Here is a 1,153,433-nt window from a genome sequence, read left to right as displayed (position 1 = left end):
AATGCGCAAACACTGAAAAGAATTTCAAATTTCAAAACTGAAATGAAGACTTGTCTATGGACCAACTATTAAACTTCTTCTTCTATGGGTGCCTCTCCAACTAGTGAAGGTCAGCAATTAGCATGGTTAAGTCCTTCTTGTCCTTACCTCTTTAACTATTAAACTATGAAATCAGGGTCAGAAATCGTCTAAGAATAGCTCACAAAGCAATATAACGACATTATCTGATATATTTTACCATCAGCGTGCAGAAATAAAACGTTTATATTTAAATTTTCAAAACTAAATCGGATCAGCCGATCTAAATTGTATGGGAGAAATAAAAAAACAATATTTTTTTTTACAAACCAATTCACTTTCATCATCGTAATCCGTTCATAAAATTAATTTAATGTCAAAAGTTCACCCTAACCTTCAAAATGACACGTTTCTGTGCAAAAATTAAATGGCGACTTAGAATAATTAATACAGTAGACGAATTCTAGAGTAACTAAAGTAGATGTGACCATTTAATTTTATTATCTGCTTATGTCCAGTAATTTTGTACCCCGGCAATTGAACCATTCACGAGGCAATAAATAAAAAGGTGGCGTGACCGTAGACTGTTCGAATTTTTAACTGCAATAAAAACTGTTTTAACATCGTTTTTCTTATTATATAGCAATTTGTGCTTAATTATAAATAAATGCATGTCACGCTAGTTAGAAATTTCACAATCATAAAAAAATTATATGTTTGTATTGTGTACACAACAAGTCAACGGAAATTCTTAATGAAACTGTTACAATTTCTTTTTGTTTGCTTTCAAAGCATGAATCTATCAGAATTCAAATCATACACTTCATACACACAATCATACACTTCATACACACAATCATACACTTCATACACAACATTATTTGAATTTTCATTTTATCTATAATAATAAAACTAAATAAATAAAATCAAAACCAACTAAAAATTTACAAATTTAAATATTTACTAAAATGGCAATCCCAGCAATTCATTGCCTTGAGGTAATGTCCCTAAAAGGCTGCCAGCATTGTCACGTGATATGACAATGCTGATTCTCTGGGCGAGATATATACCAGCCATCACCTCTATATTTTTTTGGAGATGGCGACTACGTAATAATTTATGGGTCAAGGCCCCCACGGCCACAAAATCTCATCCCCAAACGGCTCAATGAATTATGTAAAAGTTTACAAAAAAATTACTAAAATTTGCAATAATTAAAGAAGAAGCAGGAAAAGCGTAGCAAGAGATCCTTCTTTCTTTAAATACAAAAAAGTCAAAAACACTAAACAGACAAAGCCACAAGGATAAAGCAATAGAGTTGATCCAATGAGGCGTCTAATTCGCAAACCGGTGGGAACGGCTCGGTGTAATGTTACCGAGCTCTTAGTGATACTGACACACTAACCGGCGCAAGGATGAATGAGGTTTTTTTATTTAGTTTTTTTAAACCAGCTTTTGCACGCGGCTTCGCTTGCGGAAATTTCCCAAGGAAACAGATATTTTTCCGGGATGAAAGGAATATATCCTTCTCCATATTTCAAACTACATGTATGCAAAATTTCAAGAAGATTGGTTGAGTAGATAAATCGTAAAGAGGTACCAATTAAACAAACATACGCATTTATATATATTGTTAGGATTTGAGTAAGTTTGTTCTCAAACTAGCCTGATGGGAAGCAAAGAAGAAGTCTACGATCTTACGCAGAAGCTCAAAAAATACCTATTCATTATTGCCTTGAAGATCCCTAAATCATAACTAAGTAATATTATAAATGCCAAAGTAAACTTGTTTGTTTGATTGTTACCTCATCATAGGGAAGGACATAGGGTACTTTCCATTCCGGAAAAATTACTGCTGCAAAAGCTATTTTTAAAATAAACTCTAAATAAAAATAAAAAATACAAAAGAGACCAAGCCACATGGAAGTACTGAGGCGTCTAATTCGCAAACCAGGTGGTAACTGGCCGGTGTAACGTTACTGTGATACTGACACAGTAACCAGTGTTGGATGGGTGGCCGACATCCGATACGGAAAGGTTCGATATGTCTTGTATTATCTATACTATTATTATAAAGAGGTAAGCGTTTGTGAGTTTGTGACTTTGCGAGTTTGTATGTTTGAGGTGGGTAATCTCCGAAACTACCGAACCGATTTCAAAAATTCTTTCACCATTTGAAAGGTACATTATCCAAGATTGCTATAGGCTATATTTTATCTCAAAATTCCTACGGGAGCAAAGCCCCGGGCATCATCTAGTCCTAAATAATATTATAAATGCGAAAGTAAGTTTGTTACATTTTCCTGATCTTTCTACTCAACCAATCTTCTTTAAATTTTGCATACCTGTAGTTTGAAGTATGGAGAAGGACACAAGGTATCTTTCATCCCGAAAAAAATTACTGTTCCCGTGGTAAATTCACGCGGGCGAGCCGCGGGAAAAACTATTTGGAGAATATAACAAAACCCGATGCAATTGCTTTTTGCATTATGACTTTTTGGAATGTATTATTTTGGATTTTTTTTCAGGTAACTTTCATATGAAAAACCAGCAATTTATACCGAATCCGTCAAAGTTCGGCAAACTTTTCGACAACATTGTGGAACAGGCATAACATTAGTATCAATTTTATTGAAGTCTACTCGTAACTAGTTGCAACTGCAGTGAACAAGCGCAATCGACAATGTAAATATGATATCCTGAACAACAGAATCTAGCAATCATTTATGACAAAGCCGATTAACCGAGCAACAGACACGCAGTTCATTCAGCGTAAGCATAGTATTATATTATCTGTGGAGAGCCACTGCCTATAAAACTCTAACCACCACAATGGATATCGGATTTCCGAAATCTTTGGCCAAAATGCGCGCAGTTTTGCGAAACGTGTTAATAATGTGCTTTGAGGCGTGTTTGGCGCAAGCTATGAGCGAGACTGGGAGAATTAGAACTAAGAAAACTATTTACAATTGAAGCTAAGTTAAAAAAGTTAAGTTAGCCACACGCTAGCATTACAATCTTTAACAATTTCTTTTATTTTTTGGAAAATTATAATAAAAATGATTTTGACAAATTATGCCACACAAAATAAATAATTCAATAGAAAATATTATAGCTTTCCATTACACAATTACAGTCTCACTATATTTAGTGAGTTTATTGGTGTCACCAAAATTCGTAATAGTGAACCGTGACCAAGTTGTATAATGGAAAACTATCTTCCTCTTCTTAGCGTTTCGATGGTAACACTAAAATGTTGCTGCCCAGAAATTAGCCACCCTAATCGCGTTGTCGGTGGCAGCCATTAGGTCCTCCTGAGTATATTTGTTGCAAAACTATAATAATTTATACTATTATTATGAAGATTTGGGAGTTTGTATGTTTAAGGCGGGTAATCTCCGAAACTACCGAACCGACTTCAAAAATTCTTTTACCATTAGAAAGGTACATTATCGAAGATTGCTATAGGCTATATTTTATCTCAAAATTCCCAAGGGAGCGAAGCCCCGGGCAACATCTAGTTTCTAATAAAATCTTACCGCTGTTTACATTCTGACGTAAACCCAGCCCTCTGGGTAGGTAAACTCATACATCTTTTTTTTATAAAGACCCGCTACCGCTCGTGACTCGCACAGCCGTAACGCGATACTACCCGCTCGCCCCGGTCTCCCTGCATCCCTAATTTTCCGTCTCATTTGCTAATTCTCTTGTTCTTTTTGCATCAACCAGTGTCTCGTGAAAGACGCCTCGGCGATTCATTATACGATTATAGCGAACCGAATATCGATTTCACTAATTATTGTATCGAGTTTGAACGATATTCAATATTATTGTTGTACTCACTGGTAATGTCTGTTTTTATGCTGACACGTGAATGTGCACGGTACTGCACAATGGTTAAACAAAAAGTGCATTTAACTTTGCCAGTTTTTACTTTCAACTAAGGAAGCAGAAGTCCGTGCGAAATGAAGAAGAAGAAAATAATTCGGATTCTGGGTTGCGGTCAACGTTAAACGGCCGGTGAAGTAACCAGGGAGACGAAAAATATGCAGATACAGAATTCAAAATGTCTAAGCATCCTTTACTCACTATCATGTACTGCAATCCAGTTTGCCTTCTCATTTTGCCGTCAGCTGGCGTCTCGTTAACATTGCTCGCGATTGCCGCACATGCCATCACACCCCGCCGCCATTTGCTATGTCGGCAAAAACGATCGCGCTTGATTGTTGTAGTGCGGCGCGATTTCAACGAATTTAGTTTGTTCCGCGAATTGAAGTCTTTTGATTTTAATTTAACAATACTTAATTATTTTTATTGTTTTTTAGCTTTTTGCCCGCGGCTTCGCATGCGTTAATTTCCAATGGGTACAGTTATTTTTCCGGGATGAATAGTACCTAAGTCCTACGTCCTTCTCCACATTTCAAACTATAAGTAAATTTCACCTCCCAGCGGATTCGCGTGCGGGCATCGAGTTTCGCTAATGCAGCGTGTATAGTGAACCTACGAACCGCGCGTCCTGCTAGACTTGTATAACTTTACAAATTTAAACCCAGAATAGGTAATGCATTTTGACATCGATATGGATAATAAATTTTGTAAAATGTTTCTTTTTGTTACATAGTATAAAACGAAGACATCTGCCGCGTTTACGTCTACCTCTGTCTGTTCGCAATAAACTCAATAACAGATTTTCATGCGTTTTTCACCTATAGATAGTGTGATTCCCGAGGAAGGTTTAAGAGTATATTTATTATGTTTATAACCGAGCGAGGCCGGGACGGGCCTCTAGTTTCAATACAATAAGAAATAATCGTGAAGGATTGATTGAGGTAATAAATAACGTCTATGTTTCAAGATTTTTATACGTAACTAAATAGAAATAACACACCAGAATTTGAGACCAACACGTATTCAAAGACAGTACAAAAATTATTCAATAAATAAAAGGAAAGAAATGTATTAAAAATGAAAACGCGGACGCGGGTTCTTTGAATCCGTCCAATAAGTATCTAATACATAAAATTTGGAAACTGCGTTGCTCACATAAAAATCCTGGATTGAAAAACAATTATTTTCAATATCCCGAATTATCCAAAACACGATTCAAATTAAAAATTTATCAAAACAATTACCCAAAGTCAACATTGAAATTTAAAGGGCTTATGCAAACACCCTCTAAAGAACTACTTAATTTACAGTCGACGCAATAAAATGAGCATCGAAAGCAATAAACAAATAAACAGACAACTCAATTCGAGAGCCGCTAAACGGTTTAAAAAGCATTAGGCACTTGAGGGCTGGGAATGGGCCCGGCGGAAACTGGGCTGCAACTGGGATATTTTGGCTCGGCTCTTTAATAAATTCGGGCCGAACTCAGGCTCAACATAAATTTTGTGATTAGTTATAATATATATACCAATTGGTTTGGTGTAAACGGAGTTTATTGGTGTTAGTACCACTAACCTTAGTTATCATACTATCGACGTTAGCTAGCTCATATCAAAAAGAAAAGTCCTTTACTTTTGCAGTTTGAAAAGACGAGTGCAAACTTATATATAAGTTAGATTTCAGTACTGGACTTTTTGGAAAGAAATTTTGGAAAAAACTGGTCGTAAACCCGTTTGTAGTCCATTTACATTCCTTGGGCTAAGACGAGGACGAGATCTCAAAAGGACCGACAGCCTTGACTGGGAATTGATGTCAATATGGCCCGAAATTATCAGTGGACGTCTTTCACAATTACATACAAATTGGACGGATTTTAAGCGCGTTTACCAATGCAGAGTGGGACACAGTATAGAAAAATGTAATTCTGTCATATGTAAATATTTCAGTCATGGCACAAAGATCAATTTAATTACAAACTCATTTTGTTTTGAGATTGTTATACTTAAACCAGTGACGGCCTCACTTTTTCACGCCACTTCCTAAGGTCCCTAAGCTAATCTCATACATCACATTCGTATTAAATATATTCATAATTAAATTGATTTCTTAGTGGTTCAACTTGTTATAAATTTTGCTTATCAAATTGCAGACAATTCGACCCGGTTTTAATATTATTTATTATAAATCGATAGTTAGAACAACCATGGTTTGGTACACTTTAAAACTTAGTCTGTGACACCCGATGTCCCATAGCACAAACTAATTAAACGGTAAGCTTCGGAGCCCAAATACAAACATTCATGTTTACATTTACACTGACAGATAGAAACGCCCTCTACTCCCGACAAATTGAGATTTAATTTTTTAAACTGGTGACATAGGTTCGGAGATTTATTTACAATTTGGCCCACGATATGTACCATACCTAGTAAAATTTACATAGTAAACAAAGTCTCTTCGCGCTGTCTGTCTGGCCCTATGTATGCTTTAAGTATTTAAAACTACGCAACGGATTTTAATGCGGTTTGTGTGTATTTACTATGGTTTTACCCGAGCGAAGCCCGGACGGGCCGCAGATCTATTATAAAATAATGAAATTTATCACGCTTAATATGATCATACACGTAACTTTGAAATTGTATATGAAACAAAAAAAAATCATTAATGGTTTACAAGAAAACAATCATTTTACGTGCGAACCATATAAATTCTTTCATACACACATTTATTTCAATTCACCCTGTCCCAACTTTTTCGGACGGCACTAATAAAATCCCTTTAATAATTCTCCATTCGCGTGAATCCATCTCAAACACATGAGAACATTATCTTTTTTATCAGAATGACCTGTCGTCTAAACCAATTAAAAAACAGGACACGATTTTCGGGCCATGATGGGACACAACAAAAAGTTCACTGTGATTGGTCGAGCGTAGATGCGCGCGTCATTTATTTTAATTCGTTGTCGCCTGGCACGCATCTGTCATGTCTCCCTCTTAATTGAACTCAGAGATTAACGCGGATTTGGTTAGGAAAATATTATTGTGCATTGTGTTCAATTGCGTCGTATGATTTCTCCAATTAAACATTATAAGTGGCGGGCAGTATGATGTACTTATCAGAATAAAAAATCAACAATATTGAAGAACTCACAATAAGCACTATGTATATATATATGTTTATGATATCACCCACTGAATACCTACCGCAGAAAATTGTCTATGAAAATATATTTTATCTAAATTGAGAATTAAGTCCAAGAACCCCGACTTTACTACAAAGATAAAGATCGTCCGTCACCAATACAAACATAAAGGTTTTAAAAATAAAACAAAATATTCAACATTCAATAAAAAAAATGACTACTTAATTAAAATGAGCTACTTACTTACTATTCTATTGATGAACATACAAACAAAAAATAAAGAATAATGTTTTGTATAATATTTTTATTAAATAAAATTAATGCACACATACTGAAAACTACAGATATATTCATATGACGATTATATAAAAATACTAAATGTTATATTATAAATATTTTATTGTATGAAGCACTGCTCGATGTGCAAAACCTGTAAGTAAGCAGGTGACTAAGTTTTAGGTAACTATGAAGTCATCAAGTTGGCAAATAAATAAATATGAATGACGATTTTCAGTAAGCTACGTACGCACAAACATGCGAACAATTTTGTTAGAAATGAATACCAGAATATATCTTAGTATTATAATACTTACTTGAAATTAAACGGTCGACAATGTTTACCTACCCAACTAAAACTCTTCTCCCCATTTCAAAAGTCAAATCACCACCGCGTTAGTAATTAATCCCGACATACAACAACGATGGCTTTTGCGCTAAAAGATGCGCCATTTTGTTTACATAGCCTATGAGAGCCCTCAGTTCACGCGGTTTTGATTTTGGAATACAATACGATCAAATTTCTTCTAGTTGCGCAGCTATTATTGATTTCTAATACGTTTGCGATTATTTTAACGTAATATTTTAGTAAAATTTATTTGGAAAAGTAAAAAATAAATCTCAAATATCGAGATAAATGTTTGTATTCACAACCATTTAAAAGGAAATTTGATCAAGGATTGGAACAATGGAAACAAAATTCAATCAAATTTAATTATTTGCTCTCGATTACGTATTTTTTCTTTATAAATTTCATTTGCAGCATGGCCCGAATTGGAATAGCTTTCAGGAGATTTTTCCGAATGTACTCAGCCTTTCCTATATAACCAAAATTATTTTTATTATATCGTTTACTACTGGAATTATTATATCATCTGTGCCTTTACAAACTGACACATGATACACAGTTTCTTGTTGCATTTTCCTCATCTTTATAACATGTGTATTTTATAAAATAAGACTTCCACACCGAAGCATTCATCTTTTGTAGCCAACTCACCGAGTCATAATTTTGCTTAAAAAATGGATCAAAAAGTATGCTATATGAAAAGCCACCGTCTTTTGTCGTGCATCCTTGAGGCCTCTTCAAAGGGTTGAGTGGTTAATGAGCATTTTGACAAAGAACTGCAGACATTGAAGTATTTTCTTTCTTATGTTTTGATACAATATTTTGTTATTAAAATGTTATTCAATTACTTTTTTACTTTTTGCGGCGTTCTTTTTGAGACACTTGAACATGGGTTCTGGATACAAAATAAATAATACAATCGATGTTTGTATGAAAATGATTTGATGATGTTATTTATTACGTTTAAACCACATTCTTATCTGTATTTCACTTTTTCTTAACTGCAAAAGCTAAGTTAGGAAAATTTTTATTTGAAAACATCAAATACTGGCCAGAAATAAAGTTTATGAAAAAGAACTTTAAATATATTAATAAAGAAACATTGCTGCAATGAAAAACAAAACCCTACTTTGATTAAGCCTTTAGCAAATGTTCCTTTTTTATAAGATAACTTAATAATATAAATCTCTGCCCCAATCACCTTAAGCATTAATTTAGTACCAAATGTGACCACATTTAAAAAAAAAAGTTTAAATAAGATATTTCGAATTTAGTACCAAATGAATCGACAAATATAATTTTAAAAGAAATATTCAAAAAAGTTTAAATAATATTAAAACTTCTGTATGTCACGTCATGTTATAAACATCAAATCCGAGAGGTTATAGGCCAGGAGGTTTTGTTTTTACAGCTCGCTAACTGCGCTCCCTTCGAACGGACGCACTTAGTGACATAATCCCCCATCCAGCGATATACAATTCATCCTTGCTTCATAACCTCCCAAATTAATTAGCCTCCATTCTGATCGTGAGTCGAAGTTATTATCAATTATCAACGCAACTCATTTAGTAGAATCTCAAATAAATTTAACAAAATATAAACTAAAAATGAGAATTCAATGTATGTAGTTAACTTCTCGTAATTTTTGGTCACTAGGTGAATTCATTTTACTTATGTCAGAATACAATTTACTGGATGGTCGACTACAATATCGGCTATTCCGCAAGTCACTGCGGACATGTGGCGACTTCAAAATTGAAACCTAGCGAGGCGCGTGTGTTTTTTTTTTATTCTCATTTTTATTTTTTACCAATCGAAGGAGTCATTAGATTGTAATTCATAACGGTTGATTTTTTTGTCACATTGGATTGGGGGTTAAGTCAGGTGTCTAATATGTTTTAGTACGCGAAAAAACTTAAAGTAATTTTTGATAATATATCTCTAAGCGCTAATAATAAAGGAGATTGGCAGTCGATACACGATATCATCATACAAAAATATATGTTTTCTCAACTACGCACGGTCTTCAACATTCTGAGTTGTGAGGCCATTGGCACGCATATCAACCTTGACAATTCCAGTCTAATACGTCAAAGGTGATGGAAGGAGCATAGCCAGACTTTTGTTTTCTGCCGTACAGTCAACAGCACAATAACCTATCCAATTTCATTGCAGGGTAACTTGATGTGCTGTTGACTGTACCAGCAAAAGCGACACTCCTGGAATTTTTCTACAAAGTCGACACGAAGGCCGCCGTGGAGATACGAGAATTCCTCGACTCGTGTCACGCGTATCCAGCTCAGCATATTTATACAACTGTTTTGGTTTGACACCACCACACTGAGTTTCATGCTATCCGCAATAAAAATAATCAGACTTAACAAAAACTTCAAAACTATAAAAAATCGCACAGGTTTCACTATTATTATCACTAATTGATCCATCAGTAGTCTATACATAGCGTAAATAAACATATAATGCTGCATATCACAAAAGCTTCATTCGTGAACTCCCGTTAATTCATTAACAATTAACAATATAATTACTGTCCATCCATTGTCCGCAACAATCCATCCTAACTCCATAACAAATTACCGGACATCTCAATAGATGGTATCTCTCGACGCCGAAACAAAAAATGGCCGCCACAAAACCCCAGTATATCGGTAACACCATCTACAGATATTAAACATACAATACAAACAATTCTGTGTTGATTGAAACGTCAAATATCGCCACGATTGATTCAGATACAGCCATTGTTACTTATTAACTATATAATTACGCCACGCTGTGCCTTCAAACTATTTTGTGTCCAAATTTATTATTGAGAAAAAACGTATCACAGAATGATTCGGGATTTTTCGACTCTAATATCGATTTCCATACGCTCTTAATAACTTTTTTGGATCAACATTCTTTTGTTTTGATGACTCTGTTCTTGGGTCTTGACTTTTGACAGTCAGAAACCGGGATGAAGGAAATGTTTGGAGTTGAATTTATTTAATTTTGTTCTTTAGTTATTTACCTTAAAAACTATCTAAACAAATAGACGAAAATATCTATACTATCAATGAAAACTTCAGTACATGTAAGATAATTTAGGCCGAACATTAAAGGGCACAATCTGCAATCCCATTATTATGGCTAACAATAAACAGATCAGTTCGTTACGTTAATTGAATGTCCAGTAAAAACTCTAGTGTTTAGCTATCAATGGAATCAGGCAGCGCCGTAGGCGACAAGCTTACTTATGAGCGAGCCAAAATTTCACATTGTACATGTGTAGTTTACTTAAACTAAGTATAAAATCCAATCAGGTGTCAGTCTACACAGAGAGACGTGTCTTTATCTATGGTCTTTTGCCTCGCTTCTTTACGTGTCAGTTGACTGTGGTTGACGCTCTCCAACGACTTCAGAATTAGATTTCACCCATCAAATTTTGTAGTTTTTCTATGGCTTGTTAAGAGTGTATCTATGATCTTGTTAGCGACACTTCTCAATAAAAAATGCTTCATTATTCAACGAACGATATCATAAGACCAGCAAGCGAGCCGTTTACATGCATCATCACATTAATTTATAATTTTGCAATTTGTTTTTATATTAAGAGAAAATTTACAAAGCTGCGATTGCACTTTGGAACGACCACTGCTTAGAAGAAATGCTGAAAGGTGGACGGAGTCTGTCTTCCTTGTCTAGCCAAATGATGTCCTATCATTATATTTATATTTTCTCAACACGATTTAGTACGCCTGCTCGACCAACGTGACATAGCGGTATCTCACTATCACGTTATCCCAAGACAGAGTTAACTTGTGAAAGGTCACAAGTTAACTCTGTCTGACAATAACGAAGGCGTTATTTTATTGGGAAAGCTCGCAAACCATGGACAAGACCATGATTTTAATATTCTTATTCCCATCGAATGTGTTATTGCTAACACCGTTATCAGTTTGTTGAATCTGCCTGAAAGCATCTGACATGAGTTTAATAACATAATAATTTTTGATATGTTTGTACTTGAAATCATGTGTCACAATTTTCAACGCTATTTTGGCATTTTCCTTTTCAAGATACCTAAATCATTCACCTATCCCTTATTGTAATCAACCGTTCTATCCTTATCTTTCTCTATTCAAAAACCAAAATCGTAGCAAGAACATTTTAACATAAAAGCCAATAAAAACATAGAATTTTTTATTTTAAATACAATATCGAACGCCAAAAACTCGTCAATTTAAAAGCATCAAACAGTCTGGTATTATTATTACGCTGACATTCTAGATGGACATTTAAAAGGCAATACTGGCTGGTTGAACAAACAAACAAAACGGCTATTAAAAAACAAAACAATCGATAGAGCCATCATAGCTGTAGCTGTCAGTGATGGAGTCGATACCACGGCGATACGATATCGAATGTAAACACAGCGAGGCATTAGAAATCTACGTTAGTTTATGGAGTAGGCTTACACTTACACCGAAACGAATATTATTTACTAAATTCCTATCTACAATTTTTTTTGCTAATTGCGAAAATGAGTATTATTTAAAAAATAGTTAATTATATAAACTTATAAGGAACTAAATCCAATCAAATTGTATTTATATAAATGTTGTCTTAACCCTTGATGTCAGCACAATCTATTAAATAAATCTGCTTTTAAAGCTTAATGTATAAAACAAACCTACAAAATGAAAGAAACAAACGGAAAACATTTTGAATAGTTAAGCTGCTGTCTGTACTAGTTACTTAGTTTAGAGAGATGACAAAGGAAAAGAAAAGACAACAAGAAAAAAGAAAATTTCAGAAACGTTCTTACAATTCTGACTTTTACTGGGCTAATTCAACGAAACTTGATTGTTTTCATTATTAACTAGCTTTCGCCCGCGACTCCGCCCACATGTATTTCCCACGGGAGCAGTTCTTTGGCATGAAAAGTATCCTATGACCTTCTCCGTACTTCAAACTACATGTATGCAAAATTTCAAGTAGATTGGTTGAGTAGATTAAGCGTGTAGGGAACCCGTAAACTTATTTTCACATTTCTAATCGGGATTGGGATATGAACGCTCAATCCAGCTCTGCGTAAATGCGGCCAAGATCCTATATCAGCGAAGTTGTTCTTACTTAGTAATTGAAAAGTTGTTCGTGAGTCGAACAATTTATTACGTGGGAAGTGTATCAAGTTGACCTATATAATCATCTATCGTCCGCATTTGTTCCCTACCTTCCATTAGTATTAGTACAAAGTAAAATATCCTTACATATTATAGAACAAAGTTCGCTGCCGTGTCTTTCTGTTTGTTCACGACAAACTCAAAAACTACTCCACGGATTTTCTTGCGGTTTTCACCAACGTATAGTGTGATTCCCGAGGAAGGTTTAGGTGTATAATTGATTATGTTTTTAACCGGGCAAAACCGGGAAAGTCCGCTGGTACAATTATAAATCTAGATAGTCTTTTTTTTTTAAGTCAGTAAGCTCAAAAGTTGAATATCGACTGGTTATTAAAAACATTTTTGGTCAATTTTCTTTCATGTGTCTTTTTATGGTTTAATTCTATTACGTCTGCTTTTAAGCTTTACATCACGTAGGCAGATTTCCTCACGACGTTTTCCTTTATTGCAAGATTGTGACGGTCAATTGAAACACATGACAATGGTAATACATAATTGATAATCACAGGATTGTAATTTGGGACAGGATTAGCGAACTTACCTTGGCTTATAGCACGATTATAGCAAGAGCTAAATACTTACATGGCTCATCTTTTGTCGTGTCCAAACTGCCTCTTCTCCTGCACCATAGCAGACCTAAATGAGGGCAATGACAAGGCATTTACGGTTGTATACTTGCTAGTTAAAATTAAAATAATATGAATTTTCCGCTATTTCGACTTGTAAAGAAGAAGAGAATGCTTACATATAATAATGATAAACAAATCAATTTATTGCTATGCTTAGATATAAGAACTATTCTACCATAATATTCAACGGATAAACGATTCTGATTCCTGATTCTTATTAGGTACATTTCTACAATATTAATACCTATTTATCAACAACTAATACCAATAAAGGAATATCCTGTTAACCCCGACAATGATTTGTTGGATTTATATGTGGATTTACGGATATCGTATATTGAAAATTGTTCGCAAAATCGCCCGAGTCAGTTCCCAGAGCCCCACGCTGCGCGTCATGAGTGGGCTCTGTAGACACGACGCTATCGGCCATCTTGGGCCCGCGGAATTGAGATATTGACAGCTTGTTACGGCTTTGAAGCGTTTAATCGTCTTATTTTGATATTGCTTTTATTAGGGCTCCGTGGTCGAACCCTGTGGTTTCGCCTGGTCCGTCAATAATCCGTCTACAGCTTAACTGACTGTCTTAAACTTTGAAAATCTATCATAGAATCTAAAACCTCTCTGGAGTTATTATAATGATAGTTACAAATGTGTGGTTATTATTCACTTCAAATTCAATATTTGCTAGAATTTTGGAAATTAAAATTTATTAATAAAAAAAAATATATTAATAAAAAAAATATATTTGTAATATTTTGAAGCAAAAATTGTCACTAGGTAATTACATTACATTAAACATTGGTCGTCTACAGCCTCAGGAATTATTATGCTCTCTTCTGTCTAAGGATACTCCAGGTAGCTCTAAAACTCCTCCTTAGCTGATAAGCGTCGCAGCCCAAAGTCCATTCCTACTTGTATCATCTTCACCTCGCGCGGTCTTCATGAGCCTTAGTTGTCAGATCATCGGCACGCGTATCCTCTTGGACGACAAGAACTATATTGTTTTGATGAATACTATAAGGAATGTAATATTTTGAATTTACCATCATCTCAACGTTAACTCTTTTTTTTTTTCATCTCTTCAATGTCTTCGGTCAATTTGGAAAAGGCCACTTTGCCGGCGACAATGACGCAGCAGCTCGGGCGCCGGCGCGCCGGGATTCGAACCCGGGACTTAATGACGGCCCACCTGATTAAAATGTTTCGTGTGTTTACTCACAGTGATTCTAATTGGACATTTGTGTGGTGGACATGTTTTGGGCCAGTCATTTTGGGTGCAATGTTAATTTGTATTTCAGTTTTAAGCCTGAATAGTCATTGTCTTCTTTAAATACTTTTAAGACGTGCCGTTATTTAATTTCGTTTAAGGAGTAAAACGTATTTGAAGTTTGTATAATAAAGTTTAAATTCATAAAGACATTCTTTATAGTATTATAGCTTTCCATCATACAATGTAATTTTTAATTTGACGACCTCGGTGGCGCAGTGGTAAAGTGCTTGCCTCTGAACCGAGAGATCCCGGGTTCGATCCCCGGTCGGGTCATGATGGAAAATGATCTTTTTCTGATTGGCTCGGGTCTTGGATGTTTATCTATATATGTATATGCTATAAAATATAGTATCGTTGAGTTAGTATCCCATAACACAAGTATAGAACTTACTTTGGGGCTAGCTCAATCTGTGTGATTTGTCCTAATATATTTATTTATTAATGTAGTCCAGTTTATACGTGTATCACACGGATATTGGTGGCACGATTACGATTTAATTGTCGCGACTGTCCAATAAAAAACTACTTATAATGCTTTCTAATAAAATCATTTACCGTATCAGTAGCATAACTTGTTAGGAATATTTTTTAGTTTTTGCTAATATATAAATGAAATTATTATTTATAGTACCTACCCTATAACTTTTGAAAGTCGAAATAAAATGTCGACTTGAATTAGAACCTCACAGGCACTTTTTCACGTCAAAATGTTTAAATTGCAAAAAAAAATCTCAAAGCCACTTACATTAATATCTGTACAATTGAAATTGTTAATCTGTGAAGGCTTTTATTTAAAAAAAATATATATGAATTAACTGAACATAAGTGATCCATGAGAAGTTACTCAACAATAATAATGCACACCCAGATTCACAATCATTATATTTAGAGCGAGCGAGATATATGGTTAGAGGAAGACAGCAGATGGTTTGTAGAACAAAAAGAGGCTATTACACAGAAGCACTTCTTCAACCAGTCATTATGTCGTTGAGACTTGTGACGCCACCTAGTGACCATTAGATTGCCGAATAAAACGTATACTGCCTGGAGGTAACGAGATATTAAATCACTTTATATCTTCTAAGAGTTTGTTCCCATTGCTCCGTCGTGCTCCGTTGTTTTTGACATACGTTGATGTACGTCGAAACATAAACATTCATACAAATTCTACGTTCTTGTGCGTTGATCCTTGGACGGATGCCAACGTGACGTGACGGGAGGTCGTCGCAGCGCAATTGAACAATGGGAACACGCTGTAATGGTTAATCTTATACAGGAAAGCTGCTGGTCGTAAAATCACAGCCGAATCTTCAACATTTTAAGCGGATTCTGGTCTTCGTGGCGTCACAGCCGCGAATGAAATCGACAGCGTACTCCAAGCGCTCGGGCCGTCGTCTCTTGAGCGTCGGCGCTTACCTATTTAATATATTAAACTGTGTTTAATTTGAAGGATATCTGTTTTGTTTTTGTTGCTTATTTGTGTGTTTGTAACAGTCGAATTAACGGTTTAAGTATGTATGTTTGTCTATTAATCTATCTACCTATTTTTTAAACCTCGACGCAAAAAGGGGGGTTTTATAAGTTTAACGTGACTGTCTGTTTATCTGTGTATCCCAAACATATGAACCGCTATTCGTTTAGTTTTTTTTTTATGTCATAGATAATTTTATCGCGAGTATTCTTAACCACGTATCATGAAAATCGGTTCAGCCGTTCAAAAGTTGTAGCGAAATGAATGTTGATAGTCGGGGTTTTTTTAATTTGTCTAACAAATAAATCATCCTTAATGGTCAGACGATAACCTGGATCCATGCTAATTAAAATGTGCCTGTACAGGGCTGGACTGTCAGTTGCAAAAAAAAAACTTGAAATTTCCACGTGACCGAATGCGGAAAGCAGACAGTGTACCTAACTATAAAATCTTGATCACAATACAAAAGTGCATGAGAGCTATTAATATGGTACATAACCACGTGTTGATGGCTACATAACCCAGTGATCACGGTAACCTGCATTCCACTCTGAGCACTCGGCCTAATCACCCTGTTGTTACCACATCATATTTGGAATTCTTCATATTTTACCGCGAGTGCGGGTGTAAGATATCCATCCATGTAACACTATTATTTATTTCACATATGATTCTCTATCTCACTCCCTCTCTCTCCCCCTCTCATTTGAGCGTTTTCTTGGTTACTCCCTCGGTTCTAAAGCGTCGGAGCCCAGAGTCACATGACTAAGTATTTATTTAATAAATAATTCTGGAAATCATTCAGAAACTAAAACGAATATATATCTATCATTCTCACCATGAAAAGAAAGAAAAAATTATTTGCCAAAAACATGAGTACAAAATATACAAATTGTTGTCAAAATGAATTAAACCTAAATGTTTTACCGAATATAGGTATGCAAATATAAATAAATAAAGAGGAGCATGCTATCCACTACAAATAACAAAAAAAAAATATAATGTATACTAGCACTAAATACTATCCGAGTCTATCATTAAAGAAATCATTTAAAGTATAATAACAGTAATAAAGACTTGAGGTGCTTTTTAAGATTTAAATTTAAGCTTTTATATTGATTTGGAATTTTGTTGTAAATTTTCGGTGCCATACATACTATACTATTACCGACTAAAGCAGTTTTTGATGGGTGCAAAATGGGACATTGGACACTGAGGAAAAAAGGATAAAAATTTTAAAAAACCTTGCGTCCTATAAAATACTGTTTCAAATAAAAAAATTAAACTATAAATAAGATATTAACTTTACTAAGATACATTTAATTGCATGATAGACCATTTATTTAGTGTATCTTCAGTTATTATTACAACTACCATTGAGGCAACTTAAATAAAGTTTAAGTTAATTACCAACCACCGACATAATCCATTCATAATGTAGGAACCGGCATATTTATCACGGCTTGGATCAAAACGATGCGGTATTAACGAATGTGTTATTGCATTTGTATCGAATGTACAGTCAACTGCACGTAAAGTTACCCGGCATGAAGCTCTATGCTGTGGTAATAGAGACGAATTCGCAATGATTTTTGTGCTGTCGACTGTACAGTACAGCTTGGCTGATTCGAAGCTGACACATTGATGATTTAAATGGCGAACGTTTGTAAAGCTTGGCGCGTTCGGAATTTTCATTACCATCGAAGTTTTGGAATAATATATACTTTATATGTGCTCGATTTCATAAAAAAAATGTAATTTGTATCGCAATTTTCATGCAATCTACCAAATTAATAGATTTACCTTCTTTATTTCAGAAAGGAATTAAATAACCATGACTAATTTCTGACCCCATCCTGAGACATGCTGATGCCAGCATGTTTTACTTTACCATTTTACATACGTAGGGTTTCGAGTATGTGCATAATATAATATTAATTAAAACTTGAACAATTTTCAAACTTGTACTACCCATCTCAACAAGCTGCAGCAATAAATAACGACTTAATAAGATCGAAAGTCTATAACTCCGGCTAGAATCGTAACTAGTCACAATTCGCATAAATACATACCAAATCGTACCTCACTCGATACAATCTACAAGTGTTAACTTTTTACGAGCCTCATGCAAATTTTGTCATGGGTGACGGCGGCCGTGCGTCTCTCTGATGGATGGCGTGACAAACTTCAATACCGTGTGTCACAAACTCGGTGTATCATTAATCAAGTTTCTTTTTTATATAAATGCGATTTTTATTGTCCGAATGGTGAATCCATTTGTGTTAATGAGAGCCGCAAGGTGGCCTCTCGATTAATTCGGTAATTTCATAATAAAGTCGCGATGTGCCCCCACGTTTTTGCCACCCTCGGCTTTTTGTTTCAGAAGTGTGTGAAATTGACAGCTGGCGGGGCTCCGCTGTTAACTTCTCTTTAAATTTGTAATCGCGTAATCTTGTAATCACGTTTGGTGTTCAAAAAACATTGTAGTTTTAAATAATATTGTCAAGCGCAGCAGTTAGCTTGATGAGCTACATTGATAGTAGATATCGTCGAACTACCCATAGTTAACCACTACATTAATAAAAGAAAATAATTGTGTATTTTCGTTTAGATTTTACTTTTTTGCGGTTCGGATCGTACTATAAATTTGAATACCTAACGAAATCATCGTAAGGAAACCACTACCATGAAAGTTGCATGCGTTCCACACAAAAACCACGACTCTCAACCATAACTAGCAATATCTCTCTCAAAGTCTCTTCTCTCTCTATGTTTTTAATTGAAATCTCGTTTTCCAGATTTCTTTCTCAGCCGTTGAGCGTCGCTCCAGTCCAGTGTCCGCTTTCCTACTTTTTCGTCTCCACTTCGAACGATTATTGACATTCAATATCTCTCTCACAGTACCTATACCAAAGAAAATCCTTAAGTTCATAAACAAGCAACCGTCAATTCTTATCCAACGGGCACAAATCGAATCAATACAGAGAGGGGACTCCCGCGGGACTCGCTCTGTTATTGTTTCAATCTCGTGGCGGATTGAAAAAGTTGTGGGTGGTGTTTCCAACAAGGATTTTGGGAAAGTTTCCCTGTTTCGCGGGTGATTGTTACGGATTTTACCAGGTTTTCGGAATATATTATTGTACTTATAGAGATATAGATAGGCAAACACCAACAATAAGTTAACGCTTGACTATTGTTTTATATTAATGGATGTTCTTAAATAGTGTTAGACCCTGGCTTAGTCCAGACACATAATTCTAGTCATATACATTATACTTTACATTTTACACCTAACATTTTCATTCCTTTCCTTTTATTTCTTAGCGAACAAAAAAACAGATTATGCCACATTAGTTGTAGTAGAAAATAGTTTGTAATGAATAAACTCAGAATCTACCGGATTTTGAAATTTGGAACAGAGAGATTTTCTCTAACATTTAAAAGTTAAATAGGCAACTTATAATAATGGTTTTACCCGAGCGAAGCAGGGGCGGGCCACTAGTGTGCTTATGAGATCCCAAAAATAACAGTTTTTAAATATTCACGTATAAAAATAAGCTTACTTAGGCCGTTTAGTTTTTTCTATTGTCGCCACAAAATTATATTGCGTCATTCTTCATCATAGTCGTATTCCTCATGGCTGAGGGTCGTGGTAACACACACAACAACTTTCTTGGCATTAGTAATGGAGTGCTTTGCCATTGCCTTCTCCATTTCACACACAAGTTAATAATCAACCAGTGTGCAGGTTTCCACACGATGTTTTCCTTCACCGGAAGCAAGTGGTGGTCGATGTGAACTATACATGACTCATATTGGTAAACAAACTCATGTGGCACGAGTAGGATTCGAACCTGGGATCTTTCGATCCACAGGCGGGCGTCTTAACCATTACACCACCACCGCTTCGTAACCTTAGCATTGTTACCATCACGATATTTTTCTCCTACAACCCTTCTAATGACACCATGACAAATCGAATCATTGATCTGAAAAGACACAATAAAGCACATTAGTGTACAAAAGTCAGTGACCTTGCCCATCCGCGACTCGCTCGTTAATCCAGTGCTTAACTTACGTGATCTGCGGTCGTTACAAGGCCGGCTCTAATGTTGCTGTTAGCTAGGGTTGTCTGCACACCTAAAATCTCAACCCATTAACGGTTCACGTCATGGCCAAATTTTAAAAATGTAAAAGTTTATTTTACGACCTCGGTGGCTCAATGGTAAAGTCCCGGGTCCGATCCCCGGTCGGGTCATGATGGAAAATGATCTTTTTTCTGATTGGCCCGGGTCGGATTCTCGGTGTGATTGGCCGGATTGGCGATGTTTATTTATATGTTTCTGTAAAAGTCTGTATACAGGTAAATCTTAGGTTTTTTCAGAAAATCTTAGGATTTACCGGTATGGGTTGGTAAATATAAGGATTTTTAAATAATTGACGATTTTTTCGGGCTTTTGCCATTGGAATTTAGTATATGCTAGGTTTTGCTACTGACCGCTGGTAAATGTTGGTTTTGGGAATAAAACAATGATTCATTCTTATTAATCATTTCTTTTTCAGTCAAAACCTTACATATTTTTATGTAGATATCATAATTATGAGAGTAATTAATTAACTAAGTAATTAGCCAAATCCTTACCTATTTTCAATTATTTTCATTTGGTAAGTATTTTTATTTATAAATGTTATATACTTTAAAGGTAAGGTATAACCTTCAAAATACTTCTTAAATAGTAAAAAATAACAAAAGTAAAATTATCTTCTCAACATTTACCGTGCCTTCGATGTAAATCTTAAGATTTACCAAGTGAATGGTGGTAAAAGTTCGAATCGCAAAATTTTTCGGACTTTTACCATTAAGAGCTGGTAAATCTTAGGTTTTACTGGAATATCTTAGGATTTACGGTAGTTCTTGCTTTTACAGTGACATATACATGTATTTGTTATAAAATATAGTATCGTTGAGCTAGTATCCCATAACACAAGTTTCGAACGTACTTTGGGGCTAGCTCAATCTGTGTGATTTGTCCTAATACATTCATATTTAGTTTTTTATTTTATTTTACTCCGGGCGAAGGGGCGTCATAGCTGAGAATGTAAGGTATGAGTGTACGAGTTTGATCAGAGAAATAAGTACTTACTACTATAGAATATTACATTATTTAATAGAATACTATGTTATGTAGCAATAACTTTTGCCTGCAGCTTCGCCTGTGTTTATAAACGCGGGTTCTAAGCGACATATCGCTATGAACTACTACTCGTAGATTTAAAGTTAAACCATCCGCTATATAACTGTGGAAACCACATCAAATTTCATCCAGTAGTTTATGCGTGATGTGCGACCAAACACACAGACAGATAAATAAAAATTAAAGAAAAACTGTTTTGGCTTTTATCATTCCCATATATTTTTTTAATATCCTATTTCATATCCTCCTATCTACGTACAGACATAGCCCACTTACGGTTTTATTATATGTAGGTATTTGTTAGATGTTTACCAACTCAACCCTATCATCGTGACATTGAATGTTAGGTTATTCTCTACGTAATTGCTGTAACTGAGGTGATTTGACGTGGATTAGTTTAAAATAACATTATTAACAGAAATCGTATGGGCAATATCCGTGTGGAGGCTACGAATATGTATTTGTTGGTGGTGGTTATGATCGAATCGATTGGAATGAGTTTGTATACCAATCCGATTCGTGTATTGTACTTTTCATAGACCTGTGAAGGAAAACATCATGAGGAAACCTGCACATTGGTTGACAGTTTAAGTTCGCTACTATGTATGCGAATACCTGCCACTAGACGCGGTAGGTAATCGTAAAAATTCATGTCAGTTGCCTTTAGATGACTTGAATCTAATCTGACTCCACTATTAGCAATTACACACTCGAAAGATTTGTTAATCTATTAACTATGTGTTCAAAACGGTATTAGGTACTCATGTGTGCCAGCAATCTTGGCATATCGAACAAGTTGGCGAGCCTCGTCCTCGTTTCCTTTCAGCAGGAAGCCGCCTGAAGCCGGAAATCCAGTAGATTGGACAAAAATTGACGTTCGCGCCATGAAGCTGTTAGCGATATTACGGCTGCCGTGTTATTTCCGGACGGTGATTCCAGGTTCGAATGTGTTTTTTTGTTGACATTAACTTTTTTTTTAAATTTGCTTTGAATTTGAGAAGCCTGGCTGGTACAGTTTGTTTTTTTCTCTTTTTCAAATTCGAATATTTGGAATGCGCGCCATTAGTTTTTATAATCTTCTTAATTTATTTTCACATTCCTCATTACCTAGTTATTTATTATCTAGTTATCTAATATAACTGTGTCGTTAAGCTACTTATCTGTCATGTAAAATGTTGATAGAATTAATGATATAATAGGTAAGCTGCACTTCAAATACTGCGTTAGTTGTTTAACTGAATGAGGTTAATAAAAACTTAACAAGACGCACGAGCCGTCAATATTGTGGCATTAGCGAAAGTAATAAACAACATAGTAACCTGTAACTATTTTAATCATTGTAATTACGTAAATATTCGTCGCATTATTAGCTAATTTATTGTGAAGATGAACTTTATACATATAACTATAATAAGTTCATAAGAGTTTCAAAAGAAAGCTATTTGTCGACCTCGGTGCCGTAGTGGTAAAGTGTTTGCCTCTGAACCGTGAGGTCCCGGGTTCGATTCCCGGTGGGATCATGATGGAAAATGATCTTTTTCTGATTGACCCGGGTCTTGGATGTTTATCTATATATTTTTGAGTTAGTATAGAGTTATGACACAAGTCTCGAACTTACTTTGGGGATAGTCCTTATATTAACCCTAATTTATATTTATATATTTATTAAAATCAACATGTCACTAATATTGTATGAAAATTAAAGTTTATTTCATTAAACGCGTCATGGAGGAAATACCTAGTCTCTATTTTATAATTCTTATAAATCGTATACCAAATATTAGGATAATCCTCTTTCTTATTAAAAACGGCGAAAAAGTTCCTCCACACAGATTTTTTTAGTTTATCCTGTTTAATTGTATAATAATACGATGAAATGACGAAGTACTTTGGTTAATATTATATTGTTTGCAATGTAAATGTCATTATAACTATACTTAATTACACACAGATGAAGCCTCACTATTTGTCTAATACGTCTCATAATAAATCTCGATTTGGTCGTTCGTAATATCCTGCACTTCATATTATTGGCGGGCCCCTAGTTCCGCCCGAGGTTATATGCCAATAGGTCACCGAGGTTGGTTTATGGCATGGAAATACTTTTTGTGTGTTTAAATTACAGACTAAGAAACTAAAAAATGCTGTACTTCAAAAAGGCCGTGAAAAGATTCATGAGTCGACGCGGCAACCAGGTGAGCCATCCGCTTGTCTATTTGTTAGTTATATCAATAGTTACACAATTTCCTTAACGTTGTCACAATGAGATTCTTCCTCAATATTCCCGACTATTGCTGACTATCCCTGAACAGGCTTGCAAGGCACAATTTGAGGAACGATTGGGCGAGGCAGCGTATTAGGACACCTCGGGTGAGGCACTCGCCTCGTGCAACTGCTTCGATCTGGCACGGCTGTGGCGCTCGAAAGCTGGTTCCACGTAAAAAAAAACTTTTACATTTTGGCACTAATTTTATAACCGGCTGCTATCCTTTACATCAACTCTTTGGCAATGCAATTGTTGCTTATCAGTTACCAAGACTCTCAATCGCCTCGTACGACGTCCACAGGAGGATATGTGTGTTTTAGTGCGGAACACTCCTCAGTCGGGCCCTTATTATTACATTCATAATGTGTTCGGATCCATCGCAAATTCATTCTCGGACCCTTCAGTTCATTGTCTAATGCCGGAGGCTTCGTGCCAGTGGGCCACCATCTGATTTATACACCAATAGCTGTTGCCCGCGGCTTCGCCCGCGTAAATTTTCCATGGTTCCACAGTTATTTATCCGGGATGAAAGGTACACTTCAAACGTGTTCATGTCCATATTTCTGTTAAGTCAGTTTCTTAGATTCAGTTATATGTTTTTTAAGCCCCCGCCGTCAGAAGGACAAGTTTAACTTGTCAGTGTATCTGTATGTCTGTCCTGCATTTATAATTTTTACAAGCTATTTTTAAACTTTCAACGTATATATATATATATATATGTTCGGATGGAATCTTGCAACTCAATTTTGTTACAGAAATCTTCACCGATTGAGCTGAAATTTTGTACACACGATTAGTTTGGACGATAATGCATCAAAATGAGAAGCTTGACCTGATGATACACCCAGAAACGGCTCCCGACGAGGGTACACCTCAACGGTTTACTACACTTGCATGTTTTTTTGGGCTCATACAATAATAAAAGTCTAAAATGTTTTTTTTTTATTATCATTCCTCTAAACATGTGATTTCATCTATCCGTTGGAGTGGCCAGCCTCCCCGGCCGTCGACAAACTCGATAATCACGATTGCTCCACCATCGAGGGTGGCTGTGAGTCCGAGTGCACCACAATATCGAAACGATATTGAATTAGTCTTGTAGTTCACTTGTAAGTGACTTTTGGAGTATAAGTTGAGAGGATTATATCCTGTGTCTCTGTGTTATGTGTTACAAAAATTAAATTTATAATGCTTTTTCCTTTTCAGTATTTTAGTTTTTTTTTTTTTTATTTGAGTTTATTTTTACTCGTAAGTTTACATGTTCCGCTTAGACGTTTTGTTTATACGAGTCCATGAATTAAATATAGTCTCTTAACTGTATGCTAGTAAAATTTTCTCAGCTTCAAGCCTTGGATTCAGTAAAACAGTCTCCGAACGGAATGGTTAAAAACAATGTTATTTTACTCTCCCTCGGGGTTATTAGGTTTGTCTGCATAAAGACAGCCGAGACAAATCAGTTCCCAATGCAATTGTCCGACAGACAGACGGCCCAACCTTTTGAGCCAGTTTATAGCGACTGAAAAGAGAACTTATTATTCTTATAGCTACAGAGAAATCGGGGCATAAATCAACAAAAATATAAATGATATGATGTATTAGGCACAAATTGTTAAAAATATTCACTAAATACATTTAAAATTTCTAACTATTGCACTAGTCAACTTTGATGTTGATTTTAACTTGCGCCGCTGACGTTTGGACAAAATGGCGTACTTTGTACGTTTTTGCGGGCAGGTTAATGTTAATGTCAAAGTTTATTGTTGCACCCCACTCTAAGTAAGTACTACTTATTTCAAATAAGATTTTCAAAAGCTTTGTAAACATCGACCTCGTGCAAATTTTAGTGGTATTTTTGTTATTAATCTCAATAATATGGGACCGATTTCGATGAACATAGTGCACACCATAGAACTATGATAGACCATATTCGGGAGTACGTAACATAGAATTATTAATAGGAAAAATGCATCAAAAGCAAAGACGCAAAATTTAAACTGCAGCTATGGAAAATTATACAAATAACTTGGCAGACAATGCTTGGCATTAGGTAAGTTGTATCTATTGGATCATCTAAAGAAATTTTGAGTGCAATAAACTTTAAAAAAATTGAATAAAAGAAACCGCCACCAAAAAAATGTTAATAAAATGAAAGAAAAAAACCTGAATTCAAGAATTTAAAATTGACTTCGACATAATGAATACACACTCTAATAAAAGTATAATGTTGTCAAACAATTTTCTATCGAACAGATCAACAAACACTTGATAGGACAAACGTTAATCGCCAGTCAGGAATCCAATAAGGAAGGCAGAGTCCCACGGGGCCAGCCACTCGAGCCGTGTGAACACACACTAAACGTCTAGGTGTTGCCAGTCGCGCCTTCCTCAAATAGCGGTTAATTGAAAAACTTTCGCGCGCGGCGCAAATTCACAGAAGCAGCGATTTGCATTAACACCATTTTTTTTTAGTTGTTTAAATTTTATTGCACAAAATACTATATTTGTTAATGTACAATAATAGGTCTGGGCACTTAAAGCATTATGTATCAGTCACTTTATATACTTGTAACCTTGCCCCGTGTTCGATTCTTTATCACTGTCAAAACGAAGTACCTAATAGATTGATTTTAGTAATAGATACTTACATGTGCTGTAGCTTTTACCTGCGGCTTCGCCCGCGTGATTCCCATTCGAAATGTACTTTTTCCCGGAATGAAATGTAGCCTATGTCCTTCTGCACATAAGTACTATTAATTAAATATGTGCGAATGAAGTAACAAACTTACTTTCGCCTTTATAGTATAAGTTCGGATAGCAGGAGAGTGAATTATGAATACTGTAGATTATATAATTATTTATTTATAGGAAAATACTTTACACAAAATATACCACATCACATATAGAAAGAACAGTTAATGAAAACGGCAGACTCCATGAAAGAATCTCTTCCGGTCTATATGAAATATACTTAAAATATATACTCATTTATCTATACTATTATTATATAAGGTAAGCGTTTGTGAGTTTGTGACTTTGTACGTTTGAGGTGGGTAATCTTCGAAACTACCGAACCGATTTGAAAAATTCTTTGACCATTAGAAAGGTACATTATCCAAGATTGCTATAGGCTATATTTTATTTCAAAATTCCCACGGGAGCGAAGCCCCAGGCAACATCTAGTATAACAAGAAAAAAATAGAAAGAAACTAATTATAAAACTCAACAGGACAGAAAATATTTTTTTAATTAAAAATTGTTTAATTTTGTACATTGACTCAAACTTCTGACAATAAAAAGTAGATCTGTAATATTTTAGAATATTTTGTTTCAAAGAAGCCATAAAAATATTACTAAAACCTAAGTACATATATATATCAACCCGCACCTTATGTGCCATAAATAAATCCAGTTCGAGGTGAATTATTGGACACAGCAAGTTAAGATGGCCATAAAAAGCATATTTTATTTACCACCAGTTATTGACAGTCTCTTTACGATGTGGTGGACAGCGGTGACCGCAACCATGACTATCATTGTTTTGTTAAGTATGTAGGATTTTTAAAATGCAGAGCTGCCTTCTACTTTGTGAGCTAACTGTACAATACTTATTATGATCAAAAATTAGTTTTACTCTGTGAGTTCAGTGGTAGAAAAAGCCCTGAAAAAACTTATAAATTTTTGTAATAAAGTTAAAATAAATAAAATATACCTACATTGATTAAAACATGTTTTGGAAATAGCGGCATTGTTGTACAACAATGACAAGACAACACTAAGAATTGTTTTGATAATGGTTTAAATATTTGTTATGACAATTTTTCAAGAAAACTATTTTTGTTACATATAGAGTTCGTTTTATAGTTAATTATTTTTTTGTTTAATAATACCAATATTTATTTTCAAACTCAAAAAGTAGTGTAGTATCTCATAAGCACTTGAATTTATATCAACAATATTGCTGCAATAATTTTTTGTTCATTTATTTCGAAACCATTTAATGGATGTAATTTATGAATAGATAGAGATAGAGAGATATTAATTTATGAATATACGTAGGTAAGTAGATACATATTTATATGTATATTATTCAAATTTTATACCATTTTTTTTTATAAGAATGCATATTTTGAACGTGCATAAACTTATATAACATAATACCGTATTTTTACATGATATTTGCGTGCTACCGGAGTTTCATGATGGATGGGAACAATGACAGAAATTAATCATTTCCCGCCTGCGGCCGCTAATGTTTCCTCATCCGTCTGCTGAGGGGACGTTTTTTTTAGGCCTATTCGTTTGTGGCATAATTGAAATTTAATTTGAAGACTTTGAGATATTTATTATTATTGTTATTGGATAGAGCACGCTGAAGAGTGATGAGTTTAGTTAGAGGAAGCGAGCGAGATTTGTCTGGATCGTTACAAGCTGATATTTCTGTGGTCCCGCCCTAGAATAGGACCACTCCATATCCCGTGGATGTCGTACGAAGCGACTAAGGAACACATACCGTAATAGCTGTCAACAATAGCGTTCCCAAAAACGGTTGACGTCAGGCAGGTTTTCTTTTACGCGAACCATGGGCATCACAGCTCCGAATGTATCAGAGAACAGGCAAAAATAAGAGAGTGTGACAAGTGGAAATCCTACTCTTTGTTTACCATAAGGGACAGGATAATATGTACCTACGATATTATTGGACATTAATGAGAATTAGAGGACTAAATTTTTTGAGCGTGGTTTCATTAATGTCACGCTGTATAATATAAAATCATAATATTTTATAAACTATTTTGTCCAATATCTAGAGAATAGGTTAACATGACATAATTAAAATAAATTTTAAATTCATTAATTAAATTATGGGGTATTCAGGTACGCTGATTCCCAATACGTAATTATTTTTTTCTCTCCTCCTAATTATCATCAGTTTTCCTTCGACTTTAACTTACCGTCAACGCCACCTTTACGTACGTATGGCAATGTTTCCCTCTTCATACAAATTGATTTATTGTTATAGTTATAAACAATAATAAAACAACCATAACAATCACAATACCTATGAGAGTATAAAATATCTCCGACAAGTCTAAACATCTTCAGATATTAAAAAAATAAACCCCACATCAACAAGAACGAACCGTTTGTCAACTAATAAAAGTAAAACAAATCTGGCTGAATAGAATTGTTTAAAAATAAAACAAGAAAAAACAAAAGCTAAGCTGCTACATGCTGTCAATCTGACAGCGCCGGCGCCGGGCTACGGCGCGAATGGAGACGTCAATATAGGCCTAAAATAAATAATTTGAAATTCTATCCTCGTGTAGGATGTTGTCTGTCTGTCAGTGGAATAGTAACTTATAAATGCATCGATTATGACTTACTTTACACAAGTTTTTTTCGAAAGTTTTTCATTTGTGACAAAATTACCAGCTAAATTAGGTTACCCGGAATCTCGTATCGTACCTAATATATAGTTACATAAATACATTTCAAGTGCAAAAAACTTACATATTAAAAGGTAAGTTAGTTATAAATATACATTTTTTTATAATTTCAATCTTTTTTTTTTCAAATATAAAAATTGACAAGAAAAAGTGCCTAATAAATGATTTGAATTTGAGTTCGATCAATTGTATTGAACTAACGTAGGAAAACATTGTACAAATCTATTAAATACAGATATCGATATAATTAATAGAATATAATAGAACCACATCAAGTAACAATAAAAATGTGGAACAAACAATAAAGAGAAAGTTCATCAAATTAATTCATAACTGAATGTTTTCAAACTCAACGCTGCAAAAGTAAATAAATTAAAAACGTCATACATTATTATGTTACAGCACATACCTACTTACTTTATTAAATTTACAATAAGACTCAATGAGTTTATGGCACCCGATAATCTCACGTCTAATGAAGGTCATAACCAATAAATAATACATAAAGTGCTACTTATTGCATATTGCAATTACTTACTGCGCGTCAATAAAAAATATTGCTTTTAAATTATTTGTTAAAAATCGCTAGTTAAGCTGCATTCAAGAAAATGTGGTAATTCCTGAACGGTTCCGTTAACACAACTCAGTCGATTATATTTTTATAGGATAATCATACATTTAACTAAGTATCGAAGTTAATTTTAATAGTGGTAACATTGCACCTGCATCGGTAAATATCGTTGACGATGGAAAACTATTATCATGCAACGCGCCAGTATAAGCTGACCGTGGTCGAACAGTGAACTAATTTTTTAGGTATTGAAATTTATTTTTAAAGGGTCGGTGGCGCCCTCCTCAAATGCCACGTATACTTGACAAGCTGAGGAACCTCCTCCACATTAGGCAGGCACAGACGTCTGTCCGTCCGAGGCTCATTAGCTAACGATATGTCCGTTAATTTGTTTGAGTTGCAATTAACATGTCGAGTTCGACGCCCGAAATGTTTTTTGTCTGTGATTTGTAAAAAAAAAAAAGAAACTTACGTCTTTATCAAATAATGTTTGATTTAGACTTTCGATCCCTTCATAATTTTTCTTACTCATTGTTGCAAGTAGACTAGGTACATAACAAATAACCGAACTACGTCATGTCTTAAGGAGACGTGAATAAAATCAAACACAAATGTTAGCAATTGACACACTTGAAAAGAAGAAGACCAAGTCGAACGATTTTATTACTGTATAAAAAATCTTATTAGATAATTTATATAGATTGGGTTTGCGCACAGATTCATATAACTATATAGGTCTTGGATGTTTATCTATATATGTATTTGTTATAAAATATAGTATCGTTGAGTTAGTATCCCATAACACAAGTCTCGAACTTACTTTGAGGCCAGCTCAATCTGTGTGATTTGTCTTAATATATTTATTTATTATTCGTGAGTTTGCGTTTATATTTTGCGTTGAAAAGTGACAAACATACATACATCCTTTTTTACAAAAATTTTTAGAAAGCAATTTTTTGTCAATATAATTTAATTTCAGTTGTTGAATTAAATTTAGTTGTTTTAGGTGTAAATATTAAGATCTCATAACAATAATAAGTAATGCAATAAAATATATTATCATCAATTTAAAACACTTATTGACAAATAAAATTTATAATCTTTAAATAAAATATTTTAAACCATCGAAATGAAAAGAAATTGTGTAAAATGTGCGGCCAAGTGCAAATAAGTAATCATCAAGTAATTAAGTTTATCATCTAAGTAATGAATTTGTGTAATCCATACCGATTAAGTACGATTAAGTAATTCAGAAGCCGATCAGCCACTTATCTACACAATTAGCTCCATTCCCGTTATAATGACAACTGTACGGACTGGGCAAACTGCACTTGAACTTTTTCGAAATTATAATTTTATATCAATCGGAATTTTAAATCTATGATTACGAGTATACAAGTATATTTTGTCCCTATCGAATACATGAGACCAGATATATTTTGATAACTGATTTATTTCTTTTAAATCATTTTTAAGTACAATAAATTCACAACATAGTATACTTTGTGGATTGCAACTGGATATTATTTTTATAGGATACATTGCACTATTATTTTGTTATATATTTAACCAGCGGCCCATCCCGGCTTTGCTCGGGTGAAACAATGCCAAATAATATACCTAAAACTTCATCTTGGGTTACTTTACCTATTTTAAAAAACTCGCATAAATGCGTTGCGTAGTTGTAAAGATCTAAGCATAATTATATAGGGACAGACAGCGATAAGCGTCTTTTTTATACTATGTAGTGATTCATATACAATATATACAAATTAAGGTAGATTTCTAATTCGTGTGGTTTTAACATTTGCATATTTGTAAATTATAATTGTATAGATAATTTATTCATTCAAGCTAGGTGACTGAACTTTATTCGAATGATAACATATTTCAATATTTTTTAAATAACACCTACCTAGATCAATTTTAATGTCACATCATTAGAGACTTTAAAATACCTATAAATATACCTAGAACAATTATTCATAACATAATATTAGTCTTATCTAGTCGCCGATTTAAAACGTTAAGAAAAAGTACCAAGTACCTATTCAATTATCCATCAAAATTCCATCTAAATAAAATTATTTTATTTTATTATCAATTTTAAGAAGGCCTTTAGGTATCTTGTGTAAAATATTCGTTCAGTTTTTTGTTTACCATTTACGTGTGATAAATATTCTTCTGTAATTTTTGGTCATTAGCTTATCATGTTACCCTTTTTTAAAGGTTTGTAATCACATACACTTGTAAAGAGTTAAAAGTTCAAACTTAAAATGTATTCAAATTTTATATTTTCTTGTTTGTTTATTTATTATGTTTGCTTTGAATATTAAAAGAAATTAAAAATACCCCACAAAAAAAAATTAGAATTATGCATGTATTCCATATGTGCATATTGCATAATGCCTAAAAATAGAAGTGAATTAGTAAATAGAGCCAAGTCAGGTCACTGACACGCTTTATAAAAACTATAATTAATGTGCCGGCAGCTAAATAGCAATTTCATGTCCAAGCTTATTAATGTACCGTAGATAACTGATAAAAATATCTTTAATTAAGTTTATCAGGGAATTATACTTTTATGAATTATTTTTTCTTCTATTTAATCGCATAGTCGAATTAATGTACCTATCAAGTGAGTTAGGGCAATTTTAAATATGAAACGGTATGGTTTTAATTAGAGAAGAGTTTTAACATTTTGTTTTGTGAAAAATTACTATGATTATTTTTTCTTTAATCGTTAAATCAGGATAAGCCTCAATTATTATTGAAAATTAAAGAGACCTTGAATTATTTTCTCGAATCATTAGTACTATGTACTGCTTAGATATAGATAAGTATTAAATATACCTAATCGTTTTGCAACGGCCTAATACCTAGTAGACGTTGTTATATGAGATAGAGTAATTTGGAGATATGAAATTCGTGTACTATTCCTGATTTATATTTTATTATACGACAACAATTTCCTATTTTAGATATTGAAAATTGTGATAGGGTGACAAGGATCAAAAGCCAATCGAAATAATACAAAAAGATTGATTACGAATATAGTTTTATTAACAATTTTAATTTAATGACTGTAATGTAAGTCGATATTGTATTTACAATTTGTTTATATTATACATTTTTACAATCTCTCTGGGACTATCCTAATTCTAATTAACCTATCTCACGTAATCTATAATGCACAAGTTCGAGTGGTATCTACAAGGAAACAAATAGTAGTATTAACATTACATACCAAATCGAGGGCAAGTGTATAACTTAGAAATGCTGTAGTATATAAATATAACGATCAGTAAGATATTTTATTGTGTTTAAAACCAAATAATAATATATCATAATATCAATAATTTGTTTTATTACACAAGTCATATAAGAAAAATTAAAATTTTAAATAAATATCTAGATCAGCCTGGATAAAATTAATTTTAAAATTGTATATATATTTCATTCGCTGTTAAATTTAATTATTTGTTAAAACAATAGCACCTGTACTGTTTTAACAAACAATTATTTTATCTGGCCAGGATAATTGTCCTATAACTTTCTCGTGATTTTAAAGTCTGTTGAACATTCTCTTTCTACAGCATTTCTAAACAATGGCCCATAAATCACATCAGTTTTACGCAATAATATTCAAAGTCGCGAGGAAGAATGATAGTATGCTCAGGTACAGACCTTTTAGCATTATATGATATAAAATGGATATTTTGCAAAGAACATTACATAAAAATCTACAAGTAGATAAAAACTAAACGTTGATTTGATAAATAAAATTATTTTAACTGGAAAAATATTACAATTATAATATATAAATTATAATAAATACGATTTGGGTAAAATAGAACGCATTTTTTTTTTGAAACGTGCGGTTCAGATCTTACCAAAATAAAATAGATAGAAAATAGTCAAAATTAATAACATCACATGATAAATACACGGAAAGTCAAATTGAAATGAGGGTAGGTCTTGAAAAAGCCGTCTACTTCTATGCCAATACATAATTATTCTGCATTAGGAATTTTGACCACATAAGTATACTATTATTCTTGACTTGGCTCTACTCTACATCGTAATGATAATGTTTCTATTCATTATGTACCGACAAGACAATGCCAATACGGAAAGTAATAAATGAACTTCAAAATATCTACGTTTAGATCATACTAAACACAATAAATAATTAACTTGTTTTATAATATATATGCGTTAGATAATATGACCACTTTTTAACCATTTTCTTTAAGTATTTACGATTTTTTATCATTTTAAAAATATTTTAAAAAGTCGTTGTGCTAAATTCCCGTAATGACGACCTCGGTGGCGCAGCGGTAAAGTTCTTGCCACTGAACCGAGAGGTCCCGGGTTCGATCCCCGGTCGGGTCATGATGGAAAATGATCTTTTTCTGATTGGCCCGGGTCTTGGATGTCTATTTATATATGTATCTATTTATAAAATATAGTATCGTTGAGTTAGTATCCCATAACACAAGTCTCGAACTTACTTTGGGGCTAGCTCAATCTGTGTGATTTGTCCTAATATATTTATTTATTTATTTTATTTATTTAATTTTTCTTTATGTTTAAAACTCCAATTCTTTATGTTTAAAATTCTTTTTCCATATATTGTGTGTAATGTAATCTTCTTATTTTGCGTCTATTTTTTTAACTCCCTAAGTCCTCATTTCAATGTCACAATCCATGCTTATCATTCTATTCAGTGCATAGGTATAAAGTACCTAAGCATAGAAAAAAAAACAATTTATTAAAAAAAACCCTGTTTCATCTTCACAACGTGAAATAACTTAAGTTAGTTCAGCATACCTACTTGCTTCTTCGAAAAGGCTTACCTATCAAAAAGGCAGTATTAATTGATTTATCACTACAAAAGAGTGTACATACCTGATACGCAGAAATGCTGTTACTTCAAGCACTCTTACACTTTCAGCAATAGAATTACGCTCTAATAAACTGGTTTACAATGCCTTAACATCACATACATCACGGACTCAGTGATCTAACTAAAATAGGATAACTCGTCTATATTGCATCGTACGTTCACTCAACGTCGTATAAAATTTGTATCACGTATTTACACTATCAGTCTGTGTTACTCTTCGTCGACGTTAATCTCCGAATCGGCTGAATCTTCATCGTATGTCGAAGAGGAGGCGAACCCGCGGCCGAGCAATGCGGAGCGGTTCTTGGCGGCAGCCGCACGATCGCGCTGCCGTCGGTTCTTGAACCAGTTCCCAACTTGCGTCGGCGTTAATCCCGTCGCCGCTGCTAATTCCCTCTTTTTCGTCGGATTCGGATAAGGATCCTGAAGATACCATTCTCTTAGTAACGACCTCGTTCGTTCCTTAAAGCAGTGCGTCTTTTGTTCGCCATCCCAAATGGTTCGCGGTAATGGGAACTTCTTGCGAACTCGGTATTTGTCAACGGGGCCCAGAGGGCGTCCCCGGAGCCTCTCAGCTTCCTGATAGTGTGCTTCCAGCCATAGTGCTTGTAGCTTTGCATGGCTCGACCTCTGAAATCGGTGCCTCTCCAGAATGGAATACAATTCTCTGTGTCTTCCGGCATGGAAGGCGACGACTGCTCGTGCTCGAAGAACAGCTTCACAGCGTTCTAGTTCAGCTACGTTCGGGTGAGCGACGGGCAAGGACCAGAGGAACCTGGCGAGACGTTCGACGTCTCCGCTTTCTTCGAGAGTTTCGCAGACAGTAGCGACTTGTGCGGCGCTGAAGGATAAGGTGGGTAGCGGCAGCAGCGGTGTCGGCGCGGCTAGCTCGATGGCGTTGAGGGCAAGCGGCTGCTGGTCGGCGCAGGGCGCGGGCTCGGCGGCGCGGTCGGCCGCGGCCGGCCCGCGGTGCGCCTCCAGGATGCGCGCGTGGAGCGCCGCCGTCGTTGACTCGTCCCACGAGCCGCGCATCGGTGCGAGTGTGCGCGGCGGAGTCGCGCGCGGTTTGAGCCGGTGCTCGACTCCGTTCAGGGGCGTGTAGGCGCTGCGATCGCGATTGGCTATCGGTTACGCCGCGCGCGGGGCTCGGCCAATGAGCGCGCCGCCCGCCGGGGGCCGGATAGCTTTCAACCGCGCGCGGCTCGTATCCGGCGGGCGCGTTTAACGAGGGCGGCGGGGCGAGGCCCCCCGCGCCGCCATGATCTGCCTCGCAAGCCGCGCCGCCCGACCCGACTCGAGCCACCTCGATCGATTACCTGCAAACCTGCAATTAATAGCCTCCACCATATATTCACCCGGGTAGGTTACATGCGCGTGATTGCGACCTACTACTGTTTCTGACCGACAAATGAATAATCTAAATACGCATGCATAGGTTCGGTAGTGAATTGCCAGCGAAACTATGTTTGGAAATAAACTTATTGTAAGTTCTTACAAAATCAAAAAATATGGCTAGATTAATCTAAATCGCACAATAGGTACATTATTTTTTCAAGGTTTATTTTTGTTGCATATATTTGTAAATATTGAACTTGGCTCTCAATTCACAGTTATGTTTATACTTACCTAATATTTTTATTCAGTAAAAGTGCCTAACTTATGCCTAAACTTATTAACGCAGCTTTCTTGAAAAAAGTAAAAGTGTAGGTATGTATGTATTAAAATTAAAGCTGTCATTTCGGATTATTTACTGTAAAAAACATTTTGATAACAATAAAATTATTAGGTACCTAATCGATCACAGTCCATCGCCGTGAGTTTTTAAATTATTTCTTTTTTTGTCGTAAAACGGCGGATTGAATACCTAAACAAAATACTCATTAATCCTCCAATTGACCCTAATGAGTGAAAGAGATAATAAATATTACCATACACGTGCTCGAAATTTTACTGCGCTAAGTAGTGATTTTTTCAACGTTTTGCGTTACGTTTGATTTGCTGCTTGTATCATAAAATATATCCAAAGGTGAAAATTACCTGTCTACCCTTGTCCCACTATGTGTCCCACGGGTCGGTACAGCATGTCAGTCTCCTCACTTCTCCCTGTCTCTTGTTAACCGATCTGTTACTTCTTTTTCAGCGATATCCTGCCTAACGCACTCTTCTTTCTCTTCTTCATCTCTCGCTACTTCTTATCGCAAATTCAATTTAAAATTCGTAACCCTTTCTACAGCGTTATTCTCCACCCTTCATTTAACGTGCTGCCTATTCCATCAAAGCCTCTTACTATCTATTGTAAAAAATATGTAATCTCATGTTTTTGCAAATAAATAACCTTTGACTTTGTCTTTATTGTCATCTCCGCTAATCATTCAAAGGTGAAAATGAACAGTTTAATTTTTTTTTTTAATGCGCAACGAATCAAATCTCATTAGTCGCGCTACACTCCGGCGAGATTTCAACATGAAAGCCTTTCCAGAGTATTAAGTTATTGAACGGCAAACCACACCCAGGCTGTAACGCTACACAGGTACCCCCCCCCCCCCCCCTCCGCCCACCCCTGCTGGGGGCACCCCCCAAAACCACCCTGAGGGTCGCGTTACCCATATTTACCCGGATTCCGTATTTATATGGTAATGTTCTCAATATATTGATGTAAAAAATACGTTTTATTTAGATTGGAGTGTTATGGTAAAAAAAAATCGAGATAAAGTGTGTGTCAGTCACAAGACATCACTTATTAAGTTTAAGCCACTTTCTATGGTCACTTCCGCCCAAAGGTCACAATCTGACTGCAATTTTGACATAATTTCGGACACATAAAGGTGTATAACTAGGCCAAATTCTCTGTATCCAATAGCAGAAAACAGAGGGAATCCCAAAACTTGATCCTTACATGGCAAAATGTAAAGACATGATAACTCTTTGAGCCCCCATATTTTAATATCTAGCCCCCACAAAAAAAAAACTAGGCCAAATTTCAGGTTTATCTGGGTAATCATTTACATCGAAAACATTGTATAAGGTTTAGTCAACTATTTCCGTATTCAGCGCGTTTGTTTTTGGTATGAAGTATCTGCTTAAAAATGTTTCTTTTTTCTAGCTATGGTCCCACAGATGGTTGGAGCAATATGTTTACAAGTCTCTGTCTAATTTCACAATGTAATTTTTTTTTCCGTTTTGTCCTTTTCTTTAAAAAAATTAATTTTGTTCTACATTTTGCGGAAGTGATATTTTGCGACTGAGACACATTTTACGATTACTAAATCGAATCAAATGGAACCGATTTTCACACAAACGAAGTTAATTTCATACTTTCCCTCAAATGTTTCCGAAGGTTTTAAGAAAATTCCCAATCGTAAAATTTCTATCGATCTATGCATTTAACTTTTGCGATAATTTTTCCAGCGAATTTTTTTGGTTTCACGCGTTCTATTTTATTTGTTTTCAGCAAGATAAATATGGTAAAAAAAATGTGCATGTGATTGAGAAGGAAAACGTAGTCTGTCTCTTTCATTCGGTAATGCGAGTTGCAATACAAAGAAAGTATACTTATACCGACAACGTAGAGCGTTTCCTGTCCCGCTAACAGTGTCTGGTTGCTCCGGTAGAGTCGCGACGTCTCTACGAAATTTATAAAATGACAGATTTATGTTTAAAATGCTGCTGCGTTTTATGTTAATATGAATATTATATTGAGATTGATTTTGTTAAACATAAATAATTAATATTAAAAATTGAAAGGGATCACCTCGACGTATGTATTTAGACTGTTTTTTATCAAGTTTGAATTGAGCCTGCTAATTCAATAGGGGCGTGTAGGTATTCTACGTTTATTAGTAAAATACCAGCTGTACAAAAATATAATTTTGATGAATTTAAATAAAGATTCCTAATAAAATTTCGGTAAAAAAAAAGGCTAGTAATACGCAAAAATCTTTTTAAAATATGGAACACCTAACACAGGCTTGTTTTCAACCTCCGACGCAAATAGAGGGATGTTATAAATTTTACGTGTCTTTCTGTGTATCTGTGTCTGTGGCGTCGTAGCTCCCAAAGGGATGAACCGATTTTCGTTTAGTTTTTTTTTGTGTCATAGATAATTTCATCCCGAGTGTTCTTAGCCATGTTTCATGAAACTCAGTTCAGCCGTACAAAAGTTGTAGTGAAATCAATATTGAAAGTTGGGGGTTTTTTAAATTGTCTAACAAATAAACTTGTTATTTTATTTTTAAATAACACTGGTTTACATAAAAACGGACAAAATCATACATCGATGAATAAAAATTCTTTGCACTTTTTTATAGGGACGTGCATTTTGAGACCTGATTCAATGTTGGACTTTCCCCGTGTCGTTATTTCTTGAATTTACGATTTAGTGAACTTCAAGACAAATAAGCGTTTTTTGAGCTTGCGTGTCCGCAGCCCACCGTAGACCTCGTCCTTGCTTCCCATCTCTTGATGGGAGAGAGATGAGTGTGTTTAACCTCACTCTCATGCAATTAAATCCATAATTTACTTTCAATTTTTAATTTTAAAAAATTTGCCTACAGCCGATATCTGTAAATCGAAGCTTCTCCTTCTTCGAACCAGTTTTATCCGTGACTATACCCTATAGGGTCTGTCATCAGAAGATTACGCTCGTCCATTGTGGCCCTCCATTACTGTGATTAAAATCTATTCCTTTGGAGTTTAATAATGTTAGTGCGAAATATTGTCATTGTATTGCTAAGTACAAAAATAAGTTTCTAAAATATAAGACGGATGGCTTCTGTTTTAATAAATAGTACTAAATACTATAAGTTTTTTTTACAAAAATGTAATGTTTTAAACAAGCTTCTACTCTTATCAAAGAGATCTTATTGTATTCAATAAAGATCATGTCTAGCCCACGCAATTACCCTTTTAAATATTTAGCGCGAAAAGTGAGTAGGTAAATAAACAAACCATGGATTTAGTAAGTACTTCGTACGAAGTACCTACTAATTCCATGGTCTAGCCTTCAATTTTAACCACGATATTGAGACCATATTAGGTATACAGAGTAGGTCACTTTTCTCCAATTGTGCAATCCTTCGTCGACATCATTCACCAAATGATTACCTATATTACCTGTCGTTTAGAATGTTCGACAGGCCAAACTGCCGTGCCCATATTCATAAAAGAGCTAAAATACCGTAATTTGAACTTCAGCACACCTTTTATTGTCTACTAAAGAACGTTTCTCAAAAACATCGTCAACAGTAGCGGCGAATATACGCATAACAATGGACAATTCCATCGGAATTTCAGAGTTCAATCTCTAGCAAGTATACAGCGAAATAATAAAATTCTAAAATGGCGACCATCGAATACAATATGCTATTATATTTTGCATCTGTAAATTTGAAAGTCTACGACGCTACCGCGCGGCAACATAGTATCTCAACTCGACTGTCTTCAAAGCTATTTTCGTGGGAATTTAAATCTTAGCACTTGACTTTAACACGTCGGAAGGGGAATGGGTTATTTTGCGCCCGCGCAGATAGCGTTGCTGGTGGGACAATGCGTCATCCGTCAAGAAGCGGCTTTATGGTCGCAAGGTATCGCTTGCGTTTTGACACATCGCTTAGCGGCCGTGATTTGTGTAGGGTTAAGACCCTCAGGGTGAAGCTCGATCGTTTAAAAACTTAACTATCGATACAAGTGATAGTCAAGACCGTTGGTCAATGTTTTGCGGTTGTATGATTTTGAGCTATTCGTTTGTATTCATATAGTTTCAGTAGGAGATATTTTGGATGTTGGTAATTTGCATTCAAATCACAAAAAGTTTTTACATTAAGTAAAAAAAATGTATATATAATATATAAATAATATATATTCTATGAAAACATTAACATAAAAGATAATAAATTTGTTAAAATAGTTTAGTTAATAGCTTAACCTTTACAGTAAACCTTATAAAGTCGGTAGATAGATAGTAATTCATCTGTCCGCATTACATTCAACCCACAACAAATAAAATACTATCAATTATCATCATTCGACCGCCAATTTTCTATCAAAGTCGCGTATTCAAACCCCGATCGCTCGGTTAGATAACAAGAATAGCAAAAATGAAACGCAAAATGATCACAGAGACCGTAACCCTTCAACGACGGTTAGTTAACCCGCCGGCCGCCCCCGCTTCGCAGTGTAAGGTCGAAGACGCAAAATGACAGATTTATGCACATGTTAAAAAAAACAGAATGACAGGAACATAAACTGTGAATAAAATTAACTGTCAGTGTTGGTGCTAGTGTGTAAAACACTTTAAAACGCGAACTAAAACTGACCATTTATGGACGAAAAAGGCAAACAAATATTGTAATTTTCAAAAGAAAATTAAATCCCTGATCTACAAAAGTTAGGTCACTATACCACAACAGATGATCCAGTTGAAGCAATATTTTTAATATTGTGTTCTATTGATAATCGACGCTTTTAATTCAGTGGTTTGCGATCATTCTGCGCTTCTGCCCTTTTGCAACTAACGGCCGCCCGCGCATGGTTCAGTGTAATCGGACATGAAATTACCAAGTACGCAGTTAAACGCATTTCAATAGGCCATTCCGAATCAGACGGGTTAAGTCGTGGCATTTGGAAAGTTATTTGTTGCTTCGTTTGAGTAATTTAGAAGTTGTTATGGAAGACTTCAAACCAATAGCAATAGTATAGTGGCCAATACGTGTATTTTTACGGCCTACAGATATTAAAGTAACAAGATTCTGGATGAACATAAAAGTATGAAATTCCTTGGTTTACATAATATACCTTAGGCAGGTAGGTACGCATTTATTGGGTCATGCAGAGAAAATTATGTACTTGCAACTAATGATTATATTTAGTAAAACATATTGCATATTTACACCTTATAACTAGGTATATATCGTCTTATAAATAAATAAATACATTATAGGTCTTATAAATAAATAAATAAATAAATAAATAAATACATTAGGACAAATCACACAGATTGAGCTAGCCCCAAAGTAAGTTCAAGACTTGTGGGAAACTAACTCAACGATACTATATTTTATAACATATACATATATAGATAAACATCCAAGACCCGGGCCCATCAGAAAAAGATCATTTTCCATCATCACCCGACCGGGGATCGAACCCGGGACCTCTCGGTTCAGAGGCATGCACTTTACCACTTTACTTTACTGTCTTATGTCAATAAATAGTTACAAATTATTTATTCTACCTAACCAATTATCTACGTTGTGATCTTCTGTTTCATTGCGTGTCGTTGATTGCTGGAATTAAGTGTTTTTTTTTTTGGCTGATCATCTGATCATACGTATCGAGTATGGAGAGAGATTGTATATATTCTTTAAATTTCGTTTTAAAAGTTTCATATGCTGAGCGTATTATTAAAGTTTGTGTAGTGTAGTGTTCAAAAAATTTGCCTGTACACACAAAATAACATCCGTAGATATTATATTCGCTTTCATTTCGGCGAAATCAAAAGAGCACATGGACGCACAGTTATCATGTTATGTGCAGTCTGCAGTGAACACCCACAAAGAGACATCGCCAGTATCCAGTAGGTACCAGCCTTCCGTAGTTACGCGCTGTTTTGTTATCGCCGAGTAAGGGACAAGCTTGAAGCGGAAGCGATAGCGGTATTGAGCAACATTTCTTCTTCTCGATACTAGTTCCCATGCTAATTTAGGAGCAATAGATAAATATGCAATGTATCACTAAGTACACTATAAATCAATTGGAGAAAATGGCAATTTATAAGCTGGGGATTTTTTCTTAAGCTAGAAAACTATTCCATTTCTATTTATAAGTTTTATCATAAACATTTTCCAATTTCTTCATGTTTGGTTCTGTCGATCACGTATCATCACGTGATATTGAATATGTATGTAAGATATATTACAACAAATCCTAAATAAAGTGTTAAAACCTAAATTATCGCCACTATTATCACCACAAAAAATGTATACTTATGTATCTCCAGACAGTTATTAGCTGAAAAAAATGCTTTTGTATTATTCCTCTGATTTCCCTACGACCCAGGGTATAATAAAAAGGAAATACTTAAGCGTTACAGTTCAAACAATCAAACTCTCTTCACATAGACCACAATCTCACTCTATACAATACACAGTGGCCCTTTGTTCAAACGGCAGTTGAGCAAAAGCAATTTCGTGTTTTATGCACCAGCAACAGATACGAACTCGCGAACACAACGAGCAGGGAATTCTAACCACCGCGTCACAATGCTCCGTTTTGGACGGTTTCAACGCGATCATTTTCTTTTACATGTCATTGTGTTTCGAGATACCTATTTGTATTGTTGTTAAAGTACTTTTGGCGAGTAATGACGTAATTTTTCGGCTCTAATATTTTCTTTTTGCACTTTGGCCATTTGAAATAATTGTTGGTTTTGTAAACTTGTTACATCTTACACTCTGCAGTTACGCATTAAAAGAAGATGTATATTAATATTTCTCTTGTATAGTCAATTAGCTAATGGAAAAAGATATAAATATTAATTACATTGTATGAATCCATAGGGCTAATTTGTGGTGTTGCATGGATAAAACACAGTCTAAAATGTTGATCAAACATTTTTGATCCTCGTAATTTTAGCATTCCCTTTTCTCATAAATACTTGTTTTCAAACTGTAAATTTTGGAGAAAAACGTACTGTGTAATTCTAGATTATCTATTAGTAATTCTAGAATTGCCTGTAGATAATGACTTTATGTCATTTACGCGGCACCTGGTTGGACATTTATTGTAGTTGCAATTAAATCTATATTAATCATTGTTATTTAATATTATTCATCTAGAAGAGTAGTTACAAGTAGAGTTCCTGGTCTCCGATGCTCAACGACTGAGGAAGTAACCGGGAAATCCTCAGATGAAAGAGAGAGAGAGAGAGAGAGAGAGAGAGAGAGTTACACAGGCGAACTTTACTTCACCTTGAGACAAAATTTCCAACACACGATAACGAGACATGTTCGATTCTGTATGTCTGCGACTAACGCGGTCAACCGCACATCTCGTAAACTAATCAGACATGATGTATGGACCGCTGGTGTGGTAGCCGGAGAACCCTTTGTCAGTGCTCGGATGAATGACCTTGTTACTGCTTTGTGGCGTGTGGTTCCCGCCCTAGACTAGAGCTACTACATATTCACCCGTGAATTTCGTGCAAGGGATAAAAAATTATACACAGCTGATCAACAACAACAGCATTCCTTGAGCAGGCGGGGAAAATCTTAAAAACTGATATGGAGCTGATAAAAAACCAATATGCAAACTTGATGCATATTGGTTTACAATTTCACGAGTTGAGATCAGACACTGGCGAAGACGTAACTGAATATGAAACGTTATTTCTTTAAGTCCACGTTCATTTTAACCCCTCTAACCTCCTATTCATTATTAAGAAAATATTATTAAAAATCTATGCTAAAGTGAGACATAAGACCCTGTTAGCAGAATGTAACACAGCGCACATCGCACACCGCATTAGCTAAGTGTATTAACGAGCGCAAAATAAACACACGGTTTGACGCGAACATTAATCCTGGCATCTGTTTTCATTGTCATTCACGTTCATTCAGACGATACGGTGAGCAGAGATGAAAAACTCATACATTTCCCTCTAGACTGTGCTACAAGAGGGATATAAAAAGTTTATATGTGCTTATTAAACAGTTAGGCTCGTTTTTGAAGATGGTTAACTTTAGACATTTTGAAAATTTTTCATTTTGAGAAACGTTTGCGAAGGGCAAATTTGCGAAGTGTTCATTTTGCGTCAAGTGCTCATTTTGCGACATGCACAATTTGCGTCAAACCCAACACTTCCATTGTCTCTTAAAGACATTTAATTTAAAAAAATCAGACTTTAATTTTCCAACATCTTACTGATGAATATTATTTTTTTTTTTATATAACTTGCTAAACTTTGTGAAACATCTCAAACTTTTCTCTGCAAATTTTCCTTCTTCGGTTTTGAAAATTATAACATTTCCTTTTGAATGCCACCTCGTCAACCAAATGCCGTGTGGCAATGGGAACGCTCCCCGCAATGATTTCTTTTGCTACCCCATCCCGGGCGACATTAGCATTCAATAAGCCGTAATGCCGAGCAAAAACATGAGAATCTGCACTTCCACATCGAGGGGAAAACAAAACGACACAAACCGTCCTACATGTGTTCTGTAAAATCTTGATTTTTCTGCTAACTTACTGTGTTTCAAAATGTATGTCCAAGCAAATATTTTTTAAATGTGAAAGCGGTTTCTTTGTCCTTCACGTTAAAACGGGGTATTGGATTGAGATGATTTTTGAGAGTTGGAGAGATAGAGTGACGGCTTTTTTGTTTTGTATCTAAAACTAGCTGAGCCCCGGGGCTTCGCTCCCGTGGGAATTTCGAGATAAAAAGTAGCTTAAGTGTTATTCCAGGTTTTATTCTACCCGTGTACAAAATTTCATAACAATCCGTCCAGCAGATTTTGCGTGAAAGAGTAACATCGAATTAAATTGCAGATTAACATTTTATCTTAATAAATAAATTATGGGTTCGCCATGGCCAGATCTGGCATCCGATAATCCGTATAGCTCAAAAGCTGACTCAGCCTTGTAATAATATCTATAACCACATACCCTTTTAAATATTTAGCGCGAAAAGTGAGTAAATAAACAAACAAAACACCAAAGAGTGACGGGTGGGAGTCGCTCCCTGGTAGGAACTGTCAGCTGTCAATCACAAGCTTAAGCGGATTTCACCCGCCTCCTGGGGACTGCCCTAAGCGTAGAGCGGAAGCGGGAAATGTGTGTCGATTATTTGGTTTGATTTAAATTATATTTTATCGATTCCAATATATCATTATAGCTATATCAATATATAAACATTATTCCTTTTGTCGTATCATGTATGCTGCTTGCTAAACTCTTGAATTTCATACTCTGAAATTTGTTTATTCGAATAAGAGCGTGAATTATTATTTATTATTTATTTAAGAGAAAGTTTTGACAGAAAATTACACAAAAATTGTTCATTGTAATTGGGTAGTACAAATTAATTTATAAACAGATTTTCAGGCCTGTGTTTTAAAGTTAAGTATTGTTAATAGTGAATTCTACTGATATATCCGATTATGTATTTTATTAAGAATGAAATAAATTGTTATTTATTTATGTGCGTGTGGTCTGAGGGCCCACTTCTTGAAATTCTACGAAATTATGCTTAGGATTTAGTGAACATTCCAAAATAATTGTGAAAGTTGGATTTAATATTTTAACGAAATTGTATGTTGTAATTTGAAACTTAGAATCTTTCAATAGTCATTGACTAAAAATAAAGACTACCTCGTGTGACTTGGACCACGCGCTACATTTTGTTTGGAACACGCGGATATTTTTGCATATATCTTTCATCGCTTCCCAACATCACATTCGTTCCAGAGCGTGAAGTTACATCGTTTCACCCTTTTTTTCGGTTATGTTAGCCCCAAAGTAAGTTCGAAACATGTGTTATGGGATACTAACTCAACGATATTATATATTGTGTAATATATACATAAATAGATAAACATTCAAGACCCAGGTCAATCTGAAAAATATAATTTTCCATGTTGACCTGACCGGGGATCGAACCCGGAACCTCCAGCGTAGCAGTCCGGCATGATGACCTTTAGGCCACGGAGGTCGTCAAGAAGATGAAAGATAAAGAGAAGTAGTGTAAACGCATATCATCACTGACACTTAAGTACTTACATCAAATTTAATATACTCTATCAATAACTATGCGATCTAATTAAAAAATAACAGTGATAAAGTAATCCACACCCTTTCGTGGGAATCAACGAATCTGCGGCTAATTTCACTGACAAAAAAAAATATTTTTCACAAACCAATACGAAGTGGGGTGGGCTAATCGCTACACTAAGCTCATCGGGTTACTAAAATAATGTTTATATTTGGTGTAGCCTTCACTGAGGGTATTAAAACCTCTTTATAGATTATGTAACAGTACAGAAGTTCACTGTTGATCGCAAAACGCTTACGAGAATCTAAATTAATTGAATTTTTTTCATCTCTCTAATAATTTTGACTCCTTACCAAAATTTGATCGGCCACGCGAAGTCGCAAGCATCAGTTAGTTAAGCAATAAATGTAATACTCACGGTAAAGTTGTTGATCAAAAATTCATCATCATCTTGGAAAACTGAAACCCTTTATTTGCAAAGTTTAGATATATCGAACAATATCACATGTTATGATACAGAGCCGTGATAATACAAAATGCATGACACAATTTTATGCCGTCACATTTTGATTACAGTTATAGCCATGAATTTAATGAGTTTGTTTGTTGAACCTTAAATTAAATAATGTTGACATAATAATAAACAACATACAAAATTTCTTTTTTCGAAACTTGAAATTTGAGACGTTATTTTTTTAAATTTCTAGTAGATATGGCTGTAATGACAACACCCCTTGTGGGGGCTGGAGATTGTCGTACCTAAATTTAGTAACGACGCCCCCTGACCTCGTTCACAACCCTCACTAACCACAAAACATGGTATAAATTATGAAAGAGGGGAAGACTTTTAACTTGCACACAGAGTTAACTGGTTTTGGATTTAATCTTGTGTGAATACAGATGTTTTCTGTTTAACTTGGCCATTTCAGATGGGCGCATTTTACTCTAATAATTCAAAATCACTTTCTGATTATGTACCTAATATGAAGCACGAAAATAGTCATTAATATTAACACGTGACGTTCCACGAGAAAACGTGCCATATAGACAGTCGCTTGCTATTTTACGCATCTATGAGAAAATGAAACATCTTATGCGATTTCCCTTCATAATGGTAATCCTTTACTTGTGGAACGTCACTACTTACAATCCATAATATATTTCGGACAAAAATCCGTACAAAATGTAAGTAGATTACTTTACTTATACAGAGTTACAGGTGTTAAACGCAAAACCTCCTAAAGACTACTTGGGTGCATCAAAACAGGCAACTTTTATTCTACGACTTTTCGTGATTTGTAGTTTTTTTTTTTCATATAAAAAAATACAAACAATCTAATTTGCGAATCTAAATGTTACACCTTATGCGCCTTTGGAAGGTTATGCGTTAGATTCCAGTTACCCTGTATATCTGTTAATACTTGTATTCTACGCATTCTACTTGACAAATTGGAACTTAGATAAACTGTTTATTTGTAGCGAACATTTATGATACAGTAAACCATTAAAATAAACCATTAAAATAAAGGACAAAAGGACAAATACACAAGAAACATTCTACATAACTATACAATCATGTGCCATAGTGATATGCTGTATCTCAGTGCATATTCTGCTCAACAAAGAGAGCAGGCACAGGGTTTTGTGTGATGCGAAGGTAAATAAACAAATAATATAAATAAATAAATATTTTAGGACAAATCACACAGATTTAGCTAGCCTTAAAGTAAGTTCGAGACTTGTGTCATGGGATACTAACTCAACGATACTATATTTTATAACATATACATATATAGATAAACATCCAAGACGCGGGCCAATCAGAAAAAGATCATTTTCCATCATGACCCGACCGGGGATCGAACCCGGGACCTCACGGTTCAGAGGCAAGCACTTTACCACTGCGCCACTGCGGCAAGGTGAACATGATGTGTTGATGCCAAGGTGAATTAATATCCTTCTTGACATCAACCGTATATATAACTAACATATTACCGTAATCGTCCACCCGTATTTTATAGATCTTGAGATCTTGATGATCAAGTTGTGACTGTCATCACCGAGTTGAGGACATTGTTTGGAATCAGGGTTGGATTTTAATACCAAGTAGATGATCTTCAAAATAGATTCTCCCTCTTCCTCCTCCTACACGAAAAGATGCTGAATATGAGCGGCTTTCAAATACAGGTACCTATTGTATAAATCACAAAATTATGTGATTTCTATGAATATATGAAACTAAATGGAGTTTCTGTGTTGCAATATAATTCTCGTGGGAACGATTATTAAAAAGTAAATATTTAACTACTCACAACAAAGTAGTTAAATCAAAGTAGTAAAATTCTTGGCAATATTAATGAATTAACTTCATTACACTCGATTGAAAATCAACTATAAATTCGATAGTACAGATTTCCGCACGGTATTTTCATATGTCTTGAACTATACTCGCATTTAATTATATGTTATTTAATAAGATAATTTAGTTTATATTATTTAATTGTTCTCATTTTATTATAAGATGTAATTGCTGGTAATTGTAATAATAAGACTTATGCTATACCTAATCATCGTAAAAAGAACTACAAAAAGCATATCAAAAGCTTTGCCACGTGCTTTCAGATCAATCCAAATACATGTCCGAAGACATAAGCTTTTAAACGTCAAACAATATGAGTAGGTAAGCTTTGTGGTGCTAAGGTGTAATGTAGCAAAAGCCTCGGTCGTACTGTGGTCCAAGTAATGAGAGTAAACAGGGTTCACACTCGCACGCTCTTTGCACGTAATAATAATAGTTCTACTACCTTTTTATTATGTAAATTGTATGTTACAGAAGAACAAATAAATAGTTTAATTGTCCATCTACCAGTAGTATCACTCAAAATGTTTATTTTCTATATTAAGATGTGTTTTAAACTGTCATGTTTTTATCAAATTTTGCACGCAACTGAACAGTTTTACTACTTGTAGTAACAGATTTTTGCGCTCAAAATTTTTGTTTTTTATAGGTAATATTACTACCGGTAAAAATCGTTTATTTACCTATGTATAATCATTGTGTTATTAGGATGAAACTCGCAATATGTAAAATGTTAAAACTAGGTACGGGATATGCGATTTCGGATACAGTTCTGTAACGACGTTTTTAAGACGAAAAAATAAAGCCTTTTTTTCCAAAGAATGAATAAGTCTGCATAATTAAACTTTAAAGTTCATGATGCATTTGATGACGATGACATGATAAATAAATAAATATATTAGGACAAATCACAAAAATTGAGCTAGCCCCAAAGTAAGTTCGAGACTTGTGTTATGAGATACAAACTCAACGATACTATATTTTATAACAAATACATTTATAGATAAACATCCAAAACCCGGGCCAATCAGAAAAAGATCATTATCCATCATGACCCGACAGGGGATCGAACCCGGGACCAGGAACACTTAACCACTGCGCCACCGAGGCCGTCGATTCAAACTCGTCCCCATATGAATCGTAACATTAGCTACTAGACTATAAACTTGCAACCCTCTTACCAGTCACACCACACGACAATTTCTTATCCGCTGTAAGCTGCTTATCCTCTGTCCAGCATTGTCCAGAACAACGCCTCTGGCACATTGTCCGGCGATTTGTCCAATCCAGGTAGCACATGACCTCTTTTTGATTTCCCGTCGCCCGGCTTAACGGCCCCCGGGTAGAAAGGCGCGCCCATGCCAAGCGCGCCTTTACCCAAGCGGGTAGAACTGAAGGCTGGCGAGCCGTCCCGCTGGCCGCTCCGAGGAGAGCGGCCGAGCCGAGGCCGCCGTGCATCATCCGCATCATAAGCAACGACTAAGAAAACTGATAACAAAGAAAAATAAAATATTCACTTCCAATCATCTTTTAAATATTATCAATCTTATTTATAATAATTATTTAGATAGATAAAATATTTCTTTTATCTATGATTAGAAATAACACTGTTGTTGTATAACAGTGTCCTTGCACAAACATATCTATATGTGGACTATGTTCTTCATTAATTTGTAATACAATTTTGAAAAATCTTGTAAATTGTTTCAAGGTCGTTAGATTGATGAAAACTAAAACTATCCTAATGATTTAATTCATTTAACATCCAGACCCGATGGCCAGCTATACAAGCGTCTCACGTTACCGCTAATGCGGTTATTCCGCCCAATTACCGCCCATCACCACCGGATAATTCCGGATGAAACTGGTTCCGTGCGGATCGGGTTACTGCCATTCTTTAATTGTGTAGTGTAGTGGTTAGTTGCAAATGTTGTAATATAGAAACAAAAACGTGATTACGACATACTTACCATACTTCTTTTTTTTCAATTTATAGCATACTTCCTTTGCATCGGGACTCTCTCGGAACAGCTTAAAATATACCTCGTGTTAAAATTATGTTTTAGTCATATAACTTGTAGCTTTGTTAAGTATTTAAAATTTTGATTTCCGTGCGTTTTAAAACTAGCACGATACGTTATTATGTTGACTACAAATTGTTGCAAACTTATATTCAGTTCAAGAATCTACTTACTCAGTTACATACATCCATTCTTTAAACCGTACATTATTATACCAAAAACTTCAATTACATTTAAAGATAAAACGTCGGTGAGTTTCAAATTACATTTTAATTCACAGTCATTTCCACCCACAGCGCCTCGTAGACACCGCTTCAACTTTCATCAACCTAAAAAAAGACAAATGACATTTCGAGTGTGACATTTTTCGGCCATATTTCCTCCCATAGGGTGTCGCCGTGTTCGCTCACCCGTTTCTATTGTGCAGTTGTAATTATGTAGCTATATACACCACAGGGGGGGCAGGGTGTGAAAGTTACTTGTTAGTTAATGTGATATTTTTGAAATGCACGTACTGGCTGCAAAGATATTGGAATTCTATGAAATCAAGTAATAATAATTATTTTATTTAAAAAATATATATTTGTTTTTAAATTACTGAATACTAGATTTAAATAGATGCTTGAGTATTTTCAAAAAACATAATTTCTTGCTTGTAACAGTATAGAGTACCTGCTACTCTCTGATGAAAATACTGTACGTCGGCGTGAGACGGAAAGAGGTGAATTAATTCAGCCGAACTGGCATGGACTCGATAGCTCAGTGGTCAAGAACACTGCGTAGGCAGGGGCGCGGATTCAATTTGAGCTCGATTCCAGATTTTTTTCATCTCATTATTATTTTCAAAAATAAGTCGAAAAGCATGTGTGACATGTATAACAAATCCTTTGAAATATAATACAAATGTTACTAGATGTAGTTTAATGGCGTGCAAGTATTTATTTCCGTAAGGAACTTATACACTCCTAGATTGCTAGTCGTCAAAGACAAAGAATATTTTTTTAAACTAAGTAAACTATTACTTGATTTAATTACTTACTGATTGACTTACTGACATTTGAAAAATTAAAAGTAATTTTGTTATCATTTCACCGGATCGTTATTTCCGGAGTTTGTACCGATTCTGAGTATGACCACCGGATTTTAAACTAAAAATCCCAAAGCGAAGACTCAGTGAAAAATTGAATATAGTTTGTAATCAATCCTTATATATATTAAAAGATTAATCCCCCTGTCACGTCTGTCTGTATGAATGCGATAAACTCAAAAACTATCGGACGGACTTTTGTATGCTTTTCACTAATGTGTAACAGTGATTCCAGAGGAAAATTAATTAAAAAATGGTTTTACCTGAGCGGAGACTAATACAGTGGTGCGTAGACAAAGTACTTCTTTAGATTAGATAAATCACGATTAATTAAATTTTACCGAAAATTAGTACATTGCTGACTGTACCGATCGATTTTGCTAATAAGGTTAAGCAAAATGGTGTAATACAATAGAATATATTTCAGCCGCTCCCGAAGAATGCAGGGCTACGGACAATGGCGGTAATGTAACTGTTATTTTTATGTAAAGCTCTTTGTGAAGCTTATTTTAATATGATACAATCATTATTGTGTAAGAAATAATATTTAATAAAAATATTAACAGATTAAATCAGAATGGATAAAAAAAAATTACTAAATTACTCTTTGTAAGTTTCTAATAATAATCTTTTTTTTTTTCCTCTCTATTTTAAAATTATCTAATAATAAAATTATCTATCGTGTTGATATTAATTTGTAAAATCGCGTTTACGAGAATTAAGCGTAAGTAGGTATGTATAAAAAAAATAAAGATTTGCCTTAACATTTTCATAATCTAGTTAATTTTAACATCGCCTATCTAGTTAATTTTAACATTGTTACATAACTAGCAAGAAATAAAAGGAAAAAAAAGCGTACTTAATTAAAACATTTGAGTTAAAAACCAGTTAAAGTTAATTAATCAATGTGACATTTATGTAATACAAATGTTCTCAATTTATTGCGCCGTTAACTAGAGGGCTAGCTCGAAAAAGGAACTGTTGATTGCAAAATAATCTTCGCAGGTGTTCCTCGAATAAGTTTCTATTTCTGTCCTACATTAATATTGCATGTATTCCAATTTTGCCTTTAAGAATAGCAGTAGTGCTTACGTACATCGTTATGTACGTATGTTGATGTCGTTTTCACCTGGTATAGTCAAAAAATTACAATCAGGATTAAATAAAATGTTTAAAATTAAGTAAAGTAGATCAGTTTCTCGTTTCCAATTGTGGTCAAACTATGGTTCGCTAATAAAGTTTTTTTTTTTCAGACAGTATCGATATTAAAGGAGCAAATATGTTTTATTATAGCAAATATTTATTGCTCTGAAAGGGATTTGGGTAAAGTTGTAATCTTTTTCATTGAAATTTCGCAGCCATGAAAGCAGATAATATTTACCTGCCACTATTGGGATGGATTTACATTTGGACACCACGAAACAGGAATAAATTCATCGCTGATCAATGAAAACAGAGACGAGGCCACAGGTCCATAAAGTCCACAAAAGTAACCAAAAATCAAACTTGAACTTCATAGAAATGAAATCGTTGTGAACAATTTGAATCATCATCAATTTGAATGTAAAAAATAGAGGCAACAAAAAAATATAGACTCTGTTGTAGTCCTTGCCAGTTTTTACAAAAATTACTTTCTAATTAATATCCGAAAATAATTCACATTTGAATGTCCCAGGACACCGCCAATAGACCAAAAAACATGGCCGATGGCCCTAATTCAATTTGACACGACCCCTAACAGACCCACCCCTATATATATTGTAACAATAACGACACAATATTATTAGGAATCGGTGACGCCATGGTGGAATGAAATACGTTATGTAAGTTATCGTATAACAGGGATGGAAGTTTTATTGTTAGGGACTATTAAAAGTGAGAGTTGATTTTAGCAAGAGTTTTTTAAAGTCACATAATTTATAAGCTATAGAATTTGGCTCCGAATAGCTATAAACACATTTTGGTCTAGAATAAAAATGATCTTCTTTCTTTTCGACAGTATTATGTCAGTTTTTATTCAGATGGCCCAAAGGCATCTGACATAACTTTTACGGCTATTTACCGACAATGGCAAGTAATGAACTTAAACTATCATCTAGTGTGCAAGTTTATTCACGAAGGTAAACATTCCTTCACCAAAAGCAAGTGGTGGCCAATGAAAACTACTTTACATGAGTCAGATTGGTATGCAAACTCTGGTGGCACTTACGAGTAAATAAATAAATAAATATAAATAAATATTTTAGGACAAATCACACAAATTGAGCTAGCCCCAAAGTAAGTTCTGGACTTGTGTTATGGGATACTAACTCAACGAGATGAACATCCAAGACCCGGGCCATTCAGAAAAAGATCATTTTCCATCATGACCCGACCGGGGTTCGAACCCGGGACCTCTCGGTTCAGAGGCAAGCACTTTACCACTGCGCCGCCGAGGTCGTCAAAGTAGTAGTAGGTTTGAACCTGGGACGTTTCGATCTCAGGCAATCTGTACCACCACCGCATAAACATTACAATTAAGGATTTTGTGTATCATATTATATTCTAGACTGAAATTACGGATGGTCTTTTACCTTTTTAGTAAATACATGTAAATGCATAAAAATAGTTTTCAGGGAAACACTCTAGTAACAATTTTGGAATAAAAAGTACCTATTACCTGCCCTATGCTAATCTAGAATTTTTTTCAAATTGACATAATAGAATAGGTATTATTTTCCAGAAACACTCGTTTCAGTAAAAACATAAGCGATATAAAAAAAATGTTTAACAAACTAAGTATTTAATGTTAATAATCTAATTAAACCAAAGCTGACTATTTAACCACAGCTTCCAAAGCTCAAGTGAATAAGAAACAGCACAACAAACTCCAACTGCAGCATTTTCTCAAAAGACGTCAATTTACAAAATGTGTCTTATAGGTAGATATTCGATTTTAAATTGACAACCAGAGAAGAAATCCCACATATTCACTTCGACATTCATGTCTTTTGTGATCTTCGTCAGGCGCATGTATCAGATCAATCAATTACAAAAACTTGAAACCAGAGAACTGAGTCTACGTATAATTGAGGCCTTTGTACCTCCATTACCGAGTCGGGACTCGAACCCGGGCCCATATCGCGTCGGTTTACATGCAACCTGACACCGACTAACCACAAAGGCACACGTACAGACAGAAGTACGTAATTCGACTATGGTAGATGTTTTTGTTGGCAAATTCTTGTGATTTTTCATAATTTGGGTTTTTCAATTTGGGTCGGTATGATAAATACTTATTTTTGATATAAATAGAATCCATATTTCTTTACTAAATAGGTACATACAGTTTTTTTTGTTTTTGTTTAAAAATTAAAACGCGGCAATGAATTAATGTTATTTTTGTGTGGAGATAGTTGGAAGAGTGGAGAGTGATATAGGCTATTTGCTTCCGCGGACATCAGTTAATACTTACTTACATACTTATGTAAGTTAATTCAGTAGTTCTTGTTACTTTAGCTATCTCAAAAAAAGGATTTTAACAACAGAACGAGAGTTATTCAAAGCTGAAGGCGAAAGGAATTGAAAATGACAGGAATATAAAAAAATAAATGTATAGATTATTTAAAAAAATTAATAGAAATTTCTCGATTGAAATTAAAAGTTACAATAAGTATTTATTTTTAAATGTTTTGTGAAAAATAACAGTTTAGTCATATATCACACCTGTTTGCTAAAAACGATGCAACATGACAAATAGAAAGGCGACCATATTTCAAAGTTAAACGATAAACCAAATTATAAAACAAAGAATCGACGAGAAGCAATCAAATGAGAACCACTTTCAGAGCATTTCCTTTCAAACTCTCATTGAATTCACGGGGCAGTGTCGACAATAGCCAAATTATAATGCTATTAGACCCCCGTTACACATTTACATTAATGTTTATGTAACAGAGAGGAAACAAAAGCGGTTACACAAATCGTCGTCGGCCTGTGACGATGATTGTAGATACTTGTTTAGGCTGGACGTGCGTCGGCGCATACGATTCTTTATTTATTTTACATTTGTAATGTCTATATTTTATCTATTATATATAAGAACAGCGGACCCTGGGCTCCGACGCTAAACGGCTGAGGAAGAAACCGGGAACACCATAACAATGCCCGACACGGTTCACATTGTAAATAAATTTGTAGTGATGTAGGTACATTGTGAAAAGCTAGAAATGATTACATTACAACAATAGCTGCATCAACATATTAAAGACAAGACTTATGAATTTATGAATTAAAATTAATTAAATTAATTAATTAATTATTAATTTTTTAAATTAATTAATTTATGAATTTACCTACCAACATTTAACATTATCATGTTAAAAACAATTCGGAAAATAAATGACTGAAAATCGCAACTCTGCGTCAGTCCTTAGTCTTAGTAAATATATCCCAGATTCACAGAGACATGCAATCAGCATTCAAATACAGCCCACGCCTATCGTTTTAAGATCACCACTGTATATCGACTAGTAAAACTCTCTTCTGAGAATTATTATGCCATTGTAATCCAAGTATAATACAGTTTTCATTCTATTTGGTTGAAAATTCAAAGAAATCTGTTCAAAAATTTTGTTTGTAGATTTTGACATTCCGTGGGCACAGTCAATTTTGACGTTAACTTTAAAACTCAAAGTAAGCCATTTAGTCTATATAAAATCAACATCAAATTTGCTTGCACTGCACCCATATTGTTTTTATTTACAGTGGCATACGTTTAGCGGACTCTGGGCTCCAACTAATAACAGCTGTAGAAACAATAACCATGAAACAATGCCGTAAGTACAACCCTAGGGCTCACTCTGATGGTAGATCTCTGATGAGGGATAAAGCTCATCCGTGAAGTATTATATAATTGTGTCCATATTCAGGGCCCTCGACTTGAGTCACGCTCCTCTGATCGCCCGTCTAACTCCAGCCTTCCTCTCAGTTCAGTATCGCGTCTTCCTTCCTTACGGGATAGCAAAAACTTAAATATTAACCGGCGCAGTTAGTGGGGTATTTGAACTAGAGACCCGCAGCAATTTAGCAAGCTGCCACTGCCTGAGGAAGAAACATAAAAACGCTCAGATGAGAGGGAGATGATGGAAAGTGATTACCACTTTGGTCACGTTCCAGCAGTTAGTAGTTATTCGTTTTAAAAATAAAATAGTATATTTGAATCCGTACTATTTGACGGATGAGACTAAAAAAACAGAAGTGATTTGATTCATAGTATTCTTGTAAAGTGAATTATGTTAAAAATAAATATTTCTACTGATCTGTTGTTTCGTCATCTGACTATCCCCCACAATATGTACATACATATCATCACGCCTATTTTCCCACGGGGTAGGCAGAGACTCGTCTCCACCATACTAAACACTCTTGATGCACGCTCTCCGGTTATGTGCTAATATATCCTTTACGAAAGAGATCCGCAATATGCTGATAATCCCAACAGCAATTTCACATCAATTTGCAACTAGTTCAAACGGAGTGACTTTATATATCGTGTTTTGATATCACACCATCTTCAACGATGGATCATGAAACAAATTCTATTGTTACAAGCTGTTGATGGTTTTCGGCTGTTATTACAACAACTCATTGTTATTAAAAAGCACAGTGTCGATTCTGCTAACGTTAAATCATAAACGTATCTCGATGACTTTCCAATATTCATAAGCATGCAAGAGCTGTTGATAAACTATTGAGACACGATAATGACTTAACGTTAGCAGAATCGGCAACAACGATGATGTGACTGATTTCTGTGTAACAGATTGAATCTTTTTAAATTAATTTCAACTTAATTGCTTGTAGAAATCCATCAAGTTTCGACTACCGTGGCGTTGCGGTTAATATATCTGTCAGTTTGACAGAAAATCCTAATCGCTTCAATTAAATTATTTCGAAAATATGCTCTAATTATGTGAGTTATAATATTACCTGGGTACCTAAATAAAGTTTTAATACCTAATTACATGTAATTTATTGGTACATTATTGACACGCATATTCAATGAATTTTGTGAGTGAGAGTTTGTATTGCTGCTAGTAGTTTGTAATTGTGAGAAATATTATTTAAATGTGAAAGTATAATTTCTAAAGAATTAATTACCTAAGTATTTGGAGTCTAAAATCCAACATTGTTCTGACATTTGCATTTGTGTCGAAATCAATCGACAATGGCCTCATTCAAAAAAAAATCAATAGAAAAAGAAAGATATGATAATTATTAAGCACAATAATTGTTTATAAAAACTAAGCTTTAAGCTAAAACAAAAAAATGGCTCTTAATAAATTCTTTGATTATGAAAAAGCTGTAATCATTTTTGTAGGTTACCACTACCTCACCACAAGTAGGTACTAGGATAATAATCATATTCGTCACCAATTCGCAGACACCTAAAGACGTAAAACGATACGCGATAGGAACAATCCATAAAGTAATCCACAAATCCCACTAAAGCATCTCATTGTCCCAAACAATATGACAAAAACGTTCTCAGAAGTGTTGAGTCGTTAAAATATTACGCTCCGTCAATTTTGTATTTCGAATCGTGAATGCACACTGCCAGTGTCAAAACGTTATTAAAATTTAGATTTAAAACCTTATGACTTTAGATTTAGAGGTGGACACGTGTGCAGAAATAAGGGTGTATTTTGTTGTCAAACATCACACTTTTGTGGTATTCTGAAATGCCACTGGTGTAATCAAAACATCGTGTAAAGCTGTAATGCCACACACTATCGCCGAACTCGGATAGACGCCGACACGACTGAATGAACATTGCGTAATTTTTATGTGTGCTTTTATTTACCGCAATGAAAATCCAGCAATTTATATCGAATCCGTCAAAGTTTGACCAACTGTGTCGCGATGATGTAAAGCGGAATAAGGTATGCGTCTCAGTGCGCACACCGCGTTATACCTACCTACCTAATTTGAGTTTCTGGGAGAACAATATCTTGAAAGTTACATAATGCACTGGTAAAGTATGCCAATTTTAAGACTTTTATTTATTTATTTAACTGTTTGTATACACAGAGAAACAAGAAAGAAACACATCGTAAATAGAAAAGTATAATAGTGCTGCTTATTTAAAGTGAATTTTCATTATCGATGTACAATTTTACGACGTAACTCTTAATAAGTATAATAATTTTTATTTAACTCTTAAAATAAGCGATTCATAAGACTACCTTCAAGTTATGCCTACTTAGATAAATCGTTTATTCGACTATTACAAACACACTAATAAGCAAAAAAAAAAAAGAACAGCAGGTCCTTAAAATTAGAACACAGTATAACACATTGGTGTGGTGCAGCAACCAATGGTTATAACTCAGCGACATTTTTGCACTAGCGAGAGTGCAAAAACGCTGATTTATTTAGTGAGAAAATTCTAAATAAATTTAGCTGACTTAGTGAGAAAATCAGGACACGAAAATCAAGTTAAATTTTTCTACTAGTAGTCACACACATAATGCTATAATTTGAACAAAAAAAATCTTAACACTTCTAAAATTTATATTAATAGTATCATTAATTTCCACGAAAAATACGGAAACATTTTTTTTTTAAATAAAACGAAATGTTTATTGTTTTTTTTTTTTTATTTGTGCGTCTCCAAAAAAATCTGTTTGCTGCTGGACTGCTGGTACTGTATTGAAATCTCAAAACACCTTTACACATAATATTGTTATCGCACCAAATGATTTCAATGCTTTATCCCGTATCCACCCCACATCTGGGCACTTCTAAACGGCGTTAATTTTGACACCAACGGCTGCAAAAAACGATATTATCTGTGGTTTATGTGGAGCTGATCGGACAAGCTGCATTGTGGCTGTCATTGGGGCTTTGTGGACGGATCATGACGATGTTAGCAAATGTTGATGGCGCAGAAATGTATATCTTTTTAATTTAATATAATGTATGTGTCCTCAAGATAGCCATAGCTACTGATGGTCACAATCCTCAGTCATGAGAATACGACTATGATGACGATAATTTTAATAAATATCAATTTGTACAACAGCAGGGGGACACGTGGTGACCATTTATACAGCAGATAGAGACCATACTACACAAGTAGCTCCGTGGAAACATTAGGACCTACCATACCAATAACAGATTGTTGTATGCAGAGACAGTAGCGCCACGCTTGCAGGACTTCTTTCGTGGTACTTATATTCAGATATAGATTTGAAGGTAACCCAATTTGAAGGTAACCCATAGTATATTCTATGTCTAATGTTGGCACCAGTTCTTCACATACAAATTAAATTACTGGTGTTTACACTACACTATTAGCACTACAAATCGTCTTGGGGCAAAAATACATGTTTATATGTGTCTGTAACGCGATAAATGTTGGTCAGATTTTGATGAAATTTAAAAAGTATGTAGGGTCTGTCAATAAAAAGTTAATCGTGCGACATTTCGTTTTGTGAAATATTCACAAAATTGTAAAGATTTAGTGTCCACGAGGTCTAAGTTCGAGGCGAACAACTAGTTTAATACAACACCTTTGGATTGTCAATGGGCATAAATACATTAATTTTAAAAAATATATATTTTACCTAAGATACTCACCTACGTTTAATTGTTCCACAAGCCTAACCAGACTGAGAGATATCTACAACCTATTTAATTTACTCGTATAACATTATGAAAGGATCATGATAATGTTTTTATACGGCGAGCTGTCTGCTCGCGTTCGGATTAGTGGCGAACGAGCGTCGCAGACAAATATTTGTGATGCTACCGTGATATTGTGATGGCCCATTATCAGGGCTGTGTCAATACCTACCGCTCTTACCATATTTGAATGTGTTTGCAGACATTTTTATAGTGAATATCGCTTACTCTGCAAATATGGTATTGATATAGATATTATATTTTTTTATATTTTCTTAATAGTAAGTTGGAAAAATGACTAAATTTATTTATTAATAGCCGCTCCCCTGGGCTTTGCAGTAGCAAATCGTAGCCCGGAAATCGGAAAATTTATGGGTAAAATATTATTTCCTACAGTACTAGAAAACTTTGGAATATACTATTCGAAATAATATTCTACCCAAAAATATTCCGATTTCCGGGTCATATTTGACTCGGGGAAAATATAGGAAGCTTTCCGAAAGTCGTTTATCAATGACATTTAATTAGTCAACAGTAGCGACACCCTGGGCGAGCTCAATCTGAAATACTTACAGATTAGAAATTTAACAGCTAACAAATGCGATATGAACTATATGAGAAGAATTTTAAAAAAGGTCAAAAGTTTTTTATTTTGTACCAAATCAAAGAAAAATTAAAGCACAGATAAATATGGGGTAAAAAAACATTGTAGGTAAAATACGTAGTCTATAACAAGCCGGACGTAACTAATATTTCATACTCTGTGCATTTTCCCGGTTTCTTCCTCAGCTGTTAAGCGTCGGAGCCCAGGGTCTGCTTATGTAATATTTCACACATTATTACAATGTCGACTATTTAAAAGTAAAGAAACCATAAATTTCGGACCACAAGCTTCGCACCCCAAAAAAAAAACTAGCTATGCAAAAGTCATGATAAATCACTACTGATTCGCTGGCCCTCAACAATCTTATCTTCATTAGCCCTTAATCCTGGCCATGAAGAAAGGTAAGAAGGATAATAACTCTAAATCCCTTCGACAATACGTATTGTAATGAATGAAGCAACGTGGGACCTAATATATTTAAAAAAAAATTGCCACACGATTTGAAACCTTTTCACCATATAAACAAGAAAGGGACGAGATGACAAAACAGAAGTTTCAGAAACATTTCTTCGAAATTCAAAAATCTTTTGGCCAAACAACTGGTAGCCAAAACTAGAAATAATCTACGTCCGGCATCGATTACTGGCATGGACAAAAGATTTTTAGCTAAACTAAAAAAGTTGTCAAAACACACTATTGTTCACATTGTCGTATCCCGGAAGACGACAGTCGTTAGATGGATTACAGATAACATTTTAATAGCTATATGCAAATTCGTCAATCCTCACAAACTATGGGAATTTATCTTGCACAATATCTCTGTTGTCTACATTAGCATTGTTTAAAATCCTGGTGACATTGATTATTTCTATTGTTTTTTTTTGTTTCGTGATTCATTCAACATTCATTGATTAGATATCTTATCAAGATTTTTCAAATTACCAAAGTTTACTTCGCCAATACAGCTGCATTATTTTTACTGAAAATATTTCTAAAATGGAGAACACTTATTTGAGAGCTGTCGTTGTGGGAAAGTAACTTCACACTCCAAACGACTATAGCTTAAAATAATACTGCAACAGCACGCAGAAAGGGCATAGACAAGAGGTAAATATTTCTCGAGGAAAAGAACGATGCAGCAGCTACCTAACTATTGACAATTGACACCTAGGAGAATTAAGACACCTGTCCGCCTGTGAATCGAAAGGTCCCAGGTTATAATACTACTCGTACCATATGAGTTTATAATATGTATACCAATACCGCACTTGGTTCCGGTAAATAAAAACATAGGTAGGTAAAAAGGATTAAAGTCCATTTTAGCTTAATTAATAGGTACCTATCATTCTAAATCGAAGTAGAAATACAGATTTGCCATGTCTACACTACGGTATTTACCGTAATAGCGCCATACACGTCTAGTATGACACAGGTGGGCGTAATTACCACCTTTGAGACACGACCCGCGCGTTGGCTGTACGCGCCCTGTGATCCTTGCCTAAACACAGTGTTGCCGAGGTAATTTTAGCAAATTATAACGTTACACCATTCAATTAGCTAGTTATTTGAACAGATAGCAATCTGAGTCATTAATTAACGATTGCTAGGTAACCTTAACTGTAAAATTAGGCGTCATTTAACTTTTAGTTAAGCAATTTAACTACCAAGCTTATGACGATCTTCGTCCGCTATCTGGAGGTCCAGCTGGGTTGGATTCCTAGCGCGGTATATCTGCACTTATGATTACCCATATTTGTCTGCGGTGGTGGGTGTTGTGCCTACCACGGATGTTCCTCCTACCCGTTTCTGTGTATGTGTCCATCGTCACCAGGCTTACTGCTTAGTGTGGTAAGTGGTTGTGTTTAATTTATCAAGACGCCACACACGCTGTATAACTTAAATTGCAGTAAAGCATAATCTTAGAGACTAATAAAAATACCAGGCAAACGATTGTAAATAAAAAAATAATTCCATTGCTTCCAATATTGTTTCCTTAAATTAAATTACACCCCTTAACCTTCCTCAGAATTGGTGAAAAGCGTAAAAAAATCCATCCGATGGTTTTTGAGAGAGAAAAAGTTAATGATAACGTCAAAATCATCAATGATAAACGTAATGCCATCTAGCAAGAATATAATGTACTAAAAAGCGTTTTTTGTTCTCGTTCATGACAAGCAACTGTCACTGTCGTGTAAGTTCTGTCAGTGTCAGCCAGTTTGACAACAACGTCAACAAACAATACGATACGCATACGATACCTCCGTGAGCGACTCGGCATCACAAACTTCTCTAGCTACTTAATTTTATATTGAATTTGCTCAAAAGATAGCAATTCACAATGATTGGAGTTAGATTAAATACTTTCAACGATAATTCTGGTGAACCTGAGCAAGATGCAAATTCTGCTCTAACAGAATTAGACAAAGGTAACAGAAAATAACCTTGCAAAACAACACAAATACAAATATTAGATATATTATTATCTTTATTTCACTTCTTGCTTTTTGTCTTAGGTCTGCGATCAGGCAAAGTAGGTGAACAGTGCGAAGCGATTGTTCGTTTTCCTCGACTATTTGAGAAATATCCATTCCCTATATTGATCAACTCGTCATTCTTGAAACTAGCAGATGTATTTCGAATGGGCAACAATTTTCTACGTTTATGGGTACTACGAGTTTGCCAACAGAGTGAGAAGCACTTGGACAAGATTTTGAACGTAGACGAGTTCTTGAGAAGAGTGTTCAGTGTGCTTCATTCCAATGATCCCGTGGCAAGAGCTTTGGCACTTCGGACTCTGGGCGCTGTCGCTGGGATAATACCGGAGAGGCAGAATGTGCACCATGCTATTCGGAGGGGACTGGACAGTCATGACAATGTGGAAGTTGATGCTGCTATCTATGCCACTACTAGATTTGCTGCACATTCGAAGTAAGACCTAGAAGACACATACAACTTTTTCCGATTATAGTGCAGTAGACTCTCCAGAGTGTGGTCCATACACCTTTTGTATGTGTATTTTTTATTTTCATAGAATACCTTCCATAAAATGGCATTTTATGGACGGTATTCTATGACGAGAGTATTCAGATGATTTATTAGGTGATAGGTCGTTTAGTAATCTATAAACCTGTTTGACGACCTCGGTGGCACAGTGGTAAAGTTCTTGCCACTGAACCGAGAGGTCCCAGGTTCGATCCCCCGTCAGGTCATGATGGAAAACAATCTTTTTCTGATTGGCCCGGGTCTTGGATGTTTATCTATATATGTATTTGTTATAAAATATAGTATCATTGAGTTGGTATCCCATAACACAAGTCTCGAACTTACTTTGGGGCTAGCTCAATCTGTGTGATTTGTCCTAATATATTTATTTATTTATTATTTATAAAAAGTTTTATTATTTTATTCAGATGTTATGTTATTATTGTTATTGCCCGAGTCTTGGATGTTTATCTATATATGTATTTGTTGAGTTATTATCCCATAATACAAGTCTTGAACTTACTTTCGGGTTAGCTCAATCTGTGTGATTTGTTTGTATATATTTATTTATTGGGAAACTTATTATATACTCTCACAGACATAGAGTAGGGCTCTGAGCTGTGAAGTACTAATTTAGAGGCTACAAGAATGACACATTGTCCACCTGATGCTGCATTTTGTAAGATTTAAAAAAAATATCTCTTAATTTTTTTTTATAAGTTTTTTAAAGTTTTTTCAGTTAAATATAAGTTTTGTTTTTGCAGCTCCTTTGCAGTGGCCATGTGCAACAAGCTATCTGACATGGTGGAATGCGAGAGCACGGGGGCGGAGCGCCGCGCCAAGCTGGTGCGCGCGCTCAGAACTGTGCACGGGGGAGGTAAATAGCGCAGCATATCATTTGAACAATGCAATATGCTTTACAAGAGGGTAAATGTTGGTAAAGGGTCATGTTCCAGTTAACAAGTTTTATTTTCTTATTAAAAAAGCCCATTCGGATGCATGTAATGTGTGCAATAAAACTGAAGATTTGCTTCATGTTTTGTTGTAATGTAATCAGTACTCAAGCTAAATAAACTCCTGCGTGATCTCTGTTTGGGCAATAGTGAGATCAACATTACGTTGAACAAACCGTTGTCTCGGGAGGCCAGATGTATTTATACATTCTGGAGAGGGGTGATGACGCAAAGGCAGACATAATACCAAATAAAATGGAATTTCCCCATGAGGCTGGCATAGTCGCACCAAGCAACTGAAGCCAAACAAAAAATAGATAATAAAAAATAAAAAAATAAAATAAAAATAAATAAATAAAAATAAAAAAACAAAAAAAGAGGGTAAAGCGTATTGTATTGTTTTATATTTCTCATTCAGTGGTATTTTATTTCTCATTCATTAAAAAGCAGTGTCATTTCCTGGTTGGGGAACACCAGTAAAAGCACCAGATAGGTGATCAGTCCACCCAATCTACGTCCATTTCACCCACTTCAAAGCAAATTTTATGCTAAAATACATTTTGTCAATACAACAGAAAAAAAAACTTCCGACTTCAATAGCACAGGTCAAAAAGAAGTGGTGTAACATTCTTCAACAGCATTTTCTTCAAAGATGTGACATAACAAATGTGGATCAAACGTACCTACATTACAACCAAGTAGATAGTACATTGTACTATTATTGCCAATAGTATTATACTTGATTTTTTTTATTGGTCATCATCGCGTCCCTCAGCCATAAGAGCCCAAGGAGTACTGAAGCTCCTGCGTTCCCTTCTGGAGCGGTTCCCGTCCTCCAGCTCAGTGCGCGCCGCCATCACAGCGCTCACGCACATCGCCGCGGACACCGTGGTCCATGTTCCTGATCAGGTTGGTTTAGTTTTCTTTTTTTTTTCAGATCGTGTTTTGTTACAAATCTTATATAACATTAATTACTTTCGTGGTTAATAAATGATTTACTTTAGAATGTGTAAGTTGGAACTAATATTTAAACATTTACACAATTTTACAAAACTTTGTGAATTCGTTCATATTTTCTTTTTCGGTTTAGGTTTTGCAGAAAATTTTGTGTTTTGTACAGGTGGAACTTCTCCTGAGCCTAGCCATGAACGACGCCCGCTCCAGCGTGCGCCGCGCGGCGCTCGTAGGGCTCCGCAAGCTGGCGGCGCACGCGGCGCTGTGGCCGCAGCATTGCATACAGAACTTGGTGCAGGCTGCTGATAGCCAGCAAAGCGACCACACCATGCTGTGCTTGGAAGTCATGCAGGTATTGTTTATTTACTGGTTGGGGATTACCTACTACGGAACCAATGTTTGGCTGTGATGCTTCCGCGTGGCCCTGAAAGAAGGGGAACCCAGGAAACAGTATTTCCTGCTCGAAGTAAAGATGACATGGGTGACAACAAAATATGCCCAAGAAGATAAAAAGCAGCAATGTAGACCCTTGGCTCCGAAGCTGAAGTAGGTGGAACGAACCAGGTGGAACAAATGAGAGCAAGAAGGAAGAGGGCCTATATCCAGCAGTGAGTCAACGGGGCTGCAGGTGGTGATGATAAGAGTAAGAAGTGACTACATTAAAATTCAAATCATTTATTCAGTAATTAGACCTTCACAGGCACTTTTTCATGTCAATTATATTAAATAGCAACTTCTCACAAGTTAAAAACTACTGGCATTTCGGAACGACCACTGCTGAGAACAAATGCCGAAAGAAACTCATTTGAACAGTGTTGGTCCCTATCATGCCAGAAGGGCTTACCATTATTATTGTTTCTTGCATTTTTTCTGATAATATAACAAAGTACATAATGTACATAGTCAAAAAGTATATCAAAACAGGTTATGATTGTGATCTGAGTGCTGATAATATATATATTAATGATTGATACAACTAATTACACAAAAATATGTGAAACGACCAGTTCCCTCTGGCAGCACCCGTTCACGAGTTGACGCATGGGTCAGCCATCGCGTAGCTCAACCATAATAGAGGGAACCTCACGACCCGGCCCACGACAACCTGGCAAAAGCACACGTGTGGTCAGTGCTCCCGTTCCGATACCATTTCCCCCTTGACCTTGACTTGATTTTAAAAGTTACGTTTTCTTCGCTATTCTCACAGAAACTAGTGGAATGCCCCGCGGTTTGCGCCGCGTCCGGAGCCCTACGTACCTACTGCGCAGCCGCTGCCTTAAGCCCAGACTTGAGACAAGCGGCTATAGCCGCACATGTCTTCACAGCTGTTGTGGTTCACTGGTAAGTTGGACTTTATTGTTGAGTCATAAGGCTCTTTGTTGATTAGCATTTGTTTGGATCACTAGGTTCAAAGCTCTAACAGCTGCAAATTTTACTTTATTACTGAGCAAATAAAGTTGACATTGCTCACGAATCATATATGACATGAGTCAGATTGTTATTTCTTATATTCAAACCAGGGATCTTTCGTTTTCATGGTCTTAACCACTGGACCACCACCACCTCAAATAAGGTCATCCTTATGGCGAGATTGTCTGAATTCCGACGCTTCAGGTGTTAAGCGTCGGAAGAAACCAGGTAGTATAAAGAAATTATATGAATATGAAAAGGCTCATGAGATGAGAGAAAGTGTGTGTGTGTGTGTGTGTGTGTGTGTGTGTGTGTGTGTGTGTAAGATTATAGACTTTTGTTTCAGTTACGAAGAATCGTTGCCAGTCGATGGCAGTGATCTGATGATCGCTTTAGAAGCACTAGTGATCGCTACAGCCGCTGATAGTTCGTCCGCGAATATTAAACCTTTGAGAATGGCGTTACGATGCTTGGTGAGTTTGTTCTTTATTACTTCGAAGTAAGGTTCAGTTTCGCTTGAAATACATCTTCCAATATCAAACATTGTATGGTGTTATGGTGTGTAGGTCAGTTTGTAGTTTATTATGATGACTTAAAGTTCAATTTGGCTAGAGCTCAACATAGTTAAGAGGTTTAAGCGACCAGTATGATCGCTAAGTTCGCCCGCGAATATGAAACCTTTGAAAATGTCGTTAAGATGCTTGGTGAGTTTGTACTTTATTACTTTTATGTAAGGTTCAGTTTTGCATAAAAGACATTTTCCACTATGTATTTCAGCGTAACCTGTAAACGCCCAAACCTCAATAAAATATAATGAATACTCACGTCAACAGGTGAAGCTCTGCACAGCGGAGCCAACAGTGTACGCTCCGCGCACAGCCCTGGTCCTCGGCACTGAGCTGCAGCAGTGCCCCTGGCGCGAGGCCGGGCCGCGGCTCCTCGCTCTGCTCGAGGCGCTGGCGGCGCTGGGGGGGGGCACCTACTCCCCCCACGCCATACAGCCGGCCATGCCCGCCTTAATACAGGTGCTGAATTCAGCTATGTCTGGGTGAGTATATCGGTCAGCATTTATGTATACTATCTTTAATGTTTCAACTGCGCGTTCTAGGTTTGTTCGTTTCTATCGTGCGTCGACCGTGGCGCCATCTATCCGTAGTGTTGTAGATCTGAGAGGCATTTTTGTCGTCTTTTCCGTTTGCAGCGTTGTGCATGTGGCGTGGTAGATGTCCCCACAAATACATTATGTCAACGAAAAGGTCCCGTATAATGAGGCTCTAGTGACCCAAGCCACTAGAGCCTCATTTAAATTCAAGTTTATCGAGATACAGGTGCAGACTGCTATGACTGGATGAGTCACAATGTCAATAGATGGCGCTGGCATTAAGTTAGAACGCGGTTTAGGCAAAGATGCAATTAATTGGAATATATTTAATTTGATTAATAAGTATAGTATTCAATAACATTATATAGATAAAACATTTAAGCCTACAAAGGTATTCAATGAAAGCTAGATATAGATAAAATGTGTCTTATATTACAGGGTTATCACAATCAGTACTTTCTTGTCATACGATTTATTATCATTGGGAATGCGAAAATCTGTCACGCACGTACTCACGGCTAAACTGAGCTATATCAAATTCAAAATTCTATATTCAACTTAAGATGATATACATCACTTATTGACGTAAAAAAAAAAACTAAATCTACCGCTGACTTCCAAAGCTCAGGTGAAGAAGATTACGTAGTTATTAAATTTTTCGCCCTATTTCTAGCTGGTGTCATTTTAGAAATGATTTTATGACATTTTAGTAACCCCACCGGCAACCCATCAGAAGACGGGACAGCGTTGGTTCTGCTGTGCACGGTGCTATTCCAAGAGCGAGCGGGCGCAGCCCTGACATGCAAAATAAGTAAGTCTTGGGAGACCAAGATTATGGACACTATCAGAGGAGTGGACGGCTGGACGAGGTACAGGGTCGCTAGAGCTGCTTTGAGGTAAATATATATTTTTTTATAGCATATCATATGAATATGATAAAGCCACAATTTCCCACAGAAATGAAGTTCCATGGCTCAACGCCAATGATAAAAGAAAATAATAATAAATGTATATTAAACTAGATGTTGCCCGGGGCTTCGCTCCCGTCGGAATTTTGTGATAAAATATAGCCTATAGCAATCTTGGATAATGTGCCTTTCTAATGGTGAAAGAATTTTTGAAATCGGTTCGGTAGTTTCGGAGATTACCCGCCTCAAACATACAAACTCACAAAGTCACAAACGCGGTAAGCGTTTGTGAGTTTCACATTGCGCCAATGTACAATAAGTTTCGTTCGCTGCGTCTCACTTCGAATCGATTCGATGTTGAGGAGTGAAATGCAAACCCATAAATAATGGCCACGACCCTCATCCATGAGAAACTACAAACTTAAGAATGTGCCGAGCGCACGCAATCATCATATTTTTAACCTTTAAACAGAGGCAAATTTTGTAACTGAGTCTCGAGCTAATTATGCTTCCCTATATAATGGACTGCATTAAAAAGTATTGTAGCTTTGTATTGGACACAGTTGCAACAATCTACTAAACAAACGAAAATGGTTGCCACAAAAGTCCGTTTAGTTAATTGTGACTACATATTGTACGATAGAAAACTATATTACTTTTTAATTAAGTCCTTAATATAGCATAATTTGTCCACGCTAAATATTTAAAATTTGCTTTTACTTAAAAGAAATTGATAAATATATGATGGTGGCGCTAGTGTGCGCTCGGTACACCCTTAAGAATACAATATTTTACACAATAAATGTTAACAGATACGGCCACCATAGTCTAGCGGCAGACGTCTTGAAGCGATTGGCCGATGAGGCGCCGAGCGAATCTGCGCAGCGGTGGCTCTCGGCGTTACACAGGGCTGCCTCCAACGACGCTTTGTTGATCGAAAAGGGTTTGTGTATTCTATTATTTATTTATTTATAAAGCTACTAAAGGATTGACAGAGGATAACGTCGTAAAATCATTGCCTTATACTTATTTCTGTTTGTTCCGCTTTCACCGCTTAAAATTAAACCGCTGAACCGATTTTATTGAAATTTGGTATGCACGTAGTTAAATAATCCCGTTCAAACATGCGTTACTTATATTTTAAATAATCAACCCCAAAATGATAATACTAATTTGTCTAGTAATAAATATAAGTAATTTTGTGAAACTGTTTATATTCGAATTTATGTCTGTGGCAATACAAATAAATGCTCATTAATGTGGGGTGAAAATGCACGCGGGGAACGCCCCGCACTCCGGAATCACAAAAATCGTTTTCCACCCACAAAATTGTATATAGGCATCCTAGCGCTGGAAGAAGCCAGCGCCGGATGGGAGATAGCGAGCGGATGGGGGGGCGCACGCGCGGGCGCAGGCGCGGGCTGCGCGCTCGGGTGCGCGGGCTGCGCCACGTGCGCGCCGCTGTCCGCCGCCGCGCTCGCCGCGCGCGCCCGCGCGCTCGCCGCGCTCGCCAGGGTCGCGCGCGCCGCCCGGGCTCTGTGCACGCAGCCGCCGCCCGCCATCGCGCATTCGCACGCTCAGGTATTTCATTTGCTACTTGGGTGTAACGTATCGTGGGTATTTCAGAATGTGCTACTTGCTACTTGGGTGTAATATATCGTGGGTATTTCAGAATATGCTACTTGGGTGTAATATATCATGGGTATTTCAGGTAACATATAATGCATATAAGTATTTCTATGAATTAAATATAATTTAAATGTCGCTTTTCAATATTTTTCCTGTCTCATTGTTTTTAACAAAAAAAATTCGTAATGACAAATTAACTGTCACACAGGCTCCATATAAAATTTTGTTTTTGACGTTAAATAAGTAGCTGATTTGAAATGTTGCAAAGTAACCAATTATATTGAGTTAACTGGTTTTCCGCAGTTAAATGGTACGCACACTCTTGTTACGCTGAAAATGTCCCTCAGGATTCATGAAACTCTCTCTGTCCAACAGAACGGACGACATGAACTTTTTCTTTTATGTATAATATAATATATAATAAATAGAAAATATTTTTGAACAATTTACATTGGTCACAACAAGTGGCAGAAAACTCCTTTTAAGTATAGGGTACCTGTGTTTGGAGCCACCGTTTTTCAAATTGCAAGTAAATATACAAATCGACATGGGCTTCACATTATAAAACAAACTCAAACAAGCTTTGCGAACGTAAGAACTGAAAAATTACTTTCATTATCTACTAATAGAAATAAAAAAGGTTATTAAAGAGGTAAGTTTCCTTTTCAAAATATATAAGGTCTTCTCAATCCATATGCGCAGGCGGCGCGCGACCCGGCCGCCAAGTCCGGCGCGTGCGCAGCCTCACTGCGCAAGGCTGCGCGCGCAGTCATGAGCACGGCGCAGCGGTACTGTCGCCTCGCCAGCACCGCATTCCATGCTGACGATGCTACGCTCAGGCACCTCTACATGTATCCTTTGTTATTAAGTCCTTTGAAGCAGTGGTGGTGTAATGGTTAAACCTCTATCGAAAGGTCTCAGGTTCGTATCCTATTCGTGCCGTTTCATAGACCACCACTTGCTTCCGGTGGAGGAAAACATCGTGAGCAAACCTGCACACTGGTTGACAGTTTAGTTCCCTAGTGTGTATGCGACCACCTGCCACTAGATGGAGGTAAGTAAAGTCTGTCAGATGCCTTTAGGCGACAAAAATAGAATCTGTCACCAGTGTTAGCGATAGCACTCTATATGATGATCCTCGAAGGACATCCTTCGAGGATTCGAGACAAACCATAAACAATAGGGAACCGAACATAATATGATACACGTGTACCTATACTATATTTATAAATACTTTTATAATATTCTGGTGGTGTACAATTATAGTCTTAATGATTACATAGTTACTTATAACCAGACGTCACCAGACGTCTCGATTTTGACGGGACTCTCCTATATATTTATCACAAAAAAACCTTTATTAATAATTTGTTCTTTTTTTAATATCAAGTCCCGCAGTTTGTCGAAATAATCCCGCTTATTTACTAAATATCGGTCTCGAAATGTCGCTTAGCATAAAAAAATAAACTGGCAACCCTGCTCATAGCTTAGTTACCTTATACAGATATTGCAAATCGAACATTTCCTTACAAATCGTAGTGCTCAGCATACATACGCGCAACTGGCCCAGTTCCTCGAACGAGTGACGTCGAACCAACAGGAGCGACCTTCGGAACTCCTCAAGGAGATCAAACCCGCCTCCCTGGAGGAGAAGATCGCAATGTCCGCCAGCTACAAGTTGACCAGAATATCCGCCAACCTGTTTGATAATCCGACGACTAATCCAGGGATTACGCATAGGGTGAGTCACGACCAAGAAAAACAAGACAATAATATAATTACATTGACAATGCTTAATTATGATGTCAAATCAAATCATTTATTCAGAAATTGGCCCTTCACAGACACTTTTTCACGTCATATTCTATAATGATATTTACCAAAGCTACAAACTACTAGCATTTCGGAACGACCACTGCTGAGAAGAAATGCCGAAAGAGACTCATTCAAACAATGTTGGTCCCTACTATGCCAGAAGGGCTTACCATTTTTTAAATATTTAATTTATGTGTTTTGATGAGCACGACCATATATGAAAACAAGAATTAAAATGGGACGGTAGGAGGAATGGATCGGTAGCAAACAAACGAAACTGTACAATTTACTGTACCAACATGATTTTTCACAATTTTTACGACAATAAAACCGTGTCAAAAATGTTATTTTAATAAAAAGACAATTTCAATTTCTTTAATTTTTTTTTAAACTCAAAAAACGTTAATTTTTAACACCTCTACGTTGACTATTTTAAGAATACTTGTTGGGATCTTGCAGGGAAATGATCCCCTGCAAGGGCACAGCAAAACTACTAACTTATGTATGTAAACCTTACTAACTTAACCCATTCGGCACTTTAATCTTCAGGTTTAAATCTATCTTGACTTTTGGACGAACATTAATCAAAATTAGTGTTATTTCAACATGGACATGTTGCCATCTCATCAGGCCAGAACAGATGTCCAGAAAAAAAATTTGAAGGGTATAATTGGTCCGCATCTTGTCTTTCGGACGAATATTACGATAGGTTAAATTGAAAGTACACGTTTCGTCCGTGGATCAATTTTTGAGCAGTCCAATTGTCCCTTAACTCGCCTCGCAACGAAATCGTAATCAAGAAGTCACACCGAACGTGAATGAAGTTTGATATGAGCTCCTCCCCCCGCAGCACATGGAGGCCGTGCTGGCGGCGGTGAAGGCGTGCAGCGGGGGCGCGTCGTGGGCGCGGGGCGTGGCTGCGGGGCGCGCGGGGGGCGCACTGTGCCGCGTGTCGCTGACGCCCGCGGGCCGCGCGCCCCCCGCCGACCACGCGGCCGCGCTGCCGCTGTCGCACAAACTCGCTTTAAAATTGGAAGGCGTCGTGCTGCCAGCCACACCGCTTAGGTGAGGTTTTTTTTTTAAGTCGAGGCTGTCGTGTGTTTTTGTTTTGTTTTTATTATTACATACGTTGTTTTTTTTTCGGGGAATTTAAAAATGTTTTGTACGATTACCTGTACAGAAAAAAATATCGTTCGATGTTTGAACTTATATGTGATAGTATGTAATCAAAGTCGAAATGTCCAGCCGAAAAAAATTGTATGAAATTATATTATTCCTTTGGAGATAATATGAATTATAACCCGGACATAAATATAGATAAGTAATTAAAAATAGATAAATCTAAATACAATTCTGTCGTGTAATATCAATACTTGATGACGACGATTAGTATTCCTTTTTTAAAAGAAGTATTTAAAAGGCGGACTGGCAATAAAAAAGATATATGTTGATTTCCTATTTGTGTAGGAAACTCGAGATTTGAATAGGGGCGCCGTTATCACGCCAAAGAGTTACAATATATTTAAGCCATAGAGTTAACGAACAATGCTTCTATACTTCATATGTATCTGTTTGTTTACAGCAAACGCCAGAAACAGAGACAGGTGAAAGGAGTGCAGATCACGGTGACCGCCACGCCTCACCCGCGGACCAACGAAAAGGTAATAAATGTTTTCCATGAAGGAGCCATGATTGACATCAGATCACAAGACCGGAGATAATAATAACAACCCCTAACTGTGTCGGTTAGGTTAAGCTTGTGTCCACACAAACTATGCTGATTGCTGATAAAAGCTATGATAGCTTTGTCTCAAACAAAAAAATTACAATTGTTTTGACCGTCTCAAACAAAAAAGTTGGTCAAAACAATTGCTACTATTTGCTACCAAACACTGTTTTTTTATACAAGGTGTTTGGTCAATGGTATATAAAGCCGAAAATGGTAGATAGGGTATCGTATCCACATTCTCAGAAAAATATTTCCATGTGGAAAAAACGTCACAATAGGGAGTTAATTAAGATTTTAGATGACGGTAAAATTAGTGCAGTGCCAACCCTGGAACAGCTGATTTCATTCATCTGTACAAGTTATTGTTCATTGACCTCAGTACCAGGATTGGTGCAAATTATGATGATGAAAATTCAAAACATGGCTTTTATGCCTAAGCTCTTTGAGTCTCTGAGAGGACAATATTAACTTTTTAATTATGAAATACATGCAAGATCGCTTTTACGGAACTGTCTCTATTGGAAACGTAAGTAAAAGCAATAATAAGAAATTTTATCTTATTGAAGCAGTTCAACTTTTAAAATTATTACAAAGTAAACAATTAGGTACAATTTAGGGAATATCTCTTCTGCGAATCAGATCTTAAAATATCGTGTCCGCCTGTGTGAATGTGAAAGAAATAGGATAGAAAGAGATGGATGGAATGAAATATTGCCTATTAATTTTAGTGTCGATTGTTGGTTTTATTATTTTATTATTACCTACTCATAAAAAAGTTTGATGTGAAATCTTTGTAGTTTGTTGTTTACGTTTTTCGATTAATGAAATAAATCAATATTGATGTTAATAATTTAAAAGAAAATCTTAAGTATCGCGATGTATGGTATGGTATGAGTATTTTATTTATTTATTTATTTTACTATTACTTGTTCACACGGTGCTGCATTATTAAGTAATCTCGAAAAGTGGTTTTAGCAATGATGGTCTAACAACATACAGTGCGAAGAGTAGAAGTAGGCAAGTGGACCCTCGGCTCTGACGCGGCTGGGGAAGAAACACACCAATCTATGGTTCTTCCACATCTAGCGCGAGGAACTCTAAATAGGTACTAGGCGGACAGACATTTTGGAGTCCTGGACTGCCGGAAGTAGTTACCTATCATCAGTCGATTGAGAAACGCCGACGTGTTACTACGTGATATTTTATTTCAAATTGTTGTCGTGTCGAATCAGACTTTGTTTTGTTTTTGTTTGGTTTTTGACACTAATTAGTAGTGTACGTAGTGTAGTAGATTATGATGCTGTTTGTATGTTTGTTGGAACTTGTGACGGTGACCTATCAGCCGCTCGTCGTGGTGAGCGGATTAGTCGGACATTTCTAATTTGCCGGTCTACGCAAAATGCCTTGGTTGTTTTACTAGGACGAATGTGTTGAAGATTAGTATTGAAAGTGTTTATTAAAATTGTTTAGTGTCAAGGCGTGCACGCTCGTGTGCGCGGCGCGGCGCGGCTCGAAAATATAGAATATAAAAAAAAATACTAAACGTAGGTACTAAATGTTCATGTTCAATATTTTTTGCTGTTCGTTGCAGCTACAGGTTCTTTTTTATGTATATTAAAAAAAAAACCTACTTTCAGACGGTGGAACTAACTAATATACCGCCGGTCCTGACCGCCGTACAGACCGTCACACCGGTCCGGGATTTCTTCTCAGCCCAACAACTTGTTAGCGTGAACACGCCTGGACTGTACACGGTGGCAGTGGAGGCCGCGTTCGTTGACGAGAAGGGCGAACTGTGGAATACTGGGCCTAGGACTTCTATTGTCATCAAGGTAAGCTAATTTAGACTGTAAGCGGTCGGAATAGAGGTCATTGTCACATGTGACACATGATTTTTAACTATTTTTTCGTAATAATAATGACATGAAATAATTCTAGAATCGAGCGGGAATTGAACCCGCGCCCCCGTCTATCCGGGACAGTGCTCTTAACCACTGAGCTATCGAGCCCATGCCAGTTCGGCTGAATTAATTCACCTCTTTCCGTCTCACGCCGACGTACAGTATTTTCATCAGAGAGTAGCGGGTACTCTATACCCCACTGTTACAAGCAAGATATTATGTTTTTTGAAAATACTCAAGCATCTATTTAAATGGTTTTGTTATACCAAGGAGCGTATATGCTAACTGGATTGATTACGAATAACCAAATATGTCGAAATAATGACATTGAAAACTAGACCTTATTTGCTTTGTTATAAAGATCACATTTCCACAATATCCGCGTGCCAATACCTAAAGTTCCTGAAATTGGGCACGAGATTTGTGGCCATACCTTAATGGCAAAAATGTTATTGTCGTATGCTAGCTGTCGTATTTTTTTTTACAAATTTCAGAACCAAATTTACGAACTGCTTTGCTTGCTTTGCATTCGTAAGCGTTCTAGTTTAATATTATAGTATTTGTGATATACATCTCACTTTGACGTCAAAGAATTATTTTAAAATTAAGTCTATTCCCGACTTGCAAAGAACAGGTGAAGAAGATGCTCAACAAACTTCCCCGCAGCCTTCCGTCGAAGAGTTTTAAACAAATCTGTCTATTCTTCAAAGAGTTTTAGGAAATTCTGTTTATTTTTTAGGCTCACGAGGACCCGACCGCGAAAGGGATAGTGCAAGCGGCCAGAGGAAGATTTTAGCGGTAAATTTTCCAATCAATGTTAAATGCGGGCGAATCTACTGTTTTTTGATGACCATTTTCTATTATGTCAGTTCTCCCATAAATATATGCATAAAATCTTTCAAATCCTTTTTTATATTAAAATAAGGATCTGTGCTGTATTATATTACTATTAAAATATGCTTAAGTATCCTAAATTGTTTTACCTATTTTCACTGTCGTAACGTCTAGTTCAAAATAAAATGTCAGGCAGATTTTTCACCACTTGTTAATGTGGACTTTTTTATTCAAATCAAATATCTTTATTTGCCAACAATTTACAAAAGAACAACTACTAACATTTATAATTTAGTTCAGTATTTAGATGTTACTCCAAGTCCAAAATTAATATAAATTATTGTTCCGGTAAGTCATTTTTATTTTTAAATCAAATCAATCAAGGTCCCATTAGTATATAACATTGGTACTCTTTGGGATAATTTTAAATTTTGCCTTTAAAGGCAAAATTGTAAATTTTGAAACATACTTGTATCGATCAAAGATTTTGTTATTGTACCTAATTGGAAAACGGTTGGGTGATTTATTTATTAGTAACGAGCGGCCCGTCCCGGCTTCGCTCGGGTGAAAGCTATACACCTAAACCTTCCTCAGGAATCACATTATCTATGACAGACAGACGCGGCAGAGGATTTTGTTTTATAATATGTAAGGATAAGGATTTTGATGTATGTGATTATTTGAAATATATTGATTTTGATAAGACAAGAATTTCCTTGGTTATTATAATTCTTAGAATACGTAATTAGTCTAATTATTGCAGTATGATACTTTTATGATATCAATAATCCGATGAAATTGAGAAACAATTAGGTACATTTTTATTATATCCTTCATGATTAAATTTACTAGTTTAAGTTTAGTTACTTTTTAACTAGCGGCCCGTCCCGGTTTCGCGCGTGTAAAACATAATAAATTACACACCTAAACCTTCCTCAGGAATCGCACTATCTATTGGTGAAAATCTGTGCAGTAGTTTTTAAGTTTATCGCGAACAGACAGACAGACGCGGCTTATAATATGTAAGGAATAACCGTTTCGCTAATCGAACGATACGGCGCAGTCTACTTTGTTCACCCTTATGTGATCGATTCCACCTCATCACACCTCTCGATTTGGTACCTCTTTCCTGCTGAGAACTGCTGAGGTTCGCTCCCCATGTCGATAATTCCCGAATTCTAGAATTTAAGAATCTTAAGAATTATTACGTATTCACCCTTGCCTTTTTAGAGTGAATACGCATTTTTTGAGCTTGCGTATAACAGCTAAAATATCGTCCTTTGCTTCCCTTTGGGTTAGATTGAGGTCAAATACACTCGAATTTGTAATAAACCTAATATATGTAATTTTTTCACTCATGTATAGTAAAAAAGTAAGTTAGCGATTCTTCTCGCTCGTATGCTTTCTTAGGTTTTTTGTCCCGTATTCGCCTCGTACGACGCCACGGGAGGATATCATATCGTATAGTCCAACTCAAGGGAGCCACATGTCGAATATTATTATAAATCATCACTAATCTCTTTATAATCTAGTAGATAATGCGCAAACGCATAAATAATAATTAAAATGATTTCGCTCTCCGAATTCCTAGACTTTTAGGCGCCGGAGTTTGACGCCTAGATGTCTAGAATCTCGGTCTAGATTTACGGTATATAAAAAATATTATAGGTAATTTTAGCTATTCAAAAAAGAAGTTTGCTTCCTACCTGCGATTATACAGATCACGTCTAGACCTCCCTTACGGGGTAGACAGAGCCAAGGCTACGTTTAGCTGTATGGCAGGCTTATTGGTGGAATTGAGATCAAATAGTGAATCATATAGTGAAATGCCGTAATATAAAATTTGAAGTGAAAAAGTGTCTGTGAAGGTCTAATGTCTATATGTAATATTTTGATTTAGCTCGACACCGTGCCAATTTAGGTAAATAAAATTATTAAAAAAAACACTATATGTTATTTTATGTTTCATAATTTCAATAAGAATTATGTATTTAAAGTGAAAATATTAATGAATTAATATTTTAAATTTTCTATCTATACTATTATTATAAAAAGGTTAGCGTTTGTGAGTGATGTTTGAGGCGGGTAATCTCTGAAACTACCGAACAGATTCCAAAAATTCTTTCATCATTAGAAAGGTACATTATCCAAGATTGCTATAGGCTATATTTTATCTCAAAATTCCCACGGGAGCGAAGCTACAGGCAACATCAAGTATGTGATATTGCAATGTGGTGTAAGACACCCGAGTCATTGCTGCAGTAATGTTGACGTAAGCAGTAAGACTCACAATTCTTTGTTCACGATTAATCACATATTTACGAATATCATTTATAATTTCTGGTTATCATTAGTTCTTATCGATATTAAAGATTAAACGTTACATTTAATTATAAGTAATAATAACTTTTTATCATTTTATAGTTGCCCGGAGCTTCGCTCCCGTGGGAATTAACACATTACCTCACGTCTATAGAAATATCGGCGATTAACAAAAATATATTTTCTGTTTATTGTCTGGATACCTACGGAAGGCGAGTTAAGCGAAGTTTACCTAGTGCACTATTATCAGAAATATTTGACAAAACTAAATCTTCCAAGTAGATCACACAAAAAAATATCAATCACAAATACCTGAAACGTGGAAAACTGTTAAGATAAGATTACATTATCGCTAGATTAGTATGATGTCGAGTTCGTTTATAAAGGGCTACGGGACTTTCCAATCTAGTTTCGCCCATGTAGTAACAATGCTTCCAATACTTGCTGTTTTGGTAGTATTCTTTCTACTGGGGCACTCCGCGGCCGACCCCTCAGTGTGTGATCTTTGTGTGTGCCGCTATTCAAAAAACAATGAAGACTTCGGAGACCAAGTATACTGCTCCTATCAAGAACAAAACATACTCGAGAAGGAACTCACCCTCCCAAGCACAGTATTCTCTTTAGATCTATCGTCCAGCAATTTGACAAGAGTACACCAATCAAAACTACTCCGATCTGAAACACTCATCGAGTTATACTTGAGCAACAACGTTATATCAATAATCGAAATAAAATCATTGCAATTGCCAGAACTGAAGTTGTTAGATTTAAGTAATAATAATTTGGAATCGATAGACAAGGAAGCGTTCGCATATTTGATAAAACTGGAAGCTCTGAACCTGGCGAACAACCGGTTCGCGTCATTCAGTAATTTAGGATTTCATCATTTGAAGAATTTGAACGAGATTATCCTCGATTACAACGACTTAGGCCGGAGTTTGTTGGAGCACAATATATTTGATCGCAGCAGTTCGGGCCTGACAACTAGAGTGAGGAACATCAGCATCAGATCTATAAACCTGGATCACGTTCCGGAGAACTTCTTCGCAGAAACATACGACGTGAGAAGCTTGGTTGTGGCCGGGAATCATTTGAAGGAGATCCCCGAACTGCCGTCTACCCTGGAGTACTTGGATTTATCGGATAATCCGATTGAAGAGATAAGTGAAGTGGACTTCGCCGACGTCCCTGGACTAAGAGAGTTGAGATTAAACAACTTGTGGATAAGTAAAGTTCCCGGTTTTACGTTTTCTCCTTTGCGGGGTTTAGTAACATTGGAGCTTGAGAGAAATAAGAATTTGACTGTATTTAGTAAATGGGCATTTGGTCTAGAAGCGTTGGAGGATGCTGCAGACTTCACGTTGGAAAGCCTGTCGTTCAGTGGCTCGAGACTGTCGAGATTGGACGAGGACCTGATAGTGCCCTTCAGCCAGCTGATTCATCTGGACCTTCAAGGCAACCCTTGGGTGTGCGATTGCGATATCACGTGGGTGAAGTCACTGCAGATAGCGGAGAAAGATTATGATCATTTAAGGTATATACATTGTTTTCTTTCTTTTACTCATATTAAACAATTTGTTGTTATTGTGTCCGACGGTCATTTTATATATAGCTAAAATCAATTTAAATGACAATTGTTAAAAATGGCGCAAACAAAAAGCTTTCGTATATAAATCTGTCCATAATATTTTTTTCAGTTTTCCGTGTTAAAATACAAAAAGCAGATTAAGACACATTTACTTTATTAACGTAATGTTTTGCAATTAAGAAAAGAACTTAGGTACTAGCTAATGAATAGTATATTGCACAAGTCCTCAAAGATAAACGTTCGCGAGGTAACTTCATGTGAGATATCTATTTATCAACTCATGAAATAGATACAGGACGCAAGATTAGCGATTTATCTTATACTTTATCGTCTCATTCTACTTCGACGAGTGTGCAAATCACCACCATAATGGTACATCATTTTACAAAATACTACCCTTTTAAATAAATAATAAATAAATAAATAAATAGGGACAAATGACACAGATTGAGTTAGCCCCAAAGTAAGTTCGAAACTTGTGTTATGGGATACTAACTCAACGATACTATATTCTATAACATATACATATATAGATAAACATCCAAGACCCAGGTCAATCTGAAAAAGATCATTTTTCATGTTGACCTGACCGGGATTCGAACCCGGGACCTCCACTGTAGCAGTCGGGCATGATGACCATTAAGCCACGGAGGTCGTCAAACCTTTTATAACAAATTATTCCATTATCTGTCTAGATAAACAACCAATAATGAAAAAAACTACAGAAACAACGTAGACATAGTATTAAGTCTGCGCTATCGCATTAGGTGTAATGGTACCTGTAATGGTAGTTGAATGAATAAATAAACAAATAAAATAAAATAAAAAGAAATAAATAACAATCCAGCGTCATCAATAAAAGACATTTTCAGATGCGCCGAACCACGTGCACTGTTCAACGCAAGAATATTCGATCTCCGGAATAAGTACTTCAGATGCGAAGCGCGAAGACATCTAGTGGGCCTTCAGATCGCCATCGTAACATTCTGCATCACGTCAACAGCCATAGTCCTATGGCTTTTCGTATTTTTGCCGAGAAAAAACTATTTAAAACACTTCTATAACCCATATAAGTATACTGCCTTAACTTTACCTAATAATTATTAAGACTGAGCATTGATAACAATGTCGCCCTCGTTTGAAATTAAAAAAAGAAAGTAAAGACGATAATTAGGATTTTTCTCTTGAATGAATATTAGTAGTAAGTAGAGTGCGTGCGTGAGTATTAACTTTCTCATTACAAGATACTTTTATCTCTACGACGCACCGTTTTAAAGATATTAGCGAAAAACACAAAAGTGGGAACTTATCGTCTTTATTTAAGGCTTGTTTCAGAAATTGCAGACCTGTACGGTCCGCCCGCATGCGGGACTTCACGGCAAGCGCCCGCAGAGATCTGAGATCTGTGTGAATGGAAATGTCTGAAAAAAAAATGAATGCATGCCTGACATGGCACAAAATATTCCATTGCTGGTTTTATCTTTTATTTTTATTTATTTATTTTAATTATTAAAATTATAGAGTAATTATGATGTCATAATTTTGGTACTTAAATTTAAAATAATTTATTTTTATCTATATGTATATGTTAATAATTTATGAAAATGAGAAGAATATATTTTATAATATTATTTTTTTTTACTTTATAACTAAAGTAAATTACGATGGCAGAATTTATTTGACATTTAAAAAAGTTAAGGTATATAATATAAGGTTAGGTAGGTTATAAATAAAGTTATATAACAAAATATCTTCATTCGCAATAGTTAATTAATTAACAAATTATTGTGTCATAATGAGAAGACAGTTATGGTTAGTTACTATTAGTTCTAGCTACTATTATCTTATTTGTAGATAGGTTACTAACAATGTTGTTTTGATTTACATTTTGAATGTGTGTAATATGTTTGACACCTATTGATATTGTTTTTATTTGGAAAGTACCAAAATTATGATATCATAATTCCTCTAGAATTTTAATAATTGATTTTGCATTGAAAATTAAATTTTATTCTATGTCTCTGGCGTGTCATTTTGCGAAAGAGACGTTTTACGACAAGAAGACGTTTTGCGAAAGAGACGTTTTGCGCCTGAGCCGTGATAACGGCTGTCACAACAACGTCTACGTTATTTTAATGGCCAACGATGCTTTGTTTTTTTTATATAAAATAAGTATACACTGCGGGCGCTTCCCGCGCACGTCCCTCGTATACGGACAGACCTTATGAATTATTTGTTGACAAATAAATGTGAAACCAGCTTTATAATTTTAAACGAGGGTGACGTTGTTGTCAATGTCGCAGCCTTAAAATTTAGGTTTAAGTAGGTTTATACTGTGATAAATTTTTGAACAGTGCTTCCTACAGCACTTGTCTTTGCAATTTTATTATTTCAAATTATAAGGGAATGACGTAATGAAGGTTTTTAATCTTGATTTCTAACCAGTGATATCGATCAATCATTGTGGACGATTTGCGGGTTTACATTTCACTTCTTCATCGAATCGATTCGAAATTCGTAAGACCCAGCGAACCAATCACATTTTATGTAGTGTGGTTATCGCTGCGTCACAATGTACATGTCACGACTAACCTCTCTGATCTCTATCTGTATACAAAAATATACTTATATAGGAGTAGGTAAATGTAAATAATAATAAATAAAAGAAATTTAAATATTTAAAGAAGAAACTATTACTATATTTATTGATTATATGAATACCGAAGAAGTGGTGGCGCTCTCATTTATTAATAAGATGTTAGTTTTAGATTTATGTTTTAGATTTCGATCAAGAAATCTAAAACGCATATATTTCTTTTCTACTCTTTGTTTTCGATCAAATAAATTTGAAATCACCTTATCCAATGACATTGTTTAAATCTGTCATATCTGTAAGTATTTTTAAGTATACATATTCCTATATGTGTTTTTTTTTTTCGAGGAGCAATATATTAGTTAAAATCAGTCTCCCAAGTCTCCATAAGATAACATTCTATCTAAGATATAACGTTGATTAGTTTAGGTTATTTTGATTTTATTTTATATATATGATTTCAAATAAAAGACTTTTTTATATAATCGATTGGTATTTTATTGAAAATACAAAAGTGTACAAATAGTCTTACAAAGGTTACAATGCCTCAATTGTGCAATATTCAACAGGCGATATTTTATGCTTAATATTTTGTACGTATATTGGGGAAGTTATTAATGTCCTTTGCGTATTTGAATGATAAATTATATAATTAAGTTAAGTTTTCAGGTTTATTGGAAAAAAAGACCATAAGGTTTCAAGGTTAGCAATTTAGATTAACACGTGGCGTACGGTTTTAAAAAATCTTGTAATCATGTAAAATGACATTATTTACCATTGAAATATTCGAATCAAAAGTTCGAATCGCATCTGTATAAACATTTTTAACATCCTCTACATATATGATATCGTTATATTAAAAGTAATTTTCCACAACTACAACTTCTAATCATATCGTACAAAATCGCTTTATCTATATAAAGTACCTTTGATCACACAAACATAAAATTTAGCCTAGTTTAAAACAATTATTTATCAGGCACAAGCATTTACTAAAGGCGCATTTGACCATCGATATCTATTGATAAGTATAAGTCCACTTTCGATAAAATTTATCAAAACATATTTAGTTTCAGTCTTTATCGCGATAAGTCTCGATTTATAGAAATGTCCGGAGAATATTAGTAATAAAGGAGTGGTTGAGATTAATGAACTCGAACATTCTAAGAACACGACTTATATTTATCACAAAATAATAATAATAATAACCCAGCTCACTAGCTCGATAAGGCTGAGTGATTTCTGAGAATGCTTGGTTTCATCCAGACTAATCTTTATGTGCGAAAGTGTGCCTATTACTATTTCACCGGGCTGATTTTAATGAAATTTCGAATAGATATAGCTAAATTAATGACCCGAGGTCGAATACAGGCTACAGCGGACGAAACCGCAGTAAAAGCTAGCAAAAATATAAAAAATTAGTTGAACCTGGGTTTCGATATAGACAACACCAAGTGTACCAAGTTCTCCCTTTTAAAACGCACGCAAACTAGTGATATTATTAAACTAGTTATCGCGTTACAAACATACATACATCCAAAATTGTATTTTTGCCCCAAGTTGATTTGTAATATGACATGATGTGTGAAAGTGCAGATTCATTTTCCGCCGTGGAAATCGAGAGTTTTTAACAACAATTATTAACTAGAAACTAGGTAATAGGGGCGAGAATCGCCATCCATTTTGCTAGATTCAAGTGCTGTTAAGTGTACAACTAAAAATTGCTCCATTCAGTCCAGCCTAAAATAAATTTCAGTGTGCAATAGAAACGCGTTTATTCCATACATTTTGTCGAGAGTCCGACTTAAGTGACTTATTCCCTTTAAAATACAAATGCTATAATTTTATGGCGATAATTAAATTTTGATATGTTACAAAAAGCACGATTACAGCGAACTTTGGTCGTCCAGCGATTTATACACATTGAGTGATTTTAATTTACTAAGCACAACCTTTATATTTACTTGAGTAAAACGATTTTTAAGCAGTCTGTATTCTTCACTATACGTATGGAGCATTTTAAGTCGGCATTAAGCGAAACAATCTTATAAATCTATACAATAAATATAACTAACCTATTATATGATTATGCTAAGTCGCCTTAACCCTTTCATAGCGAATGACAGATTAACCCAACCAATCCAACATTTTCGCGCTCATTTCGCGAGCGTCTTATATCATCATTAGCAGCCATTTTAATTACCCCACTGCTGGGACACAGGCCTTCCTTATGAATGGATAAGGAGTACGGCCCATGACCCACTGCCCGGCCCATTGCGGATCGACGAGTTTTAACGACTGCAAATACAACGACCGAAGCGGTTCAACACGCCTTCCGAAGCACAGATGAGTTTAAGATAATACATTTTTGAGACCATTGTGAGAGTGACTTAACCGATACTAACACAAGCCGAGCGCGTTACATCTACTGCGTAATTGAACTCCCAAAAACCATGTAAAATAAAAGAGTCGCGGTGAAAGGGTTAAGAAATACTGTACTGAAAATTTCGTGTCATTTGTATAAAATAACGTTAAAATTCAATGTCACTTCTGGACTGAGTGTTTTTTACTTCTTACTTTATCTATGCTGCTATCTCACTGGCAAATAACAATAGCAATGTTTTAAATACATAAAACGGCATAAAATTAAGAATGACGAATTCTCTTACCATCATAAGAAAGAAGATATTTTTTGTTACTTTTTGCTTTGTAACTGTGTTGTTACATTGCGTAATTTCATATTGGTGATCTTTTTATTTTAATTTATTACAGTTAATTCGTCACCTTCATTAGTACAGTTATTTAAAAATTAAAATATACTTATTGCAAATAAAAATTAAACATAAAATTTAGTACTACAGATATGTATTGATTTTGAGATTTGAAGTAAACAAGTTCAAATGAAATTGACGTGATGAAAGTTTCAATTAATTGTTATTGCATTTTTATTTTGTTGATTGTGACTGGAAAAAATAACGGTATCCAATTCGTAATCTCATTGCCATCAATGGCATTTAACACTAATTACTATACTATAATTACCTAAAATATTTGTGCATAAATTCCTTTTAATAATTAGCTTACAAGTATATAATAAAAATGTTTATGACACACAATGTACATTTTAAAAAATTAAAAAAAAAAAACTATTTCCTAAATTGTATAAGTATCCTATTTTAAATGCCGAATAAGTCTATGAATTAAAATAACGCTTCCGATTCACCGTATGTATTCTTTAAAAGTTACATAAATCCAGTAAAAAATACTACATATTTAGTAATCATAATCTAATTTTTACTAATTTAAAAATAAATAAAAATCGTTTCTCATCTGTGATTTTTCACTGGATCAATGTAATTTTGTCATCATTAGTTGCTTTAACAATAATTTTGATTGCACAATAATGTCACGAACAACAATCTAATATCCTATGAGATTCACACTCAGAGTACTTAAGCTTCATGGTAAAAAAAAGTCAATTCACTCAATCAAAACTTAAAATTCTAACTACGTAGTTAAGTCATGTTTGCACTAGTAGGTATCTAATCTTTGAAGCATATTCTCCCAAAATAGGAAATAAAATTTTACCGTCTTATTTATATAAGTTGTTAAAGCAAAATATGTTTTGTCACTATCGCAATATTTGTCATTGACAGAACGAGACGAAACATACTTTCGCTTATAGTATCCTTTTAACTTTATAAGAATAAGAGCGATTTTCCAAACAGGCGGCATTCGCATTTACGCATATTTAAAAATTCACTTTTGTATATAATTTGTGAGCGTAATTTCAAGCACAAGTTTCCTAATTTCATTCAAGTCATGGATCATACACATTTTGACAGCTAACCTAAAAAACTTCTAAATGTCATACAAGCCTATGCTCGTCTCTGTCGTACTGTCAAACTGACGTTTCGGAATTCAACCTTAGCACAAACCTATTACTCTTCGGGTCAACCACTTCCTCGGTCAAACTGAACTTGGGGAGCTGTTTTATGGAGCAAATTAAAGAGATGTCACCTTGACGGAGTTGAAACTCGATGTTGTCCGCAAGGGGGCGCGCTAGTAACTCGTCGGATATCAAAGACCAGCGTTGGATGGGCCTTCCTTCCTGGTCGTTGGCCAACACTGGGCCTTCTACGAGGAAGGGCTCCAGGAAGGCGCGGGGAGATGCGTCTTGGGAGAGACAGCGAGCCAAATGGGCTAGCACCTGGTGGGAGGGAATTATTATTTGTGATTTTCCAGAAGACAAGGTGGACAGGGCCATCGCTTACGACGTATAAAAATTAACATGAAACGTCTTGGCGACTTTCCTCCATAAGTACCTTCTGTAATGGATCATCACATCTATAATATTATTATAAAGAGGTAAGCGTTTGTGAGTTTGTATGTTTGAGGCGGGTAATCTCCGAAACTACCGAACCGATTTCAAAAATTCTTTCACCATTAGAAAGGTACATTATCCAAGATTGCTATAGGCTACATTTTATCTCAAAATCCCCACGGGAGCGAAGCCCCGGGCAACATCTACTGTTATAAAGAGCCTCTAAATGCAAGATAGAAACTCTTCGATATTTTACATATAGATCTTCTAAATGCAAGGCGGAAACTCACGGAGTCAGCAGAGTGCCTCGGCTGTTGTCGTGTAGCGCGCAGGTACTTCTGCAGCGCGCGCGCCAGCGACGGGAACACCGCCGCGGCCGCCTCGCGCGGACCTAGGGCTCCGCCTACAATTACATCAATAAAATCGTTTCAGATGCAATCCACAACATGCGGAGATGACGAAAAATGTCCGTACTGACGTATTCCTCATGGCCGAGGGTCGTGGTCATTAAAGTGGAATGAAACACAAACACGACTTGCCAATATCTATAGTGTGGTAGTAAGTGATAAATTATCAAATAAAGGTGCAGGTTTCCTCACGATGTATTCCTACACCGGAATCAGGTGGTGATCTATGGAAACTGGTGGTCGGTGTACAAACTCGTGTGGCACGACGAGTAGGATTCGAACCTGGGGCCTTTAGATCATAGGCGGACGGTCTTAACCACTGGACCACGACCACGACAGAAAATACAAAATATATTCATTTGAAAAAATAATAATTAAATTGTTGAATAAAAAAATACATAAATGCTATAAGAATAAATTTATATAACTACTTTGCAAATAGGCCTGTAATGAGTCAATTGGATGACCATGCAATATATTAATATTGACTCATTTCAGGCCTGACATGACATGAGTCAATCGACATCTGTGTTCTGTCATCTGACATGACAGAATTAATATGATGACTCGGCTATGTATGTATAATATATTTATTGTTGAGTATAAGTAAGTTAGTGGACAGCCACCACATTTAAAGGTTATATTCTATTATATATATTGTTTATGGTTATCTCATAGAGTGACATTGTTGTTGTGAAAAATGGTTTAAATTTGTAAGACGTTAAAATGTAGCTGATAGAAATAAAAGAGAAATAAAATGATTTAATATAAAGGAACTTTAATTAATTGAGGCATTCAGATCTACAAAGCCAATAGCATGCTTCCACTGCGCCAGATGCGTACGGTATAGTATGTAATAAATTTATTTGGATTTTTAGAAAAATTACACAAGATGTCGGCAAACAAAGAATGTAATATTTTAAAATATAATGTGGTGCAATTTTCCGGAGAATCTTTTAACACGTGGGCCTTCCGAATCAAAAGTATTTTACGTGAAAATAATTGTATTGAAGCGATAGAAAATGAGGAGTTTTATAAAAAAGAAACAGCTACACAAAAAAATCTAGAGGCGCGAGCCCAAGCTCTAATAATAGCAGCTGTAGCGGATAGCCATTTAGAATATGTAAGAAAAGATTCGGCCTACCATATGTTCAGAAATTTAGAACAAAATTTTAAAGAAAAAAGTACAAGAAGTAAACTATTTTTACGAAGACAATTAAATGAAATTAAATATATAGAAACAGAGCCTTTAAAACATCATTTTACAAAAATACAAGAAATTTGTACTTCATTAAAAGAGGCAGGAGGAGGAATTTCGGAAGAAGAACAGGTAAATTATATATTATTGTCGATGCCAAAATCATATGAGCCAATAGTAACAGCTTTAGAAACGATTGGAGATTTGAAAATAAATATGGTAATGGATAGATTATTAGGAGAAGAAGAGAAGAGAAAGAATTCGTCACAGGAGAATGAGAATAGACAGAGTGCTTTTAATTGCGGAAAAAGAGGAGTAAGAGGTAATTTTGCAGGAAGAGGTAATTATAATAATAGAGGAAGTTATGATAATCGAGGATATATTCGAGGAAATTACAATAGTAGAGGAAATTATAACAGTCAAGGAAGATATGACGGTCAAGGAAATTATAACAGTCAAGGAAGTTTTAATGGTCAAGGAAGATTTAATGGTCAAGGAAGATTTAATGGTCAAGGAAGATTTAATGGTCGTGGAAGATTCAATTGTCGAGGAAGATTTAACGGTCGAGGAAGAGAACAAGGAAATTCATATTATATGTATGGTAATAGTAGTAATCAAGATAATGTTGCATTTTTCGGAAGATCTGAAGATTCTGATGACTGGGTAGAATTTATTGTAGATTCTGGATGCTCAGATCATTTAGTTAATAATAAAATTTACTTTTCCCAGTATATAGATTTAAAACAACCAAAATTGATTTCAGCTGCCAAAAATGGTATCTCTCTCCAAGCGGTAGGTATAGGTAACATAGAAACTCAATGTTATGTTGGAAAAAAGTCAACTACATGTACAATTAAAAATGTTTTTTATGTGCCTGATTTAAGAAAAAATTTATTGTCAGTGTCAAAAATGGAGTCAAGTAATTTGTCTGTCACTTTTGAAAGAGGTAAAGTTCGAGTTTACGATTCTTCTAAGTTTTTAATTATGATTGGAAACTCTGATAATTCTCTATATAAAATTGATATGAAATTCAGTAAGAAAAATTGTAATAACTGTTTTTTATCTAATTCGGATAGTTTGTTATGGCATAGGCGTTTTGGTCATTTAGGCATGAATAATTTAAATGTTTTAACTAAAAATAATATGGTTAACGGATTAAGTGACTTAAAAAATTTAAACCTCGAAAATATGTTACGAGGGCTGCTATTTATGTATCCGGAACTGGCCAATAATTCTAGAATATTTAAAAAGTAATTACAACATTTGAAAATAGAACTCTTCTGCTAGAGAATAAATATTTTTCATGTCCCTGTCATTTGTTTTTTTCAATTGGCGCCAATTTTGAAAATAGCTTGTCTTCATTGCCATGGATTTAACTCGTGAACATTTTCGCGCGATGATTTATTATGATTTTCGGCGTGGATTAACTCAAAAACAGTGCATCGAACAACTGATTTTAACTTTTGGAGATGAAGCACCATCGAAAACCACTGTGTATTATTGGTTTAAGGAATTTCAACGTGGACGGTCTATGCTCACGGATGAAATTAAGGAGGGTCGTCCTAAATCGGTAGTGGTACAACAAAATATTGATGCTGTGCGACAATTAGTAATGCAAGATCGTCATGTTACATACCGCGAGATAGAGGCGTCTCTGGGCATTAGTATGACGAGTATACACGCGATATTACACGAACATTTAATTGTTAAAAAAATTTGTTCGCGTTGGATTCCGCACAACTTGAGCGTAGATCAAAAACAGGCTCGTGTCGACTGGTGTAAGAAAATGATAAAAAAATACAACCGTGGCACGTCAAAAGCTGTTTATAATATCTACACAGGTGACGAAACCTGGATCTATGCTTATGACCCTGAAACTAAACAGCAGTCAACGGTGTGGGTCTTTCAAGATGAACCGAATCCAACAAAAGTTGTTCGTGCGAGAAGCACTTTAAAGCAAATGGTCGCTTGTTTTTTTGGTATCAACGGACATGTAGCTACAGTGCCACTAGAGAATAGTAGGACGGTTAATTCTGAATGGTACACCACCATTTGTTTGCCAGAAGTCTTTGAAAAAATACGAAAGAACAACCCACAACGCAGAATCATACTTCATCACGACAATGCTAGCTGCCACAAGTCGGCTGAAACAAATAATTTTTTGGAGGGTCAAAAGATTGAATTGACGGGTCATCCGCCGTACAGCCCCGACCTGGCACCCAATGATTTTAATTTATTTCCAAACATTAAAAATAAATTACGTGGTCAACGTTTTTCGAGCCGCGAAGAGGCCGTTGACGCGTTCAAAACACACGTTTTGGACATACCTCAATCAGAATGGAAAAAGTGCTTTGAAAATTGGTTTCATCGTATGCAGAAGTGCATAGATCATCGCGGAGAATACTTCGAGAAACAATAAAACCATATGTAATAATATATGTTTGTTTAATTTTGTTATTCCGGATACATAAATAGCAGCCCTCGTATGTGAGACTTGTGTGTTAGGGAAAATGACTAGATTACCCTTTAATAAGATAGGTTACAGAGCTAAAAGACCACTTGAGCTAGTGCACACAGATGTTTGTGGTCCTATTACTCCAATTAGTAGAGAAGGTTATAGATATTTTATCACGTTTATTGACGATTACACTCATTTTGTTATGGTTTACCTTATGAAACAGAAAAGTGAAGCTTTTGAAATATTTAGAGAGTACTATTATTATGCTACGAAACATTTTAACTGTGACTTATTAAAATTGAGATCTGACAATGGTAGAGAATACGTAACTAGAGAATTTTATAATTTTTGTAGAAATAACGGAATTCAAGTTCAGTACACGGTGCCATATAATCCTGAAATGAATGGAGTGGCGGAAAGAATGAATAGAACGTTGGTGGAAAAAACTAGGACACTTTTATTAGATTCGCAATTGAATAAAGAATTTTGGGCGGATGCTATTTTGTGTTCTGCATATGTAACTAATAGAAGCCCAACAAAAGGGAAAGATTGTACACCAAGTGAATTATGGGAAGGAAGAAAACCAAACGTGATTAATATGAGAGTTTTCGGAAGTGTTGCTTATAATCATGTGCCATCTCAATTAAGACATAAACTTGATAACTGTGGAAAAAGAATGATAATGATAGGTTATGCTAGAAACGGTTATAGACTTTACGATGAAGATACTAAAAAAGTGGTGATAGGAAGAAATGTAATTTTTGATGAAAAAGAACGAAAAGAAATACAGAATAATGTAGAACTAGAGTGCCGAGATGTAAAAGAAGATGTTAACAAAGAAAATAATAATGAGGAAAATGATAATGAAGAATTTTATGAAGCGGAAGATACATTAGAAAAAGATGATAATTCGAAGGAAAATTCTGAAAAAGAACAAATTGTAAGGGAGAAAAGAATAATTAGAAAACCCAAGTGGCAACAAGATTATGTTACTGATTTTGAAGGAAATGAAAATGAGGTAATGTATGCTTTAATGGCTGGACAAATAGAAGATACGCCACATACATTTGAGGAAATAGATAAGAGAGAAGATAGTGAGTTATGGAGAAATGCAGTTAAGGAAGAGTTTAATGTTCTTGAAGATAGTGGAACATGGAGGAAAGTAGAAAGAAAGAGAGATATGAAACTTTTAGATACTAAATGGGTATTTACAAAGAAAAAAGTAGGTGATGCAGAGATATGTAAAGCGCGACTTGTTGTTTTGGGATATCAACAAACAGGACATATGGATAATTTATATTCACCTGTATTAAAGATGCAAACATTAAGAACATTATTAGCAGTTGCTGCAAAGAAAGATTTTAAGATTAAACAAATGGATGTAAAAGGAGCTTTTCTTTATGGTCGAATTGATGAAGAAGTTTATTTAAAAATACCTAAAGGATATTATATTGGAAAAGAAGACAATTACGTTTTCAAATTAGAAAAATCACTTTATGGTTTAAGAAAATCTCCGAAATATTGGTATGAGAGATTTACTGAAGCAATGTTGGATTATGGCTTTCAACGTTCTGAAAATGATTATTGTTTATACATGAAAGATAATGTTTATGTTTTATTATACGTTGACGATCTTTTAATTTTCGCGAAGCAGGAGACAGAGATAGGAAAAGTGAAGACGTTTTTGACAACACAATTTAGAATGAAAGATCTAGGTAATACTGACATGACATATTTAGGAATTTCTATTAAGAGACTAGATGACTGTATTTTAGTTAATCAGACAAGATACTTAAAAATATTCTTAAAATACATGGGATGAGTGATTGTAAAGGGATTGATACACCTATGGATGTAAATTTTAAATTTGAAGATGAAACTATTGATATGAATTATGAAGCTAAATGTAGATCTTTAATTGGTTCTTTGTTATATGTAACAGTGAATTCTAGGCCAGATTTAACGTTCTCTGTAAACTATTTAAGCAGATATCAATCTAAACCAAATTTGACTTTGTGGAAAGCTTTGAAAAGAATTTTGAGATATGTTAAACAAACTTTATATTATAATTTATGTTATAAGAATTGTAATAATATTTCATTAGTTGGTTTTGCTGATGCAGATTGGGGTAGAGACGTTGATAGGAAATCAACTACGGGTTATTTGTTTTTAATTTTTGGTAACACTGTTGTATGGAAATCTAAAAAACAATCTGTAGTAGCTTTAAGTACGACGGAAGCAGAATTGGTAGCACTTTGTGAAGCTTGTGTTGAGTCTTGTTTTGTTATTAAGATTTTAAATGATTTAAATATTGAAGTAAAGGATTTTAAAATTTTTGAAGATAATCAAAGCACTATCAAATCTGTTCAAACTTATGATCAAAGAAAACTGAAGCATTTAGAAATTAAATATAATTTTATAAAACAAAAGGTTGAGCAAGGTTTTGTTAAAGTTGAATATATAAGTACTAATAACCAATTAGCTGATATTTTTACTAAGCCTGTTAGTAAGTTATGTTTAAAAGAATTTGTTGTTAAGTTAGGAATTTTAAATGTGATGTCTGAGGAAGAGTGTTGAGTATAAGTAAGTTAGTGGACAGCCACCACATTTAAAGGTTATATTCTATTATATATATTGTTTATGGTTATCTCATAGAGTGACATTGTTGTTGTGAAAAATGGTTTAAATTTGTAAGACGTTAAAATGTAGCTGATAGAAATAAAAGAGAAATAAAATGATTTAATATAAAGGAACTTTAATTAATTGAGGCATTCAGATCTACAAAGCCAATATTTATATATTTTAGGTTACACACTGAACCGTGTTTCATATATCATTATAACATATTATATTCCGTGACAATCTCAACCTTGACGTTGGCAAAATCATCGTTATGGCGAATAATGGAGCCATGAAATTAAAAAAAAATAAAAGGGATTTTTGAGTCAGCCCAGTCGATTTTTGAGCTGTGATTCGTTCAGAAGGTTTGATGTATTAAAACAATATTTTATAATCTCGTAAATTCAATTCCTTTTCCAACAGGAGACGCGAGTGGAAACAAACAAAACAAAAAAATATCATATTTTTAAATGGATTTGTTATACATGTCACAAATGCTTTTAAATTTATTTTTGAAATTAATAATGAGATGAAAAAATTCTGGAATCCAGCGAGAATTGAACCCGCGCCCCTGTCTATCCGGGACAGTGCTCTTGACCTATATCATATAATATTTTGTTTAGTCCTCTTGCGTATTCTGACGTTGTGGAATTTCCTAGATAGTGAGAGAGGTTTTTCTTTACAAAGGACGTGAAAAGATTTATTAAGTAGTACGACGTTCGCGCAACGCCCCCTCGGTAGTAAAAGTATAATCTGGTCGTGTGTATCCGGCATGATATGTGTGTACCTATGATGAGATGATATGAATAGTCACCGTTAGCAGTAGAGACGCGCACGCGGCGCACGTGCGCGAAGGCGTCGTCGGCGGCGCAGAGCAGGCGCGCGCGGCGCTTGCGCACGCGGCGCTCGCGCTCCGCCTCCTCGTGGTAGCGCTCGTTGTGCGCAGACCCGCGGCGCGCTCCGCTGCCCGACCACGACCCCGTCGTCGATCTGATACGTTCGACACTTGTTGACCTGACCGGGGATCGAACCCGGGACCTCCAGTGAGCGCTCCGGCATGACGACCATTAGGCCACGGAGGTCGTCAATAATAAAGCTAGCATTTTAAACGAGGCGTAACCAAGGATTGTGGATAGGGTGCTGGTGTGGTGGAAGACAGCCCGCATCATTGCTATAATATAATGAACAAAGGGATACTTGCAGTGGTGACGCTAAGCGTATCGGCGGCCTCACAAATATTCGTAACTATATACAGACTTGGTTCAATTCTACCTGCTAAAGTTAATTGAATCCTTGTCAAACACCAGCCTGGATATCTGCAGGGCCTGTCGACCGCCACGAACCTAGCTACTCGCTACCTAGTAGACTAACACCGCGAACGTAGATGTTCGGGGAGTGAGGTGTTGTTGGATGTTGATGTTGAGAGTAAAGGCCGGGTGTAAAGCACTTCACTTTATTTACACGAAGCAATTAATTATAATAATTATGTTAAAGAATACACCCGCTCCGTGGAGTTGCAAATGTGCACTAAAAGTAAGTAGAATTGAGTAATAGAGCGTCGACCGATCGGCCGACGTCATAGGTGTTCGGTTACACCGAACAGTAGACCTCGCGAATACAATTTGATGAGATTTTACAAAATTGTGAATATTTCGAAGTCGTTTTCGATTTAATATCCCACAAAATTCTATTGACAGATCCTGCATACCGTTTAAATTTCATCAAAACAGGCCAACATACATACATACAAAAAATGTGTTTTTGCCTCAAGTTAATTTATAGACCTCGCTTGCTTGGCTCGCTCGGTCAATTAATAAATGACTGGAAAATTCTACTTTATTCGTCTTGGCGCAAAATGTCCTTTTCTAAAAATGTTTTGTAGCAAAGTTAGCAATATAAACTTTTTTCAAAAAGACAGGATTTCCTTATTTGCTGTAAATTAACAATTTAAACATTTCAAAATAGTGATTCTTACTAACCTGGCTTGTCCTGAAGGTGCATTAGTATTCCCGTCCACGTCATAGAATTTAATACTTGATGTCCCCTTCCTCTGCGACTTAGCTATTGGTATCTTTTCCAAGTATGGATTATAAATTGGGAACTCTGTGTAATACTTCTGCAGGGCCCACACCGCCGCTCTTTGGATGCTAAGCTGCCCAATAGCATACGATCTACTCTCTCCATCTGGACTCCGAACTATCTTTATATAGTATACTGGCTCAAGATGCCGAATCTCCATCAGTATCACTGCTATGTAATGTATAAACAAAAGTGTATCTGCAAAGCTTGATACGTAAGACACTAAAGAATTATAATCTATAGCTTCTTCACCCACAGCTAAAGCTTTCGAGGCCTCAGTAATCTGTACAATGTAGAATAGCCAGTACGAAAATGTACAGACAGCTAATATTACTAACGTCATAGCACGGAAAACAAAAATCCTTGGGTATATCGCATTCCTAGGCCTCAGGAATACAGCCCAAACTCCAATTGCAAGTAAAACTAGTTTGAACGCTAGTGACAGTAATATTCCTTTACATTCAGCAGTGCAAGCAAGTAGTTGTATCCTCTGACTTGGTTGTATTGCTATGTTATCAGATAATCCAGGGAAAAATCCTATTTTTGGCAACACAACCATGGCCAATGGGCTCACAAACGACACAAAAGAAAGTCCTAAAGTCAATGTGGTCCCGAAATATCTAGAGCACATGAAACCAAGGCCAGAATCCGATTCAATGGGCCAGTTGCTGATGTCTTCCATAGACTGTGAGCCTTCTGATGTGTTTCCCGTGACAGCTGTTGTGGTCTCACCCCAGTTCTCATCTTGTGGTAATATTTGGACTTCAATAACCTCTTGTCCATCTCGGCCCATTTCGGGATTTATGTTAACACTGGTTTGAAATGGTGCCATGTCTCCGCAGTCTTTTCTTTGAGATTTTGTACTTCTGTAAAGTAAAAACAAATTGTTTGAAATATAATTTTACTTGATAAGCACTGCCCTAGTTCTTTTATTGAGGTAACTGAAGAACCTCACAGAAATAAAAGGTACTAAGTTCTTTAGACAGTAATTTACTTTTGTAGAGACTTCATATAAGCAATCAAATAAGAACTAAGAAGCCCAGTTACATTTTAAGGTGTAATTATTCTATTCTCACTTCGTCACTAAATCTAGGGCAAATTGGCTTGTATGTATGATTATGATATAATGAAATGATTATAACTTAATTTTGATTTTGTATCAAAGTTAACCTTTCATTGCAACAGCATAAGTTGTAAAAAGACAAAACAACTAGAAATTTGATAATTTATTGTGTCATACCGGGTGCTTCGATGAGTGTGTTGACGATGTCTAGAGCTTCTTCGCGACCGACTACTCAACTCTGACCTCACTGACTCCGTCTCCATGGCTATAGCGACTAGAATCAATCCAACCTGTGGGCTTAGCCATGGGAACTACACTTGACGAACCTGGAATACCACACGCAAAGCAATTATAATGGGGCTTCGCGGAAGTTCATTCACCACATAATTTTCACTTGAAAATGACACAACTATGATGCATACGCATGTGTAACAGGTATCGATTGTACTAATATAATGACTGCATCTCCATTTACCTTTGCATTATTGATATATTTCAAGAATTTCCTAAATAGAGCGTCGTTTACGATTGCTCGTGCAGAGAATTCATATTGAGATTAAACGACTGAATAAAAAATACCTATCATCAAATAATCATTATTTCTTTATCTCTTTTACTTGTATTGGAACAGACATTGCCATCTCATTTGTACCACATTGTTATTGACATTTTGATTTAGTCGTATTATACATAATTACTTTCGTTCAGGAACAGATTTTTATTTGTCATGTTGTAATCATAATAATTTTATCAAAATCATTTTCATTTAATTTTTGTTACATATTTAATTATTAATTAACTGTTTTTAAACAAATTGATTAATATTGATGCACAATAAAAAAAACTCTTGGGTTGTCATGTTTTTTGGCACTACCTACCGATTTTTGGTACATTATGGCGGTGAATTCAAAAATGTGGAACAAATGATTACAAAAATGATAATGATAAGATAACACACCCATTGTATAGTGATAACTCACCGCCCATTGCACGTTTTAGTTATGACAAAATTGTGTATACCATAAAAATAATGGCAGACGGGAGAAATCCAGGGGTGTCTCGCCCTGAAAGGGGTGACATTCGTGTTGAAGATTTGCACTTGGACCGAGTGGTCTCATCTCAGCCTGAAATCGGACCAACACCACCTGATGGCGGTTATGGGTGGTTAATAGTGGTGTCTGCTATGGTTTACCATGTCACTGTGCCGGCATTAGTGACATTATACGGACTGATCATTCTAAAAGCTGTGCGTCAGGACGGCCATGAAGACGATGAGAAAATAAAAATATGGGATGTGGATATAGCCCTAGTGCCAGTTATATGTTTAGTGGTAAAGCTGCTTTTGGAGTCATGGAGCCGGGCAGTAGTGAAAGTCTTCAACATGCCCAGGTTCATGGCTTTGGCAGGGCTGTGTCTCACAGTGGCAGGGGTATTACTGTCAAGTTATTCAACGGATGCTGACAGCAACGATAAAATTGTGAATATTTTTGCGGGACTGTTCATAGGTGAGTCATTATTGTTTGTTTTTATACGACAACAGTGGACAATTTTATTGAATGAGCACATAAAGTACCTACCTAAATACCTATGATATGACGCTAGAATGCCATAACATATAGAATTTGGTCATTTAAGTCGACTTTATGTATAATGAATATAAGTATTCCCACGAAGTACATATACAGACATCCCACAGGTATCCAACATGATTGGGGTTTAATAACGATTATTTGATCCCAAATCTATTCGGGAACGAGGTACCTAATCTTAAATCAAATACATCAAAATATGCGCTGTATTTTGAGTGGGTTTACATTATGACTAGCGGCCCGTCTCGGCTTCGCTTAGGAAAAAAAACATAATAAATTATACCTAAACCTTCCTCAGGAACCATCAACTATCTATTAGTGAAAACCGTATAAATTCCGTGCAGTAGTTTTTGAGTTTATCGCGAACAGACAGACGCGGCAGAGGACTGTGTTTTATAATATGTAAGGATACGTTTACTACGATAAAGACAATCAGTGTGACAAATAATAATTAACGCCAAATCGGTGCTAAATGGCCGTACCGCAACTAAATTCAGTAAACAATGGATCGTATGAACGTACGTACGTACGAATATTATGTTTTCATGTTTTGGGTCGCCAATAGAAAACAAGGTCGCCTGAACATCGTTCACCGCAGTAAATTATTTAATGTCTGACGACAAATTGATTCTCCCATTGTCTTCTTTGTTTACTTAACTAGATTTTGCCCGCGGCTTCGCCTGCGTAAATTTCTCTGCGAAAGCGGAAGAGTTTTTATACAAACTTTCTTTCCGATGTCCATTAGGCATAGTCATTCGCGGGTTGATTTTGAAAATAAAAGTTTCCTATGTTTGAATTATGGGGTCTTGGATTACAGCATACCAAACATAAATTATCTTGGATTACAGCATACCAAATTTCATCAATATCGGTCCAGCGGTTTAGCCGTAAAAGCGGAACAGACAGACTTTCGCAATTATAATACAACTAGTATTTACCCGCGGCTCCGCCCGCGTTAATTTCCCATGGGAACAGTTATTTTTCCGGGATGAAAAGTCCTATGTGAAGAATACCATATACCGTACTTCCAACTAGGTACATGTAAGTTTGCAAAAATTCAAGAAAATTGGTCGAGTAGATAGAGCGTGAGGAGGTAACAAACAAACTTACTTTCGTACATCTTCTACATCATCTATAAGTACAGTTAGAAACCAAGATGCAAGCAGCAAGATGTGCCTAGGTACTTACACCTAGGTACATCTTGCTGCTCGATTTTATAAAACTTCTGCTGTGTATACTATGTTATTTCTTACAGTTCGATTTATCTATTATAGTAATACGTTGTAGTTGTGTAATCAACATAAAACTAAAGACAATATAAATAAATATATTAGGACGAATCACACAGATTCAGCTAGCCCCAAAGTAAGTTCGAGACTTGTGTCATGAGATACTAACTCAACGATACTATATTTTATAACAAATGCATTATATAGATAAACATCCAAGACCCGGGCCAATCAGAAAAAGATCATTTTCCATCATGACCCGACCGGGAATCGAACCCGGGACCTCACGGTTCAGTGGCAAGAACTTTACCACTACGCCACCGAGGTCGACAATGCTTCGCTATACAGTTGGGGCTTTACTCAAAAGTTGTAATTACTCGTGCAACCTACTCAAAATGCAAGATAGGTACGTAGGAACATTTAGGATTGGTACAGTAGGACGAGACACAAAAACTGCAACAGCTTGCTATAGCAGGCTTTCGCACTTTCGTGGACGCACGACTGCTATAGCAGTCGTAATCGTAACAATTAAAACATATTTTGTGTCCCGTTGAGCGTCCACGCACCAGTGTGTTAGTGGGCAGGTGAGTTGTTAGGCACTAATAAACTTATACCAGTGTAGTAAATGTTGTGTTTTTATCTATACCTACGCGTTTATTGCAAATGATAGAACATAATGTAGGTAAGTACCTACCTAAATAACACAAACATACCTATTTGTTTGAATCTCAATAAAATAACTTTATACAACTGCCTTAGTTAGCACCTAGTAGATTAGATATCCTGTATGTATCTACCTACCTAGATATTTTGTTTTCGTAACTTATTCATCATGACGATACGATAGCCAGTTTGCCGGAAGAAGTATACTTTATTCTGATATCGATATATATAGAACAGAACAGGGTGTAGAATTACTGAATCATAATAATGAAAATAGATTTGACTAACCTGAATATGAAATTATATGGGCACCTACCTACCTACCTAGTTTGTCACAGCGTTGTAAGAAAATGACAGAAATTAACTAGCCATATTATTAATATAAAAACTGCACACACTGGCCGTAGGTATTCTTGTTTGCTATCAATTTCGTGTAAATGCCATAGTTTTATAGAAATATATCTAACCGTAAATATAGGCACGCTTCATTTAATATATTTACTTTTGTGATTCTTCGCATTCCATTGTGTGAATCTCGAAATTAACTAGTGTTCGTATTTTACAGATCAATAAATGTATTTTTCAGGCATGGGTTGCGCACTCACAGGCATGCAGACGGAAGTAATCCTAACGATCTACTTCAGAGACAACCTCACGATCGCCCAGCGGTTGGTCAGGATAGCGCCATCTATCGGCAACTGTATCGTACCCATTGTAGTCGGGTACTCACTCACTAAATACACAGGCGATGTCGTAGTCATGTTATATGGAGCCATACTAATGCAAAACTGCTTCTTCCTAGCCGCTTACACCAGACCTGTTTACATAGAAAAAGTGATAAGGACTACATACAGAAGAATCATTGACGCCGGTGATGATGATGATGAAATAATATTCTCAAATCAAAGTCGGAGCGAACCCCCAACTGTCACACAAGTCACTGAAGGCCCTAGCACCCAAGAAGACCCTACAGATGTAGTTGTTTTCAACTCCAGAATAAACGCCAAAGAAATATTAGACCCAGATGTTCAACAACGCGAAAGAGCAATTTCCAACGAGCGAAGATTCTCATCAGACTTCAGTGGAATGTACAATGATAATAATAGGTTTTCGTCTGATTTTGGAACCTTAGATATAACCAGTTATAGCAGGATTGGGCCATATCAAGAGTTGGAGAATATAGATAGGGATGCGCAAAATCCTCAACCTTTATATAGGGAGACTACGGTCAATGCTCCTGATGAAAACTTGGTGTTTTCCTCTGATATGACAGTAGGTACTGCGAGGCGGACGGCCATGTTGAAGAAGCACTTTATCACTGTGGCTAATATGCTGGTGGATGTTAATTTCTATTTGTACACTGTGCTACATTTATGCACGACATTCTCAACGCTCGTGCTTTTGTTATTTTTCCCGATATTCTTTTGGGAGAAGAATCCTTCGCTGAATATTTGGGGGGTAAGTATAATTCACGACACATGTAAAATAGTTGTATTGTTGTATCAATGTTTAAGTTATTATTATCATCTGCAAATAAGGGACCCAGGATTGATCCTTGAGGCGTACCATCAATGCCAACAGCAGCGCACCGGCGCTTCGCTCCCGTGGGAATTTCGAGATAAAAAGTACTCGTGTGTTATTCCTGGTTATTTTCTACCCGTGTACCAAATTTCATAACAATCGGTCCAGTAGATAATGCGTGAAGAGGTAACAAACATACTTCCGCAATTATAATATTAGTTGGGATAGAATATATAATCAAAGCGCATCTTTTGTTATTTTTTAAAATATTATAATTGAGTCCTAAGACAGATGCGAAATAGTATAAAAACAATACACCTGTCTCTGTCGCTCTCATTTCAAACGTATCGGTTCAAGTAGTAAATAATATTTTACATACATATTTTTATATCTACGTCCATGTTCACATAGTACAGGTACATACTAAAAATGTTTATCAATAATAAACTTTATCTTTATCGTATAAATTATCAGGATTCAATGAAAAAAATTTTCCCCCAGGTGACACAAATGGTGACCGTAGCGCACGGGCTGGCGCTCTGCTTCATCTTGCTGTGCGTGCTGCTTCCGCAGACCTTCAACCACAAGGCGCGGCTGTGCAGCGCGTGCTGTGTCATCGGCGGCGCCGCTTTTTATGGTACCTACCTACTTTTATGGACATACATTAAACTGATACTATACATACACGCCCACTCAATAAAAAATGGGTACCAGCACTATCATATAAAATGTTCACTGCAACATGTGTCGCTATTTTATTCAATGACTGATGCGGTCCGGTCCGGCTTCGCTCGGGTAAAAACATAAAAAATTATACACCTAAACCTTCCTCAGGAACCACACTATATATTGGTGAAAAACGCATGAAAATCCATGCAGTAGTTTAACGCGAACAGACAGATAGCTGCGGTAGAAGACTTTGTTTTATAATATGTAAGGATGTCGTGCCGCCATTTGCTAAGTAGCGTGTTAATTTCAATTCCACCAAGCTACCATGCATCTAAACGTGGCGCAACTCGTGGCTCTGTTCACCCCGTAAGGGATAAAGATTTGATGCTGTAACTGTATTTCCCAATGTTGATTAAAAAAATATAATCATGAATGTTGTGAGAATAGTTGAGCATTTTCGCTTTTGAATACTTAATTACATAAACACCACATAAAAAACAATCACATCGTTATTCTTAGGGCCCGTGCCCATTGCCACTCCGTTGTTTTACAACGGAGGACAGTTACGGAGCAATGCGGCGGGGTCCTCACTGGATAGACACGCTAGGGTTACTAACCACGTTTAGAATACTCTGAAACTTCCAGAAGCTCCGTTCTCTTGTTCACCTCCTTACTTTGAATATTTCTCCACAGGCATAACTCTATCAAACAGCATGAGTTTCCTAGTCTACTGGTGCATAGTAGCGGCTGCATCCACGACTGCATCATCCATACTCCAGCAGCCACTATACAACAGCACGCTCAACGAATTCTCGCGCACGGCGACCATAACCTTCGCGAACACGATCGCAGCCGTCTGCATAATAGCCTGGGCTTTGATGAGGAATTATTTTTTAAATACTTGCTTCCTCACTGCCAGTATTTTGCAGTTTTTTACTGCCGCGGTATTCTTTGTAGCCTCTTTTAGGAGGCAACGGTAGATGACATACGATTTGCATTAATAGTAAGTTATTTAATTACCATTTAGGCTTGTTTCACCGATAAAGTTCTATTTATTTAACCAAACCTACATACAAACTTAATTTGTCGAACATATGCCGATATAATAATCGTGTTTCAAAAGAATTAGGATTGGACTAACTGGCTAATGATATAACCTCAGCATAGACGACCAAAAATATCATATATCTAGTAGTAAATTTATTTGTCAGATTACAATTAACTAATTCATTTTATCAGAAAGTGGTGAAACAGGTGAACAGTGGTAATTAATTTTATCAGAAAGTGGTGAACAATGCATTATTTTTTTATACTGGAATTAAAAAGGATGTGCACTGCATTTGTGTTTACATATTGTTATTGTAATTGCCTAATGAAGATTATGTCTTTGAGCCTCTTATCAGTTCAGTCCTCGTGACAGCGCCACGATATTAAAGCCGATAAAAAAAGGACCCAGTATTATATGTCCACCTAATTACTTTGCATTTGTAAAGTATTAAAACTGTATTAGATTTATAAGTCATTTTATTATAAGAGATCACTTGCGTACAATCCGAGTTTAATATAATTAAGTATAATTATAAATTTCTAGATACCGTGTATAAACTATAAGTTGTAAGTACAATTTAACTACCACTGGCGACTATAGTTGCCACTGTATAAACGCTCATGCAACCACTCATGTTTGGATTGTATTCCTATCACATAGTAACAAGTCAGTTGTCGAACATATCTACGTAATCGTTGAGTTAATATTAACAGAAAGCGATGTTTTATTAAATTTCATAGTGTACTTTATTTTCATGAAACGTTGCGATCTAATACACAAGACATTGACCAATCAATTAATGTGAATTGGACATAAGAATTTCTTGACACGTATAGTCGCCAGTAGTTTAAAAGTAATAAAGAAAAATATATAAATTAAACATTTGTACATAAAATTGATTGAAATTTCGATCCCGTTGTATGTAACGTACCTACATAAAATGTTTAAATAGACTTTATAAACAATATTCATTAGATAAATCATTATCCCTTCTATAACAGATTCGAAATACTTACGTCGAGCAAATTAGATATAATTAATATATTCTATAAATAAATAATAATAAATACTTTTTTAACAATACCTGTATTTTATGATAATGTTCTATCAATTGCACCTTAAGAAAGGAATGTCTGTGAAGTAATAATTTATAATTCGGAAACTCGAATAAATATATTATTCGAATAAAATTATCAGAAAGTATATTTTAAAACTTCATACACTACATTAAATCAATTTAGAGGCTAGTAATTATAGAAAGTAATTTTACTCCTTCAAAATAAAACAGTTCTGAATTATAATCATATGGCAACTATAGACGACAGTCAGAGAAAAGCTCAGGAATGACATAAGTTTACCAGTAAAACGTATTTCAAAATATTAAGCATAACATCTTAAGTTGCCAGCGCACAAATAAATTACCAATAGTATTTACAAAACAAATCTTGTTACAATAATACAATAAAGTCCGTAAAATAAAAATAGAAAACTTCATAGAAGCAAAAGATTAGATACACAGCATAAAACAATTTTATAATAATCATTCCTTAATTTAATTCTATACTACATTTTAAATAGACAAAATGATTATATGAATCCACCAATAATATATTATTTTGATTACGCATCCTTAAATGAAAACTGTACGGTAGACAGTTAATTCATTTAAGTGGACCCTGGGCTCCAAAGACTTATTAAGTAAGAACTGGGCAAATGCTAATGAGAGAATGTTATTTAATATAAACGACCAGAAAATTATATTATAGTTTTAGGTTGCTTAGAATTTTTTAAATATTTTTTTTTTTATTAAATTAAAAACAAATTCCAACCGGCCTGCTACAATTTTCTTTTTTCACTCGTCTTCGTTCTTTTTTCAATCTTTTAAACTTTAGTCTGTCGTATTTCAAATTTTACATACGACTATGCGTAAAATGAACATGGCTGGACATCGTTGGTCGCTCTAACTCAACAAATCCATCATTTCATTACTACTTAGCTTTTTTATATTATTGTTACTATTCTGATTGTTATTTTGAGGTTGGTTACCCGGCAGTAGAGATTCAAACGCGGACCAATCTTGCTTCTTATTATCCTGGTTATTAGCCCATCTATTATTTAAATTAGTTGAACTATTGGGATTGTTACCCGACCAACCAGTGTTTGAAGGTAATGCTAACTGAGTGTCGAAGCCCGTAGGAATTTTCTGTTGGTATGTGTAATTTTGTGTTGGTGACGCGTAACTTTGTGTTGGTGACGCGTAACTTTGTGTTGGTGACGCGTAACTTTGTGTTGGTGACGCGTAACTTTGTGTTGGTGACGCGTAACTTTGTGTTGGTGAAGCGTAATTTTGTATTGGTGAAGTGTAATTTTGTTGCATTGTAATGTTGTAATTCGGTTTGTTGACTTGTTGTGTGGGTTTGTTGCTCAGTTGTGTGAGGTTGGACTGTAGAAGTGAACTAGTTAGGTCCACTGGTTTCGGTTGTGGCCGCGGTGGCGCTGCTATCGCTGTTGGCGGCGGTTGTTGCGAGAATTTCCTCACTGTCTCCTGTTGTTGGGCCAGTCTGTGGGAGATAGAAAATAATTTTGAGTTTACGGAAAAATAAATTAGCATATTTGGAATATGTTCTATTGTATTAGTAAAAGGTTTAAAATAACATTTTTTTTAAAGACTAGCACAAACTTGGTCTAATTTTGCCAATCCACAGGCTTCCTGTCTTCTCTCGCCATTCTCGCCTGATGCTAGTTTTATTCACAGTTGTGATGCCCCTGATTCAAGTAAAAATCTTGCCTCTCAGCAGTTTATCCTTTTATCCTTTACTCGGCTCGTACGACGAGAGCGGAGGCCACATACCACAATACTCGCCTCTGTTTATCCTCAATGCTGAGCGAGCCGTCGCTGACAGCAGGCATGGTGGCCTCTGTTTTCTCCTGAGGCTTGCTGAAGGAGAGCGTGTCTATGCCCAAACCGGAGAACATCTTGTCTATGTCTGTCTGTGCCGGCGGCGCTGCTGGGACCAGAGTGTCGGATGTCGATAGTGCTTGTTCCATTACTCTGAAAGTTAGATTCATGTGGAAATTAAATAATAAATCTCGAGTAGTATTCAAAGCGAGAAAGTTTATAAAAAACATTAACTATTGTTTATAATAAACATTGTTTTTATTAATAAGTACTTCACTTCAGTTTCTACTCTATAATCAATATAATGAAGTGCATCAATTAATAACTTAAAAAAAATATTTTTTTCGCTTTTGTAAAGTTGAATCTTTATATAACTAGGTGTAAGCTAGTCTGTTTATGTATATATAATTGAATTAAAAAGTACATACTTAGACTCATTCTGTATAGAATTCAGCTGTTCCAACTTGGCCCTATGTTCGGTTTCCACCTTCGATATCATCTGCTTGACGAGACTGATGAGTGCATTGAACTGGTTCAGAGTGAGGCCGTTTTCCACACAGAGAGGGATCAGGAACGGGAGGACCTTGGTCGCCATCACCTCTTTGGTAATGCCCAGTTTCTTGTGGCCAAGTGCAAGTTTATATATGCCTGTCAATGTGACAATTTTTTGGTTGTAACCATGCTTGTGAAGACCATGTTTATATCTCGTGGACAACCATTATGAAAGCTAGATAAGTTTGTATTAGAGATCCCCCATGAGACTGACATAGTCACGCAAAGTGCACTCAAGCCTTGTCAAAAATTTAGAAAAAAAAAAACCATGCTTGTAATTTGAACGATTAGTAGAGAAAATTATTATTCACTTTTGGGGATACAGGTGAGAGCTCCAGAGTGATCAGTCCTCTCATGCTGAGATCATTACACGCAGTTCTCCAAAAATGTAATTATACATAAAAAAAATATATTAGTCAGAAAATTTCCAAAGATTATTACCAAAACCTTAGATAATATATATCTTATAGAAAGGACGATGATGCGATGTCAGTCAAATAAATGGAGTAAACAGATAACCCACTGCTATCCCAGGGATGGTCAAAGAAAGCGAGGTGGCCTTATAACAAGGTGGATAGACGAGCTAAGCCTAACATTGGGGTCTAACTGGACAAGCGTGGCTTTAGATAGAGACCAGTGGAGGCAGTTGGAGGAGGCCTTTGCCAAAAGGCACATTGAGCTCAAAGATATTTTATGGGAAAATTTTTCAGTCGAAACTTGATCTAAGCTCAGTAATAGAAGGCTAATTATTATTATATAGGAAGGAAAAAAGCATAGGAGTTTTAGAGCATGGGTATTAAATGGATATTATTGCTGTATCTGTTATAAGATGTATATGTTTTCAGATCATAAATGGACTGTTACCTAAAATTCCCATCAGCACAGCAGGTTCTCTAGAAGGTATCTGGGGCAAAAACGGAATAATTTCGTCCAGTACAAGCCACTTGTCTAGGTGCTCCAACAGCTTCCCCAGACACAGCAAACAATTGACACGGACAGAAATATAATTCGTATTCATACACAACTTCTTTATTCGTGGCAATAGCGCATTCTTCATAGCCGGATAGTCTATCAGAGAAGCAAATGTTGGCAAAACTAAAAGACACAACTCCTGTATTTGTTGTGCGTCAGATTCTAAAGCTCTGTACAACATCGGCAATATATCACTCTTTACTTCATCCCCTGGAGTTAACTTTAAAAGCAGTTCCATCTTTTGCATAAAGATCAGCAATATTTGTATCGGATCTTGTATCATCATGACCGGTTTTAATACGGGTAGTATGAATTTTACGTATTCTTCTTTAGTGGAGTTTTCAGCTATAAGCAGAACATTTGGTAACACAAACGGCACCATTGGAGCATTGACGAATTCCTTGGTGAGACATGGTAAGATCCGATAAATGCATATCCGATGCGGCATCTTCTGTATTATCTGCGGGAGTCCCTTGTAGAATTGGGACTTTTGTAGGTTATCCCATTGGAATAAGGAATCTAAGTAATTTAGAGTTTTTACGCCCACATCTTCAAAATATGGAATCTGTGAAATAATAAATATGTTTTTAATTATGTTATTTAAATTTTTCATTGTTTTCTTTATAGTATACTTTTTTCAAAGTTAAAGACAACAAATGTATTGTAATTACAAACAAAACAAATAATTTCAATATTATTTTGTAGAAGTAATAAATATTTTTTTTTAATACAAAGGCTAAAAATGAAACAAAAAGCCATACCAACCTTTAAAAACTGATGTGGATCAGGTCTCAGTTCCGGTGTGACATTCAGCATCAGCTTTACGTACTCCCGCAGCCCGTCTGCCACACAGGACAACCGCGACGGGGCGAGGTTTCTCAATTCATTTGTGAACCTCTTAAACTTCATGTAATCATTACCTATGTTTCCTAACGTTTGATACCCCGTACTGTGCAGTACATATATCATCATGCCCAGAGAGTAAATATCACTTGCAGGGGAATGTGATGCCGACAACATGTACTCTGGAGCCAAATAATCCAGTAAAGGCTGAGTCAATGGATGCATTGCCTGGCAATACTCATTAAAAGGCCAATACGGAGCAGCACCTGTTGAATTCTGGTTCGCAATGCAGAAATCAAACCCAAATATCTTCCAGGCACCCTGCTGATTCACTATAATTGATTCCGGACATATATTATGGTGCATCAGTTTTACATCATTATGAAGGAAAGCTAAACCTTCAGCTATTTGCATCAGTCCATATTTAATTTCAAGCTCATACAGTTTGTAATTCTGCAAGTGATTGGGAACAGGCTGCGGCATGTTTTCAGTATTGCCTAAAATGTTAGCCAGACTGGCGAAAACTGGTTCTGTAGCAAATGCTAAACTTTCTCGACTTTCCTCAAGACTGTGTTGTACTGTGAGGATCTGAGGGTGTCTTAACTTAGTCAACTGAACGATGCCTCGCTTCAGGGTGTCCAACATTATATCCCTATCCGCCTTTGTCCATCTATCAAGCTGTTTCTTTTCGAATACGAAAATTGACGCTTCCTGCTTTGTTGACTTCTTGTAACCCTTGTAAATCTTCCATAATAAGCCTGAAATAAATATTCCAAGTATAGACTGTATATAGGAACCTAAAATATGTTGTTGAGCTACCAATTTGTTGATATTACCTGGTCCAGCGCTCGCAATGTATTGTGTTGCCTCGAACTCTCTTGTGACGGGGTTGCCTGGTAAAACACCCGATAACTGAGACACTGTATTACTAACTGATGAATAAAACTTATTAAATACTTCCATTGTTAAAATTATATATGCAACTTTTGTAATTGTGTTGTGAAATTAAAAATCATTACAAATTCCCAGACTCGCAGTGGGTTGAGTTGACAACACAACTGTCACTGTCAGTGTCTTAACTGCTATGCTACTGCTACTAGCATGGAAGTAAGTAGGTACTTACTAAATCCATACCACAATTACCACATTACCACCACTGACAATTTTTAAGTATTTATGGCTGACTAGCTGCGCCCCGGGGCTTCGCTCTTGTAAAGTATGAAACATATGTGTTATTGCGATTATATTCTACCCGTGTACCAAATTTCATAACAATCGATCCTGTAGATTTTGCGCACATTTTGCGTGAAAGAATAACAAACACACATACATATGTGTATCCATAGGTAAACACATCCTCACAAACTTTCACATATAATAGTATAGTAGTATAGATAATATTAGTTACTAGTAGTAGTACTAGTGTAGTTTTTTTCTTTCTTAGTAGTACAATAGTAATATCACAGATATAAGAACATTTCTGTTCATATTTGCTATGAGTAATATTTTTATAGTAGTAGCTGGAACCCAGTAGATTGACATTAATATAATAAAAATAGCTAGCAGTAAAGTTAACCCCGTAATAAATATTTTATTTGTTGGAGTGGCAAGATAAAGCGGGATGTGTCTAAATTCTTATGTAGGTATATCCGCACAGACCATTTAGTATATCCGCCATGAACAGAGCGCATGTTTTTATGAATCCAGCCAATACGCACTGAATCAAGTGACAATGGGCCAGTGGCGATCTGGTTCATGAATATATTACTTGAAATTATATTCAATGGACAGATTTTTTTTCTACTGTTATAATATATGTATTGATAGGTATGTACGCCTAGCTAGTATTGTGAGTGCTTGGAAAAAAAAACGACAGTTGACATTGACATTTTGTAAACGATAATAATTCCATTCCATAATTTGTATGTACCTACGTACGTACCTATTGTATTTGTTTTGTCTGTTCCACAGATATTCATTCAATCTCCTGTAGATAAATTAATTAAATGTCTGTGTGATGTCCTGATACTTGAAATAATGATTTACGAACAACAGTCTATCATATACTTTTTTATATTCCTCACCGTCGTACCAATAGTATTTTCCGAAAGCAACCCATACGCTGACGAGCCTTATCGACCACTAGGCCCGCTTGTAAAATGCAACTTTCTACCGATAGAATTCCTAAACTGCAAGGAGCCTTTAGACCATAAAGGCAATCACTCAGCGCGAGAAGCTGCTGGACACGGCTGTGTTAAATTTGGAGGCGTTCGTTATGAAGATGTGGAAAGAACAAAAGTGCAGTGTGAAGTGCTTAGCAACATAGAATGTCATGGGAACAGGGTTTTTTTGAAGGATGGTTTTCCTTGTGTGCGATACTCGGGCCACTATTTCACCACGACTTTGATCTACAGTATTTTATTAGGTTTTCTGGGCATGGACCGTTTTTGCCTGGGGCAAACTGGCACAGCTGTCGGCAAGCTGCTCACATTGGGTGGACTGGGCATTTGGTGGATTGTTGATGTAGTTTTATTGATAACAAATAGTTTACATCCTGAAGATGGGAGTAACTGGAATCCATATGTATAGATTTATTGTAATTTAAGGAAAATGTACATACTGTAATCTAATAAATTAATTTTTTTAAGTTTACTTTCTCTATTTAATTTAAATAAACTGCTTATGATTCAATAATTCATTTCAAAGTTGTGCTGCATATAATGTGCATATGTGAGATGTTTGTTGCACTCTTAACATGAAAAACCTATACTGGATGCAACACAAGATGCTAGTTGAATTATATTGAGGTTAACATATAAGTATATAAATAGCAAAGACAATATAGGTAACTTTAATTTTGTATTTAAATTTGTGTGGGTGTCAGTTACTGGTTTGATACCCTTTATAGACAAAATAAATATACCCAATTACTCCCCCCAATATTTCTTGTCTCATGGAAGATAAAAAAAAATCACAAATGATTTCAATTCTGATCACTGGCCAGCTATCCTTCTTTCTTAATCAAACTGCCAGACCACTAAAGATAACTTTTTAATCTAGACATAATAGGATCACCACACATAGAGAAGAATAGAATAATCTAAGAAAGTTAATGAAACTGATCTGGAATAAATAGACATTCTTAGTTTTATATAGCTTTATTAAACTTAAGCGACGAGGGCTGATGCAGTGCTTGACTCATATTTCCAGTTGGGAGGAAGCACACTCTTGGTCTTATAGTATCGGGCTAGCCTGTGGATTCTGGACTCAACAAGGATAAGACGGAATTTGCTGTCCTTGTCTTTCCTGTTGCGTTCCAAATGCTTCCTCATGGCTACGGCCTTCTTGATCAGGTAGTATAAGTCCTCAGGTAGATCAGGAGCCAGGCCCATTGCCTTCATAATTCTGAGGATCTTTTTGCCAGTGACAAATCTGACTTGGGCAACTCCGTGCGAGTCCCTGAGCATGACACCTGAAAAAAAAAGTTTATTTTTACAGTGTTTCATATATGAAGACCCCTTTATTATTACTTAGACTGGTGATAGGCATTTAAAGGGACTTCTTTTACTCCACTAAATTTATTCATTGATAGGACATGCTTCTACACTGCACCTTCAAGAGTCCACCTAGATATAATATAGTGGTGGACCACAGCTCCATTAAAAAAAAAACTGCATATTCAAATAGTTATAATCAGCACTCGGATCACAATCATAACCTGTTTTGATATACCTTTTGACTATGTACATTATGTACTTTTGTATATTATTAGAAAAAAACATTGTAAGAAACAATAATGGTAAGCCGATCTGGCATGATAGGGACCACCACTGTTCAAATGAGTTTCTTTCGGCATTTCTTCTCAGCAGTGGTCGTTCCGAAATGCCAGTAGTTTGTAGCTTGTGAGAAATAACTATAAATATAAAAATTGACGAGAAAAAGTGCCTGTGAAGATCTAATTTCTGAATAAATGATTTTAATTTTAATTTAGTGGGGTCTGCCCACAGCTCCATCTGTTGTCATCTCCACAGTTGTGGATCTATATTACCTAGAGTAATTAACTATTTATATTCAAAATTTCACCAAAACCAGGCCAGTGCTGTATAAAAGCGTGACGGACAGTCCAATGTATTGATGAATTCCAAAATACTAAGAATCTGTGTTTCATCAAAAAGAATTAGAAAATAGATCAGTGTCAGATGAAATATTGGTCTGAACTGAAAATTACGGTAACAATACGCACCAATTTGAGAGGGGGTGAGACCCTTCTTTCCAAGTTTGAATATTTGTTCCTTGACATCGTCAGCAGTAAGCTTTAACCAAGTGGGCACACTGCGGCGGTATGGCAGTGCTGATTGGGAAATACCCTTACTGAAAACATAAAACAAGCACTTTAGAACAGAACCATGTGGTCAACTTTGACTTGGTATTTAGGTTATGTATATGTCACACGTAAATTAACCACATTATTTCATAGAACATTATCACTTTTCTGAAATGTAAGATATAACGATGCAAATTACACAAGTAATTACCCAGGTGCGTGCATACGACCCATGGTTGCGGCTTTTTACAAAAATCGCCGACCTGACAACGACAACAACGGAAAGCAAAAGATGGTGGCCGCCGGACCGGAATGCGATTACAGTTCATTCAGTAATCTATTGTCAATGGTAGTTCCTAGAATATTGTAGTGTTGTACTTTAGAAAAAAACCGATAAATCGTAGTTGTGATTTTTTTATCCTGTAAAACAAACTGCCGTGCCGCTTCTTTTTTTTTTACTCGACTTGCGGGGCACTACCGTGTAAAATGTCGATATTTTGTTTGTCCATGGTTATATGGTAAGTTTTAAGGAGCTAGCAAGTACCTAGGTAGGTAGGTAGGTAGTTTTTGACTTTGACAGATCTAAAAAAGAAAAAAATACTGCAAAGCAATAGAAAGAAAGGAGGATTAGGTATTTTGATAATAAATCTGAAATTGCCCAAAAATGGCTAATCAATATGGGCTATCGGATGCAGAGTTTAATATTATTAAACAACAGGCTGCACGTCGTGCTGCTATGAGAAAAGAATTCTTGAAACAGAAGACAAATCCCTATAAACATGCTTCGGAAGCTGGCTATGTCGTGAGTATCCGTAATTTTATTACGTAATTTTGTTATTTCAATTCTCTAATAAATAGATAACTGATTATGTTTTTGTTTCCAGTTCGACAAATCCATTCAACAGTTCATGTCAATGAAGGTAACACAATATGATCATTTTAAACCGAACGCCAGGAATAGTTTATTTGGCATCGGTGCGATTATTATTCCTATGTTCGTATATGGCTATTTCATTTGGAATGACCGTGATAACCGCGAACAGAAGATCAGGTCTGGAGAGCTCCGCTACAGAGACAGATTATTCAAATTCCAGTAATTCTGTAATATATCAACTCTGTAGATACCTTAATATTGTTAGTAAATAAATCATACATTATTTATTGTTGTTTACTTCTGTTATTGACTGTACCTAATATTACTGGTTGCATAGAAAGTAAAAAACGTTTTTTTTTTTTCAAAATTAAGTAATTAGAAACTTTGGAACTGAAACTGAAAAGTGAACACTGACAATGCAATGTCATACATTCACAAAATATAAAATACTTTACTCAAAACAAGTTTGATTATTGTTCTTGATAAAAACTAGAAATGACAGATTATTGTTTCTCTGAACTTGAGTGCAAAATAATATGTGCTCAAATTGAAAGGAGAGCAAAGTATAGAAAAGAATTTTTGAAGCTTCGAACTGATCCATGTTTGCATTCAAAAGAATCTGGTTATGTGGTGAGTAATGAAATTATATAAATAGTAGAAGGGCTTTCAAAATTAGTACAATGTAGGGATCTTCAAAGCACAAGTGAAGTTTGCATTTTTGAGCTTGCATGCTTCAACACACTATAACTTCATCTTTGCTTCCCATCAGTCTACATCTAGTTTGAGGTCAAACTCAAATTTTAAATTATTTTTGGCGTCTTCCTTTGTTTCTTCTTGGGGTTTAAGAAGCAGAGAAAATAAACACTAGTCAATCACCTTGGCTGCAAATGGAGAAGGCATTGGCAAAACACTGATTTAATATTCATAATGATGCGTGCCTGGTGGGACTTAATATCAATAGGTGCATGTCGTCAAAGATGACATGCGTGCCAATGATCTCATAACTATACCGACGACTGTGTGAAGTGGGGACGAAAAAATAGGAAAGCAAACCTTGGGCTCTGATGCTCAACAGCTGTGGAAGATCCCAGGGAAACAGATGATCATGCCAGACAAGCGGTCAGTCTTAAATGTATATATATATAGGTGCATTTATTATCCTGATTCAATATCGTTATTTCAGTTTGACCCTGCTCTTCAAAGGTTCATATCTATGAAAACATGCCAATACGACCACTTCGCGGCTAACAAAATGACTAACTTTAGGGGTATAGCCTTTATCCTGCCATTCTTCATATATGGATATGCAATATGGGATCAGCGTACGAAATTTGAAATGGCGTGCCGGTGTGGTCAGATAAAGTACCGCGACAGGCTTTTTAAATTCCAATAAAGTAGAATATTGCTATAGTTATTTCTTTATTTACTATTAGAGTGACAAATAGCTTATGAAAACAATAAAATTAGATACTATTGAAGGAAATAAGTTTTATTGTAATGGTCTTGTAGCTTCCCTCGCGCAGCACAGCCGCAGGGGGTGGGGGGCAAGCCATAGCGGCCAATGAGAAGTGAACGAGTAGTAGAACAAAGAACATAGCATAACATATTGCCGCATATCTTCCTTGTCAGTGTCAAAACAATGTAGGTAGTCCACTCATATTATAGCCACTATGATTTCCAAAATACATAACCTATATATAATATTCATACATATAATTATTTAACGATCATCAAGAGACTTGTCCCTTGAGATGACGGAATCTTCAAATTTGACCATGTAAGTGGTTCCCTTGTGCCAGTGTGCAGTCACTTTTGCGGGCTGAAACAAAAAATCACAAATGAGTGGGAAAAAGGTCAAGCAGGACGCGATTTTTTGTTTTGAGAGTCTTTCTGCGTCACGAAACTGAGTTGGTAACTAAACACAAAACTAATAGTAAAATATTCACAAAATATAACATATGCACTTACAAATCCGCTCTTAGTTAACACTGCTTCTATGATGCCAGCATTGAAAATAGCACAGTTCAGGGAGCCTTTGTCCTTCGGCACGCTTATGTATTTGTTCACCTGGAATCAATCAGTGTATAATATTAAAATAGACATAATAGACAAACAATTGTTTAACTGGTGCATTTGTACCAGTTCATGAGGACAAATAGGACTTAACTAGATGTTAAATCCCTGCCCTTTCTACTTCCACAAGACTTGAATTTCCAATATATATTTTTTTTTTACCTTTTGATGACATGATGATGATAACACCAATATGGTATACCATGCTTATTTTTTTTAAATTTACAGAAGAAAAAGGTAGAATGTACATGGGTAGAATAAATCCAAACACATAAAACTTTTATCCATTCTGATGAAACTACGAATTTTCTGTTATCCTAAAATAGACATAGGTCTCAAGCTTACCAAGGCATCTTTCTCAATAATGTAGTATGTCCTTTCATCATCATTAGCATGTTCCAACTTGTCGGCTTCCTTGCCAAATAATGCCTGGAATTAGAAAACCATTGTTACACATTTATTTTTCAATTTCAAGCAATTCCCCTCCATACATTTTCTTATGGACCGTCATTTATAACATAGGAATTTGACTCACTTTCCAGAGGGTAGACTTAACAAAAAGCAGCATATTGAGAAGTTTGATTTCCCTCTTACTGTTCCGCTCTCTGACAAAATAGAGGTCCAAAAGTCTGGTTCCCACATCTTGGCCAATATCGGACAGCCTAAAACATACACACAAATCACAATTTGAAAAATGTGTTAACAACACAAAACATAAGCATGGCATGGACCACTGAGGCAGGGTAATTATGGAGTTTTAAAAGTTATATATATAGTTAATATATGCTTTCTTACTTAGTTTGTAGCTCTTGGATAGAATGTGATCGATTCTGGCAATATTGGACAATTTCTGAGAATAATAAAGCGTAAACGGAAAGTGAAATCTCTCCTTTTCCCTTGCTCAGCGGTTTGTCAAGTATCGAAGATTTCGAACGATTTGACGACATAACGTGTAATTTTGAATCACTGTTATTAATTAATAAAACCGATTGTTTCACAATAAAACATACTACAACAAATATTAAAATCTAGGTAGGAAGGATCAAAACCGTTCTCTCTTTGCATATTTGTTAAAATTTGTGACAGTGACGTATGTATCATGTCAATGTCATAAGTTTTTTTTATTGGATTGGTTGGATCATGAAATTAGTAACAGTCAACACCTACTAAGTCCATGGGTTGGATAGTTTTGCAGAGATAAGTATGCAGCACAGCAGCATATGATATTACGCATCATCACCGCGTAAATTATGCATGTTACATGTATTGATTAACTATGATAATGAGAGAAACTCGTGTTACAATATGTATGTGTAAAAACTAGCACTATGCAGTTAGCCATGTCGAGATAGGAGATCCAAAAAGTACTTACATAAAATATTCATATATATTATAAAGAGAAAATATTTATTTTTGAAAGGAAAATAAAAAAAAAACTACTGGATCGATTTTGATGAAATTTGGCACATACAGACGAATTCTTCAGGAGTAACATAAGCTACTTTTTTATTATAGTTTTACTCGAGCGAAGTCTTTTTATTATACTTATAGGTAAGTTCTTTTTTTTTTCGTAATTACTTAGGTATATACCTATATACTTTTAAAGCCAGTGCTACTTTTGCCTTTCTTCTGACCGGACCACCAGGCGTATTTTGCACGCAACGTAACATAAATTCTTTCGTTGCAGTCGGGTAAAAAGGAAATTATAAGAATAAGGATTATGTATTTCTCGAAATGCATGCATGCATTATAAAATAAAAAATGATCCCACACTAGGATAGAGGATTTATAATCACTAGGTACCATGGAATTAGTAGGTACTCCGTGGTACCTACTAATTCCATGTTTGGTACTTCTTGAATTTAAAATTGAGAACAAAAATTTAAATATGGCGCAATTAGTGTTATCTATCACGCTAATGACATGCTGTGCAAATACTATCGCAGTAGAAATTAGGTCGTCAAGTTTAGGTCATGTTATAGTTCCTTTGATCCAAAACTAACGCATAAAGAGATTGTACGAAATGATACAATCTGCCTTGCACGCATGATTATCTATACCCGTGAGTTCCCTATTCATTGCATTCAGTAAAGAAAATGTTTTTTTTTTTCTTTTGGGAATGCTATTGCTTATCAGTTCCAAAAGCTACGTGTCCCTTAGTCGCCTCCTACTACATCCATGGGACGATATGTTATATAATACCTATAGCTTTCATGGGATCTTCGTGTATGTATTCAAATTTCAGAAATTAGAATTTCAAAATCACTTTTTAAAGACAAATTTTAAAATATTTATTGTTTCTCAAAAAGCTATTGTATGTACTTTTGTAGGTATACCTTTCTAGATTCCATTCTACCAGTTTATTAACGTACACCGAAATCCATTCAATAGTTTTTGCATGGAATAATAAGAAACATCCATATATTTACTCCCCAAGTAATGTCATGTTTATGCCTAGTATTATGATTGCGAAAGTTTGTCACCTCTTAAAACAGTAAAATACGCGGGCGAAGCCGCGGGTAACAGCTAGTATAACATATTTAGTAGAAAGTATTAAGTATTGTAGACAAAAACTATGATTGAGTGGATATGAAAATGTGAGTAGGTAATTACTAGAAATAAAACAAGATCTAATTAACAAAAACTTTATATAAAGCATAATAACAGCGCCGTAATAATTATAAGGTACGTCGTTAAATTATACTGAGTTAGATATTACAATTATAAAAAAAAATATATACTACACATTCATAAAGTACCACATATTTTTCTGTCCACCTCTACTGCTAGGACGAGCGACGGGTGTGCATTGTCGAATTTCAACTTTGTCCCCCTTATATGTTAAGTTCGAAATTGTACAGCTGATGAATAATGCCAGATTTTAGGCTTTATGTGTACGAGTACATGTTGAAATTAGACATGGCAGAATTGTAATGCCGGCTCCACACTATCGCCCAACTCTGACATAATGTTGACGCGAATGAATGTACATTGCGTCTAGTTTGTAAGTGCTTATATTTACCGTAATGAATAACCAGCAATGTATGTCAAATCCGCCAAGTTCAGCGCCAACTTGTCCGCGATAATGTGGAGCCAGCACGATGAGACGATTCCTCTCGTCCGAATGTGGCCTTACCCCCTAACGCCCATTACATTTAACGTAAGTCAACATCGTGTTTCAATGGTTATTCAATAGTTATTTTTTTAAATGAATGAATATTTTTTATTGCATAAAATGTGAAAAACAGTTCTTGTTCTGGTACTTATATTTCAAAAAAAAATAGATTCTATTGAAAACCTTTGAGAAATGATTCAAAATCGACACCCTGTTTTGGTATAATAGGTGCATTTTTCAGAACTATAAATTATCTCAGCGAGTCGACTCTGGCGTTCAAAGTGTGGACTAATACCGCATCAAGAACCTTAAATTGTCAATTACAATACAAAAACAAATTTGAGCAAAGAACCTTACGCACAGCGGCGTATTTGAAAAATTTAAAGTTGTCCCACAATCGTGTCCCAATGGTATTGCAGTAGTAAGTTTCAAGGTTTCAAGACATAATGAAAGTTTTTTACTATTGTTTAAAAAAAAAAATTGACATTGAAAATCTTTACGATATTAATTACATCACGCCATTTAGAAAAACATGCATTAGAATGGCAGAATTATTATACAAGTTGAATCTTCACGCTCTAAAAAAACACCCGCATATTGAGGAAGTCGTTTTTATACGCAGTTTGTGTAATGTATTAAAGAGCGCACAGTAATTATGTAATGTTCTAAATTGCAACATTTATAATGTATCTTATATAAAGAACAACGTTTAAAGTTGTATGTGATCACTTGATTACAAACACTATGACAGTACACAAAATGTGTATTAGGCTTTGGGGCGCCACGCCGGCGAATGCAGCAAGAAGAAGGATGTAAGAGAGTGGATACAATTTCTAAATTGTGTATGCGAGTTAAAAATTGAGAAATTATCTTATTCTATTATTTGAGGGGCGCAGACAATAATTCAATTGAAATGGGATACAAAAAATAATTGGCATCTATAATAGTATATACATACATACACAATCACGTCCACACAGTATTAGTAGGATAAAGCTTACATGTCTCCCCTGCCCGTGTCATTTATATACTGATTTATATAACATTATATATGCAAATTATTGTGGATAAAATAAAACATTTGTTAAAATTATTATCTACGTATTTCCGTAACGAGTTCTCAGACAAGACTGTAAATTTTGGCTAAGCAGGGGCTTTCTTTTTTAAATTATGATCAACCGGTTTCAATTTGTTCAAAGTTTAAATTTATTTGAAGAATCTGCTTGAAGGCAAACAAAATCACATGATAACATTGTATAATAATCAATAGTACGCTATTGACCTTGTAATAGTATGACTTGACCAGTCCAGTATCCAAAAAGTGCACATTTGTTAGTGCAGCACATCCGATCCAATCCGCAAAAATATCTGAACATCAAATTATCAATTAGCTTTACTTTAATATGGACATTTTTAATCCTATATTGCGTGGGTAGTGATGATAACACAATGCTAAATCCGCGGGGGCAAAGTGTAAATGATAATTTATTTCAACAAAAAAAAAACAGTAGTATTGTGATGTATTCGATAAATTTCCGTTTTTGTAGGAACAATATATAAAGTTTACTGAGAATTTGTGTCTTAATTATAGGGGCTTACATTGAGGACACTGAGCTCCGAAGCCCAAAGGTGGCGGGAGAAACCAGAATAACGCTCAGATGAAAGATAGATGTTTTTTTTTCGAATATTTAAAACTAAAATATAAATAATCTGTACAGGGTTGCTTTTGTATTAGACATACAGTATAACGTTTTTTTCTCTTACGGGGTAGACAGAGCCAATTGTTATACTCGAAGACCACGTTTAGCTGTATGGACGACTTATTGGTGGAAGTGAAGTAAGCCACTGCATAAAGGGTTAATAAATAAAACGTAGACGAATATGAACACACTTCTTCCATAATGATTCAAAAAGAACTGCCCTCCAATCTAACATCAGCTGGATGTCAAGCGAACCGCGGTCATTCCGGCATTTCATACAGATTCGGTTACAAGTTTATCTTCAAATTGCTTTGACAATGGCAGCGTTTGTTTACGTTTCAATGTTTATGCGAGAATCTATTCTCGATAAGACCGTAAAAAATAGAGGAACGATCGAAGTTCAATTGCGATTCAGCTGAATTTCTTAACGCAATGAGGGGCCGATTGTGTTTAGAAACACTTTTCTGCAGAAAATTGGAATACATAGTGATATTTAATTAAATAATTTTTAAACAAAATATGTATCTAAATTAATTTACTATGCATTAAGCACGTTCCAGGTACTATAATTTGACTTAATTATATGTTTAGTACCTATTTTTAGTAATTTAACATCTCTAATCGGTTAAAAACAAAAAGGTGAACCGATTTCACATATCTTTGGCTGTTATGAAAGTTTTTTTAAAGTTTAGGTACATTGTAATATATAATCACAAAAAAAAATTATTTTTCAAAATTTACTCTCAAAAAAGAAATACCTAGTTTCAAATTAAAATAGTGGCAGAATTTACATATTCTCCAATAGTATTATATACATTATATTTATGTAAAAGAAATAAAACTATTTCCCATCCAAAAACAATTCCCTCTTTGAAATTAGAATAAATAAATATGACTAATGAATGAAGTCCCAGATTTTTTATGCATGGCCTGATTACACATACCTATCATTATAGATAGATAAATTTTTGCAATCCTATTTATTTGCCAGTCATGGGTTGATATTCTACCAAATGTTCTCAATGTACTTATTATTATAAAGAGCATTTGTGAGTTTGTATATTTGAGGCAGGTAAACTCAGAAACCGAATCAATTTCAAAAATTCTTTCATAATGATGAATTTTTGAAATCGATTCGGGTACATTATCCAAGATTGCTATAGGCTATCTTATCTCAAAATTCCCACGGGAGCGAAGTCCCGGGCAACATCTAGTCTAGAATATGTGTAGAAAATAATTGGCATCTAATTTATATTATTAAAGGTTTAAACACCAACAAATAAAAAACTAACGGGTATGTTAAGGGAATATGTGGTTTAAAATGGCTGAAGAACAGAAAGAAATAAAAAATCTGACAAACAAACCTTTGTGAGACCGTTTACAAATCTATTTCAATGTGTGTTTTCACACCTTACCTATATTATTATGTTATATGTTATAAAATTATGCTTAATCAATGTCACATCGTAACTATTCTAGATGTGGAGTCAATTATATACAGTGAAGTTATAAACATGCAAGAAGTAACAGAGATAATATTCTATTAATAATAATGACGGTTGACGCGAATTCACGTGTAGTGAGATGTATATTCCCTTACAAAAATTGCATGTTCGTGTTGTGTGAATGTACGCTATAGTAAGAGCGAAAAACGAGTAAGTTAAATGGGAATGCGCACACAATTTTGAATGGGTCAATTAAATCTTCAATAAAGAATTTATTTTTCTAATATCTGACATTATAAAGTTATATACTTCACTTCTTACTTCGTTTACTACTTCAGTTTAAATAAATGTTGTGAATAACAAGTATACGAAGGTCTGCATTGACTTTGTAGGAGACATAAATAACCATTTTAACATTTGTGATAAGTGTTAAGGTTGTTAATTGTGGTCGACCAAATCAAAAGGGACCTTATGGCGGCTAACACTTAGGTCTTTATTCCCGTTGTTCCAATACAAAACAACGGCAATAAAGACCTAAGTGCTAGCCGCCATAAGGTCCATTTTGATTTGGACAACCACAATTTTATATGTAAGAGGTATATAACTTTAACAGAAAATAGTGTTGATTGGACAAATTGTTTACTTATTTAGAGCCATCAGGCATCCCACTGATGGACATATTGTAAATGACAAAAATGATTTAAGCATTGCTTAGTAAAGGTACCTACTCTTAAGGTTGCGCCATCAAATTTGACGTTGATTTTAACCTGCATGCCATCATGAAAAATTTAACAGAACTTCTATTCCGTCTGCTACTCTTTGCATGTTTTTAGAGTTATTATCTCTAACAGCAAGTGGACTGGACAGTTTCTGCCTCGAGTAAGTTGAAATCCATACCATTGGGCCTGTTGAAGCCCGTTTTGATACCATCCCAACCATCTTCGACTTTATATTCCCCTGTTTGGATGCGGTTGTACACTTCTTGAGCCACCAGCACAAAGGCTTCTTCTACATTTTTTCCGCTTTTCGCTGATGTTTCTATGTGATGAAGACCTGTAGTGAATTAATTATGTTACTTTGTTATTCATAAAAAGTATACTTTAAACTGTTTGGTTACTATTACACTTTAAAAACATTCTAGAAAAAAAAAGTATCTTTTTAAATAGCATAGTGGGCAAACAAGCATGTAGATGGCCTGATGACAAGCAAACACCGCAACACATGGATATGTCTAATGAAGAAAACCATTTAAACATTGGCATTTTGTTCATAAACAAAATCTGAGAGCAATCATAATTTGTAGTTCATATGTAGTGATAACATACTATACATCCTTAAACATTATTTGAATCAATGTCACCATTTGGTTGAGACCACCTTGAGTCATTTAGTTCAAAGTATATTTAAATAAATTATCATATACCTACCTATTATTGTAAAGTATGAGGCATTAACAAAGATCATTGGAGCAAGAAAATTGCAATATGATCTACTTTCAGGCCAAGGTACCTATTTTATAAATCAATAATATTTTTTTTCTTATACTACTTTGGCTACAGTTGTGACATAGGGATATGTTAGACCTTGTGTCATTGATAATTTTTATTTCTATTATAAATTTCATCTTAATCAGCCTAGCAGTTTAACTGTGCAAATAATAGACAGCCTTTCCATTTAAAATATTAGTATAACACATATCAAAGAAACAAATAAAAAAATATATTTCTCTTTAAGGACCTGTAAAAAATTTAATATTTACCATTTTCTTCAGCGAACATCCTGGCCTCTTCACAAGTCACTTCTCTCCTAGCACTGTTCTTGTTGTCACCAACTAAGTCTATTTTGCAGCCAACCAGAGCGAACACAGGCCTATGTGGCTCTATGTGTCGCTTCGCCTCCATCATCCAAAGAGGTATATGCTCAAAACTAGATCTATTACACACATCGTACACTAACAAAGCGCCAACAGAATTTCTATAATAAGACTTTGTGATAGATCTGAAACGCTCTTGTCCTGCGGTATCCCACAATTGTAATTTGATTCTCGTGCCATCCTGTACTTCTATAATCCGCGCAAAGAAGTCCACTCCAACTGTAGGATCGGACATCTACAAAATAATACGCAATTTAAAATCCAATTTTATCAAGCGCTGTTTATCCATACGAAAACAATGGTAAAATGTTACCTCAGCGAATTTCCCATCAGTAAAATATTTTAATAATGAACTTTTGCCTACAGTACTATCTCCAATTAGGATCAGCCTGAATTGGTAATCAAATATTGGATCAACCATTTTTCTAATTTCACTTTCAATATCATAAAATTCTTATTCACAACAATGGTTTGCTCAAAAATTACGTATTATTTACGTACGACAATGACAATTGACAAATAATTCGAATGAAATGAATGACAACCAAAGACAATTTAGCCAATCACATGAACTTCCGTTATCCGTGATCTAGGGATGAGATTATTCAGTGAGAATCAAGATATATCGTTAAATCTTTAGGAATAAAAAAATATAATATATGTTGCACACCACTCTATTATTTATGTTGCATAAACTAAAAAATCATTCGTTTTGATACTCTCTGATCTGAACGGAATAATTCTGTACTGTCCATGGAGTATTACTACACATTTATCCCGCCAGAGTACAGCACTGTATGTTAGGTACACATAAGCTTTGCTGCCTTTTGCTATCTCGATTATAACGTATTGGCTTTGTAGATCTGAATGCCTCAATTAATTAAAGTTCCTTTATATTAAATCATTTTATTTCTCTTTTATTTCTATCAGCTACATTTTAACGTCTTACAAATTTTAACCATTTTTCACAACAACAATGTCACTCTATGAGATAACCATAAACAATATAATATAATAGAATATAACCTTTAAATGTGGTGGCTGTCCACTAACTTACTTATACTCAACACTCTTCCTCAGACATCACATTTAAAATTCCTAACTTAACAACAAATTCTTTTAAACAAAACTTACTAACAGGCTTAGTAAAAATATCAGCTAATTGGTTATTAGTACTTATATATTCAACTTTAACAAAACCTTGCTCAACCTTTTGTTTTATAAAATTATATTTAATTTCTAAATGCTTCAGTTTTCTTTGATCATAAGTTTGAACAGATTTGATAGTGCTTTGATTATCTTCAAAAATTTTAAAATCCTTTACTTCAATATTTAAATCATTTAAAATCTTAATAACAAAACAAGACTCAACACAAGCTTCACAAAGTGCTACCAATTCTGCTTCCGTCGTACTTAAAGCTACTACAGATTGTTTTTTAGATTTCCATACAACAGTGTTACCAAAAATTAAAAACAAATAACCAGTAGTTGATTTCCTATCAACGTCTCTACCCCAATCTGCATCAGCAAAACCAACTAATGAAATATTATTACAATTCTTATAACATAAATTATAATATAAAGTTTGTTTAACATATCTCAAAATTCTTTTCAAAGCTTTCCACAAAGTCAAATTTGGTTTAGATTGATATCTGCTTAAATAGTTTACAGAGAACGTTAAATCTGGCCTAGAATTCACTGTTACATATAACAAAGAACCAATTAAAGATCTACATTTAGCTTCATAATTCATATCAATAGTTTCATCTTCAAATTTAAAATTTACATCCATAGGTGTATCAATCCCTTTACAATCACTCATCCCATGTATTTTAAGAATATTTTTTAAGTATCTTGTCTGATTAACTAAAATACAGTCATCTAGTCTCTTAATAGAAATTCCTAAATATGTCATGTCAGTATTACCTAGATCTTTCATTCTAAATTGTGTTGTCAAAAACGTCTTCACTTTTTCTATCTCTGTCTCCTGCTTCGCGAAAATTAAAAGATCGTCAACGTATAATAAAACATAAACATTATCTTTCATGTATAAACAATAATCATTTTCAGAACGTTGAAAGCCATAATCCAACATTGCTTCAGTAAATCTCTCATACCAATATTTCGGAGATTTTCTTAAACCATAAAGTGATTTTTCTAATTTGAAAACGTAATTGTCTTCTTTTCCAATATAATATCCTTTAGGTATTTTTAAATAAACTTCTTCATCAATTCGACCATAAAGAAAAGCTCCTTTTACATCCATTTGTTTAATCTTAAAATCTTTCTTTGCAGCAACTGCTAATAATGTTCTTAATGTTTGCATCTTCAATACAGGTGAATATAAATTATCCATATGTCCTGTTTGTTGATATCCCAAAACAACAAGTCGCGTTTTACATATCTCTGCATCACCTACTTTTTCCTTTGTAAATACCCATTTAGTATCTAAAAGTTTCATATCTCTCTTTCTTTCTACTTTCCTCCATGTTCCACTATCTTCAAGAACATTAAACTCTTCCTTAACTGCATTTCTCCATAACTCACTATCTTCTCTCTTATCTATTTCCTCAAATGTATGTGGCGTATCTTCTATTTGTCCAGTCATTAAAGCATACATTACTTCATTTTCATTTCCTTCAAAATCAGTAACATAATCTTGTTGCCACTTGGGTTTTCTAATTATTCTTTTCTCCCTTACAATTTGTTCTTTTTCAGAATTTTCCTTCGAATTATCATCTTTTTCTAATGTATCTTCCGCTTCATAAAATTCTTCATTATCATTTTCTTCATTATTATTTTCTTTGTTAACATCTTCTTCTTTTACCTCTCCGCACTCTAGTTCTACATTATTCTGTCTTTCTTTTCGTTCTTTTTCATCAAAAATTACATTTCTTCCTATTACCACTTTTTTAGTATCTTCATCGTAAAGTCTATAACCGTTTCTAGCATAACCTATCATTATCATTCTTTTTCCACAGTTATCAAGTTTATGTCTTAATTGAGATGGCACATGATTATAAGCAACACTCCCGAAAACTCTCATATTAATCACGTTTGGTTTTCTTCCTTCCCATAATTCACTTGGTGTACAATCTTTCCCTTTTGTTGGGCTTCTATTAGTTACATATGCAGAACACAAAATAGCATCCGCCCAAAATTCTTTATTCAATTGTGAATCTAATAAAAGTGTCCTAGTTTTTTCCACCAACGTTCTATTCATTCTTTCCGCCACTCCATTCATTTCAGGATTATATGGCACCGTGTACTGAACTTGAATTCCGTTATTTCTACAAAAATTATAAAATTCTCTAGTTACGTATTCTCTACCATTGTCAGATCTCAATTTTAATAAGTCACAGTTAAAATGTTTCGTAGCATAATAATAGTACTCTCTAAATATTTCAAAAGCTTCACTTTTCTGTTTCATAAGGTAAACCATAACAAAATGAGTGTAATCGTCAATAAACGTGATAAAATATCTATAACCTTCTCTACTAATTGGAGTAATAGGACCACAAACATCTGTGTGCACTAGCTCAAGTGGTCTTTTAGCTCTGTAACCTATCTTATTAAAGGGTAATCTAGTCATTTTCCCTAACACACAAGTCTCACATAACATATTTTCGAGGTTTAAATTTTTTAAGTCACTTAATCCGTCAACCATATTATTTTTAGTTAAAACATTTAAATTATTCATACCTAAATGACCAAAACGCCTATGCCATAACAAACTATCCGAATTAGATAAAAAACAGTTATTACAATTTTTCTTACTGAATTTCATATAAATTTTATATAGAGAATTGTCAGAGTTCCCAATCATAATTAAAAACTTAGAAGAATCATAAACTCGAACTTTACCTCTTTCAAAAGTGACAGACAAATTACTTGACTCCATTTTTGACACTGACAATAAATTTTTTCTTAAATCAGGCACATAAAAAACATTTTTAATTGTACATGTAGTTGACTTTTTTCCAACATAACATTGAGTTTCTATGTTACCTATACCTACCGCTTGGAGAGAGATACCATTTTTGGCAGCAGAAATCAATTTTGGTTGTTTTAAATCTATATACTGAGAAAAGTAAATTTTATTATTAACTAAATGATCTGAGCATCCAGAATCTACAATAAATTCTACCCAGTCATCAGAATCTTCAGATCTTCCGAAAAATGCAACATTATCTTGATTACTACTATTACCATACATATAATATGAATTTCTTTGTTCTCTTCCTCGACCGTTAAATCTTCCTCGATAATTGAATCTTCCACGACCATTAAATCTTCCTTGACCATTAAAACTTCCTTGACTGTTATAATTTCCTTGACCGTCATATCTTCCTTGACTGTTATAATTTCCTCTACTATTGTAATTTCCTCGAACATATCCTCGATTATCATAACTTCCTCTATTATTATAATTACCTCTTCCTGCAAAATTATCTCTTACTCCTCTTTTTCCGCAATTAAAAGCACTCTGTCTATTCTCATTCTCCTGTGACGAATTCTTTCTCTTCTCTTCTTCTCCTAATAATCTATCCATTACCATATTTATTTTCAAATCTCCAATCGTTTCTAAAGCTGTTACTATTGGCTCATATGATTTTGGCATCGACAATAATATATAATTTACCTGTTCTTCTTCCGAAATTCCTCCTCCTGCCTCTTTTAATGAAGTACAAATTTCTTGTATTTTTGTAAAATGATGTTTTAAAGGCTCTGTTTCTATATATTTAATTTCATTTAATTGTCTTCGTAAAAATAGTTTACTTCTTGTACTTTTTTCTTTAAAATTTTGTTCTAAATTTCTAAACATTTGGTAGGCCGAATCTTTTCTTACATATTCTAAATGGCTATCCGCTACAGCTGCTATTATTAGAGCTTGGGCTCGTGCCTCTAGATTTTTTTGTGTAGCTGTTTCTTTTTTATAAAACTCCTCATTTTCTATCGCTTCAATACAGTTATTTTCACGTAAAATACTTTTGATTCGGAAGGCCCACGTGTTAAAAGATTCTCCGGAAAATTGCACCACATTATATTTTAAAATATTACATTCTTTGTTTGCCGACATCTTGTGTAATTTTTCTAAAATTCAAATAAATTTATTACATACTATACCGTACGCATCTGACGCAGTGGAAGCGTGCTATTGGCTTTGTAGATCTGAATGCCTCAATTAATTAAAGTTCCTTTATATTAAATCATTTTATTTCTCTTTTATTTCTATCAGCTACATTTTAACGTCTTACAAATTTAAACCATTTTTCACAACAACAATGTCACTCTATGAGATAACCATAAACAATATAATATAATAGAATATAACCTTTAAATGTGGTGGCTGTCCACTAACTTACTTATACTCAACATAACGTTTATATTTTAGAGTACTTTATTAATCCTTTCATTATGTAAGTATTCGTTTGTTATATACGGGTTCACTTCACACGTGAAGACATATTTAAATATGGACTTCATACAGGTAAGATATTCAGTCAAAATCAAGTTTATATAAGTTTATGACAACAGTTGACCAAATAATGTAATAAGGTATTTTTGGTCGTAAATCTGCAACAATATTGAAAATTGGCGCTTTTTGCCTCCATTAGCAATGTTTGTGTACCTTAGTTGTACCAGTAGCGCCATCTGTGCTGAGCTTTGCGTAATATGCCCTATTATTAGGTACTCCGTTGTACGAAGTACTTACTGAATCCATGGGTTTGTCGGACGGAACGGAACGGAATATGAATGACTCTTGATTTGACTTGATCCATCTGTCAGTCAGTAACATGTACTGGGTGCTTATTGAAATAAATGTAATTTTAATTTCGTAACTACCTAATCTCATTGATTCATTTTTATCTTTTCGTGTTGAACAGTTTAGTTTCCTAAATCAAAAGACATTCCAGCAATGTAAATATATTATTTTTTCAATTATCTCTATTATTGTGACTTCTATGATAAAGGGGTTACCGCTGGCGTTTTATCCCTTGAAGCTCGCGTTATAAAGTCTATAAAAATGTAAGTAAATGTAATAATAACAAATTAACAGTACCTACTAACGTCGATTGTATGTTTGTATGTTATTATTGGTTGCACGTTAGTAAATACCAGCTTTCTTCCAGATAAAAAAAATCATGAGTTTTAACCAAAGCTACAAAAATAAGGAGTATGTCGAATACACTGAGAATAAAACAAAACCAACGCCTATTGGTGAGTAGATCGATTATTTTAACTTTACTATATTTATTATGTTCATAAATGAATATATTATGACGCCAAAATTGCTAAATGCATTTGTCTTATGTTGAAATCTAATTTGGACTGCTATCCTATTGTTGTTTAATTGTTTTTTTTATTTACTGCCTCGAAGGGATAATGAGTAGAGATTTTCACTGGAGGACATGCTCAATGTATTGACTACAGAACATTATATCACTGGTTGCAGAAAAATTCAATTAAATCTGAAATACTGAAACACATATTTCATATTTAAAATAATATGCAAATTTTTGTGGTGTGATTCCTAAGGACTTGAAGAAAATTATGTACCTAAACTATCATCAACATTAGCCTTCCGCTAGAGTATAAATTTAACATGAAAAAGTACCCATGAAGGTCTAATTATGTATCTAAACTATCATCAACATTAGCCTTCCGCTAGAGTATAAATTTAACATGAAAAAGTACCCATGAAGGTCTAATGTTTTAACAAATACTTTGACTCTAGTAAAACAAGTACCTTACTTAAAATATTAAATTTACCAATTGTTGTTTCACAGCAATGGTTGCACCAGAGGTGAAACCCAAAGCGGAAGTGGACATGGAGATAACAAAAACATGTGCTGTGTTGGGATGTGAGGACTTTAAAAATATGGAGGATGAGTCTTTTTTCAGGTGAAATATAAATAAATACAATATTAATTAATTTTTCTCCACAAACTCTTTAAAAGTGTTTGGTTATTTCCTAATTTTTTATAAGAACATTTTAAATCTTTTCAAAATCCAGTAAGCATGTTCATGTATTCTCATTAGATTTATCTCAAGAATAATAGTCTACAAAGATATTTTAAATATTGTTCTGGTTGATGGAGTGACTACTACATATTTCTCTCAGTCAATCTTTTGCTTTTTCCTGTATTTGATATATTGGTCAACCTTTGGCTTTCCTCTTCTGCTTATAGCTTCTATTTTCCCTTCAATTAAATTTTTGATGATATTATCTTAATCTTCAAGTGGTGGTAGTACATATACAAATAAAAAACCTTGTTATCAGTGAATTGTTAAGTGAATTAATATAATAAATAACATAATTAACTCTGCTCTTGCCCAAGAAGTGCTGGCTTGATGTTGTCATGGATGATATGTCTGCCAATGGTCTGAAGACAATGCCAACAAGATTGATTCCATTATTCCTTAGAACATGGTGGGTGATACAGAGTTGAAGATTGCCAAATGAACATGAAAAAGTAGGAAAGTCGACTTGGGCTGGGATGTTCAATGGCTGAGGAAGAAACTGGGAAAAAGCTTAAATGAGAGAAACTATTTTATGCTATAAATATATTATTTTCAGGTTCCCGGAAGACTCTAACCTAAGACAGATATGGACGGACCTGACGGGTCGCAACAACTGGACTCCCACTGATTACTCATACATTTGCATACAGCATTTCGCTGTAGACTGCTTTGTGTGCGACAGTGACAACCAAATGGTGCTGCTCGATAAGGCTGTGCCGTCATTGAAACTGCCCCGGCATGTCTTAGAGGTCTGAATGACCAAACAATACAAACAAACCACGAAACATACAAACATATGTAACATATTATTAACATACACATGCTGTGTTTTCCCACATTATGTATGTGTGTGTAAATTAAAGGATGTGTGGACTTAATGACGTGTAACATGTTTTATATTTTGTGGTAGCCCCCCTGGCTCTTTATGTTGAAAATTAATTATAAATTGTTTTTAGATGAATACATTCATCTTATTCGTTTTTTTTTTGTCACTTGAATGAATTTGAGTAGTTTGAAGTCCTTTTATAGTTTTATTTATTCAAAATTTATTGCAAAATTTAAAAAGTTAACAATCGATAATTCAATGATTGCGAAAAAATATATTTTCTTTTAAAAGATTTGTTTATAAACATTATGATTATCAATATTTTATTTTTACATATCTACAGGTTGAGTACATCGACGAGGACACATTTGACAATGAAGATGAGGAAATGGAGACAGATGAAGAAGAAGACGAACAAAGACCAGCTGTCAATGAGAATGGAAAGATCGCACACACCAATGACACGGCAAAAACATCCACAGATAATTTAAAAATTCAAGAGGATCCGGAGAAAACTATAGAATTACTGAAACTATTCACAGAAGTACAGAGAATGCAACGTCAAGCCGTAGGGTTGAAGGACAAGTTAAAAAACAGCGTAAGAATATATAATAAGCAGAAAAGAGCTTTGCAAAGGCTCGAGGAGACAATCGAAAAGAAACGGAATATTTTGACGATGAAGCGAAAGAAAAAATCTAGAATATTGCTGTCTCTACAGGATAAGATTGAAGAAGATACGAATGGTTTAGTTTTAGCGATGCCCGTTAAGCAGACTGAAGATTTCAAGAACTTTGCCCTTAGTATATACAAGTATTCACCACAGGCATATATTTATTGTCGTAATACATTAAGGACATTGCTACCGAGCACGGATGTGTTAGATTCCTGGATCGGGAATGGATATCAACTGAAGACTTCAATAAATAATAGCAACATGATAAAAGTAGTGGCTGAGCAGACTGATAGTGAATTGTCATGCAAAATTAAGATAGGTTAGTTATACAATTACATGTAAGTATATCACAGTTTTAAATAAATTGTCTCTAATTTTTTATCCTGAAGTTTTATTTGGTTTCACATGTGTATGCGATTTCACACAAATTTATTTTTATCGATTGTGTTATGGTATATGTATGTGTAGAAGATATTCAAGTCGCTTAAAGGCATTTGATATGACTTGCGAGGTCATGGGAATCGAGTGTGTTATGCTCACTCAAATGGTCAATCTGGTGGTGGCGTCGTGGACCGGGTCGTGAGATTCCCTCTATTATGGTTGAGCTACGCGATGGCTGTCCCATGCGTCAACTCGTGAACGGGTGCTGCCAGAGGGAACTGGTCATCTCGTTTCTCTTATATTTTCATGTAAGTTAATTGTGTTTCACATCGATATATATATATTATAATCAGCACTCGGATCACAATCATAACCTGTTTTGATATACCTTTTGACTATGTACATTATGTACTTTTATATATTATTAGAAAAAAAAAACATTGTAAGAAACAATAACGGTAAGCCAATCTGGCATGATAGGGACCAACACTGTTCAAATGAGTTTCTTTCGGCATTTCTTCTCAGCAGTGGTCGTTCCGAAATGCCAGTAGTTTGTAGCTTGTGAGAAATAACTATAAATATAAAAATTGACGAGAAAAAGTGCCTGTGAAGGTCTAATTTCTGAATAAATGATTTGAATTTGAATTTTTGCGAAAACCGACATCTACGCGCAGTAGGTACTTATTTTGATTTTTAGAATTAGAATTATTGAAATTAAATTTTAAAAATCCCTATTTAAGGCATATTGCCAGTCCTTTTACACCTGCAATCTATGGGTCAGCTATACTCAGAGGGCAGTCAACGCACTTCGCATTCAGTATAACAACATATTTGGAATGCTGTTGGGGCTTCCAAAACATTGTAGTCCTTCGGGTATGTTTGCGGAGAGGCGCACTGATTCCTTTCATGCAATCACAGGAAAAGAGTGGCCTCGTTGAGGCAACGTATTCGGAGCATCACCAATGGCGTTCTAAATGTGTTGTCTGACAGGATTGACTGTCCAATAATGAGACACTGGGTCAAGATTCATATGTCACCCACATGAATCGATACAGTAACTCAATTCGTTCTAAAATACATGCACTTTTGCTTACTAACATAGGTTAAGAATTCTACAAACAATTTATGGATTTTATGATCTGACAAATAAAGAATTATTATTATTATTATAAAATTAATAAATTTCCTTTTGACATCTGAGTTAAACGTTGCTTTCGAATTTCTCAATTCAAATAATTTATTGCTTTGAAAAACTGCTGTCGAAGCTGAGGTCGAAAACTGCGCGAAGTGGAACGCGCCAACCCTGAGCTTTGACGCTCAATGGTGTTAACGCGCTAGGCTATTTGGGCACAGGCGGGCCGTATGCCTGTTTGACTGCTTAGTAGGTAGTATTTTAAAAATTTGCCATTTTCCTCGTATCACTAGTAGCTATAATGTCTGTTTCACAATGTCGCCGAAATGTTGGACACATGCCGATGCGAATACGTGAACATTTCGTAGTTTAGTGTGTGTGCTTGATAAATCAGCTAAATCAAAATCAAATCATTTATTCAGAAATTAGGCCTTCACAGGCACTTTTTCACGTCAAATTCTAAATTAAATGATGTTTACCAAAGTTACAAACTACTAGCATTTCGGAACGACCACTGCTGAGAAGAAATGCCGAAAGAAACTCATTCAAACAGTGTTGGTCCCTATTATGCCAGAAGGGCTTACCATTTTTTAAATATAAATTTATTTTTGCAAAATGTATACTGTATCCGCCAAAGTTTGGCAAACTGTTCGACGACAATGTGGCTGGCAAAGGTGATACTGCATGGACCACAAGACCCAACGCAAGCATCACTTGTTTAAGTCATTCTACTCTTACTACGTAGTGACGTAGGGCTTCGCTAGATGGTGCTTTTCCTCAACAACGACGCTTTGTGTGAAAGGGAAGGCAAACGCCAAACAATGGTTCCGTATCGTATTCAGTGCCGTGATTCCCTCCGCAAGGACGGTCGTCGTTGCCGTATAATATAACGTTTTTACGTCGCGCGTGAACAAAAATACATACCATCTGTTCAAATATTGTGCAAGTTTTATTATTTCCCTAAAAACATACCGCAAAGGATGTGTGTGCACCGCTTTCCGTTTGTCCTTACGCCGTAAAAGGTTCCAAGTTTTGTTTCTTATTATTTTTGTGTCCGCTAAGTGCGCCAGTGAGGTTTTTGTTTTCGTTCCGTGTATTGTTATTGGATTTGTAATACCGATTATGCTGACAAGCGAATATTAAAAGGTTTGTATTTAATTCGTTCTATTTATGAAATTTGTTTTTTTTTTGTTAGTATAGAAAAGAGATTTATAGGCAAATATAGCGTTTTTCGAATATCATTTTTGAATTTGGAATGGTGACAGAGTCGTCTACAAGTCGCCAGTAACAGGACTTTCGCAATCACGATTCCCCGTGCGTGTAGGTCCATAACTGTGGGCCAATACCATAAACGAAACGATCCAACGCCTTAGAAAGAACTACGGGCGACAATAATATGTCCTATAAATCGCACAACAAATTATAAATTTATAAATGTCAAGTCCCATTCACATTGAGTGACATTTGATTTCTCTTTCGGCTTATATGGGCCGGAAATAATTTCTTCATGTGATATTCAGGTGGCTATTGTATCGATTTCATTTCGAATTAATTATGCAGCGATAATATTTAAAAGCGGAGAGATAGCTGGCGTATGATTGTTTCATTTAATTTGTAGTGAAAGTAATGTGCTTATCCTACCGTATTTTTGCGGGTATAATAAAGTATTCGTATACCTAATTAGATACGTGCCATTTATGTTAAATGGCCAGAGACAAAATGCGTCATTATTTCCGTAATAAACATGATTTAATCGACCTATAAGAATTTCATAAAGAAAAGGACTAGGTAGGTATAAATTAAATGGGCAGGTGGTTATCACGGATATAAAAACTATGAGGAAGACATGCGTTTGGATACATATTTGTGTTTGTTTAGATTTAAGTTGACACATCACTGATTTATTTGTATATTGTGCAAACGAATTCACTTTGTGAAGAGAGTAGGTGGAGAGGTTTCCTTGATGACGAAACGCATTGTCCACGTCTTCGCAAAATCATATTGCTGCTCATTGCACACACAATATTCTTAACCTAGCTTGGGAATTAGGTACTAATATAAAATGGTGCTTTGCTGATTTTGCTGGTAGACTAGATATGTAAAAATGATTGTATAAACTTGGCAGTTTTCTAAATAATTGACAATTTCCGGAAATAAATAGGTACCTATTCGAAATTAGATTTTAAAATAGAATGTTTTAATTTTTACTGATTTCTAATTCATAAACGGAGGACTAATTCGAAAGGTCTAGCGCAAATTGGAGCTCTAAAATTTAGCCTCGAGCGTTTAGGTATTTTGTGATTCTAGTGACCATTAGGTCAATATAGGTACCTAGTGGAGCTTTAAAATTACTCCTTAACCGATCTTTTGAAATCTAAGTTCTTCTTTGCCAAGTGTTTGTGACACCCCACTTGACAATGTGGCCGGAGGTCAATTTTCTTTTGATTGTATTTTTTTCTTTTTGTCTTAGAAAAACTAAAACTATAAAAAATATCTTAGTGTTCTGTGGGTCTCAGGAAAATTCCTAATCGGAGATCCAACGGGAAAGCAGGCACATTAAATTATTTAGGAAGAATTAATTGAGCAATTAACATGAGGTAGATTCCAGTGTAGGTAGGTACCTACTTAGGTACTTTTTAGTTTTGGGTTGACTCTTGAGGGTTCTAAGTAGGAACTAAATAAATCCAGGCTAACTAACCATAAGGTAAATATGTAGGTACTTTAATAACCTGAAAAAGTGACAGAAATTAATGTAGGTACTTATTAGGTATGTCAGTAACTCGTTGCTGGACACTTATCGTGTATAGACGTCATAATAGGGTGAATCGACTGGTTCACCGATCACCACCCGCTCTCGATCATTTTTACAAAAAACCTCTAAAATAGCCGTAATACCGCGCGTGAAGTGTTAATTTTGCATAAAAATGGTTGATCCATCTATCCTTTTCATTTGTATCAGTTGTCTCGGTAGCCAAATACGTTATTTTTCGATCAGAGCTGACGAAATCTATCCAATGCGCTTGCATGAATATTACCGCCAAATCTTAAGAAAAAAATAGTGGGACGTGAACATTGAATCGTCAGTAAAACATGTTTTTCATACGGTTTAACCTTTACTTTAATGTGTGTGGTGTTGAAAAAGAGTTATATTTCCTTCTTACGTGGAAATTTAATAAAAAAAGTTAATAATTTACTATAAAATAAGGTGATCGCCATGAGACGTTAAAAAACTAAGCTTCCTTCATTTTACGATTAGGTGATCGTAAGGGGGCGGTTTTGGCCTTATCTTCGTTAAGCTTTTGTAGTATCTTGCATGGTGTTGTCGGGAATATTAATATTTACTTTGTTCCATCGTAACATGTTTACTTTATAGATCAGATGGCGATCGGCTTAAAATGAAAAATAATCATAAAATTAAATGCTTTTTACTAATGACAAACCAAGTGATCGGGAAACGGCCTGTTACCGATAATTTATTTTTTCTATAGAAAAATATCAGTTTTATATGATCGTATACCGGTCAGTTACCGTTTTGAAATAATTTTTGATTAGTTTAGAAACATTTTCAGTGATCGTCTATTGAATACTTTAGGACCACTCGCAAGTACTAGCTGCACATGCCTCAGATCTCTGTTCATCCGTTCTGCCTATTGAGATGTTAGCAAATTCAATGTTTGATGAATCTGAAATAAAAATGGTAAAATATGTTCTTCAAGCTGCAGCACCAAATCAACTTACAACTGATATGATAATAGACGTCACTCCAGAAAACTTAAGCTTTGAAGAAACTGAAACCAACGAAGCTAGCAATATGTTCCACAACGTTTCAAAAGTATTGGTCTCGACCATTCGAATTTGCTTGCTCCTAATGAAAATATAACTTTACCTGACACAGGGAGACACAAGAAAGCAGAGGAAAAGAAAAAGATTTTATAAAAAAGAATAGTAATAAAAAAGATACCTTGTTATACAGTGAATGTGCTAAATAATTAATTAGTGATTTTGAAGAAGATTTGGAAAAAAATATAGCCTGCGATGTATGCATTCCCTAGTTGCACTTAAAATGCACAGAAATATCTTATTCTGAAGTAGCACTAACGCCCTATAATGTTCATATTATCAAACGGAAAAAAAATTTTTTTTCAACAAATAATACAATACAATTTCGACTTGCAATTCATTGCCCTAGAGTTCCTTTTTCAGTGGTTTTTAATGATCGCAAACTGGCGCAAATGTGTGAACGTAAACTGACGAAAAACGATCGTGAACTAAACAAAACACACTTTTTGATTATTTTTAAATTTAAAAATAACAGATAAATAGGATTATTTATGAAGATAGGTTTATTAAATAGTTGAATAGTTTTTTTACGCGTAAAATACAATATCTAGTTTCTAATTCAACATTATTTTAAGTTATGACATTTTAAAGTCGAGACATCGACTAACTGATCATAAACCAGCAAGTTCACCTACCTAACTTTTGCATTTTGTTTAGTCTCAGCCAAATGTTTTCAGCGCTGTATTAGGTTGGTTCCACCAGCTTTATTGGTAGTTAATAAGCTATACCTACCTATCGCCTAAGTCTATGCAGAAATATTTATGCAATTAGTATCGACATTATCGTGATTTAGCAAACCATTAGATATATTTGTCCTGCGGGTCAATGCCCTCCCTTGCAGACAGTTGTAAAACGAGCTATAAATATTAGAATATAGCTTGAAGATAGTTTTATCAAACGCACAAACATTATGTCGCAAGGGACGTAAAAACAACTATAAAGCTGCTTATCATAACTTTATGGGTTTGCCCTTTAAAATAAACCTTTCAAATGTTATAATAATGTCTATTGAAACACTTGTTTTAGTTACGAATGTTGTCCGAACCACTGGACCAATTTTGATGAAACTAGGTACAGATATAGATTATCAGAACGTTTTATTAACCGAGGACAAAGTCGGCAGACAGCTAGGTGTTAAATAAAACCAAATTAATATTTTATCTTTTTACTATAATAATGAAATGTAAAGCTGAAAATTGTGTTTGAGGAGGATTTCGGGAATGAATAGATACTCTATTTGAAAATTTATTGTGTGAGTCACCATAGGTTTAGAGGCTGGCTATGCAAAATCTCTTAAATATCCATACCGATAGGAAACCGCGGGGCACTGCTAATTTCCTATAAAATTCAATTGGGTAAAGAATATAAGGTTTACTTTATTTTTTTACCCACGCGCCACGGAAAGAATATCGGCCCATTCAGTCTTCATATGCACGTAGATGCTTCGAAAAAAGGTTCTTCACGATAACAGCGGCCCAAAATTCAAATGTTTCAATCATACCCTACATCCAGGAATAAAGTTAACCCAAAGGATAGTCCACTTTTTCACGGAAGGCGCAATTTATTTTCATAACCTCCACCAGTGGCGTGTCAGGTGTGCGGGACGACAGATGCACGATATCGTCACGTTTTACGCGGTAGGCAGCCAAGAAAAGAATAAAACAAAAAACGTACTGTGCTGCTTTTTTAAATTAAATGATTTCGACTTCCGAATAGACGTCATCTAATAGAAAATCCTTACGACTGCTTGTATGTCAGTGATGTCGAAACATCCACAAAAATTTACCTTTTGTAGGTTAGAAAGAAAGAAAGAAAGAAATCATTTATTCGGCAAACACATAAAATCCAAACATACAAAAGAGTAACAAATATATATCGAATAAAATATGTAAGCCGAAATGGCGACCAGCTCAGCATGGTGCCAAGGTATCAAGCCAAGGCGCTGATTTTCAGCTGGAACCAAGTACAAAAGTAGGTATGGTGGCAAAATAAACAAGTTAATATGTACGGAAACAGAAACAAACAACAGCAAACAATAGGATTAAACATATGACTTAGGAAAAAATGTAAAAAAAGGAATAAGGATAAATTACATAGAAGCTATGGAAAAAATATATATATATATATAAAGTATAAATATGAACCTAAAAATAATTCAATGTATTGCCCTCAATTTGCCGCAATAAAGTAAACTCTTTGATGCGTTTACGGAATATTGTGACGGAAGGTTGTACTTACCATGTTTAATGCAATGAGATTCTTTAATTTTCAATTATTCGGGGTATTCAATTTCATTTATTCGGGGTAGGAATGCAACGTTCTATGCAGCTATTTGTAAGTTTTATGATAGTTACCCGTCCTTGCCTGTATAAATTATGTAATGAAGTACGCAAATTCATCAAAAAAAATAACGTAACCTCAGTTAAAGATTATTGATGACTGCAACGGCAGACGGTTTAATTAAATAAATTTTTAATTCAACTTTTTAAAGACATCAGCTCAAATGTAAGGACAGTTACAATATCCTGAAAATTAACCAGAATATATTGAACCAAAAATAATGAAAGCAATACTAGAGAGAGAAATCAAAATAAAATTATACTTATTTAATTTTTATTTAATTAAAATTTTGACTGGACAATGTTAAATTTTCTGTTTATTGTTGTGTGCAAAATCTGTGACGTCACCGTTGGATAAATTAATGACGTCATGCATGAACTACTATCATTAGTCACGTTTAATCAAGTCAAGATTGCTTATTGCTACGATGAAGAACATAGAAATTATTTTGCATGAGTTTTGAGCACACTTCGTTCCGTACTGATGTCATCAAATACTATATATATCTAGTAATTATGTAATCTAACCTGAATCGTCGTCTCAACACATACTTTAAAGATATGTCATTACACAATATTCTGTGCCATCGAAATAATAATCTTAATTCGTTAGGGTAACGTCGTTGTCTCTGTCTTACATTGGCGTAATTTTGCTAATTGCTTTAGAACAACGGAATCAGCTTTGCTGTACATAAACCTAGTTAGTTCATTCTTAGTTATTGGCTTTTCAGCTCAGTTCATGCTTAGATTGTATCGATTCGGCACTCGGTCAGAATCGATACAATCTAATGTTCATTAGAAGTTTCTTCCGCTTTAACAGAAATACAGACAACGAAGATCGTTGTCTGTTTTTCTGTTAATCTGCAACCAAACCTTGGGACAGATTTTCACGAATCAATCACAGATTTTTTCTTTTATTTTCAAATGTTTTAAGCAAAATCACAGTCGAAAAAGTTTGATCGATTGATGCGTTGGATTAAAGTGAACAAATTAGATTGGTATTTCTTAAAAAAACTTCGATTGCGAGTGAATAGTTCTCCTGATAATTTTCAGTTTCAGGTACCACCTAGCTTAGGTGGTAGGCTATTTATTATATATTAGTGTACAAACGTACATTTAGCATTTTATATATTTTACATTATAAATAATGTATATCCACTATCGTCCACTACATTTGTCAATGACGTCTTTGGAGAAAAGGCTGCGATGAATTTTGTTGTACCGCTTCTATTCCACGTGCGCTTTGGATTGGAAGTCGGCAATAGACTTAGTTTTAAGTAAACTTTGAGGTTAATAAGTGAAATAGGTAATAATTAGGACAAATCACATAGATTGAGCTAGCCCCAAAGTTCGAGACTTGTGTTATGGGATACTAACTATATTTTATAACAAATACATATATAGATAAAAATCCAAGACCCGAGCCAATCAGAAAAAGATCATTTTCCATCATGACCCGACCGGGGATCGAACCCGGGACCTCTCGGTTCAGAGGCACCTTTAGCACACTGCGCCACCGAGGTCGTCAGGTATATCATCCTGAGTTGAATAAAGAATTTTGATTTTGAATTTGAGTGTGACTGTGTTGTTAAGAGTTTTATACGGGTTGTTTCTATTAACTAAGATGTCTAAACAAGGATTGAGTAATGCTTGTAATGTAGGTGAACGGACATTGGTGGACTTGCTAGTTTGAAGGACACACATATGTGGGGAGGGTCTAAACAAAATATTATTTTGGTTAACGTTGCACTCTTTTAATATTTGACAAAAAAATCTTACGCAACAACATCTTAAAGTCTTATTTTGTTAATGGCGTTCGCGAGAGATATCCACATTGGCACGTTCGGAAAATATCAATTTCCTAGTTAACCTTAGCGTTACGAAATTAATTAACAAAAAAAATCTACACATATATGGCGATTCTAGAGATTCTCGACTGATTTGTAGGATTTAGTGTTCGCAGATTATTTATAAAGTGTTCACTAGTGTGTAAGCGAGCCACTAGTCCCGGTAGCCGTGTCAGATGTCTTTAGGTAAAATCACAATAATAAATTGTACTTCTTTCTTATCTTTTCTACCACTTTGGCTTTCGATACCCAGAAATTCGTGATTCTTGGTATTAAACTTGTTTAATACTCATTTGCAAAGGCAAATCCTTCAATTTAAGCCAGAGTTTTCCAACCTTTCATCATAAATAACTAACTGCTATGTATAAACATATAACAGAAGCGGTGGTGGTGAACCATCGAAAGGTGGTTTAAATTCTACTCGTACTTAAGAGTTTGCATACCAAACCGACTTTGCATGTTACTAGTTGTCATTGACCGCTATTTGCATCCGGCGAAGGAAAACATCGTGAGTTTTGTGTCTTCCTCTTTGTATCCGTACCTCTTCTATATTTGACGACCTCCGAGACGTACCTAGTGGTCACTGGTCACCACGCCCTTTCGCTGGTCTAGGTTTCGATTCTCAGCGCGGGCAATTATTTCAAATTCAAATTCAAAATTCTTTATTCAATTTAGGATGATATACATCACTTATTGACGTCAAAAAAATTACTTAAACTAAGTGTACTGCCGGCTTCCAAAGCGCAAGTGAAGAAGAAGCGGCGCAACAAACTTCACCGCAGCATTTTCTCCAAGGACGTCAATTAACAAATATAGTTCTTATATATTGACTAAAAAATCAATACATATTAAAAATTAGGAGGACGAATTTACATCATTATTAAAAATGTCAAAATTTGAATAAATAAATAAAATAAAATATGTATTACCAATAAAATTATTGAAAATTGTCACAAAATATATATATAAATAAAAAGCTAAATGTACAAAACGTACGTAATAATGTCATAATTTATAATGTGATCTTTACATTTGCGTGCGTTTCTGGGTGCGCTGTGACCATCGGAACCACGATATAAACTCAGTGGTATAATGTCAATAATATTAATATGGAGCATTGAGTGTTATACAATAAAAAAAGCTTTCCTTGTTTGCAAAAAATAGCATTTAACGTATGTACTGTACACCCATATGTATTGTAATGGTGCTTCTTGCATTTGCAATGTTTTGAGCAACTGCTCCGTGATGATTGGCGCCTCGATAGTTGGGAACCTCTGTCTTAAAGGGTATCAGATCAAACATGATTAGTATTCAGGTCAGCATTCAAATATTTGAATTGAAGACCACTGATGTTATATTGTCATGCTATTGTAAATCTTTGACTCGTGAAAGGTACAGTTAAAGTTTGTGGTCCAGTCGTAAAGACGACTGCCTGTGAATCGAAGCGTCCCAGATTCAAATCCTACCAGTGCCAGGTGGGTTTGTATGCTAATCCGATTCATGTGTAGAAATTTTCATTGAACACTCCTTTCTTCCTATGAAGGAAAACATCGTAACGTAAACCTGAACTCTTCCATCAATACTGTGTGTTTCTGATCATGTTTATCTATATATGTATTTGTTACAAAATATAGTATCGTTGAGTTAGAATCCCATAACACAAGTCTCGAACTTACTTTGGGGCTAGCTCAATCTGTGTGATTTGTCCTAATATATATATTTATTTATTTATTATTTATTTATGTTTCTCAGCCATGAGGTCTACGACACGACTAGGATAAAGAGTCATCCCTAGTCATGATATGATTTTAAGGATAAACTCCAGAAATTCAACCTTTGTGAAATTTTCGTCTGTGCGTGATTTAGTCCAATATGAAAAGTAGAATATTTTTATCCCGAAATTCCCACGGTTACGGCCAAGATTAGAGAAATAAATAGAATAAATACTGGCTGATAAAAGTTCGCGGTTGGTTTGGTTATGCCAGCTTCTATTGAAAATTCCTGTTGCATTGTCTTTCCGGCATTTCCATATGCCGCTTTCCCGCCATTTTTATTCAACGGACTATTTTTAATCTCGCATTACGCCTTTGAGTGGGATTGTTTATTTATTAAAGTACCTACCTACCTAGGTATAGAGTTTCGTGTGTTCGACACTATCATAATCGACCAGAGACAATCGCGCGCGTTTTTTGTTTAAATCAAAATGGCGCGCGCTTCCTGTTGCACGTATTAAGTATTTTAGCACAATTCACCGACACATAATGCAATGAAAATATGTTAAAATGTTACTAAAGCGTACAGTTGTTAATAAATCGATCAATATCCAATCACTTTGGCTGCCTAAAATCACATAACCTACAAATTGACATAGCATTACTACATGTTGACATCGTTTAACTACCGTTTAGCTTTGATTACACACCACAGGTAGGTGGATGACCTGCATGCGATTACTGCGGTAGGTTATAGTCTTGCTAAAACCGGCCTAGTTGTTTCATTTCAATATATTATGAGCTTGTGCTCTTATCGGGCGAAAAAACTCGATGATGCCACTACGTTAGCCTTCTTTATTTCTTAACAAACGAACTAATAATAATTGTTAGCCTTTTTGGCATGATACCTGGCACCAACACCGTTCAAATGAGTTTCTTTCAGAATTTCTTCACATCAGTCGTCAGAAATGCCAGTAGTTTATAGCTTTTTGCGAAATTACCTTATAAAAATTGTGGCGTGGAAAAGTGGACTTTGAAAGTCTAATTACTGAATAAACGATTGAAATTTGAACTTACGCTACGATAACTTATTTTACACTAGAGTTTATTTTACATTAGAGTCATGGTAATACAAGTACTCAAATCATTTATTTCCTTAAATAGGGTAGATAATAGTATACAATTGTGTTTCGGGTTTCTTCTAGGTAAAAGTATTTTATTTTTATGATAGCTTTTTTAAATTTTTCATTCTAATTATCTTGTGTTCTTAACTGTAAGGATGTTGAATTGAATTATTGTCGTGTTAGCAGCATTGGACCAAATTAAAGTGTCGTTGTGATACTGATAGACATTTCCTTAATTAATTATAATTGGGAGCCTCGAAATGTCTCATCAATTTGCAGATTGCTTCATTCCATTTCATAACTGCGGTGTTTGAAGTTGTTTTGTCTGAAAATGAAATTAGAATCAGAAAGTTTGGTAGTTTAGACAATTCGGTAGTAAAAGTGGGTAATTTAATTTTTGATAAAAGCGCTTTGTAATTAACGCTGTGCAAATAATAATTAAATAAGTATTAATTAAATAAAAGGCTACCACCATCCATAACCACCATAACATGAATCATGGTTTATATGATACACAAATCATTAAAACATAAAGTCAAATTAGATTATATGTTTTATCATGGATTTAAGTTATACATTAACAGAAAAGATGAGAGTAAGTGAAAAACCAGTTAAGTATATTCATGTCTAAAATATAAATAATTTTGTGATCGAATCGAAAGCGTATTGAGTTATTATTAACAGATAAGAAAATAATTAACAATAAATTATTTAATTAATATGTTCTATAAGCTAATCAAATAGTTGTAATAAAAACAATTATTCAATTCGATCACGATTACCTATATCTGTGGTTCCAATCCACACCGATTGTTATCGTTATCGCTAATCGGATTCGGCCAATTTATCGATAAATTATCGCCAAAATTACCGTTTGCACTTTAGACCATAGACAACAGACGTTCGGATATTGAGAGCTCGATGGAATCCCGTGTCCCGCGGGAGCTAGCAGAATATTGCGGTCTCGGGACGTCTGTAGATTGAATGATTATGCCTATATCTTGATAAAATCGACGGGGCTTGAATCGTATCGTATTTATGCATATACGAATAAGAAGGGATTTACAAATGGCTATGTGAAATTATCAAAGAAAGAAGAAGGATTTCTCTCCAATTTTATTACCAGACTTATAAATTCAATCCGTTGCTCCATTTTGACGTGAAAGACGGACAAACAAACACATGTTCACTATTATAATATTGTATACATAATTTACTTTTTAAAAGAGCCACAGAATGGGCTCCAAATGGTGACATAAAGGAGATCTGGATTTATGACTTAAATAATTAATCTTGACATGATGATAATATATATTTAAATGTAATTCAATTCATGAATGAACATTATTATTAGAAATTGCGTCTGTTATTAATTTTATTTTGATTACTTTTAAAATTATATTAGTAATAATAATATTGTAAATTGCTTTTTAAGTTTCCGACACAATATATCTTGTTTATGGGCGACCTCGGTGACGCAGTGGTAAAGTGCTTGCCTCTGAACCGAAAGGTCCCGGGTTCGATCGGGTCGGGTCATGATGGACAATGATCTTTTTTTGATTGGCCCGGGTCTTGGATGTTTATCTAATGTGTATTTTTTATAAAATATAGTATAGTTGGGTTAGTATCCCATAACGCAATTCTCGAACTTACTTTGGGGCTAGCTCAATCTGTGTGATTTGTCCTAATATATATATTTTTTATTATTTATGGGATAAATAAATAATAATAATAAATAGGATCACACGTGCTCTCATTTTTTACACGATATCTCAAATGTATATTTCGTGGTAGGCCTTCTGGATACGACAAATAAGTATTGGAAGAATTGCGCCGAACAGAAATATCGGCGTAGAGAGGAGGCCTTTGCCCAACAGTGGGACGCTAAAAGGTATTAAAACAGTATTTAATCCCAGTATTCCCACGGGAGTAAAGCCTCGGGGCAAAGCATCATTTGTACGTCGTGCACGTAGTCAATCGATCGATTCATTAATTAGCATGCAAGTTAGGAGACTCGGTAGCCATATTGTAATAAGTATTTATCCATAAACTGCGTTTATACTGCGTAGTATAAAATAGACTTGCTAAGACTTTCAGCTTTATTTGTAGGTACATATATTTCTTTTATCTATGGTAGGTACATTATGAAATTTAAAAAAAATCGAACTTTCTCTAAATAGTATTACTGCACAAGCACATTTATCCCGCCAGAGTACAGCACTGGTTGTTAGGTACACAAAAGCTTTGCCGCCTTTTGCCATGTCGATTGAAACGTTTATTTTAGAGTACTATAATCCTTTCATTATGTAAGCATTCGTTTGTAGAAATATACAACACTAGCATATTCGGGTGCCGAAATATTGGGAAAAATAGTTTTCCATAAGATAAAAAATGTTCGAAAATTATGGGATATCCCTCACGCTGTAAAATTTTCGAGCCAGTAAACGGTCGAAAAGAAGTTCGGAACACTTCACACGTAAAGACTTATTAAAATATGGACTTCATACAGGTAAGATCTTCAGTAAAAATCAAGCTTATATAAGTTTATGACCACAGTTGACCAAATAATGCAGAACATAACCTAAAATAGTATTATTATTTTCAGGATAACCCACTAAATTCTTAGTTTTACCGCTAAACTCGCACCACGATTGCGTAGAGAAGGTATTTTTGGTCGTAATCTGCAACAATATTGAAAATTGGCGCTTTTTGCCTTCATTGGCAATATTTGTGTACCCTAGTTGTATCAGTGGTGCCATCTGCGCTGAAGTTTGCGTAAAGTTAGACGCTCTTGTTGTGATCAAAGAAGACAATCTTCCTCCGTTGAAATGGAGATTGGGTAGAATTGAAGCCACACATCCAGGAGCAGATGGCATTGCCCGTGTTGCTGACATTAGAACGTCCACTGGAGTTATAAGGAGGGCGTTCAACAAGATTTGTTCATTGCCAATTGCAACAGATTGTGGTTGAAAGGAGGGAAGCCTTTCAACGCCCGGGGGCATGTTAAGACCTTTAGCCTCTTTCTTAATATTTTCTTTTAATTGTTTGTGGGTTTTTATACTTTCACTTGTTTGTTGTATGAATTTTTGTATTTCTTCAATGACATTGAAGAAATACAAAAATTCATACACTTTTCTCCAATTTTATTTCTTATTTTATTTAAAAGCTTCGTTTCCATTTATTAACAAACTATTGCATCTCTCTTTCTCTCATCTGAGCGGATTTAATTACAGTCCTATTAATATTTTCATCAATTAACAGCAATTGTGTGTAACATAAGAACTATTGACTTAAAATTCCTCACCTCATAGGATTTTAATCACGGACGTGGTTTTAATACATGTATATTTTTTATACTCTTCTATAAAATGTTAAAACAAATTAAACAAGGAATTGCTCGATATAAGCCAGTAACCTCGATATTATCGAGTTTTAACCTTTTATTGGCCGGTAACTAAGCGTATTCAATTAATTAGTCACTGGGGATGAGTTAACTCCACGGGTTAACTCTGAAATTAACTAACTGTAAGACATGTGACATGTTGATAAAAGGTGAGACATAATTGCAAGATTTTTCTTTCAATTTCCCGCAGTCTCTCTTACCTGATCGTGTCGCCTTCGCGGTTGGGACGCCCCGAAACCGAGAATTCCCCGTAACAAAAGACTTCGAAAATTTTGATTTACCTTACGTGGCCGCATCTGACGTCAGCGCTCTTTGAGAACGCTCTTATTGCTTGTTACTCCTTGGTCGCCTTGTACGGCATTAATAGGATATGGAGTGACGCTATTCTAGAGCAGGAACTATAAGTAGAATTCCTGCAAACTATTGGGTGATTTCGTGAAATAGGACGGTTATGTGTAACAGGAAATATGGAAGCAAGAACATTTTTTTAACCACCATACATACAATATTGTACACGTTACTTTGAAATATTGCAGGCGTAAAATCCCAAGTTAATTCTATAGCTATACAGACAGACGTACAGACCCTAAAGTGTTGAAAGAGAGTAAGGAAGACAAATGGGGATCCTAATTATGCAGACAGCAATGACTCTAAAAAGAATAGTTACACTAGACTAGACTGAGCGTCTTCCTGCGGATGGTTGGGTAGATGCCACAATGGCCTTTCCACACGTTAAAAATGACTCCATAATTTCTGACAGAGACTAAAATTGTGAAATAATGAGACTTGACTTCAGCTGGTGAGTAAAATTTAAAATTGGAAACATTACAAGGTCGATTAAAAGCTGTCAAATTTATTCAACAGCAGCGACGACCTCAGCTTGCATAGATAAAGACTTCAGATAAAATTATGACTGATGATATTTAGCGGACTGCGGGGCTGCGACGCTTAACGACTCAGAAAGGAACCAGAAAACTGCTCAGATGAACAGATAGATATAAAATTATGATTATTTTGCATTCAGACAGACTGATAAACCAACGTGGTGGACGTTGCTTCATAATTTAGTGTTATTTATTTGCATTCTGGTTACTTGGTTGAAAATACTAAAAACAGTTTTGTTTTTCGTTTCCTCTGTCTGGTCTATCATTTTAGCGGTCTTTGTCGTCTGCATAGCTGTTAATCTCTGTCTCACTTTAACAGCAAGAAATTTACATTAAGTCTGTCTCTTTTTTCCTTAAGCTGGAAAAGTTTCACCGAAGGAAATGTTAAATGGACTGTCTACTTGAATTATAAAGTTGAAAATGTTAAGTATCGTTTACATTGATTGTTCATGCAATGGGCAAATTATTTTTGGCAAGTTGAACGTTCAGTGTACCCTAAAGTGATTAAAAGTTGGTTGTCGGTCTCATAAGTAGGTTGTCAGATTACGTGTTTTGAAGAAATTCAATTAAAAAAATTAAGAATATTTCAAGAATTATTTTGTTATTAGGGAGTATAATATTCATTCAGTTTGTCAAATAAAAGTGAAGGTAGCCGAAGAAATGACGGCTCCATTTACCCCTTATGGTTAATTGGCTTCCGGAATGCTAGTAGTTTGTAGCTTTGGTAAATATTGTTTAATTTTGAAAACGACAAGAACAACCAGTGATGGTCTCATTTATAAATAAACTGGCGGCCCATCCCGGCTTTGCTCGGATAAAAACATAATAAATTATACACATAAATCTTCCTCAGGAAACACACTATCGATTAGAGAAAGCCGCATGAAAATCCGTGCAGTCGTTATTGAGTTTATCGCGAACAGACAGACAGTCGCGACAGAGGACTTTTGTATATATAAGGATGATTTGACTTTGATAGGCATGATAGTAAATATATATATCCAAACCTTTTGATCTATCTAAATACATCAATTTGACCGCAGCATTGAATTGAAGTAACATTGGCTAACCAACGTCCGTTGGAAATGATGAAGATCTAGGAAACGAGCAAATTGCTCGAGCAAGCCTTGACAAAATGAAACACGAATTTCCTTTTCACATAAAATATGGACAATGCAGAAGGATAACAATTAAGCAAGGCTATTTAAACTCGTTGTTCGCCGCGAACTTAAACCTCGCGAACACAATACACAATATTTTTTTACAAAATTAATTAATAACCTGCATTCGGATTGTTTCACAAGTCAATGTTTCGTAACCTATCCATTACATCCTGTACAATGCCATAAGTATATTTTCATATAAATCCTCATTGTCAAATCTACAAACTGGCATGATAGGGACCAACACTGTTCAAATGAGTTTCTTTCGGCATTTATTCTCAGCAGTGGTCGTTCCGAAATGCCAGTAGTTTGTAACTTGTGAGAAATAACTATAAATATAAAGATTGACGACAAAAAGTGCCTGTGAAGGTCTAATTTCTGAATAAATGATTTGAATTTGAATTTGACAAACGTTATAATCTAAACAATACTAAATATATTCTTGCCAGAACCAAGCCACTTCGACTTACATAAATAAATCTATACCATAAACAATCCACTATTTTAGATTAATTTCTACAAATCAACTTGGGGGCAAAAATACATTTTTGTACGTATGTTCGTATCGCTATAACTTTTGAATTGTTGGTCTGATTTTGATGAAATTTAAAAGGTATGTAGGACCTGTCAATAAAGTTTTTAATTTCGTTGGGTAACAAAATCGGCTAAGTCGTTTTTAAAATATTCACAATTTTGTAAAGGTTTATTGTGTTCGCGAGGTGTAAGTTCACACACAGTTCACACTAGTTTAAATTAGGTAACATTTAAGAGGTGGAACTTCCTCTATTCTCCATACTTTGTGGTGTCGCTGCGCAGCTCAGTAAATCCAACGAATATAACTTCTGAAATTCCGATTCTGTTTATGCGTTCAGTTTCGGTAGCTGTTCGTAAGTAGTTTGTGTTAATTGCGACTCTCAATTAAATCATATCGCCGAGTTTTGACGAGTCTCAACGAAAATTTGCAGAGCTTGTTATTTTCGATTGCCAGTTGGTGCATCTGTTAACTTTGTAACAACCTTTAGGCCACACATTTGAGTTTGTACGGTGGAATTAAATTGCTCTTTAGAAACAACAGCTTATTCGCAATGAAACCAACTGGGAACCGAAAGTACGAGTATTATGCACAGAAGTGTAATAAGTAGTATAGCAGGGGTCTTGGATGTTTATGTATATCTATATCAAAAGGTTCATTTCTTAGTTTGACGACCTCGGTGGCTCAGTGGTAAAGTTCTTGCCACTGAACCGAGAGGTCCCGGGTTCGATGGAAAATGATCTTTTTCTGATTGACCCGGGTCTTGGATGTTTATCTATTTATGTATTTGTTATAAAATATAGTATCGTTGTGTTAGTATCCCATAACACAAGTCTCGAACTTACTTTTGGGCTAGCTCAATCTGTGGGATTTGTCCTAATGTATTTATTTAGTAACCGGTGGCTAAAAATTTTCAGTTTGCATGGAAATATCATGTTTAAGTGTTCCTTCTTTTTTCTAAGAACATGATAACTAACAATTTAAATCTATCTATTTAATCTATTCACTCGTACGACTATTTGTAATGACAATGATCGTTCAGCGACGAAGTATCTCGAGGATTTAACTTTGATCAACTAAATTGACCTACTATTTTCGCAGAATGGCTTTTTATACAAATAACATGAATATAGATTATGCTTTAGTCAAAAAGTTTGACAAAAAGTTGATTGAAAATGTAATTATTTAGTTGATCTGATCCCAGGAATGAAACGAAAAGAAATCATAATATTTTTGTGATAATCTATCGATGAAATGAGTGAAATCTCTAACAGACATGTTAGTTAAATTAAATAACTTTTAATTTACTTAGAAAGACAAGAAATCTAGTCAGGCGAACATGAAATAAAAGTTGGTTTTTCTATCAATGACATTGACGTACTTATCTAAAATAATGTAATTTTCTGCACAATCCATATTTTTAGAATCTAGCGCGTGCAAAATATTGATTGATCGTGTTTAATTGGTCGTGTCTTCTGCATCGTAGTCATTATAATCTTCATCAATATTACATGTTTATAGCATTTGTATGTAGGTGTATGTTCCGGTCTACGGTTTCTTTCAACATTAGCAACACTATGCTTTTTATTATTCTTGTTGCATGATATATTTTAACAAGCGAGGCTCGGGAGGTTCTGAAACTGTATTTTGCACAAGACCCTTTTGGAAATCTAGCCTTTGAACTATAAAACTAATATAATTGCTACTAACAAATTTATTTAAATTTATAAAGTTTATATAAAAGACATGTCAAGATCGTGTACTTTTTAATGAAATAGCAACGATAAGTTGCATCTTTAACGTTGACTGCGAGTCACCGACGACGTATAGACAAAATGGCGGACTTTGCGGTTTTCTGTGCTGGTTAAAGTTAACGCCAAAGTTAGTCAACTTTGCAACCACTGTGCAATAAACAGTGTGTGTAAACAAACGTTATGTTTTTCACAGCAAGATTCAATCAATCGATCCTTGAGAAGACTCCTAGTGTGACAAGGATAGGCGAATGATTTTCAACCAATCTTCACAAATTAAAACAATCTTATCTTTTTGAAAATACATTACTCTGCAAAAGTTATTGACACATCAGTAACTTTATCACTTCGAGCACTCAAGTTACAATTTAAAGAATAGTTTCGCAGGCAAAGTTTAGCGCGAATTTCTGTCGGGAACGGAAAGCCCCGACGAGTGTTGCCAGCTAAATTGCACTTCTCGAAATTTCCTCGATGGATTTTCACATTAATGTAATTTTACTAGATGTGCTTTAAAATTAAATTGCTGGATTGTGTCACATACGTGTGTAGATTATAATCCGCAAATCAATTATTAATCTTGCCAGTTTTCATATTAGAAATAGGTAGGTGGTGTCTTTCGTTCTTATCGAGTGTCACGTGTCATTGCTAACATTGGTGTCAGATTTGAATAGATGGTAGGTAGTTTTGTAGGTACACTGTTTTTTTACCTATCAAAATACTTACTGCGCAGAGTTTTGTGGACTTCGTAAGAAGTATGACCCTAGGTTTTTACGGGAAGTAATTAGACTTGTTCTGAAATCATAGTTCAAATAATTTTATTTGATCTTCTCATTCTTAATCTTCTCATCTGATAAGAATTTCTTAATCTTTTCATCTGAAAAGAAGCTCAAATTAGCTAGAAATTTAACAAAGCAATTCCGACATTCAATCTGAACATACATTTTTGTAACGTCTAGTAAAAAAACTATTATATCAATGTGCCGCGAATTAACTAAAGCAATTAGTAATTAATTAACGCAGGTACAACTAATAGCACATTGGCGTATCCAAATTCGTTATTATTACCGCCGCTTAGAGATGCTGCAGAGTGCCTTGACATGCAGTTGACTGTATTTAATAGCAAAATTTCGCGGTCTAGACATTTACCAACTAAATAAATAAATATATTAGGACAAATCACACAGATTGAGCTAGCCCCAAAGTAAGTTTGAGACTTGGGTTATGGGATACTAACTCAACGATACTATATTTTATAACAAATACATAAATAGATAAACATCCAAGACCCGGGTCAATCAGAAAAAGATTATTTTCCATCATGACCCGACCGGGGATCGAACCCGGGACCTCTCGGTTCAGTGGCAAGAACTTTACCACTGCGCCACCGAGGTCGTCAAACTAAGAAATGAACCTTTTGATATAGATACAGAATCACGATATTTATGATCCTCACAACAAATCCCTTCCTGTTGATATATCACAAAATATATTTTAATCTTTTTAATTTACCCCTGAAAGTTATCTTCCAAAAAAATATAATAATTAAGCCTTTGGGTTACTGACTTACATAATTTATATTCAATTTTATCTTAATCAGTTCAGTAGCATCGCAGCAAAATATAAAGCTATAAAAGCCGAAAAGACAGACAGACAGGCGCACGATAATACCGTTAACAGACATCCCGATTTTAGCGGGGTGTCCCAATTTTTTACTCCAGAATTTACTGTCCCGCTTTTTGAGATTTGTATTCAGAAGCGGAAAAAAAAAACATGACATACCTTTAAAGGATATATAATAATAATAATCATATTATACCTCTAATGGGTATATTCTACCTCCTCTCACGAGGCACGTCTGAATATGTTGTTATAAATATAATTAAGCCGCATATACAATAATATGTAATGCAATGGAACTGACTGGATGACTTCTTGTGGTTGAGATGGTGATTACAATGATGACCTGTATGTACGAACAAGCAGCGTAATTTACGTCCAAAAGAGAAAAACCTCCTTGTCTATGCTCAGGAAACATTTTCGCCGCTTTTTTTTTACAAAAAGCGGGTGGTCTGGACCTTTGTTGGCTCAACTCTCGCGTAGTTTGCAACTAGATTGTTCGCAGAATGGATATGTTCATGTGGAGATTTCCTTGAACTAGTTTATTCGAATGCTAAATTTACACGGGAAATGAAAAGTAACCTATGTCCTAAATTTGAAGATTGGTTGAGTTGATAACGCGTGAAGAGTATACAAATATCGCCCTGTTCTATAAGTATATATAATTTGTATTGAATAAAGCGTATCTACGTAATAGGTATTAAACTTACTTTTGACGGAGGCAATATGTTGTCGCAAGTATTAGTGCTAACCTCACCACCACCAGTCCAAATCAAAATGTTATGTTGGCTCCACACTATCCGCGAACAGTTCGTTATACATTGCTGATTTTTCAGTGTGGTAAATAAAATCACTCATAAAAACTACGCAATGCAATGCGTAGTATTCGACACGAATGCTGCATTTTTTCCTTATAATGTATATATAACACATATCTTATTACAACCCAATGGTCAACATGTGTCGCCAATAAAATGACGTTCTCGCCAGACGCAGAGATTTTGAGTTTGACGCAAAATGCGTTTGAACTTGTTCCAGTTTCGCAGAGCCGTTAAGCATGAAATGACTCTGTGATATTGTTTAATTTATTTAATTTATTCTGCATTTTATTAAGTTAACACTTTTGTCTAGTACAATATTCCCTTTTAATTTTGCTTTTCACTTCTTTGTTAATTATGTGATTTATACATATGTTTGCATTTTTGTCTGAACTGTCTATGTACCCTGTTTTTTTAATTGTAATGTAGCTCATAACCATAGAATTTATAAAATGTACTGTTTATACTACAATTTATGTGCATTTAAATAAATAAATTATTAGCATTAGTCCGATAGTGTAGAGCCAGCTTTATCGCGTAACATGGTGTTCCATTTGGTTCTAAGCTCCAAGCTTGAAACTCGGGGCCATAGACAGTCGTTCTATCCACTCATTCTAGTCTATGATTGATGACGATTGAAACCCTCCACGGTGATTGAGACGGCCATTGTGGCCCGAGGACTGAATGATCAAAACGTTTCGATTTTCAATTAGCGATGAATCGATTAATCATTTTGGCCTATTTAGTTTTTACATGTATTGAATATAGATTTAGGCACACTCAGTTTTTTCTTACGAGTCATATTGTTTGTTTTTGTTGAAAATATCATATTTATAGTTGAAATTATAATCTAATATGTACCTATTATCAAGCCTATGCATTCTAAAGTAAAACTTTTTGATAATGAAAGTAATTTCCTAACAAGTTTATTTGTTAGACCAATTAAACAAAATCCCGACTTTCAATATTCATTACGCTACAACTTCTTAACGGCTGAACCGATTTTGATCAAATATGTTTGATAAGAACCACCTAAGATCTACCTCATAAAAATTTGCTATCAAATAAAAAAAAAACGCATCCAAATCGGTTCACCCGTTGATTAGCTATGGTGACACGTACAAAGACAGACATACGGACACACTTAGCGGTCAAACTTATAACAACCCTCTTTCTGCGTCGGGGATTAAACAGTTTATTTTTATTTCTATTGGTGTAAAATCCTAATTAGACATGGTAAGATTTTTTAAAAGAACAATTTTTATAATAGTAGGTAATTGTAAGTAAAAAACTGAATTCATGTCAAACTAAATGTCAAAGTGACATTTGATTTGATTATCGTGTTTCATTATACTCATATCTTAAAATAAGATTCTTATCTACTTCTAAAAATATTAATGCTTAATGCACAGAACAAAAATGCGACAATTTTATTAGGTACATACTTTCTTTTTAAACCGCGACGCAAAAAGAGGGGTGTTAGTTTAACCTCTCTGTCTGCGTGTCTGTCGTCGGTTATTCATTTGGTTCTTTTTTTGTGTCATAGATAATTTTATCCCGAATGTTCTTAGCCATGTTTCATGAAACTCGGTTCAGCCGTTCAAAAGTTGTAGCGAAATTAATATTAGAAAGTCGGGGGTCTTTTTAATTTGTCTAACAAATACACTTGTTACGATTCAACAAATAAGTATAATTCAGATTTTAAATCTTTATTTATTGAACACTGTTCTAAACAGATACAGGTATCACAAAATGATGTTCTTCAAGCAAACGGCCACGAACCGACAGACCGTGCAATATTACTCATAGTTATAAAATATTACTGCATTACACGATCTGGCCTCACTTTCCACGTCATCCGACACGGCACGCTTTTTATGCGAATATCTTACAGTTATTTGTGGTTACTAGCGCTTGGTTGGATACACACACAGATTTTTTAATAATCCAGAAATAATAAATAGCCTGTTACTTTTGGGGTAAATTTTGCATCGCTAGGAACATTATCGGTATGCAGTGAGGGGTTTGCTTGCATATAATGTAATGATATACTTTTACTATACATATCTGCGCCGAAAGAGAAGTCGATAATATCAACTATTTCTATAGTTTGTCTTCGAGAAATAAGATTTTTCAAATAATTTTAAAATCCATAAAAATCACGCAGAAATTCCAGTCAAGAGGTCTAACTGCGCAAAATATTCGTCGAGAGAAATAAAAAGGCATAAAACAATTTCCAATACCCAAGTAAAATGTAGTTTTTTTTTCATTTTCGCGTTCAATATCCATAGACTGCACTGTGGCAAAGGAATCAAGCCCCCATACAGCCAAAAAACGTGCAGCACGTGTACTATTCGACGACGCGGGAAGCGCGCAAACCGAATCGATTAGATAGTGTGATTAATGTGCTGTTACATCGATCTGGCCGAAGTATATGGCACTCGATTTTTCACGATCGTCTCCTGGGCTTGTATCCCTTATGGAAAAATAGGAGTTAAACGTGTCTATGTTATTTGAACTTTCGCGTTTTGATGTAGCAATATTTCTGTAGCTTGGCTACATAAAATGTATTGTTGGATACTGTGGATCGAAGGCTTCAGCTGATTGGTTCTTAGCTTTGTTAGTATAAAACCTATTATCAGTCATTTGAGATTAATTTGTGTTTTTCACAGGTAATTTTAACGCTAGCGCGAAAGCGTGTTGTGTTGATCTATAAGGTCCCCGTACACCTATGCGTGCACAGCAATTTTAATCATAATGATATGATGTATCCACGGATTTTACTCATCGGATCCATGCCACAAACTTATTGAATAAAATCTCTTTTATTTCCTGTTTGTATATTTATTTCAATGATAATGAAAGACATTTATTATGATCAGTCGAATTTTAGTTGCGCTCTATATTTGATTATAGAAATAATCTACCTAATTTCTGTTTGCTGTTAAATTGACCATAAACTAACCTTTTTTTTCAGGTACGAAATTCATCCATTGTCCGAACTACAAAACAACACCCGGTCGCCAGGAGTCACTTTGTAAAGTATTTTTCCTGTCTTTATTTTCCACTAGATGTTGCCCGGCGCTTCGTTTCCGTGGTAATTTTGAGATAAAATATAGCCTACAGCAATCTTGGATAATGCACCTTTGTAATATATATATATATATATATATATATATTTATTTATTTATATATATATATATATATATATATTATATATTACATGAGCACGCGAGCAAGTCAGACGTGTCGCAAGTTTAATTTAAATTCACTAAAAGAGCCACTAGTCGATTTTGGACCCTAACTTTAAAGTGTATAAACACATATTGGCGAGTAAGTCACGAGTGAAATACAACTAATTACCACTGAGCAACACACCGCATTACCGGAGTCATCGTCAGTGCCCCGCCCCTCAATCCTCTCGAGCAAGCGAGACAGGCTCCGTGCTGTCTACACCGGACTAATAAGTAAGTGATCTGCAACGACACACTAACACAATGAATGAGCACCGATCACCAACCGGCTGCGGTCACAGTGACAGACTCGGCGGATCTCAACCAAATCTGTCCGAACTTAATCCAAACTATGATACCACTCCGATTCGTATCACTCAACGTGTTAAGCGAAAAGTACTCGATGATGATGCCTGGATAAAAACAGAGCTTTCAGATTTAAAAAAACAGGTGTCTGAAATAATGGTAATATTGAAAGCTACTAGCGTTTCCCAAGCTGAAAATATCAATAAGCTTCATGAAGACGTCACCTCTATCAAAACTCATGTAAATAGTATTGGTGACACCATCGAAAGTATTAAATTAGATCAGAGTAATACAAAACTAAGACTTAATGAGTTAGAAACAAAAACAGAGAATATTGAAAAGAAAATTGAGAATTTAGAAACAGATTTAAACCAATTTAGGGAAACCACAACGTTGAGTACTATAACTACAGCTACTGAACCATCTATAAGTTATGAAGAAATTGTAAATGAAGTTCACGAGCGACACCAACGCTCTAAAAATATAGTGATATTGGGTATTCCAGAGCCAACTAGCCCAATCAACCGTTTCACTTACAATAAGGTTGAGATTACAAAAATCACAAAATCTATTTATCCAGACTGTCCTGAACCAAATAAAACCTTCCGACTAGGAAAATATAAACCTGGTATAAATCGCCCCATCAAAGCCTGCTATACATCGGAAAATACCGTAAAAACTATATTACGCAATAAGAGCAATTTACAAATGGACACCATTAAAATATTCTCTGACAGAACGCCCCTGCAAAAACAGCACTTTCAGAAATTAAAAGAGGAATTGAAAAGTCGGAAAACAGAGGGAGAGACCAATTTAGCCATAAAATATATTAAAGGAGTTCCCAAAATTACCCAAACAACGGGAGAGAAGCAAGGAAAAGAGACATCCAAGTCAAAAAACTAGCAGCCCCCTCCAGGGGGAAGATAACACACAAGTTCATCAAAAACTATAATGACATAAAAAGTTCTCATAAATCTTTGAAATGCTTATATATAAATGCTTGCAGTCTTGTCAAGAAAGGTAAACTGGATGAACTTAAATGCATAGCTGCCCAGATAGAACCGCATATAATTGTTGTGACTGAAACATGGATAAAAAATGAAACCGACGTCCAAAAACTCAACATTCCATGCTACACCCACTACAACAATTTCAGACAAAATCGCAAAGGAGGCGGTGTTTCAATCTTTGTTCACAACAACTTAAAGCACAGGATGATTGAAGACCATTGTATAGCTGACAACAACCACTACCTTTGGATACATCTTGAAAAGCAGTCTCTGGACATCGGTGCTATATACAACCCCAACAAGAAGAACGTTGACAACTTCCTTGAACTATATTCACAACAACTGGAAAAAAGGAAAAGAGCTTTGGTTTTTGGGGACTACAATTTTGACTTACTGGTACCTGACAAGGAAACTCGAAAATATAAAGATATTTTAAAAGAGAACAACTTTACGATAATAAACAAAGTCCACCGGAAGTACTCCACGCGTGTAACAGAATCCACAAACACGATTATTGATCATGTATGCACTAACTTAAAAGACAACAATTTTAATTTTAGTCTTATTGAATCATCGATGTCCGACCATCGACAAATATACTTAGAAGTTGAAAACCACTATAGTAAACCTGTTCAAAAAATTTATTACACAGCAGTAAACTATAAAAAGTTACACGACTCAGCAGAACACAATATAAGGAAAGACGAAAGCGCATATGAAATGTTGGAAGAAAGTATTCTAAAATGTCTATCTACAAGTAAAGTCACTAAATCTAAGTACCTAAACCCACCACGTCAAGACTGGATTACAAATGATATTATTCAAGACATCGACAAACGAAATGAAATTTGGCATAGACACAAAACAAATAAAGAAGACATAAAACTAGAACAGGAATTTAAAGAAGCTAGAGCCAGAGTATATAAGAAAATTCAAACAACCAAAAAAACATACTACTTCAAGTTCTTTAAAAATCACATGAGCAAGCCTAAAAAAATGTGGAAAGCCATTCATGAATTAGCTAGTAACAACATCAAACATACAGCAGTACCGGACAAAGTCATCCTGAACTCGAAAATAATAACGGATATGCAAGAAATTTGCGAGAGTTTCAATAGTTATTTTTCTACTGTAGGCTCAACACTTGCAAGCAAAATCCCAAACAAATACCAAAAAGTTGACCGAAACGATACACAATCACCGAACATAGTTAAAGCGACTGAGCTAACAAGTTTTGTGCCGGCAACCGTGGACGAAATTATTCAAATAATTAATGACTTAGACCCAAATACTAGTTCAGGCATAGATGGTATCAGCACCAAAATGATCAAATGCATTAAAAACATAATTGCCATCCCGCTCACCAATAGTATAAACAATTGTTTAAAAATGGGAGTCTTCCCGCAGTCTCTAAAAATTGCCAAAGTAACACCAATTTTTAAGAACGGTAATAAATCAGATCCGTGCAATTACCGTCCAATTTCAGTCTTACCAGTCATTTCTAAGATTTTTGAAAGAGTGATCTACTCTCGAATAGAGAAATACTTAAAATCAAAAGATTTTTTGTACAACAAACAATACGGGTTTAGGCCAAAATCAAACACACTTTCAGCAACAATAGACCTTGTGACTAAAATAAAAAATAAAATCGATGAAAAACAAATAGTACTCGGTGTATTCATAGATCTCAAGAAAGCGTTCGATACAATCAGCCACAAACTACTTCTTGCCAAATTGTCAAATCTCGGTATCACTGGTAAGGCACACGACATATTCAAATCATACTTCCAAAACCGTAGGCAGATAGTGAAAATAGGACAGCACCAAAGTACCCCAACTTTAATGACTTTCGGCATTCCTCAAGGCTCCATTTTGGGGCCTCTTTTATTTCTAATTTATGTCAATGACATAAAAAATTTGGGCCTTAAGGCTGACATATCTCTTTATGCAGACGACACTTGCTTATTTTATTATGGCCACTCATGTAAAACTTTAAAATTAAAAGCACAAAGAGATCTTAACAAATTAAACGATTGGTTTTTGTCGAATCTCCTCACTATTAATACTGAAAAAACTAATTTCGTTATATTTGCTGCAAAAAACAAAAATCTCGACGATATAATAAAACTTAAAATAGATAATGATGAACTAAAACAAAAATCTAGCGAAAAATATCTTGGCATTATCTTGGACCATTACCTCGATTTTAAACAACATATACATAAAATTAAGACTAAATTGACATCCTTGTCAGGTGCCGTTCGTGCGGCTTCGAACTGTCTTCCACGTAAAATCAAATACATTATATATAATTCATTAATAAAACCACACATAGATTACCTAATAGAAATCTGGGGTACAGCCGCAAAATCTAATTTAGAACCACTACAAAGAGCACAAAATAAATTTATTAAAACACTTTTTAACTATGATTATAATACGCCAACCATAAAAATATATACAGACACTAAAATAATGAACATAAACCAGACATATAAGTACTACACATGCACGTTAATCTATAAAATTCTTAATAATAAAATACATACTGTTCTAACATTCCAAAAAAAAAGCCAAACCCAAAGAATGAAATTGCGTAATGCAAATCATTTGGTATCTCGCGCCCCGAGGACAAAATTTGGTTCAAAAAACATCCAGTTTGAAGGTGTGAGAATGTATAACCAACTGCCTATAGAAATAAAAGAAGCAAATTCACTAGGTACTTTTAAAAGAAAATTAAAATCATATATCTTGGAAAATCAAAATTAAATAAATTGAATAAAGGTATATTTAAAAACAATATTGTAATAAATAAACGTACTTTATTTAGATAAATGAAGAAAAATAAAAATACTTAATTAAATAAAGTCAAATATATAACATAACACTATAAACATTTATATTAATTTCACAAATAATAAAATAGTAGTAACAACCAAATATACATTCTACTATTAACTCGCTACTTATCCGCTAATCGCCTGCGTCTATGATCGCAACCTTAATAAACATCAGCAGCGTAAACGCGTGAAGTACCCTCACTCCTGCGCTGCGTACCGGTTGCCGGTATTACTTACTACGGCAATCTACCCTACTTATAAAATGGCTTGTAATTTTTGTTTTATTTTCGAAACTTATGTCCATATCTTTTATTGTTAACTTGCGACTTATATACGTATATGTACTTAGCTCGCCGACACATTAATTACTGTAAGTAGTTAGTATTATTATTTCTCTGTAAGTGAATGAAATGTAATTATTCTTTTTGAGAAATAAATAAATCTTTAAATCTTTATATATATATATATATATATATATATATATATATATATATATATATATATATATATATATATATATATATATATATATAAATGCTACCATAAGCCCTCAACAGCAGATTAAAATATGCCATTGCAAAATCGTCATTATTACTTTAACATAGAGGCATATATAAAGCCCTCAACAGCAGATTAAAATATGCCATTGCAAAATCGTCATTATTACTTTAACATAGAGCTCCATGGCAACTTGACATGCAATCGACTGTACACGAAGTGACTGTAGCATATATTTGCGAGTTATTTTCTATATTGGTAGCCGTTTGGTAATGTTGCGGAGAAACCCTCGACCCTGACCAATATATCAGTTTCCCGTTGTACACAAGCTGGGCGTCTATTCTGCTAACCTAAAGCTAACATTGCTTTTCAATAGTAGCTCTTACTGATACGCAATAAGTAGGTACTACTATTGAGACACGATAACGACTTAACATTAGTAGAATTTGCACCATGTTGTGTTTTTTACGTTGCCCAATCGATCGTCAGTAGTATTAGTAGGGCCGTACGGTTTTTAGATACGAATGCGGAAGATGCTGATAAAAATAGCCCTATAATATGATACTTTCCGGCAACTTCCTTGTCATAAAATGTATTTACAAATTATATACAATCTCTTCATTCAAATATTTCAGAATTGGAAGTATTTTGTTTTTTATTACTGGACTTTTTTTCCGAGGTCTCGTTTTTAACTGCTTTTAATTATCATCAGCTGCGCCTCGGGGCTCCGCTCCCGTGGGAATTTCGGGATAAAAAGCACCCGATGTGTTATTCCAGGTTATATTTTACCCGTGTACCAAATTTCATAACAATCCGTCCAGTAGATTTCGCTTGAAAGAGTAGAGTACAAACTTTCGCATTTATAATATGAGTAGCATTTTATGATGTTGATTATTTATGCTTTATCGGTAATCCTTCCTTACATATATTAAAAATGAAGTCACCAACTCTGTATGACCTCGATAAACTCAAATATCTACTAGTAGTAGTAGTAGTAGGTATTTGAGTTCCTCAGGAGGAAGGTTTATTATGGTTTTACCCGAGCGAAGATGGGACCTCGGACCATTCATGTCTGAAAATCTTCAATAATTTAAAAAATACGTACAGTTTTTCCCCTGACGTCTCGAACTTTTCCGCGATGTTTTCATTAAACGTAAAGCGTTTAATGTAAACAACGTTTAGTTTTCACTACTTACGAGATGTCACGTATCTATCGATCTATCAGCCGGTATCGGCTCCTTACAGAATCTTCGTCTAGCACAGGTTCATTCGTAACTCTTACTTATTTGTTGAATGATCGATGTCGTTACGTTGGACGATGGAAACCTGCATATAGAAAATATGTCAAGGGAATTAGGGGAAAATATTGTTAGCTTCTAATTAATTTTAACAATTACGTACCATGGGAATATTATTGAAAGAACTAGATTCTCCTAAAGGTCCTATTCCCTTTTTTAATTTGATCGTAAAGTCCTGTCTACGAAAAGTAGTTTCCGCTCAAAAAAATATTGTGAAAATATAATCTATAAAAAAGACGATGTCTTTTTTATGCAGACTAACCTGCGGCTTCGTTCCCGTGGACTCATTGACTCGGGCGTATCATAAATACGAAAGTAAGGATTTAAATCAGAAATGCCGAAAGAAACTCATTCAAACAGTGTTGGTCCTTATTATGCCAGAAGGGCTTACCATTTTTTAAATATAAATTTATGTGTAAACAGATGACAAAGCATGGTCTTGAACATACACATGACCCCCACCATATTAGTCAGGCTGTGGGTTAGTTTCATTTGCTGCTAACTGTACACTCGTTTTATTCAGTCCAAAAAACCTACCTGTTGTATAGCCCGAAAAATGTACACAAAGCCTTTTGTTTTTGAAATTTTGTTATTCGTCGAAAAACACGGGTGCAGACGACAAGCAAGGGAAACTGTAGGACTTTGTATTTCATTGTGGAGAGAAAAGTGATTGGTGACGGTGGCAAACATGCCCTGAATTAAGTAACAAAAAATATTCTCTATGGACACGCAAACTTTTGTTGTTAGATTTATTTTTAAATTACTCCGAAAATTTAACATGCTCTGTTCAAATTCAAATCATTTATTCAGAAATTAGTCCTTCACAGGCACTTTTTCTCGTCAATTTTTATATTTATAGTTATTTCTCACAAGCTACAAACTACTGGCATTTCGGAACGACCACTGCTGAGAAGAAATGCCGAAAGAAACTCATTTGAACAGTGTTGGTCCCTATCATGCCAGATCGGCTTATATATAATCAAAAACACAATTAACTTAAGTACATGAAAAAATATGAGAAAGCTTTCTGTACTTTATATTTCTTTTACGCCATCTCCACATTGTTGCCGAACTCTGACACGTGCCGACGCGAATGCGTGAACGCTGCGTAGTTAGTATGAGTGCTTTTATTTGCCGCAATTAAAAACCGGCAATGTGTACCGAATCCGCCAAAGTTTGGCAAACTATGGAACCGGCGTTAAAATGATTTGGTATAGGTACTTTCTTACCAAAGTGAGAAGCGGGCCGCGGCACGAATAAAGTCCCGCGGGATTATGTTGTTGATGTCAGCGACTGCGTCTGCGTAATTTTTTAGCCTAAAAACTAGTTGACGTCAATAAATTTACTTGAAACTTTTACCATCGCCTCTTAAGCGTTTTCACAATTGTTCTTGGTGCTTCTAATGTGTGGCGTCATTGCATCACTTTACGAAATGAAAGAAACACAAATTACAACGTTGTAACGCTAATCCTTATAAGTATTAATATATCCTTAAATTATAACCTCATCTAGAAGAAAGTTCCCGCGCTTATTATGCCATAACATTATGAAGTCATTACGTTACGACACTTTTGCAATAGAAAAAAAAAACGACAGAGCGTAGCCATTCACGGGTCAGCGACAATGTAAATGAGTGGGAACGGAATAAAAACTGAATCATTTTTCGATATGATCCTTAATGCTGTTAAATTAGAGTGTGTTTTTGATAACATTTGAGAAGAATTGTTATTTTATGTCTTCACTTTAAGTATATTATTATCTTTTATTTTGTCTTTGTTTCGTAATGATTAATCGCAGCCTGAGAATATTTGTGCGAAATTAGGCAATCTGTTGAAATTTTGTAAGAATTTTAGATTTCAATCTAATAAATAAATATAAATTAAATAAATATATTAGGACAAATCACACAGATTGAGCTAGCCCCAAAGTAAGTTCGAAACTTGTGTTATGGGATACTAACTCAACGATACTATATTCTATAACATATACATATATAGATAAACATCCAAGACGCGCAAAAATCTGAAAAAGATCATTTTCCATGTTGACCTGACCGGGGATCGAACCCGGGACCTCTAGTGTAGCAGTCCGGCGTGATGACCATTAGGCCACGGAGGTCGTTTAACATTAAATAAGTATTATCTATATTTTTATATCGTCTCTCTTCATAGTCGTATTTCCTCATGGCTGAGGGTCGTGGTCATTACGTGGAATAAAACACACACACACAGCAACTTGGCACTATTAATGTAGTTTGCCATTTGCCTTCTCCACTACACACACGATATTAATTCACCATAGTGCAGGTTTCCTCACGATGTTTTCCTTCAACGGAAGCAAGTGGTGGTTGACGAAAACTACTCTATACATGAGTCAGATCGGTATACAAACTCATGTGGCACGAGTAGGATTCGAACCTGGGACCTTTCGATCTACAGGCGGGCGTCATAACCATTACACCACCACCGTTCGTATGGTTAAAAAAATCCTGTCATTGATAATAACGACATTAAAACGCTACCCGCCTCGGTGTCAAGGCAAGTCTTATAATGTAAATAAACATATTTTTTACAGACAGCCAGTTTTCCATATAATATCCGTAATCCGTTCGGCAGGGCTGCATCATTATGTATTCTAAATATTTTACGCCCAGTCTGCGATATGAATACCAATTTTTTTTCACGTCAGCACATCCCGTATCTTTTTTATAATAATGTATATTTTTATTACGTATTCTGATACTGAGAGACACCCAGATTATTTTACACATCTGTATACTCAAGATGCCAGTTCGAATATATTGAGAGATGTCCTTTAAATGGAGTTATATATTTTATGAATAAATTGTGTTGGAGGTTTGTTATAACAATTTAAATGGTCGATAATAATGGTATACCTATTAAAATAACAATTTAAGAAAATTGTGCTGATCTTGTAACAATATATTCTCAATATTATAATGTAATTTAACTTGAACTCAGTTTTCTATTTCGATATAGACCAGCGTTTAGGACAAGAAGGACTTCGCTAGTTGGAGAGGAACCCATAGAAGAAAAAGCGTTTAGGAAGTGCGTACTATCTGCTGCTTACCTTAAATACCTTTTTTTAAATACCTTTTCCATTATTAACAATGTACCTACATTTTATCTGCTTTCTGATTCAATTAGTAAAATTCTAGCCACTCACCACCACTTTAATTGTAAAGTGGATCGCCGCTTCGACTGAGATTTTACTAGTTATTTTAGAGGGAAATTTATTTAAAAAAAAATTATAATGTGTTTTTAAATAAACTTCTCTCTCAATTGCTGTGTACGTTCAAGTACAGATTAAACAGCTACGCGCGTATTAATGTGATAGGTGTGTAGTGGTTCTATGGGAGCTCTTTTCCAAAAACTTCTATAAGTAACTACTACTTTTGACAACCTCGGTGGCGCAGTGGTTCTTGTTCTTGCCACTGAACCGAGAGGTCCCGGGTTCGATCCCCGGTCGGGTCATGATGGAAAACGATCTTTTTCTGATTGGCCCGGGATTGGTTTATTTATATATGTATTTATTATAAAATATAGTATCGTTGAGTTAGTATCCCATAACACAAGTCTCGAACTTACTTTGGGACTAGCTCAATCTGTGTGATTTGTCCCAATATATTTATTTACTTTATGTTTTCAAGAATAGTACTTTTCCTTATTGAGAATAACAAAAGATGTTCACTTTCTTAATACAAGATTGCTTCCGACTTTCCCAATTTAGCCGTGTTCACTCTTACGATACGATAATTTAAATTTAGAACACGCACACATCAATGTTTTACGTTCACGCACACCGGCAAGAGCGTGATACAAGTCATTAACATTTTGACAATCAATCTAATTTGCTCCATATTGTATACAAATTAGGGTTGAAATTTCCATGTTCGAGGGTGATGTGGGACGTAACTCCACACGTTACGCGCTCACAGGAAGTGTTATAACGGATATAAGGAATTTTTATGTATGTTTCATTATTTCGGATACCTAAGTCTTTGTTTATTTATGAAACGTGTTTGAAGCTCATAATTATTGTAAGTAGTTTCTGAAATGTTATTTTCCAACTTTGAACTGACTGATTTCAAAATTGTGTCTCGGCGGAAATTATGAGAAAATGATATAACCAATAACTTTCAGGATAATCAGTTATTTGTTTTACTTTTACATCTTTCTCATAGTTTTTTTAGTAACATTTTAAGTGTATATGAATCAATCTCATTTTGATTGTTATCGCGCTCTCAGTAATATGGATTGACCCGGTTGTCCCATTTTCCCGCTAAAATTGTGGGCACCACTACTTCATCCGTCTCACTACCTACTCTATGCTTTCGTCTCCTATTCCCACCTTTCAAAAGCTTAGATAAGTATCTAAGCTTTCGATACGTTTAGATATTATAATATGTCCTTAGTTAGCCAAGTTGTGATTCACTGAATTACTTCAAATAATTCAAATAATCTCTAAAACGGCAATATTGACTCTTTAACCCCCGACGCAAAAGGGATGTTATAAGTTTAACCGCTAAGTCTGTCTGTCTGTGTACGTGTCACCGTAGCTCATCAACGGGTGAACCGATTTGGATGCGGTTTTTTATTTGATAGCTAATTGTTATGCGGTGGTTCTTAGATATGTTTGATCAAAATCGGTTCAGCCGATCAAAAGTTGTAGCGGAATGAATATTGAAAGTCGGTTTTTTTTTAATTTGTCTGATAAATAAATTTGCTAGTTATCAGAATCCAGACATAAATAGGAGTTTAATTTTAACAATTAACCGACAAATTCAAATTCAAAAATTGAAATTCAAAAATTCAAATTCAACAATTCAAATTCAAATCATTTATTCAGAAATTAGACCTTCACAGGCACTTTTTCTCGTTAATTTTTATATTTATAGTTATTTCTCACAAGCTACAAACTACTGGCATTTCGGAACGACCACTGCTGAGAAGAAATGCCGAAAGAAACTCATTTATCTATCATGCCAGATCGGCTTAACATTATTGTTTCTTACAATGTTTTTTTTCTAATAATATATAAAAGTACATAATGTACATAGTCAAAAGGTATATAAAAACAGGTTATGATTGTGATCCGAGTATATATATATAGATGTGAAACACAATAACACAATTTGACTTTCAAGGATCTTCGTTGGGAATGGGATCCAACCGTGGGTGGCGTCACCAGATACTTGACATAAAGCCTCGTCTCCACTACTGTAGCAAATTTTGAACTGTGTACAGCAAATGGAGCTATTATTATATTCTTGTATATTATTTCCCTGTTGTTTCGGACTGGTCACCCAGAGACCACGGAGCTTTGTAACAACACCTGTTAATACCGTTTTATTACCGTTTAATACCAATCGTTTAACATATATAATTATGCATTATTCATTATTACCGTTTCATATATATAATTATGCAACGCGAAAGTTTAAAAGTACTTAAAGTACTTCTAATTAAAATATAAGATCCAAACATGTTAATTCACGTCCTTGGAGAAAAGACTGCTGTGAGTTTGATGCGGCAATTCTTCTACACCAGCGCTTCGGAAGAAGATGTAAATCGTAATCCAAAGTTGATTAAATAATTTATAATGTAAATAAATTGCACGATTGCAACATTTGTCAAACAAACATAAAAGCAATTTTTCCAAAACATCTTGTCCAAAAAAAAGTATGTATAATATGTGTTTAAAATAAAGTTATTACTAACAGCAACCGTAGCATGTAAAAATAGTAGATTTTCTCAGTCGGATTACGTAAAAAATTCAATGTTGTCTGCATCAGTGGAACTACATTGCCTTTAGCCAGGGGAATGTAGCTCTCAGCCCGGCCTTTGAGTCTAGATTTCTAGATAATTATGACTGCTGCCGTCTCAGGCGCCGTCGTGCATCTAAAAGGATGGACTTTAAACTGAAATTGTATTGGACATAAATGGGAATATTAAATTTGTTTCAATTTCTATAAACTTCTTTCATATCCTATATACTTATAATCAATTATTTTGAGGATTTTCATGTACTGCCATTTAAATTTGCATAGACGAAGATGGACAGTGGAGTAGGAAACTTAATTAGGTATTATGTCTATTTTTCTGTGATCATAATTAAAAAATATGGTTAAAATTAAATACTTATCTCGAAATCTCGTATGTCTCGAAATCATAGATAAAAGAAATATACTTACTAATTTTATGTATGCTCGAAATAAATATTAGTTTTAAGTGTGAATTTATAGTTTTTTATTACAACAAAAATTTAAATGTTTTCCGAATTCCAAATTGAAATAACTTTCACGGAACACCTTTTTGGCAGGAGTAACGCACTGGAACGTGAAACGAGCATTATTTAAATAAAATTAGTAGCAATTTTGAGCAGGAACTGTAGGGCCGTGAATTTTTTGGATCGTTACCCGTGGGCCCGGGGGCAGCGTTGTGAAAAATTGATAGGCCGGCCTGTCGATCGATTGTTTAGCTATTTCAGTCCGCGGTGTAACGACCAATATGTTGCGAACAGAAGCCGGGGTACTGATTTTGTGATGACACATGGACATGGCTGGTTTAATATTGCGTTTCACGTAAAAATATAGCTATAAGGGCGGATTTTATTATGGAAAATTCCACTAAACTGAGTTGTTGGCTGATTAATTTTGAAAACAAAAAGTTATTCACTTTTTGTTTTCAAAATTAATCAGCCAACAACGTAGTATGACATAATAGAAATCGACACCACAATCACATACTTACAAGAAAACGGCAGTTACCTACCGTTTTCTTGTATGTTGCAGTAGTGAATTGAATGTTTGAGTTGATACGATTAAAAAACAAACTAAAGCAAAAAGGCGCCTGATCCAACTTTTGAAAATCGAACATCAGACAACAACAACATTATAATATAAGCGGCCAGCTTCCATGTAATGAATCATAACCTCAAAACGGTAACAAATAACAGGAATTTCATCACTGAAGCGATCCCCGGACGACCGTTTACCGACTGTGAACTCCGATAAGCGTTTGTTTCATAAAAAGTTCCGCCTGCCAGAATTAAATTTTAATCTCCACGTTTCGAAAATAGAACCGTCCCCTACTTATTCGTTTAGAATGCGACACCACTCGACGGCTATTGTTTCAGTTAGCTTAGCGAAGGTTTAATACAAGCGACGTGTGTGAAACACACGTTCGAGACACGTTAAGAGTTATTCAATAAAATGAAATAAATTCAGCAGGTGAATTAAACTTTTCTTTTTTCAAAATCCCTGATTTTTTGCTCCAAAATGTGCGCATGGAGAGCTTCCGAATGAGTTATTCAATAAAATGAAAAAAAAAAATTGAGCTATATTTTTTTAGCATTTAAATAAATAAACCTATTCGTTCGAGTTGCAATCAATTAGTGCAAACAGGACTCTATCACTGATTGACCGCTGTGGAAATCACTAAACCATTTTCCGGAAAAAATGATGCAGTTTAGTTTTTAACCGACTTCCAAAAAAGTGGGGCGGGTTATATTTTCGAGTGTATATTTTTTATTTTACACTAGCCACCCGTCCAGGCTACGCTCGGATAAAAACAGTAATTTATACACCTTATTACCATATTAAACCTTCAGGAATCACAGTATTTATTGGTGAAAATCGCATGAAAAATCGTGATTTCAGTTTATCGCGAACAGACGCGGCAGTGGACTTTGTGTTATAATATGCAAGGATAAGGTCAAAATCAAAGGTCAAATCAAATGAAAACAACAGTTATTTTTGGTGAAAATAAAGCAAAAATATTTTCGATGAGCGATGAATATTGTATCAAGTTTGGTCCCTAGCAACTAAGGACTTTTACAGCACATAAATAAATCTGATTTGACACGTAACAATTTACGCTGTATGTTCCTAAATTGTGAATGATCAAAATTTTTATTTATTTTATTCTGTTTTCAAAACAATCAGATAATAGTATATACTGTGAAGATCTTTTTTATCAATAATACGAGAATTAAATTCATACGTGGGTGATTTTTGTCAAGGCAAAGTGTTTCTACTACCATCACTGAACTGACATGAAAATCTCCTCATTTTATGGGTGGCTGGCTATAGACAAATCGCTCCTGTTTATGTAAAGTCGTTGGTTAAAACGTACTGGCCGTTGAGAGATTAGTTTGCTATGTAAATAAAAAAGGAATGGTGTGTGGTGTGCATAGAAGATGGAATGCTCCTTTTTAAATGGAAGCGTTGAAAAATGTAGATACGTTTTTCTATGCCGTTTTTGTATGAGTTAAATTTGGTAGTTTGTCAAATTCAAATTCAAATCATTTATTCAGAAATTAGACCTTCACAGGCACTTTTTCTCGTCAATTTTTATATTTATAGTTATTTCTCACAAGCTACAAACTACTGGCATTTCGGAACGACCACTGCTGAGAAGAAATGCCGAAAGAAACTCATTTGAACAGTGTTGGTCCCTATCATGCCAGATCGGCTTACCATTATTGTTTCTTACAATGTTTTTTTTTTCTAATAATATATAAAAGTACATAATGTACATAGTCAAAAGGTATATCAAAACAAGTTATGATTGTGATCCGAGTGCTGATTACTACTCCTACCAAGGAGCTTACGAATTTTATAAATAAGACATACTGGAATATTATTTGCTGTTTCTATTTAATGATGAGTGAATGACAATTCAAATTAAGTGTCTAAAATACTTTTAAAAAATATACTTTGTTTGTTTGAAATACTTTTTAAACAACCGAGTATTAATTTCTATTTGCCAAAAAAGAAACAAAACTAATAATAATTGTCATTAGGTAATGTCAGCTAAATAAAAACTGTATGCAGTAGTATTTATTTACGGAAATGAAATTATTTATTTTCAAAAATGGATGCAATAGATCACAGACGTCAAAAATTTAAAATTTATTTAAAGCTATCAAGCAATCATAATAATGTACTTTATCTATTTTTACTATGTACCAACTCGAAAATGGCGCAATATTCAAATATCGCATTTAAATATATTAGGACAAATCACACAGAATGAGCTAGCCCAAAGGAAGTTCGAGACTTGTGTTATGGGATACTAACTCAACGATACTATATTTTATAACAAATACATATATAGATAAACATCCAAGACCCGGGCCAATCAGAAAAAGATCATTTACCCGACCGGGGATTGAACCGGGACCTCTCGGTTCAGAAGCAAGCACTTTACCACTGCGCCACCGAGGTCGTCAAACTCTATTCTATTCTTCTATTCGTCTATTCTTCTTTGTCTTAAACCTGTGCTCATACTTCACGGTATTCGACGCCATGACACTTTTTTCTCCCGCCTTTTATTTTCCCATATAATTTATGTCCGTCGTCTGCAGCCTTGGCTTGATCTTGGTCGCAACGCAGCCACCACGCAACAGATATGTTTGCGTGATTGTAAATTAATTTCTGTTGTGACACTATTGGTACAATAATCTGACCAATTTCTGTGAAGTAATGCTTTTCTGTCCCAAAATAGACTCGACAGAAATGAGATCGAGATATTCTTTAAAAAATGAAATAAAAAAAAAATAAAACGATTTTTACAATCGTAGCACCTACCTACCTTTGCATAGATTTGTAATTAGGTATGTACATAAAATCGTTAGGAATTAAATTAATCGGAACGAACAAAATCTTTATCTATACGTGGTCTATATGATATTAAATAATAAAGTTGTAATTAGGATTGATCTAATATGATATTATATTACATCTCATATGGACACATAAATATTTTATTATTTCATTTGTGGTTTGATAACCACATATCAAACAATAAAATATTTCTTAAAACAATACAAGTGTTTCGCGATAAATATCTGTGTTGCCAGTTTTGCGCAACGCTTTTAATTGATTTTTCGCATGGTAACATTAACCGTCCATTAGCGTTGCATTACTTCCGAAATAGAGATGGACGTAAAGCCGGTAAAAAGCAAGCGTCCGGTAAGTACCTATTTGTTTAGCCATTTTGCATTTTTACGGAGTTTCAATCTCTAATTTATGTTTGATACAAATCAATCATTACATAGTATATTTATTTTTTGTGATGTTGAATATGTTGATTTTATTGATTTATAAAGAATAATGAAATGTTCGGATACATATTCATTGTTTATATATTTTTATCTAAAAAAGGAAAAACAATGATATCTTTGAATATATTTTCAGTGTTTATAGGTATATTTTTATTTAATAAGAGAAAATAATAAAAAAAAGTACCAACAAATATAGTTTTATTTACACGGAAACTTGGACAAAATAAGCAAGTATAGTTTCACGAAAACTTGTATAATAAGGTATATTTTTAGTTAAAGATCGGCATTTTTTTTATCAGTAGATCTATGACAAATAAACACCGGGCGGTAATTTTACATATTTACTTATTTATTGTTATGTTAACCTTTCCAGTATTTAGACACACGCCCATCTCTATTCCGAACTGGAATTATGTGCCTCCATTATGTGAGCTGTACCTACCACCTACCTAAATGTATAGGTGTAAACATATTTAATGCGAAGGCGTAGACGGCTATTACACGCAAGATGTAAAGTAATGTAATGGCATTTCTTACGTAATTCGCCTCTATACGTTATCTTCGCTGTTGCTAAATTTGTTTTGTTCCGAAGTATGTGCGTACTTGGATACAAAACCTCCTAGAAGTTATACTTACCTATTTTTTGAGACCTCAACTCAAATAAGTAGCATATATGCTTTTTATTCTGAATTTTTTTTTGCTATGAATTAAAACTAGGGAATTGTCTGATACCCACTCACTATTGACATAATAGCCTGTAGGATAAACTATAGTTTATCCTATTTTAGTGGTTTATCCGAGACCACACGCCACACGATATGTCGTGTGGCGTGTAGTCCCGTCCTAAAATAGGACGGATCGGATCGAATCCATCCTCCTGTGGATGTCATAAACGACGGCCAAGGGCCAATAGCCTAAGCTATAGGTGTGGTAACAACAGCATTTCCAAGTAGTATTTACGTCAGGCAAGCCGGTTGCAAAATCTGAATTTAAAAAAAAATTGATTATTTTTTACGCTGACCCCGGGTTTCGCCACGTCACAGCCCCATATGGAACGGGAAGCACTCAAAGATGAGACAGAGAGAGACGTAAACGAGAAAGATATTCATTTCACCCATTACAGGTCATGTAGCATGCAAAAAGTCGTAATCATTATATCCGCAGGTGACAAGTTTACTGTCTTCTCTCCACGATAACATCACAACTCAATACTTGACAACTAGTTTCGCATACAAATGTAGAGATAGATGTAGCCCGTAACTGACGGATGTTGCTCATTTTTCTCGTATTTTTTTATGACTCAACTGCGCTCCGTTTTTCATGATAAGAAATAAATCTCAAATAGGATAAAATATTTTAGTGTCTTGTTCGTTACAAAAGATATATTTTATGGGTGTTGTGGTTTGTATAAAATATATGAGTAATAAATAAATAAATATATTAGGACAAATCACACAGATTGAGCAAGCCCCAAAGTAAGTTCTAGACTTGTGTTATGGGATACTAACTCAACGATACTATATTTTATAACAAATACATATATAGATAAATATCCAAGATCCTGGCCAATCTGAAAAAGATCATTTTCCATCATGACACGACCGGGGATCGAACCTCTACTAGATCGACCTCTCGGTTCAGAGGCAAGCACTTTACCACCGAGGTCGTGAAAGTAATGTAATGTCACAAAAGTAATAGTAATAAACTAGCAAAAAAATACTGTGTAATCATTTGCTGTCTTGTACCAGAAAAACCCCGTATACTTATTAAAAAAAAAGTTAATATTTTGAATTTTAATTGGTTATTCCATAGTGTGAAACTTAAACGAAGTGGTCTAGTTCTATTTTTAAAATATCAAACCGAATGGTAGTAATGTCACCGCGTTTTTTTAAACAGATGACAGTTAAACTTTTTTTTTAATGATTATCATTTAGCATCCAGCCAGTCACGTTTCACATTTAAACGAATCGTGTATGAAGCACGCGGTGATTTTACTGTTTATAGTCAAGTCGGACCGTTATCTCGGCTGCTGAGCTGGGGAAGACTGGTCGCAAATGGACTTAATAATTAGACTAAAAAAACTAATTCGACAAATAAAAATTATATAAGCCTCTGACTTCATTTAGAAATAAGTTTTTTATAATAAAAAACCTTTTTGGTACGAGTTTTTATTGTCTCCAGGAAGATCTTGTTGCATTTAATGTGGGAACTCCTCATCCATCGAGAGTGTAGAGTGCCCTCAGATTGTTCCTGAGTGCACCATGTCATGCTTATCATAATAAGTCAACCTATTGTGAAATTTTCAAGTTGTACAATGAAGTTTGAACAAAAATAATAAAATTTACCATCTTTGTAAACCAGTCTATTTTTACCTCGCGGGTAAAAATGTCCAGTTACCGGCCGGGCAGTGCCCATCACTAGTCACTCATCATGTTTTTTTTTTTGCCAGAACAGTACGCAATGTACTGTTGCTCTAAATATTTCAGTTTTATGCAACAGTACTCTCAGTGAGTTGGAGTTTTTCTAGTCGTTAATCTTGTGTTAATCATCTCGTCGAGATTCAGCTGTTTAGAACTTATTTGCAATGTTTGTCTGTCTGTAATTAAACCGGGTATTTAACTTTTCGGGTTTGTATTCTAGCTAAGTTATGCCTGTAAGTATAATATGTAAATCAGATCTACCAAAAACATGATATAAAATATGGCTAGCGCCAAAAGTCGCAACGTTAAATTTTAAAGCGAATCTTCGTGTCTCAACATCTAACCTTAATCCCTAACTTGTAGTCAAAATATTGACTTAGCTTTTTGAATCAAAATTGCCATATTTTTCTGTGAACTAGGAATGCCGATGACCGCGTGAAATGGAGGCAAAGAAGTAGCAAAGCGTCGGAGCCCCGGGGCTCCAACCCTCAACGGCTGAGGAAGCAATCGGGAAAACGCTTAAACTAGAGTGGTTGCCAGTGTTTGAAATGGCTATAAGATGATTTTCATTCAATAAAAAAAGTGGGTGTCGTGTCGTATTAAGATTTTGCTTTTGTCCACAGTTCACTGAATCATTTTTATCGAAAGCTTTCGTCGAAAAAAAAAATTTTTCGACGAAACGTCGAAAAATATTTTATTTCGGTTTCTCAAAATCTAGATAAGCTTGAATTAAAATAATCGGTAAATTCAGTTCTGGTTGTCATAATTGGGTTAGTTAAGAACATGATAATATACTTTAAGTAACTTGAGAAAAAAAAAATCGGCGAAACGTGTTTTCGATGAAGAGTGATTTTGTGAAATGTGGACAGAGAGAGACTTTTGGGGAGAGACTTAAAGGAATTCCAGCGACTTGACCCTTGACCCTCGCTCTTAAATCATGATGAGGAGCAAATTAGGAATGCTATATTTAATTTTCAAATAAGAAATATGTACATACAAAGCATATGGAGATCTGTAACAAGGATGTAATAAGCATTTGATGTTATCTGTCTATTCGTACCACATGTTCAAGGTATCAGATTTCGATCTCTGTCTGTAAGTTGTCTATTAATTACTTGACTTAACACATGAAATATTGTATTTCAAAACCTGAGTGTGAACGTCTTGGCTTGACATTCGTCACGGAACTGCAACGGATAAAAGCATATCTACATTGTCATAAAGGTGTTTGGCTGTGTTGTGCATACGCGTGCACGCATGCTTTACAATTCCGTGCAATTCTCGCTAACATACTGCATACGCATTCGGTCGGCACCAGCTTCAAACACGCTACCAATAATTAGCTGTTTTAGTAGTTAACAAGATCGTTGTCCAAAACTTTAATTAAGTTTGCCCTCAAGTTGAAACTTAATTGAGCAAACTAAGTTAAGATTTTAAGTAAGATTTAGTTTTACAAAATAGATTCGAGCAACAAGCGTCGCTTGAATATAAACTCTGTGAAAACCCTTGGTTTTTAGTTTTTGTAAAGTAAAAAAAAATCTATTTATCTATTATCGTTTCAAAAAACGAATAAACCTCGACATTATAGCCATGTGCTGCCATTTTGACAGCTGTCACGTCACGACGCTCGTGCGTGCATGTCTGTTGATCGAATTGGTCTAAGGGTTATAAAGGCGCTTGCTTGCAAACTGAAAGGTTCCGGAATCCAATCCTACTTGTGTCACATGAGATTCTTGTATGGTAGTTTTCATCGTCCATCATTGCGATTTTCGAATGAATGAATGATCGCGAGGAAACAGCACTCCACTTGATGATTTATGAGCTTAACTGTAAACTAATTATTGCCTAGAAATTTGTCGCGTGTGCCACATTTTACAAAATGACCATGGTGGCCATGACAGCCATGACGAATACGTTTTTATTATAAGAAAGTTTATTTCTTGGAACTTTAATTATAATAATTTTAGTCATGGATGAATTGACAAGACTACAAAATGAGCTTCAATAGGACAGATTTGTCTCTAGTAGAAAGTACGAAAAATTATTTCCATTCTAGCCAACATTAATGAAGCTTGTGTTTGAGCGACACTGATAATTGAACTGAAATGGAAATAATAAAGAGCGGGTTTTGCTTTTCGAAGCGAACAAACGAAGACAATAAACTGTCCATAGAAGAGCTATATTGTGAACTGAAATATTACAAGCAAAAGAAGACTTTAATTACTACTAATAAGGCAGAAAATCATAATGAAGATACGAGAATATCTGTGACCTTTTAAGTGCACCATAGACAACTGACAGCTTCCGTCAGTAATCAGGTCACGTTCCTTTTTTGAAACGCGCGCGGTTGTGTCGTCGGAAGGGCCTAGAGAAATTCTGATGTGAATGAGGGTTTTATAGTCTGTGAATATATATTTGTATGGGCCGCTCCTAAATATATTTATTGTGCGGTATTTGGATAGGTACGATTTGTATTTATAGTAGCCTATTTCAAGTATCCAAGTCTGTGTTTGGGCTTACGGTTTGGACATGTTTTTTAGCTTGATATAAGTATTTTCCATCAGTCTAAATCTCACAACACGAATATAGGTACCTGTGTAAAATAATAAATTATTCTCGTAATATTTCAAATACTTCATTACATTGTTAAACTCCCTCTTGTTCTTAAAAAAGTTAAAGCATACTTTTGCTAATATGTTTTGTCATTATCGCACTTTACAATATTACACATGAACAGACCGAGACAAAACACAATTAAGCTTAAAGTATGTATGTATATAACTTTTATGAATAAGAAGATCATTTCATTATCGCTGTGATAAAAGAGTTTATTATTTATTTATTTATCTTTAACATGTCAAAAATATATCAAATAGAACAATAAATAAAAGTAAAAAAACTTCAGAGATGATTTTCAAGTCTACTCTATGGTTTTCAGTACACACTCGTGTCCATTTTCCACGCCAGTGGCGCCGCCTACCGTCCGATTACGTCCACAAAGCGGTCGCACGCGGAGGACTTATATTACATAGACTTCTGAATATATGGACAGTTTATAATTCATAATATTCCTTCGTACTTAGCAATTGTTTTATTTAAATGTTTCATTAATATTATTTTTTGCATTTTAAGGAGATGGGTATTTTTTAATTTTGGGTGGATGGGTAACTTTTATTTATTCTTCTAAATTTTTTAACATGAAACAATAATGGTAAGCCGATCTGGCATGATAGGGACCAATACTGTTCAAATGAGTTTCTTTCGGCATTTCTTCTCAGCAGTGGTCGTTCCGAAATGCCAGTAGTTTGTGGCTTGTGAGAAATAACTATAAATATAAAAATTGACGAGAAAAAGTGCCTGTGAAGGTCTAATTTCTGAATAAATGACTTGAATTTGACATTAATTACAATAAATGAAGAAATGTTCGTGCTGTGCTAAGTAACCTTAATATGGAGGTATAATATGTGATGTGGTCAGATCAGACCGCCGCAAAGTTTTTAAACCCAGGCATAGAGCCCTTTAGTTTAGTCCCCTGTACCTGTCGCCTTAATTTTCATTTCCAATTATATTTTCATTGACAGTTCTATTACATTCATAATTCTGTGGGACTTAGTTGTCGAGATTTCGGTAATTTCAACATGTCGGTGGATAATCGAATCCGCCGATACCCTTGTCAAGTTTTCATAGGATCCGTGTCAATGTACGTTCTAGACTGTCCTTTGACCCTAATGTCAATGGCACAAGGCTTGGATTTCGTCGGATATTTCCATAAGTACTCAAATATCATGAGCGGGAAAAATATTGAAGTAGCACATTTCTCTTTCATCCTCGCGTGTTCCCGGTTACAATCTGAGCTGTGACGCTCCAAAGCCCAGGGATCGCATCAACCAAAAAAAATCAACCACACAATTTTGAAGATGCTATGCTTTTAAAACCGGCTGCCTGCATGACGTCAACCCTCTTTGGGGATGTTATTGTTGCCTATCAGCTGTTAAGGTATGTGTCCCTTAGCCCCATGGTCGCTCTATTCTAGGGCGGGATCTCACGCCAAAAATTGCCGCCATTCAATGACAAGGCAATTGCTGCGGCTATACTTACTGGTCTATCGCTTGCTCGCAATTGGGTGAATTTCTCGAGCGTTTGAACGCGGCGTGTAGCGTTTCATCAGTGTCCGACTTTTTTTTTAATAAAGAATCATTTATTTTTCAATTAAACATTTATAAAATTACTTATTAATACCATATAAAATACCAGTACTTTTACTTATTTATAAAATAGGTTATTTATAATTGATTATTGTGTATGGTACAATTTAATAAACACTAATGAGAGATCGTGGCGGAGTTCAAGTAATGGAAGTCGGCAGTTTAGTTTTAAGTAAATTTTTGACGTCAATAAGTTATGTATATCAATCATCCTAAGTTGAATAAACATATTTTTTAATATCTGTTATTTCGACTCGAAAAGAACAATAATTCAGTTTCTAAACCGTTGTACTTATGTTTTTTGAAAACGAATAATTAATCGTATACGTATTATATAAATAAAAGCTTAAAATTTAAAAAAAATGTTTCAAAATCTCAATTTTTCTCATGGTTTTCACAGTTCAGTTATCACTAACACAAATTCCCTTAGGTGGTATTGGTTAATACTAAAATTTGTTATAATTAGTGAGTCGATGGCTAAAACAAATGTTAAATAGCATACGAGAAACATATATCAATTTAAATTTCATCTCACATACATATAATTGAATTGATCCATTAAGCTGATCGCATACCCTCGTCAAGTTATCATGAAGTGTCAACGTTTGTGTCGATCAAACTGTTTTTACCAAATATCCGTGGTATATCCTATTTGTGTCAGTATAGGAACACATTAAGCGCCCGCGGCATCGGGAATTTCGATATTAAATGGCTTATATACTATATCAGGATTTCCTGGTTGGTGCTATTACTCGTGTACCAAATTTCATTGAAATCCTTCCAGTAGAATTGGCTTCAGGGTGGATAGCAACTTTGATGTTAACTTTAACCTGCGCAGAACAACGCAAGGTACGCTATTGATTCTTAAATTAAGGTACTTTAATTAAAAGCGTAGTGGAATTTTAATTTACTTTTAAGTTTTTACGTTATTAATTTAAATGTAAATATATTTATATTACCTAATCTATACTATTATTATGAAGAGGTAAGCGTTAGTGAGTTTGTATATTTGAGGCGGGTAATCTCCGAAACTACCGAACCGATTTCAAAAATTCTTTCACCATTAGAAAGGTACATTATCCAAGATTGCTATAGGCTATATTTTATCTCAGAATTCCTACGGAAGCGAAGCCCCGGGCAACATCTAGTAATATGTATGAAGGAAATGTTCAAGAGGAAGATACCCGACGTACCCGACGTCTATTCAGTATTCCATGTCAATCACGCGATGACACTGACAACAAAATGGCGCTCAAACTCTTGGAACTTTCGGACACGTCCGGCCTAACTGTGTCAATGCATTTGTTAGTGGCACATTGGGACATCCAGTGGCGGATTTGAATTCTTGGCCACCCTACGACATGTATAGTACCGGCCGCTCCTTTCTCAGCTCCTATTACTCAGATCTTGGGTACTGCATATGAATTTACTTTGCCGACTTTTTACTCATCGAAATATACCAATTCAGAAATTTTGTAATTGCGTCGCTACAAAATAACATAGATTTATGTTTTACTATTTGCGCCCCGGGGCTTCGCTCCCTTAGTTAGTACCCTATGTATTTCATGGCTATATTCTACCTGTGTATCAAATTTCACATCAATCGGTCCAGTAGATATTGCGTGAAAGATAACAAACCTACATATCCTCACTAACTTTCGCATTTCTATTATTAGTAGGATAAACACCTCAAATATATTAAAATTTCCTCAATTATATAAATGTATTTGTTTTGAAAATATTAATGAGATGAAAAAATATTGGAATCGAGCGGGAAACCTTAAATTATATACGAAATGAGAATTGTTTTTTCTATCATTCTTATCGCACGCATCAACCAGGTCAGTATCAAAATCTGTGTTATCTAATGTATTTTTCACTACTATTGGCCGCCCCTAATATCTGGCTGCCCTAGGCCCGGGCCTACTGGGCCTTAGGGCAAATCCGTCACTGGGGACATCTGTTACATTCCTTGCTCGTTATTGTATTGAGAACGATTGATTGGCTTTCAACACGCTTTCAATTACTTTGGTAATTTTATTTTAGTACTGGATGTTGTCCGGGGCTTCGTTCCCGTAGAAATTTTGAGATAAAATATAGCCTATAGCAATCTTGGATAATGTACCTTTTAAAAGGTGAAAGAATTTTTGAAATAGGTTCGGTAGTTTCGGAGATTACTCGCCTCAAACGTACAAATTCTTTATAATAAATGTATAGATAGTGGTTCCAATCGGCCAAATAAAAAATAGCATTTTACTTATTTTTCTGGAATTCTCATAAGAGATGCCTATAAATAGGACCTTTGTTATATAATACGAGAAGCATGTATGTCCCAACACGTTGTGGTTTACCAGGCTTCAATCTGGTAACTGGACACGTGTCGAAACTGGACACGTCGGCTAAATATCGTCTGTCTGTCCTGTCCTGTATCTGTTACATGCAAAAGCCCGGGTCATGACCCGAACATAAAACGGGAAAGACTTGCACTGGGTACTATCCTGGGTAATTTTAATTTCTGTTCAGTGTATGGCAATGGTTTGTTTGTAGCGCTCTATACCCAATAGGTTAGGTTCCATACTATCTGAAATCATTAATAGATTGGCATTTTCATATTTTTTAAGTATCGTTAACAACTGAATTGAAAATATTGTGTCACATCTATCATTAGGATAAAAAAATATTAATATAATAAGGCTTTTTATAAGAAGAATTAAGATCTAATTTTACAGGCTTTTAAACTTCACCTGACTTTTACAGAAAGGGTTCTACCAAACTGTGACTAAAGAATATTTTCTCAAAGAAATTTATATTTCCCTTACAGAGAAAAAAAAAACTTTAGATTACTATGTGCATTTGTTAGTGTGAGCATTCACATACAAACATTTGATAAAAATTTAAGTTAAGGTAGTTGCGTATCGGTAGGAATGTACATTATGTACTTTTATATATTATTAGAAAAAAAAACATTGTAAGAAACAATAATGGTAAGCCGTACTGGCATGATAGGGACCAACACTGTTCAAATGAGTTTCTTTCGGCATTTCTTCTCAGCAGTGGTCGTTCCGAAATGCCAGTAGTACAAGCTACAATGTGAGAAATAACTATAAATATAAAAATTGACGAGAAAAAGTGCCCGTGAAGGTCTAATTTCTGAATAAATGATTTGAATTTGAATGGCCGCTCACTTCATGTGCATGTGGTCTGAGGGCCCACTTCTTACTAACACAAGACTCAAGACAACATTAGGGTGCTCATCCACTGGCATGCAATATATACAAACTTATACAATAACAATAACTAAAGGACAGATTATTAGCCTGTGCTTGTATATGAATTTTACATTGTTAATAAGTTAAGTAAAGTTGATTAAGTTAATTTTAAGTTTAGTCTTTAAACTCATTGCAATATGACAGTACCAAAGCTAATTTGCGTAAATATAATTTTGTACATTTTATATAAAGCTACACCACACCATATATATTCCCTATTGCGCTGGAATAGGGACGAAATTGCAATGAATTTACAATTATATACACAAGTGAAGTAAACATGGAGCAAAACACGCATTAATATTGTTAATTAAGTCTTCGTGGTAAAATCAAACAAATTCAGCAATTTAAGAACCGTTCCGAGCTGTTTCACAAATAACGAGGTGGTAGATGATGCCATTTGCTGCGTGCGGTCCCGCCCTAAAATAGGACCTCTCCATATCCCCTTGTGGATGTGGAATGAGCTTAACAGCTCATAAAATAGCGTTCCTTAAAAAATTTTGCTGTCTATAGGTCTTTATCTGTCATCCTCGTTCCTGATTGCATTCCCGGCTGTGATGCCCGGAAGTCCACAGTCCGAGTATTTTTTTCATTTTAATGATTCCATTGTGATTTTTCGTCTGGTCGCCTGTCGTCAAACTTTTTTCGCCATGCTATTTCTGCCTGTTAGATGTCAAGGTTGGTCTTGTTGTTCGGGAACATATGGAGTGGTCCTCTTCTAGGGCGGGAACCATACGTCAATATTCCGTTTAAAATGATTGTCAAAACGGACATACCGACAAATCAATAACATAAAAATTAAATGTGGAACAATCCGTTAATGGCTTAATTATTTTATATTTAAAAATGCCTTAATGAATCAATTAAATGACTATATTTGTTATAATACCTGTTAATTAATAATTCTATTTAATTGCAATAATTATAACTCTTATTAATTTGAATAAACGACATTTGCCATTGATTAGTTTACTTACAAAGAATATTAATGCGCTTTAATTACGCAAATAATACAAAAAAAAAAAGAAATAATTAACTGGCTAATTACATGAAAAATAAAATGTTTATCAATGGTGAAGTTTGTTGCGCCGCTTCTTCTTCACCTGCGCTTTGGAAGCCGGCCAGTAGTCTTAGTTTAAGTAATTTTTTGACGTCATTAAGTGATATATATCATTCTAAATTGACTAAAGAATTTTGAATTTGAATCAACTAAAGTGACGTTAATCGTATTTGACCGAATGAATTGAATGATGCATTTAGAAGTCTGACAACTAGGAATGCTGACGGCCGTTCGAAGTGGAGACGAAAAATTGAGAAACCGGACCCTGGGCTCCGACGCTCAACGGCTGAGAAGAAACAGAGAAAACGCTAAAATGAGAAAGAGAAAGAGATCTGGATGCGACAGATAAGAATGGAAGAAGATACGCATCGGATAGGGGTGGATCATATTTCTTTTATCTCTGGGGTGGATGGTGAAATAGAGAATTTGACTTCGCTCAATAGTGGGACACCATAGTCTATACTTAATATTATAAATGCGAAAGTCTGTCTGTGTCTGTTCCGCTTTCAGGGCTAAACTGCAAAATTTTGACGAAATTTGGTATGCACGTAGTTAAAGACCACAGTTCAAACACAAGGTACTTTTTTTTTCAAAAATCAGTCCCCAATTCCCCAATTGATATTACTATGACGGAGGGTGAAAGTTTGTGTGAAAATCGTGTCTGTTACGCTTTCGCAGCTAAACGCGGGCGAAGCCACGGGCAAAAGCTAGTAGCATATAATATTTTTAAAAATATAAGTTGATTAATCTATACTATTATTATAAAGAGGTAAGCGTTTGTGAGTTTGTATGTTTGAGGCGGGTAAATCTAAAAGTACTGAACCGATTTCAAAAATTATTTCACCATTAGAAAGGTACATTATCCAAGATTGCTATAGGCTATATTTTATCTCAAAATTCCCACGGGAGCGAAGCCCCGGGCAACATCTAGTTCTAATAATATAATTACAAAATAGTATATACGTACCCATTTATAATTTCGTTATTTTGTATATATGTTATCTTTATTATGACTTAGAGAATGGAAGACAAATTGAATGTAAACATAGTGTAGCTTTTAGAGAATAATGTAATATTTAAAGTACATACATACAAAGCCTGTTTCACAAACAATCGTTTAGTTTAGGTTAGGATTAATTTCACAGAAATCCTCGAGTTGCCTCGTAATATATAAATAAACGTGTATCCTTCACTTGCAGTGGTCGATAAAAACTGTTACAGATAAAGTCAGTATGTCTTATTTATATACTGACTTATCTATCAACCTTATTATATAACACGATTGGAATTTAAGCCAGGACCTGTCGGTTCAAAGATGAGCGTTTTAACCGCTGAACCATCACCGATTCTGCAAAAAAATATGACGTGTTAAACAAAATTCAGTCTTTCTTCAAGGTGAAACGTGATATCCCATTGTCTAGTTAAATTTGTAATTAAAAAAACTGTTTTTAAATTAAAATTAGTATCTGTAAAAGTCTAGGCTGTATAACGCGCTTTTTCACTTGAAGATTTAACACATTTATAAGTAAGTATTATGTGAATTAATCAAGCCCAAAGTAAATGAGAATAATCATTATGCTTACATATTATAAAACAAAGTCCTTTGCCGCGTCTGTCTGTTCGCGGTAAACTCAAAAACTAGGTACTTACTGCAATAGACATTATTCCCGAGGAAGTTTTAGTTCTTTATAATTATGTTTTTACCCGAGCTGGGAAACGGCGTACTTATTTTTCTGCACATGTTAAAGTTAACGTCAAAGGTGAATGGTGCAACCCACTCCTGTAGTTTTCATTGTTTTGACGACCTCGGTGGCGCAGTGGTAAAGTGCTTGCCTCTGAACCGAGAGGTCCCGGGTTCGATCCCCGGTCGGGTCATGATGGAAAATGATCTTTTTCTGATTGGCCCGGGTCTTAGATGTTTATCTATATATGTATATATTATAAAATATAGTATCGTTGAGTTAGTATCCCATAACACAAGTCTAGAACTTACTTTGGTACTTACTTTATTTATTTATTGTGCAATCTGACGGATGCGATTGCACACGAAAGCAAGCAGTGCATTTATATTCGTCGGAACAATTTTATGGCTTGTAGCTCACCAATTTTGGGCTTCCGACGGCTGTTAAGTTAGATTTTAAGTTAGATTCGGGAATTATCAACAAAATTTTCACATTTTTATCAATTTACGAAAAGCATAATATCACTTAACTACACCTATCGAATTTATAGTCTCCACGCCACTTGCCCAGCATTCAGTCCAGAGTTAGTATTCAGTGTAGGCATCCGGCACGATGCCTGGGTCTTTATTGTATGCTGTTATTATGCCCAACCCGGCTTCAGGGCTTAAATGAGATCTAGACGACTTGTCGGAATCCTGTGAATGCTATCTGCTGTGCACACTGAATTCGAGCCACCAGATTTTACCATTGTTTTCGCTCCACGCTATTAATAACCAATTTTACAAAGTTGAAAAGTAACACGAGTGTCGTTAGTTGATTATATATTTTTTAAAAAACGTTAAAGGTACCTTCTAAAATGGCATTACTCATTATAGAAGTAAAGTATTGTATGTATAGCACCTAAAATTTATAACAAAATTCCACAACAATATAAAGATCAGAATTTAAATTTATTTAAAAAGCACTTCAAGTCCTTACTAATTGATAAATGATATTGTGTTACGATTTTTTTAATGATAGACTCAGATAAAAATTTGGTTAATTTAGTTACTTTTATTTATTCGATTTTGTTTTGTGGGATGATAGCATGCTCTCCATTTAAATTTGCATACCCGTGGACGGTGGAACATGTAGGATTAAGTTTTTCTTTTAACACCACATTGTATAAAACTGTAAACTCATGTTTTGCAAATAAATATTCTTTGTCGTTGCCTTTGGCCCAGCCCGGCTTTGCGTAGGTTTAAAATTATGCATGATATATATATATGAACCTTTCTCTTGAATCACTTTATCTATTAAAAATATCTGCATCAAAATCCCATGCGGTGTTTTAAATATGTATATATATGTATATATAAATATGGTTCGCTGCGTCTCACTTCGAAACTGTAGTATACTACAAGGATACGTGCCCCATCCTCGCACGCAACTGTGCATCACAACCACATAACTAATGTTCCACCATAGTAGAGTAGCTAATAGTGAACGTCCGCGCGCCATGCCATACTGAAAGCAACTGAGTAGTGGGGAGGAAGTGTATCTTGACACGTACACTACAGAATCGATTCGATAGCAAGAAGTGAAAAGCAAACCCGCACTTCGCCCTCAGATCTAAGCTGATCCTCTTAGCGAACTAGCGATCATGGTGGATACTGCTGATCCTAATTACCTGGACTGTACCACTTGACTCACTTGGCCGGCTTCGGGCGCTAATGGGTGTTTGTCTCAGTTGCACCAGCCAACTTTGACTATAACTTTAAGTGCCATCCGCTGGGCTCCGTCACGTTCACGGATCAACGCAGAACAACATAGATATTATATGTAGTTCGTCATTACACGTCAGTATCAAAACTTATAGAAAACATTGGAGCTGTGCTGCGTTATGGCAACGGAGCACGATTGAGCAATAAGACAGCGCTGTAACCTTCGCGCCGCCGCCAATTGAAATGGCGAACTTGTGCGCGGGTTAAAGTTAACGTCAAAGTTGACTGGTGCAACTGAGGCTTAGTAATATCATCCAGAAAGAGTGTCCGTTATAAAAGTATAAATATTGCGGTTTAGCTTTATATTATAGTAATTAACTACTAGTGTGCTGTGCAGGTTTCCTGACGATGATATCCATCACCGGAAGCATGATGCAGCGATGAAAGCTACTAAATATACATGAATTAGATTGGTATACAAATTCATGTGGTACGAGTAGGTTTCGAACCTGGGTCCTTTCGATCCACAGGCGTCTTAACCATTACACCACAACCGCTTCAATGCGCTAATTAGTCGAGGCTATTAATGCACTATAAATTAATTACGCGGTGACGTCACATAGGTTAGGTCAGTTAACTTGATTAACCCGACGACCTCTAGACACCGCATCGATATGTTTGCAATCGATTTACAGGTTGACAAAACGATTGCGATTCTAAAGAGAATAAAAACTTTTGAATGAAATACGCGTTGGAGTTACAATATTGTCTTATAATTTATCTTTCAGTTTTACCCGAAGGTTGACTGGTATAGAGAATTAAGTTCGCCCTTTACGGATCATCTTGGTAAATGGGTGGTTTTTAACAAAGAAAAACATGAATACAGTTTCTATAAATAAATATTGTAAACGGGAAAATGTGAATGTATGTAAATTGATGGAAAATGGATTCACATTCTAATTCTTTCTCGCAGTTGTAGTCCGGGTGCAGCGTAAATAATAAGCTTATTTTTTAATACATATTAATCCTCTTTAGGATTGCTGTTGTTACCTGTCAGCTGTCAAGGTTTTTTATCCTTATGTCACCTCGTACGACATCCACGGAGGATATGGAGTGGTTTTAAGCTGGAAATATGACGCCGCACATATTAAATTTTCATTGAACAGAAATTTTATTTTTTTCTCATGTAAATAGCATGTAACTTGTATGTTCTACAAGTCGATTCAATTATGCAGAGGTCCAATCAGAATGACAATGCTGTTCATTAGGGATTACCCTCCCTTTTAATTAGCTGAACCCGTATACAACCCCTGCAGAGATGGGGATGGCCCAACAATTAGGATGGACTTTTTTCAAATCGACCTATTTTATCGTAATCGTAAAATATTAGGGTAAGTTGGCAGTCAAGATTGACGTTAACTTTAACCTGCGCAGAATAACGCATTTTATTAATTCGGCGCACGGGTCGAAAGTTAACGTCAAAGTTGACTGGTGCAACCTACTCTAATGAGCACGCTTCTTGTCATTGATAACTTTTTATATTTTACCCGTGAAAGTAACTTATATATGTGTTTTAAATACAAATTTTTGTTTGTTCTATTTTCTGACTATTTCAAATCTTCATCGACGCGCGATGTCACATCTTAAATGCTTCTAATTCTTTTAATATTTATTTATTCTGACTGACATGTTTTACCCTATGGGTGTTATCAAAAAGTCCAATATTTGTCCAAAATTGTCCATTTCTGAACCCAGGACTGAACCATTACGATTGTAATTAGTTTGTTTAGGGCCGCGGGGTAATGAGGATGTCGAACGGTTCAGAAATTTTCCATCTCTCGATTGTAAGTTGTCCTTTTTGGGTCGGACCTCTCGCTAAGGTAGGTTTTTGTAAGTTGCCTTTTGAGAATGATTTTGTTAGGAGTGCCATTTTTCCATAATGAAATAAACGGTTGAAAAGTGTGGCGATGAGGCGGAAACCCCGAGAATATTCTTGGATGAGATAAAAAAACTTTCAAAGAGATGAAATTAGTAAACAGACCGTAGCAGACCATAAGTATGACGCCATTACTAATGGCGTCAGGTAAACATCAGCTTCGAACTTCAAAGCGTAAGTCGTTGAACTGTTTTGACAGCAATCTCTAAACAATTGGCTGTTTGTAGCCTTGCGTATGACACGGGTTTTAATCAAAATAGAACTGCGTAGCGTGACATGTGGGACGTGCTCATTTCCAAACGTCAATGAGACATCAATTTCGAATCCGAAAAAAAACTACTCATTAACAGACATAGGTTTTGTGCCCAGATTTTTTCTATGTGTTCCCAAACTCTCCCTCTCATCTGTGCGTCTTCCTGGTTCCTGTCTCAGCCGTTGAGTGTGGCAGCCGAATTGTCCGACGCAAACACATCTTCTAGTTAGGGTTGCGCCCGACTTTTTGAGAAGAAACTTTTTGGAAAAACACTGCGAATAAATTCGTCTATTCTCGCTTCATTTGTCTATTGGATTAGCTCTATCTAAATTCTAACTAGTTAAATATCCTAATTCCCTAACTAATATTATAAATGCGAAAGTAATTGAAGCTTGTTTGTTACCTTTTCACGCTCTATCTGTTCTTGAAATTTTGTATATAAAATAGTCTGATGCATAGAGAAGGACATAAAGTACTTTTCAACCCGGAAAAGTAACTGTTTCTGACCAAAAGCTAGTCAAATATATAATTCCAAAGGCAGCTTTATATCCGTAACGAAGTAGGTACGTTTTCGAAATACTTTATTTTTCTTTTTGTGAATTGCGAATTCGAATTCTCCATTTGGCATATTGTCTATCGCAGCACGAGTCTATGCAAATGTATTGAAAATACAGGCCCTTACTGCCATAATATAAAGCATCATCAAGTAACTCGACATGTGCAATTGACTGTACCAAGTTAATCCGACTTGCATAACCGCTTTCAATTTCCTTATGCGCGCTTTCTCCGTCAATTCCTTCACTCACAAAACTTCGCATATTTATTGACAGGTTAATTTATTATTGCACTTCATAGTTCCATGAGTATAGAATAATTTTAAAACATCTTTTCATGTCTATGACTTAATAAACTCCATGAGTACCGCGGTCCCAGGTTCGAACCCTACCCGTACCACATGAGTTTGTATACCAATCTGACTCATGTTTTCATAGACCACCAGTCGCTTACAATGAAGGAAAACATCGTGAGGAAGTCTGAACACTGGTTGAAGTTCACTGTGTGTGCAGTGTGTGCGACATACTTGCCACGTTTACGTAGGTAGGTAATCGTAAAAGCCATCACATGCCTTTAGGCGACTTGAATAACATCTGATACCAGTGTTAGCAATCATCATCATCAACCTACCCTTATCCGGTCGGTACAGCATGTGAGTCTCCACTTCTCCCTGTCTGATGTTAACCGATCTGTTACTTCCTTTTTAGCCATATCCTGCCTAACGCACTCAATCCACCTCTTCTTCGGCCTGCCCCTACTTCTTAAACACACTCAAATAGAACTGCTTCAGGGTCGTTGTCAAATTCTATTTTTATCAAACCGTGCGAGCATCTCATTACTTCATAAAGGTCGTAAAAATTACCGTGAGACTCAACTTATTTGTACAACTCCCACTCAAGAGCAGTTTATGGTGATTTTCAATTTGGAGTCTTGGTAACCTTGAACTTAATTTAAAAAGTTGCATTAAAATCATAACCTTCGTATGCAGCCTGCAACAATTTTTAAATCTGGAATCAGAAGGCCAGTATTTGTATATTTTGGTCCATTTTCAAATTTGGATACGCCGATTTGACACGTTGGAAGCATAGACAAACAAAACAATAGACAACCGGTTTGCGAACGACGCAACTGGTCGACCTTAGCCCACGCGTGGCGCTTGTGTATGACTGTATGACTCATCCTCATTATAAAATCAGATTATATCCTATTGATGAACCTCATCATCTATAAATATAAGTTTCTAATGAATACACATGGCAGCGTCAATACTATTCTCACATTTCTATGGTGTACTACAGGTCACTTGTCATGTTTTGTCATATATTTCTTAGGAAACCAACTAAATCTATCCATGAAATGTCTATTTAAAGTTATAGTGAAAAGTCCATTGTCAACTTTCCACACACATAACTCGCTTTGTATCCCGGGAATCCCCTAGCTGTTAGCGGGATTGCCACAGACTTGCCGTGACAATTTATTGTGAGAATTTTCCACCAGACGGCGCCCTCAATAAATACAGTTCTACTTTTACCGAGGAAAAATTGAAATGGAAAACAAAAACCTGCTTTGTGCTTCCATTACTGGATTTTTCGATTCGGAGAATGTTGCGTATCAATTAACTTGTCTGTTGAATGAATATTTTTGTGAAAATTTTACTTCATTTATTGACATATTCATTTATTACATAGAAAAATATGATAAGAATCTAAATTAATTTATTATGTATTTAGGTAAGTGTTTGATTAGTATATGTGATTTGATAACTTTGAAATTAGTACCTTTTAAACTCTCTCTTTCTTTGATCGTTTTCTCGGTTTCTTGTGCCGTCATAAAACGTCGGAGCCCAGGATTCGCATTGCTATTATTTCTCTTCCCCTACGCAAGGCCTTGATTGGTTTTCACAAATCTGATTTGCTGAGTCAAGACGTTTTGAATAAGTTCACAGATTTGCTCTCTTGAACATAAAAAAGTTCACGCCTAAGTATACATTAAGATAAAACATGTTTTGTCTCGTTCTGTCAATGTCAAATATTGTAAAGTGTACAAAACATACTTCAGATGAAAGTACGAGTATTCTTTAACTTTTTATGGTTTCTTCATAGTCGTATTCCTCATGGCTGAGAGTCGTGGTCATTACGTGGAATGAAACATACGATACGACTTTTTTGGCACTATTAAAGATGTGGTTTGCCATGGCCATTCTCCATTCCACATACAAGTCGATAAATTAACCAAATTCCTCGCGATGTTTTCCTTCATCGGAAGTGACAGAAACCTTTCTTATGAATAACAGATAAATATATATATATGTGAATCAGTAGGATATGCGGAAATGTCAACATGGAGCCTGCTCGACATTTGCCGTCTTTTTTCCGGTTTACCGAAATCGCAACGTGATAGGTCACCGAGCTAGCTAGGTGCTAGCTATAGCGTGGGTGGGGTAACAAATAGGCACAACAGATGTGACACTTCCCAAAATTAGAATAGAAATTTATCATAGCTCATTGTGTGTTCGAGGGCATTTTTGCTGTGTGATTGTATGTTGTTTTTTATTGAGCAAACAAGACATTCATAGCGTGAAGTAATTGAGTAGCTCGTCTCTTTCCATCAATCAGAAACTATGAAGTGTGTTATATCAAAAACATAATATAAAAAACTTCGATAAAACATAGCTTTAAGTATGCTATAATTTTTTTATGAAATCTTACTGCGCCCTGGTGTTTGCTCCCGTGGGAATTTCGGGATAAAATGTACCCTATGTTATTTTATATATTATATACTAATCCAGTATACTTCGCATATAAACTCGCAAACTTTCGCATTTATCATATTATTTTAAATATTAGTAGGATTTTATGAGATATTTTATGTTTAAAGTCTTAATTTTAGGCGGCTTTTACATACAATCACATTGTCAAACTTTACGACCACGAGAAGTGAAACAGAACAATTAATACCGCGATGCGCGCGAGTTTCTATTTATTGGATATTTTGTGACAGAACTCCATACCCAATTACTGCAGGTCAAATGGTTGACCACCAAGTGAAGTGAAATGCTCTCAAGATTGGCTAGATATAGACACTAACATACACGTACGCAGGGTTACTGGTATCTAACGCATAAAAGGGACTAATTCGTAATACATACAAAAAAATATTCCTTTTTTAGTTGATGCCATTTCTATAAAACATTAACTCTATGTTCGATTCCGCTAAATAACGTTACTGTGCTGTCTCGTGTTGTTTCGCTATTATATAGAGTTGAGATGTGTAGAATAGAAAATTAGATTGTATTTTTTTTATATGGAAAAAAAAATACTACGAATCACGAAATGTCGTAGAATAAAAGTTGCTTGTTTTGATGTACCCAAGTAGTCTTTAGGAGGTTTTTTATACCAGTGACACTTAAGAACTATTAACTGTTACGTTCCATGCTAAAAAGGTTTCTTCTGGCGATTCCTCCCCGCATTGCAGTGCCATTTATATTAATTTATTTTATTTCTTCTCTACTTTTTGGTTGTACACGAGCGAAGCCGGGTCGGGTCGGTAGTCCTAGTCATTATCTAATTTCCTCATTCCATTGCTCTCAAATTTTTCTGCATAATATAAAAATACATATCGTTTTAGTAAAAATGACTTAGCTAGCCGACACACTAATTAATCTTAAATACCCGTATTTCCATCTCGTACAGTCAACAGCACATCAACCTATACAAATTCATTGCAAACTCCGCTATTACCGCGCCATAGAGGTTCATGCGGAGTAACTTGATGTGCTGTTGACTGTACGATTCAGAACTTGTCATTTATCCCTCACACGCGTGAGCTCAAAGGATGTCGAACTGTATATAAACCGTACTAGTGTTACTGACACTTGCGTAGACGATTTTGCTAAATGTTGTTGACATATAGTAATTAATACTTCACTCAATTTCTATAAGGCCACAGTCTGGCGTTTGTTTTTAGAATCCATTTTTATTGTATTGATTGTATAATAGTCAAACCGTGCGAAGAAGAGGAAAGGTAGAATAACGGAATCTGGGCTCCTGCGCTCAACGGCTGAGGAAGAAACCTAAAACGCTCAAATGAGAAAGGGAGATTTCTTTAACACTCATTTTCGCGTGTGCGGTTGCATTTTAGTGGAAAGTAGTTTTTAGTCTGTCACGTGCGAAACACGAGGTTAGCGTGAAATTTTGAGGATTCTTGCGGCCTGATATGTTATTCTTACCTACTAACTACCAAGGTTATGTGTCCCTTAGACGAGTGGTCCTATTCTAGGGTGGAAATTAGGAGTGGTACTATTCTAGGTGGTAAGCGTTTGCGAGTTTGTATGTTTGAGGCGGATAATCTCCGAAACTACCGAAATGATTTTAAAAATTCTTTCACCATTAGTAAGGTACATTATCCAAGATTGCTATAGGCTATATTTTATCTCAAAATTCCCACGGGAGCGAAGCCCCGGGCAACATCTAGTATTTAATATTTCTTTAACTACTGCCGTTGAATGACTCAAGATATATAAAAGTGACATAAATTACATGAACTAAAATGACATTATAAAACCATAAAAACGCACTTAATGTGTGAAATTAGACCTCATTCGCGCAATTATATTAATTTGCTAACGTAACGTGAAGTGGGTCGTCCACGAAAATTGTCCAAACGGAAAGGTCAACGACCGGCCATCTCCCTCACACATACGTTTGTTGTGTTGCTATCTCGCTCGCAAATCGGTGTGGCTATGGTGTGGCTTAGAGATTGTTGAATTGTCGATTTTCCATAGTGATTTTCCTCTATGAAAATAGTTTTTAAATGATCCAGGATTTTATTGGAAAATGTGGAATTTATTATCATCGTTAATCAACATCACTATTGCGTTTTCCGGCGACCAAAAATAATATAGAATTTTTCTAAATTTATTTAACAACAGCGGCAGGACATGGCTTCGCACGGATAAAATTATATTTTAAAAAGCCTACGTTACTCCTGAACTTTTTTAGTCTATCTATCTTTTAGTCTATCCATATTTGAACAAAATCGGTCAAGTAGTTTTTGAGTTTATTCATTACAAACGAAAGATCGAGAGTGCTCTTATAGCTATGTTTGGAAAAAGGTGCGTTCAGACTTTTGGAGATCGTCAGCTCTTTTCTAGCAAAAGAAATGACGCCAGCCACTAGAAGAAGAAGGAGAAATTTTTAATTTAGTTTTATCACTGTATATCATTGACAATTTCGTATACACTGTATTGACTACTGTATAATCGGAATAAGAAATATGAAGCTAGGTACTAGCTGCGCCCCGGGGATTCGCTCCCGTGGAAATTTCGGGATAAAAAGTACCCTATGTCTCATTCCAGGTTACATTCTACCCGTGTACCAAATTTCATAACAATCCGTCCAGTAGATAATGCGTGAAGAAATAACAAACAAAACTTATTTTCTCATTTATAATATTAGTTGGGAAGTTGGTATTAGTAGGATTACGGGCCAGACAATGCAACTCCCGAGCATCATTATGTGCAATTTGAAATGCATTCCGCTTGGGATTACACGGGGTGGGTTAACTGATCAATAATGTCGTCTAGACGTGTAGATTAAACTGTTTTACATCTATATTAAGTATTAAAGAGGTAATCGTTCGTGAGTTTGTATGTTTGAGGCGGGTAATCTCCCAAGCTACAGACCGATTTCAAAAATTTTTTCACCATTAGAAAGGTACATTATCCAAGATTGCTATAGGCTATATTTTATCTCAAAATCCCTATGGGAGCGAAGCCCCGAGCAACATCCAGTACTAAAATAAATTTACCAAGTAATTGAAAGCGTGTTGAAAGCCAATCAGTCGTTTTCAATAAAATAACGAGCAAGCAATGTAACAGATGTCCCCAGTGCCGGATTTGCCCTAAGGCCAGTAGGCCCGGGCCTACTGGGCCATCGTCATCCAAGATTGCTATAGGCTATATTTTATCTCAAAATTGCCCACGGGAGCGAAGCCCCGGCTCAACATTTAGTTTTTCATAAACAGCTGCTATCCGCTATGTCACATCCCATGTACTAATGTGACGTTGATTCTCCGACAATAATATCACTAAATCTTCCTAGGCTTTTCATAAAAGCCAGCTAACAGGACAGCATAAGAATCGGACACATAAAAAGCTAACCACATATCACACGTAATGACCGGGGTTGGAAAAGGGTTGTTTTGTTTAACCGCCGTGGTCAAGTGACAAATTAATTTCTCGAGTATGTATAAACTCAATAAATTAACTATAGAAGACGTGTCCACAATGTAATTAACAATCTTATTTATTACTTACTATCCGGGCTCAGTAACCCGAAAACCGAGTCTTGGACTCTAACACAGTCGCACAATCGCACGCCAGCGTCTCCGGTCTCGTTCCAGCTCCAGTCGTCACCAGCTTGCTGCTCGCTGGTCCATCTTTACCATGTTTATACAGCGGCATCTGAGACGACCCACTGGTCTACCACCGACTGGTCGGCGCAGATAGGATCTCTTCTCTGCACGGTCTTCCTCCATCGTCGAATAGTGGCCGAGCCAGCGAAGAAACAAGGGGAAACATGTGACAACTGACATGCTACCTCACTCAAAACACAGCCCGCAATATCAAGCGATTAAAGCTTTTAATAAGTTACCGGTGGACCTCAGGCAAAATGTAAAGTTATCGGTGTTTACAAAAAAATTAAAGAACTATCTATTGGTACGAAATGAATATGGGATAGAGCATTTCTTTAAGTGACAAGTTTTAAAACAAGTTTTTTCTTTGACAAGTTCACCTCGTGAGCATGCTATGTAATATCCTTGTAATATATATTGATATTATTTCTTGTTAATTTAATTATTATTTTATTATTATTTATCCGAATTTCAGACACAATTGTAAAATTGTTATTGAATAAATAAATTGAAATAGCGAAGTCGCTGTGCCGTGGTCTCGCCTATTATATTAGGCTCGTCGACCAGCTCTTGTACTTCAGCATTAGTCCGGATTCACTCTGACTATGCCCAGGATCTTGACAAATATCTTCCTTACAAGATACAAGAAGCCTTCTCTTATTTAAAAGTTAGCGTCCAAGACTCTGGACAGATATGTCTGGGATACAGAATTAAATGTGAAAATTTTGAAGGTACGTATAATCTGGCTATGGATTTCGACGAAATGCCACTGGCTTTTCGGGCTGCAGTGCTGTCGAAATTTGGTCATTCGCGATGCGGTGGTGTCGCACCTCTCCTGATTTGCTATCAAGTGTTTCTTCCGGTACCAAATTTCGAACTTACGTCATTTCGAAATTTGGTACCGGCTATAAGTGAAAACTTAGCAGATCACTGTAGTTTGTTCGTAGATTCCACCGTAAAAACGAATTGATTTATCTTCCAATACTAATTAGTTAAAATTCAATAATAAACCTTGTTTTTTCATTATTTATTATTGACAATAAGGAAGGAAACGTTCGAAAAAAAAAACTTATTTACGGCGACAGTTATTTTTGTTATTATTCAAAGAGAGTGACGCCGTAGAAACAGAGATAATACAAAGAAAAACCCAATAAGCATTCGATAAAAGGCTCATGAACCCGCGAATGGAGAGGGCTGCAGTAATCTCCTCGTTACGAAACAGTTCGTTTCCGAGGGGTTTTTTATCAACCCATTTGCGAATTTCACGCGTTGTTGTTTGCGTAAGCTATAAAAAATATCCAGAAAAACCTATCAATAGGACTAGGGCTGACTCAAATAAAGTAAGATCTCAAGAAAATAAAACTCAAACAAGCGGTTTACGAATCCATGTAGGATAACTCTGTATACAGGTAAATTAGCTTTTAATTGTTTTTGATTGCCTCATAATGATATTATACTCATATTAATGTGTGAAAGTTTACCAAATGGGTTTTACGTCAATGACGAATCCGAAAAACTTTTTCAAACGGCTAATCGTAACGCTTTATCAAGTGTCCAATGAATGCGTGAATAAACAAAATGCCATCGTCGAAATGGCGGTCATTTTCGTTCATATTTCGAACGTCGGGTTCCAGCGATTACGGTTTGCGAGGGAAATGTCTGTTCTTTTTTCGCGGCAATTTGGGAGGCATTTCTAGTGGACTTTTTGCGGCCAGTTTTAATCGGTGTTGCCATTTTAGAGAGCCCGTTTCATTTGTACGTTTCTTTTGCCGCTTTTCGAGTGTTGTTGGCATTTGATATGTTGTTACCTAACGCTCGTCAGGAAATGAGCGTGTCCTTTGTTATTTTTGACCTTGCCGTATTTTTCGGAGACAAAAATACATTTTTGTCTGCGCCTTTTTCGATGTCGTTTGTTGACATCCTTTTATTGAATGTAGAAGATAACTGGCGTTTATCACAATAGCGAGAGGCGAATGACTTACGATTTTGAATAAAAACGACGTTTTGTTTTTTATAAGGTATCAATAAACTACCATTTTTATTTTTTTCTACTGTTTATTTTAAACCAATATTTAAATGTGTTTACTCTGTATACTGAAAAATATATTTAAGCAGATGTAAATGAAAGATAAAGTAGAAATTTAGCTTTTATTAAGCTAAATTTATATAACCATGGTTTTCCTTCATGATGCGGCCAAACCGAGAGTTGGTTTTTTGTGTAAAATTAACAATATTACCGCTAAATGAAATTTATTTTGTCCCCAGATAACCGACCACGATGTTGCGATGACGTGAAAGCGATGCTGCTGCAGCAGGCGTCTCCGTCGCCTGGACCCAGCGGCACGGCTAGTCCGAAACTACCACCAAGCCCTAGACCAAACCCGAGTCCTAGCTTCAGTTCCAGGCTTACTGGAAGCCCAAGCTTGAGCGATGGGCCCTCCAGTTCGAATAGTCCCAGGTTGGGCGCCAGTCCCAAGTTTGGCAGTCCAAGGTTGGGATCCGGGAGTCCAAGGCCAAGGATCGCGGAAGATGAAGCAGCGTTGGAAAGGCTGCAGGCAGAATTGAAGGAAGGCTGGACGGTGCACACGGGAAGGGACGGCAGGCTGTATTATTGCAAGTAAGTACACTAGTAGACGGCGGTAAGTAGTCGTAAAAGCCATGTCAGTTGTCTTTAGGCGACTTGAATAGGATCTGACACAATTGTTAGCAATAACACACTCGACATGATGATGAGTAAGCACACTTAACTCTTTATTGTTGTTATTATGTTATAGGAAATGTTTACGGACCAAAATTGATATAAATATTCGACACGTAACAGGAAAAAACTAAAGAAGAAGCATCGAAAAGGGTAGATAGGTGCTAAACAGCATAACAGGATAATTATTTTACATTGCGCATAGTGATTTTGTTAAATTTCATGTACCGAGAGTATACCGTAAAAATATGTTATTATTAAAAGTATTTATTACATAAACCTGAGATCAAATTATTAAAATTTAAATGGTTTTGTCATGTAAATCGAACGAATGTAACGCCTCTGGGTTCTGTGTATTCGATTCCTGCTCAAGTCCTGGTTTTCACCATCAAAACATTGAATCTAGATCGATATTTCTAGACTTCTATAAAAAAAAATATCGAACATCATAACATTTTTCATTAAAAGATTTGTAAGTCAAGAATAATCGTAGATAAATGATGATAAAAAATGAGGTTGTATGAAGTCTGTTGTGTAATAAAATAACGGCCGTGCTCCGCCTACGGAGCCTCCAAAATAAAATCTCTTCAATTGTGTTATTTTCACATTTTCTTGCGGCAACACTGTAATTGTTAATGGAAGTAAAGTTAAAGTAGGTACTCCATCTTTACAGTTAAATACCTTTATCTATACCTTTTTCACTTATACAAAAATTAATTAATATAGACTAAAGTTTCCGTATCGTTTTCGATTATTATTTTCGCCCGTCTTACTACCACATTAGGATATTTATATATTTTTAAACAGCATTTATGTATGTGTCCTGTATTATGTATAATTATAGATTTTTTTTAATTGTCACTAATTTCTTTTAAATCTAACACGGGTGTTCGGTAACATATATTTTCTTTAACAAGATTCTCTAAAATCTATATGATTAGGTACCAACTTTTGGTACACAACACTCATACAATAGACACTTGGATGGTACATACATACATGAAAAAAAACAATATAACGAAATTAACCGCGGGTGTTGCTTATGGTTTATAATTCGTTATAAAAAAATACTTACTTTTTAATTTTATGCACAGTAGCGCCATCTACTTTATGAAGCGCCATTGACTATCTGACCGAATACTATGGGAATTGCGTTCTTTCGGTATAAAACCCTATATGTATGTATGTGTACCCTATGTGGGTACCCTATGTGTTAATCAAAAGTATCAGCTATGAACTCACCTTAATACCAAATTTCATAAAAAAACCATTCGTTTCAGTGTGAAGAAATAACACACATGCTCACAAACTTTCGCCTTTATAATATTAGTGGGATGTGATTTAAACTGTGTTTTGGCACTAGCAATGTTTTACCTGCTATATTCAACCAGCAGAGCAGAGGCAGGAGCGTTCACTAATAGAATAACTAATGCAACCAAATCAATTAAATATACAAATGTAATCAATTTAACATAACGTTCAATAAAGGCTTGCGTCACAGGCGTCGCGTTAGCATCTGTACGAACTGGGTTGCCAGTACCACAAGACACAAAATTTGTAGTTTTTATTTGTAGAATAGGGGAACATTGGATTTTGTTATTGTTATCTCATCTCTCGCATCTCGTACGTATCCGACCAGGGTCAGCGTAAAAAATGTTGAAATTATGTTGATTCGGCTGTGATTTTACAACTGGTTGCCTGCTTGACTTCAACCCTTATAGGGATTGCTATAGCCTATCAGCTGCCTAGGTTGTATGTCCCTTAGTCGCTTTATACGATTTCCACGGGAGTATATAGAGAGGTCCTATTCTAGGGCGGAATCACACGCCACCATTGTAATCGTTGTCTCATGTCTTCAAATTCAAGTCATTCTTCGTCACTTTGTCGTCTTTTTGTAACGTTCAAATATAATATTAGTTGTTGCAAGTAGCTCCACTCGCGGTAGTCTATGTTTGATCTTGGATAATTAACTATATCTATTACAAATATAATCAGATTCGGCCCAGCGTATTTATCCGTGAAAGTGTGATAGACAGACTTTCCCATTTACGGATATTAGATAACCTATTTCCTTTTATTATTAACTACGACACTTGTATTGCTTTTAATACTCAATTGGCGACGCCATTCAGAAATCTACTAAGCTATATCATCGTGTACACACTGGCAAACGCCCGTGTCCGCGGGGATTCAACTATTGTCTGACGAAATTACTTCGGAAATTAGTGTGTCTAGAGGGTAGTTAGAAATTGTCGTTGGTTCGAATCCGTTTATAACAGTAACTAAAGATTTATCGTTTCAATTTAAAATAGGTATTTTTATGGAAAATTACGAATAGTTTCATATTTAGGGGTAGGTAATGTAAGAAAATATTGGAAAAAAGCAGGTTGAATATACAATATACATATATAACGATTTATATATACAATGTACATATATAAATAAGTTTTAAAATGGTCGTGATAAAAATCCGAAAATTTCTAAACACAATGTTTTAAAATGACTGCTGTAGGTGCCTATGTACAGACTACCGCAAGCCCACTATACGGACGTAATTACAGTGAATGCAATGTATTAGGGTAGGGTGTATGCTGTCGACTGTACACTAACCAAAGTAAAATTCACATAGCTGCATTATAATCTGTAAAATATGTTCATTACTGTCTCTTTTAAGGTTATGTTATGTAGGAAGTTTTAATTAAATTCGTCTGGGTTGTCCGGTCGTTCGGGGTTTCAGGTAGGGTTACATACATACATACAAGGGAAATCTACACTACATCTACACTAGACTAGTGTTATAAAGAAGAAGTGTTGTATGTTTGTGTGCGGGCGGGGTAATCTTCGGAACTATTCAACGGATTTCCTAAATTCTTTCTGTATGTAGTCGGAAGCTATATTATTCCTGAGTGACATTTATACTAATATTACAAATTCACTCCTAATAAAAGATAATATCATACAGATAATTTAAAATACATTTTATTTACCGTAGATTCACAAGTCGCTGCGTTTATGGAGCGCAACTATTACGCCAGTGAGATCAGTGTTGCCATGTGACATAATTAATTACAGCAAGCGCAGACAGCTGGGCCTGGCGCTGATTCCTGAACAGGAGCCGAGAACCAAATTGGTGTAATTATTTTGTGGTTATTGATTGAACACACTTTATCTAAAACAGTTGCATGCAAATCCTATGGACCTTGAGTTTCCATAGGATGTTAAGCAACGTTACATACAATATGCAAATTATATTCTTCAATTTTTTATCTTTTTGTGGGACAAGAATGAATTTTTGCAATAACGTAAACTTATCTGCAACGCAAGTAAGCCAATCATATCGACAAATTTTATATAATAGTTCCTTTTACGCACGATTTATACGCTGTGTTTTTTCCATATTAATTTATACGCGACACAATCACGTACTACACTGAAATCGTACCGAGTCGTGTTATAACATGACTAATAAAAAAGAAATAAAAAGTACCTAACTTGTTTAATCTAATCGTATTAAAATGATCACAAGTAAAAATATTTTTTGGTTAGTTTAGTTTGTAATTTACAATTCTGAGCTCCTGGTTGTGAGCGCTCATTCGCGCCGTGACGTCAACATTTCCCGCCATTGTCTGTCAGCAGGGGTGACGGAAAATTATTTTTGTTTATTGATGAATTGATCCCCTTCTCATGAAGACTGGTATGTCACGTCTGAATAATTTGACGTCTGGAATTGACTGTTATTCAAAAGATAAAATTAGATTTTTTTACAGTCCAGTGAATATTTTATATTCCTCCCGTGACGTCGGTTGAATGACTTCACTCATCTATACTATTATTATAAAGAGTTAAGCGTTTGTGAGATTGTGACTGTATGAGTATGTTTGAGGCGGGTAATCTCCGAAACAACCGAATCGATTTCAAAAATTCTTTCACTATTACAAAGTTACATTACTTAAATTTGCTATAGGCTATTTTATCTCAAAATTCCCACGGGAGCGAAGCCCCGGGCAACATCTAGTGATGTATAAAATAAAGGCAAGTGTTAGTTTTCGAATATCTTTCAGGCTTTTGTGAATTATTATTATTATTCACGATTTCATAATACTTATTCACGAAAAATACCTTTGCGTTCTAGTAATGTTCAATTTAAGCACATTATTTAATGAAATGGTTTTATTTCTCTTGTCCTGTTTATTTATTAATCTATACTACATACTGTATTAAGTGATTACTTCACGTTAATATCCAAACTCAATTTTAACTATTTGCGATTAAAATGTAAAATTTAAAGTCAATCACCACTTCATCATAGTAATTTATGTTGATTAATGGACGAAAACATTGCCTGGGACGCGAAACAAACATGGCGTTTTAATATATTTAATGTAGTCATTAGGGATAAAGTGCTAACAACCAACCTTTAATGATATTAAAAGTTGAGAGAATATGATGTGATCGGATTTTTTTTGAAATTGTATAATATTTTGGGTATATAACATACGTTGGTATCGTGAAAGTAAACAAAAAGAGCTACTTTTTTAAGTTTATATCTATAGGGCCTATATTGGGTAAAATGAAATACGGATTTATTCATTTACATCGACCGTGATAGATTGAGATTAAGTGTATTTAGGAATGATGAACAATGCCAAGAAATAATTTACGATCTTACCTTGATCTAAAGATTTTTCACTTCAACGTCTTATATTCATCTTTGGTATTAAATTTTGACGAATGGCAACCCTCGATCACGACAATATGGCGTCATCGTCCCGCCTTCATTACAGTATTGAGAGACAATGACGAGTTGTAAAATGTAGGTACAGACACACTCTGCAATTACAGATATATGTGTGTGATACACCATCTTTTGAAACATGACGTTTTACGCATTAATTTGTAATTGCGATAAATTGTGTTTTCCCGATTTTAACAATTCAAATCGAATTATAAATATGAACATTTTAATGTAACGTTCATGTTCCTGTGGATATTGTTATAGAATACTTATAGAATAGTTGAGTTAGTATCATAACAAAAGTTTCGATATACTTTGGGGCTAACTCAATCTGTGCGATTTGTCCCTATATATTTATTTATTTTTCCCTCACGGCGTGCCCACGCCAAATTCGAAGCCATCTTCGATTTTAATTCGACCAGAGACTTTAAAAACAAAGACAACAAGTACAGTAAATAATAAGAACGCTCAGGAAACTGAAGCCTCTGAAGCTAAAACTTTGAGAGCTTTAATCTGTGGACCGCCGAAGATGTAAAAAGTTTAATGCGCCTATATTTTATGGTGTCATAAGAAAAAGGGCGCGTAATTTTGTGAAAATTAGTTTATGTCCCTGAAAAAGGCGCACGAGAGGGACAATAGGTATTTCGAAAAATTTTAATGCTTTATCGAATTATTAATAATATATTTATTATATAGGAAATATTAAATAATCTCCGCTGACGTGTAGTAGCGACATTGGCGTAAGGCGTTCAGCTTGTTTCACTGGGGGTTCTAGTTGAGTGGCGTAAAAGTAATATATGATGATGATGCGTGCATGATTGATTACGGGGATATACTAGGCCTCAAGTTAATGCATACATTTTGTAGAAAACGCACCGCGTCGCGTTGTCTTGCTGCATTTAAACACTATGGTAGACACATGGATTTAATAATTGCTTGTAACTAACTAATTCCGTGGTTACACATCACGATGGCCATTTAGAAATTCAATATTTTGAGGTTACAAAGAGTAAAAACTTATAAAAAAAATATATTTTCACAATTGTGCTCATATTTTCTTTTTTTTTTAACTTCAACGATATTTCCGTTGTTTACGCCTCAACTCTTAATTTTAGCCTAACTTCTGTTTTGTTATACTCACTCATATTTGAGTTTGCCGCGCGGAGCCTTCCAGTTCATTACCCACGAAACAATATTGTCTCAGCTACATGTGGAGAACAACAGATTAGACCAGTTCTCGGAATTTGAAATAAAAATAAATAAAGAAGTTTTTCTCAACAAATCGCCGCCGCGCGGGTCCCTTGTTAAGTCCATCGTTACCCACATTCTGTCAAGTAACTGAAGAAATTAAATGAGGGCGCTGTCTCCTGTCGACTGGCCACACTGGGTGTTGATCAACCAATCTTGACGTTCTACTTGGTATTGCAATGGCAAAAAAAGTAGTTCGTCAAAAATCAGTTTCCTTCACTTTTTCGACAAACTCTACAATACAATAAAGTTTTCCGTTTTCGACGGCTAGATTCCTCCGCGACTCGAAGCCCGTAGTAGCTTACAATCGCGAAAAAATATAAAATGTATATGGATAAAATATAATCAAATTTCGAATAAAACGAATGACGATACAGTCAGTAAAAATTCAAATTCGATTCTATAGGAAATTTGATTCGATTTTTCGGAAAGCACGGAAAAGAAGAAGAATCGTCTTTGGCCCTTATCCAAATTCTTCTTCCATCATCTGATGATTTAAAGGCATTTGACAAGGACTGCAAAGAATGGAGAAAGAATTAGAGATTTGTGAAAGTAATTAAAGCAGGCTTTTCCCAGAAGTGGGACATAAACAGCAAGAAGTTAGATCAGGCTCTCAGAAGTGGGATGTACAAATCTGGAGATGAAAAATATAAGATACATAAGTACTTACGTTACGTTTTACAGTGCCGCTTCATTTATTAAGTGAGGACATGAAATAAGTACGGTAAGCCGGTGGCATTTCTATTTGGCTTATTTGATTTCCGTGGCCGGTCCTATGTAAACTATGGCTAAACTAAACTATAGGCCCTTAGGGCTTTCGGTGGCTTTTCATATTGTGTAGGCTCAGAGTATCAATTTCCTTTTAGAAAGATAGATTTTGTATGGAATCTGCTCAAACATCCTTTGTTTATACATTTGTTCACGTTGAATATCGAAATTTGTTCGTGTTTTTAACAAATCGGTAATATCTTAATCCTAACTAATATTATAAGTACGAAAGTAAGTTTTTTTGTTTATCTGTTACCTCTTCGCGCTGTATCTACTCAACCAATCTTCTTGAAATTTTGCATACATATAGTTTGAATGAAGTATGCATAGCGTTGCATGGACATAGCGTACCTTTCATCTCGGAAAAATAACTGTTCCCTTGGGAAATTTATGCGGGAAAAGCTATATTATAATTATAGAACTCAACACACTCGAAAAGAAGAAGAGCACTTGTAATAATCGTGCAATAGAGAGTGGTGTTTGAAAAAAATTGTAATAATACCTTGAGTAGAGTACAATTTTAATAAGCAACAGGCAATTGTGAGTTTCTGCCGGACCAACTTTAGCTAAACAATTATTTTCTTGAGTTAGGGTTGCTAGTGCACAAAATCTTTTTGTCTGTCAACCAATCAATTACATAATCAAATCGCTCATTTGTAAATTGTTAAAGTCAATACTAATCATATTGTAGTTATATGGGCGCGACGAATGAATAAAACACATTAATTAAGGCAGATAAAATAGAAAATCTTAAAGAATGATACCAAATGAATGCAAGAAATATGTAATAAATAAATATGTACATAGACAAATCACACAGATTGAGCTAGCCCCAAAGTGAGTTCGAGACTTGTGTCATGGGATACTAACTCAACGATACTATATTTTATAACAAATACATATATAGATAACATCCAAGACCCGAGTCAATCTGAAAAAGTTCATTTTCCGTGTTGAACCGACCGGGGATCGAACCCGGGACCCGCAGTGTAGCCGCCCAGCATGATAACTATTAGGCCACGGAGGTTGTCAAATGAAAGAATAAAAGTATGAATATGCACTTTCAGAGGAAGTTAAATATAACTAAATCGAGTAAAACTATAATAAATGATATAGCTAAACTTTCCTCAGAAATCACGCTATCTATTGGTGTAAACCGTACGAAAATCCGTCCGGTAGTTTTTGGGTTTGTAGCGTCCATATATAGATTTCTTTTTATAATATGTAAGGTTTACCGATACAGAAAGCGACTTTATTACAATGGTGGATTTTTCACATTTGAATGATGACCGTGGAAAGTGAAGGAACAACCCTAGATATATACGCGAACTAAAATGAAACTTGCCTTGTTTTGCGCTCATTAACTGTTTGTTCGCAGTCTGCAATACAAGTTATATTATTTTCTAAAGTAAACGCCGTACTATACTACTAAATAGTAATGTAGTTAATAACTGGATTAGGTATCTGATGATTAACTCTATTTGTACCTAGGTGACCTCCGTGACCTAATGGTCATCATGTCGGACTGCTGCACTGGAGCGGGACTACCAGCGGTTCGATCCCCGATTAGGTCATGATGGAAAATGATATTTTTCAGATTGACCTGGGACTTGGATGTTTATCTATAATATGTAATGTTATCCTACTAATATTGTAAAAGCGAAAGTTTGTAAGGGATGTGTATGTTACTCTTTCACGCGAAATCTACTGGACCGATTATTTCGAAATTTGGTACACGGGTAGAATATAATCTGGAATAACACATAGGGTACTTTTTATTCCGAAATTACCACGGGAGCGAAGCCCCGGGGCGCAGCTAGTAGAATATAAGTTTAATAATTATTTTCTATGACTTAATTGGCTTCCTGTTTTTAACTTTCATTTCCATTTATTAGTTCTTTAGCTGTAAGTCTTCCTAAATATAAATAAATAAATAAAAACAAAGTTTCCACGGAACCCGGGCATATTAAACGATAACTGCCCTTCCATTTGAAGCATACATTGTAAGTTCAGCCGGACCTAGTTCCGTAGGACCAAGTTTCACCATTTATTTGCGACTGGCGTTGGAGAAAATTAATAGTGGACAAGGTTTGTTGACTAAGGCTGGGTTTGACCATTCAATTTTAACGTTAACTTTAATCTGCGCAGAAGCGGCGCACAGGTCCGAGTCAATGTCAAAGTTAATTGATGCAACTCGTCTTTTATATTTTCCTAAAATATCTAAAGTTTCCTCCTTAGAATTTCCTCATGGCTGTGGTTTGTGGCCATTAAGTTGTATAACACACAAAATTTTCTTGGCAATATTAATTGAGTTTGCCATTGCCTTCTCCATTTCACATAGGTGCGAGATGATAAATTTACTATAGCGTTTTTCTTCACCTGAAGCAATTGATAGTCTATGAAAATATTTATAACGTCACAATAGGATTCGAACATATCGGTTCACAGGCTGGCGTTTCAACTATTATACCAAATAAAATAAATGTAATGACATTGAAGAAATCCCTTATAACAGTTAGAAAAGTATTGTATTTCACGTATTCAATGGGCACACCACCACACGAATCAGTATTTAGATTAATTCAACATTTTAGACGTATATGAATTGCTGTAATGTTCGGTGGTTGTGCCCACAACCTTTTTGAGGGATGGATCCGCCACACGCCAACGCGACATGCTCTGCGTCTGTAAATTGCTGGATTTCACAAGCGTTTGAACGCGGCGTGTAGTGTGAATTTTTTTTTAAAATTATACATATATAAAATTAACATTGTTGTCAGTACTGTACTTATTTATAAAATAGGATATTAAATCGATTACTGTGTATGGTACAATTTAATAACAACTAATGACATCCCGCGGCGGAGTTCAATACGCTCGTGAAATTTACCCAAACTGTAATCCAACTACAAAAAGTCACGTATTTTGAAAATTCTGTATCCAACCTACGTAACGATATCGTCCCGTCCCACAAAGTGTGCTTATCGAAATTAATTCTGGAAATCCCTCCAACGTTTGCTTAGCCCGTGGGCCGAGTTTGTGTTGAAATTTCCGATTGGCAATCGACTCCATAAAGTTTGCTTAACGTTGACGCAGAAACCAATCCTTTTTATCTGTGCACGGCAAAATCTGTTCGAAAACGTCTAACGTATCGTGCATGGCCAGCATTATTGAGTTTATGGTTACAATTTCAAATTTGAATTTTAACAACGCTGTATAAAATTTTTAACGAAATTTCATTTTGTTTCCCGAACAAAGTTGTGCGGCCATTAGCTCCCAATACTTTTTATTTTTGAAGTTACGTAAAGATAAAAATATAACATAATTTTAATTTTATGTTATGCATATAGAAAATCATGTTTTAATAAACCACAATATTCATAGTACAAAGATTTTATCATAACAGATACTGACAAGAAAGAAACTGAAAATTAAACTGTCAATTCTCTTTGAAACATCATCTGTCGGATAAGTTGACAAACAAAAGCGCCACCGATACGTTTTTGTAAATAATAACAAAACAATATTTATTGATAACAAACCTTAAAACTCAGGCTTGGTAAATGTAATAAAATGTTCTATTGATCCTTCTTTCAGACAGTTGTAGCTGGAACAGGCTGACGATAGAGAAGAGAAGGTTCTTGATAAAAAGGGTTGTGTTCTTAAGGTTCTTTTCTATTCAGGCACGGAACCCTAAAAACAAATATTCAAATAAACTTTTATGAAAAATACTGCGTATGAAAGATCTTTTACAATAAGAGGCTATAATGTGACACTCCTTGACACACGAATTGATTGTATGTATACATAGATAGATACTTTTCCTAATTTCCCTTATCCCCTCTTCGATTCCCTGGAAACTGACAGGCGCAGTGTGTAATTCAAATGTCAAACGTCTTGACACACGATGTGTCAGGCCATAGATATAATACATCCAAGATGACGAAGTTTTACCCTGTTATTCATAAAAAAAAAGTTAAAACATACTCTGAATGAAGTTAGAATATGTTGTGTCACTATTGCACTTACTAATATTTGAAATTGACAGAAAGAGACAAAACATATTTCAGCTTTAAGTATTAGAAGCTTAAATGCGGAAAATAATCCTAGAGGATAGTAAGAAGCAAGCTTATAGTATGTTTTCACTTGGATGTTGTTGATGAACAGGGTTAGTGTATAAAACCGTGATCAAGGTCTGTAACTGAGTGTTCATTTATATTTTTTTTATTATCACGAGCCGTTGTGTGTCTTGGCCACTACTCGGCTAAGGACTCCCTCAATTTTTTCCATTTGGTTTGGTGTTCTATAGAGTTGAGTCTAATGCGTTATTTTTTAAACTTATTGTGGCGTGCACTCCTTATTCTTGTTCAGCACTTTAGCTTAAAATTCTATACAATTTTGCTATGTACGCGCTGGGTACACGTTCGGTGTGCATAGGCCTTAAACCAATTCAATTTTTATCGGTATAAAAATATGATTTCCTTGTTCTCAAGAATATGACTGTGACGTGACGTTAGGCCATTGCTGATAGACGCTCTTACACCCAGGTGCACTGGTTGAAGGACCTTGCAACTCAACGCGAAAATGGCCAGGAGCTCGCTGAAGGCACATTAGACAGACCGAAAGTAGTGGTTGCCGCTTACACACAAAGTAAACGTAATTGCGGTATCTAGATTATATCTGTATATATTGTATATCTGTGAGCTCACGAACCCTCGTCTGTGCGTGGATGACACGAAGTGTGACACAAAGTAAACAAATATATTAAATGATTGTGTGACATTATTAAACGCATTGTCGTCTGTTTAAATACTCTAATAACATTGTTTTTGAAAGATTGCAGAGAGTATATATATATATATATATATATATATATATATATATACAAAAACTATTAAATATATATATATATATATATATACAAAAACTATTAAATATATATATATATATATATATATATATATATATATATATATTTAATAAATATATAGGGACACATCACATAGATTGCTCCTATTTCATTCGTAAAATTAATAATTCAAATTTGTTACGGGACTAGTTTGAAAGGTACTAATTAATAAATACTTGAAAGGTACTAATTAATAAATGGGTTATTTATGGGACCACAGAAAATTGTGTTCGTCTACGGTCAAAAAACACACTGCGTGAGCATAATGATATCCATGTTGAACACAAAAAACCTACAAGACCAAAAATTTATGTCGTCACTAAATGTCGCCATCAAAAAAGAAATCGCGTTAGCTAGATGGACGTGTGTCTGTCTGTATCTCAGTATAGCCGACGTCAGCTCAAAGCCGCAAAATTATAGATCTTTTCATTTCACTATCTGTATTATTGCGAACATCTGTCATGGAAGGTGAACATTGTTTGGGAGATCACGGTTTTTGTCCCTTCTTTTCTGTAATTCCATTGGATGTCCTATTAATGGGACGATGGAAAAAAGAATTCATATTCATAATATTTAGGCATAATATGAATAATTAATATTCATATTCATATTATACGAAAGTGGTTAGATGACATAAAGGATTGGACCGGACTTAGATACAACCAACTGAAAATAGCGGCCCAAAGCCGCGAGGGTTGCTGACCTCCAAACTTCAATACGAAGATCTTAAAGTAGGTACAATTAGTGCTTATTCACCTCACAACAGAAAATAGTGTCCGTCTTTATTAATTTTCCAATGATTGTTACACAATCGGGTCACTATCGTTAGGGTATCGATTGTTGACGTAAAAGCAATAGTATCGACAAATTACAAATTGTATCGATAAATTAGGATCTAGTATCGATAGCTTTGCAATCTCATAATAATATTAGTTTTGAATTACCATCGACATAATTAATACCTATATGACTTTTTCAAATGAAAGCGTTAGATTGCAAATCAATCGATCATTTATACAGATACCGATTTTCTTGATCGTATCATACCAATTACCTGTGGGGTTAGGAACAGTGGAATTCCATCCTTATCCACAACATACAAATATCTATTTAATAGTACAAACTCTTGTAAAATCTAAATTCGTAAACGGCTTAGATCAAGTTATGATGCACAGAATGTGAGCCTTTAGGTTAGCAAAATATTTTGATTTTGAATTGTAGCAAAAAAGTTACCGTACTTCTCGTGGTTCAATGGAAACAGGCTCACGTAGAAGCTTTTATGCTATCAAGTCGTTTTGATTTATGACGTGTATTTACGAGTAAGAGCGGTATATTACGCATTATTATTGTGTAACCCTGATAGTGGGTTGTGAGGAGGGCGGTGTATACTCGGTATAAGTTCAGCTGGTTGGTTGGTGGCGTGTGGTTCCGCCCTAGAATACGACCACTCCATATCCTCCCGTGGATGTCATACGAGGCGGCCAAGGGACACATATAGGCAGCTGATATAGCGACAATAGTATCCCTATGGAGGCAGGCGGCCAATTGTGAAATCACTGACGAATCTTTAACATTTTTAGGTTTTTTTTAGGAAAGAAAGAAAGAAAATCATGGCGCATTGGTAAAGTTCTTGCCACTGAACCGAGAGGTCCCGGGTTCGATCCCCAGTCGGGTCATGATGGAAAATGCTAGCTCAATCTGTGTGATTTGTCGTAATATATATTTATTCATTTATTTTAATTATAATAAACACAAAAAATACTCAAAACATTCACTTACAACACTTTTACCCTAAACGTTTTAACAGAAATATAATTTTTAAATGGCGTTGTTTAATTTACGCTAACTTCGGGCTTCGCGGCTTCACATCCCACAACAAAGTGGTATATCACACATCATCAGCGTTTAACCTGATACGCTTGACAGTGGCTTGTGAGGTATATACTTGAGAGAATAATTTAGTGAAGCAGGGCTTTGTATTTATACTCTTGTCTAAATTGTAATGTAACAGATTTTGACGTGTAATGTCAGTCAGACGGTGTCCTGAGTGAACGGCGCGCGGCGGAACAATGCGCGACGCGGTGCGACGATGTGTGAATTGTGTGATAGTTATAATCTGGTCATATTTGGCACGTTTTCACGTCATGTCCTTACATCGCCTTATCCTTACATCCTTATCCTTACAAATCTTTTGCCACGTTTCTCATCGCGACAAACTCAAAAACTACTGCACGGATTTTCATGCGGTTTTCACCAATAGTTAGTGTGACTCCTGAGGAAGATTTAGGTGTGTAAACTATTATGTTTTAACCTGAGCGAAGCCGGGACGGGCCGCCTAGTAATATAGGATTTACCCTTGACAAATCAATCTCGGTTCATTTTTTAAGCACACCCTTCGAAACGTCACAGCCGAAAATTCAACCAGAAACTCGCTCAGATGAGAAAGGGAGTTGACTGCTTAATTATCTTGAAATTATATTCGGTGTCGAATCCAGTATGTGTTAGTTCAATATACCACTATCGGTTCAGCGGAAAGGGTTAAATTACCCCGCCGAAATCAGGGTTGGTTCAGTATAATTATCACAACTAACTCGTGAACGGCTGAACTTTTAATAGCGCTAACAGTTTAATTATTCGCTTCATTACAGTTTGAAGTTAACCTCTAACTTCATTTAGGGTTGCCACCGAGCGCAATGTTTTATTGCAATAAAAGAATTTCTGTCGGATGGTTGGTTGGTCGTTCCGAAATTCCTGTAAAACAATCTATTACTGTTAAAAAGGTAAAAACACTTTCGAGAAATCCATACTTTTATTATAAATGCGAAAATCTGTCTGTTACGCTTTCACGGCTAAACCGTTGGACCGATTTTGATGAAATTTGGTATGTCTATTTAAAGACACCCGTTAAAACATAAGCTCACATATCTCAGAACTTCTAACAGTCAGAATAAATACAGTTCAATACAAAATATCTTTATTGCCCATAAAAACAAGAATAGTACAAAAGAATACAACAACGTAGACACTATGGACCAATGTCGGGTTTATTGCTAAGCAATCTGTTCCAGACAAACTTTGGTATAGCATGAATCATGAAGAAGTTACAAACGCATCTTCTTTCTTCATAGTCGTATTCCTCATGAGGGTCGTGGTTATTACGTTGAATTTATTTTTATTTATTTTATTTTAATGAAACACACGTAACAACTTTCTTGGCATTATTAATGGAGTGGTTTGTCATTGCCTTCTCCATTTCACACACAAGTTAATTATCAACAAGTGTACCAGGTTTCGTCACGATGTTTTTCCTTCACCGGAAGCAACTACTATATATGAGTATCTATACATGGGTATCCAAACTCATGTGGCACGAGTAAGATTCGAACCTGGGACCTTTCGATCTACAGGCGCACGTCTTAACCATTACACCACCACCGCTTACAAACGCATAGTTTGTCTATGCGTCTATTTCGCGATTTTTAGTTTGGATGGATCTTATCACTTAAGTAATATTAAGTTTCGAACGTATTTATTAAATTAACATATGAATTATTAAAAAAAATAAAAAAAATTGTGGCAACCCTAACATATTACAGTTCTCACCAGTTGATGAAGTTGATGAATCAACTTGCTCGTCCAGTTAGAGATAATTCGACACATTGTAAATTTAGTTTTTAGCTAGGTAGGGATTTTTATTTATTTTTTAAATTAAAAAAACATATCAATGTGTTTTTTATAACCTTATTGTTATTAATAACTACAATTTGTCCGTGCAGAAACACGATTCGTCAACTTTTTTAACGCAAACATATTTTTCAAAGTAACCTCACGTTTCACTAGGTATTACGGAATTCAGAAATTTTACTACACATGCATTTGGCGTTTTACGTCACGTCGCGCTCAGTTGGGTCTAAAACGAAGATTCGTATTTTTTAAAATTTTTAATTGTAATGACTCTAATAATATTTTAAGTGATTCATTATATGATTCAATTAAATCCTAACTAATATTATAAATGCGATAGCAAGTTTGTTACCTCTTCACGCTCTATCTACACAACATATCTATTTGAAATTTTGCACACGTATAGTTTGAAGTATAGAGAAGGACTACCTATAATAAAATAAATATATTAAGACAAATCACACAGATTGAGCTAGCCCCAAAGTAAGTTCGAGACTTGTGTTATGGGATACTAACTCAACGATACTATATTTTATAACAAATACATATATAGATAAACATCCAAGACCATCATGACCCGACCGGGGATCGAACCTGGGACCTCTCGGTTCAGAGGCAAGCACTTTACCACTGCGCCACCGAGGTCGTCATAATAATAATGTTAATTTTAACTATCTAAAATAAACTGTACAGGAATTAATGTACATAAAGTTGCACAGAACAGACGCGTAATAATTTCGTAAGTATCAGACGAGATTGGGGGTGGTTTTATCGGAGGGTGAGTGGATCGGAGCGTGCCTTTGCAAATTTTAACCCTTACACCCCCCCCCCCCTTTCCCCCATCTTGTTGGACAGGCATCAGCTTGAGATTTTTAAATTTATTTCCTGGATAAGTGTTATGGAATGGCTGTGAATTGAGTGGTATAACTACATTTATACTGATGCTACAAATGTTAAGCGTATCTGTCTGCCACGGGCTGATTTTGTTTTAATATGGAATATATATATATAGTTTATGACCAGAACTCAAACATAGGCTGAGCTCATATCGTGAGCGGAGCCGCGGGCGACAGATAGTATTATAGAAATAGTTGGAAAAAAATGGATAGTTTGAAGGGTGAAGAGTGACATCGGCTAGTTATTGCCGCGAACGGAGTCGCGGGCAACAGCTGGTAGAGTGTACTTGCATTATACTACAAGTATCGCTATCAATATTAAGATTAATCATAATTAACATCTGTGTTAATAAACATAGGTTAGATAGACACATAGTTTGCAAAACTATACTCATTTGTATATAATAATAAAATCTGCTGGATGTAAACAAATTGATTGAATAATTAATTTACATAATAAAACATTAATGGCGCGTTGATTGTATAGTTTACATAATATTCATGAGACATGGTAAATAAATAGGATATACTTAGCGGTTCATAACCTGGAGAGAAGCGGTGAGAGAGAACCGGTGGTGGTGTAATGGTTAAAACGCTGTGGATCGAAAGGTCCCACATTCGAATCCTACTAGTGCCACATGAGTTTGTATACCAATTTGACTCATGAATAGTATTTTTCATAGAGACCAGCACATGCTTCCGGTGAAGGAAAACATCGTCACACTGGTCGATTCTTATTAACTTGTGTGTGAAATGTAGAAGGCAAAGTTGTTGTGTGTGTTTCATTCCACGTAATAACCACGACCCTCAGCCATGACTATACGACTATGAAGAAGAAGAAACCTGGAGTATACGTCGTCGAACCAAAGTTCAATACGTGGTCTCCAGAACGCAAGAACTACTCGATAGAATTGGATGCTGTTTCCAGAGTTGTATAGCGCATGGTCTAACTTAAAATCTGGTATAGGTTTCATCACGATACGTTGCTTACAACCCGATATATTGACGATAATAAGGTATGAGAGGAAGCGCGAAACAAATGCAGACGTAGCCGCTGCCAAAGGAATAAATTGATAGAAATTTTATGGTGGTAAGTATGGGATTGGCGAGGCGATCCAGTCACATCGAGCAGTGTTCACAATCTTCAATGTATCTTCAAAGATATTTTATTTTTATTTATTTATTTATTTATTTATTTATTTATTTATTTATTTATTTATTTATTTATTTAGGAAACACCAACCGACAGGTTACATGAACAAAACTTACAAGTAACATTCAACTTATGTGCTAGCATGTGCAACCCAATTACAGGAGAACACAACTTTCAAGTAAACAGGCGTGTTTTAGTTATTACTGTGATTACAATAATATTACAAGATTTAGTAACTGTTATTATTAAAATTAGAGTTATATTATATAAGAATAAATGTTATATTAAATTATACCTTAATTGTTAAAATAATATAATTAATTAAATACATCACACGAGATCAAGGTAAACACGACATCAAGCCACAATATGATTATAGTGACAAAACTTGCTTGTATAGATAAATAGTGTCTTGTCCACAAGTTTTACTACACTAGTTGCGTCTGATAATGCTGGAAGTTCGTTCTTATCAACTTGTTAAGCTTAGTTGTGACTTGTACTTGTCATTAACTCTTAAACAGTGTCCACAATGTAACTTCGAGTGTTGTTCAAATGTCTTGAATAGGTATGCTGACTTATAATCGAGATATAAGTTTAGAGAAAAGTAGGTGTTGCACTTAGATACAAAATAATTGCTACAATTCAAGTTGGGGCAAAAATACATTGTTTGTATGTATGTTTGTTTGTTTGTTTGTTCTTAACGCGATAACTTGCGAACCGTTGGTCTGATTTTTATGAAATTTAAAAGGTATGTAGGATCTGTCCATAGATTTTTTAAATTCGCGGGGCATCAAAATCGTTGAAGTCGTTTTTGAAATATTCACAATTTTGTAAAAAAATGTTTTAGGCGAACAACTAGTTTTACAAGCTTTTATTTTCTTTCACCTGTCTTGATGTTTGTCTGTCTGTAATTAGATCTTACAAGAAAGAAAGAAGAACACCTATTTCCGCTTTTACATAATTGAAATATTCCATATGCTTCAATTCCCATTAAGCATAACTTGACAGTGCACCCAGGATCGACTACCAACGGGGGACAACGGTTTCCTGCACGGATATGGCTTTTTTTGTCACACGTCGATTGCAACAAGATCTCTGTGACGACAATAAAAGGTTGTGGCAAAAATGACAATTTTGTATAAAAATTGTACCACCAAGCAGTTAACGGCTATGCTGTCCACTTGATGGCAAGTGGTCACCATAGCCTATCAACGTCTGCAACACCACCAGGGTCTGTCACACGCTCGTTGTCAACTTTGTGGCTAAGGTCCCCTAGGAGTAACCAACTGAAACCGGCTTCATTCAGGTTCAGCTGCATTTCGGGTTTTAGGTGTAACATACATACTTATATTTCTATGCACCACTTGTATTGCAACGCTACTATCCTGGATAACACTAGCGCACATATAGTATTCAATGTACAAACATACATACGGACGGTACCTGTTCATATAAATTACGTGTTTACGTGAAAATCCCGGCTCAAACGTTTTCTTGTTCGGAGGAAGCAATAAAATAGAAGTAGTACAAATATTAATCTACTGTATATTATAATTCAATTACGTTCATCTTTTTTAATCAGAGTAAGATGAAGCGGTGGTGGTGTAATGGTTAAGACGCCCGCCTGTGGATCGAAAGGTCCCAGGTTCTCTGACTCATGTATAGTAGTAGTTTTCATCGACCACCACTTGCTTCCGATGTAGGGAAAACATCGTGAGGAAACCTTGTACACTTGTTGATTATTAACTTGTGTGTGAAATGGAGAAGGCAATGGCAAACCACTCCATTAATTATGCCTAGAAAGTTGTTGTGTGTGTTTCATTTCACGTAATAACCACGATCCTCAGCCATGAGGAATACGACTATGAAGAAAGAAGATGCGTTTGTTCTTCATGCTTTATCTAAATACCAAAGGTTGTCTGGAACAGATTGCTTAGCAATAAACCCGACATTGGTCCATAGTGTCTACGTTGTTGTATTCTTTTGTACTATTCTTGTTTTTATGGACAATAAAGATATTTTGTATTGAACTGTATTTATTCTAACTGTTAGAAGTTCTGAGATATGTGAGCTTATGTTTTAACGGGTGTCTTTAAATAGACATACCAAATTGTAATGGCCAAGACCCTCAGTCATGAGGAATACGACTGTGAAGAGAAGATGAAGTAGGTATGTTTTACCATTTCACTGCTGACTACTGAGTCTACTCGAAGTAAGAAAGTATCGAACCAATCACATTGCGGTGTGGTTGTCGTTGTGTCACAATGGCGCACTGTGATTGGTTAGCTGCGTCTCAGTTCGAGCTTCGATAGTCTATAAAGTTAGATTTTGTCTGTGTTATAAATGTTATTTTGAGTCTAGGATCAAAACTATGTCTAAAGCGTAAAGTTTAGGCATAACGACATGTTATCATAGCCCTGATTTAAAATTAAGATCAGAGATTTTACTTTCCATTATATTTTATATAAGCTCTCCAATTTTAGCATATTTTTGGTAATTAATATTTGATCAATATTAAAAATTAATTGAGTTATCTTGAAGCTCAATAGGGAAAATTACTTTTAGGTATTAATAAAGTAAAAGGCTTTTAATAATCTGTTAAGATTTATAAATACTTAAATAAGTTATGAGCGGACGCATGAAAAAAACGCGGGCGAAGCCGCGGTCAAAAGCTATTAAGATATATTACAAATTATTGTAAAAGACATAAGGTTAGACGAACCTGTTCACAACAGTGTTCATTTTATAGAAATTACTAAAAAAAATCGAATATTCATTGAACTTTGAATAGAAATGTATGTCACAAAAATTGTCAGTGTCCCTAAAAATAATTACAAAATGAATGTTTTAACTAACTAGAACGGATTTCAGAATTCTAGTGGAGAATTCACAAAACAAGTAAGAGTATTTAAAATCGAATTACCACCTTAAGACCCACGCTTTGCGGTCGCTCAGCGAAGGAATTATATTCTGTTTCACTCTAGAGATGGGTCTGTGGTCCGAATATAAGGATCAGATTCAGGCCAGGTGGTGGCCCACTGGTTACGACCGTCCGCCTGTGAACGAAAGGTCCCAGGTTAAAATCTTACACGTGTCACATGATTCTCCTACTCGTTCTTCATGATTTTGTGGGTGATACTCAGAGCGTTTCGACCGCTGCCGCCGCGTTGTCATTACAATCTTTCAAATTTTGACAAAGACAAAAATTTGTTTTACTATCTGACTATAAAATAATTTATCTATCATGTGGTAATGTCAAATGTATGATTTTGGAAATGATTCCTTCTCCTCCTCCTCCTACGAATAGTTATAAAATGGCTACTAATGCTAGCTAGGTTAATACTAACTTTATTTGTTGTATTGTTTTAGGTTTTACCTGCTTTTTCAATTTCTAACTTATTATAATTCTTAGTAATAATCACAGTGTCCTTCTCAACCTTTACATTGACAAAATCATTGATCATTAGAGCCATAAAATTAAAAAGTGAAGTGAGAAGAGAACGCGCTTTAAAAGATATGAAATTTACACATTCAAAAAGTACAGTTGTTTGTGGACCATATCCCATCACTAGTTCAGTCTTAATTGGGAGACTGAGCTTCAATTTGCAGAGGAATTCTATCGAGAATCGTGGCAGAAATACGTCGTTCGCTTTTGAGAATGTCCTTGTAATTGTAACTTTCAATGTCGACTATGTCTATGAGGACCTCGGTGGCGCAGTGGTAAAGTGCTTGCCTCTAAACCGTGAGGTCCCGGGTTCGATCCCCGGTCTGGTCATGATGAAAAATGATGTTTTTCTGATTGGCCCGGGTCTTGGACGTTTATTTATACATATGTATTTGTTATAAAATATAGTATCGTTGAGTTAGTATCCCATAACACAAGTCTCGAACTTACTTTGGGGCTAGCTCAATCTGTGTGATTTGTCCTAATACCTACATATATTTATTTTTTATATAATTGAGCGTAGTTAAAGTTTCAATGACAACGATTAAATGAATAGACTTCAACATTTAAGCAAATCTGTATCTATGTACTTCCATGCTAATATTATACTTAACTATCGACCCGTCCCAGCTTCGCTCGGGTAAAACAGTAATAAATTATACAATTAAACCTTCCTTTGAATCGCTATTTAAAAACCAACATCAAAATCCGTTTCGCCGCTTTAAAGGTATAAGCATACGTAGAGACAGACAGCGGGAAGCCACTTAGTTTTATATTATGTAAAAATGTGAAAAAGAAAGGTTTTTCTGTGCGTTTTTTTCGACAAGCGCACACATGCGCATATTTGTTAATTGACGTCTTTGGAGAAAAGGCCGCGGTGAAGTTTGTTGCGCGGCTTCTTCTTCACCTGCGCTTTGGAAGTCGGCAGTAGACTTAGGTTTAAGTTTTTTTTTTGACGTCAATAAGTGATTTGTATCAATCATCCTATATTAAATAAATAATGTTGAATTTGAATAAAAAGTATACCTATGTAAACGCATTTGTATGAAGATCAGCTTAGCCTCTTCAGATTCCCTACTCCTGTGCTTTGATGTTGACTTTGACGTGCGCGCCGCTGACGTTTAGACAAAATGGCGTCCTTCACTTTTCTGCGCAGGTTAAAGTCAACGCCAAAGTTGACTGTCGCAACCCACCTTTAAATAATAATTTAAAATCAAACGGAATATTTCCACAAACCTTAGATTAGTAGTCGAGGTGCGGGAAGGCTTTCCAGTGGCCGGCATGTCGTCGAGTGGGTTGTATTCATTAAACCGAGGCTTGCTAGGATCGTCCTCCGTCGTGACACACTGCTGTTAAGAATACAGGGTGGCATTTTATCATCGTTGTCTACATGCTCGCTCAGTTCCATGATACTGAAAAATTCTTAGCATGGGAGCATAGATAAAATAAATATTTTTCTTTTATCTATGGCAGAGCTAACTTTCCACCTGCGAAGAAAATGTTGTATGCACAAATTGCTCAGAGTTCTTTACCTCGGTGTGTCTCGAATTGTGAACCAGTTGCCTCCCTCTAACCCGTCCCCCTGTCGACCTCTCTGCCCCCCCTAAATAACCTGGTTCAGGTTTAAAAAGAATTTTCACAGTAAATTTAAATGATTTGATGAAGTTTCACAAGATTTTCTAACTTCGTTGATTCTGCTATTGAAAAATTGATTCTGTTTTTGTTAAACTTCGGGATTAGGAATATTTTTTGTTTTTAGGGTTCAGTACAGAAAATGAAATAACTCAACCCTTATGGGATCACTCGTGTGTCTGTCCGTCCGTCTGTCACAGCCAATTTGCTCCGGTTATCTTTTTGTGCTTACTTTTCGTAGTAATTTTAGTGATTTTATGGTGCGTTGCATAAGTCAACGTTGACATTAACGTTAACTTTGACCTGCGCGCCGCCGTCGATTAGATTAAGTGGCAAACTTTGCGTTGTTCTGCGCGGGTTAAAGTCAAGGTCATCGTATCAGGACACTTGCGCGAAAGACATTTGCGCACAAGACCTATGCGCGAAAGACATTTGCGCGCAAGACCGATGCGCGTTGTGTGGCCGCGAAGCCCGAGGTCGCATCTCTAAATACTTTTACTCTCTATAATATAAAAGAAAGTCGCTTCCCGCTGTCTGTTCCTTGCTTAGATCTATAAAACCACGCAACGGATTTTGATGCGGGTTTTTTTAATTGATAGTGTGATTTCTGAGGAAGGTTTAAATTTATTGATAAATTTATAACCGGGCGAGGCCGCTAGTAAAGGATAAATCTAAATATTTTCAAGTTTCGGTTATGATTTTACAAATGTCTTTCGCGCTTATGTCTGCGCACAAGAGTTTTTGCGACCTCGGGCTTCGCGGCCACACAACCCCGAATAAAACCGAGAACACGCGAAGACGAGAGCTATAAACGAATAATTACAAAACAGTCACGCTCTTTTATGCTCAAGACGATAACAAACAGACGCACGAGATATGAAACTGCTGTTCCCCCAACAAGACTCTCCGCCGCATATTAGAGTCTCCCAAACAGCACCCGACGTAAATTATAACAAATGGTGACAATCAGTCAACAGTTTCATTTGGGAATGCGACGAAAACCCTAAAACACAAAATATAGAAGTACAAAGGGATAACTAATCTAAAACGATACATTGTTATTTTTAACAAATCATTCATCAAGAAAAAAATAAGATAACATGTATTTTACATTTTATGTAACACTAGTGGTTCGTCCCGGCAACGCTCGGGTAAAACCATAATAAAATATATGACCATAATAAAAAATATATTTTATATTATGTATTGATTTTGACGTCATTCTTAACAATTCATAGATCAACAAAAAAGAAAAAATATATGTTACAAGTGAATGTACATTTTATGTGACTTAAGGAAATGGAAAAGTAGTTTTGCCTCGGAAAACATCTTTAGCTTATTTAAAACAACTTATAGGAGTGATATTATGATTCATAAATGGTAATAAGTTATTCTAAATATAATTCCAGATCTATAATAATGAAAATGTGAAAGAGCTATCCTTCTTTTACGTTTAAAAGGAGCAACGAATTAATATTATTATTTACCAAATACCAATTCTGGTGGAATGGAAACGGATGCGTTTAGATTGGACGTGGACATTGCTATCATACAACACTGGACTCGCGTTCATCTAGTCAAAGATACAACACCTTCTGCAAATTTTAAGCTCGACTTGACGGTGACACTGCCGTGCCCCCAGATATCGATGTACTGACATAATTATAAGTTTCTTTTGTTACTAACATTATGGAGACATTGTGGAGACTGTTAGAAGGATGGAAACCAATTAAAATTAGTTGAAAACAGAACAGAAGAACACAGAGCCAAATCTGTTCTTTCCATATTTTCTCAGAGACATAAACGCAACCAAGACTTCTCCAGACAAATTTATCTTGCCCATTTACCCCGCTTATTTCTGCGAAAAAAAACACCCGAATTTAATGTGATACAACCCGATTATACACGAAATAATATTTGCATTATTATTCCCACTTTTCCCTTTAATAAAATACTTTGTGTAAGCGCATCCTTATGGAAATTTGTGAATATTATTTTTGGAGTTGGTACAGTCAGTTGTATATCTCACAGGCCTTTATGTGGTAGGAATAGAGACGAATTTTCAATGTATTTTGGTTGGTTAATGTGCTAGATTGTAGGTACGTGCTGTCAATTGAACTGAGCCTTGCGTTCTAAAAAATAAGGGTTGTTTTAATTTTCTCTCGTTATTCAATTATTATTTTTTCTACATCATTCTGCATCAGCATTTCAGTCAAGTTGTATGAGCAATGAACTTCTTACACGCAAGGATTATAATATTAATTACTGAGAATAAAACATTTTTGTTCAGGCTAGGGGTGAAATGACTTACAAAATCAAAATCAAAATCAAATCATTTATTCAGAAATTAGGCCTTCACAGGCACTTTTTCACGTCATAATCTAAATTAAATGATGTTTACCAAAGCTACAAACTACTAGCATTTCGGAACGACCACTGCTGAGAAGAAATGCCGAAAGAAACTCATTCAAACAGTGTTGGTCCCTATTATGCCAGAAGGGCTTACCATTTTTTAAATATAAATATATATACATTTATCAATGTTGCAAATTTTGGGATAAAAAGTTAACCCTATGTGTTATTCGAGGTTATTATATTCTACCCGTGTACCAAGTTTCATAACATAAAAATAATAATTAGATTATGCGAGAAAAAGTGTCAAAAATACACACATACAACCTCACAAACTTTTTTCACAAATTATAAATGGGAAAGTTTGTGATGATGCATTTTCAGCAGTGGCCGTTCCAACGTGCTAATAGTTTTTACGCCCAGAGCTGCAATGCTTTATTATATTCTCCACACCCTCGTACTCAACCCAATACAAAATTGCCTCTACCCAAAACTAAATTAAATATTGTGGTACAGCATTTAATTTAGTATTGGGTAGATTACAAATGGGTAGATTTTCTTTTAAAAAAATCTCCCTATATAGTGGTTTCCCCTTATCTGAACTAACTTTGTTTTTAGTTGGCAAATTACTGTATTATTTGTCAATGTATATTTATTTCTTTTATTTGTTCTGTAAAGGGAAACCAATTCCAATATAACTGGCAAACTATATTGGTTCATTTTTATGCATCTCGTGGGGAGGGGCTGGTGCACTGAGATACAAGCTCTGCTTAGTTCAGACACCAGTCTCTCACAATCTTAAAACAGATTAAACCATGTAACTTATTAATTTGACCTAAAGAAATTTGAATTTGAATTTAAATCTTGTTTACTCCTTGCACTGACTTTGCTTATTGTAGCTCTGAATGAAAATCTTGAAGGGCCGGTGGTTAATTGAGTAAAATTTTCTTTTTCTTATTATATTGTTGTTATAACTCTTTAAACGCCTGTGAAGGTTTAATTTCTGAATAAATTATTTGAATTTGTATTTGCGTCGTGCGGTTTATTCCCTAGAAAATGATCACTCTATAACCTCGGGGATGTCGAGGCGAACCTCGACTGCTGATATGCAACACTAGTTTTCCCGAAGAGGTTTAACTTTCTACAGATGGTCGGTCATAAGATCCGAGTCGAATCTTTTCGGGAAACTACTAAATTGGGTTAGTTTCCGAGCCCGCTTTGTCCCGCTTTCCCAATCGTCCATCTTACCCTACCTGAGTTTGACCTAATGGAATGAAATAATGAGTTTAAATAGGGTAGGACACAGCCAGGGCAGACCCTTTATGCAAGTCTTTATAATCACCCTGCGTTTTGGCCTCGGACATTTAGTTTTCAACTCGAAATAAATCATTTACGGTCCATTTAATTGTGTGTTTAATATGTTTTAGTGGATGTAAACGACTAGGAGACTTTTGTTTCATTTCAGTAAAGTAAAAGTATAATAAAGAGTATTGCAGAATCATCAATCTGGCTCAAATCAAAATCAAGGCTTCAAAATTTTGTGTGTAATTTAAGTTAATGAATTCTAGTTGTTCGCCGCGAAATTATACCTAGCGAACACAACAAATTTTTGAATTGATGATGAGTTTTAAAAAAATTGTGAACATTTCAAAAACGAGTTAATCGATTTTGTTGACCCCACGAACTTAAAAATTCTATTGACAGATCCTGAATACCTTTTAAATTTCATCAAAATCAGACCAACGGTTCGAAAGTTATCGCGTTGCAAACATACAAAAAATGTGTTTTGCCCCAAGTTGATTTGCAGACCTCGCTCGCTCGGTCAATTACATTCGGAAGAGGACAACGAGGAAGAATTTTCTATTGAACCCAAGAGAGAGATACTGAGAATGCCTTGACGGGAATTTATGAAAATGTAAGTCCAAATCGCCCATTATTATAATACCCTATTAATATAGTTAGTGGACGCTTAAGCTGTAGGGTGTCCAAATTTTTGACTAATTAATTCACCAGTTGCTGTTACCTAGCGAGATGGCCGCGGAGGATTTAATATCTCTGGGTTTGGTACAAGTTATAGGATAATAAAATATATCAAATAAATATAATTTAATAATGAAGTCCAGGTTAGAAAAAAACCTAATAAAAGACTCGAGCCTTAAAGTCTTGTAAGTAAAACATTTCAGTTTTTTTAAGATTAAGTTATAGTTCCAGCTTTAAATTATTAGTATGTTGAGTCTTAATGTGAATCATGAGTTATGACAAAAAAAAACTGATGACTGGATCTTTTCAAAGGAATCCGTGCGGGAGTGGGAGTGACTTCTGCTTTGCGTGACGATGGCATTTGACGAGAACTAATTAAATCTGGGAGGGCTTTTTTTCGAAGAAATATTTGCTCAAAAAAACTTAACTGTACTCGAAAAACTCAAAGTAATTCAAGGATTTATGCCTCGCAAGACATTAGTCTCATCTATTTAGACTCGGGTCATACAAAGACTGAGTTCAAGTCGTTTTGTACACTAAACAGAAAATTCTTAAAGATAAAGTGAAAAGTAGGTAAAGTGCAAGGTAGATAAAGTGCAAAAAAAAATTAAAATACAAGAAAAACACGTCAAAAGTTTTAAAAATATGACTACCTATATTGTAACCTATCTGATAATATTATCAGTTTGAACTTATATCTGCAGAGCTACATAAGTTCATAACTTGCACCACTCCCCTCACCGAGTTTTAAGTTCCCCAACTAATTTATGTGACGAGATGATTTAATTGAATTTTGAGGCGCACCGCATCGCCGCTCGTATCTCGCTGGATATAAACGGATTACACCAGTTTAAGTTGTGAAACGGACACTTTATCGCTTCAGCAGTGATCTAACTATATTGCGTGTATTACAGTTTATATTTCATTCTGAAGATGTTGAAAAACTGGAGGTGTATTTGGGGAGAAAAGGCCTGTCTCACCATTTTCAGATGAAAATATTATATTGCAATCTGACAGATAAACTATTAGTATTTGGTAATAGAAGACAGTTATTAGCTGATCTATACTGTTGGATAGTTTAACAGCAAGCAAACTAGTTTTTATTTAAAGGGATCCGTGGCAAAATGTTTCGAGTGCGCTTCTATGAAACTTCAGTTCTCCTTTCTTGTCTCTGGGGCGGAAATTTTAAATGTTAACAATATTGTATCTTGAAAGAAGTATGGATTGGCTAAAAATGATAATGACGACGTGTCACTACAATATTAAATAAAAGTTCTCACAAAACGATGGAAATCTTATTGATCTTACTTTAGAATGACAAAAGGTTTTGTTTACCGATGAATTTACAGTTGCAAATGAAAATATGAATGCAGTAACTATGAAGATTCTCGATATTGAAGTAAAATTGTGGAAGAGCATTCGAACAAGTTCACATATAACCCTAACACATAAACAGAAAACCTTACCCTCGGACGAGTTTTCTCAAGAAGTTACCGTTGCGTGCAAATTGGGACACGTCGGGACACGTTCCCATGTCGAGTTGGTAAACAATTCTGGGAAATTTCCGGAAATTCTGGAAACTTCCGACATAACTCATTATTGTTTTCGATCCGTGTGTGGTATTTGTTTTAGTGATAATAATGTTGAGTTTTGTTATGGACAACAAATATACACAGGTTTTGTGATTGTATGCAAATTTTCGTATCCCTTTGCCTATTTGAGTCACAGTTTTAAATTGAGCAAAATTGTAGTCCATATTGCCAAGTACACTAGATGTACCAAGTTGCTAGACATTTTTTTTTAAAGTTGCTAGATTGCTAGATTTTTTCTACCTCAAGAAGTTAATAGAAATAGCTTAATGTTACATTAAATATGTATAGATTATCGATAGTTGCATTACTTCAAATGTTTCTTCTAAAGGTAACTAAAAATTTCAGCTACAAGTTTCACAAAATGTTAGCTGTGTGTCACCAAAGAAATGCTGGACCTAGCTTGAAAGTTGCTAAGTTGGCTGACTGAATGTAGAATGAATAACAAATGAAAAAAGCCAAAGTGGCTCTAGAAATGTCCTATAAATACAACCGTCTTTTTTATCCTTGCGCGTTCACGGAATCATCCACATGTGAGGGCCCCGAAGCCTGGACGCACGAGTAAATAAAAATGGTTGCCTGTAAAGTCGGTTTTACGGGCGAAGATTTTACGTGACAACGTCTTTTTACGCGCGCGGCAGACCGATCATAGTTGAGTGGGAGAGAGACGCAAGGCATTCGGCGGGCCTCTCTCTCGTTCGGTGACTCATCGTAACGTTACCGGGCGTTACACCTTTTCATAAGTGACTCCCAGCCGCAACCTAATTTAAGACGTTGTCACGTCAAAAATAAAGGTTAGGTTGTGTTATTACGGCCAGTCGTCATTCTCTGAAATGATAGAAGCCTTATTAACTGTTGTAAGGCGTTTTATCTTTTACTAACTCACTTTTAATGTCTTTTTCTTCATAGTCGTATTCCTCATGGCTGAGGATCGTGGTCATTACGTATAAGGAAACACATAACAGCTTTCTTGGCACTTTCACACACAAGTTAATCAACCAGTGTGCCTCACGACGTTTTCTTTCATCGGAAGCAGGTTGTGGTCTATAAAAACCACTGAGTTAGATTGGTGTACAAACTCATGTGGCACGAGTATTCTAATCTGGGACCTTTCGATTCACAGGCGGGCGTCTTAACCATTACACCACCAACGCTTCGTTTAATGCAAATAAACTTTAATCCCAGTGGGCTTTTGTAATCAAAATTTACTCCAACACAAACTGTCAATCTAATTCATAAATCAATTGAAGAAATTGCGTAAATCCAAAGTGTCGGTGTGTTTGGGACTTCGGATATCGCAAACCGCCTCAAGGCTTACGACTTTGACAGTTAACCGACGACAACTGTACAGGCTTAACCCTCCCCTCCATTGCCCTCCCTTGAAAGTCCCGTTGATAAAGCGATGTAGGTATTTATCATGACAAAAGTATGTCATTTAAATTTCATACAGTACGACGTTAAATGGATTTGTTATACATAACTTAATTTTGAAAATAAAAATGCGTTGAAAATATTCTGGAATCGAGCGGGAATTAACCTACGCCTCTTGATGGTTTTTCGTTGCGGTAAATAAAAAGCTCTCATACAAATCACGCAATATTCGTTCATTTGCGCCGGCATCTATAACATGTAACTGGCTTCATTTACTAAACACACGACAATACCAGAGATGCACCAGTAAACTTAACTTTAATCCGCGCGCCGCTGATGTTTAGATAAAGTTGCGTTTTGCGTTTAAGTTAACGTGGAAGTTAACGAGTACGTAGGCAATTTATTAAATTAAGTAGCCATCTTGATCAATATTAAATTTTAGTCTAATTGATGTTTAATTGTATGTAAAAAGTGTATGATACAAAATATAAGGTTACAAATAAACAGAACGTGCGCTGTGATTTTCCTTGGAAAATGAAAAAGAAACGCCATTCATAGAGAAAGATATTCAAACAAAAAATAGGATTTATATATATACCACGTTTTCATTTCATTAGTTCGTCTTTTGCTTAGATTCTCATATATTTCTGCCGTCAAACAGCCGTGCTTGCATTGTTGTATGTGAAGGGTGTGACGCAGTGTACTGTGACAAAAGACCCTATGCCAGAAGTTAGCCAAATCCCGTGTGACCCTGGTATTACAGGCATCCACAGGCGGCAAAAATACACATATTAAAGTATTCTTTTTTATTTTGACTGCGTGGTCACCTCCATGGTGTCATGTGTCATACAGAAAATTACCCAGGAAGTTCAATCAGCTACCTGACCTAAAATGTCCGCCTTATCAAGATGTCGGAGTTAAAGCTTGGGCGTCACAAATAACAAAGTGAATTTCGCTCTCCCGCCCGTGACGTCACAGCATTGTGTGAAGTAAGGCCTGGAGCAAACTCGGACGGTGATATAAACAGAGATACACACAGTATATGGAAGTAGCATCAGCAAAATAATGTGGGTTGGATGATTTTTTTGCGTAGGTGGGTCACCCAAGATTTCCTTTTGGCTTTCTATTGAGAAACGACATGCAGTTTTATTAAGCATCCGCCATATTAAATTTATTTTTTACCCCTCGGTTCCAATCTATCCAATACAAAAACTATTTGATCGCTTGATGAATTTGGACCGCTCCAACATGTAGATGTTTTTCCAGTTGCTACATGGACTGCCTATTCAAATACATACTTTCGGACCGCGGTTCCAATTGGCCCGATTTTTTTTTGTTTTAGTGTGCTCACTGGACCGCGAAGATTTGACCCGCTGTATTTTGGACCTATTTGACCTCCCATCACAAATCTGCCTGCTAAACCTAAAAAAAAAATACGTTTAAATTATCTGATTTAAACCCGGAGTTTTCTTTTATATGCGAAAACTTTGTTCAATGCTTTCCTAAAACAAATAGGAGTAGTGTATATCTATGTGTCTGAAATTAAGGACAAATGTCTGTTTGGATGTTCTGGCGGAAAAACTGGCGAGATTTGGTGTAGAATGAAGTATGTATACATGAGCGCCTTTTATTCAATTAGTATAGAGTATTTTACAGCTAACGAAACCTATTTCGTGTACACAATGGAAATCGATAAGGGAATTTAGTTCCAATTCCAATCCAATCCAAAACTACATTTTAGAATTTTTATGCTGCCAGTACTTTCTAAACACATAAGCGCACACAGGGTCTAGTATTGTTACCGTTAAGTGAGTGCACTATCTCACAAATAGTATGTTTATACTCTCAACACTGGTGAGTGTTGAGAGTATTTAAATATAAACTACTTCTAATATAAACTAAATTCTAATAAGAACGTGGTGACGTTCATATTAGAAGTGTATTATGTGGCAATAACGTGCGTAGAAATCCAATATGCTGACTTATTTATGAAATTAAACATTCTACGTTATTGTCCGTATCTATACATAATTATTTATTAATAGCTTTTGTGTGTTTATTTCATGCGTGCGCTTATAACCTATACCAGATTTTAAGTTATACTATTCGCTATACAACTGTGAAAAGCGCATCAAATTCCGTCCAGTAGTTTAAACGTTATATATGCGCGAACAAACATAGCCCCTTTTATTATGTACTAGCTTTTGCCAGTGGCTTCGCCCGCGTGAATTTCATAGTAAAATCTCAGTAATTTTAAAATAAATTAAAAAATAATAATTTTAATTTTAAACTTCAAGACACGCACGCATCAGCTTAATGAGCTGCTAGTGTGTTATAAATAAAATAAAATAATTTCAAGTAAATCGGTCCAGTACATTTCCAGTGATGCGCGTTCAGACAGACAGACAAAAATTTCCAAAACTATATTTTCGTTATCTATATCAGTAACTAAGTATATTCCATGAAGAATTTTAAAAAAATATCCAATGTACAAATTTGGCCTTTCTTAAATTTTATTATATGTATTGAGTATTGATTATATGTATAGAAGATATATATTTTTTAATGCATTTCAGACTTCGAGAGTGTTCGATGTAAATATAATTTTTTTAAAACTTATTCATATTCGCGCCCAGTCAACGACATGCAAGCCTACTCTCAAATTCATTGTAATTTCGTCGCTATTTCAACGGACAAAGTTCATACAGACAGACTAACGTGCATGTGTGTTTCACATCCTTTTTATTTCGAAGGGATTAAAGCGTGCACTGTAGCACAATAATTAAAATTTTAACACCGAGTTTTAATGGCATATTGTTCGTACGAAATTGTTACACAACGAGTGAAACGTTCGAACGATTTAAATTGTTACAATGTTCGAAAGAAACAAAAAAAAAAAAAAAGTTAGTGTAGAAATTTGTTTTCAAAATCTTGTTGTCAAAAATTTATCGTTCTTTTTAATTTAGGATTTCCAAAGTAGAAAATCGTTAACCATTTGATCAACGTTATCTTAAATTACAACGATTGTTGTATTTGGGAGACTCTGTGACAGGGAATTGAAAGATAAGTTGGCTATCGCGTTTAATTAAACAGCTTTTCCAATCTACCTAGAAATATATTTCTCGTGTCTATTACCTAGAATAAGCATTATATTAGAATACTAGATGTGTCTGCATCTTCGACCGCGGCAAAAAGTAAGTATCGACAAAAAAAAAAAGACATTAATCGATACACTTCTCCCTCTCACTCGTTTTCTCACTCTCATTTTATAACATTTATATGGAAATGAAGATTTTATATGAGAAGTGACTTCAACGACCGTATCTAAGTGGGAAAACATTTGTTCTGCAAAGAGCATTTGTTTTAGATATGAAAGTCTATCTCGGGAACTGTGTGTTCCAGGTAATATGAATTCTGAAGTTACGTCACAGGAACATGAAAACTTGATAGTATACAAAGAGGTAAGTTGTGAAACTTCTTATTCAAGAGTATATTCAGAAATAGAATATGTATAGAACTATTTCGTGTAAGTAGTGTCACGTTGTTGCGTTATAAGACTATGGTCAAGTCGTAATCGTGACTATCAGAATATGTATAGAACTATTTCGTGTAAGTAGTGTCACGTTGTTGCGTTATAAGACTATGGTCAAGTCGTAATCGTGACTATCAGAATATGTATAGAACTATTTCGTGTAAGTAGTGTCACGTTGTTGCGTTATAAGACTATGGTCAAGTCGTAATCGTGACTATCTGGTTATTCTCTATTCCTGGTTACTTCCCCAGCCATAAAGCATCGGAGCCCAGTGTTCGCTTTTCTATTTTCTTTTCCTCTTGACACAGTCTTTGGCATCCTTAGTTGTTACGCACGATTGTTGATTTCATTCTTGGGTTTTGCTCCTGTTCCCAGGCGCTGGTGCTATCTACTACTTATTGGCTATCAATTACAATCGTAGAAAATTGAATTAGATTATTGTATTTGTTATAAAACTAGATGTTGCCCGGGGCTTCGCTCCCGTGGGAATGTTGAGATAAAATATAGCCTATAGCAATCTTGGATAATGTACCTTTCTAATGGTGAAAGAATTTTTGAAATCGGTTTGGTAGTTTCGGAGATTGCCCACCTCAAACATACAAACTCACAAACGCTTACCTCTTTATAATGATAGTATAGATATAGTATCGTTGAGTTAGTATCCCATAACACAAGTCTCGAACTTACTTTCGGGCTAGCTCAATCTGTGTGGTTTGTTCTAATATATTTTTTTAAAAAACCTTATTTTTAAATAGCCAATAAGTGTTGCCATCCTTGTCTTTTATGTTTTTGTATTTTTTCAATAAACTCGCCACGAGACCGTTTACGTTGCGAGTGTAACATTAACCTAACCCTGAAAGCAATTTATTTATTTATTTAAGCCTACCATGAAACATATAACACGTAGCAAGTCATAGTGTTATCTTTATTTTACACTATGCGCACACGATATGGGAAAAAGAGACGGCATGTGGTTAGTAGTGTGTTACGTGTTGGTATGTTTCATGGTAGGCCTCCAGACCAGCTGTGAAGTTACGACCGTTTTCCAGGAGTCCTTCCATTGGCTTACCTTGTACACGAATACAAATATAAATATTGAATGAGTCAACCGTATGTAGAAATGTCTCTCATTATCAACTAATTAATTGTTGCTGTACCCAACTACGTGCATACCAAAATTTCATCAAAATCAGTCCGTCTGTTTGGCCTTGAAATCGAAACAGAAAGACATTTAGTATGGATGTGAAACTTTTTGACGAATGAAATCTAGAATTCTAAAATAGTGTAAATTTTAAGTTATTATTTTGTAAGTATTGCCAATTTTTTGTTTGTTTGTTTGTGTCTCAACCTTACATTATATGCGGCTGAAACTTAGAGCACACACAACTCTTTATACATTCTTAATAAGTACGCCCAAGTCGATTTTTCGTTTATTTGTTTGTGTCAAAATCTTACACAATATCCGACTGTAACTCCTAAACCAAGCACCGCTACAATCTGTCGAGCTGGCTCGACGCCAGCCCTGCTGTGTACAGACACACAGACACTCACTAATTACTTAATAGTGCCTTCATACTGTAATATAGTGGGTTTGTCCACGCCCCCTCGACTCAGTCCTCTTGTTTGGGACAAAACACAGAATTCTATTCTACTCATCGATACTAATATTATAAATGCGAAAGTCTGTCTGTTCAATTTTCACGGTTAAACCGCTAGACCAATTTTATTGAAAAATCAACCCCCCAAATGACCCTATTATAGAATAGGGGGTGAAAGTTTGTACGAAAATCGTCTAATCTGCTTTCGGAGACAAATTCACGCGGGCGATCGCGGCTTCGATCGCGTGTCAAGAGCTAGTTAAGACTATAAGGCTATGAGAGATTTCATGTCCGTGCTGTAACCCGTTAAGGAGTTCCCTCGTCAGGATCCGATCCTGAGTGCACAAACAGAGATGATGAATGCTATTTTTTCGTTAAAACTGTTTAATTTTCATACGACCTTGACACTGTAATTATATCATGTAACATTTCCACACGATTGCCAACAAAATCCGTAGCAGACCACAAAACCGAACCTGCGACCCTCTGGCGCGCAGCCAGACACGCCCCCACCACGTTTATAACCTAGCTCCGTGCTTTAACGACCAGTCTAGTTCTTATTATTTATGTTTTGTTCTTCGCCAGTTAAGTTTTACTGCAATGGCGTTTTGCTTAGTGAAGTGTGATAATGTAATTATTGATTATACATGTCACACATGCTTTTTAACTAATTTTTTAAAATAATAATGAGATGAAAAGGAATCGAGCGGGAATTGAACCCGCGTCCCTGTCTATCCGGGACAGTGCTCTTGACCACTGAGCTATCGAGCCCATGCCAGTTCGGCTGAATTAATTCACCTCTTTCCGTCTCACGCCGACGTACAGTATTTTCATCAGAGAGTAGCGGGTACTCTATACCCCACTGTTACAAGCAAGAAATTATGTTTTTTGAAAATACTCAAACATCTATTTAAATGGATTTGTTATACATGTCACACGTGCTTTTTAACTTATTTTTGAAAATAATAATGAGATGAAAACATTCTGGAATCGAGCGGGAATTGAATATTTTCAAAAATGTAATTTCAGTTTTGGCCAGCAAAAGAAAATGCTTTTAAAAGATTTCATTTCATTGTCTTTAAAGTCAAATGTGGCCAAGTGAGTGTTGGGCCACGCAATGATCGCACACTGTCGTCGAACAGTTCGCCAAACTTTGGCTTTGGGTTCGGTGTACATTGCTGGTTTTTCATTGCGCTAAATAAAAGCACTCACACTATACTATGCAATGTTCACGCATTAGCCTCAACATGTGTCTGTATAGTAGTTTTCATCGACCTCCACTTGCTAATGTGTGAAGGAAAAAATCGTGAGGAAACCTGCACTCTGGTTGATTATAAACTTGTGTGTGAAATGGAGAAGGCAATGGCAAATCAGTCGATTAATCGTGCCGTGACGAAGAAAGTTTTAGTGTCTATTTCATTCGACGTAATGACCACGACCCTCAGCCATGAGGAATACGATTAGACAACAATAAAACTTGACGTCAACAAAAGTGATGTATATCATCCTAAATTGAATAAAGAAATTTGAATTTGGAATTTGACATAAGAAGAAGAAGAGAATGTACAGATAACTGCAAATTCAGTTTACCTAACATGGATCTCTAGGCAACAGAAATAAAGGTGAATTTGTCGATGTTGATGTGCAGTGCTCTGTTTCTCGACGGCACGATAGCTCGACCATAAAGAGGATTACTGAGGGTTAACATATAAAGTGTATTTTGTAAGTAATATGAGCGAGGAACTTCGGGTTTTACTACTACCTCTATATCTACCTGACGACCTCAGTGGCGCAGTGGTAAAGTGCTTGCTCCCTAAAGGTCCCGGGTTCGATATCCGGTCGGAAAATGATCTTTTTCTGATTGGCCCGGGTATTGGATGTTTATCTATATATGTATATGTTATAAAATATAGTATCGTTGAGTTAGTATCCCATAACACAAGTCTCGAACTTACTTTGGGGCTAGCTCAATCTGTGTGATTTGTATATAATTATTATTATATACAAATCACACAGATTTAATATATTTATTTTTATTTTATTTTATTTATTCTATTTACATTTTGCTTTCCGAGTAATGTAAATAAATGAGAATCTAATTTTATTTATTTTATAGGAGAAGGTTATTTAATATTGAGGATAATAATTTCGAAATGCTTTCCCGGAAATGTTTTTGACAGATGCCCTTGGAAAATGTTGGCTTTATGTTGTGAAATGGAAACCATTTAATAAATCATTCAGTCTTTTCTTTATGTACGAACTAGCTTTTGCCCTAGGTTTCGCCCGCGTGAATTTGAAACAAAAAATATTTTCATACAATATTTCACCCTCCATTATAGTAATTTGGGGGTTGAATTTTGTAAAATGTTGCCTATGGGGGGTAAACGGGGATATTTAACTACATGCATGCCAAATTTCATCAATATCAATCCAGCGGTTTCATCGTCGAGTTTAGTCGAGGTAGTTTGTATTGTCCTTATGGATATAACTCTAATAATCTATTCAGAAATTAGACCTTCACAGACACTTTATGTCAAATTTTAAATTAGGTATATACATTTTCGGTTTTTAATTACTTACCTGATCCATAACATATAATACCATATTGATTTTATAATGGCGTCACATAGTAAGTAAAAATCACCCGGGATAAATGTAAAGGAATCTAAAAATCTGTCATCCTCCCGATTACATACAGAGTGCCTCCCCGATGCTCAGGGTTCGCGTAAAAGCCAATCAGATTTGGCTATGCTTTGTCAACTGGCTGCCTGCCTGACATCCACCCTCTTTGGGGATGCTATTACTGCTTATCAACTGTTAAAGCATGTGTCCCTTAGTCACCTCGTACGACATACACGAAAGGATTTGGAATGGTGCTATTCTTTACGGGACCATTATTTTTTTTATCTATGGACGGGACGATACGCCACACTTCGTTATATAATAATGTGTTTGAAACATGGTGGAATAAAAAAAAACTTACATCACATACACACACAAACATGAATCCTAAAAATGTAACACTTCTTTTTTGGGCGGTCGTGAAAAAATGGGTGAAAAATCAGAGCGAAACGAAAATTATGTATTTCTCGATATTTTTCGTATTTCTGAAAGTGTCTCATACTCGTGTAGTGTCGTATATTCGCGTGCCATCGAAATAAAAAATATTTCCAGGTTGAAAACACGATTCCTGTGAATAGGTTCGTTTTTATTTATTTATTTTTTGCTCATAAATTGTATATTTTGCGATATTCATAAATTTCCGTTCGACGCGACAACTACGCTCTTCGAAATTATTAATGTGTTGGTAAATTTTGTTCGATTGTATTCATGAATTTTATGGTTTTATATAAACCCACAGCTGTTTAGTAATTTTTGAAAAACCCACCCAAAAATCTCATTAATGGCATTATAATAAAACAGCATACGCATTTTTCGCTTTATTTCTATGTCGGCATCATACAAATTGGGTCATAAAACACATACTAAACTTAACAAATTATAATCTGAAAATAGTATAGTCTGATATAGCTAGCTATTCTTCAAATCCTTTGACTAACTTTAAAATATCTTCTCGAAATGATATCTTCTTACGTATTATCATCTACAATTTATTTTCTTTTTCATTTTTCTTTTTCTTGACCAGCATTTAGCGAGCGTTTTCAGAAACCCCCTTAGTAGATCAGAAAAACATCCTTTTCTCTATATGAAAAGTTTATTACTTTTAAAAGAACTGGTTACTGGTCTGACATAAAGCAACAAGTTCCTAAGATCTTTATTTGTCTGTTTTACGACCTCTCCAAAACGAAGGTCTCGGTTCTTGAGATCTATATTATTTTTATGGGCCCTTACACCATTGTCATTTGAACTGTGTCCCGGCATGGTCTCCCTATCTGTATTTGATAACGTTGGATAAGAATTTTAAGAGTCTCCTAAAATATTGGTTGCCAAATTGGCAGTGGCACGTTTGTTATTTATATTTCGACGATTGTTGAATTTGCATCAGGGAAAAAGATTGAAAATTGAGTGTATTAGGTCTCAGTAAAAATAATTTTATGGCTGGAAGTGTTATTAATCCAGCAGACTCCTAGGTACTAAGTACAGTTGAACGTAATAACAGTAATGAATTACTAAACTTCTGGAACTTACTTTTCTGAACACTACCCTGAATAAGTGTTCGACTTTAGATTATTTTTTGGGATTTAAAGCATGTTTATCGGGCTTTGTTTTGTAGCCGTCCAATTTCTATTATCTTTCGTAAATCAAATAAGTATGTTACCTACAAAATGCCTTTAATTACAGGCTGTAGGACGTCCATTTTAGGCCGTCTTTCTCCTTCTCTCCCGTGCCACTTTCGTCCAATTAAGGTCAGTCGCTGTGAGTGCTGAATCTAACACGCTTGTTTGGACGAGCTTTACATTGTAATTTAAGTTTTTTTTAATATACAGTTTATTTGATAAACATTTATTTCAATATGTTACGAAAGAGCGGATCTCCTGGTACAAGCAAAGGTGACTCCCACAATTTTTCCAATGTATTTAATTACCATATTGATATGTCATTTTATTGTATTTTTTTCAAGATTTTTTTATTTTATTTTATTTCAATAAGTCCCAGTCTTCTAAATTTTGATTCACTGATCGAGTTCAAAATTTGCGTTTGATTTGAATTGTTCTTATTTTAATATAATAATGTACTAAATTTAATCTGACTTACTAGGAGAGATTATCAAGAGAAATCTGCTTACTTAACTGAGTTTTATGTGTCTGCGCCTCGAAACTAGAAATTACCATTCTGATACGGCTAGTCGTTACAAAAACTGAAAAACATTTTTCCTTGTAATACTCATAATGTACAATCTATCCAAATAAGTACGGCAATACATGTCAAGCATTCGCAAATTAGAATCTGGGTTGAATGGCCCGGAAACCCGAAATCCCCTGTAAACCCAACTGATTGTAATACCAGATTGAACAAATGGGGTCCTGATACCGAGCCCCTTAATACAGCCAAATAACTTTCGTTTAGGACGCACTTTTTCACTTAACCTTTCTTCCGTTTACACCCCATTACGATATTTTTTAGTTTTTGAAACAACACAGGGTAGCTCCCGCGAGAAAACAGATAACAGTTTTCGAACAACTACCTATTTTCTTATATATAACACTTTATATAGCTAGCTGCGCCCCGGGGCTTCGCTCCCGTGAGAATTTCGGGATAAAAAGTACCTTATGTGTTATTCCAGGTTATAATCTACCCGCGTAATACATTTCATCAAAATCCGTCCAGTAGATTTAGCGTGAAAGAGTAACAAACATACACATACACACACCACACACATCCTTTTGTTTGGCGTTTATAGTATTAGTAGGATATAAGTTTCCTTGTTGTCTCGGAAAGAAAGAGAAACAGGAATAAAAACGCTTATTTTTTGCTCATTCTTTCAACATGCTCTGTGTTAATAAGTGATGCATCTAAAATATATATAATCCTGAGTTTTTTATACTACTGAACAAGCAAATAGGCATGCGGCTCACCTGAATGGAAGTGATCACCGTAGCTAACGGGCCTACAACACCATGGATGGCACACGCGCCTTGCAGGCCCAGAATATTTTTTTCATGTTGTCTCTGGGGAAAACCATTTCAAGGATTTGAATAAAGAATTTTTAATTTGAATTTAGAATGGATCAATTCCTCATTCAACGCAAAGTGTAGTCCATCAACAGAAAAAACTATAAACTTAAGATTTTTTCCAATAAGATCAAAGAAGAGTATTTAATATGGCCTTCGGTTTCTCGAACTTCTGTCTACTCCGAAAGAGATAAAGATATACTGTATCAGCATATAATGTGGTTTCCATTTAGATAGGACTATTGTATATCTTCCCAATGCCTATGGATATGAACAGCTCAGTCAAAAAACTGTGCGTGTGGTATGCGTTTTACTGGTGAATTTAAAATCACGTAAAATTAATTTTGAATGGCTCCAGGCTTGGCTACATCACATCCGCGAATGAAACCTGGACACGCGAGAAGATAGGGTACTATATCATTATTATTATTATAAAATTTATCAGGATTTTTCGACTTAGCAGCTCATTGTGTCTCCATTGTAGACGCCACATACACTAAGACGCTCGACTCCCATTTTCACTTCAATTTATTTCAAGACTCTTAGCTTTTTCTTTCGCGTTGGAGTTTTTTTTTATTTCCTCCATCCGTTCCGAGCCCTTTTCTTGTAAGCTTTCGCTTTGAAATCGTTTGGCTCGCTGAGTTATTGTGTTTTAACGTACTTCCAAGAAGGAGGTTCGCCAATTCTATTTACTGCAATGAGATCTGTGTTTGCCCATTAATACCATGAAAATGAATCACGCAGCTCAAATATGTTATGTTACATCGCTTGCTTCTGGCGCCGATTCTATTTTACCAGAATGAGATCTGTGTTTACCCTCTAATATCATGAAAATGAACCAGAGCTGCATAAAATAATACTATTGTTATTCCGCTTGGCTCTGGCCGAAGGGCAAATTCCAAAAGGGTAAATTCTGATTGGATGTAGTCAAGTATATGCCTGCCAAATTAGGCTTTAATCCGTGCAGTATCGAGATGAAAAAGTAGAAAATCGCACTATGATCAGAGCACCGATGCTGGGAAAGAGCCCAGATGAAAGACAACACAAGAGAGAGAGATTTATCCGTACAGGCAGGGTAACTTGAAGTTATCTGTACTTACTTTCTCTGAATTCGAAACAATTTCGATGCACAATGTGCATGTTATCAACTCGATCCTAATTTAATAACAGTTCAATCGATAAAATGCATCGACGAGCCAATTTTGTTTCCGAAGCAAGTTTTGACTTAAAACTCTGTCGACGGCTGGATTCATTATACTGGAATAGTGATGGGGAATACAAATAATATTCGTTTTATGCAGACTGTATAAAATTATTTGTCATTCAGTTTGCAGAACCTCTATCCTCTGTTTTATCTTAGCTGGCCGATGGAAGAGAACCCTCCTGGATGTGAAACCGTTGTTAAATTGATACAAGTGGGATCGGGGAACTAGTAAAGCAATGGAATTATTGAAATTGGCTTATATTTTCACAGCAGAAATCGTTAACAGCTTATATTCCTCGTAATGGCACCTCTTAAAAATCTTATCTATCGCCATACGTCTTCTCTCTCGCTCTAACATCCGACCTCTCACTCTCAGCGTTCGGATATACATTATTCCGTCATACATTCGGATACATACCATTCCCACATACATTTTTCTGGGTTTTTATTGTGATGTTTCATTGTATCACATAAATCAGCTACTTTCCAATCCTACATGTACCTCTATTCTTTAATAATGGGCGAATGAGTCTGGATTTACATTTTAAAACTTTAGGTTACATCATATGATTTTTTTCGTTAAATATTTGATTTTATGCTCTTCATCCGTTCTGTTTGTTATAAAAACGAAAATATAGAAAAAATACATAATATCGCTAAAAACGTTAACTTAAATTGTAATACAGTAATAAAAAAGGAATATCTGTAACAAGTTGTTACCATCGGCACGTAATAATTCAATCGATTAATTCCCATCACTACGGTATCTCGCTGGGCGCACCCTTATCACGGCATTTCAAGTACTTTATGCAACTTGATCTTCGACTAGAACTCCGGGAGCCAGTGCCGGATGCATGCATACATTTTCTTTGATTAATCGCGCTAGGTGGCGCGTAATGGAAATACTTGATATTTCTGGAGCGTTCGAGATAATGCCGCCATCTTGTACGCTTTTGATGTCGGATAATGACATCCACATTGAAAAAAGAAGAACAATACAATAATCCTTAATTGCATATTATTATTGACATGCATATAAAAATGTATACACATATAACTTAAAACGAAATAAGCGTACAAGAAAATACGCAAATATTTAGTCATTTTAATAGTTTTGTTCTCTTGCCATTCTTTGTCGAACTTTTTGATGTCGTCCGATCATCTCGTCCTAGGCCGTCCTCGTTTATTTTATCCGTCAGTTGGAATCCATGAGGTCGATCTGTATGTCCTTCTCTCCGGATACATGCGGTAGACGTGACCCGCCCAGTCCCACTTCAGTGTAGAAGAAGTTAGGGGAGGCTTTTGCCCAGCAGTGGGACTCGAACAGCTAATAAAATAATAGTTTTGTATAAGTTTGGGAAAATTCTGAATTATTGATGATTAACTTCATATTTTTTGTTTCAGGTAAGTAGGCGCTAATGGATCTCATTCACAATACCTATTATCTAAAGAAGGTAAGGAATCACACCTAATACCTATTCTCTGTATGATCCAGAAGTTGGCTATTATATAATGCCCTTAGGGTGTTCCACCAGTCTGTCTTTAATGTTGACTTTGACCTGCGCGCCGCTGATGTTTTAGACGAAATGTCGTATTTTGATTTTCTGCGCAGGTTAAAGATAACGTCAAAGTTAACTGATGCAACACACTCGTAGCATTATCTGCCTTTTGTACTTTGTGTAATAAATTACATAAATAAATAAATCCCAAATTTTCTATAATCATCTACCGTGGTCAAATCTCAGGAAATAGATTAGAGAATATGCAACAACGTGCGCGTGACTGCACGGTCGGCCATTTTTACAAATGGCGGACTTCCGACGACTGCCGATGACCGTTAAACGGCCGCATCCGTGCAATGAAGCTAGATTTCTAAATTACCTGCGTTTCTTTGGACGATAGGGAGACGACTCGGGCGATATTTCAAGGTTAAACATGTACTTCAAGGCCAATTACTGAAAAAATATATATACAACTAACTGCGCACTGCAAATAAGAGTCTTTGATATTCTTTAGGGGAAAATCCATTAAACTAATAGAACTTATTTTATACTAGCGCCCCCGGGTTTCGCTTCCGTGGGAATTTCGAGATAAAAAGTTCCCTATGTGTTATTCCAGGTTATATTCTACCCGTGTACCAAATTTAATAACAATCCGTCCAGTTGATTTTGCGTGATACAGTAACAAACATACATACGCACATAAATCTTCATAAACTTTCGCGTTTATAATATTAGTAGGATAAGTATAGTATACTTATTTATATCGACGACCTCCGTGGCTTAATGGTCATCACGCCGGACAGCTACACAGGAGGTCCCTGGTTTGATCCCTGGTCAGGTCAACATGGAAAATGATCTTACTGATTGGCCCGGGTCTTGGATGTTTATCTATACTGTATATGTTATAGAATATAGTATCGTTGAGTTAGTATCCCATAACACAAGTCTCGAACTTACTTTGGGGCTAGCTCAATTTGTGTGATTTTGTCCGTATATATTTATTTTTAAAAAATAATACAGAAAAGTAAAAGGTTTATGTTTTCCCGTATGCTTAGTATTTTTGTGTCATTTATATATTAACCTATTCCAAATTCAAATTCAAAATTCTTTATTCAATTTAGGATGATATACATCACTTATTGACGTCAAAAAAATTACTTAAACTAAGTCTACTGCCGGCTTCCAAAGCGCAAGTGAAGAAGAAGCGGCGCAACAAACTTCACCGCAGCCTTTTCTCCAAGGACGTCAATTAACAAATATAGGTCTTATATTCCATCCCACTGCTGGGCAAAGGTCTCCCCCAACTCCTTCCAATCCGATGTCAATAACAATTTTCACCACTCGAGGAATAAATATCTACTATTTATAAGACCTAAAATATGTCTAATTATTATTAAAGACCTTTTATACCTAAAATTTGAAAGACGAACGAAAAATAATAATAAAAAAAAACAACTTAACTTAAGTTTGATAAACGACCTTACACTTCTTAAGGTTATCGAAAACTTTATTTATTAGATTAAAATAGCTTTTATTACTAAAATGCTCTCAGTTGCCATTAAGTGTGCCCAATATGGAACATGTCGAATTCAGAGTGGAATATTTCTAACTGGTTAAGTTAGGAACAACTCTCGTGGAATTCATCAGCCGTGCTGAATTAGGCCAAAGCTAAGTTACCCTTTTTTAACTTAGTCTTGCTGCTTTTGAAGAAATCCGCGGTGAGTTATGACGAAAATGATTAATTGCTGTTTAAGTATAGTAGCCATTATGAGGGAAAAAAACGTAAAATACCATCCTCATCTTGGGGGAAGTACCTATCAAAGTTGACTAAATACTCATCTCGATATTTCGATCATGTGAAAACAAACATCAACAAATCATTCCTTTAGACCAATAAAAATGAATTATATTAATTAAATATTGATTTAGAAATGACTAATGTATAGTCTGTCCACATATATATATGTATAAGAACATTAAAGTGTCCTTATATCTGTGAGACTGTGAGGAAAGTGAAGAAATTCATTGTAAACGAACTACATTGTTTAGCTATTGCAATCTATATCTGTACTTCTATTATTATAAAGAGGTAAGCGTTTGTGAGTTTGTATGTTTGAGACGGGTAATCTCCGAAGCTACCGAACCGATTTCAGAAGTTCTTTCATCATTAGAATGGTACCTTATCCAAGATTGCTATAGGCTATATTTTATCTCAAAATTCCCACGGGAGCGAAGCTCCGGCCAACATATAGTACAAAATATAATGGTCAAGATTGGTTGATAAACACCCAGTGTTACCAGTCAACAGGATTCTATGGAGGAGGACATAGCGTCTTCATTAATTTTCATCACTTTGACAGTCTGTATGAAAGGTATTGTTATAACTAATTTTAGATTTTCATTTTCGTTCATTATAATCACGTGCGCGCTCAACAAAACAATACTTGCAAAAATATAAATGGATAATATTGTTAAAAATGAATTCAGTCAAAAATATTTGCAAAACGATGCAGATAATACTATAGGTACCTACTTATTAATTCGTTTTGAAGTTAGCATAACATGCTTTGAATGAATGTTGAACTGGATCAAATGTATTGTTGTATGTAACAAATTGTTGATAAAAAACACTGTGGTATGAATTACTGATTTTGGAAATGATTCCTTCCTCAAGAAAATTGACGGATAGTTATCACAGCGCGGCATAATCAGGTTTAGTTGAAAATAATTGAAGTTCAGGGTTCGAACCATCAACAGTAACAACGTAAATTCAATGGTGTTTACCGAAACGAAAAGTAACGAAATTTTGAATTATTTCCTTTCACCCTCATTAAACTACCCTAAAGGGCAAATTTTAAGAAATCCTGAAACACGGGTTTCATTATTTTTGTTGCATAGTATTTATGCCAAGTTTCAAGTAGATCAGTAAAGATTTTCGTTATTTTTCATACAAACTTTACCACCAATTTTTACCCCTTTAGGGGTCCAATTTTGAAAATTCCTTTCTTATCTGAGCACTACGTAATTACCTAAAGCTACTGCCCAAATGTCACGTTTATAGCTTCTTTGGTTTAGGCTGGGCGATGATTAGTAAAAAACTCTTGTTCTTTTGTATATATGGATTTTTTAATGAAAAATATACGACGTTTTATACACATAATTTTCTTTTTTATTCTCAAACAATTTGTTATTACTCCATTTTTTGCTGCGATCCTGAAAAATGGCGGCAGTTAGGAGCTTTTTTAATTATTTTCCGAAACTAATAGCCCCTTAAGACGTTAAGGCGGAGAGGAAGTAATTTGAGGGGGATTTAGCGTTGACGACCCGATCTTTGGAAGACTAAGGCGAAAACTGAGGAATTAAGTACGATATTTCACTATCGAATCTTTTCGCAATGGGACGCAGCAGCCAATCACACCGCGTCTTAGGATACCGTAATGTGATTGGTTGGTCGCGTTTCACTACGAAAAGATTACAGTGAAAACTGACAAATGAATCGATTTACCCTTCCTGACTCTGTGACCGAATCACAAGTCGATTTTATTGGTCTGCACCATTGCTCTTTGACATTTTTAATGCCAGACCTTCCAAAAAATCTCAATCTTATCAAATAACAATGGAATTTTCACAGAACTGTAAGTCCCCAAATTGAGACGTTTTGGGAAATGGTTCAAAAGGAGGAAAAATAATATGAAATAGGTATGTACTCGTGAAAGAGAGCGTTTATATTTAACAAACCGATTTTGGCTTCCGCCGAGTAATTTATTTATTTTAATATGATTATTCTGAGAAAATATACAAGAGTTGTTGTAATAATTAAAACACGTAATGATTTTTCTAAGACCACACAAGATCTCTTTTTAATAAAACAAATTAAATTAGAATACTTTTAAATGTAGCTATTACGAATTTGGGTTGTACAAATTTCTCCATGAATTAATTAGTCAGCAATAGTTTATCTTCTTGTAACAATCCGAATTTGATAAAATTTGGTATGCTACAGACCCGAGTTGAAACTGGCAAATAAACAGATGTTTGATTCATAGGCTACCTTTTAGGGATCCGTAGTCCTACAGACAAAGAACCCTCCAAGTTCGTCCGTCCGCGGTCTAGCACGATGTAATATATCATCATCATATCGAGTGTGTTATTGTTGCTAACACTGGTGTCAGATTTTATTCAAGTCGCCTGGTCTATACACACAAACACATTTACATAGTTAATTATACATATATATATAGGTATATATATTTTCCTTTCATCAGCACTTGATCACAATCATAATATGTTTCGGTATACCTTTTGACCATGTACTTTATTGTGTACTTACATTGTTATATTACTGATAAAAAATTATACATAAATTTATATTTAAAAAATGGTAAACCCTTCTGGCATAATAGGGACCAACACTGTTTGAATGAGTTTCTTTCGGCATTTCTTCTCAGCAGTGGTCGTTCCGAAATGCTAGTAGTTTGTAGCTTTGGTAAACATCATTTAATTTAGAATATGACGTGAAAAAGTGCCTGTGAAGGCCTAATTTCTGAATAAATGATTTGATTTTGATTGATTTTTGATTTTATCCGTGCTTATATGTTATACTCCATCAGTCACCGTCAATTAGCTTTAAACATTATTTTATAGTAAGACTGTATAAGTTATAGCCCCGTTAGGAATTCATAAATCTTCCGTAGGTTCCAGATTCTGTATTTTCCATCCACCACGTATGCAAGTCACGTGTTTTTCTGTTGCGTGTTCTGTAACTAAGTTATACTAACTGCTGAGTTACACTTGTGGATTAAAATCTATTTGGGTCAGTGGGTACTTGATTTATAGCTCGACTATCTGCGCCCTGGTCTACTCCTGTGGGAATACTGATATGAAGGGTAATTTGTTTTTAGTTTTAGAAAAAAAAAATGAATGTCCGTGCAGGTGCATGTCTGACTCACTCTATCTTGTAAGGAATAAGATCTGATACTGTTAGAGAGAGAGAGAGAAAGAGAGACTGTATAATCTACGAAAAAGGTTTCACATCTATTGGTGAAAATCGTACAAAAACCTGTCCGGTAGTTTACGCGACAGCGACCTCTATATATAATATGTGAGGATAATTCGATAATTCGTCTTCCTTCAAAGACAATTGCCTAAAGTTGCTTGTACCTGATTAAAGAGGCGTGGAATGTCAATCAATTACACAACTATAATCTATACTAGCTCAATGTGGTCGACTGACCAAATACCAAAGACAGACCACGACATGTGCCCGTACTATGCAATTATGTCTACTGTTTACAAGGAACTAGTAACGAATGGTAATCGCACTGACGATGCTTTACACACGTACAGAGATAGATGGGTTTACGTTCAGTAATTTTTTCGCAAAACATTTTGCTAACAAACCGAAAGAACACTGGCCGTACACGTAAACTGGTTTTGTAAGAATATTTAAGATACACAGGCACATGTTATTGTCATATTCCAACAAAACTTAACATTAACTAGGTTTCTTATTGCAATAAGCAATTCATTCCAGCTTATATAACTTAATAAATACATTTGATATAAAATAAGAATTTTGAAACCAATGAAATAACTTGTTTAATAAATCCTACCTACTGTAAACTAAGTTTAGTAATGAAAAATACTCGTAGGTACTAACAGAAAATTGTCAATCAATTGTTTTGATAATAGATATAAAGTATTTATCTGCAACGACATTAAATTTAAATGTATCGGCTCGACGGGCTTGTTCTTCGAAGAGGTTTTTTTTTACAATTTCATCAAAACCCACGAGGTTGTAACTCCTTGGCTTTAGTGAATGCCAGTTAATTAGCCCCGGTTCAGTGGTCGTGTGAACAAGCGAACTCTGCTCACTCCATTGTGTTCGTCGTTGTTGGCGCTAAGAACGCGTGATCTAATTTTGGAGGACGGAGTGTCTCGTTGTTAGGGGGCAATGCTTACGTTATAATATCATTGAGGTTCCAAATTCAAATCTACTTACTATAAACAAATCATTTATTCAGAAATTAGACCTTCACAGTCACCATTTTCACGTCATTCTAAATTAAAGAATATTGAACATAGCTAATGGCATTTCGGAACGACCACTGCTAAGAAGAAATTAACTTAGATAAATTATATGAAAAAAAAAATGTATCAACATCGATGTGAGCATAAAGCATAAATCTCCATTAACTTAAAAAATCAGTAGCGAGCGGGTTAATATAATATTATTATTATTAACATTCGCAGAAAAACTAAGAGGCGTTGTTTAAATTTAACGTCCCAAGTTGATTGGTGCAACACACTTTTAGTGATGTATGTATGCGCACACTAGCGTAGCCTTTATCTACCTATAATACATACCATATTTATTCAAAGTCGGTCCAGTGGTTTAGCCATGAAAGCAGAACAGAACAGACAGACAGACTTTCGCATTTATTATATTAGTATGGGTATATAGTATGGGTTCTTTCTTAGCGAATAATATGTTATGATCTTGTCAAATTATATTACATTAGATAAATAATTTACTACAAAGTATTGCAGTTTATTACACAATATAGTCAGCGACATCTGTGAATCATCGTGTATATAACTTGTAAATAAAATAAATTGCTATCCTACTAATATTCCTGAGACGGTGCTGGAATTACATTGCACCTCCCATCAGAAAGATAGCCATACGGTTAATATTTTTAAAGTTAAACTCAATAATTTATAAGTAAACAATTATTGTTGGTTTTGCAGCTGAAGAAAATTTTGTGGGTATGTACCTATGTGTGATTGTTACTCTCACACATAATATTATATGCTCTTAATTATTTAATTTGTGTTATTTTTTAATTTGTGTACGTGTTCTGTTGCTGCAAATAAAGTTTTTTTTTATCTGTCTATCTAATCTACTGGACTGAAATTTGGACGAAAAAGAATAACACATAGGGTACTTTGTTTCCCGAAATTTCCACGGCAGCGAAGCCCCGGGGCGCAGCTAGTAATACATAGATTTTCAAGCAGGCACCAGGTAATAAAATGAATTTCATGTCCTCACGTGTGGCGCTAGTGTCGCTATATTATGACATGGCGGTTTTATGAAGCGAACGGATTTTATGAAGATTTTATGGCGACCGTGGCTTTATTACTTTTTAACAAGTACCTGTAAGGGCACGTTATAGTTTAAAGCCGTTTGTTTATACAGGATAATCGTGTAGTCCGTTATTAATTTTATGTGATTAGCTTTTAGCTGCGAACTCTCTCCAATTTCGGTTGTTCGGGGCTGTGACGCCACGAAGACTGGGTTCAGGTTTTAAGCGGCATGTTAAGGTGAAACCAGCAACACCTGTTTTTAAATTCTTCAGTATTGCCACTGTGAAAATTTAATTTTTCAATGGCGATATTAGTTCTTCTTCAATGGCGCTAGTAGACGAGTAATTATTTTTTAAGATTTTCGAAATGTTAGTTTCAGTATAGGGTTATAATAATGATTTTGTTTTATTATTTTTGTAATTAGCTGTTGTTGATCGCAGTTTCGCCCGCGGTAGCCTATACATATTTACTATGCTATGTTCCGATTTCACGGCTAAAACGCTAGACAGATTTTTTTTGAAATTTGGTGTGCATGTATTCAAATATCCCATAGGCTACTTTTTTTTTCAAACATCATCAACCCCCATATTACTTTAATTGTTTCAAATTTAAAACGAAAAAGACATATTGTACGGAAGTCTGAAGAATTTGGAATTTATCCTTTAAAATGCTGGTACAAAATTAAAAATATCCAAACGTACACCTAATTTCCTTTCCTTAACATTGAAGTACTATCAACAGCACATAAGCCTACCCAAATTCACTGCAAATACGCCGCTATTACCGCAGGTATAAAGATGCAAGCAGGGTCTTGCCATGCGGTCGATTGTACACCTAGTTAGTTAAGAAAATATCTCCAATGTTATTTGCATTGGAATCGAAAACGAAAACGTGCTACATGAGATAATGTTTCCAGAAACTCGACACTGGTTAACAAAGATTGTTTTGTAAAACGGAACGGTTTCGCCCTCATAAATATTTATTGTTGTATTTTTTATAAGCTCGCAAATTGCGTTGTGAATACGCGAAACGGAACGGAGTTTTAGGACATCGTATTTTGAATTCTAAAACGTCTGACTCGATTCTGTGGCGAGTTAATTTAAAGAAGCTCGTGTTTTTGCTAAAAGATTTTGGGAACATATATACTTAAAGCTATGAACACACTAGGCAACGTGTTTGACGTGCAACATATCACTCTATCTCACGCATTACCATTGACTCGAGTGAAATAGCACATAGTCGATCTCACACATGCAAATCGTAATGAAAAAAGGAAAGAACAATAAATTGCGCGTCAAATGTTGCCTTGAGCATCCGTTCCTTTAGAATTGCTCCTTTTAAAAGACTGAAAAGGAACGTGTTATTAACATGCGAGTAATTATATGTTGCTAGGTTTTTATGTCAAGAGAGGGCAAACCCAAGAAGTGCTGGCTTGATGCCGTCAGTGATGACCCAACCAATGATCTTACATATAAGAATGCATGCCTTGAAGTGGTGGGGAAAAAATAGGAAAATGGACTCTGGGCTCGCTATATCTGTGGCCGCAGAAGTAACCGGGAGAACGTTCAGATGTCAAATGGAGGTTTGACAAATGCTTCCTAATTTAGATATATGAGTTGTACTTAACGCTTATTATTATTGTTAGTATAGGTAACAAATTTAGGATGCTGGCAATTATTTAAAAACTTAACGATACGTATATGCTTTGTCTATGGATTTAGTAAGTACTTCGTTGTACGGAGTACCTACTAACACCATCGTGGGTTTATCTCGTTATTTAAGAGAGGAAGGGACATACATACTTGAACTTAAAAGAAACAACGTAAATAATTAACAAATAAAAACTAAATTAGAATTTAAAAAAAAGAACCGAGACAGTGGTTATCTTTTCGTCCATTAAATAAGAGCTGACGATTTCCTAAAGGCTGAAAATACATATTGCAAACATATCTAATACTCTCGATTAAATTCTCATTCAAAAAACTAGATCAAAATCAATTAAGCGGTTTGGCTGCTACTATGCCAGGAACAGACATACAGATACACAAATGCGTTAAACTTATAACTCCCCCACCCCAGTGTCGTGAGTTAAAAAAGTAACAAACATACTGATACTAAATAGGTATTAATAAATTGTGTAGATTGTTTTCGAACAAAAATATCGTGTCTGAACTGAATCGAAATCTTTCTGAACATAAGTTGAGCCGTCCTGTTTTCAAAAAAGCGATCCAAGCGTCTTATTATCTGTGAAAACGGGATATTATTATGAAAATGCGCATTACCCACTCAAAGTAGATCAAAGGCTAGTATCCCTTTACTTCGCAACTTTTTGTCGTGTAGTATGATAAAACTTGAAGACCCTTTCGTAATACCCTACAAAGACATATGAATCCTTGGATATTTTGGAGACACAATACGACTGCTTTAGTAAAATTTATCGTTAACTGTAAACCCGCCTAATTTGGTATATTTGGTAGAATATAACCTGTGTAATAACTGGAATACTTTTGTCCCGAAATTTCAACGGGAGCGAAGCCCCGGGGCGCAGCTAGTGCTGCATAAATCATAGTTATTGTCATCTTCACAGAGCGAGCTGTGCAATATTGCAAACAAGTTTGCCTCAATTCCTTCACTGTGCCAACATCAGTGTTTGCACGACCCGGGAATTGAGCTGAATGACCGACTGTATTGTGCTAGCCGATATCCCTGTCTCTTTTTTACTTTTTATTACACTTTTCACATCGCATTTTGATGTTGTAAAAATGAATTTGATTTTCATTTAAGTATTACTGTATTCTTCCAGCGAAATAAATGTTGGAGAACGATTATTTAAAAAACTTAATACATAACATATCCATCAATCAAACAATAAATATTTATTTTTTTAAACATAAGTTGGTATATACATTACTTAGTATTGAGTAGTTATAGAATCACTATGTTTTGTGTTACCTCTAATCTACGCGTGTTCCGTGAAGCTCGGATATTGATGGCTCTGATTTTACAATCGACAGCTGAAGTTAACCCTCCTTGGAAATGATGATGCTGCCTAGGACATGTATCCCTTAGTCGCCTTGTACAACATCGACGGGAGGACATGGAGTCCTATTCTAGGGTGGAACCACACCCCGCTTATATACCTTTAGCATGATTGAACCATCACTTCTTGACGTCAAAAAGTCTACTGCTTACTTTCAAAGCGCAGGTGAAGAAGAAGAGGCGCAACAGACTTCATCGCAGCCTTTTCTTAGAAAGAAGATGGAAAGAGGACACTGGACTCTAACGCTCTGTGGCTGTGAAAGTTACTGATCAAATGCTCAGATTCATTCACTTCGGGTGTCTTATTGCTAACACTGATGTCAGATTTTACTCAAGTCGCCCAAAGGGATCTAACATTACTATTACGATTACCTACCGCCATCTAGTGGCAAGTAGTCGCATACACACCAGAACTAAATTTAACTGTCAAACAGTGTCCGAGTTTCCTCACGACGGTTTCCTTAGTTAAGCAAGTGAGTTGTGGTCTATGAAAACTGCTATACAAGTCATATTGGTATACAAACTCGTGTGGCACGAGTAGGATTCAAACCTGAGATATTTCGATCTCAGGCGGACCACTAACCAATGGGATACCACCGCTTCAATGCTGGGATGAGAGCTGGTGAAGTCGCACAAGGTCGCAATAAATTTAACTCCTTCACCCTGTAAACGTGGCCCTTTGCCCTTAGTAATAATTCTTTATGACAACAATAAAGTAACACTCAAGAGACGCGTAAAGTACAGCTTTGGCGTTAAGTTTAACACTCGCTAAGTTTAACATGGAAATCGGAATATTGTAATATTACTGACCAAAACAGAGGAGACTGTGTATCAATTTGTGCACAGCTACAATGAAAGGTGCACAGACTTCACGAAATGGGGCGGCTTACATCAATACGAAAACGAACCTGAGCCATTATGGGACCGCTTACTCCACTCGTCTGCCCCAGCCCCGCGTATCGTGAAATAGCTTTTTTTAAATAGAAATGGCAATAAGGCAATCATCCTACTAATATTATAAATGCTAAAGTTTGTGAGGATGTATGTGCGTATGTTTGATAATATTTCATGCAAAATCTACTGGACCGATTGTTATGAAATTTGGTGCGCAGGGAGAATATGACCTGGAATAACCCAAAATTCCACCACGGAAGCGAAGCCCCGGGGCACTAGTATAAAATAAGTTCATTTAGGTAGCAAATTTACTTTAGTAAATTCGAAGACTCTTATTTGCCAAAAGCAAATGCCACTTCTAGTATATACTACTTCTACTATATTCCAATTTCCGTGGTTCAACACCTCCAAAGCGCTCGTGCTTAAAACAGAAATGCTCGAAGTTTAAACTCACCTGTTGATGTGAGGCTATAAACGTAATCCCAGCTGTTGGCTGATGATTCTTGTTGTTGCTAGATGCGGCTGATACGGGAGGGTTATGAAACTCTATTCGTGTGCTAAATAGTTTATTAAACAAGCTTTTGCCCGCGACTATCTCCGATGCGATACTCTATCTACCATTTTCGGCTTTATATACCATTGACCAAAACACCTTGTATAATTAATTTGCTGTTTAAAACTTTAAAAGTTGTGTAGTACATTATAATATGTAATCTTTTAAACTACACATATCAAGTTTCAGATTTCCATGTATTTTCGCCGTATCGTTTGTGGAGTTTTATATATTGACGATATAAAGCTTTCACACAATCATTACCATAATCAATTCCAACCAAAATTCCTTCCCATTGTCTGTCCCTACGTATGCTTAGATCTTTATAACTACGCAACGTATTTTCATGCCGATATTTTTAATAGATACTAGAGATTCGAGAGGAAGGATTATTTCACCCGTGCGAAGCCGGAGCGGGTCGCTAGTTTTGTTAAAAATATCCAACTTCGTTTCGGTTGATTGATTTGACTAGAAGAAGAGCCTAAAAGCCTCCTGAGGGACAATCCTCATTCGCGTTCTGGATTAAAACGAGCAGGACCTAGGATCCCACTTCTGCATTTACATTCAAATAATTATATCCAGCTCGCAGCTGTCATGAGCAACGACCGAGGCCGGAAAAATTGAATTTAATTCGTTTTAAATGGATCCTTTTGAGCTGTCCACTGCAGTTTGCCTTTTGCTCCGATTGGGTTATTTATTGGGTAAAGTGTAGCTGAAAGTAGTGGCAGCTCAATATGAAAGCTTAACAGGTTTATTTTTAAACCGCGAGCAACCTCCTCGCAGCGCTAGAAAGCTGACATCATAAACAGCAACGTTTGTTCTACGAGTTTGCTGGTTATATAAAAATAACTTACTATAATCCGGTGGCTGGCTGGGTCGCCATGTAAAGATGGTTCATGATAGACTCCTTTATCACCTCTTCACATTTACTTAATCATATTCACAATCTATCTTTACAAATATTACCATTCTTCTGACGGTACGTTAGTCTATCTTTCTATCTTCCTTAATATTTCAAAAGCCTCTTAAATCGTTACTTATCTGTTTAAGAATATATTAATTATACAACTAAACAAGCAAACATGCGCATGCGGCCCTCCTGTTTGGAAGTGGTCACCCCAGCCTAACTTCTCACGCCCTTTAAATTATGAATTATGGTGAAATAAATTCACAAATAAACCACACATATTTTTTGGACAGCCTTGATTATTCTGCCCCAAAAAAAAAACCTTCTTTTTTGCGAATTAATTGAAAACTGCATAAAAAACAGATTGAAAAATTATTTGAAAGAAATTCCGTAGGTATCTCAATTCGTGTTTTTGCAGCTCGGAAACAAATTCTACAAAAGTTTATTTCTCAAAAAAGAAAGCCTGGCATTCAATCTAGACTCGAGTTAGGCGTGAATCAGCGGTTTTAATATTCCTTTGATACTTGTCCGGGTCGCGATCGTGCGATATCTTTCAATATCGGTCAAATCCATTGATTAATTTTCGATGTAGACACCGCATTCGTAGTGTTTCTACACAATTTTGTGGAGACTATTTGAACCGAGAGCGTCACTTTTTTGTATCTCATCATTAGCCTTTGGTGAACCACTAGTATTGTACTTACTATGAATATAACTTATGCATGCCATGTCTCAAGTTCATGTACAATTATTTGTACTTATTTGCCCGCGGTTCGCATGTAAATTGAAGTAAAAAAATTAAAGTGTTTATTCAGAAATTATACACTAAGGTCTTCCTAATGAACATCCAAGCAATGGAAAATCAATGTCAATGAATTTCGAAAAATCTATTCAGTCTTTGTTTATTTTTTGAAAAAAAAAATAAAAGACTCAACTTAAAGACTCGGGATATATTAATCATTACATATTCAGCCTTATTAATAACACTCGAATTATAATGTAGACAGCAATCGATTAGGCTAGGTCGCTCAGCGCATAGCATATCTAGCTTGTCATAAATCTGTCTGTGATTATATCAGAAAAATGAGGTCCTGTTCAGATAGCTTACGATTTGGATTCCGGCCAAGGGCGTATCGTGATAGGTTCTCATGTTTTCTTAATTCAGAGAGAGCATTGAGTGCAAATGGCATTTTCATCTTGTTATCTCGTGGTATAATTTTTGGGATAATTTTCATTTTATAAAATGGGATATTTTTCATTTTATACTTTCAAAGACGCAGATACCACAACTCTTTCATTTTCGTGTGCTTTCGGTTTCATTTTGTGACTGTGACGCCTTGAAGCCTGCGGTCATCGTATAAGTCAATCTTAAAATAAACATTCGGCTGTGATTCAACCTCAGCCGTCCTCATTAATGCAATTGGCGACTTCACGAAGGACAGTCTTGGTAAGACTGTCCTTTAGCCTTGGTAAGACTGTCCTTTAGTCTTGGTAAGACTGTCCTTTAGTCTTGGTAAGACTGTCCTTTAGTCTTGGTAAGACTGTCCTTTAGTCTTGGTAAGACTGTCCTTTAGTCGCCTTGTACGACCTCGGAAGTCGGAGTAGTCCTATTCTAAAGCGCTCACACGCCTTAGTTGTCAGACCATTGGCGAAAATTACCTTCGGCAACGTAGAGACAATTTAATATAAAAATTGCCGTGAAAAAGTGCCTGTGAAGGTCTGATTTCTATATTAATGATTTGAATTTGAATTTAGAAATATAGTTTATTATATTATTAGGACAAATCATACACAAATTGAGCTAGCCCCAAAGTAAGTTCTAGACTTGTGTTATGGGATACTAACTCAACGATACTATATTTTATAACAAATACATATATAGATAAATATCCAAGACCCGGGCCAATCAGAAAAAGATCATTTTCTATCATGACCCGACCGGGGATCGAACCCGGGACCTCTCGTTTAAGAGGCAAGCACTTTACCACTGCGCCACCGAGGTCGACAAAACTTTCACAAAATATCTGATATATTTATACAGACCTTACATGGCAAATACTCTTTGATGTGACCCCTTGAGCAGGCTCTTTAAGAGAAAACCACGGTGATAGTTTGCCCAAACTTAAATCCGTATGCCGTATAAGAAATGCCGCTTAGACCTATGAATAAAATATGAAGACCGGTGGTCCAGCTAATGTGATTGTGGCTACGTGTGCCTATGTTAGTTGAGAAGTTTTAGTTTTAAAAATAAATAAAAAAAGAAATCATTTACGAAGCCTTTTTAATAAATATAATACAATCGTAAAATTATTATGTTAAGTAAAAACTTTTGCGTATTTCAAAGGCGATATACATACCAGAACTTGGTTGTAGATTTTATTGTATGTGTTTGTTTTCTTGTGTAATGTTATGGGATGCTAACTCAACCGTACTATATTTTTTGACATATACATAAATAGACATTCAAGATCCAGGTCAATCAGAAAAAGATAATTTTCCATATTGACCTGACCGGGGATCGAACCCGGGACCTCCAAGTGTAGCAGTCCGGCACGATGACCACAGAATACGTCAGCTTGTAGGACTTGTAATAAATGGAGAGACAATATATTAGCAGGATCCATCAGAAACACTTGCAAAGCCCTTCGCCCATCATGGCAGCCGTTATCAAACACTTTACGGGGTATAACTCCGACCTGGCCATGGAGTTAGAGTGATGTCCTAGAGCGCGCGCAGCTAATTTAAAATAGGCATCGTTCATTTTTCTTTTTTTAAAATGATCATCATCATATTTTTTTAATGATTAGTCCAGGATGTTTAAAACATCCAAGATGTTTATCTATATATGTATTTGTTATAAAATATGGTATCGGTGAGATAGTATCCCGTAATACAAGTCTAGAACTTACTTTGGAGCTAGCTCAATCTGTGTGATTTGTCCTAATATATTTATATTTATAAAAAATGTAAAATTTTCAACAATAACAGATTAATCATTGATCAGAAAATCAAGACAATTAATTGAATTAAATAAATTCATCAACATTTTGTTATTTTTAATTGAGTAGCTCTAAATATGGTGTCCCGGCATATCATACAGCAACGCAAGCATTTTTTTGCTTAAAAGAAAATCTCAATATATGTACATATATATATATTTATATGAGCAGGAGAAAGGTTCGGATGACTATTGTTATTTCAGCCTCTTTCCGCTCACTGCTGAGCACAAGCCTTTATTTTTGTAAGCAAACTACTATTTTACGCTTCTCTTATCAATGTACGCCATGCGACTTCGGTTGTGTCGTCTGTCCATCTGATTGCTAGTTGTGGACGTTTCAGTCTTATTACCGCAATTTCTATCACTCCGACCCTACCCTGTTTCACTTTAAGTTAATGACTGTCTATAACATTCATAATAAATTTAATGTTGAAACTTATCTAAGCTAGCTGTCAGAATGTAAAATGTAATCTGGAAATTGCGAAAAAAAAAATTGTATACGACAACTACGGTTTAATACTAAGCCGTCGTAAATAATTTATTTTTAACCCACAGATTGATGAAACAAAGAATAGCGAACATTTGAAATGACGTATTGTGTAACCTAAACCTAACTAAATAACATATATGAGCTCTATATAAACTAGCTATTCTAAAACCGACCCATCTCGACACGTAATCACTCAACTACCTTCATATTGGCAAACGAGGTCTATTATAGCCCGAATTTCAATTTAGAAGAGTATAAAAGATTATATGATGAGTGCCAAAATGTATAGCTTTTATGTTTTGATAGTTTATTATACCCCCCTAATGGTTGACAGGTACATGGAGCATCTGTACATGTAATAAATAGGTTATAAAAATATATATATATGGTGGTTCTTTTGAGACTAATAGAAGCCGAAACATATATATTTTTTAATTATCTTGCAAACTTCAGAAACTGAGTTTGCAGTGAAAAGTAGAGCAGTATCGTCAGCATACGAAATTATTTTCACTCACATCAGAAATCAGATGATACACACAACAAAAAAATTAACACTTTAATCACTTTACATAAGTAGGTAGGTACTTGAGGTGGCAATATTTGTTAAATCGAATGCTCATTTATTCCCACGCCTTTGAAATCATCGAGATAATTATAGAAGTTAAACCAAGGCCTTAAACTCATTACACACTAAAAGTATTCTGTATATAGAACCTAATATTTGTAACAAAATTCCCCAAAAATATAAAGATTCAAATTAAAATTTATTTATAGAGTTCGTTACTGATTAATAAATATTATTAACAAGTATATATTTCAGATACATTAAATTAAAATTAAAATAAGACAAAAATTACAAATAAAAACGTGCCCAGAATGTTGGCAGCATTTCCTCGCTGAAATGCTAAATGTTATTACAATTGAAACGATTTTCAATCGTATCGATATGATAATGTTACTTTTGCCTTTTTTGGACGGTGAAACATGTAGGACTAAGTTTTTCTTTTAACACCACATTGTAAATAATGTAAACTCATGTTTTTGCAAATAAATAATCTTTGTCTTTGTCTTATCACTTTATAGAAATTCCACGTTTATTTCCTTCCATTCACATTTCAGAACATTTCCCCTCCACGGTTACAACAAGGTATGATGTAACGCAATGCATCAAATATTCGTAAAGGCTGTCAACTCAGCGCGACATGCAACCACCGGCGCACTGCGGTATATTGATTCCACTGTTTTATGGGGAATTATAGAGTAGAATTAAGACAGTGCCTATAGAAGAGAAACATTACATGTCTAAAACTATGTCAAAAAGGCTAAAACTACCCGAAGAACAAGCGGTCCGTTATGCTGGCAGATTCTTTGATATTTAAGTCTCTCTGTCATCCTTGCGTGTTCCTGGTTCCATACTAGGCTATGATGTGAAGTCGCGAAGGTTTGCGGCTATATTAAACTTTTAAAATTAGAAAATTCACGTGTTTAAGTTTCGAAAAATCCAAATATAACCAATAAGGTCATGAGGAAAACTACTGGTCAGAATACAGAAATTACCAAGAGCTAAGCCCCGGGACACATCTGTTCAATATAAGTAAAAAAAAATTCACCACTATTTTGTACGTGTAACTGACTTATGGCAAAACATAGTAAATATTTTAATTAACAAATATCTAATTACAATATATAATTAATCAATAAATTGCCTAGAAATCTAAGAAATACAAATAACTTACATACCTTTAAGAGAGAACTATCAAAGCTACATATCAAAAAAGCTTATTATTCTGTTACTGAATATCTAAATGACAATTTCAATTAATTTAATTAAGTTTTTGATCTTTTAATGTATACCTACCTGACAATTAGATAAATTATGTAGACACTTTATAGTATAAATATTATGTAACTTCAGTTTGTAAAACCTATGACAAAAATTTCGTATGCCTTATGGCGGAACATAGAGAAGCTCATTCCAATGTATTATACCTATTATGTAACCTGTGTTCACGAAATAAACGAATTGAATTGAACAAAATATTAATTGATAAATATAAGGTGCAAGACGATATGCTGTAACCATAGCGATATTTAAATCATAATATTATTTTTAAAATGTACCTAAGTATTATATATTTTTTAACGTGACAACGTCTTAAATTAGGTTGCGGCTGGGAGTCACTTATGAAAAAGTGTAACGCCCGGTAACGTTACGATGAGTCACCGAACGAGAGAGAGGCCCGCCGAATGCCTTGCGTCTCTCTCCCACTCAACTATGATCGGTCTGCCGCGCGCGTAAAAAGACGTTGTCACGTAAAATCTTCGCCCGTAAAACCGACTTTACAGGCAACCATTTTTTTTGTCATTCTTTTACGTCAAAATGGAACATGTATTGAATATTTACTTTTTGCCGCAGGTGTATCCTTGAGGTAGTTGACAATGACGATAATTTATTTATTTATTTAGAGCCATTAAATCTCTCATTGCTGAACAAAGACCAGTCCAGTATTTCAATGTGGTTCGGGCTTGTTTTAAAGTTTTCCAGTATTGTCGCAAGTCATCTCGCCATCTTGTTCTTGGCTTGCCTGGTCTCCGTCTGTTTGTCGAGACCTATGTTTGCCTATATCATTGCCCAGGACTTGGTTGGGATTCGATGCACGTGGCCAGTCCAGTCTCTTTTCAACATAGCTGCCTTTTCGATTCTTGTACAGGGGTGAATTTCACGACAATTTGAATGCGGCGTGAAACACTACTGTTTCATTAGTATCGCATATTTTTTTAAAATAAAGAATCATTTAAAAAAAAATTAATAATTTACAAAATTAACATATGCACCAGTAATTTACTTATTAATAAAATAGGATAAATAAATTGATTACTGTGTATGGTACAATTTAATAAACACTAATGAGAGCTCGCGGCGGCGTTCAAAACGCTCGTGAAATTCGCCCACAAACGTTACGGTTCATTATTCAGTGTTACGGACTGTGTCCATCAGGTTGACGCCCAGTTGACAATAAATAACTGAAACATATGCCTATTTTACTCACAAATCCTGCACCATTAGTTACATTAACACAATACGCGCTAAGAAGGTTCTTACAAGTATTTCGCAGTCCTTGTAACTACTTGATTGACAGTGATCCGGGTCCAACCAACGCGCATGGTCACGAGACGAATGGCGGCTGACCCTCTAGTGCTGATTGGGCCCGGGGCTTCTGGGACTAATACCCTGGATAATAAATCTTTTCAAAGCAATTTTATTTTCACTTAACAAACTTTTATTATATTATGCTCAAGTACATGAAATACAACTTCTAGAATAAAATAAGTAGCTCATTTTTGGGAAGACACGAATTGATCTTGTCTCGTCGTAAAACGCCATCGACACGCAAAAAAGAAGGTTATACTGGTTGAACTTAGAATGGAAAGTCACTATTTTATTCACCCCGACGCAAAAAGAGGGGTGTTATAATTTAGAGCGCTAAGTATGTCTGTCTGTGTACGTGGCACCGTAGCTTATTAACGGATGAACCGATATGGATGCGGATTTTTTTATTTGATAGCAAATTGTTATGCGGTGATTCTTAGAGATGTTTGATCAAAATCGGTTCACCCGTTCAAAAGTTGTAGCTAAATGAATATTGAAAGTCGGGGGGTTTTATTTGTCTAACAAATAAACTCGTGTTTATTTTTTATTTATGTTGAGATGATCATCTTTTGTTCATGTTTTAGATGATGGGCTGATCATCCGATTTGAAACTTTGGAAACTTGTGCTAATAAAAATAGTAGAATTGATTGATCTTTATCACTACAAACAACTAAAAATTATTCCACGACGTGACACTCGCCTGGTTATAAGCAATTTATGTAGTAATCTTAGTATTATTAAGAACTTTGTTATAAAAGATAAATATTACTTTCCACTAAACCGTCGTATAACGAAATGGCAACGCTTTCCCAAACTTCAAACTTAAGTAGCCTGTTCAAACGAAGAAAAAATACGAAGGGAAAACTTAAGCACCCCAAGACCTTTATCTCGGATTGTGAAGTACACAGGGCCGCGTCGAGAGAGTAAACAATAGTCTATGACAAAGACGAAAAACTTCGACTAAAGCTGCCCGAGCACCGACAAGGTGGATATTATTATTTTAAATATATTTCTTTGCATTTTACACTCTAAATAATAAAATTGCTCCGTCATTTTGACGTCCGTCGATGGACAAGGCGAAATTGTACGAAGATTCGATGTGCGTCGACGCACGTCAACGTCAAAATCTATACAAAATGACGTCAAACAACGTTAAAGTCTTAGGTAACGCTGCATGCTGCATTTTAATAAGAATTTAGATTTTAAAATTTATATCTAGTTTCGTTGATGTTAAAAATTTTGTTTCGTACGTTATTGAAATAGTTATTAATTCTATTGTTTGCTGGTTTATCATTTTTGCAGTCGTTTGAACATTACATGTTAATATTTTCCGTATTATTTATATACCAATTCATATTGAAATAGATTTTAGCAACCGGATCTCATTTATTGAAATACGAATGAAGAGAATAATTAACTTGAAGTTTGATGTAGAAGTTTTAATGGATTAGTTATTTATTAATAAAAAGTTAAATACTGTATGTTCAGCCAGATGAAATCAAGATCTTTTGAGCACGCTTCAAATGTCCTAATTTCAATGTAACGCCAGCTGTTAGTTATATTTTGAAAAGCTTTTAATCTTAACTTGTCTAGTCGTATTTTCCGATGAATTTGTTCAATAAAATTAGATTTAAAATCAAAGTTATTATTTTTAGCTGTAGTGCGTAGTGCGTAGCGACTTTGTTGTTTACATCTCATCATCAACACATTGCTATGCGATGCTGTGATTAGTTCGCTACGTCTCACTTCGAATCGACTAGATAGTCAGAATTGAAACGCAAACTAGTACTTCACCCTCGAGCGTGGGCAGAAGATTTTTTTTTTTACATTTATGGTATGTAACTCAAAATTATGTCAAAATTGGGTTTTTAGTTGACAGGACATTCCGAAGCCTTCTCTCACTTATTTTGTCATTTTAAGTGTCTTCCCCGTTCGCGCCGGAACTTCTGTGAGTCGTCATGATAAAAGTTGCCGTCTTTTAATTACTTTTGTTAAGTACAACGTTTATTGTCTATAATACATAGGTATTAGATTGGAGTTATAGAACTCCATAAATTTTTAATTTTATTTTAGGAATTTATATATAATTTCGTAGGTTGTTCCACCATTGCTTCCGATGAAAGAAAGCATCGTGAGTAAAGCTGCTCACGGATTGACTATTTGTCACTAGATGGCGGTAGATAGTCGCCAAAGTCATGTCCGATGCCTTTTAGGCGACTATAAAACTTGACTTCGACTACTCTTTTTTCATCAATAAAATCTGACACGAGTGTTAACAATAACACACCAGCAGGCCTAATATCGACTTTTACGGTACGATTCCAATGCAACTCAGTTCAATTTAGGAACCTAAAATGAATCGCATTCATACTAAAAATTAAATCGATGGTACGAATTTGCGATGCAGATCAGTTTAGGTCGTAAAGTGGTTCGCGTTAAGAGATGATGGTAAACCCCCAGATAATAAAGAAATACTTGGCTGAAACGCAATTGTTGCACCGTTTACGGGTGCCCTAAAACATGTCGCCGTAGTTCGACCCGTTGTTTCTCCCACTTCACTTCCGACCCGCCAACTTCCAACTGGATTATGGAATCGAAAATCTCCCGTTTTTTCTGTTTTTTCTTACTCATAATCTATTTCTCTTTGTACGCTAATGTTGCCAGATGCTCGGATTTTGGGTGTAAAACTTTGCAAAACTTGAGGGTGGATTCGGTTGAACTATTAACATTTTTTTGTTTGCGCGGGAATTTGTGATATTGAATTGATTTCGGAGTAAGAATTGTGCAAATATTTTACAATAAAATACAAAATACTTTTATTGCATCAAAACTTACAGATATTATATACATACCGAAAATAATATTAAATACATGGTAGAAATGGCGGATAGATACAAATGCCTAATCGCCTGGCAATTTGTTACAAGCAACCAAAATTAATTAAGAAACTGAAGTATTTTTATGGAACAGGCGGCGCAGTCTTATTAATGTAATTAAATACCAAAACTAGCTTCATCAAAGTAAATCTTTTATTAGTCTCAGAAAGATCTTGTGGCATTTAACGCCTAACAAAAAACCGTCCGTGTCCGTGCTGCTAACCGTTGAGGAGTTCCCATCGTGAAGGAGGAAGGAAGCCGATCCTGGATGCACCACCAGTCATTATCAATAATCATGGAAACTTTAGCGACGTGGGGAATTGAATTCTATAGGACAAGTGGAAGTAGGAGAAATATAACTTGCAAGATTATTACGTACATTCAAGCTAACATCGGGACAGGTGAAACTGAATAAAAGTTTGAAATATGTTTGAAATTTTCTCCCAGTTGAAAAAAAGGTATAAGAAAATTTCAATTGAGGACCAAAGAAAGGATTATACGAATAGTGATAAATAATAGGGTGGCAGAAATCTTAATTACTGGGTTTATTACACCCCTCTCCACATCAAAGTTATTAAGGGTTGAAGAACTTTCTCGAATCGCTCTAAGTTCGCAATTTTTCTTGATGGCTGGCTGGCTCCCCGTTATTCTTATTAGATTTGCCCCTAAAAATGCGGTAACAATAATTCCGATCTAAAATTACTGTTATTTTATTATCGTATACTCCTCTGTTATTATGAAGCCCGGGGTTAGCCTACATAAAAAAACCGCATCCAAATCGGTTCACCCGTTGTTGAGCTACGGTGATACGTACATAGACAGACACACTTACCAGTCAAACTTATAACATCCCTCTTTTTGCATCGGGGGTTAAAAATAAACCTTAAGTTTTTTATCTATACTATTATCATAAAGAGGTAAGCGTTTGTGAGTTTGCATGTTTGAGACGGGTAATCTCCGAAACTACCGAACCGATTTCAGAAATTCTTTCACCATTAGAAAGGTGCATTATTTAAGATAGCTATAGGCTATATATTTAATCTCAAAATTCCCACGGAGACGAAGCCCCGTGCAACATCTAGTGATTTATAAAATAAACCTTAAGTTCCAACAACCGGCCGCCTGCTTGACGCCAACCCTCTTTCAGAATGCTATTGTTATCTATCAACTGGCAAAGCTATCAACTTCAAAAAGTGCTGGCTTGATGTCGTCAAGCAGGATATGCGTGCCAATGATCTGACAAAGAATGTCAAAGGCCGTTGGATTTCAACCGAGAAATCGCTACGATCAGACAGAGAGAGAAATAAGATTCAGATTGGGTCCAATCAAAGCCAGTACAAACACAGACAAACCACTAAAGTTCGGCTGTTTCAAAAACTCACCTTGAATTTGTTTGTCGAGCTGTGAATCTTTAATGAGGTGAGCCGTGGAGATTTTTGGTACTGATGTTCTCAATGTCGGAGAGGTATTGTCCAGAGTGGATTTAAGTAAGTGAAAAAGTAAATTAAAAGTTGACTTGCTCTCTCATCTATCGGTTGCCTCCATAGCCGTTAAGCATCAGAGCCCAGGGACCGCTTTCCTCCGTTCTCGCACGGAAAGAAATTTGGATTTTGTTTAAGGTTCCTGTGGGACAAAGAGTTTTTTCTATTCGAGTGTGTTATTGCTTACACTGGTGTCAGTCAGATTTTATTTAAGTCGCCTATAGGGATCTGTCATAACTGTTAGGACTACCTGTCGACATCCAGCCCAATGTGCACCTGACAAATATTTGTCTGGTGTGGTGTGTTGTGCATGTTTCTGTGTTTGTATACATCGGCCCCTCGATACAAGCTTAGTGCTTAGAGTGGATCCATTCATTCATTTACCATTCAAACTTGACAGTAAGCTGACCGGGGCAAATAATGATGCTTCTAGCCCCTGAAATGGGCTGCAATTTATCCCGAGGCCTGTTCAAACAACAAATACCTCAGCTCAGTGGTAAGCTTGCGTCCACCCTGTATTATACAGAGATATTGTGCATCCTCCACAGATCCCTACAAATTGAGATTCATAGTTCCTTGTTCTGAATAAAATTAATTACTTACATTTGTGTGGCTAACGTTTCTTAGGGTTCGGACAATGTTCAGTTCAGATGTTCAGAATTACCGTTAATACAAAGACCAAGAATAAAATCTGATACACTTGTAACAGGTTTTATTTTAGCCTAAAGGCATGACTAGATGTTTTAAGACTAAGTACCGTTATCTAGCGGTGGAAGTCCCCAACACAGTCAGCCACTTAATTGATCACAAGTGGTGGTCAATGAAGGAAAACAGAAAACTGCCGTACATTAATCAGATTAATGAAGAAAGGTCCCAGGTTCAAATCAAACCACTTGTACGTGGGACCCTTCGGCCACATGCGGGCATCTAAACCACCGTTTTAAAAATATTTAATGTTAGACTTTGGCTTAATCTTATTCATAAATAATTATTATACCGTAAAGTTTTTGAGTTTCTTAGAGCCTAAAACTTACAAGTACACAATTGAAAGGGCTCGACCTTCCAAAAAACTATCATTTGTGGACCAGCTTCCAATGAAATATAAATGGGAACAGTCTCATCAAACGAAATACCCTCACTCGGGGCCAAAGGCTTGGCAGTCCTTTTTACACTAAGGCTGATGCTTTACTGAGGCGATGTGAACATAAGGCGGAGCGGAGCAACAGATGGCATTGTTTGTAACAGATACGTGCGACTAGTTGGCATTATACGGAAAACTTCTGTGACTAGTAGTTTTCCGCACGAAGAAAATAAAAAGGAGGCATCTTTCTCTAACAAATGTTGTGACGTTACGCGGGGCTAAGGCAGACTAGTGTAGTAAGTGGTTTCGCTACGGCTCCACTCTGTTCTGAATGAAATAAGCCCTTTTACGTGATGTCTGTGCAGTGTGCACCTTTCATTGTAGCTGTGCACAAGTTGATACACTAACCAATGTATCAACTTTCTGTTTCATTATATCTTTATCATTCAACTTATTACAATTTATTGACATAGGTTAGGGGCCTGAGCTGGCTTAACGGCCCTAGGGTAGAAAGCGCGTCTGTGTTAAGCGTGGGTTCCCCAAACGGGAGAGAGGAGGTCATCAGGCTATCCCGTTGGCCGCTCCGCCCCTCTTGTTGGAGGGACCCGTGAGCGTGCCGTGCCGACGCCGCCGAGGTAGCGGCCGCCGCGCCGGTGCTGTGGAGCGAGATTAGCACACGGTCCCGGCACAAATGCGGTAGGCGTTGACACCGTGTGGTTTTAGTAGGTTAAAGTCCCACACACCTGTCCGGCTTCCCGTGGCCGGATGGACGGGACGAGCGTCTTTCCACACGAAAAAAAAAAGAGGCCTGAGCTGTGAGGAACTATAGTTTAGAGGCTACCTGAATGATATCATTGCGTTTTTATGCGCAGGTTAAAGTTTAGTGGTACAGTTAAGTTTGAGACTGAGGCACATTTAACATTTTTAGCATATTTTCGTTGCATCGCTGTTAGTCAAGACTCAGCCCTACAAAGTATATTCAGGGTCTTTGCACCGTCTCTAACTCTTATAACCTTCTCCGTTTAAAAGCATCTTCACGTAATCAAATAAAGTTTAGACACGGCCCTGGTAATGGCGAGCTCTTTTGACATGTCTTTTGTATACTTTTTATAATAATAATAATGTCTTTATTTCGGTCATATTCCATTGTAAATGTTGGTAACAATATTCTTAAGACTATGTCTATTAGTATATTTGATGACCTCGGTGGCGCAGTGGTAAGGTTCTTGCCACTGAACCGAGAGGTCCCGGGTTCGATCCCCGGTCGGGTCATGATGAAAAATGATCTTTTTCTGATTGGCCCGGGTCTTGGATGTTTATCTCTATATATGTATTTGTTATAAAATATAGTATCGTTGAGTCAGCATCCCATAACACAAGTCTCGAACTTACTTTGGGGCTAGCTCAATCTGTGTGATTTGTCCTAATATATTTATTTATTTATTTATATTCAAGGGTTGGAAATATTTAGTTTATAATAAAAATATTGAAGCGGTGGTGGTGTATCGGTTAAGTCGTTCGCCTGTGGATCAAAAGGTCCCAGGTTCGAATCCTACTCGTGCCGTGTGCTATACAAATCTGACTCATGTATAGTAGTTTTCATCGTCCACCACTTGCTTCCGGTGAAGGAAAACATTGTGAGGAAAGCTGCACACTGGTTGATTATTAACTTGTGTGTGAAATGGAGAAGGCAATGGCCAACCACTCCATTAATAGAGCCAAGAAAGTTGTTATGTGTGTTTCATTCCGCGTAATGACCACGACACTCAGCCATGAGGAATACGATTAAGAAGAGAATAAAAATATTATAAAATATCGTATACTATTGAAGTATTTTTGTCTGTTAAGGTTAAGCATTTCGAAGCATTTTTTTAATATAAAAAAGACTCCGCTCTCGTGAAAAATTCGGTAAAAGTACATTATGCTCTATCATATTCTATCTGAGAACCAAATTTTATCGAAATCCGCCCAGTAGATTTTCCGTGATAAAATAACAAACATACTGAAACTTACTATCATATAAACTTTTGTATACAAAATGTTAGTGACCGAAAAAGTGATTCTTAACTTAAACGCTTGAACAATAGAATTGCACTTAAATTTCTACTTGTGAAAGCTTAAAGCTTCAATGAAGAGCTTATTAAGTATTGAGTAAGCCCCGACAGAAGTCACTGAATGGCTCTATTCACCTGAAAACATCCAACTTTACACTTCAAAAAGGCTTTTTATTTCTCAGTTGAAGTAAAATGCATGAACTGAAGCGATCTCAAAGCAAAAATATAGTGGAGTCGACTCTTGCCATCAGTAACAAAAGTTGTATGACGATAAGCGGGGCTGAGGCGGACGGGTGGGGTTCATAAAATTTCATATTAAATACTTGTTTTCAACAACGACAAACCGGTATTGCATAAAAAAGAAAACGAAAATTATACAGTTTCCCGCTACAAAGGTATATTTTTGTTAAACAAAACAATTTTAAATCTTCTTCTTCTACTTCTTGACCTTATCCCACTTATGTGGGGTCGGCAAAGTATGTAAGTTCCTTCCATTTTGTTCTGTCAATTTTAAATACACGTTTACAATACAGTTCTTCGTGTACCTGTTAGCATACTATTATTATTTCAATACAAATACAAACACAAACTCAACAATACCTAAAACAATAAATATTATCTTCAAGTTCGCCCTTATTTTCCTCACTTAATATTCCGGCTCCTGTAATTATGTGTATATTTTCGCCCACTCTCGTGCGATCGAACCACGCCGGGCGAAATTAGACAAAATTGCGACAATTCAGTGCAAGTTAAGTCAAAGGGCTGAGACAAAAGGCTCGCCTCTTGTCGAGTCGGAATGGCTTTCAGACGGTGTTCGACTAGACCACAATGATCGTTAACTGCCTATTTTTTGACGCGATAAATGTAATTTAATTAACTACGGATCAATACAATTGGAGCTATTTTAATTGCTCTCGTTCGCACTTTCTTGTGGGTGCCAGCTGAAAATCAGCGGTTGCTTGGAAAACCGAGTGATATAATGCTGAGCTGTAGCCCTTTTGTTCAGGCAAAGTCTAAAAATGTTTTTTCTAAATAATTTTATGTTATCTTCTTGATACACACACAGAGTCAAACACTCCTACTTGACCTTAACTCGTATGCATATTGTATGATCCAAGCATAAATAACAAAATAAAAAGTTAAAACAATACACGACCACACAAGCATACTCGAAAACGACACATCCGAACCATGTGCCCCACTTCCACCAAAATTTAAATAAATATATTAGGACAAATGACACAGATTGAGCTAGCCCTCAAGTAAGTTCGAGACTTGTGTTATGGGATACTAACTCAACGATGCTATATTTTATAACAAATAAATATATAGATAAACATCCAAGACCCGGGCCAATCAGAAAAAGATCATTTTCCATCATGACCCGACCGGGGATCGAACCCGGGACCCCTCGGTTCAGAGGCAAGCACTTCACCACTGCGCCACCGAGGTCGACAATTTATCTCCTTATATCCAATGATCACACAATGTTACTGTGGGCGAGTGTCCCGGAGTCCTGAAGCACAGGATTCTCCTAGCTCAGGCTCCAGTCCACCCCTTCCCTTATTAAATACAACTGTTGTAATCTGAATTGTGGTGGAAATAAACATAGAATGGAAATGTGGAAATAAATTTATGGTGGAAATAAAAATTTTACTACCTCGGTGGCGCAGTGGTAAAGTGCTTGCCTCTGAACCGAGAGGTCCCCGGTCGGGTCATGATAAAAAATTAACTTTTTCTGATTGGCCCGGATCTTGCATGTTTTAGCTATGTTATAAAATATAGAATCGTTGAGTTAGTATCCCATAACACAAGTCTCGAACTTACTTTGGGGCTAGCTCAATCTGTGTGATTTGTTCTAATATATTTATTTATGTATAAACATTTTTTCTTTCTTTCTTTCTTTCTTTCTTTCTTTCTTTCTTTCTTTCTTTCTTTCTTTCTTTCTTTCTTTCTTTCTTTCTTTCTTTCTTTCTTTCTTTCTTTCTTTCTTTCTTTCTTTCTTTCTTTCTTTCTTTCTTTCTTTCTTTCTTTCTTTCTTTCTTTCTTTCTTTCTTTCTTTCTTTCTTTCTTTCTTTCTTTCTTTCTTTCTTTCTTTCTTTCTTTCTTTCTTTCTTTCTTTCTTTCTTTCTTTCTTTCTTTCTTTCTTTCTTTCTTTCTTTCTTTCTTTCTTTCTTTCTTTCTTTCTTTCTTTCTTTCTTTCTTTCTTTCTTTCTTTCTTTCTTTCTTTCTTTCTTTCTTTCTTTCTTTATATGTCACCGAATGTATATATGTGTGGTGCAGATGAACAAATAAATATTTTTATCTATCTATCTATTGTTGTCATTGGCCTCGTTCAACTCCATAGTGCTAGGGCAGTTGGGGCAGTTGAACTCATCACTAGATAGTATAAAACAAAGTCGCTTCCCGATGTCTGTATGTATGCTTAGATCTTTAATATCACGCAACGGATTTTGATGCTGGTTTAAAAAAAAAATTTGCTCAATTTTTTTCCTGAGGAAGTTTTAGGTGTATAATTTATTGTTGTTTAACCCGAGCAAAGCCTGGACATGCCGCTAGTAGTAAGTAAAATAAAGCATTAAATTATTGCTGTAAGGGTGGTTCGCAGAGCGTTTCGACGTTACAATACGTCAATTTTCTTAAGAAAGGAATCCTTTCCAAAATCAATCATTCATAAAATTGACATTACTACAGTACAGAGTAATTAATGCAGTAAAACTCATTCGTGTCTTTATTAAAATTTGAAAAATTGTAATGACGGCGCGGCCACAGCGGTCGAAACATTCTGCGAACCAAATTACCAGCTTATTCTCCGAAGAAGCGCCACTTCACTCGGTTACTGTTCTCTGTGAATGAAAATCATAGAAAAAATAGTGTTGTACTGCAAATAAACTCTGAAAAAATATTAAGCCGAAATCAATATATATAACACGTAATAAATAAACAATATAACATGTAATAAATAAACGTGAAGATAGATTTTTTTAGATAATAGAATGAAAACTGAAGGTGGGGTGCAGCAGTCAACTTTGACGGTAACTTCAACGTCGCCGTGCGCCGCCGTCGTTTATATAAAATGGTGTAATTGGCGTTTTCCTGCGCATGTAAAAACGTAAAAATTGACTGATGCAACCGACCGAACCTAATTCGCAAACACTTCACAAATACTTTAGAAACAAAAGCGTAACCTCAAATTCGAATGCATTTCAAATTTTCCAAGTGACGGAAAGTTTAAAAGGAAAATTAATTTTCTTTCCCGTTCAAGTTATTGACAGAATCTGAATTAGTTCCTTTACTCACTCTAGACGTAAATTCCATGGAAAATTTTTTTCAGAAGCACTTCCTTGAAAACTTATCGCAACAGCCTTAGCAAGAGTTGCACCTGTCAACTTTGAAGTTGACCTGTACGCCGTCGACATTTACACAAAAATGCGTACTTTGCGTCTTTCTGCGCAAGTTAACGTTAAAGTGATTTGTGCAATCCACCTTTAATTTTTTTTAAATGGCTCCCTGTTTCTCTTTTGACGTCTGTTTTTTTTTTAGACTACGTTATACTTCCATAATCTTATTGCTCAAAATCGGCTAAGCATAAGGTAATAAGGATATTGTAATCTATCTATACTATTATTATAAAGAGGTAAGCGTTTGTGAGTTTGTATGTGTGAGGCGCGTAATCTGCGAAACTATCAAACCGATTTCAAAAATTATTTCACCATTAGAAAGGTACATTATCCAAGATTGCTATAGGCTATCATCAATCATATTGATGATTAATTAATTGTAATTTAAGAACTTTGTTCTTGTCGGTGGAGCATTTTCCATCTTATAGGCTATAGGCTTTATTTTATCACAAAATTCCCACGGGAGCGAATCCCCGGGCAACATCTAGTGTTCTTATAACTGTGCTCAAAACGTGTTATTTTCTTTAATATATATATATATATATATATATATATATATATATATATATATATATATATATATATATATATATATATATATATATATAAATACTTATAAAGAAAAAACAGTTTACCTTACTCTCTTATATTTTTATCTCGAAATTTAAACCTTGAAAGACGTAGTTACGAACACACACAAAGGGTGTCGATCCAATAACATAAAAGCGTGTCAAGTCGGAATGTAATTCCCATAGACATTTCCCAATATAGAATTATCATATTATCTTAATTTCATGTCACTCGTTTTGCCTTTTTCCATTGAGCTAACGAAGGGAAATAAAAAAACTATGTTAATTTGTAGATCACTGTTTAGCATGGTTCTGAGTCTGGCATGTCTGGAGTAAACAATAATACATAACTTTATATACAAGTAAGTTTAATTGATAATATTATGATGTAAATATGTTTTGTACTTTGTTATATTACTGATAAAAATTATACATAAATTTATATTTAAAAAATGGTAAGCCCTTCTGGCATAATAGGGACCAACACTGTTCGAATGAGTTTCTTTCGGCATTTCTTCTCAGCAGTGGTCGTTCCGAAATGCTAGTAGTTTGTAGCTTTGGTAAACATCATTTAATTTAGAATAAGACGTTAAAAAGTGCCTGTGAAGGCCTAATTTCTGAATACATGATTTGATTTTGATACTCATTAAAGATTAAGAATAGTTTGTCGGTTTCATTACTTACTGGCAAGGTTCTTTTAAAATGAAATATAAAATATATATTTATAGATACTACATATTTATCGAAAATGTTGAGTTTAAACAGAGTTTGAATAATAGTTCATAAATGAATTGTCTGTTTTTACATGTAACATGTAAAAAATCCCATCTGTGTATGTTAGGGCCGCTGTTTTCCCAGTTTAATCTGGTTATAAATAATTTATGTGAATAATAGGGTATTCAGAAAACAAACCCATTTCTGTGAATTAAATTCACACATGCATTGACATGTGCAGTCTATTTCTATATAAGGTCGTTGTCAATAATCCTTGGAGGAAAATCTTTGGGATGCCGACAATACGCGCGCCGGCCACCACCGGCTTTTGTACTAAATGCACCGACGAGAAAACCAATTTGTCAACGTTAGTAGTTGCTTTTTTATACATTTTCTACTGTTTCGCTTGTTTAATGATGTTTTAGACACAATTATTAAACAGCTAATAATAAGTATTCCTTTTTCATTTGTCGTTTGTGATATGGACTTTTTACATGACACTTTACTAGGTACGTGTTTGTGTAATTTGATATATATATTTTATTTTATTGCTTGAATAGATCACATAGGTTTAAATTATTTAAATCAGATTTCTATGTAAGGACACTAAGTCTTATTAATAAAATTTTAATAGTGTCGTAAAAATAGCTTTAATTAGAAGTCTTCGAGTCGTAACATCGTAGCTAATCCTTAATCACTGTTTCCCCTTAACCCAGCTTTGGCAATAAGATACATTTCCAGAAACAGCCCTTTTCTTAAGGACTTATTTCTGCTAATTGTAAATAAGTATTATCTATATTCAACTGAAGCGGTGGTGGTGTAATGGTTAAGTCCCCCGCCTGAGGATCGAAAGGTCCCAGGTTTGAATCCTCGTGCCACATGAGTTTGTACACCAATCTGACTCATGTATATATCATCGACCACCACTTGCTTCCGGTGAAGGAAAAACATCGTGAGGAAAGCTGCACACTTGTTGATTATTAACTTGTGTGTGAAATGGAGAAGGCAATGGCAAACCACTCCATTAATAATGCCAATTGTAAGGTAATTAACAAATGTGGGTTTATCTATTTCATCAACTATTATATAATAAATTCTAGTACATAATAATTATAGTATATGATAAATTCTTATTAATTTTTTGTTTCAGGTAAGTCTTCTAAGTTAGTACTAACGTTCAACTGGATCAATCAAAGGTAGAATTAATATAATAAATATAGGAATGAAAATATTGATAGCATTCCCAAAAAGGGTTGACATCGGGCAGGCGGCCAGTCGTAAAATCACAGCAGAGTCTTTAACATTTCAAGGTTATTTTTACGTTGAGCGGGCTTCGTGGCTTCACAACCCCGAACGAAACCAGAAACATGCAGAGATGAGAGTGAAAGAGCAATGAAGTATAATAGTTGAAATTATAATAAAATGAAGCTTCATGCAAAATTTGGCAAAAGTTTTGTTTGAAGTTGTTAATCATGTGGTAAACCTCTATGGTATTAACAAAATATCGTTGTACGTAAACCTCAGTCAATACGGGTGCGTTCTATAAATGTTACCGCATTATGAGTAACAATAAGTTTCTTGGGCAATAAGATAAGTAATAACAACAAATATTGGTGTCTGCAACTTTTATAAAACAGAACACAAAACGGATTAATAGCTACTCCCAACCCAAGGAACACTATCAGTACTTAGTATAAAACAAAGGCGCTTTCATGTGTTTATCTTTATGAATGCTTTTAGATTTTTTCAACTAAGAAAAGGAATTTGGAGGCGGGTTTTTTAATAGATCGAGTGATTCAAGAGCGAAGCCGGGACAGGCCGATATTCACTTGATTCTCTAGACTAAAATTTTATGCACATAAGCATTGATAGTTCATTTTTACGGGTTTAAACATATAAAAAGTCTGGAGCGAAATATAATTTACACTAATATTCATCCATTTATTGCGCATAATATGTAAAATGCAATGCTACCTATATTTTTCGGCACGGCAACCGCAAAGACCCAAGGTTAATATAGTTTAAAAAAACATTAAGTCATTTGGAATGTGTCAAGCGTGTCACAAGTCATAGATTTCAAAGGGCGCGCTGTCACAAACAAACATTTGATTCCGAGCATTTGATGATGTCGGCCATCTTGTTGGCGGCCATGTTTGCGGCTGTTGACCGATTCCTGGCATTTCTAATTACGATCTCGCTCGTGTCTGATGCCTCAACTAGGGAACGGAATGAAATTGCCAACGCTAACATTTTTACCCCACTTTTTTGTTAGCTGTAGAAAGGACTGCCGTATTTATTGGGCGCTGCTGAAGCGATTCACACTACTCAGTTTCATTTTTCAACTGGACAACGTGATTTTTTTCATAATTTTAGGAAATGTCATGTCAGATGCCTTTGGGAGGTTTGAATAAACTGGTACCAGTGTTAGCAATAGTAAATAACACACAATGTAAATATGAAAATTTAAAATATTAATACAATTATTTGTAGGCTATACTTTTTATATACGTATACTTTTTACATTAGTAACTACATAAGCTTTTAATAAGTTACCGGTGGAGTTCAGGCAAAACCTTAAATTATCAGAGTTCAAAAACAAATTAAAGACTTATCTGATAGAACGGAATGAATATGTAATAGAGGATTTCTTTAAGTGACCTAAACAATGTTTTTTCTTTTCTTCTTTTTTTCCTTGACAAGTTATTGTGAGCATCCAAATGTGTGTGTTAAGTTTAAGTATGATGTCCTTTTATTATTAACGATTTATAATTTAATTTTAACTTATTATTATTATTAGATTTTATATGAATATTATATTTCAGACACAATTTGTAAATTGTTATTGAATAAATGAATAAAAATGAATAAATAATGAAAGAAACTGGTTGACAATGAATTTAATATATCTAGAACTGTCGGCCCGTTTCGATTTCGCTCGTGTAAAAACTTAATAAGTTATACATATATACTTCAACCTTCCTCTTGAATCACTTTATCTATTTAAAAAACTTGCATCAAAATCAGTTGCCTAGTTTTAAAGATCAAAGCATACATAGGGACAGACAGCGGGAATCTACTTTTTTATACTATGTAGTGACATCAATACTTAACCCATAAATACTAAATGATTCCTATACAAAAATGCATGTCGCCTGAGTGCCAACAGAGCCCTGCTCAGCAAAAAGGCTACACAGGTATAATATACCGTGGTATACGTCCACGGGCCGAGGGCCAAGCTTGTAATTAAGTCGGCCCTCTAATTATAACGAGGTTTAATGAGCACGCTGTACGGCTGCAAATTGAAACTAGCCGGGCCATTGAGGAAAACCACGGAAGAATCTCTGCTGGAAACAAGTGCTTCCCACACTATTGTGAAATTTTGCCGTCGATTTTTTTTTGTACATTGGTTTGACGTTAACTTTGACCCGCGCAGAAAAATGTAAAGTACGCCATTTTGTTTAAATGTCAACGGCGCACAGAACTCAACATATACCAATTGTTTGAAATTATTTTTTTATTACTATCATATTATTATATACTGATTTATCTAAATCATATGTTGTTGTTGTGTAATGTTTTCACGGCAAATGTATCTTATGTAGTAATTTCTGAAAAAGCCACAAATTACTTACATTCTATATAGGTATATAATACTTGAAAGAAGGTTATTCTGTATTCAATAACTCCAGTAGATTTTGTATTAAAGTGCTTGATACTGATCTTAGCGATCAAGCTGTGCCGATTAGAAATTCTCTCAGCTCCCCAATTTGCATGAATAGATCAAAACAGGACAGTATTTAGTACTAACTATTGCCCGCGGCTTCGCCCTGGCACCTCGGGTCCTAAGCAATATATCAAGTTGAAACTTATACAAGATTTTAAGTTAGACAATCCGCGACACAACTGAGAAAATCGTATCAAATTCCATTCAGTAGTTTTTACGTTTTGCGCGAACAAAAGCCCATGTACAGTTATATAACCTATATTTATAATAATAGATAATAGATGCGGTATCCGAACACAAGTAGATAAAGTCTCAGAGGCCACTTGTTTCCAATGTGGTCTAAGTTTTACAATTTTCCAAAGTCTAACTTATCAGAGTAAGTATATTTTTCCCCTCACGCCTGGACCAACTTTATCGCTGTACGTAAAACCGCTTTTAAACCGGTGCAAACTGCTTTCAGTTAGCGGTAGTCAGTTTGAACTGGATTTATCGAGTTTCGAGCACCGTGGGGACTGAAATTTTATTAACAAACGATTAGTGGTGAGAAAATTGAAAACTTAATAGACTCATTCAGAATTTTAACTAAGAAGACTGTAATTAAGTTCGAAACATGAAGTTACGAACTTCAAATAATGAGGTAAGCGAAATATTTACATTTCTTCCTTATCAAGTTTAAGATCTATCAACTAAACCGCCACAGCCTTTGATGTTATTGACTTAAAAACTTTAATTAATTATTTATAATCTCCTTGTATATAGTAAACCAATATTATATTTATAGTAACAGGTTAAAAAACAAAGTAATTTTTTCCCACAAAATTTTATTCTCGTCAGAGAAATCTTGTTGCTTTCAACGTTTTCAAGATTTAGCTTTTGGACAAATGTTATTACAGTATCGCAGAGTTCTTTGATGATCAAATCGACCGGTGATACCTTCGACTCCCCTTCATTTTATTAATTTTAATCATATCAATAATTTAATTATTTAAATCATTTAATGCATGACAGTTAACAAACAGTGTTGAATATTTAAGTAAATGGCATCTAGCTGCCCCAGTGTTTGCTGCGCCCTCGCAGGGCGTCACCTGTACTTGCTTATTGTCTATGTAACATCTAACATTTCCACTTGTGTAATTATATAGTTATTATCGTACCTTTCTTTTAATATTTCACGAACCTCATCATAGCTTTCAGAACATAAAGGAAGATTTTTAATAATCTCTATCTCGTTTTAAATAACTTTGTAAATAAAATAACTTTTCAATGATCTCTAAATTATTATTTTTATGAATTAATGCATCGAGAAGCCCAATGAAGACTTGTATTTACCTGTGAAGGTCGGGATTATCACGTTCGGCAACTTAATTTTATTTGGTTTTGGATGAATCTAAATCTGAATCACATGAGAAAAATATCAAGTCCGTACAGTTAAACTATTGAGAAGTTCTCTCTTGCATTAACGATAAGCATGACCACATGCTTATCGTTAATGCGTATACAATACAATAATACTATACATATAATGTATATTTATCATGGAAATAGGAGCGACTCCGAGGTGGAAAAAACTCTATAGTGGAAGCTAGTAGATGGATCGGGATTTGACGACTATACTGTACAGCCAATACTAGATCAACCCAAATTCACAGTGGCTATAAAGAATTGGCGCGGTGGAGCTTGACTTTGACGGTTCACTGTAAATCATTTTTATTTATTTTAACATATTCAAGGAGAACCAACAGCTTGCATTCTTAAAAACTGGATATATATCAAATATTATAGGTTCCCGCTGAAAATCATAGAAATACTTGGATAAAAACTAATTTAGAGCAACACGCAATACAGTAGATATAATCAAGATAGAAATACATAAAATTACAACTTATTTTTGAAAGAACTGCCGCATTAATTTGTTGAGGCATATGGAATCTGAATAAACGTACAAGATCTAAAATGTTCATAAAACTTTAAAGGATATAAGGGGCAGAAGTTCAGGACAATCAACTGACCCTGCAATGATTTTACGCACATATACATTGTCAGCAATATTTCCCCTGTTCTCGAGAGGCAACAAACTATGCCTGATATAGTGATCGTTATATTCACTACTATCATATCTGTTACCGGTGCGATAGCACATAAAACGGACAAATTTCTTCTGAATGTTTTCAATACGTGACCTATATGTTAAATATTGAGGATTCCAAATTTGTTAATGTAGTAATAACTAACTTTCATAGAAAATATAGGTACAAGACATTGAAACTTTGCTTGTTCATGATAATTAAGTAGGAAAGTTATGTAATTAGCGAACTTCGGTTAATGTTACGGGTTTGTAACAAAATGTTATTTATTGAAGACTGTTTTTGTCAAGTAAGACTGTTCTTATTCAATTAATGTCATATATTTTTATACACATTATAATTGCGAAAGTTCATTTGACTGATTGTAATTAAGTTGGAATGATGCGCGTGCGCTTATCTCATTAACTAAAACTAATATTCCAGGGCTCAGCTGGTATCCATTCATTTTTTCACATTTTTTTCCTAATATACTTGATGTATCTTTTTTGGCATATCATTTTTTTGCCACTTTGTATTGTTTCGCAAACTCCATTTTTACAGGAGTCATATTTAACGTGTCTGTGTATCTCTGTCTGTCCGTAGCATCGTAGTAGCCAAACAGGTGAACCGATTTTGTTTTAGTTTTTTTTTTTTTAATTCAAAGACAATTTAATCGAGAATGTTCTTGGCTATGTTTGGACAATGCGCGTTCAGCCCGCACTACCAGATGAGATGATGCCAGCAACTTCGGTGGAGGGTATCATAAAATTTTAATTTAATTTTTGTTTATTTTATTCACACCATTACATAACCTAATACTTTTGTACATTGTAAATAATTATTTTGGATTATATTGAGCCAGCTTATTATTTATCCCGATTTATGTAACAATAAGTTAAGTAAATTTATGTAGTTTTCATCCCTTTTGCCGTAAGATATTTGAGAAACACACAAACTAACAGAAACCACAGACGTACAATACATCTGATCGGAATCTCGAGGCAAATTTTATTGAAATTCTTTAGCGACATTGACAAGAGAAATAGCTCTGTCTCTCCAAAGATGTTATCGATTGAGACAGTATTTTTGTCTCTACGTTATGTAGCAAGCAATGTCCTTGGATATCTTTTCTGAACTATGATGAATGACCCTAGGATTGGATCGTAAGCACTTCGTATCTGTATATTAAGCTTATACGGTTTTTCAGAAATCCCGCTGCGGATAAAAGTGGGTAAGGCACAAAGATGGATTTACTTCCAGTATTTCCGCTGGTCAAAAAAGATAAAGTCGCGTGCAAACCCAACTTGAAGATGGGTTTGCGCCGAACTGTTTAGGAAAAACAGTATTTTCGCAGTCATCTAACCGGTAAATAACGTAGGGAATTGTGTGGCGATGTCGCTCCCGCCTTGCCCTGGCAGAAGGGGCAAAACCCAAGAAGTGTTAAATTGATGTCGTCAAGCATGATACGCGTGCCAATGGTCTGATAACTAGGGATGACGACCACCGTGCGAAGTGGAGACGTAAAAGTAGGAAAGTAGACAGCGGCTCTGACACTCAACGGCTGAGGAAGAAACCGGAAAATCTGTTCGGGAGAACTCGAAAGGTTCTCATAAATCCGGACGTGAATCCAACTGATAGATTTGCGGGTTTGCAGCGGATTGTTTGGAAGAGGTACCAACTGCTTAGCGTGCCTTCCCTCAAGATAATACATTTTTGGACACCCATCCATTGACCGATCATTGTGACAGTGACTTAACCGTCACTATCACAGCCCGAGCGCCCTAACCACTGCGCCATTGAGCCTCCATTTAACCCTCGACCCCAGAGTGTTATAAGTTTGACCGCTAAGTGTGTCTGTCTGTGTACGTGGCACCCTAGCTCAACAACGAGTGAACCAATTCGGATGCGGTTTTTTTATTTGATAGGTAGCTAATTTTTATGCGGTGGTTCTTAGATATGTTTGTACAAAATCGGTTCAGCCGTTCAAAAGTTGTACCGAAATGAATAATGAAAGTCGGGGATTTTTTAATTTGTCTAACAAATAAACTTGTATCTACCTAATTACATCCTAATATTATCATGTTATGTCGCTAACATACTCGCAAAATACACACACATATCGGAAAATGGGAGTGTGGGACAGACAGACGCATCTCGGAAATTAAATGTCAATAAGGTGACAGGTGAAGTTGGCGACAATTAGCACATGTTGAGGGGAGGTGGCGGTTGGTATTTCTATTTTGTATGTTGAAGTATACACAGAACATCTCCATTCGCTTGCTTTATGTGGGTATTTATCATAATGTTAATTATTAATTAATATAATTTACTGGTTGACATTAAGGACCTCGATGTCTTGTGAATTCGCTCAAATTCGGCATTAATTATTTACTATTATATAGTTTGCATAATGTCATTGAAATTTAGTTACTGTTTTTAGTATTAACGAGTGTAAAATAGCGTAAAAAATTAAATTAATTTTGAAGATTCGACTGTGATTTTACAGCCAGCCGCCTGATGCAAGCACTGATGTAAATGACAATGTTAACTAGCTGCGCCCCGGGGCTTCGCTCCCATGAGAATTTCGGGATAAAAAGTACCCTATGTATTAATCCAGGTTATTTTCTACCAGTGTGCCAAATTTCAAAACAATCGGTCCAGTAGATAACGCGTGGAGACTACAAACAAACTTACTTTCGCATTATATAATATTAGTTGTGATTCTTATCTGTGTGATAACTTAATTTCACATTCCTATGCCTATTAGGCAGAATATGATGTACATTCTTACTGTAACATCGCTTTATCAGTTCTAAGTAATAAATCAAAATCAAATCATTTATTCAGAAATAATTAATGATCTAACACTCTTTGGGAATGTTAGCATTGTTAGCTAGTCACATCATATTTACGACATTCACGGGACGATATGTATTGTATATAGGTCCTGTTCTAGGAACACACGCCACACTCAAAAATACTTTATTATACATATGTAAGACTCTAATGATCCGTACAACGTGAATAAGACATACACAAGTAAAAATAACTCGGATCCCCAAATGAGGTAAGTAGGTAAGGAGAAAACTCATCTCAACTGCGGAAAAAGATTACCCCTACCCTTATGGGAAAGCTTTAAAGAGGGTGTCATTCCCCAGCGTTCCCTCATCATAAGAATTACCCAACATTTTGTAATGTAAATAGGTTGAATTGTATTACAATAATTGAGTATGCATGGAATGATAGACATGTGTCACTAAGTTTTTAGGTCATTTGTTGAATTGCTAAAATTGATATTTGCCTAATATATTTCTCTTTTTTTTTTTTTTTAAAAATAAAAATGTTTATTGGGTAACTCAATGTTCACAATTTTGCTAGTTGTGGGTGCCACCTTTTAAGCAAGATATGCTTGTGCCAGGCGACACCGGTTATTTCTCTACTTGGGCAGGTTGCACCAGTCAACTTTGACATTAGCTTTAAGGCGATTACTATTCGCGCACTAGCGTCATCTCACGTTTGTATTAATTTCTTTTATTTCTTAGCGAAAATAAAAAAATATATTTTAACAGATAATCTGCCACACTAGATATGTTTAAGTGAGTTTCGTTTGATATTTCTTCTCGGCAATGGTCGTTCCGAAATACAAGTTATACGAAATAATAGGTAGCTTTTGAAAGATTACTGTATAATAAAACATTTGAAGTTAATAAGTGCTTGTGAAGGTCTAATTTCTGAATTAATGATAAGATTTTTTTATTTTTAGATTCTGATTTTTAGTTAAAAGTAAGTAAATTATAGTTTTTCATGGTATAATGTATAGTCACAGCATCGAAAACGTTGGCCACTAAATTCTTTTTAGTCTACTGTGACCACATTGTGTTATAGAAAAATACAATAATTTCTACTAAAATTCTTTATGTAGTATAGCATAATCTCATTTTTTTTTAATTTTCGCTAAAATTAAAACAAATTAATAAAAATGCGAGGTGACGCTTAGTGCGCGAGGAGTAATCACCTTAACCTGCACAGAAAAATGCAAAGTACGTATTTTTATCTACACACGCATGTTAAAGTTAACGTCATTGTTGAGTGGTGCAACTCACCCCTATTGGGTTATATGACGTAGGTAGTTTGTCCAACATGTAAATGAATAGAAAGGATTACAAATACCATCTTATCTTCAGTTTTACGTTATAATTCTTCTAATATTATAAATGCGAAAGTTTGTGAGGATGTATTATTATATAATACCTGTTATAGTTAAGCAGAATAATAGTAATGTAACTTCACAATCACTACATATTATAAAGCAAAGTCGCTTCGCGCTTTATGTCCTTATGTATGCTTAGATCTTTAAAACTTACACAACGGATTTTTATGCGCATTTTATAAATAGTGTGATTCCTGAGTAAGGTTTACGTAGATATTAAGTAATCGAGCGAAGCCGGGACGAGCTGCTAGTATCTGGCTCAGAGCCCTTCCACGCCGATGCGCTAAGCTTTATCTTAATTCTCGGCAATTACAATTAGTCAATTAGTTGAAGATCTAACTGTAAATTATTACTAAACAAGTCTAGCTATATCTAAAGATCCTCAATCAGATATAGGTATACTAAAGTTCAGTAGGAAACAGCCCGAAATTTTGTGACTAGAATCTCATACGATTCAGAGTCAAAGTTAACTTCATCAATGACTTAAATTGTTTTCTAGAATTAAAAAAAAAATGTTTTAAAATTATCAATAATTTATTAGCGCAAATTCTTCGACCTTCTATTTGCATACCCATAGCCGATGAAACATGTAGGATTAAGTTTTCTTTTATAACCACATTGTAAGTAATGTTAACTTATGTTTTTTTTTTTTACAAATAAAAGATCTTTGTCTCTTCTAAATCTAAGAAAGAAAAATCTACTGATATCAATTAAAAGCGAAATTACAACCTCTCTGTCTGTCTGTTTCGTATTACTTTCCTAAATACCAAATCAGAATCGATACTAATACTATTTTGCAAAAAACCAAACTCAGGGGATAGTTATTTTTTACTTTTGAATAAATGAACTGGATTTGATTTTCGTGATAATCACGTCTCTGGGCGCACCGAATGTTGTATTAATGGTATCTTACTTAAATTACAATTTCTACGGCAAAAAGTTTGAAAATAAAGACGTCCTATCTTCTTCAGAAGAATCGAGTATGTTGCAGGCAGAATTGTAAATGATGTCAAATTAAATTGCATAGTGTCGGGAGTAATGATATATGTACATCTTTTGTTACAGCCGCTGCGGCACGGGAATATATTCACCGCAGCGGGGTAAAATTGTAACCGCTTGTGTACAGTCAACTGCACATCACCTTAAGCAATTAGGTCTTATGTCATTTCGTATTGTAACGAGTGACACTCTGTTTCAGTGAGTGATACGCCACGAGAATGTAAAATATAAAGAAATTGTGAACTGCAAACGTACAAGTTATCGCATTATCTCTATTCTTATAAAAAGAAGAGAGCGTTTGTGAGTTTGTATGTTTGAGGAGGGTAATCTCCGAACCGATTTCAAAAATTCTATCTCCATTAGAAAAGTGCATTAATCAAGATTGCTATAGGCTACATTATATCTCAAAATCCCACGGAAGCGAGGCCGCGGGCAACATCTAGTTTTTTATAACAATCCAACGTAAAACCCGTCAATTTAACGGATGAAATGTGAAGATTCTAGTTTATGGGATACGGCTAAGACGAAGAACAAAAAGTAAAATTTCTGGGCCGAAGATATTCACGTACCAAAAACACTCACAATGAACATAAATTTAATTCCAAACACGTTATATTTAGATAAATATAAAATAATAAATTAATACCACATAATTAAACCCAATATTGATTTGCCTTATAGAGCCGACCCTTTGCCGAATACAATACCTTTGTATAAAAGCCGAAAGTAAATGGAAATTTACCTAAAATATCATTTCCCGCTCAAATTAACAGGCTAATAACTTGAAGCGAGTTCACACAAGCTAAGCGTGGGTCGCACCGTCAACTTTGATATAACATTAACGTACGCAGAAAAACGTGAAGTACGCAATTTTGTCTAAACGTCAACGGAATGCAGGTTAAAGTCAACGTCAAAGCTGTGTGTCAAAGTTGACGGTGCAACTCACCCTAAATTCATTACTGTTTTGATATTGCACATGATAGAACTGAACATAATTTTGGAGTAAACGTTAATATTTACCTTGAAAATTATAATATAACATGAATATATACATAGTTATATTACGCTATACACACGTTATATACGCTTTGTACCTTCGGAAATAGAATGTAGTTATTAATATACCTACTTTACGCGTGTTAATAGGATAATTTAATCAAATAAATAGGGAAGGATTTTGCCCAGCAGTGGGAGTTAATAGTATCGCTAATGTAATTATGGAAAATGATCAGTGCCTCTATTGTCCGTAAAATGAACTATTAATTAAAGAGAAAAGATTTTTATTTTTGTTTGTAATGAATAAAATCATTTTGGATTTTGATGAAATTTGCCACAGAAACCTTCAGGACTAACACAGGCTTTATTATTATGTTTTTACGCGATCGAAGCCGGGAATGAACGCTAGTTTTCTATATAAATTTTCAAGTCTGTGCTGCGTTCTCGCCAATATTCGTGGACCTAAATTGAAAGTCACACCTTCTGATACTATTTCACAAAACGTTTTCTAAGTATATATATATTTGGGGCCGCCCAAATCAAAAGAGAGAAACCTTATAGCGGCTGGCACTTAGGCCTTTGTTCCAATACAAAACAACGACAATAATGGCTAAAGTGCTGGGTGACATAAGGTCCCTTTTGATTTGGACGGCCACATTTTTTATGTCACTTCTCAGGAAAGTAAAACTTTTACTTGTTTGACCTATGTGGTAATATACGCGAACGGGCTACCGGCCTGTGTGAAGGATTTATCAGACGGGTTTAAAGGATTATTCGGCTCGGTTCTAGCGAAATCCCGTACTGTTAGCAGAGTACTGTGATCATATTTTATCATTCCAATGCAGGATGCAGGAGTAAGGGTGGAGCTTTAGTGTCAATTGTAATTTTTTTTAACCATTAGTGTTGGGCAAAGGCCTCTGATGTCAAAGGATCTACGACGGTCGGTCTATATCGCGCCATCCTATATGGAACTTATTCAGTTCGTCATTAGCTCGGTCCACTGCTTTGGAAAATTTTAATTTACATTAATATTTTAATTGACATTATAGTTCATATATATTTTTTTTATTCTTCTTTACTTTATAGCTTCTTCGTTACATATTTTTTCATTTGTTAGATCTGTAGTGGGCATTGTCCATTTTTTTGTACTTTTTTTTTTTTTCGAAAATATACGATATTTTGCAAAACAAATTCCAGAAATGTAAGATTACCTACTATATACTATATTTAATTAAAACTAAACACCTTCTAATGTAGTGTAGGAATTATACTTTAAGGTTATGTTGTTATGTTCGGATTTTGACGTTGACGTTTGTTTTTTTTATCATACCTACGCACTGATGTGTACACTGTACTCCGCCACTGATGACGTCATGAAGGTCAAACAAAGGTTATAATTTTTTTTTAATAAAATTAATTATAGGGTATTTTTATGATATGACAATAAAAAAGTTAACGCAAAGACTATTCCTCGAAATGGTTTTGAAATAAAATGTTTTAAAAAAAAAAAAATGGACAATGCCCATTGGCATGGAATTAGTAGCTGTACTCCGTACAACGAAGTACTTACTAAATCCATGGTAATTGGCTTCTATATTTCTCGAGTGTTTACCAATTGTTGGAGACCTAGTAAATGAAATAAATTACTTAACAGGTAGTGTTCACAGATTTTTATATATATGTTTGTAGTGTTATTTTAAATCTTGTCATAGCTATCATGTTATAAAACTACACTGAATTACACTATATAGTATAAAACAAAGTAACTTCCTGCTGTCGGTCTGTCCCTAAGCATGCTTAGATCTTTAAAAGTACGCAATGGATTTTGATGCGGTTTTTTTAAATAGAATTAGTGATTCAAGAGGATGGACAAGATGTAAAAATTATTATGCTTTTACACGCGTGAATTTGTATGTTTGAGGAGCGCGTTTGGGAGTTTGTATGTTTGAGGCGGGTAATCTTCGAAACCACTGAACCGATTTCAAAAATTCTTCCACCGTTAGAAAGGTACATTATCCAAGATTGCTATAGGCTATATTTTATCTAAAAATTCCCATAAGAATGAAGCCCCGGGCAACATCTAGTATTTAATAAATATTTGATAAATGAGCTTGGTGGCGCAGTGGTTCACGCGCTCGTAGGTTAAGCAATTTTCTCAACAGTCTTGTCACAGGATGACCAAAAATGTATTATCTTGTGCTCATCCATGCTTTAGGTACCAAACGAAACTTACTTGGATGATAATTCACGTCTGAACTGTAATTAAGCTATCGAATAAAGGAATTAAAATCGCGTACAGTCACGCCCCACCCGACCACTGGCACCGGTACAGTCACCCACAATAGCGGATTACCGTCATTGTTCTCCGCCGGGAGATTATTACCGTCCCTGTTTGTATTACTTTGCGCTTTTTCTCAACAACCATTTATAAAGTCGAGTAATGCTATAGGGACGCGAATACCCTTTTTAACGATTGTTCTTGAAGAAATAGGGAAAATGGTACGCACAAGTAAAAGCACTATATACACACCTTGAGATTATATAATAAACGATTTTATACATTGCTTATCTTAACTAGATTCAATTGATGGTGAATATTATATTTCTACTAGCTGTTTACCCGCGACTTCGTCAGCGTAGAACAATTATGTTTGTGACCTATGCCAGATTACTAATTTCTAGGACCAATATTTTTTGTGATAGAAAATTAAGTCTTCTTTGGGCGTCTTACCAACATCATTTTAATACAAACTTTCATCCCCAATTATAGTATTTTGGGGGTGGATATTTGAAGAAAAAAATGCGGAAAAAAAACGGAGATCTTTTACTATATGAATACCAAACTTCATCAAAATCGCCCCAGCGGTTTAGCTTTGAAAGTAAAAAAGACAGACAGCCTCGAATTTAGTATGGAAATGGGATGTCAGTGAATATATTTGTTAATAAAAAGTATAATAATAATTTATGAATGATTTGGTAATAATTAATAAGGTCATATTTCGTGTCTTTCATTATTTGTACCTGTTTTGATATCACTTTTCTGTGATTTTCTTTAGTTCAATGAAGAGTATTGTATTGTCATGGGACTCCAGTTGATCGAGTGTGTGTTAGCAAAGAGATTTCTGCCAGAGTTTCGTCGTCAGGATAAAACAAATAAATAAAACAAAATACCGTGCTTTTGCACCTTTCACACAGCTAACCAATCACATTGCAGTCTGGTTGCCGTTGCGTCACAATGGCGCAATGTGATTGGTTCGCTGCGTCTCACTCCGAATCGATTCTGTGATTCTGATTGACTAACCAACCCAAGACTACTGTGAAATGAGCCGGAACGGCGCGCGTCCGGGCGTAAGTGAGGCGTTTATACCTCAGCCGATATCACATTTTGCGTTTTGTGAGTGTAGATATATATATGTATATGTATATTCATCTTGGACTGAGACAAAAGGTTAAACAAATCTTGAAAAATCATTATTTCTTGTTATTCCTCTATTTTGTTATTATTCTATTATTGTTAAAATTTTTGTTGTTGTTGTTTTAATGGGATTCTTGTCGCGCATTTAACTTTTTGGCTTGTTTATTTCACCTTTAGCATCAGTCCATGTTGAAGAGTATGTAAATAAATTTTCTCCCCTCCACTGTAATGAGCCGTTTAACTGATGAGTCTCAGTTGCTTGCAATACGGTGCGGGGCACGGATTTAACACACGGTGTGTTTAATTCGGATTCAGATGTGGTTTTACGACCGGCCAGAGTTCAACTATGTACAGTAATGCTGTTCCTTCCTCTTAGCAATTAAGGCTTTTTATCCCATAGTCACCTCTTAAGACATTCACGGGACGTTAGCTTTAGGGCATAAGCTAACAGGCTCACAACTTCATATGTGAGTAAAAATTCGTTTCCCGTGGGAATTTTAGGAAATCCCTTCTTAGTGCTCCCCTACACTGTCCTAGGTACATATCAAATTTCAGCTTTCTACGCCCAGTAGTTTCGGCTGTCAGTCATTCACTCAGTAACGCATGAGTTTTATATGTATAGATATATATTTATTTAACCCTATACTACAAAACTACTCATAATCAACCGGCAACCGACCGTGTCCGGTCCTGTCCGGTGTCCGGCCGTAATTGTAGATTGCGGGGCCAATTTGTCCGGTGGCCAGCGCACGTGACGATTGTAAAAAGAAATGTTTTCTATTTTTGCTATTTCGTTTCATATTTGAACGACAACTAAAATTTTGAGTCCAATATTTACAATCGTTGTGTCACGAGCGTTTGCTCTCGTGTAGTGATGGATAAACTATATATTTCTGCTCTCGTGTAGTGATGGATAAACTATATATTTCTGCTCTCGTGTAGTGATGGATAAACTATATATTTCTGCTCTCGTGTAGTGATGGATAAACTATATATTTCTGCTCTCGTGTAGTGATGGATAAACTATATATTTCTGCTCTCGTGTAGTGATGGACAAACTATATATTTCTCCGTTTTAATATGGCTGTCACATACCTATGATCAGTTTTATTTCCGTATATTATTAATATAATAAAATTATATTTACCACGAGCTTTTGCCCGCCTTTATTTCGTGTTCCGCTCTCGTGAATTATTATTATCAATTCTAAGCAACGTATAGCGATAAAACGTATACAAGATTTTAAGTCAGACTATCCGCTATACAACCGTGAAAACCCCATCCAATTCCATCCAGTAGTTTTGATGTGATGCGATATACTAACAGACAACAAAAATTAAGAAAAAAACGGTTTTGGCTTCTATTAGTCCCATAAAGTCGCCCATAATTATATTTCTTTAATATCTATGTACAGACAGCCCATTTACGATTTTATATATGTATAGATAGATTATTTATTGCTAAATACGTGTTGTAGCAACTCAATACCAGCAATCAACGACCGCGACCGGTCGTCGTTTCTTTGGACCACATTTAGTCTGTGGTGAGGCAATTTGTACCCTTGCGAGTACCTGTGTGAGGTTATATGCGTTATAGCTACATACAAATTTATTTGTTAGACAAATTAAAAAGAAACCCGAATTCAAATTCAAATTCAAATCATTTATTCAGAAATTAGACCTTCAGGCACTTTTTCTCGTCAATCTTTATATTTATAGTTATTTCTCACAAGCTACAAACTACTGGCATTTCGGAACGACCACTGCTGAGAAGAAATGCCGAAAGAAACTCATTTGAACAGTGTTGGTCCCCATCATGCCAGATCGGCTTACCATTATTGTTTCTTACAATGTTTTTTTTTTTCTTCGAATCGATTTTGATGAAACATGGCTAAGAACACACGGGATAAAATTATCTATCACAAAAACAACTAAACGAAAATCGGTTCATCATCATCACAGACAGAACCAGACTGACACGATAAACTTATAACATCTTTTTCCGTCGGGAGTTAAAAATGAACGAACTGGGTTTCTATTCTGCTAACTTTAAGCTAAAACTGCTTTTGAATGGTAGCCCTTATTGACATGCAATAAGAACTAAATATCGAAACACGATAAAGTCTTATCGTTAGTACAAATTAACACCCTGTTTTAAAGTTTAATCTGTGGATGTTTCACGACTGATTCGGGTAGGTTTCGGTAAAAATAAGTACATCGAAAAAAAATGTCCTTTTTCTAAATCAACGTCATATCGAGTGTGTTATTGCTAACACTGGTGTCAGATTTTATTAAAGTCGTCTAAAGGCATCTGACATGACACCGCCATCTAGTGGCAGGTAGTCGCATACGCACTAGTGAACTGTTCACCAATGTTACACCAATGTGCCAATGGTTTCCATGCGATGTTTTCCTTCACCGGAAGCATGTGGTGGTCTAAGCAAACAAGTTGAGTCAGATTGGTATACAAACTCACATCTAATTACCTTGCATCCAGCAATGAAATGAGAGGTTCAACATAAATAACCTCTACAGGTTAAAAAATCGTCAAATGTAGATGATTCCAGATACCACTACACACATTATCATACATACATAATCATAGTTCCCACAATTTTTTGACGACCTCGGTGGCGCAGTGGTAAAGTTCTTGCCACTGGACTGAGAGGTCACGGGTTCGATCCCCGGTCGGGTCATGATGGAAAATGATCTTTTTCTGATTGGCACGAGTTTTGGATGTTTATCTATATATGTATTTGTTATAAAATATAGTATCGTTGAGTTAGTATCCCATAACACAAGTCTCGAACTTACTTGGGGGCTTGCCCAATCTGTGTGATTTGTCCTAATATATTTATTTATTTATACAATGTTACACCGAAAACATCGGCTATACCTATTGAATAAAATCTAGTCCTCATCATATGGCAATTAAAAATATTTCAAATGATATAAAAAATATAAAAAAAAACCACACATATTTAATAATCATCTCAAGGTTTTTCTTATGGACAAATGCTATTACAGTATCGCGAGTTCTTCGAAGATCAAATCGACCGGTGATACCTTCGACTCCCCTTCATCTTATTAATTTTAATCATTTAATGCATGACAGTTAACAAACAATGTTGAATATAAGTAAATGGCATCTAGCTGCCCCAGTGTTTGCTGCGCCCTCGCGGCACCTGTACTTGCTTATTACCTATGTAACATCTAACATTTCCACTTGTGACATTGCAATAAATGAATCTGAATCTGAATAGAAATCAAATACGACCCGCTACAATACATTAATTAGTGCAATTGTGGCGAACCAGAAAATCAAATGTAACTTATCCATTCACCCACGTATTCCTGATTTATATTATCCGTTATCAGACTAATTAAATTGGCAGACATTATCCTTATAATTAAGTGTGCGGTGCATTTCTTCCCGATATCGACCTAATTTATCCGACCTTAACGAATTTTCTTATTTCATCGTATAATTTTTGTTATCTGTTGATTTTATTCCTATCGAGTTTATTAGTATTAAAATTGTTACTATAGATTTTATGCGCTGGGAACTGAATTTATTTGAGAGCAGCTGATTTTGATACAAAGAAAGAAAATTTTTATTTGATAACTAGCTGCGCCCCGGGGCTTCGCTCCCGTGGGAATTTCGGGATAAAAAGTACCCTATGTGTTATTCCAGGTTATTTTCTATCAGTGTACCAAATTTCATAACAATCGGTCCAGTAGATACTAATGCGTGAAGAGGTAACAAACTTACTTTCGCATTTATAATATTAGTTAGAATTAGATATTCATTAGAATTTATATAACCATTTTACGTAGAATTTCATACATTCATTCATACATTATTTTTGTATACGTGCAAGTTTATAAATAAATCATTCATTCATTCATTCACGTCAAGTAATAGTTACAACATCGCTAATAAGTGTAGGTACCAAAATGGTCTCCGCTCAGCTTAATATCGTAGTGAGAACCACGACATTGCTGGTCCACCGCGATTTTTAGGATGCTGTATAAGAATTAGCCAAGTGCAATCAGAATACATACTTGATCAGTCGCTGAATTAAAATATTACAGCTTTTTTCATGAGCTATGAGTCTATCATAAATAGAAATATATCAGTATTATTTCAGCTCTTCTCTTCATTTTCTCTTATCTCTCTCGAGAAAATAATTTAAAGAAAATAATACATTTTTTTAAATGATACCCGTTGCTCATACTTTTTGACTCGACGACATTAGGATTTAGGATAATTAAGTGGTCTGTTTCTGTGGGATACATAAATAACAGTATGGATTAAATTCGGGCAATTTTGAAATTCAACACAACATTACCGCTAAAAAACACCTTAAATATAATGAGCAAAGCGGCCGTAACGACATTAGCCGGTCGCGGACAGATGTCCGGAGACGGACAGGACGGATATCGGATTACCCGGATCCAACAGAGCCGGGTAACGAAGTTATGTAGCGTACGTGTTGAGTAGTCAGATTGCCAGTGACGATATATTGATACACCGAAACTTGGTCGATGCGATATCAGTTTAGGATAAGGCTTCCTTAGGAGAGTTAAATATATTAGGAAAAATCACATAGATTGAGCTAGCCCCAAAGTAAGTTCGAGAATTATGTTACGGGTTACTAACTCAACGATACTATATTTTATAACAAATACATATATAGTTAAACATCCAAGACCCGGGCCAATCAGAAAAATATCATTTTCCATCATGACCCAACCGGGGATTGAACGCGGGACCTCCCGGTTCAGAGGCAAGCACTCTCCTACTGCGCCATCGAGGTCGTCAATTAGATTTAGACATCGAGAAACCACCAAACAAAAATGTCTAAGGTGATTATTGATTTGATCATCCAACCAAAGCGCGCTTGATAAAGTTACCACCCAAACATTTTTCAGAATGACTCAAAATCAACTTATTAACAATTACTACGTAACGTACAACGTTGTGTGTAGGCAAATTCACAATATGCCTATGACGTTTCAGTTCTTGCGTTAAACTGTTGACATCCGCTGCTAATTGATTTCCAATGTTTGTTAAAATGCCTGCCTTCATTAGAATCACTGTGTAAATGTTTGGGCATTTGCAAGTTACCTTTTAGTTCAACCTTGTATTAATTTAATGTAATTAATAAAAATGTTCGTCCGTTTCATTGTTATTGTAAATATTTAAAGAAAAACAGATTATTACATTAAGAAAAAATATTGACAACAGCAAGAAGGGATATCTTTTTGTTTTATTATTTCGGTCTGTTTGTATTAATTTTATGAGTTAGATATATAAGTACAGTAATCTCTATTTACTTATATATCTATGATTCGATTTAAGCTTAAACTGCGATTATTTCTTGGCTCAAAACATAATGACGAGTAATTAGCAGAAGTGTGTCAAAATTGTGGGACAAAATATTCAGATATAGTCACGTGTATGTTGTATGAAAGACTCATGAATCCCTATCAAATTAAATAAAATTAAATTGAATTGAATCGAATCGAATTAAATGTACTTACTTACATGGGCAATTTCTGCTTGACAAGTCTGCACGGCCCAGCTCCTTCAGGAAGCGGAGCATCGACAATGGTGTGCTGTAACCTTCGCTGATCCCTGGATTGTTCCCAGGAGTTCTTGATGCGACGCCATGACACTCCAAAAGGAATTATACATATCACAAAAAATAATATGTAATGTGTATGTATGTACATCACGTATGTATATAAATATTTTCATATGTACATAAAGAATTATGTCGGAGAACAATTCGAAAATCTCCTTGCGTCGACTGACGCCATTGCCAAAAACGAACGGTTGAACGGAAATGCAATTCTATCAGCGGCTTTGCGTAGCAATTTTAATGCGATAATATCGTCTAAAACTCATCTCAAAAGCGAATTTCTTCCCCATCACGGCGTAATGAAGTCAAGGGTCAAATAGATTGCTCTGTTATAGCCTGAACGGCATTTCACCTATTTCCAAGCGCACAGCCTGCTAAAGGGTTTGCTAAAAATATTGAGAGTTAGATGAGAAACTTTGTATCTGTCAAAGCATGCTTTCATTAGTCCATAAGAACCTAATGTATTGATTAATAAATAAAAAAAATCAATTTATTGCAAGTATAACAGAGACCCATTAAATTATCAAAATACAAATGTCAGTCGCTCGAGTAAAATTAAAATTAACATTAAATAAATTACAATAAAATAAGTACCTTCAATTAAAATTGCCTCTCGGCTTTGCAGCACGGTATATGCCTGACACATGGCCTGATCATGGCCAGGACGGTATTGGAGCTGCCGCGCACCCGGCGCACCAGCGATGTGGCTCGCTTGCGCATGGTTGCGTGGAAACAGTCTACGTGCGCGTCTGCAAACATCCCTGATGCGCTATAGAATCGCGGCAGCCCCAAGATCGCCCTGAATGCGTTGTTAAACTGATTAAGACATGGAAGATTTAATAATCCATGAAAATTGAAAATTACGACTGAATTATTTTCAAAATAAGCATTTCTAGTATTTCTCTACAGAGTATATATTTTTATTGTTATTATTTTTTAAACCAAACTAGAAATAATCTTCTAACGCGCCACAGGGAGGCAACGGGCCCAAAACACAGCGTTTCCTCGGTGTATTGCAAAACTTACACGCTTATGCTCAACAATTCACAAAACAAAACCATAATCATTCAGAAATTAAAGCCTTCACAGGCACTATTTCACGTCATATATTAATGTAGTCAAATTAAATAATATTTACCAAAGCTACAAATTACTAGCATTTAGGAACGACCACTGCTGAGAAGAAATGCCGAAAGAAACTCATTTAAACAGAGTTTAATCATAAATATAAATATAGTTATTTTTCATTAAAAACATTTATGTGTGTCACTTCTACAACCTGTTTATTTTGGGTTAGGTAACGCGTCGCCCGAAATATCGAAAATGAATCTAATTTTTGTAGAAATTGACACACAATACAAAATTACATTGCAACGACGCACAGTGGAGACACAATTTAATTATTGGCCCAAATAAAGTGTGTGATTGGATTTTTTTAGCCTTTGTCGGGGCGTTTGTTGTTATAAAAACTGAAACCGTAATCTTTTGGTGCATAAAATACTTTTCTGTCTGTGTAAGTACAGCAAAATCATGAAAGATCAGAATATAAAAGAGATCATCCTTTTTTCCAGAATACATTATATATATATATATATTTTTTAATCACTTATGTTGTGGTACGATTAAAAAAAGTTTAAATCAATACCCATATATGCATATAAAAATACAACATATTCCTAAATAATTTTCAGTGAACGAAACTATAAGTTCGTCAGCTGTGTCAATTTGTATTAAGATATTTTTATTTTTACTTTTTCGATATAACTTTATTTTTGCGTCAGTTCAGAGTTGAATGATGAAAGTCAGTTTCATCATTCAACTCTGAACAATGTTGTCATAAAATGTGTGAAATGAACTACTAGAGTTTTATGGCCCTCAGGTTTCATACATAAAAAATCATTAAGTTAAGAAACTTATGAACAAACATCAAAAGCAAACATGCTGACAAAGCACAGACCCTCAAGCACTTAACTATGTCCAAACTTTGATGCTGTGGAACTCCAAAAAGCTCCACATAACTTGACAAACTATGTTTGGGCTTAGCTACTGGAGTGAAACATTTTGGGGGGTACAGTTTGCGTTATTTGTGGAAAATTATAACTTGATGTACCTAGATGGGTGGAGCTAAGTTGGGTCATTTTGAAACTCCATCGGGCACAGTTCGGTCCCTCAAGAGACAAAAAAGGGAAGAAAGAAAACAATTGAGAAACTTGCAGCGCTCCGGGGCTTCGCGCCCGTGGCAATTTCGGTATAAAAATCACCGTATGTATTACTCCAGGTTATATTCTACCCGTGTACCTAAATTCATAACAATCAGTCCGGCAGATTTTGCATGATAGAGTAATGAACTTTCGCATTTATAATATTAATAGGATTAGACCTTCCTATTGAGGCGTGTAAAAATGATTGGCCGCGACGTGATAATCTAATTAGAAACATGATAAAAGTCGAAATAGAAGCGAAAAGAGGTGAAGGAAAGCCAAGAAGGGCTTATATGGACCAAATAAAGAAGGGAGCAAGATTGATGTCGTATAGGAAGATCTAAACAACGGCTGAGGATAGAAAGAGACGGAAGGAACTTCGCAGACAAGAACGACGTTGAAAAAGATTATAATAATATTTATTTATTATTGACATTTTCACGTCAAAATTGAAAATTGTTTAAATACCTAGTATATTTCACAAAAACAAATGTCACAAGAAACTCATTCGAATATTGCCGTATCATGACAAAAGGGTTTAATTTTTTTTTTTTTACTTGTGTAATTTTTAATTAGATTGTTTTTATTATTGTTGTTGTCAAAAATTATTTCGTGCTTGAGTATATTTCTATGCGTCTCATGCGTATTGGTGTGCGTTTATTTGTGTGTTTGTGTGGTGCTGTTGGCGCTGTAATCGCAATGCGTACGGGGGAACTCATAAGGCGGCTTCCGCAGACCAGACCATAGATAAAAGAAAATGGACCAGACACTAAAATTAAACTCGGGCCAATTCATTTCCATTTAATTTATTTCCTTTCTTCATTGTCGTATTCCTCATGGCTGAGGGTCGTGGTCATTACGTGGAATGAAACACACAAAACAGCTTTCTTGTCATTATTAATGGAGTGGTTTGCCATTGCCTTCTCTATTTCACACACAAGTTAATAATAATCAACCAGTGTGCAGGTTTCCTCACGTTGTTCTCCTTCACCGGAAGCAAGTGGTGGTCGATGAAAACTACTATACATGAGTCAAATTGGTATACAAACTCATGTGGCACGAGTAGGTTTCGAACCTGGGACCTTTCGATCCACAGGCGGGCGTCTTAACCAACCCCTTCAATTTATTTACTTAGATTTATAACAGAATAGATTATATCTCCAAATTACCACGGAGCGGTTGGGTTCCTGGGGTAATCTCATATTTCTCCATGGTAAATGCATAAACTTTTACGTGAATGAGAACTAACACACCTTAATGAGTATGTGAACTACGTTTTCATTCGGTCCCGTCTCTGCGCTAATGAGGTTCAGAAGAGGATTCGTTTCTGCGCCCCCCCCTACCCCCTCCTCCACCAATTTTCCACTAGTGAATGGATTCTCGGTAGAACGGGTTTAGATAGAAATTAGACAAGTGCGCAAAAGGAATTTTAGCTGAAAGCGTATGTTATCCGCTGTCCTTCTAAATTGTATGTCTAGACAGAGACAGACAGTTGAAGACTTCTTTATAACACTTTTGTACTTCAGAGATTGTTCGCTGTCGGTGTCGATCATTTACAGACATAGGATTTATTTAATTTATACTTTATTATAAGGAACATTAGTATTTATTTACTTCATGAAGTTATATTTTAATTCATAAACAACGGTACCTGTAATCTGATACGTAACTTGCTATATTACTAGTTGCGCCCCGGGGCTTCGCTCCGTTGGGAATTTCGGGATAAAAAGTACCCTATGTGTTATACTCTACCCGTATACCAAATTTCATAACAATCTGTCCAGTAGATTTCGCGTGAAAGAGTAACCAACATACACACATAACCTCACAAACATTCGCATCCTTACATACCTACTTATTATAAAACAAAGTCCTCTACCGCATCTGTCTGTCTGTTCGCGATTAACTCAAAAACTACTGCACGGATTTTCATGCGGTTTTCACCAATAGATAGAGTGATTCCTGAGGAAGGTTTAGGAGAATAATTTATTATGTTTTTTCCCGAGCGAAGTCGGGACGGACCGCCATTTTATAATATTAGTAGGTTTCGTATCACAATCAAGCAAAAAAAAGTACTCCCAGTACTGAACCACTTGCCTGGAGCGCACAGTGGTCCTAAGTCAACACTATTATAAGGACAATGCTATTGGCAGTCAGTGTGTTTAGGGAACTGTCATTTTAAGGCCCAACCTAAACGCGCCTTTGCGCTACCATGGCATTATTTTTATTAATTTGCGGTATTAATTCGTCGTAGCACCATTGTTGTAGCTTCAGCCACAAATCCTTGACTTTGGTCTCGTTCTTAATGTGTAGGTACATACAATTTAGGATCAATAGTCATAACGAGTTTCGCCTTCGCTTTTTTGTCATCCGTATCACTGAAAGTAGCAGGAATGCCGGCGATGTCAAGACCTTGCAACACGAGAAAATTTCTTACTGCGAACGCCCAATCGTCGTAATTTTCTCGCCCCCTTTAACTTTGGCATGTTAACTAAATAGCATCCCGATGACATTATTTTATTTAATATGAAAATTATTTTGAATTTGCTATGAAAAAAAAAACTGTAAAAGTACGGACTGGGCTAATAACCTAATAGAAACACACAGATGCCGGTTAGACATACGCCCGGACACGCCCGGATGCGAATAGACAATTTATTTCTCTTTTGTATATTGATACTTTATTCTAACAGTCCCGCCCTTGGATAGGATAAATAAATAAATATATTAAGACAAATCACACAGATTGAGCTAGCCCCAAAGTAAGTTCGAGACTTGTGTTATGAGATACTAACTCAACGATACTATATTTTATAACAAATACATATATAGATAAACATCCAAGACCGGGGCCAATCAGAAAAGGATATTTTCCATCATGACCCGACCGGGGATCGAACCCGGGACCTCTCGGTTCAGTGTCAAGAACTTTACCACTGCGCCACCGAGGTCGTCAACGAGGACCACTGCAAGTCCTCCCGTGGATGTCGTACAACGGTGAAGTATCGATAAAGTGTTGTTATATTTTGTTGAAAATAAGTGGGTGGTGCTCAGAGCTTTACGACCGATGCGGCCGCCCTGTCATTACAGTTTTTAAGATTTTAACAAAGACAAGAATTAATTTTACTGTCTGACTTTAAAATAACTCATCTGTACTGTGGTAATAAATTTTACGAATTACTAACTGCGCCCCTCCCGGGCTTGGCTCCCGTGGGAATTTCACGGTAAAAAGTAAATTCCAGATTCCACCCGTGTACCAAATTTCACAACAATCGGTCCAATAAACTGTGAAAGAGTAACACATCCTCACAAACTTTCGCATTTATAATATTAGTAGAATTAATTTTGCAAATGGTTGTTGCATCCTCAAGAAAATCAACAATTCTCTTTTTGTTGACGAATCTTAATAACAGCGCGGCAGCAGCTATCGTAACGCTCTGAGAACCACCGAACACATATTTTCAGCAAAATATAACAGCGCTTATTGATCCTTCACCCTTCAACGAGCGTGTTTCGAGTACACATATAAATGAATATTGTAGGTTAGCTTCCCTCCCTTGTGCAAAAAAAGTAATTTCATTAAAATTTCCGTCGTCATTCGCGGTTTCATAATATATTATTTTCTCGTCGTCTCGACTGAGTCGTTTGCTCAGGCTTGTAATAATATCATTAATATTTTGTTTAGGCATTAAAATGTTTTATATATATATTTTTTGCACACACTTAACTTTCTCTGTATGACCCTATGGTTGACTGTTAGATAAGTAATGGTTTTAGCATTCAGTCCAACTTTTGTATCTAGTTTTACAAATTGTATTATGTGTATAAAGTTTTAAAAATTAAATAAAATCATCAAGCGAAATTTTTGTTTTAGTATTTAAAAAATGTTGAAAAAATCTCGCAAGAATGCAAAAAAAATATATTTAAAATATTTTTTTTTTGTAAAACATTACATATTTAATTTGAGTTCAATTAAAAAGATCACAAAAAACATTTTTACAATAATGACAATTTTAAAGTTTTTTTTAAATTAAAAAAACCAAAAACATTTTTAAAATTTTTACAAAAATACAATTGTATCCAGAAATACAGATTACAATATATTTCAAATTCAGTACTATCCATAGTCCATGCTGATATTATAAAAAGAAAAGATTTTGTATTCTTGTTTGTAATGAATAAACTCGAAAAACTACTGGACCGATTTTTATGAAATTTGCCAGTGAAATAGACGTCTATTTCAATCTTCAGGAGTGACATAGGCGACTTTTTTATTTAGTTTCACACGAGCGTAGCGGGGCCGGCCGCTAGTTGATAAATATGATTGTAATCCCATTCAAATTGCCACGGCAAAGGAAACTATAGACGCTAAACACATTTCTGTGTCCTCAAACCAAATATTCTCGGAGACAGACCAAAGAACCCAAACAACATTTAAACTGTCCATAAAGCCAAAAGTGCTGTGAGGCCCTCTGAAACACCAGCGGCTGTATTATCCGCATGTAATGGTGTCTTAATTAACGAATTCGGCTTCAGCGCAAAATTAATTAAACTCAAATGGTTAACTTTATTCCCTTGGTATAAATATTTACTCGAAGCTGCAACTTTAACGTTAACTTTAACCTGCGCAGAAAAACGCAAAGTACGCCATTTTTTCTAAACGTCAGCGGCGCACAAGTTAAAGTCAACGTCAAAGTTGACTGGTGCAACTCACACTTAGAAACATGTTTATTACCTTGCTGACCAGGGGGCTGTTAAGTAATATGATAATCTAGATTCACTTATGTAAATCTAGCTGCGCTCCGGGGCTTCGCGTCCTTGGAAATTTCGGTATAAAAACTAAATAACTTTTAGGTTATATTTTACCCATGTACCTACCAAATTTCATAACAATCTGTCCAGGTAGATTTTGCGTGAAACAGTAATAAACATACACAAATACATTCTCACAAACTTTTGCATTTATAATATTAGTGGGATAAATAAAGTTGGCAAGAATGTTCACATTAGGTTAAATAAATAAATAATAAATATTATTTAAATAAATATATTAGGACAAATCACACAGATTGAGCTAGCCCCAAAGTATGTTCGAGACTTGTGTTATGGGATACTAACTCAACGATACTATATTTTATAACAAATACATATATAGATAAACATCCAAGACCCGGGCCAATCAGAAAAAGATCATTTTCCATCATGACCCGACATAATTATATAAATTGTTATATATAAATGGTTATATAAATTGTTATAAACATATATCAAAACTCTTGAGATGCGGACGTAAAAACTGTACATATTAAAATTAAAACTTGAAAGAAAGAAGAGAGAGAGAGAGAAATTACGACAGTAATAAAGTGCTCTTTTGTTTTACGAGAAAATTCTGAATGAAAGGTTTTAATTTTGCTAACCACTAGACTCGTTTTTGCCGCGGGAAATTCCCCCGGGAACATTTATTTTTTCATAATAAAAGGTACCCTATATCCCTCTCGGTACTTCAAACTACATGTATGTAAAATTTCACGAAGTTCGGATGAGCAGACAAAGCGTGAAGAGGTAACAAACTTACTTTCGCATTTATAATGTTAGTTGGGATAAATACAGTATCAAGTCTTTTCCCACACAGACCGAGCCAACGGGGTAGCATAGCAAGCTATCACTATTCCATTACATGACTAAAAGTTGCCTTCCAGTTTAGCAACAAACCCTTATAAAGCTTTAATTAAATACTTAAGTTTATTTATTCTTTGGCTTCCATCAGACTAGATTAAGGTAAAATGTACTTAAATTTTAAATAAATCAAAAATTTAATAGGGTATTGATTTTGGACTCATGGACAACAATGTTTTTTTGTGGAAAACTTATGGAATCCACATAGTAGGAGTGTAGAAATTTCAGAATAAAAAATATGTACGATTGAATGTATGTATTTACGCAACTAGTTAATTAATTCTAAAAGCTAAGAGTGTAACGAAATTGTATTATAACCACAAGCAACGTAATTAAGGTGCGCACACGTCCTCACCACAAAAGGTAATCACAGAAACAAGTTGGGGACAAACTGAGTCCGTATAAAACTGGATAAAACCGCTGAAAACCAGTTTTGTTTGGTTTGCGCTCGAAACAAGCTGATTATGAAAGTTGATCACGGCTTGTGTGAAACTGTAGCGAAACTCCACAAACTAGAGGGGTTCGTATATTACATCTATTTTTTAAAATGAACCTCTTATATGTCAGTAACTTCGGGGTTAAAAGATATAATTCCTAAAGAACTTCACAGGTAGAGAGGTAGTGAATCAGACTATGGGTGGGTTGCACCGTCAAGTTTGACGTTAACTTTAACATGCGCAAAAAAAAACGCAAAGTAAGTAAAATGTCAGCGGTGCACAACTTAAAATCGACTTAAACTATTAGACTCGGTCGCTCCAGTGAACTTTGACGTTAATTTTAACAAAATGGCGTACATTGCGCATTGTTGTGCGCATGTAAAAGTTACCGTCAGAATTGGCTGGAGGAACCGGTTAAATAAAGTTAAATAAGTTTCAGAATGATCGGTATTTATTGTTAGTATCTGAAAGTTTTCTGTAATTCTGTATTTTTCATAAAAAAAATTACTACTGAAACTACAAAACATACATGTTCAAAGCAACATAAGGTAACTCTAACCTTTGCGGCGTGCCTCGAATATTTTACTGAAGCCATTTTGGGTCAAATTCTTTGCTGGATTCATTGCTCCAAAGGCAGCATTTAGGTACAGTCAACGGCAAGTTAAATGTCCTATTTGGACCTCTATGTGGTGGTAATATGCCTGAAATGACAATGATTTTGGGTAAGCTGATGTACTGACTTAGCTCTGCTAACTTCATAAGAATTTTTTTGCGAAATTAAAAATATTTTCGTCTATTTTTGGCGTTTATTTTACTCACTTTGCAGTTTCGCCCGAGGACAGTGCTCGTTGTGAAAATTTACGGTTAAAGATTTATTTATTTCTCAAAAAGAATAATTACATTTCATTCACTTACAGAGAAATAATAATACTAACTACTTACAGTAATTAATGTGACGGCGAGCTAAGTACATATACGTATATAAGTCGCAAGTTAACAATAAAAGATATGGACATAAGTTTCGAAAATAAAACAAAAATTACAAGCCATTTTATAAGTAGGGTAGATTGCCGTAGTAAGTAATACCGGCAACCGGTACGCAGCGCAGGAGTGAGGGTACTTCACGCGTTTACGCTGCTGATGTTTATTAAGGTTGCGATCATAGACGCAGGCGATTAGCGGATAAGTAGCGAGTTAATAGTAGAATGTATATTTGGTTGTTACTACTATTTTATTATTTGTGAAATTAATATAAATGTTTATAGTGTTATGTTATATATTTGACTTTATTTAATTAAGTATTTTTATTTTTCTTCATTTATCTAAATAAAGTACGTTTATTTATTACAATATTGTTTTTAAATATACCTTTATTCAATTTATTTAATTTTGATTTTCCAAGATATATGATTTTAATTTTCTTTTAAAAGTACCTAGTGAATTTGCTTCTTTTATTTCTATAGGCAGTTGGTTATACATTCTCACACCTTCAAACTGGATGTTTTTTGAACCAAATTTTGTCCTCGGGGCGCGAGATACCAAATGATTTGCATTACGCAATTTCATTCTTTGGGTTTGGCTTTTTTTTTGGAATGTTAGAACAGTATGTATTTTATTATTAAGAATTTTATAGATTAACGTGCATGTGTAGTACTTATATGTCTGGTTTATGTTCATTATTTTAGTGTCTGTATATATTTTTATGGTTGGCGTATTATAATCATAGTTAAAAAGTGTTTTAATAAATTTATTTTGTGCTCTTTGTAGTGGTTCTAAATTAGATTTTGCGGCTGTACCCCAGATTTCTATTAGGTAATCTATGTGTGGTTTTATTAATGAATTATATATAATGTATTTGATTTTACGTGGAAGACAGTTCGAAGCCGCACGAACGGCACCTGACAAGGATGTCAATTTAGTCTTAATTTTATGTATATGTTGTTTAAAATCGAGGTAATGGTCCAAGATAATGCCAAGATATTTTTCGCTAGATTTTTGTTTTAGTTCATCATTATCTATTTTAAGTTTTATTATATCGTCGAGATTTTTGTTTTTTGCAGCAAATATAACGAAATTAGTTTTTTCAGTATTAATAGTGAGGAGATTCGACAAAAACCAATCGTTTAATTTGTTAAGATCTCTTTGTGCTTTTAATTTTAAAGTTTTACATGAGTGGCCATAATAAAATAAGCAAGTGTCGTCTGCATAAAGAGATATGTCAGCCTTAAGGCCCAAATTTTTTATGTCATTGACATAAATTAGAAATAAAAGAGGCCCCAAAATGGAGCCTTGAGGAATGCCGAAAGTCATTAAAGTTGGGGTACTTTGATGTTGTCCTATTTTCACTATCTGCCTACGGTTTTGGAAGTATGATTTGAATATGTCGTGTGCCTTACCAGTGATACCGAGATTTGACAATTTGGCAAGAAGTAGTTTGTGGCTGATTGTATCGAACGCTTTCTTGAGATCTATGAATACACCGAGTACTATTTGTTTTTCATCGATTTTATTTTTTATTTTAGTCACAAGGTCTATTGTTGCTGAAAGTGTGTTTGATTTTGGCCTAAACCCGTATTGTTTGTTGTACAAAAAATCTTTTGATTTTAAGTATTTCTCTATTCGAGAGTAGATCACTCTTTCAAAAATCTTAGAAATGACTGGTAAGACTGAAATTGGACGGTAATTGCACGGATCTGATTTATTACCGTTCTTAAAAATTGGTGTTACTTTGGCAATTTTTAGAGACTGCGGGAAGACTCCCATTTTTAAACAATTGTTTATACTATTGGTGAGCGGGATGGCAATTATGTTTTTAATGCATTTGATCATTTTGGTGCTGATACCATCTATGCCTGAACTAGTATTTGGGTCTAAGTCATTAATTATTTGAATAATTTCGTCCACGGTTGCCGGCACAAAACTTGTTAGCTCAGTCGCTTTAACTATGTTCGGTGATTGTGTATCGTTTCGGTCAACTTTTTGGTATTTGTTTGGGATTTTGCTTGCAAGTGTTGAGCCTACAGTAGAAAATATAACTATTGAAACTCTCGCAAATTTCTTGCATATCCGTTATTATTTTCGAGTTCAGGATGACTTTGTCCGGTACTGCTGTATGTTTGATGTTGTTACTAGCTAATTCATGAATGGCTTTCCACATTTTTTTAGGCTTGCTCATGTGATTTTTAAAGAACTTGAAGTAGTATGTTTTTTTGGTTGTTTGAATTTTCTTATATACTCTGGCTCTAGCTTCTTTAAATTCCTGTTCTAGTTTTATGTCTTCTTTATTTGCTTTGTATCTATGCCAAATTTCATTTCGTTTGTCGATGTCTTGAATAATATCATTTGTAATCCAGTCTTGACGTGGTGGGTTTAGGTACTTAGATTTAGTGACTTTACTTGTAGATAGACATTTTAGAATACTTTCTTCCAACATTTCATATGCGCTTTCGTCTTTCCTTATATTGTGTTCTGCTGAGTCGTGTAACTTTTTATAGTTTACTGCTGTGTAATAAATTTTTTGAACAGGTTTACTATAGTGGTTTTCAACTTCTAAGTATATTTGTCGATGGTCGGACATCGATGATTCAATAAGACTAAAATTAAAATTGTTGTCTTTTAAGTTAGTGCATACATGATCAATAATCGTGTTTGTGGATTCTGTTACACGCGTGGAGTACTTCCGGTGGACTTTGTTTATTATCGTAAAGTTGTTCTCTTTTAAAATATCTTTATATTTTCGAGTTTCCTTGTCAGGTACCAGTAAGTCAAAATTGTAGTCCCCAAAAACCAAAGCTCTTTTCCTTTTTTCCAGTTGTTGTGAATATAGTTCAAGGAAGTTGTCAACGTTCTTCTTGTTGGGGTTGTATATAGCACCGATGTCCAGAGACTGCTTTTCAAGATGTATCCAAAGGTAGTGGTTGTTGTCAGCTATACAATGGTCTTCAATCATCCTGTGCTTTAAGTTGTTGTGAACAAAGATTGAAACACCGCCTCCTTTGCGATTTTGTCTGAAATTGTTGTAGTGGGTGTAGCATGGAATGTTGAGTTTTTGGACGTCGGTTTCATTTTTTATCCATGTTTCAGTCACAACAATTATATGCGGTTCTATCTGGGCAGCTATGCATTTAAGTTCATCCAGTTTACCTTTCTTGACAAGACTGCAAGCATTTATATATAAGCATTTCAAAGATTTATGAGAACTTTTTATGTCATTATAGTTTTTGATGAACTTGTGTGTTATCTTCCCCCTGGGGGGGGCTGCTAGTTTTTTGACTTGGATGTCTCTTTTCCTTGCTTCTCTCCCGTTGTTTGGGTAATTTTGGGAACTCCTTTAATATATTTTATGGCTAAATTGGTCTCTCCCTCTGTTTTCCGACTTTTCAATTCCTCTTTTAATTTCTGAAAGTGCTGTTTTTGCAGGGGCGTTCTGTCAGAGAATATTTTAATGGTGTCCATTTGTAAATTGCTCTTATTGCGTAATATAGTTTTTACGGTATTTTCCGATGTATAGCAGGCTTTGATGGGGCGATTTATACCAGGTTTATATTTTCCTAGTCGGAAGGTTTTATTTGGTTCAGGACAGTCTGGATAAATAGATTTTGTGATTTTTGTAATCTCAACCTTATTGTAAGTGAAACGGTTGATTGGGCTAGTTGGCTCTGGAATACCCAATATCACTATATTTTTAGAGCGTTGGTGTCGCTCGTGAACTTCATTTACAATTTCTTCATAACTTATAGATGGTTCAGTAGCTGTAGTTATAGTACTCAACGTTGTGGTTTCCCTAAATTGGTTTAAATCTGTTTCTAAATTCTCAATTTTCTTTTCAATATTCTCTGTTTTTGTTTCTAACTCATTAAGTCTTAGTTTTGTATTACTCTGATCTAATTTAATACTTTCGATGGTGTCACCAATACTATTTACATGGGTTTTGATAGTAGTGACGTCTTCATGAAGCTTATTGATATTTTCAGCTTGGGAAACGCTAGTAGCTTTCAATATTACCATTATTTCAGACACCTGTTTTTTTAAATCTGAAAGCTCTGTTTTTATCCAGGCATCATCATCGAGTACTTTTCGCTTAACACGTTGAGTGATACGAATCGGAGTGGTATCATAGTTTGGATTAAGTTCGGACAGATTTGGTTGAGATCCGCCGAGTCTGTCACTGTGACCGCAGCCGGTTGGTGATCGGTGCTCATTCATTGTGTTAGTGTGTCGTTGCAGATCACTTACTTATTAGTCCGGTGTAGACAGCACGGAGCCTGTCTCGCTTGCTCGAGAGGATTGAGGGGCGGGGCACTGACGATGACTCCGGTAATGCGGTGTGTTGCTCAGTGGTAATTAGTTGTATTTCACTCGTGACTTACTCGCCAATATGTGTTTATACACTTTAAAGTTAGGGTCCAAAATCGACTAGTGGCTCTTTTAGTGGATTTAAATTAAACTTGCGACACGTCTGACTTGCTCGCGTGCTCTGGCAGTCTTTAATTTAGGGAAGTCTATATGTTAAATTGTATTTAGGTATCTCATGAATATAATTCAGCATAGTATTTTCTCAAACACGAATAATAATGGAAAGATACTATCGATATTGTTATAAATAAACGAATCAACGGCCTAATCTATATAATAAAAGAAATCCCCGTGTAATGTATGTTTGTATGAACTAAAAAACCACCGGATAATAATAATAATATTTCACTGATTCCAGAGAAAGGAAAATGTTACTATAGTTTTACCCGTGCGAAGCAATCTTTTCCATTTAATTCTTACTCTTTACCATTTTAAATGGGATCGGCGTTTTCTTATTCCACAACGATTTTTTTCTTCCACAACTGTCTAAAAATCGCAATAATAAAATGCTTGAATAAAAAAAAACGTAGGTAAGCTTTTCTTTTTCAAAGCAACTGGCAGAAATTCAAACAGCATTTTTCCCGAGTAAATTACAAACGGAACGTCACGCAATTGCATACTACTGCCGCAGAATAGAAAATAGCAGCAGACTGCATTCCAATTTCGTGTTATTGGCTTATTTGGAACTACCGCTTTGACATGTGTTTGATGAAAAATCTATTCTATCTAGATACAAAACGAGTGCTTTATTTAATGGCACAAATATAACAAAGATAAAATGTTAAATTAAAAATTGAAAAAAGCAAACAATAAATATTTTTTTTTATTTGTGTAAACAGGTTAGATGTCACAAGAACTAAACATGACTCTGTTTCCTGCCCTCAGGCGTACGTAAGAAATAATATTTAATAGACATTAAAGTTAAAACAATTTCTAAGTATGAAGGAATATTTTGCATACGAAAACGATTTCGCGTCGTGGGCAGTCGTCAAATACTTGAAGTCGAATTCGTCTGATTCATGGTATTAGTGTTCCATGGTCTGCTTTCGTATAGTGCTATTCATATATTTTTTTAGTTCGAATTTACGTTTAGCGCGGGTTAAAAAGGATAAGTAATTAACTAAAAGACTGCGTTGCGGGGTTCGTATTGAAAGTAACTTTTTAATATCGATTGCGACGTGTAAAAATTAAATGTAATTGCAATAAGTAATTTAAAACTAAGTATTTGTTGTCTGTGATCAATCTTATTGAACAATCTGATACAACATAATATACTTAGCAATGTAACTATATGAGATGGAATAAAAATAGGACGCGATCAGGAATTCCAAACTGTGCTTAACAGGGCCGTGCTTTTACTGAGCTACCGAAGCCGATAACTACTCATAAGAAAGCATGTATTACATCACTGTCAAAGCTTTTTATCCTTTAGTCGCCTCGTACCACATCCACCGGAGAATATTCTAGTAGGAACTGAACGCCCACAATCTAACATTTAACTATTTTTTATTCCAGTCACGTGACAAGAACTGCCAGTTGGCTGCCACCAGCTGAAAACTGGCCAGCTACCAAAGATAGCAGTGGGAGCAGCCAGGCTGAAGAAGAAGAGGAACTACCGTATGGGTGGGAGCAGGCGTTGGATAGCAGAGGCAAGCACTATTACATCAAGTAAGTGAGCTATCTTCTTTTTTGATCTCGTCTGTGAACATTTTAGATTCATGAGACCTGCCTCGAGGCACCTAGCTATCACAATTATTAAGTAAGTAAACTGTCTGTTGTTACTCTGACAAAGAAGCCTCTCTATTCTCTCCTCGAGGCCTTGCGTTGCTGCCCAGCTTCTTTTAGAAGTGTTCTTTGTTTTCTGTACTTTATTTTTGTATTTTGTTGTGTCTAATAAAGTTATTTCTAACACACAATTTCAATATCAGGGCAATACAGGAGCATAGTCGACCTTTCAAGAAGTTGAATACTCGTTTCTTGTCGTATCGTATCGGGAATACGTATAAGTTGATACCACACTTGAGAAAAACAATCTATAACAAGTTTATTTTACAAAAATGTATTTTTTGCCATAGAGACATTTTGTTGCATACAACCGTGTTCGTGCTGTAAGCCTTCTTCTTCTTATCGAGTGGGTTATTGCTAACACTGGTGTCAGATTTTATTCAAGTCGCCTAAAGGCACCTGAAATGACTTTACCACTACCTACCGCCATCCGTCATAATAGTAAACCATTGAGGGGATCCCTCGTGTACCGTCAGGTCGTGCTGATCATAATACATTGACATCCGACGTGAAAAATATAATCAGGTAAACAAACATTAAGATTAGTTACAGAAAAACTTGTAAAAAATTAATAATACGTACCTATTTTATAGACTCTGCTCAACATTTACCGTCATCTATCAGCCTGTAACACAATCAGGCCTATATATTATTCAGATTAAATATCTCCCTTGGGGTCAATGCTTTATCCCATGGTAATAGAATCCCCTATTGAAAGGATAGAATCGCCATGCGCCAGCACAGCAATTTATGGCTTTGGGAAAACGAAAATGAATTGAGGGACGACGTGGAGGCGAATGAATTATTTTGATTGAAATCTATAAAAGTATATAGATACTTTTATAGATTTTTCTAGACACATAACCGAAAACATATAATAAAACTGTAAGTAGGATAAGTTTGTACATAGGAGGTAATAAAGGAAAACAAATAAGGCGATTTATACTATTAAATGAAGCAAAAAGTATTGTTTTTTTGTTTGTACACTACGGCCATTTCGAAACACAGTTATTAGAGAAATATATGTAGTATATATTTCTCTAATAACTGTGCATCATAAGTTGAACTAAGCTTCATTTTGACAAAAAAAATTATACAGATGCTACATTTTAATTTGTATTTTATCAAGGGTTCAATATGCATACATAGAAGAAGTTATTTCTTGTAGCCTAATTCAGTATCTGTCATAATTTTTTTCTAACATTAAAACGGGTCATTCGCGTGTGAAACTACGGCTACTATAATCTGTAGATAAAGACACACCATTAGATAAGTGTAAAGTGTGTAAAATTATATTAACTATACGATTGTTTAGAGATACTACTTGACAAAAGGGTTAATTAAATTACCTTTTGTTTTATGGATGTTCGAGCCATATGATAATGTTGAAATGAAATTATGTCGTGTTTCAAAAACTTCATATTTCTACAAATTTTTTACAATAGCACCCTGTATCTTCCAGTCATGTCAACAAGACGACGACATACGTGGCTCCAGAAGGCTGTTCCTGCGAGTCTCCCCCCGCGCCCCGTGATGTGGTGCTGGAGAGGGACCCTGAACTGGGATTCGGGTTCGTGGCCGGCTCTGAAAAACCCGTGCTGGTTCGGTTTGTTACAGACAATTCGCCTAGCGTTGGGAAGGTAGGATATTTTTCTAAGTTCTTTAGCTTTTCACTACTTTGTCTGCTGTGTAAACCCCTTCTAATAACACATCTGTTTCTGCTGCAACTTATCGCGTTTTGTTCGAGTAAAATCTAAACTGACATATTGCATATCACTGTGGCTCTTCATAGTCGTATTCCTTATTGCTGGAATTATGGTGGTCATTACGTGGAATGTAACACATAACGACTTTATTGGCACGTAGTGGTTTGCCATTGCCTTCTCCATTTCACACACAAGTTGATAATCAACCAGTGTGCAGGTTTCCTCACGATGTTTTCCTTCACCGTAAGCAAGTGGTGGTTGATGAAAACTACTACACATGAATCAGATTGGTATACAAACTCATGTGGCACGAGTAGGATTCGAACCTGTGACCTTTCGATTCACAGGCGGGCGGTCTTAACCATTACACCACCAACGATGTAACACACGGTCACATTCATATAAAAAATATGTGTCTGAAAATTTAATATCGTTCGTTACCATTTTCAGTTGGAACCAGGCGATCAGATCCTCTGCGTCAATGGCGAGGATGTGAGCATGGCGGCCAGAGAACATGTCATCTCCGCAGTCAGGGCGTGTTCAGACAAGGTGACCTTAAAGGTCTGCCAGCCGGCCAGGACCGGGAACCTTATGAGGAGATCTGCCCTGCTGTCTGCAGCGAAGAGGGCGCGGTTAAGAGCCAGGCCACCAAGGGTTAGGTTTGCGGATTCTGTGCAGCTCAATGGCGCTCCTATGTATCCTGTGAGTAAAATATTTGTGAATATATGGACTTGTTATAAATCGAAGTTTCTTCATAACCGGTAGTATCGTAGACGATTTTCTTACCCAGGATACAATTCTTTTCATTGGCTGATTAATCCATTGTAAAAATTTACCCATGTGCTTAGGTTTGGTAAGCAATCAGTATTCAGTTATCAACTATACCTGAATACTGATTGCTTAACATAACCTGAGTCTAGAATACTAATAATATTATTATTACCAAAATATGTAACATACAAATATTCTAGACACATAACCGAAAAAGTTACATCAATTTAACCATATTCACCAAATCAAATATTCAAACATTCAAACATCTAATGCAAGGTGTAATTCAACCGTAGCTAAAATAAATAAAGAACTACATGGAAGCCGTCAATTATATATTTGCTATAATATGTATAATTATTTTTTCCAGCCATCCGCATTCTCTCTTGGTGACCTCTGCCTGCCACCAATGGCGAACGTCCTCAAAGTATTTCTCGAGAACGGTCAGACCAAATCCTTCAAATACGACAGCACAACCACCGTTGCTGACGTTGTCTCCAGTCTGAAGGACAAGCTCTGTATTACTGCAGAGGAGCACTTCAGTCTGGTAGTCGAGCATGTGAAGAGTCTGAGGAGAAATAAACTGACGTTGCTGGACCCCAAGGAGTTTCTTGCGAGGGTAAGCATATGTAAATGTTTTATTGGTAGCTGTACACAAAAAATATACACAATAATTTCATTTTATCAATAAAATAATTGAGGAATTGGAAAACTTTAAAAGTACACCATTCATTTCATTTCACAAGAATAATATCATCAACATAAAGTTTGTATGCTTATATTTTTCGATAAATATTACACACGTTGGAGAACTAGATATTTAATCAATACAAAACCAAATGTGGGTTACATCTTACTTAGACTAGATAGTTACTTAAAAACGAATGAAACAATCACAAAATTATTATTATTAGTATTTGGTGATAACCTGTTACCATATCTACCGTTACAGATTGCCGCTAAACCCGGTTCCCACAAGATGCGCTGTCTATTCCGCGTGGTCTTCATGCCGACGTCTGCAGCAGAATTGGCACAGAAAGACCTGGCGGCTCTGGACTACCTCTACATGCAATGTTGTAACGACGTGGCTCAGGAGAGGTTCGCACCAGAGTTGCAACCTGACGTGGCGTTGAGATTGGCTGCGTTGCATATGCATCAACATGCGTTGGCGAATAACTTGTCGCCGGCGAAGTTGACTGTGAAAGCTGTGGAGTGAGTAATCCTAATTATCTTTACTATTATATTATAAATGCGAAAGTAAGTTTGTTACTTCTTCACGGTTCATTTACTCAATCAATTTTTTTGAAATTTTGCATACATGTAATGTGAAGTACGGAAAAGAACATAGGGCGCAGTTTATTCCGGAAAAATAATCCTGTTCCCGTGAGAAATTCTCACGGGCAGAAGCGTCTTGAAATATTTCATACACATTGTCAATAATATCTAGTATATAATAGAATGAGTATTAAGACAATAACTTTCAAGTGCATTTACGTTTCGAGTATATAAGTAACTAAAATAATTGTTTTTACACGAAATTGTATTGTCATGAAATATCAATATTATTAAGATTTCAGGCTTTTCTTTTCAAACTTTCCACTACTAATATATTTGTTCTAGAAGAGAGTTTTGAGAATTATTCTGCATATTTGTTCTAGAAGAGAGTTCGGGCTAGAACGGTTTGTGCCGAGCGGGCTACTGGAGAGCATGAAGAGGAAGGAGCTGAGGCGACTCATCGCGCACTTCCTCAAGCTCAACTCCCAGATGACCGGCAGCCAGCGACAGCTCACACAGCTACAGGTAAAGAGAATAGACATTTATTGAAAAACTTGTTTTATAGCTTTCACTGTAGAATAATGTAAATAAAGTCTGGCCTTATCACCGAAGCGATAGTGATACGAGCATTCCCATTCTGGGTCACCTGGTTTTCTTCCGTTTCTCGACTTCGATCTGGTTGATGATCTGTTCTGGCGTGGGTTTCTAAAGGGTTGACGACCACGAAATCTGGACCGACCTTCTTTGAGAGCGGCAATCTCAAGTGTAAGCTTTTCTATTTGTTTGCTTAAGACTTGAAATTGCAAGTTGTTTTGCGTTTCGCTGCTGCTTCTAGGGGTTGAATCTTCACGGACTTCTGCTACCGCTTGTTCTGTGTGCTCCATCATCTTGTCTGCCATCGTAGCCATGGTGTCGAGCGAGGATTCTGTGCTGACAGATAGCACGGCTCGTACTTGCGACGGCAAATGTCCCATCCACAGAACTTTCAGGGCGTCATCGGCGACTTTTGTTCCGGATAAATCTCGCATTACACGAAGAAGTTGAGAAGGTTTCTGTTCTCCCAGCTCTAATCCTCCTAGCAGCTTTTGGAATTGTTTGGATTCGGATTCTTCGTACACCGACAATAGTCTCTTCTTCAGCGCTAGATATTTTCCAGTGGATGGTGGATTGCAGATGATATCGCTCACTTGTTCGATGTCTGTTCTCTCTAACACGGCGACAGCGAGATTATATTTTTGATCTTCACTGGTCTTGTATGAAGATACCACGGCTTCAAATTGTGCGAACCACAGCTTAGGTTGGGCTCGCCAAAACGGCGGTATTCTTGACTGTAGAGAAATAGTTGACACTTCCTTTGCAACCGCTTCCGGAGAGGAGGACGCGTCAGAAAATTCTTCTTTCTTTTCCATTTTTATGAGATTTCTTCTTTTTTCGGGGTCACCAATTGTAGGTGTTGCTCGGAGTTTGGTTTCTGTTTTTCGCTGCTAATACAGATATGTCTGCGCCGGTGTCTACGAGAAAACGCTCTTTCGTGTTCAGCTCCCTGATGCAGAGGCGGTTACTCCCTTTAGTAACACCAACGCCCGCCACCGTCGATGTTGCTTCTAGTTTTCCGACCGTCGCCTAGCGCAGGGTGACTGGCAGGGTGTTCTACGCTACGAGTCCCGTTCGATTTCTTTGTACCTACAAAGTCAAAGAATGAAGACGCCCAATTCATCCGCCAGTTCACAGAAACAATGTCAACTCTATCACCTGTACAGAGAATAATCGCATCGAGTAAGAACCTCTTCGTATATAAGGAATTATCAATGCAGTCATGTATTCGTCCGCAATGACACTGTGAGAAGCCCCTTGATAGCGCCATATGACGGTCCATACAGAGTGATAGAGCGAAACAACAAATATTTCAAGATTGAATTGCCACTTCGAGCATCCAATATATCCATAGATCGACTCAAACCGGCACACATAATCAAGCAAGATGACGACGTAGCGGCAAACGCGCAACCGAGCCATCCCCACTCCTCGAAACCCGCACCAGCAACGAGTACATCTCAGCGCTCACTATCTGCTCACACGCCGAGTGCGCCGCAACCACGTATTGTCAAGCCGGGAAAACAGGAAACAACAACTATGCCGAAGATATCAAGACATGGAAGAGTAATCAAACCTTGTGTACGCTTCGCTTGAAGGGGGATAATGTGGAGCCCACAAACAGTTTGAATAGAAACAACGCGACGCGACGCGCGCTCCGTTCAGCGCGCTCCCCACCACCGCGCGAGTTGTGCCGTGATGCGAATTACGTGTGCAGTATCAATGTTGTACTATAAATATATGTAAATATTGTAAAATAAATTATTCTACTTCCATTCTTCTCATTGGCATTTTATTTCGAGTAGTTTAAGCACACTACAAAAGTATAAAGTAAGTTTAAGTCATTTTCCCGGGTGGTAGAAGTGTGCTTAAGTATGAGTAATTTTAAAATCTCTTTCCGCCGATAGCCGCTTAATGTCGGAGGGTACGCTTTCCTTCACTTCGCTCGGTCGTCGTTATTATAAATAAATAAAGTAAATAAATACATATTAGGGTAAATCACACAGATTGAGCTAGCCCCGAAGTAAGTTCGAGACTTGTGTTATGGGATACTAACTCAACGATACTATATTTTATATCAAATGCATATATAGATAAACATCCAAGACCCGGGCCAATCAGAAAAAGATCATTTTCCATCATGACCCGACCGGGGATCGAACCCGGGACCTTCCGGTTCAGGGGCAAGCACTTTACCACTGCGCCACCGAGGTCGAGGTTATTTCCAGTTGTCAGACGATGGGCACGCATATCATCCTTATTGATTTATAGTTCTTAATGTTTTCTTTCTTATTTGTTTTCAATTTTGTATATGTTGTCACGTCCGTGGCAGAAGGTGTGGGCTGAAAATCAGTGCTGGGTATTTTGTTCAGCGTAACACCTGAGTCTTCACCGTTTGTACGCACACTCCAGTTTTATTTGTGTTAGTAAAATGATTGTTGGGTGTTTTTATGCAATAAAGCTTATTCTGTTTAATATTTCCAGGTCAAAGTCCACTACCTGGACATAGTCTCGGCACTGCCGAGCTACGGAGCCAAGTGCTTCAGCAGCGCGCGGCCCGAGCGCGTGCTGCTCGTCGCGCCGCGCCTCGGGCTCGCTCAGATCCTCGCTCGCGGCGGCTCTGTGGTGAGTGACGGATCTCATTGCTCCGTCACGCTCACGTTGAAGCTCTGTTGTTTTCTATAGGCTTTGACACTGACGTGCGCTGACGTACATCGAAACTTAATACGATTTCTGCGTAGAATCGAACTGTCGACAAACGAAGTTGCGTGCACAGTTTAGGAGTAAAAGCTCTTAAAAACAATTGTAATTTCCAGCCGCAATCCATCGCCTCCCTGGAGGAGGTGGAGGGCATCCGAGTGAAGGCGGAGGGGGCGGGCAGCGCGGCCGTGGCGGTGTTCCTGCGTCGGGAGCGCGTGCTCGCGCTGCTCATGGACGAGAGGGACGCTGCGGAGATGCCGCTGGTTATCGCTGGGTAGGCCGTCATTATTGTTATCGAAATCGATAATCTTTATATCGACTAAGCATGATCAGTAGAAAGTTATGTCAGATGCCGTTTAGTGAGTAATAAACATTCTATAAATACTTATTTTACGAACCTTGCAGATATTATCGACTGGCGACTGGTCAAGAACTGAACATTGAACAAGAAAGGGAACCGATTACAGAAGATATAGGTAAACATAGTTTCTTTTATTTTTTTCAATGACTTCTTAAATTTCACTATCAATGGCATCAATCAATATAAACTAATTTTTAAAATGTATTGCAATAACGTCTACTGATTTTATTTGAGGCCAAATAAGATTTAATTTATCTTCATGTCACGTGTTATAATATTTTTTTTTTAAAGTTAGGAACGAATAATTTATTTTTTAAATAATTTATATTCAATTAAAATGAAAATAAGACAAACCTCACCGAGGCAACCAGTATGTTGGCAGCATTTCCTCGCTGCCTGCCATACGCTGAGCAAAGAAAATACCTGATCTCGGGTCACCAGTTGTTATAATATTGGTCACAGTAAATGATTAACTTGCAATATCATTATCACGGGCCAAAATGGCAATGTAAGTAGTTTTAGATACATAATCAATCATCTCATAATCAATCATTTGTACTTTCAGCTCCACCGTATTTGTCACAGCACAACGTGGTACCAACGAAATGGAGTTACTTGAACTGTGACGATCCCACCATTCTCACTAGGAAACACTTCGCCATCTTTAGCATGCCACCACCGTACCACTCCACACCAGACCAGTCCAAATCCAGTCTAGACACAAACATGAACTCTAGCATCACAAACAGAAATCATAGCAACAATTCTAGCCCATTAATAGGATACGATTCCAAACACGATGTTCATTTCGACAAATGTAAAAGAAATGAAGATTTCAGACTTTTCGATCCGAATGATTCATGTTATTTGGACGATGGAATGGGTTTTGATCTTCAAAGTGTTCTATCTATGGAACTCTTAGAGAATGCGAGTAATAACCCTAGGTTAGTTGAAGCAAAGAATGAAGAAGTCTTGAGACGAGTGGCAGAAATGCAAAAACTAGTTGAAAATTCTGAACAATATTTGACTGAAAATTGTGATGTTTCGTATGATGATATGTACAATGATGGTGTATTGAGAGATGAGTTTTTAGGTAAGGAATCGAGCGTAGATCATTTAGAGAGTGATACAGAATCTAATAATAGTAGAATGTCCGCCGCTGATGATGCCCCTGGAATACTAAAACATAGTGACTCCTTATTACTTTTAACGGAAACAATAAATCAAGGGCTAAGTGTTTTAACTGTACCCGAAAGTGCTAAAGACAATAACGGTACGAGTTTAACTAATCGACAGTCCCAAGGCCTTAGTGCTATATTAAATAACTGTGGGTTAACTGATGCTTTAATAGCTTTAAACAGTGATGTATGCCATTCCGAGAGTGACAATGATTCTTTATATACACCCACGAATAGTCCTATTCGACGGCACCAAAATAAACCTACTAACAAAATAGTTAGAACTAGTTTCGGACTGCATAGCCCAGATAATATGCAAGAAAATAAGGAGCCAAATCTAAAGGAATATTTAAAACAACTGAAAGAAAAAAGTAGCAAAGATGAAGCTAGAGCTAGTGAGTTTCCGTTTTATTGTCAAGAAAGTTCAGTAGATAATGACGCCGAGCTTATAGATTTAACGTTAATACCTCCCCCACAAACTCCTGATGAATTAGATTGTGCTACGCAAGTGCCTCAAATTTTGCCTGTCGTCCCTCCATCGTTCGCAGATGACAAGGAAAACTCGCAAGAAAACCATCTAAAAGTACCAAAAACTAATGAACTTGAAGAATTTATTGCCAACGTTACGATACAACCACCAACAGTTAAAGTAACACCGGCTGTAGAGCTAACGCCGGAAGAAATTCTGTCATATATCATTCCACCTCCACCTGGTTCTAATTCTTCTACGTTAGATAGAGAACCAGTTAGTTACGTAAATCAAAGCCAAATACTTGATGCAAAAACAAGTCTGAATATAAATGTTAAGCCTTCTAATGGTGAAGTTGTGAAAGGAACACTCAGTGTTAGTGAGATTAGAAATATGTTTGCGGCTAAAAGTTTAAGTGACGCTAGAAATAGTTTGCTACTCAAAGATAAAAGTAAGGCGCAGGCGCCTGCTAAATCTGATTCACCTAAAGGAAAAAGGAAAAGTGTAAATGGGGATAAACAAGCTAATGGTAACGCACATGTAATAGAATACCCCACCGTCGAAAGAAAAGGAATGTTCTCATGTTGTAGTAAAGACAAAAATAGAAGTGATAATGAAACCGAAGATGAAGATACAGGTAAGGTTGAAAACCACATGGAAAATTCCGACTCAATGCCTGATGTTTGTGAAATAAGACCCCACCTTCCAAGAAGGAAAACCTCAGAAACTAGAAAACCTCCCGAAAGACCACCGAAGACACCTCCGACTCCTGCACCGAGACCTCGATCGAACTCATTCACATGCCTTAACAATGAACTAACTGCTGTTGAGATACCCAACAACCATTTCAGTACATTGAACAATAGGAAATTAAATTACAGAGTCGTCTGCGAAATCAACGAACAAAATACCCATAGTCCGCCACAATTACCTCCGAGATCCGAGAACAAACCGCTGTCACCTCCCCCACCGTTACTGCTACCTCCTAAAAAACCACCTCTACCTCCCGTTCCTAGCATGGAAGTATTACGAATAAAGGCTCAGAAACAATCTCCGATCCGCAATCAGGAGCGACACGCCAGCATAGGCTCACCGCATTTCCAAAGAAATTTAAACACGTATAAAAATCTTGAAAACGAAAGCAGAGCGAGTGACGATGAGGCACTCAACGTGAGAAGTTCTCAAAACTACAGTTCGATGACGTTGCAGAATCGTCACGTGCGATCGAATTCAGAGACGAAGAACACTATATTGAAGAATAAGGAAATGTCGGCAGCATTATCGCTCTGTTCACCGCAAATGAACAGGCGTTTTAGCAATCGTCCGGATCTCTTGAACGGTGCTGCAGGGAATGACCAAAGGGTTTTTAGTCCTCCATTATCGGAGCGGAAGCCTTTTAGACGTGATAGTGCGAGTCCCACTCCTAAGGTTCAGAATCATGTGAGATTTAAAGAGGATGTCGTGGATGATATACCGACGCCGCCATCGCCGCCGACAGTGAAGTTCCCGGAGTTGCAACCTGGGAATAACGGGCATGTGTCTTTGGAAAATCTACTCTGTAAGACCGAGGTGGCGGTGGACGGACTGCTGCAGCGGTTGCACCAGGTCGCACAGAAATGTTCACACCAGCACGCGCACGGTGGTGGGGAAGACATTGATGAGATCAAGTTTCAGGTAAATATGTCGCTATTATTCCATAATAATTATTTTTGGTCAATATTTTCACTTTTTGCGTACTCCTCATTAGGATCTCTTTATTAAAATTATCCTTAGCCGTTGAAATAGAAATGACGCCACAGGTCTACACAAAATTACACTAACTCCTCATAACCATCTGCCACCCTATTATAGCGCGCCCGCAGTGAGCTGACGTCGTGCGCAGTGTCCCTGGTGGGGGCGTCCCGCTCGCTGGTGGGGGCGCTGGGGGCGCTGGGGGCGCCGGGGGCGCCTGGGGCGCTGGGGGCCGCCGCTCCCAGTGCGCTGGCGGACTGCTTGGCGCCGCTGCGGAGGTTGGCTGACCTTGCACAGGTATTACATTATCTAAATACTTACTGTGGCATCACGCACAGCGCCGCAACGCAAGCCACACAGATGTTTTGTAATAATACGCATAGACAGCGCTATAATCGAACTGACAAGTCTAGAACGCGAAGTTTTTTGCCGGCTATCTCATCATTTTCCTTATCAACGAGCACTATGTCTGTATCGACGAGCTATCCTAGTAATAGTAGTGTTTTTACTTTAATGTATAGCCAATATGCATAAATACAAACTCTGTAATGACACCGTCGGAGCCGCGTGGTTTCCCAGGCATCACATCCGGATCGGTTGGCGAGAAGATTTTCACTTTGTGGTGGTCGTTTTTAAGAAAGGTGGTCTGCCTTTCCTTCATGTAAAGGCAGACCACCTTTCTTAAAAACGATATAAAGCGATAAATGCGATACGTTGCGATACGTTTATTTTTGAGTAGCTGTGTCCCGGGGCTTCGCTCCTGTGGGAATTTTAGGATAAAAAGTACCCTATGTGTTATTCCAGGTTAAACAAATACATACTCACAAACTTTCCCATTTGTAATATTAGTAGAATATAATTAGTGAGCAAAGAAATATTATGACCATTTTATTTATTTAATTAAACTTTCAATATTGCAATACAGGCACTCGGCAGACACACTTCCTCGCCTCTTCAAACAAGAAATCTGGTCCTTCGGGTCCACGATGTCACTGCAGCCTTCAAGGAGTTGGCTGGCGCGGAAATGGCCGAAATCATTCACGAACATAACCTCAAAAAATCACAAACACAAGAGCAAGACACCAATTCGACGCTCGAAGGCCAACTAGCTCTCAGAGCCGAATGTCTAGCAAATGTACTAGCTACATTACTCAGAAGCCTGAGAGTATTTTCACCGTAATTTCGCGCCAACATTGCAAATGGCCGCTGATAAACTATAAAGTAAATATGTTTTTTTTTTTACCGAAGATATCGAGCTATATACATCCGTGTAGAATTAATATATATTTTTCATTTGTTACTTAAGAATTTCTGTTAAACTATAACCGTTACTAAAATGAGACCAAATAAAATTAGGTATGTTTGTATAATTGTAGTTGGCAACATTGTGTTAATTTTAGTTGTAGTTTTGTAAATTTTAACGTGCGTTAATGTTATAGGTTGTTAAACAAATTTTCATAGTACCTATCATTTCGTTTTTGGAGGGTGAATATCATAACAATATGAAGCCTATAGGTAATCTTAATGTATAAGTATGTTGAAGAAGTAATAAATATTCGGAAATATAACGTTGTAGCGTGTAAGTATGTAATTGTTATTCAAGAGCCATGCATTAAAGGTAATTAAATATTAAATCTGCCAAAGTATTACTGGGAGAATTTTGTATCAACATTCACTATGGCTCTTGATAAGTTTTTGTAAAATTTTGGAAAGGAAGGAAATGTATATGTAGTGTTTTAGTATTCCAATAATTTTCCGCTTTTATGATTCCGTAGACAAAGCGTTACCATAGAGTTAATTTTATCTATTTACAACAAAATGTATATTTTCTATTTCTAAGAAGTGTGATCGGATATAGGGTGCGAACATCATTGTGAATCATATCTAAATGTCTAACTAACCATATCTTGAATAATTTCGAATTTAAAACAACATTAGATGTAATTGCCGCGCATTTTCGCAAAAAGTTTGGTGTTGCTAGTTGTAAATTTGTTTTTTTAGTAAAAGCTGTTGCCAGCAATCGTTTCATGGTACACGCGATGTGCTGATATTAAAATATTGGTGCTATTTTGGAAAATGTGTACGTTTTTGTATTGTGATCAGTTGAAATTATCCCGCATTGATTTCGTATGTCTACTATAGTAGGCGATTTGCAAGCACTAGTGATTTGATTTTGAATCTTAAATCTAAATAAATAAGGTTGTTTTTGAAATGCAATAAACGTGAAATAGATTTCCTATGCCTAATTATAATATATACTTTATCTTACTATTCGCCTGCTAAGTACAATTTTTAACTTCCATCGTTCCAAAGCTTATGCACAGCCAAAGAAGATCAAATCCTTTTATTTTTGTTTTTATATTTTATTTTTGTTTTCTTTGGCTTGATATACCTTCATGTTAGAAACCTAAATAGATTTACTGTTAATCGATACACCCGGATTACTTCTAAAAATATAATAATTTAAAATATTTGTCATTTTGACGAAAATTGAAATAGTTTTATTTTAAGTTTTGTGAGTATTACCTATATAACTCGACACAGATGGCAACACCAACCCGTAGGGTATACAAACCACGTGATGCCATGGTAACTCAGTCATTCATTTGTCAATGTCACTCACGTGACTGATCACAGACTGTCACTGTCAAATGTCAAAATATAAATCCATAGACAACGAGCTAACGTAGCGAAGTCTCATGATAGATCATTTACATGCAAATCTCCGGCCTATCTCGTTCAAATACGCAAGGTAGCCACACGATCAGGGACAAAACATATTAGTGCTCTGTCTCCTTCTCATCTATTTCTAATTTCTCTTTCTTGTCCAATGAAAGATAGATTATTAGGAAGTCCATAGTTTTACGCAAAATACGCTATCTTAATCTAGTGCTGCATTCTAATGTTCTTAAAATTCCCTATTCCTAATCAGTGCGTATCGATTAACACTCATGTATAAGCGGAATATACCAAGGTAACTTTATCGTACTATTCACAGCAGATTATTTAACATTCGGGTAAAATGATGCAATGCATTTGATGTAATAAATTATATGAAACTAATTGTCTTTTATTTGAGGAGTTTGATTTCTGTTGTATATTGATCACTCACACAAGGATATCTCCTTCCGTAATGTCGATTTTTAAATGTGAAGTGACAACAAGGGTTTTCTCAAAGTGTATCTGACCGGTGGCTAAAATTATGTAGTTAGACTAGGTAATTCTTTATGTTCAAAACATACATTCGAAGATTATTTAATAGTAATAGTAGTAGGGCCTAGTGAAAATATGCGAAAGACACACGCGAGGATGTGAGAGACATTTTTTTAAGAGAATGGTTTTTTGAAAACATGCGACAAAAACACAGTTTTTTGAAACTATGTTTCTGAAATTGTGCATGTGTTTTTCGTCGATAAATCATCGATTTGTTGATACTTCCTTCAATTGTCAAAACAACTGCATCATTCTGCTAACAACCAGGCCGAAGCTGAACTTCCACCGAGGCGAACCTCTTACAATGAACCACGTAACCTGGGGTCCATTCAAAGTTCATTTTTTATCTATTATCTATTTCTTATTAAACATATGCCCCAAATTATTCACAATTCTTCCTTAATACAGTATTTGCTTACACTGAAAATCATAGTAAGTACTTAAATATTCAATCAAACCCATCGATCGATCAAAGTTTTTCGAATGCGAATAATGATTTAAAAACCTTCGATAAAATATTGGAGAAGTGACGAATTGCATGAACACATGATGATGACATGAACGATACGATTGTGTGAGAATCGGGCTTTATATTTAGGTAATTGAGCCCAGAAAATAGCCCACACATCGCGTACTTGCCTGAATGTAAGTAAGTACTTAGAGTTGTAAACACTATCCACTGGGGTTTGTCGTAAAAAACGTGGTAAAACTAGTAAGTCTAGGTACTTTAGCAGGACGTGTTTCGAGTTCCCAAGTAATTACGCTGGCTATTATATAAGCTGACGTTTGTCATCCCTGGTATATTCGCACGATCGGTTTCATTCGAGTTTACCACTGGTTACGAGTAGGGTTGCCAATCGTCATTGTTTCAAAAATAGAATATAATAACTTCACTAGCATAGCAAGAGTTCCTAAAAAAAACCTAATAATAAAATATCAACACGATAGTAAAAAAAATAAGGTTTATTATTTTTGATATTATATTGTTTTTGATATGCTCCTCCTTACAGTTGTATTCCTCATCCCTGAGGGTCGTGGTAAACACGGCGTCTTTCTTGGCAAATATTAATGGTGTGGTTGCAATTGCCTTGACATTTTTTCACACGAAATATAATGGATTTAACACTAATTGATAAATTTATCAACGAGAATGCAGTGATTTTTGGGACTAAGTTTGCCAATTTGTACAGATATAGATAGGATACAATTATTAGAAATATCACGTTCTCCAATATGAAAATGGCGGCCCTACCGCGCGTAGTTCTCAGAATGGGTTCCGTAGAGGACAATTAGTTCCACCCCGCGGAGTTCGCGTTATGAGAATGTTTGTCTGTTTGTGTGGTGACAGGTTTGTCTTGGATATTGAAAGCGTTAGCTTATTTGCATCGGCACAAAAGTAGCATTAGGGATGCTATTTACATGTCTTACGGAAAAACATTGAGATTTTCGCTCGATATCGAATGATTTTAAGGTCATTAAAGGATCACATGAATACACCGCTCTCGACATATGACTGACGACCTCTGTGGCGCGGTCCCTTCGCCCGTTCGGTATTTGGAAGTCCTGGGTTCTGTTCCCAGCGCGGCAAATATGTGCCCCTGTAATACAAATAATTGTTTCTATGTTTGTGTCTATCGGACCTGCGGTACAAACTTAACGCTTAATGTGGGCCGTTGAGTGTTATCCATTTATACACATGTCGAATATACATTTGTTTTTCTTAACTGTAGTGTATGTGAACCTACATACACTGTCTCGTGTGTCTAGTAGATAATGTCACTACATCAGTGTCACGAGAGCCGTAGGCGAGTGTGGATGTAGGAGACAGTTATCACTAGGACATTGCCGAGCCAGTGACGATACAGACGAGAAATTCCCAGGAGTTACATTAACAAAGAAAAAGTGGCTCACAGAAGTTAAATTTAACTACATAAGAACTTTGTGTCTAATCCCTTGCTACCTAATGAAAGCTGGAAGGAGGAAGGAACAGACATACAATAAAACTATCTCGAAGACAGTCGCAGCGAAATGTCCTGTACACAGCTCACGGTGGTGTGCGACACAAATTGCACTATAAATTAGGGACAAATGCATGATTGGCTCAGAGAGGGAGCTAAGAAACAAATGGTATTTGCACTGTTTAAGATTTAAGCACCAAAAAATCTTTTAATTTATTTTTCAACACAGTGAAATAATTGACCGAGCGAGCAAAGCGAGCGAGGTGTACAAATCGACTTGTGGCAATAATACATTTTTTTGTATGTATGTGTGTATGTATGTTTGTTTGTAACGCGATAACTTTCTAACCGTTGGTCTGATTTTGATGAAATTTAAAAGGTATGTAGGATCTGTCAATAGAATCTTTAAGTTTGTGTTGTTTTTGAAATATTCACAGTTTTATCTCTAACTCATCAAAAATGTATTACTAAACGACTAACGGTTCAAGTTCGCGGCGAACAACTAGTTGATTAAAATACTAATTTTACTTAAAATAAATAAAAACAATATATAAATTGAATTAATCTTTTTTTATATAATTAACTGTATCCCGACATATAACTCTGTTTCAACGGGCAAACCTGTCGTGCAGTCAATCAATTCCTACAAAAATCTAGGTGCTACTCAATCGAATATAATGGATCAGTTATAGATTTTTAAACGTATGCCATTCTTTGCGTTGGGGGTATTTTAAAATTGTAAACTTAATTTTTCATCTGGAAACGAGACAAATATATTTTCACTGGTTACTAGTCCATCATCTAAAAGAGAACAAAGTTTATAATAGTCTTACCTCGATTGACGTTTACAGTCAGCGCGGGAAAATAATTTGACGTACTAATATTTCTCTTCGCTGCCAGACCAGCTTGGATGGTTTTTTTTTAATAATACACGCAAACTCCATTTAGTTTCGACATCTTTGTAAGTTGTTGCTGTTATATATTGGAGCGCTTCATTGCCTGCGGATCGCTGATTACTGGTTTCCATCGCTGGACAAGGTCTGAAGCAAAAAGAGGAATACCTAAGCTAAGGGCTGATGACACTAGCACACGATATACCATACTTAGTTTATTAACATCTTGACGTGGTGGCGTGTGGTTCCGCCCTATAATTGGACACTTATAGGACCATATCTTCCCATGGATATCGTACAAGGCGACTAAACAGCCTTGTCAGCAGATGGCTAATTAACGCATCCCCAAGAAAGCTTGACGTCAATCAGGCGGCCGAATATTCAAAATTTTTAAGTACCGTTTTTACGATGGGCTCCACGGCGTCACAGCCCCGAATGTAATCGGGAACACGCTAAGATGAGAAAGAGATACAATTTATTAACTACTTCTTCTTTTAAACACATCGACCACGCTATATATGTTCGGACCAGACGACCCTATTGATACAGCACTATCTGTCATACAGGTATAAGGAAGAAATAAATTCAAGGGATAGAAATCTAGTGGGTTAGGCCCGTGATCCGATTGGTCTCATGTTCAAATCCTACTTGCATCACATAAGTTTGTATGTTAATGTCCACGTGGTCTGAGGGCCCACATCTTGAAATGCTATTGCAATGAACATATGTTTAGGGATTTAAGAAACATTTTAAAACAATATTGAAAGTTCTGATTAATGAAATTTGGTTAATTCGAAAAAAATCATTTAGCGTGAAACTGGTAGGTAAAAGCTTCAAAATCACAACTGAAAACAACTTGCCACAGCTGAATATGAGAAGATAGAAAGAATCCTGTAGTAAAGTAGCAAAACTGGACAACATTTTTTGGAATGTATTGAATTGCAACTCGAAAAAGTGAAACAAATGTCTATAGACTACAATAAAAAAAATGAGAATTTCCGAGTTCACGTTAATCCAAACGGAACGATATAATTTTGACATTAACATTCCCATGAAAAAACTGGCAAATGAAGTTCACAAAAGTCTAAATAAAAACGTCCGTCCGTCCGTCCGTCAAGTTATCCATGCACCCTCCTTATCGCCGCCCTATGAAGGTGAAGTTATATTAAATTAGCACTTTTTAAATGTCAGACCAACGTACTTTGAATAAAAGGTTATCATGTGAAATTAAAGTTAAACCTATAAGAAGTCATTTCACTTAGAATGTATAATGTAAGTACCTAGGTATGTTTTTATATTGTCCAGTGCAATAGTCTTTTATGTGAAACATACTATATGTTGCCCGGGGCTTCGCTCCCGTGGGGATTTTGAGATAATATATAGCCTATAGCAATCTTGGATAATGTAACTTTCTAATGGTGAAAGAATTTTTGAAATCGGTTCGATAGTTTCGAAGATTACCCGCCTCAAACATACAAACTCACAAATGCTTACCTCTTTATAATAATATTACAGATATATGGCATAGATTTATCTAGCTTACTGGCCAGTATTTAAATATACAATCCGAAGAATATTTTATAGCCTTATTAAAACTGTGAAGTTGCAAACTCAAATTTAGAATACGTAGACTAAGATTTTACCGAGTAAACATGTTGATAAATATAGAAAAATAATCTCGACATTGATCTCCCATCAACTTCATTACGCAAACCCGATTACAAATGGCGTCGAATAAAAAAAAAAGCGCTAAGTCGCAATACAGCTTCCACAGGAAGCGTTTGTCTGAACCTGTTTGACATTTAGCACGTTAGACAAGTTCTAGGCTGCACCTAGACCTAATCCCTAAGCTATTGACATGAAACATCGGTCATGACCGATGTCAATGAATCCTACTTATTTTATCGCTAACCCTAAACCCACCAAACAACATTCCTATCGCACCTCACGTTACTCTGCAGCAAAAGCATAGAAAACCATTGCAAAACCACAAGAAACTCCGTTTGGCGAGTTTAGAGACTTGAGTGATAACATCAAGTCTTTAACGGATTCGAATTCGAACGCGCGCGTTTTAGTTTGATCTCCAAGGGTATGAGTATGGAGGAGTGTCGGGAACGCAGTCTGGATTATGGCTTAGGAGATGTGGAGTGCAATGCACTGTTCATGCAGTTTTGAAACCGGTTCCTAAATCGGCGTATTCGCTGCGCCCGATCGGCTCTGTCTCGGGAAAAAGTTAGAATAAGTGCATTGAAAACTTGGGATTAGCACCACATGGTCGCAGGTAATTAATTGTAAATAGAACATTAGTATTGTAATTCAATATGACGAGAAAAAGAAAACAGAAATCTAGTAATAGACAAACACACACAGTCTTTTAAAACTCTTGGATATGCGTGCCAAATGGTCTTGAAATCCGTGCGATTCGATATTTCTATCTGTGCGAACATAATGATGTACCAATTGGTCAACCAATGGGTTGACTATTTAATTCAATGGTGTATGCTTCTTGTCACTAGATGGCCATTTCTTACGGTGTTACTCCAAATGGTTACACTTATATAGTATTTTTTAGTTATTTGCAATTGTAAACACAACGACTTTCTTGGAAAAATTAATGGAATGGTTTGCCATTTGCCTTCTGCATTTCACACATTGGCTATGAGCCCGTCCCGGCTTCGCTCGGATAAAAACAATATATTATACTACTCAGGAATAATAATAATAGGAATAATATCTAATTGTGAAAACCGCATGAAAATCAGTGCAGTAGATTTTGAGTTTATTTATCGCAAAAAAATAGGCAGAGAGACAGATTTAGGTATATGTTATAATACCTACGAGTATAAGAAGGATAAGGATACTTAATACGTATTATATCTTTATGTATTATATATTATATATTTATATATTTACCTATTAAAATCCCCGACATTTCATCAGTGCCACCTTTGATTTATTGAGGCTCAAAATATGCATTAACAACTTGCCTTTTTTGAGAATAAAACCGATGAAAAAAGCTGAATAATTGGGTAAAAATGAGTGAAGTCCACGTCTTCATTGCAGCGGAAAGGACTTTGAACTTGAACCTGTGTCCTTGAGGAGAAATTCCCGCGAAAGTGCAACACGGCCGTTGCGTGATAAACATCTTTTCGAGTGTGTTATTGTATTGGATTGGATTTAGTAAGTAAGTACTTTGTGTAGCTACTAATTCCACGGTTATGGCTGTTTCATTAAATACAAGTGACATAAAGGCATCTCACATGACTTTTAAAACTACCCACCTAATCAACTGTGCTGATCACCATCAGCAGCTATGGTGTCCAGTGGTAAAAACACATGTGTTTTACAACCACTTACCGAAAACCAGTGTGTGCTAACATTCAAGATAATGATGTTGATGTAAATTCAGATTATTTTCCCCAAAATATGGGACTTGTCGGTTATAAAACCAAAAATATATCAGAATCTCGTTTATTAAGGAAAAGCGTGACGCAAACAGTTGTCTATAAAACTACAAAAACCCTAATCAAATATACTCACGAAAAAAAACCGCAATATATGAATATATTATTTAGCTATCGTCGTCTTGGACACTGCACAATTTAATATTAAAAGCTAGTTCCACTTTTTCGAAACAATCTGAAATGGGTACTTAAAAGCACTGTCATCCTTCGTTTAGCAACTGACCCTTTAATTCATAAAATGTTAAGAATTTTTTTTTCTAAATTGTATTTTCTGTTTCTTTTTTTTTTCTCGTTCTGTCAATGTCAAATATTGTAAAGTGACAAAATAATACTAGGTTTCAACTTTTTTATGAATCTGAGGCTGAGTTGCAAGCGGGAAACACTCTGGTAAGAGAGAATGAGGGTGAGTTGATAAACTTTACAAATTCCAAATGTGATAAGGGACAAAAAATATATTAAACATACTCTGTCTCTTTCTTTGGTAATATTACCACTCACTGCCATGCAAGACCAAAGACAAAAGGTATAGACAATAAAACAATTAACATTTTCTATCCATCGTTAAATACACGTAGACGTAAAGCAAAGAAAGATACAGAGTATATTTAATATATTTTTTGTCCTTTGTGACTTTAAAAAATGTAAGGTTTAGATATCTAAACCTTACATTTTTTAAAGTCACAAAACTTTGATAAATAAATAAATATATTTCAATGAGATCTAAAAACACTAAATCGCTGTATCCAATTTGATTTGGCGGTTTCATTCATCGAATCCTTTATCATGCGTCTCATTAACAAACTATAAATAGTAATAAAGATACTATAAGTTAATATTTTAATTTAAACCCAGGTGGTCCAGTCGCCGGTGGAGTTACAGCAGGTCGGGAGGTCACGACTTCGATTCCTTGCTTGCTTCGATGAAGATGTATGAATGTAGATACTTTTAAATAAAATAGTTATTATTTTAAAAGCACAAATCGATTTAAATATACGTTGATTCCGCTCTAAAATAGCACCACTCTGAAAGGTGTTGTACGAGGCGCGACAACAAACATACAGACACAACCTTGGAGACTAATAGGGGACCGCCTGTTTGTAAAATCACAGGCGAATCTTCACCCAGGTTTCGTGGCGTCACATCTAGGCTTGCCAACTCAAAAAAAGGCATTTCCGGGATTTCCCAGCTCGGCATCCGGGACTTTGGTATATTATGCGGGACTTCTTCATAGTCGTATTCCATCACCCTCAGCCATGAGGCTGAGGGTTGTGGTGTTACGTGGAATGAAACACACACAACAACTTTCTTGGCATTATTAATGGAGTGGTTTGCCATTGCACTTTCACACACAAGTTAATAATAATCAACCAGTGTGCAGGTTTCCTCACGATGTTTTCCATCACCGGAAGCAAGTGGTGGTCGATGAAAATTACTTGGCACTAGGCGAGTAGGTTTCGAACCTGGCACCTTTCGATCCACAGGCGGGCGTCTTAATCATTACACCACCACCGCTTACGCGGGACACAACCAACTAAATGGTAGCAAAAAAACTATACATATAATTCTAAATCATATAATAGAAAAAATCGATACAAATGTATGTGCACAGCTTGAACGAACGAGCGCTCGCTCCTCAAGCGAAATACTAATACTATTTGGCGTACTGTCACACAGCCTTTAGCCTATAGCAGACGCCAGTCTCCACCAATGTTTCCATAGGCACATAAATATTTACAAATAATATTTGTAAATATTTATGTGCCTATGGAGACGAAATAAATACTTTTTTACTTTACTTTTACTATTAATATTTTTAATTATTTAAAAAAATATATAATAATATTAATGATCACTGGTTTCCGGGACAAAAGGCGTTCCGCAAGGGGTCATGGCGGGCACCAAAATTGACCCAGAAGCGGGACGTCCCGCAAATTCCGGGACGATTGGCAAGCCTAGTCACATCCCCGAATGCACGCACACGCGATAAAATGACAGAGAGAGATTTACTTAGGTAGTTATGTCAGAAATAAATCAGCTATTTCCTCTGGCGCTTATGACCAACGGATCTACACGTTCACGTTTATAATACAGTCGATACATAGATTAAATAACTTAATTGCTTTTACCATAATTGCTTACTAAATCAGCATCATAATCTATCGATGTAGTGCGGGCACTGACTGAGATTTATCTATTCTTCGATCCACTGGTGGAACAAAGAAGTTTTTAGCAGTAGTTTGTAGCTTGTGAGAAATAACTATAAATATAAAAATTGACGAGAAAAAGTGCCTGTGAAGGTCTAATTTCTGAATAAATGATTTGAATTTGAAGAAAAAGAAAATTTGATGGACCCAACTGTTGTATCTTAAGTAATACAAATTATTCGACAAAGACGATTTCAGTGGTGCAGTGGTATAGTGCTTGTCTCTGAACCGTGAGGTTGGATGTTTATCTATATAGTTATGTATTTGTTATAAAATATGTATCGTTGAGTTAAAAAAGTCCCGAACTTACTTTTAGGGTAGCTCAATTATTATTATATTATATTTATTTATTTAAAGACTTTATTTTAGGATTGATTATATCACGAGCAAGAAACAGCAAAAATGGTGAACGATAGATTTGTTCGATGTAAAAAGATACATCGAGCGCGCCTGCTCAATCCATTTTTGCTTCGCCCGCGTGATTGCCAAAGAGGATTTTTTCCGGGATGAAAGATACCTATGTCCTTCTCCGTACTTCAAACTATGTATATTCATAGGTATACCACGTATGCAAAATTTCAAGAACATTGGTTGAGTATATAGAGCGTGAGTGAAAGGTAGCAAACAAACTTACTTCCGCATTTATAATATTAGTTAGGGGACATATGATTTGAATACTACAAAAACCATAAAATTACTTTCGATTTGCTTACTGACGTAAAAGTTTTAATCGAAAGAGAACTGGTGACGTTGGACAAGAATTATAAAATTGAAGAACATCAAACACGATCTTAACTCGAAAAACGACTCAAATCAAAACCCAAGACACAACAAGTTAGACTAAACCTACCTGAATTCACCATCGTAAGAACTGAACTGGGCATCGATGCACCAAGCTCTTACTCTATACCCCATCGACATAACTCCATGATTTGGCAATGAAAATTCAACTCAATACAAAGGTGTTAGGGTATATTTTCGCGTGTAGTCAATTAGGTTTGTATGTCGACTAGTGATTGGATAAAAACCTTGGTCAATAGCAATGGTATACGCGTGCAAAAACGTAAGAGACGACATTCTTTAGTCCGCCAGCATTAGGAGGGAACCTAAATGGTCACTTGGTTTTTAACGACGGACTGACGTACTGTGGCACTTTTATATAAATAGATAAACATTCCTTTGCGTTATTATGACGATAGCCATGAGAGACAGATCGCTTTGTAAGGAACTGAGGTTGGTTTGATACCACCATCTAATAATTTAGTTTTTTTTTTTTTTTTTAATTTCACGTACTTCGCCCGTGCGGTCTTATGGTGTGTTAATAATATAATGTTATGTGACCCATTTTTTAACACAAAAACTTTAAAATTGTTATTTATTTACGCGAGCGGGCTTTGGGGCGGGATATTGTATATGTATAAAATTTTCCCGCGCTTTTCCTCTTAAAATATTCTTGGCTACCACGGCCCACAAAATTGTTGTATCTGTTAGTGAAAAATAAATCGTAAACTGTAGCGTAATTTGATTATCTGTGTGATTTGTCCTAATATATTTATTTTATATTTAAACATCTCTCTCTCTCTCTCTCTCTCTCTTATCTAACCTTATTCCCGTTTTCTTCCTCAGCCGTCGAGCGTCGGAGCCCAGCTCCGCTAATACAGATTACAAATTTACATTATAAGAAACAATAGTTTACATAAACACTAATAGATTGTGTTCAATTTAGATTTTTTGCAGAAAAAATACATATAACGACTACCTATTATTTGCTATATAGTCTACTAATGATATTGGCTACCCTACTAGCAATAGACATAAAGTAAGTGAATAACTCACTCGTTCAATCGGACAAATCAGTTCCAGACGATTAGACAAGAGACTGCAACGTATAAATTAAAAGTAAATTCTGAGAAGGCAGAACCAGACGTTCGCAACAGTGTAATCAATGCGCACGTGATTGGGAATACGAATCTATCTATTTACCTATTAATTGATGTTGAAGTCGTTGTATCGGTTCGTTGAGAATACCTTTAGACTAGAATTTATATTGTACTAAAATTACAAAAAACATTCTCCTTATTAACCTGTAGTCGCGTCCGGGGTTTTGCTTCCATGGAATGAAAGTACACAATGTTCATCAGAAGCAATGTACCTTCGTAATGGTGTAAGAATTTTGGAAATCGGTCGAGTAGTTCTAAAGATCTTACACACCCAAACATAAAATATTACTACACTTTATAATATCAGTGTAGATGATAATGCAAGCATTTTCAACAAAACAATGGATTTTAATAAGAAGTTCAGCGATTTACAACATGTAAGTACTTATAAGTATAGCACAATCAGTTAAAATTTTGTGTAATAGATTTAAAAATAAACGATCCAAAATATACCATACATAAGAAGTAGGTATATAGCCAATGCTAATATAAACTCTTGCATTGGTATCAGATTTGATATTAAAACAAAAGAAAGAAAGAAAGAAAAATATTTTATTTGATATCACAAACTTAAGTATTTATATACAGGATTTCACAATTTGGGCGTATTTGTGTATACCAAAAAGGCTTCCTCTCAGCATAATGTTGCGGTGATGACCACAACGCTGGTCTTCCGAGGACACCTTTACAAAATTAAAATTATATAACTACTTAAAAGTTTAAAACAAAAATATAAAACAAGCACACTAGGGAGGCGCTACACTGTCAAAACAACACTTTGACAAAATCAAAGTACAATATACCTACCTAATATCAATCAATCAAACAGCGAATATAACACCAAAAATATGCGTGTGATCTGAGGGTTACTTCTTAAAATTCCATGAACATATGATCTATACAACACCTGCAATAATATAAAAGGATTCTTGTAAATATATTCAAAATAGGTAGTCTCAATCCAAAGTCCTTTAAAAAGACGAAGTGTTAAAACTTATTTCACAAAGATCCAGACATACACATCCTATCTTCCCATGTGAAATGTATTCATAAGCCGTTCCCGATAAATAAAAAAAATGAGGCGCAAACCTCAACTAGCATAACCATAAAATATAAATACTAAACACAGGAACAAAAATCGAAAAGTACACGTAAATCGATGGGCACTGCAAAAACGGCAAACCCTATAAAACCAGTACGCATAGGAATCCATATGTAACCAGATACATTTTTTATTCCCTCCTTAGGTCCCAATTTGAGCCTAGATCTAACGCTTTAGGTCTTAGACCCTGGATGTGAGCTGACGTCTTTATGAAGCGGGGGAATACGCTGTAACGATTTTGAACATAACTACAATTCTGCAGTCAACAATCTGAAATTTATTAGACCTTCGCACTGTCTCTTCTTTATTTTTTTAAATAATAATTCTCACAGCTACAAGTTACATTGCATTTTGAAACGACCGCTGCGGAGAACAAATATATTTCTGTTACTTGAAACTTATGAAATCGTTCCCTACTATTCGAGACTTGGCACATAGTGGATCTTGGCCTCATAAGTTTCTACCGTCTATGATGCTTCCTTTGTATTTTTTGACGTGACAACGTCTTAAATTAGGTTGCGGCTGGGAGTCACTTATGAAAAAGTGTAACGCCCGGTAACGTTACGATGAGTCACCGAACGAGAGAGAGGCCCGCCGAATGCCTTGCGTCTCTCTCCCACTCAACTATGATCGGTCTGCCGCGCGCGTAAAAAGACGTTGTCACGTAAAATCTTCGCCCGTAAAACCGACTTTACAGGCAACCATTTTTTGCCAGTTTTATAGTTTGTCTGTTATTTTAAAGTTTTTCACGGTACAATTCATCATTTTTCGTGGTCTGTATGATGGGCGTTTCTTTTGCAGCGTCCATGATCAACTTGGATCTGTCATCAGGCTTTGTTATGTCATCTTTATTTCCATACTATGACCACGAGTACAGTACTCAGCACGGACGCTCGCTTCTTCTTATAATATGAACTGTATCAGTAGTTATTTCTTATGAGTGTAACGTTGCGTCATAGAACAGCTTGGTATTCCAGACTTTGTCTATAAGGCAATATGCTGTGCTCCACAGAGTCTTAGACATTTTGAGCTTTAGTAAACGACCATGTCCTACACAATACAATATGATGATATTATTTAAAGAATGCCTCTCATTTGTTCCCCCATGGACAAGAAGCTCTTTTAAGGCTATATGGGTTATCCTTGAGCATTCTAAAAATATCCTCATTAAATACCCATACCATATCTGCCCCGTAAAGACATAAAATATCTGTGGGTACATCCTTCCTTCCGCATCAGTAAAGCACCAGCCGTATAGTCCTGGGCTCCTTATATGGCTCATGTCAATTTATTGGGTCTGCGTCGGCGTTCTCGCGCGCAATCGATTCAAGATGGCGGACTCTCTTCTACTTTTTGTCATCTCTGGCCGAGCCTTTTTCTTTTTATTGTTAGATAAAGAGTTGTTATTAAAATAGCACTGTTTAATTCAATTATGGACAATTACGTTGGACGTTATAATCTATGCGTTATAAATTGCCGCACTAAATAACTGCCATTTTCATAATAGAAAACTTGTATGAGGAATTATTTCGTCAGTGCCTGGCCCATAATGGATGAAGTTGTAATTAAGGAAAAAAAATTGGCTGACTACGTACTTAAACCTGATTAAAATATAATACTCCTGACTGAGACACAGGACATAAAATACTGGCTTACCAGCAGAAAGGCCCACTAGTGAGCAGAAAAGTGAGAAGTTAAAAGAACATACCAATAATATTAAGAGTTATGATACTTGATACTTCATATTTTATGATAAACTTTTGTGTACAAAAGCTATAGTAGGCTCGCTCAGTTGTATTCAGTTGTTATTGCATATGGTAAGCTGAGCAAATACGTTAACAGTTGCATAGTTTTTGTAAATTGACGAACATTATATTTATCATGATATATAGAACATTATATATATTACAATGCAAGGCTAACTCTGACACCAGGTTCGATTAAGCATTCATTATTGTAAAGAGCAATTTATTTAATTTTTATTCAACCTTACCTATCTGTATTTCGAGTTCGCTTCTCGAATATTTGTGTTGAAATGATAGCGGCAAATTTGCAATGAAGAATGAGATGATATTTTGTTGACTGTACTTTTGTCCAACCCATTGCATCCGTAAAAACTGGTCTAAGCCGCATTTGTTATAAATCAGACGACACTGTGACAAGCCACAACACGGTTATTGTACGAGATGTGGCGGTGTTGCCAGCTCATAAACAAAATAGCATATTAAGTATTTGTCAAGTGAAAGTGTAAGGATAAGAAAGAAAAGCATGATTTGTTGCATTGTGTGCCTTGGACTTCTTATTGTTGTCCCATAGACTGTTGTCTATGGGACATAAGTTAAGTACTATACAAGTTCTATAGTAAAGTTTCTAGTCTTACAATTCTTGTCCAAATTGAGATGTAACCAAATTGCTTCTAACTTCACTAAGAATTTTTGTACGTAACTCTGGTAGATGCTTACACATCAATGCACCTAGTAGCTAGTGTGCAGGTTTCCTCACTATGTTTTCCTTCTTCTTCATTTGTATACTAATTAGATATGCTGAGCTGGGTCCTTTTCAAGTTGCGAGCATAATGTAAAGTATTTTTTCTTTATTACTTAGTTTTATTTTTTATATATGTTTTGTGTTTGTTTTTTGAATAAATTCATTTGAATTTGAATTTAGATTGGTATACTGTAATATTTGCTCCTAAAATTCTTTAACTGGTGTGGCATATTCTGTTAAAATATATATTTTTTTAAATGTTCACTAACAAGTAAACTAAAATTATAATAAAAAGGTGAGGTGGGGCTAGTTTGCAGTGAGTCATCGCCTTGACTACAAGACCCAGTGACAATACCTATATATATTTTTTAATTTACGTTATAGGTACAGCTGGCAACACCGCAGAACGGAAAATCGCCCTGTGTAACCGCCTCACAACCGAACGTATACCTATCTATGGGGCGTGTGCGCCTTTTTGCGATATCGTGATCATTTTACTCGTATTGCCTGATAAATGCGTATGTGAGTATTAGAACACGATTAAGTTCTATTAGAAGCTATTTCACTGTCGGTTGTTAAAGTTGTAAGTATATTACTCAAAAAGTAAACTACTTATTTAGGGGAAAAATCCTTTCGGCAACTTTTTTTTACCAGAATTAGTTCGTCCACATTAAATATATGCATCATTCAACGTTAGTCTTAATTTCCGTTATATAGAAGACTAGCCTCGGCCCGGCTTCGCTCGGATAAAATCATAATTAAAAATAGCCTATGTCACTCCTGAAGGTTTCGCCTATCTCTGTGCCAAATTTCTTCAAAATTGCACCAGTAGTTTTTGAGTTTATTCGATACAAATGAAAATCTGAAATACAAAGGACTAACTCCAGAACTACTGTCTACGCTCTGGTACGGTCACGTCTTGCGTAAACTAGCAAATCAAGCTAGGTGGAAAGTATAATCTGGCTGTGGAATTTCCGAATGGTAGAAGGGGCAAACTCAAACAGTGCTAGATTGACATTGTCAAGGAAAATATGCGTGCGCCAATGGTCTAATTGCTAAGGTCGAAAACCGAAAAAGGTGAAAAATAAAAAGTAGTAATTCTGGCTCTGACACTCTATGGCTAAGGAAGAAACTGGGAAAAAGCTCGGATGAAGAGAGAGAGAGATTCGCATTAAATTACAAAGCAATGACATAAGTTACCTGTGAATTATGAAGGCTTACTACAGCTTAAGTCTTTGTCATTCAAATAGCTTTCACATAATACGATAAACCCTCAGTCTCAACTTCATGGAACCCTGAAACTGCATGGACTCGCATGCATTATTGAAGAGAGGACAAATTATTCCAAAACTAATAAAATAATGAATGTACCTGAAATTATAATATACTAGCTGGGAATTTCGGGATAAAAACTATCCTATGTGTTATTCCAGGTTATTTTCTACCCGTGTACCAAATTTCAAAACCATCTGTCCAATAGATAATGCCTGAAGAACAAACAAACAAACTTACTTTCGCATTTATAATATTAGTTGGGATAAGTATAATAATATACACTATATTCACTATTGATGTCTAGCCTCATATAGCTGTAATGAAAAATTTAACTTCTATGATGAGGTAATGAAATATTTTCTTCTTTTATATAACTTCAGTTTGTAAAATCTATGACAAAAATTTCGTATGCCTTATGGCGGGACATAGAGAAGCTCATTCCAATGTGTTATACCTATTATGTAACCTGTGTTCACGAAATAAACGAATTGAATTGAATTCTTTTCGAGTCAACTTAAAAATGGGATTGCGCTTGACTTTTCTGAATAAGTTGGGAAAATTAAAGGCAAACCCGTCATTGCTATAAAGGTGAGTTGCCTACTTGCTTCAGGAGTAAAACCACGGGCAGCCGCTAGTTATTCTATAATCCCACACTTATCTGAAAGTAAACATTAGACGTATAATTACGTTATCTATAACACGGACGTTTGAAATAACGACGCTTTTAATAATCTTGATCTAAGCAACAGCGCTGGTCCTTCACGCGGAGATGGGAAGGGACTGGTCTATCTAGTTATGTCAAAAAGACCAGAAATGTTCTTTTCTGCTCCTGTCATTGTCTTTACGTCAAAGTAAAGGTTTCCCCACGATAGATGTCTAATAAAATTAGGTACGCCATTGCCGATTGATGCAAAACTTGTGTTAGAGGCAAGAAAAAGATTTCTTATTCAAATTTTCGACTAAATACTAACCTAAACCGCCATACCTACACTTCTATAACCTGCATCAACTGTTCCACATTTCAGGTACCAGCCGAATAGATAAGACTATAACTGGGCAATTTGAAAGAGGCCAGTTTTGGCCATGCGCTTGCGCATCCCTCTCTGTGTACTGCATGCATTATTAATAGTTTGCGTTCGCACGCATATCGCCTGTGTTATCTCGGGGTAGCTAAACTCTAGCGCACGCACTGTGCGACTAAACTCTGCGTTTTGACGTGACAACGTCTTAAATTAGGTTGCGGCTGGGAGTCACTTATGAAAAAGTGTAACGCCCGGTAACGTTACGATGAGTCACCGAACGAGAGAGAGGCCCGCCGAATGCCTTGCGTCTCTCTCCCACTCAACTATGATCGGTCTGCCGCGCGCGTAAAAAGACGTTGTCACGTAAAATCTTCGCCCGTAAAACCGACTTTACAGGCAACCATTTTTTTAACTAAGTTTTGTTGCGAAATAATATCATATAATATAATAATGTCAAAACTGTTTTTCATCCAGTACAAATATAAAATATATAAATGGTTATAATTCTCAAAGGCTCGCAGCCTGTCTCAGTTTCTAAATTACAAATCCAATAAGCCTTATAACAAACTGAACATGGTTCTCGTGTTTCGCTACTGTTGGCTCTGTCTACCCCTCTGTCTACCCCACAGTGCCATATCATCATTTGTGGCACTTGAGTAGGTATCACAATGTAACCATAATTTTCCATCTTCTCTTAAAAATTCTGAAGATTGTTATAAGTTACCCTAACTTAACATTAGTTTTGTTTATAAACGAAGTCTTGTCATTAGCATTATTATATTACGCTGTAAATGTCCTTAAGAAGACCACGAAATAAATAAAATTTCCATACATCCTTACATATTGTAAAACAAAGTCCATTACCGGGTCTGTTTGTCTGTTAAACTCAAAAACTACTTCACGGATTTTCATGCGGTTTTCACCAATAGGTGTCTAATTTATTATGTTTTTACCCGAGCGAAGCCGGGACGGGATGCTTGTATCATATAATTGTATCCAAATGTTATCGTGTAATGACTCGATCTTTTATTAAAAGTTTTTCATTTGGTTAATTATATATATTCCTTTCATCAGCACTTGATCACAATCATAATATGTTTCAGTATACCTTGTGACCATGTACATTATTGCGTACTTACATTGTTATATTACTGATAAAAAATATACACAAATTTATACGTAAAAAATGGTAAGCACTTCGGGCATAATAGGGACCAACAGTGTTTGAATGACTTTCTTTCGGCATTTCTTCTCAGCAGTGGTCGTTCCGAAATGCTAGTAGTTTGTAGCATTGGTAAATATAATTTAATTTAGAATATGACGTGAAAAAGTGCGTGTTAAGGCCTATTTTCTGAATAAATGATTTGATTTTGATTTTATAGTTATTGCATATAGAAAAACCACATAAAGATCAAGACACTGACGGTCGAGAAAATTTTAACAAGAAAACCGCGTCGTTTCCCCCGGCTAGTGCGTAAACAATCCTTATATACTTACTAAACCCGGCCGGTTTGCTTAGAACCTGTCTTCGCTTATTAGAAGTTATTAAGGCGATACTTTTTGCTCCCCTGTCGCGACCAGATTGCCCGTCTAATTGCCAGGATCGTGAGAATGTATTCCTTAGGATTTTAGTTCTAGATATCTAAATAAAACATCCTTGTCAGTACCAGCTATAAGTAGCTATTTCTATCATCAGCACAGGGGCCATTTAATTGCCCTGTGGGTATGCCACAAGTGATCTTAATCTAGGGCGGGAACCATACGCCAAAAGCTTACTACAGATTTTATTTGTTGCCACACATCGAAATAGGTATAACATTAAGCATAATCTCGATGCTGCCAAAGACTCTCGCGCTGCGTGCTTTAAATTATAGTAGTTTGTAGCTTTAAAGAGTTATTATGCAAATTAAAATTTGACGAGAAAAAGTGCTTGTGAATGTTTTTCCCGCCAAAAAAACTTAATAGTGTTTTTAATAATGTACTTTTTCATTAATAATTTAATCATAGCCACGGCTGGTTGATAACTTCTAGTGGTATCAGTTACAAAACGGATGATAAATTACGCAGAGCCTTGCGCCTACGTCGGCCATCTCATCTCAAATTACTAATTAAACCGGCGAACCGCGAGCTTTCGCTCATGACGAGTTTTTATATTACAAACTTGTTGAAAAGATACCTATCAAAGCTGTATTTTAATTACGTAATATAGTATTAGTATTTTATAATACACTAAATGCGCCCCCGGGGCTTCGCTCTCATGGGAATTTCGGGATAAAAAGTACCTTATATGTTATATTCTACACGTGTACCAAATTTCATGAGAATCGTTCCAGTAGATTTTGCGTGAAAAAGTAACAAACATACATACATAACTTTCGCATTTATTATATTAGTTAGGATAGTATTATTTACATAACTAAAGTTAAGTAATGTTCTGAAAGTAAAATATAATATATAAGTAAAGTAATTATTTAAATATTATAAAAATTAAATCGAAGTATACACTTTTTCAAACGTAACAATAGTTAGGACATGTGGGACTTGAATTAATTTCTCTACTGGAAATAATTATTTTGTTTATTCATTAATTCAGACAGATATATCCAGTATAACCATAGTGTTCTAACCAACGCCTAAGAATAAAATAACGTATTTTATAAACTGTTTTATGTTCATGTATTAGAGAAATAAAAAATAAATAAATAGTATAGAGAAAGGTAATTAACTAACAAGTACACCTTTTAAAAAAATACAACTTTTAAAACAATATACGTTGTGTACTATAGAGTACGGCCAAGAAGTGTTGGCTTGATTGTCGTCAAGGATGATACGCTTGTCAATGATCTGACAACTAGTGATGACGACCACCGTGCGAAGTGGAAACGATAAAGTAGAAAAACGGGAAAACACTAAGATTAGAAAGATATAGCGTGACCATCCTGCTAAAATTTAACCGAACCCCTTGTGAATAAAAACGGAAAATGTCTAATTTCTCATACAGATAGGCATCAATAATATTATAGGCGCATGCGGTTAACCTACTCTGGAGATAAGCCGGTACTGCCGTCACCCATATTTGGCTAATGAGTGTTGTAATTGTAACGAATTGCCCTGCTTTGCTTAGCTTATCTCAATAAATAATATCGGAGGACATCGTATCGACTTCATGTGATATTATTTACACGGGCAGTAGATATAATAGAGAGTATATATCTTTACACTCTTCTACGTTAAGCTAATGAATCGTTCCGTGCTAAGTAGTTCCAGTTTTGTCTAGGTACAGACGGGTTAGTGCGGGTTTGCATTCCACTTCTCACCATCGAATCGATTCGAAGTGAGATGCAGCGAACCAATCACATTGCAGTGTGGCTGTTGTTGCGTCACAATGGCGCAGTCGATCGAATCGATTCGATGGTGAGAAGTGAAATGCAAGCCCGGACTTCGCCCACAGATCAGAAAGCGGTGGTGGTGTAATGGTTAAGACGCCTGCCTGTGGATCGAAAGATCTCAGGTTCGTATCCTACTCGTGCCATATGAGTTTGTATATCAATCTGACTCGTGTATAGTAGTTTTCATCGACCACCACTTGCTTCCGGTGAAGGAAAACATCGTGAGGAAAACTGCACACTGGTGGACAGTTTAGTATACTAGTGTGTATGCGTCTACCTGCCATTAGACGGCAGTAGGTAGTCGTAAAAGTCATGTCAGATGCCTTTAGGCGACTTGATTAAAATCTGACTCCAGTGTTAGCAATAACACACTCGATATGATGATGATACACACAGATTATATAATTGTAGTCTAGGTGATACAAAAAAATCGGACATCAGTTTTTATAAATGAAAAAACTTAAAAGGCGGATAAGTTTATCTGATCGAGGAGGCCTTTAAGAATATGACTTTTTTTAACCCTTGCAATTTGGTCGCCAGGTCAGTGTCTTATTGTAGGTTAGGTATAGTAATTTCAAGAACACAAGCTTGAGTAAGAATAAGAAAATATAAAAATATTTGTTTAATTTTCAGAGCTCATTGGACAAAGACAAATAAACGTTTTGTAATAGAATAAAGTACTTTATGGAAAGGTAAAGGTTGTAGGTGCCACCGAGAAATTATTTAAGACGAGTTATGCATTACAGTTGGAGAATCAATGTTTAAGTTTTTTTGTACATGAAAAACATTAATAATGGTGCGTAGACTGGATATTGTCAACTGTCAACATGCAGCAAGTCTATCAACTATTTTTATGGTAATCCTCGAAACTTTTGATATTTTTATTCAGATTTCAAGCAATTACTTCACTTATTATAAATTTTTCTAATAATGTATATTTTTAAAAGGTATACTTGTTAGTTAGGTACTTACCTTTCTCTATACTATTTATTTATTTTTTATTTCTCTAATACATGAACATAAAACAGTTTATAAAATACGTTATTTTATTCTTAGGCGTTGGTTAGAACACTATGGTTATACTGGATATATCTGTCTGAATTAATGAATAAACAAAATAATTATTTCCAGTAGAGAAATTAATTCAAGTCCCTCATGTCAACTATTGTGGGGGTTAAATAAATTGATTGAGAAGATTGATGGTCAGTTGACCATGTTGCAGTCTTCTGGGTAAAAAAGGTGGCTTTTGTACGAAGTGCGCATCTCATCTTAAATATATTTTTTTATTATAAAGTAGTGTTTAATAATTTTCTGATCGTAAAAATATTCAATAATTGTTTTTTCATCCTTTTATGGCATTTGACGATGATATTCGGTTGTAAACTGAAACTATACAAAAAATAACCTAAGAGCGTTTGCATTTAACCCATCGTCGTAAAACCGATCACAGGAACGGGTTAGGTGTAATTTCCTAAAGAGTAGCAACGTATAACTAATTTTATGCAACTGGCTAAAAAAGAAGGGATATCTATTTTTATAGGTAACACTGAACAATTTTCACAAAGAATTCGAAGAAAAGTATCGACATTCCTAGACAAAAACCTAAATACCATGTGCCTCTTCTTCTTATAGTAATTGTCCTAGGGTCGCGGCCATTATGTGGAATGTAAACGGACAGTTTGCCAAACATTCGCGGATTCTTACATACATTACTGGTTTTTCATTGCGGTAAATAGAAGCTCTCATACAAATCACGCAATCCGCATTCGCGTCGGCTGTGTCTAGTGTTCCGCGACTGTGTTACATACGATAGATAAGACGACATATAAGATAATATATATATTCCACACTGTCGTCGAACAGTTTGCCAAACTTTGGCGAATTTGGTATACATTGCTCGTTTTTCATTGCGGTAAATAAAAGCATTCATACCAACTACGCAATGTTCAAGCATTCGCGTCCGCACGGCATGTGGCCGAGTTCGGCCACAGACATTATATTCGTTCGCGTAGGCATCTGTCTGAGTTCGGCAATAGTGTGTGCCATTAGGCAAACTTGTAGTATAACGTGAGCTAGCTAGACGATCCTGAACTTGGTACCATTTTAGTAGCACCATTTCGAGACGCTGGCTGACTATCACACCGCCATGTAACGTTGTATGCTACTCTTCGCACAATTATGTTTTTTTTTTCTTAATATAATTAGCGATAACGATTTTGGCATGAGTTTTTTTGACATAACTGTACTTACGCATAAAATTATTGTAGCAAACTCGGTTTGAATATTGTTGTATACTATATAATTGTGTAAGTAGGTATACTTGAAAGTCTCAATAGTTAAGTATTGGAAATATCTTAGAATAGTATAGATGGAAATATCTTAGAATAGTATATATACAAGCGTTTGCGCTCTTATCTCGCGAAAATGTGATCTTCCAACTTTTTTAGTTTAGTCTTTATTTGTATAATTTATTATGTATAATATTATCCGTAAATTACGGATCATTTCGGTAATTAATACGATTATCGGAAATGAAAAATAAAATAACTAGTTGTTCGCCGCAAATATAGGCTTCGCGTACACAATAAATTGATTTTTTACAAAATAGTGAACATTGAAATATTAATAATTATTTTTAAAATCAGACCAACGGTTCGAAAGTTATCGCGTTACATGCTTAGAAAAAATGTATTTTTGCCCCAAGTTGATTTGTAGACCTCGCTGGACTCATGGCTTATAAAAAAAATATCTAACTCTAAAAACCACGAACGGTGTGATGCGCTCCCCCATTGATGGTGTGCTGTGTACTTAGCCTCACACACACATACACATATAAACATAAAGGTGCACACACACTGCACCGCAGCGGGCAACGTCCCTGCACTGCGCTGCAGTCTCATAGTTATGTTTTATTTATACTTTCTTAGTATTGGGGATACGAGGCTAAGGTGGCAGCTGAGTTTTGTCTTATTAGAAAATGTAATTTTTACATCGACAATTATTATTTACGGCTTTGAATTAATGGATTATAAGCACACCTTTTTTTCTACTTCAATTAAATATTGTTTCGTAAACAAATTGATAGCACAACATAGTATCAAAGTCGCTTCCCGCTGTCTGTCTATCCCTCCCATCTATAGGTCGCTTCGTCATGCTTATCATAATAGTGCATTATTATGAAACTGAAGTGACATAAGCAGACTTCCAATTTTGAACACAGTACGAGCACATATGGAAATGTTTCTAAAATCTACTTAAGATTTCCAATTAGATTAGAAGACGTTCTAAATTAATATACGTTCCAGCTCAGTGAATACCTATATAGAAGTACAAATAGGTATTTATAATTATTATAATTATGTAAATATCGTTCAATGAAAACTACTAAATAATACTTAGCAGAGCTATACTTTGATTATAATAATCTCATCATCTCTAATCAACTGGTTGCTGAATGCAACTTAAATACTTATATTTTTAATATAGGTCAAAAATCGAAACTCAACCCTTTCACTTTCTGGACCTTAAAAAAAAGTCATTTGCGTGTTTTTTCATTCCCGCTGGAGGCAGCATTAGTTTGGGCGTGTGTGCGTCGTCTGCGCGCGACTGTGTGCGTGCGGCGCAGGCGCAGGTAACCGGGAACGAAATGCCGCCATTTTGAATGGAATAGTATTAGAATTTTGCTCTTAGAAGATTCTTAGTGGCGATGGTTTAACTTATTTTATATATTTCGATATTGAAGTAATTTAACGTTATTTATTGGATCGTATTAATATGTTTACTGACAGCCAAAACAAAAAGTGGAACACTCGGCTCATAATGCCGCCGTGACCGTTAATGAATTGTTTAAATCAATATTCTTACAAGGTGAAAAATATTATTAGTTGCTTATAGGATGTTTAATAAATTTCATCATATTATACTTACTACGCTAATTTAAATTTTAAAAATACCAGAGCTGATAAAAAAAAAACTGACGTAAACAATTAACCATATGTGCTAGCTGATATTACAAAATCTTTGTTAAAAAGAACTGAAATCTTCAAGGATTTAATTTTAGACAATAGTTTAATAAATCCCTCCTCTTTACTAGTACTGTACTCGTAAAATCCCACCTTTTACTACTGAACGTGATATTTTGTGGGAGTAATTCGAAAAATAATGATTTATCTGAGTGCCTGTCTTAAAAATGGCCGTAAAGCATTTTGAAACACAAGCGAATCGCGAAATCAGTAACCGGTATGTTCATTTTTGGTCTTTACCTCCGCCCATTACCGTACAGCTAAAAAACTCCGCCAAAAATCTTACAAGAAATTAATTACGGAAAAAAAAGAAAGGGGTGTGCGGCTGGTGAGTGGTGACGTAACTTGTATGGCGGGAACTTGTGGTGCGCCTGCGCAGTGGTCGGCTGGTGCTCGCGCGTCTCGCACGTCTCGACCGCATCCCTCGCCTCACAGAAAATGACTGCATCACACATTTAAAAAAAAGAAAGGAATATTTGAAACTGAAGTAGCAAATGGCGCGAAATCGTTTCGGGAAATACAAATTAAGAACACCGGGCGCGCGTTCATGACATTGCTTGCAGCACGTGTGACGTCAATGGCCTACCCGCAGGGAATCTGTAAGTTTTTTATTTTATTTTATTACATTTTTTTATTGATAGAAAAGATTATATTTTGTTTCCATGAAATTCTCATCCAATCAGAATCTTGTACAGTAAGGAAATAATCTAATATCTTTTTTATTCAAGTTGATACCATGTTTAGTTAAGTTTACTAAAGTCGCTCAACATTTGAATTAGGTAAGTATTATTTTAGTACTCATAATTCTTGGAATTTTCAGCATAGATGTGATGTCCTATTGTAGTAGGATTCTTTTTTTATATATTCAGCCAGCAAAATGCTGGTAGCAATTTTTTAACCTCGTAACGTATGCGCATGCGCCGTCACGTCATCGCTACGTCGCACCGCGTCATCTAGCGCTTCCATCACTAACCTAGGCCAATGCACTTGCCACTCACTCGGGTCATTACACTCTGCTAGTAGTTGCCTATCTAATCGGAAAAGTATTAACAAAAATTACCCTTTTTAGAACAAGGTTTTGTCGTCATCAGAATGACAATTGTACCTAAGTACGTCCTTTTAAAAAAAGAACACATTTATATCGTCACGAAATTTTTGGTGATTTGGAAGGTTTAAAACTCCCTCTCATCGGGAGCCAATCATCGATGGACCATTGGATCAAAATTATTACACGAAGGCAACATGTAATTTTTTTTCTTCAAATTCCGCTTTTTATTGCAAATTTATTTCTGTGCAACATTTTTCAATCTCTATTCAGTTTTTTTTTATTGTTCACTGTTTCTTTTTCGGCATTATTCTAAAAGTATATACTTAAGGGCAAGCGATGAGCTGACATACCTAAAATTATCATCATATTCCTCACTCGCAAAATGTCACTTTCTTGCGAGAATCGGAAGTGCAGTTGCATACAAAACTTTGGGTACCTACTTACATCTATGTACTATTATTATAAAGAGGTAAGCGTTTGTGAGTTTGTATGTTTGGAGTCGGGTAATCTCCGAAACTACCGAACAGATATCAAAAATTCTTTCACCATTTGGAAGGTACATTATCCAAGATTGCTATAGGCTATATTTTATCTCGAAATATCCACGAGAGCGAAGCCTCAGGCAACATCTAGTCATTATATAATATTAATACATTCTTTCCACATATTCCTCCTCTGAACACACAGACATATTCACCACCTTTTTGTAAAGTATATATATTTATTCCTTTCAGAGCACCAGTTATCGCCTCTATATGATAACACCTTTCTTGTTCACTTAGAGCACCAATTAATATTTTTCCAAACGTTTCAATTAATTTTTTTTTAAATATACTTAATGGTTCTATTGGTGTTGGTGCTGTAATTTGAAAGCCTCTCGTTAGTCACGTGCGGTGTATGTCTGTCTATATTACAGTCATGTTCAAACGCATCAACCGCTCTTTTCCATGCATTTATTTTTGACTAGCTCTTTCCCGCGGCTTCACCATTACAGTAATTTGGGGGTTGAATTTCGAAAAACAAAGTGGCCATACAAAATTTCATCAAAATCCGTCCAGCGGTTTAGATGTGTAGGCGGAACAGACAGACTTTCGTATATATTATTAGTATGGATTGTAAATGGAAGACTTATATTTTTAGGCACATGTCTGCCCGTGCCTGCGAGAGATCTTCTATTAATCGAAAACTTAATAATAATAACGAATTATAATCGGGAGAAAACTTAGGCAATAACGAACATTTGTCAAAGAAGTCTTCACTCTTCCAGTGAACCTTTCCTTCCTGGTTCCTTCCCGTTCCCGGTCAGAATTCCCTTGAGAAGGTGGTGGACGCCGCCGCCGCGCCGTGTGCCGAGAAAGTGCGCGGCCGTGACCGAGAGTAATGACCCCGCGTTGGGCTAGGTTAGTTATAGCGACGCCCGCGCAGAGTGCACTACGCTACGTCACACCCAAATCCTATATTTGTACTTACATTTCAGAAAATTTCGTTGGAAATTAGAAATATAGGTAGGCGCTTACGGGGGCAACAAATCGATTTAGCTAGATCCCAAGTCTGGGTACATTCGTTTTTAGGGTTTTATGGGTTTAGGGCAAAGTAAACGAAACACTTAATAAAAGCCTAAACATTTTTAGAATTTTTGTCTATATTTCTGTCTGCCTGTATGTTTGTTCGCGCGTCACGCAAAATCTACTGGTTTGGAATTTAATGCGGTCTCCACAGTTGTATAGCGGATGATCTACATTAATCTAGATAATCTGGTACATTGCGATACGTTACTTAGAACTTAGAATAATAAGTTATAAGAGCGGAAGCGCGATGTAAACGCGGGTGAAACCGCGGGCTAAAGCTAGTAAGAACTCAATCGGCTCACGGCTCAGTAGTTTAGGAGAAATGTATAGTTTATTTGACCCCAAAATATGGTCAAATGCACCTTAAATGACTCATACATTTCGGTGCAGAACGAGGTCAACGTTTGACACAACACAAGGGTCAAAATTCGCACACGTCATGAGCGAGACTCATTTTGTGCGTTTGAAATATCGTCCGTGTGTCAAATACCGTTGAAACTCGGTTACACATTGTTTGATTTTACCGTTTGGAAGTTAATATCCAAAGTTACTTACACTTAGTCTGGCTAATTAACTTAACTCTATTACTATTGTTATAAAGAAGTAAGCGTTTGTGAGTTTATATGTTTGAGCCGAGATATATTCGAAAAGAGACAGAGACAGATGTATTTTCGTACTATTTGACATCTGTCATAGGACTCAAGATATATTTTACAAAGTATAGTTAGGGTCTTAGGGTGGTACAAAATATCTGTGTATATGCGCATATACGACACGAGGCAGTTATATATTATATACTAGATGTAGCCTTTAGCAATCTTGGATAATGTACCTTTCTAATGGTGAAAGAATTTTTGAAATCGGTTCAGTAGTTTTAGAGATTACCCGCCTCAAACATACAAACTCACCAACGCTTACCTCTTTATAATAATAGTATAGATATAGGTCTGTAGGTATAATATCTTTCAGTCTAACTAACAATATTTTTATAAAAATTACATAGCTAGTACTAAAATTTACGCAAGGAGATTCTCAATTCGTCGTGATACTTTTATGTTTTTGTAAATCGACGTAACTATTGAAACATAGTATAGTATCTACCTCTTGAAAGGGTTTTTTGAAATTCTACCTACTTTATCATTCAGAGCCTCGGGGCACAAACAAATTTGTGCCGTTTATGTCATTTTCACTGACCCCTTCGTTTTAAGCAAAAGCTAAATATTCGTTGTGGGCCATTGAGCGTTGTTCATTATTTGTTTTACTGCCACTCCTGTGTCCCGTCAGTGACTGCGTGTTTCACTCCGAAATCTCATTCTCATCTAAGCGTTTTCTCTGTTGCATCCTCAGCTGGAACCCAAGCTCCGCTTGTCTACGTTTTTTTCTCCATTATACACAGTCTTCGACATCCTTAGATGTCGTACTATTGCCGTGCATATCACGTTTTAGAGTAGAACACCGCCTTAAAATATCATACGTAAGTGGTTAAAGGCACAAAGCCTCGGCAATTGACAGACAACAACAGAATTTCAAAGAAGGGATGGCTTCAGGCAGTCCGGCACCGGGCTTCGTGCGGCGTCACAGCTCATAATCCATCGGTATCGTGCGAAAATGAGAGTATCTCAAAAACCATTATACCTACCTAAAAAACTAGCTCTTTCTCAAAGTCTGTTGGAATGAAACCGACAAGGACCAGTTTCAGCTCGGTAAACAAAAACTAGGACGAGTGAATTCGGACTGGGACGGGGTGGGCCGGCCTTGGCGGTGAAATGTCAAACCGGCTGCCGGCGACGTGCGGCTGAGGGATGCTCTTGTATCGATATCGATAAAACATTTATCGATACAAGCGGCTAGTGAACCAACAATTTCAGACCCGTGTTAGCACATTATCATTAATAACACATTTCACATAGATATTGATAAAGTAAAAAATATGGGACGTATTTTTGTATGGTATTCACTATTAGATATGTATTATGGTTTTACCCGAGCGAAGCCGGTACGTGCCGCTAGAAATAAATAAATTAAAATATACATACCAAACATATTCAAATACAGATAGTATTAACCTCAAGGCCGTTAACATAAATTTACATCAAATACCTTTATCGATACAATAAACCGAACAGCTGACGTTCGAGTCCATCCCTATGACAACAAAAAAACCTGTCTGTTGGTCACAACTGACTTCAAGTTACCAGGTAGGGACGCCCTTCGTAGACAAACTATCTTTCTGCCCTATAACCCGACATTTGGTTTTTTATACGTCTGTCTGACATTTGTCACGAACGGTTGAGTGAATAGGCAAATTAGCGCTAACGTTGATCATTAAAGAAATTATCATTGCTACTGGGTTCGTTTGTATTAATTTTAATATTTAGCTAACGTTATAGATATAGAATCTTCTGATTGCGCAGCTTTTCAACGAAGCTACAGAAATAATGGCTATAATATAATATAATACAACTGTTAAAACTATAATATAACTGTTAAAGCAAAGGTAAAAAGATAAATAAAAACTCGCTAAATCGCTGGTATGGTAACCGATTCAAACCAATATTTTAGCGAATAAGATTATTCGAATTATTGACTACTAGATGTTGCCCGGGGCTTCGCTCCCGTGGGAATTTTGAGATAAAATATAGCCTATAGCAATCTTGGATAACGTACCTTTCTAATGGTGAAACAATTTTTGTAATCGGTTCGGTAGTTTCTGAGATTACCTTAAACATACAAACTCACAAAGTCACAAACTCACAAACGCTTTCCTCTTTGTAGTATAGATTTTATAGTATAGATTTTAAAGTTTTTTGTTTATAGTATAGATTTTAAATTAGACAGATATTTTATTTATTCATAAAAAGACATTAAAGGAATATATCACAATAACGATTTTAGACACATATTTATATATTTACCTCAAGTTTTAGAGACATTGTCGATGGATTTAGAAGTTAGAAAACGTTTGTTGCACGATTCGAAGAATGAACCAAAATGTGTTATGTAATGCAAATTGATTGGCTAAATATAAAAAGTTTATTATATTATCGCTAACACTGGTATCAGATTTAATTCAAATCGCCTAAAGGTTCGGTCGATTTCCTCACGATGTTTTCCTTCACAGATGCAAGTGGTGGTCTATGAAAACTACTGAAGCACAGGTTTCGAACCTGGTAAGTACTTTGCGATCACAGGCGGAATATCTTAATTACTGAGCGAATACTGCTTCCTTTTTTTTAAATAAAGACTAAAATACTTTTTTCTCAACGGAAAATCTGCTAATCTGAGCCCTTGTTTTTAAGTTATTACGTACAAATGAAACATCGAAAAGAAGAAATAATAATCTCGATATCTCTTCCGTAACGAACTGTTGATAAGCCAGTCACAGACGAAGGGAATAAAAAACAGAAAGGTCACTGAGCAAGCTATCGGCTTTACTGTGCCTTCAATAAGGGATGAGATACCAGCCAGGGCGGTTAATGCTGTCCTGAGTAAATACTGGCATGTAGAGAAACACATTTTATTTTTTAAACCCAACGCAAAGAGAGCTGTTATAAGTTTGTCCGCTAAGTGTGTCTGTCTGTCTGTGTACGTGGCAACGTAGTTCATCAACGGGTGAAGCGATTTGGATGCAGTTGTTTTTTTTTATAGTTAATTTTTATGCGGTGGTTCCTAGATATGTTTGATCAAAATCGGTTTAGCCGTTCAAAAGTTATAGCGTAATGAATATTGAAAGACGGGGATTTTTAATTTGTCTAACTTGTAAACATAACTGTAAATTTTAGAATGCTCGTATACGGTGACTTCGGTGGTTTAGCTAGTGTTTCTTACTCGTATTCCTCATGGCTGAGGGTCGTGGTCATTGCGTGGAATAAAACACACAACGACTTCCTTGGCAATATTAATGGAGTGGTTTGACATTGCCTTCTCCATTGGTGGTGCTCCAGTGGTGCTTTTCTTCTATGTTCAAACACAATTCGGAGTTTAATTATGATAAATGTCAAATTATAACTTTATATCCTTGCTCCATGTACCTATAATATACATAAAAAAAAAATTAAAGTATATTTTAAAGCCTAAAATACTACTATCCTTTCTTAAAAGTTTCTGGATAGAATTTGAAAAGGCGAGTCTTCATCTGTTGTAATATTTACTCACGTTGTCCTAAAGGGCTTTAAAAACCTTATCTAATAAATAACAAGCGTGACCCAAGCCGGTTTCTGTCTGCTGTGTGTTACAAGTGTTAGACATCGTGTTAGCTATTTCCATGAAATCAGATGAATTAATGAATATTTCGTATAGCTGTTTGTATAATATAAAACAGTACCTAATTTTATACACCTAATATTCTACACTGCTTACTAATATATGTTTTTATTTTGCCTTTTGCCTTATGATAAAACTGTAAACTTCCTCAAGATGTATTCCTTCAGTAGCCAGCCAGGCTTCAGTTCATGTTAGATGCCGACTTGAATAAAATTTGAAACCAGTGTTTAGCAATTTAGGTACACAGTCGAAAAAAATGAAGTGGCCAAGCGAATAAGCATTAAGGCATTAAGGCGATAACTCCCCGCACTACTGTGCGGGGAGTTATCTCTATCCTTAATGCTTATTGAGGCGATATACCATCGCCTCACATTCTTATTGATTTCTTTTATTTTTTAGCAAAAATTATTTTTAAACAGAATATGCCACACTAGTTAAATAATTTTAGTATTATAGTTTTCCATTTCGTAATGTAGTCACAGAAAACGGTGGCCACACAAGTCCTTTCAGTCCACTGTGATCACATTGTATTATAGGAAACTATAATAATTTCTACTAAAATTCTTTATGTAGTGGGGGAAAAATCTGTTAATAAATTAGACATTTTTTTAAATTTTCACTAAGAAACGACATAATATAGTTGAATAATTAGTAAATTATGCCATTAAGTGCCATTATCTTCAAATTTGTTCACAATTTCATTCGCCCACTAAATTAATATAACGCAAACAATTTACAAGTAACTGTAGAAAATTGCTTGTTAAAACTAATAAGAGAACTTGCAATAATTTGAGCAATAAACAACAATATAATCAGGTACAGCCGACAACGTTGCAACCGAGGCATCGACATCGCAAATTCGTCGCTATTACCGCGTCATAGATATCCAAATAGAGTAAATTTACTATATAACAGTGAATATTAACGAAATAGTTAAAATAAAGACTACACGCATTCAGTGATTACAAAGTAAAGCCTGCCTGAATATTTTATTTTTTATTTTTATTTATATAAGCCAAGAGCACGATAGTTGTATTAAAATGTCACTCTAAATTTTCTTATTTATCACTAAGTTTATTAACATCAGTTAAGAATACCTACTATGCAGTATTATGCACACAAATATGAATCGTCTTGTGTACCGCTGACAATAAACAATAATTCCAATAAGAGAAACAAAATTACCATGTACAAACTGAGCTACAAGAAATAATTCTGAAACTAAATATAGAATTTCCTGCTAAATATATCGAGAAGAGTATTCACGCACTTGTATAATAATGGTGATGAAACGGCAATCCAAAAACTTATTGAAAAACATCGCCCTGTTTCGACGGTTATTTCGAGATGTGATAATGGGCACAATGCTTACTTTTTCATTACTGGTTTTTATTTAATTTTATTAAAGCGGTGGTGTATCCAAGACGAGAGGCGAGCCGCCTTGCGCGGTCGCATGTACAGAAATCTGAGTAGAGTCCAATTATTTTCATTGAACAGGCAGCTCTGTTACATGGTAAACTTCGTGAGGAAACCTGCACATTAGCTCGGTACCATCGCAGAACTGAAGGCATTGAGTGGCAATGAAGAGAATTTATATTTTCCTCGTTCCATTTGGAACTTCGGAGAAATGTTTCATAATGCCTCCAAAAAATATAACGTTTAATTCAAATCGAAAGCCATTAATCAAGTTTATACCCTGTAAATTAGTATTCCAAGAAAACCAGCATTTTTCCAAATAAAAAAAATAATTGTAGTCGATATATTGAGACCAAAACAAATGGCAATAATACCGGTAACCTGCATTACGGCTAAATATGGATTGTTCATTTTAAAAATATCTCACCGATACAGACAGTTAGTCGGGGAGTCTGATATATCAAAACTGGATTGAAAAAACTGCTAGTAGGGCTATGATATAATTATTTTACGAGTTGTCATAATTACGGATTTAATAATCTTATCTCACATTATGTAAATGCTTACAAGTTTTTGACATGGAAATATAAAAAAGTTTGTGCATAAAAAAATCTTAGCAACAGTTACAATTACGATCAGCTGCTTTTTACAGGAACATATAAAACAGATAACACAATTATTTTGTATTGTATTTTGTTTAAAGCTCATTCAATATTATTACATTTGATTAAGTTAATTAACTTAATCAAATGTAATAATATTGTAATAATATAAGTTAATTAACTTCATCATAAAATGTAATAATATAAGTTAATTAACTTAATCAAATGTAATGACATTGTTACTTTTTGCGCCGCTTGGCGTGTTGCCCCCCACCCTAGGAATAGTCCACTTCAAATTCGCCACTCGATGTCGTATTAGGTGACTAAGGGACATATGCCTTAACAGCTGATGGCAACAATAGCATCCCCAAAGAGGGTTAACATCCGGCAGGCAGATGTACAAGTATAGCCAAATCTTCAAAATCTTAATCTTTCTATTTGCTATAAGCTGGTTGTTTATATCTAAGTATATATTTACAACAGTAAAGTTAGAGCAATAAAGTTTCATAAATAAATAAATATACTGGAAGTCCTCAAGTACTCTGGTTATTGTAGTATTTATTATCAAATCTAAATGTAAAAAAATAGTAATGAATCCCAATTAGGTATTTTAATTACATAATACAAAACTAAAATATTTTTGAGAATGCAAAACCAAACATTTTATATTTCACTTGAGTTTTTATCCGTGATAAGCTATCAAAAATTGCCACTCCGGTTCCCTGGCACACCTCAGGTCGAGTGATGAGTGAGAACGAGTGTTCCAGTCGTTGCCTCTCGGACAATGATGCGAGATCAGCCAATCTCTGGGGGGAAGAAAGTATGTAAAACTGTTAAGAATTTCTGTAAGCTGCTTGTGATTTTAAATGGATTTTATTACATAAACAGATACAGTAGACAGTGCCACGTCTTTATCCCTTACAGGCTCGACAGAGTCAAGAAATCGTGGGACTCGATTTGAAATAATAGAAGGCAGGATCTTTCACAGTTCTGTCACTTTTCTGATTAGAATTCTGGATTTTTTTATTAGTGCCCTTCATAACCATCATTCGCAGACCATCATGTCTGCATGAAGGCCACTGATCTTCACGTGTTCCCAGTTGCAATCGGGGTTATGACGCCGCGAAGCCCAGGGTCAGCGTAAAAATAAACCTTAAAATTTAAACTATGGCTATGATTTTACAACCGGCCGCCTGCCTTAAGTTAACCCTCCTTGAGAATGAAATTGTTGCCTATCATTTGCGAAGGCTTTGTGTCCCTCGTCGCCGCGTACATACACGGGAGGATGTGTAGTGGTCCTATTCTAGGGCGGGACCACGCGCCGCACCATGAAGACCAGTCTTCATAAAAACCAGCGCCATATAACTATGGCACAAGCTGAAGAGGACCTTTGTGGTTGCATAAAATTTATTGGAATTCGTTTGAATGTAGGATTGTTATTTTGTTGTGAATGGTTTTATGCTCCAAATTAATACAAAGTCAATCGCAGATCACTACGCCATATTTTACAGAATATTAAAATGTGGTATTTTGATATTCTTTAAAAATATATATATATATATATAAACATTAACTTCACTCACGAGCGAGCAGAGATGCCCCTACCTACCCATATACCTACCCACCCAAATATTTTAACATGTCATTGTTAATTGATACCCCAAACATGATGCTATGGGGTCCTGACACAAACTGGAATTTAAATGTTCATATTCAAAAAAATTAAATTGAACTGGGGTAGAATTTGGGACTTCACCATTTTTGTAGAATGTCCAAGATTTAATGGTTCTGTGTGTGTAAAAAATATTTAAAAAAAAAATTAAATGATAGGTACTTGGTTCAATGCAACACTAACTTATGTTACGTGTGCTAAGGTGCTACTGCTAATTTAAAAAAAAATCATTAACAAATTCATACTTTTTAACCGACTTAGAAAAAATAAGTTCTCAATTCGTCGCGATCATTTTTTTTACAATAATCTACAAAGCATAAGAAACATTTAGAGAGAAGATTTAAAAAATAGCAGACATAGGGTTGAAATATCAGAAATAATTAATTAAAAAAAAAATGTTAAGCCCTATGATGGAATGATAGGGGCCATCACTGCCTAAATGAGTTTCTTTCGGCATGTGTATTCTCAACAGTGTGCCGTCCCGTAATGCTAACAGTTTGTAGCTCTGATATACTATAATTTAAATTTTGTCGTGAAAAAGTCCCTGAGAAGGTCTACTTTCTGAATAAATGTTTGACTTTGAAAAGATCTCAAAAATTAAAAGATACTTAGGGACTTAGGGGTCTGAACATACAAGTGTTTTAAAAGTATCATCGAATCATCATAGGCAACGAGGGTTTTCTGGCGACTGGCGACAAAAACAGGCATACACGTACAATATTTGTTCCAAAGAATTCCTGTGCACTTGTCAAAAAGCAAATAGTCTATACAAAGAGTTAAAAAAGTAAAAAATAGAGGAAGAAAAACAAAAGGTACGAGCGAGAGGGGAATAGTAATGAAATGGTGCGCTCGCGCAGCTCGGCTTATAAAATAAATCATTATGTATTCTATACACGAGCCGGGGTAATAATGTGCAGCACAGGGTTGGAGTTACGTCACAGATGGCCACATTTCAAAATCAATCAACAAAGTTGGAACAGTCTCTTCGACTATATAGTCAAAAGTATCAAGAAAGGTGTGGGAATCAATCCAGTTGTTTCAGATATTTGAAACTAGATTCACGTCTGTCCTGTTTCAGGGTTTACTTTAGTTTCCCATGCTTTTAAATCCGTTACTAAGTACTTTTTACACGAATAACGAATATTCTCAGAAATTGCATTTATCACATTAATTATGTCGAGAAAACCGTGTGAAAAGCTCGGTAGATTGTAGTGTTAATTCCTTCTTTTATCATGATAGAATATACATACAATGTTTAACATTAGAAGATACATATAAGTTTTGGGTGAAAATTCAGATGTGTTTGAAAATAAATCGCGCAATTAAAGTGATAAATATTTTACGACGACAACGGACGGACAATACGAATTCGAAATGCACTTGCAATTGTAGGTAAAATATAGAATTGTCTAAGAACTAAATTCATCTTGGGAAATAAAAATTTCTTCACTTCTCATTCGTCTACAAAGACCTATCCACATTCTGTTGAATTACTAGAAGTGATACTTCAAATACCAGAGTCATTAGCACTACTCAGCATCGATGTTCAATTAAATAATTCAAGTAAAAAAGCTACGTGAGAGCTTTAGAAAAAGCTGACACCCCTAGCTATGCAAGCAGACGATGCGCGTCGCTGCGCCCGCGCCGCGCGCTGATTGGCTGTTGCATCGCGATGTGGTGGGCGTGCGAGCGAGACGCGAATAGCCGGAACTGCGCGTGCGAAAGAGACGCAAGACTGCAGTCGACGGATGCAAGGGTTCCGATCAATGACTCCAGTCAAGGTCATGAACAAGAACTTTTTGTAGCGTGTCCTCGTAACGCCTGTAATACTGAACTGAAATGACCTTCAGCTTTCTATTGAGGTCGAATATTTTGATCAGGGCTGGTAATTTTTTTAATTCGGTCTCGTCAGAGCTGTTGGTCTAGTGGTTAAGACGCCACGCTTGTGAATCGAAAGGTTCTAATCTTACTCTTGTCGCACGAGGTTGTATAGGTACCAATCCTCAATTGACGACCTCGATGGCGCAGTGGTAAGGTTCTTGCTACTGAACCTAGAGGTCCGGGGTTCGACCCTGGTCGGGTCTTTTTCTGATTGGCCCGGGTCTTGGATGTTTATCTATATATGTATTTGTTATAAAATATAGTATCGTTGAGTTAGTATCCCATAACACAAGTCTCAAACTTACTTTGGGGCTAGCTCAATCTGTGTGATTTGTCCTAATATCTAATATTTTACGTATTTATCCCGCGCCAAGATTTTCGAAACTCGAAGTCCACGTTTGTATGGTGGGATTATTTGTGGAAATGAGATTAAATAGTGACTCAATCTGTGTGATTTGTCCTAATACATTTATTTAATATAATATTTTACGTATTTATCCCGCGCCAAGATTTTCGAAACTCGAAGTCCACGTTTGTATGGTGGGATTATTTGTGGAAATGAGATTAAATAGTGACTCAATCTGTGTGATTTGTCCTAATATATTTATTTAATATAATATTTTACGTATTTATCCCGCGCCAAGATTTTTGAAACGCGAAGTCCACGTTTGTATGGTGATGGTGAGTGACAGGGCAGGTTGCTAGCTCATTGACTATGGGAGGAATCATTACTTTATAACCCTTTTCTCTTGATTGACATGCAAGTCTTAGACACGAGTCAAAGTTGTAACTTTCTTCCCTCGACTATAAAGAATGTGGCAACATTAAATAATCCACCTAGTCGCCCGATTGGACATGCTTGAAGGAAATATACAGCTGTATAGTAATGGGTCAATAAAACTAATCAATTTAACTATCATTTACAATTGGGCTGTAAAAGTTAATAACTTTGGGGATAAATTAAACTAAGCTATATTATTAAACTAGCTGCGCCGCGGGGCTTCGCTCCCGTGGGAATTTCGGGATAAAAAATACCCTATGTGTTATTCCAGGTTATATTCTACCCGTGTAGAAAATTGTGTAACAATAAGTAGTAGATTTCGCGTTGTATACATACAATATCTATATTGTGTTAGTTAATGATTTTAATCTTCGTATATTTTGACGGATTAATATTGGATTGAGGCGATGTTTTGTATGAATTAAGACTATTTTATTAACCAATAAAATATACACCTAAACCTTCCTCGGCAACCACGCTATTGGTGAAAACCGCATGAAAATTCAAATGCATCCGTGCAGTAGTTTTTGAGTTTATTGCAAACACACAGGCGCCGCAGAGGATTTTGTTTTATAACAATTAAATAAGTATAAACATTACTGTAAATTTTTTGCAAAAAATTGTCTTCGCTGTTATGGGTACACTGGCGAAAAAAAAAAACTTTATACCAAAATATATACGCTAGGCATTTTTCGGAGGACACTATCTAATCTACGTCACAAAAGCTCAACTGTCGAGCTTAAAGTTTGAACATCCGGCGCGCGACCTGCCACAACGCAACCTCTCAAAATAGATATATAGTTTAGTAACACTACGCTTGACTGAAAACTTTTACACGACGCCACAAAAAAGAAGTAAATGTTTTTGTATTCACCCTGTGTATTAAGTAACTTAGCATTAAATTGTCTTCTTTTTGAGTATGTTATATGTTACATACTTATTAATGATTTTTTCTACTTTTGTTTTTTAATATAGGTTATCGTCTCGAGTCTCGAATCAAGATAATCGAACTGTCGACATATTTGTTATAAGTATTTTCTTCACCAAAATACAATAAATGGCGAAGATAAAACTAAAAAGCCAAAATAAAAATTACAAATAAAGTGTTTATAATTTTAGTTAATTATATATCGTTGACAGTTTTTATAATTAATTATAATTTAATGGAAATTAACCCCTTATATTTTGTTTGTATATATAAATCATTAATGCTAGGGATAAAAAAAAAGAAAATTCACTGGTGTTGCCATATACATTTACAAATTCCTATTTTCTACCGTGGCATTAAAATATTACAAATTCTTAACACCGTATTTTTAAAATTGAGCCTTTACGCCACGGATATCAGACTTGTCTCATCCCTGTTTGCGTCTTATCGGGTCAATGGCATATTATCACGGTTTATATTTGATAAACTTTATCTCTTACTTTTTGGAGGGGTATTATACCAACACGAGATCTGTAAACCTTCCTTTTACTCTGTACTCGGGGTCCGGATGTCGTCGAAATTATAAAAATCTATCAAAATCTTTAATCGCATCAAATTTACGTTTGTTGTTTGAACTTTTTAGGTTAGGATTTATGGATTTAGGTACTGTAGGTATTCTTTTCTGAACGAAGACCAAGAATATTCCATATTCGTTTTCACAAAATAACTTCATAGATTTCGATAATAAGATTAATAAGATTGCAGGAAAGACAAAGTGTGTTTCTTGACCAAGAATAGAACCACTATTCTTCCCAATGTTTTCGTACGAGGCGGTTAAGGGATAAGAAGCTGATAGGCAACATTCCCACAGAGTTGACACCAGGCAAGCAGCCGGTCATAAAAAAAACTCAGCCGAATATTCAAAAGGTTTATTTTTAAGACCAAGCTTTGTGGCGTCACAACCCAGAAGGAGAGTTAAATATCAAAAATGTTTATAATCAGATCAGACATACTTTAGGTTAGGTAACACACATTCATAGAAGTAAAGTGTTGAAAATACTTGTTTTATGATATAATCATGAATATCCGTTTAGCTTGACTTCCAAGTTATTGTTTAAACCCGTGGCCCCATTGTCTGTAAATGATTGTTATATGAAATAATAACGTCCACACGTGATACAACTATTCCTTATTCCTAGAAAATAATATTTAATTTCAACAATATATAGTGGTTATGATAAATATTATATTTTGATTCACTGTCTTCAGATCTGACTAGTAAGTGGGGACAAATCTGCACACTTACCGCCACAATTTCACTCAAGTATATCAATCTTTCATTTGTTAACGAAATCTAAAAAAGTAATATGTAAAAATAATTCTACACTTCTTGGTGGCTTCGTGGTAATTACGTGGAATGAAACACACATACCGACTTTCTTGGCACTATTAAAGTGGTTTGCCATTGCCTTCTCCATTTCACACAGAAGTTTATAATCAACCTAATGCAGGTTTCTTTAAGATGTTTTCCTTCATAAAATGCTACACTATTATAAAGGATTTTCTTTGAAAGTATCATTGATAATTTTACAACGTACTCTCAATTTATTGCACGAATTTTAAAGGCCACTGTTCTCGTTTAGTAAATTGTGGCTAGAAGAAAACTATATATAATATTTTATTGACATTTAGATTTAGAAAAGTAGATACTTAATTTTATTTATAGTTTATAGTCAAAACTAATGAAATAGCCAAGTTAAAACTTTACTATTTCCTTCTTCCTTTAAATAGTACATTATTTATCTATATCACAAGACAAAAACTGAACCCTAAAAATAACAAGTAAGTAGGTACCTATTTTATTAGCTTGTGTAGGTAAGGTACATATTTTAAAAGAGCTTAAATGTGCAAAATATTATATGACTTCTTATTTTACGAATTAAAATCACAGCGAGACGAAATAGCTACAGCGATATCAAATGCTAGTTAGACAGTATTTTGTTCCCATAGGACAGCATAAGATGCGTGGGCGCATAATTACTGGGACGATTTAAACTTTATTTCAAACGTCGTTGAGTTCAAAATCGTTGCAATGATTTTGTAGTCTGTACAATAAGTTGACAACGCATCGTAGAAACTTAACAGAAACCAGTTATGTTGGTGGATGATATTTCAAAAATTACTTTTGTAATTTTAATTTTATTCTAATGTGACTGCTTTTGGGTTTGTGGTGGTTTTAGGGCTCTGTAATCCGTACATTAAAGTGTAAAAAAGGAACTTTAGGTTTGGGTGTTAATTATACGCTGATTTAAGTTTTTAATGTGTGTAGAATGGCAGAATGATGAGTTTCATCATTATACATAAAACCCTGAAAACTACACTGCATTTTTGGTTTTCGCGTAAAAAAAAGTGAATTGTCACAACACTTTTCTTGGAATGGATACCAATATCCTTTGAATTAGGATGTGGTTACTCGGTGGGAGGGACTCACCACCCCTATTAGAGCTACCCTTTCGCAAAACTTGTGGTTTAGCGCAACCTTGAGAAGGTAGCAATAGGGTTAATGAACATATCGATTATAAAAAGTCAGCTACCAAGTAATTACATATCCTGCTAATAATCAATGTTTTTTACCATTAAGTATTGTTTTAAATTTTAGGTTAGTTTATTTGTTCTATAATTTATATTCTTTAAGTAGTTTAAGTTTAGTTATAAACAATTGATATGTTATATAAACCTAAATAAAATTTAAATTTAGAAATCTGACTGCAATTTTATCCGTGTATTAGAGATAAGGGATTGAAAAACTAAAATGGATGGGAGATTTTAAACATTTATCAAAAACTAGCGCCGACCAGTAGTTTTTGAGTTTATCGCGTACAGACAGACAAGACGGGGTATCTACTTCTTTTTATAAAATGTAAGAATAATAGGTACATTGCTGTAAATGAAATATGGCTTTATCACCAGTTTATCAATGGATCCTCAGCAACACGCGTTATTCCATCAGGCCCGTCCAATTAGACTGACACTCTCATCCGACTTGCCCTACATTCACATCAATAAACCGTTTTCAATAAGCACAAAGCACTCCCCTAATTGAAGAGGCGCCTTTGCCTTGAATTAGCAAAAATACAAAATACAAATTATGCAGAATAGCACACAAACATTGACTGCGTCACTTGTGAACGACGTCGAAACGTAGTTGTTCTCAAACGCCGAGTAGTTCTTGAGTATTTTGGCAAAGCAATGCTTTGAAATTACGACACTCATGCGATGTGGCCTACACGTTAATTTCTCCAACATTCGAAACATTAGAAAAACGTTGTTTAATTTTGTGTAAGTAGTGTCAAAGTATACTATACTATATTAAAAAGCCACACGGCTTGTTACCTACACCCATATTTTTTTAGCAAAAGCGTTGCGTTTGTGTGGTTTATGAAATACTTAATTAAATCGTTGGCTATCAATGCACGTTGCATTTTAGCAGTGCTACTTCTGTACCTACTTTAATTGAGCGAAGTGAACTTGAACTGCCAGCCCAGCACAAAGATTGAACTTACTATTGAAATTTACACCTTAACAGTAAGCGCATAGGGGTTATTAATTGAATATCAAAGGATCCAAGATGGCGGACGTCTCAGGCGCAGCTTTTTTCTTTTTTTCCTATTTGAAATGCTCAGGCGTACCACAGTTGGCGACTAGGGGTGGGTCGGAGTATACGTAAACTCATACAGGAATTTTTATAGTTTTCGAAATGGAATTAAAGTGTTCAAATTTTATAATTTCTTATTGGAATTATAATGCAGTGTAATTTTTTGTTTTACAGTTTTGATAAAATAAGTGTTGATTAATATTTTAAAAAATATTTTTCGTTGTTTCGGTGTGGTTTTAACAAAGACAATATTTTTTTTATCGAACTGCCGACAGCTAAGCATACGGCCCTGTAGGTAAGTGGTTTCCGCCACCTATATATATGTACTGATAGGACAAAGTGAACACTTATTGGCACCTTAAGGAATAAACGTGTATCTTCCTTTGGTTGACTTTTGCTCATGAAGATTCGCCATGACATGGCATGTCATCTTACTCCCGTTAAAAAGCTAGGGAGTATTTTGCGGCTGCGATGTGTGTTACCCACCCTTAATTAGGAACACTCCATGTCATCCCGTGGATATGAGTATCAAAAAAACCTTGACAGCTAATGGACAACAATAGCATACTAAAAGAGGGTTGACGTCAGGCAAGGCCGCCTGCCTAAAAGTCGTAAAATCACAGCAGTCTTCAAAATTTAAAGGTTTATTTTTTACGCGCACGGCTTTGGGTCGTCACGTCCGAGAATTAAACTGGAACACGCGAGGATGATAGCGATATCCAAGGAGAATTTTGTTAGTTGATACGCAGATATAACATTTTTCAGAAGTGATAATGATAGGTGCTATCCAATCTTTCCCAAAATTTACAAATCAATTTAGTTACATGATTTAGAATTTTTGGGACAATATTTAATATTTGAAGTATATCTAAATATGGGTCATGTCATGTGGGGTGGATGGGAGGAACCTGTGGATTCAATTACAACTCTAGAACCACATCGAAGTTACAATTTTATTTAAAACATACATGGAATATATTAAAGAAAAATAATTATAGGGGGCTTTATAGGACTAATAGAAGCCAAATTTTTTTAAAATTATTTCTGTCTGTATGTTTGTTTGTTGTACCACGCAAAAACGGAATTTGATGCGGTTTACTATTGTAAAGCGCATGGTCTAACTTAAAATCTGGTATAGGTTTCGTCGCGATATGTTGCTTAAAACCCGATATATTGACAGTAAATAAATTATGAGAGGACGCGCGAAACAAACGCGGGCGAAGCCGTGAGCAAGAGCTAGTCCGCAATAAAATTATAAAAAGTTGTAGACATATATTTTTTTAAATACATAAACGGATCTACCGTTGACTAGGAGTGGGTTGCACCGTCAGCTTGGACGTTAACTTCAACGTGCGCAGAAATACGCAAAGTACGCCATTTTGCCTAAACAACAGGGGCGTCAACTTTGACGGTGCACTCACCCATAGAAATATATTGAAAAGTCTGAAAATTTCAAATAGTTTGCTTTGCAGAATTATTGTTCAAATAATTGAATTTTTGCAATATATAAAGACAGACACAAACACAATGGTCATTTTATACTTACTTCGAATTCTAATAACATCAAGTTTTAAATATAATAGATAGATACCTTTCACGCATTCTATTGTAATTATTTTATCTTATGTAACGTACAGGACTATACATGACAATGGGATAAACGTTACCGAACTAACGACCAAACCTAGAATTTTATAAAATCTACTGAAATGCTTTTCAATAAAAACATATTTTAAATGAGTTCTTATCTCAATTCCAGGGAGCCAAACTTAATAAGGACATGGCCAAATAAACCCAGAAAACACTTACCCTGCGCAGGATTCGAATGAGGGAGATCTTCTACGGACAAGAGGATTTTTCCACTAGCATTATAACCAAGAGCTAGACCCAAGGAGTCCATACTACATTCGACGAATTCTGCAGACAAGAGGGCAAGAATATCTTGGAGAAAATGAGGAACATAAATGAAGAAGCAACTTCTCCAGTCGTAACTGGGCTTGGTAACTCCACCACCGTTGGCTGTGATCAGTCGCCAACGGGGGCAGAGTTCCCTTTCTTAGTTGCGAGGTTCTACGTGAAAGTATCCTGAAGAAAATTTTATTGATTACTGAACTTAAATTTATAAATGATAGTTATAAAAAGTTGTTGACAGCTGTCATTTACACTTTATAGAATACTAGATGTTGCCCGGGGCTTCGCTCCCGTAGGAATTTTGAGATAAAATTTAACCTATAGTGATCTTGAATTATGTACCTTTATAATGCTGAAAGAATTTTTGATATCGGTTCGGTAGTTTTGGAGATTACCCGCCTCAAACGCTTACCTCTTTATAATAATAGTATAGATAACCATGGATTAGTAAGTACTTCGTCGGAGTAGCTACTAATTCCATCCTGAATATAACATCTCTAGTCTAATCATATGACAGCAGGATGAACCGATACATTCCAAATGAGAGCGATAGAGACAGATGTATTATTTTCATACTATTTGACATCTGTCATTATGATCAAGTTATATTTTATAAAGTATAGTAATAAAAAGTTATTAGAAATTAATGACAGTAATGACCAACTTTATAAAAATAGTTTGGTGGGCAAACGAGCATGCGGGTTGCCTGATGGTAAGCAAACACCGCAGCCCGTGGACACCGGCCACCCAACATCGGTGCGTTGCCAAAGAAGAAAAAAACATATATTTACTATACATAGAATATACTAGCTGCTGCTCACGTTATTACATATAAATCAAGGACAAGGACTATCAATTGGAATCTATAGGTGACAAGCTAGACCCTGTCGCTATGGTCTACCTGTCAAAATCTCAATTCCACCAATAAGGTTATTAGTGTTCGTTCAGTCAAATATTGAAAAGAGAAAGTCAGATAGCGATCGAACATTCTCTTCCCAACAATTGACTTTGAAAGAACGAGACAAAACATATTTTAATAAGTTTAATGCCCTACCTGTCCGCACACTAGCGATGCTATCACATTTTTATCAGTCTTTTATTTATTGGCGAAAACTTAAAAATAATCTTAACAAATTAAGCTACACAAAAAATATATTTTTTAGAAAGTATTTATTATAATTTTCCCGTACACAATATAGTCAACAGTTTAATACTAAATCGAAAACTGTGGCCACCAAAATCCGTGTAGTATATTGTGTGAAACATTGTATAATGGAATACTATAGGACTTTCTAATAAAATGTTTAGCATAATTTAGTGTATCATAACTTTCTAAGATATTTTTTTAGTTTTCGGCTAATAATTTGACAAAAATATTGTGTGTGACACGAGTGTGCGAGTATGTACGTAGCCACTTAAAGCAACCCTTCAACCCGAAGAAACGATCTGTTCCCGCGGGAATACATGTAAATCTACTATAATGAAATAAAAACACCAACTTCTATAACAAGATAAGTTTTATTTTACAACAAATCCTTCCCTTGCGGCACACTTATGATTACCAGTATATAAATAAAATTATATTCTCATATAGTATTAGTATACAAACTATTTATCAGTATAAATACAAGGCTATCTTATACTTTCGAGTTTTACCGGATAAAGCCCTTGCCACGTGAACTAGCTACTGTTTGTTGAGCCTATTAAATATGTATATGTGTCCGGACCAAGAAGCACACTAGCGCCACCGTCATATTATATATGAATTGTGTATTGTATACGAAATGTGGTACCTACTCCAAATTATGCTACACTATGTTTTATTTGAAGGAATTATAGTTTTTTGGCAAACCAAAACGGAAAAACAATTCGAAAAAATAATTGTAAAATATGACTATATTTTGTATAATAGTGAACCGAAATTATCGAGAGTAGCATAATCTCCTGTGGTTTCTTTTTAGTTTTCGCTATAGATTAAAAGAAATTGATGATGATCGCGCTAGTGAGCCGGGAACGCCGTCTTAAACTGCGTCACGGAAAATCCCTGCTTACACTTGCTAACAACAACAACGTGGCAGATATATTGTTGATAGTTCCACATATTGACGCGGGACTTCTTTCGCAGCATAAGACAGCCATCTTTGGTTCAGTGAGCTAAGCTAAACTAAGTCTCTTCAGTTCTCGGTGGAAGTTCGGCTTTACTTATAAAAAATACAAGTATTTCAGTCAATAAGTTTTATCTTTATCGCTCTTTTCAGTATATACCAAGAGAACGAGACAATACAATTTTAACCGAAATCGGTTTATCAAATGACTGAAATTTTATTAACTGTCGAAAACTCGAAATTATAAAAAGTGACACGGACCCACATAAAACTAGATACCGCAAATTCGTACATTGTTTCCTCTTGTTCTACAAGACAGGTTACATACAGCATGTAGACGTTAGACCATTATTATTTAAAATCGAATGAGAAGAAAAAATCTGGAACCGACCGGGATTCGAACCAGCACCCTCTGCCTATACGGCAGTGCTCATCTTAACCACTGGGTTAAAAAGAGCACTGCTCCGATAGCTCAGTAGCTATCGAGACCGATAAAAACCGATTTCATCACAAAAAAAAATATTTTGTTAGAAACATGTTTTTTTTTTAATTTAGTTATAAAAACGTGTGACATGTAAAACCAACAATATAAGTGCATTAATTATGCTAAACACAAATGAACACGGCACATTAAAAGTAATACTCAGCACATTAAAAAAATAACTCTTATATTGTTCTGTAAATTGTAATTAATATTTCCTTATGTATGGCTGTTTTTTAAAATAAAAAAAGTGATTTGCATCGATCAACTTAGCAGCCCATACATTAATTATCTGTAATATAAAATTTGCGGTATCTATAAAATGTACGTCAGTGCAATGAGGAATCGTGAATAGAGACACGCACAGTAAAAGCGCCGCGTCCGTATATTACAGTTACAAAGTGTAACGCGAGAGATGGACGAAAAGCCAATTTCTTGCGCACATAAGGTGAGTGATTGAGACGGAGGGAATACGCGATTAGTCATGCCATATATCGATAATTCCACAATCGATTATTGACTTCGAAATACAGTTGGGATATCGATAGGACGGTCGACAGCATAGCGACTGTCAAGGCGCTTACTATCGATATACATTCTAGTATTGCTTCTTTTTAATAGTATCTCTGAGTATTCTTCGATTGTGACTATTGAGCGACCAAGGAATTAAAATTTACCTTTGTCTTTTGAATATTGTTGTCGACAATTAGGACAAATTTTCCACATCAATATTAACAGCTGTGTTTTCAAAAGGTTTATTTTTTCTCAGGCTTCGAGGCGTCACGGCTGAAAATGAAACTAGAAACAAGCGAGGTTGTAACACAAGTATTCTATGCCCCGTGTGTCCATTCACGATTCATATTACACAGTTCATTTATTTTATGTTATTTTGAGCTATAAACCAATCAATGCTCCTCAATTAAGCTACGCCCACATGTGTGTACTCGTAAGTAAAATATTAAGGATATTCCAACATTTGCATATTTGCATTTACCTCGTTAAAACTGCATCTCCATTTGTCGGTAGTAGGTATTACATGTGTACTTATTATGCCACAAGAGTGCCAACTGTAGACAAAGATTGTTACTTGATTTTGCTCAACCAAAAGAAACGCGTATTAGCAATACCTATACTGAAATATACGAGATAAGAAACGGGACAGATATTAGAAATATACGAGAAATAACGGGACAGATATTAGAAATATAAGAGAAGAAACGGGACAGATATTAGAAATATAAGAGAAGAAACGGGACAGATATTAGAAATATAAGAGAAGAAACGGGACAGATATTAGAAATATACGAGAAGAAACGGGACAGGTATTAGAAATATACGAGAAGAAACAGGACAGATATTAGAAATATACGTGATGAAACGGGACAGATATTAGAAATATACGAGAGAAACGGGACAGATATTAGAAATATACGTGATGAAACGGGACAGATATTAGAAATATAAGAGAAGAAACGGGACTGATATTAGAAATATAAGAGAAGAAACGGGACAGATATTAGAAATATACGAGAAGAAACGGGACAGAGCCCTTACATCTTATGTCCCTCATCATGTGACCAATCAGCGACTATCTTGCCGCTGTGTGAGAGAGACAGGAAGTTGGGAAATCTTTTCTCTCGTTTGGTTACGCCAGCTCGTTGTCTTTTAGTTTTATTTGTCTTGGTTCATAACCCAATAACCTATTAGTAAAACTGTTCGGCGTAAAACGTCAGGCACTATTACAGACACACACATGTGGAAGCACCGTACGTCTGTCATACGTAAAATGCTACATATAAATACCAAGCAACATATGGCTAGTTGGTGTTTTCGTGTAATTCTAGGGAGAACTTTACTGAAAAAAGGGATCTGACGCGAAACGTGAATTTCACAAAATGAGCACTGCGGAAAATGTATGTGAACCGACATCGAAGCTTATTATTGGCTCCGATTTGACGTCCTGATATTTTCGTCCGACACTGTTACGCAGTTCTGAAAAATTAAAGAAATTATTGACAAAATTCTGATATCAGTTAAAGTTTTGAGAAGTACGCATTCTGCGAAGTGCACATTTCGCGTCAAACACACTGATATTATTACAAACTAAGAGAGTATCACAGAATCAAAACTCATTCATGCATCGCGTACCCAATACAAAAAGTCTTATAATGAATGAAAAAAAAAAAACGTACTACAGACTAAATAGTAAATACACAGTCAAAACAATCAATGCTTCCCTTCCGTATTCTAACGACGTAAAGTCTATCAAGGGAATGAACCAAGGACTCTCTTGGAAATTTATAATCCCTTTTCAGAAACGCTTTGTGACAGTCAACAATAAGAATAGGCCTCAGGCATCATATAAAAAAAGGAGAAATTATCTGGCGTGGATACCTAATGGAGACTACAGGTTTCGCTCACTAGTTGGCGCCACTGGTCGAGTTAGGTCCATTTACTAAAACTGACTGAATTTTAAAAAAGCCCGCGCTCAATGCGTACTTTCAAATATTCAAATGGACCTTTGTCGACACCAGTGCCTCTAGCGGGGGAATTCAATCGCGCCAGCACTTATTGTATTGTTGACTGTACCTTATGGGCTAACACGTTGTGGAGGTTATGTCTACCCCGGAATAAAATACAGGATAAAATATGCATCGAATAACAAACAAATTTTAACTGTATATTGAAAGTAATAAATACATATTTAGTTCAATAATATATATCAAACAGTTATTGCGCATACTGTAAGTCTATGAGAAAGACTTATGTCCAACAGACGTCTTCCTGTGTCTGACATGTCATGACTTTGCCTGTTAGGAGCTTATGTGTAGACATAGAAAATTATAGACATTGTTATGCCTTCCATTTGGCGCATACAATAAAGAGAAACGCGTTATTACACATTCTGCGAAGTGCACATTTTGCGAAATATATTTAAAAACTCTATATAGAAAACTTCCACCGCACCGATCCCACCCGACATGATGACGTTCATTGAAAAATGGGACTTAAAGCGTCCTTTGTAGACATATTTTACATTGGGCTGACACCAACAGTCCACCAATTTGTTGTCAACGTAAAGTATATCTACAGTTGACGTTTTAAAGCTCACTTTTCAATAAACGTCATTTAGCGGATAAGAAAAACGGGACAGAGAGCTAATACATTTTGTCTCAAATGGTGTGCCGGGTTTAAAAATTTGCCATGTAGGCTTACAATAATCTATATCATTAGGCCACAATAACTGCTTGTCTATAATTTTCTTTATCTTTAGCCTAATGAGACTAACTCCAGTGGCGCCCTCATCTTGAAATAATTCTTGTCACCGTAATAGCATCCATATTTGCTTACGAAGAAGAACGTTATATGTGGCCGTCCAAATCAAAAGGGACCTTATGGCGCCCGGCACTTACACCATTATTGCCGTTGTTTTGTATTCGAACAACGGCAATAAAGACCTAAGTGCCAGCCGCCATAAGGTCCCTTTTGATTTGGACCACCACATATAACTTAACGGATTACTGGACTGACCACTTCCCTCACTCTCTATTAGTAGAAGAACCAATCAGAGCGGGACATCTGGTATTTGGCATTCAATTATTTTCCCAATTCACTATCACTCGAAAATGAACCTTATTTTAGTAATTTAAGGTTATTTTTTATTTGCGTTTTTTTTTTGTAATCAGATTACATTCGTAGAAAATACGGTTGCAATAGCTTTAACAAGGATGACTGCTTGGTCTGCTGATCTCATCTAGTAGACGCTGTTAGTGAAGTGGTAGTAGATTTATCTTTGCAGGTAACAACTATTACCAAATTTGACAAAATAAACTCAATCAAATAAACTTTACTCTGAGTAACCTTTTCTATCCCAAACAAAAGAAGCGGTTTTTTGATTCAATATATTATTTAATACAACAAAACATAATAATTTGACAAGACTATATTCTTTATGATGTGTTCTCCGTCTAAATAATGTATATTTATCAATCTGCGGCTACAAAAAACGGAAACTTGGCACAATCATGGACGCAGTATGAAATGTGCTAGACATACTATCACTAATTTAGAAAAAAAAAAATGTATAAAATATACTTTTTTTTTTAATCAAATTAATCTTTACATTGACAGTGCTTGGAGAATTCCAACCTTAAATTATATTTATTAAAATGTGAGCTTTAAAACATCGACTGTAGGTGTACTTTTAGATTGGCAACATAAGCGGAATGCTCGAAGTCAAATCGTTTACAACTCTCAAGTTGTCAATGTAAAATATGTCTACAGAGGACGCGCTAAAGCTCACTTTTCAATGAACGTTATTTTGCCGAGTGTGAGCGGTGCGGCATAAGTGACCTTTATGTCGGCTGTCGCCTGAATATCGAATGAATTTAACATTGCGAAGCTTATTTGAGAGCTTTTATTTACCGCAACAAAAATATCAGCAAAAACTATTTGTTAATAGTGTATAGCCGACATTAAGACTTGAACTCGAGTTCAGTGGCGCCCTCTTCCCATAGTTGAATAAACTGATTGGTAATCCAAATATGTATATATAAAACTTTTGCGTTACTGAGTGACTGACTGACAGACAACGCACAGCCGAAACTACTGGGCGTAGAAATCTGAAATTGGGTGTGTAGGTTCCTAGGACAGTGTAGGGGCACTAAGAAGGGATTTCCTGAAATTCCCACGGGAAACGAATTTTTACTCACATACAAAGTTGTGGGCAAAAGCTAGTAAGATTATAAAGAAATAAGAGTGGGTTGCACCAGTCAACTTTGTCGTTAACCTTAACCTGCGCAGAAAAACGCAAAATACGCCATTTTGTATAAACGACGACTTGCCTTCAAAATTAAAATTGACTGGAGCTTACTCCCTCCAATTGTTACAGATACAAAATAGTTAACATCTGGTTCAAACGTGACTAGCAAAATATTTACTATATTTTGTAATTGTTATACCATTCACTAAAGCAAAATCTTTATTAGTTTCGACAAAATCATAATTAAAATTCAGAAGAGGGCGCCACCGTATTTCGCGGTTTTATAACGAACTATTGTGTTATCAGTGTAAAGTAACAGTCGAAACTATGAGAACGATATATGAATCGATAAAATATAAATATTTACAATGACTATGTGATGGGTGTAGGGAATACCGTGGCTCCGGGGACCCGGACTCCATGCGTTTTACCTGTACAAAAACACAATATTTAAATGGTTTTGTTATACATGTCACATGCCTTATTAAAAGGAACGTCTACCGGAAACTTGCCTATGCTAAAAGGTAAAACGTTGCTTTTCTTTATCCGATCGTAATGATTTTATAATATTGTTATTGATACCACAATTCACATGGTTTATTATAGGTTTATTTTATTTCTTACAGATAATAAATTGGAATTTATTGCACCTGAAAAATTATTCATTTTTTGATTAAATCTTAGTCGAAGTGAACCTTTTGCATTATAAATACAAACTGTTACTTTTTTTTAAACCAGAACGAACCTTAGAATATAGGACGTTAAAACGGACGGATTGTTATGAAATTTGGTTCACGTTTAGAATATAACCTGGAATAACACGTAGGTAACACCTTTTATCCCGAAATTCCCGTGGCAGCGAAGCCCCGAGGCGAAGATAGCATAATAAATGCAGACATACGTGGGTCTGCAGGCGGGCGAGTGCGGCTCCCCCCGCTCCCCGCCCGCGTAGCTGATGTTGAACAGCATCGCCTCGAAGGGGTCCGAGCGCATGCGCTGCTGGTTGGCGTGCGCTGCGGCGCCTGCGTCGCGGACCACGCGCGGCTCCTCTGTGCCGTCCTATGTTACCATCACGATGACGGAAACAAATAAAATGGGGCTATCAGCACGTATTACTGATAATATGTGCATAGTCAAAACATAAAAAATCGAAATCCAAAACACACGTTTCTCATTCTTATGTGAGCTAAACACGTGGCTACGCTTACTGATGGCAAATCTACACATATTTTATATGTGTCGACTTCCGTTACTGAGTGACTGACTGACAGACAACGCACAGGCGAAACAACTGGGCGTAAAAAGCAGAAATTTGGTGTGTAACTTCCTAGGACTAAGGGATTCCTAAAATGGGTATAGGGACCTAGGGAAGGGATTTCCTAAAATTCCCACGGGAAACTGGATTTACTAACATACGAAGTGGGCAAAAAGCTGATAGACTGTCCATACTACACTCCAATACTCTATGGACACTACAAGGCACCCACCTCAGGCCTAGGGCTCCAGAGCCGCACCACAGCCTCAATGCCGCTGGTGGCCAGCAGGAACATTGACGGGTGGAGCTGCACGCAGTTGACAATGGACTCGTCTCCGCGGAGCACGCGAACGATGTTGCCGGACTCTCGGCTCCATATGAACATGCTGCCGTCGTCGGATCTACAAATAATTTATTTATTTTAAGGAAAAGTTTATTTTCATTAGACAAATAATAAAAAAAAACCCCGACTTTCAATTTTCATTCCGCTACAACTTTTGAACGGCTAAACCGATTTTGATCGAACATATCTAAGAACCACCGCAAAAAAATTTGCTATCAAAGGAAAAAAACCGCATCCAAATCGGTTCACCCGTTGATGAGTTACGGTGCCACGTACACAGCAGGCAGACACACTTAGCAGTCAAAATTATTACACCTCTCTCTTTGCGTCGGGGGTTAAAAACCAACAGCAATGTCTCTCATCTGAGCGTTTTACCGGTTTCTTCCTCAGCTATCGGAGCCCAGGGCCGCTTTCCCACTTTTTTGTCTCCACTTCGCATGGTCGTCATCAGTAGTCAGACCATTGGCACGCATATCATCCTTGAAGATATCAAGCCAGCACTTCTTGAGTTTGCCTCTTGTTGCAATGTTTTTGCAAATAAACATTCATTAACTATAAACTTTTATTTTATTTTTACCAGACACATAGAAGACTATATATCATACAGCGCATTTTCGTTTAATTATTCTAAGTTATTTTATATGTACTGTCATTATAGTTTTACCTTTGTGTACTCAACAAAATGATGTATTATTAAATGTATTACAATCTTAAACATGTTATTAAGTTCTTCAAATCAAACAGTTAAAATGTCTAATCATATTTTTTCGTATAGGGGAAATTACGAAGTATCTTGGGGAAAATAAACAAAAAAAGCTTGAAAAACACTTGAACTTGAACACTTGATGCTACTGACGTATTCTTGACACTAACGCCTCGCGCCCATAACGCGGCCAGGACAATCAAGATGGCGGCTCGATTAATATTGGCAACAAAGTAATATCGCTCCGATTAGTAGATTTTTTGGAAATTTCTGAATATACCTACCCATTTTCGAATGCACAATAAATTTTGTTTGAATCTAATGTAATTTAATTTGATACAAGTTATAATTTGTAATTTTATTCGATTTAATTTATGATTACGATATGGACGGACATATCTATATATATATATATATATATATATATATATATATATATATATATGAAATAAATATTTATTATATTATTATTTGTATCGCCTTTTGGGATTCACGGCACTAAGTCCGGTCCTTTGAGAGGCTTGCGTGGAGATATGGATCCAACACGTAGAGGCTCTTTGGAAAGTTTTGATGTTGTGTAGGTCTCCCGCCAAGACCCGCTCCCGGATATTATTATTATTATACAATTTTCACAAGTTTTCTTACCCAGCCGCTATGAAGTTAGCGTCAGGCCCCAAAAAGTTGGCCTCTTTGATGTCGGTCGTGGTATTGCAATGTCCCAGGAATCGTTGGGAATAGTCCAAGGCCGAAGCCCTCAATTGTCTCTCCAGGACACTGGTCGACTGGTTCTCTTCCGCTTCCGCTATGAATATACGAATAAATAAATATGTATATTAGGACAAATCACACAGATTGAGCTAAGCCCCAAAGTAAGTTCGAGACTTGTGTTATGGGATACTAACTCAACGATACTATATTTTATAACAAATACATTTATAGATAAACATCCAAGACCCGGGCCAATCGGAAAAATATCATATCATCTATATATCATATATACTATATTCTATGACATATACATTATAATAGATAAACATCCCAAGACCCAGGTCAGGGAAAAATATCATTTTCCATGTTGCCTTGACCGGGGATCGAACCTGGGACCTCCAGTGCAGCAGTCCGGCGTGATGACCATTGGGCATACAGTCCACACCCTATAATATCCTCCAGTAAGAGATAAAAAGCTTAATTATACACCTGATAAGCAATAAAAGCATTATCAAAGAGGATTGACGACAGAAGGTTCGATTTTACGACAGGCCGCCTGCGGTCGTGTAATTAAGCTGAATCTTCAAATTTTATAAGTTTCATTTTTACGAATGTGAAATTCCACACCAATTTTTTTCGCGTTTCAGTAACAAATCTTACGTGCGAGAGATATATAGACATTATTATTTTACTGAGAAAAAAATATATATTTCAAAAATGATAAGCTCTTCTGGAATTATAGGTACCAACACACTGTTTGAATGAGTTTCTTTCGGCATTTCTTCTCAGCAGTGGTCGTTCCGAAATTCTAGTAGTTTGTAGCTTTGGTAGATATTATTTAATTTAGAATATGACGTGAAAAAAGCCTAATTTCTGAATAAATGATTTGATTTTTGTTATTTCATAATCGCAGTTCGTTTATCTCTTTCACATGTGAGACGTGTGAGTGAAACGGGCAGATTGCCACCTCTGTGTTCTCACCCTCGTCTGGCTGCGTGTCTCTCTGCTCGAGCGCCACGTTGATATCCTTCTGGAGCAACACCACCGCGTGACTCGCCGCGTGCTTCGGGAATCTACGAACCACATTCATTACAATAATAATAATAATAATCATTTCAGTCCCAATCATCATTTCAGCAACTGGCGTCGTGCCTAAAAGTTTGCATCAAAGCTTAAATATATTGAAAGCCCACAAAACTATCCTCCATCTCTTGCGGAAGGCAGTCATATTAAATACTTGCCGTCTAACTCGGAAATTTCCCACTAGCTGTTCAATATCTCATGCTTTTAATACGACAATATAACTTATATTTACACTTTGACTATGGTCCGTGTAAATAGAAAAATAAACCCCATATTAAATGGAGATATATAAAAAGAAATATTCACATTAATAATAAAGGTATATCCGGGAGCGGGTCTTGGCGGGAGAACTACACGACATCAAAACTCTCCAAAGGGCCCCACGCAAGCCTCTCAAAGGACCGGACTTAGTGCCGTGATACAACGATAACGTCATACGCGACAAAAGTTATATAATCGATCTAAATTAAGATTTAAAATGAAATAAAACACAGTGTGCCTGAGCTAGGAAGAAAAGTCATCCTGTGTTTCAGGCTTATTCAAAAACATTAAATTTAATTCATTCATTTATTGTAATAAAAGATCAATTAAGAATTAAAACTGCAAATGAACTAAGTTAATCATAATATTAACTTAAGTCTTTTTCTTATTTAAGAGCTATGCTCTTGTCGGTGGAGTATAAGCCACGGCTTGCAAGCTCTCGACCTTGCAAGCCGAGGATAGAGAGGCGTGGACGTATCGAGATACGACACAACGCCTGCCTTCTCTTTCAGTTGCCCGCGTAACTCTTCTTCGGTCTCCCTGGACCTCTTCTTCCTTTCACCTTTCCTTCAAAATTAGTTTTAAACAAGGCGTCGTGTCGTATCCAGTGGCCAATCATTCTTCCCCTTCTATTTTGCTATTTCTATCATCAGTCTTCTTTTATCGTTAAGACGCCCGCCTGTGGATCGAAAGGTCCCAGGTTCGAATCCTACTCGTGCCACATGAGTTTGTATACAAATCTGACTCATATATAGTAGTTTTCATCGACCACCACTTGCTTCCGGTGAAGGAGGAAATCATCGTGAGGAAACCTGCACACTGGTTGATTCTAATTTACTTAGGTATGTGTGAAATGGAGAAGGCAATGGCAAACCATTCCATTAATAATGCCAAGAAAGTTGTCGTGTATGTTTCATTCCACGTAATGACCACGACCCCTCAGCCATGAGGAATAAGACTATGAAGTACAAAGGTAGAATATACCCTGGAATAACACATAGGGTAATTAGCGTAGCTAGTAATAATATAAAAAAAAAAATGAAATGTCTCGCCGTCACCTCTGCCGGAAGTAGAGCAGACACTCGTGCGCCTCCCGCGCGCGCCGCAGCTCCATGAGCGCCTTGGCGAGGCGGAAGTGGGACTTCACGTGTCGCGCGTCCAGCGCGATGGCGCGGTAGCAGTCCTTTATCGCGGCGTACGTGTCGCCAGACCTGCGTGTGTTTATACAATACAATATCATTACTGCGAAACACACATACGAACATACACACGAAGAAAAACTTAGGTTACTAGGTAGGTGCGCACGCGCATCACAATGTGTAACAGCTCAGTGTTACGCCAGGCAATAATGCCGAGCACTGATTTTTAGATTCTACTTAGTGTGGGCAGCGCCACGGATATACAAAAGTTTTGATGCTAAAAATTAAAACTAAAAAAAGAAGATAAACTCATTGTAATATGATAAAAATGGCGCAAACATAATCTCTCGAGTGTTGACTCAACCTAGGTGAACTGAGATTTGTTCACTGGCAAAAGTTCCCGTGGTCTACCCAGGTGAACTTAACAGGTGGACCACCTCACAATGAATCACATAAAGCTAAGCTTGTATTCCAAGTCCACCCAATACCACAGATCTGTGATAATAAGTACCGGGAATCGAACCCATTACTTCCAGATAACGGACGGACGGGCGTGGCGATCACTAAGCCACTGGGTCATTTTAAATAATTTTTAATCGATTGTACTCTGAATTTGGTTATAATAATACACCCTTACTAATATTATAGAGTCGCAATTAAAAAGCGCGTCCGCCCTATTGGACTATAAAATTACGAAGTCGGGACAACATCTATCCTATTATTATAAAGAGGTAAGCGTTTGTGAGTTTGTATGTTTGAGGCGAGTAATCTCCGATACCACTGAACCGATTTCAGAAATTGTTTGTCCATTAGAAAGGTAACATTATCCAAGATTGCTATAGGCTACATTTTATCTCAAAATTCCCACGGGAGCGAAGCCCCGGGCAACATCTAGTATTTTGTATATTTATTTAATACATTATTGCACCAAATTATGTACAAATGGTGGACTTAACGGGCGATAAGTCCGCAGGGTATCATAGGACTATGATTGTAAACTCACCAGCCTCTTCTCATGAGCGCGGCTGCTCTGTTAGAAAACAAAATGGCGCAGTCGGGACACGAACCAATCGCTTGGTTGTACACTTGCACTGCCGCTGAATAATTGCCTTTGTTCACTAAGTCGTTGGCCTGGATATGACATAGACAAAATGTAATATTTTGTTTAAAGAGATAGACACAGAACCGCCAGACAATATTAGCGACGACAAAACTCTGAGAATACCTAATTGATTCAGGTGCCACTATTAATGATAGATTACTGTGTTTTTTCCAAAGGAATATTCAAAAATGTAATTATAAAACAGGCTATTCATTATCTCACAATATAGAAATAATAATATAGAAGAAATAAGAATAAAAAATTGTGCTGCGGAGAGAAAAATATTTTTTTAACTTGCAAGTCGAGTATTTTATTTTATATATATTTAATTTTATGAAATTTATTTTGGGTACAAAAAAAGGTTTTTTTTTTTGTCATTATATTGAATTGTTTTTTTGACTCACAGTTTCCTTCAAGTCTCGAACATTCTCCGGCAACTGCACCTGCGACTCCACGGTTCCGTTGCCCCCATTCGTGCCATTGCCCCCATTCGTGCCATTGCCCCCATTCGTGCCATTAGCCCCGTTCGTTGCTGTTCCATTCTTGGGTTTCCCCTCGCCTTCGCGGTAGCCGTGGTTGTGTTGAATGATGAAGCTTTCAACCAAGACTGGCCGACGAGCTGAGTTTATATCGAATAGATACACCTAAAAATGTTATTATTATATTAAAACATACAAAGTAATATATTAGTTAATTTAATATATATCAGAATTGTCATTTACTTCATTGCATTGTTAATGCAGATTTAAAATTAAACGCAACCTAAAAAAAAACAGTTAAGACCACAAGCGAAGCCGTGTGGGGTCGCTATTAAATTATGAAAATGCGCTAAATTATTAATTGTAGCTCAGTGGGAGAAGCGAGCCACTAAGATTTGATTTGTTTCGCTTCAATCAAAGCTTTGTTTTATTAACTTTTTCTTGTGACAAGTATTTTACAACAAAATCATTACTGACAAAGCTTTCATAGTTATCAAGTAGATCTTGTTACATTCAACACATGACACAAATCACGTCCGTGCTATAAACCGTTGAGGCATTCCCTTGTTGGAAGTCCATCCTGGATGCACCATGCCTTGCTTATTACAACAATGCATTACTTAAATTAATTAATTTAGTTCCAATGAACTAAAGCCACGGGTTAAATTTCATGACCAAGCTATTAACCGTTGAGGAATTCCCTCATGTGGAGCCGATCCTGGTTATTTCATTAGGTTATATTATCATAAAAATATCATAAAAACTAAAGGTGGGTACAATATTTAAGTTCAATCGGATGAAGATATCCGCTCCAAATTTGAGTTGTAAGTTTCCACCTGAACGAATATATTTACTTTCAAATATTGAAAGTTAAAAGCTTGTAATAGTTATGAATCACCTGTTCGGAACCCAGGTTGACGAGCAGCTCGTTGCCATCGTGACTGAATGCCACGTATGTGGTCGCCTTCTTCGGAAACGTGTGTTCGTTTGGCTCCATGGATAGGTGACCTTGCACAAAATGTATTTCACTTAACTTTCTCAGATGATTTATATAGGACAAGATATAATAATTTACAAAAAATAATATTATCAACTTATTACGGTATCCCACTAATATTGTAAATGCGAAAGTTTCTGATGATGTGTGTAAGTTTGTCGGTCTTTCACGCAAAATCTACCGGACCGTATGTTATGAAATTCGGTACACGGGTAGAATATAACCTGGGATAACATATACTTTTTATCCCGAAATTCCCACGAGAGCGATGGCCCGGGGCGCTGCTAGTTTTACATAATTTTCTTTAATCAAATAGGCGACCGGACGAGGTATAAGAATTCACAAAAATATGTGCAATGCACCCTACAAATTTCACCCTGAGTTTATTATTATTACTCTTGAGATAATTTATTGGCGAATTTCTAAGAATGTACAATCAGTAAGGGGCGCGAGTGGCTTCATAATTTCAATAATAGCCATACTAATATTACAAATGTGATAGTGATTTGTTTGTCCTTCTTTCATGTAATCAATTGATGTAATTTTGAGTGTGGAGTTAGTTGGAGAGCAGAAGGGTGACATTGGCTCATTTATACAGTTAGTAAAATAATTTTATTAATAAAATATTTTACTCTTCTTTGCCTCATTTCACGTTAAAACTTTACAAGTTAAACCATTAAATTTTATAACGATTTTCCAATCTGCTGTCGTCGATCCTATTTGGGAATGTTATTATTGCCTATCAGCTATTAAGGCTATATGTCCCTTAATGGCCTCGTACGTCCACGGAAAGATATGGTAATCCATACAGTTAGTAAAGTATACATTTAAATTACCTGGTGCAAAATAATGTACAGCGGAGCGGGGTATATTGTTGTCGGGGTCGCCGTGGCCTGCGCGGGCGCTGCGCACCTGCAAAGAGTCATATCGTCGCATCCGCCCGCCCTGCAGAACGCCCGCCCTATTAACGTGCGTTTGTACCAAGCGAGCGAATGCTCATTCTACCGCCACTCCAGGATCGTTAACATATTACAAGCAAACACGGTTATCATAACGAGAACATACATTTTACTTGGGATACAGCTGTTCCCTCCCAAACGACTGGCCTATTAACTACATAAATATGCCTATATAACAAATACAGATTTTTAATTTAATGTTGCTGACATTTCAACGACCTTGTAGTCCCCGTAGTCGCAAGTTAATTAACAAGTCAACTTGAGGCAAAAATACATTTTTTGTATGTATGTATGTTTGTTTGTTTGTTAATTTGTAACGCGATAACTTTCGAACCGTTGGTCTGATTTCGATTAAACTTTAAAGGTATGTAGGATCTGTCAATAGAATTTTTAAGTTCAACTTAAATAGTAGTTTTTGAAATATTCACAATTCCGTAAAAACTCATCAAAAATGTATTGTGTTCGCGAGGGCAAAGTTCGCGGCGAACAACTAGCATATAATTTATGTAGTCAAGGTTCTTTTCCCGGAATTTTTCCAAATGTTTTACATTTTTGATCAGTGTACATTCCAAAGGTTTCCAAAAGGTCTGTTTTACCGATCGGTCTACATTTCAATTGTAATATTTTATTGTTTTATTCAATTATAATCAGGGGTTGGCGTGGCCATCGCCTGTACTCAGCCATTAGTGGACAGCGAGATTGATTATAAAATGATCGTTCACTCGTTTGGTATAAACGCATACAGTATATCCCTAAGGCAGGAGGAAATTTTTGTGACCACCCCCATACAGGGGCTAGTAGCCGCATAAAACTAGTGACTATTTAAGTCAACCAGTGCGCATGTTCCTTCAAGATGTTTTCCGGCACCGTAAAGTATACTATAACAATTATTATACTCTCATGACAAAAAAATATACCTTAATCAATCCATACCCTTTGTATAACATATATACTTACTAAGATAAAAATGTAAATTTTACCACCAGCCTTAGAAACAGACTACAATATCGATTTTTAAAAGCAACCAAATAAATTTTTCAAAGACATTAACAGACATTCATTCATCAAATACTATTGTTTTGATAGGCGAGCATTTTATTAAATTATATACTTGTATTATACGCTTCATTAAATATATTTTATAGTGGGCAAAGGCCTCTCCTTTCTTCTTCCACAAATCTCGTTGCTATACTCGCAGGAAACCATCAATATCGTCGCGCTCACACCGTCCTCCCTGCGCCTACTGGCACACTAATTGAAAATACATTTTATAATTATGATTCAGAAGACCGTGCGAAGTGTAGAAGAAATACTAATAAAGCGAATGCTAGACTTTGAGAGAGACAGATTGCTAATATTGCTTAAATGGGTGAATTACACGAGCGTACGCGGCGTGTAGCGTTTCATTAGTGTCCGACATTTTTTTAAATAATAAAACTTTTTTTTTTATTAAACATTTATAAAATAAACATTGTACCAGTACTTTACTTATTTATAAAATAGGATAATTGATTACTGTGTATGGTACAATTTAATTAATACTAATGAGAGCCCGCGGCGGAGTTCAAAACTCTCCTGACATTTACCCAAATGAGTTTCTTTCGGCATTTCTTGTAAGCGGCGGTCGTTCCGAAATATAAGTTGATTGTAGCTTTTTGAGAAATTACTAAATATAAAATTTGACGTAAAGGTCTATTCCAGAATGAATAATTACACTTGATGCAATACCTGATGCTTGGCCAGCTTGATCATCCTAGTGTCGTACAGTCTCACGTAGAAGTCGTTAGCGCCGACGGCCAGTTGGTGCGGTCTGCGGGGGTTGATAGCCACACACTTTGCTTCAGCGTGGCGACCCATGTGGTTCAGTAAGTTGACGAGGACGTTGGGAGAGTCTGAGTTGCACGTGTGCGATGTCCTGAGGTCATGCTGGCTGTAATCAAAAACAAAGTTTTTTATAATAAAAAAAGCATTTTCGTCACAAGCTTTGTCAGAGACATCTATTTATATATTTTATTTAAAACTATATCGATTATCGGTCGCCATATTACATCAAAAATCATGTCCTGCAGTAAACCGTCGGGGAGTTCCCTCGTTTGGAGCCGATCTTGAATGCACCATATGATTATGATAATCATCATAATGCATTGTCACGGAAACTGGAGCAATGTGGAAGATTTAAATTCTGTAGGACAAATGGAAGTAGCGCCATTGACTATCAGACTTTTTGACCAAATCCGATTAGCTAGCCCGCTAGCAAATTTCATAAAATTTGAGCCAGCCGTTTGAGCATGAAGAACATACAAACTTCGCCTTTATAATATTAACATAGGATTCTCGGTTTTCGAATGAATACTACTATCATATAGCACGCGGGATCCGCGGCAGCACTGTGAAGCAGGAGTGCATGATCAGTGTAACTCACAGTATCAAGCCGTCCTCGCCCGCGGAGCAGATGAGATGCGGGTTGTCGGGCGCAGCAGCGAGTCGCTTGACGCGGCCGCAGTGACACGCGCACTCCAGCAGCGCCGCGCCCGACGCGCTGCTGCGCGCGCGCACTGTGCCGTCCGCCGCGCACGTCGCTACTATGTCCGGGCTCAGAAACTGGAACAATCGTGTACATATGTAGTAATAATCAAATGCATAAAGTAACAAGTTAATTAAATTAAAAAAATATGTAGCTTATTGATTGTAACAATAAAGCTTTAAGATCCCCATTTGTTGACATCTTTGGAGAAAATGCTGAGGTGAAATTTGTTGCGCCGCTTCTTCTTAGGAAGTGGACAATTCATTAAGCAAATTTTGACGTCAACAAATGATATACATCAGTCATCATAGTAAGTTGAATAAAAAATTTTAAATTTGAATTGATACCATAGAATCCCAATATAACTGATATCATTTGTTCTGATGTAGTTTTGAAAGATAGCTTGCTGAATTTCTTATTTGCTCAAAAGCTTAAAACAAGATATCATACCAAAGTAAAAAGACTGAATGGTCGTCTTGAATAGAGAATTGAAGAGTGAATTATAACGCCTAACAGTCATGCAACTCATTCATTCAAAAATGACAAACATTTGGTAACACTTTGGTTTGAATGTTAAATTCGTTTTGTTATACATATAAGTTGAACATTAACAGTCAAAGTTTGAAATGAATGTTGGACAAAGAAATATGATCAGATTTTCACACAATCGAAGTTTTCTTTTTCTTCTAAATTTTTGTCAAGGCTTCAGTGCACTTTATGTGACTATGGGGTATATATAAACTTATGTAGCTTTCATAATGCACAATCAAAGTTTTTTTTATCAATATTTTCCAGATTCTCGTTTTCCTTCAGGAGTGTGACGCTGTGACGCTAGAAGACAGCATGAAAAAATAAACCTTAAAACTTTGAAGATTCCACATTGGTACCTACTACCGGCCGCCTGCTTTGGGAATGTTGCATGCAGGTGTTTGGGATGATTGTCTGTTAATCTGTATATGTCTATATATAAATAAATAAATGATATTGTTGTATCAGCTACCTAGGCTATGTGTCCCTTATTAATTCTTACGACATATACAGAAGGATCTATTTTAGAGCGGAATCAGAGGCCTCATTTTCAAAATTGGAAGTATTTATTTGCTTATATACATCCAATATTAAATATAAATAAAATATGTGGCATCTGTCGTAACCCTAGCATAGGACCAGTCCACATCCTCCTGTGGATGTCAATTGATGTGATTAAGGGAAACATACCCTTAACAGCTGATTTTGTATATCAGCAAGGTGTTTGAAATTTAAAATTTACATTGTGTCATAGGAATGCACTTATGTAATGGTGCAATCTAGATGACAAAAGATTAATGAATAAAACAATCTAATAACTAGTTTTACACAACAATACTGAATGAACAGTAATTGTATTTTGACATTATGTAATTATGCCAGTAAGATACTGGCTGTATACAATAACATGTAAACTTTTTTATCATACTTATTTATAATATGACTTTAGCTTTAAATCTTTTAAAAATGTTGTTAATCTCATTTTCTTTGTATTAATTGCATCCAATTTTATATACAGTATGTAACCTTGTCCTTGTCCTCTTGAATGTAACTTGTTATGTAGTTTGCCGAACATTATTCAAATATGGCCACAGTTTCAAAGTGAAAAATCACTGTTTTTAAGATGTTAGTCTAGAGCTACTAGAATTCAAAAGTAAATCTTACAAAAATATGTGATAAACTTTCATCTCAAATGTGATTTATTCATACAAGTGATCCATGAAGGCATAGAGATAAAAATAAATGTTGCAGCAAAGAAAGAACCTATTTAACAATGTCACAAACATAAGAGATATACTATATGTAAACAAGTTGTAGATAAATAATACTAAGAAATGATAATGACAGTGTCTGACTCACCTTCACTGAGAAAATATTCCCTGTGTGGCCTGTGGCTATATTATGCAGCTGCCTATAGCGGTAGGGGTCCCACAGGATCACATGAAGATCGTCTGACGCGGAAGCCAAGACTCTGTCAACAAAAAACGATTTTTACACATCTTAAACTCAATAAAATTATTATAAGAGTAGCATATAAAATACTCACGATCCATCTTTGTTCCATTCGAGGCAGTTGACACATCCCATATGACCGTGGAGCTCCTTCTCAAGCCCAAGTCTGTCAATCATGCTACGGGTCACCGTCAGTCGACTCTGGAATTGTCTGTCTACGTCACCACGCTCCCGGGCCGCCGTCAGCCGGACGGTGCCCTTAGCGAAGGCCGGGTCTTCTCTCCTGCCCATTGTCCCTAAATTATTACTCAGTATGTCTGGTCCAACATCACAATCAGACAAAATTACGAACTAACTACGGCTAGATCTATTTATAGTGGTACACACTTCACCTATCATTATCTCATGAGCTATGTGTTATATTTAACTAACACCGAATTATTTAGCTCCAAATACACGATGAACAAACAAATAAAGTGTACAAAAAGCTTTATTTTAGATGGAAAGAAGCGAATTCTTTACGAAAATAAAAGGGGAACTGTCAAACAGCTGTCACGGGGTTACCAGTAGCAAAAAATACAAGGTATGCAAAAAAACAAATAAACTTCGTACAAAAGTATCAAACCATGGATTTAGTACGTACTTCGTACCTAGTAATTCCATGTATCAAAAATTATTAATGGTACCTAATATTTTGAATATTCTTGAAACGCCGGCAGGCAGAGCTCCTGTGGTAGTTTCTGGCAATAGTGAGTACCTTATAGTAAGTGGCTATAAGGTATTGGAGGTTTGTAGGATGAAAAAAAAAATAGAACTATAAATTCCACTAAATAGATTACGCGAATCTGTTTAGAATTATTAACACCTAGCACCTAGCCAAAGAGTACTAGTATTGTACCAAGCAATTGAATTTTCATTCTACCTCATCACCTAAGCCCATCACAGATTTATGAACATTGAACTACATTGTTCTTTATCTGTGATCCCCATCCATCCTGCCTGTCCAACCAATGGCTAGACTAGTCATCTCTTAAGAGCATAAGATGGTCAGCCCGGGTCGGGTCAACCATTGGTTTTGGTTTAGCAACCAGAATTTGGGATAGAATGAGTATTCGTTAGCTTGGTGTTTTAATTTAACAGTAATGATAATGTGATCATTACTGTAATGTTCTTATGATCTGGTTGTTTTATAAGTGCACTTTTGTGCCGGCGGGATCTAACCCATCCGGCGGGATTCAATCTCTGAAATGTTTTGTCTCTGGAAACCCTTTAAGTTATGTTGGTACGTTATGTCAACTTGTCAAGATAAATGTCTGCTGTGCTGACGTTTTGCTGCTCCTATCAGCTCTATCAGCTGTTGTTTTGTTGGGATTTCTGTAGTCGATTAAACTTTTAATTGTTTAGTTTGTCCTGATTAAGAAAATTATATCTAGTGAAAGTATTTGATGTTTAACGGAAGTAAGTTACGATAACTTACTATTGAACGAACAAAATCCATAACATTTTCACATAACATAACATAACATTTCACATAACATTCCTTCGTCATGTTTCACTTGTGAAAGCGTCTAGTCACTGCATTTTATCTCGTTTCAGCTCTTCAAAATGGGTGAACGCAAAGGCCAGAATCTATACTATCCCCCCGACTACGACCCTAAAGTCGGGGGGTTGAACAAATTCCTAGGGACCCATGCCCTTCGCGAGCGGGCCCGGAAACTTCACATGGGTATCCTAATCATTCGCTTTGAGATGCCATACAACATCTGGTGCGACGGCTGTAACAACCACATAGGCATGGGCGTCCGGTATAATGCTGAGAAGACCAAGATAGGAATGTACTATACCACTCCGGTTTACCAATTTCGTATGAAGTGTCATCTGTGTGATAACCATTTTGAGATCAAGACAGATCCAGGGGTAAGTAAAAAGTTGTATTATTTATTTTAGTTCACTTGCCGCCGGGTGGTTCACACATGATATACACATGATACAGGGATTAAAAGTACCCTTTGTGCTTTTCTAGGTTATATTCTACCCATGTACCTGATTTCATAACAATTCGTCAAAGAATAACAAACATACATAAGCACATATATCCTCAGAAACTTTCACATTGGCACAGCTGACATAAGTATCAGAAGTCCTAGATCACCATAAGAACCACGAGAAGACTCTTATGGTGAGAACCTGGTGAGGGACTCCACAGTTGCATTATTTTGAGGCCCCACTTGTATAAATGATGTTTATAAGTCACTAGAAGTTATTTGGTGCAAAGGTAATTTTGTGAGACAAAAAATAATAAATTATTTATTAACATACAATTTATTTTGTTTTACCAACTTCTTCTTTCCTTGCCTCTACCCATTATTTGAGATTGGCCTTCTTAATTCCAGGCACTTGCCAGGTCAGTCAATATATTTATCACTGGTCTATCTTTTTTCAGAATCTCGACTATGTAATAGTATCAGGAGCGAGACGTCAAGAAAACAGATGGGACCCCACAGAAAATGGCCAGATTGTGCCCGAAACAAAGGAGACACAGAAGAAGCTGTTTGATGATGCCATGTTCAGACTGGAACACAGGACTGGTGATGAACATGACGCTAAACAGGATAAACCGAGGCTAGGTAGACTGGTTGGAAGGAACGAGTCAGTCTGGAAAGATGACTACGAAGCGAACTGCTCACTTCGAAGGAATTTCAGGGTGAGACCAAAATTTCATATTAAACTTTAATTCATAATAATTCATTCTATTTAACTCAATCCATAATCATTTTTAATTTTATATTTTTTGATCATAGGTCTACTTATCTTCATACAAACTTAATATTTTTTTTGATTCAACTATTACTTTAACTATATCAGTTTTAGTCCTTCATGACACTTCTCTCTATATTAAATCTTTCTAATTATTTAGTCCATTTTGAACCCTCTTTGTCTATTTACTTCAGTTAATAAAAAAGTCAATTTTGGTGAAATGCCATCAACAACCATACTTATCACTCGCGCGGTCAATTTGATCTGGCTAGGAATCTGAGTCCATATAGTTTTATTACCTGTGCAAGCTTAATGATGCATGCGTTTCACTTTCGTTTTAGCGGAGGAGTAAGCCAGCAGTAATTAATGCGTTCTTCTGTCCCTGTTCTGTTCTGAAGAAGGAAAATATGTTTTACTATTATTTTTATCAAGGAAAATATGTTTTACTATTATTATTAATCAAATTTAAAATTTATCTGTTACAGAAAAGAAGAAAAGAACTTGAAGAGGCATCTGTAAATGACAGCCTTCTCCTTGCCAAATCATCCCTTGACATCAACTTGTTGCCAGAGAGTGAAGATGACAGGAACATGGCAACACTACTCTCCCTACGACCCTCAAGAAGTATAGAAGAGAAGCAGAGTCTAACACGAACAAACATACTCAACAGTCCAGCTCTACCGAGCTCCAGTGGCCTTATCACGAGTTTTGGAGGCCTGAAAAAAGAAGAATATTTAAATAAAAACTCACCTTTAACTAGAAACGCTTTAGGGATAACTGTTAAGAGAAAGAAAGACGAAACTAATATCAAATTTGATGAAGATAATAAAGATGAAGCGAAAAATTATGAAAAATTCATAGATAAGAAAGACGAAGACAGAAAAATAATAAGTGATGGTGCTAAGAGTGAAAAGGACGGAAAAGTTGAAGTAAAAACGAATGATTCAACTATAAATGAAGATAGCACGGAGGTGACAACCAAAATTGATAAGACAGGTGTTTCGTTAGTTGGCGATTATAGTTCTAGCGAAGACAACTCCGATTGATATACGTATTTAATAGTATTTATATTACGTAAAATAAATTTTATAAGGTCTAAAATATTAGATTTATTTTTCATCGACTTATTTTCAATAACCTTCGCTTGGTTTGGCTTTATCACCTTATTTTTTTTTTTGTATTTTTTTCTACTGTCGACAGGACTGGTCAGGTAATGAATCACTGAGATTCAGTAAATAAATAAAAAAGAGGGTTCTTTTGAATATAACTTTATTTTTTCATTTAAAAAACATTCATTTTATCTTCATTGATTAACTTGTCTTTTCGATGTAAGCAAATGCGTGAAAGGCAGGTGTACAATAGCCTTAATTAATAATATTAAATATAAAATCCAGGATATAAAAAATAACGATTTTTATCCCCGGCCCTTGAGTCAACTATTACTTTGACTATAACAGTTTTTAGTTTTAAATTCATACAGTATTATAAATACCAAAGTCTGTTTGTAACGCTTTCACGCTAAACTAAACCGCTGGGCTGATTTCATAACACAACGACCCGCGGGTTCAAACATAGGCTATCGCGGCCGGAGTGGGAGGCAACAGCTAGTGAATAAACATGTAAAATTACATAATGCACACCTGCCTTTATGAGAGCCGACATTGATAAATACAACTCAAATTGTTAGCTATGACCAGCAACTCAATGGTGGAATGTTTAACACATCTAACCACATGCTCTGTGACGACCCTAAAGGAACTATAATACCTATGTAACAACTATATCTCTAGTATGAGGTATTGTTGCATTAAATTTATATATATATACATATATGATTAAGGTCATTTTCATTTAGAAGTGGTGTAAACAATTCATATTTGTACTACCAAACCTCCCAAAGCAAACATGACCTGTGTGTTCGGGTATTTGGATATTTTCTTACTAGGTACTTGCTTTGAGACATGCACAATGAAATTTTCTACTTTTATAACGAATTAAAGTTATGTTTTCCCTGGCTTTACATTTACATTCTTCATACTAGAGACGCAGTTCATATAACACTTGCAAAATAATCTCGATGACTTAACAAGCTTACTCAACTAACATATCTTTAGACACCCATAATATGTACGGCAAATGTATACGTTTCCTTTACGAAAATATCTCAACATTCATAATATATAGTTACTATCTGCGATAAACATGAGGCAATTGATCAATTGCACGGTTTAGGATGTGTGGGGCGCAATTCTCTTAAAAACGATATAATATTAACGGGAATTAGCACGAATATTAAATAAAAAACGATTTATGCTAAATCGCGGTATATATATATATATATATATATATATATATATATATATATGCAATTTTCTTAAAGTTTGCAAGAATAAAAAAAGTGTGTGTGTGACAAAGAAAAGTGAAATCAGTCGATATCATAATTATGCTACTGATATATTATTCCCATGTAATATACTATGACATTATACTTGTATATAATATAATATATTACTAAAAAGAAACTCGTCTCAATATTTTTATATATTTATAAAACAGCAAATTAAAATTCAATAGGCAAATGAGGTTTTTATGAGGTAAATCATTTGATTTGCAAGCTCACATGAATATTACAAGATATTTTATAGATAAAGTAAATAAATTGGTATGAAAGTTATACAATTATTATTGAAATTAAAATAATTTTGGTGATTTATGAAGCTGTGTTGTGTACATATTTACAACATTTTATTATAGTAAGATAAAAATAAAATAAAATACATATGTACGACCTTCAGAAATGAAGACTACGACTGAAGAAGTAGTATGTACCACTTTTATTAGAATTTGCGATTTTTTTTTATTAAATGCGTGTGCGCATTTTCTGCATTTTAATTTTAAATGCATCAAAGGGGTTATAATTATCTTAATTCTAAAACAATCCGCAATAAAGCTCCATTTGACTAGACTTGGTCAACATATATATTTCGTTAAATAAAATAGTTTTTCTTTGGAAGAAAATCTTTGTAACTATTTTCTAATAATAATAATAGAAACAGATATTATCGTAACAAAACCTGTATTTTTTTAAATTTTAACACAAAGAGCATAATATATTTCACCATTACAATGAAAGTTAATATTTTTTTGTGAAGTAATTTTCTGATTTCCAAGGATATTTTTTGTGACGTAAACCTTCTGGTCAGTTTTTTGTATGTGTTTTTGTTTTTGATCTGAATATAATAAGAGTAGCAGATTACAATCACATGCGTAACTAAAAATCGACAGTACCTTAACCCCTGGTACGTCACAATTTGAATTAGTTTACAGCTACGAACTAGTAGATATAGAAAAATTAATCAAAAATAGTAACTATTAATTTCGTTAGAATTGCAAACGCAAAATCTAAATAGTAAAATTATTGTTGTAATAAAAAGCTGATATGTTCCAAAGTTAGGTTTGCGATGTGATGCGATCAACACAAATACACACCCACTAATGTAATTGGAACATTAACAATCAGTATAATCAAATCTTAAGCGACGATGCAACATCGGTAAAGTAAGAAGTACTATGATTACATTATAATTGTGGTATATACTTTTTTGTTAGATATTTAGTCTTAAATTTTATTAATATAAAATTAATTAATTTGGCTTAATTTCCAAGATTTTTACTATGGACATTTTCGCAATGGAATGGAAATGGGCTAAGCGTGTCGCGCGGCACGCCAAGCGTATTGTCTCAAAACGTGAAGCATTTCTTCGTATTATACTGAAGTGGTATCGAAGCTACTTTTAAGGTCCTCCTTTTTTCCTCTTCCCAAAAACGATCTTTTCAATAATTGTAATGTTTCCTTTACAAGCACTTTAGTAGTTTTTAAAATGGTCTCTATAAGTATCAGAAGACCTCTCCATAATGATGGCATTTGACCTAAAATTCGTTAATAAATAAAGGGCATGTCTCTATGCATAAATTCGGTGTCTGTCACATTGATAAATGTTTCAAAAATTCAGTTCTTCATCGCCATTGTTCCGTATCAAAATGTAGAAAACTTAGTCGTCATAATTATGTATGTTACATTAGATACATAAGTATCGCCATTGTTAATATATATGTATAAAAAAAACGTTAAACGCCTGTTTAATCCAAATGTATAGTTACTTTATATATACATAAATGAAGTCATATGTTGTAATCGTATGTATATTAGTACCTCTTAAAGCGAATACGAAACTAGGATCAACTTGTCTGTCTGTCCGTCTGTCAACACCCATTTTCACATGCGGTACATTATTTGTGTGATAATTAAAATATACAACAGTTTAAGAGCAGATGTGAACCAAATCGATTAATAGGTCAGTTTAGTCAGAAGGACATCGTTTGTCCTCCAAAGCGAGTATGAGAGCACATTCGATTTTGGCTTTTAGCCATGACAGGACCTCCGGCTCCGAGACTTCGATCACCTTCTCGTCCGTGGAGAAATAGTTGACCATCTCATCCTGAAGGAAAGATAATATTAGTTGTCAAAATAGTCAAAAAACTAATTGACTAAATCGAATAACACATTCAAACATATTATATTAGCGAAAGAAAATCAGAATGCGCCAGCAGTTTTACCAACGCATACTGTAAGTAAAAGTTATTTAAGGGAAAAAGCTATTAACTGTAGTTTCTTCTCATACTCGTAGGTTACGTCAGCAACCTTCAATTATTTAATCTCAATTCCATCCACATTTCATTAAGTCCACCACTAAACTACTAAAACTAGTTCGTTTTTTCATGTTAGACCACGTAAGAAAAACGGACTTACCTCGCAAACTGGAAGAAGGAGGCGAGAGAGCGTGATCAGTGAAAGAAACTCGTGGAAGGGCTGAGACACAAAAAGGGTTGTAGCGCCGCTAGAAGTAAGACGTATGTACTACTGTGTAAAGATTAAAGGAAATTGCTGGCAACAACTGGATAAAGATGGCGCAGGACAGGAGGGCTTTACCAGTGAGACACGTGGGGCTGCAGAATTCAAATGATGACCACGGGGCTCACGCTAGAAGAGGAATTACCTGTTTAATGTTCAGCAGCAGCCTGTCCCCCAGCGCGGCGGGCGCGCCCACCAGCTCGTCCAGCTTGACGGCCCACTCGGTGTGCCACGAGCCGCTGTTGGCGCCCGCGCGCACCATGAATATGTGCCTGGATTCAAGGTTTTATTATTAACTAGAACGACGACCTCGGTGGAGCAGTGGTAAAGTGCTTGCCTCTGAACCGAGAGGTCTCGGGTTCGAACCACGGTCATGATGGAAAATCATCTTTTTCTGATTGGCCCGGGTCTTGGATGTTTATCTATATATGTATTTTTTATAAAATATAGTATTGTTGAGTTAGTATCCCAAAACACAAGTCTTACTTTGGGGATAGCTCAATCTGTGTGATTTGTCCTAATATATTTATTTATTAAGATGTTGCCCGGGGCTTCGCTCCCGTGGGAATTTGGAGATAAAAAAAGCCTATGGCAATCTTGGATAATATACCTTTATAATAGTGAAATATTTTTTGAAATCAGTTCGGTAGTTTCAGAGTTTACCCACCTCAATATACAAACTCACGAACGCTTATCTCTTTATAATAATAATACATATACATATAGATAAACATCCAAGACCCAGGTCAATCTGAAAAAGATCATTTTCCATGTTGACCTGACCGGGGTTCTAACCCGGAGCCTCCAGTGTAGCAGTCCGGCGTGATGACCATTAGGCCACGGAGGTCATCAAACATGATAACAAAAAATTCATAGAGATATACAAAACATGATATGATTATTACCAAAAGCTGATATTCCAGAGACAAAACAAGCATATTCTAGAGACAAAAATAGCATTTATTGTGTGTTCATAAAGTTGTACTCACTGCGTAGATATAAGAAGCGTGGAGTTGGATTTAGGTCCGAGGTGCGCATGCGCCAAATACTCGTCTGTGTCAGCGTAGTGGCCTCGCCCCAACAGCGTCAACAATTGGAGCCCAATAGCCTCATGTTGGGAATACGGTCTTATGCCCTGGAATATTTCGAGACGTGAATATACCAGAAATATTAAGTACTAGCTGATGCCTGCGACTTCGTTCGCGTGGCCGAACAATTTTTGGTAAGGAGTCAAGAGAAATATTATATATTATATTATACAGACAAATGTAACGATACCTATACATACAGAAGATGCTAATCAGACTGAAAAAGTATACTTTATAGTTTAGCTGAGCTATTATGATTCTTCTTCACGTGTTCCAGATCTTCGATTTTTATACCTCAACAGAAAATGCTCATTGCGTCATTGAAATATTTCCTATAGTTTAGCTGTTCCATCATTGTTCTCCATCAGATGTTCCAGTTTTCAAAATAATTAATACCCTATAAGTTGCCCAGGCTTAATAGCTAAATAATAAAAAAAAGTTTCATTCAAATCCGTCCAGTAGTTCCGAAGATTAGCGTGTACAAACAGACAAACATACAGACAGATTTTTTTTTCAAATTCTTACTCGGTTGCTGTGACTCTATCGCCTAATTTTATTTTTATAATATTTAATATAATATTTTTATAAATTTATTAATAAATAAATTAATAAATAAATATATTAGGACAAATCACACAGATTGAGCTAGCCCCAAAGTAAGTTCGAGACTTGTCTTATGGGATACTAACTCAACGATACTGTATTTTATAACAAATACATATATAGATAAACATCCAAGACCCGGATCAATCAGAAAAAGATCATTTTCCATCATGACCCGACCGGGGATCGAACCCAGGACCTCTTGGTTCAGTGGCAAGAACTTTACCACTACGCCACCGAGGTCGTCAATTACAGTATTATTCAATGTACAGGATGTTTTTTCTACTGTTTTATTATATGTATAGATAACTGTTGATTTTAATGTTATAGTTAATACCAGTTGATTGTTATTTCCGGGTTGGGTTAGCTGGACGCCAGCGCTAGCACCTTGTTACTAAGTAAATAGACAAATAGGGCACAGAACTGATGGGTTTCTGGAACCACCAGGCGGTGGTCTGTTGATATCATCAAAATCGCAGGATGACGCTGAATATTGCTCGGTGAAGATTTCTTATATGCTTTGAGAGTATAGAATAATTTCTAGTTAAAAAATATTATTATAATCACCGCGCTAAATACACTTCTTCATATAACATGTTATAGAAACTGCCTTACAGTTGTGGAATCGCCACAACAATTTTTAACTGTGCTATACTTACGTCAATAGAAGCACAGTGTCTCGGCAGTCTCCTGCGAGCGATCAATCGTCCACCACTGCGTTCAACACACGCCTTCAAAGTAGTTTCAGCTGAACTCACTCCGAGTTGACGCGTCAGCGACGAGCGCGCTGCTTCGCGGCACACGTCTGTAAGTTTGTAGTGAAATATAACAAGAGTTTTGGACAATTGTGTAAATAGAGATTTTATATACTATTGATTGTATATTACTTATATACCATATCCAAAAATGGTCTAAGTGGGTAGTATACTTTTCCGTGAGTCTAAGTCATTAAGTCAACTTAAACTTAAGGCAACATTTGCACTATTTATATAAAATTCATGGTGTTTGTTGAATGGATTAAATTCTATAACTGTGTATGAATGTGACTTGTTTTGTCCATTCAATGAACTAACAAAAATAACTTACCAAAATAGGTTTATCATTTCCAGTGCAATAGTGGTGTAGAATACTAGTATTTGAATAGAAGACCAATACGGAAAAGTTATCTTCTGTCAGAAGATATGCGCAACAAATGACAAGTGCAAAGTGCTTACAAAACCTAAGACCATTGCCGTATATTACCATGTCCACGGAATGGGTACAAAAAAAAAAACACCCATGCATATATTATTGATTTCAAAAAGAGCAGAAAACAAACATCGCTTTAAAAACGAATATTATGAGAACATACAATCCATGCAAGAATATACTTACGGCGAATAACAACATAGTCTTCATCTATCCAAATGAACAGGAGGAATGAGAAACAAACAAACATAATGAGAACACGACATGAGGTTTCCTTGTGTCTATCACCAGTTTAAATAGGTACTTAGTTGCCAAGTATACCACGAAATGTTTCCATGATTAGTTCGTTCAATAACTAGTAAGAAAAATAAAACTTATGGTGATACACTCAATTTAACACACTCACTGCGAAAAAAAATCTCGCCTAGCGTGTCGTACAAAGAAATAAAATTTCCAAAATCAACACAATCCCGACACGCGAGGCGCGTTTTGAAACATGTTGATAACATTAAATGGCCACAATCATTCGAATAATACAACATATGAAACAAGTTAATCAGAGCTTACAATTACCATGCTTAGGTTTAATTGTTATCACAACATTTTAGGGAGGAAAAACATCAACAATTGATCTCATATTGAAATCTGCCATATGAATATCATTAATTAATATTTTTTAAATATTAGGAGTCTGATGCAATAGTACAGAAGCATGATGGCAACATTCAAAAAGGAATCTATGTAGATAATATTACATAATTACTTTTGACACATTAGATAATTAAAAATTTGACATATTTTGCATTAGCTTTCCCGACGTTTCCTGATTAATACAACCGCACACAAAGATAAGTAACTACGCTATTTCTACCATTCAAAAGTCCAACAAGCATTAAAGGATGCAAATATGGAATAGCTATGCAATATTACATCACAAAGTTGAAATGAAGCTCCAAGTAAACAATATCAATTTATACTAGCAATCAATACATGTAATAAAACACTCCTGGCGTGTAAAACGCCTGATATGAAAAACCACGCCTAGTGTTAAAATCATAACTATTGTAACAAGTCTTGGATTCGACAAGAAAGAAGTCGACAAGAGCGTTTCGTTAGAATACTTCAGCCTCGGCGTTATAATTCCAACCGCAGTTGGAGTGGAGTTAAGAGAAAAGTATTGTTACAAGTAAGCCTTGATTTAGCTCAGTTTTTTAAATTAAAAATTTGAACGCCTAACCCTGTTATTCATAAAAAAAGTTAAAACAAACTTTACTCTGAATATGTTTTGTCGCTATAGCACTTTACAACATTCGATATTGACACAAAACATACTTTAGCTTAAAGCATAGTATATCTATTGAATATCCTATGAATAACAGGATAAATCTATGGCAAGTCCTTCTAATAACAATGCTAGGTAATTCATTTATTTAATTCGACAATACAACTCACAGCTGTTAAGAGTTTAGAAAGAGAACCATAGCTATTGGTTGAAGGAGAGGGCATGAATTAAGAGAAGCTCACCAAACGTAGGCCTGGCTATGAGTCCTGTGAGCACCAGCGCCACGCTGGCCGGGTTGGTGACGTCGCCCAGTACAACTGCGTCGGGGATGTCGTTCTTTATCGATTCCTCTTCTGTAATATAAATATTTAACAATGTAGATATTAGACATTTCAGTATTCTTTAGTTACTCTCTATTAACCTCATCTGCTTCCGGGTGTATTCATGGCGAAGTCCGATATCTGCATTAAAAAAATTGTCCTAAAAATTTTCAAGGTTAGATTGTGATTTTACAACCGGCTCGACGTTGATACAACCCTGGGAATTCTATTGTTGCCTATCAGTCATACACAAAGGCTATGTGTACACAAATCTTAGATTTTAGTTTTTCTAATAATTAAAAGAAATTGACTAAAATGTGATGATGATGGTTAAGTACTTATAGCGCTTTATTATATCGTTTCTTTATTTGTATTTTATTCATAACTAGCTATTGCCCGCGGCCTCGCCCGCGTTTGTTTTGTGCGTTCGTTCATAGTTTATTATTGTTAATATCTCGGGTTCTAAGAAACGTAACGCGGTGAAACCTATACTTGATTTGAACTTAGACTATCCGCTGCACAGCTGTGAGAACCGTATCTAATTCTATCCAATAGTTTTTGTGTGATGCGCGAATGAACATACAGACAGAACAACGAAAATAATATATATATATATATATATATATATATATAGTTTTTAAATAAGTATAACTAGATGTTGCCCGAGGCTTCGCTCCCGAATTTTTGAAATCGGTTCGGTAGTTTCGGAGATTACTCGCCTCAAACATACAAACTCATAAAGTCACAAACTCACAAACGCTTCCCCCTTTTAATAATAGTATATATTATAGGTAACAGTAATAAGGTTCTATTATCCATATTAGAAAACAAAGTCCACCAAAAAACAAATAACAAAGCGTGTGTTGATCGATTGCAGGTAAAAATTAAATGAAACATACCTAATCTGTGTGCGGCGCCGCGCGGCCGCGCCAGCAGCGCCGCGGCGTCGCGCCACACGTCGCACGACACGCCCGCCGCCCGTCGCCCGCCCACACAACCCTGAACACAATACTTGACAAATTTCGATGATTATTCGACACAGAATAAACTGTACTATTCAAAGGCCATTATATTATTAGAGACACCGGCAGGCCTACCATCAACTTTTACAGAACGATTCCAATGCAACTCAGTTCAATTTTGACACCTAAAATGAATCGCATTCATACAAAAAAATAAGTCGATGGTACGAATTTGCGATGCAGTTCAGTTTAGGTCGTAAAGTGGATCGCGTTAAGAGATGATAAGCCCTCAGTAGGAAAAAATACTGTGATAATGACAATGCTTTCAAAGATAATTATGACAAAAATAACATCACACATTTTTGGACTCGTCCAAACGCTCCATACTAAATGACACGAACAAGTGACGTCACAACGTGCGAAAATGTTCACGAAGAAAGATATTTGTTAGATATATCCATGGATCCACAAAAACTGCTTTAATGTAGGTAACCTCCAGCTAAATGAACTCAAACTAAAACATCAATCGCACAGAAAATCGATTAGTACACATATTGTAAAATAATTTAGGTTATTATTCAAACACATGAGATTTTGTTAGCTCCACCCTCAATTGACCTATAGTAGTCCCGTGCAAGCATATACATGACCTTCGAAAAATCTGCTATAATTTTGCCTTCATCTAAATAGAGCTAATGTAATGATCTCATGTTATAAATACGAAAGTAAGTTTGTTTGTATTCACGCTCTATCTACACAACCGATCTTCTTGAAATTTTGCATATTAGTTTGATGTATGGAAAAAGACATGGAGTACCTTTCATCCCGGAATAATAACTGTTCCTGTGTAAGATTCACGCGGGCGAAGCCGCGGGCAATTGTTAGTACCTACATAAAATGAAATTAGTTTCCTCAAGCCCACATTACACGGTAAATTAAATTTATAACCATACCAAAATATAAAACCATGTACTTAACCCTTTTTAATAAATATTGTCATATATATATTGTAATCTGTTGTATAATTAAATTAAATTTATAAGTAAAACAGGCATCTATGTTGTGATGATGTGCCCTTGCGGGGTGTCGCTTGTATTATCAACTTGTGGAGGACTCCGGAGTGGAAAATAATTAACATACGATGTTAATAACTTCACATATATTATCTTAAATTGTTCATATTTTTGCATACTTTTTTACATAACAACACTGTTCCCTAGACTCCATAAGGGCGGCCAACGTCTGCATTGACCGACCGTGTATGTAAGGCTGCCTACAAACTTATGCATGTAACCAACCTATATAACTTGTGACTTGCAATAAAATCTGAATCTGAAAACTTAAATAGTAAAACAGTTGTAGTAGAAAAGATAAATAGTACCACTTTTAATCTGCTTAAAAGTTATTATACTTAATATTATGTCTGCAAAATGTTTACCTACCTGCTCACTACATTTGAGCTAATTAATTGTGGAAACTTTACTGATGTATGTGTTATTGTATTCTTGATATTTTTATGTGTAAGGCGATTGTATGTTTCCCAGATAAAATAAAAAAAAATAAAGATTCGACGACTCACCAAAGAAGGCTCGTAATAATTCTTCAAGTTCCTGCAGAAATCTCCGATATGGGAGTAGGGGTTCCCCAGGATGTTCAGCCCCAGCACGAGCACATAGAACTGCTGCACCAGCTGCGTCCAGTAGTGGCGGGAGGCGGCCTCCACCACTCCGGACAGCGGCACGGGGGCGTTGCGGAGCTCGAGGTACGACATTCTGAGATGCGGACATATCTATTAGTATTTAGAACCCTTTGGAATCCATATATTGGTACTGGGTAGTATATCCGTTTGCAATTTATAGATTACTAGCCCGGGGCTTCACTCGCGTGGGAATTTTGAGATAATATAGCAATCTTGGATAACGTTTTCGGCCTCGCTCGGGTAAAACCATAAAAATGTAGTGTGACTACTAAATGTTTCGCCTATATCTACGACAAATTGTTTTGAGTTTTTAAAAAAATATATATTAAATTCAATAATTTTCAAAAAACCAAAATACAAATCTTTTCTCTTTACAATATTAATGGTGAGTCACGGCCCATACTCCTTGTATCCATCTATAAGTTTTATAAATGTTAAACGTCATACGATTTTTATAAATAATATATGGGTGCCTAGTGTAAGACTTGAGTCAACGGCTGGCTGCGTCCAGTCGAATATACACAGTCAAATACACCGGTTGTTTTACTCAGTTCCTCCCTCAACATATAGAATAATAAGGAAGGCCTATGCCTCAGTAGTGGGGTCACGTTTAAATGGCTGGCGATGTTGATGACGATGATAATTCAACATTAATATTGATTTTATAATGACGTCTTACTATGGTCTAATGTAAATAATCTAATGAACTCTCACACATCATACCTATCTGAATAAACTCTTATACAGACATGAACTGAAAACATGACACTCCATTTGAGGCAGTCGTGTAATAATAACATGACGCAATCTCACCTTAAAACTACATCCTTCATATCACACAGCGACGAGCCCCACGAGTTGAACAAATACTCCAAAAGATCGCTATTAAACAGCTTCGGCCGATTCTCCCTCTTGTTCCAGAACCTACTCCTCCCTGGACTATTCGTGTTATCCGCTAAATATCCTCTAGAAGACAAACTCAACACGATTTTAATAGGCGATAAGTGCACGTATTCAAAAACCACATTTCTCTGCGCATTAGTCTGGCTTTTGATCGCTATAATCGGCAGAGGCATATGGACCAACGCCAAGTCGGCCCGCAACCTGACTGCTGGCTTCTCCTCGATGTTCCAATGGTTCAAAATGTCGAAAACGTGATTCACAAATCCCCTATCCAAGTTCACACTGTATTCCCTTATCAAGACTTTGAGATATTTGTACACGTCCTGGTTGAGCGATGGTCTGTGTTGCTTCAAAGCGACGATCTCGACGCAAGGCTTCAAACCGAGGCTGCATCTAGCTTCAGAGGGCAAAGGGGCTGGGTATAAAACACTAGGGAATACAGCTTCGTTCAGCTGGTTGTCTAATTGCAATCTTTGCAACTTCAAATGGCAGTACGTATACGTATCAGACTTCCTCAGTTGCAACCAAACGGCCGGGTTGTAAGACCGCCGTAACTCCGCAAAGAATGGTTTAGTCATTTGCATTTTTTCCAAATCTATATGTATGTACTCTTTCAATTGGCATTTCTTCTGATCGTTCTGGTATTTGTCCTCGACCCAAGCGGTCAAATCCGTGGATAACTGCTTCCATTTGCAATTAATGTTGACCTCCCATCGCGGCAGCGAATCTGTGATGCTCAAGTACGCCAATTCTTTGACTCCTGTATTAGTCGGCACGCAGACGGACAGACTAACTCCGGGTAACGACAAGTACACCTCATAATTGCTCCTTTCTGAATTGATTCTCATTTTGTATTGATAAGCGATTCTTTCATCTTGCGCTAACGCGAACACTCTTTGGTAGCTTTCCATGTACGATATCCAATAGACAATCACTTTATCTTTCCTCATCTTTTTGGTCTTCTGATGGATGTCCGGAAGGTCTGAGCTGTCAGAGTCGTCGCTACTCGAGGAACAGGGTTCAGGTGATCTGGGGGTGAGTCGTTTGAGCGTGGAGGTGAGTTTGGAGGTGACGCTGTTGGTCGCGACCAGGGTCGAGTGCTTGACTGAGTGGAAGCTGACCTTTTCCTCGCCAAATCTGAAATTGTTTTCAAGTGATTGAAGTTATGTAATAATAATTTCATATGATATGAACGATAATTTATTTATCTAAGTGCTTTAGCAGTTATATCTCTGGCTAATCTATTTAATTTGAACATTTTCCCGGATACTTTTAGATACGTATTACTTTTTCTCCTGTACTGTAAAAAATATTAAAAAGACAACGAATATTATATAACCTATCGTAAATACTCTATGGTACTCATTTTGACATAAAATAATTTAAATAAAATTATCACGTGGGTAGCATTATACACTAGGATTGAACATAAAATATCTCATTTTAACAATTTTTCTCACGAAATACCATTATACCCTCCCCGGATCCAGATTAGATATTGTCACGAGACGCTCACCCATCCTGCGTGAAATCAGCAACGAAACCCTTGCCCTTGTTGTTGTAAATATTCCACAATAGTTTCCTCTCCTTGGCCGGGTCGTCCCACGTGTACAGCATGGACTGGTAGGGGCTCAGTAGCGCCACCTTTCAAGAAAAATAACAGATGAAATTATCCCCAAAGAGACCACTAGTGCCTCTACCATAACTTGAGACTCACCTGTCCACTACCAGTTTGATGCAGCATCCAAAACAGCAGGCCTACCATCAACTTTTATGGAATAAATCAAATGCAGCGCAGTTCAATTTGGGAACCTAAAATGAGTCGCATTCCTACTAAAATCAACTTGATGGTACGACTTTGCGATGTAGATCAGTTGAGGTCCTGAACTGGATCGTATAAGAGATGGTGGTAAGCTCCCAGGACATCGCAGAGATTGGGAATCGAGTCAATATTATACTCATACCTAGCCAGTATTGGTATAAAGTAACTAGTCATTTTACAAGCTCTGCCGATTGTCTTCTTGACAAACCATAACCTGAGACTTGCCTGTCCGCTATCAGCCTGATGCAGCTTCAAGAAGAGGTCGTCGCAGAGGTTGTCGATCCTGACTGGCGCGTCGCCGGCGCAGTATGGCTTGAAGGTTATGGTGAAGGGCCGGTCGGTGCCTCCCGTCACTTCCACGCATATCGCCGTCTGCCCAAATATGATACTTTACAATGGAAGTAAATCATTTCTATATAAGAAATAACACACGGACAAATCACACATATTACGGACAAATCACACAGACTGAGCTAGCCCCAAAGTCAACGATACTATATAACATATACATATATAGATAAACATCCAAGACCCAGGTCAATTTGAAAAAGATCATTTTTCCTGAGACCTCCAGTGTAGCAGTCTTTGTATATTTTATTGCACTACATAGTACATATTATCATCCTCATCCGCCTCTGTCTGTTTTTAAACTTTTTTCTTATAAACCACGCAATGGATGGTCTTCTTGAAAGTTTATACATAAAAATTATTATTGATAAAGTATTGATTGGTATAATAAAGTAAAAGTTTCGTGATGAAATCGTCAAAAATTGTTTTGTACGTCCGTATGAGATGCATCAAAATAACTACTACTATTAATAGTATATCATAAGCAAAAAATTCGCAATAACATATATCTTCTAAGCTTGACTCATATATATTTTTTTAATGATTACTATGAGTCATTAAAAATCTTTTACTTTCATATTATTAACACCATACAGATACTACCTATACAAAGTGTAGCGTCGGCGACATGAAGCGGTAAACAGGTTTAACGATAAGAATTATATTTAGCTCAACTTGTTTGGTACCCACATTGTAAATACAGCGTTCCTGAACTTTGAACCTTAACTTATATGAATTTCAAACTTACTAAACAATTTATTAAAAAAAAATACATTTGAATATTAACCACATGACCAATATTTATGTAGATTTTATTGATCAAACAATTTAAACTGAAAATAAAGCTGAACTTTGGTTACATACATATTACATAAGTACTTAAGACCCCTATAACCTAACTAACTATAACCAAGACCTAATTATTACATAAAATAGGTAATTGGTTAAAATATGTAACAAGTCATAATGTTCACAATAAACAGCCGACCACAAAGTGGTACGACCAAAAGCGCTTTATTACACAACTGTTATGTCACATGCGCACGCGCAGGCGCTAACCAAATTAACGCCACTTTCGCCTGAACGTTATAAGACATGCGCGACCATTTCACCGACCCTCAGTTTTCAGACGAATCTACATAAGAAACAACTAAAAATGGGACTGAAAATTATTGTTCTAACAGTAGTGTTAAGTGCAGTGATTGTTGTCAGTGAAAGTGAGCGGATATGCGACAAAATGCCGGAGATAGTAAGAGAAAAGAGATCAAAGTATTACTCTAGTGCGCCGCAGCGGTTCTACAGGCGGCCACCCATCACATATCCTGTCAAAGGACCGTTCTCTTATACTCCACCGCCGTTTTACTCCAATGATAACGCAGACTCGTTCCCACCAAGCAGACCAAAGGTTAGTAAAAAACCTAGAAACGATGGATTAGGAGAAGAAGATATTAATAACATTGTTAAATATTTGTCTAAACAAGACTTGGGTAAGATAATTGAAATCGCTTATGAGAAAGATAAATATATAATTAACAAAGAGTTTGAATACAATAACCCACCGAGCAATGATAGACATACACATAAAGGAAATGTAGAACAATATAAAGAAATACCTATTGAATATAGCAATAATCCGAATGTCAATTTTCAAATGTACAAAACTGTTCATGAAACTACAGGGGTAAATGAAAGACCTAGATTTTATCCTCCAAATAAGGACCAAAAACCTTACGAAATCATATACAATAGTCCTCCGCAAGAAAACGTAGTCCCGAGAATTGTAAATTCTAACCCAAATTCCAATGGTATAGATTCGATAAATACGCCTTTTGATGTCCAAGAATCTATGCAATATGGTCAGATAGAATTCTTCAATAAGCATATTGTTGAAGAAGATATAAGGAACCCGGTATATGCTGATAGTAAGGCTATGAATGAAGAGATCCTTCCAAGACCAGTAAATCTTAGGGAAGAAGACTACTACGGGTCGTTTACCCATAATGTCCCTAGCGTAGTAAAAGCTGACTCTACTTCATACAAAGTGGAGAATTTTGGAGATCTCCCGTTGATGAACTACAACTCGAAATTGGATTCTGTCAGCTCGTATCATGTGCCTCATTACACTGTAAGTATCGGTTAAGTTAATGTGCTTTTACAATCTCCAGACAACTTTATGACGTCACAATTGACGACTTCATATTTCTTTATTATATCATTATCAGAATATATCTAACTTTAATAACTTATTGCAATATTAGGTTGAAATTATTCAGAGAATTGTTTTTTATTATTATTTTATCAAAACACTATACAAGAATGACATATTAATGGCTTCCTTAAACCTGGAGAGTTTGTCTAGACGCACTTCCATCGAACTAAGTAAACAACTATGTACAATAATTCTGAATTTTATATTGACCTGAAAACATTAGCTCCTACTAGCAATGCCTTTTTTTAGCAATGTTAAGAAAACAATACCTAGTCGTGATCGGTTGATTAAAGACTGGAGCAAAACTGATTCTTTATAATGAATCTACATGTTGTCAAATCGTCAATGTTCTTATTGAATTACAAACACATTTTTGAGCTTTGTGACGAAAGCTAAAAATATTCATCATATCATGGAGCCGCGGGAAAATGTATTATAAAATGAGGAATTTCAACATATAAAAGGCACAAGTTAAATAATATCCAATCAATAAATAAACATTACTTGTTACAGATAACAACACCGAACAAGGAACCATCTCCTCTAGCGACATCATATGGCGGTTCGTCATCATCATCAGATGTCCCTCTGGAGCCGGCTCCACCTATCTCCGAAGCCAAGGCGCAAAGTGACGCCCATCTCAAAGCTACACGAATCTGGACTCACAAATCCAGAGGCACAGCGTACTATCTCCACAGTGATGGAACGTTGTCTTTGGAGAAACCGAAAACGAAGCCTTACGGACCATAGTGCCATATAGATTAATTATTATTTTGTAAATCATAGATTTAGATGTTCCTATTGTTTAGATTTATGGTAAATATAATTTATTGACAAGACTTTCGTTTGAATTTCAACACATTCAAGTTAAATATTGTTAAGGCCTATTGTGTATACTGTGTCACCGCTTGCTAATAAAGTATCTGATAAACTATATGTAAAATATCGACACAGCATATCGAACAGAACTCATTAAATCGCTAACTGGCCAATCACATCATGCAGATTCATCTAGCAGATTAGTTTATCTGTTAGATTAATATATATCTTATCAGAAAGTGGTGAAACAGGTCCTTAATTCATCAAAAATACGAAAGTTTACAAAGGTACAAACGGATAAAAGCTAAAACATTTTTTTAAGAACTAAAAATTAATATTAACTTTGAAATAAATTAGACTGATGAGCAAAAAAAGAATTTACTTAAATGATTGATTTAAAATGTCAAATATTTTTTTTACATTGCAAAAAGTAGTGCAAAATTGCGGCATATGTACGCAGCAGTATTAGTATGATTAGAACTTAAAATCTTCCAAATGAGTTAACATCTGGACCCCTACTTACCCCTTTATCCATCCTGAGCACAGTAAAGTGGTTCCTCGTGATAGGGAAGTGCTGGGACACGACAGCAGAGTCTCGATACTTGCAGTGCATGGACATCGAGTCAGTGTGCGGCCAGAACGCAGTGCACTGCTGCGGCGCCAAATCAAACCTAAATCAAATTAAATAATATTTACCAAATCCTTTCTTACATATTATAAGACAAAGTCCTGTCGCGTCTGTCTGTCTGTTCGCGATAAACTACTGAAGGAATACGCACTAGACAGTGTGAATCCTGAGAAAGGTTTATGTGTATAACTTATTTTTTTTACCGGAGCAAATCCGGGACGGGCCGCTAGTAAATTAATGAACGTTACAATAAGTAACACACTAACAGAGTAAGTTAAGTGTTTTTATCTTATAAAAAGGAGTTTGCCCTTTGCCAAACGCACTACATGGATGGATGTAGGTAACACAGGTCGAAATTAATATGATACTATTGCAACTGAAAAATATGACTCATTCAATATTATATGCATGGAAAATATAATCTCAAAAAACATGTATAACAAATCCATTTAAAAAGAATTAATGACCAAAGGTTACCAAAGGTCTGCGGCCTCGTTCTCTTCCATGAACCTGAGATGTCTTTTGGTGTCGTTATACACCAAGAAGTACGGTAGCAGGGTCACGATCTTCGTCAATTGAGGGCACAGCTCTGACAGGGTTACCTGAGGAAGATGAAGCATTAGCCATTTAAGTGTCCCCCTTGCTAGAGCCTTCCTTATGGATGGATAAGGAGGATACCCCATGAACTTGAAAAAAAATAAAAACAAATAGAATCTTTCAGTAGAAGAATGTTCATGAAAACATGAAAAAAAAAACCAGAGCGAACAGTTTCGTATGTCAGAAGTTCGTTCTGAATATTTGTGTTATTTTGAATTTCAAAGATTACATGTGTGAAATGGCTATTTTTAATATTATATCTAATATGTTACATGCTTTTTTTGAGCATTCTCCATTTCGGTCTAAAAATATATCCATGATATGACAGCGAGAGAACTGTGGAGGGTATATCCATGATATGATATCGAGAGAACTGTGGAGGGTATATCCATGATATGATAGCGAGAGAACTGTGGAGGGTATATCCATGATATGATAGCGAGAGAACTGTGGAGGATATATCCATGATATGATAGCGAGAGAACTGTGGAGGGTATATCCATGATATGATAGCGAGAGAACTGTGGAGGATATATCCATGATATGATAGCGAGAGAACTGTGGAGGATATATCCATGATATGATAGCGAGAAAACTGTGGAGGATATATCCATGATATGATAGCGAGAGAACTGTGGAGGGTATATCCATGATATGATAGCGAGAGAACTGTGGAGGGTATATCCATGATATGATAGCGAGAGAACTGTGGAGGGTATATCCATGATATGATAGCGAGAGAACTGTGGAGGATATATCCATGATATGATAGCGAGAGAACTGTGGAGGGTATATCCATGATATGATAGCGAGAGAACTGTGGAGGATATATTAATTGAGATATGTTCACTCATCATCTGTTAACGCGATTCACTTTGCGACTTCTGATATGCAAATTCGTACCATCAAGTAATTTTTCAGTATGAACGCGTTTCATTTATTACTAAATTTAACAGAGTTGTGTAAAACTTAATGATAGGGCTGCTGCAAGGCTATCATCCACTTTTACGATACGATTTTTAACCCCCGACGCAAAAAGAGGGGTGTTATAAGTTTGACTGCTAAGTGTGTCTGTGTCTAACAAATAAACTTGTTGTAGATTTAGTTGATGTGTGAACGTTATGTCTAGGCTAGCTATAGACTCACGTTGAGCAGCAGCCGGTAGTGCGTGCGGCGCTCGGTGTGCGCGCACACGACGAGCCCGGGCGCGGCGGCCGACAGCGGCGCCGCGCGCGACCACGCCGACTGGTGCGCGCGGATCCTGATCTGTGTGGACGACGGACGACGGTATACACTACCGAGGGCTTGTTCCATATGGATGGACAAAACATGAATGGACAAATCACACAGATTGAGTTGGCCCCAAAAATAATGAAGTAAGTTAGAGACATGTGTGATTATGACTTGTGTTGCCTGTGTATATGTCGGGATATTCTGCTGAGGGCTTGTTCCACCGCTTGCTGATATTACTCGATAGACTATGTAGAATAAATGGCGGTAAATTTGCCGCTTGTATATAATAGCCTATATGGAACATGACGAATATATAGCATCAAAGATTGTTTCACAAGTGGACATTGTTATTTGCAATGTTTACTATTGTGTTGGATAGAACTAACCTGTAAATAATTTATAAACGGTTTGCAGATTTTTTCCTAAATTTCATCAATGGCAGCGGAAAGTATTCTATAGGTTTTGATTCCGAAGGCAGATAGTAAAATGACCAACGAATTCAAATCAACAATTAAAAGTTTATTTATTACGCTGATCCCGATCTTCTCGGCGATGAACGCAACCAGAAACACGCAGAGATGCCATTGGTCCATATGTATACAAACATTGTTGTATTCTTGACTTTATTTTTAAGGGCACTGAAGATATTTTGTATTGTATTGTAAGAGGAGAGAGAGAGAGAGACAAGTAATATTAACGAATCGCTGACCTTTTCGCTGCGTCCCCTCGAGCTCCGCGACCAGCCGGGACTCCAGAGCAGAGGCTCGTCAGTTACTTCGTACCACGCGTCCGAGTGCCGACCCTGGGAATCAAATCAGATCATCAGAAATTAGACTTTCACATGGACTTTTTCAGGTCATATTCGAAATAAAATAATATTTACCAAAGCTACAAGCTACTAGCATTTTGGAACGACCACAGCTGAGGGGAGAACTTAGAAATGCCGAATAATCTATACTATTACTATAAAGAGGTAAGCGTTTGTGAGTTGGTGAGTTTGTATGTTTGAGGCAGGTAATCTTAGAAACTACCAAACCGATTTAAAAAAATCTTTCACCATTATAAAGATACATTATCCAAGATTGCTATAGGCTATATTTTATCTCAAAATTCCCACGGGAGCGAAGCTCCGGGCAACATCTAGTAATGAATAATTAATTTAGCAGTGACAAGGTATCGGTCCTCACAAATTAGAACACTAAAGTCGACTCGCTAAGAAAAAGTAAACAAAATTAAATTAAAAATGGAAGACCCCAGGCTTCATCTCATCCGCTAGAAAAGAGACTGTTTCCAAACGGCTAAACGCACATTGTAAAACTTACGATTATATCCTCCTAAATAAAAAATATAGATCAAAATCGGTCCAGCCGTTACGCAACTACGAGGCCACGGGTAGACATACAGATACACAGACACGTTAAACTCATAACTGTCCCCTCCTTCTGTCGTCGGGGGTTTAAAGGAAGCTATAAGTAGATTAGTGTGTCTCACCTTAAGCTGTAGTGGCAACCCAGTCTTGTTAATGATCCAATGCTGCGCGTGCAGGTACAGCTGGCAGCATTCGTTCCTCTCGACCCGCACGCATACATACAGCTGCTTCCCGGCCCCGCCCGCGTCCGCTTCGTAGTCGCTGGACATACTTATGTTCTTCTCTGTTAGATCTGAGAATAATGTAGTTTAGATATAAATGCTGGATTTTTATATGCTTATCGATTGCGTTAGAGAAATGAGTAAGGAACCTTGGGCGCCAACACTTTGCAGCTGGGGAAGAAACCGTATTAAGTGTAGATAGAGGTAAATTATACCGATCTCACATATGGAAACTCCAAACCAGTTCCTCTCGTGGATGTCGCACGTGGTGTCCATGGGACACGTAACCTAAACAGCTGATAGGTAACAATAGCATTTCCAAAGAAGGTTGACGACAGCCAGTCGGCTAGATGTAAAATGACAGCCGAATTTAAAATAAATTAAGGTTATTTTTCACGATAATCCCAGACATGGAACCGAACGAAATCGGCAATAAGCAGAGAAGAGAGAGAAAGAGAGAGAGATAATAAAGTTACCTGGTGTCAAAGTGAAGCTTCCGGTCCAAGGCAAGCCCATATAATGCATTTCAATCATCAACTTATGCGACTGTGTCAACTGCAACGCGTGAGTATGCACCCTTTCCCCAGCCTCTATCCTCACAGACCAGAGCGGGTTAGCATTGCTCGCCCCGTCAGTGGGGTCTGCCCCATCGGTGGCAGCGGTCCTGACCTGCAGGGCGTGGGGCAAGCGATTGTAAATTGCAAGGGGGGGCATCACCCGTATGAGGTAGTTGGGTATTGCTCGAGACACTTTGTGGGGTTGGCAGCCTGAAAAAAATACATTATTTTTTTCATTTTGGGGGGTCTTAAAGCGAAATCTATCTGAATATTATTAAAAGAAGTAGCATATGTCTGTTTGACCTTCGACAGCCAGCACGCTGACGGCGAACACGCGGCGGGCGCGCGGCGCACGCGGCGCGCACACGAGCTCGCGCGCGCCGCCGCGCGCCAGCTCCGCCCACCACACGCCCGGGCTACTCGTCTGGTAGCTCCTATTCACATTTCAACATTTATTTTAATTTTATTCATTTATACACTTTTAAGGAGAACCAATCATACAATCTCAATCTTCACAGCATACAATCTTAATTCTAGACAAAAACAATATATAACAAGAAGCCAATTACAAGTTCCCGCCGATAGTAACATGATATACTTATTACAAATGTTTGATCAACACACATACAAGTTACAAAGTATACACATTCTAACGATAAACACTATAAAATACTGCATATAATTATTAAAGAATTGCTTTGCCAAATGACATCGTAACGACGACACACTAGCCTTAAACATATCAATACTAGAATTAATACTATTTATACTGCTACGCGCATAGTAAAAGAATGTAACTATAGTTACGAACAGTTAGAATAGTTAGAACGGAACCTATAATTTTTAAATAGCACTTTAAACATTCTATAGGACAGAAGTTCTGGACAATCAATTAAAGGTGAAATTATTTTCTTATAACAATTATGCAAAAAATTCTTAAACTGCCCTTTAAGAATTATATGGGACAGAAGTTTTGGACAGTGAATTAATCCTAAAATTCCTTATAACAATTATGTCATTTGAGAGATAATATTATAATTTTCATTGGCCACTGTACCCACCAGAGTACAGCCAATATATCAGATACTAACTCATTGTGGGAGGGCAGTAGCAGCAGCTTGCAGTGGTACGCGATGTAGAGCGGCACGTTGTACGTGTCCTGCGGCGCCACCACCGCCAGCCGCATCGTGTCCGAGAACGGGTTGGCCACTGTACCCACCAGGGTACAGCCTACGGCTTCCAGTTCTGACTTCTTGTAGAAAAGTTCGAGGGCATACGAGGTTTCGTTGCGGATCTACAATGTTTTTTGTTAGTGAAGTTTTAAGGTTCTAATCAAATCAAATAATTTTATTTCGGAAGAAATACATCCACATTTGTGTGAATAAAAAAAAAACTTAATTAATAGTGTTAGTGATTACTATTTAATAGCGAGAGCGAAACGCGAACACAGCCTCGCTCATAATATATCATTTAGATCGAAACAAAAATGTGATCAAAGGAAGGCTGTAAATGTGAATTGGAATGGAAATTAAATCTGTCCTGTTCGGAGTTCGGACGGATCAGTAAATCACGCTTTTTGTTGCGTACTTACACATTTATGGTTTTCGAATTTATATCCTTTTGCGTGATATTAGACATAGCTGTTTGATTTATTTCACGACTTTAAGGGAAATTATAAAATATGCGACCTAAACGATCATCATCGTCCTGAAAAAGGACAGGACAAAGGACGTAGACCGTATTTTACCGGACAAAGGACGTGTTTTATTGTAAATCAAAAAGAAATGGCAAAAAAACTAAATTTCTACAGTTGCTTATAAACTAATGAGAAGAGAACTACACTAACAAATCATCAAAAAGGTCCTCGACAGAAAACGAAGTGATATACCGGTTTTACCTTCCGAATTATCGAACCCTAAAAATGAACTGACCTGCAACGGAGACCTGACCACGATCTTTTTAGTGTTGTATTTGGAAGTCCTCTCCACCACGATGTAGTAGCGCGTGGAGTTCTTGCTCGGGTGCAACACGTGCAGTTTGGACACGTTGCGTTGCGGGCACAGGATCTTAAATGTGGACATTGTGACACTACTCTCATGTATATAGAGATAAAATCCAGAACCGCAGACAAATATCTGCGAGTACAAATATTTGCCCGGACGGATGTGGTGACCATGCCATGGTGGTCATTAAAGCGTTTGGTCGAGCTCGTGATGCCTACAAATCAACTTGGGGCAAAAATACAAATTCAAATTCAAATCATTTATTCAGAAATTAGATCTTCACAGGCACTTTTTCTCGTCAATTTTTATATTTATACTTTCTCACAAGCTACAAACTACTACTACTACAATTTTTGTATGTATGTTTATAACGCGATAACTTGCGAACCGTTGGTCTGATTTTGATGAAATTTAAAAGGTATGTAGGATCTGTCAATAGAATTTTTAAGTTCGCGAGGTCCAAGTTCGCGGCGAACAACTACTTCACCGCTGTCGCCTTCACTACGGACCCAAATAGTTAATAGGCAGATTTCCTTACGACGTTAACCTTCATTAAATGATACTCACGGTAAGGTGATCAAAGTCATGCAGTCTCACAGATAGCGTGAGATCAGTGATCTTGGCGTGGAGCTGCGCGGGCGCAGCAGGCGGCGACGGGGAGCTGCGATAGGGGGGAGGGGGAGGGGCACCCGCCGGGAACCCGCCCTCGAAACAGCTGGACACATAAATAAATAAATAAGAAAGACAAAATTATATGTCTTCAGGACCAAAGGTTCAGTGATCGGGTCGCCGCAGCTGTGACCATAGATAGCTTTACGTACAGTGTTTGCCTAGTTTCTTCCCTTCTTCTTCACTGGCTGTGACAGATTAACTGACTTACCAATCCCAATCGTCGGTCACGTCAGCAATTTCTGGTTTAGTTTCATTGGGGACGTCGTCCAGGAGATCTGCTGACGACGAGTCACAACCTGTAACATTAATTGGTCTATTTCACTATTTTATTAAATATGTGTCGAAGGTTCACTGACTTTTAAAATCTGCGCGGGAGAAGCAGCTGGCACAGTTTATATTTTTATGTTGTTATTAGACCAGTATGGTAGACTTTCGCTACCATGCCAGCATGATAGACAAAATAGAATTAAGATTTTTCTTCCTTGTTTCCTTCCTTATTTCATTCTTCCCTACCTTCCTTCTTTCCTTCTTCCCTTCCCTCCTTCTTTCATTCTTTCTTCCTTCCCTTCCTTCCTTCTTTCATTCTTACCCTCTTTCCTTCTTCCCTTCCTTCCTTCTTTCATTCTTACTCTCTTTCCTTCTTTCCTTCCCTCCTTTCATTCTTTCCTTCCTTTCTTCTTTCATTCTTACCCTCTTTCCTTCTTCCCTTCCCTCCTTCTTTCATTCTTACCCTCTTTCCTTCTTTCATTCTTACCCTTTTTCCTTCTTAATTCTTTCCTTTTTCCTCCTTTCCCTCAATTCCCTTTTTCTTTCTTCCCTTCTTTCTAAGCATGACCCAAACAAAACACAAGATTACCGGGAGTGCTAGGGCGGCTGGTGTCCGCGTCGTAGTCCACGACGGCCAGCACGCGGTCGCGGCCCGCCAGGTCGCTCTCCGACTTCGTCTGCAGGTGCACCGTGGACCCGGGACCTTCGGAATCAGTTCGTTTGTTCAATTAGATACTTTTTACAAGCTTTTATTTAGTTGCACATGTCCCGTCCCGATGTTTGTTTGTTTGTCTGTCTGTAATCAAATCTTGCAAGTTAGATTTCTCCTATTTCCAGTTGTCCCACATTATTGAAAATTACGATGTCTCTTCAGTTTCCATGACAATGCATTATTATGATAAGCATGACCAGATGGTGCACCCAGGATCGGCTCCCAACGAGGTAACTTCTTAACGGTTTACAGCACGAAATGGGTTTTTTGTCACACATTGATTGTAAAAAGATCTCTCAGACAAAAATAAAAGCTTGTGTCAAAATATGGTCTATAGCAATCTCGGATAATGTAGGTACCTTCCTAATGGTGATAGAATTTTTGAAATCGGTTCGGTAGTTTCGTCTCAAACATACAAACTCACAAACGCTTACCTCTATAATAATAGTATATATTTCCGGCGTCAACTCACCGATGTCATTGACGAGCACCAGATCGCGGTCCGGCGTGATGATGGCGGCGCGGTCTGCGCACGCGCGAGCGAAGGCGAGCAGCGCACGCGCCGCCGCGGGGGAGGCCGTGGCGGCCAGCGCGTGCCGCGCGTGCGCGATCACGTACGTGCACGTCTGCTCCGCGAACGACTCCGCCTCCAGGCCCGAGTCGATCGAGTCCTCGCGGATTGGCTCCTAACCAATCAAATTATTGGTTAGGAGTATTGAAAAAAGTGTCTTATCGACATATGTATTAATGCTTAATGATGACGCGCACCGATGAAATGCCATAACACTTTTCAGGGACAATTTGAATATATCGTTGGAATATGGACACTCCAAGAAGATTTATTAAGATAACACTTATTAACCTTAAAATTTAAGCTTAAATGCAAAAGAAATCTTAATGTAGTTGTTCATAACACGATCAAATTAATTTTGAAAGTCATAATGAGATGAAAAAATTCTAGAATCGAGCGGGAATTGAACGATCAAATTAACTTTACACCTGAGGCACGATTCTCACGGATTCGAAGATCATTTCATCAGAATCAACTTTTTATTATTTTACACAAAAAAAAAACACAATAACGTTCAATAAAACGCTTGATCCGAACAAACTTTGTCGATTGTGAATTTCCTTGCGGTCATTCTTTCTTCTCAATACTATTGTATTTCTATAATATCCTTCTCTTGTCGTCCACGAAACTGACATTATTTATATTATCTCTCGCGATCGCTAACTTCCATCTGGCTCTGTTCTGGACCTGAAGACCCTTAGTGCTACTTTATTGCTAAAGTACCTTTAACGTCACAGTCTTGGGTTCTGCGTCCCTCTTCTTGTCGTCCACGAAGCTGACATTCTTGTCAGTCTCCTCGCGGTCGCTGACTTCCGCCTCACTCTGCTCTGGAGCTGAAGAGTCTTCCTCGTTACTTTGCTCATCTGCGCTTGATTCACTGTTACATAATACACTTAAGTTTAATCTTCTTGATAAATACACACGATCGATAGATTTGATACGGCGCGCGCTAATTGAATGCTAATGTTGTATTTTAAGCAAAGATAAAAAAGAAACATTATTTTAAATCAATGTACGCATTTTTTGTTTTATTAAAGTATATACTAATTGTTTTTGTACATATACCTAAAACTCCTAATCCGAATAAACACCTTAACATTTTGGAGATTCGGCTGTGATTTCACAACCTGCCTGACGTCAAGCCTCTTTGGTCAAAGCTTTGTTTCCCTTAGTCGCCTCGTACGACATCCACGAGAGTATATTGAGTCCTATTCCAGGATGAAACAACACGACAAGTTTATGGTAAGTTGATTATGAACACCCAAGCCAAGGAAAACCCAAGGTGTTGACATGGACAATAGTGCCAATGGTCTGACAACTAGGGATGCCGGCGACCGTACACAGTGGAGACGCAAAAGTAGAAAAGCGATCCCTGGGCTCCAATACGCTTAATTCCTAAGGATGAAACAGATAAGACAGGGAGAGAGAGATTATGAAGCACTATACTCAGTAAACAGATGTGTTATAGCCGTGGCTAGCTTGTCCATCAGCTGGTTCTCGTTGTCGGAGTCAGACTCGTCCAGATCTAGGGCCGAGAGGAAGGACATGTTCCCAGCCGTCAGGTCCATGCTATAATGCTTCGCGTCTCTATTTGGGTTCCTGCGGGAGAAGAAGAATCCTTAGGTGACGAGAAAATATTTCTTATTGAGATTGGATATAAACCACGTAGATTTATATGCATACTAGCGGCCCGCTCCGGCTTCGCCCGAGTTAAACCATTATAAATTATACACCTAAACCTTGATCAGGAATCACGCTATCTATTGGTGAAAACCGCATGAAAATCCATGCAGTAGTTTTTGAATTTATCGCTAACAAACCGACGCGGTAGGACTTTGTTTCATAATATTTAAGAATATGTTCATAATATGATGAAGGACTGCGATATTGTCTGAACTAAGCAGAGCATCAGACTTCTCCACCCTCCACCAACATCAGGATGAAGAAGAAGAAGAACAGGAGCATGGAATAAGCTAAATACGTTACCTAATAAACGTCATCTCATTGTCTGTATCGCACTCGTCGGCCGAGGTTTCGGATTCGAACTCGGTCTTCTTCTTGGACCTTCTAGAATGATCCGACACGGAGCCGTCAACTTCCGTTTCCGGTTGTATGGGCTCCACGCGTGACGACATCGGGTAAGCTTTGGCCTGAAAAAAATGTTATTATTAGTTATTGTTGACGGAGATACAGAAAATTTAAGACTAACATGAACACGGCATCATACTACAATCTAAGCGACGACACTTTTTATAAGTTTTTCGGTATATTTCACAGCAATTGTCATTCCGAAATGCTAGTATTTTTGCTTTCTTAGAGAAATACAAATATTGTACGGTTTGAACCGCACATAGATACAACAAATCGTCCGATAAGCATTTATTGCACGAATGCATAATTTTGTAATGTATCAATCGGTTCACGATTCACCTTCGCACATCATCGCCGCGCATCGCGCTCGTGTTCTCATTAGCATCTAAGTATTTCTGAATACATTTGCTTTTATTTCAGCAATATTTATTATTTGATCTTATCAGCAGCAGCTATTCAGGTGTTAACGTACAAATATTATAAGACCACTGCATATCCTTCGGTGGAAGTCGTACGACGGGACTAAGAGACACATAGCCTAGGCCGCTGATAGGCATCAACAGCAATCCCAAGGAGGATTGACGTTAGGCAGGCAGGAAATCAGAGATAAATGATCAATATTTAAAGGTTATTTTTTTATACAGAACTGGGACTTCGGGATCATCAGCGGATAATGCAACCGGAACAGCGCGAGAATGAGAGAGAGAGAGAGAGAGAGTGTCATCAGAATCTGATCTGGTTAACTGGTAGAGAATGCCTCCCTGATGATGATTCCCTATTTTTATGCATACAATGTTATGTCAAAATTTAACATAGCAACTTATCACAATAATAATTACGAACAATATTAATTTGGCATAATGTTTGAGGCACAATTATTTTAGGCATACCTACCATAAGCACAACAATTTTTAAGCATAATATTCTAAAGCATATTGGCGGCTTATGGGTGGCCCGAGAGGCGCCCCGCCGCACCCTAACCTACAGCTACACTATAGCTTTATGCTATAATTATGCTTATTGAAAACAAGTATGTCAAAATATTATTATGTCAAAAAATATATGCCTAACAAATTCAAATTCAAATTCAAATCATTTATTCAGAAATTAGACCTTCACAGGCACTTTTTCTCGTCAATCTTTATATTTATAGTTATTTCTCACAAGCTACAAACTACTAGCATTTCGAAACGACCACTGCTGAGAAGAAATGCCGAAAGAAACTCATTTGAACAGTGTTGGTCCCTATCATGCCAGATCGGCTTACCATTATTGTTTCTTACAATGTTAACTCGTTATGCTAAATTAAATTAAGATAAAAAATTCCGAGGGAAAGAAAGAAAAGGGATTCCGAGAATGCCATATAACGTCAGTCCATATTTGCACATCTTTTATTGTAATTTTATGCAATAAAGTGTTAAACAAACAAATGAGACCTGGAACACGGAGGCATGGAGCTGCCACACTCTGTGCGTGTTCTCCCCGCACACATGCGGCTCCAGCACGGGCTCCCAGACCGCCAGCGTGTGGTTGTAGCACTGCGCCTGCGCACGCACGCGGCCGCTGCCGTGCAGCTGCGACGACCAGTCGTGCAGCGTCACTGACAACGACAGCTGCGCACACACCTCTCGTTTCAATTTATGCCATACCTTATAGAATAGTATGAGGCACTCGTGCGAATTTCAATTTTCACATATGTAGGTGATGTTTTTATACTATTGAGCAAGCTTCTGCTCGCGAAGATTTTGTTATTTTTGTTTCTACAAGAACACATTAAACGTAATCAGTAACATCAAAAGCCAGTAAAAGTACTAGCCTTGTAAAATCGAGTGTGTTGACAAATATATTCAAGTAGTAATTATCAAAAAATTATTAAATACAAAAAGATGACAATTTAATGTTTCTTAATTTTTTTTTTTTCAATTAAGTTATTTACTTTATATTACTGCTGATATCATATAAACTTTTATTTTTGACATTTCGAAAGAAGTTAAAAATATTACTTGTATAATTAATTTAAATTTAACCTAACATGGAAGAAAATGGTTAAAAACAACACCGGCTCTAGACCACACATATTAATTTTTGTGTAGTATGAATTATTGGTCATAGCATAAAATATAAATAAATTCGAAATATAAATATAACAGACACCAACCTGGACAATGAGCACAGGAACTGTAACTGGCTGTTGGAGTTCAAATATAACCTTCACACTGGGCACGGTGATCAGCAGAGTCTCAGTCGGCTTCACCAGCGGGTAGCTGGGGGGCACGTAGCTCTCCGAGGGGTTGATCAACACGTAGGGGGTGATCTTCTTCGGGGACCAGAGCTCTTCGTCCGTCTTCTCCGCTTTGGGGTTGTAGGTCGCGAAGTTGAAGGGTTCTTTCTCGTCAGGGATTGTCAGTTCCGTGGTTATTTCTTCGATTATGTCTGTGGAAGAAGAATATTTCTCACTCTCTTTACTCATTCTATATGAAGTTTTCATATCAAACATTCCAATAAGAGCGTCAACTGACTCTTTTTCTCATCTGAGCAATTTCTCCATCTTTCCTTTCGGTACGATATTCTGTATCCTTAGTTGATCGCAGCTGACTTTCTCTCTCACTCACCCAGCCACAGAGACCCGGGTCAGCTTGCCTTTTTTTTTTTAAATCCCAGTCCTCTTCACCCTTAATACGGTATGTAGTGGTAGTAACAGACCAGCGACAGCGTGCAGCGTGGACGGGGCGAGGTGCAGCTGCACGTCGGAGAGCCTCAGCGCCAGCTGCAGCCCCTCCTCCGCCTGCTTCGTGCTCTTGGAGAACTCCACGTCGCAGGGCTGCAGCACCACCAGCCCCGATATCTGTTTCAGCTTCGATTGCAGTTTCGACATCACCTGTGATAACGTCATTTATTTCCATTTATATTACAATAAGCAAGGATAACATTCCCAAAGAGGGTTGATGTCAGGCAGGCATAAAACCACAGCTTTAAATACATTTAAATACATTAATTTTCATGTGAATCCTGGGTATCACAGCCGGGAATTAAATATACGGCATGATGAGAAAGATATTAAATACAAACATACCTGCAAACCAGCCAAGGATATGACCAAACTCTCGCAGTTGGAGTGACACGAGTAGTCGATGAGCAATTCAGTGCGCAGCAGCAACGCATGGCCCTCGCCCTTGTTGGAGTCCGTGAAGAGCATGATCTCTGGCTGGCGGAACTGGATGGAGACGGACAGGCCTGGCGACTCTTCGGCTATCGATGTCACTGCAAGGGAGTATTCTGTGTTAAGGCATCATTACCATCAGCCTTTCAATGTCCCCATATCTGGGCCACAGCTTCTTTCTTATGGCCGGCAAAGGGCGCGTTAAACCCATCACTTCACATCACCTGATGAATGATTGCATTTTTGCTTACTCGATAGTATAAAAAAAGATGCTTGCCAATAGTGTAGTTGCCATCAAGTCAATTCTCTAAAAAGATATTTTTTTCCATGTGTCAAAACTAAAAATAAATGTATGGGGCTTGTATGACAGTGGGGACAAGTGACCGGCACAAATCTCGGAGCAATAATAAAATACTAAATGTTACTCTATCAAATTGATAAATTAAAGGAATATTTATATAGCTAGAAAATTATACCCTGATAATTACCCAAATAAATATTATATGTTTACAGCAATAAATAATTTATTGCTGTAAACATAGTACAGAGACACACCATACATATATACAATATAAACATATATATAATAAACATAGTATATATACTTAGTTTTGCGTTTGATACAAGTAACCCTGTATGATACATTGAATGTCAAAATTAAACTGATTACAAGAGTATATTCTTTTAGTTACAATTGCTTACACGCAGTATACGTATATATGTGTATAGGTATGTAATAGATGTTTACAAAATTTTAAGTCGGGTCCATGAACCCTCATCGGGTACTGCGACAACAAAGATATAGATAATTTTATCAGTTATGCTGCTAAATAGGTGTACTTAATTTATCATATAGGATAATAAGAACAGAATAACAGTAATACAACAGGCTCACCATTGGAACAGTAGCCGCTGGTGGAGTCAGTGGAGCTGGGCCGCGTGCGCTGGCTGGCGCGCCGCGACCCCGCCTCGCCCACGTATCCGTGGTTCACCACTCCGCCCTCCAGGGCTTTCTCACCTGCGACAGTCAACTACTATGATAGTGAAGCGAAGTATTTTGGACGAGGTTTAGGCGAGGGGGTGTTGGGGTGAAGGAAAATGATAACAATATTGTAAATATGTATAATAAGTATTCTAATATCCCAGTTAGTTATCATATCAGTGAGTTAGTATCCCATAACCACAAGTCTCGAACTTCCTTTGGGCTAGCTTAATCTGTGTGATTAGTTCTAATATATATATTTATTACTATTTATTAATATTCAAGGATGAACGTGTATGTATATCTTGTCCTATTATGGATCAGAGGAGTGCCAACTCTCTGTCACACTATGTTGTCACACCACCATTTGGAAATACAGATGATAGATCATTCATCACAATACTCATAAAAAACATATTACACGTGTTTTTAAAACAGTATTTGACAGTTGTTGATATACACAAGCAAGCAAAGCACAGACCGGGCACGACGGGCAGCAGCGCACGCGCCAGCTGCAGCAACAAGGAGGGGGAGAGGTTGAGCCGCGTGCGGTCGAGCAGCGCGTGCAGCTGCGCGTGCGCAGCGCCGGCGCGCGCGCGCGCTGTGAGCTCCAGCAGCGCGGGCCGCCGCACGCTGATGCCGTCTGCGCGCGCGCACGACCCGCCTTGCGACTCCAACATCCTGCCGGTTGTTTACACCAAATTTACACTCAACCGCTGCCACTTCTCCTGCCGTTGCCGGAAATATTTCCCTAAACACTACTGCGGCGATAACGACGCGAGTGAGCATTTTCAACCTTCTTCTTCATATTCTTATTGTCTCTCTCTTCTTTATTTATCAACTCGCAAAAATTACTGACTTCGATCTCGTCTAGTTTGCTGTTTCGACAGTATTGTGTTTGCTCATTATGTCAGGCATTACCCGCTCAATTTCATAAACTTCCAAAAATCTAAATCTAATTGTTTTTTTCATTACACCACTTCTATAGTGGTATATGGTGGTGATAACAGATTAATAAAAGTAACCAGGTAACAAAACGTAGCGTGGCACGTTCTATTTTGATGGAATTGCAGCGACAAACGATCAAGGATACACTCGCTTGTGCTAGCGCTGCCCGTCCTCCGCCTTCGGCGCGGACAACCGACCATCGAGGGAGCGCCGGGAGCGGCAGTGACGTGAGCGGTAACCTATTTACATACTCGTGCTGCCCACTCAGTGTAAATGTGGCTAAGACTGTTGTCGTCCTGGTGGATGTCAAATGTATGTACATAACTAGTCTTTTGAACTTCATTGCCATAGTGCGGTAAGGCATTCTCTGCAGGTTCAAACAGATGAACCCTGATGGTTGAAATATGTAGGATACGGTTCTGCTTTAAAATAGCTACCATAGCTATAGTAGGTAACAATAACATTCCCAAGGAGTGTTGACGCCAGTATAAGATCTAAGCTGCAATATGACTTCCCCAGCTGTCAGCTTAAAGAAGCCGTGTTTAGATCAACATATATTTACCTCTTCACAGGTCCAGCATCAGGCCTGATGTCCTCAATCAACAGACTCTGCAAGCTGGCTCGCAGCTCCGTGCTGCCGTCGGAATAGTAATCTAGATGCAAGGTAGCTTCACCAGCTGTTAGCTTGGCGAGGCCGTGGTTCAAGTCGCGAACTGGTGAACTTAGGACTTCGTCCATGTCAGAAAAGAGTTTTAGTTCTACGCCTTCTAAGGTGAATCTGTGGAAGAATTTTGGATTTTAAGAAGATATGTTTCTTATTTCATACTGCTCTTGGAAGCGAAAACAAAACGTGCAATATACTAGTTATTTCTCTTCTGAACTGATTCTAAAGGGAAAGTACTAAATATAAACTGAAGATTCTCCTCATGGGCTAGAAAGCTATCGTTATTTATTCGACATTAATTGAAGTAGTATTATTTGCATACATTTTTACTTCACAAAACTGTTGGGACACAAGACATTGAAGATAATCGACATAATAAATGAAATTGACAATTTATGATAAGTTTAGTTTTAAGGGAATATATAAATGATAATATGGACTGTTTTTATGAAATCAACATTTTTTTTTTAAAGGACCAATTATGGAGCCCTGAGGTACGCCCATTTGTACTGGAGCGCTGCTGGATGCTGCAATAGCAGGTTATACTTTATGAGTTCTGTTGTCTAAGTAAGAAGATAAAAACAAATCACCGCGAATAACAATATAAAATTTAAGTTTTTTTTTAAATTTAAGTTATGATGAACACAGTCAAAGGCCTTTGAAAGATCACACATTAAAATGAAAATGAAATGCTTCTGGTCTTCAAAGTCATAATGCTGGCTATCCGCTATCGTCGAACTATGACAGATGGGTAAGAAAATTACGCAATTGCGTAGTTTGTATGAGAGCTTTTATTTACCGCAATGAAAAACCAGAACGCAAAGTTCCACAAACTGCCAACCGGCATAACTTAATAGAGCAGGTATCCAAAGTTTTTTTGCCGAATTGACCGATCAGATAATCCGTAATAGTATGGAAAATAGAAAATTAAAGTTCCATTTCATGATATTTGGAAGTTGTTGTATTACACTGAGCATATTGTGAACATCTGGTGTAAAGCCACCTTGTACATTTACCTGAGCATAAATTCCTTCCGCACAGCTTCCCCTTGAGCGAAGAAAGCCTGCAGCTTCCTCACAGACACGTCCGCGGCCCCGGGCTCCACGGGGGAACTCGGGACTAGACTACCTGTGACGTGACAACACACGTTTAAAAAGAACAATCTATACTATTATAATAAAGTGGTAATCGTTTGTGAGTTTGCATGTTTGAGGCGGGTAAACTCAGAAACTACCTAACCTATTTCAAAAATTCTTTCACCATTAGAAAGGTACATTTCTCAAAATTCCCAAGGCCAGGTGGAGCCCCGGGAAACATCTAGTAATGATAATAAAATCACGGGAAAGCGATGGACGAGACTGATGAAAATGCGATGTGGGAAAAAAATGAGGTCCACCCAGCAGAGATTGATGTAAGCTGAAACCGATGATGATGATAAATATATACATCAACGGAATTTTCTTTCTTTGCTAGCTCATTTCTGGAAGAAAATTTCAGTCAATATGACAGCCCGTTTAGAGTATCCAGCTGTAGCGATCTTTTTTTCTTTTCTTCTCTTCTTTGTGGCAATCAAACTTCTTCAATAGAGCTTATTTTTGCCAGTATCTAGTTACATTGTTATTGGACGATAGGATAGGACTTAGGCGGTGTTGAAGGATGAGGGCAATAAATACATATATTATCATATGTAATGTAAGGGTAAATAAATAGTGTTAAACATAAATATTATGGTAAGAAAGGAAAAAAGCAAGAGCTTTAATATATTTAGAATCAGTAAAGGAAAGCATAGTAAAGGAATCACAAGGAAGAGGAGCACAGAGTTCTATAAGGAACCGGTAAAGAGGTTTTGAGTCATATTTTGGACATCTGAACAGAAGATGATCGATATCACCTTCTTCAACTAAAGCGCAGTCACATATATCATCACTAAGAACACCGATTCTTTGTAAACGAGTAGAAATACAACAATTACCAAATCTAAGTCTACATATGGTAGAAGTAGAAACCTTCTATCAAAAATGAGTTTTGAAAACCAAGGTTTTAGACAAAGTTGTGCACGACTATAATGGCGTCCTCTCGTACCGATATAGCGCACGTCGCTCAGGTTGTCGGCCCACACGGCGCAGAGGGCGGCGAGGTCGCGCTGGCCGAGCGTGAGCAGCACGGGCTCGGCCGCCGCAGCCGCGGCCGTCCGCAGCTGTGCGCTGCGGCTCAGCGCGCGCTGCACGTCACACCGCACCGACACCGGCTCCAGGATTGGCTCCTACATACAACTAACTATAATCTATCCATCTAAATCGATATATTCAGAAGAATTTCACGGCACCGTGTGCTTTTACGAACTATTCGAAATAGATGATTATATAACGGATGGTTTAACTTTAAATCTAAGGAGTAGGTTTCATCGCGACACGTTGCTTAGACTCAAGATATTGTCAATATTAAGTTATAAACAAACGCACAAAATAAACGTGAACGAAGCTGCGAACAAAAGCTAGTAATAAAATAATTTTGCAGTCATTCAATGCCGCGGTTCGATGCAACACAAAATATTTTTTTTTAAACAATTTTACGATTGACTCCTGCTGACACATGAAATAAAAATACGTACGTATTTTTGTTTGTAACGAATAAACACAAAAACTACTGGACGGATTTTAATGAAATTCGACACAGGGATAGACGAAACATTCAGGAGTAAGGCTTCTTTTAAGGCCTATCCGAAAGAAGCCGTGACGGGCCGCTAGTGTGACCTTAACCCTAGCATAAATATGCCAGGGTTTCAAAAATTATGAGTACAGTTAACAGGCTTTTATATACCAAAACTACACATTGATAGCTAGAACCTTAACGAAATTAAATAATGATTGAATGCTGATATTGAGTCGAACATGTTATCTCAATTACAACAATAAACCATAGCGCGGTTCAAAATCGAACACCGCCATCTGTCGGAGTGAGAATTAAACCTACTTTTAAGATGCTGAACGCAACAGCGCCATCTATGAACAAGGGAATCAAATTTCTTCAGATGTTGATATCAAAATATTCGATTATTTTTCAAATGAATGAATATGAGGTGGGAGACATCCCAATTTAAAAAATGTCGTAAAATTATGATTTTATCCAATAACTTAACTATCTCCAGGTACCACCGCAATTCATGTCTTTATTATTGTCTCATATTTTCTTTTCTCACAGTCTTTTTTTTTCGATTTTGTAATTGCACCCATAAAATTAATGTAGACGAAAATAGCTGTTGCCCGCGGCTTTGCCCGCGTATATCTTCCACGGGAACAGTTATTTTTCCGAGATGAAAAGTACCCTATGTTCTTCTCCATACTATAAACTACATCTATGAAAATTTTCAAGAATATTGAGTAGATATAAAGTGAAAAGATAATAAACAAACTTACTTTTGCATTTATAATATTAGTTAGGTAAATGCCATTGTATAAAAAGTGACCCTGTGACCTTACAAGTACTTAGACCAGTCCATGCATTTACCTGGAGCTCGAGAGTTCCGGCGAGGGTCATGACCGCGCGGGAGAAGGTGAGGTTGTCCAGTCTGATGAGGATGTTGTCTATGACGGGGCTCTGGCTGGGGCTCGAGGCTTCGTGGCCGTGGCCCGAGTTCGCTTGCTTGAAGAAGTTCTCGATTAGCAAGTCGCCTGTAAATGTTACATTTCTTTAATAAAACTGAAGATATAAAATTATTAAGATACATAAAATCTTAAAACACTTCTCAACATGTCTTACTGTTATACAAAATTAAGTAAAGAGGCTATTATTATAAAGAGGTAAGCGTTCGTGAGTTTGTATGTTTGAGGCGGGTAATCTCCGAAACTACCGAACCGATTTCAAAATTTTTTTTACAGAAAGGTACATTATACAAGATTGAAATCTCAAAATTCACACGGGAGCGAAGCCCCGGGCAATATCTAGTATACAATACAAAATATTTTTATTGCCCAAAAAATAGAAAAACGGTAAAAAATAATACAATAACCGAACAATGACGGGCTTATTGCTAAACAAGAAAATAATCAAAAAAAGAGGTAAATAAAAGCTCTCATACAAACTACGCATCTTGTATGGTGTCACTGAAAATCAGCGTCATGGCTCCTCGTCATGGCACAAGCTGAGTGATATCCTTTTTATTGACTTTTTAAATCAACATTGTTAACCTGTTTTTGGCTGCCACAGGACAGGCTTGCAGCCTAGTGTGGAGCCAACTGGTAAATTATTTTTGTATACGTGCAAGTTTATAAATAAATCATTCATTCATTCATTCATTCAAATCATTCATTAATTCATTCAAATCATTCATTCATTCATTCATTCATTCGTTCATTCAAATCATTCATTCATTTATTCATTCATTTTAGCATATTTAATATAGCTTATGTTGTTAAAATTTTGTTAATTTTCTGTGATGTATATTTGTATGCTACGAATAAATTTATTTCTATGCCAATGTACATGCATTCGCGTCGGCGTCTAGGTAAATTCTATCCCGAAATGCCCGCGGGAATGGAAACCTGTAAAGGTACGTACCCATGTTAAGAACGAGGAGGTTCGGCGACGAAGGTTTCTGGGGTAACAGCAACACTGGCGCGTGAATCTGGAACCAAAACAAAGCGGAGCAACGAATTGATATTTCTTTTTCTTTCAAATTTTTCTTTTACACCTGCGTTTTGGAAGTCGGCAGTAGACTAGACTCAATTTTAAGTAAATTGTTGACGTCAACAACTGATGTACTTATTATATATAGTATATTTTTGAATAAATATATTAGGACAAATCACACAGATTGAGCTAGCCCCAAAGTAAGTTCGAGACTTGTGTTATGGGATACTAACTCAACGATACTATATTTTATAACAAATACATATATAGATAAACATCCAAGACCCGGGCCAATCAGAAAAAGATCATTTTCCATCATGACCCGACCGGGGATCGAACCCGGGACCTCTCAGTTCAGAGGAAGGACTTTGCCACTGCGCCACCGAGGTCGTCAAATGAATGTGTTTATGTTTGTATGGATTTTGTATGGATATAGATGGAGAGTTTTATCGCGGGCGAAGTCGCGGGAAATATAGACAAGCTGTAAGAGTTATGTAGATGTAAGATTATATAAGTTGTAGTAAAGTTTCATACTTTCGTCGCCTCCTTTACATGGCGACCCTGTCATTACATGTCTCCTACAGTACATTCATTTAGTAAAAGGCAATAGAAAGAGAGGTCACCTCGATAGCTAGACTGAGCCTCGTGGCGTGGTGCCGCAGCTCGTGCAGCTTCTCCGCGGCCGCTCTCTCGGCCGCGCTCACGCGACTGCCGCAAGAGCTGGGCAGCAGTGGCTCCAGGAATTGCTGCGAAATACATAGAATGCAACACCCTTTATTGGACATAATAACAAGTTTATTTGTTAGACAAATTATAAAACCCCCGACTTTCAATGTTCATTTCGCTACAACATTAGAACGGCCGAACCGATTTTCATGAAACATGGCTAAGAACACTCAGGATAAAATTATCTATGACACAAAAAAAAACTAAACGAAAATCGGTTCATCCGTTTGGGAGCTACGATGCCACAGACAGACACGTTAAACTTATAACACCCCTCTATTTGCGTCGGGGGTTAAAATGTACATTTACAGTCAGGTAGTACAATCACATTAAAAACTAAATTAATCAGAAACCCACCGAAAATTTGCTTCATTGCCTTCATCTGAAAAAAAGGACTGACGATTTCCAAACGCCTGAACGCACATTGTCCACACATTGGTAAGAACACTCGATTAAATTCTATTTCAAATAAAAAATACATAAATAAAAAAAACAGTTCATCCAGTAGTTTTTGAGTTAGCGAAAGCGTTCATACAGACAGACGCGACACTTTTTATTACAAAAATATTATATAAGGATATGTTTGAAGTTTGAAAGTGTTTGTCCTTTCAAATTCGCATTGGATTAAGATGGCTTTTAGTTAGGAAATAGTTGGCGAGCTGGAAAATGACAAATGGAAATTTACACTAATTTTCTTTTTTTTAACAACACCAGCGCCATCTGTACACACACCTGCAGCTGATGCAGCACGCAGCAGAACAGCACCGCGTGCAGCTGCCCCACGTAGATCTTGAGTTGGCCGTGCGCCTGCAACTGCTCGGCGCCGTAATATCGCGGCGCCGTGCGGACGTATTTCAGCTCCAGCACTTTGTCTTCGTCTGGCCACACCAACTGTGAGTTGGATTTTTTTTTAATTTTTATATTTCATTAGATGTCTTGGATAATGTATCTTTCTAATGGTGAAAGAATTTTCGAAATCGGTTCAGTAGTTTCCAAGATTACCCGCCTCAAACATACAAACTCACAAAAACACAAACGCTTGCCTCTTTATAATAATATTAGAGATTGTACGATATGGTATTGTATCATTTTGTATTCATAGTGTTTATATGGACATTATAGATAGATATTTTGTATTGTTTTGTATATTTTCAAAGGGAACGAGAAAAGAAGAATCGATAATAGACAAAGCAATGCATTACAAAAAAAACAATTACAGATTTCCTCTTGATTAGATGTATGTGATTCTGTCCTAGAATAGAACTACTCCATATCATGTCGTGGATGTCGTACGAGGCGACTATGGTACATATAGGATAGACAGCTCATGGAAAACAGCATTCCTAAGGAGAGTTAACGCCAGACAGGCCGGGAACATGCGGAGATAAGACATAATAAAATCATTGAACACATGACCCTAAATCTTTTATGTATATCAAGTTTTGTATCAACAATGGGCGGTCATAACTCACATTGGACGAAAATTGCTCGACTGGAGACCACGGGTGGAACACAGAAACCGAGTAAATCCAAGTGAAGCAGTTAGCTCGCTGAAGTGATGACATCGCTAAGGTTGCAGGTTCGATTTAGTGGAGAAAAGCAAAAAAAACGGAAATGACTGGAGTGCATTAGATGTACTCCTACATCAAGGGATATAATCCTAATATTATAAATGCGAAAGTAAGTTTGTTTGTTACCTCTTCACCTCTATCTACTCAATCAAACTTCTTGAAATTGTGCACACATCAAGAAGATGTAGTATAAAGAAGGACATCACAGGTACCTTTCATCCCGGAAAAATGACTGTTCCCGTGGGAAATTCTAAGATTCTCACCTTAGGATACAGCGTAGCTTCAGACAAGTCGTCCAGCTGTAGGGAGCTCAGGTACAGCTTGAAGATCATTCTGTCGTTAGCTCGGAAAACGCAATCGCTCTCCAGATTAGCCAGCTTCAGCTCCACTAGAGAACAGTCCAGGTGACACAGCTTCGCTGATATCGACGACATTCTGAAATAATATATTATTTGTTGTATTTTTCGGGCAGATATCTAGGTTTGATTCTGATCATTGGAAGACATGATAATTGGAAGAACGAGACGCCAATACTTCTTTTTTTTTTTAATTATAATTGCATAGAAATTGCGCACACAGCGGTTTTGCTTATGCAGCATATGATTATTGTTATGACAAAGACAAAGATCATTTATTTGCAAAAACATGATTATTTACAATGTGTTAAAAGAAAATTAAATCCAATATGTTTCACCAGCTATGGGTATGCAAATTTAAATGGATGCTCTCCATTTAAATCATCTCACAAAACAAAAACTAATAAATAAAAGTGACACTATTACATCAATATTATTTAATTTGTCATTTTATCTGAGATTGTTTTTTTAAAAAATTCGTTTAAATTATAATGACATTTATCATTTTATTTCTAAATATAATTATTACACACGCACAATTTATATTTCATCTCTAAGTGAGTGGTTACCTGACGGAGTAACTGAACTTGGTGGCGCCCGAGGGCACGGGCGGGTCGAGGTGGGGGCGCAGGAGACTGTGCCACAGGGCCTCGCCGCGGGGCACCACCACTTTCTTCAGGTTCAGCGAGTGGCGATGCTGCACTCTGAAAAATATTGCGTATACGTTACCATTTTGCGTATGCGCACATTAATTACATACTTAATTCAATTATCTTGGGCGATTCGATTCAATCAACAAATCAATGGAATTGAATAATTTTGTTATAAAATAATGTTTGCTTGCTTATTTATTGATAAAAAAATATATATATATAGGGACAAATCATACAGATTGAGTTAGCCACAAACTTCGGAGCTTGTGTTATGGGATACTAACTCAACGATTTATATTCTATTAACATATATAGATAAACATCCAAGATCCAGGTCAATCTGAAAAGATCATTTTCCATCTTGACCAGAACCGGGGTCGAACCCGGAACCTTCAGTGTAGCAGTCTGTAATGATCATTAAGTTACTAAAGTCATAATTTTTTTATGTAAATAGGAACTGAAGGGGTTGCTTTGTGTTTGTGCATGGTAGGTGTGGTATAGGCTAAAGAAAAAAATAAAATTGTTTATCGTCAAAGAACACTGTGGAAGTGCTATCGTAACCTTAAGAATACGTGTTCTGGTGTACGTGTGTGGATGAATATTACAAAACCGGCAATGTTAATACATCTGGCTCTATTCTGTGGATTGAATGGAAAATTGAAAAATAAAAATAATTCTAATACTTATTAATTAATACCCAACCTTTGATTTATTTTCTGCTTCAGTGTACCAGTCCTTTTGACCAAGATGTCGTTTTGTCATTTCAGATGTCTCCAACATGTCGTATATAGAATATAGTACGACTTTGGTAAGAAATCAAATTGATGGCCCGTAGTGCTGTATGGTGTGATACCATACTAAACAATCTAATCATGCGATGGCCAAGTCGATCTATATTTATCATTTAAAACGTAAAAGATTTTTAATATTGACATGATAATAACTTACGTAATAACTTAAGACAGAAGGTCCCTTAAATAGGGACTAAATAAAATAACGACTTGGTATTACATGGATCTCACAAAGTTTTACGGTAGAAAAACTGAGCTGCGGGTTTTTTTTACAGCATTGTGTCCTTCTGATACGGAGCGCTGCCTACGGGTACAGTATGGTCGGTAAGGTCGCTCACTTGTGGCAGATGTACTGCAAGTACTTGCAGAGCGTGCGCAGCGCCTCCGCGTGCAGCGTCAGCGACACGCGGCCGGCGTCCGCCACCAGGCTCTGCTCCACGCTGTGGAAGTGCGACCGGAACTCCGGGCAATCCGCACGGACCTGCACGAGTTCCGAACCATGGACGAGTCGCTCATGCGCATAACACAAAAGTATGTCTAAAAATGGACATTGCACAACATCAGTCACCCTAGCGACGAATTAAGTTAATTTGTGGCGGGTGACGGGTGTGTTTAATAATAAAACTAATTTTTATGTATGGCCACGATGATGATGACCACGTTTGTCTGCTGAAACATCGATCTGATTTGAATAACTATTTATGAGAATATTCATAAGAACTTAATCATTATATATTGTAAAACAAAATCCTCTGCTGCGTCTGTCTGTCTCTTCGCAATATACTCTAAAACGATTGCCCGGATTTTCATGCGGTTTTCAGAAATAGATAGAGTGATTCCTAAGGAAGGTTTAGATGTGTCATTTATTATGTTTTAACGGAGCGAAGCCGGAACGAGCGGCTAGTAAGTTATTAAAAATCCCGATATTACCACAGGAACAAATGTTTCGATAATGAAAACTCATTTAAAGACCTGTAACACAACATCTAAATAGGAAGTCTCACTTTACCTTTCTGTACAACAAGTTGAAGAGTTCCCCAGTGGTCGTGAGCAGCTCTAGATACTGTCCAGTGGCGCTGTGGTGCTGTTTGTCTGTCAGCAACGCCTGGCCCACTGACAGCTGCACCGCCGGCCCGAACTCCATCAGGGCCACGTCCAGGCACACCTTACTGATGCTCAGCATCACGTAGGGTTTCTCCGTCTGGTCCGTGGAACGGGAGAGGTTTATCACGATTTCCCCTGGAATACCATTTCTGCTATGAATATAAAGGCTTTTCGTTACACAACTATTTCGAAAGCACAGATTATTATAATCTACGAATAAGTTAACATAGAATTCTAACAACGCCAAAAAAGTGGTTCCACGATATGGTTAATATTATAATTCTAGACCTAACTAATATTATAAATGCGAAAGTAAGTTTGTTACATCTTCAGCTTCACACTTTATCTGTTTAACCAAACTATTTTAAATTTTGTATAAGTACACGTCGTTTGAAGTTGAAAACACTAAAAAGGGGCATACGGTTGGGAGTTACCATTTATCCCGGAAAAATAACTGTTCCCGTGGGAAATTCACGCGGGCGAAACCGCTAGTAAAGTAGAAAGCATAAATAAATATTTATTTATGCTCTGTACTTTACTAGCACACCCACAAACAACAGACTAGGAAGGCAAAGAAACAATATTTAATTATTATGATTATTATTAATTATTTCATAAACTAGCAGCTGATGAGTGTATATCACTGTACTTGTGTCTTGAAATGTTCATCAAGTCTATTTTTAAAAGTGTTTATATTAGGAGCACTTATCACAGTTTCTGGCAGAGAATTCCACAAACGCACAACACGGTTTGGTAGAAAATTTCTTTTAGGATTACTAGCACACGGAATCTTGCTTAGAATTCAATTTTATTCTATTTAATCTCACAGAAAGGGACACGTGGAAAGAGAGCGGGTAGGCTTTTGCCTTGCCCAGCAGTGGGACATGTTTTATAGCTAAAAAAGAAATCTCACCTATGATGAACCGCAGCAGCACCAGTATGTTGTTACTCGGGGACACGTTGTCGTCGAACCCCGGCAGGTCCACGCAGCGGGCGTACACCTCCATGTCCTCGTCGCTGAGTTCGCTCGACACGGACGCTTCCGACGCCTGCTGGAAGCCCACACGAGCGCCCGCAGACTCGTATGGAGATTCCGTCACCCTGGACAAGAATTCCTTTTTGGACAAGACCTCCTTGGGCGTTTTTCCGTTGTTCCTTCCTCAGCCATTGAGCGTCAGAGCCACAGGTCCACTATCCTACTTTTTCGTCATCACTTCGCACGGTTGTCGGCATCCCTGACCTTTGGCACGGATATCATCCCTCACGACATGACTTTTTCTTTATTTCTTTCACCGTTTGAATAGCCAATTCCGACTCGACATGTTAACAACAAGACACAATGACTTTGCATTGAAAACTAGAAAATGACTTCTAAGTGTTTAGAAAAATTTTTTTTTTTAAAAACCCCATATCTATAAATATAGTTATTCTCATAATGAACAGGAGAAAATATTATTTATAATAATTTTCAGGTAAACTGTACTTGATCTTATTCACAGGAACTTTCATTACCTACTATTATTATTACCCACATTTAATTATTGACCGAGCGAGCGAGGTCTAACATTTTATTTGGAGCAAAAATACATAACGCGATAACTTTCGAACCGTTGGTCCGATTTTTATGAAATTTGAAATGTATGTAGGATCTGTCCATAGAGTTTTTAAGTTCGTGGGGCAACAAAATCGGTTAAGCCTTTTTGAAATATTCACAATTTTGGAAAAAAAAATTGCGTTCGCGGCGAACAACTAATTATTAAAAGTATCTATTGTGAATGGCATCCAACTGATTTAAATAAAGGTTTTATTTATTAGAATGCGCTTACTTATTCCTCTTCAAATACGCGGCAACAATTCTCTGCTTCAGATCCACCAGCTCCTTGTACCCAGGGTCAGCGGACACCAAGTCTTTAGCCATGGCTTCCACTTCTTCTTCATCTTCCTCATATTCCCCACAGTCTATGAATGACAATGGGACTGTGTTGGGAACTGGTATTGGGAGGTTGTCCACGAAGTCCATTAGAAGACCAATGATACGGTCTGAGAGGTTCAGCTTGAAGCTTGATAGGGATATGTTTAGTTTATATCTGAAAAAACATTTATACAGGGTTACTGGTATTGAACGCAAAACCTCCTAAAGACTACTTGTGTACATCAAAACAAGCAACTTTTATTCTACGACATTTCGTGATTCATATAAAAAAAAACAATCTAATTTGCGATTCTACACATCTTAACTCTATGTAATAGCCAAGCAACACGAGTCAGTGCAGTAACGTTATGTAGCGGAATAGAACATAGAGTGAACGTTTTATAGAAACGACATTAAAACTAAAAAAAGGAAAATTTTACTACGTTTAGACCAAAAGTCGTAGAACAAAAGATGTTAGTCTCTATGTACCTTATGTGCCTTTGGAAGGTTATGCGTTAGATACCAGTAACCCTGTATATTGGTATAGTCCGTATTTAATAAGAAAGTCAAGGAAGGCGCTGTCTCCTGTTGGCAGCGACACCAGATGTTTATCAGACCATCTTGACCATTCTATATAATATTGCATTGACAAAAATATAGTTCGCTAAAAATCGGTTTTCTATTCTTTATAGACCGACCGTATATATCACATAACATGTCTTTTTTTAAACTAAATTTTATTAATGTGATTGATAGATAACGATAAAATTCAGGACAACGGGGACTGAATTAAAAAAAAAGTTTTTAGCACAGTGTAAAAGCACTATGCCTGATCGCCAAAAACAATAATTGAAAATATGGGACTTAAAAATCAACTTATATTACAACTACACGGACGAATGTACATTTTTTATCCTAATTTTAACTCATATAACAATAGCTAAAATAAGTTTATTTGTTACCTGTTCAGCCTTTGTCAACTCAAATCTTCTTGAAAATTCCCATACATGTATTTAAGAGAACGAAAAAGGTTTTCAGACAACTTTTCATTACGGAAAAGATACTATTCCCGTAGGAATTCCATTCGAAGACGAGCAAATGGTAGTAATTTAAAGTAATAAATTGTCTGACCTTGGCAGGAGTTTATAATCCTTCTTGATGCTGTTGGAGAACACCAGCTGGGCGCGTATCTTCGGCACCAGGTGCAGCTCCGAGTCCGCGTGCCTCCTCATCTCGCGCCACACGTCCGTCCATTCACAGAACAGCACCTGGGTACAATATTGTATATATTATCAACAAATCATCATCTTCATATAGAGCGTGTTATTGCTAACACTTGTGTCAGATTATATTCAAGTCGCCTAAAGGCATCTGACATTACTTTTACGACTACTTACCTCCATCTAGTTGCAGGTAATCGCTTACACACTAGAGAACTAAACTGTTCACCAGTGTGCAGTGCAGTTTTCCTCACGATGTTTCCCTTCACCGGAAGCAAGTGGTGGTCGATGAAAACTACTATATATGAGTCATTGGTATACAAACTCATATGGGACGAGTAGGATACGAACCTGAGGCCTTTCGATCCACAGGCGGGCGTCTTAACCATTACATCACCACCGCTTCAACAAATTAATGATTGATTGATTTTGAAGTCGACTTTTGTTGCGAGTGTAAGAAAGAGAAAAAAGATATTGGACAGAAAAGCAATTAATCCATTCCCAAATATCGATCTTTGTGTAACCCCTACTTGATACCAGCTGATTTCGTCGTAGCAGATCGTAGTTAGGTAGGTTTTCGCCGAGATGGGAAGAAATTGGAAAAATATTGGGCATGTTATAATATAAACAATTAAACGAATGATGAAATCAATTATGTTAACAATTTAATATGAATCATTGCAAATGTCACTAGCTAGCTTGTTTTAGCTAGAAATGATTGCAACAAAGGACAATGGTATGCAATTACCTGCACCGAGCAATCAGCATGCAACCTGTCATACAATCTCTCCTCGAGCTCCATACAAGTGGCGTCCTCTAGCGTCAGGTTCGGCGGCTGCAGCTCACACTTGACCAGGACGCGGCTAATGTCCAGAATCATCACGCGACCGGACCTGTGAAGAACAAAACAACTGCTAGTAGTTTGTATAACTTTGGTAAATATTATTCGGCGCCGGCGCAGTGGTCCTGGGTTCAATCGGTTCAACCGGTCGGGTCATGATGGAAAATGATCTTTTTCTGATTGACCCACGTCTTGAATGTTTATCTATATATGTATTTGTTATAAAATATAGTATCGTTGAGTTAGCATCCCATAACACAAGTCTCGAACTTACTTTGGGGCTAGCTCAATCTGCGTGATTTGTCCTAATATATATAATAATAAATAATTTGATTTGGATTTTGCAATAAATTTATCCTTGGTGCACGGTTAAGGTCATCCAAATTAAACGTGTATACAAAATCACACGGAGAGAATTTACATATAACTAGCTTTTGCCCGCGGCCTCGCCCGCGTGAATTTCATAGCAAAATCTCTGTAATTTTATCACGTGCTCTGTAAGACTGGTAAACATATATGATTCAAATTCGCATTTTTCCTCATCTTTAGTTCAATTTTCTTTTCCCGCTGCGTGTCTCGCCGCGCAAACTTGTCTAATCCCGCTTCCTGCTATGTAATGTGAAGTAGATATCCCGTACCATTTCCTACATATTGTGCCATCATGTTTTTTGCAATGTGTCCCGTCCTGTTTCCCACTACGTGTCTCCTTCCCATTTCCCGGTCCGACTCCCACTCCCGCTTTCTGCAACGCGTGCCGTCCCATTTTCCATGACGTTTTACGTCCCGGTTTTTTATTAAGCACAAACGTAAATTTAACATTTTTTGTATTTACTATTACTGTTATTTACTACAAAAAGTAAGTGTGCCAATTTTCAGCTTTTTATCTTGAAAATTGTATTAAGTCCCATACAATCTTTCACCCCCCTTATGAAGGGGTTGAGGGTTAATTTTCAGAAAAATCTGAAACACGTATTCATTACTTTGTTGTAAACAACCAAAATCCAAATTTTCAAGTCACTAACTTCAACGGTGTAGAACTTTCATGTTTACAGATTTCACCCCCTTCGGAGTAGAATTTCCAAAAATCCTCTCTTGGGGCTCATCTACATGCCATGAAATTTGGCATGTAGATGAGCCCCAAGAGAGGCTTTCCACCCAGCTGTTTCGGGTGTATGTTGCCTGTCAGTCAGTCAGTCACTCAGTCACTGCAGAGTTTTATAACTGATACATAGATACAAACTGCGCCCATTATATCTATATCAGACTTTAATCGATAAAAACAATTTGTTTATATTCTGTTTACACCTCTCTACAAAGATGTAAAGTAATCGGCTCCGTGGATTGTTATTTTAATTTTCCTACAGGACCCCCCTCATTTTCCGGGATGAAATGTCTATAAGATGTTAACCCGGGATCCCGAGGAATTTTTGATTCATAATTCGTTTTTTAACTATCCTACGGGATCCTGACCATTTACTGGGATGAAATGTATCTAATTTTCCTACAGAACCCTCCTCATTTTCCGGGACGAAATGTCTATAAGATGTTAACCCGGCATTCTGAGGCATTTTTGATTCATAATTAGTATTTCAATTATCCTACGGGAACCTGACCATTTACCGGGATGAAATGTATCTAAGATGTTAACCCGGTATATAAGGTACCTACATACCAAATTTCAAGCAAATCGGTCCAGTAGATTTCGAGTGATGCGCTTCATACCGACCGACAGACAGACAGACAGACATAGATGACGAAAATATAGTTTTGGAAATTTTTATCAGTAACTAAGTATATTCCATGAACAAATGTACAAATTTGACCTTTCTTCAATTTTATTATATGTATTGATATGTTACAGGCTGTAACATTTAAGCTGCACTATCGATCATGTAAGATGATGAAATAAATAACTAAAAATAAAAAAATCAGCTCAATCGATTGAAAACATCAGCTTCAAAATTGAGTACCAATAAAATTAAACAGGAAGACAACAAATAGAGCCAGTTATGAACACACACAGCTGCTGAAGCACGGCAATACAAGGTCATACCTGCTTCTCTTGCGAGGGAGACAGCACACTCACAGTGAAAGAGACACGAGATGAGGCAGACTTACTTATGAACGCAACCGTGTTCGGGCACGACCACACAAGGTCCCCTGATGTCCACATTGAGCTGGAACACCTTCCTGCGGCTGACGGCGTACGCCAGCACAGACCGGCTCATGCCTATGGCTTTGTCTGCCGCGTGGGTCACCTCTTCGAGCAGATCTTCGGACGTCATCGAGTGAGTTTGGAAGAAGTTTATCAGCTCGGTGACAGAGTGCTGTAGAATTATTATTTAAAAGCCTATTAAATTATGTCGAGATAGCGAAAAATATTTTCAAAATAAATCGTTATTTGGTATAAGGTTTTATTTGTTTTTGACAATTTGCAACATAGCTGATGAAACTTGATAGATAACCATAATTTATGCTGTGAATAATAAGACACTTAGTGGCCAAATATGAAATCTAATAAAATCTTCATAGAAGGTATTTAAGGATAGTAAAGTAAATAACACTGACAAGAACAATATTCAGAAATGTAAATGAAATGAACGAATTCCGGATAACGAGCATACAAAAATGAATATAATCTTACCTCAATATACATTAACTCCAGCGGCTCCAAGGACAAACACAGTCCATAATCGGCGTCGCTAGCTATGGGATTCCTCTCGAAGTCCAAAGCCAGCAGATGTGCGGCGGGCGCGGCGCCCCCCGCGCCCCTCTCGGGGCTGGCGAGGGCCACCAGCTCCCCGTCAGAGGTGATTCCTTCCACTACGACGCTTTCTGCGCGGACTGACAGCTGAAAATGTATTTATTTTCAAGAGATGCTAATATAGCATATGGTAAGGTTACGTGTCCCATCCTCGCACGTAACTGTACATCGCAAACACATTATCAATGGTCCACCGTTGTAGCTAACTAATAAACGGCCATGCGCCATGCCGCACCGCGAACAGTGCCGCTTCAGTGCTACGGAAGTATATAAGTTATATTACGGGATCAAGTGTATATAGCCAAACACTACAGATATATCAAAAAATTAATCAATGCGTGCTTTAATCCTAAACATTTGACGACCACGGTGGCGCAGTGGTAAAGTGCTTGCCTCTGAACCGAGAGGTCCCGGGTTCGATCCCCGGTCGGGTCATGATGGAAAATGATCTTTTTCTGATTGGCCCGGGTCTTGGATGTTTATCTATATATGTATTTGTTATAAAAAATAGTATCGTTGAGTTAGTATTCCATAACACAGGTCTCGAACTTACTTTGGGGCTAGATCAATCTGCGTGATTTGTCCTAATATATTTATTTATTTATTAACATTTATTAAGTAACATTAAGTTTCAAAGTCGTCTGATACTGATGGTCAAAAAATTGGTTGGAGGTCTGAACATTTTGTTTCAAATAATTTGATTGCACACAAAAAAAAACAGAAATTAAAGAAAAAGCTTAATGGCAATGGTGAACTTATTTGTGATTGTTAGTGTGCAAACAGTTGAAGAGCTAAATCGTGACATGGCTACTTTTACCCACAATCGAAGCCGCTAGCAATAGCTATTTTACAAAAACAAGAAAAGAAAACTAGTGGGAAGAGCCGAGACAAGAATGAAACGTATTGATTAATAGGGTAGTTGCGAAGGTCAGAGAATTGTAAAAAATATATTTAATCTAGATAAAATATATATATTTAGGATCATTATGATAATTCATAGACTGTAACAATGCAGCTGGATCTAACTAAATACGAAGATTTAAAGTTGGTTGGAAAGTCCATTTTCAAAAATTACGAAATCACAAAAGTAAATTTAAAAATCATAAATAACAAAAAAATTGTAACAACCACCATAAACGTAATATCTAATGTAGCTGTCGAACAAACATATCTTTCTTCGTGAACATTTTCGCACGTTGTGACGTCACTTGTTCGTGTTATTTAGTATGGAGCGTATGGACGAGTCCAAAAATGTGTGATTTTATTTTTGTCATATCTTTGAAAGTATTGTCATTGTCACAGTATTTTTCTCACTGGTGTTTTTAAGGATATAAGAGCCTTCGAATAGTTATCAAAACAAAAAATTGGCAACTAGCTTATTGGGGTTAGGAATTACAAAAATAATTTTATTATTTCTTTATGGAAAAATACTTGTAAATAACCATAGAAAATATTTGTAATCATATCAACCAATACCAATTAATGAGAAATCATACCTTATAAGCCTTAGCCGAAGGTCTAGTTTCCAACGAGGCGAGGAACTGGGTGAGAGTGACGACCATCACTTCCTTACACCTGTTCATCAGAGTCAGGGAACTATTGGCTAGCGTTAGATTCAGTTTGTGCTCTGAAACCATAACATTGTGGACATTATACTAATATTTTACCAAATTAGTTCGTACTAATTTGGTTTGTATTGGTAGTATATTTTTGTATATTATTAAAAACCGATCAAGTGCGAGTTGGACTCGCGAACTGAGAGTTCCGTAAAATTAACTTTTTTATTATGTACGTCAATATTTACGCATATTTTCTTTTATCTGTATTGTAAACCCTTAACTTCTTGCCATATTTAATGATTCTAGATGAACGAGAAGTGCATTCTGCCCCCAGTAGTGGAAAAGAGACCTGACATTTTTGAAGTGAAAACTTCTTTAGCGGTGTTGTGCACTTTTTGTGATGGGTAAAAATGTTAAACTCGCGTCAGGACACGTGACCTGATCAAAAATGCACAACGTTATTATTAAAGTTTTCACTTCTAAAAAATGCCAGATGCATTTCTCTCTCGGCGGCAGAATTACATTCTATAATTTACAACACTATCGTCATTGTCCTAAAAGTAGTTGATAACTCACCAATACATTGCTTGGAGACATCCCTGGGCTCTCCCTCCACATACCCTATCAGCTCACAGACCCTCTTCTTCTCAGGACTGGAGAGGTGGCTCCACAACGTGCCGCTGCGCCCAGACTTCACGCAGAGCGAGCTGCGATGAGTTTCTTCCTCACTTTCTAGGGTCGGGAGCCACCAGTCTATCTCGCTTTCCACCACTTGTATGCGATCTGGTTCTTGCGACAGCAGCTGATAGAAAAATTAAATATTAATCATTAGTATGTGATTTTAAACTCGTCTGCATGTATGTTTACTAACCTCAAACTTAGCGTGTTCCCTCGCTATAACCACCGACACGATCGGCAGGCTGTCCTCACACTTCTGCAGGTCCAGCTTCAGCTCTGTATCGTTAGGACTCCTCAACGTACTCTTGTACGTCTGTTTGTATGCGTTGTAATTCTGCCTGTGCTTCTTTATCGACGTCCACGTGAATGGACGTACACGCTGTTCTAGGACTGCGTTGTAGGCGTAGAGCCACCATTTTTTTATGTCTTTTGATAGCGGTACACCGGGGTGGTGGTGGCGGTATTTTCTAGAAAAAAGTACATTGAAATGTAAACCATTGGACTCCACGCCATGATTGTCCATAGAGATTACATCATGGGGTTCTTCAAAAAAGTGAAAATCTTCACTCAAGTCCGGCAGATTTCATATGACACCCTCGGTTGCAGACGTCTGTATTTACCATTGTTGAAATTGTAAAAAGCGCCATCTAGGCATAATCGTCTTAGAAATTCTTATTTGCTTTATTTGGTTTACTTAGAAATCATAATAATTCGTTTCTTAATGGACGATAATACTAGATATCGCTTAATCAATGCTTTATAAGCAATGTACGCGGTTAGGCCGCCTTTCTTTCTCTTTAATTCTTCACCCGGTTTCGCACGCAATAAACATCTATCCTGGACACGGCCTTTTACTCGAAGAGTCCGCCAACCATTTACCATCTCGTGAGCCGCAAGCTTGTTTCCTTGCTTAGTAGTATAAAAAATCAAAAATACATATTGATCTATATTGTCTTTGGTACTGAGACGTCATATGGTGATTGATCTCATTGACACTGATAAAGTTAACAAGCGATCTAAAAATTAAAAGTTTTGACAGACTATATCGTTTTCACATCAAAACTGAGTTTTACAATGACCGTTGTAACGATAAATACTAAAAATTAAAGTTAAATTTGAAACTTTAATTTTTAATATTCATCCTTACAGCGGACCTATATATGATCCTATCGAGTAGCTATAGTATCCCACCTGTTCAGCTTGATCCTCTGCGCAGAGTCCAGCAGGTTGTGTATCGAGAGCAGCTGGGTTCGGGATAGCTGCAATGCGCTATCTTGGATTACCGCGTCCACCAGTAGACGGGGCACCCTCGCTTCTCCCGAGCGGTTGATGAGCACTTTCACTTTGCACGATAAGGGTTTCAGTACTGAGGGCAAAATTGACACTTTAAAAATTAATTGTCAAATTTACACATATTAAAAAAAAACTTTTTTTCACCAACAATACAGGTTTCTAGACTACACTATAACTAAAACATATAATCGAAATATTAACAAATGGAGAGCTGCGCGTCTCCAACAAATCCTACAACTGCTCTGACAAGAGCATACGAAGAAGGAAATAAACATAAGTAGGTATAAAAAAAAAACAATACTCAACAAAACAGCTTAGATTGTTGTGAATCGAAAGAGGCTTCATTTCAATAATGTACGCATTGATTGCGAAGTCACTTCAGATTTTACTAAAACTAATCACACGAAACGGATTTGTGCAAAATTTGGCGTTTTCAAGGGCCATTTCAATAACATTGAAAGTCGTAACGTGTGTTTAACAGTGACTATTATATAGGAGGCCTCAAGTCAAAGTTTTATATAAAATCTGGTGGTCCCGAAGGGTTCCACCTGGACCCTTTTCAATTCCTGAATTTTTCAACAATTTTTTTTTTTTATATTTTAACACTTATTTATTGATTATGTCCGAAATAAAGAAATTATTATATTATTATACCACTTATTTTTTCATACCCGAAACATTTTCAAAAAAAGATACTCATACTCACAAAACTCGAAGTCCTCATGGTGCATGGAGAAATTCTGCAATCCGGTCAGCATATAGTGCTTCCAGTTGTAATACTGTATCGGCGTGATGTGCGCGGTCTCGTGGTCGTCCAGAGCGGTGGCTGTGGGACTCCAGTACAGGGAGAGGGACTCCACTCGGAGCATTTGGTACACTGTAGTCGCGTTTGGGGGCGTCACCGATGGCTTCCATTTGCTGAAAAGATTTTTCGACTACAGAAATAATCGATGGAAGCTGGGCATTATTTTTGGAGTTCAGCCATGTACAAATCTTAAACATTTCAAGGATACTTGTACGCTGACCTCGGGGTTCACGACGCCACAGCCCCAACGGAACATGCGGAGATGAGAGAGAGGAAAACAATGACTAACCTATTAGTAGTCTCAATGGAAAGGCTCTGCAGACACAACCCGCACGCCAGCGGCCCGTCCTTCGAGCTGATGGAGTCTTCGTATCTCACGTGCACGTTCCTCACGTAGATCTGAAGGTTGTTCACGATCGCCGTGAACAAATGTTCGAAGAAGTTCTGGGGGCCCTTCAGTATCTCGCTCTCGGCTTCCAAGTCCTGCAATATCTTCCTTTTGGCCGCCCGCATCAGGCGTTTTTCTCTTTCTGTAAAGGAATTTTAAAAACTTCAGTCATGGCTAAAAGCACACTCGATTGAAGTCGCTTGAAAATAAGTACTAGATCAAATTGGGATCGTGCCACCTCAATCTAGTTAGTTATGTAACTTAGAAAACTTGATTTAAGTTTTGGACATATTAATCGTCAAGTAGCTGGACTTTTTCTGGACCTGAGCTCAGCATTTGACACTGTAGATCACGAGATATTGCTAAATAAGCTAGAATTTTATGGTATTAAACACAAGGTTCTAGAACTGTTAAAGTCATACTTAACAAATAGATACCAATACGTTGAACTAAAGTGTACAGAGAATAATTTTGTTAAAACAAGTAAATCTAAGTTGACAAAGATAATTAGAGGCGTACCACAAGGATCTATTTTAGGGCCATTGTTTTTCCTATTGTTTACAAATGACTTGATACCCTTTATGTATAATGTCATACCTAATATCGGACTTGTGGTATTTGCAGATGATACAAATGCAGTTATAGGCGCAAAAACTATTGAGGAACTTAATAAAACAGTCAATAGGACACTTGTGGCCTTTTCTGAGTGGTTCAATGCCAATAACCTTAAACTAAATCTGCAAAAAACCACCGCCATACTATTTAAAACCACTGCTGGGAATAAGGATGTCTTGGAGGTTAAGTTAAATAATGAGCGTGTGGATCTTGCAGAGTCTGTGAAGTTCCTTGGTATACATATTGATGCTTGTCTGAACTGGAAGGAAGAACTAAAACATATAGAAAGCAAAATAAGTTCTGCATGCTATGCTCTAAGAAGCCTTAGGGAGGATTTGACGTTGGAACAATTAAAAATGACATATTATGCACTGGTTGAAGCTCACTTGAGATATAGTATCCAATTTTGGGGGAAAAGCTATGATTATAATTTAAAAAAAGCGTTCATATTACAAAAAAGGGCAATAAGAACAATGCTCTGTAAACATCAAACGGAGTCTTGCAGAAGACATTTTGTAGATTTAAAAATCCTCACAGTCCCGTGTTTGTATATTTTCATTTTACTTACAAATCTAGTTAAGCATTTAGATAAGTATGAAACCGAAGGTGAAAGGATAGAACGCTTGAATTCTAGACGAAAAGACATTCCAAATTTCCTTATACCACATTTAAAAATAACTGAGCAAAGCGTTCAATTCCAAGCAGTTAAACTTTTTAACAGACTACCTCGCGATTTTAAATTAATAACTAACGTAAATGTATTTAAGGCGCGACTGAGAGCTTATTTATTGGACAAATGCTTTTATGCAGTAGATGAATTAACTTGATGACACAAATTTCATAATTGAATGTTAAATAGGTTAAATATGACTTATAAATACTTAAATGACGAATTTGAATTTTTAATTGTTTTTATGTAAGTGAATGTTAACAATGTATTAGTAAATGTTAAATTGTAAATTATTATATGGATAGGACATTATTTATTATTATTTATTTTGTATGATTTAATTGTATGCCTAATGTTAATTCCGACACAATGTCTTATTGTAAAATGGAATAAATAAATAAGAATAAATAAATAAGAATAAGAATTATTGTAATGTTTTTGTTACAACTTTTAGTTCAATCAACCTTGTGTTTGGAACGTCCTATACATATATCATTATATACCTATATCTGTCAATTTTCTCAAGGAAGGAATCAATCATTCACAAAATTCACATTATCCGCAGTACAGATAAATTAATTATTATAAGGTCAGAGAGTAGGTAAAATGAATTATTATTTATGTTAAAATTTGAAAAATTGTAATGACTTCGCGGTCGCTAAGGCTCTAGTAATGACCCTCCTACCTGGATCGAAACAGCTGTTAGATATCGCTGGACCGACCAGCACCAGCACATCTTCCACGTGGACGATGACAGGCTGGGTGTACAGCCCGGCCCACGGTATCTGCAGGTTGATGCGCCCGATGGTACCGATCTTCACATCTATTGGCAGGTCTAGCTCGTACTGTAAGGAAAATCATTAATTTTGTATCTCCTTAAAGATCCATAACGTATAATACGGTCCTTTGTAAATAGATAACAAATATTCAGCATAATATTGTACATGTAACATACGCAAAACATGGTAATTAAATAGTATGGACGACAAAAAGACATACAATTTTTAAGACGAAGTGCTGTAGCGATATAATAAATACTTGAATGATTAGAGGCGAGGGTTCACGCCCTAGAATAGGACCAATCCATATCCTCCCGTTGATGTCGTACGAGGCGACTAAGGGACACATAGCCTTAACAGCTGATAGGCAACAATAGTATTTCCAAACAGGGTTGCTGTCAGGCGGCCTGTTGTAATAACATAGACAAAACGTCAACATTTTATGATTAATTGTTAACGCGAACCATGGGCTTCGGAGCGAAGTTTTGAAATTCCAAGTTATGCAAAATTCTAAAAAAAGATTGGCTATTTCATGTCATAATAATCATATTTTTTTTTTGTATAAGCCACAACCAACCAACCAACGCAATTCGTTACAACATTTCTCGGAATAATAAATCATATTCAACAAGTTATGTTGTAAAATTTTGAGTAAAAGCTAACAATTCAGAATGTCACAGGCACAGGCGAAGGTTAAACCAACGTTAAAATTCTGTCGGCACTTTGTGAACAAGGATTAAAAAGCTTTTTGAAATGTTTCCAAAATGAAGAATAAGAATAATTACAAGCTCATGCATTTTACACGTCATTGTTCTTCTTTAAACTTCCATTGATTCTCTTTTATTATTGCTTCCATAGGAAGGAAAACATCGTGGTGAAACTTGCACACTTGTGGACTGTTCACTAATATATATGGCAAAATTAGTGGTAAATAGACGTAAAATCCATGTCAGAAACCTTTAGGCGACTTGGATGAAATCTGACACTAGTGTAAGCAATTAGCACATTTGAAAAGAAAGAAGATTACTGCCTAGATTACAAAACATGCCTTGAATAATCGTACAAACCACATCAGAGTAACCTGAGTAGCCTAAAGTTTACAGACCATCATGCCGCGGAACGTTCCCGAGCTGACCGTGTTACCAGATTTCGTTAAGGTTCTCCCTGTCCACGTCCTGCACGTACTAGCCCAGCAGCCCATGGAGGATGCCGGCTACAGGCATGAGATCATACTGAGGAACGTTCCCGAGCTGACGTATTACCAGAGCTTCAGGCTTGAGCTTCAGGTCGGTCAGGTTGACGCTCCCGGAGAAGATGCCCACGTTGAGGTTCTCCGTGTCCAAGTCCTGCACATACTTTCCCAGCAGCCGGTTGAGGATACCGGCCACTGCGCCTTCGAACATGTTGAATAGGTTCAGGTACTAATTCGCGACCTGTACGAAGAAAAGGAATATTTAATTAAATTTGCGAGTTAATAAGTTTAACGGAATATTTTTTAGTTAAGTGTACGTTTTCGCTAAATGAGTCTGGCCAACGACATATGAAAAAATATGGAATAGGTTTATTAAACAAAACAATTAAAAAAAAAATTATTCATAATACAACTCGACATTATAATCACTATTTAATTTAGAATACGGGCAGAATTTCTGACAAAAGTAATATCGTTTTAATGTCCAATATGTTCCTATAATTAATTTGATTATAATCTATTTAATTTAATTTTATAAGGACAAATCACACAAATTGAGCTAGCCCTAAAGTTATGATTAACTTATAAAACCAGATTCCATGATCATCAATAAATAAATAAATTGCCAAAGAAGTAACAAACAAACAAAGAAACAAATATGTAGGTATTTAATAAACAAAGAAACATACTTAGATAGATATATTGTGAAATTAGTATTGATATATTATTATGACAAATAAAATCAAGCTTTTATGTCTTCTACGGCATAAACCAATCATAAAACCAGACCTTTCAATCCCATGGGAGTAAACACAGGCTTTCAGTTCTTGTTCATACTGAACAAACACAGAAATCGGTAACAGAGTAATATCAATCACCTCCCGGTCGAAACACCTTGTAAACTATATGCGTAATACGCTGTTATTAAATTGTTATCTGTTGTTATCGATAGCGATAGACTATCAGGGGTAGGTCTAGCCGTTGTATGCATAGCAAAGATATGAGACATTTATTTATTTATTGAAAATTTCTTTTTTCAGGATTTCCACTCCGACCAATTAAGTTGGCGAAGTAAATAAATAAATATATTAGGACAAATCACACAGATTGAGCTAGCCCCAAAGTAAGTTCCAGACTTGTGTTATGGGATACTAACTCAACGATACTATATTTTATAACAAATTCATATATATATATATAAACATCCAAGAACCGAGCCAATCAGAAAAAGATAATTTTCCATCATGACCCGACCGGGGATCGAACCCGGCACCTCTCGGTTCGGAGGCAAGCACTTTACCACTGCGCCACCGAGGTCGTCGAAATCGAGTAAATATATGAAAACAAACAGCTTGTTGTGACTGTTAAATGAATAGAATCGATAGTACTACAAAAAATCTAACATGAAATCCCATTGGGATTTACCACCATAATTACCACTCGTAATAAAATCTTACTCAACAAAGTACGTGAGTTTATTAAAACTCTCCCAGTTAACAAGAAGTTGTATCATTTACATACAAATTATTTCTGCTCGGAAAAATATGCTGAATTATACCATAATGACGGAGGTCGTAGTTAGTAACGCTATGAAATTTATTTATAAATATATCATGTTTAACCTACTTTAGTTTTAATTTTTACAATGGTTTTAATTAAAAACAGGAATTGTATGTAAAAACAAAAGATAAAAGAAAAACAGTTTGATTAGCACTTTTAGTTACTTTGTGGAACTATATTTTCATATGTTTGTCATGTTGTGTGTACACGCTTTTAGGTCACAGTCTGGCTCATAACTTTTGTTATTATATATGTTTAAATTGATTGTAACCTGTTGTGTATACCTTACAATAAATAAAATAAAAATAAAACAATGTAGTTTTTCAGTTTATTGCGAACAGATAGCGGCATAGGAATTTGTTTCATAATATGTAAGAATTATGTGTATATTTATCAAATATATTTTTTAAAAGTTAAAACATCATCTCGAACTTTTTCTTTTCGAAGTAATATTTTGATTTACAATGTAAATCCTTTTTGTTGATTCATAATGTAAATTTATTTTTGTTTGATTAAAGTTTCGCTATCTTATGTCAACTTATCTAAAACTTATTAAATCTTCATTGCCATTGTATCTCAAACTTATCGGATTCTAAATTAAGCAAACTTTGTAGTAATTAGTGGTTAGCGTTGCTGGTGTTACAATTAATCATTTATTTATTGTAATACTGTTTACTGAGCCAAATAAATAAAAAAATATATATTATAGTACCAAATTCAAATCATTTATTCAGAAATTAGATCTTCACAGGCACTTTTTCTCGTCAATTTTTATATTTATAGTTATTTCTCACAAGCTACAAACACAACAAGGTCCTGACGTTGTTGTTGTATCAAGATACCTTACCACGGCTTATACCATACCTTGCAAAGAAGGTTCAGTAATATTTTCGCTATCTTGTAAACAGCAAATTAGAAATCACTATCCTTCAAGTCGATACCTTACGCCATTTTCCGATTCAGTGGGTCAGACGGAATAGTGTTGAACAGAGACAAGTTTTGCTAGTGAGTATCAACACAGTTCGACATCTGGTGAGTTTTAAGAGACTATATATAGTCTCTAACGTCACTATAGTTACGAGACTATTCTTAGTCGATTTTGTATCAACACAGTTCGACATCTGTTGAGTTTTAAGAGACTATATATAGTCTCTAACGTCACTATAGTTACGAGACTATTCTCAGTCGATTTTGTATCAACACAGTTCGACATCTGTTGAGTTTTAAGAGACTATATATAGTCTCTAACGTCACTATAGTTACGAGACTATTCTCAGTCGATTTTGTATCAACACAGTTCGACATCTGTTGAGTTTTAAGAGACTATATATAGTCTCTAACGTCACTATATTTACGAGACTATTCTCAGTCGATTTTGTATCAACACAGTTCGACATCTGTTGAGTTTTAAGAGACTATATATAGTCTCTAACGTCACTATAGTTACGAGACTATTCTCAGTCGATTTTGTATCAACACAGTTCGAAATCTGTTGAGTTTTAAGAGACTATATATAGTCTCTAACGTCACTATAGTTACGAGACTATTCTCAGTCGATTTTGTATCAACACAGTTCGACATCTGTTGAGTTTTAAGACACTATATATAGTCTCTAACGTCACTATAGTTACGAGACTATTCTCAGTCGATTTTGTATCAACACAGTTCGACATCTGTTGAGTTTTAAGAGACTATATATAGTCTCTAACGTCACTATAGTTACGAGACTATTCTCAGTCGATTTTGTATCAACACAGTTCGACATCTGTTGAGTTTTAAGAGACTATATATAGTCTCTAACGTCACTATAGTTACGAGACTATTCTCAGTCGATTTTAAATTCCTGCAGACTTGTATCTGACTCATACAGGAATATTCAATTACGACGACTATTCATACTAAGTTTTAATCAAGTTGTTCTTGAAAATGTATTTTTAGCCTTGTATACCTTAAAAGCTTAATATGACTCCATTATTTTGGACGCGTGCTTTGACAGTTTCTCGCGCTTTGTAATATTTCAGACTAGTTTTAACCCGCAGCTTCGCCCGTATACATTTTCCACGGGTATTGTTCGTAATTCAAACTACATGTATGCACATTTTCTAGTAGAATGGTCGAATAGACAAAGCGCGAAGAGGTAACAAACAAACCTTACTTTCGCATTTGTAATAAATAATTAGGATTCAGCTCTAACCTTAGTAGCAAATTTCATCGAAATCAAACATTTTGCAGGAGATAACTACACTTGAAGAAAGTTCACGAAGTGTTCATGAACTATTGCGTTTGTTATTTATATATTTCACATCACTTAAAATAAATAAACTAAGGATTTATTCATTTCAAATAATCTTTCTTTTTCTTAGTTGTCATTGTACGATTCAAATAAAGTTTATAAGATTTATTATACTTAAAATTGAGTCGAATCTTTTATGTAACACTAGCCGGGCGCCGAATAGGAGATACGTCTTCATTCTTTCTTATTGGTCATCTATTTTGCTTTGAAGTCTAAGCTCTTCTCGACATACTCTAGCCAAGTATCTACTAACTTTGAATTCCCAGACGAAATGTAATGTATTAATATACTTACTTTAGTATGAACGAATACATACTATGTCTATGATTTAGAAATAATCATTAATTTATAGATTAATCAATGTCGGATATTAGTAGGATCCTATTAATATTATAGATGCGAAAGTTTATGAGGATGATTTGTGTATATTTGTTAATTTCATGCAAAATCTAATGGACGGATTGTTATGAAATTTGGTACACGAGTAGAATATAACCTGGATAACACATAGGGTACTTTTTATCCCGAAATTCCCACGGGAGCGAAGCCCCGGGACGGAGCTAGTGTGAAATATGTTTTAGGTACTAATATATTTTGCCTTTTCTACTGTTTTAATTGAAGTTTTTTAATTGTAATTATGACGCTACATAAGTTTACATTGTTAAAATTAAATTTTATAAATACTACTAATATCAAAAAATACATTAATCGCATATTTTTTCTATAATTATAATAATTACTATAACATTCTTATAGAAATTATCTCATCATTATTCTAAAAAATTGTTAAAAAACATGTGTGACATGTATATCATAAGCATTTAAACTATTATAGACCCAAAATAGGTACTGAACGCAGTCTTATGACTATGAAGACTGACACTGAGGGAACCGACTTTATGGAACAAATGTTTATGGAATATGTAAAAGGTCACGAAGCAGGCGCAAAACATAAGTACTTAATTGAAACTTAATCATATCGTGCTATAAATAGAATACCAATATATCAAGGACGCATCCTTCATATTGAATTTTAAGATGAACTAATGTAATAGCTACTTACCTTAAAAATAATTAAACTTACACAATTTAAATACTGTTTTAATTTTTTATCTAATATACTTATTTACACTTACAAATAAATTTACTTTGATCAGTGTTGACTCTGCCTTAGTAATAAAAAATAAAAAAAATATATTTAAATACAAAAAAGAAATAAAACCTAATGTGACAAAGTGGAAAAATAACATATATTACCTAATTCACATGGTTTTTCCCAGGCTGCGATGGGATTTTTCACTCGTGACGTCAAGTTGTGGGCCGCACTTGGTACTGGCTCATTTGACAGGTGTCAGGGCGCGCGCATGCGAGGTGTACGCGCATGCGCCTTGCGACAACTCTGCTGCTCGTCAGGGCGTGTTCACAGTTATAGGACGCATCGAATTTTCCAGAATAATATTTGAAAATCTTGGAAATAATCTGCTATGTATTGAATGAGCAACAGGACCTGAAATTATTGTTACACGCAAAGACGTATTTCAAGTTTTGGACTATTTATCTTTGTAAAATGTATTAACACACTACAGTATTTATTCAGCTAATTTCTTATTCGGAAATAAATTTTCTACATATCTTATTAAACGTCAAAACAAGACAGCTAAGTTATTTACTGGAATAAGTACTAATACTTACATAACACATTTACACTGGTATAAAACGCGATCCGAATGAATGCTAAAGGGTACTTAGTGTAAATTCTACGAATTAATTCTAAATTTGAACGTTCTACGTGACTATTAATAACTATGTAATATACTAAAATACCAACCAATTACTAAGTCAATCACACGTTACATATATACTGGCCGAAAAACTATGAAGACCTTTCTCAAATCGATCTATACATGAGGCGTATCCGGGTGTCTAAACATTGCACTATTGTCTTTATAATGCTTTTCAATTACGCATGTAAATGCGCAATGTAAACCTCTTAGTTTACATAAATAGATATACACAACCAGTGTGAATACGGCCTCCATATCAGGAGCCTTTCGTGGGAAGCGCTCGATAAACTGCGCCGCATCTCCTATTGAGATTTCGCGGCAGAAGTAATTACGATTCTGTTAATTGGTCCGTAATTATACCGGTTTTATATAAATATGAAATTAACACGTACGCTGCACGAAAACAATCCTCGCGTATAAACGCTTGGCGCATTCGCAAAATAAAAAAAAATGTGAGGCTATACTCAATTATCAACCGTAGTATGGATGGAAAATGTTGGAAGATGGGTCGAGTCCAATGCGTAGTTGAGTAGTCGAAATAATATATAAGAGCAGAAACAAAGACGAGTAACTAGTGAATGGGCAAAAAAGTGAAGTTTATACTACTTTGGTGGCCAAGTCAGCAACTGGTATTCCGATGGATGAGTCAGCAATAATTCCACATATATCCCTAATGTCTGTATTTTAGATATTTGTGTAGCTCTGTCAGCAACACACACCAAAAATGGCTGATAAATTTCTAAAAGCAATAGAACAAAAAGAGTATATTGAAAATGTCAAAGCGGAAAACGAAACCGCTCTTAAGACTGATGATCAATACCTGCACATAGCAAGTCTATCTCACCAGTCACTAGGTGTCTACGAGGAAACTGATATTGCAAACATATTGAAAACGCTTAAATGCCAGATCCACATACTCGGTCTATCCGAAATTAATATAAAAGTCAATCATAAAATACAATACCAAAATTTTACTATGTTATACCATTGCGGAAGCAAAGTTGGATTTATGGTCAGAAAAAGTTTGAGATATTCGGTAAAAAACTTCATCAATACGTCGAATAGAGTAGTAAGACTAGATTTGAACTTTGATAACACAGATATATGTTGCATTCAAGTGTGTGTACCAAATGATAACCCATCAGAAGAAGAAATAAGAATATTTTACGATGACATCAGTAATAGTCTAAAAAATACTCCTTTTGACACGCTAATCTTAGGAGAATTTAAGTCGCCAATTTTTCAAACCACCCAGGAAAACGGTGAAAGTTTAAGCAAATCGAGTTATATAGATAATAGAAGCGACATTGGTGAAATGCTTATAAAATACTGCAATAAACATCACTTAAGTATAGTTAATACTTTCATTAAAAAGAAGCAATGGACTATGTGCTCCCGGGATGTTAAACTATATAAAAACTTCGACTCCATACTCATGAAAAATATAAACGCAGCGAAATATAAAATCAATGATTTTAACAACCACACGTTGCTTAGGATAATATATAAGATCAAAGGTGATATTAAAAATAATAGAAATGAATCCGATTACGACAATATACAGACTATGTGCAACAACCTTGTTGATGACAATAAAGATGTAAAATGTACGCCAATAATAAAGATAAACACAAAAAATGGATGTCTGATTAAACATGCAGACACACAACACTCTATCTGCAGCTATCTTATAGATAGTGAAATCAGAGAAGGCATAAAATGTTTGAAATCATCAAATTATCCTGACCCAGATGAATTTTTAACAGATATTGATGACAACACGACCAAAGTGACATTACTGTTTAACAAAACCATTGACTCGTGTACGATATCGAAAGAGTGGGAATCGGAAATTATGCAGCTCTTCATTGAAGGAGACTCGTTGAATACAGACAACTACAAGCAGAAAAGTTTACTTATCTATAAACTCTTTACTAACATTGTCTACAATAGAGTAAAACCGATGATAAACTCCCAGTTGTCTAGAGAACAAGCTGGTTTAAGGCCAAAATATAGCAAAACTGATCATTTATTCACAATAACTCAAATAATTGAGCGTTGTAATGAATACAACATGCCATTATATATAGCATTCACCGACTTGTCCTCGCCAAAGGAGTTTACCTCACACGAAAGTTCATGGGAAGCTTTAAAATTTTTTGGTATCAGTGCCAGTTACATAAACCTCTTTAAGACGATCCACGAATCTCGCAAAGATGCAATCCTAGCGAAGAGGAGATTGGAGCAATGTGATCCAGCATCAGTCGGCCTGTTCATAGTATGGCTAGAGTATCTGTTCTCCAAATTAAATTGGACACGCCGTGGAGTAAAAATTAAAGGAGAATATCTTAATCATCTTAAATTTTTTGGTAGCATTGTGTTGATAAGCAATAAATATGATGACTTGCATTACATGTTAAAAGATCTCAATGTGAAAAGTAAGACTGTTGGCCTAGAAATGGATGAATCTAAAACATACATCATAACAAATAGAGTGAGAATCAAGACCATGTTACAGCACAAATTTGTTAAATATGTTGATGAATATTCCTATTTAGGTCAAAGAATAACATTTGAAAACAAAACCAAACAAGAAATTCAGTTAAGAATAAGATACGCGTGGAGCAGGTTCAGCAAACTAGTGCCTTATTTAAAATCTGACATATCTTTGCTTTCGAAAGTTGAAATTATTGCCACAAAAATTGTCCCAAAGTTACTTGATGGTTGTCAAATATGGGCCCTGACTGAAGGAGTAATTAATGACGTGCGTTTGTTTCAAAAAAGCATGGAAATAGTTATGTCGAAAATGGGAATAAAACTGAAATCGGGGAAGAAGAAGCAATTGATGGAGGTAACGGAAGAAATGTGTAGGATAAAGTGGAGATGGGCAGGGCATATAGCGCGCGTCAGGGACGATCGCTGGAGCGCCCTTGTGCTGCACTGGGTGCCGCGTAGACGCGACAGGCTGAAGCCGCAATCACGCTGGCTCGACAACATTCTGGCTGTCACTGGACCGGACTGGATGAGACTGGCCAACGACCGGAACAAGTGGAGACACGGGGAGAAGGTCTTCATCCAACATTGTACTAAGAATGTCAATCAATAATAATAAAATTGGAAAATTAGATAAATTTTCCAATTTTAATAAATTTAAAAAGAGGATCTTGGAAAAGCATAACTATTAGAAAACATAGTACTGAATAGATGGAGGCAAAAAATCGAGTCGACATGGTGAGAAGATCTTGAATAAACTCATCAAACACAGGAAATAAAAGGGAACAGAGGTAAACCTAAAATCATATCGGCAAACGTCATAACGTACTGTCTGTACGTTACCCAAGTAATCTCAAAGAAAACTCAAACGAACCGTTGCTGATGGGCACATCATTCAAGAACGAACATATTATAACAGGGTTTTTTAAATTTTAATAATAAACTTTACATAACAGTAATAGTCTTTAAGAATGTAGTAGTGATTAAAAAGACACATAGTGTTTTTAGGCATGTAATAAATTATGTAAGAAAAGTGCCAATGGACACATTAACCATGAATTTAATATAACAGGGTGTCTCAATAATATGAGTGTGTAAATTAACCGTAATAATGTAAACATACCATTTCACCGCTTGCTGACAAATTATCAGAAATATTGATGACTAATGTCTATATGTAACATATTGAACAGATAGATAACAGATAATATATTGAACAGATAGCGTTAAAAAATGTGTGTCACAAGTGTTGGATAGGGCTAACCAATCACATCAGATTTATCTAGCAATTCGTTTTATCTGTCAGATAATAATATAATATTTTATCAGAAAGTATGTGAGTGTACACACACATTATATAAGTGCCAATGGACACATTAATATATTACGAATTAACACAAGAACCCATAACACATGTCTCCAACTTACTTTGAGGCTAACTCAATCCGTGTGATTTGTCATAGTATATTTATTTATTTATACAACAATCAGGATATCTAATACTGGTTTTGTATTAGTCGTTTAACGATTCGTTTTCTTGATGCAATCCTATTTATACAATGTGTTCTTTTTAACATTGTAAACAGCTGATGAGCCAATTTGTATGGTAGAACCAAAAAAAATTGTTATATTTGGAAAGCCTACTATAAGTTTTATTGTCCAACTTCGCTCATAATATTTGTGCAGTGAAAAAGGACGTATGCAAAATACCCTGTATTATTTTATACGTCGAATGCAAGCAAATTATTTATTTTTACACTAGTGACGATGTATGATATTTTATATAATTTAATTACTCACTTTTTGAATCTCTATCTACCTACTCTAATATATAAATGTTTAACCTTTAGTCATTATTCCTGAATTAGATATCACGGGTGCTTGAGAACTCGGTTTCTCTTAAACTTATATAGTTTAAATTAACACAAACATAGGCATTCCATTGCCTAATTTTGTTTGTGCAATGAAATAAACATTTGTATGGCCTAAATGGATTTTTATTTTTTATTCATGTAATTAATCTAGCCAATGGCTTGTAACGAGATTTGAGAAGTTGATATATCAGCTGCGTGATGAGTGACAAAATGGCCGACAGTTAGGTTATTGGGAGCGACCGTAAGAGAGCGCAGCGCACAGATGAGGCCACCCGAACTGGCAATCACACACTACGTAAATGCGGTCCTTTTACGCCCCAAGTGCACATGCCAATGGATAAAAAAACTGTTTTCTTTAAAAAGCCGTTTATTACATCCAAGTCTAGCCAGAAGTGGGGGGTGTGGCGTAGCAAGCGTTGCAGGAGCCGATGGGTATGGCCGGGGCGTAGCACTCCTCGGGGCAGGAGGGGCAACTCTCCACCTGCCTCTTGGTGCTCTGACACGCTTCTGATTGCAGCCACTGGGAACCAGAATTCTGGAACATTTGAATCGCTTGTCAGATATTTTTCATATGTTTCATATATGATATCAAATCTAGCAATCTCTAGATTTTTTCTATTTCTGCAAGCAAACAAAAATACAATACATAATACTATGGTAATTATATAATAAATTATTGCAATTTTAGCACGTTAATCACATATCCATACTAATATTATAAATATAAAAGATTTGTATTTGTTTCTAATGAATAAACTGAAAAACTACTAAACCGATTTTGATGAAATTTGGCACAGAGATAGACGAAACGTTCCGCAGTGACATAGGCTACTTTTTATCAAGGTTATACCCGAGCGAAGCCGGGGCGGGCCGCTAGTTAGTATATACTATAAATTAAAAAAAAATATGAGCCAACCCACACTGAATCCATATGTACATTGCGAGATTCAATGGTAATAAAGATTGACCATTCAACCAAATGCTTTCAATTTATGTCTAAAGGCATATAAGGCATAAAGCATAGACATGAATTTTACCCTGTGTAATTTGTTTGGCGTATGAATAATATGAATACCTACCGCTAGTCGTCAAATAATAGTACCTTCAGAAAACTAGCGAAGATGCAATGACTGAGATCATAAGCTGGGCAGTCCAGGTGGACTCCTTGCGGTGGCAAACTGCCGGACAAGCACGAAGTCTTCAGGGCCAGAACTGCGGCGCTGAAGCCAGGGTGGTCTTTGGCGTATTGGTCGAAATACGCCTCCACTTTCTTCTTGTTGATCTTCTGCGTGCCTTCGTCCAGCCAACCGGCGTTATTCAGTGTGCACGTGTACTTGTTACACTGAAAACATGTTAATATTATATTTATACAATTACAACTTACAAAGATGAAAGTTGTGTAGACACACAGAAGTATTTCGACTAATAGCAGATCATATTCGAGATTTCCATACAGCTTCCCACTCCGGTCCATGTCATACAAAACGGCAGATTGGGCCTTATAATATGGGCACAGTGAGGGACAAAAAATATTAGCGTTCTGTCCCGTTTCTTCACGTGTATTTATAATATGCATGTCTCTTTCCTGTATGAGTAAAATGAAAAATATTACAATGTCTATAGTTTTCTATAATAATAATAAATTTCGGCTAATTTGAGTCTAAAGTTTCCCCCTCTCAGTTGAGCGTTTTTCGGTTGTTTCTTTAGCCATTGAGCGTGGGAGGCAAAGCCTGCTTTCCTACTATTTCATCTCCACTTCGCACGGTCACGCATTGAGTCCTAAGTTCACTGAACATAGAAATGGGACTACGAGAAATATTTCTCCCTCGTGGTGCCATTAATAGGACAAAATCTAGGGACCACGAGAAAACAGCGACTCAAGACTTTCATATCACGGCGTGCTCTATTTAAAAACATACCTATCAATTATACTTCAAATATAGCGCTCGTCAGAAGTACATGATGCCTTTATTGCTGTACGTGTCGGTGTTACTTACCGCAGCATCGGCCTCCTCACGAGAACACTGCGATGATAGCTCCTTGGCCACAAGTTGCGGGTTTCCCATACAAGGCAAAGCCTGCAACATTGAAGTATTGTTTTACGCACATTTCTGAAAAATATACAAAAAATCCGTCGTAAAATTATTGCAATTGTCGTAAAATTATTGCAATGCCGCTATCACCGTCACATAAAAGAGAATATTGTAGGGTGACTATATATAAATATTAGACTGGATATCAACATACATTATCAGGAATCCTTGAACAATATATTGGCTTGTGTGTTGTTTGTCCTTGACTCGCCTGTAAGCACAAATTAAAAATAAATTGGTTACAGATTAAGCTACATAAATTATAGAAATTATAGCTGCCTCTTGCTTCTGTGGGATTAAATACTACCTAATTCTGAATTAAAATCCGATAGTTTTTATGAAAAGTAACAAACTAAAATACATAATGTACGACAACAACCATAAGAACTAGCTGTAGGCCACGGCTCCGCCCGCGTTAATTTAAGACGGGCGCAGTTCTTTATTCTGGGATGAATAAAACGCTGTTCTTTGCAAAAAAAAAAATATGAGTTTTAGAGTAGAAAGCGCGAGGTAATGAACAAATAAATAAACAACCCCGTTATGATAGTTAATTCTTATCGCACACATGAATTGCGCATAAACAAATAAAACAGGCGTACAAAGTAAATTCTATGTTTTATGGTACGCAAGCCTTGAAAGGTTAAAAATACAAGTTTTAAAGGTTAAAAATACTAAGTACTTAATATAAAAAAAGGTTATTAAGCTCAGTTGACGACCTCGGTGGTGCAGAGGTAAGGTTCTTGCCACTGAACCGAGAGGTCCCGGGTTCGATCCCCGGTCGGGTCATGATGGAAAATGATCTTTTTCTGATTGGCCCGGGTCTTGGATGTTTATCTATAATATGTATTTGTTATAAAATATAGTATCGTTGAGTTAGTGTCCCATAGCACAAGTCTCGAACTTACTTTGGGGCTGGCTCAATCTGTGTGATTTGTCCTAATATATTTATTTATTTATTTACTTACCCCGACAGCAATCACGAAAATAACAAGTAACGTACACATCTTTACACTTAAACTCACACTGTTTGTTCGTCGAGGTCCAGTAACCGTCTAAACTAGAAAATTATCTCATTACGGCCACACGTAGGTCGCATTATCTCAGAGGTCAAACTCTTATTATGTACAGTTACGTGCATTAATATAAATGTTCTTATTCCAAAGTGACAAAGTCTAAAATTGAATGGCTTTGTACTTATATACATCATAGTACGTGACTGTACACTTAAGTAATCGACTAATATTATAAAGAAAATGTTTACCTATAAGTTCCATTGTAGGTAATCCTCGGAACTACTCGACTTTAAAAAAATATTCGACCACTATTTAGAATATGAATTGATATTGATACATACATAAATGCTCTCAACGGCGCACATTAAGCACTAAGCTTGTACACATCCAGAACCGCAGACAAATATTTGTGATCTCAGGTACAAATATTATGTATATTTCTTTGTACAACTATACATAATATTTGTACCTGAGATCACAAAAATTTGTCTGCGTTTCTGGATGTGTACAAGCTTAGTGCTTAATGTGCGCCGTTGAGAGCATTTATGTATGTATCAATATCAATTCATATTCTAAATAGTGGTCGAATATTTTTGTCCATTCCAACCTACCTATACACAAGTATATAATAATAATGGACAAAAGGTTTTTTATACCGTAATCATTAAAAACGTAATAGGTACGTGCTTATGGAGTAAAACTAGTCTAATAACAGCCGGTTTACCGTTTACCGGTTCGATCTTGTAAAAAACAAGATGGCGCGTGGTAACGTTCTGGGGCCCGATTCTCGTGTAATCGAAGTTCACTCCATTAATTTACTTTTTATTATTATTTACAATTGTTTTTCGATGGTTCTAAGCAAATTCGCAAACGAAAAAGTTCGATCCATTGGTCATTTTTTTAATCCTGATTGCAACTATGTTATTTAGGGTTCTGTACCTCGCAAGGTAAAAACGGAAGCCTTATAGAAACATTCGTCGTCCGTCCGTCTAAAGCTACGAATAAACTAGGCAACATTTGACGCCCAACATCTAACACATTATTATTGACTCGAGTGAAATAGCTCATAGTCGATCTCACTCGTGCAAATTGTAATGAAAAGTAAATAAAAATATGTTGCGTGTCAAATGTTCCCTAGTATATTCGTGGCTTAAAACGTGGCTTTTTCTCAGAAACGCGCGGTAGTCAATTAATAAAACACATTAGTAACAAGAATATAATCAATATATTATCACATGTGGCTTACCTTAAGTTTTACAATCTTAGATAATAATGCTTATAGCAACAACACTGCGATAAATGTACACTTACATTATCACACATACTTTGTACTTTTCTTCAAATGAAAACACACTCAAAGACACATACATGTAATTTTAAAGAGAGCCACGAAAGAAAGACTACAACATAAAATAACCTATAATTATTATAACTCACATTGACACATATTGCCGCGCGACTTCTTTCGCGGCTCTTCTAGAACTACTACTAACTGGAACTTTATACATCGCTCTAACACTACTGCATGTATAATATTGACTGTAAATTCACTAGTTTTCGAACTTTTTTTGTTACAGAGTTTGGTCTGATGTCATAAAAGGATTACTACAGAAATACCTACTTACCTAAAGAAAGAAAACAATAAAAAAAACTGAATCAAAATAAAATAAATTCCAAACTTGCCTACCTTCACTGGCCTTCATATTAAACATAATTTATCTTGTAAGTTAATGAATATAGTGAATATAGTATCTTTGATTTTTCTAGTTTTTAGATTGAACACTAGGGAACATTTGACGCGAAGTTCTTTCCTTTTCATTACAATTTGCATGAGTGAGATCGACTATGTGCTATTTCACTCGAGTCAATGGTAACGCGTGACGAATGATATGTTGCGCGTCAAATGTTGCCCAGTGTATTCATAGCTTCAATCAATCACCCATTCGTCTTCAATCATTCGTAGCTCCATAAATCAAAGAATAGGAATATTATCCAAATACAAAAAAAAAATTGTGGCAAAAAATATGTAAGAAAACTTTGTTGAACAGTTTTGTTTATTAACACAGACTAGAGGTGTCTAAACTACAAAAAATAAAAACAGTTCAAATTGTAAAAATACTTACTTTATAAGTATTCCCCGTCTTTGATATTAAAGAAATCTTTCTTCAAAACTGGCTGTGACTCATCGTCCCTCACATTTGATGGTAGAGTATTATCAAAATGTGGATACCTCGGATGCCACCAGTCATACACAGAAATGTTCGTAACAGTATCCAAAACCACAGTGCACTCCGGGAGGATGTTCTTGGAGACGTGGTGGCCGGAGTTGAAGCCAAGATGGAGTCTGTGATGTTGGAACCCTTGCGAGAGCACCACGCTGACAGATGATAATGTCATACCCATAAGCGGAGGTACATCGTACAAGCTTTGGCATGTCACCTGAAATCAAATGGGTCAATATTGAACAATTTTTGAAAATCAGATTAAAAATATTTTTATTGCATGTACAATATGTACATACAAAAAACATAGTATTAAAAGTGGCAGCCTTATGAAGGGATCACTTCTGAATGTACTACTGTTTATTATGCTGTTAAATAAATAAATAAATAAATATATTAGGACAAATCACACAGATTGAGCTAGCCCTAAAATAAGTTCGAAACTTGTGTTATGGCATACTAACTCAATGATACTATATTTTATAACAAATACATATAAAGATAAACATCCAAGACCCGGATCAATCAGAAAAAGATCATTTTCCATCATGACCCTACCAGGGTTCGAACCCAGGACCTGTCGGTTCAGTGGCAAGATTTTACCACTGTGGTTTTAGACTATTCACAATCATATTAATAGAGGGAACTAGTTTAGGTCTACCTATATATATATATTAAGACTAACAAAAAGAGCAGTGGGTCATCCAGCAGTGGGTCACAGAGGGTTGCAGATGGTTTTAATCTATTTTTTGTTGAGGCTTCATTTGCTTGCTCATGGGGAAATTCCATTTTATTTGGTATTATATCTGCCTTTACATTATCACCCCTCTCCAGAATGTATAATACATCTGGCCTCCCAAGACAATGTTACGTAATATTGATCTCACCATAAGTAAGTTTAGTTTGTTAACAAACTGAACTTCACACAAAAGATCATCTGAACTTAAGTTCAGATGATGAAAATTAAAGAAAATTCATAAAAAAAATAGTATAATTTTACCTGTAATACTTGGCAGTCCTCCTCTGTGTTAGCATCAACATTCCCAAGTTCTTCCAGAAAATCAACATTCCACCTTCCTCGAGTTTTACTAGCAAATATTTTCTTGAATTTGAAATACACTGTCCAGTGAGTGGCACTCTCGCAGAACCACAAATTTACACATTTTCGTCTGACCAAATCATGTGGCTTACTGTCCTGAGCTGCCTGATGCAAAACATTTTTATAAAATAAACTATATGTATGGTACAATGCCCGTATCACTCTCTGGCGCAATCCATAAACTGTGTAACTATTCTCAATTTGTAACTTTTTAGGCAACCTGGGATGATTATCACAATATTTTTTATACAACCCTCTCCAAAATGACTCAGTTTTTGTGATGGCATAAGTTGAACTGTTAATCCCTGCAAAATTACCAATGTCTTCAGGCTTTATATATCGCGACAAGTGATACCATACTATTTCTGGGTAAACTATCCCTGGTCGATCATCAATACTTGCTTCAGACTTGGAAGAGTTACGCTTCTTTGTGTAAATAAAGCTCTTAGTGCCATCAGGGTTAAGTTGCTCGATAATGTCAATATTGGTGTTGTCAGCTTGCAACTTGTCCCATGATGGTTCAGACAAAATGGCATCCGCATCACTCAATGTAAACTTTTTCAGTTTATTCACAGCTTTTGGGGCATCTGCACTGTCATTTATTGTTACATCTGAAAAATTGTAATGATGAACTGTATCGAAATGTTATAATTTTAAAAAATATAGATATCCTATTACAGTATTTATAAAAGTAAGAAAAAAAATCTTATAACAATATTATTGTGACTGACTTGGTATGTTGCTTCATATATATTGCTGAAGTTACAGGCATCAAAGCACCTATATAGGTTTTTTTTTTCAGCAAAATAATTAGCTAAATAAGTAATGTAATAAATATCTAATATTTTACCTTTTGCAATGAAATTTCGTTCGCGTTTGCGTTCGCTCTTTTTTTCCTTCTTACTCTTTTTCATCGGCATGGTTAGTAATTTTTTAAACAACAAAAAATATCGCAGTTGTCTGGACTTGCATGCAACAGAAGTTGTACTTACACAAGTGCAAGCAAAGGAAGAAATGTAGGTAAAAGTTTTAATAGACTTTGCTTATATTATAGTGTAAATGTAGTACATATGTATTGTAATATATTGTCAGTAATACTAATGCATCAGAAGAATTTAGCGATAGATACTTAAGTTTAAATTAATGCCAGCCAGAATCTAGTTAGAAATCAGAAAAGCAAACAAAATTAAAAAAAGGTGGAGGGAGGAACTATCTGAATCTGGATCGGAATGATGACGTTGACAATAACATTACTCTTGACAATGACATTACTATGAGAATTGTTTTAAGTCTATGAAGCATGGAATTAGTAGCTTCGACATAGTATGTACCTACCTACTCAAATGAAGCTAATAGATAGATAAAGCATGGTACCCTAAAATAGAAACAGTAATTATTGTTCCATCAGACAGAAAGTTATAAATAGGCACTCTCTTTTGTAATAAGTAGGTAGGTACCGTAAAAAATTATATGTTGTATCACAAGTATACCAATACCTTCAATGGTCATCTGCTATATTTATTATAGAAACTGTGTGGTATAATCACAGATATAAAAACATTACATTGGTATAAATTGTAATTTTTTTTCGCTAAGAAATAAAAGATATTAATAAAAATGTGAAGTGGTGAAGCTAGTATGCGAGCAGTAATCACGTAAAAACATACGAACTTTATTTTATTACACTAATTTTGCAGACGAAGGAAGAAACATGACCAAGTTGTCTACTTCATCATTTGCAACCCTCCGTGACCCACTGCGGACATAGGCCTCCTTCTGTCTACATTTCTGGCCTGGGTTATCCTTATCCAGTTGCTGCCAGCAATCTTACTGAAGATGCCTGATTGCTGTGCAGTCTTCTTCTTCATAGTCGTATTCCACATGGCTGAGGGTCGTGTTGTTACGTGGAATGAATCACAGACAACAACTTTCTTGGCATTATTAATGGAGTGGTTTGCCATTGCCTTCTCCATTTCACACACACGTTAATAAGAATCAACCAGTGTGCAGGTTTCCTCACGATGTTTTCCTTCACCGGAAATAAGTGGTGGACGATAAAAACTACATACTATACATGAGTCAGATTGGTATACAAACTCATGTGGCACGAGTAGGATTCGAACCTGGGACCTTTCGATCCACAGGCGGGCGTCTTAACTATTTCACCACCACCGCTGTGTAGTGCAACATCCCAATGTCGAGATTCAAAATCACTTTTATTTTATGCTGCACGTATTTTATTAATTTACCGCCTTTCTAATGGTGATGTCCAGGCATTACCCTATGGAAACCATGGATTTAATAAGTACGTACTAATACTAATTCCATGATGGAAACAGAAAGCTCATCAGATGAAGTTGCACAAGTCGCATACTACAACATTTTCGATCGTTGATGTAAAATAGGCAACATATGTGATTCTATGGACTATTAACTGTGTGTTGCTACCTATTAAAATTGTCTACATATTTTTAATCTTTGACATAATTGACGTTCCATTTCAAGATGGCAGACATGCCGCTTGAGCAGTGATAGTATGGAATCGTAGGAGTTGAAGTTTTAGGTGTGTCTTTCTAATAATCGAACTAGAATGCCTCCCGATTTTATAATTAAAGTGTTGTTCGAATATTCTGACAATGTGAAACACCGTGCTCGTGTTTTGTACGCTAGATTTAGGTAACGTTTGTGCCGGAACATATGTATTAAAACGGTGGTCGAAAATTGTGTTCAGTGTGTCGTGTACGATAAATATTCTGTTTTGATGGTAAATTAAAATGTGGAATATGATGTGCGACGTGATGCCCACGATATCGGAGGACAGTATCAGTCAGAGGAGTTCGCAGTTATCTGGCGAAGATGCGAACTTCGAGCAGCTTATGGTCTCGATGTTGGATGAGAGAGACAAATTGGTGGAGAGTCTACGAGAGACACAGGAGCGTCTCGGAGATTCGGAACTACGACTTAAGGAAGTGGAGAAGGAACGGGATTCCTTGCACAGGCAGATCGCTGCTAACTTGCCTCAGGTCAGTGACATAAGATTAAATTAGACTAGTACTATCGACCTAAAATCACATATCAGCGTCCTTGACTAATGCTTCGTAATGCAACCATGTGATAACATGAAGTGATAAACATGCTCATTCAAAAGTTCTCCAGTTGTAAAATGTGATTAAAATTATACCATCAGTCCGTCAGAGCTATACATTATTGCCAAATTTTTATCAAAGTAACACTTAAAGTTAAAATTTAAAGAATTAATTTTATGTTAAAATTTAATGAGTTTTTTTGTTGAATCTTGTTAATTCTAATCATATATTAATAAATGCCCTGTGGGCTATGAATTTAATTTAGCTAAGAAGAGACACCCCCCAATTGTTTTTGTAGACATTTTTAGTTTATGAGCAAAAAATATGTTCATAGCCGAAGATATTGCTTTTTGCTCTAGAGAATAAGAAGAGCTAATTTTAATCTTACATCCAAAACAAACCTTCAAACTTTACGAGTACAGTTTTGAACTAGTTTAAAATAAAAAATCATGTGCATATTAAATATCTGATGATTATTCAATAATTTACAGATGTTACATCAATTTTATTTAGTTAGCCTAAGAGTTCTAAAAAAACTAAGAGCTCTTTTATTTTTTTTTTACACTGGTTACTGCCGCTCTATCTTGGCAAAAATTTTTTATCATAACAAAAGATACAATCGCATTTGCCTAGTATTAATTTAAGATAAGGTTCTCATGCGAATTAAAAAATATATTCCCCATGTGAATACTCTTTATGATCTTTATAATTTAGTCAATTATTACATACATCCAAATTTTTAGACTTATGTGTATACTATTAGTTAGGATTAGGAAGAATTATTATTATATATCTGAGTCATATTGATATTGATAGTAACTATCTGGCTTTATCAACATTGGTCTGAAGTTATCCTTGAGATGAAGGAAATTATCATTGTTGACCAAAAACTTATCATTACTGCTTTTAATTATTTAACTGTTTGTTTTTCAAAAATGTGTACAAATTTTCTAACCATTGCCACAAGTGCGTATGGCAATATTTTTGTGGTTTGTGAGCTGATCTTGTCTCATATATTTGTTAGTAGATTTTTTTTATAGAGATGATTTCATTATCACCATAATTTTTTATTGATATTAGATCAATAATAAAAAAATAAAAGAAAGTAAGTTTGTAACCTCTTCACACTCTATCTACTAAACCAACCATCTTGAAATTTTGCATATATTATATGTGTAATTTGAAGTATCGAGAAGGAAGTGTAAACTGCATGCTTTTCAAAATCCATGGTAAAGATTTGCTTGCCAAAAAATATCTAACATTTTCCTTGCTTCTATTCTTATCACATTTGAAATCGAAACAAAAGGACTGAAATAATTAGGATAAGAATTCACGGTTAACGATTTATATTGCAATAGCTAATCTGTTCCATTGGCTGAGCATTGTCTTCATGACTGCCTTGACCCAGTCGTCGATATTCTTTGTTAGTTACATGTATCTAACTGCTTCTCAACTACTTAGCTTATTCTACCTAATATGTGTCATTTGGCTGAGTTGCACAAATTAATCTTTGACTCCATATAATATGTTAATTCTTTATTACTGACCAGGACTTTCGACATCGAAGGGGATTTAATTTTCAGAATAATATAAACTATTCAGAAAATTGTTTAAATTTATCTTTACAGTTTTTTTTTATATAAAAATAAACTGTTTGGGGTAGTTGTACTGTTGTATACATATGTATGATGTACAAGCACCTGTTACAAACAAGTAACTACAAAAACTCTTTATCATAAGCGTGAGTTCAAGTGCGCCTGTGAATCGGGACGTGCGAACTTGTGACGTAAACACGCTCGCTCATAGTAATGATAATCCTATCTACTTTGTAATGCCATTGTTAATGAACAGTGTATTTAATCGGTGATTTTTTACAAGACCTAAGGGGGCAAAAGACTTCCCGTGTGGATCGTCTGGAGCGGTTGGTGTGTACATGAATGGATTGTTTTGCCCGTCTTACTAATGGTTATAAGGCATGTTGATAGTACATAAAGCGGTTTCAACCGACCTAATTTAGGTGGAATTATTTTACATGCCATACTCCTGGCGGAACATAAGTAAATCATATGCCGGCTCCACACTATCGCTGTACTCGAACAGATAACGCCAATGTATGAAAAACTTGCAATGTATGGCGAATCCGCCAAGTTCTGCGAACTGGTCCGCGATAGTGTGGAGCCGGTATTACAATTACCTATTTATAAGCATAACATCTATTTGTATGTATCAAGTGGATAAACATTTAATTCATCATTAAGACAGATAAGAATTCATTGAAGGGTAATGAGGTAATGTCTCGATTTAAATTAACGAATTTAACGCATCAACTCAAAGTATCAAAACTTCAAAGTAAGCCGCCACGAAACGAAAGCTATGACGTCATCAAGCGATAATCGCATGCAGTTGATGCAGTAATGACACAATGCACTCCGATTGCCAGATAATGAGTGTAGTGTCACGGCCGTTGTGTATTCGCCTAAACGGAGTTGCCAGATTCTGATGATTATTCTCTATTTGAGGATTAGTTGATGTAGACTTTGTGAGAAAAAGTAGCCTTAAAAAGCGTAAGTATACCGTATTCAACGAAAATGCATTATTTTATCGTTAGAGAGACAAACATTGATACAATACAGCGACTCAAGAACAAGAGATGGGAATTTTTGGGAGTCGGGTAGAGATATAGGTATTTATACAGAATCAAAATAATTTTTTTTTATTCAGAAATTAGGCCTTCACAGGACTTCATATTCTAAATTAAATGATATTTACCAAACTACTAGCATTTCGGAACGACCACTGCTGAGAAGAAATGCCGAAAGAAACTCATTCAAACAGTGTTGGTCCCTATTATGCCAGAAGGGCTTACCATTTTTATAATTTTTTATCAGTAATATAACAATAAATAACTACACAAATTATATGGGCTTCGAAGGACCAACGGGGAGCAGATCAAATCGGACTGTAAAAGTCGCGTATTCGCATGTTTATAAATAACGGTGTAAAGTTCAAGCGTCGAGTTGGTTCCACGCTCGGAAATAGAGGCGACGAGGATTAATTTTCTTTTTAATCGGCTGTGACACCCGAAATCCGGGCTCCGCATAAAAAAGAAGCCGTTTCGAAGATTCGGTTCTGACCAGCCTCCTGGCTGACATCAACTCTGTGAACTGTCTTCTAGGAGCCACACGTCTCAGTGACAGTCAGTCCTATTGACAGTCATTCATTCTCATAATTCTATGACCTCTTTAAATCCATTACCTAACCCGCGAGGCGAACAGCGTGGCCGTAACAGAAGCCGGGTGAACGCATGAAAGGGAGCGGGCGTCGCGCACTGATTGTCAGCCAGTCTACTGTCAGCTACCTGTTGGTTTGATCAAAAATATTGTCCACCTACTAAGCCGCGACCTGAACACCGTTGGGATTTGTAGTGCATGGCAATCATTCTTTAAATACGAAAATTGTTTTTAATTTTTTTTTTTCAATTATTAAATAAATAAATATTCCGTTCTCTTACTTGGTATGTGTGTATAAGTCTTACACGTGTTACACGTAGAAAGCCCATCGTTCTGTCTTGTAGGTCTACAATGGGTTTGGGTGGGCTACAATGGGCTGACTGGATGGGCTTTCTTCATGCGTCTAAGTAATTAAGCATACATATTGACTAGGTAATTTGAGTGACAGCAACTACAGGTGCTAAGCAATCTATGTTTCAGATTTTAGTTACCTACCTTGCTTTTTATTATATTACGAACTAGCAGACCGTCCCGGCTTCGCTCGGGTAAAATCATAATAAATTATACACCTAAACCTACCTCAGGAACCACACTATCTATCTGTGAACACCGCATGAAAATCCGTGCAGTAGTTATTGCGTTTATCGCGAACAGACAGACAGACGCGGCAGAGGACTTTGTTTTATAATATGTAAGGAAGGATAAGGATAAATACGTTTATATTCAAGCAAACACAAGGACAAAATTATGTCTACATTCAACTAAACACACGCCTGATACACGGCATGCAAATGTTAACATTTTAATCTTCAATGAAATTCAAAATACATAAATATAGTAATCGACAAAGTTACGAGCTATCACGAGTGCCAGTACTGGACAAAGGCCCCATTTTTTGGTGCTACGTCCTTTCGTAACTCAGCAGAAAAAAATAATACCAGATCAAAAATTGAGTCTACATCTCAAAATATTTCACTTACATACTAAATTATGTTGCGTGTTACATACGGAATGATAGTAATCCAATTAAAGAACATATTTCTTAGAACAATCCCTAATGAACAGCAGTATCCGTGCAGGACACACGGGAAGGACATCCTCCGTTCGGGACATGTGGAAATGGAGATCCATTGTCGCTTCCCGCCAACCGCTAGTAATTGGGACGAAAATAACCGACGTGCGGTGTGGATGCCGGGACCACAGATGGAAACACATGGGAAACCAATCTGTTTTGGCTTAGACTTTTATTAAAAGGTATGGACTTAAACCCTGTCATTAAGTCCACCTTTAAAATAAACTCTGAATAAATGAAACAACCCTGACATGTTTTTCCAGTCAACCAAGTGTATGCAGTTGGAATTGAACTGTCTTCTTTTATTTTTTGGATTTCGGTTAGCTTTGGTGTACGAATAGAGTACGGTAATTTTATCACCAACTGGCGGCCGGTCCCGATTTCGCTCGGGTGAAAACGTAATAATTAATACACCGAGACCTGCCTCAGAAATCATACCTATTGTTGAAAACCGTACAAAAATCCGTCCGGTAGTGAGTTTATCGCGTTCGAACAGACAGACACGTCTATCTGTCGACAGTGTCTTCTTTTTCATAAGGATATACTGCACGAGTTGAAGCCCCGGGGCGCAGTCAGTCCTACACATCCCACAATCAATGTAAAATTGAAATGTTTGATTCCCAATCACATAAATTCTACAGTGCGGATTTCGATGGCATTTGGTATACGAGTAGAATATAACTTCTAATAGCACATAAGGTACTTTTTATCCCGAAATACCCACGGAAGCGAAAATCTGGGGCGCAGTTAGTATCATTAAATTCCTCGCTGTTTTAGCAAATCAATCTATGTCTTTTTACTGTCGACACTGGGTAAAATCCTATTTAACCGGTGTTCTTACAGTTTCAAACAATGCCTTACAACAGTACAGTCAACAGCACATCAATCTACCTAAATCCGTTGCAGTTTCGACGGTATTACCGCCGCATAGTGGTCTCTATAACTTGATAAGCCGGCTGTATGATACGGAGTCATAACTCAAATTATTTTCGTTACATTCATCGGGTAATTTGGTCGGGAGTGACTGGGGTTTTTACCCGGTGATTTATGAATGGTTGCCGCAATTAGTTGAGATTGCCCGCGAATTTGCGTGAATCAATAGAAATGTTTGACAGTGTTCAAGTTATGCCCTGCTAACGATTTTTAATTAGTTATTTTAACGGTGCTTTCCAATGGTTAAATTACATTATTTTAAAGTAACGGTTGAGACTGAGTATGGGTCAAAATTTATCTAACTCTTAACTATCACTGGGTACCGGAAATATTATCATTTTTTCAAACAAAAACTATGAATATTGTTTTATAAGGAAATATTGACTTACGTGCCGTGCCGTTGATTACCTCAGATTCCGTGCTCTAAGTGGCATAAGTAATTAATAATTTAAAAAATACAAGCGCAATACGTAGATTGCATGCGGTCGTTATAATTGCACAAACAGCAAGACATCCGGAACTTGTCTCATTAGAGATCTCATATATTAAAGCTACAGTTTTCAGCAAACCAATCTTGATAAGGACAGCTCAAAGCGCAGAGCGCCGCGTTCTGATTAGTTCTGCTTCTGAGAATAAACACAGGCTCAGATGATACATATTTATTTTTTTTACCCTTGTTTATAGACTGTATTAGTATGTGTGTCACTAACAGCTATGTTCCGCACGCACTACTGCTGTTAGCAGTAATAACAATTTTAAACTTTTGATATTTTACGCCACTGTATACATCCAACAATCTAAGACAAGTAAACAAAAAAAAGCTTTGATTGTTTCGCTTGTCTTTATCGCTGACATACCTCTACCGAAGGCCCGAGTTCAATTTTAGTCAAAATAGGCTAACTAATTACGTAGGACATTTTTATAGACGTAGGAATTATTATTATAGATTTTTTTTTTCATCCATATATGGTTTATGCCCGGGCAAAAGTGCATATGGCTAATTTACGCCCGGGAGCAAACCCATTTCTGTTTTAAACCATACAATAACTAAATATGTCGTTCCATTTAGTAGTTGTAATAATTTACTAAGATTATCACTTCATGATTTAAAAATAAAATAAGTTTTTAAAGATAGCGTCAGTCATTAGAGTAATCTGGAGCTCAAATAAAGCGTAGTAATAAAATTCCCTTTGAGCGAGCGCTGTTGGCCCGGGACGACCCTCTGCTCATCAAGACATTCTTAAGGCATCAATTTTTCAGAGGCACTCAATTTTCACGGAATACGTAACGAAGATTTCTATCGAATATGAAAATGCTAAATATTGGGGCAATGTTTAAATTTTTGTTTATTTTTTTTTTTAAAAACAAAAATTTTGAAAAAACTTCATCACAATAAATGCAATAATGAAGGTCAAAGCTGTCAAACAAACGTACCTTTTTCGCTAAAATATTACTCAATCGTGACGTCACGTTACGACGAGTATCATTTAGTATGGAGCGTTTGGACGAGCCCAAAAATGTGTGATTTTATTGTGTCATTATCACAGTATTTTTTTCACTGTTTTTTCTAATAATAGCTTTGGAATAGTCACCAAAATAAAAGTTATTCATTTATTATTCATAGAAAAAAAAAAATAATAGCTAGATTTTGGAAACGGCAGAAATTTCTTTCAGTCGCATTGTCTGAAAATGTTCCTATCGCTAATATATCTTCTAGATCTATACTACAACCAGGGGACATTATGCGACGAAGCGTTTTGGTTTATGTGAGGCCAATAATGATTCGTATATAAATGAAGATCTAGAGATCACTATAAAAAGTGACGTGAAAATTTTATTTTCCACAGGAAATCGTTTCTCACGTTTCTGTTATTTGCATTTGTTGCAATCCTGGTGTATGATTTGCTCTCACTCTATGTACAGTCAACAGCACATCAAGCGATAATCAATAATTGCAATTTCGCCGCTATGGCTAAAGGCTAAAGTAATTGACTTGAAATTGAATGGAAAAAGAAGTAGGGATTGGCCGAAGAAAAGATGGATGGATGGAATGCAATCCCTTAGGCAAGATATGGCTAAAAAGAAAGTAACGTATCTACTATCATCACATAGGTAAAAAGGGAGAGGGAGACTGACACCGAGTGGGATAGAGTAGGCAAATATTGACTCCTCTTGTACAATATTCGCAGAAGGTAATGGAGTGGTCTGTGTACCAACTGCATATCAGATGGCCTGTATGACATGATCCTCCGGACACCTAGTCCAGGTACCAGTTCTCCACAAAAGATTATACTCTCGTAAAATAGTACTACATTTACATGTATAGTTTTGTTAAGAAATTAAATGTTTTGTTGTGGAGAAGAATTAAGTTTATTTTTTATTTTATTTATTTATCATGCATGTGGTGATACATAAAGCTATTTTTTAATTGGTTGCTGTGCAACACAGCTACCTATAAAAGTTCAGCTTTATGTAGAAGTTTTAACTACCTAGATTTCTCAACTGTTACAAGTTGCCGTCGACTTGTTAATTTGTAATTTCACGTTAGTTATAACTATTGTTAGTTTGAAGAGATGCCTTTCTCTAAATGTACGTTAGAGGTAACTAATTACAAGCGCACACAGTCTCGCACGAATTATCACGGAAGATGTTAATATATGAAGTATTTTCAAGGAAATTATAGTGTGAATGTAGCTTTCTAAGAAATTCGTGGGAAGAAGAATAATTCCAGAAAAAAATATTTATCTGTGCAACGACGTCGGGCACGGTTTCGACGTACATGACTGGATTTTCCTTGCGGTAAATAGAAGCTCTCATACAAACTATGCAATGTACTTTCATTCATGTGTCGTAAGTTTGGCGATAGTGTATAACCGGCATAACATTCCATATCTAAACCACCTTCCGTTGGATACAAGTTGCGATGTAACTATTTACATCGCAACAAGGTTGCAGTCTCTCTGTCACACTAGTGATTTTTCACACAAAATATCTTTTTCCCATCACAAATAGTAGGCAGAAACATTTGCCCCTTAAGTACCTAAGGGGCAAATGTTTCTGCCTTTTAGGCGATGAAACAGAATTATTGTACTCTGTTTCGTTGTTACAAAATAAACCATTTAAAATCCTTTATTCTGATAAACGATTGTGCTGACTTTGATCCTTTGTAGATTGACGAGAAAAGGAGCCGTGAATTAGCATCTCTGTAAAATCTAGTTTTTTTTTCTTTATTGATTTAAAGGGGTTTTGTCACGCAGTGACTATGTCACCCCCGTAAGGTTTGCTAAAAATTGTATCAATTAATGTGAAGACATAGTTTGATAAAGTGTTTAGCATCGTCCGATAATGGAGAAGCCAAAATACAATTACATGTACCAACAGGGAGTAAATCAAGGTCAAAATCGCGGCGGAGTGCCTCGTTGCGGACACACTCCATCAACACATGCTGTACGTCTTCTATAATACCGCATTCTGGGCAATTGGGTGAATTCGCTATACCCATCAAATACTTATACTTGATAGATGGAATGTGTCCATATCGAAGCCTTAGCAGTGTTACAACCGTTAAATTCTACCACCGCGGTGATCGTTAAACCACGGACAATGGGGAGGCTGACACTGAATGGTCTTCTACCAAATACCTTTGTCTTGAGAGCGTTCATCAAAGTATATATAGTATGGAGTTCGTATGGAATGTAGGCAAATGTGGCATCACATTTGTCTACAGTCCATACGAACTCCTTTCAATGCCTCGCTGTTTAATGGACGGGTTTCGTAAATGATACCCTCACTTATTGCTTGTTTTGCTGCTAGGTCAGCCTCCTTATTGCCCGTGACACCTACATGTGATGGAACCCATTGTAATGATACTTCTTTACCTAAAGATTGAAGTCTATTGATGAAGTCAAGGATTTTGTAGGTTATCGGAAAACCTCGACCATTCGAGATAATCCGAGCCAAGTTTAATAAATCACTTTTAGAGTCCTATATTATTACAACATAGTAGCACTCTAGCGATGCCACATATTGCACTGCCTCAAATATTGCAATTAGTTCACAATGCATGATGGACACATCACTAGAGATACGAAATTTGAAGGACAATCCTTGATGTGGGTCGTAAAACGCCGCCCCGCATTTACAGGTTTCACCTTTGGACCCATCAGTATAAAGCTTGTAATAAGAATGATATTTCCTGTTCATATAGACATTGCAAGTATTTCTAATCTCGGTAATATTCATTTGTCTTTTGGCAAGTTCTATGCCATCCACTGCTACCAAAATTTTCGAAGACAAGTCGTAGCTTGTAATCCAGTGACTTAAACTATACATTGGAAGAATTTCGTATGTCTGGAGTTGATTGTCTTTATACTTCCTGTTTATAACAACGAGGAGAGGTATTTTTTTCCTAAACCAATAGCTCCGTTCACATGATCGACACAATTCACTGACTACTTCTCATCATCATGGGGTGCCATCTTCGTATTGAAGTTTTGAGGTCAGCATACGGAAACCCTCGCGGCTTTGGGCCGCTATTTTCAGTTGGTTGTATCTAAGTCCGGTCCAATCCTTTATGTCATCTAACCACTTTCGTCGTTTACCTTACCACGTTCGGGCGGCCAGGTCTTTTGCCAGGGATTTTGCCTTCAAGAATCAGTCTTAGAAATTCAAACTGGGTTCCCCTTTGTATGTGGCCAAAGAAACCAACTTTCCTCTTCCGAATAGTGGTCATCAGTTTATAATATCATGACCACTTACTTCTATTAGTCGTGTTTGTGTATACTTGTAACGCCACGCATTATGATCTCTTTAGTCATATCGCGTGCGCGCTGGCATGATTTTTATTTCTTTCAGTCTAAATTCAAAATTTTAAATTATTGTTCCACTTGATATTTTGAAAACACATTTTGAGTCATTCATTACTATAACGATATCGGCACGTGCCACAGTACGGTGTAATAATAATAATATATATATATATATAATAAAATTAGGTTAGGTGGTAGGGTAATCTCAGGGGAGATTACCCTAATAGATAGAGGTGGAAGGTGATAAAGCTGACAGTCACTCTCATCCCCTGATTCTGAACTTTGTCCAGTTTAAATAGATGGCTTTTAACACTCGTATCATATAAGAAACTAAACTTAAACTAGTTAAATTGAACTAAAAAACTTTAACTTAAAATCTAGTTGATTTCTTGATAGAAAACGGGGTAGCTTCTAAAGGCGCCCCTGCCCACACGCCGTAGCTATGAAATGGCACTGATATTATAAATTGTGAGAATCTTTGGATGAAGGTTTATTTACGCTTTCACGCAATAATATTGATTTGACTCTTAAAATATCTGAGGGAACCAGGTCCCGGGGCTCAGTGATACACAATCCTATAGTATCCACACTAATATAGAAAATGTGAAAATTTGTTATCTTACTTTCACTTAAAAATAAATAAATGTAAATAAATATATTAGAACAAATCACACAGATTGAGCTAGCCCCAAAGTAAGTTCGAGACTTGTGTTATCGGATACTAAACTCAACGATACTATATTTTATAACAAATAATTTTATATATAGATAAACATCCAAGACCCGGGCCAATAAGAAAAAGATCATTTTCCATCATGACCCGACCGGGGATCGAACCCGGGACCTCTCGGTTCAGAGGCAAGTACTTTACCACTGCGCCACCGAGGTCGTCAAAAAATGGGGCAATGGATTGATTTGATGCTTTTTACGCGAGTGGAACCTCGGACAATAGTTAACATTGGGTTGCCTTTGTTAGGTAATTTAAATTATAATTCGTTTTAAAAAAGCAGACAGACAAATCGCAAGCAAAATATAGTGCAATTTCTTCTATCGAAAGAGCCAATCTGCATAGTTCAGTGCTCTTGTAACGATTTTCACAGACACCATAAACTCGATCTTTTACTTACAGTGAACCCTGTTCTGTCGATGGAATTAAATTTAGTACTCTGTTTTACAAGGTAGCTTTAATATACTAGATACTATTCTAAAAAACTGTCCAATAACAGTCTTCTTATGATTAGACCATATTATTTCTATATCTAGTCTTGTTTTAAAAATAGTAAAATCTGAAATGTCGTCGACCTGATAGTTTATGGCTCCCAGCTCCTGAGGCAATGAGTCTTGGCTATTGCCGAGCTGCCGAGCTACCGAGCACCAGGTTTGTACACTCGGCAACACATCAACCTGCCCGATTCGTTGTGAATTCTCTCTATTACTGAGGCATAAAGATCAATGCTTGAAAAATGTTTGATTGTTGATGATTGAAGGGATCCTTGTGGAACGTGTGAAATATTCATTGCTGCTGTTATAGTCTTGATATAGTGTGACGAATGTCCAAATACTAGTGGCCCGCCCCGGCTTCGCTCGGGTATAAACATAATTAATTATAGGTAGGTTCTCCTAACCTATCTATTGGTGAAAACCGTCCAATGATATTCAAGTAATGGCGTCAGCTTTAACATTATTGTTGTCGTTCGTGGCCATAGATAAACCAATAATAAATTAAGACTAGTTTACTCGTGTGCAATTCTCACTGTAACTACCCTCCATTTCCCAAGAATAGTGGAAAATACATCATGTACCAGGAAGCGTTCACACATTGATTTGTCGGCACTAATTCATATTTGATAGTGCTCTAGCATTAACCCATATTCCGGAGTTATCAATTATTTACGGATCCAAGTTGATTGGAGGTGTTTTCGGAACCCACACGGCTATTAGGTACATGAGAGGGTGTGTTGAAAAGACGGAATTAATGTACCTACATACGTAATTTTTGGGCAATTTAATTCCCAATTTGTAATGAAAGCCGTTTCAAACTGTTATTTGAATAAACAATTTCAACTCGAATTTGGTTAATTTCAACACACATTTGGCTAAACATAAGCGTAATTTTTATATGATGTTGTTGTAAACTTACTTATAAAAAATTATACTTATATCTAGGATGAATTTCTATATTGTTACAAGTTCTATGAAATTAGCATATCTACTCCTTTTATTTTTATGTATTCAGTTTTGAAAACTTTCTGTACAATAACGCTTAAGCCATTTTAAGTTACCAAGCGTATGTTAGCTTACGTTGTTATGTCCATAATGTAACACGCAATTGTTAATTATTACGCCAGTCATGTTGTGAGGCCTCAACTTGATGAGTACAAGAACTTGAAGAAAATATTTAGACACATGAATACAAGTGTCGAATAATTTCTTCATGTTCGTATTTTTCGGTTCGGGTAGATGAGCCAAGAGCTGCTAAACTCAAATGTCACGATGTAACTGTATGACGGGCTTATTGTTGAAATGAAAATTAAATAGCAATGTAGGTTGCTAGCTCACTTGAGAATTTTTAGGCTTATAATTTATAGTCTTTTCAATTTACTGCGAGATGAGAGCGAGGTCTACAAATCAACTTGGGGCAATAAAATACATTTTTGTATGTATGTTTGTAACGCGATAACTTTCGAACCGTTGGTCTGATTTTGATGAAATCTAACAGATATGTAGAACCTGTCAATATAATTTTTAAGTTCGTGGGGCATCAAAATCGGTTCAGTCGTTTTTGAAATATTTACAATTTTGTAAAAATGTATTGTGTTCTCGAGGTTTAAGTTCGCGGCGAACGACTAATTTATAGTCCTTTCAATTTGCTAGCGAATGGGTGGCGGGTGGAGAAGCATTAGGTGCAACACTGTTTTCTATTAGTACTAGACCAGCATGGAAAACATTACAAAAAGCGTAAAAAAAATATATCCCCTTATCTGAAGGGGCGCGATCTATTAAATAATTCTGGCAACACCATCAAATATCGATTATCGCAGTGCATGGACAAGGTCGTTAGGGCAATCAAAAAAAAAAAAAACTCCATCGCCGTCTTGGCGACCTAGAAAATACCTTGAGATCTACATCAGAAGGTGGCATTTGCAATGTCGCGGTGTAATGTGTCCATTTCCGATATAACCCCATAATAGACTTTGTGATGAATAGGTTTATTCAAATCTTCCCGCTTCTGGGAATGTCGGGCGTTGAAGGTTGCGGTGGAAGGTGGAAATAAAGTGGTAACTTATTTGCTGCTCTAAATCAAAACAGTTGGTAATTTGTAAAGTGCTGCTAGTTCTTTCCGCCATAGAATAGAACACACTACTCCGTATTTTCCCGTGGATTTAGTATAAATCCAATGCTGTGTAATATTGGATTATGATTCGACAATAACACGACGCACCCGTTGTCAAATTCTAACGACATTGTTTTGCAATCTGACAGTTGGACAAATGTAATGTACAATAGGTACATTAACCTACTCAAAACAGTAGGACATGGTGTTGGAGATTCGCCCCTACCTGTTGGAAATTACCTATTACCATTGCACAGAGTTCCACTTGCCATGCAATGGACCGTTCCAAGAAATTTACACGTGTAATAAATATGAAACATGTCAATAAAAATAACTTTTGATAAATACTTAACTTCCTTAATATCGCATTTCTCAAAGAACATCAATGTAGAAAAGGAAAAGTTTGCTTTACCATCATAGACACGAATAATATAATAAATAATGTTTATCTGTGGCAGCGGCTCTCAAAGCGTGCTCAGCGGAACAAATATTTTTGGGCACTACGAAAATATTGGTCATATTAAAAAAACTGGTTGCACTCCGGATGTCCCGGCAGAAGTGAAAACTTTAATATTAACGTTGTCAATTTTTACGTCTTACGAATTTTCGATCTGGTCACGTGTCCTGACGCGAGTTTAACATTTTTCACCCATCACAAAAAGTGCACAAAGTTACGATCCGTCAATTTTCTTGAGGAAGGAAACATTTCCAAAATCAATCATTCATAAAATTGACATTATCACAGTACATATTAATTAGCTTAAACAAGATAGCAAAACAAATTCTTGTCTTTGTTAAAATTTGAAAAATTGAAATGACAGCGCGCACGCAGCCGTCGGAACGCTCTGAAAACAATCCTATTACGTCAGCACAAGCATGTCTTAATTTAGGGATCCGTGAAATGATTTCTAAAAGAGTTTCGCTTTCTCAAAATAGTTTAAGAACCGTGGTTCTATGGTATAACTCGTACTCGGAGAGAGGTGGCTCTTGATGAAGATGGGGCGACCAGTGGCTCTTGCGAGTGTGGGGTACATTTTTTAATTATCTGTAAAAATAACTAAGAATCCAAAATACGAAGCAAACTGTAATGTAAGTATTGTCACTATTTTGGGAAATGGTTAAATAAACTTTTCTAAGGGAACTCTCTCACCTGAGCCATTTTAAGGATTCAACTCAGTTAAGCGTCGGAGCCTAGGGTTGGTTTTTCTACATTTTCTTCTCCGCTTCGCACGGTCCTCATCCATTTGCATCCTTTGTGATATCAATATGGGCACATAATTGGCATATCCGCTTTTACGACATCAAGGCACCAGTGTTTGGGTTACCTAATCGCATACGTATGCAATTCATTGAATGACTATCAAATATACTCATTTCACGAACCGAACAAAAGGGCTAATTATTTATTCATATCGGATCAACCTGTGATTGTTATTACACAAACAAATTAAAAGGTAACACGTAATTTGCTTTCATTATGTCGGTTATACTCTGTGGGTGGTTCGACCTTTATGAATGAACAGAGAACATCCGATGTTGCAAAGGTTGAGGGCAGACATCTTATTATTATTTCCGAAGGTATAAATGTTATTGTATCATCTTAGAATAGCCACTTGAAGCGGGTTTTGAAAGTTTCCAGGCTTCGTCAACTCTCGCCTCTGCTCACGAACCAAATACATACGACTCGGCGTATCAAAATGCACACAGCAATGATCACACTTTTTAACCAATGTCAAGATTAAGAATAACACTGTAATTACCATTACGAATTATCATCAAACTGTGTCTTCTCGAGCATAGACGTCACGTAAAGGGGCAATTCTTATTTCAATATCCATTCAGAAAGTGGCGGAGCCATGGCCGACTGCGTCCCTGCTCCATCTGCCTCAGCCCCGCGTATCATTACACAGCTTTTATGAGAGAAATGGTAATAAAGTCTCCTCTTTGTGTTTGCTTCGTGTTCGATGTTCGATGACATCGCATTACACATGGATGAATATTTGATGAGCCAACAGAGTGCGGGTTAACCTTGGACCAAATTTTGAGGGTTTCAACGAGATATAGTTTCATCTTTTGTTGGCGATACAAATCTATGTAAATGTATGTAAAATCTAAATCATTGGATTATAAAATCATTGTACAGAGGCAAATTGTCTGGGACACATGTCACGTTCGCTGATTCTGATTACCAAATTCCGTCTCCCACTTCTAGATATTGGATGTAATTTCTAAGTCTTGACTTCTTGTAAAGTGCACAGCGTGGACACTATACTAGTATCTTTTTAAAAGCAGAGAACGTGTAGTTGCTTATTTATTACGCCCGTAAATCAATTAGCAAACCAAATTAAAACAAATTAAAAAAATATAAATAAATAGTTTGTCAGTCTAAATTTTTGAAGATCTTAACTATATCTCTCTTTCGTCTGAGCGTTTTCCCGGTTTCCTCCGGTTTCTTCCTGAACCCTTGAGCGTCAAAGATCTAAACTATAATCTCCTAAACTCTTCCATTTGGAACCCTAAAAAGCCAACACGCGAGTCTCAAGGGTTGGCATCTTAGAATACGTTATCAAAAGAGCACCCTCCATTAACAGCATTTGACGTGAGGATCACGCGTGCCTCTGAGTGCATTGAAGTGTTGGGAAACTTTTAATAGCTCTAATGAATACTATTATTAGCTCACCTTAGTTTTTAAAAAGCACAATTCAATTTTACTTGATGGCGTTATGTTTATATGTGTTTAAATTTGATTTTTATCTTGAACTCTTAACTAGGTAGGTTTCGCTGGATCCACATATATTTCTTGACCTAATATTAGTTAAATCTTCCTTGAAAATTCCTAATAGGTAATAGCTTTCATCGACACGAAGCTGAACCGGTTCGCTGTAACATGACAATTGTTTTACTATGAATCACAGGCAAGGTCATGTTGCATATTAAATATATCCTCTATTTAGTAATAGCAGTTTGTATTTATTTTAAAAAATCCTCTCTTCATTTGAGCGATCCTACTTCATCACATCTTTCATTATTAGATCATTAGCAAGCGTATAATCCTTGACGACATCAATAGGGTAGACGACCAATTTTTTATTTACAGTCTATAAGTTATCATAATGATCTTAAATATAAACATATATTTTATCTAGATTTTAGATTATATTTTTTTACAAATTATCTGATTTATCGCCCTATGTTGGTCTGCCAGGGCAATTTTCCTTAATTTATATAAGACTATTTTAAAATCAACTCTATCCCCAGCAAGAAGACAAGTTATTAAATTAGCTCTGTACATTTTTTCCCCAGTGAATGCCTGTCTGACTATGAAGTATTAAAGAAAACGCTTTTAAAAGCTTTAATATTTCCGAGTCAGAGCTTTCAGGCAAATATTGGAATTAGTTTTTTTAGACTGCTTGTTTCAAAGGACATTTTTGCAAGAATTGAATTTATCCGAAATGAGATGGTCTATCATACTTAAATATTATGTAACAAACTGTACTTGTTAATGTTTTGTGATTGCTGATTCCTTTTAAAGTCAAAGCGTTCAGAAATTAAACTTTCACAGACAATATATTTCACGTCAAATTTTAAAGTTTGTATTTCTCAAAAGCTACACACACTGACATTTCGGAAGGGCCACTGCTGAGCTGAGTAGGTTCCTATCATGCCAAATGCCTTTCAAAGGCTAGTCCAGCTTAACAACCGATGATCTGATCTTATAGTAACTCATTGTTCAATATTTATAAGGAATGTTTTCTTGCTGCAGGTAACAACACCTGAACTCGTCAAGCAACTACTTCTGGTAGTTGTAGTGTAGCGTAAATAGATTTTAATCAGTTTAATCTGCTGACCACCATGGAGTTTTCCATCCACGCCCGTCCGTTATTTAGAGGTTCTGGGTTCTATTCCCATTGAAATTTTCAAAAAAAATTTTGATTTTTTAACGGTTATTTTATGTTGCACGGCGATGGATTTTGCTTTTCGACGGCTTAAAGTTCAGTCAGCTTACAAACTCAAAGCCCACTTCTAACCAAGGTATTTTCTCATTCTTATTTCTAGATTTCATTGTTTGGGGCCATACGAGTTTTCTCCTACAGATGAAAAACGTTGAAGTATGAATGCGCAGACATTTTTCTGAAGAAAAAAATAGGCCACGTGAAATCCAGGGCGCCGCGTTTCATTATATGTTTTATCGGGGAATTTCGCCCCGCATTCCCGGGCAAAGTGAAGAACTCCTATGTTAGGTTTCTTCGGGCTAAAAACCGTTTTTCATGACAGGAACAATTTATATGTAAAAAATATAGACCTATTCCCAAGTGGGCAAATCAATGATGATAATAATGATAGTACTTTTGTTCAAGTACCATGAAAAACTAGGATTTACTCGACGGGTGTACTTAGACACTATTATACTGTGATCGTGTTGTATGGAGCATTATGGGAGCTTACACTGTGGGACAACCTAGTCTACTCACGAGAAAATTAAATTAAAATTAAAAATTATTTTACTTATACATCACATATTGACGTCAAAAATTTACATAAAACTAAGTCTACTGCCGACATCCAAAACGCAGGTGGAGAAGAAGCGGCGCAACAAACTTCAGCGCACAGTCTTTTCTCCAAAGATGTAAATTGACAAATATGGTAAAACTTTGTCGAATTAGTCTTTACAAACCATTCCACAAAAAAATATTTCTATGAAGTTATTACTTGCGGCAGTTTAATCATTCATGTAACATGAATGAGAATTTTCTCAGAAAACCGCCAGTTTCATGCAAACAGTCGAATAAAAAAAGGTTTAATGGAAACACCCACACCCAATGAAATGAGGTATGTTTTGAAATATTAACCTTTAGGTTTAATTAAAATAATGACGTGGGTGGGAGCAATAAAATCACCAGGAGATAACATAAAAACATTTTATAACAATATTGTATTGTTTTTAATCTTCATTCATTTCATAGTTATCCTTTTCAATTTTCAAGTTTTCTCATTGTATTTTCTTTCACCGGAAGGAATTGATGATTATTGGAAAATACCAGTGAGTCAGATTGTATGCATATGGCACGTGCAGGATTCGAACCTGGGACCTCTCGTTCGTTTTAACCACTGAAGCACCGCCGCTTCAGATCGAGCTACAATCTCCGCTTGTATAGGTATCTTCACGACCCTTCAACAATGTTCAATGTCCTGCTCCATTATTGTTCAATCTATTTTTATCACTCTAAAGCTATAACCGACAAGCATTAGTAGTAATATTGCGTTCTGTTCATCAGAAGCGACTATCGACCCATCTATTTATAAACAGCCGACATCTCCAGCTTCCCGCCTTCGCTGTTGCCATTTAATGATTTGCAGTGTTTTTTTTTTAAGTCATAATTTTACAAATCTTCGCGGCACCATGCGACTTACATGGCCCGCTCGCCACTTCAGTTTTGCTGACCAAAATGATGACGGGAACATGAGTCAAAAGAGTGACTACTTGGGTCCCGACTGATGCGAATAGATTGCAGGGCAAGCCGAAAATGATGGTCCGACGAAATGTCGGCCTTCCGAAGGGATGCAACAACTGGCGAGGAATAGAAGGAATAGAGGTGGTTGGTTGATTGGCCCTTATTTGGCAGAACAACTCAGATAAACGTAGATTGGCCGATCCACCAATTGGCAACAAAAAAATCCAACCAACAATTTTGATTAAAATTTCGACCAGTTAAGAAGAAGATGACAAGCTCACCTGCGCTCGCTATCCTGGTTCATTCTTGAATGTTTCAAAATGTTAACCTTCCCCTGACCTTATACAAAGTCTATTTAAAATCGACCAAAATTCGTAATGTTTTCACACAAAATCAGTGATAATTTCGTCGGCCCCGCCATAACAAATCCAAAGCATTTCCTAAAATACCGTTGAGGGCGTGTTGAGAGGTTCTTTAAATATTACAGAGGATCCCACGGAACGGCTCGGGCCGTAAACACAGCGGCGAGACGATTATGAAAGGGTATATGGTTTTTATATATAGACCATAGTATACAATTGTGAGTTTTTTTATTCCATTTTTGCCACAAACTTTTCAATAAAACCACAACAAGCTTTTCATGTTAATAATCCTATTTTCTTTTCTATGTGAAGCCTTTTAGAACAAAACTAAAAACTGAAATCAGACTTTGAAACTATGAAGTTTCTCTAGCAACGCAGTTTTATCAATAAGTAAGCGCACGAATGTTGAAAATACATAAATGTTGTATTTAACTGCCTAGAAATATGTACTAAGTCCCCTTATATCAGCGTAGATATTATATCTAGCTATTCCTATCGGTCGGTCTGCGATGACTACGTGGACTCGAGTTTTTGACACAGCTGATTCGCCTCCCGATTGTAAAATCAAAGGGTCGTAAACTAGTGATTATTCTCAAAGACGGTGATGAGCTAGCAATCTGTCACTATTTCTGAATCGGAGCTGGTGAAGTGGTTAAGACCGTCCGCCTGTGATCGAGAGGAACGTTGATCCTGATTGTCCTGAGGTTCAGGTTCGGTTGCCACTAGACGCGGTACATAAAAGTCATAAGCACTCACTCTATGAGGAATAAAGATGACGTATCTGTCTTATTTCTAATACTGGCTCCAAGCTATCAGCAAACAGTTTGCCAAACTTTGACGGTTTCATCGAATATTGTTGAGGTTTTCTTGCGGTTACAACATGCTCACATACAAACTTTGCAATTTATGTTCGTTGGCATCTGCCTGTGTTGTACCGATAGATAAGAATGAATGAGGCATAAAATAAAACATTTCTATTCAGTTTGTTTGGCCGTGTCGTTCACTGTTCAAGCTCGTTTTCCACTCCGCTTGGTCTACAAATATGACATTTCGTTGGCATGTGAAGGATCAACCTTGGATCACGGTGGGGTCACTGACCGATTAGACTCCAAAGGATATCGGTCGTCGACTTTTGGTAATCCAAGGGCATGAAAGTAAGTGCTCCAGTGTAAAGAACGGACTCATTATAAAGCTCGATTTAAGGTTACTACGGTCCAATCTCGCGATGTTCCGTTGGGAGGTCTACTTTGTTTTTTGAAATATGATCAAGCGATGATCACCCATCCCGTTACCTATTACTGCGAAAATTGCTTAACCGCCACTAGAGGCGGTCAAGGGCGAGAACCACACCACAGTTATGTAGATCTAAAGGCCCACTAAATCTTGCATCTATCCGTAGCTTTTGTTGCTTCAGTTACATATTTCGACGAACTCGGTGGCGCTGTGGTGCTTGCCTCTGAACTGAGAGGTCCCGGGTTCGACCCCCGGTCGGATCATGATGGAAAATGATATTTTTCTGATTAGCCCGGGTCTTGGATATGTTTATCTATATATGCATTTGTTATAAAATCACAAGTCTCGAACTTACTTTGGGGCTAGCCCAATCTGTGTGATATTTATTTATTTATTATTAAGGTATATATTTATTTATTTTATTATTTATATTTAAAATTAGGGACTTCGCGTTTAATTGGTGAGAAGGTAGCTGTACTTTGTTCCGCGATAAATATCTTGATAAATAATATGGTGATAATATCGCTTCATTTGTCACCTACCGCTACTAAATAAGCAATAGAGCACAGCGTTAACCTGATAACTATATATATATACCCTTTCAAAACGTCAATACAATATCAGATTTGGCAAGGTTGCGGGCTGAACTAACACAAAAGTGCCACGTCGACGTTTATTAAATGAAGGTTGGGAATGGCGCGGTGGCTACAGCGATTACTCTTCGTGAAGTTATGGCCCAATGGGGTGTGATGTAAGGAGTGATGAGTTCGGGTTGGCGCTTAGGCTTGAGGTGTTCTTGAGAACTTACCGGTCAAAATCTTTTTTAGCAAAAATTTCAATTTTGACCCAATTTATTATCATCATTAGAGATTTTGTGCGTGACATAAAATCAAACCGTGCAGTAAACCGTTGAGGAGTTCCGTTTTTGGGAACCGATCCTGATTGCAACTAACAACCTGGATACAGATTCCTCTCATAGCACCGATTTGAAACGTTCAAGGAGTCGTCGCTTACTACTTTCAAAACCGCATCGAAGTCCAAGAGAAATGTCTTATAGTGGTCACAGGTCACAATAGTAACAGATACAGAGGCGGAGATCACAAAAACCGACATGATATACAGTCTCAGTCACGTCTTCATTCAGTATGCCAAGACTTGAGAGCTGCAACATGAGACGAATTGGTACATATATACAAATTCATCTGGCACGAGCAGGATTCCGGCTAATCGTTTATGTAATGGTTAAACAGCATCATTACAGATTCCGTACGTTTCCAGCAAGTCATGACGCGACAGGTCGCTCGCCTTGACAAGGCCGTCAACCGGTTACACACCTATTACCGACACCGACATACCTCAATTCATTCACAATTTGAAGCAAAAAATAACATAATAGAACCGTCGTCTAGTGTGCCGTCTTGTAAAAAGTTTGGGATATCGACATTGTCCACAAATTATGCCGTCATTTTCTTCCTCAAACTTCCTTAAAAAAACTTCGTCAATAATAAAAAGGCTTACCTATTAATATCGTGTTGATCTATTAAATTATCAAAGTTCTATATATATATTTTTTTTTTCATAATCTTGGATGAGAGAGAGAGAGATTGGGAAATTGTATACCGCATGAAGCATCAGCTCGTATCTATCAGGATCTATATCCTCGTAGATGCTCGTAGTAAACCTCGCAACAGATTTTTATCGGTATTCAATTTCCCAATCTCTCTTTCTCTCTCTCTCATCGAAGCCCTTTCTGGTTTCTTCCTCAGCGAAAAAGCACTCACTTTGCACCTTGCACCTTGACATTCAGCAGTTTATCACTTCACTATAATTGATATAAAATTAAACCCAGTTTGTTTATCTAAAGTGTACACTATTTCTAACACCGACTACTACTAACCCGATATAAATGATATTGATACACGTGTAGAATATTATTTGACAGTATGACAAAGTTGAAAGCAAAAGTGGTCACGATATCGCTATTGTGTTAATTCGGTGTTTGCAGTCGCGGTCCAACCGGGCGTGAATGCTAAAAATGTATGTTTACGTCCATATCATTTAATAACGTAGATTAGCTTACCCATTTAATTAAATTAATTTTGTTTTGTTCGAATTCAGGTCCCGTCTAGTGGAATAATGTTCTTATAGAAAACTTTTAGGATTCATAAATAACTTCTAGGGAGAGATATACGCTTCGTTTTATTTACCTAAACGCTTGTTTCCCGTTTGTGTTTGTCTGCTGTCTTGTCCTTCCACTTTTTACTATACTTAGTGAAACCATTAGACCACGGGCCTCCTAAAGCATGCAACGAAATTTGGCTAGATGGCTATCTAGCATGTCTGCATGTTCCCGGTTGCGTTCGGGGTTGTGAAGCCGCGAAGTCCGAGATCAGCGTAAAAAAAAGCCTTAAAGTTTTGAAAATTGCGCTGTGATTTTAACCTGCCGCCCCTGCCTGACGGCAACCCTCCTTGGGAATGTTATGACCTTTCTGTCGCAGTCAAAATCAAAACTCCATAAATGACGATTTGAGAAAGCATGACATACTCGATTCCCATTACTTTATTAAGACAGATCTTATTCATCGAAATATGAATATAATTTGAAATAGAAAGTCATTACATTACAAATATTAAAGACCTCTAGATATTTAATTTTGTCTGGTGCAAATATTGAGAAACACGATGCCAGCTTCGCCTATATTGCGTTGCGTATATAACTTCATTTGTTTGGTCTCGTTGCGGAGATGGCTAAGCAAGGACCGGTTCTGCTAAACTAAGTGTTGTGCGTTTGTATATTGTGGTAAATATTTGGAAAACCCATTGATCTTTAAATTTAATTACCGTACCTCGCAGTTACCAAACCGGTTTCTTCGTGAGCCTTTAAACGTCCTAACTCGAGGGCCGCTTTACGTAAAATAAGTTTTTTCTACAAAAATGTCATTTTTCATTCAAGCTTATTGGTGCGTGCATGGTAGATCTTGTTGCAATCTTCAAGTGACGAAAATACAATGTTCGTTCATTTACTTTTGACTTTTTGAAGAAATTCCTTTCCTCGTCGTTCCCTCAATGTGGTTTTGTCGTACAAAAAATTTACAACCGCAGAAATGTAGCATTAAAACTAAGCAAAGTTTATTTCTGTGTCGAGTTGCAATTACAAACACCTGCATCCGAGTTGCATCGTTGCAATCGACGTTGTAAATAAGTGATTGTTTGTAGCGGAGCTGCAAGGACGACCGGCGCCTTTGCAACTTGTATTGACGTCATTGGTAATGCATAATTTAATACACAATGAGATTATATTTTCTATTACCGTAGTAGACATTTCTTTTTACAAGCTTTTATTTAATGTTCTATGCATGTAAAGTTCGGGTGGAATCTTGTAACTCAATTTTGAAACAGATTGTCTCCAAAAGATTGAAATAAAATTTTGTAAACACGTTTAGTTTGGATGACAGTGCATTATTATGATAAGCATGACTCAGGTACCTCTCCCCACAAGAGAACTCCTCAACGAATTACTGCGCGGACTTGATTTTTTGGCACGTATTGAATGCAATAAGATCTTATTGCATTCAATACGTGCCAAAAAATCTGTGTGTACACTGACAAAAATTAAAGATTGTGTCAAAAATATCATTTTTGTAAATGATTTATTATTTTATCGGTCTATGTTACCTGCAATAAACTAATTTTGTTTTAAATGTTTAGTTTCGTTAGTTGTGAATGTTGGCTAAAACATTTGACCAAAGAAGGAACCTTGAACTTCGAACATCACTGCCGTCTCCGGAAGACGCGCTGGCCAATGAATCAGTTGGCATGGTTCCACTTTTCATATAGGGTTGTCTGATATGAAAATTATAAATGCACTTGAATGTCTTCAAACAATTGTTATTGGTTTTATATTAAAAATAGTAGTAAATTAAATGTCTACTTTAAAGATGAATAACAAAACCACAAATTCTTAGGAATACGTCACGTCTATGTTAAGCTGGTTTAAATACCTATAAGGTTTAGTTAGGAATATTAAAACGTAAACACTGAAAACTTAAGACATCTTTCTCGTCAATCAAATATCAATCAAAAATCCGTGTAAATCACGGATAAGGGGAAACTCAAGATATAACTTTTTTTTATTTCTAAATTTATTGACAGCCCTACTTACCTAAGTTTTGACCTTTAAAATGTTCAAGGAAGCCTCGTCATGTTTTTTTTTGTTTTTCCATAAACGAGATAGATTAACACCTTTACTGAATCATACTATTATGTTTGTTTTGATGATGTTAAGATTGCTGATGTTGCGAGGACACTTGACACCCATATGTTGTTATTCTATTCTGATCTCAAAACTATTTAGCAATCTGACACAGTTTTTTCTTAGGTGCCTATTTAATTACAGAATGTTAGCCGTCATCCTTAAGTATATCTTCTAGTATGAATAAGTACCTGTTTTAGACCCCGTCCTATGATGTTTTGAGCCAAGACACATCTTGCGTCTTCCCATTCTTCGCTTTCCGTCAATTGTTTCCCATCATTATAATTTGAATCATTATAATTTGTGTTCCTCAATATGTAAATAGAAGATGCACCTTTTTGTCCATGCGCCTGAGACTTCAGCATCTTTAATCCGGTCCGTTCACGCGCGTAGCATTCTGCGAGAACACATCTCAAATGCTTCCCTACGTCAAAATGTGTCTCTTTCGGTCTTTTCATAACCGTTACAATTAAATCCTTTACATTTATCAACACAGATTTATCAAAGAGACGGAATTCGAGGTCATTTAACTCTTAATGACTTTAATTTTTACGGCCAAAAAGACTTGGGGCTCGTGTTTGCAATGGACGGTTTGCTTGAAGCTGACGCCTTTTTGATGGCGTACGCAAAACGGGACAATCAAAAAATGCCGTGGCATGAAATCTATATTATTATTATAAAGAAGTAAGCGTTTGTGAGTTTTTATGTTTGAGGCGGGTAATCTCCGAAACTACTGAACCGATTTCAAATTCTTTCACCATTAGAAAGGTACATTATCCAAGATTGTGCTATAGACCACATTTAGCACTAAATATTCTGAGCGAAGGCCGATTTTTAATAACTAAAATGCTCATAAACTAAACAAAACAAACAATTTTTCTTTCTTTTAAAAATGAAATGTACTTTTTAAGTGTATTATTGCAACGAGGTAGTCATGCAGTATCAGGGTATTGTCTCCTAATTATTATTTAATTTCCATAATAAATTGCTTGCATTTTACGCTCACTTACTACTTGCGTTTATTGTATTATCGCCGTTGGAGAGTAAATAATCAATGAGTTTAATTACCGAACGAATTTTGATGAAGTCGGGATAAGATAACGTAAAAAGTACTCTATATCTTTACCACTTCCTTTTCACGGCCCGGATTCCACCAGTTCCTTTTCACCACACCATTTCATACACCGTCTTACTGTGCCGTCGCGGTTACCAAGACCGCAGCTTTACCCAGTAACTTTTTGCTGGTGCCCTCGCGGACCTCACCGACCGCCCTCCTAATTTGAATACGAAGTTAAGCTTGTTAGTCTGTCCGTCTGTTTGTTAGCGGCTTTGTAGTATTTTTATGAGTAAACAAAAACAAAATCCGATCATGAGCGAGTCGCCTTCGCGCATATAATTAATCCACGCTTATAAATTAACTGCGACCAAGGCTCATTGGGGTTCTTGCGAGTACAGCTTTCAATTTTAACAAAGTCTGTCTGTCATTACAATAATACAAATTGAGCATTTGCCGTATCGGACTGTGATTTTCCTTCAATAACACAACAAGAAATGATGTTGCCATAGGGATGTACTTTTAAATAAATTGTTTAATGTTGTATTAAGAGGATTAGTTTGGTTATTTATTCTATAATCGAAATTCTTCAAAGAAGCATCAAAATCAATGGTTAAACTATGTCAATAATAAAATGTTAATTCTCGGGAATAAAAAATGAAAAAAGTTGGCATAAGATTTAGTTTATCATATTTGTAGCATAAATTAAATGGTAATAGCGCATACGCGTTGCAGTGCGTATAATAAGTAAAGAGTTTATAAAACAAATTTAAAGTGCGATCGGTTTATCCAGTGCACGCCGGCGTAATCCGGTTATATCCGGCCGGATATCGAGTGCCGGTTATTGGCAGACAAAGCTAATGTCTGTCTTTGAGGTTACGGTAACGGCGATAAAGACTGGGAGATATAAATGTACTGTAGATTTTGCTCGCGGCTTAGCCCGCGTGAATTTCACTGCGAAAGATTTTCATACAAACGTTCGCCCCCCATTATAGGCATTTGGGGGTTGATTCTTGAATAAAAAAGTAGCCTATGTTTGATCGGGGGGGGGGGGATCTTTACATGCATAACAAATTTCATCAAAATCGGTCCAGCGGTTTAACCGTGAAAGCGGAACAGACAGATTAGTTCCATACTATTCGTGCAAACAATGTATTGTAAATTACCTCATATAATTTCAATGGTGATAGTACAAGCTATACGCTGCGCTTTGGCTTTACGGAGAGAAGAAAACTTTATTAACGTCTGTAACTTAATAAACTTATAAGTGGTGCTATGGTGAATGCAAAAATATTTTGTGTATAACTTGTTTCAAACCTAGGCCACCTATTTTTTTTTTCATTCCTTCCAAGATAGGTTTAGATCCTGCATGAGTATGCACGATCTAAACCTATCTTATCTATCGGGAATAGTATCAATCTATCTAGAAACATATCTATCGGAAATAGAATAAATCAACCTCACCACATCTTATCCTGATAAGCATTTGGTTGAACTCGAATGCAATACAGATGCAAATCACTTTCGTTTCATGCGTACGTTGTGGTATTGTAAACCACAACCGCAAGCGCTAAATCGATTGAGTGCATTGAATTAGTTTTGAATGTACAATTAACAGCTTAACAACCTGCCCAAGTTCATTGCTTTGCCTCTATAATCGCGGTACAGAGATCTATACAGTTTTTACCTAAATACTGATAAACAAATAAATAAATATATAAGAACAAATCACACAGATTGAGCTAGCCCCAAAGTAAGTTCGAGACTTGTGTTATGGGATAATAATTCGACGATACTATATTTTATAACAAATATAGATAAACATCCAAGACCCGGGCCAATCAGAAAAAGATCATTTTCCATCGTGACCCGACCGGGGATCTTACAGCAACACGAATTTGACTCATAGGATCTCTCTGTCTCTATCTCTGTGTAAGCCTAGTGTCGATTTCATTCGCGGCTGTAAATCCGAATGCACGAACATTGCGTTGTTTGTATGAAAGGTTTTATTTATCGCAAGGAAGAACCAGTAATCGTCGTCAAAACAGCAAAATTTCGTCGGACTGTTTTCCGATATGTGGAGTCAGCATAACGTTTTAGACGCCCGTACCAGTTGTATGGAATATATGCATGCATACACGCGAACGCAATGCAGCCAGTACATGTCTCATACAGTTCCATATATATTACAATGTCACTGAATCGCGCACGCATACAGGGCGTCATAGCCATAAATGCAACAGGCTCTGATGAGAGAGAAAGAGGAGAACTGTGTTTAAAGCTGTCACAAATGTTATGCATCAAAATCAAACTGACTTTAATCCGAAATCTCTCTTGATACGTAATTAGATCCTGATACTGATTAATGGTGAATATCACACTCAATCTGTCCAGTAATCGAATACTCGTTCGTCTGTCAGGAGATTGCCACACAATCGATGTTATATTCGATTATTGGCACAATCAACAGCACATTTAACCTGTCCAAATTAATCAATTACCGTCGCATAAACTTGAATAACTTTTTTTTTAATGGTAGTATGATAGTCATTTGGTTAGAATAGCAGACTCATGGTGGGACTGCTAAAGAGAAGACCATGGGACAGAAAAGCGGCGGGAACTGAGTATAAGGCTGAAAAAAAGGATAGATACGACGAACTGATAATTCCCACAGCAAATTAGCTTCAGTTCTTCATAACGAGTCATTAACTGAACCATCAATGTTTGTATAATAAAATAATATTAAAATAGTAGTATATAAAATAGTAATAATTTGATCTTCGTTGATTATAATCGCATCCGTTGGTATGCCATCGTATCACAAAATATGCATCCATTCTGGTACAATACTAGATTTATTCAAATTATTCTAATGCCAGCTCCACACTGTCGCCTAACACATGCCGACGCGAATGCGTCAAACATTGCGGAATTAGTATGAGTGTTTTTATCTACCACAATAAAAACCAGCAATGTAAACCGAATCCTCACAAAGTGTGACAAACTGTTCGACGACAGTGTGGAGCCGGCATTAAATAAAAGTTACCGGGAAAATGTAACTACAACCAGCGCACCTGGCGGGAAAGCTCACAACCATTACTTAGCTGGGTACGAAAGCTGTTCTCTAGTTTCGCTTGCAATTCACTGCTTCCACCGCCCCTACACAGATGGCGTTACGTTTGCATTTTGAGTTTTATCATTTTATTTATACTGTAATGTGGTGGAATGTAAAATTGTCTCAGTGAATCCATTGCTCTAACTACATATATTAAAATTGTGTATTTAAAGAGTGCGGGTCATATTACCAACCATTCACAAGGAAGGCATTAATATGGCTAATATTCATTAAAAATATAAACAGTTAATGAAATAAAGAAGTACCTAATTGATGTATGAAAATTGCAAGAAATGAAGTAATCTAGCGTCACCAAGGTCCACTTTTGTGGGTCACGTACCGTAGTTGGGTACTCAATTTGGGATGATATTGACTTCTAAAATGTACTTAAAACTGAGTCTACTGCTGACTTCCATATCGCAGATGAAGAAGAAGCGGCACGAAGCAACAAATTTCGCCGCAGAATTTTCTTCAAAAACGTATAATAACTAAACTTTGTCTAATTATGCATCAAAATCAAACTAACTGGATGTCATTAGTAAACGATAACACAGCACAACCAGTTGTGCCTGTCATTTTGACGATTCCGTGGTCTAATGGTCATCATGCCGGACTGCTACACTGGAGGTCCCGGGCGGAATCGATCAAGATGGAAAATGATCTTTTTCAGATTGACCTGGGTCTTGGATGTTTATGTAGAATATAGTATCATTGAGTTCGTACCCATTACACAAGTTTCGAACTTTGGGGCTAAATCAATCTGTGATTTGTCCCTATTTATTATTATTTTTTATACCAATTGTTCCACGAGGAAAATGGGCATTTAGATTATTAACCTATTAACCGCTTGGCATTTTATCAGCTGTCGTGCCCCCAGCGCCCAGCTCAGTACAACAGAAAAAAATACCTACTACAAAGAGGGTTGTATGTTATTTACCTATTTAAATATCGATAAATAATATCGAAATTTGTTGCAGCGCGATGTTAATTAACAATCTGTGCTTAAACCCAGGGCAATTTTTTTTTTTACTTTTGGTAGTAGAAAGAATTGAATGCAAAGCCATTGAATATTGTTAATGATTTATTAATTCTCAATATAAAAATTGACGACATTTGACAACTTATTTGCTTATTTTCAAAAGAATTTAATAAAACTATGTAGAATTATTGTAAAGAAATATTTATTAGTAATTAATTTATTTGTTGTTCTCTGAATAAGTCAATATTAAGAGAACTGCTTTGATGTACATATTTTTTACATGTTACTCTTTGAAGAATGTCCCGACACTAGTGTCGGATTTTTCCGACGCGGGCGTTTGGCACCTATGCAATTACAAGAGAATATTATCAGTTATTTCACCTAACTTCTTACTAAATTTTATGGCTTTTTAATACGAGCCAAATGTGTACGACATTACAAATGATTGCTTTATGTAATATATCTTCATATATTAACAAGTTTAAGACAATATAAAACATGACGAGTCGGAAAAGCCACTAAAAACAAACACAGCTATTTTGTCGGATATATACGACCTAGGCGATATGTACACGATAACATTGGTCGGATTAATCCGACTCTGGCGGTGAAAGGGTTAAATAATCTGATATTGTACCTCGATATTTTAAGTTCAATCAGCGAACTGTGATGTAATTGTTTATAACATCATCGCCGGAACGTCGATGTGGGCCGTGCGATGACGTTGCCCGTCGTAAAACTGTTGCATTTATATTATAACGTAAACAATTCATTGTGCCTGATTTATACTACGCCCCATGCACGCTATCAATATAGTGTGTCGACGTGGCGAACCAAATTAATGAAGACCAATAAGACCTGTTCAACATTATCTGTGACGTCATACAGATCCTTCAGCGTGGTGATTTAATATGACAAGCAAGGCAAGACGTTTGGGGAGAGGTACCACACAGGCAAGCAGATTACTAAGAGCTATATTCGTACTTATATTTTCGTTGTTTCGGCCGATTTGTGGACGTTATCGAGGCACAATTAAAATCACCCAATAAAGCAAGTCCTGAATTTCCTTAAAAATCCTAAAGGTTTAGACAGACATCAGCTAAGGATGGGAAAGATAAGAAACATGGATAAAAAAGTCCTGGAGTAAACGTGGAGATTTAAAATAAACTGTTAGTTGGGGTGGACAAAGAAATTATATACTTTTTTTTATTAGCCTATCGACTGCTGGACAAATCATTTACTGTACGATTTTTTAAAATAAGTATTTCTATATATCACATCATAATAAAACATCTTTTCTTTTTTATAATATTAGTGGGCTAGCGTTTAGTACTTTTGTCATGAAAATTTATTTCACCGATAAACATAAAAAATAAATTTGTTTTATCTCTTGTTACAGGTAAGTCGGACGACAATGGAATGGCGGTCTTGAAAGCATGGTGTACAAGGCCCCGATAAGATAACAGATAAGGAATGCAGGTTATCAGTACGCCATGTTCATGTTCAGTCTGTGTTTACCATAGATATATCTGTTTACATACAACTGTTAGTACTTAGTGATCAGTCATGTACGGAAGTACTCTAGTTTTTGTTTTTGGGTGGCCTGGCCTTTACACGACTGTCTAATTGTCTTTCTCATCTCAGCCAAATGCGAGTTACTGTTTACATTACGTCTATCCCATAGACAACTAGTCTAAAGTCAGGTGCACACCTTATGCGAATCGGTAAGGATTATAATAGAATTCCATGCATACGTGCTGCATACGCATTACCTTACGGTCATTACGGTCATTACGGACATTACGGTCTGCAACCGTATTAGATTTGCACAGATTTTAACCTGAAATAACGCGCCCCATTGCGTCGTTAGAAGATTCGATGTTTCAGAAGATGAGGAAGAGACGATGTTGCCCAGGCTTAATAGCTATATAACAAAAAGTTTCATTCAAATCCGTCCAGTTGTTCCAAAGATTAGCGTGTACAAACATACAGACAATAAACAGACAGACATACAGATATACAGACCAACAGACAAGTTTTTTTTTTCAAACTCTCACTCTGTTGCTGTGACTCTATCGCCTAGTTTTGTTTTTATGTAAATTTATTCGATGTACAGGATTTTTTTTCTACTGTTTTATTATATGTATTGATAAAAGATTTCCTACTCTAAACTACGTTGAAAGAAATAAGTTGCATCAATAATAATTATAATCTATAGATATAGAGAACTTTTGTTATTAAACCGTGCTAAAGATTTATCTAGATACCGTGTGGTTACACAGACTTCTACTAGTCGATTTATCTTTCATTAATCAGTTTAATGTCACTTCTCAATGGATTCAAAGACGTTTCCTACTTTATAGCCCAATCAATTATCTTGCGTTTACCCAAACATCTGTGAGTATTTAAATCATTCATCACATCAATCAGTCTCATATATGAAAATCCAGGCTAATGGACGTCTGACACGGAAAATACCAAAGCACTGGCCATTATTACTACTAATAGAAAAAAAAATCTATCCAACATTGGCGGATTAAAGAACGAATCAACAATATGTTGCGGTGTAGCTGGCAGCTAGCCTGACGGTCATGGGACTATTTATGCGCGCACACATTTAGAGTTCATTCATTCCTATTTAAATTTAGAACGGCTTGATATCGTACGGTGATTCAGTCGTGGCCGAATATGATTGTTGTATTTTTTTCTAGTTCTTTTTGTAAATTTATTGACGGCAATTTTGCAGACGTTGTTTATATAACTTGTGAGGACTATGAAATACATTTTGGAAATTCCGTCCTTAAGGAAGGGGGTGAAATAGAGAGTGGACGTGTATAAAAACACCCGATATATTGATGCAACAGCTAACACCTAGTTTGCCTTAAATTACCAGTCGATTTGACAATGATTTTATTCGACTCACAAAGGTCGTCCTAGTTATATCTAGCTAATAACAATTGCGTAGTACCAGAATCTATATTTGTTTTGCGTTGTATTACGAACATTATTTAGACACAACATATCGATATTTCAAGTTCATTAATCTCGTACGTAGTCTGTGTTTTGATTGCATCTTCTTCAATCCAAATAAATCATCTTGCGATCCACCAGACGGATAGGCTATCAGATACCAGCATACATTGGTTCATAGCCCATGGATATTTTATTCGTCCTAAGAATTTATACCTAAGTAAATACCGTAGGGATTTCTGAGTTGAAAGTAAAGGTTATGTCATTACTTATTCAATCATACATATATATGACATATAACAGGGTAGATGCCGAAGACAGAAAATTGTAAAAAATTATTTCACTGACTTCCAAAACAATTATTTTTGAACAAAAATTGATTACAATTATAATTTAGCAAATATTGAGATTTGAAATTATTTTTTTGTGTCAGTGTGAATTCTAGAATCACGGATATTGTTATCGTGCAAGTAAACTACATGCTATGATCCTTTGTAAAACACACATCCTTGTCATACATAGCTGCTTTCGTCTCATCAAACACGCTCTTTTTTTATTGTCTTCATACATTTTTAACATTTACACAATAATTTCGACAACCCTAATCCCATATAACGTGGACACGGTCCACCGACGACGTGGTTGGATTATTGGTCTCAATTCGAGAATTAGCAGACTGGAACCGCGTGGGCGCGGCTAGTACGATAACCAACATCTGGTGCAATGTGTGTACAGTCAACAGCACATCTTTCGCTCTCTTTCATCTAAGCGTTTCACCTCTCTCATCCTGAGATAGATATCATCTCAGTCGAAGCCCGCTTTTCTGCTTTTTCGTCTCCACTTCGCATGAGGTGTGAAATAACTTCTTCCGGCGTTATCCCGTCTCTCCTTGGTGTCGATTCTTCTAGATATTAAGATAAAAGTCGTAAACTGCAGCCGACGGCCGCTATAAATAAAATTACGGATCTTTATTACAATAATAAAACACGGTTATATTGTACCAGACGGCCAGTGACCGGTATGTTTGTGTGTAATTAATTAGATACTCCAAGCCTGTATTTATTCCATTAATTCACTATATTCCAAGCTCTATCAGTACAGTATTTTCATAGATTTGTCTTTGTATGCAGAATAACAATTTTATATGAACTGATAAGGGTGTCGCTACCGTTAAATGAATTTGACAAGAATATGACCTTTGGTATTTTGGTCCCCAGGTAAAGTATTATAAAAAGCTTTGTTACATTCTTGTATATTTTTCTCCTGTGGCAATATTCATATTTTTTTCTATTTGTACCTTTGTCATTATTTACTAGACTAGTCTGTAAATCTACAAACTTACAAATAAGTCTCTCTCTTCTCTTAGTGTTTTCTCGGTTTCATCCACCAAACGCCGGGTCCATTTTCCAAATTAATCTTCTACACTTTGCATGGTCTTCGGTATCTTTACCACACGCATAATCTCCTTGACAAAGAAAAATGTAGTGTAATGAGTTCAGGATACTTGTAATCCATTCTAATAATATTTATAAAGAGAAAAGTTTTGTATTTTTGTTTGTAATGGATAAATTCAAAAACTACTTGGCCGATTTTGATGAAATTTGGCACAGAGATAGGCGAAATCTTCAGGAGTGACATAGGCATACTTTTTATTAGGTTTTACCCGAGCGAAGCCGGGGCGAGTTATAAAGGCAATTCAAGTAGAACTCAACTGGGGGGAAGTACTAGCGTAACACCGGTGGTTTATCGAAATTCGGTTGGAACCGGTCGAAATAGATGCGGTTGAATTGTTAACTTCAAAGTCCAGCTGAGCCATAAATCAGCGGAAGCTTTATTCGTCGTAGTTAGGGTTGCCACGGACAACTTTATATTTCCGAAAGTAAATTCAGATTTATCTAACCTCAATCAACACGCGCTTGATCGGTTCCGTTCATAAAAAATATTTTTTACAAAGAAATATTTTTTATCGATGCATAAAAAAACTAGTTTCGACGGAGAGAAAGTTTTGGTCTGTGATGTGACCGAAAGTAAATTTCAATTTCGAAACTGGCTGTAATCTAATATTACTTTGGACGTTACTTACTTACTATCCAGGCTCAGTGACCCAAAATGAGTCTAGGCCATTGTCTCGCGCCAGCTCCAGTCGTCACCAGCTCGCAGCTCGCAGATCCGTCTTCACCGTCCGCCGAACCGAACCGCCGGTCTACGACCGACTGGTCGGCCCAGATAGGATCTCTTACTACACGTTCGACCACCATTCTCATAACGTGGCCGAGCCAGCGAAGTGGACTCACCCATAATATTACATTAGATATAATGAAACTTTTCGCTACAAAAGCCTAGTAAAATTTAATACGTTATTTTCTTTCCGGTGGCTTATTTTGCATTATGTGACACCCCTAACTACTCGTACAGTCAAGAGCACATGAAGTTATCCTGCATGAACCTCTATGGCGCCATAATATCGGCGAGTTTACAATGAATTCGGGTAGCTTGACGTGCTGTTGACTGTACATCCAACTATCCGTTCAGCTAGCTTAAGTAGCAGCAGCAAATTGATTTTAGTGTAAAGTCCGTATGCACAAGGAAGGCAATAGATTGCTTTCGCCTTTTAGTGTACATACCCTTTTAGCCCGTATGTACCGTGAAATGTACAGGAAAAGCTTTTAGATTTTCACACTTCAGTTACTGTCACTAAGTTGGAAAATAATTTAGTCTTAGGTTTTTGAAGTGATTAATAAAACTTTTGAAACACCGTTATCTTTGAAATCAGTGGTAAATCTTGACCAAAACACCGCGCTTTGTTTATTATTTTAACGCTTTTTACGCTACCTTCCCAGGCTCATTGATTGAACACCTGTTCCAAACCGAACGGCAGTCAGACGGACAAGCAGACAATGTCAATTGTGTCAAATTGTGTGGGAACCGACCCCCATTGTCCACCACTTAACGCAATTTGACAGGTTGTTTGTTGGATCTTTATCAGTATTATAAGTTCATTTATGAAACTCAACCGAAATTATATTGTGAAGATTTTATTCATGTTTTAGTTGATGAATTATCACCTTACGACATCTGTATAATACGGAGTGGTTCTAGAGTGGGAGCCACAGAAAACGTCAAGAATAACATTCTCTCTCATCTGAGCGTATTTCTGGTTACCTCTCAGCTGTTAAGCGTCGGAGCCCATGGTCTGCCGTCACAATATCAGCACTAAATAGATAAACACAAAATAAAATAGAATTAGCAAAACAGAGCCTTCTCGCTTTCGTAAATGCAATGATACGTTCAGGTACAGTCTACAACACATCGCGCTGTCGAAACTAATATCGTATTCGCTTTTATTACCGCTTACGCAAATAAGACTAATGCAAATTAAGATTTACAATCGTTTAAAATTTACGCTCCAATCCTGTGACATTGAAAGAGTTACCAATATATAGTTACCTCCGCCTCGCCGGTTTGATATAAAGAATACTTGCATAATAATGAAATTCTTGCGCAAAAAACCTTTTACAAAGAACATAAGATTGAATTCTGTGCTAAACAGAGGTCAAAAGGTTCTTTTAATAACGTTTTTCTTTCCTTTTTCCTTTCTCGTTAGAATGCGATGTGATTTGGAAGGCGTGATTTTTACGTCAAAGGCGGAATACGATAGTTCTGGCTTGTCTATGATTGCTTTAAAATATATAATATCACTAGATGCGCCCCGGGGCTTCGCTCGCGTGGGACTTTCGGGATAAAATGTACCCTATGTGTTATTCTAGGTTATATTCTACCCGTGTACCAAATTTCACAACAGTCTGTCCGGTAGATTTTGCGTAAAATAGAATCAAACATACACACTTCTCTCACAAACTTTCGCATTTATAATATTAGTAGGATATAACAAGGCTGATTATTTTATGACGTAAACCCAATATACTGCGCTCCATGGCTCTTTGGCAGACCTTGAGTCTGAACTTTTGAGCCTCCGTGAAAGACCAAGACTGGGCGCCATAGGTGAGTACAGGGAGTATGCATATATCGAGGAGTTTTCTTTTGAGGGAGAGTGGTAAGGTGCCCTTTGAGAAGTCTTTCAGAAGCATTTCCAGGCGTTGCCAGTACGCCGATCTACTTCTAGATCTTGCCTGTTATCAAATGAAACTCCTCGACATATTGCAGCGCCTATTTTATATAGATAGAAAAATAAAAAGGTGTCGTGCAACTTTGGTAAATCCCTTACGAAAGCAAAGTGTAATATTTTTTATTGCTGAAACTCTATGAACTAGTCGGTAAAAGCCGACTGTACATGATAAAAAGCCTCTTTCTCCTCATGAGTTCTTTATTTCACAGTACATTAAAGGGGCACTTCCTCGAATTTATCGCCGTCGACGTTGGAGCCAAAAAAACTAGGTAGTTCGCTTTTTGCGCCCCTCTCAGATTTTGTGCCGGTTTTTTGAACCTCGTTAATTTTTCAGCGGGTTTTTGTTATTGTTGCGCTCTCTTGTACCTAATATGTAGGTATTATTTTAGGATTTGTAATTATTTCGTTTGCGGTAGAAAAATTTTATCAAAAATATGGGAGGAATTATAGAATTGTAATTTTTTAATTATTTTTTTTTACTTTGATATTAGCTATATTACTATTTACATGTCATGGTAAACAAAATATTTGATACCTTTATATGATTACTAGCTTTTGCCCGTGGCTTCGCCCGCGTATTATTTCCCACGGGAACAGTTATTTTTCCGTGATGAAAGGTACCCTACGTCAGTCGTATGAAAAAATTCAAGAAGATTGGTTGAGTAGTTAGAGCGTGAAGTGGTAACAAACAAACTTACTTTCGAATTTATACATATTAGGATTTGTTGACTCCATATTTTCGATTAAACAAATTCTATTCTATTACAATAAAATTCTGACAAAATATATAAGAAAACAAAGTAAATGTAACTTGCCCACTGTTAAAAGCTGAACTTGTAGACCGAGGTCGAGTGAACCCTACGATAGTTTTCGAGAGCCAAGTGCAGTGCAGTGCACCTTTTGTGGGCCGCCTTATTGTCACACGGGAGGCACTTACACGTGAATGTTCGGAGTTTTATTTGCAGATACATACAATATTCCAATTCTTCAAAATTTTTACATTGGTTCCAGGCATTTCAAAAAAAAGCTGCGTCCCGGGGTTTCGCTGCAGTGGGAATTTCGGGATAAAAAGTACCCTATGTATCTATCGTTCCAGATTATATCCTACCCATGTACCAAATTTCTTCAATGGATAACAAGCAAAAATTAATCATGATTACAAATGGAGTTGACGCGAAATCTCTCTCTCATCTGAACATTTTCGCGGTTCCTTCCTTAGACATTGATCATTTTCGGAGGCCAGGGTCTGATTTTCTACTATTTCGTCTTTCGCACGGTCGTCGGTATCTTTAGTTATCAGAATATTGGCACACATATTATCCTGTACGACATCAAGCCAACACTTCTTGAGCGTTGGCCTGGCAGAAGGGGCCAACTGTATAGCCAGAAATTTGTTCCATACGTAATTTAGGACTTTTAACAGTACATTATGATTTTTAACAATTTCAACTATGACTAATAAGCTACAATTTTGCTAAAACTGTCATCGGCTCGCATCTGCTGCGCCCAACTTTATCCGGGAAAGTGCTAACTCTATTTACTGTATATTGTGTTAGCTCTGCAATGCAGTCGCTATTTGTAGGCGGTCGTTAGTTTTACGTCCAAGAGTCAAATAATTTTAAAAGTGGTAAAATCTTTATGCCTTGACGTGCGATGCAAAGAGACGTGAGATAAAACCCAAAATGGCAAATGGATTGTGTGAATATAGCAAAATAAAGAAAATATCTAACTCAAAACCGAGATTATACCAAGTACTCGTATGTAAGTCTGGAATAAATGTGAATTTTGTTAACATCTTAGCGAGTATGTCATTACTTCCACAGGTGTGTTATTCTGGTATTTCTGTCATGACTTTCACGGCGAAGCGACTTTTAAAACAAAGACTAATTATTTGTGACATTTACAAGTAATAAATTGCTTTGTTTATTTAAGCACCTACTAAGACAACGGGACAAGAAAGTTGTGTTTTTTGTGTACTCGACTTAAGGCCTGTGCACACCTATTGCACCTTCCGAACTCGGTGTGTACCGAGCTTTAACAGAACAAAAAATAAGTAAGTCTCCGCAATCATAATTAAATCCTCTTTAAGCTAATCCCAGTCCTTAATGGAACTAACGACAGTCTCGGTCGTCACAACGTCAAATTATAAAAGGGCAAAGGTAAAATCCGAGGCATCTAATTACACGGCGTTCTCAGGATAGTTCATTACCGTCGCATAAGGAAAGCTATCTCCGGGACGAACGGAAATAGGCAACAATGGACCGATTTAACTGGCCATTTCGACGACCTCAGTGACGACCTCGGTGGCCATTTTGACGACATCGGTGGCGAAGTGGTAAAGTGCTTGCCTCTGAACCGAGAGGTCCCGGGTTCGATCCCCGGTCGGGTCATGATGGAAAATGATCTTTTTCTGATTGGCCCGGGTCTTGGATGTTTATCTATATATGTATATGTTATAAAATATAGTATCGTTGAGTTAGTATCCCATAACACAAGTATAGAACTTACTTTGGGGCTAGCTCAATCTGTGTGATTTGTCCTAATATATTGATTTATATTTATTTCGTGGCATTTCCAAATACTGGACATTCCAAAAATTTGACCTTACAAGCCTGACGTTTGTTCTCGAGTGTGCTAGTGTGTTTATTTATTTAAATATCGACGTCTATTCTACCATTTCCAACGCGCTTTGTTTATTGTTGGTTGCTTATTCGCAATCTATATTATAATTTTTATTTTTGTAAAGAGTGTCGCTGAATGATCATTGCGTTGTTGTCTAAAAATATAAACAGTTTCAAACAAATAAGGGAAAAATTATGATACAAATAAAAAATAAGAGATATAAGATAAATTATGATACCGGCAATTATGATACATGATTGTTTTTACGCAAAAATATACATTTTATTGACCAGAACTAATTGATTCAGTTGACGGTGCTTTGTATGTGCGAGTGAGCGAATAAAATTAATTTGAATGGACATGGTTTTTTTAACAATCCCATTTTTACAGCACAAGAATTATAACAGCCTCTTTATTCCACATAATGGTGTGTTAAGTCGAGTCAATATATAGGGAAGAAAGGGAAAAATACTTACGCATTTTTTTTTATTTTACAATATACGTGGGGGCTACACAATGAGAATGAGTGAAAGAGCCGGAAATTCTTTCTAAAAAAATGAAAATGATTTTTTAAATGCACGTGACAAGATTTTTTATGTTTAGCCTTTGCCTTACCTTTGCTAAAAAAAAAAACAAGCACAAAAATATTTCTCCGCCGGCAAATTGAAGAACGGGAAACTAATGAAAATCAATGTGTATTGTATGAAAATGATGTTCATTATTTTTATGCTAGCTGCATATCTTGACGCATTAAGGTCAATGATTGAATTTAGGAGATGAGTTTTCGCAGCTAAACAAGTTAATAAACATATTTTCCAATTGCCATTCACGCGAAATTATAACGTGGTTCCCGAACATAATTAGTGAAATTTCTAAAGCTCAACCGTGTCGCTCTAAAGCCTGAGGCTGAGAGGCTCGCTCAATCCAGTATGAGAGGCAGTCGATACTCTTTGAGGGATTGAGGTTGGCGAGCGTTGATGTAGATTTTTGTGATAGTAGTATGTTGGAAAGTATGTTTTGTGGAGACGAGAGAGACAGAATGTATAATATTGAAGAGAGAAAATTGAATTTATTAATTTTTTTGCGAAAGTCATAGTCACAGTAATAGAAAGTTACAGTCATGTGTTTTATAAGAGAGGAGCTTTTCATGAAGCACGACAAGCAAATTAGAATAATTATTATACTAAATAAAAACAAAATCTTTAAAATCACATTCTCATACAAGCATTTCTGAAACAACAGTTCTGATTGATAAATCCGAACTTATTAGAGTTATCTGGCCGGGGAGTATTCGCCCCATCTCTTCGGCTAACATCTACAAAAAATCTGAACATTCAAAAACAATTAATAGGACAACCGATCGCTTGATATAACAAAGATAACGTCCAATACATCAGCGAGCATTAGAAAAACTCCGTGTCGCTCCCGATACCGAAGGTGAAAAACGGAGACAGCCCGTCGACAGACAGAACAATTTTTACTTCCAGATCAAAGCCGACGCACAATTTATAGCCCAAAGGTACAGTTGGCTGGACAAAAATCTTGCCTATCTTATTTCTAGCCGGTGTTAATAGTCTAGAGAGAGTTGTAAAATCACAGTCGAATTTTCAAAGAAGGTTTATGTTTTTACGCCGAGCCGGCGTCGCTGAGCTTCGGGAGCGTCACAACCCCGAACGCTATCGGTAACACGGGAAGATGAGAAAGATATTATTTATTTATGGGCAATATTAGTATTTGTCTTTGATTTGTTCAAACTTGTTTTATTGTTCGCAGTATACTGAAAATTTTAATTTTAATTTTTGAATTTGATATTCCGCTATGATTCACAACTGTTCAGTTCAATGATATTACTTGGTAGCGAGCAGAAACAATTGGATATTATTCCCGTTTGAAATTCACGTTGCTACTTACTGTCAAAGTTGCCTGCAACTTATTTGTATTGAATGCACTTCGGAAATCTCCACGCGAAACTATTCTGTGTCGGGAAATGCAGTACAATTTCTTCCTTTTAACTTTCTCAAACTTGTAATATTAACCTCAATATTTAGCGTTTGCATTTGTAATATTTAATATTTTATTAAATGAAATATTATGTGACCGTTTCTATTTTGATATTTTCGTATCAAAAAACGTTTATTTGCTCAAACGTAATAGTACATACAGCGCAGTGCAAATAAAAACACAATGTAATGCTTGTAACAGAATGATCTTATATCAATATGGAAGTTGTTATTAAAACATAATTGTAGTTACTGCCACGGTTATCCCTAGAGACTACAACATGGAGTTCTTCAAACATCGTGAAATGAGTAATGCAGGGCCGGCAGCGCGCGTGAACCCCAAAAACCTATTGATCATAGGATAGGAACAAGTACTTATTGATGGAAAATGATACTGTGGTCTCACTTTTCTAAAAATCTCCAGACATTTTACAAGAAAAAACTTTCTCATGTTATCTCCTTATACGAAACTTGTAACAGAGGTGCAACTTTTAATTTGACGACCTTTAAAGTAATTCGTCCGCGTATCTCTAAAGAGCGGAGTTGAAATGAATTACACTTTTCTTTGTCTTCCCGCTAAACCTCTCTTGCTAATTAGGTAGCGTTAGGATCGGTGTCTACTAGCTTCGTTAATTAACACTTATTTATTATGTAACCGGCTCTGGAGTTATGCTCGTGTTTTAATTTTTCCTTCGGCAAATATCCTTTGAAGAGTGGCGTGGTTTATTTATTCATGAGTTTAAATTAAAATTTATGGCATAATCATATCACAGTGTACAACAACCGATTGTAATATTATTTTAACCGACTTGATAGTGTTTCGATACGCGAAGAAGAAATAAATATGGAACATTTATTAGAGCCGACTGTACGTACTTAGCTGTAATCAAAAGTAAGCACGTGTCCCCCGGAGATGGGTAGGCGACTGTGATTGACAGCTGATTAATGAAAACGGGACGCGGAAACCTTGGGTTCTTACGTTTTACATTTATAAGTACATGCAATTTCAAAATTTGTGATTGTTGCGTTTTATACTTTTTAAAATACAGAGTATCTCTGTCTTTATCCAATTACGTGGTAGACAGAGCCAAGAGTCGCGCTATTCTCAGGCGTTGTTTGTCTATATCAGGTACATTCTGCTATATAGTGACAGTTTTCTAGCCCATTGCCATAGAAGTAATCTTAATTTATATGCACTTCCCGTAGAGTCTACTCGGGAGGGAAAACAGCACGTTCTATGCTTGTCTTTCATCAATGTATCAGAACGTTCAGCAAATATATTAGTCTGACAATTCCTGGGGGTTCTGAAATCTATAATCTTAATATATGTATATATATATATATATATATATATATATATATATATATATATATATATATATATATATATATATATATATATATATATATATATATATATATATATATATATATATATATATATATATATATAAATATATATATAAAATATAGAAATAGGGGTTACAAGTTTGTATGAAACATCGTCATTTTTGAAGTAAGAGACATGAAATTTTTAATTGAATTTGGGATTGGTAAAAAATAATAATGAATTAATTCGATTTTGAAAATAAATGTTACCAGTCTTAGAATACGCGATAAAAGAATAACTGAAATTTTACTTCGATTCCTTTTAAGAACTGAAATTCATGCGTGCGTAGCCGCGGGCAAAAGGTAGTTTATTTTATAAACATGTGTTATATAATGATCGTATCCAGATGTTACATAGATATGTATTAAGTTGTACATGTTTCACCTAATTGTTATAAGGTAATTAAAATAATTAGTTTTGTTTCATTTAATCAGAATTATTTAGAATTATGAATCATTATAATAATGTTAAATATGTTGTTCTAAACGACAAAATTCCCTGGATTGCAATATAAAATAGTTAAATGCACGCTGATGACTCATTTGTCGCTGCGAGCTGAGCTAATTGGACTAGCTGAGTCCGGCTCATTAGTTATGCTGTGCCGATCAGTTTAGCTGGTTTGTTTGGAGCTGGGGCGCTTCAGGTACAGTCGACAACACGTCAACCTTACACATTTATTGCTGAGTCAAGTCAAGTCTCTTTTACATGATTGCCCTGTGTATATTTTCAGGGTTCTTTCTGTAATCTGAGCCTTTTCCCGATTATTTTCTCAGTCATTGAGCGTCGACACACACTCACATCACTGTAGTCGGCATCCCTAGTTGCCAGGCCATTAGCACGCATGTCATCAGGGCTTAATTTACTTTATTACAAATAGTAAGAGGCGTTCTTACAGCCTAAGGTTTTTTTCTACCAGTCAACAGACAGAGTGATATAGAGAAAGTTAGCGGGAAGTACGAATGTTGTAGGCATGTGAGTTTCTTCTTTCACCATAATTTCTTGGTTTTCCCAGATTTTCAAATGGGGCGTTAAATTATTTATCTAGGCCGGTAATGCGCGTATGATACCCTCTGCCTTCGCAGGCGTCCATAGATTTGGGGTTTGCTTATTTAGTAGTATTACAAAAAGATACTTAAACGCTATGGGCCTAATTTGTTGGTAAAGCTGAAGTTATAGTAATGGATGTAGATCGACAGTGAGCGGCAGTTGACAGATGGGGCTGAGACACACATTAAAACTTCCAGAGTGGGGATTAACGCGGCTAAATGTTTAATGATCACGCAAAGATGTAGGATTTTCATAGTATATAGCAGGCATGAACATGCGCACTACGGGATGGTAAGTCAAAGGTAGTCGTAGATCGTGCATAATAGTTCGGCATAATATTCTTTATTCTTATTTTAAACTCAGTTGGATTTTCATGAACACTACCTATATAAAAACAAAGTCCTCACATTTGTCCTCAATGAAACTAAATAAATAAATAAATGAGGACAAACCACACATATTGAGCTAGCCCCAAAGTAAGTTCGAGACTTGTGTTATGGGATACTAACTCAACGATACTATATTTTATAACAAATACATATATAGATAAACATCCAAGACCCGGGCCAATCAGAAAAAGATCGTTTTTCCATCATGACCCGACCGGGGATCGAACCCGGGACCTCTCGGTTCAGTGGCAAGAACTTTACCACTGCGCCACCGAGGTCGTCCTAATAACCATCCCGTAGGAAATATTAATTACAAAGTTGTGCCGCATGAAATAAAACAATAATACTTGTGCCGCACATTTTAAAAGAGTATTTCCCAAGGAACTCTTACTTAATGACTTTGATCATTGAATAATTTTATTTCAGTTTGTTAATCGAAAAAGCAATCGCTAAATAATATCGGGCGCACCGCAACAATATCGTCAAATGACGTCTGGCGACCGCAGTGAAACTCCATTTTTGGCGGTGACAAGTTTATATTGCGTCCATTACGTACCGCGAAACGGAATTTTAAATAATAAGTGGTTATGTATTTTGAACAGTTTTTGCAAAACTAAATTGGCAGATTTTTTTAATTCGATAACGTTTAACGTCAAAGAATTAGGAGGTTCTAATGTGGGTTCAAGATTAAAAAGGATATCTTTTCTCAATAGCGTAAGAGCACGGATAAAATAATAGATATGTGTATTATATATGTATTAAAATGTATATCACAACTTTTCCGGCCCGTTTTCAATTTTATTAAAAGTTTTTTAGTTCTATTAATAAATGAAATTACTTTATATAAATACATAAATACAATTAAAAATAAAAGCATAATTACTCAAAAATATTTAAAAAAATATTGAGCAGACTACTTCTCAATTTTATACGAACTCGATGCTCTGAACGAGATTAAAAGAAGAATACTCTGAATTTTACGAGGTTGGTTGTTGTGTGAGCTCTGATGAAACGTTTCATTTTATTGTGTTGTGTGGCCCAGCGGACCAACCCGCGGCTAAGAGCGAAAAGTCCACGCACAATGAGTGTTCTTTATTTTTTTAGGCTTGTTGCTTGCAGCCGCTGCTGAGAGCGAAGGTTTAATATTTAAAAAGATCCACAAAATCTGTATGCTAAGATGAAGTTATGCCAACATCGATATTCCAAAGTATGTTATAATTATACAAAACGAATTGATCTCAGATCTTGTGCTTTTGTTTGTTGCTAAATCCCCTGACAGGTGAGTAGTGAGTAATAGATAGAAATCTAAATTTTATTCTAACGAGGATCCCTAAAAACCGGTAACAGAACGTGAATGTGCGTCGTTTCAATATGTCGAGATGTATGGGGTCATATGCCCTGTGCCTTTCATGTTATACAATTACTTGCCGGCCTTTCGCTTGTGTTAGATGTTTTACTGTACTAACTTTTATATTTTATGGCCAAGTCTCTCTCTCTCTCTCTCTCTTTCTCTCATGTGAGCGTTTTCCTAGTTTTTTTAGCTGTCAGAGATCATCGAAGTCGCTCACGTACTTTTCCTCCACTGGGCACGGTCGTCGGCATGCCTTTAATGATCTGACAACTGATCATTAAATAAATAATTATATTAGGACAAATCACACAGATTGAGCTGGCCCCAAAGTAAGTTCGAGACTTGTGTCATGGGATACTAACTCAACGATACTATATTTTATAACAAATACATATATAGATAAACATTCAAGACCCGGGCCAATCAGCAAAAGATCATTTTCCATCATGACCGAGACCTCTCGGTTCAGAGGCAAGCACTTTACCACTTCGCCACCGAAGTCGTCTTTGTCACGCATCAAATCTGTGCTTTTTGGGTTTGCCCCCTGGCAGGCCTAGGCGATATTATATACTGTCATGCATACCAGAGATATTACGAAATTTTTATTTTTCATGGCGATGTCTCGATCTCATAATGTGTCATTTCAAACAGGATCCATCAAAAAATAAAATCTTTTTTGTTTATTATCTATGTGTGTGTTTATCAGTCTCTCACATCAAAACTGAGGTGATTTTGGTGTGTGTGTTAGTTGGAAAGCTGGAGAGTGCCACAGGCAACAGCTAGTTGTTTATAATTTGTTTTTCTATGTGTTAATTGTATCTTCACTTTTGATTTATTACTTTAGTTGTAATAGTAGAATTATGAGCCTTCAGAACTGTTAAAAGAGTGTGTTGTGCAATTTATATCAGGATATGTCGGCACACCTTGGAGACGTTTTCGTGTCGCGCGCAACATGAGAAATAGTACAAATTCGAGCGTTAAGTGAAATTAAACAAGCCAAGCGCGAGACTGGATTAGATTATTTAGTTAGAATAAGTGTCAAGTCTTCTTTCTTTTCTAGTGTGTTATTGCTAACACTTATATCAGATTTTATTCAAGTAGCCTAAAGTCACCTGACATGACTTTTACGACTACCTACCGGCATCTAGTGACAAGTAAACTTAAACAGACTAGATACTAATATTAGACTTAGGATGATTAATGACGTATTGATGACAAAAATTAACTAAAAACTAAGTGTATTGCAGACTTCCATGTAAGTTGAGGAAGCGGCGGCGCAATAAACTTCGCCGCAGTCTTTTTATAACAAATTGGGTCTTAGAAGTATATTTTAGCTAAGTGGACGATCGTACATTATTTAATATGTTATAAGTTCCAAAAAAAAAACTCAAATTATTTCAAACCCAAGGCTTCGGGCCGTCACAGCCGGTAATGACACTGGGAAGACGCAAGGTTGAGAGAGATTGAGTGAAACTTAAGCACTCTAAGGATAATTTTATATTTAGTTAATATATTATTTTAGCTAACAGAAACTACCCCATTAAACTTAAAAAATGTCTTCGCATCAGCCATGTTTATGTTGGCGAAAAGTAAACTAAAAGTGTTTTATATTCTCAGAAAATTGTTACAAAGTTTCTCACTACTTCTCCAACAGCGAAAAATGTAGTTGGGATGAATAAATTTATCGCGAATAAAGTCACCATAAGGACGCCATTGTTGGTCTGTATTTCGTTGAGAAACGTTTGACATAAAAATACGTTCCAGAAATTAAGGGTCTTTTGTCTGTATTTAATCTGTTATGTGTACGACACGACATCTGCCTTGGCTTTTAATTCATTTATTAATAAACCTTAATGGCAAGCAACAGACTAAAATAGAAAATTCTCCATTTACATGATTCAGGTTCTGAAATTGATTGATTGCCTGTGTTTGTAGTGGGATTCCAGCGGAATATCCATTCATACTAATATTTTAAATGTCTTCTTTCACGTGAAATTGATGTATCAGATTGAGGTGATAGTTGGAGAGCTATGGAGAGTGATATAGTCTAATTTATAAAGTAAACTGCGGTATACCGCGGGCGGAGGCGCGGTCTACAACTGGTTGCTTAATAAATTAGAAGCGATCTAGCAATCTTGTTGTTAGATATATTTCATTTCAAACATTATATTTATAGAAAAACAGTTGGTCTGTCTTCTAATGATCCATTTATCTTTAGATATGACTACATCAAGCCCTATTCTAAGGCATTACTGGACAGCACATGAGAGAAAAGAACACTATATCCATTTTCTACATATAATGATGGATGAAAGGAACTTTCAGTCACGCCTGACCTTTGCTCAGGAAATAAGTGGAAGCTCATAAAGTAGTAAAAAGGTTTCGTTAAGCTCGTCCCACGGAGATAAGAGGCCACGGTGTATGGTTATGATGTTACATACAGTCCCTTTGAAAGTTACATTGTGATTCAATACTACTTTTTAATTGAGATAAATGAGTATTTTATTATATTTCCAAGCTTTTATTTAATTTGTACTAAAACTGTTAATTTTTTGTCTATAGTCCGCAAGCGCTCATTTTCATCCGGTTTTCTTTTAATATCAATCCTATTAATCTTTTTAATTCCACAGCGTAAATTTACTATATTTTCTAATTAACTGTTGGTTTAAAGTAGTTTCAGCCAAGTTTGGTCTAAGATTTATGCTGAAACTTTTAAATACTGAGATTTTTCACGCTGAGGTTGCTATTCTAAAGTACTAAACAAAATTACACGTATGATCTTAATAATAATAATTGTAGAAAGTTTGTTTTTGGCCTCAGAATCGACTATTCAGGACGGGGTTCTAACAAGCCCATAATGAATGTTGTTGTGCCGTTTTGTCATAAAATTCTTTATCCATTTGTCTCTCCATCCTTGGTCAGCTAAATTTATTTGTTACTTTAGTAAAAATTTTAGTTCAACATTCATTATCATATCCTGTAATATGTAAAACCAAATACAATCTCCAGAATTTTTACATAGTTTTGTTTTTCTTTGCAGTTTTAGTATCGCGCATATTGTGCTCGCGGCACCATTGATAACGTTATCATATTATGGAATAGGTCACCATCTTCTTTATATTTACTGCCTATTGAGAGATAACACGGTAAGGAGCTTCAGTTACTTTGTCCATATCAATAAATAAAATTGGGATTTTTGTCTGTACGGAATAAAATGGTGGTGAAATGTTATTTAATTGATGCATAAAAATATTATTTTCTTCCAAGCCAAAATAAAATTAGGCATATGAAGCCGTGGGCAAAACCTAGTTAAATAAAAAATAATCCTTGTGCTCGTTTAACTCATTTGTAAATGGTGCAATAAAGAGTTATATCTATCTGTAAGACAAACTCGCTAGTCAATGGCATTTTAATGGCCGTTTAACAAGAAAACGAAATTCAGTAAAAAAAATAAATTGGAGCATTCATTCAGCTCGGGGACAGACTGATTAGCTTAGATGAGTGATGATACAAATGAGATAATTACATCTTGAATAATATTTCATAATCCGGTCGCTCGAGTGGAAACATAACGGCCTCGTCTTTGAGATTTTAATATTTTGAAAGCCAGATAAATCTTTGAAATTTATCGTATTTTTGAGTGCTCTAAAAGAAAGTGCTGATCTCGGAGAAAACTGTAAGAGGGAATTTTGGGAAATGTGTTGTGCCACCGTGGATACAATTCGTTAGCATTCGCATGAAGTCACTGTATCAAGATTACCACTGTATCAAAACGTCCTCATATTTAAATGTCAAGGTAAGAAAATACTATATCTTATAAGTTCTTTCCCTCAACACAACGAACATACTTGTATAGATTTATAAGTTAGCCCATAGAGAATCCATTTAGCTAATAAGCTAAAAGATTTTATTCATGCAGAAGGCACATACCCGGATTAAGGCGATATACGGCCGGGAGCTTACTGCAAAATGATAATGAGCTTTTTATTTATCGTCCTTCCTAGAGCTTTAGAAAATCTATTATTTTTTAAATAGTATTCACACAATTATAAAAAATATTTTAAAAAACTGGTTAGGTAAGTATATAACTGGTAAAACAATGTTTTCAAAGCGCTCCGGGATGTGTGCTGGCGACACATTTAATATACTGTTCTCGGCTGAGATTCTCGGGTTTCAAACTATATTTTCTTTGAAACAGCAGAAATAAATGTTAGTGTATTTTTTAAAATTATTCAATTGTCAAAAAACACTCCGGTGTAATTAACATGTAGAATTTATCAAAGGCTCTTATAATATTTGACGACCTCGGCGGCGCAGTGGTAAAGTTCTTGCCACTAAACCGAGAGGTCCTGGGTTCGATCCCCGGTCGGGTCATGATGGAAAAATGATCTTTTTCTGATTGGCCCGGGTCTTGGATGTTTATCTATATATGTATTTGTTATAAAATATAGTATCGTTGAGTTATCCCATAACACAAGTCTCGAACTTACTTTGGGGCTTACTCAATCTGTGTGATTTGTCCTGAATTTATATTTATTATATTTATATTATATTTATATATTTATTAATATGTTTAAGATAACTTGTCTCGTTCAAATTAGCTTACTTTGTCACTTGTTCTCCGGCTATTTTTACAACCCTAATAAAAGCAGCCTGAAAAGATTACCCTAGCCTAGCCCAATCGGCTCGGATTTGAGGCAAAAAACTTTATACCTTCTAGAATTACGTCACATTTGACCGACCGTCGCAGTGCTACGCGTCGTACGTAGCCCGGCTCGTAGCAGTGGCTACGGGCAAGCCAACCGCGTCGCTCGAGCGCTACGAGTCGCTACGAGGTGCTACGAAATCGCGACTACGCGCTACGAATATGACATGATGAATTGATGTTGAAAAGTGATTTGTATACGGTGATTTACGTCACTTGATACTTGACAATGTTTTGAAGTGTTGGTTGGACGATTAGTGTGGGCGTGATGCCAAATTAAGTCTCAGAAAAAAGTGTAAACAAATAGTATCTTATAATAATAGCAACTAACTTTTTCGTTTGGTTGCCAAATTAATTTATTCAAAAAACAAACAAAAAAACAATTCAATTCCATAAATGCAGTAGGTTTTGCTATTGAATTATTCATCCGTGAATGATTTGTCGACTCTGGTTTAATAGGATTCCAATTTTATACAGTTTCCATTCTGAATAAAATTTATAATTGGAACTCAAATCATTTGAATGCTTGATTTTAGTCTTCAATTGAACTTATTTCGATGAATTGTTGTTTGAGAGCTATAATAACATAAATGAATGGCGTAAGTACTCTCGTTTGTAATCGATTTCGTCGAGAACATGTTAATGGTCCTTAGAATATAAATAGTTTTATAATAAGTTGTTTTGCCTGTATGTTTTCCGAACAAAATAAAATTACATTTCTCGCAGCAATGAGGATCAATGACGTTATTAACTGCAGATATATAACATAAAAATATCCTTAAATAACAACGAAAACTAATAAATTGATTTGAAAGGATTTTAATGAGGAGAAATCTAGATATATATGGTTTATCTGTAGCTTTAATATGGAAATGTGGACTGTCTTCTTCATTTGATTTTCATTAAATTCAAATTCAAATCATTTATTCAGAAATTAGATCTTCACAGGCACTTTTTCTCGTCAATCTTTATAGTTATTTCTCACAAGCTACAAACTACTGGCATTTCGGAACGACCACTGCTGAGAAGAAATGCCGAAAGAAACTCATTTGAACAGTGTTGGTCCCTATCATGCCAGATCGGCTTACCATTATTGTTTCTTACAATGTTTTTTTTTTCTAATAATATATAAAAGTACATAATGTACATAGTCAAAAGGTATATCAAAACAGGTTATGATTGTGATCCGAGTGCTGATTATAATCTGACCAGAAAGTTCTGCATGAAGGCACGTCACACAATTTCATTTGATTGCTTCTGTACTTACGTTTACTTACATTCATATTTATATAGAAGTGCAGAGATGGACTGGCTGGCTTTCATTCCAGTAATAATTGCTAAGTTCACCCGGGCGATACTCGGGCAAAGGCCATACTACGACGAAAATGATATCTTTGCATTTATAACATTTATCATTTGTCACTATATATTATTATATATATTATCCAACAAATCTGTAAGATCTGTATTCCTTTGAGTCATTCAAATCCGGCGTCGTTGTCGGGTGTTGAGCGGCGATATCCGCAAATCTTTTCGTCGATACCTTCGGCTCAATAGACATCGCAATATTCTCCCGATTCTGTGTTCCCAAGTTAAAAGATTCTGTTGGTGACGACCTTGAGGGATTTGAGGGTACAGAAAATGAACTTTTTAGACTTTCAAGCGTGCCTTTTTTATAAATCTTTAAAGCGAACTCTGAACCGTACTATTATTTATAAAAACGGGGAAATAATATTGTATGGGAGACTGATTTGTTTTCTTATGTGTTTTAGTATTTGTTGTTATGACGGCAACATATATACATCACCTGTGTAAAATTTATCTGTCTGACTATAACGGTTCATGATAGACAACCCGGTGACAGACGAGCGGACAGCGGCGTCTTAGTAATAGGGCCCCGTTTTACCCTTTGGCTACTGAACCCTAAAAATATACTCTGAGTTGATCTTTCACTTCTTCAACTACATTCTAAAAAACGGATTTAGATAAAATTTTCCACGTATGTCGAATGAAATCTGAAATAGTATACCTATTTCGGATTATTATTATCCCTAATGTAAGCGTAAACCCGAGGCGCAGTTTAGTTAATATTTTCATTTGTAGTATGAAATGGCCACGTTAATTTTCTAAATGCCTTGCTTATTTTAGTTGTAGTAGTTTTCTCTGTAATTACTAAGCACATGTAATTACTGAATTAGCTAATAAATTCAGTAATTACATGTGCTTGAAAATTCTCAGTTCAATTAATTTAATTAGTTCTTAACAATGAACGAACAGAACATACTATACTAATTGAACATACTAAACTTAAATTAAACATGACAAGTTATAGACCGTAAAAGCAGGGTTTACCGCCTCCGCTCGCGAGGATATTGGCTTTAAAAAGTGACGTGGGATCAGGTGTGAACAGATTTTGTTATCGCGTTCTAAAATACTACTAGCGCCATCTGTTACTTTTAAATGCCATGTGATTGGCTTAAAAATGTGACGTGACAATGGGTGAGGGCCCCGCCGGCGTGTTCTTCACTGCGGGAGTGAACGGGAACGGCTACCGACTGTCTCCGCTCGGGATCCGCACTCTGCAGACCTTCCTCCGGGAACATGGAGCCGACTGCGTGCGCCAGTTTATGCAGGTAAGGTGGCAACATTAGATGAAACTTGGAAAAGGTTATCGCGTTTTAAATTACAGCTAGCGCCATCTATTGACGTTAAATGCAGAAAGTATTGTCTTAGTAGGTACTTGCGACGGCGGCGGCAGCGATGTAGTTTTTTTCAGCATATATCTTATGCAAATAATATGCAAATACTTAGTTTTAAAATCACAAAATATATTTGCGCTTCTAGAGTTCTAAAATACTGTATTGTTCTGTTGTGCCTGGTGTAACCGCAGTCGACCGGTAATTCCAAAAGCCAGGTCTAGTTTCTCTAAAGCCGCCGTCATATTCGTTACAGTTCGGGTGTAATTCCGGCAGTTAGGTGCTCGGCCCTGGTACTCCCGGCTTTGTGGAAATCTGGTATGATCTAACCGCACACGAAAGGTCAGACGAGACGCTAAATAATTAACTGGTGCCGACATAATTACTTGACCGCCATTCCTACTAACTTACTACCTACATAAGTCATGAACACGAAAGCTTGCATGGATATTTGATGTCTCTTGCAAAATCTGCCAAAAATATTTTGATGAAATTTAGCACACGAGCTGAGTGATCTAAAATAGCCCATAGCATAATTTATCTTGGAATACACACAGCGCACTGATACCAAGTATATTTTCTACATATATTTAAACCATGTCAGCCTTGTTTATTACGTTTTCAGCCAACACTATGTTGGAGTAAAATTCAAAACTAATTACAATCTGACCGTGTTCCGTTTTGTATAGTTACAAATTTAAAATTTATCCAAAACATATAAAACCTTTTATTCTGCACTTATTATTTTGAATTTGAATTCTGGAATTATTCCGCTCGGCTGAGAGTCCATTTGCTTAAAAGGGAACGTGGAGTCGTGTTGTCGGGGACCACCTATAAATTAGACATCAAAGACCAGGAATTAAATGAAAGCCATCGCCGACGCGCGAAGTGGAAGGAATTTAGAGTGTTCCCAACTCGATAGATACGATTTCCTCCTAAGTTTTGGTATGGATCGTGATGTTAAAAGTTAGCTGGAGAGTGTGCCTATCTGAGAAATGTTTTATCAGGATCACGGTAGATTTTGAAACGAACTCCTTTTTGTTAATATTGTTTAGTTTTATATTATTACTCCGATTTTTTTTTGACGGTACTCAGGTTGATAATGTTGTTTAGCAGCAATACGTTTATACCATTCAATTTATACTGTAGTTAGTAAATTTGGGTTTCTAGAATGCATTTAATTTGTATAAGTTAAATGCATTAGAGGGTACGAGTATCCTCCAACTAATATTATAAAAATATGACAAAGATAAAAGCTATTTACAAAAAGATGAGTCCCCATTATTTATACAATGTGACGTTAAAAGAAAACTTAATCCTACATGTTTCCCCGGCTATGATCATGAAAATTTTAAACGATATATTTTATTCGTTATTTATAATACTTATTTATTTTAACTACAGCCATAATCTAGTTGTGATTTAAGCAGATTTTCAGACAATCAGATAAAAGAACAGCGCACTACAATACCACGACTGGGGAATGGAGCGAATTAAATGTGAACTGTGGGGAAATGCTATTTGTTTCTTTTGTTAGAATTCTGAGCGGTTTGAGTTTCATTGTACAACACTAATGAGATTTGGATTTTCATCATAAATACACAGAACTAAACAAATAAGTGAATTTTCGCTTCTATGCAATGAACAATAATCCTACACAAGATATGGCCCGGCACAATACTCCTTGTTTGCTCCTCCCATGTGTAAATCGGATTGACATAGCAATATCACTATTACATGCCGATGATATAAAACTTTCAACCCTTCGATCCCCGAGATAATAAAAACAATTGAACAACAGGAGGATCGCGTCAGATCGGGCCTTGCGAGAATTGATTGGTTAATCGAGTTTGTATGTCAAAACATATGTATGTAATGATGATGTAAAACATTCATTTTTATATTGCAGACAGTCCAATATCGACACACCTTTACTTCCAATTTCAAAATTATCAAAGGTATTATTTATTACCCTTATTTTACGAGGGCTATAGGCGGGAACACCGGGACCCGGGGTATGAGTGGTGGGCTCGTGGCATGTTACGCCAATCGGCCGAATCGCCCATAAAACTTAATGTTCTGTTATCTCTAATAACTACACGAATATGTATACGAGAGTATTCAATATTTAATTTTGATATGATAAAAGAATACAGGGGATTGAATCTATTGTTTAAATTTTTATTTAAGAGCTATGCTCTTGTCCGTGGAGTATTCGCCAGCTATTCTCGAGCTGAGTTCCGCGACAGTGTGGAGCTGACATAACAACGGCGTCAAATTGTCATCTTTAATCCCATCGCTCTCTGATAGATGGCGCTATATATAAAGTAAAACCTAAATTATCTCGTAATGCTGTAGCTGAGTAATTTATGTCTTAATATATAAAATAGGTGCGATTTTTGTAAGCGCCACTTTTAAGGTGTACACAAGCGCGATATAGACATATATTGAAGTAGGGCTTTATTTATTAATTTTGACATTATGGTAATCTGTTCTCGCTGATCCATATATTGAGTGTCCATATAGTGATACTAAATTCCAATTAATTTCGCTTATAATTACCATACTAATTGAAATGTTATATTGTTTACAGGTACGTTAAATGAAATTGAACCTAATGACATCGACCTACTTGTGTACAACGTAAGTTCATAAAAATATTATAATGACTCGCCTACGTCAAGTTGCATTTGCGCCCGAAGCCCGTGCAGAAATTTTAATTTTTAAGATTCTGCTGTGATTTTACGACCTAGAGCCGGCATAACGTCAATCGTCTTTCAAAAATATTGTTGTCGACTATCAGATGTGGATGTTTTATACACATCGTGTGACATCTACGGGAGAATATCGACATCATCAGCAGCCCTTGCTGGGTATAGGTAGAATATGCAGTGGTCCTGTTGTCAGGCGGGAACCACACGCCACACACTTAACATCTGTACATCATAGCATCACTCTCTTTACTCTTCATATCTAATCCTAACGGTTATTTGGTTATTACGTAAATTTGTGAACTTTGCGAAATTGTGCGCAGGTTAAAGGTTAACAAAGTGCAACGCTCCCAAAAATAACGTTATTATTTGTTTATTCCTATTGTTTTTTCTACCAAATTCTACCAAACTTGTAGTTTTCCCTTCGTTTGTACATTTATTCGTTGCGTGTCCGGGAAATTGCCGAACAAACGCGCTGAATTGGACCCATACAGACGGATGTTTGGGCTCAGTCAATAGAGCCTGCTCGATTCAGTTCCTGCTGCTATCCTGTGGAATCAGAGTTATTGCCTTCGGATGTTTATATTTATTTATCGAAACGATTACAATCGGTATATAAAGAGCTGAGTCATAAAATTTCCCTAGCGACGTCAGTGTTATAATGGAATTCTATGAGAAATTTGTGATTTTTATGAGAGCATTGGGACTCTTTAAGTACAAATGAAAATACCATATTTGTTAGTATGTCAAAGACCTTTCTTTGTTATATATAAAAAAGTAATACTATTGGTTTTCTCACTATCGCACCGCACTTATATAATGTTTGCCATTGTTAGGTTAACAATAGTTTAAGCTTTAACTTTTTATGAATAAAAGGGAAGGGTGTTTTTTAAATATTACATTTCACGGCTCAATTCTTCAGTCCAAAACTCAAATTTCTGACAAGTCAGCCATTTCAAGGCCTTTGACGAGACTAAAAATAACAACAAACACAACGACAACAAACTTTGTAGCTTTCTATATTACACAACTTGTACCCGGCTTTTTAATTTGGTTTGGGTATCCTTTGATCGGCTTCGCAAATTAAATCTCGAATACTTTGCAAAGACTCGCAACTTATTTATTAATTTAAAATTACATTTTTTTTCTGTCTATTGAGTATCTCGTTTTTTGTGGTATTTTTATTTGACTGTACGGTAAGGTCTGTACTTAGGTATAAGGTTTGTGAAGATTGCTTTTGCATTTGACATGCAAAGTTTCAGCAGTTTTTGTGCAATGGAATCGCGAACTTCATAAAACAGTGCTATATTTGATTGAAAACATCTATTTGTCGACATAATGAGTTAAACGTATACAATACTGTTGCTACCACTCACTCATGGGCGAACTCAGACGGAATCGAGGTGCATTTGTAGATTTTCATGTGAGCTGTGTATCAACACAAAGTATAATCACCAAGGTACGTCGATTTGCCACAATCACGCTATCAACCTCGCGTATTTCTGGTTGCATTTGGGGCTGTAACATCACGAAGCCCGAGTTCAGTGAACTAAACCTGAGTTAAAAGCGGCCACGTGTTTGACGTCAATCCTATTTGGGAATGCCATTGTTGCCTATCAGCTCCCTTAGTCGCCGCGTACGACATACCATGTACCATGGGATATGTAATGGTTCTATTCTAGGGCGGGACCACACGCCTCGAATATCTGACATAACACTTAAAAACTTAACTGCACCTCCGCGCTCCCCCCATCGCATGATAATAATCTACTATCTTGTGCAATTACAGTGCAAATTGCAGCTTTGTACATTTTAATGCATTCCGTGCGTTTATAACACAATCAGACAATACCTACAATATCGTGTCGTTGTGATCTGACATGCTATGTTAATGTTATCCATTGGTCACCCGTCGTGATTGCATATTATTAGATGCATATTATTGTGGTGAATATATTGGTGTGATGGTTATGTGACCTGATTTATTTTTTAGTGAATGTACTGCAGTCTACTTCGTCGAGCCGCCCGTTGTAATTGTCAATTATATAAATATTGTAAAATATTTTTTTTCAGAATACAATTTAATTTAACCCAGTAGCACTTATGAATAATGGCCCACATAAAAATGGGTTAAATAAAGTTCCATTTCTTATTGTATATTATTGTTATTAAAAATATGTGTTTTTTATTTTTGTAATACATAAACTCAAAAACTACTGGGCCGATCTTGATGATATTTGGCACAGAGATAGACGAAATCTTTAGGAGTAACATTTTTTATTATTACGGTTAGGTTTTACGTGAGCGACCCGGGACGGGTAGCTAGTATTGAATATAGAAGAAAAAGAGTAATGTATTGTTGGTTTTCGATCTTGACATACAGACAACAAAGTGATCCTATAAAGTTCAGTGTTTTGTTTTTAAGATACGAAACCCTACATATGATGATCCAGGAGCCTTTGTTATTTATCAGCAGCCAAGATGTCCGTTAGCTGCACAACATCCAGGGAGAATTCATATTCTTACGGTGAATCTTACGGGAGAATCCATGTTCTCATATATATGAGATGTGGCCACACACCGTAAATACCACCAGGTATTTACGGTGTTCATGAATCCATATTCTTACGGTGAATCTTACGGGAGAATCCATGTTCTCATATGTATGAGATGTGGCCACACACCGTAAATACCACCAGGTATTTACGGTGTTCATGAATCCATTTTCTTACGGTGAATCTTACGGGAGAATCCATGTTCTCATATGTATGAGATGTGGCCACACACCGTAAATACCACCAGGTATTTACGGTGTTCATGAATCCATATTTTTACGGTGAATCTTACGGGAGAATCCATGTTCTCCTATGTATGAGATGTGACCACATCCAATATGAAGACTCCATAGTCTTCATATTGGATGTGGCCACACACCGTAAATATAAAGTTCACAACTCCACAGCACTTATCTCGAAAACACTGAGAGCGCAGTAAAATTGTTATTTACGAGTTTTCTTTCGATGCAACAACACTGCACAACACTAATAAACTTTAACAAAAGGTAAACCCATCTTCTGCCTCGTCCGAGATTATTACAAACTTTCATAACGTTCTTAGTAGCTTTAATTACCCCAATTTTAGTACTTTATAAACGATAGTAAGCCGGAGTTGGTGCGTGTGGTTCGCGCCCTAGAATATAAACACTATACTTCTTCGAATGAGGGATAAAAAGTCGTTGGAATGCTGCAGGCTTGACAGCTGTTGACAGCTTTCAAGTCTGAAACAAAAGCATTTAATTCAAAGAGGCTAAATAGAAAAGTAAATTACAGTCGAAACTGAAAAAAATAATTATTAATTTTTTAAATTAATTTAATTATTAAATTTATTACTTTTTTTTATTCTGGGCTTCCGGTGTCACAGCAGAAAGTGGTACCGAAACAGAGAGCAATTTTAAACAACTTTTTCTCTTTGAAAATTTCGGGATATACGCTGCTCCAGACTCAAAATTAAAGATCATCCAAATCTGTTCGGTTCAAAAATTTCGTTCGGTGAAAAAGGCCTTAAATCTTATCTATTCACATTGAATTTAATGAAAACCATATCCATACTTCCATACTAATAAATGCGAAAGTCTATCGTATCTGTCTGTTCTGCTGTCATGGTTCCGCTAGATAATATTTGGTATGCATGTAGTAAAAGACCCCCGCTTAACATAAACTACATTTTTTCTTCAAAAATCAACTCCCAAATTACTGTAATGGGGAATTGGGGAGTGAATGTTTGTATGAAAATCGTGTCTGTTCCGTTTTCGCAGTGCAATTCACACGGGCAAAGCCGCGGGCAAAGTCTAGTCAGTAATAAATAAGCAATGTGCGATGATTAGCCAAAAAATTTACCAAAATTTCGACGTGACTTAAAAAAATAACACAATTTTACACGGTGATGTTAATCGTGTCAAATCTGTCTCGGGGAATATTCTAGAATGTTGTGGGAATATGTTGGAATTTCGTCACGTAGTTTCTTGTTGCAATGTCGTCTAGCGTAAATGTAACTTTGCTTTTGAAATATTAATTTAAATTTCATAACTATTAAGATGTAAATCTAGATTATTTAAATGTTCATACAGGGCATTAATAAGATTTTCCGTCATTACTCTTGTCGTCAATACAACAGCTCAAGTTGGCCATATTTTGAGCTTCGTGCTTTCTGGTTACTTAATAAAAAATAGATGTTTTAGACCAGAGATAGTTTTGATCTTAATATTTATTTATATTTATTCCACATAGTTTCAGAGCATTAAGAAGTTAATCCTATTATAGGTAACTTATTGCTGAGCATTGTCTACCATTACCTCTATGATAACGTGGGTGAGCAATGTGCAAAGCGAGTGTATCTTTACATGTAACCTACACATATCTACGTATGTAACTAATTTATGTAATATAATATTATTATATAATAATATGTTATTCTAGATTATTCCCAATAAAACACGCAATCCGACGCAAACTAATGGATGGTGTTGCAGACAGCTAAAATTTGTACCAACGCGAAAAAAGTAAATCATGAAAGAAGTACTTGACCTAATAGATCACACGCCGTAGATCAGAGACTTGTCGACGTACTAGAGTACCATACAATAAGAGTTAGTTGACATAACTTTACAATAAATTCACTGGGATCATACCGAGCTGAGTCTCAGGCCATTATCGCAATTGTTTCCAAGATAAATAGATAATATTCCCCCAAAAACTTACACTCAATAATAGTTCATAACACAAGTCGATAACAGCTAAACTCGATCGTGGTAAGTAAACAGCGAGTCATCCCCAAAATTGGAAGTTAAACAGCGGTTAGGTCCATTGTTATTGTAAACAGTGTTCCCAACAAGCGGGAGACAATGAGACAATTTACATGCGCCCGCTAGGATCGAACTTCCGCCCTATAACTTATAAAAAGTTAAGGCGCCGCGGAAGATACTATTCTAATCCCCTAATAGAAGGGTGTTTTAAGTTTTAAGAGGCTGTGACTATGTCTGTTATATCGTAGTTTCCAAGAGGAGCCGATTTTTATCTCGTTTACTTTTTCTGAATGATGTTTTAATCGAGTTAATTATGGGATATTTTTTTACGATTGTCGTCACGCTTGCCGCCATTCTATGTACTTGATTTTTATTATTTTGTGCCAATTATTTAAAAAATCATAACTTCACGCCCTGGCGTCTGAATTTCCTTAGCCGATGTGATCCGCGACGACGACGTCGCCACCTGTCGGCAGCCGGCGCCAATTGAAACGCTATTGTCGAGGCGGTCCGTTCCGAATGCTGAGCGGTATAGTGCTGTTTTGTTTGCACTGTCCAATATTTAAGGTCGCTGGCTTATTGCTTTGTCATCTAGTATTAGCCAGATACTAGTATATACTATCGCCGATTAATCCCGCGAACAAAACAAACGAACGTCGCTGTCGGCCTGACATCGCCGAGTACATCGGCAGATATACATAAATCATCATTTCAGCCTCTGCTGAGCATAATAGTCCTCTCTTCGCGTACGCCACCCTCCTCTGTCCTGTGCCTCTCTCATCCATGTACAACCTGCTACTTTTATTATATCGTCCGCACATCTCATCGCAGGTCGCCCGACACCTCTCTCGCCGGCCCTAGGCCACCATTCAGTCAGCACTTTACTCCACCTGTCATCACGCCGACGTGCCAGGTATCCTGCCCGGTTCATGACCGACCGCGTCTCCCACATCCCGTACTTTAGTACGCTGTCGGATCACGGTGTTTGGTGTGGCATGTACTGGCCACTTGTTTCTGTATTTTTATGACGATGTTATTAACTGTCAGTGTCAAGCTCAATAAATCAGTCTACAGCCAGCTTCCGTCTTTCATTCGTTGCATTGGCGCAGCCGGTTGAAATTATTATTTGTTTTTGTGTTAATCCTTAAATACTATGCCGATCGGTAAATTAGAGGCGTTTAATGCGAATTCGCAACAATGGCCGGCATACATACGTCGCGTAAATCAGTATATTTTGTTAAATGAAGTGAAGAATGAGTTAAAAGTGCCTTTATTAATTACGGTTGTTGGCGAATCAACATATGCTTTAATGTGTGATCTGTGTTCACCGGAGTTACCAGAAAATAAATCATATGATGATTTAGTAGCCTTGATTAAAGAGCATTTAGAACCTCAAAGATCTGAAATTGCGGAACGTCACGTATTTAGACTACGAAGACAACGAACCGGAGAATCCATGATGGAGTATTTGCAGGCTTTAAAGCATCTTGCCGCGACTTGTAATTTTGGTAAATGCAATTCGTGTTCGACGTTAGAGGAAAATCTGAGGGATCAGTTTGTGTCTGGATTGATCAATGATGCCATGCGATCCAGAATTTTTGCGGAAAAGCATATCAAGTACAAGGAAGCTGTGGAGCTGGCTTTGGCTCTGGAGGCCGCGGAGAAGCACGCGGAAGTCAGTGGTACCAGGGAGAGTGTAAACCCGGGGTCGAGCAGCGTCGACGCGGGGGATGGTCTCCATTATACTCGCGGGGGACGAGGAATAGCACGGGGGCAGCGGGGTCGAGGCGCAGGGCGTGGCAGCGGCGTCGTCGGCGCGGACCCGCAGGCGGCCGGCACGGCGCGCGCGGCGCCGGCGGCCGCGGCTTGCTGGCGTTGCGGCAAGGCGCATCGTGCAGATCGGTGTCGTTATACGCAATATAATTGTGATGAGTGCAACCAGCGTGGCCATTTAAAGGTCATGTGCAAACAAGTGCACGAGTATAGATCGCGAGTGAGTGGGTATAATTACGTGAGTGATGACGGTGGATCGGATGGCATGTTCGATATCGAGGTGGCGACTCAAGGTAATAAACCGTACTTTATTAATGTTATGATTGATGGTAACAATATTGAATGCGAAATAGACACTGGTAGCAGAATATCCGCAATAAGTGAGAAAATGTACAGGAACCTATTTTCAAATAAGTCGATTATAACAGATAATTTGATTTTACGTGCATACTCTGGCTCTCAAATCGAATCGCTCGGTTATATAAATGTAGACGTCGTCTTAGGTCGGACGATGAAAAACCGTTTTTTTATGAGAAAATTGGACCTAGTCACAGAATTAGGGTGTATAATTTATAAATATAGGGTTGTAATTCCCGCAAGTCTCAGAAAACGAGTTCTAGAAGAAATTCATGAAGGTCATTTGGGGGTTAATAAAATGAAAGTTCTATCTCGTGGTTACATTTATTGGCCGAGTCTTGATCGAGACTTAGAAGAATTATGCCGTACTTGTGACGCTTGCAGGGTGGTACGTGACGCACCACCGCACTCTCCACTACATCCGTGGGAGTTTCCACACAAATCCGTGGTATCGGTTGCATGCAGACTTCGCGGATTGTGGTGGTAAACGCTATTTGATCATAGTGGATGCCTACTCTAAATGGATTGAAGCAATACCAATGCAAAATACTGACTCTAAGAGTACCATATCTGTTTTTAGAAATATCTTTGCTCGATTCGGTTTGCCGTCCCAACTCGTAACCGATAATGGCCCTCCGTTCTTTTCATATGATTTTAAAAGCTACTGTCAAAGTAATTGTATTAAGCATGTAACTTCAGCACCATACAGACCACAGGGCAATGGTGCTGCGGAAAATGCCGTTAAGACAATTAAAAAGGCTATCAAACGGGCTTTGCATGAGAACGAAGACGTATATACTGCGTTGAGCAGATTTTTGTTTCAATATAGAAATTGTGAACATAGCACAACCGGTGTGTCACCCGCAGTAGCTTTGATAGGAAGGCGTTTGCGTGGTCGGTTGGACGCACTACGGCCCTGCGTGGCGGACATAGTGCGTAACAACCAGGAGCGTCAAGAACGCGCAGCTAGGGGTACGCCGCGTGGCTTCGCTATCGGTGACCGTGTTTTAGCTCGCGATTACACCGCTCGGGGGGAAAAGTGGTCTGAGGGCACTGTAGTTAAACAAACTGGGCCATTATCTTATAAGGTTGATTTAGGACAGGAGATCTGCTGGCGAAGACACGCGGACCAGTTGATTAAGAGAAGTGATAGGTTTTCACTCTCTCGTACGAGTATAGTACCCGATAGCAATGAAACTGTTGATACACCTAAGACAACTAGTGTAACTGGTGGCGTTGGAGATGTTTTTGAGGATGCATGCGATGGCCCTCATCAGGAAATAGTTTCAAATGAAACGGACAAAAATGCACCCGCTAAGGTCGAGACGATTGCATCTCCGAAATCTCTGCCACCACCAGATATGTCTGCCCGAGATTTACGAGCTTACAACCGAAATTTAAAAAGAGATGTTGAAATGTAAGGTTAAGTTAGGTAAATTGTTACAATTAGTGTATAAGGATTAAAGGGGGGAAATGTGGCATGTACTGGCCACTTGTTTCTGTATTTTTATGACGATGTTATTAACTGTCAGTGTCAAGCTCAATAAATCAGTCTACAGCCAGCTTCCGTCTTTCATTCGTTGCATTTGGAACGCGATCTTGCAATCTGATGTCGACAATGGCCCGCTCCATGGCTCTCTCTCAAATTGTACATAAATAAGTAAATAAAATAAATGCACAGGACTCAAACACTAAACACTAAGCTTGTATCTTGGGTCCGATAGAAACAAACACAGGAACGGGCACAACACACCCGAAACCGCAGACAAATATTTGTGATGTGTGTCACAGGTACAAATATTTGACCGCGCAAGCAATCGAATCCAGGACCTCCAAATAGTGGTAATCACAACACCACGGATGTAGTCACAGCGGTCACATATCTCTTCGAGCGTAAAGAACCGAAAGGTTACTTAAGACAAAAACTGAAGGAAACAGTAACAGCACGTTTTTGTCCGTATAGCTTTTCGATGGAGACACTTAAAATGGCCTTTAGAAATCATGGAAATCTACGTCTAAATAAATACGTTTGTTTTAAATGTTATTGTAACGCCATTCTGTCCTTATTATACCAGCTCTAATTTCAGAGCAGTTTTCGAAATCTCAAGCAAAAACTGCTTTAATTTAAATATTCTCTCGGTACCAATTAAAATGGCGAAACTTTATGTAATAGTTAATATACCGCTGGGTAATTTATCTACAGCAAAATATGAACCTCAAGTTTTAATTAAGCACGGTTAATCGTCAAACCAACCGGCAAACACGTCTGGGATGTTGTCTCGTGTTTTACGGGTAGATATATTATAATCTAATCTTTACTAATATTATGAAGAGTATTTATAAAGAGTAGTTAATGTTTGTAATGAATAAACTCCAAAGTTACTGGGCCAATTTTGATGAAATTTGGCACAATGATAGGCGAAATGTTCAGGATTGACATAGTCTACATTTTATTCTGGTTTTACCCGAGCGAAGCTGGAGCGAGACGCTAGTAAATAATAATAACATTTAATAATAATCATATTAATCTATACTATTATTATAAAGAGGTAAGCGTTTGTGAGTTTGTATGTTCAAAAATTATTTCACCATGAGAAAGGTACATTATCCAAGATTGTTATAGGCTATATTTTATCTCGAAATTCCCACGGGAGCGAAGCTCCGGGTAACATCTAGTACAAATATATTTTGACGAAGCATGTTGTGGGTTATATACTATATAAGTAGCTGCGCCCGGGGCTTTAAAAAGGGGTAAATAAACAAATGAATCCACTTTAAATTTAAAAATCAAAAGGCTAATTAAAAAGCCCGTGAAAAACCCATATAAACCCTCAACTGCATGCACAAAACTATTTTGTATAACGATAAAATTGTCCCGCGTCTCGTGCGACATGAAAATGTTCATCTTTCTCTCAAAAATAACATTTTCCCAACCTAGAGAGCGTTTTATTAAAATATCTCACCTCACATAAATTACTCTAATTCGTGAACAAAATCATAACTATTTAATGCAGATTTTTTTGCGTTTGCGAGTATAAGTTTTCACATGTTTATTTATTAAAGCACAATATCAAACATTTCAGTAAATCTAGACGGCTGATTAAATAGCCTATTAGCTAGTTAGGTTACCAATAGTATTTACCAATTATATTGCGTATTCCATTCTCGCTGGAGAATGTCAATATTTCAATGTATATATATATCTCTTATAGTTTCTTTTACTTTACTTTTAGATTTTCCTAAAAATAGTATTTGACCTACCATCGACTGTTTAAATTTTCGTACTTCATTTTGCGGTTTTGAATTGCTGAGCTTTTGTAATGGCACAGACTTGCTTGAACTTTTTAACTGAGCGAGAAAACGCTGCACAACGCCATTAAACGCGGTGCGTGTAAGAGTTAAATCGGGGACAATACGACTTTGTGTATAAGTGTACACCCCATCATACATTTAATATACATTTTATTGGTACATCGCGCTTATTGATGGAATGAACAAGTTCTTTTCCTGGACTATTCCCAGTAGTAAGGGAATAGTGTTTCTGGTAACGTGAGTGAGAAATATTCCCAGGGTGGAAATTGCACATCAAAAATCGCGCCGCGTCGCTGCCACATTTATAGCTGACATAGAACTAGCTGACTTAAACGATTTAAATGCACATTATGCAGTCCCCCGTGCATCCAGGGTCGTACGTCAATTTGCCAGCTCGGCAAACCTGTTTGCGGCAGGAGTCTGAGCGTAATTAGCTGTTTGCAGTTTACTATCCAGTGGTGAAGGAAACTCATTATAGATCTCAGCTCCCAGACTTTCTATGCTAAAAAATGTTCCTCAATTTCAAAACAAGAAAGAATAACAATGCTTTATGACAAAATCTTATTATTTTTACACTAAAAGTTGTTAACCTTATAACTAAGAGATCCTTAAAGAGCAGATCGTATTGTGTGAACAAATATTGAAACACAATGTGGCGTTTATCTTGACATGTATGATACGCCATGGTGGTGTGGCCCATCTTAACACTCAAAACACGGTATTGTGAATTTTTACCATCCTCTTAACAGTGGTGTGAAAAGTCAGTGTGAAGCTGTGTGTAGGTGGGTAAGTCATGGATGTTTTGTGGCAGTCATAATCATCAATCGTCTGCGCCTATCTGTCCTTATGTATGATTATATCTAATCGGGAGGAGAAGCCTCTGAACAATAGAAGCAATAATTGAAGTTAGAGTAAATTCTTTGACAAAATAAAGCAATCCAGTTAGAAAACATTATCATCCGACTGTAACTATAAACAGTACCCCCATCTACTATTTTATTCACGCGTTGTTTCTTCAACTGGGGACTCACTTAAGATCCTACTCACGCGCCTCTGAAATAGAACCTTATTCTTTTGTACAGAGTAAAAATAATACCACAGCGCGCAACGCGTAAGAGTTTTCTGCCCATCCGAAGGAGACAAAAGTAAAATAAATTATTTATTTTTAATAATTATTTCTCACACCCTTGAAAGACAAAAGGGGCCTATACCCAGCAGTGGGACACAAAATACAAGCTATAAAAAATTATATTTAAATTCTTATACTCGAGGTATGAGCACCTCGAGTACAAGAATTTCTCCTCCCTCCTCCAAACTCGAGGACAACATAATAGCACCTGAAAAATATTTACCGGTGCTCTAAACGGAACCAGTGCTATTCAAATTGGTGTTCCGTAAAAATACAGGTTGATATACAGTAGCAATAGCATGGTTGACTGTTAGATAAGTCCACCTGTTGTAAGTATACAAATTGTATTTTGTGTTAATCATCATCATCAAGGGGTGCCAATCTTCGTATTGAAGTTTGGAGGTCAGCATACGGAAACCCTCGCGGCTTTGGGCCGCTATTTTCAGTTGGTTGTGTCTAATTCCGGTCCAATCCTTTATGTTATCAAACCACTTTCGTCGAGAGCGGCCAGGAGGTCCTTTGCCAGGGATTTTGCCTTCAAGAATCAGTCTTAGAATTTCAAACTGGGGTTTTCCCTTTGTATGTGGCCAATAAAATAAAATAATTTGTGTTAATAAAGCTGAAATAAATAAATAACAGTAAACACTATGAATCGTCTTACAAATTTTCCTTTTGCCTCGTCTTTTTGAAACTTAATAGTAGTGATGGGCAGATATCGGTCACCATGGCAACGAAGACATCGTTATCTCGTCCCCAATCAGTAGCGACGATGTAAGGATTCTGGCTTCCAAATTACATTCATTTGATTGGGCGGTGATGTCTTTGTACAACTGATTTTATTTTTTAACTCTACTTGCTTAAGTTTAATTTTGAGAGTATGGTCAGAAATTACGGATACAGGGTCACGTCTTTATCTCGTGCAAGGTAGACAGAGTCAAGGTTGCACCTCAATAAGTTGATCAGCAGTAAATAAAATAGAAAAGTCTACGTATAATTAACCGAAATGCATTTCGATTAGGAAATTGATGAGCAGTATTATTAATTTTAAATTCAATAATTTAACTGTCTGTTACGTGTTCGTTTTGTACATACAAAAGGCAATTCATTACAATGAAATGTTTGCCTTTTGTATGTACACACACACACATGTTTTGTTACTAGCGGCCCGTCCCAGCTTCTCTTGGGTAAAACTATAATTAATTATACACTTAACTTAAACCTGTCAGGAATTACACTATGTATTTTGAGAACGGTATGAATATCCTTTCGGTAGTTTTAGATACATACATTTTTTGTAAAATCGTAATCATGCATAAACAATATGAATCAAATGATATCTATCTATCTATCGCTTATCGCTCAGTACTCTGCCGCATTGTAATATAATAAATAAATAACAGAGTGACGTGACGTGCTATTTAGGCCACATATCGTCTGCTGCTTAGATATTCTGGATTCTGGATGCAGCAAAATAATGTACTATTGAATTTATGAGCAAAAATTTCATGCATTATGTATATTAGTGAAATTAAGTTCATGATGTTTTTGTTCAATAAACAAAAAAAAAATTATATCGTTTGAGCATGAGCAATCATTAACCCTGAAATTAGCACGTTACGGGAATTGGTCTCATATTGGTCTCAGTTTTAATATTTAAATATGTGATTTTAGTACTAAATATAAGTTGTAATATATACGTAGTTAAATATGTGATTTTGACGACCCCGGTGGCGCAGTGGTAAAGTTCTTGCCACTGAACCGAGAGGTCCCGAATTCGATCCCCGGTCGGGTCATGATGGAAAATTATATTTTTCTGATTGGCCCGGGCCTTGGATGTTTATCTATATATGTATTTGTTATAAAATATAGTATCGTTGAGTTAGTATCCCATAACACAAGACTCGAACTTACTTTGGGGCTAACTCAATCTGTGTGATTTGTCCTGATATATTTATTTATAATGTAAACACTTATGTTTTTGTGTAATTGGCATCTTTAATTCTTAAGTAGCTTTGTATTCTACTTTTACATAAGCCAATCGCTTTGGTATCTTATTTAATTCAGGCAATAAATCTTATACATTTTTCTTTTTTACAGGTAATAACTAGCCCTAACCACATTTGCAGTCTTCAACTGAACAGCTGCAGCGAATCTTTCACTCAACCGGGAAAAGGGCAATTTGTAAGCACAAGCTCTCCATTCAAATTCATTAGGTAGCCTGGATCCAAAGCCTTTCAACCGACGTAAGTAGGATTAAGCGTGGTATCGAATACTGGTAAAGTTACGCAGAGTAAAAATCGTTTACGCACAGTTTACGTTTGTATTAAAGGCCTGTGCAAACCTAATACGTAGTGGTGCGCGTATGAAAGCAGTCACATTCAGCGTAGGTTTGCACCGACCTTCAATATCTGGATACTGATGGTTTAAAGAGGGGTGTTAAGTTAGATTAGAGAATTTATGTTGGGTTTTCCACTTCTGGATGTAGATTCTGCTTCTCGAGAAACTATAGCAGTTTTAAATTGTAGCTTTATAATAGCTTTATAAAGCTAAAGAAAGGCCTAACATTAGAATATTTAAAAGTAATTAAAAAAACTGTCCTAAAGTCTCGAGCTGTCTTTGTTTATACTCTATACATGAGTGAGACGTAGAAAATGCCTTTCGAATATTCACGTCACGTATGTGTGTACTACATTTCTTTCGGAACACCAGTTTTTCTATTCTTTTAAATAAATAATTTATTCATTCATACTACTATATTATCACACTGCACCGGTTTCTCGGCTAATATATATGTAAGACGTATTAAATACTCTATTATTATTTATTTATGTATTGTTTATTTTGTTACGTTGCCTGAAATTATTTGTCTCTGGGATTCAATGACGGGTCGTGCCCAGGTCCTTGAAACTTGCCTGGGGACACGGGTGCAACATGTAGAGGTCTTGTGAGAAAGTTCTAAAATTGTGTGGGGCACGATCCAAAACATGACCAACATGTATTATTTTATTAATATAATATGGCTCTTCAAAATTAATCCTGACGGGCCTAATGCGCTTAAGTTAATTGTATGATTTAGTTTATGATAACTTTCACTATAAATGGATATCCATTTTCTTAAAGTGAGAATTATCATAATTACATACACGTAACATATGTTTTCTAGACTTAACGTGACGTCCCACCATCGAATCCATCATGTAGTTGTGTGTCGCAATTTGTCAACGAAAATAGTTGAAAATGTCGTCTCACACGAAACGCCGTAAAAGTACAATGTGGTAGCAACGCTTTCGTCGCAGTAAAACAAGGCTCGTAAAGTTCGCCTGTATTGATATCGTAACATGTCCTTTTTAGTGTGTCATGTCATGTCTAGAAATAGCGTGGGAATACACGATTATTATACAGGAGTGATATTTTGGTAGTGTGACCGCGAAAACGCGTGATTCGAGATTTTTTTAAACTACTAAGCAAGAAAACAGGCTTACGGTCCACCTGAATGTGCGTGGTCACCGCACCATATATAAGACGCCTGCTACAGTAGTGTCATGCGCGTTGTCGGGTCTGAAAAATCATTTCACGCCCTTGATAGTGGTATCCAGGGAAAATACTATTTTTTATTAGATCACGATTATTTCATATTTTTGAATTGTCCCTTTTGTAATGATTCGCAACGTTTTGTGTGTATGTAAGACGAAATAGGTTCTAATATCAAAAGGGAAAACTTAAAAAGAACGAAATTTTCTTTTTCGTGAACCGATGTATTTATTTTTGCGTTGAATTATTTGTAAAATTCGAAAATGCCGATTCGAAAAGTCATTCTGTACTTTTATATGAAAATAACCAAAACACATGATACATTTTGTAAATGAATAAATAGTTGGAGATATCTGGGACATGTGTATTTATTTCTGTTCAATATCCAATGTAAACATTAGGAAGTTTGTCTGTAAGTGAGTGGAGATCTCATAAATTAATTCAATCAATTGGAACAGCGATGGCTTTTTTATAAGTCAATTGATTCGATTATACTGTAACAAATTGCCGCCGACTGCCCTGCTCTAATTCTCCATTAATAATAAATAAATAAAATAATTTTTATTAATTAAAATCCATTCTTACATTAATGTTTTTATTATTTGTAGTTATATCTACAATAACACTATACTACACACAACAAAAAAGTATTGAATAATGTCTCTTTGATGTGATGTTCTACTTCTTATTTTTAGTAGTATTATAATGTAATAGATATTAATGATAAATCTTATACAATTCCATAATGATTATGTTTTTAACTTTAGTAAAAAGGATCCGATTTAATTTGTGGTGAAGTAGCATCTAACTATGGAACTGACTATCGTCAGAATATTTGGAGCATGATAAAGATTATCATCTTTATCATGCTCCAAATATTTCTTCAAATATATTTTTACATGAACGTCATATATTTAAAATGGCCCCTAACAATAACGTAGCTACAATTATAATAAACATGAGTTTGTAAATTTTGAATAAAATGGAAATTCCGAACGACACTGTATTAAAGTTGAATTGTTGAATATCCAAGTGCGTCCACGTCGCTCTCGCGTCAGGTTAACGTTGAACTGACACTCAATGCGCTTCCTAACGTCATAATTACAACTGCAGCGAAAGTGCACGGCCACATTGAGTGTATTGATTATTCCAAGACACCATACAGTATCGGCTTGATCCTTTATGCGATGAACAGAGCCAACAGTTGCAAAACTCCAAGGCCATATTAGCTGTATTTATGTAGCTAAGATTTGACTGGCAGAGAATGCCTAACTGCTTCAAGTCCACCTGTTGCTAAATAACCCTATCACCTACGATAACTCTCTCTCTCTCTTGCTCTACAAATATGGTTTGGTATTATGCAAAAATATCTAGTATTTCTAGATATTTTAGCATAATATACGAATATTATGCATAGAATAAGGATAAATTATACAAAGGATTTCGATTTGTTCTTATTATGTGGCATATTTGATTTCAAAAACCTATATATTATTATTTCTGTGGGGTGCACTTTCGAGATGAAATTTGAATCCACGTCATATTTTCCGTGTATATTATTGCATCGTAATCAAATTTACACACGAATGCGTTTCAGTTCAATCGCAAAATGGGTCGGGTGTCACTATTAGCAATTTTATTACAGACAGACAATATCTAAGATAATGGCGGATTTTCGCAGATTCGGAACGACCACAACTCAATCGAATTGAACCCAAAAACCACAGAAAAACAGTTTAGGATAGCGGGAACTCAAATAGGAGTTTAGGATAACTGGTACTAGTTTTGATATAAGATTAGGACCCACGGAATGGATTATGCTGGGAAATAGCTCCAATCGGATACCGCCATTAATACACTCGTAAAGTATGTCAAGTTTATGATATCCCCTAAATCGAAATTCACTACAAGGGTCCTTAGCCGCAATAGGTATTCTTGATATGTTGTCTATCAAGTATTGCGTTGGATCCGCTCAGATTACTACATGATATTTAAGACGACTGATCATTATGTAATTTAAGAGCGAGGTTCTTGTCAGTGGAGTTCCTTCGATTGTTCTCTCTCCAAAACCAACTCCTTCACTTCTTAATACGACACCCACTTTTTCTTTTAAGACGATTACGCATCGCATATTCGGACGCTAAAGGTCTCAATTTGCAATGCTGCATTCTTGCTTGTATCATTTATATCCATTCGTACAAATAATTATAAATGTGGGGTTTATGTTTTCGTGTCCTTCATTCACGTCAAAACTGAGACTTCGATTAAGTTAATTGTTGGCTGGAGTGTTTACTTTAACTGTGATATACGGGAAATAACATAACAAATGTAATTTATCCAGATTTTGAATGAATGAATCCATTGTAACTGTTATATAGCCAATATTATTCGTGTGTATAAGGAATTGAGCTACGGCAGGGGTGTAAAAGAAAACAAAAGGGGGTAATAATATTTTATTTCGATTCCAAACTGTCGTATATTGTTATTATCACACGCGGCTCGAGCTATTTGCTTTAGAAGTGAAGTGTCGACTCAGATCGTATATGTCTTGTCGTTTATACCAGCAAATGACTATAAATAATGACTTTTCTTCTGACAATAAAATCGTTTTGATATTTTTAAATTTCCATAGAATTTAAAACCACAATAATTACCGGATCATACAATCAAACGTCAACTGAACTACCATATATCCAAGTTTATACAAATAACTGTACTTTTAAATGCAGTTATTATATTTTTATTACTTACTCGGTTGACAAAACTAATGGTCGCGATTTCGTGCACTGTACGTTTGTTTTGTTCAACTAACAACGCAAGCAATAAAACCACTGAACCGTGGCCTTACTACCCCATAACTGCCACCAATTTGGTCACATCAATACCAACGTCAACGAAGTGTCAATTTCTATTGCCATTCATCCCTGACCACTTCCCTTTATAGTCTTGTTAAAGTTTTTCGTTGATACCGCGAAGGGTAAGTACATGCGGCGACCGCGGCAGAAGGGCGGAAAGCGCGCGCGATCCGCCCGCCTCTCCGTCCGCTACTAAACTAAAATATAAAACGCGGGATTAATTTCGAATTTCGAATCTTTTCACTTTCTTATCTAAACGGCCAGTGGTTATTTATTTATCGAATGTGTGTATAGTGTTGTGCATTGATGTTGAATCGAACTGACAGTGTATCAATCAATCCGCTCCGTTGGATATTGTGCAGTGTATTAAAAAAAATATTAGATGAGAACATAGCTCTTATCGGAGGATCCGTAAGATTTAATAGGATTTGTTCCGAGTCTCCCAGATTTCAATTACAATCAAAGGAGACATTCTTCCGAATGTTTCGCTGGTTCTATTTCCAACGATATTACCGGATATTTGCCCTTCGTCGAATCTCTTTAATAGCAACAGGCAGCTGTGGACGAACGCTCTACACTTGTAGCTCAGAAAGGGGCAAAATAAATTAGGGATATTTATTAAAATCTGGTCGAAATATCACATTTTAACATAGATGAGAACATAAAGCTTTCTTTAAAAGTCTGCAACGCATCGGTGGCTCTTGGGTTGCTGGTGTCCATGGACTGCGGGTTTTCATCAGGAAAATCTCTTGCCCACCCCACTATGCTATCCAAAAAAGTTAGTGAAAGAAAATAGATTTCGTATTGTCTCGGACAACTAGGATTTTAAAGGATTATTTGGAATCCCAATCTTAATATAATAAATAATTATATTTACTTAACAGTACTAAACAGTACTAATAGGGCTATTCCCGCAGTAAACACGCCGCCATTTATAAAATAAACGCGCTATTTCAATTGTCAAAGGAATTCGATGATCGCATCGAATTAGTATTTGGTCAATACTATGTCCAATTAATTTATTTCGTGACAATACTAGGTGATATTTACGCAAAATAACCGCTTATTATGAACAACATCTCATAATGTACAGTCGACCGCACATCATAAGATGCTGGATACTACGCAAACCATAACTACGCAGCCAATGCTTTTTATCCCGCGGTAATAGGGGCGAGTGCGCAACTTGGATACGTTGATGTGATGTCATTGTACACAGTTTGATTTGTACTAAATTGCCAACTTATAAAGGTTACGGATACAGATAGAGCAGGGGGTGTCGAGTCAGCTAACAATACATTTAAAATTTAAATTGTTTTTATTGTTGGTGCTAAGTAGGAACTATTATAGGGACGTAATGATTTTTTGTATTATTGTAAAACTTGAAGGAAACTTCATCAAAATCGGAAAAAAAATAGCAAAGTCATATATTTCGAAAGTGCAATATTGATTACACGTACAGGTATAATAAATATTGCGTATCAGATACAAAGTTCATTTTTCTTTGTGACAAACACGATGTTTGATATTCTGAGCTAGTCTTCAAACTACTGACTGATTTAATTTAAAATATAAAGCCACATCTTTTTATACTAAAAGCTTTGGCTTTAAGCATAAAATGGCGTTACTCCAGGTTGAGGCTCATTCAGAATTTATCACAAATTTTATCTGAGTGAAGCACCATACGACATTTCCTTAATGGTTGAAACATTGCAAGTGTACGTACGAAATGACTTAGGTAGCTACTTGCACAGTGTAGACATGTTTGAAAGGTTTTCCAAACATTCTTCAGTCTCCCTCTCATCTCCGGATGTTCCCGGTTACGCACGGTGTCCCTTAGTCGCCTCGTACGACATCCATGGGAAGATATGCAGTGGGTCCTATTCTAGAGCAGGCCACACGCATCTTCAGTCGCTGCTCATTACTGAGCGTCGGGATGTGCCCTGCCCAACATAATCAAAATCTCTGGTCATTTTGGTTATCCAGAGAAGAGATCTGTAATTTCATCGCACAGGATTCTTTAAATCGTTTTGCATTTCGTTTTCATCTATTTGCCCGGTTTGATCAAAATACTCTACAGTTTATCTAATCTTATGTTCGTATTTTTAATAAACTATCGGAGTGCTTAGAGCGAGATTTTAATTATTGAAGGCAGCCAACCAATCACAGTACAGGCATTGTGAAATGACGACAACAGCGCCGCATGTGATATTTACACCTGTTTTGCAAATAAAATATCTTTTATCTTTATTAGATGCGTCGCACTGCGATCAGTTTCAAATTGAACACTCAACCAAAGCACTTCAGCAGCTCGCCACGTGTAAACCGTGCATTGGAGTCTTATTTCCTAAAATCCTGACATTTAGTTATAGCTTTTCGTTCCGATTCGTAAGTCTTACTTTTACGACCGTTGATTCTAGTAAAAGCACCCGACATTTGTCATGTTTCCTGTCTGTTTAGCAACGTAAAAGTGCCTTGGGACGCGTTTCAAAGGACTTGAAAGGAGACGTAAAGAATTTATTGTCCGGCTGGCGGGAAATTAGAATAATTATAGAATAAAGATTTTTTTTTTTTGTAACATAAATAATTATCGTAAGGATTCGGCCCGCGTTCATTTGATATTTCTGTCTAGATTATAGAAAATAAGAAATAATTTATAGACGACATAATTTTTAAAGACACGATTAATTTTCAAATTGGTTTATTCGGTTACAAAAATTTGATATTTTTATAATAACGTGGGTAGCTAAAAAGCTAAACTTCAACTTCAAAAAAATTACGTGTGAATGGAAACGTTGCCTTCTTTTGTACAAGAAATATGACTTCATTCAAACCATTGAATCGCCAAACCCTAAACAGGTAAACGTTTTTAAGCCAGGGGGCTACTTACGTGCCTCAGTCTCACTACTCTCGATTCAGCCGACGCACTCGCCCCAGTTAGTCTTTTAATTGGCGCGCTGCTTACATCCAAGACCTGACCGTCTGGATGTTTGTATCGTACACTTACCGAGTTGGGCGTAATAATCTGCATTTCTGGTCTGATTAATTAATTAGTTTTTTGACGTGAAAGAGCTCAAATAAAGACCTTATCACATTTGTAATCTTCTCGAACTTATTCCCATTCCTTCCATTCAACCTTGGCACCTGCCTGCCTGCAACATTTCACACAACACTTCTTGATCACAGATCTGATAGCTCTTTTTATAATATTGATAGTAAGTCTGCATTTTCTTATTTACGTAGTATTTATGATGTTACAATTTAATATTGTTAATTGTTAATAACGTTTTTGAGGTATGAATCTACTATAATCTATACACACTCTGTATTTCTAATCTAAGATTTGAAATTATCAAACTTAGTCCAAGTAAAATTTATTACCTAAACACAGCCAGCAATAAATGTCTGGTTAATAAATTGAATCGCTAAAATCCCACAGACAGGATAATTTACGTTTTCAGTTTATGCCCAACGCAGTTCGTAGTTTGCACGAACCTCGCTCAAAGCAAAAAGTTGTCTTTGCTTACGTACCTGCTGAGTGGCCGGCTTTAGGCATGCGGCTACCGAAATTATGTACAGAAAAATACATGAAATGGGGACATTTTCACTGCTTCAAAAAAAATTTTTTTATAAAAATTTAAATCTCAACTGTCATGTTGATCTGCAACTCCTACATAATCTATCTTTTCCCGGATAATATAAAATTTGGCTGTTACGCTTCCGCTTTAGCTACCGCTTTTATGTGTGTTACGACATGTAGAAGTTACGATGAAAAACAAATTACATGACACACTGGTCAGTAAAAATTGCGATACTTTTTCCCAAAAAATCAGATGAGATTTCAAGGACTTTGCGGGTAAAAGCTAGCGCATGGCACCTCAAGTGTTTTAGAGATCAGCAGTTATCTTAGATCTGGCCTACGTTTCTGTACTTGAGTCTGCCGCGTGTAAAGACAAAAATCTCGCTTGTGTAATGTTAATATCAATCGATACCAGGGGTCGTGTGGTTGCTCTGCTCGAATAGGATCACTTTATATCCTCACGTGGATATCGTACGAGGCAGCTAAAAGATATATAACAATTTTACAAGCATGTGGCCGTTCATAAAATCAGAACAGAATTCGTCTCATCCGTCACAAACAAAATTTCATCGGATCGGAGAGCGATCGATATCAGGAATTAAATGATTAACTGTATATTTATTAATAAACTTACAAAATGTTAATCAAGTAAGCGACTTTTAGAAGTACCTCTGTGGCATTATTGCTAACAGAATTTTGAATTTCGTCCTGCAAAAACAGGTTTGTTGGTTGTATCGGCCGTTATGTATGCTTACTTCAAACGTAAATATTTAAATTTTTAGCTGGTATGAAAATCAGTTCATTGGGCCAATCGAAGAACAAATTAAAAATGTATTATTTTTCTGTAAAGTCTGTGGAAAAAGCTGCACGGGATTTCAAAATTAAAATTGTGAACATGGCCTGTGGCATCAATCATTGCGACGGCTCAACTAGCAAAGGCTGCAAAGCGCCAATCATCCGGAGTGGCCGGCTGTAAAGTTCCACTAGTCATTATGTTAATACGTCATAGACTAAATACAGACGTGGTTTTATCCCCTTAAATATAACGTTGATGATATTAAATACTACACACGTGGCATGAGTAGAATTCGAACCTGGGGTCAGTTCAGTTCACAGGCGGGCGTCTTAATCGTACCACCAACGCTTCAAACAAGGTATAGACACCTATGTATAAAACCGAGGTCACTAGCTTTAAGCATGCTATTTAAGTAAGGCCTCCTCCCTTGAGGGTTAACCCATAAACCCTAATAACCCACAAGGCATGAAGTCAAGTTGCTGGGATACGTTCACTTACGATAGTTTTGAGTCCAACTCTCTCTCTCTTCGCGTGTCCCCGTTGGCGTTCGGTGCTATGTTGCCACGTGGGGTAAGCGTAAAAATAAACTACATTTTCAAGATTCTGTTTGACGTCAACCCATTTGGAAATGCTATTGTTGACTATCATGTGTCAAAGCTTTTTATACTGTACTCGCCTTTATGATATCCAACAGTGCATATGGAATGGTCCTATTCTGAGGCGGAAACAACGCGCCATAATTGTAATCAAAAATATTTAATTAATCCTACTAATGTTATAAATGCGAAAGTTTGTGATGATGTGTGTATGTAAATATATATGTATGTTTGTTACTATTTCACGCAAAATCTACTGGACCGATTGTTATAAAATGCTGTACACGGGTAGAATATAACCTGGAACATAGGGTACTTTTTATCCCGAAATTCCCACGGGACGAAAACCCCCGGGCGCAGCTAGCAATTCTACTCATCGCATTCGTATATTGACGAATTTTGAAAATATAATTTACATTGCAACTTTGACGAGAAACTTCGCGTGTAGCCGGTATGTTAATTACGGCACGTCGCACAGTTTTCATTCGCGAAATAAATTAGAAAATGTATTGCACGTTTAATGTAAATGTGTGTTATAGTTATAGAAATAGTTTTTCTGCTCGCAGTAACTTACCCGTCATCCTAGCTGAGCTACAAATGCGATAAGACAGTGCGACGCTATGAAAAATAAAAAAAGCACTGGCATGATTGGTATTTGGACTTTCTGCTTTTCTCCTCAGCAGTGGTCGTTCTGAAATGCTAGAGTTTATCGCATTGAGAGTCATAATCGTGGTATGAAAAGTGCATGTCAAGGGCATCCTTCTGAATAAACTTTAAAATCCATCCTTTTGTGTTAGAATTTATAAACATATTTTTCGTACAATATATCTTTTTCGTACATAACGTTATTACAAACATTTGATTTTGATTGATGCCACAATATCAAACTTATGTACTCGTATGTACTTACTTATGGCTCATGTGTCGCCGTAATCTTTAAGCATAGCGTCGCATCGCGTTGTGTAGCGTCCGCCGCTTAGTGAGAACAAAGCTAAGGCGGAGTCATGGACGCAATTACAACGATAAGTTATAAGGGATAAAAGCCTACTCTATATCTCTACACACACTCTACACTCTATACTCTCTTATAAGGGATAAAAGGCTGCCTACTCGTGTGTTTACATTTATGTAACATGATATTCCCTGAAACCGAGAGGGAAATATTTAGTTTATAAGAGAAAGCCCAAGAAGAGAGAACTCTTGAGACAAGTTCTCAAAAAGAACATGAGAAGTAGCTGTGGAGTGAGATTGTAACTAGCTATATGTGGCCGTCCAAATCAAAAGGGACCTTATGGCGGCTGGCATTTAGGTCTTTATTGCCGTTGTTCGAATACAAAACAACGGCAATAATGGTGTAAGTGCCGGGCGCCATAAGGTCCCTTTTGACTTGGACGGCACATATTGTGAATCTTAGCTATCTATCTACACCAAAAATAACCTAAATCTAATGCTCCGTTTTAATGTTTATGATAGGTTTATACATTTATGAGTAAGGATCTTGTCATCTCACTGTATCTCGTACACGAATCGAATAACGAAATTGGTTGTGCGTGCGTCAAAAAGGCGATTTAGATTAAAGGAATATTTTTTTGAGCGGCTTTTTTCGAGAGAACGTCATTGAGACATTCTCCGCGCGCGCTTTTGATTTGCATACGCAAGTGTATTGTGATGTTTGGTAAAAAAGAAAAATTAACATACGATGGCGTTTGTTCTAGTCGTTTTGATAATCTACATTGACTAAAATTGTGACAATGCTGAGTCTACGACAAAATTCAATTAGTTAGTATTGCTTTGTTTTATTATTTAATTTAACTTGTTTAATCATATGCCAGTAAATACTTATCCTTCTTGACTGTTTCCTAATTTTACAATTTCGAATCAACACAACATATAAACTCCATTTAGATCGGTCACACACTCTGTCCAACACTTTTAGGCCTCAATATTTTCTCTAGCTATTTATGTCCCACTGTTAGGCAAAAACCTCCCTTATTTCTTCCACGAATTCTTGTTTTTATATCTCACCTTCAAGGTTTCTATTCTGCTAACTTTAAGCCAAATTTGCTTTTCAAAATAACTTATTTACACGCAATAAGAACTACTATTAAGACACGATAAATGCTTATGGTTAGTAGAATCGACACCCTGGTCTCTCTCTATTTACAGTGAAAAATTTCCCCTCATAATTACACCTTACGTACTAGCTACCACTCAACAAAACCAAAATTGCGCGTGCGTGCATTTAAAAACATTTCTGGAGGAAATGACCCGCGCCGTGGATTTGCATGTGAAAGCGAGCCGCCCGTGATCAGAATTTACGAATGTTCGAATTAATACCTCAACTCGGTACTAATGGACACCATTGATTGCTTGGGACGGTTTTTCGAGTTTTCCTTATATAATCAGATTTTTTATTGCTTTTCTACGGCTTCGCTCCCGTTCTTATAAAGTGTGTTGTGTTAATACTATAGGGTCGGTATTTATTAAAGTTACCTAAAGATCATTATAATTTAAGGTATTTATTAATTGTAATTTAATTTTTTTCCCAGGAGCCCTAACAATCTAGGCAATGGGTGAAAACTGGAAACGAGTAATTTGAAGCTTGGTGGCGTGTCGCCACGCGAATTCGCGACAGACGGACAAAACGACACAAAAGTTGAAATTAAAACGTCCGGGTCAGCGGAATGAAACAGTTTTATGTAATAGTTTCGCGGTCTCTATTGGAATCAAAATAAATTACAGTACTGAGCATGTTTTGACTTGCCTTATTTGATTTGAGAAAAAAGAAGCTTTTTTGAAATCTATCATTTCTATTAAAATAAATATGACATAATATATAACATAAATTAACACGTCCAGAAACGATTATACATATTGTTATGTAGACGTAGCATACATGCTACGAATATTGTAGACGCTACGACGTAGCAAGTCGTAGCGGCGAGCGTAGCACTTTGCTCCGAGTTATGGTAAAGTTCTTTTATTTAGTTAAATTTCTTTACCTTGGTTGACTTTACAGTCTGTATAGGAAGAGAAGCAGCTATACTTTTGGTCCCTGACCAGCTATAAAAGACTTGATGACATAAAATTTGAATTTCAGAATTTTTTATATAATAATATCGTTACTTCATATTATAAACATGTTCTTGAAATGCGGTTCCCGTCTTAGAATGTAATCACGACAATCTCGTAGATATCATACGAAATGATTCAAATATTAAATGCCTTGACAGCGTCAGGCAAGCCCGTCTAAAAATCCTAGCTAAATCTTAAAAATTCCAAGGTTTATTTATAAGCGGACACTGGACGTCACAGCTGGGAATGATACCGGAAATATGTGAGAATGAAAGAGTATTTGATTGAAGATGTTAAATTCAAACATGTATGCACTAAAAGCTGAACGCTACAGGAAGAACAAAGATAAAATTTATCCCACAATACACATTTAGTGAACAGTCTTACTCTGAAGTGCACTATAACAGACAGACAGACATTTCTATTTCGGGTGTCAGGTTAGCATTACGAACAAAATGACATGTTATATGTTGCATATTTCACTTGTCTATTCTTTTGATGTCAAAGTAACATTGACAATTTATGCGAAGTTTTTACACTGGGGGTCCCGGGTTCGATAACTGGTCAAGTCAAGATGGAAAATTATCATTTCGGATTGACATGAGTCTTTGATATTATATATATCCTAACTAATGTTATAAATGCGAATGTAAACCTACAAAAAATGTATTTTTGCCCCAAGTTGACTTGAAGTCCTCGCTCGCTCGATCAATAAATCGTAGTACAAGTTAGTATACCATAACACAATCTCGAACTTATATTGAGACTAACTCAATTTATACGATTTGTCAATATATATAGTTATTTAACGTAAATTAGTATATATCATTAGTAATATTCACATTCCATACCTAGAACAACAATGAAGCAGCCTGTCAGTGTGTTTGGCAAACTATGCCGCCGGAACTCGGCGCATTGCTGCGGTTTTCCCGCCATATCTTGTCGGATTTATGTACATACTTGCCTTGTACTAAGCCAGACAGATATCTTTGCTTCGCTTAGTTCAAAGTTTCCACGTCATATTTGGTAATTAACTGTAACGCTAAATTTAGTGTACTGTTCCTCAATATCTCACAGTTATTGAATCATCAATGAAGTAATCACATTAATAAAGTATTTATTTCTAAAAATATAATGCCGTCTCCACACTATCGTCGACCTCATCACACTCTCACCACGTCACAACTCGTGAATCCGCTAAAGTTTGGCGAGCTATTCACAGATAGCATAACAAAAATAAATACACATTTTTCGACGTACATTCTTATGACGTCATCAGTATAAAAATGCTTATTAACATTAAATAAATGGTATGTAGTCTTGTCAAATATAGTTATGATAGATTGCTATTGATATAGAAATAAAAAAATAGCCAAACGTAGACAGGTTCTTGCTCATAAAAAGTTAAAGTCGCATGGTCTAGCGTTATATTTTTCATTGAATACTGACCAGGCAGTCGCTTATCCCTTCACGGCGGATGACGAATGGCTTACGATTCCGATCTTTTTGTATCCAGACGCGGTATAATATGGTACCCATTGGTTGACTGGAAGAGATCCCTTCATTGGATAAGTCCGCCGTTGGATATGTTTTTGTACAATAAAGATATTACAAACAATATTTTAAGTGCGAACGTCTGTATCTTTGTAACGATGTCACGGCTAAGTTTAAAGGATACTTGGAATAGATACAGTTAATCATCCTTGTCAAACATATGCTACTGAGGCTGGAGCTGCAGACAACAGCTAGTCGAAAACATAAATTTTATCTCTGTTCATTTTGAATGGAGACGTACTCGCCTGTAACATTGATTGGCCCAAGATCCTCGCTCGAAAGTGCAGAGCCTTATCGTCTCGTCTGTTTATTTCTTCGCTGTTCCTTTTTATTGTCCACAAAATACCCTGTCCCGGTCGAAAACACAATCTCGACACTTTTCACCGTCGCCAAATGTTAAAGTTCAGATGAGATATTTTTTATTTATAGTCGGTTGGATTTGTTTGATTGCTTAGACTACAAAATGGCGAGGCCAAATGATATAAGCGCCTATTTAAGTTTTTTAAGAATTGTTTTTTTAAAGATTGGCAACACTTGCTAACATTACCAAGCAAGTAAACATTTTTTAATTGACGTAAACAGTGAAATTTATCTATCTCACTTCGGGCTGTAAAACCGTTGACAAACAGTCCTCCATCAGAAACGTCTGATGGTCGCTCCGGGAACAGATTGATGTGAAATTGTGAACAAACGAAAAATAAGGACAATCTGAAGAAAGCCACCGGCAATTTGGGATTTCCCTCCAGCGAAATTATTTATTTATACAAAGCCACGAAGTTTAACACGAAATTTTGTTCGCGAATCCAACGAGAATTATTCGTGTTTTCCATTTACAAGTGGTGTTCAGTTAGTGACACTGACGCCAATTTATAATACCACGCATTATCTTAAGTGCCAATGAAATGTTGTGAAATTTGAGACATTTAAAAACAAATTCTACGCCATTATTTCGGCGCTGGATCAAAGTTTTAGATAGTAGATACATCTCTCCGATTACAAATGTATTTCTTTTTGTTTTTTGAATTAAGTACGTATCGGTTTAAGTGATATCATCGTCGACTTGTCGTTTTCGTTTTGTTTATTCATTTTGTATATTTTTATTTCGTTGCCGTTTCTGTTAACTGTATCAAGGTTTTTGCCTCGTCTTTTTTCGTTTTACATGTAAACATAAATATGTTTACAAAAGTATTGGGTAAATTTGTCTTTATTAACCGTGAAGCGAATTTTATTTATAAAGAAACACATGTATTAATAAATGTCAAAGTTATTTATATGACATCGTCCATTATATCACACTAGATGTTTCCCGTGGCTTCGCTCCTGTAGGAATTTTAAGTTAAAATATAGCCTATAGCAATCTTGGATAATGTACCTTTCTAATGGTGAAAGAATTTTTGAAATCGGTTCGGTATTTTCGGAGATTACCCGCCTCAAACATACATACTCAAAAACGCTTACCTTTTTATAATAGTTAAATTGTATCTTAAAGAAATACCATAATAGTAGAATAGATTCGTCGCTTTGCTAGTCCTTTATTAACGTTTAGTTAAGTAAGTTTTGGTTTACACCACACGAGCGAATGCTTTCGTTCGCTTATACAACTTGGATAAATAAATAAATATATAATTTTATTCGGTGTAAATGTACCTTTAGAAGTAAAGCTTATTTGTCTGGGCGGAGCCAAGCGTGAGACCGCATCTGAAATGCAAATGAATAGTAAATCCGGGATAATTGGAAAAACACTGAGCCCGCCTTAACAAGCCAGCGACTGCGACCGATTAAAGATGGCGGGTTATCACGCGGATCGTTCTGAGAATTTTTTGTTTCAATTACAGTGGATTTTTCAAATAAATATTCTTCTTGATGACTTCTTTAAGTTTACACTGTAATAAAAGTTGGTTGATTGATACAAAAACTTAAATGGAGTTAGAGATTAGAGATCATTTTAATCTGGATATAGACACAGCATTATGTCTTTCTTCCTAACGGGGAAGACAACCAGTGCAGCCTTAGTGCAAGTTTGCAATTCGCTTTTCACTATGGAATCCTGTCGCAATGAAACGCTCTCATCGTGTGATTTGGAAGGCGAAAAGTCGCGATCGTCTCGATGTGGATTACAGTTTCAAGGGCAAAAATTAATAAATTCTTGCCTCTGCTCTCGTAGGCTCATAAATTATGGAATAGATATAAATGTTCCTCCTTCTATTAAGTTCAGAGAAAACAAACACCTGATTGAAGTAGACAGGGAAATACAGTTGGTGTTATTATTTCAATTGAGAAAAAACAACCCAACATAACGTACAGTAAAGTCATAATTTTTATTTGATAATATTAAGTTGCCGTGTCATTACAAGTAAAGAGACGGGAAATATTTCGCCAAGTCATTCCCAAACAAGGAAACTGATCCCTTTACCTTTCTCAGGTCGCTGTGAGTGCGCACTCCACCTTCGAAAAAGTAGGGTCGAGTTTCATCCTCAGTCCTCCCATTGTGACTCCATATTATAATAACACAGAGTGTCTCAGTCATGGTTTTCAAGTGCCGAAGTTAATGTTGTTGACTCATTGTTGTACGGTCTTCGTTAGTTACTTCGTTTTAACATTCTTTAACTTGCGCATGTCCCTTAAGGACATGCGCAAGTTAAAGAATGTTAAAAATTTCTCGCAACTACATAAAATCACCTCAATTTGTCACCGCAAATGTGTTTTAACATTACAGAAAGACAAACACACTTTCATATTATAATTTAGTTTATTTTTAAGTTCAGAATAGTTATTTAGTGTTTCTTTTAATTAATGGCCACGTGTACATTGTATATACAATTATTCAGTGCATTTTTTAGCGATTCCCCGGGTTCCGCCTCAGCCAAAAAGCGTCGGAGTCCAGGGTCCGCCTTGTTCGTTTCTCCTCTTTCATTTGCACGGTGTTCGGCATCATTATTTAAAGTTAATTAAAAAAAATACCCACTTCAGATTCCATAACAAAATGCCATATCAAGTTTTGCGGTTGCAGCGTCGCCGCGTCTCCATTTCCCGCAGGTGACGTAATAACCAATATTTTTCATTGGAAATATGTGTGTATTTCCTTTCTGCGGTCCTGGGAGCTTTAAATCCAATTATTGTATATACAATTTTGCAACAGGAACGTGTATTTTGATTTAATAATAATTGATCGAGCGAGCGAATAGCGAACGACGTCTACCAGTCGACTTATAAATAAATATATTAGGACAAAGCACACAGATTGAACTTGCCCCAAAGTAACTTGGGGCAGAAATATATTTTTTGTATGTATCTGTGTAACGCGATAACTTTCGAACCGTGGGTCTGATTTTGATGAAATTTAAAAGGTATGTAGAATCTGTCACTATAATTGTTAAGTTTGTGGGGTATGAAAATCGGTTTAGTCGTTTTTGGTAATATTCACAACTTTGTAAAAAAATATTGTATTCGCGAGGTCTAAGTTCGCAGCGAACAACTAGTTAAAACCAGGCTACGCGTGAATACCTTGAGAAATAATAATAAATCACTCTTGCCATACTTAGTATTACATAAAACTTAGTATGAAAGAGCAATGGCTCAGCTTCTGTTATCCCCATCAACGATTTTCATTTCATATCTTACGTGTAACCACCCTACCCCTAGACGTCATCTTTGCTCCCCATCAAGCTAGATTGAGGTCAATCACACTCAATTTTTTAATACGTAATAATAATACCTGTGTTCGTACATCAATCGCATTTCAAGAAACCCTGCACGGAACTGTATGCATCAGTATTTGGGGCGATTTTGCAGTGATTTTGGGTATATTGACTGAATCTTGAAACTCGAAGAGAAAACAGATTTGGTATTGATTAAATAATGTCATGCAAAAGCGACCTTTTTATATACATCCAAAACAAGTGTATACTTCAGCCACACTAACATAAAGCTATATGAAAGCGCTGATACTACATTCAGCTACAGACTTCACTCCAACCTTCAAATCTCAGTTGCCAAGGTGAAGGTCGGCGACCCCTGAAGTTTATAGCGAGTTGAAACGGTTGTTTATGGGCCCCGGGCCCTTCGAGCCGTGAGGTATGGGTCCTGCCCCCGTTTCCAGACTCATATACATAGAAAAGGTTCTGAGGTTTGACCTTGATATTATGAACATAGAATCTCCTCCTTAAAGGAAGTCGGTTAAAAAGACAAAAAGCAAGTTTATCTATGTGAGTTTTAAGGTTTGTGTGTTCGTACCTTGTAAACTGAATTGGAACCGAGTCTGAAACGGTTCTCCGACAATTGCTTTGTTTACGAACGTTTCGTCAACAGAATGTTTCGACATCGGGCGTTTGAACGGCAGAACCCTTCATCTACGAACGGTTCGCCGACAGAATAGAGGAGACATTCTGTCGGCAAAGCAATTGTCGGAGAACTGTTTCAGACTCATTAGAACCTCTCTCTCTCATTCTCGAATTCCCGGCTGAGACGCCACTAAGAAACAAAGTTTCAAAATTTGGTTATGATTTTACAACAACCCTATCATTTGATATAAATAAGGTGTTCAGGCACGATTTACTTATACATATATTTATTCGTAACATTTGGAATTAAGTTTTTTTTTTTTACTTTTTTATTACATTTTTTAAAGTTTCTTTTTGTTTTATTTTGTTTAGTTTTGCACATTATATTTACTTTCTAGTTACATTACAGTTATAGTTTAAATAAAAGTTAATTCAATGAATACTTCGCGAATGTTTTCCGAGGTCTGTTATCAAAGCCAGACTTTTCCAAAGAAGACTGTATGTAATGGGAGGATAGAGATGACGGACAGAATCGTATCAATCTATATCATTGAGACTATCAGCGTTTCATCTCTAAAGGAATATGACCGCCAGATATATATTTTGTCTCCGACCCAGTAGTTCACTGGGTGCTCTCGGGTGGAAAATGTGTATTTTTTTTTATCGGTTGCATTTTATTTTGAGATTGTTCACTTAACAAGTCTATTTTATTTCGGTTAAACTCATGCTTGTATAGAATATAGGTAGGTAGGTTTTTTAATTACAAATGATTTAATAATCTGGGAGCTTACTCTCATCTCTTAATGCGATTCAGTATAGGAACTAAATTGGTCTGTGTGGGTCATGACCCATGCTCCTTATCCATTCATAAGAAAATCCTGTCTGTATGTACCCCTGCAATGGGGACGTTTAATTGTTGATTAACATATATTTTTCGAGTGTTCTACCAGGAGTTTTATCTATATGCCCATGCGCATTCACAGTTGACAGATTTATTTACATACAGGCATCTATACAGGGATAACATATATCATGTAATCTGTGGCAGGGAAGGCAGGTATATCTGCTGGCCAGAGAGAATTGCAGTTAGTTGCAGGATGCAGTTTCCAGGCAATTGCCCCGGGATATCGCGCATTAGCGCTTCACTGACTCAATGGAGATAGTTTCTTCTTTTTTACATTTTCGTCGCCATCTTAAGGGAAAATTTATTTATTTTCACATCATTTTATCGCGTTTATTTCCCATGGGGGGCAGGGGATGGAAGGGGGGGGGACTAGATATTTATTTTTATTTATTTACAACTATCATTACCGAGGAATCCTAATGCAATAGTGAAGTCTTAACACCATGTTATCTTAAGAAACAGTTCGTTCCTTCTCCGTTTTAAGGGTAACGATTTTTTTGAAACTAGTTGTTGCACACGGTGAAAGTGACACATGTCACTCTCCACCCTTCCAAATATCTTCACACCAAAAAATCACATTAATTCACTGACGTGAAAGAGGGATAGGCAACCACGACGACCATAATTTAGCCTTAAAAAATATTCTTAAGGATTAGTGCTAGTATCATAGAGTATAAAATTCATTTTCAATTAACCTTCCCCTCGACCGTGGTGATAAATGGCCGACGTAATATTGTTACTTACGAAGCCATCTCGATTAGTCTCGATTATCCTCGCATTTCTAATAATAACTTGTATAAAATCTGAACAAAGTGCCGATACCTGCAATGAAAATGTATTATCTTGATTCTTCTTTTTCAATTATCGAAAATAGCTTTCAACACAACAATACTTCAGAAGTCGATTTTCGGAATTAATTCTCGCGCCTGGCAACCCTTTCACTGGCAAAGCGAAACGAATTTGAAATCGGAACAGGTGAATTTTGATTGGTTGCGGTTAGGGTCGTCGTGTATTGGGAAACGAGCGTTCGTGATATTTGGTTCGTGATTCGTTTTTATTATATACTAGTTGCACGCCGCGGTGTTACCCGCGATTTATCATTCGTTGAAATTATTAATTATAATAGGTACTTACGTTTTTAATTTTATGCACAGTCGCGCCATCTACTTTATAATGCGAAATTGACTGTCAAACTTTTTGACCAAATCCTACGGGAATCGCGTACTTTCGGGATAAAAAGTAATATACCTTTGCTCACATTTCTACCAAAGATAATATGAAATCCTTGCAAAATGTTTATCAGTAGTACAGTAAGTATAAATGTTAGTTCACTAGAATCTCTGAAAGTAAAACACGGGAGATGTTATTTCACCTGCGACTTGGTAGCTAACTCGAAATGTAAACTGGCTTCCATTAGATTTCGTTCGATGTTGACTTTTAAAACTTTATATCTTGATGTTCCATGCAATAGTTGTCGGGTTCGCAACTTCGCGCGATGTCACATTACGGGAGTTACTTTCGATACCTTACGTAATAAGAGATTATATTAAAAAAAATAATAATGTTAAACCATTCTGGTATTCTTTACATTTTGGTATTATTTCCGGACCAAAACCTTTTAAATTAGTTTCTTTCGGCATTTTATATCTGGTGAGATCTTTACTTTTACAAGATTTTATTACACGCTTTTTTAACTTGCAATGTTGAGTTGCAATGGAATCTTGCAACTCAATTTGAAGCAAATATCTTCAACCGATTGAACTGAAATTTTGTACACAGATGTAGTTTGAATGACAATGCAATAATATGATAAACATGATAGTGGAACGGCTCCAGTCGTGAGAACTCCTACGGAAGGACATGATTTTTTTGTCACACATTGAATGCAATAAGATTTTTGTAAAAACCTTTTTATCATTGATAATGTAAGAAAAATTTCAGATCACTGATCGTAATTCACTGCGGAAGTACTAAGCGAAACAGTTTTCCTTCCATGTAAAAACGTGATGTTTATAAAGTTGGTAACTTCCGCCCAATGTTTGTCACGTTCCAACATTTTGCATAGAATGATATATCAGAGAGCAAAGTTTTGTACACGGGAAGGCACGCCGGGAATTGCCTAGCAATACCGCGCCAGTTGCGCTTGTGTCTACACATATGTACTGAAGGGTGCATATATTTTAAATATAAATAAATAGATATATTAGGGCGAATCACACAGATTGAGCTAGCCCCAAAGTAAGTTTGAGACTTGTGTTATGGAATACTAACTCAACGATTTATATTACGATATTTTATAACAAATATGTATTTGTATGTATTTCTGATGGGCCCGGGGCTTGGATGTTTATCTATATATGTATATAGATAAACATCCAAGACCCTGGCCCATCAGAAAAAGATCATTTTCCATCATGACTCGACCGGGGATCGAACCCGTTTTCGTTTTAAAACGCTCAGGTATTTTCTTCGCCTTCCGTCATAAAACATCGCTTTGATTGCCTAACATTTTCAGACAAATTTTAGTAGTTAATAGGCATAAATAAGTAAATGGGAGATTACAAAAAATAATACTTTTAATAAAATTCTTACATATTATAAAACAAAGTCCTCTGCCGCGTCTATCTGTCTGTCTGTTGCGATAAACTCATCCATAGACAGTGTGATTCCTGGGGAAGGTTTAGATGTATGACATTTTTATCCGAGCGAAGTCGGGGAGGGTACGCTAGTACATAATAATAACATTCATCAACATTAACTCTTACATTAAAGAAATAATTACATACAATCAACTCTTGATGGAGGTATTCGTCAAAGTGCAACCACTTTGCGCCTCAAAATTGTTCTTCTTTTGATGACTCTTGATTCATTGATCTAACTAATATATGTATGTATCAATTATTGGCTGTCTTGAATTTTCAAATAAACTATTTGTGGTCACAGTTAATATAAAACAAAAACCAGTATGAATAAAAATGCAGTCATAGGGATATACTCAGTATTACTCAGTAAAAGTATTATATGTATGGCACCTAAAATTTATAACAAAATTCCACAACAAATTAAAGATCAGAATTAAAATTTATTTAAAAAGCACCTCAGATCCTTGCTGATTGATAAATGTTATTGATATATTATATTGATATATTATAATTTGAACGATTTTTTTAATGATAGACTCGGATAAAAATTTAGTTAATTTAGTTACTTTTATTTATTCGATTTTGTTTTGTGGGATGATAGCATGCTCTCCATTTAAATTTGCATACCCGTGGACGGTGAAACATATAGGATTAAGTTTTTATTTTAACACCACATTGTAAAAAAATGTAAACTCATGTTTTTGCAAATAAATAATCTTTGTCTTTGTCTTTATATCTATAAAGCCTCAAATAAAGATGGAGTATCGCACTGAAGATCAACAAACACTCTCGCTCCTGCACTCGCCGTCTCATGTTACGTCTGAGAGCTTTGGAGCTGATGGATCGAGGCGGCTGACAGGTTGCATTGCATCGCCTTTTTGGTCTCTTTATGCCGGTTTTCCACTTACGAAATACAGTTGCAACATTTTGGACTATTGAGCAAGCTGACGCCTGCAACACCAGCCATAGGCGCGTTGCCGACTTTGAGTCCTAGAGTGTTTTGCCACAATACCCTATAATTACACTGCCCTTACTCTTCAAAGGAAAACACAACAATGCCAAGCACTGCCATAGATGAGAGTGACCTATACAGATTACCATTGTGTTGAAAGTTCTTTTGAATTTTCAAATCCGACTTTTATTTATTGCTCTGAACCTTTACACAAATTAAAAGCTACAATCATACGGTAAATCTAGTTGATGATGCTCACAAAACACACGATGATAACACGTCCTCCCCGGCTCATTTGATCGCGATTTCGAGGTGAATGAGAGGAGAATACTTTCTGACTGTGAAGCAGGGAGTGCCGTCACGTCGGAGTAATAACTGCGTAGTGAGGTCGGATGACGAATGTCTGTCGGGAGATAAGTACTAGAATTGAAGTAACGAAATATTATGACAGCTAGGGCGGAGAAAATTTCATAAAATGGTTTTTTTGGAGAAATGCTGTGGAGTTCGGGACGTTTGGGGTATATTAAACTATATATTTCTAAGTCTGCCACCGTTTTTAAAGGACAAGTTGAGCAGAAATAACGCAACCAAACCTCGCGTGTTCCTCATTTTTCAGCTGATATGCTAGGAAGATGATATATATACATTGCTGAGGAAGAGGATGCTATTCTAGGCCATACGCTACAAAAAACATGATATTATATAATAATCTTTTGTGCTCAGAAGTGACGATTACGATACTACTATTTTACTCTAAAAACTTGCAGAAGCCAAAAACTAAAAAAGTGCTGGCTTCATGTCGTCCATTAGGGATGCCGACGAAGTGGAGACGAAAAAGTAGGACAGCGACCCTGGGCTCCGACGCGCAATGTCTCCGGAAGAAACCAGGAAAACGCTCAGATAAGAAAGAGAAAGATTTTCCTCCAAAAACTGAGATAGCAACAATAGCAAAATTTATCATCCATACACAAGTAGGTATCCTCGGATACGTGCCCACGTCACGTCGCCCCATCTGGCTCGTTAATCGCGAAACGCACGGACTACGCCGCGACATTTTTATATATGTATACGCGGCGTAATGACGCGGATAGATACCGGCACGTGCGCCGGTAAATTATGCAATTGTGTATTATAGTAGACCAGTGTGAATGACGTTTCTCACTTCTTGAATCAGGGCTGAATAGAATCCCAATTAATATTTAAATGCGAAAGTTTTTTTTGTTTCTGAATATTTATTTGTTTGTTATCTATTCATTCATGCTTTATTCACTCAACTGGATATATTTAATATGAAATAAGCATTACATTAACTTATTATCCTTCCAGGAAGTTATACATTTCTTGAGGCACACCTTTTTCCGGAATCCCTAATCCATTACTCAGGCTCTGTCCAGACATGTTCTGTGGAATCATATCGTGCCCCAGCGGTTCACGGTCACATGTTGGACCTGGGTCAGGTCTTACCCCGGTCGTATTGTACACCAACACTGTTAAAATGAATTTCTTTCGGCATTTCTTTTCGATTTTTGAGAAATTCTATTAATTTAAAAATTCACTTGAAAAAGTGCCTATGAGTGTCAAAGACATCTCTTCAGAGGTGGACCCAGTACTCTCTTGCACTAACCATTGGCTGGAAGGTCAGTTCTAAACTGAACTTAAATAATGAGTCACGCAATCGTATTTAATACCTATTGTTGAATACAAAACAGTTAACTCTTTATTCAATAGTCTTACGCAAAAATATTCGATTATATAAAATTTAAAAAAGACCTGGCCGCCCTCGACGAAATTGGTTTGATGACATAAAGAATTGGACCGAACTTACATACAACCAACTGAAAATAGCGGCCCAAAGCCGCGAGGGTTTCCGTATGCTGACCTCCAAACTTCAATTCGAAGATGGCACCCCTTGATGATGATGATGTAAAATTTGAGCTCAGTGTAAAAACGTAACGACAGAACAAACTTTTGAAACGAAACAGCGAGAAATCTCATTACCAGAGTTACCGGACTTTTGAACGCGTACAATTTGCGGGCTTGTACAGTTTTTACAAATGCTGTCTTCTCTATCTGAGATGGGCAATGGTTCGGCCAAAAAGAATTTCTTATTAGAAATTTTAAGTAAGTTAAAATAAATTTAGTAATAGTAACCACTATTAAGAAATTTCTTAGGAAATTCTTACGCCATCTGTCGTTTAAGACGCACAGAAAATACGTCATAGCATTATGTATTATTATATAATATTTCAGTCCACGTTCGTAATTTGTCTTTGATAACTAACAACGAACATTGATTGTTTTTCTCACTTGGAAAGTATTTTCTAATCTTGACGTATCTCTTTTCTTTTTCTTCTAAGCCAAGCCACACTAGTTTAGAGGCTCACTGGACTCTTTGAAATTGTCCAGTTTTGGTCTCTAGTCCGGTCCGGGCATCACAGCGGCACCCCAATTACCGAGATAGTTTGCAATTATTACAATGAGCCTTTCTTTCTTTGGATCCGTGGAGATTCTTTGCAATTTACATTTCTATGACCAGCTCTGGGTTAATACCCATAACTTAATAGTTATATTAAAACTTGCTTGTTATTTATGAATGGTATCTCTATTTTTATTATTTAATGTACCTACACAGAAGATCATACAATAAAATAACTTTTCTACCAAAACATAGCATACAAAATCAGAAGAAGTACAAGAACGCACTAAGCTTTCGACATAATGTGAATCTGTCTTCTACCTCTGCCATTGGTTAATTCAAAGAAGGCGCGGTTCGATGGCTTGCACTCTTTAGTCTCATTTCCAGAGATCATCTGCCATAGAGAGCAATCAGATCGATTACATAAGACCACGTGGGCGTGTTACAAGGAGCGGTACACACATAAACCACGCCAATTACCAAGCCTCTCCTAGGCGGTCCCCGGGGAACACAGCGGGCAGCGTTCTTATCGAGTGTGCTAGCTAACACTGGTGTCAGATTTTATTCAGGTCGCCTAAAGTCAGCTGACATGACTTATGACCAGCTACGACTATAAAATATATTGAAAGACAGGCACAAGCGAACCGACCCTGGTTCACGCGATTTTCCTTTACCAGCTTATGCTCAAAGTTTTTAAGTGAATATTAGAAGTCTAAAATGGTTTTGATTCTTAAAAAAATCTGATTTAATATCAATGGAAACGGACAACATTGATCATTTTGTTATAAGTATTATAACAGCAAAAATTGTTGTTAAAAACTTGCGTTTGTTTTATAGTATAGTCAGGTGGAATACTTTAAAAGTATAAGCCGTAAAATATGGATCGTAAAAAGTTCAAAAGAAAAGACGTGTCGTAAAATGATACACACACAAGTATTACTGAAATAAAACACTTTTTTATACACGATTCTCATGATACTATGTGAACAAACAGTGATGTAATGCCATATTTTGTGCGTTCAAAAGTAGCCTATAAATAGAACTAAAAAAAATGGTGAGCTTATTCAAATAGTGACAAATCTACGGTGATGTGACGTCACCGGGTGGTGACGAGTACAAAACCAAAAAACAAACGAGTGTTTGAAGCAGTCAAGCCATTTGGAAGACTTAATAGTGATGTGAAGTGATAATAGTTCACGACGCGGCGCGTCCAGCCGCGCGGCATGTGCGCTCGCGATGAAGCGCGGGGTGGGCGCGTGCGCGTGGCTCGGCACGCCCTGCACGCGCAAGAACGGGGCCGTCTGCACGTGCCGCGTGCACACTGCGCTGCTTCAGGTCAGTACAAGTGGTATTGCCAAAAAGTCGAGGTAAATGGAGGAAAGGATTAAAACGCTTAAATGAAATTTTAAAAAATGTTCAGGCCATTTTGTTCATGCTATAGAACTAGCCGCGGCCTCTGCCCTCTAATTGAAATGAAGCAGCCGCTGTATTTGTTTAAGGAAATTGGATTCGGTGTTTTGTTTGATCGCGAGAGAATAAGTAGTGCCGGTGGTGTTCATTGAAAACTCGTTTCTGATCGCGTTGCTTGTACTTAATTCCTAAATAAAATGAAATTGCTCTCTGATCAAATGTGGGATCGCGTCTTTATCTGGCTATATGCAAGTATGTAAACGCTCTTAGAGACTTCAGTGGTATCTGAGTATCCGAATTCGGTATACTAAAGTGTTACAGAAATCAACTGTAACAGGTTACTAGGCAAACATCAATTAAACACTTATCAAAACAGGTTTAAAACATCCAAATAACAATTACAGAAATATTATCTTCATTTTAACTAGTTGTTCGACGCGAACGTAGACCTCGCGAATACAATAAATTTTGATTTTAGTTGTGAATATTTCAAAAACGGCTTAACCGATTTTGTTGCGCCACGAACTTAAAAATTCCATTGGCAGATCCTACATACCTTTTGAATTTCATCAAATTTGGACCCACGGTTCGAAAGTTCTCGCGTTACAAACTAATAAACATACATACATACAAAAAAATATTTTTAGCCTAAGAATGAATGTTAGACCTCGCTCGCTTCGCTCGATCGGTCAATAAATCTAACAGGTTTAGTGTGTTACACTGATGAATGTGTTGCACTTGGTGTTGTGAGTCTATGTAAACACCTTTCGTTTCCCTAACGAGTTAAAAGGAAATATTATTTTATTTTGAATTCTAATTAATTTTAAACACACGCTATTGTTTCAAACGTTAATTACTTTCTTCGAGTCGATCCATTCCACAGATTGCATGGTCGTGTAGCGTACTTTTTATTCCCCTTTTTTGTAATATAGGTATTACATTGTTTGTATTAACTTCAAAGAATGCACTTTTGTTTTGTAATCTGTGATATGTTAATTATTGTATATTATTTCTGTCTCATCGCTTGACTGGATGTTATGTTATCTATGTAGCTTATCTGGTGGTGGATGCTCGACTTTTAGTTCACAAGATCTTGTAAATATTCAACTAATAGGTCGCTCTCTGAAAGGATTCTAATGAAATTCCGCGCTGACCAAGCCTTTGTGTGAGTATGTGGGACATGACTATTATCTGGACACCTACACCGTCATACTGTACGTACACGTACTTGTGATTTGTCATTTCCTTTAACTCAATAAATATTTATATTATTATTATGTTTCAAGGAATCTTGTCAGTATGGTCTTCTAGAAACATGTGTTTCAAAAAATTAAAGGAATGATCTGCACACATACAAAATGACGAACTCATTTATATTTTTACGTAGCAGTGAGCTAAATATGGAGGACAAATATATTATAATATATTATACTACACATATATTATAATATATTTGTCCTTGATATTTGTTTGCGGTGTTGGGTGTGTTATATTTGCATCTGTGTTTGTGTTCATCGAACGCGCGATATAAGCATAGAGCTTAGTGTGGGCCGTTGAGCGTCTTCTATTTATATATTTTCTTTAAAAAAATGCAACAATATTACTAGTAGTGTGTACTTTTGTCGTAAAATTACCACTAAAGCAATACTCCGATACACGGTCAGTTTATAAATAAAACATAATGACATTGTTTCAATAACAGAGGTTGACTTGAGAGATTGGTTGCCCCGGGTATGTCCCCGGGGAAATAGTGCCGGCGACACGGGTCGCCTGTCCATTGTGCGTTATTAAATGTATTTGACACGTATGATTGTTTCAGCGTAATACAGTTTTTACTGTATTCACGTTACATTACAGAGCTGGAGCTTGAAAGTAGTAGCGCTTGAGAGATCACACAGTGGAGACTGGCAGTGGACACGAGAGACACTTTTACCTGTATTACGGATAGAGGGAAAAGTGTGACAAGTGTAAATAAAACTACATTGTATACATATATAGATAAATTATAAACTACTAGATGTTGCCCGGGGCTTCGCTCCCGTGGGAGTTTTGAGATAAAAAACAGCCTATAGCAATCTTGGATAATGTACCTTTCTAATGATGAAAGAATTTTATGAAATCGGTTCGGTAGTTTCGGAGATTACCCGCCTCAAACATACAAACTCACAAACCCTCTTTATAATAATAGTTTAGATATATAGGTATACGCCACAGTGAATGAAATTTATATCTTCCCAAAATATGATAAAAAATTTTGGATTCTTGAACAATAGTAAGTAATATAGTTTTAATGAAACAAGCTTTTCCTTGCTCTTTATAAAAAAAAATTTTGAGCACTGAATCCATAAAATCCATGTTTTAATTAAGTATATATTCTGAAACATTTCTGTCTTCATCCTGGCAACATCAACAGACTGGTCTACAGGGAAATCGACAGGCGCCATTTGCATGTCCATTGTTACAGATGAAAGCTGTGTATGTGTTGTAGCTTTGTTGTGGATTGAATGAGGCTGTGGTGGTGGTCCCGCCACCGAAAGTCCCAAGTTCGAATCGTACTCGTCCCGCACGAGTTTGTTTACCAATCTGACTTATGTGAGTTTTCATAAACTAGCACTTGATTCCAGTGAAGGAAAACATTTTGCTGCACTCTAGTTGATAATTTTAAAGCCACTTAAATCTGGGTTGGTTAATTTATTCTGTCTAATCTGGGTATGTTATATTCCACATAATGGCCGCTAGGAAAACGTTATACTAGCGATAACATTAAGAAGGTTCATCACTTTTTTTATTTTATTAAATTATTAACTTCTTCCCGCGGCTTCGCCCGCATGAGTTTCTACGAAAGCGGAACACAAACTTTCGCCCCCCATTATAATCAATTGGGGAATGATTTTTTAAAAACATCTACCCTATGTTTGAACGGGAGCCTTTAACTTTATGCATACCAAATTTCATCAAAATGCTAGACCGATTTTGATGAAATTTGATTTAGCCGTGAACGCCGTGAAGACAGACTTTGTGCGTTTATAAGATTAGTACATATGGATTAAGAAACATGCCAAAAGCGGACTTACTTACGTGAGACTTTTTCTACCAGTCTGCCAATGTGCACAGAGACAAGAACATTTGTTCTAAGTTGAACGGAAACTTAACACTCTTCTTCAGCAATCGCGTAAACAATAATCGCCAGTATTAGTTATTGCCTATTATTGTTACTTATATTTTCTCCCTCTAAAGCCGCGGGGTGGTGTCAACGTCCACTAGCGCCCTCCTGCGGCGACGATCGGATATTCGATAAAATATATATTTGTTGTGACGTCGGTTTATTGTTGTTTATGTTAGTACATACATTAATATCAAGATAATGCTGAACGGGTATGATATGCTCTCCGGACAGACCTTCATGGTTTTTATGTGCTGAAAGAGATTTTTTATAAATTATTCTTAATTTTAATCTACACAGAAATCAGTTTCTTTAAATATTCAAAGATTTTTTCGCTAGTCACTACCATTACATAGTATAAAATATAGTCGTTCTGTCTGTCCATATGTATGCTTGAACTGAAGACAGAAACAGATTTTTAATAGATCAAAAGGAAGGTTTATGTATATACATATAACATACATAATAATGTACCCGTGCAAAGCCGGGTCATTACTTATTAATATTGCATAAATATGATTGTAAAAAGACGAGACCTATACAGAATGGGACAAACCACAAGTCTGTCTATCTGTCTGTCAGAATTTCTTTTCTCCGGATAAGTATGATGATTTTACTCGAGCCTTGGCCCGCGTTTTTTCATCGTCCCAGTAAGTGTATCTGTCAAGTAACGAATCGTTCTCTTGTTACAGGAGTTCGCGACACTCACGAAAGAGTTGAACCAGGCGCGCGAACAGTTGTTGGAGCGAGAGGAGGAAATATCAGAACTCAAGGCGGAGAGGAACAACACCAGGGTAAGTTCGTATATTGTCCTCCTCACTCGGACGAGGGACTACATCAATGGCTAATTATTTTAGCTATTTAAATTAAAGCACTCTTAATCCGCGTCATGAAATTATTCCTGGTTTAGTTGGCCGCTCCAATCCATCTGCTGTCATCCTGTGCCCGAGAAGGACTCTGTGATGTGAACGTGTCATGGAGAACACACGTTAACGTCATCATCATCATGTCCTTCATGACCAATCCGTCAAAGGCGAATCCTGTCGGCTTCGTAGATGCAGTCGTGTAAGGCTGGCGAAACCAAACTTAGTTTTAAAGATCCGTTGCATGGCGCACATTGCAATGCAACTGACCCAAATCATTAAATGTTACATGTTAGTCTTGGGACGCGCCTTTCTCAGGAGGCATCACCGATATCATAAAAGAGTGATTTTTAATGGTTGGTGGCCCCATATCCAGCCATGGAAGCCAGATATCCAGATGGCTTCCATGACTTGATTGCACGAGACGGAAGATCTTTTTCACCACAATAATATGGGCGCTGTATGTAAGTAATATATAATGTCCTTATCTGTTACCAACGTCGGGTTAGCCTACGAGTATACCGATTGCGATTAATTAAACTTGAAATATGGCCATTACATCTTATTATAGTGCTTACTCTTTCAAGTATGAGGTATGAATCCTACCGAATATTACCAGAATAAATAAAATCAAACGAACGTCGTTTTTAGGCAGTCGCTTGAAAATAAAAGTCTCGCGTCGTTTTCCACTGTCTCATAGGGGTGTCGCCGGTCTTATACATACTTTTAACGTACACGTAGATCATGAAAAAGGAGTGACGTCCTCCGGAAATTGCGTCACAGTGTCACGGTTCCGGCTGGCCGCTGAATGGGTAATATCGTCGTGTAGTTTGGTTTTAAAAGGGAGTAAAATATTTCGTCTATGTAAAAAACTTGTTTGCTTGAATAATTTAATCATTTCTGATTAACCCACATCAACTCGTCTAGGCATAGACATCTATAGTGATTTGTGTTCTCGTCACAGTATGTTTAATACTATTTAATTTTAAGTTCGACATTACAAATTTCTCAATCTTCTCTGTTAATCGGGTAATGTAACATTATTTTCTCCTCAACTTAATACAGACCGCATGATTACAAAGATTTTAAAAATCTAATCTTAAGTCCTAATCTCAAATGTAATCAGGACTCGTGTTAGCGAGCAAGGGTCCTGCGAGTCTAGACTGGAACTTGAATTATTCAAGTAAATAAGCTAAGTTGAAGCAGCCATAATGGAAGGATTGTGTGCCGGGCAGGGACTGAATAAACCATAAGTACCAGTTGTATGTATTATTTTGACACGATGTTCCACGAATTTGCCGTTCAAACTACAGAATGACTTGATTACTCTACCAAATTTGGCAACTTTCAAACATTTAGTGCAGACATTAAACCTGTGAGGGCACAGCAAAATAAAATAATGAGATATCTCAGGTTTGGCAAGTTTATTAAATTAATGAACTGTCATATATTTATTAGTAAACATAGTAAGAATGTAACGTTGAAGTTGCTAGAGTGGACGGATTGTCGATTCTATAATTGAAAATTTATTTTGATTTTTAGATAAATAAATATATTAGGACAAATCACACAGATTGAGCTAGCCCCAAAGTAAGTTCGAGAGTTCGAGTTATGGGATACTAACTGAACGATACCATATTTTATAACAAATACACATATAGATAAACATCCAAAACCCGGGCCAATCAGAAAAAGATCATATTCCATCATGACCCGACCGGGGATCGAATCCGGGACCTCTCGGTTCAGCCACTGCGCCACCGAGGTCGTCAATATCCAATCCAATGAATAAATGATGGTTTTAGTCCTTAGTTAAATAATTTCAAGATTCTAGCTTCTTCATCACAAAAAAATTGAATTAATCAAGAAACATTACAATGAAATCTAACACCTAATCCTGCACTGGTAGGCTACTCAGGTGCTCTCGGGTGCCTTTAAGCGAATTGAATAAAATCTTATGCTGGCTGCACACTACCGTCGCACGGCGTCGCGAATGCATAATTTACCGCAATTAAAAACCTGCAACATATGCCGAATCGAAAAACACATTTGAAAATATAAAAGAACTAGCTTAACAATAATGTATGTTTGCAGTTACTTCTAGAGCATCTAGAATGCCTGGTGTCGCGACACGAGCGCTCGCTACGCATGACAGTGGTGAAGAGGCAAGCGGCGGCGCAGTCGGGAGTCTCCTCGGAGGTCGAGGTCCTCAAGGCGTTGAAGAGCCTCTTCGAGCATCACAAAGCACTCGACGAGAAGGTGACAGCTAATTTTTTTTATGTCCTTGGTACACATGCTGTCTTGTCCTCCGTATGCTTCCACATGTTCGCTTAAGGATCTGTATCACGCCACAGATACTGCTTTATCATTGGCCGGTTCTTGGTCTTCACAAATATGATTCGCCGAGTCGACACGCTAATAGGAAAGCCTGTTCTAATGTCCCAATGCAAAGGCCCCTCGTTTTGTATTCCATATTTCTCTTTCATTCTGTAATGTGTATTAAAATCTTATCACGCACCGATTGGGCTGTTGCCGTGGTGTAGTACATACAGTCTGGGAAAATATAGACATAATCCTTGGAGACCTTCGACATGTAAAGAATTGAGGATGCCCTGTGGCAAAGAAGATTCTCACATGAAGCCGCAAAGCCCAACGTATAAATTAAGCTTTAAAATTTTAATCATTCGGCTATGACTTTGCACCCGGCCTGACGTCAATTTCTTTGGGAATGTCTGTCATTGCAAATTATTTTATGTTTCAATGAAGTTGGAATACTCGATAAAGAAGAAGTATATACTATTTAACATAACGTGTCTGTTTCATATTCCATTTGGTCAATTCCAGGTTCGAGAGCGGTTAAGAGTAGCGTTAGAGAGGAACACAGCATTAGAAGAAGAATTAGCGCTAACCAAAGAAGAAGTAAGTAGAGTAATAACTTTGATGACACTCTTTCACGTCAAATTTTAAATTATTTCGGCACGAAAATATAGATGTAATTAATACACTAGGAAAATACTAATAATGCAACACACCGGACTTATTATAGTGGTTGCCATCAATTAGGCATAATGAGCGGCCATTGGGCGAAACAAAGCGCGCCCAATCAGAACGTTTTATGATTTGTGGGCCTAATTATATCGGGGGAGATAATTAATTGTTTTGTTTTGAAATTATACTGGATCTTGCTTTTTGGGATCGTTATTTACTACTCTTGTCAAAACGTCAGCTGGAGAAATAAACTAATTGTATCCAATAAAGGTAGTACAACAGAAAGTTCGAAGTTGACTTTAATAAGATTTATTTTAACTTGATACAAATCCCCGGAGAAATTGACATTGAGAAAGCCTTGGGACCAGGTATAATTGGCTCCTCTACTAATAGAAAGGGACACTAATATCTCCCTCTCTAAGTGGAGAGAGAAGTGCTCAGTCCTGTAATCAGTCAGGATGTATCGTACAACACATATCCAATCTTTATTTCATCATATTAAATTTAATATTTCAGTAAAAAACAGATATATTTGAGACGTTTGTCTCACATACGTATGTGCATTCCAGTTACAGCAGTACAAATCGTCCGGTCCGGAGGGGGACAAGCCTAAGGAGAACGGCACGGTGACCACCTCGCCTGAACAGAACGGCGAGCCACAGCCACCCAAGGTGAGACGCCCTAGTGTCGGCTGCATTGATGTGGTACTGGAAGGAAGGAGTATTGTACTGTCTCCATACCAAAATACCTCTTTCGCGATGGCAATGAAAAAGTATTGATCATCTTTATATTATTAATTATTGTGTACACCGGTTCTCAAGTCCTAGGGCTTCAGCATCTGTTGGGGTTCCGCGAAAACACTAAGAAATCTTATAGCATGAATAATGAAAATATTGAACCTATAACTTTTACATGGAAATAAGATTTTTGCATTAGATTCCTTCCTTCTTAATATGTGCGCATCACTCTCTGTTGCACAAATAATATTTTCTCACTTTAAGACATAATTGTCGTATTAGATATTGATTACCAACATGCAAAAATAATTAGTGCAAAGTTGCCTTTTCTTTTAAGTTGTATTTCTACTAATTTCTTTCAATATTATAAATATTTATGAGACTCATTCTATACTCATTTTAGCCAAAATACTTATTCTCTTTTACCTTTAAATGATTTTAGACCATCAGAAATGATACACAGAAGATATTGCATTCGAAACAGAAGGAACTGCTTCGATTTAAAAGTTTCAGTATTCAGTAAACATGCTACATACAAGTTCATCGCAATATTCAGTTCTTAGTCTACAACGAGTCAGTCTTGAAGCTGTTGCAAATAGTTTTTGACTTGTGATCCTCGGGGAGAGAGGTTCCTTACTAGTTTTATTGCATTTACGATGTCCTATTTGCAGTCAGATGAAGCTGGAAGCGAATCGATGTTCATTGAAGATTACCGGGTCTTTTTATAAAGTTCTTTGTTTTATTTTAATCAATAAATCTTTTGTATTTTGAGACAATTTTATTTGGATGGATTTTAATTTAAAATGTAGATGAAAGTGATATAATACGGTAAATATTTAATACAGTCTATTAAATATTAAAAAATCTATAAAATTAATCCTGGAAATGATACACTTTTGATTTGATGGCTCTTTGAAGAAACTTTCAATTAGAGAACGATAAAGAAAGATTAATAATGAAAGATTAACCAAAATGTTTGTAGATATTATTAAAAAAAATATTCACATCTTTTGGGCGACATTTGGTTTTACACAAACGCCCCATACTATATAATTCTTATGATGTCAACCGTAGGAAACGACGATCTCTAATTAATCAACTCAGGTGCATAAAACTTCAGTCAGAAAAAATTCCAGATGTCTTAATTTATATGCATTCTGTTTTTGTGATAATATTGCATATTTTTATTATTATTTATTGTCTTATGGATTCCAATATAGTTAATCTATAGACTACTAAGGCTAATAAATAATTTAGGTACACAATTACATTGTACATAATAGATTTGGATACTTAAGTTAGTTCAACTTAGGCATTGAACATATTTTTGCGTAGCAAAACCTAAAATTTTACACTTTTTAAGTAGTATAAACTTTTTACTATTAATTTTATTGAACTACGATTCGTTTTAAACTTTTAGCATTATGGTTTTCTCAAGCAAAAATATACTATTTAAATATAGAAAACAATATATCAAGATATTTATAAGAAACTTCATTTTATCATGTATAATACTATATTATTTCATAAATTGAAAACATTGACATCCGTCATATTTTCATGATCACGCGTGTTGCCTAAGGGGGTAGGGTGTTTTTTTTTATAATGTTTATCTATTTTATTGCACATAAAAACTAGGCAAAGGATTAGCTTGTGGTCCATTGTTATAAGCATTTTATGCCGATTTTCAGGCATCCTGTATATATTGTTTTCTGTACTAAGCGCCTATACTCGTGTGAACTAGACAATACTGACGCGACTTACAAAGCGTGATTTAGAGGCTTTTTGAATGTTTGATGTTGAATGGTTTTCATACATTTTTGGTTTAATCAAATTCACAGTATCTGTGTAAAGAATACAAAATACATTCTGCTTGAAAATATTGTCAACTTTTCATGTCCGATGTGTGAATAGGCGTTTTTTATTGTGATTAAAATTAATGTCATTGACATACTTCATTTTAAATAAAGTAAAAAGGCATCTGGTTTCATTTGAAGACTAAATGATTTGGATATCCAATTTAAATGTTATTCTAGAAAGATTTTATAATTGTTTATTATCGATATGTGCTCTGTGAAATTGACTAAACCCATATTGTTTATACTTTGCCGAAGACTAGCTGTAGTAATGTGTTTGTTGACGGCCCAGGAGAATAGTGTAAACGGCGACACGGAGAGCAAGAGAATCACAGAGCTCCATAACACGATCGCCAAACAGGTTAGCACACACACTGTCTACGTGACAGAGGCAGGGAGGAGAACTAGTTTTCGGTGGTGTACGGTGGGTCTTGTGGGGGAATAATGTTACTGGCCGGATAGAAAAAAAAAATAACATATTCAAATTTAGTTTTTTATTTGTACCTAAAATGCAGATTATGTAATATGGATTTTCTAAAATCAATATATATTATTTGTAAACACATATTTTTGCAGATGTTTTACATAAATTTAAAATGTCATTAATAGATATAAAAATGTAAATATCTATTGAGACATATTTATTAATCAATATAAAAAGCAGTTTGTGACAGCATTTGACAATGTGCCACATTATTTGCCACTTGAAGCACCAACTCCTACTCCATCGCAAATAAAAGACGAAAAAAAATGATCAATCACACGGGAAACACTCATTTGTTACTATATCGGTCCTAACTCAGAGCTCGAAACGTCGTCGGTAAAAGACTTGAGCTGTTTCCATATAATAATTTTTATTTGCCATTAAATGATCAAAATTCTTTGTCCTAACATTCCGATGGAGTAGTATGTATCACACCACCGACCCACAGACCCATCCAGTCGAGGTCTGCTTGCCATGCACGATCGTGTCGCCATCTATCGCATACATTGTACCGTCGTAGATTGACATTATCACATTGTTGAAGGAATTGGTACTAACCTATAACTGACATCGGCGTAATGCTCCGTATATGTTGTAAACGCTTATTTATAATTTTATGTAAGATTAAAAGTATCTATAATATAATATTTGTGGACGCCTAATAGTAATCGAATAGCATTAAAATTTACCTGTCTCCCAATCGGGTTAAGAAATTGAGCTGCATCGAAATTGAACCTATTTCGTTCCGGAATTTCTTCACCGTTTTAGTTACAAGTTTCTCTTCGAAACTTGTGGTTTTGAAGTAGTATATTCGCGATACCGGAACGGTAAAATAGCGGAACGTACGAGATTCAATTACGATTCAGCTATAATTATTAGCGCGATTGTGTGCAAAATATGTCATTTTAACTTATGCCATTAATATCCTTCATAATAATAATAATGCTTGAATCTGTATGCAGCGGTAATACCGTTCAATTTGCAATAATTTGGGTAGCTTTTTATGCCGTTGAGTGTATGTAAATTGTCATAGCTGATAGCAATATTTTACTTAGATGAAAGTCAAAGAACTTATCTGTATATAGTAAGTAAAATAGAAGCATGTATAGTATATGGAGATTGATTAAATAGCTATGTCACTGGGCCTGGTTAGTGCGCAGGTTTTAAAATAAAAGCCGTTCAATCCGTTCATTCGGTTGTTTCATCATTCACACTTTCCATCATTCGTTCTTTATACGCTACGAAACTCGTACAAGTAGAGGAATATTCGATTTGGCTGACACCGAAAGGAATACAGAAAAGAAAGGCCGTATCTGCTCTCTCTTTTTTTATATCCCTGCATCTCTGTCAGTCGGCGTCTGAGAAATTCAAACAAATCTTCCTTTAGGGCGGTTGAATCAACTTACCGAACTCTTTATCCTATATTGCGGCTATATTTTTCGTAGTCTATCATATATATGATGATAGATTGAAAGAGATAGCTATAGTTTTGATCAAAGGATTTGATAATGTAATAATGCCCTTAACTTAGAAAAAAAAATTATCGTAGAGTACATTCAGCTAGTTTAACTTGAAATGACGCGGTACTACATATTTCTCGGTACATTCGACCGCACATCAACCATACCAAATTATTTTTACATACTACTAAGTAAGCAGATCTGATAAGAAGTGGTCACCGCAACTTATGGATTGCAAAATTACCATTACCGCCGCCATAGAAAGGTATACGCAAGGTTACTTGATGTGTGGTTGTCTGTACACAAGCAATTTTTATTTTGCGTTTGTGGGCAGCGTAATTTCAATTTTATGCCCATTACCGACGTTGTAACCAGGTCGCAGTGATCACACTAACATCGCCCACAACCATCAGGCACCACTAACACACACCATTTGGGATCCACCCATGTCGAAGGTCCCCTGTATTAACATAGCTATAGTTAACCCTGTTCTACGTTGTCTATGGCTAACCATGCATTTGCTTACTCGTAAAGTCATGCCGTTATGGTAAAAGAGACCTTATGATTAAGCAAATTAAATGATTGGATACATTTCAGTCATTGTTCAAGTTGTTCAAAAGATGTGTGATTGGGTGATTCCAACAGAAATTTCTGAGACAACTAGAGGTCTTTGTTTCGGTTAATTATTTGAAATTATTTTATATTTACTGTTACCGTTTTACCTTCTTCTCAATAAAGTTTATTACTGATTTTTATTATAATCTTAAACATGTTATTATACCCTATTCATCTTGGACTGAGACAAAACGTAAACAAACCTTGAACAAAAAATCATTATTTCTCATTATTCCTTTGTGAATTTTGTTCTTACTTTTTGTTAATGTTAATTTTTTTGTTGTTGTTGTTTTATGGAGTCATGTCGCTTACTTAAATGTTTGGCTTTTGTTAATTTCTCGTTTCTTTTTTGTTTACCTTTTGTCTCAGTCCAAGATGAATAGGGTATAGGTTCGTCAAATCAAGCATTTCAAATATCGATTCATATTTTTTTCGTATAGGGGAAATTACGAATTAATCTTGGAGATATTACGAATCAATAAAAATGGCGCTAAATACCTATATGAATTTTGTTTCTTAGTCGCTTACTATTTTAAAATTTGAACAATGACTAAAATACTGTATAAAATTGTCCATATAATTTCACAAGTACAGCATAATTGATAAGTCGTACATCAACAGTCAGCAGAACTGAGCTCGTGGCAGCGAAGGGTCGCCGAGCTGAACAACAAGGTGTCGGAGTTGGAGGAAAGGCTGAGCAAGGGAGAGAAGGAGCTGGCGAAGAAGCAGGACGAGTGCTCGAAACTGCAGCGGGACTTGAGGGAGAACGTCGCGCAGAAAGAGGACCAGGTTTGTCAAACAGATTGGGCGAGAGTTAACAAAAAAGTGGGGTTAGTTAGAATTAGAACATTCTGGAAAAAAACAGGAGACAGATTGCTACTATTAGAGTATTGTCTTTCTCCGAACATTAATAAAAATATTATGTGATTAACGAATGGCTACACGTTTACTTAAACACATTCAACTATAAATTAACCTGGGGCAAAAATTCATTTTTTGTACATACAAAAAATGAATGCGTACATACATAATGTATGTATGTTTGTAACGGGATAACTTTCGAACCGTTGGTCCGATTTTGATGATATTTAAATATAATATGTAGGATTGGTCAATAGAATTTTTAAGTTCGTAGGGCAACAAAATCGATCGAGTTCGCGGCGAACAACTAGTTTATTTAGCTTTATGAGCCAAATAATGAAACTCAAGCCCGACCAACTCATTCTGTGTGCACTGTATCAGATCTCCCAGCACTAAATAATGCAACAGTAATAAGATCGTGTGGTCGGCAGGAGGAGCGGATAGCGACGCTGGAGAAGCGCTACCTGAACGCGCAGCGCGAGTCCACGTCCCTGCACGACCTCAACGAGAAGCTGGAGCAGGAGCTGCAGCACAAGCAGGCGCAGCTCAAGGTACGTACATACATACGTAGATAGATCAACTCTTTCTTACACCATTTACAGAAGAATCGTAAGTATTCAAATGAGCGTAAAGGTGGACTATTTTCGCAAATGCAATTTCTTCGTCAAGGTAATGTCGCTCCACGGGTTCATTATAATTATAACTTACTCTCTCTCATCTCCGTATGGTCCGGGCGCCTTCGGCGCTGTGACGTGGTGAAGCCCGAAGTAAGAGTAAATAATAAACTTAAAATTTTGAAGATGCGATTATGATTTTACAAAAGACCCGTCTAATATCCACCCTTTTTTGGAATGCTAATGTTTATCGGATGCCAAGGTTATGGGTCTTTAGTCGCCTCATACGACATTCACGCAAGGATATATAGTGTGGAGCTATTTTAGGGCGGAATCACACTTCATGGGTACGTTGTAGCGTTATTCAACGGTCTATAGTTTCACAATAGTTTTCATCTTAAAAAACCATCACTATAGATAATTATTTCAATAGTAAAAGGCCAATTAGCATAGATCGAAACTATTGTTGCTGATGAAGAACACTCTGTTTTTTGTTTGTGTGATTTTCAGTCATAACCAATCGTAAATTAACAAAATGCTGAAATATTCCTACTGAACTGTTTGTTATAATTAATACCTCCTTTTAATGTTCATAAATGCATTTTCACTTAATAATTCGTATACTCCAGAACATATTCGTTTAGTGTTGTCTAATTATTATTGTTAGCAAAATAATTACATAATTATCCACCTAGCAACCACACGCCACGCATGACATTGTAAATATCATTCACAGCTCCAAGAGGAGAAGATCGCCGCCATTGAGGAGAAACTAGAGTTGTCAACGCAGAAGCTGGCGCAGATGTCGTCTCTACCAGAAATGGAAGAGCAACTCAAGGCCAGGATGGAGGCGCTGAACCAGGTGGGTAGCGGGGATAACTCGGCGTAGATAGGTAGATGAAGTCTGCACCATATACAGAGGAAACTTAAGATTGTACCTAGGTATATACGTAATAATAATCAATGTGATACTTAGTGCTTTGTTTATAAGACATGTAATTTATAAAATTTTTTAATTTAATAAACAGTATTTATGAGAACTGAAAAATGTTGTGTCAGAATGGATTTTTGTCACTTTTTCGCCCGCGTTTTTGTTCCACTGTGATCACACATTTTCAATGTCCTGTTAACTTAGTTGCAAAAATGACCGGAGAGAATATTTGTTTCAGAAATGAGTAATTTTGTTGATTTCAGTTAATTGCAAGAAATGCGAGTGAACGCAGTACGTGCGGTTTAAAACTCATGCTTATGCTTAATCATTGTGTTTTTATAATTAGATTGATATCCATGATTCTGTCAGAGACATGGAAGTTTTTGATACATTTTATATTCACAAAATGTTCTTAAGTAATCTTCGAATTTAATCATTTTATATGACTAAGACATAAAATATTTTCACAAATTTTAATGCCTACATAATTATTTACGTTTACATAAAACCTTGAATATGTTTTATGAGCAATCATTTTGTTACGCAGAAATTAAATGAATGTACTAAGTGTAGACAAAGGCGTCAGGATCTCCTATGCATATGTCCAGTAGACTGGACTGCTATAGACTGGTAACGATGATGAAACTGATGACTGATGACTATGTATGTATGTAACATACATATTAACGCACCTGTTTCCCATAGCGGTAGTCAGAGGCTAGTGATTTCCACTTGCCTCGATCCTGACAAAGTAAATGAAGTCATGATAAAGATGTACGTCAAACAAAAGCAGTTCTAATACGATAAGGGTTTCCGGCAGGCGCAGGAGCGGCACGGCTCAGCCGAGGACCGCATCCAGCGGCTGGAGGCGAGCGTGGACGACAAGAACGCGGAGCTCATGAGGCTCAACCAGAGGCTGAGGATGAACGAGGACCACAACACCAGGCTGTCCGCCACCGTCGACAAGCTTCTGTCCGAGAGCAATGACAGGTGACGGTTACTGCTGTCTATGACTTTTGTCTAAACGTAATAAATATGAATTTCCTTTTTTTAGTTTTAATATCGTTTCTATAAAATGTTAACTCTATGTTCGATTTCGCTACATAACGCTACTGTACTGTATCGTGTTGCTTGGCGATTACATAGAGTTAAGATGTGTAGAATAGCAAATTAGATTGTATTTTTTTATATGAAAAGAAAAACTACGAATCATGAAAAGTCATAGAAAAAGCTAATGAATTTGATGGTCAGGTTACAAGTCCACCTAAAAGAACGGATGCACGCGTTGGACGAGAAAAACGCGCTGACGCAGGAGTTGGAGAAGACGAGGAAGTACGCAGACGAGCTCATGGCGGAGAAGCAGGACATACTCAAGGAGCTGGCGAAGTGGCGGATGGAGACCGAACAGGTATTAAACTAGCCTTCGCCTTTTAATTCGTACGCACAGATTTTATTGTACTATGTTCGGGTCTAAGCATCGTATGAAAATTACTGACTGGATTTTTTTATATTTGTTATCATTAGCATACAAAACATTACAATCGTACTCTTCTATATGAAAAGGATGTGTGTCTAAAAGATTCGATACATAACGATGTAAATGTCCTATAGAACGCTGACATAAATAGCAGATTGTTTTATGTGCGATATTTTAACCCAGGTGGTTTTAACCCGGGTTTATTAATTAAGGTTTTACACGTACAGACATTTGAAAAACATAACATCGTTGAAATTTTATTAAATCAGATTTTTACGCGGTTATTTTTCAAGTCGCAGTTACCAACAAGATTGTGTTTGTTTCCAGTTAAAGCGCCAAATGCTCGAGCAGGAGATCGCGTTCAACATCCAACAGACGGACGCCCTCACCCGCTCCCTGTCCCCCGCCGCACACCAGCCAACCAACGTTGGACTCTTCCAGCCCAAGGTTACTGTCATTTACGAGGAAAATACTATTTTGTTTTTCTATTTTTAACTCCCGACGCTAAAAGATAGGTGTCATAATTTTGACCCCTAAGTGTGTCTGTCTGTCTGTGTACGTGACACCGTAGCTCATCAATGGGTGAACCGATTTGGATGCGGTTTGTTGATGGCTAATTTTCATGCGGTGGTTCTTAGATATGTTTGATCTAAATCGGCTACGCCGTTCAAAAATTGTAGCGAAACGAATATTGAAAGTTACGAGTTTTTTAATTTGTCTAACAAATAACTACTGTTTGAAATCTAAGACCTGTATTATGTACATGAAGGAAGCTACAGATAATTAATATGAATTATTTCTAGTTGGACGGGTCGTGGGAGAAGCTTCAGCAAGCGCACGCGCTTGCCAATGTTCAACAGCCGTTCGACGTCTCCAGCGACGCGGAGGTAACTACCGTCATTTTGTTTTATGTATATATGTACATGAGTGTTAATCTGACTCATGTTCAAGTATAGAGAAATTTTGCTTCTTTTACATCTTCTCGCTCGCTCTGTTTCATTTGAAAACATCGTGAGGCACTTTATCAGCTTACGTGTGAAATGGCAAACTATTCAATTAATATTACCCAGTTGTGTGTGTTATAAAATCAAAATCAAATAATTTATTTAGAAATTGGGCCTTCACAGATTCTAAATGATATTTACCAAAGTTACAAACTACTAGCATTTCGGAACGACCACTGCAGAGAAGAAATGCCGAAAGAAACTCATTCAAACATAAATTTATGTATATATTTTTTATCAGTAATATAACAATGATATATATATATATATATATATATATATATATATATATATATATATATATATATATATATATATATATATATATATATATATATATATATATATATATATATATATATATATAGGAGTATAACAAGAGTCTGAATGATATATCCGCAGGGCGAAGAGTCAGAAGGCGGCGTGGAAGGCGGGCACACGGACGCGGCGGCGCTGGCGCTGATGCTGCAGGAGCAGCTGGACGCCATCAACACGGAGATCAGGCTCATACAGGAGGAGAAGCAGAGCACCGAGGCCAGGGCGGAGGAGTTGGAGTCCAGGGTACGTACTATACTTCTTTTTTTCATTTAAACTATAAACAAAAGTAATTTTTTCAAGGAGCGTCTGCAAAACGGGATACCTTTTTTTTTTGCATATTTTTTTTATCCTAATTTAATTTTTTTGACATAATAATATTTTGACATACTTGTTTTTTTGCATACCTTTTCAATAAGCATAATTATAGTTTAGGCTAATGTATTTTAACATAATTTTGATTTGCATAAAGCTATAATTTAGCAGTAGGTTAGCGTGCGGCGGGATGGCTCCATAAGCCGCCAATATGCTTTAGAATATTATGCTTAAAAATTGTTATGCTTATGGTAGGTATGCGTAAAAAATTGTCCCTAAAACGTTATTCCAAATTAATATTGTGCGTAACTATTATTATGACAAATAAAAGTATGCCATGTTAAATTATGACATAAAATTGTATGTATAAAAATAGAGAACCCTGCGAAACACGCTGAGCAAATTGCTGTCAACTCTCAAACCCGCTTATTGCCTCGATGAGACTTTGTATATTCCCAATAACTAATTGTAATTAATATTACTTGGGGACGGCTATCCTCTTTCTTAGTCCAAGTGTCATGTACAGTCAGTCTTTATAGTGTAAAGTTTATCGAACCACCATTTTTTGCAATGGCAATACCAAATAGAATGCTCAAGGTTGGTTGAGATACCCAGTGTTGCCTGCCAACAGGACACAGCGCCTCATTTACTTCCTTCTCTCTATAGTTTAGATAGACTATCTATTTGCTGGATTATCTTGAGAATATGGTTATAAGATGTACTATATAATTTAAAACTTGAGGGGGTTTTTGCAAATATTTCATTTTTTAGGTCTTGACGCAAAACGCTTTACTTAATGACGCTTTCTCAAGTGACAGTACATATATACTTTTTACGACTTATTTTGACATAGTGTTGTATTGCGTCAAGACTTTTTGGTGATGTTTCCCATTTTTATATTATGCTGATTCATTTGGCTTTAATACATTCCTGAATATTGCTTCTATTTTCCTTTCTTTGGTATTGGTAATATATTAATATACAATTCTATACAGCTGGTTTCATAATCATGAGTTTTATAATGGTTATTTTAGTCGATAATGACGCTGTCAAAAATCTTTTATAATTTACGTGTTACCTAAACGTGATTAGGAAAATAATGGTTTATGAAAATAATATCGTTATTACAAATTATTCCTTTTTCAAAGTGGATTGTCTTTCTATATACTTTACTTCTATAATAAAATCCGTGGGGTTTTAAAAGAAATAACAGCTAATTTCGGCAGAACATCATGTTTTATATGCACTTAGCATTCGAAGTAATATTTCGAGTATGACAGCATATATAAAGTTAAATAAATGCATACTAGTTATACTATCATAGTAATATTATAAAGAGAAAAGATTTGTACTTTTGTTTGTGATGTATAAATTTCAAAACTACTGAACCGATTTTGATGAAATTCGGCACAGAGACAGACGAAACTTTCTGTATCTACATTTTATCGTTTTACGCGCACGAAGCCGTGACGGGCAACTAGTAAATAAATGAAGATATTATATGTGTGTGTCTGTAGCGTTCTAAGTAAACATATGTATTCTATTCATACATATATATTCTATTCCAAGACGAACTATCGCTCGTTACATCTCATCGTATATTATCGACTAACAATGGCCGGTGTCGGGCAACTAACTAACCAACTGGTGTAGGTGGGCAGCTACGAGCACATGAACGTGGTGTCGCGGCGGCTGTCTCCGCCGCCCGCGGCGCACGCGCTGCTGCACCACGCGCTGCCGCTCCACCACAACCACAAGTACCACACGGTACGTGCTGCAGAACCTACTCATTTGTTTTATATTACTCCATTTCGAAAAATTCTTGCACTAGACTTGATACGGCCAACCGTATCAAGGTCACGACACCCCGCCATCGGGGTGGATTGACCCGTTGTCGTATATGTTATGTACGAAGCGCGAAAGTTTAACACTATCGTGGACGCTCGACGAAACGCAAAAGTTGATAATTGTTACGACTGCTATAATAGAAGTCGTGCGTCCGCGAAAGTGTTAAAAACAAACTGAGATATGGTTTTAGACGGAGGACGGAGGTTTCACTGCTTGCAGATGAGGTATCTGAAAATGTAATATATAGAACATAGAACGTCAAAAATTGTGTTTCACAAGAGTTGGGTAGGGCTAACTGCTAAATAACTTCAGGTAGATTTATCTAGTAGTTAATTTATCTGTCACACTACGATATATTTTATCAGAAAGTGGTGAAACACACCCTGAATATAATTAGATGTCTATCTTTGTAAGACAGACAAGTAGTTTTATTACCTGTGTATATTATTACGTGGTGGCGGCAGGCGCCTGCGTCGATGTCCCCCGCGCACCACTACCGCGCCCCACCCGCCGCCGACAGCCTCCCCAGCAGTCAGGTCGGTCACAACGTCCTCTGTAATCACTTGTGCTATCGTGTGTATGAGCGAGATAGCGTTGTGCCCGTGTGAAATTATTTGTGCCTGCAAAATTCCCGTTTTTCCCCAACCACTTACTTGTGTCCTATTGTATCCTACTGCTAGCGAAGTTGTTTCTGTACCCAATATTTGCCTTTGGTATCTCCCAAATGTGGTCTTAGCACTGAATATGTATTGAAATGTGCTTTACACATAAGCATCGAGCATAATTTCAGAGAAAAATTTAAATTGGCATCTAATATCTCTTATGTATTTTAACGATGTACCGTTTGCGCAAATAAAAAATATGTTTCTTTTTCTCTGAAATCCTTTATCCAATGTACCCGTTGGTTCTCGTGTGTATACACGCTACCCGCACAGAGCGCGCTATCAAAGCACGAGATTTCACGAATTCTGCAATAGCTTGGACATTCCACGCTTGAATCAATGTTTTAAAAGTTTTAAAGTGTATTAAGGTTGTTAATGGTAATATTATCGCTGTGTGCTGCAAGCCGTGTCTCATTGCTCAGTCGCGCACCGTCATTTTAACGTCCATCGACAGACAACGTAGGAATTATATGAAATTTCGACGTACGTCAGTGTCAAAACATATAAAAAACTACGCAGCTACAACGTGCTGCGTCGTGGCAACGGAGCGCAACTGAGCAATGAAGCATGAACCTCACCCATCCTATTTAGGCAGTTCGAGCTTAATTTGGTAACAAACGATCTTTTTTTTTAAGTGTCATGGTTACAACGTCCGCCAAAACGATGATTTTGCCAACGTCAAAGTTGAGATTGACACGGAATATAATATGTTGTATTAACAATATTGTGATGTGGCCTCAATTGTATTTTGAACAAACTCCAATTCACCGACTTAAAAAATCAATACGACTATTTATATGTTTTTAAAAAGAGCAATGAAACAAAAATACATTCTGGAATCGAGCGGGAATTGAACCCACGTCCCTGTCTATCCTTTCTACTTATCTATTAAATAGTATGCCTTGTTTTTACATTTCGAATGTGTATAAATATTAATTTTTAAAGTAATACTCGTACACAAAATATTTTGAAATTGTAGTATTTTTTAATATATAAAATTATAGTAGTCGGTATCTCTTAATTTGTTATATTGTATATACACTAGTTACAATGAAGTTTTTATTAACACGTAGTTCTGAAATAAATTGTTATTATACTGTAAGTACCGTTGTGAATAGAATTACTAATATAATAGTTTAAGTGCGACCTCAAGGTTGCGTTGCGCTGCGTAGTCGTTTTACATATAAATTTGACATTGACGTACGTCGCTGCACTGCAATATTGGCATATAATACTTGATCCGTTGACGGAGTGCAACGCGACGCAGCAGTGAGGCCGCGCTCATATGTCATAGCATAGATATCTTCATCACTTGTGCTTGTAGTTACATGGCTTTTTAGTTGACATTATAATAAGCTATTCCTTTTAGGCAATGTACAGTTAACTTCAGTAGATAAAAGCATCACGTGATCCTTATTAACTCGGTACTAAACTTTTATTTATTTAACCAATGTCTTACTCAATATGTCATAGTTTTAAGGACTTATTTTTTAAGGTCGTATGTTAGTCACAAAACTGTTCACACTTGTCGTTAATTTAAAAAAAAAGAATCATGAAACTAGAGTTAATCCTATACACCGTTTCATTGTGGAAGAAGAAAGAACAAACTGAACACATTTTCACATGTATTAAATAAAAACCCCTACATTGAACCATAGCTAAGAACAGACTATTGTCATCTTAAAAAAAAACTAAATCAAAATTTACAACTTCATACATACCTCTACTTGATTCGGGGGTTAATGAGGAGTTGTGAATCTAACAGAGACGTATTACAGTTGCAGCTATGCGAAGAGGGCGTGTCAGGGGTGGGCGGGGAGGGGGCGGAGTCCCCGCTCACGGCGCGATCGCTGCGGCTGGAGAGAGCGGCGCGGGTGCTACACGCAGAAAGAGATAGACTGAGAACGCATTACCAGCCTCAGTTGGACGAGTGAGTTTTAAATCAATGACTTTTCAGTATACGTAGTTTTTAAGCCTAATTTGTGTCCCATTGCTGGGCAAAGCTTTTTCTGTTTCCTATTATATAAATAAATACTTGGGTAAATGCATTACATACACCTAAACCTTCTTCAGGAATCACACGTATCTATTGATTAAAACCGCATGAAAATCCGTGCAGTAGTTTTTGAGTTTATCAGACAGAAAAACAGACGCGGCAGCGGACTTTGTTTTATAATATATAAGAATATGTATATATAAAAATATGTAAGAATCTGTTGCATAGTGAATTAAAAAAAAAACTATTTTATCTGAAGACTAGTATGTTCATGATCCTATTTTGTTTTTTGTTTAGTTTTAACATTGCATTTATAATGAACTACGTGTTTTAGAGAGCATTTTTGTTTCTTGATAGTTTAAAAAACATACTAACTATATTTAATATGCCATTTCATCTTCTTTCTCCCTCGCACGCCGCCAGGACTTCAATGATGTCGGGAAGCCTCGCCCGGTTTCCAATACACAGGTGCATATCCAAACCTACATCATTACCGGCACTGAACCTGTACCCACACGGTCAACAGCCCGGGCAACCGTACCGCACACCATGGTGCGATTGCCCCGACGCACAGTTAAACTACGCGCCGCATAGGCTGTGCATGAAATCCAATTTATATAGATATTACGATAGCTATCTCTTACACCATCCGTGCCTTGTTAAATCTGCCAGTTATATTTAAGAATTAAAATGTTTTTATAAACTTTTAGATATAAAGAAATCGGATTCGAAGCATTTATTTTACATAAAGTTCTGTATACAAGAATATATTTTCCGTGTTCAATTAAGTTTTAACTAAAGAATTTCCTTTCAAAGGCGCGTATTATTTTTATCTAATATATTTTGGACTCCATATTTTGAACTACGTTTGTTGTAATTCGGCGAATTTTTCACACAAATATTTACATATAAAACTACATATTAATAAATGTTTATTAATAAAATGGAATTACTACAGTTACTGCGGTCTCATTCAACGTTTTTTATAACAAGGATCATAACGGTACGTTTATTTTTTCTGTGTGATTCCCTCTTATGATGTAGATATCCCGATGGCTACAGTAATTCCATTTTATGTAAGTTATTCGATGCTAGATAGTTTCACGCCTATGTGGCACAGATAATATATATTATTATTGACGGGAAATTCAAGTGATTTCTGTCACATGCAATGCACCAAATAGACTCAAGCGTTAATCGCGTCCAAACACCGTGAAACCTGAGTATCAATGTTCTCGCGTCTTCGTTTGCACCATCTTACCATGTCACTCACATGGTCACACATATACTATAGCAGTTCTGACCAGTAGTTGGCCATCAAATGATACCACATTTCCTTTTGGCTAAGTAATGTAGCTAGCTACTTTCTACCCCCCGTTTTTGACACTCTCACACACATTCACTGACGACACGCTACCTTACCACCAGCAGCAGTTCGTCGCAGGAATCCCTCGGCGCGCTGGGTTCCCTGGGCGCCGGGTTCGGCGGAGCTTCGCCCGGACTGCCGCGAGGGGTCGCCTCTGCCGCGTCAGCCGTTTCGATAGCCTCAATGCACCAGCAAAAGAAGAGAGGAATCAAGAGCTCGTTGGGAAGATTCTTTAGTAAAAAAGAGAAAGTTGGTATGCCAGTAAGTGTTCAGTATTTAAGTACAGCATTTTATCAAAAGATTTCTAGGTTATCTGGGCTCCGACGCTTAACGATTGAGAAAGAAACCGGAAAAATGCTAAGATGAGAGAGAGTTTCAGGTCATAGGTTCCGGATTTGATGGAGCTGCACGAGGGGTCGTCTTTGTTGTATCAGCTATTTTGAAAAGAAGAATCAAGTATTCGTTGCGAAGGTTCCTTTCTATGAAAACTACTATACCTATATGTATAGTCTTACTTATGAGTCAGATTGGTATATAAATATACCTAAGGCCCGAGTGGGATTCGAATCTAAATCATAAATGTCCCTTACAGCTCCAAGCGGGTGGTTCCCGCTCACTGTCGTCCGCGTCGAGCCTGGGGCTGTCCTCCCTTGCCGACGACACGACGCCGACGGACGCGACGTCCGCGACGCCTCACGCGCCGCTCCCGCCCCTGCAGGACTACGCTCGTACCAAGACCAAGTCAGTCAACACGAATTTTTTTTTTACTACCAGAATGGCAAACGGGCAGTAGCCCGTTTGCTTGGATGTCAGCAAAGTTTTAACTCTTTAACGGATAAGATGGTAAACAAAGTAGGAATGGGCAAATGGAAAAATATATCTAAAATATCGATATTTTTTAGTCAATATTTATCGATATATATATATCGATAAATATTGACTAAAAAATATCGATATTTTAGATTGGAAAAATATATCGATTTTGATAGGAATTTGATATCTGAAAATAAATCTCGAAAATGGATATTAAAAAATATCGCTGATTTATATCGTTTTTTTTTCTGAAACATTTGGCCACCCCTGTCTCGCCCGTGTGCAGAGACCGGGACTACCGGCACGAGTTGCTGGGCGAGGCCATGCGCGCGGGCACGCCGTTCGCGCTGTGGAACGGGCCCACCGTGGTGGCCTGGCTGGAGCTGTGGGTGGGCATGCCCGCCTGGTATGTGGCCGCTTGTCGCGCCAACGTCAAGTCCGGCGCCATCATGTCCGCGCTCTCCGACCAGGAGATACAGAGGGAGATCGGTAAGCTGTTACATCATATCTAGCTCCGGTGAAAAACTCATGTCAGGTGACTTTAGGCGATTTGAATTAAATCTGACACCTGTAGTGGTGGGTTTATGCCCAATTTCTTCCTAAATAGTGCGGCGCAAACTCATCTATTAGTAGACCAGGATTAGTAATAACGCACTCGATATGAATGAATCCGATGCTCAACGCTGACGCCTGTGTCGCCTCTGACGAGACCGTCGGACAACTGTATGTGCGGCGGGCTTAAAAAGATACAATCAATTTTTAAGACCGCCCGTCGTTGATATTACAAAATAGACACGCTCACAATATATTACATAAGTAAGACATAACGCTAACAAGTACATACCTAATAGTGATCGTGTGACTTCGTGTCACCAGTGTTTCAAATAGGTCTCAGTTTAATTTGTGTGGTTCCCCATGTTTGATTTCCCCCGAGCTGAATGACGTCAATCGCCGGCAGGCATCAGTAACCCGCTGCACCGGCTGAAGCTGCGGCTGGCGATCCAGGAGATGGTGTCGCTGACGTCGCCGTCCGCGCCGCGCGGCACCGCCTGCGCCGCGCTCGCCTTCGGGGACATGAACCACGAGTGGATCGGCAACGTGTGGCTGCCTTCTCTGGGTACCGTCTCTCTCTCTCTCTCTCTCTCTCCCTCTCTCTGTCTATCACTGCCTCCTAAACTATTTGAAGTCAGTCAAGACTTTTTTCAGAAATTGCAGGCACTTTTTCACGTCAAATTTTATTTTATTTAGTATTTTTTCAAAAATGCTTATACTAGACCACCAATAAATCGTATGATTCCTGAGAAAAATTTAGGTTTATAATTTATTATATTTTTATCCGAGCGAAGCCGGGACGGTGCGTTAGTATATTATAATTTAATTGTTTCTTCATGGAAATTATAAATATTGGGTATTCGATAGGTCTACCGCAATATAGGACGACGTTCATGGAGTGCCTCGTGGACGCGCGGATGCTGGAGCACCTCACCAAGAGGGACCTGCGGACGCAGCTCAAGATGGTCGACAGTTTCCACAGGTTAGAGGATTATTCGGAGTGTTGATTCTGTTTGTGTCAACTTGTTGACCATTTACTTGTGTACTTTGTTATACTATTGAACGGGACGACCTGATGGTCGTCACGTTGGACGGCTACACTGGAGGTCCCGAGTTCGAGCCTCGGTTTAGGCCAATATGGAAAATGAACTTTTTCAGATTGACTTGTCTCTTGGATGTTTATCTATATATGTATACGATATAAAATATAGTACAGTATCATTCAGTTCGTATCCCATAACACAAGTCTCAAACTTACTTTGGGGCCAGCTCAATCTGTGTGATTTATTTTGAACATTTATTTTTATTTTGAATATATTTATTTTATTGAAAAAAAAAGCTTATATTAAACCTCTTATATTTCTATTATTTACATCTCCCAATCGAGTCGATTCTCAGAGATACGCAGCTAACCATTCGTAGTGCGCCATTGTGACGCGACGACAACCACACCGCCAATGTAATTGGTTAGCTGCGTCTCACTTCGAATCGACTCGATGTTGCTATGCAAACTTCGCCATCTGAACATCAAAAAAATATGGAGGTTCTCGATTGCGCACGTTGTCACAGAACGTCGCTGCACTTCGGCGTGGCGTGCCTCAAGCGCGTGGGGTACAGCGTGCGCGTGCTGGAGGAGAGACGCCGCGCGGCGGAGCTAGGCTGCCGCGACGTGCTGGTGTGGAGCAACGAGCGTCTGCAGCGGTGGCTCGTCGGCATCAACCTCAAGGTGAACTCAAACAACTGTGCCTTTAAAAACTACAAATTGAATCTAGTGAAACTTTCTCTTTATTGCGTAAAATACTATTTGTAATGCCAATTACACATTGTCGCCGAACGAAACGAATGCGGTGTACATGACAATCATCAATCATTAGTACTAGTGATTTTATTTGCCGCAATGAAAAACCAGCAATGTATACCGAATCCGCTCAAGTTTGGCGAACTGTTCGACGACAGTGTGGCTTGGCTGGCATAAAAGTATAGGCGGACTTTTTGCTAAAAGCACTAAAGGATATGTATAACGCCACAGAAAATTCTCTATCAGTCGCGTTGGTTTGTTTGAAATAACTTTATTGCACATAATAAGACACAAAAAAATTGTACAAAAATTTAAGAATAACTTAAAGGCAACGGCGAACTTATCCCATTAAGGGATCTATTCCATTCCGTTCAACCGGTGAGCGAAACAAGATTAACATAAAACAGAGAGTAGTAATGTTGTGCTGAAAAGTAAAAAGAAACTATGCGTCGTATTGGTCCTTCGGAGAAGATGAAGCTAGCTATTTAGAAAGCATTGTCTAATAGTCGACCTTGTCGACAGGAATACGCGAATAACTTAGTGGAGAGCGGTGTGCACGGCGCTCTGATCGCGCTGGACGACAACTTCGACGCGAACAGCATGGCGCTGGCGCTGCAGATACCCACGCAGAACACACAGGTGAGGAAAATTATTATGGACGATGACTAGCTGCGCCCCGGGCCTTCGCTCCCGTGGGAATTTCGCGATAAAAAGTACTCTATGTATTTCTCAAGGTTATATTCTGCCCGTGTAATAAATGTCATAACAATCGATTCCCTAGATTTTATTTTGTTGTTACTTACACATAAATATTATTATGCTATTCCCAAGACGACAATTTTCCGCAGTTAAGCCTGTTGACAGGGCCTTTTTATCGTGAGGTGTCTGCGCTGTTGCTGTAGTCAAGTCAGCTCAGCTCCTTCATCTACTTATCTGCATCTTTGTCGACCATCGTCTATATTTGACGACCTTCGTGGCCATAACGCCGGACTGCTACACTTGGGGTCGATCCCCGGTCGGGTCAAGATGGAAAATGAACTTTTTCAGATTGGCCTGAATCTTGGATGTTTATATAAATATGCATATGTTATTAAATTCAAATTCAAATCATTTATTCAGAAATTAGACCTTCACAGGCAATTTTTCTCGTCAATCTTTATATTTATAGTTATTTCTCACAAGCTAGAAACTACTGGCATTTCGGAACGACCACTGCTGAGAAGAAATGTCGAAAGAAACTCATTTGAACAGTGTTGCTCCCTATCATGCCAGATCGGCTTACCATTATTGTTTCTTACAATGTTATTTTTCTTTCTAATAATATATAAAAGTACATAATGTACATAGTCAAAAGGTATATCAAAACAGGTTATGATTGTGATCCGAGTGCTGATTATAATTATTAATATATTAATATAGATAGTAACCCAGAAGTCTCGAACTTACTTTGGGGCCAACTCATCTGTGTGATTTGTCCATTCATATATATTTACATCTATAATCTGATTCCAGGCGCGTCAAATCCTCGAAGTGGAGTTCAGCAACCTGGTGTCGGTGGGAACCGAGCGCCTGGCGCGTGCGCCGCACCTCGACCACTCCGCCTCCTGACACTCCACGCTCAACTAGGACGGTGCTACCGCACGTACTACCGCCCGTACTACCGCCGGGGTGCAGTAGGACAGTTTTGGACACGTTTCGTTGGTAATGTTTGTTATAATTTTGTTTTTACAGTGATCGTATTCGCCATTTCCTGCATGCATGAAGAATCTTATGCGTAAAAGTCTCGTTAATATAAAGGAATTGTGTTCATTCGTATTGAGTCATGAGTTCACATTGATATATTAGTAGTAGGTACGCGGGTAAATGTCCTGTTTAGCTGTGTTTAAAGTCTTGCAGGTGTGTGCAAGTGAAAATCGAAAAATAACGATGTTAAGATATCGATTATGAAGTTTTTGATCAAATAAAGATTAATGGATTTAATATTAACAAAGTTAATTTGTTGTAAGGAATTACTGCTGCAATTATTTGTGACTATGCCATACAAAACTTGTCCAAAGCATGTTCTAAAGGTGATGAGTTCCAATATTGCCATTTATTGATTGCGGAATCTCTCGAGATTTTTACCGATTATCAAAAGGCAATGCACACCAGAAGTGTGACATTTTTTACAGATTTCCCGTCAAGTTTTCTCTCTTTAAACATGGCAACTCAAGTTATTATGAAATAGCTAGTACAAATTCCCAATCCTCCCAGAACTCGTTTTAATTTTTTCAAAGTGTTGCCATGTTTGGAGAAATTGAAAAAAAAAAGTGTTGTTGATACAATAAAGTTTCCACTGTGTATATGAACTATGTTTAACGAGTTGTAGCTAAAGTTGCTTGATATAATAATTATATGAAATACAAAGTGCTCTGATAATGGTAGGTTTACTATGTACTTAAAGTGTACTCCGTATTTATTGTCATAATAGTTATACAGTGCGGGTGGTGCCAGTTGGAAAAATCAATTATTTTTTAATGGATTTGAATATAGAAACCAGTATTATATCAGTGACAATTTTCTATGAATTCATTTCTGTTATGTACTACGTTATTTTTACAATGTGTTGTATGATTTGAAGGTCAATTGATAATTGTACATTATTGAAAAGAACAGTGTTATAGCGCTAACACACTTCACAAGAGAGGGAGAAGAGATGTGAGAGTTCATCTAATGATGTGACATACATATTTTTATGTGTGTGTTTTAAATACAAAATAATTTTGTATCTACTTTTTCTTTTTTTTTACTGTTATTTTTTTCCATAAGGCACGACCGCATTCGACATCGTCATACTCTGATGCCAAATATTAGTTAAAGTTAACTAATATGTGTAGGGCAATATTCCGCTGCTAGGAATAACTTTATTACAGAGTTTAACAAGTTTCAGTGTCTTTCATTAAACATATAGAAAATACTTTCAAAATCACTTAATTAATACTTTCTGTCTCTTTCACTCTAAAGTTATGTTTTCAATTACGATTCGTATTCGTGTTTTTGCAACATTACTAATCTTTTCCAAAACAGTTATAACAATATGTATTTTCCCAAGTGCAGTACAAAAAAAAGTTATTTTTAGCAGTAACAAATCATAGTTGTAATATGGTGTGACGCAGCGAATCGATAGTTTAAAGTGAATATTCAAAAGCTGAAGCAGAGACGGTCGTCTAATGCTATCTCTGTCAAGGAAGAGACAGCATGAGACTAAAGAAAGTATTTGCTTTAACTTGTGGAAATTCTAGAAGAAATGTCTTGAAATGTGATTCGAATTTCAAGAATGCCTAAGTGTTTGTATGTTGTTAGACGGAGATATGTCTATCTCACTGTATCAAGTGCCTCGTCGAGGTATGTATATATATATAGCTATATGTAGACTGCTCCGTGCAGGTTTCGCGCTACGGCATACCTCTATATGTGGTCGTGTAACCAGTCACATGAACGCTTTAATAAGTTACGGGACACTGAGGATAGTCGCTTTCGGCGGTTGTTTCGTTCGTACTTTGCAAGATTTTGAAAGACTTTTTGGTTCATTGTTTTGCAATGGAAGATGTTTAATATTGTACCTAAGAGTTTTTTTTGCTAAACTACTGTATTTTAAAGTAAAACATTATTTTATACCTCCTCAAGATCCAAACTATACTCGTTAATCTTTCTGTCAGACTTTATGAATATTATAGCCAAGGTCTAGCCATCGCCGGCTACCTGTCTATATCATTTACAATAAGGCTATTATTTCGATGTATGGATTTCTGAAATCTTTGCAATGTGCGAGGGGGATAGCTACCAGATTCGACACTGTTACATAGCGGCAATATGCTTAATTGCTTCTAATCTGTATGTGATGGACATACGAGGGCACACACTAGTCTTATGTACAGTGTTAAAGTTGTTTTGTAATCTTCTATTTTATTAACTACATTGTAATAGCTAATAGCCGACATCAACTGAAATTTAGCTAGGTATATTTTTGTTAAAAGCGTATACATATACAATTGTTTGGGTTAGTACAGCGCTAGTTCCGTTAGCGCCCGCAACATGGCGGGTCGGAGTGGCGCTGCAGTAGCTCAATTCGATTTCGACGCCATCGCTCGGTAAATGAATTTATTACGAACAAAGATTTATAAGTTTATTTTATTTCAGCGTTTTTCTACGCTGTTGTACTTAGTAATAATTTGTGACAATCTTTATTATAGTAAATAATTATTTTTAACTAATTAAATAGATATATTTATGCCGCGACAAACTTACAGCAATAATGAAGTTACATTTCCCGAGCGAAACGCCGCGAATTATAGCTAAAGAGATAAAATTTAAAATTGTATAGCTAACCTATTTAATTTGGTGGAATCTATCAGTAGCGAATATCTACATTGTAAATATGATTTGTATACTAGCGTTTTTATCATGTAGTAATTGATTGTAGCAATATTTAGCTAGGATGTGTTCAGACGACTAGATTTTTTATTATTTTTAATGCTTTATTTATTAACTAGGACCTAAGTTATATACTAGTGAAGCTATATCATTTTTTATTGGTTATGGAGAATATTACCTCATAATCGTGTATACTTTACTGTTGTCGTGTATTATCACATGTGTTTTTTACTTTGGAAAAAGAATGAGCTGCTTATGTTTAAATAGGGTTTCCCAAATAAGTAATTATGTATAGTATATTTGCGTAACAGTATTAATAAAAATTAGGCGATTAAACGTGTGGCCACCGGTGTGATTGTAATTTATATAACATATTCTGTACGTGGACTTATTTATTTCTGGAAAGATATACAAGAAAATGCACTTTCTGGCTTTGTAATTAATTAATACAAAATTGATGATATGTTTTTCAAATTAATATTAACCTCGTATTTCGAAGTGAATAAGTCCATGGATAGAGTTTAAAGTAGCCGACCGATTTTGTATTCGATAAATCGATTCGATGTAATATTGAGCGTTGTGGCTATTTGGGTCGCGTGAGATAGCCAGGGAGGTAACGTGAGACTTGGGTAACTTACTGGCGGCGAATGTAGGCCGGGAGATAGGCGTGGATTGGTGACGGGATTAGGATAAATTTATCTATATTAATTACAATAAATGACAAATGTTTTTATACATAATTCACGTCATAATTTTTTTTTGAAGTGGATAAAATTTGTTTGCGTTGCTAGTCAAGTTTCGTTTTCGACATGATTTGGCATTTTGTGTAGTTAAGTTTGAATTTTAATATGAATTTTACATATGCTTAGTTTAAGACTTTAAATCGCGTAGAATAAAATAAGCGTTCCATACCTGTGTCGTATTATTCAATAACATAAAATGCATGTGGAATGTGAACTAAAACGCACAACAAAGCCATTCATAAACTAATTAATTGATCCCGATACCGCCATCAGTCTCCGCGAACCCAGAGCAATAGATTTTGTATCGCCGGCTAGCCTTGCGCCTCACGTATATATCATTCATACACATCACGTCGTTTCATTATACTAAATTATATATAGCGTCTATATAAATTTTATAAATGCAATTATGTATTTACGGGACGGTTATTTCTGTCGCCATATGAAGAAAATACACATCCGACATTTTTTTTGCCAATATTAAAAACACATTCATAATTATATGCAGTTTCGTACGTAACGAATAGATAGTTCTTGAGCTCATAACATTCAAAATCTGCTATTAAAACAATATAGAAAATTATTATTATTAATAATCTCCTCGACTATCCCAAACGCCCTGTACTTTTGATTAATCTATTGAAGGGGCTCGGTTCTGGCAAAGAAGAATATAGAAAATGTATGATGCGTATTTCCTTCTGTCGTCAGTATATACGGGTCGGTTATCTAGCTCGTGAGTAGCGTGCGTTGGACCGCCGCACGTCAGCAACCACAACCTCCACAAGTGCCAATTATCGACTGTTGCAAATATGGCGGCGCAGTATGGGGAAATATAACGTATGTACGTTGATGTACGAAATACCATAAAAAAGACTTTCACAAAAGGGACAAAGGAAACCACAAAACCCTCCTGAAAACAAAAAATGTCCTTATAACCATACTTCTTCGTCAAGGTGATTATTCTACTTAGCCATGCCGAATTATTGGCGATATCGATAGTTGCTTATCGAGTGGCATCACTAAGTCTGATTGCAACAGTCTATTGAAATAAAAGTACATAATGAATGGCCAAGAAGAAGTTTCCCTCGCCTGCGCCGGCCGTGTCTGGGACGCGAACAATAAATAACTAGAATAATTTTATATCGCAACATTCCACACGACGTCACGCGGTCGTCCGAGTGGCTCGCGCTACCAAAGAGTAAAGTTACCTTCACGTTAAGAAATTAATGTAAAATAGATCGTTAGTGAAATTTCGAATGTATATAATTTTGCATAAATGTGTTGCATAGCTTCTTTAGGGAGTATATAACGATTTGTACTATCCCAGTCTGTCAGATTATCGGTTATAGCTCAACATTCCGGCTTCAGTCAGCCAGCTTCCACGCGAGGCAACAGATAAATTGTTAACCTAGACGAAGTTATTTTGACCAATGTAATCTGAAATACTGTGTAACCCTTGTAAAAATATTTATCAAACGTGCGATGACGACATACGTTATGCATAATGATAAGAAGTAAATACAATTTACACGATATACGGCATTGTTTTATTTAACACCTTCTCTTACAGCAAAATCTATCACATTTGAGGTTGCTTTTTGTTACCCATTTTGCTCAGCTGTCTACAAATCTTCTTCTTCAACTCTTTCTGTCTTTTTATCCGCCTCCATTCTTCCTCGTCCTGCTGCTTTTTATGCGCCTTTAACCTTTCGGCTGTGGCTTCCTTCTGCAATTCTTGTTTCTTCGCATAATTCGTCTTTAACATCTTCATCACACTCGTGACCTTCTGTTCGTAAGGACTCTTCACCACTGCCACTCTGTCTCTGAATTTGTCTTTAGGATTCTTGCCTGATAATGTTGTAGATTTCTCCTTAGGCTTAAATCTGTATGGTAAACCTTTTTGTAGTGTCTTAGGTATGATCAGGGGCTTGAAGACCTTAGGCTGTCTTGTTACTTCTGCGTACATTGAATCGGTATTCGCGTCGTTCTTAATGTTTCGTTCCCTCTTGAGCTGACCCTTGGTCTTCATTCCTTGCCATGCATTTTTTGCATCTATTGGCATCAACAAATTCACAACCGGTGCGTAGAATTTTGTAACATCCACTTTGAACCACGTACGGCAAAAAACGATGTCGCTCATTAAGATTTTATCTTCGAAAGTAGCACGAAAAGCTCCTTCTGGCTTATTCAAAGCCTTTTTTATCTGCCCTCTGATTCCCGATACAGTTTTTACTCTCGCGCCTTCGAATTTAGCCACTTCTAGTGAGCTTGTAAACATATCTTTTATGAAAGCAGTCTTTTTGTAAATCTTCAGTGGTGTACCTACTAATTTCAGTTTCTTTACAATTTGTGTAGATTTATTTATTTCATTAACACTTCCTGTAGCTGCTATTCGAAAGCCTAAAGGTTTAATTTCATTAGGATCATTATTAACTGTTTGTAAGGCTAGGAAACCTGTGTTCTGGGGGGTCACAGGGCCATAGAAATGCATATTACAAGTAACATGTTCCGGTGTGTACTTTAGATACCTACATTTCAAATCGTCCTCTATTTTAGAGTATATTGGTAAAGTCTGGAATCTCCTCCAACCCAATGAAATGATAAGCGGATCATTCGTCTTCAGTATCTTTTTGTACCATCTGTGTTTCTTCACTTTGCAAGACACAAATCCAATGTTTTGCTCAGCCATATTTAGGGCTCCGATAAGGATTGGATAACTTGCATCGAAATTACACACAAATTCTGATGGCATGTTTTTGAATAACATTCTAACGTACAAGCCTGGTCTAAATCCTTCAACTTCAATTCTAAGACCAGTATCTAAGTTATCAAAAACAGATTTATTTAATTCCGACTGTTTGAGAGCTTCTGCTTTCAAATTCTCATAATAAGAATGGTCTCCTTTAATCCTATGATCATCTGGATTGTCATATTCTGCATCAAATTTTGCTTTTAATTTCATCTTTTTTTCTAGGATCTCAGATTTAGTAGGTTCTGCCTTACGTTTATCTCCAGCTTTCTCTTTGGACTCTGTACTCTCTTCAGCCATGTGTTTCTCACCAGTTTCTAAATCCTCAAAATCTCCAAAAAGCTCTTCATCATCTCCATCACTGGCATCGTCCAATTTCAACAATTCAGAGGCATCTTCATCGGCTGATCTCTTCCCAGTAACAAAACAATTGATTAGATACTGTTTGTTGTTCTCACTGGTCCAATCCCTGAGGTTAGGTTTATCCAATGCATAAAAGAATGAGCACTCATCAACATCAAGCCTCTCTTTTTCTTTCTGTTTTTTCTTCTGTGTAGTAGTTACCTTTTTGAATAAACCGCCTATTTCTTCTTCATCACTATCATTATCTGATTCCTCTTTTTGCTCCTTGGTTTTATTTCCAATCTCAAATTCACCATAAACAAGCTTCATTATATTCTTGGATGTTTTCTGCCTTTCAAAGTAGGCTTCAGTAGCTTTTTCTCCTAACTTCTGTTTCCACTTCATTCCAAATTCTTCACCATCAGAGTTTTCCTTTTCATCTTCAGTATTATCTTCATTCGATTTCTCTTGATCTTCAACATCTGAATTATCATTGTCCCATGGAAGTTTAGTATTTTCTGTAGCCTCCCTCTCACTTTGATCTATACCACTGTCATTATCTGCATCGGAATCATTGCCTTCCGAATCAGAGTCATCTGAACTATTAGCGTTGTCTATTTGGGTATTCTTATTTTGTTGTAGGTATTCATCATCTTTCAGCATGTCAGGATATATGACAGCCCCACCACTGAACAATTTGAATCCTGACTCCTGCATCTGTTCATCAACTGTTTCTTTAGTCTCCACTACATTTTTGAGTAAAGCTTTCTTCTCATTTGTCTCTTCGTCTTCCTGTTTGTGTGAATGGGATCCCTTCAGTTCAATATACACTGCATCTTTATCATAAACAATACCTCCAACACCTGAGAATGGAGCATATATTTGTCTCTCTCTTTCCATCAAGTGTCTCTTTTTCTCACTACTAGGTAAAGGACATGGATCTGGTAAATATGATAATTCACTAATTTTCATATCTCCAACACCTGAAATAAGAAAGTGTACTATTACAGTTTTACATAATGAAAATCAGATATATTAATGTAACAAGTAATGAAACCCACATGAACACTGCTTTATTTTTGTAATTACAAAGAATAAATTATATTTTACTTTTTATAATTTTATTCATATAATAAGTAATTTTACTGTGTGGATGTGAACAAAAACAATGTCTAATAATAAACAATGTCTAACCTGCAATATGAACCATAGACTCCTTCATGAGAGGCACACCCCGTACATATCCATAAAGTACAACATCTCTGTTGACCTTCTCATCTTTTCTGATCAGCTCTTGACTCGTAATGTCCTCCATTCTGTCCCCCAACACATATGCATGAGTGGTCCTCCAGCTTAGAGGCCGGAACTTCATCACAGAAATAAATCTAGACAAATTTTTAATTTCATTCCTCAAATACTCTCCATGGACAATACCGGAAAGATAAAATAGTTTAGCACCAGGGTACACTTCAGTCCAAAATCGATGTTTCAAAGTTTTCTTTGTAGTTTTCAATGTCTTTGAATTCTTTATCATATCAAGATGTGTCAACACACCCATAATTTTAGGCATCCCATGAACTTGACAGATATTCAAGAACTCGAATATTTCCATCTCAAAGCCAAAACTAGCGTCACAAAGTAATAGGACAAGATCAGCGCATTTCGCGATGTCTATCATGGAGTTTACGTCATTATTACACTCTATTAAAGTGAGGCGTCGTTTCTTGGACGTCACGATGGTTATAGGGCCATTGGTGCTTGTTACGTTGGTTTTTATGAAGCTCTTGATTAGATTATTGATGAGAGTGGTCTTGCCGACACGGGGAGGGCCGACAACAGCCACAACGATAGGAGGCGGTTCCAGAGGTGTTTTATCCACCTGAGGAATGTGCTGCTTCTTCGCAATAACATCTTCTCGCCGTCTGAATTGCCTCTCAGCGCGAACAGCAGACTGAATAGCGAAAGCCTTCGGGTTTCGCTGTCGCGCGCTTAGATTAGACTGGTCTATTTGATTTTTCTTTTTCTTCTTCTCTGCTTTCCGTCCTGCATGTTTTGCACGGTGAACTTTCTTTTTGTCAAATGCACTTTCGTCTGCCATTATTTATACTTAAAATTGCACATTTATTCATTTATTGAACACGCGATAAATAAAAATAACCTCACGTGTTGATGTAGTATTTCTATTCGATCTGTCAGTCACTATGACTTGGAAATGACAGCTGACAGCGACAGTCTTTTGTTTTACATACAGTGCAATAAACCGATGATTGGGTTAGCACCGAGTGACGAAAAGAAGACACAAAAAAATTAAAAAAATAGTTTAACTGGAGAAACACCTGTATTACACCGGCTATGTGAAAACCGTTGTAAAATCGGTACCTCATGGCTTATCTACATACTTAAGAAGAATGTCTATCGACCACTCGGCCACCCGACATGTTTATACAAAAAGCTAAAACATTTTTCTACCCCTAAATATTATCCGATCTTGATGGCTTTTCTTAGTATTTTTGCCAATGCACAGTTTTTCAGGAAAAATCTGCATGTATGATTATAATAGATAGCATGTGCTATATACTATTTTTTTTTAAATGGGATCGCTAGACTCTAGTCTTAAAACTCACTCAGCGGAATTTCGACATTGTCAAGGGAGTTCCACCTCGCCCTGCAATCACTTGGCTAGCGCTAGTGGATCTTTCAAAAAACTCACGTAAGATTTTTGACGTTTTTCTTACAGAATGCAAATTTGCACGTCATCTCATACATATTTGTCAAAATTTCGGGGTGAGTTTAGTTCAACTCGCCGACGCACCCGCAAGTGTAACGCTAGTGTTCGAGTGAGTTTTACAGAATGCAAATTGGCCATATCCGCGCGAAATCCGACGTGAGTTTTTTGACGTCTCTTACAGAATCGAAACACTGATAAGGGACGGCTAGACATATATATTTGTGTATATGTAATTACAGCAATTGAAATTATGAAGCGCGGAAAAAGATTGTCTGTTGCTCTGGAGGAGCAAAAAATCTATTTTTTGTCATAAAACCTTTTAACTTTGATGATCTCAAACAACATGACAGTCTCCTTGTAATTACATGGACCGATTGGGAGCATTTACGTAGACGACTATCTGAGTATCTGGTGCATAAAGAAATGTTAGTTTCAATATGTAAATAGATAGATATAGACGTGCTCTTATTCAATTCCATAAGCACAATTTAGACACATTTTATTGGTATAGTAAAAAATATCACATTATTGACGGTTAACTAGATGGACGTGGTCGGGCCAGGTAAATCCCTGCCAGCCTAACCACGCTAAAATATAAAATTACTCAAAAAAAAAAGAAAGGCACACTTTTTGGGATTCGTGGCATTGAAAGGCACTTATAAAACAGCATATTTATGCTACATTCGCGTTTTAATTTTCCGCCATGGTCGGGCCAGGAATTACGTGACGACACATTTAAATAGATAATGGTAACACATATGTAAGTTATGTGATATTTCCCAGCTGGCAACCTATTCTCTAAGCTGGCAACTGGTACTTGCGAAATGTCATTACAATCCACCGAATCAAATCAATCGTTTACATTCTTTCTTTGCAAGTATTTTGTAAGAGAATTCGTCAAATCAGATAATGATAGTGAAAATCGCAGCTGTTTACGTTAGCTCGTGTGTAGACGAAGCAAACGTAATCTAGTGTTTTATATGTTAACATGAGTACTTCGGAATTGGACAGCCGCAACATCGCTATTTCCATGTCAGTATTATTTGTGCTTTCTCTAATTATAGAGCGATTACTGCGTTTTGCACGTATACAGGCGCAATAGATTTGTTTATTTTGCATTTGAGAAGTTATCACGTGTCATTGCGTTTCGATAGTTGAGAGGTCAATGTTCTCTATTTGATCTGGGATCTACTTTATTGTCCACAGTAATAAGTCGTTTAACTTCACTCATTATTTGCCGCAGTATCATCGAATCGTTGCTTATGTGTTTAACTGAGCCTAAATCCAATTGCCCATTAATTATATTATCATAGCACTTTTTTTTCATTTTGTCTTTGCTATTCAGTCCCCGTTTATGGATTTTTACGACTTAATAACTTTCTAATTATCTCTAGTAACCTTGGAAAGCTGAAGCAACTGTTCATCTGTAAATCAGCCAAAATAAACTTTTTGTTGAATCGCAATCACTGATAAAACTAATGCAGTTGTATATTAAACTTTATTGACTGTAGCTCATGGCATTATGGTTTCATGGGACCATAGTGATTACGATACTCAATTAAAAATGAATCATTTTTAAAATATTTTAGTCCTCAAGTTGGCAACCATTATATTGAATAAACTGGGGGAACCCCCATCGATTAGTGTCTACCCGTTGAACTGCTGCAAATACACCAGTCAAATAATTTTTATTTACTGTGTACTCAATTTTACGCAAACATGGTTAAAACATTTTTCCTGTCATGTGTTTTTCTTATTTTGTTTTACCATTCTGAATTAAATAAATTTATTGATTTCACATTATCTATTACAATTGAGACAAGTCATTTGGTTACTGAACATCTGGTGCCGTGCCGTGCACAAGAATGAGAAGAATGTGTGCCACTCGGTCAGTGTTGCTGTCTGTCAATTAGTGTTTAGTTAAAATTTATGAAATATTAAGTTTTGATAGTTTTGTCACACAATGCAATGATTTAAGGTAATTTATAAATCTAGGACAACAGTTGTTAAAAATGTTGTTGGAATATATGGATAGATGGCTGAAATAAAGCCACAATATAACTAGGTAATTAAAAATAAAATTAAAATCAATGATTATAATGTATTACAGGAGAAAATCTGTTGAGAACTTGGTGATATCGTCTCAAGATGCCATTGGTCAGAGCATCAGCCAAGCGCTCAGCTTCTCCGGTGTCATCACTCAGCACACCAACCAGATCATTCAGGAGAACAGGTGAGCATTGTGACCTGAGTTCAACCTTTTTGGTCTTACTTCCCAATCAAGTGGCAAATATTTGTTGGCAATAAAAAAATTTGATTGGACTTATGCATCTGGCAGGCTGCTTAATCAAGCCAGCTAAACTTTGGAAACCACTAAATTGATTCCTTTTCATTGCTCCGTATGTATGTGTGTTATGAAAACAAATAATGAGTAATCTTCTTTCACTGGAACTGCATTGTATGTAACTATGCATTTTAAATTTCAACTTTTCATACTTAGTAAAATCATTGATTGGTGTCTAATTACTTTTTTATGTACGAAATTGTGGCTGTGCCTTTTTGCTTTTATTTTCTATGCAGCAAACCATAACTGCTGCAGAATTTAATACCATTTTTTAAAGAGACTAAGACTTAAGAATTAAGTTTTACAAACTTCTTGAACATATTTGAAATGACAAGCGCAATCAATCAGTATATCAATATCATTTATGTCAATCATTAAAATATATTCTTCTTCATTTACATAAATGGTGAATTTTATTACCTAAAACTTTGTCATTGTGTTCTGAAGACATGCTCAAAAAATCACGTCAAGCAATGATGGGTGTGGTTACTACTCGGAGGGCGGATGGATATTTTCGAATGGGTTGGAAGGTCAATAGACCCAAACACATAGGCTTTGAAACATGAGTATATAGCTTGCAATGACCAGACAAAAGTTAAAACTCCCGAGAAGAGTCTGTCATGGGAATTGAACCACAGCCAGCCGACTTAACTATTTTTTTAAACTATTTGAAAGATCATATTTTTATAAGCCGATTTATTTTATTGTTCTTTATTTGTCTTATTACTTTTTTAACTTTATTGCGCAAAACTAAAATAGTAGGAGCACACAAAGCTAAAAGCATTAAACCTTTTTTGTTAATAAGTGTATCATATCATTTCAACCCGCGGTTGTAACAACAATGTCTGCCTCTATAAACTACTAATCCCCTCAAAAGCGCTTGAAACTCAAATATATAAGCTTTTGCCCACGGCTTCCCACGGGAACAGTTATTTTTCCAGGATGAAAGGTCATGTCCTTCTCCGTACTTCAAACTACGTGTATGCAAAATTTCAAGAAGATTTAGTTGAGTAGGTTGTTTTGTTAGGATAAACTAACGTAAAAATCTATTGCGAAAGTTAAATATTACTTTATTCGATATTATTATTATTATTACTTACTGCCTCACATTTGTTTGTTTGTGTTGTCGTCGGAATATGCAATGAAGTGATAAGGTAATTGTCTGCCAGGTACTTGCGGGTCGATAGCGTGTATTTGTTTACGCGCACATAACGCCGAAACAAAGAAACGGGCCGATCCGTGATGCAAGGGCAAATCGTGTATTTTAAAAATCCAATAAAAGTATCTTAGTCTACTATTTCTCTCTGTGTTTATTGAGGTTTTATCCATATATTTATTTGTGTATTATTTCGCTTTCGATTAATTAATTATTTTGTCAACTCTGCAATAAGTTTTCTATTCACAATCACGACAAAGACGATTTCGTCAAATTATTTTTAAAGACACTACAAACTTCTTAAATTTTTGTATTGTTTTATCAGTTTTCGATAGTTAGACAGAGACAGTACGTTAACAGTAATTTTCGGTAGTTATTGACATTAATTTCTTATTATTAGTCTAATGTACTTGCGTAATGACGAACCTTTAATGAATTGCCTGCGTTAGGCATGTATGTTCTAGTTTTCATAATCTTTATATCTTATCCATTTATCGATACTAATTGTTCGATGCTCAGTACGTGGTTCTCTGTGTGACACAGTGGTGAAAATATTACTGAAGAAAAAAGAAACATTTATGGTTTGGTTGTGTTTTCAAAATGGTAAAAATGGAGGTGAAAGACAAGTATTACGTGCAATTCTTCCAATGGGAATCTAACTGGAGGGTACTATTGGCCAGGTAAACTATAAATCTAAATATTAATCATTATAATGACGCGTTAGTTTTCATAAAGTAAAAACTGATTCGTTTTAAAACAGTTCATATGGTGTTTGGATGATGGTGGGAACAAGTGATGTCACTGAATTTTGAAAATATTAATCCGGTGAAGAAATTCTGTAATCGAGTGGGAATTGAACCCACGTCCACTGAGCTATCGAGTCCATGGCCAGTTCGGCCGTATTAATTCATCACTTTACGTCCTTCACCGACGTACAGTATTTTCATTATAGAGAGTGTCTCATTGTTGCAAGTAAGAAATCATCAATTAATTGAAATTTCTAAAATTATTACGCATTTGATAAATTGAGGATTACATGATTTTTTTTTTATTCTTTTGCTTTTTATAAATTTTATCTCCTATTAGGTAGATAACAACAACTGGTTAGGCATGGCCCAGGACAGAGATGGTTATCGTAGACGGAAGGAGGCCTGCGCCCAGCAGTGGGTCACGGAGAGCTGCAGAGGACAATGACTATTAGGCAGTCATTGTTCCAAATCTCTTTGTTCCGTTATGTAGTGAAGACTATTTACCTACTGAGATAATAAAATTAGTTAAGTATAACGTGAAATGCGCAGTAAATGAAAAACTCGTAAAAACATAAAAATATGATTTACTTAAAAAGTAAGAATGAATCATTTATTTATAAAACATGTGTGCACAGGATGTTGTATATGAATATATTTTATTATATCGTGCTAGAGAATGGCAAACCAATCCTAATCGACATTCCCAAGAATGTCATTGTGTTCGTTTCATTATTTCATACGATGAGCACGACTATCGGCAATAAGGACGGTTCCTGTTATGAATTTCCGTATCTTTTTGTGAAAAGAGACATTTTAGGGACATGTTAGGATCTGAAAGCCGTGGAAACTTGAAAGGAAAAAATAGAAAAGAGGACCCGGGGCTCCGATGCGTAGCGGCTGAGGATAATGTCCACAACCACATCTGTTTTGAAACCTCAGGCTTACCTAAATAAGTAGTAAGCGTTGTTTAATGCCGGCATTAAACCGAATTTGTAGAACATTAATATGATTAGCGTCAGTATCTGTGGCATATCTCCGTTGTTTTTGTATTTGGTTCGGAGCGCTGCCAAGTTTAGCATTTATTTATGACTAGCTTTTACACGTATCTTTCCCGCAATGTCTTGGGAAAGAATTGCTTTTTCGTGATGAAAAAATTTCAGCATTGTTCGTGTCCTTGTCGACGCGACGATTACGCTAAAATGTGGTTCACAAGAGCATTTCGACCGCTGTGGCCGCCTTATCATTACAATATTTCAAAATTTAACAAAGAGACAAGAATTAAGTAATTTTACTATCTGACTGATCTGATGTTTATGTCAATTTTATGAATGATGTCGAAACGCCTTGAGCACTACTAGAACTACCCTAAAAGTGACACATCAAACACATTTGACATACAACTGTAAACATATATATATATATATATATCTTCTATTAATCAGGGAAACAGACATATATATAACACTTTAAACTTATTGCACAATATAATTAACTGCCTTGTTTTCTGTGTGGCATTTGAGATCAGATTAGATGGCTTGTTATCAAAAACAGTGTCGTGTAAATATAATAAAAAAAAGTAAATAAAATGATTTACTGATAATTTAATCTCTCACACATTGCGCACACCTATCAAATACAGATTATAATAATACTAGCGACATTGCCAATTGTAAGTCAACGTGATCAAAAGATATTTGTGTAGCATTTTTTGCGATTTCACAAAAAAAAAAAACAAAATCTATTTGTACCTACGTTCCGCCTTTCCGTTGACCTAGAATCAATCAGCACGAAGCATTGTCTTACAGTACACGATAAGAAATATAAGTACATGCCAAAAATACTGATTTTACGGAACCCTCAGATCGCGAGTGCGTCTCGCGTTTGACCATTTTTAAAAGCTTTTATTTAACTTGCAATGTATATATGTATGATCGTATGTTTGTTCGGGTGGAATCTTGCTACTCATTTTGAAGCATATATCTTCAACCGATTGAGCTGAAAATTTGTATACACGTTTAGTTTGCATGACAATACACTATAAGCTGTGTGACGTCATTCTAAATCCAATATGGCGGAACATCCAAGATGGCGGAATAGTTATTTTTTTACCCAGACAAAATAATTTACATTCCAGTAGTGTATGCTTCCTCACTGTTATCGTCATAGTTTAGACAAATTACATATTATTTCAAACTAGCAGCGCGTCTCGGCTTCGCTCGGGTATAACCGTAATAAATTATACACCTCAACCTGCATCGGGAATCACACTATCCGTACAAAAATCGGTCCGTTAGTTTTTGAGTTTATAGTTTTCATACAGACAGACGCGTTAGGGGGACCTGTTATAATATGCAAAGATAATTTTTGTAAAATTACAAATTACTTTATTAATAATTACTCTGTTATATTAATAGAGATACTTAGCTAGTTAGGTCTGAGGTCACCTTGGTAATTAGCATGTACACTCCAAGTTAAAATAAGCAAACACGTTTTTTTTTTCACGTCTATTTTGTGTCATCATAATGTGCAAACATATGAGCGGGTTGTTTAAGGGTCGGTTTAAGTTACGGGTGTTTCTGTTTATGTTAAAATAGCATCGTGTATTTTTGGCCGTTTTTAGTAGTAGTTTGTTGACCTAGCTGACCCCAGGGCTTCGCTCCCGTGGGTAAAGTACTCTTATGTATCCTAAGTTATATTCTATCCGTGCACCAAATTTCATAACAATCCGTCCAGTCAATTTTATGTGAAATGGTAACAAACATGAACCCTCACAAACTTAGCAATTATAATATTTATAGGATAACCCTATTAACTTTCATCAAAATCCATCCGAAATAGTTTAGCATTTGTAATATTGATATGGTGGTGAAGCGGTGGCGATGTAATTGGTTAAGACGCCCGCCTGTGGATCGAATCCTACTCGTGCCACATGAGTTTGTATACCAATCTGACTCATGTATTGTTTTCATCGACCACCACTTGCTTCCGGTGAAGGAAAACATCGTGAGGACACACCTGCACACTGGTTGATTATTAACTTGTGTGTGAAATGGAGAAGGCAATGGCAAACCACACCATTACTAATGCCAAGAAAGTTGTTGCGTGTGTATAATTCCACGTAATGACCACGACCCCTCAGCCATGAGGAATACGACTATGAAATATTGTTAATATTTAAACGTAAATAACCGTTATCTTTTCTGATAAATTTTCATTTGATTTCGACTGTACGTACATCAATCAAATCGCGACATCTCTTTCACATACAAAATAATACATGACACATTGTAATGATTTAGTACGAGTGTCTTGTTAGATTGTGTTTGCATGGGACGTACGTACTATCATACCTATATTTATTAGTATAAATAAACCATGGATAATATTGTATGAATTACCTTAGTTTTTTTTAGTTGAACATTCAATTTCTGCGATTGTGTATATTATGAGATCGTCATTTTATGAAAATGTTCATTTTTGTGATGAAGAAACATTTTAAACTGCAAAATGAAGCGCTAAAGCCGCCTGAGGTGACGTAAGTAAGGATAAGTAATGTTTTTCAAATTGAAGAAATAACTTTTCTCTGCATCACTTAGCGAAGATTTCATTCCTGTACTAGTTTTTACAGATCTGAAACGATAAATCTTTATCACTTCAGATCAAACTTCTTTGTATATACAATTCCTTGAGTTACCCTACTCGAATGCTTAAAATTAAAAGGTATTAATCAGTACGTCTCTTATCTCTAACAAAGACTTTTGTACAATTGGCGAACATTAATTTCTTTCCGAGTGGCGTAATCGAGTTCGAAGTGAATGCCACTGCCACTGGTGGCGCAATTAACATTTTGTAACTGGCCACCACGCCGCACTCGCCTCTGAAAAAACAAAAACAACAAATTACACAAAGGAATTCGAAAAAAAAAAAGAATTTCATTTGAAATGAAATATTCGTTAAACATATGAATTATGATGGGAGAAATGAGTGGGTGAGTGTTAAAGTTTTTTTAAAACTTCTTTTGTTTAGGGCCAGTTTTTTTTTGTTTAAAAAAAAAAGAAAATTATTTATTTCAGGCACATAATGGCCCATAAAAACAATTTACAATTACAAAGTTTTCGCTTCATTAGTAGTATATATACCTATGTTTCTTTTGCTTATTTATTCAGATTTCATCAATATTTTGCAAAGGTCTTAATGTTAAAAACATTAAGTTATTTTTTAAACTATATTGTCCCATAGCTGGGCAAAGTTGTCCCCCATTTGAATCTGTACACGCACGTACAACAACGAAAGTTTAGTTTAATTTTAAAATTATTTTGAAAAAAGAAAATAATTCCTTATTAGGTAGTTTGATAAGTGGTGTGAAATTGAATTTTAAATGAATCTTTATGCCATAATAATGGCATGTAAAATTACTATTCCGGTAGTAGCATTATAACGATTAAGAAATAGCGATAATATTCCAAGAGGATAATAAAATTCATTCTATATTATATCCATCACAAAAAATGTACAGTCAACTGCACGATCAAGTTGGAGTTATGGAACTCTATGACATGGTGATAACGGTAAAGTCGCAATGATTCCGGATAGTTTGATGTGCTGTTGGCTAGTACATGTGTGGTAATTGATAGTAATTTAGTGGTTTAACCCTGTATTTCTGGCCGGTCGTTAATTTCCTCTATTTAGTCGCGTGATAACATACCACATGTGTGTGCTATAATCATATATATGTACAGATAATGTACTCGTTCCTGTGTCTGTTGACTAGCTACCGCAAAATCAGGTCAGTTCAGTTAAAAGGGTCGCGTATTAAATAAAATTATAAGGGAATTTATAATAATTATTAGGGAAGTATTGAGAAATGTATAGATAAACATTTATTTGGAAAGACAAAAACATATTAACAGTTAAAAACAAAGAGAACACACGTAACAGAGCTAAATACATGTGTTGCAGCAATACAAGAAGTACTATCTTAGTAACTATATCATCCAGAAGAAAAATGTACAGCGTTTCGAAAATTGAATATAATATACAATAAATAAATATATTAGGACAAATCTCACAGATTGAGCTAGCCCCAAAGTAAGTTCGAGACTTGTGTTATGGGGTACTAACTCAACGATACTATATTTTATAACAAATACATATATAGATAAACATCCAAGGCCCGGGCCAATCAGAAAAATATCATTCATCATGTCCATCATGTCCCGACCGGGGATCGAACCCGGGACCTCTCGGTTTAGAGGCAAGTACTTTTATCACTGCGCCACCGAGGTCGTCGAAATACCTACCTTAAATGTCATTAAGTTCACCTATTGTTAACATTTATATGCAATAAATTTTATTATTATTAAATAAAATAATACAAATATTACTTACACATAACCTTTGACAATACTTAATGCACAAAAGTAGGTCTATACTTAAGTAAATAGGTAGGTATTGGTATTGCATTCATGTATTATACTTGTAAAAAAAATTAAAAAGGATAATTTCACGAAAAGTGTTTGATCAAAAATCTAAATCAAATAATTTATTCAGAAATTAGTCCTTCACGCGGGCACTTTTTCACGTCATATGCTAAATCGAATGATATTTACCGAAGCTAGAAACTACAACTTTAGCAGTAACATGTTCTTTTCTTTCATTTTCCAGGAGTGTATCCCGTTCACCCTCCCCTTCACTCAGGAACGCAGACGCTGGAATAGACCTCTCTGACAATGACAAGGTAAATTTACAAAATCATTCTATAATGAAATACATTCTTTGTGATCTTGATTTTATGGACAAAATTATTATTGACCAGCGGCCCGTCCTGGCTCACTCTGGTAAAACCATAATCTTAACCAATATTATAAATGCGAAAGTAAGTTTGTTTGTTTGTTACCTCTTTACGCTCTATCTACTCGACCAATCTTCTACTTGCACACATGTAGTTTAAAGTACGGAGAAGGACATAGGGTAACTTTTATCCCGAAAAATAACTGCTCTCGTCGGAAATGACGCGGGCGAAGCCGCGGGCGACAGCTAGTAAATTATACACCTAAATCTTCCTCAAGAATCACATATCTTTTGGTGAAAACCGTTCAAAAATCCGTCCGGTAGTTTTTGAGTTTATCGCGTATAGACAGATTTATTTTTATGTAATGATATTGTATTTTTTTAAATAGAAATAACAGTAAACTCACTCCTGAGCGTTTTCTCGGTTGTTTTCTCAGCTTTTAAATGTCGGAGCCCAGGGTTGCTAGCAACAGCAAAATTTTGCTTTCGAGTCACAACTCTAAATAAATATGATATTGTATGTGATAAATCTATATGTATGATCAATATAACAATATGACGACCTCGGTGGCGCAGTGGTAAAGTGCTTGCCTCTGAACCGAGAGGTCCCGGGTTCGATCCCCGGTCGGGTCATGATGGATAATGATCTTTTTCTGATTGGCCCGGGTCTTGGATGTTTATCTATATATGTATTTGTTATAAAATATAGTATCGTTGAGGTATCCCATAACACATGTCTCGAACTTACTTTGGGGCTAGCTCGATCTGTGTGATTTGTCCTAATATGTTTATTTTTATTCATTATAATTTGCAGGTGTCAGAGCTGTCTATACCGCTGCCGTCGCTCCCCGCGGCCGACGCGGTGTCAATCTCCAGCAGCAGCGAAGCGGTCACAGCACTCACCAGAAATGATAAGGTGAGATTCACAATGGCAAAAATTCAGAATGGCGGGTTTTATAGCGTGGATAGCGTTACTTGGCATAAAAACGTGAGTATAATATATAAAATAAATAAACAAAAAATATACCTACGTCATGTCAGAATATAATCTCATTCTCGCCTGTTTCCGGCTACTTTCGGAGCTGTGACGCCCAGAAGTCCAGAGTTCGCGTGAAAAATTTACTATTAACTTTTAAAGACCGCTTTTATTACCGCCTGTTGTTTTTTAACAATACTCAAGCACCTGCGGGAGTTTCCGCTCGATTCCAGAGTTTTTTCATGTCATTATTATTTTCAAAAATAAGTTAAAAAGCACGTGTGACATGTATAACAAATCCATTTAAATAGATGTTTGAGTATTTTCAAAAAACATAATTTCTTGCTTGTAACAGTGGGTTATAGAGTACCCGCTACTCTCTGATGAAAATACTGTACGTCGGCGTGAGACGGAAAGAGGTGAATTAATTCAGCCGAACTGGCATGGGCTCGATAGCTCAGTGGTCAAGAGCACTGTCCCGGATAGACAGGGGCGCGGGTTCAATTCCCAGATTTTGTTTTATCTCATTATTATTTTCAGAAATGTTTATTCATCAAAACAAATCAATATTTAAATTATATATTTAATCAGTGTAGTATGATATAAATTCCTTCTAGCTCATGTTCGCGTGCGGTTGCATTCACGGTTGTGGCGCCCGAAGCCCGGCGTAAATAATAAACCGTTAAGTTTTGAAGATTTCGCTTTCGATTTTATGACCGGCCGCACGCTTGACCTTAATCCCCATTGGGAATGCTGGAGATACATGTATCACTTAATGACGTTAAAATTATACTTTAAACTAAGTCTACCGCCGACTTCCAAAGCGCAGAAAAAGCGGCGAAAAAATGTTCACTGCATATTAAACAACAGGTATTAAACGCGCACATATTTTTTTTTTATTTTCCAGAAGTTTCGGACCTTGTTACTTGTTGTTGCTTGCTGAGTCAGTCGCCCAGTGACCACGGCGCTTTGTAACAAGGTCCGAAATAAAAAAGGTATGTGCGCGTTTAATACCTGGTGTTTAATATATGTGAATTATATTCTGATATATAAATTATTTGTTTAATATATTTATTTATTTCTTATATTTATTTGTTTAACAGTATGTTATACTAGGTCCACCCCAGTGTTACCCGCGTAATTATTAAAAAAATACTTACGTTTTTATGCTCAGTCTATAAAAAGTCATTGAGTATCATACTACGGGAATCGCATGTTTTCGGGATTATCCAGTGTTAATAAAAGGTATCAAACCACCTTATGGCGGCTGGCACTTAGGTCTTTATTGCCGTTGTTCGAATACAAAACAACGGCAATAATGATGTAAGTGCCGGGCGCCATAAGGTCCCTTTTGATTTGGACGGCCACATATTAGGTCCTTACATATGAAATTGGCGTTTGGTATAGGAGGAACTAAAAGTCGAATATTTTTTAATATAATATATTTATGGAATCAAAGTAAGAACCATTATTATCTATGCACTTTTGCCATCTCATAGGTAGTTCCTTGGTCCCTTTACTAAAACAACCATTCGGACGGGAATCAATAAAATCTTTGAAGGCGGTTTGGACTGCCCTATCGGAGTTGAATTTTTTCCCTTGGAAGAAGTTATCCAAATTTCGAAAAAAATGATAATCTGTTGGAGCAAGGTCCGGGGAGTACGGTGGATGTCGTAGACATTCCAATTGAAGCTCCTCTAATTTGGTAGCTGTCTGTTGTGCAGTGTGTGCTCTAGCGTTGTCGTGAAGCAGCAGTGGCGTGGAGCGATTGACCAGCCTCGGTTGTTTAGCAGCTAGCTTTTCCATCATAGTTTGCAATTCCTGACAACAGACGTCTGCCGTAATCGTCTGGCCAGATTTGAGAAAACTGTAATGAACGACACCGGCACTACACCACCAAACGCTTACAAGTAACTTTTTTTGGGTCAATTTTCGCTTGGTGCAGGATTTGGCTGGCTGGCCACGGTCCAGCCATTGCGATGAGCGTTTCCGATTATCGTAGAGAGTCCACTTTTCATTACAGGTAATGATTTGATTTTAAAACCCTTCATTATTGTGCCTGTTAAGTAATGTAACGCGAGTTTGCCGGTTTGCTTCACTCAATTCGTGAGGTACCAACCTTTCAAGTTTCTTAATCTTCCCAATTTGCTTCAAGTGAATTAAAATAGTTTTATCACTAACACCCAAGCCTGAAGTTAACACGGACGTGGTTTGTGATGGATCCGCTTCCACTATAGTGCCGTTTCCACTATTGCCACGGTGGAACTCGTACTCGTAAATAACGCGATATTTCAAGTTTTCCATTTTATAAACTAAGCGACGCAAACAGAAAAATCAGAAGAAAAGAAAAAAAAAACAAATGAATGACGTTTAACGAAACACAAATACGTGTAAATAGCTGTATAAATTTGAATTTGGAATTCCTAACCAAAGAGGAAAAAATTTGTGATTAAAATGGCCAGTACAACAAAACGCCAATTTCATATGTAAGGATCTAATATAATTATGCAACGCGAAAGTTTAAAAGTAATGTTCACCGCACATTTGTTCTTCAAAGATGTCAATTAACAACGTTGGGTCATATAAATAAATAAATATATTAGGGCAAATCACACAGATTAAGCTAGCCCCAAAGTAAGTACGAGACTTGTGTTATGGGATACTAACTCAACGATACTATATTTTATAACAATACATATATAGATAAACAACCAAGACCCGGGCCAATCAGAAAAAGATCATTTTCCATCATGACCCGACCGGGGTTCGAACCCGGGACCTCTCGGTTTAGAGGCAAGCACTTACCACTGTCTGTTACTGTACTGTAGTCAGTCGTCAGTCTACAGTATAAGTATACTGTAGGTGGACCACAAGGTGTTACCCGCGTTTTTATGCACACTAGCGCCATCTACTTTATAAAGCGCTATTGACTATCACAATTTTCGACTAAATCCTATGGGAAACGTATACTTTAACTGCCGTCGGGCCAATTTTTATGAAATTTGGTAATGAGGAAGTTGATACCTTTTATTAACACATTGGGCAATCCCGAAAACATGCGATTCCCGTAGGATACTCAATGACTTTTAATAGACTTAGCATAAAAACGTAAGTATTTTTTCAGTAATTACGCGAATAACACTGGGGTGGACCTAGTATAACATACTGTAAAACAAATAAATATAAGAAATAAATAAATATATGAAACAAATAATTTATATATCAGAATATAATCTCATTCTCGCGTGTTTTCGGTTACATTCGGAGCCGTGACGCCCAGAAGCCTCAGTTCGCGTAAAAAAAAATAACCAATAAATTTTGAAGACTTGGGGCTGTGTTTTTATAACCGGCTGCCTGTTTGACGTCAACCCGCTAGTGTTGTCTATGTGTTGTAGGCGGTACCACACTTTTTATACCCTGTATTACGAGTTTGTATCCCACTGCTAGGCAAAGACCTCCCCTTTTTTCTCCCAAATGTATATCTTGGGTCGTTTGCTAGCCACGCACGAAACTTGTCTAAATCGTCTCGCCATCTTGTTCGTGGTCTATCTACCCTTCGGAAACCCATGTTGTGGTGATGTGTGCCCATCTCTCTGGCGGCATTCGGCAAACATGCCCCGGCCAACACCACTGGAGCCTTGCAGCTAGGCTTGTCAACTCAAAAAAAAGCATTTCCGGGATTTCCCACCTCGTTTCCCAGCTCTATATTACGCGGGACATAACCAACACACAAAATGGTAGCAAAAAAAATCTATTTATATATTTTTTTATCATATAATAAATCAATACAAATCTACCTGTGTGCAGCTTGAACTTGGCCACCCATAAGCCGCCAATATGCTTTAGAATATTATGCTTAAAAAATGTTATGTTTATGGTAAGTACCTAATAGGTATGCGTAAAAAAATTGTGCCTTAAACATTATGCCAAATTAATATTGTGCGTAACCATTATTGTGATAAGTAAAAGTATGCCATGTTAAATTATGACATAAAATACATAAAAATAGGGAACCATAAAAAAAAAAAATATAATAATGGAAGTGTAAAATGTCATAACGCCGGGGGCGTCTGACTGGATCACCATGATTTCGCGCCCCGCAGACTCACCTCTCTACACCCTTAGCCGCCCACGCCAATGTTGCCCCTTTGTCGCCAATCGCGGCGACTGATTTGAGGGGCCCATCCAGTGAGCGGCGAGTCACCACCTGCCACTGAATAGTCAGTTATCATGATTATGGCAGGTGACCGAACTCTTTGCAATAGCCCATTCTTAGTTCATCCAAATTTCATTCTATAGACCAGTACTTCTATCCATTATTCTGCAATAGTTCACACTCCCGCCGAGACCTGCTCATGGTCATATCATTTTATTGATATATCCGCGAGCGGGTTTTGGCGGGAGACCTACACAACATCAAAACTCTCCAAAGGGCCTCTACGTGTTGGATCCATATCCCCACGCAAGCCTCTCAAAGGACCGGACTATGTGCCGTGAATTTTTAAAAGGAGTAACTTAATAATGATCACTGATTTCCGGGACTAAATGCGTCCCGCAAGGGGTACAAAGGCATAAAATGAACCCAGAAGCGGGACGTCTCGGAAAATCCGGGCCGGTTGGCAAGCCTGCTTGCAGCCTTGGGGTAGTAGCTTGGGGTAGTAGCTTGGGGTAGCAGCGCACGCCCACGTCACATGAAGTAGCACACGCGTCGTCCGCAGGCGGGGGCGGGCCGCGGCGCGGACGGCCGCAAGAAGAAGAGCTGGTACAACTCCCTGTACCCGACCTACAAGAGCAAGTCCGACGACTTCAAGCGGCTGTTCAAGGACCTGCCCGACGACGAGAGGCTTATCGTGGGTGAGTCGTGCGCCCGGGTCATATATAGAACTATTAGATTTCTCCGAGGTTTAGCCCGTTTAAATTTCCCACGGGAACTGTTATTTTTCCGGGATGAAAGGTAGATTGCACAGGTTTTGCGGTGTAAGCAGTTTCGCTATTGATTAATGCCATTTTTTTCCTAAGAAACACCACATTAACTATGTCACTTTGAGATTTCACTTCCTAGATTGAAGGGTTAAGACAAAGCTGTCCGAAATCGCTGTACTAATTAATATTATAAATGCTCTTCACGCTCTATCTACTCAACCATTTTTTTTGAAATTTTAAAACATGTGTAGTTTGAAGTATGGAGAATGGTACCTTTAATACCGGAAAATTAAGGCAGGCGAAGCCGCGGGACTCCTTATGAGATGACAAAATTCTGGGCTCTATTTTCAAAACTTAGTGACAGGTGACAATGACAATAGACAATGTCAATTAGGGGCCGCAGACGATAGAAAAGATAGTAAACTAATTGGGTTAAATTTCACCAGTAATTTCCCACGGTGATCTGTTGTCTTTGGCAATAATTAAAAATAACAAATTGTATTAACCTCGCACTTATTGGATTATGAGAGCTTTATTTTGGATGAGTCAACCATATTTGTTTTGTATAGATAAAATAGATGACAATTAAATTTATCACAACATTATCTTTGTATAGATATACATGCAGGTGTACAAAAAATGATTCACCTAATCTGTCACCGTAATATTCTCCCGTGAAAACTGTTTGGGGATACTATCATTGCTCATCAGCTGTTAAGGCATGTGTCCCTACGAGATCCAGTGGAGGATTCGTAACGGTCACATGAACACGGGGTCCTGGAACAGTGTGTGTGTGGAACAGACTACTCGTGCGCGCTGCAGAAGGATATCCTGGCGCACGGGCGGCTGTACGCGAGCCAGAACTACCTGTGCTTCTACGCCAGCATCTTCGGCTGGGAGACCAGCATGGCGCTGCGCTGGAAGGACGTCACCGCCATCACCAAGGAGAAGACCGCGCTGGTAATTCTTTTTTCGCTATTCCCTTTTATGTGTTCTGAAAACGCACACTCAATAACTTATTATACTATCGATGACCTCGGTGGCGCAGTGGTAAAATGCTTGCCTCTGAACCGAAAGGTTCCGGGTTCGATCCCCGGTCGGATCATGATCATGATGGAAAATGATCTTTTTCTGATTGGCCCGGGTCTTGGATGTTTATCTATATATGTTATAAAATATAAGTATCGTTGAGTTAGTATCCCATAACACAATTCTAGAACTTACTTTGGGGCCTGCTCAATCTGTGTGATTTGTCCTAATATATTTATTTATTATAAAACTAATTATATTCTACGGACCCTTAAGCCGGGTCCGCAGCGCCAATTTTCTAACAAAACGTTATAAAAAGAAGTTAGGAAACCGCCCGTCCGCTGCGCCTATTGTCGTTATGTTTGTGTACTCCATATTGCACTGTACCCACGTCTTTCTTTAGTGAGCGCTAACACGAAATTAGTCATTTCCCCTCCCCGCAGGCGGTCGCGGGGGATGTTATCCATTCTGTTCGGAAAACATGTTTTTGTTATTTTTCAAACATAACTGTTAGACAACACTGTAAACAATGTTTTTGTGTTAGCTAACACGAAAACGCGGCGCTGCAGTCCCGGCTTTAACTGGTTCTTGTAAGACATGGCTTTTATGACTACCTACCGCCATCTAGTGGTAAATGTAGTAAAGTAACCTATTGCTTAGCCTAAAGTTCAGATATAGGCTACAATAAGCTACTTCACTTTATTTTTTTATTCATATTATATTTTTTATACATGCATACCAAATGTTATCAAAATCAGTTCAGGGAGCTTAGCCGTGCAATCGAAACAGACAGACTTTCGCATTTATAATATCAATATGTATAATAAAGAAGTATTAAAAATTGTTTAAAACCATTTTACCCTTAGGTAATACCGAACGCGATCCTAGTGTGCACAGAGAGCGAGAAGAACTTCCTGACGTCATTCTCAGGGAGGGACAAAGCCTACCTGATGTTGTTCAGAATTTGGCAGAACGCTCTCATGGACCAGCCGATGAGCAGTCAGCAGATTTGGCAGTGGGTATGTTGTGTAGTTAATGTAGTAGCTTCTGACTATAGAGATATACTCCTGCATGTTGCGAGAAATCTCCGACGGCGTGTGGTTCCGCCCTAGAATAAGACGACTTCATATCCTCCCGTGGTTGTCGCACAAGGCGAAGGGACTTAGCCTAGGCAGCTGAAGGGCAACAGTAATATTCTCAGGGAGGGTTGACGTTAGGCAGGCGGCCGGTTGTAAAGTCACACCCTTCAAACCATATAAAGGATTCCTGAAGATGGGTTAGTATATATTATAATGTTTTTACTCCAGCGAACCCAGTACAGTAGAGTATATATTATAGACAAAACAACTCAATATTTGCATGTACAAAATTAAAATCGATCAGATTTCTCGTGACAATCGGCGCGAGCGCGCATCGCCCGCTCTAAATGCGCATACCTTTGAATGGCATGGCGATAACTGGGGGATTTTTTACATAAATCCTTTTAAAAAAAACATGATATGGCCGGCACGTGTTCTTTGCGAACGTGCGATTTGAAATTCAAATTTTGACTTCATGGAACGTGTAATTCCTCTTTGGAGTTGACATTTAATAAAAAAAATAATTTGTCAATATATTTGTCATAATATTTTTTTTATTAAATGTCTATCTAAGAATACACAGGGACAGACAGACAGCGGGAAGCGACTTTGTTTTATTCTATGTAGTGATGAAAAAATAAGTTTATTTGTTTGTTGCTTCTTGAGAGTTTATCTACACATCTAATCTTCTTGTAATTTTGCATACATATTGTCAGGAGTACGGAGACAGACATAATGGGAAATTCTAAACATTCTAAAATTCATACAGGAGTAGCCGCAGGAAAATACTATAGTCAGTTATAAATACCTACAAATGTGGAGACCAAGGCGCGAATTTTTCATCTTTATTTTATCATTCGATCAAAACAACATGAATTCAGACAAACATGTGACCTAAATTCAGTTCCAGAAATTCAGATTGTAGTAAGCAAAGTGCTTCGCAGCTCCGAAACTGCAAAGAAATACAATCGATCAAGGACTTGTGGGTTAGTCTGTGACTGCACATCGCCGCGCCGGGTACAACCCGGTGTCATATTTTGAATAGTTTTTTTTTTTTTAATGTCACACGCTAACTAGAGTAAAATTGAGATTTGGGTTTTTGGACTAAATGTTACGGGATTTTTTAAAAGTTATATGGAATTTATTTTCAAAGGTAAACTTTTGTTTACTCGTTTCCTTTTTTATACACAAACAATCTTTTTTAAACTGACAGCTGTCAAATTCTTTGACATTGACTTTTCTTTTTTATTTCCTTGATAAAAAATCTAGAACTTTGGGGCTGACTTGGTCTGTGTGATTTGTCCCATACATATATTTAAAATATTATGAGCAATATTAAATTCGTTGATATAGAAAATAAATTTGTAACTATATTATGGTATTTGATTTGCATATAATGTGCAAATCATCAATAATATTACAATCAACATATAAAACTTGCGTAGTCGTAAAAAGATGATATTTATTATGTAGATATCTGAAGGGTTTTAGAGCTAAGAGAGGCTCCCCGAAATTCCCACGGGATCGGGAAAAACGGATATTTAGTATTTTAAATTATATACAATTTGGACAGAAGCTCAATAAACCACACATCATTACATTTTTACAATCTGACAAGAAAATGATAATAATAAAACAGGTCGCTGTCTCCTGTCGGCTGGCCACACTGGCCACATCAACCAATCTTGACCCTTCTATTTAAGTATTGCAAAAAAAAAATGTTTGTTTCAAATCCATTTTCTTTACTTTCTTAACACCTACTTGCATTGTGTGTGTCCAAATTGTACATTTTTGAAACCTAAATAAATGAATTGTAATTTGAAAATGTGTATGAGAGCGAGATCCCAACGGTGTAGATGTTAAAGTTCCACATGTTTCAGGTGCACAGGTGCTACGGCGAGGAGCTGGGGTTCAATTCCGACGACGAGGGCTACTCGCGCGACTTAGCGGGGGACGCGCCGGCTCTCGCCGTCGACACCACTTCAGAGGTCAGTCAAACAATTAAAAAAAATATATTATTTTACCTTTTATGACTTCCAAAGATTGTTCCATACGTATTTCTTACGAATTTTATTGGGCGTGTGGTTGCGCCCTAGTATAGGACTATTCCATATCCTCCCGTGCAAGTCGTACGAGGCGACTAAAGGACACAAAGCTTTAACAGCTGATTGGCGACGATAGCATTCCCAAATAGGGTCGACGTCAGGCGGGTAGCTGGTTGTAAAATGATAACCAAATCTTCCAAATGTAATGGCAATTTTTTTACGCTAACCCTTGGCTTTAGGGCGTCACAGCTCAGAACACGTGAAGATGAGACTGAGATATTATCTATTTGATCCATTTAATGCACTACATGTTCAATATACGTTCTACCTGTGTACTACAAAAATGTAGGAAACTGCATCCAATTTATTACATGCAGACAGCGATTATTTAAAAAAAAAACATTTTTAGGTCTGTAAATGTCCCTCATACTTGTTTTCGTTGTTCCGTACCTCAACAGATAAATTAAAAATTTAATAATTTTCCAATACCATTATCAACCAAAATACATGACCAATAATTCACATATTTTGTGCGAAAAACAAAGTCTTTGGCATAGAATAATACAATTTTAAAACAAGCCGTGTCATAAGTCACTTGGAAAGGAATAATATTGAAAACCTATAAAAGTTATGTTAATGTGATTTCTGTTTCGCTTGTTGTCTACAAACAACATTTTCATTGAATCTAATCACAGAAATGGGACAACTACAGAATATTGTGTGCGGAAACAGCTCATCAATAAAACGCAGACATCCTTCCAAACTAATATTATAAATGCAAAAGTCTGTCTGTCTGTCACGCATGTTATTTTTGAAAGATCTGTAATCTGTAAGTATATTGGTTTATTAGGGTCACGAACGTAGAATAAAAAGATTGTTTCTGACTAGTGTTTCCAGAAATTAACGCGTTTCAACAGACATTAATATAATACAATAATATATCAAAAATAAAAAAGCGTTATAGTGTACTATAAATATTTATACAGATTTTAAACTTTAAAAATTCATCTGAAATGGTTTTAATTGTTCTGCTTGGTACATGTTTAAGGCAACATCCCGCGCCTGAACATGCCGGCGGGGTGTGACGTCACAAGTTAGGCACGCCGCCGACTGGACACTTCAAAATATTAATATCTCACGTAAAATGTACTGGTCAGATTTTGATGAAGTTTGCTACATGAGTAGAGTATAACCTAGGATACGACATAGGTATAGATTTTTAATTACTAGTTGAGACTGTAGATGCAAATAGGATTTCTAAATTGATCGATTTTATTTAAAAAATCATTTCGCAGTTGCGATTCTATTTGTGATGATGAGAGATAAATAGATAATAAATAATAAAAAATATATATTTTTCACTGTATTTAATCAATTACGCGAACAGAAGTAAACAACAGTGATTATTGTCGCGCGCAGTGATAGCGGAGATAAAGTTATTTTTCGCGCGTTGTGAAAAAAAAAAACAGTCTTTATCTGTGATGAGCCTAACTCGCAAGGTCGCCATATCAGTGACGTCACTCGTCAGTTACAACACTATGTCTCAGTGATTTAACTCATTAACAATATGTGCTTGTATAATCTCCATCAACACCCAAAGGTAGATTGATAAAAAAAAGCAATATCTATAACCAATGAGTCATTGTAAAATGGTGAGTCGGTGAGCCGATAACTGGAGATATAGAAATTTATCACGATATGCTTGCGATAAACAAACGGTATAGGAAATCGAATGTGTTAGTAGCGAATTACACGATGGTCAGAATCGGGCGTTCGAAAAAAAAAGTCACTGAACGCAGTTCGTTCTATGATGTGAGTGAGGTAAAAATTTTTTTGAGAAATTTTGCGTTTTCGTTTTTTGTTCGAGCAATTTGAAGCGTGTGTCGTGCTTATGTTTCGTGACTTTTTTAATATTGAAAGTGTTTTTTTTTTTCTAACAGTTACCATTTATAACGTTACGTAAAAAGTACATTTAAGAAAAAACAATGTTGAGAAGTTATGTGATAAGAAATGCAGTTTAGTATATATAAAATCTCTGCCACAAAAAATCGGGCATAACCATCATTATTGTCCGATAAAATGTTCATCTGTCAAGATTTCGCTCCCGTGAACCTGTTATCATTTCATCGAAATCTTGTCGTCAAAACATTTGTAATATCAATAAGAGTGAAATGAAACGGATCATTTGATCGGGCGAGAGGAATATAAAAGATAATTAAGTGTTAATTTGTTTTACACACGTGAATATTATTGTTGCTCACAGTGTTTATTATCTTTAGTGAATTTTAGTGATATTTTGGAACAGACAGTCATCTTTCAGGCTAAGTATTAAGTGTTTACTTACATTATTCGTTTTATTTGTAAATGAATATAATGGCTTTGCTAAATAATGTTCTAAACGCAAACGTAAAAAAAAAGCAACTCCTGTTACAATTTATAAGCAAAAACGCTGGAACGCAAAACTGGATGTAAGAAAGGTTAAATACAAATTAATTATGATATTGCAAAGTATTGCAAATATTTTGACTAGAAAATTAATTGTATGATTATTGCGTTCGCTCATAACTTTATTATTATTGTCGATATCTCGGGTTCTAAGTAACACGAACAATCTTTTTTTATAATAAAAACAGTACCTGTCTAAACCAATGTAGTTTCGAGTCCGCTGTAACTGTATCTGGCCCATTAATATGGATGCGAGGAAGGAAGATCTCAGGGAATGCGCAGAGGCTTTGGAAATGTGGGCATACAGGCGGACGCTTGCTGTTAGCTGGACTCAAAAGTAACCAATGAGAAAGTACTACGACGAGTGAAGTTGAAACGCGAACTTTTGAAGACAGTTAAGAGGAGAAAAACTAACTATCTAGGACATATTGAGGCAGGAGAGAGACTATATGGTGCAGCTAAACATGATGGGAAAAGTCGCCGGAAAATGACGTGTCGGTCGGAGGTTAAAGCCTTAGTTAAGCAACATTAGGGAGCGGAGCGGGATGGCGAGTGCAGCAGAACTATTTCACTACGCCTGAAATAGGAGTATGCGAGATTGACAGCCAACTTTCGGTCGTATTAGCACCCGAAGAAGAAGTAAAGAAGTCTGCGACAATTATGGCGCTCCTGTTGTATAACTAACTATCTACAGTAAATAATTTCTAACTACAGTAAATAATTTCATTCCACTCATTATTACTACACTTACATTATTCGTTTTATTTGTAAATGAATATAATGGCTTTGCTAAATAATGTTCTAAACGCAAAAAAAAGCAACTCCTGTTACGATTTATAAGCAAAAACGCTGGAACGCAAAACTGGATGTAAGAAAGGTTAAATACAAATTAATTATGATATTGCATTATAATTATTATGATATGTATGATTATTGCGTTCGCGAAATATAAAATACATAATAATCGAAAAATAAAACGACAAAAAATCGTGTGTCGCCATTGAAATCTTTAACTGTCAAATGTACGAAATAATTGTTGTTACTATGTTATTTGTTCATATTTATTTTACTATAACTCCCACGGGAATGGAGGCCTAGGGCTTCGTGTTATCTTATTTATTTATGCGCTTCTGAGAATACCCCACCCAAATGAGTCATAATAGAGATAGGCTTTATAATTTATCTATCAATAAGCTTGCTTCTACATATAATAATTTGTGCGCTTAAATATATTATGATAAGATTGATTTAGACCCAAGTTAAGTTCGAGACTTGTGTTATGGGATACTAAATCAACGATACTATAGTCTATACATTCAAGACCCAGGTCAATCTGAATAAGATAATTTTCCATGTTGACCTGACCGGAATCGAAACCGGGACAGCCAGTGTAGCAGTCCGGCGTGATGACCATTAGATTAGGCCGCGGAGGACGTCAAATTATGCATTCTCATCATCAGCCTACCTTATCCCACTTTATGTGTGTTCGGTACAGCATGTCAGTCTCCTCCACTTCTCCCTGTCTGATGTTAACCGATCTGTTACTCCCTTTCTAGCCACACCCTGCCTAACACACTCAATGCAACTCTTCTTCGGCCGGCTCCTACTTCTTTTCCCATTCAATTTAAACTCGTCGCATGCATCGTGAAGATTTTTCCAGTATTCAGCGGGGAAAGGAAAACTTCTAATTATCTGTGCGTTTTTTCTAAAAAAAAAAAACTTTTGGTTAACACTGTTGTCAGATTCCATTTAAGTTATCTGACATGACTTGTGGTAGTCACCACTCTTCAACGGTACTTCTAGGGGGAGGCGGGAACCACACACCACGACACCACACACACACCTAGACATTTGTATATAGTAGATATAAAAATATTTTTAGTTGATGGTATTTATTTAAAAAAAAACTAGCAAATAACAATATTGTATACAAGACTAGCGGCCCGTCTCAGCTTCGATCGGGTAAAAGCGTAATAAATTATATACCTAAACCTTCCTCAGGAATCACACTATCTATTGGTGAAAACCGCATGAAAATCCGTGCAGTAGTTTATCTATATATATTTATTATTTAGTTTATGTGTAATACTAGCTTTTGCCCGCGGCTTCGCCCGCGTGAATTTCATAGCAAAATCTCAGTATTTTTTTTTATCGCGTACTCTGTAAGACTGGTATATATGATTCAAATTCGCATTTTTTCTCATCTTTAGTTCAATTTTCTGTTTCCCGCTGCGTGTCTCGTCCCGCAAACTTGTCCAATCCCGCTTCCGGCTATGTTTCCTACATATTGTCCCCTTATGTTTTTTGCAATGTGTCCCGTCCTGTTTCCCACTACGTGTCTCCTTCCCATTTCCCGCTCCGACTCCCACTCCCGCTTCCTGCAACGCGTGCGGTCCCATTTTCCATGACGTTTTACGTCCCGGTTTTTTATTAAACACAAACGTAAATTAAACATTTTTTGTATTTACTATTACTGTTATTTACTACAAAAAGTGTGAACAATCGGCTGATTGTCAAAAATACACGTGAGGTCCAACAGAAATATAAACTTCAGAATTGTGACAACCGTGTAATGATCAAAAAGTTAAGCCAAAAAAACTTCACATATTTCAAAACATTATATAATTTCTTGAGCGACACACGATAGCGCGTTCTAAAACTAAATATCGCCATCTAGTGACATAAATATTCAATTTTAATATTGGCGATTAAACAAAGTGAGTGTGCCAATTTTCAGCTTTTTATCTTGAAAATTGTAATTTTCAGAAAAATCTGAAACACGTATTCGTTTCATTACTTTGAACGTAAAGATTTTCATTTTGGATTACTTTATAAATGTTGATTGATCTGGCTGAATACTGATTTATTTCAAAACAAAAATGCCTATAGCAATCTAGAATAATGTAGCTTTCTAATGGTGAAATAATTTTTGAAATCGGTTTGCTAGCTTCGGAGATTACCTGCCACAAACATACAAACTCACAAACGCCTCTTTATAATATTAGTATGGATTTGTGAGAGAGACACCATAGCGTGATTTAGAGATTTAAAAGTTTTAGCGGCGCCATCTAGTGATTTTTTCGGAAGTACAATATATAAATCATTTTGTCTGAGCGAAACCATAGCACGTTTTAAAAGTCTTGATGGCGCCCTCTATTGTCTTTATGTACAAAACTAAAATATAACAAAATAAAATTGAAAATTCTAATTATATCTATATCAGACTTTAATCGATAAAAACAATTTGTTTATATTCTGTTTACACCTCTCTACAAAGATTTAAAGTAATCGGTTCCGTGGATTGTTATTTTAATTTTCCTACAGGACCCTCCTCATTTTTCGGGATGAAATGTCTATAAGATGTTAACCCGGGATTCCGAGGAATTTTTGATTCATAATTGATTCATAATTAGTTTTTCAATTATCATACGGGAACCTGCCCATTTACCGGGATGAAATGTATCGATATTAACCCGGTATATAAGGTACCTATATAACATACCCGGTATATAACATACCAAATTTCAAACAAAGCGGTCCAGTAGATTTCGAGTGATGCGCGTTCAGTCAGTCAGACAGACAGACAAAAATTTCCAAAACTATATTTTCGTCATCTATATCAGTAACTAAGTATTTTCCATGAAGAATTAAAAATATATATCCAATGTACAAATTTGGCCTTTCTTCAATTTTATTATATGTTTTGATAATATGTAAGGATAAATGTATTCACCTCTCTCTCATCTGAGCGCGTTCCCCGTTGTATTCACGGCTGCAACGTCTGTTAATCCGGGTTTTGTGCTAAAATAATAAACCTTAATATTTTGGCTTTACGACCGGCCGCCTGTCCGACCTCACGCCTCATTGAGAATTCTGTTGTGTCTCTCAGCTGTCATAGCTTTTCACCCCATGGTCACCTCGTACGATATTTTAGGGCGTGAATCACACGCCGTCTCCTTTTACTTTAGTACCGCGGGGATTTTTTCAGTTTTATGCATAAGTCTAGGGGGAATAACGAAGTCTTCGTTTCGTTCTCCGTTTAACCAAAAAGAAAATCAGTCTGCGGTTCAAGTACACCTTAACATTTGGAAGATTCGGTTGTGATTTTACAACGACCTTGCCTGAGCTGACCAACCCTCCTTGGGAATGGTTGATAAGGCTATGTGTCCTTTAGTCGCCTCGTACGACGGCCACGGGAGGATCTGAAATGGCTCTGGGCCGGAACTACACGCCACTGATTCGCTTGCAAACTATTATCCTTACATAATATAAAACAAAGTTCTCTGCCGTGTCTGTCTGTCTGTTCGCGATAAACTTAAAAACTACAGCATGGAGATTTTCATGCGGTTTTCACCAACAGAGTGTGGTTCCTGAGGAAGGTTTAATTTTTTAAGTGTATAATTTTTTATGTTTTTACCCAAGCGAAGCCGGGACGGGCCACTAGTTTATGATAAGGTCTGAAAACGTTCGGGAACAAATTGTACGTAAATAACAATGAATAGGTGACGATGGCCTTTGCCCAGAAGTGGGACACCACAGACTGACAACAAAAACAGTAAAAACTGTAATAAAACACCTGGTTGACTGGAAGAGACCCCTTCATGGGACAAGTCCGCCATTTTGTATTTATCTTCTTGTTATATTACTTTTAACATGTTTTCTTTGTAAAATAAAAATATTAATTACAAACAGAAATCCGTTGTGTGGTTAGAAACGCGTAGGGCGACTTGTTTTATATTATATGGAGGTGTGCAATGTTTGCAGGACGTATTGGACTCGTCGATGGAGGCGAGCGCGGGCACGGACGCGCGGCCGGAGCGCCCTCGGGCTCCGCTGTTCCCGCGGGACTCCTCCCCGCCGCTCGGTGAGTGTTGTACCACAGTCGGCCTGTTCCTCTACTTATCTCTCTCTCTCTCTCACCATGGCGTGTTCGATGTTACATTCTGACATGTGACGCCCCCAAATCATAACATTGCATATGATTTTGTAACCGGCCGCCAGTTTGACCCTCAACTTGTTCAACCCTCTGGTAGCTATTGTTACCTATCTGGTAGCTGTTAAGGCCATGTGCCCTTTAGTCGCCTCGTACGACATTCACGAGAGAATTTGGAGTGGTCCTATTCTAGGGCGGGACTACACACCACCTTTTCTAATACTGGTGTCATATTTTATTCGAGTAATCTAAAATAGACATGAATTTCACGGTTTGGCAACTAGGATGGTATAAGTGCTGATGGCTGTGCGAAGTGGAGACAAAGAAGTAGGAAAGCGGGCCCTGGGCTCCGACGCTCGATCTGCGGAAGAAACCTTGAAAACGGATCAATAGTACTCAGACGTGTAGCTAATGGACGTGTAGCTTTACGAGGAAAGTCCCCGCGTACGCCTCGAGCGCCTAAAGATATTGTTTAAAAGTGTTTCGTTTTTCAGTTAATATTCTGCGCGCGATCCGTTGGCCAGCGTCCGAGGCGCGCTTGCGTTCTATTTAGTACCTATTTCTTTTTACAGTTTGATACTTTTATTACTGGTAAAACATCTGGCAATCAAGATTTATTTCTTTTCTGTATATAGTAATTGGTGTATTGTTTTTAATTACTCCCTCTCTTATTTAAGATGTATGCTCTTGTCGGTGGAGTGTTCGCCACGCCCCTATCCTCGTCTTAATTAATTTAATGTACTAATGTTCATCAAATTAGTGATATAGCCCAAGAATGTTTTCAAAAATAGTTGAAACACAAGTTTTTTTTTTTAAGTTATATCGATGTAAAACTTATTTTATGATATTCTTTGTTTGAATCTTCCTAAATTTGTATCGGCATGATATTAAAAAAAATACAGTGTTGCCATAATAAAAATGGGGCAATTGTGTAGTAAAAGTCTTATTTTTAATTTCTGTTTATCAACTTTTTTCAGCCGTTTTTTTGTTCATCTTGAAATTTGATCATAATTTTTGTCACATCGGCATGACGATTAATAAGGTATATTTAATTCTTTGAATAATCCAATAATAAAGGTTTATATTTTGTGTTTGTAGATGCCAATAGTGGACGAAACTAATTTTCTTATGGCTGATTTATGTTTTATGTTTGAAGGTCATTGTGATCGTCATTACAAAGCGCTGTAACAATGTTGTTGTTAACAATGGTCCACTGTCATTTTTTATAATTTAAGTCTTGTTTATCTTTCTGAGAAGTTGGTCCTTAGTTGGATATAAATAAAGCTACAAGTACATTAGTAATGTAAAAGTTTTGGTATTGATTGTTGCAAATCTCATGTAATCTAAAAGATAACTCTAAATTGTCCCTTTCGATTTAGCGTTTATCCTAACTTTTACTTAACCTAACTTTACTTTTTTCATAATGGGAAGTAATTATTTGATATGCCATTTTTTAATTTTATTGGCAAAAAAAAAACATTAGCTTACAAATCATTTGGTCAGCAAACAAAAATTTGTTGGGCAGTAATAAAATTCAGTCTTCAAACAATCAATGATCAGCATTTTAAATAGAAGCAAAATCAATATTTTGTCAAAAAGATTTGGTCAGCAATATTAGGTTAACTTTTATTAACCAAATATTTTGCTTAACCAAAATACGAATATTTGGCTGTCCGTTTAAATGACATCCTTTTATAATTAGTGCCGAATCTAAAATCTACCGACATAGTAACTACATCCTCTAATAATGCTATAAAATATACTTGACTACTCGCTATTACTATCGTCAGATATAATATCAGTGTTCTCATACAGAAGTATGTGGGAGTTATTTATTTTGTCTCTTCTGAATCGTCTTGTGAATTATTATATGATCGGCGGGTTCAAGACCAGGATGGAAAATGATTTTGTATTTGTTGAGGAGGAAATACCTATTTGGGATGATGCCGTTGAAGGAATCGCAATTAGGGATATGACTATCGATGATCCAATCGATAACGAAGTGAACACATCGAGGAAAACAGCCGATAAGACGGAGCTTTCACATGTCACGTCTATTAAAAAAGATAATATTAATCTTAGAGGTACTGTTAAGAAAACTGACCACCATAATGATAGAAGTGCACAAAAGAAAGGAAAAATATTATCGGGTTTTAAAAATACGCAAGCATGTAAGAAACTGACTAAAAGTAATAATGCATGTGCTAATGAAGAAACATTGTTTGGAGTATGTGAAAACGGCATTATCGCTGAAGAAAATGTCAAAGACGATAAGACCTTTGGTACAACAAACACAAAACGTGATAAAGCAGTAATTGTTGCCGTGAATAAAACACAAAGGCCGATTATTATTTCGGTTAAAAATGGAATGAAAACAGTCAACAGCAAGGTCGACAAAATAAAGGCGCAAAATTGCATGTTTGATGTCAACAGCAAGGACGAAAATATGCCTAATGGTGCTTCAAATATAGGGATACGACAACTAGATTCACGTTTAGTCGACGAAGAAGTGGTCCACCGCACTATCGATAAAGAAAATACAGTTAATGGTCAGCAAAACAATTATATTATTAATTTTGTAAAGATTTAATTGAGAAGGAAAAGTGGTCGTCTCACAACGAGGGAACTCCTCAACGGTTTACGGACGTCGAATGCAACAGATATCTCTGACAATAATAAATACTCGTGCCAAAGTGTAAAAAATATTAAATTTCTTTTTTTTTTCAGTAACGAACGGATCCGGGACGTACAGAGACGAGGAAGCAGGCGACACACTACCCACAGATATGTCGGACACCAGTGACAGCGACCCGGACAAACATAACAAGTATGTATTATATCTTGTATAATAAGGTATTCCGCCAATTCTGAGCCTCATAATAATTTATACCAAAATATAAAATGTTCGCAAACGCAGCCGTTCAGTTGCATCATTCATTCGAATTGAAAAAATGTGACAGTGATACATTTATATTAATTTATTTTATTTGAATGAATGAAAAATTCTTTATTCGTGAGACCAAGACTATATTACTACCTACACATTTATTAAATTCAAATTCAAATCATTTATTCAGAAATTAGACCTTCACAGGCACATTTTCTCGTCAATCTTTATATTTATAGTTATTTCTCACAAGCTACAAACTACTGGCATTTCGGAACGACCACTGCTGAGAAGAAATGCCGAAAGAAACTCATTTGAACAGTGTTGGTCCCTATCATGCCAGTTGACCATTTGAGTGAGCATGACACACTCGATTCCCATGACTTCATAATTACAATTCTTAATCGTCGAAATAGAAGTATAATTCAGACACTTGAAGATCACAAATCACGTACATGTTTTACAAATAAAATTTAAATGTCACAATATATGAATTATTATAACAAAAATTAAAATTATTAATAAAATAATAAAAAACAGTAAAATAAAAATTAGGAGATCATGTGTGGAGTGGCAAAGTTGTCGGGAGGATCCAAGCGTTTTTATCAGTCAAATAGGCGTTAATTGTGTAATACGCTTTATCCATTAAATTTTTCTTAACATAAGTTTTAAAATTTTTCATTGGCAGATTAATAGCCTCTGCAGGGAGTTTATTGAATAATTTTACACTTTGACCCACGAAAGACCGCCGAACCTTTTTAAGCCTGAATCTGTTCATACAAAGTTTGTGCTTATTTCTAGTGTTTACACTATTTACTTCGTTTAATTTTTTATATAAATGTAAATTTGATTTGACAAAAATAAGCACATCAAAGATATACTGACATACAACAGTGAGGATGTTATTTGATTTGAAGAGTTCTTGAAGAGAATCTCGAGGTTTTAACCCATAAATAAAACGGATAGCTCTTTTCTGTAATACAAAAATTTTTCCTATCTCAGCTGCATTACCCCAAACTAATAGTCCGTAGGACATAATGCTATGAAAGTAGCTGAAATACACAAGTCTAGCTGTATCTATGTTCGTACACTGTCTGATCCTTCTCACTGTAAAAGCTGCCGAACTAAGTTTTTTGGCCGTGATTTCAATATGTTTATCCCACTTTAATTTGTCGTCCACAGTGATGCCCAGGAATTTAGTACTATGTACCCATTCTAGAGCTTTACCATTTACTGTTAAAGGTATAACATTGTGCGAGTTATTTAAGAGAGAGAATTTAATACATTTTGTCTTCTCTGTATTTAGAGCTAAGTTGTTGGTTGTAAACCAGTTAAGCACTACCGACATGCTATTACTTATAAAGTTATAGTTTTCTCTTTTTCTATCGACTTTAAATAATAAGGATGTATCGTCTGCAAATAGAACTACTTCGCATAAATGTTGGGCAAAGCATGGGAGGTCGTTAATATAAACCAAAAACAAAAAGGGACCGATAATGGAGCCTTGAGGTACGCCTATGTGAACAGGTGCACTATCGGAAATTGTTTTGTTAATTTCTACTCTCTGTGTTCTATTATCTAGGTAAGACGAAAGAACACTAAGAGCCGCGCCAGTGACACCATAATGTTGAAGTTTATTTTTGAGTATATTATGATCTACACTGTCAAAAGCTTTCTATAAGTCACAGAAAATATCTACGACATCTTGCTTGGATTCCCAAGCTTCATTAATTATTTCGACTAAAGTGGCTGCTGCATCAGTAGTAGACACAAGTTGACTCAAAATATTTTTTTCAAATATTTTACTTAGAGTGGGTAATATAGAAATAGGTCTATAGTTTTTGGGATCATGTTTAACGCCTTGTTGAAATAGATGAATTACTTTACTAATTTTCATTAAGTCTGGGAACACGCCTTCAGATATACATTTATTGAATATTATGGTTAGGTGAAGAGCAATCAGGTCAATAATGCTGCTCAATACTGAGACGGAAATCCCCCACAGGTCCTCAGTGTTTTTAACATTTAGGGCTTTAAAAGCAGATATAATTTCATCTGGTGTAATATGTCTGAATGTAAAAGTGGACTTAGGGTCCGGAGCATTTCTTTTTAATAGATCATCTGCCGCATAGGAGCAAGAGGAAAGGGATCCTGTGATATTCTTAGAAATGTTGGAAAAGAAATTATTAAATTCGTTGGAAACTTCGTCAATTGCACTTATGGTTTTACCGTCAAGTTTTAATACAAAATTTACGTCGCGCGTGTTAATTTTACCAGTCTCTTTATGATGGACCAGGCCGTCTTTATCTTATCACTCGATTTTTTTATTTTATTAGTTAAATACAAAGATTTCGTGGTCAGATCGTGCGATTTTCCCGCCTAACTATACTATGATTCTAATAAAAAAATCCCAAATGATGGGGAAATGGTAAGTTAGATGATGATTGATTGGTGTCCCGGCAGCAGTGAGCAGCAGACGTGCACGTCGCCATCGCACTCGGACGGCAAGCTGCTGCTGCAGCAGCAGTTCCCCTTCAACGTGGACACCATGTTCACGATGATCTTCACCAGCTCCAAGTTCAACCTCGAGCTCCTGGCCGCGCGCGGCACCACCGACTACGTACAGGTATTTCTTGTTCTTATTATTTAAGAGCTTACTAGCGTCACCCCGGGGATTCGTTCCCGTGGGAATTTCACGATAAACCGTACCTTATGTGTTTTTCCAGGTGGCATTCTATCCGTGTATCAAATTTCATAATAATCTGTCCTGTAGATTTTGCATGAGAGTATCAAATATGCATACGCACATCCTCACAGACTTTCGCATTTATATAAGTATTAGTAGATGATCTTGTCTCTTGACGTATACTCCATAAGCCACACCTCTCTATCCTCGGCTTTTAAGGTCTCGATACGACACAACGCCTGCCTTCTCTTTCAGTTGCCCGCGTAACTCTTCCTCGGTCTCCCTGGACCTCTTCTTCCTTTTACCTTTCCTTCAAAATTAGTTTTAAACAAGGCGTCGTGTCGTATCCAGTGGCCAATCATTCTTCCCCTTCTATTTTCTATTTTTGTCAGGTATAATATGTGAATATGGGCCGTACTTTTAAATGAAACTATCATTTTTTCAATGATTGTACTATGTTACTGGAAATAAATATTTGTATTTATAATAATGTGTGTGCGCAGGCGCCGTGGCAGCCGCAGGGCGGGCTGGAGTGCCGCCAGTGCAAGTACACGCTCAGTATCGCGTCCGGGCCCATCGGGCCCAAGGAGGTGCAGGTCACCGAGACCCAGGTTATACATCACTCATTAAGTACTTCCGGAATTAAGAAGCCATAGTTAAGCTTACCCCTCTGCTAAAACAAAAGCGAAACACATGCGTCTTGTATCCTGCACGAGTAGTAGATGGACTCGGATCTCTAGCCAGACTAACTCGACCGCGCGAGTAAATAAGTAGCAACTGTTATGCCGCAGCATTCCTTTTTATGGGAGTAAACTAAAAATATGGTGTTACATTTCAGATTTGAGTGAGTTTTAATCATATTATTTGTATTTTACAACATTTAAACACACATTTCACATATTTTATTAAAAATCCATTATTTACAAACATCTCGACAACCGTCCTTGTTTGCTCTAGAAATCCGTAATACGTCAAACAGATATTTTTCAATGTAAACTGTCGAGGCTATATTTGTGTGGTGTTAGCTACAGATTTGATTTTTTACATGTGCGCGCAGGCGTAAAAAAAATGCAATGTTTATTTATTTATTCATTCAAGAATTCTAATTAAAATTGGTACTTACCATAAGAACTTACAACTATAAATAAAATGCTAATCACAGAATTCGTTAGAAATGTTGCTATATGAATACACAAAACAAGAAGAAGAAAGAAGAACTTTCGTGAAGAGTGAACAGGCAGTCGGACTTTCGCATTTGTACTCGTAATTGGTTTGATAATTATTAACTTTAGACTTAATACTGTATATTCTTATTGGTGATTTGGTAACTATACTAGCTTAGTTGACAAGTTTATATGTTTTTCATTTTTATTGTGTCGTTATTTGTCTGTGTAAACTGTATGTTATAATATTGAGCTATGTTGTTATTGTTAAACATGATCAGTGAATTTGTAACAAATCAGTGTAAACAACTACTTTGGAAGAGCGGGCTCTCCAAACACAAGTATTTTATACTTAAATGGAGGACCCAATCACATATGAGCTATTGTAAAAAGAGTCTAATAAAGATATATTATTATTATTATATTATTATTATTATATAAAACGTTTTGTATAATCCAGGTAATGAACAAGTGCTCGAAGCCCGGCGTGTTGTACTCGATAGACTCGACGAGCGAGAACGCGGGCATCCCGTACGCGGACTACTTCACTGTGCAGGTGCACTACTGTCTGCGGCGCGAGGCTGGCGCCAGCTCCAGCCTCGCCATGTACGCGCACGTCCACTACAAGAAGACCATGTGGCCGGTGATCAAGAGTGAGTCGCTTTCTTTTTTTTACTAACGCGAGAATCTTCCTAGTCTACTGATATTTAAATCCACTGTTGGGCTACTAGCCTTCCTTGTGGATCGATAAGGAGTATAATGTCGGCACACATTGTCGTCGAACAGTCTGCGAAACTTTGGCTGTTCGGTATAGATTGCTGGTATTTCATTGCGGCAAATTAAAGCACTAATATTAACTACGCAATGTTCACGCGCATTCGATGATAACGTGAGAAATAGACATTGTTAATTAAAAATACGGATCACTATATGATTGAAGTTTACGAGCGTGGATTAAGTAAACGTTTTGTTTTCGACAAAAAATAAATTCTGTCTACAGCGTGTCTAAAGAATGTTTTATGTATTTGTGTGTTCGTGTCAAATGTTTTTAAAGATCGCCGGGTCGAGTTATTGAGTGGTTTGTCCAGGTTTCCTAGAGAAAAACACGATGTCTGGTCTGGAGGACTACGTGCGCCTGATCGAGAGCCAACTGTCGGCGGAGGCCGCGGGCGCCGCAGCCGCCGCGCGCGCGGGGCGCCGTCGCAGGGGCGCCGGTCAGTGCGCGCGGGGGCGTCGCTCCAGTAAACACATAATAAAAATTAGAGTCACCAATCAAGTTTTGATGCATCATTGCTATAAGACTGTATATGATTGTGAACTTTATAAGTGTTTATAGAAGCGTTTCGAGCGCTGTGGCAGTAATGTCATTACAATTTTAATTACTAAATAATGCCCGGGGCGTCGCCGTGGGAATTTTCAGATAAAATAAAGCTTGTAGCAACTTGGATAATGTACCTTTCGGATGGTGAAAGAATTTTTGAAATAGGTTCAGTAGTTTCGAGAAATTATCCGCCTCAAACATAGAAACTCACAAATGTCTTTATAATAATAGTATAGATTGATATGAAAATGATTTCTTCTTCAAGAAAATTAATGGATCGATGGACTACGTATAGGACAAAAAATTAATCCCAAAGTAAGTTCGAGACTTATGTTATGGGATATTAATTAAACGATACTATATTTTATAACAATACATATATAGATAAATAACCAAGACCCGGGCCAATCAGAAAAAGATAATTTTCCATCATGACCCGACCGGGGATCGAACCCGGGAGCTCTCGGTTCAGAGGCAAGAGCTTGAGATAGGTATTTATTTTCAGACAGTATTACGTTTTTGATAACAATAGGTATTTGTTAGCAGCGTCGTCTTTAGAGAGCGGCGTCGCAGCGGCGGCGCCGCGCGCGGCGCTGCTGTCGCGGCGCGCGTCCGCCGCGCGCGCGCCCGCGCCGCGCCCCGCGCCCTCCGCGCTGCTGTTGTTGCTGCTGCTGCTGCTGCTGCTCAACGCCGTGCTCTACTGGCGGCTGTTCTGGGTCGACAGGCCCGTCTCCAGCGACGATATACAGCACAGGTAACTAGAACTCCGTTTTTTTTTTTTTTGCAGAACTCACTGCAGCGGACTTTTAAGCCGGGTCCGCGGCGCCAATTTTCTAACAAAACGTTATAAAAAGAAGTTAGGAAACCGCCCGTCCGCTGCGCCTATTGTCGTTATGTTTGTTTACTCCATATTGCACTGTACCCACGTCTTTCTTTAGTGAACGCTAACACGAAATTAGTCACTTCCCCTCCCCGCAGGCGAACAAAGTAAACACGTGTTTTCTTGTTTCAAAGAAAGCAGCAACGTGCAACACGTGTTTTCTTTGTGAAACAAAAAGTTTAATCTGTTCTAGTTCGATTATAATGCGTAGTCAGCATAAAAACACAACACAAACGTTCAATATTTTCAATATTATGGAAATGAGACTACACCGGATTTCAGTTTTAGCCACACACTAGCGCCTCCCAACACATTTTAACTTTTTTTTTATTAGCAGAAAATAATAGCCACCTTTATCGTCCTTAAATAAATAATTTAATCCAGGATCAGTTCGCTGAGCGGCCAGCAGATGGCGGAGTGGTCGAAGCTGCTGCAGCAACACACCGCGCGCCAGCACAAGCAGCTGGCGGCCTGGCAGGAGGCCATACATCGCTCGCTGCAGCATCTACAACAGGTCTGTATACATTGCTGCTAACACAGTAGGCTTTAGAACAGTCCGACACAAACCGATTTCTAGTCGGGTTTACGCTCGACTTTTTGGGCAAATATATCTATATCTGGCTGTTCACCATCTCACCATCAACATCGGCAGCCCTCCATGACCCACTGCTGGGTGTAGGCCTCTTGTCCCAGCGGTGATCAGTTCGCTGAGCACGCTGGAGAATGCTTGAAGATGGAAGTCCGAATTTCGCACAAAATTAAAACCTTATTTTTTTAGTCTGCTTTTATACGACCGGCCTGCCAGTCGTCAACCCTCCTTGGGAATGAAAGAAATGCTATTAGAAAATCTATACTAAATATTATATTATTTATATATATATATATATATATATATATACACATATATATATATATATATATATATAAGAAAGAAAAACTAATTTATATATTAAGCTAGAATTTCGTAGATATCACAAAATTTGCGACCAAGGCTATGTGGCCTAGGTATCTGAAATATCACTACATAGTATAAAATAAAATCGCTTCCCGCTGTCTGTCCCTATGTATGCTTAGATCTTCGAAACTGCGCAACTAATTTTGATGCGGGTTTTTTTAATAGACAGTGTGATTTCTGAAGTTTTAAGTGTATGATTTATTATGGTTTAACCAGTGTGAATCCGTGACGGACGGACGCTAGTAGTAGATAAATAACAATAGCAACGCTAATTTTGTACACGTGTACCTTAGTCGCCTCCGACATTCGCGGGAGGATACGGAATAATCCTAATTCTACGCCACATAACAAGTCCCTGAATTAAACAACAATATTTTTGTCCAGACGGAGGAGGACCTGAGGAAATTACTAGAAACGATAAAACCGTCGCTGGAGCGCGCGGCCGACGCTAAAGACGAGCTGTGAGTGACGAGGGTCTATCGTGTATTGAAGTGGTTGCGCGCGATGTTAACATGGTCTTAGTTCTCATCGACAGAGAATATAGGCTTATATCCTTTAATTCGCTCATACAAAAGTGCGTATTAGAAACACACGAGAAGAAACTGGACAGAACGATAATATTTGTTGTCCCTCAACGTGTGCTCGGGCTATATAACATATATTTCGTACAAATGATCGTGATTTATTGTTATTTTTCTATCTTTGTTTTCCCTTCCCACATTTCATTTTCTCCTTTTCCAGATACCTTTATTCATCTTTTAACATCACAAAACATGATTCTTCCAATGTCACGCGCAACGCACTTCACAAATATTGTTTAATTTTATTGCTTCTTAAAAATAGGAAATGTTAAATATAGAATATATTCAAGAAACTACAATTTTGTAATACTATATACTTGTTTTTTGCTTTTACAATGCTACAAAATTTAAGAAATATGAGTTTTCCCTGATATTTTAAGAATTCTTTTTGGTGCCATGTAATTTCTATAATTTAATGAAATATTCAGATATTCCCATTATTATAGCAGCAATAAAATCTAAACGAATTATCAATTAAAGTCTAATATCAAGTATAAATGTTATGAATTTAAGATATTTTATCATATTTATGTCTGCTAGGGGTTTTCATATGTTCTATAAATGTTGTTATAAAATCGTACATAATCGAGCCAGGGGAAACACCTAAAAATAATGTAAAATATTCAAATGTTTTTCCATTATTTGGCAGCTAATGTGTATGTAAAGTTTTAGTACTAGCGAGTTGTAGTGTCGCATCGAATCGTTGCTAGCGATGCGCAGTAGTGGCGTCTAGTACTAATAACTCTCGTCTAGTAATAATAACAATCAGTTTTCCCTATCCGCCTGTACGATTTAATTGTAATTGTTGTATTTCACGTTTAAATCGAGCACCATATTTATCACACTTGATGTTTAAGGGCCTAACTCTGAAGTTGTAGATACCCAAACAATGTCGCTCCGTGCACGACAATTTCCTCTACATCACTTACTGCACGGTTCAAACGGTTAAAATTTCACATTTTTTCTGCACATATTCGGTGTCCCGTGCACACCGAATATGGCTTAAATATAGCCTTATGGCGTTGATTCCAATGGCCAAAATAACTTGACATTGACAGCTGTCATGCATCAACAGCGCCACAATCGCATGGACTCGGGTTCATTCACTGGGTTGCCAGTTATTATAAAACTGAAGAGAACACTCGAAGATTGTATACTTCTATTTTCTATTTCCGCCCTCTTCAAATACATAACGTATATATTGCTTTAAACAGTTCAACAGTCTTCTTTTCAGTTGTATCTATAACTTCATCGGCGCGATTCTGCACTGGGTTGCCAATATTTTCTTTTTATAGATATTTATGTTGCGGTTCTATACTAGGAGCCTTGCCCCATGCAATGAAAACCTCACAGATCCCTACTGTGATACGTATAGATAATTTTAATTCCTATAGTGATGTTCGGTTATATGTGACGGTTATAAGACGCCAAGCGTTCCTACGCTCCTTAAAGCTGAGTAACTGCCAACGCGTACGTTCAAAGCCTTAAATTAAGTATTCAAAGCGGGACTTTGTAAGATAATTAAGATTTTAATTAATGAACTGACATACAGGTCCAAAATATAAGTTTTGTTAGGGACAGATAAGTACTTCATCCTCTAATTTTTACTTATGGAACATGTCAGTTTAGTTTGGTTAAACAATAATAAATGTTGTTATTTCAATCTGTATGTATGTAAAACATATTTAATATTTATTTATTTCCGTGCATATTAGGCTTATTTTAACGGATACATAAAATGTATGTACAGCAAAACTTAATTTTATAAAACAGCTTTACCAAAAAAAATGTGAATTAAATTAGTAATATAAGAAATACTGAAAAATTCATAGTAACTTGAAACGATACTTCTGTTATATATTTATTTATTTCTCATTCAAGTAATTTTGTCTCTAGAATATTTGGTAATAATTAGCTTGTAAGCGCGCCCAATATTGCATTTTGATCCTAAAGTTTAAAAATAACTTTATAAAAAACCACGCACACTGCGTTTCATGAATGTTCTGTACATTCCATTACTATGCTTAAACGAAGCAAAAAAACAATAAAAAATTTGGTGAGCTGGTGCAAATTATCAGTTAATAACAAATGAGAGCCAAACGTAATGATATTCATACCTACATGTAAGTTAGCAGTTAACATAGTGACTTAAAACTTAGTGATATTTTTGATGTGTAATAATATAAACAAAGAAATGACTGAACGCGTACAATTTCAAGTGGCATACTTTGGCAATTTATTAAATTGATAATATTTTTGTATATAGTTTAAGTCTACTGCAGATTTTAAATATATTTAACATAGCCGCAACTCCCAATTCTTTGTTTATGTTATTTAATTAATTTTAAGTCAAGCGCTCTTATTTTCCAAATCGTGGATCGTTATGATCAGAAACTTATTAATGTATCAAAACAGCAATTCTGGATAGTGATCCAAGAGTGCTAATTTTTAAATCACAGATACTTAATTACGAAAATACAATAATATAATTACCTACCACTTATAATTCGCAGATTGTTGTACAACTAATGTAATTGTGGAACAAGTGTTTAAGAATATGTATAGTAATGTTAAATTTCAGAGGTTTATCCTAGACAAATTATAGTTTAGTAAGTATAACTTTTTTTCTATTCGCGGTGCTCCTGGTTTATTTAAATTGTATTGATACGTATTATTTTGTTTCACTTATGCGAAACGATAACGGCTCGAAAATTGTAAATACATTAATGTTTATGTTTGGAATTATATTTTATTTTCCGACTTTTTTAAATAAAATTTAATGTACCCGTAACAGTACTACATGTTTCAATATTCGAACTTTTATAGGTGTTTACAACTTACGTATTCTTTTGAATATCACCATAAATAATTATAATCATGATTAATATGCCTAATATTTTTTCAATTTGCAACGTTGTAAACAAAAATTCATTCCATAAAATATTGTAATGATCTGAGAGAACTTTTGTTAACAAATAATAATTATGAAATAAGTGATTGGACTGTAGTTTCCTATTAGTTTTTAGACTGTGCATGTCGTGGCTCCGCGGCGAGCGTGCACGAGATTCCGTTAGTGTAATTATGAGTGTGCGTTCCATTTTTCTGCAAATGAATAAATCTTTTAATGAATTTACTTTTTGTTTTATTTCATCTTTGATCTGACTTGACTAAATTTCACACTTGATTGAAATTGTAAACAATTTTATTCCGCAACTTTCTTCCAGAAAGAGAAAAACAATTTTAAAAAAGTTTGAGAATTAAAAGAAATGTTTATTAGAAAATATTCTTTATTTCTTGTACTTACCATTTTCATCGAACTGTGCTATTAAAAGCAATGTAAATTAGAAGCATTCATACTTACTTGTTGACTGGACTATTGTGTATGGACAGGTACTCCCATCCATCAAAATTTCTTTACAAATAATCAAATCAGAATAATCAGTATCGTAAAATATTTTGTACATACGACAAGCGGGGTCGCCCCATGCCTTACAAGCTGTTTTTGTGCGCATTAAGTGCTGTTAAAATTGTATAAGTACCATTTTATGCTCCACCAGTAAGAAAAAACGTAATTTTAGGTACCACACAGGTGGATGAAATAAATCCAAGAGAAAGCACGACGCCAACACTAGCGCGTCCCAATGTTGTTATAAAAGTAACACAAGAAAATGGTGTATATTCAATCCATGTTGGAAAACTAAATATAAATTAACTCAACAACGTACGAGGGGAGGTCAATAAGTTCGCGGAATGGAGGGGTTGGTGGGGGTAGGTTTACTCGTCTAGGTAGTTACTAGTTGAGCACCTCATTAAGAGTATATATATCAAGTTTGAACGTAATCGGGTCATTAACTTTTGTGTTATCGACCTGTAAACAACTGAATCGGGAAGAAATCAGCCAGTATGGAGAAAATTGAACACCGCGCCGTTATTAAGTTCCTTACCAAGCAAGGAAAATCCGCTCAGATTATTTATCAAGAGCTGTTGGCTGTTTACGGGGACTCTGCCCCTGGAAAAACCATGGTTTACAAGTGGCATGGTCTTTTCAAACAAGGAAGAGAGTCCATTAAAGATGACCCACGCTCCGGACGGCCAATTGAGGCCACCACTTCGGAAATCGTCGAAAAAGTAGAAAAACTTGTATTGGAAGATGCCCGGTTGAAGAAGAAGCAGCTTGCAGCAATGATTGGAGTATCCGAAACCAGTATTTTGAATATTCTACATGATCATCTTGGCATGACTAAGGTCAGTGCAAAATGGGTTCCGAGAATGCTCACGCCACTTCAAAAACGTGAACGTGTCGAATGTTCTCGTCAGTTTTTGGAGCTCTGTGGAGAGAGAAAGGAAGAAATTATGGCCCGGATTGTTACTGGTGATGAAACCTGGGTTCACCACTATGAACCTGAGTCGAAACAAGAGTCGATGCAGTGGCATAAAAAAGGCACACCTCCTCCAAAGAAGTACAAAGTGACACAATCGGCTGGCAAGATCATGGCGACTGTCTTTTGGGATACAGAAGGCATTTTATTGATCGATTACAAAGAACGTGGTGTGACTTTAACTGGACAGTACTACGCTTCTTTACTGGAAAGATTAAAAGAAGCTATTAAGGAAAAAAGAAGAGGAAAGTTGTCAAAAGGTGTGCTCCTTCTGCACGACAACGCACCCGTTCACACGTGCCATGTTGCGACGGCTGCCATTCACCGATGCGGCTTCGAACAATTGAACCACCCACCCTACAGTCCAGACCTGGCACCCAGTGACTATTATCTATCTCCAAAAATGAAAAAAGAGCTGCGTGGAAAAAAATTTGGCGACGATGAAGAAGTGAAGTCGGCAATTTCGGCCTATTTTGACACCAAAGATAAATCATTTTTTTTCGATGGTATAAATAAGTTATTTGAGAGATCTGAATTAGAGTTAAGGGAGAATATATTGAAAAGGAAAAATAGTTTGGTGTTTAATTTTAACCCGCTTCCCCCTTATTCCGCGAACTTTTTGACCTCCCCTTGTACCTACCGAGTTAGGACTGTATGTAGAACTAGGTTTCAAACCCTTAGTCTTCCCTAACGACGAAGGGAGATAAAAATAAAATTCAAGTAAACAAAAGTACTTAAAAATTATTTTTCTCCACTAGTAAGAGCATAAAATAAATTATATAAAAATTTTAGCACTAAATGCGCACTAAAACAATATCTTGCGAGGCAATTGGCATGTACATAGCAAAATCTACAACAATAATGAATATTCTCATGTCAAAGATAGTGTTACCTGGCAACAAATGGCTAACAGATTGGGTGGTCCTGCTCATACACAGAAGTCAATTCTGTAAAAAGAAAATCAATATTAATCTGCAATAAGGGAAATGGTGAAATTATTATCACAGGATTTGCAATTTTTGAACACTTGGACTTGGACACAGTCCACACTAATAATATAAATGTGAAAGTTTGACTTTCCTTCACATCAAATAAATTGGAGCTGTAATATAGGCAGGCTACTTCTTGCTTAGAGAAACCACTAGTAAATGAAACAAATAAACAGTCATTATTATCTGTGATTAAATTAGGTAGCTCAAAGGGAAATATACAACGTGACCACTAAATTAATACTTTATGTTATTCAAATGTCAGGCCCAGTCTAAATCAGAAAAAACAAATTCTGTAACAACAACCAAACAAAAATGAAACGAAAAATACTCAGACACTGTGTCAAGATTTATTCCAATCCATCATACACAACGTCTAAGCTGGTCTTAACCTAAGTCTATTTGTCGTCGTCCTTGAAGACCATGGTGCTGTGGCACTTGCCGCAGTAGTGCCGGTCCTCCATCACGGCCATGAACACTCCCGCGCCGCATTGCTCGCCCGTGCACTCTCTGCGCAGCCGGTGGATCTTGCCGTTCTCGTCCACCTAAGAGAATATTCACTTTTCTCATTCTGTGCCATGCGGTGTACAAAAAGAATTTTAATATCGGAGGCAAGATCTTGGCTTAACTAGCCTATGAACTATGAAAGTAAATCTGTGGTAGGTAGTTGCTCATTGTAAAATATGCAACCGTAGAATCATAATAATTATGGAGTAATACTAGAACAACCAACCTTGTAGAACCTAAGCACGGCTAGTTTGACCTTCTTCTTCTTGTGCTTTATCTTCTTCGGTGTGGAGTAATTCTTCTTCTTGCGTTTCTTGGCTCCACCACGGAGCCGCAGCACCAGGTGAAGTGTGGACTCCTTCTGGATGTTGTAGTCTGATAGCGTGCGGCCATCTTCGAGCTGCTTGCCGGCGAAGATTAACCTGGAAGTTACATTTATTCTTAGATTATTTTCTAAGGAAATTTAAATGGTAGATTAGACTACATCCTTTCGGTTTTAGCGGGAATACTCGAAAGGTCCCATCGGAAGATCAGCGTTGCGTACACCTCACGAGTTAAACAACATTTGCTGATTAATTTTCGTAGGTATGTTATACATTTTGTGTTTGTCTTTTGAATAAATAATCATTCGTTTAAATTCGTTTTTTGAAAATATCAAAAGAATACTGACCTCTGCTGATCGGGGGGAATCCCCTCTTTGTCTTGAATCTTAGCTTTGACATTTTCGATGGTATCGGAGGGCTCGACCTCAAGGGTGATGGTCTTACCCGTTAGGGTTTTCACGAAGATCTGCATCCTGATTCACCTGAAGGAAATATATGGAATGGAAATCAGACATTTGATAAAATTATTAATAGTGTATAGACTACAAGTAGTCTAGTTAGTCGCAAGTCATGTCAGATGCCTAGTAGCGACTTGAATAAAAACTGATGGTGAGACACTGGTGAATGTTAGCAATAACACTCGAAAAGAAAGGTAAGTAATGTTTTCTCAATTACCAATTTTAAAAAATGCAAATTTGAATGCCACTAAATAGAGAAGTGTTTATTATTACAACGTAGGATTTTATTGTTCATATGATGTGATTCACCTATATCAAACAATAACAAGTGATACGTATATATATCACCTGCAATTGAAACAAGGAAAGTAACTATGCAAATACACATGGCACTTAATAAAATAATCAACATCAATTTTAATAATTTATTTCAAGTCCGCCTTAAACTAAGAGTACAGCGTTAATGCAACCATCATTCTCAGGATTGTTGGTGACCTGTGCGTACTTTCCCCACACCACTTTGCCAGCCTGCGTCACCAGCCCCAACTCTGAGATGTTGACCTCAATCACTGTGCCCTTTGTAATCACACCAAGGCTTGTGTACATCTGTGAACTTGGATTCTTCTTCACCCCGATAATCGGTAAACAAAATGTTGCCTTCAGTTCTGGATGTGTTACATGCGCTTTCTTAAACCTCAATGCCATCGGCCTAATAAACCTCTCAAATTTAGGCGGCTTTCGTGTGAAGTTCTCACCAACAAAAGTCACTTTGGTAACCATTCGTTTCCAGGCTTTCCTTTTTGATTTGCCAGATTTTAGTACTTTGAACACCTCTGCGTCAGCTTGTGCTCTGACCTTCGGTATCGGAACATCCCATTTGCCAGCTTTTTCTTTACGCTTCTGTTTGATCATGTTTGATAGCACTTTGGCTCGTGATTGTACATCTCTGTCGAGGAGGTACACAGGTAACGCACCTTCGGCGACCTTTTCTGTGTTTTCCTTGACATTTCTCTCTTCATGTGCTTTGATTTTCTTTTTCATTTGAATCTTTTCATTGCGCCGCTCTTTGTTGAAGAGTTTGGCCTTGATACCGCGGAGTTTGCGCGCCTTCTCGGCACGTTTGTGGGGCTCACGAGCCTCTCGTTTGCGCTTCCGCTCTTCATAGTCGAGCCTTCGACCATAAAGCTTTTGGTGACGTTCGATATATTCGTTCTGCGGCATTGTGGTTGCTTATTCGGCAACTACAACAAAATTAGTTGGCTTATCAAATGCTTAGATGGCGACTCTTCGCTTAAAGTTACAATAACATAACCTCTTCAATACTTCCTCAACCGCCAAAAAAAGAAACACTTCAATCGAAATCTTAGATTTCACTTTAACAAATAAATATCCGGCTTTTAATTGAATTTATCAGTCCGAAATTAGTTAAAAAAATGTAGGTAAGGTACCAACGTTTGAGCGTCCACGTTCCACGTGCGAAATCAATGTTAGCCGAAGTTACAGTTGATTTGTCAACTTAAACTATGGTATTTATTATCATAAACAAAGAAAAACCGTACAGATTTACAACAACGCAATAATTGCAACAAATATTGCAAGAAATTAAATAATGTTGTGTAAAATACATGAACTCACCTTAGTCCGACACCATGCCACAAGGAAAAGGAAACTGTCGAACGTGACGTTTAAAATTCGGTGTTACCATTTTCAAAAGCCATAGTATCAAGCTATGGAGACTATGGATTTAGTACGTACTTCGAAGTAGGTACCTACTAATTCTATGATGGACACAACGATTCTAGTTTAAATCGACAAGGGCGCTCCATACTCACGCGAGAATCTCGCGAGAACGCATGAATAACACGAGAAGGGAGAATGTGGAACCGATTCACATAATCAAAGGAGCGAAGAACGCGAGAATTGAAATTTAACAAAAATAACGCAACAGTTACTTCTGCGTTCATGGCCATCGAGCGTAAGAACTGTATTGAAAACGTTGCGAGTGTGTATCCAAAGAAGATCTCGCCGAGATTCTTGCTGAGATTCTTGCCGAGACGTCAAACGAGATTCTCGCGTGAGTATGGAGCGCCCATTATAAATACGAATTATAATTGCAGACTTATAGTGTCTGTATATATATAATTTTAACCATTTTATAGGGATGGGATATTGTTCTATAACCTTGTTGCAGTATATCTGAAACACAGGTATTTAATTTATTTATAAATAAAATGTCTGTGATCTGAAACAAGGAAATGTACATGACATGCTTACATGCACCTTATTTTAGTTATCATCACAGTATTAGCTATTTAACGGGTTGATGGGTTATGTACATAGATTTTATTACTAATCTGACGGACAAACATGTGAAATAAACACAATCAGTTGATAAAGTCATAAATCCATGCCTTCAAAGATATAACAAAAAACCATCCAAGTGCGAGTTGAGCTCGCGTATTTAGGATTCCATTCCATACAAACCTGTGGTCACAGGTCACATCTGTAGTTATATAATTACAGATATATGTGAAAGAATACATATGTATATGAGTATCTATTTATAATGTTTTGCTTTCGTGTCATAGTTTAAGTTTTGTCCTTGCCTTGATTACTTTTGTTGCTCATTAATACTTGTGTATATAAAATTATACAAAGCATATTATTATCTTTATTTTTATAAAATCAAATTTTTTTTTAGGTGATTAATCGATTCCTTAGTTCGATAGCGTAGGTAGTTCGATTCGTAGAATATAATAATTAATTTTAAAATGGTCACACTTAATTTCGTTTTGTGAAGTTGGTTTGGTTAATATACTATTACGATTTCCGGTACGAACGAACACGTCGCTCACTCTCTGTTCCTGTCATGGCGCGTTGTGGTGTAGTTTATTGATTTTTGTATAATTTAAGTTTAGTTAACGTAATTATTTCATTTGTTTTTAGTGTTTTGTATATAGTTAGTACCCCACATTCAATTAGTATTTGTAAAAAGTGATACCTTATCGCAAAACTGAAATAAAGCATCAACATTTTTTTCTAAATAATCGTTATGATTAGCATGTTGGTAACGCTGATAATTACTTTGTGATAAAAACAAGTGAATTTAATCACTGGAAAATATTATCTAATATTTACGCCAAACCTTTATTTCAAAGTGATTGTGAAATTTGAACACTCGTTAGGCTGTAGTAATTATGAACACCACTGCAATTGCTACTTCAGGTACCTACTAACAATTTTCTATGCTATTTTTAATATGTAATTTATTGTTTTTGTTTATTATGTATTGTTTATTATTTTTAATATTTATTTGTAGTATTTATATGTATTATTTGCATCATATTTGTAATCAAATACTTTATTTTCTGTAAACCTTTTTGTTTGTAATCTGATCTGACTGTTAGAAGTTTGTTTATTTTGATTTATTATAACCTATAAATGATACAACAGCTGGGAAGAAAGAAACTTGGTATCTATATTTTCTTCAAATGTCCCTTGGATAATTCCCGACCCCAGATAATGGGTCTTGTTATCCATGGCTGAAAATCAGAAGCTTTTTCTATGATCAAATATTGCTAAGCCTCAAGTCTTAGCTAGGTTATGCTATGGTAGTTACACCAATTCGGTACTCTTTGCTTTTTTATTCCTTTCTTTCGTCTATGTAATCTAAATTAAAAGTGTGTGTCGTTGATATCATTTTAAAAGTTGATATCAATTAGGTCTCTTTATCATTGAAGGTGTAGACAATACATACTGTGCTTGTTAGTTACTTTATGTAATAACACCTTCATTGTTTGCCGACTTAATATGTACAAAATAATCCATATGTTTATTTGTTGAATGTAAAAGACAGGCCTAGTGACTAAGATATTTGAAATATCAAACATCTAAGAGCATTGAGGTCACAATGGTGTAGCGATTACGTTCACCATAATTTTAACAACATCTGAATGTTAACTGTACACTGTAAATTTACATTAAGGTTTTCTTAGCTTTTCTTTTTAGTTTTTTAGAGTTCCACCTGCTTGAAGAGTAAAACAGAACTCATATTAGGTACTAACTGTTAGACAGTTGAAATTATAACAAATGATGTACTGCCTCAATAACAACAAATACTAAAAATCAGATAAAACAATTACCTATTTAAGGCTCCTATACAATACAAATGATTTTTTTTTATACAATACCTAGTAGTATAGAACCCTTCATGTGCGATGCCAATATGCACTCGGTCAGTTTTTTATTCACACAATCTTTACAAATTGTGATAATTGATGAATATTTTCAGCAACAGACTACAGAAGGTGTTCAACGGAGACAATACTGAGCATACAAGGAAAGGAAACAGGTATGTTGATTGATTGGTTGGTTTGATGTGCATAGCATCCGGGAGTAGCGTGTTGATTTTGAATGTTAATACTTTAATATTGCATATTATTTTATTATAATTTATTAGGCACATCATTGTGAAGTGAGTACTGATCTGTTTCAAATATATTATCTTTTAGCCAACCTAATTTTATTAGTAAACATCTGTGTCAGCAACTTCATTTGTCTTACTTATAATAGTTTCTTGGAACTATACACAATGTGTCAATTTAATGAAGACCAAAAATTTGTAACAGCCTGATTTGAAACTTTCTGTCATATTGTCCTCTTACTCTTACTAGCACATACTTAGTTTAACATAGTTTATTATATCAATATTTCATATATCTCTAATCAATGTCCGGGCTATTTAAATAAACTTTGATGTAAAAGGGGATTCCCTTAAACAAACATAGTCATTTTGTTTAAGCTAGATATTTTTCTGAATTCATAGTGTTAAAGTTTTGTTATTAGCTAATTAAATTACTACCAAGTAGGCATACAGGTATGTATGTTTAAATGCTCTCATTATACCTGCTTTTATAACTAATATTGAAAATATTTTATTACATGAACAAAATCAGGACTTGAGTGAGAAACATAGGATCCTGATTTATTTTTGTCTCATTAAATATTTTCGAAACAGACTTTTGTATGAACCTCTATACCAGCTGTAGTCTATGCTCCGAGTCAGGTCTCATGTGGGTTTGTGCCAACCAGAAACTTTATGACCAGGCATCCAATCTCTATACAACTAAACCAATGTAGGTACATCACAATTATTTTAAAGAAGTGTATTTTGCATGATGCATAATATAACCACTGTACAGATATAACTTATAGATAAATACATTTTACTATATTATCCTTCTGATCAGTCTTCATTTATCAAATCAAAAATGTGTGCAATCCATTGCCCCTTTTCTTATGATTAGTATGTTTCAAAGTGACATTTTAAAAAATAGTAACAAAATAATGTCTAATTACATAAAAACCGGACCATATAATAGTCAAATCAAATATTTTTTCCATGTGCCAAAAGTAGTGTAGTTAATTTTCTTTCCCTTTCTAGCAAAACACTTTCTACAACTCTATTTACCTATCTGTAACTATATATATTTATTCTAACTGGTTTGTACTATGTGCTAAAATGCACTCGCGTATCAACTTCGGCGCACTGACGCATCAGTTCGTGTACAGACTTGTTCATTGCATGACATACTTGGCATTACATGCGTGATGCACATCGCACTTAGTCATTCTGTCGTGATAACCATGATTATCATGGAGTAATGGTTTGGTTGCGCGGATGTGCGTACGCCAAGTTCAAATTATTTCTAATAAAAAATTATTTTTAATAAAAAAAATGCTAATAATAGAAGTTCAATTAGTAAATAATGTAATCATCTTGTGGGCAACCATTATAAAAGCTAGATAAGTTTATATTAGAGATCCCCCATGAGGCTGACATAGTCACACAAAGCGCACTAAAGCCTTGTCAAAAATTTAGAAAAAAAAAAAATTGTAATCAAGTTGAGACTCATATATATTAACTCGTATATATAAAAATACTAATCATGCATTTCATCACTTCAAAAATATACGTATTACTTTTTTTTAATCTTAAATTGTGAGTGTAACACACAGACAAAATATTATCGTTTCAGATATTCAAATAAGTTTTAAGTATTGTTTTGTTGTTAAAGATTTTCCATGGCAAGCTAGAGATATCAATAATTCATAGTAACACATGTGTGCGCAGCATTTAATTTTATGATATCTGTATATAATCTATCATTTGATCAAGGTTTTAATTTATCTGATACAATTCTTTGATCTTAACTGCTGATTCGAAACCAGAAAGTGTAGAAACACTTCTACTTTAAAAAAATCGTGACCAACGTATTTCCCCGGGACGAGTTTACAATTCTCCTGACTCACGCAAGCGCGTACCGTTCGTATTTACCATTCGGAGCTTGTCCCGACTTGTCTGCAATTTTCGTCAATGACTTGTCCTGCATCAGACCGTAAAATAATACGCTTCCTCGAATTCAATTCCTTTTTTTCGTCATTCATGTATACTCACTATTTTGGAAATAGTATTATCTGATTGGATGATTAATTTCTATAGTTTCCCTGTTGATTATTCGTCGTATATTCGTGTATAATTTTATCAATTTCTCTAATTAAAATTACACTTTTGTACTTAACTGATTACACTTCTTCGACCATGATAATTCCAGTAAGGAAAAACTAACAATAGACTACGGGAAGCGGTCGAAACATCAATGATATTACCAGGCTTGGTAGTATTCGTACCTTCTCGCGTCCGAGCCAGTTTATCGGCCATTGCCATGCTCATTCCTGTTCTCTCTGAAGGTCAGATTACTTTTGTCAATGGTCAAAGGCACACTGCAAACTATCCAACAGTCAGAAACAGATGACAGCAAAACATTTAATCACTGTCACATTTTCTAATAATTTATATGTATTTTATAATACGATAATTTAGATAATTTATATCTACATAACCTTTTCAAAAACAAAACTAGTCAATTGAGTGTTATTTTTCGTATTTAGAAAAACGATTGAAGTGGTAAAACCCGGGCAAAGTTTAATTAGTTTAGAACCTTGTGAAGTTTAGTGCAACGCACGGTCCAAGCTACAGGTCAAAGCAGAAAATCATTTTGAAGGATGTTTCTTGTTCACTAGCAATTTAGCTCCTTATCGATTTGCATGCTATAATTTTTATGATATTTGGCATGAAAAGTTTCCGGTAACCGACGTCGTTAATATGTTTTTTTAAATTAAGTATTAACGTGTGATGGTTCGGTTACCAGATGTGTGAGTGCATCCAACCTGGCCCCTCTACAGCCAAGCTTGTGGAGTGGACATCGAAGATGAAGCTTGCACGGATATATAGTTTTAGCGTAGAATATGTTATTAATTTGATTCTTGTTTTTATATGGGTGTTGTCAAACCGAGTCTGAAATGCTAAATGAAGCTTGGTTTTTGTAGCCTACTCGAATCTCCCTTTTGCGAAATGTGGTATATTTTTGAACAAGTAAAAGATTATGAGTGCTAAGAAAGTGTTAAATTCATTAATCATATTACATCCCATGCGTTTAGGTTTTTATTATTTTTCTTTTTAAATCACGCAACACTAATGCGTTTTTTTTATTTTTAAAAGTTCAAACATACGAGTGAAATACGTGGTTGCAAACACAATTACCATGGAGGTATTTTCCTGAAATTAATTTGATAATTCCAACTATTTTAGACTCTGTTTCACAAACACGTTTAGAAGCGATGTTACGCTATGTCAAGTTGTAACTAGTTCTATCCGGTATGTCTATGACATACACATGTTTGGACTTTTTATTCCATGTCTGATGGGTATGATCTCACTCGGATGATTTATCGTATAATTACATTTTTGTATTGTTAACGACTTTATGGTGGTCAGTCACAGTTAAATTTCCTAAACACAAAATAGTCCAATGACCAAAATGAGCCAAGTCAAAAAATATTTAAATGATCTTCATCCCAAATGATGGAACTAGTTGCATTAAAATTGTGTAAAATTTGTTTGAGATAAATGTATTTTTTATGTAATAATACCGATATATTTTAGTGTCAGTATTAAAAAAATTGTGGTTACATAATTAGATAGAAAGTTAATAGTTAGCATACCTAGTAACTGTAAAATATTGACACTTGAGTATAATGTAGTTTCAATTAGTTATTATCTTTTAACTGGAAAAAAACAATAATTGAACCAACAACAGTGAACGTATTTATAATTATAGTTTTACAATAATGTCGAAAGGGCTCAATATTTAACTATTCTTTACATATATACTTAAAATTTTAAACATTTGCGTTAAATTGTAGCACCATTTTTCATATCACAAGATTCATATCACTCCAATTAAACGATACTAACTGAAATGGTATTTTAACTCGAGTCTTTGTGATTTATCAATTCGCAATTCATAAAGCTCATAAAGTGTTATTTTTTGCCATATTTCTTGTTAGTGTGTATATGTAACGTGTTTTGTGGACTCTCACTTGCCAGCTATGTGTGCCGAGTTTGTATGATAATCAATTATACAGTCTGCATGTCAATGTTGAATTTTCTGATATACTGTTGACTGTATAACTTATTTTAAGCATTAGATTAGTAAATTGGCTTTGAAAGGCATATCTTTATTTGGAAAAAGAAAGCATTAAAGAAAAGAAATATTTCGAAGTGCAAAAATATTTTTTGCCAAAAAAATCGAGAAGAATAAAAAAATAACAATTTTTATAAGAAAAAAAAGTATTAAAAATATTAATTTAAAAAAACAGAACGATTATATAAATAAGTTGAAATGAATAAAAAACATTAATTTGAAAAATGTAATAAAAAAAACAAAAAAATTCAAAAAAAAAAAAGGGCTATTAACCAAATCCCTCCACATTACAACCATCAATCGCTTCGCTTCGAAGGACCAACTTTTGGGAAGGCAAACTCAAGGGTGGCGCTATTACCAGTGACTGAAGTGCAATGCTGTTTGTTTAGATTTTGTGGCAGACACCACCGATACGGAGAGTCTCGATAGCGATGTCAAGGATGTGGAGTACGAGCCCGCGAGCGAGACTGAAGATGATGAGCAGCTGTTCGCAGACACCTCGGGCGACAGCGAGGTAAAAAAAAAACTTCAGCTGACGAAAAAGAAAGGAGGCCATTGCCCAGTAATGGGACTCTGCCACAGACAAGAAAAAATATTCAATTAGTAAAAACCGAATACTGGCTGACATAGGGATCGGATTTTTTCAAGGTGTAATTATTTAGTATTCGACTTTAAAGTTACTATTACAAATTTTTGTCTGTACCGATAAATGGTAGACAATCTGGCAGATATAAATAAAATAAAATTACTTAAGAAGAATCAGTAAATTGTCGTCTTTCGAAATCTGTGTATTTTTAATGGTGTGAAATCTCACCTGAACTTTTTCTCGATTTCTTCCGAGCGTTGAAGACCAGGGTCCGCTTGGTTTGAAACACCCTATTGAAAGCTATCTCTTTCAAATATTAGACCGCCAATTTTACTCATTAAATAATGTTATTTACTCTTTATTTACCCCTTTATTTCTTATGTCTAATAAAAAGTTAATTAATTCTATCAATAATTCCAGGGGGAAATCATCAAGACGAAGGTGATAACAGTGACGATGGGCGACAGCGGCGATTTGGAGTTCGCGGATTCTGAGCACACGGACACCAACGACAGCGACAGTGAGATCGACATGCTGGGCTTCGAGCGGTGCGCGCAGTGTCACTCGACGGACATCGACAGCTTCTACCGATACTGCGACAAGTGTTTTAAGGTAGGTCGGTTGTTGTGTGCTTGACTTGGCGGATTTTTTACTTTACAAATTTAAATTTACACAAAGAGAAACTTAAAAATGTACAAAATTAATGAAAATATAATACATTCGGTTAATAGGAGCTTCGTTTGTTAAAATATATAGTTTCGTTGATGATTTATTGTAGAGGAAAAATTAAACGGTTTGCTTCGTTTGCATACAATTTATGACAGGTAAAGTAGATTGTGCTCTGTTTGTATTGTTGAAAAAATATATAAACTGAAAAAAGTTTGTTGCAAAATATGATAAAAAGTGCATTTATTCAGAAATTAGACATTCACGTCAAAATTAAATTAAAAAACTAATGCGCTGAGTGTGATTAAATTTGCCACACAGATAGACGAAACTTTCAGGAGCAACTTAGGCCACCTTTTAGGGTTCCGTGCCTCAAAAGAAACCCTTATAGGATCACTACGTTGTCCGTCTGTGCGTCTATCAAGACCTTTTTCTCAGGAACCACTGGCATAAGGCATACCGTACTGTAATACAAGGTGTTTGGTCAATGGTATATAAAGCCGAAAATGGTAGATGGGTATCGTATCCACATTCTCAGAAAAATATTTCCATGTGGAAAAAACGTCACAATAGGGATAATGGGACAATCTAAAATTAAGATTTTAGATCAAGGTAAAATTAGTGCAGTGACAACCCTGGAACAGCTGATTTCATTCATCTGTACAAGTTATTGTTCATTGACCTCAGTACCAGGATTGGTGCAAATTATGATGATGAAAATTCAAAGCATGGCTTTTATGCCTAAGCTCTTTGAGTCTCTGAGAGGACAATATTAACTTTTTAATTATGAAATACATGCAAGATCGCTTTTACGGAACTGTCTCTTTTGGAAACGTAAGTAAAAGCAATAATAAGAAATTTTATCTTATATTGACAATTGAAGCAATTCAACTTTTAAAATTATTACAAAGTAAACAATTAGGTACAATTCAGGAAATATCTCTTCTGCGAATCTGATCTTAAAATATCGTGTGCGCCTGTGTGAATGTGAAAGAAATAGGATAGAAAGAGATGGATGGAATGAAATATTGCCTATTAATTTTAGTGTCGATTCCATGGTTCTGTATGTTTTATTATTACCTACTCATAAAAAAGTTTGATGTGAAATCTTTGTAGTTTGTTGTTTACGTTTTTCGATTAATGAAATAAATCATTATTGATGTTAATAATTTAAAAGAAAATCTTAAGTATCGCGATGTATAGTATGGTATGAGTATTTTATTTATTTATTTTACTATTACTTGTTCACACGGTGCTGCATTTTTAAGTAATCTCGAAAAGTGGTTTTAGCAATGATGGTCTGACAACATACAGTGCGAAGAGTAGAAGTAGGCAAGTGGACCCTCGGCTCTGACGCGGCTGGGGAAGAAACACACCAATCTATGGTTCTTTCACATCTAGCGCGAGGAACTCTAAATAGGTACTAAGCGGACAGACATTTTGGAGTCCTGGACTGCCGGAAGTAGTTACCTATCATCAGTCGATTGAGAAACGCCGACGTGTTACTACCTACGTGATATTTTATTTCAAATTGTCGTCGTGTCGAATCAGACTTTGTTTTGTTTTTGTTTGCTTTTTGACACTAATTAGTAGTGTACGTAGTGTAGTAGATTATAATGATGTTTGTATGTTTGTTGGAACTTGTGACGGTGACCTATCAGCCGCTCGTCGTGGTGAGCGGCATAGTCGGACATTTGTAATTTGCCGGTCTACGCATAAAGCCATGGTTGTGTTGTAATTTTACTAGGACGAATGTGTTGAAGATTAGTTAGTACCTATTGAAAGTGTTCAGTAAAAAGTGTGTAGTGTCAAGGTAGCGTCGTCCGCCGATACCGGGGGGGCGCGCTCGTGTGCGCGGCGTCATCAAAGGCGGCATATTCAAAGGAAAATTAGGTACGTTTTTGTAATGTTTTGAGACAAAAGTTTGATTTGTACTAGGAGACTAGAACTTAAAAGTAGTTTTAACGGACGCTTTGCGGCTGGTGTCAAGTAGGACGGCAATACACCATGTATTGCTGTCCTTTTCTAGAATTAGGGATGTCACTAAAAAAAAAAAATATTGTTTTTTTTTTTATTATTTTTGTATGGAAAAAAATATTAGGTACAAGATATAAATTTTTTTTCATCAACATACAACTTATATGACCCTCGGGGTATGGCCTTGTCACAGCTTTATGTACCATTGACCAAACACCCTTGTATACAAAAAATCCAAAAATGGGTACTTTATACTTTATTCGAGCGAATCTGAACGGGATGATAGTCGTCTTATCCTTCCTTACATATGAAATTGGCGTTTGGTATAGGTGGAACAAAAAGTCGAATATTTTTTAATATAATATATTTATTTAATCAAAGTTCCCAAGATCCCTTTACTAAAATACCGTTCGGACGGGAATCAATAAAATCTTTGAAGGCGGTTTGGACTGCCCTATCGGAGTTGATTTTTTTCTGACTGAGTGACTGACAGACAACGTAGGTACATCCGAAACTGCTAGGCGGGAAGCTGAAATTTGCCATGTAGGTTAGCGCTAAGACAGGATTTTTAGAATGAAATTCTACTACGAAGGAGGTGAAAGAAGTGAAAAACTGTAAGTTCTACAAGTTAGTGCCTTGAAAATTTGGATTTTGGTTGTTTACAACAAAGTAATGAATACGTGTTTCAAATTTTTCTGAAAATAACCTTCAACCCCTTTATAAGGGGCGTGAAAGATTGTATGGGACTTAATACAATTTTCAAGAGAAAAAGCTGAAAATTGGCACACTTACTTTTTGTAGTAAATAACAGTAATAGTAAATACAAAAAAATGTTTAATTTACGTTTGTGCTTAATAAAAAACCGGGACGTAAAACGTCATGGAAAATGGGACGGCACGCGTTGCAGAAAGCGGGAGTGAGAGTAGGAGCAGGAAATGGGAAGGAGACACGTAGTGGGAAACAGGACGGCACATATTGCAAAAAACATAATGGCACAATATGGAGGAAACTGTACGGGATATATCTTCATTACATAGCAGGAAGTGGGATTAGACAAGTTTGCGCGGCGAGACACGCAGCGGGAAACAGAAAATTGAACTAAATATGAGAAAAAATGCGAATTTGAATCATATATGTTAACCAGTCTTACGCGAGTACGCGATAAAAAAGTTACTGAGATTTTGCTATGAAATTCACGCGGGCGAAGACGCGGGCAAAAGCTAGTATAAAATATAGATAAATGTGGCTATCACCTCTTTATTGGTTTATTGAAAAAAAATATTTTATCGAATTTATAATATTACAACTAATAGTATAAATTCGAAAGGTATTGAGGATGTATGGTGTGTGTTACTCTTTCACGCAAAATCTACCTGTTTTTTTGGACGGATTGTTATGAAATTTGGTACACTGGTAGAATATAGCCTGGAATAACGAACGGGTCCTTTTTATTTCGAAATTCCCACGGGAGCGAAGCCCCGGGGCGCAGCTAGTTATATATAATTAAATCCCACATGTGTTAGTGTGTGTGTGTTTCAATTGCTTGATGCTTTACATTGCTTTACTTGTGTTTATGTGTAAAGAAGATAGCCTGGTGAATGATATTGTGTCAGTAAGTGTTTATTATTTGTAATAGTGCGTGTAAAATGTGGTGTAAATTCATTGTGTGAATGTGCAGAATCATACATTTGAAGTGCATAATATTCATTTCATTATTCATCACTATTACTAGAAGGAAACGCGATGAATCTGAAGATTTAGCAAGAAACATTTTTATTCACGTGAAGAATCAAGAATTCTTATGAAGAGATCAAAATATTATGAACATCAAGATAATGAAGTGAAGAAGAAAGGCTACATTTCTTGAAAATAGTTTCGAAAAAAATATAAAATGATGTTATTTTTTATAACTCAACGTTTTAAACTGTTAAATTAGCAATATTTCTTTCATTTATTTTTGTAGCGTATTTTATCGTTTAGTATTTACATTAGATTTTAGATTACATAGATATTCCTATTTATCTATTTATTTTAAATAGTTCACTAATTTAATAACTTTGGTTTAGAGAAGAGTAGACGAATGTAACATAGCAGAAATGGAAATAATAATAACAACTTTAAAAATATTCAATACATATAATTCTATACATCTTTTTGTCATTTCCAGTATGGTGACCAAAGCTCTGCACTTCCCGGGGTGTCCTGGTATCTTGCTGTTTAGCCCACAGTTGGGCTTGCTCTATGATCTCTCATCTAGAGCATGTCTGGGTTCCAGAGTTTGTGTTTTCTTTTTGTGCAGTGTCATGTAATATCTTATAAAATACTAGAAAATAATGACATATTTTTAGTCCAAAGAGACCTTTTGTTTACTCTCGGTGATTTCATGAATAATTGTGAAAAGTTCGATAAAAAGTGATAAGTATAACTTGGGGAAAACCCATCCAAGAATCGTGATAATGTTATTTAACAAGTGTATCACCGATTGAAATAAGATCCACAGAAATTATGAAGAAGTCACGCCTAACAAATCAAATTACTTGATAAAAGTGCTATCAGCAATGACATATAATGAAAATCGGTCGAAGAATGATTATGATAACTTGTAACGACGCACTAAATGAAATTGGAAGAAAAATAAACAACAGAAATGAATAATAACATCAGAATATAATAATTAGTATTTAGTTACATCAAATAGCCGATGTAAAACTTGAAAATGATTTTTAATAAATCTTTTTTCAAGTTTTACATCGGCCTTGACTGTCCTGACCTGCATTAGAATAAAGCTAAAAATACCAATAAGAAAATCCAAGAATCACAAAGATCAGTTCGAGGATATTGATCTATTAAAAACAATTGTTGCCAGATTTGACAAGTGGAGATAAAATATAACAGAGACAATATAAACAACTGCTCGAACATAACATTTATTGATACATGAACAGATGTTACGGTGGATATTAGAATCGTCCTCAACTGCAACAGATCACCTGCACTTTTCAACTTTTTTCTACGGCGCTTGAGCAGAGAGTGACTCTGTGTTTACAGCCTAAAACAATGTAAACTAAACGAATACTGCAGTTTAATTTGATGAAACAAATCACCAAAACATCACACCAGCTTTTGTATATGTTAACAATTATTATTTGTTGTTTATTATTATTTAATATTTTATTTTTTCCAGCTGCGAAAAATCATTGTCAACCATCTTACCTTTCATCATTTATTTGTCTTATATATGTAATTCATTTTCATCTATTTTAGTGGAATTGATTTACCAATATTTAAGACTTTTCAGCGTTGAACAAAAATAAAAAATTACGTGTTTCGTCTATTATTCATCTCTATGTATAAATAAATATTGTTTATGACACATGCAAAATAAAACATTTATAATTATTGTGAATACAACACTGCTTAGTAATATTTTTCTAAAACACGTGTGAACTTGTGAATGTGTATAGAACATCCATGATAGTTGTGTATTGTTTATAACAAAAATTGCCATCGTAATGTTTTTTTTTTCTGTTTGTATTTCAAGAAATTGCCACAAATATTTCACGAAATTTGTTGAATTATATATTTATGTAGAAAGTGTGGTTTTTGAAATAAGGTCAAAAGTGGAATATTAAATAAATCTGTTTTTATATGCCTATTCATTGTTTTTAAGTTTTTGATATTAAATAATGATACCAAATTGTGTAGTGTCCCTTAAAATGTAAGTTATATAAGACTGCTTCGGCAATATTTTCTACTTTTGACATTATTTTTCGTCCACCTATATATCTATATTATACCTACCCTTTGTGTGTATTTATTTCAAAACCAGCCAATTATTTAAAACTTAGTAACTTAGTAAACTAAACATTTGTGATTTACAGCAAAACTTAATATGTATATGAATTTTAGGTACGTAAAAACTTGTTCCCGCCTCGACCGAAGCGAAAGCAGAAGCGAAAAAAATCTAAAGACACCGACGAACTGTCTCGCACTCTCTCCCAAGATTCCGGGTTCGAATCGCATAACAGTCAGAAAATTGAAAACGGACAGGGGCCCTCGGTGGGCCCTATAGAATTAAGTGGCACACGAAAACGTCGCGCCGACTCCGTTGATTCGATATTTTCAGAACCTGAAACAAAGCGTCATAAAAATGTCGATTTAGTCCAACCCCTCATTAAAACCATGAGCGAACCCCCCTCGGAAAGTTCTAGACCAACAGACAAAGATAATCTTTGCATTACATGTTGTGTAGAACCGAAATCGGGAGTTTTTGCGCATGGCAAAATTGCACACATTTGCTGTTGCTACAAGTGTGCCGTCAAAGTGTGGACCAAATCCAAAAGGTGTCCCGTCTGTAACTGCAAAGTTAGCAATGTGTTGCGGGCGGTTGTCATGTAACCGTGATATTATATTCAACAAACTGTAAATAATAATAATATGTTCAAAAATTACATAGCAAATTCAAGTAATATTTGCAATTCACCTGCGAATAAGTGTTCAATTTTATTTTTGTGCAATATTTTTTTTGGGTTATATGTATAGAATTATTATTTACAGGTATGTTGAAAAGGTCTTTAGCGTGAAGTTCCTATATTAATTTTAATCCCATCTTGACGATCTCTCGGATTAATCATATGCGAAAAATTGTCCATCGTATTCGTAATCATAATTTTCTGTTCTAAGATCACTTATGTTTGCGCGTATGATTGTAGATTTTTCATATGTCTGTAAGATCGTTTATTACTACAAAACATACGGGGCACTTTTTCACTACATTATATATATATATATATATTTCAGGTTGATTTTTAACAATTGCGGCATTTCCTATCAATCATAGTTGTATATCTCAATATTGTTACACCTACATTTTTTTAAATAGCCAATCATGTTCCACTCCTGGACACAAGTCTCCCGACTCTCTTTCAGCTAAATCCACATTATTTTCATAAAAAAAGAGTTCAATTTAATTACATAATTTGAGAAAGCCATGGGCTTTTTGATGTATTATTATTGCATCGTTTAATCATCGACGACAAATTATAATAATTCTTATATAAAATTAAAATACATAGTTAATGCCACTTTTCTTAAATTATCCAAATGGCGTTTAGTTCAAAACTTTTCATATTCTTTTTAAATGGCCTAATTAATTATTTAATCAATGTTTACAAATAACGGCTTCTCCAATTAAGTACTTCAAAAATATCACCCATTTGTTTTTTTTTTTTAAATAGAAATCTAGAGGATTTATAGTGCATTCAAAAAAATTTCAAACTAAAAACATGAGCTTAACAAATTGTTACTTACAAAAAAAAATAATCCAATTGTTAAAATCGTTTTACTGCAATTTTCTTACTGTGAAACTATTAATTTCCCACCGACATATAACTGCTAAAACAATAAATGGCATATTTTTAATATTAAAAATTATTTTCAATATTCTGAAGTAGGAATATTATAATTTTAGTAATTAAATAATATTTAGCTAGCAACGTCCTTCCTTTTGGTATGCCATCTTAATTTTAATTATTGCTTGGTTATTAAAACTAATTAAACTTGTCCAATTCACTTAGAGTAATATGCTATCTTGTATAATATGTAAAATAGTTCTCAGAGTTAATATATTGAATAGTAGGTTAGGTAGGGGATATAGAAAGTAATTTACTACATAATTACATTTCATTTGTCATGTTGTATTTTATATGGAAATGTTTAAGAATATCATTTTCTTTTACTGTGAGAAGTTTGAAATACCTCTCCCAACGAAGAATGTAATGAACAATGTAATGCTTATTGCAGTTAACATTACTTGCGTCTAAGTATACCACCGTTTTTTTTAAATCGCGAGCAAATGTTTGTCGATGATCTATTTAATAATTAGTAAGGGAACCTACTCTAGTTTTATATAGTATTAATAATTTCATCAGTCGTCGTATGTATAGGTCTCCTGTAATTTGTTTGAGATTAACGATTGACAACATTCTTATTATTACCATAGTCATACTATATGTATATCATATGTCTAGGATTGATTGAATATTATATAATATGTGATATATTCGTTTATATATCACGTGCATTTTTTCTTTCTTATGTCAAATTATTAGTTTATATTTAGGTAGAGGCTGATCTTAATATGATCCGAAATATCCGCCCACCATTTCTTTAAAAAAAAAGTTAATTATAAGAATCGTTTCACTTTAGATATGTTTGTGAACAAGGGTATATGTAGGTTAGCATAACAGAGTTATTATTTTAAAGTTGAAGTAGTGTTTTTTTTTCTTATTATTTCAATTGACACTCGAATAACGCTATTTAAATTTTTTTAACTATTTTTTTTTCCTTGACTGGCATAGTATTGAGTATGTAGTATACTAAGGAAGTATTCTACTTAATAAAATTGTGTAACTTCAGGGGTGTAATTATCAGTTAAAATAAATCATCCATATTTATACTAAACTAAATGTGTTTAGTTGTTATCAATCTGTCAGTCTACTTATTTTATGCCACAATTCCTCATTTCCATGTCAAATGTTACAAATGTAACATTAATGAATTAAATAATTTATATTTTTGTTTCATACATAATGATCGTTTTGGTGGGTAGCGTAATTGGTTTGTCAATTGATTATTCATAATGGCATATCAATAGGAATGCGTTTGCTATATTCACATGCACTAAAATAATGTTATTTCTGTGATAAAAAATTAAACAACAATGAAAAAAATCAAAATAAAAAGCTTTTTCGTAATTAAGTATTTTATTTCACACATCTACCCCTAGCAATAGCTTAATCCTTTCATTCAATAAAGTTACTTTAGAATTTTCTAAGGTTTGTAATACCTCGAGGCATTGCTAGATATAATGAAGCTACATACCTACTTGTACACTTGAATACAAGAACGGAGGTTGTTTGCGCCAGCTCAACGTTCTGAATGATTGGTTTTATATGCATTCTTGGAAATTTACACGACATTTGTTATATATATGAAATCATCAATTAAGTTACGTCAGACAACACAAAAGAATTCTATGTTGATAGTGGAACCGTGTTATATATTATCATTGGTTTGTTAATTCAGTTAAAATTTACATTCATTATTACCTAACCTTTGCTTTTTAAATTATTCATATGCTTAATTTTAATAAAAAATATGTACTTACGTAGGTATGTAAAAATCTAATTGCTGTGCAAAATCACACCCAGTCCTGAGTTCACTAAAAAAATACAATTTTATCACAATATATAATTTCTGTAATTACAATATATAATTACCTAGGACTTATCAAATCAATACAATTTTGTATACATTATTATTTCTCAGGTGATAATAAGCAAACAAAACCGCGGTTAACAGCTACTTTATTCTAATTTAAAGTTTCTATTTGGGTGTCCTTTGGCTCCAAGACCAGTAACCATGAAGGTAGCTCCACTAGGCGGCGGCTGATCTCCCGTGAAGTTAGCAGTCGTAACGAACAAAATATCGTAATTGGGACCGCCAAATGTGCATGATGTGACCTGCTTGGCCGGGATCTCAATCTTTCTCAAGATTTTCCCAGCTTTAGGGTTAATTTGGAGCACACAGGAACCGTCGAAGACTGCCCACCAGAGGTTCCCGTCGGTGTCGATGGTGCCTCCATCTGGTACGCCTTCAACGCCGCTCTTTTCGAAGTCGACAACGTATTTCAGGTTTGCTAAAAAGTAGTTGTGATTTTACTATTTTTATCTCAGTTCCTTGTTATGCTTGGTGGATAATAAGAGAAAACAGGTACTTTATCCTGAATACTACAAAAACCATAAATAAGTTTACAATACATCTAGATCTGTACTTTTAGGCTCTTATTAATAAAATAAATAAATATGTACAAAACACACAGATTGAGTAGAGCCTCCAAAGTTCGAACTTTATCGTGGGATTCACTAATTCAACGATATTTTATAATACTACAAATAGATAAACATCAACGTCCCAATCGGTCAATCTGAAAAGATCATTTTCCATCTTGATCCCCGGTCAGGGGATCGAACCAGAGACTTGGGTAACAGTCCGGCATGATGACCATTAGCTTAAGGTCGTAAATAAAGAACCTGGAACTACCCCACCGGTCTCCGATTTGTGAATTATTTCAGCGTAAAGCCACATGCGAGGATGGCTTCCAAAATCGCGAAATTCCCCAGCGAATAATGACAAATATTACTAACAAATGTCACCAGTGTCAGGATCCCAGTCGTATCTCCTAATGCGCTTTTCCTTCGAGTCTACATAGTACATGATCTTAGCTGGCTCGTCCCACGCTAAGCCGTTTGATATGGTTACATCTGTAATGAAATTATATTGATTATTTTCAATATTTGTACATATATCGACGGATCTTCTGCCGGTATCACATTCTCGTCGAACTCTGACAGATGTCTACGCGAATGCATGAACATCTGCGTAGTTTGAGGAGAAATGTACAAGTTTTAGTAACCTGTCGCCAGTGTTCTGATGTTCTTGGATCCATCCAGACGGAACAGAGATCCTAATCCTTGGGCGAAAACTCCCGGACTTTCCTGGTGAGACATGGTACCTGGAAAATCAGAGACGTAAGCTGTCGCGGCTAGGATTCAAATTATTATTTTTTAAATTCAACTTAAGATGATATAGTTAGTTACCTACATAATTTACTGACGTAAAAATATTACTTAATACTTAAGTCTACTGCTGGATTCCAAAGCGCAGGTGAAGAATCGGCGCAACAAACTTGATCGCAGCCTTTTCTCATATATGATACAATCTTTTTACAAGCCAGCGAAGGTAAACATAATAAGGAAACCTGCGAACAGCTGTTTAGTTCAGTAGATGAGGTAATTGTTAAGTCAAGAGTCTTATGCTGATCATCTGGGAGCGAAAGAAAAAGATCAGTTGCCTGTTCCGCGTAGATTGTGAAAGTCAATCAAGGGAAAAGGCTATAAACTGGAGTTACTGAGGCGATAGCATTCCTATTCACTCTACCAATAAGCCCGCACGATACAGCAAAGGAGAAATGTGAATTACCTGCATAAAGTCTTCCCCTAGGGTCCACCTTGCCATCATTGATATAGTTCTTGGTCTGCTGGTCCACCTCAAACAACTCCTTCACGATCTTAACCTCGCTGTTATTCTGACCATCCCAGTGGACGACGACAAACCGGCGCTCCAGGCTTACCACGTAGTAATCTGGTTTGCCTTCTACTGGGATTATGAAACTGACGTAGCCGCCTGTAATTGAAATATCTTTGGTTCCAAGAATCTCTCGTCTTAGCGGGTTCTCGTTTGCATTCAGGGCTATGACGTCGCGAAGCCCAGGGTCTGCGTAAAAATAAACTTGAAGATTTGGCTGTGAGGATTTTACAATTGGCCTCAACTTCCAAGAATATGAAGCGTGAGATTTCTTTTTGCTCCTTCTCGTTGCAATAATGATGAAAATACAGCTTTCACCGTTTCTTTCCTATTGAGTGTTATTTTGCAGATACATAGGTACCTATCTGATAAATATTCTGTAATGACAGCAATATTTATTCATTCGGCTATCCAGAAATCACCAATTTTCTACAAGGAAAATGAACAAGGAAATATGCGGCACAGTAAATTGTTTTATAATGATACTCACTAGGTTTGGTCTTGATATGTTCCTTGGTAGCCAGCACGTATTTATGGATAGTAGGTTCTTGGTTGCTGATGTAGTACAGAGCTTGAGTGCGGTCATCCCAATGAGGGCCCTCTCCCAAGACCAAGGGCTCCGAGATCTGTTCAAATTTATACGACATCTGTAAAAATTACGTTCCAGTTTATATTTCTAGTCCGCGGTAAAACTCTACAGGTAACTTCACACCAAAAATCATCCGCTGCTCCGTTTTAACTTGAAAGACTGACAAACAAACACACTTTCACATTTAAAACATTAGTATATATGCCAACCATTATGTAAGAAGCGGTATTTTGAATTTTCACGAAAGCACAAGTCGCTATCGATAAACAAATCAATCAAATACATACAAGTCATCGAGATATTTATCTATGTTCCGATGCTTCAGTTGACCGCATCAAGTTGCTTTTCCTTTCATTTACAAGTGCAAAATACCTAGGATAGATATATGTTTCACTTCTGTATTCTGTGTTTGCAATGAACTAAAGTCGACTGTGCTGTTGACTAGGTATACTAACTACTTGTGGTTTATTTCATGTTGTAGGCAAGTTCACCCACGGACTTCACCAATACCTATGTTGGTAATAAAACTATCAAACACACACCAAATAATAACAGAAAATTATTATGTTTAAACTCATTTTAAATGGTTTATAAACTCACTTAAACTTACTTTACTCGGCCGGCGTTTGGCAGTGATTGACCGGAGTGATCAAGTTGTGCGGCTATCTATATGCGCCCAATTTGTAGATAGTGAATCGTTGGTATGGTCGCCGATACAGAAACAAGTTACTTTACGGTCGCGAAGGTAACTTTTAAGGGTCATGTTTTGAAGAAAAAAAACCGCGTTAAAACTTAGCATTTTATTCCCTCAAGATGGTATAAAATTAAATGACGAAATTGGTAGCTATTGCTTGTAGCTCCGCCTAACGGTAACTTATGTTTAACGTCGGTTATTAACTAGTTAGTAAGTATATTACCTATCCAAATTTCATCAAAATGAGCCTATTGTGATGTGAGTGACAGACAGACAGTTTCGACTATTATTAGTTTTGATATAGATGGATACAAAAAATACTGTGTTGGCAATGACCATATGGTGAATCGTCGTTACGCAATGAAAAAAAAAACAAAAATAAAAAATCCATCCAGCATATATAGACAGTTACCTATCTGTACCAAAAATTGCTAATGGCCATGATGGTGCAATTTTAAATAGGACAGGATTTTCTTTGCGAAATATGTAAAACGCATAAAATAACACGAGTCAGCCTCACTAGCATAAGTTTTTTCAACCTTTCATGACAATTAGCACTGCTATGCAAATGTCTCCTCCTTACGGCAACTTTTTGTTGGTAGAAAGAAAGTCATGGGAGTAGGCTACCCATGGACTGAGAGAAGGAAACCCATGGGCTAAGAGAAGCCATATGAACATCGCGTGGCCATTTCGCGAAATGGAGAGGAGTGAAGAGTCATGCAGCAAATAGCCTTGCCCTTTTTGCTAAGATAAATAGGATATTTCTATATCAAGTAGGCACACTTGTAATACTTAATAACGCCTTGACATTTCATGTCGGCAAAGTGTTTTTACATCATCAATGTGTAAAAACAACGTTGCCTGCATGAATTATATAACAAAACCAATGAGTGGTAAATTTTAATCTTCATTTAACCACTCTAGTGGTCGGTATGTACCGGAAGGATAAACAGGAGAAGATTGTATTTTTACAAGGTTTTATTAACTTCACCTATCTGAAATAAAATCTCAATTAAACACCTACTTTCGATGCCTAGAGTTGAAATTTTCTACGTCGCTTCAACTTTCATGACAATGCATAGATGAGCATTACCATGAGGATGGCATGAAGATCGACTGCCAACGAGGTACAACAAATCAACGGGTTGCTTGCTGCTTGGACACTACCTCTTTCACGCGTTGAATGCAACAAGATCTCATTCTGACTTATAAAAGCTTGTGTTATTAAATTAAAAAAAACTTATTCGCTATAGCAAACCCACTGCTATCAAATCGACTTGAATATTATTATTCCGCGTGCAACGCACCGCGCCACCCACCCCCGAACGCCCCGTCTGTGTCGTGTCGTCACAACGACACCGCACTCCTCCCCGACCTCCGCTCACCGCCTCAGCCAGTCGCATTTTGACGGTGGACCACTGTGTACGTGATTACCTTCCTCCTTTTTAACCACAAATACTTGGTAAGTCTATAAATCTCAAGTTTAATTAAAAATAATATGAGAATTGAAGTGAAAAGCATGGGCGTTGGAAGATGAAATAGATGAATATCAATTTTCCTTTCCGATCTCCCCCGGGAACTGATCGAAGTTATATTTGTGGGGGTGGAATTTTCGAATAATAATCTCGTAGCAAATATCTGATTATTTATTTCGTCGCAAAAAGCCTATTGGAATTAACGGATCTTTTTGTTGTTGGGAGTGGCCCGCCGAGTTTTAACGAGATTTTGCGTCGGCTTATTGAGTCCGTGTTACCGTATAATGCATTCTTATTGTTTCGAAGGACTGTTGGTCTGTATGTACGGTACATCCGCTAATAAATGCACTGCCGATGCATTCTTTGCCACCAAGTTGCAGTTCTGCAAGATCGGCCGTGCTCATTTTGTGATAAATAATATCGTACATCGTAAGTAGGTACACACCTACTTATCGAACGTTTTTGATGTAAATTTAAAAATGGAACTAACATCTAGACTTCCAGGCCAAAGGAACAATTATCCTCCTAGCTACCAACAGTGTTTTTCTCATTATTACGACTTAAAATAATCCACTTATTTTTTAAAAAATAAGCAACTTGTGATACATATCGGTACATACCTAATGCATGTTTCTATAATACGTAGGTACCTATATTTTGTCAGAAACAAAATGTCCTTATTCCGTATGTATTGAAACAATGGTCTCGTGAAAAAACGCGGTGACGTTGCTATTTTCAAGGGTAGGGGTGAATTTGAAACGGGGGAGGGAGAGAGACACGTCACGGTGACTCATTTTTTGGCTTCAATAATTTTATTGCCCAATAAATATAAGACGGCAATTAATACGGTATACTACTTATTTACTTGTGTACCCATTTTCAATTTATTATTTTCAATTGTAGATGTGCAGGACCAAAATGTCTGATAGGTACCTACTTTGTTGGTTTTCTGCTAACTTCTCGAGAATTTTGGCGTCCATAATCGGGTACGAAATGTAACTTTCATATACCTACGTCCTACGCAACATTGTAGTGTAGCCCATAAAGCACTATAAACAAATTACAAAAGAGTTAAACCGGTATCGTTGATCGTCAACTTTCGCCGCTTTCGCGTTCGTCAAATTGCAATTACTTATTCACGAAATAATGATCAAAATTACTATCAATGTACATATTTAGCTGTTGATTATGAATAAATATTTTTTTTTTCTGATTGGTTCATTTCATCTGCATCATTTGAGTTGCAACTTGCATTGTAGCCAGCTAAATCGAGCTACAACATTGTAAAAATCTACGTGGGCCTGCTTATCTCCAGCCAGTTGAGAGCAAGACCTAGGTTTTTTAGGTTATTCATAAAAATGTTAAAGCATACTTTAAGCTAAGGTATGTTTTGTCTCTATCTGTCAATGTCAAATATTATAAATCGCGAGTGACAATATGGCTGAACTGCACTAAATGTATACCTACCTGGGAGTTTATTTTTGTGTTCTGAGTAGGTACCTACATAATGTATACTTTTTATCAAGCAATGTGGTAGTTTTGCCCGTTTCATATGATGTTGTAAAGGGAATACTAATTTCCTGTTCGATTTCTGTATAGTTTAAGTACCTACCTATGTGTAATATATGGTTATTTTATTTTAAAAACAAATGAGGAAAATAAAGTTCCGTGCCGCGGCCGCCGCCGGCGTAACGCACCGTTTGAATTTTAATTAAAACGTGTCACCACAATTGAATCATTTCTTCCAATTTAGTGTACGTGTTCTAGTTATTAATTATTGATTTTTGTGACTTTTAATTCAGGTCTATCCAGTTATACTCTATACTCGGACTTATTTCATAGTACCTACCTACTAAAGTTTTGAGAAGAGTACTGATAGTAAAGTAAAGCATGAAGTGAACCAGGCTTGCTAGCTCCAGTTTTTATTGTAAACAATGATTGTAACCTAACTAGTTTGGGAATTAGTACATACGTATAAGTACTTAGTGTCATAAAACAAAACATCTTGCAGTGTACACATCTATAAATATGATTAGATTTTGCTGCGTCTTGAGCCTTTTCTTTTTTAATTAAAAAAAATGTTTGAAATAAAGAAAGAAAGCATTTTTGCATTGAATTATACGCAATTAAAATTATATTTTATCCGACATAAAGTTAGGACCAGTCATCTTCTAGTTTAAAAAATAATCACCTGCAATGCATAATGTAATATCTATGTAGGTAGTATTTCAGAGACAGGACACTGGATGTGTGAGTGAGACAGTCCGATGCCCAGACTCGCGAGAAAGGGAGAAACAGTCAACACTTCCCGAATGCTAAAATCGATTGCCGGGACCCAAGCCACCCTAATACCTAACTGTTAGGGCTACATAAACGAATTAGCGCTTGTTTACAGTGCAATGCGTAAATATGCAATAAGTAGCTCTAAATGTATATTTTTTAGGTTAAAAAGGCCAGTTAAGTTTCCATCATCAATGGTTATTACAGCCCTTATTGTAAAAATTGGTAGTTCTTTTTGCAACAGTTATAATATCCATCGGTTTTTATTTTTATTTGGGTCTATAGTGAAATTGGACTTCATACCTGTTGACAGATTTATCCGATAATTAGTGAACCCCTTAATTTTTTTTTCTATATCATTGTAATTAATCCTAAATATCTATATTTTGTTTAAATTCCCGCCAAGTAATGTTGAAGGGAAATTAGATGGTATGCGATAGACACAAAACATGCATTTAACATATTCACATTGCTATGTGGATCTGTTAAATGCATTTGTCTTGTTCAATAATTAATCTAAGTTTTTAAATAAATATGCTAAAAACATGATGATTTGATTGCTTATTTGTCAATTGCCTCTTGTTGTGAATGTAGTTTTAACATGTGTTTTTAATTTTACAATACAAGATACAATAAAGATACCTACCTACTTATTACAAAATTATAGTCCATTTCGTGATAAGGGATTTGGAACTGGTTTCAAAGACTTAGGTTTGATGCCTTAAACTTAGCCTGATGGGTTGATAGCCTGATGGCTAGATTTGAGGTCAAACGCACTCATCTCTAATAGGTATCTACTTAAAAATATTTGTACTATTGTTAAGGTATGAGGTCCAGTAGCTCGGACTGTTCAATATAAACTCTAGACAGTGCGTTGGTTAGTTAATCAATAAATTGCGAGGGGAGCCGAATCCCAACTTCCGAATCCAACTACGGTTTCGCGATCGTAATAATAAAACTTTGATCGTGTTTTATGTCATCCGAATGTGCAATAAATATTTTTTTGTGAATAAAACCTACATAAAAATACTTTAAGGTAAAGTGTATTAAAAAAGTTAAAGTTTTGTCTTGTTCTGACAATTCCCAATAAAGTAATTGATAAAGTGACAAAACATTATTTAGTTTAAAGTACCTCTGCTTTTATTAAATAAAAGAACTAGCGCATAACTTGTAATTTCGCTTTGCCGATCTGCTATCATGTATATCAGGTAGGTACCTACCTATAAATTCAAATGAGTCACATAAAGGCACAGCAACGCAGGATAGGGAACTAAAGGTGCTCTGGCCCGGCTGTCTTCGGATGATTCATAGGTACATCGAATTCTTTTATAAACATGACACGTTCTCGGCTGCCGCCGCCGCCGCCGCCGTTTAATTTATGGAATACAAATTAATTTACTGAATTCTACTAAATTAGTAGGAATTTAATTAGCGCCATTTCATCTGGTAGATTATGTGGCATAGTTACCTGTGCTCGTTAAAATGAATTTTTTAATTAATTTGATGCATTCGGATCAAAAAACGCCTAGGTTAGCTAGCACCCATCCGTGAGACATATGAATTTAATTGTCTAAGTTGGTCGACTTGACGCTCCATAAAATTTTGAGACGCAACTCTTTACGTTCTATCGCTGCAGAGGTCATTGACTCCGCACAGTCGGTATGCCGAATCTCGAATTTATCGATTTGAAGGTATGATTACAATTTATTTTCTTCGAAACATGAATAAAGTAAAAACTGATATCCGTCGGGATTTTTAGGAACGCCTAATAATTCCAACCGTTCCGTTTTGGCTGTAAGATCACAATCAATGACTCAGGTAGTTAGGTACCTAGGAGGTAGTAGGATAGTAGTCAAAAAATCTCAAAGAAATTTTCATCAGCCTTCATAAAAATTATGACGTACATTGTTTTTATTTTTCCTTTTTCAATGAAATGGAGCTGAAGTCTATTTGTGAAACCAGTATCTTACTCAATGTGGCACCTGTCTTCAGTCCAAGGCGTTCGTGTAGCTACATGAGTCAGTGCACAAGTGCACAATGCAATGTCACAATAGTGTTTACGTAAAGACATCCGACCGGTCGTCCTGTCTACCTTGTTCAATGGGGTTCAACCATTATGATATTCTCTTCTGGCTTTTGTATTTAGAGTGAAATGTCTCTTCCATCAAATAAGAGAATATTAAAGTTGTGCATTTTTGACATATTTCGAATTTTCGATCAGGGTCACGTGTCCTGACACGAGTTAAAAATTTTTTACCCATCACAAAAAGTGCACAACGCCGCTAAAGAAGTTTTCACTTCAAAAAAATAAAAAATATCAAAAGTGCCTTGCCTAGCTTAGCTATCGAAGCTATTACAAGGTATGCTCAAAAACTAATCCTACTTACATTATAAATGCGAAAATTGTGAGGATGTATGTATGTGTATGTATTTGTACTCTTTCATGCAAAATATACTGGAGGGATTATTATGAAATTTAGTACACGTGTAGAATATAGCCTGGAATAACACAAATTCAAAATTCAAATTCAAATCATTTATTCAGAACTTCAATTCACATAAGGTACTTTTAGTAGTAGCCTCTGATTGAAGGAATTAATCTTGATCCTTTGTTCCGCATTTAGTCTTTGAATTAATAACTTTCCGTGATAACATTTCGGCACAGCTGCCTCCCTTGTCATTATCTATATTCAGAGCTTGTCTATTTCTGAGCTGGCAGTGTATGAACCCTGTTGTGACTGGAATTCGACCTAGCTCTGGACCATTTAATGTCGAGGATACATTTAGATCTGGAATCTAGAATAACTTAGTTCGGCCTTGATTTTACGTTAGGTACTTCCACAGACTTATTAACCTCAAGGGTACTACTTCTATTTCCCTCGAGGACGTTTTTAGTAGCTACATATATTTCTAGATTGGGCATTTTCTGCGTCGTTTTGGGCCTTGATAGTTTATAATCATGACAATGTAATCTGTATGTTATTAGAGATAAATGTGAAGGAAACTGACACTACAAATTCCATCGGAAACAAAAAAAACAATGTGATAACGTTGATGCTTTATATTCAAATACAAACAGGATATATCACAATCAAATTGGAGACTCCATAATCCGAAGGTATTCAGGATATGTTGACAAAGATTGACCTAACACAAATGCAATTGACTGATACGGAAATCTTTTGTTTCATTTATTTAGTTTCCTTTGTTACAAGTTCTTTAGATAATACCTTAGTCATTGACTGATAACAAACCTATAAATTAATAATGTTTACATTGAATGCATCGAGTCACATACATGTATTACTAATTTTATTTTTATCTTTTAAAAAAATCATTCCCGAAGGTTTGATTCACAATGCATTGCAGCTAATTTTAAAATTCCACAATGTTTTCCACTTTTCTCGTGATCTATGGCTACAAGTACACATCAAAGCATTAATTTATTATACTTAAGATAGTTATCTCAACTAGTCAGCTATGAACGAACACGCATCAGATAATTCTAACTTTTTTATATTGCGAAGTTAACATCATCTCATTTTGGACTCTGGTACATTTGAAAATAATTTGACAGATAAATTCGTATTTATATGTAGACAAACTCATCAGCTTCAAGATTTGTGTATCGTCTTTCTTTCTATTTAAATGCACACATCACTTACTCTTGTCGGTGTCATTGCGTGAATGTAACATATCCAACATCCAACAATAGTGTTTTCATTCTTCACCTTCTCCTTTTCACATACAAGTTGATAATCATCTTTTGTTGCTAAAGTTCAGCTTTTCTCACGATGTTTTCCAACGCTGTTAGATGAGGGTATCATACAAGTTTTGCCATTCAAACGTTAGATGGAGTCGAGCAACTTAAAATAAATCTGTTTCAACGTTATAAGATAAAACAAAACAACTTTAACTATGTAGAAGACCATCAAAAATTATACTTATACAGTCAGACATATTTAAAACATCTCGTATTCAGCCAATCACGACCTCATTCTCAGCTTGTTCATACCATAATAGATCTAAATGTAAACTATTCCTTTTACGGCGTCCAATGTCCTAGCAAGGCTGCGCACGAGTTCGTATTATACGAGAGCCAGGAGTGTTCCTTGGCCTATAAATAGGCAAGGTCAGTGCGGTAAGCGGTTGGCACCCGATATGATAATAATACTGATTACATTCGAGATCTGGGAGTGGTCATATCTGTTGCGATAATATTGATTAAATAACATAAAATAATACGTGTAAGGAAGGGTATACTGATATATGTACTTAACTCTCTGAATCTTTCAGCCATTGCAATTAGACGACTGCTGAGGAGAACTGACTTAAATAATATGATGTATAAAGCCGTCGGCTCTCCATGAATAATTGCAATAGCATGTACGTAATGTGTACTTAATAAATTGGCACATGAAAAAGAATCTTTGAAGAGGACCATCGGATAAACTGACTTAAAACGATGAACTAAAAATAACTTGTGATGCAGTTGTCGCGGTATTCAACATATATATTGAATCAATCTTATTTACTTTTCATGGATGATGGAGTCGAGTCTTCAAATGAACATACTAGAAATCTAATAAATGACGCGCGTATTTAAAAATATCTTTTCAGCAGATTGAAGCGTTAAACTATGAGATAACAACATTCAACAAATGTAATAAGTACGACAAATGTTTAAGGTAATAGGAACCTTATTGGAGATAAATTGGGGTCCGAAATAATTATGTGATTTATTCATGTAGGCATAAAAAATTCAATGTTCCCAAAGATATCCCAAGCTTCCTTGCAAAAAGACTATTTGTCTTCGCTGTTTTCGATGTAACGGACTGTTGGAAATCTTTTACGAATGTCAAAGGTGAACGCACCCGCTTGTTATTAATGACTAGTGCTAATAGCTCTGAAATGGCTACATTTTAGCCTAGCATAGCAGTTTGAGTTTGATTACCGTTTTTATTTAAGTACTTGTCTACTATTAAGCCCAAATTAAAAGTAAGTTAACTAGTTTTAAAAGCCCCAAACGGATCAATGATTGTAACAATTGCATACTCAATGAGGTTCAGTTCGTCGTAAATCACCAGAACGGTACGTGTCGAGGCCGGCGCTCTGCTTACGGTGAAATTTTAATAACATGACTTTCTACGTCGCATTGGCGGTGGCTGCGGCGGTAGAGGCTGTATGACTCACTCGGTTCACTGTACGCCTGTGCCTCTGCACACAGTGGATCGATTCCCAAAAGTTGGCATCACTGGCTGGAAATAAATACGCACGGTCAGGATTTAAAAATAACGGATTTAAAATTAAATTGGAACAATCACAATTTGTGAATGAATCAAATTAATGAATCTGAGTCTGTTGAAAGAGTTCACTTATCGCTAAATTCGCAGACCGCCAGGAAATTCCGCAGTGATGCCTAATTTGAATGTTAAATCACTTAATAGGTATGTAATTTGAATGACAATAACTTTGTAACAGACAGATTTTATTGTAGATTAATGGAAAGCATTTTCGACAGCGAATTCAACAATAGATTTTAATTGTTCTTTTCTAAGTACGATTGCTACTTTTTGTTCACTTTACTTACATTGTAATTGTCCATTTAGCAGTTAGTATTTTATCTCAAATGTTCTTTTCCACTATATATCTTTCACTACAAGATATTACATCAATCAACCCTTCGCTTTCGACATTACGATCTCACCACTAAAGGCCATTTTGAGGTCATTTGGTCGGGTCGGCCGACCATATGGTGCGTTGGGACACTTCTCGGCGCCAAGACCAAGAAAGAATTTATTTTATCTCCTATCCTGTTCATTCATAGCACCCGTATAAGGCTTTGTAAGCTATAAGTACCGCTAAGCGGACATTACAATAGTGCGTTGATTTTATTTATCCAATGTCATATGGCGTTTGTTGCCTTTTGTAGCCACGATGTAATTTTTTTGTATGTCATTAATTGCCATCTTATTGTGCTAACTCTTAACATTAAAAATTCGTAAATAAAGAACTGAAAACCTCGTTCATACATTAGAAACGTTATATGGAGTGGAGACCAGCGTGCAGACTTGTTACAGACACACAAATGTTGAAGCAAATAAAGCATTGACAGTTCCATAGATGATTTTGATATCCTCGATAGACGTTTTTGTGACATCATGATTCTATTCGTAACGTTCGTAGTAAGATAGTTTCTTTTTTCTTTCGAGACGTGAATTACTTTTGTATGATTCATTAGTACCTAAACAGTGGGATTAACAAACGGTTTAAATGCGTCATTTATCGATTTGGTACGTGGCTGGCACCTACATTCTTTCCTGGCCTAACGACATTTGATAAGGAAACCAACGAAAAACGAGGAAACATGTTTATGAATACAAATGAGCTGGTAAAATAAGATCATTTTACAAAATGGCGTGTGATGGTTAAATCGGTTCCGGAGAGAAAAAAGGAACTTTCTCGTTTTTAGGTTGGGTAATGCAATTTAGTTGATGTAATTAGCAATTTTAAGCATCAATGCTTTTATTTTTTCTAAACATGTTTACAGCTATTCAACATGCGATAAATTCGTAATAACAGTTATCGAATCGTTGTACACTGGAGTATTGATTGGCGCTTGCAGTTTTGAATAAATTTGCCGCCATTTTGGCTTTCAATCCCCCATCTTGATCGAGGGATTAATTATTCCTGCCTGTCCAGTGGGATTGTTTCGTCAAATTAATTGACGGGGTTCCGTGGTAATTGGTCTAGTGAAAATTTCAGACTTAACACAACTTTGCCGTATGCTGTGTTTAACAGACCATATCACGTTGCGGTACCTCGCAGATATATGATCTCACCACTAAATCTAATGCACGGCTAACGTTGCAGTCGAACAAAAAGTAGGTTTATCTCGGCTTATATCTTACACTTCCTATTTGCCGTATAAAATTATATCTAGTGTAAAAAATCATCTGGGCAAAAAAAAATAAAAATTGGATATTGTTTATTATTTTTTAAATATATTCGAAGTTTTTGATCGATAAAATTGGCATATTTATTTTTAAAATGTTAACCACAGATATGTTATCCGATCATAAATTCTGCTAGTGAGGCTCTGCCTAACTTTATTTGGCAAAGACAATGGTATCTACGGTCGACGACACCGCAGCAGGCGCGAAGCTAACCGAAAACCGTGTTAGCACCAAAGGCATATTGCCTTCCTTTTGTTCTAACAATATAACGTTTTCTTTGTTAGGTATCTCTTTCGGGTTCTGCCTACTGTAAGTAGTATATGTTATCTTATATGAATCAAAATCTATGAGAACCATCGATTATGTTTTAGAATAATCTCTCTCAAAATAATCAATAAATTTACATACTATTTGTTTTTTTTTTGCCGAGTTAAGTATTTTCTTTATCTATATATTCTAATCCAATCCTTGGGGATCGTTATTATCACATTAACAAAAGTCTCTTTCGTCGACTTGTAGTGGAATAAAACTTCCCTCATTTACATGTCCCAAATCTACCAATTTTATTGAGCGATTTTATTAGTTACCCAATTTGCGCACACAGAAACTTACAGAAATGAAGTAAGTAATTATTTAAGGCATTAGCTAAATAAATAAATATATATTAAATTCATATATTTCAAATATATATTAAATTCATATAAGACAAATCACACAGATTGAGCTAGCCCCAAAGTTAGTTTATAGATAAATCCAATCACAAAAAGATCATTTCTCGACCGGGGATCGAACCGGGGACCGCTCGGTTCAGAGGCAAGCACTTTACCACTGCGCCACCGAGGTTGTCAAATTAGCTAGCAGGTACTAAAGGTAACTAAATCATATTCATAACACTCCTTACTTACCCATCCCATCACATACGGCTAAAGTCTCGTTTACAATGCTCGTTTATGATTCAAATCTGTCCACTACATTCCTTATTGTTATTCATGTTTTCGCAATCACATGCATGGAAGGACAATAGGACGAGATTATGCTAGCTATATGCCACAGACCATCACAGTCTTTGAATTTATTATTAGAAAAAGTATTCTAAATTCTGTGGCCACAGATTTTGCCGATTTTATTATAAGGCTTGTACAATTAAACAGAAATCTAGGTTAGTCTTCATGCACTGAATTTAAAATGGTATGTGAAAAATATCATCAAAGTTTCTAAGATGTTTCAAAGTTTTTTTATTCGCATTGTTAGCAATGATTGAAACTCGATTCATTTCTTGAATTTATATGTTTAATTAATAAAAAATATAATAATTGGCAAGACACGCATCTGTATATCATGAAGCAAGCTTGAAAGCAAATCAAATTATGCAATAAAAAAACAAATAAAGAAGATGTGAGAAGTTGTAGAAAATTGCAGCGTGTTGAGTTTTCTTTTTTAAACTACTTTTGGCATAATTGTACACTATTTTTGAGACTATTTTATATGTAGAGTGACAATATGTATGTGATAATTAATTTGCAATTAAGTACTTACCTAATTATCCAGATTCACTAGTTTGTCGCGCCTCTTCTACTTCCCCTGCTCTTTGGAAGTCGCCAATATTTTTTTCGCTAAACTAAATCAAGTTTAGTGAAAAAATAAATTAGATCTTAAGTTGGAATTATAAAAAAAAAGATTTTGATTTGATCAACTTCTGTGATTGCAAATATGCACACTGTTACATTACCCACGACGCTTATAGGTACTTTAGTCATTTCCATCATAGGAAAATTCTAGCCATATGTTTGGAAAATATACAACTTATTTTGTTTATACTGTGTGGTGATCCCATAGAATCAACTAAAAGTATTTTATATGTACTAAATCTAATCTTATACCCTTCACGCACTTTACAACATGCTTGTATTTCTATGACCTCATCTCGATTTTATCTGATGAAGTCCACGATACACACAAATATAGTCTTGTTTGTTTGTAAATGTGTCGTTAGAGACTTTAACTTTTTACTGTTTACGAACATGAATATATTAACCACATAATGGATATTTCACCACAAATTTTGTGCCTGAAATAGCTACAAAACGGATATAACATCGGTACTTATTTAGCGATATTTTTATTTAGGTAAATAGTAACTAAATCGGTACCTAATGCACTTACCGGTTTATATAACATTTTAGTTACCTTTGTTATAATAAGTATGTTAATTGAAACAACACCTAATCAAATAATTTATTCAGAAAAAATAATGATCACGTCAAATTTTTTACTACAAACTAAGTACTCAAAAAGCTACAAATTGTTAGCTAAATTACATTTGAATGGATTTTTTAAACTAAGTACCTACTTTAGTAATTTTTTCGGAAGGAACTAATATTTTTTTTAGTTCAGTGAAAACAATTGAATTGGACATCGGGAAGTCGGTCATTTTTAACTTGCAAGATTTGTACTTAACATACAATACAAGTTAAGTTAAATAAAAGCTTTAAAAAAAGGAATTCAAATAAGTAGATCGTGTAAGATAATACGTACGTCTCGCACAGTGGTCCCGTATGTAGAAGGTAACCACATTCGAGTAGGAACAACACGTCTGCTCATTCAAATTCCATGCAAGTTCAAGACAACAGAATTCGCCGGAAATTGGAATAAGATGGGTTTGGTTTCCATCCGCCCTCCTCGTAGGGTTTTGATGAAACAACTTTTGTATTTAGTTAGTTCAAGTTGATTCATTTATTTTATACTAGATGTTGCTCGGGGCTCCCGTGGAAATTTTGAGATAAAATATGACTATATCTTATCTCAAAATATATTATAGCTATCTTAGATAAGGTACCTTTAAATGCTGAAAGAATTTTTTAAATCGGTTCGGTAGTTTCAGAGATTACCCGCCTCAAACATACAAACTCACAAACGCTTACCTCTTTATAATAATAGATTATAGATAGATTCCACTAACTGCATCATCCAAAAAATACTTACGTTTTTATGCACAGTAGTCCCATTAAATCCACGAATACCTACCTCAAAATCGGCCCAAAGCGTGAAGAAGCAACAAACGAACTTTTACTCACAAACTTTCGCATAGTGATTTAAGAGTAAGGATGGTGTACCTGAGAGGACGCGTCGTTTATTGCGTTAATACAATTGGCAAGTTTTAACATCTCATCGCTAATTTTCAATCAAAAATCAAAGGCAGCATTCGATCATACATATCACTTAAAAATAGATCTAAGGTTTATGATTGTTTGTAGCTTATCAAATTATGAAACATCTTTATCGTTATCAAATTCAATTTATTATATTCGCATCGCCAAAACATAAGTTTATTTTGGCCTTGGCCACTCAATGGTATGCAGTGCAAGAGTGTAAACAATATGGTTTTCGGATATTTTATATATTTGGATATGTTAGTAGGTATCGATTCATTATATAAGGATATAATGAATAGAATCATACTAATATGATAAATGCGAAATCCTGTGTGGATGTATGTGTGTATGTTTGTTGTTACTCTTTCACGCAAAATCTACTGTTATTTGGAGGGATTGTTATGAAATTTGGTACACTGGTAGAATATATACCTGGAAACAGAGTACTTCCCGAAATTATCATGTGAGCGAAGCCCGGGCAAATTTATATTGTATTTAAATAATGATAGCGTTTCCATTCCCTGAGAAACTTTTACATTAATGTGGGAAGAATGCGCGGTGCGTGGTGGGCGTCTCCAATTACAGTTAGCAAGCTGCGCGGGCGCATATCAGCCTGATACACTAAACTGGCAACACTAGTTCTCGCACTTACGGTTACAAAGTTGTTGAGCTTGCCACTTTTCTTGATGAGTCACTTTCTTTTGTTTATGTTTTTTACGTAGACCGTTTGAAATATTGATAAAACTACGATTGTACATCCATTTTTCTCAATGTTAATACAAATTTTGTCATTACCAGACAGGATCAAAGATTTGTATAGAAAGGTTTCTTCTTAAATTTATTCTAAACATTAACCGTCTGGTTGGAATTGAAAGGGTCTTTGTTTGCTCGTAATAACCCTAAACAGTGGTCCAATGTTCATCGGACCAAAACGTCTCATTTCGGCCCGAATTTCAATCATTTGGCCAAAATAAGACATTTTCAAAAAATATTTGGTATTTGGTCTTTTGCTCATCTGTAGGCCTAATTCTCTTTGTCACGGACCATTTACTGCGCTTACGCATGTTATTCGTCACGTTTGGAATTGACGCATACATTTCTTTGAATAACATTATTGACAACGTGCTTAAACGTTATCGAAGTAAATGATTAAAACTATGTATAGTGTAGTTTTAATGTAAACAATTAAGGAAAATACTATATGACGTTTACTCACGATAGTTGTTGGTTATTTTTGATTGGATAATTAAGATTTGGAAAACATCGTAAATAAGATTTGGAAACTTGCTCTTTGGTTGATTATCAACTTTTGTGTGAAATGGAGAAGGCAATGGCAAACCACTCCATTAATAGTGCCAAGAAAGTCGTTGTATGTTTCATTCCACGTAATGACCACGACCCGCAGCCATAAGGAATACGACTATAAAGAAGAATTTGTATCAAAGTATGTATACTTATGTGCGTGTGAGTGACAAAAAAATCAACCACCTGATTTTATTTTAAACACTGTCCCTTGAGTCATTATAGTTAATAATGAAATTTGATATAAGTACGTAAAATCTGCAACACGACGAAATAGGTACTACATTCCGCCTAGAGTTTCGTTTTAATAAATAATCGTGGATTAGTCGCTATCGGTGCAAAGTCAGTTCAATTCTGATTTCCGAGCGTTCTTTTTTCAGATTACCCTAAATACCCGCAATGGCCTGCTCAGTCAGCGACGCTCCCTCCCTCAAGGACTTGCCGAAGGTCGCCACTGATCTCAAGAGCCAGCTCGAAGGGTTCAACACCAGCTGTTTGAAGGACGTAGACACCAACGAGAAAATTGTGTTGCCATCTGCTGAAGGTAATTATTATAAAGTAGGCCGGCTCGAAGGATTATCTCTTTTTCACGTGCTACATTCGGGGCTGTGACGCTGCGAAACCTGAGGTTGCATTTGTTTCGAAGGACTACCTATGTATTAAGTCTTATTCTTGTCTTATTCTATTCTTCGTTGCTCAGGGTCGTGGTGATTATTATAAAATGTAGAATAATATAGGCTCCATCGTAACAAGATGGCGTCAGAGAGCCATGAATCAAACGTTCTGGAGCATGGGAGTTAATAATTCTGCAGTAGTGTCATAATAAAATTTTTGACAAAGAAACAGTATCTGGTTTCAATAAAGGCCCAGACTAGATTATGCAGTTATGATATGAAAATATGTAGTTACGTTAGTACGTCCAATCAGATCTTTTTAAATACCTCAATGTTGTAGTAAACTAAACAACGTTTTCATTCACGGCAGACCTAGCGAACGAAAGGCAACATTCAGCGCTTCTACAAGGCGTAGAACAATTCCAAACTTCCTCCCTCAGGAGAACAGACACCGTAGAAAAAATTGTACTACCAAACGCACTAGGTATTTTGAGGGTGGATTGTGGTTTTAATCGTAAACAGCCTCTACATGCTATGCACCTTCGGCCGATTTCGTAATCTATAATAATTTTAAAACGAAATTATTCCATTTTCAAAACTTAAAAAAGAAATGAAGGAAATCGTTCAGAAATCCGTCGAAACGTGTGATAACAACTTTTTATGCCACTAAACACGTGTGACTCATGTGTGGCTGGCTTTATATAAAAAAAGTCATTAACTTTAATTTTAGGTTATTAACCAAAAACTAGGCGCCGTTGTTTTTATTAAAATTAATGTTAATTTAATTAGGTGTTGATTTACAATGAAGAGCCTAACATTTTAACGTTTTGACTTTCCGCATGTGATTTTATTATTCAGTTTATGATCTTCGCCTTTGCCAATATTCGGAAGAACTAAAAAAATATATGTGTCTGTTTCAGATGTTGCCACCGAGAAAAATCAAAAGTCCCTATTCGATGGAATTGAAAAGTTTGACGCTAGCCGGTTGAAGCACACAGAGACACAAGAAAAGAACCCCCTTCCTGATAAAGATGGTAATTTTTTTGTTTGTATCTATAAAACCACGCATTATGCATGTGCTGTATGCACTATAATTTTACGATTTGTAGTTGAAAAATTACACCTGTATATTTGAACAGTTAACATGGCAAAGCAATTTATGTAACAGTTATCAATATATGTTACAGTATCCAAGTATGTAACAGTTACTATAAATGCCTTTTTATAGTTTTTTTTTTTATATTTCTATATTATTTTGCAATTTAAATGTGGCACGCTTTAATATTATATAAAAATAATAATCAGTCAGCTTCATAATTATTGGTTTACAAAGATTCCAAACGCTATTTTCAGTACCCTCCTTCTTCATCCAGTTGACATTTTCCCAATATGCACGAATCTGTACAAGGTATACCCTCAAATAAATGAGGCATAGTCTGAAGTCGCTCCCTATTTCCTGTCCAAGACGACCCCATCACACCATATGGCTTTTACTACCATTTTCCAGAACCCTAACCAAAACCAAAACTTAAGTAGATGTCCCAATTAAGTCTGCATTAAGTAATCAAGATAAATTTATATTCAGTCGCAATGACATTCGTATTAGAGCTCCATTTAGCTTATCCAATAATCAGTTATGAAGCTGATCACACTGTATAATAAATCGTGAAATATTTTAATTTGCGCTGATTAAATGCTTTTTATTTTTATTTATTTGTCCCCTTGCACGATTTTGCTTTACGCCAGTTGTCGCCGCGGAGAAGGCACACCAAAACCTGCTGGAGGGGGTGGAACACTTTGACAAGAGTCAGATGAAACACGCGACCACAGAAGAAAAGAACCCGCTGCCGCCTATGGAAGGTCTATTTCACTGCTTTTATATTTCTGCTTATGAGTTATTTAACTTTGTTTTATGTTAAGTTTTTGTATGCGTTATTATTTTACAAAACATTTAGATAATTAACTAAAAGTACTTATATCGTTTCTATTTACGTTTAAAAAGAAACATTTAAATGTGCTCAATTTCGAACTGTTGTGTACTTTTGGAAAGTAAGTACTTATTTAAAAATGTATTTTTCTTTAGTTTTGAAACTTTTTTTTCATCCTTTCTTTGCTTAAGCAACGAACTCAGAAACCTAACTAAGTATTTTATCTTGAAGTAATGCACAATAATAATCATGACATATAAATTTACACAAAATCTGGTGAAAGTCCACACTTCCATACTAATATTATAAATGCGAAAGTCTGTCTGCCTGCCTGTCACGATTTCACGGCTAACCGCTGAGCCGATTTTGATGAGATTTAGAAAAGAATATATAATAATAGATACATAGGCTACCGCGGGCGGAGATGCTGGCAACAGCTAATACCTACACTACATTATAAGCTTCTAACATTTTTTTATTTTATTTAACAGCTATCGAAGCTGAGAAAGAGAAGAACAAGTTCTTAAATGGCATTGAGAACTTCGACCCCACTAAGTTGAAGCACACGGAGACTTGCGAAAAGAACCCACTACCCACCAAGGACGTCATCGAGCAGGAGAAGACTGCCTGAACTGCTCCATCCAAGCTCTCGCAATTATATCCCGCTAGTATCGCCGTATTTTAAAATCGATGTAAGTTACGTAATCGTCCCGTTTGTGGTGTCCATTGGGCGGTAAGGGTTGCCAAACCTTAAACTTTCGTTTGCTTTGAATCTTTTCTCCGAAAACAAATGTAAATTCGATGAAATCAATCGCCAGAGCGCTTCCCATATAATTAGGTAAAAACTGGGGAAATATGAAAGAGTTGGCAACCCTAAAAGTAAGGAATGTTCTAATGTGGATAGATTAAAAAAAAGGAACGGATACCACTAATGGGTCCTTATCATTAGTTGATAGGAATCAAAATTTCTATGTCACTTTTAACGGTATATATTTTAGTAAGTGTATTTTACGAGCATTTTATAATTTAATTTATATTGAAGAAATAATTAAGTATTATGTCCAGTACTGATTTATTTAAGCTGGGAACACATTGCACTCCAACTTATCTTGATTGTGCTTGTGTTCTCTATTAATTTAGTTGAGAATATTTTATATTTGAATTAAAATGAGATTCACGCATCTGTATGTATGAGATGCCTCTGGTCTGGTCAATAAATAAATTAGGAGTGTAGTTACCAACTCTCATTTGGATCTAAATTTATTATTTGGCTTTGATTTCACTGTTAATGTTATATTTCACGAAATATCATGTTAACCGAGAAATAAAACATCGAAAAAGTTGTGTAATAATATTGCTCAAGCTATGAATGTAATAGATAAGAATCTGTCTGGTTCCAGAAAAGCAATAGTTTTTCAAGATTTGTACTGAATTAGAATAACAATAATATTTTATATTGTCATATACATCAATAATTTTTCAATTTTATAATAATTGTATGCTATCGATGCCAATACTGAAAACATTTTTACCGGAATTTTGTATGTTTTACAGACGGTGCTTTTTATAAATATAGATTGAGAAAAACAAGCTCAATGGTTTTATTCCATGTCTTCAACCTTGCCGTCACAGATTATATAACACTTGCAACGTACACGGAATAGGTACCTACTAATTCCATGTCCAGAACCCGGATATAACACACAAGGTTTTATTGAGAAGGTATCGCCACGACACCATTCAGTGTCTGTAATGCCGGCTCCACACTATCGACGAAGAGTTTACCAAACTTGGCGGATACGCACAATACATTGCTGGTGTTTCAATGCAGTAAATAAAAGCACATTACTAACTATGCAATCTTCACGCATTCGCGTTGGAATGTGTCTGAATGCGACTACAGTGTGGAGCTGGCGTGGCATTATGATTTGATAGCAATCGGTATTCGGATCGAAGACAGAGAAAGCAAATTCGGATCACAGATAAACATTTTTATGAAGCAAACATGACGAGCCGTGAGTCAGGCTCACCTCAATGGGCTGACCATTCATCAACCAAGATTTCAAGACTATAGCTTTGATAGCGATGCCACTCGATATCGATAACGTACAAAGAAGCAATCAATGCCAATACAATTTTGTATGTCTAATGTTTTTATATCTGTGGATGTCTTGCACTATCGATAGTGTAGCTCAATGCGCAAAATTCAAAATTCAAAATATTTTGTTCAATTTAGGATGATATACATCACTTATTTTTGATTTTGATTTATTGACGTCAACAAAATTACTTAAACTAAATCTACTGCTGGCTTCCAAAGCGCAGGTGAAGAAGAAGCGGCGCAACAAACTTCACCGCAGCCTTTTCTCCAAGGATGTCAATTAACAAATATAGGTCTTATACATATATTAAAAATTAGGAGGACGAATTTACATCATTATTAAAAATGTCAAAATTTGAATGAATAAATAAAATAAAAGTTGTATTTCCAATAAAATTATTGAAAATTGACACATAAAGCTAAATGTACAAAACGTACGTAATAATGTCATAAATCAATTACATATGTTATGAGGATACTGCACCATGCTTAGGCCAAACATTATTGTCGTTCACATAATCATCAGACTTGTAATATGCCTTTTTACAAAGTACTTCTTTTATATAATTTCTAAGTTTTTTGTCCGGCAAATCAAGAATCCATTTAGGCAATTTATTATAAAAACGAATACAGTTCCCAACAAAAGACGTTCTAACTTTGGCCAACCGATGCCCGGGGACAGACAAATTATCTTTATTACGTAAGGCTCTATCAGTGTAATCACCAACTTTTTAAAATAAGTTTAAATTTTTCCGGACATGCATGTTGTCAAATATGTGTTGAGAGGGTAAATTTACGAGGTTTATGTGTTGAGAGGGTAAATTTACGAAAGTTAAAATATTAATATCTTTAAAAAAATCTCTAAGGGAATCCCTTCTCCTCAAACCATATATAGCACGCAATATATAATAATATACGCAATGTCTGTAAAGCATCACTATTTATGATCATTCAACATAAGATATCGATAGTCCTATTTATTTATTACTTAATAGTAGGTACAGCTGTAATAAAAGCCGAGCCGAACCACAAACGAAGCCGCATATTTTTCTCGGCCATGGATCAGGGTCTTTACTGCTTAGCGTAGAAAACAGTAGAAAAAGTAAATTAAAGACTACAATGAAATTAAATCCTTTCCTTACATATTGTAAAAAGTCCCCTGTCGTGTATGTCTGTATGAACATGCTAAACTGACAAAATACCGGACGAAATGAAAATATACTTAGCAAATAAAGAGCAGTTTTAGCGCCACCATCACATATTTATTAAAATAATTTAATAAATTTATTTATTAAATTCTTCATTACTATTATTAGAGAAAACTAAAAAAAAAATCTTCTAGAAAGAAGCATCACAGGCGCGCGGGGCCCTTTCTAAATCTATGTGCGTACGTACACACGTTTCGTTTTATAAATAGGGAGTATTATTGCACATTTATCCCGCCAGAGTACAGCACTGTATGTTAGGTACATGAAAGCTTTGCCGCCTTTTGCTATGTCGATTAAAACGTTTATTTTAGAGTACTTTATTAATCCTTTCATTATGTAAACATTCATTTGTGAAAATATACAACAATGTAGCATATTCGGGTGCCGACATATTGGGAAAAATCGTTTTCCATGAGAGAAAAGAACCTCACTCTGTAAAATTTTCGAGTCAATAAACGGTCGAAAAAAAGCTCCGAACACTTCTCACGTGAAGACTTATTAAAATATGACCTTCATGCAGGTAAGATATTCAGTCAAAATCAAGTTTATATCAGTTTATGACCACAGTTGACCAAATAATGCAGAACATAACCTAAAATAGTGTTATTATTTTCAGGATAATCCACTAAGTCCTTTCTTTTACCTTTAAACTCGCACCACGATTACGTAGAAGGTATTATTGGTCGTAAATCTGCAACAATATTGAAAATTGGCGCTATTTGCTTTCCATTGGCAATGTTTGTGTAACTTAGTTGTACCAGTAGCGCCATCTGCGCTGAGCTTTGCGTAATATGCCCTATTCGAGTAAATTCTCAACGGTTTACTGCTGCACTGCAAGGGTATGATTTTTTTTAACAAACACGTGTTGAATGCAATAAGATCTATCTGACAACGATGAAAGATTTTTTTGTATTGACTGTATCAGAAATGATATATTTTTTATAAACCTATTTGAATTTTTATTTTCAACCATCTCTTAAGGGAAAATTAAGAAAAATACTTCAGTTTTTTTTAGGCAAATATACTTCTTCTTAATGATGGTAACATTGTAAACTCCTACCTAGTTCTTTGTTCTGTTCTAGTACAGCTACCTGCGCGATCCACCCGTGAGCCTTTTTTGTGAGTATTCTACTACAGCGCCCCCATTCTTCGAAATAGCTTTTGTTGTATGTGGTAACATTTTTTTGCAAAAATGCCAATTTTGTAAATTTTAATTTTCCTTCCCGCCGGCTCTTGACGGTTTGCTTTTGGCACGTGCAATTTTAATTCAGTTTTATTAAAATATAGCTTTGCAAATCTAAATAGAGTTTATTACTGATGCTGACTGTTGGGATATATCATTTAGGTAAGTTCTTCGCAAATATTTTAGTGCCATACGTTCGATTCAATACTTGCACGTGTTGTATATCGTAGACAGCAAAACAACCATTTGCATTCGCCAGAAGATATAGCTACGATATGGTTTTGTGGACACTGATAATGCATTTTATTACCTCTTTCATGTTATTGTAACCCAATTTGTGTCGTACGAGCAATTTGTGTTGTGATTGTAGTACGTATTTTTTTTTTATTTGTTTTTGTTTACCTACAGATATTTAGGTGTTGTATACAATGTCGCCTTCTCCAATCCGCTGCCGCGGACCTTGGAAAATACATAAACGTTGTTCGGAACCGGATAGGTGGCTCGACGAAATGGGTTTCTTTAGAAAACATACGGCCAGAGACTCCAGCTGTCTCTTCAGGGCAGTGTCAGAGAATGTTTACAATACTCAGAGGTACTTCCACAAAGTGCGCCTGGACACCGTTCAGTACATGGCTTCTAAGAGACAGCTTTTCGAAGGGGTAGGATCAGTATACTTTATCAATATTGAGTTTGTTTTGGTTATTATTATTCAAAAAACTTACCTTGAACAATTTATGTTGTAGTCATTAACTTGTTCATTTGAGAACTATATCAAAGAGATGTCTAATCCCTCTGAGTTGGGTGGTCTGGTAGAAATTTCCGCGATGAGTCACTTGTATAGGTAAGATTTAAACATATTTCTTGAAGTACCTTCGTTTCTTGAGCATTATTTAATGAAGTGAAATGATATAAACAATTGGGTGTCTATTCCAGACGTGACTTTATAATATTTGAAGCTAACAAGGGTCCACAAACCAAAATAAGCAATGGTTATGGGGACACAATTTACTTGTTTTACTGTCCCGAGACAAAGCACTTTGATGTGGTTTACACAAAAGACTTTATAAATGCCTCATCATTTTGCCAATGTAAGTTATATTTTTATTTTATACCAATTGGGTGAGAGAAATTATTGCAATCTGATTTTTATTAAATTAATTACCAGTCATGATAAAATTAATTACACTTAATCATTTGCTAATATGCATATGCCAATTAGCTAATTTGTTTATTACACACTTTTTAATGACGTTTTCATGTTTAACATTGTATTGATTCTTTTTGAACATTTTTCTATTTAAAATTTTAATTTATAATTTATAGCCCTGGTATATGAAATTCTGTATGATGGAGTGTATCAGTTGAAAGACTTGCCATACGCAGTAGACAAAATGCTGCATGATAAAGTACCAACAAATCATATAGAGTATTTTATGTCGGAGAATGTAGAACGACGCAAGAAACAGAAGGAGAGGGCAAAAATATTTATAGAAACTACTACTGAGGGTGACAAGGATAGAAACAATAATGCTGTAGCACTGAAATGCAAGCATCATATGGAAGATTTGGAACGGGCAAGTCTTTTGAAGGAGTCTCTAAGCATCTTTGTGTTCAACCGCAGTCTAATACAACTGGAGAATGTATGCATGAACTGCCTGAACGTTAACAGTGCTAAAGACTTGATTGACAATGGTATCACTCCGTTCCCATACAAAGTAGCAAAAGCATTAGACCCAGACATATATCGGAACATAGAATTTGATGTGTGGAGTGAGATAAGACGAGGTATTCAATCAACATTAATTGAATATTGATGTTAAAAATTGTGATCATTCTGTAATTTGGTTCGTGGTAACTTTGCAGAATTACGTTATGGAGCTAGATATTCTGATGGTACAACTTTGCAAGTTGGGGTGAAGTGTTTATGCAAGCTTCAACCCGAGCAAACTGTTCCGTACCACTGTCATATTCAGGAAATGCGGCCTGACGGTGGGCCATGCTTGGTTTTCATTGAGGAGTTGGGCGAGAAGAGAATGGTGAACTATGAGCAATTGGAACCGCTGCCCCTTGATGAAATAAGGCCCTGGGCTCCTCCTTATCGCTACTCCCGCGCCAACTCTCAACTCTTGACTTTGAGCCAAATGTTGCAGCAACTAGGTGTGATATTCATAACGTAGTTAATTGTTCATTAATCTGCCCTTTTAAATTCCAATCCCTGAGTCTTTATTATGTGTGAGGGTGAATGACAGTGGTTTTAATAAATAATATTGGTTGATATGATCTATAATATTACAAGCAGATAATGAGAAGTTCTGTTGGCAGATCCATGTGTTGTTTTAAGTCCCGTACACCTTAAGAACATATAATAGAATTATTATTGAAATAACTGCCACATTTCTCAATAGTGACTCTCCTTCTTACCAATCAACCATTCACATATATTTCATCATTTAGGCAACGTCACTAGAAAACAAGGGTTAAAAACTCGCAATAAGACCAAGACAGCCACAGAAGAGACTAAATCTGAGAAGACTAGCCCGAAACAGACTCCTAAATTAATTTGGAAGGACGAGAAATGCCCGGAAGAGACTCTGGGAGCCCAATATGTGACGCCTAGCATTGAATTTTCTACATATCAAAATTTGGACTATCTTAACTTTGAGCCTATGCCTGTTAGTTTGGTATACTGTAGTTGTTGGATTTACATTTATAAGCAAATCACTGCATTTTATGTTTTTTAGAGAACTACAAAGTTTTTCATAATTTAACTATGTTTTTATACTAAAAATATTTACTTTCCTATATGTCATGTTTCTTATTTAATGTTTATTATAAGTTCTCTTTTTTTTTGAGTGGAATGCTTATGGATGGAAAGATTGGTATTGCCATATCGTAGCTATTCTGTCATTGTTGGTTAATGTAGTAGTTGTCCCGTAGTCAGTCATTAATGTAATATTAGATTCCAAGTAGTGGTTACGTATGAAAAGGTATGTGGTAGTGTGGTCATCAAATAAATTAAATTACTGACAAATATACAAAGTCTTCAAAGTTTGGAAGTTTTTGGTATGTTAAAAATATATCATAAAAACTAAAAAAATTAAGTTTACCAACGAATTTTTGCCCTTAAATCATTATAATAACATGAATAGATCAACAAATGATGATAATTATGAGTCTTAAAAACACTTCAACTAATTAGTCAATTACCTAAATGCGAATAATTGTAATATTCATAAATGACCCACATTTGTTAATTGACGTCTTTGAAGAAAAGGCTGCGGTAAAGTTCGTTTCGCCGCTTCTTCACCTACCCTTGGAGTTCGGTGGTAGTCTTAGATTGAAATAAATTTTTGAGATCAATAAGTGATGTATATCATCCTCAAGTTTAATAAAGAAATTTGAATTTGTCAGTAGTTTAGTAGCGTTTAGCTAGCTGCCTTCGTGTAGCCAGCCTTGGTCTGACCAGTGCACGGTTGCAGGTTGAAGTTCAAGCACTGCCCCTGATGGTGGACTGCCGGCCGGCGGGCGCTGCGCCCCACGATCTCGCACACTCGGGCTCCAACGGCGCGCCGCAAGAAAACCATCATAACCAGGTCAGTTCAGTTTTCATTTATTTTCATTGCATTACATGTGTATAGTTCTTGTCCTGTCTGCTTTTTCCTACTATTTTCCTAAATATAATGGATTATTATAAATCTATACTATTATTATAAAGAGATAAGCGTTTGTGAGCTTGTATGTTTGAGGCGGGTAATCTCTGAAACTGCCGAATCGATTTCAAAAATTCTTTCACCAATAAAAAGGTATATTATCCAAGATTGTTATATTTTATGTCAAAATTCCAACGGGAGCGAAGCCCCGGGCAAGCATCTAGTAAAATATAATTGTAGTAGTAGTATTTTACAAGTATGATGATATGGATATGGGTATAGTCTCGCACATCTTTACACAGATTAACATATTTTCCACCCCTATGTGATAGATATTCCACAACTCTTCCACAGATATTCCACTTCTCTTTTCTACTGTGAACTGCTAAGGTCTGGAATTTTCTCCCAGCGTCTATATTTCCAATTATTATCCTACAATTTAGGGTACTTCAAGCCAAGAGTGAATAGGCATTTTTTGTGCTTGCTTGTAACACCTAGACCTCAGTTTGCTTCCCATCTGACTAGACGCACTCAAATTAAATAAAAAAAAGTTAATCTTGCAATATTATTTCTTTAGCTGTCAGATTTTATTCAAGTCGCCTAATGGTACCTGACAATATTACGATCACTTTTAACCACTCGGCCACCTTCGGCTTCTTGTAATCGAGCGATTGTTTTCAGACGACGACCGGCGGCGAGCTGCCGACGCACGCGATGCCGGCGCCCGCGGCTGCGCGCGCCTCCACACCAGCCACCACCAATACGCTCACCACTTACGCTGGTAAATACAGTCTCTCTCTCTCTCTCTCTCTCTCTCTCTCTCTCACGCCGGTTGTGTTCGGCGCTATGACGCCGTGAAGCTCGAGGTAAAATAACCTTTTCGAAGATTCGGGTGTGATTTTTCAACCGGCCGCTCTTCGGGAATGCTATTGTTCCTATCAACTGTTAGGCGATGTGTTCCTTAAACGGGAGAATATGGAGTCTTCCTATAGGGTACTCTCCAATAAAATCCTTTATCTAGGTTAGCATAATCTCCTGTGGTATTTTTTAGTTTGTGATATCAATATTTTTAAAAAAGTTATAACATGTCCCACTGCTGGGCAAAAGCCTCCCCTCTCTTTCCACGTGTCCCTTTCTCAAATAAATAACACTATCAAAACATTTCTCAATCAATTAAAATAATTTGTTAAAAATGTGTGTGGTGGTGTGGTCCTCTACTCATTGTCTAGTTAAACATTTGCGCTGTCAGTCACATCTGGGCTCACTTCCGTTATCAAGTTTACGTCTAAAAAAATTTATGCCATGGTGATGTTCAATCGAATAGGTTTCCTTCTTGACACCAATCCCGGACTAATTGTTATTATTTCTTGTGTGTATTAAAACAACAAAAATGAGATGAAAAAATTGAGAACTAAAATGAAGTTGAATCGTTTTGAATAGTATTGTCCTCCTCGGCAGGCATGAGCGCCCCCGGCAACGGGCTGGCGCCGGGGCTGGTGTACTCGCCGTGCGCACAGTACGTGTGCGGCGTCAAGTCCGTGCTGTGGTGCGCATCGCCCGGGGCGCCGCGGTCTCCGCCGCCGCATCTGCCTCTGCCGCCCGCCGTGCCCCACGCAGGTAATTATTAATAGCAGGTAGTATTTGTTCAATTTCTTCCCAAACAGTCTGGCGCAAATCCAGGGTTTACGCCCGACTTTTACTGGCTGGCGTTGGTGGTCGTTCCGAAATGCTAGTGGTTTGTAGCGTTGGTAAATCCTAACTAATATTATAAATGCGAAAGTAAGTTTGTTACCTCTTCTTTGAAATTTTTCATACCTACTTGTAGTTTGAAGTATGGAGAAGAACATAGATTACCTTTCATCCCGGAAAATTAACGCGGACGAAGCCGCGGGCAAAAGATAGTATTATTCAATTTCGAATATTACCTTCCCTTTGAAGATATAATCATTTGAATAAATGATTTGATTTTCTTTTGATTAGATCTAGCCATTTAGCCGTAACATATATATTGATGTATGTATATAACCCAGGCGTGGGTCACGCGGGCATGGCGGGCGTGGGCCCCCCGCTGCCGCACGCGCCGCACGCGCCCCCGCCCCCGCCCCCGCACGGCGTCAACCCGCACGTGCACAAGAGTATGCACGCCAACGGCGCCGACCTGCCTATGAATGGTGAGTTCCGATCGGTAGACGTAGACAACGAGAATGAGATATATATATATAACTCTTCAGTTACCGAGTGATTGACTAACAGACAACGTATGACCGAAACTATTAGGCGTAGAAAGCTGAAATTTGGTGTGTAGGTTCCTAGGACAGTGTAGGGGAGCACTGAGAAGGGATTTCCTAAAATTTTCCTACGGGAAACTGTAATTCACAAGTGAAGTTGTGGGCAAAAACTGGTAATTCATAAAATACGGCAAGATAGAACAAGTCTACTGGAAATGTCGTTTGAAATATGTAAAATGCTTGTACTTGTTTCTTTTTATTATGATAATAATATTTATATGTGTACATAAACCTATGTATCCAAGATTAATACTCTGTCTTACTTTGGGGCTAGCTCAATCTGTGTGATTTGTCCTAAATATATATGTTATGTAAATGTGTGTGTTACAGCAGAACAAATAAATAATTTATCTATCTATCTATCATATCATCTGTCACTTTGATGATTTATGAGCTAAATCGTTGTAGATATCCCGACGCTGCGCTACTACTTCAACCTGGGAGTGGAGTGCATGTGGGCCACGTACGGGCCTCCGCCGCCCGCGCCCCCGCGCCACTACTCGCCCAGGGACCTCGCACAGGTGACCACCATCATTATTTATACTCCTGAACGTAGTAATACAACATTAACTAATTATTTAATACATTGGACCTAGTCTGAAATAACATGTTTCGTTTCACAATAGCGCGATAAATTTACCTTACAATTGTGAAGATTTGGTTGTGATTTTGCGACCGGCCGACGCATGACGTCATGATGATCATAATCAACCATTTTAATTGTTCATTCACGTTTAAAAAATTACAATAACATTTACTAAAATGATCTAATTAATTTTAAAACTCGACACGACATTCACCGCAGAATCAGTTACTCACCTCACCTGAGCGTTTTTCCATACCAAACCAGCAATGCACACTGAATTAGCCAAAGTTTGGCAAACTGTTCGAAGACAATGTAGAGCTGGTATTAAGTAACCACTACCTGAAAATACTGAGGCATTAGATGTGACAAATGTATCAATTCAGCCGAACTGGTATGGTCTCTGTAGCTCAGTGGTCAAGACAATCCAGGAAAGATAGGGGTGCGGGTTAAATTCCGGCTCGATTCCAGAATTTTTTCATCTCATAATTATTTCCAAACCACTGCATGCACTTTGTGTAAGTTAGCCATTCTGATACGATTACCCCCTGGCAGGACATGCAGCAGATCTCGCTGCACGAGCGGCCGGGCGCGACCCACAACGAGCACAAGCACAAGCCCAGCAACGACAAGCAGAGCCTCGCCAACCAGAGCAAGGGCAGCGCACAGCGCCCTCTGCTGGGGCCCAGGTCGGTCCTTGTACCTTGTGCGCCCCGGGGCTTCGCTCCCGTGGGATTTTCGGGATAAAAAGTACCACATGTGTTATTCCAGGTTATATTCTATCTATGTTGAAAGAGTAACAAACGTACACACATACACCCTTACAAACTTTTATATTTACAATATTAGTAGGAATTAATCAAATATGACAATAACTATATAACACGATATAGTGCAATGAAAATAAATGTAAAAGTGCCTTTGATAAATGTTTAGATTTTGACATTAATTTCTACACTAAACAATACCTGACTATTTTACGTATTGTGATCTGTGTCCAGTGGCATAGCGTGAGCCACTGTTGCCCGGAGCGGAATAATAATTTGCCACCCCTCTTGTGATTAAAAAATATTCATAATTAACTGCCATTGTACATAAAGGGGCAATGGAGGCCAAAAAATAAAGGTTGTTAAGGTTAAAGGTAACGTTTGTCTGTCTGATAATATATCGAAAACTGTCGGAGAGATCTGGTAGATTGTCTTCTATGTGACAAATGTCAAATTCAATCAATTTTATTTGAAAACGAACTTTACTGTCCCCTACTCCCAATAACGGCCACACAATTAAAAATAAATAAATTTTGATAATTTAATGTCTCGACGACGATAATGAGATGAAAAATAGTGGAATCGAGCGGGATTTTTTTCATCTCATTATTATTTTCAATAATACATAAAAAAACCATGTGTGACATGTATAACAAGTCCATTTAAAAAAAAAAAAGAAATCCTGATAAAATGTGTCGTTACTCGAGTGTTACCAGCTGTCATGGTCCATTGCTGCAGGTTCAAGCGCGGCGGCAACAACCAGGAAGGCCAGAACAACAACCACAACCAGAACAAGGGACACAACAACAACATGAACAACAAGGGGCCCAACAATCGGTGAGGGAGACTTTGCATTTATCCTTATTAAATTATACATAGTCTACATATTTGACTATACCTAAAACGTCTTTGGTTAAAGTTTAAGTTTGTTCATTTGTTGTCTTTCGCGTTGTTTTGCGCCAACTTCACCCTGGGTTCTGGCAGAATCATCAGTGTCACAGAACGGCCAGTAACTTTTATACTTGTACTTTTATTGTCGTTATTAATCTACGATATCACTACAGCGCATCGTCTTGCATTTTTTTTGTCAACCATACCGTGTATTGTGTTTACTCACATGTACAAAATGGTGGTGAATAAAGTTCATTATCTATGTATAATTAATTATGATTTTAATCGACCGAAGACGGGATGAGTTAGGTATATATATATATATATATATATTTATCATATCTATTACTACTACAATCTGTCGCGCTTTTGTAAGCTTGGCGTGGTAAGGTTTCTGTTGGCTGTCGGAGTGCGACCTTTGTCACATTCTATTCTTATTCACTGATGCTACTGCAGTATGTCTTGTGGTAGTTTACGCTTCGGTCTATGGTTTGTATGGATTTCTTTTATTAAATTTTTTGCCAGTATGTTAGGTTGGTTAGCAATCGTTTTCTTTTATGTAGTGGTGTATTGAAGGATTGGATCTCGTTAATAATAAAATAATATATTTGATTATTTCAGCCGCAATTCCCACCCGGAGCCGCGCTCGAACTGGGGCGAGGAAGTGGTGGTGGAGCCCGGGGTGCTGACCATGCCCTACATCCCCTACCCGCCGCCGCTCTACCCCATCCCCTACTACCCCGTCGATTCCGACCCCGGTGAGTTTGACTACACTACACACCAATCTACCAGTAGTCTGTGGCCTTTGAGAATATGCAATTTGAAATTTGTCATGAAAAAGTGCCTGTAAAGGTCTGATTTTTGAATAAATAATGACTTTGACTACAAATAGACGCATTGTTAAAGTTGTGTGATACGCGGGGCTGAGGCAGACGAGTTGGGGAGTCATTTCCCCATAGCTCTTCACGGAATACTACTTAATTATCAATACAAGCTTCAATCTAACAAAATTTCCTTGTCTAGTGTCATATATTCATTATAGTGGCCATCACAGAACAAACAAACACAAAGAAATATGTTGATACATACTCTGTTGTGGTTAACTGGTCAACCGACCACACTCGAGCGCCGTTTGAATGGTTAATTGACTGGGATTAATTTTTTATGTATCTTCCAGCAATGATGGGCATGATGGGCGGCATGGGCTACGTGGGGGGATACGAGGAGGGCGTGGAGTACGGCGCCCCGCTGCAGTACTACCCGCCGCCGCCGCACTTCCCGCCCCAGCACGAACACAAGTAACTCGATGTGTCCCGAATGGTTAGTGGATGTAAGCCTTTATGTTATATTAGTCTCTTCCAAATTATGTGTAATCTACCGCGCATGTCCAGTACTCTGTGCGGACGCGATAGCGGCGAATTTTCAATGGTTTTGGACAGCTTGATGTATTATTGACTGTAACAAAAAAAAAAGTAGTTTTTGTTGTATTTGTCATTCTTTTGTCGAAAAAAATTTTGATGATAATAATTCTAGTCCAATTTAGTAAATTATATCATTTAATTTTCTGGCTGATAGTTTGAAATCATAATTATTCTACTATACAACTTGAGTGATATAAACCAGATTTTATTTTAATAATAGATTCTGATTTATCCTGTGATTGTTATAATAAAAGGGCTTACAGTTCAACATACTATTCAGTACACATCACTGTGTTGTCATAACACACCACGACACCCACTGAATATTCAATTAATTTTTATTCATTCAAAAATTTACAAATTTCTTAGTTAAGCATTCCCACTTGCATACTTTGTCATTAATTTTAAACAGTAGTTAAGTTTGTAAGGACCATTAGTTTTAGGTGTTGTTCTTATATTAAGTGAAACATTCCAATGTTCAGTGGTTAAGTCGTGCGTGTTTTTTTTTTATTGGCTGAGAATTTGGTAATTCTGTTTTTCGGATTTTCAACAAAAATATGCAAAGCGTCATGTGAGGTGAGAAATGGCAATAAATACATTCGTAGTTTGAGGTTATTGTCCAATACATATGTTGAGATGTTTTTTATTTTGCCACTAAAAATTACGTAACATTTCCGGCTCTAAATAACATTTTATTTTTGTCAAAATTTATTGAAACTTAAAAGTGGATTTGGTAATCAAAAACTTATTTTATTAATACGCAATTTCTATAAAATCACCAAACAACTCGACTTTTTTTTATTTTGTACTGTAATAAATCGATTTGCGAATCTAATGTAGATATAAATAGATACATATTTTTGATCGGTTCGACAACGCTGTCCCACTCATTCGGTTCAATGTTTCAAGAGTGTGTGACTGAAATGGCAAAATGTACGTGAAAGAGATAAAAATACGATCGACATATTTGATATAGTGGCTATAAAATATATAAGTTGGAAAATAAGCCCAAACTGATGGATTTCTGGATTCTAAATTCTCTGTCAATAAATGGTGCCTAATTGTTCCTAACGGGCACCGAACCTGCGACCAATGGAATGACAACGACCTGCTCATCGAATACGGTATACGATAATGATTTTACGCCGACACGAAATTTTTTTGACAACTTTTGGTCCCGTCGGTGTGGCTGACTACATATTGCTACTGTTTGACATAATTAGTAATTAAATGTAGTATAATATAATAAAAATAGCCTTAATAATAACCAAAATCACTAAAATCTCCGGATAAACTTACTGAAAATAACCTTTTCGTCTTCAATGTCAATTCTTTATAGCATTTTTGACAGTTTTGTATATTTTTCGGAAAATGGTAGTCAGTGTATAGTCAGCTGTTGCGCTGCGTGTGATTCCAATATACATGTCAATTATTCTGGCAATAACTTGATATTTTGGTAGTTTATTTTCTAGAACCTGCTAGGAAAGCTTTAAAGACCTGCACGCAGCGCAAGTCGTTTTGATTGTTATTTTTTTTAACAAATATCGGAATATGTAGGACATATACTTTAAATAATATAGAGTAGATAATACCACTATTTTATGTTTGATTGTATTTTTGCGGAAAGTCCTATAACGCACGAGTCTCTTACAAAATGATATTGTAATAACGTCTCGGAATTAAGAATCTCAAAAATTAATAGGCACTAGATTTAAAGCTAAAACTGTAATTAAATCTTTGTTGCTGCCGAAATCGTATCATAAGTTCAAAAATGAATTATGAGCTATATTAAAACTTGTACAATGAATCATGTTAAGATGGATGGTTACGCATATCAGGTTAATAAAAAGGTATTATCAACTCTATACAATTCTTAGTTTGAATTTGTTGTTATGCCTTAGATATTCCGATGTTTGTGTTCACGGTTTAGATATGCGTGTAGACGATGGCCGTATGCCTCGTCGGAATTGTAAATTTGTCTGTAATGTTAAGTACATTACAGACAAACTGGAACGAGGACTATTGTGGACTAGGCGGGAGTTGGATCGGGTCGACCGAAGACATTGCACTTATGAGTTTCATCTTTTTAAACGCCGTATGTCCACGGCGATCCGTCATCCGACAAAAAAAATCGGACCGAAGAAGGAATATATTTACTTATTTCAACGTCGTCCGTTTAGTGTGTGTGTGTTGTGTACAAACTTTTATAGTAAATCTATTAGTTTATCCTTTTGTAGGCCGATATTTTTATCGGATGACGGTGTGGGTGTCGCGGACACACAGCATAGTTGGTAATCTGATGTATATACAAAATTAAAGTGTAATTATAATTATAATTTACTTCTTTCAAAGTCAAAAATGTAGATTGCAGCAGGTTTATTCTTTCAAAAATAAAACGTAAAAATTTAACGATTTTGCGCTTAAAAAAAAAAAACAATTTTAAAAGCGAATACGAATGTGTATAAACATCGATCTATGATTATTAAATACCAAAATAAAAGAAACTAATACAATTGCCCTTTTTGTGAAAATACGTGTGTTAGATTTACCAACTGTTATAAAAAGAAATGATACTCTTGTGCGCAGACACCTCCCGATATCGAGGACTGAGACTGTGCCCCAAACGTTTACAGCGAGTTATTTTCCAAAATTATTTTAATTCCTAAGTGTTCATTGGTGCTGCGAAATTGTCGAGGGTGACAGGGTTTTCAAGTATTTTTGTATTGATCGGCTTTATACATACTTACATTGGGTAGTTGTAGGCGATTTGTATCATTCCTTAGATGTTAAGCCAATAACTTAGGTAACTTGCAAATTTAAGTTTCTGATCAATAAGTTTTAAGCTGTGGGGTTGCAAGACTTGACTATGCACTATATGTACGCAAAATAAATAGGACATGACTTTCATGATTACCGCCATCTAGTAGCAATTATTCTAATAATATTATTTTTATCTCTCTCTAGCTTATTCACGTCACGTTTTGACGCTGGTCGTCATGTAATTTTAACTTTAACTTGTAATAAAGAGGAAGACGATGGGGTCAAAAATGATTAGCAAAATCTGGTAGATTAAACGCAATGAATAATGAATTGGTCGCGGTTATCAGGACCCGCAGGAACCTGTGAAACACCAAGTGTTGCAACGTCACAGCCCTTTTCGGCTAAGTTTAGTTAGCGTAAGTCAGGTCCTTCTTTCTATTAAGGCTCGCATTATAGGTTTACTTTAGTCAGATCTCAAGTTTTATACATGTTAGAATCTCCAATAACTCGAGAATTCATCGCTTATTGAGCAAAATTGAGGGTCCTACATTGATCTCATCATTCATTCGATATGGTGCTTGGGTAGTCTAAGAGATTATTAACTGGAACGTATTTTTGTGAGTGGATAGAATGGCACAAAAGAGTATCTGAAGCGAATTTCACATGGTAAACCTAGTCTACGCATTTATTATGATAAGTCCACCCACGCGCAAAGAGCCGACACAGAAGGGAATGTATAGTATGTATATTAAAAGTAGGTTATATTTTAAGAGTATTAATGTCAATTTTTCGGTTGTCTACTTGTGGCCGTCGGCAGGGGCATTCGCCACATATTTACCTTAGTTTGAGAGTTGAGAGAGAATGCCGCTAGCGCGACGACTGCGCCCAACGGAACGTATTTTTGGAATGTTTAAAATTGGTTGGCTGTGATTCGAATATACTGTGCTTGTAAAAGTGGGTAAAATTTCTCGTATTGGCACTCGTAACTATTTAGGCCAGAACTACACTGTAAATCTCTTTGTACCAATATTTTGTGGAGTATATACCCCTATAACCCAATCGCATCGATTGGACTGACTCTTGAAATATCCGCCCATAATTTTTGATTCCTGCTCTATATTGACATACATAAGTATATATTTAACGTAACTAATACGTAACCTAAATCTTGATTGTTTGTACAGAGTTGTTTAAAAAACACTTGATAAAAAAATGAAAAAAAAAAAAATAAGTGTACTCTTCTATAGGTATACGTGTGATGTTTGAATGTAAAGTCATTTTTGATGTTTCAGTATTAGTTTTAAATCACTAGGAGTAGACTTTATGTTAGTCGTTAATTAATGTTTACGTAAACATAGATATAGCGTTAATTTTTGTAAGAATAACATCAGTTACTTTATCTCTTAACCACAGAGATGACATTTTGTTTCCTATATAGTCTGTACCGTTTTGTGCCAATTTAACATAACAAAAAGATTGGCAATCACCATTAGAGCAATGTAATAAAAAGTAGCTGCAAAAGAACAAAATTATTGTCATATCAGTTTTACAATAATAATTACAATGATTGTGTTGTGAATATACTATATGGATAGATGTATGTCTTTGCGGTTGTACGTGTGACGCTCAAAGCAGCTATGTCCGCCTTTGAGATGTTATTTGTATTATTTTCCAAATTACATCAAATAAAAGTCTACTGATTTTTCATTGAGTTTGTTTTACTTTTCATCTCCCATAAATTGTAGTCTTTTCACTTAATTCTTTACCCATTATTGTTATCTTTTTCATTTCAGAACATTGCGCAAGAGCTAGCAATAATATTGTACTTAAATTGCGTAATCTCAAATTTATATTTGTTAATTTTAACTTATCCACACTTTTCATGAAAAATCAAAAGTGTACCTATGTATTCAATTATAAAGAGAGTTTTGTCTCATATAAGTCTAATATCTAATAGAGGCCTCTTTCCCTCGCTTTTTCGGGTTTTCATTTTGAAGATTCGACTGTAATTGTTATTTTAAATAGATAAAAATTGTTTATTTCTACCACAAAAGGCACACACAATACAAAAGAAAGTAAAATGCAGAAAGGGCAGGTCTATTATCTTGATGTTACAAATAAAGAAGAATCTTATATTTCAGTCATTGCCCATATAGTGTTAGCATTAGGAATACAAAAATAATAATCAATCGACGATTAAAACACGAGCCAAAAACCTTGTGACGGATTGTAATCACTATCTATACATAAACTATCGGCAACCGACACATTCCATCTCTTTAGCACTTCAGATTTATAACAACGGACATGATCCATCTCATCTGCTTGCACCTGGTTGACGCAGTGGAAGCATTTGGTATCAAAAATCGGCAATTTGTAAAACTTACTATTCAAACCCTTTATCTTATCTGAACACTTGAAAAACCTAATCGAGTAGGCACTTCAAACAACCGTTTGAAAGACTCCTTGAGGACATATTTCCTTTGCCAAAACAGATATAACCACAGCATTATACTTAATCAGTTTTATCTGAGTGAATGACAAACAGTAGGCATTTGTTTATAGTACTCCAGCGCAATTGAAACTTTGTCGTTGAATGAATAGTTGTTCTGGTCAATCGATGCCTGTCTGTAAGGTCATAACGTTCATTCCTCAACTAACGACTCATACAATAGTTGGTTGTTAGATCGGCCATACTTTAGAAACATTAAATGAAGAAACTAAACCTATAATAAAATAAAAAACAAATTGTACAGTCCACGCTCTCTGGGCACGTTGGGAAACAACGATACTTATCTACTCTTAAGCTAGCACTAGCACGCTATGATTTCTAAGTTTTGTGTGAAATGGAGAAGGCAATGGTAATACCACTATCCATATTGTTCAGGACGTCGTGTGTGTTCTACATAATGGCTACGAACGCTAGGAATAAGAATAACCGATCGGACCATCGCCAGGTCGAGACCAATACATATTTTAATTATTTTGAAACATTCGGCGGGAAGCTATGAGCTTTGCCTAACAGTGGACGTGTTTTAAGCCAATTAGCTGCCTAATCAGACCAGACATTTTCGACGGTACAAGTTCTGATAGAAATTAAGATTGCAAGTATTTTTCAAAGTACGTACGTGAATTTGCTAGTAATGTGAATCAGGCGTATATTGAATGAGTAAATCCCATTGAAATCCAGCTAATGTCGAACCAAGTTAAATCATTCGTTCATAAGATGTGTTAAATAATTCTTTATTTCATTAACGCCCATCTATAAACTCTTGTAAAGGCTACAAGAGATGATTTGTTATCTCTCCTTAGTACAATAGTTTCACTTATCGGAATAAATACCCGTCAATTTGGGCATATAGATAGCCTGTCGATCACCGGCCGCTGTTACTCGACGCTCGACGCTGGTCAAGTAAGGTAAGATAAAAAGATTGCATAATTTTTAGGTTATGTTTTTATTTTTATTCTATGTTTGATTCACTAAAAGTTCATGACCGATTGGAGATTAGGAAAATGTTTTCCAGATGTATTTGTTATTTATTTCGACCAGTAAAATATAGTTTATCGTTTTGTTTTTGGGATGTTTCGTGTTTAGTTTTAATCTGTTTATGAGTTTGTATATTAATTAAGGTATCTACTTGCGTGTGATAACTTTTTAAAAATATTAGTTCCACGCGGGGCATATGAACTTTTCAATAATATAAAATGTGAAAAATACTATCAGTTTATGCTAAAAAAATTAGAAAAATCTTAACATTAAAATCGAACTTTATTTATGTAGTTGTTCATTAGATAAATATCTTTATGCTTTAAAATTTTACGTAATTTTGTAGAAAATCTTAACTAAACTGATAAATTCTTTTGATTGAAGACCTGTTAATAAATTAAAGTTAGTTAATAATTACTCTTTTCCTAACTCATTAAAGAAATTAAAATCATGGATAGTAATGAGGTAATCGCATGATTTATCCATAAAATGGTTTAAGAGCTTGAACTACTAAAACACAAATAAAATTTGCCATAATCGTACAATGTTTGTTTTTAATTTATTCTTTACTAGCTTTTGGCCGCGGCGTCGCCCGAGTGAATTCACTTGCGGGCAAAAGCTACCACGGGAACTATTTTTTTTTTCTCGATATGAATGGTAACTTATAACTTATGGCAATAGTCCTTCCCGGCCCATCTCCTGTCGTATAAACTAGTACTTATTTGAGTGACATAAAGCGTGAGTAGGTAACAAACAAACTAGTTGTTTTTTACCTATTCAGGAATAATTAGGTCTGCCTCTCCCATTCTTCATTATTATTTTTGGTGAGCGACTTTCATGTTGAATATTTTTATTTGGTCCGATTTACCGCGCTTCGTAACATTTGTTAGATTATTGATAGTTTATGAAAATGTATAATTTATTGCTACTCTGTTTATATAATTTCGAAATAACTCTATGCCAGGATATTGAGGTAGGTACACTTTGTTTAACTCAAAATATTTTATGAAAAAAATAATAATATTGGGAATTTCCATTAAAAGCACTCATATGTAGGTAACTAAATTTGGAAAAAAACAACAAAAACATTTTAGCAAGCTAAGTTGGTTATTGTTGGATAATGCTCAACTACCTATAATTATGTTATAATCGCTTTATCTTGTTAAATAATTAAGTAGATGCACCGTAATTGTTTCATTCTCTAAGGATAAGATTTTTGTTGGATAAGATAGATAAACTATCTATGTTAAAAAGCCATTATCACGTAAAAATACTGTTGTCGATTGATGATTCTGACGATAGCAAATCAATGTAACGCTATCTTTTTTATCTACATAATCAAATATAGGCGTAGTGGAGGTATTTAACCAAATTTTCCACTGTTTGATTATACATTTCTTCATTCAAAAATATAAATTACGCCAAGCGTGTTGCGACCATTGGTTGCGACGCGACACGCACAATGAACGCGTCTTATGAAGTAACTTAAAATCGTAATCAGCTTTTCCCGTTAATTTTGAGAGACTGAACAGGACAGGCCTAAATAAAGCGTAGCATATAGCATGTTTGTCCTATCTATACTCCATTTGTCCTATGCAGTTGCTTGCGCTACATCCGCGCGATGCATAAATATTATTGTTTCTGTTCGCTATTGTACTTCGAAGCACTTGATTGCGCGTTATCACGGATGAAATGACCGCTTCAAGGACAATCGAGTGGAATTAGACAAATGCACTCGAATTACGCACCCTTGTGAAGAGATTCATAACTTGACGGATGAAATATTCTCATGATAGCCGAACAGACAACTTCGATGTCCTTGGTGAGCAGCTATTGTCAAATTTTAGACTTTTTTAACGTTTGAGAAATTGGCATTACGCAAAAATTATCTCGCAAAAACTACCCATAAAACTATGAACATTTAATATGTACTTTTTATCTTGAAATTAAATATCTTTTGTACATATTGTTCACATAACAATTGCAGATGTCCCACAAAGTAACAAAGATCACGGAGCCCGTGGTGCTGGGCGAGGGCCCGCACTGGGACGAGCGAGTGCAAGCGCTGTACTTCGTCAGCATCCACGAGCAAACTATACACAAGTACGTGCCGGCCACCAAGGAACACACCAGGACTAAACTCAGTGAGTAAAATTTGCAAATTAACGACAAATTGTGGCTATTTGATTATTTTTTTATGCAACTAACCACGCAAACAGCCTGCTTAGTAGTCTAGAAAAAAAACAATAGGAGATTCCACTGGAGTTCTGACCGTCGGTAGCTTGGGTCTTCATCGGCGGATATCCTTTTTTATGTCATGAAAGAATATACAGTTATTAATTATTATTATTTTAACTATTATTCGAATTATTTCTATTTATATTTTTTATTTACAAGAGTGCGAAAAGTGGGAAAAATAAATAAATGAAATATAAAAAAAAAATACAATAAGCTATACATATGGACCAATAGCCCACTTATTAATAAAACTAATATCTGTTTATGTAAAAGTTATTACTTGGTAACTAAATTGCTTGAATTTGTTCCCGTTTAAAAATTGTTAATCTCGTCATCTTAAATCACATAAATATAAATACCACAATTTCAGACGGTCGCGTCGGCTTTATCGTGCCAGTGGAGGGCAGGACCGACCAGTTCGTGGTCGGAGTCGAGCTGAAGTTCCTGCTGGTGCAGTGGGACGGCAAGAACAACAGCGAGGCGAAGCTGTTGAAGGAACTGTGTGAGGTGGACCAGCAGACCAAGAACAGGCTCAATGATGGCAAGGCTGATCCTAGAGGAAGGCTTTATGCAGGTAGAGATCTCATTGTCGTATTCTTCGGAGCTGAGGGTGGTCGTGGCCAGTCAAAAAAATTATTCCGAAATTAGATATTCACAGGCACTTTTTCACGTCATATATAATATTTATCAAAGCTACAAACTGCTAGAGTTTCGTAACGACTACTGGTTAGACTGGACTATTCTGGAAATAAATTTACATACTACTTACTACAGTTTCGGGCCTAGAGAGTATTCTAGCCTATTGGGTACTAAGGTAAAACCTCCTTAGCACCCAATAGGCCTACTACCTCCGAAGAATAATTCTGGGAAAATAATAAATGTTACCCCTGCAGATAAATAAATAAATGTTTACGCGTTTCATAGAGTATTGTTTTAAATTCAATAAATTTCATTTTCTTCCTTATCTTTTCTACATGCATAACAGCGCGGCATGCAGAACTTTAATTTTAAGAACCACCTGTCACTTTCTTTCAATTATCGCACATACGAGTACAAGCAGAAACTCGGTAGTGTTATGTAAATAATCATTGTGCCTAAGATACACTTCAGAATGCACGTTTTTAATGATAATGGTAGAAACAAATAAATTTTTGAACATTACGATAAAAACCGTCCCCAGGAACCATGGGCCACGAGGAGCCCCCCGGCGTGTTCGTGCAAGAGGCCGGGTCGCTGTTCGTGCTGGAGCGCGCGAGCGCGCGCGCGCGCACGCTCGCCGCGCGCGTCGGCATCTCCAACGGGCTCGCCTGGGACGAGCGCAACAGAGCCATGTACTACGTGGACTCCATGGACAAACACATAAGGAAGTACGACTGGGATCCCGACACTGGCAACATTTGTAAGTCACTTGTTTTTGGATATTTTTAGCATTCGGTAATTATTTTTCTCTTATGTCTGTGTGACGGAAACGTTCAACATTAGCTATATTTCATTGCGTGAATTGTTTCAAGTTTAATTAATAGGTTCATTAATTTTATTCCACATAGAGATAAAAATACGTTAATCTGTATTGCTACAAATAGTAAGGCGTGTCGTCACAGAAGGTGAAGGCTGAAAATCAATGCTGGGCATTTTGTTCAGCGTAACTCTGAGCCCTCACCCATTGCACCCACTCTTAGGTGTGTTCAATCAATTATATTCCATTAATACAAGAAATAAACTAGTTTTATAAATAACAGACGAATTAGTGTGCTGCAACAAAGCAAAAAGGGTATAAACTCGGCGAACTCTCTGCGCTTTAGCACACAAACACAGATTTTTCAATTAAGGTTGTCACTACGAGCGCTAAACTTATTAAAACCAAATCGCTTGCGTACCATGAACTGAACAGCACATCAACCTATTTAAACTCATTGCAAATTCAATCTTATTACCGCAGCATAAAGATCCATGCTTGACATGTTGACTCAGTTTACATATAGGTACTTATTTAGCCTCATATTTTGCAGCAAACATGACGTACGTTTTTGACTTCGTCAAAAATGGAATTGCCGGGGTCGGAGACGGCGGCACCATCGACACCGACGGGAACCTGTGGTGGTGCGTCTTCGACGGTTCCTGCGTTCTCCAGATCGACCCTAACACAGGGAAGGTCCTGAGGAAAATCGACATCCCAGCCAAGCAGGTCACGTCCTGCACTTTCGGAGGTCCCAACTTCGATACCCTGTTTGTGACGACTGCGAGTATGACCATTGGCGAAGAACAGAAGCCACCTTGCGGCTCATGTTTCATGGTCACCGGTCTCGGGGTGAAAGGATATCCCAATGTCAACGTCAAATTATAAAATCACAAAATACGATTCGCTGTTTTTACATCACAATACAAAATTCTTTTTCTTTTATGGACTCAATACAGAAGTAAATCGAATCGCTACAAGCCGTTGTATTGTCATTATAATGAGTATCGAAAAGCGATGCCAGTTTTCCAAAGAGTCTTTAAATATATCGTTATTTTTAAAAATCGTGTTTAATGTGTTCCATAATTCCAAAGTTGTAAACTGTATCGATTATATTCAATTTTATGACATTTATTTTGTAAAATGTATTTTGTGAAAAATTTAATATAATCTTGTAAAACAGTTATTATTGTTTTTATTCTTTCCCAGAGAAATTGTTGTGGTATAACGCGAAATATGAATAAATGAATTTTAAAAAATGAGTAATCCGAGCGATATTTCATTGTTGGCAACATTTAACCTAGCCGCCATCTTGATTGTCCTGGCGGAGGTCAGTTTCAAGTGCAAGAGATTTTTGTGCCATTTTTGTTAATTCTTTTCAAATGGTTGAAACCACATCAGTCATATTTTCTTTTATGATCGAAGTGAGGCGCGATAATTTTTAAGTTTTGTATGTAAAATAATTTCTAATGTTGAAATTATTTTTGAAATCGGCGAATGATAGTTTCTGAGATTACCCGCCTAAAACATACAAACTCACTCTACCTCTTTTTAATATTAGTATAGATTTCCTACCATTGCTTCAACAAAAATGAATAAAACACTGTATTAAATGTTCAATTTAATCTCACATTCAAATTCTCCGTCCCCTTCACTCCCAGCCCGGTCAGTTTGAAGGTGCATCCAGCGGGCGGCGGCTGCGGCGCCCCGCGGTCCACGCGGGCCGTGGTCACGTACAGCTCGTCATGTGACGGGCCCCCGAATGTGACGGACGTCACCTGCAGCGCCGGCATTTTGATCTTATCGAGGAGAGTCCCAGTACTGGGATCGATTTTTAACACCTGCAAAACAGTTTGATTTAATACCATTTGTTTATGTTGCTTGTGGTCGTTGTGTCCCACTGTTGGGCAAAGGCTTCCCGCTTTTTATTCAACTTGTTATTAATTTGCAGTTTCCTGGTCATTTTATAAAAAAAAAAAAATATAATGAATTTGAAAAATGTAGTTACAAGATAGTTATCGAAGTTAGCGAGCCACAGGTTGCCCTCCGTGTCTATGGTCATGCCGTCCGGGATGCCGTGGAGCCCGTGCTCTTTGTACACGAACACCAGCTTTGGATTCGCTGTAATCATATGGTTATTTCTTGAGTATTCTATCTAAATAATATACATTCGCTAAAAGAAAAGATTTGTACTTTTGTTTTTTATTTCTAACTCAAAAAATACTGGAAAAATTTGGTACAGAGTCAGGCAAAAGCTTTAGGAGTAACATTGACGACCTCGGTGGCGCAGTGGTAAAGTTCTTGCCATTGAACCGTGAGAACCCGGGTTCGATCCCCGGTCGGGTCATGATGGAAAATGATCTTTTTCTGATTGGCCCGGGTCTTGGATGTTTATCTATATATGTATTTGTTATAAAATATAGTATCGTTGAGTTAGTAATCCCATAACACAAGTCTCGAACTTACTTTGGGGCTAGCTCAATCTGTGTGATTTGTCCTAATATATTTATTTATTTATATTTATAGGCTTTTTTATTGTGGTTTTACCCGAGCGAAGCCGGTACGGGCCGCTAGTATATAGACAAACATGAATGACACTTACAAATGTTTCCAGTCTCGATATCGTAGTCATATCTTCTCACGGCATACTCGAACGAATCTGCGAAATAGAACGCCTTATTGTCGACATCCCAACAGAGCCCGTTGGATATGTCGATGCCCGAGTCGAGCACGTGCGGCGACCCATCCGGGTCGATGCGGTACAGGCTGCCTTTCTTCAGGTGGAACTTGCCCGGGGCGTACTCACCGCCCATCGTGCCTGGAATACAAACATTTATTAAATCAAAACAATAATAAAATCTTTGTTTCAACAAACGCCGACATACTTCTGTGTTCATATTGAGTATGTAATTTTATTGATATATAATGTTGTTAATTTATTAGTGAATTAATTTTTATTTACTATAGCTTTTTTTATTATATTTTTTTTATATTAAACTAGCGGCCCGTCCCTGCTTCACTCAGATAAAACCTTAATAAATTATACATTTAATAAATTAAAACTTCCTCAGGAATCAAACTATTTATGTAGTTAAAAAAGATGTATGACAGAGAAACATAGGGATATAGGGACAGAGAAAGCGACTTTCTTTTATACTATGTAGTGATAGTGATTATAATCTATCCAAAACTATTATAAATTATATTGTATTCACTGCTTTCTATTATACTAAAATGAGAGTCTGAATTGCATTTATCTTTTTTTTTATTTTATTTAGGAACCTTTATTTGTTCGGTATGACAGGTATCCGATGTCCTTTTCTATATTTCACACAACATGCATGCAAAATTTTAATAAGATTGGTTGAGCAGATCATCATCATCATCATATCGAGTGTGTTATTGCAAACACTGGTGTCAGATTTTATTCAAGTCGCCTAAAGGCATCTGACATGACTTTTACCTCCATCTAGTGGCAGGTAGTCGCATACACACTAGGGAACTAAACTGTGCACGTTTCCTCACGATTTTTCCTTCACCGGAAGCGAGTGATGGTTTATAAAAACTACTATACGCGAGTCAGATTGGTATACAAACTCATATGGCACGAGTAGGATACGAACCTGAGACCTTTCGATCCACAGGCTGGCGTCGTAACCTAATGGTTACGACGCCAGCCTGTGGATCGAAGCGGAAGGAAGCGGTGTTGGAGTAATCTCCAACACCGCTTCCTTCCGCTTCGATTGAGTAGATAAAACGTGAGGATCATTCTCACTAGTAGGTACCACAGGCAAATAGTTCCATTGAACAAGTGAGAATTTTTTTCCTCAGTGGTTCCATTGACTTTGAAACGTCAACGGAACAAGAAATAACAAACTTACTCTCGCATTTATGACATTAGTCAGGATTCGCTAATACTGTGTTATTTATTTATTTATGTACACAACATAAGAGTTACAAACAGGAAACTAAGTACAAAGTTACAACTTATTTCTATAGAATTTAGTTTACAAATGACTCACCAGCGAATAGTCTGCCCCTAGGGTCGGCCTTAGCGTCGTTGAACCTGTTAGTGGGGTTATCGAGGTCCACCTCCGCTATGGTCCTGAGCACCGCGGCCGCGTCGTCAGCCCCGCCCCAGTGCACCTCCAGCAGTCGCCGCTCCACGCCCACTGCGAAGTGGTGACGCTTCCCTTCTATTGGTATTATGAAGGCTGTTCGACCGTCTGTCAACACGGTAATCCTTACATATTAAACATAGTATTCTACCGCGTCTGTCTGTCTGTTTGTTGGCGTATAAAATTAAAAATTACTGCACGGATTTCCTTTTGGTTTTCACTAAAAGTTTCTTGAAGAAAGTTTAGGTGTATAATATATTATATTTATATCCGAGCGAAGCCGGGGTGGCCACGTCTGTCTGTTTCTAACCTTTTTTTAACCCCCGACGCAAAAAGGGGGGTGTTATTAGTTTAACGACCTCGGTGGCGCAGTGGTAAAGTTCTTGCCACTGAACCAAGAGGTCCCGGGTTCGATCCCCGGTCGGGTCATGATAGATAATGATCTTTTTCTGATTGGCCCGGGTCTTGGTTGTTTATCTATATATGTATTGTTATAAAATATAGTATCGTTCAGTTAGTATCCCATAACACAAGTCTCGAACTTACTTTGGGGCTAGCTCAATCTGTGTGATTTGTCCTAATATATTTATTTATATTTAACGTGTCTATCTGTGTATCTGTCTGTGGCATCCATCGTAGCTCCCAAACGGATGAACAGACGACAAACGGATTTTCGTTTGGTTTTTTTTTTGTCATAGATAATTTTATCCCGAGTGTTCTTAGCCAAGTTTTAATCAAAAGTTGTAGCGAAATGAATATGAAAAGTTTATTTGTTAGACAAATTAAAAAAAACACGAATTTCAGGGGGCTTTTTAAATTGTCTAACAAATAAACTTGTTAGACCACGCAACGGATCTTGATGCGGGTTTTAAGGAAAGTTTATACACACAAACAGACTATTAAACTGTGCGAAGCCAGGTTGGGTCGTGTTTGTATTAAAGGTTCTAGCCCGCGACTTTGCCCGCGTGATATTCTCATGGGAACAGTTATTTTTTGCAACGATGGTCCCTCATATCCTTCTCCGTATACTTACAAAGACATGTGTCTTTGTAACTTTCAAATTTATAATATTTAGCTAGGATGGAACGATGATGACGGTAACTGTGTATGGAATGATGCTATTGCAGGGCGCAAACCACACGCCTCCATATAAAATTGCTGAACATTTTAACGTTTTCGTTTGTGGTTATGGAAAAAAAAGGATAAAACAGTACTATTTGATAACGAATTATGAAACAGCTATGTGTGGCTTTAGAGGTGTTTCTCAGGGGGCGTTTCGACCGCTGCGAAATTTGAAAATTTGTATTTCAAAATTTTAACGAAGACAAGAATTAGTTTTGCTATCTGACTTCAAAATAATTAATCTGTACTGTGGTAATGTCAATTTTATGAATAATCATTCAGATCGATTTTGTAAATTATTCCATCCTCAAGAAACTTGACGGATCGTAATAACAGCGTGGCCGCAGCGGTCGAAACGCTCTGAGAACCATACTTAGGCGTCTTAAATAACTTGACACCAGTGTCAGCAACAATAACCTCGATAAGAGACACCCACCCATCTCGCAACTGGTGTGAGCGCCGGTCGCCGGGTCGTACCGGTGTATGGAGCGGTCGTACGTGCTGACGAAGTACAGCACTTGCTCCTCGTGGGCCCAGTGCGGGCCCTCGCCCAGGGTCACCGCTTCCACCACCTTCTTCAGTGTTGGCGCCATCTGTGATTCAAATCTATATACAGGGTTACTGGCAACAAACGCAAAACCTAACGACCATTTGGGTACATCAAAACTAGCAACTTTTATTTTATGACTTTTCGTGATTCTTAGTTTTTTTTTTTTCATATAAAAAAGCAATCTAATTTTTGATTCTACACATCTTAACTCTGTGGGTGAATTTCACGAGCGTTGTGAACTCCGCCGCGGGCTCTCATTAGTGTTTATTAAATTGTACATTACACAGTAATCAATCATAAGTAAAGTACTGGTACAATGTTATTTTTATAAATTTTTAATTTAAAAAAAAACTTTATTCAAGAAAAATGTCGGACACTAATGAAACGCTACACGCCGCATTCAAACGCTTGTGAAATCACCAATTTATTACGTTTAGATAAAAGTCATAGAACCAAAAGATGTTAGTCTCTGTGTACCTTATGTGCCTTTGGAAGGTTATGCTTTAGATACCAGTAACCTGTATATAACTAGCTGCGCCCGGAGGCTTCGCTGCCGTGGGAATAAAAAGTATCCTATTCTATGTGTATTCCAGGTTATATTCTAACTAAACTACTGCACGGATTTTCATGCGGTCACTATTCACCAATAGACAGCGTAATTACTGAGAAAGGTGTGTAATTATTATGTTTCTACCCGAGAGAAGCCGGGACGGCTTGCTAGTTTAAATATAAAATATTGCTATCGTATTTGTTTAATAATCTAATAATACTTAATATGTTAAATGTGTTTGCTTGTCCGTCTTTTACGTCAAAACGGAGGCAACGGATTGAGGTGATTTTTGGTATGGATATATAGTTTGAGAGCTGGAGTTTCTGCCGCGGGCAATAGCTACCATCATAAAACACAAATATTTCTCGTAGATATATTACCACGTTTAAAGAAATGAAATAAATCCGAAATAATTAAAAAGCAACCGAAAACTTACATCCACTTAACAATTCAAATATCTGTACAACAATTCGTACTCACAATCCGCGCACAATTGCCAATTAACAACAACTAATAGGGTATTTTATAAGTTTCACAATAAACACGATGCTGCGAACTGACAATATGTGTAAACCTTTATACCGTCATATACTCATAAACCGTACGTATCTAATCTCTGAAGATGTGAATAGGTTTTTAAGGTTTTTAAGTGTTTTAAGTGATATCAATAATAGTAAAGTCTTTCATTTTCACAAAAAATTTAAAACAATATTCACATTTTGCATTCTAAATTGCATTGGCAACATGGGGTAATGACCTTCAGCCGCTGCTCTCCGTGCTAGTGTAAAACTGTAGGACTGATTTTTATTTCTATATAAATAAATTGATTGATTGATTTCGCTAAAGGATTTTCTCTCTTATATTTAAATGACATAATAGCTAAAACTTTTGAATGTAATCACGTGGGGCTCTGTCTACCCAGGAAAGGATGGAGACGTGATTAGTTTTGTTGAGAAGAAACATTAAAATATGCGCTTCAACGATCAAACGACTTTATTGATGAAATTTTGTGTAGAGACCGGACTAAAACATATACATTATTTAAATCGACAAATTTGATAGCGCTATACCTCAAGTCATGTCAGATGCCTTTAGGTGACTTGTACAATATCAGACACCAGTGTTAGTTACAACTCGCACGATAAGAAAGGTTACTATGTCAAAAAATATACAACGTCACAGAGTAGCTCAATAATAAATTGTAAAGACATCACGTTCTTCGATGTTCCACGCCTCAGGTGCTTCACAAACGTAACGTGTTTTATGTTCACTGATATGATATACAGGGTGATAGCCTCTTAAACACTATTGTATATATGTATTTTATATTTTTATAGCCATATCACGCAGCTGTGAAATAAATTTCGCGAGCGGTGTAACGTATTATAAAAAACAAAGTACCTACACCCGCGTCCCAGCTTTGCTCGGGTGAAATTTAATAGAAATAGAAATAAACTTATTCACAACATACTAATGTACATCACAGGAAATGAACCAAATGTTAATATTACAAAGGTACATTAAATATGCTACAAAAGGGCACTCAGCTTGTGCCGTGACGAAGAGCCATGACGCTGATCTTCAGTGATACTTGATAAATAATCACGAACAGACGGACAGATAGACGCGGCGGAGATTTTTGTTTTATAAAATGTAGTGATCATCAAAACTGATTGAATTCACTATAATAATAATGACATTATATTTACGTTACAACATTAACAACATTCATTCGATGTTCGAACAAACATCCTGTGTGTTGTGATACGTCTTTAGATTAGATAACAGCAATAATATCAAAATACTCGTATGACGAATTTATAGATATGACTAGCTATTGCCCGCGGCTTCGCCCGCAAATTTCTTTGCGAAAGTTGAACGCACATGATTTTCATACAAACTTTCACCCCCCTATTTATATTAATTTGGATATAAATTTTTCAAAATAAAAATCAGAGACTCAATAATCAATGTAATAAGCGTAACACATTTTCATTAAAAAATGCAACACGATAAATCTGTTCTATAATCATTTTAAAACTGATTTGTGTTTTTACATTTTTTTTAGTTAAAACAGATTGAAAGCGTTACAGTTTACTTCTGTAACACTTTAGAAATATTTTGTTTAATACATTATATTCGCATACCACTGAAGCCTATAACACTACAAACTAACAACAATTTTAAACGTAAAACATAGATTACGATGACAAATACAGTAAGAATATTTTTATAGACTCACGTATAATATGCCGAAGGTTGCTTATGTAATCCACTCCATTGTTTTCAACACAATAATCTTTCAGCCAGGCAGCGCCATCTCGATCAGCTCCACGCCTTTGCCGAATACGCAGATAATAACGCTTTTGCTGGAAATAAAAACAGCTTTAAGTTTTTTTTTTATTTCAGTCTAGATGTTGACGGCTGCTTCGCATCCGTGGGAATTTTGAGATAATGTATATACCTATATATGTACCTTTCTTATGGTGAAAGAATTTTTGAAATCGGTTCAGTAGTCTCGGAGATTACCAGCCTCAAACATACAAACTCACAAACGCTTACCTTTTTATAATAATAGTATAGATTGAGACTATGAAAAATTCGAGGTTACACAAAAGAAATTGAACTGCCTCTCAGCCAGCTAGGCATTTTATCCCTTAGTCACCTAGTACGACACCCAACCTATATCTGGAGAGTAGTCCCATTTATGTATTTTAGAGTGTCCCATTTTATGAAAAAAAAAAAAAAAACTAAAACTAAACCAAATAAAATATACTTACTTTGAATAATCTACAAGATCCATGCCCTGTATATCGGAAACATCGCTGTAAGTTTGAGATACGTACTCAGTATTTAACACATCATCTTTTACAGACCATTTAAACAATGTAACTCTTTGGTCTACTGACGCAGACATTAAAATATTATCCAATAATATCAAACCAGTGATTTGTGAACAATGAACACTATCCATAGACAATTTATTACAAATTTCGAATTCCATTCTGTAATTTTGAGCAATTTTAAGAAGATTTAGATGTATTGTATTGTCGTCGCCACCAGTCGCTAATAAGAAATGTGTTTCTGATATAATTCTAATATCAACACTGTTTATTCCAGATTTGTTAGTATAAATATTGAATACAGGTTCAATATCTATTTGTTCATACTTTAAAATTACATTCCAAATAATAACTTCACCTCTTGTGGAACAAGTAAATAAAAGATTTTCATCATTAAATTTGAAATATCTGGTTTTCAATATACAAGTTTTATGATTTTTAAAGTCTTTGACATGTTTGAAATCAGCATTTTTAATATTCAACTTGAAAATTCTAAGCAACGCGTCGGAACATCCAGCAAAAATTACAAAGTTATCTTCGTCTATTTGCAATAAGTCTATAGCCATTATTCTTGTCTCTGGATCGAAATCTATGGTACAGTTTTTCCATGATTGTTTCCCTTTCCTCTCTTTTTCAGGACCCTTGATCATGAAATCAATCAAATTTTGTGATTTAACAATGACTTCGTTAGTTTCTTTGATAAAGTTTAATATTTTTATACATATTTGAGCTCTACCTCCCGCAGAAATTAAAATATACTTATTATGTCCTAAACATTTAGCTTTCACTGTTCTTACATTAGATAAATGTTTGTAAATCACTCTATCTTGCAAATCTAAATCTTCCATTGACGATATCCTCAAAGTTGTATCTTCTCCTCCAGAAATACAAAAATTACATGAATCAATTCTTACAATTTCTAAACAATTAATCTCTTTGCAATGTGACCCACTTACAATATTAGTCGAAACAGTTTTGCTTAGCTGAAAAGTGTGTATGTGTATATCTAAATTCTTTACATACATAAATTTTATACACTCATCAAAATTACCATTTACTTTCTCAATATATCTGACTACATCCCATGATCTATGTCCTCCTCCACATGCTACATCTAATAACTTGCTGTTAGTCTTCAAATCATAGATAACAAACACTCTCTCATGAAAGCCACAGATCATATTCCCATCCTTGTCTATGAATTTTTCAACCCACTGGAATTCTAGATCTTTACTATTCATATAGTTTGCTACAAACTTCTCTTGATTAGTTACATCAAAGTATTTTATACTGCCATCTCGACCAGTACTGACAAATCCATCTTTCTTCACCACAATTGAAGTAGGACCATATCTTCCATGAACCTTATTAAAAGTTTTAAAAGGAGATTTAATTCCTCTTTTATACACATGAATATTCCCACATCTGTCACCAACAATGATCACAGTGCCAGTAGAATCAATGTTACAAGCTGTCAGCCATCTTTCTTTGCACACTGGAAGAAAAAATTCTGCAAATTCTTCTATTTTATTTCCATTACATGCCAAAAGCTTTAATAATCCCCATTCGCACCCTAAAATTAAATGTCTGTTACCAGCCCAATGTAATGACAGCACTTTGCCAAAATCTAATTTGCAATTTATGATATTTAGTAAAGTTGCTGCAGCTTTACAATTTTCTACAAAAACATCCAAGTTTCCACTCATATCTGCTACTGCTACCATTTGTTTACAAGACGATAAGCTGATTAACTTATAACTAGATTCGTGTTTTAAATTATAAATAGCTTTGACTTCATTCTTAACATCATAATGAATTAAATCATCAGTGTCATTCAATATGATTATATTCCTTCTAGCAGTAAAAACTATTTTCTTTGGTGTACCCTCAGCTATATTTAAAACAATATTCTCTCCATGATCAGTTGCTGTTGATAGAGGGTGAATGATCACACTGCCATCACCTCCACCTGTTACTAAATGTTCATCATCAGCATTCACAGACCAAACACCACTATTTTGGTGACTCACAATCTTTTTTAACAACTTCCCATCAAAACTCCAAAAACATATAGCAGAATCTTCACCTACTGACACCAGTACATTTTTCGTGATGCAACTTCTCATGACCCTGGCTGTGTGGCCATAAACTTTATGAGAACAGACTATGTTTGCTCGCTGCCAGAACTCTATGGTATCATGAGCTAATTTAGCCATTGAGTTCATATTGCTTATGCTCCAAATACAGACAGATCTATCATCGGATGTAGTTACTATTATACCATTTTTTGAATTGCAAGATATTGAGAATATTACACCCTGGAATAATAAAAATGACATAAATCAGCCCTTGCCCAGCAATGGTATACAAAATAGGCTTGTAAAAAATCAGAAACATGATACCTACATGCAAAATCAGAAAAAAAAATGTTTGTAAAAAGTAAAATGTTAATCAAGTATATTTTAATTGACTAGATCCTACATTTATTGGTCCAAATAAATCATTTGATACCAAATTTAATTACATGGCAATATCCATGAGGATCAGGAATTACATTTCATATCTTTATAACAGGCAAATTAAATAAGTAAAAACAGCTAACTCACCTTGTGTCCCTTCAAATAATGCAAGGCCTTTGCAGTCTTACAGCTATGTATGATGACCTCAGAAAAGACAGTTCCAGCTAACACCAACAAGTCATCCTGCAACCGCTGGATAGTGCCACTATATAAGATAGAGTTCTCCTTGCTTGCATGTTTGGTCTGCAATATGCCTGTTTTTGTGTCCCACACCTAGAAATATTTGAATCAAATTATGTCACTGATGAATTAAAACTGCAATAAAATGATTGCTTATGTGAATTTGGTAAACATATCAATGTTTATTTAAATATAACAAAGCTTAAAAATTGATTAACATTATTTGAACACATCCTCTTATTCATTAATAAGTTAAAGCAAGTATCCTTTAGAGAGGGATAATGTGTTTGAAGTGGTAAATGCTTCAAATAGTTATGAAAATAATATGCACAGAATGTGTGCAAATAGTTTAAAAATATTTGTGTACAGATTTTTATTATCAGGCAGTTTAGTAAATAAATACACAAGGGGATGACTTGTATTAGGTATTTCTCTGGTTTACAAATCACTCTTAGATCTTTGTCTTTAGACTAATTCTATAACAAACTAGGCGACTCAGAAACAGAACTGACAGAAAAAATAGCTAGCTTACCTGAACAACACTATGTGCAGTCAACAAAGCCATTTCATCAACAGTGACCCATATACCAGAGTGTAGCCAGTCATCACATACTATAGGATCCATTACCCTCTCAAATTTTGCACGTTCAGATACTATAGTAAACTGCTTACCCCCATAAACAATAATTTTATTTGAATCAAATGAGGGTATGATTCCATATATTTTTTGACCATTTAAACAGTGTAATCTTTGAAATAAATTACTGGGTTTCATGCTGAATACATTCAAGTAACTACCAATGCCTGAAAAATTGCAAATACGTATAGATAGATGATAATGGGAAATGTTATGAAGTAAACTTCATAGGTTATGATTACTTACCGGCAAGAATTACATTTCTGTGTAGTTTAACTGCTGTTACATCTGTGCGAACCATTAAGGACGACATAATGAATTTTGAAATACACAGAATAATATGTAAAATGTTAAATAATAAAATATTTTAAATAAATATAGTATACAATGTGCGAAACGTCATTCAACGATTTGTCACAATTGTCAATTCAATGTCAAAAATAAATCGCTCAACTTCACTGTTGTTTTTTTTTATTTATATAAAAGTTGCCATATAACTTTTACAATTTTTCAAGTAGTTTTATTTTATTGAGTAAATAAAACTACGGTGATCGCTTTGCCTAGTATTGGAGATCTTGGAAAATAAAAGATACTGAAGTACTTTTATTATTTATGTATTTATTTAATAAAGTATTTAATGTAAATAATCTATTCGGTTTTATGTTGATTCAATGGGTAATGTTCGCCGTATTTTTTCAGGTGATTTTCCATTTGTTGCATTTGTTTCCTTAAAAGAAAAAAATAATAAATTACTATTAAATAATCCATAAACATGATAACAAGAAGATTAAAATGGTTACAATAGGATTGCCAACGATCTTTACATTGACCCTATATTTAAGATCATAAGAATGTGTTTCATCGCTTGCTGATAAATTATCGGGTAGTCGATACGAAACAGCGTAAAAAATATTTCACTAGTGTTGAATAGGGCTAACTGGCCAATCACATCAGGCATATGTATCTAGTAGTTAGTTTATTTGTCAGATTACAATATAATATCAGAGAGTGAAGAAACAGGCCCAAAGATTTTGAAATACAAAAACAATCTTACTGAATTCTCGGTGGCATGTCATAATAAACATCTTCAAGCATTTCTTTCCAATGGGGTTTCTTCTTTTTCTCCGCTTCTTGCATAGTTCTCACAACTGTGTTACGGCACTCTTTTGCCCATTCTTTATCAGCCTCTTCATCCCATAAACCTGTAAGCCGCATAAATATTTTGAGTTTAGAAAAAAAAATGAACATATGGGTGTATTTAAAGTATAATTATTTACCTTTTTTCTCAATATAAAGTCTTAGTTTGGATAAAGGGCTCTCATCTTTAGTCCATTTATCAATTTCTTCTAAAGATCTATATGCACTGCTGTCATCTGAAGTGGAATGATGGCCAACTCTGAAATGTATAAAAAAATATTGAGCTTGACAGATGAATATTGCGTAGTTTATATAAGATCATTTCTTGCTCACAGTGAGAAACCAGCAATGAATGCCAAACCCGTCAAAGTTCAGCGATAGTTTTTTCTTTTCGAATGTGTTATTGCTAACAGCTATAGTGTATAGCTGACATTAGGTGGTAGTCAGTCAAATGATATATTAAGTTTACCTGTAAGACATGGCTTCAATAAGAACAGGTTTATTGTGGTCAATGGCTAATTGTCGCGCCTTACTGACGGCGTTGTACATCGCAAAGACATCAGTTCCATCTACGCGAACGGTGTGGATCCCCATGGCCGGGCCTCGGGCTCCAATGCCGTCGCCGCGGTACTGCTCACTCGTCGGCGTCGAGATTGCGTAGCCGTTGTTTCTGCTGATAAATAATAATAACTATAAAAAGGTCCATATTTAATATTTGGATCGAAAAACGTTGGTTGAGTACCTAGTAAGACCCGTCCACAACCCGTATGTGTGATTGCAAACTTCAATCAAATGCTATAGAATTTATTTAAGTAAACGTAGTCGTGAGGATCAGCTATTGTGTGAAATACAAAAAGTAAATGGCAAAACCCATCCATCATCAATGTTTCAATGTTCTGATGCATTTTTTGGCTAAATATACTTAGGTACCTAATAATATTTGAACTAGTTACTGTTTCCAAGTTATAAAATTACCACAAAAAAATGATAGGGCAGTCGAGGGTAGCCGCAAAGTTGAAGGCTGCGTGAGCGTCACCCTCCGAGGCGGCACCATCTCCGAAGTAGCAGATGACACAGCCGTCGTTGTTGGGCCGTCTCTTCATAGCATAAGCTGCTCCTACTGCCTGGGGCATCTGCGTTGCTGGAAGTACACGTTTGAAAACCTTTAGAAATCGTTGTTCATCTTGGTTATAATTCAGAAAACCTACAGTGTCACTACAAATTGGGGTCAGAAAAATATTGATGGACAGAAGAGTGGAATTTGAAGGTACTCATGAACATTATGTGATGCTCCTACAGAGAGAAGAGAGAATGGAAGTGGTTTAAGAAAATAATAATCAATAGGGGACAGTTCAGATGATACTATTCTAGGCACAGAGATACAAAAAATATAGAATAAAACTACCTAAAGGACTGGAAATGGTCGCAATGTTATGCTGCTTGCTACCATAATGGACTGGCATCTGCCTCCCTCTGCCAGGGTCCTCGTCATTCCCATAGCACTGGTTAATCAACTCCGTAACCGTCATTCCTCGGTATAACAAAACCCCGACTTCTCGGTATTGAGCAAAGATCAAGTCTTTTGGAGTTAAAGCTGCAGCAGACCCGACATGTATACCTTCTTCGCCGTAGTTGGTCATGTAAAAGGAAATACGGCCTTGTCTGAAAAAAGAAAACAGTAACTACTTAAGGGCCAATGAAGAAGAGTACACCAAGTCATAAATTGCGGAATATTTGTTCTCAAAGCTACAAAAGTAGTAGTAACTAGCAATTTTAATTGATTTCTGAAATTTGAGTTACAAAAGGTCCCGGGTTCGAGCCCCGGTCGGGTCATGATGGAAAATGATCTTTTTCTGATTGGCCCGGGTCTTGGATGTTTATCTATATATATATATTTGTTATAAAATATAGTATCGTTGAGTTAGCATCCCATAACACAAGTCTCGAACTTACTTTGGGGCTAGCTCAATCTGTGTGATTTGCCCTAATATAAAAATAAAAAAAAGTATTTCTCTAAAAAAAAAATATTTTAATTTCTGTTGTATTTACCTCTGAGACTCGTACAAAATCTTGTCCATCTGACTTAACTGCACCATGGTCTTGTACATGTTCAGTAAGGTATTTTTATCCAAGTTGGGATCCTCTCTGCTATCTATGACTGCTCCGTTGTTGTCCACCACCCTATAAATGGGGATAGGATCGTAGCTGGTCTCATTCAGGAATTTCATCTCCGTTACGTAAGGAGCTTTAACTCCCGGAAATTCGGCATTTTTCCCGCCATTTTGAGAAATGTTTGGAATGTATTGAGTTGAGAGAAGCTGAAACCGTGTAAACAAAAATAAGTATTAAATAATTATGAGCATGACGTGAGATAACCATTTTCCTGATTTCATTTAATATCATAATTGATTAAATGCCTGTTTTAAGGAAGAAACAAAGTTTTTACTTTTTACATCTACCCTGTTCATTCACAAATTGAAATAGGTTAACGACGTTTACAACTTGAAGTTATATCTCTTTCATTCACCAACCGCAGTAGTAAATAAGTAATAATAATTAACTGTACATATAACTTTAAAACTTTATGCACCATACGTTTCACTGACATAGTATCCGGTAAACTAAAATATTCACCCATGGCATGATATTATCATATACTTTCTTGATAACACACGAAAATAAACTGCTTTTCACAACTGGTTTTGTGAAGAGACCTACCCTGACAGATTGTCGCAGGACTTGTAGCTTGAGCAGCCTAGAACCGTTGCGGAGCGCCATGCTGTGACGGCGCGCCTGACGCAACTGGTATTTTCTGTAAATACTGTATTCTATATTAGCAAGTAAGATAAGGAGCGCGGCCTTTCGTTCGGGTCGGCTATTATCAAACTAATCTGTATTTGATTATAGCTGATGCGACTGCACGTTTTATTTCACATTACATAATGTAAATATTTTTTTTCTAGGCTGATTTCCGATGAAGTCTATTTAATTACCTATTCTTTATCTCAATGCATACAAATAGTTTCCATTCAAAAGATGTATACAAATAAATTTAGGAAAAATATCAGCCAGATTTTAATAGGCCCCATGACGATAACATTTTTCAAGATAGGTACTTAAGTAGTAACAAAGAAATCAAAACAACAATTTTTGCAGATAAGATAATTTTGACGGTGTGGTATGATATGATTATAAGTTAGCGATGTTAATTACATTCGCAGATAAATGCATGAATAGGTTATAAAAAATAATAATTTAATACGCCAGTTATGTATTAGTATACTTTACTTCAATGAAATAAGATAGCCTTGCATTTGTGTAGCGAAATGTATTGAATCATTGATGATGCTTATGTAAGTATCTTTTTGTAGGTATTTGATTGTATTGTTCATATTTAGTGGATATATTCATTATTAACATCTCATGCCCTCTTTTTTACTCCGAGAAAATAGCACAGGATAGAGAAGAGCCCTATTATGCGAAGCCGAATCTTCCAAATTTTATAGTTTAGGCGGGTTGTAAAAGCACAGTAGAATCTTCAAAATTGTATGGTTTAGGCTTCGCGGCTTCATAACCGTGAACACAACCGGGAACATGTGGTGATGAGAGAGATTTTCCGGAAGTTTTGTTTTTATTCCCGGCAATCGTTCTCTGCAATATAAATCGTAACAACTACATATACACATTTCTTTTTTAATTTTAGCAGTTGAAATAAAATTATAAGACTTTTAATTTCAACGTATTGGCTAGCTCGAAATCAGGGTTAAGGCAATAAAATGTATGTAGATATGTCGTGTTGAAGTTTTTATTATTCGTTCAATGAATAATGAACACTTGTTTTGTAAGCTTCTTTAAGCTTATTGCGCCCATGTAATTTTTCCGCGTTATACACTCTGCTGTCATGTAGCTCTACTAGCCTAGCTGTCAAAAATTATAAATGACATATTAATGGTAGAGGTTAGCGACGGTGTATTGATATTTTTATTATAGTTAGTTTTAATTATGCCTTACTGGTATTATGATAAGAAAGATCTACAGAACACGCCGTCATTTCGAGATGCAATCAACAATGAGACAGAGAACCGCTACCGTAAGGAGGGCGCGAGATTCATCATTGACACTGGTTCGAAGATGGACTTAGGTTATAATACAGTTGCCACTGGTGTTGTTTATTTTCATCGGTTCTACATGTTCCATTCGTTCAGGACATTCCCTAGGTATATAACCGCGTGTTGCTGTTTGTTTCTGGCGGGAAAAGTTGAGGAGACTCCAAAGAAGTGTAAAGATATAATCAAAGTGGCCAAGTCTTTGCTTACCGAGCAGAAATTCGCGACGTTTGGTGATGATCCTAAGGAAGAAGTGATGACTTTGGAGCGAATCCTGCTGCAGACGATCAAATTTGACTTGCAAGTGGAGCACCCTTATGGATATCTGCTGAAATATGCCAAGTGCCTGAAAGGTGATAAAGCTAAGTTACAGAAAATGGTACAAATGGCGTGGACCTTCGTTAATGACAGGTATTTAATATAAATTATGTATTTTACTTTCCAAAATATTTTAATAGTTACTTAAAAAATTAAATATTGAATCTATAATGTTGTGTATATTGCACCATCAGAGCTAAATTACATCTTATGCACATAAGGGATAGCTTAATCATTCTACTAGACACATGACAATTTAATCTGTATTGTTATTTACATATTTCATCTGTTTTACTTATTCCCATTCTCTATTTTATAATTTGTTTTGTCATTTTTTCTTTTTGTAACTTTTCTTTTTTCTGTATCCTTATGACCACAGTTATACAAGCAGTATACTGGTATAAAAGTTAGGAGGATAATTTATAGCTGAGTAACTTCCTAAGTCAAAAGAATTTCACATTAATTTTAAAAGAAAACCCATACTTTTTATCTGGTATTCTTGCAGCATTATTCTCAGTGGTGGTCATTCCAAATGTTACTAGTTTGTAGCATTCAAAGTTATCATATAATTTTAAATTTGAAGTTAAACTTTTATTAAAAAATAGATTTTGATATTTAACTTGTAATTTTGACCATGTGTTTCAGTTTATGCACAACACTATGTCTACAATGGGAGCCGGAAGTTATAGCAGTAGCGCTGATGTTTCTTGCGGGGAAACTTAGCAAGTTTGAAGTTGTGGATTGGAACGGACGGGCAACCAAGCATACTGCGTGGTGGGACATGTTTGTTGAAGATATCACTATGGAGTTGCTAGAGGATATATGTCATCAGGTATTCACACATTGTTATTAGTAACTAGATGTTGCCCGAGACTTCACTCCCATTGGAATTTTGCATTGCCTTTCTAATGGTGAAATATTTTTTTCAATCGGTTTGGTAGTTTTGGGGATTGCTTACCTCTTTATAATAATAGTATAGGTGTTATGAATTCTGATTCTATAAATAAGTAAGAAATAGTTACTATTTAAAAATTTTCTTTCTTTCTCTCATTTTCCTGCTTGCATTTGAGCCACCATGAAGCATGGGTCAGCACCAAAATTTGGAAAATTTAATTGTGATTTTACCACCTACCCAACATCATCATCATCCTTGGCTATGCTATTGTTGCATAAACTGCCTTGACCACCTGTCACCCAAGCAGTCCCCGGGTGGATATGAAGTGCTCCTATTCTAGGACGGAACCATACGCCATGTATATTTAAAAATTATCCTTAATTAATACATATTACCCCATGAGGCTGGCATAGTCGCACCAAGCAACTGAAGCCTCGACAAAAAATAGATTAAAAAAAATACATATTAAGCGTCATAGACAAGATTCATCTATCTCGACCAGAAACTATAGTTTTATATTATTCATTATAGTTTTTGTATTGTTCATTATAGTTTTTTGACGTAAAAAATATACTCATACCAAACATTTCACAGGTTCTAGACTTATATTCGCCACAAACCCAGCCCTCGGGCGCGGACTCTCCGCCGATGTCAAATTCGTCGAAGACTCCAAAAAACTCCCAGAAGCCCCCGTCAGGTACACCGCCAGCTTCCGCATCGCCTGTCGCGCCTGTCGCCACTAAGCCTGCGGCCACGCCGGTCAAGAATGGCGGGGAGTTAAAGCCCGAACCACCCAAGTTGGAGCCACCACCGAGGTACATCACATAACATTAATAAAATAACTAATAATAAATTAACTAACTTTACTGCATCTGCCCTGTATGTGTTTTCTTCGTGCAAAGAGTTTACAAACAAACAATAAGACGTAGAATAATAACAGTTTATTAGACGTTTATTTCCTTAAGTTTCTAGTACAATCTTTCACACACTTGTAATTAATACATTTTAGTGAATGAAAGGCTCTTGCTTAATTAGTTAAGATCTCCTTCGGGTATAGGCTTCCTTTAATATTAGTAATACATTAAGATTATCGTAACCCGCATGCTCATTTGACCGTTATAAAAAATTGTCTTATTCTTAGTCACGCCAATTCGTTCTTCGTTCGAATCCTGAATTAAAAACATTTTTTTTTCTGTATTTTTCGCGGGTCTACTGGAAGAACCTTCTAACCGAAAAGAAAAGCTTTTAACTCCAATAAACGTGACGTCACTTATTTTCACTGTCACACAAGCCCCATAATAAATTTTTGTTTAAACCTATTTGTTGATCGAGTCTGAACAACTAAATTGGTTAATTCAGATTTGGTCAGCAATTATACTGTTCCACTCACATTCCAATTCCCATTTCAGGTTCAACTTCGTCCAAGCGCCTCCATCATACACGGCCATTCCCCCACTGGCCCCATTCCCGACAATGCCGGCATACGGCGCCCCTCCCCCCAACATGCCGCGGTTGCCCCTCATGTACACAGAACCTCCCCCCGCAGGTCCCAGGTATCCTCCCCCGCACCCGCCCCCCTCTCACCCCGCTGTGAGCGTGCCCCCTCCCTACTACCCCCCTATCCCAGCGCCGCCCCCGAGACCGTACTTCCCGCCGCCGTAGCGACAGAAGAATACAATAGTATAATTTTTTACTGAAATATAAAGTGATGGTCTGCCGATTTGGTTTTTATTTTTTGTACCGAAAACATTACTAACTTTTGTTTGGCTGAACTTTGATTTGACTGCTCGTTGATTACAAACTACACCAAACGAAACATTCGACATTTCATCCCGGAAGGTGAATTCGAGAAAAAAATAAAATTACATTCAGTTTTTGTTATCGATCGCTATGTTATTAACAATAATAATTTCCTTACAAAATTTGCAATGCTCCATAAGGAAAACACAAATAAAATTGTCTATTTTATTGTCAGCTCAAAATTCACAATTTACGAAATTTACAATAACCCAAATATATTTTCCAAATAAATATTTTAGATCGCTTCTCACATGCAAATAAAATCTTAAGACATTCAAAATATGACATTCAAAATATCTGTTTTTAAATATTGTAATAGAATTAGAATTCATGATAATATATTTAAAAGATAAAAAATCATTATAATTAATAAATAAAAAATACTTTCACAAACTGTTGCTACAAATAATCTCGGCCAGGCTGAATTACACCAAAAAAATGTATTGTAATAAAAATTTGTTTGCCATTTCCACTCGAGAGTAAAAATAATAAGACATATAAATTTATTTAAAGCTAGATTAAATTACTGCGTTTATCAGCGTCGTAAATGCGTAAAAATATTAAACCAAGAAAATAATATATATCCACACAAGTTATGAAAAAGAAAAAAGTATAATTTATAACCTGGCTGACTATTTTACTGAGTTGGATCTTACGCTAAAGAAATAACATAGTAGCTGCCATTCGACTAGAAACGCGATCGTTTTGTAACGCGATATGAGATGAACACATGCTTGCGACGAGACACCGGACTGATGCCAACGTTCACCCATCAAAAGTAAGGTGAGGTGGGGTGATGAGAGACAACGTGCTACACTCGGAAACTTTTCGAAAACTATAGTTTCCGGGTCGCGTTTACACTATATCCTTTTCCCCCGCCGTCCCTCTGACCTTGTTCCTCAATATTTAAAATGTTCCACAACTATAATGTATCATTAACAAGTTATACATTAAAAATGTTAAGGAATCCAATAATTTTATTTCATTACACCTCAATTTAAATTTTAACTGTAAACCCTTGAGATTCAATAAACCTCATTTTATTTGAAAGTTCAAAAATAAATTAACTTAAATATTTGAAATGGTCGAAATTACAATAATTGTTTTCTATAATTAAATCTTGAGTCGAAAAATGATAGGAAACATTTGAAATAAGTATTGACGGGTGGCGGGTAGCAAACGTCCTAAAACACAAAACCACAACACACCAAACCACAAAATCTACAAACAAGTAATAAACAAACAACGCTATCAAAACTGATTAATAAGTAAACAATGTAAAATTCATATACTTAAAACATACTCAGATAACTTTGTTATATAACTACAAAAGTTTTAAAGATAAATCGATGATAAATAATACTAATTACTCTACTATATAAGACGCATGTCAAATGTAACGCCAACGTTTTGACAGTTCCTCAGCCAATCAGGAACTGGGAATTAGTAATTATTTGTGATTGGCACAGGATTTAGACTAACGTCTTAAAGTAGGTAGAGTACGTAGACTGAGAAAACTAACAAGAGACAAATCGTGAGTGTACACATGAGATAGAAATATTAAAATTTTACGCCTACCCAGTATGACGCGGTAGGGTGGACCTAGTAAAAACCGGTACGCGAAAAGGGAAGATATTAACGTCCCTTTTCTCCAAGTGTATTTGTAGTACGCTTTTCTCCTTCTTGTATGAGCGAAATAAAATATATGACGATGTCTATCGCTTTCTCCGTCTACGGTAGAGTAGAATATTGACTCGCTGCTCACAAGCATTTGTTATTACTTAAAGAGGACGTGTAAAATATTATACTTTACAGATAAAAAAATAAAAGATAGTCCATGAATAAAAAAAAAACAATATGTGGAATAATAATTATCGGATAATAATTATGCGGATGTCTGTCTGTCAGTCACTCCTTCACTGCTAAACTGTTGGACCAATTTAAATTAAATTTAGGTTAGTTATTAGCGAATGATCCGAGGTCAAATATTGGCTAGCGCGGGCGTAGCTGCGGGCAATAGCTAGTTTATAGAGGAATCTGGAATTAATATTAAAAACACTACGAGCAACGAATCAACATTAAATACAACACAAGGCACACGAACAATATGATCAGATCGCGAATAATCTCCAATTTAAGGCACATGATCTTATCAACTAGAAAATGAGCTTTTTTTTAAATCCATTTATACAAAAATCTGATTTACACAAGCCTTCATATATACTTATATACCTACAATAATACTTTTAGTGCACTCATAATATCACGCCTAATAATTTGATTGCTTTGCGTTGACAAAAGAGCAATACAAATATTACCAAATTACACGGTTATCTAAAATCAAATCAAACTGAAATTTTATTTGACAGTGCCCCCATTAGGCCACAGCGCACACGTGCTGAGAATGATCTCATAAATATATGGAAATTATAGTCAACTCCGTCGATAAATTATACGGGAATCAACCGTATTTTTAATTACAATGCCAAATAAAATCATTGTATCTCTTTCTACAGTGGAAAAAAGTGAATACACGAAATCTTGGTAAACGTGGTATTTGGATTTTTGGATAACCATGTATGAATAAAGCACAATGTATAAGGCACAGCGGTTTAATTTTATTTTCACGTTGATTATTTTTTTTTTTATAATTTGAACAGCAGTATTGGATAAATGTTAAATTTTTCAAATCCATTATAAGTATCACTCAGAACCTTAAGAATAAAATTACTTATTGAACTATAGTTACGGTGTAAATTCATCTTAATATTTGACACTAATACAAACAAATATACAATATATTTAAATTGTTTGAGGAAGATTGCTTTTCTTATCAGTCAAATCTAAATCTCAAAGTAATTAAAAAATTCAGTTAAGTATAAAGGGTTATTAAAACAGATTTTTAAAAAATCTGTATTAGTAAGTATAAAAAAATCAATCTGCGATTTTTAGATCTTGGTAATTTAAAGATAAATAACATGAACATTTTCCTGCGACGTTGAGTTATATGTTCAACAAATAGTTTTTTTTTGTGAATTTGTGACAGATATTGGTGTGCGTTATGGCACCCGAGAATACTGACATTAAAATATTAGTACGAATCGGAAATATTAATACGTAGATTAGATGGCACACAGAAATGGGATACAAAATAATATTTGAATTAAACCTTTGTCTAAAGCATAATCGCAGAATTGAGCAATACAAATAAATTAATTTATTCATTAAATTTAAATATGTAAATGACAATTGATTACATTTATGTACATAAATCCATTATAACATTTAAAAACACAACGCAATAGTAAAACTTCGCGCTATTTCAATTCTTATTTCAATATATTTTTTAAATAAAAAATATTTTAAAACCATTCCACTGGCCAGCATTACGAGTTTAATATTATTTAAAATCTGAATGCAGCCATAGAGCTCGGTATTTTTTCAAAAGTGAAACGCTTTCAAATCTCGGACGTAAATTGCCAGGATTAAAAAGGTATCTGATTGTTTTTTTTTTTCAAATAAATTACGCACTTTACTCTTAAATCATGAAGTTTTCTTTGGCAGTGTTGTATCGTTAAATGAGCCGTGACTGTTTGAGATAATGCAGAAGTACCTCGTGCAGGAATTTGTATTGGTGCACGTTTTCTATGAGGCTCGCGCGCTGTTGTTGAAGCAAGCTTATTGTGCGAGGGATGTCTAGTTCCTGTTGAGAAAATTTCAACTCAATTCAATAATGCTTTATTCAAATAACCAGGATAACTTATTCTATGTTCGCAATTACATCGATAGCATCAAATCTTGTTGGTGTCTCACTGCTGGACAGTCTTAGTAATATATTATAGTCATATTTCTACAATCATTCTCAACAGCTATTCATATCAAAGATACGATACCTTTACCAGTGGAACGTCACATATGTATCAAACGAAACAGTCCTCTGCCGCGTCTGTCTGTTCGTGATAAACTCAAAAACTACTAACGATTTTCATCAATAGATACTGTGATTCCTGAGGAAGGTTTAGTCTTATAATTTATTATGTTTTTATCCGAGCGAAGCCGGGACGGGCCGCTAGTGTTAGATATAAAAATAAAATAGAAACCTGGTTGTTGTCCAGTATGTGCAGCAGCAGATGAGCAGCCAGCGCCGTGCCGGCCCGGCCGGTGCTGTGGCAGAGGAAGGCGAGCGGGGAGCTGCTGGAGGCGAGCGGTTGCTTCTCCTCCAGCGCCTCCGCTTCGCACGCCAGCCGTAGCGCGTTCAGCTCCGATATGAATTCTGTGACCAATTTTGTTTTCACATTCAAAAGCTCGTATCGTGGCTCCGACACAAGCACAGAAATGATTAGAACCGCAGACGTATAAGACAGAGGTACATCTTGGTACCGAGGTCGTATGCATGGGTACCTCACTTTCATTTCTACCTCAGGTTCCCTCTATTGTGGTTGAGCTTCGCGATGGCTGACTCACGCGTCAACTCGTGAACGGGTGCTGCCGGGGGAACTGGTCAGCTCGATCTTTTATTAAAAGTTTTTTTTGTTTGGTTAATTATACATATATATATATCAATAATATAACAATGTAAGTACACAATAAAGTACATGGTCAAAAGGTATACTGAAACATATTATGATTGTGATCAAGTGCTGATGAAATATATATATATATAGGCCTAATTTCTGAATAAATGATTTGATTTTGATTTTGACATTTATTTCTGTCGCGGGCAGCGCTTGCATTGTTGTGTTCCGGTTTGAAGAGTGAGCAGTTTGATGTGGCAAAAGATCTGGTGGTCTCTGGTGTTATAGACGTTGATAGGCTTTGGTAACCGCTTACCATCAGGTGGGCCGCATGTCTATTTGCCTGGTTGGCAGTATAAAAAATCCGACATACGCTGGGAGTCGAACCCAAGACCTCCAGATGAGGTCGGCCGTGGTTACCACTACGCGAACATTAAACATAGATTTCATGGTGAAATTACATTTTCAAAATTGATCCATCGGAATATGTATAATGCTTTTGAAAATACAAATTAAACTTCATTATTTTTTTTACCATCCTTCCATCATCCATTCTTCCTCTCTCTTAATTATCTCGGTTTCGTCGTTGAGCGTCGGTGCCCATTTTCCGCAACATTGACAAACTTCCAAGCTAGATATATATATAAAAGTGACCCCCACCTCGGAAGCCCTCCACATCAGCGGGCACGTGTCCGCGCGCAGACCAGCACCGGTAGTGCACGTGCCACAGGCGGCGCGCGCGCTCGTGCCGCGCCGCGCGCCGCACGCTCACCAGCACGGAGCTGCCCCACGACGCTGTGGACGCTGACCCGCACGTCACTTGGTACTGTGGGCCGATGTGGACACGATACACAGTTATGTGGTCCCGCCCTTGAATACCACCAATCCATATCCTCCCGTGGATGTCGTACGAGGCGATTGAGGGAGATATAGCTTTAACTGATCGGTAACAATAGGGTTCCCATTGAGGGTTGACGTCGGACAGGCGGCCGGTTGTAAAATCATAGACAAATCTTCGAAATGGTTCTGAGTGCCAGGCCTCGTGTCAGTCGAAATCTTCGAATGACACGAGCCCTGGGTTTTGGGGTGTCACAGCTCCAAATTTAATTGGGAATACGCAAAGATATAAGACAAAATATTGTTTCCGCGTGTCCATCAGACGCGCAATACAAGCTTAGCGCTAAGTGTCGGCCGGATAATGGACAACACTCGGTTGTCCATTTCATATATAAAACTTTTTCGCTCATAAAGGTAATCTTGTTTTTTCTTTCTTCAATTTAAATAAATACCTAATCAACCTAAACAAAAGATGATACAAAAGGCGACAATGTGAGAAGTAAGAAGTACTATTTCAATCTAAATCTACTGGACAGATTGCATAACAAATTTGGTATACGGAATTCTACTCGTATACCCAATTTCATAACAACATAATCTGGAATAAAACATGCGGAAGCGAAGCGCCGGGGCGCAGCTAGTAATGAAATAAAACAAACAAAGCTATATACAAACCTCTCCATACTGATGTGTCTTCGTGTCGGTGGGGAGATAATGAGGCTTAGTTTCGCCCACCAGCGCTAGGAGCCGGGCGCCGACCTGACAAATTTATTTTATTTCGTACACCAAAGAATTGAATTATTTCTTGCGCCAAAACAACAAAAATCGTTGTCTACGCCAGCACACCACAACACTAGGCCCGTCCCGACCGCGACCCCTTGCGCACCAGCCAATGGCTATTGAACACGATAATTTAAATTTGATTCCTGCGCGCGCACTGCAAATCTTTCTATTCCAATCTACCAATTTGTATTAGCAAGGAAAATATTATTACCTAATTTCAGCTCAAAGTATTTTATTATATTTATTAGTTCCGTAATGGACAATCGTTAATAATTTTTTACATAAACGTTTTTGTTGTCAGGTCTTATTGCATTCAACGCGTGACAACAATCATGTTGAGATGAACTGTTAACAAGGATTAACATTTACATTAGGTTTTTGTACAAGGATTGGATAATAGATTAATTAAAGCAGATACAATATCATGATTTTCATATTTTGTGACTAAACCTGACAGCATTCAACGCTAGCGAGTGTTATGCCTTTAGCAAGGCTGTTCGACAACTGTGGGTGAATTTCACGAGCGTTTGGACGAGGCGTGTAGCGTTTCATTCGCGTCCGACATTTTTTTTTAAATTGCCAGAAGATAATCTTTTCTTTTTTTAAATTAAACATTTATAAAATTAACATTGTACCAGTCCTTTCCTTTGCTTATTTACAAAATAGCGTAATAAATTGATTACTGTGTATGGTAAAATTTAATAAAAGCCCGCGGCGGAGTTCAAAGCGCTAGTGAAATTCATCCCTGTCACGTATGTCTCTCGTTAAGAAGGCGCTCCCAGCTCACTAGCGCCACCGTCACATTTTTATCAATATCTAATAATTAAAATGAAAATTTAAAAAAATACGTACCTCAGGACTTTATGTTATAGCGGATAAAGGATTTTATTAGGTAATATTATAGTTCCATTATACAAAATGTAACTTGCGACAAGGATTTCAGCGGTTACCGTCTTGTTTTTAGTTAATTGTGTCTAATAAGTTCTAATAGAATTAATGGTGTGTTGTTAATTTTTCCTATTAACCCTTCGAGACAGGTTAATGAAGACAATTGAACAACAATAGCCCGATCGAACTGCGATCAGTTCGATCGGGCCGCGCCTGAACTGAGTAGTTTATTAAAATAAATTCAACAATAGATTCGTAGTCCAATCGGGCCGAGCGTGAACTGAGTAGTTAATTAGGTGGCTGGTCGTTTGAAAACTTTGACAAGGTGTATGTTACCTGCCACGCGCACTCCCACACGAGCGGGCACTGACTGCCGCACGAGCAAGCGCCGGGGTTGGAGGTTGTATGCCCACTGCTGGGCGTGGACCCCAGCTTGGCCACTACGTAGAACTGCTGCGTACTGCCCACTGTCATCTGGGGACAAGTTAAAAACAAATAAATTTCCAATGATCCAGAGAGAAGAACTTGCCAAGTTTATAGTTTACTAGATGTCGCCCGCGTGATTTCCTACGGTAGCAGTTATTTTTCCGAACGACGAAAGGTACCCTACGTCCTTCTCCATACTTCAATCAACATGTATGCAAAATTTCAAGAAGAATGGTTGAGTAGATAGAGCGTGAAGAGGTAACAAACAAACTTACTTTCGCATTTATAATATTAGGATTAGGATAGGATATTATTATTATATTACCAATATTAGGATTATCATTTGAACAGACCCAGTACCAATCTTGTGGTTCTGTACATTTTAAATTTAATTTACCGTTTCTAAAATTTCAAATTACTTGATATATGTGACTAGATAAGATATCTGATACAATAATTCTATACAAACATTCAGAATTTAAATCTTTCATAAACATTCAACATAAACATTCACTTACACAGTAGGTACCTATCGGATATGTCAATCTGGAAATTAGTTAGGTGGCAGCATGTCTAACGACGGCTGTCAATCTGTCAATGTCATAAAATACCGCCTTTTTATTTGTAAAAATAGTACGAAACTATTTTGAATTGAACATTACACGGAGACGACGAAAAACCAAGAGTATAATTTGAATCCCTCGAGATTTAACCCATAATCCTCACACCACATCTTTTCACTTATTAATACATTTTTTTCACAGAAATATCTTAAAAGATGGAGTATAATGAAATATTCGTTCTGTGTTATCTTTATTACAGCTGTGATGTGCTGTGTCGTGGCACAACACTTGCCCGGGAAAATAGGAGATATTAATTAAGAATCTCAACATTGAGAAGAAAATAAATCACTGTGATAACTTACAGTGATATGAGAAGCGTTGATGTACCCATGTGGGTTCTGCGGCGATGGGTGTAACCTGATCCGATTATCTTCATACGGGAGGCTGTCCAGACACTGGCCATTGATTGCCGCGTGTTGGGGCATTAGGGCGGTTTTGAATTGTTCCGCGGAAGCCCCCGCTCGGCCTTTGGGGATCTGGTCGAAGGCGAAGGATAGTTGCTCGTCCGACATTTTGCGTTCGAGGAGCTGGCACTGTGTAAGTAAAAATATTAGGACAATCACACAAATTAAGCTAGTCTAAAGTAAGTTCGAGGCTTGTGTTATGGGATGCTAACTCAACAAGTATCGTTGAGTTAGCATCCCATAATAGCAGTATAAAATATAGTAATATTTTATAACAAATACATATATAGATAAGCATCCAAGACCCGGGTCAATCATAAAAATATCATTTTCCATCATGACCCGACCGGGGATCGAACCCGGGACCTCTCGGTTCAGCGGCAAGCACTTTACCACAGCGCCACAAAGGTCGTCGGTTTTTTTACAAAAATGTAATTTTTGCCACAAGCTTGCACAAGCTTAGACAGACACACGAGTGATCCTATAAGGGTTCCGTTTTTCAATTTTCAGAATTTGACCTATTACGTCAAGTTCAGAACTAATGGGACACGACGTTCGACATTAATAACATTATTATGAAACATTACAGTATTTTCCACCACAATTGTGCAAGGTATAATCAATGTTATTGAATCGATCGACATGACCTACACTTGGGCGTCACCAATATGTAACACTACACTACCTAATGTTTAACAACAGACATCGTCGCGCGTATGTGATTGTAGATAATAAAACAAACGTATGTAACGTTTTATATGTAGTCGTACGGAACAAACTTTAAATCACTGTAAAATGATTTAGAATTTAGATGCATATCCGAACATATCCGTCGATAAATTCTGAAAATTATCAATTATAACTGGATTATTTATTGTTTTTTATTTCTCGACTTTGGAAAATAGCCTATTCAACTGTGATTAAAATTAACAATAATTCTATGTTAACTGTCTGTCTTTATTATCAAGTGTGAAATACTGGTGACAGATGTCGGAGTATTCTAATCGCCTAAAGGCATCGAGACTTTTATGACTACCAATCGCCATCTAGTGATAGGTACTCGCATACGCACTCAACCTCAACCAGTGTATCTAACCGTAATAGTTAATCCACATACCAAAGTTTCTTTGGTGATGCTCGGAGGCAGCGGCTGCGACTTCGGCAATCCGGTCGACCACCGATGCGTGTGCGCAGGTCTCGGCTCCGGCCGCGCCCTCCCCAGCGTCGCACTCTTCACATCCTTCGAATTAGCCCTCCCCATGAACACGCCCCATCGCTTTCTTTTCTTCTCCTTCGCACTAACTGAGCCACTCTTTGTTGTATTTGCACTGTCTATCTCTATCGACGTATAAGAATTACTATTAACACTGGTAGATAAAGCTTCCGTTAAATTGCTAACGTCACTCACGTTGATCGAAGTGACGTTGTCAGCAGATTTCGTTATAGTATTATTGTTCGAAACGCGATGGGTCGATAAACTCTGGTATGGGGTTTCATCGTCCTTGTCATCGTGTTGTAGCGATAGTCTATCAACAGCTAAAGCTATATTTTCAAACTCATCAGATTTATTTGCGTTTAAATCCTTAGGTACACTGGATTCTCTGGCACCTTTTATGATTTGGGCGTTAACGTAATGGCCGTCTGGGGTGTCAATGTTGATCGTGACGGGAGGATATAATTTATCCAAATTCCCGTAGTTATTTATCGTAGGGTGACTGCTGTTTCGTTCGTTCAGCCTCGCTATTTCGTCTGTAGTTGTCAAGCTTTGCGCTCGATCTCTCATAGTGATTTTGCCGTGGTCGTTCTGCCACGGCAGCGGAACGTTTTCGTATATAGGTTCTTGTGCGTCGGTCAATTTGATCGGTTGCTGAGGCATCACCACGTGTCTCTGATATGGCACTCTATGCATCGGCATAGAGTACATAATATTCCCTCTTTCGTCGTAAACTTTTTGGATATTGTCAGATATGTGATGAGGATCCATTATAATGTGTGGATTTGGATCTAAAACTGAAGCTAGATTGTTAAAAGTGCCGTGAGTGGTCGGCATGATATTAGGACGTGCGTAGTTAACGACATTGTGGCTACCGGTGTTGAGGTAACCTAGATACTGTCTGTTCAGAGCAGTTCTAGTTGAGACTAAATCAGGACTCGATCCGGACACATTACAATTGATATAGCCTCTATGGTAATTCAAAGCTTGGCTTGCAACGGCTAAGTCTGGTGTCGAATTTGATGCTAAACCATTTGAGGGGTACGGGGGAGGGGGTTTGTACACATTGACGTAGTGCAGTTTAGGGTTGAGTTCCGTTTGGACGTTGGGGTTGACAGCGAAGGGGTAGTTAGGGCCGAGGAGTTTCAAGCCATAGGGGTAGTCGTCAACCTGGTTGACAGATAAGGTATGTCTAGTGACGTCGGGGTAGTGAACTCGGTGGATGTCGGGGTGGGAGCCGTATGCTAGGGGTTTCAGGGGGTGGTTTTGGAAGCGCAGTTGGGGTTCGGCCCTTTGTTGCTGATATTTCTGTTGGACGGCTGTTTCGTAGTCCGGCGCGGGGCGGTAGGAGGGGGGCAGGGCTCTGGAATAAAAATACAAGGTGCTAAAATTAATTTCACTATAAAACTACAATCCTTGTTTACGTCATTCCCTGTATATTTAAGTGATTTTACATATAAGATTAGATCTACTATACTTATATGCTTTAATTTAAATGTTGTGCACAACTGAATTAACATAAGCATTAAAAGTAAGTTCTAATCATGTTTTCTGTAAATGTTACATTTTCATATTAAAATTAGATAATTCCTCCTTTAATGTGAATGTTAACATTTAGCATGTTTTTCTAAGCTTTGCATACTTTAATTTATTAAAATGCCGGTAAAACCAGTTCATCTGATTATGATAGAAACATTTGCACTTTCTATTCGAATATCATTAACTTCATTATGAAAGATTAATATTTTATAAATTAATGGTACGATTCTCCAATTCTCCATGATGCGTAAGTCCGCACATTTTGAGTAGTATAAAGTTCTGTAATATACTTTTGTGATACTATTGATTTTGTAAGTTGTGAAACTTCAACAACTTCATAGGATTAGCTGACATAAACAACATTGCCCTAGGTGAATTTGACGAGCGTTCTGTACTCCGCCGCGGGCTGTCATTAGTGTTTATTAAATTGTACCATACACAGTTATCAATTTGATTATCCTATTTTATAAATAAGTAAAGTACTGGCACAATGTTAATTTTGTAAATGTTTTAATTTAAAAATATATATTCTTTATGCGAAAATAATGTGCGATACTAATGAAACGCTACACGCCGCGTTCAAACGCTTGTGAAATTCACCAATGTTTGTCACGACAGGACAATATATTTTTTTAAATTATTGAATTTGACGTTGATTCATAAAGTTGACGGGTTCGCGTACGTCGACACGAGACAGAACATTTCCATATAATACAACATCTCATACACAGCGGCAGATTATGCCTTGTAAAACACGGTGAGGTACCTATAAAATATATCAGCGCCCTGTCCAGTTTCTTCTCGTGTATTCTCTCTATTGTGTAAGCGAAACGAAAGATATGACGAAGCCTAAAGTTTTCTCAGTCTATGTCGTTACCTGGTGGTGTGTTGGTGTTGGAGCCGCTCGGCGCGCTCGAGACAGGAGGTGGAGTGCGCGCGGTGCGCGGGGGACAGCGGCTCCGGGCGGGGCTCCAGGCGGGAGCCCGGCCGCGACTGACGCCACGACACCTGCGCGCGGGGCTCCGGCGCCGGCGTGCACTGCTGGATGGTGCACAATGCGGTTCCCTATTTTTATGCATACAATTTTATGTCATAATTTAACATGGCATACTTTTATAAGTAAAAGTCATAATAAGAGTTACGCACAATATTAATTTGGCATAATGGTTTAGGCACATTTTTTTACGCATACCTACTATAAGCATAATATTCTAAAGCATACTGGCGGCTTATGGGTGACCTAAGTGTTACCCCGCCGCACCCTAACCTACTGCTACACTATAGCTTTATGCAAATCAAAATTATGGTAAAATACATTAGCCTAAACTATAATTATGCTTATTAAAAGGTATGCAAAAAAACAAGTATGCCAAAATATTATGATTTATTTCGAGAAAATGCGACATATATAAAGATTATATGGGAAGTTACCACTTTTTCACATCCCACCAGTGGCGATGTAAACCATAACAACAAACCTCAATATCAACACGCGTGTTTTTTCAGTCCATTTTAAGGTCTACTAATGAAAAATACGGGTCACTCACATGCGATTGCGACACTACCTGCGCTCAGGGGCTTCGCTCCCGTGATAATTTCGGGATTCCAGGGTAGGTTAGGTTATACGGGTAGAATACCCGTGTACCAAATTTCATAAAAATCGGTCCAGTCGATTTTGCGTGAAAGAGTAAAAAACACACGTACATCCTCACAAACTTTCGTATTTTATAACATTCGGGAAGGATCTCAGATCCAGTCTGAATTGTCTATGTAAATTGCATATTCCGATAATTTCCTTCACAGTGGTTTGGTTTGACGAGGTTAGAAAATATTAAAAGATCGAAAGAAAGAGAAGGTAGAGAGATAAAGAGAGAAAGAGAAGATAGTCCGTCAAGAAAGTTAACTAAATAAATGAGGGCGTTGTCTTCTGTTGACTGGCAATACTGGTATTTTGGTGTTGCAATGGCAAAAATGTAGTTCGTCAAAAATAAGTTTCCTTCACTACGTGACAGACAGACAGACTGTAACTGGTTCCCTAACTGGAGTATCAGTTTTAGGGTACCGCTAAGGTATTAAACTATTCATTTTTACTTACACCTTGCGCCTATACACCACGTAATTACAAAATCGTTTCGTATCTACATGAAAATCTCACTGATCAAACGCGATTTTCTTACAGAGTTAATTTATGTTAAAAAATAAACTAATTATACAGCACTTGGCACGCGACTGTTCGTTGGTGGAAAAATATGTATACTAGAGGTGGAAACGAGCGGTTTAATCTACCAAATAAATTTCCGAATTAATTATTGATAGAAAGTTTGGAGTTAGGTGACGCGAAATTTGATATTTTGTTAACGTTTTGGTGAAAATATAGAATGTGACAACTATTTAATATATAGATTCTGTGTACCATATATTAGTTGGCAATATGTTTGTTTACGGAATGTCAATACGGATTGCCATTGCCATGACCTGCATAGTCTTTAGGAGATTTGAACAATATTTCCTGTCTCATATACTATATGTATGTATATGTATACTTCTACCTATATAATATTATACATACTAAAAGTATAAATGCGAAAGTCTATCTGTTTGTCATGCTTTCATAGCATCACCACTGGGCCAATTTAGATGAAATTTGGAATAGATAATACATAATGAGCCGAGGTCAAACACTGCTTACTGCAGGCAAAGCTGCGGGTAAAATCTAGTGCTTAAGAAATCTATTTGAAATATGTGAACATTAATACCATCTCATTTTACTATTCCACTTCCAACAAATATTATAAAGGCGAAAGTTTAGATGTGTGTGTTGATGAATGACGCTTAATCTACTGAATACTTTTTAATAAATTTGTTACACTGGTAGAATTAACCTACCAACCAGTGTAACAAATTTAAAAACTCGGGTACTTTTTATCCAGAAATTCCTACGGGAACTAAGCTCGGGCGCGCAGCTAGCAATACTATCAATGTGCAAGTGTGTTTGTCCTTCTTTCACGTCAAAACTGAGCACGGAATTGCGTGAGTCTTTTTTTTTCCGATAGGAGCCTCGGGCAGAAGCTAGAGCTATATAATATACTTTTGCTATTTCTTTGACACAAAAGATTCAACCTCCTGCTACTTGAAACATTTAAATAACTTTAGGAATATATCAATTACATTAGTTATTCATAGTTAAGTAATCAATTTATGGCGTGTTAATAATGCCTTGAGTTAAAGTACCACTTGCATATTGAAAGTATGCCATAATGACACTCTTGTTCAGACATAAGAATGCACTTTCTTACGTGTAAACATTTAATTACATAGACGCACGTGGCTCAACCATTTCATATAAAGAAACTTCTTTCTTATCGCGGTCAAATAATTTAATAGGAAATTAGACCTTCGCGTGCACTTTTTCACATCAAATTTTATATTTTCTCAAAAAGCTACAAACTACTGGCATTTCGGAACGACCACTGCTGAGAAAAATGAAGATTACATGGTTAAAAAAACTCATTTAAAAACACAACGTATTAATAACACTGGTGTCTAATGGCACACAAGTTGCCTAAAGGCATCTGATATGATTTTTACGACTACAGCCATCTAGCGGCAGCAGTCTAGTAAACTCAACATTCAGTGTGCAGGTTTCCTCACGATGTTTTCCTTCCCACACACACTGCTTCCACATGTTTCCGTCTACGTTCGGGGCTGTGACGCTGCGAAGCCCAGGGTCAATATAAAAAAATAACCAGAAAATTTTGAAGATTCGGCTATGATTTTACAAACGTCCGCCTCTTGACGCCAACCTACTTTGAATGCTTTTGTTGTCTTTCAGCTGTTAAAGCTATGTATCCCGTATGACATCCACGGGACATGGAGTGGTCCTATTCCAGGGCGGGACGCACGACAAGCATTATTTCAATTCAATTCAAATAATTTTATTATGGGGGCATAGAACTGATGACGAAAAAATATTGTACCAGAGTGAATGCAACGAAAGACTTAAATTGATTGATTTCCCAGATTTATTTAGAAAATGCGCGGGTTGTTATTGCGATAACCATAACCATCGGCAGGCCATTGATACATTGTATAATCATATAGTACGCTCTCTTAGTGAGGCGGCCGTTGTAAGTCGTTGTTATCAGCGTAAAAATAATAAACAGCAGTCTGTATTAGGATGGAATAAGCATGTTAAGCCGTCTCACGAGGAAGCCAGGCTGCGGTTTCAGATTTGGTTACTCCAAGGGAAACCCGAATCAGGAAAAATTTATCATGATATGTGTGAAAGTCGAAAAATTTTTAAATCGCGTCTTAAGTGGTGTCAAAACCATCAGGATTTAATAAAAATGGAGAAGCTTGCTACTCATCATAGTAAAAAAGACTTTGGCTCTTTTTGGAAGGAAACCAAAAAACTGACACCGCAGCCGGGGCAACCAATTAGTGTAGGTGGGGTGAGCGACCCGAAAGAGATTGCAGACCTTTTCAGGGAATCCTTTCAATTAACATCGTCGCTGGGCCCATCGCAAAATGAGCGCAGTGCTGTGTCCATCGGTGGCAAAGTAAATATGCAGTTTAGCGCAAAGGATGTTAACAATGTGTTACGGGCTATGACGCGTGGAAAGTCGCCAGGTCATGATGGACTCAGCATTGAGCATCTTCAGCATGCTGGTTCCCATATATGTAGATTGCTGTCAATGCTGTTGTCGCTTTGTATAAGTCATTCGTATTTGCCCTGTGACCTCATGCGAACTATTGTAATACCAATTGTAAAAAACAAGACGGGTGATCTGGCGGATAGGACAAACTATAGGCCTATATCGCTGGCGACTATAACGGCTAAGGTACTGGACGGCCTGCTTAATGCTCAGCTTAATAAATACCTAAAGTTGCATGACAATCAGTTTGGGTTTCGACCCCAGCTGTCAACCGATAGTGCAATACTGAGCCTTAAGCATACTGTCTCATATTACCTGCGTCGAAAAACAGCCGTTTACGCTTGTTTCCTTGATTTGTCCAGTGCATTTGATTTGGTTTCCTATGATCTCCTTTGGCAAAAACTGGAGGACATAAAGGCCCCTAATGAACTTATTAATCTATTCAAATTTTGGTACGGAAATCAAATCAACAATGTTAAATGGAATTGCACTTTATCTGAACCATATAAGATGGAATGTGGTGTAAGACAGGGCGGGCTAAGCTCTCCGTCGCTATTCAATTTGTATGTGAACGCGCTGATCGAGGCGCTCAGCAGAGAGCATGTCGGCTGTCACGTGGACGGCGCGTGCGTCAATAACATCAGTTACGCAGACGACATGGCCCTGCTGAGCGCGTCGGTCTGCGGGCTGAGGAAACTCCTGTCCATCTGTGAAGCATATGCTACTTCGCACGGCCTTAAATATAACATCCGGAAAAGTGAGGTCATGGTTTTTGGAGCTAGGAGTAAAGATTTGTCCATACCTACTATTTCCCTGTATGGTGTTCCTCTGAACAGAGTAGAAAAATTTAAATATCTTGGACATATCTTGGCTCCTGACCTCAAGGACGATGCCGATATAGATAGGGAGCGAAGAGCGTTGTCGGTTAGAGCAAATATGATCGCCCACAAGTTTTCGAAATGCTCGGAAGATGTCAAAAAAACTCTGTTCAGAGCATTTTGCACATCATTTTATACGAGTACTCTGTGGGCCCATTTTACAAAAAAATCGTACGACGCTTTTCGCATCCAATATAACAACGCGTTCAGGGTGTTGTTGCGGCTGCCTCGGTTTTGTAGCGCATCAGGCATGTTTGCCGCGGCGCGGGTCGACTGCTTCTACGCGACGATGCGGAAACGCGGCGCCAGCCTGGTGCGCCGCGTCCGAGCCAGCTCCAACAGCATCCTGGCCATGATAGCGAGCCGGCTAGACTGTCCCTACATCAACCACTGCTGCGATTTGCATGTAGTGAATAAAAATTAGGCTGCCACATACATTTGTTACTAACACTAGATTAGAAGCTTCTTTGTATACTACTAACATTTTTTTTTATATGAGTCCTGGATGCTCGAAATAAAGATTTTTATTATTATTATTATTATTATTGCTTTTCACAACGTACACAGATCTTATTATTAGTTACCTGTCTGTTAGTTTGCTCCTGGTCAGTGAAGGCGTTCTGGTGCTGCATGAAAAACGTGTGCTGCTGCACGCACATGCGCCACACGTCCTTCCCGTCCTCTGGGCTCCACAGCGTGAAGGACAACGAGGAAGCCTGCTTCTGGCACTCGATGCTGAAGGTACGCTTGTGGTTTATCACGTTGGTTATGTCCATCCATCTGGTGGAAGAAGTATTTATCTAAATAATCATGTAAATTTACATAGGCAGCAATTTTAGGGTGCGAATCCCGATGCTTAAATAATTAAGTACCAAGAATTATTTTTTGAGTGGATGCACCTGCACTATTATAGATTAAAGGGCTGTACCCAGTAATGCGACACCTAAACAGGTTATTAAAAAGAATTAAAATAGAAACCTGTAATATCTAGAAGTCTCGGCGCTATCAGTTATGACCTTAATGCCAGTGATGGATATAGCAAGGGTCACTTCCTTCTGAGTCCGCTGGTCACGTGCGCTGAACGTCTCCTGTCCGTATCCTGGCAGTTGCTGGCAGGTTGTGATGAAACCTTCTTCTGCTTGGGCCTGGCAGGTTAAAATTTATTTTTTTTTAAAATCAGTTTGGGTTTATGTCTTGAGTCTAGTGTTATGGTGAAATCTATACTATTATTAAAAAGAGGTAAGCATTTGTGAGTTAGTGTGTTTGAGGCGGGTAATTTCCGAATCTACCGAACCGATTTAAAAAATCTTTCACCATTAGAAAGGTACATTATCCAAGATTGCTATAGCCTATATTTTATCTCAAAATTCCCACGGGAGCAAATCCCGGGCAAGATTTAGTAAAATTTAAAAAGGGTATTCAAGGGAAAGAGTTAAAAATGAAAAAATAAACTAGATTAGGGTGGCTGCTCAAATTTCTATCGCAGATGCAATCTAGGGAAAATCAAGCAATGAACAAAAAAGATGAACAAATTCTTATTTGTTCATTGCTTATAACTATGTATGGTTACAGTTTTACACTTAATGTGATAGTGTAAAGGGGTGCATGTATTGTATTGTAAAGGAAGGTTGTCCTGTTTCTCTCTTTTTTTTTTACGACCTCGGCGGCACAGTGGTAAAGTTCTTGCCACTGAACCGAGAGACCCGGGTTCGATCCCCGGTTGGTGGATGATGGAAAATGAACTTTTTCTGATTGGCCCGGGTCTTGGATGTTTATCTATATATGTATTTGTTATAAAATATAGTATCTTTGAGTTAGTATCCCATAACACAAGTCTCGAACTTAATTTGGGGCTAGCTCAATCTGTGTGATTCGTCCTAATATATTTATTTATATTTATTTTTACACCAGCAACCATTTCTATTGTCCCTTAAATCAAGTGTGTGTGCATTCAAAATTGTCCCTATACTTATATACTAGTCTACAAACTCTTATACCTTAATTAAAATTTTGTCAGGCAGTTACATAACAAATAACATCTCAGAAAAATATAATTACTGTCAATTGACAAAAGTGCAATGTCACTTTGGACCTTAAACCCTTACACATAAAGTTTAAAAACGTTACTAGTCTTAATTTGACTGTATATTCTTTATCACAAGTGATATTAGCAATTATATGGAGAAAAATGCCATTATCTGTAAGAAGGACATTTTTGATTAAACAAGATAAGATAAATACCACACACCCATCCAGCTCTTGTTAATTATAGCAGTTAAACAGTACTATACAAAATAAATACCTATATTTCATTAATAATTTGTATTCTAACATCTAATATGTATAGGTCCTATCTATCCAAAGATGATCTCGAAAGACATATAACTTGTGCAGTTAATATAGTATGGCACTAGATGACATACATGATGATACATGATTCAGTGGAGTGTTGCCAACTTGGGATTGCCAGCTAATCTGCACCCTAAAAAGATAATGGGGAACCTGGAATATGATCACCTACCTAGTGTTTCGACATTCCAACCCAGGAAAAAATAACAAACTTTGCTTTGTTATATTTTATCCTTACAAAATTCAGAATTTTTGTTCCTGAACTAATGAAATTACAACAATTAACTGTAATTATCCTAGTATTTGATTGATTATCAATTAACCAATCTAACTTCATTGTGTGATATGCATTCTGCATGCATGACTGCTGTTACATTATAATTTACTTGCAGTTTTATTATGCACTGCTAATTTTACAACTAGTTGCAGTTGCATTATGCGCTTATAAAAAGGACTTCTCATATTCAATTTATTCAACAAAATTGGAGGCGTACACTAGAGTTTTTACTAGACATTGCAAACTCTTGTCACAAGAAATGTGAAGAAATGATACACTTAAAATTAGTTAATTAAAAGCCAACATGAGTCTGGTTAGCATTGGGATGATATTTATATGTAAATTACATGGGAACACACTCCTAATAAATGTATGCTTGTTTAAGTATTAATAATTTATCTTATTATAGAGATGAACTCTTTGCACTTCTGGAAATTATAAGTATTATTTGTCCCAGTGGACAGACACAGAAAGTGAAAAAAATCATACAAAAATGTTTTGTTTTTCCTATTACTTTCTCATAAAATTTTACCTATTTTTTACTCTAATTAATCTAATATCCAATTCAATGAAAGGAACTACAAACTTACACCAAAAAAGCCTATTAAAAGGAAATGAAGCAAAATTTACCTGTGACATGTTGTGGAGAGCCATATGGTGCTGTATGACAGCACTGGTCAGCCTCTCCAGCCATCCAGACTCCGCTCGGTTGCTTACATCAATGACCTGGTTACCATCGTGAATCTGCTTTGGAAATGTCAGGAGATTCTTCAAATATTCCACTGTGTGACGCTCCCGGTCATGATTCCCATACTCTGCCTGTCGACTATAAGAAGCCAAAATCACAGCTTGCTGACAATCACATGATATTCGACCCTCAATCAAATCATTCTTTAACTGAAGGAAGTAATGATAACGGGTCACCTCATCCGTGATCAGACTCGTCCCAGAGATGACGTAGTACATAACTCGGAGGTACAACTGGTGAGCAGACGCGTACTTGTCCAACTGGCGTTTCAAGGGCCTCTCCAACTGCACCCATCGCGGCTGGCAGTTACGATTGAGATACCGGAGACCGAAGAACTCGGGCTGGTTTATCGCCTGTCTCTGGCACACGTTGTCCAGACACTCGAGCCCGGAACTATCCACAGACAACGTGCAATCTGCTACTCCCCCGTCCAGCAGCTCAACACTGATCACAAACAAACTTTTCGACGCAACATTGTACTGCCGCGTCTTCTTCAGCTTCAACTTAAAAGGCATCTTTGTTTCCCGGTGCCAATTTGCAATAACATCACATAGGGAGCGAGTTACGCTACATAAAAGGTATAGGAATGTAGGAAACGGCAATCCGTTACGCGCGCCACATTCTTATATCATTTCTAATAGGAATATGGGTTTATGAATTGGTCGCTTGCCCAATGATTGCCCCGAAGGTGGTGACGTACAAATATAAAAGTAAAGCAATAAAAAATGCCAGGTAAACAATAAATACAAAAATTACAATTCACAACACGGCCATTGCAAATGACAAATGACTTTGACTGACGGACGGATATACGATGACAGTTGAAAAATGTTGCCAAGTGAAAAAATTTCGTTAAATACAACACAACACGGCATCATGGATTTAGTAAGTACTTGGAGCGGCATTCACTTGGCATTCATTTGTTACATATTCTGATATCTATGTTTGTTGCCCATGGTCCAATCGTACGTAGAGTTAATCTTTTATTTAAGGTAGAGTTGGCAACTGGCTCGAATCCATAGGCATTTTTGCCTGTGATTCTAAGGCGTTTGACGACTTTTTTTAAATTTCTTCACTCGCTTTGAAATTACGAAAAAAGAATGAGAAACGTGCGTAGCAAAAATAAAACAAATGATAAAACAGTTTACAAAAATATTATAATAAATATACGAAACAGTACCTACATTCTTCGACCAATATACACTTTTACTTTACTTTGTAATACTTGTATTCAACAATAATTTAAATAATATTTCTTTTAAGTAGGTATCCAAAATAGTTATTGTGTATAAAAAATGCCTAGTTTAAACGAGCATAATAACAAAATAGACTATGTGGACTTTGCGACAATCGAAGAGTTTTTATTAATTCAAAACCACAAACGATTATCTGCTCTATTCTCGTTGAAACTAGGCGTATTCTCGTTTCACGCGGCAGCTCGTTGTGCGGTATCATTGACCCATTCCCTGGGTTGTTTGAGAACCTTCATCAATTCTGCCTCGGGCGAATTTGGTTTCGGTTCATGCATGTACTCCCATTTCTGTCAATAAACATTATACATTTCGTGAGTGAGTAAAATCAACAATCATCACCAAAGACAGTTGTGGTTTGTTCAAGTTGTACAGAACTGTATATGCAGCGAAATATTTCATCAAAATCACGCAACGACGTAATTTGTAAGTAAGGACATGACAATAAAAATATATTTTTTATCTAATAAAAGTAATAAGTAGATACATTAGTGATGTCAAAACTTGTAGATAAAACATTGTTCTTTAGTTTTAATGCAAGCTTTCGGTATTTTACAAGTAACTGGCTACTGATGTAGAAATCACTGATCTCGACTAATTATGATGATGCGATGAAATAAACACTCTCAAACATTTTCAGAGCGTTTATTGATTTAGTACCATTTTTAGGGCCATCTTGTAATGAGAATATTGTAATGAGAATCTTGTAATGATAATCTTGTCATGAGAATCTTGTCATGAGAATTTTGTAATGAGAATCTTGTCATGAGAATCTTGTCATGAGAATCTTGTCATGAGAATCTTGTCATGAGAATCTTGTCATGAGAATCTTGTCATGAGAATCTTGTCATGAGAATCTTGTCATGAGAATCTTGTCATGAGAATCTTGTCATGAGAATCTTGTCATGAGAATCTTGTCATGAGAATCTTGTCATGAGAATCTTGTCATGAGAATCTTGTAATGAGAATCTTGTCATGAGAATCTTGTCATGCGAATCTTGTCATGAGAATCTTGTCATGAGAATCTTGTCATGAGAATCTTGTAATGAGAATCTTGTCATGAGAATCTTGTCATGAGAATATTGTAATGAGAATCTTGTCATGAGAATCTTGTCATGAGAATCTTGTCATGATAATCTTGTCATGAGAATATTGTAATGAGAATCTTGTCATGAGAATCTTGTAATGAGAATCTTGTAATGAGAATCTGGTCACGAGAATCTTGTAATGATAATGTTGCAATGAGAATCCAGTAATACTCACAGCGTTGAGCGGCAGTGACATGAGGATGGACTCGTACCGGGCCTCGGGCGTGTGGAGCCCGAACTTGGTCCCGCGGTCGTAGATCAGGTTGAATTCCACGTAGCGCCCGCGCCGCAGCAGCTGCCACTGGCGCTGGTAGTACCCGTACGCATCGTCTTTGTGCTTTTGGACTGAGAAAGATAATATATACATATAATAAAACTGTAAATGGGCTGTACAAAGGAGATATTAACGAAAAATAAATATGGGCGGTTAATGGGACTAAGTAATAGAAGCATAGACAAAAATATAAAAAATATGTTTTAAATTTTTGTCTCTTTGTACGCACCTCACACAAAGACTACTATAGATAGATATTAAACTTTATTCACCATTCTGTACATGCAACTTAACACAATACATACAAAAACACATGTTAAAAGAACAAGAAGGAATACAATGACGGACTTATCCCATGAGGAGATCCTCTCGAAGAGAACTCTTCGAATCAACCAGCGACAGTTTGAGAAGTCATATTTACTATTAGGTTCTCACCAATATTTTTTTACTCCTACAACTGAACACTATTAGATTATGTTACTCCAAAAAAGTGAAGTTTTTGGTCATAGGTATGTATAAAGTAGGACACAATTTATTAATTATTTAATAATCACACATCCCATTTGACATCTGTCAGCCTATAGCTAGAACTGTCAAAAAGTGTAAATATTATTTCTTTATCTATAGTATTTTAATGGTATAAAGTTGTTGTAGTCCTGATTTTGGAACAACAAATATTGTGCGCCCTCTGTTACATACAAGCTTACATTTATGAATGTTGACGAAGTGTCAAATGTGCCCTACTGGTGGGTGATTTCACGAGCGTTTGAACGCGGCGTGCAGGGTTTCATTAGTTTCATTGACGACTTCGGTGGCGCAGTGGTAAGGCTCTTGCCACTGGACCGAGAGGTCGGGACCTCTCGGGTTCGATCCCCGGTCGGGTCATGATGGAAAATGATCTTTTTCTGATTGGCCCGGGTCTGGGATGTTTATCTATATATGTATTTGTTATAAAATATAGTATCGTTGAGTTAGTATCCCATAACACAAGTCTCGAACTTACTTTGTGGCTAGCTCAATCCGTGTGATTTGTCCTAACATATTTACTTATTACTGTCCGACATTTTTTTTCGTCCGATCTTTTTTAAAAAAAATTAAACATTCACAAAATTAACACTGTACCAGTACTTTACTTATTAATAAAATAGGATAATCAAATTGATAACTGTGTATGGTACAATTTAATAAACACTAACGAGAGCCCGCGGCGGAGTACAAAACGCTCGTGAAATTCAACCGTCAGGTGTCTTACCAATAGGTAAATAGCTGGGTATGACAGCTTCCGCGCAAGACGTCACGAAGTTGAAGGCGTCAGTCTGCGACGGCGTGTCGATGTCGTCGAAGAAGATGCCACCGACGCCGCGCCGCTCGCCGCGGTGCGGTATCGAGAAGTAATCGTCGCACCATTTCTTGAATCTGAGATATTCATGGATGATGTAATTATCATTATATAGACAAATGAACTCTTTGTTGCAACGTTTACAGAAGAATAACATAAATGAGCGTAAGGGGGAAGTTATCAAGAACAGAATAAATAAATAAAAAATTATAAAATCTAACATATGTATTAATATGTGGCTGTTGCCCGCGACTTGTTCCACGGGAGCGGATCTTCCCGGGATGAAAGGTAGCGTTATCTCCTTCATACTTCAAGCTCAAACTAAATGTGCTCATGCAAAATTTCAAGAAGATTGGTTAAATAGATAGAGCGTGAAGAGGTAACTGACAAACAATCTTTTGCATTTATAATATTAGTTAGGATTACGATAACACACTCTTAAGAAAGAATTTGTTATTTAATGTTCATAGCACAAAATACATTTTGTAAAAGACAAATGGAAATACAAATATAACAATAAATATACAAAAGCAATGTAAAAAGCCAACCTGTCGCGTTAGAATATGTTTTCAGTAAAGGCAGGTTAAGTTTGGTCAAATAAATAAATAGGATCATTATCTAACAATCAACCATTGGGTCATACAGATAACACATGGTGGGTGCAAGAAATAAAGTGATTACTGTAATTAAATAACTTTAATACGAGTACATATATATCTAACTATACATATTTATATTACTAGCCTTTGCCCACGGCTTCGCCCGCGTTTCTTAGGTGAATTTTCATTGTACTTATTATGTACGGATTCTAAGCAACGTATCGCACCATACGAAATCATCGTACGATGTAACCTATATCAGATTTTAGGTTAGACAATCTGCTACACAACCACAACACATTATATCCAGTAGTGTCTGCGTTATACACAGCAAACATACAGTCAGACAAAATAAATTCTAAAAAAAATGTTTTGGCCTCTATTAGTTCCACAAAGAACCCCTAATATATCCTATGTACAGACATAGCCCACAGACATATCATACCTGCCGTAATAAGTTTTGTCGTGTGTATCGCAGGCTTGCTTAAGTGTCATGTGGAAGTGCACCGCATCCTCTTCGTTGAGGTAGTATGGAGTCAAATCTGTGCCGCCGCCGAACCACCACTGCACTCCTGGGAAATAAGCAGCAATTTATACATTAGTATTACAAATGCGAGAGTCATGTATTGTAGTTAAAATATACATGTAGTTGAAGCCCCATGCAGATTCAAACATACGCAACTTTCTTTTCGAAAATCTACTCGAATATTACTTTATTGGGGGACGAAAGTTTGTATGAAAATCATGTTGAAAACACGACTCAATTGGCTACACAATATCGGTTCTACAATTTGTAATCTGACACGTGTAAACACATTATTCACAAAATATTAATTATGCTGTCAGATATAACTATTCTATGCTGACGAAGTCGCGGGCAAACAGCTGGTAAACATATAATAAATAGATATAACATTTTTTATAAAGGCTGAAAGGATTTTTGGTCCAAAATAAATTATTGAATTGATAAACGTACCATCTTTATCCTGGACCTCGAAGTATCTGTAGTTGAAGTGTATGGTGGGCACCATGGGGTTCCGAGGGTGGATCACAGCGCTCACCCCCGCTGCGAAGAACGGCAGCTCTGTGTTCTGAAAGTTCTTGCCCCTGGAGTGAATACATATTGTTGACTAGCTTTTGCACGCGGCTTCGCACGCATTTTCATAGCAAAATCACAGTAATTTTTTTATCGCGTACTCTGTAAGACTGGTAAACATATATGATTCAAATTCGCATTTTTCCTCATCTTTAGTTCAATTTTCTGTTTCCCGCTGCGTGTCTCGTCCCGCAAACTTGTCCAATCCCGCTTCCGGCTATGTAATGTAAAGTAGATATCCCGTACCGTTTCCTACATATTGTGCCATCATGTTTTTTGCAATGCGTCCCGTCCTGTTTCCCACTACGTGTCTCCTTCCCATTTCCCGCTCCCACTCCCACTCCCGCTTTCTGCAACGCGTGCCGTCCCATTTTCCATGACGTTTTACGTCCCGGTTTTTTATTAAACACAAACGTAAATTAAACATTTTTTGTATTTACTATTACTGTTATTTACTACAAAAAGTAAGTGTGCCAATTTTCAGCTTTTTATCTTGAAAATTGTATTAAGTCCCATACAATCTTTCACGCGCCTTATAAAGGGGTTGAGGGTTCAATTTGAGAAAAATCTGAAACACGTATTCATTACTTTCTTGTAAACAACCAAAATCCAAAATTTCAAGTCACTAACTTCAACGGTGTAGAACTTTCATATTTACAGTTTTTCACCCCTTTCACCTCCTTCGCAGTAGAATTTCCAAAAATCCTCTCTTAGTGCTCACCTACACTCACCTACATGCAAAATTTCAGCTTCCCGCCCAGCAGTTTGGGGTGTATGTTGTCTGTCAGTCAGTCAGTCACTCAGTAACGGAAGAGTTTTATACTGATATATAAATAAATATATTACGACAAATCACACAGATTGAGCTAGCCCCAAAGTAAGTTCGAGACTTGTGTTATGGGATACTAACTGTACTATATTTTATAACACATACATATATAAATAAACATCCAAGACGCGGGCCAATTAGAAAAAGATCATTTTCCATCATGACCCGACCGGGGATCGAACCCTCGGACCTCTCGGTTCAGAGGCAAGCACTTTACCACCGCGCCACCGAGGTCGTCATATATTGATATATACTGCGCCCATTATATCTATATCAGACTTTAATCGATAAAAACAATTTGTTTATATTCTGTTTACACCTTTCTACAAAATTTTAGAGTAATCGGTTCCGTGGATTGGTATTTTAATTTTCCTACAGGACCCTCCTCATTTTCCGGGATGAAATATCTAGAAGATGTTAACCCGGGATTCCGAGGAATTTTTGATTCATAATTAGTTTTTCAATTATCCTACGGGAACCCGACCATTTACCCGTATGTTAACCCGGTATATAAGGTACCTACTCGTACATACCAAATTTCAAGCAAATCGGTCCAGTAGATTTCGAGTTATGCGCGTTCAAACAGACAGACAGACAAAAATTTCCATAACTATATTTTCGTCATCTATATCAGTAACTAAGTATATTCAATGAAGAAAAAAAATATAAATTAAAAAAAATATCCAATGTACAAATTTGGCCTTTCTTCAATTATATTATATGTATTGATGATGATATGTATAGATGATTATTATTAATGCTACGACGAGCCCGCATACCAGCGCCATCATCACATTTTTATGTACTTTTATTTATCAGCAAAAACAAAAAAAAAAATTAATAAAAATGTGATGAAACGTAGATAAAACGCAGCGCAATCAGCGCAGGTGAGGTCGCGCCCTTAACCAACCGAGATCAATTTATTAATTAGGAAAATTATTATATTTCAATGCCAATGATCATCATCATTCATGTTCAATCCTCGGGAAGGGTCCGTACTCCAGTCATTACTAAACTATAGACATTAGCTACCTGCCTAGGCGGCGGGGGGGGGGGGGGGGGGGGGGGCGGCTTGCCGTGCACCATGGATATGTTCACGTTCTCTCGCCCCCGCCCTCCACTAGATCCTAGACAGTAGCTAGTTACCTGCTGCGCATCTGCTGGGCGGCGGCGGGCGGCAGCTTGCCGTGCACCACGGATATGTTCACTCCAGCCTTCTCGAACACCCTGCCGTCCTGCAGCACGCACGTTATCCCGCCCCCGCCCTCTTTGCGCGTCCACCGGTCCACTTTGAATTGGGCTTCCTAAATCAAGTTTAGGATAACAATTTCAACATTTGTCCACATTTTTCAACGCATATGATCACACAGATGTAAACATTTTCCCCCTAGCTATTTATATACCATTGCTGGATATAAGCCTCGCATATTTTTTTCGAAGGATCCCTGTGATACAGGGAATATTGTGGTACATGCGTGGGCAGAATGAGGAGTTAGACTAGCGGTAAATATAAATATATCTGATATAAATATACTCTAAAAAAAATTGTATAAGCGAAGGTTGCGCGCGCACCAAGTACACGTTAGTATGTGAACTATACTTATACTACGACTAGCCACTGAGGTGCATTCTTAAACATTTCGAGAATGCACAGAAGTTAACAGGAAATTTAAATCAAAAATGCTTTAGAAAATTTTTGAGAATTTTCCGACAAGAATTCCTTCAGAAGATTTCTGGAAATCATGATAAGAAATTTCTGAGAACATAAAATCGGCGGCAGGCTATTATACATCACTTTTATCATTTAAAACTAAAAAAATGTGAATTACACCGAAACTACGCTAACTCTGATTATGATTTGACAAATTAATTTAGCCACAATATAAATGGCCACAAAACTGCGGCGAGTATTGTTCCCGAGCTATTATGCAGCCAGAACATCAATTACAGTGCGCTCGCTATCAAACAACGTGCATGTACGCTTTAAATTTATGTTAAAACATTACAACCAGTTGTAAATGACAGTACACAACAACATGTACGATCAGAGATATTTCATCCTAAAGGTTCGATATGATTTGAATTATTTTTTTTTCTATTCGGCACGACTAAAAAAATATAAAAAAATTATTAATGGCAGACAGGCTTTGCCAATATCCATTCACAGAGGGATTGGATGATGATGATATTGATAAAACAAGAAGATGCAGAAGAAGCACTAACATTATATTAAAATTAATCATAGATTACAGAGTGAAGGTAAAATTATAAAGGAAGGAAAATCTTAAGAAAAAATTAGAAGTTCAGTTTGTGATTGTGGAAAAAATTAGTACAATAATGTTAAAGGTATACAAATAAGTATATTAAAATGCATACCGGATATGGAATGAACACATCAGGATCAAGATCATCATCATCCGCCATCTTTTCCTCTTCCCAAGCCTACAAGAAATCAATTCGTTGTTTACTATTATATTGTAAATACTAATATGTTTTACGATATAGTCAACAATGCCAGATTTCAACGTTAAGCAATATTGGGCTCTCAAATTTAAACGGTAAAGCACAATTTAGGATTGCAAACTTTAAAATTTCATATTTACACCCCTTTTTTGTAAAGGTAAGTGTAATGCAGTCAGAAGCTATTAACTATTAAATGAAATTGTGTTTAATTAGGCATCTATAAATTAGATACAGGCACAAAGCAGCGTATCTAGCCAAGTTTAAGCAAAGAGGAACTGATGATGGAGCAGCGGTGTTTAACATAGTAGGTATTGAGTCTGAAAACAGTCAATTTGCAAAATAGTATTTGGTTGCAAAACAATTAATTTTCGTAATCAATCTTGATATGTCCGAGTTTCAAAATACCTTAAAAATATCTATGTCTTTAGTAATTACTTAATGTGTTTGTGTTATATATTATGAACTCTTGAAAGAGTCTTTAATGGAATACAAATTCATCATTTTATGAAAAAAGAAAACAAATTCATACAATATTTTCTGGTATATCATAATATACAATTTTTAGTGTTTGTGGACCTTACATTAACTTATAACGCTTACATAACCACTCTTCAAAAAAACTCTATTATTTTGCAACTGTTTTCAGTATAGATATTTTGTGACTTGTATCATAATATATATAAATATAATATATTAGGACAAATCACACAGATTGAACTAGCCCCAAAGTAAGTTCGAGACTTGTGTTATGGGATACTAACTCAACAATACTATATTTTATAACAAATACATATACATTTTCCATCATGACCTGACCGGGGATCAAACCCGGGACCTCTCGGTTCAGAGGCAAGCACTTTACCACTGCGCCACCGAGGTCGTCAATAATATAAACCTAGATGTTACTTTCAAATTTGACTGTTTAGAGACAAAGCTCAGAAATAGAAAAAAAATCATACCTTATCCTCTTCTCTTTCAAGAGCACGGCAGAACTCAGCCTGTATCCTCAAGATCATCAGCTCCATCTGTGTTTTCATGTCATCCTGAGTCTTCTCAAGCCGCTCTACGGGTGTGATTGGCTGGGCCATGTAATTCCTAAGCTGGATTAACTCCTTCATCTCCGCTTTATTCTGTTTGAGTTGGCTGTAAGCGGCAAACCCAGCTCCTACTATTGCTGCACAGTACAGTCTGTAAATAATTCTTGGTGTAGTATAGGTACTGTACCTACATTAAAGTACAATAAAAAGGAATATTTATGTGTCCAAATACTAAACCTAATTGATTGAAATTTGTTTAGTAATTTAGATCTCCTGTAATTAAATTTGCTTCTCTTTACAAGACATCTCCGTTATTGATAATTTATTCAGTCATAAATTTAGAGTTTTAGCAATTATCATCTAATTTAATTAGCACATCTTCAATATATTCATGTCAATAAATTCTACATTACTATCTAACATTTCTTTAAACATGTTTTTAAAAAGTAAGTACCTAGAAAAATTTGACATTTCCATTCCGTTTCAATGATTGCATAAAAACTCATATTCGAGACCAAACAACACGCAGAGTTGTGAAACCAATTTAGTATGTAAACACGAATGAAATCCAAGGTCTAATGTTACCGATTTGTTTGAGCATATTGTACGCAATCATGAGTGATCTCACGATATTAAACGTGTATATATAATATTGGTTTCAAGTGGTTTTCACAGAGATAGGCGTTTTCGATAATATTCGAAGGTTCCCAAAGTCATTTAGAATGTTACGATGACCAGATACAATTAAATTGTAACCTTTTTTTATGATAAACATTGACCAATGTAGGAAACAAACGAAAGGTATATTTACGTGAATAAATAATGTGTTGTTTGCGATGTATATTAGGAACTCTTGCAAGAATCTTACTGGAATAAAAAATTGTGATAATTGCATCAGATGGATAGATACACTTACTTCATGGGCCGATCTCTAATTTTTTTGTAGCTTCCAACATAACTGAGAGTACTTAAACTACGTAGAATCACTCTGAACGACATTTTCTTAACTAAAAGTAAAATATTATTCCACAATTTTCACAAAAACACTGTTTTCTGATTTTCTTTGGTATGTTTTGACAAGGACCACCGGTTTGATTGGAAGTGTCAACGTCACATGCGATGTTTACGTCTAGCGCGCCGTCTGGTGGCGGCGCCCTGAATCACCTATCAGCTGTATATTTTTCCTCTGCAAAACGTGCCTCCATGCGCAATTATATGCGTTCATCTCTTTTCCGAGCAGGCATTGTGGCATCGATCGGACGTGTCGCGCACTTTCCGGCCAGTTCGCTACGGCCTCGCTGACAGCGTGTCGGCACTGCGCGTGTGTAGCGCTATCCCAGCTATCGATCCGTCAGTGGAACCGCATTGCCGTACATTCCGAAGGCGGTGCCTCGCCTAGTTTTCGTCGATCGTCGGCGTGGCGGGCGCGTGTCGGCGTCGGCGGCGGCCCCGGGCGGCCCTGCGCAGTAGCGACTTCAAGTAGCGCGGGAGCGACCGACCTTCTTTCCGCCAAAACCGGCTCGCTGTCCGCGGCGGACGGCTGTGATGTAGCCGGGGCCGGCGCGAGCGGCCTTCGGACAAAGGACCCGCGTTCGGTGATTCGCGATGAAGAAGTTCACGTTCAAGGGGGTGCTGGACGGGTTCCGCAGCTCGGTGCAGGCGGCGCCGCGCGGAATCGACCAGGAGATCCAGGAAACGCTGCGTCCAGACCACTTCCAGGTTAAAAAGGTGAGTTGTTGTTTTATCGCGCGACACGAGCGAACCAAGGTCCCGCAGATAATGGCGATGAGCAGCGTGCGGCTTCGCAGGCGACCCGGCGGGGAGAGGGGCTTACTACGCTCCACTGAAGTGCCGTATTTATAAAGGCGCACCTGAGCGCGCGTTGCCCGATGTGTACGTACGCATCGTTGGCACGCGCCACACCAAAACAATGTCATGCATTGGCCATAACAAGCTGTTGCTGGTGTTTCAGACGCATAGATACACTGCATTTTATCGTTATTTTGTAGAAAGTTTTGTTATCCGTCGGCATTCGAATGAACTATTAACGCTCGTTGGTAAGGTTTGCGTCATTTAACCTTGACCATCTAACCGGAATACGTAATATTGGGTGTAGCGGTAATCTTTTTAGCGAAAGTGTTTTGGTTATAACAAATCAAACTGTTTATCCAGTAGGGCCTGATATCAGCGAGGCTATCGAGCTAGCAGACAATACAATCACCCTGCACTTGCGTAGGCGGAATAGCGATCATATTGGACTGATAACGGATAAGATAAACACTGCACTCAATATTAACTGGCTCAAAACACGGGAGGATGGTATTGATGAAGAACTGGTACTATTTGTTCCTAACTAGTCTAGAAAATATGGTAAATTTCCGTCACAGCAATTTGTAGTGGATATTGCTATCAATTTGACCGTAAACAAAGTCGCGTGCGTGTTTCAGACATTTTTATCTATCACACAGATGATTGCTTGAGGCATTTCTATCGTTTGACCCAGATCCAGTTAATCGAATAAATGGCCAATGTCTCAATTAAAACGTATTTTTGTCTTTAAAACAACAAAATTCTTATTTTTACCAAAAATTTTCCTGTTTACGGCGACTTGTTTTTTATTTGTTGTCGTATTATGACCGTCCAACTTAAATTTCGGTTTGGTTGGGTTCATCGTTGAGCCAAACGATGATTTCACCGTGATGTCAAAGTCGAGAAATAATTTCTGTAACCTACCCCACGTTGTAAGAAAATATTTGAATATCTCAACAGTGCCGACGGCATTTTTCACCGTCGGGTCAAGCAAAATACCTATCTAATAACAATTTCGTGCGGTTTGTAATGAGGGCTCAATATTACGGTATGTTATTCAACCAGTTATTGAGGAAAAACAATTAGCAAGAGTACATTTTCCCGCACAGCCGGCCGTCTACGCCGTGATGGATGACGTCGCACGAAAGTTTAACGCTGCAGAGAATAACTTTACCATTATGGTGCCAAGTTTTCTCTATTAAACTAACGTTAAAAGTTCCATTTCTTTTCTGAAACCGATATTGGATCTCATTGAAGTCTTTTGGTTTGCACCATTTCAGTTTTATATTTCCTTTTCAGAGTTCATGATCTGAATATCGAAAGTCACCTTTTCCATAGGTTTAGATTTCATAACGTCTTCGTCGCTCATGGCATATTCTAAGGCCCTTGTAAAGGCTACATCTTTTTTTTTGTTCGTGTTTAATCTACATCAGCCGTATGCTGATTCATTTAATACACCAAGATCCTGTGTTCCGACGACAAAAGGGACGTTTATTACTTACTCATCTGTAAATGACATTTTTGTAAAACTTTTATGAAAAAAATCTGCCGCCTCCTAATATAAGCCTCATGCACTATCTACTTCTTCTTGTCTTTTAATACGCCGGTTAAATTTTATTGATTTTGTTCAATGCAAGTTTTATTTCTTAAGTTATTTTTTTGCCTTCTCCAAGTCTACTTGGGATTGGGACTCTTCATTGTATTTCTCATCTATTCCTAAAATGTTTGCACTTTTTTACTGACACAAATATTCCGCATCATAAAACAACGCCGCTAAAGTAAAAGTGCCCGTAAAACTATATTTTTGCTCCATCGGGTGTGTAACTCAAGACTCACACGGCCGGAAGAAGTAAATTGGTCCCCTTTTCTTCTCTGTCTTTGTTACATTACTTTCATATTTTCCAAAAGAATGTTGCGCGTACTTGAGTAAATATTTGAGGGGTTCTTTTTGTCTTTTAACAATGTCAATGACGAATTTTTGTTGTTTGAGAGATACCTTTGGTAATTGATTGCTCTTCGTATACAATTTTCTGCTAATGCCTGAAAGCGTGTGGCGTATTGTGAGCAATGTTTATAACAAAACTAAAAGAATGATTGCAAAAACCTATACTAGGCTACTATATTAATGGTGAGACACGTTTCTAAACATAGAAGAGAAATAAATATAATCTAGTATTAGTGTTAAAAAAAAATTCCCTCCATTCTCCCGATTTTTCCCTTAAGCGCTGAATCAGGTTATTGTATATTGCAGTGTAAAAATCAATGTAAAATTATTGAAAACAGTAATTTAAATTGAATTGAATGGGCATGATCTAAAATGCTGAAGCATGTTGACATGTCAAGCGTTGCATCGCCGAGATCGCGCTTTGATTAATTTTTAATTTTTGTTTTGTGTTCTACGAGTAAGTAAACACCAATTTTTCAGAACTGATATGAGTCTTGGGTTTTTTTTAGCAGGTCTAAGTCCCATATGCCGCTTCGGTACCGAAATCAAAATACTTCTGTTATACCAACAACACACATTTAATTAAATGGAACTAAAACAGAACGCGAATATGTCGCTAGTCAAGAAAATCAACGGTTGCCAAAGTTAAGTTAAATATTCGTTTCGAAGTGAACACAGTTCACGAAATTGTCTTATAAAATATTCGAAAGCAATGATGTCTGTAATTAAGCGATGGGGTTGCCAGGCCGTGTTGCGTTTGACCCCGTGTCCTGATTTATAAGTTTATAACCCTGGCAAGCTGGCGCCGACTTGAGTCAGATGTCACGTCATCGCATGGCCAACGCCACAGATTAAAAATTCTTATGGCTCGTGGGTGTAATTTGTCGGTTGTACTTAACGACAGAGAGCGTAATATTTGTGTTGATTTTCTAGACTTTATTTCCTTTTCTTGTCTATTTCTGATAGGCTTTGGTTCGGTTACAGATACACCATTGATTCTAAAAGTAGCGTTTTTGTCTTCGTTACTATCTGATTCCAAATACACTAAACCAGTTAAAAGAAAATCCAGAATTTTGAGACATTGAAAATAATTTTTTTAAGAGAAAAATGCAGTGTAAAATTATCTCCTATCATTACTACTACACACGTTTGTATAATTTTATCAACATTTATCTCGGCTATTTTCTTCCCGCTGCTTAGCATTTGTCGTACGACACTACTTTCCATAATTTTCGTTGAGACATCTTCAATGTAGCAGGACATACGTGGATAAGATCAGAACAGGATAGAGACGGATATAAAATACCGAATGGTTACGTTGGTTAAGACACTACGGTAGTCCTTAGGACTCCGTGTAAGTCGCAGATCCAAAGTGCTAATACATGAATACATATTAATGGGCGATGCGTCGAATGTGCGTATAAAATATTTTTAAATTGTGGCCTCTGTTTATGCAATCACACAAAGTCATGCAACCGTTCGTCGCAATGTGCCCCTTTCGCAAGATGTCCCCTGGTATCAAATTGACGGTTCGTTGCAGAATTTATAAATTTGGATTATGCGACCAAAACGGTCGCAATGCGTCATGCAGCATACCGCCGCTTACCTAGGGCACCGGGTTACTCTGTACACATGGGAAGAAATGTGAATACACTTAAGGAAAAGCGGGAATAGGGAAGAGTTGGGAAATTATTTACATATAAGTGTATATTTTATTGTGTCCTTTACGGAGAGTATTGTTATGTCGCAGATGTTAGACACAATATTGTCGCCATTAGTTACTGAAATATGTTAAAATATTATGGAAATCAAAGAAAGATGTTGGGAAATCTAAAAGGAAGAACTAAGTAATTGCACTAAATTTTATTTGCTCGTTTTCTATAACTGCACTGCGCTGTGTTGTCCTATTACATATTCATGTTATACTGAAATGCCGCCACAAGACGGTATCTTTTTAAATTTTCCTTGATGTATTTCAGGCACAATAATCCATATTACTACTCCATTTATTAATTAGTTCTCCATTTCATATTTAGTACTCAATTGTTCTACGATAATCATGAGAAAAGCAAAAGCTAAGTGTCAGTATAACCTTGTTCCCAGCCGATGCACCACCCACACTGATTGATATTCCATCGTCGTGGCCATCTTAATGTTATTGCATTGTTCTATTCTCACATCTAAACGCCAATAATGCTGAGACATCCCCTGACTTTAAAGTGGATAACCTTCGAGTATAAATATATTGCACAAGATACGGCATTACCAATGTATAGCCATCCACATATAAAGTTTCCCTGCATCGATCTTTACTACGCCGCGGTAACTGGGACGAATTGGGTATAATATAGAATGAATATATGTATTGTGATGTTGATATTTCGTATCAAAATTCTGACGCTTCATGATGACACTACGAAAAATTTACACGAAAATAAAAATTGGCACAAATAAATACATAAAAGTTGATGTAGACAAAAGGTCAATGCATTCCAATAAATAAATGTTATATAAATTATCTGCGCGAGCGCCGGTCGACCTTGTCGTGCGGAAACTTGCTAATCTCGCACATGGCTGATAACAAATAAATTGTTCACAATAACTGCTTTATTGTACGCGAACTGACGTTTTTTATTGTTTTCTGTTTGCTCGATTAATTTCGTTTCGCCAGATTTTCTGCATGTATCGTTACAGGCTATTCTGGTTTTTGACTTATATATACTTTTTTTTTTATTACCAAATTGATGTTTATCTAATTAAAATATATTAAATTAAAAATAACACATACTAAATATAATCTGCATTATGCTTCGTCAATGTTTGAATTATTTTTTTTTTTGATAAAATAGAGATAAGTATAATGTTTTTATTTGAAAGTTTCACCTTTTTACACCTAGTAGTTTACTGTGCCTTATTTGTCTGTCAGCTCCGGAAGACATGGAATTTTCTTTAGTCCCTTTAACGTGGGACCGATCATCTAGCAGAATATATTGTCAGGAGTATTATTTAAGCATTTCCTTCAGTTCTTTGGAAAATAGTGTTAAATTCGATGGTTCTGGAAATCGTAAAACCGAGTGACATTCTTTCTGATCAGCAACTCGTCTGTCCTGAGAAATACGAGGAGAAAAGGACCACAAATACAATTGAGTTGTGGGAGTTTCGCCCGACTTACGTTACACCCCTTTTTGAGGGGTGGGGCGCGAACTGCCCGGACTTTTCTGTGTGGACTTACGTCTCGAATTCCCGACGTTGTGGTTTATCCGCGTATTGTTGATTTTACACATCTGTTGTGAAATCGAAATAATTGGTCTTTGGCGATTGAATTGCAACGTCAACTGCATCCTTTTCGTTTTTAAACACGCCTTTTATTGCTTATTTTTAATTGTAATCTGTGCTTAGTAGTTGGCATTAAAAGCTGTCCTATGAGGGTTGCTAACTCTCTTGGAATAGCCCTCATTACAGCGCCCAAGTTGGGCGCCATTGTGACTACGAAAGTGTAAATCATATCCGTGCAGTAAGCCGTTGCGTAGTTCCTTCGTTGGTAGCCTTGGTGCGCTATCAAGTCTGAATACATCATAATAATGCATCGGGATAGGTGAAGTGTAATGAAATGTCTGTAAAATAATAAGTATTGTACCACGACTGACCGCAATGTAGGCTCAATGACGCTATCTTCATAATTGCCTGGTCTCATGTTGGCACGTCTATTTCAGTCGAGTGTGTTAAGCTCAAATAGAGCTTTCAGAAGTTCCCGACTGCATGAAGTTGGACTGCGGCCTCTACTGTGCCGCCATGTTTGCCCAGCCCCTTTTGATTTCATTTCGTAAGGTTATAGACATGTTACAAATCTGTTTGTAGAGGATGATGTTATAATTTTGCCTTTCGGCACTATTCATTTCAGATGTAACTGATATTTTAGGCCGGACAACTATTATAGACTAATGTGGCATAAATAAAAAAAAAAAAAATCAAATACGGCACTCAATTTTCAATATATATTCTCTCTGCATCACCTCTTGGTTGCTTGTTTATTTATTCTTAAGTTGACTGAGAGAAAAAGTCACAGACTTTTAGTCCGCATGTTTTTGTGATATAGTTAAATTGATACTGAATACCGGTATTATAAGTAATGTTTATTTACGTGCTGCATTACTTATAATGCCGGTCCAGTCTATTTATTTAACTACAACATTTGAAAAGAAAGGACTACGATAACGAATAAACACACTTAACAAACAGTTGTTTACTCGAAACAATGTAAGGTCCAGCTAAAGCATTTTCCCTATTTCCCGGAGTTTTGGCGGGATTTTTCAGAGACTCCCAATTTTCCGGCTAATTTCCCCGGACTTTATCGTAGCAATTAGTATCAAGTGTAGGGAGCTTTGTGTTGAAAGGCTTGTGTCAAATTTGCAGGATTTCTCCGCCCCTTTAGCGAACCGTGCAACTTTCAAATGCTTATTAAAGACATCCGAAATAAATAAAATAAATAATCTGCGCAAAAAGTGTTTTACAAAGAATAAACGCATTTAATATTTATCTCCATAACATTTTATTTATTACAATAGCATGCTATGTCCAAATTTCATGTCATCTAAAGGTCATTAAGGCTTTTTCTTCAAGTATGACTGTAGCGTTTGCGTCCGACATAATAATATCAGGCCGAAACTCAAAGGGTTGGATGGAGTGCAGTACAACTCTAAAGCACTCAGATTTAGAGGCTGGAGAAATCTGCCCAAAAATCGGAGCGCAGGGTCCGCTTGTAAAAGTAAATTTTACAACACACGCTTCGGTGTTGTAAAATTGACTTTCACATAACATGTCCCGAACTTACTTACTTTCGAAACATAACCCATGTGATTTGTTTATTTAGAGTCTGAAACGGTTCTCCGACGTTACGAACGTTTCGTCGACAGAATGTTTGGATATCGAGCGTTTGAACGACAGAACCCTTCATCTACGAACGGTTCGCCGACAGAATGGAGGAGACATTCTGTCGGCGAATCGTTCGTAGATGAAGCAATTGTCGGAGAACTGTTTCAGACTCGTTTATTTATAATATTTCTCAGTTCTATGTTTGTTATTAAATTTTCAGCGTTATGTGATGCCCAACCTGCTTTCTGGCTACAAACATACAAAAAATAATTCTCTTTCCTTTCTTTTTTGTTGTAGTACAGTTCGCTTACGGGGCAATATCCCCTGGGGTTTTGATGACCTCCGGAAGGTTAAGGTGCCTTCGGCCTTCAATTTGCTGAATATAAATTTTGCTTTAGCATCAATTGTATTCCTTTAAACGGAAAGTTTAAATTACATTCAGGCTATTATTATATTTGTTACGTAGGTAGGCGTTTATTCAAAACAATTTCATAGGAATGTAGCATCGTAGCCCTGAAACAAACCACTTTTAGATGTCCAACAAGTCTAACAATTTTGAGGAGAATGGGATATTAATAGGTAAATTATAATGACCTTTTAAACATTGTACAAAGAGCTAATTTTGGCGGTTCGTCTTCCCTGTGACCTTTAACAAATATGCTAATAATTTTCCGAATTAAAATATTTCGTTATTGCGTATTTGTAATTAACGCAGTAAAAAATATAACTGCATTTAATGTTACCTGGAATATTCCAAGTAACATTAAATCCAATAGTTATATGTATAACTATTGATTTTAAGTAATGTATGAATACTGAAACCTAAACACATGACGTTTTTAACATGGACCCATTGTGATTGGACAGTGGATCACTATGATTAGTAACACCTTTAAGGTATCAAGTTGAAAATATCATATACTCCCGAATATTCTACGGTCTCATTCGGCTGTGAAAAAATAAAATTTGTAGGACAAGCGATCAAAAAATATGACAATTTAAAACGCATATTTTGTTATTTCATATCGAATATTCAGTAATGAAATATTTACGGTAAATACTTCCCATGAATCATGCGATTTAGTAAATAATCACAATAAAGGAGAATATTTTAAAATAGCAAACACAACTCGCACTGTGAAATTCAGCCATTATTTCTAATCGCAACGAAACTTGTACTTAAGTTTGACAACAGACAGCTCCTGCAAATAATAAATACCCTGATGGACTATCAGCCGAACATTAGTTTGGGTCGTACGGTCCGGTAATCCCGGCGCCGTATCCGGGCCGGACACTGCCGGATTATCATGTCCGCGGACTTAGCGAGCTGACCTACTGCCGGTCCGGTTGTTTGGGATATTAACACTTGACTATGAGCTCGATAGCTCTGTAGCGCCCAATATTATAGGGAAAACAATTTTTAAGAGGTTTTAGATGGGTAGTAGAAGTTGCCGGTAATATCTGTCTCAGAGACAGGCCATAGTCGCACTAGATTTTTTTTTAAATAACTCAAAAGAAGTAAGTCCTTTCGACCCATTTGTTTGTTTGTTACCTCTTCATGCTCTATCTACTCAACCAATCTTCTTGAAATTATGCATACATATAGTTTGAAGTACGGAGAAGGACATAGGGTACCTTGTATCTCTCAAAAATAACTGCTTCCTTGGGAAATCGTGGGAAGTGATAAATATTGGTTGCTGAAAGCTGTCCCAATGACACGATGTGAACCCTGAGGCACTACTAGTCTAGGAATGAAATGCTTTTCCACGAATTTATTTATCGTTTCGCTCGTTCGGAAGTTGTATGCAAATCCTATACGATTCAGTGTTCGTGGAACTACTGAATAGACGCCGGCCAGTTTTCCTAGAACTCGCAATATCTCAGTTTCTGAACCACTGAATTATGAAATAGAATATGTACATAGAATTTATTAGCCTTTATAGCGTAACTAGAGTTGTGAGTTTTGTATTTCAGATATCATCCTTTATGAAATTTAATTTGACACACACACAAATTTCATAAATATGTTTATAATTTTTATTGTGTTGAACTTTTATGAATAAGTTTTTTAAGAACGCTCAATATGTTAAGAAAATATAGTAGTTTTGCGTACTATGTTTTCAAAATTAGACCTTCATAACCACTTTTTCCGTTAAATTTCAAATTTGTTTTTCAAATACTAGCCGACCCGGCCCGGCTCCGGACGAGGTCATCTAACTGGTATAAAAGAAGAAAGCTTAGAATCAGACTGACACTGAGGGCGACTTTGCTTTACTATGCAGTGATTTCTCATAAAGCTACAAACGACTAAGCTATAAACTAATTATATTAAGAGTCTCAGCTACTATATTATATGTATAGAAGAATTGGCAACCATATGCAGCGTTTAGTTTCAGGGCGTCGCGTGCGCGAACACATTGGCCCGTTTCGCTGCGGTTATGCTAATTTAGAGATTTAGAGATAGCCCATAGGGTTGTCTTTTGATATTTTTGGGAAACTAGGCAATTTCATTGTTTCTGTTTTATTTAAATCTGGCAATGGATTCATTATTATTATTGAAACTAATTCCGAATGTTTGGAAAATGTGAAGCATGTTACGCAGAATTTCAATTAACTTGGATGAAAATGGATCTATATGCGTTGTGGTAATGTCCGCCAAATAAAAAATATTTTTATTGAGTAGGTTAATGTGATATGAAGAACTTATCGAATATTATCGTCTATAATATCGTCGTATCTATCGAATATTATAAAATCTACGGGTCATATACCGATATTTACGAGGATGTTTCAGTACGTCCGCATTCCCATTTGGAGTCCGAATACATAAGGGAATGGAGACATTGAAAGTAGCATCGGGATCACCAAATGTAAATGTCTAAATTCCTACTGGAACTAAGCTGCAGTGAGAGAGTTCTCAATATGAACAAAATATGAATTAAATCGTTTGTCTTCTTTAACGGCCGACATTGACCCAGTGTCGTAAATGCCATTTCTTCTTCATAATCGAATTCCTCATGGCTGAGGGTCGTGGTAATTACGTGGAATCAAACACACACAACAACTTTCTTGGCATTATTAATGGAGTGGTTTTCCATTGCCTTCTCCATTTCACACACGAGTTTATAATAAACAACCAGTGTGCAAGTTTCCTCACTATGTTTTCCTTCACCGGATGGAAATGCCATTTGCAATGCATTAAAATTGACGTCTCAGCCTGAATGTCGTGTTGCGTGACTAATCAGAAAACATTGCTAGAATAATTTTATTAAGGTTATTTTATGTATGCCGCAGAATGTATGACTGTTTTTTTATGATATAAATTATGCTAATGTCTAATATTACACAGAGGAAAGATTTATATTTTTTTAAAACTCCAAATTGGGCCGTCTGTGTAATTATTTAAAAAGCTAAGTCAACAGAATATAAAAATAGGGCATATTACGCAAAGCTCAGCGCAGATGGCGCTACTGGTACAACTAAGGTACACAAGCATTGCCAATGGAGGCAAAAAGCGTCAATATTCAATATTGTTACAGATTTACGATCAAAAATACCTTCTACGCAATCGTGGTGCAAGTTTAAAGGAAAAAGGAAGGATTTAGTGGATTATACTGAAAATAATGATTTGGTCAACTGTGGTCATAAACTGATATAAATTTGATTTTGACTGAAGATCTTACCTGTATGAAGTTCATATTTTAATAAGTCTTCACGTGTGAAATGTTCCGAGCTTCTTTTCGACCGTTTACTGGCTCGAAAATAAAGCGTGAGTCGTATTATAATAACAATAATCAACATAGCAAAATCCGGCAAAGCTTTTGTGTACCTAACATACAGTGCTGTACTCTGGCGGGATAAATGTGCAGTAATACTCCCTATTAAAGACTACTATATAATTTCATCGGAGACAAACTAATGCGCTTTCTAATATCAAAATGGACAACACTCAACGGCCCATTAAGCTCTAAGCTTGTATTCCGGGTCCGATGCACACAAACTAGATTTAATAGTAGCGACGCCTATAAGTTTGTTCCTCTGTTACATAATCCAACCAGTGGCGGGCTTAATTTTAGCTTCCATGAATATGCTCGCCGAGTTTATGTAAAAAAATGATGGCTATTAGCAAAATATTTTATTTTTTTACACAAGTACGTGAACATTAGTAATAGCTGGCTCTAACGACCCGCCAGATAACACTGGCTCCTGCCCTGATAAAAGACAGTGAAACATCATGTGAATTACCTACTCCCGGCAATAAAGACGGGGCTACACCGCGCGCGGTCAAGGAGGACTCTCCAACTTTAAAAGGATTTTTAAAATTTTCTTCCTAATTCTCTTTCTTTTTTTTTTTTTTTTTACCAATAACATATCCGACGCATGTTAATTTCGGATTTTATGTAGAAATTTCATTTTATGTGAGGTTTTGTTTTGGTACATTAGTAATCCTAACGTCTTAACTAATGTTATAAATGCGAAAGTAAGTTTGTTTGTTTGTTACCTCTACGTTTTATCTACTCAACCAATCTTCATATTTTGCATAGGTACATATAGTTTGAAGTATGGAGAAGGGTACCTATTTCATCTCGGAAAAATTTACGCGGGCGAAGCCGCGGTCAAAAAGCATATTGTAAATCATCATGTATTATAAATGTATTATAAATCATCGGCTTATTGCAAGAACTGATTGTTAATGAAATATCTTTAACTTAATGATTTCTTCAAATGAAATGAAATTTGATATTAACTCCCTCTGCCACTGAATTTGATAATTTTGACATAGAAATGGACTAGATCAAACCTATAATTTGTTACATGACAAACATAGCTAAGTGAAACCTGGTGGAACCGCACCCTTACCCCTAAAAGGCACAGTAATTACTCATGACGTTAATTATGCAACATTGCATGTAGCAAGCTGTAATCAGCGCCGAAATAGACCATACTTCATATTTTACGAGGGCGGCAACATAGCGCCCTTGTTTCAAATTTATATGACATTTTTGTATGTAGTTTGTTGAGTTAATACGTGGAAGACACATTTTCTTTTCTTTCGCACGTGTTTCTCCATAAAATTGATAATCTCTCAGATTCCATCCTATTCTTGTCCATTGTTAGTATCCAAATTTATTTGGGGTTAATAAGTTTTAATATATAACAACGATATATACATACATACAGTGATAATTTTAATCACATTGCCTCGTTAAGCTATTATCATATAAAATGCAATGAAATGTTATTAATCAAAAACGACGGAAAATCCCTTAACCGTATCATGTTTAAACTGAAAATGTAAAAAAAGACTCGACGTAAATTCCAACAATACATTGTTTTCCCGCTAAAACAATACATCAAAGTGACATTCGAATGAAACATTTTTGTGACATGACAAAGCGGCGCATTTCAAACCGAGACAAAATATTCCCAGGTGTTATATACGTAAATTTGGGATATTTCAATTTTGCATTGTCCCTGTGCCAAGCATGTGCATCCTTGGGCGTGGCTAGGCTGGCTGGCGACATACAAACCCGGTTACATTGGCCTAGTCAAGTTATAGGTTATATTTGGTCTCATCTTGTTGTGTCAACGTTTTATAACATTTTTGTTTAATATAAAGTGTGTATATATTTAAGTGTGTGTTTAATGTAAAGTTGAAACATGGCATCATAACATATTTTAAGAACTATGTATTAAATGTTTAGTATTTTCTCAAACTTATTTGCATTGATTTTGATTACTGGATGCGTTCGATAGAACATTATTTTATACAAATAGTGGCCGAGAATACTCTTCCGTCGTTGCTAAAACTACTTCGGTCGAACCTTTGACACGAAGGTTTAATTTTTTTGTGTTTGTTCAAAACCAGAAATTTACTTAAATATTAACTTTATATAAAAGTTATACACGTTTTTACACAACAACCTTTGTGATTCATACAACTCGAGTCTATTTTAGCTGCTTCTAAATTTCAGATTTTTTGGACCAAGGAATGGGCACTAAAACAGACGACCATATAAAGGTAAATTTATCTTAGTGTTATTATCGTATTTCTTAGAGTGAATGCTCGGAGTAATAAATTAAGACTTGTCCTTTCGCCGAAATAAATCAAAGCAACGGGACACCCAGCCTCCTGTCGCATAGCGATCGATACGACCGCAATACAGCCGATACGTCCGACGTCCCTAACAAAACCTCTAATTGGTCCGGATCCATTGTTATTCAGTGTGGCAACACTAAGGGCCGGGTCCCACCGGACGGAAGTGAGATGTGTCAAACAATTTTGAAAGTTACAGACTCACAAGGTTATATGGCCCGGTGATCAAAGTCGGCAAAATAATTTTGAAATAGCCTTTTCTTGTCAAATTTATTAGACAAGCAGCTAGCCAGATTTCCTAGTCAATATACGTGTCTACATGCTTAACATGCGTGTGGGTTTTGTGAGTATAAAACTATTTACTTAACTAGTTAATAATAATTACCAACAAGTGGTGTCGTTATTTTTTTACCTGACGGTTTAGTTCTGACTCTGACACGGCTCTTAGACTTCCTCTACTAGGTAGCAGCATACCATTGCATACCATTCAAGTGATGACGTTATATGTATTGTATATGAAAACCGTGGAAAAGCTTGGAGTGAATTTGTTCATTTCAACATCCAAACTTCGATACACAAAATTTCTTTCCATTCAGCTGCTGTGGTAGGAACCGGGACTTTTTCAGAATGGCAATATTTTCAACTGTAACAATTCCCGCTACGTGATAATGTCCCGTTCATGCAAAATGGCCGCCTCACGCCAGCTGTTTGGCCCACGATTTTATCACCAAGTTTGCCAAAATCCATTTCGCTTTTAATTTTAATATCCGTGAGATTCAATTTTCGAACGTTTCCAATTAACGTTAATGTTTATATTTATTTTTATACACTGGACAGAGCTCGCAAATTGGTTTTTGAAATTATAAAAAAACACTAATAAGGTTGACATTGTGTTAATTGAATTTTTATATTCATACTAACAATTTCCTCCTATTTTTTCTTTTTCATAAACTTTGAAATTGAATTTTTCTATTATTGCTATAACTCGATGCTCCCTGTGCTTCATATTTACATTAATTTGTTACTGAACTGAAAATTACGATTTTCGCCCAATGGATCCGACCTTCAACCAACATGGCTTGGACACGTCTGACCTATACATTATGTGGTGTGAACTCGTGACCATTTGTCGTCCACTTGCCGATGTATTTAACGATTGTCGTAGCCTGTTCGCCGACTAAAACTAGCCTGTTTAAAAATGTCCAATGTAACACTAAAGTCTTTGACCATACTCATTTCAGACAAAATACATTATGTAAAAACAAATATTTCAATATGTTTATATCAAAACATATAGGTTGTCCCTCTTTCCGGTGTTCATCGGACTCGGCCTAATTTCACGGAGTCCTGGTGGGCTTTTTAAAGCAATTGACGCTCTTCAATCTTCGAGTGTTCTTTATGACAAATTCCCCAAATCTGCGGTGTTTATTAAATGGTTCGGTGTGGGTGATTTACCTTATGGCAACCCTGTATTAGCTAAAGCAGTAGTGGTCGAAAGTTCTCAGTTTGGACTCTGGATTTATGAGTTTGTAGACCATTTTTTTTATTAAGACGAGATAAATCTCGTCTTAATAAAAAAAATACAACTAGTAACAGGTTAAAACCTGTTACTCATAAAAAATACAAAGTTACTAGCTAAAGTATGTTTAGTTTCTGTCAATGTCAAATTTTATGATAGTGTTAAAACATACTTTAGCTTAAAGTAGGCTATATATTTTTTTATATACACGTTTTGCAGCGGTCCAATTTTGTCCATTGCTATTTGCCAGCGTTCCGGGCACACGACACGGACGTAACATAAATCGAAACGACGCGACATTTTATCGTCGCGCGACACTTATCGCGAAGTTTATCGTCACTAATAAAAACTACGGGATGGAATTGACAAGGTTCTTATGACGAATATCCGTGTGTAAACGGAATATTGTTTTCTATTTGTATGTGGGACAAAAGAAACGAAGGTGATGAAGATGAGATGGTTGGACAAGCTTGGGGCTTCAGGGATTCGATAAGTAGATGCAAAAGCCTCTGAAGATTTCAGCGACTGGGGCCGCTATAAACTAGGACTGAGTCGCTGGATTGATTTATTGAAATATTTTTTCCGGCTAATAAGTAATAAAAAAATGTCTAGTCCTGTAAAATTATAATAGTGTTTAAAGTAATAATTCAAGAAAATCATATATATATACTATTATTATAAAGAGGTAAGCGTTTGTGAGTTTATACGTTTGAGGCGAGTAATATCCGAAACTACCGAACCGATTTCAAAAATTCTTTCACCATTAGAAAGGTACATTATCCAAGATTGCTATAGGCTATATTTTATCTCAAAATTCCCACGGAAGCGAAGCCCCGGGCAACATCTAGTTACAGATAACGAGAGAGATTCATGGAATAAATGCTAGTGGGGAAGCTTTAGCGTATCCGTGGGTCATACACAAATGCTGTACTCAGAAAATTTAAATGACGAAAATGATAATTTTTTATTACATAAATGGGCACGTCTTTAACAACTGACCTAAATGTGGTGTGGCGCTTTATCATACAGGCGTGTGATAAAATCTAAGCAATTTCCTTCACAAACTAAAACCACGACTAATAGTGAGGGGCGAGGGTCGGGTCAGGTGTCGTTGGCAAGGTTCCACGCTGCACGGCTCTCTAGCTAGGTTTGTGTGCCATTGTCTCCCGATCTAGCTCCTTGTTGTGAATTTAGCGTTAGCTTTTGTATATTTTATTGTCATTACTTCGAATGGTGATCACTTATGGTGGGCATCAAGTTAGCGTGGGGGCCAAATAAGGACTGGCTGTAGCGTACAGTCTCGGGCGGAAGTTTGATACGGAAAATTGCTGTGGTCTACTGAAATTAGAACTTTAGTTAATATGATACTCAGTCTTCTCCATTTGTGAAGAGTTAAAAATTGACACATCTGTAAAATTTTAGTTCTAAGCAACCCTTGTTAAATAAGTAGTTTATTAGTTAAATACTGGAAAAGTTTCACAAAATCTACTAATATTATAAAAGCGAAAGTTTGTGAGGTTGTGTGTATGTAGGTATGTATGTCAGTTTGTTGCTCTTTCACGCGAAATCTACTGGATCGTTGTTATGAAATTTGATACATGGGTAGAATATAACTTTTATCCCAAAATTACCCCGGGAGTGTATAAATTGACTAATAGATTTCTCGGCTCGCCACTGGGTTTGTGTGTCGTTATCTCTCCGCCTAGATCGCAGTTTTAATGTTTGAATTACCAGTACTAGTAAAGTTACCCTGAAATTGCCTTGAAGTTATGATCTATTTATGACATATTGTCACTTGGACTAGTTTTTATTGTAATCTAAATGAATTAACAAGATTGCTTTAAATCCATAAATTATAAGCGTAAAAGTATTTTTGTCAGTTATTATTTGCTTGTTTCACGTCAGAGGAAGCAATATATTTAATGATTTTGTGTGTGTAGGACTTTTTGCAGCAGATACAGGACTTTTTGTGGTAGCAGTTACTATTTAATTAAACATTACTCGAATTCCACATGCAAATGCTTGCGGGATTCCCACAAGCAAATGGAACAAGCACTTAGCTCCCGTACTAGGCGCCAGCTGAAGCAAGCTGTTTATTTTAAGTGGCAAGCTTTTACCATGCAATGCATTAGCTTAATGCAGCTCGTTGTGACTGGATGTTACAAGCTGTGATCGTAAGCGAATAATTCATGTAGATTTGTCTATCATCTGAACTGTTTTGCAGTTGCTTCAGCACCGTCCGGAGCGTCGGAGCACAGAATCTGCTTTTCCTACTTTTTCTTCTCCCCTTCGCACGTACCAATACGAATTATCTATATATGTCATCTAAATAAATTAGTGTAAAATTACGAAATGAAAAATAGTTGGATTGCTGGAAAATTGCAATAGAAAACTCATATTTTAAATAAACAGTGTTGGTCGGCTGGTTTATAACCTCGACGCTTAACGGCTGAGGGATGACGCTCAGAAGAGAGAGAGAGAGAGAGAGAGAGAGAGAGATGGGATTAACTAAAACCATTATGTTGGTCACAGTGTTAAATACAACAAAAATTTTGGCAATAGTACAAGAAAAATTGGGTCAACATGTGATTTTTTTGTCTTGTTTACAAACAATTGGCATATTTACATATATTTTTTGAACGCTGAAATAATTTCGTAAAAGTATATTTTTCCATGATACATAATACACATGATAAAAATGATATTGAACTTCTAAAATATTGTATTGATTAATCAATTAATTTTAGTCGTTTATTTTAATTGGATAAAAATATCATTAAATTATAATATACCTACGAGCGTTAATCAATATTAACAATGATTAGCCTGTAGCGAGCAATAATAGTTTTAAATGATAAGATATTTTCTTCATTAGTAATCGAATTGTTAATTCTTAGTTGGAACGAATGAACGGAATGAATGATGGTTTTGGTTTGTTATAAATTTGACGAGTCTGTGTATCTGTATAAATATACAGATACACAGACTCGTCAAATTTATAACACGGAAAGCGGAACTGCGGACAACAGCTAAAATGAATATTTTCTCGATCGAGTCACGAGTTAGACAAATGTCTAAGCTAGTGTAGTCAAACGGATTAATCAATTTATATCTAACTTTATTTTTTTGGCAAGGAGACTCGATCGAGAAAATATTCATTTTAGCTGTTGTCCGCAGTTCCGCTCGCGATCATTATCTATATATATAGTCTAAAACAAATGCCATCTAAATCGGTTTAGCCGTGAAAACGTGACAGACAGACTTTCGTATTTGTAATATTAGTATGGATATGGATGTAGTGGTGTCGGACGGAACCGCGACACGAAATAAATCCAAGTCATTAAGATGTATGGAACTTGGATTACTTGAATGTGTTAAATCACGAGCTTAACCTTGCCCTATCTGGATCATCTCCAAGTTGCAGTTTGTAGGGAACTAGACTATACTGAACCAAGTGTATTTATTTGGCAGACTTTCTCTTATGCAGCGATAAGTCAAGGACAAGGGCGAAGCCCCATTGCAAGTCTGGTACATATGCTATATGTTACAAGGTTAGGTTATATTCTAAGGACGCACTTTTTTATAAATTGTTTAAAAGTTAGGCTATTTACTACATTTAGTTGTACGTTATGCCAAAGATAATATATAATACTAATTGTTGCCCGTAGTTCCTCCCGCGGTATGCTATGTTTGATCTCGGTCATTAACTATATTCCAAATTTCTTCAAAAGTGGTTTCGCCGTATTAATAATAAGTTAAACACAAAATTATTTAAAAAAAAGTCTTAAACTTCAACATCTCAATAATTTAGTTTCTATCTATCGTATATTAAGCGATTAAATAATAAATCCCTAAGGACGAGTTTTCCTTCGAATCAAGTTTATCGATTGTTTGAAAGCAAAAGTTGTGAGTTGAGTCACGCAACGCACTGTAAATTTATTACTGTTATTATGTCACTTGGAGATGGGCCAGGTCATGGTCAGGGTTGTCACGCGACTTCCTGACGCGTATTCACTAAATGTACTTACACGAAGATAGTTTGTTATGCGCAAAACTGGTTGATTTTCATTCTTGCAAACACATCGATAATTGGCTACCCAAACGTTGAATATTTGATAGTTGTTGCAGTATAACTTGTCTTCTAATTTATAGGGTGAGTTGTACCAGGTTGACGTTGACTTTAACCTGCGCGCCGCCGCTTCATTTAGACAAAATTTTCCATTGTAATACAAAGCTACATTTAACAATATAAGATTTGATTTACAACATAAACAATATAAGATCCCACTCAAGTCCGACTTACGCTCTATTTTAATTCAAATTAATACAATAATAAAAAAATAATACAAAAAATGAAAGTAACAAACGCGTGCGTAAATTAAACCATTTTGTGAACCCAGTTCATTTAGCGTAAGTGTATTAGTGTCGTTACCGGAGTTTGTTTTCGGTTTTATTCTCTTTTCACGTATTAACGCACTACGTGTCTTGCCTACCGCACGGGAGATCTGACGTGAAAAGCCTAATCGAACTTGGCCAATCTTCGGACTTTGATTAGACACGATTTCGGCGACTTTTGTTCTACCAAGACGTTAAGGGCTGGCTTAACGGTGTTATTTTTAGGTTATTTGCTGGATAACACTTTTAAATGCTACTATTTGTTATCATAACTATATTTTTTTTTCTTCGCTTATTTTTTTATTCAATATTCATATTTTTGTACACATACAATATATATTTTTTTATTATTACGAATTATGCTATTGTAATAGATACAGACATGATCAAGCTGGTATCTGCATTACAAAATATACAAAATGTTAGGAAATAAGCGATAAGAGCTTGCTGGATTTTCGCAAAGTGTAATTTCTTTTCAATATTACAACTTTCTAAGATTTTTCTCACATTTACATTTTTTCACAATTTTTCAATTATACAGTCTGGTAACCCTACGAGACTGTGCCCCTCTCGCCGCACACGTCAAACACTGGCTACTTTACGGCTAATAAAAAGAAACTCGGCTTTACTCGAATCCTTTTCGAAATCAGAACATATCCGGCTACAGGAAAAGCCTTAAAAATTCTGCTTCCCGATATTCCCCTGCGAGATTTTTGAGGATGAAATGTGAAAAGAACTCTTTTTTGTTTTTTTAAATTCCCAGTACCGGTAATGGCGTCTCTCGTGTTCCTGAAACTGAGATTGGCTCTTTTCAGTAGTTTTTAGCATATTTGGTTTATAGTTTGTGACGTTAATTATATTCTTAAAAAAATCTCACTTTTAATACTGAATGTTATGTTAGGAATTATTTGTTTTGGAGTGGGTAAGGTAACCTTGAAGCGGTGGTGGTGTAATGGTTAAGACGCCCGCCTGTGGATCGAAAGGTCCCAGGTTCGAATCCTCGGTTCAGTTCGTGCCGTTCGGAATCAGTTCGTGCCACATGAGTTTGCAAACCAATCTGACTCGTGTATAGTAGTTTTCATCGTCCACCACTGTACACTGTACTGTACACTGGTTGATTTTTATTAACTCGTGCGTGAAATGGAGAAGGCAATGGCAAACCACTCCATTAATAATGCCAAGAAAGTTGTTGTGTGTGTTTCATTCCACGTAATAACCACGACCCTCAGCCATGAGGAATACGACTATGAAGAAGAAGGTAACCTTACCCGCTCCAAAACATATCAGCAAATTATATATATACACTACATATAATAATATATATCTTACATAATATGTATACGCTCAAAAGATTTAATTTCATAATCAGAAAGACCTACTAATTGTTCAGATTTGACAGTGTCTCTGCTGAGTAACTTGTGAAGCTAATGCCTGTGTTTTGAAGTTAGAACATTTTGTCTGAACTATTCTAACTTTTAATTTAACTACAGACCTTACATTTTAACTAAAACTTGTATTTGGATTTACGTTCATATTAACCATAGAATTTTTGATATACCTACTACTACATTTAATTAAAAAAATAATCCTATTTTATCTGTGCAATACGTTCGTTCTAAAATTATAAGGAAGAACAAGTAAGCTTTAACAATTAACTCACCATATATTGCCTTAAAGTCGAATCATCATGTTTTTGGCAAATAAAATTGATCTTTCTTTCTATCGGCGAAAGGTGTTCTGCAACCCTCGACGCCTGAAATTTTCACGAAGCGAGTAATTCATAACAAGCTCTCCTTTCTCACGAAAATATGTAATTAAAATGAAGTTTTGGGACGAGGTGCCCTCTGAAATATGAGCCGCGACGCTAATTTAAGTTAGCCAATTAAACAAGCCGGTAAACAAACAAACGAACTCGCAAACTTGCCGACAATTAGTCTTTTGGCGGTGAGTTTCCGTTGTCTTAGACAAAGATCTTGTAACTTGGTGTCTGAGTTGGTTACTTCTGGATGGTTGTTCTTTTACATTTTATATATTAGATCTAGAAACCGAGCCTCTCTCTCTCTCTCTCTCTCTCTCACTCACCTAAGCGTTTCCACGATTACTACTTATTGAAATTTATTATAGATTTTTATTGTGTTCACGAAGTCAAGTTCGCGGCAAACGACTAGTTTATACATATGCAATAGATAAACATCCAAGAGCCAGGTCTGAAAAAAATCATTTTCCATCTTGACCTGACCAGGGATCGAACCTGGGACCAGTGTAGCAATCCGGAAAGCACATATTTTTCTTTATATCCCAGGTCATGGAAACTGATAAAGATAATTGGTGCATTTTACCATTAGCTCAGTGACAAACAAATCTAGCCCAGAAGTTTTACCGCTTGCTGATAAAATATCTGATAGGCTATTTGTAAAATATCGTACAGATATAGTCAAAAAATGCTTTTCACAAAGGGTGGTTAGGGCTAACTGGCAAATAACAGATATATCTAGGTGTTAGTTAATCAATTAGAACACAATGTCATATTTTATCAGCAGGTTGTGAAAAGGCAATGTCAAAATGTCATGTAAACGTCAAATGCAAATAAAGATATTATAATTCTTTATCAACCCACTTTCCGTTATCCCAATAATAAGTATTAAATCCAGCAGATGTGTAATCACAATGTTGCCTTATACGCCGTAAACTTACTCATAAATACGTAATAAAATGATGTCATTATTCCATGCTCATAACTCGAAGCACCACTTACCATTATCGCCGTGAGGGGGGTCGGGGGTTATTATAGTCTAAGTAATAGCATATACTTTATTAATTCGAGGATTAACGATTGGTAATTTGTTGCGGGTACGCAGGTGCCCACGTAATTGTTATCATCTTTTTGTTTTCCGTGGGCCTTATTGTGTTGTCAAGGATATTGATCTAGCGGAATGGAAGCTTATGCTTTTTTGGTAAGCATGTGTTTTTTTAATGTCGAAATAATGATCAAATGCACATAGATATTCAATTTATCTACTAATATTCGGGAAAATGATGTAACTTGTCTACTATATGTCTAATTCGTATGATTAACCTGTGAATTAGACATTGCTTTAATGAAATCTATTAAGAAATTTAATTTACAACCTTTTTTCGATTACTCCTTAACTTGCTCTTTATAATACTAAGTAGTGCAAAAGTGTATCTACACGAATTAATGACAATCTGGTTAGACATACGTTCCTAGTTTCCTACCCGTCCTACATATATATCATATACTCATGAAATATGACACAGAACATTCTGGAAGCCAGCCGGCCCTGTTCACGGTTTTCACATAGTTACCCCCGTAGCCTCCCTAACTTTAATGTTTTACAAATTAATGAGGTTTACAGATAACGTCGATTAACCAAGTAATATCGACTAAAACTATAATATAACTTTCTTAAAAAATACTTACAACTCAATTTAGAAAATAACTTTGCGAATTTTTAGTAGGAGAGTCCTGCAGGCTATTTGTGTAGTGTATTAATGACAGTTGTGTTTTTCAGTAGAAGCAACAAGATATTTTAAAACAAAGTTGAAAATGGAATTCCTTGAGCGCGTTTTGTTTCTTTGTGTTTTTTTAAGTAAAGGTAAGAAATAACGTATCTCTGACAAGTGATTATTCGTATTGAATACGGAGTATTACTGTACATTTATCCCGCCAGAATCACAGCTCTGTATGTAGGGACACAAAAGCCTTGCCTTTTGCTATATCGATTGAAACGTTTATTTTATAGTACTTTTTTAATCCTTTCATTGTGTAAGCATTTGTTTGTGAAAATATACAACACTGTAGCATGTTCGGGTGCCGAAATATTGGGACAAATCGTTTTCCATAACATAAAATTTCGAAAACTATGAGATACGCCTCACGCTGTAAAATTTTCAAGCCAGTAAACGGTTGAAAAGAAGCTCGGAATACTTCAGTATTCCGAGCTTCTTTGAAGACTTATGAAAATGTGGACTTTATACAGGTAAGATCTTCAGTCAAAATCAAGTTTATATCAGTTTATGACCACAGTTGACCAAATAATGCAGAACCTAATCTAAAATAGTGTTATTATTTTCAGGATAATCCACTAAATATTTCCTTTTTCATTTAAACTCGCATCACGATTGCGTAGAAGGTATTTTTGGTCGTAAATCTGCAACAATATTGAAAATTGGCGCTTTTTGCATCCATTGGCAATGTTTGTGTACCTTAGTTGTACCAGTAGTGCCATCTGCGCTGAGCTTTGCGTACTATGCCCTATTAATAATAAAAAAATTAGAAACAAATATACAACTGTTCACTTAATATGGGATATGAATTTTCCTTCCATATATAAGTTCACTACCACAAAGATGAAGATTTATTTGTTTCATGTGTATTTTGTAGCATTGTCGCACCACTATTAAATTTAACAAAATGGCTAACAAACTATGTCCTATAATTATGACATGTCGTCGAATCCAAATGAACGCTTCAATTCAAGTTTCATAATTGTTACTTAAGTGAAAGTTATTCGAACGCTAAATAACATAAACTGTATAATACTCGACTTAGTGGCTTAGAAAAGTTTTGTGGCATTTAGGTATAATGGTCTAAGTAAGGGACTAGACTATAGGGAAAGTTTTGCGCCATTTTCGTCTAGACGAGTTTTGAAAAGAGTCATAATTACTGCGAACAAGAAACTTAGTCTTATAGTAATTAAGAATAGTACCACTGTAATTTTCTCTCATTGTAAGCCATGCTTGTGTATTGAAATCTAATAATGTACTTACTAAATTTGTTACGTTCGGTAAACTAAAAATATTAAAAAAATATTAGTGAGATAAATTTTTTGACCTATATCCAGAAACAAATATATATATACATATTTTCGCAAAAAAAAATTAAAATGTAATGACCTAATACTTTTAAAAGTTCTTCAAAAAGGACGTGAAAAATATTATACAGGGTCGACAAGGCTTCCTTAGGCTGCGGTGACCGCTTCCCACCAGGTGGGCATTTTCTTTTTTTGGATTATCTAACAACATACAAACTTGCGCAATAACATCGTCTAGTCCACCATAAAAGATATTCGAAGACACAAAAGAGTAATCTCAAGTTATAACGACCAAAGTTGTGGTCAAGTTATGTCTCGGTTGGAGAACATGTATCTTTATTAATTTATATGAAACACCTTTTGTTTTGCAGGGGCGTTGCATGTCTAACGTGTTTTTACGAATTGTCCAATAAATTACACGTTATTACTTTGTTCTTATTTATAACTTTTTTCTACATCAGCCGTTATACATCCCCACTGTTAGGGCTCTGGATGTGACAGAGGGATGACCGCTCAGGCGGGCCCGATGCAGTTGATTTATTTATTATGTATTAAATATAATAATTTTGCCTAATTTTAATTCTTGTTGCTACGATGTATGATGTATGTCGCGTGTCGTAGCATTATACAAAGATGCTACTGAATATCGTAGCGCCTGTGAAGTTCATTCTTTAGCTATTGTGGTAACTGACTTATTAATTTAAATTTATCTATTCAATATTTTTTCATTGCTTTTCATTATGAAGTCTGAATAAATAATGAATGCCAAATATTTTATTATTTACTTAAAATATGATTAAATTTAGAATATATTGTACAAAATCGTAACTACATTTATATGTTCATTAATTTTTCCGATAAAAATATTGAAAGGCCATGGTACAGTTCCAATAAAAAGGCCTTATTTCACACTCATATTTATTCTAAAATTATTTTTTTTTTACAAGTATTTGCACATCATATTATTTAGTATAAATAAAGGTATCGTCCAATTAGTACACGTGTAACACAAGTTAATTAACTTTTGACGTCCTGGATATTCAAACCCTGAATCCAATTTCATCCCTTTTGATTTTACCCCTTTTTATTAGCATTGCTCATACGATATAACTCAATTACTATTAGGTAGGTACAGATAATTAAGTTGCTAGGTCTTCGTAAACCAGCAAATTGCGCAGGGTATAACTATCGCTATTGCCGTTTCTACCTGGTCCTGACAGAAAGGGGAAACTCTTAAAGCGCTGGGTTGATGTCGTCAAGGATGATATACGTGCCTATAGTCTGATAACTAATGCCGAAGACCGTGAGAAGAACAAAAGATACAAGTAGGTGAAAAGGAGGAGCAAGTCCTCAACTCGCCACGTTATGGCAGTTGTTAGAGGTTAAGTTACCAGCGTCAACCTGGTACAGATGAGACAGATATAGTCAAATATATTATTATATACGTATGTAACAAGCAAATAGACATAGTAAATATTATAATGTAAGTAAATGCGTTCATAAATGTAATTTCAATCTTTTGATAATTCACCGAACCCTTTTAACGAGTGCCTTTCGCGCTTGTTATCGCGAATTTGTTTTTATCCGAGTTAATTAATTTTAGTAAATCATAACAGGGAATGGGGCGGCCATTATTACTTTGTGTTTTGTGTTCGCCGCGCGTGTATGCTGTTGGCAGTGCAATGTAAGTTTTAAAAATGTTTTTATTTTATTATAATCTTTTTCGTAGCAATTTTTTAACTTTGCCTTTATTAATTAAAAGAAATGTATCTTTCTATAATAGTTTTAAAATGGATTTTCATTTTTTCTACTAGATTTAGCCCGCGGATTCGCCCGCTTTAATATAGCTCCTACAAAACTTTCTTCTTTCGGTCAATTAACAACAAACATTATGTTTCTCCGTATTCTAAATACAGAAATGTCAAAATTGAAGAAGATCAGTTAAATAGATAAAGCGTCGAAAGAAAAAAAAAACGAATGAACGAACACTCTTTGGGGTGGGATATGATAAGGAGTTTAGGAAGTCAACTTCGACGTTATTTTTAAACCGCGCGCCGCCGCCGATAAGACTAAGCGCGTGTTCTCATTGCTCAGTCGTGGTACGTTGCGACGAAGTTCGTTGTTGCTGCGTTGTTTTCTATAGGGTTTGACACTGACATACGTTTACGTACGTCAAAACTTCATACAATTCTTCTGCATTGATCCGTCGACGGATGTCAACATGACGGAGGCGCGACTGAGCAATGGGAACACACTCTTAAATGCGTGCTATGCGTTGTTGTGCGCAGGTTAAAATCAACATTATAATTTACTGGTGCAACCGAGCCTGAATATGTCATAATTAATATGCAAAAAATATGTGCTTCTAATGTTATATCAAAACAAGTTAAAATAACAGCAACGGAATATTGCCAAGGACAAGAAGGGTATAATTCTCCCTTTCGAGTTTCAAAGCCTTTCTGTAACTGACAATTTATAAAACACGCGAGTCGATCACGGGTTAACTAGCTGAAAAGGTGAAACAAATTGGAGTGACCCTGGGATGACCGTGGAGGTAGCCCGACGGCCCTAAAAGTACCTAATTGTTTGCCCGCAGAGTGATAAGATTAGCCAGTCTGTAATGAAATTCGGAACCTGTTTTAGAAAAGGAAAAACATCGTGTTTTTTTTTACAATGTGACGCTGAAAGAGTATTTGAAATCTTTGGTTTAGTTTCACATGTTCAGGTGTCTTCCATTCTAATATATAAATAGGAAACTGTGCCTGTCACCCTTTCACCCTAGCTCGCCGATTTTTATGGAAATGATTGATGATGATTTTGATTAGTCAACCGAAAACTATTATATCGCGATACGATATCGCGGGGGACATTTCATTTTCCCACTGCTGGCCATAGGTCTCTCCCCTTACTTGGTTAAAATTGTGCTTTAGAAATTGTTTATTTTATATTCATTTATTTTTATTCGCGTAGGCAGATGCCATATACAGCACTATGTATCACTCGAAAGAAAGTATGATTCACAACACGTGTGTTTGAGGCCCTCGACTAAAGTCTCGGGGGTCAACATACAGAATATCGTTAGAATCTATTCATTTCTTATCTCACAGATAATTTATTATCTAAATAGCAGTATACAATGTACTATTGGTAAATATCAAATGTTATTCAGAGAGGAGCTCTAAGTGGAATTAATATAAATAATAATATAAATAATACTTGTTATGACTATATTCTGATCCCGACCAATCCAAGTTACAAACTCAGCAATGCTGAGGTGGGGTTACTGAGATATGATGTCCCGAACGGTCCCACCCTCGTCAGGTGACACGGCAGATCTAATAAAACTGTCAAGGTCCAATTTGTAGGTTAGTTCCATCGTGTCCGTGTACTTGTCAAAATGTCACTTGTACGTTTTGAAAGCATTTATTTTATGCGGCTAATAATGAATGGTGTTGTAAGAAATTCAATACAAAAATGTCACTGTTAATGTTATGAATGTATAAAAATTATAAAGTTTAGATAAAATGTAGTGATTATGATTATGGAATCTATTCCATACATCTCAATGTGAGTAGCTTTTTTGACATATCCCATAAACTATAGGTGTATTAATAGACAAGACAGATGTATAGTGATGTTGCACGCTCGAAATAATTATAATCAATTAGTTATAGAAGAAGAAATCATGTTTTAAAGAAAAGTGGCGGTTCTCATTCTTCCTTCATTAGTCAAGACAGCCCTAATAAGACTTGTTGTCAAAATATTTATACAACTCGATGATAAAAACATGTTAATTTCGTAAAATAAACCTTTAGCTTTCCTTTAAATATTCATAAATTAATTTTGGAAACTTTAAGAGCTATTTATATAAATATTATGTATAATGAAAATACCTTCATGCTTCTCTTTCACTCAGAATCGCTCAATAAATCTGTGATGGCTGCTGAATACTAATGTAGATCTAACAATTCAATCTGAGTGTTTAGACCGCTCTGTATTGATATAGATCTGTGATCTAACAGTATACATTTTATGATTCTGGTTGCTCGATTGCGGTGGTGAGAAAATTGAGGGTTGTATTTTTCACCCTTTGCACACTTCACACGAAAAGACGTAATAACATATTTTTTTTTAATTACAGATGGTAATTGCTTCCTTAATATATGATATCATAACAGCAGGTTGTGCAATACATGTTTGGCATAATTGGCATATTAATTGAAGTATGCATCATTTCATAAAATTTCCAATAATGATATTTTTAGACATTAATATTAAATCTTAAATATCTAAACACATTAAAACGTTTCTTTGATCATCAGCCATAATTTAAAATATCAATTTGTCGCTGGCAGGTTTGCGTTACCTTTTTGATAAAAAAAAAATTCGTTAATTTGCAAGATTTGACTTTGACAGGGCAGGAATGGGACTCCTGTAAAAATTAGTATTATATAATATTAATTTCATATTATGGGATAATTTGTTTTATGTTCAAGAAATAGAATAATAAAGTAAAAGTTAAGTTTTTAATGTTAGTTTGTTGATTGTTCAGGATCCGATTATTAGGATCCATAAATGAAATAAAGGAGAGCACTGAGAAAGTAATTAAAGCATTTAATTCTTTAACAGCTTGTGTTGTAATTATTTGTATTTATTTTCAGACAATCTACTGCCCGTGTGTGTTAGTATAGGTATGGTATTCCGTAACAAAAATATTGAAGATGGTTTTTTGTAACCTAAATAACGTTACGATAAATCGACTTCAATTTGAGCTAAACATTCTTCTTATGTAGGTAGAAAATGAGAACTTGTTACCTAGAATTCTTTCAGAATAGCTATTTGCGTGGAAAACCCGCTACCAAATTTCTGTATTTACTATACAAAATAGCAAACAGTAGGCAATGATATTAGGGCCAAACCAGCTTTTACTCCATTCCAAGAAATATCACAGCCAGTGACCAGGGCGCCCCCTGGTGCCCGGTCGCGGAATTTGCAACAGTAATTGTTTTCCCGCGCGCTCACAGAATATTGAGCAGTGGATATTACGGACGCTGCGGTACTTTCTGTATGTTTTTCTATTTGTCAATAGGTTCGTATTGCGTAAAGCTGTGATTACACGCATTTTTTTCTTTTGCGACTATTTGTTTCAAAATATATACGTATATTAGCGACCGAGCCCAACTTCGCATGGTCTAATAGACTGTTTTGTATGTGTTTTTTTAACATTCGTTGATAAATTGTCTAAACATCAGTGAAAACTTCATTTTGTTTCATAGTATTCTGAACGTCGATTTTTACCCCTATATTGTGTATGCAGAAAATAAAATATGTAATTTGAAGTTTCTAAGATCAGCAGTTTTTAACAACATACAAGCTATTATACATTAGGTATAGTTACATTGTTTACATAAACACATGTAAATTTAAACGCCCCAATGTTATCACAACACTGCATGTTTATAAATGAAAATATTGATTATTCAAATATTCGCTTGCTATTCGTACAATTATCTGAGGCAAGCAAGACTCAGTTGCACCAGTGTCAAATGGTGTCAGGCCATTGGCACAAATAGGCACAAATTGATATCTATCTCGCGATCTGATAACATCCATTACCGCGCGCATTGACCGTCGTCAATCACATAAATGTGACCAACGCGCAGTGGACGATGAATAATGAATACTAATCAGGCTGCAGCCCTGGAGCTGTTATCAGGATAGAGAACACAGAGTGAGCCCTTAGACATTGGTAAAGAATGAATATACTACAGTAATATCATAACATGTGAAAGTGTGCTGTAAAAAGATTTTAATGTGATTTTTTGTGGAGACTATTTTCTATTGTAAAAATAGTTAAAGAATAAACTCATCAACGTCACATCGTTATGTTCTCATTAGTACAGTTTAGACAGCATTTGAATGTCCAAAACTACAAAATCTTCGACTTGTGGAAGGTATTCGATCAAATGCAGAGTATTACTAATAATGAATAATCGAATTTGTAAAGTTGTAGTTATCCGCTTAAAAAATAAAACATATATAATAATAATAAGCATATAATAAGCAAAATCAAAATCAAAATTCTGGTGTTATTATGCGATCGACCGCTTGGCAGTGAATTATACATGAAATATATACATATATTAGGACAAATTACACAGATTGAGCTAGCCCCAAACTAAGTTCGAGACTTGTGTTTATGGTATACTAACTCAACGATACTATATTCTATAACAAAGATCATTTTCCATCTTGACCCGATCGGGGATCGAACCCGGGACCTCTCGGTTCAGTGGCAAGGTCTTTACCACTTCGCCACCGAGGTCGTCAATTATGTTGAAAGTTTTTAAATTCTTTTTAGGAATGCTGTTGCTGGCTATCAGTTATCATTGTTTTTATCCCTTTGCGCCCTTTAGTTATTTCACACGTTGAATATAAATACACAAAATGTATGTCTCTTGTGATGTTCATGGAAATATCACAGCTATGCCACTGTCCGGTCAGCATTAAATGGGTCATTACGATAGCGCTTTGTACGTGAATCTATCAAATTGGGCGCAGCTATTGTGTTCGAAGGCGATTGATATTGTCTCCATTTATCGAGCAATCGGAATTTATTATAGTTATGAATACGGACTACTATTGGATATAGGCCATCGTTTATGTGATTTTCTGGAGTTTACTCTGTTTCCTTTTGAAATTCGCCTCGAATAGTTAAAGTTATTTTCAGGTAAGTAAATTATGTGATATTCCTAAGCCAATACGTAAGAATATGTATCGCACTACACATTCCGTTGACATTGGCCTTTTAAATTCCAAATTGTTAATTGAACTAAGGGTTTATATATAATTATCACTTATTGACGTTAAAAATATCTACTGCTGACTTTGAAAGCGCAGGTGAAGAAGCGGCGCAACAAACATCACCGCAACATTTTATGTTATCAGTGTTATCACCATATTTTATTATCGTCCCTTAGAATGGAATAAATCACTAAGGTCTTAAGGGTCCACAAACTCAGTCATTTAATAAGGAATGTTCAAGGGATCATTTCTAAGGCTTATTAATAAATCAATCGTTCAAATTCACGTCCTCTGGGTATTGTTGTAATTGACAGTTATAAAATTTGCTTAAGATTCTTTAGGAATTTAAAGGGCTTATTAAGTTAAAATGTGAGTTTAATTTCTATAGCTATCTCTCTCTCACTGAGATCATTGGTTACTTTCTCTGTTGTGACGCCTCAAGGACGGTCCGCTTAAACTAAAATTTTGAACATTCAGGTTCTATTGGAGAATATTATTTATGTGATTTTATTTGTGATACTCTGTCATATCGATTGTATGTTACAATATGGTTGGTTATATTATAACCGAACAAAAAGAACATGACAAGCAAGTAAGTGGCGTTTCGTGTACGTTCTGCGTTCGCCCGCGGCTTTTCCCGCGAGAAATTAGGTTATTCCATTCCGCTTGGTTTCGGGGATCAGAACACGAAGAACATATACATGTTCGTCATGTAGCCGACTGTACAGTAAGGAGCACTGTCCCGGATGACAGCGGCGTGGGTTCAATTCCCGTTCGATCCCAGAATCGGCTACAAGACGTTACATTTTTTTAAAACGAGCTTAGCATAGAATGATCCCTATTGCTAGCATTAAAAAAAACTAAATAAAATCATTTAATAATAAAGAACATCATCGTATTTATAACTGGTATATATTATTATTATATTACATATTCATGCAGTCACCAGTCGCATAAGTTTCGCGTTGAGTCATCTAGGCGTCCTAAGGTGACGCCACTATGTATGACACAACTCATAAGCGATTTATTAAATGGCAAAATTACCTGTATTTTCTGTTTTACCAGCGAATGTAAATCTGAATCGTCCAGAACTGCAACTTTTGCCAACAAGTTGCCAATGTTGTTGAGCGCGGGCACTTTGATATATTTTTTTCTTATTTTCTTGAATTTCAAAGAATTTATTTTCAGACATATTTTCAAAGAATAAATCATAATAAATTATAACACCTAAACCTTTTGAATCACACTGATATCTATTAAAAGATCGCATCAAAACCAATTGCGTAGTTTTAAAAAATTAACATAGATCCCCTATCTATATATCGCTGTACATACCTACATACAGCGGGAAGTGACTTTGTTTACAATTTGTATATTTGAATGGGTGACCACATCTATCTGGACAAAACTATTTGAACATAAAATGAAAGCAATATGTTCGCCATTTAGCTAATGTATGCCTAATATGTGATTTGAATGTGTTGAACTTTGTGATGTCATATAGTATATTATAGAATACGGGATATTTCGGTGATAAAATACGCAATCAATTTTATGCTAGCACATAAAATTATGGACTAAATTATTCTCAGCCCGCGGAGACGATGCAGGTTACCTTTGATGCAGTAGTTTGTAGCTTGTAAGAAATAACTATAAATATAAAGATTGACGAGAAAAAGTGCCTGTGAAGGTCTAATTTCTGAATGATTTGAATTTGAATTTAGATGTACATATTCTAGTAGGAAAATATTTATTTGTTTATATGATAAATCTGCTTCCATGATAATGTACATTATATATTTAGGTTTTCATAATGACGACGACGAAGAATGACGTTGGTGTCATCAATACAAAACGTGTTGGCTGAAGAAAACTTTAAGAACGAAAATTGTAATCCGCTGTCGCCTGTAGCCTGCACACGCAAGGCCGTGGATAAACGACCGACGTGATTGGGCACGACGCACCCACTCCTACTGCTGGCGACCTACATAGACTGACCAATTACATAGTGTTAAGAAATTGTCTCTTCTCTCTCTCTCTCTCTCTCTCAGCGTTTTCCCGGTTTCTTCCTCAACCGTTGACCCATAATTGGCCAACTTTTCATTGTGTAATTACTACCGCCACTACATTCACTACGAACGAATGGAAATGTTTTGGAGAGAACGAATATTGAAAAAAAAAACATTAAATTTTCGCGTGTCGTCCCGAGTTTAGGACCATTCCATATCCATTAGGGTTGGCGTCGTATGAGGCGCCTAAGGAATTAAAAGCCTTGACAGGTAAAAGTCCCACATTTTATGCAATAAAAATAATTCATCTATTCTCTTTCTAATGAATGAATACATCTTAGCCAAAAGATGCTCACAGGCTGCGGTGACCACTTCCCATCAGGTAGACCGCATGCCTGTATCCTTGATATGATCTATCAGTGGCGTCGTATTGGTCTTCTTCACAAATTTAGCCAAGTCGACACGCTAAGAGTGTATTGCACCAGTCAACTTTGACGTTAACTTTAACCTGCGCAGAAAAACGCAAAGTACGCAATTTTGTCTAACTAAACTTCAGAGGCGCGCCGGTCAAAGTCAACGTCAAAGTTGACTGGTGCAACTCACCCCTAGAAGAATAACATATGTCGTTAATTAACAATTTGTGAACAAAGAAATTCAAAGACCTGACCAAAAGAAATTCTAAGCGGGATTTTCTACATATTGGAAATTCTAGTTTAGAAATAAATCCTTTTCTATTTCTCCCAAGGTTGCCTAGTCGCATGTGACGTGGGCTTGATGGATTGTTCAGTAGCCGAATTATATTAGAATTCTAATACCTTAGCAATGCCAACATGTGGAAGCGAATAGGGATGGGGTTTCATGTAGATTTTAGGATATTTATGTTGAGATTGACTGCTAAATACGAGATCACAGATACATGAGGTTGGAAGTATGGAGAAGGACATAGAGTACCTTTCGTCCCGGAAAAATGTACGCGGGCGAAGCCGCGGGCATAAAGCTAGTTCTATATAAATGTGTAACATTTAAGATGTGTTTTTTGTAAAGCATTTATTTTGAGAAGCTGTTGACTGGATTTTTAATGATATTTCACATGTTTTGTTTGTTCTGTAGCAACTTTTGTTGCATACTCAAAATATACATAAATTTAAACCCCATTGGGTTTCTTGATTGACGCCCTTCAGTCGCTGAATGCGAGTGAAAATTTTTATCGCCATTGCCACTGTGATCATAGTAGAAAGAACCCATGTTCTTTACCCATGTTTTTTACGGATTTACCCATGTAAATCCGTTATTATCGCATAGAAAATTAAAAAATAAAATAAAATTACACACGAAAACATAACCATTATATATTTTATCCAGATAATACCCATCGGTATTTAACTGGTATTGCAAAAATAAATAAATCGTATTGACTTACAAGTTTGATGCTTTATCGCAATCTTTGTGGGATCTTATAGAATAGTTTCGTGACAAACCATAGCGCGTTTTATTTAGGGTCAGCGCCATCTATCGAGGGTTTTCAACAATATATTCTCGATTTTTATAAATAAATTATATGTATTTTATAACTTTAAGAAAATATTTTTATATTTGTCATGGAAACCTTTCAAATGGTCATAAAAAATCTATTTTTTTTAAGATTTAGCCTGTTTTCATGGTTACTTTGTATTAAAAAAAATACTTGGTACTATTATGTCAAAGTTCCGACTCGGGTCTTAAGTTTATGAGGTGTTTCAGTGCACAGATTCGAATGGCTCTCAGCTATTCCGCTTAGAGCACACATAACTATTTTACGAGTAATTAAATAATATAAGACTTAGGTACATTTGTTAAGTGACGTCTTTGAGAAAGGGTAGCGGTGAAGTTTATTGCGCCGCTTCTTCATATGCGTCTGAAAAAAATCTAAAATTGTATTCTCTAATTGCAAGAACTCTTAAGGTTATCGGTAATATTAGTGTTATCATCACTTCTGGTGATAGTATGGGGCGATAAATTTATTTTGCCATCAAACTAGGAATTCCCGTCAAATCAACCGCTATCTGCCGGAAACGGAAACCCTGTGAGTGGCAGTTGACATGCGATGGTGCCATAAGATTGTTAGGTTAGGCTTATTTAGTGAGGTTATTGAGCCTTAAAATGTCCAGCCAGGTCTTGGCGAACCAAAAAAACTATACGCCCTGTGAAGGAAAACATAGTGAGGAAACCTGCGCACTGGCTGATTATTACCTTGTGTGTAAATTGGAGAAGGCAAACCACAACATTAATAGTGCCAAGAAAGTTGTTGTGTGTGTTTCATTACACAGCCATGAGGAAATACGACTTGAAAGGAGTGGTATTTCGGAATTCTTTTAAAGGCTATAAAAATCCCGAAATATCGACCAGAATAACCCACAAGTGTAGCAGACTGTTTAAATTCCACAAATCAAAAGTGCAAATATAGTAGAATTATAGACCACTAGATGCGCCCCGGGGCTTCGCTGCCGTGGGAATTTCGGAATAAAACGTATCCTATATGTTATTCCAGGTTATTTTCTACCCGTGTACCAAATTTCATAACAATCAGCCCAGTAGATAATGCGTGAAGAGGTAACAAACTTTCGCATTTATAATATTATAATGCGAAATATTATAGGTTTATTTCACAACGTAACATACTGTAAATAGTCCGTAATTATCTAAAATGTCTGTCTCTGTGGTATGACACAAAACATTTTATCTAGTCTCTAAAGTATAATGCATTTTTCTCTCTAAAATAGCACAGCACGAGACATTCTCATGACACATTCTGTCGTAGAATTAAATGAACAGCTAGAAATTCCTTTTATCTCAATATGAAAGTAGACAATGTTAGCCCCTATGACTCGAGTATCAGCACTGTAAAAGCATTTTTAGGAAGTATTGCAAATTGTTTTCTATTTTATCAGTAACCGAGTTTTGAATTGTTTTATCTGTGTGCGTTTGTGTATGTGACGTGGGATTTATCGTCGCAGAGAATATTGATACGGGAACTGTTTTTTTGGTTTGGATTTGATTTTTTGAAAAGTATACTGAAACATTTATATATTACTAGTGACCCGTCCCGGCTTCGCTTTGAGTTTATCGCGAACAGACAGACGCGTTAGAGGACTTTGTTTTATAATATGTAGGGATAGGGATTGTCAGTTTGCATGTACTTTAGAACACGTCAATGCCTCTTTTTAATTTTCTTTCACTAGAAGACATTTCCTATTTATAGGTTTTATAATTACACCGTTATGTTGTGTATGTATAAATTTATAAATAAATAGTTTATAATTTCAACACTTTGAATGAGTTTCTTTCGCTTATCGGTAGTGTAGCTTTTTGAGAAATTACTGTATAATATAAAAAATGGCGTGAAAAATTGGCCTGTGGCGGTGTAATTTCTAAATAAATGATTTGAATTAGAAAATATTTTAAATTTAATAACGGCCATCGTGTTTGCTACGTTTATCAAATAAAGCAACGGACGGGGCAAATTCAATTTGACGTTATTTATATTCTTTGGTCCAATTTACCTTCTAAACTCGAGATGGTTGATGATGTAAACTTTGTTAATTAAAAATTATGTTAATTATCCAGAAATATTCAAAGTAAGCTTTCGCCCGTGCAAATTAAAAATTGTACAGAATTTTGTAAATCTTGTGATCCGATTTATAGATTTTTTTTGACAAAATGGAGGAGGCGACGGCAAACACTTTAGTACGGCCAAGAAACTCATTGTATGTGTGTTTCGTTCCACATAATAACGACCCTTGGTCATAATATTACTTTGTATATAAGTAGTATTAAGATATTTAACACATATGCAATAGTGATCAATAAATTATTATAAAATAGGGTTTTTTGATGGAGATTTAGATCGCCTTATCTTTCATTTGCATTAATTTTAATTAAGCTCTACGAGGTAAATAAAAGTGAAACAGCCTCTCGAGTGCTGGAAGTGCCCACTCAGGAAAGGAAAATCATTTTCCCTTGATTTTATTATATACTATCCATTTCCCGTGGCTTCGCTCGCATGAATTATACTTTTCACTTAAGGCGTCGGTTTAGGATTTCCGAAATGCTATTAGGTTAGCATTAAAAAATCAATTTAATATTTAAAATTATGTGTGAAGGTTTTAACAGTGAAGGGTTTGGCCTTAGTAGTATTTTTAAGAAGTTAATGTGATTTACAGATTTATAAATTTGTCGGACAGGTCAAAAGATTTACTTCTATAGAGCTATTAAATTTAACAATAGGAAGAAACGAGTTTTAGAGAATGCTTTTAGCATTAAGTGCGTCCTTTGTACCATCTTGTTTTTGTACCATATTATTTTATGAAAAATTCGGGTAAAACCATAATAAATTATACATCTAAACCTTTCTCAGGAATCAAACTATCTGTTTAAAAAACCCGCATCAAAATTTTGCGTATTTGGCGTAGTTTTAAAGATCTAAGCATACATAGGGACAGACAGTGGGAAGCGTCTTTGTTTTATACTATGTAGTGATAGTGAAGAGCCGAATGAACAATTCCAAACAAGATATCTTTTTTGTATGTACAATAAGATCTCATGCGTCTTGCCGATCCGTTTCTCCAACTAAACCCAATCTTTTGCCTCGGAGATAACACAAAATCCATTCCATGTAACATATAAACATCCGCAAATCCTTAGAACGAGACCAAGAGTGAATCGCATCTTGTTTGTGTCAATTCGTTTGATCATATCAAATGATCTAAGTATCACAGCGAACTTCGAAGTGGCGGCGCGAGCGCTTGCGTCGTTCATCACTAATAATCTCTATGATTTTGGTGTCACTTTCTTTTCGAGTATGATATATGCTAACACTGGTGTGAGTTTTTATTCAAGTCTGCTAAAGGCATTTGGCATGAGGATTTCAGATACTAGTGAGCTGTCAACCAGTGTGCAGGTTGTGTGTCACTATAGTCTATGTATTAATTAGGTTTGTTGATTTATATTAAAAATGTTTATATATTAGAAATGGTATGCTTACTTATATACTTCGACGAAATTCTAATCACAAAAATAATTAAATTTTCGTGTGCCAATGAAACTGTCAGAAATTTTGAGAAAAGAAAAACCTATATACCCGGTCTTTTATGGTGTAAATTACATACTAAAAATAATTAAGCTCAAAATTATTCGATATTAATGATTTTCAGTAGTATTTAAATATTAATTTAGGTGTAGAAAAACGTTTTCTCTATAAGTTTGGTCGAGTAGCCCGTAGATACTCTTCGTAGGGGCTGATAGCTATAGTTAAATGAGTTACGAACCTGCAAATCTATCTGAAAATCATCGCTCGTGCTACGCTGATAAGGTTCGATTTCGCCTGGTGTGTGTTCACCATTCTGTACGTTGCTTATTCTGTGATTTCGATTTATTATATTCGAGCTAGGGGTATGTCGAATCGTAAAGAGATGCGGATCCTTCAACAAGGGTATTTGGGTTAATGCTCCCAGTGGATGCAAACTTTTACTTGTTTAGAGGCGAATGTACATTAACCTTTATCAGTTTTGTTTGGTATTGGGTTTCGAAGCTTCCTTTAGAAGCGGCACCACCTTTATATTTACTTTGTAAAGTCTTCGTAATAATAATTTTGTTTACTTTACTTTTATGATCCAGGTGATGCGGAGTTCAGATCAAATGTTCACATGATCAAACAGACGCATTCCAATAAATAAAAATATCAATTTATTTATTTTGAAAAGTCAATAACTGGTGCACCTAATGCCATAGTTGATTCTTTGTCAGGTAATATCATTGGCCCCAATAAATAGGCAAAGATCGGATTAGTTAGGAACCCGATGACTTGATCAATTTCAGCAGGTTCCGCAAAAATTGGAAAGCTGTTATACAGTCCGGTGGGACAGAATTGACGGGAAGCCTTTGCCCAGCAGTGGGACTCTTGCTAGGTCTGAATAAAATGATAAGAACAAATCACAGATATTAAGTTAGTCCCTATGTGAATTCGATCGGTCATCGGACTTGTGTGGTCATTACAAGCCTCCCACTCGGGAAACAAAGACGTTTTTCAGAATGTGTATTTTATAAAATAAGAATTTTGAATGAATGAATGAACATTTATTGCCAAAAATTCAACATCACAACACAAAATAATGATAACAAACATGTAAGTAACAAAAATTTTATCATACAAGTAAATACAATTGTGTAAGCAGAGTAGTCACGTCGTGCCGCGGGTTCATTTCGGCAAATAGCATATGTTGCAGTAACATCAGTAAATTCAACGCTGATTTCCAATGGACCTACCGCGAATGAGTCACGAGTCACGGGCGGGTGTGGCACATAAAATACATAAATATTACCAGGTCAATCATGTGGTATATGTATATACATATAATAAACATGAATAAATATTTGACCGAGCGAGCGAGATCCGCAATTCCACTTGGGGCAAAAAATACACTTTTTGTTTGTTTGTTCGTTAGTTCGTTCGTTTGCGCTAACTTACGAACCGTTTATAATTTTACGATTCTTTCCTTTGTATCTTCGTGTTGAGTTTAGTAGGCAATTCCGCCCTTGCGAGACAAGATCAAGGGCCGTGCACAGCTGGCGGATATTACACCGTAATGCGGTGTGCCATTATTTTTGATATGACAACATTAAAATTAAGGGCACACGTACGCGGATGTAGCGTTGGCAAATGTGCGTTTACATCAGAGGGCAAAGTACGGGTTCGCGTTTCACTTCTCATTATCGAGTCGCAGCGAACCAATCACATTGCGGTGTTGTTGTCGTTGCGTCTCAATGGCGCACTGTGATTGGTTAGCTGCTACTTACTGCGAATCGACTCGGCGGTGAAATGTAAATAGTAAAGTCGAATTCGAGTCAAAATTAAAGAAAATTTTATTCGGCTAGGCGCTCGACTTGCCTTCGATAGTGATTCCCAGGCAGCCGGTCATACGTGTGTCTAAATCCATCTCATTGACCACTTTCAATAATGAAACTATCATAATAGTAATTCCTTTAGGCGTCTTAATTTAGGTACTTATTTATTATTAAGATCTGACCCCGGACTAAACGCAATTTATGACTCATCTCATCATCATCCCTTCCTATCATTTTCTCTATCTATAGTCTCGTCTCGTCCTAAGTTGTCGCCATCATATACGGTATATCTTCGACACGTATGAATCACCCTTAAGAATGCCCATTCCCTCATATCGTCACGAAGACCCGGGGCACGAGCATTCCTCGTTAATGATAAAAACTCATAGCCGGCGAAATTGAAACTCGCGCGTCTACGCGACGCCCCATTACGGTAAAGCGTTGAAGGGTTAAACTTTATAGGCAGTGTTGAATCTCTCGCGTGAAGGTTTATTTATTTAGGCGCAACAACAAGATAAACACAAAATATTCACGTTTAACATGTTAAAATCTTCACTTAGTGGTTACATTTATTATAGACATGAAAGTGTCTATATAAAAGGTAAATAACGCTGTAAAAAGGGTACAAGGTTATGAAATAGAGTGGGAGAAGAAATAGACGAAGACTGAAGAAGAGATGGGTGGAGTGCGTTCGGCAAGATGTGGCAAAGAGAAATGTAACAGACGACAAACGTATCGCCATCAGTCGACCGCCAGTACATCTTCAAGGGCATCGTTAAGCAGATTAAATAAATATCCAAGTCAGCTTTCCCGCGGCATTCAATTCAGTAAATATTGTGTATTCATAACAAAACATAACATCTAGGGCCTGTAAGCCGTTTACATTAAAGTAGCTTATAATGCTGTTGAATATTAATGTCTACCCTCGAATTCTCTGCGGTGTGAGACGCAAATTGTACAGAATATCGCAAAATGTACGAAAATACGACAATCAACAGACCCTGCGAATTGTTAAGGCCGAGACGAGATGAGAATACTACATAAAAATTAATCGATATTGTGAGCCATAAAATAGTAACGTTACTTATTTATTTCAAGTACTTACTTATTGGTTGCGACTAGAACTTAATTCGCTCTCGTGGGGACAATTTACATAAAAGAATAGGATAAAAGATCAGATGTTGCAAATGCTGCACTTTGGGGCTCCGCTCACACTCATATCGATACATTAATTCTATTATTTGGCTATTGCTTTTGAAGATAGAAATACTTAACATAAAAATTAGGGTATCTAGATTAGAACCAATTAGATCGAGATCTTAATATTCAATATTAAGTATTCTATTCCAACCGCGCATATAAAGTCTATAAAACACTATATCTGAAATCTCTTAAAAATAAGTTAGGTAAACTAACTAAGCTAAAAAAAGGAATTGTTTATGTAATCATTCCTTATAATTTCTCTTCGATCACATAATTCTTAGAAATGACTATGTTTTTCTCTGAAATTATATAAACATCAATATACAGTTGTATAGTCTCACGTGTTTATCAGTGTGGAGCTGTTTACAAACGGTATAAGACAAACTTCATTTTGAAAACTGTTAAAAAGTTTCGGAAGTGCACATTTTGCGCAAATGCTCAAGCATTCGTTTCCCATTTTGCAAAGTGTACATTGTGCGACTAACCCTTTTAAAATGTTAGCTATATAAGCACTTTAAAACAGTATATTGGTGCTCGATTAAAATCAAAACTTTGACAACGTTTGAAACCTGGTCCTTCGTTAGTGTTTAGTTTGTACTAAAGTTGTTTGAATTGAGTATGTATTGGAACGAGCTTTCAAGCTCGGCACATGAAAGCTGAATAATGAAACGAGGTATTAAATAAGTTTTCACATATATGGAAATTGTAATGTTATTTTGAATATTCAAGTGTCAGCGAAGAAAGCTGTGACCGAAGCTTGGGTTCATCGAAAAAAATTAAATTTTGAAAATTTGACTGCCTTTTACCGTCGTCAATACTTCTTGGTGATGCTATTATTATTCTATCACCTGCCAAAGCTGTCTGTGTGCGTGTGTCCCTTACTCGCCTCATACGACGGTCACGTTCGCCAAATGTAGTGGTCCTCTAAAGCGGAACCACACGCCACGTGCATCAGAATTTTCATTAAACGCATGTGGCTAGAATCAGTCATTGAGACGTGATCACAGTAAAAAACCCATACACCAACCCAACACAGCTGAACCAGCATTTACATTGAGCATGGATGAGCAAAGCAAATAGGGTAGCTGTTTGTTCTCATCACAGCGATCACGAGTGACGAAATGCCGATAGACAGGGCTGTTAAGGGATCAGCGAGGCGTCAGCGCACCGTGTAGTGTGGCCGTGTTGTATGTGATCGCTTTGCATCGATCCGTCGACGATTTGGTTTAGTGGTAGTTTTGTGATATGAATTAAGCATTGTTTTTTTAAATTTTCTGCCCTCATCCCGGTGAGATTTACTGAGAGTTGTCGAAATTTGTTTTGTGAGTCCTTCTAGACAGACAAAACAACCGACATTATTATAATTTTCGTTTTACGCATGCAAGAAAGAAAAACGCGTATTTGCGTCATTCCGTTAGGTCATCCATTATTTCATAAAGTCTGACAATAAAATTGATTTTTGTATTTATTATTTGTGAAATGGTAACGACATCGCAGCCGCGGCGTTGTAATATTGTTAAATAAATAAACAATTCGTAGCTCAGTAACATAGCACCACTTATATCGTATAGGGTAATAAGACCTTCAGATAGCGTCGTATCGGTAATGGTAACCGCACTATAAATAATGTATTAACACCGCTAGTCTAGTTCAATTACGGCCTAATCTAATAATTCGTAGGGCTTTGTTCTGCTCTTGAGGGTTGCTATTTATAGGGGTGGCTGTCAAGAATAAAATTATTTACGGTATTAATATTTTTATGTTTAAAAATTATTTTCTTTGGTACAAATTCTCTTCTTGAAAATTTGCATACATGTAGTTTAAAGTACGGAGAAGGACCTTTCATGCGGAAAAATAAATGTTCCCGTGGGAAATTCACGTGGGCGAAAGTTAGTCGGTAAATAAATAAATATAAATATATAGTAACAAATCATACAGATTAAGCTAGCCCCAACGTAAGTTTGTAACTTGTGTTATGGGATACTATCTCAACGATATTATATTGTATAATATATACATAAATATTTAAACATCCAAGACCCCAGGTCGATCTGAAAAATATCATTTTCCATGTTGACCTGACCGGGGATCGAACCCGGGACCTCCAGCGTAGCAGTCCGGCATGATGACCATAAGGCCACGGAGGTCGTCAAAAAGATTTTTGAATTTGCTAGTTAAACTAATAAAACGAAATAAATAAATTTGAACATAGTTTTATCAGAGTGAAATTTAATTCTTTAGATCTTCAGGCGCAGGCGCATTGTGCTGTTTATTTGCTGGAAGCCGGCATGCAGAAATAAGGAATATCTCCCGAAGGAACAAACAATGCCTTTGTTCCATTTATTCCGTCGCAAAGATATGAAAATGAGCTCGGAACTAGTTAGCGGATATTGCCAACGTGTGGCCACGATGGCTGGTCAGATATGGTACAAAATATATATATTACACAGCGACTAACTTAAAAAAAAATTAAGTAATTCAATTAACAAATTACTTAAAAATAAAGGGGTAAAAAATATATACATATATTTACAAAAATGCCAGCCAATTAATAATATTTCTGATTAAATAAAAAGCTTTCCATCAAATTGCCTCAATAGAGGACAGTCAACCTCCTGTCAGGTACACGGATCTCTATGTCATAAAATCAAAATCATATCATTTATTCAGAAATTAGAATTTCAGATGCACTTTTTCACGTCATATTCTAAATTTAAAAAAATTTACCGAAGTTACAAACTACTAGCTTGCAGTAAGGTGTAATTCACAATGAATTCGGGTAGGTTGATCTCCTCTCGAATGTAATAATGATGCGAGCATACGATCTCTATTTCAAAATGGATTTTGAAAGTTTCCAATTTCGATCACCGGATCCTTATCAATACTTCTAATCTTAATCCTGAAAAATTGAGTACAAGAAAACTCATTAGAAAAGATACATCCTATTTCTAATCCTAACTGATATTATAAATGCCAAAATACGCTTGTTTGTTACCCCTCTTCAAGCTCTATCCACTAAATCAATCTTCTTAAAATTTTGCGTACATATATGTAGTTTGAAGTATGGAGAAAGACATAGGGTACCTTTCATCCCGTAAAAATATATGTTCCCGTGGGAATTTACGCGGGCGAAGCTGCGGGAAAAGCAAGTTTGGATATGAATAGGCCCTTTTTCTTAGCGTGCCGACTCGGCGAATCATATTACTAAAGACCAATAAGAATTATAGGACTGCTATATTATTGACATCTGATTTTCCGCATTATTTGATCTTCAATTCTCCCAAAAATATGTTCGGTAAAGTGCATTGTGCATAAACTGCATTCTTTGTCTGTTTTATTGTCTGTCCCGACTGGTTTATAGGTGTAAGTGCGCGGAAGTTATACGACGCTATTCGCGTGAATTCCGCTGCAGTTTGCCGATATTTTTCCCGCTTTTATGAGTTTGTTTATTGACATTGTGGTTTATTTTTGTTGTTTGTTTTTAACTAGCGGCCCGTCCCAGTTTCACTTAAAACCTCCCTCAGAAATCACATGATTTATTGGTGGAAACCGTACATCGCGATAAGACAGACCAACAGACAGACGCGGCAAAGGGCTTTGTTTTATAATATGTCGTGATCAGTTTAAATGAAATTCAAATAGCCATCTCAGCCACAACTAGTTCACGGCCTTCCTATTTTCACCCGCTCAGGGTTTACTGCCGAGTTTGGACGCTATCGTGAAACCACCTAGATGGTATATGACTTGCGGTTATTTCCTCAGCCGTTAAGGATCGGAGTCCAGAGACCGCATTCCTATTTTATTTTCTCGCTGGTCTCAGGGCCACGATATCTCGTATCGTACGGCCAATTAGATTTACTCCGAGCGGAAGTAGCGCCACTATTACACCCCCCGCGGGTGAGGGGCGAGGGAGCGCGAGTTTGTTTCTTTTTGGTTTCATCTAGTATATTGCGGTGTGAGTCTGTTTGGCGCTTTTAACAGTAAGAAAGTCTTATATAACTCCTATTGTATTAGGTATCCTGTAAGCAAATAAATATACGATTTATTGAAGCACATAATGTGTTATTGATTAGAACTGCATCACACACGGCCGGGCTGCAGCCCTGCCCTTCACTGAAGCCCAACGAGAACAGAACACTTACTCTGTGAAGGCTAATCGTTCGCGGGCGCATTGTCGTATTACAAATGGTTAGTTTTACAACTTTGTAATCACTATATAGTATAAATAAGCCGCCTTCCGCGTCTATCTGTTTTTAGGCTTTCTTCTTTTAAATCGCGCAACGGATTTGTATGCATGATAATTCAATATAGTTTTTATGAAAATAACAGCCTTTTAGACCGTGCGAAGTCGGCCCGGGTCTCTAATGACAATATTTTGAACTACGATTGAAAATAGCACAATTGCTTCCTTTTTTAGTTGATTTCGAAAGATAACACTTCAATATATCACCTTACAAATATTTAGGAACACAAATTGAAGGTTTTCAATCCAAGTTTGGGGGAAAAAATATCGGCCTTCAATAAAAACTTATATTATGAAGCTTATTTGACTGTTAACCTATCAGTTCCCGCGCGAATCTATTGTTCTTCAATTGTTTTTATTATCTCCAGGATCGAAGGATTCGTGTCATAATTTCCAAGGATTTGGTTTGTTTTTAGTAGCAGATCTTATTGACACGCAATAAGAACTAGTATGAAATTACTATTGACATAAATAAGAGTTATCTACCTATTGATTTCTTCTGTATCAATTAATAGACATACCTAACTAAATTTCAATTAAATATTCTTATTCTATTCGAACCGACACCTAGGAAACTTAATGCTGTCAAAAACATGCTGTAAAAAACACAAGTCTCGCAGCTCAGTTTTTCTACCGTAAAAAGTTGAGATCAATGTTACCAAGTCGATTTATTTATTTAGTCCCTACTTTAAGGACCTTCTGTCTTAAGTTATTACGCAAGTTATTATCATATCAATATTAAAAATCTTTTAGGTTTTATGTCTGCTATGTGCCTTAGACTTTTGATGATCGGTCAGTCAGTGAGTGAGTGACAAAATCAAGAAACTTTAACAAGTTAAAATTCTTAAACTACTGGTTCAAATTGAATGAAATTTTAAATTTACAGTGTTTATACAATACCTGCTTAATTACTGAAAATGCAGGCATCCTGTTTTATCCACAACGAAGTTATTGGGGTTCGAAATTGGCCTGAATTGCTTCGAGAAAAGGATGGCACGGCCGTGCTTTTTATTTTGCTCGACTTGAGGGGACACTGCCGTGACCCCAGAGAGAGGTCATTTACAAAGTTTAATCATAAATTGAAAATCTAAGTTTTATGTACGCTTATTTATTTGTGACAAAACATTCCATTAATTTCATTCCTTGTATATCTAAATGAATCCTTTAGCACACGTGAATTTTATCTAAAGGTACTCATTGGGCCGATAAATCCCGGTTATAATGAGATTTCTCGAGCCAATACACGACCCAAAAGCATTAACATAATACCTCGTGGGCCAAAAGACCCGAGATAAAAAGTACTTGAGTATAATATGATACGGCTCCATGAAAATGTGAAATTTTGGAATTTCCTACCTCAGGTAAATTAGTTTTGAAATGTTGTTATGGATTTGACGCCGATCGTAAAGTTTATATTTAACAGAATAAGTTAAATGTTAAAGTTGTCGGCTTGCGTACAGTCAACCGCGCTTCAACCGACCCAAATACTACTACACATTAATTTCTATTGCCTTGCCCTAGAGGTCCATAAAGGGTGACAGGACAGCTTATAAAATATGCGGGACAGTTCAACAGTAATTTCGGAATATAATCAGTAAATAAATAAATAGGGCGCATTTTCAATTCCTTCCTTAGCCATTTAGCCATTACGACGAATTTGACGACCTTTATTTTGTGACATACATCCTATTTTTATTATTATGACTTGTTGCACACAATATTAATTAGTCATATTTTTGTTACAGGTAAAGAAAACGTTTGTTGATTGGTTATATGTAGTTGAAGTTAACTACTAACATTACTAACACAGGTAAGTTTTCGAGAGCATTTGGATCAACATTATCTGGAACAACTGTAAGTTAAAACTGAAGAGAATATCTTTTATTTTTCGAATGTAGAATATTTTTTATTTTACGACTAGCAGCCAACACAACAGATTCTAAAATTCAAACATTACAGAATATCGTATTTTTGAACCCAACCTGTATGCCAGTGCAATTCAATGAAAGAAAAAAAAAAATAAAAGATTCTAACTCTAGAGCTCGCTTGGTTAATAAAAGTTTTTGTGTTTTTTTTTAAAGTACTTACATTGTTCGCGTTTTGTAAAACGAGTAAGACTAGAATTTCATGTAGCTATTTTTTTTATTGAGTACTCGGGTGATTAAGGCTCGGCTGCAACTTTGACATTATCGTGCACAGAAAAACGCAAAGTACGTGATTTTGTCTAAACGCATTCAACGTGAAACGTAAACTTTTTCCATAAATAAGAGGGTAATCTTACAAAAAATTGTGGCAATTCACAGAATAACAATATTTCAATCAGCAACCATCAAAACTCGTCCCATAATTCAGACTTCTCCCAAGACGAATCAATTCCCGAATTATTACCGCGCCAAAAATTAATCCCTCTTGTACACCCTACTTGAGGGATGCTTTCCCGTTATACCCCACGATTTTCTGTCTGTTTTGTCCCCATTGGACTACCACTACTAGGTTACCATGTATAAAACAATATTGGCAATAATGTTTAAGACTTAGGTGATTTCCAATCCCAACTAATATTACAATTGCGAAAGTAAATTTGTTTGTTTGTTATCTCTTCACGCTTTATCTACTCAACCAATCTTGAAATTTCTCATTCATGTACATGATAAGAGAACGGGGAAGGACATAGACCTTTCTGTTTCCTAAATTCACGCGGGTGATTCCGCGGGTAAAATCTAGTCTGAAATATATCCTTTTCTATATGGACTTGACCGGGGATCGGGCGATTTAGCAGTCCAAAAATTAAAAAAAAAATCAAAATTCTTTATTCAATTTAGGATAATATAACATCACTTATTGACGTCAAAAATTACTTAAACTAAGTCTACTGCCGGCTTCCAAAGCGCAGGTGAAGAAGAAGCGGCGCAACAAACTTCACCGCGGCCTTTTCTCCAAGGACGTCAATTAACAAATATAGGTCTTAATATATGTATATATTAAAAATTAGGAGGACGAATTTACAACATTATTAAAAATGTCAAAATTTGAATGAATAAATAAAATAAAATAATGAAAAATCCAACATGATGACTAAGCCGCAGAGGACGATCCAAATAATGAAATAACCTGGCTCTGGCAGAAGGGGCAAATCCAAGAAGTGCTGGCTTGATGTCGTCAAGGATGATATGCGTGACAATGATCAGACGACTAGCGATGCCGGCGACGAAAGACGCAAGTGGAGACGAAAATGTAGAAAAGTGGACGCTCTATTGCTGGGCAGAAACACGTCACGACGTCAAAAGAGAGTCACGTCTCTCTCTCTCTCTCCCCCTCTCTCTCTCTCTCTCTCTCTCTCTCTCTCTCTCACTAATTTGCGCGTTTTCCCCACTAATAAATAAACGAAACTAACAGAAAAAGAAATGGGAACAGCGGGAATAGAAGTTCGAAAACTAGGCCATTGTGGAGACATTCGTCACGATGCTCCCTTGGAGAAAGCGTTTAAATAGTAATATGGTATTAGGAACGATCTGCTCACGTTAATAGGGGTGTTAGGGGGTGGTAAAATCAAATGGTTGTATAGGGATTTTAGTGTGGGCTTTGAGGGTTTAGCAGATAGAAGCCATGTTGTGTTTATTTATGACAGCAACACAAACTTGCGTTAGTATATAATTATGAATAATGGTTCTCATCGAACTGTAGTCATGTTTATTTTGTGTATTAGAATCCTATTTCGAAAATCCTTTGATCTTAGTCGATTATCATCATCGGTTGTATTCGCGATGTCTGAAGCCTGAAGATTTGGCCTTGGTTTTATGACCGGCCGCCAGCCCTCTCTAGGAATGCTGTTGTTGTATCTAATAACGCTTTATATTTCTAATAGCTTCGCAAACCGCGGATGATAACAGAGTGGTCCAATTCTAGGGAGAATATTTTAATTGACACTTTCTCTCTTTCCTCTGAGAGTTTCCCGGTTTTCCGCAGCCGTTGGGCGTCGGAGCCCAGGGTCTAGATTTTTTAGTTGATATTAAAGATTTGCGTTGACTATCATCATATAAAAATTGTGACATTTGGTAAAATTGTACAGTTTTCTGTTAGTGTTCAGTTTGCTGGTTAATGTCTCTCACTCCATAGTATAAAACAAAGTCACTTCCCTGTCTGCTTCTAAGCTTTCTTCTTTTAAACCATGCAACGGATTTTGATGCAGTTTTCACTGTTATTTACACAATTTTTCCCGAACGTTTATAAAATAAAAAATGCCGGGCCAGGTCGCTAGTAAAGAATAAACTGTTAATGTTATAAAACAAATACACAAATCTGTTCGAGATAAACTCAAAAACTACTGCACGGATTTTCACCAATAGATTGAGTCATTCCTCAGGAAGATTTAGGTTGTCTAATTTATTATGTTTTTTAATCGGGACGGGTCGCTATTAAAGAATAAAATGTTAATGTTAAGTTGTGTTATAAATTTGAAATAAAAAAAAAATTAAATCGCATCCCACGTGTCTGTTTTATACATCACTTCAACAAAGTGCACAAGCAAGTTATCACAAACTTGATTCCCGATCGAGACATAACCGTGTTACAGTTGCAGCTCGAAGTCTTGTTTCAAATGTTGTCATATCTCGGAAACTTTGTCTTGCATTAGTTCTGCTTTCAGTCACAATTTACATGAAATGTATTCGTGGTCAAATATTGGGAGTTATTCAGTAATATAATATTGGTTACTGTCAATAAATTCCTCGTTTTTGTACAAGTCTTTTTGCCGTTTGCCGCATTTTCATGTTTATTTTACATATCTAAATGGATTAAAACGATACAAATATATTTTCTTAATAAAATAAAAATCAAAAGTGTACATTAATTAAATTTAAATTATATTATAAAGATGGTGTTGATTTCTACTAATGCTAAACAAGTCTGCTGGTATTTTAACGTGCAATTATAAATTAGTTGTTAAGTTATTTTATCCGACTATTCAGCGGTGTTCTTACAGATTTTACCTATTATTTTTTATCCAGTTACACATCTCGTGTAGACCTAATTACATGTAACATATGGCAGAATCAGAAGAGTGGTTACTGGCAACACCGATAATGATCTACCCTAGCGCCATCTGTTTTTAGCTCCCGGCGTTAATTGCTGCAAGCCATTACGCGATAATACCTAACATCGCGTTAATGACGTGCTTCTTAGCTCGCTGACTTAGTTTATTGTAATTGTTACTTAGAATAAGCTTCTTAAGCTTTAATTAAAGTGATAAAAAACGTATAACATAAAACTAAAACTTCTAAACTATTGGCGATCATTGGCGAGCGTTTTACTTCTCTTCTTCATAGTCGTATTCCTCATGACTGAGGGTCGTGGTTATTACGTGGAATGAAACACACACAGCAACTTTCTTGACATTATTAATGGAGTGGTTTGCCATTGCCTTCTCCATTTCACACACAAGTTAATAATAATCAACCAGTGTGCAGGTTTCCTCACGATGTTTTCCTTCACCGGAAGCAAGTGATGGTCGATGAAAACATGAGTCAGATTGGTATACAAACTCATGTGGCACGAGTAGGATTCGAACCTGGGGCCTTTCGATCCACAGTCAGGCGTCTTAACCATTACACCGCCACCGCTTCATGCATGCATGCATCGCATGTTTTACACAAATTTAGGTTTTACTGTTTCGTTCACGGGTTGACGGCATTTCAAAAAGTATAATTACGAGCTAACAACAAACTATCGTAGAATCTGCTAAATTTACTTAAATGAAACACAGAAAAAGGACAATAAAAACTACACGTAAAAACAAAATAGACGTAAAAACTAGAATGAACTGTGCGCCATTTTGTGGCGGGTTTAATTGCTGAGCGACAATCTGGCTTTTTGATAGCTACATTATTACTGCAACATTATGTAGCAATAAAACAATACAATAGAGTACAATACAATACAATACACAGTAACAATAACGCAACTAGGCAATATTAAGAGAGGTTTAATTAACAAATCACACAGTGAGTAACACTTATTGGAATTATGAATTAAACTTGGTACTCAAAAGTCAAAATTCAGAAATTAAAATTTGAAGTATGATAATGACAGCCAAACCTTGATTTTAACACAGATAATATACCTAGTTGAATTTGGTTCAAAGGGCAAACGTATTGTTGTTAGAACTTAGGTTTGAATCCTCGAAGAATGAAGATAATTTTAAAAAATCATGATTGATTGTTTATTGAACTAACTGGATGTAACCCAACATATAGCTTAACACGAACATAATTATCTACGAACCGAGCTACTGTAACTAGAGGATCTCAACTAGGTATACGCAGGCAAATGTAATATATTCGTCATAGTAGTTGTGGTCCGTGTCCCTCGTAAGCCCAATAAGTCGGCATCAACATCCCGACCTCTCAAATGACCCCGCGTTCCTGGCTAATTGTCGTGTTCAATGGAAATGTGTTTATCGGCATTTATCTGCCCTTTTTGCGTCACTGGAGCAACAGCTCCAACTTGACCAACAGGTCAAGCTGAACAGGTGACAGCCTCGCGTAAAAAATTGAAGTACAATATATAAAAATTATAGTGGTGTTCACTCAGATGATATTTGTAAATTGACTTTTAGAAGTAGACATTCGATGTTATCTCTCTCACACATTACCCAATTGAGTGCAGTAATTTTACAAGAGTGGGGGTAGATAAATTCTAAAAATCTAAATTCGCCGATTGTCTCTTTCCCAAATTTTATTGTCGAGTACTGACATTGTGAAAATTTGTGCAAACCTAAAGTTGTGTAGCCAGGCATTAAGGAATTAATAACATTCAGTTTTATTTTCAAAAAGATTGGTTTAGGTTGTTAGCCTCGTTTGTGAGAAGAATCACCAGTTCAAAGCCTTGATTGACTTTTAAAATGTGTTTGGAAAGAAATGCAGCATCTGGTAGTATGTTTTTATCTTCGCTTCCAGATGAAATATCTCGATAGCACATCCTTTCTTTAAACACATTTTAAATGTCTGTCAGATTAAACTTAATAAAAACATTATCTTATAATAACTATCAATCTTATGACTTACGAGCAATATATTGATCACATAGCACGGTAATAACGTGCGTACACTATTTGGAAAAAATCGTACATCATACCATATCGTGTACGCATCCTGTAAAAAAGATAGAACGTGTGGATGCAATGACGTGCACGTGTTTTATGTTTCATTGTTGCCTTATTCTTCAAAAATACTCCAAATTAAATTCACTTTTCTTTCCATCTGGGATCCATCAGAAGTGGGATTTTCTCGACCACAGTTCGTCGCTAAATCGTTTTTCCCCGTCGCTGTATCGCCGCAGTCTATCTGTCTATCCCTAGGGTTGCAAACTTCTCGAAAACTTTCCGCGACCGCATTGAATTTTCTGCTTCAGCTGAATCGTTTTGCTACGTGGCTTTATTCCATTTCTAATATTCTTTCTCGTCTCTGGGGTTGAAATGTCTGCATTCATTTTGGCGGTCTAGTTTGTAAGTTCACAGCATTCTAAACTAAATGTCAAGAAATATGGAGATATTTTGAGCATATTATTTTGCCTACCGTTTTTGGAATATGCTCAAAAAGTCAAATTCTACCCTGGTTCGATCCTGGTTTGGACAAAGTCTTTTGATCAATATCATCAAAATGTATTCTTACAATTTCATAATACAACAGTTTAAATTCGCAGTTTAAAAAAGACAGACAGACAGACAACCCTGTAAACTGTCAGGCCAAGAGCCTTCAATGCAAGTTTGCCACTTAGCTGTGGTTTCCACTTTTCTGTCCAGCACTCTAGTATCCAGTTGATGCGGTTTCGGCTTGAAACGCCACTCGACTTTGAGAGCCAGATATTATAATTATTTCTTCAACGTTCCCTATTTGTGGCCTTTTAAGCTATTCATTATTTTTTTACTCCATTTAACACAGCATAGTATAAAATATCAATTAAAACAGCTGGAAACTTAAGAAAAATAGAACCAAGAATTTGTATAAGTAGAATCTCGATGTAGCACTTTTGTTAGTATCTTTAGGTATACAGGTATGTTTGTGACAATAAACACATGACATTACAAATAATTTATATTATATAACTATTTTATTATATACACAAATGTCTATAAAAACATTTAACATTAAAATTTCCTATCTCTTTCAGCGATCACTTTCATTTTTTAATACGATTAATTTCTTTTATTCGGTTTTTGCCCCATATTAATGACGCTCATTTGCGATCTGTTGGCCTGAGGTTTTCCTAAATCTGCAAAAAGATTTGCAAGGTTCCCGAAAGTTCCACCCGGTTGCATGAACCCTGCGCCTTGTTGCATTAAAGAGTTGAAGCCCGGATACCCTGCTTGTTGCATTTGGGGCATAACTTGGCTCCCCAATTGTCCTAAATTACTCATGTATGGATTGGGGTAAGACTGAGGCTGGGGCCATTGCTGCATATATTGATGACCATACGATGGCTGCTGCATGTTATATCCACCGTAAGCAGGATGGGCTTGTGCCTGAGCGTGTGCTTGGGAATATTGGTTGTAAGGATCAGGTTGCATGTACTGGTTGTAACCTTGCTGCGCTTGCGGGGCGACCATCTGCTGTGCAGCACCGTATGAGGCGGCTTGGGGGTAACCTGCCGGAGCCATGTTGGCTTGGACGTCGCTGGCGCCGGGATACCCTTTAAATAAATGTCTTCAGTTACTATCTATTGGGGTAATTACGTTGTTTTAGATGTATTAGGCCCTTGCCTCTGGTGATTAACCACTGAGGAAGGAACCGAAATAACGTGCAGATAAGGAAGATAGGTCTTAGGTTTTTGTTGTTCTGCTTCTCCAAAAGGTTAAGAAACATTTCGTTTGTTCGTCTGTTTCTGGCTAAAGCTATCTCTTTCTTTCCCAGCATCACGTAGAAAGTCAGTTGTTATTAAATTTCATCCCAACAAGTAGTTTCGAAATTCTGACAACAATACTAACTGATCGATGGTTCTTACAATTCACTAAAGACAGAAAAAAATACTTACATGTGATTCCAATGAAAGCGACGAAAACAAAAAGCGGCTCGTTTAGAAACATAATGCTCCAAGCACAAATAAAGCTTAATATTTTCTTATTTATCCCAAGATATGACATAAATTTGTTCTGAAAACAGAAAACTAAATGATGTCCACATATAGATGACGTGAAATTCTAATTCAGTTTTTGTTCAAGTGCTCTTTCAAAGTTGTGAAACAAGAAATCTGTATGTTTCAAGTGCAATAACGTTTTGCCACATATTGGTTGTTAATTTTATCGCAATTTCATATATTTTATGTGAAGTTATAATGTATAAAAATACTGATTATTTCTACACGACGAAAAGGTTTTTAGTTTTGCAAGTTGAAAAAAAACACGTGATTGCCAACGTCGACGACGAAAGTTGTTCAGTTTCATGTGTTTAAACTAGTAGCAAATAGTGGTAGTGAATCACGTATTTCTAAATTGATTTTGAAATACATAATTCATGATAAATTCTTATACTGATTAGTGATATTGATTAAGAATATACATTTTGATAATCATCATCATTGCACATATGAAGGCATGATACTGGTGCCATTACGTGGAATGAAATTTTTGCAAGCGTCGCATTACTTTCATGGCAATGTAATGTTCTTTCCCCAGCTTCTACTTTTTATGAAAGAGCTACGTTTTTATTTGAATCAGTATATGACTCACGAAACCTGCTACAACTATGTCCCATTTATCATGCTTTTCGAAATTATTTTTTGTGTATGTTTGTTTGTAAGTAAAATTTTACAGTTATCATAATTTCATATTTCGGTAGCCAAGATGCCTCGGATATAAATTTGGGCCTGGAAAGGCCTAGGTCCTTTCCAGGCCCAAATTTATATCCGACCATCCCGCAGAATATATGCTACAAGCCAAAATATTTCATGTTATATGTTATTCCACTTTTATTGATGTTCCTTTATTACGGACCTTTACGAATAGACATGTTTACTGGGTACGTCACGGGCAAATTGTATGATGGAGACTGTGGATTGCGTAAAGAACATATGTGATTTTTTTTTGTTCTATGATTTTATAATTTGCGAGCTCAATCATCTTGTTCTACGTCGACTATCCCCGTCCCTACTAATATTATCAATTTGAATGTGTATTTATTTTCTTCGTTACGTCAAAACGGATTGAGCTGATTTTGTGGTGTGGAAATAGAGAACTGGACGTTACTTTTCCCGTGGACGGAGCGGCTTCACGCTATATTTTTTTAGACACGTCACATGTCTTAATCTTATGCTTAATTCAGCCATTATATTTCTTTCCATTGATTGTTTATTAGATCTATGTGGCAATGAAACAATTTAGCGCATCTAGTGACACACGATTGAAGTGCAAGAAACTCAGAATTACCTCAATAAATAACAGAGGAGTCAGCACAGTCTGTTGACATCAAACTATTATACTGACAGGATGAAAAATACAGAACGTTTCTTGTATCACTGCCAACTAAACAAGACCTACCGCAACAACCGTCATTTATCAGAACCTCCCTCGAGTCAGCCGTGATTTCGAAACAGGTTTTTATGAACCACGCATATCAAGTTACGAGTCGCACAAATTTTCATATTTCCCGACTTGTGGATAAGACTCGCGTGTCGTTTGTCAGTTGTTGTTTGCATGTAACATGTTTTTGTTGCGGAAATGTTAAACGTTTAGAGTAATATTATTATGAGCGTTTATTTATTTTCGTTGGCCGTGTTTCAATAATCGTCGTGATTGCATTTAGTTCAAACCAATCCAGTTTGATTCGTCTGAAAAATAACTTTAAGATTTTCACTTCACTTTAATCGTCATTTTTTATGTATCGATTAAATTGTAACTTTAATTATTGCTGACTCCAAATAAACAATAGAGTCATATCGTATCATAACTGATTTCACACACACAACACAATGAATTTTTTTGGGTGGTGAAACAGAATTGGATCCAAAGAAAATATGTTAAAAATTAAAAAATATTCTCTGGTCTTGCATAAAAAATTGGATGACCTTGCCAGACTTAGTATAGATACTCCAATATTTTCTCTTCATATTTTACTTTTAATTTAGAAGTTGTAAAAAATTATGCCCTCGTCCTTTCTCATTAATATTTACCGCCTCTTCTCGTTCTCTTTTTTATATTCATTTATTTATATCATTATACATGACATTTCATATAAACTTTCTTCTACATCACTTAGTCCTATTCTAGGTTCGCTGGCTTCAATTTTACTTGGCCCTTCCATCTTATTTCCTTCATGAGATTATCATATGTCTTACCATTCTACCATCAATGTGCTCACACCCCACGGTTGCTCGTATCAGGTTCAACAAACGCGAAGCAATGCATTCTAGCACTTTCTTTTTGCATCTCATGTTTGCATGCATTCTTACTGAAAGACGAATAAATCTTGGAAAGTGCAACTTTGGATTTTTTCGTCTGCCATCGAAACGCGATCTCTTTGATTCGTGACTCCGACATATTCATGACTTCTGTTTTGCTGATGGACTTATTTGAATACTAAATGTGTGTGATTCGACGAATCGAGCACTTTTTTCTATTCGTTTATTAAAAACAAAAAACAGTAGCACGATGTTTAACTATTAATTTACAATTTTCTCAATTTGTGTATTGGAATTATACCTGCATCTGCCACACTGTCTATAGATTGATGCTAGTTTTTATGCTCGTAAAAATAGAAACCTTATAGGATTAATTCGTTGTCTGTCTGTTTGTCTGTAGTAATAAACTTCCACATTTTTAATTTGGGTTTTCGTTTAACTAATAGATTTCTTTAAAAGATATCAGTTCGTCTGTCAGAAAGAAAGGAACTTGTAATTTGGTTGATACGATTGGTCAATAATTTGTCCGATATCACTACCAATGAACATCTCAATATTAGTTCCATCTATGCTGATATAAAACCAGCGAGTCGCAAATCTTAAATACCTCTCAAGTCTAGAGAAAATTTGCATTTGCGTCAACTGAATCCGTTTGACATAAAACGGAAATCATCCACTTCCCGTTCAAGATATCATGTGAAATATCAAACCGAATTGTAAAATGATCTCTGGAGATATGCCAAAAAAAATTACGCCATTAAAACCGTTGCATCCAAGTTTAATGGGATCAAAACATGAGGTTTGTTCTGAGGCCGGCTCGTACACTTTGTCCGCTTAGAATAAATAAGATATTTGGGTCAGGCGCCCGCTTTATATATTTTTTATTGTGTACTTACCTCACTTAATAATTCGTATGACATTTAAATTTTATTTGTAAAACATGTACGTGATTTGTGATCTTCAAGTGTCTGAATTATACTTCTATTTCGACGAATAAGAATTGTAATTATGAAGTCATGGGAATCGAGTGTGTCATGCTCACTCAAATGGTCAATCTGGTGGTGGCGTCGTGGGCCGGGTCGTGAGGTTCCCTCTATTATGGTTGAGCTACGCGATGGCTGTCCCATGCGTCAACTCGTGAACGGGTGCTGCCAGAGGGAACTGGTCATCTCGTTTCTCATATATTTTCATGTAAGTTAATTGTGTTTCACATCGATATATATATATATATATATATATATATATATATATATATATATATATATTATAATCAGCACTCGGATCACGATCATAACCTGTTTTGATATACCTTTTGACTATGTACATTATGTACTTTTATATATTATTAGAAAGAAAAAAAAAACATTGTAAGAAACAATAATGGTAAGCCGATCTGGCATGATAGGGACCAACACTGTTCAAATGAGTTTCTTTCGGCATTTCTTCTCAGCAGTGGTCGTTCCGAAATGCCAGTAGTTTCTAGCTTGTGAGAAATAACTATAAATTTAAAGATTGACGAGAAAAAGTGCCTGTGAAGGTCTAATTTTCTGAATAAATGATTTGAATTTGAATTTGAATTTTGAACTTTATAATAGAGTAGGTTGCAAGGTGCATAGGTTATGGAATAAAATCAACATCGGAAATTAGTAATATCCACAAAGCGTTCATGATAACCAAAGACCAAGAAAAAGGACTTGTATCATTTGCACAGTTCTAGAGCCGGCCCCTTTAATATACAGACTATATGAATGAATGAATGAATGATTTGAATGAATGAATGCATGAATGATTTGAATGCATGAATGATTTGAATGAATGAATGATTTTTTTATAAACTTGCACGTATACAAAAATAATTTACCAGTTGGCTCCACACTAGGCCGCAAGCCTGTCCTGTGGCAGCCAAAAACAGATTAACAATGTTGATTTAAAAAGCCAATGACAATAAGGTTTATTACACCTAATCATATTAAACTATACATATTTATGTACTACAAAAATTCAATGAGAAGATAGAGATAGACAAAGTATAAAGCTCACTTGAAAGTCGTCAGAAACAACGCAATTTGAACATAGCCCCAGGTCAGGTCATGTATATTTTAGGTCTGCGTAGTATCATTTTCGTTTTGCAAATAAAGTTAGAACAGCGGTTGGATTCAACACATTTAAGTGCAGTATTCCCTATTTAATTTGAAGAATTCAGGAGGTGAAACGATTTTTTGATATTATTGCGAAAAAATATTTGATATTGATTTTGTAAGAGTATACTAAACCGCAGTAAAAACTTGTGTCAAAAATTGCAATTTTGTATATATTATCGGCTTCGCACTATGGTAATTATATTTGCTCCAATTTTTGTAGGTGTAACATGTCCAGTCCATTCACTCATATATTTGAACACTAATTGAAGCAGCTTTCTTCCAGTATAACCCACAAGTGCGTCTCCCACGCCTAATACGTCCAAAGGTCGGCATGTTACATAGTCTGCTTATCTTGCCTAATCTCTCCTTGTAAAGGTCACTTTATGTAGCGGTTTGTTTCGTTGGTTAATCTCCCTCTCGTTCTCACGTAAGGGCGCATTCACTGCCGTGACGCCTCGCCCTGAGACCGCTTTGAGATTAAACTATAAAATTTCGATGGGTTATTGTATATTCGTCACAAAGTTAATTCGTCACGAAAAATTGTATGTGTAAATTTGTCACACTTATAATTTTCTAATAAATATTAATTTTGATTATTGTAAATTCGTCACATCGTTATTTTCAGTACAGACAGCGGAAAAAATCAAACAATAAATAGAATAAAAAAGTTATTTATTTTTAATCAACATCATCAGTTTCAACATTAGTTCTCAAGTAGCCGACTTGTCCACATTATAATTATAAATAAAAAAGATAATTCAATCACAGTTATCATAGTCATGTCTTTAAATTTTACCTTAGTACTTACTACCTGTAAGTACTTTCTTAATTTAAGATTTATTTTCTCTCATTCCAAGCGCTCATAATCTTTCGTAAGCTCATAAGTTTGCTTGCTATCGCTACTTCATGCAAAAAGCATGTAAAATGTGAAATTGTGTCGAATTTACAGTAACCCTTACCTACCTATTAATAATTAACACATTTTTTTAATACATGTGACGAATTTACTTTGAATGTATGGAGAGTAAAAAAACGTGACGAATTAACTTTATGACGAATATACAATAACCCATTTCGAGGGTTTTTCGATGATACTCCTGTGTTTTTACAGTCGGCCTATCAGTCTATGTGTCTCTTAATCGCCTCGAAGGACATCTACGGGAAGATGTGGAATGGTCTATTCCAGGGCGGAAGTACACGCCACACTGAACTCACATTGGCTAATAATCATGAAATCTGTCATTGCGTAGTTGGAAATTGGATTTCGAAATTAGTGTGTATGAGTGAAAGAAAAAAATGTTAAATTGTAATTTCTTGTATGGATAGGACATTATTTAGTCATTACATATTTTGTATTTGACTTAATTATGTGCCTAATGTTAATTCCGACACAATGTATTATTGAATGAATTATTGAAAGAATGAATGAATTGAATTATTTATTTTCATGTGCGCATTGTCTTTTCCAAACTGTTGTGATCACCACGTGGCGTGCATCGCGTGGGATCATGTTCGTAGATCACCAAAAAAGAAAAATTGTCCCGGTATTTAATGCGTGCGTTACATTATGACGTCATTATTCATACGCAGGTCCGCGTGTGGGGTGACCGCGTCATTAGTGCGTCTTTAGCGAGTATGTGGACGTCAAGTTTATAGGGGTTGACATGGAAAATGGTTTTAAATGTGGAAAGAAATTATTTGTCTGTATGTTTTGAAAAAACAAAGGAAGATTGGAAGCAGGAGGTGTCTGGAAACAGACTAAAATGGGAAATACTCTATTTATAAAAACATATGACAAGATGATTTGTTAAAGGGGATTAGTTTACTAGACCGTGGCATGTAATTTTCATCGCATTTGTTTAGTGATAAGGAAATGATTGAATGAATTGCTGAAAAGGAAACTGGTCTTACCTCTTTTTTTGGAAATTATAAAAAAAATGCTAATTATTGAGAACATAGTTAAACTTAAAACTAAAAAAAAACAATTGGTATCATATTAAAAGAAAATATGATAGTTATTAAAAAAGCAATAAGTATCATATTTTCTTTTACAAAATGTTAGGACAAATTTAGGAACCGACACCGAAATATACTAAAATTTAGTTCTTATATTTATTTCCCTTTTTTCTCGAAGGATCAAGAAATATATGCGCCTTAATATAAAGCGGAGAAAAATGACGAATACACGTAATAACATTTCTCGGCGTAACGCTTTATTAATATCACGCAACGTTACGTTGCGACGAATTTCGACAAATTTTATATTCAAATTGTAACGTTATTGCGTATTTCGTGCGGCGTTCATGACATCTCGCATTCGTTTAAATTTGATGCCCAAGAACGTGGTATATGATATTATTTGGTCAAGTAAAAAAAAAAAAAAATTCTTTGGGTTTATACTTAAGTGGTATGCTTTATATTAAATGTATATGCTTAATATTGAATTGATCATTTATGAGTAAGCCGTTTTTCGGCTGTGGAAGTGAATGCGCTCAGATTATTTTCTCTACAATTCACAGATAGGATGAAAATAATTAAAGATTCTAACATTTATCAACATGAATTATTCATCATACGCAACAGGGAGTGTATGAAATCCAATCTTAACTTATTGTTAATCAAATCGAGCGGGAAAATAGTAACATATCAAAAAGTTAACAACTCTGTCGTGTCGTATTTCTATTTCAGTTACAAATTCCGTTAGAATTTCCCCGTCAACATTAGTATGGCGCAGCTCGTTTTCAGTCAATCTGGGCGTTTTCCTCCGAAACATCAGAATGCGAGCACAAAGGCACTCGTGTATCGACGCAGTGAACATCACAGCCCGATTGGCATTTCGCTTCGAGTTTCCTGTGCCAAAGGATCTGAAAAAGTAACATCAAAGCGTATTGGATGTCTTTATACGACGTATGATGGCGCGAAAATGGAAGCGATTTGAAAATGCCATAATAATATTGACGATAGTCCTTAATAGAAATAGACACTTGTGGAAATATGACATTATGCGCCTATGTGCCACGTCTGCCTGTCTGTTCACGATAAACTCGAAAACTACTGCACGGATTTTCATGCCGTTTTCGTCAACAGATAATGTGATTCCTGAGGAAGGTTTCGGTGTATAATTTATTATGTTTTTACCAGAGCGAAGCCGGGACTGTTGCTAGTTAAGTATTAAAGATGTATGAGATACTTTTTCCACATTTAATCTTTAAATGCTTGGCACATCTGGCTTTTTAATTCCTTCGTCGAGGATTTTCTTTTTATGAAAGGGAAATATCTCAAAGATATAAATGGGTTTTTTATAATGAGTTGGATCCTTTTTGGGGCATAAATTAAACCACGCGGGTCATTTGGCTATAGGAGTTTGTGCATTAATTAGTTTTGCTCCGATGCGTCCGTTTATTACGATATCACGTCGAAACTGAATTTATTGTTCTGCTACGCCATTATGGGTCGATTATTAATTGAGTTTATGAACTATATTATTGGAAACTAACTTGTGAGTATGGTTTCGACGAATCATTCTGAAATAATCGTCGACTATTATGGATCGAACTATGAATGGAACTTTTAGTTTTTCATCTCATTCTCTCGGGAAAGCTCTGGACTGTTTCCCGCTTTCTCGTTGGGCGGGATGTAGATATCTGATGGATTCATGGAGCGCTATCAAGTAAGAGAAACCGTTCAGATGAGATAAGAGACTCTTAAATTAAAATATCACGTCTAATAGGCAGCCGGACTAAATTTTGATCTGATGTCTCTTGGATGCATCATGTGTGTCAACTCGGTAACTTGTGAATTGTTTCTCACAAATTTAGCGGAGTTGACACGTCACGCCGCCATTGATACAGCATTATCTGTGGCGACAGGTCCTTCAGTGTGCAGGTGGTAGCACGCAGCAACACGCAAAGATCCATCTGCATGTCGGCTTTTTGCTCCATACCAGGGAGAGGATATACTTTTTTTTGAATGTTTTACCAAACGAAATTGTATGCGTGGGTGTGAGATTGTTTGAGCATGAGTGTGTGTACATTGAGTCCCATTTATATCTTAAACGCTTTCACCTAATCAAATACTTGTACAAACTGTTTGTAATTCTTCAACAAGTTCTTTTAAGGTTGGTGATGTTTAGGGTTCTGTACATATAAAGGTAAAAAGAGCTTTTATCCGTCTGTCAAGACCTATCTATCACGGGTTTAGACAAACCCAATCGATATTATTCGCATGCTGGCAAACAGTAGCGTGAGTAGATGTAATGAAGCAGCTTTATATTGTAACAAATGGCTTGGATAATGCAAGCCGAAGTTCTGAAACACAAGCCAGCTGTTTTGTATATATTTCCCTTATTTCTGGCAGGGAACAACTGGTTAAGTTTGAGACTTAAAATCAACAAGAAATGTTTCGTTTTATTTTTAATTTGTTTAGGAAACGGACAAGTTTTTTAGTAATGCGGTTAGATTTTTTATATTGGGTTTTTTTGTGTAAGCATATACGTAGTGGCTCGAAGTACAAATTAATTGAAATAGAAATAAATTTATTTATAACATACTAATACATCATAGGATGCCCCATGACCTCAGTTTGAATTTCTAAGACGAATGATTCTTGAAGGCAAAATCCCTGGCAAAAGACTCCTGGCGGCCAGGAGCCGCCCGAACGTGCTAAGGTAAACGACGAAAGTGGTTTGATGACATAAAGGATTGGACCGGACTTAGATACAACCAACTGAAAATAGCGGCCCAAAGCCGCGAGGGTTTCCGTATGCTGACCTCCAAACTTCAATACGAAGGTGGCACCCCTTGATGATGATAGGAAATGAACAAAATGTTAATTATAGCTTAAAACTATGATATTCAGTATTTGATAAGATTTATAATAATACCTATCAAAAAATAATGATATGTTTGGGCTTATGGTTGACTGGTTATGCCATGGTTATAATGCCATATTCCAAATTTACGTGAGTCGCAGAACTGTTAATTTCGCCATTTTCTCAGTAGTGGAATTCTAGTAGTTTGTAGATTGTATGCTTGTTGCTGCCGTGAAGAAGCGCCGGTGAAAGTCAATTTTATGTCGGTATATATTTGGTTCGTATTCAATAAACTGTCAACAATAATTTTCCATTGCGTAAAACCTATGTTCGTGTCTCACGTGTTATGTAGCCGTGTGGAATGTGGAACCTTTTATCGATACATGCAATATTGATGTGCATTCGTTGTTCCAGGTATGTTTCGAATTGAGCGTCATTGTTTGCTGCACTGGTGAGTGTGAAACGATTTCAAATGAGAATCAGATATTTTTTTTTCCAAAAAAAAAAAAACAATTAAACCGACTAGTAAGACCTGTGCTTAAACATAAGACAGACAGACGCGACAGCGGATTTGTTTTATAATATGCATAATGATTATTATTTCCTTCTACCATTTCAGATATTTTACAAGCTTTTCCTTTTCGCCAACACCAATAAGAATCTTTTTAAAAATTACTCATAAAGCTTTGACGAGGAAATTCATTGAGCGATTTTATAAGACTTCCCTTTCAAAATACGCCGGCTAAATGTTTCTTTTTTCACCCTTTATTTATTAAGCGAATTTAAGTTGTTTTTAAAAGCCGGATATCCGGTAAGATGGCGGCGGAAACTCGTAATTATTAATTTGTTTTGCTCGCCGTCCTTGGTAAGAGTTAAAAGCGCTAGACGAGTGTATTTAATAAAACAGGCTAATTAGGTTACGAGAGATAGATTTGATACGTGCTGCACTCCAAGGTTTCTCGCCCGTGGAAATTTTGAATTAAAACCTGTCCTATATGATCGTCCATGTTATGTTCTGCCCGTGTGCCGTCTTGTATTCAACAAGACGGCATACGATGAAATTTGGCATGATGCAAGAGATTGCTTGCACGTGCGAACATTCAAACTTTGACATTTTTAAATAACAAACTGCGTCTCTGGTGTCGTGGGGATTGCGGGATATAAAGTATGCACTGTATAAATCAAAATCAAAATCAAATCATTTATTCAGAAATTAGGCCTTCACAGGCAGCATTTCGGAACGACCACTGCTGAGAAGAAATGCCGAAAGAAACTCATTCAAACAGTGTTGGTCCCTATTATGCCAGAAGGGCTTACCATTTTTTAAATATAAATTTATGTATAATTTTTTATCAGTAATATAACATGAGTATATTCAAACCGTGTATCAAATTTCATTGAATTCCTTCTTGTAGTTTTACCGTAACATTTAGTAAGAGACATGTAAACTTTCGAATTGTTAATATTATAGTCAGGTTAGCATATGTGAAGAAGGGAGTAGGATTGATTGAGGTCGACACCATCGCCGCCGCGCCGCACAGCCTTGCAGCGTTCGCCGCCGACACCGGACGCCGCCGTGGCGCGTGTTCGCCGCCTGGCCGGACGTAATGGAGATTGAAAAAGTTTTCTGTTACTGACTCTGGTTTAATTTTGTATGTTATTACTGAACAAACATGGCCCGTGTCGGTCGGTATGTTTGGGGTTGCTAAAATAACAATTTTATCTTTTGTATTAGCTTTTTTAATCAATATATTTTATTATTATTTTATTTAATTTTTAGTTTGTTTAATTAACTTAAAGATTCTTTACTTTTTATTCATATTTACATATTATAAACAACAAAAGTATTTGTATTTGTATAAAAAAAAAAAACAATGTCCTCTGCCGCGCCTGTCTGTCCGCGATTAACTCAAAAACTACTGCACGGATTTTCATGCAGTTTTCATCAATAGATAGTTTTATGAGTTTTTATGATAGAGATATCATCACGTATGCCTGTTTGCTTGCTCAGGAAGATTTGAAAATGTATAATAATGTGACAATTATAATAATATGCTATGATCGCCTTTAAAATAAAGCCAGATGTGAATGGCGCTTGCAACAGTAGCTACTATGTAATTTGGCACGTACGCATCGTTTCTCATGAACTGTGAACGTCGTAAGCAATCTCCACCGGCAAATAGTCGTATCTGCTAAACTTGTATAGGATTGTTTACAATTCGAATAATGTTTGGTAATTTTCTGAGAAACAAGTTAAAGTTTCGTGAACAGCTTTATGATTTATTTTAAAATTATATCTCACTTTTTGCACAATAAATACTAAGAAATGGGTAGGACCACGAGTTGTAGTAATACATTATACGTTTAAAGGTAAACTTTCAGGGGAGGTGAAGCATGTGTCTACATATAAGAAGCTGCAATTCAAAATGGCGAACCAATGGAGCAATGAAACTGTATTTATTTCGGGTTTTTTTTTAAGTCAGAGCGCGTCTATTCTGAGTTTCACTCGATTATTTAATAGTACATATTTTGATGATATTTTTAAACAAGATGATATTTTGATTTCGAAATGTGTTGCTAGTAAACCAAGTACAAATTTAGCCAAGTCAACACGCTAAGAAGATAAAGAAGTAAACCAAGCACACGTAAACGTGTAATGGAAACAAATGTCTCCCCCCTAATAAGACAGGCAGAGTACATTGAGTGACAAACGTTCGAGCAACTACTACTAATATCCTGCATTCCCGGCCAAGTCGGTGAAAAACTACCATGTCTGTCCAAAAGCTACCATCCGCATGAAAAACTACCGTACCCGTGCCAAGTCCTGTGGCGTATGTTACTTGTGTTCGCATAAGTGGACGCGATTATTTAAATTCGCAGCCAATTTTGGCAAAGTTTTAGTGCAACTTGTTACCGATTATTTTGTAGTGGAAGCATGATTGACAAGATTTCATAAATTAGACCTTCACAGACACTTCTTCACGTCATACTCAATAGGCCATACTAAATTTATAAAATGTTTTTTTTTATTGTTTATCCTTCTTTGACGTCAAAACAGAGCATTGGGTTGAGGTTATTTTTAGTGTGGAACTGGAGTGATAAAGGGTTACTTTTAAATATATTTAAAGCCAGTATATTTCTACACACCAATGAAATAGGTGCTTTATAGGTATAGTTTAATTTGTAAATTGTAATTTTGCAAAGCTTGTTACAAGTTAGGTTGTTTGCATATTTTGCTAGTCCAACATATTTGTTCATTTTTTAAAGTTTATAATTTTTAATGATGTTTATAATATTGCAATATTAACAAAAACCACAACTGCTCCGCGAATTGAAGCATTCCGATATTACCAACTACGAGAACTGAAATCTCGCTCCAAAATCGTTGCCAAATCGTCCTCTCTTCAGATGCAATCTTTCAAATCTCCCAAATTGGCCCCTTCCGCGCATTTGTCGCCGGCTTGCCTCCAACTTTAGGGATTTCATTTAAATTTCAAACTCCCGCTACATGTCCGTTGAAATTTTACTACTTTGTACAAACTTTTTTGGTAGTTTCGTCGCACCGTGTGGGTTTGATGCAACAGTGAGTGGGAAACTTAAAGTTTTTTAGGTGTCCTGAACTATCACATCGTAACATTTTTATAAAGTTTTTATAACTTAAACTTAAACTTTCTAAATTTTAAGGGCTGTCGTAATTATGTAATATGCTAGCAGCCATACCATCTATACTAATATTATAAAGCGTTTGCGAGTTTGTATGTTTGAAGCGGGTAATCTCCGAAACTACCGAACCGTATTTCAAAAATTCTTTCACAATTAGAAAGGTAAATTATCAAACATTGCTATATACTATATTTTATCTTAATTTCCCACGGGAGCGAAGCTCCGGGCAACATCTAGTAATAATATATAATGTAGCCTATATTACTCTAAGGTTTCGTTTGTGTCTGTGCCAAATTATATCAAAATCGGCCCAGTAGTATTTGAGTTTGTACATTACAAACAAAAAATAATAATAATACAAATTTTTTTTCTTTATAATATTATTATGGGTACAGTAGAGCTATCAAGTGACTATATTTATATTTTATTTTTAAAATCAAATCGCTATAAAACGTAAAGAGTAAAATGTATGGTTCGACCCCAAGCGACCCTTCTGATTTGTTCCCGCTCTGAATTACTTGTTATCGGGGCCGCCATCTATTGGAAAGTCAAATGTATGGAAACATCAAATATGTCATGCCCAAGGATGTGTGTAATAAAAATATCATTTTTGATGCCCTTGTAATTTTAATTGCGGTGTTTAAGAGACATTTTAGAACAGTTTTCAAAATATTTTTGAACGGTATGGCGTAAAAATTAATATTTAACTGAATGTTTATTGATAGAGGTGATTAATTGCGTTCCGTAAGGACCAACCAAGCCGCAAAAACTAGTGTATTTTTTTATTGCATTACTTAGTCGCCTTACCCTTTTTCTTTTAACATAATTTTGTATATACTCTGTTTTTTTGCGAAAATTTCTTTTAAAATCAAAAAAATTTAGTTGTTATATTATAGCAGTTACCCCAAAAGCTATAAACTACTTTTCTTTTTTTACGATTTAATCTGTAACATATATTTTCTCTCTGATCACAATCAGGTGTTTTAACATCAGATTCAAATTCAAATTCAAATCATTTATTCAGAAATTAGACCTTCACAGGCACTTTTTCTCGTCAATTTTTATATTTATAGTTATTTCTCACAAGCTACAAACTACTGGCATTTCGGAACGACCACTGCTGTGAAGAAATGCCGAAAGAAACTAATTTGAACAGTGTTGGTCCCTATCATGCCAGATCGGCTTACTATTATTGTTTCTTACAATGTCAGTAAAACCAAGACTTAAAAAGCGGTATTTTTTAGATTCACAATTTCATGTTGAATTCATATGAGTGTAACTTCCCTATGGCGGTTATAACTTTGTGAAGGCTAAGTGTCATCCCGGGACATGAACGCGATCTCTTTTGATAGATTCTCTGTTATCTGACAGATTTTATGTTCGACGCCTTGAATATGAAAGTAGACTAATATCCACTTTGATTTGATACATTCTTTTCGACTGTGTTATTGCTAACACTGGTGTCAGATACTATTAAGTCTCCTAAAGGCATCTCACATGACTTTTACGAATACCTAACGACATCTAGTGACAAGTCCCAGACACTAGTGAACTTAAACTAATCACCGATTTGATACTTAGTTTTGTAGACAAGTCGTTGTGTAACAGCTGTTGATATCACTGATTCTGTATTTATACGTTTTCTTTATGCAATGAAGTTATATCGAACAAACATAAACTTGATTGAAGGGAAATAAGCTAGTAGTAGAAGAGGAAAGTCAAGAAGAGCTTACATAAATCAAATAACGGAGAAAGAAATGGCTATATCGTACAAGGAGGGTCAAGATTACGGCTGAGGATAAAAACAACAAACAATAGCTCAAATAGAAGAAATATTCTTCTGGTTTGTGACACTCATGGTGGGCGACAGCAAAATTGAAATAAATATGCGTAGTTTTCCGTTCATCATACCGTACAAACATAAGCATTATCTATGTCAGGCGATCTGTAATTGACACAACTAGATGTTATAAATAATAATATAAACAGGAAAATAAGATATTTTACTTTTGTTTTTATTTTGTCAATTGAACCGATTATTGACTGCAAATTTTGTCAAATTTCGACGTTTGCTGTGTAAAATTCTGGTCGGTTTTTCAAATAGCATGTATAGAATACAGTTATTCACAACAAGGCAAGCTGAAAGCCCACACAAAACAGAAGTCATGTGAAAACTAACAGAATGTCCGTAATATCCGAGATTAAAAGATAAAGCCGGCGGCGTGTTATAAAAGATAAAAGGAAACTACAAGATTAAGAGCTTTTATTAAGCCCGCGATATAAGAGCTATTTAATCTATCTCTTTAGCGCTATGTTTAACTTTATCAAGCTCTCGAAGTTCTCCTTTTTTTAAACCTTGTATCTGTATGTTTGTTGCTTCGAAGCGCCCAAACGTTCGATTTTTCCAAACCATACACCTTTTTTTATTTCAGTTCTAATTTTTGCTTCTATTTTCCTTTTGTCATGTTTTGTATATGTTATTTTTATCCCGCACAGGTGAGTTTAAAGAAAAACTTGTAAAAATTGATAAAAAAATAGTCAATTTATCCTAGCGCAATCTAGACTTTGATATCTTGCTAAATGTCTACTTTCAGGGTTTATCGCTCCAATTGGATCCGATCGCAGTTCCGCTTTAAGCAATGCTTTTGGTGGCTATCTGTTCTGTTATCTCTTTTCATTCATCGTAGAGAAACGTAAACGTAAGACGGATAAAAACATTTGTTTGGAATTTTCAAGCCGGCTTTTTTTTAAAAACAAATATCGTTCTTTCCACGACAAAAAAAAAACAAATCGATGAATAGTTTAAAGGTTTGTTTGAAATCACGATTTGATTTAAAGAAAAAAAAGAGAAAAATCTTTTCCAGCCAGCCTTTATCTGAACAATTCGTCGTCGATTTCATTCGCCCGTTCCGTTTCACTCGGCACTTTATCTGAGACCGCGTAATTTCTATTCGTGTCGCTGTCAGTCTGCCTGTCAATGTATAGCGTTCGATTAAACCTTTTGTGACCTTCACTTTTAATTTTAAATTCTAGTGCATCAAGCACTGAAGTGTCTCTAAAAGTCAGTTTAAGTTTATATTATTTAGTAGTATAGTATAGTTTTTAATTCGTGTACACAACATAACAGTGTAAATATAAAACTTACAAATAGGAAACGAAATACAAAGGTACTACTTATTCTACAGAGATTTATTTCTTAAATATAAATAAAACTAGTTGTGTTTATTGAAAATATATATTTCTCGGAATTTGTTACAAGACATATATACATGTGTGCATTTTTCTCACAAGATCTAAAAAGTTGTAGCACAAGCGCTACTACATCGACAGTCGTAGCTCTTCTGCTACGGGATCTACAAAACCATACCACTTTTGATACGACGACGTTTAATTTGATTCCTTAATACGGATGTAATATTATTATATTATTATATATTACACTTTGATTTGATACATTCTTTTCGACTGTGTTATGGTTAACTCTGGTGTCAGATAATTATAAGTCTCCTAAAGGCATCTCACATGACTTTTACGAATACCTAACGACATCTAGTGGCAAGTAGTCGCAGACGCTAGTGAAATTAGACTAATCACCGATTTGATACTTAGTTTTGTAGACACGTCGTTGTGTAACCGTAGCCATAGACGTAGTGTAGCCGTTGATAATATTATTGTTTTTAATTTATGTACAAATATTATTATATATTTATTTATAGAGCGGATATTATATATTTATTTATAGCGCTTTAAATAGCATTATTTAATAAGTCTATAACCAAAAAGGAAAAGCAAAGAAAAATCGAGTTACGCAATTAGTTTTTAAGACTTCATTCTTTATTCTTTAGACATATCTTTTTAAAACTTCGCCTGCATAATGCCCGTCGAGAGCACAATTCTTGCCCGCTTTCCGGGAACAGATAAAGAAATACCGATAGAAATCACCGGCGATCGTTTCAATACCGTTTGAATTTATGTATGAACTGTCGAGATATCTTCGCGCCAAAATAAATCTCAAGAGACCGTATTCTAATAAAGTGTTCAACTTATCTTCTAGTCATTTTGATTTTCTCATGTTTACCTTCGTTTGTGACACAAAAAATTTACTCGTAAGAAATCTTTAGTACTTTCATCTTTCTTCATATAATATAATATAATAATATATTATATTTTTTCAGAAAATAAGATGTATTCGGTATCAGCTAATAAAGACATCCAGATAAGTATATTATAAAATAATAAAATAAAAAATCATTTACCTCTAATGGTGTTGCCGAACTATCGATAGTTTTTTTACAATCGTTAGTTTCAATCGAAACAAGCCATACTATCGATAGGCCTTTCGATAGTGTCGATGGAATCGATACAATTGCTTTTCGTCAAACTATCAAAGAGTCAATCGAAACGCAATCGATAGCCTGACCTAACCCTAACGCCGCCGTGTTAATGTGACAAAGTATTCGTGAAATTGCAAATCATTTTGGAGTGGGGATTGCCAGTAATTCCCCTGGCCGCGGCGGGGTGATTAGTGTCAGCCATGTACAGAGTAGATTAGAATTTAAGCGTGATGGTTGTGGTTGAGTATCGAGTTGAAATGTTGGCAGCGTTTATATATTTTTTTTTATTTATGGTATAGAACGGCGATCGAACGAACGGCTCACCTGATGGCAAGTGATCGCCGCTGCCCAGAAATAACAATCAAAAGCCATCGCAGGTTCGTTGCCAGTCTTTCAAGAAGTTGTGTACTTCAAGATTTTATTGTCTATACTATTATTGTGAAGAGGTAAGCGTTTGTGAGTTTGTATGTTTGAAGCGGGTAATCTCCGAAACTACGGAACCGATTTCAAAAATTCTTTCACCATTAGGAAGGTACATTATCCAAGATTGCTATAGGCTATATTAGGCCCCGGGCAACATCTAGTAGTTTAAAATAACAAAATCGACTATTATTAAAAAAATCTCAGAATTCAGATTAAATATATTTAGATAGTGGAATGAGTCAACTCATCAAAGTCGGTCCAGTGGTTTAGCCGTGAAAACGGAACAGACAGACAGTTACAGTTACTACTAGTGTTATTGTCACGGCAAATTGTAACCACTCAACCCATATACACTCCACAAGTCTATCGATGCTGACAAAGCACATTAATTAGGCACTACTCGATTAACTTTGTGACCTGGATTCGTTACTGAGTCGTGCTCGTCTTGTAATTAAACAGCTTTGTTAATGGCCCGCGTTTTGTTTTCGGTTTTAATTCCGGCTGTTTGCGTTCAGTTTGTGAACAACATTTGTTTGGTGTCGTTATCTCTGCTTAATTTGGGTTTTTGCGAATGAAGGGTACTAATGCTGAAGTTCCACGAAAGTAATCAAAGATAATAATCAACTGTTGCTATTTATATGCATTAAAAGTGACTGAAATAAATTGTTTGTGGTTCTCCATTTTATACGACTGCTGAAAAACTATGTTCATCATTACATAGTATAAAACAAAATCGCTTCCCGCCGTCTCTCTGTCCCTGTGTATGCTGAGATCTAACTTCGCAAAGGATATTGATGCGGGTTTTTTTAAAATAGATAGTGATTCAAGATTTAGGTGTATAATTTATTACGATGAATCCGACGAAGCCGGGACGGACCGTTAGTAAATAATAATATGATGCTCTTTTATATCTAATTACGTTCTAAGAATCTGTTTGCTTTCTTTCTTAGCAGATCAGTGATTATGATATTCAACTTGGGATGATTAATCTCTAATATACAGGGTTACTGGTATCTAACGCATAACCTTCCAAAGGCGTAGGGTATATAGAGACTAACATCTTTTGTTCTACGACTTTTGTCTAAACGTAATAAATACAAAATAAATCCTTTTTTTAGCTTTAATGTCGTTTCTATAAATCGTTAACTCTATTTTCGATTCCGCTACATAACATTACTGTACTGTCTCGTGTTGCTTGGCTATTACATAGAGTTAAGATGTGTAGAATCGCAAATTAGATTTGTATATTTTTAATATGAAAAACATAACTACGAATCACGAAAAGTCGTAGAATAAAAGTTGCTTGTTTTGATGTACTCAAGTAGTCTTTAAGAGGTTTTGCGTTTGATGCCAGTAACCCTTTATATGAATATCATACGTTGTCAACTTTCTGTGATTAAGAATTAACGGTTAACGTTAATATAATCAAGAAAGCATTGTAACCACTAAACGGCGTCCGACTATCAATTTATACCGGTTAGAGCTAATAATCCCCGGGCTTCGCTCGAACGGTGAAAAGTTTATCGTTAGCTAATAAATTGCATTGCGGTGCACCAGAGAGTGCATCACAGAGGAGCTATATCAGAGTCCAAGCGACTAATTTGACTAGGCGTTGAGCGCAATAATGTACAGTAGAGAAAAGAGACGTACTTTTGGTAAAAATGATGTTTGGACGTGTATCGTATTGAGAAGTTTCACTTACCAGTCTTTGGAAGTATATAAAAATAAATTATTACGTAATTAAATATTATGTATTATTATAATTATATTAATTAAAGCCAAGAACTTAAAGTACATTAACTAGCTAATGTGTCTGGCCTTACAATATTAATGCGTTTCTTGAGACTATATTCAAGATTACAGCAGTTATAAACATTTCAGCAGCGGCTCTCGTTATGGTAATGCTCCGGACTACTATAAAAATTAAATATTGATGGGTTTGAAGTATGAACTCGAATTAGCTGTTGTGAGGTCAACGACTTAGTGTAATTTGTATGTCTATTTCGTTTAACCGAATTGTGAGAGATAAACAGCTTGAGACTCTGAATTATGTTTTGTGAGTTCTAGAAGGTATTACGATTTAAATGAAAATTGAAGGATTGTCTGGGATGGAATTGGCGGATTGTTTTAATAAATTTATAAAATACCCCGCTAAAAGATTTTCTATTTGTACTATTAAATTGGCTGGGTGTACCCAGTCTGAATAAGTTTATAAGTTTACAAACTTATAAATTTGTACAAAGTCTATTCAAAACTAAATTAATTATTCAGTACTTTTTCAGTTTACAAACAAAAATATAAATGAAAAAAGAAATAACGATTCAACTCAAAACACAGAATATTCTTTCCACTCGGGACACCATAAAACTCGGCCTATTAAAAGATTTTGAATAATTGAGCGTTTGTTGAAAATGGAAAAGTTTTCGCTTAAATTTTCCTTTTGAATCAATTGTCTGCCTGTCGGAATGAATCATCCTGGAATAATTGTTACAGCGAGATAAAAAGGCCTGACTATGGATATTATAATATTTCAAGCTGAGGCATTGAAGCTCTGGAATTCACCTTTTCCTTTAGATATTTTTTTATAAGAATCCGCTGATTCAAGAACTCTCGAGAGCCGAATGTTGGCGACCCCTGTCCTCTGTCACTGTCAGCGACCATTTTGCTTTTTTTGATAAAGTTTTCTTATAGGTCTGTCTTACATGCGATCTGTTTATTTTGATATATTATTTGATTTTTTCTAACATCATTTAAACAAATTTTTTTTTGCAATCTCAAAGTATATACGATATCAACCAAATTCTTTTTTATTATCCAAGTTTCGATTTTAGTTTGCTAGCTTCTATTGTTATGAGACCAGCATATCACACAAAAACCAATGATTTATGAAGTCTAATTTTATGATTTATGTATTTCAACCAATTTGATCATAATAGCTCAATACTAGAGATAAGTAGATATTTTTTAGTACAGTTCGAACATAAAATAGTACTATCGTGTCTCTCAGTGGACGATCTGCTTTATAAGTCACACCTGAGTTTCGCATTGCGGACTTTTGCTCGTCGCCGTTACACCGAGACATCTACTGACTGTAATCAATGTGAATTGTAATTCCCATTGTTTTTGTTGTTATTCTTCCGTTCAGATGAGAGAGAGAGAAAGAGAGAGTTATGAATGACTAAACGAATGTGATTAATTATTGAATTTTTTGTGCTATATTTACAATCACGTATTGGTTATCGCAGTATACGGCTACGGCAGTTCGTGCTTTTAAAATTAATAGGTTTTTTGTAGTCTGAAATTATGTTATTATGTTTAAAGATGACGTTAACCTTTGATATAATTTCCTTAGTGATGAAAACAAATTGTCGTATAAAAAGCGCTCGCCAACTCAACATACGCTGACAATAGTTGGTATCTATGGAATATTTCCGCTCAGACAGCTGTTGTGATTGAAAAAAAAAATTAAACAACTTCTTTAGAAACTTCATTTGTGTTGTCACAAACTGAACTAAAGTTTCGATTAATCCGATGTCAAAAGGAAAAGACGCCAAGTTTTGCAACGGAACGACGGACCTTTGTTGAACGGAAGTTCGAGAAACAGACAAACGAGTACAAACAAGCCAATCAACTTGTGTTTAATGCTTCAAAGGGTAATTAAGGGGGTAGTTCACGGAACCCTGTCTTGGTAACTGGAGCGGTGGTGCTTTGGGGTGCGGCTACATTGCTTCACAGCGAAGAAATTAAATGCTCATAAATGTTAATCTCTCTCTCTCTCTCTCGCGTAGGAGCCCAAGGTCCGCTTTCCTACTTTTTTTCCTCCAATTCACGCAGACTTTGTCCTTTTGTATATTCCCTAATATGTTTCTGTGCTTTGTACACAGATGAGGGTATTTTGAATGAGTTGATTAAGAGATTCAAACGCTTCGTTCAAAAACCACATAGTGGTCGTATTTTAGGGCGGGAACGCTCCTCACTGATTTCCCTGTGCTCGCGTCCTTAGTGGCACCATCCGTGGCGTTAATAGCACAAAGACAAGTTTGCGTGACGCCGCGCTGCGCAGTTCGCAAGTTATGTACAGAGCAATTCTCAAAGTGTAACTATGCCGGTACCTCAAGGTTATCTAAGAGACTTCTGTCGACAATATTACATCGTCGAGATAAAGTGTCTTATGTAAACTTAAATCAGGGCAATATAAAAATGTATATAGCTTTATTGAAGCATTTTTAAATAGGCGGTGTTTCTGTTCACGCTACCATTTATTAAGAAATATTTAAAAGGTAAATTCTGTTCATTAAATAGCATTTGCCACAGTTATGGCAATTTAAAAAAATGTGATTCAATACATACTTGTGTGAAACCGACATAAAAAAAATTTGCATACATTTAATTCTTTTTTAATCCTATTTATGTGACCTGCACTGCTGCGCAAGGCTCCCCTTCTCTGCTCTGTAGTTTTCTATCTCGAACCGTTCACCAACCATGCTGAAGTTGAGTTGATTATTATATATATATCAAGCGATCAGACCCCATTTTCGCATTGAATTTTCACCTCTATTACAAGTTAGTTGGTCCATGATCCAGTAACAAGAGCATTCCCCAGACAAAGCCAAGTTGTGCATGACAAGTGAGCGGCGTGCATTGTGCAGAGGCAGTCAGGTGAGCAGCGGTAGACGGCGCGATAACTGAGCATTGTCTGCGATCTGCAAGCGATAACTGTTGCATTGTGCTTCTTGAATCGATACGCGAGCTGTTTTGAAACTAGATGAGTGTGAATAGCTTCGTAATAATTGCAAACCGTTTTGAAGTCGGGTGATCTGGTACTTTTTGAAGTGACGTCACACTGACTGTGGTCTATTTGAAGTGACTTCAAAACCGAAGTGTAAATTTGTGTTTTTCTACGACATTTTCAGCCACATAGCACCTTGTTAATTTGATCATTAATATTCTTGTTATGTGTACAACTATTTAAATGTTGATTTGTATAATATGTATTTGTCAACAGCTTCTAGCTAATACAGGGTTAATTAATTTTGTGCGAATTTCCCTCGTGTTAGACTGATTTAACTTTAAACACCTCAGCCAAGTAATATATGTACTGGAAACCAGTAATAATTTACTGAAACTCATTCCTATTCCATAGATCCACAATCTCTACCAATTAGTCTATGCCATAGACTAATGACCCCCCATTGGGACGGGTTGGACAAGAAATTCAAACAGTTAAACAAACGCTCGCTCGTTAACCGCTGTGCAATTACCGTTCAGTTCTATTTACTAGGGCAACAACTATCAATAATTCTAATCAAATACTGGATTGAATCGGAGAGAACTTTCAATTATTGTTATTTGCATAGTTTAAAAAAAGGAAACGGAAAAGCAGACGAGTGTTATATTTGTTAGGGATGAAAAAAATCGTCTTTTTTCTTTCTTCACTGTACATGTATGTACATGGTCGTCAGTCATTACATTATTATTAACTTCGTACTTAGTTTTACTAAATTCTGGGTCATTATACGAACATTGAAAGTTTGTTGGAAAGTTTAAAATAAATAATAAAATTATACAAACTCAACTATAAAAAGAAAACTAAAATGACAACTTTTATTAAGAAGTCATCAACCATAAACGCAAGTCGAACAAACTATATATTACTCACTCGATATTACTCAATCGTGACGTCACTTTGGAGTATCATTTAGTATATAGAGCTTATATTAAACTAGAGCGTTCGATGGATGTAAAAATGTGTGATGTAAAAATTTTTGTCATATCTTTGAAAGTATGGTCATTAATCTAGTTTTTTTTTTTCACTGGTGTTTTAATAATATAAGGGCCTTCGAATAGTTATCAAAATTAAAAATTTTCATCTACCCTATTCCATATTTTATTGGCTTCAATAGAAAGTTTATCCCCATTTTTATAGTTTTGTAATGCAGTCTTCTGCTAGATATCCAAAGTGGAAACTAAGGTGACAATTTACCATGTTTATTTTGTCAAATTAACAAAGGAAATTATTATTATCATCATTAAATTAATCACTGACTATAAATCATTACTCGGAAAGCGTTTCATAACAGCTTTACACTGCTTCAACTATGTTAATACCATTCATTGTTTCATTCCAGTCCGTATTATTCATAGATCATTCATCTGATAAGTTAGGACTGGTAGAAAGGGTCTCTGTAAAAACATTCATAAAGTTGATTCTACTAAACCCTAAAAAGAGTAGCGTAGACCTGTTTTTATTTTGCTCATTTATTTTGCTAATTTTCTTTGAATAAATCATAAACGAAAAATCTGTTATACTGGTTTAAAGTAAAAGTTTTGGAAGGCATTCTCTGCCTTTATGGCATTAAGTCCACCTGTTCAGTACATCTTATTTTGTGTCTGTCACAGTTAAATAAACAATTTATCTATATATCTATCTATCTATCTATTTTTAGCTTTAAAGTTGTGCAATAACGTTTAAATAATAATAAAAAATAAAAATATCCCAAAAAAATCATCAAAGGAAATATATGTTATAATTAATTCTTCAAATTGTATAAAGCTTGGACTCTGTATTGTAGCCTCTCTGAGACAGTTTGTTAGTGCGTGATGGATGGATGTCCTCCGATGTTTGGTGATGACTCCATCAGCTTTATGAAGATTTCAAGATGATAAATGGTCGGCCTTCGGCGCGTTAAATTTGTTTCAAGATAGCTTTACTACGAATGTATTGTGATTGAGTCTGTTATGATCTAAGTATATAATATAAGAAATACATAAAAATGTTTAAAGTTGGAATCTAGTTTTTGTAATTTATTTGAATTAAAGTTAGGGAGAATTTGAATCGGCGTATTTGTAACAAGTCTTCCATATACGAGAAAGCATGGGGAATTGGGGAGGTATAATTATTAAACTACTGATTTTAATTTAGCATTCGAATGCGTATAAAATTTTGGTTTTCAGAATGGCTGAGTTTAAATTGGAACTTATGTCATTTGTTCGATTGAGATACTGCTAATTGCGGTTTCCTATTTGTGGTTATGTTTCGCATAGCGAGTATCTACTAAATAATTTTCAATATTCCATTTAGGGGTGCTGTGTTTTAACAATAGCTTATTAGTCCCGTATTTTGGGCCATATCACGGCCTATTCTCTCTCTCCTATTCTGTAAGAGACTGTATTATCCAATCTGAAACAGACATTAGCTTAATAAATAACAATCCCAATGCGAATGTAATTCTCCACCAATCACAGCATCTCCTTTGATATCCAATGACATGTCTGATTGACTCACTAGTGTACTACTGGTATCTTTGTCAGTAGTATCGAATCTAATCTCCGCTGTAATTTGCTGTCTGTCTGTCATAGTCTAGATGAAAGGCTAAGATGTCAACTAACTGGGTATGTCTGTGGTTGGCTTTCTCAGATAAAATTTCACTTATCTATAACTTGAGCGGAAAAATATCGTGTGAGTGACTGACTCGCGGTAATATTTACTAAGTCAAACTGTTATTACTATACAATCTGACTCAATGTCATCTGTTATTAAAACAATTTTATTTATTTTTATAAATAAAACAAGGGATAAGTTTATCCTTTATTTTATAATTAGCTTATTTAGGGATACTTGTTTTTTACGAGGCTTCGCGGCGTCATAGTCTCCGGAAACACTCGAGAATTACAGGAATGTCATTATTCATTGTTTGCTATATGTCGTTGGCCTTATCATACAAATAGAAACAGGAATTTATTATCTTAAATATCCGTACAGCTCTTTAAAATCATATAAAAATAAACACGATATTCTTTCGTACTTGGGCGTCTTGCGCATCGCTTTTCTTTCTTACGACAGTTCGGGAGCCGAGTACATAAACACGGCAACTTATAGCACTTCAACAACACTACATTACGGGAACAATGTTGCTGATGTCTTCTGTGGTACTATCATAGTATGATAAAGAGTACCACTATATTAGATTCTATAGGAAGTTTTTGTTACTATTCTGTAAATATTTACATGTTATTATCTATTTGACACAGTATAAAAGTTTCAGCGCGTAAAAGACGCGAATGATGCGTAGAAATGTATTATTATGATGAACAGTATGATTTTTCTATCGGTTTATTGTTTCATCTTAAATTCATAAGACAAATAATTTTGGGTTCATTAAACTCACAGATTTTTTTAAAACCAAATGTTTATTCTATACTTAAATGCTCTTGGATTAGACCAATCGTGAAAGTATACCAGTAGTAAGCAGACCATTTGGACAAGAGGACCAAATAGGTACACATATCATTGAGACAGATAGTAAAGTACTAATGAGAAAAGTAGATGGATTATTAATAAAAAGGTAGTTTGGGAAAGTATACCAAACATTCGTAATAGACTATACGGGAAAGTAGCCTGATCGTTCTGGAGGGAAATTTCACAGGTACCTTTCACCTCAATTTGGTAGATATATTGTATTATATCAAAACTGTATTGAAATTAATGCAATAAGGTGAATCGGCGATCGTGTGAATCGCGATAAAATAAATTCAGAATGAGCGCTTTGTCAAATATTGGTTATAGTATGAATATTTGCGTTTATTGAAATTTTAATGCGTATCGAATATTGTTGTAAACATTGCATAGAATGGATTAAAACTGAAATCACATGTGTCTGCTAATGTCTGTTTGCAACTGAATTTTGTGTATGAATTTTACTGTCATAGTTTTGTTTCGTATAATTAATATAGCTTTAGTGAAATAACTATAGTGGATATAAAATTCTGTATCCTATTTTATGACTAGGTAGGTAGTGGACGGTGATGTTTCGAGCAAAAAAGCGAAAATACTGTAGGAAAATCAGTTGTCATAAAATCAAAATCAAATCATTTATTCACAAATTATTAGTCCCGTGCATACAATTCAATCGACCGTCAAGTTGTTCTGTACAGTTTTTATAAATAAAAGCTCATACCGTAAATGTAATTTGAAAAAAAATATATATTATTACAATTTTTTCCCGATGTTGTCTGTGATCAAATCTTGCAAGTTAAATTTCACATACTTCCGCTTGTGAAAGATTCCCGACGAGGGAACTGCGCGAACATAATTTTTGTCACGCGTTGAATGCGACAAGATCACTCTGACGACAATAAAATCTAAGTGACATTTTTATATAAAGCGATTATCATCTCAAATAACTTGTAGAAAGAATTTGAAATTTATTTATCTATTTTGTTTGTTACAGGTAAAATGAACTCAAACAAGCGGCTTCCCAGTATCCATCTTATCTTTCGCTTTGTATATACAAAGTTTCGAGGACAATAACATGAACAGGTATGCCGGTGGTCATTTTTAAAGGGATTCTCTGGGTTTATTGTATCTGTTGCGGGGAGCTCCCGAGGGCCATCCATCAATCGAACCGTTTTTATTGGAAAAAGCGCTGTTTTCTCTTGGGGCGCGTAGCGATTGAGTGCGTTTGGAGTCGCTCAAATGTTTGCTTTTAATAAGTGTATTAAGAAATACTTTGGATAGATACTATGTCTATAAAGCATCTTAGTTCAAGTAGTCCGATAAGTTAGATTAAAACCTCCTGATTTGCCGCAATTTAAAATAATTTAATTTATGATTACAAGATGTTAGGATACCAGGAAGGCCTTTAAAATCACATCGATCAATGACTTATTGACGCTAAACGCGGGAGACGCGGCGTCACGTTGTATACGGCTGTATGTAACTTGACTATGGACAACCCAAAGATGCAGGAGAAAGATAATGTTATATTCAAATGAGATATATGTTATTATGTAAACTGATATTTACCAATAAATGTGATTACGATTATTCCTCCCGGCCTCGCTCGGGTAAAACCATAATAAAGTTGCCTTTGTTATACCTAAACGTTTCGTCTATATCTGTGTCAAATATCATCAAAATCGGTTCAGTCGTTTTTGACTATTACTCGTGACAAACTAAAATACAAATATTTTCGCTTTGTAATATTAGTCGTATAGGGTTACCACCCTTTTGGATTTTACCAAATCTATGGCAGGAAACAGAGTAGTATTTAAAATAATACATCGACAAGAACCTCGTTCTCAAATTTATTGATGTAATATGAGTATAGATTAGTATAGAAATATAAAATACTCTTGCTATAAAGTCTTTAATCAACACTCGCCCTTTTCCATATCGGTCAATATATTTACGTCCCCAATCCAAAACAATACGACGCGCAGTTGTGTTTGAAGGACGTGTTGTGCCCGCCGCCATGTTGTATTGTTATGAATTGCCAATGGAGCCGTGTATCAATTTTATTTATGCGATCAGTTTGTAGGTTAGGTATAGTCCGTCCACTTGTTTTTATAGACATTTTAATTTAAATACCTGAGTCTATGCTGGAAAACGTCTTTCATAGTTGGTCATGAAAAACTGTTATGAAACAGTTTTATTTTTTAAAATCAAAATCAAATCATTTATTTAGAAATTAGGCCTTCACAGGCACTTTTTCACGTCATATTCTAAATTCTACCAAAGCTACAAACTACTAGCATTTCGGAACGACCACTGCTGAGAAGAAATGCCTATAGAAACTCATTCAAACAGTGTTGGTCCTTATTATGCCAGAAGGGCTTACCATTTTTTAAATATAAATTTAGTAAACCACAATAGAGGGAACATCCCGACCCGATCCACGCACACAATTTGGTCGATACCAAAAATAAAACCTATAAATTATTAATTGTTATATTCTCATCAGCCATTGTAACTTTTATAACAAACATCATCGGAATAAACAATTGAAACTGTAAATGATTTTTTGTTAAATTCAATTTTGTTTTTATATCTAAATATGTCATAACAAAATAGAACGGTCGAACTAATAGTCAACCAGTGTGCAGGTTTCCTCACGATGTTTTCCTTCACCGGACGCAAGGTGTTGGTATTTTTTTCGTAAGGTACTTAATAATTTCTTACTCTGGCGTATTTTTTCATTAATAGGAGTAAAGCCGTCTCTGAGCCTAGCTAGCTTTAGACGTAAATTTCAAAGATTAATTACTTGAGCATTAAAAATATCCCATAAAAAATTCTGGGCAAAACTGGCACAGGAATAATCTCGTTATAGCCTCGAGCATTCTAACTCTTTTAAAAGGCAAGCGTATCCACGGTTTAAATTTATAGTGCAGCCGTCGATTGGAGATTTATCGTCGAGCTTAAAGCTCTGGTGGAAGCGTAGAGTGCGGAGTTGTGTCGGAGCAAGATATTGTATTTTAATGTCGGCGAAAGCTCCATCTGACGGGAGTTTGATCGGTACATCTTAAAATATCGCACGACATTAAAGTATAATTAATTAGGCATAGAAAATTTAGCAACAACAGCACTAAGGCCTCGTCTACACTAGCGCTCTTTAAACACATTGCAATCAGAAATTGGTTCACACCCAATTTTTTCCCAGTTCTTTTTTACAAACAGTCCGTCGCAAACCCATTTTGGTTTTGGGTATGCCATCTGGCTGTATCAGTACTACCTTCTTCAGTCGTGGCCTGACCAATCCCACTTCAGCTTGCTGACATTTCCACTGGATTTCATCTCAGTAAATTCCCCCAATCTTCCCGTGATCTATCCAGAGCTGGGAAGTAACGCTAATAGAGCTTTTTTATTCAGAAAATCTAGAACTTTGCACTTAGAAAATGGTGTAACATTAACTTGAGCTTTAAATTCTTACACATAATAAAACTGATCAACTTGACGGATAAGGGCGGATCGCTAGCCGGCGCAGCGCCTGTGGAGGTCACTCGCAAATCGGTGCTATTACATGCATGCCAAGTTGTTTCGTGTACTATTGAATTTATAAACGGTTTAAATCTAAAGCTGTGAACGGACTTGACACAGTCTGGAGTTGGTACGCGCGGTTCTCCAAGTTGCATTTGGTGCGTATGCGTTCGACATACTGTACGCAGCATAAACTTAGATAATAATAACTATAAAGTAATATATAGTATACGAATATATAATAAGATAAAATACTAGGATAAATATAAAGTCAAAACTATAGATAACAAAAATAAAAATATTATATTTCGCGGCATGTGTTGCATCTGTTGGCATTTTGTGAAAAACGGTAGTCAATATGAACGTAGATTTAGAAAGAGCCACGTGTGGGTATATGAACAAGTTTTATTTTTTTAAGTAGTCATTTTGATAAAATAGACACTGTACAACTGACATGAACCGGATCGTTATGGAATTAAATATTTTGCACATAATTTTTTTTGCTTACAAAAATATATAATCTGGCTATAATTCGTGCTGATCCAACCCTATATATATCATCAAATTCGTTATCGAATGAAATGTAGCGAGGGTCCTCTATGAATAATTTATACAAATGTCTACTCGCAGGGTTTGTTCGCAAAAACTGATGGGCACTCCTCAAAAAGTTAGGCCTATTTGACGGATTACACTCGTGATAACAGATAACTCGTCCCAATCATGTAAAGTGACGATGGTATAGGGCAGTTCGCAGTATAGTCATATAGTAAAACTTATAGGCTTTCCTAAAATTTGAAAAATTGTAATGACGCAGCGGTCGAAACGCTCTGCGAATCATCCTATACAACATATGTTTTACACGCTGATATAGATCTAGGTAAGAATGTCGTCGAGGGATACCTGACTCATATTTGAGCCGCTAGACAGCTGTGCTTGCATTGTTGTGTTCCGGTTTGTACGGTACACTATAAATTACACTGCATCTCTGGCGATGTAATACCCTATGTGTCAAAACACCTCAAGCTTATTGAATTGCTTCAAATTGCCGGCGCTTCGCTCCCGTGAGAACTTTGGAATACAAAAAGAGTGAAAGAGTAAGAAATACATACAAACATCGTCACAGACTTTTGCATTTATAATATTAGTTGAACACGTTGACATAAAGTTGGCAAAATGTCTCTAACCCGTGATGTGACCCGCATGCCTCTCTCATCTGAGCATATTCCCGATTACTTCCTCAGCCGTCGAGCGTCGGAGCCCAGCGTGTGTGTTTGCCTGCTCCGTAGTATAAAAATATGCTTAGTTCCCAATATTGTAAGAGAATTACTTTTACAACCAAATTTAACAACATTAATTATATCGCCGGTTAAACAGTAAATTGTGTGTATTTTCGCAAATTGTAAATTGTGTGTAACAGTTACAAATAAACATTTCTATCTTATCTATTAAATCCTCGCAGATTGAACAATATTCGCGTTTCGTATTACGTAATAGGAGACAGGTGGGGATCCTCGCACGGAATGTATGGGCTGCGTTATTATGTTATTATGTCGGAAAATGGCGGGAAAGCGTCAAACATCTCGCCGTGTAATAGTGGAATCAGTGCCGGTTGTAGCACTGCGTTTCGTATAGAATTGATGTTTCGGTGGAGACGTCAAATGAAGGAAATATCGTATTTCTGAACGCAGAAATTCTGAGTAAGAACGAACATTGGGGTGTTAGGTATGTCAATTTCACCAATACGATATTTTACAAGTTTAAGGACCTGTATCACAGCTTGCTGATAAAGTATCTGATAGTCTAAGTGTACGTAACATATCGAATAGATTAGAGTTAAAAAATAGTGTTTCACGAGTGTTGGATATCGCTCGCTTGCGATGTCGGGACGGTATAAAATGTAAAAACTGTGAATATTTCAAAAACGACTTAACCGATTTTGATGCCCCACGAGCTTAAATATTCTTTATTGACAGACATAAATACGTTTTAAATTTCATCAAAATCAGACCAACGGTTCGAAAGTTATCGCGTTACATACATACATACAAAAATGTATTTTTGCCCCAAGTTGACTTGTAGCCAATCGTAAGATTCTGAAGCATAATGTAAAAAACACACAGAGCAACGGACGTGGCGATACTTCTTGTTTATTACTTAAACTTAAAAATGTCACCATAAAAATATCGTGGTCATAACTTTGGCTCGGTGTCAAGATAAATCTGCTTTAGCCGAAATTAAAAAAGTTCAAGACTCAAGCGAAATATTTCACAACACTCATAGCAACACCGCTTTGTTTACTTTTGTACAAGCGTTTCGGCTAACCTATTAAACGATAAACGCGCCAAATTATAAACGCAAACAGATTAAAAAACCCTGTGGAATTACGCAAACAAAACATAAACGATATATACAGGCCCTTTTTTCTTTTTTTTTTTTATCCACTTATCTCGGTTTGAGCAGTAAGAGTAAGGGCACGCTTAACTTTTTATTTTATTTTTTCTTTTCGCCGTTTCCAGCCAGCCACAGACGGCTAATGTCATTGTATGGTTGACATTGCGCGCTTTACTGTGTTTATTTTTATCTGTGTCCTTTGAATGCCCTTATTATTTATGTAACTTAGCTTCGTCGTACTAATTGTATGTATACAGATAATATATTTTCATATCACGCGCATTACAGATTTCGTTGAATCACTATTTATATTACCTTTATATGCTTTATTAGTACGTGAAAAAACAATAAAATAAACATTCTACTTTTGGCGAAATTATATTTCGTTATATTAAATCCTACTTGACTGTCACATAACCTTAGGATACTTTTTGTCAGAAGATAGAAAGAGAGAGTTAAACTGTTAATTCTCCCCAAAAATCCTCAAAAATACTACCCACCAACCTTTTCTACCTTAGCATTTAGCAGGCAAAGAGCGGCCACTGCTGAGTCGACACATGAATATTCACAGAGCGCGCGAGAGCCCGCGCTCCACAGCCGTTTTTCTGTGCTTTGCTCTTTTTACCTTAATAGACTAGCTTTTAAAACTTTTCGGCGCTCTAAATCATGACATAAAACGCACGTTATACGAGTTCAGACTGTTTTAATTTTCGATACCTAATTTAAATTCTCATGCAAATAACATAACAAAATAATTTCATTATTTTGTTTTTTTTTTTTTTACTTTTGGGAGGAATCATTTGATGATATTTTTTGACCTCAAATCGACTTAGTTTATGTGTTCTTGGCTGTGGCTCTCTTGACTAGGGTCTTCCAGGCAATATCATGTGTATTCTTCAAGTTAAGTTTTGTACGTCATCAAATTAACAATTAACCGCAATTCACAAGCTGAGCATCCTATTCACTGGAGCACTTAGATCCTCCAACAAATACAAGAGGTCTTCCAGTCATTTAGTGTATTTATAGAGCTAAAAGCCGGTCGTTGCAGCGTTTTGCATATTCATAGATGGCGGTCGCTATATTTCACTTGTGCTTCAGCTGTGTCACTTGCTTCCAGTGAAGGAAAATGAGGAAACGTGTACACTGGTTGACAGTTTAAGGTCACTAATGTGTGCGACTACTTGTCACTAGACACGGTAGGTAGTTGTATGTCAGATGCCTTTAGACGACAGTGTTAGCAATTAACAGACTAGAAAAAGAAGAAGACGCTGCAGCGGTTACAGGTTTTAGTCCGAGTTTTGACGCTGCGAAGTCCAGGGTTAGAGTAAAATACAAATATACTATTGACGTCAACCTTTTTTGGGAATGCTATTGATGTCTATCAGCTACCGAGGCTATGTGTCCTTTAGTAGAACATCCATAGCAGAATATGGAGTAGTCCTGATCTAGGGTAGAACTATACGGCTTAGCGGACAAACAACGACGTGACATAAGTTGTCGTACGTAACACAGGAAGCATTCGAGACGTGGTGTTGGCGGAGATTGGAGAGAATCAGCTGGAAAGAAAGAATCAGCAACGAAGAGATTCTTAACCAAATTGGGGGAAAAGGAAACATCTTGAAACATATTGAAAATAGAAGAAGAAAAATGTTAGGACACTTTATACGACACGATGCCTTCTTCAGAATTATTATAGAAGGAAAGGTGGAAGGCAGAAAGGGCCCAGGAAGACCAAGAGATAGTTACACCAAAAAAATTAAAAAAAAGTGGGTGTCTTGTCGTATCAAGAAGTGAAGGAGTTGGCTTTGGAGAGAGAACAATGGAAGGAACTCCACTGACAAGAGCCTCGCTCTTAAATTACATGATGCCAACACAGGATTCCCGTGTCTGAGGTATAATTTTTCACCTTTTTCCTTCTTCAAATCCGTCGACATCTTATTGATCATGATTGTTTTCAAGTCAAACTGGAAAACTTAACAATTGACACGAATAACACTCCGCTAGACAGACGACAACAAACGACTGACACAATTAAGAAACAATATTTCATCGAAGTGAAAGTTTTGGAGAAGTTTTAATTCAATATTTTTCGTGGAAAAATTAATCTGCTTTGTATGGTTTCCAGTCAAATTGGATGGAAGTCTTAGTTTGTGTTTGTTGATTTGTTGACAGGCTAAACTTGATCTCACAGTTTCCAGAGCATACTATTTACATACCCAGATGAGAAATGCTTTCTGTTTGGTCTCTGTCTTACCCGTTATCTGTGTTTTAATTTTTTTTCTGAATTTCAGCAAACCTACCTCTAGGATTTTCCATTTAAGCTTACGTTGTTTAATACTCCATCTTTCTTTATTCATCACCCACTATAGCTTATACGAAGACATTACCTGTAACCCGCATTAAACCCTCGATTTGGGACGCTGTATCGGTTTTAGATCAGTCAACAAAATCGTTTATTCATTTGGCGATCTTATGAATACAGAGCGGGTCGCGGAGAAAGGTTGGAAACAGAATTTAGAGTACAAAAACAGTAGAAGCGTTTAATTCGCGTTATTTTTGCCGCCTGACATAAGAGCGCGGCCTCACTGCTTTGATGCGTCGTGCGCAGAGCGTTGTCACTCCATCGTCTTACACATGTAAGACATTAAAGTATGTAGGTGCCGTACGTTGTGACAAATAATGCGTATATCCTTTGACGACTCCGATGACAGCGCGACGTAACGCAGCGGAGTAGTGATGCTTCGCCTTATCTGTAGTTTTTTAGTTTAGTTAGTTTAGTTAGTAGTAGTAGTCACTTAGGCACGCTCAATCGAATCTTAGTTCCGTTCGAAATTTAAATATTTATGATTCTGATACAGATGTATTCATTGATATGACCAGACACAGCTCTCCTTTTTGTTTTAGATAGATTTAGAGTGGGCTGCACCAGTCACAACTTTAACCCGCGCGCCGCTGTCGATAAGACAAATAAATGGCGTACTTTTACTACACAGATTAAAGTTAACATCAGTTGATTGGTGCAACCCACTCCTAGAACTGCAAGGCTAGATTTTGCTTAAAAGCGGGCTATAAAAGCATTGGAAATTCTTTTGGAGATTTTGAAACTGCAATAATGACAGATTGCTAGCCACTGCCTATGAGAAGAATCTCCAGTTTATATACCATTCTTTTTTATTTATATTTTAAAATTCTATGTTCGAAAGCTCGTTAAAGCTCTCGCCTCATTTGCCCCGTTCGCTGTTCACGTTCAGTGTGACACGATACGTAGGCTTAAGTTATTTACATTATTATATTGTTCTTTTATTCTGTCTTGCCCGACTGATCTCCTCGTGGTATGTATTTTTAACACGTTTGTACGTAATGGTATTCCTACTTCGATTTTAAGCCCGTAACACGATGTATTACACACCAGTGTTTAGAATTTAACATTACTACACTAGTTTTAATAAATAAGCCCCGATAAAGTAGAAAAAGAAGGTCTTGGCTGTGGAACTGAATACGGAAAAAACTATTGAAGCGGTTATTTATAAGACGCTTGTGTATTGAAAGGTCCCAGGTTCGAATCCTACTCGTGCCGTATGAGTACATATACCAATCTGACTCAAGTATAGCTCCACCGACCACCGCTTGCTTCCGTTGAAGGAAAACATCGTAAGGAATCCTGCACACAAGTTGATTGTGTGTGAAATGGAGAAGGCAATTGCAAACTCCATTAATAGTGCCAAGAAAGTTGTTGTGTGTGTTTCATTCCATCACTACTCTCAGCCATGTGGAATACGACTATGAAGAAAAAGTCCTGGGCGCCTACCATCAACTATTCAAATGATTCAAATGCAGGGCAGTTCAGTTTAGGAACCTAAAATGAACGCGTTATTTGGTACCACCAACTTATCTTAACAAAGTCGCATTTGAATCGTAAGGAGTGAATGAATGAATGAATAAAATTAGTCTCTGAATCGTAAACCCCAGTGACAGCAGCCAAATGTAAGAAAGAGATAAGGCTATACGATCTCTATATATTTTATCTCGTTTCAAGAGTTGCGTTCCGATATCAAATTCTTACCATTTTGAGCAAACTATGAATTTTTTTGTTACTTAAAATTAATATGTATATTATTATCTTCGTGTTAGTTACATGACTAAAGTAAATACAAAACACAATAAAATAAAATATTTAAATTACAATAAATGCAATATAATCTAAACTAACAAATTTGTCGATCATAATAATAACACTAAACACAAACTTCGGAACATAAAAACCGTACCACGATGGAGTTTCGGTGGCAAAACTAGGAACTGTCAATAACAGATAGACCACGTCATTGTTTTCAGCGACAGTAGCGCCACGCCTGTGTGACTTCTTTCGTGATAATCAATCAGAAATAGTTCAGCGACAGTAGCGCCACAGCTGTGGGACTTCTTTCAGTTTTTAATCAGAAATAGTAACTTTTGAATCGCGAATTATGACAGATACGCGATCCAGTTTACGTTCTCAATGCACATCATGGTACCCAATTGTATGCAAAATGAGTGAATGAAATCGAAACGGCGTATTGTTTTGGTGACTACCTATAATGGATCGTTATGTCAACTTGATGGTACGAATTAGCGATGCAGATCAGTTTAGGTCCTGAACTGGATCGCTTTAAGAGATGATGGTAAGCCCCCTGTTATATGTAGTAGAGTAGGTTCTATTCATTCTTTTGTATTGCAGTACACTGCGCTTCAAAAACTTAGTTTTCCGCAACAAGAAAAAGCTCTATCTCGTGTTAAATGTACTTGATAAGTGTGCTTTACTTGTTTTAAGTATTGGTCTAGTAGTGGTTGGGTTTAGTGAGCTAGCCAACAACTAACTTGGGAAGTGAATTCCTTTAAAATTGTGTAATTGTGTAAATAAATTGTTTATATTTGTATTAATTATTAATAAAACATATCACACAATATTGTTTAAAAAATATATAAAAGGAGAATTCTCACGAAAATTAAGAAAAAAAAAACACCAAAAAATATGCCAGATTTTTTGCAATGTATACGCATAAAATTTTGTTCATTTATTTTTAAATTCAATGACTCTGAGAATGCCTACTGAAAGGAATAAAATGAAGATGTCCTTGTCTACTTACTGTATGTAATGCTGGGTATTTATCTATGTTATAAACCATTCAGGACCCAAGACACCCCTGAAGGATACCACTGAGGGGCCACGGGACTTGGGTCCGGACCCGTGGCACCCCAAATCAATTAATAGAAATAGAAATTAATTTATTCATAACATACTAATGTATATCACAGGAAATGAACAAAATGTTAATATTACAAAGGTACATTAAATATGCTACAAAGGGCACTCAGCTTGTGCCGTGACGAAGAGACATGACGCTGATCTTCAGTGATACCAGACAAGATGGCGCTACCAGAAAAGAATTTGCGAGATAAATCCACGAAACATATACATACAATTATATTATCAAAATAACAATGTCGAGATGGATTATTTTCAATATACATGGATACATGGTGTTAAAACTATGATAAATAACGTTATTATATTTAACGTTAGAATCGTGGTGAATATCTAAGTAACACTTTTCGTTTACCTTATTATAAGCAGTGAGCATTCTCAGTATGGGCGCACTTCGCCCCAGGTTGGTCCGCGATCGAGGTATGACAAATGTCTTAAATAGTTTGCTTCATCATATCCTTATCAAAATATTAATACACACGTAACTGTTGTAATTAATGTTTTGTTTGTGTATCAAAACTTAGATTGTACATACAGTACTGGAGATCCCACTAAATAAACAAACACATCTAACTCCAAAGTACAGCTTGCCAAACAAGTTGCTTAGGGCTGTCTTGGGGCGGCGAAACTTGTGTTGTGAAGTGTTAGGGGTACTATTATGGTACGGGGTGTCGTATCAGAGTAGCATAACCAATATGCACGAGCTCTGCCCGCGGTAGCCTAAGTTTGACTACAGACATATGTCTATAGGCAAACTACAGGACACACAGACAGGCAGTTAGATTGCACTTATATAATATTAGTAAATATGAAAGTATGTATAAGTTTGAATGTATTTAGAAGTACGAAGAAGAACTTCACATAATATTCACGACATATAATATACAAAATATTCCCATTTCAATTCGTGGAAGCCTATTTTTTTATATAAATCCGAGAGGTTTTTCAAAACTCGCCTGTAAAATAAATAAGGCTTGAAATCACAAGCCGTCAGGCACAATGGGATTTAACAAAAGCATTATAGGATTACGTGTGTGGTTGGATCGTATAATGGTTTTGGAGATGCTGCGATTGTAGTGTAAATGAAAGTAATGAGGTATGTAATTAGTTTTTTAACGTATTTTAGTTAGGATATTTTGTATTTAGTATTATTAACACGATATTGAAGCGAGCACAGATTGCTTACCCGGTTTTTTAAAAGGTCCTCAGACTGATGAACTAACAAATATCTTTTATGCAACTAACTACACATCAGGCAAAGGCATGCGGCCCACCCAGTGGTAAGTGGTCACCGCTGCCTATGGCTTGCAGCACTTGAGGGTGTTACACGCGCGTTGCCTACTTGTAGCTTTCAATTTGACTAATTAACTTAAGTGAGACATACAGTTCATTGTAATTAACTTACAATTTACATTAATGCTGTGTTCACATTAAGAGGACTTGTAACTTTTGCATATTTGTTGTAAGCTTCTTATGCTTGTGTTGTGTTAGTTTTGTGAACCTTAAAAATAAATATTTTGCTAGCTAAAAGACTATACCGACCTGAGTTGCCGCTAAAGTACCACTCGTGGCGAGAGCTTTTGAAAGCTATTCGATATTTCCCATTTTTTATTCGCGCCATTGTCAAGTGACGTGCAGTGCCTCTTTATTTGGTTTATCGGTTTGATATTGATTATACGAATTTTAATAAAAATATTTTTCATATTTTTTTTCCCACTTTAATGGAAAATATCGCGAGGAAACCTGCGCTCCTGTTGATGGTGGGTCATCAATAATTAAGTGAAATAGATATAGCTAATAGCAAAGTCTCTATATTATTCTACGTAATGAGAATAAAAGGATCTAGTTACCTAATGTAAACCCTATATACCTACCAACCCCGCATAACATTCGTAGCGACATTGTACCAAAACGCGTAGCAAACATAGCACACACACACACACACACACACACACACACACACACACACACACACGCGCGCGCACACACATACACATACACACACATGATGTTCAGGCTTCAGTTTCAAACCCGGGTTCAAAATTTTCATATATATTTTTATATATAACATTTTTTTTTTACTTTCAAATATTAGTGAGCTCAACCGTCAACTGTTTTATATTAGTAACATAATTTCTGTTCTCTTTTATCGCTTCTTATATTAATCGACGATTTAATAAGGTTGTGACTGTTCTTTCCTAAATGTTCCTAATTAATCCCGAAATTTAAATCGTTTTCAACCCTTATTTCTCCTACCCGAAAAAGAATGAAAAATTGTTACAAAATAATATAAATTGAACACAGCCGCCGGCGATAACGAGCTATAAATTATGAAAGCTGATAACTCCCCTCCAATCGGGAAATTCTTTTTGTAAAAAACAAAAACAAGTTGTGAAATATGAGGGCAACACCGAATCGAGTGTTTTTAACGAGATGTTTCGAGTCGGCAATTCGATACCGACAGAAGTCTGTATTCAAATACAATACAAATGCTAAATGAAGTCCGGCTTTGTGCGTACAAAGGCGGAGTTATCCCTGAAGGGGATTTTATTAAAAAGTATTATTATAGTTTTTCATTATACAATGTGTATAAGTCACAATTTAAAATACGGATTTTGGTCACCGCTTTCGGTTTTGTCAATTGCGTCAATTGTCCTATATTTCCATTACTTACCTTTTTTTTCGCAACGCAACGTAACGGAGCAGCGAGGCCGCGCTCCAACGGTGACGCTGTCAGTTGAGCGAGCACGTCCAATCCATCCCTGTGTATTGCAATACGTCAAGTGGTGATGTGACGAGCTGAATATAGAGGGAATTGGCGCGTGACTTGCTGGCTTACTGGCGATTTTATTGTTATACCACGGATACAGTCGCCAGACTGTCACAGATTAATATAATAATATTCAATGCATGAAAATAATTTATATCTTATAGAATTCAAATTAATTATACTTACATACATGAATAAAATTAAATTAATTGTGTTCTACGAATAAAACTAATTAATTGCTGTACAATAATAATTTAAAATATTTTTCTTGTATACAAATTTGCGATTAAATAAAGGCTATTTAACACGATTACAATATTACAAACTAGCTGCCCGCCCCGGCTTCGGGTAAAACTATATAATAAAATATACACCTACCTAAACCTTCCTGAGGAATCGCTCTAATATTTTAAAAAGCCGCATCAATATCCTTTGTGTAATTTAAAAAGTATATTTAATTATAAGAAATAAAGAGGACCCTATTTTTTTTATTTATTGTTTCCATATTTTTCCAATTTGTCCCTAACCGGACTTTTACACCTACCATACAGACCATTTTGGTAATAAACTCGAAACATATTAGGTGTCAGTCTAGGGAGATATGTTTTTCTTCGCCTCAATATTAGCTTAGCAGCGAGAGTTCATTATTTATTGAAAACTGCCTTTTGACGCGATTATACTTATATGAAAGGAAACTGATAAGAAGACGTGAATTTCCTTGGTATTTAGTATTTATTGTCCGAATACATGGAGGAACACTAGAGCCCAAGCTCTATAATAATTCCTATAAATAATACTTCATCTGGAATTTTGAATTAAAGTTTGTATGATGATTTTGCATCTGATGTGATTTTGCATTAGAATAAAGCTTATTTCTTACGGACATGGGACATATTTCTACTGTTAGACAATGAAATTATTTTCGTAAATAAATAAGTCAATAAAGTAAATAATATTAAGGCGGTATAAATTACTAGTTTGTGGATAGCGAAAACCTGCTTGGTCTCTATAATTTTTCTGCTCTGTGATAAGCAGTTGGCAGGGTGCCAGAGAACAATCCTGTATTAAATGAACGATCGTTGACTCACTTGGCTCTTGTTTAGGATACGTGTGCGGAAGTCCAGTATCACGGCTAAAAGTAATTTTTTATCTGGTATTATTATGCGGCAAGTTAAATTAGAGCTTTTACCAACAAAGACTTGTTACAGTAAGGTATGTCTGCTTTGTGTGCTTCAGAGAGTTCCACTTGATGAGACATACAAATGAAAAAAAATGACAATTTCTTTTTGCTATTAAATCAGGATTGAAAATATTTTATAATATAGTATATATATATATATATAATATAGTATGTTATAAAATAAAGTATCGTTGAGTTAGTATCCCATAACACAAGTCTCGAACTTACTTTGGGGCTAGCTCAATCTGTGTGATTTGTCCTAATATATTTATTTATTTATAATATTAAGAATATATACTAATTCCATTGGAGCTTTAACTGTACTATAAGATGAGGAACGTCTTTTATACTTTACGAGACTAAAACACGTTTTAATTTTAAAGATTCCTTTTCTGATAATATTCTTCATCAAACAGGAGTTGAAGCTTTAACTGTTGTGCCAGAATCGATACACATCAACGTCATCGACTGATATCGATACACGGGGGAGAATTTTATTTATTTCTGTCCATTTCCCTCTCCGATTTGATTTAAATTGAACATGAAACCGCACCTGCGGGGATACGTTGGATATGTTCGAAAAGCTTTATTCAAATATTCAGAATATGTTGTGTTTCAAAAGGATTAATTCTGCCCGCCGACAGACGGATTAAAATATGGTTTGTCGGTGATGTTAACATTAAATTTGAACTTGCATTTTCGATAATTTTGTGCACAAGGGAATACGCGAAATATTTTAATCGGAAATTCTAAATTGAGTTGTTTTCAGAGAGGAATGGTAATGGAAATGTAATATTTTTTTATCTACTATTAAATGGTAAATATGTTATAACAGCGGTCGGTAAAAAAAGTTTTGTTCTTACTGATATTCGGTTCTTATTAGGCTTTAAATATACGCGACAGATTGGAGATTCGGGAAATCGCTGGAAGTCTTTAGCAAATTGTTTTGTTGTTGAAATTAGTGTGGCACTTTTTGACGTCAATTTCAAATAATATAGTTTTTCTTAAAAATCTACAAACTACTAGCACTTTTTTTAGGTGGTGTTAACACAGTAGGTAACAGGGTTGCCAACACTTGGTACTTGGTTTATATTTCTTACGAAGTTTACATACGCTACTCCGTTAGTTGCAATTGTTTGGTTTCCATTAAAGAACAGAACCCTAAAACGGTAAAACCATTGCAATAAAGTTGAAATGTTGCCCGCTGGCCGCGGGCGACGAGCGCACAATCATTTTAAAAGGTGTTCGTAGTTTGTTTCCTTCTGAATTGTGCTAGTTTTGTTGGGAAAACTGTTACTGATTTATGGTTTAGTTGCTAAATAACTTGTGTTTTGTGAACCGTTTTCAGATTATTTTACAGGAAGTTTTTATATATAATTTAGCCCGCGAATTCTTAATGTGTCATTGACTTGAAATTTGGAATCAGTCGTCGTCGCAGTAACCTAAACGGACGGGAACCACGTCCTTGCCAACATTAAAATTCTTATAATTCTATATTGTTATTAACAATCATTTTACGTCTTTCTAGTCTGCAATTGTGATTACTGTTTACTTGCTTTGTTATGTTTGTTCTATAGTCAAGAAACTGAGTCACTATGTATATCAGATGGCCTACCACGAAACATAAAGCACATAGCACGGTACTAACGTCCACACCACGTCCACGTTTCAATTCTCTTGCTCTCAGGCTCCTCGAATGTCTTGAATTAAAAAAAAACAGCTAAAAATTACCTATATTGAATTTCTAAAAGAAATTGTCGTGAATTGACGTCGCCAATTTTTCATCCCTTTAATTCGACGAAATTTCCAAAATTAACGCTTATTTAAAATACTACGTCCCATTTCACAGTCACATTCGACACAAGCCTCGAAGGCTTTGCTCCATAAATTACGTACACTGTCCCATATCGAGCCTTAACACAAAATGGAACAGATGCAGAAATAAAGCTGGCCTGTAACTTGAGGGCGCCACTATCGCATTACGCTTATTAACTTGTTTGTGTTTGCGATAGCGCACGTCATTCACACAAGCTAGACAAGCTATAAAATGATTCAGTAGGCACGATTAGTGCAATGTTTTTAATAAAATAACATAAATAACGACGATTTTCTACCGTTTTTTTTGTGGAGCTAAGCTTAAAATTTTCCCGTGATATCAGTCTAGTTTAAAAAGTATAATCCAAGTGGGCCCTGTGGATTTTTTTGATTAAGAACAGATTGGTAACAAAATATTAGATATATTCTCCAAACTTCAAGCCACAGATACGCTGAATTAGCTGCTAGTGTATGTTATCAAATAAATAAATAAAAAAGTACTCGTTTCCGTTATATTCTAACCGTGTACTTAGTTAAAATCCATCATGTAGATTTCACGTGATAAGTCCAGTATCGCAGGTCAAGATCCTTTTAGGATCGCTGTGCCAGCAAAGTAAGACGATGTGTTAAAGTTTTATTTCTCGTCATTCGCTGTTTTACTCTTGCGCCTGCCTCGCCTCGTACCTTTTTATGACAGAGCTATTTATTAGTCAAATGGAGCCCCGTTGGATCTTGATTGAAATTTACCTTTGAAAATAACCGGCGTTTGTGTATTTTATAAATGAAAACAGATGCTAACTTTTCATTAATACATTTTTGAGATAGATATATATACATAAAACGATCTGTATCACCCTTGTCTGTTTACATTCCCGCAATATATGTACGTACATAGATATAGAAATATAAAAATATATATTATTTGTACAATATTAATTTGTATCCTTATCCTTCTCTAGTCGTATTCCTCATGGCTGAGGGTCGTTTTCATTACGTGGAATGAAACACACACAACAACTTTCTTGGCATTATTAATGGAGTGGTTCGCCATTGCCTTCTCCATTTCACACACAAGTTAATAATCAACCAGTGTGCAGGTTTCCTCACGATGTTTTCCTTCACCGGAAGCAAGTGGTGGTCGATGAAAACTTCTATATATGAGTCAGATTTGTATACAAACTCATGTGCACGAGTAGGATTCGAACCTGGGACCTTTCGATCCACAGGCGAGCGTCTTAACCATTACACCACCACCGCTTCCTTATGCTTACATATTATAAAACAAAGTCCTATGCCACGTCTGTCTGTCTGTCTGTCTGTTTGCGATAAACTTGTGTGATTTCTGAGGAGGGTTTTGGTGTATAATTTATAATGTTTTTAGCAGAGCAAAGTCGGGACGGGTCGCTAGTATTCTATGAAACATCGACGTTAATAAATATTGGAAATGTAAAAGATATAAAAATAAAAGTTTAAATATTTCATTAAAGTTTTGCACATTATATTTGTCTAGTGCAATATTTGTATGTGAATCTTGCGGTTTGAATAATGAAGGCACTATTTTAGTAGTCGGCACCCACTGCAGTATAATAAAACAATTGTTATCATACAACACAGCTGGCTGTAAACTGTGCATCTGTATGGCTTTGGCATAGTGTTTGTGTTGTTTGCAGCGTTCTATACGAACGTGATTTTTATACTTATGAACACACAGACTTGCGGCTCGCGAAGTGATCACCGAACACCAAAGAATTACTCAAATTTCGTATCTTAAATTATATTTGAGATTTTATGTTGGATTATTTTATATAGATTCGGCAATTGTTTTACGACCGGCCGGACTTACGTAAACGCTCAAAATAAGTTAGAGGGACTGGTGGAACGAAATGAAAGCTTGCAATAAAACTCACAGGCACAAGCCAGTTTTCCATAATTAGCGCCTGTCCGTGACGTAACAAACACCTCGCCGGAATTTCCCGAATTCGAACCTGCGACCGTTTGGCTCTCCGCCAACTGAGCCGGGTCACGTCCGCACAGTCACCGCCAGCGATACTTTCGCATAATGCCATCGTGGATTAGGTCAATTTCCAATAATGCTATTTTCTTAAGGCGAGGATGTAGGCTAGATTCCGTTTTAAGCCGTGCAATCGTAATTTCTTATTTCATAAAGTAATACATTCGAAACTCGAAAAGGTTTTTGAAAATCTATTTATATCGCAGCCCTATATTCGATAAAAGATTATCGCCTGAGAACAAAGTTGATACAGACATTATGCAAATGACGTTAAGTAAGAATTACACTAGACTAGTTTTGTGATAGTGACCACGCTATGACATTTTGCGTAAGTTACGTGACCTACTGCAAACTAGTCGTTATGACTGCTGCATAATGTCCACGTAGTAGCTGTATGTGCAGGCGAATGTACTCGCTTGTTTAGTGCGGCGTTAGTATGCAGCCGGTTGAAATTCAACCCGATTTTTATGACTAGGAATGTGGGAATTATTAGTGTTAAGTTTGTACTATGTTTTTTCTAGATTGGACTTTATTTGTAATGGGAATTTCTGTTTTTGTTGTTGATACTCAAATCTTGTAAGTTAAATTTTACCTACTTTCCGTAGTATATAACTTAAAGTGTTATGTCTATAGTGAATAATGTATCCACGTAAGAATAGTATTGAAACTATATAATTGAACTGAGATTTACACGTTTTGTTGAAAATGTGGATTAATTATTATTCTTCACATCTAAACAGTTCAGAAGCTTTTTTACATAAAAAGGTTTTTTTCTACGCTTGAACACACATACCTACATAGTTTTGTTTTTCAAGCATAGAAAAATCCTTTTCACATCCTTTAAATAACTTATTTCTTTTTAGGGCCCATCGGAACCTACAACCCCTCAATATTTATAACGGAATAAATCAGAAACTCCCCGATAGTGTGCCCGATTCATAATAAATTGACGGAACTTATGTGCGATTCCTTATGAATAGTTTATACGAGGTCTTCAATAATGGCGTCCAATCTATTCGTACGATATCATTTGCCGGTTGGCGGGAATAATAAAATATAATTTTCATTCGAAAATATAGGTGGAACGTTCTTGACATATTCAAATTTATTTTGTTCAAATGGCCAGATACAACTAAAGATTATTTTTTTGAATAGGATTTTTTTTTTGCAGATATAAAAGTTCTTATTTTAAACAATTTTTTTGAACAACATTAAAAGCAGCTTACACGTATATCCGCTGCTGGCCATATACAAAACGTTTTTTTTTTAAACGATGACATATACGAGGGAATATTACGGTTTATTTATTTTATATTATATGTAAAATTGTTTGTTGACTCCAATAAAAGAAAAAAAGAGTATCATGGTATGTTATCACGCCAAAGCGCAGCACTAGAATAAGATGTAAACAGCGTGTTTCACATTTTTCTTATACGAAAGGTAAACCTGTATACAACGGTCTTCTGCATGGGTACTTCACTCATCTATATCAGCCTAAAAGCAGTGCTTGCATTGTTCGTGTTCCGGTTTGAAGGCTGACAGAGGCAGTGATATTACAGAATACTCTGGCAAAGGACCCTAGGCCACGTAGTTAAGCATGCGTATGACACCCCTGCTGGTGCAGCGTCCAAACTGCGGTGACACCACTTCCCATCGGGAGGTCCGCATGTCTGTCTACTTGGTAATATAAAAGCACTTTCAAAGCAAGAGCTAAAAGACTTTTATATGACCTGCAGATTTAGTATATTTTTTTCTTTCTTTACTAATTTTTTATTTTATTCTACCTCTTGTTGTTTTTCACAGGAGTAGTGTAAAAATATTGTTTTCAACTTATTTGTTACTTATAATACTTCAATTTTATTCGTGAGGACCTGTTATTAGCTTTTTTTTATTATTTTTAAGTGTTTACCTATTGTTATTTTAACAGCTGTTGGTCTTCCTTTATTAAAATAAAATAAACACAATCTAGTATGTGAAATATATAGTTAGTCAGCTAGCTCGTCGGGATGCGGTTCATTCTGGAGCCAAAATCACGAATAAGATTTATCCAAATTGCAGGGCATTAAGTTAAGTGGCGTTTAACGTTTTTTGGCTCACAGCAGATGTTTTATAAAAGCGGAATCATAGGCGGGATCTCGGCAGTTGGCAATAGGATTCGGGAAATGAGGTAATAATGCGGAATCGTCTAAATGATATCGTTTGACTTTCGCGTTTACCTATCAACTTAGCTTCTTCTTCACCTTTTCGAGTGTTTTATAGCTATTTATGTATAAAACCAGTATGGCATAGGCTATTATTGTAGCGTATTTATTCCTTAGCCGTGTAGAGGTCATCCAAGGCACGACATGTGGGACAGTTAGGGGACGACAGTAGGTGAGACTGGAATAAAGACACTAACACTATGTCACTCGGAAATAATGTAGCTTCCTACTCGCAAAAGAATTTTGGAAATCGGTCGAGTAGTTCCAGAATACCACTCACACTCAACAAACACTTGCTCTTCACAATATTGGCATAGATAAAAAAATAATATATAATAAAAACTTAAAATTTGACTGACGCGCGACACACAGCCTTATTGAACAATCGGCTGGTTGTCAAAAGTACACGAGAGGTCCAACAGAAATATAAACTTCAGAATTGTGACAAGCGTGTAATAATGAAAAAGTTAAGCCAAGAAAACAATACAATTTTAAAGAACTATATAATGTCTCGAGAGACAAACGATATCGCGTTCTAAATCTAGATATCGCCATCTAGTGACACGTAAACCAAACATCGTTCTATACACGATTAAACATTTAGTCCAATATGTTTTTTTTATAATTTTTCAGTAAAAGAAGTTACAGAGCCGTAGTGTTTTCTCGATGCAGAGGACATTACTTTGACATATCTTTATATTCTTCCAGAGTCGGGAAAAAAGTTAATTACATTCTTAATTAAATTCTCGATTTGCAGCCCTGGCATCCGTTCCGCTCAGTTAGACAAAAGGGATGGTGTTTTAATCCGTTTAAGTATGTCGCTTTGTTGTTATTTGTTATTGCAATGTTCTAATATCTGTAGTTATTGCAACCTTAATGTTGTCATTCCTCTGAGACCGTGGTTTTAGTGTCACGATGACAGAAACATGTTGCTTCAGTTCGTCACTATGATACAACTAATGATAAAAACTTTGGTTTGAAGAAAGATTTTTTGACGATAGAAAGCTAAAGGTATTCTTACATTTATAAAACAAAGTCCTCGCAGCGTCTGTCTGTCTGTTCGCGATAAACTAAAAAACGACTGTACGAATAGCTATTTCTCATTAATTAAGGTATCTTGATTAGAAGAGTAGTAAATAATCTGTAGTTAAAACATTGTGCGTCGGTAAATTAGAAATGGAGAGGAATTCATTAGCATGGACTCGATAGCTTAATGGTTAAGAACATTGTCCCGATTAGGCAGGTGTGTAGATTCCATTCCCGACTGAGACCTAAATATTTTCTCTCATTATTAAAATAAAATTAAGACGATTCCGTTTGCCCACGATAAGTATATAACCAATGATCCCTTCAGTCTTTGCTACTGCGTAGGGTTGTCGCAGTTGATTGATGGTGTGTGTTCCCGCTGATTGATCACCAGCCCTGCCTTTATTTTGGCCGGATATCCGGTTTGTAAGCGTCTTCAGAGAGTATTGCAAAATACTTTTTTATATGTACCATACCAGCTGTTGCCCGGAGCTCCGCTCACGGTAGCTTTTTCCTTGGCTAATTATATGGGTCTAGTAATTTAAAAAACCAACTATTTCAAATGCAATCGATACCGGTCCAGCGGTGTAGCTGTGAAAATGTAATTGAATTTCTCATTTAAATAATTAACTAAATTAAACACTATTCCACCAAAAACAAGATTCACAGTACAATTTTTAACAAGACAACTAGAAAATATTTATTTAATATAATTTAAAATATTAGTGTTAATTTGTAACAAAGATTGGACGCTATCGATTAATATTGTAAAAGAAGACGTGTATTTTTTCGGATTTTAGCCCGTTCGATTAACAATCGCAAGCTAATTTTGTTTCTGTAAAAATGAATTTATTGCCTTTGTGTAAGAGTATTTTATCCAGGAGTTGAGGTTAAAATCTCCACTCTCTATAATATATATTTACACATATTTGGTAATGGCATATAGTTTCACATTACAGCTTAACTTGGCAGGCGACCTCGAACCGCTATTTGCGCCGCTATCAGCCCACACTTGGACCCTCATCAAAAGGCCCACAAAAACTAAATAAGTTACCGCCCATACACCTGTTTAACTGCCGACGCTTAAATTGCAGAGGAACCCTGCGCCAGAGACTATTATACAGAGATTGATCGACTCTATATTGCATTATTTACAGAAGAAACTTATGTTGTTCAATAAATAAGTATTCAAGTAATTTCTTCTAGATAGACAGAACTTTGATATACATCCTAGCTGCGACCGGGAATTTCGGGATAAAAGTACCCTATGTGTTTTCCAGGTTATATACATATATTCTACACTTATATTCAACCAAATTTCGTAACAATCCGTCCACTAGATTTTGATAATGAAAGAGTAACAAACATGCATAACAAACATACATCCTCGCAGACTTTCGCATTTATAACATTAGTAGGATGTTTTCAATGAATAATTTTAACCAAAAATATTTTTTTTGCTGAAAAATCTAATTAGGCCAAACTGGTATGGTTTGCTTCGTATTTTTACAGGGTCTATAGGGATCTTAAAGGAAGAGAAAGAAGGATAATCGAGCCTAAAGGAAGATCGGTTGTAGATAGAGCGTGAAGTGAAGAACACACAGAACAAACAAACAAACACTTTCGCATTTATAATATTAGTTAGACCTTCACGTCGCTTTTAGTAGACGTAGCTGTTGTTACCTTTTTTAAAAGAAGTGACGGTTAACAGGAATCAACAATGAATCTGGGGCTCTGTGTGAATCTCCTCTGTTCTCGAGCAAATAAAGTTTACTTCATAAATGTCGGTCCTAGTGTTATCTAAAGTGCGTTTAATAATGCACGTCCGGGAAAGTGATAGAAGCGCCCACGGCCATCGTATATCGTGTAAAATTCAAGGCGCCAAATCTTTTTTAAATATAAAATAAGTTTTTATGATAAGTAGGCATAGCTATTTTATTTTGTGCAGGAACTGCAGGATGTTGCGTTGGAATATATGGATGGCCCCGACGCTCAATGATGGCGGAAGCAACCGGGAAAACGCCCAGAGAGTGGATCTGAACGCTTCTTTCACCCTATATTCTATTAATTTCGATGGTATTCTGTTATTGTCACGTTGTATTTATTTTTTTTTTTGTAATTTGTAAATCAAACTAATAAAACTGTTTTTACTTTTTTCAGGTAATTTACAATGAGGCAGTGGAACCAACGATTTGTAAGTTTGCGATGAATTTGTCTGTTTCCTTTCAATATTTTTGTGCAGACATTTTTAACTTTAAAAAATATTTTATTATCCAAATTGTTGTGAGTTGAATACTCAATTTATCAAGGAAAATCCAGAGATCCGAATCCAAAACGGAATTTTCTGTTGAAACAATATGTTCTCGAAAACATTTCATTGAAAATGCAAAATTCTATTTCGAACTAGTGCAGACATGTTTCACGTGAGATTGTGACTCCCGTATCTCCTATTTTAGACATCTTAATCTCAACTCTTTCAAATCGAATGGATAGAAGGAAAATTATATTAAAGTCACAATTTGTTAATTCACAAAGAAACACGAATGTATTCAATGATTTATATCTCCGTCGATCGCGCAGAATCGAGACACAATAGATAAATAATATGTTTGACCGACGCATTTTCACCGGTTCGTAAGATTGACGTTGAAACATTTATTAATTTTAAAGTCTCGTTCAGTGGCACACTATAGGCATCACAACAAAAAAAAATCAGTAACAACAAAAATCTTAACCGCACAGTAACGCTAAGTCCATTAGCTTTTTAATTATATTTCATAAAGGCTGGTCGAGGTGTCTCGTAACCAAAGCTGGAAGCTCTTTTGGCCAGAGGCTCAGCATTGCAGTGCAAATTGGCAATGCTTCCAGCCTTTTGGGCTCTTCGCCGCAGGACAATTCGCTTACTGTTTCATTTGTATTTTTTAAATTTAGATTATTGTTAAGTTAAGTTTCGTATAAGATTTTATTTAATAAACTGTGATAGAAGAGAAACACGCATATATTCACAACATTTTGTACAAGTCATTCATATTCTGGGCGTAATTCTAAAGTACAATTTTCCAACCCCTAATATTCCCTTTTCTGCCTTAAAATGGTTACCTTCTAACTATCAAATGACGGATATGTCCTCGGATAAAACTAGAGAAAATCTTGTTCAACGAGCAGCAAGTCCGGGGTGAGCGACAAACGCGAGAAAGCAGAAAGAGCACGATTCTGCCCGATATCTCAATATATATTTTTTGTATTTACTCGTACCGTAAGCTAGTCAAAGTTATTCATATTTATAAACTATACTTTCACGTCAAATGTTAAATTGTAAATATTTTATTTATTAAATATAAATACATCTCATATTATGCGCAGCAAATTGTGTCTATTACGTATTACATATTCTGTTTTAATAATGGGTATGTATACGCATACACGCACAGCGTCGTGCATCGTTCCGTCGCTCACCTAGGACGGGAAAACCGGCCATCATCGCCTGTCGTTGAAGCCTCGATGCGGCCGTCAGAAGCGGGCCGGATGCCGCCGCTTCCTGCCGGCCGCTTTGTGCCGTCTGCCGTCATGTTATATTCATTCCTGTAGGTCTGTCCGACTGTGTCACTATCGCACTTTCTATCTCAGAATATGCCTTTTGTTACAACTCTTACGCAGAGTTAAGGTTTTTACGAGATAAATATGCTGTGTGATGTTTTAGCATTTATTGTTTTTTTTTTTTTATTAAAATTTTCAAGTTCTGAAGATACCATACCTACATCCCAAAATATTTTAAACTTTTTATGAAACTGTGTATATACAACTGTGTCATATTCGTTGAATAATGACTTGTTTATATAAGTATGTATGTGGAATGGCGACAGCGCGCGAAGTGGATGTAACTACTTTTAACATACAGTTACGATGATGTACCAAATCAAAACCGAAAGCATACAGCTGGCTCGCCCTGGCCTGCCGCCAGAACTGGCTAATTCCCTGGCACCGCCGGAGCCCCAGTCCCGGCCGGAAGTGCCCCCTCCCCGCCGGAAGCAGCCGTTTCGGTTTTAAATTTCACATGATGTGAGAGCCACTTCATAAACTAGGCTTGTTACGTGTGGCCGCGGTTGTTAATTTGCGGTTCTGTTTCTACGTGGTGCGGAATGTTTCGGGACCACTCATTGTGTGTGTGTTAATGGGAATATATTGTTTATTTCGTGGAATGAGAATCCATACTAATATTATAAATGCGAAAGTCTGTCTGTCTGTTCCGCTTTCACGGCTAAACCGCTGGAACAATTGTGATGAAATTTGGTATGCATGTACTTAAACCACGTTCAAACATAGTTTTTTTTTTCCAAAATCCACCCCCAAATGACTATGATGGGTGTTGAAAGTTTGTATGAAAATCGTCTGTACAGCTTTCGCAGAAAAATTCACGCGGGCGAAGCCGCGGGCAAGAGTTAGTTATATATATTTTACTATATATAAATAAAAGTAATAAATATATTAGGACAAATCACACAGATTGAGCTAGCCCCAAAGTAAGTTCGAGACTTGTGTTATGGGATACTAACTCACTGATACTATATTTTATAACAAATACATATATAGGTTTTACAATAACACATGACAATCACATCACCGGCAAGAACGTTTTTCTTAGGCAAATCAACTATAACGTTGACTTTAACCTGCGCGCCGTCGTTTCGATATTGCGTATTTTGTGTTTTCCTTCGCAGGTTAACGTTAACCTCAATCCGCTCCTAACAATCATAAGATACATTTTAATAACCATCAATTTTTAGAGAAAATAAGAATAATATTTATTTACCTACCTATATATATTGTATATTTTTATTTATTTTTAATATTGTAATGTAAATTATGTATATATATATTGGAAGAAGGCAATATACAAATCTAACGTATTATTTTGTCTTTTAAACATGTGGCGTTCAAAATTTTTACATATAAAATCTTTTAACCAATGTTATTACTTTATCATCGTACCGATATCAAACGACGTTACCCGAGTGCCGACCCGAGCGCTCTCTCCACCTGAGAAGCTCTCAAGAGCTTCCAAAGCTTTCGGGAGCTTTGCGGCGGCGAAATAGAAACACTTTATCAAAAGTATTTTAAAGTGCGACTCAGAAATATATGTTACCTATATGGTGTTTGTTTATAAAAAATATTTTTTAAAGTGAAAGTTATGATATTAATATAATTTTGTAAAACGAGGTGTACGTGTAACAACAACACTCAACGGCCCATATAAAGCACTAGGCTTGTATCGCGGGTAGGATGGGCACCAACACAACAACAGACAACGCACCAAAAGCCGCAGACAAATATTTGTGGTCACAAGTATAAATATTTTTTTGTGAGTCGCTATAAATAAAACAAATCGGTTTAAACGTGAAGGCCATTTCATTCTTTTAGAAAATTACATAAAAAATACAATTTACGACAAATAGCTATTGAACCACTCCACTAATGAACTAACGCTATTAACTTGCTCAAACAAACCCAACTATGCCTGTGGATGCACCCCCATCTAGCGGAGACGAGAATTCTTGTGAGCGTTGTTTGGGCCTGGTCCAACACTATTAGAGGGGTTTTGTCTTCAGAGACTCAATTATTCGTAGACTAGTTCAGCCGAAATGTGACGAATTTACTAGAATATTCTGCCCTTATACTAACTAGTTAGTCTAGGTAATCTTGAGGCGGTGATATCATGGGAAATTAACGCGTTTTCGTGTCCTCTGCGGCATGGTCAGTGTTGTCCGCTTCTCTGGATGTTTCAGGTTCCAATTCTAAGAAGAAGAAGAATTCTGTCTTCATCAAAATAGAGTATATAGACGTCCTATCAAGGCTATGCTAACAGTTCGCGATATTCGGACAAGTTATATCAGATGTCTTCAGGCGGAAGATTCGATAAGGAGATTATAGCCTTCAATGCAACTGGCATTACGTGAAGACTAGTTTTAAGTGTTATTGAGAACTACATATAGTTTTTAGGCCTTTGAAGTAAACTTTGAAGCCTGTTTAATAATTATTGTTACGATGTTAATTCTCTGGTAGCATTTTACTAGGCCGAAATTTTCAGTTAAACATAATTACTAAATAATTTTCCTTCAGTAAACGGACTTGGTAATTTCTAATATTTCTAGCCTGGCACTTAGGTGGGCTGGTGCAAAATGCCCGTCTGTAACGTCTATTTATAAGAAGTCTTCTTCTAAAATGCCCAGATTTCTTGTACGGCTAAGCAAGCAAACCACCTGATTGGAAGTGGTAACTTGCACATTGTCGGCCGCGGTTTTTAAATAACTCCATGTTGTAGTCTCTAAAAACCACGACACGTATTCTGAAAATATGGATTGAGCTCCCATTCCACAACTTCAGATTTCCTCTTGAGGGAGAAAATTCATCTTGAAACGTACTTGACGTCCAGTTTTAGTCCAAAAGATTATGTTACTGGACGTTTTAAATTAGCCAGTCTATTTACCCGGTTATACCGGGGGCTTAGTTCTTAGGACATCAAAAGCGTGTGATTGGCGCAAACCACCGCCAGAGAGCCCTTTGTTCGCTTGTTGTGAACAGGTTTAAATTTTAATTATACTCTAGTAATTATTTATTTTATATAAGTTTGTAAATGGACGCTTGCGACTGCCTAGTTCTTAGAAATGTTTGGCTACATTTATATACGTAAATACATACATATTTTATGTATTTCTTCAACGACGTCCAAAGGAGTAAAACGAGTGGTTCTATCCTAGGGCAGGAGAGACGTATATTCACTCCGAGATAAATTACAAAAATATAGGTGATGTTAAATGTACTTGTTCAGCAAAGCAAATTTTCACTAGAGGAATCCAGAGGAATCCAGATGAAGTCCTTTGAGTCTGCATACTAAACACGGCGACTTATTTAAAAGCATGAATCGCTTTTGCTTTTTCTTCTTTGACTAAAAGCACCTAATGAAAAGCTAACAGGATTAGATCAAACACACAGACACATGGATTGCTTTGGTGCTTTTTCGAGCAAACAGACGAGCGATTTTAACATGTATTTTTAAATTGTAGCCAACTAGTCTCTGCATATTTGTTTCTCGCCTTCATTTGAGCGCTGTCCCGGTTTCTTCTTCAGCCGCAAAGCATCGGAGTCCAGAGTCTGCTTTCCTACTTTTTCTTCTCCACTTACCACCGTCTCCGGCGTCCTTAGTAGCAGTAGCAATGAGGCCGCCTATCATCTTCCTTGTTATTTGTTGTTAGTGCAATAAAGTGTCTTTAATTATTTAGTAGTCGGACCATTGGCGCGCATATTCTCCTTGAAAACATAAAGCCTTTTTGGACGAACTTTTTGGGTTTGCCCTTTTGCCCCCTATCTTTGTCTACGTACATGTACCATTTCTTTCTTTACACTTGTTTCAAAAGCCAAATACGTTAAAACTGTCAAAACATCACAAAACAAGTGAAAAAAGTGCACTCTCTAAGCCTGAGCTCGACACATAGCCATTATAAGTTGGTGCTTAACTGGTCCAAAACGAAAAAAGTTGTGCTCGACCAGTTTGCGACTGCGGCGGAACTTGTTCTCGGACCTTATTACTGACTGTGTTGAGAAAAACTAGAAAAACAACGTGACGTCTTGAGACTTGAGTTCTGTTCTGGGAAAACGCTTTGAAATACAAAATGTGAAGGGTAAAGATTGAACAGCTTTGTGTTGTACTAGCTGCGCCCCTGGGCTATGTGTGATTCCAGGTTGTATTCTACCCGTGTACCAAATTTTATTACAATCGGTCTAGTAGATGACAATGCTGTGCCAATTGCTTACAAACTGCTTACTCTTACCGAGGCAGCTTATGATTCGTTAATTAGATGTAAAATTTTCATTTGATAGTCTGTACAAACGAGATTTTAAAACAAAAAGGACTTTCCTCCAAACACATGTAATATTACATTCAAACGCAGATTACAGAAGTAATGAAGGGACAATACAAAATGGCCCGTCATTTGAGGTCCCGCGTGGCCGATAACGGAATAACTGACAGAGGGCGCCGCTGTGCGTCCTGTACGCGTGACCGGCCAATTTGAGTGTTGCCTATTTTGGTATTCAAACCGCGACGAGCTTTACGATATGATGGTCATTTTATTTTATTTTTTTTCGTGTTTTTTCGTTTTGGCCGGACGTAAATATTCGTAGCTTGTTTTTTCCATTGAATATTTCAAAATGTTTCATGATTTTTTAAATATAAGTGCATTTAAATAATTTAATATAAGCTGTTCTAGAATATTTAATATTTATAATACTTCGTAAAGTTTCTTAAAAACATGCAAGCAAGCATGAATTTATTTTAAGCTGAAATATGCGTTATATTCGCAACATTATTTGTGTAACGATGCGTGTCCTCTATTCGCAGTATTTATTCATGCGCGCATTTTAGTCGGTCACTATTCCCGCCGTAGGACAACCATCCTTACTGCCTGGTGAATATGGTAGAGATTTGCTTGTATAAGTCGTGACATAATTAAGTGCTGTGGGTAGTGGGATGTGCCCAGAGTTTGCGGACAATGCTGAAACTGTACGTGTGTTTATATTGTACATAACATGTTAACACTTTCCCATTATTAGCTGGGAAACTGCTGCATACTTACGTATATTTGAAACTGATACGAGTTTTATTTATTGCTTAGACACGCCACGTCATATGTTAATATATATTATAAATGCGAAAGTAATATTGTTACCTTTTTACGATGTATCTACTCGACCGGCTTTGAGGCAAGCTAGGCATTTCTTTAACAACTGAAACTTCAACACAGTCATACACACATTCACAAACCAGTAACGGTAAATAACCAAGTTTTTTTATCAAACGTAAAAGTTGTATAACTATACGAAGATTGCGCACACCAGCCCGCCAGCAGCGCTCAAACTTTGCTGATAAAAACTCCAAATGTGGGTAGTTGCGTCGTAAATATTTTGGTACACTCAATAACAAATGAAGCTACACAAAATTGTTCCGAATTCGCCTCTATTGCCAATGTGGCATTTGCGTTGTGGCAATAGATTTTCGGAACGACCTTCGAAATTCAGTTGACGTTAAGTTGGGATCGCGAATGGACTTAGAGACTCTTTAAATCTCTTAGTGCGATTGTTAATAGCTACGCAATTTAAGTTGGGAAGTTAAAATAGTTTTTTTATTGGCTTTTGCCAGCGAATTTCCTACGGGAAACGACATTTTCCTGGCTAAAAGGTCTCCTTCTCCGTACTTCTAGCTATATGTATGCAAAATTTTAAAAGATTGGTTGAGTAGATAAAGCGTTAATCAAACTCACGTATAGTGTTTTTAAATCTTTCGCGCTTTGAAGATATATACATTATTATTATATGAATGGGGCGGCACGAACCTTTTTTATTATTTTTCTGACTTTTCAACCAACACTGATGTGGCTGAAACCACCGCGACTGCGTCGTTGAAACGTCGACAATATTAAATAGAATGATACGTGCTAATTCTCGTTAATATCATATACTAGCTATAGACCGCGGCTTCGCCCGCGTTCCGTTCTGTTCATACAAACTTTCACATCCCATTACAATCATTTGGGGTTGATTTTTGTAAAAAGATAGTGTCTCCACCTACATCCATTCCAAATTTCATGAAAATTGGTCAAGCGATTAGCCGTGAAAGTGGAACACACAGACAGACAGATAGACATACAGACTTTCGCATTTATTATATTAGTATGGATGTAGTTATGTAGTTATAAACTCATGTGTGTTGATAATCGAGGCAAAAATAAGACAGACATTGTCATTGAGTAAAAGGATAAATTATCCACGAAGTATATTAACATTCAAACGAAAATCATTCGCAATCTTTTCCTTCCTTCTTGATAAAAGGGAAAACCAGCAAAAAAATACATACACAACATTTTATGACTTCCCTTTAGTACAGAACCGGGTAACATATGACGTCGGCCAACCTGAAAGCTGACTAATATGTAATGTTACAATTTTCTTCTCGTATACTTTTCCCGACGTTTTCTTGTTGAATTTACCTGTGAATTGCCATAATCGTGGAGTTTCGTGAGCGATTGTATCTCTATGTGTGAAAGAGTCGTATTTTTGATATGACGTGAAATAAATATGTTCTGCCAAATTATCTTGTTATGATCTGGTTTTTGTCGTCAACAAATACTTGCATCTAGAAGTTGCCACAGCTATCGCCTGCCAGTTATACCTACATATTATAATTATGATAAATTCTGATTTTAAATACTACTAACTTTTGCCTTCGACTTCTCCCGCGCGTATTTCACACAAGAACAGTCTTTTTTTTTTCGGGATAAAAAGTAGCCATCTCTGTATTACCAACTATATGTATGCGACATTACAAGACGATTGGAGTATATAATGTAGTATATTACGCTTTATATAAAGCGTGTAGACGTGACGTGTATTGACTTACATTCCCCTGGCGGTGATACAGCAATCAAACAAACACACAGATATAGTGGCAATCAGTCGTTTGGATCGATGGCTTGTTTGAGGCTGATGGATTACTGTTTGCTAAGGCTTTGGGTTTATGTCTACAGTTTATTCGTGTACAAGGTACTGCGTTATACTCGCTACTCGATTCTAGTGATTACGCACCTTAAAAGTCACATTTTTTAAAAAATGCCTCAAGATCTTTGTGACGACAATAAAAGTGATATTTTTGCAAAAAACAAAACTTTTTTTTATACATGTATGTATAAAAGATTATGAATGTATAATATCTGAAAGCTATTAATGGATAAAATAATGCCATAATGATGAGCGGTTCATATAAAAATCATTGCTTGATCCAATTCGATTCATATTTTATATTATTCCATGCTATTTGGTAGCCATTAATTCTGTGAACTCCATTTAGGAATGTCGACTGTCAAGACTATAAGTATTCCTAATTCTGTGACGAATTTATCATTAACACGGACGGACCGCTGCGTCCCCGAGTTTGCTCGGGTAAAACCGTTATTAATCATACACCAAAACCTTCCTCCCTCCATTTAATACTCGTACATGAAAGAGACATGCACAACGACAGACTTATCCCACACAGGGATCTCTTTGAAAAAGTTGAAGTATTTTTTTTTCTACAATCATTACATGTATATGTACATTGTACACACGTTTCTTCATACGTAACTTTGTTCGACTGCAATGTATTGGATACGTATGCAAAACATACAGACAAATGCAATCATTCTAAAACATACTCGTGGCAGTTGAGTACTTACTAGTTTATCAATACAAGGAGCGCTCGATACGTTTTCGTCGTGAGTCGGATGCGAACACGCGCCTTCCTGATGCAAATCCTGAGCTTATCCGCCGAGCTAGTATTTTTGGCATCATCCTATTAATATTATAAATGCGAAAATTTGTGAGGATGTGTGTGTTGTGTATGCATGTTTGTTACTTTATCACACGAAATCTAATGGACGGATTGTTATGAAATTTGGTACACGGGTAAAATACTCGTATAACCTGGAATAACACATAAGGTACTTTTTATTCCGAAATTCCCACGGGAGCGAAGTGTCGAAGGCGCAGGTAGTTTGCCATATTTTAGTGGTGTTATATGGTGTCTTGGTCATGTGATTGTGATGTTTTATCTTAATATTCGTAATGTTTTATTTATGAGTATAGTTTAGGATCTTACTCGTGTGTGATAAAACGAACTTGTCACCAACACGTTTTGATAACGCAAGTTTGCAAATTTTCTTATGTATTCTTAGCCCCAGTTACACTAGTCAACTTTGACGTTAACTTTAACCTGCACACAATAACGCAGATCCCAATTTTATTGGCAAGCTAAAGTTAACGTCAAAATAACTGGTGCAACTGAGACATAAAATATTTGCCTTATCTGTGATTTTACCAGGAAAATATAATATTACTTCGTAATGGCCACGCGCGCGTTTTTTCGTAATGGCAATGCGCCATAATATATCAATCTGAGTCAACACCTGATATGGCATGATAGGGACCAACACTGTTCTGAGTGAGAAATGAGTTAATTTCGGCATTTCTTCTCAGCAGTGGTCGTTCCAAAATGCCAGTAGTTTGTAGCTTGTGAAAAATAACTATAAATATAAAAATTGACGAGAAAAAGTGCCTGTGAAGGTCTATTCTGAATAAATGATTTTTTGGATAAATTTGAATGAAAAATCAGTAGTTTACATATATATACACTATTGATGTTCGCTTTCCGTAAATGTATTTAAAATGTATGCATTGTAATATTCCCAGCGAAGTGAATAAAATGCATACAGTAATTGTTTTTTTTTTTTTTAAATCATAACAAACATAAGTTCATTATAAAGAAATTTAGAACTTATACTAAAACAAATTGCTCCCAAAAATTTCCGTGCAAGTGTAGCACACTTCATAATCCGCTGTATAAATCCTGTATAATCCGCTGCATAAATCCGCTTTATAAAACCTGTATAATCCGCTGTATAAATCCTGTATAATCCGCTGTATAAATCCTGTATAATCCGCTGTATAAATCCTGTATAATCCGCTGTATAAATCCTGTATAATCCGCCGTATAAATCCGCTGCATAAATCCGCTGTATAAATCCTGTATAATCCGCTGCATAAATCCGCTGTATAAATCCTGTATAAATCCTGTATAATCCGCTGTATAAATCCTGTATAATCCGCTGTATAAATCCTGTATAATCCGCTGTATAAATCCGCTATCTTATCACTTCTCTTAGGAGTTAAACTCGACTAAAATATGTGATTTATTGTTTACAGGTAATAATCATGAGTACCACCAATCTGTCAGTGTTCTGTCTCATCTCTCCTGAATACTACGTTGACTTGTAAACAATGCAAAATCACCCGAAGAATATTTGGTAAGATTATAGTTCTCATATTGTTACTTCTTCAATTTTCGCGCGTTCCTGATTACGCCAAGGTTATAAGAAATATATCTTTATTATTGTCATTTTGCCTGACGCGAATGGGAATTCACCTCTCTTACGAGTATGACATTCATAGGAGGTAAGAATTGGTACTAGCCTACAGATCACACGTACACGTCGGTTCTACACGTCGCCATCTCTCAAGATAATAAATAAATAAATATATTAGGACAAATCACACAGATTGAGCTAGCCCCAAAGTAAGTTCGAGACTTGTGTTATGGGATACTAACTCAACGATACTATATTTTATAACAAATACATATATAGGTAAACATCCAAGACCCGGGCCAATCAGAAAAAGATCATTTTCCATCATGACCCGACCGGGGATAGAACCCGGGAGCTCTCGGTTTAGTGGCAAGAACTTTACCACTGCGCCACCGAGGTCGTCAAGATTTATTTATGTTATTAAAATTTAACCAAACAATAATCTTATCAGCTCAATTATTAATAAAATATATAAGTTCAATTATTTATTTAAGCAAATGGTTTTAACTCATTCTTAACAAACCAAGCCTACTTATTGAAGAATACTTTTAAAGTACCTATTATTATACGAATTGTGGTAGTAACAATGCTTATTCCATCGTCCTAGATGAACGACGACACCATACATAACAGAATGCTACGCTATGCGTATATGTGTGATTACGGCAATAACACGGCCACGAGTAAATGACTAATGATACTGAAGCATCGAATAACGTCGTATATTACGGCGTTTGTCGCTCACATAGGACGCCGGGTAAATCCGCTTAGCGGTACTCGTAACAGCCACATACTTTTGAAAGGAATTGTAAAGGAATTCGGGGGATTCCCACCACTTTTTGAAAGAAATTCGTATAATTTTAATGGAAGCGTTCGAATTGCGATGGAATTTTTTATTGTTCTCTGTTTTTGGCTGTACTTTGTTTTTATCGGCGGAATATTTTCACCTCGCAAACATGTTTTGCAACTATTTATGAAAGAAAGAAAGAAAATGATTTTATTTGATATCACAAACTTAAGTATTTATATACAGGATTTCATAATTTGGGCGTATTTGTGTATACCAAAAAGGCTTCCTCTCAGCATAATGTTGCGGTGATGACCACAACGCTGGTCTTCCGAGGACACCTTTACAAAATTAAAATTATATAACTACTTAAAAGTTCAAAACAAAAATATAAAACAAGCACACTAGGGAGGCGCTACACTGTGTCTAAGTACAGTAAGTATCTATTTATGATCTGTTTATGAGCCTAGGGTTAGATTTCATCTCCCCATCTAATTTTCGGTCAGCCCTGTCTTCTGATGTCCAGTCTTATTTTCTTCACGATTATGAAACAAATGAAAACAAAACAAACATTAAAATAATGAAGTCGCGTAAAGAACTTCGGCGCACGAACCAATAGCCTCGTAGCTTCGTAGCACTTCGTAGCACGTAGCCACAATAACTCGTAGCGCGCGTCAATTCAAACAACTCCATCTCTGAGAGAGCTCATTTTAATGTCAAATGTAATAAGTTTTGGACGACGAACGAAACAGATAGTTAAAATACTAATTTCCTAGAAGTTTGCCGTTGAAAATAGGACACGTCGCTTTTCGTAGCGCGTAATATCGTGTAATAGTACAACTTGAAGGCACCTCTTCCGATCTATTGTTTAACTATTTAGTTCACTAGTGTATATGCATCAACTTGTAATGCGGTAAAGTTCTGTTGACACTATGGTGCAACGGAACATTGTTATGTCAGATGCCTTAAGGCGACTTGAATAATATCTGACGCCATTAGCGTTAGTGATTGTACTCAGCTAGTACAGTCGACCGCAAGTTACCCCACATAGTATTTTGTGCCGCGGTGCAAGTAATTTTGGTAGGTTTATAAGCTGTCAACTCGTAATGACGCGATTTTATTGAAGTTTATTAATTTTTCACTTATTATTTTTGTTTCGTTACTTTATTTTTTTTTTTGTCTCGGATGTTCATCTATATATGTATTTGTTATAAAATATAGTATCGTTGAGTTAGTATCCCGTAACACAAGTCTCGAACTTACTTTGGGGCTAGCTCAATCTGTGTGATTTGTCCTGATACTCGTATATTTACTTATTCATTTATTTTTGTATATCTTTAATCTACCATTACATGAAATAGACCGCCATAGAATAATCGTAATGCAGTCTGCAACAACAAGTAGTCAAATGCATTAATGTAACAAATAAAACATTTGTTGGTTTGAAAATAGTGTAGTGTTTGTGTTACCCGCGGAGACTTTTAATTGGCTCTCTGTTTCGAGTCACTTCTTTATTTTTGTTACTTAGCTGTAAGTATTTCTAAACAGTAATAAATAACCAGTTGAATTTAGTTCGTAGCACAAAAGATGTCGACTTTCGTAGCGTTTAGTTCGTAGATCATAGTTGCGATTACTCGTCATATCGAATGTGTTATAGTTAACACTGGTGTCAGACTTTATTCAAGTCGCCTAGAGGCATTTGACATGACTTCAGGACTACTTACCGCCATCTAGTGGCAGGTAGTCGCATACACACTAGTGAACTAAACTGTCCACCAGTGCGCAGGTTTCCTCACGATGTTTCCCCTCACCGGAGGCAAGTGGTGGTCTATGAAAATATACCGTCAAGACAACGCGACACTACTGAGACATTTCAGGGCAAAAAAACTATTTCAGTATCAAAATTGAATATTAAATTACAAACGTGATTTGTTGTCAAAACTTTTTGATTTATCGGCATCGAGTTCCAATCCAATTTCGGCCGAATCTGAAATGTCGGCGAACTCTCACTTCTTTTTTAATTTTGTAACTTTGAACTTGGTTTGCCTTAACTTATTTAGGCTGTATTACTTGTTGGGCCTGATTTACATCGATGGGTTTTGTACACAACCGTTCAAAAAGGAGAGAAGTTATGTTTTCAAGTATTTATGCATGCGAGTTTCTTTGCTCCACCGTAACTTGTAATCGCGTGACATATCTAGGTGTCATTTTGCGCGGTGTCCACAAATTATATAACTATATAGACAACATTCAGAGACACGTACAATTTTTTTTTTATAATAAACTTATAGAGATTTTTATTAACTTTATTGTTAGGAAATAATATCTTATTGTAATTTTTTAGAGCAGGAAAAGGCCTATAAATTTCTCCTTTTTTAAATAGTATTAGAAATTTAGTAATTTCATTTCGTAAAAAGATGTACGAGAAAATTGGCAAAATGAACCACTCAACGGCACACGTTTATTATTTTCACAGATTATATATTATCTTTTTGGCTCAGTGTCCCGCACAAAAACAAATTTTCAAGTAAGGTAATATTATCAAGATAAGGCACACCCTAAATCTCTGAGAGGGAAACTTTGTAAGAATCATAAAAGCTCTTGAATAGAAACTAAAGCCGCCTTCTGGGCTTTCGGCGCGACTCTCAGCTCTGGGGGAGCCGGTGACCAGTCTTTTTGTAAACGCCCTCCTCCTTGCCTCGTGTCCTCATTGCTGAGGATCGTAATCCTCATATGCACTATGTTCCGCTATTCGGATGTAGGCTCCGCTGGCTTTGCCTTGAAGAGCCCGGTAATACGTACAATGGTAATGGATACCCAAGTGATTAAAATAATAAATTTTCTGACGACCTCGGTGGCGCAATGGTAAAGTGCTTGCCTCTGAACCGTGAGGTACCGGGTTCAATCCCCGGTCGGATCATGATGGAAAATGATCTTTTTCTGATTGGCCCGGGTCTTGGATGTTTATCTATATATACAAAATATAGTATCGTTGAGTTAGTATCCCATAACACAAGTCTAGAACTTACATTAAGGCTAGCGCAATCTGTGTGATTTGTCCTTATATACTTATTTATTTATTACCCAATATGGTCTAGTCTGAAATAAAATTATTCGTTTCATTTCAATTCTTTATAGTCGTATTCCTCAATAGCTGAGGGTCGTGGTCATTACGTGGAATGAAACACACACAACAACTTTCTTGGCATTATTAATGGAGTGGTTTGCCATTGCCATTGCCTTCTCCATTTCACACACGAGTTAATAATAATCAACCAGTGTGCAGGTTTCCTCACGATGTTTCCCTTCACCGGAAGCAAGTGGTGGTCGATGAAAACTACATGAGTCAGATTAGTATACAAACTTATGTGACACTAGTAGGATTCGAACCTGGGACTTTTCGACCCATAGGCGGGCGTTTTAACCTTTACACCACCACCGCTTCATTTCGTTCACTAATGTACAACAAGTAAAGCCATACTTTTGTCCATGTGTCAAAAACAAACAAACTGTATGGGGGTTTGTATGACAGTGGGCACAAGTGACGTCACAAATGTTGCAGTCAAAAAGCGCTTTAATTATACTTTAACGAGAACAAAAAGTACTAAATGTTAGTATAAGTAAAATTGATCAATTAAAGTTGCATTTGATTATCGTGCTTCATTGTGTGAATGTATTTGTATAAATATTTTATTTTATACGCAGGCATACGCGCACCACGAATTAACGTCTTTGTGGACTTCAACTGGACATCTGGGTAGGAGTGGGCACCCGTGGTCTTGTCCCAATTTATTAATATAGAGGGCTGTGGTGTAAATAACGTGGTATAAAAAGTATTTCACAGTGTGCTGGTGCGACAAAACAATATCGCTTGTGATTTTTACCTGCTATTCTTTTTGTTTGAACTGACATGAAATAAATTGCGTATCAAATGGAAACGGTATATACGCTGCCGTATGTTTGTTATTTGTGTCTGAAATCCATTAATACCCATTTCGTGTTCTGTCTTGTATTTTATTTGATTTCGTAATTGATTTATCATCTCCGCCCGACATAATAAATTCTCCTATATTGATAAAGATTGCAAGTTTCGTTTCTCTCTACGTTAGTATTTTTCTATATATGCTGTCTTGTTATTCGTTGATCCAGCTTTCTCTTGTAATCAATAATAAATGATATCAATATAGTTAAAAAATCATAAATATCAAAACCGCATCAAAGTCCGTTGGCGTGGTTTTAAAGATCTAAGGGATAGTCATCGGGAACCAAGTTTGTTTTATGTTAGGTAGTGATAGTAATTTTATGTTATTTCATATGAAAACATCGTGTCTCATTAAGTGCTTTAGCATTCTTGGTAAATGTTAATATACAATCATTATTATTTCGGGTAAAACTCTCTTAATACCGTGCAAATTTTTACTCAATTCTAAACTGTTATTACATAGCAAACTGCTCTAACAAACAATTGTATCAGTGAGACGTAAACTTTAACGTTTAAAGGAGACCGGAATATGAGTTGTGTGTCTGCACAAAAGTTGGGAATTGTGGGAAGAATCCGCACTGCGCCATAGCTTCAGAATATCTTACGATCTCGCGAAAGATTTGCTAGATAACACTCCTTTTGATCGTCGGCGTTTCTTGAATGCAAAAAAATAAATTTATGTTGTACGAGTATAAGTCCTGTTGGGGACTAAAGTCGTAGTTGAGTAGAATTCTTAAAAGATTTACATTGATGTTATTATAGGGTGTCTGTCTGCGGCTAACTTGTGTCTATCTAATCCTACCTTGGCTGTGAGATATTGGAACGTCACATATTCTTCTTCTTAGCATGTCGAGTCGGCTAACTTTGTGGTGAACCAATACAATACCATCAAAAGAGGTCCTTCATTGTGCAGGTGGTAGGTCATATGGGGCAGGACGATAAGTGTGTCGTGGTTTGGGGAGACGCACCACATTGCAAAGCAACAACGAAAACAACGTCGTTATATTTAAATCTGCGGACATCATTAATTTGAATAACTTCATGTGTCTGCTATGAGTGGTATAATATTTTATAGCCTTTTCGTGTTAGGTTTAATTACGATAATACCCAAGATCTAACAAGGGCTCAGTTTTGGTAAGCAATTGATTTTACACAAAATATCGTATATCAAACGTTCCTTAACTTAATTGTCTCAACTCATATTTCGCGACAGGATCGATAAACGAAATTTAATGCTTTGAACGAAATTGTCTTAACCCTGTATTGTTTCCATTTCACACAAAGTATCAATTGTCGCAACATCACATGTTTGATATAGGTACATTTTTCTATTTTTAATGATGTATGTAATTTCAAATATTAAAATAGTTTTCGCAGCGAGCGACACGTCAGCGTTGCTATCATCCTACAATCAATTAGGGATCTTCAAGGCAGGAGTGAATAGTAATTTTTTTGAGCTTGCGTTTAGCAAACTAATTCATTTTCGCTTCCGATCATGCTGATGTCAAACGCACACGATTTTGTTAACAAATAAAATAAAAGCGTCCTATTCACATAGAAGATACATCGCTTTGCTACCAATTTACAATTTTAACCGATTATTGGTTATCTAGACTCACAGTATTGGAACGTGCAATGACGTGCAATTTACAAATCGAAGTTCCAGTAATTACAGCGTCAAAGAGATATAACTTACCTTGCAATGTGTTAATATGCAATTGATATGCAAAATTACTATGTGCATCATGAACTATCACAACTGCGCATCTGTAGCTATTTGTCTATCATTAAGATTATTGCAGCACTGACCCAATATATCCACATCTGCTCGGCCGTTTCAGACGCGATAGCAGACTGCAGTGTTAGATTATGTTAATCACTTGACACGTTGGCTTACGTTGGATCGCTCGAGATTGGCGCCAAGTAAAATGTGCTCCAAAATTATTATATTCAGTAAAATGATATTTTTTGTTTTTGTACGGAATACGTACGGAAACGAGAGTGGAGACAGTAAAAGGGAAATGCTTATCTGAATGTGCTACAAGTTTTATCTATGTGCACGCTCTATACGACTTTAGTGGCATAGTATTATTTATTTATATATGGGCGGGGCGAAAACAGAGTCATATCGTGTGACTTCGACATTTATTTATATCGTTAACTAGCTGCGCCCCGGGGCTTCGCTCCCGTGGGAATTTCGGGATAAAAAGTACCCTATGTGTTATTCCAGGTTATTTTCTATCCGTGTACCAAAAATCATAACAATCGGTCCAGTAGATAATTCGTGAAGAGTTAACAAACTTATTTTCGCATTTAATAATAATAATTTCGGACATAATCCATAGTAAATGCTAGTAACAATGTTCTTAAGACTATGTTAGTAACTTATTTAAATTAATCTAAATGAATTTGCAATATTAGTGGGATTAGTTGGGATTTCCCTTAACAAGACTTGACTTGAGATTACCTTATGGCTAACCAAACTTGTGTCCTTTCCAGAATAATTATTCTGATTCTGTGATTCTACATAAAAACTGCACTAATTAGGCAAAAGCATAAATTATATTTACACTGTTATGTTCTGTACACACACATATATATAATTAAACATTGTTACAAAATGCAAGTCTAGATACTATTACCCAACAATTTATACGAAGTCTCACGAGTGGTGCACGATATTCGCCGGTTCAAAATAATTTCGCAATACCGTAAAATTTTATGATAACGAGCGTGTATTTCTAACACAGTCAGTATATTTTTTATTTGTAAATTATAAAGAAGTTTAAACTTACAAATTATATATTATGCCAATATCGAATATAAAATTAACTACACATACACACTTAAGCTATTTGTTAAAATTAGAAATTAAAACTAAAATAATAATTATTAAATTAATTTAAATAAACAATTGACACTAAATCGCCGTCGTCGTGCGGTAAAGTTCCCAGAAGGCTGGCGATATTTCCTCTTTGTATGGCCAAATATAAATAAAAGAAAATTATTTCAGTCAGTATTATATTGCTTGTTATGCTATAACACCCCATATTTATACTGTAAAAATAATTTTATTTATTCGCAGAGAATCATTTTCCAATTTATATATATGTCACGGGAAATAGTTTACTATTTATTTTAATACAATGATTTGTCGATATATTTTTGTTCCTATTGCGATGGTATTCTGGTTATTAATCATTGAGTTTATTACGTACAGTTTCTATTTAAACTCATATATTGAGACTATACTTTATGTTTAACGTCTTAAGTTTTGACAGGAGTTAATACCACATTTGAAATCTCAAAACTCATTAAAAAATTATGATAAGAATGGCGAAGATCGTGCGAATTGGAGATAAAAAGTATAAATTCGGACTGGGCTCCGACGATGAGTGAGAAACTTTTTGATATCAATTTAAAAGTGATTATTTTTCAAAAGCCCCCGATAGCTTGTTTGTTCCGTGGGCAACAAGCCGCCCTTTTGTTCGGACTTTTTACGAGCTTTACAAATTATGTTAATCACTCCGGTTAATTGCTGGTTAAATTAAGGTTTTTATATTTCTCTAAAGGCCTGCATCTGTTGACGGTTTAGGAGGAATTAGAAAAATTATTTAAAAAATGCGGTGGCTCGCATAGGAAGGATCCAGTCACAAGCCGGTTCAAACAAAATGTACGTAGTAATGTAGTACGTAACGTTAATGGATGCCAGTAGTTTGTAGCTTTTTGAGCAATGACTATTTAATATAAAGTTTGAAGTAAAAAAGTGCCTATGAAGGTCTAGTTTCTGAATAAATGATTTGATTTTGAATAGTAACGCACGAACTTTTAATACAGATATTAACACGCGCATCGCTACATATTACTTATTTGTATTCCGCACCAGCATTTCTATCAATAGTATGTGCGTACATGTTTTTTTGTTAATACTTTGTTACACACAGAAACTCGTAACGTAAGAGTATATACTTACTTTTAGACTTAGTTAATATATTTACTTGTATACCGTAATCACTCAAACGCGTCATATCGTGTCTTACATCTTCTCGTCGCTTACGTAGGATGTCGGGTGAGATTGCAGTTATCAACTTGTGGAATTTCAGCTTCTAAGTACAAGCTGAATGCTTAAGCGGTTCAATTTCCGGCATTCGAGATTATTCTGAAAACTAGACTGAAAATTATATGTTTATGTGTGTGCGCGCTGAAGGCTTAATATGCATGTGTGTGTATGAGCTCAATCTCGGAAATTGCGGTGCGCTAAAAACTAACAGTTAATTTCCGCTGCTAGCTGGTTTGCTAAAATATTTGGTGTAAGTTCCTGGATTTTGACCTAGATACGCTAAATGCTGCGCTGAATTTCTCGTTTATATTAGGAGATTATAATTTTTGGATAGTTTTGCATAAAAATACTTTTGAAATGAGCCGAAGAGCACAAGTTTAGGAAGTGCTTCTGAAGTCCTGCTTCATTATATATACGTCGCATAAAACAAAGTCGCTTCCCGCTGTCTGTCGGTCCCTATGTATGCTTAGATCTTTAAGACTGCGCAATGGATTTTGACGTGGGGTTTTTTAATAGACAAAATGTTTCAAGACGGAAGTTTTGTACGTATATGACATGCATATAATATTTCACCCGTGCGAAACCAGGGCGGGTCACTAATAAATCGACATTTACGTCAAACGATCACCCCAACCATCAGTCAAATTGAATTTAATGCCAAAGGGGACAGCTTATTTGAAGCTCAAAGCGGGAACGGGTATCGTAATTACACCACTTGGCATGTCGTTAGTCGCCATTATTAAATCAATCTGATTTGAATCATTCTAATAAATCCCAACTATAATATAATAAATGCGAAAATAGGTTACTTTGTTACCCCTTCAGTTGTTAACCTCTCAATAAATCTTCTTGAAATATTGCATACATGTATTGGTTACCCATCATCCCGGACTGTTCCCGTGGGAAAATAACGCGGGCGAAGTCGTAGGCGTAAGCTAGTGATGAATAAATTGGATAATAAGAATCGTAACTACATCTTCTAAGTAAGATAGTATATATAGCCATAACTCTTTGTATATTGTCGATTGCTTCCCCGACTATTCTATTTAGCGGTCATCCTCCATCCACAGGATCCTTGTTCCTAAGTTTTCATTCTACATTTAGCAATGGAGGAGAAAAAGTAGTTTTGATTGTCGATGATTGAGTATTGTTGTTTTTATCTTTGGTTGTTAATGACTTGATTTTTGTTCGTCACCATTCGCGCTCTATTTGTGTGCTCCAATAATTGGAAGCAGCAATTTTATAATAACTTTTCTATTCATTTAAACTATCTTATATATTAATACAATACAAAAATTCTTTATTGCACAAATTAATTACATAGATAATTAAATTAATACATATACATAAGTACAAAATCACACATAGCATGACATTATGATATATGGCGGCCTTATCCGCTGTAAGCAATTTCTTCCAGACAACCTTTTGGGAAATTGCTAGACGAGGAAATACAGAAATGCGGGTCGGATTAAACTGAAAATTGTAAAAATAGACTTAAAAATATACTTAAAATAAATATATGTGTACATCAGCAGATAAACCCTCGCGCGTCTCACGCCCTAAAGTAGTCAACTAACACGAGCAAAATATACTTTTAAAAAAACATTGTTTCTGAAATACTTTGTACAAAAAAGTCAGTAATTCCACCGTAGCTCCCTGTGTGGAAACAATATCGGTAGAATTTCCGATAAACGAATAACTCTGACAGAGAGCTTTATTGGAAAGCTCTTGTGGATGTTTTTGACCAATTCCTTTCAATTTTTGAAAGCTCTGTTAGTATTTATTAGTTCCTTTTTTGATGTACGAACGTTTTTAATGAAACATCGTTAATGAACATTGTAATATGGGTTTTTGTTGAGAGTTGGTGAACATGATTAATATCTGTTACTTTTACATGTTGTAATTCACTTATGGTTAAAATAAATGTAACTGTGGCGGACACACGACTGCTTTTACACCAGTTGGTAGTACTAACAATAAAAGTTCAGTGGTTAAGAGAACTGTCTTGGTGAGCGACCCCACGCCTCGCTCCCTACTCGATTCCAGAATTTTTTCATCTCACTGTTATTTTCAAAATTCAAGTTTTTTTTATTTCACGTTCACTAACTTAACTAAGGGTGATTTGCATCAGTCAACTTTGATGTTAATTTTAACCTGTGCACTGCCTGTTGTTTGGACAAAATTTACTTTGCATATTTCTTACTTGCATTGACTGGAGTAACTCACCCTAATATTTACAAAAATATGACACAATCACATAATATAAATGTCACTACAGTATGTTGCCGTGAATATATAGAATATATATTTCAAATATTTTGGGATCATTAAGGAAGACTTAAGTGCTTTAACCCAAGATAAAGAGGAAGAAAGAAAAAAGGGACTCAGAAAGCAAAGAAGAAAGAAAGCAAGAAGAATGCAGGAAGAGTCAGGGCGAGCCTTGCGTGTGCTCTTATTGGTAGTGTGGCTGATAATCTATCATAAGACACACGCGGCTCTCTCTGCCTCTCTCACCGCGTCAGGGAAGAAGAGAGAAGACATTGCAGGACTGCTCGACGCCACATAAAATGGTTTCTGGGGAATTGCACTGTAAAAATACAAATTTGAAGTTATGCTAAGAGGTTCTTTATACATAAGTACACTAAAATCTCTGCACTAAAAATGGTTGCCTGTAAAGTCGGTTTTACGGGCGAAGATTTTACGTGACAACGTCTTCTTACGCGCGCGGCAGACCGATCATAGTTGAGTGGGAGAGAGACGCAAGGCATTCGGCGGGCCTCTCTCTCGTTCGGTGACTCATCGTAACGTTACCGGGCGTTACACTTTTTCATAAGTGACTCCCAGCCGCAACCTAATTTAAGACGTTGTCACGTCAAAAATTGCTCTCCTTCTCCTCTCAAAATCAAGTGATTTATTTATGCATAACATTTCAAACATTTCATTCACTCGTTCATTTTGAATTTCCTTCTTCCCGTCTTGTCCGCTTTACCACCACTCGTACTTTACCTCCCTTTTCAATGCAAACGAAGTTGCAGGCAAAAGCTCGTTTTTCGTTAACTATAGTCTTATATCGTTGTAGTACTGATTATATTCTCAAAGTTCACAGATACTTTTGAAATAAAATTTTGAGTTAAACGAATTCCAAACAGATTCAACGCCAAACTTTGTTTTATATGGATTTTATGTCCATGTATCAAATGTGTGTATGTATCAAATATGAACACGAAACGAGAAATTCCATCAAAAACATTCGCTCAACATATTGAAACCTCGCATTCTCATTATCGCATATTTCGACTGCCGACTGATTCGCGTTTTAATTATGTTGCGCTGGACGTTCCACTGTATTTGATCAACTATTTGTTGTGAAGCGACATCAAACGAATTCCTATTTGTCATTTGTCAGTTAAAATTCGATATCCTTTGTCTCACTGATACTCTCATTAATGGTTGTGTTTCGTTTCCGATAAACGCTTGGTTATCGTTGGCTTTGTAAAAAACTTTCTTTTTTGTGTTTTCATCTGGTATTCGATATATTTTGGTCTTGACGACGGTTCAACTTATAATTATTATAAGTTAACTTATTCAGCATACATATTTGTCGTTTTTTTATGTTAAAATTCTATTTCAATATTTTTGTGACTGAATTTTGCTAATAAAATTGTTTTTAAAACAAAAAAAATGTGATTTTAGCGTCTACTCAATGCTTATTTTGTAATGAAATTATTGCGATTTCTGCCAAGTTTCTTGAAATTTCTTGTAGAAATTCAAGGCAAGGCAAGTCGAAAACGAGTTTGAATATTAAAAAAATATGTAAAATGGATTTCCTGTATCTCAGTTTTCTGATGCGGCGTGAGATCGTCAAATCGGATTTAGTCGTTTGAGAGGCGGATTCAATCCTTCTTCCTCCATATTTTCTTGTCATGTATCTGTTTATAATATTAGATTTAGCATTCGTATGTCGCAAGAGGGTAGTTGTGGGTACAAAATGAAATATTACTTTATAAAACACGACAATCAAATGTCACTTTAATTAAAACATTTAGTATTGTTTTGTTCTCATTAAAGTATAATTAAAACGCTTTTCGACTTCAATGTTAGTGACGTCACTTGTGCCCACTGTCATACTAGTTATATAATTTTTTGTTTGACACATAGATTATGACATTTGATGAAAACACCCTATTACATCTGCCACCAGGTGGCGTTGTTTCCTAAAAATAATATGAATGAATTGGTTGTTTCTAGTTTGTATCTATCACAGCCGAAGCAGGTGGGTTTAGGTAGGAATCACAAAATAATATAATTCTGGTAAGCCCGTATAGAAAACAGAATCCCTAGCCCATCCATTGGATCCCTTTTTACGATATGTGCAGGATGAAGAGATACGGCTTTAGGTATGTCGGTCATATGTTTTTATAAGCCGGTCGCAAAAGGATACGATAGTCTTATCAATGTTGATTTCCGGCAAAAATCGGTGCAGCAGTTTTGAGTTTATTATTACAAACAAAAATACCAAACTCTCATATACAAATTTTACTCCTAAATTTCATTGAAATAAGTATTTAATAGTAGTTTTTGAAGCAACAATACTAAAATGTAAGCGAATAATTTCTCTTCATAAAATTAGTATCGAATATGAATTATATTATGTGTATTTTTATTAAATAACAAAACAACGTTAATACCTAACAAAATTATTTTCCATTCAGAAGCGAAATAATTAAATTTCATCATAATATACAGTATAATTAAAATGTAATTTAAACTAACTACAATATTGTGAGTGATATATTCGAGCGCTGAAAATTATTAATTTACTCACTGCAACAAAGCGAGCAAAGGCTGTGATTAAAGCTCTACTGTTACTAACGATCCCGTTTCCGGTTCCGCTTAAGCGTGTGTCCACACTGTCCAGCTTGAAAGCTTTTAATACTTAAGGACTTTTGAAATTTTGATAAAGTGATGAAGACTTTTTCAGTTGTCCTCGTTTGCCTTATCGAATGATTTATGAGGTTCTAATGGCAGGATTATTGTACGATCACCAGCAAAAGTTCTGTCATGCTTTTGAACCTTATTCCTAGGAAATAGGATTCAAAAGTATTAATAGAAAAGGCCGCGGTGAAGTTTGCCGCGCCGCTTCTTTTCGCCTGTGCTTTACAAGTCGGCGGTAGACTTAGTTTCAAGTTAATTTTCAACGACAATAAATGATGACATCGGCACTGACATATTGTATTTTACTTTTCACTATCTTGTCGGTTCGCAGTGAGACGCAGCCAATCACTTGTGAATGTCGTTGCGTCACAATGGCGCACTGTTATTGGTTTAGCTGCATCTCACTGCGAATCGACTAGATCACGCGAGAAGTGATCTAGATATGAAAATTTACACTGATTGACTGACGTTATGTATAACGTATGTATGTTTTAAAGCACTAATCTCCTATCACTTTTCACGCTATTATCAAGTCGCAACATTATGAACACTGGTTTGTTTCACATAACCCGCGGCCTAAATCAGTAATCAACAAATTAATTTTGGCTAAGCGTTTGGTTTCGTCATCGAATTAAAATCGTCCGTCTAGTGCAGATGAAATTTGAACCTTTTGTGATGTTACGTGGGTTTTAATGGAAATCGCGGGTTAATTAGTAACTTCATGACAATAACGTCTGTTCGAAATTATTGGCTACGCGTTTGGTTTCGTCATCGAACTAAAATCGTCCGTCTAGTGCAGATGAAATTTGAACCTTTTGTGATGTTACGTGGGTTTTAATGGAAATCGCGGGTTAATTAGTAACTTCATGACAATAACGTCTGTTCGAAATTATTGGGTTTAATTAAATAATTTTACTACTTTGTTACTATCGTTTCTTTTAATTCAATTAAAACTTTAGCTTTAACTTCGTTGTTTTGCCGTTATGTAGATCAGTTTCCCTGGAAATCTCTCAACATATTTCTGTAAAATTTCTCTAGAATTTAATGCGATTACGTCATCGAGTTGTCGGTCCACTAGTTAGTGGATTAGTCGGGAACTTGCTGGGAACTTCCTAACTTAATGTGATTTAAACATCAAATATGTTTTCCACTAATGTCAGCAAAATTAGTAAAACTCCGCTCAACATTTTCTCAGCTAATGCTTGTTTATTAGTTTATTAGCGCAAACTGAACAATTCCATTATAACTGAAGAAATAAAAGTATTTTGATAAAAATGTGATGGTGGCGCTAGGGTGCGGCCTTAAAGAGCTAGTAGCCAATCGCGTGCAGTTTCTGAAAAGTCTGGCCCGGGAAGTAGGCGGGTGGACACGCGAAATTGCGATTTATCGCGAAGCCAATATCTAAATAACCATACTATCAACAATATATTTATATACATTGTAAAGGGTTTTTTGTGGAACGCTAATAAATACTTAGGGCGGGTTGCATCAATTAACTTTGACGTTAATTATAACCCACGCAGACGAACGCAATGTTATCTAAATAAAGGCGCGCAGGACAAAGTTGACTGGTGGCTGGCTGGCTTTATTTAAGGATACCCAAGGAAAGGCTATAGGCTATAGGCGACCATGTGTAACATCGCAGATGAATCTTCAAATTTTTAAAGTTTGGTTTGTATGCTGACTGTATTCGCGGCGTCACAGCCCCGATGACATCGGACATCGGGAACACGCAAAGTTGGGAGAGAGATACATATTCTTGTCTCTAGACGGTCATTTGCTTATTTGTTCTTAATGAACCTTAAACCTTAATGAATTTTATAAAATATTAGGAGTTGTTGTAACTCAAAATATACGTGTTTAAACTTATTTCTACAATAGCATAACTTCTAGTAGCGATTCACAGTAAAATCAAGTTACCGAGTGTGAGACGAGGGTGTGATTGACTGGCGACAACAATCACAAATTTAATTACGAGAAAATTGGGTCGAATTCGAAGGCGAAACCTTCTGCATGATGAACGCGCTGCGCCACTGGATCGAGATAAATATCAATTATACCAGCGGCTCGTCCCGATCATAATAAATTATACACTTAAATATAAAATTGTCTTGTGTTGTTGTCTTGCGCAAGTCCCCCATTTGTGCATACTTTTTTGTAATTTTCTGCAAAAGGTTTTAAATAAATAAAATTTTCTAATTCTGCATTTTGCAAATGGGTACAACAACTCGTCTCAAAATATAGAAAGCTCTTGAATAATGAACACTATCACAAGTTGAGCTGATAACTTGCATTTAAAGTTACGAACAAGTTCGGTCTCCAGAGAAATACGGGTCGGAATTTTGAATCCTAATTAAGTCTTGAATTAAATGGCAAAGAGAAAATTGGTAACAGGTATTAGCTTAGTTGTTCCCTTGAGATACCTGTTCCAAGCACCGAGATACAAATTTCCATAATGTCTGTAAGTTTTTGTTTCGTAACAAAATAATGACTAATATATTTACAAAAACTAAGAATACACGACTGCTTTACTCTGAATTATATTACTATTTATTGTACTGTGCGCCTATGTAGTAAAGTTTCAGTTAACATTTTTATTGTGTGTACAAGGTGTGTGTATTTTTGTGATCACCTTCATGTTCAAAACCTTAATGATACCCCGCTCGATTATACCGATCCAATTTTTTTTGCTTGCAAAGTATGGAATATAATATAGTTACCTGCCATATTATTTTTAAATGACGTCACACAATCAATGTGACACGGGGTGATGTTAAGAATAGGATTTTGTAGAAAAAAGAAACTCATATATAACCATGAATCCTGGAAAAATAACACTCCGGTTTTAGGCCTATAATAAACCCAAATTATTCTGATACACACCTTACTACTTATCCATCCATAAGGAAGGTCAGTGCCTCAACCGTGGGGACGTTTAAATGGCTGATTACGCTGATTAATTATTCTAATACTAACGGTTTTTCAATTTGCTACTTTAATATCCGTAATAGAATCCCTCACACACACAAAATAATACACACAAAAGCTATGGAAATATAACGCCTCTAAAAATACAAGTTTTCCCACTTAAAGTTACATTTTCAGTAATAACTTTTAGCATATCTCTGTAATTTTATGCAAATACGGTTTTGAAAACAACATAATGTAACTGTATCGTGAAATTATGCAAAAATATGCATATTGCCGAGTCTGTTTGCTTGGAACAGCGGGCTCTGGTTTCTGTGTTAGCAATAAAATCATTATTTGATACTAACGTCACTATTAAGTATTTTTTTTAATATTATGTCTTGCATACAAATGCAGCATATGCCAGCTATGTATGCAGTGTACAGTTGAATGGAAAATGGTGTAGAAAAGATTGCTGCAATGCGTTTGTCATGATATTTCTTAGATTAGAAGATGGTAACACAACATGAGGCCTGTGGAATGGGAGCACCATATCTTCTCGTGGGTCACCACCGGGTGATGTAATGGTTACGACGCTCGCCTGTGGACCGAAAGATCCCAGGTTCGAATCCTACCCGTGTCAGGTTTGTATACCAATCTAAATCATGTATAGTGGTTTTCATTGACCATCACTTGCTTCCGATGAAGGAAAACATCGTGAGCAATCTAGTTGATTATCATCTTGTGTAAACTGGAGAAGGCAATGGCAAACCACTCCATTAATAGTGCCAAGAAAGTTGTTGTGTGTTTTTCATGTCACGTAATAACTGCGACCCTCAGCCATGAGGAAATATGACCATGAAGAACATTCTTCTTGTGGACAATAGTATTTCCAAAGCCTGTAAAGGATTGAATAGCTTAGTTAAGAGACTAAGCGGATAGTGTCTGTGAAAGATATTAATGAAAGTTACCATTTGTAAGGCTTTAATTTCCAGTAAAAAAAACTTCGGATCGGATTATTCCCGCCGCCTCAGATAAAGGCGACTCCACATGGTCCGTCGGAGGGCAGCCATGTTGAATTAAATTCACGCGACGGTGGCGCCACTAATTGGGAACTACGGTCGGACGTCGCTATTGGCAACTGGCGCGCTCCGCTGAACCATATTATACGATGTCCGATTCTGAAACGACCTCTGCCTGTTACTACTTAGTCCAAATATTGGAGTTGCAATACAATTTTGTGAAGCAGAGATTATATATATACATATACATTTGATGTACTAACTTTAAACACTACAATTTTCTATTTAATTATTGTATAAATGTAGAATTCTCTATTGTATTTCTATTTTATTGTTCTCGTGTTTAATATGATCATATCACCCACACTGTTCTACTTATTATATACCTAGTTCAAACATAGCTCACAAGAATGCAGGTGCTCATTCCAACTAAGCGGTCAGTCCAATTACATAAACAAAAACGGAGTTCATTCCGTTAATTAAATTCAAACAACAATGTGCTTTTTGTAAAACGACGTGTCTTTTGTGTCATCTCTCTTTCCTCTTTGTGAATATGAAAATGTGGTCTTTGTGCTGCGCCGAGCGGGCACAAAGGGGGACCGCAGGCGCGTGTGGTGTGGTGTACCCTTTATTGCTTTTTTTAATTCGCTGCACTGCTTTCTAGTGAAAGCAACACGTGACCTTGGCTTCGGGTCCTTTTTTTTTATTGTTGGTATTACGACTTGTATGGGGTTTTTATTTTTACTACTTTTGCGCTTCATTGCCCACACGTAAATGCTTTTTCGTAGATACTATACCGATTTACTGACTAATTTCTAGGCTAATAATGACATAGATTTTGATCATTTTTTATTCAACGCGTTTTGAAGTCCCTGAAAATCACCTACAAAGGTCAAAATCTTGACGTGATTTTAAACAGACGAAAATACAAATATGAAATGAAGTGAAGCTTGGCAAATAGTTCTACTAAAATAAAAGAAAAATGTACACAAACATTTCAAGAAAAGTATTGTTTTTGCAAAGACTGTGGAGTTTAAGTAAAAAGTTTCCGGGAAGCGGGCAACAAGACGGGCACAAATTAGCTCCGGCAAAGGAATTGTGCCGGGCTGGCTATATCGAGTTGTTGTTGGGAACAAACTGGAACAAGATTACCGTGCGACGCGGCCATTATTGCCAATTCACTAAGGCCTAAAATCCGTTTGTGCCCCTTCTACAGGTTATAAAGAAAAATTGTTTGCCATTTTTGATTTTTTATCGACATTTCTTTAATAGGTATTATATGAGAATATGTTAATGGTCATTAAGTTATACTATGTTGTCACTACAGTGTATGTTCTCCGAATTCAATAAAATAAATAAATCTCTAACATACAAATTATATAAGACAGCAATGGTTACCTATTTATTTTAAAGAATTATGCAATTTATCGTATTTAATATTGTCGTGTTTAATGTGACTGTCATTAATTTACAAATTTGACGTTAGCATAAAAAACGACGTGTTGGACAAATACGCGACAAGGAAAAAACGATTTGTTCAACAAGGTTCACACTTTGTCTTATCTATAGCCCCTTTCCTTACATGTTAAAATATGTGATGTCAGATATATTTTCTACATGGACGACAGTAAGCAAGTGATGGAAAGCCACCAGATGTCGCTGCTGTCCTCTATACGGCACTCCCGCGATTACTCTCACATTCCATTATATTCTCACAGACCACATCACTCTAATGGCGAGTCTGGAACTAGCTTTAGGGTTCTGCACTGGGTTTAGACGGTAACCAAAGTCATCTCAGTCCCGGTGAGAAGAAAATTACATTTTAAAATGTAATGAACTACAGGAATGTTGACGTGAACAAAAGTTTCCAAATATCGCATTTGGGTGAATTCACCCAAATGCGATATTTAGAACGAGCGATGTGAACGTCGCCGCTGGCTATCATTAGTGTTTATTAAATTGTACCATACACATTAATTAATGTAATTATCCTATTTTATAAATAAGTAAAGTACTGGTACAATGTTAATTTTAAAAATGTTTAATTTTAAAAAAATATATTTTTTATTAAAAAGAAAATGTGCGACACTAATGTAACGCCACGCGACGCGTTTAAACTGTCGTGAAATTCACCCATTTATAAAATTGTACTCAATACTTAAATATACGGTTAAGTTTATAATATTAGTATAGAACACTGAACATAAAATGATCGTTGCTCGGTTAACAAGAATATGAACGTAAAATAAAGTTTTATGATCCACAATGTGACAATGTTAAATTTACGGGTCGGTTTGAGGTTAAATGCTTTCGAGACGGGTGTTATAGGACCAAATTCTCTTAATGATGCTTATTAATTGCAAACTATGAAAGCTCGACATATTCTTCATTTTATATGTAGTTCTCGTGTATTTTTGGCTTTATTATGATTTTTAATGGAGTACCTACTGTCTTTTAAAGTCAGATAGTAAAAGTAATTCTCTTGATAAAAACTTTTGTCTTTGTTAAAATTTGAAAAAATATAATGACAGCGCGATCGCAGCGGCCGAAACGCTTTGAGAAACACCCATAAATTACCGCCTCTTAGAAAAGAGAAAGTTTGTATTGTGACAATGTGGAACTCCAATTTAACATAGAGCACTAAGAACTCTTTATCATCCCAGGATATTCTAGAAAGCTTTAAAATAGAGCTTTAAGGGAAAACTTTGCACTTAATTCGTCCGCCATCAAATGAGCTCACTACTCATTATTACTCGACGCTTTATGACTGCATAAAAGTTTAACTCTACCGTTTATGTGTTTCGAGTAATTTTCGTTGTGATAAGTTTAAATAAATATACTTTAAAGCGGGGTTATATAAATATACTTTAAAGCGGTATTTTTAATTAACGTATAATTATAAACTCATTTACAAAATTATTGTTTTATTTGTGGTACAGTCTTCAAGATAAGCCATATTAAAATTCACGGCCTAAAATACAATAAACGAAACAATTAATGTCTTTAAAAGAAAATTCTCGCCACGTGTCAATCAACTTCCTGCGAAAGACATTGGAATCTTGGAGAAATGATTCTACGACTTCTTGAAAGGCCGGCAACGCTCCTGTGACGCCCCTAGTATCGCAATTGTTTCTGGGCAGCGGTGATCACTTACCATCTGGTGACTCAATTGCTTGTTTGTTGCCATATTCCATAAAATAATTATCCATTTTAGGCTATATTTGCAAAAACCAATTATCTTTACCACGACCTTATTCCCGCATTTCGAATGTAATTTAAAATTATGTAGAGGTGAATTAAGATTTTAAGCGCGACGTTCTAAATCTAAATTAATTTAACGCGACGCGAAACAAGCGTGTATGTAGGTGGCGTGGGCGTCGCCGAGACGAAGAACGTCTCATTTGACGGAGACGTTTCATATTTTCACGGCAGCTCCGTGTAATAACGTTCCGTTATACTTTTCTCGCTATAACAAATTTTAATAATTTACTCTCGTTTCTTGAAGTTATATTAAGATGACATTTTCCAAATTGAATGAAATAACATCAGTTTAATAAAGAATGTACATACGATATTAAATAGATTATTTACGTACATAAAAATAAATGGTTCTTTTTATCTAGTTATTTAATTAAGATGATTTTATTCAAACTATAATAATCGCTATGTTATTAATGCTTTTAGCATTAACTCCGCCCATTCTACCGATTTCATAAATAAACTTTGAATAAATAAGTATATAAATAAATAATAAGTGTCCTTATACCACAGTAAATAACTCTGTAAAATGTCTACTGAGGAGCCTGCCGCCCACAGCACAGGGGGTCTGCAGCGGGTGTCAGCCCACAATATTATGTCATGTAACAATTATTTACTAATAAATAAATTTTTCATTTTTCATTTTTTTCAAGTCCCACACATGCAAATAAAAAAAAATATTTAAATAAACATTATCATTATTACTCGGTTATCATAAACTTATAAAGGTAATACGATGTACCAGGGCCTCATAAACGGCGGAGCTAATCATATATTGCGCGCTGAGCGGCACCACCACACCACCGGTGCGGTGTAATGAGCTATAACTTCAAGGATCAAGCGTGCTTGCGCGCGCTAGATAGCGATGCGGACCGTACATTAATTTTATTTGTTTAATGTTTAAAGTTTGCCCGCAAAGGATGTATTTTGGCAGTGCTGTAAAATTTATTACAAGTATAGAATAGATTACAACATTAACCTACAGACAAACGCTGCCTGGTGCGCGTAGACACCTACGCCCACCAGGCAGCGTTTGTCTGTACAGACATGGCTTTAGTTATTTAAATATTTATAAATAAATATTTAAATATTACATACATGATTTGTTTGTTTGTTTGTAATAATTTTATAGTATTTGCAAAAATAAGAACACAAATTGAAACTAATACAAGAGTGTCAAGCGAAACAGCGGACTTAACGTATGTCCCTCCATAGGTTTCGTACATAGGTCCGCTGTTTCGCTTGATTCTCTTGTCAAAGTTTACTGGTGCAACCCGCTCTAAAACTATATCCCTAAACTTATCCTTCTTCTTTAAATTAATAAAGTAGTTATTAAACCGCCTTTATTAATCGGATCCGCAATACAAGATTGAGTGTTATACGTCCTTCAATAACTGATGTCATTCAAATTCAAATAATTTATTCAGAAATTAGACCTTTCAGGCACTTTTCGAGTAAATTTTTATATTAAATAGTTATTTCTCACAAGCTACAAAATACTGGCATTTCGGAACGACCACTGCTGAGAAGAAATGCCGAAAGAAACTCATTTGAACAGTGTTGGTCCCTATCATGCCAGAAGGGCTTACCACTGATCATTTGAATTATTCAAATTAGTATGATGTCAAATAATACCAATTTGAATAAAGAATTTATCTAATCTACCATTTCAGTTTATTTATTTTTTGTATCTATGTCCCCTGTAGACTAGCGCTGTTTAAAGAATGAGGCGTTCGGACAAGGTTTGATAATCCCTATGTTACTGCTGGCTGAATGTTTGATGTCAGTACAAATAGTGCCGCCACGAAGCTCGAGGGCGCTGATTTCCCCCAGGGCCGAGCTTTCGGCACGTTCGGGAAAGCTGTTTGAACAGAGCTTTTTGTGCGTGGAGGTCAGCGGGGCACGCGACAGCTCTGGTGGTTTACCTAGGGTTTTGTCGTGATTTTTCATGTTGTCACTGTTCCGTAAATACTAATCTTCAAAAGGTAAATACTAAGGTAATACTGGGATTATTTCCTTGTGTGTCTGTCGCTCTGTCAAGAACCTAGACTTATTACCAAGAACGCTTAGTGGTATTTGAAATGTATATCTACTAGTTAAATTTACAGTCTCTTTTAGTGAAGAAATCAAACTTGTGAGTCAACACAATCAATTAGTCAATGAATTAAAACCTAGAATCATTGTAAAATGTTTACAATACAGATAATGACAAAAGTAACGTAAACCTCATATATAAACCTCGGACGGAATCTTCGGTGCGCGAGTCCGAATCGCATTTGAACAGTTTTTCATTTATATTACATATACCGCCATTATAACATATACCGTCTTTGTTTATTATTTTACTAATACCTAACACTCTCACTAAGTCACTCCCACGGTTTCGGGTTTTCTTACCTTAACCGTTGTCCATACCCTAAGCCAGATAGAACCAGATTGAGAGCTATATAAAATTCACAGAGCGCCGGATCAAAGCCCCTTTTGGCACTCCATTAAATATTAAAGCATTCTTAAAGTTAGATCAGAACTTGAATAAGTCTCACGTCTCTTTTCAGCCATGTTTAAATCCATTGACCATCACCACGTGAAGCCTTGGTGACCACCAAGGCTTCACGGTGACCAGCAGTTAAGGCGTCTGCATAAGCATTGATCGAACGGTCCTATTGGTTCGAATCTTACTCGTGCCACATTAATTTGTGATTGGATACCAATCCGACTCGTGTATTCGTTTTCGTAGGCCGCCAGTTGCTCCCAGTGAAGGAAAACAGATTAGGAAACCTACACACAGTTTGCGACTACTTGTCACCAGAAGGCGTAGGTAGGCGTAAAAGCATAGAGTGTGAACGGCGGGACCATTCATATTCTACTTATTTTAGTCACTACCACAATTACACGGTACACTTGCAGTGTAATTTTTGGTGGATTCAAGTCTTAAATTCCCGAGGCTGGATGGACAAGAAAAAGTTATTTTCCACACGAAAATATGTAGTCGAAAAACCCAGTGCCAGTAGGAGCAACACCCTTAGAAGAATGTAACCTGACACTTCCAGTTTTGGCCGGATAATTTGGCCTCATGTAGTACCAACGCATTGTGCCACACATGTCAGCCCCGACCTCGCTCGGATGAGGTTTGGAGTTTGTCATCAGGGAGTTCCCGCCTGACTTCACACGAGCTAAGTTTTACAAGTTCTAAATAAAGATTAATTTTGAAATAAACGGCGACGTTAAGATAGTAAAATACTTTCAAAATTACATGCTTGTTGCATTTGCATATATACTAATATTTATATATTTATATTTAGAATTATATGTCGCAAAAAATCCCTATGTATATATGTAGATATAAATATGGAATATCTCCCAATATTTCACGTGTATTGGCGCACGTTATCGATTTGCAAATATTGTGTTTCACATTAATTCAGTGCGCCCTCTATCGGATATTTTGTTTAATTACAAGCTTCTCCGAAATTCATGTTTGCTTAATTTTTGCCGGTGGAATAGTTTTCGACAAATTTTATTCGTGCTTCGTATTTGAATCCGAACGCAAATATCAATTGATATTTATTTGCAAATACGGAAAGGAAATATATCAAATATGTTTTTTATGACGACCTCGGTGGGGCAGTGGTAAAGTTCTTGCCACTGAAACGAGAGGTCCCGGGTTCGATCCCCGGTCGGGTCATGATGGAAAATGATCTATTTCTGATTGGCCCGGGTTTCGGATGTTTATCTATATACGTATATGTTATAAAATATAGTATCGTTGAGTTAGTATCCCATAACTCAAGTCTCGAACTTACTTTGGGGCTAGCTCAATCTGTGTGATTTGTCGTAATATATTTATTTAATTATTATTTATGTACCAATTCTGTATTTCGGAAAGCCATACGTCATTCAGTTAATCGTGAACGATCGCAACTCCTGGCTATGTCTACTCCGTAAAGAGTAAATACATGATATACAATAGTCACAGATTACATAATAGTTTTTGAGTTTATAGCGAACAGACAGACATACGCGATAGGCGACTTTGTTTCATGATATGTAAGGTAATTATTATAATCACATACATTCGGCTCAAGATATACCAGCACGACAGTAACACTAATTGGTTGTCAGAGTTACACGCGCGGATCGTGTACAATTTAACTCGAATGCACGGAACACTGGAGTTAAACCATACACGAGCCGAGCACGAGCTTAGAATAGACCTACATCGGTTAACAGTATGATGCAAAAGCTACAAGGCGTGAAGTATAGTATACGTAGAATAAAATTTTCTTTCCATCAGCTCTTACGCCAGTGCAATAATAACATTGTTAGGGCTGTATACTGCACTGCTTACCTGAACGACCCTTGCTGGGTAAAAATATATGTAAAAATAAAATATATGTAAAAACATGACTGACATATTGTGTATTAATTTATAATACATATGTTACTTACAAATTTATTATTTGTGACCTATAATTGTAATTAATATTTATTAATATAATTTTTTTATGGGTCCTTATGTGCCTAATAATAATTTATTTTATTCGTTAGAACGTTAACTGTATATTTTTAACTTTCATATGTTTCTACCGACATAACAGTGCATGTAATGTTGTGTTCCGGTTTGGAGGCTGCGAGAGGCGGTGTCATCATCATATCGAGTGTTATAGTTAACACTGATGTCAGACTTTATTCAAGTCGCCTAGAGGCATCTGACATGACTTTAGGACTACTTACCGCCATCTAGTGGCAGGTAGTCGCATACACACTAGAGAACTAAACTGTCCACCAGTGCGCAGGTTTCCTCACGATGTTTCCCTTCACCGGAGGCAAGTGATGGTCTATGAAAACTACTATATATGAGTCAGATTGGTATACAAACTCGTATGGCAAGAGTAGGATGCATACCTGAGACCTTTCGATTCACAGGCGGGCCTCTTAACCATTACACCAACACCGCTTCAAAGGAGAGGCAGTGTGGTTACAGGGTACTGTGACAAAAGGTCATAAAGTAGGCGACACGCGGGTGACAGGCGCTGATAGGCTGTGGTGACCACCACTTGCCATCAGGTGGGCCGCAGGCTAAGACCACATACAATTTTTTACGCTGACCCCGTGTTTTGTGGTGTAGAGGGAGGGAGAGGGAGAAAGGTGTGCAGGGTAACTTGATAAGCGTCGATTATAAAATCAACAGCACACCAACCTAGCCATTTGGCTAGGTTTTATCTTTGTATTTACATAGCAAACGCGCCCCGATTACTTGTTACAAAATTTGTTCCGAACATATTCATATAACAATGTTCACAGCTTGTACATACAGTATATCGGTTTGTTTGTGTTAGTATGATACGCCTGCGGGTATACGAGATGTTTCCGAGTCGACATGTTGATGTTGTCTGTCTGTCATGGTCGCTTCTGCGAACAAACTTGTATTTCAGTCAATATAATCAACTAATGTTTTGGATCAATACAATTCTGATAGTTCTATCGATCAAAGGGATAGTAAGTACCGAAGGAATTGAAGTATCTTAATTTTGTCAAAATATTCATATTTGAGAGCCGGAAACTCAGAAAGTCATACCAATATATATATATATATATATGTATTTATCATTAACTAGCGGCCCGACCCGGCTTTACTCGGATAAAGCCAAAAAAAAGTACCGTATGTTACTCTTGAACGTATTGTCTATCACTGTGCCAAATTTCATAAAAATCGGTCCAGAAGTTTTTGAGTTTCATTACAAACAAAAATGCAAATCTTTACAATATTATCATGTATTGAAATATTAATTTGAAACGTTACGCATTGCCGACGGTTAATTAATGGATCCAGGAAACACTTCACGATTCGATGAATACATAACACGTTTTTTCAATTTATGCTCGTTAATTATTTCAAGGAAAAGGGTTAATATAGTATTTTTCAATTTTTGTTACAGGTAATTAATTCATCGATCGTCATTTGCAGATAAGTTTTGCTATTTTATTCTTATTTATTTAAGTACACAGCAAGAGTCGTTTGGTAGAAATTAATGAATCATATGTTTTTGTACAGACAAATTGGCCCGGATAAAAACAAAATAAATCTATTTTCATAACGAAACACGATAATGTAATGTCACTTAATTGATCAGTTGTATGTTTTAGTTCTCGTTAAAATATAATTGAAATGCTAATTATTTGTATATATAATAAAACTGTAAGTAAGCTATGTCTGTATATTGAATATATTAAAGAAAAATAATTTGAAGGTCTTTATGGGACTAATACAAGGTAAAATATTTTTTTAAAGAATTTTCATTTATATTTGCTCGCGCATCACAAGAAAACTACTGCATGGAATTTGACGCGATTTTTAGAATCATACATACATACATAGCGGATGGTTTAACTTATCGCGATACGTTGCTTACTCGAGATATTGACGAAAATAATAACACTATTCTGCGTCTATTACGCAAGACAAAAGCTAATTATCCACTGAATGTAACTGTTACTATTAAACGAGCTCCATATAATTTATCTTGTATGATAGCAAGCAATAAATAACCCTATTATTTCGTATAGTCGCACACACATTTTTTTATATCTTGTATGTGTAATTAATTTGTATCTATAGGTTACACTAAACAAGTTTAGGCAACCCAACAAAAAATACCGGTCAATCTATTGATTGACGAAAAGTACCCTATGTCAAAGATGCAAGGCTTTGGTCAATCGACTTAACAAAATTGTAAAACCAAACCATGTCGCGTTCTATTTTCGTACAGCGCCATCTAGTGACACCAACACAAACTAATCTGATATAGCGTAAGACAGTCGCATATTTCACACTAAACTTTGGTTTATGGTTAAAATAGTCGATCGGAGTAAAATTTTAATTTTTAATAATAATAATTACGTAGTTATTTTATCCAGTTACTACGAGAAAAGCGCACACGAATTGACATAGCCTGAAATAACTCGAATGTATTAACTGTATAGTGCTAGTAAAATAAATTATAATGTGTATCTTAACTGTCGAATGCATTATATATTTACTGTAGCCACAGGTGATATTCAAGGGCAGGCCGTGAACCCGCCACTGAAAACTTTATACAAGCCCTAGGGTTGGTGCGTGTGGATAAATACTAAGAATCAAGTGTTCGTATTAGTCCACAGTTGAGCAAATGCTTTGCTCTCTTGGACAATTTTTAATTAATAAACCAGGTTTTGCCCGCGGTTTCGCCCGCGTAAATTCATTTCGTCCCGGAAACAGTTATTCCGCCATACTTCAAACTACATGTATGCAAAATTTCATGGAAGATTGATCGAGTAGATAGATTGTGAAGAGGTAAGTAACAAACAAATGTACTTTCGCATTTATAATATTAGTTAGGATAATTTGATATATAATGGATATAATAATTTGCGCTTGACCTGAATCTAAACAAATATGAGGTCTACGGTGCTACAGCAAAGCTCAAAAATGCTATTTACTCTTGCCTTGAGCAGATATTTTCTACTCCTTCGACGACAGTTAAAGCTTGAACCAAAAATCACATTTAAATATGTAAAGATTTGTAAATAAACAACCCTGAGCAAAAGTGTGTGACAGACTGACATTACAACTTCGCAAATGTTATGAATTTATGCGTGACCTCTCGACGACAAGCCTCCTCCACTCCGCAGAGACTTTCGTACATTTTTTCACCATTTTCTTGTTTGAGCGCTGTTTAATGAAACACGAGATCTTCCCGTTTTATGATACTGCTCTAATTTTATGTGCAAACATCACGTGTATGTTTTTACGTGTATGTTGTGAATTACTCCAATTTTATTCAACTTTTCTACAAGTTTACGAGATTCAGTATGTTACTAGACTTATCATGTTTTCAATTTCACTAATTGGATTCGTATCATTTATTGATTGATGATTATAAGACATTAATCGCTAAAAATATTATATTTGAGAAATCACACAGATTAAGTCAAGATTTGTGTTATGGAGTCGGGACTGTAAAAATCTTAACTGACTCTAAATATCACATGACCGGAACACAACTGGTCGAATAAATGTTTGCTTTTTATTCCTATTTGCCCAATAAACCGTTGACCGTGTCACGTTTATTAATTTTATTCATATTGCATTAACAATATTATGAAACTGCAGCCATAAACAGTTCTACTTTTAGCCACTAGATGGCGCTTTACGAAGATAAAACTCGCTATGGTTTCGTTTTGAACGATCTGTGGTGTAAATGTTGTCTTGTCCATGCCGTCCTGTCATAACTATTGATGAGTATTAAAAATTATTATTAAATATAATACGAATATATATAACTTTGTTGAAAATTTTACATCAAAGTTACCTTCGTCTTCTTGGCCCTTATCATCTAGCTGTCAAGGACTAATGTCTGAATAACATTAAAAAACCATAATTTGACGACACTTTAAAAATGTTTATTTTCTGTTAGATACCACACTTGGACAATATATTTTTATAAATAAAAGAATTTGAACTAAACGTAATATTAAATAAATTTGTTCGCTTACCATTGCGGATATCATTACCGATCCTTAACCCGTCGATCGCGCAGAATCGAGACACAACAGATAAACAAATTGGCTGACCGGCGCATTGGCACCGGTTCGTGAGGTATACGTTAATAATAAATTAATCGCATCTCAAGGTGCAAAGTTACAACGGTGACGTCACGAGGGATTGCCTCATCCTTTAACTAGCGTTAGTTTAACTGACAGGTTTAACGGGCGTTCTCTTTGTTCAAAGTTTGCCTCGGCCCGGGGTACGGAGCTAGATGTCAAAGTAACTAGATGTATACCGACCGTGTGGCCGCTTTCTTCCACAGCCATAGAACGGCGGAGCTGCATATGGATGCCCTGAAATGATATGTGTAAAGGATATCTATTATAAATAAATTGTAGCTTTTGTCCGTGGTTTTAGCGGCCGCGTCAATTTCCTTCCCACGGAAACAGTTCTTATTTCCGGGACATAATGTGATCTTTGTCCTTCTCAATACTCCTAACTATGTACGCGAAATTTCAAGACGATTGGTCGAGCGTGAAAATGTAACAAACAAACTTACTTTCGATTTTATATATTAGTTAGGCTAGTGACTAGTAGATGTTTTTAGCATGAAAATGCTTTTAGAATTAAATTTGCCATTTGTTTACAAGTACCTACGTTTTTACGTGAAATAATAAAGTTTAATAAAAAGATGTTGCTTTAATACAAAATATCAAATACCTAAAACTAAACGTCTACAATTTATCCAACGCAACTTTTGTTTTTTACGTCTAAAGATATAATATCTCCCGAGATAAAACCCTAATACCTGTGATACACTGCATGGCAAAATAATGGGGCAGGTGCGCCGGGCTAATCTGCCCGCCAGTGTAATCCCCCTTGACAAATTACCACTACAACCCTTTGACCCGCAACTACTCATTCACCTGGGCGGAATAACCTCCGATGAGTTTTATTCACTAAACATTTCTGTCGGAAATTAATTTTAGCTTGGATTCAATGGAGTCGACTGTTTGTAGGGTGACCCGAAATGTTTTGGGTTTTGAGGAAGAGTTTTAAATTTTTTTATGTCTTCTTCTAAGTTAAATAAAATTTCTCAAAATTGCAAACTCCTAGCTTTTGGAACACGACCACTGCTGAGAGGAAATGCTGAGTGAATAACGTATACGATCGATAGTTTAAGCCTCACGCATTGATTTGTACCCGACGTCAACTGCGAATTAATTAAGCCTCATGACGTATGTTTAAACTTTTTCTAAACGAATAATCTTCACGGTATCATTGAAGCAGAAAATTATTGTATTATTTTGAAACCTTCCTAGGCGTCATGCGTCACGTGCTTATATTCTGTCTTCATGAAATATGTAAATTTATTTTCAGAAATTATACGAACAGACACCAACTTATTGATGTAACGAACGAATATATGAGCACAAAATGATAAATAAATTTTTGGGAAATCCCGAAAGTTGTGAACGTGTGGACATACTACAACACGCTTGCTAAACTGATGGCTCGTAATTGAAAACTGAATTGAATAACTAAAAGTTATTTACATTTTCTTTTGAGCTTGTTATTTAAAATTGTGCAATCTACATTATGTTCTCGTTTTATCATGCATATGCAAATAGAAATAATAATTTGTTTTTGGAAGGTCATATTTATGTATTTATTTCTAATAGTGTTTAAAAATTAGAGTAGCTGCCAGTATCAATTCAATAAAGCTCCATTCTTAAAAAATATATATCAACTGGCTATCATTAACTGCAAACAAAGAAAAACAAGCACACAAATTAAACAAAACAAATCAGGGCCCTTTTTGTCCCGTTCGTTAGTTCATTCAGTCGCTCTGGTTGGCGTCGGGCTCCTGTTCATTCAATCGTTCAGCCGTTCATCTTTCAATCCTCTTCTCATTTCTGACTCTTGTTTTATTTTTGTTTGCTTTTGCGTCGGAACTGGGCCAGCATTGGAAATCATTCATTTGGAATTTGTTTTGGGGAAAATTATTTGTTTTTAATACCGATTAAAAATACAATGCTTGCTTGTAAAAATATTATCTTCTAATAAGAAAACTATATAAGAAAACTTATTATTTTACTCTGGCTCAGGAACCCCAAAGTGGATCTTGGCCAGAGCGACACGGTCATGTGTTCTGCAACATTAAATATGTTATAATAACGTTTATACTTTTTGAAAAGACCAAAGTTCATGAAATTTACTTTAACTCATAAAAAACATTTTAAGTGGAATAGGTAACGTCGACGTGAACGTAGAACATAATCTTTTATAAACTTGGAGCAAGCTCATAAAATGTTCAGATCGATCCAAAGATAAAAACGACATTTGAGGATGAAAAAGTTATTAAACATGGACAGTTTATCTTCTCTTTCTCTTTAGAGAAATTACGCAACCTCTCTTCAATGTCTTACCACATGTCTGGTCCATATTAAAAATGCCCGGCAATATGAATACTATTATAGTTATATATCCGGCCCGGCAACGTGTATCCAACTGTTGTACGGTGCCTGCGTCCATCGGCTGCGGTGTTTGCTTGCCATTTGGTGACCTGCATGCGCGCTATTCCAGGTCATAATCTGTTTGTGTCAAATCCAAATTTAAAGGTAAATTTTCCATGATGCATGCACATATTGCAGCCCAGGGCACTTTCTTACATTTTCTCTTCAACTTCACACGGTGTTGAAGGTGAAAACTCAAGAAGTGTTGGCTCGATGTAGTCAAGGATGATTTGCGAGCCAACGTCTGGGATAGGCATCCTTAGCCCACTTCAGTTTTCACCTTCTGTCAAATCATAACATCAAAATATGCACTAAATGTTAAATGGCGTGGAGTTTTTGGTAGCAACTATGGCGGTTATGTAAATGTGAGTAACATCTAAATAAACACTTTATAAAGACGCATTAGTTGCCAGCGAAGCACATTGTGGCACAAAGGCGAGGCGCGGCTGCAGATGCCGCAAGGCGAGACGTGATTGATGCGAGGCGAGGTAACATTACCGGTATTCAATACCTGTCAATTTTTCCCAAGACTTTTAATACCTATTAGCGCGGGTGTTCGACCCCGCGAGAGCACAAGATGCATACAATTTGAAAGATAATGCTTTATTGTATGTACAAATGCAGCAAGCTATTATTAATTACAATATTAACTGTTAAGATTGTATGTTAGGATTCATAAGAACTTTTGTTTCGTGGAATTTTCTGTCCTGTAGTTTCGTCCTGTAGCACGAAATGTGAAATTATAATTGAGTGCGTGAAATAAAAATAATGTACACTCCAATTTTGTCGTAGGCTGTACGTATGTTGAATGGTGGATATATTTGAAAATTTTAATGTATGCGATAGCCATGTGGAAGTTATGCCTTGATTGGATATGAACCAATCTGAATTCTTGATGTTGCTTTATTAATTTAAAAATGAACGCAACGTACTATTAAATATCTGAAACATTCTGTGAACAATTCAAGAATCTCCACTGAGAGATGGACCAAGTTATGACTCCAGATATATTCAGACATTCAGGGAGGCCTATTCCTAGCAGTGGGAAAAAAAAGGCTGTCAATGATGATGATATATTTAGACAGGACGTATGCATAGGGATTTTTTACCCTTAGGCGACTTGAATAAAAAACTGACACCATCGTTAGCAATAACATGTATGATTTGAATGAATGAACCCTTGAGATACAAAACCAAATACTACTCTGGCATCCCCATCTCCTTTTTTTAATTTGAATACTTTTTTTATTATTTCAACATTAAATCGAAATTTCATGTATTTTTGGTTAGATATATCTAAAAGTTGTTTACAGTGCAATACGATTTCATACAGTTGTAGAAAAATCTATATATATATATAACTCTGTTACTGTGTGACTTACTGACTAACAGACAACGTACAGCCGAAACTACTGGGCATAGGAAGCTGAAATTTGGCATGTAGGTTCCCTGGGGAGTGTAGGTGAGCACTAAGAGAGGATTTTTGGAAATTCTACCCTGAAGGGGGTTAAAATCTTTATATTTAAAAGTTAGTGACTTGAAAATTTGGATTTTAGTTGTTTACAACAAATTAATGAATACGTGTTTCACATTTTTCTTAAAATTAACCCTCAACCCCTTCAAAAGAGGGGTGAGAGGTTGTATAGGACTTAATACAATTTTCAAGATAAAAAGCTGAAAATTTGTAAACAACTCTTTGTAGTAAATTTAAAAAATGATACATATTTGTAGAAAAAGCGCCGTCGCGTTCATTAAAAGGTGCGATATTACCAAATTTGACGCGGGCGAAGCCGGTGGTAAAAGCTAGTATGTTATAAACATGGCAAACAAATTGTGTTTCAATTGAGAAGAATTTGAAGTTCCGTTACATGTGCTTGCTACATTACGGAACTATGAAATATGTCTCCTCAAAGCGGAATATGAGAGCAGGTAACAATGTGTGTAAGTTTGAGAGCTCTGTTCTCATAACTTTGCTCATATCTAGTTATTGCGCGCGTCGGGAGGGACCCAAGGGGTGGCTTTGTGCTCTCATACTTTACTTCCAAAGGAATATCTTCATCTATCAAGGTTAAGGGCTGTTCCTCTCATAGTTCATTCAGAATCTCAATTGGACTATTAAGCCTTAAGTATTTAATAAGTTTTACTTAAAAAATATTTTACCCGTGTAATAAGTTCATCAAAATCCGTCCAGTAAATCTTATGTGAGTGACTAACAATCCCCAATTCACATCTGAATTTCATCATCCGCACATATTATAAAAAGAAGTCCCCTTGTCGCATCTGTCTGTCTATCTGTATATCTAAAATTACCAGACGGATTTTTGTTCGGCTTTCACCAATTGATAGTGTGATTCCCGTGGAAGTAAATCTATTAGTGTATAATTTATTAAAGTTTTACCAGAGCTAATTTCTGATATTAGCGGAATATGAGATTTTTTGTTGAATATTTACTCGAATCATTGTACAATTCAAATATCGTCCGGATATATGTGACAGTCAACTGTTGCTCCTTCCGCCTCAGTGCGCGCGGCTGCGCCCGGGGCCGCGATGTAAGTGGGGCACCATTGTTTGTGCTCGGCTCGCTGGCTGCGGCATCAGCGATTTGTATGAATGGTTTGATGGTCGAATGGTTGAGATGAAAATGTAATTAAATGAATTAATAATAAAGTTAATCAACTTGGTAGATATCTTTTGAAATTTGAACTGAGATAAGGCAACGTTTTTTTTTTTTGTTTTGATTAAAAACAAGAGGTTTGAATCGACCTAATTTTTCTATAAAATGGTAATTTTCGTTATAGAGAAAGAAAAGAGGTTATTTTGAATAATATTTTTGTCAATTCAGCCAAAATATAATTTTTTTGCAGTCTTTTTCTTGTTATTTAACAAGAAAAAAACATCTTATCTCGTCTTATGAGAAATGTTACTGAGAATAAAAGTAAATTATTTTAATTTTCACGAATCACTTACTTTAATATTACAACAGCTTATCACGAATTAATAAACAAAACACAGAATCAGATATGACAATATTGCTCCTTCCATTTCAGTGCGCGTAGTCACGCGGCCAGGGCAGCGATATAAATGTGGCCCTATTATTTATTTAATCAATATATAGGTAGCTATAGGTTACTGTGTATCTTTTTGTATCGTATCGTACATTTTGTTTGTATTATAAGTACCTAATATTGGATTACTTCAAATAAAAGAGTGTAGTATTTCTAAATGCGTTTAATTAACTTTTAACATAATAATTATATATATTAAGATTTATGTTCACAAATGTGACATATTGTCGACACTCATTAACATAACGTCCCTGTACGAGCGCCTCATCAGCATGTCCTTGTCCAAGAAGGTCAGGTCGTCACGTCTCATGATCATCTCGGACAAGTCGATGTCCTTAGCAACGTTGGTGTTGACTAAATCCTTCCTGAAGATCTTAACGTCAAGGAACTTCACGTTGGTGTTGTAGAACACCCTCTCATCGATCGGCCTGTCGAAGGGGAAGCCGAGAGGCATGGTGTCCACACAAGTGGTCCATGGGCATATCTTGCGCATCTTCATCGTGTCCAAATCGACTGTGGGAAGAACCAGACCCATCCGGACAGGGGTGACGATAACGAATAGTTGGAGGTCGAAGCCGCCGGCACGGCCGAGCGGCAGCAGAAGTCTGTGAGGGAAGCCAATGCGGCTCTTGTACCACCAGCTGTCGATGTTAGTCACGCCGGTGCCAGACATGTCAGAAGCGCGGTGCCACATAGTTCTAGTCCAAGGCCTCTGTTCGATGATGCCGTGCATCTCCACGGAGTTGCGCACGATCGTGTTCTTTCCAGTGTCCAGTTTGTGAACAAAGCTGTCGATTTCAACCATGTCGAGACGCTTGTCGTTGATGTCCAAGAGACGGCCCATGCAGTCGTATTTCGGTCCAAGGAAGACGCGTACAACGGCGTCAGTAGCTTTGTCGGAGACAACGTCAATTGAGACCTTGAAGGGGTGGTGGTTGAGGCGACGCATCCTGGCGACATAGACCATGTCGGAACGGCGTTTCTGCATCTCGCTCTGGTCCAAGTAGACTGAGTTGGTGATGTCGAGGTCGAATTCGTCCATGAAAGTAACCAGTTTGTCGGTTTCAATGTGCTCAACCTTGATTCCTGGGAAGGACAGCTCTTCGCGAGTATATTTGGGCAGAAGCCTCTTGTACGTGACGAAGTAGTCAGTAATGCGCTTCATGAGCTTCCAGTAGACCGGGTCACGCAGGCAAGTCCTGTACATATCTAGAGCGGTGGGCACGTACGTGTATCTGTAGCAAAAACAAAAATATATTATTATCACAATCGAAAACGATAATTTTCAGTTTGCAAAACATCAAATAAAATTATTGTCTTTAGAATATAATTTCAGTGACCTTTCCCAAAGAATAGTTGTATTACAAGAAACTTACTTGTTTATATTGTACAATCCGTAGCCGAGCATCTTTCTGAACAAGGTGACCAGGTTCGCAATCTTAGCATCGTCGTTTTTCAGGCCAGTGCTGCCCAACACCAACCTGGCGAGGGTCTCGAAGTCCTCGGCCTTCCTCAGAGTGAGGACGGTGCCGTCGCGCTGAAACAAAACAACCATGTTATAATGTTTATTCAATGTGCTTTTGAAAATGTTATCACCTTGATTGTGTACTACATCGATAAAATTTCAATATTATTTCTTTTTTTTTTTTATGAATATACGGACTAACCAGGGTAATGTGTCCAGTCATAATAGCATGACGGATCATCATATCGATGTCATCGATCATCAGCTTAATTTTCGCATTTTCATCAGTCATGATGTCAACGTTGTTCATACGGACAGGCATCTCGTCGCCGGTGTGGAGCATGATCTTGGGCCAGACTCCCTTCTTGATGCATTTGTCGAACAACAGAGGCTTGACGTCGCACATCATCCAGCCCAGACGCTCCAGTCTGTACCTAGCCAGCAGTTGGAAGTTCATGTACGCCATGACCTCACCACGTCGCTCCTTGTTCACGTTATAAATATCATCAATCATCCAGGTAGGGTACATCAAGTGCATGTTGTACAAGTAGGTACTAAGATCAATGTCTTCAGTGAAGTATGTGAGACGGTCGTCTTTGGTTAGAGTGTGACGCACTCCTTTACGCCAGTCGACGATAACGAGATTATTGTCCTTGATTACGATGCCGTAGTAGTCCTTAAGGATAGGGTCGAGCCATCCCTTGGTCATCTTCAGCATGTGAACCTTCTTGATGATGTGGCTGTCGACGAACAGGAAGGGGTAAACTTCGTAAGGGGCAGGAAGGACAATGCCATTGCAGTCGACTCTGTGGACTACTGCTACGTTCAAGCAGTAGACAAACATGCCACTGTTGATCCTCTCGCGGAGCCAGCAGGCGGTCTTGATGAAGGTGTCAAAGTCCTTGGCGAAGTACAAGATGCGGAAGACAGCGATGGCTTCCTTCAGCTGTTTCTCGTCGGTGTTGACGAAGATCTCGCCGCGGGGAAGCATACCCAGCTTGTACAAGCTGATGAAGTCCTTGATTACCTCAGCTTTCTGTGAAATGAAGAAGAAAGTGTCATTTAACCTAGATATCGGTGAAGCTGATAGGTACAAGCAGCTACGGCCTTGACAATTGGAGAAAAGTAGGTCATTATCTACATACTCTTCTGCAATACTCTTATACTCTATAGTTTCAAACTATATAGTTAGGTTTTTAAATGTCCATAAGAAATATGCATATCACGATCGAGCTATGGGCATCAATCGACACCTGGATATTATGATACTTGGTCTAGCTCTGCGATTGATTGAAAATAAAATGAAAATTTAGTATTCGTGATTTTACAAAGAAGGGGGCAGACTGGAGCCTAAGATAGGAAATAATTACACAACATATCATATGGGTGCTTTTGGTGGAGATTGATTTCCAACGCACTTGGTGAAAAAGGGTTCTCACCAGGAATTTGTCCATGTTATCCTCGAGCACGAACTCGCGGGCGATATCGCGGATGTCATCGTACATGGTCGGCTGCAGGATGTGGTTCAGCAGCTTCAGGATGCATACCTCCTTGGTCTTCACGTCCAGGTTTACTGTCACAGAAGTGGTTTATTGTTAACGCTTAAGATCAACAAAATTTAAGATAAATTTTCTTTGCGGTCTGGTAAAAGTTATGAACGTAAATAATATTGCTAATATTTTTCATTAGAAGTATTGACATAAATATGTACCCATCAGATATATATTCTATACTAGCGGCCCACTCCTGCTTCGCTCGGGTAAAGCAATAATTTAAAAAAGTAGCCTGCGATACACCTGAAAGTTTCTTCTGTCTTTGTACCAAATTTCATCAAAATCAGTCCAGTAGTTTTTGAATTTATTTATCACAAATAAAAATACAATATTTCTCTTTATAATATTAGTAAGTATAGTATGGAAGTATAGATAACATATGTAATGTATAAATAGTGTAAACTCAACGATACAAAAGCTCTACTAGACAAATAAATCATTTAGCAATACAAATATATAAATAACTAAATAAATATACATATATGAATAAGGACATGAGGGCAAAGAGGGCTAATCATAAAATTGAGTAACTGAATAAAATGACCAATTTCTACTTACCAACAAAAATCTTTGCATAGCAAAACTTATAAATTATACACAGTTTTTCTTTTATTAATCCACACATCAACTTCTGGTCAATTAGTTAGGTTAATGATCGAATGAGAATTTCTAAATACTGTAACTTTTTGGTATAAACAATGTCTATCAATCTAGACGGAACAGGCGGACGGATGGTTACAAATCTGGGTACGTTTACGAAGGATATGGTGGAGGAGGTGCAGCAAATGGCATAAAACAAGAGCTTGTACTTACTCATAGGCTCTTTGGTGATAATGAAGTCTTTGTAGTCATCCTTGACCACCGAGGCAGCCGCCACGGCCAACACCAGTGCTGCAACGATCGCCCTCATGGTGCTCACTGTACCCCTCTTTATCCGGACCCACCTTATATACAAACCAGAATGCTTATCGATACATTTTTAATAAACAAAACACGAGATAAATCGCGCTGTTGTTTTGTGATGCACTTTGCTATTCGAGCAGAGATAGGTAAGCTGTGTTTCGCACGTATTTCTTTGTTAATTGTGGATAAATAAGGTGATGTTAAAATTAGCTTATTATTTTTAGATAATATGGGGAAATCCGAAAAAATTATTACATACATAGTTACAACACTAATGTTCAAATCATAATAATGTCTAAAATTTATCGGGAGTCGTGGTATTGCGGTATTCTTTTTAAAATTTGGAACAAAGAAAAACTTGGAAAAATATGATAAATTACATATTTTAATTCCGTCTCTTCCTTTTTAACATTGTACAATACAAAACTAAATTCTGTCTATCTTAAACCATGGACTTACGTCCATCTTCTGACCGAAACATATAATGAATATGTATATGAATATGTATTCCGATTATTGCCAACCGTTCGATTCCCAAGTATCCCAACAGATCACTTATAAATTCAGCTAAAATCCCTGGAATCCCTGAATCAGAGTGTATTGCTCAGAAGATGCCACACATTGCCCGGTAATTTTCATGTTGTGACCTGACCTTTGTTAAACTTGTTGGTTGAGATAGGTCGTGTTGACATCGTGTTTATTCTCAATAAACTTTTTATGAAAGGGAAGTTTCCTTGAGTTACCCACTAAGGCTCGTCTTTAATAATGAGTTTCTTTATTTTTTTTAATAAATACATTTTATATTTTTATATATATGTACTTTATTACATCATACTAGGTATGCCCCTTGGCTTCACTCGCGTTTTCGGGATTCCCTACCTATTGAATGTGTTTATTTATTCACAGTAAGAAAATTTCAAATTTTAAGTTCTGGAGATAAGATTATACGTAAATATGATTATGTTAAAAGTGTATAGTGTTTTCAATCCTCGACGTAATTGAAGGATAGCAATCTTAATTGAATTACGTGTCTGTCTGTGTATCTGTGTTACTGTCGGTGACGTCGTGCCCCGCAAACAAACTTCTATTGTCCCACAGCTGGGCAAAGGTCAAATATCCAGAGCAACCTCCTATAATTATAATGAAATTAATTTTTGTAAAAAGATTTGCTTCAAATATTTTTTTATGTATTAAGTAACAAAGAACGAAAGAAGTAGGGACTAAATAAATTAATCGACTTGGTAACATGGATTCACAACTTTTTACGGCAGAAAAACAGAGCTGCGAGACTTTGGCTTTTTACAGCAGGTTTTTCATGGCATAAATTATACATGTTTGTCTTTGGGAAAAATACATTAAAGACTGAGTGAGAAGTAACGAAAATGTATTCCAATAATAATAAAAATTCCAATACTGGTGTAGTAAAAAAAATATTTTTTTATTTTATAATTTGCTTTTGTTGCAGACCTTCCGGCATGGGTTCCCGTTCTCGCCCACGGCGCTCGCGTGGGACCCCATACAGAAGCTGCTTGCCATCGGGGACAAGGGTGGAAACCTTAGAATGTATCCTTTTTGATCTAGTGTATTTATAGGACGCATTGTGGTAAGAATTTGAGAAAGTTTTTGTGTCGTTTTCTTTACATGCACGCACAGGCTAATTTTTTTTCGCCATCTTGAGCTTTGTTAACGATTACCTTTTGCCCGCGGCTCCGCTCCCGTGAATTTCAGTTATTTTTTTATTTATTTTTCAGTTATTTTTCCGAGGTGAAAGGTCCTTAATGCATAACTATATTTTCTTCTTCTTCCTCTTATCTAACATTTTAAGTTGTTTTCACTTCAAAAAACTGGTGTCGGATTTTATAAAGTTCATGGTAGCCAACCTGAATGCCGGACATATTGGTTGAACTCATAAGAATGTGATCGATCGTGATTGACCAATTACAAAATTATCTTGGATCGTCGGTGTGCGTAGTGCGACTTCATCTCACCATCGAGTCAATTCGCAGTAAACGCAGCTAACCAATCACAGTGCCTCATTTTGTCGCAACGACAACCACACGGAATGCTATTGATTCGCTGCGTCTCGCTTCTAAATTAATTCGGCCGAACTGGCACGGTCTCGATAGCTCAGTTGTTAAGAGCACTCCCGGATAGACAGAGTCGCGGGTTACCGTTTAATTCCTGATTTTTACTTACTATTTTCAAAATATTTTTCCATACATTTATTGTTTAAATCTGCACAAATCCGTAAACAGCCATAAAAACAGCTGTTAATTGATGTTTTTTTCGCCACAAAGTTGCAACGCGATAATGCGTGTGTTTGTTCAACACCTTGTGACCCCTGTTCGAAAGTACTATCTCCCCGGTGACATTGCCCTTACCCGATAGCTGATTACATCAGATCATTTATTTATTTATTTCTAAGCCGGTTGTATCTAGATCTCTGTGTGAAGAAGAAGAAGTGTAATGTATTAAAATCGAAGTGTTTCTCATCATTCCTTGTATCTGCATTGTAAGATTGCATTGTATCTTGGCTTACATTTATGATTCTAGTACAACGGGAAGTACCTTATATTCCCTGGTAAAATCGATCATCCATTTCAATTTGATTTATAAAGGTCATATTTTGATATTTTGAACTGAAGAACCCTAAAACGTTAAATATCATATGTGAATAGTTTTATAGCAAAAATTCTAAAAAACATCATGAAATGTGATATGTTTTTTAGAAAGTGAATACTCATTATAAGAAACACACATGTGTTCTGACTCCCACGATAGACTTACTGGTATAATGGCGTCCAAATAAACTGTAGCCAATGTCGTGAAGTGTATCACGAAATATACCTCACATTTCCTCGAATGAACACATGCTGTATATAACATGTATATTACATACAGCGTGTTTGAGCGGCGCGGCGTTATTGAGACGATCACGCTTCACGCATAGCTGAGCAAAGGAGTTGATGATACAGCTAAAGGGATTGCCCTTGAAAAGAGTCCCTACGAAAGATTTACTGTATATTTTGATATTTATGAAGATATCGATAGATAGAGATAGAGAGTTGGTGTCAGGCAGGCGGTCGGTCATAAAATAACAGCCGTAAGGTTTATTTTTTTGACGCTAACCCCGCGCGTCGCCACCTCAAAGTTGTTATTTTTGTAAAGTAAATAAATGTGTCGTTCTAGATCAGGTATCGACTTTATTTAAAAACAATCCTACTTAGTCAACACATGATAATAACAACACACGAATATATGCATGTTGTCAAGTGCACTGATAATTTCTCCAATTAATATGACTGCATCGGTTCCTTGATAAGTTAAGATAAATGGGTGAAAGACCAATATAATTTATAACAAAGAAACGGATAAATAAAACGAAGTATGGCCTAATCTTTACTTTTGAAATAAATATATTTATTATTATTTAAAATGTTATAATTAATCACAATCCTTAAAATCCCTCTAAATGGGTTAGGACCAAAGGAAGAAGCTCCGAAAATTTCCCCTGCACACAAACTTACAAACATTTCGTCTTTACTATACGTATATGTTAGTTGTTCAAATCAAATATAGATTTTTTTGTTAGAAAAGGTGTTAACATCGAAAAGAATTGAAGTTAATAGACATCTTTCGGCAGAACATGCCAATAATTTAGGCTCAGACGTTCGATAGGCTTACTTGTTAGCAACTAAAATCAAATCAATTACCGAGTTACGGTTTATAACTTAATTATTCCAGTTTCACTTCGCGTTTAATATTTGGGCACGGAATATTATTTAATTTGGAAGTTTAAACTTAGTCGAACGTAAACGAAGCTCACCGGAAGGGGTGCACAAAATTGAATGGTTAAAGTTACTGTAGCCTTATCCACAATTTGGATGTTGTTGAACTTTAGTTAAATTATATTAAACTAGCTTTTGCCTACAACTTCGTATGTGAGTAAAAATCCGTTTTCCGTGGGAATTTCAGGAAATCCCTTCTTAGTGCTCCACTGTCCTAGGAACCTACACACCAAATTTCAGCTTTCTAGTAGTTTCGGCTGTGCATTGTCTGTCAGTCAGTCACTTAGTAGCGCAAGAGTTTTCTATATTTTATATCGCCTTTTTTATCGAAAGGGAATCCAATTAGTTACACAGACATCTTTGGTCACCCATCCAATGACCGACCAATGTGAAAGTGACTTAATCGCCGTTAAGCACTACGCCATTGAGCAAAATTTAACAATGATCAGATACTAGATTTCTTTAAAGTAATAGTCACATTCGCTACTAAATCTATATTTCACAGTTGCACTTAAATATTAGGATTAGTATTCGCCGAAAGTAAGTACCTGTACCTCACATGGCGTCTAATATGTTGGGGGTTAGGGGGTGGGGGTGCGGGGTGCGGGGTAAGACGGATGGAGCGATTAAGATAACTACCGACACGTGTTAGCGTTGTTAACTACTACTGTAGCTGTTACTGGGATTTTTTATTTATTTATCAATTTATATACAAGAAACTTAAAATATAGATTACATTGAAGAAATGAGTACAAGATTTATTTGCTGTATATTTAAAACTAGGTTTTCCGCGATGCTCTTCCTGCGGTGGCCTATTTGTTCTTTTTTTTCCAATTTTCATACAAATCGGTTTTGCCGTGAAAGCGTCACAGACCGACAGACAGATGAACTTTCGCATTTATAATATTAGTATATATAAACGCTTGTTTTAGGTTAAGTTGTTATTGACGCCGTTTAGTTGTTACTGTTATTTAATTTAATTGAACTTATATTGCTATTTAATTAAGATATTTTTATCGTTTTCCAGCAATCATTCCACATGTTACTTTAACGTTTCGATACAATAAAAGCACAAAATGAAGCTTTCGGCGTGTGCCCAAAACTCGCGGCAAACGAATCGTATTCAACGAACAAACTTGCAATTTACACAACGTTGTAATTTTTTTTTTTAGTTTTTCTACCCCCATTAGCGAAGCGCACGTATTGCACTAAATGAATATCGATTTTATGTTTATTTGCAACTGGTTATCAATTATCACTCAAGTATATCTTGTTTCACTATAATTTTATCGTGAAACATATTTAGGAAGGTTTTTACCTTTCAAAATACATTCGTTATAAAAAGTTGTTTCGATATATAATTACCAAATGATATATAATCAAATGGTATAATTACCATCAAAAATGTTATTGATTGCATAATATTTTTTGATGAAATTCTTGATTTCGCTGATTTATTTTATGATATTTAATTGAAAGATTGTAGGTTTTGCTGGTTTTGCAATTTATTTCCGAGTTATTACATCGAAACTTGCTACAGGATTTTCATGAAATATATAAGTAAGATCTATTTCCAAAGTAACATTTAATCAAATCACAATTAATTCACGAACGCTTCCTACCCTAATAACTCTCATTTTTCCCTAGGCTGAAATTTAATTATTTCGTCAAGCACTTATTAATTTTCGGCCAGCATCGTCTTCAGAATCTTCCAATTTCTCATTTAGACGTTAGCACCAAACAGTGTCGTATTAAATGGCGGAATCAAATTAGGAAATTTATCGTCCGAGCGCAAATTGACGCGCATATTTTTCGCAAAATTACTTTTCTATGAAAATTTTCTGTCTGTTTTTAATAATAGCCACGTTACAGGGCTGGCGATTGTGAGAAAAGTTGAAAATGCAAATAAAATAAAATTGTTCATTTTTTTGGCTGAATTATACAATTTATTTCGTTCAAATGTAAATAAATTGTATATTTGAGTCAAAAAACTGTAAACAGTAAAATGTGCAAACATTAATCATTCATTTGCAGTATTGTAACTTTAGGATACCAGGTTTGTTGTCCAAGCGTTTATTTTTCTATACTTCTGTATTTTATATTTTGCATATATAAATAATTAAATATTCTGCTTGACCTTATTGCTTTCACATTGCTCGCCAAACTCACAATGAAAACAGTGACAAGTCTTTAGAGATTTCCGAGATTTTCCCGACTATTTCATTGGTTCGCTCGCTCTGCGTTGACCCTCTTAGCTCAGATATTAAATTCACACAACTTCAATGAAGCATAATTACAAGGTCTGTCTATAATCAAATCTTGCAAGTTAAGTTTCGAAAGAAAATTATTTATTTTTATTTATGTTCAAATACGTATTTCCAAGAAAAATTAACAAAATATATTTGAAACATTGAAGCCCACCCGAATAGCGTTCACAACATAATCATTGCATTGTATTCTACTTACAATGTCAGACTTTTTTCAGTAAAAGAAAATCGTAGAAGAAAGCGAGCGGGCGCGGGCCTGGCGCGGGCCTGGCGCGGGCCTGGCGCGGGCGCGTATCCGTACTCGAAGCATTTTCGTCATTGTTTCCTAACAATCGCAGCAATTTGGACAAATTCCGTGACTCGCGAGACTTCCAGTTCGTTGGGTGATGCGCAAATTGCTACATCGAGAAATAAAATCTAATTTTGCTGCCGAAAATGATTTGGGCAAATTATAACTTTTTTTTCGCGTCTTATATGAAAAGCTTGACTTTCATTAGCCAACGTTACCCTATTAAAAAAAGGTCACCCAGTCCATGTCTATATATATATTAATATATAAAAGAACAGACATTTTTTACTAATCAACGCCCAGCCTAAACCATAGAAGCTATAAACGCGAAATTTGGGCAGTAGCTTTAGGTTATTACGTAGTGCTCAGATAAGAAAGGAAATTTCAAAATTCGACCCCTAAAGAGGTATAACTTGGCGAAAATCTTTACTGATCTACTTGAACTTGGCACAAATGATATGCAACAAAAATAATGAAACCCGTGTTTCAGGATTTTTTAAAATTTGACCTTTAGAGTAGTTCAATGAGGGTGAACAGAAATAACGAATAATCCCATTCAAAATTTCGTCAACTAAAGATATGAGTAGACAGCTCAGCGGTAAACACCATTGAATTCACGTTGTTACTGTTGATGGTTCGAATCCTGAACTTAAATTATTTTGAATTAAATCTGATTATCTAAAGGGTGATTTCTGTGAAAGTTTTATTATGGTTTTACCCGAGCGCAGCTGGGACGGGATGCTAGTTTATTACAAAGCGACGCGAATGTCGAAAGTGGGTTAAATCTCTGGACTCTCGGTGGAGCAAGTACACTTTATAAGACAGAGCTCCCTCTCATCATCGCGTGTTCTGGTTCCATCCGGGGCTACGGCGCCGCGAAGCCTGGGCCTGAAGCCCTTTGAAGATTCGTCTGTGATTTTGCAACCGACTCAAAAGCAATATTATTTTTGCCTTTTAGCTACCAAAGCTTTGTGTCCCATAGTCGTCGCCTCGTACGAAATCTACGACACATGAAGTGGTCCTGTTCTAGGGCGGAACCTTATGCCATACAAATGACGCAGAAAAAATCTTGTTATTAGGGATAATGGGATAACGCAAAGACGAAGACAGATATATAGAAAGAGACAATGCAATTATGTAGGTTTGTCCTGGAAAGCGTTATCCGATTATTCCCAGTAGTCCCCCTTCAACACAGCCGCCTCGTTGACGACTGGTCAATTGTACCTAGTTTCGCAGATGTCCTCCTGGTGATATATTTTGAAAATCGACACATTCATCAACCTCGACCTCGGTGGCGCTGTGGTAAAGTGCTTGCCTTTGAACCGAGAGGTTCCGGGTTCGATCCCCGGTCGAGGTCGAAAATGATCTTTTTCTCATTGGCTCGGGTCTTGCATGTTTAGCTATATATGTATTATGTTATAAAATATAGTATCGTTGAGTTAGTATCCCATAACACAAGTCTCGAACTTGCTTTGGGGCTAGCTCAATCTGTGTGATTTGTCCTAATATATTTATTTATTTATTTATCAGATTCCTTTTACGTCAGAATATATTATCAACTACTAGCTTTTGCCTGCGGTTTCGCCTGCGTAAATATCCCAAGGAGTAGTTATTTTTCCAGGATGAAACGTGTCCTATGTGCTTCTCTGTACTTCAAACTACATTTACGCAAAATTACAAGATGGATTGAGTAGATAAAGCGTAAACAACAAAAGAGAACAAATAAACATATAAACATTGCATTGCATTTACAATATTAGGATGTAGAATAAAAATTATTCCGACGAATACTGTCTTCTTCTTAGGACAGGCTAAAATTTAGTTTAATTTTTTAAATTCATTATTTTATTCATTAATTAGTTCCCAACTGTTCACTTCTCCACTTTTCTCAGCAATCATCATCAAAATGTCACACTGTAAGTCTGTGACAACACCTTACAAATAACCCTCTATTTTATAAGATTGGTATTATCTTCTGCCGGCTTTTGTAAGCCGTAGGCCGCGTTTTGATCAAACTTTATAACTCGAGTTAAATATTTAAACAGTCAGCTCGCTTTCATAATATTCAAATCCTAACCTCAAACTGTTTGAAGTTTAAAACTGGTTAATTCTGGTCGCCTGTTTACTTTGGCGCGGAGGGCGAACTGTGAACTTTGTCAGATACTAGAGGTTTGTATACGCAATTTTGACGATTGTACAGATCAAATGGTGTTCTTGGAAAGATTTTAATAATAATCCAACTATATTAACGATAACGATTTGAGTATAGACTAAATCTTAACTGGGGTTTAATTAACACAGTTTTCGAACTTAAGCCGAGAATTGAGTCTTCTTCTACAGTAAAAAAAAAATGTTATTTTGACATGAAAATTTTATTCATAACTTTCGTGGAAATCAACATTCGCGAATTTCGATTTTTGGAATTCAAATTAGTCCGGGAAGTTTTTTTTATAGATGATGGTTTTGTAGTAAATTAGAAATTCGAATTATATCGTATTATTTCGAAGTTTTTTGAGATTTTTTACGAATGAAGTACATACACTTCATTCGTTCTGAAATCCAGGATAATCAACTCTAAACTATACAGTATTAGCTAAAACCCAGGTCCAAACGCAATTCAGTAAAGAGTTGCGGTGATATATTCAGACAGACAAACAAAGCGCTCGTCGCTCCGAAATGGAAATTGCTTGTGTGCCGCTCCTAGTATCTGAATATTGAACTGCTCGTTTCGTATGACTAGCTCGGTATACAGCACAAACATAAAATCATTGTGACAGGAACTAAATGAAAGCTTGTAAAAACCTGTAGCTATACGAATCTGATGAACATCTATATAAACCTGATTTGCAACAGGTCGAGACTCTCGAGACACATCAATCTGTTGCGTCTCCGAGCACGCTCTGAGTGGAGACACTACACGGATCCGTGTTGAGCTATGTTTGGTATCGGAAAAGCTTTGTACAAAGTTTACTGAAAGGCACACAATTTTCGGCATTTCATTCTTTTCGTTCCCTCTTTTCTTCTTGATTTAATGTTTATTATAATAAATAATTAGTATAATTTTATTGTCGCTAGTATCTTAATGTTAGGTAAAGACAAAAATTAACTGATTGGATCTTTTGTCTCTGTCTTAATCGCCTAATGTGATGTTGTTAGGTGTTCGTTAAAGTTCTGCCAGATGCCTTACGTGACTTGAATTAAACCAGAGGCCGGTGTTGGCACACATAACGCACTTGAAAAGAAAACACCTGAAGAAAATAACAATAATTTTAATGGGATAAATAAATAATACTTTACAGTTAATTTCACTTTGTTCCGCTCTTTATGAGACTCCAATATTGCCCAAGTTTTCATAAATCATCATAAAACCATATCTGTAACCTCCATTTGGTTCTAAGTTCGGTGTCGACAGCGCGAGCTAAAATTAAGGACCCGTAAAGGTCTTCATCAAAGGTTAGGGTCCTTTAAATGTGGCCCTTCGCAGATTTCCCGACGTGGCGAACGACTTATCTCGATCTAAATCGACCTTGAAACTTCGAATGTTTAAGTTCAATGTTAATCGCAAATCGTTATTAAACTCCAAGTGGCCGTAATCGCGAGAAATATTAACGACCCTATTGCTATTACTTAGAGTTTATATTCAATTTTATGGATTCGCCCAATTCTCGGGATTTTGAGCCAAGGATTAGTTAATGGTATTTAATTTGGAATTGAAATAACGATTTATGAATTGTTTTATTTTTGGCCAACTTCTAAGGATGTTCGTTACTATTATAGATAAATTAGAATTAGATAAAACATATTATTATTACGTATCGCGCGTAATGTATCTGTTGATATCTTGTCGGGATTTTGTTCGGAAAATTAATATCTACTTTATAATAGACCATTCATATACTAATATTATAGTTGCGAATTTCTGTCAGTCGGCTTTCACGGACAAACCACTGGGAAAATTTGGAATAGATTATTTGAATAGTTTAAAATTTCGAATAGTTATTGACCCGAGGTCAAACATATGTTAGTTAGGCTAGTTTTATTATTAATTTAGTGATTTTTAAAGTAATATTTTAAATGTAAAAAGTCCACCAAGACATTTCCTGAACCGCGCTCAGCCTTGGCGGGCCCGGCGTCGACGCGCACTCGCGCCACGAGGCGGGCGAGGCTGTGCTGCACGCCAAGTTCGTCATCAACGAGGGCGCGCTCGTCACGGCCACGGCCGATGATCAGCTACACCTGTGGACCTTCAGGCAGAAATCGCCGCAGCGGGTGCAGTCGCTCAAGTTCCAGAGGGAGAGGTGAGGCTTTCTCCTATTTATTTATTTTTTTGCTTTAATCACTTTCGAGGTTGTTACGACAGTTGCTGATATATCGCCTAACACTTCATATTAATTAAATCAATCGGCAACTATCGAAGCAGTCCTTTGTGTTGTAAAAAATGTAAATATTTTTTGGCTCAAAGTCTTTAAAATTACTATTCTCCAAAATTTATAAATGTACTTTGATTACTTATTTTAATCCTTTTTTATTTTCAACTATTGTTACCATAATACTCAGTACTTTTCACTTAACATCTCACCATAACATCTAAGCTGTGCAATTTAACATTTTGTTGTTATTTTTTCTTTTATAAAATAAATTCTATCACATATTTCGCATTTAGCGTTAATGGCGTATGCGTTGTATATTTGCATTAACAAACACTTGTTGTGACTTGTCTCGCCACAGCCGTGCGTCTTCCTCTGAAACCAATGTACAAGATACAGGCTTTCTATATTTATGAGATAACCCGCACCACATTGCCGTTCAATTCTAAACCCGATATTAAACAAAATAAGATCGATATAGAAACGATAAATTATGAAATAAATTTTGGTAAGCTATGAGGATGTTACCGATGAGAATACTGATAACAGAAGTAAACGTAAATATAAAATGATGAAATTTGTCGGTCGGTTGCGAGACGGGCGACCACAGGTAGTAAACAGAAAGGTGACATGACCTGGCTTACGATATTTATACATTATCATAATCATGACAAAAATAAACTCTTCTTCATTCTATAAGTGGAAAACACGGTTAAATTAATCATCATAAGCATTTTATTGTCACCCCATTCTTCCTTTTTTAAATGATTTTGAATTTGTAATTCCTTCCGCCTCCAATAATAGCAACTGTTTGAAACTTGAATCAAAATTAATAAAAACAAGTAATTATATGCTGGCCAGTTGGTACGCAAAGAAAAAAATAAAATTGATTTCAATTTTGTAAAATGACCCTTTAATGTGTTTTTGTACTGTGATGTAACCATTACTAAATCATTCATAGGTGAGGTTGTACAAATGTCTCGTACTAATGTTATAATGACGGACAAGTATACGCACATATTTTTCATAAAAAATTGTTAGGTAAAATATATTTTTACAATTTTGATATTTTTTTCTTATTTCAAAAATGTTGGATCCAAGTTTATCGGATGCAATATATTTATAAAGTCTACAATGTTCAATCTAAAATTGGACGTCCGTCTGTTGAAGCGGAATTCTTCGAAGCCTGATAAAACTCGGCACTGCACAGATACAAATATTGCATCGGTCGACGTCTCCCGCGGATTACTCGCCGTCTGAATTATTTGCACTTGGACACGGTGCCGCTGACGGGAATCTATTTGTTCTGATCATTCGCTGCATATTTTATCGTTGTTTCTGTTTGAACGGCGATTGGAGACATTTGATTGCATTTCTTGGAAATGATCTGAGAATAAACTGTGGCGTGTGCTTCCGTCCAAAATAGGATCATTCCATATCCTCCCGTGGATGTAGTCCGGGGTGATTATGGGACACATAGAGTAGGCAGCTGACGGGCAATAACATTCCCAAGGAGGGCCATAACATTCCCAATTAATGTCAAACAAGCGGGCCGGTTGTAAAATACAGCCGAAATTTTAAGGTTTGTTTTCACGCTGCCCGTCTTCCGGGCTTCGCGACGTCATAATCTCGAACGCAACCGGGAACATACAAAGATGATTGAGAGATCTGAATATATTTATTTCTCAAAAAGGAAAGCCCACGCGAACCAGACATAATATAATAATTTATTCAAAAGCGAAGCCTTCGGCGTACGGTTGTAATTTCGACTGGCATTTCATACAACATTTCAGTTATAATACAATATCATTTGCGGGCGTTATCTAAATACGGAGTGGTGTTGTGTTCCTTTGTGTTGGTTGATGCGGAGTGCGGGGCGAGGGGGTAAGGCGGGAACATACTCCACTAATTAACTGGAGAACCTCTCAACGTGTAGATGTTAGAAAGGTTTAAATATGACGGTAGTTCTGAACTCATTGATGAATTAATACAAAATATTTTCAGTTAAGTTTTCAGATTTTTTCTTTATTTGTTTTGTATTGCGTTATTTGTTATCTTTAGTGATTAAAATTACAGTGATTACTCGAACATTTGGTGAAGCAACTTGATAGTTTTAGATTTTTGGGGAAAAGGGTCTTGACAGACGAACAACGAAGTTATCCTGTATAACCCAAAAAATGTTTGAATAAATAAAAATCTAAGATATTTACCAAAACTCCGTCAGCCATTCTAACCGCCTAATATGCTCTGTGGAAATGCCAGTTCGCAACTAATACAATTATTGCGATTACAAATTAATTTGAACACGCCCTCGGCTTGAACTTTGTTATTTGTCTGTCTGTTAATTTGTACCGCAATTGGAAATGTAAATGTGATTCAGATGTGACTTCAATTTAAATTATTGTTTGTGACAGAGTCTTTAAAGTTGTATTTTAGCGAATGCACATTATTATTGGCTACAAACTATAAAGACAATGAGCTAGCGTAGCCAATAGAGCGGAAATATTTCTATACATACATAATGCAAACTTAATAAACTTATATTTCAAAGTCAATTTTATTTTATTGTTATATTTTTTCTCTCTCTGTAGCTCAGCTCAACAGTGACTAAAACCGGAAACTTTTAAAAGCAATCTTTTTGTCTTTACTCAACTGTGACAGTAGCGACACCCAAAATCTTGCTATAAATAAGGTTGTGGTTCTGTTTATCTCGGCCCTGCACTTTAGTTAGGTTTGCGATGGACATGTATCAGCTCTTGTTAAGATTTACTATCTGAGCTCATGATTGCTTCAAACGCACGTTGATTACTACGTTATTGAACAAGCACACATTATTAATTGTTTGGTGCAAGTTACAGGAGGGAGAGACTATTTTATTATCTGTGATTATTAACTTTATTCCTTTTATTTAGCACATTACTCAATTTGAGATACAAAATCTTTGGCATACTTTAGAGTAATTCGTTTGTTTTGTTTGTTTCTCTCTTTTCAGTATTCGATGTTTAGAGAATGATACAAAATAAATAAGAAATAACTATTCCGGGTCTAATTAAAGTATAACATTTTTATTTATTCAGTTCAGCCGTATGACTTTTATTCATATATAGATTCACTCATTGGAACATATAATTAGTCTTATTAATGAAGTGGCAAATATAGAAGTAATTTTTATAATCTCTAATTAACGTCAGTCTGTTAAATAAGTTTTTGTGACGAAATAAAAGTATTGAATACAAATAAATAAAGATATTGCCTATAATATTTTTTTACGTTGAGTTTGCCGCAGTTGTGAAGAAAGGTTTTACGAGAAGCTCACTAAACCAACTGCGTCGTCTTATCACAAATCGGCGATGACTTGCACCTGGCCGCCATCTCCCGTCCTGATTAGTCACGTATTAGATATTTGACGTTAATTGCTACATCATATCTAACTACGATTAATACTGGAAGTGTATTGAAAATACAATCAAATGTTTAATATAGAAATGTTATGAGTGTGAAGACTGACCGACAAGTATTATAGAATTTCTTTCGGTAATGGCTTAATAAAGCAACCTTGTAATGTGCTACTTTGTAACTGCGAAAGGTAATTTTAAAGTTAGACACTAAACATTATAGTAAAATCTATAATATTTAACGAAATCATCAATCTTTTCATATTCTTTTCAATTTTATTTATGACTTTTTTGTATTTTAATTTTTTTTACTTATGTTCATCTTTTTCAGCTAATTAATCACATATATTACATGTAATGTTTTATGTATATATTCTACATATGTATTGTATAATACGTACGTATATAATGTGCTTCATGCATTTCTCAAAATTAATTTAATTGGCACAAAATATGCATTTTTTTCTAAAATTCTCAAAATTTAAATTCACTATTCGCTTATCATTGGCACACGGAGCAACATGCTTTTCTCGAAATTGACAAAATGTGTATGTTTGGATCATTGGCACACGAGCAAGTAACCCGCAACTTCACATCGCACATTCAGCTAGGCTTGCACATTGTTACAGATACCGCATCAAACTATCACGACAGACAAACGAAATCAAAGGGTGAGTTTGTGTTAGTTTGGTGTCGTACACGGCCCGGTACACTCACACAATATTTCCTGTTATTACAACAATCATAATAAACATTTTGTTGTGATGATAAATAAATTTCCCGACCATAAAAAAAATTTTTCAATGACAATATGTTATTCTTGTCATAATTGTAAATAAATTGCATGATACAGTTTTTAGTCAGTCATTTACACAATTTCTACCCATTGTTTGCCTGATTCAATATATTTTGTCATGTCGTTACTTCCTAAGTCTTAAATTGTATGATATTTTAAGCCTATGTCGTGATCAATTACTGGGCAAAACATTAGTAAAAATAAATATTTGATTAAATTGAAATCTGGTGTGTTGCGTACCGGACCACTAAATGTTGGACGTCTGTTGAAGTCTATTCACACACTACCACTATTTGTTGCTCACAGCATGACCGTGCACACTTTCCTTGTTGTCCATTCTCTGTCGCCTTGTAGTAGCTCTGTTTATGTTCACAATAGAGGCGCATCTTATTTGGACAATGTAAGTACAGTCGACGGCGTGTCATGTTTCATGGCATGGATATTTATGTTCACTGCAGAAAGAAATAAACTGATAATTGTTGTAGTGGCTACTGAATACAATTAGGATTTGTGTAATTTTTTGGCAAACTTTTTCCTGCTGCACAATTTTCTCTTCGCTGCAGAAAAAATTAACAATTATTTATAAGTATTTGGATGCTCCGTAATTAATGTAGTCTCTCTCTTAATGGAAAAAATAAGAGAAATATATTTATCATCAATAACCAACTTGATTCGCACTTTATCAATGGGATTAACAAGAAGAACAGAATATACTCGTTACTATACTTATTACTAAGAACATAATATTTAATAACAGTTTGTGTCATACTAAAACAATACAAGCCCTCCGAGACCCGCAGCTGGGTATAGGCCTGGTATTGTCTCAGTCAACCACCTCTGTCCTGGGCCATGTTTATCCAGTTGTTGTCAGCAATTTCCTTTACATCGTCGACTCCTGTAGCTGCCGGATTTCCGACGTTCCGTTTTCCATATCCATTCCTTTCATATTAGAGGGGTTTATTTATTTAAATTGTTATAGAAAGATTTAAAGCAGCGCCGTTTTTGACAGATCTATAATTAAATATAATAATAATAAAAAATTCACAAATACACAGACCTAAAAGATGAAATATATAGGATATGGAATCAAGATAAAGTTTTCATAGTTCCCATTGTATTGTCCACAACTGGTGTCATTCCCAAGCATTTGCATAATTCCCTCAAGCTACTCAATCTCAAACCCCTTACATATATTAATATGCGGAAAGCAGCAATTCTTAATACCTATCGAATAGTTAGGAAGTTTATGGACTCTACAGACACTGACACCTACAACATAAATACCAACGACACACGGACTGACCCCCTTAATCTACCCTAAAAATGATAGCCACTTGGTCATGGCCCGTGTCTATCATTAGAATGCCAGCCTCGGCTGAGAGCTTAAAGTGATAAAAACATAATAATAATAAATAATATCCTTTCCTCAAAATGTACTTTTAATAAAAAAAACTGTTTCAATCAGTTGCTTATCTAAATTATCATCAAAAACACACAAGGATATTTTGAGAAAAGGAAGGACATTTTGAGAAAAGGACATTTTGAGAAAAGGACATTTTGAGAAAAGGACATTTCGAGAAAAGGACATTTCGAGAAAAGGACATTTCGAGAAAAGGACATTTCGAGAAAAGGACATTTCGAGAAAAGGACATTGTGAGAAAAGAACATTTTGCGTCAAGACGCCAAAATCTCCATTAATCTTAATTCAGGTACTATTGTCAAATAACCGCGAAATGAGCTAATCCGGAGCTACGACGCGCAGATCCGCTACGAGGTGCTACGGCGTAGCACGATGCTACGATGTAATAATATCCTACCGATTTGTATTGCCGCCGCTTTGAGCTGCATTTGCATAGGATGACGGTGCACTGTGTTTGGATTATACACGGCGCACAGTGCACATGTTTGAGAAATAATTTCGCGCATCACCTATTCTAAACTTAAAGTAGCTTGTGTTACGTTTAGAACTGCACTTGAAGTTTCTCTACTGTGAAATTTTGGGATATTTTCTTGCTTTTACTGGAATATTCTGAAATATCATCCTCGCTCATTCTCGGCTTTGTAGCTCCAAAGCCCGGCAATTGCAATTTTAAAGCGTTGACTGTATTTTCACGGTCTTCCTGACAAGCCCTTCATCGCCTCGAACGACATCCACGGAAGAACACTCCATAATATTCTTTATTCCAGAGGGATAACCTCTCGCCTCTAACAAAACTAGTTAGAATAAAAATACAACACCTTAATAAAAAGTACCAGATCCAGTTAACGTCTACTCAAACTATGAGATCCGGTCATTATCCCCTCCATTACAAGTTCCCTCCCAGAGGATTACAGCTTCGTAAGCGAGTGTGAGCCTCGGCCTTGTGAGCTGTCCGGATCGCTTTAAACTTTTGATGAAGATCATTTTTAACCCCCGACGCAAAAAGAGGGGTGTTACAATTTTGACCGCTAGGTGTGTCTGTCTGTTTTTTTATTTGATAGTTAATTTTTATGCGGTGGTTCTTAGATATGTTTGATCAAAATCGGTTCAGACGTTCAAAAGTTATAGAGAAATGAATATTGAAAGTCTGGGGTTTTTTAATTTGTCTAACAAATAAACTTGTTATTGCGGTCTTTCATTTAGCTTAAGCCGGCGTCCTATTTAAGCGAAGGAACGCGCGATGCTATACGACGCTGATGCTTATACGAATAAAGCGTTTTATATTGATATACCGCCGCGCTCCCTTTGCTTGGATGCGCTTACCGCGTTTGTCGTTGATATATGACGCTGAGTAATTTGTTAAAAATTAAAATAGAAATATATTTTTCATTGTAAACAATGAATAAATACATAATTAACTATTTACTTTGATTTTAATTACTGGACCGAAATTAATCAATTAATTTTACCATTCATGTAAACTAAAATTAATTACAATCAACAGCTCGCAACACAATACATCGCACAATAATGGAGGTATCGAATATGAAGCTGTACCAAGCTCGGAGCTTTCAATGCTTTGATCGTCCACACAATACACAATACACCGCGACTCAATGCGGATCGTGGACATAGGGACGCTTTATATGAACAGACATGTACTTAATACATATTTAATTTATATAATTCATTTTTGTTCCGACGCTCTGATTGAATAATGCAATTTCTCTCTCATGTCTGAGCATTTTCCCGGTTGCTTCCGCATACGTTGGGCGTCAGAGCCCAGGCTCCGCTTTCCTACTTTTTCGTCTCCCCTTCGCACGGTCGTCGGCATCCCTAGTTGTCAGACCATTGGATTTGAATAATGCAAGCATTTTATTTTATTCCATTAGTACAAAGAAATCTTGGGCAATGTAATAATTGGTCAAAAATTCCCCAATATTTTAAAGGTTGAGCGATATGTAAGCAGATATATTTTCTCTATGTAACCGTCTCATCTAAATCTAAAACTTAACAATATTGTTAAATATGTTTTCCAATTTTTGTCATGATTTAACATGGCATGGCATGCGTAAAATACATTAGCCTAAACTATAATTATGCTTATTGAAAAGGTATGGCAAAAAACAAGTATGTAAAAATATTATTATGTCAAAAAAATATATGCCTAACTCGTTGTGCTAAATTAAATTAGGATACAAAATTTATGGGAAAAAAAGGGATCCGCAGAGAATAAATCTCGTAATTTTCGCAGGACAGGTCCAATAATTGGTACTGTATATTGTGTCACTTACACAAAGTAACAAAATATTCGTGATATCTGCTACAAGACTACATGTATTCGCACTAACCGTGTCAATCGCATGTAATGCGCCCTCATTGTCAACAAATATCTTCCCGCCACGGATCGCCGCGTGTCGTGTATTGTTCGCGAGGTGTAAACAACGCTCGCTGAATCGAGTTGTTTGATTATAAACTATGACTTTGTCGTGTTTTATGATGAGATAGGTGTAGGGATAATATTAGGATTTTTACAATATACCTACATTTTTTGTAATTGCAATGGCAAATGGAAGTTTGTCCATAAACACTCGGTGTTGCCAGCCGCAACACAAAGCGCCCCCTTTTATGTTTTCTCCTCTTTATAGACAAGACATGATGTACAAATACATCTAACAACTTTACCATTCAATATCGGCTTCCCCCTGACCTGTACCATAACGAAGCCTACGTGTAGTACTATATGTTTTTCCGATGCTTTAAAATAAATACTATTTTTCCACCAAAAAAATGGCAACCCTTGTCGAGACCCACACAAGCAAAACCGCTTTTGTTCCGAGGTGGATGCGTCCGTATCCGATACACGGAAAACCTGTTGTTTCGATACTCGCAGGGTTTAATTAAAATTAACGATTGTTGTTTCGGCATAATGCTGTTATTTTTAATGAATTAAGGATGAGTTGCTCCAGTCAACTACGGTGCGCCGCCGTCGGCGTTTAGACAAAATGGCGTTACGCCATTTTGGGTTAGATTTTACTATTCTGAAACCCAGAGTTTACAATACTTAAAAATATTTTGACTTTTGTTTAATATTTTATTTATTTATTTTTATTACAACAATTAAATAGTACCCTTGTACGTATTTCCCTCTTTGTAAGTTTAAAAAGTACTTTATAAGTTTTAAATGTAATTATTATTTTGAGTTAATGATCTGGGATCGAATACCGCTGCGCAACTGCAAGCTAGGCAAAGAAATAGAACCACAACTATAACATACCTAATTTTAAAATAAACTTCTATATAAAGCATGATAATTTAAACTTTACCAAAATTTCTGTATATCATCAATATTATTTCATATAACTTTGTCTGATAATTAATCCACGTCATCTCATGCCTGTACATGTCACAGCAGTCCATTGTTCACTTCTTATCACAATGCTTTCCCGGTTATTTCCTCAGCCATTAATCTATGAAGTCCATGGTCCCCTTTTCCTAGTGTTTCTTCTCCACTTGATGCTCAGATGAGAGATGGTCACTAATTACTCACTTCATTCGTGACAGCAGTTCTTCTAAAGCCGCCTGTTGTTCCAGGATCACCTGCTTGCACCTGCCGCTGCAGTCCAAGTGGGTGCACGTGGGCACGGAGCGCGGCAATGTTCACGTGGTTAACATCGAGACCTTCGCGCTCAGCGGATACGTCATCAACTGGAACAAGGCCATCGAAGTGTAAGTACGCCTTTATACTACTACTCCATCATCATTTCGGCCACAAGAAGTCCACTGCTGGACATAGACATCTCTCAAAGACTTCCAGAAAGACAGCGTGGATGTCCAGCGGTGCGCTTGCCGGTTCGTGGGCGATATTCTAGAAATTTTGTGCCCACGACGACCAACAGTACTGCGCGTTGTGTCCCGCCCACTGCTATTTCAGTGAACTAATCTGCTGAGCTACGTCGGTAACATTCGTTCTCTTACGTATTATTTGTGGGACGTATCTTACGTATTACTTCTTAGAAAAGTTGGCAAAATGTGAACTAGAAAAACTGCATGGTATTTCTTCTGTTCATTTAATGTTAATATCCTTAACTCTGTTCATTTTTGCAGCTAAACTCAATTACGTTGATGCAAATAAACTTTTTATTTATCTATATTTTTCTACTAAACATTTCAAAGACTATCTTTGCAAAATTAATGTGGTGTGAACGAACTTTTTTAACTTGATACTTGTCAAGGGAGCGCATGTCTCCTCGTGACTTTTTACTGTCCGGCCACGTAGCGCCAACATTGTAAAAGTTTACGATCTCATACGTGCACCAGACGGAGCTCTCACAATCACAAGATGCTTTTTAGAACTGGCTACAAAAGTTTCGTATCTTTTGAAAACTTTGTATGGTTGGCGGAATATATTGCAGACGAGTTTACGGGGTCGTACTTAAGTGTATAATAATTTTAATGTATCCGCTAGTGCTTATATAACTACTTTGTCTGAAATAAATAAATACTTGCATCATAGCTTCGATGAACACAAACATAGAAAACTAGCACAATACACTTGGAACCGCAGACAAATAGGTAGGTAACTGTTCGGTACAAGTAAAAATATTTGCCTTCGCCGGGAATCGAACCCAGGACCCCGCCGCGAAGGTCGTCTTTGTATATATCTATAATATGTCTAACTGCTGTAAAATACTCATTTATCAAACGATTTAAATACATCGAAATATTAAAATAAGTTTTCAACGCTGTAAATTAATTATTCTGTAAATTTACAAAAGCGAATCCATCCAAAAGTCTTATTGCAGAGCGAAAATTTAATCTAATTTTCCAGACCACAGATTACATAGGTAACATAAAGCGCCGCTATGTGTACAAGCCCTAATAACGGACAAATTATCCCCTAATGTTCCCCGGGGCCTAATTAGCGCTGTTTATAACGAGAGCCGCCACAACCTGCCTTTTACGAATGTCGTGAAAAGAGTCTCCGCACTGAACTAATTACCGTTGTAACTAAGCATTTGTAGCGATAAGTACGTCAGTGGATAAGCTATTAATTATACTTAATGGTTGAGCATATTGGCTTCAAAATTCTTTCATTTTTCAATTGTAATCCATAATGTTGTATCACTTAATTACGCCTCCACTTTTTGCCGGACCAACTTATTACGTTTTTCTTAAGTGAAATTTCAAATTAACCAAAATCAAACAAATAAACAGGCAATAATAAGGTATATTTTTTAAATCTCTTTATTCTGCGAAAGTATCGGGTGCGCCTCGCACACTGTAGCTCAATTACATAATGCACTGTCAAGAAATATTAAACTCTCTCAGTATTAGTAATAAATAGATAATTATCGTATGTGGTTTTACGTCTGCTTGCAGGCTTGCAAGCTTGTATAATCACGTACACGTCCACAAATTCTCTTTTTTACACGATGCTTACACGATGTGGGAAAAGATACCAACATGTGGAGCTTAGTAAAGTGCAACATATTTGTATGTTTCGTGGTAGGTCTTCTAGGCTCCGACGCTCAAAGATTGAGGAAGATAACGCTCAGATGAGAGACAGAGAGGGATTAGATTTTATGTCAATTTCCACGTATATTTTCTGAGTAATCACCAGCGTGCCGCACTCAAGTGAGACACACCAAATGTTAGCAGAGTAATCATGGGGATTGGTCACGTGTTTATCCGGAACCATTTGTTTCTTTGTCAATGGATTAGCTCGGAGATACGGGTCTTTAATTATACAGGATAAGTGTAATTTGTCGCGGGTCCAGAGAAAATATACTCCAATTGTTTTTTCAGTCGGCCAGCAAGTGTAGGCGTGCGGGACGTGAATAAATATACTAGACTTTACTTTTGCCCTCGGCTTCACATGCATATATTTCCCATGAGAACTGTTTTTCAAGCGTTGAGAGGTAGGCACCCTGTGTACTAAGTATATGTATGCCTTTCAAGAAGATCGGTTGACTATTAATACATGACTATGCATGTTTATAATGATCAGTCCATTGCGAGGTGGCTCCTCAAAGAAAAATAAGGAAATTAGTGTTATAATTGCTGAACAATCAAGTTTTCTCTATTCTCGATGTTAAGTTTCAGAAACACGAAATATATAAGTATTGAATATATATATATAATCCATAAAATAATATGTTAACAGAACACGTTTATTGCTTGTAAACTGTCTGATCTCTCCACTTGCATTCTTGTACATCCGCTTGCTTACATAGTGGCAAGTTCTTTATCATAATTTACAACTAGAACAAACGACGGTCGTTTGAACTTACACATTGTTTCCCGAGTGCTCTTGTAGCTGTAATTCATGCTTCGGCGGCTCTTGCAGCCAGAACCCGCTTCGTATCGTTGTAATAGGATTTGCTTAGTCAAACTAGTCGTCTGGAGGAGTATAAAATCATGTATGAAGACAGTTGTAAAGTTTCGAGCTTAGTTTGAGCTTATTGGCATAAGCTCAAACTAAGCTCGAGTCAAGAAGTACAATAATTTTAATTGTAACGTATGTATTTGATAATTTAATGATACAATTAAATGTAATTTTTATTGATCAGTTTTATTGACTACGAGATTCACTCATTCTAAAATTTGTCATCCAATTTGACCACTTCAAACTATTTTTACGCATTATTAGTTATAGAAATGTCCTCCATATTCCTTCAAACTTCTTGATTTCTGAAGTAATTTTTCCCGGCGGCGATACAATGGCGAGGCGCTTACAATATCGCGGCGATATCGCATCGTAAACTCAGCGATATACACGTCGGAATATGCGCCGCTTTCAATAAAATCGCTTTATGTCATATTTATGTCCTACGTTTTAATATTTTATTTATTCTTTATCTTTACGATAGTGAAGTTCATGCCATGTCTGATGGCGGAAAGTATTCCAAATTGATCGTCGAAAAAAGGATGAAGCTATTCATATTATTAAATCAATATTAGACAATCTACTATGTGGTATTGTATTGTAAAAATGCTATTGGAAGATTAGAGAGTTATCGTACGTAGAGTATGGAAGTTGAGTATCCCAGGTCCAAAGGTAATTAAATGTTTCAAGGTTAGCTATTATTTATCAATCAAGATTGATAAAATGAACAGTCGTATTGTAATAGTCGTGTGCTTTTATTGAGGAGTTTTCACGATTTATATCAGGTTCAACTACTTGCCACTAGACGTAGGCTGTATAATAGCGATTGTAGCAAAAGTTTTGTAATGTGTTTTGTATCTGACTTACTTGTAATGTTAATGACACTGGACATTTAGACACTACAGCACACATTCATTGTCGTGAGTCCTCACTTGTTTCCACCTGTTGGCTCCGACCAGACAGCTGGTGAGCCGAGAATGCGGTGTCGAGATCAGTTTGTTAGACATACCACAGATCCTATTGGAAATGTGCACTCGATTGCTCCATGTTAACTCTATAACATGTTGATGTTTATTCAACAATCATACAGGCTTCACATAAAAACAAACTTAATTTGCTCTTCCCGCTACTTCTTCTACTCACTCTGTCGGTAAAATCTCTAGGCCCTAAGTCCGACATTTATATTTTTTGTAATATAGTTAGAATTAAATTTTTTTTTAACCCTGGCAAGCCTGGTAAACAATCTGAAATTCCGATTTTACTTGTTAAGTATAACTTTATAAGGAAATCTATTATTACAACGTGGATTGCCACCACGACATTAAGCTTTATAAAAATAAATTACATATAAAATGATTACGATGTGCACACCTGCGTTAGGGCTAACGGCCACTGGCGATCCAAGTGTCACATTAAATGTATTACTGCGCCAGGAGATTGATAGCGACGTTCGTTCGCATCTAAGAGATATGCCATTAACTATCAGAAACTCAAAATTTTCGGAGTAACTGCTCCAAATGTTATCAAAACACGAGTCATTGATTTGGAATAACAAACATTTCATTATTTTGCCACACTTGATAAATTAGTGTTAATTTTTCGCATTCTTTTTGAAATATATTAATAGTATTAATGCAGTGTTCGTCGTGACAAAGCCTTACCCCACCAATCTTATTAACTTTTATGCGATAACTTTCCGTCTAGACGTAAAGTACCCAGTCGCGTTCTCCCCTAAAAAGTGGAAAGAAAACCGTCTGAATTGGTTCCGATTATCCGGCTAGATGTAATTCACCCCCACCCCTCCCAGCAGCTAAGCCGGATAAGCCACGCGATTAGTCCGGATTATACTTACATCTATTCAATTTATGGTTACTTTGTGGGCAAAACCTGTTGTGCGATTATCAAGACTGAATGTTTGGTTTGCTAACTTTACTGTAAAAACTACTGAAAAAATCAATCGCGTTCGAAGGCGCACAACTTTCTAAGAAACTACCCGCGTTTGCTTTAACGCATTTAAAGCAAAACATGCACAGTATATTGTCGAACATTATTAACTCCGGCGTAGACTGCGATGCATGACTTTATGAACAGACGAAAAGTGACTGAATGTGTGACATGTGTCATGTGTCTACCTATGCGAGCGACATTCTAAATATACAATCATGTAACCAGTGTTGTCATGTAAGTGATTTTTGTATCTTTTTTGAGAATAATTTTTTTTAACCTAAATTTTAAAGATGTAACACTGTAATCGTTACAGTTCTTTCTCCTTTCTGTGTCATGTCTCCGTCGTACGCCGAGACGATGGTTGTGTCAACCTCAATGTTGATAATTACACGAAGGAAATTATAGGTACACATATATCTTACGAGTACCAATACTGCAGGACGCTTGTCATATCATTTATTTATATCATGCATGAGGTTCAGTGTGCAACCTTAAATATACTTTATTGGACAGACTTAGATTTACAAGCACTATGTTACCATTTTAGTCCCAGTCGTACCTTTGCCAAGTACAAGTAAATAAGTAATATTAGTTAAATTCACGAGGACTTTCTAACTATACTATTGCACATTATAACCAACTATTATATAATATATGTTTTCTGTATTTTTCCGTGGCGCAATACCACTAGAAACCTGCGTGCTATATGCTTTTTTCTGAACGTTTTAAAAGAAAACCATTTTGCGATAATTATGGAGAACAATAACTAGATACAGCACTACGAGGAGCTTATTAAAGAAACAAGCGCTTCACAATTTCTCATAATCATAATAGCACGAGCGAAAATACCCACGTCGCCTAGAATAATAGTCACGCTGTACCTCCCACCCCATTAGCGAGTTGTACCAACATTCAAACCATTATTCAGTAGTGCTCTAAGTATCACAGACGTGTTATTCAAAATCACATGCAAAATTATATTTGGTATTCAAAACGAATAGTGGCACATACAAATAGTAATATTAGAATATTCTACAGAACTAATGTTGACTTCAATGACGAGGATGTAAATATACTACAAATATATAAAAAATTGCCAGTTCACATCTGTACAATAAATTTGAGGTAGATTCTTAAATATATTCTGTAGTTTTAGTAGCTATCTGTTAGAAATAATTGTATGAAACTAAGCTTATATATATTAAGTGCTTCCTTTTAATTTCCTTTCATAATTAAGAGCCATCCTTTTCCTCATCAATAGTTGAGCGGTTCATTATGATGTCTTTTCTTCTCTAAGGGGTCTGTAATGAAAGTAAAACAGAAATGAGTGAATTCTTATTTCGTTAAGTCCATTTTGTTGAGCGTTGTTAGCGGACGGTCTATTCATTTGGTAGTTTTTGCGTCTCAGATGTTCTTAAGAAATATTCCGTGCTCGGATTAAGCGTCACTTCCACTTCGTTCATGCAGTAAAGAGAAACGCGTATTCGAAATTCAAAAAATGTAAAGGAGAGAGTCTGGCAACAACAACATCTACGCTGTACTAAAAAAAATAAACACTAAAAAACACCAATTACGACCATTCGATTTGATAATCGTAAAAATATGTAGTTCGTCAAAAGTCCGTTTTTGTACTCTTTATGGCCAGATTGTGTTATTAATATTTGATTTTATGCATGCATCAAACTAATTCGCGCATCAATATAAATTAAATTAAATGGCATCATCAAATCTTGAAGTAACTCAACTCACAACTTATTGCAGCTTATTGCATTATTTCTATCCATCGATCGCTCCATCCAACTGGATGGAAATCAATTCAAGCAAATTCTAGCCCGAATCTATCAAGCTCTATGGTTCGCTGTACGTATTGTCCATGCGTGAATTACAACGTCGCCGTGGCCGGGCCTGCAGCTCATCAGAAACACCTCAATTACCCGACTATTGTCTGTGGATTATAATATTTCTGCTCAGTGAACGTCGGTCTTAATTACAGATAAAGCCTCGGTCTTACTGGGGGATTTTTGATTGAGCAGTAATTATAAAATAGGTACAAGTTAATTGTTTATTTGTTTTTTATTACTACAACAAAGTCGCTAGATAGTTGACATCATAACAACATTCAAAAAATTCATATTTTGCAAACTAAACACTTTATGAATTCAACTTCCTCCCCTAAAATGGTTTGTTACAAGTATAGTCGATCCAGGTATGTACTACAAGTACCTCTTGCGGAAGTAATAGCGATGAATATTTTTCGCTCATAACGCTTGTAATTGTTTGTAATTTAAAACATGTTTTCTGGCTTGATGTGATAGAAACATGTGTTCAGATTATAGAATCATTATTTATTTCATTTCTTCCGCATTGTAAACATCATTTAATTTAGATTATGACGTGAAAAAGTGCCTGTGAAGGCCTAATTTCTGAATAAATGATTTGATTTTGATTTTGCATACCTTTTTATATCATTCTTCGTGTCCCATGTTCAATTAAGGTATATTCCTATGGAAGACGTGCTGCCTGAGTGCTGGCACATATAATTATAACATTGGTTATTTTTAAACGGTATTGTTAGTACATACTAAACATGCTTTTTATACGTCAGTGCTTTTAAATAAATATATTCAGCTACACGGAATACGTATTTACAATACGAACGGCGCAATGTATCGCGTCCATTTGTATGTGGTTTGCATCCACTGCGGCGGCTGTACCACAATCTTCCTTTGTTTCTGAATGCACTTATGAATATTGCACGCGATGCCATGCATTAATAGTTGAGTTTAACATAACATTTCGTATTCGTGGACACAAGAGTTGCAGTGGAAATTCTGATGGTTTTTGGCCAAGCTGCAAAAGGTAGTGGAATTGTTTTAAATTGTTCAAATATACTAAATAAATCATCCACCCCGGAATCCTTACATATTTGAAAACAAAGTCCTCTGCCGCGTCTGTCTGTCTGTTTGCGATAAACTCAAAAACTACTGATTTTCATGCGGATGCTGATTATCATGCGGTTTTCACCAATAGATATAGTGTGGTTCCTGTGGAAGGTTTAGGTTAATTTATTACGTTTTGACCCGAGCGAAGCCAGGTCGGGCCGCTAGTATGGTATAAAGTTCCAATATTATATCACTAGGTGTTTTCACATTATCTTCTTCTTCATATCTTCGTTCGTTATAAAGCTTCGTGTTCGGGTAAACATTTCGAACCTCGCCTAGTAAACAACATGTGTTTGATAGAACTTTATTTTAAATCTATGTATCAACACGAGCGAGCGATGTACGATATACCATTAAATGTGAGTGGGACGGCGATATGACGAGGTCGAAGGTGAACAGAGAATGGCGCACGACTACCGAGGGATAAGCCTGAAAGGCATGAAGTGCCCTCAGATTTGATCCAGTCGTACCTGCGTGCGTTGTAAAAGTTTACGATGTCGTTAAAATCGCGAGCCGGCAGTAGGCCCCCGAGTGCTGGCTACCTAGGTACTGAGAATCTAATATGTTGTAAACATAACGTTTTTTTTATTCGTATATTTTTATTATTTAAAAGCAAGTGGCGATGCATTTAACTACAGGTCGATTGCAGTAGTGGTGTGACTTATTTTAAGGCATATTTTCATTAGATATTCCAAAAGCATTATATATATCTTAAACCACAAAAATATTAACTGGATTTGCATGAACCCTTTTCTTTATAAGAAATATTATTTTGTAATATAATATATATTAGTTCAAATGCGCTCAAAGTGCAATCATTCTTAATGCAACGTTACATCAAAAATAATATTTTTAAATCAATAATAATATAATAATAATCGATAACAAATTATTCTTTTAGGAAATTCAACGTGCATATCAGTCAGGTCAAGTTAAAAGTTATAACGTTAACTCACGCAGACAAACATAAGGACCGCAAATTCCCTCTCCCGGGATTCCATCCATCATTTATAATAACTCTAAGTCGGCCCGCGGAGTTCCTACAGATCTTAACTTTCCACTCTGAGGGAGTATGGCTTGTGATATATTGCGGACCTTTTTGTCTTTGGTTAATCGCAGTTTTTTTGTTTGACCATTGTCGACGTGTTTCTCATCTAGTATTGGAAAACAAAAAAGTGCTGACTGACAGACAGTTGGTCCTCAGCCAACTGTCTGACAGGTAAGTTCCGAGGACCGAGTGAAATGGAGAAGAAAAATTAAGGAAGCGTACCCTAGGCTCCGACGTATAACGACTGAGGAAACTACTGACAAAACACTCAAATATGGATTTTTCATTCGGACAAATTACAGATGTTTTACCTATGTTATAAATAATTATCGTGAAGTCGACTTAATTGCTGTATATTTACTCAAAAATAAACCAGTTTGGAAACTATCACGTCTAAGAAACCTGATTTTTTCTTCTTGTCGAGTGTGATATGGCTAACACTACTTAATAACTGATAGTAAAATTCTATATCACCTAAATGTCACTATGTGATAAAGTTTCCGACAGCAACAAGTTAACACTTGAGGTTCTATGGCCGAAACTTGTAAGCAACTAATTGATTGGAGCGCTGCCAACCTTCCGAGAAATACTCGAATGTTGCTGGATATTTCATAGTACAAGAGCCCGTGACGGTCTGACCTTTGTTATTTTACAAAAGCTGAAAGTATGCCTCCAACACAAAACCATCAGCAATAATTTATTGAACAAAGAATGAATTTATTGAACGAGATGGATATTCACGATGTTTTTTACCATATAATTGTTTAAATTTCTTTTGACATAGAAATGTTAAAATTATTTTTCTTTCTTCTTAATGTAAGAATTTTCACCAGTTTGGGAAGAAGAAAAATCGGTTGAGTATTTCCCCCTACAAAAAACCTTCTTAAACACTTCCTCTTCCTAAGTAGAAGTATAAATATAGATTAGCATAGGTAATATAAGGTAGCTATTTCCGTCGCGGGCTTTCAGACTATAATCTATGACACGGAGCTACAGGTGGTGGCGATTGATTTATGGTGCTCGATAGGATTGCTTGTTAAAATTCACATAGACGCCGGCGGCTGGGCGGCGACTCTTGATTGATTTGCTTCACTGGACAGGACTGCCATGAATGTAAAAATACACAAACCAAGGAGAGCCTTCAACGCTCTCGTTCTATTTTCTTTAAACTTAACTCTTCGTTTTTTTTTTTCTTTTATTCGGAAAACATGCAGGCATATGTGTAATTAAACGCTACATTAAATACAAGTGACCATTAATATGTTATTGCATATCTACAAAAACGCTTCTCTGTTATAATGAAAAATATATTGTAAATAGTAGCAAAGGGTGAGAAATGTTCTAAAAAGGATCACCTCACTATCATATCGATAGTCATAAACACATAAAGTTCTGACATCATATTGCAATATCAGACATAATTCGGTGTACATATTTACTTAACACGGAAAAGAATAAAGTAATTAACCATGGTACCATCATCAAAGTCTTGTTTATGATATTTCTTGATGAATGAACATGTTGTATTAACATCACAAAAGTTGGTGTAATAACAAAATAACGTTAATTGGTCAAGCGTATTTGTATATTATTATAGGTCAAAAATGTACTTTTATCAAAAAATACAAAGCACTAATTTTTACTTATATTCTGTCTATATCTAGTCGCAAATACAATATTACAAATCAAAAAGCGTACTCGTGCATTCTTATAATAAATATGACAATGTTATCTCGCGTTTGCAAAAACTTTATCAAAGCTCAGTAAACCGAATATAATTAGTTGTTTACTTGAAACAGTAACCGGCCGGGTGGCATTGAGCAAACACCGGCTGATAAAGCCGATCTCACAGCCGGATGAACGGTCTGATAGCCGGTTATATAATCTGGCCGGGTGAATCGCGACCGGATGAAAGCTCCAGCTGCAATCGAGCTGAGATAAATATGCAACAGATGATATTCAGGTTCAAAATGGCTGTTTATTGCGCTGCGGAGTGTTCATTCATTTCATTCTAAAGCGAATGTTCTATAAAAGCTATTCCGAGATATAATTGAACTGGTGGCGACATCTATCTATGGCACTGAAAATTAGAAAACTGTCATTAACCAACGTTGTAATGTTGACTATACTGTATTATATCGCTTGGGTTTCACATAGTTAGAAGTAGTCGAAGATTACTGTATAAAGCTAACGTCATATTTGCTCTAAAGTTTATAATGAACTACACGGAGCTATTGCTCTCTGATTTTCTTTATTCCCGAACAAGCCCTCTAATTGGTGCAGTGTCTCTGTCGCCGGCACTCATTGTACACGATAACTTCACAGACAATAAAGGTCGTTATAACATGCCCCGGGGCAGCCCTAGCGCAGCGTGGGCCCCGCGCGGCTTCCTGATTGGCGCGTCGTAACGAACTTCCGCCAATCACGGCGTCGCCTGAACAAAATCGCGCAGGGTTGCCATTGTTGATGTATAACGCAATTTATTTTAATTTACCACCGAGTACTAACGACGTCCGCGCCAGACGTTATCGCTATAACATTGTTGTGATTTCAAAAGCCCTTAAAATTACATGAAACGCGAAAAGGGAAGCGGTGAGCGCTAGGGAATATCACAAAACATTTTCATAATGCCTCTCGAGTCGGAAAATTGCGTAATGCGAAAGCGCGGTGATATTTTAACGTCGTAATATCTGAGCTAATATTTGTTCATAAATAAGACTGATATCTTGGTATTAACAATGTAAAAATATTTCGTTTATTTTCAGTAAAAGATTGCCCTTGCCAGCCTTTCACGCAGCGACGTACCTTCGTATACAATAATAATTCGTTTCGCAATTTAGTTCTAAGCCGCCATATTAATTCCCATTGTTTTGCTGGTCTATAGGTACTATTGTTTTTTAATTATTCTAGCCATAATATACATTTGTACAGCTCTTGATCTCAATATTTTAAAACTACCTGCTGATCAAACAAACAGGCTTTAGGCACAGGCTTTTCGCATACAACGGCCTTGGGGATGTGGCCTATACACTATAGCCTATGATATGACCGATTTATATACCAGTTATCCAGTCTAGATTTTGAATTATAGCACTTTTACGACAACCCATACCATCAAAAGACTTCATCACAATGATTTAACGAAAAATTGTCGAGTTAAATCTTTTATTCTATCGACTACGAACTAGACTATGACTATGAAGTGAGTTCTAAGCCGTCCTAGCTATACTAAAGTGTGCAGAAAGCCTTTGTTAGAGGCATCGATGTCCCCGACGATAGTTCTGACAAGCATTGTACACTCTCCGAGAACCTTCAAGGTACTCTCGCGTCCGGTGACCATTCGGCTTGTTCAAAAACAGACCAGCTGGAATTCTAAGCAGGTAACGTTTGTTGGAAGCGAGCATTTTCCGTTTGCAACGTTTCTCTTGGGCATTTCAGTTAACCAAATCTTTACATTGTATTGTTTGGTATTCTTATAACTAATGCACAATATTGCACGACTGTTGTTGCGTAAAAATGAATGATTTTACCGAATAGAGAGATTTGTTAAAATAATAATATATTAGCCCCTAGCTGGACATCAACACTCGGGATTGCTATTGTTACCTATCGGCAACTAAGGCTCTTAGTCACCTCGTACGACATCCGCGGCAGCATATGAAAAGGCTCGATTCCAGGGCGGGACCACAAGTTACACACTTTAAAATCTCACGTTATAGAGAGCTACATAAATAAAAGATTCTTAGTAATTAGATTTTATCTTTTACTTTTTTTCGTCGTCTCAAAATCCACTCAATGTTGAAGGCAAAGATAATACAAATGAAATCAGATTCCTCAACTCAATTCTGTGGTATAACAATAATACGGATGAAGCGGCCGAATGCGGCGACGGCGCGGCGCGGCGCCACTTGTTGCGGCGACGCGCGACGTCGCGGCGCCGTTCCCACCCTCCGCCGGGTGGACGATAGGGCTGCCAACGGCTTAGCGGTCATGATCCAGTGGTTAGAACGTCCCCTATGATCATTCCATATTAAATTATATAAATAACACAAAACACATTAATTACGACCCCCGATGGCTACAAATATGCAGTGATTCAACACGTGGCACGTGGGTTATCGAATGATTTCAAGTTCGAATCCTACTTGTGCCATTTGAGTTTATGTACCCACCACTTGCTTTCGATGAAGGAAAATATTGTGAATAAACCTGCACACTGGTTGACTAGTATGTATGCGAATAAAAGACGGTAGGTAGTGCAGTTAGCAATAAATATATCTTTCATCAAAAAGTTCTTGGGAGTCCTGGCTCCAATACTATCTATAGCTTCATGAACAATATTGTATAGAAATAATTGTCTAACTATATGCTACAGAACCTGTAGACCATAACACACACGTGTCGACAACCCTAGTGATGTTAGAAGTGGAACTAGACGCGGAGATAACGCAAACTCGGTCACCCAACTCTCGCTGTCAATGTTGACGTTCCAGCGGCTTCGTTGTTAATCTGTCGACTAACTGATAATATATTGTGCGGTATTTAACGACAGCACCGTCTCTCTCTCTCTCTCTCTGTGTCTATTTAAGAGCTTTCAAATACTGCCTGCATTTTAATAAAATAATAGCAAAAAATCGTTGCTCTATTCGTTATTCATATTATGATTTGACTTCTCCATTTACACACTTTGACGACCTCGGTGGCGCAGTGGTAAAGTGCTTGCCACTGAACCGAGAGCTCCCGGGTTCGATCCCCGGTCGGGTCATGATGGAAAATTATCTTTTTCTGATTGGTCCGGGTCTTGGATGTTTATCTATATATGTATTTGTTATAAAATATAGTTACACTACCTAGCTGATAAACCATCAGCTAACGAGGAACGGTATGTTAGCTTACGGTATGTTAATTTACGTTTTGTTTGTCTGCTATTGTTCTCTCTGCTATTGCTCTGTTGCATTTCATTTATTCAAAAATTTACATTGTGTTTGAACACACTTTTCATGAAAACGTGTGCATTTCTAAATAAAAGTGTTCAGCGTTACTATTTGATTTTTTCCTTGTTTCAGCACGAGACAGAATCATCCCGGAGCGGTGGTGGAGATCAGCGACAACCCCCTGGACGCCAGCAAGGTGGGTCTCGTTATTGCCATCATCATACCTACCTCCCGTTATTACAGCGTAGTGAGTGTCGTCTTTCTAAAACATGTGAATCGTGCGATCGTACCTACTTAATATCAGAAAGATGAATCTCTGCATTGTGGTTGTTCATGATTGATACGGCACGCCAGATAATAGCGAAGCGTGGTTTGTGGTTCCGCTAGAATAGGACCACTATATAGGTATCCCCCCGTGGATTTCGTACGCGCAGAATCTGCAAACCTTCTTGTGAAATCATGTTTTATTAGAACGATGCCTATGAATCCAGATGTACGGCTATAGCTTATTGTAGAAAATAAATTTTCCCAAGTCAGATTTACGCATTTGTGTAGCACAGCTAAAGATTGCTTGGAAATGCCTGAAACTAAAAATTGCTTGGAATGCCATATAACATTTGTTAAATACTGTTGTTATTTGAGCGTACGGCCTGAATTACTGAACGTTTTGACTAAAGACTAACTAATAATTGACTTGCGATTTTTAATCTCATTCAGTAATGATTTAAAGGATATAATATCATTTTTTTATTTTGAATAAAACACAGTAAAATCACCATAATCTTAAACGCTTTCGTATTCCCCTCCAATCATTGCCATTTGCCTAATTAATTTATCCCGGCTAATCCCCGGACCCCGAGCTATCGGGTTTGCAGGCCGCCCGGGCTTACCGCCTCGGACTTGCAGAAGTTTCGAATTATTTACGTACGGCTTAAAATTTCAGTCTATTTGTAATTAGATTTAATTTTCGATGTTAATGAAATTTGATAAACATTTTTGACAGATTAATATATGATTTTAAATTTAGCTTTCAAGACAAATTTCACATTTTTTTTCATTTTTGGGCATTGCTATCTACGTATAAATTTCATGCAAATATTGAACACTCTACTTGAAGAGTCGCCAATCTGTAATAACTTCTACTATATCATAACATTTATAAGCCGTGCACCTGTATCCTGCTTGATGAATTTCAGTTGCTGATAGCCTTCGAAACCGGCTTAGTAGTGGTATGGGACCTGCGCGCGCGCGCGGCGGAGTGGCGAGGCGCGCTGGGCAGCGGCGGGCCGGGGGACGGCGTCCGCGCGGCCGCGTGGCAGCACGACGGGAAGTTCATGACGGCGCATGTGGACGGGGCGTTAGCCACTTGGACTACGAGAGCGCCGAGACCCCAATCACTGTCGTATCCTCATGGTAAGAGCGAGATACACCTATTTAGATAGGATAATCTGTTGATATCACGCTATGTAACTAGTTTGTTGGCACGACGGGAAACTTAAACTCATGACGGCTCATGTAGACGGGGCGTTAACTACTTGTACTATGAGAGTGTCGAGGCCAGCATAAAGAATTCAATTCAATTCAAATCGTTTATTGCCATTCATAATGTACATGAGTTCTCTTAGCTAGCTAACACTGCTTACATAATAGGTACAATATGAACCCTGTCGGGTATTTGCTAACAAGAATATGGAACGGCAGCCGGATTTATTATAAAATTTAATTTTCGATAGTTATTTATATGGATGCAATTTCTATTATCAATAATGTATGTCATCTCATAATAATATTATAATAAATCGATAAAAAACACGTCATAATGAGTTAATTAAATTACATAGGTAATATAAATAATTTAGATAATTTAGTAATAAAAGTATTAATATTGTGAATGTCCAATCGATATAATAAATGTCAAAATTTTTGTTCTTTATCGTTTAAAAACTCGTCCAAAGAATAATAGCATTTCTCCGTTAACAAAAGTTTCAATTTTGTTAAGAAAGATCCATGCAGTCTCTTGTAATAGTTTTAAATAAATTGTGTTTATTTCCTTTACTTTTTTCAGCAAAAGCGAACAAAGACGGGAAACTGGAGCCTTGCAAACCGATACTCAGGCTCGAGTGGAAAACTTCGCGGACGGGGTGAGCTCATTCTCATTTTAACTGACTTTTTTGTAACTGAACCTGATAAGAAAGTTGTTTAACTTTAATGTTTCTCATAGAGTTGAAATTTGTGTAATCCAAATATGTATGGAAATAGTTTTAAACATTACACGTTTATTATTGTTTCGGATCTCCTCGGTTCTAATACTATAGCCAAATCGGTCTAGAACTTTATTTTATAAAATGGCGATGAAATCATATAATATTTTAAATGCTTTTCTATTATCTATAAATCGGAAGCCATGTATAAAGTAAACTTTTAAATTTTAAAGGCACATTTGGAAGTCCGCTATTGAACTGTGTACTAATGTAATCGTGCCTGCCGGTGTCCAGCGAGAGCCTGGTGATATTCTCCGGCGGGCTGCCGTCGGAGAAGGCGGGGCGCTCGCACAGCGTCACGGTGCTCAGCGGCAAGACCACCACCGTGCTCGAGATGGAGCACAGCGTCGTCGACTTCGTCACGCTCTGTGAGACGCCGCACGCTGCGGGTGAGGGACACATACTGCTTTTTTGTTCGTTCGATCGTGTTCATTCTTTCGTTTGTTTGTTTGTTTGTTTGTTTGTTTGTTTGTTTGTTTGTTTGTTTTACCAAAAAACCCATAAAAATATTAAAGGTACAACACAAAGGTAATATATAATGACGGACTTATCCCATGAAGAGATCTCAACCAGCGATAGTAGAATAACGACTGAGCAATGGGGCATTTAGTAGCCAGTCTCTACATAGGCGATATAACATTAATAACAACCAATGTGTCTAATATCTTCTCGTTTCCAGACTACCAAGAGCCGTACGCGATAGTAGTCCTCTTGCAGAACGACCTGGTGGTTATAGACCTGCTGTCCCCCGGATATCCGGTGTTCGAGAACCCCTACCCCATGGACCTGCACGAGTCACCCGTCAGCTGCTGCTCATACTTCGCTGACTGCCCCTCGGACCTGGTCAGTATACTGCACTCCAAAGTTGTACAATGTGGATCTTATGAAAATACATCGTCGATAATCACATTTAAACCATACACACAAGGGATACTATATCCGAGCGATAAGCATTATAATATACTGCATTTAATTTTAAATCAACGAGACAGGACAATAGTTTGACACATTCATTTAGAAGATCCACTTCGTATATATGCTGAGTAAAGAGGCCAGAATAATTACGAACTTCTTCCAGTTAATACATTCGCCAGCTTTCGATAAATATTCACAATGTCGCTAAAATGTTCCAAGATTTTTATGATTATTCCTATGGTTTTCAGGTAAAAAGCAACGCCTATGTTTCAGATCCCGGCGTTCTACTCCGTGGGTCGTGCGGCCAACAAGAAGAGTGCGGGCTTCAGCGAGAGGCTGTGGCCCGTGGCGGGGGGCGAGTGGGCGCCCGCCTCCTGCTCCTACAGCGAGATCATACTGACCGGGTGAGTGTACTAGCTGCACTACAGGAGAGGCGAGTGGGCGCCCGCCTCCTGCTCCTACAGCGAGATCATACTGACCGGGTGAGTGTACTAGCTGCACTACAGGAGAGACGAGTGGGCGCCCGCCTCCTGCTCCTACAGCGAGATCATACTGACCGGGTGAGTGTACTAGCTGCACTACAGGAGAGGCGAGTGGGCGCCCGCCTCCTGCTCCTACAGCGAGATCATACTGACCGGGTGAGTGTACTAGCTGCACTACAGGAGAGGCGAGTGGGCGCCCGCCTCCTGCTCCTACAGCGAGATCATACTGACCGGGTGAGTGTACTAGCTGCACTACAGGAGAGGCGAGTGGGCGCCCGCCTCCTGCTCCTACAGCGAGATCATACTGACCGGGTGAGTGTACTAGCTGCACTACAGGAGAGACGAGTGGGCGCCCGCCTCCTGCTCCTACAGCGAGATCATACTGACCGGGTGAGTGTACTAGCTGCACTACAGGAGAGACGAGTGGGCGCCCGCCTCCTGCTCCTACAGCGAGATCATACTGACCGGGTGAGTGTACTAGCTGCACTACAGGAGAGACGAGTGGGCGCCCGCCTCCTGCTCCTACAGCGAGATCATACTGACCGGGTGAGTGTACTAGCTGCACTACAGGAGAGACGAGTGGGCGCCCGCCTCCTGCTCCTACAGCGAGATCATACTGACCGGGTGAGTGTACTAGCTGCACTACAGGAGAGGCGAGTGGGCGCCCGCCTCCTGCTCCTACAGCGAGATCATACTGACCGGGTGAGTGTACTAGCTGCACTACAGGAGAGACGAGTGGGCGCCCGCCTCCTGCTCCTACAGCGAGATCATACTGACCGGGTGAGTGTACTAGCTGCACTACAGGAGAGACGAGTGGGCGCCCGCCTCCTGCTCCTACAGCGAGATCATACTGACCGGGTGAGTGTACTAGCTGCACTACAGGAGAGACGAGTGGGCGCCCGCCTCCTGCTCCTACAGCGAGATCATACTGACCGGGTGAGTGTACTAGCTGCACTACAGGAGAGACGAGTGGGCGCCCGCCTCCTGCTCCTACAGCGAGATCATACTGACCGGGTGAGTGTACTAGCTGCACTACAGGAGAGACGAGTGGGCGCCCGCCTCCTGCTCCTACAGCGAGATCATACTGACCGGGTGAGTGTACTAGCTGCACTACAGGAGAGACGAGTGGGCGCCCGCCTCCTGCTCCTACAGCGAGATCATACTGACCGGGTGAGTGTACTAGCTGCACTACAGGAGAGGCGAGTGGGCGCCCGCCTCCTGCTCCTACAGCGAGATCATACTGACCGGGTGAGTGTACTAGCTGCACTGCAGGAGAGGCGAGTGGGCGCCCGCCTCCTGCTCCTACAGCGAGATCATACTGACCGGGTGAGTGTACTAGCTGCACTGCAGGAGAGGGGGGGGGATGATTGCTAATGGTATGACAACTTGGAATGTGCATATGACGTACTAGCTGCACTGCAGGAGAGGGGGGGGGATGATTGCTAATGGTATGACAACTTGGAATGTGCATATGACGACGCTTAACGGCGAAGGAATATCTAGGAAGACGCTCAGATGCGTAGTGCAAGGGGATCTATGGTAAGGTAAGGGGATAAAAATTATATTTATGTCGAAATTCGCAACATCAAACGTAATTTCTTGCTTCTGCGAAGTTGCTGAAGTTTCATAAATGACCCTGTATATACCCTCTTAATTTATTCAATTTAAATTTTAACATTTCAGACACGCGGACGGCAGTGTAAAGTTTTGGGACGCGAGCGCGGGCACCCTACAAATATTGTACAAATTAAAATGTTCTAAAGGTAAGCCACAGAACAACACTTATGAGAATGTTAAGTGTGTTTTCTCACTATTGTACTTTATAATATTTGACCATTGTCCATTTCACATACAAATTCATAATCAACCAGAGTGCAGGTTTCCGGACGATGTTTTCATTCACCGAAAGCGAGTGATGGTGTATAAAAATCAGATCGGTATAAAAACTAATGTGGCGCGAGTAAAATGAAAAGCTGGGATATTGCGGTTCACAGGCGGGCGCCTTAACCATTACACCATCACCGCTTCAGTCCTATAATAGTTTAACAAATAGTGACATCGCCCGTCAGTGTTCGAGCGCAGCGCAGCGTGCCCGGCGTACGCGGACAGCGCGCCGCTGGCGGTGCAGCAGCTGGCGCTGTGCGCGGAGTCGCGGCGGCTGGCGGTGGCGCTGCCGCACGGACACGTGCTGCTCTTCAAGTTCCGCAAGGCTGAGGCACACTCCGAAACACACGTGAGTCGCTGGCAGGCAGTCGTGGGTGTTTCTCGCGGTTTCTCACCCTTTTTCCCTTATCGGATGCGAATTACCGTCGAGGCGACAAGTCTTTTGGTCCCCTGTTTATGGGTTTAAAAAGTGTTTTAGCCTTTTATGTTTGGTTTATTCTACCGTCAAAATAAAAGCATTTATACTGAAATCAGATCTTCAGAGCCGTTTTTCAGGTAAAAGTTTTATATTATATTTCTAAAAGCTTCTGGTTTTTCGGAACAATGATTGCTTTTCCGATAGAAACTCATTTGAACTGTGTTGATCCCTATCACTCTCGCTACTCGATTGTCCGTTTATTGTGTTTCTCATAGATTGACATTGTTTTCTCACTAAGAGAAAACATAAACTACAATATTACCTACATTTAAATGTTATAGATTACATGATAAAAAATAGTACAAGGGTTGTTCTTGAACAATCAATTATTGTTGGTTTTGGTGGTTTAAGAAATCTTTAGTCATTAATTTTTTATTCTTTTCACTTCGTAGTTGATATTAACTTTACATTTACTTGAGAGTTTTGTCCGTTTTTTATGTAGGTGCTTTTAATGTCAATTAAGTATTTTAAAAGTCGCAAATGTTCGCCTAGGTGAACCATTTCACCTGAGTGATTACTAGGGGCCGACTCACTGTCACACTAATGAGTCCGAGTGAAATTAGGACATTCAAAATTCCGCCACATGTGTTAGTATATTACCTTATGACGACCTCAGTGGCGCAGTGGTAAAGTGCTTGCCTCTGAACCGAGAGGTCCCGGGTTCGATCCCCGGTCGGGTCATGATGGAAAATGATCTTTTTCTGATTGGCCCGGGTCTTGGATGTTTATCTATATATGTATATATTATAAAATATAGTATCGTTGAGTTAGTATCCCATAACACAAGTCTAGAACTTACTTTGGGGCTAGCTCAATCTGTGTAATTTGTCCTAATATATTTATTTATTTATTTATTTACATGTAAATATACATCGTGTATTGTAAAATGACACATACACAAAACTTTTTCACGTCGATTCTGTTATATATGAAAGTGTATGTATGTACAGGTGCTGGAGGTGCCGGTGATCTCGGAGTCGCTGGAGGAGGAGCCCTCGCCCGACGCGGAGCTCGGCGACAGCCGCCGCGTCAGTGAGGTGAGGACTATTATATAGCATTTCTCTACGCTCAAGCTACACACTACAGGATTTTTGGAACGACTGAAGCCGAGAAGAAATACCGAATACAATTCTCTATCACCAGTGTTGGCTCCTCTCATGCCAGAAAGGCTAGGCTAGGCTTCTAGTACTATAACTAATACGTAGTAAGCATAAGTATACCTAGTCATCATTACACGAGTTACCCAGCTTTGAACTATATATATGGATTTTTCCCCAGCTTAACACTGGTGTGAAGGCTCAACAATTCATTATTGTGGAACAGTTCACCGTCCTTTGATGGATCCTACATACATGGCTTGCGGCAAATGAAAGCTCTCGCACAAATTACGCAATGTTCATATATTCGCGTCTGTATCTGTCCGAGCGCGGCGATACTGTGTAGCTGGCATTAAGGTGGGGAAAACTCACCTTTTTTTATTATTTAATCTTGAGTATAAAGAACTGAGGTGAGCCATAACCAAGTTTTATAAGTGTTAACGTTTGAGCGAAATTTGATTTGATTCCAGTCAGGCGTGTGGTCGGGGTCGACAAATACTCCATGCAATTGGCGAGTGCGGGGGGCGGCGGGCACGGGTGGGGTGAAGCGGCCGCCGGGCTTCCAGCCCACGCTGGTGGCGCTGCAACAGGGCATGCCGCACCCGATCACCACACTTACTATCAATTCTTCGTATCAGTTGTGAGTATTTTTTATTTTGATTTAAAAACGAACATTGTTGGCATTTTATATCTCGCAATTTGCATATGAATGAACATTATTATAGTTTGTCATATTTGGACTATAGTCACCAAACTCAATTTTAATTTGTAATTACATTACATATTAATGAGATCTAGTAATCTAAAATTAATGTAGCTGATTAAGTTTTCAATGTGTTAGAGTTAAAAATTGAAATTTGGCTTTGTGGGCTACATTTTTAGTATCGAATTTATATTCACGTTTATAGAACAATAATCCATATTTCTATAATAAGATTTCTTCGTTTAAATAAATGTAGGTTTTATGCAAGAACGATGTTGGTAATAACATTATGTCCAATACATTTTAGTTAGGTTATCTGTACAGTTTAATAAAATGTCAAATTTAAAATACAGGATCACTTCTTAAATGTTTTGTGACAACCCTGACTTGCGACAATCGATTTGTTGTATTAAATTTTGCACTATTTATGAATGAAATGTTGTGGAAGAGGGACATCACCTAACACAGACACAATTTGCCTAAAAGGTGATTTCGAACTCTAGAGATGTAATCGGTGAGCTTTTGGCACTCTGGCAACCGTCAGTGCAGGGAGTGATTTTTTGGCGACCGTTTGGCCTCCGGCATGTAGCGAGTAGGTAGTAGCAAGTATAAGAGTGTCACTCGGCCGACGGCAGGATGGCGTGGGGCGGCGAGCGCGGCGTGGTGGTGGTGGATGTGTCGCGGCGCTGGCTGCTGTGCGCGCTGCCGCCCGCCGCGCTGCAGCTGCCGCCCGACCGCACGCTGCGTCCGCGCTCGCCCGCGTCTGACCAGGTACGGTACTCACGATTGTGCGAGGCTCTATTTCAATCTACTATAGAATATACTCCAACTTTGGGAACTGATAAAAAATACTATGTTGAATTGAGACGAGAAAATTACTAACGCACGCGAGAAACATACGATACTACAGGTCCACGTTGAGAAATATTATGCGACTATGTTGAATCGAGACGAGAAATTCATATTTTTGAATATAAATTTGTTGTACATCAGTACATATTATATATTTGCAAACTATTACTTGATTTTAAAAAATAATAATGAGGTGAAACAATTCTGGAATCGAGCGGAATTTGAACTCACGCCGCTGGCTATCTGCCTGATAGCCAGCGGCGTGAGTTCTTGACCACGTGAGTATTTTTAACCACTGAACTACTGAGACCATGCCGAATTAAGTCTCAATAATAGTTTTAGTTGTTACTAGATATGAAAACAGATGCGTTTTTGAAAACGATTACTGTCGTTTATACATTAAATATTTTTTAAGGAATAATAGGTGCGTGTAAGAGAAAACTATAGAATATAATAGTTTTCTCTTACACGCTGAACACGAATAAAACAGGCAGATAGTCGTCATGCCTTTAGGTGATTTTAGTAATAGAATTAATTTTTAAGTTATATAAATAATTAGTTAATAAGAAACAAGAGAAATTAAAATATATTATTATTTTTTGAAAAATCCACACGAGAAACTAATTGAAATCGATATATATATCAAAAATGCTGTAACTAGTATCAATATAATAATATCGGCCGCATTTCGTAACGTTTCACAAGCTCTATACATACATTTTCTCGTCTTGATTTACCAAAACATAGAAGTGAAGCGACATTATTGAGATACGGAATCAGTAGATGGCAGCACCAGAGCGCGAGGCCTGGTGTCTTCGTAGTTACGTTTGCATCTTTCCTTTCTCTGTCTTTTTGTTTCATACTTTTTATCTAAAACTAAGCTATGGAATTATATATTTTCGATGTTATTGGTTGGTATTATGGCAACACTTCATACTTTTAAATCTATGTTCGTTTTCTTAGTTTTTAATATGCGACATCCTAAAAAAGATTTCAACTATTCAAATTGTTTTGAAATATTGAATGGTCGTAAACGTAACTACGATTTTCCTGACCTCATTCAATGAACACCACTAGTCAGCCGGTCATCTGTGAAGCCCAATAGTGCTGCTCTCTATGAATACAATCCTGACATATGGAGTCCAAATAAACCGTCGGACTGTAGTTACAGTATTAATATATTTTCACGTTACTATCATTTGCTATTTTGTTTTTTTTTTTATTTAGTTGCTCGGGCCGCCGGCATTTTACTTTTTTTTCCAGAGTTTTTATAATTTAAGTTTTATAGTTTGTAGAGGTAGCGCCGACCCCGGCTAGTCACAGGCATGGCATAGTCATTATTTTCTTCGCCTCTCTATGAAGTAAAATAAACATCGAAAAGCACGGCCAGTTGAGATCGTAGGGCACATTAGGACATGTTCACACTAGCGAGCGAGTAGCGCCATGTCCCAATGTCACACGCACGAGTCATGTCAGTGGTCGCGCCACCTTTACCCTCACCTGATGTTTTTCCCTCCCCCCTCCAAGCCGGAGGAGCCCTCCCCCGCGAGCCCCGAGCCCCAGGACTCCGACAAGCCGGACGCCCGTCGAAAGTCCACCACGTGGAAGACTTTCAATCTGAAACGACAGATATCCAAAGTGGATCTGAAACTCAAAGCGGCGTTCGCTCCGAACGACGCCGAACCGGAGAGCGACAAAGGGAATTCGCAAGTCGATTGCGAGCCCGTGGAGAAGGCGGTCGAAGCTTCGGAAGCGACGGTTTCGGCAGAAGCAGCGGACGCGGCGGATTCGGAGGCGTCGTCGCCGGACAGCGCGGGCGCGGGCGGGGGTGCGGGCGCGGACGCGGACGTGTTCGAGCGCATGCACCGCGAGCTGCGTGAGCGGCGCGCGGACGACCCGTACGAGCGCATGCACCGCGAGCTGCTGGAGCGCTGGGCCGAGCGGCCGCCGCCCGCGCCCGTGCCGCCGCCGCCCGCGCCCGCGCCGCCGCCGCGCCGCGCCCGTGAGCCGCGGCTGTCGCTGCCGGGCACAGCCAAGCCCCGCGCGCCGCGCCGTCCGCAGCCCGCCAACTCCTTCGCGGGCTCCCTCATGCGTCGCTTCAGTAAGTAGAGGCCCTCGTCACCCGACATCGCCCATCGCTCGCTCGCACTAGTGCGGTATAGTCTTAGTCGAACGACTCTCGATTGGAATGGTAATGGTTTGGCGTTTCTATCGTAGACTCGGATTAGAGGTGATGGTAGTTAGATTTTATTCGTTGACGTGTGGTGTGTCCTAACTGATGTTTGTTAAACGAATTTTAAATCGACGCCGAGCGATCCCTAACACGACGATTAAACCTTAGATTTATAAAATGCGAGTGAACTATTTATTTTTAACATGCTTCCGCTTCTTGTGACATTTGGCTTGTTTATTTTGGTTTACTGTATTATTTTATATTATAATATTATTATATAAGTGTAAGAGACGTGTCCGCTGGAGAGTATGTATATAGAATGAGCGTTGATGTGGTGCGTACACACGGAAGAGTCCCTCACATGTTTGTTTTCTATTCCAAAGGACAAGGACTCCTCCGACGAAGACTCTAACTGCCTTAAATATCTATTCGCAGACATCCTCGGTAATTGAACAAGTAACGTAGGTGATCTCTGTGTTGTCTGTTTGGAAGTAACCGCTAGTTACGGCTTCGTAGACGGGCCAAGAATAGCTGCACTGCTTGTAGCTTCACCGACCGAGCGGGTCACAGGTTTCTCTGATACTCCCTCAAATTTCTCAGGGGAGTTAGTAGCGCGCATGTGTCCTACGCGTGACCCCCGCGAGGAGCCCCCGGTCGCAGAGGAGCCCCGACGCATAGGTATGGACACGAGCATTACCTGGCTCACTCTCACAGTTACACAGGCTGCGGCCGGACACTAACTGGCACAGAGATCACTCGATACTAACAGCTCTAGGGCCGTCGGGCAGTCCGTGTCTGTGTGTGCTATAACCGTATCGGTGGCGGCGGACGCGAGCTAGGGTCACGTGCTTTTGTGGGACGTTTCTAACCTTCCGGCGCTTTGGAGACTAATTAGATGGCTTCTTTTACTTTACGTTTCAATAAAAAATAGGCATTGGTATAAAACATACATCGTAATGGTCGGTTTAAATAAAATTTTCTCTTTTTTTTTCAAATTAATATAAATAGGCGGAATTAATGATATAATCTCTGGTTCAAACAATAAATAAAAAAAATAGAGAAAGTCGCGTCTCCCGTGGTGGGCGTGGTGTGGTGTGGTGTGGTGTGGTAAGCCGGCGACGCAGCGTGTTGTGTTGTAGATGAACGGGCCGGAGAAGGGCGCGGGCGGCGGCGCGACGAGCGGCGCGGCGGGCGCGGCGGCGGGCGGCGCGGCGGCGCGCGCGGTGCGCCGCTCCCGCTCGCAAGGTACCCGCAAACTGCACAAGTGCCTGTCCACGGCGTCCGACGCGCCCGCGCCGCATTCGCTGCTGACGACGCGACAGTATTGCAGTTTTGGTAGTACAGTCACCTTATACTCGACGCCCCCGTCGTCTCTTCCCTTCTGAAAACAGTCGCAATTTCTTCTTTGTTATGTTTTTGTTGTTCGGTTCGTTTGCTCCATTCTACGATCGGTTCTCCGACCGGACTCATTAGTTTTGTTTTCTTCTTTTCTGTCAAATTTCTTTCGATTACATTTTTGGTTTCCGTTTTTTAACACTCACTGACTTACTTCCTTCATTACTGATATAATAGTTACTGATTTATTGTGAATGTGAAAATTGATAACTTTTTTTACTTATAACTAGAAATGGTGTCTATATTTCTTATCGTCTTAATCGGCAATAACGTCAAATTTTACATTCACAATACCAATAACATATTGGCATTTGACCGCCAAATTGAACATATTTAAATTACTCATTAATATACTCCTAAAATTGGCATTAATCTTGCTACTAGTTGCCGTACGCCAGAGCTTTAGAGACCATACAACTAAATTGTTGCCATTCCATTTGATCTTCAAGACCATCGCTGCGAAGCATGCTCTAAACTGAAAACTTTATCATTTACTTGAACAATTTCCAATTTCAGATCGGAATCATTTAATAGGTAATCATTGGAATATACCACACCTAAATTGGTTACTTTAATCTCTAGTTGTTCATACTGAGTAGTGTTTCCTTTGTGTTACCTCATGGCCGACTTCTAGAACCTCTTTGAATGGTGTACGATACATTGTGTGTGTCTATTGAAACTGAATTCGTCTTTGAAGGCAGAGCGAGCTTGCCGCGGCGCCATTTCACGAGCAAAACTACTGCGATTTCTCAAAAGAATTTGGAATGAATAAGTCAAATAGATGCTATACCATATGCTGTCCTTTAAACGATCTTGTAATATACATATAATCTGTTGCTTCGACCACAGTAAAACTTGATTACCACAGTAAAAATTCAAATTGAACGGAAATTCGATTCGTTCTCCTCAGAGCTTACTTGCACACTGGTGACTTGAGTCCCATGCAGTTTATTTCAAGCATCTACAAAATGTATGTACTTATTGCACCAAATTCTGTAAATCATAGTCACTGTAATCATTTGATTTCCTATGACATTAGTATATGGTTATTTAATATGTCTATGTTGAATACTTGCAAATTTGCAGTGACTATGTATCAAATCGCGGCACCGCACGCGCCGCGGCGCGCCCGCCCCCTCTGGTGATCATGCTTGTAACATGTTGTGGTTTATTTGTCGGTACAGAACCAACTATTCCGCAGACTCTCGCATCTATGGAGTACTTACACATTATGCAACCCAATGGTATCCGAAACATTGCATTGAACTTTACTTTTATTATTATATTCCTTTGTTATTTTTTTCGATTGATTTCGGTAGCTAGTTCACGGGCCGACGCCCTCACACGTAGTTGTTCCGTATTCGTTAGATTGGAAATTGTGGCTGTGACTTGTCTTGCCATGTTCTCTCTCACACGACACTCGTCCGCACACACTGCAAGGTCTTCGACTGGCATGACTCTAGATTTAATGATAAAAGGTGACTTACTACTCAAAACTATCTATTATAGTGATTGTACTACATGAGTGTTGCGATGAACGGAATCTATTGTATGTTATATGTGCATTAATAGGCTTGCGCAATGACCGCGCGCTGCTCTGTTTGCATTGTCCGTGAGAGTGGCGCTATCGTCGCCTGTCGCGCGTACGAAACTCCTGATTCTTTCCATATTTCTTGATCTTAACGCTGTTGATACAATGTTATGTTTCTTTTTCTAGCGCGACCACAAAGCAAAAAGTTTATATGGCTCGTTTTTGGCTGCCTCTATATACGGCTGTCATTATGTCTATGTATGCTTACGGTATTCTCCTAAATAATCGCACTAGCTGCATGCTGCACCTCGCCCCGCACGATCCGAGCCGATCCGAACCGACATGCGCCGAAGTCCGTCCGCGTTAGACTCTGACACGCCCGCTCTATAGTGTGCTTCCTTCCACTCCTCATTCTGTTCTGAATTTGAAAAATTATCACATCGCCCAATCAATATCGTTTTTTTTTAAATTATTAATTTCAAGAATTGAGAAACATTCGTATTTATTTTGTTATTATTGGGTCTGTATTAAATTATAACTGTGACAACGCAAAACATTACTAACTAACTACCTAACTATGGAATAAATAAGTTAAAGTCATGTTTGATATAAAATTTTCATGTTGTTTTATTAATGAATTTGACGTTTCTCTTATACCTACATTGCTGTCATAATTGTCAATGAAAATCTGTAGTTAAGTCGGCAATAACCGGGGAGATAGAAACTGCCACTCGACCGTGATCCTCTCCCATATTAGGCCAATAAAAGGCGCTCCTCCCAAAGCTTGGATTAGCATTAGATTAATCTAGAATGGGATCACTTAGTGACTAGAGCGCTTGATAGACGGGCCACCTAGAGGGAACCGCTTCGTGCTGCCTGCGATCTGGGCCCATGCCCACACTGTTACTGCCAAACTGACCTCGTGTCTAGCTAGATTTCGCATGACTTTTTTATATTTAGGAGCTCAAACTAATCCGTTCTGTATATGATGCCGATATTAAGTTTTATTTCTTGTTATCTGTGAGCGCAGGAATTGATTTTACATTAATTGAACAATAAATCATATTCGCCAGACAATAAAACTAAATTGTTTTCTTTAATTATATTTTAAAGAACTTGAATGTTAGATCTAGCTAGATAAGTGTTAATTATGGGTCATTAATATCTTCCATCTCATCTCCATGTTTGCTGTCTCATGTCAGTCACGCTCATCCTAACCTCGTGCCGTAGAGCTCATCGGTGTGCTAACTATAAGATAAAAATAAAAAACAATGATTAGGTGATCGGTGTGTTGACTGTTTTCTTTTTAATTCTGTCCATTTTCGACCTCATTATTTGGCCTCATTTATGTGTGACGTCCATACATTTTAGATTTGATGATGTCATGTCATAACTGAATCATAAATTTGTCCATTTTCTATATTTCTGTCCCTACGCATACATAGACGTGCTGCTTATGAGCGACACTGAGTGAGAAACACCAGTTTGTTATCTTTTTCCGAAAAGTATTGAAACAATGTCCAATAATTTATTATATTTAATTTAAATCAAATATATTAATTTGAAAGTTTCACAACAAACTGTTGCTATTTTAATTTTTTTACATGTTGACATTTTAATACTAAGTTTATAATGAGGCCTTTCTTAACACTCATAAGTCAAGACACCTAACATCTTTAACTAAACCGAAATTGATAAAAACCGTAGTGAAGGACGTTGTGTAAATAGCTGAGATTTGTTTAGATCGGGCTGTCGCCGCCTGCCGGCTCCATAAGCTGCGCGCACGCGTTTATCATGTGAGGTGCCAATCGACGTACATTTCTTAGTTTTAATGTGACTGAGAAATGTCGACGAGTCGCAATATTGGACATAACATGTGCATACAGCTTTTCGCATGACTTTTCTCCCTATCTCTTGAACTTTAACAATGCACTATTCGGATGTTTCTCGCACAGAATTGGAGATTTCAGCTAATTTCACAGACGCACCGTCACTGTGAGCTGACGCTAGCTTAGCCTGCAACTACTTCTTAGATGACTTTCTCTGTTGGCGACTCGAACATTTTCCTTTTATATCCCACAAAATTGCTCATACACTTGAGTTGAACACATTGACACACTTAAAAAGTGAGATATGATATGTCACTACATATCATTTCCTACTTGTTGAATACAGTATAACATAATAAGAAGCCGTCCGTAATTCTGTGTCGTAGTCGACAAGTCGTAGCACTCAGTTCGTATCAGCTACGAAACACGCTACGACACTCCGCATCGTCTACAATCTCGTGTCACTCGATGTATGCTCGTTTAATGATAATATGCGAAATTTTGTCGAATGTTCGAGAAGCCAACAACACACGGCGAGCGTTCACTGGCCGTCGGTGGCCAGCGACCGCTCGGCCGACCCCCTCGGAGAGAGTAACCTCTGCTGTTTGTGTCCGCCGGCCGGGCAGACAAGCTGGACAGCTCGTTCTCGCGCTCGCGCAGCAGCAGCATGTCCAGCTTGGAGAACATCGCGCAGGAGGGCATCCAGTGTATCGCCTTCGCCGACAGCTATACCAAGAAGTCTGGTGAGTTTTATTGTAACTGGCATTCTAGTAGATGTGTCTGATCATGAAGTTTATTGTCGATAATTGTATGTGTGCAAAATTTCAGCCAAATCGAGTAGTTTTAATTTTACTCCATTGCAACCGAAGTAACTATATTCACTTTTAATTATAATTTTACGTTGGAGTAACGTTGGAGTATTTACATTGATAATGCTATTTGATAGACGTAAGTACAAATTACTTATGCCGTGTTTTATTTGCCAAATTGGTCTAACACTCAAATTCTTATATTCTTAAAAACTCTTATATTTATAATAAAAAAATATTTCTTCTATAAGGACACTTTTTCGCTGATAGTCTCATCAGTCACCTTAATTTAACATTGATGTTATATTGCGGTTTTGACTTTTTATAAAAACCTTGTTTTACAAAAAGTCAGAACCAACATTGATGGTTATAACTTTTTGTAAAACGAGGTTCTTGTTATCAATCAAGTACGCGAAACGTTTTCAGATCCGACGGCGTTGCTGCCGACGCTATGGATCGGCACGACGCAGGGCTCCGTCATGACGATGATGATCAACCTCCCCGAAGCTGATCTGAGGCATACGCAACCTGTCGTCGTCACTCCTACTGGTAATGTCTTTATTTTTCCTACCGTCACTCAGAAACAATGTTTTTTATTTTGACTTAAGACGATATTACTGTCGGCTTCTGAAGCGCAGGTCGGAAACGGCACAATTTTTCTTCAAAATCGTCAATTAACAAAGGCGGGTCTTTTAAGTAAATTGTAAATAAGTGGACGATTGCACTGAACTTTGTTTGTATGTATTAAAGTTTAAGCCTAATTTAAGTGTTTCGTTTTGTTTCAGGAGGCCCCCTATTTAGATTAAAAGGGTCAATCTTAACGATGTCCTTTCTCGACTGCAACGGTGCTTTAATTCCCTATTCTTACGAAAGTTGGAAGGACGATAGTAAAGATGTAAGTACAGATAGTATTTGACTTCTCTTGTCTTTCTCAGTCTTTCTTTCTCAGATTTGTTTATTTATTTTACAATAACCTATTTACAATTACTGAATGTTATAATGATAAGAAAACGCACATATTCTTTTGCCACTCATTAAAAAAAGACTGAAGTAAGGGAATTCCTAGAGTGGGTAACCCATTGTCGCCTATTGCTATTTGTTACCTATCACAAGTTAAAGATGAGATAAAATATTGTATCTCTATAAAAGTGTTACTTTGTATCTTCAATACTTTGCTGCAATATTACATTAGAGCAGCGATGAAAGATCTATGGTTATGTTACTTCACTGGTATTAATCGATAACTTAATTCAAATTTAGTTTTCAAACAGCGAAACATTGTTCACTATTATTCACTCGTCAACTTTATTGTTGTAAATGTATGTTTTACAAATTGGCAGCCGCGGGAGCGACGGGAGCGGACCCCGACGAAGCAGTCGTCGTCAGGCAGCCGCATGTCGCCCACGCCGGGCGCGGAGGCGCCGCCGGCCGGCGACCGCCAGTTCGTGGTGCTGGCGTCCGAGAAGCAGGCGCGCGTCGTGGCGTTGCCCAGCCAGAACTGCGTCTACCGCCAGCAGATCGTCGATACCGACTTTGTTGTCAAAGCTGAGATTGTCAGTCTTAAAGGTAACTTCCAATTTAATTTATTTTCATCAAGCGCAGTCAAACAGATGGTAGGCGTAATAATCCTACTAACATTATATATGCGAACGTTTGTTAGGGTGTATGTGTGTATGTTTGTTACTCTTTCACGCAAAATCTACAGGACGGATTGTTATGAATTTGGTACACGGATAGAATATGAACGATTTACTGCGCGGACATGATTTGTTTGTGACGCGTTGAATGCATTAAGATATTTTTTGAAAATAATAATGAGTTGAAAACAATTCTGGAATCGAGCGGGAGTTGAACCCACGCTCCTGTCTATCCGGGACAGTGCTCTCAACCACTGAGCAATCGGGACCATGCCAGTTCGGCCGAAGAACACTTTCACGGACACATCTAATTGGTTATAACAATTAACCTTGGTGTCACGTCGAGCGTCCTGCGAAAAAGTTAGAGTACCGTTTAGTGAGATTTTACTGTGAGACTCGTAGCAACTCAGCTTTTGTTGAAGTAGAAGTTAGTCTCTAAAGGCATTTTCTAGTGGTTCCTAACGGGAAACAGGAGAGAAACCTCACATCCTTGACTTTGTTGTTATAGCGGGTGCCGTTCCAAACATTCTTGGTGGTCGCTTACAAAAAACAAGTGAGAAACGTCGCAATACTGATTTTGTCATTTACCTACCATTACCTTTCAACCTACCTTACACATGTTTGAAGAAGTGTCTAAAAGAGAGATATGTATTTTAGACCTCACTTGAGGTTTGTAAAACATATCTCGATCCCTGTGACAGATGATGAAAATAGTATGAAAATAATGAATTTCGAATGAATCTGTTCATCCTGCCGTCACGGGGATCGAGCCCCCAGCATGTGTATGTAATGTACGGCCGCAGACAGCGTGTGCCTGGTGAGCTACCTGTCGTCGGGGCAGCTGGCGGCGCACAGCTTGCCGTCGCTGCGGCCGCTCGTGCTCGTGGACTTCCTGCCGCTCGCGGAGCTCAGGTGAGCGGCACGGCTCCGTGTGCACTACGCGTGTATTCAGTCGCGAACTGAACATTGGCTTCGGCTACCCACGGTGGAATTATTTATATATTGACGGGTACAATACCTGGGGTGTTGTTAAAAATTGCAGTGTAAAGGAATGTCAGGGAAACAAATCTGTTATTTTTAAACTTATTTGTATCTCTGGAGGAAAATCGGCAATGATTGAGTATAGAAAATATTTAACAGCTTTAGTCTAACCTAGTTTGGTCTCCGGTCCATCTCCCAATATAACTTTTTTTTCTTCCAAATTTTCTGTCATTCCTTTATTTTTTAGTAATAAAGCTATGTCAATTCCCGTGTTCATTTCGAGACTGAATGAAACGAAATCTAATACCCGCGGCGCAGAGCTAATTGATGTTGCGTTGAGTGGAGTGTCGACGCCACTAGTCTGTCCCGTGACACACCGATCACTTTAGACGATTCTGCACCATACGAAGGCACTAAATGATAAACAGCCTATTTTATATTCTTTGTAATAGCTTAGCAGTTTAATCATGATCTGGGATTCGCTACAATGTGGTTGTTTTCGCAATCACCATAGCCTGGGCTGCTACTTTATCATTTGGGAGCCTGTGAAGAACCTAAGACCTCGATGTTAGAACGAGCTCGATTGGCGCAAACCGGCTCGGGCACACCCACCTCACTTGAGCGAGACTTTTGAATTTCACACCCTATCGACTTTTCGAAGTCGAACACACGAAATAATTTTCGAACAGTTTTTAACTTGTATTAATTACGCTATTTTCGATTGTTGTATCATATTACGCTCTATATCGATTTTTAAATTGTATTGAAAACTGTTAAATATATTTTTCGATATTGTTGTTAGTTTATATTAAGTTCGATTCAAAAATACGATTGCGTACAATTGCGTTATGTATTTGTCTCATTTGTTGGTCGAAAAAACTGCCACGACTATTATTCAAAGAAATGTGAAGCCAAGTGTGAATTTCAAAAGTCTATCTCACCCCCAAAGCCAGTTGGCGGCACGAGCGGCGGTGTGGCCACTAGCGCCCTCTTCAATCACGAGTAGACAAAATTTTGCAAATCTGTCGAGCACCTCTGTGCTTCCGATATTTGGCACTTTATCTATTTTCAGTTAAATTGGACATACCCGAGACACACACACACCTCGGTACAGAGTCCTAAAGATCACACCGTTCATTTTCTAACTATTTCTTCTTTCGGTGCTATGAGAATCATGGATGTAAATACACGCCCACCCTGACATGTGTATCCGACGCCCGACCAGCTGGCCCTCACGGAATGCTAGCGACCCTGCGTTCAAACAACATTGTATTTTACCATGCTCCTGTAGTAGACGATGGGTTCACTGGAGGATTTTGAATCTGTGTTAATTATTTTCATGAAATCAAAACCAAATTGGAAGGTTTTCAGTGAATTCTGAAGTTAGAAGTTCATTACAATAAAATAAATATTCAGCCATTACGTTTTTTAGTTCATAATAGTTAGTTATCGACTATCTCACACATACTTTGGATGTTCTGCTTTACACATATATTTCATACCAACTTCAGAAATTACTGAAAAATAATAAACACGTAATGCACAATAGATGAGGCCTTTCTTTTAGAGAAAACTAAAAAAAAAACATAGATTAAAAATATATCTCCAAATTGTTGAGACAAGTAGTGATGGGACGAGCGAATTCAAAATCACAATTTCAGAGAAAATTCTCCATATTTTTTTTATGTCGAATATTCTCCGGAATTGTAAGTTGAGTTCGCTCGTGGCACCACGAGCCAGTACTGATGCCGCTGTGTTCCGGTAGCTTCCAGACACAGTCCAAACAGAGGGGTATCGTAGACCCAATGCTGTCCATTTGGGGCCAGCAACTGATTGTTAACGAGGACACGGACCAGTAAGTGGCCACGGTAGACATGTACCGTCACTGTATGTGGGCCTCTGTTGCGCTCCTTTAGACACCTGTTCATGTAATTGACAGTCGCTTCTGACCCCTGTCCTGTTGTGTTCCGACGAACGTCCCGCTCGGCTCCGGGCAAATCATGATCTCTTCAAAAATGAAAATTATATACCATTCTGAATGTCTCAGTCATACAGCTTATGCGTGACAGAAATGGGCGACGACTCTATTATCTCTTGCACACATAACTGAGGCAGAAATACAACCTATATCTTCGTGTTACGCAGTAAATGACTACAAGAAATAACAGCGCAATAAAGTAAATGTAAATAATATTGTGTAACATGATTTGCCCCATTACCGAGTTGCCTGCAGTTTGCTTGCCTAGTGCCCCTGTCGGATGACTCTGTATATGATGTCCCTACAACAGCCCACACTCCACACTCGTCCACGACACGCAACACCGAGTTGAAACATGTTTTATTATGTTATGCAAACTCTTCTATAGTTCCCGCAACATTTATGCTCCACAATTTCTTTACACTTTGCATGACAGCTTTTATATAAGAATGTTTATGTATAGCCCCAGTATATAGCATATGTATGTCTGGTATATGAATGTTTCATGTTTAGTTGAAATATTAGCTTTACGTTAGATGTTTAATTTGAATTCGTTGAAGGAATCAGAGGATCCGTCAGGTGAGATAACTTTATTTCCAGATTTTGATTATCACGCATCATTTTTGAATTTTCAATTATTCCATGCCCTTAATTTGATTTTAAACAGTTCATAATATATTATTCAATTAACACGACGATTTAACTTAGACAATCAACCATTACTTCATCATTGTCATTATGATAATAATAATTTCGAAATTCCAAAGTTAATTACGATGTTAAGAAGGTAGATGAGCTTCAATAGACGCTATTTTGTATAAGTTTGCGCGTCTGACATAGCTCTTATTTTGATACCGTACGTAGAATCAAAAAAACTGACAATTCTAAAAATATTATGAATACTTAGAAATTAGATTGTAGGTAGTTAGGTACTCCAAATTTTATATAAACTTCCATAAAGTGTGTGCCGAGACGTGCAAATTTATGTCGGTGTTACGACGACGTGTTGCGTGACGTGTGCTGCGTGTTGCAGGATAGCCAAGACGTTCTGCTTCAGCAACCGCGGACACGGCCTGTACCTGGCCTCGCCCACTGAGGTGCAGAAGTTCACCATCGACGCTGAGTTCTGGTGAGTTCATGACCATTCTCTCTCTCTCTCTCTCATCGGAGCATGTAACGGAGATTTCCCTCTGAAGCCTGAAAATCGTCGACGTCTTCCCTCCTTGAGAATGTGGTTGTCTATCACCTGTCAAGGCTTTATCCCTTAGTCGCCACCCAATTCTACGGTACATAGTGGGATTCTCTGAGTTCAATTTTCATTTACGTGTTGATAATATTGTTGATATATGGCCTCTGTCTAGGTATCAATACTAATTTAAAAAAAACTTCATTATCTGTATTCCAGTCAGCAGCTGAACGAGATGATCGGCGAGCTGTTCTTGCCGCGGGACATGCCGGAGCCGCCCAAGGAGTCCTTCTTCAAGGGGTTATTCGGGGGCGGAGCCCGACCACTCGATCGAGAAGAACTATGTAAGTAAACATAGATTGTTATATAGACGATAGTAGATGTAGACGGGGATACAGCACAGTAAAAAAAACAATATCAAATGACATTTGACCTTTTTAGCGGCTTTTGTTTTATTTTATAATATTTCTCCAATCATAAAATTTAAAGCCTAGTAAGTAGTAAAACAGGATTATGGTTACTTGATGGTTCTTCGGTCTTTAGTATATAGTTGTTTTATTTTTTTTACATTAACCCAGTTGTAAATGTAACACAAAATGTTACATTTTCGTTTAAATAAGACGTAATGGTTTGTACACGCCTGGTGCAGCACGTACACGGTTGTGTGGAATTGTAAGCATGCGTGTATGTGCGTAAATTTTTATATAATTTTGTTGTATATGAGTTAGATAGGCCTTGTTTATTTCGTTAAAATGTTTTTATTTTATATTTGGTTCGCAAACTGGTTACAAGTAACTACCTGTTTGTGTTGTGGCTTAATACACATGACACATCTGCTTTTTATGTAATTTTGAAAGTAACGAGATGAAAAACAATCAGAATTCGAGCAGAAAGGCGGGTATGATACCCGCTCGAGTTTTAATTTTATCACGACTACGTTGACTCGGCGTTACAGTCGGCGAGGGCAGCGGCAAGCCGAACCGCGCGGTGGCGAAGCACATACCGGGCGCCGGCACCGACCAGCTGGGCGCCCGCGCCGCCAGCGCCGCCAGCGAGGTCTCGCGCGCGCACCAGCTGGTGCTGGAGCGCGGGGACAAGCTCAGCCAGCTCGAGGACCGCGCGGAGAGGATGTGTTCACAGGTAGTGGCGCTGCACTGACTAGCTCAGTCGGCCCGAGTTTGGCGTCGTATAATTGTATATTATGTGCTTGTTGGAGACGAAATGACACTTTTTCACTTTAAAAAAATTTACTCAATCAATAACAGCAATATCTGCATAAATAATTACATACATAGTATGGTGGCTGTGTGGCATACAATATTTTTTAAATAACAAAATTACATTTTTTTACAGGCCGGAGAATTTTCGTCGTCGGCGCACCAGTTGATGCTCAAATACAAGGACAAGAAGTGGTACCAGCTGTGAGCGACGCCGGCTCCTTTTTGATACAGAACCATTTAAAATAAGAGTAGTGCAGTCTTGGGGATCCTAAAACTGTTTCCAGTCGTATCGACATATACCTAGTCTGTCAAGAAAATGAAAACGAGTGCGCTGTCTCCTGTGGCTGAGAACACTGGCTGTTTATCAACCAATCTTGACCATTCTATTTAGAAAAAAAATAGTTCTTCAAAAATCGGTTTTCTTCAACTTTCTTGACAGATAGGAGATGAAGATCATGTAGCAATAGCAACTCGAACATATCGTAAAGCTCATTAGTTCGACGTCGAAAATTGCCAGTAAGAAAAAGGATTCCATTATCAAGACTAAATAAACTATTGCGTTGCTATTTGAAAATAGATTGTATACTTCAGCCCCTGGTGTGGATCCCCGGAGACGAGTGCGAGAGCAGACAGCCCGAGCGCTAGAGCTTAGCTACCACGTAGAGATCTTATGAATATAACTTTAGACTTATTGGGCGTCACTTAAACGAATGAACGCACAATTTCTACTTTCTTCGGGTTTAGAAGCAGACTACAGTGTCCCGCTCACACTCGCCGTTCAATTATTTGTGGCCTCTCGTTCGTTTTCGCGGATTCGTTGGTTTTAGGCCTATTCGTAGACCGAGTGTAATAACGAAATTACTTTTTATTGTATATTTAATTATATTTTAATAAATTAAGCCAGTTTTTTCACCCTGACATTCTAAAATAACTACATACTTTAAATGTTTATATTTTTTTATTTATTTATCTGTGTTGTTCGTGTGACGTTTAATATAACGTTTTGGAGATAACAGTTGTGCGAATAGGCCAAATGTCAACTAACCCATTTTCGCGATGTGATATTGTAAATACCGGAAGCGGTTTTCTGACTAGCGATTACTTCTCTTTTGTACCGACCGGCGAATGGTCCGTCTTCGAACATAGACTAGACTTCACTATTGTCTATGGTCTTCGCTCTATCTGTCCCTTTCTTTTCAACCTCTCACGGGCTCTTTCCATAGCGTTAACGTGTTGTGTTAGTAACCTCTCGCATGAACTTGAGATTATAATTATTTAACGTTGCTAAATAATAAATGGAAATAATATGTAGTTGTAATTTTTTATAGATACGATGAAGACAAAAATTAAATTTAACTATAAGAGGACGACGTCGATTTGTATAAAGTATTAAGTAAATATATAAAATAAAATGATACTAATAAAGATTGGAAAATTAAGCATTGGATGACAATAATTTTTGTTACTCTGTTGCCCACAAGCCACGTTTCGTTCGCCGCGAGGTGCCGACCCTCCGACCAATCGGTGTCGTGTCTGTGTGTCTGTAGCGATAGATCTTGTATACGTCGCTGTACATGGCCGGCTTCTCGTTCCGCTGCTAACCTCGTCTCTCCGACGTCTTCGTCCAGTGTGTCACTCGCCTTACGTAGCTTCAACTTTTATACTCTATAGAGATGCTAGTTTGGTCGTATTCGTATTGTTAGCTGACTTCTTTGTCGGATGCCAAATGTTTGTATTCTGCAAGCTCGTATTATAATTATATTATTGTCTACGTTATCGTCGCTTTGCAAACTATAGTCATATATTTAGTTAATCATGACAGTTCCGTTGTAATAGTATTGTGCAGATCAGATATACATAAATATATAGGAGTACGAATGAATGTTGTTATTGCTGCGCAATTGCCGCATATGTAATTATTGTAAAATACATAATATCAGTGTCATTAGGGCGAAATATCGCGTGTTTTAACCAAATTATTTTGTTGATTGTTCAGGAATTTTATTGGAAATGTAATATTTTCGTAGTAGACTTTACCGATTTTACAGTCGCAGACGTTTTAACGAGTACCTGACAGCTCCTGATATCCTGATAGCATATCAGCCGACGCGTCGGCCTCCGCGACTCTCGCGCTATCGTATCATTTCAACGTCATGTAGGTCTCGTCTCTCATGGATTCTTCATTCCATAGACTATTGCTAATAACACTTAGACGCGCAACAATGTTTATATGATCTATGACATAGTTTATCAGCGTTACTTTGCCTGCCCCGCCGCCGCCGCGTCGCGCCGCCGCCTCGCTTGTATGAAGTAACGCTCACTATTCTCAAGTTTATAGGAATCTCTACACCACTCTCATCACTTATTATAAAAATGTTCTCACCGACTGAATATATCAGACGGCGAAATATATTTTATTTAATGTTCATTCGACGGATCGTCAAACTTTGATCCTGTAATCTAGTCAGCTCTTCAAAGTGAGCGTCGCGGCGCTGCGGCGGCATTCTGTTGACTAAGATAGAACGTAAAGAAGTTAAGTTTCTCGATTTTATTCATTGTTAATTAGAAATCGTTCGGGCGCTGCGTCCGCCCGAACTTGGTCTGACAGACCGGGCCGGACCAGACCGGACGGACGTAACGCTTACGCTGAATGCAATGTTCCATTTCGATGCCGATTCATTTGGAAATTATGGGACTAAATTAATATAAGGTTTGTAAATAAATAATAAAACTTGTGGCAAATTATTACTTGTTAATCTGTAATAATTGTAGTTTATTTCGGCATTATTTTGTATGAATTAGACGACTGTCTCTTTTTTAATAGTTCGGAAATGAGGAAATAAAACTATTACTTATACATACTGTATATAAAGGATGCTGTTGAATTATATTGATTATTTAGTTTAGTAGATGATTATAGTAAATTATATATAAATTATGAGAATATGAAAATAAAATTATATCAAAATATTACGTATTTTCTTTTAATATAAATAAAACTACACTTATTGAGCAACTTTTTTTAATAAAATTTTAACTATGATATAATATAAATACAATAGAATACATTACGAGCATTTATTATGTCTCGGGCGCGGGCGTGCGGTGACCGTATCCAAATATTAATAGCAAATTAAAACTGCGTGACGCGTCGCTTATCAGCCCGTCCTCGTCACACCTTAGTTGCGAAAGAGACAGACAAATCTTCTATTTCTGTCACACGCGAGGTGTGCGACCGAGACGGGCTGAATATACATCGTAACAAGTGTAACGCGGAGGTCACCGTTAAAACGAAACGGCCAACGCACCGCTCCTACCTAGTAAGATGACGTTTATTACTTGACAACAAATTATCGGACTGTTCGCTGTCAGCTCTCGTCAGTCTAAAGTGAGGCTATAGAGGGCGCTTTAAAGGTCAGTTTCAATTGACGTCATCTTGCCTGGTGTGAGGCGCGGTGTGTTTAACATGCCGTCGCAAAATAATGAGGGTATTCCGAAAGACAAATGCATAGACAGCAGCGTTAGCTAATCAATCAATGTGCTGTTGACTGTAGCATACAAATGAAAGTACTACGTCACGCCTACGCTGGAACCCGATTTTCACCTAATCAAAACTTCATTCCACCAATTTTTAAATGTATCTTCAAAGGAAATCACAATCGAAAAAATGTATGAATGGTAAATATGGTAAATTTTATTAAAATAAAATCTATTTTCTCTAAATTAGATGAAATGAACTTCGACTGCGTTAGAATCAAGCCCCAGACATCTTGTCGAGAAAACCGTAATTGCTTCCCTATGCCCGATCACATGCATTGCATACACGTCACCGCGCGCGGGCCCGCCCGGAAGGCACAGTTCTCGTTAGCCCACATGAGGTGAACACTGAACACATACCAACGGAATCTACATCAGTTACCCGACGTCCCGATTATACAATTTGGCATCATTCAAAGGTGCAAAGTAACGTCACGTATAGACCTGTTGTAAATTTTTTAACTTTGACAATGTTATTTCAATGATTAACGAACGAATTCAGATCCTTCTCTGTATCCACTTCGCAGCAATGACTCGCCACATAAACTATCTTCAATTCATTTTGGATGACTCGAGCGTTGTCAAGAGACACCAGAAGATACAAAGCCAATCAGTTTAAAAGTAGTAAAAAGTTCAGGCCCAATTTTTATATTTAACATTAACTATGAAATGTCAATTTGAGTAATGTGATCAGACTGGATTCTCCGTCTCTTTCACTCTTAACGCTCGAGACAGAGACGACGAGCGCAGTTTCAAGCCTGCTTGCCTTGTACAATCTTCACGTTTCTCAGTGTACCTCGTAACTTCAACGAGAAAACATTAACATAATTTATCGTCTAACACAATGTCCATATTATCATAAGTCTAACTAAGAACCTCGTTGTACAGTGGGCCGCACAACTAGCGCAACAATGTTAGCACTTTCACCCAATGTAAAATAGTAAAATTATTGAACACAAACATAGAAATTTAATTTGAGGGTTTCAACAGTGCTAATAAAAATCACGCTTGATCTGTAGCCGAATGTACGAATGGCAGAGTCCAATACTAATTTGATCTTTACAAGCCAAAGCGTAAAGCTTAAAGTGGCACTGGACTGGCAGCTTCACTGTACGAGGTAGAACACAAAGCAATCACCATCACGAGTAAGCCGCACACTTAGAATCTACCACCGATATAAAATGTTATAATTTATTAGTACTGTCGACAAATGTAAATGGGCATACAGACTATATCCCAATAGTTTATTATTATCAGGATTCCTCGTGTTTCTCTTCCAAACAAAAAGTATATATTACATAATTATTACATAATTGTTATTTAAAATAACTGGTATTGCACATAAGCGCAGTATATATATATGATACGGTATAGCATTTTATGCGTCTCCTAAATAATTAGAACTTTGTATCTGTATACCTCTTCAAATTTATCAGCAGTACTGTTACAGTGCGATCAAACAATCTATATTTTTACAAAAAAATATATTAATAAAATGAATGAAACAAACAGACAGTGAGCGTAAACTGAAGACAATGGGGGGAGATCACTGAGACTACATACATACCCTCTTAGTGAAACGTCCAACTTAGTATTGTAAACAAAATACGTTAATCAACAGTAAAGTCTCAAATTCACGTTCAACCAATCTCATCAAATTGGCTAAAAGGTAGCAATAAAGAAAAAGTATAATTTTAAAAATTAATTAATTTGAAAATTTAATAACCAATTTATTTCATAAGAAACAAAAGATGAACACATTCTACACGTCGCAGGAACACGTATGTGCGACAGAGATGAACAACTCTACAATCTCTTGCGCACGCGTGTCTAGGGAAAGTTATATAACCATCTTGAGACCAATCTATACGTGGTTAATTACCAATATACACTGAATTAATATTTTCAGTTACGTTTGAATGTTGTACGTTTCTCTAGAAGGGCTGAAGAATCTTCTAAAGATGAAAATCAGGACGGTTGTAGTGAATGTGAGATGTCACAAAACACGTCACGCGCTGACAACTCTGCACGCATAAACACACAAAATGCCATGGTAGAAACAAGACATGCGTAAGAAATACGATAAAGATTTTTTAATTAACATTTTTTTTTTTAGTTAAAAGGGAATATTTCGTAATATTAAAAAGTAAAAATTGACAATCTGACATTTCGCGTGTCTCATCATTATGCGCTTAATTTGTCGAGGCGCTCGTCCACTGATAGGTATAATATTTCGCTACACACTTGCCTAATTAAAAAGTGAGTAAATATGTACACGACTATTTGGTACGAACTTGTACGGTTATAGGAAACGCTGGTTGTACATACACATGGAACCATCAGCAAACCGGACTACTTATAAGCTTTTATTACCACAATTTTATGTATGAATGAAAATACACGAACTTCCCAAAATGAACATATTAAAGCTATAAAACTTTTTGGTAAAATATATTTCAACCGACTGTAAATCACGCATTTTCATTCAAATTATTTCAACAGAAGCTTAACCTTAGTCCACTTTTGCTAATGGGCGGTTTATTAAAATTTATATTTACACATCCTTGGAGCACAACAGACGAAAACGAATAATTGCACTAGTGTTACACTTACACACGTAATACTAACAAGTATAATACCACAATTTTAGGAAGACACTCATCGATAACGTTGCTATTGCGGTTTAGTAATAATATATAGGACGTCCGCTGCGTTACGCGTATTCGCCCATCTCATTCATCGTAACATGTTACGCGAGCAAGAGGGAGATTCTCATTTCTGTCGCACTATGTGAGACTGAATACGCGTCACGCAGCGGTCGCCAATGATCAGCGTAGTCAACGTCTTCCTAAAAACGGAATCGCTGCGATTTCGCCACTATCTACTGTTGTAATTACGTTTTTCACAAGATACAAGATTTTGTTACTTCTACACGAGACGTGCCTTAAGGAAAATGACTTTAAGCCTTAAAATTTGCAATAATTTTAGAATATCCCTCCGCAAGGAACCAGCCCTCGATTCTATAGGGAAATAAAGGTTTCCACACACACGCCAATCACACATCGAAACACACATTACAAGTAGCACCTTTCGGTTGACACCGCGACTACATCATACCAAACTATTCCATTCTTTACGTTTTCTTGGATACGTCAAAGTACGTAAATTCCATCCATTTTTTTATATCTCTTAACGTTCCAATCGACACTCAACGGAAAATGGCGGCAAAAGAAAACCTGTTACAGTGAACTAGCAAAATATTCGACTTATGTGTTATAAAGAATTGATTGCAGAATAAATATCGTCGCGGCGGGTATGATCAGCCGCGGAGTCATCATCTCACATCACAATCCAAACACAAACAAGCAACAACGTTAAGTATAATCCCCCTCCCGGTTCCACGTTTCAAATTTCCAAGCCGCATCATGATTTAGTCATGGAAATGACTAAATCTATATTAAGCGCGGCCAAAAACAAATCTGACATCCGCTGCGTGACGAAGTCGAAGCAAGTAGTGACCGAATCAAAATAAAGCGCGACAGAAATGGACCTTACACTCATCTCTTGCGCACGTAGGGTGACTGAATACCTTATCTATACGACAACACATCACACAGCGGACGCCCCAACGCCGGCTCCTCACTGTCAACGAACTCCGAGAGCTGCCGCCGCCAGTGAACGTACGTTGCATATAGTTTGTTTGTGAGGTTTTAATATCGCAAGGAAAAACAGCAATGTACGTTGAAACCGCCGAGTTTGCCGATATTGTGGAGCCGGCATAAGATACCATAACACATTAGGGAATCCAGCTAAAATATAAACGAGGATTTGACGAGGCGTTAGTACATGTCTCACAAGCACTACGATATGAATACAATATGTTTAGGACAAAATGTTTTTACAATATGTTGGAAATGTAGAAAATTATATTTTCTTCAGTACAACTGAGAATGTATATAATACTGATAAACATTAAATTGATTGCCTAATGGCGACACATAGCGTACGTCTTCATAATATTATATATGTTACGTTTGTTCACAAAATTAATTAATTTGAATAACAAATTCAAGAAAAACAAGCGAACAGAAATCCTTTCAACATTTAGTACCATTACAATTAAATTAATCAAATTCAAATAAAAGTACGGCTATGTTTTAAATTTACCATTTTCCCGTTGGCAACATTTATAAACGGAGGTAAATGTCGATATGACTACATTCAGTTACAACGTTACCGCAAACTAAACATATAGTTGACTTGTATATCTATATGTAAATTTTTTAACATATTACACAAAAATAATAAAACACATAAGTGGAAGTTAAACCTGTGACTACAGAAGAGGCGATTGGTTTAAATCGATATGTGTACTGATATAGGTACTACTCGATATGAGATGATATTGAGACCATGTACGCAAACCTCAACGTTACAGACAAAACCACAATTGAATGAATGAATTGAACACGTTCCATGAATACATACGATATGGGTATCATACTCTAAAATTAATCTAATTGGACTATAGCTTGCTGTATCAATTGTGCTAGTGCAGGGGAATGAGGGAATGATTGAAACCAATGAAGTGAATTGAATGAGAAATGAATGAAATAATGGTAAGCAAACGCTGATGGTATAATTAAATAATCACAAGTCATGACAGATGCCTTAAGGCGAATGGAATTAAATTTAACACCAGTGTTAGCAATAACACTCGATATGAAAGACAAGACAAGAGTCTAAAATGCACTTCAGATATTTGCGTAACTAACAAAAAAATAATATTGTAACGACCTTGTAAAGCAGCTACAAAAAAGAATTGATACAGCAAACGAGTCCGGCGACCGAGACACACAACCGATCATTTGTGAACGCAGCATCGCTATAACAGAAGGCACTTCGGCTACAAGCCGGGCTACAAACAAATAATATCACCGACGGACCGCCATCATTCAGATAAGACGCCATTTCCTTCGATATTTCGGAAATAACGCCATATTAGCCATATTATAAGGTACAGTCTGTCAAGAAAGTGATAAAAATAAACACTGGGCGATTATCGACCAATCTTGACCATTCTATTTCACATTGCAAGTTCAAAACAAATTTAGGTCGTTAAAAATCAGTTTTCTTCAATTTCTTGACCGACTTTGGTGTTCCAAACTTCATTTTGTGTTAATATTAATTATGATTCTCAACACAAAATGAAGCATTTGTTGCTTAGTTATGATGAGTCATCGCGAGCTAAAGGTTAAGTTGTATGATGCCTCGCAATATCGCCTTCTCACTCGTCACTTCACTAAATAAGTGTAAGGTTTCAGTGGACAAAACCGTCGTGAGTGAGATAGCATGACAGTATCGAGAAAGTAAAATTCAAGGAAGATACTACGAATCATCAGCTATTGTAACCCGCGATGACGTCCACAAAACCTATAAAAGCGAATATTACTGTAATTTACACTTTTGGCGCGTTCTTCCTCTCCTATTGTTATTTACAAGATTAAGACAATTTAAAATCGAGTCGCGGGTCTTCGAAATATAATACATATTTAATCTAAGTATTTTAATAAAATTTGAATATAAAACGTTAATTAGGAAATAATATCAAATATGATTGGAATAGAAGAAAACCATTGTCGATTTACATAAATCTTTGTATTCAAATTTTAACAAAGTACTATATAATCTTGCTTATACTATTTTATGATTACTTGTTCCTTTAAAAATAACGCAGCCCGCGACTCTAAGCTAGATTTACGTATAACGACCAGAAATATGTGAGGTTACACCATGAATAAACATTTCAACGCAAATAACAGAGTAAAATGTGCAGTGGCCTGGAACCTCACGTATTCCCGACGGGCAATACAATACGATCACACGTGCGTTGCTCTTGAACATCACAGTACAATTAAATTTATCTAATAAAAAAGACTTTAGCGCCACAACATTTCGGACCCAACGGAATATACTAGAACTAAAATATTTTATTACAAAACATATTTTAAAAGGATAAGTTAGAATTATTAAGTCAAAAGGTAAGGTATGTCACGATTAAAATGATCTGGTAGTACATCCACGAGGGGAGATATATTTGTGGCGCCGTTAATTATGTTGACAACCCTAACGGCTAACGTCAAGATTTTACTCTTAGCCAAGGGGACAGTCAACTGGCATATATACGAATATATTGCACTCAATACAGTGGACTTCGAGTTCTATACGCAGCAATTGTGAAATTGTTAACCTTTAATAGACAACTATCGGTACTTGGCTTAAAAAACAATTCAACAATTTCTTTTTATCAAAACGCAAATTAGTTATTGTAAAGTGATACAAGTTTTTTTTAATAACACTATCGACATTCTTGATAAACAATCGAAAATATTATGCCGTATACAACAAATGTTACATAAAGACCATTTATTAGATAAGAATAAGCTGCTGCTATGATATCACTATATTTTATATAGGCATTTATTTTTTAATCGATATTTTCAAGGTTATCATCGATAACAATCTATTCGTCTGCAATCGCCACCAACTGCGTATGGAATACGAAGCAAAAACGGCGTTGACGGCTATTAATATAAACAGCTGAACATATTATGTGAAGCTCGACGAAGTTAACAGATAAAATACTTCATTTGTACAATAAAGTTGTATAACATAGTCTTAGATTTTGGGTTGTAAAAGTCGTAGCCGACTTATGAGGTACAGCTCCCGCCCGGAGAAATAATGTTCGTTGAAAAAAGAGCTTTAGTGCGTCCTATGTAGACTTACTTTTCATTGGCAAACATTGGTTATATATGCAACTATATATGACAATTAAAGTACATCTGTAAAGGTCGCCCTTAAAGTTTATATTACAAGCGTTACTGGGTATTATCGAATGAATTATTTTTGTTTATCAACAAGGGAAAGATTGGCAAAAAACGTGTTCCTGAGCTGAGGTGTATTTATATGGAATGAAACACACAGCCACTTTCTACCAGCAGGAAACAACAAAAACGTATTACATGAAACAAAGTTGCTTCACTGTGTCTGCGCCCGCCCGCGTCTACGCATGCGTAGATGTTTCAAACTACGCAATGGATCTTGAGGCGGGTTTTTTAATATATTTTTTTGTGAATAATGAAGACGCTTATTGTGTGTGATTTCTTATGATTACCCGAGCGAAGGCGGGACGGGCGGCTAGTAGTTGATATACCGAATAACGCTCGCTCACAATTACTCATTTGTTGAAATAGGATTTGTTTCTGTGTTTGATTTGATAGACCATAAAATAGTACAGTAGTAAGGGGGCACATACCGTCTCACAAGCGACGTGATAACACAATATAATTTCAACAATTCATTTAAAAAATCACAGTTGTAATAACACAGTTGCCAATATAACTAGGCATGCAATTATATGCTGTCTGAGCGATATATTGAATGATTTTTATTTTTTCATATACAGTATCAAAGTCTGCTACAAAATTGGTTACATATAGTATATTTAGAGGTAATTTTGATTACAAAGTTAGTCATAAAATTGCACTAAGCTCGATGATAAAATTTTATAATAAAATGACATAAAAATCGGTACTTTATATTCATAATTAATTTGTAGTGATTGCTAATGAAATACAAATATTTTAGGGGTAGATTCGATCGATTATTCTGAAAACTTTTCCCAACTTTCAATTCTAAAAATTTTATCGAAATCAGAACGATTTTAAAATATGTGTTGTGTATTTATTTTGTAATGTCATGAAATACAGTAATTAGTACATTCACAACAGCCAACGAATTAAATAACGCGTATAACACAATCATAAATTTGGTGTTATATTTTCAAGGATACAGAGACATTAGTCTCTGTCTACCCCGGTGGGAAATAGGATGTAAGGTTGTTTCCTAAATATAAATATGATGAAAATGTGTGGTAGTAGTGTGAATCCGATATGGCAATAGAACAATGTAGTTTGTCTAGGCCAGCCAGGGCGGGAACCGCGCCCATCAGCTGTCGCTGGATCCGCAATCCGCGCTGGATCCGCAATCCGCGCTGGATCCGCAATCCGCGCTGGATCCGCAATCCGCGCTGGATCTGCAATTCGCGCTGGATTCACAATCCGCGCTGGATCCGCTGCCCGCGCCAGATCCGCAATTCGCGCTGGATTCGCAATCCGCGCTGGATCCGCTACCCGCGCCAGATCCGCAATTCGCGCTGGATTCGCAATCCGCGCTGGATCCGCTACCCGCGCCAGATCCGGAATTCGCGCTGGATTCTCTATCCGCGGTGGCTCCGCTCTCAGTATTGTCCGCGCTACACGAACTATTATCGCCCGTTATTGTGTTGGGTTCTGGAAATTAAATGTAAAATGTCAAAGAGGAACCTTTTTGTGCAAGACACAGGCTAATCGTAGACTCGCCTAGGTGTCTTTTAGCACTACTATAGGTTCACTAATAAATAGAAGTAAGAAAATGCACAGATTTTCAGAGTCCAGGATTTATTGTCTATGTATAGTTATAGCTATATTCTTAGTCTATGCACTATTCTATTTATAAACTATCACTGTCTATCAATTACTGTCTATACATATACATAGTCTCTATCTGTAATTAATACGATGAACTATGCTATCACTTTTAATAATCACTGTGCACTCTCTAGGTACTGGTATCACTGCACTGTACTGTGTCTAACACTGTTTCTGATAAACTAACTGAATAAAACTGAAAACTGACTGAACACTAACTGAAAATTGATTACTGAAACTGTAACACTGTTCACTTTAACTAAACTGTTCACTGTTTCTTCTGTGCTCAAATAAAACTGAATGTTTATCACTGAAATTGATGAAAACTAATTACTATAACTGAAAACTGTATTCACTGTTTACTGGAACTAATTATTTCTTCTGTACTCCACTGTTTCCAAGAGACTGTAGACTGGAACTGGTAAAATAAAAAACTGTCCTGTCGAAGGACTCGGAGATTCTCATATACCCAGACAACAACGAGCAATTTCCTGTTGGTACACTGTAGAAGATTCCAGTAAGAACTTTTTAGAATAAAATCGAACTTATAGCGGAAGATGTTTGCCTGGTACTGTAAGAATGAAACGGCGTAAAGGATGTATTTACTTCTCTTTCGCACCTATTGCAAAATGGGCGTTTCTAGAATGTTGGCTATTGTTCTGTGTGAGTGTGCGGAAGGAAGGCTTGTAATTGTTTCTGGAGCATTCGATTATTCCTGTCTCGTTCCTTCTTGCTGCGATCTATATATTGCCTTCTGTTTTCTTTTGTTGTAGTAGTTCTAGATTTTTCGGCCATCTTTGCATCCGTTATACTAGGAGTATAGAAGTTCATTGAATGTTCATTGATGTAAGCTTTCTCTGTCTGTTATATATCCGTCTTTGTCTATTACTTTACGATTTACTTCGCTATTTACTATGAATTTTGCGGTCATCTTCACCAGGAATACAGAAGTTCATTGAATTTTTATTGATGTAGTCTTTCCCTGTCTGTTACATTGGAATGTATTACGCTACTCACTATGAACTTATGCAATCCGCTTGTGTGTGTTAACGTACTATTTTATTTTTTATTAATGAATTATTTTTTATTTATGAATAAAGAGTTGTCGCATACACTTTTAATTTATAATATAGAGAAATGAAACGATTTGTTTACGAAAAGCAGACATGTTTAATCGTCAATGTCATCTTGGAGTGATATAATTGAACACTTCAAAGGTATTTTTTAAAATCGCATCATCCTTTATAGATTTATTGGTACCATGAATGAATTTTTATTTACTTTTGAACATGGTAAAAAATAAAATATAAAAAGAAATAAAACGTATAAGTAGAGTACAATACGACTTACTTCTATTACTACTGCTGTAGAGTAGGTCACTTATTAGTATAGAAATTATTCAGTTTCAAAAGGATTTAAGACTTTACTATATTTGAATTACCATTGAAATATTAAAGAATCACCGTCTCTAGCGGCAATACGCTGACGTCTTTTGGTTTATAGATACATGTTGCCAGTCAAGTTGATACAGCCCTTTCATTTTTTTCAGTCAATAAAAACAAACTAAACCGTAGACAATATAGCTAAGTGGGGTGGTGGCATATTTTTATACAATCCTATCTCATATTAGGTTGTTTTGAAAAATATAGTCAACATTGTTTATATACAGAAACAATAATGTGACAAGAATCCACTGACCTGCACCGACAGTCTCCCTGGCGGCCGCGGGCGGGGCATCTGCTTTGGGACTCGTCGCTTCAGAATTTGGTCCAATATTTTCTTCGAGATTTGTCGCAATATTGGTTTCAATATTTTGTCCAGCGATAGCGACATTCTCGTCTGTCCCCATGTTAGTTCCAACAAGATGGTGGTCCTGCGGCTGCGCGGAGGACAGCAGCGCGGCGAGCTGCAGCGCGCGCAGCAGATCCCCGGCCAGGCGTGAGCTCGTCGCTGTCGGTGTCAGCCAGCGCACACACACACACACACACACACCAATCAACAAAACTATTATACGAGGGGAGGTCAAAAAGTTCGCGGAATAAGGGGGAAGCGGGTTGAAATTAAACACCAAACTATTTTTCCTTTTCAATATATTCTCCCTTAACTGTAATACATTTTTCAGATCTCTCAAATAACTTATTTATACCATCGAAAAAAAATGATTTATCTTTGGTGTCAAAATAGGACGAAATTGCCGACTTCACTTCTTCATCGTCGCCAAATTTCTTTCCACGCAGCTCTTTTTTCATTTTTGGAAATAGATAATAGTCACTGGGTGCCAGGTCTGGACTGTAGGGTGGGTGGTTCAATTGTTCGAAGCCGCATCGGTGAATGGCAGCCGTCGCAACATGGCACGTGTGAACGGGTGCGTTGTCGTGCAGAAGGAGCACACCTTTTGACAACTTTCCTCATCTTTTTTCCTTAATAGCTTCTTTTAATCTTTCCAGTAAAGAAGCGTAGTACTGTCCCGTTATAGTCACACCACGTTCTTTGTAATCGATCAATAAAATGCCTTCTGTATCCCAAAAGACAGTCGCCATGATCTTGCCAGCCGATTGTGTCACTTTGTACTTCTTTGGAGGAGGTGTGCCTTTTTTAAAACTGACAAGAACACTCGACACGTTCACGTTTTTGAAGTGGCGTGAGCATTCTCGGAACCCATCTTGCACTGACCTTAGTCATGCCAAGATGATCATGTAGAATATTCAAAATACTGGTTTCGGATACTCCAATCATTGCTGCAGGCTGCTTCTTCTTCAACCGGGCATCTTCCAATACAAGTTTTTCTACTTTTTCGACGATTTCCGAAGTGGTGGCCTCAATTGGCCGTCCGGAGCGTGGGTCATCTTCAATGGACTCTCTTCCTTGTTTGAAAAGACCATGCCACTTGTAAACCATCGTTTTTCCAGGGGCAGAGTCCCCGTAAACAGCCAACAGCTCTTGAAAAATAATCTGAGCGGATTTTCCTAGCTTGGTAAGGAACTTAATAACGGCGCGGTGTTCAATTTTCTCCATACTGGCTGATTTCTTCCCGATTCAATTGTTTACAGGTCGATAACACAAAAGTTAATGACCCGATTACGTTCAAACTTGATATATATACTCTTAATGAGGTGCTCAACTAGTAACTACCTGGACGAGTGAACCTACCCCCACCAACCCCTCCATTCCGCGAACTTATTGACCTCCCCTCGTATATATCGAACCCAGGACGTTCAGACGTTCTGTCGTGTCATTCCCGTCCAAATCGAAACTACACAATATTTTCCACACCAAGCGATTAAAGAATAAAAACTTATTGTACAACAACGTCTCCAAAGAGAATTGAAGTCAGGCAGGTGAGCGATATAATCACATAAACAAATCTTCAACTTAATGATATATTATATTTATAACACCCACATTTATTAATAATTATTGACGTCTTTGAAAAACCACAGCGAAATTTACTGCGCCGCGTCATCTTCACCGGCACTTTAAAAGTAAATTTTTGAATAACTTTTGTCGTCAACATGTAATTTATATATTCATAAGTAAATTGAGAAATGAACTTACAATATGAATGGCAATAAACACTTATTGAATTTGAGGAGTGTATTATATTCTATAGCATACAACGAGAATGAGACACAAACAAAACATGTGAGTTACCGTCATCATCGTCGTCAGCGGCCGGCGGCCACAGCGCCGGCCGCTGCTGCTCCGCCAGCGCCGCGCTCGAGGGCTCCGGTGCTGACAGTTTACATTCAAATTAAGTTTCAAATTTATCTAAGGTATAACATTCTCGTTTCAAAATTCTAGATACCATATTTTGAAACCCCTAATCCAGGACGAAGTCGGAACGGACTGATTGCTAGATTCGTATCTTAATTGCATTTTTATTATTCGAAGTAAGGATAGAATTTCTGGAACCGTATATATTCTAATTATTATTATTCTGGAAATAAAAACGCCCAGTGATTCAATTATGAAACATTTTATAATTAAATGTTTCGTATACATACATACTAGTGAACTCGAATCGTTAATCAGAGTGCAGGTTTCCTCGCGATGTTGTGCTTCGCCTGAAGCACGTGGTGGTCTATGAGAATTACTAAAATATAAGTCAAATTAGTATACTCCTCAGACACGAGTAAGATTCGAACCTGGAACCTTTCGATCAAAAACCACTTTACCGCTTAAAAATAAAAGTAACAATAAAAACTAGCTAGATATAAGCTAAGAAGCTGACCTTGTTGGTGAGTGTCGGCGAAGGGGTCGACGGGCGTCGCAGCCGCCAACGCTTCAAACTGCGCCCACGGCGCCTCCTCCGCGCCCGCCTCCGCCTCCGCCCCCGCCTCCGCCCCCGCCTGCTCCCACGGCACTGTGGACACGAGTAGTGGTGTTCTTAACGGCTATATTTTCATAGCGCGTTTTATAGAATACGCTAATTTTTTTATAAAAAAGCGCGCTATAAAAACTAATGAATATGAACGGAATCGCGATTCCGAAGCGCGCCCGTTATATTTATTTCTGCCGTTATTTCATATTCTGATAAATAAATAATCTAAATAAATTATAATAATTTTTAACAACATAACGATTCCTAATTCCCGACGTGTACAGACAATTTAGACGTGTTGGGTTAATATAACGTTTTCAAAGAGAATAATTATTTGATGGCTTCTTTTTGGTTCATTGTATTATGTTGCTACTATAATGAACTTCCCTTCATACTTTGCAAGCTTAGGACTGTCTAGAATTTTGATATCTTTGGTATTCATGTTATATTTGATCAAAATTATATAGAAGCGGTTATTAAAATTATAGAAATCGTCCTCAGTCAGAGATTAACAATTGTTCATTTTGTTATAAACAACGAGGGCTCGTCATATATATATATATAGCTACATATATATATAATAGGACAAATCACACAGATTGAGCTAGCCCCAAAGTAAGTTCGAGACTTGTGTTATGGGATACTAACTCAACGATATTTTATAACAAATACATATATAGATAAACATCCAAGACCCGGTATTTGCACAAACACAACATTCATAACTGGAATCGTTCATTAATTACATTATATATACACTATTGACATTATTTAAAATGTAGAATCGCGCGCGAAATCTAGCGTCTTCCGCCACACGCACGTTAAACGGGCAGAGCTAGAGGTCGACTGATTCCTTTAACGCCGCAAGGTAAGTCCGAGCATACAGCGCACACAGGTCAACGACCGCGGCTTCGTTATAATGTAGCTTCATACGAATACATTTTTAGCAGGCGCTATACGTTGCGAGGAAACAGCGCGCTGTTTTTATATGTTATATTGACCAGCACTGGACACGAGCATTATGCATCACGCACAGCCATGTTTACGACCTAGGAAAGTAGGAACTAAACAGTGACTCCTTGATAATTTGGTGTGACACGCCTGTTGGAGCGGCACCGGTTGGTCGCTGAGCGCGCGAACAATAAACACCTTCGGTGAGAGAACGGTGTCTTGCCTGATACCTCGCTTGATTAATCAATTACCGGACGATTTAAAGAACAATCTTACTTCTAAAAATATTAAGTTTAAACTAATCTAATCTTTTAAATAATATAAATTTATTGTTTCGAAAATGATATACTATGTTTTTTTTTCTTGTCAATGTCTTGTCGATGCTGTGTCTTGTTGTGTAGTTGCCCAGCATTCGCATATTTTCAAATATTTGTTTATTGCTTTGGTCATAAATTAATATTGTTTATATTAATGATAATAGATATAGTTCTAGCCTTAAGATACTGTATATGCTTGATGAAACTCGTCCATGCAGTGCGCCACAAACCTCGGGGTTTCGAAGTGTAATGTATTGTCACGCGCAAATAATCCTTGTAATACGATATAATAAATAAATAAATAAATAAATAGCAACATTTTAGTTTACTTTCTTTTGTCTATGGCTCATTTTATCTATTGTTTGCTCCACCTCTCTAAGAGAATATACACGTAGTTTCGACAGCTCCGAATCATTTATTTACTGAGCGTACGTTATTCATATACAATAACTTACACCATGTGTTATCTTCAGACTGGTTTTCATCCTCGTGCTCCGCGGCTGCGTCGCCCGCCGGCCCGTCCTCCCACGCGCTGGAAGATTTCAAATTAAATTTAAATAACACCATATTTTTTTTGTCCCTTTTTTTTTATTATTTTATATTAAATTAGAAAGATAGTTGGAGTGACACAGACTATATTCTGCCGCGGCTGCAGCGATGGAAAACAAATTGTGAATTCTAGAAACTAACTAGGGATCAATACTGTATTCATGAGTTTCTTTCGGCTTTTCTTCTCAGCAGTGGTCGTTCCGAAATACTAGTAGATACAGCTTTGAATATTTTTGTAAACATCGAATATGACTTGAAAACATGTCTATGAAGGGAATCCCATCCCACTAATATTATAAACATACAAACTTATCTGTATGTATATTATGTACTCTTGATCATCCAAATTTACAAAATAACTACCTGCACCCCGGGGCTTCGCTTCCGTGGGAATTTCGGGATAAAATACCCTATGTGTTATTCCAGGTTATATTCTACCCTTGTATCAAATTTCATAAAAATCCGTCCAGTCCGTCCTTGCACACACACACACACACACACACATCCATACATAACTATAATAAATAAAAGATCACAAACTCGTGATCGTAGCGCCGGCGCTGGCGGTCGCCGCTCTCCCAGAACGCGCTCACCGACCTCTGCACCTGGAACCAAGCAGTCATACAAACTTCCAACAAACGCTGACAAAATCTACCAGCCAAATTACAACATTTCCATACAACTTTCCGGCCCATCTCATGCAAAACTCCAAGGTGAAAGACAAAAGATATTATTAGCGCTCTGTCCCGTTTCTTTTGTGTTTCTCATGCGTGTACTCCTGTGCTTATAGCACAAGAAAACACTCGTACACGTTTATAGTCCTCTCTTACTTTTAACCGACTGTATCTACCCAAAATTAGGAGATATCTGTGATCATGAAAGGAAATTCTATTTTTGACTGAATTCTATATTTAAATATTATTTTCACTATATTTATTATCAGATATAGATACAAATTCACGTTTTTGTCGCTTACGAGGTAGACCGAGCCTAAGGGTTGCGAAACTCGAAAGCTACGTATAGCTATATATGAAGAATATCCAAATCCTTTCATTGACAATAATATAAATATCCTCACAGTCCACTGTATGTGTTCTTCGTGCAATAAAGAATTTACGAACATTATAAAAGTGAAAGTGCGTTTGTTTGCCCATGTTTCGCGTCAAAATGGATGACTGGTTTTAGATCATTGGTTTGGAGATAGTTGGAGAGCAGGACAGTTATATAGGCTACTTTCGCTGCGAGCGAAGGCACGGGCAAAAACTAGTATGGTAATAAAAGATCATACATATTGAATTGCGGGCCAGTTGGAACTTTCATCGTCATCTTCCACCGGGTCCGTGCCCGCGCCCAGCATGTGGAGCTGGAATGAGACAAAACCATATACACGTCTCTCTCTCATTTGAGTATGTTGCCAGCTCCATTGTAGGCTGGGGCGCCCCAATATATACCCGAGATACGCTTATAATCCATTTTTAAATTTTCCCAGCTTGGCTTTACCCTTTTTCAATGCGTTTTATACCTTAGTTGTCTCTTGCGACATTCATATATGGAATACGTATTTAAGTATATCACCACACAAAAACTTAATAATAAGCTTTATAAATTTCGAAAAATTCGATCTATCGAAAGATACAGTCTTTCTCTCATATCACGCTCTGCTCGTCTGTCTAAATTTCACCTGATTTGGTCTAGCAGATTCGGAGAAAATCGACCATGACAGACGGACGAACAGACAGACAGACACACGAGTAATCCTATAAGGGGTTCCGTTATTTTATTTTTTTTTTGTTACGGAACCCTAAAAAATACTTGTAAAGAAAAGCTAGTAAGAATAAAACCGTTACTGGTATACCTCGCTGAGCCCGTCCGCAGCGTCCGCCAGCTCCTCCACGCGCTGCGGCAGGCTGAAGCTGCGGTCCTCCATCTGCACAACAGGGGCTCTTAGCAACAGGTGCTCATCGACTATTTCACTACATACAAAAAATTACAAAGGTATCTAACAATTTACTAGGTACCTTTTTTGTTCTGATTAAAGTACCTATATTAGGCAAGCTTTTTGACTGCAAAATTGTGACGTCACCAAATTTTCTCAAACTTTCAACATCAAACTTTCTCGTTCGTTTCTACTGTTATTATATTGTCATAATGTTTTCTTCTAATAATGTGGCTCTGACATGATTGAATGTATTTATTCTTTTAAGATGAATTATGCATGTCTCGAATATATATTATGTACACAATATTTCAACACAATGTATATTATTTGGATATAAATAAACGAATGAAAATGTTACAGGAATAAACTGTAACACTGTTTTTATAGTATCAAGATGTTTTTGATTAAACATGTGTACAAATGTTAATATCAGTTACAGACAATAAAGTATACATTTGAATTATTCTATTTATTTAAATATGTACTGCACCCATGAAAAAAAAAAGGTTTTCAATTCGTCGATTTTTTAAATGTATATTATTACTCTAACGCGAAGGCGGCTGGACCGATTTGAAATTTGTTTGTTTGAAGTAAAAAAAGTACTTATATATAAATGTTACAGTAAAACTCGCTACAACTGAAATGATGCGATAAATTATGCTATTTGCTATATTAGTCCACACTCAACCAGACAACTGCTAATTAATTACACTCAAACTACAGTGGATGTATTCTATAACACTTACTTCGTACTCTGGAGCGATATAGTTAGTATTGTCGGCCATATTGTCTACCTAGAGACAAGAAATTGCCATTAAGATGTAAATTCAGTTAAATGACTATATTGGTAAAATGTTTTACTCATGTATTTTTATTTTAAAACTACCATAATTATTATTTTTTTATTTTACTTTTTAAAGATGAAATAGATAAATTGTAAACTCACCTCGTATATGTTCTCTGACGGATAGAAACCACCCTGAAAATAACATTTCAAGTTTTAAAATATTTCATCACCGAATTTGAAAATTTTGATCTACTTGCATGTGTAATCAGGTTATATAGCTACTACAGAGGAACTAATTTCTTCGGTGTGGTGTGAGTGTCGCTACTGTTGAAAGATTTTGGCAAGAAATTTACTTTCGAAAATCTTCAATGTTGATCATCCTGATAAGTATTTGTACACCATACATAACTATAACCCCGCGTTACATCGCATGTGATGGCTACATGATGAAATTAGTCGTTCACACGTCAACGTAAAGAAACTATTATTGTTTATTAAACTATATTTCCAGAAAACACATATAGAGGCAAACGAGTGCTGACGAGGTTTGATGGAACAAACATCTCAACCCGTGGACACCAGCTCCCGACGCGGGTATTCGTTTCAATGTTTTGCCGACACAACGTAATATTATACAATAGAGCAAGCAAAGTGTTTGATATCAATAAATGATGTATATCATTCTATATTAAATAAAGAATTTAGAATTAGAATTTGGAGGCACGCGGTCCCGATAGCGCCTGGTAGTTAGTTAGTGGAGACAGTGGTCACCAGCGGCGCGGCCATCTGCTGCACGCGCTGCAGCAGCGCGCCGGCCAGCGCGCGCCAGCGCTGCAGCGCCGGCGGCGGCGGCGGCGCCAGCTCCAGCGCGCGCCCGACCTGCTCCAGCATCAGCGTCACGTGGCCCATGTACGCGGCGCGCGGATTCCTGCAAGTCTCAGTGTCAGTCAGTCAATACATACTGCATACTCGCATCGGGTGGAGCGCGGGGGCGCAAATATATTTAAAGTGACGCTCGGGTGCGTGTTAGCAACGCTACGACTCACTTTTTGCTCTCGTTTTCCTCGTAGACATCCATCAGCCGCGTCAGCAGGTCGCACTCCAACAACAACTGAAAACATCCACATATTATTTACGTTTATACGACACCTGCTCTGAAATAATCAAATTCCATGTCGAGTCCAACAAAAACAGACTTACAAAATAAATTTATATATAAAAAATGGTAAGCCCTTCTGGCATAATAGGGACCAACACTGTTTGAATGAGTTTCTTTCGGCATTTCTTCTCAGCAGTGGTCGTTCCGAAATGCTAGTAGTTTGTAGCTTTGGTAAACATCATTTAATTTAGATTATGACGTGAAAAAGTGCCTGTGAAGGCCTAATTTCTGAATAAATGATTTGATTTTGATTTTGATTTTGATTTTACGAAAATACATTGTTCCCTTGAAAGTTATATAAATTTTAACCCAGTCCAAATAAATATGAACAACGCTGCATACAAACGTTATTTGTTTTTCCTCAATATTGAAGCACCAACGCTTGCAACAATAAGAAAAACCGGGAATCGACCTCTCAAACTAGTCAAATCAGAGATAGTCGAAAAAAAAATATATATATATTACTAAATGTTGCCCGGGGCTTCGCTCCCGTGCGAATTTTGAGATAAAACATAGCCTATAGCAATCTTGGATAATGTACCTTTCAAATGGTGAAAAAGCCTCAAACATACAAACTCACAAACGCTTACCTCTTTATAATGGTTACATATTATAAAACAAAGTCCTGTCCGCGTCTGTCTGTCTGTTCGCGATAAACTCAATAAATAGTGTGATTCCTAAGGAAGGTAGGTTTAGGTGTATAATTTATTATATTTTTACCCGAGCGAAGCCGGGACGGGCTACTAGTAATAGTATAGATATACATTTTTCACAAATTCTATATCCTAGAGCTCGTATGACAGATCTTGTGCCGTCACAATTTTGAAACAAAACATATGTAATCGCGTAATTAATAAAACTATATATTTAATCATTTAATTGTTAACCCAGTCCAATAGACAATTTTCCCCAATAACATAAGAGACAAACACACTCACATGTTTGGCGTACTGCGTGCGGTATATCCTGTTCTGCAGCGCGTGCTTGACCATAGTGTACACTGAGCCGTGCAGGAAGTTGTTGTGCGGGTACTGGAACATCATGTCTATGAGCACGCCCGGAGTGCCTGGCGAATTCAAAAAATATATTGTTAGTAACAGCAATGCCAGAACATAATTCCTATACATTTAATAAACAATGCGCATGCATAATGATCAAATGCACTTTTTATCACGTAACAAAAACGTTACTCGTCTCCTCTCCTTTGTTCCCTCAATAGCAATCGCGCTGTTAACACTCCGGTGCCGATATAAGGTGAGTAGGAGAGCGATACAAACCATGTCTACTTGTTAGATTATATAGTCGGCAATTCAAAACTTTAATAGACGAGTTATTATCACTTTTTCAAGTATTTTTGATATAGCAGGAAGCTCTGATATTGGACTATAATTTGTGATATCATTTCTATCACCACTCTTATAAACCGGAAACTTTACTTTTATTATTTTACTTGCTCTTGCCCGTGGCTTCGCCCTCATCTTTCGGTTTCTAAGTAATATATCGCGATGAAACCTAAACAAGATTTTAAGTTAGACCATCCGCTAAACAACTAAGTAAACTACATCAAATGCCATCCGGTCGTTTTTGCGTTTTGCGCGAACAGACCACATCCACATACAGTTTTATTATATGTATAGATTTATTTTTGTGTTTCTAGATAAATCCGTTTAACATGGGAAAAGAACTAGGGGCAGGCCGAAGAAGAGGTGGATTGAGTGCGTCAGGCAGGATGTGGCTATAAAGGAAGTAACAGATCGGTTGACATCAGACAGGGAGAAATTGACACTGGTATGCTGTGCCGACGCCACGTCGAGCGGGATAAGTGTAGGCCGATGATGATTGTGTGGTTCACTAAGAATGTCAATGGCGCGAGCGGAGCTGTAGATAACAAATAAAGCAAAAACAGTGTTGCCTCTGAACCGAGAGGTCCCGGGTTCGATCCCCGGTGGAAAATGTTTTTTTTTTCTGATTGGCCCGGGTCTTGGATGTTTATCTATATATGTATTTGTTATAAAATATAGTAACGTTGAGTTAGTAATAAATATATTGATTGTTAATACCGAGTGCGCGCAGCGCGTTGCAGACCTCCTCGCCCTCAGCGCGCGCCAGCTGCGCCACGAGCGCCGCCAGCTGCAGCCGCGCCCAGCCCACGCCCGCGCGGGTGCCCCGAGGGTCCTGCACATGTTATATTGCCTTCAACTGTGCGACTGCTTTCCGGAGGTTATACTTTCGGGGTAAAAAATACCCCGTACATTTAAGACTCGAAAACAAGACTTTTCAAACCTATTAAAAACCAAAACCACTTCTATTACAAATATGTTAATTACTAATTCTAGGAAATTTCTTCGTCTCAATAGTTATCTGAGAAAACATTTAGATCAAAATAGATATTTGTGTGTTATATCAAAAAAAAAAACTGTATTTTGTAATTTGCCCTTCAGGGTCATTTTCGAAGCTCAAGATATTATCAAAATAAGTAACAAACTTGAGCAGGAAAAATAAAACAACTGTTAATAATTATCGAAATCTATAAAGTCTTCACGTTTATCTGTCTCGTGGCTCCTGGGAGAAAAATAACACTGAAAAACAGTAGACAAGGCCAATTAAATAATTTTGAACAAAACAACAACAAGTGCTAGCGACAACACAATACCTGCAGCAGCGCCTGATGCAGCAGAGGCAGGTGTGGAGCAATAGCCAGTTCCACTGACGATCGCTCCACCTCCACCTCGTCTGTGCTTGGTAGGATCGGGTCCTGTGGATATTATCCATACTAATATTATAAAGAGAAAAAAAATGTATTTATGTTTTTTTGTGTATGTAATGAATAAACTCAAAAACTACTGAGCCGATTTCGGTGAAATTCGGCACAGAGATAGGCGAAACCTTCCGGAGTGACATAGGCTACTTTTTATTATGGTTCTACCCGAGAGAAGCCGAGGCGAGCCGCTAGTCACATATAAAATTGTACCATCTCAAATCTAACTAAACAATTTTTAAGCATTTGGGCGTACGTACTTTCGGATTACAATTTAGATTAGCTCCAGCTTAATCGAAATTCTAAGATCTGTTGTGTATGCTATTAAATAAATAAAAGTTACATGTATCGTATTAGTTCAGTTTCGTTGGATGTGCAAAGGGCGGGAGGGCAGCTCTCCGTTTAGCTGCGATAATGAGCCGTTGGGAGCTAAGTGAAAAGCTGTAACTTTTGGAAAAAAAATAATACAGAGACTCACGTCTTTCATGTTTAATGACAACTCCGGCCGGCGGCCGTTACGCCTTTATGCCGGCTCCACACTGTCGCCGAACTCAAGACACACGTCGACTGCGAGCCAAGCAGCAACACAGTACCTGGTGCAACAGCGCCAGCAGCAGCAGCAGCAGCACAGTACCTGGTGCAGCAGCGCCAGCAGCAGCAGCAGCAGCAGCACAGTACCTGGTGCAGCAGCGCCAGCAGCAGCAGCAGCAGCAGCAGCACAGTACCTGGTGCAGCAGCGCCAGCAGCAGCAGCAGCAGCAGCACAGTACCTGGTGCAGCAGCGCCAGCAGCAGCAGCAGCAGCAGCACAGTACCTGGTGCAGCAGCGCCAGCAGCAGCAGCAGCAGCAGCACAGTACCTGGTGCAGCAGCGCCAGCAGCAGCAGCAGCAGCAGCACAGTACCTGGTGCAGCAGCGCCAGCAGCAGCCGCGCGCCGCTGCGCACAGCGAAGGCGCGCGCGCGCGGCCGCGACGTGAACATGGCCTGCAGCAGCTGCCGCACCGCCGGCTCACTCTGCAGCCGGCTCACCTGCGCCGGCACGACAACCACGGCTAAAGATATTATGGAGTTACGCAGGGACGTCCCCTTGGACCTATACATTATCGACAAATCCTAACTAATATTATAAATGCGAAAACAAACTTATTGTTACCTCTTCCCGCTCTATCTTCTAAACCGATCTTCTTGAAATTTTGCATACATGTAATTTGAAGTATGGAGAAGGAAATAGGGTACCTTTCATCCCGGAAAAATAAAACGCGGGCGAAGCTGCGGGCAGAAGCTCGTATAGAAAAATTACTATCTATTTTTATAATTTTACTATTATTTGACAAATATTCTTACTTTTCCATTTTGTACATCGTCTTAGTAATCAGATTTCATAATATTAATTATTTCACACTAACTATTTTTAAGCTACTTTTATTATTAACATTGAAAACCTATTATCGATAACATTTATATAAATCCCGTTATAACGATAACGAATTACTGATGAATCTCCTTGATATAAATAAACTAACGAGCGTCTCCTGCGTGCGCGTGCGCGCGTCGCCGCAAGCGATGACGTCACACAGCAGCGCGGCCGCGTTGGCCGACGCCGCCGCCTGCAGCCGCGCCGATGTCTCCTCTGTTTCATTTTCTGCACATTTAAGATGAAAAATTATTACATATACACTTATTCTGTATTCCATGTACGAGGCGACTAAGGGAAACTTTGCAGCTAATAAGCAACTATCATCACGACATCATAACCTTAAATTAATGACAAAGAAACAGCTGTCATTCCACCCCTGTGCTCTTGTCCAAGTTAGAATCGTCAATTTATTGAGATGTACCTAAGCTATATTTATGTTATACAATCCGCTTCGATGGCATTTTAGTTGCAAATAAACAATCATTGAGATCGCACGTAATTCTTACTTAAAATAATCCCCACAACGAACAGTCAACCTTATCGACATCAACACTCTAATACTCTAAGATGGTAAAATTTTAATGCAACATTGGAATGGCATCGAAACGCCAAAAAGAAGGAAGCCCCGAATGAGCTGCAGTTATATGCATGATGAAACAAGCGAGTATGAGTGTATGTGTGTATGTATGTATGTATGTATGACCTGTGTGCTGCGTGTGGTTGTGGTCGCCGTCCTCGGGCAGGTAGGCGCCGCACACCACCTGGATGAGGCTCTCCAGCAACTGGTGCTCCTCGAACCACTGCAAACGTTTTCTACATTATTATGACATGAAAAAATAATAGAAACAAGCGGAATTCATAATTTTTCCATTTCATTATTTAAATGTAGTTTAAAATAGTGTGACATGGCATATCCTTACATATTATAAAATAAAGTGTTTTGTCTGTCTGTATACCGGACTAGACAAGAAGAAATCTGTATCGACGGGATAAACCCAAAAATACCGGTTCGATTTTTGTACGCTTTTCATCAATAGATAGTTTCAATGTTTCCTGAGGAAGGTTCAAGTGTATAACTTATTATTGTTTTGCCCGAGCGAAGTCGGGACGCGCCGCTAGTAGCATAATATAAGAATGTCAACAACAACTGTCCGCAACGAGATGTCTCCGGCACTCAGTTATCACTCGATTTGTTTGTCACGTTTCAGAACGTAAACATAAACAATACATTTTTCAAGGTCATAATATTGTTTATACATGGAGACAAGTAACTTTTGTATAGAAAACAAGTTTTTTATAAAAATGACATATTAGAGATATTGTGGCGTTTAACGCTTGACAAAAAACCCATGTCCATGCTGTAAGCCATTACGGAGTTCCCTCGTTGGGAACCAATTCCAGATGAAACCATCAGGTCATGCTTATCACATATCGCATTGTCATAAAAACGAAAGCGACATGTGAAATTTCAACTTTTTAGACATTCTAGAAGGGAAGTAAAAATCTAACAGACAGTCAAGCAAACATCGGGACTAAATAAAAGCTTTCAAAAATAAAACACTTCAACCATAAATACCTAGTAATAAATATCCACTCAAAGACTCTCACTGACCTTGTATCGTAGGTTGATGGATACAAACGCAGAAACGGACACAACACACACACAGGGCCATCAAAGAATAGGTTGCGAATTACTGGGTTATTGACTAAATATTATATTAAATGTCGGTCTTCGATAGGAGATGGCCACAACTGACGAAGAATAGAAGTGATTGAAAACAGAAAGGGGAGGCTTTTGACCAGCGGTGGGATGTCATAAATAAAATATTTTAAAAAATATATAAAATAATACTTCTCAGCGTCCTTACATATTATAAAACAAAGTCCTCTGCCTGTCTGTTTATCTCTCTGTTCGCGATAAACTCAAAAAGTACAGCACCGATTTTCATACGGTTTTTACCAATAGATAGTGTGGTTCCTAAGGAAGGAAGCCGGGACGGGCCGCTAGTAAAATATAAAAGTACATATATAAATATAATGACGCCCGTGTGAGTCCCATGTAAGTAGGTAGAGACAAAGGATTTCTACTGACCACGATCCTGACAAATCTCCCTCTTCCTCCATACTCATCTCTCACTCCATGCATGCTCCTAATAGATCCCTTCCAAAGGAAATCCGCAAACTGGTTGCAATATGTTTTGTGGGATATTTATATGAATTGACTAACCTCCATGACGATCTTGTTAAAGAGGTCGTCGAGTCTGATCAGGTACTTGAAGGTGTCGGCGATGGCGGAGGTGGCCATGTGCCGCAGCAGGTTGGGCAGGAAGTCGCGCCGCGACTTGAAGAAGTCCAGCACGCGCAGGCACACGATGTGGTACAGGTACCAGTCCTGGAGATTTACTTATTGTTACAAAAATGACATTTTGACATAAGCTGTTATTGTCGTCAGTGAGATTTTGTTGCATTTAATGGATCAAATTCAAATCATTTGTTCAGAAATTAGACCTTCACAGGCACTAAATTAAATAGTTATTTCTCACAAGCTACAATCTACTACATCACAATAAAACCAGGTCCATGCTGTAAACTGTAGAGGAATCCCCCCATCCAAAGAAATTTCTAGTCTGTAAGACAATAATGTAGGCGAACTTGCAAAATTTCATGACAGTCATAAAATCACAACCAATTTTCAAAAAGTTTTTATTGTTTTTAATATGTGGCTTTGATGTGTCGCAGTTGAGAATGAAAACTGGAACACGTTAGTATGAGAGAACCAAGATGTCACCTGTTTGGTGCTTCGCTCGAGCAGCATCTCGACAGTCTTGCTGAAGTAGGAGGCCAGCAGCGGGTTGAGCGGTGGCGGCTTGGAGATGAAGTCGCAGAGCCGGTTCATCTGTGTTACGTCCATCGACAGCTTGTCGCTCAGTGTGGAGAGGTCACTTGTGAGCACCTGCACAATCACATGCAATATACTTATTTTGAATAACTTTCAACATATAGGTACTACATATTGCACTGGGCCTTGATCCATGGGAATTTTGAGATAAAATATAGCCTATTTCAATCTTGGATAATGCACCTTTCTAATGGTGAACAACGACACAGACACATACCTTTTTATAATAATAGTATAGATGAAAGAAATTTATATTCGAATACCTCGCATGCAATGTTAGCTAGTCTGTACTGAGCGGTGAGCTCAACATTCTGCGGCGGCTCCTCTGTGATCAGTGTGATCAGCTCCGCGAGGATGTCTGGACGGGTCAGGCTGCAATATACAGGTTGAATTTCAAAAAACATATTCTTTATACATTTGCAATCTTTTCTAGACACATTGAATAATATTTTTTTCTTACAAAATCTTGCAAGGTTTACTGTCATAATCATAGTAAGGAAACATGAACATTAGCTAATTGTTAAGTTCATTAGTGTATTAAAAACTTCTGCTAGTTAGAGGTAGTTGATAAACTCATGAATGAAGTACCAAAACAAATGCATTATAGGGCAAAATCCTCATTGGGTTGCTGATCCCTGAAAAGATTTATTAGTTTGTGATTCTATTGCTCTGAGTTTTCTCACACAACATAATGTCATAACAAAAGTAACTAACAGAATTTGTTCCAATTACTATATCTTGCAAATCTAGAGATAAGATTGTGGCTTATAGCAATCATCAGGTAGTTATTTACTTTCATGTTAACACCTTGGAGGACAAGACAATAAATGTTATATTGTAATAACTGCTATTAGCAGTCCTGTGTTTATTGAAACTTACTTTTTTCTATTCCTTACCATTTTACTACATAAACATGAAATAAAAGCCAGCCCTATAAAAATTATAATTATAAAAATAAAATTATAGAATGTCGACAATAATAGTGATTGAGCAAAAATCTTTAAAAGAAGTAAGCAAACACTAACATTTTGGACAACAAAAACAAGTGGCAATAGTTATCTCAATAATCATAATGATTGTAATAAAACGAGACATTTCCTTGCTTGCTACAGATTAGCTTACGCCCTTAGCACGATAAACAAGCCAATTCTATCGCAAATCACAGCATGAATCATAGTTTTATGATACCATGCATTGTTATTCTCATACTAGCAGTAGACAAAATTGCACAAAACTCCGGCGTCATGAGACTCTGTCCGGGTGTCTGGATACTTACAATTGCATGAGATTTTTATTATCCGCCTTGCATTCCTGCAGGATGTCATCCGCCTCCAAAACTTGACTCAAAGTCACATTCTGCAACAAATCCAAATTGCTACAATAAAATCATCACTCATTAAACACCTTCGCACATTCCTACACCGTCTCGAGTCTAGATAGTTACCAATAAAAACGAAATTACAGAAATAAAATAACAGTTCAACCCCTTATAACCACCAATTCCACAACAAAATACGCACCTCTTCCTTGAGAAGAAAATTTAACTCCCTTACTACGATATAGTTACCGCTCCAAAACATAATTAAAATTAATAAGTACTAGATGTTATATTAAACTAAATCCATAGAAAAATTGTTATTTTTCAAGATTTTTTAGCGTTTCTCCGATAAATGCAACGATCAGTTTTCTTTCTTTTTTGACAGCAGAGATAATGTTGCCATATAAATACGTTTGAAAACTACGTACGTGTATCTTAAATTTTGTTTAATTTAGTAGAAATATTTATAGTTTGTCCACAGAACATAATATTCTTATATTTGTGAGTTTGTCCTTGGAATAAGTAGGTACTACTACGAAGCACCTACTGATTCCATGAATGTCGGTAAAATAGGTACCTACAATTCAAATAACGGCAAGACAAGGATGATTTTTATTCTACCAAATATAAAGTAGACGCATGTATGTACTGCTTTGTATTGTACCTCCTCTTTACATATTTAATTTTCTTGTTACATACATGGGTAATACACAGCTAGCTCTGGGAGTCATAATGAAGAAGCGGATTTTAGATACCGAAAACGACCGGATCGGACAGATCTGATATACGTCTCTAGCTATAGAGGATTTAGGGTAAATGGACTTGCGGTTCTCTCTACCGACCATTATTGGATTAGGATTGATAATTGCCACTGTGTAATGGCGGAAGTAATAAATAAACAAAAATTGATAAAATCAATTTATTGTAACATCTTAAATATAGAACTACTACTTCTTCTGGAGTAGCTGCATCGCCAGAAGCTCGGCCTCTTGCACCGAAAGTGACTTCGAGATGTCTTGAACTTTCTTGACCTTCCGCGGCGCGACGCTCTCCTGCGGGATGCCGCGGCTTTCCACCAGTTTCCGTTTTGTAGGCCTGCAAGATATAATTTTATTTAATGTAGTGGATCATAACAGCACATCTTTTTACTTTTTATAATTTTGAGGATACATCTCAATAGTTTGAACAAAATATTGTTTACAGATTGCACCATCGTTAAAGCATACCTATGGAATTTCTCATCTTTATCCTCTTCAAATGAATCACCATCATCTGATACAGCATTACTTATATCGTCATCAGAACCTGCTTCGCTTCCCTCAGCTTTCCCATACACTTTGTCAGGATCAGGCAACCAAGACAGATCAGGTCCATCTGATTCAGACTGTGATCCAAAGTCATCCTTCTCTCCCTCTTCTTCCTTCTTTTTATTCTTTAATTTTCTCTTTTGTTCTTTATGTTTAGCTTTGACTTTCTCTCTGAACCGTATCTTATCAAACTTGTCTTCCTCTTGCAGCACTTGTTTCGCTCTCTCAATGTCAATACCACCCACATTCTCATTTACAAACTGTTTAGCTAATTCTGATTTAACATCTTTCTTCTCATCCCCTATTGCTTCTCCCTCTTCTGTAAATTTCACTGTAGTATTTACTTTTATTTTCTTCTTCAGTATTTTCTTAGCAACTGCTGCTTTAGTCAAAGGCTTTGCCTTTTTCTTAGATTTATGCTCTTCTAGCTCCATAACGTTTGTGTCTACATCTACATCAACTTTCTTAACTTGAAGGAAATCATCTTCATCACTGTCTTCATTGTGGAATTCAAACTTTTCCAATTGTTTTTTTGATTGTTTTCTAATGTCTGTTAAATTATTCATAACTGTGTCTTTCTCTATGACTGTATCATCATCATCTGAAGCACTTTCATCACCACTATCATCGCCAGCATTTAATTTCTCCATTAATTTATCTTCTTCTTTTTCATTTTCTTTCTCAGTCCCAGCCATAAGTTTATTATTTTTATGCATAAACTTTATTCTTGGAGGTACAATTAATCCTAATGATCTAGCATAAGCATCAGTATCTAGGAGTTGTATATTGAATATTTCCTTATTTTTCATTAAAAAGACTGATCTTACATAACTCATAAAAGCCCTTTGAGCACTCTGTTTCAACTCTGTATTGTCAGAAAGTAAAGCTTCAATTTTTCTCTGTGGTGCAACTACTTTTGATGGATCTACTGAGATTTTATTTATAGGAATTTTGCTTTGTTTTAAATCATCAACAATTTTCTCTTCATGTGGCAATAACATCAGTAGCCCTTCACCTTTACCAAACACTCCTCGGGCCGTGCGACCAGCTCTGTGTATATAGGTCTGAACATCTTCTGGACAATCCATCTGAATCACCCAATTAACTCTAGGGAAATCCAAACCACGGGATGCAAGGTCTGTGGCAAACAATACAACATTTGATTTCCTGCAAAACTCATTGTAAATTTTTTCTCTCTTCTCTTGATGAAGAGTACCATACAATGCTAGCAGACTGACGCCAGGCCGGAGCTTACAGAATAATTCGTAAGTATATTTGACTTGCTTGCAGGTTGCCATGAATACTAAGACTTTTTGTTTTAGATGGTTCTTGATGAAAGACCAAAGGATGCCAATCTTTTCATCAACTTCGCACACAATGTAACTCTGTTGGAGGGACTCTGGTGTGACAGTATCGGCTTGCTCGTGAGGAGCCACATATGTTGGAAAAGATAGACTGAGTCGAGCCAAGTCCTTGACAGATTTTGTTTGAGTAGCAGAGAATAGCAATGTTTGCCTCTCTGGTGGCAAATTTTCTATAATGGCATTCATTGTCTGTGCAAATCCCATGTCTAAACATCTGTCAGCTTCATCTAGGACTAAAATTTGCAGATGATCACAATTGAACAAAGGATTTTCGTCCATATGTTGTAGTAGTCGTCCAGGAGTGCATATTAAAATATTCATTTGGTCCATTCTTTTCCGTTCAAATTTGAGATTTTGACCACCAATGATCAAACCGGCAGAGAAATCATGAAAGTGTCCTATTTTTCGTAAAGTTTCATATATCTGGTAGGCTAGTTCCCTGGTCGGAGATATAACAAGGGCTCCAACACCATCATACCGGGTCCATTTTTTACAAAATAGCACTTCAAGTATGGGCACTAGGAAAGCCAATGTTTTGCCGGAGCCAGTCTTGGCGGCTCCCAAGATGTCCTTGCCCTGAAGCGTGTAACCAATAGCCTGTCGCTGGATTTCCGTCGGAATAGTATAGTTGTTCTCTTTTAAACCCTTTAACGTTTTTTGAGAAAGTGGGAAATCTTTAAACGTTTTTAATTCATCTGGAATTATCTGAAAACAGGAAAATACACAGATATTCAACCTAGGCTTCTAAATCATATCAAAATTATTTTATTTTGGGAAAATAGATACCTTTTCATATTGAGCTTGTAAAAATTGTATAGCCGCGTCCTCCTCGGCACTCTTTTTCTTTTTTGGTTTGTAAAGCCGAATTTTATTGTTCTTGTGTTTCTTTTTATCTTTGTATTCATTTTCTTTCATTGTATGTTTATGAGTAATTTTAAATTTATTTTGAAAAATTATAAATAATAACCTCTCAAACAAACATGCACAAAAATTCATTAACCTGTGCTGTGATGTTCTTCTGTTCTGACAATGTCAACTGTCAACAAACCCCAATGACAAACCCACACCAGCTGTCAAAAATGAATGAACGAATGTAACTTCCGGTGGTGTTGCGATACATTGCGAATATCAATTTTTATACTTATAAAATTATCGCAAAAAAGATCTATAGTAAATATAGCATTTTTTAAAATTACTTTTGCTAACCTAATAACAAAATAACTTGGAACGTGAGATAGTGGAGAGCGGTTTAGTAGTTTTGTAAATAAAAAAATCGGTTCCTTTCCCAACTCATTCAATTTACGATTATTTACGGTCTGTCATCTCCATATCCTTGTACCTACCTATATTTCCAAATCCAGACGCAAAACGCGCACATAAACAATCGAGAAGTGCCAACAGTGTGGTCTGCTGCAGTGTTTTCGAAATTTTAAATAATTCGTTACAATATATTTAAACGTAAGTGAATATAAGTAGCATAAAGATTATTTTTTATTTAAATTAAAAATAAATAGAAAATCAAGGTAGTTTGCAGATCAAGTCAAGGATATTGTTATAAGATCGGGTGGGTCACTTTTGCTTTGTTGTTTGTGTCGACTCATGGTAAACTGCGTAGTGTGAAAAAATAAGTCCTGCCTCTTCTGTATCAAAACTCATGTATTGCGTCATTCTAGTGAGCAAAAAATATTAGATTATCTAGTTGTTATGATATTAAGTATCTATTTGTAAAAAAAAAAATTATATGTATTAATTGAATAAATAAGTCCAATAAGATGAATAATTGCACTTAGTAGGTAAGAGGCAGGGTATTTTAGAATTCCTTTGTTCAGTTTTATTTTTACATATTATTTTATCATTAAGTACTACATCATTTTTTCACGCTAAAGTATTTGTTTCGTTTGCGAATAAAAGATGATAGATTTTTATGATAAAATAAATGCATTTTTAAAAAGTGCTAATTTATAACTATAATTTCTCGACAAAACTAAAAAAGTTAGTGTTCGCTGCGTTTCAGGGCGACCTTTAAAGCGCTAACTTTCTATAATAATAACTCGGGTAATACATTAATTTCATCATTGTTTCTTTGTTGCAGTACTAGTCCGCAAAATGAAGAGCATTGTAGTGTTGGTCTGCGCGGTGGCGGCCGTCGGAGCCGTCTCGTTCTTCGACCTGGTCAAGGAGGAGTGGCATGCCTTCAAGGTAAACTTGATTCTTTCACAGCAAACACATCAAACCAATACCAACAGTAGGACGAAGCTAGACAGGGTTCGACGTTGACGGGTCAAGAAACAAATTATCACCTCATAAATTTGCTAGTTGCCACATAGACGTAAAATGCAATGCAGAAACTTGATAGGTACCTATGCTACCGAATAATACTTTTATCTATTTATTATGTGAGTTGCAGAAGCAGAACAGCCAAGTCTAGGTTGTTTTTGGACGGTCCAGGCCCTCCCCTACCTGGACCGTCCAAAAACAACCAAATGTACAAATATTCATTAAAATAGAGACCTGCTAAACTTGATTAAAATTCTGATGGTTTCTGAGCATAAACTTCACAGACAGAGAGACGCCGCTGCAAGGATACAAATAAAGTTTATCTATTAGACGTAATCAACTCGTACCATTGTTACGTGATCATCATGCATTCGATTAGTTAGTAGATTCTTTATTGGTTCCTTTTCCGCCTCGTCTTTTTCGTGTTTTATATCCGCTAACAGACGACCGACTGTGGAAAACACTTCGTATCTACTATTTTACTTTTTCGAATAAAGAACGAATGATCTCAAATCGTTTCTTAGGTAGGACTGTACTGCTTCCTTAGAATAGGTATATTCTAACGCCATGCGTTCTCTCTCTGGTTTGGCCTATAGAAAGCTTTCGTAGAAATCTAGATTGAAAATTACGTTGTATCTCGTTCTCGTTGTATCTAGCCTAAAACACTTAGCAGTATGTTTAGAATAAGTTTACTTAACTTTAATTAGTTAAGACTGGATATTATGAAAAAAACTGGGCAATATAACCTTGACCACCTTTTGGGATTTGTCAACATGTCCTAACCCGAAATTATCTTAGCTGGTTTATTAAATGAAATATCTACCTACAAGGAAAATTGAGACAGGGAAATGATAATCTTACACACCTACTTAAATCGCATAACGTGGTCATGTCATTCTATGTTAGCAGTGGGCGTAGCAGAGCTAAACAAAAGCTGATAGGAAAATATATGTAGATACATCAAGTTTAATATTTGCTCGTAGATATAAATAAATTAAATATTAACGTTACTTCATATACTGAAATCTAATTGAAACAATTGGTAATGCTGATGCATACTAAGTAAATGCGTAAAAATCGATTTCTCTGACGACCAATGAAGAGTGTTTCTATAATAGGTAGGTAGCTAGATTGGCGAGGTAATAGGTAGGTAAAATAGATTACTCATGCGATGTAATCTTTCGTGTTTTCATCAATAACGTGATTAAGTTTTGAGTAGCAAAATGACGTAGGTATTCTGTGTGTGTGCAAACACAAAAAAATATATATGAACTTATAAGTAAAAGTTGCCAGCTGTTTCGTCCGCGGCAAAATATGTTGCACACTGTTATGGTTTCAAAATATCATCAAAAACAATAATTCTGATATTTCCGTTTAATTACGAGGGCTGTTCCGAAAGTTTTTAGCTGTAAAAAAACTAACAAGTATTTTGATATAATTCTTTTGCTTTTCAAAATATTCCCCTCTGGCAACCATACACTTCTTCATTCTTTCAAACCAGTCTTGAAAACATTTTCAAAATGCATCTTGCGGTAGGTCGAAAAAAAGCGCTCGAAATGCTTCTACAGCCTCGTCCGAATTCGAAAAAGTACGCCCGCGAAGCATTTTTTTTCACTGTTGGAAATAGAAAGAAATCACACGGAGCTAGGTCTGGACTGTAAGGAGCATGAGACACCAATTGAACATCAGAATTATTTAAAAAATCCATTGTCCTAGCGGCCGTGTGGGCAGGCGCGTTGTCTTGGTGGAAAAAAATTCCACGGTTGCCACTTTTAGGCCGGTCCTCACCGAGCTGTTCAAATGCCTGTGGCAGACAGGTTTCAGTATACCACAGACTAGTAACTGTCCTTTGATCTTCCAGTGGTATGACAGCTACAGGGCCATTACGACGGGAAAAAACAGCAATCATTTTTTTTATTGACGCTTCGGCCACGGACCACTTTTGTAGGCAAATTGTCTTCTTCGAACACCCACTGAGCCGACTGCTGCTTCGTAAGTGGATCATAACAATATATCCACGATTTGTCAGTAGTTAAGATGTACGACACAGCCTGCGAACTCCCTCCATCGAATTTTTCCATCATAAATTGACACCAATCGACGCGACGGGCTTTTTGTTCGTCGGTGAGCAAATGTGGTTATCCAACGAGAAGCGACCTTCCTGACCTTAAGGTGGTCGTGCAAAATTGTTGCTAGTGCCTGGGATCCAATCTGCAATTCATCTTGAATCTCACGATGTGTTATATTTCTCCTTTCTTTAATCAGCCACTCCACTCTTATGATATTCTCATGAGTATCTGCTGTGGGTGGTCTTCCTGGTCGAGGGTCATCTTTGACGCTGTCTCTACACCGTTTATATTCACGATACCAGTATGTGATTGTAGCTAGCGAAGGAGCAGAGTCACCAAATGCAGCCTTAAAATTTTTGTGGGATTCGTGAAATGTAATCCCTCTTTTATAGTCGTAGTAAATCATAGAACGGAATGACTCGCGCGTCACCTCAATTGCTGATTGTAAAATATCAACTAATGCCTTTATACGAAATATCATAAAAAAATAACTATTTGATGGTAGTTCACGCAATTACGCACATAAACTTACAGATAAATTACCCTCGTATTGGCGTAGAAATCAAATGCTAAGGAAGTATATTTTAGGTACAGCTAAAAACTTTCGGAACAGCCCTTGTACATTGGCTACGATAAAATAGCTACCTTACATTCTATCATTATTTATGCCCACTTATTCACATCTGATAGATGTCAAATTTAAATACCTAGGTATTACAGTTATAACCTTTAACTTGGTACTAAGTAGTCAAGACAAACTGTAAGAATGCGATACGTTTAGTTATTATACGTGCATTGAACACAATATCTCCCAAACAGCTGGAGCATAACAAGAACTACGACAGCGAACTGGAAGACAAATTCCGCATGAAAATATACGCAGACAACAAACACCGCATCGCGCGCCACAATCAGCGTTATGAACAGGGAATGGTCACCTTCAAGCTCAAGCCGAACAAATATTCCGACATGTTGCATCACGAGTTCGTCAAGACCATGAATGGGTTCAATCGGACTGTCAAGTGAGCATTATTTTTATTTTTTAGTAATAATATAAAAATACCTACATTATAGTTATAAATTACCCTCGCCACAGCATTTATTTTCTTTCTTTTGTCAGTACGGTTTTGGTGTTATATCCGCAGGCACGCAAGGCGCGGAACAATACTATCATTATTTTGTACGACAACATGCGTCAGATTTCAAAAATATTGTTTTGATGTAGGTATTCGGGAATTTTTTAATAGTGACGTAACATCCTTTAAATGAATGGATGAAATTGACAATATTTGAATGAAACAAAAACTGGCGCGAAGCCGCGAAAAGAAAACAATGAAAACAAAACACATTTTTGCTTTGCATTTTTTTAGGTAGGTACACCTAGCTACCCGTAGGTAGTGGAATCAACAATATCATAAAAACATATAATATTTCTGCAGACACACCAAAGGCCTGCTAATGAGCAAAGGTCGTGACGTCAAAGAAGCCACCTTCCTACCCCCCGCCAACGTGAAGCTGCCCGACCAGGTCGACTGGAGGAAGAAGGGCGCCGTCACTGACGTCAAGGACCAGGGCAAGTGTGGCTCTTGCTGGTCATTCAGTACCGTAAGTATTAATTTAGCTGAATTTCCCATAGGAACAGTTTCTTTTTCTGATGTGAAGGTAGATTTTTTCTTTCTGTGTCTCTTTATCCTAAGTATACCTATTTTGTATAATTTAGGATAGGTGAGTACCTAGTTATAGAAAATGTTATTTCTTGTGCAATGTTGCTCCGTCGCAAGTTCGCAATTCAGTCAATCGTAATCATTTAATTAAATGGGACGGAAGTGTGTTGCAGGAAGAAACGGGTGATCGCTTTTAAATTTAAATTATTGTGAGAACTGTCTCTGATTCTGGAGCATTGTTTTCTACAGTTCTATTCGCTTTCGCGCTCTATAAAATTTTCCTGTTTGACGTTGGAACGAAAACAGACTTCTAAATGACCATGAGTCATCGTGATCATCCATTGTTTGTGGATTTGTTACCTCACCACGATTATTGTTGCATTCTCTAGTTGTATTAATGCTGAAATCCATAGTATTATCGAGATACCATGTAATGAAAATCTATGTCATCTATACGAAGCTCATAGGATTCGCCGTTGATGAATACTTGATGATGATGTATTACTGAATGAATATGGGTAGCTGAATATAACTAACGAATGCTTGATCTCTCGTAGGTACCTATAGTTCGTTGGTTAGATCGTAGAAAAGCGACTAAATATTAGCTACCTATTCTTGGAGATGTAGCTAAGCTGAAGAGGTTTCTTGTTTATTACTCAATTACACTTTACAAAAATCGCAGTGAAAAAAATAGTATAAAGTCATCCGAATTATACTTACTGGGTAAAAAATAACAAATCAGTTTGAATAGTCCCCCTTGCCCGCATGATTTCGTGCTCAGCATAACAAGAATACAATTATTTTTATCGTGAATAATCATTATGCGAGTCGAGCGTTAGCAATGATTCATTTTATGCTTTTATCAGCATATTATTGAAAATGTATGATTGTTGTTAACAAATTTAGGTATGTATTATCCGAATTCACCAATATTTACCATCGCTTAAAAATTAATCGGAGTTGATTTTACCCATCGAAAATTTTATCTTGTTGATTGCGTGATTTAAAAAAACACGATGTCGTAAAGAAGCCAACTTCTACTTATCTCGAAACTTTTAAATCAATTGCATCATAATTACGAATTTCCTTTGTATGTAAATATTATCGTAGCACTATAGCGTGTCACATGACCGGCGTCAGCTGACAGATTGTGGGTCGCCGAGCAAAGGTCCCGCCGGAACGACCCGTTATCGATGTCAGAACAACTGTCATAATCCACAACAATCTTTGATCAACTTCTCTATTATATAGTTTGATGTTATAATTACCGACTAGCTCTAACGATATTTAGATTTTAATCTGGTTCTATAACACACAATTTGCGTAATACAATTACAAAAAATCACAAACCACAGTAACAATGTAAAAAAATATGAGGTGCATTTGAGCGGCACAGTGCATAAAAGGGATACTACATCGCGGTCAATATCTAGAATAAAAACCCGTGCCTTCATGGTTATAGGTAATGGACCATGAATGCGGTTGATTTGATTTGATGATGATTTGGTTTGAACCTAATCAACAGAGCTGAAACTAAATTGGATTACTTTCCCGTTTAATCGGGAATAGGAAGTGGATTTAGATTTTGACACAGATTTTAGATTATTTTAAGCTATTTCATAAATACTTATATCAATGATTAGGTAAGTCGAAACATCGGTAAAGTTTTTATACAAGGGTATATAGAAAACAAATGAACAGCTGTGATCTATAGATGAGTAATGTGATCATTTAAAATTATGGCGAATCGGCATGAGTCACGGTCACTGTGCGTGCAGTCTATAATAACAACAGATGTGTGACTTATCGCCCCGTCTCCTGTTTAATTTTGTTTGAAAAACAAACTGGCCGCGTCATCTTGGTACCAAGCACCATCATTTGTTACGATATTGGAGTACTCGTACTCGGGAACCACTAGTGTAGCTCCATCTGTCCATATCGTCTGTTGAGAAACACACTGGTCGAGCACCATTTAAATAGCCATTCATAATTTCATAAATCCAACCCCATAAGAACAAAGAAGAAACTGATAGTTATTTCATGTCAGTTTTCGAAAAGAATGCTCCAAACTACGAAAAAAGTACACGTTATCTGTGCCATGTTTTCGTAGTCAGAAAAGTTCGGATTTGCGAGTCACGTTCGAGCTCATGCCAGGTACTTACAAGATCATCATTATGTCTTCGTAAATAAATACATGTCATTGTATTGTTTCCACCAGACCGGTGCCCTGGAGGCGCAACACTTCCGCCGCAGCGGCTTCCTCGTCTCCCTGTCGGAGCAGAACCTGATCGACTGCTCGCAAGCGTACGGCAACAACGGCTGCAATGGCGGACTGATGGACAACGCCTTCAAGTACATCAAGGACAACGGCGGCATCGACACTGAGCAGACCTACCCTTACGAGGCTGTCGACGACAAGTGCAGGTTTTGTAGTTCAGTTTTCCCTAGGGTTCTTGAAATTGAAAACTGTTTCCTATAGGAGTAGATTTGTCAATCTAAGTAAACATTGAGGAGAAAACAATGTCCTCTTGCCACGATCCTGACAAATCTCACTCGCTTCTTCATGCATCTCCTCCGGTTATGGGTGATCCGCAGTACTAATGTGCTAATAACATTATCTAACTCACGAATGTCACCAGGTACAACCCCAAGAACTCTGGCGCAGAAGACGTGGGCTTCGTGGACGTGCCTCAGGGCGACGAGGACAAGCTGATGGCGGCGGTGGCCACCGTCGGCCCCGTGTCTGTGGCCATCGACGCCTCGCACGAGAGCTTCCAGCTGTACTCCACGGGCGTGTACTACGACGAGGACTGCTCCTCCGACAACCTGGACCATGGGGTGAGACAACCCTCTCTAGTCTTTTAACTCTCTCTTTTAACTCACTTCGCGTGTTCTCAATTACGTTTCGACGCCCAGAGTAAAAATTAAACTATTTTGAATATTCGGTTGTGATTTTAAAACCGGCTTGCTTGTCGTTAATGGGTCGCCTCCTTGGAAATGCCAATGTTGCCTGTCAGCTGTCAAGGCTGTCTCTTTGTCGCCTTGCACGACATCCACGGTAGAATATGAATGGAGTATTATAGGGCGGAATAATTATAACTGAATTGTTAAATAGGAGGTGGCGGGGATGTTAAGCATTGTCTAGGGTGGTGAAATTAAGGGGCGTCAACTTATTTATTCTTTTAGTTCGTTACGCAACGTAATTAGCTATTATTTTTTATCAAGAATTATAAATAGGTATATAAATGGCCCCATTATGTCAATAAATTAAGATTAAAATGAGTAGAGTTAAAACAATGAGCCGTCATAGAAGATAACTTTTAATTAAACTAGGTTTAAACTACCCGAAGCCATCAAACTACAGTTATCTACAGAATATAGCATACCATCAAACCTCTCAGTACTACGACTCATAGAGGTTTCAACTTTTAAATTCTACCTCACGTATTATAAAATGTGCCCCTGTCCGTTCTGTCTGTACGCGAAAATTACCAGATGGATTTATATGCGGTATCCACCATTAAAATAGACAGTTGATTCCTTTAAAAGTAAGAAATTCACAAAGTTGTCCACCCCAGGTACTAGTGGTAGGGTACGGCACCGACGAGGACGGCGGCGACTACTGGCTGGTGAAGAACTCGTGGGGCCGCACGTGGGGCGAGCTGGGCTACATCAAGATGGCGCGCAACCGCAACAACCACTGCGGCATCGCCTCCGCCGCTTCCTACCCACTGGTCTAACAGCTTTAATAGTTATACCTAGTGTAATAGCAGCCTTATAAAACTGTCCTTAGAAAGACTACATTCTGTCAAGTGGAGAAATGAAATGCGGGCGCTGTCTCCTGTTGGCTGGCAGCACTTGGTGTTCATCGACCAATCATGACCATTCTATTTATTAGTGCAATGAAAAAAAAAGGTAGTAAAATCTGTTTTCTTTTCGTCATCAGACTGTACATATGCGGCGCCGATGTTTCTTACCCGTTATTTTTTTATTTCCCAGACTGATTTCTCTAATATATAGCTGATTTATATTTCCTATACTTGTATCTAAATATGAGGAAGCCATCATCGCTAATATAAAGCCAACATTGCATTTCTTCGATTAAACTTTCGTGGTGAAAAGTGTCCTATCGAAACTTTGTTTTTTGAGATTACGAGCCATAATATTTTTCTGCAAATAATGTCGTGTCTAATCTTAATTTCATATTATGCAGATAACTAAATTACTTTCAAAAATCGGTTTCATTAGATTCTGTTTTAAACCATGCTTTTGGCCTTTTGAGTATTTGGCTGAACATGTTTGTATTATCATTATCACATTCCATTTTCGGCCATTTTAGAATTAAGTTCAAGTGTAAAATACTGATTATATTTTAAAAATAAAGTGTGATATATAGATGCTTATTATAATTGTAAGTTGTGAATTAAGATAAATAAAATTAAAGTATTTTATAAATGCGTTGTTTGAATGCTCTGTTCGTAAACCCTATTGTTGTAACGTGTGTTGACGCTGATGTGTGTATGTGGTACGATATGAAAGCAATCCCTACTATTGTATTGTCACCTGCTTCGTGGTATGCGAAGCGTCAAGCACGTATGAGCGAATTGCGCGTAAAAACGAGGTGAACGACTCGACTTGGCATAAAAACACGCGCACCTTGCCTTGTTGAAAACACTTTACACGATTGTTAGGTTCAACTTCTTGAAATCCAAAGGTATAAAAAAGAGAATGCATCCCGGTTCTTTTTAAGATTTCAATCAATACAATACCTATACATGTATAAGAAATCATAAGTTCACTATTGGACCTTTACTTATTACATGCTTTTCTTTTGACGTCAAATTTCGCAATTATTCATAAATATAATTTTTAAAGCTACAAACTACTTAAGCTAATCACAATTTTCACCTGTCGGACAGATCCTACGGCACATCTGTGCGTGTATATCTAGCTATAAATGCCAGCTCCATCCACATTGTCACCGAACTCAGACACTTGCCGACGCGTTAGTATGAGTGCTTTTATTTACCGCAATGAATTACCGCAGAAATGTATACGGAATCTGCCAAACTTGGCAAACTGTTCTGAGACAGCGTGGAATAAGGACGAAGACAGTAAGGTTCGATCGATCATTTTAGCACTCTAACCGTGTTCCGGGACGTAAACTCATTTATGTACGTGAATGCGGTAGACGCTTCGCAGAAAACGGTAAAATTGACTTCTGTGGTAAAGTAATTGCTTACTATGACTACTGAGCTCTAGTAGGTACTGAGTTACAATCTTATATCCCACAAACCCCTATATCAACCAAATCAAAATTATTACAGGACAATTCATCGCAATTTCTTATAACTGTCTAATCTTATGCCCACTATACGTCTGGGCATAAGATTAGATAATTAAATTGCGCGCAAGTCCCATGAAATCGATTTATTATCGAGACTAATCACGAGAGACGGTTATCGCGACAAATGTTGTAATTATAACAAGATAGACTAATAACACAGTATAGGATATCAGCCAACACGTGATGAGGTCGCGGGTCGCTGACACAGGAAGCCAGTACATAGATACCTACTATGCGGATACATATTGCGTCGCAAGCGTCTTCCCGGTGGATCATGTGATTAATGAACATTGAAGTTTCCTATTAACTTCACGATAGCACAGATTATATAATACTTCCAGTAACGATATGTTAAGTTTTATTAATTGTTTACAAGTGCTTTATGTGGCTATAGCTGTATACTAGGTACTCTAGACTTTCAAAGATAGTAGGTACTTATAGTCGTGATATTTGGGAGCTTTGATCTCAATTGTCACGGATAATGCGCCAGAATCCCAAGCCCCTGAGGCAAAATAGGAGACATTGTTATACAAGTGCTAAACAAATTAACCACAACAACGAACTATGTATTGTATTTGTATAACTGTAAAATATCCACGTAAGTTATACATGTCGCCTTAAAATAAGTTGTCTCTTCAATAAACAGGGGCCCCTGTTTTCACATTTGCCCAGGGCAACGTACTCGTCAAAACCGGCGAGTTTGTGAGGAATAAATATGAAATTGTAGAGAGAGTACTTATAAATGATGAACTGAAGCATAGTTTCAGGGTGTACTTCATGGTGGCAACTAAATGACATGGCTTAGGTTTTATCTGACCCATATGTCTCACAGCCAACAAAGAAACAACACAAACATATTTTCAATAAGAAACATAATTATCCTCAACTAGGAGCCAAATATTATTTTTGTTAAACAAAGACGTTATTTTCCCACGAAAATAGACTCTTTGTTTTGGCAAAAAGCGTCGGGCGACGAAGGTCAAGTCGTTGATAAACCGTTATAAGGCGTTGATAAGCAACGAGACACGCATCACGTATAAATTAGGCCAGAAAATGGCGTAGGGCTTAGGCGCTGACCTGTGAGGCCAGACCGACAATGTATCGGTTCGGTGGTAGGTATTTCCAAAAATAATTTCTATCTAGTTAAACAAAAATGTTCTGCCATAAACTATAGAGTAATATGATTAATATAGTTTGCTAGCTATTACCTATATGTTGTTGCTGACATCGTGATATGCTAGCTTTTTCAGTACTTTTTTTCTTTGTATTTCCGAGAACCTTCGGGTAGCTATGTAGTACCTATGTAGGTACCTATAAAAATTAGATATCTATTTTATATTTCACTTGTGATTGTGACACCATTGGGTTGTACGGCTGTGTCCTCGACAGAGCCAATGTCCACACAATCTATAGTAAATAAATATACAGTACAATTATTTCACCAATAAATTGCACAATAAATGACCTGTAATGAGACATGAGAGAGGAGGCTAAACTTTTCGAAACAATACATTAAATGGATTGTCAGTGAGAACGTAATCGTTTCACTATCGACCAAATTAACATGGAAAATAAACAGCGCCTTTACTGTGCGTAAAAGGAACTGTCAATATTCATCAATTCATATACATGGTCTCACTGAATTTGTTATTAGTATGGTATACTAGTACCACTTTTTATCTCAAAATAGTTGAGTTTATCGCAAGCAGTCTATAAAATGGGGGGTGAATGTGTAATAAAAAACAGTTATCCACACTTATCGCATCTATTATGTACACACATGTAATAAATAACTTACAGCTAGGGCACTCTGATATGCCTTCACAACAGTATCATTAACTTTAATGTCGGCAAACATTAATTTTATTTACACCGCCCACTCTATAAAATTACATGCATATATGTAATTGTATAGATGCACATAATTAAGACATTACGTGAATTAAAAGTCCCAAAGGAAGCCCTGTTTAAAAAAACATTATCGAAGAAAATATCATCGTTGATAATATTTTCGTTTGATATTTTCAGAGCCTAACTTAGTTAATGACTAATGTTAATTCGATAAAGAGCAAGTGACTATCTATCAGATTTAAGTTCACGCTCTATTATTATGTTTACTTTTTAATTATTATTTAAACCATTAAGTACAAATACTGAGACGCTTCAGATTCCAACAATGGAAACAGTTTGGCACAGAGACCGCGCAGTGCGCGCACTAAACATACATATATTGAGTCCACATATCATTATGCTATCTTACAACTAAATCTCTATGTACAAAATCTACAAGTTCGACTTTACCGAGATTGTCAATATCTGATATCTATTATTACAATATCAAAAAATATAAAAACCGAGGAATTCAGGACAATCCAGAACTAGAAATGTGATATATGGCTTTCAGTTTACCTTTTACATGTTTTGTAAAGTAAATAAATATACAGACAACTTGATAAATAATTATAATTTAATATAGTTGTGAAAGAGATAAGTAGATATAATATAATGTGCATCAGGAGGACAGGCATAATAATATTAACGAACAAACAAATAGGCCTATGTGGACAGAAATAATCCATTTAGTGGATGGAAAGATACCATTTCAAGCTGGTTAAGAGACCAGCAGAGAACGCTACGCTGCGAGTAATTTTCTGCAATTTGTTTCTATGGAAGACCATGAAGAGTAGGATGGATTGAAATGCCTTAAAAATATGGGCAATCGACTGGAAAACAGCGAGGGTCATAGGAAGAAACTTGTGGAAGAGGTCAAGGCCCGTAAAGGTTGTGGCATCACCGGAAGTAGGATATCATTACATATTATAAAACATTGTATAAAACAAAGTCGCCGTGTCTGTCTAAGCTTTCTTCTTTTAAACCGCGCATAGGATTTCCATTACGTTTTCACTTTAATTTAGTATTCTCTTAAAAGACCTCGTGCGAAGCCGGAGCGAGTGGCTAGTATTAAATCAGATTGTTTATTTAAGGCCATGCAATGAGCTTGCAATGTGATTAAAAAAACATTTTTTTATCTTATCACCCTATAAAATCTAATACAGATTTTCAATTTCTTTGTTCTCATTTATTACGATTTGAATCACTCCGTATGCGGTTATTTATACAATGACTCAATTTGGAAGTATGCATATGTATATGAATAACAAATAGTTGCTTGCTCCAGTTTTTCATACAACAATTGAATAGTGTAATGGAAGCAGGCAACGAGTTGACATATCCACTAAACAAATACTGATCAGACATGTTTAAATTACATTGTCACTAAGGAGTTATTTACTTTGAAATATAGTTTTTTGAATTTATAATACATAAGAAGAGGAAGACAGACATAGTGATTTAATTAAATTATATATGTATATAATTTAATTAAATCACTATTGTTTAATAGTGTATGTTTATACAACCAGTTTTCTTTCACTTGTTTAAAAAGTAAATGACTCCAAATATGATGCATGCAAAATTTCTTGTTCACATCCCGCCGATTCACCAAAATCAATAGGTAAAACATCTGATTCATAGAAATCCAACTACTGTATACCCATCTAAAACTCCTTACAACCAACCAAAAAACTTACAAACTACCTTCAATTTTGGGTTGATAATGACTATTTCTTCTTTGGTTTCTTGGGGTTCCTTGATCGGCTTTTGGCCTTGCACAGCGGGCAGATGGGGGCGTTGCGGTGGATCTGCTGGTGGCACGACAGGCACGACTTCATCGGCGGCGGCTGCTGTCTGCAACACGCACATTGCCACGTACACTGCATATTGTTATTTACTCACTCTCTTATTCATAAAATGCTATGTATGTTGTGTCTCGTCCCGTCCATGTCAAATTGTAACGTGCGATAGTGATAAAACACACTTTAGCTTAATGTACAACCCTTACAATGCTACAGCTAACGCAACAGTTGGTTATGGAAATATAAAAAATGATTCCTCACATACACCACAATGCAGCTTTGAATAGTATCTATCAGTTACACTTGTTTAATAGTATATTATTATTAATTTGCTGCTGGCAAAATAAAATAAAATAAAAAAGAGAACTAAGTTAGAAAAAGCAAATTAAACAAAAAATTGTATTAATATTCCTTTGACATTGTTCATAGGATTTGACAAATTGTTATAAACTTTTTTAAAGGTATATTAAAAAAAAAATGATATTGAATAATATTAACGCTTCATTCACTTCATTATATCGGGGAGATTGACATTTTCATCCAAAGCATTTTAAACTCTTGAGAAAGGGATTATTAATTCTATACTTAATTAAAAGTGGTGTCAATCCCAATTCCCACTATTATTATAAACGCGAAAGTTTGGATGGGAATGAGTGTATTTGTTACTAAATATCGTAAGATCTCAGCTGACAGATTTCTTTTTTCTACCGAAACTCTAAAGAGAGTGTAACACTGGAGCGCTGCTAGGATAACAATGAATAAATAAATCAAATAATAAATCAGAGATTTAAAACGTTAACCTTGAAACACAAAAAAGGAGAGGATAAAGAAAGGCAACAGAGAAACAGAAAAGAAAAGCAAACAAAATCGAACCTTAGCGAGACGGTAAGGAAATCTTGTTCTATGGCAGACCTGAACGCGGGCGGCGGCGGCGGCGGCTTGCGCGGCGCCGGCGCCAGGAACGGCGGCGGCCGCGGCGGCGTCGGCAGCGCCGGGAAGCGGCTGCAACACACCACATGTCTCAGTCTACTCAGAAATCAATATTTTTCTTAAAACTTTATGAGACACAATAAAAATTACAGACTAAACTTCCCTGATGAAGGGACCGCTTTCACATAAATGTGATACAAAGGCCTGTGATACAAACTACTTACTCAGGAGTGATGGGAGAGCCTTCCTCCTCATGCAAGTCAGGCAAGCGGTCGAGCCCCAAGCACTGTCTCCGCAGCAAATCCACCTCGGCCTTGAGCGGTCGGTAGTCTTCGTGGAGACGAGAAGCATTGGACAGCTTGCGGGTCATGCTCTCTTCTGTCTGCTTTATTACTGTTTCCATCTGAAAATTAAACAATAGTAATTGATTTTTTTTTTAATGACCATATGCCAGTATTACACTCGAAAATTATTTGTATAATATACTGCTAAATTAATAATCTATTGAATAAAGAATCCTATATACCCTTACTCAAAACTTCATCATATTTTATAGTCATGAAGTGTGTACACACAAACAACAACAAGTGTGTAAACAAGTACTGACAAGTACACACTTTACATAACAAAGCTTTGCCAATACATAAAAAGAACGAAAATATGTATATGCCAATGCAAAAGATTGTGGGCAGGAAGAAACCAATTAATTTTAAAAAAATGTAACATTTTCTTTTCAATGCCAATTAATATTGACATCTTTTTCACTAGTGTGGCCAGCTAAATGCTAAATTGGGAGACAAATGAAGGACACTTATACTATCATTCATAGTTGCATCAAATTTCAATAATACAATGAACTGTATATAAATTATATTGCGAAATTTTAAAGAAAATAGTTTTAAATACTATGAAGTTTATCTAATGGTTTCTGAGAAAAACAAACCATTGATTCCTAATGTGCCATATGCAAGAGCTCAAGCAGATAAACAAACAAATGAGGTTCAGTGCCATCACCCACATTACGGAGAGAAAGGCAGAAATAAACAGTTTATACAGTACACCTGTTGTTGATTGGAGTTGTTGCCATGCTGCAGGGAATGGTAATATTAATAGAAGGGCTGGACTATGCTTAGATAAAAAATAGAGTATTATTACTAAGTTAAAATGTTTAAAAAGCACAAATAATAATAATTTATTTTAATCTTAGCACAACCAGTGGCTTAATCTCATAGGGGAACTGCTTTTTCTAATACAGTGTTACTAAAAGTTGTTGTATTTAATGCAAAAAATAAAAGTCACTGGGTTCCAACATTTTATGGCTCAAGAGAGAAAATGATCTTAGATTGTTTAAAAATATGATATGAGAGACAAATATCACTCGTTGTGATAGTATAAGGATGCCTCACACCTCACTTCATAAATAAAAACTGAAACATAAAATTTTATAGTAGGTAGTTGTGGAAATGTACCAAACTATTATTGAAAATAGTAGAATACTAACAGCATTGATGTCCGCATGTATCTGTCGAAGCTCCTCCACATGGCTCATTTTCTCCTGCTGCAGCAGCTCCATCTCCCGCTTGTACTGCTGCAGACAGCGGCCCTCTTGGTCCCCGCTACGGACCTCATTCAAGATGCTACGCTTCAGCCGCTCCAGTGTGATTGTCTTGTTCCTGCATTTATAACTCTTATTTAGCATGTTAATGCAAGCATGTTTTAAAAAACCCTTGCAATTTTATGAATTACCTATATGGAATGTCTAAACATAAACACAAGAGTAGAGCATGCTTTAATTGTATGTATCAATATTTTGAAATCATCTCAATGTTGTAAAGAACTATGCAACAAAAAGCCACTTGAAAAAAGCTAATATGGTTATGAGTGGACGATGGATGCTATGTTACTAAAAATTTGACAAATACGTTTTGTCCTTGTATGGAAGTTATAAGCAACTTACATGTCGTTATAATTTGTGGCTACTACGAGTTAGCCCGTTGTCTCAAGGTATGATTGGTGTCAAGTGTTTTATTGATCCGAGTCCACAGGTGCGAAGAATTTAAAATAGGGTAGGTAAGTAAAAAATAACATACCGAATTTCCTTCATGGCTTCCAATTTGTGATAAATTTCCCGTTCGTTCTCAGCGGTCATTTCTTGTTGTGGTTATGAGATTTTTATGTTCTTTCGGTGAAATATTGAAAAAACACAAATCTATTGAAACAAATCTTCCTTTCGCCGCCCGCACATGAAAATACTAGTGATGTGGTTCGAACGATTTTAATTTGAATTGAACCGGTAAATTATGTGAAAAATCGATTATTTTTCGTTGACAACGAAACATATACCTATGTGGGAAGCCTTAATAATTTCATTCACTCAGTAGTAGAAAGAATGTAGCTGCAACTGGTAATACCTACTTTTGTTTTCTGGCAATATCGCATACAATCTAGTGTTGGCGAAATATCGATTGTTTTCATTCGAAAAAGGTTATAATATCCATTATACCGAAAGTACTATCGATATTATCCATAGTATTGTTGCCCACATTGACTTTCTTGGTAATCGATCAGACAATCAATCGCATAACAAGTTATTTCTAAAATAATTTTACCATTAGAAAGGTACATTATCCAAGATTACTATAAGCTATATTTTATCTTAAAATGCCCACGGGAGCGAAGCCCCGGGCAACATCTAGTATAATATAATTTTATAACCATTTTTTGTCGACCGGAGATAGTGCTTCAATGTAAGTATCTAAATAAGGAAGATCGAAAAATAAAACAGTATTTTAAAATTGCATATGAAAGTAGGTATACTATCGATAGTATTGCCACTAAGAACGTCAATAGTATCGATAGTTTGTTGTTAATGGGCGTGAATATCGATAGTATTGCGCTCCTTCGATAATATTAATACCGATACTATCGATAGTACATTTGATAGTTCTTGTTAAACAATCAATAGCCTGTCGATAAAGGAGTAGGTATTTAAATAAATGTTACTTGATTGAAAAACAATCGATAGTCGACAATCGTGCGGCAACACTAATTAAAATCATGAAATGAAAATGGCCGACTGACCATCAATAGCGGCTTTCTGTCAAAATAATAAAATAAGTTTGAGAGAAGCATTAGCAATGGGAATAATTATATCTTAGTTAAGTTTAACTAATTAGCTATATGATTCGCCAACGTCACATTACTGACGGATTATTAATTTTGTAAAGGTCATTTACACCTATGCAGTTTAGTGCTTCGTGTCTTGCATAGTAAAGTGTATTTAGTGTAGCTGTTTATATCTTAGGCTAAAATGAGTGATGATGGCAGTGACGATTCACCTCCGCGTCCCAAGCGGAGGATAAAAAAGGTGATAGTGTTGTCATCAGAGTCTGGGTCTGACAGTGATGAAAGCATCGGCGCCACGACACGTAGAAAGAGACTCAGGGTGAGTTGCTGTTTGACGACTTTAGCGAGTGTTAAGAGTATGTAGACGTGGTATATTGACAACGGTATTGTTAGCAGGTGGTGAGCGATGCAGAGAGTAGCAGCAGTGGCGGGTCCGTGGTGCGCGCGGGCACTCGGCACCGCCGCACTCTGCCCAAGCTGAGGGACTCAGACGCCGAAAGCGACTCATCCTCCGGCGGCTCCACAAAACCTGAACCTAAGCCTGCACCATCCAACAAACCCACATCAGGTTTTGCCTCTGACAGCTCAGATGGAAATACTGATAAGTGCTCAATTTGCCTCTTACGGTTCACAGACCAAGAGGTGGGAACTCCTGAAAACTGTGAACACATATTCTGCTTGGATTGCATCACAGAGTGGTCTAAAAATGTGAACACTTGTCCAGTAGACCGGATAACTTTTAACTCAATTGTAGTGAGAGTGTGTGCTGGGGGCAGAGTCTTGCGTACTGAGCCTGTGAAGGTGGTGGAACGCCGCTCCTCTGTAGACCTGCTGGTTGTAGAGGATCCTACTGCCTGTGAGGTATGTGTCGATGTATTGGTGGAACTTGTAAATTATGAAAGCCATTAACAAAGCTTAGTAACTATAAATTGCCTTTCTAAAAATGTTGATTATATGATCATGCAAATTTAGTCATAAATAAAACTTATTAAAATTAGGTAATAAAAAATATTTGTAGCTATACTTAGTAATCCTTACATATTATAGACACAGTCCTCTACCATGTGTTTTTACCTGAGCAAATTCAGGACGGGCCGCTAGTTAACTGATAAATTTGGATTTCAATTTGTACATCTCTATCAATTAGACTTGTAATCAATTGTAATTGCAATTACTCTTCAGCTTATAGTCTATTACTACAGGAACTAATATTGGTTGGTTCCAGGTCTGTGGCAGCACAGACAATGAAGAGAGCATGCTGCTGTGTGATGGCTGCGACCTCGGCTATCACATGCAGTGCCTTCTGCCTCCTGTCTCTCAGGTACACTGCCTAATATGATCAATGCCCACTTGTTTGTTGCCCAATTGTGTTGTTATTCTATCCAAGTGGGCCAGAAGTTCCTCTCATAGGACAACGAAGTCGGGTACTTTTTGGCATCTCTCCCATGACTCGAGTCTGGTTTTGATGTTGGCCCATCACTAACGTGTTTTTTTTTTTAAACTCGTCGACTTTTCCATAGGTGGTTGGAAATATTTTACTAAGTCATGGGTGTCGGGAGTCTCGTTCTTGCGCTCTACGCTCGATATTTACGTCTATTTATGACGTCAAGATTTATTTATTACAAAAAAGATGTTCATATTAGCTAGTAACAACTTAAACTGGTTTGTAATAAGGAATAGATAGACACTCATTTCACTTTAAATAATAAATGAACAAAATTATATATCAATAATTACTGACAAAAAAATCTGATTTCTCTTCAAAGATATTAAATGATCTGCGACTAAAACATACCTAGTTAGCTTTTTATATGTATCAATTTAATGACATGTGAAAAATTAACTAAACTCATAATAAATTTTGAGCAAAAATCTATTTTGGATATAGATTTTTGCTCAAAATTGGTTGCAACTACATTACTGAGTGAGCGACTAGTGAGTGAATAGCGCGCGTGTTAGATTGTTTAAATTTTGAGTAGTAAAACTATATTGTAAGTTGGTGTTGAAATGAACAAATAGAAGCTGCTGTATTGATGTTAGTTACTATAAATAATTGTATTTGAGATCTGTGTTTTTTATCTTGATACGATGTTTTGATGAAAACTACAGATTGGTCGGACGGGTCCGCGCGGAATTCCATGGTCGCGTATGGCAGACAGCCTATTAATGTTTTTGTACAGACGTCACCGTCAGGTTGGTAAACAAACATAGATGCTACATAATTAATTTCTCCATACATTTCATTGGTTTGTATGGGAAAATTGACAAAAACTTAAAACAAATATTTATATGTATTGCCAGTCAAACTTGATTTCTGGCCAAATTAGTTGATCTTAGGCAAGACATTCAAACTAGTTTAGTTTGATCTAAAATAACTTATGGTTTACTAGTTCGGCCTAGGCAAAATTGATTTTTACATTTTGAATTATTAATAAAGTAAAATAAAATTATGTTTCAAGTTAAAAAATAATGTTCTAATGAGCATTGTTATAATATGTATAGCTATAGAACTTAATAATTAAAATATATAAAAGTATTGACCCAGCACTGTCTCGAAAGTATTAGCTATTAGGAAAATCATCAGAACTGTACTCCTTACATGTAAACCTAGAACCTTTAATTAAAATCAATATGTCACTTGAACAACGGTAACAACATAAGCTTGTCACTCAAACAAATATTAGGTCACTCAAGAGATATTATAATGCTGCTCGTTTTGAATTATAAGTAACTTAAATTAATTTATTTCATTTTCTGTTATGTTGATTTCTCTTTAGTTAGTCGCTCACTTAGTATTTTTGTAACCAAATAATTTTTTACATTTAAATTTTTTTATTTACAAATACTTATTGTTTAAATACTACCCTTTTGTTATCTAAATGTATGTTCTAATTAAAGCTTACATTTTCAGGTGCCCATAGATCAATGGCTTTGTCCAAATTGCGACGACTTACTCGACGTAATTCATTTTGCCGAGGTTGACGATTTATTTTCTGGGATTGCTGACATGGACCTCCCTTTAGGTCCTCGAGCGGTTCCTCTGAGGGAGCCTAGGAACGTGAGAAGGTCATCACGGAACGTAAACAGGCAGGATGAGCCATCTACGTCTAGTGGTCGGCGAGAGATTAACGCAGACAATCTCCCCACATCGTCTAGGACTTCGGGTGCATCTCAAAGCGGTTCCCACGGGACCACCAGGCGCAGGAATACCGGGACTAAGCGCAGGAGGACTACAAGGAGAAGCAAAACTGTTGTCATCGAGTATGAGATCCAAGAGAATGGGAAGTGTCCCGTCACAAAGACGATCAAGAGAAGGGTTCAGAAAAGACGGGTCAGTTCGCCCCTATCTATTGCATGCTAGTAGAGTGCTTCGATCGGAAATTGATGATCAATAAAATTCTACATGAAAATTGAGCGAAGTCTGCAGTTTTTTGTTTTTGAAACTACTTATTATAGTGTTATCTCTGTTGTAAACTTGCGTCACGAATGGCTTCAATATTGAATAAATTAAGATAGATAAATAGACTAACATAACAAATTCAACAGACGAAAAAGCGTCAGCCGCGGACGGCGGCGCGGCGCGCGCTCGTGCGCGCGAGCGTGCGCGCGCGCCTCGCGGCGCTGCGAGCGCGCGCTGTGTCGCCGCCGCCGCTCCGCAGCCATCGGCCCGGGATCCCCGCGCTGACTCTCTTTGGCAACCACGACGAACTGGATTACTTCTCAGAAGATGAGGGAGCGTCTGAGGGAGCCACCACTGCGGTCGTTGCGAGACCCACTTCTAGTGTTATTAGTGCTTATAGACAGGTTAGATGGTTTTTTTTAACTGTATTATTTCATTGGCTTAATCTCTTTCTTATGTTGACTGGGGACGAAATTCCAATGTCATAAAATTAATATACCAATTTACATCACCGTTTTCAGTAGGTAAACATCTAATCAGCATCATTGATCATATTATTGGCACATATTGATATAATATGTTTTCAGGCCCGTCGGAAGATGATCAGCATTCCTTCTCCGCCGCACGCCTCCTCCGCCCCGGACGTGTTGTCCAGCATTCTAGAAAGCCAGACCTTGCTACACTCTAAGAAGTCCGTAGTCTCAATCAACGTCGACGGTAACGTCACCATCAAACTGGAAACACACAAAAATGGCGTCAAAAAACCGGTCACAGAGAAGAGAGATGATAAAGTTGATTTGTCGAAAGGAGAAGACGCTAGCAAGAAAGTCCCATCATATCCTGGACAGTCGAGAGGTGGGGGTGGTTGGGGAGGGGGCTACCGGGGAAATTACCATCGCGAACAAACCGGCAACTTCCGGGGGGGCTATGACGGAGGCTACCAAGGCTACCAGACCCGGCCTCAAGGCAATAACTACCAGAACCAAAATAACGCGCGTCACGATGGCCAGTCGTACGGCGACTTCCCTAGAAGACCACACCAGTATTTGCAGGATGAGGAATTTGATCGACGAAGGTCTCTGCCGGATAACAGACAGAATTATCAAAATCAGAGGCAGGAGCAGCGTTTTGGGAATAATTGGCAGCCATACAACGCGCCACAGCGACCGGACAACCACGCAGAAGGCCCATCCCCGAGACACTCTTTCGGAGGCTTTGAAAATCCTTTAGATATGCGCACGGGGGCCACCGGTTCACAACCGACCCCTCTGCTCTCACGCCCGGCGCCGCAGCCCTATCAGCCGCTACCGGAGCCTCCTTCTTTCAGATTTGACCCGAGCAAAACTTCTGACGTCGACAAATCTGAAGATGAGAAAAGCGATTCCGGCCTCGTCATCGATACGGAGAAATATGATCCGACAGAGCCGACGAATGATGAAGAAGATAGTGGAGAAGAATCTGGTCCTTCAAGTGCCAAGGAGCCCTTGCCGGCGCCCACCGCGCCGCCGCCGCCCCCGTCGCTGCCCCCCGGCATGCAGAGCTTGCTCGCCGGCATCGACACCACAGCGATCAATGTGCCTCCTAGTGTGCTCGACACTGCCGTGAGACAAGTGCTGCAAGAACACAGGGGTCTCATATCGTCGCCGGCCGCGGCGCCGCGGCAGCCGACCAGCGACGACGATTCGGACGGAGATTGTCCCAACTTCTCCATCTATTCCGCCACGAGCGTCCACATCGCTAACAACACGGGCATCACGCCCGATGAACAACCGCCTCTACCTCCGGTTGATGATATGCAAGATTTAGTACAAGAAGACGACGATACAGCCACGCCTGATACGATCACTCCTGAAGCTGGAAATTCGCCGCTTGAAAGAGATTTGTCAGACCACAAATCTACTACAAGTACTAAAATCAATGAAATTAAGAAGAAAGAAGATGAATATAAAGAAAAAGTGTCCAAGCGGTGTCCGATCACGCCGATACCCCGGAATCCTATAAAGATCAAGATAAACACGCCGTCACTGATCAAACGGGTGTCGTTGTATGACGATGATGAACCGGCTGAAGAGGAAGAATCCACTAAAATGAACGAGACACCAACAGATAAACAACCTGAAAAAATAATAGAAAGTTCAAAAGACAACATAGTAAAAGAATCTTTAGAAAAAGACGAATCAATTAATAAAGAAACAGAAAAAAAATCTGAGGCAGTAACTAAAGTTGTGGCCGAGGATAATGATAGAGAAAAATCGCCTGGAAAAGACGAAGGAATCTCAGCGGAGAAAGATGAAATCAAAGATGATATTAATGAGGATGTTGTGGGAGCACCTGTGAACGGAGATGCTAAAACTCCAGACAAACATGACGAGGAAGATGACGGCGAGGCCAAATCTGAGGGAGAACGTTCTGACGATGGAATATCAGAGCCAGAAATGGGAGACAAGCGGCGCCGTGGAAATGACGATGATAAGAATGAAGAGATAGTTGAGAAAATGACGGAATCCATCAGCGAGACTGAGGACGAGCGCAGCTACACGCCTTGCCTCGACGAGAACAAGTCCAAAGATACCTCGCTAGAGACGGAAAAAGATAAAGCATTAGAAGGGCTCGATACCGAAATGATATCAGAAGACGAAGGCAACGAGATGTTCTCTGATCAGGATAAGGCTTCCTTTAGAGAAACTCCGCCGCCAGTCCCGCGACAAGAAGAAGAAGATGGCGAAATCACCGAGAAGAGGAAAGATAAAGAAGAAAAGGAAGAGGTGAAAAAGAAGAAGAAGGCTTCCAAAAAAGAAGGGAAAGAGAAAGGCAAGAGCAAGAAAAAGAGCGAAGTGGTTTTCAAAAAGTTGAGCAAGAGCGGTAAAGAGCGTAATTACCGCGAGCGAGACAAAGACAAGAAGAAGAATAGAGATTCAGACGGGGAGAAAGAAAAGAAAAAACGCAAAGAGAAGCGTAAGGACCTGGAGCGGTACGATGTGAGGACCGTGGTGACGGAGAAGCGGAGGAAGGTGAAGGATCCGTTCGGGAGAGACGTGTCCCCGCGGCGCTCGGCCTCCCCCTCCCCCTCCCCCTCGCCCTCCCCCTCCCCCTCCCCGGCGCGCTCCGCCTCGCTGTCCCGCGGGCCCTCGGCCTCGCCGCCGCGTCGCGTGCGGCGCTCGCTGTCTCGTCCGCGGCGCCTGTCGCTCACTCCGCGGTCGGCGACGCCGGTGCTGCCGGCGCCGGCGCGGCGGCGCTCGCCGGCCCCGGCGCGGCGCCGGCGCCGGTCCGGGTCGCGCCGGCGCTCGTCCCGGCGCCGGCGCTCGAGCTCCCGCAGTCGCAAGCGCCGCCGCTCTGCGTCCAAATCTCCTTCTAAACCCAAGTCGGGGAAGCGGCGGCGCCGCGCGCGGTCGGAGCGCGAGGAGTCGCGCGCGCGCACCAAGCGGCGGCGGCGCCCGTCGCCCGCGTCCGTGGACTCGCGCCTGCTGTCGCCGCGCACGCCGCCGCCCGACGCCCCGCTCGACGCCCCGCCCACGCCCACGCCCACGCCCCGCCTCAGACACCGACGCATGAGAGATAACACAGGCCCGTCTAAAGAAGTGTTCACTTCGGGAGATAACATCCTCGTCAGTGTTAGCTTCAAGGTAATTTTAAACTCTTCACTTTTTCTCTTATTTTAATCTTCTTATTGTTTCCATAAATAAATAAATGTAACGGAGAAAATGCGTGTAGATAATAAAATGTGGAATCGAATCAAATTCCTTTATTTTTGTTTTATCAAAGCAATAAGTACGAAGAATGTATAAACAATCAAAACTAGAGTTTTACGCGCCCGGCCTGTGATAGTGACGGCCGGTCATTGGAGGGGAATGGAATGAAATTGAAAAATTATCTTAAGCTCCTCCGTTCTATGCACTGAAAGCCGTCGGTCCCGGTTGTATTTGCAGTCGTTAAAACCCGCCAATGCGCAACGGGCCCGCGTGGTCGGTCACGGCCCAAATTCCTTACAGCAGTGGGGATGTCTAAATGGCTGTTGCTGACGATTGATGATGATGCAGGAGCAGGACCGCGCGCGCTCGGCGTCGCGCGGACGGCGGCGCGCGCGGCGGCGGGCGGCGCCCCCGGCGCCCCCGCCCGCGCCCCCGGCGCCCCCGCCCGCCGCCGCGCGCCCCGTCGCCATCATCGACCTGGAGCGCTCTCCCTTCCGCGAGCTCACGCCTGAGCAGCGCGACGTCATCGTGCTCAGCGACAGCGACCACGGCAAGGGTGAGTCTGTCCAGGAACCCCTCTCTTGTTGGTGCGACGCCACGACTCCCAGAGGAGGTAGGTGGCTTGCAGTTTCTTTAACTTCCATGCATGTCCTGCATAGTGGACCGTTTGTAAGACTTAGGGTGAAATCGTGTTCCAGTAATTATTCAAACAGTGGTCGCATCCGACATGACATTATAAATGATAATCGATATCGGTAGCAAGTATTCTCTTGTCTATTTGTTACGCTACCATTCAAATTAGTTCAATTTTCCCGCAGATCACACAGAGGAGCCCGCGATAGCTAAACCGGCTCAAGCGTCCCCCGCGCCGGAGCCGGCCGCGGCGTCCGGGCCGAAGACCCCGCCGTCCCCGCACGCGGCGCCGGCGGCCGCGCCCGCCGCCGCGGCGCCCGCAGAGCCTGGCGCTGCGGAGCCCCGCGGCCCCAACACGCCGCCGGAGCCCCCCGAGTCCCCGGACGCCTACGACCCGTTCGAGCCGACGCGGTCGGCATCGGCGTCGCCGCGCGCGGCCGCGGCTGCGGCTGCGGCTGCCGCGCCCGCCACCATGACGCTGGAGGCGGCGCAGAAGACAAATATGTCGGCCGACGAGGTCATCGACCGCCGACCGCTCTCGCCTATGGAGAAGGTATTTCATTCTCGGGAAACCTATGCCATTTTTAAATTGAAGTTCCAAAGTATTCATAAATGACATATTTTCTTTTAATTGTGAACACAGGAGAAATCTTTCAATTTAAACATATTACAAATTACTTGCCAATTCTATAATGTGCCTTTTATTCGCAGGTGCTACAGTTGTTGCAATCGACGCGCGATGCGCCCCCGTCGCCGGTGCCGGGCGCGGGCCACACTCCGCAGCCGGCGCCGGAGCCGCAGCCGGCGCCGGCCAAGCAGCCGCGCATCGTCCTCCCCGAGCCCGCCAAGCTGTTCCTGGCCAAACCCTCGCCCATCAAGTCCGACCCGATCAAACCTATGCAGGTACGGATATCGGTCCACGGTCGTATACATGTGTTTTAAGGTTTAAATGTTATATCGTCGAGTCGTGAAACCGCAAGGACGTTATGAAATAAATGTAGCGAGCGTCAGACCTGCAAGTGAAACTCGTTGTGTAGATGCAGACGAGCAAGATCTCGCGGCTGCCGCTGCCGCGGCGGCCGGCGCCGGCGGCGCTGCCGGCGCTGGAGCCGTCGGAGTCGCCGTACTCGCCGGGCTCCTCGGACTTCGGCGAGTTGTTCTCGCCGCGGCCGCAGCACGCGCAGCACGCGCAGCGCACGCGTCGCGCGCGCGCTAAGCACGCCAAGGTCCCCGTCAAGCTCAGGAAGAAAGGTCCCTTTTGTTTTAACAATATACTTTTATAATTCCTAACCTCTCTTTTGTTACAAGCTCGCTTCGTATGTAAGTATGTATGTTCCGGTGGAATTTTGTAACCCGATTTTGAATCGGATATCTGCCCCGATTTTGTTAAAAAATTTTGTTCAAATATTTTGTACACACTATACTGAAAAACGAGACCCAACAAACAAGCAAATGTGCAAGGGCTGAACGAGTTGGTTCAACGGTTTGCTGCAAGGACATGATTTTTTTATCACGCATTGAATGTATGATCTCTCTGACAACAACAAAATCATTATTATAAAAAATATAATTTTAAATTACAATACATTATTTTATCAGAATGTGCCCTAAGCCCTGAGAAAAATATAGTTTGATCCCTTTGGCAATAGGATAAGTAAATAAATATATTAGGACAAATCACACAGATTGAGCTAGCCCCAAAGTAAGTTCGAGACTTGTGTTATGGGATACTAACTCAACGATACTATATTAGAATGAATAGGTGCATTTGAAATGAGAGCGACAGAGACATAAGTATTATTTTTATACTATTGGTCATCTGTCGCAGAGATCAAGTGGTTTTACAAAAAGTACTACCGGCCCGTCCCGGCTTCGCTCATATAAAAACAATAAATAATACACCTAAACTATTGGTGAAAACAGTACGAAAATCAGCAGTAGTATTTGAATAGACAGATAAAATCCTCTGCCGCGTCTATCTTGTAATATGTAATGAATTCCCAACAGGCAAGACGCAAGTGGGCGTGAAGATAGACGAGGACAACCTGAAGATCCTGGACGAGCTGCCGTCGTCGGCCGTGGAGATGCAGGTCAAGAGCAAGGTGCGGGGTCTGACGTTTTGCTATTGATGCTTGGCGCAAAATATGTTTTATTTAAACTTTATTGCATAAAATGCAAATAGTCAAAGAACAAATGGACTTCATGCTAAAAGCATTATCCTTATTAAATTTTGCATACACAAAGCAAACATATTTTTAGGACTAAGTAAAATTTCCACTTCTTAAAATGTGAAGAAGTTCAAAAAGGAGCTGTCGACTCTGTACAATTTTGCTCGCATATTGTCTGAGATTATTACGCGGTTCTGAAAATATGAACATGAACATGCTGGTTTGACCATTATGATATAAAACATGAAAATTGTTGATACTCCTTTTTTAACCCGCGACGCAAAAAGAGGGGTGTTATAAGTTTGACCGCTAAGTGTGTCTGCTTGTGTCATCAAAGGGTGAACCGATTTCGATGCGGTTTCTTTTATTCGATAGCATATTTTTATGCGGTGGTTCTTATTAGATGTTTGTTCAAAATCGATTTAACCATTCAAGTTGTAGCGAAACGATTATTGAAAGTCTGAGGTTTATTTTTCTGAAACGGAACTTTGGGACAAAAATGGAAAATACTGTGCGGAAACCATTTACTGTTCATGAAGTTTTTACGACAACGTAATGTTATCTACAACGTCAAAAATTATATGGAAAAAATAGTAATATTTCATATAAATTTTACTCTTCCAAAAACGAATGCAAACCGCACTGATTGTCATATTATTTACGCCTTTCGTTTCACGGTGATGTATCGTGTGTCGCAGTTCTTGAAGAAGCTGAACCGTCAAGAGCGAGTGGTGGAGGAGGTGAAGCTGGTGCTGAAGCCGCACTACAACAAGAAACACGTGACCAAGGACGAGTATAAGGATATCCTGCGCCGAGCCGTGCCCAAGGTTTGTGTTTGGTGTTCGTAAATCACTGGAAACAAAAGTTTTATTGTAACAAATTTACGAAGTTAACAATTTTGTTACATAAATGATGGATTGAGGTCCATTATCTCATTTTCTCAAAATGAACCTTCTACAAGATGTACCTTTTGTTGGATTTTAGACCATTGCTATTTAAAGTATTGTCGTTCAGTGACGCATTGTGGTGCATGGCTGTTAGAAACGTGTTACTGAGCAATGCGGCACGAAGGAGGAAGGCAAAGCGACGAGCCAACACAAATGAAAACCCGACTTAGATCCAATATATTTTTTAGGCAAGGGACATATTGAGATTGAGACTTGCAAGGGTCATTTTGGGAAAGGGACATTTTTAGTCGAGAGATTATGGACCTCAACATAGCATTGTTTCCCATTTTGAAGTATTTACCAAAACAAACTGGGTTGTAATGTAAATATATCGATGGTTGTAAACTGCAGATCTGCCACAACAAGACGGGCGAGATCAACCCCACGAAGATCCAGGCGCTGGTGGAGGCCTACGTCAAGAAGTTCAGGAAAAAACACAAACAGCCGCCCGCGTAGCAGATTCTATCAGATGTAATATTGTAATTATAATTTATGTACGAATCTTGTATTTTACTTAAAGACGTTTAATTTAATTATGAAATAGAATAAATCTTAGATTGATTTATACAAAGGTTTTTCTTTTCAAAATTTTGTTTTTCAATTTTCGGCTTTTGTCAGTGCAATGATAGTATCTACTGGAACGAAAGTTATTGCTCTCTCTCACGGTCCCAATATTTTGTTCTATTGAATGTAACTTCTCATTATCTCATCGCATCATCGCATCGTTTGTCGAACCTTTCTTCCACCGTGGCATCCTCATAGCTATAGGCTGGTGTACACGTGCCCGCAACTAGCACACCAGTAGTTTAGCTTTCAAATGTAGTAGTACATTTGCAAGCTAAACTTGTAGGCGAAGCCTGTCGCTGCGTTTCACACGGTTTCGCGCCATCGCGTCGCTTGTCGTCTACTTGCATGCCCGCTACAGTTTTGCCAGTAGTACATACAAATACATGAAATACATGCCAATAGCTAGCCTGAAAGAGCGCAAGTTAGTTGCATGACTCGGGCTGTTAAATGGGAATACGAAATTCATTTTCCGTCGTGTTTCCACCACTGGGACAACATAAGAGGGCAATAGAAAAAAAATATTGAAAAACCATCACCTGGTGAATAACATTTATTATTTCATCTAAAATGACTTCTTAAACAACCGTATCTACAACCAAAATGACAATCGTTACCTCTGTACAGTAAACACTGTCATGGCCTGCAGTACACGTGAGAGCTATGGAATGTCCGTACAAAAATATGCTCAAGCCTCTAACCTATCACCATTTCCAAACTCTTTGGTGTGACATCTATATGAAAATGTAGCTAATTATTATGAATTCCTATACAAAACGTAAAAATATATATCTATAACAAAGTAAATGAAATACACACGTTTAAGATAAATTAGCTGGGATGTTTATACCTGCAATACATGTTTACAACCCGGCATAAACAAAATAACTAGGCACATTTAGCCTTCTTATGTTCCAGTCGAGGGTTCGTAAGTATACTTCCTGTAAATGTTTCGTGCAATGTCATTCGACGAACTGTATAGCCAACATATATCGGACGAATTATATCTTTCGCTCGCTGTGAAAATCTCTTCATGTGAGAAAGGGTAGCTTAAGTAAACATAGCAAATCACAATAATGTGGCCACATTATTTGTATTTTGTAAAACTGATTTAGTGCTTATTATTGTGAGATAAATGTTCATGATATTAGAATTAGAGACGTGTGTAATTCACAATTATTAAACAGGAGAGCGCGACAATGGAGTGATTACTTTTTATCTATTTTTGGTTCAGATTTAAACATGTTTTCAAAACTGAAACTGAATTATAATAATAAAATTGTGATCTTTCGAAAGCATACTATGTGAAACTTTTGGCTCCCTGTTTGAAATAAAAATAAACAATAAAATAAGATATATGACATAGGTTGCAGGAGCTCACACGGCGACCGCGAACCCGAGCCGCTTGTTGGCGACGTCGAACTCTGCAATAAAGGAAACCGTAAATAATATTTTTATACATTTTATTGTTGTCACAAGCTTGTGTCGTCGGAGAGCTCATGTAATGCTTCGCAAAAATATCAAGTCCGTGTAGTACACCGTTATCCGGATCATGTTATATTGATGCATTGTTATGAAAATTGACGCGACGTGGAAGACTTCTTCTGCGGAAGTAAGTGATATTTATATTTATTTGCATGATTCGATAACAAACATCGGGACAGATCACACCACAGAATTAAGACTGCTGATCACACTAAATAATAGATAGCTATCAAAAAAGTAAATTGTTTTCCCGGGATGAACGGTGTCCACCGTTCTTCAAACTACTAATGTATACAAATGTCAAAAGCTCGTCTTCGTGCTCTTGACATGTGCTAATAAAATTATTTTCTCATTACAACATTAGTGGTGGCTGGCGGACTGACCTGTGTAGTACTTGCCGATGAAGACGTCGCCGAGGATCCAGAGGGGGCCGTTGGGCGGCGGGATGTCCAGCCCCATGAACCCGGACAAGCACACCGTCTTGCCGAATTGGGACACCTAATTATACATTCCAGATTATTTACTGAACTTATGATGATGTACAGTGGAATCCGTTTATAATGACATCGAAGGAATTGACAAACACGTCAATAAAAAAAGTCATACGAAACGTTTTCTAAAAAGAAACGTTTTAAATAAATACTAAATAGATAAAAATTGCGTGTGTGAATAGTCCACGAGTGTATGTATATGATGCGTCATGTCACTGTAAGCGAAGTCCTTATATCAGACTTTTTTACAAATAATTTTATATGAAAACCGACCTTTGTTGTGTAATTACATAATAACAGGCCGTTGGTACGACTACTGTACGAGTAAATCAATGTCTACTGCCGACTTCTAAAGCGCAGGAGAAATACCAAAATACAGCCTGTCTATAAAGGGTAGTAAACATATGCGGGCGCTGTGTCCGCGCGGCTGGCAACACCGGGAGCTTATCAACCAATCTGAACCATTCTATTTGGTATTGCAATGACAAAAAAAATATATTATCGTGAAATATCCGTTTTATGCACTGTATAGAAAACATAAATAAAAACGAATACAATACTGTACCTACCTACTGAACTAATTAAATATACATAATTATTATAAGACATAAACCTACTTTTATAATAATTAATATATAAGAACTATATATAATATATAAGAACACTTAACAATAAATAGTAAATGTACGCTAAGCAAGAAGGGCATTTCATGTACACAAAAACACAAAAAAAGAAATAAAGAAGCGAGAGCGGTAAGAGTTAATGAAAGAGACAGGTAGTGTAACTTAACTCGGGATTCAAAGCTGGATAACTTTTGAGTGCTCCGGGGAGAGTATGGCAATGAGTTCCAGAGATGAACAGCTGTTACAATAAAAGAATGTGAGAAAAACACAGTGGAGTAAGACGGGGTTATAAAACGAAGATTTTCCGCATTGCGTAGGGAACGACTCTGCGTTTCTCTTTGAAATTGGAACAAATTTCTTAGACATCTAGGAGAGGTAGGATTTTAAAAAATGGAAATAGCTAGCAAACGATATGCCCATCTCAACGGCAACGAATTAGAAATTGGGAGCCACTTGAGTTCACAGCGATATTGAGAAACATGGTGCCAATGGGTAACAATTTACTGAGTGTACGGAGTGACCAGAATGAAGCAAATGTTCTCCTATTTGTCTCTGACATTTCAATAGTGAACTGTTAATATGTAGACCGACGCTGTTTGTAACGGTTCCGTCAAATAATCCTTTTGGAAGCTGCTCTAGTTACACAAGTCTAGAGCTGCCAACAATTATGCATTAGTAATTTGGGTTTAATATTAGATCATAATTTTTGCTCTAGACAGAAATTCGTTTCAGATCCTCATTGGTAGTAATGGCTGACGGAATATCATCAACACTGGCTTGCGCGTATATTTTCAAATCTGTGAGGTGCGAAGATTGATAGTAACAGAATTAATAAATAAAGCGAAAAAAAAGTGGAGATATAACACCACCCTGCGGAACACCAGAAGAGGCTGCCGCACCAAGAAGAGACACGAATACTGTGCCGTCTCCCAGGCAGGTAAGAATGTAATCAGCCTATAACCACTGGAGATATGCTGAGAGCTCGTAACGCACCCAGCAAAAAATCATAGCCATCAAAGTTTAAAACATTTTGCGTTGCAGAAAAGCAAAGAAGAATGTGTAATTGCGCAGTCCTAAATAGTATCGGAATAAAATGACTGTGACATACCGATGGATTACATACATATTCATAAGGGTTCCATTTTTTGCTATTCGTTTTTTTTTCTATTTGATTTCACTTCTAATTATATTGTATGCGTAAAAAAATATAAGATCTGCTTACTCTTAGAATATAGTCCACGCCGTCAAGCGTGAACTCCTTGCCCCCGATCGAGAACGAGACCTGCAACAAAGACATATTGAAAAAAGGACAACAATACCGTTTTTGACTATATTGTCATAGACACTATATTGTTAAATAAGTTCCTGACCTTCAAAACCGAAGAATATATGAGAATAATGAAAGAGGAAACGTGCAGTGCACTGTCACATCTGTGGAGCGTGGGAGTTGGTAAACTTTGTTGAATGTGATTTAAGAGAGAAAGAAGTAAATGTAGACCTGCGGCAGGTGCGGGATGAGGCTGCAGTCGACGGCGTACTGGCCGAAGGCGATGGGCGTGGCGCCGAGGGCCTGGTTGAGGGCGGCGATGTCGGCCGTGGGGCCCCCGATCAGCGACGTGCCCGTGTCCGCGATCGCCTCGCAGCCCTGCGCGAACACACTCTATATGGGTTTCATATGCGTGCCACACACGCTTTTTTAACTAATTTTGAAAATAATCTATAATCTATTTGTTTCTATATTTATTTAATGCCGGCTATCGCAAAAATGTGAAAATGCCAAGGCGAATGACGAAATAATACCTATATGTATGAATTTATCCCAATGAAAACCCAACAATGTATGCGGAATGCACCAAAATTTGGCGAATTGTTTCACGATAATGTATATCATTCGTTTTGAGTAACAATTAATGTGGATATATAAATATTATTCGCGAGGCGTATTCTTGGGAGGACGCCGAGGGTGAATTTAAACACACGCACTATGACGTGCACACTTGGAAAATATAATTACGACATCAGTCATGTAGATTTGTTGACTATCGATTATATACATAGCCATTTTGATAAACGACTCGATAGTCATGAAAAAAAATATTCGTTTGATAGATGTTGAATTTATCATCCGACACACCCTAGTTTCTGTGATCAATGGATTTTTAATAAAATATATAAAATGTATGTGTGTCTAAATGTTGTAAAATATAAATATATCACACACCATGAATCACCATATTTTCTAATTCCTTTTTACTGCAGAAAACTGAAGTACGCGGCGTCACAGATACTACATCTAGTTTTGTGGCGCGTTCAGGCCTGATGACTCACGTATAGGCGTAACAAATACTCACGGCCTCGCAGAAGGAGTGCGAGCGAGCGACGACGGTGTCGAGCCGGAACTGCCAGTAGGCGGGGCGGCGCACGGACACGTACGTGAAGTTGCCGCGGTAGTGCGCCGGGTCCGACCCGCCCAGGATCACCTCGCCGCCCTGCGCTGCTGACGGGTCTCTGTCGCCGGCAACGCTCATTTCTTATTATACTAGTACTATACAGAATAGCGCGTCCTACCGCCGAATCAAACCGAATACAAACTCAATAAAATAACGACCATATTACTAGGACATAAAATCCAAAAAAATTCAATGATTCGTGCGTACGACGCGACGGCGCGGACTCAGACATGGCGCGTGCGCGTCACAGCTCTGTTCGCGGGTGAACAAACACGGCGCGCTCTGATTAGCTAAAATATTTTCGCGCCGTACAAAAATTAGATTTCTGCGCAGCTACATCGGTGTAACTTATAAAAGTGGTAGACCTGTATATCATTCTAAGTTGATTAAATAAATATGATTTTGAAATTACCTGTTGAGATAGAAGGAGAAGACGGGCTTGACGAGCCCCTGCGCCACCATGTTGTCGAACACAGGCCTCACGCCGTCCACAGAGATGCTGCGCACACATTACATTACCATACAATACTCTTCGTTGCACCAAAGGAAAACACAGAAAATAAATACATAATATACCATACAGTATATCTATTTCATATTTCATTTCACACAAAGGTAAATCAATCAAAAAATCGATCAAAAATGTTACTGTAGAAACTTAACAGTTTTGCTATTACCACTGGAGAGTTGTTTTATAAACAGCTAATCGTCTATTCCTTTCCATTTTTTCATCCATCATTATAAAAGTAAAACTATATTTTAACAAATATAAATCCTTTAAAACAGAACGATGGATGTGAATTTTTTGTGTGGACTTTGTTGAAAGGGTGGTGGCAAGTGACATTGATAGGCATTAATAAACACATCGTCATGTCCCCCCCGCCGTGTCCGGCAAACCCACACTTTGTTTGAAGCTACAAACTACTGGGACTATGTAACTTAAGAAAATGTATTGATCAGTTGATTTTTCCAATTTCGGGGTTGCTCCCGTACTGAAAGTTGTTCAGTAACATGGACTGAAGTTGTAGACAAAATAATGCCAATGTGTATGAAGTCAGCCTGTATAATGATTTGGTACAGTTGTGTAAAAAGTAGCCAGGCTCGGGACGAGCGTTCCCTAGAAGGCGGGGAGGAGGTATATAAGTGAACACATAGTTACGTGTTGAAGGCCATGCCGAGGATGCCGTCGAACTTGGCGGCCACGAAGGCCAGCCCGGGCTCCGACATCGCCTCCGCGAACGTCTGCCCGCGCACCGTGATGCCCCCCACCTGCAGCAACACATACAACATAACACATGTTAATTTCATTAATAAAAATATCTTGAACACACGGTTATGTTGCGTGTAAATATAGCCGTATTTTCCATCAGTATTTAATCATCACTCTATAGTTACATAGTATAAATCATTGTCGCCCTACGCGTCAGTCTGTTCCTAAGCGTGGTTTAAAAGAAGAACTTCTTTTAAACCACGCGACAGATTTTGATGCAGTTTTCACTGTTATTTAGACAGTTTATCACCGAAGATATACAACTATTAGTACTATGCAGTGTCGCTAGTTTATCATATGGCAATGATGTGTCACTTAAATACATTTCGTGATTTCTCAGATCAGAGGGCAGCCGTCGTCATGATATCCTTAAAATCCCAAAGGGGAAAACATTTAAAAAAGCAGCAAAAGTTAGTTAAAACATAAATTGTCTTGTTTACATGGCATTTTTACATCGGCGAGCTGATAACATTGACAAACTATATTGTATATTTCAACAATTTGTATAAATCATAACAAGATTAAACGGCCATAAACTAACCGTGTTCCAATTATGTTTATGTTTATGAGGACGACTTTATCGACATTCTACTGATAGTAATTCCCGCTGTAAAGAAAATCTTTCTTGGCCGAGTATAGGGTGCCGAATTTCGATAAAACTTTGATAAAGCTTTCATGTAGTCATTTATATACTAGCGGACCGTCCCGGCTTCACTTGGGTAAAACACTAAATTATACTCCTATAAACCTTCCTCAGTAATTTGAGTTTATCGCGTTCATATGGAGAGACGCGATAGGGGACAGCCATCAAAATCCACTGCTGGGTTCTTGAGCTATTTAGTTATTATTATGAAACGGGGCTTCGCTCCCGTGGGAATTTTGAGATAAAATATGGCCTATAGCAATCCTGGATAATGCACCTTGCTAAACGGTTAAAGATTTATTGAAATCGGTTCGGTAATTTCGGAGATTACCAGACTCAAACATACAAACTCACAAACGCTTATCTCTTTATAATAATAGTATAGATATGTCAGGATAATGTAGACCTAAGTAAGAAAGCGGACCCAAGATTTTATTCAAAACGCCTATAGGCATCTGAAATGGCATCTAGTGGCAAGTAATCACGGACACACTAGTGAACAAAACTGTCAACCAGTGTACAGGCTTCGTCACGATGTTTTCCTTCACCGCAAGCAAGTGGTGATCTATATACACTACTACACATAAGTCAGATGGGTACACAAACTCATGTGGTACGAGTTGGTCTTAACCAGTGGACCGCCACCGCTTCGCTTCAGTAGACTGTGCAAGTGGAAGGAAACACTCACGGTGACGTCATCGGTGGACAGGAACCCTGAGAGGCTGCCGGAGCCGTAGTGGATCGCGAACTCGGTGCCGTTCTTGCGGTACGAGTTCGACTTGGAGCTGTCATACTTATTGTGCAGCACTGGGGAGAAACACTACACTCACTTTGATGCAATATCTATATTGTTAAGACAGTTTCAAATTTGTTTTTCCGGTATAAGATGCCTTCATCACATAGCTAATACCAACTGATATGAATACCAAATTACCTGTCTTATAATAGAAAATAAAAAGTCATTAGGTATTATCACAGTATTATGAATCAGAAATCCTTCCAGATCCAGAAAGCCTCAGCATATCGTCACAACGCTGATTAAAAGGTCGATGACTTTTCTGCGTAATGCGCAAAATATCTACGAAAATGTTATCATACACCTACATTAACATTGGTTAATATAGGTGTATGTATGTTGCTACTTAATTAGCCATTAATTGTACTAACGAATTTTTAATTATCTATATATAATATTAACTTTATCATAATATAAGTTATTACTTTATCATGTGGAGCTGCGGGCACCAGCTAGTTAGTACTATTAGTACGGATAACAGCATTTCTAAGGATAAAAGCAAATGTATATTAGCGACAAACATGAATGATTAGAGCATTACTCACAGCAGGCTATGTTGGTGTAGTGGCACTTCTTGGATGGCACCCAGAGGTTGGAGGAGCCCGTGTCAAACACCACTTTGAATGTCTGCGGCGGGTTGCCGATCGTGATCGGGCCGTAGTATTGGGCCTGGGGGTGATTGCTTTTTTTGTAAATAACTATCCTTGTCATTCATAATCATACTACCAAATTTTGTAAAGTGTAAAAAAAAATATTGAAAAACATACTTTTACCACAAGGTTCATGAATGGTGCACATATCCCATGCAGGGATTTCTTACAGTCAGGCGATAGATTGAGAGGATTACATGTCATTTCAAGGCACAGTAAGTATTCCAATAAAATAAGAGAAATTAGGACTGACATGTCAAGACTTCAAAGTTGTTGCTATTTAGAACTTATTTAATCCATGTACTTTGAACAAAATCAAGTACATTATCTACAAACAAAGGCATATTATCCCCTCAAACATTGTGTGATGGACTTTAGTTGGTAAATTACACAGTCACGTAGCCTGTACAGAGCACAGATAAGGGAGGTCTCCACAACGCAGGTTATCAGAGAGAGTGAAGACCTGATAGCTGCTTTATGTAACCAAAATAGATGTTGAAACTTGTTTAGATTTTTAGTTTGGATAATTAGTTATTGAAAAGTTATTCAGTTAGCAGTTATTTAGTTTATTTATAAATTAAAATTAGTTTTCTTTAAATCCAATGTACCGATAAGACTTTACATATTTCACAGTTTGTTGCTTATTATATATAGTAAAATCTTTTTCAGCAAAAATAGGAAAGAAAGAAGTAGACAAGACAAGGTTAATATAGGAAGAAAACTCACTCAAGTAGAAATGTGCCAAATAACTGAGCGAGGAAATTGGCATAAGGCTCACCACCAGATACTTACATCAAGATAGTTGGAGAGTGGCTCGGGGGCAGGCCCCTTTACAGTGTACTTGATGCGCACAGTCTGCAGCTCAGTGCCAACCTCTTGCAGCTTGCCGCGCACTGTTTGCATGCGGTACAGGGGGACTCTGCACACAATTATAAACATGCAGAAGATAGGGCTCGTGGAAAATATACTTTTTAGTTATATTCTACTACAGCTCAAACATATTAAAATGAAGACCAAATTAACTCCTCCCTATCTTATTAATTACTAGGTAGGTTGTGTATGGAATATAAATTTATCAGGCCCAGGCTACTCTAATTATCTATCGAGAATTAAGCCAGAGTTTTTTGACTGAATTGATGATGTTTTAAATAGGCACAAATAGATTCTACTGTTCCCAATTTCATTTCTCCCAACACTAAAACTCTATTTTAAGCATGGCGCAAAAAGTGTAACCAATAAAGTAACTAATAGGTATGGTACCTATGTAGATAATAAAATCAATCGGGCAATAAAAGAAAAATGAAAGTAAATTCCTGCTACTCACCGAAGGAATCCCGCCACGCACGTGGCGCTCACCGCCACGAAGAATAAGAGGAACTTGCTCATTTTCAGGTCACCTTCGCCGCTGTGAAATTAATTCGTCATTGAAATATTATTTAGTGGACAAAAGTTGACAAAACAATCTGTCCTAAAAATTATTCTTTTTACAACAGATAACTTACAGCGAAGATGTTAGTTTTACAAGAACTAAAAATACGTCGGTTTCGTTATAAACAACAAGATACGTATAACATAAACACAAGTATAAAATACTAAGAGAAATAAATGACTAATCAAATTATGCCCGCACCGGCAATCTTGGCAAGCAGAAAACAATTTCTTTCTGCTTTGCAGCTTTGACAATGACACAACAAAAGTCAGATTGACACTGAGAGCTAAGAGTAGAGTGCGGTTATAAGTTGAGCGTTAGGGTTCTATTGCCAAACTACTACCAATCGACTCGAAAAAAACTTGTAAAATCTCTGTTTGTCACACAAAAAAAAAAAATAGTATAGAGAGCATAGAATTAGAAAAGCCCTATTTAAAAAATATTGTCCGCCTGTATGTTTGTAAAATTACTACAGAGACGGATTGGCTACTCTTTATCCTGGAAAATGTATGGTGGCCGTGTACATATATATATCCTTACAAGAGATTTCCTATTAATATGTAGTGATTCAAGGGGACCACAAAGTGTGTACTCGCCGCGCAGAGTAGTAGCGAGCGATTAAAATTAAAACAAAAATTACGCAGTTATAAAACGTGCTTATATGGTAAAACAGAACTATTCGATATATGTACTCAAAGAACAATAAAAACTTTTTATTGTTCCGTGGATATAGCTATAGCATTATTCTTTGAATTCCTAGTATTTCTCCCAAGTTAAACATAAGAATGCATTAAATGTACGTATTAAAGTAGCCATAAGCCAGCGTTTTTTATGGTGTTTAGATGTGATATGTTTAGATTTCCGTCACTTCACAAAATCAATCCTATCTTACAACGGTGAAAGGGCGGGTATTTATTTTTTGCTGGCATATATACAAAGGATTTTGAAAATAATAAAAACCAGAAATCATTTAAATAATTGTTTTATAAGTAATTTATACAAATTTACACATTATTTTATTAAAATTTGTTACATATGTACACTTTGGCTTTTTTATCTACTAAGGACGGTAGATACTTACCATTTTTGATAGACTATAAACAAAAAAAATACAATGTTATTTCTTTGAAATAAAAAAAATGTGACACATACCATGTTTGAGTTTAAATCATAGCCACTGGATTTTTTATGCACCTAGCTAAGCAGTTCACAAAAATAAAATTGCTCACTGAACACAAGAATGTGTTCATCAACAGTCAATAGGCATGTAATACTAAAACTGCTTCTCTTTTTGGGTTTGTGATGTCAAGCCCATTACAATGGAAGAAATAAATGAAATACAAGTTTATGAGTTAACTTCTCTGAGTTATATACCTACCTGATGGAAATTGATTTAGTACAAACATTTTATTAATAGGAATAATAATAACCCAGGCAATGTAATCTGCACCACGATGCATACTAATTGTTTACATAATATTGCAATCTGTCACTTCAATAGAAATAGATTTAATAGAAAAGGAGGTCCTTACTACTTTTCTTTCTTTTGTATAGCTGCATCACTTTCTGCTGCAACCACATATTGCAATGTGTGTAGATGCTTTCAGATTCTTCGGAAAAATACATAAAAATAATTTGTAGAAATAGAATTGATTACACTATTATTATACTCTATATGAATCTGCTTAACCTACAACAACCATCTTAAATTCTAAAAGAAAACCTCGTAATAGTTTCAGATTAAAACTGCCTAAAAATGGTACAATTATTTAAATTGGTATTTTACATTTGAAAGTTCTGTGCTAACAAGCTGCTGTTATTTCATAGTTCAATTTACAATATTCACTACAACTCGACATGTAAGGATAAAACATACAAATAATTATTATTATTCCCAAATAATGGAACCAGGGCACTAGAATGCACATTGATTGGTTATCATGCATGTTAGATAGGTACCATTCTACAGTTCTTTAAAAAGAAAGGGAACATAATATGTTAAATAAAAGATTAAAATTCTATATGTACAAATATTCCATAATTCACTTTCATAAACACAAAATATTATATGAATACTTCAAAATAGGAATTAATTAGCTACCCAAGCAAAAAATATAATAAAAATAATAATAAAATGGTGCGAAATCAAGTAGATCATGCATGATTTCCATTGATTTACGATGCCGACTAATGTCAAGAACGTGTTAATACCGTGTACGTAATCTTTCGTATTAATTTTAATAAGTAATTAAAAAGGGTTTGATTCCCTTTTTAACATTCTTTTATAGGTACTCCTCAAAATATTGTAAGTAAATTAAAATCTTTGTGTTGGTGATACGGCTGACAAACAATATTGCTGCTTCAAACATGCTTTCTGCTACCTTACTTATACCAAATACTAGCACCCCTTTGAATGAAATAACTTTTTGTTAACAATGATGGGGAACTCGTTGTTACAGAGAAATGTAGTGTCACTATAGCTAAGAACTAAACACAGCATTATTAATTTATTTATTATGTTTGTTCACCCGTGAAATGACTTTTAAAACGAAGTCAGATCAATATAAATTCTCTCTTAATCTAATATAACTCTCTGTACAAATTGTAAACAGGTAAAATACACAAATATGGTATTTTGTTACAATCATGTATAACAATATAAGTAGATTGCTTTTCTATAAGGAGTATGCCAGGAAAATATCAATCACTGGTATTGGTTGGGCGTGTGTTGTGGTAAGGGGCCACATGCGGCGTCAAAAATCTTGCGAAATCCGTCGCGAGTCGTCTCATAGTGCCATTTGTAAGATTTGAGAATGAGACAGCTAGACAGTCTCGGGCGCTCGCTCAATGCACCGAACGCCCTAAATAAACCATTTGGTAGAAAATTTCGTCACACATTATCATCCAACTAGTATTATTTCATGGAAAAGCAGCCTTAGATTATAGTATTCAGTTTTAGAAACCATTTTGAAATTCACACGATTTTCATCACAGACACTGAACAGAATTACAATAAAAATAAATTCTTATTTAAATTACATCTGGGTATAATCTAAAAATATGTCTCTTCATGATTCTTATCAATATTAATGTCACAATATCATAATAGAACACATGATATTTCTGATATCTTGTACTCAAATTTATTGAAACAATCTATTTCATAGACTTTGTTGCTTTTATTTTTGCAAGTGGAAATAGTCTCTGCCTATTCATGTTTATATGAATTTAGTACAAAAAGTACTATGGAGTCAAAATATCCAAGTCAAACACACATTGTTTCTAACTCACTTTGTTATTGATGTCAACGTAAACTCTCTGTGTCATAGTAATTTATCGTTAGTAACACTTTTAACTATTCCACAGTTCAGTGGGGCGGGCGCTCAGCTCCTCGCGACGCCGTCGGCCAGCGCGGCGGCCGTGGCGGCGGCGAACTTGTCCTGGTCGCGCGACAGCAGCCGCACCGAGAACGAGTTCAGCGACAGAGGGGGACCTTGCACTATTTCCACGTTGCCCGAATTCGCCTGGGATAGAGGTTAACAGATTAATATAATTTGAGCTGAAGTTTTTCAGCACCAATGTTATTTAAACTCTCGTATAGGATTATAATTTACAATTGATTGCAAGAATTATTATTCTAATATAATAAATGCGAAAGAAGTTTGTTCGTTACCTTTCATGCCAGCAAAATAAATGTGCTCTGTATTGAATAAAATGTTTAATTTCTCGTCGTCAGTGACAAGTTTTCAAAATTAAAAGTTATCATAAAAAACAAAGCGGAAATGTAACGAAGACTCACCAAGAACAATGTAGCGAGGAACAGCGCCGACACGTCGTGCGCGGCGGCGCGCGCGGCGCCCAGCAGCGCGGGGAAGGCGCGTGCTGCAGTCCCAGGCACCGCAGGCAGCGCCGCCAGCGCACGCGCGGCCGCCGCGGACACGTCCAGCGCAGGCCACGTGTCGCTGTCCTCGGCGCACTGTACGTGATGCGCGTGAGGCGCGGTGTCGTCGACCCTGGAGCCGTCGGAGTCCCCGAGCGAGGACTGCTCGAAGAAGCCGTCGTCGTCGCTGTCTGCGGCCGCGTCGACAGGCCTCAGAGAATCCCTCGCCAGCTCTGTCGCTCGGATGCCTTCCGCGTCGGTCCAACCCAAGAAACCTGGTAAAAAACAAACATTTTTACATGACATTCTATAGACTAACTCTTAGGCTTCGAACGCTATTTAAACCGCGTTATAAAGTCAGCATTTCACTGCTAACAGAGACGGGCTATTTCGGCCCCATGGCTCAATAATGAATGCCATAAGGGAGCCAACAGGATGTTCTTCATCCCGATATCAGCACGGTACGCGACTTTTATAATATGATAATAACACTTGCCAATGGTTTGACAACTACAGTGCGAAATGGAGAAGAAAAAGTATAAAAACTCCTCCGAGACTGCGACGCCATAAAAGCTGATGCAGTCGATACAGCACTCGGATGAGATGGGAATTGAGAAGATGTACTCACCCCCAGTGTCGCAAGCCGCAGAACAATCAAACCCACGAAATTCTATAACAAACAATTTGAATTTTATCATTTGATATTGATTACTTACGCAGACAATTATCTCAAACAGGTAGAGATAGGAAGAGAGAATTGAGGAAATTCTTTTTATTTATTTCTACACTTAGGATGTAAATATTCACAAAAGCTAGTAAAAGATATATTCACCTATAAGTTCCTTCACCCTAGTTTTCCTGTGGTCGTGGCGCAAGCCCAGGATCCTGCGCTTCCTCGCGCCCACCACTGAGCTGACCCACTCGTGGGATATACTGAACTCCCGCACCGTAGACAGCTCGCGCCGTAACGCTGCACAATTTTTACATATTTTTTTTTGTTATTTAATAAGATGCGCAAAACAGGTTACAGCAATTATTACATTATGAACTGGATTGTAGCTCAAAACATACAAATACAGAAAGTTCATAAAGTGGAAAATATATACATATAGAAAAATATAAAGTGATAGATAGACAGAAACCAATTTATTAGTCATCTAATTAATACCAGTAGAGGCGTGTGATTCGGCCTTAGAATAGGATTTACCAATATGTATTTTTACAACTCCTCTGTTGCATCCAAGTCCATTTCCCTTTGTAAAATATTCATAATGTTATCACACTCAGCCGATTTAGGAGCAGGATAAACAAATGAGAGATAAAAATCTGTTGTTTGTTTAAGATAACCTAACTGTTCCAATAATGGCGCATACTGTAACGATAGCGGCTCAGAGATGTTTATATTGAAATATATAATAGCTTAATTATTGTACACCTTCATTTGTTATTTCCAATGAGTTACTGTAGGCTAAATAACCTAATTGTAAGAATGATTCCCATGCTTAGTTTACAGTTTTATTTATTTATACTATTGTAAAAATGCTAACTATATTTCAATTCTCGTTCATCTCTAATGAGAGGGATCAATACTGTACACAAAGTTTTTCTGTGGAGTTTCACAGTGGTTGTTCTCGAATACTAGCAGTTTGTATATTTGAGAAATATTTTTGCTGTGAAGATCTAGTTTCTGAACAAATACTTTGACTTTAATTCTTACCTTTACTGATAAGTAACGTAACCCGTCCCACGTCGTCAATTTTCGCTTCACACTTTCTCTTCCTCTCAGTCTTGGTCTTGGGCACGGGCGTCATCTCGATCGCCGAATCCAGCGTGTCATCGTGTGCGGGGGCGGAGGAGTGCGGCGGCGGCGGCGGCGGGTCGGGGGGCGCCGCAGCCGCGATGGCGGCCGACAGCTCCACCAGCGGTATGGGCCGGACGCTGCCGCGCGACGACGCGCCGCTGCCTTCTAGCTCGTCCACAAGCACCCCGTCCTGAAAGTACATTTATTTGATAATATCTGTCTGTCTTCCCAACAAACTCTACAGTGAGGGACACGAACTTGTAATATCAACCATTTTTTATAGTTTAGCTTCAGATCCAAAAGGTTTATTTACTTACAACTTGATCTATATCAAGAATGAATAGTCATGCCTAGAATAATCATAGTAAAGTTCCATACCTGTAACCTCCAAGTGACATGGAAATCAGAAAGCAGCCCGATGGGTTCCCCCTCATAGTCCGTGAGCGGCACGTCGCAGTCGGCCATAGTGCGGGGCTCCAGCTCGATGTAGATCCGCGGCAGCGTGGGCGGCGGCCGCGGCGCCGCAGTCTCGCGCCGCGCCGCGCCGCTGCTGCTCAGCTCGATGCTGTCGAATCCCGCGATCGCCTGTGACGCGCGTCGCCTCCGCCTCGCACTGGGGGTCGCTGGCTCCTCGTTTGTGACGTTTGCTATTTCTCTGCAGATAGACACGAATATCTAGTTTTTGTGTGCATGAAATACCTTACCAAAAAATAAATTTTTAGCTATTCTTTTGCAATTAGGACTCCATCGTCCCACGTCTCTACACCCTCGTCGTATTCGTTCTCTATCAATTTCCCGTTTTACGTGTACAGTCCTGTCTGCTGTCACTTGTTTTATCCTGACAGCGTGCTCGATACTCACTGTGTGCTGTGCAGGAGGTCGTCGCTGACGTCCAGCACCCGCTGGTACAGCAGATCCACCTTGCGGCCGTACACCGACGCCGAGTGCTGCAACACTAGCGCCAGCTCCGCGAAGTTTACGGCCGGTTGAGGAACTACTTCCTCTTCAGATTCCAGGGCGTGGAGCCCCGCCTCCGTCAGGTACTCCTCCAGAAGCTGTACAGACAGTTCACTATGAATTATACGACAAGTGACAATTAATATGAAATTGTCTATCATACAAAATCACAAATACTTTAATAAGAATTTTTAAAACAGTTATGATACTCAAAACTACTCAGTAATAAGATTGTTTGACTAGATAGAGCGCGAAGAGGTAACAAACAAGCTTACTTTCGCATTTATAATATTAGTTAGGAATTATGCATTGTGGTAATAACTTTAGTATTTCGAAGGCGGTATACTATACTAGCGGCAGCAGTATATAGACTATACTAGGCTTTACTAAATTAGTTGTATCATTAATCTGATGTTAAAAGGTTCATGTAATACTAATAAATGTAAAAATAATATTATTAATGCGAAAGTCTGTCTATTTGTCTGTTCCGTTTTCACGGCAAACAGCTGGACCGATTTTGATGAAATTTAGTAAGTATGCATGTTAACAAACATAGGCTACTTTAAAAAAAAAAAATCAACCCCCATATGACAATTATGAGGGGTGAAAATACAGACGGGCTAAGCCGCGGGGAAAACACTAGTACATTAATTACATGCAAATTAATCAAATCATTTATTTAGAAAATAGACCTTCACAGGCACTTTCTCATGTCATATTCTAAATTAAATAATATTTACCAAAGCTACAAACTACTAGCAACATCCAACTTTCCAGTCTTTATAAAGAATAGATTTTGTAACTTATTATTGTCAATATCTCGGGTTTCAAACAACATATTGTGCTTAAACCTATACCACATTTTAAATTAGACTATACAATTGTAAAAACCGCATCCAATTCCAACCAGTAATGTATGCGATGCGCGATCAAAAAAAAATCTTTTAGCTCCCACTAGTTTTTCAAACTATTTGTTTTTTAATTTTCGTTAATGTCTCACATATACAGACATAGCCGACTTACAGTTTTATTTATATATTTAAGTGTATTATATTGTGTTAACAATTATCAATTTCTTTCATTTGGAGTGGGGGACCACTCCACTGATAAAAATAGAAATGTTTACTGCCATTGTTATTGTATGAATATTAATTAGCCACAACATATTTATGCCTGAAAAGTGATTCACACACTCATTGTTGTTTAGGTTTTATCATCACACAAATCATTTTTGATGGTTTTGACATTTTTATGCCATTTACTTATAGCTATAAAAAATGTCCTGAAAAGTTGCTTAAAGTGACATTGTGATAAAAATTAAACAATGATATGATAAATGATAATGTAGCAATAAAAAAATCGGGAAGTTATAAATTTTCTCAAAAAGAAACATTTCCTTATTAAATTAAGCACATGCATAATTAATTCAATTTGAACAGCAGGCAGCACTAGTATTGTGTTGTTAGATATCCAAATAGGAAAATGGTGTCACCATATTTTTGCCACAAAGAGCATTTACAATACAGTCCATTATAGTCTCCATTGTTATTTTACATATGATTTCACCTTTTACAATCACCAATATTACTTCCACAATATTGGTGTAAAGCTTGACAAGTTATAATTTATGGAAATTTGTAAAGGTTCATTGCTCTCTACAGAACAACACACAATGCTCGTTCAAAATATTTTTGAGATACAAATATGCATCAGTTACAAATTTGAATTAAAAGATATAATGATCTTCATATATGTTGCGTTGTGATCATGTTTGGGTGTAATGGTGTTGTAAGTTAAACCACAGTTATGGGTAAAGCATAAGGAATGTCTTTACTTAAGATTACACTAACTTATATCTTAAAAATAATTATGTATATATGAACAATAGCGGTGGTACGGTCGCTGAGTTAGGAGTATGTGTTCTCGTGTACATGTGTGGTTAAATATTACAAAATTAGCAATGTTAATACACTTCCTGCAGGCACGTCATGTTCGTATTCCTGAGGTCACTATAAAAGATACCTTCATTGATATTATTAAGGAAAATATTTACAAATAATTCATGATAGCTATTGATATATCAGATATTGATAGCAATCACTAGTGAGCAATAGGTATCAGTCAGCAGTTTCAATTATTACAACAATGACTGGTTGATCTATGAAAAAACAAATAACATAAATTAACACATAAACAATGCAACTCATGAAATCAAAATTTTGTTGTCTGAGCCTGTAGGCTTTATTACATAATGTACATATTTAAGTTGCATTCTTATCAGGCCCTAATTGGAATTAAAAATTTACACAAATCTGTCAAAACACATATGCACTTGTGATTGAGGACCATAGCCAAAAGATAAAAAGTAGCTTCTAGTGGACAAGTTTTAAGTTTAGTGTATATTACAACATTGTCGTAGGTAAAAGAGACAAGGCCATAAATGGCGGGAAGATTACAGACCAAGGTGCCTAGCCAGGATCTAAGCACGAGGCGGCCTAGGGACGCCGCGAGTGTGAGAGCTTGCTTACCGCGCTTAGGTCCGTGTCGAAGCTGCGGCGGACGTCGCTGATGGGCTTCATCAACTCCGCCACTATCTCCTCCAACCTTTGCGAGTTCATACTCCACCGTTTCTCTCGCTGGGAAAAATTGAAATCCCTGAAAACAATATCCGCTTGTTGATAACATTACTGAAAAGCGACGCGGTCAAAACAGAAACACGAGAAAATGTAGTGGCGCGAAATTTTCTGTCATCGACCCCGTTTTGATTTGCGAAATTTCATTGCATATTTTCACTTTACGGAAGTAAAAGTTACACTTTTATTAGAAGGCAAATCTTATTACCTCCGCCGTTCTTGGCGATCGTCGTCCATTTTATAAACATAAAACCTAGTGGTTATGATAAACGTAACAACAACGGTGGCCATTTATTTACGTTTTCGAGGCGGACATTTCCACGTTCGCTTGATGTCAAAATTTCATTCATGTTCGCTCGCTCGATGTTCGCGAGGTGTAAACGCGAGCGTGCTTTGTCTATGAATCTACAAAGACAAGAAAAGTTCATTTCACAAATTAATTAAATTCGTGGTTTTTAGACATTAAGAAAAATGAAGGTAACTATTTTATTTGTTTGATACAATAGTAATCAGAATTTATTGCAATTAAATAAAGTCAATAAAATGTTTTTTTTCCTCTTCTGACAGTGACACCCAAACAAACGGCAACAAGCTAGTGTCAAGTCATGTGTCAAGTAGCAGCTTTGCTTGCTTGCTTGAAGCTTTTTCACAGCTTTTTAATACGATTATACTTTCATTGCGTATCCATTTCGTTTTAAATGCAAATATTGTATTTTCCTAAGGAAAATAAAGTTGAAGGATTTTACTGTGAATGCTATACGACCCCAAATATAGGAAACTATATATTTTAGCCTTTATTAATATTTCTTACGTCTACGAAATCATGGGGATGTCTCGGTGTTATTCGTTAATGAAATGCCTACTTATCCTTTTTAACATAATATTTTTGGTAAGTAACCTCCTAGTGATTGTAAAGTTTTTAATAAAACACAAATAATGAGGGAATGTTTACTTTACCAAAGGTCTTGTCTGATCATAGTGTTAGTGTAAATAAGACAAGGATTAAATGTAATTATATTCAAAATAAACCTTCAGAAGTTACAATCCTGATATAAATTATTATTCCACAGTGTGTGGGAGGGGGTGCATGTGCCTTTGCGGCCTGGGCGCTGTGGGACGGGCGTGCCAGCGAGAATGCGGAGGGCCGGGCCGGGCTGTGCGCACTGCTGGCGTGGGGCGCAGTATTGCTGCTAGGGGCGCTGGCCGCCCTGGCCGGCTGCGCCCGGGGCTCCGCGTCTTTGCTCGCCGCCGCATTCGCGTTGCTAGCGCTCAGTGCGGTCGCCGAGGCAGCTGCCGCGTGGTGGGGCGCCGCACACCTGCCGCAGCTTCGACATGCTCTGCTGCAACGGCTTGATCATACTGTGCGAGTAGATTATGGAGTGCTGCCTGCGAGGACTAGTGTGATTGATTCTATTCAGCAAGGAGTTAGTATTTTGTTTAGATTCTATTTGTCTCTTGGTGAAAATGAAATTTGATAGAACCAAATAAATAACTGAAACCAAAATTTTACTGATAAATCATGAGATTTTATTTATACATAGTTTTCATAAAGAAAATAGATCATCGGTTTCTAGACAATATATTTTGGTTTACATCGAGTATCATGCTTCCTCTAGTTGGAGTGCTGTGGTGCCGAGGGTCCCCGCGACTGGCAGGATTCGGCGTGGTCTCGGGCGCAGGCGGAGCCCGAGGAGGGTGCACCTGCGGCGGAGGCCCGCTCCGATACGCTTGATCTTTCAGTGTCCGCCCCCACTGCCTACTACTGGGTGCCTGCTTCCTGCTGCAATGTTGTAAGACATTATATTTTGTAATATAAATTAAAAGCATAACTTTTTCATTTAATAACAAGTTATGTGTAATGGGACAAGTTGATGCAAATATAAAATAGGTTTTTGCTCACTGTTTCAGCAGAAAATAAATCGCCTCTTCAGCTTAATAACATAACAAATCATTAAGTTGTGCTACTATCTATTTTTTTATTCATCTTTTTTGTTAAGAGTGAAAGCAACAGACACATGTAATCGGTCCGTGATCACCATGCAATTCCCTAATTTTCTTATAGACTCAAACTGGTGTAAAATTTTATTCCAGCCTTCTAAAGGCATTTGGCTAATAACATGTCAATACTATATAGGAGCTGAGTGCAGAAGAGTGTGAAGCCTCGCGGCGGGTGCCCGCGGCGTCGGGCGGCGGCGCGGGGCTGCGGTCGGCGGGCTGCGGGCGCGGCGTGGTGGCGGCGCTGGCGCGCGCGGCGCGGCTGCCGCTGGCCGCCGCGGCCGCGCTGCTGGCGGCGCACGCGCTGGCGCTGCTGCTGGCGCTCGCGCTGTGTCTGCGCGCGCACCCCGACCATCGCTACAAAGCTTAAAGTGAGAAGCACAACTTTTGTTTTTTGCCCCTTTGGCCAGTGGTTACTTCGAACGATTAAAATAGCAAAAAATCACTTTCCCCAAAGTGGAATGTAAATTAAAAGTTATCAAATCAATACATTAGGCTATATTGTGGATTTTACGTTAAGCTCGTACTCGAACATACCGAGATTTGTTTACGAAATTACATCAAATGTACAGATTATGTACAGATTTAAAGGAAATATTTCATAAATTGATTCAAAGCAATCATTCAATAAATTATGATGTTCTGAAGACAAGCTATTTCAATACTGCCAATACAGAGGTATCTTCTCAGTCCATGTTTCAATGTTGATCCACTGGCGAAAGGGCCTAATCAAATGTAAAATAACATCAAGAAATCAAAATACGACGAAGACCTTGATAAAAAGCATATATTTATTTACACTAACATGCATAATTCATACACTGAACCATGGTAATTGAATTTTACAATAAAAATATCAGGTGTCTTATTTTCTGGTAAGATAAATAACAACGGGTGCAATAGGCCCCTAATTCTTAGGTCTCTATTGCTGGTTAAAACATTTTATAAATAGCTACTCATTGTCAGAGGCTATAAGTTTACCACCCTGTATAAACTGTTTACATTTTGTATACATTTATATAAAACGAATATGTGTTTTGATGACTGATTTACTAACATTCCCAGTGACAGAAATCTCAAACTTCTTTATTTTAACTTCTTTATTTGAAGACTGAATTCGAAAGCTTAATTTGTTTAAATAATTTGACTCTGAATACTCATTTTATTGTGTCTTTAGTTAAGTCCAAAGTGAAGATATAACCTGATGATTTCATTAGAGTACATATCTAATCTATACTTATCCGTGTTGATTGTTATTGTGCACATGACATTATATTGTAAACTAGAAGTTTATGTGGTACAGATGTGGTTCTGGTATAAAAAAGTATTATTTATAGTAAATTCTGATTAAAATTTGGAATGAATATGCGCCATCGGAGCCTGCAAACTGAGTGGTCTGTCAAACATTAAGCAGCTCATTTGTCTGTTGTCGTTTTTAGGCATTCAAGTAAAAGTACACAATCTTGATACGTCTTTTTATTGAAATATACAATTTAAAAATCATTATGTTTGCACTTATTAATTAATTACACTGGTAATTAATTTGTAGTGGGCTAAGAAATTGATTTGCAATAAAAATATTAAAATTGGGGTTCCTATTACATGACGATTTATTATATTCAAGTTGGTTTCAAAGGAAAGTCTTCTGATAGGAGAGGCCAAAAAGGAACGGAACTTGAAAATACACGTCAATGGAATGTACAACGTAATACCAGCGCCATAAATAATAATTTCTTTTGTGTACCACATAAATTCTTCTTTGACGGATATAATATTATATTTAATGTAGTTTAAGATAGAGAATGTACCGTGTACTAACGTAGGATAGGCTCGTAACCAAATGTGTGTCGTTTTGTACCTTCTCTTTCACAAGCAAGTGTTTTGTGAGTGCGTCTCTGTCATATAATAATATTAAATTTTGTAAAAACTACCGCGCGATAGAAAAGTGGAGTCAGCAACAATATGCCTTATAACAAACCTTATTGCGCTGTACGGTGATGTTTAGCCTTGGTCTTTAGTAAACTACACAAATAGGTATTCAGTAGTATCTTCACGAATTCATATAAAATATAATTCAGTAATTATATGCCTCTATAAGCTAAAATATGTTTTTTTTTTCGTTCTGTTAATGTGGTAGTGGCAAAACATACTTTAACTTAAAGTTGGCTTTCACTACGAGTTTTAAGGTTAGATATGGTTCTATATTAAACACACTTGGAACTCCATCGCGCATAGTCACTAGTTGTTGTTACATATGATTACAATTTAGTTGTGAAAATGGCGTGTTACACTTGCTTGTTGCTCGTAGTGTGCAGCTCCAGCTCGCACGAACCAAAGACCCGATCTATAAGACTGCTGTGTACTTACTCTTATATCCTTCTAGTTTAGCTGTTGTGATGATTGAGGCGTCGCGTCACGTATATACGAGAGTTTACCCAAAATACTATTTTTCGAAATTTTATCCAAAGTTCCATTGGTCTTATTAGGTATTTTGTATTGGTGTATACGCTGCTAAAGACTAGCTCCAGGCAGGGCTCCAGCCTATTTAGCGCCTGTGTGTCAACGTCGCCAAAATGTTTGCGATCGGCATTTTAGGGCACTGATGGGTCACACTCTAATTACGCCATTTTATGAACTCATTTTGAACATGTATTCCCTCATGTGCTCCGTAGCGACGAGATGACGCGACGCTCCCGCCATGTCGATGTCGTATAATGTAGAATTTAAGTTGAGACTGATTTTCATTTCCCTTTATTTTCCTGTTACTTACATTCATAAATAACTAATTTAAGTTGTAACGAGTACAAATAATTTAGTGATTAGTCGTTTTACTTTGCTTAATATTTTATTGTTATTTTGAGTACAATTCGACTTTAGTCTGATTTATATTTTAGTTGTAATGAACTCCCGCGCCGGCCGCTTGAAGCTACATTTTGTATGTTGTATCTGGAACACGCGTTATAAACCGCACGTGTAGTAAATCTATTTATAAATTGTGTCTCGTTAATGATGTAAAGCAGAGCTCCAATTTACGGACACACCGAATTTACGCGTCTTGCGCGCACGAAAAATTTTTACTTTGGTATATCGACTTAGGAGTCATTATCATAGAACAGATGTTACATCGTAATAAGGAAACGGCCGGCGTTAGTCTGTAGTCGATGTGCTTTTTATATGAATTATTATTATGTACTATTAGATGTTGTGAATCGCGGGCCTCCGCGCCGCGTGACACCGCGCGGCGCGGCGTCCAGCGACCTATGTGCCATAGCGTGAACTGTCACAATCTATTTATCGTATTGTAAACACTAATAAATGTAATTAATTAATAAACTTATTGGTTTTCTTTCTTAATACCATTACTATCATGAAAATAAGTTTTGTTACGGCGGTATCTCGTTTCCTCGTTGGGTTCTTTCTTACTATATTCACAGATTAAATAATACCCCAGTACTATATTGTTGAATTTTACATAATGTAGGCAAAACCAAATGAAGCTATATTACTAAAACGATTAAGTAACAAATAGAGTAACACTGTAACAATGAGCAGATGTGTAATCACACATCACCTTATTGTTACAGTGGCGTGGCGACAGGTCAAGTAAACACGTGCGATACTGCACCGAGCAGGAAACCATCACAAATGCATTTGCATTACAAAGTTGTGCAACCATATGTGGTGGACTGAGATTTTTGCTTTGCCTTCTAATTTCAAGGAGGAGAATCTAAACGTACGCGCACTTCTGAGTGGATTCCAAATTAACACCTATAAACAAAGAAACTTAAGTTTATTTATTAACGGAAAAAATCTTCAGTTTTGACGAGGTGGATTCGCACACCTACGACACCTGTTTAAGATATCAACGCCTGCTCTAAAATCTATAGCAAAATCCTTTGTCGTAGGCAAAACGATCATCTTCAGTAGGTGACTTCTAGTTATTCCAACTTCGAAATACTTACAAATCTTACTTATTATATAACTGAGTATATAACTATATTTACTGAAGTACATTACACACGTTTCTATAAAACAAAACACAAGTAAACTTAATGCGCCCAAATGTGTGCTATGTGCGAGCATCACAATGAGTGTCGTTTCAGTTTTTGCTGACCAAGAAGCCCAGCATTCAGCCTCACCTTCTGTGGCACTACTTCATCTGATGAAAATGAGTGGTCCTATCTAAGTACTAATAAAGTTATCAGTACTTGTGTTGCAAGCTTGAATCTAAATTGCGAATTTTCAGCGAGCACACGCTAATGCACTAATGTGATTAGTGCAATTTATTCGTTACACAATATCCAATAATGAACTCGTCTTTCATTGAAATCTCTAATTTGATTGTCCGAAATAATTTTCATCCCTGCACAGCATTAGCATTATCTATACTTGTACTATCTATATTGTAAAATGTTTGTTATAATTATAACATAGGTATCGCAGACAGGCCTATTCGCTTAGGTACCTGTACGAATAGGCCTGTCTGAGGGGAGATGTTGATCTTGTAGTCAGCGCGTTACCGCGTAGCGCATAGCGCGTTAAAAACTTGTTAAATTAACATCGGCAAAATGAAGGCATTTATCACCTAGCCGGCATAAGATGAGGGTGGAGTAAGAATTCAAAGGTAAGCAATAGTTACGTAGAGATCTCTCATGTGTCGTCTTAACCTTTAACTTAGTAACATTGAAAAGCGAGAAGGTCGTCTGCATTAAATATTTGTTTAAATAATTGTAAAGAATATCCTCTATCGCGTAGGTGTCCTAAAATGTTGTTTGTTATCGCCGAACGGGCACAAAGACGATCCGTAATTGTGCTTTATTGGTTTCTTAAGAGTCGTAATTGAGCGGAATGGGGACGGGCGCAGTTCACGTCTGATTGGAGACGCGGCCATCGATTGAGGCATTTGAAGAATTGAAGCCATTGACGGCTGGAATTAGCTGAACGGCTGCATCTTTAAAGGTTGGCACCCACCAATACGGGTATTTTAAGCATTTATTGATTTGGATCTTTGTGGCGCATAGCTCCGCTCTAGAATATAGGACCGCCTATATTCCTGTATGTCGTACGAAGTGACTAAGAGACGGATACTGCCAGCCACATGGACGTATAAAGCCAGATATTCAAAATTTGATAGTAAATATTTTACACTTTAGGTACTTCGGGCTTCACGTTTCAGTTTCAGCCCTAAGTGCGATTTCCACACACCAACACGAGAGAGAGTTTGTTTGTTTGGTAAAAATGTTATTTAATAGGACCTGCCTAGGTAGTTATATGACTATATTTCGTTTAAGTCTTGTTTAAGTACATGTTATGTAAAAGCGAAATTAGGTATGAAATGTGTATGTGACGACCTCCGTGGCCTAATAGGCATCATGCCGGACTGCTACGATGAAGGTCCCGGGTTCGATCCCCGGTCAGGTCAAGATGAAAAATCATATTTTTCAGATTGAACTGGGTCTTGGATGCTTATCTATATATGCATATGTTACAGAATATACTATCGTTGAGTAAGTATCCCAAAACCATAAGTTTCGAACTTACTTTGGGGCTGACGCAATCTGTGTGAGTAGGTATATTTATTTATGTATTGTAAATTATATTATATTATGATTTATGTATTGAACATGTTTTAGAATTAAACTGATCACCACCAGTATACCCATCTTCACATGAGACGTAGGTAGGTACCTACTTAGGTACTAATCATAAATTGACAAAAATGTCGTTTACCACTCACGCGAGGCCCTGGGTTATGGTTGGATTATTTAGAATCCCTAGATGCATTTTATATTATTAGATAATATAGAGTACCTACCTACTTTTTCTTTTCGAGTGTGTTAATTGCTAACACTGGTGTTAGATTTTCAAGTCGCCTAAAGGCATCTGATATGACTTACCTACCTACCGTGTCTAATGACAAGGCAATCGCTTACACTCTATAAAAGTGAACTTACTGTCAACTAGTGTGCCGGTTTCCTCACGATGTTTTCCTTCTCCGGACGCAAGTGGTGGTACCTATATGAAAATTACTAAACATGTGTAAGTTTGCTACCTACACGATAGAGTGCTACTTCTTAAAAACTCTATTTCAATTTGTATCATAAAAAGACATGGCAAGATTATTCAATAAGACTTGTAAGAAAATACGGAGTTTACATCTTTTATCTATGGAGTTTACCTATATGTATGCTTATTTACCTAGATGTAGACACAGACCATAATATTTTGATGGAAGAATATACACACACATTAAAATATATTACGGTAATAAGTACACAAGACAAAATTATACAGCACGTATTTTAAAAAAAGTAAAATAAAAAGAGCAATCTCAGAGGGAATGCTCTCAACCATCACAGAGCGACACGGGTCCCTTATTCCTGTTCACATTGGTTTTAGGCTGTTCCGTGTACCTATAAGTACTTATGCAGAATAAAAAAATAAACAATTCTTAACTCTACATTCCTATTTATTTTATTTATAATTTGAGTGTGTATGAGCTCAGTCTAGTCTAGCTAAGTGTTCGTGTTGTCGCCTGCACTGTTGTCATGCGAGAGTGAGCAAGCTGTAACATTGCGCAACGTCAGACTGTAGCTGAAAGAGGCTTTAGCTCAGGGTCAAGCAAATTGTTTATTGCACAATTATCGCCTGGCCCCATTGGCTGCCGCTTATACCTAATTCTTCCAGTATCAATACTTCCTATAGACGATAGGCTACGTTTTTATTACGGTTTTACCCCCGTAAGTGTAACAAGCGTTGCAGGTAGGCACAGTAGGACATTAGGGAGGTATTCCGGCATAGTGTAGTGATGCTTTTAGCAGTTTATTTGTTACTAATTTGCGCCCCGTGGCTTCGCTCCCATGGGAATTTCGGCGTAAAAAGTACCTTATGTCTTATTTCAGGTTATACTGTACCACATTTCATATCCAGCAGATTTTGCGTGAAAGAGTATCAAACATTCACATGCATAAATACCTATATACCTACTTCCTTACAAACTTTCGCATACCTATATACCTAATAAAGATCTAATACACTATTATCCTACACTTATTATAAATGGCAATGTTTGTGAGGATGTAAAGACAACACACAGCATGCCTAGTACAGTAGTACATGCTGTACGTTTGGTAGGTACCTACTCTTTCACGCAAAGCCGAAACGGAAGCCGGACCGATTGTTACGAACGGTACACGGATAGAAAATAACCTGGAATAACACATACCTAGTGGTACTTTTAATCCCATAATTCCCACGGGAGCGAAGCACCGGGGCACAGCTAATCGTTCATAATAATTTCAATTCCTTAGAAGAATCTCTAATTAACTTCCACTAGTTATAATAATAGGAGCTAATCAACACAGTTGTGAGCTCTAAGTTTTCAATGGACAAATTAAGATAAAGTTGTCAAAGATATTTCGTCAGCTTTGTTTCACATCTACGTCACATGAATAGATTCAGGGTGGACCAGGCGCGGCATACTCAATGAGAATTAATGAATAAACCCTAATTAGGTCCTTATTACCTACTTACATTTGAATAATGTCGATTGAAAGATGTGGTAATGAATACACGGCTCTGAAATAAATCATCCCGCTGCCTTGACTGACTTTAACAGTATGATTTGATTAGAAAGCTGGAGAAGACGCCGACATATTTTATTTTATCTTTCGCAGATTAGTCAGCATCTTATCCGAAGGATAATAAATTAGACATGATGAAGTGCAACGTTTCGCGCGCTCGCTCTTGACCGAGTTTCCCCGGTGGGAGGGGTTTGTTGACATCGAGCTTCGAGGGTCTGGGCTGGGGTTGCAAGCTCGCGGGCGTCGTCAGTGCCTTACCAGCCGCGCGGGGGAGCGCGCGCGTCCACGCGACATGTGCCAGTGCCAGTGATCGGATGCCCAGCGCGCTCAGCTGACGACATGGGCTGCGCCCGGGAGCTCTGCACTCAGGACAAGATGTTCATCTTCATCAACATCGCCTTCGCGGTCAGTATCGACGTTTGTCAGATTTCGGGAACCCTCCTTAGAACAAATCTTTATCTACAATACGATGAAAGGAACATTGTTTGGGCTAATTCTGGTTGAAATACGGTTAATTAAATTAACACTAACACATCCGTAATAGGTATAACTAGTAATATTTTTGTTTATCCTAAGACTGTATTATTCACAAAAACAAATCTACAGAATACAGAAAACAGATTATTGGTCCTACCTACCTAGTTACTATAATTTTTAATTTCATTAATATTTTTAGAATCCATTTTATGTACCCAAGGTAAGAAGTTAACTTAAAATATAGGTACATACTACATGGACATTATTATTTGTAGCTGGAGTTTAGCATACACTTCTACACTTAGTATGTTTCTAATTACTTAAACTAATTTATTTTTACCTACCTAATACGTTCCGAGCACGAACTTCAGTTATAATGTAAAGCAATAACGTATGTAGGTGCCTGTATTGTATTGTACCTACCTAGTAGGTAGGTATCAATGTAGGTACTCGTTACCTCAAATCGTGTTCGATGTCGATAATAACGTTGAGGATCAAATTATGTGCCGACCTCCATCGAGTTGGTCTTTTGTCCCACAACACCGCAATGCCTTGGAATTCGATCACGGTTTCCATTCTGCTATCTTGAACGAATAATCATGTCTCTACTCCATATCGCTTTACTAACAACAACTGTGTAAAAAGACCATCCAACTTTAACCTATTTTAGTTACTGATTTATGTTAACTACTTCCAAAAGAAAAGGTCTAAATTGACCAATATTGGTATTATTGGCCCACAATGCATAATAAGTCTTGAAATAAATGGGACTACTTTGTAAACTCCAAACATGCTCTTAAATGTTGATATTACAAGGAACGTGCGTAAAATTTATACCTAACCTACATAACATGCGCACAAAAAACCGGCTGCGTTACAGCGTGCATTAGTTGCTAGACGAAAAAACGTTGGATGCACCCCTCTACACGCTTACCTGGTATCCAAAACTATGCGGGCCCGGACACAAAGCATGAAGCACCGGTACGAGACATTATGTCCTTTATAATGACGATAGTTAAGTTCATATTCCTTCAGTCTATCTAATCCAGGATTGTTATCGTTCAGTGAATCATTTTGATGCTATTATCTGCTGTTGACTAAAGCAATCTACTTGAATATAAAGGAAAATTTTTATAGTACTATTTAGTATAATATAAATATGATAAATTTAACGATATGCAGATTTACAACACACGAGTAAACTACTCATATGTTTATCTTTGCAAGGTCTATCAAATTCATATCGCATCATGAAGTGAAGCCATGACCTCGGATTCACCGGAACAAATACCTACACAAACAATCGAATAAACGAACCAAATAAAAGTATGCTTACATAAACGACTATAATACTAATAGATCGTTAATTTTAGCCAAATATCAAACCAGTGTGTGGAAATGGTAGAGTATTGATACAAGCTCATTATGTACACTTGAACGCTATTTACTCGTTAGCGGAGGATAGGTATAACAAGAACAAACACAGTTAGGTTACTGGTTATCACTACTAATCTGTGCTTAACGCATAAGTACAGATTAGCAGTGCTCTAACGAGATACTCATCTTTTAGTTTCTAGACATTGTGCTTAGTAGTCTTCAAACTGGAGACCAACTTCATATCCTTCCTCAGTTTTGTAGCACGGCGGAATGGGAACGGAACGAAACTGGACGCTGATTGATGGATGATTTTATCTATGCTCTTATTCAAAAACGTTAGTTTAATTTTAGTTGATACGAACATGACGTAGCAGAAAGTGTAATAAGTAGCTCTAATGAGATTTGTCTGTACGAAGCTACATTTAAAGCAGTAATTGCATGGTTTCCGATGTACTGCGAGCTATAAGGGATCGCAATTCATTGGCATTTCGTTGCATCATTATCACACGCTTCAATTGACAATATACCTAAGATGAAGAATCCCGTCCCTACTCCATCGAATTAATGTTTTTTCAACAATGGCTTGACATACGACCACGGTTTCTTTCTGCTAACATGAACTAATAATCATGTCTCTATAGTTATTAAATAGTGCTTTACTAACAACAACTGTGTAAAAAGACTGGTAAATTTTGATCAATCTTTTCAATCTCAATATTATCACACACTTGAACCAATATATCCCTATATAAACCGTGTAAAAAAAAAATATTCTTCGGAATTTGTGAACAGATAAAAATGGAATCAATGAGGCCTGCGAAACGTGGATCGGAAAAACGTTATAATGAAAGCAAATAGTCAGTTTGCATCCTGAGAGCGAACTCTGTTGCTCCTACAATACTAAATTGACGTCATTCTTGTGTGACAACAAGGTTGGGGCAACCTTAAACAAAATCCTATCCCGTGAAATTAGTAGGTACTCCATGAGATACTATAAAAATTCAGACAGTATATAGGAAAGCCAATAAAAAGATACTGCTTATTTCAAATGAAATTTCTTCCAGCAGACCCATGAGAGAAGAGTTGAAAAGAAAGGCAGACCGCCGACCTTCTCATAGTGCTGTTTCCTGTTTCTCATCAAAAATTGGAGATCTTTAAGGCGGTTCTTCCATGTACAAGGTTTCGACAACATATGGATTATGATAGCTATGTGATAGTGTTACAATATGCATGTGCATCCGCGTTCTCAGGTGCGATGCAAGTAAAGATTGCTGCTTGAGTAATCCGAGTCAAACAAAACTCTTGCTTAACTTGTAACAATGGACATTTATTGCAATGTGCAAATGTTACTCACTACATAATAATAATACTATTGTACAAAATATATTTTCTTTTGATCCAACTGATCGATCCGTTTTTGAGGTACCTCAAAAACTGAAATAAAACGAATGATAAACGCTGTATATGAATTGTGGTTTTATAATGTCTGTCACTTTTAATTCCTTACAAAATAAAAACTATTTCCAGTACTTTTACCGAATGGTCTTGCCAGTCAAACGACTGGCACACTTACTCTTTCTCTTGAGTAGACCTAGACTTATAGACCTAGGCAATTATTTCCTAAGTAAACGTGACGAAATATTATGTGGATTGTAAAATGATGGAACATCTAACTTGTAAGTTTAAAAGAGCAGACATCCCACCAATTTTAAACAAGGACATTTGTTGTTAACTCAAACATAACACATTTTAAATCTTTTTGTATGTGTAATTATGTAAAATACATGTAGAATTATTACTAAACGTTAATGAGTAAACTATCGGAAAACAATGAAGCAACACATAACATAGTGGAAAAGATGGATATATTGTTTTTACAGTGGTTCGTTGCATTGAGAAACCTCCAGTGACCGGAGATAACGCGATACAAGCAACCCAGTCACCCCTTATCTGTTCACCTAACCTGAGTAAGCGAGTCATCTCATCTCCTTTCAACTCATTCTACGCGTGTAGTGCTCTGCCTACACAATAAGCTCCTCTTGACGAATTTGAGAAAGCACAAAAATATTTGTGACATCTGCATAATCTATGTTATGGTACCAGCGCACTAATTCTTGTTGCTATAACTTTTATCTAAACGGACACGGATAGAACATGTTTTAATTAAACTAACTTGAGTCACGCCAAATGCTCCTATAGATTAGACGTATATATTATCTTTGCTTCATACTTAATATAAAACAATTAGTATAAAAAATATCGCTGAATGAAATAAGCTAATAACTAAGCTAATATTGAATGAAACTATATTACTATGTAAACTATCGAGACAATGCCAAAATCAACCATGCTCTCTACCCTCTCCCATACGTCTCAGCAGTATAGGTTCGCAGTTTGTTTACTTAAAATAAAACGTCGAACGTTTTATACCTATCAACACTTTAACAATATTCAAATTTAAAATTGTTAGTAGATACTGCGAATTAGGATGGAAGATTGGGCATGGGTAGAAATAGCAATGCAAGCAGTCAATCCAATCAGCTCTGGCAGCAGGTGTTTGGTAATAGTTCGGTTGGAGAGTCACGGACGTGCCCAACACAAAGCTGCAGTTTTTAAACACCTGTTGTGGCAAGTCGGAGAAGCACGTACCAAACGTTATATAATTTGTGGCGAAGGATCAATTGTACCTTGACCTCAACTTCACCCTGCTGCTTGGAACACTTCGAAACGAAACAATAGATGTTGCTCAATAAAAATTTATTTCGATTATATATTTTACACTACTGCTTGCTTTTTGTAAACTTTTTCTATACGTCCATTGTTAAACCGTATCTGAATAACTCACACGGCTTATTAGACAAAGTACCGACCGAGACGATATGATGCACGGGAATTTTGTTTTTTTTTGGACATTTATCTAAAAGCCACTTAAGATCCTTTTGGGTTTTGTCGTTGTATTCTTCCATATTCATAAATATAAGATATTTAAAAGACAAAATACTATTTGATGGCTTATAGTGTAAATTATCAACATAATGCACTCGGCGGAGAGCTACTGCCGAAGGCTGCAGTCAATTCACTTAAAATAGCATTTGTCGCTCCCCTCATTCGATGCACCTTGACCACCGCCTAGAATAAATGTGATATTCTCAGGGTATTCTCAGGTCTCTTTGCAATCAGCAAAAATGTAATTGATATTTGTTTTGAAGACTAGACCTAATTCTAATATTCTACCATCATTGGGAAGTGACAACATACACCTGCATGCATGTGTTAGAGTGCTACCTACTAAGAGATTACTCATACTCAAAGATATAAACTCAAAATATCTATAATAAAAAGAGGCAGCCATAAAATTTGATGATACACGTGGCTCACTTGTAATTTACTTGCGTTACGATTCAAATTCCCGTTACCACGACATCATCGACGTAAGATTGACGTCTCCCTGACCAAGCCGGTTATTCCGGAACCTGCGCATGCGACACCCACCGCTGGACGTATTTATTGGACTTCTGAGAACTAACCGAGCTGCATCGATACCCAGAACCGTTTCATTGTACACAGGTTTAAATATTTTGCATAAGAATTCTCGTAAAACCGATGGCACGAACGTTTCATGCATATTTATTTTGGTACTTTTAATATTTTAATCATTTTGAAAGACTGCTTTTGGTCCAAGAGATTTAATGAATAACTCAAACCTTTCTTTTCGAGCTTTACTTAATTATGCATCACATCAAGTGATGCATAATTAAGTAAAGTTTCCTGCTTCTTCTTCACATGCGGAGATAAACTTGATTACATAGAATTGATTGGCTTTAAGTTTGTATTGGAGAAATAAACACACTTGAACGATTCAATCTATGTAATTGTTATCGGGGTGTAGGCAGAGTTTTACATTTATTATTGCTAGAAGGCAACGGCAAAATCACTCCATTAATAGTGCTATGAAAGTTGATATGTGTGTTTCATTCCACGTAATGACCATGACCATGAGGAAAACGACTATGAAGAGAGATTGATATTAAATTTAACTTTTTATACTTTCTGATATTGATGTTCCATTTAAAATATGATACAGATGTACACAGTGGCGTGTTTTGTACGAGCGTGAATGATCCAGTCTATGAAATATTCAAATATCGCGTGTCCAGAGTTGGCATGCCAGAGGCCCGGGTCTCCTGCAATTGTCGAATAGTTGTGTCAAATAGCTGACATATACAAGCATTGTTGTCGATCATCGCGAATATCTGTTAAATATGGATTAACTATGATTAATTAAAATTTTGCATGTCCTATTATTTGAGTTGCCTAGGTACCTATTACCGAGTTTCAAAAGTCGCTCTACAAAGGTACCTATTCAAATGAGGTAGAATAAGGTCCTCACAAAGTTTGTTCGTCCCATGTTCCTCTGACGGACGACTGTGGAAATAACGTACCTACCTATTACTTAATATCTTAATGCTCACTGGGATGTCTTTTCCGACCGTTTTCTATTAGATATTATCCACCTACTTAGTAATTATGTATACTATATTTTTACCTCTGAAGTAAATACGGATAATAAAATAAGAAGATGATGAAGAATAGGTAATGCAGAAAATTTTGTATCACTTTCAGGCGCCGCGCCGCGGCGGCGACTTGTCTCCGACACACCTTTGACCTTTGGACGTGGTCCTCGATAGAATATTTCATTGGCAATAAAAAGATCTATAGGCAGACATTCCAAGAATTTCGTCATTCGGATTTACCACATTTTAATGGAAATCATTGTAATACACATTTTTTACTAGCATTGTGTCTATTCTTTGTTTGATTATTCCTTTCATTATTTACGATATAGGTATTTACTTATTTGGATGATGCGGAATGCCATGTATGTAGTCGTATAGTAAATACCTTACCTAGTTGTGTAGATTTTATCGATGAATAATTTCCTGGTACATTCATCATTATCATTACTATGCGATCTTTAGATAATATAATTGTTACTACATCTTGCGTTTTGTCACAGCTCGTAAGTAGGTATAAAGAACTAGCTGTTTATTGGAGTTCTGCTCGCGTGGGATTTTTAGGAAACTAGGTATTGAATAAGTAGTCTTTACATGTCGCGTATCTTGCTGTTTAGTTAGGTATATATTTTTCTTGCACACAGTATTAGTGTTTCATGTTTTAACCACATAACGCCGATCGTAACTTAATATGAGCTGGCGGCCTAACCTATCCTGACATTAAATTCAATTAAATGAAATGAGCGGCCACAGTTGACGTCACAAGTCAGAGCTTTCGGGTCAATGCTCTGGACCTCGTCAAATACCTAAGATCAATCTGCTTATTTCACTTGATCCGTGACTTACCACTTTTTGTGCTAAAATTTGTGGGATCAAGATTTTGGTTTAGTATTCTCCTAGCGTTCAGACAAAAACTAAATCAACATCATTCTCGATTCTGTATGTTTGCAAATTGTTTGCTTCTAATTTTAAACCAGGAAGTCAGCCAAATGCTCTTAATATCATTGATAGGTAGGTAATGTAAGTACTTATATCAGATCTTCAGAACTTACAAAACTAACTCAACACAACAAAAGATTTGTGACTAGCAAGAAGAGTTTTTATTATATTTTTTCTCCGCATCGCTGTTGTGAATGCATTAAGCATAGTTAGAGTGTGGGTGCAATTTAAGATGAATCACTAGTGGCATCCGTCGGGCGTGCTCGGGATGAGGTGAATGACCTAGTGTCTTGCTGACGATCGACAGCGTGATTAGTGGTCGTTTCGTCAAGCTCAACAATGGTAGCCATCTAAAATCTCTCTCGCGACAATTTAGCCCAATAATTCTTGCTGTCGCCAGTCTCGTGTCTCTAATATCTAGTAAATTTCAATTCAATCGTACACTGGAAACAAGGTAAAATTTGCTAGATTCAACCCACAAGAACACACTAACAGAGGAAATGAAGAAAAACCACAATACTTATATACATATAATAGTTCGTTGACATTAAATAAAAGCTTGTAAAAAAGAACTCTCAGCTCCTGAAATAGGGTGCCTCGGGTTAGATTATAAACGCAACTCTTATCTAACGATACAAATTTAATTTAGGTAAAGATTTGAGCAACAAATTTAGGCCGCCGTGTAGCTCGCAAACCCAGTATCGAAGATATGAAGACACGTATCTACTAACGTAAGAGTAACAAAGAGACCGTAAGAGAAATACACAAACTTATATGAGCCTATGAAGATAATACCTAGTCCAATTTTGGTCACTGGCCATAAATTATTTACATATAATCAATCAAATGAAGAAGAGACATACAATAGGGCGAAGGATGATTATGGAAAAGCATAACTACTTAATCCCAAAAGTGAACTGGTACATTGTATCGTCTGCAAAGATATGTAATAAACATAAATAAATAAACTAAATATAGGTAGCCAAAGTATAACTCCCCTTAAATACGGGTAATTGTCGTGAAATGGAAACACTGCGAGGTTCTCAGCTGGCCGCCTCCGGTCAAGTTTGAGTCAACTTCGTGCAGCAATTGACGTTATGAATAATTGACTGGACACAATACACACATCAGGTGATGTCTCAAACCAGTCTCATACAGAGATAGAGAGATTCTTTGAGAAGATGATCATCCTTGGGAAGGGATGCCATTGGCTGAAATTATGTTTAGAGATAAATAGTAACTAGCAACCTGTATCACCAAGCATATAAAGACGAATATGTATTCAAATTTCAAATATTTCTTAAAAAAGTCACATTCTTACCAATCTTGTTACGAATGTTGTTAACACATCATTATTATGCAATTCAGTAGTTTTATAAAAGTAAATGCAAAAACTGTAAAATAAGGTGCCTTCTGTGACTATATGGGCGCTAAGTAGGTTCCTGCGATTTGCGTTCCCTGCGCGCCGAATCTGACCCGTAATTTGACACAACAGTTAGACTCTCTGTATGCATTTTAGGACGTGGGAATAGTGGCAAAATTAATTATTGTTTGGATGGTTTGATGTGGTGATTTCTGTGCTACAACTATATCTTTTTTGAGTTTGAGAGTTTGTTGCTCCACATCTCACGGTCAATGTTCTTTGTTACGGCATAATGCAAGGTCACCTGCGTCAGTGTCAGTAAGTGACATAATAGGAAAGATATTGAATCAGTTGAGGTTTACCTATTATAGGTTGTTATTATAGTAAATAGATTGAAAGAGTACATATAGAACCACATAATTTATAATGTAATCGACGCACAGAATATAGACAATCTTGTTATTGAGAAGTCAGTGAAATTACTTCTGGTAATAAGTTATATGGACAGAACAACAATTTATTTTCCTGGACTGGTAGAGAAAATGAATGTCTAGTTGTCTCGACGCCACTGGTAGGTATGTGTCCGCTCTCTACACGGGCAAATACGAAGAAATAAATCAAATTTGATAAAATGTATCTATTCATAGACGGCCTGTAGCCGTTTAAACATAATTTACAATTTATTTACGGCTTCGTCCCCTTAAATGCCATCGTGAACAGTTTTTGCTTCTTACATAGTGCATTTAAAATACATGCAGCGCCATCTAGTGTTTTTATTGTAATGTTTTTATTAGTATTTAGCGAGCCTTATCAATAAGTACTTACTTACAGGTTTTACGCAAATACCACGGGATCAATCGTTTTTTCCGGAATGAAAGGTGCCCTATGTCCTTCTTTATACTCTTAAATATATGCGAAATTTCAAGAAGATTGGTTGATGCGAAAGTATGTTTGTTACCTTTTCATGCGTTATCTACTCAATCAATGTACGTGATCTCGCACGTATAGGCTAGATGAAAAAAAAAATTTTTTAGTTTCTATTCCATGTACCGGGCCCCCCTTTAATATTATTATTTTTGTATAAAAATCGTGAAGCGGTCAACAGAGATACATCTACTTAATCTCTTCTTATAATAGTTTCGGAATAAAGTGGCTGTGACATACGGACGAACTCACAGATATGACGAATCTATAAAGATAATCTGTGAGTCCGTCCGTATGTCACAGCCACTTTATTCCGAAACTATTAGAACTACACAATTGAAACTTAGTAAGTAGATGTATTCCTGTTAACCGCTTCACGATTTTCAGGGTTCCGTAGCCGCATGGCGAAAACCGGAACCCATAAGGATTCCGGTTTTCGCCATTCGTCTACGGAACCCTAAAAACGCGCTTGTCTAACTTAGGTATTTGAGTAATGTTTATAGCTCCCACATAGTTTGTCCTACTTGTAATTACTGCATATAAGCATAAACACTCGAGTTATGCATCCTTAGGCTCGACCCCAGCTGGGATGACTTCACCGTTACCTATAGACTTTGTTCTCTGATGAAATAAATAGTATTGGTCATTTAATGAATCATATCCACAGAACAGACCACTTGCACCTTATCGGAGGAATGTTACCTACCGGGACACAACGCTCAGTGTGACTGCATTCACTGAGCATTTGTCAGTAAAGAGCCTTCTGTGTGCGGTCAATCAATCATTGTTACGAAATATACTGCTTTTGATCAAAATAAATACAAAGACGGCCGGTGTGTTGTTGCTAAATTGCTACAGCTAGGGGCTTTATAAGTCCAAAGAACGCTTGTTGAAAACAATGATCAAATAAGTATGTATATCGAATAGGTACTATTGGATGTTAAATTTGAGCATATATTTTTTAATTTTGTTTTAATAAATTGTTCATTTATTTATGAATGTTACGAATGAATTACCTATTGCAGCATTTGTGACGTCATGTTTCTTAGAAAGAGCCCCGCGCGAAAAGGAATCATTTCCAAAATTAATCATTCATAAAATTACCAAAGTAGAGATTAATTATTAAATTCATATAGGTAGTCAAATTAAATCTTGTCTTTGTAAATATTTGAAAAATTGTAATGATAGCGAATCGGTCGAAACGCTCTGAGAACCACCTTCGGCAGGATTGGTAAGCATCTGCCTGTCGTTCCAGATGTACAGCGGGGCGTTGCTCGCGACAGCCGCGCGCCTGGCCTGGGACCCCAGCACGTACTCCTGGTTCCGGTTCCTGTGCGAGACGCAGTACCACGTGTCGCTGGGGTACGTGCTGGCGGCCGGCTTGTGGCTGGCGGCGCTGGTCTACCTGGCCGCGGCCGCCACGGCGCGTCGCTCGAGGAAGAACCACAGGAAATGCCTCAAGCTGGTGAGTGACTGGTGAAGTCAGAGAAGAATGATGCAAGGGGTTTAGGTGGGAGACATGGTCCCAATAGATAAAGAGATAACGACGTTTTATTTAGAAGCTCGGAAGCCCATATTTGATAGCTTGTTATTTATTTGCCCTGTGTAACACATGAACAAATACAAATTAATTTCTAATTTTCGTGCATAAACTAAAACACGTTGATGCGAGTTGATGAGGAGACTCGTCAAAACATCTTCATGAAAAAGCTGCAGTAAAGTTTGTTGGGCGACTTCTTCATCTGCATTTTGGAAAACATAAATTTTCATTTATTAGATAAAATAAGAATTTGAATGAATGTTTCCAGTACGCGGTCGGCGTGGCCGTGCTGGCGGTGAGCGAGGTGGCGTACGGGGCTTGGATGGCGACGTCGCTGATGGAGTGGTGGGAGACGGACCCTCACGCCGAGCTGGCCAGGAAGGGCATGCGCCTCATGGAGGACTTCAAGCCTGCGCTGCTCGCCGTCAGGAACTACAAGGACGTCGTCGAACCGGTGCTTGACATGTTAGAGGTAAATTTTACTATTCAAATTCATTTAACTATTATATTTATTTATTGAAAGTCACAAGTTTGTACACAGGGAAAATATAAGTACAAATGTCGCGCAAGGGCACTGCAAACAGAGGGCAACAATTGATAATCACGTTTGATTTACACAAAAAAAACTGCCTTATATCATTATTGTGTATCCAAGAAAGGAGATAAAGCGGAGAAAGCATTCTATATGTCATTACAAAATTTTCAACTAGCTAACCTGATAATTAAGGGATAACAATACTTGTCTCTAGGTTTAATTCTACTCATTGTATCAAATTTCATTGAAATCCATTTAGTAGTTTTTTCGTGAAGAAATAACAAATATCTACATTCTAAATGATAATGTTGGTGTAACATTTAGTGACAGTTTGGACATGCTGTTGTTTTGCATTTGCAGGTCCTATGGTCATATAACTCAATTAGCTATGAAAAATAAAAAAATGCAGGCTTAACACTATATCCCTTACGCGATTACACTAACAAAGAACTCCGACAAAACATATGTGTAAAAATAGCTAGGTCAAAATGTATTTGTGTTCATCAAATTCTTCAGAAGTAATAATTCTAGCACCAACAATCATTCCTAGTTTGATCCAAGCTCCTACCGAACACCTGGCTCACGCATTGTTACTGATTCAATGGGGATGTTGACAATATCGCAAAATATGTACCTAAAGTTTGTCTGATCGAATTTTTCATGAAATTTGAGCTCGATAATAAGGTCTATATTATGGTTGATTTATAATACTATTAGGAAAAATTTGTTTTAAAACATTTAATATGTGAAAACAATACGCTATAACTCTTTCCATAAAGACGCGAAGTCAAATGTCTTTAACATCTCAGCTGTTGCTATCGATTGGATCGTCCCCATGTCCCTGTTACGCGCAGCTACTGACTATATTGTTACAGTCAACATGCCTATTGCTCTACATAACTCAAACTTTTTTAATTTTTGCATGCCAACTCTATGTAGTGGCTGAAGACTTATATTTTGGTATGTCACACTTTATATCATTTATTATAACCTAATTAAAATTACTCCTAAACTTAAATTGGCCGTCATTAAGTTATAGTTTTCATAATAGGTTTATGAAAACTAACAGATGGAAGTTTTCAGAATCACCACAGTTACTTTGCTTTTTCTCTTGAATATCATTACAGTAGTTTTGAAGAAGCACAATTATCCTGGCGTCACACATTGCTTCATAGAACGAGGCTCTATGTGTCACACTCGTTTTGACATTCATAATTTCGTCATTTTCATATGTAAAAGCACTATCATGCTTCAGGTGTACATTAGTATAGTGTGGATACGTACAATGTAGGTAATGTGTAGGTACCATTAGTCAGCAGCCCACATTGTGACACACGTATATTCCAGGAATACCTCCTGTCATGTTTAGGTATATCATATAAAAACACGCGCCCATGTTGACTAATCATAAACCATATTGTCTGCGATTTCGTAATCGCAGACAATACTGTCAATATCTATAATACCTATTACTAATAGATATTGTCACAACACAACTAACCGATGCTAATAAATTCCTCAGGATAAGTTTCAAATACACTTAGTAAGTATTTAAGTACTTACTTTCCATACAGAAACACCAATGATATAATGATTTGTCTGTAATGCTATACTTACTAATGTTTACTTCGTAATTCGTGTTGGGACATAATTTCTAAGTTATTCCCAAACATAAATAAGTTATCTAAATACTAGTCGTCGTAATGAAATAAAGATACTCAGAAACACTATGGACCATAATCGATAGTGTTGTGTCTACCACAGCAGACACGTCTTGGAAAAGTGCATGGGTCATCATCGGCAGTCGTAAAACCTGTACCTATATAATTAAGTTATAGGAAACGTTAGGTATTTAAGAATTTAAGCAGGGGTATCAGATCCATAGATTTAGTATTAACGTTAGTTTACTCTTAGAAGAAATGGCACTAGTCTCTCTTGCGATTAACTGTTTTCTCCGGAGCCATTTGTTAAGTTATTTAATAATTAAGATGATAATATAAGTGAGTTTCTGTTCGCAGGAGGTGGAGCGTAAGGCCCCCAACAACGTGTTCGTTATCGTCATCTTCGGCTTTCTGGGTCTCGTGCTTCAGGTAGGGATTTCACTTGCTTCATTATGCGTGCTTTTTAGCACAACACTCACGCGGTTCTGTACTTCGCCACTGCCACAGCATCGTGGCTACAATTAGTGCTATTGTCACGGTGCTGTCAATAGTAAATCTGTAGCAGTGCCTTTCAAAATACGGAACAGCCTGTGGGAACAGCGAATGACGTAGGTATTGCTATTAATTAATTTTAACGTACCCATTTTCTATTTAATATAATTTGGCTTGTGATGCTGCAGGTTTCTCTTGCCTTTGTGGGTGCAACGATTAGCATCAGGTTTACAATCCGTTTCTTAAACTACAGATTTTTAGCATTGTGTGTAGGAGCAAGACTATACCCCCTATTTATGGAAGAAATTCGTGTTCCGTTCCAGATCGCAGCGTTCGTGATAGCATGTCAGCTGTCGCGACGCGCTCGCGAGCGGGCGAGCGCAGCCGCGAGCGCGGGCTCGGGCGAGCGGCTGGAGAAGGGCGCCGCGAGTGCGCCCGCGCACGACGACGACAGCGACGACAGCCAGCAAGAGACGCCGCCCGGCTGGCGCAGGAAGGCCAACCTTAGCATGTACACTATTATTGACAAGATTTTCTAGCAGGTTAGTTTCTTTCTTGGTCCATTGTACTTCTCGTGGCTGCTTTGCTTCTTAGCATTTTCTTGGCTTATAGAGGTCATTAGCTTGGTCGCGAAAACAGCAAAGAATGTATTAAAATACTCTTAGTTTACTGCAACTCTTTGGTTCACTTCTTTCTCTTTCCACACAAAAGCTGGCTGGAAGAAATGGTTTTTGCAATATTTGCGCTCATTTATATTAAAATACCTAGTTACAATTTATGTTTCTTTTTTAAATGGTGCAATAAAGAATTCATCTATCTTTCGGAATTTTAACATCTTTATACATATATGTGATGCATTTGGATCATATAGCCCGCTAACGCTAATATCGAATGTAATTCGGTATTTTGCAGGACGAGGAGGCCGCAGCGGCGGCCTCGCCGAGGCACCCGGGCCTGCAGCCGAGCGCGGCGAGTGCGGCGAGCGCGGCGCGCAGTCGGCCGCGGCGCCGGCGTCGCGGCGGCGGCGTGCTGCGCGACGCGCGCTGGGACGCCGTGCAGGCGCAGTTCCGCGCCACGCGGCATGCGCACGCCCCGCTCCACGCCCCGCCTTCCGCACCTGCCGCTGCGCTTCTTATCCTCCATGCCGACTTGTAACTTTTCCCATATATACTCAATATACTGGCAACTGCGATATGACATCAGTGATAACGTTTATCTCAATATTTATAGCCATTTATGTATAGGATAGATTAGATACTCAGGTTGAACATTTTATCAATGATGTCCTTTCATCTGAACAGGCATTAGAAAGTCAGATAAGTGACAGAGATTTACACGAATTATTTGTTCCTCTAATATTTTATTGTATTCACATTCCTTTTGTAAGATGTACAAATTTATAAGCGTTATGTTGAAATACTTAGTATAGGACATTTTTGTCAGCATTTAGGGGCTGTCCTGGTTCGTTTCTGAAAAGTTGGAGAGACTACGTTTTGACCCAGGCGTACATCGCCTCAAATCGTTACTGCCAAAATTAAGACAAAATATATAATTAAGATAAAAACAATAAGATAAATATAATTGCTTTTAGAAGCACGGTTTGATGATGGAGAGGATTGTTCCGATCAATACGTAGTCTTGCTGTTGACATGGTGTACGAATGCTAAAGCATTCTGTCTGTATACATAGGTACAAACTTGCTATATGTTCCGTAGAAAACGAAAACAGACTGCCATATTTTATTAGTGTGTAGATAAATTGTAACAATTTTTTAGCATATAAGATTGTAATACTTAGTGATAGTGTAAGTGTAACTCATATCACCGTTTGTTTTTCGCTGCAGCGTGGTGTCCCGTTGTCCTAGGTGAGCGACAGAACGCGCACATAGTGCAGTCCGTCTAGTGTGCTTTTACATATTTATATGATTGTATTATGCGCCATATAGTCAACATACATATAAATAAATGTAAGTCAGTGCGGATGCCTGTTGGTGACTTGAATAAAATCTGACACCAGTGATAGCAGTTGACACGAAAAGAAAGAAAATAATTCTTTACAATACAATATGTTAAACTTTCCTCGCGTATCTTATTTGACATAACAACGCGTTGCGTTCGCGCTTGTTGCTCAGCTAGGACGGGCCTCGCCGACGGCTTTCTCCGAGAGACCTGTGGTGCTATACTACTCGATGATCCCTTGGGATTCACGTGAAGACCGAGACTCCAGCTCGCTGTGATTGCTTTAGAAGTTATTAGACAATTCGTTTGATCGTGGGAGTTTGCCATATTGTTGTATTCGCGGACACGCGGCATATTTGTTGTACATTCCCTTCCAGTTATGGTTGTTTTGTATCTGGTGCCAAATAGGATTAAGTACGAAGAAGATGTTTTACGGGCATCGAGGCCTTCAGATCGTTAAGGAGCTTACGATAGACAAGTCACAATTTCAACATCAGACTGAAGTTTTATATAGTAGCGATAAAAATAAAACAAATTATGGTACATACTCACAATGCATCATGCACTGAAGCAGATGGAAATATTATGTCATACAGTTGGCCGCAGATCAAGTTATCCTTCTATCCCCGACGATTTTAAATGAATTTGGATAGGTTGATGTGCAGCTGACTGTACTCGCATCTTCGTGAGCTGATAGTAAACAACAATACTTAATGGCATTTAGGTATTATTAATAAACCATGTGATCATCAGCCCACTGTTGGGCGTACATCGTGTACTTTGTATGTGAGTTGTTTATTACTGCAAAGAAAACCCAGAAATGTACGTCGAAATCGCCGAAACCGGTAACAGTTTATTGCCGGCTTTCGATTTGTTAAACCTCCTTAGCGACTCGCGCCCTCTGTAGACAATAAGCTGCGATACGCACACGGCCCACCGGGCCTCACAGCCGATGGTTGTTCCGACATTTACCATAGACAATGTTTATCTAGCATAAGGACGAAGCAATAAAGTGATATTTTTGTATTCACTTGTTTCATTTCACAACACAAAATTACGAGTATGACGTGTGTCCACACCATAGCCGACCTTCGCTGTTCCACACAGTACAGATACAACATTACGTCGTGCGTCCCCTGTCCCCTGCTGTGTACCTTCACAGAGCAAACATTTTAGATTCCCGAATTTCACCAACTCAACAACAACTACAATAATTTCTCAAATACACGTGCTCTACGCAGGGCAATGTTGAGAGTTTTTTTAATGAACCAAACAATGTGTATTCTTTATCAGGATGATGAGGTGAAGTTCATAATAGTTTCAAGTAGCTGATTTATATGTGGGACAGACCAGTTGGTAAACCACCAGCGCTCGGGTCAGATGACGTTGTTTGGTGCGGTAGGTGAGACTGGCACAGGACGGCGAAAAGGGAGGGCTTTACCCAGCAGTGGGTTGATGTAGGCTGAAAATGATGATGATCAAGAATCTATTTGTGAATGAAGAATTGAAATAGATAAGTGAATGAATAGATACATTGCAGTGTCTGTTAAGACTTTGGACTCGAGATATAAATACGTCGAAGTTGGGAAGGTCGCAAATGGAGGTTCTTAGTAAAACTGGGGAGTTTTTAGAGGAATAAAGCACTAGACTTAGATAAAAGTGATCATCCCATTTAAAACATCAGAATCATCATCATAATTGATAAATATCTACAGTGACAATCGGAATCTTGATCAAAAATTAATTCACCTTATTATAAAAAAAATACTAAGTAATTAAGGTACCTAAATACCATATATTTCTTTTATTTATGGTAAATACATTATAAATATTACAAACAGTTGTAGGTAAACAAGTGACTAATTCACGATTCCCAGCAAAACGTCGATTTCAGCACATTTATCCTTTTGTGCTACGACCGGAATACTGTTATCTGTGTGACAGTGTTCCTGTTCGTGTTGCGGGCTCATTTAGTGAACAATTTTATGCCAATTTAATTTTGAAAATACTAATAATTTATAGTGAATCTGGGAGATGTGAGGACGTGCGTTGTTGCGTCTCCCGTGTGCAGGACGAGAGATATTACGTTTGCTTGAATAAGTACTTGTGTAGTTGTGGTGAGAACTTTAGGTAGGACACATAGTTACATCGAAGACTTTAAAAATCTTGGCTAAAATGTTGCCTTACGTCAATATTCTGTTGATGGTGAGTCTAATCATTTTAGGATATACTTACATATGATATTACGAAAACCAAAGATCAACCCTTCAGTAGTGTGATTGTAAGGATTGTATCATGCATTGGTGGAGATCGTAAGCTTATGGCTGTCACGTAACTGATAATATAGCATAAGCATAGCATGATAGGTATATAACATAGGTATATGCGTTTAAATGTTGTGTGTGTGTGGCTGTGGGCACACGGGAAATCCACGATGACTTAGATAGGTTTTACGATATTAATTTACAAGGAAGCTGAAATAATAAAATATATATGGAAAATGCGTTGGATAATAATGAGTTGGGTTAGTATTTCCAATAATTTAATTTCACTCTTTCCGCCTACTGCTGCGCTGTGCGGCTGCGCCTCCGCCTCCGCCTTCGCCTCTATTTTAGGTATAATCACGGTATAATGCTAGTAAATTGTTAGTACTTAATCAATCATATGAAGAATACATGTTTTTGTTAATAGATTTACACGGGCGCGGGGCTGGTGACGTCGGCCACCTTGTTGTGGTTGAATCTGGGCACTTTTGAAGTGTCCGTGGTGCGGCTACCGGCCGCGGCGCTGGCGGCGAGCTCGTTGATGATGCTTCTGCTGGGGATCCTCCTGCAAGCTGGTCTCGGCGCCAGCGCTGTTCGCCGAAATATTATGATCACGGTTTGTATAATCAATGTCCTTGGGCCCAAATCAAATCATTTAATCTGAAATTACATCTTCACAGACAGTCGACGCAAGGAGCATTGGGCCCTTGCCCCTTAGCCGTTGAACGTTTGAACTAATGATCATTGTCCTTCCTTTGTTGTGTCTCAACAACGCGCCTCGTAGTTAATAGCTTCACAAAAAATAACTTATTCTTAGTTTAGTAGATCCGTCACCCGAGAAAATACTGGTCTGGTTTTACATTGACTTTGAACGATAGTCCTGGAAGTTGTGATATTTGTTTATTTGTATTCTTTCAGTACGTCGCTGGTATGTCAGCGCTCGTAGTGTGCGAGGTGGCCGCGGCCGGGTGGGGAGCTTGGCACTTGTACTGCGTCTACGTATATCAGGTACTGATCTAGGGACGTAGAGTGTGCACTAGAATAGAACCGCACTAGAATGGAACCGCTCTACATCCTCAACAACAGCATTTCAGAGATTCTTTTGAAGAGAAATACACAAAAGCCTTTTTCTCTCACGCATCAACTCGGCTCGCCACCAACAAATAAAATAACGTTTATTGAAAAGGGAGCTTCAGTGCATCCGTTGAAGATATTACTTATATTGACAACAATCCAAGATAGTACCCAGTATCTTGTCAGTATCTTGCAGATTTTAGTAGCCGTTAGTACTATCTAGAATACTTTTTCTGGCAAGAGCAAGCTTAATATTGTCGTGTATACAAATCTGCCTATTCTCTTACAGGATTCCTCGTCACAACAGATAACTTCATTTGTCCAGAAGATAAATCCTGGCAAGCCGATGGTAATCCCGCTATGTGTGGCCGGAGCGTTATTGGTGCTGTGTGTGGCGCTGCAGGTCGTGTCCGTGATACTGGCCGCGCTGGCGCGGAGTTCTTACGACACAACTCGCCCCAGGTGTAACTCCAATGATGCAAGCACACTGCTTTTGTAAGTAATCGCTTATGTGATTGTGAGCATTCCCTAGTCGAAGCCCATAGGGATCGCTCTCCTACTGTTTCCTCGCCATTTCTCACGGTCTTCATAGTATTCTCGTGTTTAAAAAAATCTGTGATTTAAACAATTAGCCTAGGTACACATCGAATAATAAAGGCCAAATGAAGCGAATAAGATATTAGGTTAGTAACGAGCATACCTAGAGTATTTATGCAGCAAACCTATACCTTACTTCTTCTTTGAAGGTTTGCATGAAAGAGAGAGTACATGAACGATGTCTAAATATAATGTTATAATTTCAGATCGTGCATGGGACCAAAAACAAACATACCCCGCTGCCTGCGGCCTTTGAGTGGAGCTGATTATATGCCTTCAGACCCTCCTGCCTATCTGTAAGTTATTGTATCGGAGCTGACTGTGGGCGACGGTTGAGCTAACCTAGCTAGTCATCCAATGTTGCAGATATTTAGGAATGTTAGTCCAAAAATAGTTACTTTATTGACCCGTAATGTCATTAGGACTCATTGTTTCGACTGTACATAGTACCAACCGAATTTTTAGAAAGGGAATCAAAATAAATGTGACTTTCGTTAACTTAAACCATTTTTACAAATACAACGTAACAGACATCAGAAAGGTGGGCTCTAACAGCGGAAACCTGCGGTAATTCTCTCATAACGAGGAATGTTTGTTGACAGAGCCAGGGAACACAACAGTAGTCGCAGGTCGAGGCGCTCCAAAGGCTGGCAGCTTCAGCCGCAGGTCGGCTGGAACAAACACTAGGCGACTCACGATGCGATCTGATTTTCTTTTCTGTTATGACCCCTACATACTATCGGCGAACTCAACAGATGGCGACGCAAATAAATGAAATTGTATGAGAGCTGCAATGAAAAACCAAATCCGCGAACTCAGCGATAGTGTTTATACATACTGCATCCTTTTTGTCAGTCTGCTAGTATGAGTAGGTTCGTTGGACACGACGACATTGTGCAGGCAGGCAGTAGAGCCTGCCTGCACAATGTCGTCGGGGCCCCGGACCGTGACTCAAATTGATGCTAGTCCATTTTTAATTTAAGAAACTAAGTATATGAAAATAATTTAGTATTTAGAAAATATTGTGATTACTTTTTGCCTGTTTTGTGATTTTTATATGTTTAAATTGTGATCTTTTTGTAAAAATCTTATTTAATTATTATTGCATTAATTAAATAAGATTATTGTATTTTTTTACATCAATGTAATCTTCTGATATTTATAGCTATTCAAAGCTTTAAAAAGGTTCATATAAACCATTCTAACCAAAGCGTGCTGCGGCTATGATGTTTATCATATTTTACAGCTGTATATCGATCTATTTTGTAACAAACATAATTTGAATAAAAGTGCATAACAACAAATATTGTATTTATTATTCAGAAAAACATCCTGCCTATATCCGTCCTATTCTTATCTTAAAATCCCTCATGAATGGGGCTGTGAATTATGAAACACTAACTGCGCCCGGAGCTTCTATCCTATTTTTATGCATATAATTTTATGTCTGAACATGGCATACTTTTACTTATCATGCCCTGTGTGTCCAAACAAATGCATGCAGGAGGACCTAATGGCTGCCACCGACAACGCGATTAAGGTGGGTAATTTCTGGGCCGCAACAATTTAGTGTTTACTATCGAAACGCTACGAAGAAAAATAAGACTTATTATAATAATAGTTACGCACAATATTAAATTGGCACAATTTTTTTACGCATAGCTACCATAAGCATAACAATTTTTAAGCATAATATTCTAAAGCATATTGGCGGCTTATGGAGCCATCCCGCCGCACGCTAACCTACTGCTAAACTAGTTATGCTTTATGCAAATCAAAACTATGGTAAAATACATTAGCCTAAACTATAATTATGCTTATTGAAAAGTTATGCCAAAAAACAAGTATGTCAAAAAAATACATATATGAATCAAAATCAACCCGCTACCGGTTTGACCATTTGAGTGTGCATGACATACTTGATCTCCATAATCTAATATAATAGATACCTATGATACTTTCAGACACTTGAAGATCACAAATCACGTATATGTTTTACAAGTAAATGTCAAAATATATGTAATAAACATGTCAAGAAAATATATAAATAATAATAAAAAAGTAAGATTAAGTGTGAGAGGTGGAAGTTTTAGGAAGGGTCCAAGGTTTTTTATCATTTAAATAGTCGCTAATTGTGTAATAAGCATTAGCCATTAAAGCATTTTTAATATATGATTTAAATTTTGGCATTGGCAAGTTAATAGCCTCTACAGGGAGTTTATTCAACAATTTTACACTTTGACCCACGAAAGACCGCCTAACCTTTTTAAGTCGGAATCTGTTCATACAAAGTTTATGCCTATTACGAGTGTTTACACTGTTAACATCGCTCAATGTTTTATACAGGTGTAAATTAGATTTAACAAAAATAAGTACGTCGAAGATGTACTGAGATGCAACAGTCATAATATTTATCGATTTGAATAATTCTCGCAAGGAATCCCGTGGCTTAAGCCCATAAATAAAACGAATTGCTCGTATCTGTAAAACAATTTTTTTTTATATCAGCTGCATTACCCCATAACAATAATCTGTAAGACATTATGCTATGAATGTAGCTGTAGTACACGAGCCTAGCTGTTTCGATGTTTGTACACTGTCTGATCCTTCTCACTGCAAAAGCTGCCGAACTAAGTTTTTTGGCCGTAATTTCAATATGTTTATCCCACTTAAACTTACTATCCACAGTAATGCCCAAGAACTTGGCACTGTGTACCCATTCTAATACTTTACCATTAACTATTAAAGGAATATCAAGTTGGGGTGCGTTTCAAAGAGAGAACTTACTTGGGCAAGACAAGGAAGATCATTTATATAAACTAGAAATAGAAAAGGACCAATAATGGAGCCTTGAGGCACGCCCATGTACACAGGAGCGCTGTTAGAGACTGCTCTATTAATTTCTACTTTCTGAGTTCTATTGTCTAAGTAAGAAGATAGTACATCAAGGACCGCTCCAGTGACACCATAGAATTTAAGCTTATTTTTCAGTATGTTCAACTCGTTATGCTAATCCCGGGAATTTCGGGCTAAAAGTGTTAGTTTCCTATATGTGTTAATTGTAGGTTATATTCTACCCTTGTACCAAATTTGATTGATATGGTGTGAGAGTAACAAACTTACACACATACATCCACACAAACTCTCGCATTTATAATATTACTCGTGGTAGGATATTCCTCCAACCATGTTTTACTAGTTGGGTATCAATCTCTTTCATTTCATTTCAATTTAATGAAATTAATTTCTGTAAACATCAGCAAATTATTGCGATAAATTGTTGTTATCTGGACTTTTATTAAAGTAATAAAGGTAATAAATGATGTCTTATCTTCTGCAATCAATGTTGAAGCCGTAATTATGTTGGTTCCGTGGGGTACAAGTGTGAAGTCGCTTTATTTATTCTTCGCCGAACATAAGTCGCATTTGAGAATCCATTGTGGAACTCTTGTTCCACAATGGATTCTCAAATTTAATTTCCGTCGGTATTTGAATTATCCATTTATTAACACTTAGTATCAATTACTTATGCTTAGTGATTGTCAAAGCGACTGATGGTTTATAGAGTCATGAAAGATATCACGAGGCACTTCTATTTGCTTTACAATTCTGTGAAACTAAGCGAATAAGTATTATCGCACAACATAGGACATTCACGTGCGAGCTCCCGCTTCAGGCGGTGTTTCACAAAATTAAAAGTTTGGAAGAGGCGGGAGCGATATCATTTGGTCGGTAATCGTGTTGATAGTGGCGGCTCCGATAACTTATCTAATCCGGACAAGTACACAAACATAGTCTCACGCAGCCGCCTGCGCATCGCACTTTACAGTTTTGAAAATGCATTTAAAAAAATACGGATGTGACGTTTTATGACGCGAACAAGTGTTACTTAGTGTTAGTGTGTGTAAGGGAGGAAAATTCACCAACTGCATCAAAACAGGACTTTTAAATTATCTCTGTAACCTGAATGTAATCTTAGAATTTATTAAGATGGAATTAGTCTTCATTGAAAGTGATAAATTAAAAGATCAGAGATATTTTATACCAAATTGATTTGAGGTGGCCTAGGCCTTTGGAAATTGTGTGACTAATTCTTGACTCTCAGTCAAGAGGTTAAATTTTAAATTGTTCAAGAGTTCAATTCCCCGAATTGTGGGATGTGCAGCGCACGCGCGGCGGCGGCCCTGCTGCCCCACGTCAACCTCTTGTTGATGGTGAGTTACAGTGTTTGTATGAACTTCACTTACATACAACTATTGTGTATGTAGGATATGGTCTGTGGATACAGGCCATGGATTATCGAGTATTATCAATCCTATCAGACTGACTCACCGCAGGTGGGTAGTTATTTTGCTTCCCAAATGTAAAGCCCGCTTTACACATTGGGATAAGTCGCGGTTGGTCGGCAAGTCCTATATAATATCATTGTCTAGTTTCGACTTTTCACTTCTAGTCGAATGACTCGTAATCTACTTCGATTACTTATATTTCAGAGTTATAAATAGTTAGTTCGTAGTAGGCCACGTTTACATTAGAGCAATACGAAGTACTTTCATTTGTTTCCTCATGACACAGACAAAACCTAGTTATCGCTTGACTTGTCCTTGTTTTATTCATAATGTTACAGTTTTCTTATCAATTCTTGTATTTTCATTAATCATGAATCGAAAGAAAAGATATCTTTCACGATTTTAAGATAAAATTGGCTATGAATGTTTATTTTAACTACTTTGTAAATACGTTATTTATTTAGGAATTAAAAAATCGATTTTAAACTTTTTAAAAATGTATTACAAATAGCTTTTGATAAATTGATTGAGATGACTTAGTTCCTCAGAAATTATGTTATACTAGCAACGAGCCCCGGCTTCGCACTCTTATATGCATTCGCACTCGCGGCTATTATGCATGTATACCTAAAAACCTTCCTGTAGAATCACTCTATTAAAAAATAATGAAATTCCGTTGGTTACTTTTAAATATACATAGGGCATAAGGCATACATAGGGAGGGACAGGTGATATGGCCATATTTGTCAGGTGATAGTGGGCGGTGGGATGGCGACGGCGGCCCGGCTGAAGTGGGACCCGAGCACGTACATCGTGGTGCGCGAGCTGCTGCCGCTGGAGTACCGCGTGCTGGGCGCGCTGCTGCTGGCCGCGCCGCTGGCGCTGCTGGTATTGGCGCACCTCGCGGCGGCCGCGCTCTCGCTCCGCGAGTCGGCGCTCAGGCGAGTGCTGATGTTGACGGTTGGTATCGGTTTTCACATTTATTTCGATTATAATATAATAATAATAATATATCTTTATTAGACTCTTTTTTACAATAGCTCATATATGATTGGGTCCTCCATTTAAGTATAAAATACTTGTGTTTGGAGATTATATTATAACTTTATAATTATATATAAAAATATATATGCCTTTATAATTATATATAAAAGTATATATAACTAGATTATGCCCGCGTGGACTTCCCACGGGAATATTTATTTTTCTGGGGTGAAAGGTATGTCCTTCTCCCTACATCAAACTATGAAGATTGGTTAAGTATGTACCAAACAAACAGATAAACAAATTTACTTTGGCTTTTATAATTTAGTTAAGGTTAGGATTAAGACCCATGATTGCTAATTGACGAAAAGGCTGCGGTGAAGTTTGTCGCGTCGTTTCTTCTTCACCTGCGTTTTGGAAGTAGGCAGTAGACATTTTTAAAATATGGTACCTACACTAAAAAGGTGCACAATGAGCTTGCTTAGTTTGTTATTATAATTTTGAGTGTCATAGATCGGTTCAATTCTTTTGGATAAGAGTTGTTCTTTTATTGCCTGAAGTAACTTTGTCTTCCTAGAGCCCTTCTTGCTTCCTCTTTTCTTAGATTCTGGTATTGAGGTAAACCTAAGTAACATATGTTGTTGATATATCAGTACGCAATATGCATGATCGCATTATTGGTGGGCGAGGTGGTCGCGGCGTGGTGGGTGGGTCGCCGCGCGGCAGAGTGGCTGCAATCGGAGCAAGCCCAGCGGCTGCAGGAGCTGGTCGCCGCTCGCGACGACCTGCGCGCGCTGCTGGCTATGCTGGCGCGGTGGCATCCCCTGCCTGAGAAGGTGCATCAACTTATTGATGTAAGTCAACTCCATATCAAAATTTTATCCAGATATTAGACCTTAACAGGTATATTTTCACGTCAAATTTAGTTCATGTTTAGAATAAACTAAGTAGCATTTCGGATTTATTACTACCTACTGAGAAAAAAGCCGAAAGAACCTGATGGCGGCACATCAAATTCTTAGTTTTTAAATAATTAGCAGACTTCGCAGGCAGTATACCTACATTGTAATCTTTGCGTGAAATATCGTCGATGATACTCAATCCAAATTGCTACTCCTCATTTGATAAGACGACGGAGATGACTTGACTAGGGCGACTAATGTCAAATGGCTAATTTGTAAGATGAAGTTTCATTTTCCCCTCCAGGAAGCGTCTGAAGACTTGCCCCGCAACGCGTACTGCGCAGCGGCGCTGGCCGTGGCGACCGTCGCGCTCCAGCTGCTCGGCGTCGCGCTCGCCGCGCTCGTCGCGCTCGCCCCGCTGCGCTCGGCACGCTCGCGGCGGCGGAGCGTCGACACCGACAGCCGCAGATCCCTTTTGTAATTCTCTTTTTTTATATTTAATAATGATCATCAATAGTACAATTAATTCGTTTACAAACTAAGATCTATTGTATTGGAAATTATATGAATTGTGTAGCTGTGTTAAGAAAAGTAAACAATCGCCGAAAATAAAAAAATATTTATGAATATGTCACATTTATGAGTAATATTAGTGCGATGAACTGCAATGTACAATTACATCTAAATCAACGATACAAGCTAAATATGGGTTCTGTATGGTACCTTTTGCTGTAAGGAACCCAAAAAAGATGTTTTTAGATGTAATTACTGCTAAAACTTGAACTTGTAATTTATTTCAGATACGGTAGCAGGAACAGCGATCCTCCCTCCTTGAAGACGATCTACAAGAACGGCCGACTGCAGATAGTCTGATCCAGACCAAGACTGAACGCCCTGCGAATTACTCGAACATAGACTGATAAGTTTTTAATTATAGACGATTCTAAGTGTGTCGTTTTTTCTATTTTCCTTGTCCTTTGCCTGATCAAACACAATACATTTCCATGCACTATATCATCAATATCAATCATCATCAATACATATAATGAAATTGAAGAGAGGCCAAATTTGTACATTGGATTTTTTTTTTATTCTTCATGGAACATATTTAGTTATTGATATAGATGACGAAAATATAGTTTTGGAAATTTTTGTCTGTCTGTCTGAAGGCGCATCAATCGAAATCTACTGGACCGATTTGCTTGAAATTGGGGATGTAGTTACCTTATATACCGGGTTAACATCTTAGATACATTTTATCCCAGTAAATGGTCTGGTTCCCGTAGGATAATTGAAAAACTAATTATGAATAAAATATGCCTCGGAATCCCGAGTTAACATTTTATTGACATTTCATCCCGGAAAATGAGGTGGGTTCTGTAGGAAAATTAGATACATTTCATCCCGGTAAATAGTCAGGTTCCTATAGATATAATAGAAGGTATTATTTTTGTTGTATTTTAGTTTTGAACAAAACGATAAGAGATGGCGCCACCAAGACTTTTAAAACGCACTATGGTTTCGCTTAGGCAAAATGATATAGGTATATATTTTACTTCCGAAATGAATCACTAGATGGCGCCACTATAACTTTTAAATCTCTAAATCACGCTATGGTTTCTCACACAAATCATACTAATATTATAAAGAGGTAAGCGTTTTATATGTAAAAAGACATTGTAAATTAAAGGGTGCATGTTTACAATTATTATAATTACACAAGCATGTTAATCCTTAAATCAAAATTAAAATCAATCAAATCATTTATTCAGAAATTAGGCCTTCACAGGCACTTTTTAAAAGTATTTAGTAAGTATTGAGATTATTTCATTATCAAGAGAATTTTACGAAGATAAATTTTGTCTTTTACAGCACATAAATTGGATTAATAGATTCTGAAATATCGTATATAATCTTACAGAGTACGCGATAAAACAAAATACTGAGATTTTTCTATGAAATTCACGCGGGCAAAAGCTAGTAAATAATAAATATCCTATGGACAAGTGACACAGTTTAAGTTTGCCCCAAGGTAAGTTCGCGATTTGAACTCAAAAATACTATATTCTATAACACATATATATACTCGTATATATATGTGTTATATGCTATACAAACAAACAGCTAAAGCCCGGGCAGGTTAATTTGAAAAATATCATTTTCCATCTTGACCGGACCGGGGATTTAAGCCGTGACCTCCAGTGCAGCAGTCCGGCCGCATGACGACCACTACGGAGGTAGGCAAACTAAATTTGGTAGCATGAGTGGTACAAATAGTCTCCTGTCTCAAAATTTAATTATTTATTAGGATCTAGCTTTGCAAAATTTTAAGAATAAGAGGATTCATGCTAATATAATAAATGCGAAAATCTGTTTGTCTTTCTGTGTGTCTGCTTTCGCTTGTTTGAATAGATAATAGTTTATTATCCGGGATCAAACATAGGCTACCGCGGGCGAAGCTGCGAGCAACACCTAGTTCTAAATTTTCGCAGACGACTAAATATTGTGTTACGTCACGGGCTGAAAATAGCTCGCAAAGCGGGCCACGCGCCTGCGCAAGCGCGCGACAGTCCGCCGCGATGTCGGCGCCCGCGCGCCTTGTTTTGTTGATTTGTGGCGCGAGTGTGGCCGCACAGACTGAAATATTTATTGGTTAGTACATGTCTATTATGTTTGAGTCTGTAATCATAATAAATTAATAAATGTAGTGATTGAAGTGAATCAAATAGGTAGTTAAGATATAACCTTATTCTTCTTTTCATCACAACAGTTTTCTGCAGAATTTTCCATAACTTCCCTTTGTAATCTTCAGAATTGGGTGTACTTGTTGATAAAAATAACGTTATTTACTTACCTGTTTTAAATGTTTAACCAGATTTGAAAACCGATACCTATGAAGCCTTTTTTTCTAACAACAGGGTAGAGAGTAGTGCATTCGTTTGATAGAAATGGCGTTAAGTCCACCTTTTGTACAAATACTGTTTTTGTAATTTTGTGCAATAAATTAAAAAAAAAATCTTGGGAAAACTTTTGTTCCCATTGGAAAGCGACTACTAGGCCATTATATATAATAGAGAGGAACTCAGAATTTTTAAATTAGATTTGATTTCTCTCATCTCCGCATGTAGGTTAACTGGTTGCGTTCTATGACGCCTCCAGGGGGCAACAGCGTAATAATAACCTTAATTTTTGAAAATTTGATTATTACAACCAGCCGCCTGTTTAACGGCAACCCTTCTTGGGAATGCTATTGCAGCAACCAGCTACCTGATCCAATTGATTTCGTAGGTGTGACAGAGCCGGACCCCGTCCGCGGACAGCAGCTGGCGGCGGCGGTGGCGGCGGCGCTGGGCGCGCGCGGGTCCCCCGCGCCCCCTGCGCCGCCAGTTGAGCCCGACGAGCCGCTCGCCGTGCCTGCACATGTCTGCGCTCAGGTACATAGTACAGTTCGTGGTTCCCATGGATGCAAACATGGAATAAGCACAAACACATTCTCGGACTGGAAATCGAACTCAGGTCTTCATGTGGAAGTGGAGTTATACACTACATATAAACCTATGGTACCTACAATAAATATCACACCTTTACTTCATACCTACGCGAAATTCGAAGGCAAAGTTTACCTGATGCTATCCAGGTGTCGGTAAAAGTTATGCTAGCCTAGTAGTGTGTGATGCTAGTGCATAGACCTCTCCATTATACAGGAGAGGCAGCTGACACTACATTTTGCTCCTTTTTCGCTCTAGGGTGGAGATAAATATTACAGATAGAGACAAAGTTGCCCATTATGAAGGCCAAGGAGAGTGTAGCCCTTTCTTTTGATTAACTTTTACAATCTTCACAGGAAGAGAGATAGCGATAACATTCCACCAATATGGGACAGATAATCATTTAAAAATATTACAATAATGTTTGAAGGCGCGCGCGGGAGCAGTGGGCGTGGCTATAGGCGGCGGCGCCTTGTCTGCGGCGCTGGGCTCTGAAGCCGGCGCACGCGCAGGTTTGCCGACCTTGCTGCTTGATGACGCGCCCAACAGCAGCGGGGACGCGCTCGCTATGCATCCGCACTCCACTGTACTTGCACAGGTACTTTATGAGCTTTTAGGTCCATTGCGATCTCGTTGCGTAGATCGTAGACCATGTAGATCTTCTCAAAATGCGCCTATAACCGGCGAGCATATGTGAAGTGAGCGATGAGTGCGTAGACGAAGGAAGAGGGATTTATGGATTGCAGGAAGTGGAAATGTCAATAGCTTCTGCCTAGCCCTGGGAAACAGTCGTGCCAATCTCATCATCATCATTTCAGCCTTTTTTTGAGCAAAGGCCTCTTTTCGCGTACATCACTTTCCTCTGACCTGTACCTCTCTGACAGAGACGTGAGAATATGTTTTATTGAAATGAAAAAAGATAACTTTATTAGTTCGCCCGTGAATTTCGTTTAAATATGTACAAACATTGAATGTGTAGGTGTGTTCTGAGCTATGTGAGGCTAAGGGCTGGCGCCGCGCGGTGTTCCTCCACGAAGGCAGCGCGTCCGGCGCATCCCTGATCGCTCCCGACAGCAAGACCCTGGCCCTGCTCCCGCGTATGCTGCCGCCGCCACAAGAAGAGGCACTACTCAGGTAACATCTGCTACACCGTGAGTACTAGCTTTGTTCGTAGGGGAAACCCTTCTGTTAACGCCATCTATGTCGGAGTTACCGCAACTCGCAGGACAGAGGACATCACCAGCACTCGCGCGGCAAGTGTGGAGTGCGCTGCGAGAGGGGATGATGACGCGTCTATCTTGAAGAGGGGACTGCGTTTTTTTTTTTTGACTAGACACAACGACACGGCTTTTCCCACTGTTCATGTATCCCACAATTAATGTTAATTAATTCTTTTCTTTTATATTAGTTGTAAAGTTCCGCAATAAAGTTTCAATCATAAATACAATAAAGGCAACTTCATTGAAGAGCTCCTGAGACCCTGACCAGATTACAAATCTAAGTAACACCTTCGTTCACTAAAATCCAATCTTGAGATTAATTGATGATGATGATTTTTTAGTAGTTTTAAACCATTTACCAGTGTACTAGTTAGGCAAACAAGGACACGCCCACCTGATGGAAAACGGTCACTCAATAGACAACAACTGCAGGAGTTGCATACTCCTATAGTTGTTGTCCATTGACTGAGTATATTGCCGACTTGCTGACTAGCAGAGCAGTACACATTAAGTACAACGATGCCAGTGATCATAAAATTGTCAGGAACCTGTTACTCCTGCTGAAGAAGTCAGGCGAGAGGAACTTCATCGTGTGGTGCAGCGCGGAGTGCTGCACGCGGGTGCTTGACGCGGCGCAGCGCGCGGGCCTGCTGGCTGACAGCCACTCCTACATCCTGCTCACGCTGGACCTCCACACGCAGCCGTTGGAACCCTACAGCCACGGCGGGGCTAATATCACCAGTCAGTCTATTCAATACATTTGCACCAGAATTACTGGCTTTGGCTAATATTTGTACTTTTAACGTTTTAGAGAAGCAATCCAACTAATCTCTCCTCCAAAAGCTCCAGCAAATCTCTAAATACTACTTAAATTTGGTGTGAAGTACCTTATATTTATAACCATAACATACATACATACATTAGATACATTTTATTCGGATAAATTACGAGGGTCAATAACCCATCTATATCGGTATACCGACCATATTACGATCTTACGATGCATCAGATGAGAGGTTTCAAAAAATTTTAAACAGCATTTCAGCTGTTCGACCTGGAATCTGAGGGCATGAAGACAATGATGAGCAACTGGAAGACTGCATACTTGTCCCGTTTCGCGGACTCCGCGGACATCTCAGTCGAGGCGGGGAGGGTGATGATGGCGCCCCCCACGGCTCTGGTGCTGGCCTACGACGCTGCAACGCTACTGGGCGCGGCCATGGAGCACCTGGGCTTGCCTGGTGCGCTGTCAGCTGACTGCGACAGGGGCCGCGGCGCCTTTCACGCCGGCTCGCTCATTAATTATATTCGATCGGTAAGTGTTTTTGGGATACGTTTGACTAAGGTCGCTGTAATATGACTATTATTTTATAAATCTCAGACGACGTATATTGTTGAATAATGATTAAAGAGTGGCATCGTTAGGATTATTGGGTGCATTCAGTGCGTACATAGGTACCTACTATCAGTACTCTCAATGTATAATTCATCTCAACTGAATAAATAATAATAATTTCAATACAGCACAGCAGACACTAAACTTACCTTGCCTTGTAGTCAAAATCAAAGTATTTATTCAGAAATTAGACTTTTCATAGTACAATCTCATCTTCATGTTATTCTTTTATCACGTATTATGTTACCGGTGAACATATATGATTCAAATTCGTATTTTTTCCCATCTTTAGTTTAATATCCTGTTTCCCACTACGCATCTCGTCCCGCAACTTGTCCAATCCTTCCATGCAGGGCCCGTACCGTTTTCCACATATTCACATCACGTTTTTCGCAATGTGTCGCGCCCCGTTTCCCACTACTTGCCTCGCCCATTTTCCACTACGTGTCTCCGTGCCATTTCTCCCACTCCCGCTTTCTGAAACGCGTGCCGTCCTGTTTTCCACGACGTATTACGTCCAGATTTTTTATTAACCGCAAACAGTAGTTTCATATAAATTTTCACCCCTACTTCATTCCCCTTGAGATGCAATGTTCAAAAAATAGATAATGCATTAGTATATTTTCTTCTTCTTCCTCTTACCTGCTACATTTCAAGTTATTTATTGGTGTGGGTGTAATTTACTACAAATAGTATGTTTACCGATTTTCAGTTTTTTATCTTGAAAATAGTATTCAGTCCCATACAATCTTTTACCCCTATTTTGAAGGGGTTGAGGGTTAATTTTCAGAAAAATCTTAAACACGTATTCATTAACTTGTTGTAAACAACTAAAATTCAAAATTTTAAGTAACAACTTCAACAGTGTAGAACTTTCATATAAAAGTATTTCATCCCTTTTGGGGGTGGAATTTCTAAAAATCCTCTCTTAGTGCTCACTTGTAGGTGGGGGTATTACGCCAGGGAACCTACATGCTAAATTTCAGCTTCCTACGCCCAGTAGTTTCGGCTGTACGTTATCTGTCAGTCAGTCAGTCACTCAGTAACGCAAGAGTTTTATATATTACTTACTCAAAGTAAGAACCATTATTATCTATGCACTTTTGCCATCTCATAGGTAGTTCATTGATCCCTTTACTAAAAAAAACCATTCGGACGGGAATCAATAAAATCCTTGAAGGCGGTTTGGACTGCCCTATCGGAGTTGAATTTTTTCCTTTGGAAGAAGTAATCCAAATTTCGAAAAAAATAGTAATCTGTTGGAGCAAGGTCCGGGGAGTACGGTGGATGTCTTAGACATTCCAATTGAAACTCTCTAATTTGGTAGCCGTCTGTTGTGCAGTGCTAGCGTTGTCGTGAAGCAGCAGTGGCGTGGAGCGATTGACCAGCCTCGGTTGTTTAGGAGCTAGCTTTTCCATCATAGTTTGCAATTGCTGACAATAGACGTCTGCCATAATCGTCTGGCCAGATTTGAGAAAACTGTAATGAACGACACCGGCACTAGTCCAGCAAACGCTTACAGTGTTTGGTGGACTAAGTAAGACTAATTGAGTAACTTTTTTTGGGTCAATTTTCGCTTGGGGCAGGATTTGGCTGGCTGGCCAGGGTCCAGCCATTGCGATGAGCATTTTCGATTATCGTAGGGAATCTACTTTTCATCACAGGTAATGATTTGATTTGAAAACCCTTCATTATTGTGTTGGTTAAGTAATGTATCGCAGTAGTCGATACGCATTAGCTGGTTTGCTTCACTCAATTCGTGAGGTCCTTTCAAGTTTCTTAATCTTCCCAATTAGCTTCAAGTGGATTAAAATAGTTTTATCACTAACACCAAAGCCTGTCCACGGGGCTTGTTCTGCAGGTCGAAATTTCCAGAACGAAAACGTTGGAACCAAAAACGAACTGTGTTTTCTTTTGCGACACGACCGCCATACACATAATCAACCCTTCGAGCCGTTTCTGCAGCACTGGTGCCAGGGTGGAACCCGTACTCGTAAATAACGCGATATTTCAAGTTTTTCATTTTGTAAACTGAGTGACGCAAACAGAAAAATCAGAAGAAAAAAAAAATAATGACGGTTAACGAAACACAAATACATGTGTAAAATAGCTGTATAAATTTGGAATTCCTAACCAAAGAGGAGAAATTTGTGATTAAAGTGGCCAGTACAACAAAACGCTAATTTCATATGTAAGGACCTTATATATAGATTTGTTTCAACTTACATTTGGTCTTATCATGTCAGAAGGATTTACTATGATTATCAATTGATTCGTTGTTGTGTGTACATACAGGAGGAATGGAACTCGTCAATTTGCGTGAGCGGCGGCGGCGCGTCCTGGGAGACGGACGGCGGGCGCCGCTCCGTGCAGCTGGGCGTGGCCGAGCTGGCGCGCGGCGGCGGGCTGCAGCGCGCGGGCGTGTGGGCGCCGCGCGCGGGCGTCGCATGGCAGCGCGGGCCGCAGGTCGTGCCCGACGTCCCTGCTGACTCCATGGAGAACCGCACTTTCACCGTGCTCATTGCTGTTGTAATTATCTTCCTGAATATTATATATGCATCACACATTCTTTTTCTCTTTTTTTATTTCTAATGTGTTAACTAGCTGTGAAACTCTGAGTCAGCGTAAAAAAATAAACCTATTTTGAAAATTGCTGTTATTTTTCAACCAACCGCCTGCGTTACGTCATTTATTTTTGGGAATGCTATTTTTGCATCAGCTGCTGAGGCTATATATTCCTCAGTTACCTAATACGACTTCGACAGGATCACAAGCCAAACCTTTAGACATGCACCACAAAATGAGCAGTATTTCCTCTTTTCTTCACAGAATGCTCCGTACGTTATGGTAAAGGAGTCGACGGAGAGACTGTCCGGGAATGATCGTTATGAAGGTAATAACAACACTGCTCTATATCTGTGACTAGAGTGCAGTTTCTCTCAAGATTTTTTTCATTCGCCGGTGTGAGTGGTGGCCGATGAAAAATAGCATCCATGAGTCAGAATGGTATACAAATTCATGTCACACGAATGAGATTCGAACCTGGGACCTTTAGTTTGATCCGCATTGCCATACCATGATTAACATTATTATAGTAGACTTTAATTTTACTTGTATAGGGTTCTGCATCGAGCTGATCGAGCGGCTTGCCGAGCATCTGCATTTCAACTACACGTTCGTGGAGCAGCTCGACGGGAAGTACGGCGACGTTAATGTGGATACGGGCGAGTGGAACGGCATGACGGGCCGGCTCATGAAGGATCCGGTATTGTTTACGTTCTACAGATAAACATTTATCGTCAACCATCATAAAGTTCTCGCTGATGGGGCGTAGGATTTCCTTATGGACGGATAAGGAGTATGGGACATGAACCACCACGCGGACCCATTGCGGATTGGCGAGCTTTTAACGACTGCAAATGTAACCAGGATCAATGAGTTAACGTGCCATCCAAAGTACGCAGGAGCTCAAGATAATACATTTTTGGTCACCCATCCAATGGACGACCAATGTTGATCACAGAGCGAGCGCGCTTATCACTACAACCAGCGCGCAACAACAAGCACACGGCAATGTGATTGGTTCGCTGCGTCTCACTTCGAATCAAATTGATAGTGATAGTGCAATGCAAACCCGCACTTCGCCCTCAGGACATCGACTTCGCCATCACGGACCTGACGATCACGGCGCAGCGTGAGACCGTGGTGGACTTCACGACGCCCTTCATGAACCTCGGCATCACCATCCTCTTCCGCAAGGCCGAGGAGCCCGAGCCGGAGCTCTTCGCGTTTCTGCTACCCTTCTCCAATGCGGTAATACAGATATTGAGGATTACTTATTGGTTCACTCCACGTACACATAAGTAATGTATTTTCAAAAGCTAAAAGGTGATGCTAACCACCGTGTGAAATATACAAGTAAAACAAAAGAAAATATGTTATAATGTTTAACTGAACGGGAAACGGAATATGGGGTTTTTGATCATTTGGATCTATCCGAATAGTCATACACCCTATATTATATCTGCTACAAATACGCAAATAACATTAAGGGTCTTTACCCCACATATCACTTTCACTTGGCAGCCAACACACGTGCACTCAAGTCGGGTTGTATCGCCAAAATCGCTGATAGTCACTATTTCATACTTATCACTTTAAAATTCTATTGACAGATCCTATATACCTTTTAAATTTCAAAATCAGACCAACAGTTCGAAAGTTATCGCGTTATATAAGTACCCTACATGCATACAAAAAATTTATTTTTGCTCCAAGTTTTTTTTAATTTTTTTTTTTTAAATAAATTTAATTGTAGACCTGAAAAAGCATGAGTTATTTTTTAGATAGTAGGTAGGTATTACGTTGCGGTCAAAGCAATGTATAATAAAATCATTGTATCTTTCACTTCTAGTACTAATACCTACCTATAAAGAATTAAAATTAAATTTTCAAATCATATAAGTAGATATTAAAGTTTATTTGATGAATTTGTAAAAAAATATAGTCACGTTACAGGTTTGGCTGTGCTTAGGTTTCGCATACCTCGGCACCTCTCTGATCTTGTACGTGGTGGGGCGGCTCTGCCCCGAGGAGTGGCAGAACCCGTACCCCTGCCACGACGAGGTCGAGGCTTTGGAGAACCAGTTCACGCTGGCTAACGCGCTGTGGTTCAACTTGGGCGCTGTGCTGCTGCAGGGCTCTGAGATCGCTCCTGTGTAACTTTTATTTTTTATTTTATTTTTAACAGACCAAAGTTATAAATAAAAGCAAAATAAATAATAGAGTTGAGCACTGAAGCACAGTGAGTGAGTTCTGAGTTACAATATTCAGCAGGAATCACTGTGACATCAGCAAGATGGGACAGGAACCGACCTGGGGGCCACCATGAAACATAAAGCACGTACCAAGGCATTGCGTCCGCACGTTCGCTTTGTTTGCACGATGCGTACACGATATGGGAAAAAGAGACAGCATGTGCAACAGCCTAACATTTCAAGTAATTTTCACTTCACACATCACAAAAATGATGATGTTTCATACAAACTCGGGGTTTACCCTATTTCACCCTCTATGAAGTGGAATTTCTAAAAAAACATTCGTTAGTGGTGTTTCCCGCTACATGTCTGCGTAAGCATGCCAGTAGTTTGTAGCTTGTGAGAAATAACTATAAATATAAATTGACGAGAAGGTTGCCTGTGAAGGTCTAATTTCTGAATAAATGATTTGAATTTGATTTGAATTTCGAATTTGAATTTACACTTGTATCCGGTACGAATGTTTGCTAGTCTACTACCTTCTTGCTAAATTTCATATGTTTAGCCACACTTGTTTTTGAGCCGTGTCAGCCGTATCAATGACACGGGGCCCTTACTTCTATTTCTGAGATAAAAACTACCTAACCAACAACTTTACACTGAAAATCCCATCAAAATTGTATAAGCCCTTCCGGAGATTAACCTGAACAAACAAAGAAAGAAAGAAAGAAATCATTTATTCGGCAAACACATAAAATCCAAACATACAAAAGAGTAACAAATATATATCGAATAAAATATGTAAGCCGAAATGGCGACCAGCTCAGCATGGTGCCAAGGTATCAAGCCAAGGCGCTGATTTTCAGCTGGAACCAAGTACAAAAGTAGGTATGGTGGCAAAATAAACAAGTTAATATGTACGGAAACAGAAACAAACAAAAACAAACAACAGCAAACAATAGGATTAAACATATGACTTAGGAAAAAATGTAAAAAAAGGAATAAGGATAAATTACATGGAAGCTATGGAAAAAAAAATATATATATAAAGTATAAATATGAACCTAAAAATAATTCAATGTATTGCCCTCAATTAACAGACCGACAGATAGTCAAAAAATCTAAAAAATATATGTTTCGATGTAATTGGGTAAACCGCGTCACACTCTTATACAATTTAAAATAATGTAGTTATTTTGAAATTACAGACAGACACCTCAATTTTATTTAATTGTGTAATGAGAGATAACGTTTTCGTTAACTCTATTTGTCAATGATTTATTTATGTGAAAACATTTATCATTCACATTGATGGCAACTAATCATTGACAATGAAATGTAGGTAGTGAGTGTTGTTGTAGGGCGTACGGCACGCGCGCGGTGGCCAGCGTGTGGTGGCTGTTCGCGCTGATCATCACCAGCTCGTACACGGCGAACCTGGCCACGCTGCTGGCCATGAAGTCCTCCACCGAGCTCATCCACAACGTGCAGGAGCTGGCCGACAACGACATCGGCATCACCTACGGTGCTAAAGATGGAGGCTCGACTTATACGTTCTTCCAGGTCAAACATTCTTCTGGCTCAACAATTCTTCTTCTCTTCCATATTTTATATTTTATATATATATATTCCCAATACTTTTGACATAGTATGTTAATACCCTCCATTTCAATGTACTTATCACTTGCCACTTAATTCGACACTCGCTTCCTAATTAAGCTTTCTTTGACACAGACCATCCATCAAATAATATAATATACTTACATCTGAATAAATATGTTCTATATTTTCAGCACTCTCAAAATGAGTTGTATAAAAAGATGTTCGCACACATGCGCCAGCACAGGATGCCGGACTCGAACAACGAGGGGATTAACAAGTAAGAGATACAGCTGAATATACAGCTTCCCTTTCGTGTGCACAGCGCCTTATTGTGACATACTTATTAAATAAAAAGGCTAGTTATAAGGATCCACAGGTAATGTTTTTATATCTGTGTGAGGATCTCAAACATAGTTGTTTTATTGTAAAATAGTTTCGATGTAATTCATGAAAAGAGAGGAACGTTGACTGCTTGATTTGGGAAAAATCAGATAGATGGCGCTGTGATTTAAAATTAAATTATTTCGAGGAAAATTGGCGCTAGTAGTTTTTCTCCCACACTGTCGTCGAACAGTTTGCCAAATGTTGGCGCATTCCGGTTTTTTTATTAGTAAATATTATCGGTAAATAAGAGCTCTCATAAAAATAAAGTAATGATCACGTTTTCGCGTCGGCATGTGTCTGAGTTCGGCAACAGTGTGGTGTTGGCTTGATCTCCGAAACTACTGAGCCTAAAATTTGAAAAAAATCCAAATATTATTCATTATTTGTAGATTACAGGGAAACCTACATATAACAGATTCTATAAAATAACGTTTTACACCTGACCGTTTACCTAACGATTTTGACCTGTTTTTTTCATTATGTTGTTGTAAGTACCTATTTGTACTTATACCAAATGACACAGTTATTACTATACTACCTATTAACATACCATACATTACCTATGTTTGATATAATAAATAAATGACTGATTTCATTACGAAATCGATATGATGATCATGATTTTGGATCTTCTTTCAACGGCCATAGAGTTATCACAAATTGTTGTAGTAAGTTTTATAGGTGACAACAGCATTCCCAAAGAGGTTGATCACCGGCAAAAATAACAGCCGAATCTCAGAAATGTTTAAGAGACCCGGTAAACCCTAAGCTCCGGCGCGTCTTAGCCGAGTCACACGCGTGTAGACGAGAGTGTCGTGTTGTAGGGTGCTGAACGAGAGCTACGCGTTCCTGGCGGAGTCCACCACCATCGAGTACACTGTGGAGCGGAACTGCAACGTCACCATGGTAAGGGCTTTTATTTTACACGACTGTCTAGTCCACACAAGGAATTTTATTTTTTATTTTATGAGTTACTAGCAGCCCGTCCTGGCTTCGCTAGGGTTCACCCTCATTTAACTACCCTAAAGGTCAAACTTTAAGAAATCCTGAAACACGGATTTCACTATTTTTGTTTCATAGCATTTATGCCAATTTTCAAGTAGATCAGTAAAAATTTTCGTTATTTTTCATACAAATTTTACTCCCATTTTTTACCCCTTGAAAATTCCTTTCTTATCTGAGCACTACGTAATAACCTAAAGCTACTGCCCAAATGTCGAGTTTATAGCTTCTATGGTTTAGGCTGGGCGTTGGTTAGAAAACACGCTTGTTCTTTTATAGACATAGATTATTAGCAATGAAGATGAGAGTGTGTCACACTATCACGTCAGGGATGTGTAGAATAGGAAGAATTTGGTATGGTTCCTGGTATAGTGAGTTATAAGCATATTTCTTATGTCATCTCTAGTTGATAGCAATAATGGCCCTGCAATTGCTTTAAATCCAAGTGGTTTGTTGTAAGTAGTAATTGGTTTGGTACTCAATTAGTTTGCTTATTCTATAATAATATTGTCTTTCGCAGGTGGGCAACCTCCTAGACAGCAAAGGTTACGGTCTCGCTATGAAAAAGAGTAAGTTTACCTTGCCAGACTACCGCGGCTATTGAGAGAGATTATGCAGTGTTTAGTTACTGTAGCTACACTACAGTAACTAGAGTCATTAGGTAGATTAGATATACGTGAAAATAAATGTAATGAATTCAGTACAATACTAAATCCCAACCATGGCATCGTCTCAATCAGTCGTCCTATCGTTAACTAAGACAACCCTTGTTTCTATAACATACGTGGCCAACGTCACATCCAATCTCACTTATTTCCAGAGGCGATGGCTAGAGGCTTACAGATTGTCACTTGTTACGATTCTTATGGATCCTGTCATTGGAGGACTAAGGGATTGTATAATTTGCAGACTCCCCGTACCGCCAGGAGCTGAACTTGGCGCTGCTCCGATTCCAGGAGGCGGGCATTCTGCGTGAGATGAAGCACAAGTGGTGGAAGGAGATGCACGGCGGTGGCGCCTGCGACGTGGGTGTTATACTCTGAATCATTAATTCTTGTTATGTCGTCAGTGGATCTCACTATTACAATAATCGACAACTGCAAGAAGTTGTTAAAATGTTAATTTACTTGGAGGCTTTGATAAAACAAATAAAAAATTCCTTGGTTTTGCGCCAATTATATAGTTTGGATTAGCATCATCATCTTTTTTTTGTGAATGCACAAAATAATATTTGACTCTGACGCATAATAATGTTATTTCCTTGCATAACTAAGTATCAAAGGTATTTCTTGCTGTGTCTTCTACTTTCATAATAATATCATTTCTAACTTTCTAACCCGTTCCTTCCATCTCCTTTTCAGCCTTGCTTCTTTTTCCTGTCCGTCCATCCACATTCATCAATTCTTTATTACATGCATCTTTTCCCTTCACATAACATAATTTATCAATTCGGACAATTGCCGTCTACTTATTCCACTAGTCCTGTTGAGTTGTTCTGTAACGGGACAACTGAGAGCAGTAGTTTCATGGGACAAGTGGATATAATATTTTAGGTTGGTCCATGAGGAAAACTGGTTGCATCTTCATCGATTCAACTCAACTACTCACTCGAAGGGATTTCTGAAAAAGAACTCCATAAGCTTCGGGATATCCTGGTGTGAATTGATCTTGATAAATTAAATTGGTTTAATCAGGTGGCGGAAGAGTACGCCAACGAGGAGCTCCGCATGGCGAATTTCCTGGGTCTGTTCCTAGTGCTGGTGGTGGGCAGCGCGCTGGGCATCGTGGTGTCGTGCGTGGACCTGGCCTGGGCGGCGGCGCGAAGCACGCGCGAGCCGGGCGCCACCTTCCTGCAGCGATATTGGACCGAGCTGCGCTTCGTCTTCCGCTTCGACTTGCTGGAGAAACCGCTGCAGGTAACGACTCCGATCATTTGTTTACATTTTCTTACACTAGTGTCATCATAGGTGTTACACAATATAATAGCTAGTATCTCTAACAAATACAATAGCGTTTTTTGTGATTTTGTCTAACCACTTGACGTACTCCAACTCGCCTTGCATGATGGGGATGGAATTTATTTAGTAATATGTAGGTCATGTCATCATGTCTTTTTACATGTTATCGACGTACACGGACTACGTGTACGTCGATGACATGTAAAAAGTATAATAAAAAAATTAATCTTCTCATAGTAAGAGAAATTTCTATTATTATTTCGTATATTCAAAAAACTTCAAATTAGAAAGATTTTCAGGATCCTCCACTGATGTAAGAAAACCACTTACTTAGTTTAAGGAAAAAAAAGTCTTCATAAAATAAACCTCACATGCACTTTTTACGTCATATTTAATTTCTAATGCAATGATCTGGCAGGGTCCACTCCTCAGTGTATCAAGCGGGTCACCCCCTCCCGAGTCGCAGCAAGGCGAAGAATCGCCGCCCGAAGACGAGCGTCTGCGATCCATGTCGCTAGCGTCGGGCGGCGCGGCGAGCCCGCGACGGCGCCGCTCCTCCATGCACGCCGCCAGCGTGCGGCTCGCGCGACACGCCACCGTGCAATCCCACACTCCCACGCCGTCTGAGAGATAATGTCAAAAAACGTTGTATAGAAAGTCCGAAGAAAAATATTATATTTGTGTGAATTCCTTCAAGAAAAAATTGTTCATTGATTTGATATTAATTTACCTTTTTAGCTTTCCAATTGGCTTAACTCTCTCGCTCATCTTGGCGTATTCCAGGTTGCATTAGGGATTATGACGCCGTGAAGCCCAGGGTCAGCGTAAAAGTAAACCTTAAAATTGAAAAGATTTGGCTATGATATTGCAGCCGGTCGCAGCCTCAGTTAGGGGTATTAATCAGGCAGGCGGTAGGTTGTAAAGTCATAGTCAAATCTTGGGAATTATATTGTTGTCCATCAGTTACGAAGGCTTTATATATGACAAGCACGAGAGGATGTGGAGCGGTCTATGGCTATTCCAGGGCGGGTCCACTCGCCACTTCCAATTAGCTTCACCTCAGATACTCTATTCTATTATTTTTTTACACTGTACTGAGATTTCACATGTAGATAAGTTATGTAGGTAAAGTATGTAAAAAATAAAGTTGTACGCTTAACTAATTGCTATTTTAATTTTTGTATGGTAGGTGACAGATAAGTGACTCTGATTGGACTGCAGGGTTAGCTTTCCTTTGATACCTATACTTAATACAATCGTCAATAACATTAATTCAAATAATAGACATCACTATATTAATAAAAATTTTAAAATTTTTGTTTATTCAGACCATAAGTCCATTTTTTTTTGTTAGTAACAATGAAACCTTAACCTATTGTTAGTAAATACAAATACAAAAAAAACAAAACACACACACACAAAAACATCCATCAGTCACTGCTGCCCAGTTCCGTGTGAGACTGCGCAACAGCGACCGATGTACACACAGTCCATTCTGCTGGCCTCCATACTCAGGATGCTGTCGGTGCTGGCCCGCATCCTGCGCACCAGGGATGCACACCGCTTCCGCATAGTAGCGTAGAAGCAATCTACTTTCGCTTCTGCAAACATCCCTGATGCACTACAGGATCTAGGCAACCCCATCAGCATCCTGAATGCGTTGTTATATTGGACGCGAAGAGCGCTGTATGATTTTTGCGTGTATGTAGCCCATAGGCTACATGTATAAAAAGATGTGCAATATGCTCGAAAGAGTGTAACTTTCACTTCCTTCGAGCAACGTGCAAATCTTCGAGCTATCACATTAGCCCTCACCGCCAGCGCCCTCCGCTCCCTTTCGATGTCGTCATTGTCCTTGAGGTCAGAAACAAGATGGTGTCCCAGGTATTTAACACTGTCAACTCGCCTCATTAAAACACCGTTTAATTTGACCGGTGGTATGTCTAATGACTTCCTGCCTCTGGACTCAAAAACCATGACTTCACTCTTGTCCACATTATAAACCAATCCGTGCGAACTGGCGTAAGCTTCACAGATGGCCAACAACTTTTTCAGACCACAGGGGGACGCACTCAATAACACCATGTCATCAGCGTAACTTATTTACACAGACATCGTCTATGTGACAACCAACACGAGTGTTACTGAGCGCGACAATCGAGTCATTGATGTACAGATTGAAGAGCGTCGGCGAGGACAGCCCGCCCTGACGCACGGCGACGACCCAGACATACCTCCCGCCCACTTCACGCTATTGACTTAGCCTCCATACCAATATTTATAAATATTGACAAGCTCAGGAGGAACCTGAGCCTTTTCTAGTTTTTCCCAAAGTATGTCATATGAAACCAAGTCAAAAGCCTTTGACAGGTCCAGGAAGCACGTATGAACTGCCGTCTGACGGCTAGTATAATAATTGATAGTATGCTTAACACTCAAGATTGCCGCTTCGGTCGACAACCCTGGACGAAACCCAAACTGGTTATCGTGAGGATTAACAAAGATGTTTAAATGTTTATTAAGTATACTATCAAATATCTTCGAAATGACTGTAGCTAGTGATATTGGCCTGTAGTTATGCTTGTCCGAAAGGTTACCGGTTTTACTTTTGAGTATTGGTACAACCACAGTTTTAATCATATCTTTGGGCAAGTAAGAATGGCTCAGGCATAAGTTAAACAGCATGGATAATAGTCTCGGCAAGTGTGGACCTGCATGCTGCATATGCTCAATGCTAAGACTGTCATGGCCAGGAGATTTACCTCTAGTCATAGATTTTATAACATTTTGTATTTCTTTTGAAGAGAAATGAATTCCTAATTCCCTACCACTGTCAGCACTGAGCACCGTGCGCGATGGGCCCAACGGCGAACTAACCGTAAAGTGGTCTTTAAACATATCGGCTATGTCATTTGCCTTACTGGCTGGCTGGGCCCCGGGGCTTCGTTATATGTTATTCCAGGTTATACCTATTCTACCCTTGTACCAAATTTCATAACAATACGTCCAGTAGCTTTTGCGTGAAAAATGCACACATACATCCTCACAAACTTTCATTTATAAGTATTAATCTAATTGGACAGACATAACATCTAGCGAATTATTTTTTTAACTGCAACACCGAGTTATCAGTCGGTCAATGTAACAGTATCGATACTGGCGGTGATGGGTGCGCATGCGCGCGGCGCCGCTATCGAGCGGGCGGCATCGTGCGGCAGTTGCGACCATGGAGCCGCCGCCAGCGTCCGGCCTCCCCGCGCGCCCGCTCGTCAACCCCGACGAGTATGGCGAAGTTGACACCTCCAGGTGAGAGCAACTCCTGCACGCTCCTGACTGCCTGGTACCAGCGCGACCTAACGAGGAAACTATATGAAAATATTACGATTTGATTTATAATTTATTCGATTTTTTTATACTGGTAATAATATGGAAGTATTTTAGGATCAAACAAATCCGAAAGGCTAATGGACGTACATCCATCTTAGTATAGGTACTTACCTATAAGCTCAATACGGATTATGTAAATGAAGTAAACTTTTATGTTCATTGATATATAACAAAACTAAAACAAATTGGTTAACTTAGATGCAAATAGAACTTCTATCAACCTAGACCTTGATTTTTTTCGATATTAGCATTATGGCGGGTTTGAAGTAGAGATCAATCGTACACAACCACCCTTGACTGCCTTATCTTCAACTGACCCGTACCGCTAGACGGAAAAAATGCAATTATGTAATGTTTGTAGATCTAATCTAGAAGGAAATCATGAATGATATAATATGAATGATGATACGTTTACATAATGTGGCGAGAGGAAGCTAGAAATCAAAATTCAATGTATTCCTTCAAATAATTTTTACAAATTCTTGCGTGACCGAGTATGACGTCATTATGTATGAGACTTAGGAGAGTGGGATTCAATATAAGTCATATCAACCATATAGACCTATTACTATTGAATCAGATAACTTAAATAACTACTTATTGTTATTGTCAGTAATAATAAGTAGTTGTTTTTATTATCGATGGTCTGGTCACTTTTCTGTAGATCTAAATAACTAGACAACAACTAGACAAAATAATGTTGCAATATTTGACCTTTCTGGAATGCTTTGTTATACTGATATATGGAGCTTCTGGAAGCAGGGCAGGGTAGGAACTGGAACTATATTGTTTGGTGAATGCTACAAAATTACGAAGTAAACGACATTGAAATCTAATTTAAATTTTTGAAAATTTTTATATAGATCACCTAAACATGTCTTGGGATAAGTGATTTTTATCCAAATATTGCCAACTGTCATATACACAACTTTGGTCGGGCGGTGCAGTGAGATAACAAGCGCAGCGATCTGCGCACAGCCCACGACGCATGATTGACAGATGTAAACAAGGCAGGCAATCTTTAATGCTCAAATTCAGCTTCTAGGTGGATAAATTACTCAAGTGAATACTTAAACGGGTAGGTAGCGCAACCGCGCCCTCTGACTTATTGATAAACAATAGAGCTTACGAGAATAAACTTAGAATCACGATATTCACGATCGATAAATAAATTAAAGTTTAGATCTGAATATATAAGTCACGCAAAATTCACTGGATGAATTTTGATATTATATGGTAGAATATTAGTTACCTGGAACAACACCTAGGTTATTTTTTATCCCGAATTTTTTATGGGGGCGAATCTCAATCGAATTTGTACATGCACTTTATAAGTATGTCAAAGATCGTAAAAACCGTCTGCCTACACAAGCCGGATAATATGTATGTAAAATGATCTGATCAGGTATCCGGCGCCGAAGGAGGCCACACATAAGGTGCGCGGGCGCTCCGACCTGCTGGAGATGATATGCGGAGCCGACGCCGTCGACCCAGAGCTGCTCACCGTCAAGACCTTCTACTTCTTCTTCTATTCTGGTAAGCTTGGCACAGTCGAAGAATAGGCACACTAATTAATTGTATATAGTTAATAGTTCATAAAATATTCGGCATTTTTCTGTAGCATATACATATTATGTTACAGAGAAATGCCGAAAAAAACTTATTTAATAAACTGATGTTTGACCAGCGAGACTTAAGTATTAGATAGTGTTGAGAGATGCGCCACGTGAACGATTGTAGGTACTCCAAGTCTTACACTTTCAGCTAGTAGAAGGCGTATTCTATTTCAATCAGTTTGTACTTAGTATAACTTTTGATTCCAGCGTTTGGGTCCCTGTTCCCGCTGATGGGAGTATACTTCAAGCAGATGGGCATGAACGCGGGGCAGTGCGGGCTGCTGATAGGGACGCGGCCGTTCGTGGAGTTCCTGTCGGCGCCCTTCTGGGGCAGCCTTGCCGACCGCTGGCAGAAGGGCCGGCTGCTGCTGCTGGCCTCGCTCGGCGCCTGGGTCGTTTTCACCCTGCCTCTCAGCTGGGTACAGGTATGCAAATATATTGACATCATTATAATAAACCTCCTCGCATTTTGTTGAAAATATCCTCTATGTAACAAAGAGAAATAATCTCTTGTATTTAAGTGGCCTATTATTTGTTGCTTAATAATACTTTTTAGAGTTCCCGAGTAAATAGGGATCCCTTATTAATAATGGATTCAGGTTTAAAATTGGAAACCTTGAAAGAAAGAAAAAAGAAAGACAGAAAATATTTGCCAAAACCATGAGTAGAAATCAAAGTCAAAGAGTCAAAATGAATACAACATCAGCTAGACGACGGAATTAATGAACATTGGTTTTCACAAATGTTGCTACCTCAAGTATGTAAAGTGACGGAAGTGTAAGAATTTTGTGTTCTTTAAAAAACAGCTGACAACTATCAGTGCTTTGGAGTCTAAAAATTGCGCGAATACAGGTTTTTAGCATTTTAAAAGCTATATCCTTATTCCATATCTAAGTATTGATTCCACTAAACCATGATAAGCTGTAAGAAGCAGAACAGTACAATGTCAGTCATACCTATACGGGGTTGATATCGAACCTAACCTTCCAAAGGCGCATAAGGTACATAGAGAATAACATCTTTTGTTCTACGACTTTTGTCTAAACGTAATAATTACAAAAAATCCTTTTTTAAATTTTAATATCGTTTCTATAAAACGATAACTCTATATTCGATTTCGCTACATAACGCTACTGTACTATCTTGTGTTGCTTGGCTATTAGATAGAGTTAAGATGTGTGGAATGGAATCGCAAATTACCTAGATTGTATTTTTTTTAATGAGAAATAAACGACGAATCACGAAAAGTCTTATTTTGATGTACCCAAGTAGGCTTTATGAAACGCTGAAACTCTAACAGACAAGCGTTCTATTGGGTCTATACAACAAATCTATTGGATCAAAAAGATTCAAAAACTCTTTCCAGCCGGATGCGGTGGCGTGCGTGCAGCCGCTGGCGAACGGCAGCGGCTACGAGCTGGTTTCGCCGAAGTACGACGAGGACTGGCCCGCAGTCACCCGCAAGTTCAAGGGCCCGCAGGCCAGCGGTCGCGAGGGCTCTCCGCTGCCCGTCAGCGACGCCATCAACTTCGACCCCAAAACTCAGGGCGACTATGTCTCGCCTCTACACTCCTACATTGTTTACAGGTAAAGACAGAACATCGTACATCATCGTACGGCGAACGGTGAGCTACACCTGCCTTCCAGAATCAAAAAACATATTGACCACGACCACTCAGTCAAGAGTGATACGAATAAGATGACGAAAGACTGTGACAATGACAGTTTTGTACATTTTTGGTGGCCAATGTTCCTCATACAACGATCAAGATTCTCATCAAGATCAAACTTCGGAGCTCCAAAATAGTTGGATATTTTTTTCCTGCTGAGCCCCAAGGCCTTGCTCTCGTCTTTCTTTATTTGGATAGCAAAGATAAAAATACTCATAAATTTAACTAATAACAGAACACAGTATACATTATTTAAGTTCCCTAGATTAGTGCGTTGAAAATACCTAAATTGTGAGCTCTCGCAAATACTTCTCATGTACAATTAACTTATAATCCTACATTCACACTTCGTGTTTCACAGGACCCCGAACATCCAGAAGACATTCTTCCTGTTGCTGCTGCTGGTAGTGATCGGCGAGTTCTTCAGCGCGCCGGCCATCACGCTCGCCGACTCGGCCGTCATCACCTTGCTCGGAGAGGACGCTGACCGGTACGGTGGCTTGCTTTCTCTCTCTTTTTCTCATCTGAATGTTTTATCTTTCTTACCACACTAATGTCTTTCCTTTTTTTCATTTGTTGATATCAGCGGGTAAATAGGTCCTAAGCCACTTAGTGACGACGTAAGTCAATTTACCGACCAGAAGGAGAAGAACCTATTTTATTTATGAGAGTGAGGGTATTAATTATGAGATTAGTTAAAACGATATGTCCTTTATCAGTCTGATTCCTATAGCAAAAATTTCTCATTATCAAAAGAGTCTTCTCATTTGTAAAAAAAAAAACAGTAACATTGCAGATTGTCCTGAATTTTAATAGTTAAAACTATTATATATTTTTAGAATTTATATTTTTTGAAGATTTTTACTCAGCCATAAAGTAGTTCATAAGCTACTTATAAGAATTTTTTGCATGTCTCACCATAACTGTGATATTTGCCTGTATATATTGATTTATGATATTGTTATCTTCTTTATCCCACTATGTTGTGTGGGATCGTCACAGCAAGTTAGTGGTTTACACTTTGCATTATTGCTTCTCATCTCATTGGTTATCCACATTGACTTTAATTGAGTAGTCTCCGGGTCACTTTTGTTACATAAAATACTAGTTACATGCTATTTTAGATTTTGCTTGAGTCACAAAAATCTATCGTACTTAATGAAATTTAAATCAAAAGTAATTTTATTCTTAGCTGCATCATCGTTCAGCTGAACAATATTATTATGTATTTCTGTATAGGAACCTATCTATTTGTATATTTTATTATTTGTAATTCAGGCTGTCAGTTGTAACTTTGCTGCTTATTGCATCATGCTAACGTTATATTTATTTCCGTCTTACTGATGGCATTTTCCTCAGATACGGGCACCAGCGCATGTTCGGCTCGCTGGGCTGGGGGCTGGCGATGTTCTTCGTGGGCATCGCGCTCGACCACAGCACCGCCTTCAGTTCGCACCCCTGCGGCGGCCCGCAGCGCTATGAGAAGAACTACACCATTTGCTTCGCCACCTTCTCCGTATTGATGGGAGCCGCGCTCATGACTGCGTCCCAGGTACCTATCTAAGCTCTGTCGCTTAATTGTGATATTCTAGTTAATCTGTCGCGCAGGTAGTTTGTATTTTATGAGGGACAGAATTGTTTCACAGTAAATGTGCCACTACATTCAAAAGTTCCTTTGCATTGTTATACCCTCATCCTCGCCTATTTGGTGTGGTGTAAATGTTGTTAGTGAAAATAATGTGATGAAATACTGTTCTGTGGAATATATTATGTAGTAAAACTACTAATAGACGCAACTACATTATCGGTTGATGTGATTCCAGATCAGATTCAAGTACGAGTTCGCAAGCGCGGAAGTCCTGGCGCCGGAACCGACGGTGGCGCCTTCAGAGCCCACTCACGAGGAGAAGCTGCAGCAACAGCTGGCGGAGCAGCTGCAGCTACCAGGACTTGATACCAGCGCGCCGCCGCTGCCGCAACCGCCCGTGCAGCATGCCAAGGTTTTTATTTTGTTGACCCCCACGATCGAGGGGTTATGATTTAGTTACACGTGTATGGCATCATAACAGCTGTTATGTTAAGCTTATACTTAGTTTTACTTGGTCTGGACATTAAAAATCAGGTCCGTGATTTAAGGAAGTCTATATTTCTTTGATTATATGTAACAACATCGTGGTCCTCAATAATCTAATATTCAAAGTTTAACGAACTACTTAATTGCATTGAAATTAAAGTGTTATTTCTAAAAGGAAGTCAAACTGATATAATGTTGACGCTGTTAATACAGGCAACAAAATTTGCTTTAAGCAGAATAAAGATAATCTTGTTTATTTGATCCACAAGTTGATAACGTAAATATTTAAACCAAACGAATGGATTCTTGTTTGCAGGTGTTTGCACAGACGACACGTGAAATGCCCGAGTGGGTGACGGTGCTCCGCCAGTTTCAAAACGTGAAGGCAGCTTCCTTCCTGCTGGTGGCCTGGTTCATGGGCTTCGGCATCGGCCTCATATTCACTTTCCTCTTCTGGCATTTGCAGGTCAGGGGCTGATAGTGTATTTTCAATGTAAATAAAATTCTTCCGTAGCACACAGACATAGCTGAACTACTGGGCGTAGATAGTAGGACATTAGGGGAGCAAAATATATAAAGTTGAGAACAATAGCTTGTGGGTTACGCCTTGTTTTTAATATTCGAGAATCGAGATACGTGATGTTTCTTTTACATTTATTAAGAACAGTTTATCACAAAGTAAGTGAAGTATTTTTATGATCGAATATACGAGTAATTATATATTTTCTACACTGTAAATTAGTGTTCATTTCAACTTCCAGCGTTTTAAATTGTAGTTTATAATAATAATTTTAGATTGGCTTATAGGCTGACATCAAAAATTGCTCGTGTTTCCAGGATATTGGAGGCTCACCCACATTGTTCGGTGTGGCGTCCGTCATCAACCACATCTCGGAAATCTTCGCCTACTTCTTCAGCTTCAAGCTCATCACCCAAATGGGACATGTCAAGGTACTGTTTACATGGTTACTGTATTTGTATTTTATAGGTACATTATAGCGTGCAACTAGCTATAGGTACGTAAGGAGTCATAAAAACCGAATTACTTTGACAAGATAATGATCCCCCATTCTAACTACCAACTTTCTAACTATCTTGTAGTTAGAAAGTTGGCCCATGGGGGATCACTCATTGCTTCATAGGGCACAGAACACAGGTGAATCCTATGCAATGTGGGAGGGCTATTTCCATTGATTAAGACGTACATATAATTTTAAACTTTCTCTATCTTCTTATTTAAGAGCTATGCTCCTGTGGCGGAACCTCTTTCACCAACTCTCCTCCTCTATGGTCTACTCTAGAGAAAAAGAAGAAGATTGATTTATGTCAAGCAAGAAAGAAATTTGTTATTTTATATGTTATTATATAAAATAGTAAAGTAATAGCAAAACTAAAATATTTTTCAATACTTCCACATTGGTGATATACGTTTAAAACGCACCTTCGAATCACCTTATGCCGGCTATTTTATAGGTTCACATTCGGGATTCTTGGACCACTTCGCCTCATTATTTTTCTTTCAACGATAGTTTTAAATACCCAATTATCATTCTGCCTCCTCTATTTTCAACTTTTATTTTACGCCATTAATAAAATGTTCAGGTGCTATGCCTGGGCCTGGCGGGCAACGTCGTGCGGTTCCTGTACATCTCGTGGCTGACGGACCCGTGGTGGGTGCTGCCGTTCGAGTTCGTGCAGGGCGTGACGCACGCCGCGGTGTGGGCCGCTTGCTGCAGCTACATCGCGCACGGCGCGCCGCCGCATTTGCGCTCCTCCGCTCAGGGGGTATTGCAGGTAGGAGCTCCACTAACTATTCAAAAAGTTTAACAATGAAGTTGAACATCAGGGATTACTTAATAGAAGAATATGGAAAAAAGTCGTCTATGACTGCTGCTTTCCTCCAGGGTCTGCACCACGGCCTAGGGCGGGGCTGCGGCGCGGTGCTGGGTGGCATCGCGGTCGCCAAGTGGGGCACCACCAAGACCTTCGCCGGCTACGGCCTGCTGTGTGCCGTGGCGCTCGCGGCCTTCGCTTTCGTCAACTTCCGAGGAGGAGAGACTGAGGTATGTTACTAGTTTAAAATATCAGGGGCACGGGAGTGCCCCCGCCAAGACGAGCTAAGCGAACAGCAAGGGCACTACCTACCTTTTCTCGAAACGTTTCGTCGTATTTTGTACCCTCGTAACTTTGGTTTGGATAATGCCAGATAGTTAACATTTTCAAGATATAATACCATGAGTACATAACATACAAAGATTGAATATCGTAGCTACCGTCACGTAGATTTCATAGGCATTCGTTATCTTATTTCTAGAGTGAAGAAACGGCCAAGCTACACGTTTTAACTAGACTGTAGAGTATGTGAATTTAGGTCATTTACTTTTTCATACATTTTGACAAATGTGTAGAGTTTGTGAAGAAAACTAGACTCGTCTTGGCAACATTTTTACATGAAAATGTTTTTGTTGGGATGACATTATACACCTACGTAAAAAAAGAAGGAATTCTTTTTTTTTGTCTAGGTGTAAGTTGAAATACTTAGACACATCTTCATTTTGTTTTGAAAAATTTTGCACATTATTTGTACACAGTATACAGTTAGTTTTCTAGATATTGGAGGTACCGCAGGAGAAGATGGTGTCGTGCCCTCAAGTTCTTGGCCTTTGGAGCCTGACTACCTAGCGACTTTTCTTTTTCTAAGTCGAATACTTACATCTCATATAATAAAACTTAAACTGGCCTAATGAAGAAGTTTATTGTTTTCTTCAGATCTATTTTGCTCTAGGTTTTAGCATACTCCAACATGGAAAAGGGTCCCTGGGCTCCAACTGACGACAGAACCAGGAAAACGCATGAGAGAGACAGAGTGTAATATATACTAAGGGCCTGTATGATTGGGCCGGCAGGTGACAGCGGGCAGCGCGGCGGCGGACGAGGAAGCGCGCGCGGTGGCTGAGGCGGGGGTGCTGGCTCCGCACGGGGTGCCGTCCAACCCGCTGCCGCGCGCGCTCTCCTCCACTCGTCTGGCCGACCTCGCGCACCACGACCAATACGGAGCCACACAGGTTGCATTTCTCGCTATTTTTTATACATTTATATGGCGTTGATTGGTAGAAAATGAAACAGGGCTATGTTTCAGTCCACCTTTTACATTTTTTATAATAAAGTTAAATAAGTTTCTCCCTGATTTATAAATGCAAAAGTGTCTGTCTGACTGTCTCGATTTCAATGAAAGAAAAGCTGGGCCGATTTTGTTTCTGTTTCTGTCCTGATTAGGATAGAAAGTGATCAACAATATGAGTGAAGTAATATCAACAAGAGGAATCAGCAAAACAATTATGGTTATATGGTTTCAGAGCTACGCCGGTGCGGAGAGCTTGGGCGTGCCCGGGCAGAGCCCCGCCCCGCGCCCCGCTAACCCCTTCATCGCCGAACAGCAGCAGGCCTACAGATAAGCGAGCCCTTCCTCCCGCCAACAAACTCCTCTAAAGTCTGCTCAAGCCAGAGTAGACCATGTTCGCCGTTGACACGCGCCACAGAGTAGCAATAACACAAGCGACAAAGTTCTATAAATCATTTTTATTTCATCGTTTTCAACTTATATTTTACATAAAACATGGTTAAGGTTATTTTTAAATTTTGAAATACAATGGTTTGTTTTTGTACGTGATCATGTTGCGTTGATGTATAGGATTTTATAATGAGTTCTGTTTCGACGTCCTCTGTGGTATTACACAAAATTATAAGTATTCTAGTCATAGGCTCCTCTTGTTATAGTTTAAATTAATGTTCCGAAGTCGGTGTGTACTTATAGGAATCACGAGAATCCATTATGTAGGTTCAGTTGCTGGAATTAAATCTCCTATTTATATGATTCCAAGGAATGTCTTTTTATGGAAGATTTGATATTTCTTTGGGCATAGGTTAGTAAGCAAGTTGTATTATTTATAATTAAGTATATCTAACATGAATGTAATGTTAATGTTACCGTAGGTTACGAATATTTATTATGTCAATCAAAATTTATAGTAAAGGGCAGAGATGACAAAGATTTCTTAATTATACTTAAAAAAAAGTCGTATTCTATTGTCATTGACGAAACTTATCTTACGATCCAGCATACGAAACTAAGTTTCAAATAAAACACTATATATTTTTGATTATATTTGCTGTGGTAAATGTGGTTAAATGAAAAGCTTGAGTCATTGGAATTATGATATTTCTATTTCTTTCAGAGCAAAAATAAAACATTACTTTCGAAATTGCTTTTTCTCCAACAATTCAGAAGCGAATGTGGGTTGTTATTGTACATGGTCCAAATTACTTTCAATATATTTTAATATATTTTCAATTTCCATTTTACTTAGCTTGTAAACATGTAATGTTATATGATTACATTTAACAAACGTCAAATAAATAAATATTAGACATTCCCGGTCGTGTCGTACGTAACTCCAACGCCGGTGCTACGAGCTCCGGCTCGACAACTCGTGGCATCCTCATGCAATGATCATTGTTGCCATTTTCTCTATGATAAGATGAGAAATGAGAGTGTTATTATTATTATGTCTGTGTATAATTTATGGAAACGCGATGTCATATCATGGTGTGATGAGTAGATAAATTTATATACTATATATGATATACATGTTAGAATATATGTAGTTGCTCGAGGCAACTCTCTCGCTTTCCTTCGACTGTTTGTATATTGCATTAATCTATGTATTTTATATATGATACAAACTTCAACTGATCGTCTGTCCAAATATCAGAAATTACGGTGGTTTATCGCAACGAACATTTGAAAAGAAAATAAAACCGTCACAGAGAAGATAATAGAGACAAAGAAGAAGTTTTTTTTAAACTTTAAACTTTTGATTTGGCTGCGCATATACTATTTTTTATTTCAAAGACAAAATTAATACCTAAACATTAAACATATATAATTATCCTGCTTTCGCGGTGAATTTAAAATTTTTAAAAGTTGTATTTCATTTGTTCGATGTGAAATCCTAGTCTCCAGCATTTATTTCCTCTGTGATAATATAAACGATGTCATGTTAATAGTACCGTGTGAGATACTCTATAATATTGTTGTTTGTATAGATCGTTTCGCGGCCCGCCCGCTGCACCAGTTGATATATTTTTGCACAGTCTATAGTGTTAGCGCCGCGGGCTGCGCCGCTCGCCGCGCCGCCCACCGCCCCGCTCGACGCTGGCGCGGCGGACCGCGCGATAGCCCGTCTTTCAATTTCAAATGTATAAATAAATCAATGTTGAACTATTTTTAGGCTGTTTAATTTGATAAGACTATAAAAATAATTTATTTAAAATTAGCAATGAGCTCGTGTTAAGCGGAGCCGTTTTCTTTCTTGTATACATCGCATTCTTGTTTGCTAAGCAATATCCAACATAAACAATATTCCTTGACGTTTTGCAGCCATTTGCCAACAAAGAATGAACGACCACGTCTCGCTCGCTAATGTTCCGGTAACTATGCTCCCAGAACAGTGGAGCAGTGTAATATTACCTTTCGTAGTATAAAACGAAATAGACGTTTGTTCTCCATGGGAAGGCTCCACCGAGCCACTTTCGATTGCCCCGGTACGACAGTATTGAGCTATGTAGGCATGGCTATGCTGTATTGCTATCAGTGCAGACTGACGCCAGCGGGCAGCGAGTGGTGATGCTGCAGCAGCACGATGAGCACGTCCGACAGCTCGTCGTCACCGCACGCGGGCACGCGGCGCACGCGCGCGCACGCGCCCGCCGCCGCGCAACTCTCTTCCGAACATCGCGCGTCGGCCCCTGGACTGTCGGTCTGTACTGCCCTCGACGATGACGCTGCAATATCATCAACATTATTTACGTAGTTACGTAGTTGTCATTGTGAGGGTTGTAATGGAAACTATTGGATTTAGTAAGTACTTCGACGGAGTACCTACTAATTCCATGGTAAATCCATTCAGTGGTTAATCAAAGAATGAAGATGTCATCAATACATATAATAAAATTGAAGAAAGGCCAAATTTGTACAATGGATATTTTTTTAAAATTCTTCATGGAATATACTTAGTTACTGATATAGATGACGAAAATATAGTTTTGGTCTGGAAATGTCTATAAGATGTTAACCCGGGATTCTGAGGCATTTTTGATTCATAATTAGTTTTTCAATTATCCTACGGGAACATGACCATTTACCGTGATGAAATGTATCTAAGATGTTAACTCGGTATATAAAGTACCTATATACTATGTACATTTCAAGCGAATCGGTCCAGTAGATTTCGAGTGATGCGCGTTCAGACAGATAGACAGACAGACAATGTACACCCGAAACTGCTGAGCGGGAAGCTGAAATTAGGCATGTATGTGTAAGTGAGCACTAAGAGAGGATTTTTGGAAAATCTACTCCGAAGGGGGTGAAAAACTGTAAATATGAAAGTTCTACACAGTTGAAGTTAGTGACTCGAAAATTTGGATTTTGGTTGTTTAGAAGAAAATAATGAATACGTGTTTCAGATTTTTCTGAAAATTAACCCTCAATCCCTTTATAAGGGGGGTGAAATATTGTATGGGACTTGATACAATTTTCAAGATAAAAAGCTGAAAATTGGCACACTTACTTTTTGTATTAAATAACAGTAATAGTAAATACAAAAAAAATGTTTAATTTACGTCGCGGGCAATAGCTAGTTACAAAATATAATGCTTTTTATCAACATTGAGCAGCGCCTGAGATTTCGCTTCATTGAGAATATATCGAGATAAAAAGTTATTATTGTTCTCTAGTTTACCAAATTTCATTAAAATTCATCTAGTCGATTATGTGTGTAGCGCTCGTGAGGAACAAAGATGGATTTAAAAGGCCATCTCTACCGACTTTCGTATAAGATTTTTGTCTACACACAAGTAGGTATAATAATAAATTAAAATTCAAATCCAAATTCAAAATTCAAATTTGTTTATTTTGTGAAAATAGGTTGACATGTATCGTGATAACGTATACTCTGTCAGCCACTGGGCATACAAATACTACTAATAATTCTTTGGTTGAATATAAATAAATAGGTAGGGGAATATAAATGATACAGGACCTCTCTGTTTCGGCGGCGACGTGGCGCAAGCGGCGGTGGCTGGTTGGCTGTCTGGACGATACTTCCCGAGGTGACATCGGATGGAGGTCGCCGTCAGGAAGTGGTGTCTGGTGTTGCGAGCCGGCCGGAACACACAGATGAACACGCGCGGACCTGTATATGACATTATATAAGACACAGATACAGATTTTTTTTTCTATTTTTTTAAAATTTTATTTAAAGGTTATTTTCAACAATTATTGCCTTATGATCCAGATGCACCTGCAGCAAAAGGTAGGGTTATGTTTTATGTATTTGTGATGGAATGAAAGGTACCAAGGGATAGTAAAACGCAAGCCCCGGCGGACAGAGAGGCGCAGGCGCCGAGCGTGGCGGTGCGCGCTTCGGACGCGGCGTAGAGCGGGAAGAACGCGAGCCACGTGACGCCGGTCGCGTACGCCGCCGCGCCCACGAACCGCGTCTCGTTCAGGTTATGCGGCAGTCGGCGGGTTCGTACCTGAAATGTGCCTCGACTTTATAATAAGCAATGCAAATGTTAAGTATAGAATTTCCGTCATTCTTTACTTTTGTTCCTCTCCCATATCATTTGCTATACCCCAATTCTTAAACACCAGCCTTATCCTTATTGAAATAAGAAAAAGCCTTTATTTAACTTAGGAGTCAAAATTTACAGAACAACTCACTCGAGGTTGCACTGTCAATGCCGAACTTTAACAATAAGCGTTTTAGGAACCTGAATGTGATATGTTTGCTGGTGAATGCTTATTATCAGGGATTGTTTGAGGTTTTGTGAGGTGAGATTAACGAATGATAATAATACTGTTTATAGTTTTCTAAGAAATTATCGTAAGTGCCTATTTATCTTATTAAATCCTGTAGGTAGTAAAGCAAAGTACATTATTTTGTCTAAACGTCAGCGTCGCATCGGTTTACGGTAACGTCAAATTGACGGTGCAACTCACCCATCTCTACTGCCGACTTCCAAAGCGCTGTTAGGAATACAAATATTAGGGAAAGCTCAAAAGGTCATAATCGTCACCCCATACTATCTGTACGTACAGCAAGCACTACACAAGCGGCAAGCAGCAGTAACGCCGGTGCAAGCGGCGGCAGCTGAGCTTCGGACCGCTCTCCGCCGCACGCCAGCACTGCCCGCGCTCGCCCCGGGTGCAGCAGCACAGTGCCTGGCGGCCAGCGGCTCGCAGACCACGCTGCCAGCACCGCGCCTGGTGATGTCAGACACACCCACATCCACACCTGGTAAACCAGGTTAATTATATGTAAATACTGTTATATGTAACTAATTCCAACACACAAAATTGTGAAATAATACAGTAAGGCATGTGTGCCTACCGCTTGTGTAGAAGTGCCATGTTGGTGTGGGGTTATGTACTTAGTCTTAGTTGATGGTGATAGCTTCTTTTAAGCAACGGAATCCAGTGTAGGCGTCTGCTTTGTATAATCCTGTTACGTAGAACGATACCTGCGCACGAGATGACAACAGTCTGGGACGAGACGTTGGGCGCCGCTCCACAGCCGCCACGAGCCTCGCCACGCGCAACGTCCTTGCCAGTATAGCCGCGTACACTCCTCCCAAAGCTGGCGCCGCGACCCGTACGGCCGCACACGGCAACGCCGCCGGCCGCGACGCCGCCGCCAACGCTGCTACGTGACACGCCGTCGCCGCACACAACAACAGGGCGCATAACTCCCGTGAAGCGGACTTCACGACTGGTGTGTTTCTGTGTCGCCAGAAAGTGACGCCGCATATCGCGACAGCCATCAGACCGGCAGTTCCGGCGCAGGCTGCCACAGACCGCGCCCATCGGCCGCCGCTACCCCACTCTATTGGTGATGGGAGGCATTCTGACAAATAGAAAAGTATTTATTCTTTACCATTCCTGTTTTTTTAAGGAACAAAATCATTTGGACATTTACCACTACTCATTATCAAAATTCAAATCTGAATTACAGTCATCCTGTCAAAATTTAATTATATAACAATTAATATTAATCTTGTTCTTATAAATAATTTTTATTTTTTTTAATCTCAATCTCCAATAGTTATTTAGTACGATAACTTAAACAACTAAATATGATTATAAATTTATCTATCATAGGTACTGCTTGGTACTGTTAATAATGTTCTGTTCACCTTTAATTGGGTTGCATGCTAGAACACAATAATGTAATGTTATTTTAAGTTTTTGTCATGTAACCTGTTGGTGTACCTAATAATAATAAATAAATAAATAATAAAATAATATAGCATATAGCTTGTATGAAAGACGGTAATTAGAGACGGTAATTAGACGACCTATAATATTTACATGGACTAGTAGTGTAGAAAAACGATGGTATATAATTACGTGTGCGCGTGAAATCCGGTCGATGTCCCGGTGGACATAGCCTGCAGCCATTGTTGGGAGAGGACGCAACGATAGCCAGCGGCGCGCAGGTCTCGCAGGTCCAGCAACAGCGCGCGCGGCCCTGCCCCGCGCGCGCCCACTGCCCCGCACCGCACGTCGCCCCGCACGCCGCCCGTACGCCCGCCGCACGCCGCGCTGCCGCTTGGACGCCTCCGCGCAACTGTAGAGCCCCCCGCCGCCAGCGACCCACGCGTACATATCGCCATCCTCCTGCGCCGTCACTCACCAAATTCATCACGTCATACTCGCTCAACCTGAAATTATATTGTGAAGTAGGTATTTGTAAATTTTCAATTTTAAATTGCTACTCCCTCACTTTGTACATGTGTAACTGTACAATATTTTGTAATCTTTATTCTGTACATGTTTGTAAATACATTAATTAGAAATTATGAAATGTAAGATGAGAGAGCAACGTGACAATTTACAGTTTCTATATCTATATCTATAATTTCTGTACCTACCAGATCTATAATAATACTACTTACGAAATGTTTTTTTTTATTTCCTTACTCTGGCGGTGGGTCTCCATTTTCATCAAAGGCCACGAGTCCTCCGTCAGGAGCTCGAAAGCGGACCTTGGCGAGATGCCAGCGATACAGCGACACGTTGAACGGCAGCATGGCGGGGCACAGCGGCTCTTCGAGGGAGCGCGGGCACAGCCCCCGTCGCATGTCGTGCAGCGCATGCGCGAATGCGTACACTCCTCGCACCACTAGAGCCAACTTGGGCTCCTGTGTGTAGCTGTTTGCAAGCGACTCCGATCCTAAAGAATTTTGGAAGCGTAATAAAAAAGTTACCTTTCAATGTAGTCTCTTAATCTCTTTTTAATTGTGTCTTATTCTCTCACCAGTGCACTGTCGGGTACCAGCAGGCGGTTTGTCATCCAACGAACAATTGAACTTCTGTTCCCAAAATTCCTTAGAAACAAAGAAAACATTTAAGTATTTATGTATATTGTATGCCAATCAAATTCTTCACAGTTGATTAATCAGAGAATGGATAAAAGCTAAATAAAATAGTTATGAGGTGGGTAACGCAAACAGTTTAAATTCGTAACATATCATTATCACATTGATGAGCAAATTAAGCCATCTATACATTAATTACTTGGAACCAAGGATTCCTTTTGTTATTGTGAGGCGTGAGTGCATGGTAATAGCGGTCGAAGTCATGCAGGTACGGCGAGCGGATACGGAGGGTAAGGGCCAGGCGGGCAGCTGGTTCGACTCCCGCCACCACGTCACGTCGATCCGCCCAACCGTCGCTCCCCACCAGTCGAAGTACCGGGGCTGGTTGTCCAGACGCTGTGAAAAAATACCATACGATTTGTGTTAAACAAATGTAGCTGATAAGATTAACGTTTGTTTAATCATGTATCTAGTAAAAAAGATCAGTAATAATTTTTACACAACATATCATAAGGATCTTAATGTCACTTTACCCTGGGCCAGTTCAGTTCTGCGTTGCAAGCCAAGCAGCAGGGCGCGGGCGGTGCGGCCCTCGCACCAGCAGACGGCCACGTGCGAGCCGCCCGCGGCCAGTCGCTGGAGCACGCCATCCACTTCTTGCTCACTGGGAGCTGCACGGAGCGCCTCCTCCCGTGCCACGCAAACTCCACCACGCGCTGCTTCTTCACGAAACGCTGCCATGCCGCTTTGTCCGTAGCTCTCTAATATCAAAAAGGTTTTTATTCTGATTATAAAAATCATGATGGTTTTCTTGGGGTCAATATTAGTTTAGTAGCGCTCTTTTTTCCTGTTCTTACAATGAATTAGTCAATTTGGCGCTCTTTTGTTTTTTTAAAAGCTTTTATTTAACTTGCAATGTATGTATGCAATGGTGCAAGCCTACAATGCAATAAATAAACTTAGTAAAAAGCATAAGCCAAAGAGCACAGTTATTCAAGATGAAGGTGGAAATCTTTTGCTAGATGCGAAGGATGTAGTGCAGAGATTGAAAAGTTATATCGAAACATTATATAAAGGAGAAGGTCTTAAAAAGGAAGATTTAGAAACTGAAGATACGATCGAAGTAGATAGTTTAGGTCCACCGATACTCAGAGAAGAATTTGACAGGGCACTAAGTGCTATAAAGAACGGAAAAGAGCATGAACACATAGAACTCCTAAAATATTCATACTGCGAACCACTTTTAACTGAAGTATTTTCACTTACACAATATATGTATATGACAGGAAATTTACCAAAAGACTTCCAAATCACAAAAACAATTACACTACCAAAGAAAAAGAAAACTTTTAAATGCGAGGAACATATAACACTTAGTCTAATTTCACATGCTTCAAAAATTTTAATACAGATCATGTCATCATAGGTGGAGTAAAATTTAATGGGGAAACAGTATATTTTATTAGATATGCAGACGATATTGTAGCCATCGCGGAAAATAATGAACAATTAGAAAGAATGCTTAATGAATGAAGCATTTCAAGAAATAGGTTTTAAAATAAATACCGAGAAAACTAAAATTATGTATGTAACAAGAAATAGTACTTCAACACAACAGATAAAACTAGACAACAAGACAATAGAACAAGTTGATATTTACATATCTAGGCAGTATTATTAGTAATGACTCCAGGTGTACATCAGATATAATAGCTAGAATATTTATGGCGAAAAGAGCTTATAATGACAAAAAACATTCATTTGGTTCAAAAATTAAAACAGCCTTGAAAAATCGTCTCATTACAACATATGTTTGAAGTATTGCGTCGTATGGCAGTGAGGTGTGGACTTTGCTAAAGCAGGATCGAATGCGTTTTCAAGCTTTTGAAATGTGGTGCTGGAGGCGCGTGGAGAGAATTAATTGGACAGATAAGAAAACAAATGAAGAAGTACTACACAAGATCAAAGAAAGAAGAACGTTATTGAAAGCGATAGAGGCAAGAAGGGGAAATCCGCTGTCAGCAATGTGTAGATCATACAATAAAGCTAATGGCTTATATATCTACGGCCAAAGCATCAGACAATTTCGAAATTAAGCTGTTCCCCAAGAATTTATACCGACAAGCTTTTATGGTCATATAAATTATGTATAATGAGGTTCAAAGGAAACTTTTATTTTCTTGTTTTAATTTAACAAGTATTTATGAAATTTTATAATGAACAAACAGGATTAAAAAGAGCAAGTGACAGCATATTAACTAAAATTTAAATTATGACGGAGCGAACGAAACGAGCAAGGACTACATTATACGTAAATCAACTTGGGGCAAAAATACATTTTTAGTTATCGCGTTACACGCGTAACTTTCAAACCGTTGTTGGTCTGATTTCGATGAAATTTAAAAAGTATGTAGGATTAACAAAGGTGGGGCATGGGGCAACAAAATCGGTTAAGTTGTTTTTGAAATACTTACAGTATTGTATTATTATTATTTTTGTGTTCGTAAGGCGAACAAAAAATACCACTTTTGTGACATGCGCTCACATATTATAGAACAAAGTCCTCTATTTTTATGCTGTTTTCACCAATAGATAGAGTGATTCCTAAGGAAGGATTAGGGGTATAATTTATTATGTTTTTACCCGAGCGAAGCCGGGACGGGCCGCTAGTCTAAGAATAAATTGATTGAAGAATTATCACAAAAGGCAACTTGTTTTTAGAATAAATGTAGGTAATCAAACCGTCAGTGTGCACAGCATGCACGTATGTCCAGTTGTGCGCGCGCAGCAAGCGCACCAGCAGTCGCGCCTGGTGCTGGTCGGACGGCACCATGCGGAAGAACGTGGAGAACCGCGCGCGGTCCGACAGCTCGCGCGACGTCGCAGAGTACGAGACCTGTCAAGGATTGGCGAACGATCCATAACACAAGAAAAGAAGAATAAATAATAGAGAATAGCTGCAGCAGATTCTGGACCTGCATGGCAGCGGCGTTGGCGACGGATCCTAGCACGCCCAGCAGAGGCGTGGAGCAGGCTGTAGGGGCTTCACTGCTAGAACTCCGACCCTCAGTCACCTGCGGTATAGTGAACAGCTGCAGCAGATTCTGGACTTGCACGGCAGCGGCGCTGGCGCCGTTCAGAGCACGCCCAGCAGCAGCGTGGAGTTGGCTGTAGGGGCCTCATTGCTAGAACTCCGACCCTCAGTCATCTGCGGTATGGAGAACAGCTGCAGCAGATTCTGGACATGCACGGCAGCGGCGCTGGCGCCGTTCTCAGCACGCCTAGCAGCGGCGTGGAGCTGGCTGTAGGGGTCTCACCGCTAGAACTCCGACCCTCAGTCACCTGCGGTATGGAGAACAGCTGCAGCAGATTCTGGACTTGCACGGCAGCGGCGCTGGCGCCGGGTCCCAGGACGCCCAGCAGCGGCGTGGAGCTGGCTGTAGGGGCCTCACTGTTAGAACTCCGACCCTCAATTCCGAAAAGGAAAGCAATTCCATCTTGATTACAGGAACACATTATAATAATTAAAAAGTCTGACTTTTGAATACCAGCATTTTCACAGCAGATTAAAATATTTAAACTGAGCTGTGCACTGTGTGTCATGTTTTCATGTAGTGGAGGGAGGAAGACATTAAAATCTTGAATATCCGCTACTTCACCCGCTTTCGCCCTTTAGGAATGAATACCTTCCAGCTAAATTTTATCTTAATTGGCCTGTTCTACTTTGGAATTTCGTGATGAGTGAGTGAAACGTTTTTCGCACTTATACATATATATGTATATAGATAGGTAGATGGATTAGATGACCAAACAATTTATTTTTGTTCTATTTCCACTGTACATTTGGAATTTATTGGATGTTGACACGGAATCCAAAAAATTCCAAACCAAAATTGATGTGGCCATGCTGTGAAAAGGCTAGTATATTTAAAATTAGTAATTTAAATTAAAATACCCATCATATCGGTATATTTTAGTGGGTACCTACGAGCTTATGAAAACTAGCAGAGACTCCTGTCACGCGGTGCGACGGAGAGCTCTCGAGCAGCGCCTCGACCTGCTTTCCTCGCCTTTCACTTTTAATGAATACAATCCCAAACTACTATTCTATATATTTACTAAGTAGAAAAAAGTCGTCTCTGCTCACCCTTATTGAAATAAATGAAAAGAAAAAAAAAACTTTTTAAGAAAAGCTTTTATTTAAATGCTCTAAAAAGAAGATAATAAAATATTCCTTTAAAATTTTGACTATCTACTTATAACCTCATTATACACAATTTATATCATAAAAGCTTGTCGCGAGGTTTAGTCGTGTAAATTAAACTAGTAGGTACCTATTTAATGGAATAAAATATTTTTTTATACATACGAGTATATTCCAAGTTACATAAATGCTTTTTAAACGCGATAAGTTTCGGTTTCCACCGAAAACACTGAAACCAACGTCACTGAAATCAAAATATTAAGTAAAATCCTAATCCCGACTAATATTTTAAATGCGAAAGTTTATTTATTTGATACCTCTTCACGCGTTATCTACTCAATCAATCTTAATGAAATTTCGTATATTAATATTTTATTTCAACTATCCCAATCCAATTTTAATACTAAGAAAAAACTGTTTCCGAGGGCATTTAAGCGGGCGGAGCCGCAGGTAATACAATACCGTTAATATCAATATCATATGATATATAATATATATCATAGATAATATATAGTATATAATATATAATATATAATATATAATATATAATATATAATATATAATATATAATATATAATATATAATATATAATATATAATATATAATATATAATATATAATATATAATATATAATATATAATATATAATATATAATATATAATATATAATATATAATATATAATATATATATATAATATATAATATCATATATATTAATATAAAAAAAGATAAAAAATAAAAAATAATGTCCATCCGAGTATAGCGTTCGGACGCGCCACCGAATGTCAATTTTTCGTCCATTTAATTTTTTTTATTCTAGTTTATATTTATTTAATAGACAACAGAACATATCTTATTATGAATTTTAATGGAAATTTTGGCTTGGACATGCTTTTTTCAGACTTCTGAGAAACACCTTTTTGTTTTAATATATATTATTACTAACACAAGGCTAATCACTGTGATACTAATACAATAAAGTAAATTTTCGAAGGAATAGTCACGCGCATATCCAATTTAAAATGAGATTTGGTAAGGAATAAGAAGAGGAAAAGAGTGAAGACTATCATGGAAGCTAACAGTGGGTGGTTCACAGCTACGGTCGTGGCGGGCGTGGTCGTGGGGCGCGATGGCGTCGCGCACGAGCTCGATGGTCTGCCTCAGCGCGGTGGGCGCCGCCCAGCACGAATCGCGCAGCTCCGCGCCCAGCCGCAAGCCGCGCAGCAGGTGCGCGTCCGCGTTGATGGCGTCCAGCGCGCGCAACGTCGCTTCCACGCGCTGGATACCTGAAACCGTGCTCGTACAGTACTTAACCACGCGATGCGATGCGACTTAATACGACAATGGTCACGTGATTCGATATTTTTGTCGCGTCGCATCGCGTCGTTTTGGCTGACTGAGGACAACATCGAAGATGCGATTTTAATATTCCTCTACGTTTCTAGTTTACTAGTTTTATAACTCACTCAACAATACCCTTCTAGAAGACTAACGTTTATTTCCTATCTGAGGTCCCTATCGTCTAACTAACAGTCTCATTTGCCAGGTTGGTCGTGATTGCTGTAAGCGAAACGAGTTCATTATTTCATACCGTAGTGCTCCCTTACAGCACCGCAGCGCGCGCCCGCTACAGCTGCGGCAGGGGCGCCATGTACTGCGAACAACGCGCCGAAACGCACCGCGCCGCGCACTTCGGCACGCGTCCGCACAACGCCCGCGCCGCCCGCCTCCCCCAGCGCCGCGAGCAGCGCCAGCAGCATAAGCATCATATCGCGGGTAGTACGTACCGGTACAGGATATATTGGGTGAAGCAAATATCAAAGTCTAGTTTTGCTCTGGTGGTGCAATAGAAAGTTCATATCTATCTATCTTAGGACACAATTTAACACCTTTGTGACTTGATGTTTGTGTACATCGGTCTTCGTCACTGCTCAAATAATTCTGTCAGTAGTTAAATTCAAATACTTTAGGTTTTTCCTCAAGATACCGGCACAAAAAATAACTACCGAGTCAGCGTTTTACGGAAATGTCTTGGTATTACCGCCGCGAGAGCAAGTCTGCCGCGCGGCGTTCGCGACGACCACTTGTTAACTGTACGTGGCTTAATGTTAAAAAAAGAGTTAGGTATATTAATAGCAGAGCTCATCCCAATAAAATTTATTAATTCTAATTAGGTACTTGTAATAATAAAAAAAACTAAATTAAATTAAAACCTAATATACATACTAATACTAATTACCTACATATATACCTAGGGTATCTTAGGTGTACGTTAACATCTGAATAGCTGCTGCTGATAAGATCAAATAATAGGTATATATAGTAGGTAGATTATATCTCCTATGAATTTAAAACAGTTAAGTAGCATAATCATATTACGACTATTTGCTGATTTATTTGTTTGTTCGTTCATTCGTTACTTAGCATTCGAACAACTTTTGTTAGGGCGTAATTTCTAGATTTCCTATAGTTTAGCCGTACCATCTCGGGTCTAAATCAGGTGTTCCAGTTCTTTGATATTTGCAGTGCTCATCAGGCTTTTATAGTTTAACTATACCATCATTGTTCTCCATCCGATCCATTCAAAATCATTTATACCCTATATTTTGCCCAGGCTTAATTGCTATATAACAAAAAAAGGTTCATTCAAATCCGTCCAGTAGTTCCGAAGATTAGCGTTACAAACAGATACAGACAGACATACAGACCATACAGTCGCGCTAATTGATAGCTATGATACTTAGACTCTTCCAACGAAGTTCGTTTGCTGTAATAAGATACAACACGAAGATCTTGATTATGCCTGTGCAACAATATTGCACCAAACCCCAAGCTACTAGCAGTTTCAGTTTCTCGCTCTGGATTAAAAACAACTAATAGTGGACGTGAAGATAACTTTTTGATTAAATATCTGTGTCCAAATATAATTGGTGTCCTTTTGCAACAAGTTTGTTATACATGCTGTTTTTGTGTCAAATTCTGGTATGTATTTGCGGATAGCCTACCAACCCCATTAACTGCCTGACTTGTTTAAGATATTGAGGTATTGGAGCACTTATCAGAGCCTGTATTTTGGTTTCTCCTGGTCGGATCCCTGCTTCAGAAACTATTCTTCCTAAATATTCAGTTTCAGTTTGTAAAAATTTACATTTCTTCAGATTGAGTGTAAATCCTGCATCATCTAATGCTTTTAATACTAAGCTAAGTCTCTCGAAACCTTCTTCTGGGCTATTTTCATTGTAGATATAGGTTCGTTGTATCCCACTTCTGATGATAGAAGGGGTAAAGTTAAATTAAACGTCAGTGCTTAGGAGCGGTCAAACCAATACTGTTTATTTCTATTTTCTCTACACTACTTGTTTACATTATGTTATAGGGCTGTACTCAGACACGGCTATCACGCGCATGGGTCTTGCGCGCATGGGTCTTGCGCGCAAATATCTTTCGCGCATAAGTCTTTGCGCGCAAAAGTCTGCGTGCAAGCGTCTTTCAGCGCAAGTGTCTGTGCGCAAATGGCTTTCGCGCATGTGTCTTTCGCGCATTTTTTTTTCGCGCAAGTGTCCTGATACGCTTTATAATATTAGTATGGATGTAGGATGTACAGGCATATTTTTTCTACTGTTTTATTGTATGTATGTATAGTGCACAAGGTAATTTTAGTAATGTTCGTTGTATTCATATAAAAACTGTTACAAGTTATCTGTAGTATACTTCCTATCGTGTCAAACGTTATTTTCAGAACGATTTTCTCTATCTGCTTTTTAATATATTAATTTAAGTTTTAATATTGACCCAATTTCATATTATACAATAAAATACAAAATATCATTATTGCTTTAGTATCAAGTTGAAATTTATACCAAATACCCAGGTCTACGTCTCTCTTTCAGCTGGAAAAATTATACGTGAACGCGATCAAATAATATGTCTTATAATTTTTATCCGTGAGTTTTATTCCAATCCTAACTAATTATTATAAATGCGAAAGTATGTTTGTTTCTTTGAATTACCTCTTCACGCTCAATCTATTCAACCAATATTCTTGAAATTTTGCGTATATGTAATTGTATGTACCTATGGATAAGAACGTAGGGTATCTTTCATCCCGGAAAAATAACTGTTCCCGTGGGAAAACCACACGGGCGAAAACGCGCGCAAAGGTTGTGTTACATAACTGTGTTAATTAATGTACATCACAGTTTGTTTTACGATTGCGAAATATTTTTAGGGGAATCCAACATTTGCTTATTTACATTCTTATAAATATAACCCACCAATATGTACCCACTTATTTACCTCGCTATTTCTAATGCTCACGTCACAACTTCAAAAGCATGCAGACACTTTGTGGTAACAGATATCCAAATTATAGCACTACTTCGGGTTTTGCGTTCAACACTCTTAAAATGTACCACCGGGAGTCCCTCGTTTTACATTCTATAACTATCTATACATATATCTATTTACATGTATATGTCGCAGTACGATATGTCATGCATAATACTTATTGCGGTCAGTTAATTCTATTGCAGAGATTTCAATATTGCCAAATGATATTTTATTCGTCGTGCTCCGTTGTATATGTATGAATAAAAAAAATCAAACTTGTATAAATAAATAGATATATTAGGACAAATCACACAGATTGAGCTAGCCCCAAAGTAAGTTCGAGACTTGTGTTATGAGATACTAACTCAACGATACTATATTTTTATAACAAATACGAGTACATATATAGATAAACATCCGAGATCCGGGCCAATCAGAAAAAGATAATTTTTCCATGATAACCCGACCGGGGATCGAACCCGGGAAATCTCAGTTTAGAGGCAACCACTATACCTCTGCGCCACCGAGGTCGTCAAATAGGTGCGTACGGAGATGTCCAAGCGAAAGAGCGCGACGGAGTAATGGGGCATAGCCTTTTGAATGTTTTTATTATAATAAACATTAAAAATTAGGTAGGTACTTTAAAAAAAACATGTGTGACATATGAAAACATTAATGAGATGAAACATTTTAGAATCGAACGGGAAACCAGAATATTATCATTACAAAACATTAGGGAATCCCTGGCTCTACTCCTGTGGACGAAGTCCAGACTGTATCAACTCAAACTGCATATAATCTGATCCACTACGGGTCGCATCACGCGAGATGTTAGGGTCACATGCATTCATACATTCATATGTCCCGGCAAGAACATAATAAAATATACCCCAAACCTTGGTGAAAACCGCTTGAAAATCCGTGCAGTAGTTTTTGAGTTTATCGCGAACAGACTGACAGATAGATAGACGCGGTAGAGGACTGTGTTTTATTTATACATATAATTAATATAATAAAACAGTAAAAATACTTTAGTATTTGTGTGTATTTTATTTACATTTAGTATGGAACACACATAAACAAATAAACATTTCTATCCATCTATCTAGTATTTTTGACTGAAATGGATGGAGAGACCCTTAAAACGATTAATAGAAAGCAAAAAAAATGTCTGTCTGTATGTATGATTATGCTTCTCTCTGAAGGTACTGGACGGACTCGAATGAAACGTTTTTGTTATATAGCTACATATTAAGCCTGGGCAACATATAAGGTATAAATTATTTTGAAAATTAGAACATCTGTTGGAGAACCATGACGGTTCAGCTAGACTATACGAAATATAGAAATGACGCCTTCACAAAAATTGTTCAGCCTGATCATGATGAGCATTTTCTGTTGAGGTATAGAAATACTCAAACTCCGGGGCGCGAGTCCAACTCACACTTGACCGTTTTATTTAATTAGAATTTGATTATGTAGCTGGCAACACTCTCAAACTCGAAGGGGATTCACTCAGATATTGGGAAGCTAAATATAGAGTCCGCAGTTTATTTGACGTGTAGTATAAAAGCAAGGGGCAACTTTTTGCAGTTTGCATTATAAAAGCAGAGTTTGTACAGTGGCTTACGAGTGGATTCGTGGTGCTATTGATATTGTTTTTACATATTATACTTATGTACGTATACGGAAAAGTTAATCATAATTTTAACGATATTAATTAAGTGAAATAAGGGCAGGTACTGTACAACGAGTTGGCTGAAAGAGATCAGGAATTTCGTATTGCCCGAATATGAATATGATAGTGGACGTCATGCGAGGCGAAAGGGACACTGTCGTGGCAGCTACTAGACCTTTTAAATTTCATCAAAAACTGACCAACGGTTTGAAAGTTATCGCGTTTCAAACATACATTCGTACATACATTTAAGCAAGTCTTTTTTGTTTCAGTAAAAACAAGATGGATCTTTTTTCCAACATCCTGGACAATATTCCGGTGGTAGGCCAAGTGAAAATGGTGGCCCACCAGCTCAGCGGCGACAGCGAGGCGGCAGAACGCTCCTTTGAGAGGTCTACCAAGGCCACGAGCAGTTTGGCCGGGGTCCTCGGAGGCGGGATCGCAGGGGGGCCGGCGGGGGCCATCGCTGGTTATGTGGCGGGGGGCGCGGCTGGTGACGCGTTGGTCGATTCGGCTAAAAACAACAAAATAAAATAAATGTGTAATATGAATGTATTCCAAAAATAAATGTTTGTCTATATTTTTTAGTTTTATTAACTATTATTCGCAAATATTACCATTGGTTTGTTTGTATTATTACAATGTTCTTCATCAATTAATTGATTCCGTCATCCACATTTCTCTTTACAATATTCAAACCCGATTTCCTGTTGTTTTAGGAATAACCAGGTATTCCATAGAAATAAATTCGAATTTTGGAAAGTTTTTTCATCCATCCTTGACGACCAGTTATTGTTTTATCGCATATTCAAGGCTCAAATTCGTATTTTTGTCATCTTAAGTTCGATTCCTCGTTTCTCGCTACGATTTACGCAACGCGCCCCATCCCATTTCCCGCTACAGTAATGCATAATACTTATTGCGGTCAGTCAATTCTATTGCAGAGATTTCAATATTGCCAAGTGATATTTTATTGAAGTTCTGTAGGTAACTGCGATGATTTCGTACCAAAATAGTTGCCATGTCTGTCATTTCCCATGAATTGAGATGCTCCACGGCGACTATTTATGAGCAATGCTCATGAAGATAAGACAGCCTTTATCTATGTATAGATATATAAATATATATAGAAAAGGTAATATTGTTAATTTTATCCGTATATTAAATGTAGGTATATACATTTTACAAATAATAAAAATACACATTAAAAATATGGTCTTTCAGTCCGTAACTCACGTCTGGAGCAAGGATTTATTCAATTGGGTAAAGGATGAATCTCAAGTTATAAATAAGTACCTAGCTCACTATATCTAAGTACGGCATCGGGTCTGGAATATGGCACACAAAGTCCATTTTAGAGCCATGCTCCATTGCTCAGTCGCGCCCTGGTGCGACGAAGCACCGCGTCGCAGGCCCGTCGTGCTCCGTTGTATATGTATGAATAAAAAAAATCAAACTTGTATAAATAAATAGATATATTAGGACAAATCACACAGATTGAGCTAGCCCCAAAGTAAGTTCGAGACTTGTGTTATGAGATACTAACTCAACGATACTATATTTTTATAACAAATACATACCTATATAGATAAACATCCGAGATCCGGGCCAATCAGAAAAAGATAATTTTTCCATGATAACCCGACCGGGGATCGAACCCGGGAAATCTCAGTTTAGAGGCAACCACTATACCTCTGCGCCACCGAGGTCGTCAAATAGGTGCGTACGGAGATGTCCAAGCGAAAGAGCGCGACGGAGTAATGGGGCATAGCCTTTTGAATGTTTTTATTATAATAAACATTAAAAATTAGGTAGGTACTTTAAAAAAAACATGTGTGACATATGAAAACATTAATGAGATGAAACATTTTAGAATCGAACGGGAAACCAGAATATTATCATTACAAAACATTAGGGAATCCCTGGCTCTACTCCTGTGGACGAAGTCCAGACTGTATCAACTCAAACTGCATATAATCTGATCCACTACGGGTCGCATCACGCGAGATGTTAGGGTCACATGCATTCATACATTCATATGTCCCGGCAAGAACATAATAAAATATACCCCAAACCTTGGTGAAAACCGCTTGAAAATCCGTGCAGTAGTTTTTGAGTTTATCGCGAACAGACTGACAGACAGATAGACGCGGTAGAGGACTGTGTTTTATTTATACATATAATTAATATAATAGTAATTAAACAGTAAAAATATTTTAGTATTTGTGTGTATTTTATTTACATTTAGTATGGAACACACATAAACAAATAAACATTTCTATCCATCTATCTAGTATTTTTGACTGAAATGGATAGAGAGACCCTTAAAACGATTAATAGAAAGCAAAAAAAATGTCTGTCTGTATGTATGATTATGCTTCTCTCTGAAGGTACTGGACGGACTCGAATGAAACGTTTTTGTTATATAGCTACATATTAAGCCTGGGCAACATATAAGGTATAAATTATTTTGAAAATTAGAACATCTGTTGGAGAACCATGACGGTTCAGCTAGACTATACGAAATATAGAAATGACGCCTTCACAAAAATTGTTCAGCCTGATCATGATGAGCATTTTCTGTTGAGGTATAGAAATACTCAAACTCCGGGGCGCGAGTCCAACTCACACTTGACCGTTTTATTTAATTAGAATTTGATTATGTAGCTGGCAACACTCTCAAACTCGAAGGGGATTCACTCAGATATTGGGAAGCTAAATATAGAGTCCGCAGTTTATTTGACGTGTAGTATAAAAGCAAGGGGCAACTTTTTGCAGTTTGCATTATAAAAGCAGAGTTTGTACAGTGGCTTACGAGTGGATTCGTGGTGCTATTGATATTGTTTTTACATATTATACTTATGTACGTATACGGAAAAGTTAATCATAATTTTAACGATATTAATTAAGTGAAATAAGGGCAGGTACTGTACAACGAGTTGGCTGAAAGAGATCAGGAATTTCGTATTGCCCGAATATGAATATGATAGTGGACGTCATGCGAGGCGAAAGGGACACTGTCGTGGCAGCTACTAGACCTTTTAAATTTCATCAAAAACTGACCAACGGTTTGAAAGTTATCGCGTTTCAAACATACATTCGTACATACATTTAAGCAAGTCTTTTTTGTTTCAGTAAAAACAAGATGGATCTTTTTTCCAACATCCTGGACAATATTCCGGTGGTAGGCCAAGTGAAAATGGTGGCCCACCAGCTCAGCGGCGACAGCGAGGCGGCAGAACGCTCCTTTGAGAGGTCTACCAAGGCCACGAGCAGTTTGGCCGGGGTCCTCGGAGGCGGGATCGCAGGGGGGCCGGCGGGGGCCATCGCTGGTTATGTGGCGGGGGGCGCGGCTGGTGACGCGTTGGTCGATTCGACTAAAAACAACAAAATAAAATAAATGTGTAATATGAATGTATTCCAAAAATAAATGTTTGTCTATATTTTTTAGTTTTATTAACTATTATTCGCAAATATTACCATTGGTTTGTTTGTATTATTACAATGTTCTTCATCAATTAATTGATTCCGTCATCCACATTTCTCTTTACAATATTCAAACCCGATTTCCTGTTGTTTTAGGAATAACCAGGTATTCCATAGAAATAAATTCGAATTTTGGAAAGTTTTTTCATCCATCCTTGACGACCAGTTATTGTTTTATCGCATATTCAAGGCTCAAATTCGTATTTTTGTCATCTTAAGTTCGATTCCTCGTTTCTCGCTACGATTAACGCAACGCGCCCCATCCCATTTCCCGCTACAGTAATGCATAATACTTATTGCGGTCAGTCAATTCTATTGCAGAGATTTCAATATTGCCAAGTGATATTTTATTGAAGTTCTGTAGGTAACTGCGATGATTTCGTACCAAAATAGTTGCCATGTCTGTCATTTCCCATGAATTGAGATGCTCCACGGCGACTATTTATGAGCAATGCTCATGAAGATAAGACAGCCTTTATCTATGTATAGATATATAAATATATATAGAAAAGGTAATATTGTTAATTTTATCCGTATATTAAATGTAGGTATATACATTTTACAAATAATAAAAATACACATTAAAAATATGGTCTTTCAGTCCGTAACTCACGTCTGGAGCAAGGATTTATTCAATTGGGTAAAGGATGAATCTCAAGTTATAAATAAGTACCTAGCTCACTATATCTAAGTACGGCATCGGGTCTGGAATATGGCACACAAAGTCCATTTTAGAGCCATGCTCCATTGCTCAGTCGCGCCCTGGTGCGACGAAGCACCGCGTCGCAGGCCCGTCGTGCTCCGTTGTATATGTATGAATAAAAAAAATCAAACTTGTATAAATAAATAGATATATTAGGACAAATCACACAGATTGAGCTAGCCCCAAAGTAAGTTCGAGACTTGTGTTATGAGATACTAACTCAACGATACTATATTTTTATAACAAATACATACCTATATAGATAAACATCCGAGATCCGGGCCAATCAGAAAAAGATAATTTTTCCATGATAACCCGACCGGGGATCGAACCCGGGAAATCTCAGTTTAGAGGCAACCACTATACCTCTGCGCCACCGAGGTCGTCAAATAGGTGCGTACGGAGATGTCCAAGCGAAAGAGCGCGACGGAGTAATGGGGCATAGCCTTTTGAATGTTTTTATTATAATAAACATTAAAAATTAGGTAGGTACTTTAAAAAAAACATGTGTGACATATGAAAACATTAATGAGATGAAACATTTTAGAATCGAACGGGAAACCAGAATATTATCATTACAAAACATTAGGGAATCCCTGGCTCTACTCCTGTGGACGAAGTCCAGACTGTAGTTATCAACTCAAACTGCATATAATCTGATCCACTACGGGTCGCATCACGCGAGATGTTAGGGTCACATGCATTCATACATTCATATGTCCCGGCAAGAACATAATAAAATATACCCCAAACCTTGGTGAAAACCGCTTGAAAATCCGTGCAGTAGTTTTTGAGTTTATCGCGAACAGACTGACAGACAGATAGACGCGGTAGAGGACTGTGTTTTATTTATACATATAATTAATATAATAGTAATTAAACAGTAAAAATATTTTAGTATTTGTGTGTATTTTATTTACATTTAGTATGGAACACACATAAACAAATAAACATTTCTATCCATCTATCTAGTATTTTTGACTGAAATGGATAGAGAGACCCTTAAAACGATTAATAGAAAGCAAAAAAAATGTCTGTCTGTATGTATGATTATGCTTCTCTCTGAAGGTACTGGACGGACTCGAATGAAACGTTTTTGTTATATAGCTACATATTAAGCCTGGGCAACATATAAGGTATAAATTATTTTGAAAATTAGAACATCTGTTGGAGAACCATGACGGTTCAGCTAGACTATACGAAATATAGAAATGACGCCTTCACAAAAATTGTTCAGCCTGATCATGATGAGCATTTTCTGTTGAGGTATAGAAATACTCAAACTCCGGGGCGCGAGTCCAACTCACACTTGACCGTTTTATTTAATTAGAATTTGATTATGTAGCTGGCAACACTCTCAAACTCGAAGGGGATTCACTCAGATATTGGGAAGCTAAATATAGAGTCCGCAGTTTATTTGACGTGTAGTATAAAAGCAAGGGGCAACTTTTTGCAGTTTGCATTATAAAAGCAGAGTTTGTACAGTGGCTTACGAGTGGATTCGTGGTGCTATTGATATTGTTTTTACATATTATACTTATGTACGTATACGGAAAAGTTAATCATAATTTTAACGATATTAAGTGAAATAAGGGCAGGTACTGTACAACGAGTTGGCTGAAAGAGATCAGGAATTTCGTATTGCCCGAATATGAATATGATAGTGGACGTCATGCGAGGCGAAAGGGACACTGTCGTGGCAGCTACTAGACCTTTTAAATTTCATCAAAAACTGACCAACGGTTTGAAAGTTATCGCGTTTCAAACATACATTCGTACATACATTTAAGCAAGTCTTTTTTGTTTCAGTAAAAACAAGATGGATCTTTTTTCCAACATCCTGGACAATATTCCGGGGGTAGGCCAAGTGAAAATGGTGGCCCACCAGCTCAGCGGCGACAGCGAGGCGGCAGAACGCTCCTTTGAGAGGTCTACCAAGGCCACGAGCTGTTTGGCCGGGGTCCTCGGAGGCGGGCTCGCAGGGGGGCCGGCGGGGGCCATCGCTGGTTATGTGGCGGGGGGCGCGGCTGGTAAAGCGTTGGTCGATTCGGCTAAAAACAACAAAATAAAATAAATGTGTAATATGAATGTATTCCAAAAATAAATGTTTGTCTATATTTTTTAGTTTTATTAACTATTATTCGCAATTATTACCATTGGTTTGTTTGTATTATTACAATGTTCTTCATCAATTAATTGATTCCGTCATCCACATTTCTCTTTACAATATTCAAACCCGATTTCCTGTTGTTTTAGGAATAACCAGGTATTCCATAGAAATAAAATCGAATTTTGGAAAGTTTTTTCATCCATCCTTGTTTTATCGCGTATTCTAAGACTCAAATTCGTATTTTTGTCATCTTATGTTCAATTTCCCGTTTCTCGCTACGATTTATGCAACGTGCCCCATCCCATTTCCCGCTACGTGTCCCACTCTTGTTTCCCGTAACGCGAGCCGAACATTTCATGGACCTCTCTTCAAATAATCAAGTTTCGCATAAATTTCCACCCCTACATCATTCCCCTAGAGATTCCAAAATCTAGTTATTGCATTCTTATATTATACTAATTACCAGTTTTTATCTTAAATTTCAAGTTTCGTTGACTTCAAAAATGATGAAATTCCATACAAACTTGCAACCCTTATTTCATGTGGATGTAAATTTGAAAATCATAATCTAATTAATGCATTATTATTTTTTACCAATTACAAATTTAAATAAAAAATGTCATGCGTCTTACTTTATAAATGACGTTTCATACAAACTTGCGACCCCTATTACCCCCTTAGGGATGGATTTTCGAAAAATCCTTTCTTAGCGAACGTCTCCTAGTCACAATCTACTTTCCTGCCAAATTTCATCTTCATGAGCTCTGTAGTTTTCGAGATTTCGTGATACGTGAGTGAGTGTTTTTCACTTTAATATATAGATCACCCCTCTTGTTCATAAAATGTTGTATGATATACATAGAGACAAAACATATTTTAACTTAAAATAAGTACTTACGTTTACCTACCAACTTAAAAAGGTTCAAGTCATATTTAAAATATCGATAAAGCTATAACAAGGGTAATCAAAAAGTATTAAGTTATTTTAATCGGGTAGTACCTAAATAATTTTCAAATGGAATCAAATCTATTTCGTGAACACGTGTTCACAAAAATTAACAAAAAATAAAAAAATGGTTGCCTGTAAAGTCGGTTTTACGGGCGAAGATTTTACGTGACAACGTCTTTTTACGCGCGCGGCAGACCGATCATAGTTGAGTGGGAGAGAGACGCAAGGCATTCGGCGGGCCTCTCTCTCGTTCGGTGACTCATCGTAACGTTACCGGGCGTTACACTTTTTCATAAGTGACTCCCAGCCGCAACCTAATTTAAGACGTTGTCACGTCAATAAGTAAGGAATGTACAGTACGTGCATTAACAAGTTATTTAAAGTCATATTCATTAGTTTTCATTTAATTTATAATAAGGTCAAATTAATATTTCTTAAAAAACATAACTATTTTTTTTAATTTGCGGCATAGTTTATATTGAAGGTAAGTACCTATTATAAACAGTGTGCCTAGTGTTAAGAACTGATGTACAAATGAATCGCAATAAATAAGGTGCATGAGATGGGTTGCGACACGGCACGGCCGGTGCTCTGAATCATGCGATGTGTTCCATGGATGTACTTATCAGCGATCCTAGCGATATCCACACACGTAACATGTGTAAAAATATTTACATTGTTACAAAAATAAATTTTAATTATTTCTTGATCATGGAATTCATTTATTGAATAGTAGGCTTTAGTATAAGGAAATATAGCATATTTTTCTTAAATGCCTTGAAACATGTGGTATTTCTTGTATCATTAGGCAGGCTGTTTACTTTGGTGCCAGCGCAAATAGACTGTTACATTGTTTGAGCAGCCACTACAAACTTGTTCAAACACATGAATATTGCTACTCATAAATACTATAACTTCATATTATGTAAAGCGACGTTTACCTATACCATAAAGCCACGTTCATATTATGATATTCGCCCAGATAGATATCGTACCTCCTACCCGTGAAATAAAACCTCACTACATTTACATGACGAAAATAACAAAATGGACAGCGTTAACATTCAATTACGTAGGTACATAAATACTTAGTGGTGTAACGTTTTTGTTTTTGCCATGGACACACACGTTACGTGCTAAATCGTAATAATTAATGTACTCGTACACGTGTGATTTTGGGGAAAATAAAATAACATTGTTTTCCACTGTTTTATTAAAATATTACAATTAGAAAAATGTGCCTTTATCACTTCCTTTTACTGTCAGACGAGTCCGAGGTCAAGACGGCGCCGAATGCGCCGCCGACCACAGACCCCACGGCGGCCCCCAGCGGCCCCCCCGCCACCACCCCCACGTAGGCCCCCGTCAGCGCCGCCGAGGACATGGCGTTGCGTTTTAGAGCCCGGTCGCCCGCCTGCTTGTCGTCGTGGGCGTAGTGCAAGATCCCCTTGTAGGCCCCCACCACGGGCGTATAGTCGGCTGTCGCAGACAGAATGTTCATCTTATCTGGAAAGAAAACTGTTATTAAGACTTGTATTTTAAATTCTTTCTTATCTTATAGGAATAAGTACGGGGACAAGTTCATCGTGCAGTTTAGGCTGAGGGTCGTATCGTAGTCATTAAGTGGAATGAAACTAGTCGAGAATGCCATATGGCCCTAAGTCCACTGTTTGTACATTTTTATAATAAATAAAATAAGAGTCGGAAGGATCCGATCGAATAAACACATACATCCCAATCCCAACTAATATTACAAATGTGAAAGTATGTTAGTATGTTTGTTTGTTACCTACCCCTTTCAACCTGGAAAAAACTATTGTTCCCGTGGGATTTACATAAAAGCTATATTCTTTGTGCCAAATATATAAAAACACAAGATGGCGCTGTATGTATTTTAAGGTGGCGCTAAATGCTAATAAAAAATCTTTGTAATAGCACTAGATGGCGCTGTGTGTATTTTAAATACGCTATGGATATTTTAATTCAACTATCCCAATCCTATTTGATTACGAAGAAAACACTGTTCCCGAGGGCATTTAGGCGGGCGAGGCCGCGGGAAAACAGCTATAATAATGGAGTGGTTTGCCATTGCCTTCTCAATTCTAGACATTAGTAATAAATTTCTCAACTATAAGTAGAGTGCAGTTTTTGTTTATGATGATGGAGTAATTGGTGAAAACAACTAGGTGTATACATTTAGTCAGATTATTATACAAACTCACGTGGTAGATCAAAGTATACCTACTCAAAAATAAACTTCAACACTATAGAGTTACTGGCGCGGCTCTCAGTGTTCTTTCGTCCTACCTAGATAATAGAACACAGAGAGTAGAAATTAACAAAACAACTTCCGACCGTGCACCTGTTTTATTTTTGGTTTATATAAACGACCTCCCATGCCTTGCCCAACATTTATTCGAAGTAGTTCTATTTGCGGACGATACGTCCATTTATATAAAGTCGATAGAAAAAGTGAAAACTATAACTTTATAAGTAATAGCATGTCTGTAGTGCTTATCTGGTTTACAACCAACAACTTACAGAGAAGACACAATGTATTAAATTCTCTCTATACAGTTATACCTATATACGTTATACCTTTAACAGTAAATGGTAAAGCTCTAGAATGGGTACATAGTACTAAGTTCCTGGGCATCACTGTGGACGACAAATTAAAGTGGGATAAACATATTGAAATCACCGAGAGGTCCTGGGTTCGATCCCCGGTCGGGTCATGATGGAAAATTATCTTTTTCTGATTGATCCGGGTCTTGGATGTTTATCTATATATGTAATTGTTATAAAATATAGTATCGTTGAGTTAGTATCCCATAACACAAGTCTCGAACTTACTTAGGGGCTAGCTCAATCTGTGTGATTTGTCCTAATATATTTATTTATTTTTTATTTATTTATAGATACAGCTAGACTTGTGTATTTCAGTTACTTTCATAGCATTATGTCCTACGGACTATTAGTTTGGGGTAATGCAGCTGAGATAGGAAAAAAAATATTTACGGATTAAAACCTCGAGATTCTCTTCAAGAACTCTTCAAATCAATTAACATCCTCACTGTTGTATCTCAGTATATCTTTGATGTGCTTATTTTTGTCAAATCAAATTTACATCTATATAAAAATATATATTTTTTATTTCATTTTGTATTTAAAATTTTTATTTTTATTATAATAATTCATATATTGAGACATTTTATTTGTAAAACATGTATGTGATTTGTGATCTTCAAGTGTCTGAATTATACTTCTATTTCGACGAATAAGATTTGTAATTATGAAGTCATGGGAATCGAGTGTGTCATGCTCACTCAAATGGTCAATCTGGTGGTGGCGTCGTGGGCCGGGTCGGGAGGTTCCCTGTATTACTTAGTGTAATAATGTAATAAAAGCAACTCGAAATTATTCTCAGACGAAGTGCTAAAATAATAATGTAATCATCCACTTGCCTTATACGAAAATTGTTGTTGTTGTGCGAAATAAAGCTAGTAATTAACTACGAAGGATTAAAATCCTAGTACGATTACAAACTTTAATCTAATTAATCACTCTCTGCACTCACGAGGACTACGTGTTCAAAGTGTATGCACTGCAATGCGTTCCTCAGGGTAAATAGCATTACACTTGACTTTGTCGAATGGTTTGCAGTGTTGCCGACAGCCAAATCAAATATTCAGATTTTATGGCCTACCAATCATTGAACCACTAAAGCAAATCATATATGTTTTTTAAATTTGCTTTAAAGCTCCTCTCGTATTCTCATCTCATTTTCTAGTTTTATAAAAAGGTCTGAGAAGAGGCAGCGCCTCAATACAATTATTGCCAAGTTTGAAAAAAAGAGATTGCGTAGTTGATAACATTGCGCCACTCGATGTGGGGATTAACTCAGAATAGTGTATACCTGACTAACCGTAGACAGAGAAAGCTAGGTTTCTTGGTGACTAATATCTGCTTTGGTCGCATATATAAATACCAGAGGAGAGTGGATCACATACTTATACATTAAAAAATATATAAAAATCAATGTAATATACCTATTTCATACCTGATTCTTGACTTTGTGTATCACCCTATAAGAGATGAAGATGTGATTGATATTACTGTCTCTATTTCAATATGAAATGATCAGATTGGGTCGTACTTTCTTACTTACGTCAACCTATAATAGGTA

The 1,153,433-nt window shown here is 36.7% G+C and overlaps 51 protein-coding genes and 9 long non-coding RNA genes across 116 annotated transcripts; 29 read left to right on the top strand and 31 right to left on the bottom strand.

The window, feature by feature from the left end:
- Positions 1–32,759: 32,759 nt before the first annotated feature.
- Positions 32,760–35,740, bottom strand: LOC128671880 (homeobox protein SIX6-like). The gene has a single exon (XM_053748701.1). The coding sequence runs from the start codon at positions 35,647–35,649 to the stop codon at positions 34,828–34,830; it is 822 nt and encodes a 273-aa protein (XP_053604676.1). The 5' UTR covers positions 35,650–35,740; the 3' UTR covers positions 32,760–34,827.
- Positions 35,741–63,358: 27,618 nt separating this feature from the next.
- On the top strand, positions 63,359–78,661 carry defl (deflated). The gene is made up of 17 exons (XM_053748695.2): positions 63,359–63,545; positions 63,633–64,047; positions 64,866–64,978; positions 65,830–65,963; positions 66,175–66,360; positions 67,216–67,349; positions 67,765–67,891; positions 68,252–68,466; positions 69,231–69,416; positions 70,241–70,371; positions 70,768–71,009; positions 71,760–71,908; positions 72,597–72,798; positions 73,723–73,937; positions 74,455–74,533; positions 76,239–76,433; positions 77,242–78,661. The coding sequence occupies exons 1-17, from the start codon at positions 63,458–63,460 to the stop codon at positions 77,296–77,298; spliced, it is 2,868 nt and encodes a 955-aa protein (XP_053604670.1). The 5' UTR covers positions 63,359–63,457; the 3' UTR covers positions 77,299–78,661.
- Positions 78,662–79,843: 1,182 nt separating this feature from the next.
- On the top strand, positions 79,844–84,326 carry LOC128671879 (leucine-rich repeats and immunoglobulin-like domains protein 2). Its single transcript, XM_053748700.2, has 2 exons — positions 79,844–81,192; positions 82,119–84,326. Exons 1-2 carry the CDS (start codon positions 80,021–80,023, stop codon positions 82,351–82,353), a joined length of 1,407 nt encoding a protein of 468 aa, XP_053604675.1. The 5' UTR covers positions 79,844–80,020; the 3' UTR covers positions 82,354–84,326.
- A 2,787-nt stretch (positions 84,327–87,113) lies between these two features.
- Positions 87,114–98,579, bottom strand: Vang (Van Gogh). Its single transcript, XM_053748699.1, has 6 exons — positions 98,463–98,579; positions 98,165–98,313; positions 96,825–97,790; positions 95,660–95,835; positions 88,454–88,566; positions 87,114–88,049 (listed from the first exon to the last, which is right to left on the bottom strand). The coding sequence occupies exons 2-6, from the start codon at positions 98,248–98,250 to the stop codon at positions 87,741–87,743; spliced, it is 1,650 nt and encodes a 549-aa protein (XP_053604674.1). The 5' UTR covers positions 98,251–98,313; positions 98,463–98,579; the 3' UTR covers positions 87,114–87,740.
- A 370-nt stretch (positions 98,580–98,949) lies between these two features.
- Positions 98,950–104,997, top strand: LOC128671877 (uncharacterized). The gene is made up of 4 exons (XM_053748698.2): positions 98,950–99,492; positions 102,055–102,926; positions 103,491–103,626; positions 104,352–104,997. Exons 1-4 carry the CDS (start codon positions 99,018–99,020, stop codon positions 104,636–104,638), a joined length of 1,770 nt encoding a protein of 589 aa, XP_053604673.1. The 5' UTR covers positions 98,950–99,017; the 3' UTR covers positions 104,639–104,997.
- Positions 104,998–105,863: 866 nt separating this feature from the next.
- Positions 105,864–111,020, bottom strand: LOC128671876 (uncharacterized protein). Its single transcript, XM_053748697.2, has 6 exons — positions 110,809–111,020; positions 109,895–110,730; positions 109,022–109,694; positions 108,034–108,253; positions 107,570–107,758; positions 105,864–107,267 (listed from the first exon to the last, which is right to left on the bottom strand). Exons 1-6 carry the CDS (start codon positions 110,933–110,935, stop codon positions 106,667–106,669), a joined length of 2,646 nt encoding a protein of 881 aa, XP_053604672.1. The 5' UTR covers positions 110,936–111,020; the 3' UTR covers positions 105,864–106,666.
- An 844-nt stretch (positions 111,021–111,864) lies between these two features.
- Positions 111,865–112,618, top strand: amrt (amaretto). The gene has a single exon (XM_053748703.2). It carries the CDS (start codon positions 112,010–112,012, stop codon positions 112,559–112,561), a length of 552 nt encoding a protein of 183 aa, XP_053604678.1. The 5' UTR covers positions 111,865–112,009; the 3' UTR covers positions 112,562–112,618.
- Positions 112,619–113,111: 493 nt separating this feature from the next.
- RpS13 (Ribosomal protein S13) lies at positions 113,112–114,666 on the bottom strand. Its single transcript, XM_053748704.1, has 3 exons — positions 114,508–114,666; positions 114,216–114,343; positions 113,112–113,444 (listed from the first exon to the last, which is right to left on the bottom strand). The coding sequence occupies exons 1-3, from the start codon at positions 114,528–114,530 to the stop codon at positions 113,140–113,142; spliced, it is 456 nt and encodes a 151-aa protein (XP_053604679.1). The 5' UTR covers positions 114,531–114,666; the 3' UTR covers positions 113,112–113,139.
- A 194-nt stretch (positions 114,667–114,860) lies between these two features.
- ND-B15 (NADH dehydrogenase (ubiquinone) B15 subunit) lies at positions 114,861–115,455 on the top strand. The gene is made up of 2 exons (XM_053748705.2): positions 114,861–115,098; positions 115,181–115,455. The coding sequence occupies exons 1-2, from the start codon at positions 114,961–114,963 to the stop codon at positions 115,391–115,393; spliced, it is 351 nt and encodes a 116-aa protein (XP_053604680.1). The 5' UTR covers positions 114,861–114,960; the 3' UTR covers positions 115,394–115,455.
- A 1,115-nt stretch (positions 115,456–116,570) lies between these two features.
- Trs31 (TRAPP subunit 31) lies at positions 116,571–118,321 on the bottom strand. Its single transcript, XM_053748702.2, has 5 exons — positions 118,039–118,321; positions 117,779–117,905; positions 117,589–117,672; positions 117,139–117,237; positions 116,571–116,989 (listed from the first exon to the last, which is right to left on the bottom strand). The coding sequence occupies exons 1-5, from the start codon at positions 118,188–118,190 to the stop codon at positions 116,891–116,893; spliced, it is 561 nt and encodes a 186-aa protein (XP_053604677.1). The 5' UTR covers positions 118,191–118,321; the 3' UTR covers positions 116,571–116,890.
- Positions 118,322–119,874: 1,553 nt separating this feature from the next.
- On the bottom strand, positions 119,875–125,896 carry Rab39. The gene is made up of 3 exons (XM_053748629.1): positions 125,690–125,896; positions 125,263–125,611; positions 119,875–124,556 (listed from the first exon to the last, which is right to left on the bottom strand). The coding sequence occupies exons 1-3, from the start codon at positions 125,795–125,797 to the stop codon at positions 124,348–124,350; spliced, it is 666 nt and encodes a 221-aa protein (XP_053604604.1). The 5' UTR covers positions 125,798–125,896; the 3' UTR covers positions 119,875–124,347.
- Positions 125,897–131,152: 5,256 nt separating this feature from the next.
- LOC128671944 (THAP domain-containing protein 1-like) lies at positions 131,153–134,282 on the top strand. Of its 2 annotated transcripts, XM_053748790.2 has the most exons (5): positions 131,153–131,406; positions 131,511–131,598; positions 132,168–132,282; positions 132,959–133,151; positions 133,572–134,282. In XM_053748790.2, the coding sequence occupies exons 2-5, from the start codon at positions 131,523–131,525 to the stop codon at positions 134,223–134,225; spliced, it is 1,038 nt and encodes a 345-aa protein (XP_053604765.1). In that variant the 5' UTR covers positions 131,153–131,406; positions 131,511–131,522; the 3' UTR covers positions 134,226–134,282. The 2 variants fall into 2 exon arrangements, with proteins under 2 accessions (XP_053604765.1, XP_053604766.1); XM_053748791.1 differs by lacking the exons at positions 131,153–131,406; positions 131,511–131,598 and having other exon boundaries at positions 132,168–132,279; positions 132,955–133,151.
- A 1,957-nt stretch (positions 134,283–136,239) lies between these two features.
- Positions 136,240–326,795, top strand: LOC128672111 (uncharacterized protein). 2 transcript variants are annotated; one of them, XM_053749033.2, is made up of 14 exons: positions 136,240–136,560; positions 201,481–201,832; positions 312,678–312,830; positions 314,410–314,587; positions 315,104–315,355; positions 315,795–316,043; positions 316,377–316,636; positions 317,086–317,224; positions 319,778–319,918; positions 320,110–320,267; positions 320,399–320,469; positions 320,920–323,675; positions 323,853–324,029; positions 324,658–326,795. In XM_053749033.2, exons 2-14 carry the CDS (start codon positions 201,516–201,518, stop codon positions 324,910–324,912), a joined length of 5,106 nt encoding a protein of 1,701 aa, XP_053605008.1. In that variant the 5' UTR covers positions 136,240–136,560; positions 201,481–201,515; the 3' UTR covers positions 324,913–326,795. The 2 variants fall into 2 exon arrangements, with proteins under 2 accessions (XP_053605008.1, XP_053605007.1); XM_053749032.2 differs by having other exon boundaries at positions 317,083–317,224.
- A 1,095-nt stretch (positions 326,796–327,890) lies between these two features.
- Positions 327,891–333,500, bottom strand: LOC128672112 (uncharacterized). The gene is made up of 3 exons (XR_008404915.2): positions 333,337–333,500; positions 329,737–329,943; positions 327,891–328,543 (listed from the first exon to the last, which is right to left on the bottom strand). It is a non-coding gene; the product is annotated as an uncharacterized LOC128672112 (long non-coding RNA).
- Positions 333,501–371,925: 38,425 nt separating this feature from the next.
- adp (adipose) lies at positions 371,926–391,865 on the bottom strand. Of its 2 annotated transcripts, none has more exons than XM_053748515.1 (14): positions 391,402–391,865; positions 391,215–391,326; positions 389,226–389,404; positions 388,532–388,733; positions 386,681–386,789; positions 385,746–385,855; positions 384,773–385,012; positions 384,270–384,397; positions 383,186–383,338; positions 381,765–381,856; positions 380,721–380,877; positions 379,262–379,430; positions 378,676–378,833; positions 371,926–378,205 (listed from the first exon to the last, which is right to left on the bottom strand). In XM_053748515.1, the coding sequence occupies exons 1-14, from the start codon at positions 391,596–391,598 to the stop codon at positions 378,202–378,204; spliced, it is 2,010 nt and encodes a 669-aa protein (XP_053604490.1). In that variant the 5' UTR covers positions 391,599–391,865; the 3' UTR covers positions 371,926–378,201. The 2 variants fall into 2 exon arrangements, with proteins under 2 accessions (XP_053604490.1, XP_053604491.1); XM_053748516.1 differs by having other exon boundaries at positions 386,681–386,756.
- Positions 391,866–392,615: 750 nt separating this feature from the next.
- Positions 392,616–396,267, top strand: LOC128671664 (uncharacterized protein). Its single transcript, XM_053748334.2, has 4 exons — positions 392,616–392,765; positions 392,904–393,224; positions 393,751–394,011; positions 394,550–396,267. Exons 2-4 carry the CDS (start codon positions 392,913–392,915, stop codon positions 395,108–395,110), a joined length of 1,134 nt encoding a protein of 377 aa, XP_053604309.1. The 5' UTR covers positions 392,616–392,765; positions 392,904–392,912; the 3' UTR covers positions 395,111–396,267.
- A 320-nt stretch (positions 396,268–396,587) lies between these two features.
- On the bottom strand, positions 396,588–454,343 carry LOC128671663 (intermembrane lipid transfer protein VPS13A-like). Its single transcript, XM_064436088.1, has 59 exons — positions 454,230–454,343; positions 453,511–453,681; positions 452,155–452,314; positions 450,086–450,326; positions 449,698–449,909; positions 448,890–449,064; positions 447,892–448,165; positions 447,597–447,822; positions 446,958–447,088; positions 445,342–445,548; positions 444,816–445,024; positions 442,605–442,749; positions 441,768–441,904; positions 440,551–440,811; positions 439,638–439,825; positions 438,630–438,859; positions 437,959–438,101; positions 436,746–436,880; positions 436,084–436,255; positions 434,982–435,140; positions 434,147–434,269; positions 433,452–433,518; positions 432,402–432,565; positions 430,977–431,157; positions 429,911–430,022; positions 428,793–429,008; positions 427,764–427,963; positions 427,196–427,318; positions 426,214–426,401; positions 425,844–426,018; positions 425,299–425,573; positions 424,577–424,753; positions 423,036–423,199; positions 422,496–422,648; positions 421,773–421,926; positions 420,951–421,164; positions 420,356–420,469; positions 419,708–419,795; positions 419,395–419,542; positions 418,756–418,890; positions 417,916–418,118; positions 417,128–417,258; positions 416,744–417,034; positions 416,169–416,338; positions 415,387–415,479; positions 414,591–414,710; positions 413,325–413,449; positions 412,743–412,890; positions 409,069–409,215; positions 408,538–408,665; positions 406,932–408,158; positions 405,999–406,191; positions 404,357–404,468; positions 403,380–403,490; positions 402,042–402,065; positions 401,327–401,472; positions 399,966–400,111; positions 399,122–399,248; positions 396,588–398,563 (listed from the first exon to the last, which is right to left on the bottom strand). The coding sequence occupies exons 2-59, from the start codon at positions 453,649–453,651 to the stop codon at positions 398,426–398,428; spliced, it is 10,497 nt and encodes a 3,498-aa protein (XP_064292158.1). The 5' UTR covers positions 453,652–453,681; positions 454,230–454,343; the 3' UTR covers positions 396,588–398,425.
- On the top strand, positions 410,348–412,150 carry LOC135309763 (uncharacterized). Its single transcript, XM_064436110.1, has 2 exons — positions 410,348–411,316; positions 411,914–412,150. The coding sequence occupies exons 1-2, from the start codon at positions 410,348–410,350 to the stop codon at positions 412,148–412,150; spliced, it is 1,206 nt and encodes a 401-aa protein (XP_064292180.1).
- A 9,450-nt stretch (positions 454,344–463,793) lies between the features above and the next one.
- Positions 463,794–466,648, bottom strand: LOC128671931 (uncharacterized). The gene is made up of 5 exons (XM_053748776.1): positions 466,503–466,648; positions 465,692–465,748; positions 465,442–465,522; positions 464,547–464,786; positions 463,794–463,979 (listed from the first exon to the last, which is right to left on the bottom strand). The coding sequence occupies exons 1-5, from the start codon at positions 466,539–466,541 to the stop codon at positions 463,827–463,829; spliced, it is 570 nt and encodes a 189-aa protein (XP_053604751.1). The 5' UTR covers positions 466,542–466,648; the 3' UTR covers positions 463,794–463,826.
- A 1,108-nt stretch (positions 466,649–467,756) lies between these two features.
- On the bottom strand, positions 467,757–471,095 carry fsd (fates-shifted). The gene is made up of 3 exons (XM_053748775.1): positions 470,722–471,095; positions 469,773–470,482; positions 467,757–468,989 (listed from the first exon to the last, which is right to left on the bottom strand). The coding sequence occupies exons 1-3, from the start codon at positions 470,789–470,791 to the stop codon at positions 468,675–468,677; spliced, it is 1,095 nt and encodes a 364-aa protein (XP_053604750.1). The 5' UTR covers positions 470,792–471,095; the 3' UTR covers positions 467,757–468,674.
- A 1,278-nt stretch (positions 471,096–472,373) lies between these two features.
- Liprin-alpha lies at positions 472,374–602,163 on the top strand. 9 transcript variants are annotated; one of them, XM_053749056.1, is made up of 26 exons: positions 472,374–472,894; positions 572,608–572,709; positions 574,873–575,037; positions 575,623–575,697; positions 576,336–576,437; positions 578,652–578,720; positions 581,540–581,707; positions 582,211–582,330; positions 583,130–583,255; positions 584,151–584,314; positions 584,576–584,732; positions 585,129–585,248; positions 585,605–585,688; positions 586,208–586,366; positions 588,089–588,202; positions 588,748–588,819; positions 590,724–590,875; positions 591,365–591,409; positions 592,370–592,568; positions 592,900–593,048; positions 593,407–593,609; positions 594,079–594,237; positions 594,540–594,654; positions 595,242–595,398; positions 595,993–596,109; positions 596,983–602,163. In XM_053749056.1, the coding sequence occupies exons 1-26, from the start codon at positions 472,646–472,648 to the stop codon at positions 597,076–597,078; spliced, it is 3,438 nt and encodes a 1,145-aa protein (XP_053605031.1). In that variant the 5' UTR covers positions 472,374–472,645; the 3' UTR covers positions 597,079–602,163. The 9 variants fall into 9 exon arrangements, with proteins under 9 accessions (XP_053605031.1, XP_053605030.1, XP_053605029.1 ...); XM_053749055.1 differs by having other exon boundaries at positions 584,145–584,314; positions 592,373–592,568; XM_053749054.1 differs by having other exon boundaries at positions 584,145–584,314.
- LOC128672129 (uncharacterized) lies at positions 557,429–562,267 on the bottom strand. The gene is made up of 3 exons (XR_008404918.1): positions 562,077–562,267; positions 557,796–557,846; positions 557,429–557,468 (listed from the first exon to the last, which is right to left on the bottom strand). It is a non-coding gene; the product is annotated as an uncharacterized LOC128672129 (long non-coding RNA).
- On the bottom strand, positions 602,151–605,920 carry LOC128672128 (uncharacterized protein). The gene is made up of 2 exons (XM_053749063.2): positions 604,912–605,920; positions 602,151–604,700 (listed from the first exon to the last, which is right to left on the bottom strand). The coding sequence occupies exons 1-2, from the start codon at positions 605,813–605,815 to the stop codon at positions 602,206–602,208; spliced, it is 3,399 nt and encodes a 1,132-aa protein (XP_053605038.1). The 5' UTR covers positions 605,816–605,920; the 3' UTR covers positions 602,151–602,205.
- A 1,329-nt stretch (positions 605,921–607,249) lies between these two features.
- On the top strand, positions 607,250–647,520 carry GramD1B (GRAM domain containing 1B). Of its 7 annotated transcripts, none has more exons than XM_053749065.2 (17): positions 607,250–607,477; positions 608,556–608,678; positions 616,359–616,431; positions 617,299–617,400; positions 622,179–622,314; positions 623,186–623,343; positions 624,279–624,431; positions 626,372–626,479; positions 633,746–633,845; positions 636,642–636,741; positions 639,268–639,427; positions 639,991–640,098; positions 641,111–641,303; positions 641,739–641,891; positions 642,518–642,725; positions 643,236–643,365; positions 644,191–647,520. In XM_053749065.2, the coding sequence occupies exons 1-17, from the start codon at positions 607,434–607,436 to the stop codon at positions 644,269–644,271; spliced, it is 2,130 nt and encodes a 709-aa protein (XP_053605040.1). In that variant the 5' UTR covers positions 607,250–607,433; the 3' UTR covers positions 644,272–647,520. The 7 variants fall into 7 exon arrangements, with proteins under 7 accessions (XP_053605040.1, XP_053605044.1, XP_053605043.1 ...); XM_053749069.2 differs by having other exon boundaries at positions 607,251–607,477; positions 639,265–639,427; positions 641,739–641,864; XM_053749068.2 differs by having other exon boundaries at positions 607,251–607,477; positions 639,265–639,427; positions 641,739–641,864; positions 642,515–642,725.
- Positions 647,521–650,083: 2,563 nt separating this feature from the next.
- On the bottom strand, positions 650,084–652,778 carry RpS27A (Ribosomal protein S27A). The gene is made up of 4 exons (XM_053749073.1): positions 652,679–652,778; positions 650,933–651,067; positions 650,489–650,684; positions 650,084–650,300 (listed from the first exon to the last, which is right to left on the bottom strand). The coding sequence occupies exons 2-4, from the start codon at positions 651,055–651,057 to the stop codon at positions 650,154–650,156; spliced, it is 468 nt and encodes a 155-aa protein (XP_053605048.1). The 5' UTR covers positions 651,058–651,067; positions 652,679–652,778; the 3' UTR covers positions 650,084–650,153.
- Ip259 (Intronic Protein 259) lies at positions 651,455–652,790 on the bottom strand. Its single transcript, XM_053749072.1, has 2 exons — positions 652,679–652,790; positions 651,455–652,284 (listed from the first exon to the last, which is right to left on the bottom strand). The coding sequence occupies exon 2, from the start codon at positions 652,262–652,264 to the stop codon at positions 651,485–651,487; it is 780 nt and encodes a 259-aa protein (XP_053605047.1). The 5' UTR covers positions 652,265–652,284; positions 652,679–652,790; the 3' UTR covers positions 651,455–651,484.
- Positions 652,791–653,870: 1,080 nt separating this feature from the next.
- On the top strand, positions 653,871–669,573 carry LOC128672056 (E3 ubiquitin-protein ligase Mdm2-like). The gene is made up of 5 exons (XM_053748950.2): positions 653,871–654,268; positions 655,335–655,394; positions 659,979–660,103; positions 660,596–660,787; positions 666,728–669,573. Exons 1-5 carry the CDS (start codon positions 654,241–654,243, stop codon positions 667,214–667,216), a joined length of 894 nt encoding a protein of 297 aa, XP_053604925.1. The 5' UTR covers positions 653,871–654,240; the 3' UTR covers positions 667,217–669,573.
- A 595-nt stretch (positions 669,574–670,168) lies between these two features.
- LOC128672055 (regucalcin-like) lies at positions 670,169–674,419 on the bottom strand. 5 transcript variants are annotated; one of them, XM_064436131.1, is made up of 6 exons: positions 674,273–674,419; positions 672,456–672,612; positions 671,861–672,154; positions 671,295–671,393; positions 671,026–671,142; positions 670,169–670,517 (listed from the first exon to the last, which is right to left on the bottom strand). In XM_064436131.1, exons 2-6 carry the CDS (start codon positions 672,610–672,612, stop codon positions 670,186–670,188), a joined length of 999 nt encoding a protein of 332 aa, XP_064292201.1. In that variant the 5' UTR covers positions 674,273–674,419; the 3' UTR covers positions 670,169–670,185. The 5 variants fall into 5 exon arrangements, with proteins under 5 accessions (XP_064292201.1, XP_053604923.1, XP_053604922.1 ...); XM_053748948.1 differs by lacking the exon at positions 674,273–674,419 and adding an exon at positions 673,165–673,318; XM_053748947.1 differs by lacking the exon at positions 674,273–674,419 and adding an exon at positions 673,155–673,221.
- A 136-nt stretch (positions 674,420–674,555) lies between these two features.
- On the top strand, positions 674,556–692,545 carry cib (ciboulot). Of its 3 annotated transcripts, XM_053748951.2 has the most exons (6): positions 674,559–674,710; positions 688,794–688,957; positions 689,398–689,511; positions 689,948–690,061; positions 690,774–690,887; positions 691,447–692,545. In XM_053748951.2, exons 2-6 carry the CDS (start codon positions 688,813–688,815, stop codon positions 691,584–691,586), a joined length of 627 nt encoding a protein of 208 aa, XP_053604926.1. In that variant the 5' UTR covers positions 674,559–674,710; positions 688,794–688,812; the 3' UTR covers positions 691,587–692,545. The 3 variants fall into 3 exon arrangements, with proteins under 3 accessions (XP_053604928.1, XP_053604926.1, XP_053604927.1); XM_053748953.1 differs by lacking the exon at positions 690,774–690,887 and having other exon boundaries at positions 674,556–674,710; XM_053748952.1 differs by lacking the exon at positions 689,398–689,511 and having other exon boundaries at positions 674,562–674,710.
- Positions 692,546–695,419: 2,874 nt separating this feature from the next.
- LOC128671827 (protein ovarian tumor locus-like) lies at positions 695,420–709,514 on the top strand. The gene is made up of 16 exons (XM_053748606.2): positions 695,420–695,609; positions 695,856–696,106; positions 696,191–696,288; positions 696,381–696,535; positions 696,771–697,232; positions 697,311–697,604; positions 697,902–698,119; positions 698,927–699,040; positions 699,779–699,878; positions 700,556–700,714; positions 701,128–701,268; positions 701,794–701,906; positions 702,524–702,657; positions 703,474–703,572; positions 704,248–704,384; positions 704,804–709,514. The coding sequence occupies exons 2-16, from the start codon at positions 695,876–695,878 to the stop codon at positions 704,926–704,928; spliced, it is 2,580 nt and encodes an 859-aa protein (XP_053604581.1). The 5' UTR covers positions 695,420–695,609; positions 695,856–695,875; the 3' UTR covers positions 704,929–709,514.
- A 1,551-nt stretch (positions 709,515–711,065) lies between these two features.
- LOC128671846 (regucalcin-like) lies at positions 711,066–716,174 on the top strand. 3 transcript variants are annotated; one of them, XM_053748654.1, is made up of 5 exons: positions 711,066–711,224; positions 713,282–713,438; positions 713,903–714,106; positions 714,713–714,931; positions 715,542–716,174. In XM_053748654.1, the coding sequence occupies exons 2-5, from the start codon at positions 713,282–713,284 to the stop codon at positions 715,874–715,876; spliced, it is 915 nt and encodes a 304-aa protein (XP_053604629.1). In that variant the 5' UTR covers positions 711,066–711,224; the 3' UTR covers positions 715,877–716,174. The 3 variants fall into 3 exon arrangements, with proteins under 3 accessions (XP_053604629.1, XP_053604627.1, XP_053604628.1); XM_053748652.1 differs by lacking the exon at positions 711,066–711,224 and adding an exon at positions 712,190–712,267; XM_053748653.1 differs by lacking the exon at positions 711,066–711,224 and adding an exon at positions 713,093–713,116.
- A 422-nt stretch (positions 716,175–716,596) lies between these two features.
- LOC128671845 (regucalcin-like) lies at positions 716,597–727,938 on the bottom strand. 8 transcript variants are annotated; one of them, XM_053748648.1, is made up of 6 exons: positions 723,571–723,703; positions 720,665–720,821; positions 719,011–719,214; positions 717,591–717,806; positions 716,997–717,109; positions 716,597–716,829 (listed from the first exon to the last, which is right to left on the bottom strand). In XM_053748648.1, exons 2-6 carry the CDS (start codon positions 720,819–720,821, stop codon positions 716,605–716,607), a joined length of 915 nt encoding a protein of 304 aa, XP_053604623.1. In that variant the 5' UTR covers positions 723,571–723,703; the 3' UTR covers positions 716,597–716,604. The 8 variants fall into 8 exon arrangements, 5 of the variants coding, with proteins under 5 accessions (XP_053604623.1, XP_053604626.1, XP_053604625.1 ...); XM_053748651.2 differs by having other exon boundaries at positions 720,665–720,834; positions 723,571–723,681; XM_053748650.2 differs by lacking the exon at positions 723,571–723,703 and adding an exon at positions 722,399–722,537.
- Positions 727,939–728,105: 167 nt separating this feature from the next.
- BckdhA (Branched chain keto acid dehydrogenase E1 subunit alpha) lies at positions 728,106–731,480 on the bottom strand. Of its 2 annotated transcripts, none has more exons than XM_053748372.1 (8): positions 731,363–731,480; positions 730,694–730,962; positions 730,050–730,306; positions 729,620–729,785; positions 729,114–729,317; positions 728,785–728,903; positions 728,562–728,709; positions 728,106–728,234 (listed from the first exon to the last, which is right to left on the bottom strand). In XM_053748372.1, the coding sequence occupies exons 1-8, from the start codon at positions 731,420–731,422 to the stop codon at positions 728,156–728,158; spliced, it is 1,302 nt and encodes a 433-aa protein (XP_053604347.1). In that variant the 5' UTR covers positions 731,423–731,480; the 3' UTR covers positions 728,106–728,155. The 2 variants fall into 2 exon arrangements, with proteins under 2 accessions (XP_053604347.1, XP_053604346.1); XM_053748371.2 differs by having other exon boundaries at positions 731,279–731,447.
- Positions 731,481–732,578: 1,098 nt separating this feature from the next.
- CycK (Cyclin K) lies at positions 732,579–735,683 on the top strand. Its single transcript, XM_053748374.2, has 4 exons — positions 732,579–733,161; positions 733,714–733,900; positions 734,558–734,778; positions 735,373–735,683. The coding sequence occupies exons 1-4, from the start codon at positions 732,647–732,649 to the stop codon at positions 735,623–735,625; spliced, it is 1,176 nt and encodes a 391-aa protein (XP_053604349.1). The 5' UTR covers positions 732,579–732,646; the 3' UTR covers positions 735,626–735,683.
- Positions 735,684–735,914: 231 nt separating this feature from the next.
- Positions 735,915–756,694, bottom strand: Pez. The gene is made up of 11 exons (XM_053748370.2): positions 755,780–756,694; positions 753,502–753,668; positions 753,108–753,303; positions 747,868–748,055; positions 745,356–746,814; positions 744,137–744,367; positions 743,122–743,259; positions 741,790–741,873; positions 740,938–741,103; positions 739,864–740,036; positions 735,915–739,466 (listed from the first exon to the last, which is right to left on the bottom strand). Exons 1-11 carry the CDS (start codon positions 756,410–756,412, stop codon positions 739,338–739,340), a joined length of 3,564 nt encoding a protein of 1,187 aa, XP_053604345.1. The 5' UTR covers positions 756,413–756,694; the 3' UTR covers positions 735,915–739,337.
- A 338-nt stretch (positions 756,695–757,032) lies between these two features.
- Coprox (Coproporphyrinogen oxidase) lies at positions 757,033–766,996 on the bottom strand. Of its 2 annotated transcripts, XM_053748626.2 has the most exons (9): positions 766,789–766,996; positions 765,795–766,023; positions 764,749–764,814; positions 763,519–763,676; positions 761,424–761,554; positions 760,893–761,019; positions 759,762–759,925; positions 758,411–758,580; positions 757,033–757,437 (listed from the first exon to the last, which is right to left on the bottom strand). In XM_053748626.2, exons 1-9 carry the CDS (start codon positions 766,869–766,871, stop codon positions 757,324–757,326), a joined length of 1,242 nt encoding a protein of 413 aa, XP_053604601.1. In that variant the 5' UTR covers positions 766,872–766,996; the 3' UTR covers positions 757,033–757,323. The 2 variants fall into 2 exon arrangements, with proteins under 2 accessions (XP_053604601.1, XP_053604602.1); XM_053748627.2 differs by lacking the exon at positions 764,749–764,814.
- A 461-nt stretch (positions 766,997–767,457) lies between these two features.
- Positions 767,458–981,530, top strand: Tomosyn (tomosyn). Of its 9 annotated transcripts, none has more exons than XM_064436115.1 (27): positions 767,458–767,600; positions 923,034–923,131; positions 932,028–932,210; positions 941,485–941,619; positions 955,282–955,345; positions 956,346–956,562; positions 957,215–957,290; positions 957,645–957,799; positions 958,090–958,253; positions 958,599–958,729; positions 960,491–960,570; positions 960,877–961,040; positions 962,120–962,206; positions 962,737–962,906; positions 963,605–963,740; positions 965,349–965,922; positions 966,595–966,672; positions 971,376–971,492; positions 971,985–972,107; positions 972,347–972,453; positions 972,899–973,124; positions 973,999–974,107; positions 975,942–976,031; positions 977,188–977,283; positions 977,560–977,684; positions 978,296–978,480; positions 978,694–981,530. In XM_064436115.1, the coding sequence occupies exons 1-27, from the start codon at positions 767,478–767,480 to the stop codon at positions 978,763–978,765; spliced, it is 3,885 nt and encodes a 1,294-aa protein (XP_064292185.1). In that variant the 5' UTR covers positions 767,458–767,477; the 3' UTR covers positions 978,766–981,530. The 9 variants fall into 9 exon arrangements, with proteins under 9 accessions (XP_064292185.1, XP_053604585.1, XP_064292191.1 ...); XM_053748610.2 differs by having other exon boundaries at positions 972,344–972,453; XM_064436121.1 differs by lacking the exons at positions 965,349–965,922; positions 966,595–966,672 and adding an exon at positions 967,134–967,239 and having other exon boundaries at positions 972,344–972,453.
- Positions 792,719–910,952, top strand: LOC128671834 (uncharacterized). Its single transcript, XR_008404881.2, has 6 exons — positions 792,719–793,028; positions 814,228–814,336; positions 831,236–831,272; positions 848,472–848,560; positions 882,425–882,525; positions 909,479–910,952. It is a non-coding gene; the product is annotated as an uncharacterized LOC128671834 (long non-coding RNA).
- Positions 820,555–821,897, bottom strand: LOC128671833 (uncharacterized). Its single transcript, XR_010369972.1, has 2 exons — positions 821,510–821,897; positions 820,555–821,167 (listed from the first exon to the last, which is right to left on the bottom strand). It is a non-coding gene; the product is annotated as an uncharacterized LOC128671833 (long non-coding RNA).
- On the bottom strand, positions 917,796–921,609 carry LOC128671831 (sex-specific storage-protein 1). Its single transcript, XM_053748625.1, has 5 exons — positions 921,479–921,609; positions 920,552–920,685; positions 919,315–920,148; positions 919,024–919,184; positions 917,796–918,882 (listed from the first exon to the last, which is right to left on the bottom strand). The coding sequence occupies exons 1-5, from the start codon at positions 921,573–921,575 to the stop codon at positions 917,856–917,858; spliced, it is 2,253 nt and encodes a 750-aa protein (XP_053604600.1). The 5' UTR covers positions 921,576–921,609; the 3' UTR covers positions 917,796–917,855.
- Positions 981,531–981,568: 38 nt separating the features above from the next.
- On the bottom strand, positions 981,569–1,009,420 carry fmt (fiery mountain). Of its 5 annotated transcripts, XM_053748619.1 has the most exons (23): positions 1,009,241–1,009,420; positions 1,008,997–1,009,076; positions 1,007,984–1,008,092; positions 1,007,610–1,007,774; positions 1,007,049–1,007,213; positions 1,005,525–1,005,621; positions 1,004,928–1,005,046; positions 1,004,308–1,004,433; positions 1,003,302–1,003,403; positions 1,002,709–1,002,823; positions 1,001,587–1,001,714; positions 1,000,536–1,000,600; positions 1,000,261–1,000,417; positions 999,649–999,681; positions 999,449–999,496; positions 998,619–998,690; positions 998,052–998,126; positions 997,304–997,368; positions 996,670–996,746; positions 994,857–994,988; positions 994,277–994,357; positions 992,324–992,575; positions 981,569–990,448 (listed from the first exon to the last, which is right to left on the bottom strand). In XM_053748619.1, exons 1-23 carry the CDS (start codon positions 1,009,298–1,009,300, stop codon positions 990,105–990,107), a joined length of 2,667 nt encoding a protein of 888 aa, XP_053604594.1. In that variant the 5' UTR covers positions 1,009,301–1,009,420; the 3' UTR covers positions 981,569–990,104. The 5 variants fall into 5 exon arrangements, with proteins under 5 accessions (XP_053604594.1, XP_053604598.1, XP_053604596.1 ...); XM_053748623.1 differs by lacking the exon at positions 994,277–994,357; XM_053748621.1 differs by lacking the exon at positions 998,052–998,126.
- Positions 1,009,421–1,009,943: 523 nt separating this feature from the next.
- LOC128671761 (uncharacterized protein) lies at positions 1,009,944–1,012,751 on the bottom strand. Its single transcript, XM_053748506.1, has 3 exons — positions 1,012,496–1,012,751; positions 1,010,265–1,012,414; positions 1,009,944–1,010,133 (listed from the first exon to the last, which is right to left on the bottom strand). Exons 1-3 carry the CDS (start codon positions 1,012,703–1,012,705, stop codon positions 1,009,986–1,009,988), a joined length of 2,508 nt encoding a protein of 835 aa, XP_053604481.1. The 5' UTR covers positions 1,012,706–1,012,751; the 3' UTR covers positions 1,009,944–1,009,985.
- A 258-nt stretch (positions 1,012,752–1,013,009) lies between these two features.
- On the top strand, positions 1,013,010–1,022,174 carry CtsL1 (Cathepsin L1). Of its 2 annotated transcripts, none has more exons than XM_053748508.2 (7): positions 1,013,010–1,013,167; positions 1,013,802–1,013,908; positions 1,016,875–1,017,077; positions 1,017,495–1,017,660; positions 1,019,938–1,020,143; positions 1,020,359–1,020,557; positions 1,021,298–1,022,174. In XM_053748508.2, exons 2-7 carry the CDS (start codon positions 1,013,816–1,013,818, stop codon positions 1,021,457–1,021,459), a joined length of 1,029 nt encoding a protein of 342 aa, XP_053604483.1. In that variant the 5' UTR covers positions 1,013,010–1,013,167; positions 1,013,802–1,013,815; the 3' UTR covers positions 1,021,460–1,022,174. The 2 variants fall into 2 exon arrangements, with proteins under 2 accessions (XP_053604483.1, XP_053604482.1); XM_053748507.1 differs by having other exon boundaries at positions 1,013,089–1,013,273.
- A 2,638-nt stretch (positions 1,022,175–1,024,812) lies between these two features.
- Positions 1,024,813–1,029,976, bottom strand: LOC128671998 (uncharacterized protein). Of its 3 annotated transcripts, none has more exons than XM_053748872.2 (5): positions 1,029,782–1,029,976; positions 1,029,193–1,029,364; positions 1,027,916–1,028,094; positions 1,027,674–1,027,763; positions 1,024,813–1,026,813 (listed from the first exon to the last, which is right to left on the bottom strand). In XM_053748872.2, the coding sequence occupies exons 1-5, from the start codon at positions 1,029,838–1,029,840 to the stop codon at positions 1,026,687–1,026,689; spliced, it is 627 nt and encodes a 208-aa protein (XP_053604847.1). In that variant the 5' UTR covers positions 1,029,841–1,029,976; the 3' UTR covers positions 1,024,813–1,026,686. The 3 variants fall into 3 exon arrangements, with proteins under 3 accessions (XP_053604847.1, XP_053604846.1, XP_053604848.1); XM_053748871.2 differs by having other exon boundaries at positions 1,027,635–1,027,763; positions 1,029,782–1,029,973; XM_053748873.2 differs by lacking the exon at positions 1,029,782–1,029,976 and adding an exon at positions 1,029,649–1,029,775 and having other exon boundaries at positions 1,027,635–1,027,763.
- Positions 1,029,977–1,030,738: 762 nt separating this feature from the next.
- On the top strand, positions 1,030,739–1,042,225 carry LOC128672064 (uncharacterized protein). 4 transcript variants are annotated; one of them, XM_053748959.2, is made up of 14 exons: positions 1,030,739–1,031,136; positions 1,031,211–1,031,678; positions 1,032,043–1,032,138; positions 1,032,927–1,033,010; positions 1,033,729–1,034,148; positions 1,034,364–1,034,621; positions 1,034,805–1,037,840; positions 1,038,255–1,038,462; positions 1,038,725–1,039,092; positions 1,039,251–1,039,442; positions 1,039,577–1,039,790; positions 1,040,547–1,040,641; positions 1,041,406–1,041,534; positions 1,042,006–1,042,225. In XM_053748959.2, the coding sequence occupies exons 1-14, from the start codon at positions 1,031,002–1,031,004 to the stop codon at positions 1,042,108–1,042,110; spliced, it is 5,808 nt and encodes a 1,935-aa protein (XP_053604934.1). In that variant the 5' UTR covers positions 1,030,739–1,031,001; the 3' UTR covers positions 1,042,111–1,042,225. The 4 variants fall into 4 exon arrangements, with proteins under 4 accessions (XP_053604934.1, XP_053604935.1, XP_053604938.1 ...); XM_053748960.2 differs by having other exon boundaries at positions 1,030,740–1,031,136; positions 1,031,214–1,031,678; XM_053748963.2 differs by lacking the exon at positions 1,032,927–1,033,010 and having other exon boundaries at positions 1,030,740–1,031,136; positions 1,031,214–1,031,678.
- A 531-nt stretch (positions 1,042,226–1,042,756) lies between these two features.
- Positions 1,042,757–1,052,614, bottom strand: LOC128672066 (lysosomal aspartic protease). Of its 2 annotated transcripts, none has more exons than XM_053748966.1 (12): positions 1,052,596–1,052,614; positions 1,051,951–1,052,031; positions 1,051,419–1,051,545; positions 1,050,522–1,050,645; positions 1,049,869–1,049,987; positions 1,048,427–1,048,536; positions 1,047,680–1,047,766; positions 1,047,169–1,047,325; positions 1,046,316–1,046,462; positions 1,046,040–1,046,099; positions 1,044,087–1,044,201; positions 1,042,757–1,043,642 (listed from the first exon to the last, which is right to left on the bottom strand). In XM_053748966.1, the coding sequence occupies exons 2-12, from the start codon at positions 1,052,010–1,052,012 to the stop codon at positions 1,043,596–1,043,598; spliced, it is 1,155 nt and encodes a 384-aa protein (XP_053604941.1). In that variant the 5' UTR covers positions 1,052,013–1,052,031; positions 1,052,596–1,052,614; the 3' UTR covers positions 1,042,757–1,043,595. The 2 variants fall into 2 exon arrangements, with proteins under 2 accessions (XP_053604941.1, XP_053604940.1); XM_053748965.1 differs by lacking the exon at positions 1,052,596–1,052,614 and adding an exon at positions 1,052,129–1,052,270.
- Positions 1,052,615–1,053,021: 407 nt separating this feature from the next.
- Positions 1,053,022–1,061,689, bottom strand: LOC128672065 (uncharacterized). The gene is made up of 9 exons (XM_053748964.1): positions 1,061,535–1,061,689; positions 1,061,222–1,061,348; positions 1,058,598–1,058,791; positions 1,058,115–1,058,391; positions 1,057,653–1,057,926; positions 1,056,768–1,056,905; positions 1,056,564–1,056,605; positions 1,055,855–1,056,210; positions 1,053,022–1,055,579 (listed from the first exon to the last, which is right to left on the bottom strand). The coding sequence occupies exons 1-9, from the start codon at positions 1,061,615–1,061,617 to the stop codon at positions 1,055,439–1,055,441; spliced, it is 1,632 nt and encodes a 543-aa protein (XP_053604939.1). The 5' UTR covers positions 1,061,618–1,061,689; the 3' UTR covers positions 1,053,022–1,055,438.
- Positions 1,061,690–1,061,913: 224 nt separating this feature from the next.
- Positions 1,061,914–1,066,654, top strand: LOC128672067 (tetraspanin-1-like). The gene is made up of 4 exons (XM_053748967.2): positions 1,061,914–1,062,215; positions 1,062,397–1,062,750; positions 1,062,943–1,063,116; positions 1,063,461–1,066,654. The coding sequence occupies exons 1-4, from the start codon at positions 1,062,078–1,062,080 to the stop codon at positions 1,063,689–1,063,691; spliced, it is 897 nt and encodes a 298-aa protein (XP_053604942.1). The 5' UTR covers positions 1,061,914–1,062,077; the 3' UTR covers positions 1,063,692–1,066,654.
- A 4,487-nt stretch (positions 1,066,655–1,071,141) lies between these two features.
- On the top strand, positions 1,071,142–1,087,710 carry LOC128671888 (uncharacterized). 2 transcript variants are annotated; one of them, XM_053748711.1, is made up of 6 exons: positions 1,071,142–1,071,309; positions 1,081,754–1,081,963; positions 1,082,307–1,082,510; positions 1,084,592–1,084,663; positions 1,085,050–1,085,268; positions 1,085,639–1,087,710. In XM_053748711.1, the coding sequence occupies exons 1-5, from the start codon at positions 1,071,244–1,071,246 to the stop codon at positions 1,085,263–1,085,265; spliced, it is 768 nt and encodes a 255-aa protein (XP_053604686.1). In that variant the 5' UTR covers positions 1,071,142–1,071,243; the 3' UTR covers positions 1,085,266–1,085,268; positions 1,085,639–1,087,710. The 2 variants fall into 2 exon arrangements, with proteins under 2 accessions (XP_053604686.1, XP_053604687.1); XM_053748712.1 differs by lacking the exon at positions 1,071,142–1,071,309 and adding an exon at positions 1,081,249–1,081,408.
- On the bottom strand, positions 1,078,728–1,079,878 carry LOC128671889 (uncharacterized). The gene is made up of 2 exons (XR_008404887.1): positions 1,079,533–1,079,878; positions 1,078,728–1,079,422 (listed from the first exon to the last, which is right to left on the bottom strand). It is a non-coding gene; the product is annotated as an uncharacterized LOC128671889 (long non-coding RNA).
- Positions 1,087,711–1,088,593: 883 nt separating the features above from the next.
- LOC128672062 (uncharacterized) lies at positions 1,088,594–1,091,923 on the top strand. 2 transcript variants are annotated; one of them, XM_053748957.2, is made up of 6 exons: positions 1,088,594–1,088,889; positions 1,089,376–1,089,564; positions 1,089,867–1,089,956; positions 1,090,312–1,090,517; positions 1,090,826–1,090,915; positions 1,091,222–1,091,923. In XM_053748957.2, exons 1-6 carry the CDS (start codon positions 1,088,860–1,088,862, stop codon positions 1,091,304–1,091,306), a joined length of 690 nt encoding a protein of 229 aa, XP_053604932.1. In that variant the 5' UTR covers positions 1,088,594–1,088,859; the 3' UTR covers positions 1,091,307–1,091,923. The 2 variants fall into 2 exon arrangements, with proteins under 2 accessions (XP_053604932.1, XP_053604933.1); XM_053748958.2 differs by lacking the exon at positions 1,088,594–1,088,889 and adding an exon at positions 1,088,969–1,089,208.
- Positions 1,091,924–1,094,165: 2,242 nt separating this feature from the next.
- On the top strand, positions 1,094,166–1,097,744 carry LOC128672047 (uncharacterized). The gene is made up of 5 exons (XM_053748939.2): positions 1,094,166–1,094,833; positions 1,095,659–1,095,868; positions 1,096,546–1,096,746; positions 1,097,099–1,097,271; positions 1,097,595–1,097,744. Exons 1-5 carry the CDS (start codon positions 1,094,777–1,094,779, stop codon positions 1,097,665–1,097,667), a joined length of 714 nt encoding a protein of 237 aa, XP_053604914.1. The 5' UTR covers positions 1,094,166–1,094,776; the 3' UTR covers positions 1,097,668–1,097,744.
- A 1,602-nt stretch (positions 1,097,745–1,099,346) lies between these two features.
- On the top strand, positions 1,099,347–1,113,764 carry LOC128671805 (glutamate receptor ionotropic, kainate 2-like). Its single transcript, XM_053748574.1, has 18 exons — positions 1,099,347–1,099,446; positions 1,100,083–1,100,228; positions 1,100,713–1,100,880; positions 1,101,262–1,101,416; positions 1,102,047–1,102,243; positions 1,102,540–1,102,817; positions 1,105,194–1,105,427; positions 1,105,728–1,105,791; positions 1,106,018–1,106,163; positions 1,106,550–1,106,711; positions 1,107,417–1,107,616; positions 1,109,017–1,109,218; positions 1,109,449–1,109,534; positions 1,110,466–1,110,547; positions 1,111,164–1,111,212; positions 1,111,553–1,111,668; positions 1,112,338–1,112,559; positions 1,113,020–1,113,764. The coding sequence occupies exons 1-18, from the start codon at positions 1,099,374–1,099,376 to the stop codon at positions 1,113,233–1,113,235; spliced, it is 2,796 nt and encodes a 931-aa protein (XP_053604549.1). The 5' UTR covers positions 1,099,347–1,099,373; the 3' UTR covers positions 1,113,236–1,113,764.
- Positions 1,113,765–1,114,035: 271 nt separating this feature from the next.
- Positions 1,114,036–1,114,686, bottom strand: LOC128672155 (uncharacterized). Its single transcript, XM_053749102.1, has one exon. It carries the CDS (start codon positions 1,114,684–1,114,686, stop codon positions 1,114,036–1,114,038), a length of 651 nt encoding a protein of 216 aa, XP_053605077.1.
- A 1,062-nt stretch (positions 1,114,687–1,115,748) lies between these two features.
- Positions 1,115,749–1,126,631, top strand: jef (jet fuel). The gene is made up of 13 exons (XM_053748575.2): positions 1,115,749–1,115,907; positions 1,117,394–1,117,524; positions 1,117,812–1,118,029; positions 1,118,971–1,119,191; positions 1,119,636–1,119,764; positions 1,120,634–1,120,826; positions 1,121,098–1,121,274; positions 1,121,665–1,121,814; positions 1,122,186–1,122,299; positions 1,122,951–1,123,142; positions 1,123,253–1,123,411; positions 1,124,255–1,124,413; positions 1,124,705–1,126,631. The coding sequence occupies exons 1-13, from the start codon at positions 1,115,777–1,115,779 to the stop codon at positions 1,124,801–1,124,803; spliced, it is 2,073 nt and encodes a 690-aa protein (XP_053604550.1). The 5' UTR covers positions 1,115,749–1,115,776; the 3' UTR covers positions 1,124,804–1,126,631.
- LOC128671804 (metabotropic glutamate receptor 5-like) lies at positions 1,124,913–1,138,073 on the bottom strand. 2 transcript variants are annotated; one of them, XM_053748572.1, is made up of 14 exons: positions 1,137,584–1,138,073; positions 1,137,073–1,137,278; positions 1,135,131–1,135,256; positions 1,134,531–1,134,684; positions 1,132,322–1,132,549; positions 1,131,988–1,132,184; positions 1,131,728–1,131,797; positions 1,131,391–1,131,643; positions 1,130,818–1,131,131; positions 1,129,932–1,130,314; positions 1,129,508–1,129,705; positions 1,128,764–1,128,944; positions 1,128,449–1,128,601; positions 1,124,913–1,127,192 (listed from the first exon to the last, which is right to left on the bottom strand). In XM_053748572.1, exons 1-14 carry the CDS (start codon positions 1,137,759–1,137,761, stop codon positions 1,126,999–1,127,001), a joined length of 2,835 nt encoding a protein of 944 aa, XP_053604547.1. In that variant the 5' UTR covers positions 1,137,762–1,138,073; the 3' UTR covers positions 1,124,913–1,126,998. The 2 variants fall into 2 exon arrangements, with proteins under 2 accessions (XP_053604547.1, XP_053604548.1); XM_053748573.1 differs by lacking the exon at positions 1,129,508–1,129,705.
- Positions 1,138,074–1,141,376: 3,303 nt separating this feature from the next.
- On the top strand, positions 1,141,377–1,142,579 carry LOC128671847 (uncharacterized). Its single transcript, XR_008404886.1, has 2 exons — positions 1,141,377–1,141,999; positions 1,142,272–1,142,579. It is a non-coding gene; the product is annotated as an uncharacterized LOC128671847 (long non-coding RNA).
- Positions 1,142,580–1,144,116: 1,537 nt separating this feature from the next.
- LOC135309762 (uncharacterized) lies at positions 1,144,117–1,145,442 on the top strand. Its single transcript, XR_010369962.1, has 2 exons — positions 1,144,117–1,144,862; positions 1,145,135–1,145,442. It is a non-coding gene; the product is annotated as an uncharacterized LOC135309762 (long non-coding RNA).
- A 1,013-nt stretch (positions 1,145,443–1,146,455) lies between these two features.
- On the top strand, positions 1,146,456–1,148,305 carry LOC128671837 (uncharacterized). The gene is made up of 2 exons (XR_008404882.2): positions 1,146,456–1,147,729; positions 1,147,998–1,148,305. It is a non-coding gene; the product is annotated as an uncharacterized LOC128671837 (long non-coding RNA).
- A 2,137-nt stretch (positions 1,148,306–1,150,442) lies between these two features.
- Positions 1,150,443–1,152,902, bottom strand: LOC135309769 (uncharacterized). Its single transcript, XR_010369974.1, has 2 exons — positions 1,152,712–1,152,902; positions 1,150,443–1,150,753 (listed from the first exon to the last, which is right to left on the bottom strand). It is a non-coding gene; the product is annotated as an uncharacterized LOC135309769 (long non-coding RNA).
- Between the last annotated feature and the right edge of the window lie 531 nt (positions 1,152,903–1,153,433).

Source organism: Plodia interpunctella, chromosome 8 (genome assembly GCF_027563975.2).
Source record: "Plodia interpunctella isolate USDA-ARS_2022_Savannah chromosome 8, ilPloInte3.2, whole genome shotgun sequence".
Lineage (NCBI taxonomy): Eukaryota > Metazoa > Arthropoda > Insecta > Lepidoptera > Pyralidae > Plodia > Plodia interpunctella.
This window is presented reverse-complemented; position numbering and strand designations above follow the sequence as displayed.

What these genes read in the sequence shown, in the direction of transcription:
- LOC128671845 (XM_053748648.1), bottom strand. Translation starts at nt 720,821, where the DNA reads ATGGCGCCAACACTGAAGAAGGTGGTGGAAGCGGTGACCCTGGGCGAG. An exon ending in TAGGGGCAGACTATTCGCTG is followed by an intron (nt 717,807 to 719,010) that starts GTGAGTCATTTG and finishes TTTGTATTCCAG; the next exon opens with GCACGATGGGCGGTGAGTAC. An exon ending in TATCGAGACTGGAAACATTT is followed by an intron (nt 717,110 to 717,590) that starts GTAAGTGTCATT and finishes ATATGATTACAG; the next exon opens with CGAATCCAAAGCTGGTGTTC.
- fmt (XM_053748619.1), bottom strand. Translation starts at nt 1,009,300, where the DNA reads ATGTTTTGGAGCGGTAACTATATCGTAGTAAGGGAGTTAAATTTTCTT. An exon ending in ATTTTCTTCTCAAGGAAGAG is followed by an intron (nt 1,009,077 to 1,009,240) that starts GTGCGTATTTTG and finishes GATTTGTTGCAG; the next exon opens with AATGTGACTTTGAGTCAAGT. An exon ending in CTGCGGACGGGCTCAGCGAG is followed by an intron (nt 998,127 to 998,618) that starts GTATACCAGTAA and finishes GTCTCATTCCAG; the next exon opens with CTCCACATGCTGGGCGCGGG.
- ND-B15 (XM_053748705.2), top strand. Translation starts at nt 114,961, where the DNA reads ATGGCTAATCAATATGGGCTATCGGATGCAGAGTTTAATATTATTAAA. An exon ending in CTTCGGAAGCTGGCTATGTC is followed by an intron (nt 115,099 to 115,180) that starts GTGAGTATCCGT and finishes TTTTGTTTCCAG; the next exon opens with TTCGACAAATCCATTCAACA.
- Vang (XM_053748699.1), bottom strand. Translation starts at nt 98,250, where the DNA reads ATGGAGACGGAGTCAGTGAGGTCAGAGTTGAGTAGTCGGTCGCGAAGA. An exon ending in GCACCTTCAGGACAAGCCAG is followed by an intron (nt 95,836 to 96,824) that starts GTTAGTAAGAAT and finishes CGAACGTATCAG; the next exon opens with ATCGACGACGGGGTCGTGGT. An exon ending in GCGCGTCTCTACTGCTAACG is followed by an intron (nt 88,567 to 95,659) that starts GTGACTATTCAT and finishes ATGTAATTGTAG; the next exon opens with GCGGAGCCCTAGGTCCGCGC.
- LOC128672066 (XM_053748966.1), bottom strand. Translation starts at nt 1,052,012, where the DNA reads ATGAGCAAGTTCCTCTTATTCTTCGTGGCGGTGAGCGCCACGTGCGTG. An exon ending in CTCGGCATGGCCTTCAACAC is followed by an intron (nt 1,047,767 to 1,048,426) that starts GTAACTATGTGT and finishes ATGTGTGCGCAG; the next exon opens with CATCTCTGTGGACGGCGTGA. An exon ending in TTCTCCTTCTATCTCAACAG is followed by an intron (nt 1,047,326 to 1,047,679) that starts GTAATTTCAAAA and finishes TGCCGGCGACAG; the next exon opens with AGACCCGTCAGCAGCGCAGG.
- LOC128671879 (XM_053748700.2), top strand. Translation starts at nt 80,021, where the DNA reads ATGATGTCGAGTTCGTTTATAAAGGGCTACGGGACTTTCCAATCTAGT. An exon ending in AAAGATTATGATCATTTAAG is followed by an intron (nt 81,193 to 82,118) that starts GTATATACATTG and finishes AGACATTTTCAG; the next exon opens with ATGCGCCGAACCACGTGCAC.
- CycK (XM_053748374.2), top strand. Translation starts at nt 732,647, where the DNA reads ATGCCTTACTGGTATTATGATAAGAAAGATCTACAGAACACGCCGTCA. An exon ending in TGGACCTTCGTTAATGACAG is followed by an intron (nt 733,162 to 733,713) that starts GTATTTAATATA and finishes CATGTGTTTCAG; the next exon opens with TTTATGCACAACACTATGTC. An exon ending in AAGTTGGAGCCACCACCGAG is followed by an intron (nt 734,779 to 735,372) that starts GTACATCACATA and finishes TTCCCATTTCAG; the next exon opens with GTTCAACTTCGTCCAAGCGC.
- LOC128671827 (XM_053748606.2), top strand. Translation starts at nt 695,876, where the DNA reads ATGTCGCCTTCTCCAATCCGCTGCCGCGGACCTTGGAAAATACATAAA. An exon ending in GCGATGAGTCACTTGTATAG is followed by an intron (nt 696,289 to 696,380) that starts GTAAGATTTAAA and finishes TGTCTATTCCAG; the next exon opens with ACGTGACTTTATAATATTTG. An exon ending in TACGCTCACCACTTACGCTG is followed by an intron (nt 699,879 to 700,555) that starts GTAAATACAGTC and finishes CCTCCTCGGCAG; the next exon opens with GCATGAGCGCCCCCGGCAAC.
- LOC128672064 (XM_053748959.2), top strand. Translation starts at nt 1,031,002, where the DNA reads ATGAGTGATGATGGCAGTGACGATTCACCTCCGCGTCCCAAGCGGAGG. An exon ending in TTATTAGTGCTTATAGACAG is followed by an intron (nt 1,034,622 to 1,034,804) that starts GTTAGATGGTTT and finishes ATATGTTTTCAG; the next exon opens with GCCCGTCGGAAGATGATCAG. An exon ending in ACCCGATCAAACCTATGCAG is followed by an intron (nt 1,039,443 to 1,039,576) that starts GTACGGATATCG and finishes CTCGTTGTGTAG; the next exon opens with ATGCAGACGAGCAAGATCTC.
- Ip259 (XM_053749072.1), bottom strand. Translation starts at nt 652,264, where the DNA reads ATGCCGCAGAACGAATATATCGAACGTCACCAAAAGCTTTATGGTCGA.
- LOC128671663 (XM_064436088.1), bottom strand. Translation starts at nt 453,651, where the DNA reads ATGTTCGAAGGCGCAGTGGCCGGTATCCTCAACCGGCTGCTGGGAAAG. An exon ending in CGAGGGGACGCAGCGAAAAG is followed by an intron (nt 414,711 to 415,386) that starts GTCAGCGATTCG and finishes TCGTCCACACAG; the next exon opens with ATCAGGATCCGCGCGCACCA. An exon ending in ACGCTTCTTATATCTACGCA is followed by an intron (nt 399,249 to 399,965) that starts GTGAGTACAACT and finishes CCTTGAATCCAG; the next exon opens with GCACATATTCATGGTGCGCG.
- LOC128672047 (XM_053748939.2), top strand. Translation starts at nt 1,094,777, where the DNA reads ATGTGCAGCGCACGCGCGGCGGCGGCCCTGCTGCCCCACGTCAACCTC. An exon ending in GGCGAGTGCTGATGTTGACG is followed by an intron (nt 1,095,869 to 1,096,545) that starts GTTGGTATCGGT and finishes TTGATATATCAG; the next exon opens with TACGCAATATGCATGATCGC. An exon ending in AGGTGCATCAACTTATTGAT is followed by an intron (nt 1,096,747 to 1,097,098) that starts GTAAGTCAACTC and finishes TTTCCCCTCCAG; the next exon opens with GAAGCGTCTGAAGACTTGCC.
- LOC128671998 (XM_053748871.2), bottom strand. Translation starts at nt 1,029,840, where the DNA reads ATGACCGCTGAGAACGAACGGGAAATTTATCACAAATTGGAAGCCATG. An exon ending in GAAGCCATGAAGGAAATTCG is followed by an intron (nt 1,029,365 to 1,029,781) that starts GTATGTTATTTT and finishes TTATAAATGCAG; the next exon opens with GAACAAGACAATCACACTGG. An exon ending in GGCTCTCCCATCACTCCTGA is followed by an intron (nt 1,027,764 to 1,027,915) that starts GTAAGTAGTTTG and finishes GGTGTGTTGCAG; the next exon opens with CCGCTTCCCGGCGCTGCCGA.
- LOC128671888 (XM_053748711.1), top strand. Translation starts at nt 1,071,244, where the DNA reads ATGGGCTGCGCCCGGGAGCTCTGCACTCAGGACAAGATGTTCATCTTC. An exon ending in ACAGGAAATGCCTCAAGCTG is followed by an intron (nt 1,081,964 to 1,082,306) that starts GTGAGTGACTGG and finishes GAATGTTTCCAG; the next exon opens with TACGCGGTCGGCGTGGCCGT. An exon ending in CGGTGCTTGACATGTTAGAG is followed by an intron (nt 1,082,511 to 1,084,591) that starts GTAAATTTTACT and finishes TTCTGTTCGCAG; the next exon opens with GAGGTGGAGCGTAAGGCCCC.
- Pez (XM_053748370.2), bottom strand. Translation starts at nt 756,412, where the DNA reads ATGCCTTTTAAGTTGAAGCTGAAGAAGACGCGGCAGTACAATGTTGCG. An exon ending in AGGAGCAAACTAACAGACAG is followed by an intron (nt 748,056 to 753,107) that starts GTAACTAATAAT and finishes GCATAAAAATAG; the next exon opens with GGAACCGCATTGTGCACCAT. An exon ending in TGATGTGGAGGGCTTCCGAG is followed by an intron (nt 740,037 to 740,937) that starts GTGGGGGTCACT and finishes AATTGGTCACAG; the next exon opens with AATTCATATCGGAGCTGAAC.
- LOC128672111 (XM_053749032.2), top strand. Translation starts at nt 201,516, where the DNA reads ATGCTGCTGCAGCAGGCGTCTCCGTCGCCTGGACCCAGCGGCACGGCT. An exon ending in ATGGCGCTCCTATGTATCCT is followed by an intron (nt 315,356 to 315,794) that starts GTGAGTAAAATA and finishes TATTTTTTCCAG; the next exon opens with CCATCCGCATTCTCTCTTGG. An exon ending in TTGATGAGATCAAGTTTCAG is followed by an intron (nt 323,676 to 323,852) that starts GTAAATATGTCG and finishes ACCCTATTATAG; the next exon opens with CGCGCCCGCAGTGAGCTGAC.
- LOC128671664 (XM_053748334.2), top strand. Translation starts at nt 392,913, where the DNA reads ATGGGTGAACGCAAAGGCCAGAATCTATACTATCCCCCCGACTACGAC. An exon ending in AGATCAAGACAGATCCAGGG is followed by an intron (nt 393,225 to 393,750) that starts GTAAGTAAAAAG and finishes ATCTTTTTTCAG; the next exon opens with AATCTCGACTATGTAATAGT. An exon ending in CACTTCGAAGGAATTTCAGG is followed by an intron (nt 394,012 to 394,549) that starts GTGAGACCAAAA and finishes TATCTGTTACAG; the next exon opens with AAAAGAAGAAAAGAACTTGA.
- LOC128671880 (XM_053748701.1), bottom strand. Translation starts at nt 35,649, where the DNA reads ATGCGCGGCTCGTGGGACGAGTCAACGACGGCGGCGCTCCACGCGCGC.
- Rab39 (XM_053748629.1), bottom strand. Translation starts at nt 125,797, where the DNA reads ATGGTTGATCCAATATTTGATTACCAATTCAGGCTGATCCTAATTGGA. An exon ending in CTGATGGGAAATTCGCTGAG is followed by an intron (nt 125,612 to 125,689) that starts GTAACATTTTAC and finishes ATTATTTTGTAG; the next exon opens with ATGTCCGATCCTACAGTTGG. An exon ending in GATGTTCGCTGAAGAAAATG is followed by an intron (nt 124,557 to 125,262) that starts GTAAATATTAAA and finishes AATTCACTACAG; the next exon opens with GTCTTCATCACATAGAAACA.
- fsd (XM_053748775.1), bottom strand. Translation starts at nt 470,791, where the DNA reads ATGCCGATGAAAAAGAGTAAGAAGGAAAAAAAGAGCGAACGCAAACGC. An exon ending in ACGAAATTTCATTGCAAAAG is followed by an intron (nt 470,483 to 470,721) that starts GTAAAATATTAG and finishes ACAATTTTTCAG; the next exon opens with ATGTAACAATAAATGACAGT. An exon ending in AGGACTGCCAAGTATTACAG is followed by an intron (nt 468,990 to 469,772) that starts GTAAAATTATAC and finishes ATTTGATTTCAG; the next exon opens with GTGACATGCCAAAGCTTGTA.
- LOC128671804 (XM_053748572.1), bottom strand. Translation starts at nt 1,137,761, where the DNA reads ATGATGCTTATGCTGCTGGCGCTGCTCGCGGCGCTGGGGGAGGCGGGC. An exon ending in CAGAACTGAACTGGCCCAGG is followed by an intron (nt 1,132,185 to 1,132,321) that starts GTAAAGTGACAT and finishes ATTTTTTCACAG; the next exon opens with CGTCTGGACAACCAGCCCCG. An exon ending in CCGCTTGTGTAGTGCTTGCT is followed by an intron (nt 1,128,945 to 1,129,507) that starts GTACGTACAGAT and finishes GGCACATTTCAG; the next exon opens with GTACGAACCCGCCGACTGCC.
- LOC128672056 (XM_053748950.2), top strand. Translation starts at nt 654,241, where the DNA reads ATGAACACCACTGCAATTGCTACTTCAG. An exon ending in CACTGCAATTGCTACTTCAG is followed by an intron (nt 654,269 to 655,334) that starts GTACCTACTAAC and finishes GAATATTTTCAG; the next exon opens with CAACAGACTACAGAAGGTGT. An exon ending in ACACCTCGGGCGACAGCGAG is followed by an intron (nt 660,104 to 660,595) that starts GTAAAAAAAAAA and finishes CAATAATTCCAG; the next exon opens with GGGGAAATCATCAAGACGAA.
- GramD1B (XM_053749064.2), top strand. Translation starts at nt 607,434, where the DNA reads ATGAGTACTTCGGAATTGGACAGCCGCAACATCGCTATTTCCAT. An exon ending in GACCCGGACAAACATAACAA is followed by an intron (nt 636,742 to 639,264) that starts GTATGTATTATA and finishes GTGTCCCGGCAG; the next exon opens with CAGTGAGCAGCAGACGTGCA. An exon ending in GCACCACCGACTACGTACAG is followed by an intron (nt 639,428 to 639,990) that starts GTATTTCTTGTT and finishes GTGTGTGCGCAG; the next exon opens with GCGCCGTGGCAGCCGCAGGG.
- Liprin-alpha (XM_053749054.1), top strand. Translation starts at nt 472,646, where the DNA reads ATGTGGAATATGATGTGCGACGTGATGCCCACGATATCGGAGGACAGT. An exon ending in GGCGGATGGAGACCGAACAG is followed by an intron (nt 584,733 to 585,128) that starts GTATTAAACTAG and finishes GTTTGTTTCCAG; the next exon opens with TTAAAGCGCCAAATGCTCGA. An exon ending in CGGAGGAGTTGGAGTCCAGG is followed by an intron (nt 586,367 to 588,088) that starts GTACGTACTATA and finishes CAACTGGTGTAG; the next exon opens with GTGGGCAGCTACGAGCACAT.
- LOC128671876 (XM_053748697.2), bottom strand. Translation starts at nt 110,935, where the DNA reads ATGGAAGTATTTAATAAGTTTTATTCATCAGTTAGTAATACAGTGTCT. An exon ending in CATTGCGAGCGCTGGACCAG is followed by an intron (nt 110,731 to 110,808) that starts GTAATATCAACA and finishes TATTTATTTCAG; the next exon opens with GCTTATTATGGAAGATTTAC. An exon ending in AGCATTGAGGATAAACAGAG is followed by an intron (nt 107,268 to 107,569) that starts GCGAGTATTGTG and finishes TATCTCCCACAG; the next exon opens with ACTGGCCCAACAACAGGAGA.
- adp (XM_053748515.1), bottom strand. Translation starts at nt 391,598, where the DNA reads ATGGGCAGGAGAGAAGACCCGGCCTTCGCTAAGGGCACCGTCCGGCTG. An exon ending in GAATGGAACAAAGATGGATC is followed by an intron (nt 391,327 to 391,401) that starts GTGAGTATTTTA and finishes TTTTGTTGACAG; the next exon opens with AGTCTTGGCTTCCGCGTCAG. An exon ending in AGACACGCAGCCAGACGAGG is followed by an intron (nt 380,878 to 381,764) that starts GTGAGAACACAG and finishes GTATATTCATAG; the next exon opens with CGGAAGCGGAAGAGAACCAG.
- LOC128671805 (XM_053748574.1), top strand. Translation starts at nt 1,099,374, where the DNA reads ATGTCGGCGCCCGCGCGCCTTGTTTTGTTGATTTGTGGCGCGAGTGTG. An exon ending in CGGCGGGGCTAATATCACCA is followed by an intron (nt 1,102,244 to 1,102,539) that starts GTCAGTCTATTC and finishes AATTTTAAACAG; the next exon opens with CATTTCAGCTGTTCGACCTG. An exon ending in TCATTAATTATATTCGATCG is followed by an intron (nt 1,102,818 to 1,105,193) that starts GTAAGTGTTTTT and finishes GTGTACATACAG; the next exon opens with GAGGAATGGAACTCGTCAAT.
- LOC128672062 (XM_053748957.2), top strand. Translation starts at nt 1,088,860, where the DNA reads ATGTTGCCTTACGTCAATATTCTGTTGATG. An exon ending in ACTGCGTCTACGTATATCAG is followed by an intron (nt 1,089,957 to 1,090,311) that starts GTACTGATCTAG and finishes ATTCTCTTACAG; the next exon opens with GATTCCTCGTCACAACAGAT. An exon ending in TCAGACCCTCCTGCCTATCT is followed by an intron (nt 1,090,916 to 1,091,221) that starts GTAAGTTATTGT and finishes GTTTGTTGACAG; the next exon opens with AGCCAGGGAACACAACAGTA.
- LOC128671944 (XM_053748790.2), top strand. Translation starts at nt 131,523, where the DNA reads ATGAGTTTTAACCAAAGCTACAAAAATAAGGAGTATGTCGAATACACT. An exon ending in GAGGATGAGTCTTTTTTCAG is followed by an intron (nt 132,283 to 132,958) that starts GTGAAATATAAA and finishes TATTATTTTCAG; the next exon opens with GTTCCCGGAAGACTCTAACC. An exon ending in TGCCCCGGCATGTCTTAGAG is followed by an intron (nt 133,152 to 133,571) that starts GTCTGAATGACC and finishes ACATATCTACAG; the next exon opens with GTTGAGTACATCGACGAGGA.
- LOC128672128 (XM_053749063.2), bottom strand. Translation starts at nt 605,815, where the DNA reads ATGGCAGACGAAAGTGCATTTGACAAAAAGAAAGTTCACCGTGCAAAA. An exon ending in GTCTATGGTTCATATTGCAG is followed by an intron (nt 604,701 to 604,911) that starts GTTAGACATTGT and finishes TTCTTATTTCAG; the next exon opens with GTGTTGGAGATATGAAAATT.
- LOC128672065 (XM_053748964.1), bottom strand. Translation starts at nt 1,061,617, where the DNA reads ATGGCCACCGTTGTTGTTACGTTTATCATAACCACTAGGTTTTATGTT. An exon ending in GACCTCCTGCACAGCACACA is followed by an intron (nt 1,058,392 to 1,058,597) that starts GTGAGTATCGAG and finishes GTCTATCTGCAG; the next exon opens with AGAAATAGCAAACGTCACAA. An exon ending in ATGTCACTTGGAGGTTACAG is followed by an intron (nt 1,057,927 to 1,058,114) that starts GTATGGAACTTT and finishes ATGTACTTTCAG; the next exon opens with GACGGGGTGCTTGTGGACGA.
- LOC128671831 (XM_053748625.1), bottom strand. Translation starts at nt 921,575, where the DNA reads ATGAGGGCGATCGTTGCAGCACTGGTGTTGGCCGTGGCGGCTGCCTCG. An exon ending in TATCACCAAAGAGCCTATGA is followed by an intron (nt 920,686 to 921,478) that starts GTAAGTACAAGC and finishes CTTCTGTGACAG; the next exon opens with TAAACCTGGACGTGAAGACC. An exon ending in TGACTGGACACATTACCCTG is followed by an intron (nt 919,185 to 919,314) that starts GTTAGTCCGTAT and finishes GTTTTGTTTCAG; the next exon opens with CGCGACGGCACCGTCCTCAC.
- defl (XM_053748695.2), top strand. Translation starts at nt 63,458, where the DNA reads ATGATTGGAGTTAGATTAAATACTTTCAACGATAATTCTGGTGAACCT. An exon ending in CAGAACTGTGCACGGGGGAG is followed by an intron (nt 64,979 to 65,829) that starts GTAAATAGCGCA and finishes CGCGTCCCTCAG; the next exon opens with CCATAAGAGCCCAAGGAGTA. An exon ending in GTCGCTAGAGCTGCTTTGAG is followed by an intron (nt 69,417 to 70,240) that starts GTAAATATATAT and finishes AAATGTTAACAG; the next exon opens with ATACGGCCACCATAGTCTAG.
- amrt (XM_053748703.2), top strand. Translation starts at nt 112,010, where the DNA reads ATGATTTACGAACAACAGTCTATCATATACTTTTTTATATTCCTCACC.
- LOC128672055 (XM_064436131.1), bottom strand. Translation starts at nt 672,612, where the DNA reads ATGTCGTATAAATTTGAACAGATCTCGGAGCCCTTGGTCTTGGGAGAG. An exon ending in ACATATCAAGACCAAACCTA is followed by an intron (nt 672,155 to 672,455) that starts GTGAGTATCATT and finishes ATTTTTACGCAG; the next exon opens with ACCCTGGGCTTCGCGACGTC. An exon ending in CATCAGAACACTGGCGACAG is followed by an intron (nt 671,143 to 671,294) that starts GTTACTAAAACT and finishes ATTTCATTACAG; the next exon opens with ATGTAACCATATCAAACGGC.
- LOC128671877 (XM_053748698.2), top strand. Translation starts at nt 99,018, where the DNA reads ATGGCAGACGGGAGAAATCCAGGGGTGTCTCGCCCTGAAAGGGGTGAC. An exon ending in CTTCGCTGAATATTTGGGGG is followed by an intron (nt 102,927 to 103,490) that starts GTAAGTATAATT and finishes ATTTTCCCCCAG; the next exon opens with GTGACACAAATGGTGACCGT. An exon ending in CGGCGGCGCCGCTTTTTATG is followed by an intron (nt 103,627 to 104,351) that starts GTACCTACCTAC and finishes ATTTCTCCACAG; the next exon opens with GCATAACTCTATCAAACAGC.
- RpS13 (XM_053748704.1), bottom strand. Translation starts at nt 114,530, where the DNA reads ATGGGTCGTATGCACGCACCTGG. An exon ending in GGTCGTATGCACGCACCTGG is followed by an intron (nt 114,344 to 114,507) that starts GTAATTACTTGT and finishes TTATGTTTTCAG; the next exon opens with TAAGGGTATTTCCCAATCAG. An exon ending in TCTCACCCCCTCTCAAATTG is followed by an intron (nt 113,445 to 114,215) that starts GTGCGTATTGTT and finishes TTTTTTTTTCAG; the next exon opens with GTGTCATGCTCAGGGACTCG.
- BckdhA (XM_053748371.2), bottom strand. Translation starts at nt 731,422, where the DNA reads ATGGCGCTCCGCAACGGTTCTAGGCTGCTCAAGCTACAAGTCCTGCGA. An exon ending in ATGATAATATCATGCCATGG is followed by an intron (nt 730,963 to 731,278) that starts GTGAATATTTTA and finishes ACACGGTTTCAG; the next exon opens with CTTCTCTCAACTCAATACAT. An exon ending in GACATGCCACCGAGAATTCA is followed by an intron (nt 728,235 to 728,561) that starts GTAAGATTGTTT and finishes TTTTCTTTTAAG; the next exon opens with GAAACAAATGCAACAAATGG.
- jef (XM_053748575.2), top strand. Translation starts at nt 1,115,777, where the DNA reads ATGCGCGCGGCGCCGCTATCGAGCGGGCGGCATCGTGCGGCAGTTGCG. An exon ending in TGCCTCTCAGCTGGGTACAG is followed by an intron (nt 1,118,030 to 1,118,970) that starts GTATGCAAATAT and finishes AACTCTTTCCAG; the next exon opens with CCGGATGCGGTGGCGTGCGT. An exon ending in CGCCCGTGCAGCATGCCAAG is followed by an intron (nt 1,121,275 to 1,121,664) that starts GTTTTTATTTTG and finishes TCTTGTTTGCAG; the next exon opens with GTGTTTGCACAGACGACACG.
- LOC128671931 (XM_053748776.1), bottom strand. Translation starts at nt 466,541, where the DNA reads ATGTGTACGTTACTTGTTATTTTCGTGATTGCTGTCGGG. An exon ending in GTGAGGAGGCCGATGCTGCG is followed by an intron (nt 464,787 to 465,441) that starts GTAAGTAACACC and finishes ACATGTTTTCAG; the next exon opens with TGTAACAAGTACACGTGCAC. An exon ending in TCTTCGCTAGTTTTCTGAAG is followed by an intron (nt 463,980 to 464,546) that starts GTACTATTATTT and finishes CAAATGTTCCAG; the next exon opens with AATTCTGGTTCCCAGTGGCT.
- Trs31 (XM_053748702.2), bottom strand. Translation starts at nt 118,190, where the DNA reads ATGTCGTCAAATCGTTCGAAATCTTCGATACTTGACAAACCGCTGAGC. An exon ending in ATCCAAGAGCTACAAACTAA is followed by an intron (nt 117,906 to 118,038) that starts GTAAGAAAGCAT and finishes TGTATGTTTTAG; the next exon opens with GCTGTCCGATATTGGCCAAG. An exon ending in TTAAGTCTACCCTCTGGAAA is followed by an intron (nt 117,673 to 117,778) that starts GTGAGTCAAATT and finishes TTCTAATTCCAG; the next exon opens with GCATTATTTGGCAAGGAAGC.
- CtsL1 (XM_053748508.2), top strand. Translation starts at nt 1,013,816, where the DNA reads ATGAAGAGCATTGTAGTGTTGGTCTGCGCGGTGGCGGCCGTCGGAGCC. An exon ending in CTTGCTGGTCATTCAGTACC is followed by an intron (nt 1,017,661 to 1,019,937) that starts GTAAGTATTAAT and finishes TGTTTCCACCAG; the next exon opens with ACCGGTGCCCTGGAGGCGCA. An exon ending in GCTGTCGACGACAAGTGCAG is followed by an intron (nt 1,020,144 to 1,020,358) that starts GTTTTGTAGTTC and finishes GAATGTCACCAG; the next exon opens with GTACAACCCCAAGAACTCTG.
- Coprox (XM_053748626.2), bottom strand. Translation starts at nt 766,871, where the DNA reads ATGTCGTTCAGAGTGATTCTACGTAGTTTAAGTACTCTCAGTTATGTT. An exon ending in ATGTGTTCATTCCATATCCG is followed by an intron (nt 763,677 to 764,748) that starts GTATGCATTTTA and finishes AACTTGATTTAG; the next exon opens with GAAGCCCAATTCAAAGTGGA. An exon ending in TGTCACTGCCGCTCAACGCT is followed by an intron (nt 757,438 to 758,410) that starts GTGAGTATTACT and finishes GTTTATTGACAG; the next exon opens with AAATGGGAGTACATGCATGA.
- cib (XM_053748951.2), top strand. Translation starts at nt 688,813, where the DNA reads ATGGCCTGCTCAGTCAGCGACGCTCCCTCCCTCAAGGACTTGCCGAAG. An exon ending in CCCCCTTCCTGATAAAGATG is followed by an intron (nt 690,062 to 690,773) that starts GTAATTTTTTTG and finishes GCTTTACGCCAG; the next exon opens with TTGTCGCCGCGGAGAAGGCA. An exon ending in CCCGCTGCCGCCTATGGAAG is followed by an intron (nt 690,888 to 691,446) that starts GTCTATTTCACT and finishes TTTATTTAACAG; the next exon opens with CTATCGAAGCTGAGAAAGAG.
- LOC128671761 (XM_053748506.1), bottom strand. Translation starts at nt 1,012,705, where the DNA reads ATGAATTTTTGTGCATGTTTGTTTGAGAGGTTATTATTTATAATTTTT. An exon ending in TACAAGCTCAATATGAAAAG is followed by an intron (nt 1,012,415 to 1,012,495) that starts GTATCTATTTTC and finishes TCCTGTTTTCAG; the next exon opens with ATAATTCCAGATGAATTAAA. An exon ending in AAAGATGAGAAATTCCATAG is followed by an intron (nt 1,010,134 to 1,010,264) that starts GTATGCTTTAAC and finishes TATATCTTGCAG; the next exon opens with GCCTACAAAACGGAAACTGG.
- LOC128672067 (XM_053748967.2), top strand. Translation starts at nt 1,062,078, where the DNA reads ATGCTATACGACCCCAAATATAGGAAACTATATATTTTAGCCTTTATT. An exon ending in TTGATTCTATTCAGCAAGGA is followed by an intron (nt 1,062,751 to 1,062,942) that starts GTTAGTATTTTG and finishes TGCTTCCTCTAG; the next exon opens with TTGGAGTGCTGTGGTGCCGA. An exon ending in CTGCTTCCTGCTGCAATGTT is followed by an intron (nt 1,063,117 to 1,063,460) that starts GTAAGACATTAT and finishes AATACTATATAG; the next exon opens with GAGCTGAGTGCAGAAGAGTG.
- Tomosyn (XM_053748610.2), top strand. Translation starts at nt 767,478, where the DNA reads ATGAAGAAGTTCACGTTCAAGGGGGTGCTGGACGGGTTCCGCAGCTCG. An exon ending in AAGGGTGGAAACCTTAGAAT is followed by an intron (nt 923,132 to 932,027) that starts GTATCCTTTTTG and finishes AACCGCGCTCAG; the next exon opens with CCTTGGCGGGCCCGGCGTCG. An exon ending in TGTCGTCGTCACTCCTACTG is followed by an intron (nt 972,108 to 972,343) that starts GTAATGTCTTTA and finishes GTTTTGTTTCAG; the next exon opens with GAGGCCCCCTATTTAGATTA.
- LOC128671846 (XM_053748652.1), top strand. Translation starts at nt 712,199, where the DNA reads ATGAAAATGTATAATTTATTGCTACTCTGTTTATATAATTTCGAAATA. An exon ending in CTCTATGCCAGGATATTGAG is followed by an intron (nt 712,268 to 713,281) that starts GTAGGTACACTT and finishes TAACAATTGCAG; the next exon opens with ATGTCCCACAAAGTAACAAA. An exon ending in TAGAGGAAGGCTTTATGCAG is followed by an intron (nt 714,107 to 714,712) that starts GTAGAGATCTCA and finishes AACCGTCCCCAG; the next exon opens with GAACCATGGGCCACGAGGAG.
- LOC128672155 (XM_053749102.1), bottom strand. Translation starts at nt 1,114,686, where the DNA reads ATGGTGTTATTGAGTGCGTCCCCCTGTGGTCTGAAAAAGTTGTTGGCC.
- RpS27A (XM_053749073.1), bottom strand. Translation starts at nt 651,057, where the DNA reads ATGCAGATCTTCGTGAAAACCCTAACGGGTAAGACCATCACCCTTGAG. An exon ending in ATTCCCCCCGATCAGCAGAG is followed by an intron (nt 650,685 to 650,932) that starts GTCAGTATTCTT and finishes TGTAACTTCCAG; the next exon opens with GTTAATCTTCGCCGGCAAGC. An exon ending in CCGTGCTTAGGTTCTACAAG is followed by an intron (nt 650,301 to 650,488) that starts GTTGGTTGTTCT and finishes ATATTCTCTTAG; the next exon opens with GTGGACGAGAACGGCAAGAT.
- LOC135309763 (XM_064436110.1), top strand. Translation starts at nt 410,348, where the DNA reads ATGGGACTGAAAATTATTGTTCTAACAGTAGTGTTAAGTGCAGTGATT. An exon ending in ATCATGTGCCTCATTACACT is followed by an intron (nt 411,317 to 411,913) that starts GTAAGTATCGGT and finishes TACTTGTTACAG; the next exon opens with ATAACAACACCGAACAAGGA.